This window comes from Schistocerca nitens, chromosome 10 (genome assembly GCF_023898315.1).
Source record: "Schistocerca nitens isolate TAMUIC-IGC-003100 chromosome 10, iqSchNite1.1, whole genome shotgun sequence".
Taxonomy (NCBI): domain Eukaryota; kingdom Metazoa; phylum Arthropoda; class Insecta; order Orthoptera; family Acrididae; genus Schistocerca; species Schistocerca nitens.
The window spans coordinates 109,917,246-111,045,559 of NC_064623.1; the positions used below are offsets into that span (position 1 = coordinate 109,917,246).

The following is a 1,128,314-nucleotide window of genomic DNA, read 5'->3' on the forward strand; positions in this document are numbered from 1 at the left end:
CAGTTCAAAAGAAAAAGCCAGGCAGTACATGGAAGTGTATGTTTTGGAAAAAATTAGTCAGATTAAGTTTCACCTAACACCCTCGTGTGAAATAAGTAAAATTTTTGAAAAATAAATGTTCTGTTGGAGTGGATGACATCTCTAATAAGATATTAAAACAATGTGGAGCAATTACAGCTGATATTCTGAGTCACATATGTAATGCATCAGTAACTCAAGGTATTTTCCCAGACATGTTAAAATATACCATTGACAGGCCTCTACAAAAAGAGGGACACCACATTTGTCAATAATTATTGGCCAGTATCCTTGCTTACAGCATTTTCAAAAATCTTTGAGAAAGTAATGTACCCAAGAGTGGTTAGCCATTTCAAAAGTAATGGGATACTTCATAAATCACCGTTCGGATTTCAAAAATGCTGTTCCACTGAGACAGCACTATACAATGCACTTTTCACATACTAGAGTCTTCAAATAGTAAAATGTCACCAATAGGAATTTTCCATGACTTGTCCAAAGCATTTGATTGTGAGAGCCATGACATTATGTTACAGAAATTACAATTCTGTGGTATAAATAGAATAGCATATGAGTGGTTTAAGTCATACCTACAGAACAGGAAGCAAAAAGTTTTCTTATATGGGTCAAGTGCTTTAAATAACTTTGTCACTTCATCTAATTGGGGTGAAATTACATGAGGTGCTCCACAGGGTTCAACTATGGCTCCCCTTCTGTTCTTGATATATGTGAACGACCTCCGTTCCTATTTTATACAGACAGTTGAACTGTTTGCTGATGATACAAGCATCATTATTAATGCAGTAAAATAAACTCCAATTGAAAATGATATAAATAAGGTCTTTGAAATAGTCATTAATTGGTTTACTGCAAATGGGCTTGCTCTAAACTTTGAAAAAACACAGTACATCCAATTTTCTACTGCAAAAGTACAGTTCCTTCTATAAATATAACGCATCAATAGAAGTCAGTAGACAGGGTAGAGCATACTAACTTTTTGGGTGTTCACATAGATGAGAATCTTAATTGGAAAATTCATATTTTGGATTTTCTAAAGAGACTAGGTTCAGCAACTTTTGCAATCAGAATAATTGCCAATTTTGAGGATATAGAAATTGGTAAACTAACATACTTCGCATACTTTCATTCTCTGATGTCATACAGAATAATATTTTGGGGTCACTCAACATTTAGACGAAAAGTATTCATTGCTCAAAAGAAAGTGGTTAGAATAATGTGTGGGGTTCATAGTCTCATGTCTTGTAGGCATCTTTTTAAAAGATTGGGAATTCTTACAACAGCCTCAAAGTACATTTACTTAGTAATGGAATTTGTTCTCAACAACATGGACCAGTTTAAAAACAACAGTGACATTCATGATTATAATACCAGAAAAAAGCAAGACTTACACTATCCTTTACTCAACCTATGTATGGCACAGAAAGGGGTAAAATATGCTGCTATAAAAATTTTCGACAAATTACCAGATTAAATAAAAAGTCTGACAGACAGCAGTAATATCTTCAAAAATAAATTGAAATAATATCTCCTTGGCAACTCCTTCTGTACCATAGATGAATTCTTGAATAGGAATAAATAAGTCTATAAATATAGTATGTGCATTTTGTGCCATTTAAGGGAATGGGGTAAATAATAGAAATAGTAAACTTTAACTCTGTATTGTAGTATAAATATATTAAAAAATCTTGTTTCATATGTGCATTTCTTATGCACGTGATGTGTTCCACATCATACTGTACCATGGGACTGATGAATGTAACACACAACCAACTAACTAACTAAATATTGTATATTTAGCAAAGAGTACAATTAAAGAATAGCTTGTAGCTATGTAAAATAAGAAAGTTACAATGTATGTCAGAATGAAAAGACTGTTAGAGAGCAAGCTAGTGATAGAAGTTAGGAACATTTCACACCTGATAGAACGGAACGGAACGTTGTGTCACACAATGTCAAAACATCCCACAATACATTCCACATGGCAGCATTCACATAGGCCAGTAACAGCACGGAATATCACATCACGTCAGCATCATGGTTTCTCGGAAGCAAGTAATTAAATTGCCGTTGGTGGGGAAAACTGTGTCATCATCAGCGATCATCGCAAGTTAATGCCAGTTCACACTAGCCATCACGTCGAATCCCATCAAAACATTCTGCAGTGCGTTTCAAATGGTGTGATTCACACTGGCTGTCCTGTCACGTCACATCATGGCTTACTCAAGGTTTCTCGAGATGAAAGTTTTGACAGCTGATGTCATACCTAGGTGTAAAACTTTGTAAGAATATGAAATAGAATGGGCACATAGACTTAGTTGTGGACAAAGCAGGTTCATTGGTAGACTATTGGGGAAGTACAATAAGTCCACAAATGAGATTGCATAAGAATATCTTGTGTGCCCCATGCTAGAATATTGATCAAGTGTTTGGGACCCACATCAAATAGGTCTAATAGGGGATACTGCATGTGTACAGATTAAGGTAGCATGAATGGTCATAGGTTTGTTTAATCCTTGGGAAAGTGTTACAGAGATGCTGAAGAAACTCAACCAGCAGGCACTGTAAGATAGATGTAAACTTTCCTGAGAAAGTCTATTAACAAAGTTTCAGGAATCATCTTTAAATGATGACTCTACGAATATACTATATCCCCTCTGTACTGCCCACATTGAGATGATGAGGATAAGATTAACTAACTACTGCACATACAAAGGCATTCAAGCAATCATTCTTCCCCTGTTCCATATGTGAATGGAATGGAAAAAACTCTAATAACCTATACAATCTGCCACACAATTCATGGTGATTTGTGGACATAGATGTAAATGTAGATGTAGATCTGTCCATTGTTGATCAAGTGCCCCCGAATCTCACTTTCTCCCAATACACATGCTGATCTCCATTTAACGTTTCGTCATGGTTTTTTTGATTGATATGATTTGTTGCTATTCGTCATTTTTATTATCTGTGATAAATTGTTTCGTTTCGTTATTCCTTTTGTTAACATTTATAATTTTACAATAAATGATAAAAGATTAATTGGAGCAGAGAAACAGCAGTCTACATTGTACAATATGAGTGTACTAAGTTACATGCTCCCTAGTACAGTTATGAAACGGATTTTTACACATACAGTACTGTATTCAATATTTTCCAATGAGAAAGGTACTGTGGGTAGAATAGGATCGATTATTTAGTGGAATTTAGTTGTATCTTGTCAGGCATTTCTAATGTTTCATAAACATATGTACTGAAACCTTTAGACATTGTAACAGTGGTAAAATACTTTTCTTTGTTCAGTATGCATCAAGTAGTATATTAGAGTTGTTTGTTTAACTGTGTATATGTGACAGGTTTATTTATTGTTAAGTAGCTCTCTGGATTGTGTGTAAAACAGTTTTGCAAGTATGAATGGTCGATATTCATGTGGCTTCATTAGCTAAACCAGCACAAATAAGTTACTTGAACTATTAAAAGTTAAATACAAAATGTAAAGAAAACTTACAAATCTTGAAAGGAAAGGCATTCAGGGCGATATAACTATTGCACAAAAACTTGCTTTGGAGTGGTAACTAAATTTAACCTTAAACAAACAAGTTTTTTAGGGGATGTGATTGCAGCTCATAACATATTGTTCCTTTTAATAAATTGTGGCTGCAATTTGACATAGCAAATGAAAAACTGGTAGTTAGACTTTTTACAATATTTATTAAATACAGATTCCTTTTCCTCCTTTCACAGTGTGTAAAATTCCCTTTCTGTACTGTGTAATGACATTTTGGACCCAAACACTTTTTTCCTTGTTATTTTGCACTTTCATTTTCCTTTTCTAATGTACAATTTATCCCTGCAAGATGCAAACGATTTGAGTCCAATAAATGTCAGTTTCGTAGTCATGGGGATCTAGTAAACATGTATATAAGATACTGTGTGGTATGTGTGCACCTCGTACGTAAAACCAGTTGAAAATGATCTCGAAAAGATCGCAGTTCCCGCGAATGAACATTTGAGAGCAGTCATGGAAGTTGAGATCACATGACTTGAATTGGCTTGGCTTGAGGTGACAGACAGTGTGAATTCACTTTGATGTGACAGTGCTGTGACAGTCAGGTTGAATTGTCATTTGAGCTATTTTCGCTACGTTTAGTCTTGTTAAAGGAGTGTACATTGCTGTTGGTTCTTTGTACTCTTTATTTCATTATTTTGCTATGTTTTCGTGATAAATTGCGAACGATCCGTGGTGGCTTGGATATTTTTACAGTGAGTGTTCGTTCGCAACCAAAGCCACATATCTGCAACCGAAAAATGATTTGGGTTTTCCATTAACAGAAGAGAGCTGATGTCTACATTGTGTAGAAATATGAACATAAATTTATGAAGCAGTTTTCTTTAAACAATCGTTTATTAAGTAAAAAAGTCAGCTCTATTGAAGGAGAAAATACAGTTGTTTACGATGTTATTTGCTACTTACAGAAAAAATGTAATGGGTAAGTAAACTGCCTCTATTGTTTGATATCATTGTATTTACATATTTTTGTTTGCAAATATATGTTGAAGTTTAGTAATGTTTCATTTTTAAGCAATTTACCACACAAAATTAATCAAGAATATCTGTTACAAAATTTGCTTCAGCCATTAACAAACCTTTTCATTGTTAGTTCCTCAATTACAGTACTGTACTACGAGTTTTTGCACCATGGATTTTACCTCACAATTTCGCTTTCACTGTTCAGGACTATAGAAACGAATTGACGTTGTGTTAATATTCCACCTAGAGCAAACTGTGGTATCATTTGACTGTGATATGAAATGATGATCCGTTCTATTCTCTTGACTTCTAGTGTGAATTGGTCCTTAGCTTTTCCTGAGGATTCTACTTCTTGATGAGATCTACAAAAGATCATAAGTGAAGAGACAGAGTTCTGGACTGCGCCAAAAAGAAAATCGTAGTTGTATTTAAATATCAATTATGTCATCATGAAGCTATAAAAGCCAACAGTCACTTCCAAAAGTTTTGCTACGTATTTTCAGTTAGCACATTTTCGTAGCTTTTTTAAAGATTTCACTACACAGAACTTTATGTTCAATAAATGAACAGCGAATAATTAACTTGTTTCAAGTTCATACTAAAATGAGTGAACTGCATGGAATGTCAAAGCACCTGAGGTAGTACATTTGTTTTAGATTCTAGTGGATGGAGGCTTATGCTCTGTCAGGTCATTCTGATCTAGATTTTCCATGGCTTCTCTAAATCACTTCAGCCAAAAGCCAGGGTGGTTCCTACAACAAGGCCACAGGCAACCACTTGTTCCTTGCTCCCTCTACCCATTAAACATGACTGTGCAAGGGCTGAATAAAAATATGGAAACACCGCAAGAAATGCTGATGGTAGTCAAACCTGCTGGTTGTGCTGTTGTATTTGACCATGAACAGCACCTGTGCAATGTCCTCAACATGTTGCAAATGTCAGTCATCGTCATAACAGTGTTCTTTGTAGTTGTGTCCACATTATGTTGGAGCCAAATGAATTACAACATGGGCAATTTGTTGGTGTTGGCACAATGGGCGCTTCTGTAACCAAGGTAGCCAAAGTGTTTGGTGTTTCAAGAGGCATCTTATCGTTGATTTATATCTCATACAGGGAAAGCGGAAAAACATCATCCACTAAGTCACAACTAAGACGAGACTGTGCTTGATCATGATGGACCATCATTGAAGAGAACTGTGACAAAATGTAACAGCAGCAAAATGCATAAATGCTGTGTGTGACGTAGCAGACTTATTTAATGCATTCTAAAATTGAAATTAGACCTGTGTAGCCGCCCTCCGTCGATCTACTGTCGTCGACTTCTCTGACATACACTATTTATGTTGTTATTTATTGTATATGCCCCACTGTTCGATATATCCAGACCTCAGATGGAGCAACAACAAATATCTTCACTGTAAGGGCGACTAAATTTCGGGTTTTTATGATAATTAATGTTAACTTTTTGCTAACACCCTTTATTTGTTGCTGCTTTATCGAAGATACGATAGTTAATAAAGTCTTTGGATGTTACTTATTAGTTACTAATAACACGTAATTATAGAAATCACTTTATTTTTTTATTACTGGCATTCAATAATACTTAAGTGATCATGAATTAATCCATTTAGAATAGAGGGAGAAGGAGGGTTGATCCTACAATTACTCTCAGCAGTTACAACACTGTAATATCCGTGATTTCTATAGTTCGTCAGTCAGAGATATCACAGTAATGGCTATGGTCCATTACTATTCTTCGATAGAGTTGTTCAAACTTCCCACGCCTTTATTTTCACAAAGCTAAGTGTCCAGTTCCATTCATATATTCAGTTCCATGTCCCTTTGTATAGTCCACAGATCCTATTATCAGTTATTCAGCATGTGATAATATTTATCACGTAGTGCTACTGTTTCCTATGCACACAATTCCTCAAATATTCTTGGTCTGTTACCTTATGGCAAAAATCTGTCTCGTATAAATAAACTATAGTGAATTTTCTTGCTTCTTTTGTAGCATATCACACAGAAATGCCCGCTATGTCGCACGCCGCAGCTATGTAGACTTATTCAGAGTGCAGAAAACAAGACAAGAGAACTAACAATACTTGCACATGGTTTATATAGTAGAATTTAGAAACAAAAACAGCTGTGTTAAACCCTCTTCGATTTCCCTGAAGCGCTACTTTGCTTTAGGCATTATTCTGATGAGAGATTATATATCGATAATTTTAATCAAAAGTTTCAATTTTATTAATTATTACTGATTCTATCGATCACCTCACCCCTTTATAAAAATAAGCCAGATAATATTGTTCTTAATTAAAAGAGAGCAGTTATGTCTGGCCACCATATTTATTAATTTTATTCTGCATTATGTGTTTTGGCCTTACACCATTCTCAAAGGCTCTACAAGGGAAATAAATGAAAAGGTTACAGTGAAAATACATTGGTACAAATGCATTGCAATTTCTGTATGATTTCAAGAGTTGGTGCATATGCCAATGTTTCACTGTTTATCATTAGCTGTATATGAAGTACACATTCGTGTGTTGTATTCCATCCATATATATAAAATACACTGATACTTGTCCCTGTAAGACTGTTACATAACTAAACATGCAGCCCAGAACTTTACATGTAATTTTACAATTTTGTTTTATGTTAGGCTATGCTAAATTTCCAATACGAAACTGCACATCTTTTGTAATTCGTTTTATTGAACAGTGAAGTGATCATTATACATTAATGTCTTGGACTGATAATTTTCGCTGAACCACTTATGTCAGTTGCACGTATGTTAAATAAGAAACTGTTTGATATAATAGATATAAAAGAAAATTATTTGTCATTTAATATTGTTTTCTATTAAGTTCTTCTGTATTTCAATACACATGACTTTCATAAGCGCCATATAGTACTGCCATCTTGTGCTCTTTTTCACCTGAAACATAGAAAAGATACTCTGTATCCATATTTGATAAATCAACTTCAGGTTTTACATATAACTGTATTAAATATATTTTGTGGGTTCTAGGTTCCTTTCTTTTTACAATGAGCATTTTATGTAATTTCATCAATATTTCTTGATGATTGTTTGCTTCTTCTCTTCTTGGGATGTTGTATATTATAAACAACTGTACCAATATATTATTCACTGATACTTTTTCATGTTTTTCTATCATCGAACCTCTAAGAACAGTGCAAGGTCAAAACGTGTAGGCAGAATAAAATTAATAAATATGGTGGTCAAGGCTAATATCAGTCTTTGAGCGCAAAATAAGAGAACAACTGCTACAAAATTCTAGAGAACTGAATGTCACACTCATGAGCCCAATCACCACCAAAGCAACATGAAGGCAGTTCCATAAACAGGGAATTCCAGTACAAGGTAAAATTCGAAAACCCCTCATAAGCGATGCAAATGCCGTATCAGGAAAACATTGTGTCAAAGCCATAAAACATGGACTATGGAGGAATGGAAGAACGACATTTGGTTAAATGAGATATGGATCATACCGTTTCCTACTTGTGGCTGAGATTACGACCCAAGAGTAAAACATGGTGAGAGTTTGGCGATGATTTGGAGAGCCACATCATGGTATTCAATGGACCAAACTGTTTCTCCATAAAGCTGCATTACTGCCAATTGTTATGTAACCATTTTCAGTGATCAGATCCTTCCCATGGTACAATGTTTGTTCCTCAATCGTGATGCTGTGTTCCAATATGACTGGACCTTTTTTCCGACTGCCCACATCAATTTGAAACGTCGCTTCTCCTCTGGGCAACAGAGTCAAGAGATCTCAACGTTATTGACATTTCATAATCTACTATGGAGAAAACGATGTGTGATCGCTATACACTTCCATCACTGTTATCTGAACTTGACACTATTTTGCAGGAAGAATGGTATAAGATACCCATGAGAATTCAACAGAGCCTGCATTTATCCATTCTGAATTGACTGGAAGTGGAATTGAATGCCAAAACGTTTCCTACACCATATTAGGCATGGTAAAGTGTTGTGTTTTTGGTGTTTCCACGTTTTTGTTCATCCCTGCATCTTCATATTTATTTATTAATTGGCTCGCTGAACCATTTTTCATATACGACTTGCACACTTACATGTACACTGATTCAAAGGATCAATATATAATTAAATATTTAAGGACGATTAGTTGGCGATGGCGGAATGACAAAAGAAATGAAAAAAAATATGAAGTTACAAATGTGTTTAATGAGGAGAAGACAGGACTAGTGTTCAGCAGTGTCCTAGCTGAAACAACAATCCATGCCTCTGGGTAAAGTGATTTTGGAAAACCAGGAAAAAACTAAACCAGAGTGCCCAGGATGAACCTATATAAACAAACAGTTCAGGACCTGTGGTGGCGAATGAATGAAATCAGAATGAGAGGAGATCAACCAAGTAGCAGATGCTAAAGCTCTTGTGTGGTGGTGAGCAAAGGCGCAGAGCAAATGATTTAAATAGCTTTTAACTCTTTTTAACTCTGCTGGCTGTCACATATGAACAAGTTTTCTTTGGCTGTGGGAATATGGTTTTGTACTTGTAATACTGACTTCAGTTTTTTGCTATACATTTTTGACCTTTCATCTGGAAACTCTGTGTCACACATATTAAACAACCATCATAACAAACACACACACACACACACACACACACACACACACACACACACATATATATATATATATATATATATATATATATATATATATATATAGACACACACACAGTGGTCCATTGATAGTGACCGGGCCAAATATCCCATGAAATAAGCATCAAACGAAAAAACTACAAAGAACCAAAGAACGAAACTTGTCTAGCTTGAAGGGAGAAACGAGAAAGCGCAATGGTTGGCCCGCTAGATGGCGCTGCCATAGGTCAAACGGATATCAACTGCGTTTTTTTAAAATAGGAACCCCACTTTTATTACATATTCGTGTAGTACGTAAAGAAACATGAATGTTTTAGTTGGACCTCTTTTTTCGTTTTGTGATAATTGGCGCTGTAATTGCCGCAAATGTATAAGTACGTGGTATCACATAACATTCCTTCAGTGCTGATTGTATTTGCTTCATGATACATTACCCGTGTTAAAATGTTCTACCGATGTTACTACAAGATGTTTCACTGCATGACAGAATGGCGATGTACTTCCACATGATGGGTGTCCAGCACATAGCTTGCGTGCGGTTGAAGTGGTATTGAATAGCATATTTCATGACTGGTGGATTGGTCGTCGAAGCACCATAACATCTGTCGTCCCTGGATTTCTTTCTGTGGGGAAAGTTGAAGGATATTTGCTATCGTGATCCACCGACAACGCCTGACAACATGCATCAGCGCATTGTCAATGCATGTGCGAACATTACGGAAGGTGAACCACTCGCTGTTGAGAGGAATGTCCTGACACGTATTGCCAAATGCATTGAGGTTGACAGACATCATTTTGAGCATTTCTTGCATTAATGTGGCATTTACAGGTAATCACGCTGTAACAGCATGCGTTCTCAGAAATGATAAGTTCACAAAGGTACATGTATGACATTGGAACAACCGAAATAAAATGTTCAAACGTACCTATGTTCTGTTATTTAATTTAAAAATCCTACCTGTTACCAACTGTTTGTCTAAAATTGTGAGCCGTATGTTTGTGACTATCACAGCACCATCTATCACAAAGTGAAAAAAGTGGTCCAACTAAAACATTCATATTTCTTTACATACTACACGAATATGTAATAAAAAATGGGGATTCCTATTTTAAAAAACGCAGTTGATATCCGTTTGACCTATGGCAGCGCCATCTAGTGGGCCAACCATAGCGCCGTCTGGTTTCCCCCTTCAAGCTAGACGAGTTTCGTTCCTTGTAGTTTTTTTGTTTGACGCTTATTTCGATCAATGGACCACCCTGTATATATACATATCAGGAATATGCTTCGAATCCTAAGTGACCACTTTCAGTTTATATTTCCACATCTATTACCAGGTGCCTCAGAACAGCTACAAGTTTGCTGACTAACTACAACTCTACCTAGTCTTAGATCTACATTCTACATTGTCCCCACTGTCATAAGGGAACTGCATATCCATGTAGGTGGCCACTGCACTTTTTATATACTTAGATCATCTTAATTACTTCTTCATCAGAACTACCTTTGTTTAGTACCAAAGTTACTCTTCAGATCTATTGAAATCTGTCTGATACTCAGAGGATGTCACTTCTTAAAAGCTGAACAGTGTCAATCATTCAATTAGATGTTTGTAATACAAATCGCTATCACTGAATGTTTTTGACCAAAAGTGACGATATGCAGTTGATTTCACTGTCATCTGCAGAAACACAACTTTTAAATGTGAGTGAAAAGAGTTTGGAATATCATAATTATGCACCCAGCTAATTACTACCTATTTATTAGTGGACCGTTATTATGTGTATGTGTATATATTAGTTTTTAAGTACTATTGTGGAAAAAAATTGGACACTTAACCATGACCCTTAACTCAACCAGAGTACTAACAGTAAAATGTTAACATTTCTGACAGAATCAGTATCTTAAGGTTTAGTTGTGCTATTTTTTACTAGTTTTTGTTTATAACATGAAATTCTTCAGCATAAATGAGGCACTGATTCTTTAGCTTTAAGTAAATAATTATTTGTGAATAGTGAGTGATGGATGCATATATCAATGAAAAAATTTTGCGTATGCTAAGGTACAATTCTCCTTAGGTTGAGTTATATTCGGTTTACTTTACGTATATTTTCACACATACACACGTATTTGCTATGCTGTGTGCAGATCCTTCTACTTCATGGCTTAAGTAATACCTGTTGTCCAAAATTTATATAGTGTTGGGCCCATGTAGTTGAGAAGTTTTGAAGCAAAGTAGGCTTACTCGTTAATTTGAAAGTCCAATATATACTCACGTATAGGACAAGGAAATAGTATAAAAATGAATATGAAATACCGATTCCTTTAAGCAAATACGCTGTAAAAATGTTTGATTTCATAACTAATAACGAAATCCTCGAGGACTTGCTTGTTTAAAGGACCATTACGTGTATGTGCCTGAGATGAGAAACCTACGAGAGATATAGGGTGTGAATGAAATCTTGTGTTTGGCAAGTGTTACTATGTGTAACCAGAACATTGCGCTGACACAGATGCATAAAAAGGAAATGAACACTTTGCTTATCTGGACTTGACACTGTGAGCATTTGGCTGGATGTGGTTTAATATGGGGGAGAGGGATATCCTTAAAAGATCCTGCAAGGCATTCCATATTAGCGCAATCATGCAAACAAGCTATCCACTTTCTACCTGTCGTGTAAATGTGACCTATTTTCAGGTTGTTTTAAAAAATGGAAATCTTGTCCACGCCACACGACCCCTGCTACCCGTGTAGCTGCTTGCTGCGTGTAGTGGACTCCTGACCTATCCAGTGGAACCTGAAACCCCACCACCCTATGGCGCAAGGCGAGGAATCTGCAGTCCACACGGTCGCAGAACCGTCTCAGTCTCTGATTCAAACCCTCCACTCGGCTCTGTACCAAAGTCCGCAGTCAGTCCTGTCGACGATGCTGCAGATGGTGAGCTCTGCTTCCATCCCGCTAGCGAGACTGGCAGTCTTCACCAAATCAGATAGCCGCCGGAAGCCAGAGAGGATTTCCTCCGATCCATAGCGACACACATCATTGGTGCCGACATGAGCGACCACCTGCAGATGGGTGCACCCTGTACCCTTCATGGCATCTGGAAGGACCCTTTCCACATCTGGAATGACTCCCCCCGGTATGCACACGGAGTGTACATTGGTTTTCTTCCCCTCTCTTGCTGCCATATCCCTAAGGGGCCCCATTACGCGCCTGACGTTGGAGCTCCCAACTACCAGTAAGCCCACCCTCTGCGACTGCCCGGATCTTGCAGACTGAGGGGCAACCTCTTAATGGAACAAAATCGACAGATGCAATGGCAATTTTGGAAGTACCCCAAGGAAGTGTGATAGGACTGTTGCTGTTTACAATGTATATAAATGATCCAACAGAAAGCGTCAGGTGCTCTTTAAGAATGTTTATACAACAATAAAGCAATGTTAGAAGACAGTATCGATTTGCAGAAAGACATGCAAAGGACTGATGAATGATGCAGACTCTGTCAGTTGCTGTTCTGGTTGCATTTTGAATAAATGTTCTAAATCTGTTATTGTCTGTGCTAAATGAGTGTCGTTTCATGTTAGTGATATACATAAAAGGCTATTTAACTCTGCAGCTCGAAAAATGGGCATTTCTTTTTAAAGTGGTGAACCTCCAAAGAAGTCAGCCTTTTCCCCCCTGTATACGTTTCTGACAGATCCAGCTGCGTAAGTTGTGGCCACTTATTTTGTTTGAAACTGAAATATACTTACCATGTGGAACCGTGTAACAAGAAGAAACAGTTTCATGTTTTATTCAATGTCAAAATGTTCAAGAAATGTTCCACTCTTGGTCAGCTAGGATGTTTTGTATAATAGAGAAGAAAAATTGATTTTTGTGTGTGTATGTGTGAAATAGAAAGAGAAAGAGAGAGAACCACCTGTTTACAGAAAATTAAAATTAAACATGGAGTTAAATATATGCTAATAGGAATGCGAAATGAAGATACGTGAAGTACACAAAAGCTTCCAAATACAACACGTTGCATTGAGTGAAATTTCAGCATTTATCTTAAATACATTTTCTGGACATGTCTGATATAGAATAACTGCTTTCTTTATTTTTATCACAACATTGGAATCCTCACACCTGGGCTGTATGTTCTGCTTTGGAAGTAAGTCAATAAGAAATCAACAGACTGAATGTGAATCATAATACTGAGGAACAAAAATAAGACAAAAAAACACACAGTATAAGCAAAGTATAAAACCAGATGCTATGTTGAATTTCTGTTTATTGTCCTTACTATCTGATTAGCAAGTATAAAATACCATTACATAAGAAGCCATCTTTCAATGGAGAGAAGTCTTCCGAAGTAAGAGTGATTTCAGGTGTGCCGCAGGGGAGTGGCATAGGACCGTTGCTATTCACAATATACATAAATGACCTGGTGGATGACATCGGAACTTCACTGAGGCTTTTTGCAGATGATGCTGTGGTGTATCGATAGGTTGTAACAATGGAAAATTGTACTGAAATGCAGGAGGATCTGCAGCGAATTGACGCATGGTGCAGGGAATGGCAATTGAATCTCAATGTAGACAAGTGTAATGTGCTGCAAATACATAGAAAGATAGATCCCTTATCATTTAGCTACAAAATAGCAGGTCAGCAACTGGAAGCAGTTAATTCCATAAATTATCTGGGAGTACGCATTAGGAGTGATTTAAAATGGAATGATCATATAAAGTTGATCGTCGGTAAAGCAGATGCCAGAGTGAGATTCATTGGAAGAATCCTAAGGAAATGCAATCCGAAAACAAAGGAAGTAGGTTACAGTACGCTTGTTCGCCCACTGCTTGAATACTGCTCAGTAGTGTGGGATCCACACCAGATAGTGTTGATAGAAGAGATAGAGAAGATCCAACGGAGAGCAGAGCGCTTCGTTACAGGAAAGCGTTACGGAGATGATAGATAAGCTCCAGTGGAAGACTCTGCAGGAGAGACGCTCAGTAGCTCGGTATGGGCTTTTGTTAAAGTTTCGAGAACATACCTTCACCGAAGAGTCAAGCAGTATATTGTAGCAGTAGGATAAAATCAGAGAGATTAGAGCCCACACAGAAGCATACCGACAATCCTTCTTTCCACGAACAATACGAGACTGGAATAGAAGGGAGAACCGATAGAGGTACTCAGGGTACCCTCCGCCACACACCGTCAGGTGGCTTGCGGAGTGTGAATGTAGATGTAGATCTGTGTGTTTCACACACTTTTCCTGATGCTGTTGAACGGTCCAAGCTAAAGTAAATGTTACAGGAGCAAGAGTATTATAAGTTCATGTAATATACTGTGTCTTAAGGGCAGAGAGGGGGGGGGGGGACGCAGCGAGAGGAGAGCGCAACGTGTGTTATACATTTTTAATATGTGGGCTTCATCTGGTTTTGTACTGCATTTAACCAGAAATCAGAATTTTTTATTACATAATTACTTAGTCTGTAATGAAGTGGGAACAAAGGCGTTAAATATACATGTCAAAGTCTTACCAGTAAGCAAAACTATGCACTAGCCAACATGAAAGAGGAAAACAAACCCACAAAAAGGAAAATATCTATTAAGCAAGTGGTGTTTGCTAATATGCGGCAAATTTAGTGGTTCTCAGACACTTTCAAAGGCACTGGCTTGCGATCAAGTGGTTTTGCAATGCTATAACAGCAAAATTTTACTATATCAGATTTGGTGATACGATTAAATGCCACATAACATCGAAAAATGGCGGTGGCTGACCCTGATACAAAAAAATGGGTGCATCTGAGCTGTGACACGTGTCGTAAAGAAGATCTTCGAAGTTTCAGCTACCTGGTTTCCTTAACTTCTCTTCAAACCGATTTATTCCAGGCATCAAATAAAGATTATTATGACGCTTGCGAAAGGTCTAAGCCAAATCCACGACACCTACAAAGAGAATCGGTCTGTGTTAGTGATGTAATGACATTCTAAATGTACAGGGCACTTTACGGACAATCCAACAGCTTTCCGAGATCATGTGACTAGCCTTGCAATGTATGTTTACAACAAAAAAACTGTTCTGCTCATCTGAGTGCTCACTCCAGAATTATTTCTAGTTTCTACTCCGATTCCAGCTAACCTTACTGGGTAGTACCTTACTACCTCTAGCTTGTGCAATAACGTTTTGCGCTATTGCTGCATTTCCTGCTTGTGTGTGTGGTTATGCCAGTTTTATAAATGAAACAGATCGGGTCACACGGTGGTAACTCTGATGTGTGGCTGGATTCCTAAGTTTGCTACTAGCCTATTTTCAGACTGCTGCGTCTTTTCATAGAAAATTCGAGCAGTCTGTCGTATTTTGTCTTTTATTTTAGGAACGTGCGTGAGCTCATGCAGCTCTTGCACTGGGAACTCACGTGGGAGATGCATTGCCATCCTAAGCCCTCTGCCTTGGAGGCCCTGCAAGCATCAAGAGGCAGCCATCTACCATTCCCCACTCTACAGCCCATACTCCATCATGGACCATATCTGTGAGAGATACAGCTTGGTGTCACAATATGGGGGTAGAGTAGTATCTGGCTTTAATACTGGGTACAGGGACTTCAGTATGCCTTGCTCTTTTCTCCAGGCTTCCTTTATATGTGATCCCCAGGTAAGGTTCTTACCTAAGGTGACACCCAGGTACTTTCCATACTCGACCATGGGATGGGGCACCAATGGTCAGCACTGTCTGGAGGACGGTGGGGACTCTTTTCCTCGTTTTGATTAGCGCTCGTCTTTTGGTGGAGTTGTATTTCAGTCTCCATTTGGTGACCCAAGCTCCCAGCGCATCACATGATAGCTGTAGATGCCAGCACGTGACATTGGCGTTGAGATATCTTGTGTACAAATCTGGGTCATCTGCATAAAGTGATAACGCGACCCTATTCACTTTTGGCTTGCTCGGAAGTGCAGAGGGAGTACAGCAGGGTGCCAAGGATGGACCCCTGTTAATGTGCTGTCACCAGTGTGGACATGGAATGTCCTAAACCCTGATGTATGACGTGATGAGCCTGACATGCTACGTCGGAACCCCCAATACGAATAATTTGTGGATGAGGTCCTCATGCCACACACAGTCAGAGGCCTTGGAGACATCGAGAAGCAGTGCCTCTGAGCTCTCACGACCCTTCAAGGCACACATTGCTCCCACCACAAGGCGTAGGAACTGATATTAAGGGACGTGCACAAGTTCAACATGTATTAACAATACTTGTTGGTCTAACCGCCAATATATAGAAGCGACCTTACGCCATCAATAATACTGACAAAAGTTGTCAGTTGTCAATGCGATTTCACGAAGGTAAGATGTGAAATGCCCAGAAGAAAGTGTGTGCTGCAATTATATTAGGTATAGCTCGCACGCAACAGAAAATAATTGAAAAAGGGAAAATGGGTCAGAGAAGGTTGAAAAAAAAGGCGCGACTGGTCACATATGAACTTACTAACTGAAAAAAGGTGGGAATTTAAGGAGATGGGACCTGGATAAACTGAAAGAACCAGAGGCTGTAGAGAGTTTCAGGGAGAGCATAAGGGAACAATTGACAGGAATGGGGGAAAGAAATACAGTAGAAGAAGAATGGGTAGCTTTGAGGGATAAACTAGTGAAGGCAGCAGACGATCAAGTAGGTAAAAAGACGAGGGCTGGAAGAAATCCTTGGGTAACAGAAGAAATATTGAATTTAATTGATGAAAGGGGAAAATATAAAAATGCAGTAAATGAAGCAGGCAAAAAGGAATACAAACGTCTTAAAAATGCAAAATGGCTAAACAGGGATGGCTAGAGGACAAATGTAAGGATGTAGAGGCTTATCTCACTAGGGGTAAGTTAGATACCGCCTACAGGAAAATTAAAGAGACCTTTGGAGAAAAGAGAACCACTTGTATGAATATCAAGAGCTCAGATGGAAACCCAGTTCTAAGCAAAGAAGGGAAAGCAGAAAGGTGGAAGGAGTATATAGAGGGTCTATACAGGGGCGATGTCCTTGAGGAAAATACTATGGAAATGGAAGAGGATGTAGATGAAGATGAAATGGGAGATATGATACTGCGTGAAGAGTTTGACAGAGCACTGAAATCATTATGTGATGACAAATTTATGAATAAACGAACAGCATTCAGATAACAGACCCAAATGTATTTCAAAAGCTTTAATTTAATTTCCTGAGAATCTGTGGTAGGATCTTGCAATATACACACCAATGGGGTAGTATCAGCTTCACTAGTATTGTCCTTTTCAGGCAAAATGTTTTCTCTACTCTTAGGGAACTTAACTAAAATGTTTTTATCACATTCATCAGTCACATCTTCTCCAACAAATTTGTACAAATGTCAGTGTTCAGATTCTAGACCATTTCTCAAAGGCGTTGGGACTCGTCTTGATGAGTGCTTGGATGAGTTCTGATTTCATTCGAATTCTGCTGTAAATTCTCAGCATTTGTTTTTGTCCCCTCTGCTGGAACTACTATCCCATTAACTCTATCACAGGACCATGATTGCCTTTGCTGAAAGTTACATTGGCTAATGTGTACCACTGTTTGAAATGTTGATTAGCACCAACGGGCAATATTTCTACTACCTTAAAATTAGAGAATTTATTTTTTAGTTTCAGAAATATGTTCTGATTAAAAACATGAACAGCTAGCTCATCACATTGCAGGTAATCAGATGCCATAGCATATGAAACTGAACCAGAAACTGCATAAGTCACTGCTATGTAAAGAGTGTTTTATTCCTTACTCCAGTGTGCATGTTGGAGCTCATCCTGGGGAGCTATAGTGAACTTCTCACTGATATCAATCTGGAGTACACAAATACTATCTGAAACATTTTCAGTTTTTGTCATTTCAAAGGAGGCACCCTACTTTTTGATAAAACAATGGACAAGAAACTTGACATCCAACATTTATAAAAAATATACAGAACTTTTCCGCACCACTTCAGCTACTATCCTTGTCTCATCACTATTCTATTGAAGTCAGTTGATGAGTTCATTTGAGCAATATGCTGAGAAATACTTTATACCACTTTAAATTTCCACATTTCTGACTTTTTAAAAAATGTTTGAAGCTCCTTTTTTCAGTAGACAAAAATCAATTGTTACATCTATAACAGCATTTCTGGCAGTTACAATATGTTGTAAATTTTTACTGGAATTGGTATGTCACGGCCAAATAAAAAAGAACAAACATTTTTTTTCTGTCAAATGTAAAATTATACGTTTGGTACAAACACTTTAGTTTAATTGGTTATGGACCTATCAGTAAATGAGTTCCTTAAACTATTTTAATTCTTTTGTTTCTGAAACATTAAAAATTATTTCCAACTACTATTTTAAATTGTTTGGTTATGTCTAAATGATATATTGCAAACAAAGAGATGTGTTTTGTACCAAAATGTAATGTACCAAAAGTCATGTATTCTTCCCTACATATTGAGTATATTTTCATCAGTTCTTTTTCAGTGAAAATATATTAAGTTGTGAGATATTGTACAGCATGACAAAATCTTTTACACTTCATATGTTTGTGTTATGGTTTCACTTTTCATGAAATTATCCATACAGAACCTGAGTGTCAGTATACTGAGTTCATTTTATACAAAACATTTTATTGGTCTTTAGCTGCTATCTGTAATTAGTATTCAAAAGCTTGGTATTCAAATAAGGAAATGTGTCCTGCAGGTACGTGGGAGGATGTGTACACAGCAATAGGAGGCATATATTATGAGGCTGAACATATTCAGCATGGTTATGAACTATAAAAGATTAAAAAGTATTTGAGGAAATTACATATATACACACAAAACAAGAATGTATTTTTCTGAAAGAATTGAGTGGTAGTAATAATAATTCTGTCCACTTAATTAATGCGGCAAAAGTAGTGCAATTTTAGAAAACTTCTCATTAGCAGCAACAATATCACATTATTAGAAAATTCAACTAACTGCACAGAACCAGGGAAATGATCAAACATATGAAATTTGAACCCTCTTACAGACGCATTTTATGTAGCAAATCAGTACAGAAAGTTTTTTTGCTACCCTATTAGGATTGTGATCAACCAACTATATTTATTTTTTGATAATTTTATTTTGTGATTAGGACGAAAAACTATGGTAGTGGATATATCACCATGGCACTTTTGTGAAGTATTAAAAGTATAGTAAATGTGTTTCTCACTTCCTGTTTGTGAACTGCTGTGTATTGCCATTACACATAAAAAATTATAAACAGTATTTTCTGCTTTTTAGTTATGTTATCTTTTACTTTAATTAAAGAAAGATTTGTTAATGACATTAAAGTTTACTTAACACAATTTGAAAAGAATCCTAGAAACTTTATCATACAATACAAGAAGAGAATAGAAGCCTTCGAAATGTGGTGCTACAGAAGAATGCTGAAGATTAGATGGGTAGATCACATAACTAATAAGGAGGTATTGTATAGAATTGGGGAGAAGAGGAGTTTGTGGCACAACTTGACAAGAAGAAGGGACCGGTTGGTAGGACATGTTCTGAGGCATCAAGGGATCACAAATTTAGCATTGGAGGGCAGCGTGGAGGGTAAAAATCGTAGAGGGAGACCAAGAGATGAATACACTAAGCAGATTCAGAAGGATGTAGGTTGCAGTAAGTACTGGGAGATGAAGAAGCTTGCACAGGATAGAGTAGCATGGAGAGCTGCATCAAACTAGTCTCAGGACTGAAGACAACAACAACAACAACAACAACAACAAGTGTTAGCTAATACAGGTCCAAATGATGTATAGTGCAGAAGCAAAGCAATGTGTTCTGACAACAGTAGTGATCACATAAAAAACAAACTGAACAATGTAGCAGTTTTGATACATCTGGTGCAGTGTACAGTACTATCGCAAGATGTCAGGTATAGACAAAGGTGGTAAGACATATTCCTACAAGCTTTGGGATAGCCCTAAGTTGGTGGTAAGTATGCTTCCCAAGGACCACAAATGACAGATTAATTTTATGGTACGTGTACATTCCAAACCCCTTCTAGAAACTACTTAGGTGGTAACCAAACTTCCCAAGAACCATTAAAACACCGTTGTTTGGTGGGATATATACTTCCCACAGTCCTGAAGGCTATATTTCTCAACAAACAGAAACTATAGCTGGTGCAGCAGACTGCCACTAGATGCCAGGAGCGTACAAAAGTGGTAACACATATTCCAGAAACGCTGTAAAGAAATACATTTGGTGGGAAGTATATCCACCACATCAAGCGAATGGGTTAATCAATGATTTGGTAAAACAGGAAAGGCCACTTCTGCGAATATATTAAGATACAGGAAACAAACACATATAATGCAAACTGTATCAAAATTACATTTATTCAAATATGTCACTAAGACTCTTTTGCATACAAAACTTGTGTGCTTGTCTGGCTGTTTGAGGATTCACAAATCTTTTTTATTGCCCCATTCTGACCTGGTACTTTCTCTTCTGGTTGTGTTGCTCTGGTCTGGATCAGTACTGGATATGCATATGTTATCCCCAGAGTTCCCGGTTGTCCTGCCAATAATATGTCAGAAATATGCTTCTGAGCAACTATTGACTGTTCTGGATTCATTGATTTCAGTTTCATACTCCAAACTTTTGCAACTGCCTTTTCCTGTGTTTCCTGTCTGGTTAGGAATTCATACGCCATGCCAAGAGCATCCTGATCACTTCTTTATCTCTTTGTTGATTTACCAAGTTGTGGTCTGGCTGCTGCTCTTGATGAGGAGACTGGTGATGAGGCAGAAGCTTGTGATGAGGCAGATGACAAAATTTCTGTAACACTTCTGTCTTCATAATTCAAAGGCCTGTAGAAAGAAACAATGAATTTCATTAATAAAATGTTGCTATACCAAATGTTAGTAGCTAACAGTTCGATATTCCCAAAATATATTAACTTGTAGCCTGAAAAGTGAATTTCATTACAATGGCATGTTGTCTTCTGCACATTTACATTATCGAGAAAACTCCAGCAAGGTCTATGCAAGAACTTGTTTACACTGAAGACTATACAACTGACAGTAGAGCAAGGGGTACTGATCGAGTGAACAGAGATCTTTCGCAATCGTAGCTCTCAGTGTCAATCAGAAAATAAAGTTCCTTGAACGTCCAGCACTTTGCTATGTAGACATCTGAAGCTCCAGCTCCAAAGCACTTACTGCCTTATATTTTTAAATTATTTTCTGAAGTTTGTTCTAAGGATTTTTCTTCTCACATCCTCTAGTTTTGCATTAGCAAAACAGGTTTAATATACTTTCAGTAGTTCTTTGATGGTGGCATTTTTTAAATTTATATCCAAGTATTCTTTGGCGGAATGATTTCACAAGGATTCATTTCATTGGTAGCACACTATAAATTCCATCCTCTTAGGCCATCTCATTTTGTGAATGGCAAATTTCAATTTGCAAAAAACTGTCTATTGCCATATATGCCCTAAGAAAACTGATACCTTTTTGTGACATTACCACTCTGAGTCAAATAAATTTCGCACTATTTGAATCCCATCTAAGGGATAGAGGTATGGGGATCCAGCTGTAAAGGTAATATGAAAAGTGTACTTATCCTACAGAAGAAGGCAATTAGAATGATGGGAAAGAAATGTGCCAGGGAATCCTGCAGAATTTTGTTTAAAGAATTTAAAATACTAACTGTTCATAACCTGTGTCACGACATAGTCAAGTGCCGGCACATATGTCGGGAATGATAGAGAAGAGATTGCTGTGAGAAGAAGTTGGCCATCGCACACTGACTGGATCTCTCTCCAGGACGACAACACGACAGCAGTGGCCCTTATATGGGGAAGACATAAGTGCCGAGACCAACTGGCGACGTCCCAATTGAACAGCAGCTTCAAGACTAGCAACTTGGATAGAAGAATCAACACTCGTTACTCACTTGTACTGTCCATGCAGCATAGACTTGGAATTGTATATACTGAAAATTAATTATTTCGTATGCCGCCCTTTGCTTGTGACACATCTGTGTAATTGCAAAGATAAGTACTGTATATTAGCTTTTTGTAATAAAATTCCTTAATATGACTTGTTTGATTTGATTTTCTAGCGAACCGAGTATGAAGGATTCCTAGACATCCCGTATATGATGACAATGCTGCAAATAATAACCTGTATAGATATAATAACATGCACATACCTAAGATAATTATTATGGCAGTAAACAATAACACAACATTTAATAACGACATACATGTCACAACACTAAAGGTAGAGAGAGACCCCACAATAACTCTCATAAAACCACACTTAATGAGAAAAGCCTTCACTATACAGGCATAAAACTACTGAATTTCTTCCAACCTAATATCTCCACATTGCCCATTACAGAACTAAAAAAGAAATTAAAATTATGGCTGCTAAACAACCCTGTGCATTCATCAACAGATGAGTTTCTAGATTTAGTACGTTAGTGTGATGGAAGATCTCTTTTCTAAAAGTATATGAACCTCAGATCTTAGCCTACATCACAAACTGTAAATATATGAATCAATGATCCGAAAACTGTGACACAAACTGTAAATTTCTTAATCTATGTATTGCAATAGCAAATTGATTTATGTATAGTCTATACATGTAACATTGTTCTCTCAACCACATGTACCAGACGGAAGGTTGGGAGATATCAGTGGGCAGGATAAGCGTCATGTACTTGGTTGATGGCATGCACTGCATCCTTTCAAGAACGCTTTCTTCTGCAGCAGCTGATCATGTTGTTCGTTGGTGCCAGCATCCGGCTTTTGCACATGGAGTGAGGTAGTTCTGCACAATTGACAATGCAGGGTGGCGAATAATATGTGGCACAGGACCTTTTTTGCAGAATATTTCGCAAGATACAATCGCAAGACTTCTCGCCCATTGCATTTGGACACCCCGTAAATTAAATGCATCTTAGCCTTCTGCCATACGAGTAGCTAGCCACGTTACTCTCAACCCTTCCACAGCGAGCATAGTGACGGTGTCCATGCACTCTGATGTATTTGTAAGCAATTCCCTCTCATGACTGTAGCACCCTCTCGTTGCATTTGCGATCCCCATTTCGTATGTCATTACTGATCCTTATTGTATGCCTGATGTGCCATTACTCTCTGCATCCCCCTCCCCCCCTCGACCCCCAATGGTGCACCTACCACTTTGAGGACGGCTGATTTAAGCTACACACAGCAGTGTCTTGCTAGCTCGCTCTGGCGTGATTAATACGAATACGTTCATGTGCAATGGTGAAGTGTTGCACAATGGCGTGTTTAATGATTAGTATATTGCAGATCCGAAGAGAAACTTCTCATCATGTTTGAAGATGGGTCCCATGCACAGTTGGGTACATTTACCTCTGATATCGATTACATCTTGAGTAATAACCTCTTTTATTTGCTATTTACATAGCTCCATAGCCTGCCACAGATATTTAAAGAAACAAAAATTACCTCATATTCTGTCATAAGAACTAAAAATTAATGCGAAACTTCCTGGCAGATTAAAACTGTGAGCCGGACCGAGACTCGAACTCGGAACCTTTGCCTACCAACTGAGCTACCCAAGGACAACTCACGCCCCGTCCTCACAGCTTAACTTCTGCCAGTTGGACGTTAGTTGTATTACAATACAGCACCATCCCTAGTTTGGAAGTGTTTTACAAAGTGTGGTACCAATGAAGTTCAATGCCCCAGTTCCTTTAAAAGATTAACAATGCAGGACGCCACAACAAACTTGCGATATCATGTAAGAGTAAAAAACTCAACAACTCATTCATAGTTTACAATAACAGTAGAAAGTATCGGATCTGTTTGCTGTGTCTTCATAATACGCCTTTACCCACATACAGCTGTTGAAAACAGGTGAATTAATATGAATGTCGTTCTTCAGCCTCAGTTCTCACCCTTTAGCACAGACTATTCATAATGACAAAATAGTGATATAATCGTCGATTACACCATGATTTTTAAACAGAATATAATAAATTAGAATCAGTAGTGCGATTCTCATGATTTTATTATAGGTTTCAGCCACTTACTACGATTAGAGAAAAACAGCAAACATTGGACAGGTTAACTCTTCTTTGTTTGCCTATGAACACTACTGGCCACTAAAATTGCTCCACCAAGAAGAAATACAGATGATAAACGGGTATTCATTGCACAAACATATTACACTAGAACTGACATGTGATTACATTTGCACGCAATTTGGGTGCATAGATCCTGAGAAATCAGTACCCAGAACAACCACCTCTGGCCCTAATAACAGCCTTGATATGCCTGCACATTGAGTCAAACAGAGCTTGGATGAAGTGTACAGGTACAGCTGCCCATGCAGCTTCAACACAATACCACAGTTCATCAAGAGTAGTGACTGGCATATTGCAACGAGCCAGTTGCTCGGCCACCATTGACCAGACGATTTCAGTTGGTGAGAGATCTAGAGAATGTGCTGGCCAGGGCAGCAGTCGAACATTTTCTGTATCCAGAAAGGCCCGTACAGGACCTGCAACATGCAGAAGTGCATTATCCTGCTGAAATGTAGGGTTTCGTAGGGATCGAATGGAGGGTAGAGCCACGGGTTGTAACACATCTCAAACGCAACGTCCACTGTTCAAAGTGCTGTCAATGTGAACAAGAGGTAACCAAGATGAGTAACCAATAGCACTCCATACCATCACGGGTGATACCCGAGTATGGCGATGACGAATACACGCTTCCAATGTGCGTTCACCGTGATGTCGCCAAACACGGATGCGACCATCATGATGCTGTAAACAGAACCTGAATTCATCCGAAAAAATGACGTTTTGCCATTCGTGCACCCAGGTTCGTCGTCGAGTACACCATTGCAGGCGCTCCTGACTGTGATGCAGCATAAAGGGTAACGACAGCCATGGTATCCGAGCTGACAGACAATGCTGCTGCAAACGTCATCGAACTGTTCATGCAGATGGTTGTTGTCTTGCAAACATTCCCATCTGTTGACTCAGGAATCGATACGTGGCTGCACGATCCTTTACAGCCATGAAGATAAGATGCCTGTCATCTCGACTGCTAGTGATACTAGGCCGTTGGGATCCAGCACGGCGTTCCATATTACCCTCCTGAACCCACTGAATCCATATTCTGCTAACGGTCATTGGATCTCGACCAACGCGAGGAGCAATGTCGCGATATGATAAACCACAATCGCGATAGGCTACAATCGGACCTTTATCAAAATCGGAAACGTGATGGTACGCATTTCTCCTCCTTACACAAGGCATCACAACGTTTTACCAGGCTACGCCAGTCAACTGCTGTTTGTGTATGAGCAATCGGTTGGAAACGTTCCTCATGTCAGCATGTTGTAGGTGTCGCCACTGGCTCCAACCTTGTGTGAATGCTCTGAAAAGCTAATCATTTGCATATCACAGAATCTTCTTCCTGTCGGTTAAATTTCGCGTCTGTGGCACGTCATCTTTGTGGTGTAGCAATTTTAATGGCCAGAAGTGTCATTTAGTAGTTTTCTTCTATGTATCTTGAAAGTGAGGGAGCCAAAATTTGTCATTGTTGTTCGATTTCTATGTTTATTTCAGGAAATAATGGGAGTAAGAAATCGAAAAATCTATTTCCGTAACCGGTTATTTTGTGTAGTTCTAACACAAAAGTTAAACTGGTGTTGAGGAAAACCGATATTACCGAAAACCGTGTGTTTCAAGGATAAGCGCCATCCCTACACCTAATTCACACTTCATTCTTTGTAGCATGCAGCTATGACAATAAGAGGGAGACATGTAACAAATGCTGAACAATCTCATGAAAATTTATTCTCCAAATTGTAGGTATTTCCTGTAACAGACCAGAAATTGCTTCTATTGCTCACTTTCGGACAGGTAAACAAACTAACTGACAGTGCAAGACAATAAATAGTAACTTCATTACACCTACCATGCTCGGATACACAGTATTATTATTGCAATTATTTATTATTAGTGGAAGTGGTCAGACACAAAGCATTATCAGGCTGAAGTCTTTCAGTTCCTGCCAGTTATGAAGTAAGGAGTACAACAAGTAAGTGACTGCAATCAGTAAGTATAGTGAACCCCTATCAACTTTGTAGATTTTAAGAAAAGATGCTGGGTATGGGTGAAACAACTGTCTCTCTGGACATGAGTGGTGCAGAAGAGGTGAGTTGTATAATAAATTTCAACACTTTCTGTGAATAGGTAGCTTTCTTTTCATAGTAGTTGTAGATAGCATTCACAGTGTACCGGAAATCACGTTATGACTAATCAAACACTGCATATGGAAAAGAAACACGGTATTTTAGTTTTATAGATGTGAAACCAAAAGAAAAAGAACTGAACAGACTTGACACATGTCTTGCATATGGAAAAGAAACACGGTATTTTAGTTTTATAGATGTGAAACCAAAAGAAAAAGAACTGAACAGACTTGACACATGTCTTGCGATGTTCATTGACCGAGAAAACCAAATATAAAGAAGATGGTTAGAAATAAACAGTAACAAATTGGCTCAGTGACTCAGTAGATTTTCGTTTAATAAGACATCTAGGAAAAGTAAATACCATGTGTTGTATGTCTTTTAAAAATGAAATTGTTGAAAGAAAAGTAACTTTTGTTCTAAAATTTAGTTAAGTGCTAATGTTGGCAGTTGTGGAAGGGAGTGAGGGTACTGCCTACATTCTCGGGGCTACCACTCTCATAAACTTCGGGAACCACTGATTTAGTTCAATGAAGTCGGGGCCCAAGCGGTGGGAGCCAAAGCGTGCTAAATGGACCAGCGTGATGAGTGGGACAATGGCAGTACAAGCCGCTATGTGAACGTCTGTGATGTAACAACAAGGTTATTTGTTCCCTGCGATGCTGCTATTATGGAATGCAATAACAAGACCCCAAAAAGTAGATAGTCTCAACAAAAAGATATCTACAAAAAGACATGTTCTATCTGAACGAATTTGTAATAGGATAATACCTATGACTCTAAAAAGTAATAGCCATGTCTCGTAAGGTAGTTTCAAAAACATTGGGGTGGCTGTAAAGACACTTTACAGGCTGTGAATTCCCACGTAGTTTCTCTTCGAGCATTGTGTTTATGCAAACTTTGCACGTCCTTGTTAGCATTTTTTTTAAGGCATCAGATCGTAATCGATATCTTTTTGGGAACTGGACCAATATTGGCTTGGAGATTTCACCAACTTAAGGTTTTACAAGTACTTCATACTTCAGTAATTACACATTCTTTTCACAATAACATCTGCCATTTTTATTCGGTCATCAACACAAGTCTCCTTTCTTTGTCCATGTATTGTTTCATGGATAATGTATGTATCGAACAGAGTCATATCTGATGTATAAAAATAAGTTTCCAGTATCCCAGTGGATTTTTCTTACGATTGGGAACTAGGCCAAGAACTGATCTTGACTATCAATTCCAAATGTTCCAGTAGCATATTTATGAGAATACTGGCGCAAACAGCATGTTTTTTAAAATTTTCTCAATTGAAAAATAAGATTTTAGTTTTTCTATATCCACAATCAAAAATATATCTATTCCAACAAACGATTTTTATTTTAAAAATATTAAAAATTTATTAATTTTTTCATTATAAATTAAAACAAAACTATGATTAATGTCTGGGATGAATTTAAATATGAAGAAAATATTTGTAATGAACGATGAGAGGAAAAAGTCAAATACGAAGTTTGCAAAAAAATTTTTGACCACCATTGATTGTAGACCATTTGAGAAACGAAGAACATAATGAAATTATTGATCCTTTAAATGCACTGTATTCTGAAGAATGTTGTATGTGGACATTTTATGATTAGGAGAAAACAGATGTCGATACTTGGGAAGAAATAAAGAAATCAGACTCTAATCAAACAACAGAAAATCCAGGATAGAATGTAACAATATTATGAAAAACAAAGTTACTTCTCACCATATAGTGGAGATAGTGCATCGTAGACAGGTGCAATAAAAAGACTGTCACAGAATAAGCTTCAAGCCAGCGAGGCCTTTATCAAAACTAGATCACACACACACACACACACACACACACACACACACACACACACACACACCGCACACAGACATAAACACACACACACACACACACACACACACACACACAAATGCATGCACAAACTTTTTAAAAGAAGAATGTCATTTCTGTTGGAACAGATGATTTATCGCAAGCAGATTTCGTCGAAATGGATTCTTTAAAATTAAAACGAATTTAAAAAATAACTGAAGGATATAAATATTTGTTAGCTGTTATAGATGATTTTTACAAAATTTGATGAGCTACCCCAGTTAAAGATAAAACAGGTAAATATTGATTCATTGAAAAAATGGTCGAGTTGAGAAAACAAAAAAATTTACAAACAGATAATGGTAATGAGCTTTCTAATCATGAATTTCAAGAATTATAAAACATTTAATATTAAACATTTTTCAGTTTTTTAGGGAATTTAAAGCAATTCCTTTTGAGAGATTAAATGTGGAAAAAATTTCACCTATAAGGAAATTAAAATAGCTTGATTTAATTAAATTAAAAAACTTGTTGATGAGTACTACAGCACAAAACATTCAACCAAAAAAACGAAACCAAAAGATGTAAACATGGAAAACAAAAAAAATTGTAACAAATTTGTTAGATACTAATTCTAAATATATAATTGGTGATAAAGCAAGAATAAGTAATTTAAAAGGTATTTTCGAAAGTGGATATACAGCAAACTGATCATGAGATATTTTTAAATTGAGGATGTTAACCATTCTAATCAAGTCACATGCAAATTGAAAAACACAAATGCTGAATAAATAAGGAAAATTTTTGTGAACAAGAATAATTGAAAACGAATTTTCCAGATGTTCATCTGGTGAAAAAGTTGTAAATAAAAAAATAATAAAGTATATTTTAAATGTTTGGGTTTTGGCAATTGTTGAATAAATAGAAACTGATATAATTTTTTAAAATGTTAATAAAAACTTTTATATAAATGGTATTAGTTATTGAAAATTTAAACATGTTTAGTATTAAATATAATATTAATTATTCTTATTGTTGTATTAAGAAAGATAGAGTATATTTTCATATTCAAATAAAGGTTAACAAAGATGATTTGGTGCTGGCATTATTTGAAAATTTTTAGTTGAGTTAATGGAAATATTTGGTTTTAATGCATTTTGTTTATTAGATGTATATAAAAATCGTTATGAATGTTATGTAAAATTGTGAAAAGAGGATTTGGAATTTAGTTTTACATTCTAAGAAACATTTACTAAATTAAGTATGTCATCATATTGTTGTTGTTTGAATAAACATACAATGTATTGAAATAATTTCGACAGCAAATAATTCTTAAAGTTGATTATTAAAGTTTCTTTCATTTGTTGCTATGCTTTTACTGAATTAGGTACACAATAAAGTCTTAAAAAATTCTTCACAATTTGTACATCTACTTCCAATAACAATTATATGTTTTTGAACATTTTTGAATTGTGTTCAAATAACGTAGTAATCATAATTATAATCATATAATCTTGAAATAACAAAAGTGTCTTTTTAATTTTCTTCTATTGTTCAAGGAACAACCTGTTTTGATAAACAATATAATTATTCAGTTTTTCACGTAAAATTTCTATAGTTCTACAATATATTTCATCTGATTTTTCAATATATCTATCTTTACTTTTAAAGTAGGGATTTTTTCTTCATAGATGAGTTTTACATTAATTTTTATTTTATATTATTGGTGTTTTCGAATTGATGGTAAGACTTGTTCATAATTCCAATCCTCAAAATTTAGGCTTGTTTAATTTTTGATTTCATAATTTCAGAATATTAATAATATAAGATTTTACAAAATTTGTATCAGATTGTAAGAGTATCTGTGAGCTATTTCTTTGCATTTCTTCTATAGTTTTCTTCAACATTATATTTCAGAACCTCTCTTAACATAATCCAAAATATATGAATGTTTGTGCCTTAAATAACATATTATTAATTTCATCAATAATCATTAAAACTTTTTTATTCTTCTATAAAAGTTTGTTATTATTAGATCTAGAGATGGCCCTGTGTAGATGTAATGAAGTTTATTAGATTTTGATTTTTCAAAACCTAATATATTTTTTCTATACAAATGGAAGTTTTAAATAAAATAATTTGTCCATTGTGGAAACAAGACAAGGAAATTTATAAAGAAACAAAAAAGGAAATAAGAATATCCCTTCAAAAATTGACTGTATTGATTGTATAAAAAGGAAACAATAAGTTGATAAGGAAATTGAATATGAACTTATTAATAGCCGAAATAACGAACATTTACTTGTGAAAACTGCATTCATAGCAGTAAATTAAAAAAAGCTTTTATTCATCGAAAACATAAAGAAATCTAGTATTAGAATGTTAAATATATTTGTGGAAAATTTGTTTGTAAAAGATATTTAAAAACACTTAATAATTACCATATCATGAAAAAATATTAAAAATTGACCAGAAATCGAATTAATTTTTGTTATTTTATAATACATTTTGATAAATCTTGATTATTTTATTAATTAATATTTAAAATTGATTAGTAATGACAATATGGCAACATATTAATTTTATCTTGCAATATAATAAGCTTACCATCATCAGAACGTAACAAGTTATTATATTGAACTGTGTACATTTCATGTTTAAACCATTTAAGAATTTAATATTTTACAACAGATTCTTTAACTCCTCTTTCTACTTTATAAGCACACATTTTCGATCTTAAAATAACATGCACAAACATAATTTTCTACAATTTTGATCTTTCATGTTTCCTAAATCTTTCTTGTTTACTTGTGGAACTTAAAAAAAATAATTTTTCAATAGTCACTAGAGGCAAATTCGCTTCTCTATAAAAACCTTCAGTTCTTATATCATAAAAGAAAGAATTTGTATCCATTTAACATAAAACAATATTCTCACATATTTTTGTTTCATAAAATTATAATAAAAATCATTCATTTTTAGTTTTGAAATGTTTAAAGTACTCAAACAACATAAATTGGTGTATTGAATTTTTCTACTATTTTTTTCATACACGCTGCAACTAGATTTTCTGAAAATACCGTAGTATGTTAATAATTTGGTTTTAAAATATATCGCATATATTTTTTCGTATTTGTTGTTGTTTCAATAGTTTGTCTATTTCGAATATTTTCCATTGTCCTACCAAATATTGAATTAGTCATTCCTTAAATGTGTCCTATTCAAAACATTTTTAACTTCAGTTGTGGTTTCTGCATTAAGAACAATATATTTTTTCAACCGACCTGAGTGTGCAGATGATACGGTTCTATTAATTTTCGTTAATTTTTAATCAAGATTGAAATACTGTGTGAGATTTCTATAATGTAAAACATAACTTTCTTTATTACACTCCCGGAAATGGAAAAAAGAACACATTGACACCGGTGTGTCAGACCCACCATACTTGCTCCAGACACTGCGAGAGGGCTGTACAAGCAATGATCACACGCACGGCACAGCGGACACACCAGGAACCGCGGTGTTGGCCGTCGAATGGCGCTAGCTGCGCAGCATTTGTGCACCGCCGCCGTCAGTGTCAGCCAGTTTGCCGTGGCATACGGAGCTCCATCGCAGTCTTTAACACTGGTAGCATGCCGCGACAGCGTGGACGTGAACCGTATGTGCAGTTGACGGACTTTGAGCGAGGGCGTATAGTGGGCATGCGGGAGGCCGGGTGGACGTACCGCCGAATTGCTCAACACGTGGGGCTTGAGGTCTCCACAGTACATCAATGTTGTCGCCAGTGGTCGGCGGAAGGTGCACGTGCCCGTCGACCTGGGATCGGACCGCAGCGACGCACGGATGCACGCCAAGACCGTAGGATCCTACGCAGTGCCGTAGGGGACCGCACCGCCACTTCCCAGCAAATTAGGGACACTGTTGCTCCTGGGGTATCGGCGAGGACCATTCGCAACCGTCTCCATGAAGCTGGGCTACGGTCCCGCACACCGTTAGGCTGTTTTCCGCTCACGCCCCAACATCGTGCAGCCCGCCTCCAGTGGTGTCGCGACAGGCGTGAATGGAGGGACGAATGGAGACGTGTCGTCTTCAGCGATGAGAGTCGCTTCTGCCTTGGTGCCAATGATGGTCGTATGCGTGTTTGGCGCCGTGCAGGTGAGCGCCACAATCAGGACTGCATACGACCGAGGCACACAGGGCCAACACCCAGCATCATGGTGTGGGGAGCGATCTCCTACACTGGCCGTACACCACTGGTGATCGTCGAGGGGACACTGAAGAGTTCACGGTACATCCAAACCGTCATCGAACCCATCGTTCTACCATTCCTAGACCGGCAAGGGAACTTGCTGTTCCAACAGGACAATGCACGTCCGCATGTATCCCGTGCCACCCAACGTGCTCTAGAAGGTGTAAGTCAACTACCCTGGCCAGCAAGATCTCCGGATCTGCCCCCCATTGAGCATGTTTGGGACTGGATGAAGCGTCGTCTCACGTGGTCTGCACGTCCAGCACGAACGCTGGTCCAACTGAGGCGCCAGGTGGAAATGGCATGGCAAGCCGTTCCACAGGACTACATCCAGCACCTCTACGATCGTCTCCATGGGAGAATAGCAGCCTGCATTGCTGCGAAAGGTGGATATACACTGTACTAGTGCCGACATTGTGCATGCTCTGTTGCCTGTGTCTATGTGCCTGTGGTTCTGTCAGTGTGATCATGTGATGTATCTGACCCCAGGAATGTGTCAATAAAGTTTCCCCTTCCTGGGACAATGAATTCACGGTGTTCTTATTTCAATTTCCAGGAGTGTATTTATTGTTAATTTATTTCTTCTTTCTGGTACTAATGGTAAATCTTTGTGTAAATCATGTAATTATCTTTGATATTCTAAATCGACTTCTAGAATATAATCATATTCATTTTCATTATCAGCTGGTGTTATATGTATTTTATCAGAATTAGAACCTGTTGAGTCCAACCAACTGAGATCTCTAATTGGTAAAAACTGAGATATTGTCCTGTGAAATAAATTATTTGCATTTAAATATACAATATAGTTTGATTGGATTTCTAGCTCAACATTCTTAACATAGAATCCTAAGGTAAGCTAGGTGCTGTAAATACCAAGATTTAATACAAGTACCTATAAAATTTTGAAAAATATCTGCTAGTATGAAAACCTGATTCGTTATATTATTTTGTATGTTCACCTAAATTTTTAATATTGATTCTTTCCAGTCTTGTTTTGCACAATTATAATTTTCATCAGAAATGTTTGATTCATTAAGTCTAGTTTCAGGTTTTCTCCACTATTCATGTATTCATAAGGATAAACTCCCCTTTTAATCATTAATTCTAATTGTTCGCCTTTAAAATACTCTGCTGTTTCTATAAATTTTTTTGGGTAAGGTAAGATGTTAAGTTATCAATACTTACAGCCATAAGTTTACTTGTATGTAAAAATCTTAATGTGAATCCATCATCAACCTTTTTACTAAAAGAAATATATTTTTGTTCATTATTTGGAATAGCATTAATTTCTCGATTATCTACTGCCAATTCTTCAATAAACAAATGAATATAAACTGGAATAAATAAGGATTTTGATAATTAAGATTACTGTCTACATGCACAGCTTCTCGATATCTTCCGGTTAAATGACAATGATCTTCTGATTTTTTTTCCTTTACAGGGTGTATACGTGGACAAGGAAAAAAATTCCATGATTATTCCCAGATTTCCTGATTAAAAACATACACTTTTTCCCATGTTGAAATACACTTCTTTCCATGTTAAGTGACAGTATACTCTCCCATGGACCTCAACAACTTATCAATCCTGTGAATGGTTAACGTTTTATACATAGCTGTCAATTTAGAAAACGAAACCCAGTAAAAAAGAAGAGGTCCTGGAAAGATCGATGATATGCAGCAACATGTACGCTGTATATTTTCGTAATCTGATTCCACCAAACTAAAACACGATAGGTTACAAAGCATTTAAATAGAGATTGCGATTGCCTTTTGTAAGCCGATCATAGCTCATGTCACGTGATCTTGCCAGCCGTGACAGCAGATATTTAGAGCATAGGACATGTGATGATGTCAGCCACTAGCAACATCACTTAAGTAGAGTGGACACACAAATGAGAAAAGTTAATGATTTAAATTAATAAACATAGTGTGGCTACAGGAAAAGCTAAGCTTTCAAATATAATATCGACCTCTAATGAGCTACAACAGAAGCTATGTTTTCACATGTGATATTGATCTTTTTGCGTGTGTTACACTTTAAAATACTTCACACAAATGTCTAGTCTTCTGGGCTCGATATTCCTCGAAGTGACTGGTCCTCAAGGTGTTAAGTTGTAAACGAGAGACAAACGATCTGTAATTTAGAAAATTCATTGCACATTCTCACAAGTAACATAATTCATGTTACATAAAAATAAATTTACTTTGAAAGTAACGCTATTCAAATCACCATTTGCTATATTTTCCCAACACTTCTCAGAAATAGGTTCGTTTTGGTTGTTGCCAGACAGAGCCAGAAAACAAGCGTGACTATGTGTGCACAGCTACAATGGTGTAGGAAACCTGTATGTTCGTACATATAAAGTATTAAGAGATCTTACATTACGTCATAAAAGAAACAGAACATCAGAGGATATTCCAAGAGCTTCGGAATTTCGTAATACGTACTAAAATGTATAATTCGGCTAGAAATGCACATTTGTATGTCCAAATTCCCAACCTCATATTAAGCTTCTCAGTGTAGTTTTCAGGATGTAAATTTCTTGGAGTTCCAGAATTGTACTATCTCAAGTTTGGTTTTTTATTGCGGCAAAATGCCGAATGTGCCATGAGATAAAAACGTGGAAATTCAGCGAACAGTTGGAACTAGCCTATACAGTGGAATAAAACGCTTTCTATCAAATAAATTGACTCCCTCAGTGGAAAATACTAACAAAAGCCAAATTCCTTTAGCAAACAGACGAAAATAATTTATTGTTGTGGAAAGCGATTATTGCTTGACTGCCAAAAACGGGGAAATAAAATAAAATCAGGAAACTGAAACTGACAATATATTTCAATCTTCCGTAACTATGTGAATGTATTTTAATTCACTTGATAGCTCCAGAATTTTTTTTCCAGATAGCATTTAGCCAGAAGCGCGAGAAGGTACTGCTCACAAGAGATTGAACTGTGCATGTGCACAAGCCCGCTGGCATCTGCTCAAAGGAACCTAATGTAAACAGATGTGACATCACGCTCATCGGAAGCAGCTTGTTGTTACGAAGTAATGCATAGTCTTCGTCCTAAGGCTTTTGACGTAATTTGCTATTGGCAACGCTTGTGTGTGCACAGTGCTTTATTGTTGTAAAGGGCTCATTTCCTTTGCAACTAAAGTTTTATATTGTTTTGTCCTCTTGTTTATGTTTTATTGCTGTAGTATTATCTTGCAGTAGCTGGATAAATAATGTTCTTTATTAGAGTGTCAGTTTTTTCCAGTCGAAATTACAAAAATTTAACAGAAAATTAAAACCATGAAAATTTCCCGGAGTTACGAAAAATTTCAGGGTTTTTCCTTGATTTCCTGTTTGTCCCAGGGCGTATACATCCTGCCTTAGCAAATTCTTTTTCACAAATAAAATAAGGTTTTGAATTTTTATAATTTATTTTATCTTCGAAATTTGTTTAAAGTTTTAAAAGGAATTCGGTTTTTAAATACGGCCGTTTCTACTACTACTCTTTTAAACCATTGCATTTGAGTATTTGCTTTTGTGACTCGAGCCATCAAAATGCACAGTGCACACAAGGCCTTCATTTCGTCAAAATTAACAGGACACCAAGTGAAGTCCACCTCCGCATTTTTCCCTTCGTTGCCTACTGTCTGGCATGCATGTAAATGTGTCTCCGTAAAAAGTATTTCCCAAAACTTGTCATCTAACATAATAGCATATAGTTCTGGTTATCAGGGATGTCCACTTAAATGATTTGAAACAGATGCCTTTATACCAAGAATTTCGGAATATTTCCAAATGATTAGGGAGAGGCTTTCTGCCATATCCATGATACACATGTTTTAGGTATTGAATTTTTTTATTCACTTTCCTCATCTAAAATTAAACGTTTTTTAAATTTTCCATTTTGGACGAGCATGCATGCATATGTGTAGGAACATGCACTGCATCGACTACAACCATTATGAAATGCATGAAATGTAGTTGGGGCCGTGAATTGTGGCTGGATGACCTAATGGTAGGGCGGCCACACGCAATGCTTGCATGTATGCATCTCCAAAGAAATATTGCAACATAGTTTGGAACAACACGGCACTGCAGTAGCTTACATGTCTTCATCACAACATCCATGTAAACGCCCCTCTGTTAACATTATGTAAGGGTTCATTAAATTTGCCTTCAAAAAGAAAAGTTCAAAAGCACTAGAACAGTTGCTTTGTAATGTGAATTTTACGAATTGTGACCAATTTTTTCTGCATAATAGTAAGAATTAAACCACGATTATAACTGACAAATATTTGTATCATGAGTTACACTCATGTTTTTTATGCTTGGCGTCACCTCCGTTCCTGTAATGTTTACGTTTGGTCCGCACTTGTTTCCACGAATATGACTCGAAATATTCATGTTTGGTCCAAAATGTTTAGCAGGAGTCATACTTGTCAAAAGATGGAAAGGGTTTAAACAGTACCACTTGCATTCAAAATTTTGTAGAACATTTTTCCAGGGAAAACAGCGATCTTTATAGTATTAGAGATTATTTTAACACACACAGTCGTGATCACATTAAAGTTGTTTATTTTTATTTTTAGATGACCGGCTTCAATCTTCTAAGATATCATCTTAAGAACTTACATTCTGTGAAGAGCAATGAAACTTAATGCTTCTGTTACTATCAAAACGGGCACTAAAATAAAGTAATATAGTAAAAAAGCTTAGCTGATATACTGTTTATGTCTGTAGCAACAGTTGGTGTTGTGCAGGTTCATCTTTGCAGAACAGCGCAACGTACAGCCATCCGTCTGTCCATTGTGACTTCTTTGAGCATATTTGATCTTAGTGATTTGTAGGTTTAGGAGCTTGACTGCTTTACATACTTCCTCCTCGGTTTGATTGCTGTTACACCTCTTTACGGTTTTTCTCCTGTGTTGGTCAGTTGTTGTCTTTGTCTTATGCTGTTGGTGCGTTTTGACACAACTCACGCAGTTGGTCGCCCATCTGGTGGTCGGCCGCCAGTGCACCAGGTTTTTCGTGCTACTGACAAGTTGGCGTCCTACCCAGCACTCTATCCTTGACCACCCTGAAGTGCGCCTTCCACGTCAGGCGCCGGTCCAAGATGAATGGTTCAAATGGCTCTGAGCACTATGGGACTTAACATCTTAGGTCATCAGTCCCCTACAACTTAGAACTAGTTAAACCTAACTAACCTAAGGACATCACACACATCCATGCCCGAGGCAGGATTCGAACCTACGACAGTAGCAGTCGCGCGGTTCCGGACTGCGCGCCTAGAACCGCGAGACCACCGCGGCCGGCGGTCAAAGATGGCTCCAAGGTATGTGTCAGTGGGGCAATGGTATGGACCCTTTCATGATCTGGCTGGAATCTTCTTTCTTGTAAAGATCACAGCCTGGTTCTTAGCTACGTTGAACGTGATCCATCATGTGGTGGCCCAAGCTGTCAGCTCGTTGCAGGCATCATTACATCAGGCAGATGCTCATACTCCATGCAAAGAGCATGGCATCATGTGCATAGAGCGCCAGGTGGACCTCAGAGTCTTTGAGATGTTTGCTGTGAAGAAGGAGTACAGGAGGGGCTGAGGATGGAGCCCTATGGTGCTCCCGCTTGGATATGGCGCGCTGTCGATACGCCGCCATTTGCTTGCATGTGGAAAATGCACCAGTGCAGATAGGACTGGAGCAGGTGGACGTGCGAGAGCAGAACCGCCAGTCCAAGGAGCCTGTACAGGAGGCCATCTTGCCACACACTGTTGGAGGCTCTGGAGACGTCAAGACCTACCGCTCAAAGGCACTCGCGACACTTAGGGCTGCGTTGAGTGGCCCCTTCAGAAGCCGAACAGATCGTCAGGAAGCAGGTTGGCCTTTCTCCGTGATGTGCCACTGTAGCCACTTCACTTAGAGCTGCTCGAAAATCTTGGACATTGATGACAGCAGGCTTATAGGCCCGTAATTCTATGCCAGCCTGTCGTCCTTCCCCACCTCTGGAATAGCTACCACCTCTGCATGTTTCCATGCAGAGGTATAACTGCAGGTCCTCAGACAGAGTTGAAGAGGGTTGTCTGGACTCATACTGTGTCTGATAGTAATCGCTTCAGGAGCGCGTTCTTGACTTCGTCACACCCCCTGCTTTCCTGAGGTGCAGTTGTGCGATGCGAGATGTTGGTGGACCTCATCTTCCGTGATAGTGTCGATAGCGTCGTCTTCAGTGCGGTTGCTCAGGAACAACAGTAACAGCTCTGCCACCAGGCAGAAATGGTCGTCGTCGAAGACGTCTTCTATGGCGCAAAGTTAGCCATGAAGATGTCGGCTACCCCACAGAACCTAGAAGTAAATAGAGTGGCTTTCAGACTGTGCAAGGTGTGTCCAGCTTCCCTGTCCATCTGGGTACCCACTATCACAGAGGGCTGGTTGCTCCACGCAATTCGTATCACATGATACTTGGGAAATGAAACTTAAAGCCTAAAAAAATTGTTTTATGTAGATGAAGCAAAGCTACATTCGTCTGTGTAGTTAGTTTCTCAGTAAAAATTTTAAATTTAACTTACAATAATTAAAACCATTGTTTTGGGATTAGCACGTGTTGTCCACTATGCAGCCTCCATCATTCAATTATGAGGAAACTATTCTGCATGAAAAAATTTTTCAGCATCTGGTAGCCACATGTCACAGCTTGCTAATGAACTTATTTTCTTTTTGTTGTGGCCTATAGTTATTGTGATACTTCAAAGTAAAGTATAACACTGCACATATTTTGAAAAAGTTTGCAGTGAAAAATGTAGTCACTGGACAGGTTACATTTGGTGCGTTTTATTCCATACATTACTGCATACTGAATATAAATAATATATCGAAATAGTTTTTAACAGAGGAAGGAGAGTAATACTTCTTTCCACTCTCGAGACAATACGTTAGAAATATTGGAGATTGTCTGCAATGAGGTTGGCACCTATGTGCCAACTGGTATGATGTCCTATGTAGAGTGCGGTCTGCCTCGCATTTCTCTTCATCTTATGTTGCCGATGCAAACTGAACTTGAAAATGAAAGAGGAGTTTAATGAAATGAAAAGACATTGGGAGTGTAATATTAGTAATTTTCGCCTCACAAACATTAATACACGCTCAATAGTATAATAGTAAATAATATAAGTTATTGAACAATTGTAAAGTAAAAGAAATGAACCATCGCATAGCAGCGACAGAGTCTATTATTCTTTATCTTTGCCGTTCTTGCGCGGTGCCTGTAAATCTCTATGTACATGTATCGATTAATGGTATAAAAAAGAATTCTGTTGTTTCAAGACAAATGAGGCATTTGGCGCATCACCTTTTACTGTTTGTATTCTATGAAAGGCGGACGCAGACTTGCTACGTTCCGCAACTGTATTTTATATTTTATGTGAAAATATTGAGTGAATATGCTAATTGTTATTTTTGTTTCAATCACAAAACATGTAGTTTCTTGTAACTGATTACGAACAGACAGCATCAAGAGGACATTTTGACTGTTAGGTATAAAGTATTTAACCACAATGGTCATCTATTGTAATGTAATATGAAAAGGTACGTAGCATTAAAAAAAAAGTGTGTTACAGATAAGTGTGGTTAATTTAGTAAATTAACCTTGATGATTTCCATCTCCTCATTCACTCAATTGATAATTATTTTGTGTTAGTTCATCACCAGAAATTACAATCACGCTGATGGGCCGAACGCAACATGAGGCAGAAGGAACATTATCGTTTTCCTATTATTTCTGAGCCAATTTTTTTTAAATTGTGTAGTGTTGCATTTCTTTTAAAGTCCATAAATCTTCTGGTCCCTTAGTGTTGTTCCGGGTATGACTACATCACGAATATAAAAATGCACAGAAATGATAATGTTTCTATAATTCAGGTATTTAATGCTCAATGTATGTTATTATAATAGTGTAATCAATCCCTGATTCTGTTGCCAAGTGGCACACCAAAATATCCATTTTTTCCACATTTAAAAAAATATAAAATAACAGTTCTTTTTCTTTTTGTCCCCCCAAGCGCAACGCTACAGGAGTCATCAGCCCATGACACTGACTATGTTTCCTCACTCTGTGGTGCATAGTTTCAGGAAACAATGTTACCTGTATAATTTTGTTCATAACGTCACCTATATTATTAAATTTATTCGCAAATTTATGAATAAAGTGTTCATTTTACAACTGCCATTTTAGATGAGTGCACTGTGGACTGTTGATGTGTTCTGCTCTTGGTTGTTTCGAATGACACTTGAGCGATATAACAGTGCTCAATCAAAATGCAACACGGTTCCTGAACTGTATTTGGTGTATGTGCAGCAAGTAAAACAAACGTACATTCTGTTAACACAATCTACTACAGGAAATCCATCAAAATTAACAGTAGGAAAATAAATCTTTTTTTATAGTCGAACAATGCAGCTGCATGTGTAGGAGACAACAGTACATTTGTTTTTAATACATTCTTCTACGGAAAAGGGTAGGAAATAAAAAAAGGAGGAACAGTCGTGTTACTATCTAATAACTGAAGCGAATGCATAATATATTTGCTATTGATAATTCTTTTCAAAAGAATCATGCAAAATTAAAAAGAAACTGTTGCTTTACAATCTAATAACTGTAGTTGAAGTTCAGACAAAGTTGTAGATTTTTTCACACTTTCTCGTTTTCTCTCATTGTCTTAAGGAAGTGTGCAAGCCTTGCTACAGCATCCTCCTTTCAACCAGAAATGTTCTATTTCTAAATTTTTTTAGAAGGAAGTAAACCTTTCTGTTTTCCTTCTTGACAGATCTGAACTACATTAATTATCAACCCTTTTCCATACAAACACACTCTTCGGTAATATATATTTGTGCAATGACTATCCATTTCAGCAGAAACTAACAATACGCAGAAGTAGTAACACGTTATGAGCGTAATGTGACTGTACAATGTGAGCCACATGCATCAACTGTACAATGCGAGCCACATAAATCAGTTGTTTACTATCGAGTATCATGAGATGTCTTCAATCCTGTCTGTTCATTCACAATGTTTAATTCCGCGTTCTGCTGTCGGCAATTCTAAAATGAACAGGTTATAAATAACTTCAAAATCAACAAATCTGAAAAAAATCGATATAGCAGCGAGATGAGGCAGTGAGTAAACAAGCAGACATAGAGAAAACAGCAGTGGGACTGGTGCTGTGCTAGGTGCCTTACGTACCCAGGGGGTCGTTCAGTCCTTCGCCACAGGAAAGCCCCCTCTGCTGACTTCTGTGCTCTCTTGGCTAACACGATGGCTTTTGCGTCCAGTTTTGAGACCACATCATGTCCCACCTGGAGTGGTGGGAGGGGTTAGCATGTAACACAGTTCCTGAAAAATACATGTGTACATCAAGAATTCGAATGACTTTAGATTGTAGATAAGTCTTAGCTGCAGAGAAAGATAAAATTAATAACAGTGATGGAGAGTTATAGCGAAAGCAGTTCTGCATAACTGTTAGGTATATATTTATGTTACTATTTGTAATAGCAAAGATAGAATGCTATAATAAAGTACTACATTTATGTTACATAAATTGTATGTCAATTATTACAGGCTAAATGCTGTAATGAGGGAATTGTAAAAACCTGTAATATTTGCTAAATATTCGATGTATGTAACATACATGTTGCCATCACTTTAAAAAATTAAAACAGTAAGATAACTAGTTGCCATCCATACGTGTATCTTCAAAATTCTGTCTACGTAAGGGCCAGTTCGACTCCTGCATAACTGATTATCTTACTATGTGATGTTATAGGTAGAATATAAGAAATAATGCTGTCTTCGTCAATAGTTTAAAACAGTAATGATAATGTGGACAGACAGCACAGTTAAAAACACTTTAAAACTCTTGAAGACAGTAAACACTTGAAACAAAAAGCACTTGAAAACTTTTGAGAAACACTGAACATGACAGAAGTGACACTCACCATTAAAAACAGAGTACAGTTCACTTTGATTAAGACAGGAAAAGGACCTGCCCTATGATGGAAGATTATTGAAAAGATAGGAGGTATGGATAAAAGATAGGAGAGTGGTGGTGATGAGAACTTAGGACTGGTGAGACATGGTTATCAGACAGGGTTGGCTGTGGGGGAAAGGGACAGAGGTAGTGGGTATTGGGATCTACGAATTTGAAAGGAAAGGGGGCTTGGGTGACAAGGAAGGGGAAATGGCTCTGAGCACTATGGGAGTTAACATCTGAGGTTATCAGTCACCTAGAACTTAGAACTACTTAAACCTAACTAACCTAAGGACATCATGCACATCCATGACCGACGCAGGATTCGAACCTGCGACCATAGCAGTCGCGCAGTTCCAGACTGAAGCGCCTAGAACAGCTCGAGGAAAGGGAAAAAGAGGAGGTAAGGAATAGGGAGAGGATGAGGAAGGAGCTGTTGGGGGTGGGGGGAGGGGTAAATAGGGCGTGATGGATTCAGAGTAAGTAGGATGGGTAAATGTCAGGGCAGAGTTTGTGATCCGGGAGAGTGAGACAATTGAAATTTCTTTGGGAGTAGACATACGGGTGTGCAGGTGCAGCAGCACACTAAGATTGGGAAGGAGAGGGGCTCAAAAGGATTGTTAGAGTTGAGTCTGTAGATGGAGAAGGTTACTCAGAGGTGTTCAGTGTGAGTGAGGAGAGATGGGAATTTGTTGAGTTGGTAAAGGATCCTTGTGGGTGAAGGTAAGCAGATGCAGAAAGCGAGGCAGAAAGCATGGCACGCGAGGATCTGGATGAACGTACAGAACAGAACTTGGGGGGGGGGGGGGGGAGGGGGAGTCCTGGTACCATTTGCATGGCAAAGGATGGGATGGATCAGGGATTTGTATTAGTGAAGGACAGAACCTAAAGCTTCAGAGATTAATGCTACTGTAGTCAAGTAGAGATAATGACATTTCTTTATTAGTACGGAAAATATATTGATTGAAGAATAGTTGAGACTACAATTACATACAACTGTATATGCATTTTTTCGCGTGAGAAGTAGCGCGGAAGTAAAATCTTAAAAAAGAAAATTTTTATTTTGATAACTGCAGTGGTATAAGGATTTCTATAATGGAGGGTCAAAACAATAAGGAAATGTCATTCGAAAATCAGAATGCCAATGTAGTGGATGTTCATTTGCAAAATGCAACAATGAGTGGTTTGGAACCGTTTAGCGGTGATTATTTGGATGCTGGGCGCGACATGCCATTGTTGCATTCGACGCCCATGAATACAGAACATTTAATTACAAGCAATACGTTAATTACAGTAGACGTAACTAATGGCACCTCGAGGCAAGATAATATTTTAAATGAGAGCAGTACGCGTAGTATGGACGCAGGTGCTGACAAGCGTAGGCCGGAAGTGAATATGGAAGATATGCAAGCCTTATTTCGAGCCTTAACAGAATCCATACAAACAAGCATGAATACAATGAAAGCAGACATAAATACAAAAATGTCGGGTTTAGAGACTAAAATGTCAAGTTTACAAACGATACAAGCAGACATGACTAATATGAAAGCAGACATGATCAAAGTAAAGTCCGAGATCGAGAAGGTTAATACAAACATGACACACATTTCAGACGAGGTAAAAAAGAATCCATACAAACAAGCATGAATACAATGAAAGCAGACATAAATACAAAAATGTCGGGTTTAGAGACTAAAATGTCAAGTTTACAAACGATACAAGCAGACATGACTAATATGAAAGCAGACATGATCAAAGTAAAGTCCGAGATCGAGAAGGTTAATACAAACATGACACACATTTCAGACGAGGTAAAAAATTTGCGCACAGAACTCAATAGTCTGGACACGAAGTTCACACAGCAGATTTCACAAATCTCCACGGAGGTGGACAGGAAAATTAATGAACAAGTACAAATTTCGGTTCACGATATGGGTGAGAAATTAAAAGGCATAATGGGCGAAAAATTTGAAACACTAACACACACGTATCGACAGGAGCTATCCGGAATTAGAGAAACCCAAGAGAATTTAAAGGCAATGCAAAAGATTACGCAGGTCAACTTAGACAATGTACAATCAGAAGCAGCGAAACTACATTCTTTCTGTGACGACCTGCCAGAAAATGTAGAAAAAATCACATTGGAGGTAGGATTACTCAAGTTAGAACACAAGAGGATCAACTCAGAAATTGTGCAGCTTTATGAATCGGTAAAGAGCAATGCAAAGGACGAAAATACAACGTTCGCAGAAAAATGCGTACGTGAACAGCGTACCTATGTGGAAGCGGTAAAGGAAGTAATGGGGGACAAGGAAGAAGAAATCTTAAAACGCGTAGGACATGATATCAGATAGTTAGAACAACGGTTAAGAGACGAAATAGTTAACAAACAAAGTACGGTAATATCATCGCCTGGGGCGATAAACAGCCATCCGCCAGTGGGAGAAATCAGTGGCGCGGACAACAATGCCCAACCCACGCCGCGCGACCGCATGTCGACGCGCGACGCGAGCAGCGGGCAAAACTTTGCTGAAACAAATATACCATCACCGCAGGGAAATGCTGTTCCGCCGTGCTGGACAGCGTTGTTAATGGATGAGAGCTTAATAAAACATCGACAGTTACCCGTATTCTCAAATGAGAAAAAGGGAACGCACCCGGTAGTGTTTGTCCGAGCCTTTAGAAATGCACTGCCCAGGACTTGGACAGAAGCTCAAAAGATTAAATATGTAGTAGGACACACCGAGGGTGATGCCCTTTTGTGGGCTACGGAGATGTCGGAACTTTGCGAGACATATGATCAGTTTGAGAATGCATTTTTAGATACATACTGGTCAACAGCTATCCAGGAGAGGTTAAGACGAGAGGTATTTAACCCAGTACCATATCATTCAAAATTCGGGGGGGGCTAAGAGGCTATTTTGAAAAATACCTAAACTAGACCCGTTACTGGAATAATCCGATATCTCATGTCGATGTACTGAAAATCTTAAAGAACAAGTTACCTGCAAATGTTAGGGAAAAATTAATAATTGTTCCCGAATATGATCTCGAGTATTTTCTTTCAGTGCTCGACTCAATAGATCTGATTCATGAGGATGGGCAAGCCACGCCTAGTTACAGTAACGGTAATGGGAACAACCCAAACGGGAAGAACTACGGTAACGGCAATGGCTTTGGAAATTATAACGGTCGTGTGCGTATGAATGAATGGCATCCGTATGCACCGCCGCGCCACAACGGAAATCCGTACAATCGGTCTACAAAACTAAATATCAGCCCCATAGGTACGGTAATGGCTGAGACAACAGAAATTCGAGGGAAAACTTCGACAATAGGCGACAAGGAAATGCAAATTACCAGGGACGGAATATGCAACACAGGGATCCGAGAGATTACAGGCAGCCCGTACAGTGAAATCGAAACAACCGGGACACGAACTGGCGAGCACGCGAACATACGGTAAGCATAGTAGAAGTGACGGCAGAAAATGAAACAATACCTTTACCGGCCCCAGGAAATAATAATTGAGCGTGACTAGAGGAAGAAGGTAACGAACTGTCAGTGTGCCACAGTACTAATATGAGCGACTTAAACACTAAAACGAACAGGAACGGAAAGGAGGAAGCAGACACTGAAACAAACCTACACATACAGCATATCCGGAATCTATTTTTAAGGTATGATAAGGACGCAGAAATGAAAGAAGACTTGTTTATCGAAGAGAAAGAAACAACACGCAAGGTAAGTGAAATTATTCAAGAAACAATAAAGGTAAAGGTGGGAAACATAGATGTACTAGTTGTTTTGGATACTGGCGCGTCGACAAGCCTAATGTCTACTAGCTTGTTCAAAGAGATAGCGAGGGAAGTAAATGTTCCCACACTACCTGTAGAGAACTGTAAGATCGTAACGGCGATGGGAAGTAAATCTAAAGTTATAAAATTACAGGCCAGCATACCCATTAGCATATGTGGTGTAATTTTGCAGTGTACTTCCTTGTTGGTAGACAAACTTATAGTGAACTGCATACTTGGTATGGAGGTGTTCAGAAGATATGGCATAAAAATAGATATCGGCAGCGGGGAATGCCAATTTCATGTAGGGGAGCGCACACTGACTGTGGACTTAATAAGAACTACAATGACAAATCAGATTAGGCCGATACCAGACATTAATGTTAAACTTGTCTACCCTCAATGGCAAAGGAGATGGAACTTGATGACGCTGGTAGGAAGATCCTAGATGAGCAAATAGTAGACAGTAAAATAAGTAAATCCGCTTGTCTTAACAATGAACAGCGAAGTGAACTGACAAAATTACTCTTCAAATATCATAACATTTTTCGTAAACAACCTAGTGTTATTAAGGGATATGAGTATAAAATGGAAGTATACCCGCATGAAACATATTGTAGAACGTCATATGGCACCCCTTGGGCAAAGAAAGAGGCAGTAAGAAAAGAAATAGAGCGTATGATTAGGTGGAGGGTTATTGAAACATCGCACTCACCTTACTGCAGTCCGATTCTCGCAGTTGGTAAAACTGACGGAACGGTGCGGTTGGTGTAGTCGCGAGGGAAATAAAACAAAATCATCGTTCCTATAAGAACAAGGCCAGAGAATCTAGAAGAGCAGCTATTAAAGTTTCATGGCGTTAAGTATTTAACATCCCTGGATTTGAAGGCTTCGTACTGGCAAATTTTATTACATGAAGAGAGTAGAAAGTATACAGCCTTCATAAATGCCGGGAGGAGCTACCAATTTAGGGTGCTGCCTTTCGGATTAAATGTGAGCGCTGGTGTATTTTTTGAACCATTAGACAGGCTACTTGGACCGGAACTGCTTAGCCAGGTTACACTCTACGTTGACGATCTATTAATTGCAACTCAAACATGGGATGAACATGTAAGTATTTTGGGAAGGATTTTTCAAAAATTTGATGAATACAATGCCACTGTTAACTTTAAAAAGTCTAAATTCGGAAAGGAAAAAATAAAATTCTTAGGGCATATTATTTCACCAGTAGGAATTCTACCTGACCCCAGTAAACTAGATGCGATACGGAATTTCCCAACACCCTATACTAAGAAACAATTAAAAGGTGTTCTAGGAATGGCCTCGTTTTTCAGAAAATTTCTGCCACAACTGTTGAACAGTAGTTCACTATTAAACTTACTGCGTAAAAACCACAGTTGGTTGTGGACTAAAGAATGTGAAAATGATTTTCAGCAGATTAAGCAGGCGCTGATTAACGCGCCTATCCTGAAACACCCAAATATGGAATTGGATTTTTGTTTAAGCACCGATGCTAGTTATCAGGGGCTCGGTGTGTGTCTGTTTCAAATAATAACAAAGGATGGTAAGGAAGCAGTCGATGTAATCAGTTTTGCCAGTAGAACCCTCACAGAATGTGAAAGATCTTATTGCGTAACTGAGCTAGAAGCGTTAGCAGTAGTTTGGGCGTTTCGTAAATTTCAATATTACCTTTGGGGAAAACATACCAAAGTTTACTGTGATCATCAAGCCTTGTCCTTTCTTCTGACGTGCAAGTTGTTACGTAAGAGAATAGCGAGGTGGTGCATGTATGTCCAAGAGTTTGATTTTGAGATAGTGTACATAAAAGGGGAACAGAATGTTTTGGCAGATGCACTATCACGGTTACCTCAAGATCTTACCGATTTCCACGAGTTTGAGGAACAAACATCAGACTTCAAGGTGCTTTTAATAAATGATGGAACTTTTAAACGATATTATATTAAAATGTGCAAAAACATGCAACGTTTACAGGAAGAAGACCCGAGATGGAGCAAGGTAAGGAAAAAATTGGAGGCTAGAACACACGAACGTTTAGAGCAGTATTACATTATACATAATGGCGTCCTCTTTCACAGAAGAGATCGACGAATGGATAAGTGGTGTGTGTGCATACCTCAGGAATATGTGGAAAACTTAATTCAACACACGCACCGCACATGGGGGCACTATGGAGTGCTAAAGTGTGCCGCCAAAATTTCTACGTATTGTTATTTCCCTAATATGAGGTGACGTATAGAGCAAATAATCAGACGCTCTGCGGTGTGTCAAAAGGTCAAACATCAGAATAGGACATGTCTTAACGTACTAAACCCAATAATACCAAAGCAACCAAGAGATCTTTTATCTATTGACGCCGCAGGACCTTATCCCCAAGCCCGCGGCGGAGTTAAATACATCGTAGCCCTGTATGATGTTTTCAGTAAGTATCTCCAGCTGTACGCAGTCAAAACAGTTAGGTCAGGGCCAATTATAAGGCGAATTCTGGAAGTCTACATACCACGCATTGGGAAACCCCAAGCAGTCCTAACTGATAACGCCTAAAATTTTACATGTGACCAATGGAAATCATTTTTAAAAACACAAAACAAACGTCATATTTTAGTATCCAACTTCCACCCGGAAGCAAGTCCCGTCGAACGGTGCTTCCGTGAATTTAATAGGTTTATCCGCACATACATACCACAGAACCAAAGGAAATGGATAGAATACCTGGGTCCGTTTCAGCACATAGTAAATCACCTACCACACATCTCAACAGGGCACACACCGGCCGTAATGTTTGAAAAGGTGGAGCTAGATGAATGGGCAAAACCGATAACTAAATTACGACACAAAGACGTAGTCTTAGATGAGAAAGTACGGCGAGCGCTAATAACATTGGAAGAGCAAGCTCAAATAAGGAAAGGAATTTACGACAGGAAATTGAAAAACGTAACAGAATTCCAGATTGGACAGGAGGTACTACTAAGAACGCATCCGAAATCATCGAAATTAAAGGCATTGAATAAAAAATGGCAATTGTTGTATGTTGGTCCGTATATCATTGTTCACAAGCCACATCCGAGGTGCTACTTGATAGGAAATATAAAAAATGGTAAAATAAAAGGCATGTATCCACATAAAGATTTGCGGAAATTTATTAAATGAAAATTCAAATCTCATTGTGTCCTTATCTGTTGCATCAGTAAAACGCAAGAAGGTAGGAGGTCCGTCGCTCTTTGACGAATAAACCGACTGGTGCTCGGTTCCTCTCCAGCTAGGTGGTACAATGTTTATATTTCCGGTGCCCTCTCCCTCTTCTACTATCCTGCTTAATCAATAAGGAATGTTCAATTTTCTTTTACTATCTAACATGCAGAGAGTGAGATGCAGCCTAGTGAAAATAAATTTTCCTTGTATTTTGATATTGTACTTTCTTAAGACTTAATTCACAGCGCGCGAGCTTTAAGCGAGAGGCATGAGCGATGAGGTATACTGAGCCGTGCTGCCGCGCTTAAAGCAGAGCGTACTTCAACAATTATATACAAAGCGGTTAACAGCTGATTGTAGGGGCCAAGTAGGCAAAAAGCAAGGTTGAGTTCAGTGTCCCCTGTACGATGCGCAAAGACACACTGCGCACCGCGACGGAAACCTAGAATTTAATCGAATCGGCATCCACACCGCGCAACCAGCGGGACAAAACGGAAGCGACACGAAATGGGGTACCTATCAGCTAGTTACTCTGACGTAGATGAGCAACACAAACTAAACGAATAGAGACATTTATTCCTAAGTCGGCGACTATACTGTAAAGAGCACTAATTTTAAGAGTATATCATTAAGTTAAGCATATGCAGCTCTAAGAAAATGAGCACATTGACGCAAGTAAACTATAAAGAGAGTAGAATGCGCTAAATTTGTGAACTTGACACAATGCATTGAACGTACATAGTTATACTTATTTCTCAGTATTCAACGTAGAAGAGAATAAACACAGGAAATGACCTATCCGACTATATACAACAGGATGAAGACAAGTTGAAAAGGGAAGTAACAACATGTACACTTGAAAGAACGCGAGCCGACCGTGGTGACCGTGCGGTTCTGGCGCTGCAGTCCGGAACCGCGGGACTGCTACGGTCGCAGGTTCGAATCCTGCCTCGGGCATGGGTGTGTGTGATGTCCTTAGGTTAGTTAGGTTTAGGTAGTTCTAAGTTCTAGGGGACTTATGACCTAAGATGTTGAGTCCCATAGTGCTCAGAGCCATTTGAACCATTTGAAAGAACGCGATTAGCACATAACTTAAGAACTAAGCGACTTACATACAACACATAAGTGAGCAACGATGTGAAAGGTAGAATGAGATATAAACATAGAAAAATGCGTGTGACTGAGACGTAAACTATAAAATAACATATCGTACAAGATTTAGCGAGAGGAGCAGTTGTATACTTATAGAACTACACTTCTTTACAGACAACATTAGAAGTAGTGAGCTTAATGTACAGGGAGAATACAAATCCACAAATTTGTTATTACAGAACTCACCTATGTTAGTTACTATTAATTACACGATACCTTATAGTATAAGCAGCAAAATAAAGCTGTAAACATGAATTGAACAACACGCGGGAGATAAGCTAAGTAAATACAAACACCAACCAATACGCACACAACGTAATTGCATGAACTTAAAACAAAAGAACTGAGGTAAGTACTGTATGTTTACAAAAGCGATATGGAGAAATAAATGAAATTTCACTGCTGGATAATATTTTGAAGTAGAGAGAGTGAAAGGTTTTATTAGATTCGACTGAAGGTATTAATTAGTTAATCTACGTTTGTGGTGACGTACCGTGCATGGAGTGAATCTAGGAAGAGAATGAAAGTGTATTAGAGTAATAAGAGTTTATTTATATTTGTGGGAAGAAATAAATAGTGCGGTGGTTCTAGTGTGAGAACCCTGTAGGTAGTACATGAGTATAAATGGCGATTTATGTGGAATATTTTTAATGAATAATTATATGGGTATACGGTGATGAATATGAAGATTAATATTACAAGGGTACCTAGGAAAGGGCCACGAAGCCGACGTAAGAAAGAATACACTATATAGTTTTAAGTCTTAGAATGAATGGTTGTATGAGTGTGGAAAGCAAAGTATGATGGTGCATGTACGGTAAGTAATTATGAAAACGAACATCACGAAGAAGCAGTGAGGAGTATAGAAGAAACAGTGAAGTCGATAGTAACAATGGTACATGATAAACATTTAAAACACACCACAGCACAGTGATTTGCTACGCAGACATCAGAATGTAAAACAACCTAGTGTGAAAAATATTTCCTTAGCGACTGAGCTCGAGAAACTATAAGGTGAATGTGAATTCGACATTTATTTGCCAACTGTATTATTGTTAATGTCGATGTCCATGTAAACTATAAGGTTAATATAAATGAAAATATGATACACGATTCGTGTGAGGAATGAACACAAAATGCAGTGAAACAATATTTTCTACACTGAGTTCTTGACGCACGCAGGAGCGAAAGCATTATTTTAGCACATGCGCGTTGTTATTTAGCGATAATGAATTATGAGTGGAGCTACATATGACAAAAATACGTTAAAATTATCGGTCACACGTCACAAAGGTAAACATGTACATGTCGTCGAATCAATAAGGCAGAAATATGGCTTGAAATATGTGTTCACGAATGTGGAATATTACGACGATTAACAAGCAGTGATGAAGTTACGATTGTCAAGGGATAAAACATCCCCCACACTCGCTCACAAACGAGCACTTGTAAATATTATACATAGTATGAAGAGTTATCAAATGCCAAGGATAGAATAAGTACACTAACGACGCACTACAAATAGCAATCCTAGAAGCAGCTTGATCTCTGAAGCAGACCTTAGCAAATCCTGTTTCCATGTAGTGAGTAGTGCTGGAACGTATTTTCTATGTGTATTTGTGATGGTAAAAACGCGCAGGAGGTTCGACCTGCAAGTCAAGAGAAGGAAGTGTGAATGTGACTTGTACATTTATGTGTCAACTTTACTATTGCCAATGTCGATGTCTATGAAAATTTGTATGTAGTATTTTCTATTGTAGTTGTGGATGTAAAAACGCGCAGGAGGTCGGTCCTGCAAGACAATAACAAGAAAGAGCAAACATTCAGAACAAGTGCAAGATTCCTTCTAATTTACTTATTGTTGTGTCAGATGCTGCTTAACATGGAGTCCATATACGAAATGTGAATGTGAATTGGACATTTATTTGCCAACTATATTATTGTTAATGTCGATGTCCATGTAAAATGTATGTATGTACTCTTTTCTTCTTTTCTATGTGTAGTTGTGGACGTAAAAACGCGCAGGAGGTCTATGTATGCACTATTATCAATTTTATGTGAGATTTTATACTTGAAGAAGAACAACTTACGTATGTATGTGAAGTGCAACGCGACGGACGAGTAAAATACTCGCACGTGTGAAGTGATACAAAAATATTAAGGCGTAATAATATTGAAAATAACGGCTCAGCCGTAATATGAGTAAACGCTACAGTCTAGCAAAGTGAATACAGAGAGTGTGATGCGTGTGCGACGGAGATATCAGAGGAAATCCGTATAACCACGAGTTGAGGTGTGAGAACCGCTGAACTATAATGCACGACGGAAGATAATGCCGTATCCTGCAGTGCGGCTCTTACCCTCAATGTCACTGGCCGAAAACCTCGCCCAGGCGCGAGATGAGGTATTGGTGTTCTTCGGGTTGAGCGTTGGAGCTGAATCCGTCGTATCCAGTCTCCGGACTGGAGGGCATATACAACACCGACTTCGTGAGCCTGGAGCGACATTATAGTGTGTGCGCGGGCAGTGCTGCTGCTCACGTGGCGCTTGCGTCACTGCGTCGGGCGCGTTAAACAATGAGCTGCTGCTGGCCATAAGTGCAGCGAACAATGAGATAACGTGTGCCGAAAGGACAGCTTCTCAGAATGGCTAATGAACCAAAAGCCAAGGAGAAAAACAATTATTAAAATATAGTGAAAGGACAATTTAAGAATTGTAACATTTTCCCCCTGGTAATACTGCTTAACAAATGTAAGGAGAAATAAGAGACTACGACGTTAGCACGCCATGGACGTGCGATATATAATATGAATATATGTGAATGTAATTACGTGATATAAGTATATGTGAATGTATTTATATGTATGAATTTGTAATGGCCGAGAAAATGAGCTTTGTAGATATACTTGTAGTAGCACAAGGGTATTAAAACTCCATTGACGTGCACCAAGTGACTGAACTATGAGCCCCAAGGTTAATAAGGCTACTGTATAATGTCTCCCTAAATAAAGAGACATATTTCCGACAGTATACAGTAGGGGGGCATTTGTGATAAACCTTTTGCATTTCCTTTATGTTTTCGTCTCCTTTAAAGGCAAAGAGAGAAGATGAAGCGGTAGCCCATCATAGAGCCTATGCCTACCGTCATGTATTTTTGACTTTCAGTTGTTAAAAAACAGGGGATTTTTTTTCTGGTACCAGTAGGAGGAAGGAAGGATTTGCGCTCAGCTAGTGAACGAGTGAGAAGCACGCCATTTTTAGCGAGTAATTATAGACCGCCATTTTGGGGTCGCTATGAATAAGTGAGGAGTATGTATTTCATATGTGCATCGTTTAGAAAAATACAGTATTGTTTTATGAACAGAAAGGTCGTGTGAGTTGTTATTTCAAATAGTACGATAATTACAAAAACTGAAGCCCACCTGTGTACTTTGGAAAATTACGAAGATCCGATAAGCTTAATGGGAACACGGTCAAGACTTCAAAGGAGAACAAGGCGACCAAACGCAGCATTATAAAGAATGGTAAGCACAAATCTACAGCGGAGAAAGAAACTACTTCGCCCTGCAAAATAATATGAACTAATACGAACTTATTTCCAGGCATAGCTCAGCTTATTGTGCTTGCCATTCATGCCGAAAAATTAATCTCATTAATTCAATACATTTTTAAAAAGCCACGCATTTCAACATTTTATTATCATCTATTCCGTTATTTTATTATATTATAGTATTAATGCCAAGGATGTGGGGAAGAGAAATAATGCAGAATCAATTCAACTGAAACATTTTTAATGTGCTGCTACAGTACATCATACCAGTACATACTGGTACCATTACTGGTACAAAGGGGCTCAATATGACGCCCATCAGTGTCCAGAATAATCAGAAAGTACAGGATTGCATTCTGCACAGCATGTGCGTAGGAACGCTGGCTTGATATGCTGCGCTTCAGATCAGCGCGTATGAATGTTCCCCTGGTGAACCCTGTCCTTCAGGTAGCCTCAGAACCAGAAATCACAGGGAGTGAGGTCAGGCAATCGTGCTGGCCAAGCATTTGGAAACGATCAGCTGATAATTCAATCGTTTCCAAACGTGTTTCGGAGAAGCAGGTGAACTTAATGAGCGATGTGCAGTGAGGGCCCATCTTGCATGAAGACTGTTGAGTTCAATGCGTCTCTCTCCTGTAAGGCCAGCATCACATGCTGGCGAAGCATATCGCAATAATTCTGGCCAGTCACACTGAATGTCTTTGGTCCTCGATCACCAACCTATTCAAAAAAGAATAGGCCAATGATTAACTTAACCGTGAAGCCACACCATAAGGTGACACGTTCACTGTACAGAGGAATTTCGTGCACAGTGACTGGAGGTGAAGATCCCCACACTTGGCAATTCTGTGTGTTCACCTCACCTGTCAGAGAAAAATGAGCTTTGTCCGTTCATAGGATGGTTCAGGGCCAGCTCTCATAAACTTTAATCCTTGCGAGAAAGTGGAGAGCAAAGTCAACATGTCATTGTGTGTCCTGTGGTGCACGCTGCTGTATGGTATGGGTCTTGTATGGATACTATGTGAGAATCGTTCGAAGCACCTTCCATGCAGTGGATCACAGGATGTTAAACTGTTGGGAAACAGCACACACACTGCCTGACGATCAGGAATTGCCGTGCAGCATTGTATGTCACAGCAACAGCAATTTCATCAACCACCTGTGTTGTAAACGGTCATCAGCCTCTTACTGGAGCAACTCCCAGTTCTCCAGTTGTATCGAACTTTTTCATCATGCTTTGTACAGCAGGTGAAGAAAGAAGACCCTTCCATAATCCTTTCAGCCGACGATATTCTCAAACAGCAGGCGCAGCATTATTGCTGTTTTGATAATCGAGCTTCACCAGTAACGCCCTGCTTCTTTTGTGCAAGTGCACTGCGACTGCTCAGGTGTGTGAGACTATGAATGACAATGACTGATCACCTGGTGGGCCATAGTTGGAACTGGACATTAATCCATGCTTTTGGTCTGAATTTTTCTGTATTTGAACAAGAAACAATTATATCTGGGCAAACATAATGAGATAACAAGCAGCTAATTTACGTAAAATACGCATTACGCAAGTGTATTGCACTAACTGCAAGTCGTTACATACATATGTTGGCAGATGACAGTATATATCGATTACACATCGTTTCCATGCTCACTAGCTTGTGTCCTTCTTGCAAGTGGAATTGATAACATCTTTACCTATGATGGGACGTGTAACATCTCCTTGGCAGCTTACCAAAAGTATTTGCTATGTTGGTAGTAAGGCAAAGTGGGCATGGCCCCACTCCACATTGTTGCCAAACTTATTCAAGATGGTGGATCCAACATGGCGGCCATAGATATGGAAACGTCACACTGACGTCATGGCAGGAAGCTCAAATTTTGGCGAGAAAATATGTAATTTGGGCTACCCTACTAATCTAACCCCACCCAACTCCCCTTCCCTCGCCCATCTGGAAATTGGTGGGAAAAGGAGTCAGTCTGTGCCGGGCTGCTGGATAGGATGGGCATAAGTCTTTATTTTGCATGCATTGAGATGGTGATCCAGTGAAAAAATAGTGGAAAATTCGTTCAGTCTGTGCTGAGCTTCCCAAGAGGACGGAAGAGGATGGAAACGATGTGTAATCGATATATACTGTCATCTGCCAACAGATGTATGTAACGACTTGCGGTTAGTTCAATACACTTGCGTAATGCGTATTTTACGTAAATTAGCTGCTTATTGTGTGCTATGTGTTCAGTGGATGAGATGTCTGTGGTTGAGAAGGAGGAGTTAAACAGGGATATTAGCTGTAATGTTGCAGGTAAGGACTGTGTCCATAACCACCTGCACGATGCTTGGAAAGAAATGATACTTGGTGAATATATGAAGAAGACAAATACACTTCAGCAAATGATGAAGAAGGAACAGGACGGAATAAGTTACACTTCGCAACTCAGGTTGATAAATATGTATGCTGTAACTGTAGATCATTCGATAAAACTCCATTCAGTCTTCTGAAGTGCAAGAGGCAAGACGTTCGTCCACTCCAGCATTCATGTTCTCTGCCCCAGAGTCTCCGTGCCCTCTGGAAGAAGCCATGCACTGGGCTTGCAGCACCAGCCACCAACAACAGCAAGCTGGCCGTGTGCTAAGCACTTCCTGTCGCTCTGTAAATACCTCAACCTTCTCTGTGGCACACGGATACCCCTTGTCATTGAAAATGAACTGCTTCAGGAGTTATTAAATCTTGTGTCTAAGCAATGTGCAGAATATTGTCAGATACGTATCTTGAAGATGTCATAGGAACAATATGTACCACTGCAGAGAGAGCGAGAGAGAGAGAGTTTTGCAGATGATGCAAGAACATTTAAACAATGTGCGCTGTAGCTACACGTTCTAGTCTGAGGAATACCACCACCACACTTGAACACTGATTCTAAAACAAGATCGCAGCACACTTGTGAAATTATCCCTAAGACACTTCGTACAATTTCGTGGGCAACGATACATCCCTCCCTGCCTTTGAGCACGAGCTGCTTCAGGAGTTGCTAAATCCAATTGAATATGTCTGTAAATACAGGTTCAAAAAGATCGCTGCACAGTAGTTTGCTTCAGTTTTGCGATGTATACCGCTACACTCGAACATTGACTCTAAAAAGATCACGGCACACTTGTGAAACCTCCCAGCCTTTCTCCATGAGGCAGTTCATACGCTTTGTGGGAAACAGATCCCAAAACAGACATCAGCTGCAATATCCGATGTTACACGCCAAAACGACGATATTTGCAAGATGAAATAAATATATCTGTAGCTTTAAACTGGTAAACAGGAAGCTAACCACTTTTTGATCTTTAGCTGCTTGTTTCAAGCCACAGCCAGAGAGAGAAAAAATGGCTTTTCTGAAACGCTGAGTGGGCTTATTTTATATGTGTTACTGGAGTCAGGGACGTTAAGGCTCTATTTTTTGTTTTCCTCACTTCTTGAAGTGCACTGGTGTCTTAGCACAGACAGGAAAAATCGCAACGATTACATATCTAAAACTTCTTGACATATTTTGTATCCCATAACAGATTGCGAGAAAAAATTTTCGATGAATTTTTGATGTCCTACAGCTGCTGGTCTGGAGGCTCTAAAGCCACAATGGCGGCTGGGGGACAGCATCTCGCCTGTCTGAACCAGAGGAACTGGAGAGTACTAGAATTTCAGCAGCAAGACTATTTTGTATAGATTTGAAGAAAAACATACAGCAGTCATATTGCACTGACAGCTAAACTCTGCAAAAGTGGTCCACAGATCATGAAATACAGAAACTACCACCAAAGACACTTCCTCAATTACACAGGTCTGCTACTATCGAGGAAAGTTTGAATTTTTCGGTGTGAAAACGATCTGTATCCAGGCTATGTCACCACAAATGACTGTGCGATCATAACATATCGATGTAGTAAACACAATTCGTATCCTGCACCATACAAAATTATCTGGAATACAGCTGTTGACCACCACACTCACACATATACCGCGAAGACAGACAGATCCCAAAAAACATAAGCACATGCATCATATATAGTCGTAGTACTGGATAATTCCCACAAGATTGGTCGGTCATCCACCACGGGCAGTTGTCACGAGGCAACTGCCCCCGCACACGCTGGCCTGATGCGCGATCAGGGCATCCTCCACAGACAGCAGTCACTCTCTGAACTGGTGTACAAAGACTGGGCTGGTTCCCGTGGCACAAGGGCGTTACTGTTTTCAGCCCCGAACTGCTTGATAGCTGCCATGCTTTCTACAGCCATCTCCAGACTCTCGGATTACAAGAACATATTTATTTTCACATTGTTTGCCAGAGTATCATACCGTTTCGCGATAGTTCTCGATCAGCCACATAGCAGTATGCTACCGATCGCTTTCACAGTATAATTACGAAGATAAGACGTGGAAAATTATAGTTCTAGAAACACAAACCTTTAGCAAGGTCATTATGTGGGACGTGCTGCGAATCAATGAGTAACTAGAAACTCATCCCATCTGCGAAGATCTCTACGTGATAATTCGAAAATAGAGGAAACTGATAGTTCCGCTCGTTTTTTTTTAACGATTACCGATTTCATTGATATAACAAATTCCAAATCATCCTTCTACTTTACAAAGTTAACTAAGCGTTTCTCATGTTTAGAGAATCAGCAAATGTCTCTTCCACCTGTTTTTCACCATCTAAATGCACACAAAACACACATCACAATCGATGTGCTCTCAACCAAATAAAGACAGGAAATGCGTAGAATGTCAGTACAAGCTGTCAACTGGTCAATTTACATGGGAGGGAATAATTGTCCAGCATGAACACGCGCCCATATTGAATCTTCTCAAATTTCCACGGAGAATACTCGCAACACACGCGATCACGAAGGCTGCCCAACACATACTGATTACTAGTTCGCTATTTAGCCGTCTAGAGGCCGACACGGTTAGATCAGCTGCACGTTGTATCCCAGTCTGTCCCGTGTGGTCGGCTCATTACGACAGCTCCCGCTGTTAAGTCGGAAATATCCATCGTTCCGGCCACAGGTTACCTCCGCCCCAGGCCCCGTACACCAGGGAGAATCGTCCTAGGAAATCAGCCACATATTTACCACTGTACTTACAATTAAATATTACGATTACAGCTTCAATCTGATGACATTCGACAATGAGAGAAGTATCGGAAATACCCCCTCCTGAAGGCTGGAAATATCAAAATCTGTACTATTGTAGGACTGGAATAATTTTTCACGTAAATATCTTTCATTCACCTTACGGCTATTGAAGCGCTGAAACCGCAGTTTTGCACGTCAAATCCGAACCTCCCCTATGCAAGACATAGTCATTTTCTTTGTACATGTCGGAACACTGACCACAGTAACTTTACACCTCAACACATACGCTACAAGCCTGATGATCATAGCATATCTATCACACATGCCCCTACTAAGTATAATACTTCGCCAATAACTAAATGCTGGTGACACCAAACAATACTGACCGAAAATCCACGATAGATGGACATACCTCATTTTTTTTTCGGGTGGTATCAGAATGTCATAGGAAGAGAGACGTAATCATCTTATAAATGACCAGCTATCTTTTAATAAAAAAATAAATAAATAAAAAACACAATCGCAATAACTTTGTTACTGTCACCTTGCATAAAAAGTGTCCTATTTCTACAGGTGAACACAAGTATCGCTAACGATATCCATCTTAAAAACTCTAAAAGCTTTATAAATCAAGGTATAGTATTGCTTCCGAATGTAGTGGTCTTGCACACGAATACCGCAACCCTGTGTATTAACATACCGATAGCGCAGGTGCACGTCGCTAGCGTGTAAGCTCGTAATAAAACCACCTAATTTAGAAAGTGAACGTGGTATTAAGTTGATATTTGAAACTCCCTGATGCCGCCGCTAGATATTTCTCGCGCTAACAAACAGTATTTGTAACGCATTCTATCTCGATGCCATGCCAGAGAGTCTATGATATATCCACTGGGTTATAAGAGAGGGAGGATGATGGTTGATTGAAAACGATGGTATGAAATGTGGCGAATCACCTAAAAAATGCAACGCTAGATTGAGGTCGTAAGAAATGTACAAATTCCCATGACCAATACATTGGCTTTTCAGGTGTATAGTGTTATGCTTTCTGGCTCAAAAATGGCTCTGAGCACTATGGGACTCAACTACAGTGGTCATTAGTCCCCTAGAACTTAGAACTACTTAAACCTAACTAACCTAAGGACATCACACACATCCATGCCCGAGGCAGGATTCGAACCTGCGACCGTAGCGGTCGTGCGGTTCCAGACTGTAGTGCCCAGAACCGCTCGGCCACCTCGGCCGGCCGTTATGCTTTCTGGTAGAAATGTTGTCTGCGATATGGAATCTTATTCAGCCACATATGGAGGTGTCTTTCACTGATTACAGCCACTAGTGGATCATATTCGTGTTGGGCCACATACGCAGACTAACCATCTACACCTTAAATGCAAGGAGTCAATGGTCTCAACACGGCGAATTTCGCCAGTTCCTCCAGGACGAAGTAATAGACATCTGCTTCTGAGACTTGGCTCGAACATGGGGTGAAAGTACGGGAGCCAATTGCTGCTGCTACCGCATCGACAGGCCGGCAGCTGGCGGCAGAACAATCGTCTATGTCAAGATTTCACTGCAGCACCACCAACTCATCCTTTCAGAGCTAAACACACTAGGAGCCATGGGGGTGGCTGTAAACACCTCTGCTCGGAAGATCACCTTTGTCTGTCTATCGACCACCCAGAGAATTGCTTCTGGAAGCAGATTTCGACAACTGCTCTCCACGAAGAGGCGAATTTTCACTGTCAGGAACTAAATACACGGAGTGGAATTCTCGCCCCTCCAACACCAGTGGGCATTACTTCTCTCACATTGTTCAGAGAAACGGTGTAATCACTCTGGGGGCTTTTAACCCCGCACACTGCCCACCTGATGGGTTGTGCCAGCCAGACGTGACTGACACAGCCCTACTGAAAGGAGTTGGTCAACACACATCTGCCACAATTTGGAACATCCTGTCTTCAGCTCATGTACCTGTGATCTTCAAGATGGTCGTAACTGGCGCAAGACTGCCATTCAATCGTCCAGATTATCGTAACATGAACAGTGAGCACTATACAAAGAGGATGTGCTTGACCCATTCGAAGACGTCCCTGACATGAACAAAGTGGGTACCGATGCAGCCCTGGCCATCCTCATCCAGCAAATACTTCGGGCAGCAGACACAGCAACACCAAGATGGCTGCAACGACCGCGTCAACTACTGCCACACGTCCTCGAGGCAATCACTGTTTGGAATCAGCTGTCCCGTGAATGGCAGATCACCTGCAACCGAGACACAAAATGCCAGCTCAACCACATGAGCTGGGAGACCAAGATGGCTGTCGAGGAGGACTGGAACTGTGAATTGGGCAGCCTAGTGAACACACTAAATCCTGATGTTGGTAGTGCTGGGAGAGACATCAAGGACCTCCTGTGTCGCCAACAGCGCATCCTGCTGCATGCCCAGGACTTCACCTGCAAGCCAGATGGTAAGGCAAGCGTACTTGCTGGTGCCTTTGCAGCAAATATTACACCTGTGACCGACATGGTGGATGAAGACTGCCCTGTCGAAGAGCAGCTGCCTGTCTTCCTGGCTGCAAGAGTTTGTAATGCACCAAAAACTTTTGATACGATTTTTGGTTTCGCATTATGTAACAGAGCCGACTCAACTTAGTCTCGACAAGAAAATCCATATTAACCAAATATTCTGAAAACAACAATAACTTGATAAACCAAGCACGTTTCAAAACTGGTTGCATTTACATGGGAGCGATAATTGATTGCGGAATTGGTAAACTGGCAGCTAGAATCCGATTTGCAGAATATATTTTGAAGTGTTTTCATGACTTCCCGGAAGTGGTATTGGGAAACTGGTTTATATAATCCGATTGTGGGGGCCGCACGTAAACGGGGTGATTGTTGTGTGTCATCTTCCACCATCGGTTGGAGACTAGTAGCAGCCAAACTAGAGAGTTATCGCCCCACGCATAAGCTGTTGTTAATACCACAATACCATAGCTACATTTGGAGTCGTGCCTTGGTTTGAAAGCATGGACAACTGATGAATGGCATTGCATTGTGTTCTGGAGAGGCACAGCAGTGTTACTCCTGACACGATGATGTGGGGAGCCATCGGGTATGACTCCAGAACACAGCTTGTAGTCTGACAGCACAACAGTACATTGAGGACATCCTGCATTCTCGCGTGTTACCTCTTGTGCAAAAGTATAATAATGCCATTTTTCAACAGGGCTCATCTTGTCCACATGTGGCTGTCTGTGTGATGTTGAGGTACTCCCACGGCCACCAAGATCCCTAGACCTGTCCCCAGTAGAATACATGAGGGACCAGGTCAGACATCAACTCCATCCCAGGGCCAGTGACAACAGGTGTGTGCCAGCTTGCCACAGGAGAAGATACTTTTTTACGATACCCTTCCAAGCTGAATCAGTGCACGTACCCACGCAGGATGGGGTGCGCCCGTTTCCTCTTCTCCTTCTGTGTGATTCACTTTTTGTCAGGCAGTAGGCAGTATACGTGTATTAGAGAGAGAGACAGCAACTTACATCATAAACTACTGTTGCTTCTACACACTTACTGATCCACACCACAGACTCCCCCAATTCTCTTACTCTCGAGCCCGATTTTATGGGTGACAATTGTTGTACTGGGTGGTTAGCATAAAGTGCAGCTACTCACAGAGGTCCAATGTGGGCTGTAATTATCGTATGGCACCGAAACTTGATAGATATGCTAATGCATTAAGATGGAACTGATTTAGGCTGGAAACAATTGGTTCAGATTTTGGCCACCAGGTGCAAAATCTGCCACTGTATGCCATTTTGTGACAGCTAAGCTGTTATCTGACAAGCCGTAATGTGACTGAATAGTGTGGCTATTGGGAAGAGAGACCATGTACTATTAGTGAAACTGTTTTATGTGAACAGCAACAATTACAGAACTGCACTGAGAGAGTATTGCTGACTGAGAAGTGTGAGGAGAGGTCCGATGTCATTAAATGGTTTAAAAAAGATGATAACGAAATTAAAAAACACGAATGACCTAGGAGTGACATCTGGAAGAATAAGGCGTCCTATCCCAGTGGAAGTTATTAATGAGGTTCCTGTTCCTGTAACTGATGGTGCAGCACGTGCCCCAAGTAGTGCAAATATTCATGCTGTGTCATGAGAATTGTGTATGCTATGGCCAACAGTATGGAAAGCTTTGCAGTCTATTTTACACTGGTACCCATACAAGACTCTGATAGTGCAATAACTGAAACTGCATGATCCTTAACAAGTTTCTGAATATGCTCTTCATTTTCTGGCCAGGATCAAAGTTGATGATAAGTGGCCAATAAAATTTTGTGGAGTGACAAGGCATATTTTACACTACAGGGTGCAGTAAATAGACAGAACTGCCGACTGGTCGGTTGATTGATTTGGGGAGCGGTGGCAAACAGCAAGGCCATCGGTCCCATTGTATTAGGAAAAGATGGCAAAGGAAGTCGGCTATGACTTTTTGAAGGAACCATCCCGGCTTTTGCCTGAAGTGATTTAGGGAAATCGCCAGAACTGCCGAATTTGGGATACTGTTAAGTTGCATGTTATGCACCAAAAGCCACGGCATTCGCTGTATGTGAATTTGTGCTGTGTGTTCATAAGCACCTTTATTTTCCGTCCACTGTCCTTCGAAGAGAATACACCCAAAGGGGCTGTCAGGTGTGCCATAATGTCTGCATTCTATCAAGACATCATTGTACAGCATTTGATTTCTGCTTTAAAGACCATAGCTGTGTGGAAAATACCATTTTCATACAAGATGTGGCAATACCTCAAGTTGTTTCCCCCGTGAATGATCTCCTTAATGCAACATTCCATGAACATGTTATCTCAAGATCACCTAATTTCAACCCATTTGACTTTTGGCTCTGGGGATATTTAAAAGAATTTGTTTACCAGGGACATGTTTGACCTCTATCTGATCTGGATGTCAGTATACAGAAACACATTGCTCAGATTCCACCGGAACTGCTGTGAGCAACTGTTGATCATGTTGTTTTATGTATCCGGTGCTCATACTGAACACACTGTGTAAGTGGCGGTTGATAATAAAATCAACATTACACCTATATCACTTGTTTGACCTTTTCTGCCCACATCCCATTCCTAAACCATATCGAAACATTTCTATACATCTTTCTTACATGCACAGCACCAGTTTTACACCTGATGGCCAATATTGGAACCAATTCATCCAGTGAAAACCGGTTCAGCATTAATGCAATACCATATCTAAAAAGTTCTGGTGACATATGAAAACTATGCAGATGGAAAACCACTCTGGGATATATCCTTTTTCTTCTTAATCTGGGTGATCACTGGTTCCCACGCCTTGCTAAGGATGTAACCACTGTCACGATTTAGTTGTGGCTCCCTTACTCTGATCTCTATGGCTTCTTTGATGACACAGTCCCAGTATTTGGAAGTCAGAGTCGGGACTGGTTTGGTCATAATCCATGCTGTGGAGTTCCGACAGGCAATGCTCAGCAATTGCTGACTACGCTATTTTGGCTCTTAAGAAAGGATTGAATTTCACTCCGACTCCTAAAGATGTACCCATTGCTGACATCATTAGCACACGGAACAAACAGCTGCTCGACTTCCACCTGAAGCTGCTGAAGGAGTTCATCACGAAACCTGCAGAGCTCTAACCAAAACAAAGCTGATGAAACCGAACATCTCCTACGGGATCAAATCATAGTAATATTACCTGCAGACAAGGGCAACGCAACAGTGATCCTATACTGACAGGATTATGCTGAGAAGATGCAGGGCCTACTTGGTGACAGCGCATACAGCAAGATTGACACCAATCCTACCAAGAGGGTCGAGAGGAAGACTCTGGCGGATCTCAGTGATTCCAGCTTCCCTGACGAGATTACCAAGAAGCTACGCCCGAGGGCTGCTGTTCCTCCTAGACTTTATGGACTGCCGAACGTGCACAAGGAATCGATTCCATTATGTCCCATTGTCAGCAAATATTGGTGCCCCAGTGTACCTTCTTGCCAAGCACCTCAAACAACGGCTTAGCCCTTACGTTGGGAGATGTACACACCATATCCGTAACTCCGTGGATTTCCTGGGAGGCATCAACAACCTTGCGCTTAAGGAATCTGACATACTGGTGAGCTTCGATGTGGTATCTCTATTCACTAAAGTTCCGTTACAAGAATCCTTGGAACTCATCAGCCAGAAATTTGACGAAGAGACCACCAACCTTTTCAGACATATTCTGACATCAACTTACTTCTTATTTGACGGTGAATACTACGAGCAGGCAGATGGAGTAGCCACGTGGAGTCCACTCTCACCCGTTGTTGCAAATATGTATATGGAACATTTCAAGGAGGAAGCTCTTGAATCAGCACATCTAAAACCCACCTGTTTCTTTAGATATGTGGATGATACCTTCGTTATCTGGCCACATGGAAGAGATAAACTGGCAGACTTCCTCACACATCTCAACTCCAGACATCGAAATGGATGGGATGCTCTCTTTCCTAGATGTTTTGATTAGAAGACGAGCTGACGGCACTTTGGGACATAGGGTGTATAGAAAGAAGACACACACCGATTTGTACCTACATGCGGATAGCTGCCACCACCCAGCACAAAAGCTGGCGTGCTAAAAACTCTTGTACACAGAGCTCACACCATCTCTGACAGGGACAGTCTCCGACAAGAATTGGACCATCTGAATACTGTGTTTCAGAGGAATGGTTACAAGGAAGGGCAGATTCAGAAGGCTCTACATCCCACACCTGCAGCACTGGCGGAAACTGAGGATGAACCTCAGGTGGAGGCGGCCTTGGCTAGTATTCCGTTTTGTGGGGCCTTATCTGGAAAAATTGGACGCATTTTACGTAAACACCGAGTGGAAACCATCTTCCGTCCTCCAACCAAAACCAAGAGCCTTCTTGGTAGTGTCGAGGGCAACCTTGGTCTACGTAAATCAGGGGTTTATCAGATACCTTGCCAATGCAGTAGTGTATACAGAGGGCAGACCATTCGTATCATTGAGGACCGATGCCGAGAACATCAACGGCACACTAGACTGCAACAGCCCAGTAAGTCGGCAATCACTGAGCATTGCCTGTCAGAACTCTACAGCATGGATTATGACCAAACCAAAGTCCTGACACAGACTTCCAAATACTGCGACTGTGTCATCAAAGAAGCCATAGAGATCAGAGTAAGGGAGCCACAACTAAATCGTGACAGCGGTTACATCCTTAGCAAGGTGTGGGAACCCGCGATCACCCAGATTAAGAAGAAAAAGGATATTTCTCAGAGTGTACCGACTTCGGGGGAGGAGGGAAGAATGAGAGTGGTGCCGGCAGACCCTCCTGAATGAGAAAACCGTGGACACAGCGCCCATGCGGCGGGAGAACGGACGCTGTACCTGGACCGCGTGAGGGGCACGGACTGCACCGACTCGTAGGAAGCGACTGAGGGAGGAGCGGGAGGGGGATTGTCCTATATATACATGGCGCTGGCCCACCGCCGGTCAGTACATCAGCACACCTGATGATAGCAATGTGGTCGATTGCCGAAATATTATGTCCTATGCACATTCATACCAGGCTGTTCACCTGAGATTTACTTCGTTGTTTTTGACTATGTTTACTGGATTCAAATTCTGAAAGTAGCAGGGATAAAATAGAGGAAGTGAAAGGCTATTTATAGCTCACAGAAACCAGACAGCAGTTATAAGAGTCGAAAGGCATGTAAGGAAAGCAGTGGTTGAGAAGGGAGTGAGACAAGCTTGTAACATATTCCTGGTGTTATTCAATCTGTACATTGAGCAAGCAGTAAAGAAAATCGAAGAAAAATTTGGAGTAAATACTAAAGTTCAGGAAGAAGAAATAAAAACTTTGAGATCTGCTGATGCCACTGTAATTCTGTCAGATACAGCAAAGGACTCTGAAAGCAGTTGAACGGAATCAACAGTGTCTTGAAATGATAATATAAAATGAAAATGAACAAGAGATGAATACAGTGAGGTAGACCAAGAGGTGAATACAGTACGCAGATTCAGAAGGCTGTAGGTTACAGTAGTTATTTGGAGGTGAAGAAGCTTGCAGAGGATAAAGTAGCATGGGGGAGAGCTATATCAAACCAGTCTTTGGACTGAAGACTACCACCACCACAACAACAACAACAACAGCCTACACTGAACCCCTGTGAGTAGCTGCCCTTTAATTATAACTACAATGAAGTTGTAGCACATTTTCTGAGACGCTCTATACTGAATTGTACAGTTCAGTACCATGTTTTGAGTCGATGAAAGACAGACAGTTATTGTGATGTGTAATGAACACTTATGGATACTATAATGCAGACAGTAAATTAACTCAAAGCTGTTCCTTTTAAACCAAAGCTAAAATAAAAGATACAAGTGTTGATTATAAATTATTGGAGACCCACAGTAAAAGTAAGTTATAATTAGAAACCTACACAGAGAAAGTGCACTACTGCAAGCTATAGTCTGAATGTAATTGCACAGTGAATTTTGAACAGCCTTTACCATCCAGTGAATTGTAATTTGTTTATGGTTGGTGAAGGCTTTTGTGCTGTCTCACGTCAGAATTCTGCTTCAGTATGTGAGAGACAATTATCCACTTAAGAACTCATTTCTTGAATAAATGCCAAAAATTTTTATTTATGAATGCTGGTACCTTTATCATGAACATTCTATAATATTTACTGAAATGATGACTGTCCAGCAGTAATACAACAGTGAACATTAGAATATCAGAAGATTACAACTAATTCTCATAGTTTTTAAGGAACTGAGACTGATCTATTATAGATCAAGCATGTCAAGTTATATTTGACACTTACAGCTACATTTATACTCTACAAACCATTGTGATGAGCATGGCAGAGGGAATTATTAGGAAGCAAAAGGATTTCTCTCCAACTACTTCACAAGTTCAGCCTTCAGATGTTCTAACAGGATTTCTCTCATGTCTGTTAACTCATGCAAAGGTGGTCTTATAGCAAACTATTGCCAGTAATGTTTTCTGAAACCCCCGAGTTCATTTTGCCACTGACCTGTGTCGCAATGCAATGTGCATGGGCCATTCAGTTAAGTACTTGTATTAGGAATGAAGATGCCATTCTACCCTCGCCCCAAAAACAAACCTTTTATTTTTCAACATACGCTCCTTTTTATCACTGTCCAATCCATTTTAACCGAAAAAAGTCAGTTCTCTAAAATACACTTTCTTCTCAACAATGACCTCATTTGAGCAGAATTATTTACCTACAACCCACCTCTTCATGTTTGGGTACAAGATGAAATCTCAGGAAGCCAGGTTGAGCAAATGTGCTAGCATATTTTTTTGGTGAACAGAATTTAGCAAATGAGGCCATTTTTCCTTCAGTTTCTTGTCGAGGTGGTCCAGTATTGAGCGACCACTATTTTTTTTCTTTTTATAATAAGGTTCTTCAGTAAGACACCCTTTGCATCCAAGATATTGTAGCCGTACCATTTCTGGCCGATGGGGATGCTTTTGAGCAGGTTCATACAAAGCAAATCACTATTCTCACTGGCTCAGGTTCACGGGTATGACAACTCTAGATCTTGTCAACAATAACAATTATGCATCAAGTTTGTCAGATCTCGGTTGAATTGCTGCAAATGCAAATCTGAAGTTGAAAGCTACACCTGCTTGTCAATAGTCATGGCACTGACTGGGTGAATATTTTCTTTGCATAGCAAGCAATTTCACTTTTATTTCGTGACATTTTCCGACCCAAAAGCAAATCAAGGAACTGATACTGTACTTTTTTCAGCTTGGCAGAAACCACATTGTGCACTTCTTTGAAATGGTTGTGAAATTAAATTTAATCTACGAATCATAGAAAATATTCTTAGCTTACTTGTTGCATAAAATCTCTCACTTTCATCGGAATCCTCCACCGTATTTGTCAGGAAAAACTGAGTGTCATGGTTGCTGTGGTAACCATTTATGCCAACAGACAGCTTGCGATCAATGGGCTTACATCATACTGTCAGATTCTGCATCCCTGTCTGAACTTGTAGGAATGTAAACAATACAGTGCAATTCTTTGCATTTTCTTAGCATCGAGGTTGGTTGGTTGGTTGGTTTTGCGGAAGGAGACCAGACAGCGTGGTCATCGGTCTCATCGGATTAGGGAAGGATGGGGAAGGAAGTCGGCCGCGCCCTTTCAGAGGAACCATCCCGGCATTTGCCTGGAGTGATTTAGGGAAATCACGGAAAACCTAAATCAGGATGGCCGGACGCGGGATTGAACCGTCGTCCTCCCGAATGCGAGTCCAGTGTCTAACCACTGCGCCACCTCGCTCGGTTTAGCATCGAGACTCACTTCTGTGCACTGTTAACTTCATAGCCACTGTCTCAATTGAAGTTTCTCTTGCACATTCCAATTTCTACTGTTACTACAATAACAGAGTCTAAGTTTGTAGAAGCATAGGACAAAATTTTAGTTTCATCAAACTTTATTCTACGTTGATTTGTGAAACTTTGTTCAGGAGCTACTGGTCTCAAAAGATCTCAATTTTTAATCTGCGTTTGGTGCTCTGTGCAACAGTCACTAATAATACGGATAGACTGCCTGAGGTAGTTGCTTCTCCACTTGTATGGCTTCTTATAAATTCCAGGCTCCTTCAGACTGAGACAGCGCTTAACAAGATGCTGCTGCATCTTCTTTATATTCTCAGGTGATTGGAAAGTAGCTCTTATCGCTCTTCATCCCAGGACCCTTCCTAGTTTGCTAGATGTAGTAACACTGAAATGAAGAAACAGTAGGTTCAATGTCGCACAATTCTTCAAGATTATTTCGTTTTCATTTGTTAGCGACCAGTCACTTCACGGTGGTTCACAGAGTATAGATATAGACATATATTATTCAAATGTGTTACAGGCACAATGCCTGTGAACTATAAATGGTTACAGCACCAGCCATGACAGTCAGTTGTTCCATGCAAAGACAACTGAGTATTTCACCAAAAGAAATTTTACCTAGATTTGAAGTGACAAGTAAACTGTGAATGTTTCGTGGGAGAAGAGCAAATCGTCCCAGCTTCACACGGGTAGCACTAAATATCTACGGCCAGATGGTTTGTCTCAAGTAACAATAAGTTTGTTTCCAGGAAACTGCTTAGAGTTATGATTAAACTTCAGAGAACAACATTAGGTAACTGAATATCACCACTTTGATGTAACTTACACAATTTCAGGAGTGCACACCACGAAAGTTCACAGGAGGCGTGAATGTCATCTGTTCCCTATTTAATTGGTGTTTGGAGTGACATCTCACAGTAGCGATGGGAGCTGCGAACTAGTGCACCACTCAGTCCACCTGACTGCAGTGCCCTCTCGGCGCAAGCTACCACCACTTGCTGGCCGGCCGATGCCAACACTGGTGTGGCACAGTCTGCTTGACCGTAATGGTGCAGGCTACATGTCCTCTCACCATTTTCTGAATGTCCCTTCAGACCCCTTAAACATTAACTGTAAAGCAAAAAAAATGTGTTCATCTGATACATACTGTATCACAGGTCATTTGGGAAGTCAACAGTAGCTCACACCAATTTCCTGGTAGCAGTAGCTAGCACTGGCACTGCGAGGCGTTATGCCTGTAACGTGTTTGAATAATCTATGTCTATATCTACACTCTGCGAACCACTGTGAAGTACATGGCAGAGGGTACGTCACAATGTACCAGTTATTAATGATTTTTCCATTCCATTCACGTATGGAGTGCGGGAAGAATGATTGTTCAAATGCCTTCGTGCGTGCTGTAATTAATCTCATCCCCACAATCCCTATGTGAACAAAACGTTGGGGGTTGTAGAGTATTCCTGTAGTCATCACTTGAAGTCAATTCTTGACACTTTGCAACTAGGCTTTCTCAGGATAGCTTATGTTTATCTTCAAGAATCTGCCAGTTCAATCTCTTCAGCACCTCTGTAAACACATTGCCACAGCTCAAACAGCCATGTGACCATTCATGCTGCCCTTCTCTGTATACATTCGAAATCCCATGTTAGCCCTATTTGTTACATGTTCCACACATTTAAGCAACGTTCTAGGATGGCCCAGACTAGTGATTTGTCAGAAATAACCCTTGTAGATTGATTGTATTTCTTGAGTATTCTACCAATAAACCAAAACCTACTGCTTGCTTTAACCATGACTAAGCTTATATTGCATTCCATTTTATATCCCTACAAATGTTACACCCAGGTATTTGTATGAGTTAACCAATTCCAACTGTGATTCATTGACACAATAGTAATAGGATACTATTTTTTCCATTTTCTGATGTTTTGAAGCAAGCAAATATTGGCACAACATTGAAATCTTATCAACATCTGACTGAATATTTATGCCGCTTCTGTCAGACACTACTTCATTATAGGTAACTGTATCATCTGCAAAAAGTCTGAGTTACTATTAAATTGTCTGCAAACTCATTAATATACAAGATGAACAACAAGGGTCCCAAAACACTTCCCTGTGGCACACCCAGAGTAGTTGTTGACTTTCCATCCCTAACAAAATATCTTCAGTCCAATCACAAATTTTGGTCAATACCCCATGTGACTGCATTTTTGATACTAAGCATAGAAGAGGCACTAAGTCAAATACTTTTTGGAAATCAAGAAATACTCCATCTGCCTAACTGCCTTGATATAAAGCTTTTAGTGACAAAAGTGCGAGCTGGGTTTCATGTGATCGTCGTTTTCAGAATCCTTGTTGGTTGGTTGGTTGGCATGGAGGAGATCGTTCTCTTTGAGATACCTCTTTATTTATGAACTTGGAATATGTTCTAAAATTCTACAACAAATCAGTGTCAAGGATATTTAACAGTAATTTTGTGGATCACTACTACCAACCTTCTTGTAAATGGATGTGACCAATGCTTTCCGCCAGCTACTGCGCATGGGTTTTTTTTTTTTTTTTCTTTTTCCTTCCAAGGGATCTATGATATATTGTAGTTAACAGACAGGTACCTTGGCTGCAAATTAAGGACAGAATCTTATACAGATTCCATTGGGCTCTAGAGCTGTGTTCAGTTTTAATGATTTCAAATGTTTCTCAATGCCACTGACACTAACAGTTATTTCACCTGGCACTAACAGTTATTTCACTCATCTTTTCAATGTACAAAGATTAAATTGGGGCAGTTCCTGGGTTTTCCTTTGTAAAGAAATATTTTAAAGTCAATTTAAGCATTTCTCCTTCTACTTTCCTACTCTCAATTTCAGTTCTAGTCTCATTTACAAGTGACTGGATGCCAACTTTGGTGCCACTAAATAGCCTTCACATACGACCAGAATTTCTTTGGGTTCTGTGAAAGATAATTTGACAGTATTCTGCTATGGTGGACACTGAAAGCTTCACACATCTCTAATCTATAGATCTATGCTTTTTTAATCTCCTATTATGCTGTTGTCTACTGCTCTCTTATCTAGTTTGTTGAATGTATATAAATCTTTCTGCTTGTTTTAATTGTCCTTCATAATTTGGTAACCATTGTTGTTACAGCTGCTTCATGATCACTGAGACTAGTTTCACAGTGCCCATCCTCAAAGAAATCAGATCTGTTTGGCAGCATCAGATCCAATATATTTCCATCATGAGTATGCTTCCACACTATCTGTTATAGGTAGTTTTCAGAGAAAGCATTTAGTAAGGTTTAACAAGACATCTTGTCATGCCCACCACTAATTTTCCCATTGATCACTGGATGGTAAAAGTCTCCACCAGTGATTACAGTATGATCGGAGATGTTACGTAAAGCGAACTGAGGCTTAGTCTAAAGTTACTTCAGGAGGTTGATGTCCATCGCTAATACTGAGTCTTGCCCAAGCAATCTCGAATGCAGCTTCGCGAAAAATACACCACTTTCATTTCCCAGTAGCCTGTCCTTTCAATATACACTTAAATTTTCCCCAAAAATATCACCGCTATGAACTTCAAGTATTAATCAGCTTTCTGTATCTCTTATTACGTGAGGTACACTGTTTTCCAGGTGTGTTTCAAACTCTGGTACTTTGTTGCAACTGCGTCAACAGTTAACTACTACAGTTTTAATATCTCACCTGTGTTTTTTGGGGAGGGGGGCATTCCTTTGGATCTTACACTAATACTTTCTGGTCTCCTCATTATCTGGACTACCTAATCTAAAACCCTTGTGTGTTAACCCCACACATAGTAGCAGCCTCCGATGTGTAGTATGCACCTGACCCATTTAGTGGGCCCCACAGTCCTCAACTCTCTGGCAGTCCCCACAGTTCTCAACCCTGTGGCACAATTCCAGCAAGTTGCATCCTAGCCTGTCACAGAACTTTCTAAGTCTCTGATTCAGTCCTTACACTCAACTCAAAACTAGGTGCCATAGTCTGTTCGGGGCCAATGCTGCAAATTGTGAGCTTTGTTGAAACACTGCATAAGACTGCTCTCCTCTGCCACTCTATGGAATGATCTAAGTGGGACCTCTGTTGCAGCCATTTTCCTAAAGGTAATAATCAATATGCATCATACATTTGAACTGCTGACTAATAGACCCCTACCAATTTGTGTTTGCCTCATCTTGACACAGGACAAAGTAGCTTTTCCAACAGGTGAAATGAGTCCCAGTGGCTCAGTTTCAGTGGAAGACGGCCCCTAGAACCTGTTGGTTTTAGGGACACCCAGAGTCCTCCCTGACCTCTGTCTACTCTTATACTGTATGCCTACGCCGGGCACTGACACACCACTCGCCATCATGTGGACGAGTAGTGACAGATCCCGTAATTCCTGCAAAGGAGATGGGATTCGAGGAGACGATTCCAAGGAGTTCTGCCCTTTACTGCTTGATGGCAATGGCATCATTTTCAAAGCAGTGTATTTCACACAATTTAGACAAAGCATTTACAAATTGTACAGATAAACCTTCTTTGTGAATCATTCTACACAGTAGTGAAAGCCATATCAAAACCCCGACAGTAGTTCCTGAGATTAGGTCAAACATATGGACAGAAACCATGGCAGAGGACCTCAATTTATGTCTGTATAGATGTCATTGTGAAAAACTTTGATCTCATGACCTTTGAATGAACTGGTGTCTTTTTTAACATCACCTACCACAGGCAACCCACAATGGTAATATTGATCCTCCCTGTTCTGCCATCTCCAGTACTTGACGAGGATGACTGACAACTTTTTTACAAAGTACACTTTGGAGTATGTTGGTCACAGCCCAGTGGTTGGTTCTAGAGTTTCTCTGAAGTTTTGATTTCACAACAGCATTACTAACAGTGAAGCTGGAAGCATGTGAGTCCTGTGAAATCTCTGACACATTATTCGTTTGCCAGTCACTGCATTGTTGCTCGTTCTGACTCTTTGTCCTTTCCCTACATTGACACATTATTACATACACACATTTATGATTGTGTCACACTGTTCTTCCACTTGCATATGGTTGGAAAGGTATTGAGATGTGACAAGAGGGGATTAAAATAGTTATTGGAGACATTCTTCCACTTATGCAGTATTTCTTCATTGAGGGATAAATCATTCTCTCTCAGCTTGGTTTCAATAAATCCAACAACTTCACAGAAATAAAAGCAAGACATTTATTTACTTTTAGTTTGTAACACAAAAATGTAGACAAGTACACTGCTAACAAATAAGACATGGCTGTGTCAGTGAGCATAAAATAGTGGTCTACAAATGATGTGTAACTACAAAAGAAAACCAACCAGATACCACATATACCAAGAGATTCTATGAAGGGAAATTATTTTTGCTAACATGAAGTGCTTTATCATGTAAGCACACCAACAACAATACATTTTCCTGTTAAAAGTATATCAGATAAAAACAGTCAAACTGCAAAATTTTGTAGGTGGTTCCCTTCTTTCCACCACACCAGGTGGCAAGTTTGAATTTGAACCTGACATACACAATACAGATCTTTTCCACTGCCATTGTCATGTCAGACTAGCACAAGAAATATATAGAAAATATCCAAAGTAATGTTTAGCCATCCTATATGTTTAAACACACAAGGAGTACTAAACATCATATTCCCATCACAACCTTGTACTTCACATTTCTGGGTAACCACAGGAACCTGATTAAAAATTTTGTTACATTAACATCCCATTTTTGCAATAATATATACACATCTTCCTGTATGTAGACACATAAGAATTGTATTTGAGTAAGACAACAGGCTCTGAAAATTGTTTCGAAAAAGGGAAAAATACTTTTACTAGAAATAATGTTTGCTGCACTGACATCTGTGCAGTAGCAAACATCAATTAATTCCAACATGAAAAATTAGCTCATTGATTACAGACAAGCCTTAAATTATCAAAGCAAAAATATTGAAAATGGCATTGCATTATTGTTTTTGATATCCAATATCAACACGAGTCACAATTATGTTTACAATTTTTTTTTAACATTTCAACTATGATAGATTATTAGGTCAATAGAAAAATTCAACACTAACTTTTAACATATACCAACATTCAGATAATTCCACAGACTTTTAAAACATACACCTCTCAAAGAGATTTATAAATATGGTTCATATTTAACAGGTGAAGAGAACACAGAGCAAACAGTATCTGTATTAGACAAATCTCTTAGCTCAGTTCAGAGTTAAGAGAACATAGACTAAATAACACTTACTTACTTCTTACAATAATAGTGTCCATTTGTGCTATATAACAGTGTTTACATTTGTAATTAATATAATGCCACTAAAAATACACTGTACCATAGATAAAGCATGCAAGCCATGACATAAATTATGTTATTAACATTGAAACCCTATTTTAGACTCTTCCACAAACAAAATGCTGTTTTTGCTTCAAAAGCTTTATTATTTAGCAAACATGCTGTGTGGGCTCTTGAACGTAAGTATCTTCTTAACAGTGATGACTCAGCCCTTATCATGTAATGATTTCACAACAATTATATTCTACAATGAATCTTTCAGATTTCATATGGAGTATGCAGACTCATTTAACTTTCAAGTAAATGCAAGACTCAAATCCTGTATCTCATGCACGAGATGATTTTGTAAGTGTGTCACTCCAAGAAAAGATTTATAAACCAATCTTACAAACTAAAAATAACTCCTTCTATATCTATAATAATTATTTTGTGTGTGCATATTTTGATCAAGTGCAGATAAAGAAAGTGAGCTGTTGTCTGCTAGACAAGAAAACATGAGTACCCTTCCTCACCAAAGTGAGAAGCAGCAAGTTGTAACACACAAACTGCTGCCACATCAGTCTTTTGAAACAATAAAGACAAAAATGTACAAGCAAAAATTATATAAAAATAACCTAATGTTAATTAAAATCTATTTGGGCAACATTCAAATTAAGTTGATGGCTCTGGCATTTCCTTAACTAGCATAGGGTGTACAAATTCGAGACAATAAACGCCACAAAGAAAAAAGATAGTGTCCATTAATTTAAACTACAGTTTAATATAGATAAATACTTTTGCCAACAAGTACAGTAGCACCAGACACAGACATGGAGTTAATCACAAAATCTCTAGATTTTAGATCCACAACAGTTTGTAGAGGAATGGGGAAACCTTGTTTTCAGGGAGAAAGTAAAGTAGGGTAAGAAGTGAAGCAACAGACGAGATTTTAAAAGGTGACAAAATATTGATAGCAAAGAGGAAAGTTGACAAGTTTTAATTTAATATAGATTACATATAGAAGTATCAGTGAGAGCAAAACCTACAGCAATGGAGAAAAAACAAAGGAAGCTTCAGCCAAGAGAAATTGCAAAATGGAAAATAAATAAATCTGACAGTTCCATTCTTTTTTCAGATGAGACAATTTTTTATGTTAGTGATTACGTGAACACACAAATTGGAAGGTAGCAGATGGATAGCAACACACATTCGATGTCTAACTGTAAAAGCCAAGGTGAGGAGGAATTCACAGTGTGCTACTGGATTTGAGGCTACAAGATCTTTGTGTTTTCTTCATTGAAGCAAACATAGTCTGATGGTCTATCTCATCATGCTGAAAATTGACACCTTTGTGTCAGTCCCAGATGAAAGTGGGGTCTTCTTGCAAGATGGGGCACTACCAAATTACAGTATGGTCCACGCGAAACGAACCAACACTTGAAGTGCCAAGTTGAGAGGGAGCCAGAGGCACCACAACTGTAGGATTTCCATACTGGATGTTCCACAATTAGTAATGGCTGCTAGGCATGCCAAGCTAGGCTTGCCTATGTGCAAGACTTGCATACAATGTGTTGCAAAATTAGTAGTGAAAACTGACACAGGTGAAAGTTTATGAGGGTGAAGGAGGAGGGGTGCACAAGATAAGTTGTTTGTGCAGAAAAATGTCCTCTAACTGGCCCTGTTTGGAACACCAATTTCCTGGACATTAGATCAAAAAATGCAGTAAAATGGAGGTCACCAACCCCCACACCAATGGACTTTTTCTATGGGATCACTTACAACTGATTGTTTGGTCAGTTGGTCAATCTGGGGGAGGAGACCAAACAGCTAGGTCATCGGTCTCATCAGATTAGGGAAGGAAGTCAGCCATGCCCTTTCAAACGAACCATCCCAGCTTTTGCTTTAAGCGATTTAGGGAAATTGTGGAAAACCTAAATCAGGAAGGCCAAACACAGGTTCGAACCATCGTCCTGAATGGGAGTCCAGTGTGCTAACTGCTGCACAATCTCGCTCAGTTGAAATTGCTTGTTTGCAAGCTGAAAATATGCAATGTATACTATCTTAAAAGAAGAACCACGTTACCATGTCAACAAATAAAAGGAGAAACATTGTCACATGTTCAAATAAAGTTGGTCCGACAGTGTGTCGTGTGTTGACACAGGAGGGAGATGTGGAATGTATCCTGTAACGGTAGCATCATACAATACCATTTGTATGAATAAAATAAACTTTAGTCATTACTTTTAACATTTGTGTGAAGACTTACAACTGTCTCCTTACTAATTAACGTATTTCTGCCTGTTTTCCCACGAAAAATTTAGCACTCCAAAAGTGAAAGTGTGTCACTGGTACTGCATGGCAAGTTCAAGTCAACCCTCTCCCTTTTTTCTGAATGAGAGCAGCTCAATTAATTTGACCTACTCAAGTAATTCAAAAAAATATTGTACAGCAAAACACTAAAGCACCTGGAAAACTTGAGATTTGCATTACTTTATGTTGCAGGAAGACTGACACACAAGTGCAAACTTCAGCCGCAGAGATTCAGTGTGACAGAAAGTGTCATGGGCTGAATATGGCCATAAGTACTTACATCGTATCAAACGATAATTTCTGAACAAAGGCAGGAAGGGCAGACCCGCTTGTTTAAAGACCACAATAAAAATTTAATGTCAATTTACAATCTTATGTACTTATTACTGCACCTGATTAGTAACAGCAAATGTGATAAATAAGTAAAACTTTTCTGGTGGAGGCTAACATAAATAAATACTAGCATAAATATTAGAAAGTAATCTCTAAGGATGGTGTAATCTGTGAAAAGTTCTCTCATTTTATCATCAGTTACACCTCAGGTAATATAGATGACTACTTTCGTAACATTAGCATATTATTTTTATTTGCGTCAAGTTTCATTGATTTTTCTGTAAAGGAAAAAGCTGTAGCACAATGAGATCACACCTTAGAACAATGAAACACTTTACTTAACTACCGTAACATGAATTTGTGACAGGACTTAGAGCATTACCACTCAGTATTTGAAGCCCTGTGTAACTGACTTTTCTAATACATTAAAGCAACGCAATCGTATCAACAATTAGCAATGAAAATACTACTGTATCCATTTTTAGTAAGAGATACACAGAAAAATATAGTGTACCAATAAACATTAATTTTGTTCCGTATTACAGTTATTAGTGGTTAATAAAGACAGCGGTTAGTCCTAGGATACTTGCTTCACTTGCTTTTTACAAAGAGGACTTAAAAATATTCAATAATCAGTCAGTTTGCACGGCTTGAAGACTTGGCGTATTTGAAAAAACTTATTTGTCTTAACACCATCTGTTTCCACACTTACCAATTACCGAGAAATTTAATTACTGGCAAACAGTAAAAAAAAGAAAGAAAAAATACATATGTAGTTGCAAAAACAGGTTTCATTCAGTTATTTTATAAATCTTGCATTAACAAATATAATTTTTATAGCAAATTATAGCAATAAAAGCCACTGATCTGCTAATGTGTGTAAATAATGCATATTCAATAGTTCATTTATCAAAACTATGGATCTCTGTTAATATGGCTGTACAAATGTATCTCTTAGGAACATTAAATACATTTCAAAAATGTAAAATAGATTTATATGTTCCATTACTGACAGAAATCACCTGTACGATAAACAGAACATATTCTATCGCAAATGGGCAAGAAATAACATTATCTAGATAATTTTTTTTTTATCTGAACACCAATCCTTGTACTCATTCATATATTATTTTATCATCACAAAATGGAAGCAAGAATGTTACTAATTATCCTTAACAATATAATGATTTTTATTGGCACACATTTTATAAACATTAATGGGGACGAGTGAATATTTTCAGTAGTACAGAGTATGAAGGAGGGGAAAATAAACTAAAAAACTTAATGCTACTATTTCATTCATATTGTTTTATAAAAATGCAGATCAGCTTGTGAAGACACCTTTCCTGTTGCAGTTTTATCATGTGCAATGACCTGACCTACAAATCTACTAAACCCTTCGAATTTTTAAATATATTTACAGGTTGCAACTCTTTTTTCCCTTTCCAAAATGACAGTTTGCAAATTTCTGAGCAACAGCTATATCAAGTAGGCCTCATGGGCAGCCAGTGAAGGGCAACATCAAGTTATACATTCAGGCAGACACACTAAAATATTTTCTTTCCTGCTGAAACATCTGCCAATTTAAACAAATAAATTAAAAAATCTCCAGAATGCATTGCTTATGTGTACATTTACATCAAGAGTTTGTCAGTATAATTATATTAAAATAAGAAACCTCAAAAAGAGGACTAGCTACAAATTTATATATATTTACACACACACACACACACACACACACACACACACACACACACATGCACACACAACATACCCGGCATTTCTAATACACCAATATAATAATCTCAATGGATGATGGCTGAACCTTTATATTCCGCTGTGAACAGATAGACAAGACAGATGATGATGTAACATTTGTAATGTTTGACCTGTTGCATTCTGAAGCTGAAGTATAACTAATCTACGACTAGATTACACTGGTGAAACTTAATTTTGCCTGGCTCTTTGCAAGAAATACAAATGGAACAAATATAATATACAAATAAAAACATAAGTGCTGACTGTAATGCAACAAAGCTTTCTGACGCTCACTATCTTAAGAGTATTTCAGTAAAGCCCTTGCTTCTAAATGAGCTCATATTTGTTTCTTAGTTAAGAGGGCTTCTGTCGATATGTCTACACACCATGTAGTATGAGAGCTAATACATGTCTATATTAAGCAAAACACATATAAAACTGGTGCGACCGCTTTGCACATTATGGACAGAGTGATTTAACAGCAATAAATATAACAAGTCACCTAAGTGCTCATATACTGACCTACAACATCCATATTGAGTAACTAACTAAATTTACACTACGAGATTGTACTATGTAGTAATTTCTGACCAACAATGTTGCACAGAACATTTAAGATAACTCCCACATAATAAAGAAGCCTTCTAAATATCTACAAATCTGATAAATGACATATCAGCATTTTGAATACTGCATACAAAGTCATAACATTTGTTTACATTATCCTGCATTTTACCATATAATATGACACACATGCCTTTGCGCAATTATTGATGCCTCAGCAGCCAAAGAAGAGTTAGTTTATCCTTCCTTCATTATTTCTCACTGTGACTCAAACCAACATATGTCCTATTATCCAACAACACGATAAACCAACAATTTTATGCCTTTTCTGTTTTTTAAAAGAAAAAGCCTGCTCTCATGAAGGTAATGTCAAAAATTCACTTAATTGACTTACATGTTGGTTAATACATTACCACAGGTTTTATAATTTTATACTTTCACAACACTTAACTATGACAAAGTTACTAATATAAATGTTAACAGTTTTTGTTGCAGAGACAATATCAAGATTTAAACTTTAATTGAAAGTTATAAATTCTTCTAATAGGGCAGGGAGGGATTTACATTACACTGTAAACGTTTTCTGACAGTATAATAGGAGTTAGTCACACCATTATAGGATGTGATGCAGTCTCATGAGCTTTTAAAAGATGTGTGATATGGTAACTGATGCAGGGACAGAAAACAAGGCAAAATATACAAACAATTATACACCTGATGGTATAAATAATATATTGTTTTTCTAAGACTTTTCTTCCTCTATGCAAGGTTCACTGGAGGCTTCAGTGCTATAGCTGGAACAGTTGAAGGGTGGTAACAGAGGAAACTGGACGACAGATTCTCAATGCAGGAAACATCATTAAAAGTGTGCTTCAAGTATTTTGATCTTTCAGTTCTGATTAGTGCATATTATGTGTCCATTTTGCTATATACTATAGAAATATGCCTTTCCTGATTATTTCCTTTTTCTCCTCAGATCTTTAATAACTAGGATCAATCCTCAATTTGTTTTTCTTTTTTATGCATGGACCTGAAACTGCATAGGATATATTTATATACAGTAGCAACTATTATTAGATTGTAAATGTTCATTCGAACACTGTATGTTGTTCCAGATCCAAAATGAGGTAGTGTACATTAAAAAGACAGAAAATATTCTTAACAATTAATTTCTGATAAGCGATCAACATAAATGATCCACAGTCTGAAAGAGGATCTTTCTGACAGTTAACAACTCAAAGTCATGGAGAAAGAATAATACACACCACATGTAAACAAAAAATGATAGTAACAGGAACAAACAAGAATTTGATTAGAGCTAACAAAGGATGACAGGAAAGCAATAATTTACTCTCAGTTCCCAAGAGCCATCCCGTTTTTTTCTTTTAAGCGAATAAACAAGAATTTGGTTTTCATATTACACACTTCTGTGTACTGCATTAGATTACGAAACTCGGGAGTCTTGTAGCTTTGGAATGCCATGGAGACAGATAAGTTGGGTGACAACAAGCAGCCATTACACTTCCTACTGCTGAGCCCGTCCCCGAGGGTCCGGGAACTCTAGCCTATCCCGTGTGCCCAGGAGCCAGACTTACAACTTGCGCAGCCTGCGCGGAGGCGGTGGCGGCGGAACGGGGAGTGGGCACAGGGGCGGCAAGGGGGGCGAGTACCGCCCCCCGTGAACCCTGCATCAGGCGACCCCCGGCGGGTCCGGTGACGGGCGTCGGCGCTTGCACGGGCCAGAGAGGTCGGCCTCCTCCAGTTCACTTTCCTCGAGAAGTGGAACACCTGTAAGAGATTAGCACGACAGGTCACATATGCTCTGTTTATTTCATAATCGAGGACCGACGTTCTGTAGAAGTATAACACAATACTTGTCAGGCGAAGGTCACTACAGGAAGACACAAATAAATTACAGACTTTGACTGCAAGTGGGCACTGATTGAAATCATTGGAGAAAGTAAAATTTTTGTGCCAGACCAGGATTCGAACCCGGGTCTCCGCTTACTATGCAGATGCTCTTATCACTATTCCATCCACACACAGTGGTCATCGCAACACCGTGGGCTACACTAGCACGCCTCCTGTCAGACCCTAACTCTCAACTTATCCACACACTGCCAATGTAATGCGCCTTATCCATTATCCTCATTACTCATGACATTTCACTCATTCCCATAAGAGTCTGAGCCTGCTGCGCATCCGCACTGAAGAGATCACTGGTCACAACCAGTCAGAGGCTACGTGGGCCAGCCACCGATGTAATCCTGCACCTGTGTGCTGCAACAGTGCAAGTGCCACACCCTGCAGTGCAATGTTCTGCTATCAGTGGGTGTCTGGGTCGCTACATTGTGTAGCACAGTGCAACATTTCCAAAGACGGCTCCACGATAGGAGCCCGACACACTCGGTCGGAGACAGCTCTGTTGCTAGCAGCGTTCCTTCGGCGCCACACATTCGATTGGCAGTCTCTAAAGTTGTCGGTCAAAAGTGTGGCCAAACTGTACCATCCTTGCCAATCGGCATCACCGGATTTGGGAGCCATCAGCTAGCCCTGACAATTCCTGGCTATAGATCAGACTCTATGAGGCGAGGCCGCCCCACGTGTGCCGTCGCCCAATACTCTCGCCAGACCTCGAGGGTCCCGGGTTCGAGCCGCAGCCCGCACGGTTTCTGTCAGTTGCCTAGCCTCGTCACGGCACAAGAGCTGACGTGGTATGCAGTCGGCAAGGACTCGGTGCCACCGGCCACTGTGACACTGACTTGGCCTTTCACTGGTGACAACGTTCACCACAAACAGCTCCTGGGCCATTACTGTCAGAATATTTTATGAAAGAGTCCCTGCCAAGGAACCAGATTTTATTTCAAACTTAACGTGGTGGAGTGAGTAAACATGTCACTGATAAATACTATTCCTGCACTAGGTTGCTGTCTTTTCTGTATCTCTTCTACACTCTAACCCTTCAAAACTCCTTTCATCTTGCTCTGCAGCTGCTGAGTCATCCATCTTTCCTGCTCCTGCCTCTCACTATTCTAGTACCTCCTCCAGGCTTCGTGCCTCCTTCCCTACCCCTCCCCTCATCTGTCAGAATAGGCTTCTGCTATCAATAATCAATAACTGTCATTGTGGTCATAGTCGTGTGTGTTTCAGCGTCTGAGTGACTGTGTGTGTGTGTGTGTGTGTGTGTGTGTGTGTGTGTGTGTGTGTGTGTGTGTGTGTGTGTGAAATTTCAGATTTCAAATTCCAAGTGTTCACAACTTCTTAGCCACTGAGAGTGTAAAGAAACAGTCAGGTTCAGGCAGAAAATGAAAATCTGATGAAGTGACAGAAGAGATAAGACATATCTTACAAAGAGCTCCACCGTAAAGTCAGTTCGCCAAATGTCACGAGAGCCAAACACCCCTTGATCAACAGCTAAGGGGGTGCTGCATAAATAACTTCACTTTCAAAGTTCAAACTGAGCGAACACTGAAGCGAAGAAACTTGCAGCTTTGTCACAACTTTGCTATTGAGCTGTTTGACTGGATCGAACAAAATCCCAACTATCTAGAAATTGTTCTCTCTGATGAAGCAATCTTCTATAGAGAAAGGTGTTATCGTGTTTCAGTGTGGCCACAATCACAATGTTAATGACCAAATTTGTTGATGTATCCACATAGTGTCTCCGACGAGTCTACAAGGAACCACTTGCAGTAATGTAAAATGACATAAGAACAGTGGTCACAAATAGGTCCTAAACAAACTGGAAACACTTGTGATGCCTCATCAATGCCAAATAAAACACAGAACGAATGCCAAGGTCGCTTCTTTCCAGACAGCGCGACCGCATTTAATTGGCAGTCTGTGGAGGGTGAGCGTCAGGTTGGAGGCGATCATGTGATGTTTTCTGTAGCTTCCCTTGGGCACACTCATTAAGGTTACCACAAGTGTCAATCTGGATGCTTATTTCAACAGTTTCAATGACCAAGTGTTGCCCTTTGTTCCTACATCTTTATGAATAGAATGTGGACAGCCCCATTTTCCCACATGACAACACACACATTCATAGGACTGCACGCGTAGGTTCCCAGTTTAAAGAACACTCGGGCGTCCAAATTCTCTGGAAAATGTCTAGGACTACTTGGAAGTGGTCAACATCCTCCCCATCAGCTGGAAACAGCATACCTAAAGATATGAGGACTATCCACAAAGTACATTACGTTTTGGAATTAAAAATAAATAAAGTATTAGAAATTTTTTTTATTATATACAGATGAAAGCCACACTTCAATACTACTTTTTTACATAGTTGCCATTTAAATTAAGGCACTTACCGTAGCGATGGACGAGCTTGGAAATACCTTCGTCGTAAAATTCGGCCGCCTACACCTTCAACCACGTGGTTACCTCTTCTTGAAGCTGTGCATCGTCATCAAAACACTGCATAGCCAACCACTTCTTCATTGCTGGGAATAAGTGGAAGTCGCTCGGTGCCAGGTCGGGACTGTACGGCGGATGAGAAAACAACTCCCACTTAAAAGATTCGAGAACTTCACGAGTGGCATTTGCCGTGTGGGCCCGGGCGTTGTCATGAATCAGCAAGATCTTTGAGCCCAACTTTCCCCTGTGTTTGTTTTGTATTGCTCTTCTGAGGTTGTGCAGAGTTTGCCAATACCTTTGAGTTTATTGTAGTGCCTCTTTCCAGGAAATCCACAAAAATCACACCTTTTCTGTCCCAAAAGATAGTTGCCATCACCTTCCTTGCTGACATTGTCTGCATGCATTTCTTGGGTTTTTGAGGGGAATTTGTGTGCCCCCACTGCATTGACTGCAATTTTGTCTCGCAGTTCACATGCTTAACCCATGTTTCGTCACCAGTAACGATGCGATCGAGTAATGAGTCGCCATCTTTCTCGTAAGCGTCCAAAAACGTTAACGCTGCAGCCATTTGCTGATTTTTGTGAATCTCTGTCAAGATTTTTGGTATCCATCTTGCACAAAACTTGTGGTAACCAAGCTTTTCGGTAATGATTTCGTGCAACAAACTTCGTGAAATTTGTGGAAAACTCATAGAGAGTTCCGTTATTGTGAAATTATGGTTTTCACGGACTGCGGCATCGACTTTTTCGACAAGTTCGGCAGTCACTATGCTGGGTCTTCCACTTCGCTCTTCGTCGTGAACGTTAGTTCGGCCATTTTTAAATTTTATGACCCATTGACGCACTCCACCTTCAGTGATTATGTTGTCCCCATACACTTCACAAAGCAACCGATAGATTTCTATCGGTGTCCAGTTTTTTGCAGCCAGAAGCCTTATTACAGCACGCACTTCACACTTCGCGGCATTTTCAATTAATGCTGACATTTCAAACTGTCACAGTAACTCAACGGAGTACAGCACGAACCTCTCACTAGCACGGCAGGATGCCGACTGAGCGGCGGAATGCCACGACACCAAGATGGCTGCACTAGCCCCGCCCCTAACGGACACAAACGAAAACGTAATGTACTTTGTGGATAGCCCTCGTACTTTTGGGTTTTCTTTCTCATCGAACAGAGGCCACTGTCGAGAAGCGATGTTACACAGATTCAGTGTCATGCCTCATCCGGTAGACCAATTTTTTCTTACTCATTCTAATTTTTATAATCTTACATTTACATACTGGTGTACATTTCGTTCTCCTGCCATCACTGACCTTCAGTATTGAGTGCGGGGCTGGTGTCAAACGAGGCGCCGGTAGACCAATTTTTTCTTACTCGTTCTAATTTTTATAATCTTACATTTACATACTGGTGTACATCTCGTTCTCCTGCCATCACTGACCTTCAGTATTGAGTGCGGAGCTGGTGTCAAATGAGGCGAGGCTGCCACAGATAGCACGGCAGCTCGCTGCTCCGCCACTACCGCTGCCGCTGCCACTGACGCCGCTACTGCACGTGTGTGATGACACTGTGTCTAGTGTCACAGTTGTCGAAACTTCGCTCGGTGTCATGGTGTCTGTAGAGCCCATAGAGTCGCCGGCTGCAGAACCGCTCCTCAGGGAGGCTGTGTGGGATGTGCTGCAGAAAGGTCAAAAAAGAGCATTCGTCATGATGTGAAGATTGCTAAATATTGACATTATGAAACAGATTGCTACCCATCAAACAGAAGAGGCGGTGGCAGACAGTCACATTGAAAGAAGTGGGTAGTGCAGTACAGAAGAGGGATGTGGAGGGAGGGGGAGGAGGTTAGGAGGGTAATGTGCTGCACCTGAATATGACTGTGGCCGTGTGTGTGTGTGTGTGTGTGTGTGTGTGCGTGCGTGCGTGCGAGCAAGACAGAGAGAGAGAGAGAGAGAGAGAGAGAGAGAGAGAGAGAGAGAGAGAGAGAGCAGTCTACTTTCAATGTGCCTGCCTTCCATTCAACACCTTGTCTATGTGGTGTGTAGGAATATAACCATTTCACATGATTTTCCACTGTTTGATAAATGTTGACAATTTTGAATATGCTAGGGAGATGATTTATTTCCTGCTGCTATCCTTCATAACACAAAACCCAAGACACTATTGCAATCTGAATATCAGTTTGTGACTAGTGTTTCTTTTTCCCCAGTTCTTATTTAAAAGCTGGTGTAACTATTAAAAACATAAATGTAAAAATTACTTGCAAAATGTCTGTCTGCACACTGTTCAAAACTTTATTCTTAAAAATGTTTTCTTCTAGTTAGTGGTATTCACTAATTATATCAGAGATAATGAACATCATCAACTGAACCCATAAACAATATCCTAAAGCCAAGTGGAACTGTAGTTCACTGAAAATTAGTAATACAGGTACTGGCTCTTACTACAGAGAGCATACTGTAGGAAAATTTCCATCTCTCTCTAGCACAGATGGTAACCAATGAATGATTGCATCCTCTAAATATTGCTATAAAGTACTAACATAGCAGATATAACATCTGTAATCTAATAATTATAATATGCAAATGCAAATACAGAAAAGCTGCACCTGGTCACCGGAACATTTGTGTTGGTTCCATCAGTTTTGTGATACTGGTTGTCTCTCTGTGTAAAGGGAAAAGCACAGGGCGACTGCATGTCTCAGAGGAAATTGTGGGGTGTGTAAACCACAACTTTGTACGGATCCCCCCATAAATCATCCCGTTCGTGTAAGCCATGAACTACACGTGCAGTGTGACGTGTTGTACAGCGGTGTCTGCATTTCAAATCTACCATTTGCAAATGTTATAACACCTGAATCCAGATGATTATGCCCACCAGTTGGAGTCAATGACCATCAGGTGAGAACATAGAAAGCAATCAAAGATCAAGATGATGATGACAACAGCAACTTCGCGGAGACGTAGATATTCAGTGATGAGGCAATTTTCTGTCTGTCGAGAAATGTGAATCGTCACAGTGTGAGAGCGTGGGAAACTGAACTGCCGAATGTCTGTGCGGAGTTGGAAGGGGGATTTACCTGAGTATATATCCTCTATGCCATATCCACGACAAAGGCATACAGTCCCTTTTTCTTCATCGAGAAGAGACTGGCAGGTTCTGTGTACCTGGATACGCTGCAGTTGCTGTCGTTGCCACAACTGATAGCTGAGCTCTCAACTGTGCCGAGTTCCTTCCTGTGCGGTTTACGTACCCCTAATGCCAACAACATTGAAAGAACTGCAGGAAAACATCACTGCTGCTGTGACAGATACTGACGGAAATGTGCAACTGGATGTGTAATGGAACTTTATTACCGTTTGGATGTATACCGTGTGACTAAGGGTGCACACACTGAACATTTGTAGACTGTACCAGAAACTTGATGAGTGTGTATCTTTTCATGTATCACTCTTCTTTATACGTTGAATACTTGTAAATAAACAGTGCTTCAAAACCCAATGAATCATTTAGGCTAAACCTGTATACAGAATCAAGTTCATGGATTATCCAGAATATTTTCCACAGTACAAAATCAGTGAACACATAAAGACATTTTGAAAGCTGTTCAACTGACATAGAAATCAGTACAACTCCAGGAGTAGCACCAACTGTCTGCAATTCCTGGTAGTGTCCAGTGTACACACACACACACACACACACACACACACACACACACACACTCTCCCCCCCTCTCTCTCTCCCTCCCCCCCCCCCGCCCCCTCCCTCCGTCTGTGTGTGTGTGTGTGTGTGTGTGTGTGTGTGTGTGTGTGTGTGTGTCTCGTCGTTGTTGTTTTATGACTCAAACAATTTTATTTTTCACAATATAACTCATTAAACAAGTGTCATGACCATTTTCTTTTTGCAGCTTCCCCGCGCTTACTTTTCATTCTTTCACATTTTGTGTTACACAAATCCCATCATGAAGGAATGAGTTAAGTTACATCCATGGATTTTAATTCCTACTCCAACTTTTTCTATTGTTCCCTTTACTGCTTGCTCAATATAAAGATGAACAGCATTGGGGATAGGCTACAACCCTGTCTTCTCCCTTCTCAATTATAGCTTGCTATTCGTGCCCCCCGACACACTTTGTAACCGCCATCTGGTTTTTGCACAAACTGTAAATAGCCTTTCGCTCCTTGTATTTTACCCCTGCCACATTCAGAATTTTAAAGAGAGTATTCCAGTTAACATTGTCAAAAGCTTTATCTAAGTCTACAAATGCTAGAAAAGTAGGTTTCCCCTTCCTTAATCTATCTTCTAAGAAAACTCTTGGGGTCATTATTGTCACGCATGTTCCAACATTTCTACAGCATCCAAACTGATCTTAATTAAGGTCGACTTCTACCAGTTTTTCCATTCGCCAGTAAAGAATTCGTGTTAGTATTTTGCAACCGTGACTTACTAAACTGATAGTTCAGTAATTTTCACACCTGTCAACACCTGCTTTCTTTGGGATTGGAATTATTATATTCTTCTTGAAGTCTGAGGGTATTTCACCTGTCTCATACATCTTGCTCACCAGATGGAAGAGTTTTGTCAGGACTGGCTCTCCCAAGGCTATCAGTAGTTCTAATGGAATGATGTCTACTCTCGGGACTTTGTATCGACTTAGGTCTTTCAGTGCCCTGTCAAATTCTTCACGCCGTATCATATCTCCCATCTCATCTTCATCTATGTCCTTTTCCAGTTCCATAACATTGCCCTTGTATAGACGCTGTATGTACTCCTTCCACTTTTCTGCTTTCCCTTCTTTGCTTAAGGCTGGTTTTCCATCTGAGCTCCTAATATTCCTACATGTGGTTCTCTTTTCTCCAAAGGTCTCTTTAATTTTCCTGTAGGCAGTATCTACCTTATCCCTAGTGATATACGCCTCTACATCCTTACATTTATCCTCTAGCCATCCTTGCTTAGCCATCTTGCACTTCCTGTCAATCTCATTTTTGAGACGTTTGTATTCTCCTTTTTGCCTGCTTCATTTACTGTATTTTTATATTTTCTCCATTCATCAATTGAGTTCAATATCTCTTCTGTTACCCAACGATTTCTACTAGCCCTCGCCTTTATACCTACTTGAGCCTCTGCTGCCTTCACTATTCCATCTCTCAAAGCTACCCATTCTTTTTCTACTCTATTTCTTTCCCCTGTATTTGTCAGTTGTTCCCTAATGCTGTCTCTGAAACATTCCACAACCTCTGGTTCTTTCAGTTTATCCAGGTCCCACCTCCTTAAATTCCCACCTTTTTGCAGTTTCTTCAGTTTTAATCTACAGTTCATAACCAATAGATTGTGGTGAGAATCCACATCTGCCCCTGGAAATGTCTTACAATTTAAAACCTGGTTCCAAAATCTCTGTTTTACCATTATACAATCCATGTGAAACCTTCCAGTGTCTCCAGGCCTCTTCAATGTATACAACCTTCTCTCATGATTCTTAAACCAAGTGTTAGCTATGATTAAGTTATGCTCTGTGAAAAATTCTACCAGGTTGAATCCTGTGTGCGTGTGTGTGTGTGTAGAATCTTTACAAAAACACCAGGCATTTACTTTTAAATATAACTGTAAATGTTGTAATCTAACTCATTTTGATTGCCAAATTATCTTGTCTGGCTCTTTCCTTTTTGCAGACTACATTTCTAATTCTTCAAATACATCCTTAAGTTAGAAATGACTAACAACTGCAGCATACAAAGTCTGCATACTAATTTTACAGTTCTGTTTCCTGTAATGAGCATGAGTGGATTTGATTATGCTGTGAAGCTCATAGACAATCAAGTAAATTTATCACCCTCTTTTCGCTATTACAAACAAAAGAGCTTTAGTTTAGCAGTACAGGCTACAAGGTATACTTGCTCAATTAGTATTGCAACAGGCATATTTTATTGTATATATGTGATTTTTAACACACCCGAGTTATATAAATTCTCTGAATGTTCATTCTATCTTTTTTACTGCAGAAGTGATGATTTTAAAAGAGAACAGAAGCCGGTCATAACTATATAAAGAGAACCTCTGTGATGTAAGCAGACAAAAAAGCTGTTATAAGGATTATGGGTCTCACAACACTATGTTACAGATTGGGGGGGAGATATAATTTTTGTAATTGTGCAGGAGGTTGCAGAATTCCAAGTCCACATTTACTGAGCGTGTACTGAGTGGAGGTCACTGCCACCAGCTGCAGTCCCATGTTCCCCGCTTATCAAAAAGAGCTATGGAGATCAATAAACACCTGGCACACAGTCCTATTAAATGATTAAACTCAACTGAACAATTCCTCTCAGATATACTTCACTTAACCCGCGCATTTCTCCAACTCATCCCACTGCGTGATCTACTCTATCGCACCAATTTGCCTTGTATATCAAAATGTTCCAAATTGTTATTATATTTAGTCATTTTGTTATATATACATTTCACTTGCAGTAAGTGTATTATTCATACGTAAGATATATATAAGTAAGTGTTTCCTATTATGTTACAATGACCAATGGTATCTCTCTCTCTCTCTCTCTCTCTCTCTCTCTCTCTGCATCAACTTCCATATCTGTACTTATTACAAAATTAAGAGACCCCCACCAAATTTTTCTGTTTGTATGTGAAGGTTAATCTCATGAACTACTGTAGACATTTAGGTACAATTTTCACACACAGACAACATATTCATGACAATGGTTTGTATATATAACTCAAAAATATTTTGTGCAATTTGGCTGAACTACTGTATAATGAATTAAACCTTAAAAAAGGTTAACTAACTAAATAAATAAATGCTGTGGAACATCAATTTTATGCTTTATCACTTAGAAATTTTGCACCTGATCAATTACATTTTACGCATGCATCTGCAGAAACTCCATTTCTTCAACTGACTATTTTCTGAGTGAGTCGACAGACTGCAATGACAGCTCTTGCAACCATCTTTTTAAATTCTAGTGCCGCACCACTGATTGTGTGGCCAGAGATATACGAAGGACAAAGGTGTTATTGGTGGCAACAAACTTTGTACAAACTGAATCTGTGGTCAGACGCTCAATACTTGTCAGGATACTGACACGTCAATAAGAACTGCACAGCAGTGACGTCTCTGTGATTTTATGATAGAAAGCTGAGGATTCCGTGCTTCGTCAAGGCTTTAACCACTGTACCTATCGATTAAATCCTTTGCTAAATCAATTTCCACTGCTTCCTTTACCACCAAGTCCCACAGTCTTATCAGGTAGAATCTATACCACAGCCAGTTTATTGGTGAGCCAGCTGTACTTTCAGTGTTCTGTGCATCACGTATAAAAGGCCACTTTTGCAGGGAACTCGCAAACCTCAGCCTTGGAGAGCATAGTCCTCCTCGGTACGACTTGAAAGTGCCACTGTCTTCTATGGAGTGGACGATCATTTTAACTTTATACTCTGTGAGGATTCAACCTATTTCTGATGACAGACTTCCAGTTATGGCAAGAAAGCCATGCATTTAAATCTCTCTACTTCCTCTTCCTCATTTCTTTCACCCACTTTAGGTTTCATCTGTAGCGCCTTGTGTATATATTGTGCAGAGTACACATTTTCGGAACTCTTGTTAATGTAAAAGCTCATCCTGGAGACTTACCTAGCCAGCAATGGTATGTGCTCTGTGAATCAAAGTTTTAAGAATACCCGTTTTCTGGGAACATGAAATCTGGTGCTTTCTTTGATCACTTCGCAATTATGTCACTGCAGTAAAGCTCCTATTGACGCATTGATATCCCAGCACAGATTGAGTGTTTAACAGCAGATTTTATTTATACCAAGCTCTTTGTTGTCAAACTTCTCTGGATCTTGCGTATTCTTTGGCTCCAAGTGCAGTGGTGCGGTGCTTGGGTTTAAAACGAGAGATGCGAGTGCTTGCACAGACACACTACTTGTATATATACATATATAATTTTGATTTTTAACTAGAACAATGTACGAGACTGTCCTAGGAATAAATGAAAATTGTATCAATACCTCATAATGACAGAGCTGGTTACCAGGTGGATACTGATCCTCTCTCAAATATTCCCCACTGAGATTGCCTCTAACCCACTCCTAACGTACTGGGATATTTGACTGAGAAGAACAATGACTCCTTAATGGGTAGGATTTCAAACAATCCGCAGAGAGAGAGAGAGAGAGAGAGAGAGAGAGAGAGAGAGAGAGAGAGAGATGTAGTTCCACTTATAAAATGGATGAAAGATTTTTGAGTCATCAATCTTCTGACTGATTCGATGTGGCTCACCACAACTTCCTCTCCTGTGCTGACCTCTTCATCTCAGAGTAGCACTTCCACTCAACATCCTCAATATTTGTTGGATATATTCCAGTCTATCTTCCCCTACAATGTTTACCCTTTCCATATCCCTCAAGTGCCATGGAAGTTACTACCTGATGCTTTAACACATAATCTATCACCCTGTCCTTCCTTCTTGTCAGTGTTTTCCGTAGAGCCACAACTACTTCATATGTTGATTGATGACCTGCTTTGTTTTACAGTACTGATCAGTATGATGACATTTTCCCTATCCCATATGTACTGTACATTGCCTGTCTTTCCCTATAGCTTACACCTACTTTCCAGATAATTTTAAATTTTTACACAATTTCACATTATCAATACTTGCTCTAGGTAAACAAATCCTAAGAAGTGTCTTGATTTTTCTTAAGTCTTGCTTCCATAACCAATGGCACTGCCCAAACTGCCTCTCTGCCGTCTTTTCTTTTCTTCCATAAATTTTTCTTGTCAGCAATTGAGATGAATAAGCTGCAAAGTTTATTCTATGATAGTTCTCATACTGCTCTTGCTATCTTTGCAACTGTGTGGAGGATATTTTATTCTGAAAGTCTCATGATATACATCTAGTCTCACTCTTTCTACACACTGTAAGATCCGTAGCTTAATCTTCGTAATCATCAAATAGCACAGGGGAGCATATCCATCTGTCTAAACAATGTAGGAAGTAACTGGCTGTGTCAACGATGCAGAGTATATATGTGGCAACTATTGCTGTGCATGAGTTCTCTCGTGTGAACTTTCGCAAACTGTTATCTTGCACTGGCACTCTATGTGTTCAATGTTATAATCACTCTCTGTACCATAACCTTTTAAATATTTGGAGGAAAGTTGCTTTTCTCACAAGCAACCATTTAGCAGCACAATATGGAATTGTGTGATGAAAAAGTATTAATAAGAATCACAAGTCTAGTTGTATCACAGTACTACTGTTGTCAATCAATGGATGAGTGTTCAGTAATACAAATCACCTTGCTGTGGTTTCCTTTGAAAGTTATCTACATAGTGACAGGAGAGGGGAGGGCTGTTACAACACCAGATTGAATAGGCATTTGGGTGTCAGTGGCCCGAATGATTTTAGAAATTCCACAGAATGTTACCTATTCCTTCTGCTTAATTTGACCTCAGGCATTCGAAAGTGCCGTTAAATTCTGATTCTGACACTGAATCCCCTACATCTCCCCTACATCTCCCATAACAACTCCCATTTCTTCACCTGGAAGGTGTGTGGCCTAAACATCAGTTGAAGAAATAGAGTTTCTGGAGCTACGCACCTGAAATCTAACGGATCCGTCAATATGCCAAGAAAACACAAATAAGCACAAATAAGAAGCAGTAGTGACGGTAGAATTAGTTAACACTGTTTCCGAGAGCTCGAGGCCACATAAATCAGTGAGAAGCCTGCCAGCTAGAGTGGGGCTAGCAGTACAGAGCGGAGCAGAGCAGAGCCGACTGTCGGCCGTTCACCTGGAGGACTGGCGTGTCACGTGCACCGGCCGGCGGCCCGACCCCAGGCCCGCCCAGTGGCCGCGCCCGTGGCCGCGGTGGCCCTGGCCGCCACCCGCACTCAGGGAGGTGCCTCCGCCCCCCACCGTGCCACCGACGCCAGCCATGCTGCGATCGCACCCACGCACCGCCTCTTCGTAGGTTGGAAGAGCTGTCGACTGTGGAAACAGCCGGTAAATTATCGTTAATAGCTCTAACGTAACAGAATTTTTGGTGTAAGTTAAACTTTTGTTTTTGAAACATAATTAAGGATTTTTATCTATTCTTATTTTGTGGAGTAGTCACAAAATGTTTACTTTTGTGTGTTTCAGTCGAACCAGCAGTGACCGCAGCAACACTTCGTCGAGAGCAGACTGTCACCAGCCTGTCGGAGGGACACATTTAGCTGACAGCCGGCAACCACGAAAGGGCACCACTGGAGAGATTCTCTGACATATGATCGAACTGATGCAAGTCAGCATAAATAAAATAACAATAATTTTGTTGTTTGGATCAGATTAGTGTGCTAAATTATCTTTACATGTTCAAGTTTTTTTATCATCATAAGTAATGTTCCAGTACTTTTTTAACTACAAAATACTGCAAGGTCAAAGACTATATTGAGGAACTAGTTGGCTAATTAATACGAAACATCTGTCACCAAAAATAATAACCACTCGGAAACAGAGGTTATGCACCAGGAAGAAAGAAATGAAAATGCCTAAGTAGGATGTATAATCATAAATACATCAAAATCTAATTTAATATATGGATTACTGAATCTCACAATCCTCGATAGCATCTAGTGAAACAAGCCTCTTTTGTTGATGCTTTAACAACAAAAAAGGAACAACTATTCTGATACTGTTATCCTACAGAGTGAAACAAATTGCCACAGTGTGTGGATGCCAATAATAAGACATCTGTTAGAAAAGTATGAGACCTTTGGCCAGGAAAAAGCTGGCTTACCCGGAGTGTTGGACACCTAATCACCCTCAAAGTAGTTGCCTTGGGACCACACTCACCTCTCCCACTGGTGCCGCCACTGTTGAGGGCACGCCGAAAAAGCCTCCTTCAAACGGAGTTTAGGTCTCTGTTGCTGCTGCCATAATGTCATCTCATCTGAGATCACATTCCTTTCAATGGCCTCTCGAGTTTGAGGAACAGGCAGAAGTCGCAGAGGGCCGTATCAGGAGAATAAGGAGCCTGTTGAAGCATAGGAATCTGGTTTTTCACCAAAAAAGCCTGAATCAAGTGTGAGAAAAATACTAGAGCACTGTCGTGCCGGAGATGCCAATTTCCTGTTGACTGCAAGTCAGTCTGGTCTCTTGCGCCACACAGCAACATGTAGGCAACAGAGAACATCCATGGAGTACTCTTCTGTGACTGATTGACCCTGAGGTGTGTACTCGTGGTGTACGACATCACGGGAGTCAAAGGAAGCAGTCACTACCACTTTGACGTTGCTGCACACTTGGCAAGCTTTCTTTGGTCTCGGTGATGAGGAATGCTTCCACTGTGATGACTGGGATTTGGTTTTTGTATCATACCTGTACACCCAGGACTCATCACCAGTGATAATGGTGTTCATGAAGTAGGGGTCACTGTTTGCTGAAGTCCGGCATGTGCTGCAAGGCTTCAACTTGATGTTGTTTCTGCTCTGCCATTAGCAGCTTCGGCACGAATTTCAACGACACTGTGTTCACGGCCAAATCTTCAGTCACAATGTTATGTGCTGAAAAAGTGCTGATGCTGACCTCTTCCGTAATTTCTCTGATAGTCATACGACGTTCCCGTATCACTTCGATGCTCACACTGGCAATGACCTGACTCACTCTCCACCAATGTGCAACCATCTTTAAACTAGTTGTACAACTCCTTAATATGTATGATGTCGATAGCATCGACACTGAAAGCCTTCTGAATGGTTTCCACATGGCTGTCACTCAGTTTCTAGGAAAATTTGATGTAGTAGCAAAGCTCCAGTCATTCCATCATTTCGCTTGCAATGAAAAACTGGTGCAAGCACTAAATACTACCTCACTCAACTGCTGCTTGCCAGCAGCTGACACTCTTGACACGCAGGAAAAAATTCACCCATATGCACAAAGGTTAAAGGTCAGCTCATGCAAGTGTGCTAGATTAAAATCCATCAGGTGGGGGGGTGGGGGGGGGGGCTGGGGGGCGGGGGTGGGGGGGGGGGGGGGAAAGAAGAGTTGGATACTTTTTAGTATTCCTGCCATGAACCTATAAACAGAGAATCTACATACAGACAGCTAAATAACTACACGTATCTGGAAGAAATATGATGTTCAGCACAGTCACATAACATGAGGCATATCAAGCATAGTCCCACTAGATGTCAAAAAATTAAAAGACGTAAAAAACAAAATTTATCTCCCAATTCCTGTGTTCGTAACCAAGTTAATGTTGGGATTTCCATAATATTTTGATAGCTTCCCTTGTTGTTTTAGTCCTTCAGCTGCTTTGGTTTCCCTTACGCGCTACTGATGTGTTTATGTATCCCATTCTATCGACCTTTTCACTGCTGCTGACAAGTTACTTCCATATCTTAGTGAATAAAAAAGTTTCAAATATTTATCTGCCGGGTATAAAAACCAATAACTCAAGAACTACATAGATATCATTCTCCTCTTCATTTTAAATAAAATTTTGATATCATATCCACACTTCGTACACAGCAATTTATGGGCTAAAACCAACCATATGCAAAGGTTACACAATGCGTTTTTACCTCTGCAAACTCTTTAAAATTACATGCACTGCTTTAATTAATTTGGAGGAGCACAATGACCATGATGAATAACAAAAAAAAGATATTTAGCCCTGTACAAATGAAAAATCAGACTTTAAGATGTGCAGCAATAAATTTTTTTCTCTGAACAATTTTCTTAAAACTGGACGATAGGTATTTCATAGTGACCAGAACGCTATCTCTCAGCACAGGTACTGGCATTAGGCGACCATTACAGCAACAACAAAATCACTCTCAACAAGGAATGTATGAAGCTCATCTGAAGACCACAGAATGTAGAAGCACATCTGCAGCAGTCAAAGGGTTAATTGGGTGTTGAGCACACATTCTGTTGCTTGCTCTTTGGAATATAGACTTATTTATGTATCTGTTGTGTGGGAAACCAATGCCTACAAGTACAAAATTACAAATAGAAAATAAAAAAAAAAAAAAAACTAATTACAGATCCTTGCTGATTTAGTTATGTAGGCAGTAGGCCAGCGTCTAAGGTATGTTTCTCTGGTAATAGTTCATCCACATAGCTAGAGGCATAGTTACAGGCTATAAAGATTACGTAGCTACTAAAAGAAGCATCAACACCCAGCTTAAAGAATACAGTAGCCACTGTCATCTGGTCATCTTGGAAACGCGAATAAACTGGCAGTAGCAGATAGTGCACTGGGACAGGGGGCCAAAAAATTCATTTCCCCAACAGTACGGGTTTTATTAAGGTGCAGTTATTACTTTTCTATGATGTACAGAGAGGCCACAGAAATTCAAAAGAACAAAAACAAAAGGATTGAAATCAGACAAATTATGTGTCTCAGTGCTTGATAAAACAAAGTGTCAACTTTTCCCCACTAAATGCTTCATAGCACATGTAAGCACAACTTCGTGACCTTAGCAAGTGGAGTGACTCAACTGTTGCACGGATGTGTATATACAGCTCGACTTGTCGAACTCTTTTTAAGTCAAAAACTACTGTCTGAGTCTTTATAGGCTCTGATGACGTCTCTTACATTTGAAGATAAGATGTTAGGCAGAGAAAAATTGCACTATAATGCACATACATCCAATATCACCAAGGATGCAAATACTAGCCTCGAAAGCCAGCATTGTATTATCAAATTACACATAACAAATTTTAACAAGATAAATTATAAATCACAAATACTACATAAAAAATAGGTTTTTACTCATCAGTCAAAATTCTCAGACCTACATATCTGATAGCTAATTAACAGCGTCAGCTGTAGCTTGGGGGACATCATTCTTATTCCCAGTATCTTCTCTCCCAGTATTGCTAGGTGATATGCCCCACAATCTGTTCTGCTGTTCCATAGCAGATGTGTGTGTACCTCAGGTGTTGCAGTTTTTTTGTGAATTCACTGAATGCTGTAAACGCACGTGCGTGCGTGTGCATGTGTATGTGTGTGTGTAAAAAGTTATTAGTGAAAATCATTCTGGTATCTCTGACAGTGGAATACATGTATCAATACTGTTGGTGCTAAGTTTGGAGGCTAGGCAACTTTCAGAAGTGGTAGAATGGATCAAAACAAGAACATGGACCCTAAAATACATACCATAAGAGCTACGAGCACTTGTTCAGTAGAAGAGAGGGGTTTCACAGTAGAGAAGATGACCAAGTGTTCACAGCTCGTAAGGTATGTTTTTTAGAGCCCATGTTTCATTCACTTTTCTCTTGTTTTGGTCCATACTGCCTCTTCAAAAGTATGGAAACCAAAGCACTTCCAGTAGAAGAGATGTGTTTCACAATATCAAAGATTGGGAACCACTCGTAGTTCCTAAGGTACATATTTTAAACCCCATGTTTACTTGGCATTTTTTTCTTTTTGAAAGTTGCTCTCTTCTCGTTACCCGCCAGGCCTCAACCTCCACTAATTTCAAGTTGCCGCCGCTCATACCTCACCTGTCATTCAACAACATCTTCGCCTCTGTACTTCCGCCTCGACTGACATCTCTGCCCTAACTCTTTGCCTTTACAAATGTCTGCTTGTGTCTGTGTGTGCAAGTGTATACCTGTCCTTTTTTCCCCCTAAGGTAAGTCTTTCCTCTCCCGGGATTGGGATGACTCCTTACCCTCTCCCTTAAAACTCACATCCTTTCGTCTTTCCCTCTCCTTCCCTCTTTCCTGATGAAGCAACCGTTGGTTGCGAAAGCTTGAATTTTGTGTGTATGTTTGTGTGTCTATCAACCTGCCAGTGCTTTCGTTTGGTAAGTCACATCATCTTTGTTTTTAGATATATTTTTCCCACGTGGAATGTTACCCTCTAATACACACACACACACACACACACACACACACACACACACACACACACATATTTGAAATTACAAAATATTTGGCACACTTAACATTTCTATTATTAATTACACAATTTGGGGCTATTTATTAGATTTATTTCTATAGCCATTTATAAAATAATAATAGAAATTCATTTGTCAAGAAAATGTGTAAACCCTTTGGAATATTGTTATTAGCGCAAAGCGAAGTAGTGGTGGGCATGCCTCTGACGTAATCGGACGTGTTTTTGTATTTTGGGCAGAACAATGTAGTTTCGGCTTTGTTAATGTGAAAATTCAAAAGACAGCGTTATACTGTAAAATGTGAGATAATAAATTATCATGAAAACATTCTTCAAAATTAATTACGTCAATTGGAACCATGAGAATCTAAAATTTCAAAAATTTCAGCTTCAACGATCAGCCTCTAGATGTGAAGAACTGGAGCCAACTACGAGAAAAGAAGATAAATAAAAAGTTTATTGTAAATCTTACTATTCTTGTATTTTACAAAAAAGAGACTTTACCATTGACAATAGTAGTGACATCAACAAATTGTGGGAGGGGGACATTACAACCTCCACAATTTCAAAGAATGTAATCCTGTCATAAACTTTCTCTATATCTACAAATGTGTAAATGTAGGCGACTTTCTTTAACCTATCTCCTAAGCTAACTCACTGTATCAGTACTACCTCAAGAGCTCCTACATTACTCTGGAACACAAGTGAACTTCTACAAAGTCAGCTACTACCAGTTCAATAATATTCACACCGCTCTCCAGGTCCCTACTTTGAACCTGGATTATTATTTTATCCTTCTTGACATCTGAGGGTATTTCGCCTGTCTCATATATCTTGCATACAAGTTGAAATAGTTCTGTTATGGCTGGTAGCCCAAGTACCTCAATAATTCTGAGGGAATATCATCTACTTAACTCAGGGGCTTTGTTTCTACGTAGGCCACTCAGTGTTCCATTAAATTCTTTTCACATCATATCTCCCAATTCATCTTTATCTATCTCCTCTTCCCTACCTATATCACTGCCTTCACATTCAGTTGCCTTGTTTAGCCCTTCTATATAATCCTTCCAACTTTCACCTTTCCACTCTTTGTTTAATACTGGCTTGCCATATGAACTCTTGATATTCATATCCGTGCTTCCGTTTTCTCCAAAGGTCTCTAATTTCTATAGGACATATCTATCTTTCTCCTATCATGCAACAGAAAATCCAAGACAGAATAACAAAAATATTATAAAAGGATAGATTGCTACTCGCCATTCAGAGGAGACATTGAGCCACAGACAGGCACAACACGCCCTCTATATGATGAGTAGCAATTTCTACTATTGTGCATATATCTAAAGCTTTCCATTTGTCCTCTAACCATTCCTGTCTAGCCATTTTGCGTATTCTTTAGGTCTGATTTTTTAAATGTTTGTATCCCTTTATGGTCACTTCATTTGTTGCATTTTTGTATTTTCTGCTTTCAACAATTAAATTAACTTTGTCTTTTTGCCTGTTTGATCCTCTACTGTCTTCACTACTTCATCTCTCAAAGCTACTTATTCTCCTTCTATTGTATTCCTTTGGCATTTCATTTAATCATTGCCTAACAGTCCCTTTTCAAAACTCAACAACTCCCAGTTCTTTCAATCTATGCATGGTGAGCAATCTTTCAATCTTCCTAATTCTTTTTTTTCTTCCAGTTTTCATCTGCAGTTCATAAGAAATAAATTGTGGTCACAATCAACATCAGCTCCTGGAAATCTTTTGCAATTTAAAATTTAACAATATTATGAAAAGGAAAGTTACTAATCACCATATAGCAGAGATGCTAAGTCACAGACAGGCACAACAAAAAGACTATCACAATATAAGCTTTCGGCCAACAAAGCTTTTGTCGAAAATAGATGTCACACATACACAAACACACATACATACATACATACACACAAATGCAACTGACACACACGATTGCAGCCTCTGGCAGCCAAAGCCACACTTCTTCACTGGCTTCAGCTGCCAGAGGCTGCAGTTGTGTCAGTGTGTACAAGTTGTGTGTGTGTGGGGGGGGGGGGGGATCTCTATATGATGAGTAGCTACTTTCCTTTTCATAATATTGTTACATTCCGTCCTGGATTTTCCATTGTTTGATTTTTGTAGTTTAAAATTTGGCTTGTATACCTTTCTCTCAGCATTATGTAATATACCTGAAGCCTTCCAATGTCTTGATGTATCTTCCACACAAACAAGATTGTTTCATTATTTTTTAACCAATGATAAAATTTTGCTGAGTCCAAAAATCTACCGAGGCATTTCGCCTTTCAATCCTCTCCCCTGCTCCATGTTCTACCATTTTTTCTTCTTGCCCTTTTCCTACTATTGAATTCCAGTCCCTCGACACAATTAAATTTTCATCTCCCTTAACTATCTGAATATCTTCTTTTATTTTGTTACACATTCATTTAGTCTCTTCATCTCTCTGACACTAGTTGGCATATAAACTTGCACTACTGTGGTGGGTGCTGGCTTGGGTTTACTTTGGCTACTATACTACATTCACTATGCTGTTGATAGTAGCTTAGCTGCATTCCTATTTTCTTATTCATTATCTGCCTTATTTTCAGAATCCTATATTTGCTTTTATGTTGACACCTTGTACTGGCCTGAGCAGAGGTCCGGCTCTTCCTGCCACAGTACTTCACTACTTCCACTATATCCAGCTTCAACCCATCCATCTCTCTTTTTAAATTCTCTAATCTGCCTATCTGATTACAGAACCTACCATTCCACACTCTGACTTGTAGAATGGTAATTTTGTTTTTTCCTTATGACGACATCCTCCTGAGTAGCCCTTATCCACAGATTCAACAATATTTTACATAAGAGGCTACCACAATCATTAAACCTTACAGTAGAGCTGCATGTCCTCAGGAAATATAATGGCTGTTGTTCCCCCTTGCCTTTCGTCCTTTGCAGTACCAGCACAGCAAGGCTATGTTGGCTGATGTTACAAGGCCAGATTAGTCTATCATCCTGACTGTTGCTGCTGTAAGTACTGAATGGAATGCAGCAAAACCCACAGTAGGAGGGAAGGTAAGTGTTGGTCAGCAACTATGTCTCACAATTTTGTAGTTCTCCTCAGTTAATGATACAATTTACCAACCTCTCCCAACTGAACTCCATCAGCAAATGCGATAAGAGCGACCCTGTCTGGGTCGTGCAAAACACCTCCAGATGTGGCAACGCATCCTGTCGGAGAAGAGTGGCGTGGCCCACCAAGAGAACCAGGTGGTCCGCCACAACCACCGCGGTGGCCTCCGCCTCCTCCAGTTGACGACGAGGGCGACGGAACTCCAGGGCGTGTCTTGGGCCCCTGGTGGCGACACACCACCACCACACAGACCACAAGCAGGATGAGTGAGACGCCGAGGGCCACCGCGAGGGACACAAGCAGCACACTCGATGTACTCAGGTAGGCTGTTGGAGAAAGTTAAATCACTGTTAGGAGAGATCAGAGAAACTGGCACAAAGTTTATCAAAAGAACAGGGTGGCGACTGTTTCATCAAAAGATTTCCCGAACATTTACACCTATGTGATTACTCCACATTCATAGAATCACTTTCAGAATTTTTCTCTACTGTTCCATTCTGGAATAGCCCGTGGGAATAATGAATGCGTAAATCTTTCTATGTGAGCAGTTATTTCCCTTATTTTATCATACTGGTCATTTCTCCCTATCTAGCTGAAGTCAAAAGATTATTTCAACATACAGAGGAGAAAGTTGGTGACTGAAATTTCGTGATTAAAAAGAGAGAGAGAGAATCTCACAACAATGAAACAATTCTTTGTCTCGATGTTTGCTACCCCAACTCGTGTATCATATCCATCTCTCCTCTATTTCTTCATAATTAGTCAGTTAATTAGTTAGTTGGTTACATGTTATATGGAACATCTGAATCGAGAGTTGCAGATGCGGATGTACTGTATAAATAGTAGACGTGATGTTTCTGACAAGTAAGTTACTTGTATAGTAATGTAGTTTTTTGTTCCTTGTGGGGTATATTGTAGTGAGTCCCTAAACCATCGGAATGCTTGATTTCGGTGGCTGGCCTTGAACCCCACCATCAGGGTGACTGATTTCACTATGTGTTTCCATCCAACTGCCTTAATTCTTGTGCAGGCCACTATGTGGCTACTGGCAGAATGCAAGTTCCAACCACTGTAGTAAGGTAAAATGTCCATGAAGTGATAGTGACAGACCCATGGGTATTCACTGAAATTAAGCACCCCCAACGGTGACAGGCAGCGGGACTCACCGATATAAAGCATCCCAATGGGGACAGAGAACTTTTACATCCATGTAATTGTTCCTGGATCAGGCTACAAATAGTTTCTAACCAGAGACTGAAATGGGTAACCACACTGTTCTGTAAAGTCTAATTTACAACCCTAAAGTAAATTTTGAAGACAAATATCATAGGACATAAAAGTTTACATTTACAGTGTAAATGAAAGGAGAATCAAATATGTCAGTTGTTAATTGCATAAACAGGCACACTTGATATTTGTGTCGATTACAGTGCCATATACCACAAATGGAAAACAATGATTTGAGTAAACTGTACATATTTTTCTTATGTAGAATCTGGAGAAAAAAAAGGGAGGGTGGGAAATCCCCATTTGAAAATACAAGGGTGACCCGACCACACAAGAGGAGTGGTTAAGAGGTGGTCAGTTGTAGGACACACAGTTGTCCCCTACTGTCCCTTTACTAATATTAACTTTTCACCCAGAACATTTTTTTTTTCTCCATACGATGCATTTTAAATAGAAATCTGGCCATGAAATAGTAGGAGTTGTCCACAAAAAATGATTTTAGATTAGGTTTAAAACTTGCTTTGCTACCTGTCAGACATTTTATGGTATATGGCAGGAGATCAAAAATTTTTCATTGCTGCATACTGACCTCCTTCCTGAGTCCCTGGCAGCTTTAATAATGGGTAATGCTAAATGACCTGACTTCTCTGAACTTTTGCAATGTTTTGCATCAATACTATTTGGTAAGGATCTCATACCCCACAGCAATACAGTAGAAGAGGATAAGCAAGTGTATTGAAGGCAAGGCAGTCTCTCTAGTACATTTGGTGCGCCTTCTGTCATGCCAGGAAAATGCAATCTATAATTAATCTTCCCCATAACATTTTCTATGTGATGCATCCAATTTAAGTTGGTCTGAACTTTAATCCCTAGGTATTTAATTGATTTGAATAGCTTTAAATTTGAGTGATTAAAGGAAGCTTTTTCAGTTGTCATGTGAAGGATCTCATAGTTTTTATTGTTCAGGGTCTAATGCCACTATTTGCACCATGCAGATATCTTCCAAGTTTTTCCAACAATAAAGTCCTAATTTTATTGAATCAATTTTCGTTATATGTGAGAATAAGTTTTATTTTACTTTTTTATTTTTTTATTTTACTAGTTTTCACGGCTAAATATTTTTCAAGCTGCCCTGTTGCCAGTTATTATCCCAAGTTCAACTAGGACTGAAAACAAGATATAACATTTGTAACATTCTGGTTAAATTTTAAATGGCAATTCTCTTGTTAGTGCAGTCCATCACTATTCTGTGACAAGGGTGGAACAGTGCAATAAACACAAGTATACAAAAAATCCTGACAGGAACTGCTGCTTCCAACTGTTGTCCACAGAACATAATACCAATAGCCTCTGATGGAAACAATGCATCCTATTTGAAACCTGAAGCTTTCCACACTGTAGTGCAGCACGCAAGTTCAAGAAAGTTAGCAAAGTACTACTTTGCACTGAAATTACTGAAAGAGAACCAAAGCCTGAATACTCGTTGCTAATGTACAAACGGTGTGTTCACAGATCTGGGTCCACATTTGTATTTTCTTTACAAAGTGATTTTGCTAAATGAGAGCAAACGTAGGGAACAATCCCCAAGAAGATAAGTAGCAAAAAAGGTCATAGGACAAGTGGCCAGAGATTGAAGGTGGGGTAAAAGAACTTAAATAGTGTAGGTTTCAATGAATAAAGCACATGAAAACATGCCAGGCAACTCAGTATTTTCTGTGTGTACTAGTGAATATCAGAATCAGTTCAGTCTTAATGAGTGAGCAGGGATTATTGGCAACCACCTTATGGGACCAATCATCTTTTCACCACACCTCCCAGGAGAGGTGTACTCACTGTCTCTGTGGGTGACCCTGCCTCCCTGCTGGAAGATGGTGATATGAAGGGTTATGACACTACTACACAATGGTACTCCAGCTCACGTCTATATCTCCACGAAAAGGCATCTCGACAACATCTACCCTGATCAACTGTCCAGTCTCACAGCTTGCCTGGTCACTAGACCTTGACCCTTCAGTTTTCTATCTGTGGGTGCACCTGAAAGAAGTTGTGTCTCATCCTATAAGTGCAGACACTGAAACAACACAGTCTCGATGAGTGTGATACCACTCGGTTGCAGGACAGCACATCTGAACTTACACGTCAGTCGCTGCTGCGTCGTGTTCCGGTACACTTAGAGGCTCTCCGGGGCCAGTTCGAACACTTCATCTATGTTGTACTGTACAGATCTGATGAACATCCTGTAGCACAGACAGTGTGAATTTCTGGCGATATTTCTGGAACATTTTTTGCTTGTTTCCTGTAGTGCTCCCATTTACCAAAACCACCCTGCATAGATGAAAAAAGATAACCCTTGCTTTTGTGTGATTAACAAACTTACAACCAAGTGACAAATTTTGATGTGCAAATTGAAGTCAGTTGTACTCAGAATTAACTGTGCAATGGGAAGCAGACCTGAATCTCTAAAACCCACTGTCAATAACGAAGATTCTCGACATGGATCAGTGCATCATAAGCAAATGTCATTGAGTGACAAATATTACAATAATTTAATGGACTACTTCACCTCTTCTTACGCAACTCAACAACTGACTGTTTCTGGTGAAAAATCTTGAGAGGTTTTTTTAACAAAATAAGTAAGTACATTTCTTTATGTCTGTCAATGAACAGTTCAACTCCCCTACTCACCAAATGTCCTAGAATTCCCTTAGTCTTTCAGAAATCACTGACATGTCCCTAATTTTCTGGTAAATTGTAAATCCCTGAGAATCACCAATTTCCCAGGTTTTCCAGACAAGTAGCCACCCTGAAGAAAGCAACACAAAATCCATACTGAACAAAATGCTGCAAGTTTTCCCACAAGATTTCAATTGAAAAAGAAAAATACTGTTCATTTTATTTTCTAGTAACAACAATTGGTCAGAATGGAAGCATCAGTTTCAACTGACCAGTGGTTGTCCTTTTTATTTGAACAGTTTATAACAATTTTAAATTATAATGTCAGTAAAGCGGGAGTGAATGAGATTTTCACTCTGCAGTGGAGTGTGCGCTGATATGAAGCTTCCTGAAAGATTAAAACTGTGTGCCGGACCGAGACTCGAACTCGGGACCTTTGCCTTTCGCGGGCAAGTGCTCTACCATCTGAGTTACCCAAGCACGACTCACGACCTGCCTTCACAGCTTCAATTCTGCCAGTACCGTGTCTCCTACCTTCCAAACTTCACAGAAGCTCTTCTGTGAACCTGCAGGACTAGCACTCCTGGAAGAAAGGATATTGCAGAGACATGGCTTAGCCACAGCCTTGGGGAAGTAAATCTGTGAAGACGGTGTGTGAATCATGCTTGGGTAGCTCGGATGGTAGAGCACTTGCCCGTAAAAGGCAAAGGTCCCAAGTCCGAGTCACAGTCCGGCACACAGTTTCAATCTGTTAGGAAGTTTCAAAGAGGGAGTGGTTCATAGGCACATGATGAAGTGGATATACTAAAGAAGTAAATTATTGAATAGTGGGGGAAACAAAATGTGTTCTAAACAATGTAATAAAGTACATGTACAGTGCCAGATCACTCTTATTTAACACATTAGTGGATGTTACAATACAGCTGCAGGATACATTTGCAGATGAATTTCATTTAGATAATTGTGCCCAAGTGCCTCAAACTGAAGCCATAAAAAACTTCCAAATTAATTCTAAATAAATTAAACAACAAATGTTGCCGAGTGGAAAATTAGTATGAAACTAGCCCTTGTGCTACAAAATCAAACTCTTATTTTATACACCTTTAAATGGCGTGATAATCTAGTTGAATGGCATGATAATCTAGCTGAACTCCAACGAAATGTTCACTTTGCCTGGAAGACTTCAAGAGCCTCATCAGTTCACTTGGAAAGGGGAGGGATGTAATGTTGATAGAATCCTAACAGCACAGCAAGACGAGATGTGGAGATCATCAATGGGAACAGACTAGATTAGACATGATGTGTGAAGTCCTTGGGCATTCAAATGTAAACTGAGGTGGTGCCAGCATGTATATACGTTAACCTAAAAGCTCAGTTCTGCCTGTTTTGCACTTGGAAATCTCATTATGTTGATCTATAGACAGAATTGGTACCATTCTGTCTCTCAATTCTATCCTGTGGAATAATCTTTGGGATCACTGCAGCTATGGTGAAGAAAATACTTAATCTACACAATTATGCAATAAGAATATTACTGTATAAAGTTGGTAACTGAATATGCCGCAGTGGCGAGCCTTGCATGTCTTGCCTTGTGGGGTGCGTAATGTTGGCAGTACTTTCGAGTCTCGTCTGCACATATTCCATGGACATGCTGTGGTAGGGTGGGGGTAGTAGAGTTACATGTGCACTGCAGCTGTTAGTTGTGTTATCATCTAGTTCTCGTGTAACCTGAGTGTAGTGAAAATGCTTACAACTACAGAGAGCATGTGTTTAGTGGAAGAGGTTTTCCATGCAGGAAGAAACTTCACGAAGCATCTGAGGTGGTAATTTACATTGTGACACTGTACGCGATTTAATTTGCAAATTTCGGACAGCAAAATGTTCAGTTCATGATGCACCATGAGCTGGGTGGCTCACAGTTTTATAGGACAGAAGCTTCATGACATTTTGGACATCATGACAACAGAGTCCAAAAAAATCAGTGAGGAGATTATTACAGGAGGCTAAAGTCTCTCATACAACAGCACTTAAGGTCATAACCAAAGAATAGGCGATGTGTCCATATGAAATTACTGCAGTGCAATAAATACACTGTACGCACCATGCCAAACAAATTGCTTATTACAAATGGTTTCAGTGATTTGTTAATCAATGTGGAGTTCTTGTTTTAGATTTAACCTTTTTCAGTGATGAGACCTGGTTTCATCTATCAGGCTGCATTAATTCCAAAAATTCACGAATTTGGTCATCAGAAAGTCCACATTCCTTAAGAGAAATACCATTGCATGCAGAGAAAACCAGTGTTTGGATTGGTGAAATGTGAATGTGAACCATAGGGCTGATCTTTTATGATATTACTGTCATTTCTGATGTCTACCGTTCCCAGATAATTTATCCATTTACTGCCCTGCTGAATGAAAATGAGATTAATCATTCCATTTTCCCAACAAGGCAACACTAGTGCCCAGTCCCTACAACTATTAGGTGAAATATTTGGAGATACAGTAATTACAAAACGTCCCCGGTCCCTGCACTCACCAGCTCTGTCTCCATCAAACTATTTTCTTTGGCATGCGGTTATAACATTTTTGTATCAAAATAAACCAAACACAACAGATGAACCGGAGACGCCGATAACTGATTATCTGCATTCTATTACATTTGAAACACTGGTAAAAGTGTTCACAAATAAATGTAAACATATTGAGCTATGCATTCAAGAAAGAGGAAAACATTTCCAGCACCTACTGTGATATTCGTGAGTACAGTGTATTTAATCATACATAATTAATTTCATTGTTTTAATTATAATGATATCGAATTCCATTGTCCAACATTACTGCAACCACCAGCATTGAATCCTAGCCCCTAGCTTATACAGCAACACGAATGTGCTGCAACCTTATGTGCCTTGCAAGGCGAGATGTGCAGAGCTCGCCGCCGTGGAGCGACTTTGCAGATGCACTATATTTTGGAGGATTTTGTTAATTTTACACTTACATCCAATACATTTACTCCATAATTATATTTATAGTTAATAACAAGAATGATTTTAGGATGAATTCAGCAATTCACAATAATTATACTGGGAGTAGAAATAAAGTCCATACACACCACCTCTCCCTCTTTAGGGTTCAGAATGAAGTTTTATATTCTGCTCCAAAAGTCTAAAAGGTCAAAGGTAGATATAAGACAGGATATTGAACATCAAAATATTTTTTAAAAAAAGTAAAAGAATATCTCATTAGGCCACCCTTCAACAAGATACAGTAGGTGGACAAAAATATGGATACAGCAGAAACACAAGACATGGATAAATACTGGTCTTGTATGGTTTTCAAAGGAATCTTACAAAGTACCATTCTTCTTGGAAAATAGTGGTAAGTTCAGGTAACAATGATAAAGGTGGGTCATGCACAGTTCTCTCCAAAGTAGATCACAGAGGCTCGATAATACTGAGATCTGGCGAATGTGGTGTCTGGGAGAAATGCACCAATTTATCCTTTTATTCACAAAACAAGTCCTGGATGGTGCGAACAGTGTTAACAGCGGGCCTGTTGTCTCTGAGCACAGCATCACCATTCATGAACAAACTTTGTACCGTGACACATACCTGATCAGACAAATTGTTCACATAATTCTTGACAGTAATGCGACCTTGCACAGTAACTATGAGGCCCACAGAATGTCCTGATACATCTGCCCAAATCACCACTGAACTGCTGCCATGTTTCACTACTGGAATGTATACTTTGGACTCAGCAATGTAAATTCTGCCAAACTCTAATATTTCTCTCAGACAAATCCTAGTTTTGACAGTATACAAACATCTAATAGTAGTATGCAAAGTTAAAATGCTTTGTTTGAAGTATCAGATAATAATAGCAGCTGTGTAATACAGGAGGAGGAACAATAGTTTCTGTCAAAGTTGCCGATATTTGCTAACATGCACTTATAAAGTAATACAGAAGTAATTACCATCATTATCAGTGTGAGTAGGTCAGTACTAGTCACAATTTGTTGTTAGAGTACTTTACAGAAGTATCCAGCAGTGGTGGCTCCTGCATGTTAATGTACAGCTCGACTTGTTCTACACCCTTTAAGTTCTGCAGCCATGATGGGCTTGATGAAACATGATGTGTGAATGAATGAATGAATGTATAAGGAGAGTCAGTATACAATACATAGAAAGAGAAGGACTAGGGTGATCAGAGTTAACGTGCTCATTTCTGACATGCAAATGGGTCTAGTGATGCACAAACAACAGCAAAATGATGAGAGTACCTTATTGATGCATCAAAGAGAAACAGGATGACAGAAGGGGCAGAGCAGGTATTTACGGTTACATACCGTAAGGTTGTGGATCAGCTCTGCACGTCGGCAATGGGGAAGGCTCCCAGAGGCCGGAGGGATTGCAGGTGATGATGTGCTCCCCCTCCAGCACGTAGCCCTGGAAGCAGCTGTAGCTCACCGACGACCCCACGGGGTACGAAGTCTCCGATGTCGGCGAGGACATCGTGCTGTGCTCCACGAGCGGTGGAGGCGGGCAGCCGGCAAGTGCTGCAATGAAGAAGGGAACTGCTTGTACACCAGCACCGTGGTACATTATCCATTACGACTTGATGCCGTACTTTCGGGTGTGTGGCTTACTTGTGGATTCCATTTTTACGCACAATATTTTCATGACTGAATGGAGCGTCTTTATCAGTTGCTGTGACCTGTACCATTATTTACACTCGCTGCCCAAATTACAACCTCAGCCCCCGTTTATTAGGTTTTCTGACATTCCAACAGAATGTCAGATGGAGGAGAGCTGTGACGAACATCGGAGACACACTGATTAATGTAACCCAGCATTTCAGCTATTGCCGAGCACACTACCTCGAGTGTATTCGTGAAATGAAAAACAAGAGCAGTATTGCAGTGCAAGTGCCGATTTTCAGGGAGAGCGTAATAAGGTAGTCTACAAAAATAAAGATGTGGGAAGACTTGTTCAACCGTAACTGAGATCTCAATTTAAACTAGACATGAGGTCCGACGCTCAGTATGTTAAGGTCTCAGTAGCCATCTCATCCAAGAGAGCTGGAAAACGCGAAGAGAATACATGTTTTAAGGGGTAACAGAGCAGGCTCTGAAAAACGAGCATTAAAACATTTAGCAGGCAGTAAGAGTGGTACGAAACTGGCAACGCTTCAGTCTGGAGTCCAGGCAAAAGGACTCTTAACACGGCTGATGACAACTCAAGAAGACAACTGGATCACTGTCAAAATATTTTGCATATAATGGAAACAACTTGGCTACACACCCAGAAATACACCATTAATCAATGACGCTGAGCAAATGTGACAGAATAAAGTTCAGTTACATAGCTATGTCAAGTGTACAGAAATACAGTACCACCAAACTGTAAAATGATGCAAGTCGGTTCTCAAATGGTTCACAACCATTACCTGTCGTACATAAAGATGAAACATACAGCTGGTGCCAAACTGAACACTGAGTTGCAGCACAGGATTCATATTCAACGCCAGTGACAGTTGAAAAATAAAGTTATGAAATTTCAGGAAGTAAGAGCTTTTGACTGAAAAACAGAAATAAAACTGCAATATTATTGTTTGCATGCAGCAACTTACTACAGCAACAGTAACAACAACAACAAACACAACAATAACAACCCATTTCACTACACAGACAGATCCTTTTGGCTACAGTGAGAACCTTCATTGCAATATTTATGTGACATGGAACCCTTTGACAGAGGAGAATAAAAGGATTATTTTTTAACTGCAGATAATTGATCTTAGAAGAAAGAAAGCATGATGAGTGGATTTAGCATCCTTTTTGAGTCATCAATCTTCTGGCTGGTTTGATGCGGCTCACCCCAAATTTCTCTTGTGTGCCAATCTCTTCATATTAGAGTAGCACTTGCAACCTACACCCTCAATTATTTGCTGGATTTATTGCAGTCTCTGTCTTCCTCTACAGTTTTTGCCGTTTTACCCTCTACAGCTCCCTCTGGTACCATGGAACTCATTCCCTGATGTCTTAACAGATGTCCTATCACCCCTTCCCTTCTCCTTGTCAGTGGTTTCCACATACTCCTTTCTTCTCCGATTCTGCGCAGAACCTCCTCAAAGCTAATTTTCAAGATTCGTCTGTAGTACATCTCAAATGCCTTGATTCTCTTCTCTTCCGGTTTTCCCACAGTCCATGTTTCACCGCCATTCTGTGTTCCAAACGCACAAACTCAGAGAAATTTTTTCCTCAAATTAAGGTCTATGTTTGATACTAGTAGACTTCTCTTGCCAGGAATGTCCTTTTTGCCAGTGCTAAACTGCTTTTGATGTCCTCCATGTTCCACCACTGGTTATTTTGCTGCTTAGGTTGTAGAATTCCTTTACTTCATCTGCTTCATGACTGTCAATCCTGATGCTAAGTTTCTTGCTTCTGCCACTTCTCATTACTTTTGTCTTTCTTTTATTTACTCTCAATCCATATTCTGCACTGATTAAACTATCAATTACGTTCAGGAGATCTTGTAATGATTCTTCTTCACATTCACTCAGGATAGCAATGTCATCAACTAATGTTACAACTGATATCCTTTCACCTTGAATTTTAATTCCACTCCTGAACCTTTCCTTTATTTCCATCATTGCTTCTTTGGTGTACAGATTGCATAGTACGGGCAAAAGACTACATCCCTGTCTTATACCCTTTTTAATCTGAGCACTTCATTCCTGGTCATCCACTATTATTATTCCCTCTTGGCTCTAGTACATATTGTATATTACCCATCTCCCCCTGTAGCTTATCCCTATTATTCTCAGAATTTCAAACATTCTGCACAATTTTACATTGCTAAACACTTTTTCAGGTCAACAAATCCCGTGAATGTGTCTTGTCGGCTCTTGCAGTCTTCGGCATTGTGTGGATGATATTTTCCCAACAGTCTGATGGTATGTCACCAGACTTTTATGTTCTACACAACAATGTGAATAGTTGTAATTCTTCAGGCTTTTCCAGCGAGATCTTGACATGTGGAATAATCGGGTTACTGCCAGATGTTTGTGTCGCTCTGGCACAATATTTCGGCCACTTAACTCGTTGCCTTCTTCAGGTGTGACCTGAGACCGTCTCAGGTCGCACCTGAAGAAGGCAACGAGTTACATGGCTGAAATATTGTGCCAGAGCGACACAAACATCTGGCAGTAGACCTGATTATTCCACATGTCAATGTGAATAGTTGTTCTGTTGCCACTTCCCCCAATGATTTTAGAAATTCTGATGGAATGTTGTCTATCCCTTCTGCCTTATTTGATCATAAGGCCTCCAAAGCTCTTTTAAATTCTGATTCTAATACTGGATCTCTCATCTCTTCTAAATCGACTCCACTTTCTTCTTCTATCACATCAGACAAATCTTCCACCTCAGAGGCCTTCAATATACTCTTCCCACCTATCCACTCTCTCATCTGTTTTTAACAGTGGAATTCCTGTTGCATTCTTAATGCTGCCACCCTTGCTTTTAACTTCACCGAAGGTTGTTTTGGCTGTCCTATATGCTGAATCAGTCCTTTCAACAATCATTTCTTTCTTGATTTCTTGACATTTTTCATGCAGCCATTTCATCTTAGCTTTCTTGTACTTCCTATTTATTTCATTCCTCAGTGACCTGTATTTCTGTATTCCTGAACAAGAAGAAAAACAAAAAAACAGAGCAATTGAAAAAGTTAATGGTGATTAAAACAATGTACCTAAAAAGGAATTGAAATAATAAAGTTATGTTTAATTTAGTTAATTGAAAGAAAATAATGACTAGTCATTTTGAAAATGATTTAAAAATACGAACTGAGATACCATCTAATGAGATTTGAACTGTTAACCTTTTGCATAGAAGCTTAGCCATTATGCTGTGCAACTGATCTACTGAATATTACTTTTTCACAGCTGTAGAACATCATGTGAAATTCCAAATTTTTTTTGTCAATTACTCACAAAAAGGGGTCCACCAAGGTGAATGGCTGCATGGTGTGATATCTGAGTCCTTAACCTACATCACTATACAGCAAATTTCAAAAAGTCAATCCCACCACTGGGTGCCTCTCCTTGTGAGCCACTGAGGAATATGGCCTAGAATTTCTATAGCTACATCCACACTCTGCAGACTATTGAAGCACATGGCAGAGGGTACATCCCCCTGTACCAGGTATAAGGGCTGTGTCCCATTCTGTACAGAGTGTGGGAAGATTTACAGTTTAAATGTCTCTGTACGTGCTGTAAACAATCTAATCTTGTCCTTACCATCCCCATGAAAACTCTACTGGAGGCTAGTAGTATATTCCCATGAAACTTTGTAATGGGCTTTCCTGGGATAGGTTGTGTGTATCTTAAAGTGTCTGCCCATTCAGTTTCTTTAGCATCTTCATGCCACTCTCCAACAGGTAAGACAAACCTGTCACAATTCGTGCTGCCCTTCTCTGTATAAATTCATTATCTCCTGTTATTCCTACCTGGTATGGGTTTCACACACTTGAGCAATATTCTAGGATGGGTTGCACAAGTGATTCGTAAGCAATCTCCTTTGCAGACTGATTGCATTTCCCAAGTATTCCCCCAATAAACTGAAGACTGCAACCTGCTCTACCTACAACTGAGTCAATGCAATCGTTCCCTTTCCTACCCCTACAAAGTGCTACACCCAGGTACGAGTCAACCTATTCCAACTGTGATTCACTGATGTAAGTCATACAACACCATGTTTTGCCATTTTGTGAAGTGCACAATTTTTCATTTTGGAACATTTAAAGCAAGTCGTCAATCTCTGCACCACTTTAAAATATTTAGCCCTGAATCTAATCACAAATTTTGCTCGATTTAATGCACAGGAAAGTGAAACAGTGGTCACAATAAGATAAAAGGATGGATCCTGTCATAAAATGAGACAGTGGGTGGGCAAAGCTTCAAGTATGTGGGGAGTGTAATGCAGGAAAATGAAAGACATGACAAAGAGAAAAGGGAATGTGCAAGGCAAACTGACATCTGTATGAGATGTGTGAGAGGAATGATATGGGAGAAAGAATTCTCCCAATAAAAATTAGAAGGCGATATAACAAATGTGTTACATAACAGTCGCGTTGCATGCTGCAGAAACCTGGATCATGAAGAAAACAGGAAAAACTAAGGTGTGTGGGCAAGTGAAATGAAGATTTTGAGAAGTCAAAAAGGACTAACAAAAATGGAACAATGAGAAATTAAAAGTACTGGGGAAGTAACATTTGAGGAAATCTTACAAGGAAAGATTGAGTAAGAAAGATAAAAAGAGAATGGATGAGACAAGTATGCCTAGGAAGAGGCACTAGATGAAGATGGAGGGCACAAGACCGAATGACAAGGGGGTAAAAGGAGTGGAAGACAGCATCCACAAAAGACAAGGCTGGGTCAGAATAGTGACAGATATTTATTATTATTGTTATTGTTATTATTATTATTACCATTATCATTATACTATGCTGCATATGTAATACATTTTATTGATATTATCTCTCTCTCTCTCTCTCTTTTTCCCCCCTTTGCTACGTACCGTAAAGCTGTTCCTCAAGTTTGCAGGAAGGCAGTGTGGCCGGTTCCCAACAGCCAGTAGCAGCACAGGTCAAAGTTCTTTCGCCTTCAAGAAAATAACCGGTGGCACAGCTGTAGCTAACAGACGATCCCACAGGATATGACGATTCTCTCGGTGGCAGTGGTGTCAGAGTGCCGTGTTGCACATACGGTGGTGGTGGACAGTCTGAAACTGGTTCTGTAAAAGAGAAGCAAATTTGAATGTCTGTCTCTTTCAGCTTGATGAATGAATGCTTTAGACAGAAAACATCCTCCAGTAAGAATAATCACACTACTTATAGACCACCAACAACTAAAAGTACGTGAACTTGCATGTTATAAAGTTAGAAATTTTTCCAAAACTGAACACAATAGCATTTTAAAATAGTTTTTAATTCTAAGTTAATCTATTGCTTAATAACGTACATTAATTTAACTGTGTGATCTGTGGTTGAAGAAATTTGGCAAGCCGACACATTTGTACATGGGGTGCTCCACAACTGATATTCAGGCTTCTAGAGGTGTCTGAGGGAATTTAATAGTTGACGGTTTGGTAAAGAACCCGTGTCTTGGAATGTACCATTTGGATACAAAATAAGTTTGAAGATCGGATCACTTTGAAATCTCTCACTTCACTGTACGCAAGGCGGCACCGTTGTCAGTTCCTGTTGTAATTATGAAATCGCATACCAGTTTTGTTTGAGCACCACAGCTGAGAGAAACTTGTACTTTTGCAAATACAGTCTGATTAAAATTACTTGTTAGCTGGCGCCTGATACGTCTCGCTACAGTGTTGTCAAATTGACTGCCGGTTGCCATTTGGTTATAGGGGCCACACAAGCATGCGGTAGTTGTGCAGAAATGAGAAAGCTTGCACCGGATAAAGCAGTGTGGAGGGCTGCACCAAACTAATTTTTGGACTGAAATGGAACCACCACCACAACAACAACAACACATACAGACATCATGACACCAAGTGTTAATCAATTCTCATACACAGAAAAATCAGACAATCTGCCACATATTTAATGTCTGAATTTCTTTAGCTTATGTAAAGCATGACTTAATGAACATGCACGTGCTGTTAATTATATGGCAATTTTTCTGGTTTTTGGTGTATGATATTCAAGAAATATTTGTACCCTGATGTGTGTTGTTGTTGTTGTGATCTTCAGTCTGAAGAATGGCTGGTCTATTTACTTATTTATTATTCATTCAAGTGACATCTCATAATGATCTAGGATTTGTAAGACAATAGAATGCCTATCAGTGGGCCAAATAATCTACAGCATACATAACACGCTTTAAGACAGTATGAAAGGTAGACTACAAGCATAGAACACTCTCAATGCTATTCTATTGTGTTTAATCTTCGTCACATCTGTGTAGCAACTGGAACCTACATTCGCTTCAACCTGTTTACGGTAGTAGAGCCTTGGTTTCCCTATGCAATTTTTGCCACATCGTTCGCTCCTCCATTACTACACCAATGATTTCTTGGTGCCTCAAGATGAGTCCTAACAACCTGTCTTTTCTTTTAGTCAGGTTGTGTCATAAATTTCTTTTTGCATCAGTCTGATTCAGTATCATCTCATTAGTTTAAAAGCCACATTCTCCTTCTGTGTAAAGTTACACTCGAGGTTCTTATGTAAGCACTGTTAATTCTACACATTTTCATGTGTGACTGTTGATAATGGGTTTGTCCCAAAATGAGCCCATCTGTTAGTAAATATCAGTCCAGCTGTACAATGTCTGTGAATATCAAGTCCTTGACCAAAATACCCATTGGCTTGAAGGCACAGTGCCCAACAAATATTCAATGTGACCTACAGCCCTACGTAACTAAATGTCTCTTTCTTAGCTCACGAGTGGGCGCGCCATTTTTCATAACACGACTGGGCACTGTGTACACATCTAAAGAATTGGTGTCTTTATGTTACCTAGGTAAACATGTATGAACAAAATTACAGTTTAACCTTAGTTAATTAAACAACAATAAACAAAACTAACATCAGATAACATAAATAACTGTTTAATTAAACAATAATAAAATAAATGTTTACTGTATCACTTGGTTGCCACACACAAGAGTTACCTCACACCACAAGCATTAAACAGAGCAGTTGCAACAGATCCCCACCACCACTTATTTGCTTACTAATTATCTCATGCATAACTGCCCCATTGTGAGATTGTGCTGCTAGCTCAGAATCTGGGTTATCTTCTTGCTCAGATCATAAACTTTTTTCTCACCTAGCTTGTTATTTGTGATACAGGAGAACACGCTCAAGGGTTAATAGAAAGGTTATGAGATCCAGAAGTTATGAGACGCACAGAGTTACAAGATTTCCACACAATAGCACCAGACTGCTCCTGCTCGACACCTCGACACTCACCGCAGATCGGCAGTGAGCCCACCCAGGAACCCTGCTCACAGTACAGCACGGCTGGCACGCAGGGTGCGGCGGGATCCCGGTAGCCTTCGCGGCACCTCACCTCCAGCCGAGCACCCGAACCCGCATTGTTGGCCGTCTGTGGCCCGTCTAGAACGGACACCTGTGTGTGGTGCAGAGTTGGGGCCGGCGGGCAGACCGGCAGTGGCAGCTCGGGTGCAACATCTGCAAAAGGAATGGGCACGATAAGCGGAGGTCTGCACAGACACAGATGTCGGTAGAAACTACACAGTAAAAGGTACTGCCACATTGACACGGACCTACACTATTGTATCTGTGGAAAATCCTTTTCTTTCTTACATTATACATGTGCTATATATTTGCAATTGCAAATAGCGGCACAAAATAGCAGTTTTAATATAGCTAAATCCCTGAAGTCTGCACATGTTCTTGGATTGCTTACGATGAGCAGGTTTAGTGAAAGTCTGCTTTTGTCCACATTTTCCAACCACGACCAATTTACTTACAGCCATTCATTAAGGTATGTTTTCACGAGATGTGAAAACATTCATGGACGAGGAGCTGGTGACATCACAGTGTGGAATTCCACGTGTCACTACCTCGCAAAGTGTGAAAGAAAGAATCTGCCATGTCAGATTTTTGCCTAGTGGAGAGGAATGTGGCGAATGAGATGTAGCATCAGTTTTATGTTACAAAAAGAACTTAGGAGTCACTATACTGCAGTAAGTCATCTCAAATTCCGTATTTGAAGACTTACAGCATATGTGGCATAAATAGATGCTGTTTCAAGCACCTCTCAAAAGTGCTTTGTTTTATGTTTAATTTGTTATAATAAAGGAAACTATGACTTGTCAAAATCGCATTGCTTTTGGTACAATTTGAATAGTTAAATACCAAATTACTACATTTGTAGTTACACCCATTTTACACCATATAACTTAGGCACTACTTTCATACCAAAGATTTAGTCTACTTGACAGCATCAAATATAAAGAGAAATGTAGCAGGTTCGCTTGTAGCTATTTCCAATCTGTTTTTTGACCTTTTGTTTCCAAATTATTCTGGAACTATCTTATTAATGTAATGGAAGTATTATCTTCCACAGTCAATGTATTTATTTAATTAATGTATTCGCTGCAGGTTTTACAGACTGCCCCATGTTAATATCTTGCTGATAAATATCCTTTTCAAGCAGAGTAAGAACCTTCAAAAACATCTCCTCTTCCATTTGAACAAAACTAGGAAACAAATCAAAATCTTCAAGTCTATGTGATGAAGTACATAACTTCCGAAAGACAGCAGTCAATACAACATCTAGAATATGGATATTCTGCATGAGCAAACTGACTTTAGACAAAACAGTTTGAATGTATTCTATTAGGTTAGCACCTGCTGTTTCACTCACATAAGACTGTATGGTTCTGCTCAGGTTTTTTGGTTGTTCACAAACTGCAACACCTTCTAAAACTTTCATGATAATTAAGGCCATACAAGCATGGTCTTTTCCAAAAGTACTTCTGACCGAAAATGACTTTGGTACCTGTAGTCCAATGTCTTTTGCATTCTTGTGGTGATATTTCTGTAGAAACTCTTATCTCCTAATACATAATTCTTTACATATAACCCCGAAGTGAAATACAGATTTTCATAGATTTAGCGTTAAATCCCCCCCCCCCCTCCCATGAACCATGGACCTTGCCACTGGTGGAGAGGCTTGCGTGCTTCAGCGATACAGATAGCCACAGCGTAGGTGCAACCACAATGGAGGGGTATCTATTGAGAGGCCAGACAAACATGTGGTTCCTGAAGAGAGGCAGCAGCCTTTTCAGTAGTTGCAGGGGCCACAGTCTGAATGATTGACTGATCTGGCCTTGTAAAATTAACCAAAACGGCCTTGCTGTGCTGGTACTGTGAATGGCTGAAAGCAAGGGGAAACAACAACTATAATTTTTCCTGAGGGCATGCAGCTTTACTGATTGGTTAAATGATGATAGCGTCCTCTTGGGTAAAATAGTCCCCCATTCAGATCTTCGAGCAGGAACTACCCAGGAAGATGTCGTTATCAGCAGAAAGAAAACTGGCATTCTACAGATCAGAGTGTGGAATGTCAGATCCGTTAATCAAGTAGGTAGGTTGGAAAATTTAATAAGGGAAATGGATAAGTTAAAGTTAGATATAGTGGGAATTAGTGAAGTTCAGTGGCAGGAGGAACAAGATTTCTGGTCAGGTGAATACAGGATTGTAAACACAAAATCAAATAGGGGTAATGCAGGAGTAGGTTTAATAATGAATAAAAAAAAAAAGGAGTGCAAGTAAGCTAGTATGAAAACCATAGTGAATGCATTATTGTATCCAAGATAGACACAAAACCCACACCTTCCACAGTAGTACAAGTTTATATGCCAAATAGCTCCACAGATGATGATGAAACTGAAGAAATGTATGATGCGATAAAAGAAATTACTCAGATAGTGAAGGGAAACAAAAATTTGGTAGTCACAGGAGACTGGAGTTCAACAGTAGGAAAAGGAAGAGAAGGAGAAGTAGTAGTAGAATATGACTGGGGAGGGGGGTAAGGAATGAAAGAGGAAGCCGCCTAGTAGAATTTTGCACAGAGCATAACTTAATCATAGCTAACACTTGTTTTAAGAATCACGACAGAAGGTCGTATACGTGGAAGAGGCCTGGAGACACTGGAAGGTTTCAGATAGATTAAATATAATGGTATGACAAGAGATTTAGAAACCAGGTTTGAAATTGTAAGACATTTCCAGGGGCAGATGTGGACTCTGACCACAATTTAATGGTTATGAACTACAGATTAAAACTGAAGAAACTACAAAAAGGTGGGAATTTAAGGAGATGGAACCTGGATACACTGAAAGAACCAGACTGGGGAGGGGGGTAAGGAATGAAAGAGGAAGCCGCCTAGTAGAATTTTGCACAGAGCATAACTTAATCATAGCTAACACTTGTTTTAAGAATCACGACAGAAGGTCGTATACGTGGAAGAGGCCTGGAGACACTGGAAGGTTTCAGATAGATTAAATATAATGGTATGACAAGAGATTTAGAAACCAGGTTTGAAATTGTAAGACATTTCCAGGGGCAGATGTGGACTCTGACCACAATTTAATGGTTATGAACTACAGATTAAAACTGAAGAAACTACAAAAAGGTGGGAATTTAAGGAGATGGAACCTGGATACACTGAAAGAACCAGATGTTGAAGACAGTTCCAGAGAGAGCATTAGGGTACGATTGACAAGAACGGGGGAAAGAAATACAGTAGAAGAAGAATGGGTAACTTTCAGAGATGAAATAGTGAAGGCAGCAGAGGATCAAGTAGGTAAAAAGATGAGGGCTAGTAGAAATCCTTGGGTAACAGAAGAGATATTGAATTTAACTGATGAAAGGAGAAAATATAAAAATGCAGTAAATGAAGCAGGCGAAAAGAAATACAAATGTCTCAAAAATGAAATTGACAGGAAGTGCAAAACGGCTAAGCAGGGATGGCTAAAGGGCAAATGTAAGGATGTAGAAGCATATATCTATAGGGGTAAGATAGATACTGCTTACAGGAAAATTAAAGACCTTCAGAGAAAAGAGAACCACCTGTATGAAAATATAGAGCTCATATGGAAAACCTATTCTAAGCAAGGAAAGGAAAGTAGAAAAATGGAAGGAGTATATAGAGGGTCTATACAAGGGTGATGTACTCGAGGGCAATATTATGGAAATGGAAGAGGACGTAGATGAAGATGAGATGGGAGATATGCTACTGTGCGAAAAATTTGACAGAGACCTAAGTTGATACAAGGCCCCGGGAGTAGACAACATTCCATTAGAACTACAGATAGCCTTGGGAAAGCCAGCCTGACACAACTCTATCATCTGGTGGGCAAGAAGTATGAGACAGGTTAAATACCCTCAGACATCAAGAAGAATATAATAATTCCAATACCAAAGAAAGCAGGCGTTGACAAATGTAAAAATTACCAATAGCTACAAGCAATAAAAAATTCCTGAACTTCATGCTACCTTGAATTAATGTTTGTAGAGTTTCAAGAATGGAATTAAATTTCAGAGTGAAAAGGTATCAATGGTGAGATTTTCCAATGATCTTGCTGTGCTCAGTGAAAGTGAGGAATAACTGTGAAACTTGTTGAATAGAATGAGGTCAGTTTAATATGTCATGGCTGCATAATATTAACATGAATTCTTTACACACGAATGGAAAAACTGGTAGAAGCCGACTAGGGGAAGATCAGTTTGGATTTTGTACAAATGTTGGAACACGTGAGGCAATTCTGACCAAACAACTTATCTTAGAAGATAGATTAAGGAAAGGCAAACATACGTTTCTAGCATTTGAAAACTTAGAGAAAGCTTTTGACAATGTTGACTGGAATACTCTCTTTCAAATTCTGAAGGGGCAGGGGTCAAATACAGGGAGCGAAAGGCTAGTCACAATTTGTACCAAAACCAGATGGCAGTTATAAGAGTCGATGGGCATGAAAGAGAAGCAGTGGTTGGGAGGGGAGTGAGACAGGGTAGTAGCGTATTGCCAGTGTTATTCAATCTGTATATTGAGCAAACAGTAAAAGAAACAAAAGAAAAATTTGGAGTAGGAATTAAAATCCATGGAGAAGAAATAAAAACTTTGAGGTTCGCCGATGACATTGCAATTCTGTCAGAGACAGCATAGGACCTGGAAGAGCAGCTGAACGGAATGGACAGTGTGTTGAAAGGAGGATATAGGATGAACATCAACAAGAGCAAAACAAGGATAATGGAATGTAGTCAAATTAAATCGGGTGATGCTGAGGGAATTAGATTAGGAAATGATACGCTTAAAGTAGTAAATGAGTTTTGCTATTTGGGGAGCAAAATAACTGATGATGGTCGAAGTAGAGAGGATATAAAATGTAGACAGGCAATGGCAAGGAAAGCTTTTCTGAAGAAAAAAAATCTGTTAACATCGAGTATTGACTTAAGTGTCAGGAAGTATTTTCTGAAAGTATTTGCATGGAGTGTAGCCATATATGGAAGTGAAACATGGACGATAAATAGTTCAGACAAGAAGAGAATAGAAGCTTTCGAAATGTGGTGCTACAGAAGAATGCTGAAGATTATATGGTTCATCATGTAACTAATGAGGAGGTACTGAACAGAACTGGGGAGAAGAGGAATTTATGGCACAACTTGACTAGAGGAAGGGATAGGTTGGTAGGACATGTTCTGAGGCATCAAGGGATTACCAATTTAGTACTGGAGGGAGTGTGTAGGGTAAAAATTGTAGAGGGAGACCAAGGGATGAATACACTACGTAGATTGAGAAGGCTGTAGGTTGCAGTAGCTACTTGGTGATGATGAAGCTTGCACAGGTTAGAGTAGCATGGAGAGCTGCACCAAACCAGTCTCTGGGCTGAAGACCACCACCACCACCACCACCACCACCACAACAACAACAACAACAACAACAGCTTTAAATTTTCTTTAATGTAAGGAAATATTTAATTTAAAATTTGTATCCCCTATTTCATCTGCTTAGGGATTGAATTTCCAAAAACCATAAAACAAATGTTTTTAAAAACTTTCTAACAACACAAATTTTCATAGATTTAGCTTTGAAAATGCTTTCAAAACAAAATAATTCCATAAATCTTTCATTCCCTATTTCACTCCCTTGGGCAGACGAATTTACAAAAACACTGGAACACTTCCCGATTTCCAACTGAGAAGTCAAATACCAGTTTTCGCAGCTGACAACTGGCGCTGGACAGCACTGCACTCAAAAATTACAACAAGAAGCATGTACTGTGAGATGTAGGCACGTCACTTCAGATTGTGTAGCCACCACAAAAGATACCACATCTAGCTCACTTTGCAATTAGAAATATGTCCCACGTGATGAGTGCATTAGGTTGTCAAAAGTTATCCTTTGTGTATTGCTGTGGAGAATGTTCGCCAGTACATCCTTAGCCAATAGCTACAAGCAATAAAAAATTCCTGAACTTCCTGCTACCTTGAATTAACGTTTGTAGAGTTTCCAGAATGGAATTAAATTTCAGAGTGAAAAGGTATCAATGGTGAGATTTTCCAGTGATCTTGCTGTGCTCAGTGAAAGTGAGGAAAAACTGTGAAACTTGTTGAATAGAATGAACAGTATATGGAGCACAGCATACAGACAGAGAGCAATCCAAACAAGGACTAAAGTAATAAGGGGTAGCAGAAATAAGATATGCACACTGAAATTAGTTAACACATACTAGATGAAGTGAAGGAATTCTGCTATCACAGAAACAAAAATAATACATAATGGACAAAGTGATGAGGATAAAAGAAATAGACTTGCACAGGCAATGAGATTATTCCTGGCCAAATGAAGTATCAAACACAGGCACAACATCATATGGAAGTAAATCGGTGTCTGTGAACTGATGCTTTGAAGATGTGGACTGGTAAGATAAAGAATGAGGTAGTTCTCCACCAAACTGATGAAGAATGCAATATGTGGAAAATATTGACAAAAAAAGGGACAGGATGATAGGACTTGTGTTAAGGCGCCAGGGAATCGTCACGTCCTATACAGACCCTCGTCACACTACGTTGCGCCACAATCTGCCTTCTTGTATGCATACCTCAGTAACAAGTAAACGGTGTCTAATGATGTACAATCAGCCAGTAAACCTGCTATATATTTTTCTTCTCCTTCTGCCGCCCCTCCAGCGTTAGGCCCAGGGCCCATTCTGGTCTCAAAATCTCATCCTTCGTCTTCTCCCACTACTCTTGCCCTGTTATTTCCTATGTGGTGACAGACAAAGTACATGTTCTTTCCATTTTTCTTTGTAGTTGATTCCCTTTTGTGTTATCGGTTGCATTCCTAATTCTTCCCCTATTAGTTCATTTCTAATTTTGTCTTCCCTTGTGCAGCCTTTCACAGATCTTCGAAATTTCATTTCTGATGCTTCTAACTGCGACAGACCTTTCTTCTCAGCATCCCACTTTCTGCCCCATATAATAAAGTACAAATTACCATGAATACAAAATTTCAATTGTCTCTCTCTTTTCCTGTTTTCCTTTTAAATGTTCCTATTGTTTACATACACACTGATAAGTATTAGTTTTTTTTTTGTACATCCATATCATGATTATATATGTTATGCTAAATACTTGAAATGGGATACCTGTTCTATTGGTTTATTATTGAGGACAAGTTTTGTTCATATTGGATAAAGACTAAAGAGGCCACGGTTTTAGTTTTATTTATAGATATAGTAAGATTGTAGATTGCACTTATCTAATTTAGTTTACGCAATGCCCTTTGTAATTCATCTTCTCTGTCTTGTATGACGACTTTATAATCAGCAAATAACATCTTGCTAACATGCAGAAAGACAGATTGCTATTTACTGTAAAGAAGGCATGTTAAGGTGCAGGCAGGCGAAAACAAAGGACACTTACGTAAAGCTTTCGGCCACAGCCTTCATCAGTAAAAGAGAGACACAGACCTTTCACACAAACGACCAAGCACTCATCACACACAGACAAACCACCAAGCACACCTCACACACAGACATGGTTGCCAACACCAGCATCTCGGGCCAGAGGTGCTGGAGCTGGCAATCACTGTGTGTGTGTGTGTGTGTGTGTGTGTGTGTGTGTGTGTGTGTGTGTGTGTGTGAGGTGTGCTTGCTTCTGTGTGTGAATGGTCTGTGCGTGTGTGTCTCTCCTCTACTGATGAAGACTGGCCGAGAGATTTACGTTAGTTTTCTGTTAACTGTGGCTGTCTGCAGCTTGACGTGTCTTCATTATGGTAAGTAGTAATCTGTCTTTTCCTACATTGTTGATGCTGCTGCCTAAAGTTTCCACTGTTTGATTAACATCTTGTTAATATTTTTATTACTCCCAATATCTACGCCTTTTTTCTGCCATCTTCATTTCCGTCAGTTTGATGTAGTCTATTCCTTGCAGTTGTTATTTGTTATCTGCTGCTCTGATTTCTGCATTGTGTCTGTTCTTTATAATGTGTCATCCTGTCAGGTGCTTGTATTAAATTTAGATTTACAGTATCTCCTTCTTCTTTAGTAATTAAAACTTCCGGGCTAAGAGGCCGTGGTCCAATAGTAGAAATACTTCTCCCTGACGTTTCGTTGCCAGCTGCGGGCAACGAAACATCAGGGAGAAGTATTTCTACTATTGGACCACGGCCTCTTAGCCCGGAAGTTTTAATTACTGAAGACGCCGGCCGTGAAAGTCTACACACTATGATCCTTCTTCTTTGTTTAGGCATTTCATTAATTTGTATGCTACTTCTTGTCTCCCATGGATATCCTGTTCGACTCTGTTAATAAAAGTGTTCTACGATGTACTGTGTACTGATCTTAGTGCTGCTTTTCCTTCATTTCTTTTCCGATGGTACTGCTCTTTAGCTTCTAATCATTTCTTCTGTAAGCACTCATTGTATGCTTTTTGTTTATCTTTTATGTATTCATGTGTCGCTTCAGTTCATATTTTTAAATCTCTTTTCTGACTGGGCCTAAGTTTTACACCCAGCATTTCACTTGCTATCTGTTTTATTGTGTTTTTAATGCTAGACCATTCTTCGTTTATGTCTTCACTATTTCACTGAGCAGCTGTCTGAGTCTCTCACGTTACAGAATTCTCAAGCTCTCTTCTTGCAACCTAATCTTTTGTTTAAATTGTTTCTGCACTGGTGTAAGCTGTCGCCAGCACACCAGTCAGCAAAGACACTGCAAGAAGTTTGATAATAGGCTCTGAATCAAGCGTGCCTATCAGGAGAGAGGCCAAAGACACACTCACAAGCCATGCTCTGCCAATGTCCTCTCGACCACCAATATTTAGATCGCCGCCGTGAAATGGAGAGACCGGTCAGTCGCAGACAGTCAGCTCAGTTGCAGACAGAGTCAGTCGCAGTTGCAGTCAGTCAGTACCTAGCAACCAGAGTTGTGTATATGGTGGGACTTTTACTTCACCTGTAGTGGTGTGGACTATTACAGAACGGGCTTGTACCACAACACATGGACTAGTGTAAAGATAAGTAGATTTCTGTTCTGATAAATAAAGAACCCTGTTAATACAGTGCAGCTGTGTTGTAGAAAGAGGATACCAGCCACCAAACATCATCCTCTCCTTGCTTCTCAAGGTACAAGACTCTACAGTGGTAACGAGACGATACAAAAGTGGCAACGAGGATAACTTGGTGCAGAAGCAGATTTTGCTTTCTTCTCTTGTGTTTTAGCTTGTAGCAGTGACCAGTTTGCTAATTTTTTGTTGTGTTCTTGCATGTATTCCAGGAGGGGAGCTGCAGAACTAATCAAATTTCTCTTTTTAGAGGCTTTGCTTGCTTTTTGCTATAACATATTTGTGTAAACCATGGCTGCCCTGCCTCCTCCACCCCCTACCCCAGTGCCTCAGTCACAGATGGCCAATGTGATGGATCTAACACAAGCTTTTCAGTTTCAAAACCAACGAATTGCTGCCTTACTGATGATGGTACAACAACTTCTGGCTGCACAAGCTGCGTCAACTGCACAACAGACCAACAAATCAGCCCAACAAGAGCCACCGACCAGTATAACACCGTTCTGGAAATTTAACGACTCCAAAGAGGAATGGCTTGAATACCTGACACAGTTCCAAGCACATTGTGAAGTCCATCGAGTTCAAGGTACTGTAAAGCTACAATACTTCCTTCCGATTGCAGGTCCCCAATGTTCATGTTAATACAAAGACTGTTCCCAACCGTGTCTCCCAATGAACTCAGCTATGACGAAGTAATCGCTGCATCAACTCAATATTATGACCAACAAGTCCAAGTAACTGGAGCCAGATATCAGTTTTTTTGCTTGCAGAAAAAGGCAGAACAGCTGTACAGTCAGTGGTATACAGGACTAACAAGCATGACTAGAAAGTATAAATTTAAGTGTAGTTGTGGAATTTTTACAATGATTTAATGGTATGTGATGCAATTACATTCAATGTCCCAGATAGCAGAATACAAAAACGGACCCTGAAGTACTCTGATCCATCACTTGCTCAAGCATTGCAAGTGTTAGAGCAACATGATTCGGGTGCCATAGTGGCCAATAAGTTTGACCAGGCCCAGATTTGTCGGGTTGAGTTGCCCCCTCGCTCGTGACCGCCCCAGCAGCCACAACAACGAGTGCGTACACAGCTGCGCAGATGGCCACGTGGACATGCAAATAGGCCAGTTAATTTATTGAAGACTTGCCCTGGATGTTTCGCATGTCATAAAAGACAGCATTGTCCATCACGTAATGCAAAGTGTTATGCGTGTGGAAAAAAAGGGCCACGTCCAAGCAGTTTGTTTGCAATTTCACAAAAACGCCAATTTTGCCCTGCTCTCAGAAAAAACAGGCTCATGCACATGCAGTGAACGTTGTGTTTTCCAAACCTACAACAGGTGCTGACACAAGTAAGATTAAGGTTGCGCCTCCTCCTCGTTCTGGTGCTGTGCAGTGATGTTCCAACAAACTATTTGTCTCATTACGAACTGATGGCTGTTGTGTGAACGTTTAGACACAGGTGCCTCAGTAATTTTACTTAATCAAGCCACAAATGAACAGTCAGGCTCACCACGCCTTTCTAAATATAGCAAGCACATCACTGCTTACAACAGCCAGGAAATTCCAGTGCTTAGACAGTGTAGTTTGCCTGCAACTTACAAATCTCTCACAAGGACAGTGTATTTTACTTTGTTGAAATCAAGAGACAGTGAGAACATATTCGATTTAGATGCCTTTGATTTGTTTGGACTTAGCATCCACGAGAATGGACTTTCCACGTCTGCTTTTGCACCAAAAGACAGTGCTTGCTTAAGGAACTTCCTGGACTATTTTCAGAAGGAATGGGAAAAGCTAATAACTTTTTAGCACATGTTACACTGAAAGACAATGCACAGCCTAAGTTTTCCTGGGCTTGTCCCATTCCAATTGCTTTACAAGACAAAGTAGCCAGTGAATTGAAAGAATTGCTAGATAATGCCGTAATTGCTCCCATTCAAGCTAGTCAATGGGCAAGTCCTCTCGTTTTGTTGCCTAAGCCTTTTGGTCGTATTCTCATTTGTGTTGATTTCAAGTCTACAGACAACCCACAAACATTAGTTGACACTTATCTGTTACCTTGCCCTGAGAAACTCATGGACAAGCTTTGTGCAGGACATTACTTTTCAAAGATAGATTTGTGTGATGCCTACTTGCAGATTCCATTGGATGAAGAACCACAGAAAGCGTTTGTTGTAAATACACACTTAGGACTGTTCAAGTACTGACCTTCGGCATTGCTACCCCACCCACCATTTTTCAACATTATTTGGAACAGTTGACTGCTGAAGAGCCATTTTGTTCAAACTATCTTGACAATATTGTCATCTCACTTTGTACACCAGAGAGACACATTGCCAATTTGTGTACTCTTTTACAAGTGTTGTTAGAAGCAGGACTCACGTGTCATCTCGAAAAGTGTGACTTTTTTCAAACTGAACTACAGTGCTTAGGTCATGTGATAATCAGTGTGTGCACCCCCTCCAATCCTATTTGCTTGCCATCTGTGACCTGCCTGTTCTTCGCAAGTCAGTACTAGGCAAGGTGACATACTACATTCGGTTCACACTGAATGCTGCTCAGATCGTGTCTACATTGCATCGTTTGCGTCACAAAAACGTACATTTGTGTGGTATGTAGATTGTTAAGATGCGTTTCAGAAACTCAAAAATGCTTTGCTTAGTGACAGATGTTTAGTGCATTTTGATCCTGCCAAGCCAGTAGTTTTGCAAATAGGTGCTTCTTCTTCAGGAATCGGCGCTGTGCTTTCGCACAGAATTGGCGCACAAGACAGACCTGTTGCTTTTGCTCAAAGTTGTTAACTCAAACTCAGTGCAGTTATTCTCAAACTGAGAAAGAAGCTCTCGCTATTGTGTATGGTGTGACAAAATTCCATCAATATTTGTATCGTCACAAGTTCTATTTAGTGACAGATCATAAGCGTTTGCAGTCCTTGTTTCATCTATCAAAACCGGTTCCTACAAGCAGTGCTCAAAAATTGCAATGCTCAGCTTTGTTGCTTTCACACTATCACTATAAAATTGTGTACAGACCTATGGCAAAGCATGGCAATGCAGACGCCCTATCTCAGTTCCAATTGGCCCAGACTCTGATTTTGATGCATCAGCTGCATCTTGTTGCCAAATCTATGCGCAGGACTCTGTATTTCTGGAATCTTTTCCCTTGCACTACAGAAAAATAGCACAGGCCAAGGAAGCAGACCCAGATCTCAAGATTTTGTTGCATTACATTCGCACATCTTGGCCTCATTGATTGAACAGTGTCCAGAACTCAGTCGTGTGCCGATATTTTGCACGTCGGCATAACCTTTCAGTTGAATGGGGTGTGACTAGTTCAAATGGACAGTAGACAATCACGTGTGCTTGTTCCCAAAGTGTTGCAAAAGGATATGTTGCTATTGTTCCACCAAGGACATTGGGGAATTGTTCACACTAAACAGTTAGCACGCTGGCACTGTACTTGGCAGGGAATGGACCCCCACACTGAACGGATCTACATCTACTCTACATCAACATCCATATTCCGCAAGCCACCTGACGGTGTGTGGCGGAGGGTACCGTGAGTACCTCTATTGGTTCTCCCTTCTATTCCAGTCTCGTATTGTTCGTGGAAAGAAGGATTCTCGGTATGCTTCTGTGTGGGCTCTAATCTCTCCGATTTTATCCTCATGGTCTCTTCGCGAGATATACGTAGGAGGGAGCAATATACTGCTTGACTCTTCGGTGAAGGTATGTTCTCGAAACTTTAACAAAAGCCAGTACCGAGCTACTGAGCATCTCTCCTGCAGAGTCTTCCACTGGAGTTTATCTATCATCTCCGTAACGCTTTCACGATTACTAAATGATCCTGTAACGAAGCGCGCTGCTCTCTGTTGGATCTTCCCTATCTCTTCTATCAACCCTATCTGGTACGGATCCCACACTGCCGAGCAGTATTCAAGGAGTGGGCGAACAAGCGTACTGTAACCTACTTCCTTTGTTTTTGGATTGCATTTCCTTAGAATTCTTCCAATGAATCTCAGTCTGGCATCTGCTTTACCAATGATCAACTTTATACGATCATTCCATTTTAAATCACTCCTAATGTGTACTCCCAGATAATTTATGGAATTAACTGCTTCCAGTTGCTGACCTGCCATTTTGTAGCTAAATGATAAGGGATCTATCTTTCTATGTATTCGCAGCACATTACACTTGTCTACTTTGAGATTCAATTGCATTCTCTGCACCATGCGTCAATTCGTTGCAGATCCTCCTGCATTTCAGTACAATTTTCCATTGTTACAACCTCTCGATATACCACAGCATCATCCACAAAAAGCCTCAGTGAAGTTCCAATGTTATCCACAAGGTCATTTATGTATATTGTGAACAGCAACGGTCCTACGACACTCCCCTGCGGCACATCTGAAATCACTATTACTTCGGAAGACTTCTCTCCATTGATAATGACATGCTGTGTTCTGTTATCTAGGAACCCTTCAATTCAATCACACAATTGGTCTGATAGTCCATATGCTCTTACTTTGTTCATTAAACGACTGTGGGGAACTGTATCGAACGCCTTGTGGAAGTCAAGAAACACGGCATCTACCTGTGAACCCGTGTCTATGGCCCTCTGAGTCTTGTGGACGAATAGTGCGAGCTGGGTTTCACACGACCATCTTTTTCGAAACCCATGCTGATTCCTACAGAGTGACGGCACAGGGACGCATGTGCACGGAGAACCAATCTGCTCTGTCACAAACATTCTTAGCTTGGCTTAAGACTCAATCACCATGGCAACGAGTGCACATAGACTTTGAAGGGCCATTTTGAAACAATCGTTGGCTCATAGTGGTAGACTCTTATCAAGTTCCCATTTGCAGTGCCTATGGCTTCTACCACATCACATAGCACCATTCAAGCATTGTTCTTCATATTATGCATAGCATGTTTGCCAGAAGTACTTGCGTCGGACAACGCATCACTGGCAGAACTTCTACACGGCCGCCGCCATCAGACGCAGCCACACCCACCGCGGCATCTGGCACCGCCAATGGTCCACAAGTATCGCTTTGCACTGTGCGATCTTGTTCTTTCAGGGTTTTTGGCAACCGTGGGCACTGGGAAAGAGGCGTAATCCAGGAATGCATTGGCTTTTTTATGTACTCGATTGGCAGTCTCGATAGTTTGCAGCGCCGCCACCAGAACCAAATTCGTGTGTGTCATTTGCCTCTGATTCTGCTGTTTCCCTTCTCCAGGTTCAGGCCTTTTGGGACTGTGCGGCCTTTGCAGCTGCCCACTCAGCCACCAAGGCACCCCAGGAGGAGCAGATGGACAATGTCCCCTCATCCCCACTGTCTCCGTTCGCCGACTCAACGGACCTGGACCCTCCATCGCCGTCATCAGCCCAGGATGCGCCCTCAGGCCTGGACGTGTGCCCTGGCATCAGTTTTCTGGAGGACATTCGTGTTGCATCGCAAACCAAATGGCGAGGTACGGTCGGGAGTACACCGTTCTCCACATCTACGGCTCCCAGCTCATCTCTACGTCCACGGTCCTACATTCCTCCACACTGTTGTTCACAGCCTCACTACACGACAACGACATGGCATTTCAGAGGGGAGGAGTGTACTGGCGTAACCTGTCGCCAGCACACTGGTCAGCGAAGGTTCAATCATAGGCACCAAATCGAGCACACGTATCAGGAGAAAGGCCAAAGACAGACTCGCATGCCACACACTGCCCACTGCCAACGCCCTCTCGATTGCCAGTATTTAGATCTGCGCCATGAACCGGAGGGCCCAGTCAGTCACAGACAGACAGCCCAGTTGCAGTTGCAGTCAGACAGTACCTAGCGACCAGAGTTGTGCGTATAGTGGGACTTGTACTTCATCTACAGTCAGGCTAATGTGGACTTTTACAGATCGGGCTTGTACCACAACACATGGAGTAGTGTAAAGATATGTAGCTTTCTATTCTGATAAATAAAGAACCCTGTCAATACAGTGCAGCTGTGTTGTAGAAAGAGGATACCAGCCACCAAACAACATTCTCTCCTTGCTTCCCAAGGTACAAGACTCTACAGTGGGAACGAGATGACACAAGAATTTTCATTTTTAGTTTTGTTTTTTATCAACTGCTTTTTTCATCTTGAACATAGCCAGCATTTTGATTTTACAAGGTAGTGGTCTGTATATATCTCTATATACCCAAGTGTCTATTATGCTTGGAGATAACTTTTGATTAATTATTACAGAATGTATTAATGAACAGTAAACTCGAGCATATCATGCAAGTTTGTGAATGTTTTTCTTGTTAAAGCAGGTATCTTTTACTTTCGATTCATTAAATGTTACAATTTCCCTTAGTTTTGATCCATTCTGACTTGTAGTAACTTTCCTGTTGTTGTTGTTGTTGTTGTTGTGGTCTTCAGTCCTGAGACTGGTTTGATGCAGCTCTCCATGCTACTCTATCCTGTGCAAGCTTCTTCATCTCCCAGTACCTACTGCAACCTACATCCTTCTGAATCTGCTTAGTGTATTGATCTCTTGGTCTCCCTCTACGATTTTTACCCTCCAAGCTGCCCTCCAATGCTAAATTTGTGATCCCTTGATGCCTCAAAACATGTCCCACCAACCGATCCCTTCTTCTAGTCAAGTTGTGCCACAAACTTCTCTTCTCCCCAATCCTATTCAATACCTCCTCATTAGTTACGTGATCTACCCACCTTATCTTCAGCATTCTTCTGTAGCACCACATTTCGAAAGCTTCTATTCTCTTCTTGTCTGAACTATTTATCGTCCATGTTTCACTTCCATACATGGCTACACTCCATACAAATACTTTCAGAAACGACTTCCTGACACTTAAATCTATACTCGATGTTAACAAATTTCTCTTCTTCAGAAACGCTTTCCTTGCCATTGCCAGTCTACATTTTATATCCTCTCTACTTCGAGCATCATCAGTTATTTTACTCCCTAAATAGCAAAACTCCTTTACTACTTTAAGTGTCTCATTTCCTAATCTAATCCCCTCAGCATCACCCGATTTAATTTGACTACATTCCATTATCCTCGTTTTGCTTTTGTTGATGTTCATCTTATATCCTCCTTTCAAGACACTGTCCATTCCATTCAACTGCTCTTCCAAGTCCTTTGCTGTCTCTTGACAGAATTACAATGTCATCGGCAAACCTCAAAGTTTTTACTTCTTCTCCATGAATTTTAATACCTACTCCGAATTTTTCTTTTGTTTCCTTTACTGCTTGCTCAATATACAGATTGAATAACATCGGGGAGAGGCTACAACCCTGTCTCACTCCTTTCCCAACCACTGCTTCCCTTTCATGCCCCTCGACTCTTATAACTGCCATCTGGTTTCTGTACAAATTGTAAATAGCCTTTCGCTCCTTGTATTTTACCCCTGCCACCTTCAGAATTTGAAAGAGAGTATTCCAGTTAACATTGTCAAAAGCTTTCTCTAAGTCTACAAATGCTAGAAACGTAGGTTTGCCTTTTCTTAATCTTTCTTCTAAGATAAGTCGTAAGGTTAGTATTGCCTCACGTGTTCCAACATTTCTACGGAATCCAAACTGATCTTCCCCGAGGTCCGCTTCTACCAGTTTTTCCATTCGTCTGTAAAGAATTCGCGTTAGTATTTTGCAGCTGTGACTTATTAAACTGATAGTTCGGTAATTTTCACATCTGTCAACACCTGCTTTCTTTGGGATTGGAATTATTATATTCTTCTTGAAGTCTGTGGGTATTTCGCCTGTCTCATACATCTTGCTCACCAGATGGTAGAGTTTTGTCATGACTGGTTCTCCCAAAGCCATCAGTAGTTCTAATGAAATGTTGTCTACTCCCAGGGCCTTGTTTCGACTCAGGTCTTTCAGTGCTCTGTCAAACTCATCATGCAGTATCTTATCTCCCATTTCATCTTCATCTACATCCTCTTCCATTTCCATAATATTGTCCTCAAGTACATCGCCCTTGTATAAACCCTCTATATACTCCTTCCACCTTTCTGCCTTCCCTTCTTTGCTTAGAACTGGGTTGCGATCTGAGCTCTTGATATTCATACAAGTGGTTCTCTTTTCTCCAAAGATCTCTTTAATTTTTCTGTAGGCAGTATCTTTCCTGTTAGTAGATACCAATTGGCACTTTTTCAAAGTCTAGCATTTAAATCTCCTGTTAAAATTACCTGGTTCTTATTTAGACATTTCTTAAGTTCTTCACAGTAAAGGTCTGTTTCTTTCTTCTTCTCTTCCTCTGGTCATTAGTTCCTATTACTGTTAGATGTACCCTGTTGAATTTTAATCTTACAGTGTCAAATTTTAATCTTATAGCTAAGCATTTTTCATTTATTACACAATAACTTATTTTATCTCTCCATTTTCTGTCTATTAAAAACGCTACTCCACAACGTAAAAAAATGAATAATGACATCAATGTAGGATTAATGGATACACTAGATGTGGTCACATAGAATATACCGGAACTAGGGCCAAATGAAACCAAACTAATTCTCAAAGACTATAAAATAAATAGCACCATGATCACAGAAACAAAGAAGAAGGTTAAATGCACAAAAGAGCTGAAGACTATGTGAAAAAAACTTACGTGCTGAAATTCTTTCTTTGTCGGCATCCATATCCATACCCATACCGGGCAGAGGCGGAGGTGGTGGTGGCGGAGGCTCTGTGGGCGGTCCGTACTGGCGCACACACTTGGGAGGCTGGCGAGGATTCCATTGGCCCGATGCGAGGCACTGAAGGCTTGCTGGCCCCTGCAGAGTGTAGCCCACGTTGCAGCTGTAGTGGACTCGCTGCTCCACACTCACCACGATCCGCCCCTCGTGGTCGGTGTGCGGCACCACCGGCACCGCAGCAGGGCTCAGGGGTTCGAGCACGTGGTAGCCGTCGGCCACCGACGGTGGTGGCGGGCACCCGTTCGAAACTGCACAGTGTGGGAAGAGGGCACTTGCAGTCGAAGTTGACATGTCGTGTGACAAATGTAAAGCACCAAAAAGTATTGGAAGTAGGAAATTAGACTTGTGAAATGAATGAATATGCAAGAATATGTATTTTACAATTTATTTTTGCTGTATTTACCACATGCGCTTGCCGTCCAACATAAATATAGCAGGAAGAGAACCCCTAGCACCAAAAGTAGTTACCAAAGATGCAAAGGTGGCAGTTGAACCAGGCGGGTCCATGTGCAAATTTTGAAAAATACTCTCCGAGATGTTTGAGAAAATACACTAAAGGGATGAATCAATGGTGGGGAGCAATAAAAGCACATTGCACGACGGGACACAATTATAAAATCCTAGCTTCGACAGTAGTGGAGATACGGGCAAAGATATTTTTTTCCATCCCTTATCATAAAGGCTGCCCTGCATGGAAGCCATATTGTGTACGGAGGGTAAAGGCTGCTTAATCAACCCGCTGAGCACAGCAGCCCACACATTATACATTATTCTCAGCCCCTTTCATGATAGGCATGCTTATCAACTTGTTTTATATGGTAGCCGATGTTCCAGGGCAAGAAATGGTATCCCAGACCCCAATGTGTACACTGCCCAGCATGACAGGCATGCTGTGTTATGAGTAGTATCAGCCTGGATGTAGGAATGGGTAGGTAACGAGGGAGCCAGGAGGGGAAGAATGGAGAGAAGAGGAAAGGAGAGTAGGGATAGATGAGGGAGAGGAAGGGCAGAGTGAGGGAGGAGGAAAAAGGCCGAGTGTGTGGAGGAGGAAGAAAAGGTTGACACCATGGAAAGGAGCAAAGGAGATGTGCAGACAGATGGTTTAGGAAGGATATACAGAGAAGTGAAGGAAAGATGTACAGGGAGAGGTAGGCAACGAATGGCCAAGGAGAGGGGATGAAAGATTCTCCATCAGTAATTTTGGGGCCTAATATTTTCCTAATAATCTTCCTTTCTTTCAAATTTCTTCAATATCCCTATTTCTGTTTCAAATTAAAGTTTCTGCTCCATGAAGACATTCAGTTTGATTACTGTGCTGTAACGCCTAACTTTACTGAAGGCTGGTTAAATACAAATACATATAAATACAATAGTTTTTGCATTAATGAATCATTTATTGTGCCACCACACTTTTCAACCTGTTTTGGTGGAGACTATAGAATTTACATTCTCGTTACCAGTGCAAAGCATTGTGTTTATTCAGCATACTCAGGTTATTTTTCACCTTTTGCTGGTCATAAGTGTGCCTTTTCTTTTTTTATATAATTAAAACACATATTATGCAACAGCAATGTGTACTTAAAAGTAGCTGGTTCTGCTTTAACTGTAAGAACACATTACCGTTTAACTGCAAATTCTCCACTTGATGGCTTCGGTGTGAACCTATGAAACATTGAAATGGACAAGAGACTGATGCAGAAACCTGTTTTATTTATAGCCACGATTAGTCACAAGATGTGGTTATGGACCTGTTACAAGAAAGACATGGCATTAGGGGATAATGTAAATGGATCTCAATGTTGTCAAGCACAAGTGGATCTACAAGGTGATTTAGAGTGCAACATTTCCAACAGTTCAAGACAGTGCGAAGTATTCATTATGTAGCACCTGTAAAACTTCATTTCAGGACCTTGATGGTATTTTAGTGCAAGAGGAGGGTCATCAGTTTGTCACAAAACCTCTGTATTAAAATCAGAATGATGGAAGATCAGGGTCAGATGTCCTGTTGATGACTAGTTCAATGGAGACAGATCATGAACTTGGCATATGGAAAAGTTGGGGAGAAATCTGGGTGAAAGTGAAAAAGACAAATATCTATGAAGAATCTGGTACCACTGGTCAGGAACAAAGCATCACACTAGGTACAAGAACAAACTAAGATTAGGGTCTAACATCCCATCAACATTGACGCCATTAGAGACAGAGCACACGCCTGGAATGTTTCAAAGATGAAGGAGGAAACTGGCCATGTTCTCGCATTTGGCTGCAACAATTTAGGAACATCACACAAAACCTAAATCTGGATGGCCGGATGCGGATTTGATCCACAGTCCTCCTAAACCCGAGTCCAGTGAGCTACCCAGAGCACCATCTTGCTCGGTCATGGAGTACAAGACATAGAAGAAAGGACAACAAGCACAAGATGAATACAGAAAAATAAAAAGGAGAATGAGAATTAAAATCTATGACCAAAATTGAAAAATTTCACAATAAATAAACTGGGAAGTAAAACGTTTTTCTGCACATGGAACGTAACACCACAATACTATATAGAAAATATCTGAAATAAATGAAAGGCACCATCTGGACACAGAATAGAGTGGTATGCAGCATTGGAAGCAACACTAAGCCAGCAAGATGGCTACTACTACTACTACTACTACTACTACTACTACTACTAATACGTGATCAGGCCCAGTGGACCGCACGCATCTACAAGTTTCCTCCTCCACTGTATTCTGTCCTTTGCTGCTATCCGCCATTCGTCCACATCTATTGACACTTGGTTTAAATCTTCATGGAGTCCATCCCTCCAACGCTTCTTGGGTCTCCCTGGCGGTCTCTTTCCTGTAGGTGTGAAATCGAGGAGCTTCCGAGGCCATCTGTGATCCTCCATCTGGGCCACATGGCCGGTCCACTGCATTCGTTTGGCTTTGACAGTTCTTGCTATGTTGGGCTGCTGGTATAGTTCCTCAAGCTCTTGGTTGTATCTGATCCTCCATTCCCCTGTATCTGCATCCAGAACCAGACCGAAGATCTTCTGAAGCACTTTTCTCTCAAAAACAAGGAGCTTATGGAAGTCCTGTTTCCAGATACTCCATGTCTCACAGCCATATAGAACAACAGGCTGGATCAGGGTTTTGTACAGTGGAATCTTGAACTGTCTGGAGAGACATTTGGACCGAAGCAGTTGTGCTAGGCTGTGGTAAGATCGGTTTCCTGCTTGTATTCTGGCATTGATCTCTGCTTCACATGATGAGTTCTCAGTGAAAAGTGCCCCTAGGTATTTGAATTCTTGCACTGTCTTGTAGTGTCTGCAGTGATTGTTGATGATCAGCAGTCTGACAATGACCATGCATCATAACGAGGTACTCTGTCTTGGCTTCGTTTAAGTTTAGCCCAAATTTGCTGGGAGCCTCCTTTAGTTCTTTGGTCATTTGCTCCAACTCCTCTTCCAACCTAGAGAGTAAACAGATGTTGCCTGCATAGGCTAAGTATGCTAGTCTCTTTCCATTGATTTCAATTCCTTTGTTCAGCAAGATGGCTGCCTTTGTAAAGCACTGGGAACAACAATGCAAAGTGTGCAAATCAATATAGGCTGTATGAGTGATGAAATGTCACTGAAAGGTGACAGACAGTGAGAATGACTGTTTATTGTGACAAAAGTTCAGATACTTTGTGATCAGTTGGTCATGGTCACAATAATCAGTACTGTAAATAAAGTCTTGAAACTACTCATTAATGTGGATGTCGTAATATCCATTAAAAATCTCATACCCTACCAGTGGAAAGAGTTAGTTTCCACACAGGCCTCAGTTAGTTAGTTAGTGTCATGTTATGGGAGCATTTTGTACATATCATAATGATGTGGAATGAGTCCTTTTACATTCACTCCGGAAATTAATTCACTGAGTGTTTCTTTCACTAAGAGTCAATCTTGGCAGACGTCTTCTTCACGATCAGTCAGACATTAAGTAGATAAGCCAGGTGAACTTCATTACTATCTGACAAATATCAACAATAACAGCGATGTCTTTCCCACCTATGTGAAATCAGATTAACATTTATAATTTTTTATTTCAATCTGTTATCTTTATTTCAATTTATTTGCTATCTTTATTTCTATTGACATTTTCCAAAAATTTTGAGAAGATGATGTGTTCTAGAATAGTATCCCATGTGAGCAACAATAATATTCTCAGTACATCACAGTTTGAATTCCACGATAATTGCTCCCCTGACAATCCCATTTACATTTTCACTCGCCTAATTATAAAAGTATTACAGAACAAAATAACACCAGTTGGTATTTTCTGTGACCTATCCGAGGCATTTGAGTGTGTGAATCACAATATTTTCCTAGATACAAAAAAATAGCCTATCCATACATGCAAAATTAACGCATTATAAAACAGTTACACTACTTATGCACCTGAAACCATCTTCAAAACAACTGATACAACAGAAATTGACGAAATAGTAAAGACAAAAAGAAGAATAATTAGGAAATCCATAAATAAACAATATCAGGCAAACGAACATTGTAGAATAGTTTCAAATGAAACAGTTTACAAGAAAAGAGAGCCAATAATGAGCATGATCAGGAAGAAGCATATTTCATTCTTTGTACATATAAAAATTGTGGAACAGTAAGAGCAACATTAAATGGATCACAGAAATTAAGGAAGATATAAGAGAACTCCAAATTACACTAGACTTAAAAAACGGAAAAAACTATATACTGGAAGACACACAAACAAGGCTACAAATGAACAAGATCAATAAAAGGGCTACAGGAAGGGTGATCTCAGTTGAAGAAAGAAAGAAAATATCTGAAAGAATGAAGAAGTATTTGGCAGACAGAAGAGCAAAACACTCTTCATATAATAACACATTATAACAATTCCTCTACAGCTACTGCACTACTAAATTTCTTATTGACTTACTATTGAACTCTATTGTATTACTGAATAACAACAGGCTGTATAAACCTCTGTATAAATGTAACAATGCCAGAGAAGGAAAGTTGACACTCACCATGCCACAGAACTGAATATGTTGTGTCTTTTCAAAATTGAGGGTAGGACCATTCACAGAAAACCAGTCAATGATACTTTCAAGAACTTTGTTTTCCATTTTCTCTGTTTATCTGTCATCTGCACAAAGAACTAGTTCTGCTTGTTGTATATTAGACAGATCATTTGCATATATGAGGAACAATATTGGACCTAACACTGAACTGTGGGGGACCCCCATACGTGATTTCTCACCAATCAGAATTATCTTACGGGACTATATTGATTGAATTACTAAGTGCTACTTTCTGCATTTTTTTTTTTGTTAGATATGACATTATCCATTGGTTTTCTATACGATCAATCCCATAAAACTTTTATTTATCTAGGAGAATACTGTGTTTCACACAGTCAAATGCCTTAGATAGGTCGCAAAAAATAACCAGCTGTTTTATTATTTAATGTTATAAAATCTGATGAGAGAACATGTAAATGGTATTCGCAGTAGAATAACCCTTCTTGTTTCACTTGTAGAACAAATTTTCTTAATTATTAAATTGGAGATGACAGTCATTCAGTTGTAATGTGTGTAAAGTTAAGCAGTATCTGTCAATAGTATTTGCATTCAGTGTATTCAATATTTTCATTGCTACAATGTAGATATAGTTTTTGTTCTGGGATGTAAATTACTTCTTAACACTCTTGAAATAAAAACAATGAATCCCTCTGTATTTGTTTTTCATAGTTCTTCTGACTTAATAGTTTACGAATTGCTCTGCGACTGGTTGTTGTGCTCTACAGCATGAAGAATGCTTTGATGCAACTCTCCATATTTATCTGCACCATACAAGCCTCTTCATCTCAGCATAACAACCACAACCTACAACTGTTTGGACCTGCTTACTGTATCAAAGTATTGGTTTCCCACAATTTTTACCTCACACTTTTATCCATTATAAAACTGAGGTTCCCTTGATGCCTCAGGATGCGCTCTATCAACTGATCCCTTCTTTTAGAAAAGTTGTGACATAAATTTCTTTTTTCAGTCCTTGGTTCAAAACTTCTCCCATTAGTTATTCTATCTCCATATAATCTTCAATATTCTTCTGTAGCACCATATTTCTAAATGTTCTAGCTTCTTTTTGTACGAATTGTGTGACAATAACTTCAGAAAAGACATTGTAACACTTAAATTTATATTGGATGTTAACAAATTTCTTTTCTGTAAACTTTTTTCTGGTCATTATATCCTCTCTACATCGGCCATAAGTGGTTATTTTGTTGCCGAAAAGGCAAAACTCATCTACTACTTTTAGTGTCTCATTTCCTAATCTAATTTATTTAGCATCACTTGATTTAGTTAAACTACATTCCATTAACCACGTTTTACTTTTGTTGATATTAATCTTGCAAACTGTTTTTGAGATGCAAACCATTAAGCTCAGCTGCTCTTCAAAGTCCTTTGCCATCCTTGAAAGAATTACATTGTCATCAGCATTTCTTCTCCATGAACTTTAATGGCTTTTCCAAATTTCTCCTTTCTCCCCAGAGTGAGCAGATGACATCACTGCCAACCAACACTTACAAATAACTAAACATTTTAATTATGTTAATTGTAGGCTCAGTTATAAAGCTTTTGATTTGAGTTATTTGTAATTATTACTATCAGCACAATATAGATCTTGACAGTAGAGATCACATCTTCTCACAGTCACTGGTTGTCAGCAACTGGCACTGCAAAACCACAGATAAGTGTAACACATGGCAAGGAAATAATAAATACAGTGGAAACTTCAAAAATCTTAGGTGTCGAATTTAATGAGAATTTAAATTGGAAAAAGCACATTTTGGTACTCCAAAAACAACTTAGTTCAGCCACATTTGCACTAAGAGTCATTACAAATCTTGGGGAGAGACAAATCAGTAAGTTGACATATTTTGCATATTTTCATTCAATAACGTCATAATGAATAAAGTTCTGGGGTAACTCATCTTTAAGAAAGAAAGTCTTCATTGTTGAGAAAACGGCGCTGTGAGAACAATGTGTGGTACTCACACAGGATAATCTTGTAGACATCTGTTTAAGGAGTTTGGCATTCTGACTGCTGTTTCACAGTACATTAATTTCCTCAGGAAGTTTGTTGTAAATAATCCACTACAGTTCGAAAGGAACAATGGTGTACATAATCACAATAACAGAAGGAAAAATAGCATTGATTACGCCACATTAAGGTTGTCCTTAGCATAAAAAGGAATGGACAATGCTGCAACAAAAATTGTTGACCACTTAGCCTGAGAAAGTTTCCCCTTGATACCTTCTTTTATTCTGTGGAATAATTTTTATTGCCGGGATGTGTAAAAGGTGGTGGGTAGAAACTACTCACATGTCTGTATCTTCATTCCGAATGTAAGCATATGTACAAATTGTACAAATTAATTTGTGGTGTGAATGTAAAATGACTCGTTCTACATCATTACGATCTATCGTGCAAAATGACTCAAAAAACATGACACTAAGTAATTAAGCTTGAAAGAGTATACTGTTCTCTGCTGAAAAATGTGAGATGAACCAGTGGATTTATTAGAAAAATACTTTAAAGCTACAAGAAAGATTACTATAAAAAACATAAAATCAGATTTGTCGTGTATCATGAAACCATAACAAAGTCAGACGCAGAAAAATTAATAAACACAAAGAAGAAACAAACACTTCACAATGAGCTAGAGAAAATTTTCTGTTATCCAAAGAGTTTTTAGGAAGTTTTCCTTATTAGGATAGGAAACATTAATATGTTAGATACACCTTCCCAATGTAAGAAGCACTTCATTCCACTAACTGAGTTGTGAAGGAACACCGAGAAACACTGGAACCCAGGTTCCAACAATGAAGGTGAAACTGCAATAACCTGTAAAAAAGTGTAGGCACACTAGCATAAATACGGTTAAGTCACTCACCACACGTGGCAGCCAGACCCGTCCACACACCGTCGTGACAAGAGCGAATGTGACTGCCAGGTGGTGACAGCTGAAACCCCACCCCACAGCTGTAGATAGCCTTTGTCCCGTGTCGGTAGCTGTTAGGGCCGTCTTGGCGAGCTTCGACGCTGACTCCTCCATCGCGCAGCAACGGTGGTGGTTTGCACCCTGTGACAACAGGGAAGTGACATTTTATGTAGCTGAGATACTTTCTGTTCACCCTCAAACTGTGAGTGTGTTACTTTCTTATAGTAGGTGCATAACGTTCTGGAGACCAACTGAGATTTCTGCTTAAGGGTTACAGATATTCTATTCAGGTCGAATAAATCAAAATGACAGAGTTACGGAATACTACACGGCCTGACGAAAAGTGATGCTTCCTGAAGGGGAGGAGGAAACAAAATGAAACTTCACATGTTAAGATGGTATGTGACCCTACTTCACTGACTACAAAATAGAATCAAATGTATAAAGAACTTGGCAGTAAAACCCCACATATGAGTAGGACATTGTTAACTCCTCTGGTCTGCACGTGTGCACCGATTTGGTTGGAAAGAGTGGCATAAAACTGTTGTATCCTCTTGTGAGACGAGTAGCTCACAGGTGTTGTAACTGGTCCTCGACACACTGGATACTGGCAAAGGGACGGAGAAGGAACCTGAGCCTGCATAACATGTAGTCTATCCAGGACAGACCTGGGGATCTTGCTGGCTGCAAGAGCACCTCGACATTGTGCTGGCAGTTCACTATTCTGTTGAAGAATGGCACAGCAATATTGCCGCACGAGAGGTAGCGCATGACGACGCAAAATGTTTGCGACATAAAATTATTCCATCAGAGTTTCATCAGTCAGTGTCACCTGTTATCTGAAGTCATACCTGACATTCCCCATGCCGTGACACCGTGAGCAACACTGTTACAGCTCTCCAAAGGATTGGGTGTATCGGACCTCTCCTTAGGTCACCACCACGCATGACAATCGTGGTCATCTGGGGTAGTTTAGAACCCCAATTCATCACCGAAGACAATGCAATGCCATTCGTCAGCAGTCCACATTTCCTGGTCAGAACACAAATTCAAAGGCAGCCATTTTAATTGTTTGGTTAACAGCAGTCTCCAAGCAATGGTATGGGATGACACAGAATTTGCAAGGAGTTCGATACTTTTTCTCGGATGGCAGGCACACATGTGAAGGAGTTAGGAAAACCTTGCTGGACGACACGAAAATCCTCCCTTATTGCAGTCAGACATGATCCACTGATGACTTAACATCTGACTTCATTCATGCCCCTTGTATGCCATACCAGGCCTGGTAACAACACTAAACACAAAGAACACTAATGATTTCTGGTGGCCATTCTACCCCCATCACAGAGAACCGAGATTTTAATAATTTATATAACAACAAATGATGAGCACATGTACAAAGCTGTGAGCTCCACCCCCCCCCCAAGACAGTGTATTATATAAACATGTTAATACAAGTTATAATAAAACTAAAATGAGGCCACTAAGGCTAAGCTCATTTCACATTTGTTTGCAAAATATCTGTGAAGGACTCCTTAAGAAATTCTGTGTGTGACTCTGACATGTTTCTGAACAAATCTCAACACCTTCACATCTTTGTCTGGTTATTCTTTTCTGCTATGGTATTATAACAATGTGTCGAATACATTTAAACAATGGAAATCTGGGAATGAATAACGATTCGAATTGCAGCACACTGCTACTCTCAAAACGGAAAATGATAAATTTTGTGTGACTTACGTATTATACAACAATCTACTTTTAAATGTGCTTGTCTCCTCTGTGTGGTTAGTAGCAGTTCATACTAATTCATACTGTTATTGTTGCATAATTTTTTGAGACGTACCAGTGATGGAAAGGACTTCAATGAATAATACACACTGTGAAATAGTTACTAAAATACCATGGTATTTACATAGTTTTCGGATTCTATAGAATCTTCTAATATGCTGCTGTATTCAGAAAAGTTGAGGCTCCTCATAGGACAATTCTGAAACTCCTTAGCAACCGGATACACCCAGGGTAAGCTAGTTCTCTAATTCTCAGACCACCTGTAGCAGTTGTTATCAGTATTGCCAAAAGGTTTGGTGTTTCCAATACAGGTTTTGATATATCTGTAGAAACAAAAAGTCAATTCTATGCACTATCTGGATTTCTTAGTTTATATTATTACGGTGTCTAAAGTTTTGTGAGAAATATCAAAAATATTGTTCAGTTTTGTCAAAATTTCATGATGCTTTGAATCATATATAAAACTGAAAGAAGTATGTTTCGGATCAACCATGTTACGGTGTAATTCTCTTTACTGACAAAATGAAGCACATCACAAACAGAACACCTCTTCGTAACCCATTCTAGCGTATGATTTATCATACGCTTGCTCTTCTCAGGCACATTTGTTTCCAGAAACTCTTTGGCAAACAACTGAAATATTTCTTTCGTGTTTTGATTGTTAGTTTGAAAGTCCATTGTTGGAAATAACAGTAGCAGTGGAGATTAGGATTGTTTATTTCCTGGTGAAAAGCATTTGTTCTAGTACTAATGACTCTGCTGCTTCTCGTCATAATTTAGCTCATATTTTTACGGATTAGTAATCTGAATACTTAAATGCAATATATAAGCACAAATTGGAAAAGAGTACTTTATTTGCTTTACTATGGTACTGGCTTATATCTTTACGTATGAAATATCCTACGGTGGGCAGTAAGGGGTCATTTTCTTGCAGATGGTCCAATTTATTTCACATACAATTTGGAAAAGGAGAGGGACTTAGAAGTAGTGTTAGGTATCCTGTTCTTCACAGAAGAACATGATGAAACTTGGTTGACATATTTGATACACGTCAGGAGCTTGAATTTTTACTTGTTCTGTCAAAAGATGGTGAGGACACTGATAAAGATGATGCAGGTACTGATGCAGAAAGACATCCTGCCACTGTTGCTGGTTTAGGGAAGAAGGTTCTGGGACAGAATGCAGATATAAGATCAGTAAATACTGACGGCCTTGTAGAAAATGTTACATCTTTACCCACCCAAAAGGGACATCCCTGCTGTTCCAAATCACAATCGCTATCCTGAGTTAAGAAAACAAGACACTGGATAGGAGAAAGACTAGACTCTCCACAAAAATTTGAGGTATCTCGTTATCTTACATCTGATATAATAGGACATCTCCGCACATCAAACTTGACTCCAATATATCTTTTTTGTAAAGTTTTTGATGCTGATTTGGTTGAGATTCTGATGAGAGAGACAGTAAAATATGCTGCCCAAAAAGTCATGATGGCATTTACAAATACACCAATATTTTGCTGTTATCTGGATATTGTATGGTCATGCATAGACTATGTACTGGGAGACCAGACCTGACACAAACAATGCCCTTGTTTCGAATTCTATCTCCAGAAATACTTTTGACAAAATTCATAGATTCTTCCATGATAATGGCAGCATTGAAAAAGAAAACTTGTAAGGTTCGGTATTAATTTCACATCTAAATAAGAAATTTCAAGACATCATAGAGACTCTAGGGTCAAATTTCTCCTTGGATGAAGCCATGGAGCCTTATTATGGCCACCACTTTATGAAACAGTTTATACGAGGCAAGCATAATCACTATGATCAATAAACACTTCCGGGCTAAGTTGCCGTGGTCGATCTGTAGAACTACTTCTCCCTGACGTTTCGTTCTCAACTACGGAGTACATCTTCGGAGGTGAGTCAACGACTGACTGCTAGGAGCTGGGGCCGCCACTTATATGGATATCGTAGAGGGCGCCACCGCACGTCACGTGGCGTCGATGTGCAGCTATCTCTGGCTATCGTCTGTTCTCTCGATTGCAGGCAATCGATTGTCACGTGATTGATGCAACGTCGACCGCCATATCTTATCCAATTTTAATCCTCCTTCTTTATGATTAAAATTGTATTGATGTTTGTGGATTTCAATTGCCTCTCTATACATACGTGTATAATAATGTGACGTCCTCGCTAGCACGCTTGTTTCACCAAATTTTATTTCGTGATCTCCATCCTTAAAAACATGTTCCGCTACTGCCGATTTGTCGATATAACAGTCTTCCATTCCTACAGAAGTTAAAAAGTATCTTTGTAAAACGGAGGCTTATCCTCCGAGATTATATGGATTACCAAAGATACATAAGCCTGATGTTCCTTTGAGACCAATAGTCAGCGCAATTGGAACTCCTACCCAAGAACTAGCCAGACACCTTGCCTCTTTGTTACAACCTTACATAGGCAATTTAATTTGACTACATTTCATTTCATTATTTTTGTTTTGCTTTTGTTGATGTTCATCTTATGCTCGCCTTTCACGACACTGTTCATTCCATTTAACTGCTCTTCCAAATCCTTTTCTGTCCCTGATAGAATTACAATGTATCAGCAAACCTCAAAGTTTTTATTTCTTCTGTCTGAACTTTAATTCCTACTCCAAATTTTTCGTTGGTTTTGTTCACAATTTAATCAATTTACAGACTGAATAACATCAGGGATGAGATACAGCCCTGTCTCACTCCCTTTTCCACTTATGCTTCCCTTTCAAGCCCCTCAACTCTTATTACTGCCATCTGATTTCTGTACAAGTTGTAAATAGCCTTATGCTCTCTGTATTTTATCCCTGATACCTTCAGATTTTCAATGAGAGTTTCCAGTCAACATAGCCAAAAGCTTTCTCTAAGTCTACAAATGCTTTAAATCTAGGTTTGCTTTCATTTAACCTATCTTCTATGAGAAGTTCTAGGGCCAGTATTGCCTCATGTCTTCCTACATTTCTGCAGAATCCAAACTGATCTTCCCCGAGGTCAGCTTCTACCAGATTTTCCATTCTTCTATCAAGAAATCGTGTTAGTATTCTGGAACCACAACTTATTAAACAGATAGTTCAGTAATTTTCACACCTGTTAGCAACTGCTTTCTTTGGAATTTGAATTATTATATTATTCTTGAGGTCTGTGGGTATTTCCCCTATTTCATACGTCCTGCACACCAGATAGAAGAGAGCTGTCACCAACGGCTCTCCCAAGGCTACTAGTAATTGTGATGGAATATCATCTACCACTGTGGCCTTGTTTCAACTTAGCTCTTTCAGAACTTTGTCACATTCTTCTCTCTGTGTCATATCTCCAATCTCATCTTCACCTATGCCCATTTCCCTTTCTGTGATACTGCTTTCAGGTTCATCTACCTTGTACACACACACTATAAACTCCTTTCACATTTCTCTTCTTTGCTTAGGATTGGTTTACCATCTGAGCTCTTACTATTTGTACTGCTGCTTCTCTTTTCCCCAAAGTCCTCTGTAATTTTCCTGTGGATGGTATCCATCTTTCTCCTAGTGAAATATGCTTCTAAACCCTTACATTTGTCCCCTAGCTGTTCCTGCTAAGCCATTTTGCACTTTCTGTCACTCTCATTTTTTAAATGTTTGCATTCCCTTTTCGTCTGCTTCATTTGCTGAATTTTTTAATTTTCTCCTTACATCAATTAAATTCAATATCTCTAGTCTTAACCAAGGATTTCTATTAAGCCTTTTTTCCCTATTTGATCCACTGCTGCCTTCACTATTCCATCTCTTAAAGCTACTCATTTGTCTTCTACTGCATTCCTTTCCCCTGTTCTTGTCAACCATTGCCTAATGCTCCCTCTAAAACTCTCAACAATGTCTGGTTCTTTCAACTTATCCAGGTCCCATCTCTTACAGTACGCGGGTTCAAATGGAGTACAAGTCGATTGTGGTAGTTATGTGGAGGTGAAGAGGCTAGCACAGGGAACATTGGCAGACATCAAACCGGTTTTCAACTAAAGACCATACCAACAACCACAAGTTTTCATTCTAAGTTATGTACATATTGCACACACAAATTCACATATACCTGTCATTAAAATATTACTGTTCAAAGCATATTAATGGCTCAAATCTAACTGTATATGTGGCTCATTGGTGATGTAAACCACAGTATTATGGAATAGTGCACACTCATGCATGTACATGACTTGGGTTAACTAATTTGGGATCTGATTTGTATAATACAGCCACCTGGTTGCAACAAGATTTTATTTTAACCTGGTTTCCATACAGACTGTGGGTGCCTTCAGCAGGAAATCCAAAAAAATATCTACAAAGATTACAAAACCATTAACCAGAGAAAAACCAAGATAAGATGGTTATTATATTGAGCAGATTTATGAAGAGACTATACTCACACGTACTGACAGATGAACAGATTTACGAGCAAAATGCTCTCATCATATAAATACTTTGTAAGAAGACAATATTTAAATCATATAAAAATTATAGCCATTGGAACAGACATGAAACTGGTAACTGCACACTGTGCAGTGATTAGGGCTTTAAGAGAAAATGGGCACTGGAGATGACATGAGACTAAGAGGCTCAGAGGCCAAGGTTGTTACAATGTGGACATGAAACGAGTCGTGCCATCAATTAATAGTTGAAGAAATCAGCTGCTTACAATATGAAAATATTTTAAATATCATATAAGTTTTCATATCAAAAGTCAACAGACAGTATTACACAAATTGAAATGTATGCAGGACAATGCAAAAGCAACTATTCTAACATTTTGCATGGAAACAAATTACAATGTAATAAATAAAAAGGAGAGAGGAAGACGACATTTTAAAGTCAACTCTGAGGATAAAGAGGAGTCAGTTTTAGGCATTTCTAAGTATTAAATTGAAGAAATTTTTATCACGTAGCTGCAACTGTTCATTCAGAATGAAACCGTCATTAAGAGAAATGTGTTTGAAAATTTGTAATTCTTCAAGGATATTAAGTCTGAAGCTTTTCTTCTCTGTGTGTAGGATGTAACTTTTGTAGTTCTGTTCATTTTAATACGCTGTCTTTTATGAAATGGTCCAAGTAGAAATTTTGTATCACTAACAGCAGATCTAATTTCTATTTGCAAAACTGGAGTGGAGTCCTCATGTAGCTCAAAAATACTGCTTTCCTCAAATAACTGTAAAGTTTTCGTTACGTACTCTGTTTGCTAGCAACAACTAAGGCACTGCTTTTATCAGATTTCATTATTAATGCATCATTTTCTTTAAGCTTTACACTAATAATTTTAATTAAGTTTTGTCACGATTAACTGTACTCTGAAAATCAGATAAATTTTTGCTTGCAATATTGCACACATCATGAGCTATTCTGGCCTAGCTAGAATTTTTCATTTTTATACTATCAAAACCAGTTTTTAGGTCTACAGTCAAATTTTGTATAACATTTTGCTCAGACAAATTACGCGTAACATTATACTTTAAACCTTTTTCCAATAAGGAAACTACATTACTTGTAAAATGTATGTCAGTTTTATTTAAAATTCAATAAACCTTCCCTTGAGACAGCTTAGGCAACATTAATTTGTCTTTGAGAGATAAAAAACTTTGTTTCCATAGAGTGACTTTTATCATTTCAAGAAAGCCATGAAGTACTGGTCCCTGTAATCTAGGAAGCAGTGCATAGGTTGGTTTCAGGCACATGGTATAATTCAACAACTGCCTACATATCTGGGTGTAATTGTCAGCCCTCTTCTTTTATCTGTCAGACGGTCTAGAAGTTCATTGAATAAATAATGGGGGCAGTTACAACATCTATGTCTTACCAATGCCGACAAGCTCAAATCTACATCTATATCAACAACTACATATATACTCTGCTAACCACCAAGCAGTGTGTGGCGGAGGGCACAATTCGCACCAAAGTCATATTTCCCCCCTCTGTTCCACTCGTGGATCGTGCGAGGGAAAAACGACTATCTGAATGCCTCAGTACGAGCTCTTATTACCTTTATCTTTGAATTGATTGGAAAGTTGGTGGTAATAATATATGCTCTACATCCTCGGTGAAGATCGGATTTCAGAATTTAGTGAGCAGTCCCTTCTGTTTAGTGCGCCATCTATCTGCAAGTGTGTCCCACTTCCAACTTTCTATGAGATTTGTAACCCTCTTGCAATGGCTACATGTACCAGTCATGAATCTTGCCGCTCTTTTTTGGACCTTCTCAATCTCTTGAATCAGACCCAACTGGTAAGGGTCCCATACAGACGAACAATACTCTAAGACTGGACGAATTAACATATTGTAAGCTATTTCCTTTGTTGAAGGACTGCATCACATCAGGATTCTACCAATAAACCGCAATCGAGTTCGCCTTACCCGTTACTTGTGTAATCTGATCATTCCATTTGAGATCATTTCGAATAGTCACACCCAGATACTTGATGGACGTTACCGCTTCCAAAGACTGGGCATTTATTTTGTACTCTTACATTAATGGGGATTTTCGCCTTGTTATACACAGTAGGTTACACTTGCTAATATTGAGAGATAACTGCCAGTCATTACACCATGCATTTATTTTCTGCAAATCCTCATCGATTTGTTCACAACTTTCGTGAACAAATCAATGAGGATTTGCAGAAAATAAATGCCTCTGAGATGACAGGAGTACGAAGCCGGACTGTAGTAATGCCAATGGAGATTGGCACATGGCCTAGCCCGACATGGTGCTCCTCCCTATCCTATGTGACAAGTCATCTAGCCTGTCAAAACACTGGGGTTCAAACTGCCATAAATTCCGTTTCAGTCATGCAGTGTCAGCTGACACCTGCAGCCACCTACCAAAAGTATTCTACACCAGTCATTGTCCAGAAACTGGTCATTCAGCTGCTGTTGCTGCTGTCTTCACTGGGCTCCAATACTACCTGCTGTACTTAAGTCCACATGCTGCTGGAAAAGCTAGACTGGTGTCTTCCACCCACCAACTGACTTATGTACACTGCAGATCACCTGCTCAGGGGTCCTCTGAACCTGAGCCTCACTAGTTACTTAGCGCGGGTGCATATAGTACTGATACCAGTTCACCCTGTGCAGATACACACTATCACTGCCAGCCGCTGCCACTGACATCCACGCCAGGGTTCGCACTTCAACTCCAAATGCTCTGTTGCGTCCTCTGGTGAAGTGTGGCCATGTTCCCTGGAAGCCATCACAGATGCATGTTGCCTGGGCCACAACACTGACTCTACATTTTCTCACCATACTGCTGACAGACAGGAAGATGGAAAAAAATGACAGGGAGATAAACGAGCGGCGGAGAAAAGCAGAAGCACTTTGGAAGAGTGTCAGCAGCCTGATATGGAGTTAGGATGTACCCCAAATGAGTAAAAAGGTTATATACCGGTCATACTATGTTCTGATTCTGACATATGCATCAGAAACCTAGGTTATGAAAGGAAGAGAGGAAAAACCACTCCAGTTGCTTAATTAGAACTTTATTAAGTCCACAGAATCAGTTTCACCCATTATATTACGCCATTATCAAGCTTATCTGAAACTGCCAGATACACAATATAACGAGTATACAGATACTTTTTATAATAGGAGATGACAAGACAATGCTTACAGATGTACTATACAAATTCAGAAGAAAGTACAACTTACATTACACAGTAGAGATGCAACCTCAAATGATAAAAACAGTAGAAATCACATGTATTTTAAAAAGTTTTCATGCTCAATGGTGTCATGAGGAAGACAGCATGCCATAATTATAAAAACTCTGCAAGCCAATACATTACTACTGTCAACATGATTTAGGTTAAAAAAAAAAAAGATCATCTCATGTGTTTGAAAATTACACTGCACATTTTTTTTTTCAGATAAAAGGCTAACAGTAAATGATAAAATAGCAAAAGCTAAGCCCAGTCACACCATGAGAAAAATGGACGTGCCATAATTATAAGAAAACTATAATCCGATGCATTGCAACTGCTACCATACTTTAGCTTAAAAGAGTTATATTCTGAAGCATTTCAGAAAAGAATTATAGTCTGATATATTTCAGAATTACAACTTCACGTTTTTTAAATGAGTGCTGAAAGTAAGTATTTGGAATTAATAAAAGTGTAAAATAGTTGCAATAAACCAAGTCAATTGTAAAGGTACAAACTCTAACATTACTTATTGTGACCACCTGGAACTGTTGTGGGCTCTACCATAGCTCGGACACATCAACAATTGCTTAAGAAAGTATGTTTATGAAACAACTAGCTACAGCTGCGATCTTGTGGAATATGTTTAAAGGAAGTTGTCAATAACTGGGTGACAGGAATCCAAGAAATTAGTGTTTCTTAATGTGCACTGCTTCATAAATGTCCATTTAACCTGAAAAAAGGCAAGGAAAATATGCTTAAACTGTGTGAGTCTGTCAGGTTACTAGGGATTCATTGGAGCTTAAACATGAAATGGGATGCTCACACAAAGCGGTTATGCATTAAATTATTGTGAGTGATTTACTTATTATGCAGGCCTTGAGTCAGTAAGCAATGGCTTCTGTTCTCATGGTGTGCTTTCTTTCACTCTCACTTAAAACATAAATGTCCTATGGGACAACGCTTCTTAGGTGACAAAAATCTTTATATGGCAAAAAAAGAAATAAGAATAATTACAGTCATTACTAACAGAGGTCAGAATCTACTATTGACTAGTAGGGTTATGAACTTGGTAGATCATTCATACATATTAAAAAAGCAAAAGGGTCAAGGACAGACTCTTGTGGCACTTCTGTAGTAACAGGAAGGACACATGATCTACAATTATTTACAGTGACAACCTGTTTCCTGTCTAACATATGTGACTAATGACAATTCACTGCCCATGACACAATATTGCTCAGATTTAGGTATCAGGATATCATGTGGTACAGTGACAAATGCTTTGCTTACATCAAGAAGCAGAGTACAGGCGAAAGAATGGTTTTAAAAACATTTAAGAATGCATGTAACCAGAGTTTTCACAACTTAAGAAAGTGGATAAACTGGGCCTAAAGAGAGATTATTTGATTGTTCTTGAAGTAGCTGCACAGTCGTCATTTGATGCAGTTTCATTAGTGAGTAACAATTTAAATCAGTCAACTCATACAAATACCTGGAGGTAACATTCTGTGGGAGTATGAAATGGAATGGTAATACAGTATGTGGTCTACCAATGAATAAGAAAATAAGAATTTGGATGAGCTACTTTGAATACACTGTTGTGGCGTACTGTTGGTGGTTGCAATCAAGCCACACAGCAGAGGGCTGGGGCTTGCCTCCCTGTATGCCAGAGAGAGCACTGCTGTGCTGTCACCGCGAGCCATGTGACACTATTACTATTCCTTGATCGGATGGCCTTTAATGGCCGCTGTCAAGCAGCTTGCCTGTCACTGTGAATTCCAGACTCGACAGCAATGTTCTACTTCAGAAGTACTGCCAGTATATTCCTCAGAGTGCAGCACTCGCCATCGGAGCCTAGAACACAGCCAGTGCGTGCTATATTGACCGTGTCCACAACAATGTTTCTCAATCATGACAGACAGAGGCAATGTTTCCCGACCGTGACAGGCTGAGTGCTCAACTTGTGCCTTCAAGAACTGTTATCATATTAGTCACAATCTTTCATCAGATCAGGACGATCCTTACACTGCCTCCACTCAGAAGCTATTCCTGTTGCTCAACACTATCATGTACTTTTTACATCTACATGCATACTCTGCAAGCCACCATATGGTATACTACTAGTCATTTCCTTTCCTGTTCCACGTGCAAATAAAGCGAGAGAAAATGGACTGTCTATATGCCTCGCCCTAATGCCTCTCATCTTATCTTCATGATCCCTAAGCAAAATGTGTGTTGGTGGCAGTAGAATCATTCTGCAGTCAGCCTCAACTGCCAGTTCTTTAAATTTTATCAATAGTGCTCATCAAAATGAATGTGATTCCCATTCGAGTTCCTCAAGCATCTCCGTGATACTTGTGGCTTGTTCGAACCTACCGGTAAGAGATCTAACAGCTTCAGAATTGCTTTAATAACTTCCTTTAATCAGACCAGGTGTGGATCCCAAAAATTTGAACAGTACTCAACAATTGGCTGCAATAGTGTCCTATATGTAGTCTCCTTAACAGGCGAACTACAACTGGTTCAAGAATTGAGATTGTATACAGGGAAAAGACCCAAAGACACCAGAAGGTTTCAGATAGATTATACAATGGTACAAAAAGAGTTTTGTGTGTTGTAATGAAGTTCTATTGTTTTAGACTATGCAGGCACCTCTCTCTCTTGTGCATGCATGACCCGCAATAGAATACTACAATTATTATAGTCAAGATAGGTACGAATACAAGACTCGAGCTATTAGCTCTGCAGATGATGAAGATGCTGATAGAATGTATGATGAGGTAAAAGAAATTGTTTTGATAGTTAAAGGAGAATAAAAATGCGTTTTTGAGGGAGGACTAGAATTCAGTTGGAGTAAAAGCAAGGTCAGAGAACATTACATGAACATGGACTCAGGAAAGGAATGAAAGGGTACAATTCTGCATACAGTACAATTTAATCATTACTAATATTGCTTCAAGACTTGAGGTTGTTTACAGAGATACAGAAAACAGACCCAGCGATACTATAAGTTTATACAGTGGTAAGAGATTTCAAAATCTGATATTAATCTGTCTATCATATCAAGGAGCAGGAGTGAACAATGGCCATATTTTATTGGTTGTGAAATGGAAACCAAAACTGAAGAAATTGCAGAAAGGTAGGAAATATGTTAAGAATTTGAAAGGGAATCTTAAGCAACTATTGACTGAAATGGGGAAAGACACAACACAGAGTACAAACGGACAGCTTTGAGAAACTGAACAGTGAAGGTAGCAGAGGAACTACAACGCAAAAAGACAAGCTCCAGCATGCAGAAATCCTTGGCTAAAATGTGATTTACTGAATTTAACTGACAAAAAGAGGAAATATAAAAAACATAGCACGCTAATGGACAAAAGGGAATACAGACATCTAAAAAATGAGACTGACATAAAGTGGAAAACTGCAAAGCATGACTGACTAGGAAAAGATTCTGTATACAGGATGTTACAAAAAGGTACGGCCAAACTTTCAGGAAACATTCCTCACACGCAAATAAAGAAAAGATGTTATGTGGACATGTGTCCGCAAACGCTTAATTTCCATGTTAGAGCTCATTTTAGTTTCGTCAGTATGTACTGTACTTCCTTGATTCACCGCCAGTTGGCCCAATTGAAGGAAGGTAATGTTGACTTCGGTGCTTGTGTTGACATGCGACTCATTGCTCTACAGTACTACCATCAAGCACATCAGTACGTAGCATCAACAGGTTAGTGTTCATCACAAACATGGTTTTGCAGTCAGCGCAATGTTTACAAATGCGGAGTTGGCAGATGCCCATTTGATGTATGGATTAGCAAGGGGCAATAGCCGTGGCGCGGTACATTTGTATCGAGACAGATTTCCAGAACGAAGGTGTCCTGGCAGGAAGACGTTAGAAGCAATTGATCGGTGTCTTAGGGAGCACGGAACATTCCAGCCTATGACTCGTGACTGGGGAAGACCTAGAACAACGAGGACACCTGCAATGGACGAGGCAATTCTTCGTGCAGTTGACGATAACCCTAATGTCAGCGTCAGAGAAGTTGCTGCTGTACAAGGTAACATTGACCATGTCACTGTATGGAGAGTGCTATGGGAGAACCAGTTGTTTCCTTACCATGTACAGCGTATGCAGGCACTATCAGCAGCTGATTGGCCTCCACGGGTACACTTCTGCGAATGGTTCATCCAACAATGTGTCAATCCTCATTTCAGTGCAAATGTTCTCTTTACGGATAAGGCTTCATTCCAACGTGATCAAATTGTAAATTTTCACAATCAATATGTGTGGGCTGATGAGAATCCGCATGCAATTGTGCAATCAAATCATCAACACAGTTTTTCTGTGAACGTCTGGGGAGGCATTGTTGGTGATGTCTTGATTGGGCCCCATGTTCGTCCACCTATGCTTAATGGAGCACGTTATCATGATTTCATACGGGATACTCTACCTGTGGTGCTAGAACATGTGCCTTTACAAGTACGACACAACATGTGGTTCATGCACGGTGGAGCTCCTGCACATTTCAGTCGAAGTGTTCGTATGCTTCTCAACAACAGATTCGGTGACCGATGGATTGGTAGAGGCGGACCAATTCCATGGCCTCCACACTCTCCTGACCTCAACCCACTTGACTTTCATTTATGGGGGCATTTGAAAGCTCTTGTCTACGCAACCCCAGTACCAAATGTAGAGACTCTTCGTGCTCGTATTGTGGACGGCTGTGATACAATACGCCATTCTCCAGGGCTGCATCAGCGCATCAGGGATTCCATGCGACAGAGGGTGGATGCATGTATCCTCACTAACAGAGGACATTTTGAACATTTCCTGTAACAAAGTGTTTGAAATCACACTGGTACGTTCTGTTGCTGTGTGTTTCCATTCCATGATTAATGTGATTTGAAGAGAAGTAATAAAATGAGCTCTAACATGGAAAGTAAGTGTTTCCAGACACATGTCCACATAACATATTTTCTTTCTTTGTGTGTGAGGAATGTTTCCTGAAAGCTTGGCTGTACCTTTTTGTAACACCCTGTATATGAAAATTGAAAGAACCTTGGAGAACAGAGAAATATCAAGAGCTCAGATGGTAAATCTGTACTAAGCACAGAAGGGGAGGTTGGAATGAGAATGAAGTGTATAGAAGAGTAATAGGAAAGAAATTTGAACACAATATTATGGAAAGGGAAGAGAAAATGGATTAAGAAGAAATGTGGAATGCAGTACTGTGAGAAGAATTTGACAAGGCATCCAGAGTAGATAAAAATCCCAGAGAATTATTGAGATCCTTGAGAGAATATACCATGGTATGAATACCATATACCTCCAGAAACAGATCTCCAGACACACATACTGTGAAATGTATCCAATTGCAATCTTACAGTATGGGAGCTCTGCTTACTTTGCATCATTCCTCAGAGTTGGTCTTTCACCAAGATGAGAAGTCCAACCATTTGGACTACTTTCTGAAGATAAAATGATTCACAGTGCAATGTTATTTTGTTTAGAAATTTTCGAACTAGTCTTTTGTTTACATACAGTGTGTATACAGTAATGTCCATTCAGTTGTGATTACGTTATTTAACACCTGAAGCACTAAATGGTAGGGCCAATTTTTACTGCTCATAAATAACGAACATTCGTGTAGTGTGAAGTGTGTTAAGTGATTTAATTCATTTTTTAAGCATGTAATCTGCCTTGCAATGTGTGACAAGTGTGGATGTTGCCTTAGGATAGTCAAAGAGGGAGTGGTATGTGTAGACTGTGGGATGGAATTTCATTGGGGTGATTGTAGTGGGGAACTGAATGGGGAACTCAATGAGGCTCTCCCACAGAACTGTAGGCTCTGCAAAAAAGACGAGAGATTCGCTGAACAGGAGGCAAATATTTGTGCCCTTCAGACTGAATTAAATCATGTGAAATTGGAACTAGATGGATTGAAGGGGGGCAAAAGTCTTGGGAACTAGGTAAAGGTAACAAGCAATGGGCAAAAGGGGAACAGCTCATTCTACATCTGCGTTTTTAATATCGAATAAATTTGGCTTATTACTTGATGTAGGAGGGGGAAAGCTTCATACAGCTGTAGGTTACAGTTGGGTGCAGCATGCGTCTAGACAAGAGATTCAGTGTAGGTCAGTACCAAAAGAGAGGAGGAAGAAAAGTCTTGGTGCTAGGTAGTAGCCATGGGAGGGGTGTAGGCCAGATGGTGCAGGAAAAGTTAGGAGCAGGGTACAAGGTCACAAGTATTGTGAAGCCAAGTGCCGGTCTAAGACAGGCGACAGAGGACATAACAAAATTGGGCAAAGGTTTCGGCAAAGATGGTCAGGTCATTACAGTAGGTGGAGCAGGAAATAGCCTGGCTACGAACAGTAATTACAGCATTATGGGTGACCTGGGTAAAATAGGAGTAGCAACTACACACACAAATTGAGTTTCACGGAGGTCCTGCAGCGCTATGACCAGTCCTGGGTTAGTACTGCTGTGAGCCGTGTTAACTCTGAGTTGAGCAGTTTCTGCTGACTGAAACGAATTTTCACATGAGTGTAGTGCCTGTTGCTACAATTGGGAGATTGGGTTATACTGGACATGGCCTGCACCTGAATAGGAGAGGGAAAGACAGGTTGGCTGAACTTCTTGCAGGAAATGTACGGGGGGCAACCATCACACAATGCAAGATCCCTGTGGTTAGTGGTGTCAGAGAGGCTCCTTTTTAAAGTCAATCAGCCACCCTGTTTTGAAAGAAGTCACTATAACAGAAGAGCCCCACAAGAACACACAGAAAAGTAAGGTTAGCTTATTCCACCAAAATATTAGAGGATTGAGTAATAAGGTAGAAGAGCTTCTTGCCTGCTATAAAAATTTAGAGGAAAAGATAGACGCCCTGTGTGTGTCTGAGAACCACATAATCATAGGGCTAGGTATGTTACATATAAAAGATTACAGTCTAGCAGATTATTCGTGCAGAACTAATGTGGGGAAAGAGAGGAGTTGTTGCAAATATTAAGACAGAACACAAGTTCAAAACCATTGGCACAAGTAGACTTTGTAGTGATCAGCACATGGAAGTGTGCGCTTGTGAATTAATGTTGAAAAACAGTCCACTTCTAATTGTAATAGTATATAGATCCCCATTGGGCGACTTTGAATTACTTATGAGGATTCTGGATTCCTTACTGTGCTGTCTGTCAGACATCAGCAAGCAGTCTGCTGTGACTTCAATGTAGATTTTCTAAAGGATTCTGAAAGGAAAAATGATCTGGAAACCTTATTTGGATCCTATAATTTGTTGTCAATAGTTAACTTTCTAACATGGGTGGATAAAGACAGTAGGTCCCTAATTGGTAAAAGTTTTCTTTGACGAGGCACAAAGCAAGAAAATAACTGTTTACACAGTAACAAATGCCCTCTCTGATCATGATGCACAGTTAGTCAGAATAAATGATATAGTGCCCTACAATATGGATACACCTCAGTGGAAGTCAGAATCAATAATGACTACAGGGCAAATGTTTTTAAGAGTAGTTTACAAGAAACAATCTGGGATGGAATTTACAAAGTACCAAATGCCAATATAAAATTTAATTTATTCCATGATAAATTCATAACAGTATTTGAAAATAGCTTTCCTCATAAGCTAATCAGAAGGGACATTAAACAGATATGTAAAAAAAGGGGGGGGGGGAGGATTACATAAGGGATTAAAGTATCTTGTGAAAGGAAAAGGGAACAAGTAGAGACCCTGCAGTAGTTGCACACTACAAAAACTATTCAAAATTACTAAGAAAGTTTATTTGAAAAATAAAGAAACATGCATATAATGTCAGAAAACAGTACTTCTGACAACAGAGTTAAGGCAATATGGAATATAGTGAAGCAAGAGACAGGACAACCAACCACAGAAGAGGATAACATTATTACTGCATTGGATGGAAGGGTTATAAACGACAAGTCACAGGTGGCAAATGTATTTAATAATCATCCTTTAAACATAGTAGAAAGCACAGGGACCAACAGTTCAAGATAAATATCACAGCAATATGTTGAAGAAGTGACTCTCATAAAATTACATCATATGACTGTACCACCAACTTCTACTTCTGAAATCCTTTAAACATAGTAGAAAGCACAGGGACCAACAGTTCAAGATAAATATCACAGCAATATGTTGAAGAAGTGACTCTCATAAAATTACATCATATGACTGTACCACCAACTTCTACTTCTGAAATCCTTTAAACATAGTAGAAAGCACAGGGACCAACAGTTCAAGATAAATATCACAGCAATATGTTGAAGAAGTGACTCTCATAAAATTACATCATATGACTGTACCACCAACTTCTACTTCTGAAATTAAGAGGGTCATACATTCTCTCAAGAATAAAACCTCTTCTGGTTTTGACGGTGTTTCCAATAAAGTAATAACAATTTGTTCCCATGTAATAAGTCCAGTATTGTCCAAAATATGTAATGCATCACTAACTTAAGGCATTTTTCCAGAGAGATTAAAATATGCCCTCTTTAAGAAAAGTGATAAGAGAGACATTAGTAACTACAGACCTGTTTCACTGCTGACATCATTTTCCAATATTTTTGAGAAGGTGATGTATTCTAGAACAGTATCTCACCTTGGCAACAATAATATCCTCAGCAAATCACAGTTTGGATTTCAGAAGGGTTGCTCCGCTGAGGATGCCATTTACATGTTCACACACCATATATTACAAGCATCAAATAACAAAATGGCATCGGTAGATAATTTCTGTGACCTATCCAAGGCATTTGATTGTGTGAATAATAGTATACTCCTAGATAAATTGAAGATTTATGGGATTGATGGTATAGCCAACCAATGGATCATGTCACATCTAACCAAAAGAACGCAGAAAGTGGTACTTACTAGTAATGCAACCAACAGAATCAAGGGACATAATACTGACTGGGGAGAAATCACGTGTGGGGTTCCCCAAGGCTCAATCTTAGGTCCACTACTGTTTCTTATATATGTAAATGATCTACCATCTAATGTACAACAAGCAGAATTTGTTCTTTTCACAGATGACATCAGTATTGTAATCACTTCCAGCATACATACAAAAACTGAAGAAATTGTGAACAAAGTTCTCAAAAGTATCACTGACTGGTTTCCTGTGAATAGTCTCCCCCTAAATTTCACAAAAACACATCATATTCAGTTCTGCACCTCTAGTGCTACTGCGCCAGTCGTACGTGTAACACATGGTGATGAACTAATACATAGGGTGGAAACTTCAAAATTCTGAGGTGTCCATATTGATGAGAATTTAAATTTGAAAAAAAAAAAAAAACACATTTTGGAACTCCTAAAACAACTTAGTTCAGCCACATTTGCACTTAGAATCATCGCAAATTTTTACGAGAGAGAAATCAGTAAGTCGACGTATTTTGCTTATTTTCATTCAGTAAAGGAATAATGTACTAGGGTGACTCATCTTTAACAAAGAAGGTATTCATTGCCCAAAAACGTGCTGTAAGAATAATATGTGTTGCTCACCCACAATCATCTTGTAGACATCTATTTAAGGAGTTGGGCATCCTGACTACTGCTTTGCAGTATATTTATTCCCTTATGAAGTTTGTTGTAAATAATCCACTAAAGTTCAAAACGAACAATGAGGTACATAATTACAATGGGGCCCTTCCGTGCCAAGTGGTCTAATATCGAGAAATGTTCCCACATGACCATCATGGGTTTTGATGAAATTTTGTGTGAACATTCACACTGGTAAAGCTTCAGTTTCAGAAATTCAATACTTGCAGAGATACAGTCACTTGTTTGAAACCATAGAACAGCTTCCAATAGTGTGCCCTTTAATTTTCAGCAACTTTGAGATGAGATCTCTCTGCAAGCATTTGCATGAAAGAAACAAAACTTGGCCATCTTATACAACTTTTAGAGCTATTTAAAGTAAAATATTAAGAAAAGGATTTCTGAGCAATTTTCATATAGATAATTTGGAGCAAAGTTGGGCGAAAAAATAGCTGTTTAAAAAAATGCGAACTTTAGTTCTTTATATCTCCAAGTGTAATTGTGGGATGTACATGAAACTTTGCACACCATAACTCACCAACACAAGGTTTTAGAATATAAAATTTCATTCTCCTATTGCTTTCCATTATTTCACAAATCTAGGGCGAAGTTGACGATTTTTCAAAAAGTGCTAAAAATGGGTATTTTTAGTCAAATTTTTCAAAAAAGTGTTTTCTCCAAACTCTTCTAAACTATGGTCTTTAGAAAGAGCATATTCTAAACTATCTAGAAAAGTGGATTTGGTTTTGCAATGCAAGCATATAAGGCCCTAAAAAGTAGCATCATCAAAGAGGCGCACTGGAAGTTTGAACACATTTTTTCTGGCACTCAAATTATACCTGAAACCCTTTATTATGCCTAATAAATGTTTATTAGTGCCTTGAATAATTGAAATAAAAGGATCTGGTAAAGAGGCAATGAGACTGTCAGAAAAACTTGAAAACTATGAGAAGTAGCCCTTCTGCTTTTGTTGTAAGTGTTCATTTGCATAAAACTCTTCTCATTTGTGTAAAAAAAAAGAGAGAGATAGAGATCATAAAGAATTCAATGAATAATAGCTTCATATTTTTTGTACTTCTCAAAATTGTAAATATTTACAAGTGGAAAATGAAGACCTAATTTTTGGATTCAATTGTATAAAACATTTTTCCAAAAAAGAATCGGTTTGCTTGAATCATGCATCAAGTGATGTAAATTTTCCAATCAATATTGCAGAGATTTTAATACCTAGGTGTTGTAACCTGTGAATTTTTGTCTTAAAGTTATTAGGGAAACATGTGAAATTGGTTGGTTAAACATCTAAGAGATTTAATTTTGTATTTAATTACACTTAAATGTAGCCTACTACCTTGGTAAATACGTAACCACTAGTTTCACAGAGAAAATTCACAAGATTCACTGTTTATAGAAAATATAATGGCAACAATTACTTTAACAATCACATTGTTTCATTATTGTGAGCCTTGTTTGAACAATCAGTGTTTCAGTGGTGTGTTTGCAGCATAGTAGAGATGGGCAAACTGAAACAAGTAACTGTTTCGAAACAAATGAAACAGTACAATGTAATGTTTCGATACGCTGTTTCGAAGCAGTGAAACAGTTTGTGTTTTGTAATCTAATAAACCTACACATTTTATCATCTTGAATGTCTACTCTATAAGTATGTCCATATAAACACAAATGAGGTGCGAGAGCGCTAATCATATCGCAGAAAGCATGAAACTATCACTTAGGCGCCTTGGCAGTTTCGTATTTCCTGCAGCAAATGCGCTGCTTTCGTGTCGTGTGACTTCCATACTTTTCAATTGGCTGAGGACAGCCATAGCTGAAGACAAGAACTACCAGAAACGGAACTGGAAGTGGGAGAAAACTGCAGAAACAACGGATATGCTACTGGGATTCCCATATTCTGTTAGTATGGGTAATATACCCATCCTGCTAATTTCCATTCACACAAAGGGAATCATTGTGGATAATAGGCACAGTGACTATAGACTCACAAATAACGCCAAATAATTCGGATAAATAACGAAGTATAACAGAAAAATTTTTTGTCTTTCAAGGGTTTTCGAACCGTTACTATAAATTCACCATGCTTTCCCAACCTTTCCTGTTCACCATTACACTATCAGTGATACGTCAAACAGATTGCTTGCAATTATACCTACATCAAATTTATGTATATGTCTAATAACTGTCACTCTACGCCTTTTTTTTATTCAAAATGTTGTAGGCTTATTTGCGTTTCTTAATGTGATTACTGTACATGAACAGAGAAGCGTATGTTATAAAAAAAGTGTAATTTAACTGAATGATTTTCACATATTTATTATTTTGAATGTGAATAGTATGCGTTGTTTTATTGTTTGGTTAGTGTTTATAAAGCAGATGTTACGCCATTTCGTAACAGGACAGTCAGCTAGAAACGAAGCTTTATTTTCGGATATCTTCAGCTTCACACTATTGCTTGTCAAAAAGATTTCGACACTCTTGAAAGTGTTTCATGAAGTGTTATGTTGTGTTTCAGTACCTGTGCCAAGCCCGAATCTCGTCCGACACAGAGCGGAATGAAACATCACTGTTTCGATACAAGCACAGGTGGACTGAAACAGCCTTATTTTGAAACAACGATACAGTTTCTATGTCTGGCTTGAGATCGAATCTGGTCTGGTTATCCGAGACAGGGGCGGAATGAAACAGCACTGTTTCGAAACAGTGAACCACAGCCGTTCCGAAACACTGAAACAGTTCCACGTATCGATACACTGTATCGAAACATAGAAACAGTGGCCAAGTCTACAGCATAGTGAGTGGGTTCTCTTGACTGAGTGTGGCTTGTTAAGTGATTCGTAAGACCATCAAAGTTTGTAATCTAATTTACAAAAAATTAGTTTTGATTGTGTCTTTTATAGCATATATCTCTTATTAGATTTTTTCATTGGTATTATACATTGTGTATAATTTCATTCAGTAGCAATTTGTCTGAAATTTAAGCAGATTGTAATTTGCACTTAAGAGGCCAAATACATTATTTAGTTACTGATTAGAGATGGATGCAGACGGGAACAGCATACCTTCCTGCTCAATTGGGCAAGGAGATAGTGGAACATAGTGTCATGTCACTTTCTTTGCCAAAAAAGCTGCTTTAAAACGGTTTGCGGATTTTAGTGATGAGGAAAAAGAATTGTTGGTCCGATGTTCTGAAGCCAAGCTGGACAATACCTCTCAAGTTTGCCTACACCATGAAGCCCTGTTATTGACACAATATGAGAGGTTACAAAAAAATGATTCAATCCCTTTGGGAAGGTTAGTCATAATGTTAAGGCAGGAATTCGCACTCTTGATGCTGAAACAGCTAATGAGGCTTCTGATATGTTGAAGAAGCAGCTTGTTAATAACATAAAGCCAAGTCAGAAAATTTGTTCAGCTTGAAGGACTACCTTAAATAAACACTTGGACGAAGCTCTATCAGCCTCATCATCACATTCTGATGAGGACTTTACACCAAAAGAAGAATTAAATAGTAGCTTATTGTCTATCGGTATTTCACCGCCGGCCGGTGTGGCTGTGCGGTTCTAGGCGCTTCAGTCTGGAACCGCGCGACCGCTATGGTCGCAGGTTCGAATCCTGCCTCGGGCATGGATGTGTGTGATGCCCTTAGGTTGGTTAGGTTTAAGTAGCTCTAAGTTCTAGGGGACTAATGACCACAGATGTTAAGTCCCATAGTGCTCAGAACCATTTGAACCATTTTTTTTTTGGTATTTCACCCCTGAAGAGAACAGTAAGCTGCAGAGATAAGCCCCAATATGAGAAGAAGAAAATTCAAAAGGCTCAAAATGTGATTAAAAACAGAATTCTAATGCAATGGGAGTAAACTGACAAATTGAAGATGCTAGTGAAATTAAGGAATGTGGAAACTGTGCTGACTATGCACATTTGCTGACTGAACTGAAAGCCAAGATGCAGAATGCAATTCATAAAGAACAGATGCAAATTTTAAACTTGACACCTGTAAGTTGAACAGTCAGACAAACAGCAGCTAAGTACGGCGTGTCCAAAAGAATGGTGAAGAATGCTCACAAGCTTAAGGCAGAGAAGGGCATTCTGGCACTTCCCGAAAATAGGCAAAGCAGGAAATTACCAGCAGACGTTGGTAGTAGAGTGCAAAATTTATTTGAAGAGGATGAGTATAGTAGGGTGTGCCCTGGAAATAAAAGATAGTATTTCAGTTAGACTTTTAGATAGAAAAACATACATGCAGAAAAGATTGTTACTTTGCAATTTACGGGAAATGTATGTTGTCTATAAGAATATAAATGGTCCAGAAATAGGGTTCTCAAAGTTTTGTGAACTTAGACCCAAATGGTGTGTAACAGTAGGATCAGCTGGAATGCATGCAGTTCGCATCCTTGCAATTCACCAAAATGTTAAGCTTACGAGGTGCGGCTAGAAAAAAACCGGACTGATGCTGGAAAAAACATTTATTTACAATTATTTACAATTTCATGTTATCTCCTTCAATGCACTCTCTTCCTCGATCCCTACACTGCTCCATACGAATTTTCCACTGTTCATAGCAATGCTGCAGATCATTTTCGGTAAGCCCATACATTACTTCCATCGCTTTTTCTTTTACTGCTTCAACAGTTTCAAATCTAGTTCCTTTCAAAGCTGACTTGACTTTAGGGAAAGGAAAAAGTCACAGGGGGCCAAATCAGGTGAGTAGGGTGGATGATCTAAGATGGGAATGTTGTGTTTTGCCAAAAACGTCTTCACTGACAACGCACTGTGAGCTGGGGCATTGTCTTGGTGAAGGATCCATGACTTTTTTCTCCACAAATCGTTCTATTTTCTCCGTACTCGCTCACGTAGGGTAGCCAGGACGCTAATGTAGAAATGCTGATTCACTGTTTGTCCCTCTGGTACCCAATCAATGTGCACAGTCCCTTTGATGTCAAAAAAAAAAACAATCATCATTGCCTTGAATTTCGATTTTGACATTCGTGCTTTTTTTTGTCGTGGAGAACCAGGAGTTTTCCAATGCATCGATTGGCGTTTAGTTTCGGGATCGTAAGTAAAAAACCACGATTCATCGCAAGTAATAACATTTTGTAAGAAGGTGGGATCACTTTCAATGTTTTCCAGGATGTCAGAACAAATCATTCTTCGGCGTTCCTTCTGTTCAATTGTGAGACACTTTGCAACCATTTTTGAACACACTTTGTTCATGTTGAAACTTTCATGAAGAATCTGCCTAACACTTTCCTTGTCAACTCCTGTTAACTCAGACACTGCTCTGATTGTTAAACGGCGATCTTGTCGAACAAGTTTACCGATTTTTTCAATGTTTGCATCAGTTTTTGCTGACAATGGTCTGCCAGTGCGTCATCACTGGTGTCTTCGCGGCCATCTTTAAATCGTTTAAACCACTCAAACACTTGTGTTCGCGATAAACAATCATCGCCGTACACTTGCTGTAACATTACAAACGTTTCACTTGCAGATTTTCCTAGTTTGAAACAAAATTTGATGTTAACACGCTGTTCTTTCTGTACACTCAACATTTTCCGACGCACTGACAAAATGTCAACTACTTAAAACAGACGCCACGGACAGACAGAGTGCAGGAGGCAGATGAAACTCGAGCAGTAGGCGGAGCGAGAGTCACGTGACAGGCCACGCGACTTTCAGCCTTACTGCATTCGTTTTATTGTTTCACAAGTACTAGTCCGGTTTTTTTCTAGCCACACCTCGTATGCTTAGCGGATCTGGTATACATTAAAATTATAAGGAGATTCTCAGCAAGGCAGTTTGAACTCTAAACAGTGCATGCTGCATCGCTGTGAAAGGTGTCCTGGGCCCGAAGCTATAGCATCTGAAATTGCCAGCTATTTCCTAGATCATGAGCCACAGGAAGTTACTGTGTTTAAGCAATGGATACATACCGATCGGGCCACACTGGACACGAAACAAATGGTAGTGGATGAATTTATTGAAGATGTAAAAAATAAAATATGGAGTCTGTCATGCCATCATTACATTGCCAAGTATCAAAGCTTGCATCTTAACGGCCTTAAATGTCATCTGAAAGACAAAGAGCTTGTTGTCCTAATGGATTTTGCAGAAAATTATTCTTTTATCATTCAGGATGCTGTGCAAGGCTTCCACTGGGACAATAAAGCAACAGTTCATCCATTTGTTATATACTTTCGTCAAAATGAGAAAGTAGAATCTATAAGTTTTTGCATTATCAGTGATTGTTTGCGGCATGACACTATTACAGTTCACGTTTTTATCAAGGAGCTCATCAAATATATAAGAGCACGGTTTGCACAGATATCTCACATTCATTATTTCAGTGATGGCTCCAGTGCTCAATATAAAAATTTCAAGAATTTCCTAAATTTGTGCTATCATAAGAGTGATTTTGGAATGACAGCCGAATGGAATTTTTGTGCTACTGGTAACGGGAAATCACCCTGTGATGGGATTGGAGGTACAACAAAGCGGTTAGCAGCAAGAGAAAGCTTGCAACGGCCACTTAATGGACAAATTCTTACTCCCCTAGATCTGTTTCACTTCTGCTCTGAAAACATTAACGGAATTAAATTTGTTTTCGTCAGTGAAGATGAAATTGAAGAAAATATTGTGTCACAAGAAGAAAGGTTTAAACTTGGACAAACAGTAGCAGGCACTAGAGAAAATCATCACTTTTCACCTATTGATGAAACAACAATTCAGGTCAGCAGAGTTTCAAATGATTGTTCATCTTTTCTAGCTAAAATGGGTCACAGTAATGAAGGAGGCATATTAATGTCTGCTCTCCAACCAGGACAATATGTTGCATGCATCTATGAAAACGTGTGGTGGATTGGGAATATCTGTGAGACCTCCACAGAGCAAAGGGATGCATTAATAAACTTTATGCACCCACATGGTCCAGCTAATTCATTTTATTGGCCACCAAGAAGTGACAAGTGCTGGGTTCCGGAACACCACATTATTGCAGTTATTCCAGCTCCATCAGTAAATTCGTCTGGCCAGCAATACACCATTCCTCTTGATATTCATCAGAAAATTAATGTAGCATATAAAAAATTGAAATAGGTTAGAGAAAACAATCTAAGGAACCCAAGAGTGCCTTCTAATTTTAAACAAGGTACTTAAATAATTTTACTATCAGGCTTGGGAACCTGTGTAAAAAAACCCTTATCAGGCTTGGGATCCTGTGGTGAGGAAACCCACCCATGGCTGTTTTTGCTAAGCTATCGGGCATGGCCCCTTTGGCAATGGGAATGCTGGTTTTCTCAGGTGAAATGAAACTAGCAGTGGTTAAGCCACCATGGACCATAGCAACTCATTTATACACCAGACATTAATAAACATGTATACGGCAAATTAAAAGATTTCAGGTATAATTTGAGTGCCACAAAAATGTGTTCAAACTTCCAGTGCGCCTCTTTGATGATGCTACTTTTTAGGGCCTTATATGCTTGCATTGCAAAACCAAATCCACTTTTCTAGATAGTTTAGAATATGCTCTTTCTAATTACCATAGTTTAGAAGAGTTTGGAGAAAACACTTTTTTGAAAAATTTGACTAAAAATACCCATTTTTAGCACTTTTTGAAAAATTGTCAACTTCGCCCTAGATTTGTGAAATAATGGAAAGCAATAGGAGAATGAAATTTTATATTCTAAGACCTTGTGTTGGTGAGCTATGGTGTGCAAAGTTTCATGTACATCCCACAATTATATTTGGAGATATAAAAAACTAAAGTTCGCATTTTTTTAAACAGCTATTTTATTCGCCCAACTTTGCTTCAAATTATCTATATGAAAATTGCTCAGAAATCCTTTTCTCAATATTTTACTTTAAAGAGCTCTAAAAGTTGTACAAGATGGCCAAGTTTTGTTTCTTTCATGTAAATACTTACAGAGAGATCTCATCTCAAAGTTGCTGAAAATTCAAGGACGCACTATAGAAAGCTGTGCTATGGTCTTAAACAAGTGACTGTATCTCCAAAAGTATTGAATTTCTGAAACTGAAACTTTACCAGTGTTCATTGAGAACATGTGTGAATGTGCATACAAAATTTCATCAAAATCCATGAGGGTCATGTGGGAGCCTCTAGACCACTTGGCATGGAATGACCCAATAGTAAAAGAAAACATGACATTCATTACTCAACATTAAGGTTGTCTTTCGCACAGAAAGGAGTGCAAAACACTATAACAAAAATTTTTGGCCACTTACTCAGTGATATAATATGTCTAACAGACAGCAAGGTAAAATTTGAAAATAAATTGAAAAAATTTCTCCTTGACAACTCCTTCTATGCCATAGAAGAATTGCTATGTTTCTAATGTGTAAAAGGTGGTGGGTAGAAATTGCTAAATGTTTTCTTTTTTTTTTTTGGGAGGAAAAATTGTATGGTGATAACAGAGTACAAATAGATGAACAAATTAATGTGCAATATGTATGTAAAATGACTCTTTCCACATCATGATAATTTATCATGCAAAATGATCCATGGAATATGAAAGTAACTAACTAACAAATCATATTACTTTGTCTCATTCAGTGGGTTAAGGTTTTAACCAATGTGACACTCAGTCCTGTCAATGTGACATTTTTATTTTGGGAGAATAGGATGCTGCTTTGGCAAGATGTGTGTAAGAGATATATATTTCAAGATTAATTTTACCACAATATGTTGGATACAACATTTTTATGTGCTATTAGCATCCCTTAGCCAAAGACATATTGTAGTGCAATAGTGAAAATAATAAAAGTTATTACTTGCAGTACTTAACATCTTGGCATCAGTGTCGTCACTGGAACTGAACCACTAACTTTCTCTAAAAGAATGTGGCAGGAAATCAGCTATGACCACATTGAAGAACCAGGTCTGCATTTACTTCAGTAATATAGGAAAAAATGCTACAGAAAATGAGTCGAAGTTTAGAAATGGAAACTGAAAGCCAGAAGACATTTTAGATGCCATTTTCAACTGCAGCTAGTCACTTGGAGCAAACAATAAGGCCTACACCTTTGAATTAAGAGGATGGTAGATATAATGCCTGCCTCCTTTACAGAGGAAAATATGAGGGCATTCCAGGGAAACCCAAAAAGAAAGATTTGTGTTTAACATTCTGCTTCAAGATCATTGGAGATGGAATACTGGTTTTGGCTGAGGAATGAAATTGCTGGCTCCCTTTCATTAACACATTGTATGAGGGGCTGGACTCTCAAAAATGCATGAGAGGAGGCTATAAGAACCCTACCTCAGAACAAATACCTAAACTTATTTATTAGAACAATGTTATCATATTATGATGTGTTTGGTGACACAAAATGAATAAATAACTGTTTATTGTGATATTTTGACTTTTAGTTCATGGAATACAGTATTGTTAATTACATCACCAGTATATTTTTGCAAATATGATTGTGTTTTTGCTGAATTTTTATCACTTTTTCTGTCTTATTTACATGTGCAGATGGATCATAATCTTTTCAGTGATACCCCAGTTCATGCAACCTTCAGCTGTTGGAAAGTAACTAAATAACATACCACGGATTGCAGAACATTTTTGGGAGGTGTGGGTTGTTGACTCTTTTCTCCATATGAGAACATATCATTTCTCCCCTCAACTCCTTCAGGAAGATTTTTCTCTTATCAGATATGCCTTTCTGGTAGTTGGAATGTTGCTGTGAAAATTGACACAGAGTATTCTTGGGTGCTACACCTGTTACACTTGTCTAAGTCAAAAGGCTATCTTCTTGACTGTCTCTTACATTTATATGTGCACGCCTTCAGATTAAGAAACTCAACTCCTGATTTAGTTTTATTATAGAATAAAACTATATCATGCTTCTTCATACACCCTTCAACTACTGTGGCACTATGGTGAAGAGAATTGAACAGCATGACACTTTCGCTTTTTGGGGGGCACATTACTTACAGTTTTCAAACTGTCTTCAAGTCAGATGACGAGGATAAAGTATCTCTGAACTTGAAAGCATCCAATTCTGGTGGAATTTTCCAACATTTTGTCTCAAAGTTTCCATTACTGTAATTTTTGCTACAATAGTTACTCAAATAATGAAACAACTGTGAAAAAATTATCTATTGTAATATTTGTTGTGGTTGCTCACAATTTCGTCATCAATGCCTTTACCGCAGTAGAAGCAACTCTCTCTCTCTCTCTCTCTCTCTCTCTCTCTCTCTCTCTGTGTGTGTGTGTGTGTGTGTGTGTGTGTGTGTGTGTGTGTGTGTGTGTTTGTTTCTTGATACACACAATGTGCTTACCTTCTAAGTTAGTGTAGTACACAATCTCCTCCAACATTCTTTGGGGGAAAAAAAAGAGAGAGAGAGAGAGAGAGAGAGAGAGAGAGAGAGAGAGAGAGAGTTCCATGTGCTCTTATACTGGACCAGGTGCAATTTTCATTACAGGGTGTAGGGTAACTCTGTTGCATTGGGACAGTGTTTTACTCCATTGAGATCAATAAATAAACCAGCATTTCTACAGTCTATCATCACTTGGAATATCAGAAGACATGGATTCATTATGCAGAGGACCATTATTGCCAGAATCACTGTCATTTTCTTGAGCACAATCTTCAACCCATTCAGGGTTTGTTGAGTCAAAATTTTGATCTCTTGTGCTCACATCAGCTTTCTTTTGATTCTAACAGATAATACAGAATCCACAATGTAATAAAGGCTGAATTTATCTTGCATAGTTATTCTGTTCATGAAACTAAATTTATTCTCACTTGAAACAATTTTGACATAGGCCTATGGAAATACACTCATCTTCCAAAAGAATATTCAGTATTTTTGATTTTTCAAAAATGAGTCTTGGTGTGCTGAGCTGTTTATTGTTGTCAGTAATGTGCCAGTCAGTCCAAAGATAAATAAACTACTCAAAATACGGCTTGTTCGCAAGACCCTTGCCACGCATTAAACATGTAGAATTACAAAATTAATAAAGAAAAATAATTAATTTGACTTGCACCAAATAATGTTCTTCCTACAGAAAGTCAAGTGCATTTTCAAAAATTACACAGATCATTAATTAAAATAAGCAAATTTAAGAGACTTGACTGATAAAATGAAATGTTGTGGTGTCCAAAAGGTCCCTGTTTTACAGCCAAGGGTTAAAGAAACCATTTTGAATCTCTCATTATGTATGGTTTAATGTTCTGAGGAAATTCAAGTAACGTATCTGCACAAGAAAATTGTCAGATACATGTGTACTTACAGCAAAAAGAATCTTGTCGGCCATTATTTTGGCTACAAATCCTAACTGTTCCCTCCATAAACATTTATGGAATTATAACCTTCCTACACAGACAAAAATTATTTGAGGGGAACCAGTTCAAATGCACGAGCAATACAACACACAAAAAAGAGTTTATGCTACCCGCACCACCAGTTCAAATTGTACATATAGACTCCGTAGTATATAGTAATGATCCATCCAAGCACACTTACAGCAACAGAAGAAATGGTAATCAACATTCTTAAAAGTTGTATCATTGACCGGTTTGCTGCAAGTGGTCTCACTCTCAATTTCAAAAAGATGCAATGTATTCATATCTGTATGTTTAAGGGTACTACATTAATGATAAGCGTAACACATGGTGAGAAAATAATAAATAGGATGGAAACTTCAAAATTCTTAGATGTACATATTAACATTAATTTAACCTGGAAAAAAGCACATTCTGGTACTCCTAACACAATTTAGTTCAGCCATTTGCAATTTGAATCACTGTAAATCTTGAGGAGAGAAAAATCAGTAAATTGACCTTTTGCATATTTTCATTCAATGATGTCATACGGAAAAATGTTCTGAGGTGACTTATCTTTAAGAAAGAAAGTCTTCATGCTCAAAAATGTGCTGTAACACTAATATGTGGTGCTGACTCACAATCATCTTGTAGACACCTGTTTACAGAGTTGGGCATTCTGGCTACTGCTTCACAGTATATTTATTCCTTCATGAAGTTCCTCCTCCCCTTTTTTTTTAAATAATCCATTGCAGTTGGACAGGAATAATGGTGTATACAATTACAATACCAGAAGAAGAAAACGACATTCATTACTCCACATTAAGGTTGTCTGTAGCATGAAAAAAGATGCACAGTGCTGCATCTAATATTTATGATCAATTACTCAATGATATAAAATGTCTGACAAACAGCAAAGTAAAATTAGAAACCAAACTGAAAAACTTTCTCCCTGATAGCTCCTTCTACTCCATAGAAGAATTATTGTAATGTGTAGAAGATGCTAGGTAGGAATTACTTACTCATATCTGTATATTTAATGATAATAATAATAAAACAAAAAAAACCTTATATTAATGTTCACCATGTAGCCATACTTACAAATTAATTTGTGATGATGTGAATGTAAAATGAACTGTTCCACATCATCATAATTTATCACACAAATGACACATGGAACATGAAACGAGCAAACAATTTATAATACATTTATGGGAAAAAACACATGTAATATAACAACCTTGATTCTGAAAATAAGGCTCCAGCAGTACCTGTGGGAGAAATGTTACTGAGTAGAAGAGTTTGTGAAAGATGAACTGATAATTTGAACAAGAAGAAACTTAGTATTATATTTTATTGTATGTGTGATTATATACAACAGATGTATATTATTATTATTATTATTTGGATGCTGTTATTAACATAAACTGTTCTACATCTATGCTAAAGTTTTACCACAATTTTTGATGTGGCTCCTGTACCTAACTCAAATGATCTAGATTATGTATATTATGAGACCAAGACATCATCACAATTCACAATGTCCTTCATCCTCAAATCATTGCTCTACAGTTCAGGCAATGAAAGTGAAACGGACACTTTCTCCATCAATTCAAAACTGCTACAGAGAAAACTATTGAACAGCTGATACTTTCTGCAAAATGAATCCAACTTCACGGTATGTAAAATGCTGCAGTTTTAGCATTAACTGACCAAGTCAATAAGTATCAGACTAAATATTCAGCAGTTCAGAGTTCAATCCTCAGACAGTCCAAAAATTCTTCAGAGTTCATTCCTCAGGCAATCCAAACATTTTTATATGTCCCTTATGATTTGTTAATGTGAAAAATACTGTATTGCGCCATGGAAGCGTCTTCATTTCTGTGTCACTATCGCTTACATCCAGTTGAACCTGCTTAGTGTAGTCAAGGCTCAGTCTCCAATCACAATTTTTAACCATCCCCCCTACCAAACTGATGGTTCCTCAATGCCTCTGGATGTGTCCTATAAACTGATCCCTTCTTTTTTGAGAATTTGTACCATAAATTAGTTTCTATACCTCCTCACTAGTTATCCAATCTACCCATATGATCTTCAGCATTCTCCTGTAACAAAACATTTAAAATGCTTCTATTGTCTTCTTGTCCGAACTGTGATTTCGCTAACAGATTTCAAACTAAGGTCAGTGGAGTATACAAAGCTTGTCCAAGTCCATCAGATGATCAGCTTTTAGTAGTCCATTTTTGTGTGCTTTCAGCTACTGTTAAGAGAAAGTCATCAAATTTAGTAGCCAATTCTTTGAATTAAATGTAAATGGTCTCCCAGCTACTATCATCAAAGAGTTGGAAATCATTTGCCTTATGAATTTATTCACTTCTAATAATGCTCCAAATTGGCTTCGATTTATTCTTGGAATTTTGAATTTTTAATGCAAAGTACAGGGTTTCTGCCTTTTCATGACATGATAAAGAATTTTGCCATATTCCCTGTAAAGTCTCTTCAGTTCTTGATTAGAGTTAGCCCTATGCATTAAATTCAGTTCTCTCTTCCTTACATATAATATTGTGATCCTAGATGTTAGCCACCCTTTCTTTTGGCTTCCACTGCAATTCTTTCTGAGCTGTTGTACTGGAAGAATTTACTCATGCTGCTGTAAGAATACTTTTGGAAACAAAGTTCCAGTCTACTGTGGCCTTGGTAAACTTTTTTTCCCTTTTGTCCATCCTGTTAATTATCCCTGAACAGCTATAATTCTGTGAAATTGTGCTTGTCCCTTCTTAGCTAACCCTGACTGATGGCAATGTGTTATTGCTATTTGCCCAATGTGGTCAGATAAAAGTTTTATTATGACTCCCACAACTATTTCCTGAAAGAAAGAAATTATTAGTTAGTGTTGGCATTACGTTATTCTTTTCTCGTTGAGAATATTGCTATAGAGAACAAACCAAAGCTGAACATCAGTAACTCTAGGTGTCATCAGTCAAAATTATTGCAGATGAAATCCTCACATACAATTACTTCCTACTTATTTCTAAGTCTCATTAGTACCCCCTGTAGTTGCTTAATGGAGTTTAAAGGATAGGGGCTTGAAAACTGTCAGGATTGCTAACTTGTTAGTTTCTAAGGTTATTCCTGAAGTGCAATGATGCCTGCATTTTGCAGTGGTTTGCAGAGTATGGATAAGCATGCACAGAACACAGAAAGCTGTTAAATGTACAGTATTCACTGAGGTCTACGGACTGACACTTCATTCTATTTTAAGTACTATATAGATATTCATTATCCTTTTCCTTATATTATGCCTACAGCACTGTGATACTAACTTGTACCCATTTAGGTGCACCTGCTCATTTTCTGTAACTTCCAAATGATGTTCAGTTATTTATAATGCATCTGCAGAAGAGCCTTTAGATTCTTCAGCTTCATGCAGTGATGCAAGAAAAAGATGTTTCTTATTTAACAAGCTTGTCATGTGTTGATGGGAAAGTCCCAGTGTATTGGCTAAACTGCACTTACAGTGTTGATAGTTCTTGCATTGTACGTGAATGTTAGAAATTCGTCAACATTGTTTATAATCAACTGGGTGAAAGTATACAGTAGCCAATGAGAGTTTTTGAATCTAATGGTTTCCTTCAGCAGAAGAGTTTAACTGGTTACGTTTGTTTTCAATATCGAGTGCACCAGAACAACTTTCCTGACATGGTTATTACAAATTTTAAACTTGATGTCTGAATTTTGTATTTCTTTGGTGATTGGAGAGAGAGAGAGAGAGAGAGAGAGAGAGAGAGAGAGAGAGAGAGAGAACCAAGATGTTCTGACTCAATGGCTTATAGTGAAGCCTGAGGTCTACATTATGCTGGAATGTGGCAATTGGGTTGTGACTTGGCATAGCCAAAGAATGGGAAAGCAAAACAGCTGGTTGTGATGACAAGCTAACCTATAGCTTGGGTCAAGAACAATGTTACGTTGGAATGTGACAATCTGCTTGTGAGTCGGCAAAGTCAATGAATCTCAACACCAAAATAACATTGCCAGAGCAGAATTATGTGTAGCATAGCCCAAGATCTACATTCATCATTGCAATATCTGGCTTACATGTCTTATTTTCCAATGTCGCCAATAATTCTACCAATTTGGTTAAATTCTAACAATCACCACTTACATCATCTCCTTCACCTTCTCATCCTTCTCAAGGAGTAGGCTTACAGCCAGTTCTGTCTTCACAAAGTCACCTTTTCCTTGGTTTTCCTATAACTCTCCTTCCTACAGGTCTACAGTCTATCTCATGTATGATTATTCTTCCTGTCCAATTCTTTCAATATGCTCCTTCCATTTTGTTATCTTGTTTTCTTATCTTTCATTCATATAGAATATATTCAATTCTTTTCTTATTTCAGAACTCCTTATCTGCTCTCTCAAAGTAAACTCTTTTACTTTCCTTAAAACTTTCATTTCAGCTGACTGTGTCCTCCTTTGGCCTTCCTTAGTTATTGTCCGCTTCTCACTTCCGAATGTGAGACTGGGTGTTGCCATTACTTTGTGGAGTTTTGTCTTCGTATCTTTCTTGGTTTTATTGGCTAATGTTCTATGTATAGTGCTACATATCATTTGAAACTTATTTAACTTACAGGAGATGTCATTATCATATTCATAACTTACATCACATCCCAATAATTGAAAGTGAGATACATGTTCACCTGATTTTCCATTAGGCATTATTTTAGAACATACTGGATATTTTTCTTTAAAAGCCATAAATCTTGTTTTATTTTCTATTATTTTCAAGTTATGGAATTTACCCATTCATTCCAAATGATATAGAGCAAATTGTAAATTATCCTCTGCCTTTGTAAAAATATTTGCTCATTAGTTAAGAGTAGAATATTTAAAGGTTTCCAGGAATTAATTGTATTGCTGGCTTAACTTCTTGTTTCCATTGTCTAACAATGTCGTCAATATACATACTAAATCAAGTGTGTGAGATACTGCACCCTTGTCGTACTCTTCTGTTATTTGCTGTTAGTCCTGTCCTCTCTTTGCTGTGTTCATTTAAATTCTTTTATTTAAATACAGACTTTTTATCACTTGTATTAAATGTTTTGGTTAACCTCATCTTTCCATTATATTCGACAGCATAGACCTGTTGACTCTGTTGAAGGCTTTTTCATAATCTACAAATTCAGTAACAGTTTTCAGATTATGTTCTTGTCCCTTTCGAATTATCTGCCGCACAACTGTAATGTTACCACTGTATGAGCGTCCTTTTCTAAAACCATTGTTCCTTCAATAATATGGCATCAGCTATTCTTTTCAGTCAGTTATTAATTATTCCTGCATATATTTTATAAACAGTGTTCAACAGATTTACTCCTCTGTCATTTTCGCAAGCATTCCTAATTCACTTTTTTATAGATTGATATTACATTGACCACTCTCCACAAGTCAGGTACTATCTTCTGCTTCCAATATTCATTTAAAATATAAATGCAATAGTCTCAGTCCTAACAAACTTCCACATTTGATAAGTTCTGCATTAATATTATCAGGTCCTGCTGCTTTTCTATTCTTCATCTGCTTTAATGCCTCTTTTATCTCCTCCAATGCAATATTCTCTCTTTGGTATAGTTCATCATCCTGTTCTTTGTCCTTGTTCTAACTATATATAACAAAATACATTTAAGAACTATACAAAATTACAAATCAGAATGTCATTGGCTACTTACATCTCAATCGTGGTTCATTGTACTAACTTCCCATGATACATTGGGCAAACCCTTAATAGGAGTAGCACACAATGGAAAGGCTGCCAACAGCGTAAGTGTGTTACCCATTGCGATTTCTGAAATACCAATTTGTCTGACCGCTGTTTGTTGCAACTGTGTCTGTAATTATTCGGTAGCTCTATATTTTGGGAAAATTCAGTTCAGTGAAAATTTAGGAAATAAATGGTACTTGACACTCAGTACTCTGGCTGCACTGAATGCTTCTGTAAATTACTTGTGAGAGTAACCTTTTACCAGAAACATTCAGATTTTGATAATGCCTCTTGAGGTAGGAGTAGTAGTAGTAGTAGTAGTAGTAGTAGTAGTAGAGGGGTTTTTTGGGCACACGACAGCAAGGTCTTCAGCGCCCGTTCAGTAACATAGTGAGACGGGTGTCAAGAAAAATCCCAGAACAGGAATATAAAACGGAACATAAAACACGGGTAACAATCGTTGAAAAATATGTGCTCACCCACACCGAAGCGTGGGATGAAGCAGGGTGTCAGCAGTAAAACATGGACAACACAGGAAGAAAATGATAGAGGGAGCTAAAACAATGTAGCAGATGGAAGTGGCTGGCTGACCGCAAGGAAAAAAGGGGAGGAGTCAGCCACTCTGCAATACACTAAAACCTCCAGCCTAAAAGCCTCTTGATGTGTGACTGTGTGAAGAATGACATCACTCACACCCATACGTGATCAATCCACTGCAGTCATGTATATAAACACATTGTGAGAGAAACCCTCATCCACAGCTCATCTATCATAAAAAAGTGACACAATCTTCGCATTGGTGTTAAGAGCATTCCCAGCAATGTACCTGATTTCTTATTTAATAGTGCAGTTGGAGTTATGGCCCAAACTGTTTGAAGCACTTCAATAATCACTATAAGATGTTCCCAATGAAGATATTTCCACACAGAACTTGAATCACAGGTAACATCTCCAAGCCCTGGACCTGGTTTAAAAAACCAATGACCAGGTATTCTGTACCTACTTCTGCGAAACTCAGTCATTTCTCTCCATAACTACTGTCTTGTGAGAACTTACTTCATATTTTTAACCCCCAGACTGCCACTAGCCTTAACTACCACTTTTTCTCCAGAGTTGTCAGAGCGTTCCTGAACTTGCTGCTTGTCTGCACATTTTTATCCAGCTTCCACAGCATGGAGCTGTTGGAGACATCTAGACCACAGCCTGCAGATTCTCTTGAACCTCTTGTTTGATTTGGCCCTTTGACTGCAGTTCAGCTGTTGTTGTGGTATTCAGTTCAGCTATTCTGTTCTTAACATTACTTCTGCAAAATGCAGCTCTCAATTGTTCAAATTTGCCTGTGTTAGTGCTAGCCGCAGCTTTGTGTTTAAAAATGTTACTCTGTTTCTCAATTTGGGGCCTTTTATTCAGTTACTTAAGAAGTGAATGAATTAATAACGTCATAACACTCAGCAATGACTAAACAGATTAATGATGATGATGATGATTTATTATGTTCATGTCCAACATACAATAATGCATATAGAAGAGGGGCATCACTATTACAGTACAACAATGTACATATTGATGAGGGAAGTGGACCAATGTATTACACAAAAATGTTTATGTGGCAATAAAAACTAACTCTAGTAATATGCATAATCAAAAGATGTTGTGATCATCAGTCCGAAGATTAGTTTGATGCAGCTTTCCATGATGCTCTATCCTGTGCATGCCTCTTCAACTGTGAAGAACTACTGCAACCTATATCCTCAATATGCTTATTGTATTCATATATTTGTCTCCCTCTACAAATCCCCCCCCCCCCCCGGCCAATACTAAATTGGAGATCCCTTGATGCCTCAGATTGTGTCATATGAACCGATCCCTTCTTCTAGTCAGGTTGTGCCACAAATTGTTTTTCTCCCCAATTCCAGTCAGTAAAATGTAAGTACTAGTATTTCATCTATGGGAAATACTGAAGCGTCCGATCCCGCCTGTCTGCTTTGACCCATGACGTCACAAATATGGCGGAAACAAAAACAAACACACACACTTTCCACAAGAAGCCTAATGACACTAACGGGACAAGCGCAGCAAATGGGGTGTTTTGGGTGGGGGGCAAACTAAATATAAACAAATTTAGACGCCTTGCGTAGCTACAACGTGTAAGTGAAGACAGCCATGCATGAATACCCACCCACCTCCCCAGGGGTCGTAACCCCTGCAACCCATAGAAGATAAAGATGGCTTCAGTAGCTGATTAGTGTTTTTTGTCTTTTTAAAAAAAAAAATCTCACGGGATAGAACGAACAGATCAGAAAGATAAATATAATAAACTAAACTAGAAATTGGAGGAAACAGATAATTAAAATAAGTAATAACTGTTTTTAAATTAAAAAAAAAAAAATCTCACGAGATAGAACGAACAGATCAGAAAAGTAAATAAAATAAGATAAAATAGAACTGGAGACAGCCACACTCAAACCAAACTCCACGCCGTCATGACGTCACACACGACAACACCCTTACGTCACAGGTCAAAGCCGACGTGTGGGATCGGATGCTTCTGTCGACCCCATCTATGGGCCTACTCCACAAACCACATTATAGTGTGTACGAGAGAGTATTTCAGTTTTTATTATTTCCCCCTTCCTTTTTCCCCATGAGCATGAAGCAAAATTGTCGCTAACCCTCTGCATATTTATTACTGTATATGGGCATGAAATGCAACATAAATAAACTCTAAGTAAACTAGAAGTTCTCTGACTTTCTTGGCATGATCACTAGTCTTCGTTTTCTTCAGTCCAAAGACAGGTTTGATGCAGCTCTCCATGCTACTCTATCCTGTACAAGTTTCTTCAACTCCAAGTAACTACTGCAACCTACATCCTTCTGAATCTGCTTAGTGTATTCATCTCTTGGTCTTCCTCTATGATTATTACCCTCCAATACTAAACTGGTGATCCCTTGATACCTCAGAACATGTCCTACCAACCAATCCCTTCTACTAATAAAGTTGTGCCTCAAATTCCTCTTCTCCCCAAATCTATTCAGTAGCTCCTCATTGCTTACATAATCTACCCATCTAATCTTCAGCATTCTTCTGCAGTACCACATTTCGAAAGCTTCTATTCTCTTCTTGTCTGAACTATTTATCATCCACATTTCACTTCCATACATGGCAACACTCCACACAAATACTTTCAGAATCGACTCCCTAACACTTAAATCTATACTTGATGTTAACAAATTTCACTTTTTCAGTAACACTTTCTTTGCCATTGCCAAACTACATTTTATATCCTCTCTACTTCGACCACCATCAGTTATTTTGCACCCCAAATACCAAAACTCATATATACTACTTTAAGCGTCTCATTTCCTTATCTAATTTCCTCAGCATCACCTGATTTAATTCAACTACATTCCATTATCCTTGTTTTGCTTTTGTTGTTGTTCATCTTATATCCTCCTGTCAAGATGCTGTCCAGCCAAAAAGTTATCTAGTAATGTATACTATCATAATTTTAATAAATTGTCTTTCTTGCAATACCTGCCACTGGACTCTGCAATAGTAATTATTTTTAGATAAAATTTGCACACTGTTGATCATCATACAGAGCAATGTACATATTTACTAACTATACTCTTGAATTTTTTGTGTTACGATTTCATGATTTAGGGGCACAGATCTCAGTGGAAGTTGCAATTAACTCTTAAGTTTTATTTTGGCATTCATATTTCACAACTACAAGAATTATTGAAATTACAGAAATTCTGTAACACCTCATTCTGGAATAGTTTGGCGTGACTCACAGTCCATCTGTTTTCTCCAAATAAAAACGTTCACATGGTTACCTTTTAAGTTCACATCTAATTACATGTACATATACATTTGATCATGTAAAATAATACAGTTCACTTACGTATTTGATAAATTCAAAATAAGATATAAACACATTGATCAGCATAAGAATTTGAAGAGGAATCGGATCCCCAGGTTTTCCCGCAAGAAAGTTCCTTTATACGCAGAGATCAACAAAACCACAACGGCATAATCAAACAAGCATTATTGCGTTAAAGTGTTGTTATGTGTGATATGTAAGGGAAAGTGCTGAATACAGTAAAAAAAAATCATTAAACCACCACTTACATTTGGATACCTTACAGGACATGTATTTATCACGTAGTAAATCCTACTCACGTTTAGCACACATAGGGCGAGGGGCTGCATCCCACCGACCATCATTACACAATACTTTCGGCCCACCAGTGAGATCATATCCTTCGTCACATTCTATATGTACGCCTTGGACACTAGTTGCATTGATTTTGGAAACTGTTCCATGGACCACTTCTCCAAACTCTGCACATTCGGCGCTTATAATGCGACGAAAAACTGAAAAGACGAAAAATCATTTCATAAAAAAAGGTACATTCAATATCTCCCCAAAAACGCTCTGATTTTGTCATACTTACGTTCTGTTTTATTTCTCCGACTCAAATCCAAACCGCATACACCATTCGACACTACTGTGAAAAAAAATAAGCATGCGACTGTGTTCATCATGTTATTGTTGTTATGGCTTCGGTACCCAGCTATTACGTCAATGGCTTTTTCCGATAAGCTTTCTTTATTCATACGTCCGCATAACAATGGACATATTACATTAATCTCCCATTAAGTAAACGTCTTTTAGAACTGAACATAACGAAAATTGAAGTATGTGAAATAAAGCAAAGTAAACCCATTATCAGACCTAAATCTATAAGAGTGTTTGACAACTTCCACTAACAAAAGTACTTCGCCCGGGTAGCAGCAGTCAACTGTTTGCAAATGTTTTCATCGATCAGCTGGGAAAGACAGTGTCGCCAACATACAGAGAGGAATTTCCAGAAACAGATCGCGATCAGAATGCTAATAATTCAATATGTGGGCACCAGAAACATTGTAGTAGGATAATTGTTGTTTGGATTTAATATCCAACTGCATTAGATATTACTAATAAGTCTAGACTTCGATGGGCACACTATTCAAGAGCTTTCTCGAATGATGTACAGCATTCATGATCATCTCTGCACCATATCTTTGTCGCGTTGTTTAGTTTCGTCTATTTGTGTTATGGGTATGACAGTTTGAGAGTCGTGTGCCGGGTTTCTTTCAACAGTGTGAAAAATTGTGTGTTGGAATGGAGAGTATGGTATGTCAAAAAACTGTTCACCTAATGACTCTGCAACGCGAACGAATTTCGGACTGAGCCTGGGAAATGAGGTGTGAAGATGAGTTGTTCACCGTCCGCCCGCACTATAATCTGCAATGAAATATTCGATGAAAACAGTCTTCCATCTGAAGAAGGTAAGTTAAAAAGTTCCTGTTTTCCAGATTTTAATTTTCTTTGTTTTGTGAGCATTTTTCTCATAGTTACGTTGTCAACGACGTAAGATAAATGTGCTTGGCGCTCAGTTCCCTCAGATCAAGGAAGCGCGACACAAATATCATTACACTAATTCTTTCTTAAACAGTTTGTCATTAAATTTAAGCGTCCTTACACCATGAATTATAGTTGATGATATGATTTTATTTTGAACAAACTGCTTATATAGAAAAACAGATTTGCGGATGAAGGCTCGTTGTGACAGAATAAAAAGTCATTCTTTGTTGAATTACCCATTTTATTTTTGACAAGATTAAAATTATTTTTCTAAGGCTGCGTCAGCTTCTGCATCTACAGCAAGTTACTGAAATTGCAGTGTAAAGTGGAACATGTGTGCAATGTCATTCATGCAAATCGAGTCATTAGCGAAGCGCGACAAAATCTGTGATCCTAGCGTATCTGCAAGAGAAACATTGATTAACTTATCGCACCAGAATGTACATACAACTGTAAAGACGGTTGATATTTTACTTCAGAGGAAATGTGCGATGTGTTTAAATAGCGCTTTCGGGTGTTATCAGTGAGTCAAGGCGTTGCAGACGGACTCAGCTAAAAATTGTTTTGAACTTACAGTGACAGTGTTTCCGGTGCGCAAGTTGGGTTAATTATATGTACTTGAATTTTTTTTATATTTTTTTTATAGTCTTAAAACTGCGAACGGAACTAAACGATACGCACTCGTGTCATACGCTGCACTACCGAATTTGCTTAATTTAATCAAGTACCAAAAATGACGGACATGTCTGAATTATGTTCGAAGGCTTAAAAATACGAGTGCTCCAGATTGTGCATATGTTATTACAAGCAATCTTTTGTCGATGATTTGTTTCTCGATATGCTGTTGAAATACAGAATCCTCATGGCAAGATCATCACCACCGAGATGATGTGTGTTCCAACGTCCGCTGATGTTACAGCAGCAACAAGGTCACTGGTGTAGTGTTTCCATTGTATACCCTTTTCCACTGAACAGGGTTGTGTTGTGTGACATAATTTTCTAAAGGTAAACTTAATTTTTGAAAAGAAGACACCGAAAAACTTCATCCTGGCTGGCTCTGCTGTAACCTGAAGCCGGTCTTCCCAAATAGAGAGTGTCGCTCCCTGGCGTCACGCCACTTACCTCCGTTTTCAATGCCGCAGCAGCTATCGAGAGCGGTGGACGTACCTGAGGCGCAAAGATGCTATTCAGATGCTGTTGTAACGTGTGGAATTATTTAGCTTATGCAACAAATCAAGAATGTATTCATTTTCATGTTACGTTGCATCAAGAAGAAAGAAACTAAAGCTCTGCAGTCCCCTAATGCTCGATAGTTATTTGTGCTACAGCAGCTTCTTCCAAGGTTCTCCCCGATCAAAAAGAGCGCTGGTGAAAGGCAATATAGTTAATAGCAAGACCGTACCGAGAAGGTGGCGAGATACTGTCCCGCCAAGATCGCAGGCACGGGATGGTCGCAGAAACAAACTAGAAGCGAAAAATACAATTTAAGAATTAATCGGAAGGAGAGTACGTGAGTTCTCATGCTCTCGTGTTCCCATCTTCTGCCAACGAGAAATAGTGTTTCCCCCGCCCGCGACTGTAAACACGCATTGTTGCCACAGTACCATTTCGTCCACGTAGCATCAGAAAGAAAGAAGTCTGTCGTTAATATGGGTTAGTTATGTGGCAACAGTGGGCTTCGTTCGCACACAAGTCGCCAGTGGTTAACAACTGAGATCTTGGCGCTAGTACGCTACGGTACTAGAAGATCACAAAAATCGGCGAGTGGATGCAGAAGCCAATATGTTATTTTACCGAAGACTTCAGATTTCTGCCATTCCAGGACAGAAGCGAGAATATTTAAGCGGGAACACTTCAAAGCATCTCTCAGGATAATAGTTTAAACAGAAAACAGATCTCACATACACTACTGGCCATTAAAATTGCTACATCAAGAAGAAATGCTGATGATAAAGGGGTATTCATTGGACAAATATATTATACTAGAATTGACATGTGATTACATTGAGTCAAACAGAGCTTGGATGGCGTGTACAGGTACAGCTGCCCATGCAGCTTCAACACGATACCACTGTTCATCAAGAGTAGTGACTGGCGTATTGTGACGTGCCAGACGTTTTCAATTGGCGAGAGATCTGGAGAATGTGCTGGCCAGGGCAGCAGTCAAACATTTTCTGTATCCAGAAAGGCCCGTACAGGACCTGCAACATGCGGTCGTGCATTATCCTGCTGAAATGTAGGGTTTCGCAGGGATCTAATGAAGGGTAGAGCCATGGGTCGTAACACATCTGAAATGTAACGTCCACTATTCAAAGTGCCGTCTGTGCGAACAAGAGGTGACCGAGACGTGTTACCAATGGAACCCCGTACCATTACGCCGGGTGATACGCCAGTATGGCGATGACGAATACACGCTTCCAATGTGCGTTCACCGCGATGTCGCCAAACACGGATGCGACCCTCATGATGCTGTAAACAGAACCTGGATTCATCCGAAAAAATGACATTTTGCCATTTGTGCACCCAGGTTCGTCGTTGAGTACACCATCACAGGCGCTCCTGTCTGTGATGCAGCGTCAGGGGTAACCGCAGCCATGGTCTCCGAGCTGATAGTCCATGCTACTGCAAACGTCGTCGAACTGTTCGTGCAGATAGTTGTTGTCTTGCAAACGTCCCCATCTGTTGACGCAGGGATCGAGACGTGGCTGCACGATCCGTTACAGCCATGCGGATAAGATGCCTGTCATCTCGACTGCTAGTCATTCGAGGCCGTTGCGATCCAGCACGGCGTTCCGTATTACCCTCCTGAACCCAGCGACTCCATATTCTGCTAACAGTCATTGGATCTCGACCAACGCGAGCAGCAAATTCGCGATACGATAAACCGCAATCGCGATAGGCTACAATCCGACCTTTATCAAAGTCGGAAACGTGATGGTACGCATTTCTCCTCCTTACACGAGGCATCACAACGTTTCACCAGGCAACGCCGGTCAACTGCTGTTTGTGTATGAGAAATCGTCATATAAGCACGTTGTAGGTGTCGCCAGCGAAGCCAACATTGTGTGAATGCTCTGAAAAGCTAATCATTTGCATATCACGGCATCCTCTTCCTGTCGGTTAAATTTCGCGTCTGTAGCACGTCATCTACGTGGTGTAGCAATTTTAATGGCCAGTAGTGTATATGACGAATATTTCATCTGCCTATTGCCTGTCAGGGATTTCCTTAAATGAAGTTCTGTATAGCATCCTGAAAAATGTGCCACTCATTTTCGTGCCAAACATAGCAGAGCTGGTTCACGAAATACCTGCTTTAAAGTTCCAGATACAAGAACTGAACATTGAAACAGTTTCCATTTTGCATTTTTAAAGGTTTTGCTAACTATGGGTTAAAGGATGCCTATCCAAACATCGAAATAATTGAGAGGATATTTTAATGGGTGAAACAAAGCTTTCAGATTTAACTAATCTTGCCGTAATCAGTAATTTACGAGGACAAAATAATATCTGTTCTTTGTTATTCATCATATGGAAACTCATCCATCGTAGCTGCCACGAACAAAAATATGTAGTCTCTATTTTGCTTTAAATTATTTTTTTTAGGAAGTTTATACAATTCGTAATTTGTTTACTAGTATGATACATTTAGTTTGTTGTGTCCAATATTTTTCATCAGTAGACACTGCCAGTCAAAAAAGATAAGCACGCAGAAGGGGAGTAGGAAACGAAATGAAACTTCGCAGGCTGAGAGGATATAAGATGCCATTGCAGTGAGTCCAAAATCTTGTCCAATTTACAAAGAACTTGGCAACATGATCCCCCTATCAGAATGACATTGCTCCCCCTCTGGCATGTATGCATGCATTGATTCGGAAGGATGTCATAAGACCATTGCATGCTCTCCTGAAACCAACTGGCCCCCAACCGTTGTAACTGGTCTGTGATATGCCGGACACTGGCACTACGACGAAGTTGATATCTGAGCTGGTCCCACACAAGCTCTATTGCGGACAAATCTAGGGATCATGCTGGCCACTGGAGTACCTGCCCATACACTATGTGATCAAAAGTATCCGGACACCTGGCTGAAAATGACTTACAAGTTCGTGGCGCCCTCCATCGGTAATGCTGGAATTCAATATGGTGTTGGCCCACCATTAGCCTTGATGACAGCTTCCACTCTCACAGGCATACGTTCAATCAGATGCTGGAAGGTTTCTTGGGGAATGGCAGCCAATTCTCATGGAGTGCTGCACTGAGGAGAGGTATCGATGTCGGTCGGTGAGGCCTGGCACGAAGTCGGCGTTCCAGAACATCCTAAAGGTGTTCTATAGGATTCACGTCAGGACTCTGTGCAGGCGAGTCCATTAGAAGGATGTTATTGTCCTGTAACCACTCCGCCACAGGCCGTGCATAATGAACAGGTGGTCGATCGTGTTGAAAGATGCAATCAGCATCCCCGAATTGCTCTCCAACGGTGGGAAGGAAGTAGTTGCTTAAAACATCAATGTAGGCCTGTGTTGTGATAGTGCCACGCAAAACAACAAGGGGTGCAAGCCCCTCCATGAAAAAATGACCACACCATAACACCTCTGCTTCCAAATTTTACTGTTGGCGCTACACATGCTAGCCGATGACCTTCACCGGGCATTCGCCATACCCACACCCTGCCATCGGATCGCCACATTGTGTACCGTGATTCGTCACTCCACACAACGTTTCTCCACTGTTCAATCGTCCAATGTTTACGCTCCTTATACCAAGCGAGACGTCGTTTGGCATTTACCGGCGTGATGTGTGGCTTATGAGCAGCCAATCGAGCATGAAATCCAAGTTTTCTTCTGTCAAAGTGCTTGCAGGGGATCCTGATGCAGCTTGGATTCGCGTGTGATGGTCTGGATAGATGTCTGCCTACTACACATTACGATCCCCTTCCACTGTCGGCGGTCTCTGGCAGTGAAAAGACGAGGTCGACCTGTGTGCTTTTGTGCTGCACGTGTCCCTTCACGTTTCCACTTCACTATCACATCGGAAACGATGGACCAAATGTCTGTACTCACGTATAGACATTTGACGCAAGTGACACCCAATCACTTGACCACGTTCGAAGTCCGTGAGTTCCACAGAGCGTCCAATTCTACTCTCTCACGAAGTCTAATGACTACTGAAGTCCCCGATATGGAGTACCTGGCAGTAGGTGGCAGCACAATGCACCTAATATGAAAGACAAATTTTTGGGGGTGTCCGGATACTTTGATCACATAGTATAACTCAGACAGTTCACAGAGACACATACCACATTTGGACGAGCATTGTCCTGTAGAAAAATGGCACTGCAGTACTGTCTTCCAAGAGGTAATACAAGAGAACGCACGGTCATTGTGTACCATTGTGCTGCCAGAGTTTCCTCTATCACCGCCAGCCGTGACCTGAATTGATATCTGATGGCTCCCCACATCACGACTCCAGAAGTAACGCCGCTGTGCCTCTCAAAAATATTAGAAGATTGAGACGTCTCTCCAGCTGAGATTCACCAGTGGTGGTCATCGAGGTTGGTGCAGAACCGCAATCTGTCCCATAACACAGTGCAACACCGTTCATCTGCTGCAGTTACATCAACAAAAACAGTAATTTCTGTTTACGGCAGCATACGCAGGGGATGGTAATTCTCGAGTATGGCTGCTGCAAGTCTCTGACCAATGGTGTGGATTGACACAGAATGTTTCAGGGCGTCCGTTACTTGCTCTAGGATGGCTAGTACAGATGTGAAGGGGGTAAGATGTGCTCTGTGCACAGTATGAAGATCTTCCCCTATGGTGGTCAGACGTGGTCAACCGGAACCTCGATGACGAGTATGACCGCCCTCAAGTTTCTATACAGTCCTGCATCGGGCAGCTCTCACATCCGACTTCCCCACAAACCTGGACATTGCACGATTTGCCCAGCGGTTTAAATGGAGACCCACAATGAGGTTCCTTTAAAACTCTATCAGTTGCTGATAACGTTGTCTCGTACGAGTACACAGCATTCCTGTGTCCTTCACAGTGATCACTGATCTCTCAACATGTGTTGCTGTACGTACTCCTTACACAGTGAGGTGATAAGCCATGAGATATCTCTTAAAATTGTGTCTACCTCCTTTTACGCAGCATTGTACAGAGATTCGATGTGGCACCGACTCAATAAGTCATTAGAAACACTGAGCCATGCTGCCTCTGTAGCCATCCATAATTGTCAAAGTGTTGTCGGTGCACGATTCTGTGTACAAACTGACCTCCCAGTTACGTACCCATAATGTTCGATGGGATTTGTGTCGGGTGATATGGGTGGCTAAATCATTCGCTCGAAATGTCCATGATGTTCTTCAAACCAGTTGCGAACAGTTGTACCCCAGCGACATGACATCGTTGTTTGGTTAACATGAAGTACATGAATGGCTGCAAATGGTTTCCAAGTAGCTGAACATGGCTATTTCCAGTCAGTGATTGGTTCAGTTGGACCAGAGGACCTATTCCATTCTATGTAAACACAGCCCACGCCATTGTGAGCCACCACCAGCTTGCAAAGTGCTTTGTTGACAGCTTGGACTAATGCCTTTGTAGGGTCTAGACCACACTCGAACCGAACCGGAATTCGTCTGACCAGGCCACGCTATTCCAGTCGCCTAGTGTCGAATCGGTATGGTCACGAGCCCTGGAGAGGTGCTGCAAGCGATGGCGTGGTGTTAGCAAAGGCACTCGCATCGGTCGTCTAATGCTATAGCCCTTATATCCCACACTGATTTCTGCGGTTATTTCACGCATTGTTGCTTGCCTATTATCAGTGACAGCGCCATGCAAAGGCCGCTGCACTATCACTGAGCGAAGACCGACGGCCGCTGGGATGTCCGCGGTGAGAGGTAATGCCTGAAAGTTGGGTATTTTCAGCGTACTGTTGTAACTGTGGATCTCGGAATATCGAATTCAATAGCCGGCCGGAGTGTTCGTGCGGTTCTAGACGCTACAGTGTGGAGCCGAGCGACCGCTACGGTCGCAGGTTCGAATCCTGCCTCGGGCATGGATGTGTGTGATGTCCTTAGGTTAGTTAGGTTTAATTAGTTCTAAGTTCTGGGCGACTGATGACCTCAGAAGTTGAGTCCCGTAGTGCTCAGAGCCATTTGAACCATTTTTTATTGAATTCACTAACGATTTCTAAAGTAGGATATTCCATGTATCTAGCTCAAATTACCATTCTGCATTCAGTGTCTGTTAATTGACCCGCCAGGGTAGCCGAGAGCGCTAATGCGCTGCTTCCTGGACTCGGGTAGGCGCGCCGGCCCCGCATCGAATCAGCCCGGTGGATTAACGACGAGGGCCGGTATGCCGACCAGTCTAGATGTGGCTTTTAGGCGGTTTTCCACATCCCGCTAGGTGAATACCGGGCTGGTCCCAAAGTTCCGACTCAGTTACACGACTCACAGACATTTGAAAAGCGTTCGCACTATTTCATGGCTTACACTAGACGCAGACAGCTGGGGTACACTACTTCCGTCCCGGGGGGGGGGGGAGGGGGGTGGCAGGAAGGGCATCCGACCACCCTCTGCAGTTAACACTGCCAAATCCGTCATAACAGAGCCGACCCCGCCTTGGAGCGGAATAAAGGCCCGAGAAAGAAAGAAAGATTCAGTGTCTATTAATTCCCGTCGTGTGGGCATAATCACATCGGGAAGCCTTTCACCTGAGTACGAATAACAGCTCCGCCATTGCACTTCCATTTTATACCTTTTGTGCGCGACGCTACCGCCACCTGTGTAGGTGCATATGGGTATTTCACGGCTCTTGTCACCTCAGTGTGCAACCCATCAGACCTGGTAACAACACTAAACACGAATGACACTAATGTGCTTTGGTGGCCGCTCTATATGTCTCAGAGAGTTATTGCAACTCTCATTATTTCCATACTGATGGTGTGTTCGTGTATGAAGTTACATTGACATGTGACCATGTCTTCTGGTGCTTCATTTTTTTCTTTTTGTCAGGCAGTGTTGTTTATTGAATAACATTTTCCGGTAATGTTTCTTTTTAATACACCTACTTACATATTTATAGAATTTGCTAAAACTGCGTAGGAAGAAAATGGAGAATGATAGTTGGGTGGGAGGGGGAGGGGGCGGTGGGAGGGCTACTTTGGCAGATCTGCCAGTGGTGCAAGATCACCTCGATACAGCTGTGGTTAAACAGGAACGCTTCCGTACTACCGAGTTCGCCGGACGAGTCAGCACTTAGAAATTCCTTTTTGTCAGCAACACACATCACGCAACATGCTTCTGCTCGCTCTGCTGGAGAGTCCAAATCGTGGCGCGTTTACAACAGCAGTGCAAACGCCGTGGCGACAAGTGATGACCATATCACGAATTGCGCGGCGCCTCCCGCCGGAGGTTCGAGTCCTCCCTCGGGCGTGTGTGTGTTTTGTTCTTAGCATAAGTTAGTTTAAGATAATTTAAGTAATGTGTAAGTCTAGGGACCGATGACCTCAGCTGTTTGGTCCCTTAGGAATTCAAACACATTTGAACATTTGACATGCGAAGGAATTTCCCACTGATGGGTGAAAATTACTGATGAACCGGTGTGAGTAACTTAGACTTTTATCATCGTCTCCGACTGTGCGTCCCACAAGTGTCTGTGCCACTAGGTCAAAATAGGATATTGTACTGTTTGAGACTTTCCGACTGTGTGTCCCAGAAGTCTTGTGTCACAAGGCCGTAACAGTATATTCTACTGTTTGCATAATAGGTATAAAACAAACCGTAGGGCAATAGATAGATGCTGAATGAAACGCGTTTGGCTGTCAACAGAGAAATGCGTGATGCCTTCAATGACTACCTTAGGAGAATATTGTCAAATGATCTTTCACAGACCCTACATAAATTCTGGTCGCATGTAAAGGCTGTTAGTGGCACCAAAGATAGTGTCCAGCGCCTAGCGAATGAGACTGGAACAGAAATTGAGGATAGCAAGGCTGAAATGCTTAACTCCGTTTCCAAATGTCCCCTTACAAAGGAAAACCCAGGAGAACTGATCCAATTTAATCCTCGTACCACTGGAAAGATGCATGAAATAAGTATTAATGTCAGTGGTGTTGAGAAACAGCTGAAATCATTAAAACTGAACAAAACTCCAGGGTCCGGTGGAATCCCTGTCAGATTTTATAATGAATTTGCGGCTTAGTTAGTCCCTTTTCTAGCTATAATCTGTCATAGATCCCTTGAACAAAAAACCGTGCCCAGTTCTTGGGAAAAAGAAACGTATCACACTCGTCTACAAGAAGGGTAGTAGAGGTAATCCACAAAACTACCGTCCACTGTCCTGGACGTCAGTTTGTTGTAGAATCTTATATTCTGAGCTCAATCTTAATGACGTATCTTGAACAGAATGAGCTACTCAATGCCAACCAGCATGGATTCCGAAAACGTCGATCATGTGAAACCCAACTAGCACTTTTCTCACATGGCAGGTAGATGCCGTATTTCTTAATTTCCAAAAAGCATTTGAGTCTGTACCGCACCTACGCTTATTGTCAAAAGTTCGATCATTTGGGGTATCGAGTGAAATTTGTAACTGGGTTGAGGACTTTTAGGTACGGAGGACAGAGCATGTTCTCTTGGATGGAGAGTCACTTCTGGTGCGCCCCGGGTAAGTGTGCTGGGACCTTTACTGTTCATGTTGTATATTAATGATCTTACAGACAGTATTAATAGTAAAATCAGGCTTTTTGCAGATAAGCAGTTATCTATAATGAAGTACTATCTGAGAGAAGCTGCATAAATATTCAATCAGATCTCGATGAGACTTCAACGTGGTGCAGAGATTGGAAACTTGCTCTAAATGTTCAAAAATGTAAAATTGTGCACTCACAAAACGAAAAGACTTAGTATCCTATGAATATAATATCAATGAGTCACTACTGGAATCGGCCAACTTATACAAATAATTGGGTGTAGCACTTTGTAGGGATATGAAATGGAATGATCACATAGGTTCAGTCGCGGGTAAAGCACGTTTATTGGTAGAATACTGGGAAGTGCAATCACTCTACAAAGGAGATTGCTTACAAATCGCTTGTGCTACTGCTTCTAGAATATTGCTCAAGTAGCAAATAGAACAAACAGGGGATGCTGAACATATACACAGAAGGGCAGCACGGATGGTCATGGGTTTATTTAATCCGTAGAAGAGTGTCACAGAGATACTGCAGGAACTGCACTGGCAGACTGTTGAAGATAGATGTAAACTATCATGAGAAAGTCTCTTAACAATGTTTCAAGAATCGGGTTTAAATGATGATTCTAGGAACATGCTCTAATTCCCCACGTACCGCTCACATGGGGATTGTGTGAATAAGATTAGAATAATTACTGTAGGCACAGAGGCATTCAAACAATCAATCTTTACGCGCTCCATACGTGAATGGAACGGAGAGAAACCCTAATAACTGGTACTACGAGACGACCCCCTGCCAAGTACCTGACGGTGGTGTTCAGAGTATAGCTGTAGATGCAGACTTTAGCGATGTAATGACTGTTCCATTAGCTCACTGGTTTCACTTTGGATAATGTTGTGAAAGCTGCAAAATACTTAGCGGCTTCAAAATAGTTCATCAAGAAACTCCCTCTACTGAATAGCGAAGTGTGTTGCAGCCCCGTCCTACTGTACCCACACGTGGTCAACCATTAGCCGGTCTTCCAGCTGAAGTATTAACCGCGCTTGCTAAACGTCCAGATATTCATTTTCGTTGACGTATCGCCACGAAATATGATTCGAACACGTGTTATGATGTCGTACCTGCTTATATAATAACAAGAGGCGTTTTTCTTTTCAACTCGTGCACGTGATGTGGATTACCATTAGACCAGAAAAACCACATTTCTGCCTTGTGAAGGCCGGCCGCTGTGGCCGAGCGCTTCAAGGCGCTTCATTCCGGAACCGCGCTGCTGCTACGGTCGCAGGTTCGAATCCTGCCCCGGCCATGGATGTGTGTGATGTCCTTAGATTAGGTGGTCCATTGATAGTTACCGGGCCAAATATCTCACGAAATAAGCGTCAAACGAAAATAACTACAAAGAACGAAACTCGTCTAGCTTGAAGGGGAAACCAGATGGCGCTATGGTTGGCCCGCTAGATGGCGCTGCCATAGGTCAAACGGATATCAACTGCGTTTTTTAAAATAGGAACCCCCCTTTTTTAATTACATATTTGTGTAGTACGTAAAGAAATATGAATGTTTTAGTTGGACCACTTTTTTCGCTTTGTGATAGATGGCGCTGTAATAGTCACAAACGTATAAGTACGTGGTATCACGTAACATTCCGCCAGTGCGGACGGTATTTGCTTCGTGATACATTACCAGTGTTAAAATGGGCCGTTTACCAATTGCGGAAAAGTTCGATATCGTGTTGATGTATGGGTATTGTGATCAAATGCCCAGAGGGCGTGTGCTGTGTATGCTGCTCGCAATCCTGGACATCATCCAAGTGTCCGGACCGTTCGCCGGATAGTTACGTTGTTTAAGGAAGCAGGAAGTGTTCAGTCACATGTGAAACGTCAACCACGACCTGCAATAAATGGTGATGCCCAAGTAGGTGTTTTAGCTGCGTCGCAGCTAATCCGCAAATCAGTAGCAGACAAATTGCGCGAGAATCGGGAATCTCAAAAACGTCGGTGTTGAGAATGCTACATCAACATCGATTGCACCCGTACCATATTTCTGTGCACTAGGAATTGCATGGCGACGACTTTGAACGTCGTGTACAGTTCTGCCACTGGGCACAAGAGAAATTACGGGACGATGACAGATTTTTTGCACGCGTTCTATTTAGCGACGAAGCGTCGTTCACCAATAGCGGTAACGTAAACCGGCATAATATGCACTACCGGGCAACGGAAAATCCACGATGGCTGCGACAAGAGGAACATCAGCGACCTTGGCGGGTTAATGTATGGTGCGGCGTTATGGGAGGAAGGATAATTGGCCCCCATTTTATCGATGGCAATCTAAATGGTGCAATGTATGCTGATTTCCTACGTAATGTTCTACCGATGTTAACTAAAAGATGTTACACTGCATGACAGAAAGGTGATGTACTTCCAACATGATGGATGTCCGGAAAATAGCTCGCGTGCGGTTGAAGCGGTATTGAATATATTTCATGACAGGTGGATTGGTCGTCGAAGCGCCATACCATGGGCCGCACGTTCACTGGATCTGACGTCCCCGGATTTCTTTTTGTGGGGATAGTTGAAGGACATTTGCCGTCGTGATCCACCGACAACGCCTGACAACATGCGTCAGCGCATTGTCAATAGATGTGCGAACATTACGGAAGGCGAACTGCTCGCTGTTGAGAGGAATGTCGCTACACGTATTGTCAAATGCATTGAGGTTGACGGACATCATTTTGAGCATTTATTGCATTAATGTGGTATTTACTGGTAATCACGCCGTAACAGCATGCTTTCTCAGAAATGATAAGTTCACAAAGGTACATGTATCACATTGGAACAACCGAAATAAAATGTTCAAACGTACCTACGTTCTGTATTTTAATTTAAAAAAACCTACCGGTTACCAACTGTTCGTCTAAAATTGTGAGCTATATATTTGTGACTATTACAGCGCCATCTATCACAAAGCGAAAAGAACAAAAAACTTCTAATAAATATATATGGTTTGCTTAAATGTGTACGTTTCCTCACAGAAGATGTTCAAACAGTCCACCGTCAACTTCAATGCATGTCGCTGCTCTTGTAGACAGGTGTTGTGGCGTCGATCGGAGCTCAGTTTTGCATTCCTTTACCTGGGCACAAGCATGTAAAACACGAGCCAGAAGTTCCTCTCTTGTGTCCACTCTGCGCTTGCAGACGTCGCTCTTCAGTCACCCCCACAGTCAGTGATCCAATGGGGTAAGATCGGGTGACCTCGGTGACCAATGACTCCACGACGACCGATCCAACGACCAGGATACGTTGTGTTGAGATACTGTGTCACTGGCCGTACGGAATGTGTAGGACCTCTGTCATGCTGAAAGGACTTACAGGGTGTTTCAAAAATGACCGGTATATTTGAAACGGCAATACAAACTAAACGAGCAGCGATAGAAATACACCGTTTGTTGCAATATGCTTGGGACAACAGTACATTTTCAGGCAGACAAACTTTCGAAATTACAGTAGTTACAATTTTCAACAACAGATGGCGCTGCGGTCTGGGAAACTCTATAGTACGATATTTTCCACATATCCACCATGCGTAGCAATAATATGGCGTAGTCTCTGAATGAAATTACCCGAAACCTTTGACAACGTGTCTGGCGGAATGGCTTCACATGCAGATGAGATGTACTGCTTCAGCTGTTCAATTGTTTCTGGATTCTGGCGGTACACCTGGTCTTTCAAGTGTCCCCACAGAAAGAAGTCACAGTGGTTCATGTCTGGCGAATAGGGAGGCCAATCCACGCCGCCTCCTGTATGGTGCGGATAGCCCAAAGCAATCACACGATCATCGAAATATTCATTCAGGAAATTAGTCGGCCGTGCGATGTGGCCGGCCACCATCTTGCATAAACCACGAGGTGTTCGCAGTGTCGTCTAAGGCAGTTTGTACCGCCACAAATTCACGAAGAATGTCCAGATAGCGTGATGCAGTAATCGTTTCGGATCTGAAAAATGGGCCAATGATTCCTTTGGAAGAAATGGCGGCCCAGACCAGTACTTTTTGAGGATGCAGGGACGATGGGACTGCAACATGGGGCTTTTCGGTTCCCCATATGCGCCAGTTCTGTTTATTGACGAGGCCGTCCAGGTAAAAATAAGCTTCGTCAGTAAACCAAATGCTGCCCACATGCATATCGCCGTCATCAATCCTGTGCACTATATCGTTAGCGAATGTCTCTCGTGCAGCAATGGTAGCGGCGCTGAGGGGTTGCCGCGTTTGAATTTTGTATGGATAGAGGTGTAAACTCTGGCGCATGAGACGATACGTGGACGTTGGCGTCATTTGGACCGCAGCTGCAACACGGCGAACGGAAACCCGAGGCCGCTGTTGGATCACCTGCTGCACTAGCTGCGCGTTGCCCTCTGTGGTTGCCGTACGCGGTCGCCCTACCTTTCCAGCACGCTCATCCGTCACGTTCCCAGTCCGTTGAAATTTTTCAAACAGATCCTTTATTGTATCGCTTTTCGGTCCTTTGGTTACATTAAACCTCCGTTGAAAACTTCGTCTTGTTGCAACAACACTGTGTTCTAGGCGGTGGAATTCCAACACCAGAAAAATCGTCTGTTCTAAGGAATAAACCATGTTGTCTACAGTACACTTGCACGTTGTGAACAGCACACGCTTACAGCAGAAAGACGACGTACAGAATGGCGCACCCACAGACTGCGTTGTCGTCTATATCTTTCACATCACTTGCAGCGCCATCTGTTGTTGAAAATTGTAACTACTGTAATTTCGAAAGTTTGTCCGCCTGAAAATGTACTGTTGTCCCAAGCATATTGCAACAAACGGTGTATTTCTATCGCTGCTCGTTTAGTTTTTATTGCCGTTTCAAATATACCGGTCATTTTTGAAACACCATGTACGAGCTCGTATTCTGATAACACATTTTGAGGAAACTCAACATACCGTGTCCCAGTAAGACGGTTATCTAAAACAACTGAACTGATGAGTTGGTCATCAATAATATCGCACCACGCGTTGACTGAGAAACGTCATTGAAAATTCGTTTATACAGTAGCGTGCACATTTTCATTTGCTCATACATACCATAACCTAACCTAACCTAAACTAACCTGAGAGTTGCGCGCCCGGGCGGTGTGGCTGAGCGGTTCTAGGCGCAGGTTCGAATCCTGCCTCGGTCATGGATGTGTGTGATGTCCTTAGGTTAGTTAGGTTTAAGTAGTTCTAAGTTCTAGGAGACTTATGACCTCAGATGTTAAGTCCCATAGTGCTCAGAGCCATTTGAACCATTTGAGAGCTGCGCGTGCCGTTGATTCCGTTGCCAGTACATGTTGACTCATCAATGAACTGAATACGTGGAATTAATCGCTCATTGGCAATGATCCATTGACAGAATTCTTGCCGTGCGGCACCATCTTCTTCATGCAGATGTTCACTCTGCCGATGAAGGGATACAGACCGCGCTCGTGTACTTTGCGTATAACGCGTGTTTGTGGAATACCAAGTTGGGCAGCAATTTTTCTAGAGCTAGTGGTAGGGCTATGTTCCACAACTCGAAGAATGTTCTCATCTTCATTAAGAGTTTGTTGTAAGGGACGTTCAGAAACAACGTGTACGCTGGGAAGCGTACCACGATCACGTAATCCGTGAAACACCCTACTAAGCACTCTCCTATCTGGCACTCTGCGGTTCGGAAATCGTTGTTGGTATTCTCGCACTGCAGCTCTGTAATTCCTATTGGACAAACCATAGACAAACACCATGTCACCATACTCTGCATGTGTAAAGATCCGTGGCATTTTCACTACACAAAACTGTATTCGTTGTTCACGTAACACCACCATAGTAACCGGCCGCGGTGGTCTCGCGGTTCTAGGCGCGCAGTCCGGAACCGTGCGACTGCTACGGTCGCAGGTTCGAATCCTGCCTAGGGCATGGATGTGTGTGTTGTCCTTAGGTTAGTTAGGTTTAAGTAGTTCTAAGTTCTAGGGGACTGATGACCACAGCAGTTGAGTCCCATAGTGCTCAGAGCTATTTGAACCATTTTTTTGAACCACCATAGTACCGTGCACTACGACAAGCACTGCTGGACTGAGACTTGAGGTAAACAAGTGCACCACCCGCAAGTGAAATGTGACTGACACGGTTAGTAATGACGACGCTACACGTTTCCCGTTCCTAGTTGTTTTCATTGGTTTACTCGGAAACAGTTAAGAAAAGGGCACATATTTATCAGGAGTTTCTTTGTTCAGAATCACCACTAGTATCACCCCTCAAAGCATGTACCTTTTCTCCGGACTCACCCTGAGGGGAGGTTGGAAAATAATTTTCTCCAGTGGGCAGAGTTGTGTGATATGGGCGAAAGACGACACGGCAGGTGAACGCGCACGTGCAAGACACCAATGAACCACTGGGTAGAGGTCGACCGCGATCAAGCAGATGGCGCTGTCGCAGTGCCTACGCAAAGCGGATGCCAGCCGCTCAGTCTTTTCCTGGAGCTATGGAGAGAAGGTGCGGTTTGGAGTCGTGGTCAAAGGCGGAAGTGAGAGCTGTTATCCGCTATGAATAGGCACATGGAGTATCAGGCACAGAAATTCATAACCGCCTTATTGAGGTGTATGGGTCAGGTGTGATGTCGAGGCAAATGGTGCAGAGATGGTGCCAGCAGTTCAGTGATGGACGTCAGCAAGTGCAGGACATACCGAGACCTGGACGGACGCGCACTGTCACACAGATGCAAATGTCAGTTAGGTGGATGACATGATTAAAGCGAACCGGTGTGTCACCGTCGATGGAGTAACGGCAGAACTTGGAATCGGAAATGAGCGAGCTCAGAAGATCATCCACGATATTCTTCGATACAGGAAGGTGTCAGCACGATGGGTGCCCCGCCAACTGATCTCGACACACATGGAACAACGCATGGCGTTCAGCTTGTAACAGCTCGTGCGTTACCATGAATCTGGCAATGACCTTCTGTTTCGGATTGTGGCGGAGGATGAAACGTGGCTCCACCATTGCACGCCCGAATCGAAGGCCGCATCCATGGAGTGGAAACATCCATCATGACCTGTCCGAAAGAAGTTCAAAAGCACTCGGTCTGCAGGTAAAGTGCTACTCACCGTTTTCTGGGACGCCAAAGGAGTTTTGCTGCTGGACTTCCTGGAGGATGCAACCATCAATGCTGCGCGGTACTGTGCCACTCTGTCGAAATTGATGAGGTGGTTCGGAAAAAGCGGCGTTGCCTTGGCAGATCTGGCGTCCTGCTGTTGGATGACAATGCGAGACCAAACACGGCGACGGCAACGCAAAACCATATTGCAACTCTTGGTTGGGAGCGCCTACACCATCCGCGAGTCAGGATCTCGCACCAAGTGACTTCCATCTGTTTCCTGCTTTGAAGAAGACTCTCGGCGGTAGGCGCTTTGGCAGCAATGCTGACGTCAAACAAGTCGTTCAACGCTTCTTCCGTATGCAACGCCCCGATTTTTCCCTGGAAGGCTTTTTGAAGCTTATAAAGCGGTATGACAAATGTGTCAATGTACTTGAAAATTATGCATAAAAATAAAGGTATGTCTTATCTTTCATGTCTCATTCTCTTTTTTTTTCCTTTCACACACAACACTGACCACAGTCGACAGGGAAACTTATTTGCTAACTCCCCCATGCCATTGTCTGATAATTCGTACACAAATATCGACCTGAATCCATTCATTTTAAGAGGATTTCTTTGGAGACTGCCCAGTCTATTGAACAACCGCACACAACTTCCTCTCGCATGCTCTTACGTCCACTACGGTACCTGTTTCTGACACTGCCTGAAACAAAAGCACTTTCCTACCAATCGAGGAGCGTTGGTTTACGGGAGGAGAAAGGGGTGGGGGGAGGGCTTGCCAAACTGATCCCTAAACGGATTCATTAGGGCTCCGTCACACACAAGGTTTTAATCGCAATACTGGGCGGATCTGAGTGCGAGTGGAACAATGGCGTTCCTGTGCATGGAGAGACGCTCAGGGATAACCCTCGTGCTTGCAAGTCAGCGTTTAGGAGTGGCATACGAGGCGCGTCGGGAAAGTCGTGAAGCGCCGACGCCACACGCCAACACATCGCCGTCGTGCTGGTTGCCAGCTCAGCCCCTGCGACTGCACGACGTTCTGACTCCGTCACTTGGCAGTGCGACCTGCATATCGCGTACAGAGGACTACAGTATAGAGGGCGTGTAAATCAGCAAGAGATGTCGCTCGTACCACGAACCTTTTGCTGCATCATCGTGTGCCACGGCCACCAGCCAATCAGGAAGACGTGTATCTCCGCCGTGCGGGTCTATAGGTCCGCATCGGCGACGATCACGGCAATTACGACGCAGCCTGCCAAGAGAGGAAGTCTGCTCCGGATCCAGCACCGCAGACCGCACGCCGCAAAGGGACCTCGGAAACGGCTCGTGGGCATGTTGGTATCCTATCAGACTCACATGGCAAGACTGAAGAAACTGTGAACTCAGACTGACTGTAACTTAAGTGTTAATCTTTTCCACTGTGCTCTATTAAATCCAGACCTTTAGCTGCTTACAGGCGTTGATAAATATCAACGGGGACAGTTGAAAATTTGTGACCCGACCGGGACTCGAACACGGGACCTCTTGCTTAAATGGCAGACGCTCTATCCGACTGAGCCACCAAGGACACAGAGGATAGTGCGACTGCATGGACTTATCTCTGGCACGCCCTCCGTGAGACCCACACTTTCCAACTTTCTGTCCACACACTACATTCGTAGTGCCCCTGCCCACCATACTCATTACTCGCGGCAGTCAATCAACCGATTCCCGTAAGATTTCGGGCAATGTGAGTGCATCCGCACTGAGACGATCATTGGTCGGTAAGCTTCATCTATATGAAACTGGTATCTGTACAGATGCCATTGGTGATCTTGCAGCTCTCGAAGAATGAAATTTTAATGAAATCCAGACCTTTAGCTGCTTACAGGCGTTGATAAATATCAACGGGGACAGTTGAAAATATGTGCAAGATCACCAATGATACCTGTACAGATACCAGTTTCATATAAACATTTGACAGTCAACTAGTAGTGGACGAACTCTGACTGTGAAAGCCTTCCCTTTATTGTTCCAAGTACTTGCGTTTAGTTGTGAACTTATTTCCCTGTTAAGAAAGAGTTACAAAGTTGGTTACTTGTTTATTTTGACGGTCAACGAAGATCATTTGTGTTGAATGCATTGTGCTGTTAAATGTAGAGGATCAACTTCATGCTCTTGTGTTTCTTGTAGAAGTATTCAAAGTTCACGATACTTATCAATACGTAAGAGTATGCGTATACAAGATGAAACGCAAGTTTGGCGTGTGAATTCTACACTACTGACCATTAAAATTGCTACACCACGAAGATGACGTGCTACAGACGCGAAATTTAACCGACAGGAAGAAGATGATGTGATATGCAAATTATTAGCTTTTCAGAGCATTCACACAAGGTTGGCGCCGGTGGCGACACCTACAACGTGCTGACACGAGGACAGTTTCCAACCGATTTCTCATACACAAAAAGCAGTTGACCGCCGTTGCCTCGTGAAACGTTGTTGTGATGCCCCGTGTAAGGAGGAGAAATGCGTACCACCACGTTTCCGACTTTGATAAATGTCGGATTGTAGCCTACCGCGATTGCGGTTTATCGTATCGCGACATTGCTGCTCGCGTTGGTCGAGATCCAATGACTCTTAGCAGAATATGGAACGGTGGCTTTAGGAGGGTAATACGGAACGCCGTGCTGGATCCCAACGGCCTCGTATCACTAGCAGTCGAGATGACAGGCATCTTATCCGCATGGCTGTAACGGATCCTGCAGCCACGTCTCGATCCCTGAGTCAACAGGTGGGGACGTTTGCAAGACAACGATCTGCACGAACAGTTCGACGACGTTTGCAGCACCATGGACTATCAGCTCGGAGACAATGGCTGCGGTTACCCTTGACGCTGCGTCACAGACAGGAGCGCCTACGATGGTGTACTCGACGATGAACCTGGGTGCACGAATGGCAAAACGTCATTTTTTCGGATGAATCCAGGTTCTGTTTACAGCATCACGATGGTCGCATCCGTGTTTGGCGACATCGCGGTGAACGCACATTGGAAGCGTGTATTCGTCATCACCATACTGGCGTGATGGTATGGGGTGCCATTGGTTACACGTCTCGGTCACCTCTTGTTCGCATTGACGGCACTTTGAACAGTGGACGTTACATTTCAGATGTGTTACGACCCGTGGCTCTACCCTTCATTCGATCCCTGCGATGCCCTACATTTCAGCAGGATAATGCACGACCGCATGTTGCAGGTCCTGTACGGGCCTTTCTGGATACAGAAAATGTTCGACTGCTGCCCTGGTCAGCACATTCTCCAGATCTCTCACCAATTGAAAACGTGTGGTGGCCAAGCAACTGTCTCGTCACAATACGCCAGTCACTACTCTTGATGAACTGTGGTATCGTGTTGAAGCTGCATGGGCAGCTGTATCTGTACACGCAATCCAAGCTCTGTTTGACTCAATGCCCAGGCGTATGAAGGCCGTTATTACGGCCAGAGGTTGTTGTTCTGCGTACTGATTTCTCAGGATCTACCCACCCAAATTGCGTGAACATGTCAGTTCTAGTATAATATATTTGTCCAATGAATACCCGTTTATCATCTGTATTTCTTCTTGGTGTAGCAATTTTAATGGCCAGTAGTGTATATCTCTGCCGAGAGGAAAGGAAAGTTGCTGTTACTATATCTCACCCCCGCTCTCCATTAATTTATCAGGAGCTTCTTATGACACCAATTTTCTGCTCATAACATTCTCAATGAATTTATTTTATTAATTATTTTTTTCAAGTTTGAGTAGCCACCCTGCCTACAAACTTAATCGTGTAGCCTATCCTTCCTACTATGACGTATACACGCAGTAAGTAAAATTTGGTCATTGGCTGTCATTCCTGGTGCTGAAATTTTAAAGACGAGCGGGTAGATGCGGACAGTTCCCCGTACATGCGGGTGCCACCATCGTGCTAGTCAGCTGCGCGAGTACCCCACTAACGAAAAGGCCATGCGGCCGGTCCTTGTCGGATTGCGCAACGAAGGCGCCCGTGGAGCGATTTCTAAAATAAACAGACATCTCAACCGCACGGGTCGCCTCGGCAGATGAACTGGCGTTGCGCCAGACGAGTTATCGCTGCTCCCGCTTTTAGCAACGCTGGGACCGGTCTTGCAGGTAACGGGAGGTGCAGAAAATAAAGTCGCCGTTCCATCTGTTCCCACATTTTTTTGTTCTCTTTACAGTCACCAGTTACGGTGCGCTAGCCACACAGCAGCTCTGAAGTAGAATTACAAAAGCGTTTGTATATTGGAAAATGAGTCAGTTAAGTTATTATTGTACTGTTCAGTTCGAAGACTAGTTTGAGGAAGGAAGGAAGATTGGTTTGAACGGCCCGTCTACATCGAGATCATTAGAAACGAACATTAGTTTCATGCAGTGTGTCCTGTGCACGCCTCTTCACCCTTGCAAGATTGTAAAAATCTATAACAATTTGAAGCGGCTTACTTTATTCGAAACTGTCTTTTTCAACAGTTTGTACCCCATTTTCCTTCATTACCAAAATGACTATTCCTTCATGTATCACGATGTGTCCTGCCAACGTATCCCTTTTTTACATAGGTTGCGCCATTAATTTCTTTTTTCCTCACTTCCATCATTTTCTCTTCATTGGTTATTCTATTTACCCATCTAATCTTCGGCATTGTGCTATTCCACCACATGACATCACGCGGCACCCTCCGTCGGAAGTTCGAGTCCTTCCTCGTGCGTGGGTGTGTGTGTCTGTTGTCGTTAGCGTAAGTTAGCTTGAAGTTAGATTAAGTAGAGTGTAAGTTTAGGGACCGATGACCTCAGCAGTCTGGTGCCATAGAACTTACAACAATTTACAAAATTAACCACATGACAAAAGCTTCTATTTTCTTCATGTCTAAACTGTTTATTGTCCAGAAAATACTTCTTAACTGTTGCACGTTAACAAAATCCTCTTTTCCTGGATGCTTTTCTTGAGTCCACTAGCCTGCATTTTTTATCCTCTGTGCTTCTGTCATCGTCACTCATTTTACTGTGCAGTTAGCAAAACTCATCTGCTACTTTCAGTGCCTCAGACCCTGATCTAATTGCCAGCATCACCATATTTAATTCGACTACATTTCATTACCCTTGCTTTTCTTTTGTTGGTATTCGTCTTACAACTTTGTTTAAAGACAGTGCCTACATCTACATGCAATTCACACTTAAGTGCCTGGCAGACGGTTCATCGAACCATTTTCATACTACTTCTCTACCATTCCACTCTCGGAAGGCGCATGGGAAAAAGGAACACCTAAATCTTTCCATTCTCTTATTTTATTATGATGATCATTTCTCCCTCCGTAGGTGGTTGTCAACAAAATATTTACGCATTCGGAAGAGAAAGTTGGTGATTGGAATTTCGTAAATAGATGTCGCCGAAAAGAAAACCGCCTTTGTTTCGGTGACTGCCATCCCAACTAGCGTATCATATCAGTGACACTCTCACCTCTATTGCACGATAACACGAAACGAGCTACCCTTCTTTGCACTTTTTCGATATCCTCCGTCATTCCTACCTGGTAAGGATCCAATACCGCGCAGCAACATTCCAGCAGAGGACGGACAAGTGTAATGTAGGCTATCTCTTTAGTGGGTTTGTCGCATCTTCTTTCTGCCAACAAAGTGCAGTCTTTGTTTCGCCTTCCCCACAGTATTATCTATGTGGCCTTTCCAAATTAAGTTGCTCGTAATTGTAATTGCTAGGTATTTAGTCGAATTGACAGCCCTTAGATTTGTGCTATGTATTGTATAACCAAAATTTCTTTTATTACCCATGTGGTTGACCTCGCACTTTTTTTTGTTTAGTGCCAATTGCCACTTTTCGCACCATACAGAAATTCTCTCTAGATCATTTTGTAATTGGAACTGATCGTCTGATGATTTTACTAGACGGTAAATTACAGCGTCAACTGCAAACAATCTACGTGGGCTGCTCAGATTGTCTCCCAAATCGTTTGTATAGATAAGGAACAGCAGAGGGCCTATGACACTACCTTGCGTAACGCCAGATATCACTTCTGTTCTACTCGATGATTTACCGTCCATCACTACGAACTGTGCCGGCCGGAGGGGCCGAGCGGTTCTAGGCGCTACTGTCTGGAACCGCGCGACCGCTACGGTCGCAGGTTCGAATCCTGCATCGGGCATGGATGTGTGTGTTGTCCTTAGGTTAGTTCGGTTTAAATAGTTCTAAGTTCTAGGGGACTGATGACCTCAGAAGTTAAGTCCCATAGTGCTCAGAGCCATTTGAACCATTTTGAACTACTCTCTCTGAGAGGAAATCACGAATCCAGTCACACAACTGAGACTATACTCCATATGCACGTAGTTTGATTAATTGTCGCTTGTGGGGAACGGTATCAAAAGCCGCCTGGAAGTCTAGGAATATGGAATCGATCTGAGATCCATTGACGACAGCACTCATTTACTTCATGTGTTGCACAAGAACGAGATTTTCTGAATCCGTGTTGGTTATGTATCAATAAGTCATTTTCTTCTAGGTGATTCATAATGTTCGAGTATCACTAAGTCACTTTCTTCAAGGCGATTCATAATGTTCGCGTACGGTATATGCTCCAAAATCCTACTGCAAATTGAGGTCAGTGATATGGGTCTGTAATTCAATGGGTTACTCCTATTTCCTTTCTTCAATACTGGTGTAACCTGTGCTACTTTCCAGTCTTTAGGAACAGACTTTTCGTGAAGTGAGCGGTTGTATATGATTGCTAAGAAAGGCGCTATTGTGTCTGCATACTCTGAGAGGAACCTGATTGGTATACCATCTGGACCGGAAGACTTGTCTTTCTTAAGTGATTTGAGTTGTTTCACAACACCTAATATATCTACTTTCATGTCACTCATGCTAACAGCTGTTCTGGTTTCGAATTCTGAAATATTTACTTCGTCTTCTTTCGTGAAGGAATTACGGAAAACTGTATTTAGAAACTACGCTTTAGTGGCACCATCATCGGTAACATTTCAATCGCTATCGCGCAGTGACGGTATCCATTCCTTTCAAGAGGTCTTCGAAGTCTTTTGACGTCTCTGCCAAAATCACAGTGTCATCGGGGACCCTTTTCTTACTCCCTATATTTTTACTCCATTTTCAGAATTCTCATTGATTTGTATCACAGTTTGGTCAATGTGCAGACTGAATAAACACTGAGGACACACTACAACACTGTCTTCCTTCCTTCTCAAATACTACTTCCCCCTTCTCTCCTGCGACTTCTATGACTGCAGACTGATTTCTGTACAACTTGTAAATAACCGTTCGCTTCCTGTATTTCACTACTGCTTCGTACAGAATTTGAAAGAGTTTGTTCTAATGAGCATTTTCAAAAGCTTTCTCTAACGGAGACACGAAGGGAATAGAAGCTTTTGAAATGTGGTGCTTCTGGAGAACGCTGAATAAGTAACTAGGGGATACTCGATCGTATTGGGGAGAAAAGAAGTTCATAGCACAACTAAAATAACGAACTGGTTGTAAGACATTCCTGGAGACATCAAGGAGTCGTCAGTTTGGTTATGCAGAGGAGTGTGGTGGGTAATGCACGCAGCAAGCAGGTTCAAATGGATACAAGCTACGGTAGTTATGCAGAGATGAATAGGTCTGCGCAGGACAGAGGAGGGTGCAGAGCTGCATCAGACCAACCTTCTAACTGAAGAGGAGGAGGACAGATTTTAACGTGCGGTCGACAACGAGGTCATTAGAGACGGAACACTAACTCGGATTAGGAAAGGATGGAGAAGGAAAGCGGCCGTGCTTTTCGTAGGAACCGTCCCGACATTTGCCATAAGCGATTTATGGAAATAACGGAAAACCTACCCAACGGATTGAAGACAATAACACCATGTGTACTGTAATATACAGGGAGATTTACATTGAAGTTAAATTTGTTTTTCACTTCTAACACGACTAATAAGGAAGACCAATGTATTCATTTTTATTGATTTTAAGCCACTGTTCTACGGAGTAATCTGTCAGCAATACACACAAAGAACTAAATTATACATACTCTGTATACTGGCTCGTTCCACACCAATTCCGTGTAAATCGAGCGAATGATCTACATCACATTTAAGTGCCTGGGAGAGGGTTCATCGAAACACAATTCTCTATTATCCTAATCTCGTACAGCGCGCGGGAAGAACGAACACCTACATCTTTCCATGCGAGCTCTGATTTCCCTTATTTTATCACGGTGATCGTTTTTCCCTATGTAGGTCGGCGTCCAAAAAATATTTTCGCATTCGGAGAAGAAAGTTGGTGTTTGGAATTTCGTGAGAAAATTCCTCCGCAACGAAAAACGCCTTTCTTTAAATGATGTCCAGCCCAAATCCTGTATCATTTCAGTGACACTCTCTCCTCTATTTGGTGATAGTACGAAACGTGCTGCCCTTGTGTGAACTTTTTCGGCGTACTCCGTCAATCCTAACTGGTAAGGTTCCCACACCGCGCAGCAGTATTCTAAAAGAGGACGGACAAACATAGTGTAGGCAGTCTCCTTAGTAGGTCTGTTACATTTTCTAAGTGTACTGCCAATAAAACGCAGTCTTTGGATAGCCTTCCCCATAGCATTTTCTACGTGTTCCTTCCAGTTTAAGTTGTTCGTGATTGTATTCCTAGGTATTTAGTTGAATTTACGTCTTGTAGATTTGACTGATTTTTCGTGTAACCGAAGTTTAACGAATTACTTTTAGTACTCACGTGGGTGATGTCACAAATTTAGTTATTTAGGGTCTATTTCCAATTTTCGCACCATAGAGATATCTTTTCTAAACCGTTTTGCAGTTTTTTTTTGATTTTCTGATGACTTTACTAGCCGCTAAACGACATCGTCATCTGCAAACGACCTAAGACGGCTGCTCAGATTGTCTCCCAAATCGTTTATATAAATAAGGAACAGCAAAGGGCCTATAACACTACCTTGGGGAACGCCAGAAATCACTGCTGTTTTACTCGATGACGGTCCGTCAATTACTACGAACTGTGACCTCTCTGACAGGAAATGCCTTGTAACTTAAGGAGTGGTAACTATTTATTTACAACTCATACAAAACAGATACCTGTTTCAAAGTTTTGCTGTCCTCCAGAGTAGTCACCAGCTTTGTGTACAACCCGTTGCCAGCGATGTGGAAATCGCAGGATAACCTTAACAGCCCCAGTTGTATTGACGTCTCAAGAGGAGCGGCCTATTGCCCGATGAGTCTCTGTAACGCTTCTGAAGTGAATGCAATGAAGTGGTTCTTCCGTCTTAAGAATCAAGCTGAAGTCACAAGGACTTAAGTCCGGGGAGTTTGGCGGATGATGCAGTACTTCGCAGTGGAACAAATCGCCATATGCGCCCGAGCACTGTCCTGCAAAATGATGGGTGGGTCCTGCAGAAAGTGTCGCCGCTTCTTTGTGTAAGCTGTTCATTTTTGGAACACAGCCTGCGATCAGCTTAGAGAAAGAAGTTGCGGCACTTTGTAGGATCCGACCACCATTTTTCAGGACAGTGCTCTGGGGAAAATGGCACAAGTAGTGACTGATATGTTCCACCGATGGAGTCTGGGAAGTGCTGTACCACCCACCAAACTCCCCGGACTTAAGTCCTTATGGCTTCAGCTTGATTCTTAAGATGGAAGAACCACTTCATTGCATTCACTTCAGAAGTGTTACAAAGATCCCTCGGGCAATAGACCGCTCCACAAGAACCGTCAATACAACTGGGGCTGTTAAAAGTTATCCTATCGTTTCCACATCCCTGGCAACAAGTTTCACACAATACTAGTGATTACATTAAAGGACAGTAAAACTTTGAAACATGTATGTACGAGTGGCATCAGTAATGAATGCAACTATTTCTTTTTTGTCGGCCAGTTCCGGTGGAAAAAACGCGGAATATTTATGGGACCGTGGAATATTCTCGCTTCAGCCCCTATAGTTTCATAAAGTTCCTACAGGTGGCGGCGCTTTATGTAGCCTTCAAAATGGCGTATGTAACAGAGGTGCATTCCAAGCAGAGAGCTGTCATCGAGCTTCTTTTTGCGGAAAACCAGAGCATCGCAGATATTCACAGGCGCTTGCTATATGTCTGGAACAAAAGCACTGTGATACGTTGGACGAGGCGTCTGTCATAGCAACAAGTTCGCGCAAACCTTTTAAATCTCCCGTGTGCCATCCGGTCGCACACAGCTGCGACTCCTGCATTGTTGAAAAGTGTGGAGCCTTTGATTCGAGGCGATCGGCGGACCACAAGCATACACCTAGCTGCTCAACTGGTTGTCTCCGTTGGTAGTGCTGAAACACTCGTCCATCAGTTGGGGTACTCAACGAACGGTGTTTGCCCACTGCGTTCCTCAGCGCCTAATAGAAGACTTCCATCTGTTTGGCCCAATGAAGGATGCACTCCGCAGAAAGCTGTACAGTGGATGATGTGGGAAGGGTATTGATGCAGCGAGAAGTTGGCTCCGACATCGACTAGTAGAGTGGTGCCATGCGGACATACTAGCCCTGCCAGTAAGCTTGTACGAGGGCAGTTCAATAAGTAATGCAACACATTTTTTTCTCGGCCAATTTTGGTTGAAAAAACCGGAAATTTCTTGTGGAATATTTTCAAACATTCTCGCTTCGTCTCGTATAGTTTCATTGACTTCCGACAGGTGGCAGCGCTGTACGGAGCTGTTAAAATGGCGTCTGTAACGGATGTGCGTTGCAAACAACGGGCAGTGATCGAGTTTCTTTTGGCGGAAAACCAGGGCATCTCAGATATTCATAGGCGCTTGCAGAATGTCTACGGTGATCTGGCAGTGGACAAAAGCACGGTGAGTCGTTGGGCAAAGCGTGTGTCATCATCGCCGCAAGGTCAAGCAAGACTGTCTGATCTCCCGCGTGCGGGCCGGCCGTGCACAGCTGTGACTCCTGCAATGGCGGAGCGTGCGAACACACTCGTTCGAGATGATCGACGGATCACCATCAAACAACTCAGTGCTCAACTTGACATCTCTGTTGGTAGTGCTGTCACAATTGTTCACCAGTTGGGATATTCAAAGGTTTGTTCCCGCTGGGTCCCTCGTTGTCTAACCGAACACCATAAAGAGCAAAGGAGAACCATCTGTGCGGAATTGCTTGCTCGTCATGTGGCTGAGGGTGACAATTTCTTGTCAAAGATTGTTACAGGCGATGAAACATGGGTTCATCACTTCGAACCTGAAACAAAACGGCAATCAATGGAGTGGCGCCACACCCACTCCCCTACCAAGAAAAAGTTTAAAGCCATACCCTCAGCCGGTAAAGTCACGGTTACAGTCTTCTGGGACGCTGAAGGGGTTATTCTGTTCGATGTCCTTCCCCATGGTCAAACGATCAACTCTGAAGTGTATTGTGCTACTCTTCAGAAATTGAAGAAACGACTTCAGCGTGTTCGTAGGCACAAAAATCTGAACGAACTTCTCCTTCTTCATGACAACGCAAGACCTCACACAAGTCTTCGCACCCGAGAGGAGCTCACAAAACTTCAGTGGACTGTTCTTCCTCATGCACCCTACAGCCCCGATCTCGCACCGTCGGATTTCCATATGTTTGGCCCAATGAAGGACGCAATCCGTGGGAGGCACTACGCGGATGATGAAGAAGTTATTGATGCAGTACGACGTTGGCTCCGACATCGACCAGTGGAATGGTACCGTGCAGTCATACAGGCCCTCATTTCAAGGTGGCGTAAGGCCGTAGCATTGAATGGAGATTACGTTGAAAAATAGTGTTGTGTAGCTAAAAGATTGGTGTATTTCAATGCTGAATAAAACAACCCCTGTTTCAGAAAAAAAATGTGTTGCATTACTTATTGAACTGCCCTCATATAAGGTCGTCGCATTGGACGGAGATTGTATTGAGAAACAGGCTTTTGTAGCCAAGGGTGGAGAGTAATATGGTGTTTTGGAATACTGAATAAAACCAATCTGCTATCGCAAAAAAATGTTTTGCGTTACTTACTGACAAGGGGACCATCAGAAGGGTAAATAACGGATTTTGATGGGCCTCGCATATGTTGTAGAGGGACATGCCATGAGTGAGAGGCTATCCGCATTTTTTTAGCGACGGGCCTTGGTTAAAAAAAAAAATGATTTTGACGTTCACTGCGTGCTGTAATATGCGTAACGTTAGCCCTGTTCGAACCAAGTGAGTGTGACGCAGCAGTTAAGGTCTACAGTTACCACGCTGGAGGTATCGTGTTCGTGTCCTTTCCGTGTTTTTGCTTTTTTTTAAAATCGGAATAGTCAGATATTTTCCATTTTATTTTACAGAATATCAACAAACAGTGTAAATTGTGTGAAATTATTAAGAAGTTTAAATTGTGTAGGCTCGGTCAAACAGAAAGCGAACATCCCGTGCGCACTGTGTGTATTATGAAATTATTTCGCCATAGCCCAATAAAAGGTGGTGACCAGGGCGATAAACTGTCACAATACACAGAGTTCGCACAGGATGTCTGCGCGGACAGTTCGCTTTCTGTTTGACCGAGCCTACACAATTTAAACTCCAGAATGAGATTTCTACTCTGCAGCGGAGTGTGCACTGATACGAAACTTCCTGGCATATTGAAACTGTGTGCCAGACCGAGACTCGAAACGGGACCTTTGCCTTTCGCGGGCAAGTGCCCTACCATCTTTTTTTTACAAAAATAATCTCATTTTGTTCGCTTTCGTTCGTTGCATCAGCTCGGGGCGGACGCCGTAAGACACCAGTTTAAGTTCGTTGTTGATCGATTAACTCAGTTTTTTTATTACAGAGGGCAGCTAACCCTCTGACCGAACACGCTTTTTTGTAATCTCATTTTGTTCGTTATAGTTCGTTGCAATTGTTTGTAGCGGACGTCCCCTGACGCCCATTGAAGTTCATTATTGATCCATTCACTCAGTTTCTTTTTATTACAGAGGGCAGCTAGCCCTCTGGCCGAACACGCTGAGCTACCTTGTCGGCAACCATCTGAGCTACCCAAGCACGACTCACGCCCCGTTCTCACAGCTTTACTTCTGCCAGTGCTAGTTCTGCAAGGTTCGCAGGAGAGCTTCTGTAAAGTTTGGAAGATAGGAGACGAGGTACTGGCAGAAGTAAAGCTGTGAGGACGGGGCGTGAGTCGTGCTTGGGTAGCTCAGATGGTAGAGCACTTGCCCGCGAAAGGCAAAGGTCCCGAGTTCGAGTATCGGTGTGGCAGACAGTTTTAATCTGCCAGGTAGTTTCACAGTTTAAACTTCTTAATAATTTCACACAATTTACACTGTTCGTTGATATTCTGTAAAATAAAATGGAAAATGTCGGACAATTCTGATTTAAAAAAAAAGAAGAAAAAACACGGGAAGGACCCAAACACGAAACCTGTGTGGTAGCTGCAGACCTTAACGGCTGCGCCACGTTCACTTGGTTCGAACAGGACTAACGTTACGCGTATTACAGCGCACAGTGAACTTCAAAATCAATTTTCTCGAAAGTCAAGACCTGTCGCTAAAAAGCGGATAGCCTCGTACTTGTGGAATGTCCCTCAACAACATATCAGAGACCCATCAAAATCCGTTATTTGTACTTCTGATGGTCCACTTGCGCCCCTCCTATTTTATATAACTTGTAAATAGATAGTTGCCACTATTAAAGTTCCAATCCTCGTATTATGCTGTAAATTTTGACCACGCTTTACGTTATAATGACATCAAAAGTGCAAACATCACTGTCATAGTACGGGCCAATTCGCTGTTTTTCATTATCTTTGAATCTGTCTATTCGAAGCAATATGTACTCCCTTCTTATTCCGACAACACAATTCTGCTTTGTGAGAAATTCTTGTCAGTTATTTCAGCGCTTGTTCATATCTCCTTTTTGCATTTTCCTGTTTCTCTCTATTGCGCCGAAACTCTCTATAGAATACTAGTGCATGACCAGACCAACGAATCACACGTGGAGAAATTCTGTTCCCACACATCACCAGTACCTGCATTCTTCAAGCAGCTGCTTGCCGAGGCACCGCTGCCCTAAACAACGAAGCACACTGGCCTTTGCGAAACCGAAACCGTGTCAAAATTAGACTCCGCAGCAACAGCGGCCGACGTAAAATGGATTTCCGCCTACGGAGCAGCATGCGTTTGAAAACTGTAGTGCGTCATTCTGCTTAAGAAACCGGCGACTTTCGTTACCAGCCCAATCCCTGTGTTCTCTCTCTCTCTCTCTCTCTCTCTCTCTCTGTCTGTCTGTCTCTGTCTCGGGCACAGTCGTTACAGCAACAGCAGACCCGTCGGGATTCGCTCATCTGTTTCACTGCTGGCGGCATTTCTGTGCTTGTTTTTCAGAAAGAGCAGTTGGTAGCAATTACTTATCGAGTTATTCTTGTACAACCAAAAGGCAATTTATTCTTTAAAGAATAATGGCATACTTACTTTTATAACATTTGTAAGTTTAGAAAAGTTGACTGGATACACCCTTGAAATTCTAAAGTTATCAAGAACGAAATACAGGCAGTGAGAAGTTATGTACGTCTAGTATACAAACCAGACTGGAATTACAAAAGTTGAGAGATATGAAAAGGAACCAGTAGTTGAGAAGGGAATGAGACAGATCTGTATCCTAATTCACGCGTTATACAATCTGAACACTGAGCAAGCAATAAAGGAAACCAAGGATATATTTGGATAAGGAAGTTAAAGCCCAGGAAGAATAAATAAAAGCTTTGCGGTTTGCCAATGACATTGCCGTTCTGTCAGAGATGGAAAAACGCTTGGAAGATCAGTTTAACTGGAGGGTTAGTGTCCTGAAGAGGTTTTAGAAGATAAACGTCAACAAAAGTAAGGCGATGCTGAAGGCGTTAGGTTTGGAAATGCGACGTTAAAAGTAGTATTACGTGAAAACGGCGTGGCACGGGACGTTTAGCATACCAGTGGAATTGTGATGCTTACGATCGTAATTGGATTCTCCATGCAAAATACCGATAAAGAAGAAATTGAAAATCGTTTTGAACGAACGAACTGTGAATGTTTAGTTCAGTCCGGCAGACCCAGAACAATTGTGGTTCAAGCTGAATGGCGATATAAATCGAGATCTACATAAATACACTATGTAATCAAAAGTATCCGGACACCTGGTAGAAAATGACTTAAAGGTCGTGGCGCCCTCCATCGGTAATGCTAGAATTCAGTATGGTGTTGGCCCAACCTTAGCCTTGATGACAGCTTCCACTCTCGCAGGCAGACGTTAAATCAGCTTCTGGAAATGAAGGAACATGGGTGAAGCTTATAATTTTCACAATCAGGCCCAATCACAGAAAATTTCGTTCATACATAATGTCGATGGACGGATCCAAACCTCCCGTTCAATCTCTCGGAGATCCGTCTGGTGTGCGAAGACGGACAGAAAGCACAGTAGTGGACATTTATATGGGGTGTGTCCTCCTTTCGCCTTCATGATGACTTGAACTCCGCGGGGGACACTTTGACTGAGGTTTCTGAATTTCTGTGGGGAATGGCAGCTTATATGTCCTCAAGAGCTACAACCGGAGAAAGCGCTGATCTTGGACACCGGGATCGGGAGTGAAGTCGACGTTATTACTTGCCCCAAAGGTGTTCCATAGGGTTCAAGTCGGAATTCTGGATATACCAGTTCATTTCAAGGATGTTGTTCACAAACTGTTGTCTTACAGATGCCGTTTTATGACAGGGTGGATTGTCGTGCTGATACAAAAAGCCACAGTCTGCGAAATGTTCCTGCACTGAACTACACAGGACACAATCCAGTTAAATGTGTTCATATCCTTACACATTTAGTGCAGTAAGGTGACCACGCAATAACCATGAAACTCATCCCCGTACCGTAACACCACCTCCTCCATCGTCAGTGGTGGCAATGTTTTCTACGCATTCGCCAAACACAAATGCTTCCATTAGATTGCAGCTAGACTGCCTCATCCATCAACCCAAACAACTCGTTACCAGTCAGACTGTCGCCGGCCGGAGTGGCCGTTGGTTCTAGGCGCTACAGTCTGGAGCCGAGCGACCGCTACGGTCGGAGGTTCGAATCCTGCCTCGGGCATGGATGTGTGTGATGTCCTTAGGTTAGTTAGGTTTAAGTAGTTCTAGGGGACTGATGACCTCAGAAGTTAAGTCCCATAGTGCTCAGAGCCATTTGAACCATTTTTCTTGGACTGTCCACTGTCGTCGCTCTCTACTCCACCTCAGTCATCGTTTACCGACACTGGGCTCAAACCGGAGAGGGGACGGTTCAGATCCCTGTCCAGCCATCCAGATTCAGGATTTCTATCATTTCTTTAAATCACTTTAGGCAAACGCTGGGATAGTTCCTTTGGAAGGGCACGGCCCATTTCGTACCTCGTCCTTACCTAATCTGAACTTGTGCCCCGTTTCTAATGACCTCATTGTCAACGGGACGTTAAACCCTGAGGTTCCTTCCTTCCCTACGCACAGTCATTGCGCTAACTGGAGCGCTAGTAGCACTTTGGAAGTCCGGAGTAATCTCTTCCGCTGTGTTCATGTGATTTTTCTTACAATCACCCCAAGCCGTGTTCGACGGTCCCTTGCCCGTCAGTACATGAGGTATGTCACGTTCTGCTTTAGCTGTGGATATTCGTCAGTGTTCGACTTGGACAGTTGTAGAGGGGTTGAATTGTCCCTGATGGATTTGTTGCTCAGGTGACATCCGAAGCCCAATCCACGTTCGAAGTCATTGATCTCTCCTGTGCAACCCATATTCTGCTGTTACAGCTTCTCTCATGACAACACAGTATTACCCGCCTCTTTTTATACTGGCTGGTCGGCCTCTCCTTACATCTAGCGGCCAGTTCCACATTACATAAGGGTGTCTGGGTACTTTCGGTGGGATAGTGTACTCACACAAGAGGGTACTACAGTACCAGTGCTTGACCGTCACGTAGACTCACAAATGAGCGATATCTGTATTAGTACTCCGGGTGCTCATACACAATTAAGGCTACTTAAAGCAGCCAATGTACCAAGCGTCGACGGAATTCTAAATGGATTCTGTTGTATCCACGGACCCGAGCAACCAACCAACCATCTCGCGCACGCGCGCCCTGACCGTGACATCGCTGGCCACAGTTCCTGTCGCGGCCGTCGGCGTCTCAGGGCGTTACCGCCGACGGAAGAGGAGGAGGAGATTAGTGTTTAACGTCCCGTCGACAACGAGGTCATTAGAGACGGAGCGGAAGCTCGGGTGAGGGAAGGATGGGGAAGGAAATCGGCCGTGCCCTTTCAAAGGAACCATCCCGGCATTTTCGGGAAGCAATTTTAAGGAAATCACGGAAAACCTAAATCAGGATGGCCGGAGACGGGATTGAACCGTCGTCCTCCCGAATGCGAGTCCAGTGTGCTAACCACTGCGCCACCTCGCTCGGTGCCGACGGAAGAGGTCGCGCCATGGCTGAGCTCGGGTCCGCAGCGCCCTCTGCCTTTTGCATATAAGGAGGAGCGCTGGCCCCGAGACGGACAGTCTATTGTCGATTGTCTATTGCTAGCCTTTCGTGGCGTTTATAGCGGAGCCATTGCAGTGTGATATTTGCTATTGTATTCGACTAGGCTCAGTAAACGGATTACATTTGGATATTACTTGGACTTGTATTGCTGGTGCACGTTTCGTCAGAAATAAAGATAAGTTATCTCTTCATTCTAGCTGGCGCAATTCTTGTCATTAATTATTTTTCGGCCAACAGACATAGCTACATCCTGGTCACTACCCACGCTTTATGCAATTTGTGGTGGCTGCCCCAAAAGTACCGCCGAGGACCTTGGGTTTGTGAGCCGTCACAAAAGACTGTACATTTAATGTGTCACGTAACCAGCCCGTTTCCTAACTCCTATTCATCAAAAATCTCTTGTGCAGCGAATACTCCCGTACGACTGGAATAAAACCACAAGTAACTCTTCTTTACAAAAAGGAGAAAAGATCGGATACACAGATTAGCAGGAAATATCGAATTTCGGTCTTTTGCGGCACCTGTTAAAGTGACCATTTTTTTAAAAAAAAAACTGGACCACAACGAATATAAAATCAGAATATAAAGAACCATTAAACCGGAATAATCAGGGTGTTTCCATAAGAGCGTGCAAAAATTTAACAGGTCATAGAGGATGCTCCACTGAACAGTTTGAGGTAGGGAACCTGGAGTCGGAGAAGCCAGCTTAAGGAGATAATACAGTACTGGCCATTAAAATTGCTACACCACGAAGATGACGTGCTATAGACGCGAATTTTAACCGGCAGGAAGAAGATGCTGTGATATACAAATGATTAGCTTTTCAGAGCATTCACACAAGGCTGGCGCCGGTGGCGACAAGTACAACGTGCTGACATGAGGAAAGTTTCCAACCGATTTCTCATACACAAACAGCAGTTGACCGGCGTTGCCTGGTGAAACGTTGTTGTGATGCCTCGTGTAAGGAGGATAAATGCGTATCATCACGTTTCCGACTTTCATAAAGGTCGGATTGTAGCCTATCGCGATTGCGGTTTATCGTATCGCGTTGGTCGAGATCCAATGACTGTTAACAGAATATGGAATCGGTGGGTTCAGGAGGGTAATACGGAACGCCGTGCTGGATCCCAACGGCCTCGTATTAGTAGCAGTCGAGATGACAGGCATCTTATCCGCTTGGCTGTAACGGATCGTGCAGCCACGTCTCGATCCCTGAGTCAACAGATGGGGACGTTTGCAAGACAACAACCATCTGCACGAACAGTTGACGACGTTTGCAGCAGCATGGACTATCAGCTCGGAGACCATGGCTGCGGTTACCCTTGACACTGCATCACAGACAGGAGCGCCTGCGATGGTGTACTCAACGACGAACCTGGGTGCACGAATGGCAAAACCTCATTTTTTCGGATGAATCCAGGTTCTGTTTACAGCATCACGATGGTTGCATGCGCGTTTGGCGATATCGCGGTGAACGCACATTGAAGGTGTTGTGACGTAACAAGACAGCCACGCCACTCGGAAGTAGCCGAAAGGCACGCGTTACACTCACGCAGACTAGTGATAGGTCTGAAACAGGATACGTAATGAATGCTATAAAGAAAAGTACGTAGCTAATGAAATACTTAACTTTAATCCATCATTGTTGTACATTGCTCTTGACGATACAAGTGAGACTCTGTAGATACATGCTATTTAATAATAATGGCGCCTTGCTAGGTCGGAGCCATTGACTTAGCTGAAGGCTATTCTATTTGCTATGCAAATGAGCGAGGCTTCGTCCGTGTGCATCGCTAGCTACGTCGTCCGTACAACTGGGACGAGTGCTAGTCAGTCTCTCGAGACCTGCCTTGTGGTGGCGCTCGGTCTGCGATCCTGACAGTGGCGACACGCGGGTCCGAAATGTACTAATGGACCGCGGCCGATTTAAGGCTACCACCTAGCAAGTGTGGTGTCTGGCGGTGACACCACAGAAAGCATGTATTCGTCATCGCCGTACAGGCGTATTACCCGGCGTGATGATATGGGGTGCCATTGGTTACACGTTTCGGTCACCTCTTGTTCACACTGACGGAACTTTGAACAGTGAACGTTACATTTCAGATGTGTTACGACCCGTGGCTCTACCCTTCATTCGTTCCCTGCGAAACCCTACATTTCAGCAGGATAATGCACGACCGCATGTTGCAGGTCCTGTACGGGCCTTTCTGGATACAGAAAATGTTCGACTGCTGCCCTGGCTACCACATTCTCCAGATCTCTCACCAAATGAAAACGTCTGGTCAATGGTGGCCGAGCAACTGGCTCGTCACAATACGCCAGTCACTACTCTTGATGAACTGTGGTATCGTGTTGAAGCTGCATGGGCAGCTGTACCTGTACACGCCATCCAAGCTCTGTTTGCCTCTATGCCCAGGCGTATCAAGGCCGTTATTACGGCCAGAGTTGGTTGTTCTGGTACTGATGTCTCAGGATCTATGCACCCAAATTGCGTGAAAATGTAATCACATGTCAGTTCTAGTATAATATATTTGTCCAATGAATACCCGTTTATCATCTGCATTTCTTCTTGGTGTAGCAATTTTAATGGACAGTAGTGTAGGAACAAAATCACATTACTGTGTACTTATTTATTTACATTAGTTAACTGCAAATACCATCACTGACACAAAAAATGGACCATTTCTGCTGTATCTTACGAAATGTGCTGAAACTGACGGCCATCAACCTCAATGCAAGCATGACATCGGCTAACAAGATTCTGACGCACCGGGCCGGCCGTTGTGGTCGAGCGGTTCTAGGCGCTACAGTCTGGAACCGCGCGACCGCTACGGTCGCAGGTTCGAATCCTGCCTCGGGCATGGATGTGTGTGATGTCCTTAGGTTAGTTAGGTTTAAGTAGTTCTAAGTTCTAGGGGACTGATGACCTCAGAAGTTAAGTCCCATAGTGCTCAGAGCCATTTGAACCATTTTTTTCTGACGCACCCTGACAAATATCCCTGCTGTGGTTCGAATTACATCACAGGTAGCTACAATTCTGGCAACTATTCCATCTCCGTATCCACCGGGGTCTCACACACAACTGACTTTAGATACCCCGTACGAAATAATCAAGGGGACTCACGTCAGCTGACCTCGCACGCTATGGAATAGGACCTCCCCTTCCACTCCAGCGACCAGGAAATAGTACCGCTACTGCTGCGTCGTATTGTAATGTACGTTTCTAATTATCACTGAGTAATGGATGGGTCTGCCGTTAATTCAAAGTACGTTCTGTCACGAGACAATGTAAATACGATAAAACAGAGCCACCTTATGGGCAAGCAAAGTAAACAAACCCTTTATCAAGACTTACTAATCGGGCTCGTCCTCCTTCTTTCTTGCATGAGATAATGAATGTGCATGTAAATAATCAGCGCCGTACGTGTAAACTTGTACACATGTTAGTTGTAAATAAGCTTGAAAACAGCAACTCTTGACAAAGCGGTAGACAAAGTTTACTTCGATATCTCCTTAAGCTGGCTTCTCCGACCCCATTTATTCCTATTACTCTGTACTGATGCTCTCGAAGTCTGCGACCGAAATGAGCTCCGACCAGCGGTCGGCGGCTGGTTATAGACACCGTTGACAGGGGGCGCTGAACTCTGTTTTCTTGGGGGTGTGGCGTTGCCCACTCTTTCCATTGGCGCGTGGTGCAGCACCTTCTTGATACCGTTACGTGGCGCTGCTGTGATCGGTGTGCAGTCGATGCTTCAGGACACCATCTTACGATTCTGAGTTATTTACGAAATAATTGTACACATTATTTAAGGTTTTTAACTTCTAAAGAAAATGATATACATACCTACTGTAATGTTAAGAGGGCAACTGTAACTTAAATGTTCAGGGTAAATCTATTATACAGTGCTATTCAAGTCCCTTGTCATTTCAAAATAATTTAACTCTCCTTCGTAGAAAGTATAACAAGTATTACGATAATCAGTAGTGCTGCTATTAATAACATCTCTACAGACACATCGATTAAACTGTATGAAGACTTGCAGTTAAACTATAAGACTAATTGATAAAAAAGGGACTGAAGACCAACAAACGTAAAAGCGTGCCAGAGATAAGTCCCTTCAGTCGCGCTATTCATCTGTGTCCTCGGTGGCTCAGATGGATAGAACGTCTGCCATGAAAGCAGGAGATCCCGGGTTCGAGTCCAGGTCGGGGCACACATTTTCAGCTGTCCCCATCGAGGTATATCAACACCACCTGTCGACAGCTGAGGGCTTTAATTAATTATCATTCATTCTAGAGAAGCTGCACGGTCATCAATGGTACCTGTTCTTTCGAAAACAGTTACTGGCTCAAATGGCTCTGAGCACTATGCGACTTACCTTTTGAGGTCATCAGTCGCCTAGAACTTAGAACTAATTAAGCCCAACTAACCTAAGGACATCACACACATCCATGCCCGAGGCAGGATTCGAACCTACGACCGGAGCGGTCGCTCGGCTCCAGACTGTAGCGCCTATAACCGCACGGCCACTCCGGCCGGCGAAAACAGTTACTATCTTCATATATATAATTAAAGGCTACCCAGCCATTGACCTTCTTCTGCGTGAATGCGCACAGGTTGCCCGAACTCTTACGTGGATCGCCAAAGTGTGCGCGAGTAATGAGTGGATGGGCAAATATCTATTAGGTACATTACATATGTAGAATTGTGGACAGTTGGGAATGTGGGTCTCACGGGAAGCGTGCAAGGGATAAGTCCCCGCAGTCGCGCTATTCATCTGTGTCCTCGGTGGCTCAGATGCCGGCACGGTAGCTCAGCGTGTTCGGTCAGAGGGCTGCGTACTCTCTGTAATAAAAAAACTGAGTCAAGGAATCACCGATCAACTGGAACGAATGTCTTGTGACGTCCGCCCAGACCAAACGCAACGAACTATATCGAACAAAATTAAAAAAAAAAAAAGAAAAAAAGATGGATAGAGCGTCTGCCATGTAAGCAGGAGATCCCGGGTTCGAGTCCCGGTCGGGGCACACATTTTCAGCCGTCCGCATCGAGGTATATCAACAACACATGTCGGCAGCTGAGGGTTTCAATTAATTATCATTTAAACGTAAAACGAATTGTATTGCCGCACTGGAAAGATGTACACAACCCATTTGGCGTCGGTGAAAAATGTAATGTATTCTGTGAAACACCCTGCATTTCCCAATGAAAACGTTTCAAAAGAAGTTTGATAAACTGTAACTCGTTTATTTCAAATTTATCTTTTGCAAGTATTTGTGGGGATAGGGAAATCAATTGCTACTGCCGCTAACCATAGCAGTTCATTTTCCACAGCAGGACTTCTCGACATAGTGATGTTCATAATACTGATTGAAATTGCTCGGCAAATAGCTCGTGTTTGGGGTATCGAGGCGAACGACCGATTACAGACGATATCTCATGCGATCTATCGCTCCGATCCGTCGTTCGTGTGTGGGGGCCCTAGCGACCCCGGCTACGCAGGCGGGTGGTTGTTGTATGTAAATAAGCTCTTGTAAATATTTGTCGCATTTTTGGATCGGTATCTACTTCCCCGCGGAAAACGTCATCATCGAGTACAAGAGTGAGTCGCGGCGCTATTTAAAATCCAAGTTAGACCAGCGGCCGGCTGTGCTAATCGACAACCGCATGGGAGGTTGCGGTAGGTCGTGGTCGCTCCGGCGATTCCCTGGGGCCTGGGCTGAGTCAGCTGGCGCGCCGGTGTGGTGGGGGGAGGCGCGTGAGCGATCAAGTGTGCGCTATAGCAGAGCAGACCACGGCGGCGTTCCAGGGCTGGGGACGCTTGCGCTACGCGGTAACCAGAATCGCACTGAGGCGGCGATCCTTTGTACCTGGACAAAGAAGTGGCAAATCAGACTAAAGGGTGACCAAAAAAGTTAGGAAAACGACCACACCTGCCCGCTGGTAGTACCCACGTTCCAAGGAAGAAACCTGCAGTTACCTAGCAGTTACGTCGGATAAAAATCTTATATCGCAAACACACATAGAAAATGTGAGCAAGAGAGCCAGCGCATGATGAAGTACATTCTGCCCCATACTAAATACACTGAAGAGCCAAACAAACTGGTATAGGCATGTGTATTTATATACAGAGACATGTAAACAAGCAGAATACGGCGCTGCGGTCGGCAACGCCTGTATAAGACAGTAAGTGTCTGACGCAGTTGTTAGATCAGTTACGCTGCTACAATGCCAGGTTATAAAGATTTAAGTGAGTTTGAACGTGGTATTATAGTCGGCGCACGAGCGATGGAACACAGCATCTCCGAGGTAGCGATGAAGTGGGGATTCTTCCGTACGGCAATTTCACGAGTGTACCGTGAATATCAGGAATCCGGTAAAACATCAAATCTCCGACATCGCTGTGGCTGGAAAAAGATCCTGCAAGAACGGGACCAAGGACGACTGAAGAGAATTGTTCAGCGTGACAGAAGTGCAACCCTTCCGCAAACTGCTGCATATATCAACGCTGGGCCATCAACGTGTGAACCATTCAACGAAACATCATCGGTATGGGCTTTCGGAGCCGAAGGCGCACTCGTGTACCCTTGATGACTGCACGACGCAAAGTTGTACGCCTCGCCTGGGCCCCTCAACACAGACATTGGACTGCTGATGACTGGAAACATGTTGCCTGCTCGGACTAATCTCGCTTCAAATTGTATCTAGCGGATGGACGTGTACGAGTAAGGAGACAACCTCATGAATCCGTGGACTTTTCAAGCTGGTGGAGGCTCTGTAATGGTGCGACGAGTGTGCAGTTGGAGTGATATGGAACCCCGATACGTCTAGGTATGACTCCGACAGGTGACACGTACGTAAGCATCCTGTCTGATTACCTGTATCCATTCTTGCCCACTGTGCATTCTGACGGACTTGAGCAATTCCAGCAGGACAATGCGACACTCCACATGTGCAGAAGTTCTATAGATCTCCAGGAACGCTTTTTTGTGATTAAACACTTCCGCTAGCCACCAGACTCCCCAGCCATGAACATTATTGAGCATATTTGGGATTCCTTGCAACGTTGCTGTTCGGAAGAGATCTCCACCACCTAGTACTCTTCGGATTCATGGTGTCAGTTCCCTCCAGCACTACTTCAGACATTAGTCGAGTTCATGCAATGTCGTGTTGCGGCACTTCTGCGTTCTCGTGGCGTCCTTACACGATAGTAGCCAGGTTCAAAAATGGTTCAAATGGCTCTGAGCACTATGGGACTCAACTGCTGAGGTCATTAGTCCCCTAGAACTTAGAACTAGTTAAACCTAACTAACCTAAGGACATCACAAACATCCATGCCCGAGGCAGGATTCGAACCTGCGACCGTAGCGGTCTTGCGGTTCCAGACTGCAGCGCCTTTAACCGCACGGCCACTTCGGCCGGCTGATAGTAGCCAGGTGTACCAGTTTCTTTGGCACTTCAGTGTATGACGATAAATCAAACATACAAATAAAAACGAAAAATAAATGAAGTAAAAACAAAATAATATTAGGTGAACAACTTTATTTCCGCCATTTTTTCTCAAAGTTCGAGGCTTTATCGTGAAAAACTAACAAAGCATTTACGATTCAAAGTAATGGCCATTGGTGACCACTACTTTCTCCCACTTTTGGGGGCGGTGTACGAATCCCGCAGCAGAAGAACTGAGCGTCTTTTGAGGAGAACCATGAATCGATTCAATTTTGCACTTGTTCATACGGCCGGAAGTGGTCAGCCAGGCCGTGAGTCATTGATCAAAGAAGGCGGTAGTCGGAGGGAACAATGTCTGGAGAATACGATAAGTTAGGTAGGACTTCCCATTTCGAGGTTTTGCGCTACGGGGTGAGCATTGTCAAGCTGCAAAATTATATTTTCATGTCTATCGCTATATTCTGCGTGTTTCTCTTTCACTGCTCGGCTGTAACGCGTCAATTGCTTTCGATAACGATGCATGCGATTGCGTCTGTCAGTTTCAATAGCTTCCAAAACCTTCTCTCTGCCACCGCCACACCGGTTTCGGCGTCAAAGTGACCATTCTTGAAACATTGAAACCATTCTCTGTGCGATCTTTCGCTAATAGGTGCCTCAACATAGGTCTTACCCAGTATTTCATAAGCCTCAGCAACTGATTTCTTCATATTAAAGCAGAAAATTAAAACATCCCGCAAATTACGAGAACAAGGTTCCTATGTGGACATATTCAATCGAGATTAACTTAATGATGCAATCACAAATCGACAGATATGTTGATGCCGTTATGTTTACAATTGCCTAAGGTTATTGCATGGCACTTACGACCTACCGCTTGCACCACCACTTGCCGCTACTGTCATCTGTTGCAAAACGGCGGAAACAATGTTTTAGACCTAATAATAATAATAATAATAATAATAATAGTAATAATAATAGCAGCAAGAAACTGGCTTGTTCGCAAATGTATACTCAAACGACACAAAAATGCTAGGATAAGCCAAAAAACTAGGAACTTGAATCTAATAACCCCGATAGGCTTGGAGGAAATGTCCATCAGACCCTCCTTCATACAAAGGCACTGAAATAGATGAAAAAGCACAAAATATTAGCGATCGGGAGCAGCAGCCTGCCTACGTGGTAGAACTGCCAAATCTGCACTCCCGCCCCATCCCCCCCCCCCCCTATAAAGCTACATTTCTGCAATATTTATATGCAGATTTAGCAAATTTTGTTAGTAAGGTTAACAAAAGTGAAGCGTTATTGAAAAATATGTTGATCCTGTTGGTCTAGCGGAAAAAACACGTGCCTGGAAACTGATAAATTGCGAGATTTAATCGCTGTCGAATCACGGAAATTTTTGCAGTCTGCCCTTACCCTAGCCTTCACTTCTCTGTGAGGTGAAGATTTGCCAGGAATGACGTGTGGTTGGAATTTCACATTAAACTATGTCTCCATTTCCCCGATAGGATCGCTGACGTAGGCTAGGAATAGGTAAGTCTCGTGGGCGTTGAGTAGCACAAAAGATTACTAAAATCAAACGTCATGATGACAAATTTTGCGCACAACAAATAAAATGTAAGATTGTTGTGAAAATTACAAATTGTGTGAACGTCTTAAAAACCTGAAAATAAGACACAATCTGTACCTTATTGTTTATGGTAGCTATAGTACAATGGTTTAGTGTGATATTTATGAACAGATTTTGTTTCCCCGTAACACTGACAGGGGTGGGTTCGCCTTTGCTGCTGTCCTTATCTCCCCATCGCAATGCAGTATCAAAGCGGCTGTTCAGCATACAACGCCAGCCATTCTTTTGGCGGCCAACCCCCCTCCGGAAGACTGTGCCCTGGTGGACCCCAGTCATTAGAGATCGCTCTCCAACGCCATAAGTGGCACCTTTAATTGGAGCACCTCGTTGTCTTGAAACAGCTCCATGTCCACGTCTGCTTCCTCATAAAAATGTGAAAGCATCCTGGGAACAGTACGTTTCGCCGGCCGCTGTGGCCGAACGGTTCTAGGCGCTTCAGTCCGGAACCGCGCTGCTGCTACGGTCGCAGGTTCGAATCCTGCCTGGGGCATGGATGTGTGTGATGTACTTAGGTTGGTTAGGTTTAAGTAGTTCTAAGTCTAGGGGACTGATGACTTCAGATGTTAAGTCCCATAGTGCTAAGCGCCATTTTTTTGAACAGTACGTTTCTGCCTCTTCATCACAGGTATGGGGAAAGATCAGACGCCTCTACAGCTTCCAGTTCCCTGCAGGTCTACTAAGTATTTCCCTGTTGCCGTTTATACTGATCCAGACGCTGTCGCTGAACATTTTGCTGAGCATTATGTCCTTGCATCTGTGTCCTTTTGGCTCATTAAAGAGCGGGTAGAGTGAATACGCTTATCTTTTGTTACCTGCCACCTGGAGCCATATAAGGCTCCATTCAGGAAATGTGAACTCTCCAGTGCCCTAGCCCATTGCCCTGATACGGCTCCAGGCCCAGACTACATCCACAACCAAATGCTGAAACGTCTCTCAGTGGTTTGTCAGCGTCACATCCTTGCCCTCTTTTATTTGTTGTGGAACTAGAGTGAGTTCCCATCTTAGTGGCAATAAAGTGCGATAGATCTGATACTGAAACCAGGTAAGAATCCCCTAGAGATGGACAGTTACAATCCAGTTAGTCTTACTGAAGTTATCTGTAACTTGCTGAACGCATGGTGAGCAAGCATCTGTATTGGCTCCTTGAGTCTCGGGGCCTTTTGGCTGCATCTCAGGGCAGTTTTCGCAAAGGCCGCTCCACTGCTGATAATTTAGTTCACCTGGAGTTCACCATCCAGATGACCTTTGCGCGTCGTCAACACCTCGTCGCTGTCTTCCTGTCTTCTTTTGCTACAGGAAGCTAATGACACTACATGACGCAATCACATCCTTACTATGTTACATGAGTGGGGTCTCCAGAAGCCGGCCGAAGTGGCCGTGCGGTTAAAGGCGCTGCAGTCTGGAACCGCAAGACCGCTACGGTCGCAGGTTCGAGTCCTGCCTCGGGCGTGGATGTTTGTGATGTCCTTGGGTTAGTTAGGTTTGACTAGTTCTAAGTTCTAGGGGACTAATGACCTCAGCAGTTGAGTCCCATAGTGCTCAGAGCCATTTGAACCATTTTTTGTCTCCAGGATCCACTCCTGATTTTGTCAATAACTTCTGGTCGCACTGTACGTTCCAGGTACAAATGAGTGCTACACTTAGAACCCCCAATAGAACGGTGTCCTGCAGGGCTCTGTACTGAATGTGCCCCTCTTTCTGGTGGCCACCAGTGGTCTATCGGCAGCTGTGAGGTCTTTGGTATCACCCTTCTCATATACTGATTACTTTTGCTTTTAATATTGGTCCTGTAATGTGGGTGTTTCAGAGAGTCACGTAAAGGGCGCCGTACGAAAGGCGCAGTCATGGGCTCTCACCAACGGCTTTCCGTGTTCAGGTGCAAAGACTTGTGTCATCCACTTATGTCTCCGTCGTACTGCCCACCCACACCCAGAGCTTAGACGATCAATTACTTCTTGTAGTTGAGACATACCACTATTTCGGATTGGTCTTCTATTCCCAGTTGACGTGGCTTCCCCACCTTTGCCAACTTAAATGAAGGTGCTGATGACACCTCAGTACACTTTGCTGCCGTGGTAACACTACCCGGGGTGAACACTATACACTTTTGTAGCTCTATAAAGCCATGATTTGATCCCATCTTCATTATAGGAGTCTTGCATATGGTTCAACATCACCCTCAGCATTGCAGATACTGGGCCCTATTCATCATTGTGGGATCCGACTTGCGAGAGGAGCCATCTGAACTAGCCCTGTGAACAACCTACTGGTCGAGACTGCAGTCCCTCCATTACCTATCAGGCGCCAACAACAGCTGCTGAATTACGCTCGACGCGTCTGTAGCTTCCCTGAACGTCCCAACTACCGTGTCCTTTTCCCAGGAAGAGAGCTCCACCTCCCACAACAGTGACTCAGAACTGGGTTTAAGGTTGTTGCATGCCTCCAGTATCTCTGTTAGAAACTGAAACGTCCTTGACTGTCATTTCTGGTCAGGGAGACATTGCATCTGCCCCCATTCCCTGATGGCTCAACAGTCGACAGATGAACATGCACTCAAAATATCTGCAGTGTGTTCACAGCTGAATCGATGGCTATTAAACTAGCCCTTAGCCATGTTTGTTCTTGCACTGACAAGAGTATCCTTATCAATAGTGACACCCTTAGCGACCTTCAGGCTCTAGACCAGTGCTACTCTCCTCACCCACTGGTTATGGCTATCCAGGATCTTGTCTCTGACCTCTATCAAGCTGGACGGCCAGTCGTTTCCGTTAGGACCCCCAGTCGTGTTGGGATTTTAAGAAATAAACAATCTGACGAGTTGCCTAAACTGGCCACCAGGATGCCGATTCCAGGACCGGACCTTCGGCTCTTTATATGCCATCGTTTGCTCTAAGTCTGGAACCCAGAATGGTCTGCCCTGATCTCTCCAAACAAAGTGAGAACAATTAAGGAGACCATGACCACATGGCAGCCTTCCCTGCAAGCTTCTCACAGGAATTCCACCATCCTCTGTCGACTCCACATTGGCCACACTTGGCTGACCCACGGGCACCTTCTCCGACGTGAGGATACCACTCACTGCCGATGCAGAGACTGCCTGATGGTGGATCAGTTACACATAAGACTTCCCTAATATGGCTGCTATGAGGTGGCGTCTTAATCTTCCAGATACGCTACTTCTGGTGCTAGCAGATGATGCCAAAGTGGCTAACCTGGTTTTACGTTTTGGCTGCGAAGGTGGTTTCTATTCATCCCTTTAAGGTAGAGCTTTTTGGCCTCGTTGACTGCCTGAGAGGATGGTGGGGCGCTCCTCTCATGCCCTCGCCCCACCCCCTCCCTCCCTTCTCCAGGGCCTTTCTCGGTGTCCCAGCCAGGCCTCTACCCTTTCCACCTTTTTATACTCTTTTTTTTTTTTTGGTCATCAGTCTACTGACTGGTTTGATGCGGCCCGCCACGAATTCCTTTCCTGTGCTAACCTCTTCATCTCAGAGTAGCACTTGCAACCTACGTCCTCAATTATTTGCTTGACGTATTCCAATCTCTGTCTTCCTCTACAGTTTTTGCCCTCTATAGCTCCCTCTAGTACCATGGAAGTCATTCCCTCATGTCTTAGCAGATGTCTTATCATCCTGTCCCTTCTCCTTATCAGTGTTTTCCACATATTCCTCTCCTCTCCGATTCTGCGTAGAACCTCCTCATTCCTTACCTTATCAGTCCACCTAATTTTCAACATTCGTCTATAGCACCACATCTCAAATGCTTCGATTCTCTTCTGTTCCGGTTTTCCCACAGTCCATGTTTCACTGCCATACAATGCTGTACTCCAGACATACATCCTCAGAAATTTCTTCCTCAAATTAAGGCCGGTATTTGATATTAGTAGACTTCTCTTGGCCAGAAATGCCTTTTTTACCATAGCAAGTATGCTTTTGATGTCCTCCTTGCTCTGTCCGTCATTGGTTATTTTACTGCCTAGGTAGCAGAATTCCTTAACTTCATTGACTTCGTGACCATCAATCCTGATGTTAAGTTTCTCGCTGTTCTCATTTCTACTACTTCTCATTACTTTCGTCTTTCTCCGATTTACTCTCAACCCATACTGTGTACTCATTAGACTGTTCATTCCGTTCAGCAGATCATTTAATTCTTCTTCACTTTCACTCAGGATAGCAATGTCATCAGCGAATCGTATCATTGATATCCTTTTACCTTGTATTTTAATTCCACTCCTGAACCTTTCTTTTATTTCCATCATTGCTTCCTCGATGTACAGATTGAAGAGTAGGGGCGAAAGGCTACAGCCTTGTCTTACACCCTTCTTAATACGAGCACTTCGTTCTTGATCGTCCACTCTTATTATTCCCTCTTGGTTGTTGTACATATTGTATATGACCCGTCTCTCCCTATAGCTTACCCCTACTTTTTTCAGAATCTCGAACAGCTTGCACCATTTTATATTGTCGAACGCTTTTTCCAGGTCGACAAATCCTATGAAGTGTTTTGATTTTTCTTTAGCCTTGCTTCCATTATTAGCCGTAACGTCAGAATTGCCTCTCTCGTCCCTTTACTTTTCCTAAACCCAAACTGATCGTCACCTAGCGCATTCTCAATTTTCTTTTCCATTCTTCTGTATATTATTCTTGTAAGTAGCTTCGATGCATGAGCTGTTAAGCTGATTGTGCGATAATTCTCGCACTTGTCAGCTCTTGCCGTCTTCGGAATTGTGTGGATGATGCTTTTCCGAAAGTCAGATGGTATATCGCCAGACTCATATATTCTACACACCAACATGAATAGTCGTTTTGTTGCCACTTCCCCCAATGATTTTAGAAATTCTGATGGAATATCTATCCCTTCTGCCTTATTTGACCGTAAGTCCTCCAAAGCTCTTTTAAATTCCGATTCTAATACTGGATCCCCTATCTCTTCTAAATCGACTCCTGTCTCTTCTTCTATCACATCAGACAAATCTTCACCCTCATAGAGGTTTTCAATGTATCCTTTCCACCTATCTGCTCTCTCCTCTGCATTTAACGGTGGAATTCCCGTTGTACTCTTAATGTTACCAGCGTTGCTTTTAATGTCACCAAAGGTTGTTTTGACTTTCCTGTATGCTGCGTCTGTCCTTCCGACAATCATATCTTTTTCGATGTCTTCACATTTTTCCTGCAGCCATGTCGTCTTAGCTTCCCTGCACTTCCTATTTATTTCATTCCTCAGCGACTTGTATTTCTGTATTCCTGATTTTCCCGGAACATGTTTGTACTTCCTCCTTTCATCAATCAACTGAAGTATTTTTTCTGTTACCCATGGTGTCTTCGCAGCTACCTTCTTTGTACCTAAGTTTTCCTTCCCAACTTCTGTGATGGCCCTTTTTAGAGATGTCCATTCCTCTTCAACTGTACTGCCTACTGCGCTATTCCTTATTGCTGTATCTATAGCGTTAGAGAACTTCAAACGTATCTCGTCATTCCGTAGTACTTCCGTATCCCACTTCTTTGCGTATTGATTCTTCCTGACTAATGTCTTGAACTTCAGCCTACTCTTCATCACTACTATATTGTGATCTGAGTCTATATCTGCTCCTGGGTACGCCTTACAATCCAGTATCTGATTTCGGAATCTCTGTCTGACCATGATGTAATCTAATTGAAATCTTCCCGTATCTCCCGGCCTTTTCCAAGTATACCCCCTCCTCTTGTGATTCTTGAACAGGGTATTCGCTATTACTAGCTGAAACTTGTTACAGAACTCAATTAGCCTTTCTCCTCTTTCATTCCTTGTCCAAAGCCCATATTCTCCTGTAACCTTTTCTTCTACTCCTTCCCCTACAACTGCATTCCAGTCGCCCATGACTATTAGATTTTCGTCCCCCTTTACATACTGCATTACCCTTTCAATATCCTGATACACTTTCTCTATCTGTTCATCTTCAGATTGCGACGTCGGCATGTATACCTGAACTATCGTTGTCGGTGTTGGTCTGCTGTCGATTCTGATTAGAACAACCCGGTCACTGAACTGTTCACAGTAACACACCCTCTGCCCTACCTTCCTCTTCATAACGAATCCTACACCTGTTATACCATTTTCTGCTGCTGTTGATATTACCCGATACTCATCTGACCAGAAATCCTTGTCTTCCTTCCACTTCACTTCACTGACCCCTACTATATCTAGATTGAGCCTTTGCATTTCCCTTTTCAGATTTTCTAGTTTCCCCTACCACGTTCAAGCTTCTGACATTCCACGCCCCGACTCGTAGAACGTTATCCTTTCGTTGATTATTCAATCTTTTTCTCATGGTAACCTCCCCCTTGGCAGGCCCCTCCCGGAGATCAGAATGGCGGACTATTCCGGAATCTTTTGCCAATGGAGAGATCATCATGACACTTCTTCAAATACAGGCCACATGTCCTATGGATACACGTTACGTGTCTTTAATGCAGTGGTTTCCATTGCCTTCTGCATCCTCATGTCGTTGATCATTGCTGATTCTTCCGCCTTTAGGGGCAATTTCCCACCCCTAGGACAAGAGAGTGCCCTGAACCTCTATCCGCTCCTCCGCCCTCTTTGACAAGGCCGTTGGCAGAATGAGGCTGACTTCTTATGCCGGAAGTCTTCGGCCGCCAATGCCGATTATCAAAATTTAGGCAGTGGCGGGGATCGAACCCGGGACTGAAGACGTTTTGATTATGAATCAAAGACGCTACACTTTTTTTTAAATCTAATTTTGTTCGCTTTTGTTCGTTGCATCTGCTCGGGGCGGACGTCGTAAGACGTCCATTGAACTTCGTTGTTGATCGATTAACTCAGTTTTTTATTACAGAGGGCAGCTAACCCTATGGCCGAACACGCTGAGCTACCGTGTCGGCCCCTAGACCACGGGTTACATTTCTTGGTTTTAATGCCTTGTCTTGGATGATCTTTTAACGACTTATCTGTGCTGTCTTTTTTTTCTGGGATTTTATCTCTGGTTTTTTTATTATTATTGTGTTAGTTTCGCTTAGGCTTCCCAGGATTTGCCTTTCGCCTCCTTCCTTTAACGACCACTCCTGGTTTGCCACTTACAGGATAAAGGGACTGGTGACCATGCAGTTTAGCCCCTTTCACTACTAACCAACTAACCAAACGTTGGTGTGCGCCTTTCCTTAACTTATCTTCTAAGTGAAGCCATAGGTCAGTATTGCTTCGCGTGTTGCTGCATTTCTGGAGAATCGAAACTGATCTTTCCCGAGGTCAGCTCCTACCAGTTTTTCGTGTTAGTATTTTGCACCCATGACTGATTAAACTGATAATTTGGTAATATTCACACCTATGAACACCTACTTTCTTTGGAATTGGAACTTATCGATAGTGGATATTAATAACCAGCTGGCGAGAGTTAACTCTTTATCTGTCTGTTTTTTCTGCTATCTTCCTGGTCAAACAATAGAGGGACCTGAATGACGTTTTCACTCTGCAGCGGAGTGTGCGCTGATATGAAACTTCGTGGCAGATTGAAAATGTGTGTCGGACCGAGACTCGAACTCGGGACCTTTGCCTTTTGCGGGCAAGTGCTCTAAGTTCTTCTGTAAAGTTTGGAAGGTAGGAGACGAGGTACTGGCAGAAGTAAAGCTGTGAGGACGGGGCGTGAGTCGTGCTTGGGTAGCTCAGATGGTAGAGCACTTGTCCGCGAAAGGCAAAGGTCCCGAGTTCGAGTCTCGGTCTAGCACACAGTTTCAATCTGCCAGGAAGTTTCAATAGACTATAGAGGGACCCGTTGGGCGCGAGCGCGCAGTGGCGGCTCGTAGGGACACATTCTGGGTATTCACAAATTTTTAAATTCAGCTTTATATCATTGTGCAAAATTAATAGCATCTGCTGTATAAGAGTTATGCTTATTAACATATTTATACAACTTCAGCCACTGTCGTTAACAGCTGCGCGGGGTAGCCGCGCGGTCTCAGGCGTCTTGTCACGGTCCGCGCGGCTTCCCCCGTCGGAGGTTCGAGTCCTCCCTCGGGCATGGGTGTGTGTGTTGTCCTTAGCATAAGTTAGTTTAAGTTAGATTAAGAAGTGTGTAAGCTTAGAGACCGATGACCTCAGCAGTTCGGTCCCATAAGACCTTACCACAAGTTTCCAAATTGTCGTTAACAGTAATAATAATAATAATATGCACAACTTGTCTGAAAAAAGGAAAAATTGCTTTTTTGTTTTGTACATAATTAAGTGCAGCTTATGACAAGAACGAAATAATGTTTCGCTACTCCCCATTTCGTATTTTTGTGTAAGTGGGAGTTTTCACGCTTTTTTAGTTTTTCGGACAAATGTACAAGATCCTGATTTACGTATTAGTTAACGAATTAACTTCTGGGCTGAAAATCAGGCATTCTTACGTTGCACACACACAACAACTTACGCTTATTATACATTTCTTTGTTAATGTTCGCTTGTAGTCATGGTTATTTGATTTCGTCACTTTCTCAGACAATGGATCGGGTCTGGAAGGCCCTACCTCCTTTGCAGCTGAATTTTCCTGGTAATTTTCTTTTAAGTTAGCGCTCAATACAGGTTAAACAGAGTTCATGTTGACACTACACGGGAAAGCCGATTCCTGTACAGTAAACAGACAACTCCAAACACAAGTTGCCGTTTGCGGAAATTATTAAATTCAAGTAGTTCCCTGAGAGCCATAAGGGCCAATAGCACAATGTCGTCGATACCCCATGTTTAAGTGAATGTGAGACATACCAGTGAGACAGCTTTTCGTGAGTGTTCAGATATACGTACAATGTGGGGCTACAGTATAGATAAACCTGACCCACCATAAGATCAACAGATATCAGATGCATGAATAAATGGTACAGTCTCACAATCGACGATGATGGGCTTTATGGTTCTCAGCGCCTCAAATGGATTACTGTATGATAAAATCCAAAACTTAACGTATTGGATCTCATTCAGAATCCCACAAAATAGGTTTTACTACCAATATACCTGTAACATACGAGGTGCGGCTAGAAAAAAACCGGACTGATGCTGGAAAAAAACATTTATTTACAATTATTTACAATTTCATGTTATCTCCTTCAATGTACTCTCCTCCTCGGTCTCTACACCGCTCCATACGAATTTTCCACTGTTCATAGCAATGCTGCAGATCATTTTCGGTAAGTCCATACATTACTTCCGTCGCTTTTTCTTTTACTGCTTCAACAGTCTCAAATCTAGTTCCTTTCAAAGCTGACTTGACTTTAGGGAAAAGAAAAAAGTCACAGGGGGCCAAATCAGGTGAGTAGGGTGGATGATCTAAGATGGGAATGTTGTGTTTTGCCAAAAACGTCTTCACTGACAACGCACTGTGAGCTGGGGCATTGTCTTGGTGAAGGATCCATGACTTTTTTCTCCACAAATCGTTCCGTTTTCTCCGTACTCGCTCACGTAGTGTAGCCAGGACGCTAATGTGGTAATGCTGATTCACTGTTTGTCCCTCTGGTACCCAATCAATGTGCACAATCCCTTTGATGTCAAAAAAAAACAATCATCATTGCCTTGAATTTCGATTTTGACATTCGTGCTTTTTTTTGTCGTGGAGAACCAGGAGTTTTCCAATGCATCGATTGGCGTTTAGTTTCGGGATCGTAAGTAAAAAACCACGATTCATCGCAAGTAATAACATTTTGTAAGAAGGTGGGATCACTTTCAATGTTTTCCAGGATGTCAGAACAAATCATTCTTCGGCGTTCCTTCTGTTCAATTGTGAGACACTTTGGAACCATTTTTGAACACACTTTGCTCATGTTGAAACTTTCATGAAGAATCTGCCTAACACTTTCCTTGTCAACTCCTGTTAACTCAGACACTGCTCTGATTGTTAAACGGCGATCTTGTCGAACACGTTTACCGATTTTTTCAACGTTTGCATCAGTTTTTGCTGACAAAGGTCTGCCAGTGCGAGTGTCATCACTGGTGTCTTCGCGGCCATCTTGTTTAAACCACTCAAACACTTGTGTTCGCGATAAACAATCATCGCCGTACACTTGTAACATTACAAACGTTTCACTTGCAGATTTTCCTAGTTTGAAACAAAATTTGATGTTAACACGCTGTTCTTTCTGTACACTCAACATTTTCCGACGCACAGACAAAACGTCAACTACTTAAAACAGACGCCACGGGCACACTGAGTGCAGGAGGCAGATGAAACTCGAGCAGTAGGCGGAGCGAGAGTCACGTGACAGGCCACGCGACTTTCAGCCTCATTGCATTCGTTTTATTGTTTCACCAGCACTAGTCCGGTTTTTTTCTAGCCACACCTCGTATACTGATGACCGACTTAATTTTACTGTGTAGTGAATGAATTGGCATATAAGCGGAGTAGCTACCGCCTAGTGGGATCTATGCCAAGCTAATATGGATAAAAGTTCCCTGCAGTGTGTTACCACCTGGTGGCTTTGACGTAAACTTGTAGTGAAATGGTAAGGGCTAGCAGTGCACACTCTCAACAGTGCACGTTGTTTACCAAATTCGTATCTATTTGGCCCATAGGGCAATTTCGTCACGCAAGCTGCGCATGTGCTGAAGCTCCTTAACACGAGCACAAATGAAGATGTGCTCTTGACTCCGATGCCAAGTTTTACCGAGTCTAGAGAACCAATATAGCACAGCGCGATAGATTTAGTGTCGTGTATTTCAAATTACGCCATCTATATTACGTTTGACAGCATTCTTAGAAAAATAACCAATAAATCCGCAAGGTGTCAGAAGTTAGGTTGTTTACGTGGTCTTACACAAAAGCCGCCTGTGTGTGTGTGTGTGTGTGTGTGTGTGTGTGTGTGTGTGTGTGAGTGAGTGAGTGATATCCTTCCACATACTGTAGCATTTCTGCCTCTGAGAGCCATAGAATTCACTCCCGAATCACAGTAATGAAGAACGACGATGTTAGTGTCGTGATGTAAGAGGTGAAGTGAGGTACAGACATCCTTTTTCATTTACTAACGTTTTTTCATATGTTTATTCAGATTTGATTGTCATTGATAGCAGATACCCACGATATTAAGAGATCATACAGTTGATTCTGATTCGTTTCGTTATCAGTTTCTGGCATTATGATGCAATGAGGAGACTTCGTGTACCTTCGTAACGCTAGCAATGGGACCCAAGCAAAGTGCTTGTTGGCTGACCATAGTTAAGAGTCGAGCATGATAGGGTTAGGCAGTGCCGCAAGTAAGATACCTTATTTGCTCATCGAAGATGTACGAGGGCTATTCGGAAAGTAAAGAACGATAGCCCGCGAAATGGAAACCATATTGAAAATCAAAACTGTTTTATTTGCAACAGTTAGCTACAACTTCCAGCTACTTATCTCCATAGTCGCCGATCCGACTTAGACCTTTGTTGTAGCGTTGTACCAACTTTCCAATACTCTCGTTATAGAAGGCAGCCGCCAGTGCTTTCCGCCAATTCTCCATGCTGGCCTACAGCTCGTTGTCTGTGCCAAAATGTTGTCTTCATAGCCAGCATTTCATGTGAGAAGAGGTGAAACTCAGATGGAGACAATTTGCGGGTTGTATGTGGGTAATCAAACATTTCCAATTGAAAACGATGCAGAAGCATCTTCATTGCCCCTGCAGAATGCGGCTGAGAATTGTCTTGAAGAAGAAAACGCACGACAGTTACGTATTTTTGGTTGCATAGCTTCAGGCGAAATTTCTCACCAGGTCCTCGTACTTGGCGGGAGACACTATTGTTCAAGGTATATTTATGTGCTCCCTGTGCGCTCTGAACTAAAAAGAACGACGTAACGCGATCGACGGGCATACTAGAGACTCTGCCTAACACACCTATGCAAAACTTCATCGGATTTTCACTGTGGTTTCCATTTCGCTACCGATCGTTCCTTACTTTCCGAATAACCCTCATAATTACAGGGTGTCTGAAACCTTTTGGGTCAAACTGAAACAGGTGATTCTATTGAGATAGGGAAGCGATGGTCAGAAATTCATATTTATTGTCTTATGGGCATACACAGCGTACACTGCAGTTGTTCAAAGCGACGACAACCAGCCTCAGCGCATGTATTACAATGGCACGTGCAGCTGTCTCTGTCGCTGTCTCACGAAAATCCCTGGTGTCTATTGTACATTGGAAAAAGCAGGGAGTGATGAACAGCGAACACCCTGGCCACCAGACAGACATACCATACTGGCCCTTAAAATTGCTACACCAAGAAGAAATGCAGATGATAAACGGGTATTCATTGGACATATATATTATACTAGAACTGACATGTGATTACATTTTCACGCAATTTGGGTGCATAGCTCCTGAGAAATCAGTACCCAGAACAACCACCTCTGGCCGTAATAACGGCCTTGATACGCCTGGCCATTGAGTCAAACAGAGCTTGGATGGCGTCTACAGGTACAGCTGCCCATGCAGCCTCAACACGATACCACAGTTCGTCAAGAGTAGTGACGGGCGTATTGTGACGAGCCAGTTGCTCGGCCACCATTGACCAGACGTTTTTAGTTCGTCAGAGATCTGGAGAATATGCTGGCCAGGGCAGCAGTTGAACATTTTCTGTATCCAGAAAGGCCCTTATAGGGCCTGCAACATGCGGACGTGCATTATCCTGCTGAAATGTAGGGATTTGCAGGGAACCAATGAAGGGTAGAGCCACGGGTCGTAACACATCTGAAATGTAACGTCTACTGTTCAAAGTGCCGTCATTGCGAACAAGAGGTGACCGAGACGTGTAACCAATGGCACCCCATACCATCACGCCTGGTGATACGCCAGTATGACGATGACGAATACACGCTTCCAATGTGCGTTCACCGCGATGTCGCCAAACACGAATGCGACCATCATGATGCTGTAAACAGAACCTGGATTGGTCCGAGAAAATGACGTTTTGCCATACGTGCACCCAGGTTCGTCGTTAAGTACACCATCGCAGGCGCTCCTGTCTGTGATGCAGCCACGGTCTCCCAGCTGCTAGTCGATGCTGCTGCAAACGTCGTCGAACTGTTCGTGCAGATGGTTGTTGTCTTGCAAACGTCCCCATCTGTTGACTCAGGGATCGAGCCGTGGCTGCACGTTCCGTTACAGCCATGCGGATAAGATGCCTGTCATCTCGACTGCTAGTGATACGAAGCCGTTGGGATCCAGCACGGCATTCCGTATTAGCAATGTCGCGATACGATAATCCGCAATCGCGATAGGCTACAAACCGACCTTTATCAAAGTCGGAAACGTGATGGTACACATTTCTCCTCCTTACACGAGGCATCACAACAACTTTTCACCAGGCAACGCCGGTCACCTGCTGTTTGTGCATGAGAAATCGGTTGGAAACTTTCCTCATGTCAGCACGTTGTAGGTGTCGCCACTGGCGCCAACCTTGTGTGAGTGCTCTGAAAAGCTAATCATTTGCATATCCCAGCATGTTCTTCCTCTCGGTTAAATTTCGCGTCTGTATCACGTCATCTTCGAGGTGTACCAATTTTAATGGCTAGTAGTGTACTATACACAATTTATCTCAACGCACGTGGTCAGGTGGGGACTGCACGCCGGCTAATTAACCTGTGCCGTACGTACACCACTATGCCCGGTGTCAGTCGTGATACAGAAGAGTCCCGCAGGAACTGTTTGCTAGGGTCCAAGCGTACAACAGACACTAGGGGTGTTTGAGATACAGAGTGCAGCAGAACTTGATGCGTCGTTGCCGTGCATGAACTGAGACTGGCGGTTGTCAATTTGAACAATTACTTTGAGCTACGTTGTTTGACCCAAAAGTTTTGAGATACTCCGTGTTAATGTACTGCGACAATTCGAGCAATGCAGAGGAGTATGTGCAAACAGGAAGTAATTTTTCTCAAGTATGTTATGTAAACTTTTAGTGAACAAGCGTTAACATTGTTAAATGTGTCGAACTGTGTAACATGTGACATTCTACATATACATCTACATGGATCCTCAGCAAATCACATTTAAGTGCCTGGCAGAGGGTTCATAGAACCACCTTCACAATTCTCTATTATTCCAATCTCGTATAGAGCGCGGAAAGAATGAACACCTATATCTTTTCGTACGAGCTGTGATTTCCCTTATTTTATCGTGGTGATCGTTCGTTCCTATGTAGGTCGGCCTCACCTAAATATTTTCGCATCCGGAGGAGAAAGTTGGTGATTAGAATTTCGTGAGAAGATTCCATCGCAACGAAAAACGCCTTTCTTTTCATGATGTCCAGCCCAAATCGCGTATCATTTCTGTGACACTCTCTCCCATATTTCGCGATAATACAAAACGTGCTGCCTGTCTTTGAACTTTTTCGATGTACTCCGTCAATCCTATCTGGTAAGGATCCCACACCACGCAGCAGTATTCTAAAAGAGGACGGACAAGCGTAGTGTAGGCAGTCTCCTTAGTAGGTCTGTTACATTTTCTGTCTTGCCAGTAAAACGCAGTCTTTGGTTGGCCTTCCCCACAACATTTTCTGTGTGTTCCTTCCAATTTAAGCTGTTCGCAATAGTAATACCTAGGTATTTAGTTGAATTTACGGCTTTTAGATTAGACTGATTTATCGTGTAACCGTAGTTTAACGAGTTCCTTTTAGCACTCATGTGGATGACCTCACGCTTTTCGTTATTCAGGGTCAACTGCCACTTTTCGCATCATTCTGATATCTTTTCTAGATCGTTTTGCAGTTTCTTTTGATCTTCTGATGACTTTATTAGCCGTAAACGACAGCGTCATCTGCAAACAGCTTAAGATGGCTGCTCAAATTGTCCCCCAAATCGTTTATATACACTCCTGGAAATTGAAATACGAACACCGTGAATTCATTGTCCCAGGAAGGGGAAACTTTATTGACACATTCCTGGGGTCAGATACATCACATGATCACACTGACAGAACCACAGGCACATAGACACAGGCAACAGAGCATGCACAATGTCGGCACTAGTACAGTGTATATCCACCTTTCGCAGCAATGCAGGCTGCTATTCTCCCATGGAGACGATCGTAGAGATGCTGGATGTAGTCCTGTGGAACGGCTTGCCATGTCATTTCCACCTGGCGCCTCAGTTGGACCAGCGTTCGTGCTGGACGTGCAGACCGCGTGAGACGACGCTTCATCCAGTCCCAAACATGCTCAATGGGGGACAGATCCGGAGATCTTGCTGGCCAGGGTAGTTGACTTACACCTTCTAGAGCACGTTGGGTGGCACGGGATACATGCGGACGTGCATTGTCCTGTTGGAACAGCAAGTTCCCTTGCCGGTCTAGGAATGGTAGAACGATGGGTTCGATGACGGTTTGGATGTACCGTGCACTATTCAGTGTCCCCTCGACGATCACCAGTGGTGTACGGCCAGTATAGGAGATCGCTCCCCACACCATGATGCCGGGTGTTGGCCCTGTGTGCCTCGGTCGTATGCAGTCCTGATTGTGGCGCTCACCTGCACGGCGCCAAACACGCATACGACCATCATTGGCACCAAGGCAGAAGCGACTCTCATCGCTGAAGACGACACGTCTCCATTTGTCCCTCCATTCACGCCTGTCGCGACACCACTGGAGGCGGGCTGCACGATGTTGGGGCGTGAGCGGAAGACGGCCTAACGGTGTGCGGGACCGTAGCCCAGCTTCATGGAGACGGTTGCGAATGGTCCTCGCCGATACCCCAGGAGCAACAGTGTCCCTAATTTGCTGGGAAGTGGCGGTGCGGTCCCCTACGGCACTGCGTAGGATCCTACGGTCTTGGCGTGCATCCGTGCGTCGCTGCGGTCCGGTCTCAGGTCGACGGGCACGTGCACCTTCCGCCGACCACTGGCGACAACATCGATGTACTGTGGAGACCTCACGCCCCACGTGTTGAGCAATTCGGCGGTACGTCCACCCGGCCTCCCGCATGCCCACTATACGCCCTCGCTCAAAGTCCGTCAACTGCACATACGGTTCACGTCCACGCTGTCGCGGCATGCTACCAGTGTTAAAGACTGCGATGGAGCTCCGTATGCCACGGCAAACTGGCTGACACTGACGGCGGCGGTGCACAAATGCTGCGCAGCTAGCGCCATTCGACGGCCAACACCGCGGTTCCTGGTGTGTCCGCTGTGCCGTGCGTGTGATCATTGCTTGTACAGCCCTCTCGCAGTGTCCGGAGCAAGTATGGTGGGTCTGACACACCGGTGTCAATGTGTTCTTTTTTCCATTTCCAGGAGTGTAGATGAAGAACAGTAACGGGCCTATAACACTGCCTTGGGGAACGCCAGAAATCACTTCTGTTTTACTACATGACTTTCCGTCAATTACTACGAACTGTGACCTCTGTGACAGGAAATCACAAATCCAGTCACATAACTGAGACGATATTCCGTAAGCACACAATTTCACTACGAGCTGCTTGTGTGGTACAATGTCAAAAACCTTCCGGAAATCCAGAAATACGGAATCGATCTGAAATCCCTTGTCAATAGCACTCAAAAATTGATGTGAATAAAGAGCTAGTTGTGTTTCACAGGAACTATGTTTTCTAAATCCACGTTGACTGTGTGTCAATAGACAATTTTCTTCGAGGTAATTCATAATGTTCGAACACAATACATGTTCTAAAATCCTGCTACGTATCGACGTTAACGATATGGGCCCGTAATTTAGTGGATTACTCCTACTACCTTTCTTGAATGTTGGTGTGACCTGTGCAACTTTCCAGTCTTTGGGTACGGATCTTTCGTCGAGCGAACGGTTGTATATGATTGTTAAGCATGGAGCTAATGCATCAGCATACTCCGAAAGGAACCTAATTGGTATACAGTGTGGACCAGAAGACTTGCTTTTATTACGTGATCTAAGTTGCTTCGCTGCTCCAAGGATATTTACTTCTGCGTTACTCATGGTGGCAGCTGTTCTCTATTCGAATTCTGGAGTATTTGCTTCGTCGTCTTTTGTGAAGGCATTTCGGAAGGCTGTGTGTAGTCAAACTTTTGTTGTTTCCTTTGTTAGCAGTTCGTGACTTTTCTGCTAGGTAGTTTCCCATGTTAAAAGTCACTGGCGTTCTTGAGCATTAAAGTGTACCTCTCAGTTATTAGCGGTCAGTGCCTTAGCCTACTCACCAGTAACTTTCATTAGACCCTCACATCAAGAGAGCCGGAAACCATGGCGTCTGCTCCTGCTCATTGACATCGGTAGAAGATACCAGGTTGCTGGTCAATGACAACTTTTGTGTTCTGTTGTGAAGCGTCAAAGCACAGCTATTGTCCCTCACACCACCTGCATTCGCAGTAAAAATGTGAAAGACGCGTGTGATCAGTAATAATATAGTGGATAAAATATTTCAGGGCGCTGATTACACGAACACTGAGTCTTGTTTCCATCCGGTTGCGAGGTTAATCAGTTCCCAAACAATTAGCGCCCATCAAAATAGCACGCCGTGTCGTATAGTTTCCGCCGTGATACGCTCAACAAACCGAGATTTATAAATTACCTTCCACAGCGATTCCTTGCTGCGTTAGTGCCTTGAATATGGCAGGGTCTACGAGGTGCGACAATAGAGTAATGAGGCTGATGTGAAAAAAAAAATGCTGCTTACCTGTTTTAGTCAAGGTTAGTGTTGTTTCCTTCAAAGTAGTTACCTTTTGATTGCACACACTTTTTCCAACGCTTCTGCCATTGATGGTAACATTTCTGTAACTCATTTTCTTTAATATCCTCCAAGATCCTCGTCACAACTTTTTGAACGTCTTGTGTTGTTTCAAAACGGTGTCCCTTGACCGCCGTTTTGACTCTTGGAGATAAGTCGCACGGAGCGATATCTGGTGAATAAGGTGGCTGTGATAGTAATGAAATTTGTTTTGAGGTTAAAAATTGCTGTACTGACAGAGCAGTATGGGATGGCGCATTATCGTGATGCAGAATCCAATTATCAGCAATGTTAGCACGGACACGAAGAGCTCCTTTACGAAGTCTTTCTAAAATTTCTTTGTAGTAATATTGGTTAACTGTTTGTCCAGGAGGCACCCACTCTTCATGAACAATTCCCTTGGAATCAAAGAAGCACACAAGCGCCGGCCGCGGTGGTCTAGCGGTTCTGGGCGCTCAGTCCGGAACCGCGCACTGCTACGGTCGCAGGTTCGAATCCTGCCTCGGGCATGGATGTGTGTGATGTCCTTAGGTTAGTTAGGTTTAAGTAGTTCTAAGTTCTAGGGGACTGATGACCACAGATGTTAAGTCCCATAGTGCTCAGAGCCATTTGAACCACAAGCATGCATTTCACTTTTGACTTTGACATGCGAGCTTTTTTTGGCCTGGGTTATCCGTTTGAGCACCACTGAGAATTTCGGCGTTTTGTCTCTGCATCATACTGAAAAAACCAACTTTCATCACCAGTGATAAGACGGATCAACAATTCTGGATTGATTTCCGTTTGCTCTAACAGATCGGCTGCCACATTTTTCCGTGTCTCTCGCTCTTGTGGTGTGAGATTTTTGGGGACCATTTTTGCTCAAATCTTTCTCATACAAAGATCTTCAGTTATTATCAGACGAACCGTTTCTCGATTGTTGTTCAGTTCTTCTGCAATCGTTTTCACAGATAATCTTCGATCGTCTCGGACGAGTTCACACACCCTGGCCAAGTTGACATCCGTCCGTGAGGTTGATGGTCATCCACTGCAGTCTTCAACATTCGTTCTGCCTTCACTAAACATTTTATGCCAACGAAAAACTTGAGGTCTTGACATAACCTCCTCTCCAAAAGCCTTCTGAAGCTTACCGTAGGTTGTCGTCGCGTTTTCACCCAATTTATCGCTAAAAGAAATGGCATATGGTTGCGCAATATTATGCGGTTCCATTGCCGTGACGAGAGACACAGACACGTGTTAACTTATTACAGCACAACTGACGACTGAGCTGTTGCATTGATGTGCCGCTTGGACTAGAAGCAGCTTATAGACCAAGGTCAAAGATATTGTGCCTACGCAAACCTGCAGGGTTGCCACATCTTGCAAAGAAAATCAGTCTCATTACTTTATTGTCGCACCTCGTACACCTATATGGGCATTTGTGACATGTTCCCCTGATGGTCTACAATGACTTCATCCCCGCAGTCGATCCACTGATCTCTGTTCAGTGGACAAAGTGAGGCCCTGCGTCTGTTTACGTGTTGTGCCACAGAGCAGGCTCCAGAGTTGCGTCTTCCAGCCCCTCCCCGTAGCCGCCTCTCATGATGTGGAGAGGACGCCCGGAGCGTTCTCGAAGAAGCATCGCAGGAGAGCTCTCCTCGGCTGCTTGCTCCCGGCCACCTGACAGCTGGAGAAGCAACTGGAGGGGCGTGGGCGGTGGGTGGGGTCGCGTGGCAGACTGCGAGGTCGCCTATTGATCGCACCGCTGCCGGCTCCAGCTCAGCTATTTCTACAGCTGCGACCGTAGCGGCCACGTGCCTCAGCGTGGCCCACACAACTGCGACTACACCCACTTCATCGCTGAGTTGAACACCGAAGTAAACGTTGCGGTGCATATGTGTTGCGCGTTTCTTGTCGCCCCATTGGTGTCCCTTCCGCGTTGAACGTACGTGGGTCACGCAACGTCGAGCACAGCCGCGTGTGTACGGTTACTGCAATACATCTAGTTTAGTCTGCGTTGCAGCCTCGCAGCACGCACATCACACCACACAGCCTCACCGTACCTTAAAGTAGGCCTAGCAAAGCGAGGTTCACGAGCCATTCCCCTAAAGTGATCACTTCCCCTTCCAAACTCTGCACGCGCAGTGACATCACGGCCTCGTCTAGAGCTCTTACACAGGGTGTTACAAAAAGACACGGCCAAACTTTCAGGAAACATTCCTCACACACAAAGAAAGAAAATATGTTACGTGGACATGTGTCCGGAAACGCTTACTTTCCATGTTAGAGCTCATTTTATTACTTCTCTTCAAATCACATTAATCATGGAATGGAAACACACAGCAACAGAACGTACCAGAGTGACTTCAAACACTTTGTTACAGGAAATGTTGAAAATATCCTCCGTTAGCGAGGGTACATGGATCCACCCTCCGTCGCATGGAATCCCTGATGTGGTGATGGAGCCCTGGAGAATGGCGTATTGTATCACAGCCGTCCACAATACGAGCACGAAGAGTCTCTACATTTAGTACCGGGGTTGCGTAGACAAGAGCTTTCAAATGCCCCCATAAATGAAAGTCAAGAGGGTTGAGGTCAGGAGAGCGTGGAGGCCATGGAATTGGTCCGCCTCTACCAATCCATCGGTCACCGAATCTGTTGTTGAGAAGCATACGAACACTTCGACTGAAATGTGCAGGAGCTCCATCCTGCATGAACCACATGTTGTGTCGTACTTGTAAAGGCACATGTTCTAGCAGCACAGGTAGAGTATCCCGTATGAAATCATGATAACGTGGTCCATTGAGCGTAGGTGGAAGAACATGGGGCCCAATCAAGACATCACCAACAATGCCTGCCCAAACTTTCACAGAAAATCTGTGTTGATGACGTGATTGCACAATTGCGTGCGGATTCTCGTCAGCCCATACATGTTGATTGTGAAAAATTTACAATTTGATCACGTTGGAATGGAGCCTCATCCGTAAAGAGAACATTTGCACTGAAATGAGGATTGACACATTGTTGGATGAACCATTCGCAGAAGTGTACCCGTGGAGGCCAATCAGCTGCTGATAGTGCCTGCACACGCTGTACATGGTACAGAAACAACTGGTTCTCCCGTAGCGCTCTCCATACAGTGACGTGGCCAACGTTACCTTGTACAGCAGCAACTTCTCTGACGCTGACATTAGGGTTATCGTCAACTGCACGAAGAATTGCCTCGTCCATTGCAGGTGTCCTCGTCGTTCTAGGTCTTTCCCAGTCGCGAGTCATAGGCTGGAATGTTCCGTGCTCACTAAGACGCCGATCAGTTGCTTCGAACGTCTTCCTGTCGGGACACCTTCGTTCTGGAAATCTGTCTCGATACAAACGTACCGCGCCACGGCTATTGCCCCGTGCTAATCCATACATCATATGGGCATCTGCCAACTCCGCATTTGTAAACATTGCACTGACTGCAAAACCACGTTCGTGATGAACACTAACCTGTTGATGCTACGTACTGATGTGCTTGATGCTAGTACTGTAGAGCAATGAGTGGCATGTCAACACAAGCACCGAAGTCAACATTACCTTCCTTCAATTGGGCCAACTGGCGGTGAATCGAGGAAGTGCAGTACGTACTGACGAAACTAAAATGAGCTCTAACATGGAAATTAAGCGTTTCCGGACACATGTCCACATAACATCTTTTCTTTATTTGTGTGTGAGAAATGTTTCCTGAAAGTTTGGCCGTACCTTTTTGTAACACCCTGTATAACAGGCTGAATCGTCCTCCATGTTCTGCTCACCTTTGAGGATTCAGCAGTCGTTACCTTGTAGGTGGTTTACCTGTCCACGCAACCTTTTACAGTATCTCTTATAAAATATTTGATATTGTATTTATGAAGCGAACCAAAAGTAATTAATGTTGTAGAGATATTTAGAATTCCGTTTACATATAACAGAAAAACAAAAATGTAATATTAACGGCTGTGGTGGTCAATTCACCCTAATCAGCCAATTGCTGTTGAGCGGGAGGGCCGGGCCACATAAACAACATTCACAGTTTATAACAACAACACTTTTATTAAACTTTTCTTTGGCAAAAAAATTTTATCTTTAAAATTTCTGTGATAAGGTAAGTTAGCAAAAAATCCTTACAAGCACGGGCAACAGCCCTATTCAAACAATAACATCAATCTTTAAACAAGCATTAAGTGACTCGTAAGTTAATTAAATTCTGTACACAGTAAAGCTCCCAAAAGGAGACTACAATAATGAGATAAACTTTAACCAATAATGGATATCACAAATATTTGGTTTAACACAAAGTAAAATACAAACAGATACGCCCCTTCGTGACACATTTTCAAAACAGGTGACGTCACATAGGCACGGGCTAATTCAAGAAGCAGAAGGGGGGCCCACTGGAGCCAGACCAGAGGCGGCTAGACCCAGAACCCACCGCAAGCGGGCGAGCTGGACGGGGTGCCGCACACCGTCCACTATAACATACTGAGAAAAAGGTCTTAGAGCCCGTGCTACTATACAATTTCAGAGAAAAGGGGGGGGGGGGAGAAAACAGCAAACATTAATTCCTCAAACCTAAAATAACTACGATGTAAAATGATAGCCTATTTCACGAACATTGAAATAAAATAGTCAAGGGTGAATCAATAACTAATGCCCTTGACGTAATCTTAAAGGACGAGGGCGAATAGCATAGTACCAAGTCAGCTTAGAAATTAAAACTACACTAGTAGGTTAACACATGCTCACTGAAACTGGGGAGCTCATTTAAATTACCCCTTAACAGGATACTGATAAACTTAAACAGTAACAGTAACACTCGCGTGATGATCAAACCTACCAATAACAAATCTAGCAGCCCGCCTCTGAATTGCTTCTATGTCCTCCCACAGTCCGACCTGACAGGGATCCCAAACGCTCGAGCAGTACTCAAGAATAGGTCGTATTAGTATTTTATAAGCGGTCTCCTTTACAGATGAACCACATCTTTCCAAAATTCTACGAATGAACCGAAGACGACTATCGCCTTCCCCACAACTGCCATTACATGCTTGTCCCACTTTACATCGCTCTGCAATGTTACGCCCAAATATTTAATCGACGTGTCTGTTTCAAGCGCTACATTGCTAATGCGGTATACAAACATTACAGGATTCTTTTTCCTATTCATCTGCATTAATTTACACTTATCTATATTTAGAGTTAGCTGCCACTCTTTACCCCAATCACAAATCCTGTCCAAGTCATCTAGTATCCTCCTACAGTCACTCAACGACGACACCTTCCCGTACACCACAGCATCATCAGCAAATAGCCGCACATTGCTATCCACCCTATCCAAAAGATCATTTATGTAGATAGAAAACAACAGCGGACCTACCACACTTTCCTGGGGCACTCCAGATGTTACCCTCACCTCCGATGAACACTCACCATCGAGGACAACGTACTGGGTTCTATTACTTAAGAAGTCTTCGAGCCACTCACATATTTGGGAACCAATCCCATTTGCTCGTACCTTAGTTAGGAGTCTGCAGTGGGGCACCGAGTCCAACGCTTTCCGGAAGTCAAGGAATATGGCATCCGCCTGATACCCTTCATCCATGGTTCGCAAGATATCATGTGAAAAAAGGGCGAGTTGCGTTTCGTAGCAGCGATGCTTTCTAAAGCCGTGCTGATGCATGGACAGCAACTTCTCTGTCTCAAGGAAATTCATTACATTCGAACTGAGAATATGTTCGAGAATCCTGTAACAGACCGATGTTAAGGATATTGGTCTGTAATTTTGAGGATCCGTCCTTCTACCTTACTTATATACAGGCGTCACCTGCGCTTTTTTCCAGTCGCTCGGGACTTTAAGTTGGGCAAGAGATTCGCGATAAATGCAAGCTAAGTAAGGAGCCAATGCAGTACTCTCTGTAAAACCGAATTGGAATCCCATCAGGACCTGGCGATTTATTTATTTCCAACCCATTCAACTGCTTCACAACCCCAGGGATGTCTGTCACTATGTCCTCCATACGGGAATCTGTACGAGACTCAAACGGCGGTATATTTGTACGATCCTCCTGCGTGAAAGATTTCTCAGATGCTAAATTTAAAATTTCATGACTCTTTGATGAAATGAATGGCATTGTTGGCCGGGAGGCCACATGCGGGGGAGTTCGGCCGCCGTATTGCAAGTCCTTTTTAGTTGACGCCACTTCGGCGACTTGCGAGTCAATGATGATGAAATGATGATGGGCACACAACACCCAGTCATCTCGAGGCAGAGAAAATCCGTGACCCCGCCGGGAATCGAACCCGGGGACCCCGTGCGCGGAAATAAGTTAGAGATACGAGTTTCCGAGACGATTAAGTTTTAAAGAAAAGAGTTTAACTGCATCGCATGCCGTACGTTTAAAATTAGCAAACGCTCAAAAATGCTTCAGCGATGTCGTACTCGTGAAAATATGTGGAACAAAAATGGCAGATGCATTTCGCTATGATGATGCTGCTGAGCTTTTTAAAACAGATGCCTTTTCACGTAACACATAAAAACGTGGAGTTTTTGATATGGGGCACAGCATGAAAAGGAAACTAAACAATTTAGTTGCAAACTGTCGGTATTATTCTGTGTGTCTGGACGAGTGTGCTGATAGAACAAAAATTAGCCAACTACTAATCTATTAATGGACGACTTTTCTGAAAATGAAGAGATACTCGCTTTAGTCACGTTACTCAGAGTAACAGGTTTGGATATTTTAACGTAGTTAAAAATTATGTTGACAAAATTGCTGGTTTAAAAAACTGCTCTACAATTTGCACCAATAGTGCATCAGCTATGATCGGAAGCAAAAATCGCTTCGTTGGTCAGTTAAGAAGAACGGAATAAATTGATTCACTTTTCATTGCATTGTGAATCCGGAAGCTCTGTGCGTCAGAAGTGATCTTCAAGAAGAAGTCTGCAGTTTACAAAATGATCCATGCATGCTATCCAGAACAGAAAGAAATGCAACAAATCTTGAAGTCATACCACAAGATCGGTAACCAAAACTCGCAGACCTCGCTCTTTTTTTTTTTTTTTAAAAAAAAAAACAGTTTGTGAAAGTACACTTTCTTGAATTAAGTACATTAAATCTGCACAGCGTAATGCAATGACCAGTGAATCATTGGAACATCAGCTCCGTTTTGCTGCAAAGGAAACTGAAGTCAGTATTGCAGAACATAAAGATAGAGTCAAATAAATCTATCCCAAAATACACTCCTGGAAATTGAAATAAGAACACCGTGAATTCATTGTCCCAGGAAGGGGAAACTTTATTGACACATTCCTGGGGTCAGATACATCACATGATCACACTGACAGAACCACAGGCACATAGACACAGGCAACAGAGCATGCACAATGTCGGCACTAGTACAGTGTATATCCACCTTTCGCAGCAATGCAGGCTGCTATTCTCCCTGAATATGGAAGTTAATAGGAATATAAAAAAAGGGAGGAAGGTTTATCTGTTTAGCAAGAGTAATAGAAGGCAGATTTCAGACCACCTAACAGATCAAAACGAAAATTTCTGTTCCGACACTGATAATGTTGAGTGTTTATGGAAAAAGTTCAAGGCAATCGTAAAATGCGTTTTAGACAGGTACGTGCCGAGTAAAACTGTGAGGGACGGGAAAAACCCACCGTGGTACAACAACAAAGTTAGGAAACTACTGCGAAAGCAAAGAGAGCTTCACTCCAAGTTTAAACGCAGCCAAAACCTCTCAGACAAACAGAAGCTAAGCGATGTCAAAGTTAGCGTAAGGAGGGCTATGCGAGAAGCGTTCAGTGAATTCGAAAGTAAAATTCTATGTACAGACTTGACAGAAAATCCTAGGAAGTTCTGGTCTTACGTTAAATCAGTAAGTGGCTCGAAACAGCATATCCAGACAGTCCGGGATGATGATGGCATTGAAACAGAGGATGACACGCGTAAAGCTGAAATACTAAACACCTTTTTCCAAAGCTGTTTCACAGAGGAAGACCGCACTGCAGTTCCTTCTCTAAATCCTCGCACAAACGAAAAAATGGCTGACATCGAAATAAGTGTCCAAGGAATAGAAAAGCAACTGGAATCACTCAACAGAGGAAAGTCCACTGGACCTGACGGGATACCAATTCGATTCTACACAGAGTACGCGAAAGAACTTGCCCCCCTTCTAACAGCCGTGTACCGGAAGTCTCTAGAGGAACGGAGGGTTCCAAATGATTGGAAAAGAGCACAGGTAGTCCCAGTCTTCAAGAAGGGTCGTCGAGCAGATGCGCGAAACTATAGACCTATATCTCTGACGTCGATCTGTTGTAGAATTTTAGAACATGTTTTTTGCTCGAGTATCATGTCGTTTTTGGAAACCCAGAATCTACTATGTAGGAATCAACATGGATTCCGGAAACAGCGATCGTGTGAGACCCAACTCGCGTTATTTGTTCATGAGACCCAGAAAATATTAGATACAGGCTCCCAGGTGGATGCTATTTTTCTTGACTTCCGGAAGGCGTTCGATACAGTTCCGCACTGTCGCCTGATAAACAAAGTAAGAGCCTACGGAATATCAGACCAGCTGTGTGGCTGGATCGAAGATTTTTTAGCAAACAGAACACAGCATGTTGTTATCAATGGAGAGACGTCTACAGACGTTAAGGTAACCTCTGGCGTGCCACAGGGAAGTGTTATGGGACCATTGCTTTTCACAATATATATAAATGACCTAGTAGATAGTGTCGGAAGTTCCATGCGGCTTTTCGCGGATGATGCTGTAGTATACAGAGAAGTTGCAGCATTAGAAAATTGTAGCGAAATGCAGGAAGATCTGCAGCGGATAGGCACTTGGTGCAGGGAGTGGCAACTGTCCCTTAACATAGACAAATGTAATGTATTGCGAATACATAGAAAGAAGGATCCTTTATTGTATGATTATATGATAGCGGAACAAACACTGGTAGCAGTTACTTCTGTAAAATATCTGGGAGTATGCGTGCGGAACGATTTGAAGTGGAATGATCACATAAAATTAATTGTTGGTAAGGCGGGTACCAGGTTGAGATTCATTGGGAGAGTGCTTAGAAAATGTAGTCCATCAACAAAGGAGGTGGCTTACAAAACACTCGTTCGACCTATACTTGAGTATTGCTCATCAGTGTGGGATCCGTACCAGATCGGGTTGACGGAGGAGATAGAGAAGATCCAAAGAAGAGCGGCGCGTTTCGTCACAGGGTTATTTGGTAACCGTGATAGCGTTACGGAGATGTTTAATAAACTCAAGTGGCAGACTCTGCAAGAGAGGCGCTCTGCATCGCGGTGTAGCTTGCTCGCCAGGTTTCGAGAGGGTGCGTTTCTGGATGAGGTATCGAGTATATTGCTTCCCCCTACTTATACCTCCCGAGGAGATCACGAATGTAAAATTAGAGAGATTAGAGCGCGCACGGAGGCTTTCAGACAGTCGTTCTTCCCGCGAACCATACGCGACTGGAACAGGAAAGGGAGGTAATGACAGTGGCACGTAAAGTGCCCTCCGCCACACACCGTTGGGTGGCTTGCGGAGTATGAATGTAGATGTAGATGTAGATGTAGGAGACGATCGTAGAGATGCTGGATGTAGTCCTGTGGAACGGCTTGCCATGCCATTTCCACCTGGCGCCTCAGTTGGACCAGCGTTCGTGCTGGACGTGCAGACCGCGTGAGACGACGCTTCATCCAGTCCCAAACATGCTCAATGGGGGACAGATCCGGAGATCTTGCTGGCCAGAGTAGTTGACTTACACCTTCTAGAGCACGTTGGGTGGCACGGGATACATGCGGACGTGCATTGTCCTGTTGGAACAGCAAGTTCCCTTGCCGGTCTAGGAATGGTAGAACGATGGGTTCGATGACGGTTTGGATGTACCGTGCACTATTCAGTGTCCCCTCGACGATCACCAGTGGTGTACGGCCAGTGTAGGAGATCGCTCCCCACACCATGATGCCGGGTGTCGGCCCTGTGTGCCTCGGTCGTATGCAGTCCTGATTGTGGCGCTCACCTGCACGGCGCCAAACACGCATACGACCATCATTGGCACCAAGGCAGAAGCGACTCTCATCGCTGAAGACGACACGTCTCCATTCGTCCCTCCATTCACGCCTGTCGCGACACCACTGGAGGCGGGCTGCACGATGTTGGGGCGTGAGCGGAAGACGGCCTAACGGTGTGCGGGACCGTAGCCCAGCTTCATGGAGACGGTTGCGAATGGTCCTCGCCGATACCCCAGGAGCAACAGTGTCCCTAATTTGCTGGGAAGTGGCGGTGCGGTCCCCTACGGCACTGCGTAGGATCCTACGGTCTTGGCGTGCATCCGTGCGTCGCTGCGGTCCGGTCCCAGGTCGACGGGCACGTGCACCTTCCGCCGACCACTGGCGACAACATCGATGTACTGTGGAGACCTCACGCCCCACGTGTTGAGCAATTCGGCGGTACGTCCACCCGGCCTCCCGCATGCCCACTATACGCCCTCGCTCAAAGTCCGTCAACTGCACATACGGTTCACGTCCACGCTGTCGCGGCATGCTACCAGTGTTAAAGACTGCGATGGAGCTCCGTATGCCACGGCAAACTGGCTGACACTGACGGCGGCGGTGCACAAATGCTGCGCAGCTAGCGCCATTCGACGGCCAACACCGCGGTTCCTGGTGTGTCCGCTGTGCCGTGCGTGTGATCATTGCTTGTACAGCCCTCTCGCAGTGTCCGGAGCAAGTATGGTGGGTCTGACACACCGGTGTCAATGTGTTCTTTTTTCCATTTCCAGGAGTGTAGTAGACTGAGGCCAATATAGTGTCGGGCATGCAAGAGCTCAGCCCCAGTTCGAGACCTCAGCTGCTGCAGTCAGCATCTTTTAGGACAATGGCAATAGTTAAAGTTTCTGAAGAATTTATGCTTTAGTAAAGATTGAACATTGTACTTCAACAGAACAGTTTGTTAATTAGTGCATAAAGTGATGTTTTCATAGTCAATGACAATTGTAAATTATGCAATAATCCTATGGCAAAGAAATGTGTCAAGTAAATCAGTATTTCATGTGTTCTAATTTGATGAACCCTCTCCCAGGGCAATAGCCGGCCGCTGTGGCCCAGCGCTTCTAGGCGCTTCAGTTCGGACCATGCTGCTGCTACAGTCGCAGGTTCGAATCCTGCCTTGGGCATGGATGTGTGTAATGTCCTTAGGTTAGTTAGGTTTAAGTAGTTGTAAGTCTAGGATTCTCATGACCTCAGATTTTGTCCCATAGTGCTTAGATCCCTTTGAACCATTTGAAGCATTTGAACCAGGGCAATAAACGAATCCACACTATGGCCAGACAAAAGTAGTTTTGCCTGGTCACAACACTTCTGATGCAGGTCCAAAGAGCTTTCTCAACACCTTGTTATAAGCTTTTTTTCCCTCGATCTTGTTGCTCATTCCCCATCTTTCGGCCCCATACATTAATAATAGTCGCACAGTTGTCTTGTACGCTGTTCTTGTTAGCAGTTTCCTGCTGAATAGTGTCCGCCCCGATAGCTGAGTGGTCAGCGTGACGGATTGCCGTCCTACGGGCCCGGGTTCGATTTACGGCTGGGTCGGGGATTTTCTCCGCTCAGGGACTGGGTGTTGTGCTGTAGTCATCACCATTTCATCCCCATCCGGCGCGCAGGTCGCCCAATGTGGCATCGAATATAATAAGACCTGCACCAAGGCGGCCGGACCTGCCCCGCAAGGGGCCTCCCGGCCAATGACGCCAAACGCTCATTTCCATTTTTTGCTGAATAGTTTGCCCATTGACAACAAACACCTCTTTGTTCATTATCTCCCCCTCTATGTTACTGTTCGCACTGACAATACGTCCTAGATATTTATAGTCCTCTGTAATTCCATATCTTCCACAGCCAGTGATCCCTCCATTTCTTCTTCATTGTTCCTTATTACAAAAATTTACTCTGTTTTATCTTGAATAATCCTCAGACCCATTTTTTGCGCCTCCTCTATTAACACCTTAGTTGTTGTTCTTGGTTCATCTTCCTCATCCGCTGTAACGACAATATCATCGACAAACGCAAACAGTTTCACTTAAACACCTTTCAGCCATCAACTTTCAACCTTATTTTATTAGGAAACCAGTTTCAGCGTTTTACCACGCCATCTTCAGGCCTGTAGCCGACGTGTAGGAATAATCTACGTCTATATCTACATCTACGTGATTACTCTGTTATTCACAATAAAGTGTCTGGCAGAGAGTTCAATAAACTACCTTCAAGCTGTCTCTCTACCGTTCCACTCTCCAACTGCGCACGGGAAAAACGAGCACTTAAGTTTTTCTGTGCGAGCCCTGATTTCTCTTATTTTATCATGATGATCATTTCTCCCTATGTAGGTGGTTGCCAACAGAAATTTTTCGCAAGCGGAGGAGATAACTGTTGATTGAAATTTCATGAGACGATCCCGTCGCACCGAAAAACGCCTTTGTTTTAATGATTGCCACTCCAATTCACGTACCATGTCTGTGGCACTATCTCCCCTATTTCGCGATAATACAAAACGAGCCGCCCTTCTTTGTACTTTTTCGATGTCATCCGTCAGTCCCACCTGACGCGGATCCCACACTGCACAACAATACTCCAGAATAGGGCGGACAAGCGTGGTATAAGCAGTCTCTTTAGTAGACCTGTTGCACCTTCTAAGTGTTCTGCCAATGAATCACAGTCTTCGGCAATGAATCACAGTCTTTGGTTTGCTCTACCTACAACATTATCTATGTGATCGTTTCAATTTCGGCTATTTGTAATTGTAAACCCTAAGTAGTTGAATTTACAGACTTCGTATTTGTGTGACTTATCGCGTAATCGAAATTTAGTGGATTTCTTTTAATACTCTTGTGAATAACTTCACACTTTTATCTATTCAGGGTCAATTGCCACTTTTCGCACCACACATATATCTTATCTAAATCATTTTGCAAATCGTTTCAGTCATCTGCTGACTTAACAAGACGGTAAAAGACAGCATCATCTGCAAAGGATTTTAAGATTGTCTGCTATATCGTTAATATAGATCAGGAACAATAGAGGGCCTATAATATTTCCTTGGGGAACGCCGGATATTAATTCTGTTTTACTCGATGACTTTCCGTCTATTACTACGAACTGTGACCTTTCTGACAGGAAATCACGAATCCAGTTGCACAACTGAGGCGATATTCCATAGGCAAGCAGGTTGGTTAGAAGACGCTTTTGAGGAACGGTGTCTAAGGCCTTATGGAAATCTAAAAATATGGAATCAGTTTGACATTCCCTGTCGATAGCACTCATTTCTTCATGAGTAGAAAGAGCTAGTTGTGTTTCGCAACAACGATATTTTCTGAATCCGTGCTGACTATGTGTCAATAAATTGTTTCCTTCGAGGTACTTCATAATGTTCGAACACAGTATATGTTCCAAAACCCTACTGCAAATCTACGTTAGGGATATGGGCCTGTAATTCAGCAGCCGGCCGGAGTGGCCGTGCGGTTCTAGGCGCTACAGTCTGGAGCCGAGCGACCGCTACGGTCGCAGGTTCGAATCCTGCCTCGGGCATGGATGTGTATGATGTCCTTAGGTTAGTTAGGTTAAAGTAGTTCTAAGTTCTAGGGGACTGATGACCTGAGATGTTAAGTCCCATAGTGCTCAGAGCCATTTGAATTTGTAATTCAGCGGATGTGTGTATGGAAGTGAAACATGGACGATAACCAGTTTGGACAAGAAGAGAATAGAAGCTTTCGAAATGTGGTGCTACAGAAGAATGCTGAAGATAAGGTGGGTAGATCACGTAACTAATGAGGAGCTATTGAATAGGATTGGGGAGAAGAGAAGTTTGTGGCACAACTTGACTAGAAGAAGGGATCGGTTGGTAGGACATGTTTTGAGGCATCAAGAGATCACAAATTTAGCATTGGAGGGCAGCGTGGAGGGTAAAAATCGTAGAGGGAGACCAAGAGATCAATACACTAAGCAGATTCAGAAGGATGTAGGTTGCAGTAGGTACTGGGAGATGAAGAAGCTTGCACAGGATAGAGTAGCATGGAGAGCTGCATCAAACCAGTCTCAGGACTGAAGACCACAACAACAACAACGGATTACTCCTACTTACCTTTTAGGGTATTGATGTGACTTGAGCAATATTTCAGTCTTTAGGTATGGATCTTTCTATGAGCGAGCGGTTCTATATTAGTGCTAAATATGGAGCTATTTTATCAGCATACTCTGAGAGGAACGTGACTGGTAAACAGTCTGGACCAGAGGCCTTGCCTTTATTAAGTGATTCAAGCTGCTCTGTTACACCGAGGATATCTACTTCTATGTTTCTCATCTTGGCAGTTGATCTTCATTGGAATTCAGGAACATTTTATTCGTCGTCTTTGGTGAAGGAATTTCGGAAAACCGTGTTTAATAACTCTGCTTTAGTGGCACTGTCATCAGTGACTTCACCGTTGTGCAGTGAAGGTATTGATCGCGTCTTGCCACTGGTGTGCTTTATGTATGACCAGAATCTCTTTGGGGTTTCTGCCAGATTTCGAGACAGTTTCGTTATGGAAGTTATTAAAAGCATCTCACATTGAAGTACGCGATATATTTCGAACTTCTGTAAAACTTTGTTAGTCTTGGGGATTTTGCGTTCTTTTCAATTTGGCATGCTTTTTACGCTGCTTCTGCAACAGCGATCTGACCCCTTTTTTGTGTACCATTGGGTTCATCAGTACCATCACTTATTAATTTATGTGGTATGTATCTCTCAGTTGCTGTCGATAACTTTTCTATGCTTATATGATCAGATCGGAAGGAGTGGACTGTCTCTTAAAATGGCGTTAAGAGCATTTTTATCAGCTTTTTTAAACATACTCTGCGTTTCTTTTTGAGGGTTGTAGGTGTTGCGGCATTCAGCCTAGCAGCAACTGCCTTGTGGTCGCTAATCCCTATACTCGTCACGATACTCACTATTTGTCCAGGATTATTTGTTGTTAAGAGGTCAAGTATGCTTTCGCAACGATTTACCCTTCGAGTGGGCTCAAGAACTGTCCAAAGTAATTTTCTGAGAAAGAATTCTGTACAAATTTCGGATGAAGTTTTATACCTGCCTCCGGCTTTAAACATAATTTTTCCAGCATATCGAGGGTAGATTGAAGTCACCACCGCCTATAACTGTATGAGTGGGGTACCTGTTCTTTGAACTGTTCAGCAACTATATCCTCTGAGTCGGTAGGTCGGTAAAATGATCCAATTAGTAGTTTAGTCCGATAGTCAAGTATAACCTCTACCCTTACTATTTCGTAGGAACCATCTACTTCAATTTCACTACAAGGCAAACTACTTCTGACTGCAATAGATACTCCATCACCAACTGCATTTAATCTATCCTTTCTGAACACTGTTACATCGTTTGAAAAAAATTCGGCTAAACTTATTTCCGGCTTTAGCCAGCTTTCTGTACCTATAATTATTTGATCTTCAGTGCTTTCTGTTAGGGCTTGGAGCTCTGGTTCTTTCCCAACACAGCTACGATAATTTACAACTACAATACCGATCGTTTCTACAACTAACTTACTGTGGTTTACCTGTCCCCTTTTAGACGGACGCCCTTTCTGTGGTTCGCTGAGACCCTCTAACCTAAAAACCGCCCAGTCCCTTCTGCACAGCCCCCACTACCCGTGTAGTCGCTTCCTGTGTGTAGTGGACTCCTGGCCTATTAAGCGGAACCGGAAACCCAGCACCCGATGCTGCAAGTAAAGGAATCTGCAGCCTACACGGTCACAGAACCGCCTCAGCCTCTGATTCAGAACCTCCAATCGGCTCTGCACCAAAGGATCACAGTCGGTTATATCGACGATGCTACAGATGGTGAGCTCCGCTTTAATCTCGGAAGCAAGACTGGCAGTCTTTACCATTTCCGGTAGCCACCCGAAACCAGAGAGAATCTCCTCCTATCCAAAGCGGCACACATCATTGGTACTGACATGAGACACCACCTGCAGTTGGCTGCACCCTTTCCACAATCGAAATGACTCCCCCCAGTACGCACACGGGGTGCACACTGGCTTTTTTCCTCTCCTTGGCAGCCATGTTCCTAAGGGGCCCCATTACGCATCTAACGTTGGAGCTCCCAACTACCAGCAAACCCGCCCTCTGTGAATGCCCAGACCTTGTGGGCTGAGAAGCTTCCTCTCGAAGTTCTTCCAACGAACTGGGGAGGCCCTATGATCGGCCCCTCGGAAAGTATTTCCCTGCCTGCCAGATTTAAAAATGATTTCCCACTCGACCACAGTTGAGGGGTCAACCTCGGTGCAGGCAGTACCCGGGGCGGTTACAGCAGTGGACCGACCAGGGGACACTTGGGTCGTGCTCGACATCCCTCGTATCCCTGTGTCAAACCCCCCACAGTGACTGCCTTTGGCAGCAGCCGCAAGCTGTGTGACGGAAGCCAACACAGCCTGGAGCTGTGAGCGACGGATCGCCAACTCAGCTCGCATCTGAAACACAGCAATGACAGTTCCTGTCCATTACTGCAGTCGCTCCTGTTTGAAGCGTGTAAAAATATTTAAGAAATGAACAGTGTACATGGCTTATTAGCAGCAGGAATTCGAAGTGCTCTATCACTAGCGGTCTAAAAGACTCTGAGCTACAGTAACCAAAACAAACAAAAGCGTATACAATATGAGGGTCGATAAAAACGGCGGTACCGTATGCTACGCTGTTATTAAAATAAAAGCTAGTGCCTAGTAAGCACTCGAACACGCAAGAAATTACAAAAATAATCTAGTAACTACACAGGTATCGGTAAATAAGTCGCTCCTGTTGAAACTCGTAAAAATATATAATAAATGAACGATGTACTCGCCTTATTAGCAGCAGGAACACGAGGTGCTCTGTCTCTGACGGTCTATTCGACCTCGCTTGTGATCGAAACAGGGGCCAGCAATACTGATATTAGAAGATATTTTCTACAGTGAGCATTTCAAACATCTGCCGACTGTTCAGTCAGGTGATGTTTGAAGTTGTCACTGTAGCAAATATCTACTAATACCAGTATTGCTGGCCCCTGTTTCGATCACAAGCGAGGTATATTATTCCTACACGGGTCTGAAGATGGCGTAGTAAAACGCTGAAGCTGGTTGCCTAATAAAATAAGGCTGAAAATCGACGGCTAAAAGGTGTTTGAGTTGACATTCAGTCATCCTTCCTTCAACACTCACTTTATATGTAATTTTCTCAATGCACATTCTGGTTAGCCTGATCAGTTTCGAAGACACGCCTAATTCTTCCGGTATCCCCCATAAGCTTTCCTTTGTGGACACCATCTTAGCCTTTTTTGAAATCTATAAATAGGCAGTATACCTTCTTATCAAATTGCCACATCTTTTCAATTATTTGTCAGAATGAATATTTGGTCCGTCGTTGACATTTCTTTCCGAAATCCGGCCTGTTCTTTATATTTGTATTCCTTTTTAACATAAAAGGCAACTCCAGCCTCAACTTCATTTCTCAGAGTGGTTATTGCTACCCGAAGAAGCTATAAATACTAAGGTGAAGTTTCTACTCGACGTGGGCGAGGCGCCGGATCGCTGCGATCCGTGTCTGCGGCGCAGCTGACACTTCCATCCAGCAGCTGCACAAAGCGCAGCCGTCCTCCCAACCGCTAGGATTAAGGCTGCGGTCACAGCGGCACCGATATCGGTGGACTCCGCCGACGGCCGACATCGGCCGAAGACGGCCGATCGTTTCAAATCAGTACGCCATTACGTACACGGTCACAGTGCAACAGATGTCATCGGCTGAATGTACAGACTTACGACGACAATCGATGAAATTCAAATCAATTTGTTTTCTTCAGTTAAATCGACCGACGTTCTCATACACGACATATGGAATGTGAAAAACTGGTAAGTTTAGTCCAAGAAAGAGTCAGTTTATGCCATCATGTAGATGAAAATATTATTATCGAGATGTGCACAGAAGCACCAAAGAAACTGGTATAGGCATACATATTCAAATTCAGAGACATGTAAACAGGCAGAATACGGCGCTGCCGTCGGCAACGCCTATATAAGACAACAAGTGTCTCGCGCAGTTGTTACATCGGTTACTGCTGCTACAATGGCAGGCTATCAAGATTTAATAGAGTCTGACCGTGGTGTTACAGTCGGCGCACGAGCGACAGGACACAGCATCTCCGAGTTAGCGATGAAGTGGGGATTTTGCCGTACGACTATCACGTGTGTACCGCGAATATCGCGTATCTGACAAAACATCAAATCTCCGACGTCGCTGCGGGAGGAAAAAGATCCTGCAGGAACGGGACCAACAATACAAGAGAATCGTTCAACGTGACAGAAGTGCAACCCTTCCGCAAATTGCTGCAGATTTCAGTGCTGGGCCATCAACAAGTGTCAACGTGCGAACCATTCAACGAAACATCATCGATCGTGTACGCTTGATGACTGCACGACACAAGACTTTACGCCTCGCCTGGGTCCGTCAACACCGAAATTGGACTGTTGATTAATATTCCACACGTATGCTGAATGACAGTCACTGTTGACGTATGGCAGCACAATTTCAAATACATGCAGCATCACAGAGTATTTTAAATCTTGCTTTACAATTTCATCACTAATGATCTAGAGTGTTTAACAGGACATTTCTTCCTTCATCTTATATATCCGTAAAACTTATCTAGTTTTACGGATATATAAGATGAATCCCTTCCCCCATGAACCATGGACCTTGCCGTTGGTGGGGAGGCTTGCGTGCCTCAGCGATACAGATGGCCGTACCGTAGGTGCAACCACAACGGAGGGGTATCTGTTGAGAGGCCAGACAAACATGTGGTTCCTGAAGAGGGGCAGCAGCCTTTTCAGTTGTTGCAGGGGCAACAGTCTGGATGATTGACTGATCCGGCCTTGTAACATTAACCAAAACGGCCTTGCTGTGCTGGTACTGCGAACGGCTGAAAGCAAGGGGAAACTACAGCCGTAATTTTTCCCGAGGACATGCAGCTTTACTGTATGATTAAATGATGATGGCGTCCTCTTGGGTAAAATATTCCGGAGGTAAAATAGTCCCCCATTCGGATCTCCGGGCGGGGACTACTCAAGAGGACGTCGTTATCAGGAGAAAGAAAACTGGCATTCTACGGATCGGAGCGTGGAATGTCAGATCCCTTAATCGGGCAGGTAGGTTAGAAAATTTAAAAAGGGAAATGGATAGGTTAAAGTTAGATATAGTGGGAATTAGTGAAGTTCGGTGGCAGGAGGAACAAGACTTTTGGTCAGGTGATTACAGGGTTATAAATACAAAATCAAATAGGGGTAATGCAGGAGTAGGTTTAATAATGAATAAAAAAATAGGAGTGCGGGTTAGCTACTACAAACAGCATAGTGAACGCATTATTGTGGCCAAGATAGACACAAAGCCCATGCCTACTACAGTAGTACAAGTTTATATGCCAACTAGCTCTGCAGATGATGAAGAAATTGATGAAATGTATGACGAGATAAAAGAAATTATTCAGGTAGTGAAGGGAGACGAAAATTTAATAGTCATGGGTGACTGGAATTCGTCAGTAGGAAAAGGGAGAGAAAGAAACATAGTAGGTGAATATGGAGTGGGGGGAAGAAATGAAAGGTGTAACGAAATCGGCGTAATGTCGAATTCGTTAAAGAATGATGAATAATAAATTTTCTCTTTTTGCTTTTAAGTTAATTTTCTTTCGTGCGAACTTTGTTGTAGAACCACTCTCTTATTTTCGTGTGGTAATAAAAAATTTTACTTTCTTAAGAATTACGTACATTTAAAGAAAAATATTACGTGCACTCATATTAACTGGATAATAATATTTAGTTGAGAATTGAGTCCTTTAGATCATTCGGCCTTGGCATACACTTTCCTGATGCAGTGGGTTTTTTTGTTAAATATTTTTACTGAATTTTATCCCGGCAATAGCCATAGAACACAAGATTATCTCTATCAGCAGAAAATGTTGTAATTATTGCCAAGCCGACATTTATCACTGATCAAACCTACTTCACTATGCATTTGAGTTATTTTAAAGAACCAAACTGTTTAAATTTCAGTGTTAACTAACATTAACTATCCGCCTACGAATGCACAAACGTATAATTAATTCAAATTTTATCAGCCACAGGATCACTGAAAAAAAAGAACAATTTCTTAATTCACGATTGATTTTTATGCATCTGTTCCCGATTTACGGGTTTGATAATTTTTTAAATGTGCCGCCTCTTCAGATCTGCGATTGTTGATCGCGGCACAGCCCAGCAACACCGCTAAAAAATGCTGAAAAATTCTTAAAGAAATTTTATAGATGACGTGGGCAAGCTAATTTACATAAATAATTCACACTTTTGATAAATACTGATATATTTAGCTCAAACAACAATTCAACTCACATTAATTCGTAACACATCGTCTAATGGCGGCTAAGTCCAGACGGAGACAAAAGACTTCTACACATTCGTTAAAAGCTTCTTCACAGCGTCCAACCTCAATCGCGTCTCATCAGACAAGACCAAAGAATACATAATGTTTAGTCCTTATATAGCATTTCCCGACTATTAACATTTCTTTGTAAATTGATTTCTGGCAAAATGCGATATCTCTGATACAGCAAATACTGACACATTTTACATTCACAAAATAAATACAGAAAAATTCCTATCCTAAATACAGAGAAATATTACAATAAAAATATAAGGAGAATAATTAATACCACATTAAGTAATATTTTTGTTCAATAATTACGATATATACAACTTGCCCAGAGCGGCGTATATGGTACAAATAAACTGTGAAAATGCCAGGGAACGTTACATTGCCCCCTGGCAGCATTTGGCAAAGAGTTTTTACACTTTGACACAATGGTGCCAGTAACGTTCTTTACACTTCTGTATGTTTTACGGAATGGCTCTTTTATTTAGTCCCAGGGTTATATAAGTTCATGGCTCCCCCATTTGGGCGTAGGCAAACAGGAAACCTGGGCAAAACTGTGCCGGAGCCCAGCCATCCCAGTTGGTTCATAGTCAATGTAGTCTTTTTAACAGTTATTCATTTGAATTAAATTAGCAGTTTGTCATAAACGGGTTACACAATTACACAATATCACAGTCACATATAGTTCAATGGAAGGTTTTTTGTGTGTGATACTATTATTCTTGTGATACACTACAAGGTCACTTGTCCTAGGATATATCACTCACGGACATACATAGTAAATGTTCATTGTTTATCGAAATGAAGTCATTAACATGTTATTCAGTTTATGTGAACATTTCAAAAAAAGTCAATAATATTGTGTTTGGTGAACGGTGCGGAGTGATTGTTGGGCGGCGCTCGGCGCGGCGCGGTTGAGTGGCGCTCGGCGCGGCGCGCTGACTCCGTGTAGGTCACCGCCCCCGGCGTTGACAGCTACGGCGCGGAGGGGCGTGGCTGTCTGTCTGCTACGGGCTGCTGCGACCGCTGCATAGCTGGTGTAGCCGGATGCGCGTTGGATATCAGCTCGCCCGTGCGACGTCTTCTTGCGGTGCTCCAGGAAACATGCAACAAGTTCACAAACAGTGTACTATCCTTATAGGCATTTTTCCTGCTGTGGGAAAGAACGCACACAGTTAGTGGTAGTTATTACTCAGTAGGCCTTCACTAGTCTGGTTTGCACAATGTTTCGTTGTCACAGTAACACTTTTATGGGCACACAATATTCTTCACCATGTCATGACTTGTCATTAGTCACACGCAAGTTTTCACCTTAGGACAAAATCAAAATGTATTTCTGTAGTCAATGCGCTTTCCTAGCGTCCCTTGACACACAAAGAGTTAAAGTTTGACACTAACTTGATCACCTTCCGTTATCGGTTCACTGTTCGTGTCGTGCTAGTTCCTTGTCCACTTGCACACACGGTGATGATACAGTTTTTTATTACTTATACACAACTACTCCGTGACGTATTGCTGCAGGTTTAACAGTCACTGTCTGTCTCTGCCGCACAATACTGCACTTTTGTTAAAGTTCCTTTATTTCTATTTACAATTTCCGCTGCTCAATTTTGTTTGTAACAGCACATTCGTAACTCTTTACCAAGGTGTGAGATTTGCGTACATGGTAACAATTACTCAAAATTCGTATTAGTTTGCCCATAGTCATCTATATTCGTGTTCGATTAGATTTTATTTGTGCATTCCAGCCGGATTCAGGCATATTGTTCAATAACTCCTTTGTACTCATGTCACACTTTACTATTAACGTCCTACGTAACTACAGTGTAGTCTCTGTAGGCAAAAATTTACTTGGACTGTATCTGGCTAGCTCCTTTTAACTGATTGAATATGCACATGCTTCAATTGAAGCTTCTTTGTGCGTAACTTTGCGTTACATAAATTTGCAACAAGGTTGCCTCCCGTGGTGCCCTCGGGTCACTACTGGGTGCATTATTTTCTCTGATAATATTGGTGAGATAATAAAGTTCTCAGGGCCTCATATTACTGATATTATTCTGGGTTCGGATCTGTCAATCTGACAGCTACACATATATACATACATACACATAATAGAAAAGATTGTGCCAAGAAATATTTCAAATTTGACACACATATTGGAAATTATGTAATACACTAACTAATCCTTACTAAAATGTTCTTCTTGACTGAACTTTGTCACAGCTTAACACTACAAATAATTGCACTAATCAGATTATCTGTGCAAACATTTAGAGCATGTTTTAGATAACACAAATTAAAAGAGTACATAACATAAATATCCATACACATGAGAAAGTCAATCATATTCTTATAACTAAACACATCTACACTAGTACACACATTATTAATGTTCATTATTTACAAAAGAACGGTGTCCACATAGGACTATTAGTCTTTTATTGTAGGAACGCTTTTACATCCTTACGCGAATACAGTCCCCGTACTCTCCCTGAGTGGGGATCTGCTAAGAGATAGCTACACTCATGTGGCACACTTACTACTCTAAAAGGTCCATTGCACACCAATTGCCACTTGCTATTCTGTTTCAAGGATGCCGAGGACTTAGGATGATTGCGTAAGAGTACCAAGTCCCCAACACTAAATTTTTGGTTATTCGTCACATGTCGGTTACATTTTTCTTTCCTTTTCTGAGCGCACCTGGTAAGGTTGCACCCTGCTTTTCTTATCTTCCATCTCGTGTGTTTATATGCAATGTATAACCTGAAAAATGTATTTAACTCTCCAAATGTTCTCTCTACTATTTCCTATTCGGACCAAGGAATGGAGTATGAGGCTCGACAGTAAGTTTTGTGAGGCTTTACCTCGATATTGTACTGATATCCCTTAACAAATCTGTATAATTAAATAATAACTGGTACCACATCCTGCTGTTGCATAGAATTCAAATTTTCGGACTGTGACACTTTGTTCACTAATGCGTCCATATTCGCTTTTGATTGATCAACTTGTACGTCAGGATAATAGAGATTCTCTCCTAGACAATGATTGTCTAAATGTAGTATCGACTGATTCCTACATTTTATATTAATAGCATTACAATTAAGTACAGGTACCTCTTCAGATCTGAGCATGGACAATTCTATTCTCCTACCAGCATTCATCAAACTTAATTTTCCCCGAGAAAGGTCGATTATTGCGTCCCTTTCTCTTAAAAAATCTACCCCCAAAATGCAGGCTACTTTTAAACCCTTTACTACCAGGAATGAGCTCGCTATGGCTTCTTCCCCTATATACATCTCTACCTGCACTTGGAGTTTAATTATTTGTCGCTGTGCACTTATGGCTCCAGTGACTTTACAATTATTCACGGGAAAAGTCAGCATACGCCTTTCCTTCCCCAGTACTTTGAATAAGTCCATACTCATAACACTGACAGTAGCACCTGTATCTATGACTGCTTGCACATCAATATTGTTAATTTTGATCTCTATTATCGCTTGTACTTTGTCTTTGTGTTCCTTTATGCACGTGGATGGTTCAGTTATTAGTTCGTCTCCCATCTGTACCCCGTCATTATATCTAAGGATACAGATTTTGTTCGGTGTTTTGTTCTGTGTCGGGCTGCTCTCACTCCAAACCTCAGCCGACGATGGAGAGCGTATCTCGGCTGCATCTAGTTTGTTGAATTATTGCTAGTGGATGGGCGTGGCTGCTCTGTGTCACTGACCTCCACTATGTGCACGTTGTGTTGCGTCGGCCGCCACGGTTGCGCAATTGGCGCATTTTGTGGTGGCGGTCGGTTATTGTCATATCTATCACTGTTTTGCCGGTCCGGACTGGGCCTCTGGTTCTGTGGCCAAGTTCGGTTTGCATCATTATAAGTATTAGTGTTGTACGGCCCCCTGGCATTTTTCCATCTATGATTGCTTGGTGGGCTTGTTTCATACCGGTCATCGAACCTCCTCTTTCGGTCATTATTCACCGGCGGACTATTGCCATTCCGGTCTCTACCCCTATTTCCGTTTTGTGCATACTCTTGTCTCCTATTATTACCTCCGCCGTTTCCATTACTTGGTGGAGGCGTGTTATTTCTACCATTTCTATAACCGTTTCCGTTATTTCTAGCCTGTTCAGAGGCTGCCTTAACGTCCTCCTGAATCAGGTCAATTGAGTCCAGAACAGACAAGAAATGTTCCATATCATTTTCAGGCACGTGTATAAGCTTTTCCTTTACATGTATCGGCAAGTGTGATTTCAAAAGTCTGATCAAATCCCGGGATGAAATCTGTTCGTCCCAGTAACGGGTCTTGTTAATGTACTTCTCAAAATATTTTCGCAAATTTCCTAGTCGTGGAGAATACGGCTCTGGATTATATACCTCCTTCCGTAATCTCTCTTGAATACATGTTGACCAATATTTGGCCAAGAATGCCCTTTCGAATTGCTCATATGTATCACAACTGTCAGCTGCTTCGGTTGCCCATAATGCAGCATCTCCTTGTATGTATGACATAACAAACTGTATTTTCTGGGTATGACTCCAAACGCTAGGCAAAATGTTTCTAAATCCCTTGATAAACACTACAGGGTGAACAGATTTCTTCTCCGTTGTAAAGATCTGAAACTGTCGGTTCCTAATCAGACTTTCTTCAATCACTACTTTGGAATGACATTTATTTGTTCCACTTACATTGGTTGCCTGTTCTGTCTCGCAGTCGCAATTTTTTACTGCAGTATTTATATGTCTATCATTGTTGGACCTGCCTGGCGTGACATACGCCTGTGCCTCGTCCTGCCGCAAGCTAAGTTCCATTTCGGCAAGACGACGGTCCACACTCCGCTGCCACAGCGGAATGTCTCTTTGCACAATCTTTTTTAGATTCTGCACATCCGCTTTTGAGTCCACTTCTCTGGCCTCAATTGCGGCGTGCACTTTCTGATCTATTTCTTTTATGACTTCACGTTCTACTTTGTGCACTTGTTCGGTCACTTTGTCCTCAATTACTTGAGTTGTGTCAAGTTCTAGTTGTTCGACCCTATTAGTCAAGACACTGATCTCCTCTACGATATTGGCATTAGCCACTTGAATACTGTCTACTCTTTCGCTTAATTCTTGCACCGTTTTGGGTATGGTTTCATATTTTTGTTTCAAACTAACAATCTCACTTTGCATAACTTCTAAAGTTTGCATCAACTGTAAGTCCCTCTCATGCAGGCGTCGGTCACGCTCTGCTTGTTTAGCTTCACGTTCTCTATCGCGCTCTGCTTCTTTGGCATCACGTTCTTTATCGCGCTCTGCTTCTTTGGCATCACGTTCTTTATCGCGCTCTGCTTGTTTACTTGCAAATTCAACTTGGAAATTGAGCATACGCTCAAACATAACTCTTAATGATTGCACTTCTGACATCACACCACTCTCTGGTCCGTGTCCAGTGCTTGCTGATTGCACAGAATTTCCGCTCTCAACTGAATCACTGGGTGGCAGTGGCAACATTTCTTGCCCTTCTGCCCCCAGATTTTCACATAGTACTTCCTGAACTACGTCACTAACATTACTTTGTGTCCCACTTTCCAACTCGGTATCACTACTTACTGACTGTTGCTCATTATCCATATTGATATCTTTCTGACTACGCAGTCTAACCATAGTAAACACAAGAAATAAAATCTGAACTAAATATCCTAACACTCAGGTTTCACAAGAAATGGACATTAACTAATACACACTTACTATATACTACAATGACTAACTACCTAAATGTCCTGTTATTTTAAAACAAAGTACTAACAACAAGCACACCACTAATGATCCGAGAACACTGCACTGAGGCTACTTTACTACCCACAGGACAACTACACTGTAGCTTTACCTTTTGGTGATCTATCTTGGGTGCAGCTGCCCCCTGATATTGTGGTAGGTAATTAATTTTTCGAAATAATGAGCTCTCTTCTTCAGCTTGCCTCTGGATACATAGTGTTCTCATGCAAAAAATCATACACAGGTATTACCACACAATATTGGTTATGAAATACATACAATACATAGAAAATTATTAAATGTTCTGCAACAAAGTTCGACTATATTAATTCCCTAGTTATCTCACGGGTATTTAGTGGCCACTGCATATTCGGGCCCCACGTTGGGCGCCAATTGTAACGAAATCGGCGTAATGTCGAATTCGTTAAAGAATGATGAATAATAAATTTTCTCTTTTTGCTTTTAAGTTAATTTTCTTTCGTGCGAACTTTGTTGTAGAACCACTCTCTTATTTTCGTGTGGTAATAAAAAATTTTACTTTCTTAAGAATTACGTACATTTAAAGAAAAATATTACGTGCACTCATATTAACTGGATAATAATATTTAGTTGAGAATTGAGTCCTTTAGATCATTCGGCCTTGGCATACACTTTCCTGATGCAGTGGGTTTTTTTGTTAAATATTTTTACTGAATTTTATCCCGGCAATAGCCATAGAACACAAGATTATCTCTATCAGCAGAAAATGTTGTAATTATTGCCAAGCCGACATTTATCACTGATCAAACCTACTTCACTATGCATTTGAGTTATTTTAAAGAACCAAACTGTTTAAATTTCAGTGTTAACTAACATTAACTATCCGCCTACGAATGCACAAACGTATAATTAATTCAAATTTTATCAGCCACAGGATCACTGAAAAAAAAGAACAATTTCTTAATTCACGATTGATTTTTATGCATCTGTTCCCGATTTACGGGTTTGATAATTTTTTAAATGTGCCGCCTCTTCAGATCTGCGATTGTTGATCGCGGCACAGCCCAGCAACACCGCTAAAAAATGCTGAAAAATTCTTAAAGAAATTTTATAGATGACGTGGGCAAGCTAATTTACATAAATAATTCACACTTTTGATAAATACTGATATATTTAGCTCAAACAACAATTCAACTCACATTAATTCGTAACACATCGTCTAATGGCGGCTAAGTCCAGACGGAGACAAAAGACTTCTACACATTCGTTAAAAGCTTCTTCACAGCGTCCAACCTCAATCGCGTCTCATCAGACAAGACCAAAGAATACATAATGTTTAGTCCTTATATAGCATTTCCCGACTATTAACATTTCTTTGTAAATTGATTTCTGGCAAAATGCGATATCTCTGATACAGCAAATACTGACACATTTTACATTCACAAAATAAATACAGAAAAATTCCTATCCTAAATACAGAGAAATATTACAATAAAAATATAAGGAGAATAATTAATACCACATTAAGTAATATTTTTGTTCAATAATTACGATATATACAACTTGCCCAGAGCGGCGTATATGGTACAAATAAACTGTGAAAATGCCAGGGAACGTTACAAAGGGAAGCCGCCTTGTAGAATTTTGCACAGAGCATAACTTAATCATAGCTAACACTTGGTTCAAGAATTATAAAAGAAGGTTGTATACCTGGAAGAATCCTGGAGATACTAATAGGTATCAGATAGATTATATAATGGTAAGACAGAGATTTAGGAACCAGGTTTTAAATTGTAAGACATTTCCAGGGGCAGATGTGGATTCTGACCACAATCTATTGGTTATGAACTGCAGATTGAAACTGAAGAAACTGCAAAAAGGTGGGAATTTAAGGAGATGGGACCTGGATAAACTGAAAGAACCAGAGGTTGTAGAGAGTTTCAGGGAGAGCATAAGGGAACAATTGACAGGAATGGGGGAAAGAAATACAGTAGAAGAAGAATGGGTAGCTCTGAGGGATGAAGTAGTGAAGGCAGCAGAGGATCAAGTAGGTAAAAAGACGAGGGCTAATAGAAATCCTTGGGTAACAGAAGAAATATTGAATTTAATTGATGAAAGGAGAAAATATAAAAATGCAGTAAATGAAGCAGGCAAAAGGGAATACAAACGTCTCAAAAATGAGATAGACAGGAAGTGCAAAATGGCTAAGCAGGGATGGCTAGAGGACAAATGTAAGGATGTAGAGGCTTGTCTCACTAGGGGTAAGATAGATACTGCCTACAGGAAAATTAAAGAGACCTTTGGAGAGAAGAGAACCATTTGTATGAATATCAAGAGCTCAGATGGCAACCCAGTTCTAAGCAAAGAAGGGAAGGTAGAAAGGTGGAAGGAGTATATAGAGGGTTTATACAAGGGCGATGTACTTGAGGACAGTATTATGGAAATGGAAGAGGATGTAGATGAAGATGAAATGGGAGATAAGATACTGCGTGAAGAGTTTGACAGAGCACTGAAAGACCTGAGTCGAAACAAGGCCCCGGGAGTAGACAACATTCCATTAGAACTACTGATGGCCTTGGGAGAGCCAGTCATGACAAAACTCTACCATCTGGTGAGCAAGATGTATGAGACAGGCGAAATACCCACAGACTTCAAGAAGAATATAATAATTCCAATACCAAAGAAAGCAGGTGTTGACAGATGTGAAAATTACCGAAATATCAGTTTAATAAGTCACAGCTGCAAAATACTAACGCGAATTCTTTACAGACGAATGGAAAAACTGGTAGAAGCGGACCTCGGGGAAGATCAGTTTGGATTCCGTAGAAATGTTGGAACACGTGAGGCAATACTAACCTTACGACTTATCTTAGAAGAAAGATTAAGAAAAGGCAAAACTACGTTTCTAGCATTTGTAGACTTAGAGTAAGCTTTTGACAACGTTAACTGGAATACTCTCTTTCAAATTCTGAAGGTGGCAGGGGTAAAATACAGGGAGCGAAAGGCTATTTACAATTTGTACAGAAACCAGATGGCAGTTATAAGAGTCGAGGGGCATGAAAGGGAAGCAGTGGTTGGGAAAGGAGTGAGACAGGGTTGTAGCCTCTCCCCGATGTTATTCAATCTGTATATTGAGCAAGCAGTAAAGGAAACAAAAGAAAAATTCAGAGTAGGTATTAAAATTCATGGAAAAGAAGTAAAAACTTTGAGGTTCGCCGATGACATTGTAATTCTGTCAGAGACAGCAAAGGACTTGGAAGAGCAGTTGAACGGAATGGACAGTGTCTTGAAAGGAGGATATAAGATGAACATCAACAAAAGCAAAACGAGGATAATGGAATGTAGTCAGATTAAATCGGGTGATGCTGAGGGGATTAGATTAGGAAATGAGACACTTAAAGTAGTAAAGGAGTTTTGCTATTTAGGGAGTAAAATAACTGATGATGGTCGAAGTAGAGAGGATATAAAATGTAGACTGGCAATGGCAAGGAAATCGTTTCTGAAGAAGAGAAATTTGTTAACATCGAGTATAGATTTAAGTGTCAGGAAGTCGTTTCTGAAAGTATTTGTATGGAGTGTAGCCATGTATGGAAGTGAAACATGGACGATAACCAGTTTGGACAAGAAGAGAATAGAAGCTTTCGAAATGTGGTGCTACAGAAGAATGCTGAAGATAAGGTGGGTAGATCACGTAACTGATGAGGAGGTATTGAATAGGATTGGGGAGAAGAGAAGTTTGTGGCACAACTTGACTGGAAGAAGGGATCGGTTGGTAGGACATGTTTTGAGGCATCAAGGGATCACAAATTTAGCATTGGAGGGCAGCGTGGAGGGTAAAAATCGTAGAGGGAGACCAAGAGATCAATACACTAAGCAGATTCAGAAGGATGTAGGTTGCAGTAGGTACTGGGAGATGAAGAGGCTTGCACGGGATAGAGTAGCATGGAGAGCTGCATCAGACCAGTCTCAGGACTGAAGACCACAGCAACAACAACAAGATGAATCCCTTGCCTGAGAACTACCAGACTTATAGATGCCATGCTTGCTACCAGAACATTCCAAGTAGTAACAGGAGAACAGATAAGCATCCAAAGAACCCTGAACAACGGCCTACCACAGGGCTCCATGTTGGCTCCACTACTGTTCAGCTTGTATATTGCCGATATGCCAAGCACATCTTCCTGGACGTTTGGGTACGCAGACGATTGTGTTTTGGCAACACAACACAAGAACTTTGAAGTTATGGAAACAACCTTGACATCTGACTTGGAGACATTAAGTCCATACTTTCGTAAATCAAGATCACAGCCAAATCCTACAAAAACCGAAACTACTTGATACCATCTCAGTAATAAATTAGCAAGCAAAGAACTTGATGTTCGTCTCGAGGGAAATCGGCTCCGATCTAATGAGCATCAGAAGTATCCTCGGAGTCACTTTGGACAGAGCGCTCCCTTATAAACGACATGTGGAAAATATTGCAGCCAAACTAAAGACGAGGAATAATATTCTCCAGAAGCTGTGCGGCCGTACTTGGGGCCCCTCGGCTGACACGCTACACACGTCGGCACTCGGACTGATCCACTCGGTCCCGGAGTACTGCGCTCCGCTCTGGATGAATAGTGTTCACACACACACACACACACACACAGAAAAAAAATCGACGTGCAGCTGAATACCACGATGCGAATTGTTAGCGGAACCATGAGATCAATCCCAACATATTGGCTGCCAATTCTCAGCCACATACCACCTGCGGACCTACGTCGAAAGAATGCTCTTCTCTGGGAATATAGGAAAATAATTATTGACAACGTCCAGCTCCCTATACACTGCGACAATGATAACAGCTAAGAAATTGCAGAGTATAAACTTTAATGCAATAAAGACCTGGAGGGAACAATGGCGAGCATTGTCAAGCCCTCCCCTGCATCACTGAGAGACTGCCCGGATATCAGCTACCGCGTAAAATATGGTCATCCCTTAACAGAATACGCACAAATCACAGAAGATGTGCAGATACTCTTTGCAAATGGGGAAAAGCACCAACTTCCAGATGTGACTGCGGAGGCAGCAGGCACACCATCCGCCACATCGTCCAAGAGTGCAGCACAAGAGCATACAGTGGCAAGTTCAGTGATTTTCTGATGGCAACAGACGCCGCATTCTTCTGTAGCACCACATTTCGAAAGCTTCTACTCTCTTTTTGTCTAAACTGTGTATCGTCCACGTTACACTTCCACGCTACACTCCATAGAAACACTTCCAGAAACGACTCCCTGACACTTTAATCTATACACAATGTTAACAAATTTCTCTTCTTCAGAAACGCTTTCTTGCCATTGCCAATCTATATTTTATATCCTCTCTACTTCGACAATCACTACCATCATCAGTTATTTTGCTCCCCAAATAGCAAAACTCATTTACTACTTTAAGCGTCTCATTTCCTAATCTAATTCCCACAGCAACACCCGATTTAATTCGACTACATTCCATTATCCTCGTTTTGCTTTTGTTTATTTTCATCTTATATCCTCCTTTCAAGACACTGTCCATTCCGTTCAGCTGCTCTTCCAAGTCCTTTGCTGTCTCTGACAGAATTACAATGTCATCGGCTAACCTCAGTTTTTATTTCTTCTCCATGGATTTTAATTCCTACTCCGAATTTTTCTCTTGTTTCCTTTAGTGCTTGCTGAATATACAGATTGAATAACATCGGGGATAGGCTACAACCCTGTCTCACTCCCTTCCCAACCATTGCTTTCCTTTCTTGCCCCTCGACTCTTATGACTGCCATCTGGTTCCTGTACAAATTACAGCCTTTCGCTCCCTGTATTTTACCCCTGCTACCTTCAAAATTTGAAAGAGAGTATTCCAGTCAACATTGTCAAAAGCTTTCTCTAAGTCTACAAATGCTAGAAACGTAGGTTTGCCTTTTCTTAATCTTTCTTCTAAGATAAGTCGTAAGGTTAGTATTGCCTCACGTGTTCCAACATTTCTACGGAATCCAAACCGATCTTCCCCGAGGTCCGCTTCTACCAGTTTTTCCATTCATCTGTAAAGAATTCGTGTTAATATTAAACTGATAGTTCGGTAATTTTCACATCTGTCAACAGCTGCTTTCTTTGGGATTGGAATTATTACATTCTTTTTGAAGTCTGAGGGTATTTCGCCTGTCTCAAACATCTTGCTCACTAGATGGTAGAGTTTTGTTAGGCCTGGCTCTCTCAAGGATGTCACTAGTTCTAATGGAATGTTGTCTACTCCGGGGGCCTTGTTTCGACTCAGGTCTTTCAATGCTCTGTCAAACTCTTCACGCAGTATCATATCTCCCATTTCATCTTCATCTACATCCTCTTCCATTTCCATAATATTGTCCTCAAGTACATCGCCCGTTCTATAGACCCTCTATATGCTCCTTCCACCTTTCTGTTTTCCCTTCTTTGCTTAGAACTGGGTTTCCATCAAAGCTCTTGATATTCATGCAAGTGGTTCTCCTTTCTCCAAAGGTCTCTTTAATTTTCCTGTAGGCAGTATCTGTCTTACCCCTAGTGAGATAAGCCCCTACATCTTTACATTTGTCATCTAGCCATCCCCGCTTAGCCATTTTGCACTTCCTGTCGATCTCATTTTTGAGACGTTTGTATTCCTTATTGCCTGCTTCATTTACTGCATTTTTGTATTTTCTCCTTTCATCAATTAAATTCAATATATCTTCTGTTACCCAAGGATTTATATTAGCCCTCGTCTTGTTACCTACTTGATTCTCTGCTGCCTTCACTGTTTCATCTCTCAAAGCTACCCATTCTTCTTCTACTGTATTTCTTTCCCCCATTCTTGTCAATCGTTCCCTAATACTCTTCCTGAAACTCTCTACAACCTCTGGTTCTTTCAGTTTATCCAGGTCCCATCTCCTAAAATTCCTACCTTTTTGCAGTTTCTTCAGTTTTAATCTACAGTTCATAACCAGTAGATTGTGGTCAGAGTTCACATCTGCCCCTGGAAATGTCTTACAATTTAAAACCTGGTTCCTAAATCTCTGTCTTACCATTGATTATACACTCCTGGAAATTGAAATAAGAACACCGTGAATTCATTGTCCCAGGAAGGGGAAACTTTATTGACACATTCCTGGGGTCAGATACATCACATGATCACACTGACAGAACCACAGGCACATAGACACAGGCAACAGAGCATGCACAATGTCGGCACTAGTACAGTGTATATCCACCTTTCGCAGCAATGCAGGCTGCTATTCTCGCATGGAGACGATCGTAGAGATGCTGGATGTAGTCCTGTGGAACGGCTTGCCATGCCATTTCCACCTGGCGCCTCAGTTGGACCAGCGTTTTTGCTGGACGTGCAGACCGCGTGAGACGACGCTTCATCCAGTCCCAAACATGCTCAATGGGGGACAGATCCGGAGATCTTGCTGGCCAGGGTAGTTGACTTACACCTTCTAGAGCACGTTGGGTGGCACGGGATACATGCGGACGTGCATTGTCCTGATGGAACAGCAAGTTCCCTTGCCGGTCTAGGAATGGTAGAACGATGGGTTCGATGACGGTTTGGATGTACCGTGCACTATTCAGTGTCCCCTCGACGATCACCAGTGGTGTACGGCCAGTGTAGGTGATCGCTCCCCACACCATGATGCCGGGTGTTGGCCCTGTGTGCCTCGGTCGTATGCAGTCCTGATTGTGGCGCTCACCTGCACGGCGCCAAACACACATACGACCATCATTGGCACCAAAGCAGAAGCGACTCTCATCGCTGAAGACGACACGTCTCCATTCGTCCCTCCATTCACGCCTGTCGCGACACCACTGGAGGCGGGCTGCACGATGTTGGGGCGTGAGCGGAAGACGGCCTAACGGTGTGCGGGACCGTAGCCCAGCTTCATGGAGACGGTTGCGAATGGTCCTCGCCGATACCCCAGGAGCAACAGTGTCCCTAATTTGCTGGGAAGTGGCGGTGCGGTCCCCTACGGCACTGCGTAGGATCCTACGGTCTTGGCGTGCATCCCTGTGTCGCTGCGGTCCGGTCCCAGGTCGACGGGCACGTGCACCTTCCGCCGACCACTGGCGACAACATCGATGTACTGTGGAGACCTCACGCCCCACGTGTTGAGCAATTCGTCGGTACGTCCACCCGGCCTCCCGCATGCCCACTATACGCCCTCGCTCAAAGTCCGTCAACTGCACATACGGTTCACGTCCACGCTGTCGCGGCATGCTACCAGTGTTAAAGACTGCGATGGAGCTCCGTATGCCACGGCAAACTGGCTGACACTGACGGCGGCGGTGCACAAATGCTGCGCAGCTAGCGCCATTCGACGGCCAACACCGCGGTTCCTGGTGTGTCCGCTGTGCCGTGCGTGTGATCATTGCTTGTACAGCCCTCTCGCAGTGTCCGGAGCAAGTATGGTGGGTCTGACACACCGGTGTCAATGTGTTCTTTTTTCCATTTCCAGGAGTGTATAATCTGAGACCTTCCAGTATCTCCAGGTTTCTTCCATGTATACAACCTTCTTTTATGATTCGTGTACCAAGTGTTAGCTATGATTAAGTTATGCTCTGTGCTAAATTCTACCAGGCTGCTTCCTCTTTCATTCCTTACTCCCATTCCATATTCACCTACTACGTTTCCTTCTCTTCCTTTTCCTACTACCGAGTTCCAGTGACCCATGACAATTAAATTTTCGTCTCCCTTCACTATCCGAATAATTTCTTTTATCTCATCATACATTTCATCAATCTCTTCGTCATCTGCGGAGCTAGTTGGCATATAAACTTGTACTACTTTGGTAGACGTGGGCTTCGTATCTATCTTGGCCACAATAATGCGTTGGCTATACTGTCTGTAGTAGCTTACACGCATTCCTATTTTTCTATTCATTATTAAGCCTACTCCTGCATTATCCTCTATTTGATTTTGTATTTATAACCCTGTATTCGCCTGACCAGAAGTCTTTTTCCTCCTGCCACCGAACTTCACTAATTCCCACTACGTCTAACTTTAACCTATCCATTTCCCTTTTTAAATTTTCTAACCTACCTGCCCAACTAAGGGATATGACATTCCATGCTCCGATCCGTAGAACGCCAGTTTTCTTTCTCCTGATGACAACGTCCTCCTGAGTAGTCCCCGCCCGGAGATCCGAATGGGGGGCTATTTTACCTCCGGAATATTTTAACTAATGGGTTGCCATCATCATCTAACCATACAGTAAAGCTGCATGCCCTCGGAAAAAATTACGGCTGTAGTTTCCCCTTGCTTTCAGCCGTTTGCAGTACCAGCACAGGAAGGACGTTTTGGTTAGTGTTAAGAGGCCAGATCAGTCAATCATCCAGACTGTGGTTACACGACAATAACATCCCTATAATGGACTGGCCTGCACAGAGTCCTGACATGAATCCTATAGAACACCTTTGGGATGTTTTGGAAGGCCGACTTCGTGCCATGCTTCACGGACCGACATCGATACCGCTCCTCAGTGCAGCAGTCCATGAAGAATGGGCTGCCGTTCTCCAAGAAACCTTCCAGCACGTGATTGAACGTATGCTTGCGAGAGTCGAAGCTTTCATCAAGGCTAAGGATGGGCCAACGCCTTGTTGAATTCCAACATTACCGATGGAGGACGCTACGAACTTGTAAGTCATTTTCAGCCAGGTGTCCGGATACTTTTGATCACATAGTATAAATAAGAAAAGAAAATAAATACTTTCTGAACAAGGTGAAATCTTCCGATAAATATGGCGTACCAACTACTTCTGCGGCAACAAATCCCATGTAATTGTGCTCTAAATAAAAAGTAATTATATTAAATAAATTTTTTACTTCATTTCTACTCTCCATCTCAGAGTGTCCCCGACGAGGTCCCAGCTAGATATGGTTAACCTATCCATGCCTACCACCTCTGATTGTTCGTCGGTGAAACTCTGGTCACGCTGTATACATACTGCCCACGCCCCTCTCTCACACTCTGCTACCCCTTTACACATCTCCCCACCCACATACGTTGTCGCTGAGCCACGCTGACACCGACAAGATTTTTACTCTACGTCAAGCACATCGATGCCTTATTTTTAAAAAGCGGTCACTTATAAAAGGCAGCTTTATTTACCAAACCATATATAGCAGAGCATTCACGTACGTACGTAGTGTCACCAACGCTCGCTACCCTTTGTCATCTTCCCTCCGTCTCGACAGTGGCGAAATTCACGCAGAGGAGGGAAATGTTAGTTTTTCTTAGTATGTAAGGTCAACCTCGCGTAGTCGTAATTATTGTTTCGTGTTTGTTGTTCTTTCACATTATAAAAAATGGTGACATCGCTGGAATCATGTGTCACATCTACCACGGAACTATTACTAAACTGGTAGAAACTATACGAGAAAAAATTAACATTATCTATCAACAAAATACGCCACGCGGGTGATAGTCGTGTATCCTGTTCCGACTGATAGCAAAGTGCTCGTTACACACCGTAAGAGTACTCAGCGGTTCGCTGTTTACAGTTTTTAGTACAGCTAAGGCGTGTTACATCTACATACATACTCTGGAAGCTAGAATACGGTGCATGGCGGATGGTACCTTATAGCACTACAAATCATTTCTGTTCGTGTTCAACTCGCGAATGGAGCGACGGAAAAAGGACTATCTATATGCTTCCATACGAGAGCTAATTTCTCTTGTCTTGTTTTCGCGGTCCGTACGCGATATGTATGTTGCCGGCAGTAGAATTGTCCTGCAGTCAGTCGTAAATTTCGGTATTGTAAATTTTCTCAGTAGTATTTCGTCAAAATAAAGTCTTCGTCCCTCGAAGTATTCTCATTTGAGATCACGAAACATCTCCGTAATACTCACGTTGTTGATTGAACCTACTGGTAACAAATCTAGCAGTCGGCCTTTGAACTGCTTCTATGTCATCTTTTAATCCGACCTAGTGGGGATCCCAAATACTCGAGCAGTACTCCAACATGGGTCGCACAAGTATTTTATACACGGCCTTCTTTGTAGATGAGCTACACGTTCGTAAAACTCTCCCAATAAACCGAAGTCGACTTGTCACCTCTCTACAACAGATCTTACGTGCTCCTTCCATTTCATATCGCTTTGCACCGTCATTCCTAGATATTTAATCGCACCACAAATACTATTCGTGCACTACTGACGTTGACCTTTTAGATTCAACCATTTCATGTTTAATTTAAAACAGCCACTGTAGTATTTTAGGTAAACTGGGGATTACAGTATCCTTACATGCTGTGTCATCGATCTGCTTGTAGCCGGTTAGAATCCCAGTAGTACAATAAATTTTTTTCGGCACTGTTTGGCAGATGACGGGAGAGGTCTGCGGACATACAATTCTTGATCCCCAAAATGAGATCTGTTCGTCGTATCGGGTCGTTAAACTGGTAGTAAAGGATGAAAATTAAGAATCTAACATTTTTGTCGACGTTAGGTCACTAGAGACAGAGCAAAAAGTTGTCTGGGACAAGGATGGGGAAGGAAGTTTTCAAGGGGACCTATCTAGCATTCACCCTAATCGATTTATGGGCTCCGTGGCAAGCTAAATCAGAATGTAGTGTACAGTGTACGATCTACTTCCACGTTGCAGTTTATTAACGACTGGTTTCGAATGGCAGGCATTCACGATCGTTCCTTCCTTGCAGGAGCGTTTGTCGCCAAGGTATACAACATAACTTTGTAAAGTTTCGAAGTTAGAGGGTGAGGTACCGACGGGGTGAGGTACCGACGGAAGTAAAACTGTGAGGGCGGGTCGTGAGTCGTCCTCGGGTAGCGGCAAAGGTTCCGAGTTTTAGTTTTAGTCCACACACAGCACACAGTTTTAGTCTGCCAGGAAATTTCATTCGTTACACCATGGAACAGTAAAAAATTCGAAATACATGAAATTAGCTAAGTATCAGTTTCATTGTGCCGATAGAGAATATCACAAAGAAAATCGAACCTTAGCTCTGGTTTTTGTTTTACAGACCTTTTCATCCACAAATGAAGACATACCAAATTTCTTGCCAGCGTATATACTTCTCCATATTGGTAATTTCTTGGGTTCCAGTTGCGTGTCCTGTTCACGTGGAAGAGTGTTACGTCATATAAATTATGGGTCTCTTTGAAAGTCAGATATGGAGAGATAGAATAAGAGTGACCTTTCCGCCAATCTGTCGTCTTCTAAAGTTGTGTCCCCAGCGCAGAAGACAGCTTGTCGGTCGAGGGATCTTCTTTGGCGGAGGCTGCTACGCTGTCAACTTGAACCTGTGATTGTGCTTTTTGCGGGATGCCACTTGTCCAAGTTAGTCTCTGTATCTACACTGCAAATTAATGAAATATACAGGGTGGTCCATTGATCGTGACCGGGCCAAATATCTCACGAAATAAGCGTCAAACGAAAAAACTACAAAGAACTTGTCTAGCTTGAAGGGGGAAACCAGATGGCGCTATGGTTGGCCCGTTAGATGGCGCTGCCATAGGTCAAGCGGATATCAACTGTTTTTTTTTTAAATAGGAACCCCCATTTTTATTACATATTCGTGTAGTACGTAAAGAAATATGAATGTTTTCGTTGGACCACTTTTTTTGCTTAGTGATAGATGGCACTGTAATAGTCACAATCATATGGCTCACAATTTTAGAAGAACAGTTGGTAATAAGTAGGTTTTTTAAATTAAAACGCAGAATGTAGATACGTTTGAACATTTTATTTCGGTTGCTCCAATGTGATACATGTACATTTGTGAACTTATCATGTCTGAGAACGCATGATGTTACAGCGTGATCACCTGTAAATACCACATCAATGCAATAAATGCTCAAAATGCCACGTTTCCACTTCACAATCACATCAGCAACAGTCGAGTTGCACAGCTTCAGAAGGGTTGAAATGTTCCTCGTGGGTTTGTTACTCAGGTGATGTCGGCATCCGCCTACCACGCAAGGAGGCCCGGGTTCGATTCCCGCCAGGGGACTGGGTGTTGTGTCTCCTTCATCACCATTTTCATCATAATTGACACGCAAGTGCCGAAGTGGCGTCATCTAAAAAGACTTGCAATACGGTGGCCAAACCCCGAGGGGAATATCCCGGCCAATAAATTCCATACGATCATTTTCATTTTTACTCAGGTGATATCCAATAACTATTCCACGTTGGAATTCACTGGACTGTCCTGAGCAACCCATTCATCTGTTTGTTACTGCTTCTCTACTGACAACACCGTAGTACCCGTCTTCTTGTCTACTAGCGGTTCTGTGACTGTCGGTGGTGAGTAACATATTACATAGGGGTGTCGGCATACGTTTGATCAGACAGTGTATGGGGAAAGTCGGTGACTGATTTGTCTGACCTTAAGGTTGTTCCAGTGTACACTACTGGCCATTAAAATTGCTACACCACGAAGATGACGTGCTACAGACGCGAAATTTAACCGACAGGAAGAAGACGCTGTGATATGCAAATCATTAGCTTTTCAGAGCATTCTCACAAGGTTGGCGCCAGTGGCGACACCTACGACGTGCTGACATGAGGAAAGTTTCCATCCGATTTCTCATACACAAACAGCAGTTGACCGGCGTTGCCTGGTGAAACGTTGTGATGCCTAGTGTAAGGAGGAGAAATGCGTACCATCACGTTTCCGACTTTGATAAAGGTCGGATTGTAGCATATCGCGATTGCGGTTTATCGTATCGCGACATTGCTGCTCGCGTTGGTCGAGATCCAATGACTGTTAGCAGAATATGGAATCGGTGGGTTCAGGAGGGTAATACGGAACGCCGTGCTGGATCCCAACGGCCTAGTATCACTAGCAGTCGAGATGACAGGCATCTTATCCGCACGGCTGTAACGGATCGTGCAGTCACGTCTCGATCCCTGAGTCAACAGATGGGGACGTTTGCAAGACAACAACCATCTACACGAACAGTTCGACGACGTTTGAAGCAGCATGGACTATCAGCTCGGAGACCATGGCTGCGGTTACCCTCGACGCTGCATCACAGACAGGAGCGCTTGTGATGGTGTACTCAACGATGAACCTGGGTGCACGTATGGCAAAACGTCATTGTTTCGGATGAATCCAGGTTCTGTTTACAGCATCATGATGGTCGCATCCGTGTTTGGCGACATCGCGGTGAGCGCACATTGGAAGCGTGTATTCGTCATCGCCCCGTATCACCCGGCGTGATGGTGTGGAGTGCCATTGGTTACACGCCTCGGTCACCTCTTGTTCGCATTGACGGCACTTTGAACAGTCGACGTTACATTTCAGATGTGTTATGACCTGTGGCTCTACCTTTCATTCGATCCCTGTGAAACCCTACATTTCAGCAGGATAATGCACAACCGCATGTTGCAGGTCCTGTACGGGCCTTTCTGGATACAGAAAATGTTCGACTGCTGCCCTGGCCAGTACATTCTCCAGATTTCTCACCAACTGGATACGTCTGGTCAATGGTGGCCGAGCAACTGGCTCGTCACAATACGCCAATCACTACTCTTGATGAACTGCGGTATCTTGTTGAAGCTGCATGGGCAGCTGTACCTGTACACGCCATCCAAGCTCTGTTTGTCTCAATACCCAGGCGTATCAAGGCCGTTATTACGGCCAGAGGTGGTTGTTGTGGGTACTGATTTCTCAGGATCTATGCACCCAAATTGCGTGAAAGTGTAATCACATGTCAGTTCGATATATTTGTCCAGTGAAGACCCGTTTATCATCTGTATTTCTTCTTGGTGTAGGAATTTTAATGGCCAGTAGTGTACTTGTCATGCAGCTGTGTCACACGGAAGATTGCTGTTTCATTTGTGAAAAAAGAAAGTAGTGCTCGCGGACCTCAGTGCAGCAAAACTGAGTAACATGGAAGAAATTCAGTGTAGACAGGTGAGAAGAATATTATTTTATGTGAACCACTAGTTGGTTCCGGGCAACGGCCTTGTCGCAGTGGATACAGCGGTTCCCATCAGATCACCGAAGTTAAGCGCTGTCGGGCGTGGCCGGCACTTCGATCGGTAACCATCATTGCCGCCATGCGCTGTTGCCATTTTTTGGGGTGCGCTCAGCCTCGTGATGCCAGTTGTGGAGGTACTCGACCGAATAGTAGCGGCTCCGGTTAAAGAAAACCGTCATAACGACCAGGAGAGCGGTGTGCTGACCACACGCCCCTCCTATCCGCATCCTCATCTGAGGATGACACGGCGGTCGGATGGTCCTGATGGGCCACTTGTGGCCTGAAGACAGAGAGTGACTAGTTGGATCCACAAAGCTGTTGATTAATCCTTTACACATAAAGCTAGAGCTGATAGGTAAAATGAACTACCGAGTCAAAGCCTATAAACATCTGTCGGAGAAGTCCCCACAACTGAGTGAATCAAAAGTGAAAGAAGCACTCTTCGTTGCTGACAGATTCGAGAGCTTTTCAGAGACAAGCAGTTTGATGGAATGTTACCTGGAAATGAGAAGGCTGCTAGGGAATGTTTTAAAAAAGTTTGTTTCAATTTCGTATGAGATAAGAGAGCACAGAATTATGCAGTTACGGTGAATTATTGTAATGTTCTGAAAATCCTGGTCTTAACATGTCTTTCTGAATACACTTCCTTCATGTCCGCCTCGACTTCTTCCCTGAAAAACTGCGGAGCAGTTCTGACGGACAAGACGATCGACTTCATCAGGTTACTGCATGCAATCATGGAGAAGACGTATACAACTGTTTTAGCAGAGTACTGCTTAACTGTTGCTAGGTATACTCCAGTTGTAACTTTTAAGCGACGAGCCAAGCGGAAGCGGGCAGTAGATTAATATTCTGATCATAAATTCTTCACAATGTCAGGTGAGAACGTAGATGGTGCTAAGAGTGTTTATAGCACTGTGTGAAATGTACTCTAGCCCTATCCACTTCGTCGCATGATCTCACCAAGTTTCAATGTTTCAGATAGTGGTGATACTGTCACTAAGTGACGAAGTAGTAATTTCTTCACTATTTGAAACTTCATCATAGATGCTTGCCACCCAGTACCAGTAGTTAATAAAGTTTAATTTGTAGCTGAGACTATATACTGCGTACCATATTGTGATCACTTGGTGCTGCTGTGTTTCACCATGTCAAATACTGTGGTGTCACCGCCAGACACCACACTTGCTAGTTGGTAGCTTTTAAATCGGCCGCGGTCCATTAGTATACGCCGGACCCGCGTGTCGCCACTGTCAGTAATTGCAGACCGAGCGCCACCACACGGCAGGTCTAGAGAGACGTCTGGCACTCGCCCCAGTTGTACAGTCGATTTTGCCTGAGATGGTTCACTGACAAATACGCTCTCATTTGCCGAGACGATAGTTAGCATAGCCTTCAGCTACATTTGCTACGACCTAGCAAGGCGCCGTATTCAATTGATATTGAGATTCTATTAATGTATCATCAAGAGCGATGTTCTACAAATGTGGATTAAAGTTAAGTATTCCAGAAGCTACGTACTTTTCTTTATAGCATTCATTACGTATCCTGTTTCAGACCTCACGCCAGCCTGCGTGAGTTTAAGCGCGTGCCTTTCGGCTTCCTCTCATTGTGTCTAGGCTGTCTTGTCTAGACACAACAAATACTACCTGAACCAGGATCTACACCTACATGTACCCGCTCCGGTAGCCGCAAATGTTAACACGACCTCTTCACGGACGGGAAAGTACACTGGCTCCGATCGAATCCGCCTGGCGGATTAACAAGGAAGGGTCGGTGTACAGATTACCCTGGATATTAATTTTTAGGCTGTTTCCCACATTCCAATAAGTGAATACCGCTCCCCCTCAGATAAACACTACGCAAGCATTTAGAAAACTTTCGCTCACTTTCACACAGAGAATTTAAACAACACGCAGACAGATTGGGTGCATTGTTTCTGTCCTTGGGGGATTCGGTGGGGGGGGGGGGGGGGATAGGAGACTGATAGATTGAGGACCTTAGCTGCTTTTCTACGTACACACTTACTCATCAGCAATGGCAGCAGTAGCTACGTCTACATATATACTCTGAAGCCACCGTATAGAGTATGGAAGAGGGTACCTTGTCAATTTCTTTCTTGTTCCACTCACAAACGGGGCGAAGGAAAAACCACTGACGGTATGTCTCCGTACGACCCCTGATTTCTTCGCGGTCCCTACGTGAGGTGTGTGTTAGTGGTGAGAGGAATGTTCTACAGTCAGCTGCAATCTCAGTCCTCTAAATTTTCTCAATACTATTTCGGCAAAAGAACGGTATTTCCTCTTCAGGTATTGCCATTTGAGTGCACGAATCATCTCCGTAATACTCGCGTGTTGATCGATCATGCTGGCAAGAAATGTAGCAGCCCGCTACTGAATTAGTTCGATTTCTTCCGTTAATCCGACCAGTTAAAGGTTTGAACTTATCTCCTCCAGAAAGCGAGTCCATTGCCCTGAGACTGTGACACCATGCTAAACCTCGAAATTCCCTGGTACAAGAGAAAACACTGCGTCAGTCATTTGAGGTACGGAGTTCACTGGTACCCGTTACCAGTTCATGGTGGTGACGTAGCTGCAGTCAGTCTGTACCCCCTGAAGTTGTCAGTCTGTCCGCTATTTCAGTGATAACTAGAAGTCACAAGTAGCATTTAACTTTCTGTGCCGAAGTTCGTGCTAAGTGTAAGAATCTCATTCTCACGCCATGGATGTATAACGAGCGGTCAAAAAGTTTCCGTTCGAAGGCCATACAGTCCAGAATCTGTATGCCAATCAGGCAAAATCGCCGTGATCGTTGAGACAATCATCCTATCGACGCACGAGGTTGAAGATAACCGTTTGGTAAAAGACCGTGTCCTGCTGCATGAAGAAATCCATAACTGACAGCTACACATCCTCGTCCAATAGGAATATTCGACCCTTCGAGGCCTTTTTTAAGGGATCGAAGGTGTGATAATCTCCTGGGGAGACATCAGGACTGTAGAGCGGGTGCTCGAGTGCCTCCAACTTGGATGAAGCTGGCCTAGCAGATCTGCCAGCGTGTTTTGTCGAATGGCGACCAGCAAGGAATTTGGCGCACCATTCCACAGTTGTGGTTTTCGGCAGACATGCGAGCTGTACACCATCTTCATTCTCTTGTCTATATCTGCCGGTGACTGTCCTTCGGCAGCCAAGAAAACAGTAACGACGTGTTGGTCATGTTTGGACGCATTTGGTAACAACGTGGCCAAATTCACGCTTCCGAAATTACCACACGCACGTCGGAAAGACACGAATGTCACCCTAATACCTCCTCTACATATCGGTGCTTATGTAGCCGCATCGGAGTTGCGCTGCGTTGGAAAAACGCTGCAGCAACGCCCTCAGTGGGAAAAACTGTGATCGCTCCTTACGTATAACACACATGCGGTCAAAGAAATGAACCAAGAAGCTAATTTGCTCTAAGAAAAATTGTACACATGATGTTCTACCTCGTAGAATCGCTGACATGTCTGCTAAGAGTGTGATATGGACCGTCTCTGCCCCCCCCCCCCTCCCTTCCCCCGCCGGCCACGGTGGTCTTGCGGTTCTAGGTGCTCAGTCCGGAACCGCGCGACTGCTAAGGTCGCAGGTTCGAATCCTGCCTCGGGCATGGCTGTGTGGGATGTCCTTAGGTTAGTTAGGTTTAAGTAGTTCTAAGTTCTAGGGGACTGATGACCACAGATGTTAAGTCCCATACTGCTCAGAGCCATTTGAACCATACCTTCCCCCCCCCCCCTCCCCCCCCCTCCCCCCGGCCCCTAAAATATTGCTATGCAGCGCAGCGCGAAGTTTAGATTAAGCTGAAAGGTCAGAGTTCGGTCCAGAGTTGGAGATCTATGAATGTGAATGCCAAGTAAAGGTTTTAGCATTAGATTGATCTATAGCATAGTCTAGTGTCTACGTTCGCGCCGTCTTTAAACCTGCATGCTTCTTTCATCGTATTTGATTTGACTGAACTAAAAATGCATGGCTGATGCGTGTTATACAGACAACGGCCGGCCGATGTCAGTTCTTAATTGAAAGATGCATACTTGCTACTCTGTTCACTTGCATATTGTCAACATCACAACACATAACCAAGTCTTTATCAATAACTACACGGCAAAAAATTTTACAGGAGGAGTCCAGTTTAGCAAGGGAAGAATTGAATTTTCTTTATTCACTCACAATATACTTCATATTTAATTACCGTCTCTTTCAAGTCCCTTAATGGCTTCAAAGGCACTCTGTTGAAGGAGTCAGTTTGGACTCTTTTTTTTATTCCAGAACATATCGCTTATATTGCATTGAATCAGCTCACTTGGTCAGATACGTCGATTAGCAAGCAGATATACTTGCCAATGCCTGTTAGTCGTTAATTGTCACTAGTCACAGTGTAGCATCTGCATTTATAAATTGAAGAAATCGCGTTTAAACGTTGGTTGAGTGGGAAGGGATACGACTTCTGAATTAGTAAAATTAAGTTGTGCCAAATAAAAACTTAAAATCACTCTTACCTAATAGTAGTATCACTGAAATTACTGATGTTTGTAGGCCCATCCCTACAACCTATAGTAGTCCGTCGTGTTAGGGCAACGCAGGAGCGGATTCAAAGGGGTGAGGTCGCGGTCGCCACAGCATAATGACACCCGCCCCCGCCAAAAAAAAAAAAAGGAATTTTAGTAAAGGAATTTATATTTCTACATATATCGATTTGTAAATTTCACAGTTAATTTATGGGAATGTGGTAGCGTGAAAATTAAGAACCTCGAAAAATGGGAAGAAATTCTAGAAATTATGAGCCGCCGTAAACAAAGGACACTTGTCAGTTGCGAACTATGCGTGCGGATTGATTTAAAGCGGAACGAGCATATAAAACTGCTCTCAGGAAAGGTAATTGCCAGACTGAGATTCAGTAAAGGATTCTCAGGAAATGTAGACCGTCAACAAAGGAGGCAGCTTATAAAACCCTCGTTGAACCAGTACTTGGATATTGCTCATCAGTCTGTGATCCGTGCCGGCCGCTGTGACCGAGCGGTTCTAGGCGCTTCAGTCCGGAACCGCGCTGCTGCTACGGTCGCAGGTTCGAATCCTGCCTCGGGCATGGATGTGTGTGATGTCCTTAGGTTAGTTAGGTTTAAGCAGTTCTAAGTCTAGGGGATTGATGACCTCAGATGTTAAGTCCCATAGTGCTCAGAGCCATTTGAACCATCTAGGATCCGTACCAGATAGGACTGACAGAGAAAATCCAAAGAAGAGCTGTGCGTTTCGTTTCAGATTCGCTAAGTAAGCAAGAAAGCGTTGCGGAGACGATCAACCGACTCCAGTGGGGGACACGGGAAGAGAGGCGTTATGCACCTCTATGTGGTTAACTGTTGAAGTTCTACAACGTACGTTCCTAGAAGAGTCAACAGGTATATTGCTTTCACCTACGTATGTCTAGCGTGAGGAGCCCATGTGGAGCCTTACCGGCAATCGATCTTCCCGCGAACCATTCGCGACTGGAACAGGAGACGCTGGAAGTGACAGCGATAGACAAACTACCCGCCGCCATACACCGTGAGGCGGCTTGCTTAGTACAGATATAGATTGAATTACACCTCGAGAACTCTAAAAGGTACAAACTGGGGAGCTAAGCCGCAAGTCCGTAAAAGCCTTGTGCTACACTGCAGCAGAGTATACGCCTCCCCTATTTGGTACAAATCTTCTCATGCCAAAACGATGGATACTGCTGTGGACGAAGCTTGCAGGCTCATTGGAAGGTGCTGAAGACCTTTCCCTCTTGAGAAGATTTGCTGTCTTGCTGGTATCGCACCTGCAAATAGTCGTCTTGTAGCTTTCGCCGATCATGAACAACTGAACGCTCAGAATGTTGAAGCTCACCCACTGTTTGGCCATGAACGACCTTGGCCTAGCCCAAAATCAAGAAAATCTTTCCTTCGAACTGCAGAAACTTTGAAACTGCTTCCATACAAGGCATATAATTAATTGCCTAACGCACAGGGTAGGCAGCAATCTACGGCTGTTTGCTGATGACGCTATGATGTATGCGGATGTGTCGCCGTTGAGTGACTGTACGAGAATCCAAGATGTTAGAATTTATAGTCACTCTGATGAATGGAAGCTCCTCTAAATGAAGAAAAATATAAGTTAACAGAGATGAGGGCGAAAAACAATCCTGAAATGTTTGAATACAGCATCAGTAGTATGGTGCTTGACAGAGTCACATCGATTAAACATCTTGGCGTAACGTTACAGAGCGATATGAAATGGAACAAGCATGTGAGGAGTGTAGTAGGGAAGGCGAATGATCGACTTAAAAAAATGGTCCAAATGGCTCCAGACTGAAGCGCCTAGAACCGCTCGGCCACAACGGCCGGCTGATCGACTTCGATTGGTTGAGACAGTTCTAGAAAAGTGTGGTTCACCTATAACGGAGACCACGTATAGAACATAAGTGTGACCCATTCATGAGTACTGTTTGAATATTCGGGATCCTCACCATTTGGATTAAGGAGACCACCGAAGAAATTCAGAGGTGGGCTGCTAGATTTGGTACCTATAAATTCGCACATCACGAAAGTGTTACGGAGATGCTAATGGAACTCAAATGGGAATCCGTGGAGGGCAGGACACTTTCTTTTAGAGGAACATTTTAGAAAAATTTAAATAACCGGTGCTTGAATCTGAATGCAGAATGATTCTACTACCGCCAACGTAGATTTCACGTAAGAACCACGGGGATAACGTAATAGAAATTAGGGTTCTTACGGAGAAATGTGGACAATAGTTTTTCCCTCGCTCTAATTTCGAGTGCAACAGAGAAGGAAATGAGCAGTACCATGCACCATACAATGGCTTGCGGAGTATGTATGTGGATGTAGAAGACTTTTGCCATATAAATCCGCAAAACGAGATTGTACGGAAGCCAAGAACATCTTCCGGCCGGCCACAACGAGGAGTGAAGTATTCGCAGGCCCCTTAACCGTTTAAGAAGTGTTGTCGGTAAGATGACGTCGCCCTTCTTAATCTGTGGGGTTTCGCATCGGAGGTGTGGGTGTGGAGAAGAAAAAACTGTGGAACACCTGTGTCAGCGCAGTCTTTGCGCTAGGTGTGGCTCAGTTTTAGGCAAATGTCAACTGATTTGCAGATCTGGTCGACGATATTTCTGATTTTATTGTTGATATTTATATACTTTGTATAACTGTATATACTGGAAAGGTAGGCTACTGACATGAGTAAATAAAGTGTAAACGCTTGTTCACAAATATCTGCGAATGGTAGTGGACACTGGCGGATTGTCTGCGAATGCTCGTCTGCTTTGTGTTCGCTTCCATTCGCTCCGGTATGGAGGAGGCTTAACTCGCCGCACGAGATTTTCTCCGACATCCTGGGCGTCCTTTAGGCTGCCATTGCAGTGCAACCGCACTGCAGGGCTGTTTATCGACCCAGCAAGTGCCCGCGTTGCATGATGCAAGCCCACCCTCTCAGAGATAAGCACCACGCGATCTTTCCAACCACCGGTGGCTTGCTGATTACACTGGCCAGCGAAATAAGGAACTTCACCCACTTAAACCTTTTATGTTAGGGCGCTGTATCTAGAAACTCACTGAAACCAAGAAAGCCAATATGATGTAAGCAGCTGTTCCCTAGCGTAAACGACTAAGCGCCTCCCTTCAGCCAGACGACTGTTTCCTAACGCGTATCTTGTTCCCCTGCTTCATTTCCGTGAAACTTTTGGATGATGAATCTTGTTTTCTGATATCAGACAAGGTGAAAGGAGTAGAAACTTACTGCACTGTCCAAACTTCTTGTTGCTTTCTTTTATTGTGAATTTGCTCATCGCCGTGCAAGGACCAATTGCACTTGCATGGCGTGTATGTGCACCTACACAGTATGTATTAGACTGAGGCGACAGAAGTCATGATATACACATATACAGGTGGCGGTACTATCGCGTACTCAATACACACTACTGGCCATTAAAATAGCTACACCACGAAGATGACGTGCTACAGACGCAAAATTTAACCGACAGGAAGAAGACGCTGTGATATGCAAATGATTAGCTTTTCAGAGCATTCACACAAGGTTGGCGCCGGTGGCGACACCTACAACGTGCTGACATGAGGAAAGATTTCTCATACACAAACACCAGTTGACCGGCGTTGCCTGGTGAAACGTTGTTGTGATGCCTCGTGTAAGGAGGAGAAATGCGTACCATCACGTTTCCGACTTTGATAAAGGTCGGATTGTAGGCTATCACGATTGCGGTTTATCGTATCGCGACATTGCTGCTCGCGTTGGTCGAGATCCAATGACTGTTAGCAGAATATGGAATCGGAACGCCGAGCTGGATTCTAACGGCCTAGTATCACTAGCAGTCGAGATGACAGGCATCTTATCCGCATGGCTGTAACGGATCGTGCAGCCACGTCTCGATCCCTGAGTCAACATATGGAGACGTTTGCAAGACAACAACCATCTGCACAAACAGTTCGACGACGTTTGCAGCAGCATGGACTATCAGCACAGAGACCATGGCTGCGGTTACCCTTGACGCTGCATGACAGACAGTAGCGCCTGCGATGGTGTACTCAACGACGAACCTGGGTGCACGAATGGCAAAGCGTCATTTTTTCAGATGAATCCAGGTTCTGTTTACAGCATCATGATGGTCGCATCCGTATTTGGCGACATCGCGGTGAACGCACATTGGAAGCGTGTATTCGTCATCGCCATACTGGCGTATCACCCGGCGTGATGGTATGGGGTGCCATTGGTTACACGTCTCGGTCGCCTCTTGTCCGCATTGACAGCACTTTGAACAGTGGACGTTACATTTCAGATGTGTTACGACCCGTGGCTCTATCCTTCATTCGATCCCTGCGAAACCCTACATCTCAGCAGGATAATGCACAACCGCATGTTGCAGGTCCTGTACGGGCCTTTCTGGGTACAGAAAATGTTGGACTGGTGCCCTGACCAGCACATTCTCCAGATGTCTCTCCAATTGAAAACGTCTGGTCAATGGTGGCCAAGCAACTGGCTCGTCACAATACGCCAGTCACTAATCTTGATGATCTGCGGTATCGTGTTGAAGCTGCATGGGCAGCTGTACCTGTACACTCCATCCAAGCTCTGTTTGAATCAATGCCCAGACGTATCAAGGCCGTTATTACGGCCAGAAGTGGTTGTTGTGGGTACTGATTTCTCAGGATCTATGCACCCAAATTGCGTGAAAATGTAATCACATGTCAGTTCTAGTATAATATATTTGTCCAATGAATACCCGTTTATCATCTGCATTTTTGCCGGCCCTAGTGGCCGTGCGGTTCTAGGCGCTACAGTCTGGAACCGCGCGACCGCTACGGTCGCATGTTCGAATCCTGCCTCGGGCATGGATGTGTGTGATGTCCTTAGGTTGTTGTTGTTGTTGTTGTTGTGGTCTTCAGTCCTGAGACTGGTTTGATGCAGCTCTCCATGCTATTCTATCCTGTGCAAGCTTCTTCATCTCCCAGTTCCTACTGCAGCCTACATCCCTCTGAATCTGCTTAGTGTATTCATCTCTTGGTCTCCCTCTACGATTTTTACCCTCCACGCTGCCCTCCAATACTAAATTGGTGATCCCTTGATGCCTCAGATCATGTCCTACCAATCGATCCCTTCTTTTAGTCAATTTGTGCCACATACTTCTCTTCTCCCCAATCCTATTCAATACCTCCTCATTAGTTACGTGATCTACCCATCTAATCTTCAGCGTTCTTCTGTAGCACCATATTTCAAAAGCTTCTATTCTCTTCTTGTCCAAACTATTTATCGTCTATGTTTCACTTCCATACCTGGCTCCACTGCATAGAAATACTTTCAGAAACGACTTCCTGATACTTAAATCAATACTCGATGTTAACAAATTTCTCTTCTTCAGAATCGCTTTCCTTGCCGTTGCCAGTCTACATTTTATATCCTCTCTACTTCGACCATAATCAGTTATTTTGCTCCCCAAATAGCAAAACTCTTTTACTACTCTCATTTCCTAATCTAATTCCCTCAGCATCACCCGACTTAATTCGACTACATTCCATTATCCTCGTTTTGCATTTGTTAGTTAGGTTTAATTAGTTCTGAGTTGTAGGGGACTGATGACCACAGCAGTTAAGTCCCATACTGCTCAGAACCATTTGAACCATCTGCATTTCTTTTAGGTGTAGCAATTTTAATGGCCAGTATTGTATGAAAGGGCAGTGAATTGGCGGAGCTGTCATTTGTACTGAGGTGATTCGTGTGAAAAAGTTTCCCACATGGTTATGTTCGCACAACGGAGACTGGCAGACTTTGAACACGGAATAGTAGCTGGAGCTAGACGCATGGGACATTCCATTTCGGAAATCGTTAGGGAATTCCGTATTCCGAGATCCACAGTGTCAAGAGTGTGCCGAGAATACCAAATGTCACATATTATCTCTCATCACGGACAACGCAGTGGCCGGCGTGAGACGTGAATAACCTCAGAAGTCAGTGTGGAACATACGACAAACGTATCCGTTACAACTGTTCGGGAAACTGGGCGTTAATGGGCCATGGAGCAAACGACCGACACGAGTACCTCTGCTAACAGCACGACATCGCCTGCAGTGCCCCTCCTGGCCTCGTGACCATATCGGTTGAGCCCTAGATGACTGGAAGACCATAGCCTGGTCAGATGAGCCTCGATCTCAGTTGGTATGAGGTTATGGTAGGGTTAGAGTGTGGCGCAGACCCCATGAATCCGTGGACCCAAGTTTTCAACAAGGCTCTGTGCAAGCTGATAGTTTCTCCATAATGATGTGGACTGAGATTACATGGAATAGACTGGATCGTCTGGTCCAACTGAACCGATCCAAGTGGCAATTGTTGTGTTCGGCTACTTGGAGAATATTTGCAGCCATTCATGGATATAACTTTTATACATGACAATGCGCCATGTCACCAGGCCACAATTGTTCATAATTGGTTTGAAGAACATTCTTAACAGTTCGAGCGAATGATTTGGCCACCCACATTGCCCGACATGATTTCCATCGAACCTTTATGAAACATAATCGAGAGGTAGATTCGCGCACAGAATCCTGCACCGGCAACACTTTCGCAATTATGGATGGTTGTAGAGGCATCATGGATCAGTATTTCTACAGGGGACTTCCACCGCTTTCTTGAGTCCATGCCACATATACATCTACATCATACTCTGCAAGCCACCTAATGGTCTGTGGGGGAAGGCACTTTCGGTAACACTATCTGATCGCTCCAACCCTGTTTCACTCGCGAATAGTGCGTGGGAAGAAAGATTGTCGGTAAGTCTCTGTATTGGCTCTAACTTCTTGAATTTTCTCCTCGTGTTCAATACACGAGATGTATGTAGGGGGAAGTAATATGTTGTCCGACTCCCCCTGAAATGTGCTGTCCCGAAATTTCAATAGAAAATCTCTCCGTGATGCGCAACGCGTCTCTTGTAACGTCTGCCAGTGGAGTTTGTTTAGCATCTCCGTAACACTCTCTCGCAAGCTAAACGAACCTGTGACGAAACGCGCTGCTCTTCGTTGGATCTTCTCTATCAGTCCTACCTGACAGGGATCCCAGATACATTAACAATACTCACGAATCGGGCGAACAAGCGCCTTATAAGACACTTCTTTCGTGGATGAGTTACATTTCCTTAAGATTCTTCCGATGAATCTGGTGTCCGCTTTTCCCACTATCTGTTTTATATGGTCATTCCACTTAAGGCCGCTCTGAATAGTTACGCCTAGATATTTTACTGCAGACGCTATCTCCAGCTGTTTGTCATCAGTAGTGTATCTGTACAGTAGTGGATTTCTTTCCCTATGTATGCGCAATATGTTACATTTATTTACGTTCAGGGTCAACTGCACCATTCATCAATTCTCTGCAGGTCGTTCTGCAAATTCTTCCTATCTTCTGGCGTTGCTACCTTGGTATAAACTACTGCATCATCTCAAAGATCCTTAAAGAGCATCCGACGCCTTCTACTAGATATGTATCAGCAAATGGAGCAACCCACTATCATCCAGAAATTAAAAAGTAGGAGACTGCAATGTAGTGGACATGTGGCTCAAATGGAAAACAAGAGAATCACCAAAAAAGCATTTGAAGGAACTCTCCAGGCAACAAGACCATTGGGCCGACCTCGTACAAGGTGGACAGATGACATAGAGGAGGACATCGCAGCATTAGGAATTTCCGCAGGGTGGAGAGAGACTGCGAGAGGTAGAAGGCGGTGGAAGCATATCGTTGATGCAGCGCTGATCTACTGTGCCTGTGATCGCTGAGGAGGAGGAGGAGGAGGAGGAGGAGGAGAAGAAGAAGAAGAAGAAGAAGAAGGGTGTAGTCCCTTATTGCGCTTAACAAAATGCTAAATGCAAAAGGATATGAACACATTTTACGTCGTCGTGTACTGTGTGCAGTAGAGGAGCAGTTCAGAGACAAGGGTTGTTAGCATCGGCATGATGACGCAGCCAGTCATAAAGCAGCATCTGTGATGCAATGGTGTGTGGACGCAACATTCCTGGAATGGACTAGCCCAGAGTCCTGACCTAAACATAATGGAACAGTTTTGAGATTAGTTGAAACGTTAACTTTGTTCCAGACCCAGCGTCCAACATTAGTACCTTCTACGATTTCGGCTCTTGAGGAAGAATGGGTTGGCATTCCTCCACAGACATTCAGACATCTCATTGAAAGTGTCTCCATTGAAGTTCAAGCCTTCATAAGGGAAAAAGACGGACACATCCCATATTAATGTCCACTAATGGCTACGCCATCGCCAATGGCCGTGCTGCACTTGGGTGGGTGACCGTCCGATCTGCCGAGCGCTGTTGGCAAGCAGGGTGCACTCAACCCTTGTGAGACAAATTGAGGAGCTACTTGATTGAGAAGTAGCGGCTCCAGTCTATAGAATGAGAATGACACGGCGATCGGTCAGCACCGTTGGGTCTTCCGAGACCTCTGCAGATAGTTTTTCATGACTGTCCCGATATTTTTGATCAGATAAAGTATCTGCCATTGAAGGAGGGTAGCTAGAGGAGGACCACTTCCGGGCGCTGTCTCTTCCCACTTTCTCAGACCTTTGGGATACTATTTGTGCAGTCATGTAAAACATTTTATGTACGCTCAAGCGACGCGGAATACAATGGCGCTTCATCAGCGTGGTGCGAAAGCCAGCAAAACCACTCGACAACTTTTGGGGATGTCTGAAAGAGGTGAGACTCTTTTTTTTAATGCAGAACTTACTAAACTATTGTATTATTAAAAAGTCAAACTCGGGAGCTTTCGGACATAGGGACATAGGGCTATGTTTCTTCTGTGAGTTTATAAATTTTATAAAAGTATTTTTGATGCTCCTTGTATGTTCGAACAGCTTTTTTTTTTTTTTTTTTTTTATAAAACTAAGATTTGTAAAACCAATCTTGTCGCAGATTGATATTTGGCTGTTAACTAAAGCACAGTCAAGTTAGTCTACTTATTTGCATGTGAGATCTCTCCTACAGACTAGCCAAATTTAGGCTGACGATGGACTTATTTTGTGTTGCAGGTGAGTGGCGAAAGAGCATGTGCTGCTGTCTGGTGAGTAAACTTCAAAATAACATTCTAATGTTGTCAACATTCTAATGTAATTGCACCTCAGATTGCGATGATCAAGTCTGAAACGAACGTCCTAGGTGTAGACTTGTTTTAAGGAGTCAGGCTGTGTTGGCTGCTCAGCATCTTAAATGAACAACTCTAATATGTTATTGTGTTGCTTAAGGCTTTCATGACGAACTAATTGTTGCCTAGGCTGGTATGTGTAATTTGGAGGAATATAGTCGTGCCTCAACTGTGTTTTTGTCGCACTGAAGATGTTGCTCAGCTGTTGTGGAGGTTTCACACTGAATCCGATCTTTCGTCCGAGAAAGGTTTCCGCACTTGTGTTCCTATGTGAAATGTGGGGAAATCCCTTGACCGTGTTCTCAGGATTGAGATAATAGACGAGTTTACCTACTATGATGTAGAAATATATACGTATACAATCTTTAGGGCACTGGAGATTAAATGCCTTAGGCATACAAATTCTCACATCTGCTTCGACTTTTCGAATCCATTAAGAGCCACCAAGCTCGTATAGCCATCCGTCAGATAAATAAGTCCGAACTATCCAGGCTTCCTTCTCCGTCTACAGAGGCTGCGAGAGAAGGTTGCGATGGTTATCAGCAAGAGCTGCTTAGTACAACAGGCTTGAGGTAGCAATGCTGAAGGAAGCCAGTCTGTAGCAGCACACTATGCCACACTAGTGTATACAATATCCTTCCCATTGAGGCGCTGGTTCATATGTCTTAGCACGGAGAGGCAGTCTGTGAAGGCAACTACCCAGCCGTGGCACACCTCCCACGAGCCACTGGGTCGAGAGGAAGTGCTGTTGATGTGTCTCCGGATTGGGCAATGTGCACGCATGGATTACTACGAAGTCAAATGAAAACATTAAATTTGTAATAACAAATCGAAATTTCGCGCTGTTATTCTGTAAGTTGGTAAGCGTGCTACAAACAGCGTGCAGAATGGCCTGTAGGTGACAGCATAGTTCAGATGCACACAAACCGTTGCAGTATCAGTATAAAGATGGCCGCCCCACTTGCGACTTGCACCAGGGAAGAACAGCGTTCTGTTATTCGGTTTTTGCGTAGAGAAGGTGTAAAACCTATTGAAATTCATCGACGAATGAAGGTTCAGTACGGTGATGCATGTTTGTCACAGCAGCAAGTCTACGAATGGAGTAGGAAGTTCGCAAATGGTGTGACTTCAGTAGAAGATGCTCCTCGTCCAGGTCAGGCACAACGAGTTGTGACTCCACAGAACATTGCAGCAGTTGTCATAGTGAAGGAAAACCGCCGAGTGACACTGAATGACATTGCAGCATGTTTACAGATTAGTCATGGGTCAGCACACCACATTGTGCATGATCTGACTCCTGAAATGAGAGAACGACGTGTTGATGCTTGTGAAGAACGTCTTTGGCGCTTTGAACGAGAAGGTGATGGCTTCCTTGCAAGAATTGTTACTGGGGACGAAACCTGGGTTTACTTCCACCAACCGGAAACGAAGAGAGCGAGCAAGGAATGGCGCCATTCCTCATCACCAAAACAAAAGAAGTTTCGAACAGAACCATCAGCAGGGAAGGTTATGCTGATTCACTTTTGCGTCAAAAAAGGCGTCATTTTGGAGCATTGCATGCCTAGAGGGACCACTGCCACCAGTGCATCATACACAGATCTCCTAAAAAATCATCTGCGGCCTGCAATCAAATTGGATTGCTGTCAGCAGGTGTCCTTTTGCAACATGACAATGCAAGGCCCCACACTGCCCGTTCAACAGTTGCAGAAATCACAGACCTGCATTTTGAGTGTCTTCCTCATCCACCATACTCACCAGACCTTGCCCCAAATGATTTCCGTATGTTTGGACCAATCAAACTTGCAATGGGAGGAAAGAAGTTCCGTTCTGATGAAGAGGTACGCCACGCGGTGCATGAGTGGTTGCGCGGACTACCAAAAGAATTTTTTTCTAATGGAATTTATGCACTTTGTTAGCGCTGGAGTGTGGGGGAGATTATGTTGAAAAGTGATACAGCTTTGTACCACTTCTGCACAAGAAATAATATTTTTTTAAAAAAAATTAAGGTTTTCATTTGATTCACCCTCGTATCTGCGCATCTGAAAATATCTGCACAACATTGTGGTGTCTGTCTTGCTTGGAAACGAACTTGTTCCACTCACTTACGGTACTTACTGTCGACAACAATAAGGCTTACTTTACTCTTCGTTCTCTACCCTGCTTTCAGTGCTCGGCTGTATCTCGGGTTTGTTTCTCCAGAAATGTTAGCTTCCGCCAGCAATGGTAGACAGCAGTATGGATAGGTTTGCTGATAGAAAGTTCGCTAACATACACTTCTTGTACCGCTTCACAGGATGCAATGGGCGAGCAGCACAAGGACGCTATGCGGAGCTGTTCCCAAAGAGACAGCAACTACATCACAAAACTTTTGCCGGCCGGAGTGGCCGTGCGGTTCTAGGCGCTACAGTCTGGAACCGAGCAACCGCTACGGTCGCAGGTTCGAATCCTGCCTCGGGCATGGATGTGTGTGATGTCCTTAGGTTAGTTAGGTTTAAGTAGTTCTAAGTTCTAGGCGACTGATGACCTCAGTAGTTAAGTCGCATAGTGCTCAGAGCCATTTGAACCATTTTTAAGGTCTAGGTTAGGGAGAAATGTAATACGTTGTTTATGTGGTGAGGAGTGCAGGAAATATGAAATGGAAATCCCATGAGAATAACTACAATTCTATATCTATAATGTCCACCTTGGGATCAAAGACGATTTGCCTGTTAAATCAGCCACAGAGACTTTAGAGAATCTTGGTCCTCGCAGATCAGAGATAGAAAAGATTAATACGATTTCAGTAAACTGCAGGAGCATCCAAGGAAAGGTCCCAGAATTAATATCGCTTACTGAGGGTTATATTGCACAGATAGTATTGGGAACAGAAAGCTGGTTGAAACCAGTCGTCAATGACAACGAAATCCAAGTTCAGACTGGAATGTTTATAGAAAGGATACGTTAGTCGCCAGTGGTGGCGGCGTGTTTATCGCAGTACAAAATTCGTTAAAATCTAGCGAAGTTATCACGGATTGCGAATGTGAATTAATCTGAGTGAAATTGAGTATCAAAGAGCGGTCAAAAATGGTGACCGGATGCTTTTATAGACTACCTGGGTCAGGATCTGTAGTTGTAGAGCGCTTCTGACAGAATTTACAGAATATCATCAGCAATTTTCCTGATCATGCTATTGTAATAGGGGGTGACTTCAACTTGCCAGGTATAGATGGGGAGTGTTATGGCATCAAAACTGGTGCCAGAGACAGGGAATCGTGTGGCATTGTTCTGGATGCCTTGTGCGAAAATTACCTTGAGCAGATAGTTAGAGAACCAGCTCGTGAGGGTAACGTCTTAGACCTCCTGGCAACAAACAGACCTGAACTTATCGAATAAGTTTACGCAGAGGAAGGTATCAATAATCTTAAGGCTGTGACAGCATCTATGACGACGGGTCCTACAAGGAATGTTAAGAAAGGTAGGAAGATATATTTGCTCAGCAAGTGCAACAGCATATAAATTTCAGAATGTCTCAACAGGCAACAGCAAATATTCGATGATGAGGAAGAAGATGTGGAGAACAAATGGACAAAATTCAAACGCATCGTTCGATATGCCCTAGACAAGTATGTTCCGAGTAAGGTTTAAAGGCATGGGGAAGATCCACCATGGTTTAATAGCCGTGTTAGAAAAGCGCTACGTAAACAAAGAGCACTTCATCTCAGATTCAAGAGAAGTAAAAACCTAGCTGACAAACAAAAGCTGAACTAAGCGAAAATGAGCGTAAGGAGAGCAATGAGAGAAGCGTTCAATGATTTTGAAAGTAAGAAATTGTCAACCGATTTGAGTAAAAACCCTAAGAGATTTTGGTCGTATGTAAAATCAGTAAGTGGGTCAAACTCATCTATTCATTCTCTCAGCGACCACACCGGCACCGTAACAGAAGATAACAGAGAGAAGGCCGAAATATTGAATTCGGTCTTTCGAAGTTGTTTCATCGCGGAAGATCGTAACATTGTTCCTTCTTTCAGTCGTCGTACGGACATAGAAATGGCAGATATTTAGACAACTGATCGCGGAACTGAAAAGCAGCTGCAATCGCTTAGTTGCGGAAAGGCTTCAGGACCAGATGAGATAAGATTCTATCAAGATTATGCGAAAGAACTTGCTCGGTAAACTTGTTCGACACTTTCCTTGTCAACTCCTGTTAACTCAGACACTGCTCTGATTGTTAAACGACGATCTTGTCGAACAAGTTTACCGATTTTTTCAATGTTTGCATCAGTTTTTGCTGACAATGGTCTGCCAGTGCGAGTGTCATCACTGGTGTCTTCGCGGCCATCTTTAAATCGTTTAAACCACTCAAACACTTGTGTTCGCGATAAACAATCATCGCCGTACACTTGTTGTAACATTACAAACGTTTCACTTGCAGATTTTCCTAGTTTGAAACAAAATTTGATGTTAACACGCTGTTCTTTCTGTACACTCAACATTTTCCGACGCACAGACAAAACGTCAACTACTTAAAACAGACGCCACGGGCAGACTGAGTGCAGGAGGCAGATGAAACTCGAGCAGTAGGCGGAGCGAGAGTCACGTGACAGGCCACGCGACTTTCAGCCTTATTGCATTCGTTTTATTGTTTCACCAGTACTAGTCCGGTTTTTTTCTAGCCACACCTCGTATATACTCGTAAATGATGTAGTAGAAAGCGTCCGATGCTCTTTAAGGGTATTCGCAGATGAAGCAGTTGTCTATACCAAAGTAGTAGCACCAGAAGATAGTAAGAATTTGCAGAACGACCTGCAGAGAATTGATGAATGGTGCAGGCTCTGACTGTTGACCGTCAACGTAAATAAATGTAACATATTGCGCATACATAGGAAAAGAAATCCACTACTGCACATCTACACTACTGATGACAAACAGCTGGAGGCACCGTCTGCCGTAAAATATCTAGGCGTAGGCGACCTTAAGTGGAATGACCATATAAACCAGATAATGGAAATAGCAGACACACGACTCATATTCATCGGAAGAATCTTAAGGAAATATAACTCATCCACGAAAGAAGTGGCTTATAAGGCGCTTGTTCGCCTGATTCTTGAGTATTGTTCATCTGTCTGGGATCCCTACAGGTAGAACTTATAGAAGAAATCGAGAAGATCCAACGAAGAGCGGCGCGTTTCATCACGGGATCGTTTAGCTGGCGAGAGAGCGTTACGGAAATGCTAAACAAACTCCACGGGCAGACATTACAAGAGAGGCGTTGTGCATCACGGAGAGATTTACTTTGAAATTTCGGGACAGTACTTTTCAGGAGAAGTCGGACAACATATTATTTCCCCCTACATACTCCTCGCGTATTGACCACGAGGAGAAAATTCGAGAAACTAGAGCCAGTACAGAGGCTTACCGACAATCTTTCTTCCCGCGCACTATTCACGAGTGGAACAGGGTTGGAGGGATCATATAGTGGTACCGAAAGTACCCCCCGCCACACACCATTAGGTGGCTTGCGAAGTATGATGTAGGTGTAGATTAGGAAACACCTTTTCTTCATGTGACTCAAACATGTTTCAGAGTATTTAAAGTGATAAGTGATCTATGTACTGGTAGTTTGTCATCTGCAAGCAAATGATATTAATGTGAATCTGGTTGGCGAGTTATCACCTCTCTTCACCATTTTGTTGTGGTATTTGCTAGTATTTACGTTTTTCTTTGGCAGATCCTCTTTATTTTGTGTTTTCCGACGCTACCGAGGACAGCACACATACGCTAGACGTATTTTCTAGACTTTTGTTTGTAGCGAACACTACCAATTGCGTAACAGGTGGACCTTATATCCGATAAATTTAACAGCGAACACAGCTAATGCAAGAGCAACAAATGCGAATGATGAACAATAATTCTTATTATGGCGCGCATTTTGCGCTTATTGAATTTCGATGAGTGTTTATGTACGACATTTTGATGGTGCTCTGAGGCGGATGGTATGGAGAAGTTCGATTTTTCCTACCTCACATTGGTAGAATGCACAATACTTGGTAATGAGAGGGCACTTCATAGTTTGGACGGAGCGTAGCGCTCGTGTGTTGCGCGATGCAAGAATTAGAACATTATGACGTTCGCAGAGACAGCACAGGTTTGGCAGAAACTATTTGTATCAAACACAGGATGTCTCAATGACACTTTAATTTGCAAGTACGCAGTGCAGGCACGCTGATATTACTCTTGCCTATGTTCGACTTCAAAGTGCAGTAACCACTCACAGACAGCAAGTGGCAGCACTAGCAGTGAAGTATATATGCAGCGTGTCAGGGGCACACAGAAAACAGTGTAGTCGTTCTCGTAATACGGAAACGGAGCGATTTATACTCTACTGGCCATTAAAATTGCTATACCAACAAGAAATGCAGATGATAAACGGTTATTCATTGGACAAATATATTGTACTAGAACTGACGTGTGATTACAATTTCACGCAACTTGGGTGCGTAGATCCTGAGAAATTAGTACCCACAACAACCACCTCTGGAAATTGAAATAAGAACACCGTGAATTCATTGTCCCAGGAAGGGGAAACTTTATTGACACATTCCTGGGGTCAGATACATCACATGATCACACTGACAGAACCACAGGCACATAGACACAGGCAGCATGCACAATGTCGGCACTAGTACAGTGTATATCCACCTTTCGCTGCAATGCAGGCTGCTATTCTCCCATGGAGACGATCGTAGAGATGCTGGATGTAGTCCTGTGGAACGGCTTGTCATGCCATTTCCACCTGACGCCTCAGTTGGACCAGCGTTCATGCTGGACGTACAGACCGCGTGAGACGACGCTTCATCCAGTCCCAAACATGCTCAATGGGGGACAGATCCGGAGATCGTGCTGGCCAGGGTAGTTAACTTACACCTTCTAGAGCACGTTGGGTGGCACAGGATACATGCGGACGTGCATTGTCCTGTTGGAACAGCAAGTTCCCTTGCCGGTCTAGGAATGGTAGAACGATGGGTTCGATGACGGTTTGGATGTACCGTGCACTATTCAGTGTCCCCTCGACGATCACCAGTGGTGTACGGCCAGTGTAGGAGATCGCTCCCCACACCATGATGCCGGGTGTTGGCCCTGTGTGCCTCGGTCGTATGCAGTCCTGATTGTGGCGCTCACCTGCACGGCGCCAAACACGCATACGACCATCATTGGCACCAAGGCAGAAGCGACTCTCATCGCTGAAGACGACACGTCTCCATTCGTCCCTCCATTCACGCCTGTCGCGACACCACTGGAGGCGGGCTGCACGATGTTGGGGCGTGAGCGGAAGACGGCCTAACGGTGTGCGGGACCGTAGCCCAGCTTCATGGAGACGGTTGCGAATGGTCCTCGCCGATACCCCAGGAGCAACAGTGTCCCTAATTTGCTGGGAAGTGGCGGTGCGGTCCCCTACGGCACTGCGTAGGATCCTACGGTCTTGGCGTGCATCCGTGCGTCGCTGCGGTCCGGTCCCAGGTCGACGGGCACGTGCACCTTCCGCCGACCACTGGCGACAACATCGATGTACTGTGGAGACCTCACGCCCCACGTGTTGAGCAATTCGGCGGTACGTCCACCCGGCCTCCCGCATGCCCACTATACGCCCTCGCTCAAAGTCCGTCAACTGCACATACGGTTCACGTCCATGCTGTCGCGGCATGCTACCAGTGTTAAAGACTGCGATGGAGCTCCGTATGCTACGGCAAACTGGCTGACACTGACGGCGGCGGTGCACAAATGCTGCGCAGCTACCGCCATTCGACGGCCAACACCGCGGTTCCTGGTGTGTCCGCTGTGCCGTGCGTGTGATCATTGCTTGTACAGCCCTCTCGCAGTGTCCGGAGCAAGTATGGTGGGTCTGACACACCGGTGTCACTGTGTTCTTTTTTCCATTTCCAGGAGTGTATTAACGGCATTGATACGCCTGAGCATTGAGTCAAACAGAGCTTGGATGGCGTGTACAGGTACAGCTGACCATCCAGCTTCAACACGATACCACAGTTCATCAAGAGTAGTGAATGGCGTATTGTGACGAGCCAGGTGCTCTGCCACCATTGACCAGACGTTTACAATTGGTGAGAGATCTGGAGAATGTGCTTTCCAGAGCAGCAGTCGAACATTTTCTTTATCCAGAAAGGTCCGTACAGGACCTGCAACATGTGGTCGTGCATTATCCTGCTGAAATGTAGGGTTTCGCAGGGATCGAATGAAGGGTAGAGCCAGGGGTCGTAACACATTTGAAATGTAACGTCCACTGTTCAAAGCGCCGTCAATGCGAACAAGAGGAGGCCGAGACGTGTAACGAATGGCACCCCATACCATCACACCGGGTTATACGCCAGTATGCTGATGACGAGTACACGCTTCCAATGTGCGTTCTCCGCGATGTCGCCAAATACGAATGCGACCATCGAGATGCTGTAAACAGAACCTGGATTCATTCGAAACAATGACGTTTTGACATTCGTGCACCCAGGTTGGTCGTTGACTACACCATCGCAGGCGCTCCTGTCTGTGATGGAGCGTCGAGGGTAACCGCAGCCATGGTCTCCGAGCTGATAGCCCATGCTGCTCCACACGTCGTCGAACTGTTCGTGCAGATGGTTGTTGTCTTGCAAACGTCCCCATCTGTTGACTCAGGGATCGAGACGTGGCTGCACGATCCCTTACAGCCATGTGGATAAGATGCCTGTCATGTCGACTGCTAGTGATACGAGGCCGTTGGGATCCAGCACGGCGTTACGTATTACCCTCATGAACCCACCGATTCCATATTCTGCCAACAGTCATTGGATCTCGACCAACGCGAGCAGCAATGTCGCGATACGATAAACCGCAATCGCGATAGGCTACAATCCGACCTCTATCGAAGTCGGAAACGTGATGGTATGTATTTCTCCTCCTTACACGAGGCATCACAACAACGTTTCACCAGGCAACGCCGGTCAACTGCTGTTTGTGTATGAGAAATCGGTTGGAAACTTTCCTCATGTCAGCACGTTGTAGGTGTCACCACCGGCGCCAGCCTTGTGTGGATGCTCTGAAAAGCTAATCATTTGCATATCACAGCATCTTCTTCCTGTCGGTTAAATTCCGCGTCTGTAGCACGTTATCTTCGTGGTGTAGCAATTTTAGGGGCCAGTAGTGTATGATGTCCAAAAGGGCATGATCATTAGATTTCGAGCCACGAGTGGAAGCATTTGTAAGACGGCTAAGTTTGTAAACCGTTCGCGTGCCGCTATGGTTAATGTGGCGCTATCCGAAACTGGCGCTGAGGCAACTGTAGAGCAGCACGGACAATAAGTGATGGTGTAAATGACGGCTGTGGAGATGGATAGGGGCGAATAGACGTGCGACTGTTGATCACCTGACAGGCCACATTAACCGAGGGCCTGCCAACAGTGTGTCCCCAATGACCATTCAAGGAACAGGGCTGTGTATGGGCCTCTGCAGCAGACACCTGGTTCATGTATGCACCCATGCTGACTGCTGTTCATGGGCAATAAAGGTTGGAATGTGCACGCCAGTAAAGCAACTGGACGTCCACCGAGTGGCGACAGTTGGCCTTTTCAGATTAGTCACGTTCTATGCAGCATCCAACTGATGACCATTGGCATCTACGGCCCTGGACGGGTCCAGGCCGTATGGGGGAGCATTGTGGCATGGTTTTGTAGCATTACTTGGATGATCTCATCATTCGCAAGTACACATCTATCAGTGGGGATCACATCCACCCTTGTTGGACCTAGAAATGACGGAGAGGCTCAGTCCCCGCCGCCCCACAACGAACCCAGGGTTATTGAGCGGTTCGGCCCCCGGTGGAGCCCCCCAGGGAACGTCTCACACCAGACGAGTGTAACCCCTATGTTTGCATGGTAGTGTACGCGTACGTGGAGAACGTGTTTGTGCAGCAATCGCCGACATAGTGTAGCTGAGGCGGAATAAGGGGAACCTGGCCGCATTCGCCGAGGCATATGGAAAACCGCCTAAAACCCATCCGCAGACTGGCCGGTTCACCGGACCTCGACACTAGTCCGCGCGGGCGGCTTCGTTCCAGGCACCAGGCGCTCCTTCCTGCTCTGGAAAGCCATGCGTTAGACCGCTCGGCTAAATGGGTGGGCACGTCTACCCTTACGTGCAGTTTGTTTTTCCTCAGCACAGTGGCACCTACCAGCAGAACAAAGCAATGTGTCGCAGTTCACAGTGTACGTGCCAGGTATGAAGATCACCAAGAAGAGTTTACCATACTTTCCTGGCCACTAAACTCCCCGGATTGAAACCCAATCGAGAATCTATGGGACCACTTGGATTTGGCTGTTCGCGCCATGTATCGTCAACAGAGAAACCGAGTGTAGCTGGTCAGAGCACTGATATCGGCATAGCTCCATATCCCTATTGGTACCTTCTGGAACCACACTGAATTTCTTCCAGCTCGTCTTGCAGCGGTCCACGCCGCAAGAGGTGGATATTCAGGCATTTGACAGGTGGTCACTTAATGTGACTGTGCATTAGATAGTGCAAGTGAACAGGTAGAGTCTGTCTTCTTGTTTATCACTACGAGGGGAGTTTGAACATCCGTGCCAAGTCCGAGAGACGGCACCACCGGCGCGTATCGAGGTCATGTTTAGTTAGTAGCATCTTTGGAAAGAACGCATACCAAGTTTCAGCCATATTGGTCTACTTCTTTGTGTTTGGCATTCGTGTGAATCAAGGAATTCGAGTGATTGTCAAAAAATGGACGAAAAATAATTTCGTGTGGTGATTAAACATTACTCTATGAAAGGCAAAACACTTCACGAGACTAAAGAGAAGCTAGATAAACATTACGGTAACTCTGCACCTTCGACTACAACAGTTTATAAGTGGTTTCAAAATTTTCGGAGTGCCCATATGGGCACAAGTGATGCTGAACGTTCTGTGGAGGTCCATCCATGATATGGCGATGGATGAGAGAAGAGTTAAGATGCGTGAGATTGCTAATGCTGTGGGCATCTCGAATGAACGGGTATTTTGCATAAACATTTGGACATGATAAAGTTATCCGCAAGATGGGTTCCGCGATTGCTCACGCTTGACCAAAAACGGAATCTGTGAAGTGTTGCAAGGATTGTATGCAGTTGTTCAGGAAGAATCCGCAGGACTTTAAGCGTCGTTTCGTTACTGTGGATGAAACATGTATACAGTACTATATTCCTGAGATCAAACAACAATCTAAACATTGGATTACTAAGGGAGAACCTGCACCAAAAAAGGCTAAGACCATTCCTTCGGCCGGAAAGGTTATGGCGACTGTCTTTTGCGATTCGCTAGGGATAATCCTCATCGACTATCTAAAAAGGGTAAAACTATTACAGGTGCCTATTATTAAACATTACTGGACCGTTTGAAAACCGAGCTGCAAGAAAAACGACGGCGATTGGACCGCAAAAAAGTCCTTTTACATCACGACAGTGCACCAGCACACATCTCAGTAGTTGTGGTCGGAAAATTAATGGAAATAGGATTCCAACTCGTTCCACATCCCCCCCCCATTCTCCAGACTAGGCTCCCTCTGACTGCTATTTGTTCCCCAATTTGAAGAAATGACTGGCGGGACAAAGATTTTATTCAAACGAGGAGGTGATTGCAGCAGCTAATAGCTATTTTGCAGACTTGGACAATTCCTATTATTCGGAAGGGATCAACAGATTAGAACAGCGTTGGACGAAGTGTATAAGTCTAAAAGGAGACTATGTCGAAAAATAAAAAAAGGCTTACCCCAAACACATAAGTAGTTTTTTATTTTTGCACGGACTTTTCAAACGCCCCTCGTACTGCATTGCCGACCAATAATCAATTAAGACTAAGCATAGCGCCTTTCCAGACATAGGAATGGCTCAAAGTTGCTTTTAGTAAGGAAACACAGTATGTTGTATCGGACAGAGAGTACTGGCGGAATAAAAGTGATATAGGGCGCTCCATGGAAGCCTTATGTCTTCATTGTTAACCAGAGAGGATCAGCTGCACCAGATTGTTCATTGACGAGTTAGCTCTTGAGTTGGACCTTGAGGACGAATGGGCTGGCTGGTATTCCTCCACAGACATTGAGACACGTCATTGAAGGGTCTCCAGCAAAGTTCATCATCATCATCATCATCAGCCAATTCAATCATTAGATGATGTGGCCTCTTCAAGTCGTGGATTCAGGTAGGCTTTCAGAAGTCTTCTCCAGCAAAGTTCAAGCCGTCGTAAAGGCGAAGGCTGGACAGACCGCTATTAATGTCCACTAATAGGTGTCCGGGTACTTCTGATCAGATAGTGTATGTTGCAGGTACTTATTCTGGAACGCGGTCTGTGAGGGTTTTGGTAGTCGGCGTCACCTTTGCACGCAGCGCCTACATTGCAACACCTCCCACCGGAGTTGGGTGAGCGTCTAGGTGGCGCTATCGATCTGACTGAACATCTCGGCGACGATGCGTTGCAGCCACCTTTTAGCCAGTAGCCTGTAGGTTCCAGAGTTAGCAGTGTGGCTGTGGCCAAGCCATTGAGCGAGGGAACGGACGTCATTAGCGTGGGCACAAAGCGCACACTCCGTCGAGAATGGGAGGCTGGTGGCGACGTGGACAATGGCGGGCTTGGCAAAATGAAGCAGGTGGCAAGACGCCCCTCTTCCATATCGTCCATTAAAACTTCGTAATTTGCCTTAATGAGCGCGGAGGACCGGGTTGAGGAATGTTTTCCCTTCCACAGAGGGTCGGTGGCTCGGTGGAAAATAATGAGCTGAGAGATTGGACTACACATTTCTCATCTATTTAATTTCAGCTAATTTATATCACAGACTTAATGGTAGACGTAAGTACTATTCTTGACAAAAGAGAGACAGTGAAATGAGTGGAAGATTTGATAATAAAAATCAGTCTACTGTCTTTTTAAATATCATTTTTACTATACCAGTGTACATTTCGAAATGACAGCTTCATCTTGAGGACCTCCTCTGTGATGTAAGAACGTTCGCTGCAAAGTCAGCAGTCAGCAGTCTGTAGTAAGTACAATGCAATCTAAATAGTAAATTTCGAAATTGTGCGGAATATGTACACAATAATACATGTAGATTTGTCTTAGTGTGTACAGTATACTGGCTCTCGAAAGTTTCTGAGCCGGCTTTGACGGCATAGTTTACGTCTATATTTAAGCGTCTGACAGTTATTTCTCCAGCATCTCTGCGAGACTCTCCCACGGATGAAAAAACTTGTGACCATTTGTGCTGTCCTTGGCTGTATCCGTCAATATTCCCTGTTAGTCCTATTTGGTGTGTGTCCCTTACTGTTGAGTGGTATTTTAGGATGGGTTTCACGAGTGATTTGTAAGCAATCTCCTTTGTAGAGTGATTGCAGTTCCGTAGTATTCTACCTGTGAACCGAAGTCTGCCACGTGCTGTCCCTATTGCTGAGCCAATCTGATGGTTCAATTTCATGTCCCTACAAATTGTTACAACCAGGTATTTGTGGGAGGTAACCGATACCAGATGTCACTTGTCACTCATTTACATTTTAGTCATAAGATACTACTTTTTTTTCGTTTTTTGGAGTGCACAGTTTTTCATGTATGCACATTTCAATCAAGCTACCAGTCTTTGCACCACTTTGAATTCTTATCAACACCTCGGGGCCACTGTATAGAGTTATGATAAAAAAATCAGAGAACAGCGTTATGTAACTGAACATCATCTTGACCGTAATATTAATATGTTAACACGAAAATTGAAGTACAGATTTTTAATATCAGTTATACAAGAAGGCCAATGAAACTTATAAAATTCGAAAGGTACTTTGCCAGAGATGTCCACAAAGAAAAAACCATGTGTCTATGTAGATCTTAAGGCTGGTAAAAGGAAGTAGATGCCTTCATATTCACAACTCTGATGATACCATCTCTATCACGCATTAAAATCTCCAACACGTGAACATGAAAAATAAAATAATTTGTGATAATGAATACGAAACTGATCATTACTGTCCAGTAGAGTTTCTGAATTCTCTGTCTGTAAGTGGTTTATCACCACATAAATTACAATTAAAAATTAATTGCATTATTCTTCTTATTAGCAATATAAATACCAAAAAAGAGTAGTTAATATAACCAGAATGTGCATCAAATGTTTATGTAATGATGCTGTTGACTGCCAAGTTTCAACTGCAATCATAAAAAAATCAGCGAATTTTTATTATGCATGTGCATACGATTTATTCGGGCACTATTTTACGTTTTCCGTTTCAAAGAACACAATTCCCAATTAACACTGCATTTGCTATTTGCGTTAATAAATCAAAAGGACAAACATTCGAAAAAACGAGGATTTTGAAAGAAACCGGTTTTACTCATGTTCAGTCATAGGATGCAGGAAATAGAGCTCGATCTTTCGACGGTTTGAAATTTTATATTTGTGAACATAGCGAGCAAGGACTTTTAGCGAATTGTGAAAGAATATCTACTAAAATTATTGTTTATACTTAGGTTTTGTATCGTTGAATTGTAGAATAAAGCAACAATTTCCCTCATTTGTGTCATTTGTTCTCTCGCCCTTTCTTAGTAAGTTTTTCTCATAGCGTTCAGGTAATACCTAAAAAGCTGCCTAGTGTTTAGGTAGGAACTAAGAATCAGCATACGAATGAATTTCAATTACTTATATTAGAAAACTGAGTTTCGCTACTTTATAAACACAACTGGTCTATTTTCGACTACAGGCGATACTAGTATACGTTAAACTATTTAAGCAGCACACGCCACTTGCCAGCGTACTGCTACACCTAAACGCATTCGAGTGGACTGCCCGACCGCAAACCCGCCAACAATGCGATGCGGCGCGCCTCCACGGACGCTGATTGGTCGGCTGGGAGCAAACCCGCCAACAATGCGATGCGGCGCGCCTCCACGGACGCTGATTGGTCGGCTGGGAGCAAACCCGCCAACAATGCGATGCGGCGCGCCTCCACGGACGCTGATTGGTCGGCTGGGAGCAAACCCGCCAACAATGCGATGCGGCGCGCCTCCACGGACGCTGATTGGTCGGCTGGGAGCAAACCCGCCAACAATGCGATGCGGCGCGCCTCCACGGACGCTGATTGGTCGGCTGGGAGCAAACCCGCCAACAATGCGATGCGGCGCGCCTCCACGGACGCTGATTGGTCGGCTGGGAGCAAACCCGCCAACAATGCGATGCGGCGCGCCTCCACGGACGCTGATTGGTCGGCTGGGAGCAAACCCGCCAACAATGCGATGCGGCGCGCCTCCACGGACGCTGATTGGTCGGCTGGGAGATCTCGTCAGCCGGCCGCGCGTATCGAGATTGTTAACAGTAGTTCCTGAGGCTAACATTCACGTTAGGGACGGGATAAGAAGACCAGTTATAACTGATACCGGTATTTCAGTTTGGCATAACCGGTATTTTTGGGTGTTTATTTGGTGTCGGTTATAACAGGTGTTTTTATACACTGAAGCGCCAAAGAAACTTGTATAGGCATATGTATTCAACTACAGAGATATATAAACAGGCAGAATAGGGCGCTGCGGTTTACAACGCTTACATAAGACAACAAATGTCTCGCGCAGTTGTTAGATCGGTTACTGCTGCTACAATGCCAGGTTATCAAGATTTAAATGAGTTTGAACGTGGTGTTATAGCCGGTGCACGAGCAATGGGACACAGCATCTCCGACGTAGCGATGAAGCGGGGACTTTCCCGTACGACCATTTCACGAATATCAGAAATCCGGTAAAACGTCAAATCTCCTATATCGCTGCGGTCGGAAAAAGATCCTGCAAGAACGGGACCAACAACGACTGAAGAGAATCGTTCAACGTGACAGAAGTGCAACCCTCCCGCAAATTGCTGCAGATTTCAATGTTGGGTCATCACGAGTGTCAGCTGCGAGCCATTCAATGAAACACCAGCGACATGGGCTTTCGGAGCCGAAGGACCACTCGTGTACCCTTGATGAGTACACGACGGAAAGCTTTACGCCCCGCCTGAGCCCGTCAACACCGACATTGGACTGTTGATGACTGGAAACATGTTGCCTGGTCGGACGAGTCTCGTTTCAAATTGTATCGAGCATATGGACGTGTACGGGTATGAAGACAACCTTATCAGTCCATAGACCCTGCGTGTCATCAGGGGACTGTTCAAGCTGGTGGAGGCTCTATAATGGCGTGGGGAGTGTGCAGTTAGACTAATATGTAACCCTTGATACATCTAGATACCTCATTGACAGTTGACACGTACGTAAGCGTCCTGTCTGGTCACCTGCATCTATTCACGTCCATTGCGCATTCCGACGGACTTGGGCAATTCCAGCAGGACGATGCGACACCCCGCATGTCCAGAACTGCTACAGAGTGCCTCCACGAACAGTCGTCTGAGTTTAAACGCTTCCGCTGGCCACCAAACTCCCTAGACATGAACATTATTGAGCGTTTCTGGGATGCGTTGCAACATGTTGTTCAGAAGAGATCTGCACCTTATCACACTCTTACGGATTAATGGACAGCCCTACAGGATTCGTGCTGTCAATTCCCCTCCAGCGCTACTTCAGACATTTCAGATGAATTCGGAATTGCGTATAATGGGTACCATCAGCTGTAGAATGGAATGACGACAGTAAAAAATTGTGCTGGACCGGGACTCGAACCCGGATTTCCCGCTTATTGCGAGCGGTCGCCTTACCATTTGGCCATCCGTGCACGACTCACGCCCAGAATAACACAGGCACTGTAATGGTCAAATGGCTCTGAGCACTATGGGACTTGACTTCTGAGGTCATCAGTCCCCTACTAGCTTCGTGTGTATTTTTTTTCTTTTTTTTACAAAAATTTAAAGCAAAGAGGCTGAATTGTGATGAATTACAGTCCTCCATTGCGTTTTTTCCGGTGTTGTGTGAATTAGGGATGGAAGTTGTAAGTAGGCTGTTTAGGTTTTTTTATTGATAACGCCACCTCAGTATGAAAATCACCGGCTGTGCCGTGTGCAGTCTGTGGCTGCTTTGCATTGTTGTAATACTCAACCATTGTAGTGTTAGGCAGCTGGCTGTGAACAGCGCGTAGCGCTGGGCAGTTGGAGGTGAGCCGCCAGCAGTGGTGGATGTGGGGAGAGAGATGGCGGAGTTTTGTAATTTGTCATGATATCAAGGTAAATACATTGTTTGTTCTCTATTAATATCTTTCATTTGCTAACTATCCCTATCAGTAGTTAGTGCCTTCCATAGTTTGAATCTTTTATTTAGCTGGCAGTAGTGGCGCTTGCTGTATTGCAGTAGTGGGAGTAACCAAGATTTTTGTGAGGTAAGTGATTTCTGAAAAGTACAGGTTAATGTTAGTCAGGGCCATTCTCTTGTAGAGAATTTTGAAAGTCAGATTGCGTTGCGTTAACAAAATATTGTGTGTGGAAAGTCAGATTGCGTTGCGCTATAAATATTGTGTGTCAGGTTAGGGACAGTCGTGTAAAATTGTTCAAAGGGGAAGTTTCATATGTCGACCCTTAGCCTAGGATACCTCACTGGAATCTTCTGATTTTTTTTTCTCGTGTAGTTTGTGTAATTAGTGTAGATTTTGTTTATTGCTAGCGCGTAATTGTAGAGAGAATTTCCATTGTAGTTGTAGTTTTTCATTGTTGTACAGTAAAATAGTTGTGGCATGCATGTAGATTTGCACCAAGTATTTCGCAGCTGCAATTAACTAGATATTATTTTCAGTGTTATGTTAATGTGTTCTCTTATTTTTGCTCTTGAAATTGTGTTTTTCTGTGTTGTCGTGTGAAACACTGTGACAATAATGGCGTGTGAAAAACGTAACACTAGGCTCCAAAGTAAATTGAGAAATGACAGCGAAGACGAAAGCAGTATGTTAGCGCCGCAGAATAATGAATTAACTAATGTTAATAGTAGTAATTTGGTAATTGCGCATAGGGAAATGGAGCGGGTTTCAAACAATGGCGTGGACAGTGAAACAATTAGTGAAGAGGGAAACATTATCGATCGATCGGTCGGCAATAGCTCGCCTCAGGAAGCCGAAATGACACGACACGATCTCGCAAATACTGTAGATTCAGGTTTTGGGTCATCACCGTTTTCTCAAATGAGTCAAGACACATTTTCTGCTTGTCAAAATGTGAATGTTGCCGGTGAAAATGCACTGCCGAAAAGCACTGAGGAACATGTTCCAGACACCAGTGCATTGTTATTACAATTAATACAACAAATGGGACAAACACAACAAAAGCTTGAAAAATTAGACACAATGGAACAAAATCTTCAAAAGTTAGACACAATTGAGCAAAATCAGAAACAAATGGAACAAAATCTTCAAAAGTTAGACACAGTGGAACAAAAACAGAGAGAAACACAGCAAAAGCTTCAAAAGTTAGACGCAATGGAACAACACCAGAGACAAACACAGCTACAGTTAGATGCAATGGAACAAAATCTTCACACCACGCTTGAACAAACACGTGAAGATTTAACTACTGAGTTACATAACATCGAATCGAAATGTCAAAAGGTCTGTAATGATGTAAAAACACAAATTTGTGAGCATTTCCAACCTATTTTTTCGCGGCATGAAAATGCAATACAGAATCACGAAGCAGCCATAAAAGAACTGCAAACCATTGTTCATGAAAATCATGAGACCTTGTCGGCTAAAATTGACTCAGTTGCATCTACCGATTCGGTTACGCAACTTGCAAAAACTCAAGAAAACTTAAAGGACACAGTAGATTCGATTTCAACACAAATGGACACTCTGAAACTTGGTTCAGAAAAATACACTGAGGAAATAAGTACACTATCGGAGAAAGTAGCCGAACTTTCGGATCAGTTCACTAATTTATCTACGAAGGTAGATGATAATCTGAACGACACAAAACCGGTAGTCTTTAATGACACAGAAGAGTGCGAACAAATTAGGAATCTGAAACAAAATCTGAATCAACACAAAAGAGAAATCCGCAAAGTACAAGATCAGCTGACACAGGTAATACAAGAATTACGCATTTCAGAGGACACTCGCGCCCCAATACGGGAAGAGGGACATAGAAATACGGAACAACCACAAAATAATAACACAGGACACTTCGGAAACTATGAAAGAAATTGGCAAGGCACACCGAATTTTGAGATGGAACCGCCGACACGACGTAACAATGACCGATATGCGACTCGCCGACATGATGACTTTGACTATAAGCTGTTCATTACTACACGTAAATTCAAAACGTTTAAGAATTCTGCCAACGACATTCATCCACAAGCGTGGCTTCATCAATTCTCTCATTGTTTTCCCCCCAACTGGTCATTAGAACACAGATTAGAATTTATGTGTGGCTATTTAGAGAATGAACCAGCTGTAAGAATGCGTTCGGTCATTCACGATTGTCATAGTGAAGGAGAATTTTACCATGCCTTCCTCTCAGCATATTGGTCTCAAGCCACACAAGACCGAGTAAAACATGGCATCATAATGATGAAACATTTCGAACAATCTGAATTCTCCAGTCTTGTGAAATATTTTGAAGACATGTTGCACAAGAATCAGTACCTGTCAAACCCATACAGCCCCTCAGAACTCATCCGCATTTGCTTAATCAAACTGCCTGAACATTTGCGACACATTATTTTGGCAGGACGTTGCAAAGACGACATTGAAGCATTTCAAGGACTCTTACAAGAACTGGAAATTGACACTGACAATCGCGGAACGCACGAGCACAACAATTACAGATCACATCCGTCGCAATTCCGCGATGAAAGAAATAATAACTGGACGCGACAAGGCTATTCTCACAACACAAATCGTGACCGAAACAGACACCACCCGTATAACAACCGTTGGCAGAGTAGTAATAATTACAGGGAAAGATCACCTCTCCGCGGTAATGACTATCACAGAGACAATCAGAGAAACAGACAATATGGGAACCAAAACAATTATTATTACGAGGGACAGAATAACTTTAGACGCAACGGTCCAGCGCGCAGTTACGATTCAGGGAGAAATTCTCCACCACTTAACCGACAAGAAAGAAACCACAGAAACTACCGACATGACGACAGACGATGTGATCGTAACGACAGACCTGAATTGCATCAGAACTGGCGGGATTTAAGCAGGGCAGGGCCGTCTCGTCACGGTGAATTTGTAGAAGTTAGGTCTCCAAACCCCAATAACGACGCGCGGCAACAAAGAGACAATAGGCAGTGACTCATACAGCTGGCAGCCTCGAAACGCACGTGTGACACTAACGACGCAGCTGCCGTAGCAAGTAATTACGTAAAAATGGAAGACATTAGGGACATCTTACTCCAAGAACACGACGTAAAACATAACAACATTGCATATCCTGTGATTCACATTACAGTAAATGACGTAAAATTTACGGCAGTACTTGACTCTGGCAGTCCCATTTCAGTAATTAGTGAAACAGCTTTTAGAAAATGCAACATATCGAACGATTGCCCCACACTTCCGTTACGTAAGATTAAATTACAAGGTGCAATCTTTGGAAAAAGTGTAGATGTACGCCAACAAACCTACTCAGAATTCTTTTGTCAAAGCCACAGCTTCTCTATGAACTTTCTTATTGTTCCATTATTGTCGACGGAAATTATACTGGGAGTAGACTTTTTGAATAAATACAAAGCAATCTTAAGCTTTCACGATGCTGAAATAAGTTTAGAAAAAGAAGGTAAGTCAGTAGCCTTGAATTTTGAAGATTGGCTCTCAAACCATGACGAAGAAATTAATCGGCTTTACCTCCTGTTAGACAACAGTTCGGAATTTTCGACGGAACTTGACACTAACAATCACTCTGCAAGTACTGACAGGGGTGATATCGACGGCGCATTTGATACTAATGAGTTAATTCAGAATAAAATTCAAACAATTGAGAATTGTAATGACAATGATAGGCAAGACCTTTTTGAGATTTTACAAGCACATTCCACAGTTTTTACTCATAAAACAGGAACAATCAAGGGATTTCAATACCAATTTCGTGTTCGTGAGCATACTAAATTTTGTGTTAGACCATACGTAATTCCGGCGCATTATAGGGACCGTGTTAGAACAGAAATACAATCTATGCTTGACGAGGGCATTATTGAGCCTGCAGTAAGCTCATACAACAATCCATTACATGTTGTTGAGAAGAAAAATGGATCAATCAGGCTTGTCTTAGATTCGAGACAAATTAATACTATCATTATTCCTGAAACAGACAGGCCGCAAACGCTGGAAGAACTTCTTCAAAATTTCAATGGTGTAAATGTGTTGTCTTCCATTGATCTCAGATCCAGCTTTTATCAGATCGAACTTCATCCAGAATGTAGAAAATACACAGCTTTCCTTTGTTTCGGCGTTTGTTATCAGTTTCGGAAACTTCCTTTTGGTTTGAACATTTCTTCAGCAGCATTCATTCGCGGGCTAAATTCCATATTACCTGAGTTCTTAAAACGTCACATCACCTTATATGTGGACGATATTCTAATAGCAGAAGCTTCATGGGAACAACATAATCGCATCCTCAACAGTTTGTTACGTATTTTTGCAGAATCTGGAATTACAGTTAACTTGGAAAAGTCTGAATTCGGTAGGTCAAAGGTGAGGTTTTTGGGACATATTATTTCTTCTGAAGGCATTCAGCCGGATCCTGAAAAGTTAGAAGCAATCAGAGCCATTCCAATTCCATCCACAAAAAGACAAGTCCGCAGTTTTCTAGGTCTCGTAAATTTTTACCGTCGTTTTCTGAATATGCAAATCCTTGTTACACCAAAACTTTGTTCTCTCACTGGAAAAAATACTATTTGGAACTGGGACGAACAAGCACAGTTGGAATTCAATTCTTTGAAAGAATCGCTACTTAAAGCGCCAATTCTAGCTCATCCAGATCTGTCACAAGATTTCTGCCTTAGCACGGATTCTTCTAAAGTCGGTCTTGGTGCCCATTTATTTCAAGAAGCCATAGAAAATGACACTACTGTTCAGAAAACCATTGCTTTTGCTAGCCGAGTGCTAACAAAATCTGAAAAAAATTATTCCGTTACTGAATTAGAAGCTTTAGCTATCGTTTGGGCATTTAACAAATTCCGTTTCTTTCTTTCTGGTAAGCACGTAAAAGTATACAGTGATCATCGTGCATTACAATTTCTTATGTCTTCAAAATTAAATCATGACAGGTTAAAACGTTGGGCATTGTTTCTGCAAGAATTCCACTTCACAATAGTCTACATTCCCGGCAAGGAGAACATTGTTGCGGACGCACTGTCACGCGCACCGGCTGGGCTTGAGAAAAGTAACACAGAAGGCAACCTCGAGAAAAATTTCAGTATTCTTTACATTCAGAAAGTCGCCTTTGAAAACTTCATCACCACATCTTTAAAGGACATTGCTCATGAACAAGATAAAGATCCGATTTGGAAAGACATCAAAAGCAAATGGCATGAAAAGACACACACACAGATTCGGCATTATTATCTGGTTAGAAACAACATACTGTTCAAACGCTGCACTGTTGATGACAAGCTATGGGTACTTTGCATTCCTGACGATTTTGTTAATAAGCTCATTTGGTACATTCATTTCAGCTACGCACATTTTGGTCCACGAAAATGTTATCATATTCTTCGAACGACTTGTTATTTTAACAATATGGAAAAGAGAATTCGAAGAGTCTTGTCTATTTGTAAACTTTGTAAAAAGGCGAAACCATCTACTGTCTCACATCGTGCTCCGTTGTTTCCTATTATTCCTTCTAAATTAAAAGAATTTGCTGCAGTTGATCTATTGGGACCCCTTGTCAGAACATCGAATGGATTTTCGTACGTTCTAGTCGCTGTTGAACTTACTTCCAAATTTGTTTCTTTCACTCCGTTACGTAAAGCCACTGGACGATCTGTATCCAACGCCTTTGTTAAAAATTTCTTACGTGAAGTTGGCCACGTTGCTAAAGTCATTTCAGATAACGGACCGCAATTCAGATCTGCTGTTTGGTCTCGCATGCTTCGCAACCATAAAATCAAACCTGTTTTTATTTCATTGTACTCACCACATTGTAACCCCTCCGAACGGATTATGAAAGAAATCAATAAGCTTTGCAGACTTTATTGTCACAGAAAGCATCAGCATTGGGACAGATATTTACACTTATTTCAAAACGTGCTGAATGAAATGCCTCATGACTCCACTGCTTTACCACCTACTCTTGTACTGAAGAATGAAAAACCACCGAACAGAATCAGAGAGCTTGTACCTTTCCCGAATACACGTAAACTTCGACACAAAGACATAATTGATTTGGCTCTTAAAAATATAAAATCTGCAGCAGATAAAAGGAGAAAACTACACGGTGAAACAAATGCAAAGAAATTGTATATTGGTCAGAAAGTTCTCATTAAAGCTCATTCATTGTCACATAAGAAGAAACACTTGAGTCACAAATTCTTTCTAGTTTACAATGGACCTTACAGAATCCGACGTATACCACATGATAATTGCGTTGAAGTTGAAACTCTGCGTACTAGGAAGAGTAAAGGTTTACACCACATTTCACACGTAAAACCGTTTATTGAAAGATAATCTGCTTTTTTTTAATGCAACATTTTGGTTTACTTGCAAATACATTATGGATTCAAGGTGGTTTCTGAGAGATACCAGATGATACAGTGGTTAGTTTATGTGACAGCTACACGATGTTATCACGACGCTACTAATGAGTGACAGTTTACAATGTTGCTTTTGAGGTGTTTCTGTTTTATATTTGCACAGTTTTCTGAATTCTTTTGGAAAGAAAAACATGTTTTATTAGTAACTTTTGTGGTATAGCTACAATGAGACAGCCTTTTTCGTGGCACAACAATACGTTACAGGACAGTACTTTCCTCATCACGGCAATAAGCGTAATAACTAAGATATCTATACGCAAAGCATTTCACTTTTGTGTATCATGAGGTAAGTACAGTGACTTTTGCAGAACTTAGCTTTCAGAGGACGATAACTACGACACTTCCACAGAATTATCTTACAGCAAGAGGCACATTTAGCGCTACAGGACACGTATTTGAGTGATTAATTTTGTACTTAAAACATTTATTTTTAAAGATTTTTAAATTGCAAAGAAAGTTTTCCGAGATATATTTCATTCCATTGCTGTAATCTGTAACACCTGAGGGTATAATTACATTAATCCTCAGGGGGGTACACGCTTACTTTGTGTACCATGTGTTTGGCAAGCACAAGGAACCCTAGCTAATGTGGTATTTGCTTATACAACTTTACACATCGGTACCATATTTCTCTAACACACAAATTACACAGCTATCTGATTATTTACCTGAGAGAAACAAACATTTTTTTACTATATTAGTGACAGATGTTTACGTAATTACACAGTTGAATAATTTCACACTTATGAAATTGTATTTTGTCAGTACTTTGTGAACTGTTCATATTTTTTCGGAGCCATTGTGGTACTATGAGAGCTTTGAATGATGTATTTGGTATGGGATCATGATTTTTAAAGTACGTTTGAGGTTGATGACACTATTGAAATGAGCAGAGAATTTTTTTAGGTTTTGAAATTATTGGAGGAAGCTACGACGTTTTTGAGATTTGACTGAGGTTTTATGATGTTATTATTACGACGACGATGTGTATTATGCTGCTGAGGTATGTTTATGGTCAAGAAGCTGATGCTATATGAGGAATTTGATTATGTGTCGACGATATATATATGTGTAATAAGGTAAGGAGTAATGAATAGTGATTTAGGGACTCTGCTTTGTGGAAAAGGATGTTGGAAACCAAGAATCGTATTTTAGAATTATGAAATGTGTGTAAATGCGTGAATGTATCACAATGCCGACGAAAATTTTTTTTGGACGCTGTTATATTTATAGGATTTTGTTTCTACAGATTTGTAATCCAAATTCTTGACCTGTGAAATATTTTTATATGAGTCACTGTAGCGAAAACTGCTGTCGTAAATATTCCGGGATGAGAGGTAAGTGACCGAGACGTAATTCGTTGTGAGCGGCCACCTGTGCCAGCCACCTGGAGAAACAGCCATTAGGTGAAAAAAAAAAAAAGGGGGGGGGCCATTATCCTCGCTTGACGTTCCTTTGTAGAAAGCATCGCAACATTTCACGGCTATTGTCGTGCTAGTTGAGAGAAATGCCATATGGCGACAGAAATGCCTAATGAAATGACGAGAAATATTTTTACATCTGCACACCTGATTACGACAAGCGTCTTTCTACGAGAGTTGAGAGAATTTCTAACTTATGAAATGTCACATGACTACTGAATGATTATTTTATGCTTTACTTTGTACATAGTTGCTTATTTCATTTGATATCTAGTTTCCAGCTGTGTTGCAGCATTGGTTTCATAAAAAAAAAAATTTTATTTGCTAATGTGAACACTTTCTGTCAACAGATCTATTAAATAATTACTTTATGACCCACATTCTTCGAAAAAGGAGCTCTTGGAATGGAAAGAACAATAAGAAGGGACTAGTAACAGTTACTGCACACATAATTTTCTTTTCAAGTACATGGTAATATTTTTTTTTCAATAAGTTGTTGTGGTGCACCACTTTAATTACTTAGACATTAAGATGTGATTATACATTTCCCTTATCTGCATTGTTGTCTTTACTGTAATATTTTTCTGCTTGAGCGTTGTCATGTTTAGATATAATTTATTGCTTTTGCTTCTGCTGTTTGCCAGGCATAATGTTACTGAATTTGACTTTGTATTACGCTGTTAAGCCAGTTTTACTAATGATTATTTTATTGTTTGCTGCGCATTGCCTCATATTAGTTGTAATGTTGAATTGCTTGGTAATTTAGATTTACTGTAGCTTGCTTTGCCAGTTTGAAATTTTTGTCATTGATGTTGATTGTTTTATGTGATGCTGCATTGCCTCGTCCCTTGGTATATATATCTGAGCTCAGTAGATTTAAGTTAGCTTAAGAGGGGGTAGACTATATAAGAAACTAACTATGATGAATTGGAAGCAATGCATTGACAAGGTATATAAAAAAAAGATTTGGGCCTAAATGAGTATTGTACAATGAGCCATATTTATTTTGAAAGACTTATGGTTGGAATACAGAAAAGAGGTACAGATAGGACTTTTTGGGAATAATGATGAACACAGGGAGATCTCCAAGAACAAAAAAGGTTTTGTTCGCACAATACTGCAGTACCAAAAGTTACACTGAAAACGAACCCTATCCATTCCTTTTGTGTCAGCCCTCTATGTGTTTGTGTACCCTTGTGTATTTGTGTTTTTCCTGTCTTTATGTGTTTAGCTGATTAGAGCTATGTTGTAGAATTTTTCTAATACTATGTTATTTACTTGGTAAATTCTGTTTTGTTGCTCATATGTGGAGGTGATGTTTCAAAAGTTATTCTGATCTTTATGTAAGTACTTATGTCATTATTTTTGTAACACTGATGTATATGTTTATTTCTATTCTTTTGTAAAGCCCCTATTACTACGAATGTTATCTCTACTATTATGTTTTTAATGATGTTTTCTGTACCCTTGTAATTGTATTCTTATGTTATAAAATTGTAATTGACACCAGGTCATCAAATTAAGTAACTTGTAAGTTACATTTCACTGCACACGTTTCTGTTGGTCATAGTATATGGACAATATGTGAGAAGTAGGGAGTGATAGTGTTTGCATGTGATTTAATGATTCAGCAAGGGACTGGATAACAGCATTGCTGGTTCTGAGGACAATTCCAAAAACTTTGTGAGTGCACAAGTGGTGGTTATGGACTTGCTACATTATCCGCAAGACTCTTCGATGGTGATTGTGCACCTGCACAGTCACAACAGATGGTTGCTGGCTATCTCTACAAGGACTACAGTGGGTCTGCACCTCTGGTGGCCCACCAGTACCGTCATTTCTACAAGGACTACAGTGGGTCTGCACCTCTGGTGGCCCACCAATACCATTATTTCTACAAGGACTACAGTGGGTCTACATCTTTGATGATCCATCAATACCATTATTTCTACAAGGACTGCAGTGGGTCTGCGCCTCTGGTGGCCCGCCAATACCATAATCTCTACCAGGACTACAGTGGGTCTGCTCTGTGATGACCTACCCACCAATACTCTTCAAAACTTCGACTGACTCCGCTGTGGGTTTGCTCTGTTGTGGCCCATTACCTGTCAGCATGTCAAGAGTCAGCACTGTCTTTCCGTTGGAAGGGCAACACTACTTCTTCAAGACTGCATGGAAATCCACTACTTCCGTGTGCATTTTCTTTTACTGCTCAGACTTTGAGAAAAACACTGCAATGTGATGAATGATCAGGACTGTCTTTATGGACTGTGAGAAAATTTTAGCTTTTGACCAACATTGTATCAATAAGTGTTTGCATTTGATTTCTTAGTTATTGTAATTATGAAAAATTTTTTCAAATCTGTATTGGGCACTGCCCAACCCAATTTGTAAAATTTTTTGTGGGGAGCATGGGGGCTATGTAAGTAGGCTGTTTAGGTTTTTTTATTGATAACGCCACCTCAGTATGAAAATCACCGGCTGTGCCGTGTGCAGTCTGTGGCTGCTTTGCATTGTTGTAATACTCAACCATTGTAGTGTTAGGCAGCTGGCTGTGAACAGCGCGTAGCGCTGGGCAGTTGGAGGTGAGCCGCCAGCAGTGGTGGATGTGGGGAGAGAGATGGCGGAGTTTTGTAATTTGTCATGATATCAAGGTAAATACATTGTTTGTTCTCTATTAATATCTTTCATTTGCTAACTATCCCTATCAGTAGTTAGTGCCTTCCATAGTTTGAATCTTTTATTTAGCTGGCAGTAGTGGCGCTTGCTGTATTGCAGTAGTGGGAGTAACCAAGATTTTTGTGAGGTAAGTGATTTCTGAAAAGTACAGGTTAATGTTAGTCAGGGCCATTCTCTTGTAGAGAATTTTGAAAGTCAGATTGCGTTGCGTTAACAAAATATTGTGTGTGGAAAGTCAGATTGCGTTGCGCTATAAATATTGTGTGTCAGGTTAGGGACAGTCGTGTAAAATTGTTCAAAGGGGAAGTTTCAAAGTTATCGGTGTAACAACAAGTTTTCGCTTATACGTTTTTTTTAACGCTAGTTTAACTGGACTGTCGAAAGCGCTCAAATTAACCGTTTCTGAAAAAACCCACTTTAAGTTTTTTATTCCTATCATTTCCTGCGTTGAACATAGAAATATAACAGAGATGGAGGAATTCTGACTCCCTCAGTTTCAAGATAAATACAATCAAAATATTAAATTAAATAGGCAAATAAAAGAAAGCAGTCGTCCACCATTCGCTAATTTCGTCGAAAAGTGGTAAGTGGTTGACTACTGCAAAAGATCTCCAGGGTTCTCCTACAGATTTTGCTGATTCTGCTGAAATATCAAGGTGTAATTGGACATCATATCATACCTCTATTTGAGCATTATACTCAGTGCTAAAGGGTGAAAACTACATTTGAATAATCTATTTTTCGAGTTAATTTGTCCGTCTTCAGTGGTTAAAAGGAGTTAAAGACTTGTTGTGTAGACACAGGCAACAGATCAGCTCATTTCTATTTTTTTGTATGCTAACAAGGGAAACTTTCCATCGCACTCTCCAGTCTGCCATTTGTACCTCTTTATAAGAGATGCTGGAAATGGTGGCAATGAGCTTCCAGGCATCGCTGACATCGTATGATGACGCCACCAACACCATGCTGTAATTCTCCAGGCGTGATGTTTTTAATTTCCGTAGTAATGTTACGTTTAAGATCATCTGTTGTGCGAGGACTGTCAGCGTAGGTTTTGCTTTTTAGTGGGCCCTAGAAATAAAAATCACACGACGTTCAGTGTGGGGACCTTGGGGGCCAGAGGCCTCCACTGACAAGTCTGTCTTCAAGGAATACTTTGGTGGTGTGGGCCGTACTTTGGTTGGATGTGTGAACGGTTGTAGATTGTATTCCAAAAATGAACAGCATAGAGACAGAAGTGATGACACTTTCTGCAGGACCTGACCATCATTTTGCAGGACAATGCTCAAGCACGTACAGTGCAAGCTCTTACTGATTTGTCTGACTGACAGGGCTGCTAATAGCTATACCACCTACTGCACTCCCCTGACTTAAGCCCTCGTGAATTCAACTCGCTTTCTAAACTGAAGGAAACACTTCACGGCATTCGCTTCAGAACTGCTACAGATTCGTCGGGCAATAGACCGCGTCACTCGAACTGTCAACACAACTGGCACTGCTAAGAGTATCCTACGACTTCCACATCGCTGGCAACGGGTTATACACAATGCTGGTAACACTGAAACACGTATGTATTTTGCGCGAGCTGTAAATAAATGCCGGCCGGTGTGGCCGAGCGGTTCTAGGCGGTTCAGTTTGGAACCGCGCGACCGCTACGGTCGCAGGTTCGAATCCCGCCTCGGGCATGGATGTGTGTGAGATCCTTAGGTTAGTTAGGTTTAAGTAGTGAAGTTCTAGGTGACTGATGACCTCAAATGTTAAGTCCCATAGTGCTCAGAGGCATTTGAACCATTTTTGTAAATAAATAGTTGCCACTATTAAAGTTCCAACGCTTGTAAGACAGATTCTAAGCTAACCTAATCTCCTCGATCCCGTCAACAAGTGACGAATTTGATCGGACGCACAGTACTCAAGCCGCCAGTCGATGTTATCGGCAACCTTTGACGACAGCGCCTGTGGACCGTTGTCGGTGCCACTGCGAACGCAGCCCTAGTCAGCATGAAGTTGGTGGTGTTTGTATTATGTGGAGGTGTTAAGTTTAGTGCGTTTTGGCGGAGATGGGAGGGGAGGTAGGCGAGCGCTTTGGGCCTGGCCCGCGTGGCTGTCCTCCAGTTTATTGGCGTCTAGGTCGGACGCCGGCGGCGGCCGAGCCAGCCAAGGTCGCCAGTTAGTCACGGCTGCCGTAGCCTGCTATGAGGGCGCCGTGCCAGAAGCACCCTCTGCCAGCGCCGGCGCCCCATCCTGGCGCCAGTCCTGTTCTCAGGGAGCGTACACGACGGGCATTCCTGCGTGCTGTATTTAGCCCTGCTGCCACACACTTGTACCCTCCTCACAGGACGTGTTTCTCACGGATAAGCACGTCAGATGTACACTCCTGGAAATGGAAAAAAGAACACATTGACACCGGTGTGTCAGACCCACCATACTTGCTCCGGACACTGCGAGAGGGCTGTACAAGCAATGATCACACGCACGGCACAGCGGACACACCAGGACCCGCGGTGTTGGCCGTCGAATGGCGCTAGCTGCGCAGCATTTGTGCACCGCCGCCGTCAGTGTCAGCCAGTTTGCCGTGGCATACGGAGCTCCATCGCAGTCTTTAACACTGGTAGCATGCCGCGACAGCGTGGACGTGAACCGTATGTGCAGTTGACGGACTTTGAGCGAGGGCGTATAGTGGGCATGCGGGAGGCCGGGTGGACGTACCGCCGAATTGCTCAACACGTGGGGCGTGAGGTCTCCACAGTACATCGATGTTGTCGCCAGTGGTCGGCGGAAGGTGCACGTGCCCGTCGACCTGGGACCGGACCGCAGCGACGCACGGATGCACGCCAAGACCGTAGGATCCTACGCAGTGCCGTAGGGGACCGCACCGCCACTTCCCAGCAAATTAGGGACACTGTTGCTCCTGGGGTACCGGCGAGGACCATTCGCAACCGTCTCCATGAAGCTGGGCTACGGTCCCGCACACCGTTAGGCCGTCTTTCGCTCACGCCCCAACATCCTGCAGCCCGCCTCCAGTGGTGTCGCGACAGGCGTGAATGGAGGGACGAATGGAGACGTGTCGTCTTCAGCGATGAGAGTCGCTTCTGCCTTGGTGCCAATGATGGTCGTATGCGTGTTTGGCGCCGTGCAGGTGAGCGCCACAATCAGGACTGCATACGACCGAGGCACACAGGGCCAACACCCGGCATCATGGTGTGGGGAGCGATCTCCTACACTGGCCGTACACCACTGGTGATCGTCGAGGGGACACTGAATAGTGCACGGTACATCCAAACCGTCATCGAACCCATCGTTCTACCATTCCTAGACCGGCAAGGGAACTTGCTGTTCCAACAGGACAATGCACGTCCGCATGTATCCCGTGCCACCCAACGTGCTCTAGAAGGTGTAAGTCAACTACCCTGGCCAGCAAGATCTCCGGATCTGTCCCCCATTGAGCATGTTTGGGACTGGATGAAGCGTCGTCTCACGCGGTCTGCACGTCCAGCACGAACGCTGGTCCAACTGAGGCGCCAGGTGGAAATGGCATGGCAAGCCGTTCCACAGGACTACATCCAGCATCTCTACGATCGTCTCCATGGGAGAATAGCAGCCTGCATTGCTGCGAAAGGTGGATATACACTGTACTAGTGCCGACATTGTGCATGCTCTGTTGCCTGTGTCTATGTGCCTGTGGTTCTGTCAGTGTGATCATGTGATGTATCTGACCCCAGGAATGTGTCAATAAAGTTTCCCCTTCCTGGGACAATGAATTCACGGTGTTCTTATTTCAATTTCCAGGAGTGTAGTTTCCATCGTGGCTGGCGCAGGTTCAAAAAGGAGCTGGTGCATCACACAGAATGTGCTTCTCATCGTGACGTTAACTGTGTTGGCGATTGTCGAAGAAGAGGGGAGAAAGTCGTGAAGAAGGTTCTAGATTCCTCGCCGGCTTTATCAGCGAGTTGCTGGTACAGGAACACTGTACAAAGCTGTCCAGTGGTCAGAGATGCACACCATTAGAAGTTATTAGTTATTCTTTGCATCTATATCTCATTTCAGTTTTAGATTGAATGTAGTTGAAGTATAGTGTACGAGGTCGGTTCAAAAAATTCCGGAACTTTGTCCACAAAAATTTTCTACCCTTACCTCGTACATATTGTGGATGGTATCCTTCTAAATACTCTCCTTCACAACTCGTATACCGCTCCCAACTCCGTTTCCACTTCCGGAAGCAGTCTTCGTAAGCCTCTTGCTGGATGGCGCGAAGAGCCGTCTGCAAATTTTCTTTTATCTCGACTATCGCTGCAAATCTTCTTCCTTTCAACGGTGTTTTCAGCTTTGGAAGAAAAAAAAGCTTTCGAAGCGGGCAGGTCTGGAGAGTACGGAGGATCAGGCAGTGCAATGATTTCGCTTTTTGTGCGACAGTCACGCACCAACAGGGATGAATTTCCGGGTGCGTTATCGTCTTGTCTCGACACATTTGAGGCCATTTCCTTCTCGCATTTTCTCGCAGGCGTCGCAACACATCCCGATAGTACCATCTATTAACAGCTTGTCCCTGTAGCTCGATTTCATGATGAACTAATCCTTCAAAGTTAAAGGAAACTATCAGTATGGCTTCGACATTTCACCTGACCTGACGAGTGTTTTTAGACTTTGGAGAACCTTTCCCGACCCATTGTGAAGACTGAACCTCGGTCTCAACATCATAATTATACACTCCTGGAAATTGAAATAAGAACACCGTGAATTCATTGTCCCAGGAAGGGGAAACTTTATTGACACATTCCTGGGGTCAGATACATCACATGATCACACTGACAGAACCACAGGCACATAGACACAGGCAACAGAGCATGCACAATGTCGGCACTAGTACAGTGTATATCCACCTTTCGCAGCAATGCAGGCTGCTATTCTCCCATGGAGACGATCGTAGAGATGCTGGATGTAGTCCTGTGGAACGGCTTGCCATGCCATTTCCACCTGGCGCCTCAGTTGGACCAGCGTTCGTGCTGGACGTGCAGACCGCGTGAGATGACGCTTCATCCAGTCCCAAACATGCTCAATGGGGGACAGATCCGGAGATCTTGCTGGCCAGGGTAGTTGACTTACACCTTCTAGAGCACGTTGGGTGGCACGGGATACATGCGGACGTGCATTGTCCTGTTGGAACAGCAAGTTCCCTTGCCGGTCTAGGAATGGTAGAACGATGGGTTCGATGACGGTTTGGATGTACCGTGCACTATTCAGTGTCCCCTCGACGATCACCAGTGGTGTACGGCCAGTGTAGGAGATCGCTCCCCACACCATGATGCCGGGTGTTGGCCCTGTGTGCCTCGGTCGTATGCAGTCCTGATTGTGGCGCTCACCTGCACGGCGCCAAACACGCATACGACCATCATTGGCACCAAGGCAGAAGCGACTCTCATCGCTGAAGACGACACGTCTCCATTCGTCCCTCCATTCACGCCTGTCGCGACACCACTGGAGGCAGGCTGCACGATGTTGGGGCGTGAGCGGAAGACGGCCTAACGGTGTGCGGGACCGTAGCCCAGCTTCATGGAGACGGTTGCGAATGGTCCTCGCCGATACCCCAGGAGCAACAGTGTCCCTAATTTGCTGGGAAGTGGCGGTGCGGTCCCCTACGGCACTGCGTAGGATCCTACGGTCTTGGCGTGCATCCGTGCGTCGCTGCGGTCCGGTCCCAGGTCGACGGGCACGTGCACCTTCCGCCGACCACTGGCGACAACATCGATGTACTGTGGAGACCTCACGCCCCACGTGTTGAGCAATTCGGCGGTACGCCCACCCGGCCTCCCGCATGCCCACTATACGCCCTCGCTCAAAGTCCGTCAACTGCACATACGGTTCACGTCCACGCTGTCGCGGCATGCTACCAGTGTTAAAGACTGCGATGGAGCTCCGTATGCCACGGCAAACTGGCTGACACTGACGGCGGCGGTGCACAAATGCTGCGCAGCTAGCGCCATTCGACGGCCAACACCACGGTTCCTGGTGTGTCCGCTGTGTCGTGCGTGTGATCATTGCTTGTACAGCCCTCTCGCAGTGTCCGGAGCAAGTATGGTGGGTCTGACACACCGGTGTCAATGTGTTCTTTTTTCCATTTCCAGGAGTGTAGACCGACACCCCGTCACCAGTTATGATACTTTTGAGGAACATCTCGTTCTCATTTGCGCGATCCAAAAGCTCTTCACAGATTCAGGCCAAGGTCTTTCTTGTCTTGACTCATGATCCGTGGGACGAACTTGGCGGCAACACCATGCATTCCAAGATGCTGCGTCAGAATTGCGTGACACGATCCAGCTGAAATGTTATACTCTGCTGCCATCTCTCGGACGGTTAGTCTTCGATTGTCACGTACAGTTTCGTTGACGTTCTTGACATGAGCGTCGTCGGTACACGTCATAGGGTGTCCTGAACGAGGGTCATCTTTAATTTCCGTGCGGCCATTTTTAAACTCTATGAACGATTCGTAACACCGAGTACGGCTTAAGCACTCATCACCATAATCGTCTTGTATCATTTGGTGTCTCTCTGCAAAGCTTTTCCTGAGTTTCACCTAAAATTTAATGCAGACGTGTTGCTCCTGTAATTCTGCCACCTCGAAATGCGCAACCTGTGCGACACAACGTTCTACTCAATAAAGCATAGAACAGTAACTAACAGACATACAGCACTGAGCGATGTGGCGCAGTGGTTAGCACACTGGCCTCGCATTCGAGAGGACGACGGGCAATCCGGCGCTCGGCCATCCTGATTTAGGTTTTTCGTGATTTCCCTAAATCGCTCCAGGCAAATGCCGGGATGGTCCCTTTGAAAGGGCACGGCCGACTTCCTTCCCCGTCCTTCCCTAATCACATGAGACCGGTGACCTCGCTGTTTGGTCTCTTCCCCCAAACAACCCCAACTCCAAGACATACAACAATGTAACTTCTGGCAGTTGCACATCAAACACAGGCGTGTGCAGGGATGCCAACTGCATTTCACTCCAACAGACAATTGGCGCGAAATTACGAACGGTCCGGAATTTTTTGAACAGACCTCGTATTTGGTGTTTATTCTTGCGGACATGTATTCAAGAATGTGTGTTGTAACACACCAAATATGAGCTTCAACTGACAACTGGATTCAGGTGATGGCCTTCCCCTATATACTGTCTTATTTTGATTGTCAGGTGGGTACTGACGTCACATTCTGTGGTGCCACTGGACAATCCAAAGTAAAGACTGGTGCGGAAGGGCTATTGCCTGCGACATTCTGACAGGTTGTAGGCGGGCAATGGAGATCCGGCGGCTTGTGGCCAGCGGTGGTGTTTGCCCGCAGCGGGACGTTCACGGCGCACGGCACTTCTCTTGCGGCCGCTTGTCCGCTCTACAAGCGAAGTGTTTGTTACTTTTTTTGCGAAATTTGCTGAACACTAAGATAAATTCTTCAATTTGACTAGACTATCTGTAACTAGGTTCGATTTTTTTTCCCCGCGTCTCTGGAATGGAGAACGTGTGGCTGTTATTGCGCGATTCAATCCGCTTTTCAGCCATGGATGAGGAATCTTATTCTGTTCTGGCACATTTTATATGTTCAATTAGGTTCTTATTTTTGGTGTTCATTCTGTGTCTAGTGAAATATATGGCTCTCAATCTCTGATTTTCTTTCTTTTCTTTTTGGTGGTAATACACGCCCTGGCATTTGCCTTAGAGCTGGCGGAAAACCACCAAAACCTCGTCTAGGATGGATAGATTATTTTCTTGTATCTTATATTTGTAATTGCTGATTCTCTTATCTCTCACATTGATGTTGTTCTTATATTGGTTGTTGTGCTTTCTATTGTATTTCAATGTTCCTCATTGCTTTATTTTTATGGTATCTGTTTTGTAGGGGGCATGTAGGGGCATGTTTTGCAGTGGTGTGCCCGCATCTTGTGGTCGTGCGGTAGCGTTCTCGCTTCCCACGCCCGGGTTCCCGGGTTCGATTCCCGGCGGGGTCAGGGATTTTCTCTGCCTCGTGATGGCTGGGTGTTGTGTGCTGTCCTTAGGTTAGTTAGGTTTAAGTAGTTCTAAATTCTAGGGGACTGATGTCCACAGCAGTTGAGTCCCATAGTGCTCAGAGCCATTTGAACCATTTTGTAGTGGTGTATGCTGGTAGAGGGCACTGAAAGTGGGGGTATCTGAGAGTCTTTGGGACCCGTAGTTGGCAGTTTGTAATCGACATCTTTACGATGTCAGGAGAGAGTTTTTGCTTGTGTAGACTTCCTCGGCACCGGTGCTGATGAAATGTTAGAGAAAATTTGAGACAGCATAAATGGTACAGATACAGTAATGCGCCTACGCGGGAATTAAAGAGAAACTGAAACTTCCTGCCAGATTAAAACTGTGTGCCGGACCGAGACTCGAACTCGGGACCTTTGCCTTTCGCGGGCAAGTGCTCTACCGTCTGAGGTACCCAAACACGACTCACGCCCCGTCCTCACAGCTTTAATTCCGCCAATACCTCGTCTCCTACCTTCCTGAGTTCAAGTCTCGGTCCGGCACAGAGTTTTAATCTGCCAGGAAGTTTCATATCAGCGCACACTCCGCTGCAGAGTCAAAATCTCATTCTGAAGAGAAACTGCTAGTCACGTTAATAAGTTTCATTGGAATAAAATTTTAACAGTAGTAAAATTGTAAATGTCACATTACATAGTAATATTTACTTGTTGATTCATCGAAGAAAGGAAGGGAGCCTAGGCCTTAACGTCCCGTCGAGACCGAGATCATTAGAGACGGAACCCAAGTTCGGAATATTAGAAAGATGGAGAGGGAAATCGGCCGTTCCCTTTCAAAGAAACCCTCTCGTCATTTGACTGGAGAGGTTTAGGGAATCACGGAAAACTTAAATCTGGATGGCCGGACATGGATCTGAACCAACGTCCTCCCGAATGTGAATCCAGTGTGTAACCAATGCGCCACCTCGCTCGGTATGATTATCAAAACATCTGAATAGTCGTCACGTAACACTATTGTCAATATTGCCATCATCGGTGGGGTCTGATACAGACTGCGCTTAGCACAGTTTTGTGAAGGTGAAGATGATGCTGATGAAGAAGAACCAGGTTGGGTGGAGGAGCTTTGCCGATATTATCCTGTTGCATCACAAGATAACGATGTAGTTAGAGGCTACTGTTGTGACGAATGGTTCAAATGGCTCTAAGCACTATAGGTGTTACCATCTGAGGTCATCAGTCCCCTAGACTTATAACTACTTAAGCCTAACTAAACTAAGGACATCACACTCATCCATGCCCGAGGCAGGATTCGAACGTGCGACCGTAGCAGCAGCGCGGTTCCAGACTTAAGCGCGTGGAACCGCTCGTCCACAGCGGGCGGCTTGTGAGGAATATCTGCATGATGATTGTGCACGTTGATAAATGTACTGTGGGTAGTGTGTCCTGGGAAGATGTGTTTGGACAACTAGGATGCAGTTGAGCTTCCTCAAAGATAATTAAGTTCCGTCGTGTTGCAGACAGCTTCAAATGCTGAGCTATTTTCTTGAAGCTACAGGCCAAAGATAAGAAAAGGAGCATGTCCTCGTCTGCCATCATTTTCGTGCTCAGTTGCTGCCTGGCTTTTGCAGACTTTCGCAGCACATCGATTAGTTGTCCACCAGTTTCGTCTTGTGCTTTCCTTTTGTTGGCCAGCATCCTAGCCTTGGGCGGTGCGCTTGGAACTTCGCTTTCTGGTGAGACAGGAGTCTTAGCGTTTTCAGATGATACACCGCTATGTGTACGTGAGAAATCGATGGTAATAGAAGTGATAGTAAATTAAAATACAGACATGGCGTCTTTTTCGTAGCTGCTACGTTAAATTGAAAAGAAACTGGGAGAGAGGGGTTGAAACATACACGTGCGTGTGATAAACCCCTTCTCTCGAGAATTTCTCTCCTTCATACCTCCTCTGTGTTATCACAGATGACGTGTCACTGATCTCATTTGTACTAAGATTGCAGTACGCGCGAGGTGCCTATTTGCTTCCATCGCCCTGAGTGGAATGCGTAAGTGCTAGTTAATGTTCATCAACCTGCAATCTTCTCTGGTGTTGTCCCGTGCGCAGAGAACACGGCCTAGGTCCTGAATCCGTATTCTTGAGGCTCTAATAAACTCTTAGCGAGAAACTGATATTGTATGAATAATAAAAGTTTCAGTTAGTTTGTTTATACGAGGTGCCACATGCTTTTTATTAGCAGAATACGAGAAACTGCATAATTATATTCCATTTTATGAATCACAAATAATCTCCATTCTTGACACGTTCATAAGAAATAAACGTAACAGTGAACTGCGTATTTACTTAGTTACCATTAAACTGTTCTCAGTTACATGTCCACATAAGCATACATTGCTCATTAAGTCTTAACTGACGCCGACCGCGCCAGACAACATGTCTGTCGTCCGAGACTGCCGAACCAGCTCTGATGTTACAGCCGGAACGCTTCGCTCGCCATCCAAGTTAAGCGCGATTCGAAGATCTCCGAAATGCTTCGTCTGCCTTTTCGTTTAGCAGTTTTTTATTATTCTGCCGGTTATTAATACTTGTGAAGTAATGGAGTGATAGCACGCTATTGAGAGATGCTTCATTATGAAATGCAAGTTAAAACACGCTTTAGTTGTTTAATATTAATAACTGAAGATTATCATTTTGGCGCGCAACTCCCCAACGCAGCAGCCAACCTGCCTTCTCAACTGATCTAAGGAGAGTTTATTGTAGCTGAATATGATGTCTGTAAAGCCAGAAATATTACACTGGAAAATCACATATACCGGTTAATCTCTATTTTTATCGGCTATAGGAATCATTAATTTTACGACATATCTTGTGTGGCAGCAGACTTGTAATAATGAAATATTATTTGAACTACCAGTAAAGTCTACTCTTTGTAAATTGAAACTAAAGGTTGTGGTATGCTGGACGAGTTTCCACATACCATGTGTGGCATAAATTGGCGAGACTTACGCTAATTAAAAAAAAAAAAATCGAATAATTCTGCTTGTTAGATTATCTTAACAAAAGATTCGAGAAATTTTATTGAGAAAAATGTTGCTTAAATGTAACCTATTTCCGAGATCTGTCAACTAATTTAGTAATTTTACCCTTTCAGATATCTAGCAACTGCAAATTCGTTTGTTGAATTGCGTCATGATTTTCCACTTGGAGTAACTGCAATCTGAGAAATTGTAAGGAGGATTTGTTCGTCAGTCTGGATTACCTTGAAAGAGGAATCTTTGTCGAAACCTACCAAAACCGACTGGCTGCTAATAGCGAAAGGTTTTGAAACGAAAGCCAGTTTCCGAACCTTTCCCGGCTATGTTTATGGAAAGCATATGCGATTGGTGAAACCAGCAAGCAGTGCATGAATTTTGTTTAAGTGTATGAAGTACTCTTCTATGACTATTGGTGATGAAAACTATAAATTTGTCGCTGTAATGTGGAATCATATGGTAAACGTGCTGAATCAACGATACTTATTCAGTCAGTGTTTTATAAGCGAATACTATCTAATAACTTGGACATTCCGGAACACAAATATCAGGCATAAACAGAACGCCAGTGGCTCATGTATTTGTTGCTGCTGATGCATTTCCGCAGTCGCACAGAATTTTATGTCCATACTATGGTCTATGACTTGATAAGAGGAACGATTTTCAACTATCGCCATTCTCGAGTAAGACTTTTCGTAGAGTACACGTTCAGGAGAAAGGCATATAAGTGGTGGATCTTTGATGAGCACCTCTACGTAGACGTTCATTTAGCTACAGACGTAGTTAAAGCATGTATTCTACACTGTTAGGCACGTAACAGAGACGGAGTCCAATTTTTAGGTACATTGTGTGTATATCCTCAAATTCATGAGGATATTCCACAACGAATACGCAGGGATAAATCCTATTCATACTACAGAAAAGTTTTTGCTGATTACTTCGTTAAATGAAGGCGCTCTGTGATGGCAGTTGGATTACATTCACTGATTTATATGTGCGCCTTGTGTTAATTAAATATAGATAAAGGTAAAACACATAAGACAGCGTGTTTAGTTTGCGTTTTGTTGCACATTCGGTGCCTCCAAGTGTCATAGTCAGTTTCTCCCACGTTCTCTTTTTGAGATTTTAATCGGTATAGTCTTCGGATAACGAGACGCACAGAGAAGGTCTCTCCCTGATTTTTATAGTAAACTTCTCCGTAAGAGTGGAAGATTCTTTTGCAGAAATTCAGCAACAGACAAAGATCCGCACAGCAGCGACGGCTGGCCGCGCACTGTCGGTCTAGCTTGCTCGCTGCCCCACGCAGCTGCACACAACTTTCCCCGCAGCGGCTCTCTGGCCGGAGGCAAGTTTACTTATTTCGCCAGCCTCTCTTATTTTTCGCTGCTGCATCAACGGCTGCCGGGGCGATTACACGATATTCCTGAAGATTAATAGGTCGGACGCAGTCATGGTACTGTTCAGCTAGAGCCGATTTGTTGTCCTCACTTGTCGCCCGTAGCGTTCGTACTCGCGAGTGCTAATCGGTCTTCCGGCTTCGCCAACATAGACTTTTTTCAATATTTTCTTTAATTGGTTTCACGCGAAACTCATTTCACCAAATACAATTGTTGTCAATATTGATACAAAGAGGACATCATTACTATAATATGAGGGCGGTTCAGAAAGTAACCTCCGATTGGTCATAGTGCGGGTTGTGGGGGGAGTAGCGACGCCATCTGTGCGTTCACGCACTCAACAGGTCAGTCGGCATCAAGCCGTGGTCGAGTGAACGTCGTACCTGCGCTAGTTTAGTTTTTGTGGCAGTTTGAAATGTGTGCTGCAATAGAAAACCCCGCCAAATGTGAAGTGCGTGCTGTCATAAGGTTTTTTACAGCCAAAGGATATTCTGCAGCAGCTATTCATCGTGAGCTTTGTGCCGTGTACGGACCAAGAGTTATGAGTGAAGGAGTTGTCCGTGAATGGGTACGTTTATTTAAAAGTGGACGAGAAAACGTTCATGATGAAGAGAGGAGTGGTAGACCATCATTGGTGACTGACGAACTCGTTCAGACAGTTGATGCAAAATTTCGTGAAAATCGACGTTTCTCAATGTCGGAGTTGTCTACTGGTTTTCCACAGATTTCTAAGACTCTCTTGTACGAGATAGTGACAGCAAGATTGAGTTACCGTAAGTTCTGTGCACGATGGGTGCCCAAAATTCTTACCGACCACCACAAAACTCAAAGAATGGCCTCTGCATTAGACTTTCTGTCACGTTATGAGGACGAAGGAGAACCATTGTTAAACAGAATCGTGACCGGTGACGAAACCTGAATTAAGTACGTGAACCCTGAGACAAAAGAACAATCAAAGATGTGGGCATATTCAAATTCGCCTACCAAACCAAGAAAAGCCTCGCAAGATTTTTCTGCCAGAAAACTGATGGCAACGGTGTTTTGGGATGCCAAAGGGGTGTTGTTGGTTGAATTCATGGAACGTGGTACGACCATTAATCAAGACGTGTACTGTGAAACAATAAAAAAGTTACGACGGGCTATACAGAACAAACGCCATGGTACGCTGACTTCCGGTATCGTTTTTTTGCACGATAACGCCCGTCCTCACTCTGCTCGCAGAACAACGGCCCTTCTTGAGTCCTTCAAGTGGGACGTTATCAACCATCCACCTTACAGCCCAGACCTGGCGCCAAGTGATTATCACCTCTTCATGCATTTGAAGAAATGGCTCGGGTCACAGCGGTTTGATGACGATGAAGAGCTCAAAGATGCGGTCACAGGCTGGCTCCAGGCACAAGCGGGTGATTTTTATGCAGAAGGAATTTCAAAGCTTGTGAAGAGATACGATAAGTGCCTCAATCGCTATGGAGACTATGTAGAAAAATAGTGCAAAGATGTAGTTGTAAGATGTATATATTAAAATATTTTTATTTAACTTGGTGTATTTTTTTAAATCAACCGGAGGTTACTTTCTGAACGGCCCTCGTACCTACGAAACGTTAAAATGAAATCCAATTATACATACGGATTAATCAATTGAAAACAAGACAGATCGAAAAAAGTACGAGGGTTGCCCAGAAAGTAATGCGCCGTGTTTTTTTTTTTCTCTCAGCTGAAAGCAATGCTACAAATGTGAAGCGTTATGTATGTGTACGACGGTTATTTAGAAAGTAAGGAACGATCGGTCGCGAAATGGCAAATGCAGTGAAAATCTGATGAACCTTTGCACAGATGCATTGAGCACTGTGCCTAGTACGCCCGTCGATCGCATCGTGTCGCTCTTTTCAGTTCTGAGTTCACAGTGAGAACGTAAAGATGGCTGGAAATTAGCGTCTCCCGCCAGGGCCTGGCGAAAGATTTCGCCTGAAGCTATGCAATCCACATAACATAGCTGTCATGCAGTTCCTTCTACACGACAATTTCCGGCCGCACTCTGCAGGGGCAGTGAAGATGCTCCTGCAGCGTTTTCGATGGTAAGTGTTTGATCATCCACAATACAGCCCGTAATTGGCTACCCCTGAGGTTCACCTCTGCTCAAATGAACCGCTGGCTGTGAAGACATTATTTTGACACAGACAACGAGCTGCAGTCCAGAGTAGAAAATTGTCGAAAAGCACTGGCGGCTGTCTTCTACAATGAGGAAATTGAAAAGTCTGAGTGGCGACTGTGTAGAGAAGTATCTGGAAGGTGTAGCTAACCGTTGCAAATAAAACAGTTTTGATTTTCATTGTCGTTTACATTTCACGTCCTTTCGTACATTACTTACCGAATAGCCCTCGTGTCACTTAGTCTCGTGAGTGAACGCGCCAAGTTTCTGTCACTTCCGACAGATAGCGTAGCTGCTGCACTGTTCAAAATGGCGTCTGTATGTGATGTACGTTACAAGCAAAGTGCCGTCATTGAACTTCTCACTGCAGAGAAAGAAACTACGAGGAATATTCACAAACACCTGTGCAAAGTCTAGGGAACATCTGCTGTCAACACAAGGTTAGTCACCGGGCACGGAGGGTGAGGTCATCAGAAGGCGGTTCGGCAGAGCTCCACGATTTGCAGCGGTCGGGGAGACCATCCACGGCTGTCACATCTGACATGTTGCAGCGAGCTGATGTCATTCGCGAGGACAGACGCATTACGACTCGGCAGTTGGCGCTGCATCTGTCAGTCAGCAAAGGAAGTGTGGATGCAATTATCCACACTCTTGGTAGTTCAAAAGTGTTTTGAAGCTCAGGGGGAGGTCTTCTTGTCCCGTATTGTGATAGGTGATGAAACCTGGGTTCGCCATTTTGAGCCCGAAACAAGACGGCAGTTGATGGACTGGCGCCATTCCCACTCCCCACAGAAGAAAAAATTCTAAGTAACACCTTCCACCAGTAAGATCATGATCACCGTGTTCTGGGACTGTGAAGGTGTGATTCTGATCGATGTGATGCCAAGAGGCGTACCATTAATTCAGAAGCGTATGTCAACACATTACAAAACTCAAGACGCGCTTCCGGCGACTTCGTCGCCACAGCAACACACGAGATGTTTTGCTGCAACGCGATAACGCTCAGCCCCACACAAGTCTGAGGACTAATGAACACGTCGCAAAACAGGTTTAGACTGTGTTACCCCATCCACCCTACAGCCCTGACCTAGCCCCCCTCGGATTACACTCGTTTGGGCCATTAAAGGATGCCATTTGTGGAAGATATTTTGAGAAGGATGAGGAGGTGATTCACACAGTGAAGCCCTGGCTCCGCCACCAGGACAAGGGTTTGTACCGACTGGACATACACGCCCTTGTTTCGCGCTGGAGGAAGGCCATGGAATGGGATGGAGATTGCGTGGAAAAATAGGGTGTGGAGATAACACACAATTCTTTCATGTGTGTAATTCTCATTATGTTCAACAAAGAACTGTTGAACAAAAGAAATGCGGTGCATTACGAGGGCAGTTCAATAAGTAATGCAACACATTTTTTTTCTGAAACAGGGGTTGTTTTATTCAGCATTGAAATACACCAGGTTATTCCCCAATCTTTTAGCTACACAACACTATTTTTCAACGTAATCTCCATTCAATGCTACGGCCTTACGCCACCTTGAAATGAGGGCCTGTATGCCTGCACGGTACCATTCCACTGGTCGATGTCGGAGCCAACGTCGTACTGCATCAATAACTTCTTCATCATCCGCGTAGTGCCTCCCACGGATTGCGTCCTTCATTGGGCCAAACATATGGAAATCCGACGGTGCGAGTTCAGGGCTGTAGGGTGCATGAGGAAGAACAGCCCACTGAAGTTTTGTGAGCTCCTCTCGGGTGCGAAGACTTGTGTGAGGTCTTGCGTTGTCATGAAGAAGGAGAAGTTCGTTCTGATTTTTGTGCCTACAAACACGCTGAAGTCGTTTCTTCAATTTCTGAAGAGTAGCACAATACACTTCAGAGTTGATCGTTTGACCATGGGGAAGGACATCGAACAGAATAACCCCTTCAGCGTCCCAGAAGACTGTAACCATGACTTTACCGGCTGAGGGTATGGCTTTAAACTTTTTCTTGGTAGGGGAGTGGGTGTGGCGCCACTCCATTGATCGCCGTTTTGTTTCAGGTTCGAGGTGATGAACCCATGTTTCATCGCCTGTAACAATCTTTGACAAGAAATTGTCACCCTCAGCCATATGACGAGCAAGCAATTCCGCACAGATGGTTCTCCTTTGCTCTTTATGGTGTTCGGTTAGACAACGAGGGACCCAGCGGGAACCAACCTTTGAATATCCCAACTGGTGAACAATTGTGACAGCACTACCAACAGAGATGTCAAGTTGAGCACTGAGTTGTTTGATGGTGATCCGTCGATGATCTCGAACGAGTGTGTTCGCACGCTCCGCCATTGCAGGAGTCACAGCTGTGCACGGCCGGCCCGCACGCGGGAGATCAGACAGTCTTGCTTGACCTTGCGGCGATGATGACACAGCGATGATGACACACGCTTTGCCCAACGACTCACCGTGCTTTTGTCCACTGCCAGATCACCGTAGACATTCTGCAAGCGCCTATGAATATCTGAGATGCCCTGGTTTTCCGCCAAAAGAAACTCGATCACTGCCCGTTGTTTGCAACGCACATCCGTTACAGACGCCATTTTAACAGCTCCGTACAGCGCTGCCACCTGTCGGAAGTCAATGAAACTATACGAGACGAAGCGGGAATGTTTGAAAATATTCCACAAGAAATTTCCGGTTTTTTCAACCAAAATTGGCCGAGAAAAAAAATGTGTTGCATTACTTATTGAACTGCCCTCGTACTTTCTGGGTAACCCACCTAACCAACCGTTTATTATTTCAAAAGTGATCGCCATAACCTGTTAATACATTTGTCCCATTGTGTGACAACACGGTCAGTGACTTCATGGGAAAATTGTTGCGTGCGCCTCTTCGTCCGAAGCAAATCGACGGCCACGAATATCTTTGTTCAGGCCTTAAAAAATATTGAAGTCACATAGGGAGAGATAGAGACTGTATGGAGGATGTGTAAGGCCTTCCCAGCCAAACTCCTGCAGCGTAAGACTGATGACGTTTCGACTACGCTGTAGAAGTTTGGCTGGGAGGACCTTACACATCCTCCATACAGTCCTTATCTCTCCCTATGTGACTTCCGTATTTTTTAAGGCCTGAACAAAGATATTCGTGGCCGTCGATTTGCTTCGGACGAAGAGTTGCGCGCCTGGGTGCAATCATGTTCCCATTGGCAGCGCAACCATTTTTCTATCTCTCACACAGCGGGATAACCGTATTAACAGCTATGGTAGTTGCTTTTGAAATGATAAACAGTTTATTTACATTTTTCCGTATATATCGTTTTCAATTGACTACCCCTTCCTTATACATACATTATAAATCATTAGAGATATCCTAAGACTTTAAAGTTCCCTTTTACAAAGACGAACGAAATAGCAAATACAGTCATGCTCATAAATTAAGGATAATGCTGATGGTGAAGCAACGCTCTGGTAGGCGATTTGCGGTTTTTAAATCACCTCGGGGTACAACCACGCGGTGCATTTGACCTGCGCTCGTCGCACGGTGCCGCTGGCAGCAGTCCACATACGCAGAGGTGTGTTGGTGCATGTCAGAGTACGGTGCAGCGAGTAAGTGTGCAGACGTTTTCAGATGTGCTAATGGTGACTGTGTGTTGAAAATGGCTCAAAGAACACACATTGATGACGTTATGAGGGGTAGAATACCAGGGCGACTGGAGGCTGGTCAAACACAACAGGTCGTAGCTCGTCCTTCTGTGTGCCACAAACTGTGATCTCAAGATTATGGCAACGAAAAGTGTCCAGGCGCTACAGTACGGGACGTCCACAGTGTACAACACCACAAGAAGACCGATTTCCTACCATCAGTGCCCGCAGACGGCCACGGAGTACTGCAGGTAGCCTTGTCGGGACCTTACCGCAGCCACTGGAACAGTTGTCTCCATACACACAGTCTACAGACGACTGAACAAACATGGTTTATTCGCCTGGAGACCTGCAAGGTACATTGACATTGGTCACAGGAGAGCCCGTAAAGCCTGGTGTCAAGAGCACAGTACATGGTCATGGGAACAGTGGTCCCAGGTTATGTTCACGGACGAGTCCAGGTATAGTCTGAACAGTAATTCTAGCAGGGTTTGCATCTGGCGTCAAGCAGGAACCAGATACGAACCCCTTAATGTCCTTGAAAGGGCTACGGTCGCAGGTTCGAATCCTGCCTCGGGCATGGATGTGTGTGATGTCCTTAGGTTAGTTAGGTTTAAGTAGTTCTAAGTTCTAGGGGACTGATGACCTAAGATGTTAAGTCCCATAGTGCTCAGAGCCATTTGAACCATCCTTGAAAGGGACCTGTATGGAAGTCGTGGTTTGATGGTGTGGGGTGGGATTATGATTGGTGCACGTACACCCCTGCATGTCTTTGACAGAGGAATGTCCTCGTCAATGAGGGAAGATGCAAAGCTTGGACAAGGAATTAATTTTAACAAGTGTCTCGTTTTATTGGTATTCGTGTGACCTGCTCTTAGCCTGTTGAGAGTAGAAATTTCTCTTCTCTTGGCGTCAAGCTGAGAAACCTGGTCTGGCATTGTACCTGTTCCTAAATCGCCCAGTACCATGTGACTTTGATATTATGGTCCATGTCCACTAACTTTCTCCATTCCGTTTTTGCTTGTTTGGCGAGTCTATACTGTTACGGCGTAAAGTCAAGCTGCTTCACACCAGTCGAAAACGAGAGAGTAGAGGGGGCTGTGAAGATGACGTCAGCCAATCTCACGCTGACCGACCCCTCTCCAGGACGACAACGCGACAGCAGCGACCTCTATACGAAGAAGACATCAGCGCCGCACCGACTGGTCGCGGCCAACTTACGCAGCAGCGTCAAAATTAGGCAGTTTCAAGACCGGCGACTTAGGAACTGTATATATTGAAGAGATTTCTTATTTGCATGTCGTACTTTGCTTGCAACACTTCTGTGTTATTCTCAAAGTTAAGTATTGTCATTGTTCCTTTCGTAATAAAACTCATTAATACGATATGTATGAATGTTGTCTAGCGATCTCAGAAGGCAGGCTTCCTAGACGCCACATATTTGATTCAATATGTACGAAAATCACTCTGTGGTAGGTGTATGTCGGTGGGGAATAGGTGCTGCACAATTTTCACCAGCCGGCTTCACATGAAGTCGTTGCTTGCCCCTAACAAGGTAGACTTCGCTGCATCACAGCGTAGATCGTATGTGCTTCCTGCTGCACAGGGCATCTCCGGAAACCGTGGGCTTGTAGAGGTGTAGGATTTTGCGGCCGCTCTGGAATATTGGTTCCGGCAGCAAATGTCTCTCTGCAGGAAAACACCGTCCCTGGGCACATGCTGCCGATTCGCAATGGCATACCTGTCACCTGCCACAGTAACACAGGCAGTAGCCTACCGTACAGCCACTTCCCCATAGCAATCTTTACTGCGAATCGTTCAGTGGCAACCCAGAATGTAACTTCGGTAACAACGTAACAACCGAAATAAGATACTATGTAGGAGAAGACAATCACCAGATTTGAGAAGTTAGTCGCCATAAAGAGGAACGCTGCAAAGATGGTCGAAACCGTCGATACTGTAGTTCAGTGTTCCATAATGATGCGGGCTACAACCTTAAAGGATTTTATTCAAATTGATACTACCCGTGCAAGCCTAAGAACTTATACGAAAATCGTAATATTGGCACTTTCCACCAACTTGTAATCACAAAGTAATCATTACGTCTTCTGATAACTGCAGCGCCGCGGCATTTTATCTGCGTAGGAAATACTACAGCCAATGTCCGCGTCACGGCATAACCTAACTGTGCATTACGACTGTAAATCGTCGTAGTGGCTATTGGCTGTGGCACTCTTCTCCTTATGCAATTATTTGAAATATTGGATTTGTCACCGATAAAACAAAGGGAGCGAAAGATCACGTGCAATTTATTTAGAAACCAGACTGAAGTTGTAAGTAATCGAAGGACATGGAAGGGGAGCAGCAAAAGAGAATCGAATGGAATGCCTGTCCCCGTAGTATTCACTCTGCATACTGAGCAAGGAATGAAAAGTCAGGGAAAAGAATAATGATTTAAAGTTTTGCCGATGACATTCTAATTCTGCCACAGACAGCAAAGGACTTGGAAGAATAGTTGAACGGAACGGCTAGTTTTTGGAAAAGACGTCAGATGATAAACATGAACGAAAGTAAAATAAGAGTAATGGAATGTAGTTGTAGTTACAATACTTTGATGACTTGCAACTTCACACATTTCAACACTAAGCAAGCAAAGACCTGCACTGATATTGAAGAAAAAAAACATTATGCTTGTCTGTCAGACAAGCAGAAACAAAATTTCACTACTGATATTTGTACAGTTGTGAATATTGAAACACCGGGGTCATATAGACCAGAGGGCAACAAGGAAAATTAAAGCTATTGAAAGGAAGAGAAAAGAAATTTATTTTTTATTTGAGCCTCAAGCTATGTACAACGTAGAGAAAAACAAAGTCATTAAGTTTCGAGAAAAACAGCATTTAAGTGTATCAATAATCCGGCATTTACCAACTTCAGTGTAAGAGCTGCGATGCTCTATAGTTAGGACAGACCAGTAGAACATTTGAAATAAGATGTGAAGAGCATAAAAGAGCATGGAAGTACGGTACCAGCCATTAAATATTTGGAGAACATCTTCGACAAGAAAACCACCACCTTACCACAATAGAAACAGACATGAACATAATCAGATTCAGTGCCGAAAGCGTCGGAACACTATAAGAAAACTTCCGAATTGAAAATGCTACCACAGAAAACCGACAAACATTAAATGATCACCCTCCACAATACCACAAAAAAATGGTTCAAATGGCTCTGAGCACTATGGGACTCAACTGCTGAGGTCATTAGTCCCCTAGAACTTAGAACTAGTTAAACCTAACTAACCTAAGGACATCACAAACATCCATGCCCGAGGCAGGATTCGAACCTGCGACCGTAGCGGTCTTGCGGTTCCAGACTGCAGCGCCTTTAACCGCACGGCCACTTCGGCCGGCACAATACCACAATAAAGTAGGTTTAACAAAGTAATAATTTGTGTACACAGAAGTTGGGATACATCATCTGCCCTTACACACACACACACACACACACACACACACACTAATCGAAAATATAAACACACAGTTACAGAACACACACGCTTCCCATCCAAAAAAAAAGGCATCGCGCAGTATCAGAATAAAGTGGGCGAGGCGTATTACCCGACAACGCTGTTATTGTCCTTCCGTAGCCCTTGTGGGAAACATGCGGTGATGTTACCGTAAACAAGTAGAGTGGTGATTAAAGAATTTTTTTAGAAATTTGTGGTAAGTTCTATGGGACAAAACTGCTAAGGTCATCGGTCCCTAAGCTTACATACTACTTAATCTAACTTAAACTAACTTACGCTAAGGACAACACACACACCATTGCACAAAGCAGGACTCGAACCTCCGACAGGGGGGCCGCGCAAACCGTGGCAAGGCGCCTCAGACCGCGCGGCGCTGATTAAGGAAAACGCGGAGGAGGAGGAGGAGGAGGTCAGTGTTTGGCGTCCCGTCGACAACGAGGTCATTAGAGATGGAGCACAAGCTGAGATTGGGGAAGGATAGAGAAGGGAAGTGGCCGTCCCCTTTCGGAGAAACTATCTCAGCATTTGCCTTGAGACGGATGGCAAGTGGGCTTCAAAACTTCGATTTTTAGATTTTAGCATATTTGAAGTGCCTGGTCTTTCCTGCATGAAGCCCGCAGCTCATGGTCGTGCGGTAGCGTTCTCGCTTCCCACGCCCGGGTTCCCGGGTTCGATTCCCGGCAGGGTCAGGGATTTTCTCTGCCTCGTGATGGCTGGGTGTTGTGTGATGTCCTTAGGTTCGTTACATTAAAGCCGCGCGGGATTAGCCGAGCGGTCTTAGGGCGCTGCAGTCATGGACTGTGCGGCTGGTCCTGGCGGAGGTTCGAGTCCTCCCTCGGGCATGGGTGTGTGTGTTTGTCCTTAGGATAATTTAGGTTAAGTAGTGTGTAAGCTTAGGGACTGATGACCCTAGCAGTTAAGTCCCATAAGATTTCACACACATTTGAACATTTGAATCCTGCATGAAACAGTTTTTTTTTATATAAATACGACAATTTCTTCGTGAGATATGATGGTTTTCCTGACGCTCTGTGCAACCTGGCATTTAAATACCACGCCTTCCTTTTTGCGCCATGCAGAGATAATGCACAGCATTTAATTAAATGAAATGAAACTGAACCCATAGTTAGAGACCTTTGTAAAGATACGTTGTTGAAGAAATCTCTCCATGGGAAAACCCAAGATTTAAATCACTGTATGAATTCTATCATTTGGAACCGGTTACCGAAAACTATATTTGTTCAGCTCTTAACCCTCAAATTTGGCGTTTATGATGCTTCAATGATGGTTTAATTAGAAAACTGGATGTTTTGGAATTATTGGGCGTAATATCTAGTGGAAATACTGCAAAATCCTTGGTGCCAATAAATAAAGAGCGAATCCGCAAAGCAGATATTGCTAATTTAAAATGCACAAAAGAAGCCAGACAGAAAATAAGACGGACCAAGAGAAGAAAAGAAGATCATTATGATTCAGAAGATGCTCAGTATGATGCAAGAAAATATTAGTGGTAAGTAATTCTCATCAACAACTGTACTAGAATTGCAATATTAAACTTTAAATGGATTTTTTTTCAAAACTACTTTTTTTTTACTTCCAGGTACCATTATTTGATAAACTAATAGGGTTAGAAACATGAAATTTGGTCAGTTTGTACTGCAGATGGCAATACGTTATTGCAAGTAAATTGAGAACCACCAAACAATCAGAAACTTTTTTATAGTAATTAATGTACAAAAAAAGTTAAATTTTACTAGTGAAAGAATAAATTTTTCTTCTTCAAAACCATAAGAGATATTATGTTCATTTTACTTGTAAATTGGGGCATATATGTTATAGATATGCAGTAAAAATTTCATTGCTTTGTCACCTATAATTCTTTTGAAAAGTGTACCTATTCAAAGGGTAAAATAGCATTGGCAGAATAGCGATAAAAATTGCCTTACGTCTCCCCTTAACTGATTTAGGGAAATCATGGAAAACCGAAATCTGGATGGCCGCGCGCGTATTTGAACCGCCGTCCTGCAGAATGCAAATTATGTGTGCTAATCAATGCGCCACTTCGCTAAGGAGAACGCATTGCATTGCGAATGCTTCCAGGACAGTTGTGCATCTATTGTAGTGGAAGTGGAAGATTAGCGAAGGTAAACCTTCCCTAGTCGATGTACACCATCACTAAAATAGTCAGTGAGAGCTTACCATAAACTGAAAAAAAACACATCCACTATTGAAGATGAACCATCAGTGTACTAGGCTAGGGAATGTGTTCAGTAGCATATTATCCTCTAGTGAAACTGTACCATCGCTGCTCCCGCGTTATTAACGGTGAGTTTAACAATGCTACCACGCATCAGCATGAATGTAATTGTCGTCAGGTCGTTATTGTTATGTTATACAGCAGTGCAGTTATGGTTGAAAGAAATGAAGTTACGGTTTACAGTAGTGCAGCTGTGGTTGACAGTAGTGCAATTACGGCTCACATCATTGCAGCTATAGTTGAATCACTGAAGTTCTACGAACGTGTTAGAGTGGAACGGGGAAATCTCACTTATAAGTCTGTCTTCATGGATAGAGAAAGGTATGAGTCACTTATCAGCAAGGCTAAATCACTAAAATGTGAACGAAAGAGGGACGGCAATGACTACAAGTTTTTGAAGAGATATAAAGTGCTGGAAGTGAATGGAGTAACCAAATTAATACAACCTATAACTGAAGAAGCTTAGAACTGTATGATATTCTGCATGATGCTCGTGTAATGACTGGCCACGATGGACGCGATTGAATGATGAAATTCTTGTCAAAGTTCTGTAATATACGAGGGCAGTTCAATAAGTAATGCAACACATTTTTTTTCTCGGCCAATTTTGGTTGAAAAAACCGGAAATTTCTTGTGGAATATTTTCAAACATTCCCGCTTCGTCTCGTATAGTTTCATTGACTTCCGACAAGTGGCAGCGCTGTACGGAGCTGTTAAAATGGCGTCTGTAACGGATGTGCGTTGCAAACAACGGGCAGTGATCGAGTTTCTTTTGGCGGAAAACCAGGGCATCTCAGGTATTCATAGGGGCTTGCAGAATGTCTACGGTGATCTGGCAGTGGACAAAAGCACGGTGAGTCGTTGGGCAAAGCGTGTGCCATCATCGCCGCAAGGTCAAGCAAGACTGTCTGATCTCCCGCGTGGGGGCCGGCCGTGCACAGCTGTGGCTCCTGCAATGGCGGAGCGTGCGAACACACTCGTTCGAGATGATCGACGGATCACCATCAAACAACTCAGTGCTCAACTTGACATCTCTGTTGGTAGTGCTGTCACAATTGTTCACCAGTTGGGATATTCAAAGGTTTGTTCCCGCTGGGTCCCTCGTTGTCTAACCGAACACCATAAAGAGCAAAGGAGAACCATCTGTGCGGAATTGCTTGCTCGTCATGTGGCTGAGGGTGACAATTTCTTGTCAAAGATTGTTACAGGCGATGACACATGGGTTCATCACTTCGAACCTGAAACAAAACGGCAATCAATGGAGTGGCGCCACACCCACTCCCCTACCAAGAAAAAGTTTAAAGCCATACCCTCAGCCGGTAAAGTCATGGTTACAGTCTTCTGGGACGCTGAAGGGGTTATTCTGTTCGATGTCCTTCCCCATGGTCAAACGATCAACTCTGAAGTGTATTGTGCTACTCTTCAGAAACTGAAGAAACGACTTCAGCGTGTTCGTAGGCACAAAAATCTGAACGAACTTCTCCTTCTTCATGACAACGCAAGACCTCACACAAGTCTTCGCACCCGAGAGGAGCTCACAAAACTTCAGTGGACTGTTCTTCCTCATGCACCCTACAGCCCCGATCTCGCACCGTCGGATTTCCATATGTTTGGCCCAATGAAGGACGCAATCCGTGGGAGGCACTACTCGGATGATGAAGAAGTTATTGATGCAGTACGACGTTGGCTCCAACATCGACCAGTGGAATGGTACCGTGCAGGCATACAGGCCCTCATTTCAAGGTGGCGTAAGGCCGTAGCATTGAATGGAGATTACGTTGAAAAATAGTGTTGTGTAGCTAAAAGATTGGGGAATAACCTGGTGTATTTCAATGCTGAATAAAACAACCCCTGTTTCAGAAAAAAAGTGTTGCATTACTTATTGAACTGCCCTCGTAACATACAGCGATGTCCAGATTTATCTTAGTTTGTGTAAGCCTTGTTTACAAAAGCAAAAAGCTCAGAAAAAAGGACCAGCAGTTTCAAGGAGCTAAATTCCAGATGCCAAGTTGATTTCATCGACTGCCAATCGCAGCCAGATGGAGATTACAAATTCGTAATGGTTTATTAGAACCACCTCACTAAATTCGTTGTTCTCATGCCACTGAAGTTCAAATTAGCTGAACATTATTGACATTTTTATGTTCTTAGGCCCTCCCTCAGTATTGCAGTCTTGACAATGGTAGAGAGCTCGGTAGCAAAATAATGAGCATCTTAACTGAACTATGGCCCAGTTTTAAGATTGTCCACGGTAAACATAGACACAGTTAAGAACCAAGGCAGCGTAGAGCGAACAAATCAAGACATAGAAAAGATGCTAACTACCTGGATGCAGGAGCACAACACCGCGGACTGGAGCCGTGCATTAAGATTTGTGCAGCTAATGAAGAATAGCGCTGTACATTTTGAAATTAAAAGACCTCCGTACGAAGCGATGTTGGCTGCCCTCCTAAACATGGTTGTCTTCAACAAGTTTACCTCCTGAAGCAGTGATGAACGAACACTGTGTGGATGACCTGGAAAATATAATTAATCAAGTGAGTGTTAGCAGTGAGACATGGACTGAAACGTTGCAGGATAATGATCACAATAAATCTCCATTGCATAAGGATAACATGCCAACAGGAACAGAAGTTGAGAACAGAGAGAAAGAAAGTATTCCTGACAATAATGACTACTGTCTGACTGATTTATACGAGTCAACTCGTGCTATTAAAAAACACAGAACTGAAGCGTACAAGTGCGTAGAAGAACAAGCGCAAGGATGCGGCAGCGTTCAGACCGCTGCTTTCCAACATTTTGTTATTACAGCCATTGTTCACATTCCTTTTCTCTTATCAGTGAAAGTATACGTTCACTGGTGATACGTCACTATACCTAGTCAATGTAATGTGCCACAGGGGAGTGTTATGGGACCATTGCTTTTCATTATATATGACCTAGTAGATAGTGTCGGAAGTTCCATGCGGCTATTCGCGGATGATTCTGTAGTATACAGAGAAGTTGCAACATTAGAAAATTGCAGCGAAATGCAGGAAGATCTGCAGCAGATAGGCACTTGGTGCAGGGAGTGGCAACTGACCCTTAACATAGACAAATGTAATGTATTGCGAATACCTAGAAAGAAGGATCCTTTATTGTATGATTATATGATAGCGGAACAAACACTAGTAGCAGTTACTTCTGTAAAATATCTAGGAGTATGCGTACGGAACGATTTGAAGTGGAATGATCATATAAAATTAATTGTTGGTAAGGCGGGTGCCAGGTTGAGATTCATTGGGAGAGTCCTTAGAATATGTAGTCCATCAACAAAGGAGGTGGCTTGCAAAACACTCGTCCGACCTATACTTGAGTATTGCTCATCAGTGTGGGATCCGTTCCAGGTCGGGTTGACAGAGGAGATAGAGAAGATCCAAAGAAGAGCGGCGCGTTTCGTCACAGGGTTATTTGGTAAGCGTGATAGCGTTACGGAGATGTTTAGGAAACTCACGTGGCAGATTCTACAAGAGAGGCGCTCTGCATCGCGGTGTAGCTTACTGTCCAGGTTTCGAGATGGTGCGTTTCTGGATGAGGTATCGAATATATTGTTTCCCCCTACTTATAGCTCCCGAGGAGATCACGAATGTAAAATTAGAGAGATTCGAGCGCGCACGGACGCTTTCCCGCAGTCGTTCTTCCCGCGAACCATACGCGACTGGAACAAGAAAGGGAGGTAAAAGTGCCCTCCGCTACACAACGTTGGGTGGCTTGCGGAGTATATATGTAGATGTAGAATGTGTATAGTTTGACGGAACTGGAATCAGTTATCCAGTTTAACTAAATGGAGCAGTGAAGGTGCACTATCACCAGCGATGGTATACTTTCCTTAAACTTCCACTTCCGCACATACGCAATCAAGTGGTTTAGCGTGTACTCGTAAAGTATCATGATCAAGACTCCTGATAAGCCGGCTGCAGTGTCCTCACTCCCAGCTGCAATAAAATTGTGGTCGACTAGTAAGTGGATCTATACGATATGAAAAGGAAAATATACTGAGTGTCAGTGAAAGTTCAGTGTACTGAAATAGACTATCTGTGTGTCGAAGATTAGAAACGAAATAGGAAACAAATATTTGTGCATATTAATTGTAATTTAATACTGTTTAATGGTAGTAATGTAAAACGTGGGAACTGTTTACGATCTTCGAAAGCATATTTGTAAGGAAAACTACTTTGGTACAGTGGCCAACAAGATGGTTTGAAATAAAGCTAAACGCGTATGTCCTAAATAACAAATGAGACTTTTATTACAAGAGGTTGTAAAATCAGCCAACCAGTTGCAAATGAAGGTTTATTAGCCCTTGACCATGGTTTCGGTATTTGTAAAAATATCTTCTTCAGAGGCAGTGGCCCTAAAAATGCGTGCCGCGCGGGGTAGCCGCGCGCCTTGCCACAGTCGCGCGGCTCCGCCCGTCGGAGGTTCAGGTCCGTCCTCGGGCATGGGTGTGTGTGTTGTCCTTAGCGTTAAGTTAGATTACGTTACATTAAGTAGTGTGTAGCCTAGGGACCGATGACCTCAGCAGATTGGTCTCATAGGAACGTACCACAAATTTCCAATTTCCTAAAAATGTGTACACCAGTTACAAAATTATTTTGTCCGCCCCCGGTAGCTTAGTGGTGCCTGCACGGTAGCTCAGCGTGTTCGGTCAGAGGGTTAGCTACCCTCTGTAAAAAAAAAAAAAAAAAAAAAAAAACTGAGTTGATCGATCAACAACGAACTTAAATGTATGTCTTACGACGTCCGCCCCGAGCAGATGCAACGCACAGACGCGAACAAAATGAAATTAAAAAAAAGGTGGTCAGCACAACAGACTGTCAATCCTAAGGGCCCGGGTTCAATTCCCGGCTGGGTCGGAGATTTTCTCCGCTCAGGGACTGGGTGTTGTGTGGTCCTGATCATCCCAAGTGGCGTCAAATCGAAGGACTTGCACCAGGCGATCGGTCTACCCGACGGGAGGCCCTCGCCACACGCCATTAATTAAAAATTATTTTTGCGAGCATAATAAAATATTAATAGAAAAATATTTGTGAGGTAAACGTACTCACTTATTACATCACCTGGTGGCACAATAGATTAAATGAAGCCGAGCGGCTCTTGTCATACACAAAATTGATCAAAGAATAATTATTGCAAGCCGCGGATTTAGATAGCGCCAGATTACATATATCGTACTTCAGAAAGAATACTCATTTGTTAAATGCCCATAGATAGAGGCTCCTGTCAACACAAAATCGTAATGGGCGTCATAGGAGAAAACGTTTGCATAAGTTACATGTACTTTATGCCAGAGACTAAGGCCAACTGCGACAAATGTCCAGGCTCAAGCGACCAGAAAAAATTGGGCTGCAGAGGGCGCTAAATACATGGGCGTAACAACTGCGTCTTGATTGTGTTGAAAAACAGCATTTTATAATAAAGTAAGTATGAAATTTCCTCTACGAGGCTGTTAAAAGTATAATAGATTTACAGACGTACTCTACGTATACTGGCAAGTAACATTGTACATAAATTGAAAGTGCAGAGGGTAGAGTTCTGTTTACAAAAGATCACCGTTAGAGATGCATGAGGAAAGAAGAGCAAATATAAGCTAAAAGAAGCTCACTAACAAGAACCAACTTCCGCTTAACATTACGGAAACTTGAGCGATAAAAGTGATAAAGCAGTGGGCGCTAAATACATGCGCGTAAGCACTGCGTCTTGCTGGTGTTAAGTAGCATAATTTTACATTAAAGCAATATGACAATTTCTTACAGAAGGCCACTAACAACTGCAACAATTTTAGAGGTATACATTAAATATAAAACCTGTAATTCATTTATGTAGCACAGTGAACTAATAAACCTTTATTTGCAACTGATTGACTGATTTTTCAACCTCTTCCTTTTTACAAAGTTGGTGTTCCGCAGCCATGCTTACGATTTGGACATTTACTGCAGTCACAAAAGGTGCACTCTCTATTACGAGGGTCATTCAATAATTAAAGAGACAAATTGGTCTGGGGAAAAAACTGTTAGTAGGGCAAGTTTGATACTTCTATGGCTTTAAGTTGGCATCACTGGGATGAGCCCTGATCAGCTGACGTATCAACATTGTTTTGTTTATAGCCGCTTGAAACGTCCACATTAGTTGAACAACGTTCTGCTAGTCGTTTTTTACTTTCTGGAGGCGAGAAACCAGTGCATTTGTATACTGTAGTACTTCTAAAGGTTACGATGAAGGTTGTGTGAATCGTGCAAATGTTTACAAGTGAGCAGACCAGTTCAAAACTGGTTGCGACTCAGTGACTGACAAAACAAAGGTCATCAGTCCCTTAGCTTACACACTACTTAACCTAAATTATCCTAAGGACAAACACACACACCCATGCCCGAGGGAGGAATCGAACCTCCGCCAGGACCAGCCGCACAGTCCATGACTGCAGCGCCTTAGACCACTCGGCTAATCCCGCGCGGCCCAGTGACTGACGAACACCGTTCTGGCCGACGAGTTGCAGTTTCAACTTCCTCGCTTGAAAGTCGAACTGACGACATTATTCGTGCCGACCACCTTGTGACTGTGGAAATGATAGTTGATAAGGTTCAAGTTAGTACTGGTACAATTCATAACATTATCTGTAACAAGCTGAATTCCGCAAAACATGTGCAAGATGTGTCTCAAAGGAGTTGACGCGGCTACACAAGGAAACAAGATTGAGAGTGTGCACAGAGCTAGACGAACGGTATGAAAGAGGAGGTCAGCACTTCCACAACAAAATTTTAACTTGTGATGAAACTTGGGTTCACTATTATGAGCCAGAATCAAAAAGACATAGCGTGGAGTGGATGTACACCAACTCACCTGTCAAGAAAAAATTCAAAACCCAAGCATCAGCTGGAAAAGTCATGTTGACGGTGTTTTGGGATGATGATGGTCCAGGTCTTTGTGATTATCTCGAAGAGCAGCCAATACTACTCGGATTTGCTTTTAAACAAGGTGAAGCCAGCCATGAGAGAGAGACGTCGTGGATCTCAGAGGAGAGTTGTAAGTCTCCAGCAAGACAACGCACGTCCTCATATTGCTCAACTAACCCGTGAAACCATCGACAAAATGGGCTGGGAAGTACTGCCTGTTACCCTTACAGTCCTGATTTAGCGCCTAGTGATTTCTATTTGTGTGGTGCACTGAAGGAGTCATTAGGCCCTACGTGGTAAGAGGTTCCAGGACAACGAGGACGTGAAAAAGTTTGGGGGGAAATTGGTTCAAACCTCAAGATAGTGCTTTGCATCCGGAATAAAAAAAGCTTGTACCCCTTTGGAACAAGTGCATAAATGTTCAAGGAGATTATTTTGAAAAGAAGAGAACATACTTCAGGTACCACACAAGCAAAATCAGTCTTCGGCCATCACATAACTTTTAGTAAGCATGCCGAAGGGATGGTACAACAGAATTTGCAGGTCCTTCATTACGCTAATAAAGGCTTATTATTAAATATTTTGGAGGAGATCGAGATATATGCCCATTATCGAGATGAACCGTCAGTGTTTCTCAATGAACAGTTGGATTTTCGTGAAAAACATTTTTATGATCTGTCTGACGAAATTCTAACACGTGCTTACTCTTTTGTGTAGAAAATCATAGGACCCAGTTGTATCCATGGCAGAAATGTACCTTAGAACAGTACGTACATATTTACATCACAATCTTAAACTTCCAACTAGAAATATTACGAAATATGACTCCATTTTTAATAAATCAGTTTTATGACATTTTAAAAAGTGTATGTAAGATCATAGCACTCTGCGGTTGAGTATTCCATTATTACATATATCACCAGTGGCAAATAAAGTTAATATAAGACAGACAGACTGAATCTAGCATAGGTGTATACTTGCAGTCGAGTCACAACTCACATATCGATATGATGCCGCAATGCCAAACACCTTCACAACATCGTTGACTTTGAAACCATTGTGGTAGTACCACCTTAGCCCATAGAGGGCACACTGAGTATACATCATCTGTACAGTTATTTTAAAGCTTTTAATTGATATTTTATACAATATGTAGATGAAGATGAAATGGGAGATATGATACTCCGTGAAGAGTTTGACAGAGCACTGAAAGACCTAAGTCGAAACAAGGCCCCGGGAGTAGGCAACATTCCATTAGAACTACTGATGGCCTTGGGAGAGCCAGTCCTGACAAAACTCTACCATCTGGTGAGCAGGATGTATGAGACAGGCGAAATACCCTCAGACTTCAAGAAGAATATAATAATTCCAATCCCAAAGAAAGCAGGTGTTGACAGATGTGAAAATTACCAAACTATCAGTTTAATAAGCCACAGCTGCAAAATACTAACACGAATTCTTTACAGACGAACGGAAAAACTGGTAGAAGCCGACCGCGGGGAAGATCAGTTTGGATTCCGTAGAAATATGGGAACACGTGAGGCAATACCGACCCTACGACTTATCTTAGAAGAAAGATTAAGAAAAGGCAAACCTACGTTTCTAGCATTTGTAGACTTAAAGAAAGCTTTTGACAATGTTGACTGGAATACTCTCTTTCAAATTCTAAAGGTGACAGGGGTAAAATACAGGGAGCGAAAGGCTATTTACAATTTGTACAGAAAGCAAATGGCAGTTATAAGAGTCGAGGGGCATGAAAGGGAAGCAGTGGTTGGGAAGGGAGTGAGACAGGTTTGTAGCCTCTCACCGATGCTATTCAATCTGTATATTGAGCAAGCAGTAAAGGAAACAAAAGAAAAGTTCGGAGTAGGTATTAAAATCCATGGAGAAGAAATAAAAACTTTGAGGTTCGCCGATGACATTGTAATTCTGTCAGAGACAGCAAAGGACTTGGAAGAGCAGTTGACCGGAATGGACAGTGTCTTGAAAGGTGGATATAAGATGAACATCAACAAAAGCAAAACGAGGATAATGGAATGCAGTCGTATTAAGTCGGGTGATGCGGAGGGAATTAGATTAGGAAATGAGACACTCAAAGCAGTAAATGAGTTTTGCTATTTGGGGAGCAAAATAACTGATGATGGTCGAAGTAGAGAGGATATAAAATGTAGACTGGCAATGGCAAGGAAAGCGGTTCTGAAGAAGAGAAATTTGTTAGCATCGAGTATAGATTTAAGTGTCAGGAAGTCTTTTCTGAAAGTATTTGTATGGAGTGTAGCCATGTATGGAAGTGAAACATAGACGATAAATAGTTTAGACAGGAAGAAGGTTTCGAAATGTGATGCTACAGAAGAATGCTGAAGATTAGATGGGTAGATCACATAACTAATGAGGAGGTATTGAATAGAATTGGGGAGAAGAGGAGTTTGTGGCACAACTTGACGAGAAGAAGGGACCGGTTGGTAGGACATGTTTTGAGGCATCAAGGGATCACAAATTTAGCATTGGAGGGCAGCGTGGAGGGTAAAAATCGTAGAGGGAGACCAAGAGATGAATACACTAAGCAGATTCAGAAGGATTTAGACTGCAGTAGGTACTGGGAGATGAAGAAGCTTGCACAACATTTAAGTAGTTCCATGGTTGTAAAGAGCTATTTTATACATCACTATTTTTATGTTATTATTGTACTTTGTTTTTTTTATTGTTTTAACGATTATGTGAACCTGATTTACTCTGATTGGTTGACGTGAGGTAGAGGGAGAAGGGGTAGGCGGAGCATCTTCGTACCGTATTTAAGCGCATGCCCGTCACTTGCTGGCACCAGTTGACATGACAGCAGCTGAGAAGAGTGCTCGACGTACCATCTTCGAAGGATGCCATGGGTATAACAAGTCTTATTGTATTTTATCCTTATAAGCATTTTGTCATATTTTATTGTCAATCTAGTAAGGTTTCTATTACTTTCTAAATTAAATTACAGGTCTGGACGGTCATGTGATATGACCGAAACCGGTCTCCTATGTTCTTGTAGCATATGTGGTGCCATCGAGAACTGAATTTTAAAAAGAAAAATTTTTTAGAAGAAAAAGTATTGTTTTGTAACAAAAACGCCTTTTTCTCCATACCAATTTGTCCCTTTAATTATTGAATGGCCCTCGTAGTTGTTTAAATAAAAAGAGTTAAAGACGAACAAACTCGATTGCGGTTAATATTGACCCGGAGACCGCAGCGAGGTTAGGCGAGTCTTAAAACGGCCGACGTGGCTAGTGGGGGCAGCGGCAATCAGCGGAGAGGCGACGCTACGTTTTGGCCCCATTCACGTGCGGCGGGTCCATTCAGAGGGAGCGGAGCGGCTGGGACTGGCCGGGTCGCCGGGCTCCGGCTGCATCGATTGGCCGCGTCTTGCCGCATCTGGCAGCGGTCAGGCCTACGCAGCGCGCGGCCACGGCGTCACCAACACACTGGCCCAAGTGGAACATTTTACGCCGTGTAGACCCCGGCCGAGCCGTACCGAGACTGATATTCCAGTATTCGCGTACCAGTGGAAGCTTTAATTTTATAATTTTAACCTTGTGCGAGCTTCAGTTCTTTCATCACAGGAAAATGGCCTTCCTACCGATAAAGAAAGGTGCGATTCCGAACACGACTGCAGACTGCACCGCCCGGCTGCAGGGGCACCACTGGTTGCCATTGTTTGCAATGTGAGGCGTGCTGAACGCGACGGCAGCGTCGTCTGCCGCCGTATACCTGCTTCGGCGGCAGACCCACCGCACATCTGGCCAGGGACCAGTAGTGCCGCTGCCGCCGAACCGCATAGCGACCGGAGACTGCTTTTACTGGCCGAATATACCCACATGTGTGCCTGGCAAACATTTTGGTGGAGGTATATTAAACTCCTTTGCGGCTATTTTCTTGCCCATAGCCGATTTCTGAAATATACCGTTTTCAGACTCTTTTCCTTAAGCGCCGACATCAACGCTAATGAATTTACAATTTGCGTCCACAATAGCCAGCAGAACAATTGAAAAAGAAGTCTTTGCAATTAAAAAACAGAGATCCACTTTTCTCTGGTGCTCTTATGTGAACATGTTTTCCATCTATAGCGCCTACACAATTAGGTATATTGCATTTAAGCCAAAATTCTTCAATACGTCTGAAATCTTATTCAGTAGAAGGTGGCATCAACATGGGCAGCAGCCTTATTCTTAATATCTTCAAAACATTTTCAATAACTCTTGATATGTAAGATGGTGATATACGATAGGCAAATGATAAAGACCGGTAACTTTCGCCTGTGGCCAAGAATCTGAAACAAACGAAAACATACAGCTAATATAATTTCCATTTACAGGTGATGACTGTAAGAAGAAGTGGAAATTTTTAAGGGACGGTTACCAGAGGTTCAAGAAGAAAAGCAAATTAGGAACGGGCTCTGCTGCCTCAAAAAATTCAAAAACAAAAAGGCAGAAACAGCTATCGTTCCTTGACAGTGTTGCACAACACAGATCTGGAGGAGCAAATATTACATTGACATCATCACAGACAACAATACAAGAAAGCCAAGAAGACAGTGGAGATCGAACTCGTCAACTGGACCTTTCGGCATCACAGGAAGAAGATACGGCAGAAACACGTACAATAGGAAATAGTGGTGAAACATCTGTGGTAACAAACGATGAACGTTATGTGCCAGCACGGAAAAGAAAACGCAGTAAAGTTCGTAGTAATGATGATACAATATTACAAATGTGGAAAGAAAGGGACGAAATTAGGCAAAATTTACTAAAAACGTTTATGGAACATAAAGATGATGATATTGACTTATTTTTCGGTCACATCAGCACAGTTGTAAGGAGTTTACCTCCAGTTTATAAGGCAGAAGCCAAAGGAAACATTAGTATGATCGTTTCCGATTATGAAATAATGGCTGCACAATGCAACACACATCAGCCAAGTGATAACAGCAGCACTTCAACCTCCACAACTCTCTCACAAAGTCTTGGAACTGCAGCACAATCTAATAATGTATAACATTTTGTGGACTTAGCTCAGCGTCAAATATAATTTTTCTTCTGCACTTATTGTGTTTCTTAGGCACTGTGGCATTACATCATCTTTAATAAAACTGAGCACGAAATTAAACTGTCTTTTATTTAAACGACAGTAGCTCCTGAAGATATTTTCATCACGTAACAAATGTCTTTTGATCAGTGCTGTGTAACTACCTTCTGCAGTTCTACTTTTATATAAAGGCATTACCAGCTTTCATCTTTTCTTGGAATGCAACAATAAAATGTCATCGTCTTCCTCTTCCAACAACAGCGCAATAACGCGGTGGTGTTAACATACATCTCGCCTCGCGCAGTTGTTCCCGGCAACTGCATAGCTTGTCTGTCGCTGCGTTCCGCAACGCACCGACTGCAGGCGGCAGCGTTGCCATCTGTCTTCTGCAGCCGCGGTCGGTCGCTGTCGCCGTGTTCGGAATCGCACCTGAACAGTGCTGAATGGAACAATTAATTACACGGGTAAGGGTAAATGTGTCAATTTGACGTAAGCAACCCTGGTCCGGAAACGCCCGGGCGAAAGTTATAAGCAAATATGTGTGACAGTGGATGTCTTCTACTGCAAACTCTTTTCTTCCACATTTTTGACGAAGCTAGATGGACCAAAACAACTTGGTTGGTTGATTTCCGGGAGAGGACCAAACTGCGACTTTATCTGTCCCATCTGATTAGAAACGGAAGTCGGCCGTGACGTTTCAGAGGAACCATCCCGACATTTGCCTAAAGCTATTTAGGGAAATCACGGGAAAACTAAATCAGGGTGGCCGGACGCGGGTTTGAACCGTCGTCCTCCCGAATGCGAGTGCAGTGTGCTAACCACTGCGCCACCTAACTCGGTACCAAAACAAGTGAAAGGTGTCCATTAAATCTGGGCTCTAAAGCCTTACTTTGCCTCAAGAGCTATGGGCACTTCTTCAGTAGAAGAGATGTTTCACGCTAGCAAAGGTGAACACGTGCTCATAACTCTTAAGACATGCACTTTGCAACCCATGTTTACCACATATTTTTTCCTTCTTTTGGTGTATACTATCAGCTATGAAATTTACCTACAGTCTTAATGACAAAAAATGGCTCTGAGCACTATGGGACTTAACTACTGTGGTCATCAGTCCCCTAGAACTTAGAACTACTTAAACCTAACTAACCTAAGGACATCACACACATCCATGCCCGAGGCAGGATTCGAACCTGCGACCGTAGCAGTCGCGCGGTTCCGGACTGCGCGCCTAGAACCGCTAGACCACCGCGGCCGGCAGTCTTAATGACATTCCACTGTCGGAGGTATCAGAACAATTTCTGCCTATAACTTTCGATTTAGTCGTTTCTAGACCAGTGTCCATGACCTCAAATTGATACATTAACTCTTCTCCATCATCCTTTAAAATTAAAAAAAAAAATTCAAATGTGTGTGAAATCCTATGGGACTTAACAGCTAAGGTCATCAGCCCCTAAGCTCACACACTACTTAACCTAAACTATCTTAAGCATAAACACATACTCGCATGCCCGAGGGAGGACTCGAACCTCGGATATAAAAGGGAACAGGTATTTGCAAGTGACTGTAGAAGGATTCCACAGCCAGTGACATACACCGATGAGCCAAAACATTATGACCACCTACTTAAAAGGGTGTTGGTCCACCTCTGGAACTCGGTTCAGCAGTGATTTTTCGTGCCATGGATTCGACAAATACTTGATAGGTTTCCAAAGGTATGTGGTAACAGACGCCTACACACAGGTCACACACTTCCTCTAATTTACAGGCAGTTGGTTTGTAGGCGCGCAGTTGGCACCCGACAGTGGCCCGGTTGGGTTTCATCGGATTCAGATGAGCCGCATTTGATGACCAAGACATCAACGTGAGTTCACCACCATGCTCCACAGCACCGTTCCATGTGACATGAACAGTTATTGTGCTGGAAGATTCCATCGCTGTTGGGGAAGGCATCAAGCATAATGGATTACATCTGGTCCCATGGAAGCCCAGGGGCCCTATTCTATATCGTTCATACCGATGAGTGCAGTAAGTTAGTCTCAGTAGTGACGTTATTTTCGGTTCTTTACCAGATTTTCCTATTCAGTAACTTTCTGAGACCTGTTACTGGTCCTCCCGCCGATTTTTCCACAACCGTACTGAGAGGTTTTCGGTTTCGGTATGGCCCTCTCGTTCGGTTAGCTGTGGTTTATTTACACCTATAATTTGTTATTTTAAACATATTGAGCGGTTTCAGCTTTGGATTTAGTGATTGGGTTTCTAAAGAATCACCACAGGATGCGTCCGGTTGGAAAGTGAGTTCATATAGACTATTTTCCTTTGTTAGCAGTGTGGTTAGGTTATGTTGTTACTGTGAATAATTATAACATAAAAAAAGTTTTCGGTCAATATTCTCTCAAAATATCTGTTATTTTATGCAATTAAGAGTTTAAAGATCATTAAATCTCAAGACATCAGCTCTGCTTACGTATATTACATCAGCATTAGCTGAAATTACTAGTTTCTTCACGTACTCTTTTCCCCATATGGTTTACTTATTAATTATCGAAAAGCGTTTAAAACTTATAAGTAAGAATGCAAAGGAATTTTGTGAAACCTGATATACGAAACCTTCCAGATCTGATGCACTTATGGCTTACGTCCGCATCATTCGGAAACAAAGTCAGCCTGTATCTCTCTCCATTGAAATCACATAAAGTGAGCACTGGTAGCATACAAGCTGTAGTAGTGGAGTTGGTAAGGCGACGAACTGCTGTAGCAGACGAACTGCTGTAGGTTCAAATGGCTCTGAGCACTCTTCTGAGGTCATCAGTCGCCTAGAACTTAGAACTAATTAAACCTAACTAACCTAAGGACATCACACACATCCATGCCCGAGGCAGGATTCGAACCTGCGACCGTAGCGGTCACGCGGTTCCAGACTGAAGCGCCTTTAACCGCACGGCCAGACCGGCCGGCCACTGCTGTAGGAAAGGATGTAGATTCATATACTGCTTGATGCGAAAATACTGTTTTTTTTTCCTCTTTGTGTTTGCAATGCATTCTGAGACTTCGTTAATCGTCAAAGTTAAGCATTTTTCTGAAATATTCATTGTAATTTACAAGTAAGAGCACGCTTTCTCAGTAACGAGTATCTCCGATTTCGTGACTTCGATATGTTCAAGAAATGAAAGATAAAATTACTGTGCGAGAAACAACTGACAGTGACATTTATCCTTCTTCTTGTCACAAATAATTCACCATTTTTTTTTCGGAAGACGTAGCGATTTTCGAGAGTGTGGTCAGACAGGAAGAGCACAACGTAAATTACTGCAAATGAGACTGGCAGCGATCGTCTTTATACTCTAGCTTGTCACAAGTATTTATCTGTAATCGAATCGTTAACAACAGTAGACAAAGATGAAAGGTCCCCGCCACAATATTTTCAGACTATACCACCATATATGAAACATTTTGATTCATCAGATGCATGTTATAAACTAGAGCTGCACTCGCCACACGCTTTCGAAAAGGCGAATTTTTAAATTTTGTCTTTATGAACCAAATCGTTGATGTATCATATAGGGAAGTAGGCTACTTCATCATTTTGATCTCTAGCAGCGAGCTACAACCACATTCTGCGCATCTTCTTATTCTTTGACACTCTCTTAAACAATTTTTCGGGCTGTTGGAGATGTGTTCCGTCTATGCAACTAATTGAAGGCAGTTTATTCCCACACGCGTTTCGCTTCTTTTATGTGTGAAGCATCATCACGAATAAAGGAAGCGAAACGCTTATGGCAATAAAGAAACTGCCTTCAAGTAGTTGCATGGACGGAATGTACCTCCATGAATTTTTAAGCAACTAGGAACGACGGAAAACAGAAAAAATGTCGAATTTTTCGGGTGTTTCTGTAGATGTATTTCTACAGTGTGGTACTACACTCCATTACTAACTCATATTCCGAAACATAAAATCCAAAACAAGACGTCAATGTGCATGAGAATAAAATGACATAATGTGACGTTTACGACAGTTTCCAGAACACAGTCAATATTCTGTCGTTATTGTGCATTCATGGAAGCCCATGGGCAGCGAAATTTTAACAGTATTACGCATTCTAACCACACTTTTCGGTATTGAGAAGAATGGCTTGCCTGTGTCGGCAGTTAGCCTCTTCGAGTTCGTGCCACTGTGACGCTGCAGTGCGCTTGCGCGGATCTGAGGCAGATTGCGTCTCATTGGTTGGCGCGAGGAGAACTGACAACAGCGTTTCGGTTGACTAGCACCGTTCGGCATCGCTTTCGAAATGCGTACTGAATAATGTTGGGACTCTGTTTCGGTGCGCTCGCATACCGAATCCGATAGGCAAAATGGCGGAAAGATACAGGATAGGGCCAGAGGCGAATGTCCCCCATAACATAATACTGCTCTCACCGACCTGAGTCCGTGACGTGCTGCATGTTTCGAGCAGCCACTTGCCCAGATCACAGCGTGTCTGGGCACGACCATCGAGCTGGGTTCACAATGAATGGGATTCATCTGACCAGGCGATACGATTCCATTATTTCGCGACCCAATCTCGATGATCCCATGTCCACTGTAGTCATAACTGACGATGTTTTTGGATCAACATGGGAACAAGTAGGAGTCCTGTGCTGGAGAACACCATGTTGAACACTTCACGCTGAACAGTGCTCTCCCAAACACCTGTGCCTCAGCCGGCACTGTAATCTGTCGTCAGATCTTCCACAGATCGCTGCCTACCCTCCTTAGCCTCCAACCGCTGTATTCTGTGATGAGGTATGGACGTCCAACTACCTATCGCCTGCACTTGGTGTCAGCGTTCTTCAACCACTTCCCACAGACGGTCGTGACAGCAGCACACCAACAGCCGACAAGCTTCGCCGTTGCCGAGACGCTCGCTCCCAGGCACTGGGACACAACAATCTGGCTTTTGTCGAAGTCATTTAAGTCGACGGATTTCCGCATTTGCGCCACTTGTCGTCCATACAGTGATTTCCCATTCGTCTCTGATCCACGCATATGCTTCTCTTGCCCCGTTACGTGCCCTCAGCACCACCAGGCAGCACACAACGTCGTGGTGGGCAGTGCTCGTAATGTTTTGACTCAGGAGTGTACATTTCCTGTAAGAACCGCGAAGACAACAGAAATTAGGTCTTGTACGAAGGCGTACAGGCAGTTGTTTTTTCCCTCGCTCCATTTGTCAATGCAATAGGAGATGATAGCACTGGTAGTGGTAGACGGTACCTTCCGCCATACGCTGTACAATGGCTTGAGTAGTACCTTTGTGGATTTACGAGGGGCGTTATCTAATGCAACAAAGCACGTTTGTTTTAAAAAATGGTTCAAATGGCTCTAAGCACTATGGGACTTAACATCTGATGTCATCAGTCCCCTAGACTTGGAACTACTTAAACCTAACCAACCTAAGGACATCACACACAACCAGGCCCGGGGCAGGATTCGAACCTGCGACCGTAGCAGCCGCGAGGTTCCGGACTGAAGCGCCTAGAACCGCTCGGCCACAGCGGCCGGCCCACATTTGTTTTATTCAGGATTCAAGTACACCAATTATTCCCCAATCTTTTGACTAAAACACCCTACTTTTCAACATAATCCTCGTTGAAAGCGAAGGCCTTGCGTCACCTTACTCAGAGGGCCTGTCTGCTCTGCCTGTATGATCTGATGGTACCACTCTACTGGTCCACGCTGGAGCCAACGTCTTGCTGCGTCAGTAACCTCCATATCATCCTCGTACTGCTTCCCGCGGAGTGCATCCTTCGTTGGCCCAAACAATTGGAAGTTTGGATGTGCGAGATACAGGCTGTAAGCTGTGTGAGGAGGAACAGCCCAATGAGCCTTTGCGAGCTTTGGGGGCACAGACGTGTGTGAGGCCTTGCGTTGTCATGGAGGAGGAGACGTTCGTTTGCATTTTTGTGACGACGAATGCACTGAAATTTCTTCAGTTTTGTGAGCGCAGCGCTATACACTTTGGAGCTGATCGTTGCACCATGGGGGAGGACATGAAACAGAATAACCCCTTTATAGTCCCAGAAGACTACCAGCTGAGGGTGCGGCTTTGAACTTTTTCGTCAAAGGGGAGGTGGAGTACCACCACTCCATGGTTTTCCGTTTTGTTTCCGGTTCGAAGTGATGAACCAACATCGACTATGCCGATGTTCAACAAAAAAATGTCATGATCAGCCTCATTTCGTTGCTTTTTATGGTCTTCTGTTAGTTGGCGAGGAACCCAGAGGACACACGATTGGTGGACGAGTGTGTGAGCATTAGGCTACCAACAGAAGCGTACAGCTGTACAGTGAGGTATACGATTGCGATCCGTCGGTCACATCGAATGAGAGTGTCCGCACGTTCCAACATTGTACAAGATACACCTGCGTACGGCACGCAGAAGATCGGACTGGTTTGCGCAACCTGGTCGCGATGATGACAGACGCCTCGCCCAACGATTCACCCTGGTTTTGTTCACTGCCAGGTTTCTGTAGATATTCTGCAACCGCCTACGAATATCTACGATGCTTTGGTTTTCCGCCTATAGAAATTCAATGACAGCTTTCTACTTGGAACGCACCTCCGTTACAGACGCCATTTTGAATGGTACGCATAACACCGCCACTTATCGGAATTTGATGAAACTATAGGGGCTGAAGCAGGAATATTCCGCGGTGTCCCATAACAAATTCCGGATTTTTTCAGACGACATTGACAGAGAAAAAAAGAATTGTTGCTTTACATGTTGAAGGCCCCCTCGTATATGTAGATGTCCAGGGTGACAATTACTGAACTACATGAAATAAAATCGTTTGCATTAACACATTCAAACTGCACAGTTGGTCGCGAGACATGACAGGAATTAGTATGCGCATGTGCACGTGTCTTGTTGTAGTCGGCCGTTTCCACTTGGATGGGTTCGTCAGTAAGCAAAATTGGCGCATTTGGAGGACTGAGAATCCGCATTTCACGATCAAGAAGTCTCAAGTATGGCTCAAATGGCTCTAAGCACTATGGGACTTAACTTCTGAGGTAATCAGTCCCCTAGAACTTGGAACTACTTAAACCTAACTAACCTAAGGACATCACACACATCCATGCCCGAGGCAGGATTCGAACCTGCGACCGTAGAAGCAGCGCGGTTCTGGGATGAAGCGCCTAGAACCGCTCGGCCACAGCGGCCGGCGCGAGAAGTCTTTTCACCCTCAACAGGTGGTTGTGTGGTATGCAGTGTCCAGTCACGGGTTAATTGGTGCGATGTTCCTCGATGCCACAGGACTACCAAACGGCGTGTGAAGGTTTTGGAAGATGACTACATCCCCATTATCCAAAGTGATCCTGATTTCAACAAGATGTGGTTCATGCAAGACGGAGCTCTACCCTATCGAAGCAGGAGAGTGATGTCCCGGAGGAGCACTTTGGGGATCGCATTCTGGCTCTAGGGTACCCAGAGGCCACTGCTATGGGCCTCGATTGGCCGCCATATTCTCCGGATTTGAACGCATGGAACTCCTTTTTGTGGGGCTACATTACAGACAAGGTGTACAGAGATAACCCCAATAACCTCAACACCACTGCCGAGCTGAAAACAGCCATTCAGGAGGTAATCGATACTATCGATGTTCCCACACTTCAGCGGGTCATGCAGAATTTCGCCATTCGTCTGCGCCACATCATCGCCAATGACGGCTGTTGAATAAAGTGTGTGCACTCCGTAGTTTGTAACTAATTTAAATTTTTTCCATATATTTCAATAATTGTCATCCTGAGGTTTACAGCGAGGTGACAAAACTCATGGGATATCTCCTGATTTCCTTTCGGACCTCCTTTTGCCCAGCATAGTGTAGCAACTCGACGTGGTACGTAGTCAACAATTCGTTGCAAGTTCACTGCAGAAATATTAAGGCATGCTGTCTCTATAACCAACCATAACTGCGAACGTGCAGGATGTTGTTCACAAACGGAACTCTTCATTATTTCCAATTAACGTTCGATGGGATTCATGTCGGGTGAATTTTCCGGAATGTTCTTGAAACCAATCGCGAAGAATTGTGGCCCAGGAGATGGCACACTGCCATCCATAATAATTCCAACGTTGTTTAAGAAGTCCACGATGGCTGGAAATGGCCTCCGAGTAGCCGAACATAAGCATTTCCACTCAATGCTCGGTTGAACAGGACGAGAGGTCCCAATCCATTCCAGGTAAACACAGCTCACGTCATTGCGGAGCCACCACCAGCTTGGACAGTGCCTTATTGACAACCTGGTTCCATGGCTTTGTGCCACACTCGAACCTTACCACGAACTCTTACCAACTCAAATCGGGAATCATCTGACCAGGCCTCCGTCTTCCGGTCGTCTAGCGTAGAACCCCTGCGTTCACGAGCCCGAGAGAGGCCCTGCAGATGATGTCGAACTGTTAGCAAAGCTACTTCTATCGATGTCGTGCTGCTACAGTCCCTTAACGCCAAATTTTACCGCAATGTTCTAATGGATACATTCGCCGTACGTCCTGCATTGATTTCTGCGGTTATTTCACGCAGTGTTGCTTGTCTGTTAACACCGACAACTCCACGCTGCTCTCGGTCGTTAAGTGAAGGCCGTCGACGACTGCGTTGTCCGTGAGTAGAGGTAATGACTGAAATTTGGTATTCTCTGCACTCTCTTGACACTGTAGATCTCGGAATATCGACTTCCATAATGATTTCCGATTCGCGTGTCCCATTTGTGTGGGTCCAACTACCACTCCTCATTCAAAGTGTATTAATTCCCATCGTGCAACCATAATAAGGTCGGAGTCCGCCCCTGGTAGCTGAGTGGTCAGCGCGACAGAATCTCAATGCTAAGGGCCCTCGTTCGATTCCCAGCTGGGCCGGAGATTTTCTCCACTCAGGGCTTGGATGTTGTGTTGTCCTAATCATCATAATTTGATCTCCATCGACGCGCAAGTCGCCGAAGAGTGGCGTCCAATCGAAAGACTTGCACCCGGCGAACGGTCTACCCGACGAGAGGCGCTAGTCACGCGACATTCATTCATTCATTCATTCATTCTTTCATTCCTTCAATAAGGTCGGAAACGTTTTCACATTAATCAGCTGAGTACAAATGACAGCTCCGGCAATGCACTGACCTTTCATACCTTGTGTACCACGTACTACCTACATCTGTATGAGCATACCGCTGTCCCATGGCTTTTGTTACCTCAGTGTTTAGCGCCGCTACCTGCCAGGGATGGATATACACTACTGGCCATTAAAATTGCTACACCAAGAAGAAATGCAGATGATAAACGGTTATTCATTGGACACATATATTATACGAGAACTGACATGTGATTACATTTTCACGCAATTTGGGTGCATAGATCCTGAGAAATCAGTACCCAGAACAACCGCCTATGGTCGTAATAACGGCCTTGATACGCCTGGGTATTGAGTCAAACAGAGCTTGGATGGCGTGTACAGGTACAGCTGCCCATGCAGCTTCAACACGATACCACACTTCATCAAGAGCAGTGACTGGCGTATTGTGACGAGCCAGTTGCTCGACCACCATTGACCAGACGTTTTCAATTGGTGAGAGATCTGGTGAATGTGCTGGCCAGGGCAGCAGTCGAACGTTTTCTGTATTCAGAAATGCCCGTACAGGACCTGCAACATGCGGTCGTGCATTATCCTGCTGAAATGTAGGGTTTCGCAGGGATCGAATGAAGGGTAGAGCCACGGGTCGTAACACATCTGAAATGTAACGTCCACTGTTCAAAGTGCCGTCAATGCGAACAAGAGGTGACGGAGACGTGTAACCAATGATGCTGTAAACAGAACCTGGATTCATCCCAAAAAATGACGTTTTGCCATTCGTGCACCCAGGTTCGTCGTTGAGTACACCATCGCAGGCGCTCCTGTCTGTGCTACAACGTCAAGGGTAACCGCAGCCATGGTCTCCGAGCTGATAGTCCATGCTGCTGCAAGCGTCGTCGGACTGTCCGTGCAGATGGTTGTTGTCTTGCATACGTCCCCATCTGTTGACTCAGGGATCGAGACGTGGCTGCACGATCCGTTACAGCCATGCGGGTAAGATGTATGTCAACTCGACTGCTAGTGATACGAGGCCGCTGGGATCCAGCACGGCGTTCCGTATTACCCTCCTGAAGCCACGGATTCCATATTCTGCTAACAGTCATTGGATATCGACCAATGCGAGCAGCAGTGTCCCGATACGATAAACCGCAATCGCGATAGGCTACAATCCGATCTTTATCAGAGTCGGAAACGTGATGTTACGCATTTCTCCTCTTTACAGGAGGCATCACAACAACGTTTCACCAGGCAACGCCGGTCAACTGCTGTTTGTGTATGAGAAATCGGTTGGAAACTTTCCTCATGTCAGCACGTTGTAGGTGTCGCCACCGGCGCCAACCTTGTGTGAATGCTCAAAAAAGCTAATCATTTGCAAATCACAGCATCTTCATCCTGTCGGTTAAATTTCGCGTCTTTAACGCGTCATCTTCGCGGGGTAGCAATTTTAGTAGCCAGTAACGTAAGTTAGTATCTTTCATAAACTTTGGTGTCCGCCCCGATACCTGAGTGGTCAGCGTGACGGATTGCCGTCCTACGGGCGTGGGTTCGATTCCCAGCTGGGTCGGGGATTTTTTCCGGTCAGGGACTCGGTGTTGTTCTGTCTTCATCATCATTTCATTATCATCCGCCGCGCACGTCGGCCAGTGTGGCGTCGAATGTAATAAGACCTGCACCAAGGCGGCCGGACCTGCCCCGCAAGGGGCCTCCCGGCCAATGACGCCAAACGCTCATAAACGTTGGTAATGGCTATTAAACTAAAATTAGTGCTTCTACGACGGCAGATCTGGCGTCGACCAGAAGAATGGTATCATCAGACCATACAGGTGAGTAAGGTGGCGGAAGACCGTCGCATTGAACGGAGAATATATTGAAAAGTAGGGTTTTGTAACCAAAAAATGGGGAATAAAACGGTGCACTGGAATCCTCATTGAAACTAATCTGCTTTCATAAATAAATGTGTTGTATTAGTTAGTGTTGATGATGTTTGGTTGATGGGGCGCTCAACTGCGCGGTTATCAGCGCCCGAACAAATTCCCAATCTCTGCTCAGCCCAGTCTCGCCACTTTCATGAATGATGATCGAATGATGAGGACAACACAAACACCCAGTCATCTCGAGGCAGGTGTAAATCCCTGACCCCGCCGGGAATCGAACTCGGGACCCCGTGCTTGGGAAGCGAGAACGCGACCGCGAGACCACGAGCTGCGGACGTGTTACTTAGTGAACGCCCCTCGTGCTAGGCAAGGTACTGTACGGTGTATGGCGGTAGGTGCCATCTACCACTACTACTCATATACTCTGCTACTGCAGTCGCAAATGGAGCGAGGGAAAAAACGAGTGCCTGTACGTCTTCGTACAAGCCCAGATTTTACTGTAATAGCCGATACCAGCGTTTATGAAAGATGTCGATAGCAACTTATATCCATATCAATATTTTTTCTACCCCCAGAAATATTTGACCCTAATGATAGTTAACGAAAATAATCGTAGAGGAATGTGGACAAATGTTTGTACGGTGAGCTGACGAGTTGTGGTGGTGCGGTGGAGTGGCGGTGGCCACGGGACGGCGGCGTGTCTGTTATCGACCCGGGCGTGGCTGCAGGTGTGTGTGGGTGTGATAGCGTGACCCCGGCGCGGGCCGGGCGCGTCCAGCTAGGCCAGGGCAGGGCAGGGCAGAGCTCGCCCGGTGCCCGGCTGCCTCCCTATTGATCCCGGCGCTCCGGCTGTGCCGTGGCCGACTGCGCCACTGGCCTCCCACGCACAGCTGGGCTGCCGGGCCGGAGCTGGGGCCACGCCCCTGTCCCAGGGCTACCAACCCCGCTGCCAAACACTCTCTCCCTCTCCCAGCCCTGCGCGCTGAGGACGACGTGTCCTTCAACACGCCTGGCTCACAGCCCTCGTTACCGCTCCTGGTGAGACACTCCCATGTACTGTAGTATTGACCACTAGATGACACTATGGGCGGTCACACCAGTATAAATGTAGCCAGGCAGCATTTTGTTCTCAGTAGTGAAGCTATAACAGCAGGATAGGTGGGTTACGAGAGGTCTGTGACTTCGAACATAGACATGTGACTGGATGTCACCTGCGTGACAGATCTACCGGAGATACACTACTGGCCATTAAAATTGCTATACCACGAAGATGACGTGCTACAGACGCCAAATTTAACCGACAGGAAGAAGGTGCTGTGATATGCAAATGATTAGCTTTTCAGAGCATTTACACAAGGTTGGCGCCGGTGGCGACACCTACAACGTGCTGTCATGAGGAAAGTTTCCAACCGATTTCTCATACACAAACAGCAGTTGACCGGCGTTGCCTGGTGAAACGTTGTTGTGATGCCTCGTGTAAGGAGGAGAAATGCGTACCATCACGTTTCCGACTTTGATAAAGATCGGATTGTAGCCTATCACATTTGCGGTCTATCGTATCGCGACATTGGTGCTCGCGTTGGTCAAAATCCAATGACTGTTAGCAGCATATGGAATCGGTGGGTTCAGGAGCGTAATACGGAATGACATGCTGGATCCCAACGGCCTCGTATCACTAGCAGTCGAAATGACAGGCCTCATATCCGCATGGCTGTAACGGATCGTGGAGCCACGTCTCGATCAAATGGTTCAAATGGCTCTGAGCACTATGGGACTCAACTGCTGTGGTCATAAGTCCCCTAGAACTTAGAACTACTTAAGCCTAACTAACCTAAGGACGGCACACAACACCTAGCCATCACGAGGCAGAGAAAATCCCTGACCCCTCCGGGAATCGAACCCGGGAACCCGGGCGTGGGAAGCGAGAACGCTACCGCACGACCACGAGATGCGGGCACGTCTCGATCCCTGAGTCAGATGGGGACGTTTGCAAGACAACAACCATCTGCACGAACAGTTCGACGACGTTTGCAGCAGCATGGACTATCAGCTCAGAGACCGTGGCTGCGGTTACCCTTGACGCTGCATCACAGACAGGAGCGCCTGCGATGGTGTTCTCAACGACGAACCTGGGTGCACGAATGGCAAAACGTCATTTTTTCGGATGAATCCAGGTTGTGTTTACAGCATCGTGATGGTCGCATCCTTGTTTGGCGACATCGCGGTGAACGCACATCGGAAGTGTGTTTCGTCATCGCCATACCCGACGTGATGGTATGGGGTGCCATTGGTTACACGTCTCGGTCACCTCTTGTTCGCACTGACGGCACGTTGAACAGTGGACGTTACATTTCAGATGTGTTACGACCCGTGGCTCTACCCTTCATTCGATCCCTGCGAATCCCTACATTTCAGCAGGATAATGCTCGACCGCATGTTGCAGGTCATGTACGGGCCTTTCTGGATAAAAATGTTCGACTGCTGCACTGGCCAGCACATTCTCCAGATCTCTCACCAATTGAAAACGTCTGGTCAATGGTGGCCGAGCAACTGACTCGTCACAATACGCCAGTCACTACTCTTGATGAACTGTGGTATCGTATTGAAGCTGCATGGGCAGCTGTAGCTGTACACGCCATCCAAGCTCTGTTTGACTCAATGCTCAGGCGTATCAAGGCCGTTATTACGGCCAGAGGTAGTTATTCTGCCCAACCCAAATTGCGTGAAAATGTTATCACATGTCAGTTCTAGTATAATATATCTGTCCAATGAATACCACACATTGAATGAAATGACATTCATATAATGTGATAGGCCTAGCTGGCCAATGAACCCACCTTCTTCAGTGCAGGTGCGCAAATACCTCCGACATCCTATGGGGATCTCCGCAGAGCGAATGTGGCGGAAATGGACAGGGGCTGCGGGTAGGTGGCGCTCGATGCTTATGTGGATAGGTCGTGAGGCGAGGCGAGACAGTCCGTGCAGTTGCGATAACACTGTGTCCTGGATGGCGCAGTGATTACCGCACCTGCCTAGTAAGCGTCCACACGGCACTGTGTCGATACCGTGGCATAAAGGCACGCCGCATCCCGGGAGCGGTGCCACCACTAGATTTTAGCCACGCTTTCGATCGAGTGGATCAAGCTCATCTAACGTCCCTTCTCCAACACGTGCAGTACCCACAGCAATTCACAGACGTCGTGATGCGCCTCCTCCGAGGGGCGTCTTCCAAGGTGCTCGTTAACGGGCGTCTCAAGCAGTCCCTCCCGATTTTCAGATCGGTGCGTCAAGGCTGCTCCCCGTCGACCTTACTCTACGCTCTGGCACTGGAACCGCTCCTCTGTGGCCTCCGTCAACACCTCACCGGGCTCTACTTACGTGACGTTACATTTCGCTGTACAGCATATGCAGACGACCTGGTTCTCTTGCTGCGCAATCGCTACTATGTAACCAGCGCACTGGACTGGATTGCCACATACGGCGTGACTTCAGGCAGCTGTCTCAATGTCACCAAGTCAGTCGTCATGGCCACAGGAGACAGGTTGACTCCAGCATGTGTAGTGGTGGTGGTGGTGGTTAGTGTTTAACGTCCCGTCGACAACGAGGTCATTAGAGACGGAGCGCAAGCTCGGGTTAGGGAAGGGTTGGGAACGAAATCGGCCGTGCCCTTTCAAAGGAACCATCCCGGCATTTGCCTGAAACGATTTAGGGAAATCACGGAAAACCTAAATCAGGATGGCCGGAGACGGGATTGAACCGTCGTCCTCCCGAATGCGAGTCCGGTGTGCTAACCACTGCGCCACCTCGCTCGGTCCCAGCGTGTGTAGATCTCCTATCAAATGAGGGTAGAGTTTCACGACTACAAACGGCGCACTGCGGCCCTTAATCACCGCCGCTCATTACAACAAATTCGGGTCCAGATCTCCAACCTTCGTTTGCGGACCCTCTACATTCTTCAAAGGACACACGTCGCCAATGTTTACCTCGCATCGCGCCTTCCACACATAGCGCGTGACCTTCCAATACCGTTACTGATGGCTCGACGTTTATTAGCGGCATTCGGAGCCTACGTCAGTACAGACATGCTCTTCAAAGTCAGTTATGCGTCACTGACCGTTCCCCCAGAAACGGGAGGTCTTGGCCTAATCCATGTTCACGACAGAGCGGTGACCCTGTTTGTCAGCTCGCACATCAAGCTGTGGCACCACCACTCGGCAAGTTTGACAGGTTTACTGCTGAAGTCCTTAGCTTCGTCCTCCCCACTGACGACACAAGACATACCCCCACCCTTCTACTACTTCGGGCACTTTGACATTGAACACAGTTCGCAGTACCATCGACGAAACACGCGACGGCTCGGGATATATATCGCGTCCTGCTACAGAGGTGCCCACCAAACATCGTGAAGTCCAAAAACCATCACATTAGTTGGAAGGTGTTGCAGCGGACGATACACGCGGCTACGCTGAATAAAGACGTCCGATCCACATGTCACATCACAGTCAACGGTAAACAGACCACCCGATCACGCCTCCACAAGACGGATACGGACGAGCACCGTCTCACATGTGGCGCGGCAGAAGACGTATGGCGCTTGGTGCGACAAATTTTGTGGTATTTTCTACGACTGACTCCGGAACGCATCACACCTCGGCTTCTACTATTTCCGGATGAACAGTATCTCCCACGCACCAAAACCAACGCAGTTACATGGGCCCGTGGACCTACGGCACAATATTTATTTCATGATGGACCTAAAGATGTAATGGACTTTTGGAATTATTTACAAGAACTTTATTGCAAGATTGTACTGGACCCAAAATATGGACAGTATTTTTCTGATTACTTAGGGAGTGCCCTACGTGACCCTCCATGCAGCTGGATCATCAACAGGTAGGAGAGGATAACCATTGACTGAGATGACAAGAACTTGTCAGATTATCGGTGGACTAACATACCACATGTGTGAAGACGTACCTGGATGATGAAGCGTAAGGAGAGTAGCTACACACCCTTCTCCATCGTTTACGACGCCCATTTTTCGTTTCCAATGTGTATTACCTCGGTGTAGGGAAGTACCGAGATTTTTGTTTTGTTTAGTTAGTGCACGATGCGCTGCTAGGTACATTTTCATACGTTGACGCGCGAGGGGGACACTGTGGCCAGGCCTCGGATTACGACCCCTGCCCACTCCACCTCCCCTCCGTGGGGTAAAAAAAGTAAGCAGGAGACCCCGGGTTCGAATCGCGGTTCGGTACACATTTTCGCTCGTCGCCGCCGATTTCGCGTAATGTCCCAACTGACAGTTGCTCCCCTTTCCTTTCCTTTCTTCCCCTCTCCACCTTCAATTTACTAAACCTTTATCTTTCAGATCCTTAAATTCACCTTTACAAATTCGGAAAAAAGCGCTGTCTTTTCATCAGACAGGGAGCGAAAGGCTACTTACAATTTATACAGCAACCAGAAGGCAGTTATAAGAGTCGAGGGACATGAAAGGGAAGCAGTGGTTGGGAAGGGAGTGAGACAGGGTTGTAGCCTATCCCCAATGTTATTCAATCTGTATATTGAGCAAGCAGTAAAGGAAACATAAGAAAAATTAGGAATAGGTACTAAAATCCATGGAGAAGAAATAAAAGCTTTGAGGTTCGCCGATGACATTGTAATTCTGTCAGAGAAGGCAAATGACCTGGAAGAGCAGTTGAATGGAATGGACAGTGTCTTGAAAGGAGCAAAACGAGGATAATGGAATGTAGTCGAATTAAGTCGGGCGATGCTGAGGGAATTAGATTAGGAAATGAGACACTTAAAGTAGTAAAGGAGTTTTGCTATTTGGGGAGCAAAATAACTGATGATGGTCAAAGCAGAGAGGATATAAAGTGTAGACTGGCAATGGGAAGGAAAGCGTTTCTGAAGAAAAGAAATTTGTTAACATCGAGTATAGATTTATGTGTCAGGAAGTCGTTTCTGAAAGTATTTGTATGGAGTGTAGCCATGTATGGAAACATGGACGATAAATAGTTTGGACAAGAAGAGAATAGAAGCTTTCGAAATGTGGTGCTACAGAAGAATGCAGAAGATTAGATGGGTAGATCATATAACTAATGAGGAGGTATTGAATAGGATTGGGGAGAAGAGAAGTTTGTGGCACAACTTGACTAGAAGAAGGGATCGGTTGGTAGGACATGTTCTGAGGCATGAAGGGATCACCAATTTAGTATTGGAGGGCAGCTTGGAGGGTAAAAATCGTAGAGGGAGACCAAGAGATGAATACACTAAGCAGATTCAGAAGGATGTAGGTTGCAGTAGGTACTGGGAGATGAAGAAACTTGCACAGGATAGAGTAGCGTGGAAAGCTGCATCAAACCAGTCTCTGGACTGAATACCACAACAACAACATGCATTCGTTTTTTAATCTGCACATCTGCTTTGTCAGCTATGCAAGAATGCTGATGTTCAGTCATCATTCTGCCATTTGTAATTTTTAAAAGGGCCTCCGTTCGTAGTTCACGGACTGCCAGTTCCTATACACGTCACTTCTTCTGTCCACCTGATAGCGACGATCATCCTCGAGAGGAGACGGCTTCCCTTTCGTCGTCGTAATTATTTCCGTCACTTACATTGTACAGAACTCAAGTAGCATGCGAAACTACTGATCCTCACTGGCGGTGACGACACATCTGCTTCTGGTGAGCGACTGGCGTAAATCAACAGTGCAGGAGACTCTGATCCGAAATAACACTCCTCAAAACTGGTTGGTCCAAAGTGCCTCGGTACCTGTGGCCCCACAGTACGGTCGGAAACGCCACGGTCCGAAATTCCACGTCTATCAAACCTTTCTTCCCGAGTGTTCTTTACGTTGTTTGTCCGCTCTGCCGAGGGGTCCGCCTTGAAGAAAACACATTTTTTTTAAAATTTTATTTCCCAGGCATGTTTCGCTCAAGTTTCAGCATCATCAGTGGGGTTGTTATTATCTTTCTATAAAACAGAAAAAACGCTCTTTACTACTTGTACACATATAAATTTAAGACAGTATTTACACATTTGAAAAACAGACAAAGTTTTGTTTATTTACCTTTTTCCTACATGCTGTGGATTTCCTGGATTTTTAGGTTGTTTAATTCATTTGTTTTGTTTCACAGTTTGTGATCTGCAACCATATGAAACGTGATGTAGAACAAACTTCTAAATTTTCTACTGAGCATGTTATTTTCCCCATATGTTATATCTTCACTGTGAAGGCCTGCACTAAGTGACTTTCGCTGTCACTGTTTACAGATTACAGAAACCAGATGGCAGACAGATTAACAGTTGAATGTTTTGTGGGCAGAATATATGTGAGGTGTATCCCTCATTATGTATGTGTGTGTGTAAAGGGAGGAATTGAGGTGTTTATAGGTTGTTGTTGTCTGATAGTTCTTTGAAGCCAGAGAACAGAGTTCCATTCCAGGGAGCTGTGTATTCATCTACTACTTTTTTTCCTTCAGTTATGGCATTTTGTATTTATTTCTTATGTTGTTAATTTTTGTGGGGGCTGTTGCCGCATTTGAGAAATTTCAAGTTACTGTTGATGTTTGTTGTGCTCTTTCGTGTTCTGTGTCTCTGGTATTAATGTTTCTGCTTGTCTGTCCTGTATGAATTGGCCTCCAGTTCTTGCTTGCCAGCTGGTAAATACCAGATGTGTTGTGTTTGTTTGTGCTTGTGTTGGTTGCCCTTAGTTTTCTCTGTATTAAGGTACTTGTCCTGCAGGCTATTTTTAGCCCTTGTTTTTTGAATATGTTCCCTATTCTATGACTTTCGTTGTTGTAAGTGAGTGTACCATTTTCTTGTAAGCAAATCATAGAGCCAGTATTACCTCGTGTCTCCCTACATTTGTCCTGAACCCAAGCTGAAATGTCCCTAGGTGAGGCTCTGCCAGTTTTTCTATTATCCTGCACCATTATTTTACAACCATGATTTATTAAACTGTTAGTTCGGTGATATTGACACCTCAGCACCTACTTTCTTTTGTTTTGTAACTAGTGACTATTAGTTAGATCAAATACAAATACTCTCGTAGGCTTGTTGATGTTCCTTTCGTGTTTGGTGATCATCGTTCCTGTAATAGCATCACAGTCACAAACCCCTCTCTCACTGGTGACACACTCGTAAATGTCGGCTCTGTACGCAAGTAGCGTACCTAAATAACTTCTCCCCGGTGTGGGTTGTTGGAATAGCTGTTCGAGGCGATTGTCAGACGGTGAATTCAGTATTACTTTGCAAGAGTGCCATCACCGTCGATAATGCATGAGGAGAACCGCACCGGAAATGACCGCGGAGAAGCCCTCGGACGTTGGCGCGCCAGGTACATATAGCCTGCGCCCGCGAGCCCGGCTCCAGTTCACCACCGGCAATGGAGGGTGAAGCTTTGACAATGCCAGCCACTCGTGCTGGCGAAACGTCAGAAAAATCATTAGATGAACGTCGGCCGAAGAACCCGAGACAGAAGCCAATAGGCAGTTTGTCAACAAGTGGCCACGAAAGCCTCAACAATTTTGTAATGCATGCATAGTTCCCGCAGTCGATAATCGGCAGTTGACGTCACCATCTGCTACTCTGGGAATGGGTCAGGCTACGAACTTGTGACGGTAAGCTAGTCGGTTTGTAGTAGTAGTAGTAGTAGTAGCTTTGTTCATATCTAGATCTCTTTCTCCAAGGATATAGGGCGTGTCAAAGTATTTACAAGTTTAGACCAATTTAAAATAAACTAATTTGTATACACATACACTTACAGATTTCTAGTTAGAGACAATCATTGGATTTACTCTTGGTATACAATACTTTTATTACAAATAACTTATTAAATGATGTAACGCCACATTGTTCACTCATATCTCACTATCAGTAACTGCACACACTATACGCACATTATTTCATAACATTTCACTCACTACACACACACACACACACACACACACACACACACACACACACACACACTGGTGATCTCTGGGCCATTTTCTGTACCGCAACATCCCATTTGCTATCCTGAAAAACTGAGTCAGCATCCCTCCATAATGAGTGAGATATTCAGGTCGGAAGGAGGAAGAAGTGTCAGTATTGTGCTATGCATAGCTTGGGGTTAAGTATTTCTAGAAAGGAAGAAAGAAAGAAAAAACATAAAGTGAAGGTGTTATGTTGAATGTTGGATGTTTTATAACCATTATTATTATTTATTTGTACAATTTTTTAACCAAACTCCTACTCTGTTTTGTCTAAGTAGTTCTTCAATGTGTAAAATGTATTGCATAACAGGTACTTTTTAGCTGCCTTTTTAAATAAGTGTATCTTTGCAATTTCTTTAATCTCTTTTGGTAATTTATTATACAGTTTTATTCCTTGGTAGAAAACGTTGTTTTGAGTTATGTGTTTATTTTTTATTGGTAAATGTGAGTTGAGTCTAGCACTTGTTCCATGGCCATGGACAGAGCTGTTTGTGCAGTAATTACCAATGTTATTCTTGATGTGTACAAATGACTGGTAAATGTATTTACACGGAGCAGTGTTTTGAACAGATCATTACAATGAGCTCGACTACTATTTTTGGTTATTATTCTTATGGCTCTTTTCTGTTCATAGTTTGTGCATTTGTTCCCCCAAAAAGAAAGCCATAGCTAAGAATTGAGTGTACATATGAATAATATGTAATTAAAAGACACTGTATGTTACACACTGATGATAGGATTCTAAGGGCATAACATGCTGGCTGAAGACATTTTGTTTGAAAGTACCTTTGTGTGTTCACACCACTTCAACTGAGAATCAGTATTCATTCCTAGAAGTTTTGCACATGTTACACAGTCTACAAAGGTGCCATCTACATTTAATTTAACATTGTCATTTTCCCTCTTCAAAATGAAAGTCATGACATTAGTTTTCTTTGTGTTCAATGTCACTTTATTGCGTATTGACCAATCGTAAACTTCCTTGAGAATTTCATTTGCTTTCCCTGCAAACAGTTCTCTTGTTTTCTCAGTGACTGTAATATTGCTGTCATCAGTGAAGAGAATTTTTTCACCATGAGTAACACTATGGGAAAGCATTGATGTATATCAGGAATAGTATTGGTCCTAATATGCTACCTTATGGAACCCCTATATTAGTGTATTTTGGTTCTGACAAATGTTTTACTAAATGTTGGATCTATTTGAAGTATGTGTTATCTCTGCTCTTTGTACCCTATCTGCTAGGTATGATCGAAACCAGTCATTAGCTGCTCCTCTTATTCCTAATGCTTCTTATTTATTTAATAGAATCTTGTGGTCGACTGTATCAAACGCCTTAGAAAGATAAAAAAAATATGTCTCTGACACACTCATCTTTCTCATGAGCATCAAGTAAAACTTTTGTACATTCTACTATCACTGACTCCATATTTTTGCCACTTCGGAAACCAAATTGTGATTCGCTTAAATGATTGTATTTATTCAGGTAATTCATTAATCTGTCTTTCGTTATTGCTTCTATTATTTTTGAGAATGGTGACAGCAGGGAAATCGGCCGGTAACTTTCTATGTCTTCTGCATTACCTTTCTTAAGCAAAGGTACAACTCGTTCCTTTTTTAACTGCTCTGAGAATGTCCCTGATGTGAAGGAATCATTTATTATGTTTGTTAAGAGGCCTTGTATAATCCCTATGCATTGTTTCTGTACACACATTGGTACTTTATCTAAGCCTACTCACTTTTTATTTTTTAGTTTTTGAATTGTTTTACTGACTTTATTCTCTGTGGTTGGAAGTAACACCATTGTATTTAGTGCAACATTATTTACAGGTGTTACATTTGTTTTCGGGAGTTTTTGCTGTAATTTCTCTGCAATACTTGCAAAATGCTCGTTTACGTAGTTTGCTAAGTGTTATGGATCATTTATTACTTTATACCCCTCCCTTAGCAGTATATTATTCCGTGTTTGTTTACCTCTCCCCGTTTCCTTTTTTATAACATCCCAGACTGCTTTGCTTTTATTCTCAGCATTGTATATTATTTTGTCATTAAATGACTTTTTTTGCAGCAGTCAGCACCTTCCTATAGATCTTTTTGTATCTATGATAGAAATTTAAGAATTCTGGACCATTGCGACTCTTTTTCATGGAACTGAGGTATTTAAGTGTTTGGGAGGACTTCTGTTTTTGTGAGATTTTGATACAGGCATGCATACTTTTCAAAGTTCAATTTAAATAATGTGAAGAATTTAGAGAATTTCATATTCTCTTTGGTTTCTTATACACTTCATCCAGCTTTGTTTTTCTAGCTCTTTTGAAAAATCTTTTATGTTGATTTCTGATAGATGTCGTTTGTGGGCTTTTAGTTTAGGGAATGATTCGATTCCTGATTTACTTTTGTTGTTTGACAGAGATGGTCTGACAGTTTGAGATCTTTTACAGCGACATCACATTTTTCCCTGTCTATATTTGTGGCGACATGGTCAATCACTGGTGCAGTCATTGTAGTAAACTTTGTTGCACTAGTGATCAATAGGGACAGTCCAAAACTTTGAAGGATATTTATGACGTCCTGCTGGATTCATTTATGATATTAGTGTTGTTAATGTCCCCACACAGAATTATGTTGAACTTTGTACTTGAGACTTTATCTAGAACTTCCGTTAATTTATTGAAAAAGTGTTTACACTTCCACTGGGAGATCTATAAACACACAAAATGATTAATTTCTTGGTGATATCAAGCCCTGTTAATTAAATAGCTGATATTTCAAAGTGTTTTTCTTCACTTACTGTACTGAGGTCGTGTCTTGATTTGAACTGTGTCCCTTTTCTGATATAAATGCGTGATCCTCCACCCCTTGAAGCAGTTCTGCAGTAAGTGCTTGCCCTTTCATACAATGGTAATATTACATGTTGAATTTCTGTGTCTCTACACCAGTGCTCAGTAACACAAACTGCTGTGCAGTTCAAATATTGGAGTGGAGCTTCCAATATTTGTATTTTATTTTTTATTGATTGCATGTTTTGATGGAGGATTGTAAAGTCTGTGAAATGCCCCATGTTACTCTTTCCAATTGTTTGTTTTTCTTTGTGACATCTGGTATGTGTGATATTTGGAGTGTTAAAATCCTTCTTGTGAGTGATTGTTTTAGTATTTTTTAAACTGCTGGAGATACTCTTTAGGCAGGGGAACATGTTGTCTGGATTTATCCTAAAAAAGACTTACTTTTGCTACCAATGACAACAGGTATTTGATCATGTGTGGCCCGAGACCCACCCCCTATACTTTCATGAATCAGCTGTACCAATCTTACCTTCCCAGTCCTATTTAGGTGTAGGCCATGCCTAGTGAAACCCCATCTGTTGACAGTCCCGACTGGCACCAGAGAAACATGAGCAAAGTTGGTTGCCCCCAGAGCCATCCCTAACCCCACATTGATTCTCCTCACAGCTCCATCAAGGTGTGGTCGATCATGACGCTGGAACAGCTCAACAAAGTGTATGTTGGTGCCATGAGTCAGGGAAGCTATCTTGTCCAGGTCAACACCTATGACATATGCCCCATCCCTGTCCATCCTGTTTCCCGCCCCACCCACTATCACTACATGGTCCTCTTTTGTAAAGTCCTTACATCAAGACCCTAAGTCCTCTATCACATGACTTAGTCTTGCATTTGGCGTGAAGATACTGTTTGCCTAGTACGCTGCCCCTAAGCTTTCCTGTAACTGAGGGCCTACACGTCGCCAATGGCTACTATCTAGCAGCAGAACTTTCTTCTTCCTAACACTTCGCACACTCCTAGGCTTCTTGGCCTTGGTTGAAGTGTGCTGCACATTTCCTGCTCCTAGTTCTACCTGAGGCTGTTCTCCTTAACTTTGGCAGTGGTAGATATCTGTTTTTGGTGTTGATGGTAAAACTGTCAGATCGCGTTCTCATTCTTCCTACCCTCCTACCAGCTGCCAGTTCTCAACCACCATCGTTCCCCCATCTCCCTTGATCTTTATCAGCTACTTCCTTGCTTCTTCCAACTGTGCCTGAACGGCACAGATTTTCCTCCAACATTCTCCTTGCTGCATCTCTCCAGTGAAAATGTTTCGTACAAGATTGGCAACAAATCCCTCCACTCACTACCCCTTAACAGCTCCCAAATTTCTCGCTCATGGTCAGTTTGTAAAGAATAATTAAGTTTAAAGCATGTTTTAAATTTGTCAATGGCGCGAGATTGGCTATATGTAAACAAAAAACGACACAAGGGTCTTACGTGCGGTGGTTGTTGTTTTTGTACTGATTTAGAGATACAATGACAGAAGAATGAATTAGTAATTACTTTGCTTTTAGAGAAATTACGTTATGAAGCGTGTTTGGTCAGCTTTTGAAACGTTTATAACACGGAAAATTTAGGCCTAGATCGCGTCTATCTAACTAGTAAACAGTACGAAATTTGTTAGTTAAATACGATTTAGAAACGTTTAATTACGTTTTTATTGCGACAATAGACACTGATGAAACTAGTAACTGTCTTTTTTTAACGAATTTTGCGCTGCCTTGGCATACTTCGCGAATACTCAGTTCCGTGCAGGGCACACGGGAAATCACTACGTATTTGAAAGGTAACTACCAAAAGTCTTAATTTTGTCGTGTGCTGTCGAAAGCTTGCACGCGTTTAAACGCACAGTCCAGAATTACACTACTGGCCATTAAAATTGCTACACCACGACGATAACGTGCTACAGACGTGAAATTTAACCGACAGGAAGAAGATGCTGTGATACGCAAATTATTAGCTTTTCAGAGCATTCACACAAGGTTGGCGCCGGTGGCGACACCTACAACGTGCTGACATGAGCTACGTTTCCAACCGATTTCTCATAGACGAACGGCAGTTCACAGGCGTTACCTGGTGAAACATTAGCCGGCCGAAGTGGCCGTGCGGTTAAAGGCGCTGCAGTCTGGAACCGCAAGACCGCTACGGTCGCAGGTTCGAATCCTGCCTCGGGCATGGATGTTTGTGATGTCCTTAGGTTAGTTAGGTTTAACTAGTTCTAAGTTCTAGGGGACTAATGACCTCAGCAGTTGAGTCCCATAGTGCTCAGAGCCATTTGAACCATTTTTTTGGTGAAACATTGTTGTGATGCCTCGTATAAGGAGGAGAAATGCGTACCATCACTTTTCCGACTTTGATAAAGGTCGGATTGCAGCCTATCGCGATTGCGGTTGATCGTATCGTGACATTGCGGCTCGCGTTGGTCGAGATCCTATGACTGTTAGCAGAATATGGAATCGGTGGGTTCAGGAGGGTAATATGGAACGCCGTACTGGATCCCAACGGCCTCGTATCACTAGCAGTCGAGACGACATACATCTTATCCGCATGGCTGTAACGGATCGTGCAGCCACGTCTCGATCCCTGAGTCAACATATGAGGACGTTTGCAAGACAACAACCATCTGCACGAACAGTTCGACGACGTTTGCAGCAGCATGGACCATCAGCTCGGAGACCAAGGCTGCGGTTACCCTTGACGCTGCATCACAGACAGGAGCGCCTGCGGTAGTGTACTCAACGAGGAACCTGGGTGCACGAATGGCAAAACGTCATTTTTTCGGATGAATCCAGGTTCTGTTTACAGCATCATCATGATCGCATCCGTGTTTGGCGTCATCGCGGTGAACGCACGTTGGAAGCGTGTATTCGTCATCGCCATACTAGCGTATCACCCGGCATGATGGTATGCGGTGCCATTGTTTACACGTCTCGGTCACCTCTTGTTCGTATTGACGTCACTTTGAACAGTGGACGTTACATTTCAGATGTGTTACGACCTGTGGCTCTACCCTTCATTCGATCCCTGCGAAACCCTACATTTCAGCAGGATAATGCACCACCGCATGTTGCAGGTCCTGTACAGGCCTTTCTGGATACAGAAAATGATCGACTGCTGCCCTATCCAGCACATTCTCCAGATCTCTCACCAACCTGAAAACGTCTGGTCAATGGTGGCCGAGCAACTGACTCGTCACAATACGCCAGTCACTACTCTTGATGAACTGTGGACCCGTGTTGAAGCTGCATGGGCAGCTGTACCTGTACACGGCATCCCAGCTCTGTTTGACTCAATGCCCAGGCGTATCGAGGCCGTTATTTACGGCCAGAGGTGGTTGGTCTGGGTAGTGATTTCTCGGGATCTATGAAACAAACTGCGTGAAAATGTAATCACCTGTCAGTTATAGTATAACATACAGTATTTCTCAAATGAATACCCATTTATCATCTGCATTTCTTCTTGGCGTAGCAATTTTAATGACCAGTAGTGTGTTAAACTTGTCTGAAATAGCTTAATCGCTCCCCGCCAGGGACCGCTGCTGGCACTCGTAAGACCTGCAATGTTACGTGATGTGATGTGATGTGATGTACGCGCTGTGGTCTGCCTTTTTCGTGGGGCTCACTACAGCTACCGCGTACGCGAGGTATTTCCGTGCTATCGCGTTTAGGCTATGTCTGACTGACGCTACGACCGATATGTCTCAATCTGATGGCAGTTAGAAACATCAGTCTAATAATCACCCTCTGTTACTCTTCATTAAAGGATGCGGAAACTGAACAGAGTTAATATATCAGTAGGCGTGAAAATTATTAACGGTGAGATCAAAATACAGGATTATTGTAAATGATGGACGCATTTGCAAAAATTCGTATGTATTCAAGTACAAATCCAAAATGAACAAGCCTTATACCAACAAAAAGAGGAAGTTTCAAAAGTGTTTGGGAGGCGACAGCGGCCGGGCGGTGATGGTTTCAGAAGCAGCCGGTAGAGTTCGTGCGGCAATAGGGCCGTCGTTCCGTTTCACTGTCAGTTCTCAGTTGTGAGTGAGATGGCGACTGTGGAGTACAAGGTTTTCTGCGTTCTTGAGTTCGCGAAAAGTGAGTTGGAAATTCCAGTGCAGCGGCCATTTCGTACCAAACTCGGTATTCGATCACCAACTCGCAAAAGCATTAGCCATTGGTTTAAGCAAATTAAACAGACTGGGAGTGTGTGCAAAGGAAAAAGCACAAGCCGACTGCGTGTGTCAGAGGATGATTGATGTCTGACGGATTCGAAAAAGTTTTGTGGGCAGTCCCAGTAAGTCTACCAACAGAGCCAGTCAAGAACTTGGAACACCACAACGAACTGTATGGAAATTTCTAAGACAGTATTTGCTGTACAAGTCCTACCGATTACAAATTGTGCAGGCTCTCAGCCACAATGACAAAGAGAAGCGTCTCGCATTTTGTGGTTATGTGCTTACAAAGATGGAGGATGACGCATTTGTACAGCGTGTAATTTTTAGCAATGAAGCGATTTAGTGGAAAAGTAAACAGACACAGTGTTCGCATATGCAGGTTTGGAAACTCCACATTCACCACTACAACATGAAAGAGACTCACTGGAGATAAACGTGTTCTGTCCTGTATCCGGTGCATAGGTTTATGGACCTTTTCTCTGCGAATAAGCAACTGCAATGGGAATCATGTTCCTGGACGTGTTGGAACAATGGCTGTTCCCTCAAGCTGTGGAAGATTTCCAGGACTTCATTTTCCAACAGGATGGAGTTCCGCCCCATTGGCACTGTTATGTACGAAGCTTTTTGAATGACTCCCTTCCTCAGCACTGGATCGGTCTCAGGGGACTTCAGGACCTGGCTCTGCACTTCTAGCCACTGACATCTCCGGATCTCGCACCCTGCGACTGTTTCTTATGGGGTTATGTGAAGGAAGCTGTTTACCTCCCGCCTCTACCAACCACTCTGAACGATCTGTGGAACCAGATCACTGCTGCCGTACACTCAGTAACAGCAGATACGGTTTCGCGTATGTGGGACGAGTTTGGGTACTGTGTCGATGTTTGCCATTTAGCCAATGCTGGCCACATTGAACATTTATAACATTTATCACATTTCTAATTATTAAATAATTATTAAAAAGTAATTAATTACAAATTATTAAATTTATTAAACTGATATCAAACGTTATGAAAAAAACTTTGAAACTTCCTCTCTTCATTGGTATAAAGCTTGTTCATTTTGGATTCGTACTTGAATAAATACAAAGTTTTGAAAATGGGTCCATCACTTAGAACAACCCTGTATTGTATATCTGTATGTTATTTTAGTTATTTGTTGTGAGGACTTAATAGTCCTTCATCTAGATACTGTGAATGAACGTACATTCCATTAATAACGAAAATCACTGTTACAATAATAAAATCATAAACGATTGCGATATACATGCGCAATTTGTTGTGGGTTGGCAGGAGAGCCAACACTGGGATACTAGAGGGGGCCGAAAGGCACGCGTTTTAGCTCATGCAGGCTGGCATGAGGTCTGGAACAGGACAGGGAAATTAGACTTTAGAAAAAACGGACGTAGCTGGTGGAATACTTAACTTTAATCCATAAATGGTGAATGTCGCTCTTGACGGTACATTATTACAGTATCAATAGTAACTGGTACTGGCGCCTTGCTAGGTCGTAGCAAATGACGTAGCTGAAGGCTATGCTAACTATCGTCTCGGCAAATGAGAGCGTATTTTGTCAGTGAACCATCACTAGCAAAGTCGGTTGTACAACTGGGGCGAGTGCTAGGAAGTCTGTCTAGACCTGCCGTGTGGCGGCGCTCGGTCTGCAATCACTGATAGTGGCGACACGCGGGTCCGACGTATACTAACGGACCGCGGCCGATTTAAAGGCTACCACCTAGCAAGTGTGGTGTCTGGCGGTGACACCACACAATTCATAAAAAGAACATGAATTATCGCTTCTAACCTTGGTAGCATCCTAAGTTAGCGTAGCAATGGAGTCCACAAGTTTCTTCAGGTACGCCGTATCTAGCTGAAGTGAGTCGCTTATGATCAGATCCCACAGACCAACCAAATTGCAGAGATGTTGACTGTTATGTATAACCCACTGTTCCAAATAGTTCCAGGGATAAGACTGCCTGGCAGATTGAAACTTTGTCCACACTTGGACTCCACAAGGATTCGAGTCCCGGTCCGACACACAATTTTAATCTACCAGAAACTCTCATATTAGCACGCACTCCACTGCACAGTGAAAAATTCATTCCAGTCCCAGATATTTTCTGTGGTATTGAGATTGGTGAATTAGCGGACCATTCGATGTGCTGTAGGTTGGTTATGTGTTCATCAGACCTGGAATTTGTGCATACAACCCTGTTAACACGGCTATGGTCATGTTGGAAGACGAGAATGTCCACAGTGCAGTCATCATGAAGAGGTAGAAGGAGCAGCACTTGGTCACTGGGAATCGTACTTCAAATTTACAGTAACATGAATGAGTAGTTGAAGCCATAGTAAGAAAAGACATAAAAAACGTGACAGGACCACCTCATGCCTGAACCTGCTGATTATGCTCGAGTATCATGTCGTTTTTGGAAACCCAGAATCTACTATGTAGGAATCAACATGGATTCCGGAAACAGCGATCGTGTGAGACCCAACTCGCTTTATTTGTTCATGAGACCCAGAAAATATTAGATACAGGCTCCCAGGTAGACGCTATTTTTCTTGACTTCCGGAAGGCGTTCGATACAGTTCCGCACTGTCGCCTGATAAACAAAGTAAGAGCCTACGGAATATAAAAAAAAAAAAAATGGTTCAAATGGCTCTGAGCACTATGGGACTCAACTGCTGAGGTCATAAGTCCCCTAGAACTTAGAACTACTTAAACCTAACTAACCTAAGGACAACACACACATCCATGCCCGAGGCAGGATTCGAACCTGCGACCGTAGCGGTCGCGCGGTTCCAGACTGTAGCGCCAGAACCGCTCAGCCACCAGCGGCCGGCACGGAATATCAGACCAGCTGTGTGGCTGGATTGAAGAGTTTTTAGCAAACAGAACACAGCATGTTGTTATCAATCGAGAGACGTCTACAGACGTTAAAGTAACCTCTGGCGTGCCACAGGGGAGTGTTATGGGACCATTGCTTTTCACAATATATATAAATGACCTAGTAGATAGTGTCGGAAGTTCCATGCGGCTTTTCGCGGATGATGCTGTAGTATACAGAGAAGTTCCAGCATTAGAAAATTGTAGCGAAATGCAGGAAGATCTGCAGCGGATAGGCACTTGGTGCAGGGAGTGGCAACTGTCCCTTAACATAGACAAATGTAATGTATTGCGAATACATAGAAAGAAGGATCCTTTATTGTATGATTATATGATAGCAGAACAAACACTGGTAGCAGTTACTTCTGTAAAATATCAGGGAGTATGCGTACGGAACGATTTGAAGTGGAATGATCATATAAAATTAATTGTTGGTAAGGCGGGTACCAGGTTGAGATTCATTGGGAGAGTGCTTAGAAAATGTAGTCCATCAACAAAGGAGGTGGCTTACAAAACACTCGTTCGACCTATACTTGAGTATTGCTCATCAGTGTGGGATCCGTACCAGATCGGGTTGACGGAGGAGATAGAGAAGATCCAAAGAAGAGCGGCGCGTTTCGTCACAGGGTTATTTGGTAACCGTGATAGCGTTACGGAGATGTTTAATAAACTCAAGTGGCAGACTCTGGAAGAGAGGCGCTCTGCATCGCGGTGTAGCTTGCTCGCCAGGTTTCGAGAGGGTGCGTTTCTGGATGAGGTATCGAATATATTGCTTCCCCCTACTTATACCTCCCGAGGAGATCACGAATGTAAAATTAGAGAGATTAGAGCGCGCACGGAGGCTTTCAGACAGTCGTTCTTCCCGCGAACCATACGCGACTGGAACAGGAAAGGGAGGTAATGACAGTGGCACTTTAAGTGCCCTCCGCCACACACTGTTGGGTGGCTTGCGGAGTATAAATGTAGATGTAGATGTATGTGTGGAGGGTGTATCACATGACATACTGAAAGCTTTGGGTCAAGGCAACCAGGTAGATGCAGTGTTTCTTGATCTCCATAAAGCATGTGGGTCAGTACCGCATCTATGCTTATTGCCAAAAGTACCATCATATGGAGTATTAAGTGAAAATTGTGACTGAATTGAGGTCGCAACATGTTATGTTGAATGGAGAGGCATCGTCAGATGTAGAAGTAACTTCGGGAAGTGTGTTGAGACCCACGCTGTTCATATTGCATATTAATGACCTTGCAGACAATATTAATAGTAAAATCATATTTTTGCAGAAGATACAGGTATCTGTAATGAAGTACTATCTGAAGGAAGCTGCATAAATATTCACTCAAATCTTGATCAGATTTAAAAGTGGCGCAGAGGTTGGTAATTTGCTTTAGATGTTCAGAAATGTAAAATTTTCCAGTTAACAATACAAAAAAGCGTAGTATCCAATGCCTGTATTATCAATGAGTCACTGTTGGAATCGGCCAACTCATTCAAATACCTGGCAGAAACACTTTGTAGGGATATGAATTAGAATGATCACATAGGCTCAGTTGTGGGTGAAGCAAGTGGTAGACTTTACTTACAAATCACTGGTGCGACCAGTTCTAGAATTCTGCTCAAGTGTGTGGGACTGTACCATATAGCCCCTAACAGGGAATATTGAACGTGTCCAGAGAAGGGCAGCATCACTGGTCCCAATTTTATTTAATCCGTGGAAGAGTGTCACAGAGATACTGAAGGAAATCAACTGAAAGATTCTTGAAGGTAGATGTAAACTATTCCGAGAAAGTCTATTGACAAAGGTTCAAGAACTGGCTTTAAATGTTCGCTCTAGGAATATACTACAACCCCCTACATATCACTCAATAGGCATCGTGAGGATAAGATTAGAATAATTAGTGTACACACAGAGGCATTCATCCAATCATTCTTCCCACGCTCCATTCGTGAATGGAACAAGAAGAAAGCTTCATAACTGGTACAATGGGACGTACCGTCTGCCATGCACCTCATGGTGGGTTTGCAGAGTATAGATGTATATGTTGATGTGGATAAACGCGTCATTGGACTGTTTGAACACTCGGCGCCTCACATCATTAAACAGAACCAAAACTGAGGCTCATCAGACCACACTGCATGCCTCCAATCAACTACAGTCCAGTTTCTCTTTGATAGGCCCACTGAAGACCTGTAGGTTTATGTGCCGCTGTGATCAACGGGCTTTTACGAGGTTCCAGAGTCCAAACGTCCGCTGCATGCATTTCCTTTAGCAATATTCGCTCGGAAACTGGTTGAGATGGACCTGAGTTTACTGACAGCAGCCCTGCCTGTCGGATTTGAAAATGGTTGTCATTGACAAAGCAATATGTATACGTCGTCCCGCGATCCCCTACATAAGGATCATTTTAGGACCACTGTTCTCAAGCCATGTTACATGGCTACGAGTGGTACACCAGTCCGTGTAAAGACATTGGGCAGTACGCATTGAACACCAACAGTTCGGGCAACTTAATTAACGGTGTGGTCACGGGCACTTCCAAAAACAATACCTTCCTCCAAGCTGTGACGTCTCTACGTCGCCCCATCTCACTGCTCTGAGTGCATATGACGGATGCGCACATACGCTAAGGTCACAAAAGTCATGGGATACCTTCTAATATCTTGTCAGACCATCCTGGGACCCGGCATAGTCCAGAAACTCGACGTGGCATGAACTGAACACGTCGAAGGAAGTCCCCCGCAGAAATTTTGAGCCATGCTGCCTCTAGTAAGTGTAACCTACTGCGTATAAAAAGGCAAAAATCCCCATTAATGTACGAGTACAAAAACAATGCCCAGTCCTTGGAAGCGGTAACATCCGTCAAGTATCTGGGTGTGACTATTCGAAATGATCTCAAATGGAATGATCAGATTACACAAGTAACGGGCAAGGCGAACTCTAGAGTGCGGTGTATTGGTAGAATCCTGAAGCGATGCTGTCCTTCAACAAAGGAAATTGCTTACAATACGTTAGTTCGTCTAGTCTTATTGTTCGTATGTGTGGAACCCTTACCAGTTGGGTCTGATTCAAGAGATTGAGAATGTCCAAAGAAGAGCGGCAAGATTAGTGACGTGCATTTAGCCATCGCGACAGCGTTACAAATCTCATAGAAACTTTGAAGTGGGATACACTTGCAGATAGACGACGCGCTAAACGGAAGGGGCTTCTCACTAAATTCCGAAATCCGATATTCGCCGAAGAATTAGAGCATATATTATTACCACCAACTTTCAAATCGCGCAATGATCACCATTCAAAGATAAGGGAAATTAGAAGTACTGAGGCGTTCAGACAGTCGTTTTTCCCTCGCGCGATCCGGGAGTGGAACAGACGGGGGAAATATCACTTTGGCGCGAATTGTGCCCTCCACCACACACTGCTTGGTGGTTAGCGGAGTATATATGTAGATGTAGATATAGCCATCCATAATTGCGGAGGAACTACCAGTGCGGGATTCTGTACACGAACTGATGTCTCGATTATGTCCCATAAATGTTCGAAGGGATTCGTATCGGGTGATCTGGCTGGCCAAATCATTCGATAGAATTGTCCAGAATGTTCTTCTAACCAATCGTGAACAGTTGTGATGCAGGGACATGACATCGTTGTTTGGGAACATAAAGAACATGAATGACTGTAGAAGGTCTTCGGGTAGCCGAAGATAACCATTTCCAGTCAATGATCGATTCAGTTTGACCAGTCGACCCAGTCCATTGCATGTAAACACAGCCCACACTATTATGGAGCCTCCATAAAGTTACATAGTGCCTTGTTGACAACTTGGGTTCATGGCTTTGTGGGGTCTGCACCACACTCGAGCCCTATAATCAGCTTTTACCAACTGAAATCATGACTCATCTGACCACGCCACGGTCTTCCAGTCGTCTAGTGTCCAACCAATACAGTCAAGAGCCCAGGAGAGGCGCTGCAGATGATGTTCTGTTAGCAAAATTACTCGCGTCGATCGTCTGCTGCCACAGACCATTAACGCCATATTTTGCACCACTGTCCTAACGAATACTATCGTCGTACTCTCCACATTTCTGTAGTTATTTCATGCAGTCTTGCTTGTCTGTAAGCACTGACAACACTGTGAAAACGCCGCTGCTTTCGGTCGTTAAGTGAAGGCTGTCGGCCACTGCATTGTCAGTGGTGAGATCCAATTCCTGAAATTTAATATTGTCGGCACATTCTTGACTCTGTAGATCTCGGAATGTTAAATTCCCTAATGATTTCCGAAACGGAATGTTCGATGCGTATAGCTCCACATACAATTCCGCATTCAGAGCCTGTTAATTCCCGTCATGCTGCCATAATGACGACGAAAAACCTTTTCACACGAATCGCTGGAGTACAAATGACAGTTCCGCAAATACACTGCCATTTAATACCGTGTGTATCTGTTTACAGCACTACCGCCATCTGTATATGTGCTCATCGCTATCCTATGACTTCTGTCACCTCAGTGTGTATCTTACTGCGCCAGGTACCAACACTAAATATGAACAACATTAACGCACTCTGGTGCCCGTTGTATTTTCAGACTTTCTCATTCATTGAATATAAGGATGATCTACAACATTCAGTGTTACTTACCATAAATAATGTATTTGCTGCAATTCCTTTTGCATATGCCAACGACTGAAATGTTTCCACAGTGGCCAGAAATGTTAACGTGACTGCCAGTCTGACTTAGAAGGTGAACACAAATTACACACTGGTTGTTTTTGCTGTCATGAAACTTGCTGTGAAAAATAAGTACCTGTGTCTTGGTTTTATGGACTGCCTCACGTTTTTATCTTGCTTTTCCAATAACATGAATTTACGAAGCGAGCTTCTAACGTAAAACCAATGTGATGAAGTGCGTTCCCTCAGCGTGATGGTAGTCAATACAATATCGATAATATGGGTATTATAAGGGGCATCCAAAAAGAAACCAGCCGGGGGCATAATTACAGAAATCAGTAGCTGTATGTTAGAAGTATTGACCCTGGCTGTTGAGCCACTTGTCCCACTGTGCCACAAGGCGGTGAATGGCTGTCTCATAAAATTCCCGGGGCTACGATGTTAACCAGTTGCGCACATACAGCTGGACCTCGTCGTCCGAGATGAATCGTTTGCTCCTCAGAGCCTTTTCATTCCTTCTGGTTCACTTCCTGCAGCACGGGACAACAGTGAATTCCCAAGGTTACTCGCAAACCTTGACCAAATCAAACCAACCAGGCAATCTCACCTGTGTGGTCATTCTGCTCGACGACAATGCAAAGCCTCATACGGCCAACAAAGTCGCGGCACTCCTGCAGAAATTCAAATGGGAGGTTCTCGGCCACCCTGCATCGAGTCCGGACCTCTCTCCTTGTGATTACGCCATTTTTGGTCCCCTGAGAAAGGCTCTGAGGTGCAAACGAGTCACCTCGGACGACGACGTCTAGCTGTACGTGCGGAACTGGTTAACATCGCAGCCCCGGGAACTTTATGAGACAGCCATTCACCGCCTTGTGTCACCGTGGGACAAGTGGCTCAACAGCCAGGGTCAATACTTCTAACACACAGGTACTGGTTCCTGTAATTATGCCTCCGGCTCGTTTCTTTATGAACGCCCCTTATATGTATGCGAATACTGATATTAGACACAATAATTGAACTATTCTCAGTTTAAAACTGAGAAAGTGAAGGAATTAAAGTAAGTTAACGAATAACTTCCACTAGTATGTATCTAAGGTCCATGTGCAGCATAAATACGTAGTGTTCCTCTACCAGCAATTCGTTGTTCTAGCTATCGACGAGTTGTAACGGGACATCCTCCTCTAGCATTACTTTTCCTCAACAATAGTTGTCGATGCTAGTATTAATTTTCGAATTTTGGACAGGTCAATATGATTTCAGTTGCTTTTCTGAGGAGGAGGAGGAGGAGGAGGAGGAGGAGGAGATTAGTGTTTAACGTCCCGTCGACAACGAGGTCATTAGAGACGGAGCGCAAGCTCGGGTGAGGGAAGGATGGGGAAGGAAATCGGCCGTGCCCTTTCAAAGGAACCATCCCGGCATTTGCCTGAAGCGATTTAGGGAAATCATGGAAAACCTAAATCAGGATGGCCGGAGACGGGATTGAACCGTCGTCCTCCCGAATGCGAGTCCAGTGTGCTAACCACTGCGCCACCTCGCTCGGTGCTTTTCTGAAAACTATGATATAATTTTATACACGGTATGTTATATTTGAAGTTAAAATTTATGAAAAGGAATTACTTTATAAAATATTTTAATTTCCATGTTATAATCGATAAGTACTAGTTCTAAATGTACGGTTAAAATTACAGTTGAAATTACGAATTATTTCCACACTTAAAATTTCTATTATTAATTACGCAATCCTGTACTGCTTACTATATTTATTATGGATTCATTTATGAAATCATAATCGAAATTAATAGTGTAATGGAAACTAGTAAAATTCATTTGTTAAGAAAAATTGTAATCCCTTTGCAATATTGTTATTTCCGCAGTGTGTGGTAGTCGTAATGATGCCTGTGATGTGATCGGACGTATTTTTGTGCGAACGATGTAATTTCGGCTTTGTTAATGTGAAAAATCCAAATACTGTACAATATACTAAAATGTGAGGAAATATATTTACGTACAAAAATGGTGCAACAACAGTCTTCAGATTTATTCAAACCAATCAAGAGGACCTGATGTGACATTTACAATCTTCGAGAATCAGACCCATAGGCAAGAAGAGCTGCACCCAACCCAACGTGACAAGCTAAGTAAACTGGAAAGTTTATTATGAAACATCCCCGTAGAAAAATTTTTGAATTAGTGTGCTGGTAAACCTCTTACGTTATCTGATTTTCAAACAGATGAGCAAAATGTACTCAGACATTTCTCTCTTTACTTATTCTGATCATCACTAAACTGAGACACAATATTTTTAGCGCAACGCAGTCTGACTTTCAATAATCCCTACAAAAGAATAGCCGTGACTAACAATAACCTATACCTTTCATGAATCACTTACCTCAAAAAATCTTCGTTACTCGCACTACTGCAATACAGCGAGCTCCAATACTGCCAGCTAAATAAAGGATTCTAACTACTGAGGGCACTAACTACTGATAGGCATAGTTAGCAAATGAAAGATTTTGATAGAGAATAAACAATGTATCTGCCTTAATAATATTGAAAAGTTATCATATATATATATATATATATATATATATATATATATATCAGTTCATGATATACAGTATTACAAATTTACTCTTTGTGATGGACACACGTCCAGATCGTCCGCTCTCAAAATTCTGCCATCTCTCTCCCCACATCCACCACTGCTGGCGGCTCACCTCCAACTGTGCAACGCTACGCGCTGTTCACATCCAACTGCCCAACACTACAATAGCAAATATTCGAACAATGCAAACCAGCCACAGACTGCACACAGCACGGTCAGTGATTTTCATACAGAGCGCTACGTGGCGTTACCAACATAAAAACCTAAACAAGCCTACTTACAATTATAATTTTCGCTCCTCTCAAATATTCATAAAAGACTTTGGTTATTAAATACTTGGTTTGGACATTGTCTAATGCGGACAATTGATGGAAGTAGGAAGGAGGGTGGAGACTACAGAGTCCAAATCTTCTTTGCGATTTTCTTCGCTCTTCTTCGACGATCGCTATCAAAGTTAACCCAGCTATTTTACGCTCGTCCATTTTTGTAAACGAACTCTGTGATTAGCGCGCCAGATGCAACCGACAACACTGTAATCGCAAACCACAATCAGGAGTACGTTCCATCAGATATGCAAGGTCGGTTCCGAGAGTGCAGCAGTCACGATGGATAGTACGTCTAGCGTGCAGCACGATGAGAAACTCACCTCGTGTGATGGCGGCTTAACGGATCATCTCGTGTCCGGCCAACAGGCCCGCGTGACTGGACTCGGACGTAGCCTACTGTTGATTACAAAAAGGGTTTCTGCTGCTTCTGTGGGTTTCCTTCAGGATTGGCCCCTCATCTATGGTTCAGTGGAGGCTAAGTACAAATGGTATCCCTACAGAATCATCTTTGGGCTGTGTGTGCTGTCATCTCGGTACCTTTCTCAGATTTTCTTGTACCTGCTGTACTGCCAGCACTGCGGACAGCTTTGGGTAGCCAGTGGAAGGCTATGCTTCACTCTCCCCGGCGCGGAACAAAAACGGTGAAAGATAGCACACAGAGAATTACAGAGCAGTCTTGCTAGCGTTCTTTCGTTGCAGGCTGCTTGAGCATATTTTGAGGTAAAACAGTACGACGTTCCTGGAGGCAAACAAGCTTTACTCAATCAGCGCAGATTGAGGAAAAGAAATACTCGTGTCAAGCACGGCCTGCTTTATTCACACAGGATTCGGTGCAAACCATAGAGGCAGGTGAGAAGGTAGACGGCGCATTCTAACAAGGTGACTTCACCGACTAGCCCTCTTCGATTTTTTTTTATTCATGATTACAAGATTTGAAGGTCAGTGCCCGGACATCCTCAAAAAAATGGAAAATTTGCCTTTGAAGATTAGAAAATTTTCGAGGTCTATTAACGATAAAATCTACAGGGTATTACAAAAGTGTCGAATACTCTGAGAGTTAATATTACTCATCGAAACAAGAAAAATAAACCCAGTAAACAAGGGTGCGGAAATGCATACTTTCCGCGATAAACACATGTTTACAGAAGATGTTCAATGTGGCGTCCATCGATGACAATGCGCCACTCTGCCCTCTGGAGTAAGGAATGACGCACCTTGTTATTGTTGTACCTACTGGCACACATTGAAGACGCTACCCTCTAGTGTCCACATATCGTTGATTGGCGTGCCGTAGACCAATTCCTTCAAGTGTCCCCGTAACCAAATGTCTAAAGGATTGAGGTCTGTCGAACGAGCAGGCCAAGTGTGCCCCACCCCTCCCCCTCTCTTCGACCAACCAGCGATCCTGAATTGTCTGCATTAGATGTTCACGCACATTGCGACGAAAGTTTGCTGGCGTGTCATCATGTATGAACCACATTTGTATTCGTTGCTGCAATGGCACAACCTCCAGCAAGGAAAGCAATACGTTAATGAGAAAGTTCAGATAATACGCCACAGTTAACCTTTGTGGTAGCACGTGTGGCCCTATTACGCTATCGCAAATTACGCCTGCCCATATGTTGATTGAGTATCGCTGTTGATGCCTTCTTTCCTGAATTGCTTGGGGATTTACATCAGCCCATGCATACTGGTTATGAAAAGTCACAACACCATTTCTTGTAAAGCCTGCCTTGTCGGTAAATACACTACAGGCCATTAAAATTCCTACACCACGAAGATGACGTGCCACAGACGCGAAATTTAACCGACAGGACTAAGATGCTGTGATATGCAAATGATTAGCTTTTCAGAGCATTCACACAAGGTTGGCGCCGGTGGAGACACTTACAACTTGCTGACATGAGGAAACTTTCCAACCGATTTCTCATACACAAACAGCAGGTGACCGGCGTTGCCTGGTGGAACGTTGTTGCGATGCCTCGTGTAAGGAGCAGAAATGCGTACCATCACGTTTCCGACTTTGATAAAGGTCGGATTGTAGCCTATCGCGACTGCGGTTTATCGTATCGCGACATTGCCGCTCGCGTTGGTCGAGATCCAATGAGTGTTAGCAGAATATGGAATCGGTGGGTTCAGGAGGGTAATACGGAACGCCGTACTGGATCCCAACAGCCTCGTATCACTAGCAGTCGAGATGACATTCATCGTATCCGCATGGCTTTAACGGATCGTGCAGCCACGTCTCGATCCCTGAATCAACAGATGAGGACGTTTGAAAGACAACAGCCATCTGCACGAACAGTTCGACGACGTTTGCAGCAGCATGGACCATCAGCTCGGAGACCAAGGCTGCGGTTACCCTTGACGCTGCATCACAGACAGGAGCGCCTGCGGTAGTGTACTCAAGGACGAACCTGGGTGCTCTAATAGCAAAACGCCATTTGCTTGAATGAATCCAGGTTCTGTTTACAGCATCATGATGGTCGCATCCGTGTTTGGCGACATAGCGGAGAACGCACATTGGAAGCGTGTATTCGTCATCGCCATACTGGCGTATCACCCAGCGTGATGCTGTGGGGGCCATTGGTTACACGTCTCGGTCACCTCTTGTTCGCATTCACGGCACTTTGAACAGTGGACGTTATATTTCAGATGTGTTATGACCAGTGGCTCTACCCTTCATTCGATCCCTGCAAAACCCTACATTTCAGCAGAATAATGCACGACCGCATGTTGCAGGTACTGTAGGGGCCTTTCTGGATACAGAAGGCCCTGGCCAGCACATTAACCAGATCTTTTACCAATTGAAAACCCAAGCAACTGGCTCATCACAATACACCAATCACTACTCTGTGGTATCGTGTTGAAGCCGCATGGGCAGCTGTACCTGTACACGCCATCCAAGCTCTGTTTGACTCAATGACCAGGCGTATCAATGGCGTTATTACAGCCAGAGGTGGTTGTTCTGGGTACTGATTTCTCAGGATCTATGCACCCAAATTGCGTGAAAATGTAATCACATGTCAGTCCTAGTATAATATATTTGTACAATGAATACCCGTCTGTCATCTGCATTTCTTATTGGTGTAGCAATTTTAATGGCCAGTAGTGTAAAATATTGGACGTGAACAGTGGCTCTGCAACACCTATTGACAGAACCCCTGTCTGCCATGATGATCTTGTGGCCTTAGGGGCTGAACGCGCTGTAGATAATATGGGCACTGCAATTGTTTATGAAGTACCCCCCCCCCCCCCCCCCCCCCAGGTAATAGAGTGAGACACTCCTTCTGCTGTTGCTAATCGTGACATACTGGTCCCAATGTTTTCTTCCAGCGAACGTAGCACGGGGTCCTCCATGTCAGGTACGTAGATTGTGCGGGGCCTTCCTTTGTCAGTCTTCCGAGATGCAAGGGTACCTGTGTCCCTCAAGTGCTGGAAAAGTCTGCTGAACAGATTACCAGAGGGCAGACTCCACTGGGGATATTATTCAGTATGGAGGGCACAGGCTCGCAGGCTACGTCCATTTGCTACACGATAGCAGAATATCAGGTACGCCATTTCACTTTTACATTGTTAACAAGTGCTGGAAGAGAGAAAATGTAAATGTACTACACCATTTGTACGTATAAACAGCGCAATAACAGCAAACAAATAAGTGAATCCGCGTTTGGAAGACGATAAAAACACCATGATATCTAACCGTGGGTTGACAGTACAGTATAGTAAGGCACACAAACACGACGGAAACTAACGTAGCCTACAACGCGACTCGGACCACACAGCTGACTGCAGACCGTGTAATGGTAGGCAGAGTACTGTAAGACATCACAGTACCCTGCTGACACATTTGACGGGGCGCTAGTGCAACGACTGTTTTAATACCCGCAACCAATCGTCGCGCAGCCCTTTCTATAAACACGTGTTTATCTCGGAAAATTTGCAGATCCATGTTTATTGGACTTGGTTTTCTTGTTTCGATGAGCACTACCACCTCAAAGTATTCGACACATTTTTGAACAACCTGTATACAGCTTATTAATGTACAGTGCCTGACAAAAAAAGTCAAGCACCCACAAGGGAGACGAAATGAATCTCCACGGTTTGAGAGGGTACGTGATGTCATTTCAGCAATTAAAATATCACGTCAGATGTACAAAGAACTTTTCAGTATGAGCCCACTTCTCAATATGAGGTTGATCCCCCTCTGGTCTGGATGCATGCACTCATTGGGTTAGGAAGTGTGTCACAAAGCTGTTGTATACGGTCCCGAGGCAAGGTGGCATGCACCTGTTGTGAGTGGTCTTTGATATCCAGGACAATGGCACAGGCACAGAGTTGATGTCCAAGCTCATCCCACTCACGCTCTGTTGGGGACAAATCTGGAGATCTTGCTGACCACAGCAGTAATTCAACATCACGTATACAGTTCATAGAGACACGTCATGTGTGGACGAGGATTTTCCTATTGAAAAATGGCCCCATGTTACTGAAGTAGGGGCAGCCCTCTGCTAAGCTGAAAAGCCCGACTAATTCGTCAGGATGCAGACCGTGGACCTGTGCAGCGTCTTTAGGCGCAATAAAGCAATATTCAAAATGATTCCATTTATTAGTGAAAATGCAAATCTTTGTTGCTGGCTACGTAGTCTGGAGAAGGATCCGATGAATCCAATGGCGAACTCACGGCTGCTGAGGACGCTGCATCAGCTTGAAGAGGAATCGATGACACCCTGACGCGGTGGTGTTGCCGCTCGATGGCGAGGTAGGCACGCCCCATCGGTAGGTCTGCTTCGTGAGACGGCGAGCGTGACGAGTGTGTTTTGATTCACACGTTGTTCCAGGGCGTGCTCAGTCCCTCCACGTTGTTCCCTCAGATGGACTGTGATGTCGGGTGCCTTGTAGTCGAGAAGATGCTGAAACTGGCGCGCTGGTACGGTAGTCCTTCAGACACGTGCGACATTGGAGTTTAGGGCTGTTTTTGCCCTGGATGGAAGTCATGTTGGTAGACTCTCGGACTATTCATTAGTGCTGCCTGCTGTGCTGACGTCAGCACTGGATGCTGGACTCCATCAGCCGTGGCCTCGGATAGCTGATTGTCTCGCACGATAGCAAGTGGAAGACCAACGCTATAACAGCCTCACATACAAGATGTTACCATATGATAACAAGAGAAACGAGTGCGAAAACGTGAACGCCATCGATCCTACTGATTGAGAGCTATTTGGGGTGGAGTACAGATGTCGCCAAGGCGAGGATCTGCTCTACGACGTCATTTGTAAAGACCACTACATTTGCCTCACGAATTTGTTCAGGGTCTTTACTTGTCAGTCAGATTTCTGCTAGGCGTTGACTTGTACGTAGTGTTACGGGAGTAATGAAGGTGGTTTGGTCTGCGCTGTTCTAACCATTTTCTGCTGAGTTTCACGAAATCCTTGAGTGTCGAGTTGACTTTCTTCCTGACCCAGTAACGGCGTTGAAATATTTACCCTTCCCGGCTGGCGGCTGGTGACACTTTCTTGTGAATTAGTAACGCCAGTTACTCGAACTTAAAAAAATTTACTATCACTAATGACCTTCCTGCACAATGAAAAAGTTTATCATAGTGTACGTAGAAGCAATGTGTGGAAAGTTCTGGAGAACAAAGGAGTAGCAAAACAGATTATTTGGAGGATAAGGGAATTGTACAGTGGAACTGTGAGCTGTGTGAAAGTGGGAGGAGGGAGATCAGCTTGGATTGAACAAAAGAATGGCTTGAGGCAGGGAAGTGCACTTTCACCATTACTCTTCATTGTAGTGATGTATGATATAATGAGTACAGTAGCACTAGTAATTGGTGAAGGAAAGATGAAAGCTATGGTGTTTGCAGATGATATGATGATTTGGGGAAATAAGGAGGAGAAACTACAAGAGCAGTTGGACGTATGGGAACGAACAGTACAAGAATATGGGATGAAATTTGGTACAAGTAAGATTGAGATGATTATCACAACAAGAACGAAGGAGAGAGGAATAACTGGGAAACAATTGGTTGGGAACGATTGAGGAGAGTGGAGAGTTTCAAGTACTTAGGAAGTCTGAAAAAGGAGATGGAAAAAACGACAGGAAAAAACGAGCAAGGATATATCCCAAATCAGTAAAAAAGTTGTATACCGGTCATACTATTTCCCGATCCTGACATATGCATCCGAAACCTGGGTTATGAAAGGAAGAGAGAAAAGCAAAGTACAAGCTAGTGAGATGAACAGTACTGGAGTGACAAAGATAGACAGGTTAAGAAATGAGAGGTTCAGAGAGTTAATGAAGGGATCATTACAGGAAATCAAGGCTGAGATGGTATGGGCATGTTAAGCGAATGGAGGAGAAGAGAATACCAAGGAGGATGCACGAGATGAAACTGGAAGGAAAGAGACCAAGAGGAAGACCGAGAGACAGATGGCTGAAAGGAGTGGAAGAATGTGTCCAGAAGAAAGGAGAAGACTGAACCAAGGTTTCAAGACAGAAGACGACGGAGAGCCTTATGTTCCAAACAGACTCGGCCAGAGGCTTTAAACTGTCCAAGATGATGATGATGATCGTTTTGTCACGTAGCAGCACTTGTTAGTCATTCCTACTAGGCGTTGAATTGTACGTAGTGTTACGGGAGTAAGCATCACTGTCATATGAGAGGTAAGACATGTGGACGCACGATTTCTATGATATATCGTCAGAGTTCCCTCATTCACTACCAACTGTGACCTGAACTCATACCCCATGGCTGCCCACACCATGACATCAGGAGTAACGCCGTAGTTCCTCTCCAGAACGTGGAAGAGCTGGACCTCTCTCCATGCCACTGCCACACTCGCTGACCGTGGCCATCTGGAGTAGTGCAAATCAGCGCTTCATCGCTGAACACAATCGGACGCAGTTCATCACCAATCCATGATTCCCAGTCCCGGCACCACTTGTTTTTGTGTTGTGTCGAAGGCAGCTGACACATGGGACAGTAATTTCCCAGTCCAGCTTTGCTGGTGTTCTTCGATGAATGGTGTGCGATGTTCTTGGATGGTAGGTTCTACTGTGAATGGTTTGCAATGCAATTGGTGCACAATGCGTCGACCCTGCATTGTGGTGGTCAGACGTGTTCGAGTGTAATCTTCACAAGTATGCCTGCCCTCTCATTCCCACGCAGTCCAGTATCGAGCTACTGTCACATCACCACAAATCTGGTTAGTGAACGGTTAGGTCAGCTGCTGAAATGGAGATCGGAAAGGGGCTCTTTCCATGATCTGTCAGTGCTCATAATGCTGTCTGCCACGAGTACGTGCCATCTCCTTCACAGTGATCTGGCACACGTGTCATTGCACAGGGTGAATTACGTAAAACTTCCACCGCAAATATTGCAGAAATGGAAGGTGCTATTGATGTGCGGTTTTCACAGAATGGATAGCTAGTCAGGGGCTTGTATTGTTAGCCAATCAACAGATTGTAATAATACTTAAAAAGTGTATTTTTTGTACATTCACCTTTCAAATGGAGCAATGTCTATTGCCATTAAGAAACTAAAAATAGGGCAAATTAGAATGTCAGCGGCGTTTGTTGTAGGATTCTAGTGCGAGTCGTTTACGCGACATCATATTTTGGAAAGTTCCCAGCCGGAAACTTACGCAATACCTCGTGGTCTAGTAGCCAGCATTGCTGTCTCTGGATCACGGGGTCCCGGGTTCGATTCCCACCCAGGTTGAAGATTTTCTCTGCCCGAGGGCTGGGTGTTGGTGTTGTCGTCATCATCATCATCGTCATCATCATTCGTGACAGTGGCTAAATAGGACTGTGTAAAAATTAGGAGTTGATACGAGCGCTGATGACCGCGCAGTTGAGCGCCCCACAAACCAAACATCAGCACACACTAAATACGAGGGTTGTCCAGAAAGTAAGTACCGATCGGTCGCGAAATGGAAACCACTGGGAAAATCCGATAAAGCTTTGCACAGATGTGTTGGGCAGTGTCTCTAGTCTGCCCGTCGATCGTGTCAATTCGCTCTTTTCCGTTTCGAGCGAACATTGAGGACGTAACGTTGCGTAGGGAATAGCGTCTCCCGCCAAGTACACTATTGGCCATTAAAATTGCTACACCACGAAGATGACGTGCTACAGACGCGAAATTTAACCGACAGGAGGAAGATGCTGTGATATGCAAATGATTAGCTTTCCAGAGCATTCACACAAGGTTGGTGCCGGTGGCGACACTTACAACGTGCTGACATGGGGAAGGTTTCCAACCGATTTCTCATACACAAACAGCAGTTGACCGGCGTTGCCTGGTGAAATGTTGTTGTGATGCCTCGTGTAAGAAGGAGATATGCGTACCATCACGTTTCCGACTTTGATAAAGGTCGAATTGTACCCTATAGCGATTACGGTTTATCGTATCGCGACATTGCTGCTCGCGTTGGTCGAGATCCAATGACTGTTAGCAGAATATGGAACCGGTGGGTTCAGGAAGGTAATACGGTACGCCGTGCTGGATCCCAACGGCCTCGTATCACTAGCAGTCGAGATGACAGGCATCTTATCCGCATGGCTGTAACGGATCGTGCAGCCGCGTCTCGATCCCTGAGTCAACAGATGGGGACGTTTGCAAGACAACAACCATCTGCACGAACAGTTCAACGACGTTTGCAGCAGCATGGACTATCAGCACGGAGGCCATGGCTGCGGTTACCCTTCACGCTGCATCACAGACAGGATCGCCTGCGATGGTGTACTCAACGACGGACCTGGGTGCACGAATGGCAAAACGTCATTTTTTCGGATGAATCTAGGATCTGTTTACAGCATCATGATGGTCGCATCCGTGTTTGGCGACATCGCTGTGAACGCACATTGGAAGCATGTATTCGTCAACTCCAAACTGGCGTATCACCCGGCGTGATGGTATGGGGTGCCATTGGTTACACGTCTCGGTCACCTCTTGTTCGCATTGACGGCACTTTGAACAGTGGACGTTACATTTCAAATGTGTTACGACCCATGGCTCTACCCTTCATTCGATCCCTGCGAAACCCTACATTTCAGCAGGATAATGCACGGCCGCATGTTGCAGGTCCTGTACGGGCCTTTCTGGATACAGAAAATGTTCGACTGCTGCCCTGGCCAGCACATTCTCCAGATCTCTCACCAATTGAAAACGTCTGGTCAATGGTGGCCGAGCTACTGGCTCGTCACAATACGCCAGTCACTACTCTTGATGAACTGTGGTATCGTGTTGAAGGTGCATGGGCAGCTGTACCTGTACACGCCATCCAAGCTCTGTTTGACTCAATGGCCAGGCGTATCAAGGCTGTTATTAGGGCCAGAGGTGGTTGTTCTGGGTACTGATTTCTCGGGATCTATGGACCCAAATTGCGTGAAAATGTAATCACATGTCAGTTCCAGCATAATATATTTGTCCAATGAATTTCCGTTTATTATATGCATTTCTTCTTGGTGTAGCAATTTTAATGGCCAGTAGTGTATGAGGGCCTGGTTAGAGATTTCGCCTGTGTCATGCAGCCCACATAACACAACTGTCGAGCAGTTTCTTCTTCATGCCAATTCTCGGCCGCACACTGCAGGGGCAATGAAGACGCTCCTGCAGCGTTTCCGATGAGAAGTGTTTGATCACTCACAATACAGTCCGTAATTGGCTCCCCCTGAGTCTCATCTCTGCTCACAAGTACTGCTGGCTATGAAGACAAAATTTTTCCACAGACACCGAGCTGCAGACCAGTACAGATAACTGGCCGAAAGCACAGGCGGCTGCTTTCTATGACGAGGATATTGGAAAATTGATACAACACTAAGACAAAACTCGAAGTTGGAGTGGCGACTATGTAGAGAAGTAGGTCGAAGGTGTACCTAACTGTTGCAAATAAAACGTTTCTAGTTTTCACTGTGGTTTCCATTTCGCGACCGATCGGAACTTACTTTCTGGACAACCCTCGTAACAACACAAGTGCATACACTACTTATGTGGATTCTGACCAGTAACGAGACAACAGACCATCGCAGGTTGTGTTCAAAATAACGGCGGTAGCGGCAATAAACGTTTCCAGTGTTGTGTGGAACGACTGCTGCACTCGTGCTATCATTGCAGCGGAGATGTTCGAGCAGGCTGCAGTAATATGTCATTGTACATCATTGGATATAGTTGGTATGTCCTTGTAGACAGCGTGTTTCAGCTTTCCCCGCAGAAAAAAGTCTACAGGTGTCAAATCCGGGGAACGAGCCATCCAAGGTACAGGCCCTCAACGTCCAAACCAAAGATATGGAAATAATGCGTATAGACCAGTGTGCGATTTGCAGGGGGGGATGAGGGGGATTTCCCCCCCTCTGCATCAGATCATCCCCTCCTCTGGATTTAGTTTATGCATCCCAACCTGGGATGTTTATTTCCCACGCACTGGAGTAAAACTTTACATATAATTTAAATTTGTGGAGCCGAACACTGAAAGTTTTTAATACAGTCTTACTATTAATTCTATTAATAGGTTTGCTTATTAATTTTGAAAAAGTGTTATGTAATAGTTAAGCATTTCAAAACGTTTAGAACTAAATCGACGTCATTACTGCGGTGCAAAATTGGTTACAGATACAATTGATAAACGTATTTTCTGATGAAATAAAAAAACTCGTAAAACGTCGGGAAAACTGCATTGAAGTCCAAGGAGGTTACGTAGAAAAATAACGCATGTTTCAGTTTTCCATCATCAGAATAAGTACAACTTTTCACAAATGTGCCTTTACTTTTTGAATTCCCCTCATATACCTGTATGTAGGTGATCTTCTAAATAAGCTTTACCTATAACCTGCTTTTAAAGATATAACAAGGGATGGGTTTTCTGATAGTGCATACGCGTGAGTAGTGAGTTTCGGCATTAACATCTATTTATAAATAACTGGTTAACCATGGGTAACACTACGGTCCAAGCTAGTAATATATATAATTATACTAACCTCCTAAGACATCCCCCCCCCCCCCCCCCCACTGGTAAAAGCACAAATCGCCCGCTGGTGTAGACACACTGTAGCACGAGCAGTATGGTCTTGAGGACCATCATATTAGTACCACAGGTTCTTCCTAGTCTGCAGAGGAACATCTTCTAGCATACATGATCTGTTAAGAGGCTGCGATACTTGTGTGCGTTCAATGTTCCATCAATGAAAATGGGCGCGTGAGCTGATGGTTCACTATACCACACCACACATTTACACCCCACGGATGCTGACGTTCCACCTGAGGAAGCCAACGGGGATTGTCACGAGACCAATAGTGCATGTTTCGGCGGTTTACGTTGCCATGATTAGTGTATGTGGTCTCGTCACTAAACAAGCTACATCTGGAGTCTCTGTGACGTCCCCTCCCTCCTTCTGCACTTGTCGGGAAGAGATGCGACTCGTAATGATGTTCGTCCCCGTCAGTATGACGTGGAACAGCACCTGTGACTCTCGTAAACCACTCGCGTAGTTAAGAAATATTCTGTTGTTCGTCCGTAACTGTCTTATCAGATTATGTTAACTGATCAATTGTTTATCTTTTATCTTATGCCGGGTTAGTTTCGTTGTGCAGTGAAATCTTGGTTCTTAATCCTACCATTATGTTCGTTTTTCACATCATCCTTAGCGAGGATTAATAATTGCTGTTCGTAATTCCATTGTTATGCCGTTGCTACGTCAAATTATTAACAACGGTCCTACGTAACTCCAGAGATCACTTATGTTGAAGTAACGTCCTTGCAACACGCCTTAATGCTGATTTTTGTATTATTCACCTTTCACTGTCTGTTATTCCTGTCTTCACACCGTCACTTAAAATGTTTAAAAGACTCAATCACTAGCATGAACATACGTAATATTATTCCTTGAATCATGTAGGCGACACATCTGACTTATCTCTTGACTAATAGTTTATTAATCTTTTTGTAATTAATTTTTTGTCCCTATGACGCACACACACACACACACACACACACACACACACACACACACACACACACACACCGATACGTCATTCAAGATTAACTTCTCATCAGTCCAGTAATCGTGACGTTGACAACAACTTTTGATTGAACGGCGTATTGGTTTTTCTTCATGACTTTGTATTATTGTGTCCTACTCAAGACTACGAATAGTTTTCTTGTCGCTGATCCATTACTATCAAGTTCGCACCTGTTCTTCTGTCTGTTAAGTCTAGTAAATCAGTATCACTCAATTAAAATCACCGTCGCGATGATAACGGTAAAGATTACTTTATTCAGTCGAATGACTGAGTATGGCTTTAGTCTCTCTCTCCCGAACTATCGAACTTTCGCAACTGAAACAATCTAATAGCGTTTGCTTTCAGAAGACTATCGCAATAGTACTGTAGAGCGACTCAAGAGCAACTAACTAAACATTTCCATATCCGAGTTGCATTGTAGCGCATTGAATTTCCTTTTCGATGCGGCTACGACTCTCTTCCATGGTGAATGTTATCTTTGACCGAATTACCTCCTTGGATTTAACCTTCGTTCATATGAATTTAGATTAATTCTATAGATGTTTAAAAGATAATGCATGACAACCCTTTCCTTTTATCTCCTCTTTTGTATGTTACTCTCGGTATTTAAGTGTTGTATATTGTTAATCAAAACATTATCAGTGTAATTAATTTTTTTTATCACCAATAGTCGTTGTCACTGTCAAGATGACTCACTTACCTACTTTAAGTTTTCACAAAGTTTAATTGGGGTTTTCTGTCCGTGGGGCGTTACATGTCGTAATGCTCATGTACAGAAGTTAATACGATTCTCATAACGTTTCCGTGCAACTCTTAATGGAGAGACATGTGACAGGGATGGAACCTATGTCGCTGGAGAATGCCTCACTCATGCCACTTCCTCATGCTATTGCGCGCGAGCTTATGCGCGGATCAGCTGCAGCAATAGCAAAAACATTAATTTCCCCCTCTTACGTCATCACTTGTTTCCTTCTGTTACACTACCGTTTTCACGTAACTCGCTGATGAGGTTGATAAAAATCTAAGTATTACTACAATTTGTGTATTGGCTGACAATACGAGCCTCCTAACTACCAATCCATTCTGTGAAAATTGCTCATCAGCACTTTCCATTTCCGCAATATTTTCGGTGCAAGTTTTAGGTGATTCACCCTGTACGGCTTACCAGGAAACGACACTAAATACGAACAACACTAATGCATTGTGATGCGCATTGTACCTATCACAGAGAATTGCGGCTCTGCCGATTTACGGACGCAACTACTTAAACCTAACTAACCTAAAGACAACACACACATCGGTGCCCGAGGCAGGATTCGAACCTGCGACCGTAGCGGTCGCGCGGTTCCAAACTGAAGCGTCTAGAACCGCTCGTCCACACTGGCCGGCTTACGCACGCACCGATGGTGTGTAGTTGTATGACCGACGATATGTGGTTGTATGACGTTACATTGATATCCGATAATGTCTTCTGGGTGCTTCACGTTTTTTTTGTGAGGCAGAAATGTGGATATATTTGTGCGACTGGCCACGGGCTAGGGGCTGGGGGTGAGGACGCGGGCGCGCGCCGTTGGTGTCGCGAGGCAGCAGCGGTGCGTAGCCGTGACCGCTAGCGGAGCGTGATGCGTGACGCACGTGGCGGCGCGGCTGGCTTTACCGCGGCGACAGGCTAAAAAAGCAACGCGACCCACATCGTATACAGCAGCGGGCGCGCCCCTCACACTGCGGCGAAGGGACGGGACGGCTCCCGCAACATTCCATTACATACTGTAGGTCATTGTCTCAGTCCTTGGTCCTCTCTTGGAACTGACCTGTAAATAAGCGCTGCCACGATTGTCTCCCTTTGTTGCCAGGTCAACCATACTGGGAACTTGCCTGATCTGATTACATTAAACACAGGGTGGCGAACGAAATGTGTTACCATTTTGTTTTTGAATATAAACTTTATTGTCAATACAATCTGAAAGGAACATATACTACAATGAAGAGCCGTCCATGGAGATTTGTTCTAACTCAGCACATGCTCAATATGTCCACCATTTCGTTTCCTAATTTCCTTCAAACGAACACTGAAGTTTACCCTGCGGCACATGCCTTCCGTAATTTCACTGCAAGCTTGAAGAATAAGTCTTCTGAGCTCCATTAAATCACGTGGACGTTTCGGGAAAATTTTTTCGTTTAGGTACCCCCAAAGAAAAAAGTCACATGGATTGAGATCTGGACTATTGGGATTCCAATTTTGTCCGTCATTGAAGCGACCTGGAAACCTGAGTGAAATGATCCGCATGTCGAAATGCTCGTGTAAAAACTCCAATACAGTGTTTGCAGTCTGTGGCCCTGCTCCATCTTGCATGAACCACTGCGTGTTGAAGGGCAAGGCAGTAGCAAGAAGCTGTGAAATGAAGCTATTGCGAAGCATGCTCAAATAACGCTCGCTGTTCACAGTTTCTTCAAAGAAAAAGGGTCCAATAAGTCCGTGACTGGAAATTGCTGCCCACGCTGTAATCCTCGGAGCATAATGTTGTCGTTCATGAAGCACTTGTGGGCTTTCAGTGGCCCAAAAGCGTACAATTTGTTTGTTAAGCACACCGTCTAAATGAAAATGCGCCTCGTCTGAAAACCAAACGTTGTTGAGAGTTTCTTCCCTGTCCTCCGCCCACTGAGCAAACAGTAGTCTCTGCTGCTTGTGTTCTTCAGTGAGCTTCTGTGCGCAGGTCATCTTGTATGGGTACATATGGAGGTCACTTTTAAGAACGTGTTGAACGGAGCGTCTGGATATTCCCAGTTGCACTGCTGCCTTTCTACACGATTTCCCGGGACTTCTCTCTGTACAGCAACTCGTACCGCTTCAATATTCTCCGGCGAACAAACAGGCTTAGGCCGAGGTCGCTTCGCTTCCATGTTCCTGTACAAATTTATCGTACAACCTGTGGATGGTCTTCTTGCAAGGGACCCATCGCGTGTTAAACTGTTGTCGAAAACGCCCCTGAGTCAGAACAAGACTTTTCGTTTCATGAAAAAGGAACACAATTGCCGATCGTTGCTGTGTCGTCAGTCTTCCATTGTCAGCCATTGCTGCTTACTAGTCTCCCAGCGGCAGTATCGTGAATTACACGTCATTTCGTAACTCATTTGTTTTTCCAAGCTCTGCTGGTGTTGCTGTAGAGATCCCAGCGGGATATCTAATGTGCATCGCAAATTGTGAAAGAAACGATTGGTAACACATTTCGTGCGCCACTCTGTATACAGGGTGTCCCAAAAAGTATGACCCGATTTTAACTTGTAATAATATTGAGACACATGTCACAAGGTAACTGAAACGGCGCTAGATGTAATCGGCACAGTCTAGAGTTGCAGAAAATAATCCGTTAGATGTCGCTACGAGCGCTGACCTGGAGCGTGGAAATGGAGGATGACCCTTTTATGTCACGGTTGATATTCAGCGATGACGCAACTTTCCATCTTAGCGGTAAGGTTCACCGTCATAATGGGCATATATGGGGGCCCGAAAATCCTCATGAAACAATTGAACACGAACGTGATTCAGCAAAAGTGGATGTTTTTTGTGCTGTTTCGCAAAGTAGGGTTTATGGGCCCTACGTTTTTGAGGAAGAAACCGTAACAGGACAATCATATCTTGCAATGCTACGGAACTGGTTATTCCCACAATTTGACAATTACATCTGTCAGCAAGATAGAGCACCACCGCACTGGCACAACGACGTCCGCAGTTTCCTCACTGCCAACGTGCCTCAACGTTGGATAGGGCTTACAGGACCACGAGACCAGGCTTTACACTTTTGGCCTCCTAGGTCCCCTGGCTTAACACCATCTGATTTCTTCCTGTGGGGCTATGTTAAACAATCTGTTTATGTTCCTCCCTTACCTCGTGACACTTATGAACTAAAAACCAGAATATCAGCTGCTGTAGCTTCAGTGACAAAAGATACCTTACGCTCAGTTTGGGATGAATTAGGCTATCGGCTAGATGTCGTCCGTGCAGCCAATGGAGGACATATTGAACATTTATGATTGATTTTTATAAACTTCTGTCTTTTCTGAGTAATTTAGTATGCAGTTTGTTGGTGTTAAGCCCTTCTTCCTAATAAATAATTCTATTTAAAATCTGCTCATTCTTTTTGGGACACCCTGTAGTTTTTCTTTCACAGATGCATAGAGTGGGATTAAAACTCAAGCTGAAGGGATATCAGTGTTAAGATTAGCTGATGACATTGCTATCCCCAGTGAAAGTGAAGAAACATTAAGGAGCTGCTGAATGGAATGAACAGTGTAATGAGTACAAAATATGGATTGAGAATAAATTGAGAAAATAGGAAAGTAATGAGAAGTAGCAGAAATGACACCAACGAGAAACTTAACATAGGGATTGCTGATCACGAAGTACATAAAATTAAGGAATTCTGCTACCTAGGGAGCAAAATAACCCATGAAGTGGGACGAAGGAGGACGTAAAAAACAGACTAGCACTGGTAGAAATGGCCAAGAGAAGCTATTAGTATCAAACATCGGCCTTAATTTTAGGAAGAAATTTCTGAGAATGTACGTTTGAAACAGAGCGTTGTATGGACTGTGAGAAAAACTGGAACAGAAGAGAACTGAAGCATTTGACACGTCGTGCTACAGACGAATGTTGAGTATTAGGTGGACTGATAAGGTAAGGAATGAGGAGGTTATAAGCAGAATCGGAGAGGAAAGAAGTATGTCGAAAACACTGACAAGAAGAAGAGACAGGATGATAGGACGTGTGTTAAGACATCGGGGAATGACTTCCGCCGTACTTGACGGAGCTGTAGAGGGCAAAAAGTATTGAGGAAGACAGAGATGGGAATAGTTGAGGACGTTGGTTGCAAACGCACATGGCATTTATAGATTTGGTTAAACCATTTGACAGTATGAGCAGAAATAAAATTTGGATTGTACTCGAAAGCATTGGGCATCCCATCAAATTAATAAAAGCCATAAGAAGCCTAAACAAAAAGATCATAAATTGTAATAAATAGAGGTGAAACAAGGACAGAAGAAATTTTAATAAATGAAGGACTACGACAAGGGCTCCGAAATCACCCTGTCTTTCCAGCATCATTGTTAATGACAGTATCGTAAACTGGAGGCAAAACATAGAAAAATGCATTAAAATATCAAGATACACCGTGTTAAATATTTTGCTTTATGCATATGATGTACTGATACTGCAACAAAAAAAAGACGACTTACAACATGAAGCGAACCATTTGAATTACGGTTGTAGACAATATGATGTTGAGATTTGTAAAACGAAGACTAAAGTAATGGTTCTATGGGGGAAAGATACGGTCGTATCAAAAATCTTTGTGGATAATGTCATTTTAGGACAAGTCGAGCTTCACTTATTTGGAATGCCAAATGGCCTCGACGGTAATATAGTTTGAGAAGTAGAATTGGCTATGTTGGGGATTGTATGGCACCATTCATAATGCATTGAAAAATAAGACCAGACAAGAACCTGTGGCGTCGATAGTTACGATGCCACAACGTAGGTGCACGCTCTCGTATGTTGGCACTACGAGAGAAGACTGACTAAGCCGACCACAGCGCCCCCTGGCTGACGCTGTGGAGCTCAAAAGTGTTAAAGTTACATGCAGCACCGAAGTGCTTCACCTCTCCTGCTCCTACTCGCTTCCTTCACTCTCACAGGAGCAGACCCACGCGCCGCTTATCCAGGCGGGACACAAAAGAACCGAGAGCAAAATTTTATAAAACTATGACTCTCTCAGCACTTTGTCATGGGAATGAATGTTGGATGACCACAAGAGGAACTAGCACAAATACTAAGTACACAAGTGAAATTTCGAAGAAGAACAAAGGCTGCTCGATATCAGATCACATAAAAAGCGAGACAGTGGAACAAGAAATGAAACTAGAGCTAATTAGAAGCGGAATAAACGAATACCGCAACACCTGGTACGAACACGTACAAAGAGTGAGCTCTAAACGACTTCTAAAACAAGCTTTAGCTTGTCAGCTCGCAGGAAGAAGAGATGTTCAAAGACCTAAGAAGATATGGACGAAAATTTCGTCAACACGGAACAGGCTCAATGCCTGACCCAAAAGAGTGTATTTTTATGCGTTGTCGCCGTTCAAATCTAAAAATTTGTCGTCCCGCTCTAGAAGCTTTCTTATGGCTCATGCGTACTCGGTTGTTGCCAAGTCGCTGAACCAGTCACTGACGTCCTCTTTCCGTTTCTTAACATTTCTATAGTACTTTCCGCACAAAACGTCTTTCATGTAAATACACACATCAAAAAAAGTTTTGCATCACGCCGGTTCACAGAACTCCTGAAGACAGACGTTGACTGTGGATATTATATCACAGACACAGTCCATTTGACTGTTCAGAGATGTTACTAAACCCGCCCAAAGACTTACATCTTGCATGAGCAGCGCCTGTTAGACGGAGGGGGACCGACATCCGATCAGTTTCACTCATTCCACCAGGAAGGGGGTACACGGCTCGTGTTATCTGTAGTTCAACGATGCCTAGACGGTCAATCGCATTGATACTTTGTGCCAGGAAGGGCTCCCAACAAGGGAAGTGTCCAGGTGTCTCAGAGTGAACCAAAGCGATGTTGTTCGGACATGGAGGAGATACAGAGACACAGGAACTTCTGGTATGATTTTTTTTTTAGTAATTTAATTGAAAGCTTTGTTGCTTTGGTAAAAATAAAATTGGTTCTTTTTGTCGTGACAGAATAAATTACTATTAATCACACCAGATTTGTCGGAGAACAGCAGCAACATGTGTAATTGATCCAGCTTTAAGAAATTCTATTACCTTTTAGCGGAAAATTCGTGCGGTACTCTCCGACGTTAGAAAAGTCGTGGTGTTCCGTTCGGAGCAGGAGGCGGCTGTCTTTTCTCATTCGCGATATCGAAAATTACTAAAAAACGAACAGAAATTTTTTTCGGAGGAAGATCGCGCGGAGAAAACAGACAGAAGTTACATGAAAGAAACCTAAGGGACCAACTAATTGGATTTGTACGAACATATAAACGTAACGGAAAGAACTTGGAATAAATACTATAACGATGTCGTCACGACAGCCTCCTGTTCCGACAGAACACACGCTGGATCAAAAGCTGCATAAATCTTTTAAACAGGAAAGATTATCACAAGTATAATTAATGAAAATAAGGTTGAGAGATTTTCTTTGAAATTAAATAAACTTCAAGGCTTCAAGTATTATATTATGAAACGGAAACTTACATTAACATGGCCACCCATTGTGGCGGTGGAGCGAATTTTCATGATATACATTCTCGCTTGTTTGTGGCTACATATATTTTTAATCACTTAAACTCTTAAATTTACAATAAAATGATTATATCAGTATGGAGCACAATACTTTTGCGTCCGACTCGCAACACATTCACAGAAGAACAACTAGAGAGCGGCGCGGCTCCCTGCAGAAGTAAAAATTGGCAATTGTTATTTTGAAACATAGGTGCATCGTTTTTTTACTGATCGATAGCAGCGTATAGCAGTTTATAGCTATCGTCATATTCTGCGCTTTTCAGGAGTGCGGCAAAGATATCTGGTTACAACATTCATTGGTATATGTTAAAAGCTCGCACATACTGACGCGAATACAGAAAAAAAAACTTTTACATGTTAAAAATCGCAGTGATAAAGGCTGTAATGTCACAAATTGTCGATGACATGCCTCGCTCAGGCCGCCCAAGGGCTACTAATGCAGTGGATGACCGCTACCTACGGATTATGGCTTGGAAGAACCCTGGCAGCAACGCCACAATGTTGAATAATGCTTTTCGTGCAGCCACAGGACGTCGTGTTACGACTCAAACTGTGCGCAGTAGGCTGCATGATGCGCAACTTCAGTCTCGACGTCCATGGTGAGGTCCATCGCTGCAACCACGACTCCATGCAGCGCGGTACAGATGGGCCCAACAACATGCCGAATGGACTGCTCATGATTGGCATCACGTTCTCTTCACGGATGAGTGTCGCATGTGCCTTCAAATAGACAAATGTTGGAGACGTGTTTGAAAACAACCCGGTCGGGCTGAACGCCTTAGACACACTGTCCAGCGAGTGCAGCATGGTGGAGGTTCCCTGCTGTTTTGGGGTGGCATTATGTGGGGCCGATGTACGTCGCTGGTGGTCATGGAAGGCGCCGTGACGGCTGCACGATACCTGAATGCATCCTCCGACCGATAGTGCAACCATATCGGAAACATATTTGCATTCGTCTTCATGGACGACATTTCGCGTCCCCATCGTGCACATCTTGTGAATGACTTCTTTCAGGATAACGACATCGGTCGACTAGAAGGGCTAGCATGTTCTCCAGACATGAACCCTATCGAACATGCCCGGGATACGTTGAAATGGGCTATTTATGGACTACGTGACCCACCAACCACTCTCAGCGATCTACGCCGAATCGCCGTTGAGGAGTGGGACAATCTGGATCAACAGCGGCTTGATGAACTTGCGGATAGTATGCCACGACGAATACAGGCTTGCATCAATGCAAGAGAACGTGCTACTGGTTATTAGAGGTACTGCTGTGTACAGCAGTCTGGACCACCACCTCTGCAGGTCTTGCTGTATGGTGGTGCAACGTGCAATGTGTGTTTTTCATGAGCAATAAAAAGGCCGGAAATGATGTTTATGTTTATATCTTTTCCAATGTTCTGTACAGGCTCCGGAACTCTCGGAACCGAGGTGATGCAAAACTTTTTTTGATGTGTGTACTTATACCTGCAACCAGTCGATTTTTTGAACAGTCATTTTTTATTCTATTAACCGGCTTGCGAGGCTTTTCACGTTCATCTTCAGATGGTTTTCTGGAAGTTACATCATTATTTCTAGCATAACGCTAGATGCTGGCTTGCGACAGTACAGGCGCTTCACTTGTGTAAAAGTGTGTGAAGCGATGTACCAATTGGCCATCAAAATGGAAGCAGACAGATGGACACTGACAGAAAAAGCCGCCCATACTGTTGCAAACTAGCACGTACCATTATGCTAGAAACAGTGGTGTAACTTCCAGAAAACCATCTGAAGATGAACCTGAAAAGGCTCCACAACCGGTTCATGGAATAATAAATGAGTATTCAAAAAAGTGACTGTTTGCAGTTTTATATATTCACAGCCATTTAACAATCAAGCGTAAAATATCCGTAATGGGTAAGATTAAACTTCTTCCAATTTGAGAAAACAGCACTCAGAGCCAAATCAGGGCTATAAGGCGGATGTTCAAAAACTTGCCATTTAAACTGCCGAAGCGAACCCTTCGTCAGGCACAGCATAATGGGAGCGAGCGCTATCGTGAAGCAGCGCAGTGCCGCTGGATAGCAGTCCACGGCCTTTGTGTTGAGCGGCGCGCCGCTGCGCCTCGCACTGGGACCGCTGCATTTATGGTCTCCCCTCTAGGCAGCAAGGTGATAATTAAGACGCCCTGTCGATCCCAAGACACTGCGGCCATAACCTTTTTGCTGCTCAGAATTTGTTAGGCTTTTTTTGGTTTTGTTGAGGATCGTGAATGACGCCGTCCCATTGGCTGACGCTTGTTTCTAGACTTTTACGCGCAGCCCACGTCTCGTCACCAGTAACAATAAGTTCAAATCCTCCTCATCCTTGTCCTACCGTCTAAGAAAAACTCAGTACAGCGCCGATTCACTGTTTGTGTTCATCTTCCAGATGTCGAGGAACCAACATGGCACGCACTTTTCTATAGTCCAAATCTGCACTATCAATTCTTTAAATGACTGTTCATGAAAGTAAGGAGAACATAAGCTCTGTCCACCAGTTGTGAAACGTTTGTCCCGTTGAATTTCATCCTCAGTCCTTGAACTGAGATCGTCAATCACAACTGAATGTCAGCCTGATCGATCTTCATCTTGAATATTCGTCTAACGTCCATTAAAAATGATTCACCACTTTCAAATGAGAGCTTCATTCGTCAGAATCGATAAACCGTCGTTTGTATTCAGAAACCGTATTATGCTACGAACCTCACATTTGATGCAATCGTTAATTTTGCCGCGTATTTTAAAATCTCGCAAATAAACAGTAAACGTTCAGTGCTTTTTGCTATGTCTGTTATACTGGTGCCGACTATTAGCGACGTCTGTGACACGGCAGCAGCGGTTACGGCACGAAGTTACACACACTGCTCGTCAGATTTGGAACGAGACATAACAAATCTTGCACATCTTTTCATTAAGATGTATAGGCGAACTTGTCGCAAAACGTGTAAATGTATGATAAAAAATGGTTCAAATGGCTCTAACCACTATGGGACTTAACATCTGAGATCATCAGTCCCCTAGACTTAGAACTACTTAAACTTAGCTAACCTAAGGACATCACACACATCCATGCCCGAGGCAGGATTCGAACCTGCGACCGTAGCAGCAGCGCGTTCCTGACTGAAGCGCCTAGAACCGCGCGGCCACAGAGGCCGGCCAAGTATGATACACTGTGGGGCAAAACAAACTGGTATACCTGCCAAATATCGTGTAGGACCCTCTGCGAGCACGCGGAAGTGCCACAACACGACGTGCCATGGACTCGACTAATGTCTGAAGTAGTGCTGGATGGAATTGACACCATGAATCCTCCAGAACTGCCAATAAATCCGAAAGAGTACGAGCGGGTGGAGATCTCTTCTGAACAGCGTGTTGCAAGGCATCCCAGATATGCTCATTAATGTTGATGTCAGGGGAGTTTGGTGCCAGCGGAAGTGCTTAATCTCAGAAGAGTGTTCCTGGAGCAATTATACAGCAGTTCTGGACGTGTGGGGTGCCGCATTGTCATGCTGGAATTGCCATCGGAATGCACAATGGACACGAATGAATGCAGATGATCAGGCAGAATGCTTACGTACGCGTCACCGGTCAGTGTCGTATTCTGACGTATCGAGGGGCCCACATCACTCCAACTGCACACGCCCCACACCATTAGAGAGGCTCTACCAACTTGAACAGTCCCCTGCTGACATGCAGGGGCCATTGATTCCTGGGGTTGTCTCCATACTCGTACGCGTCCGTCCGCTCGATACAACAATTCGAAACGAGACTCGTCCAACCAGACAACATGTTTCCAGTCATCAAAAGTGCAATGTCGATGTTGACGGGCCAGGACGAGGCGTAAAAGATTTGTCTCTTACAGTCATCAAGGGTAAACGAGTGGGCCTTCGGCTCCGAAAGCCCATATCGGTGATGTTTCGTTGAATGGTTCACACGCTGACATTTGTTGATGGACCGGCATTGAAATCTGCAGCGATCTGCGGAAAGGTTGCTCTTCTGTCACGTTGAACGATTCTCTTCAATCGTCGTTGTTCTCGTTCTTGCAGGATCTTTTTCCGGCCGCAGCGATGTCGGAGATTTGATGTTGTGCCGGATTCCCGATATTCACAGTACAATCGTGAAATGGTCGTATGGAGAAATACCTACTTCATCGCTACCTCGGATGTTTCGACGTAAGGACAAACGCCGACACGAAGATCAAGAACGAACGTGCAGAGAGGGCTTTCAGACGGCGTCAGCCAATAGCACGCTTGCGAACCCCTCTCCAGAACGACACCAAGACAGGAGCGGCCTCTACACGAAGAGAATATAAGCGCCGTGCCGGCTAGCCTCGCCGGACTGGAAGACGAGCCGTCATACTAACGCTACAGCAGTGACTTATGAACTGTATTGTTTTGCTTGCATTGAACTTTATACCGAGGACATTGATTATTTGAATGTCGCCGGTTGCTTGCGACACACCTGTGCGAATACACAGAGTTAAGTATTGTCAGTTTAACTTACTGTAATAAACTCCATTCATATGATTTGCTTGAAGTGTTGTCTAGCGATCCGAGGAACAGCTTCCTAGGTACGCTGTATTAGACGAATGGGCAGGATACTACATCGGAGATGCTGTGTCCTATCGCTCGTGCGCCGACTATAACACTACGTTCAAACTCACTTTACTCTTGATAACCTACCATTGTAGCATCAGCAACCGATCAATCAACTGCGCCAGACACCGGTTTTCTTATGTAGGGGTTGCCGACCGCAGCGCCGTATTCTGCCTGTTTATACACTCCTGGAAATGGAAAAAAGAACACATTGACACCGGTGTGTCAGACCCACCATACTTGCTCCGGACACTGCGAGAGGGCTGTACAAGCAATGATCACATGCACGGCACAGCGGACACACCAGGAACCGCGGTGTTGGCCGTCGAATGGCGCTAGCTGCGCAGCATTTGTGCACCGCCGCTGTCAGTGTCAGCCAGTTTGCCGTGGCATACGGAGCTCCATCGCAGTCTTTAACACTGGTAGCATGCCGCGACAGCGTGGACGTGAACCGTATGTGCAGTTGACGGACTTTGAGCGAGGGCGTATAGTGGGCATGCGGGAGGCCGGGTGGACGTACCGCCGAATTGCTCAACACGTGGGGCGTGAGGTCTCCACAGTACATCGATGTTGTCGCCAGTGGTCGGCGGAAGGTGCACGTGCCCGTCGACCTGGGACCGGACCGCAGCGACGCACGGATGCACGCCAAGACCGTAGGATCCTACGCAGTGCCGTAGGGGACCGCACCGCCACTTCCCAGCAAATTAGGGACACTGTTGCTCCTGGGGTATCGGCGAGGACCATTCGCAACCGTCTCCACGAAGCTGGGCTACGGTCCCGCACACCGTTAGGCCGTCTTCCCCTCACGCCCCAACATCGTGCAGCCCGCCTCCAATGGTGTCGCGACAGGCGTGAATGGAGGGACGAATGGAGACGTGTCGTCTTCAGCGATGAGAGTCGCTTCTGCCTTGGTGCCAATGATGGTCGTATGCGTGTTTGGCGCCGTGCAGGTGAGCGCCACAATCAGGACTGCATACGACCGAGGCACACAGGGCCAACACCCGGCATCATGGTGTGGGGAGCGATCTCCTACACTGGCCGTACACCACTGGTGATCGTCGAGGGGACACTGAATAGTGCACGGTACATCCAAACCGTCATCGAACCCATCGTTCTACCATTCCTAGACCGGCAAGGGAACTTGCTGTTCCAACAGGACAATGCACGTCCGCATGTATCCCGTGCCACCCAACGTGCTCTAGAAGGTGTAAGTCAACTACCCTGGCCAGCAAGATCTCCGGATCTGTCCCCCATTGAGCATGTTTGGGACTGGATGAAGCGTCGTCTCACGCGGTCTGCACGTCCAGCACGAACGCTGGTCCAACTGAGGCGCCAGGTGGAAATGGCATGGCAAGCCGTTCCACAGGACTACATCCAGCATCTCTACGATCGTCTCCATGGGAGAATAGCAGCCTGCATTGCTGCGAAAGGTGGGTATACACTGTATTGGGCCGACATTGTGCATGCTCTGTTGCCTGTGTCTATGTGCCTGTGGTTCTGTCAGTGTGATCATGTGATGTATCTGACCCCAGGAATGTGTCAATAAAGTTTCCCCTTCCTGGGACAATGAATTCACGGTGTTCTTATTTCAATTTCCAGGAGTGTATATCTCTGAATACGCATGCCTATACCAGTTTCTTTGCCAGTTCAGTCTAGATTGAGGAGCGTATGACATATTGGTAGCCTCTTGTAGGCATACTTCGGCAAAGAGGAAATCAATTTACTGTACTTATTTACATTCATTACTGCCCTAGAGACGCGCAGAAGTGAAATTTTACGTAACACTCACCTTTTTCACTCGTCTGGGTCCCCTCTGTGGACCAGATTGCTTGTACTTTTGCTGTGCTGTTGTCGACTGCCTCTTCCGGTGTTTTCGTTGAAGTTACGAGCTGTTTTCTTGTTAATACGTTGTGCTTTTCTGTTAGCCCAGTATTCCTTAACTTCCCTGCTTAACTCAGTCGGTTCTGCTAAAAACTTCGTCAGTAGTGCAGAAGCAGTCAACCACCAGTAAATCGATTAGCGTTCTCTGAAATTTATTTTATTAGTAGTGAAACTTGCATGGAATTACTGAATTTTCAATGCGTTCGAGAACAATGGACACGTTTTTGGACAGAAGTAACTGACTTTAAATATTCCTTTTTTTCCTTTCTCATGTTTGGTAGGCTTTTATGCTGCTTCACTTCTCCTCCTAATATTGCTGTATTTGCTTTTCTTTCCATTCAGATTTTTCAGGTCGTTTCCATACATATATTATGTCCAGCATCAATACATATCGAGGAATGCGTTCCGCAGAGATGATCTGAGAACGATTTCCGTAATTACACATGTACTGGTTATTGAATAGCTATGTTCTTTTAGACATACTTTCTATAATTCATATATGAAGGTAGTAACTATTCTCGAAAGAACAGATACGATTGATGACCGTGCAGCTTCTCTAGAATAAATGGTAATTAATTGAAACCCTCAGCTGCTGACAGGTGTTGTTGACATACTTTGAAGGGGACAGCTGAAAATGTGTGCCGCGACCGGGACTCGAACCCGGAATCTCCTGCTTACATGGCAGACGCTCTATCCATCTGAGCCACCGAGGACACAGATGAAGAGGGCGACTGCAGTGTCCTCGGTGGCTCAGATGGATAGATTGTCAGCCATGTAAGCAGGAGCTCCCGGTTTCGAGTCCCGGTCGGGGCACACATTTTCAGCTGTCCCCATCAAGGTATGTCAACAAAACCTGTCAGCAGCTGAGGGTTTCAATTAATCATCATTTATTCTATAATTCATATTATAACAGTCTCTGTAGACGAAGTCACAACCGGACGCCAGTGTGTTAGCGCCGGTTCGAATACTGGTGGTGGAAAATTGCGCTGCCTGTATTTGGTCAGCTTGGAGGGGAAAGGTCGTGACCAGTCTTTGCGTTTAGGTCCACGATTAACTTCCAACCCTCTCTGCTGTGTCTCATGCAGTGAGGACATGTGACACTGTTTGGTGACGATCCGTCTGTCGGAGGGGGACGTTAAGCTTTGACGGCGCCCTTGGTATTGGGTTTCACCCTCTCCCTTTCCTCATCATCGTACTACACAGATGCAAGGTAACAATAGTTTAACTATATAAAAAAAAACGTAAATTAGTTACAAAGTAAGGTGTGCACACACTTTACTCAACATCTAAACGTCACTACAGATCCAGAATGAGATTTTCACTCTGCAGCGGAATGTGCGCTGATATGAAACTTCCTGGCAGATCAAAACTGTTTGCCGGACCGAGACTCGAACTCGGGACCTTTGCCTTTCGCGGACAAATGCTCTAGAGCACACAGTTTTAACCTGCCAGGAAGTTTCATATCAGCGCACACTCCGCTGCAAAGTGAATATCTCATTCTGGAAACATCCCCCAGGCTGTGGCTAAGCCATGTCTCCGCAATATCCTTTCTTTCAGGAGTGCTAGTTCTGCATGGTTCGCAGGAGTGCTTCTGTTAAGTTTGGAAGGTAGGAGATGTACTGGCAGAAGTAAAGCTGTGAGGACGGGGCGTGAGTCGTGCTTGGATAGCTCAGTTGGTAGAGAACTTGCTGGCGAAAGGCAAAGGTCCCGAGTTCGAGTCTCGGTCCGGCACACAGTTTTGATCTGCCAGGAAGTGTCACTACAGATATTCTGATTTAGGTTATGACATGTTCGATATGACTGCCATCATTGACGATGATGTGGCGCAGACGAATAGCAAAATTCTGCATGATCCGCTGAAGTGTCGGAACATCGATGCTGTCAATGACCTCCTGAATGGGTGTTTTCATCTAAAGAATGGTTTTCAGGTTATTGCTGTACACATTGTCTTTAATATAGCGCGACAAAAAAGAAGTCGAATGTGTTCACATCCGTAGAATATGGCGGCCAATCGAGGACCACGCCAGTGGCCTCTGGGTACCTCAGAGCCAGAATGCCGTCCGCAAAGTGCTCCTCCGACATCAAACACTCTCCTGCTTCGATGGGGTTGAGCTCCGTCTTGCATGGACCGCTTTTTGTCGAAATCAGTGCCACTTTGGATAATGGAGATGAAATCATCTCTTAAAACCTCCAGTAGTCACCGTGCCGTCGAGGAATATACCATGAATGGACGTAGCCCATCACACAGTCATCCGTTGAGCGTGAAGAGACTTCTCGATCGGGAAGTGCGGATTGTCAGTCCCCCAAATGCGCTAATTTTGCTTATTGAAGAATCTCTGCAAATGAAAGTGGGCTTTCCTCGCTAAGCCAAACCATGCATGCGCATACTAAATGCCATCATGCTGCGCCGCCAACCGTGCAGTTTGAACGTCCTAACGCAAACCGTTTAGAATTTGTGACGATTTTATTTCATATATTCGCCCTGTATGAGGCCACTAATATATATATATTCATTACAGTCATCAAAATGAGTCACTTAACACACATGCTGCAATAGTGTCAACTACAAAGCAGTAAGTTATTATCTTTCACGTTGTGTCCGATTTAATAAAAATGAGGTATCTATCAAAATTACTCCACTTTTGTCCCCTTTTTAGTGCTGCTATCTATATCAAAATCCACGGAAGAGATAGCCATTCGTCAAATATTGTGACACAGAGTTACGAACAGAACTAGAGAGAGCGCTTTTAAATCGCTTAGACGTTACAGCCACATCTACTTTGAGTCACCGCAAAATGATTTGTGAAAGCTAAAGTATTCTTAGCGGAGTAACACTAGTCTCTTCACAGTCTGAGTCGCGGAATGCCCGATACTTAAGTACCTAGTGTCTTTGAAAACGTCTTCACTGCCATTTGGTGTACATACCATGAGAGAAAATAAAGGCGTCACCATATTCCGTTAGTGGGGCATGTAGTAATTAAGAAGATTGTGTAATGCCATACAGTTCATAATACCACACAAGGGTGACAAGTAACAAATATGCAGGGGTTAGACAAATCCCCCTGCGGGTTCGGGGGTAAGAATAGCACATTGGTATTCCTGCCTGCCGTAAGAGGCGACTAAAAGGAGTCTCAAACGTTTCAGCCATTATGTGATGATCCCCTCTTGGGTTTGCTACGATATTTCAAAATTATTCCGAAGAGCGAGCCAATTGGGGAAGGCCGCCTTACTTGGTGCATTGTGTCCATCGTGCATTGAGACCTTTAGCCAGCTTATTCGTGTTTGCATTGCAGTCCTGCTCGCTCTCCATCTCTTGGGCGAGGATACATTCCTGGATGCGAATTCCACCATGCACTCTGCAATGTCACTTTCTGCGCTGACGACGACCATGGACCACATGCCACCTCATATCCTGCACAGTAGCCAGTCCGTTGTGGTGGGGCCGTGATGTACCCTGTTTATTGTAGCCCCCTGACAACACAGGAATCGCTCTACTGATGCCTGCGCCGTTACCTCTCCATGTATGCCAAGGAGTAGATGCCTATCTCCCTGGGGCATCGGGACTCCCGGCAATGGCCATCCTGCCAGGTGGCCTGCGTGGCGCCCTTGGGGAGGGCCCTTGGTCGGAGTAGGTGCCATCAGGGTGGATGACACGCAATGAAGCATGGCACATCATCTCTTGCTGGTGGCCAACCACCAGCAGTCTCTAAGCGTTACTATCACGCCTCATGAAAGCTTAAATACGGTCCAGGGCATTATCTTCCACAGGGATCTTCTTTTACAGTCCGATGACGAGCTGCGCGCCAACTTAGAGCGACGAGGTGTCCATTTCGTCCGACGCGTCCACCGAGGTCCGAGGGATAATTAGGTTGCCACCGGTGCCTTCATCTTGGCCTTCGAGGGTGACACATTACCCGAGAAGGTGAATGTGATGGTCTTCCGCTGTGATGTCAAGCCATATATCCCTCCCCCGATGCGGTGCTTCATTGGAAGTTCAGCCATATGTCTTCCCGCTGTGCTTCCAGCCTCATATGTCGCGATTGTGGTCGTCCATCCCATCTCGATACTCCATGTGCCCTGATTCCCATCTGTGTCAGCTGCAGAGAGCACCATCCCCCTTGCTCGCTAGACTGTAGGATTCTACAGAAGGAAAGGAAAATAATGGAATACAAGACCCTGGACCGACTGACCTACACTGAGGCTAAAGGGAAATTTGAACGGCTTCATCCCATGCGGATGACCCTTTTATGCCGCCACTGTCACTCCTGTTACAGCTCCATCCGTTGCACCACATACAGTCAGCTCTTAGATCCAAAGAACCACACTTGTCCCCTTGATGGTGGGGGGGCACTTCCCTCCCTATTGCTCCTGTACCACCTACCTTGGGAGCAGCACTCCCCCACCCCAACCATCGGGGACACCAGTCCCCACTTCTAAGCTGGAGAGGCGTAAGTCTTCGTCGGCTTCTCTCGCTAGGAAGGGATCCCTTGGGTCTCCCTTCCCACGTTCCTACCAGCGGCAAACCAGACACCCGCCAGAGGCTGAAGAAGCCCCAGGTAGCTGGTCATAGGGCTTTGCGGTCCTCTTCAGTCCTGGAGACTGAATCAAAGAAGCCCTCCCAGCAAGGGCAACCAAAGGAATAGCGTGAGAAATCGAAATCGAAGACCCCTAAGACTAAGGAAATTGCGGTGGCACCCACTCCATCGCTACCTACAAGCTCTGCGTCTGAGGATGGGGTGGAGGTTCTGGTGTCCGCTGAGGACCTAGATCTCGCCGGTCCCTCAGACATGATGGATGTCGCTCCCATTGGTACTCAATCGGTGGCAGTAGGTGACCCAGTAGCGTAATCCGCCTCCTCTGTCCCTTCACGCCTTTCTTAGCTTTGGACAATGTCATCCTCCAGTGGAACTGCAGCGGTTTTTTCCACCATCTCACAGAGCTCCGACAACTTCTCAGCCTTCACCGTTTCCTCTGCATTGCTCTTCAGGAAACTTGGTTTCCGATGATAGAAACCCCCGCCCTCCATGGCTATTGGGGTTATTATAAGAACTGGGCAGCTTATGAGGGGGTATCTGGTGGCGTCTGCATCTACGTTCTTCACTCCGTTCGAATCTGTCTCTCTACAAAAACCTTTAGAGGCTGTCACTGTTCGGGTGTGGACGCCTCAAGCTGTTACTGTCTGCAGTCTCTATCTTCCACCGGATGGTGATGTCCCGCAGCATGTCTTGGCTGTGGTGATAGCCCAATTGCCGCCACCTTTTCTGTTACTGGGCGATTTCAACGCCCATAACCCTCTGTGCGGTGGATCAGTGGCAACAGACCGAGGTAGCATCACTGAGCAAGTACTGGCACAGCTCGACCTTTCTCTTTTAAATAATGGTGCCTTCACACATTTCAGTGTGGCGCATTTCACATACTCAGCCATCGACCTGTTGATCTGCAGCCCTAGCCTATTACCATCTGTCCAATGGAGTGTGCATGACGACTTCTGCAGTAGTGACCACTTTTCGATCTTTCTGTCACTGCCACAGCGTCACTCTTCTGGGCGCCCCTGCAGATGCGCTATGAATAAGTCTGACTGTGTCTTGTTCACCTCCATTGCCACCATTGAGCCTCTTTCCAATGACGCCATTGATGCGGTGGTTCACTCAGTCACCACTGACATTGTTACTACTGCAGGATCTGTTATTCCCTGTTATTCTGGGTCCCATGGCGGAGGACTGTGCATTGGTGGTCGCCCGAGATCACTGAGCCGATTAAAGATCGCAGGCGGGCACTCCAGCGTCACAAGCAGCATCCCTCATTGGAATAACTCATTGCCTTTAAATGGCCCCGTGCGCGAGCCTGCAGCCTCATTCGCCAATGCAAGCAGGAGTGCTGGGAAAGGTATGTCTCCACCATCGTCCTCCGTACCTCTCCATCGCAGGTTCGGGCCAAGATTAGGCGCTCTATGGCTATCGGACCCCGTCACCGTACCTGTGCTTTCACTGAATGGAGCTGTCTGTACTAACTCCGACACAATTGCAAACTGCTTAACGGAGCATTTTTCTCAGAGTTCTGCTTCTGCGAATTACCCACTCTGGCGTTCCGCTCCCTGAACGAGCGGTTGAAACATCAGAGCCTTTCATTTCACACGCGCTACCCTGAATCGTACAATGCTCTGTTCAGTGAGTGGGAATTCCAAAGTGCCCTAGCCACTTGCGCTGAAACGGCTCCCAGGTCAGATCGCTTCCACTGTCAGATACTCAAACACCTCTCAGTGGACTGCCAGCGACGCCTCCTAGACCTTTTCAACCGTATCGGGGTAGATGGTGAGTTCCCGTCGCAATGGCGGGAAAGCATCGTAATCCCCGTGTTGAAACCTGGCAAGAACCCACTGGATGTGGACAGCTACCACCCCATTAGCCCCACCAATGTTCTTTGCAAGTTGCTCGAATGCATGGTGAGCCAGACGTTGAGTTGGCTACTTGAGTCTCGGGGTCTTCTGGCTCCGTCTCAGGGTGGGTTCCGTAAGGGCCACTCTGCCGCCGATAATCTGGTGTGCCTGGAGTCTGCCAACCGTACGGCCTTTGCACGCCGTCAGCATCTGGTCGCCGTCTTTCGTGACATGCAGAAGACGTACGATATGATATGGCGACATCACATCCTCTCTATGCTTCATGGTTGGGGTCTTCGGGGTCCGCTCCCAATTTTCATACAAAATTTTCTGTCGCTTCATTTCTTCTGCGTGCAAGTTGCGGCCTCCCGCAGTTCCTCCCGAGTTCAGGAGAAGAGGGTACCGCAAGGATCTGTCTTAAGTGTCTGCCTCTTTTTAATTGCAATTAATGGGCTCGCTGCGGCGGTGGGAACGTCTGCCTCAGCTTGCTTGTATGCTGACTTCTGCCTATACTTTAGCTCCACTGGCATTGCAGCTGCTGAACAGCAGCTGCAGGGCGCTATCCGCAAGGCACAGTCTTGTGCAGTAGCGAATCGCTTCCAGTTTTTGGCTGCCAAGGTCTGCGTTATACATTTCTGCCGGCGACTCACTGTTCACCCTGAGCCATGGCTTTTTCTTGACGGCGAACCTCTTGCTGTGGTGGAGACGCATCGGTTTTTGGGATTGGCTTTTGATACCCAGTTGACTTGGCTCCCTCATATTGGGCAGCTTAAACAGACAGGCTGGCGGCATCTTAATGCTCTTTTGTTGCTTGAGTCACACCAGCTGGGGTGCCGATCGTTCTACCCTTCTATGGCTATATCAGGCCTTAATTCAGTCCCATCTAGATTATGGGAGCCTGGCTTACGGGTCGGCATCCCCTTCCGCATTGCGGTTGCTGGACCCGATCCTTCACAGCAGGATCCGCCTCGCCACTGGAGCTTTCCGGACAAGCCCTGTCAACAGCATACTTGTGAAGGCAGGTGTCCCTCCATTGCGCTTCCGGCGCCAACGATTAATGGCTGCTTATGCTACACACATTTGTAGCTTGCCTGGGCATTCCAATTATCGTCTCCTGTTCCCTCAGTCGGTCGTCCATCTTCCGGAACGGTGGCCCCAGTCAGGGTGTACACTCGCGGTTCGCATCAGAGCTCTTCTCTCTTGGCTTGTTTTCCCTCTTCCACCTCTTTTCCGGGCCCCTTTGTGTTTACCCGCCTGGTGTGTGACCCGACCTTGCCTTCACCTCGATTTGGCACAGGGTCCAAAGGACTCAGTTCCTCCTGAGGCCCTCCGCCGCCGCTTTCTTTCAATCCTTGTCACGTTTCAAGCCTCTGACGTTGTCTATACTGTTCGATGGTTGCTGGTCGTGTTGGTTATGCTCTTAATCTAAGGCATCATCATGAACAACACTCATTGCCGGCTGACTGCAGTGTTTTCACTGCCGAGCTGGTCGCCATCTCTTGTGCCCTAGAGTATATCCAGCCCTGCTCAGGTGAGTCCTTCGTCATCTGTAGTGACTCCCTGAGCAGTTTACAAGATATTGACCAATGTTTCCCTCACTCTCGTCTGGTGATGGCTATTCAGGAGTCCCTCCACTCTTGCCCGTTGCGGCTGCTCTGTGGTCTTTGTGTGGACCCCGGGTCATGTCAGCATCCTGGGAAATGAACGTGTTGACTTGCTGGCCAAACAGGCTGTCGTTGCACCAGCCTTGGAGATTGGCCTTTCGGAAAGTGACCTCAGGTCAGTTTTGTAGCAGAAGGTACTTTGCACCTGTGGTGAAGTATGGTGCACCCTTCCTTCACCCAACAAACTTCGGGCCATCAAGGAGGCTACTGGTGCGTGGCGCTCCTCCTTGCGGGTGTCTCGCAAGGACTCTGTTGTCCTCTGACGGCTGTGCATTGGCAACACCTGGATGACGCACAGCTATTTATTGCGCCGCGAGGACCCACCTTTATGTCGCTGCGGGTGACGGTGGTCCATATCATGTTGGACTGCCCGGTTTTAACTCCGCGCAGGCAGACGTTTGCGCTGCCTGATACGCTTCCTCCACTTTTATCAGATGACGTTGCGATGGCAGATTTAGTTTTGAGTTTTATTCGTGCAGGGGTTTTTTTATCGCTTGATCTAAGTGTTTGTCCTTTTTTGTGTTGACCTTTGGCTTACGATTTTAGACTGGTGTTTTTAGTGCGTTTCTTTGTGGTTGGTTTTTTCCTTTTTTGTTTCTATGGTCGGCCAACCACTGTCATACTCGGTGTGATTTTAATTCCTTTTGTCTGGTCTTTGTCTGTGTCTTTCTTGTCCTGTGTCGTCTCTTATCATCTCCATTGCTTGTTTTTATTCTTTGTGGGTTTTTCAAGTTCCTGGAAAAAGGGACTGATGGCCCTAGTAGTCTGGTCCCTTGAATCCCAAAAACCAACCAACTGGTTAGACAAAAATTTGGGAAAGTCATGAGAAATGTGTGCTTGAACATGCACATGCTAACCAAGCCTGCAGCTGGAACTGTTTTATATGACCACGAACAACACCCGTACAAAGTGCACAGTATCTTGCAATTGTCAGTCGTGTTCGGAACAGTGTTCTACGTAGCTGTGAGAGTCTCGTGCCGGCCGGTGTGGCCTTGCGGTTCTAGGCGCTTCAGTCTGGAACCGCGTGACCGCTACGGTCGCAGGTTCGAATCCTGCCTCGGGCATGGATGTGTGTGATGTCCTTAGGTTAGTTAGGTTTAAGTAGTTCTAAGTTCTAGGGGACTGATGACCATAGATGTTAAGTCCCATAGTGCTCAGAGCCACTTTTGAGAGCCTCATGTCGACAGTGGTCAAATTGTTGATGCTCGTATTTTGGACGCTGAACTGTTAGATGTTTCAAGGGGCACCATATCAGAGAGTTAAACCATACCACCTAGAGGGAAAGCAGAAAAACATCAGTTAAGTTACAACGCAGACGAAAGTTTGTGCTGAGTGATGGTGAAAAACGGCCAATGAACTGGATTGTGAGGAAACAACAGCTGCAGAACTCACTGCAGAATGGAATGTAACACTCCTGAACCCTACCAGCACCAAAAACAACACGAAGAGAGCCCCATAATCTGGGAATTGCAGGGCGAGCTGGGAATCCAAAACCACTGATCAGTGATGCAAGTGTCTGTATCAGGAAAACGTGCTGCCAAAGTCATAAAACATGGACTTTGGAGCAATGGAGGAATGTCATTTGGGCGGCTGCGTCTTCTTTCACACTTTGTCAGCTTCTGGCCAAGGTTACGTCCCAAAGGTGAAACATGGTGGGGGTTCGGTGATGACTTGGGTAGTCATATCGTGCTATTCCATTGGGGATCATGATTAATCTGCAAAGTCGCATTGCTGCCTAGGACATGTGACCATTTTGGATGATAGGTCCTTCCCATGGTACAATGTTTATTCCCGAATGGTAATACTGTGTTGTAAAACGACAGGTCCCGTGTAGGAACAGCTCGCGTCCTCCAGGACTGGTTTTTTGGGCACGAGGATGGTTTGTCGCATCTGCCCTGGCCACCAGATCTCAATATTATTGAGTCTTGTTGTCCGTTTTTGAGAGAAGGACGCGTGGTAACTATCCACCTCCATCATCGTTACCCGAACGTGCCACTTTTTATCAGGAAGAATCGTATAAAATTTATTCCATAACCATAGAGGACCTGTATTTATCCTTTCCCATAACCGTAGGCCAGGATCTGGACGTCTGCGTGATACAGGCGCACCCCAGGATGGACGCATTTTGCAGGCAGTGGTGGTGAGCCGGACATCATACAAAGAGGAAATGCGGGCACGTGATGCATCTTCTATGTCGTCAGGGATCATTGGGAACTGTCTGCTTGGAGCAGGACTCAGAACAAGTATGGCTCCGGCCAGGCTACCGCCGTCACAGCGAGATCACCAGTCACGGCTATTAAGGTGTCGTGAAAAAGTTGACTGGAGAGTGGATCGGCGCTCCGATATTGTCAGTGATTACAGTAGGTTCTGTCTGCATGCGATTGATGGACGTACAAGTGTGGCGTAGACCTGGTGAGACGCCTATTCCAGAACACATTGGCTCACGACACACAAGCACCATCTCTGGCTTCATGATACTGGTGACCCTCAGTTACAACTTACTGTCACATCTGGTGTTTTTGTAGGGTAAAGTAACCAGTGCCAGCCACATTCAACGGGCTGTTTGCTGTTGCCGTATCTTCGACAGGAAAGTGATGGGCTTTTTCAGCGGAACACCTCACGTCTTCATACTCTCGCTGCGGCACAACGTCCTCTTCGTGGTGTACGAGGTGTGGCTAGAAAAAAACCGGACTAGTACTGGTGAAACAATAAAACGAATGCAATAAGGCTGAAAGTCGCGTGGCCTGTCACGTGACTCTCGCTCCGCCTACTGCTCGAGTTTCATCTGCCTCCTGCACTCAGTCTGCCCGTGGCGTCTGTTTTAAGTAGTTGACGTTTTGTCTGTGCGTCGGAAAATGTTGAGTGTACAGAAAGAACAGCGTGTTAACATCAAATTTTGTTTCAAACTACGAAAATCTGCAAGTGAAACGTTTGTAATGTTACAACAAGTGTATGGCGATGATTGTTTATCGCGAACACAAGTGTTTGAGTGGTTTAAACGATTTAAAGATGGCCGCGAAGACACCAGTGATGACACTCGCACTGGCAGACCATTGTCAACAAAAACTGATGCAAACATTGAAAAAATCGGTAAACTTGTTCGACAAGATCGCCGTTTAACAATCAGAGCAGTGTCTGAGTTAACAGGAGTTGACAAGGAAAGTGTTAGGCAGATTCTTCATGAAAGTTTCAACATGAACAAAGTGTGTTCAAAAATGGTTCCAAAGTGTCTCACAATTGAACAGAAGGAACGCCGAAGAATGATTTGTTCTGACATCCTGGAAAACATTGAAAGTGATCCCACCTTCTTACAAAATGTTATTACTTGCGATGAATCGTGGTTTTTTACTTACGATCCCAAAACTAAACGCCAATCGATGCATTGGAAAACTCCTGGTTCTCCACGACAAAAAAAAGCACGAATGTCAAAATCGAAATTCAAGGCAATGATGATTGTTTTTTTTTTTTTTGACATCAAAGGGATTGTGCACATTGATTGGGTACCAGAGGGACAAACAGTGAATCAGCATTACTACATTAGCGTCCTGGCTACCCTACGTGAGCGAGTACGGAGAAAACGGAACGATTTGTGGAGAAAAAAGTCATGGATCCTTCACCAAGACAATGCCCCAGCTCACAGTGCGTTGTCAGTGAAGACGTTTTTGGCAAAACACAACATTCCCATCTTAGATCATCCACCCTACTCACCTGATTTGGCCCCCTGTGACTTTTTTCTTTTCCCTAAAGTCAAGTCAGCTTTGAAAGGAACTAGATTTGAGACTGTTGAAGCAGTAAAAGAAAAAGCGACGGAAGTAATGTATGGACTTACCGAAAATGATCTGCAGCATTGCTATGAACAGTGGAAAATTCGTATGGAGCGGTGTAGAGACCGAGGAGGAGAGTACATTGAAGGAGATAACATGAAATTGTAAATAACTGTAAATAAATGTTTTTTCCAGCATCAGTCCGGTTTTTTTCTAGCCGCACCTCGTACAACTGCCCTGGCCAGTAAGAGGGCCAGATCTGTCGCCGGTACGCGATGAAGCGGGAACTTACTCGTTCTCCGGAGCCTGCAACAACCATTGCCGAATTGAACAACATGGACAAGATGCTTTGGACAGTCTATCAGGAAGCCAGTCGGTACCTTTATGACCATCTGCATGTGAGAATACACGCCTGCGTTGCTGCCAGAGGGGGACACACTGTGTGTCGATGCGACTGTTTGCACACTCTCTGCTGTGACGTGTGTTTCATTTGGTCTGAATTTGGTAGTCTACACTCCTGCAGTGATGAACTACCAATCACATCACGTATACTGATCTTGTCCTTAAGGACGTTGCATTTTTTCCTTGCTATGTAATGGATAATAGCCGAGGTAGAGAGAATATGTAATGTAGGCTAGCAACAGCAAGAACATCGTTTCTGAAAAACAAAAATTTTTTAATATAGAATTTAATTTTAAAAATTAGGAATGTGTTCTAAATGTATTTGTCTGGAGTGTAGTCTTCTGTGTCAGTGAGGCGTGAACGGTAAACAGGTCAGACAAGAAGAGAATAGAAGCTTTTGAATGTGCTGCTACAGAAGACTGCTGAAGATTTGATGAGTAGACCGAATAACAGATGAGGAAGTTATGAATCAAATTAAGGAAAAAACACTAAGCAATCTATGGAACTTGGGCTTTGATAAAGTGTATGTTTAATGAACTTAAACTCAGTGGCAGTCTAGCCGCCAGAAGTATTGTTGTTCTGTTTTCAGAAGTGACTTATTTTATGTTTTGTTTCAATCCACGTCGGAGTAGATGTTTGATAAATAAACTTATTCAGTCATTGCTACCTGGATATTTTTTGTGCCACCGTCGGCAGACGGAATGTCAGCGCCGAAGTCGCTGGAAACGCTTCTTGCTTCATTTGCTCCGAATTAAGGGTACTTCCTCTTAGCATCACATCGACGACCATCAAAGCAGTCCCAAAACACAGTCATCATAATCTTAGAAGCGGGAGCAATTGCTTTGAAGTTTTTCTCCTGTGGAGAGTGAGGATGACGCCATTCCATCGATTGTCTTTTTGTTTCGGACTCAAAATGGTGAACTCCAGGTTTCTTCATCTGTTACAATCCGAGATAAGAACACTCTCTCGACTTCAGACCGTTGCAACAACCCAAAAAATATAAATATATATGACATTCGTGAGACGGGCTACCGTTTACCAATATGGCATGTCACAAACCTTTGTTTTTATAAACAAATGGAACATTCGCTTACCTCAGGGAGTCTTAATCATTATATCTTAATCATTATATCTTAATCAAAAAGTTTCAGTTAAAGTGAGAGGAGAAAGTACAAACTGGATCAGACTAGGAAAAGAAGTAAGACTCTTTTCAACCTCTACTTGGAAAATATGATTGACCAATGCTCATTAGATGACGAAGGAGTAGAAATTGGAGGAAGAAGAGTAGGGTGTTTGAGGTTTGCTGATGACATGGTCCTTCTAGCCACAAGGGAAAAAGAATTACAGGATTTGGTAGACTCCATTGCAAATAACGAAAAAAAAAATATGGAATGAAAATTAACACAAATAAAACAAAAGTATTGGCACTAGGAGGAAATAAGGAAATAAAAATTGTGCTGAATGGAAAAAAATACTAGAACAGGTGCAAAATTTTAAGTATCTTGGAAGCAGGATAGACACCGACTTGAAGTGCACCACAGAAATTAAAACAAGGATAGCAATGGCAAAAGAGGCGTTTTATAAGAAAAGGAGAATTTTCTGCAGCGGTCTGGACAGAGAACTCAGAAAGGGACTCATAAAATGTCTTGTATGGAGTATTCTTCTATATGGCGCCGAAATATGGAATATGAGGAAAAAAGACAGAAAGGCTGGAGGCTTTTGAGATCTGGACATGGCGGAGGATGGAAAGAATAAGTTGGATGGACAGAGTAAAAAATGAAGAGGTACTGAGAAGAGTGGGAGAGAAAAGACAGTTACTAGATGTAATAAAGAGAAGAAAAAGAAATTGGATTGGGCATATATTAAGAAAGAATGACGGACTGATAAAAACAGTTTTAGAAGGTTATGTAGAAGGGACAAGGAAGCGAGGAAGGAAGAGATTCCAGATACTGGATGACATGATGGACGGTACAACATACAGCAGCCTTAAGAAGGAAGCAATGGATCGCAGAAAATGGAAAAGCAAAGGACCTGCTAATACAGCAGATAACTGATGATGATGGAACGTTCGCTATTTTTGTAATATGAAAACTCAGCATTAGAACTAAATTGTTATTTAATTTCATATTTTAACGGATCATAAAATGGGCAGAGGTGTCTGAAACAGGTCATCTTGATATGAAACTTCCTGGCAGATTGAAACTGTGTGCCGGACCGAGATTCGAACTCGGGACCTGTGGAAGGTAGGAGACGAGGTACTGGCGGAATTAAAGCTGTGAGGACGGGGCGTGAGTCGTGCTTGGGTAGCTCAGTTGGTAGAGCACTTGCGCGCGAAAGGCAAAGGTCCCGAGTTCGAGTCTCGGTCCGGCACACAGTTTTAATCTGCCAGGAAGTTTCATATCAGCGCACACTCCGCTGCAGAGTGAAAATCTCATTCAGGTCATCTTGAGATCACAAATAGCGATCGACAGACTGAAAGTAAGTGCATTTTCTAGAAATAAGGATCGCGGATCAATTTTTACTGACAAGTATGTCCATGTTTTGCAAGAGTATTTCACATGAACGGCAAATGTTCCGGGCTCTAACCCTAGTCCGGCATGCAATTTTAACCTGCGAGCAAGTTTCAAGAAAACTGGTTGTTTCTTCCTTTGTTGTTCCGGCGCCGGTTCTAGTTCTGTTTTCTGCAAAACTTGACCGCAAGGTAGAGGACGCCTGCAAAGAGAGGCAGATGTGGAGCCCAACTGCTGATTAACTCGTTGTGTAACGCGGCCGCTTGTGACGCACCCACTTTGAGGCGTGACTCACTGTGCCACAGCCGAGCTGAGTTCCGCTGGTAAACAGGAAGTCTCGCGTTGCACCGGCATGCACCCGCTCATCGAGCTGCTCGCTGTGTGTGAACTACGCTTAATAAGTATATTGCAATACCAGGGGAGGCTGCAGAGGGCGAACCACAAGCATTTCGAAAAGACATGTAGCATATGAGTAATTTGTATAATTTCCGACAAATTTCGATCTCAGATCACCATCAGGTCGACGAATCCGATTTCTCAGCACTGTATCCTTTACATGATTGAAGAAAAATAAAAAAAATGGGCGGATTTCGAAACTTAAGGACGACTACTACTTTGGCGGCAGTCCTAAGTTGTCAGTTCATGTTGTTGCCTGTAGGTGTCGCGCCACGGTGCGGCTAGCTCACTCACCCGTTCATTAACCAACTTGGGCCGAATCGACAGAACAGCGAGAGTCGCATTTCAGTTTAAAGCTGTGCGGCGAGATTTTCGTCGAGTGTGCGGTGCTTCAGCTTTTGCACTCGCAAGAGACGGACGGATCTCTCATAGCAGCATCCCCCTCCAAGGTCGCGCCGGCCGCTACGTTCGGGTGCTAGGCGCCAAAACGCCTAACTTCTCTTATTAATTATTTATATACTGTTCATTGTATTTTAGCCAGTTTGCAGTATGACAATCTCTCATGGTTACCTTACGAATCTACCGTGTTTGTTTATTAAATTTCACTAGTTTTGAGAAACATAAGAGTAACGATATTGCAACCGAAGTGCTTCGGTCACCTTCGGGTCGCTTTGGCGCGCCTGGGAGGCGAAGTACTTCGGCTGCGATAGTAACTGTTTCGGGCGTTCTGGAGGGTCTGATATGTATTTCAGTATCATGCGTTACTTAGTTGTGAATATGTAATAAGTCACTCTGTTTCGTGTGCTCTTCAGAGCCGGACATGTTGTTGTCTACACTGGGCGTAACTTAATTGTGAATATGTAATACTCACTCTGTCTAGTGCGTACTGGACAGCCGGACATGCGTATCATATTTCGGACGTTGGATGGAAAAAGTACCATACAATTAAGAAAGCTATGTCGATTGTCGTAAAAGACAATGTAAATGTGTGAATATTTGTGTAATAACTAAACAAGATACATTAAGGAGAAGTTTCGCCTACCACCATTGTCAGTACTACAGATCTTGCCTTCTGTAGGTACAGAGACTAACCTGAACAAGTAACATGCCGCAGAAAGAACAATCACAGGTTCGAATTGACAGCGAAGCAGCCTCCGCCAAAGAAGATCCCACGACCGACGAGCTGCCTTTTCCGCTGCGGACACAACTTTAGAAGGCGACAGATTGGTGGAAAGGTTATTCTTATTCAATCTCTCCATATCTCTAGCTTCCATATCTGACTTCGAAAGGGACTCATAATTTATATAACACTCTTCCACGTGAACAGGATACGCAACTGGAACCCAAGGAATTACCAATAAGCCTGCCGCTGTGGCCGAGCGGTTCTAGGCGCTTCAGTCCGGAACCGCGCTGCTGCTACTTTTGCATGTTCGAATCCTACCTCGGGCATGGATGTGTATGATGTCCTTGGGTTTAAGTAGTTACAAGTCTAGCCCGCATCTCGTGGTCGTGCGGTAGCGTTCTCGCTTCCCACGCCCGGGTTCCCGGGTTCGATTCCCGGCGGGGTCAGGGATTTTCTCTGCCTCGTGATGGCTGGGTGTTGTGTGCTGTCCTTAGGTTAGTTAGGTTTAAGTAGTTCTAAGTTCTAGGGGACTGATGACCATAGCTGTTAAGTCCCATAGTGCTCAGAGCCATTTGAACCATTTTTTGAGTTACAAGTCTAGGGGACTGATGACCTCAGATGTTAAGTCCCATAGTGTTTAGAGCCATTTGAACTTCCAAGGTCGCCTCATTTCAAGATATATTTTTTGTGGGTGTTTGTGAACTGTCCCAGCTGTGTCGCTCACCTGTCAACGACTTTACGTGAGTTGTGAAGCTACAAAAACTCCGGGCACGATCATGAAAGTATAAACGAGTTTGACTATCGTTAGCGTGCGTCTGGTATAGGAGAGCCGGACTGGGTGGCCGGGCGGTTCTAGACGCTACAGTCTGGAATCGCGCGGCCGCTACGGTCGCAGGTTTGAATCCTGCCTCGGGCATAGATGTGTGTGATGTCCCTAGGTTAGTTAGGTTTAAGTAGTTCTAAGTTCTAGGGGACTGATGACCTCAGCAGTTAAGACCCATAGTGCTCAGAGCCATTTGAACTTTTTTTTATATATATACAGGGTGTTACAAAAAGGTACGGCCAAACTTTCAGGAAACATTCCTCACACACAAATAAAGAAAAGATGTTATGTGGACATGTGTGCGGAAACGCTTAATTTCCATGTTAGAGCTCATTTTAGTTTCGTCAGTATGTTCTTCCACCTACGCTCAATGGAGCACGTTATTATGATTTCATATGGGATACTCTACCTGTGCTGCTAGAACATGTGCCTTTACAAGTACGACACAACATGTGGTTCATGCACGATGCAGCTCCTGCACATTTCAGTCGGTGTTCATACGCTTCTCAACAACAGATTCGGTGACCGATGGATTGGTAGAGGCGGACCAATTCCATGGCCTCCATGCTCTCCTAACCTCAACCCTCTTGACTTTCATTTATGGGGGCATTTGAAAGCTCTTGTCTACGCAACCCCGGTACCAAATGTAGAGACTCTTCGTGCTCGTATTGTGGACAGCTTTGATACAATACGCCATTCTCCAGGGCTGCATCAGCGCATCAGGGATTCCATGCGACGGAGGGTGGATGCGTGTATCATCGCTAACGGAGGACATTTTGAACATTTCCTGTAACAAAGTGTTTGAAGTCACGCTGGTACGTTCTGTTGTTGTGTGTTTCCATTCCATGATTAATGTGATTTGAAGAGAAGTAATAAAATGAGCTCTAACATGGAAAGTAAGCGTTTCCGGACACATGTCCACATAACATATTTTCTTTCTTTGTGTGTGAGGAATGTTTCCTGAATGCTTGGCCGTACCTTTTTGTAACACCCTGTATACATATACAAGACAATGCCATCTTATGGTAGAAAAAAGTTGCAGTTGTGGTTCTCTTCCTTAAATGTAGCATCAACAGGTTAGTGTTCATCACGAACGTGGTTTTGCAGTCAGTGCAATGTTTACAAATGCGGAGTTGGCAGATGCCCATTTGATGTATGGATTAGCACGGGGCAATATCCGTGGTGCGGTACGTTTGTATCGAGACAGATTTCCGGAAAGAACGTGTCCCGACAGGAAGACGTTCGAAGCAATTGATCGGCGTCTTAGGGAGCACGGAACGTTCCAGCCTATGACTCGCGACTGGGGAAGACCTAGAACGACGAGGACATCTGCAATGGACGAGGCAATTCTTCGTGCAGTTGACGATAACCCTAATGTCACGTCAGCGTGAGAGAAGTTGCTGCTGTACAAGGTAACGTTGACCACGTCACTGTGTGGAAAGTGCTACGGGAGAACCAGTTGTTTCCGTTCCATGTACAGCGTGTGCAGGCACTATTAGCAGCTGATTGGCCTCCACAGGTACACTTCTGCGAATGGTTCATACAACAATGTGTCAATCCTCATTTCAGTGCAAATGTTCTCTTTACGGATGAGGCTTCATTCCAACGTGATCAAATTGTAAATTTTCACAATCAACATGTGTGGGCTGACGAGAATCCGCATGCAATTGTGCAATCACGTCATCAACACAGATTTTCTGTGAACGTTTGGGCAGGCATTGTTGGTGATGTCTTGATTGGGCCCCATGTTCTTCCACCTACGCTCAATGGAGCTCGTTATCATGATTTCATACGGGATACTCTACCTGTGCTGCTAGAACATGTGCCTTTACAAGTACGACACAACATGTGGTTCATGCACGATGGAGCTCCTGCACATTTCAGTCGAAGTGTTCGTACGCTTCTCAACAACAGATTCAGTGACCGATGGATTGGTAGAGGCGGGCCAATTCCATGGCCTCCACGCTCTCCTGACCTCAACCCTCTTGACTTTCATTTATGGGGGCATTTGAGAGCTCTTTACACAACCCCGGTACCAAATGTAGAGACTCTTCGTGCTCGTATTGTCGACGGCTGTGATACAATACGCCATTCTCCAGGGCTGCAACAGCGCATCAGGGATTCCATGCGACGGAGGGTGGATGCATGTATCCTCGCTAACGGAGGACATTTTGAACATTTCCTGTAACAAAGTGTTTGAAGTCACGCTGGTACGTTCTGTTGCTGTGTGTTTCCATTCCATGATTAATGTGACTTGAAGAGAAGTAATAAAATGAGCTCTAACATGGAAAGTAAGCGTTTCCGGACACATGTTCACATAAAATATTTTCTTTCTTTGTGTGTGAGGAATGTTTCCTGAAAGTTTGGCCGTACCTTTCTGTAACACCCTGTATATAGGTCACATTCAACCCGGGGCAGCTCTTTCGTAAGGGCCAGAGGGCCCGACCCCAACAGATTTTTGTGATATAGTTTGATTCTGCATTTTTTTTTTTCGATATTATACCAAACAGTTTAAGTGTGGCATGATTTTGGTGTAGTACGGGTGACAGAGACCAGAGGAAATGTGTGGCACTTTTCACTGCTCCGTTGCAGAAACACACGGTGTTACTCTGAGTTGCCAGCAGCGGGGCCAAGTCACTACCCCGTGGCCTCTACTCGCTCCGCACCCCTGGCTCGGCAAACTTCAACGCTGCTGACGTGACCAAGCAGTTTCCCTTCCTCCGCCTCGCCCCTTTCCCCTTTGACCGCTAGAGGCGCAACCATCTGCTTGGCGCGCTGAGGGGCGCCGGCCTGCGGCATAATCCAGCTACCTGCGCCATAAGTTCCTTCCCCTCCGGAGCGGCAAGCGCTGCCCGACCCGCCCTGTGCTGAATACTTCTGGACTGATTGCGACTCGTGCCGAGCCAGCTGAATTGTTGGCGACTTTTAGCTGTAATATCCCGGTCAATAGTTTTTGTAAAGAAATAAAATTTGGACATCTTGTACAACTTTATGCGTTCTCTTAACAACAATAATGATAAGAATTGTACGAGCCATGTTGAGCCAGAAAATTGTAAGTAAAATCGGCCAAAAAAATTGGCGCCCGAAAAAAATTTCGATGTTTGGCTTCTTGCTTTATTTGTTCATGAGACCCAGAAAATATTAGATACAGGCTCCCAGGTGGATGCCATTTTCGAAGGCGTTCGATACAGTTCCGCACTGTCGCCTGATAAACAAAGTAAGCTGTGTGGCTGGATTGAAGAATTTTTAGCAAACAGAACACAGCATGTTATTCTCAATGGAGAGACGTCTACAGACGCTAAAGTAACCTCTGGCGTGCTACAGGGGAGTGTTATGGGACCATTGCTTTTCACAATATATATAAATGACCTAGTAGATAGTGTCGGAAGTTCCATGCGGCTTTTCGCGGATGATGCTGTAGCATACAGAGAAGTTCCAGCATTAGAAAATTGCAGCGAAATGCAGGAAGATCTGCAGCGGATAGGCACTTGGTGCAGGGAGAGGCAACTGACCCTTAACATAGACAAATGTAATGTATTGCGAATACATAGAAAGAAGGATCCTTTATTGTATGATTATATGATAGCGGAACAAACACTAGTAGCAGTTACTTCTGTAAAATATCTGGGAGTATACGTACGGAACGATTTGAAGTGGACTGATCATATAAAATTAATTGTTGGTAAGGTGGGTGCCAGGTTGAGATTCATTGCGAGAATCCTTAGAAAATGTAGTCCACCAACAAAGGAGGTGGCTTACAAAACACTCATTCGACCTATACTTGAGTATTGCTCATCAGTGTGGGATCCGTACCAGATCGAGTTGACGGATGATATAGAGAAGATCCAAAGAAGAGCGGCGCGTTTCGTCACAGGGTTATATGGTAAGCGTGTTAGCGTTACGGAGATGTTTAGCAAACTCGAGTGGCAGACTCTGCAAGAGAGGCGCTCTGCATCGCGGTGTACCTTGCTGTCCAGGTTTCGAGAGGGTGCGTTTCTGGATGAGGTATCGAATATATTGCTTCGCCCTACTTATACCTTCAGAGGAGGTCACGAATGTAAAATTAAGAGAGATTCGAGCTCACACGGAGGCTTTCCGGCAGTCGTTCTTCCCGCGAACGATACGCGACTGGAACAGGAAAGGGAGGTAATGACAGTGGCACGTAAAGTGGCCTCCGCCACACACCGTTGGGTGGCTTGCGGAGTATAAATGTAGATGTAGCTGTAGACTAATGCTATGACGGACGTGAGACTTAGCATGTAGTAACCTAACAACACAAGGTTCTCAAATATAAAGTTTCATTTGCATAGCACTTCACAGCACCGAATGAATTAAGCGCAAAACTGAAGATTTTGTAAAAACGTAAAAATGCGGTATTTTCGTTCTGGTTTTGGTAAAAAAACTGTTCTATAAAACAGTCCAATCTGTATAACTGAATTGAAAGATGGGCGCGAAAATCAGGCCCGAAAAAAATGTAAATTTCGGATTCGCATATCTAGGAGAGTGAACACATGATGAAAATGAAATTTTGAGTGCAATAGATTGGTAGCACAAAGATACACCACTATTTTCCAATAATCTACAGATTAGTCGAAAAGATGTTGATTTTTATGAGAAGATAAAAGCAGGGTTTATTCGATACTTCTTTTATAAATACTGTTTTCTGTTAATGCTTCAAAGCCAGTCTCATTCGAACAACCAATTTTAGGTTCAAATGGTTCAAATGGCTCTGAGCACTATGGGACTCAACTGCTGTGGTCATCAGTCCCCTAGAACTTAGAACTACTTAAACCTAACTAACCTAAGGACATGACACACATCCATGCCCGAGGCAGGATTCGAACCTGCGACCGCAGCAGTCGCACGGTTCCGGACTGCGCGCCTAGAACCGCGAGACCACCGCGGCCGGCCAATTTTAGGCCCCCACTCTCCCCAGAACAGTGTGTTTAATTTTCAAACCTGACTAACTACAGAGGAAAAGTGGTAAGAAAAATCGCACTGTGAACAGAGTTTTAACTTTGGCATGTTATTTCTCGTTGATCAAGGGCGTTTGAAATCAGTTGTGGAAAACAGGTTTTGTACAAGTAGACCAAATGTGATATATATCTGTACTACTAAGGATAGGAGGATATAACTGTCTATGTTACGTGTTAATAATTTAAAAGTATCGTACGTAGATTAATATATGGGTTTTGTTATATTGGTGCAATGTACTCGGCGTAATTACATTTGCCACCATACAGATATTGCGCCATCTCGATCACCAAGTCCGTTCATTTGCCAGCAAACTGCTACATATGAAGAAGTCAGGCACTGTCTGAATAATTTTACAGCTGTTGAATCTATTCCCCATCCTTCGTTTCGATCTAGGCCTTGGACCGGCACTGGCAACTCTTCTTCGGACATAAATATGACAAAAACTGCTGGGGTTAGTATTTAGCTGGCATTTGTGTGCTGAACTCGTGTCATCAAAGTAATGGTGTCACGGCTGGAAATCGCTTTCTTTCCAGTCAAACGTGTCACTTAAGCGCGGTCTTTTCCAAATCGTTTCACTGTCACTTTCTGATTCCTCGGATTCAGAGGAACTGCTGACTGTAATTCTTGCTCTACCCTCTGACGTAAAGGGCTGAGGACTACAGCTTCGATATTCTGTTGAAGACTCATCACTGCTAACAACATCAGATAATTCACCCTCACTGTCGCTCCTAGTGAGCATATCCAGGATCTCTTTATCTGTGCAACCACGGCGACGCGACATTTCTCTCGTAGAAAACAATAAAACTGATGAAAACACGGGAATTCTGCAAAGAGGGAACACAATAACAAACAACTCGAACCATAGAGTCAGACTGAACAGCTACTGGAAGAAAAGGGCGGAAAGACAGCTGTGCGTGGTTACACGTCTGTCGCTCTCAAGTGGCTCAGCGCGCCTAAACTCGCCCCTGGCGGTTAAAAGGCCGATGGCACGGTACGCATCAACACGTCCTTAGCGCTGTAGGGAAAACCCAAGGGAAGCGTTTAAACACGTCGGGCGCGCAAGGGAACGGCGAGACATGACGAATTAACACGTCCCCAGCAGTGAAAGGGAGGGGCCCAGCGGATAGGCCGGCTCACGCCTACCCCTCTTTTGCTGTACCACCGTGAACCGTGCTGCCTCTGTCACGTTACTAGTCTCGCACCTGTACACGGTGTCTGGGACCCACTTGCGTGGGCCCGTAATCCGAATTTTCACCTACTATCACTTTACGCACCTTCCTCTAGATCTACATCTACATGGATACTCTGCAAATCACATTCAAGTGCCTGGCGGAGGGTTCATCGAACCACCTTCACATTTCTCTATTATTCCTATCTCGTATAGCGAGCAGAAAGAATGAACACCTATATCTTTCCGTACGAGCTCTGATTTCCCTTATTTTATCGTGGTGATCGTTCCTCCCTATGTAGGTCGGTGTCAACAAAATATTTTCGCATTCGGAGAAGAAAGTTGGTGATTGGAATTTCGTGAGAAGATTCCGTCGCAACGAAAAACGCCTTTCTTTTAATCATTTCCAGCCCAAATCCTGTATCATTTCTGTGACACTTTCTCCGATATTTCGCGATAATACAAAACGTGCTGCCTTTCTTTGAACTTTTTCGATGTACTCCGTCAGTCCTATCGAGTAAGGATCCCACACCGCGCAACAGTATTCTAAAAGAGGACGGACAAGCGTTGTGTAGGCAGTCTCCTTAGTAGGTCTGTTACATTTTCTAAGTGTCCTGCCAATAAAACGCAGTCTTTGGTTAGCCTTCCTAGGTATTTAGTTGAATTTAGGGCTTTTAGATTTGACTGAGTTATTGTGTAGGCGAAGTTTAACAGATTCCTTTTAGCACTCATGTGGATGACCTCACTTACTTACTTACTTACTTACTCACTGGTCATAACGGACTCGAGAGTCCATTACCGCAGCAACAAATTTCGCCATCCGTCCCTGTCTTGGGCTATTTCCTTCCTTTCACCTTCAATATCTAGGCTCCTTAAATCAGCCTTCACATTGTCCTCCCATCTACGCCTCGGTCTCCCCACGGGACGTTTTCCCTGTAAGTGCCCTACCAGTACTCTGCGCGCTGCCCTGCCCTCATCCATTCGAGCCACGTGACCCGCCCATCGCAGCCTACGTGATTTAATAATACTGATTATGTCAGGGCTTGAATAGAGCTCGTGAACCTCTTCGTTATGCAGTTTTCGCCACTCTCCGCTAATGTCATCCCTTTTTGCTCCGAAAATTTTCCTCAAAATTTTGTTTTCAAATACTCGAAACGGCTTTGCGTTTTGCACAGTGAGAGACCAAGTCTCACACTCATACAGCATAACTGGTAGAATAATAGTTTTGTATATTCTAATCTTTAAATTCCTAGACAATATCCGTGATGAAAGTAATCTATTCAGTGAGAAGTAGCACGCATTTTCCGCCCGTAATCTCTTCTTCAGTTCGGATTCAATCTCATTTCTCGAAGTGATGTCCACGCCAAGATACTTAAATGTGTTCACTTTTTCAAACTGCATGTCTCCAACTCTTAACATTTCCTGATCTACTGCTGTTGGCGTTCTAGTAGTAACCAGGTATTTAGTTTGGTCTTCACTTATCCTTAGACCTACAGCTTCACTAGCCTTGATTAATGCATTCGCATTTGCTGTTACAGATTCTTTCGTATCGCTAATGATGTTTAGATCATCTGCATACTCTAATATCTTAATATTTCCATGTAACTCCACACCCTCTGAATTATCTGCTGCCATTCGTACAATATATTCTAGGACTAAATTAAAAAGTAGCGGAGACAGGGCATCTCCCTGCTTAAGTCTGTTCTTTATTACAAATTCTTCTGACTCCAATTTCCCCCCGCGTACTCTACCTTTTGTGTTTTTCAAACTGGCTTCTATAAGTCTAACATACTTCTTTGGTATTCAAAGTTCCAAAAGAATTCTGTACAATTATGATTGCAATACTGAATCATATGCCTTTGGATTTTGAAAAGATTATGAACTGGTTTATTGTATTCCCATTTCTTTTCCAAAATTTGACGCATGGTGAATATTTGGTCTATAGTTGATCTGTTGCTCCGAAAGCCGGCTTGGTAATCCCCCACAATTTCATCTGCATATGGTGTAAGTCTGCTTAGCAGAATATTCGAGAAAATTTTGGAACATACTGGTAATAGCGATATCCCTCTATAATTACTAAAATCCATTTTGTCACCTTTCTTAAAAATTGGGATCAGAATCGACTCCTGCCACTCTTCAGGTATCATCTCTGAGTTCCATACTTTAGTTATCACTTTGTGAACTACTTCCACCAACTTCTGTCCCCCATTTTTAACTAATTCTGCAGTTATGCAATCTGATCCTGGTGCTTTATGGTTTTTCAATTTATTGATTGCATCTCTTACTTCCTTTAACGTTGGCTCAGGTATCTGGGGTTCTGCTGTATGTATTTCATACGCCTGCTCATTTCCTGCTTCCTGGTGTACATTTAATAGATGCTCAAAATACGCCCTCCATTTACTTAATATAGCACTGGGGTCTGTCAGTATTCACCCAGCATCCCCTCGAAGTGCATTTGTCCTAGCCTTGAAGCCCTTCCTATACCCATTTATGTCTAGTTAAAGTTCCCTAATGTTTTTTATTTTACTGTTTATTTCCATTTTTATAATCTGATTGTTCAAATAATCCCTCTTCTTTGCCCGTAGCCTACGACCAACTTCCCTTCTCAAGTTCAAGAACTCCTCTCGTTTTCTGTCTCCCATTCTATCCCAATCTAATCGCGCTTTTCTCCTTTCTTCTACCAATTTCTTGCATTCCTCATCAAACCACGGTTTCCTTCTGTTCTTCTTAATTGTACCTATTGTGAACTTCGCTGCCTCTTTGATATTATTCCTCACAGTGATCCACTGTGTATTTACATCCTCGTCTTGATCTTCGTGTGTCCTGAGAGCATGAAACCTATTTGAAATTTCTATCATGTACCTTCTTCTAAAGTTTTCATCATTTAGCTTGTCAGTGTCGAACCTAACAAGTTCTGCATTGTGACACCTTGAAGTTGCTGTAGATAGCCGTTGGGGAACTTTGGCAACTACAAGAAAATGATCAGAATCGCAGTCTGCTCCCCTGAAAGTCCTAACATTTTCTATACTAGTGTGCCATCTTCGATCTACAAGAACATGATCAATTTGGTTTCGGGTGTGCCCATCCGGAGAGACCCAAGTTGCTTTATGAATGTCCTTCCTTTTGAAGTATGTGCTCTCGACAATCATGTCTTTTGAAACAGCAAAATTAACCACCCTTGTGCCATTATCATCCGAAATGTTATGCAAACTTTCTTTCCCAATTGTAGGCCGGAATACTTCCTCCTTCCCTATCTTCGCATTAAAATCACCTATGATTAATTTTGTATCATACGAGGAGAAGTCATCCCACAGTTGATCTAGTTCTTCATAAAAGCCGTCTTTAAGAACCTCTTCAGTGTCCTCAGTTGGTGCGTGTACATCAATTACTACTAGTCTATTCCACCTGCCGGACAACACTATAACTGATAGTCGGTCACTAATGAATCTTATATCTCTGAATGCGTGAAGCACTTTTCTCTGTACTGCGAAACCTGTTCCGAAACTGTGAGCTTCCGCACCTCCATAGAAATATGTATAGTTACCCCTTTTTATGCTACCCTTCCCCTGCCACCGAGTTTCTTGAATAGCTGTAATGTCTACATCGTATCTAATTCGTCTAATAATGTCTGGAACGTTCCTGTCCTGTTCAAACTTTTAACGTTCCATGTTCCCAACCTGAAAGTTCCTTTCGGTCTGAATCTCTTCGAAGTAGGTTCCGCCCGGAGATCCGAATGGGAACCTAGCTTACCTCCGGAATATGTTACTTCAAAGGGACCCATGCCCATTAATGTTGCTGATTCTTGATGAATAGATCTGACAGTAAGAGAAGAAGAAACAGGGATGGTTCATCACGCCATCGCCTGCTCCCCATCGGCTGTCCGCGACTGCTTATTTTTTGTACTCGCAGCTACCCTTCATATCTGAAGGCCGTATCCCCTATCCGCAACCTGGGGACGCGCTGTGCCGCGGTTATAGGGGCCCACGAGACAGGGATGACCTCACACTTTTCGTTATTTACGGTCAACTGCCACTTTTCGCACCATTCAGATATCTTTTCTAAATCGTTTTGCAGTTTGTTTTGATCTTCTGATGACTTTATTAGTAGATAAACTACAGCGTCATCTGCAAACAACCGAAGACGGCTGCTCAGATTGTCTCCAAAATCGTTTATATAGATAAGGAACTGCAAAAGGCCTATAACACTACCTTGGGGAACGCCAGAAATCACTTCTGTTTTACTCGATGACTTTCCGTCAATTACTACGAACTGTGACCTCTCTGACAGGAGATCAGAAATCCAGTCACATAACTGAGACGATCAACGGGAAATGTCGCAAACAGCAAAAGTAGCCGTCTCTCAGGAGCTTTCCTGGAGTTTTATGGCTGAAACTCAAGTACTCTTACAGTGATTTTAAAATTAGCTAAGCAGATTGTTTGCTAAGAAAACCTTTAATTTATTATGAGAGAGAAGCTAGAAAACAAGCTATCATGTGCACATCAACCAAAAGGTTTCTTAATGTCTCTACCCTACGGGAGAAAGAACACAACTTTCTGTAAAACATTCAGCGGTTAACGTGAGTGAAGCGAAACAGAAGTTCTTTTGGTGGCCAAGGATTGTGGAAAACATTTGCCTGTAAGGATGTAAAGCATTTAAGTGAACGATTAAGACATGAGGAAAGCGGAATGCGTATTGAAAATGCTCGTAAATACAAAATGTTTGTCACCGTTAACATTGCTTCTCAGATTAACTTACCGTACAAAATGTCAATTCAGAAACATGGAATTATGAAGAATAAAGAATACTTATGGGAGGCGCCCCCCCCCCCCCCCCCCTGTAGTGGACTGTTAAGGCAGCCAGTCCACAGTGAAATAGCCGAAAGGGCACGCGTCAACTCACGCCGTCTGGCGTTAAGTCTGGAACAGGATTCGTAATGAATGTGATAAAGAAAAGAACGTAGCTACTAGAACACTTAACTTTTATATCGTCCTTTGGTATACAGCAATCTTGATGAGACAAGTGAGACTATCTTGAGATACATGCAATGGTACAAATGGCGCCTTGCTAGGTCGTAGCCATTAACTTAGCTGAAGGCCATTCCAACTGTCTCTCGGCAAATGAGAGAAAGGCTTCGTCAGTGTAGTCGCTAGCAACGTCGTCGTACAACTGGGGCGAGTGCTAGTACGTCTCTCGAGACCTGCCTTTTGGTGGCGCTCGGTCTGCGATCCTGACAGTGGCGACACGCGGGTCCGACATGTACTAATGGACCGCGGCCGATTTAAGCTACCACCTAGCAAGTGTGGTGTCTGGCGGTGACACCACACCCCCCACCCGCATTATCGCCACCGCCAGTCCGCCCGCACGCTATTCGTTCGTTTCTTTCGTCAGTCGACTGAATCGAGGTATCGAGTAGTTGTACTTTCCTAAGTAGCGCGCGCGTCCGCGTCATCGTATTTTATACGTTTCTGTCTGGCACATAGACAGCTAACACATACCTACGAGAAAAGTCGCGGCCATCCTAGAGATCTCGATACGTTATTCTGTCTGGCATTTGTTCGCGAAAAGTCGCAAATATTCTACTGTTTTCTTGCACAAAGAACCTTCGATACGTAGCGTTATAAATACGGACTATTCGCGGAATAGGAAGCTGGTTTACATTCAGAAGCAGAAATATTAAGACTGAAGAATGAATAAATAAAAAGTCCTAGCTGTAGCAAGTGTGAGATTAGTCAAGAGTGAGAGTGCCCAATTGATTGTGAAGTATTAATAATAGTAATTCATAGTAATTTCTCAGTAAAAATATTGTTACGAGAGTCGTAACGATATTTTTACTAATAAAGTAACAATAGTTTCGTAATACTCGTAATACGAGTTAGGTATGGAAACTATTGATGCCTATCTCTCCAGTAACAGTGACTTTCGAGAGGATTCCTAAAAACTCATTGTTATTCATTAGGCCCTCTATCGAATGCACTAGAAAGGAACGGAATCGACAATGAAAGCTTAGCTCTGTTGAGCACTCACCCTGACCTATTGACGATGTAATTAACCAATTTGCCAGGAAGAATAGACGCATAGGATTCATCATTTAAAGACTTCAAAAGTTATGCTACTTAAAAGGTTAGTCAGCTACTATCGTGATTAAAGAATTAGTAGCTCTAGTCATGTTCTGAATTATAGACCTTCATTGACATCCAGTTTCAGTAGGATTCTGCAATACATACTGTACTCGAACATTTTAAATTACCTCGGATACAACGATCTTTTGACCCACAACCCGCGCGGATCAGAAAATATTATTACTGTGAAGCGCAACTGTCTCTCTTTTCACATGAAGTAATTAGTTCTGTCAACTGGGGATCTCTATTTCAAAATTCCCAGAAGGCTTTTGACACTGTTCATGGCCATATACTAGCAGGTGATGCACCATTCCTCACAAGCGACTTCTAATCAGACTGCGTGCCTATGGACTATAACCACAATCGTGCGACTAGATTCACGACTTCCTGTCAGAAAGTTCACAGTTCTTAATAATTGACGGAAAGTTTGTGAACGAAGTGACATCTGAGATTTCCCAAGGAAGTGTTATGAGCCTTCTGCTGTTCATAATCTATGTAATCTGACCAGTCCTGTTAGACTGTTTGCGGGTGATGCTGTCGTTCAACGTCTATTCAAGTCATTAGAAGAGCAAAGCGAATTGCAAAATGATTTAGACAAGATATCGGGTGTAAAAAGCGGCAATTTGACCCTAAGTAACAAAAAGTAAGGTCCTCCACATGTGCATAAAAATCCGTTGATTTTTCGTTACAAGATAAATCACACAAATTTAAAGGTTGTTCTCTCAATCTAATGCCTAGGAATTACAACTAGGAACAACTTCAATTGAAAACATGACATATAAAATGTTGTGCGAACGCGAACCAAAGACCGATTTATTGGCACAACAGTAAGAAGATCCTTACCTTTTAGGATTGACGGCGGACATCGAAAAAGTTCAGAGAAGGGCAGATCGTTATATATTATCGCGAAATAGAGGAGAGGGTGTCATAGATATGATGTGCGAGCTGTGGTGGCAATAATTAAAATAACGACATTTTTCGTTGCGGCGAGGTCTATTCACGCAATTTAGATCGCCAACTATTTCCCCCCGAATGCGAAAATACACTATAAGGAAAACAGAACGACGTACCAATAACGAATTATCCGAATGGGGCGGAAATAGGTAGCTGTGACGTACATAAACAAAATAATGATTACAATTTCAGAAAAGATTGGATGATTTATTCAAGGGAAAGAGCTTCGCAAATTGAGCAAGTCAGTAACGGGTTGGTCCACCTCTAGTCCTTATGCAAGTATTTATTCGGCTTGGCAACGATAAATGGTGTTGTTGGATGTACTCGTGAGGGACATCGCGCCGGTTAGAGGAGCCTCCCGATAAGAGTCCAGACGTCCTTAACTGGGGAGAGAGCAGGCGATGATAGAGCTGCAGTTACACTTTTATGTCACCTCCTTTTCACACATACCCACTTGCAGGTGGGAAGTGATACGTGTGACAAGTACGGTACAAATTCTTTATTGCGTTACAGAGATTTGAACATCTCCCTCACATAGAAGCGAAATGTCATTGCGACTGTCACCAATAAGTCTAGTGACCGCGGGAATATGGATTCGCTACTAATATCTTTTGTTACCGAATGTTTCTACATGTCACGACTCATCACCCTACTCCCTGTCCCATAGGGGTGGCAGGCGTATATTACCCCCACAGTATTTTTTATACAAATAATACAAATTGTCTTCTTTCTTCTTTTTCCTGGTATTTTTCCCGTATCTTCACGGTGTCGACATGTTAATTTTCGGTCTTGGCAATGTTAGCGATAGAGCGTGGCCGGATGCCCTTTCTGTCGTAGCACCAGCTCCCCCCACCCCCGTCATTCTGTGTGTAACTGATCTGCCTGTGTCTAGCGTTATCCCATGTGACAGTGTGCGAACGTTTTCTAAATGCATGCGAATTGTGTAACTAAGTCAAGACAGGGGTACCAGCTCGGTATTCACCTAGTCGGATGTGGAGAACCACCTCAAAACGACATCGAGGCTAGCCGGCTCACCGCCGCTGTTCGTTAATCCGTCGGGCGGATTGATTCAGAGGTCGGCACGCCTCCGCGAATTCCGGAAGCAGTGTGCTAACATGCCATATATCCGGACGGTTAAGTAATAGAAATAATGAGTCGTGTAAAAATAAAATTTGGTTCGAATTGTTAGCGATTTTATTGAGTTGTTCTTCTGTGTCTTCACCTTTTTAGCCCCACTTCCACTGCCAGTCCTGTGTTACGTAGGTGGGCCTTACCCCCACAGTGTTTCCTTATGGATGGTAAGTGATATGTGTGCCCATTGCGGTTGAAATCTAGCCATTGGTTTAGGAGACGTGGAACCTATGTATCTTCTCACAACGGTTTTCATAAATATATAAGCTGGTGACAGTAGCGGTTACTGGTCGTCGGCTGAAACTTGCCTTCAAGCAGCACGCGTCGCGTCAAGAGACAAGTACGGTGGATGCAGCGTTGTCACGGTCTCGTAAATTTTACATAAAACAGAAGACTAAAAGATTGCATGAATATAATGAGGTAAAGTTAATGTAAAAAAATTGAAACAAAAGTTTATGAACGTCCACCTGACTTCGATCAGGTGGAAAAGATGCCAGTGTAACCGTCAGTATTAATTTTTACAAACAGTAGAAGCGTCAACGTAGGAGTAAGTAAATGTAATGTGATGCTGATGATGAGGTCCCATACTCTGAGGAGCGTAGGCAACGATGCGGGCGGCCCGCACCGCCGATTAGGCAAGGTCCCAGCGGAGGTCGTTTGCCATTACCATGCTCCCACCGTAATGGGGATGAATGATGATGATGATGATGATCATGATGATGATGATGATGATGATGATGACGACGCAACAACACCCAGTCATATCGAGGCAGGGAAAATCCCTGACCCCGCCGGGAATCGAACCCAGGAGCCCGTGCGAGGGAAGCGAGAGCGCTACCGCAAGACCACGAGCTGCGGACAATGTAATGTAGTACGTGGAAATAGACGAAAAGGGTCTTATATGGTTGGCGATAAGTAGCTATTTCCTGTCATCAAAGCAACGTTGAAAAGGAGGTTACCTTCACAAATAAGTCACGAGGATAGTAGAAAACTTTCTTGAGAGTTTATGTCTTATGAAGTTGACTGGAGAAAATTCCATGATGGAAACGCACTCCAAGATTATGTAGCAACTATACATAAGAACAAATAATTTTTTTCTTCCATTTGTGAACTTTATTCCCCCCAAAAATCTAAAAGAATTGTACACTACTGGCCGTTAAAATTGCTACACCACGAAGATGACGTGCTACATACGCGAAATTTAACCGACAGGAAGAAGATGCTGTGATGTGCAAATTATTAGCTTTTCAGAGCATTCACAAAAGGTTGGCGCCGGTGGAGACACCTACAACGTGCTGACATGTGGAAAGTTTCCAACCGATTTCTCATACACAAACAGCGGTTGACCGGCGTTGCCTGGTAAAACGTTGTTGTGATGCCACATGTAAGGAGGAGTAATGCGTACCATCACGTTTCCGACTTTGATAAAGGTCGGATTGTATCCTATCGCGATTACGGTTTATCGTATCGCGACATTGCTGCTCGCGTTGGTCGAGATCCAATGACTGTTAGCAGAATATGGAATCGGTGGGTTCAGGAGGGTAATACGGAACGCCGTGCTGGATCCCAACGGCCTCGTATCACTAGCAGTCGAGATGGCAGTCATCTTATCTGCATGGCTGTAACGGGTCGTGCAGCCACGCCTCGATCCCTGAGTCAACAGATGGGGACGTTTGCAAGACAACAACCATCTGCACGAACTTTTCGACGACGTTTAAAGTAGCTGGACTATCAGCTCGGAGACCATGGCTGCGGTTACCCATGACACTGCATCACAGACAGGAGCGCCTGAGATGGTGTACTCAACGACAAACCTGGATGCACGAATGGCAAACCGTCATTTTTTCGGATGAATCCAGGTTCTGTTTACAGCATCATGATGGTCGCATCCGTGTTTGGCGACATCGAGGTGAACGCACATTGGAAGCGTGTATTCGTCATCGCCGTACTGGCCTATCACCCGGCGTGATGGTATGGGGTGCCATTGGTTACACGTCTCGGTCACCTCTTGTTCTCACTGACGGCACTTTGAACAGTGGACGTTACATTTCAGATGTGTTACGACCCGTGGCTCTACCCTTCATTCGATCCCTTCGAAACCCTACATTTCAGCAGTATGACGCACGACCGCATGTTGCAGGTCCTGTACGGGCCTTTCTGGATACAGAAAATGTTCGACTGCTGCCCCGGCCAGCACATTCTCCAGATCTCTCACAAATTGAAAACGTCTGGTCAATGGTGGCCGAGCAACTGGCTCGTCACAATACGCTAGTCACTACTCTTGATGAACTGTGGTATCGTGTTGAAGCTGCATGGGCAGCTGTACCTGTACACGCCATCCAAGCTCTGTTTGACTCAATGCCCAGTCGTATCAATGGCGTTATTACGGCCTGAGGTGGTTGTTCTGGATACTGATTTCTCAGGATCTATGCACCCAAATTGCGTGAAAAGGTAATCACAAGTCAGTTCTAATATAATATATTAGTCCAATGAATACCCGTTTATCATCTGCATTTCTTCTTGGTTTAGCAATTTTAATGGCCAGTAGTGTATTTATTGTGTGTTGCCATTTTGACTTACGTCCGGCTGACGACGTTCCGCCATTTAGTGGTTTATTAGTTTGATCTGACAACGGATCTTGGGTTTTAGGCACATATCTCTCGATGATGTGGTTTTTAGTGCCGGGAAACCGGTTGTCATCTGCTAATACGAGGGTTGGAACTTAAATAATGGCAACTATTTATTCACAACCACTGCAAAAGAGTTACATGTTTGTACCTGTTACTGTTCTTCAAAGTAGTCACCAGCGTTGTGAAGAACCCGTTGCCAGCGAAGTGGAAGGTGTAGTGTATCTTTAGCAGAGCCTGTTCTGTTGATGGTCTAAAGTGTGCGACTGTGATGGTGTTATCCTAACGCATTACGTTCCTCCACGACAGATCATCAATACACAGTATTAGTGTTCGTCTTTGGAGCATCACCTGCGACCAGCTTTGCTAAAGAAGCGGCGACAGTTTCTGCGCAACCCATCCATCATTTTGCACGACAAGTCGCGGGCGCATACAGCGCAAGCTGTGGCTGCTCTGTTCGGTCGGTGGGACTGGGAAGTACTGTACCATCCACCATACTCCCCGGACTTCTTGTGATTTTGATTTGCTTCCGAAGATGAAGGAACCACTTCGTGGCATCCGCTTCAGAACTGTCCCAGAGATTCGACAGGCAGTAGACCGCTCCATTCACACTATCAACAGAACAGGCTCTGCTAACGGTATACTACGGCTTCCACATGGCTGACAACGGGTTCTACACAACGCTGGTGACTACTTTGAAGGACAGTAACAGGTGCAAACATGTAACTGTTTTGTATCGGTTGTGAATAAGTAGTTGCCACTATTTAAGTTCCAGCCCTCGTAAAAAGATTAAATGCAGCTGAAGCGGCTTCTTAATACCTAAGATGACTACCCAACGGGGCTCGTGACAACTGCGTAGTCTTTCTTGCAAGGACTCTGATTTAAGCCGCCGTCCCCTCCCCCTCGCCCTGAACATATCTGCTACACTTGGGTGTCGGCTGTACTGGCGTCTTACTACCGCAGCAGTACGTCTCTGAATCGTTCCATGTCCATCGTCCCGCCTACATGATAAAGACTCCAAACACCGGAACACTGCTCCAGAATTGGTCGCGTAAGGCTCTTGTATGCGATTTACTTTACACATGAACCACAATTGTCCAGGACCTTGAAGCGACTAACACTGATGTTACGTTATCATATCATTTCATATCACTCCTTTATCATTACCCCTAACTACTTATGTATGTGACGTGTTCAAGACTAAATTGTTTACTGGATTCTACCGGGTTCCTTCTCTTTGTTATAGACACTATTTTACATTAATTCACGCTTAAAAGAGTGCCACCATTCGTCCTGTGTAACAAGGTTGTGGCTGCATTGAATGCACACTGAACATCCGCAGTAATAATTTTAATAATAACAATAAACTAAAAAGTAGCGATAGGAAAACAGAAATTAAAAAGAAATGAAACAGATACCAGTGCGAAAGTTCCCAATTGAAGCAGCTTTCCTGGCCGAAAGTCGGGAAGCCGTACGAAGACTGCCGAGTGGCGTGGCTTGTCTACATAGCAAAGCATTCGGGTCAAGGATAAAAGGAAACACCGACGTGATGGAGAGTAGTCGAAATTAGCTTGACGATTCGATAAGGATTATAGAGACTAAGTGATCGGAAAAGAGCACAGGCCACACCCATCCGCAAAAAAAGGCTGCTGAACTGATTTGCTACCGTTCTATATCACTCACCTCGTATCGAGGCAGTTTTGGGATGAATTGTGATTTTTCTCATAATGAGGTACCTAGGGCACAGTGGGAAACAGTATTACCGGAGTGAGGAATCCCCCAATCATAGCACAAAAAGTCGAGTGTGTCCTGGGCAGAATTTGGGCTGTAACAGGAGGAGACTAGCTTTTCGACTTATCTGGCAGCTTCAGAGACATTTAAATCAAAACGTCTTGACATATTGACACTTTTTTACTTGTTAGTATTAGCATCCGTGTCACGTAATACAATGCATCGTGGCAAGTGAAACAACGTGGTACATGATGCCATGTGATACACAACTCATCCAACATATCATTTATCATGGTTAACTCGTAAAAAGGTGCGAATATATCGAGAAGCTTTGACTGAAATGTCTCTGTAGGTGCCATACAAATCGTAAAGCTAGTTCCCTTCTTTTACATGTACTAACACTGCCCGGAACATATTTGCCTCTTTTTCCTGCTATGATAGGAGCATTCTTAATTTTGGTTCCCAACTGTTACTTTGCCATAATTTTGACACTGTATGACCGTTGCTTGCCAACCGCTGTAGATTTTTATTAGCTCAGACGACGACTGATCCGGTGTAAGATTTATTGTCTTTCGAACCATGTTGTTTATACCGTGGCAACAGATAAAGCTTTCACAAAACAACACATCGATCATCAGTTACATGTATTTGTCTACCTTCGCACAAGATTTGAACCGACTCGCACAAGTTTGAAACATAGAAGTGACGCGCGTATAAAAAAAAAAAAAAAAAAAAAAATAAATAAATAAAAAAAAACTCACGAGAACGTGTTTTTGCACATAAAATCCGATTGAACCTATATTTTTGAAAGTGAATTTTAAATTTTATCGGAGGAATGCATTTTTTGTGTATTTCATTAATTTCAAACTGTTTCCGCGCAATCAATTCACATGAGAACGAATCTTACGTGCCGTATTTAGCTCGACTATAAACCATCGTATCTTGACAACAGATGAAAGTTAATGGACAAAAAATTTTAGTTTCGACTTTATCCATGTATCTTCCTTCGTGCAACGTATGAACCGATTCGTACAAGTTTAAAGTATAGAACTGGCGCACTTCAGAAACCCTCCAGAAAAACCTGTTTTTTGCACGTAGAATCCAAACGAATCAAGATTTTTAAAACGGCTGAAACTTGTGTCAGATTAAGGTCCGATACACTGGTGGACCAAATTTGAACCATCAGTCTCGCTCCATTCGGGAGTTGCTGAAGGATGATCGTTTTTGCACGTAAAATCCGAACGAGTGTGTTTTGGGACGTAAAATTCGAACGGTTCACTTAAAAACGCGGCCATTAGCTAAGCATTCATTTCAGCGCAGTTCAAATGGTTCGAAGCATTATGGGACTGAACACCTGAGGTCATCAGGCCCCTAGACTTAGAACTACATAAACCTAACTAAGGACATCACACACATCCATGCCCGAGGCAGGATTCGAACCTGAGACCGTAGCAGCAGCGCGGTTCCGGACTGAAGCGCCTAGAACCGCTCGGCCACAGCGACCGGCTTCAACGCAGTCAAAACCTTTTGCAAAAGGGATTAATCGATTCGCACAGTTTATCTGCGTGCCATATCCCGTTCGTCGTTCAAATCTTGCTTAATATGCTGTAACGTAGCTACAGTAAGACAGATGTTAAGATGACTATAGAAATGGCCGCTGTTCCTGGCTAAACCGAAAACATTTTATCCCAACGACAACTTTTTTACTTTTTATTATTGCCAGTGGTGGCGGAATGGTTAGCACTTTCTACTCGTATTCAGGAGGACGAACATTCAGATTACCGTCCGGCCATCCACATTTAGGTTTTCCCTAAATCGCTTCAGAGAAATGCTGGGTTGGTTCCTTTCAAAGGGCGCTGCCGATTTCCTCCCCCACCCGTGGAACATTCCGTGCTTGTTCTCCGCCTGTAATGAGCTCCATGTCGATGGGATGTTTTACTCTAATCTCCTTTCCTACCTTCCCTATGTGATCCTTGCCATTATATAGAAGATTATTCAGTTCTTTACTGATTAGTGCTGATTTGCCGTTTTCCTCATGTTCTCTCTCTGAAACGTTCTTCTCACCTTATCTTTCGTCTTCCAACCCTCCTTGTTCCTTCACGCATCGCAATGAATATCTTCTCAATTATTCTGTCATTAGCTGTCAGTATACGTCCTGCAAATTCCAGCCTTTCATTCTTAATGCAGTTGTTAATATCCGGTTCGTTATATACTTTTATATAATTTGTAGTTGACTCTCGTACTGTAAACACCAGCCTTTTCTACTTACCCAGTCATTTGTCTCAAAACTTTTCTCTTAAATATGCCGAAGTTTCTCTCCATCGTACTTCGTTGGCGTTCAGGTTTCAGCGTCATAGCCGCGCGGGATTAGCCGAGCGGTCTGGGGCGCTGCAGTCATGGACTGTGCGGCTGGTCCCGGCGAAGGTTCGAGTCCTCCTTCGGGCATGGGTGTGTGTGTGTGTGTGTGTGTTTGTCCTTAGGATAATTTAGGTTAAGTAGTGTGTAAGCTTAGGGACTGATGACCTTAGCAGTTGTCCCGTAAGATTTCACACACATTTGAACATTTTTTTTTTCAGCGTCATATGTTAGCACTGGCCTCACTAAAACTTTATATACCACAACTTTAGTTTTCCTAGACAGCAGTTTTGCTGACATTCTTACAGTTTGCTTCTGATACAAGATAAGTAATAAAGCGATACTATGCACAGCATCAAACTTACGTGAACCAATTTCTATGCATGGGCTTCATGTTATGTTGATGTTCGTTAGTTACAGACATATACTTAGTTTTTGTCTTGATTTATTCCAAATGCAACTTTCTAGCAATTGTTTCAGGATTTCTAAAATCTAGTTTCAGGATTTCTAAAAATTTAAAGGTATTTGGCTTCCAGAATGTTGTATGGTGTGCTGTCCATTATTTGCAAACCAAGTGGAGTCGCTTCTCAAATCTCTCTTTTCTTCTGTTCCAGGTAAGCCATGTCTGAGCAGCAACCCTACTGACTCACAATGACCCGTCTATGCAGTGGCGTATAGATCTTGCGAGTAGGCACCTGGTAAGTGGAATTCACTGTATGAGGTAGCAGGATGAAGTGATGTTAACTGCCTACCTTGATTATGTCTCTCTACCTCCCTCCACTGGGTTAAATGTATGTTGTCTTTGGCACGCTTCCAATCTTCCTTAGCCACACTGGGATCGCTATCTTCAGGGAAAACATCGTTCATAGATCTTAAGTTAGAAATTGGGAGTTGGGGGGGACGTAAGTGTCTGAACTATTTGACCACATTTTAAGGTACAAAAGTGCCGTAAACTGGCTCCACAGTCAACACGTAACCAGATTCCTTAGACGAACAACACATACCCAGTTTCCGATGCTCACATATAGTTCGCTATTTAAACTTCCAGAGATTCACACGTCACATACATATCACATTTAGTCCCTTGTTCAGTCAAGCTGTAAAACAAATGATACTGGCAATGAAAACACCAGCATTAGCTTTGAGGTAGGGCGAGGTGTCCCTCCCCTACGAACCAATAGGTACACAAAATAGTGCAATTGGCTTAGGTATTTACAATTGGATGAAATCAGTTCCATGAACATTATTCTCATCTGTTGCATACATCTTGGATCTTTAGAACATGTACGAGGCTGTGATAGGTGCAGTTGATTGGTATTCACTGTTACTAACAAGGAGGAAGTGAGAATGCGTGTCGCCTTTTTTAGCTGGTCATAGAGAGAGTCAGTAATATCAAGCTATATTTAAGATAGCTAAGTAACATTGTAATGCACTCTACCACCTCCACAGTCTTTATGTTTTAGTGAATGTATTCGACAGAACTCAGTGTGTTTACGGAAGTTTTTCTGAGTACATGTTTGGAGGAAGAAGAATAAATGCTCCTGCAAGCACATTCTAGACAGTCTAACTGGCTGATGGAATTGGAATCACTGTTTGATGCTAAAGAACCTAACCCACATCTGGTCAAGTGGCGAGTAAGAATGTATATACATTCATGTACAAAATCTTTATCAATCATTGCATATAAATTTACACGCAGAAAATGGAAAAAATAGAGGTATATATGTGAAATATGGGATATCTGCATTTACTGTATATAACTATGGAAGGTGGTCACATGTCGGTGTACTTGTCTAAAAACGATGGATTCGAGGATGTTTACTGCATTAGGGAATATACGAAAAATCTTTTTATAAACTTCTGCTGCACAGGTTTTAAGAAAAAAGTACCGTTAACTGTTACTGTTTCAACAACTACTGTTACTCCATAGATCTTAAGAAAAAGAAGCAGTGTATTCAATAGACTAAGGCTGATCACTATTGTTTAAGTGCAGTTAATGTTGGAAAAAATGGAAAGGGAATCGAATGGGGTCAGAAAAAAACGAAAAAAATTGCTATGTTTTGCTAAAGGAGGTGTCATGTAGGAAGAATATGGACTGTTACTTAAAAGAGAGCAAGTTGTCACCAATGAGCAAGCAGGGCCTACAAATTAATTCAAACACAGTATTGGGGGACATAATATACATGCATGCACCGTAAATACTAACTGAGAGTGATCATTTGTTGATGTACATGCAGGAAAATGGATTGAATAGCATTTACTATTACACCAGGAGATATACAGAAGATCTGTTTATAAGCTTCCATTCCCATTTGGATCTGCTTGAATTGGATGGTTATACTGTATTAGCATGTGGTGTACAGGACGATGCTATCTTGTTATTCTATGATTTTTAAGAAAAAAAGCACCATAAATTTCCCCCATTCCCACAAATACTGTTATTCCATCGAAGACAAGTAGACTTTTTTTGGATTTTCTGCATAGTTTAAAGTGCAATAGAGATATAAAGTCATATGCCCTGTGGTAGACTTAGCAAAAAATGCTGTATAATTATATGTGCCCAAAGGATATAGCTGTTTTTAGTTGAAGTGATATACTGCACATCAACATTCTATATCAAGACAGATAATACTGAGCTGTGGTGACACCATGATCGTAACACTTCCTTCGAAAACGCTGACCAGCATTAAAGAATCGTGATTTTAGTGTGAAAACGTAGAATTGAGAGACAATACCAATATTTCCCTATGTAGGTAGTCTTCAATAGGATTAAAAACAACATTTTATTCCCTGCAGAGTACTATTGTTTAGGCATGTACTAGCCTACATTGTTCCGTATGATTCAGTAACAAGTGATTTGTGATATGGGAATAGCACACCGTAGGCGCCATGTACATTCCACTAAGCTGGTAGTGATTAGATGCTTTGTCAGAGTGTATAGCATGGAAAAAACATCTCATTCCATCACCACACAAATTACCTTAACATTTGCATTAGACACTGTTCAGTCACATTAATGTGACCACCAGCCAAAAGACTGAACAACCATCTTTTGCACAGTGGGCCACTGCAACACGTGCAAGAATGGAGTCACTGAGATTCTGGAAGATAATGACAGAGATGTGAAGGCATGCCGACTCCAGTGCTGTGGCCCGCTGTGATGGGTCTCTCGCTTCAGGATCCACGGTGCAAATAGCCCGATCGAGGTGTTCCACAGATTCTCGTTTGCGTTTAAATCTGTGGAGTTTGGTGTGCAAGTGAGCATAGTAAACTCATCCCAGTGCTCTTCGAGCCTCGCACGTACACTGCAAGCTGTGTGGCATGTTGCATTGTCCTGCTGGTAAATGTATTTGTGCCAAGGAAAAACAAATTGCATGTAGGGGTGGACATCGTCCTCAAGGATAGACGCATACCTATGTTAAACGCAAAATCCCCAAGATTAGCGATCTTTTACAGAAGCTCGAAATTTAGTGAGGACTTCAATGCGAGATGCTTATAACAGCTTCCACAATGAAACTTTGCCTCGAAACCTGGCAGAAAATCCAAAGAGATTCTGGTCGTATGTGAAGTATGTTAGTGGCAAGAAACAATCAATGCCTTCTCTGCGCCACAGCATTGGAGATACTATCGAAGACAGTCCTGCCAAAGCAGAGCTACTAAACACAGTCTTCCGAAATGCCTTCACAAAGACGAAGTAAATATTCCAGAATTCGAAATCGTCGGAGTAGTGAAGCAACTCAAAAATTTAATAAAAACAAGTCTTCTGGTCCAGACTGTATACCAGTTAGGTTCCCTTCGGAGTATGCTGATGCATTATCTCCATACTTAACAATCATATAGAACAATTAGCTCGACGAAAGATCCGTACCCAAAGACTGGAAAGTTGCACGGGTCACGCCAATATTCAAGAAAGGTAGTAGGAGTAATCCACTACATTACAGGCCCATATCGTTAACGTCGATATGCAGCAGGATTTTCGAACATACGTTGTGTTCGAACATTATGAATTACTTAAGAAAACGGTCTATTGGCACACAGTCAACGTGGGTTTAGAAAACATCGTTTCTGTGAAACACAACTAGCTCTTTATTCACATGAAGTGTTGAGTGCTATTGACAAGGGATTTCAGATCGATTCCGTATTTATGGATTTCCGGAAGGCTTTTGGCACTGTACCATACAAGCGGCTTGCAGTGAAATTGCGTGATTATGGAATATCGTCTCAGTTATGTGACTGGATTTGTGATTTCCTGTCAGAGAGGTCACAGTTCGTAGTAACAGAAGGAAAGTCGTCGAGTAAATCAGAAGTGATTTCTGGTGTTCCTCAATGTAGTGTTGTAGTCCCTTTGCTGTTCCTTATCTGTATAAACGATTTGGGGGACAATCTGATCAGCCGTGCAGGTGACGCTGTCGTTTATCGGCTAATAAAGTCATCAGAAGATCAAAACAAACTACAAAACGATTTAGAAAAAATAGCTGAATGATGCTAAAAGTGGCAGTTGACCCTAAATAACGAAAAGTGTGAGGTCGTCCACATGAGTGCTAAAAGGAACTCGTTAAACTTCGGTTACACGATAAATCAGTCTAATCTAAACGCCGTAAACTCAACTAAATACCTAGGTATTACAATTACGAACAACTTAAATTGGAAGGCACAAATAAAAAATGTTGTGAGGGAGGCTAACTAAAGAACCGCGTTCCATTGGCAGGACCCTTAGGAAGTGTAACACATCTACTAAGGAGCCTGCCTACACTACGCATGTCCATCCTCTTTTAGAATACTGCTGCGCGGTGTGGGATCTTTACCAGATAGCATTGACGGAGTACATCGAAAAAGTTCAAAGAAGGGCAGCATGTTTTGTATTATCGCGAAATATGGGAGAGAGTGTCACAGAAATGATACAGGATTTGGGTTCAAATGGTTCAAATGGCCCTGAGCACTATGGAACTTAACATCTGAGGTCATCAGTGCCCTAGAACTTAGAACTACTTAAACCTAACTAACCTAAGGACATCACACACATCCATGCCCGCAGGTTTTGGGCTGGACATCATTAAAAGAAAGGTGTTTCTCGTTGCGACGGAATCGTCTCACGAAATTTCGGTCACCAACTTTCTCCTCCGAATGCGATAAAATTTTGTTGACACCGACCTACATAGGGAGGAACGATCACCACGATAAAATAAGGGAAACCAGAGCTCGTACGAAAAGATACAGGTGTTCGTTCTCTCCGCGCACTATACGAGATTGGAATAATAGAGAAATGTGAAGGTGGTTCGATGAACTCTCTGCCAGGCACTTAAATGTGATTTGTAGAGCATCCATGTAGATGTAGAATGCCATGAGAAAACATTACCAATACCGTAACACTCCGTCCTCCAGCCTGAACTCATCAGACGATTGTTGCAGTGTGTTTGCTCTCCGTGTAATGGAGCATAAAACGTGATTCACCTGAAAAGGCCATCTGTCTTCACTCAGTGGACGTCCAGTTGCGGTAATGGCTGGGAAATTCCAGCCTCTGTTGCTGATGATTAGCAGTCAGCGTGGTTGCGTGAACCAGGCGCGTGATGCGGAGGACTACACGCAGCAACTGTCGCTGAATGCTCTTGAGGAGACACTACTGGTAGTCCCTTGGTTCACCTGGGCGATCAGTTGCTCAACAGTTGCGCGTCTATTTGTCCGCAAAAATCTCCGCAGCCGTTGTTTACCCTTGGTTCACCTGAGTGATCAGTTGCTCAACAGTTGCGTGTCTATTCGTCCGAAAAAATCTCCGCAGCTGTTGTTTACCCTTGGTTCACCTGGGCGATCAGTTGCTCAACAGTTGCGCGTCTATTCGTCCGCAAAAATCTCCGCAGCCGTTGTTTACCCTTGGTTCACCTGGGCGATCAGTTGCTCAACAGTTGCGCGTCTATTCGTCCGCAAAAATCTCCACAGCCGTTGTTTACCCTTTGTTTACCTGGGTGATCAGTTGCTAAACAGTTGCGCGTCTATTCGTCCACAAAATTCTCCGCAGCCGTTGTTTACCCTTGGTTCACCTGGGCGATCAGTTGCTCAACAGTTGCGTGTCTATTCGTCCGCAAAAATCTCTGCAGCCGTTGTTTACCCTTGTTTCACCTGGGCAATCAGTTGCTCAACAGTTGTGCGTCTATTCGCCCACAAAAATCTCCGCAGCCGTTATTTACCCTTGGTTCACCTTGGCGATCAGTTGCTCAACAGTTGCACATCTATTCGTCCGCAAAAATCTCCGCAGCTGTTGTTTACCCCTGTCATATACGGCCCATGGTTCACCACAGTTGTCTCAGCACCATCAGTCTCAGCGCCGGTTTTGGTATCACCATTTTGTCATGCAAGTATATTTTACACACGGCGGCACGCGAAGAGTTTACAAACTTAGTCGTTTTGCTTCCACCCAAAGACGGAGGCCAATTATCGTGCCCTTTTGGGCGGCAAATAAATGGTTCCGTTTCTTCATCGACTGCATTGTTTTCCGCATCCTCCGACACGCTTTATATACGAGAGTTGGAACTATAATAGTGGCAACTATTTACAGCTCGTACAAAATACACTACTGGCCATTAAAATTGCTACACCACGAAGATGACGTGCTAAAGACGCGAAATTTAACCGGCAGGAATAAGATGGTTCAAATGGCTCTGAGCACTATGGGACTCAACTGCTGTGGTCATTAGTCCCCTAGAACTTAGAACTACTTAAACCTAACTAACCTAAGGACATCACACACATCCATGCCCGAGGCAGGATTCGAACCTGCGACCGTAGCAGTCGCACGGTTCCGGACTGCGCGCCTAGAACCGCGAGACCACCGCGGCCGGCAGGAAGAAGATGCTGTGATACGCAAATGATTAGCTTTTCAGAGCATTCACACAAGGTTGGCGCCGGTGGCGACACCTTCAACGTGCTGACATGTGGAAGGTGTCCAACCGATTTTTCATACACAAACAGCAGTTGACCGGCGTTGCCCGGAGAAACGTTGTTATGATACCTCGTGTAAGGAGGAGAAATGCATACCATCACTTTTCCGACTTTGATAAAGGTCGGATTGAAGCCTATCGCGACTGCGGTTTATCGTATCGCGACATTGCTGCTCGCGTTGGTGGAGATCCAATGACTGTTAGCAGAATATGAAATTAGTGGGTTCAGGAGGGTAATACGCCGTGCTAAATCCCAACAGCCTTGTATCACTAGCAGTCGAGATGACAGGCATCTTATCCGCATGGCTGTAACAGATCATGCAGCCACGTCTCGATCCCTGAGTCAACAGATGGGGACTTTTGCAAGACAACAACCATCTGCACGAACAGTTCGCCGACGTTTGCAGCAGCATGGACTATCAGCTCGGAGACCGTGGCTGCAGTTACCCTTGACGCTGCAACACACAGGAGCGCCTGCGATGGTGTACTCAACGACGAACCTGGGTGTACCAATGGCAAAACGTCATTTTTTCGGATGAATCCAGGTTTACAGCATCATGATGGTTGCATCCGTGTTTGGCGACATCGCGGTGAACGCACATTGGAAGCGTGTATTCGTCATCGCCATACTGGCGCATCACCCGGCTTGATGGTATGGGGTGCCATTGGTTACATGTCTCAGTCACCTCTTGTTCGCATTCACGGCACTTTGAACAGTGGACGTTACATTTCAGATGTGTTACGACCCGTGGCTCTACCATTGATTCGATCCCTGCGAAACCCTACATTTCAGCAGGATAATGCACGACCGCATGTTGCAGGTCCTGTACGGGTCTTTCTGGATACAGAAAATGTTCGACTACTGCCCTCTCCAGCACATTCTCCAGATCTCTCATCAATTGAAAACGGCTGGTCAACGGTGGCCGAGCAACTGGCTCGTCTCAATACGCCAGTCACTACACTTGATGAACTGTGGTATCGTGTTGAAGCTGCATGGACAGCTGTACCTGCGCACGCCATCCAAGCTCTGTTTGACTCAATGTCCAGGCGTATCAAGGTCGTTATTACGGCCTGAGGTGGTTGTTCTGGGTACTGATTTCTCAGGATCTGTGCATTCAAATTGCGTGAAAATGTAATAACATGTTAGTTCTAGTATAATATATTTGTCCAACGAATACCCGTTTATCATCTGCAATTCTTCTTGGTGTAGCAGTTTTAATGGCCAGTAGTGTAGATATGTGTTTCAAAGTTTTACTATCCTTCAAAGTATTCACCAGTATTGCGTATAACCCGTTGCCAGCGATGTGGAAGTCGTAGGATACTCTTAGCAGTGCCAGTTGTGTTAGCAGTTGTGTTAAACATGTAGCGCAGGGTTATACCTCGTAGCGAGCGGATTATGACAGGATTGTCAGTTTTTAAATCCATTAATTATATATTGTATTGTATGGTAACCAGGGACCTAGAAACGACGGAGAGGCTCCGTCCCCGCCGCAGCCGCAGTAGTCCGCTATCCCACGACGACTACCGCAGTCCACTTCACCCCTCCGCCGCCACACACCGAATCCAGGGTTATTGTGCGGTTCGGCCCCCGCTGGACTCCCCAGGGAACGTCTCACACCAGACGAGTGTAACCCCAATGTTTGCGTGGTAATGGTGGTGTACGCGTACATTCAGAACTTGTTTCCGCTGCAATCGCCGACATAGTGTAACTGAGGCGGAATAAGGGGAACGAGCCCGCATTCGCCGAGGCAGATGGAAAACCGCCTAAAAAGCATCCACAGACTGGCCGGTTCACCGGACCTCGACACAAATCCGCCAGCCAGATTCGTGCCAGGGGCCAGGCTCTCCTTCCCGCTCGGAAAGCCATTAATTATATATACTTATAATGAATCTCAAATCTTCGTTGCCCTGAAAGCAGCTGGATAGGCAATGCGGAACTGAAATCGAGTGTTATGAACCAGGTTAGCCGTTTAGTACGAGTAATATACACTATGTGATCAAAAGTATCCGGACACCTGGCTGAAAATGGCTTACAAGTTCGTGGCGCCGTCCATCGGTAATGCTGGAATTCAACAAGGTGTTGGCCCATCCTTGATGACAGCTTCAACTCTCGCAAGCATACGTTCAATCAGGTGCTGGAAGGTTTCTGGGTGAACGGCAGCCGATTCTTCACGGAGTGTTGCACTGGGGGGAGGTATCGATATCGGTCGGTGAAGCTTGACACGAAGTCGGCGTTCCAAAACATCCCAAAGGTGTTCTATAGGATCCAGGTCAGGACTCCGTGCAGGCCAGTCCATTACAGGGGTGTTATTGTCGTGTAACCACTCCGCCACAGGCCTTGCATTATGAACAGGTGCTCGATCGTGTTGAAAGATGCAATCGCCATCCCCGAATTGCTCTTCAATTGTGGGAAGCAATAAGGTCCTTAAAACGTCAATGTAGGCCTGTGCTGTGATAGTGCCACGTAAAACAACAAGGGGTGCAAGCCCCCTCCATGAAAAACAAGACCACACCACAACACCATGGCCTTCGAATTTTACTGTTGGCACTACACACACTGGCAGATGACGTTCACCGGGCACTCCCATGCCCACCCTGCCATCGGATCGCGACATTGTGTACCGTGATTCGTCACTCCACAGAACGTTTTTCCACTGTTGAATCTTCCAATGTTTGCGCTCCTTAGCCGCGCTGAGTAACCATGCAGTTTGAGGCGTCATATCACAGACTGCGCGGCCCCTCCCGCCGGAGGTTTGAGTCCTCCCTCGGGCATGGGTATTTGTGTTGTTCTTAGCATAAGTTACTTTAAGTAATGTGTAAGTCTGGGGACCGATGACCTAAGCAGTTTGGTCCCTTAGGAATTCACACACATTTGAACATTACGCTCCTTACATCGAGCAAGGCGTCGTTTGGCATATACCGGCGTGATGTGTGTATTATGAGCAGCCGCTCGCCGACCATGAAATCCAAATTTTCTCACCTCCCGCCTAACTGTCATAGTACTTGCAGTGGATCCTGGTGCAGGTTGGAATTCCTGTGTGATGGTCTTGATAGATGTCTGCCTATTTACACATTACGACCCTCTTCAACTGGCGGCGGCCTCTGTCAGTCAACAGACGAGGTCGGCCTGTACGCTTTTGTGCTGTACGTGTCTGTTCATGTTTCCACTTCATTATCACATCGGAAACAGTGGACCTAGGGATGTTTGGGAGTGTGGAAGTCTGGCGTACAGACGTATGACACAAGTGACACCCAATCACTTGACCGTGAATTCCGCGGAACGCCCAATTCTGCTCTCTCACCATCTCTAATTACTACTGAGGTCGCTGATATGGAGTACCTGGCAGTAGGTGGCAGCACAATGCACCTGATATGAAAAAGTATGTTTTTGGGGGTGTCCGAATACTTACTTATTTATTTAGCGTATGATACATAACAATCACAATAACACATAAAATACAGTACCAAAGACACACTAAAATACTGTTTAGATCTTTATATCTAAGCCAATGATCCAATCCACCACTTCGGAAGTAACCAGGTTCGAATCCACTTGATTTCCATCCAGGAAAGGCACGGAGGGGGCAGTCCACTGCTATATGCTTCATTGTTTGTAGAACGTCAGCACAATCACAGTATGGGGTGTCCACCCAACCCCATTTATGAAGAATCGAAGCACATCTTCGCACACCGCATCTTTTCAATTTATACATTCATGATCTGCCTAACACACTTTCCCGCAAAATCATATATGCGGATGATATCAACCTCACTGTTGAACGCACTAATTTTGCAGGAGCAGAGAATATCCTCAACCAAGACCTTGTCCGGATACTTTTGATCACATGTACATAAATGTAAAAATCGTTGACTTTACAGAACACAAAAAAGATAGTATCCTATGAAGATAACATAAGTGAGTTACAATTGAAATCAGTTAATTCTTACAAATACCTGGGTATAATAATTTGTGTTGATTTGAAATGGAATGTTGACATACGCTCAGTCGTATGTAAAACTGTGGCATACTTCTGATTGGTAGTATACTGGCGAAGTGTAATCAGTGTACCAAGGAGAGTGCTCACAACACACTCGTGTAAGCCATCCTAGAATACTGCTCAGGTGTATGGGACCTATACAAACAGAAGTATCACGGTAAGGGAAAGGGTTGTACCTTAGGACGTTTTTTTTATCTTTTTACTTTTTATACTCTATAATTTATAAGAAATTTGAAAATTAAACCCATCGCAGGAAACAATGGTAGGTAATGTTGAACGAACTGCTGTTTAGGCTAGTTCCAATAATCACATCATTATTCACCAATGAAGACTTCTATAATACTTGTCACAAGGTACAACCTAAGTTTCACCTTTGGACAGTAGTGTTTCTACGTTGAGACACGATAATATTTTTCAGTTTCTTAGTTTTATGAATGAAAAAATTAGACTGAAATTTGGTAGTACACGCTTTTTTATTAGGTCCAAATACAAAAGTTATTTTAGCTTAAAACAAGAGATGGTGGGAATAAAATATTGAATGAATAGGGCTACGTCGCACCACTGCAGTTGGTAGTTCCTTCACTATATTTCTGTGATTAATAGTGCTGATGTTCTCAACATTAGGAACACAAAATGCGTCCTTTGCTTCCTTAAGAACTTCACAGCTACATCTTCTTCTGTATTTTCTAAAACTATTCCAGCATAGTAAACGTGAGGTTTATCACTGACGTCAAATTTGACAAAGACCGAACTCCTTGAGAACAAGAAAGTGTTCCTTTTTCAGATGGAAAGAAGGACGAGAAATGATCTTCTTCAGAAGAAGAATCAAATATACTACCTCCAGAGATACGGCCAAACTCAGGAACTTCTTCTCCTTTTTCATCATCATCATCAGAACAAGCAGAAGACAAAGATTAAAACTACTTTCCCCCTTTAGTGGCTTCTTACTTCGGACAAAACTTCTTTTTCTTCTTTTTCTCCATTTCAATTCCGTGTTTTTTTGGTGTAACAGTGACAAGCACACATATTCCAGGTTTTCTTCCTTCAACAGAAGTATTCTTGAGTGGTGTTCTTGGGAATGGATGGGTATGTTCTGGAATAAAAGAGGCAGATGGGTACAAAGAAGGAGAGCTTGCAAAAGGCATTTCCTTTCTGATTTCTTCTCTGTTATTTTCATCGTGTTTGGTGGAGTATATGGTGAATGGGTTTCACCAGCTCCTCCAGGATATGGCCTGTCTGTCATTTGTGCAGGTAAGAATTCATCATCTCCAAGCACTTCTTCATTGAGTGACCAGATGCCAGTAACCCAGAAACCAACCGTTACATTGTTTGGAATGAAAGCCAAAGGGAATGCCCTGCCCACTAGTGCAGAAATATCATAAATAGAAATGGTCTTTCCAAAGTTGCTGGGCATCCAGTCCTTGCGTGCATTATTATAATGTATCTCCATGGAGCCAAAGACAGTCCTGTCCAACAGCTGTAATTTGTGGCTCGTATGGGGAGGGAAAGTCAAAAAGATGAGGCTTTCTCTTTGCCAGATTTATTGCTTCCAGTGATAGATGACTTTCATGGTTGTCCACATTTAGCAATACTTCATCGTCAGCAGACGGTTTCACTGTTGTTGTTGTTGTTGTTATGGTCTTCGGTCCAGATACTGGTTTGATGTAGCTCTCCATACTACTCTATCCTGTGCAAGCTTCTTCATCTCCCAGTACCTACTACCTACATCCTTCTGAATCTGTTTAGTGTATTCATCTCTTGGTCTCCCTCTACGATTTTTACCCCCTCCAATACTAAATTGGTGATCCCTTGATGCCTCAGAAAATGTCCTACCAACCGATCCCTTTTTCTAGTCAAGTTGTGCCACAAATTTCTCTTCTCCCCAATTCTATTCAATACCTCCTCATTAGTTATGTGATCTACCCATCTAATCTTCAGCATCCTTCTGTAGCACCACATTTCTAAAGCTTCTATTCTGTTTTTGTCCAAACTATTTATCGTCCACGTTTCACTTCCATACATGGCTACAATCCATACAAATACTTTCAGAAATGACTTCCTAACACTTAAATCTATACTCAATGTTTGCAAATTTCTCTTCTTCAGAAACGCTTTCCTTGCCATTGCCAGTCTAAATTTTGTATCTCCTCTACTCCGGCCATCCTCAGTTATTTTGCTCCCCAAATAGCGAAACTCATTTACTACTGTAAGCGTCTCATTTCCTAATCTGATACCCGCAGCATCACCCGATTTAATTCAACTACATTCCATTATCCTTGTTTTTAATTCAACTACATTCCATTATCCTTGTTTTGCTTTTGTTGATGTTCATCTTATACCTTCCTTTCAAGACACTGTCCATTCCGTTCAACTGCTCTTCCAAGTCCTTTGCTGTCTCTGACAGAATTACAATGTCATCGGCGAACCTCAAAGTTTTTACTTCTTCTCCATGAATTTTAATACCTACTCCGAATTTTTCTTTTGTTTCCTTTACTGCTTGCTCAATATACAGATTGAATAACATCGGGGAGAGGCTACAACCCTGTCTCACTCCCTTTCCAATCACTGCTTCCCTTTCATGTCCCTCGACTCTTATAACTGCCATCTGCTTTCTGTACAAATTGTAAATAGTCTTTCGCTTCCTGTATTTTACCCCTGCCACCTTCAGAATTTGAAAGAGAGTATTCCAGTTAACGTTGTAAAAAGCTTTCTCTAAGTCTACAAATGCTAGAAACGTAGGTTTGCCTTTTCTTAATCTTTCTTCTAAGATAAGTCGTAAGGTAAGTATTGCCTCACGTGTTCCAACATTTCTACTGAATCTAAACTGATCTTCCCCGAGGTCCACTTCTACGAGTTTTTCCATTCATCTGTAAAGAATTCGCGTTAGTATTTTGCAGCTGTGACTTATTAAATTGATAGTTCGGTAATTTTCACATCTGTCAACACCTGCTTTCTTTGGTATTGGAATTATTATATTCTTCTTGAAGTCTGAGGGTATTTCACTTGTCTCATACATCTTGCTCACCAGATGGTAGAGTTTTGTGAGGACTGGCTCTCCCAAGGCTGTCAGTAGTTCTAATGGAATGTTGTCTACTCCCGGGGCCTTGTTTCGACTCAGGTCTTTCAGTGCTCTGTCAAACTCTTCACGCAGTATCTTATCTCCCATTTCATCTTCATCTACATCCTCTTCCATTTCCATAATACTGTCCTCAAGTACATCGCCCCTGTATAAACCCTCTATATACTCCTTCCACCTTTCTGCCTTCCCTTCTTAGAACTGGGTTGCCATCTGAGCTCTTGATATTCATACAAGTGGTTCTCTTCTCTCCAAAGGTCTCTTTAATTTTCCTGTAGGCAGTATCTATCTTACTCCTAGAGATATGCGCCTCTACATCCTTACATTTGTCAGGGTTTCACTATTGAAATGAAATGTTTCAGAAATTTCACAAAAAGTTCAGCATTGAATCAACCACTAGAAGCAGCCTTACCAAGAGTCCTGGCGGTGCATTGTTTAACATGTGATCCTTGTAACGAACCCTGGGAAATACGATGGAATAAATGTTCCTGCAGCACTCGCACTAGCTGTCATTGTAACGTTACATCGTCGTTCCCGTGAAGTAGCTCCTCCAGTCTGTTTGGCTTTTATTTCTCCAACTACACGCAATTGTTTGTGTACTGTAGAATACCCTGTTTCATCAAGGTTTCACACTTTTTGAAGTTGTAGACCATACCTGGAATAAACATTTTGGAGATTCTTTAAAAAATTTCAACATTGGGTTTGTTGAAAGATGCCATTCGGCCTAGAATAGTTGACTCCAGTTTTCTTAGGGAAATTCTATTCTTGTAAGCCCTAACCATATAAGAAACAAAACAAAAATAACAATACTGGAATGTCGTTGTATTAAACTTAGGCGATGCTGAGGCAATTAGATTAGGAAGCTTGACCATAAAATTAGCAGATAGGGTTTTGCTGTTGTTGTGGTCTTCTGTCCAAAGAATGGCTGGATGTAGCTTTCCATGTTACTCTATCCTGTGCGAGACTATTCATCTCTGAATGACTACTGTAACCTACATCTTTCTCAATCTGTTTATTTTGTTCATCTCTTAGTCTCTCGCTGCGATTTTTACCGCCCACACTTCCCTCCAGTACTAAACTGGTGATCCCTTGGTGTCTCAGAATGTGTGCTACCAACTTGTCCTTTCTTCTAGTGAATGAAATTATAATGAAATCTAGACCTTTAGCTGCTTACAGACGTTGATAAATATCAATGGGGACAGTTGAAAAATGTGTGCCCCGACCGGGAGTCGAACCCAGGACCTCCTGTTTACATGGCAGACGCTCTACCTGACTGTACCACTGAGGACGCACATGTTAGAGCCACTGCAGGGACTAGTGAGGTTGTGCCATAAATTTCTTTTCTTCCCAATTCTGTTCATTACCTCTGCAGTAATTAAATGATACACCCACGAAATCTTCAGCATTCTTCTCTAGCCCCACATTTCAAAGGCCTCTATTCTCTTCATGTTTTAACTGTTTATTGTCCACGTTTCACTTCCGTACAAGGCTACACTCCATACAAATACTTTCAGAAAAGACTCCCTCTCACTTATATTTGACGTTAAAAAATTTCTCTTCTTCAGAAACTCTTTTCTTGCCATTGCCCGCCTACATTTTATATCCTCTCTACTTCGCCCATCATCATTTTTTTTATACGCTTCCTAATCTGATTGCCATAGCGTCACCTCATTTAATTCGACTATATTCCTTTATCTTCGTTTTACTTTTGTTGGTGTTGATGATATTCCTCCTCTCAAGGCACTCTCCATCCGTCCAACTGCTCTACGAAGTCCTTTGCTGTCTCTGACAGAATTACAGTCTCATCACCAAATCTCAAAGTTTTCATTTCTTCTTCCTGAAGAGCCACAGAAACTGGTACACCTGCCTAATATCGTGTAGGTCCCCCACGAGCAGGCGTAAGTGCCGCAACACGACGTGGCATGGACTCGACTAATGTCTGAAGTAATGCTGGGAGGGAACTAACACCATGAATCCTCCAGTGCTGTCCATAAATCCGTAAGAGTACCAGGGGGTGGAGATCTCTTCTGAACAGCACGTTGCATCACAGATATGCTCCATACAGTTCATGACTGGGGAATCTGTTAGCCAGTGGAAGTGTTTAAACTCAGAAGAGTGTTCCTGGAGCCAATCTGTAGCAATTCTGGACGTGTGGAGCGTCGCATTGTCCTGCTGGAATTGTCAAAGTCTGTCGGAATGCACAATGGACACGAATGGGTGCAGGTGACCAGATATAATGTTACGTACGTATGACCTGTCAAAATCGTATCTAGTCGTTTCAGGGGTCTCAGATTGCTCCAACTGCACACGCCCCGCACTATTACAGAGCCTCCACCAGCTTGAACAGTCCCTTGCTGACAAACCCTCATGGATTCGTGAGGTTGTCTCCATACCCGTACACGTCCATCCGCTCAATACAATTTGAAACGAGACTCATCCGACCAGGCAACATGACTCTAGTCATCAACAGTCCAATGTCGGTGTTGACGAGCCCAGACAAGGCGTAAAGCTTTGTGTTGTGCAGTAATCGAGGGTACACGAGTGGACCTTTGGCTCTGAAAGCCTATATCGATGATGGTTCGTTGCATGGTTGGCACACTTGTTGGTGACCCAGCATTGAAATCTGCAGCAGTTTGCGGAAGGGTTGCACTTCTGTCACGTTGAACGATTCTCTTCAGTCGTCGTTGGTCGCGTTCCTGCAGGATCGTTTTCCGGCTGCAGCGATGTCAGAGATTTGATGTTTTACCGTATTCCTGATATTCATGGTATGCTCGTGAAATGGTCGTACGGGGAAATGCCCACTTCATGGCCACCTCGGAGATGCTGTGTCCCATTGCTCGTGCGCCAACTAAACACCATGTTAAAACTCACTGAGATCTTGATAACCTGCCATTGTAGCATCAGCAACCGATCTAAGAACTGCACCTACGTTTGCTGTCTTATACAGACCGCAGTGCCATATTCTCCCTGTTTACATATTTTTCTATTTAAATACGCATGCCTATACCAGTTTCTTTTCTCCTTCCTTTCCTCTACTGCTTGCTCAATGTACATATTGAATAACATTGGGGTTAGGCTACAACCCTGTCTTACTCCGTTCTCAACCACTGCTTTCCTTTCATGCCCCCTTGACTCTTATAACTACCATCTGGTTTCTATCCAAGTTGTAAATAGCCGTTCGCTCCCTGTACTTTACCACTGCTATCTTCAGAATTTCAAAGAGAGTATCCCAGTCAACATTGTCAGAAGCTTTGTTTTGATATTTGCAGCAAAATAACTGACGATGGCAAAAGTAGAGAGAAAATAAAAGGCAAACTGGCTATAAAAAGTGAATCATTTTTCAAAAAGAGGATTTTTTTCAGTTAATGTAAATTTAAGTGTTGGGAAGTTTTCCTGCCGATATTTGTCAGGAGTGTAGCCATGTACGGAAGTGACAAATGGTTCAAATGGCTCTGAGCGCTATGCGACTTAACTTTTGAGGTCATCAGTCGCCTAGAACTTAGAACTAATTAAACCTAACTAACCTAAGGACATCACACACATCCATGCCCGAGGCAGGATTCGAACCTGCGACCGTAGCGACGGAAGTGACACATGGACAATAAACAGGTCAGACAAAAAGGGAACAGAAGTTCTTGAAATATGTTGCTATAGGGGAATGCTGAAAATTAGATGGGTAGATTGAGTAACTAAGTAGAGTTACTGAATCGAACTGATGGAATAAGAAATGTATGGCACAACCTGACTAAACGAAGGGATGAATTTACAGGACACATTCTGAGACATCAAGGAATTAGTGGTTTGATAATGGAGGGTAGTTCTGGAGCTAAAAATTGGAGAGGAGAAGCAAGGAATGAATATAGTTAGCAGATTCAAATAGATGTAGGTTTCAGGAGTTATACAGAGATGAAGAGCCTTGCAAAAAATTTAGCGTGGTGAGCTACATCAAACCAATCTCCAGACTGACGACAGTAAAATAAGCCCTCTTTGTATTGTTAAGTGGTTAGGTTACCTGACTATTAATAATAAAACCTTTCCACTTTTACATACCTGTCTCTTAATTTTTCGATGATTTCCGTTTTTTTTTCACTTTTAATCTCCTTTGTGCTTGACTGGATGTAAATACGGCACCTCTGCTTAGGAAACATTCTTAAAAAATTACGTAATGGTTTTATAAATAATCGCCCTGTTATGAAATGATGTCGTTGTTTTTCTGTTGGAGGCTTCAAACCAAAGGCAGGCTGGCTGTAGGTCTCCACTCTTGGTCTCCGTCTATAATTTTAACCCCATACACGTCCCTCCATCACCATTTAAATATGTTGTGATGCCACAGGATTCTTTTTTTCCTTTCTACCTATCCTTCTTTTCATGAAGCTGTGCTACAGATTTCTTTTGTCCCCAATATGACACAGTACTCTTCATTATGCAATCTACCCATCAAAGCCGGCCGCTGTGGCTGAGCGGTTATAGGCGCTTCAGTCCAGAACCATGCGACTGCTACAGTCGCAGATTCGAATCCTGCCTCGGGCATGGATGTGTGTGATGTCCTTAGGTTAGTTAGGTTTACGTAGTTCTAAGTCTAGGGGACTGATGACCTCAGATGTTAAGTCCCATAGCTCTTGGAGCCGTTTGAACCATTTTTACCCATCAAATTCTCAGCATTCTTCTGTGGTAACAGATTCCAAAATTTTGATTTGCTTCTATTTGCACTATGTACCTTATTCATTTTGTTTCTGTCCAAGGCTTCACCCAAGGCAAATACTTAGAATAGAAATTTACGTTAAAATATATCTCTTTTTTCAGAAATTCTTTCCTTACTATTTTCAGGCTGCAGTTAATATACTCTTTGTTTCTGCCATCATCAGAATACAAAACAGGTTTACTCCTTTTAGTATCTCATTTCCTCATCTAATTCTGTCCCGATCACACGACTTAATTTAACTCCACACCATTTACATTGTTTTACTTTTATTGGTGTTCATCTTATAATCATTCCATTTAACTTATCTTCTAAACTTCGATGTCCCTGACGGAGTTGTGATGGTATCATCAAATCTTAAAATTTTTATTACTTCTCCGCTGGGTTTCAGTTACATCCTTGTATAACAGTTGGTTGGCAGTTTGTCCTGGAGGGACAAATTATTTATGCACGTGCACATTTTCGACGCTTATGGCAGTTTTTGAACTTGAAGGTCTCCCTGAAGTTTTCAACGTGTTCTCGGCCTTCCAAAAATTGTGTCAGCGAAAAGCTTGTGCTCTTGATGAGGAATGTTCCCGTTAGGCCTGTTTCAACTTTTCAAAGGTCACACTCGCGTAATCCCCAAGTTTTACACAAAACTTATTTGCATTACTTCGCCCTCAGTTACGCTGTTCCATTTTCGTAACATAAACCAAAACGGCAACTTCACTGATGGCGCCCTAAAAACTCACGTGATGTCTATACGGAGCTGAAACTCGGACTGAGCACCTGGAAGGGATGAACACACCGATCTACAGAAGCGTCGCAACACAGCGTTGCCAGATCGCTCGCAATGTTGTCAGTCTCATTACATTTCTCATACATCTAGTACACGTGAGCCACTCGCTGTCAAGACCTTCCACTTTGTGCAGCAGAAGCGCAGACGATACCGCCGGCAATGCAGTACTCAGAGCTATGCGAGTTGCTGCAGGTCTCGCTCCACAATTTTTGTTGTCTCCTGTACTGCCACTACGTTTCCACGGCGCTGTTGTTAATTATCCTCTCCCAGATGCGAACATACAGAGCTGCATCAAAAATGCAAATGCAGTTTCTGTCAAGGAAATGACAAATGAAACCAGGTAACTACCATTGCTGTAACGGGTCGAATGTTGATTTTGTAACAGTGGGTAATGTGGCCTAGGTCTAGTTCGAGACCAATTTTCGACAGACGCGACTTATCAGTTGGCACTCCCCTCTACTCCTCCTCTTTTTCCCTCGCATGGTTCCACCCGTGTCAGTTTTCGCTATTAAGTGCGATACTGTATACAAATATTTGGCGCACCTGACACCCCCCTCAGCCTGCGCCCCAAGTGGCCGCTATTGGTTGTCCTGTCAGGGCCCGCTCTATGCTGTTCACTTTTGGAACACATCCTACGACCAGAAGTGATGACACTTTCTGCAGGACCTGACCATCATCTTGCACAACAGTGCTCAGGCACGTACAGTGCAAACTGTTACTGATTTGTTTGACTGATGGGACTGCTGAATGCTATACCACCTACTGCACGCCCCTGATTTAAGCCCTTGTGAGTCCAATTCGATTTCTAAACTGAAGGAAACACTTCACGGCATTCGCTTCAGAACTGCTAGAAATTCGTTGCGCAATAGACTGCGCCCCTTGAACTGTCAACACAACTGGCACTGCTAAGACGACTGCGACATCGCTGCAACGCGTTATACACAATGCTGGTGACTACTTTGAAGGTCAGTAAAACTTTCAAACACGTATCTGTTTTGTACAAACTGTAAATAAATAGTTGCCACTATTAAAGTTCCAACTCTCATGCAAAGGCTCGACCCATTCTTGAGCACTGCTGAAGTGTTTGGGATCCTCGCCAGGTCGGATTAAAGGAAGACGTCGAAGCGATTCAGAGGCGTGGTGCTAGATTTGTTATCTGTAGATTCGATCAGCCCGCAAGTATTACGGAGATTCTTCCTGAACGCTAATGGTAATTCCTGGAGGAAAGACGACGCTTTTTTCCGCGAGGCACTGTTGCAGAACTTCAGAAAACCGGCATTTGAGGCCGACTGCAAATCGATCCTACTGTTGCCAACGTGTATTCCAAATTAGATCTCATGTGCAGGCACATAGACAGTCGTTCTTCCCTGTCTCTGCGAATGGAACAGGAAAAAAAAAAAGACTAGCAGTGGTACGTGGTATCCCATTAAGGTGGTTAGAGGAGTAGATACGTAGATGTAGATATTTTCAATTCTTACATGAGGTGTACGATTTAAATTCCATGCCCAAAGAAATACTACTAAAACATTGTAAGAACTTAAAGTGTATTTTAAGTGATGGTGATACTGTTGACATAAATGGGGCAGGATTATCAGAGGAAACTTGAGTAGTATCTGCGCATTTGGGTAATAAAAAATGGCCAAGTAATGTACTGAGCTTAATTACGAAGTTATATTTTGCCCTAAATGTTACTACTGCTTTGAGAATTCCAGTAACTGTAGCAAGTGTCGAAAGGAGTTTGTGTAAGTTAATATTATTTAAGAACTTTTTATGTTCGACTACTACATAAAATCGTCTGAATGGTTTGTCTATTTTGGCAGTTGAGCATCTGCTGATTAAGAAAATTTAAAAGATGTAATAGACAATTTGTAAAACTGAAAGTAGGGGAAAAAGTTTTTTTGTGGTATTAGTGTATTTGATGTTATCTTGTTTTGTTTTCAAAATAGCGGCATTTAAAAATATGAAAAATTGTTTGCTTAACAATTTGTGGCGAGGTTCACATATCGTGGGCGACGCAACCGCTTGCGAAGGCCATGATCGTGTACAGAAATCTTACAGTTCTTTTTATTTACTTTTTTGTATCTTGTCTTTGTTAGCTGAAAGATCCTTACGTTTCTTAGTTGGATCAGAAATCTGTCACTACACTGAAAGAGCCAAATCTTCCGACACGTGGGGACATAATCCTACGCCGCATGTCCCCTGCGCGCGGCTTTCGCGTGAGAAGTTGGCACGCTTCAGTGTTTCGCGTACTGTGTTCGCCCGTGATCGCCTCCTGATAACGTCAGTTCGCCGCTCTTGGGAAGCACGGGTAGTACTCATGCACGGGCTGCCTTCATTTTGATGTGTAACGTAATAAAAGATAGTGAAAATATGAAATGAAACAATCGGATGGCATTGTTGGCCGGGAGGCCCAATTCGGGGGAATTCGTCCGCCGTATTGCAAGTCCTTTTTAGTTGACGCCACTTCGATGACTTGCGAGTCAATGATGATGATGAAAATGATGAAGGACACGCAACACCCAGTCCCCTGCCGCGAATCGAACCGGAGCCCCATGCGTGGTAGGCGGTAACGCCACCGCTATGCTACGGAGGCAAACATAGAAGATAGTAATAAACGAAAACCACAGATACGGTGCTGGATGAAAGCATTGTTTCGCCGATGAATGCAAAGTGTAAACAGATCAATACATTTTGAGACAGTGGAAGATACTATCAGAAACTTTTCTCTGATTTCGAACTCTCGGCTTCAATGATCGAATCAGTCGCAAAGACAAGGCATACACAATTTTACTTTTGCGTCTGCATTTCTTTATTAATGATTTTCTATACCTCATCGCCGGCCATTGTGGCCGAGCGGTTCTAAGCGCTACAGTCTGGAACCGCGCGACCGCTACGGTTGCAGGTTCGAATCCTGCCTCGGGCATGGATGTGTGTGATGTCCTTAGGTTAGTTAGATTTACGTAGTTCTAAGTTCTAGGGGACTGATGACCTCAGATGTTAAGTCCCGTAGTGCCCATAGCCATTTGAACCATTTGAACAAAATTATCAATAAGTATATTTGTAAAATAGGGAATTTTATTCTGTTCTTAGAAAAACCTATCTTTTTAATTGTTGTAATGACTAGGCTAGATATAGTACCTTCTACCAAATGTTTTCGAATAAATATGTAAACAGTAGTTTGTAGGAAGAAAGTAACTTATAAGCTTGAGTTCATCTACATAAGTCGATTTATTTACGTAAACGAATATACATTGCAGTACGAACATAATTAATATATACTATTGGTATCTCTCTTGCCACTCAACCTTTCCGTGTGATGTCATAAAATATTCTTTGAATTCCTCTCGTACTGCCGCCTGTGCATTACAGGAGGGTCTTCGAGATACCTTTGATAAATTCGTTAAATCTTTATAGTTGGGAGTAGCTTCTCTCCACTCTCCAAGAGTAATTACAACAACGTCTTGTGTATCCCAACTACTTGGAGGCGAATAAATAGTTCTGGACGTTGCACTTGCCTTAAAAAACTGTGGAGATTCTTACAAGCTTTTGTAACTATTTCACCTTTCTCAACTTTAAGTAACAGTGTCTGCCTAAACACTCTAAAACAAAGGGCATTATTTCCAAAGCGCTCTCGATAATACGTCCATGGGAAAGTCGCTAATTTAATATTCTTTCCTCCGACCTTGGTAAAAGCCCAGCATAAGGTTTCATAATTGTGGTCAGTGGATTGCCTCGTCCTCTAATAAAACATACGGTATCAAATTTTCTCTACCTGAAAGTGATTCTGGGGGGAGGAATGTTTAATTTATTTTCCGTTAATGCTTTATGAACCGAAGTATTCTTAAAAACTCCTCCATCTGATGTGCGGCCCTGATAACCAACATGTGCATACTGAAAGCACTAATTTGCGTCTGCAATCGCCATAAGGACGATGCTAAATGTTTTTTGGTAGTTAATATATTCACTTTCAGTATCGGCAAAACATGTAATTTGCACATGTTTGCCATCTATGGCTCGTACACAGTGAGGGAAGTTCCACTTCACTCCGAAATTTCTGGTAACATTTTTCCATTCTTCGGTATCCTTTGGAATCAGAAAAGTAAAACATTTTCATTACTTTCCCTATTTTTTCAGAAAGGGGACACAGAAACGAAAGATGAAGGCTCAGGAAACGGGGAGAGACGCTCGAGCTGAGGAAGCTTACCAGATTTTAAAAATCGTTAACAACAGAGGTGAATGAAGTGTGTAGGGAGAGTTCATCGCCAATGAAATGAGAAAATTTCCTCCGACAACACAAACATGTGAAGCACATAATTGGAAATGTGCTATTCAAAGCAGCGTTAGGGGAGAAGCAAATTCCCAGAATCACATCATTACCAGTTATCGTATCAGAAAAAAGTGCAGAAATCAACTGTCCAGAAGCTAACTGCGAACTTATATACGTTGACAATCATACTGGTGAGAGTGAAGAATTAGTTGAAGTACCAGGTACATCATCAAAAGAGCTCCATCAATTTTTGCGATTTTAAAAATAAGTGAAATACTTTGTAGCAGCTATTTAATTTCGATTATAACTTACTTAAAAATGAAAAAAAAAATATTGAAATAAAGTGAGTATTGAATGTTGTGTAATTCCTCAATCCTGATGAAACAGCTTCACATACTTCTGGCACTATGAAGAAAATAGCAGAGTACGATACTTTGAACATGTAAATTAATAACTTGTACGAATTCCCAGTGGCTAAAAATCATAATGCAATGGCCAGTCGAATTCGTGGTGAAATACTGTCTTCGCGTTGGTATCTTTCTTTAGAATAAGAGGTGTAGTCAACTGCAGTAAATAATTGAAGTCTTCATTGGACATTCTCGTAAAATACACCATTATCTACTGCTAGATTTCCCAGTATGCTCGTTAGTGGGCCTTCTTTAAATATTCTTCTCTTCCACCATCGTTTCCTTTTCAGTTTATTTTCATTTCCATTGTTATCTTCATGTGCCATGACCAAGTAAAGCATCCGCCGCCATCACTTTATCACCCATTCTCCTGCAAGACCGACTCAGTGTAGCACATCTTCTGTTGCTTTGATAGAAATTAACCTGCCGCATGCAACATAGGCTGCAAGATGTAGCCTTTTGTAGCATACTGCGTGACAACGCACGCCACATTTCCGTAACGTGCCGCAATGTTGCAAGATGTTGCCCCAGCGTAAACGAGCCTTCAGGGGTACGGCGGGAGTCTACTCAACTCTGCTCCCTGGGGCGGTCATCCCTCCGCATCACACGCTCCCCTCTGCTGAAGGGAACGACAAAAATGTCATATCTTAATTTTGGAATTATAACTCATAATGTGTTACTCTGTAAACGTTTCACTTCTGTTATGCCTATTTTGTAACTCACATCTTCCTGAATGTATAAAACATGTATATTTGAGAGATTGTAAGGCACGTTATTTGGTCTGAAGTGTACCAAGATGCAGCGCCACACTTACAAAGCATTCTTATGTCATACGTTTGTATTTCGCTCTGTAGAATTCGAATGTTTATATTTGCGCCTCATAGGTGAAACAAAGGACTATTGATATCGATAATTTCCTGCTGCTATGGATGTGCATTGTTTTGATCGCTAATTTTGTTTGTTCTTTGCTTTGAAAGGCTTGGAGTGTGGTGTTGTGAATTTCGTAACGATTTCCGTTGGCTGCATTGTTTAGTCTTCGTTTGTGGTGTACTATCGCACAAGATGCCTAGACTTCGTTGCTTCAACAGCAAACAGCGTCACCCGGGCAACAGATATACATTAAAGTGTGCTACAACAAATGTTATACCACTGGCTTAGACTCTCAGTGGTGAAGAATATCATCACAGGGATTCTCTACCAACCGCTGTAATGGAAGCCATCTAACCTATATTCAGGGACCTTGCAAATGAAAACTTATTGAAGAAATGTCTTCATGCCGGTATCCAAAACGCAAATACAAGTTTTGTCTAACGTGTATGACCAAAAAAAAATCATTTTTTTTGGGGGGGGGGGGGGAGAAATGCACCTATTCGTCTTTATGATGGAGTTTCAGTTTTAATGATGATGTTTTAGAGAAAATGGGAACTAAGCCCGGAATGAACTGCATCAAAGCTTTGTATGCGATAGTGTGTGTAGTGAAAGCAGAAGCATCAAGAACAGTGCATCATAGGAATGTGGAATGGAAGAAAACTGATTTAAAAAATGAAAAAGAACCTGCATATGGTGCAGGCCAATTCTAAAAGAATGTCAAACACAAGCAGAAACTTTAATGGCCATTTTCCGCAAAACACAAATTTCTATACTTAGGTGCATGTAACATCCAAAATAAATATCCTGTTACTTTCAAACTTGGTACGCTTATTAAACATAAACTCCTTAATGCAAAACCCTAGAATTTTCCAAGTCTATTAAAATTATGGTAAAATTGAGACAATTAACTATATATAATAAGAGTTTTTTCTAAACATTAAGTTTAGAATATAACAGCTCATTCATTTTTTCAGAAATTAAATAAATTCCAGAGTTTCATACACCTGTATGGTTTGTATGCTGTGCAAACTTCATGGAAGAATCTCTCTTACTTATGAAGGAAAGTGTAACAATAGCAACTAATTCAGCCAATAGTAAGTGAATAAGTGATGAAATTTCACATGTAAAACAAAAATTTTTGTTATGTTGTTGAACTTCCACTGTTATGAGTATGGATCCTGAATCGTACCTGGTCATGCTGACAAAGTTTAATGAATTCATATGTAAAAGTATAGTCAGTGGAAATTAAAACGTCCTGTGGTGTCTCTCCTGCTCCAAATCACCCATTTGATGTCCTACCTTCCTTAAAGACATAGCTTCGTGAAAAATACATATGAGTGAATGTGATATGAGAAAATAAGATTCATGGATGAATGACATTGTGAAAAAGCTAAACTATGTCTGAAAATGCATCGTTGTGGGCAGGAGTAGGATGGGCGTGAAATTTTCGCACAGGATGTCAAAATCCCTAAAGCCGGACATGAACATATGCAGTGACTTAAAGGTTTAGTCCTCCTTTCTTTCCAAGACATTTTAACCAACACTAACATGTCTCTTCTTCATGGGATGTTGATGTCATAGCATATACTACAGTAAGTTCCTTTTAGTGCAAATGACTCTGACTGGACTTCTTAAAGACTTTATGTGGCAAATTTAGCACAATTATAGCTTAACAGTATTGGAAGCAGAAATGGACCATTTATACCCCAGCCACTGAATTTTCATGTCCTGATGAAGTAGGACTGAGAGACAGACAAATTAATAACAATTAGATCATGTGATTTTAAAAAAATATTAAACAGATCAAAAGGATGGCCATGAAACAGGCATCAAAGGGAAGGTGAAAGTTACCCCAGACAGTGCATCTGTTAGGACAGAAGATCAAAGAAAGATTCTGGAGTAAAAATATACTATGAGCTGAAGTTTAAATTCCAGAAATACAGTAACCTGCTGTTGGTCACAAATGGACAGAAGTGGGGAGCTAAGAGAACATCAGTGATGGGGTGCAAATAAGAGTGAAAGCTAAATAACTCCATCCAAACAGACCCCTTAAGGCCCTGCAGTACCAACCAACTGCCATGTCACCTCTGTCAGTAGGTGTCACTGGATGCGGATATGGAGGGTCATGTGGTCAGCGCACCGATCTCCCGGCCATTGTCAGTTGTCGTGATCAGAGCTGCTACTTCTCAGTCAAGTGGCTCCTCAATTGACTTCACAATGGCTGAGTGAACCCATTCAAGTGCTAGCCAAGACGAACAACATTTAATTTCGGTGATCTGACAGGAACGGATGTTATCATTGCAGCAACGCCATTGCCAATAGATAAATAGGGGCAGAAAAAATTATGGGAAAGTTTTGGGAGGAAGAAAAACTAAAAAGAAAATAGATACTAAAAACAAAATATCAAAAAGAGGGACAGAAACAATGATAATGCTTTTCTTCAGCATTTGCTTTACCTGTCACAGTGTCCACCAATGATCAGCATTTGTCAATCCACAATGTTTTCTACATTTTCGTATAACTAAACAGCATGGGGAAGGGGGCAGGGGCAGGGTTTTATGGCCATTATGTGTATATTCTTGTATTCATTGTGGTCTGTAGAGCCCATCGCCAATGATAACCTCAGGTATAATTTAACAAAAGACAATAAAATCTTAGAAACTTGATCTGTATACTGCATTAACTGCAAACTTTCACTTTACTACTTAATGCTATTATGTTTAACTTTAATAGAGTAAACTAGAAAGAAAGCTACTACATTGAGAAAGATTGCCGCCTCATCAGTTACACAATATTGTTACTGCTGTTAGTAGCCTAATATTTACTCTGTTACAATTGTACTTTTCAAAGAAAATATGTACGGCTGTAAATACTGATGTGAGTCCTGTTTACAGTACATTAGTATTTGTCTTACAGCTTTACAGCAAATAGTGCTACTTGCCACATAGCTAACTCAACTTTTCAATCCTTGAATCTAAATTTTCATATAATTTACAGAAAGAGTGACGAATGCACTGCCTTTTCATTGTTGCATCTATTAACAGCTTTATCTAATGTGTTCTTTGTAAATAGCCTGGAAACATTCCCTTTATCAATGTGAATTTTACACTAAATAAAAAATTACAAGGAGACAGAATGGCGTCAGTCTATTTCTTCTTTACTTATAGTAGGTTCCATTGCAGAGTTAGGAGAATCTGTGAATAATGTAAATTATGTATGATCTGTAAGTATCTGTGGTTAGTGTTTCTGAAATGGAGATAGGTAAGCAACCCACTGTTTTCTTGCTGAGGCTGAAAAACTGCCTAAAGCCTTACTTAAGACACCAATTTACCAGATCAAGGATCTGGCACTTCAACTCAGTCTGGATCTCAGTTACCTCTGTGTCTTCTCTAGCAGTTGAAAACACTGAGAAATGCCCCACATAGAGACTCACTTTTTTCCACATCCCTCTTTTTTGGAAAATTAATATATGGTATCTAAAAAACAATTGTTCATCTGATTCTTCTCTATATTTCCTTTGTGGTGTGTTTAATAAACACTGACATGACAAGGTAGAGCATGTTTGGCAGCATCAAATACAGAGGACAACAACCCAGCAATGGGCACAACAGACAGAATAACACCAGTGGTCAGCTCGTCATGCGGTACAGTAAACTATCTGTTGTTACTACCCATCTCCCAAAAACCCACTCATTTGCGCACAGCTCTGTAACATTTGTGTTAATATCCCGCGTCCAGCTATCCTGATTTAGGTTTTCCGTGATTTCCCTAAATCGTTTCAGGCAAAGGCTGGGATGGTTCCTTTGAAAGGGCACGGCCGACTTCCTTCCCCATCCTTCCCTAATCCAATGAGACCGATGACCTCACTGTTTGGTCTCTTCCACAAAATCAACCCAACCCCATTCATGTTAATACATTCTTTCATACTTTCCTGGTAAAACAGTTTCATATTAAAGGGTGACAAGAGGACACAATGACTAGCTTCTGCTTGTTTCTTGTCATTCTGTCCATATATATATATTATCTGTCTGTATATCCTAGGGACTGAAAATTGGTGTCCATATGAACTACATAACCAAGGACATCCACACCTGTGGGCATGGTGGGGGGGGGGGGGGAGAAAGGAAAAAAATATAATGTATTCAGGTGTTTTTCTTTCAAGAAAATGGTTTAAAAATCAATATTACACAGATTTTTAACATGGTAGGGACTGAAAATTGTTATGGCTACTTACAAGTAGCCATTTGTCTTCCCACATATTAAAAATACACCATACCCCCAGGTATAGGCCGTCCCCACCCCCTCCCGTTACCCCTCCAAAAACTATCATATGAGTGCCCTTGTTTATAACATGCCATTTTCGTATATACCTGTCTTGTACAGCAGCTATTATTTAGCTGTGATTTGGAAGTCACTTGCAGCTACTTTATTTACTCAATATTTGTACCACTTCAGAGTAAGTCAAAATCATGTATAATATATTTAACATATGATACTACTCAATGCCTAAAATGCAGAATATTTCACATTTCCATAAGTCACAGTTTAAATGCATCTTCCTGCGTTACAATATTTTTTTTGTATCTGCTCACCTACCAAGGGAAATGACATAATGTCTGGCTGCCTCAATAATTTTCCCTTGACTGTTGCATTGAGACCTAAGTTATCTGCTCATCTATTTTTACCATCCATCACACTGCCTTGGTCCTTCTTCAGGCAATAATTCTCCGTCCATCATCATCTCATACACTTTCCAGCTGCTGGCCACACCTATCTGGGGCATAAGCCTCTCCGTTGTCTTCCCTCTTCCCACCATCTTTGGTCTCCAACTTTAATCACTCTTCTTCTCTCTTTTGCATTCACTCCTTCCAGCCACATGTCTTTTGGTCATCCTCTTGGTCTTTTTCCCTTCTTGTCCATCTTTGTCACTCCAATACCACTTCTCACTAGCTTTTATTTTGCTTCTCTATCTTCTTTTCACTACCCACATCCAAGGACAGTGGCAAGGGAGGGGGGGCTATGGGGCTATAGCACCCCCCCCCCCCCCCAATGGAATATCATATTACACTGGATAAAATTACTTCAGAAATCAGTGAATATATTACTCCAACAAACTCAATCCTTTTTTTTTTTATAATTATGTAGCAGTATAGGTTGCAATGTATTCCAAACACATCTTAATAAAAGAATAAGAGTGGCAGATAGCTTACCACCTAAACCAATAAATATCATTTAACTTAAAATAGGTTTCTTGTTATTTATTAATACACATTTTTTACCCTGAACTCCAAAACAGTTACCAAAAACTACTTTAAGCAACACCAAATTTACCAATTTGTCAGTAGAGGACCCCAACTCTCCTTTTGTTAAGCCATGTTCCATTCCCCCCCCCCCCCTGCCCTTGATGGCTTCTAGAATTGACCCTGCCCCACATTCCCAATGCATACATCGAGAACAGAACATATTACACCAAATATGTAAGTTTTGAGAGGCATCCTTGCTCCGCATCAGCTTCCTAAACACTCTTCTTCCTGGTTGTGATCATAATTTCACACTTACTGATTCTCCATAAAATTCTGATGTTCCTCCTCATAAATATTCAACTAGCCATTTGTAAACCACCCCCCCCCCCCCCCCCCCACAAAAACAAAAAATTGACAATTCATTGATGCTTCAGAATGTGTACTGTAAATTTCTTTTTTCCTCAGTTCAATTCAGTACCTCCTCATTTCTTATTCGATCTACCCATTTAATCTTCAGCATTCTTTTGTATCTGCACATTTCAAAAACTTCTATTCTCCTCTTGTCTGAATTGTCTTTTGTCCATATTTCACTTCCATACAGAAAATAATTTCTAATATTGTACTTAAATTTATGTTAAATGATCCCTCGTTTATTAGAAATGCTGGTTTTCAATAGCTAGTCCTCATCTTCTATTATCCCTACGTCGGCCATGATCAGTTACTATGTTTCTCAAGTAGCAAAACTCATCAAATACTTTCAGTGTCTCATTTCCTAATCTATTTCTCTCAGACTTACCTGATTTAATTCAACTGCATCCATTATCCTTGTTTTAATTTTTTTGATGTTCATCTTTTAATCTCTTTCACAGCACTGAACATTCTATTTAACTGCTCGTCAAAATCATTTGCAATCTCTGACAAAATTACAATTTCATCAGCAAACCCAGTGATTTGTTTCTTTATGCTTAACTGTAATTTCTGCACCAAATTTCTCATTGGTTTCCTTCACAGTGTGCTCAGTGTACAGACTGAATAACATGGGTGGTTGTTACAACCCCGTCTCACTCTCTTGGCAACTACAGCTTCCTTTCGCATTTTTTGCTATTCTTATAGCTGCAGTCTCATTTCTGTACTAGTAGTAAATACCCTTGCAACCACTGTACTTATCTTTCCTACTCTCCAAATTCCAGTCCACATTGTCAAAAGCTTTCTCCAATTCTACAAATGCTACAAACATATGAAGACAATATACTGCAATCATCTTTTCAGAAACTAACAACAAGCAAAAAGACCTACAGTTATTTCATCCAGAACACTGCAAGAACACACATCACCAATGTATCTATGATAGTATTAAGAAATCTTTCTTATAATAGATACTATCCACTAATTATCATATTGAACTAACTGTTCACACACACACACACACACACACACACACACTCTCTCTCTCTCTCTCTCTCTCTCTCTCTCTCTCTCTCTGCAGTTCTGACATAATGCAGACGCTGTTGATGTAATTGATAACTACTTGAGCACTCCAAAGTCGATTGTTCAGCAAGTTTACTCATAAATGCTTCCATCTTTCATCAGAAAATAGAAGCATTTCAGTATCAACCTTCCCATCATGCACAGATTGCAATTTACAGTTCAGTACTGGTATCGAGCAACATTATCTGAATTGGTCAGTTGATACACTATTTTTTACTTTGAAATAACTCATATTATGCAATTTCAAATGAGCAAAAATTACTTCCTACCACCAGAAGTAGACATTAGACATCCTATTACCAGAAGTGGACATTAATGGTTGTACATTGAATGAAACGCCCTGTATAAAACTCGTTGGGGGTCCAATTGGATGACAAGTTAAAACCAAGTCAACAACAAAGCTAAAGTAATCAGAAAGCTCAATTCAACTTACCAAACAATGGAAAATCCAGGATGGAATGTAACAGTATTATTAATAAGATAGTTACTACTCACCATATAGCGGAGATGCTGAGTCGCTATCCCTGTCCTCCCCACCCCAGCCTCCTCCGTAGATCATGTGCTGCTGCTCGCAGTCTGGCTACAACTGCCACAGACTGTGGTTTGTGTGAGAGTTGCATCTCTCTCTCTCTCTCTCTCTCTCTCTCTCTCTCTCTCTCTCTGTCTGTGTGTGTGTGTGTGTGTGTGTGTGTGTGTGTGTGTGTGTGTGTTTGTCTATTTTTGATAAAGGCCTTGTTGCTCAAAAGCTCATTTTGTGATGGTCTTTTTGTTGTGCCTATCTGTGAGTCAGCATCTCTGTTATGTTGTGATTAGCAACTATCCTTTTCATAATATTGTTTCAGTCCAACTTATTATAAGCATTTCTCATTCTGTTGACCTAAGTACAAGAGTATTAGCTTATTTTGCATAACTTCATTTCCTGGTGCCTTATGGAATTATCTTCTGGGACAGTGCACTTAAAATAAATAAGATGTGATCTTGGGAGTTCTTACACTGGCTCCCCAATACATTTACCCCTTTATGACTTTTGTTGCCGATAATAAAAATCAATTTTAACTGAACTGTGATATACACATTCACAAAATACAGTAAGACACAAAAGCAGCTTTCATGTAGACTTTGACTTCTTGTTCAGGGTTTAGAGTGGAGTTATGTATGCTCATCATAATTTGAATTATTCGTAGCTGAGTGTTATGATCTCATTTCTTAAGTAACTGAATCTTTGACTAGATGTCTCCAGACATTGTGATCTTCAGTTCTTCATATAAAGCGAAGAGGTGGGCCAATAATCTTCATTGCTTCATCCAATCATTTACTTGCTGCTATTCCTTGTGGCCTACTGTCTTCGATTTTGCCTCGCAAGATGGTCTTTTCTAAATGTGCCTCAAGACCCGGAAGTATCTTTGGCTAACACAGGGAGATAAACTTCTTGTGATGCTAAGTTTGTTATAACGGATGCACTGATTCTCCTTTATGTCCCTGGTAATATGGTAATCAAGAAACTATCATTTAATGTAAAGGAAGAAGTTGGGAGTTTCAACCTATTCAGTAGAAAATTGAGAACATAACTCACAACTAAACTCATCAAAAGTTCTGTTAACTATATGGCAAGCTGTAGTGATTGCTGTAAAGTTGCATGATATGTAGTAACGTGCCGTACATTCCTCACTATTTAAAGTACAAGTAATTATTCTGTTTGAGAAGTATCAGTGTAGGCAAATAAATATTAAGCTACCAGTAGAAGCTACACCACAGCTATTTGGCATAACTGGAAAGGCAGTGATTTTCTTTGTAATTTAATCAGCTGACCTTAATTGTTGTAAATACAATAGCTTTAAGCAAATACAGTGTACAGATTAGATTGATTTTAATTGTGTGTCATTACTTGTCTCATATATCTAAAGGTTCTCTTTTTGATGGGCTTCACAGAATATGAAGGAATGAAAATGAACAGTACAAGTTAGAAGTGTGCACAGTGAACACTTGTTGCTGACATGCCAGTCTGAATGCTAAGTAGCACGAATGATTTCCTCAGACTTCTTTACAAGGCCAGTTAAAAGTAGTATGCCATCTGCCTCATTGCGTAAGTGAAGGGTCGAAGCATTGAGTAGATCTCTCAACCCGGCTACAGTGTTATCAGTTACTCTGCAGTGCCAGATATGGTGCTTGCGCCATGCATAAAATGCTTTCTATAGTTCCTACCTGCTGTTGTTAGCAAAAAATGTTTTCTTTCAAAGTTTGTTTCTTGCCCAGTAGCATAGTTGTGGACACTGCTCAGTTGTTATCTGGCAGTTGTATAATAAGCAGAATAACAATTTTATAATACACAAATACTAGTATAATAATCATAAATTACCTTTTCTTCTCCTTCAAAATAATGGTATTTATTATGGTTTGATGGATCACGCAATCCAAGTATTAATTGGAAAGTTTCCATCCCTGAAGGTTAGACACTATACTGCTAGGAGATGAATTGAAATAACATGTTTAACAGCAGGGGCATGGGTATTTGTTTTGTCAATTTCTTAGTTCTCTAAGAAACAAGATATAGTATGTTATGGTGGAGGTGCACTAAAAGGCTACAGACAAAGTGACAGATCAAGAGTAGTCATGTCAGAGTAAAAGGTAAGTGAACAGACAATCATGTATAATCTCTAAAGATTGTCTTTCCATCCCCTTACAACACACTTTTTTTCCCTCAGTGATGGGGCTGAAACATGTTGCATTGTCAGATTGCATAAAGTATATTTACAAAAGTGTTGTTCCCATGGGTAAGAGATGTGCATTGTGTGGTAGCAGTCCAATATGAGGTATGCTATCAGTGTTGCCATTAACAAAAAAAAAAAAATATTCGAGATGAAGTTCTCATGTAATCTATAGTTAACGCAGGAGAAAATTCATTGTACTAAATAAAAACTTAACCAAATCTTACTGTTTCGTATTCTAAAATTTCACACTGTGCTTCCATTTTATCATGGCAGTTTATCAGTAAAACCTATTTATCTTACTTGTTAAGTTGAACTGCCTCTTCATAGAGTATCGTATTATTTAGTTGGGTGGTACCTTTCCCATGGACAGAAATGGCAAGCTAGAGTTGTCACTGACTTTGAATATGCCTTGAAAAAATGACCTACATGCACAGATTTTTGGCACTAGTAATTATGCCCATGGGACAGCTAAAATTAGCAGTGCCAGCCTGTAAAACTTAGGTCAAGTGGTATCTAAATTTTTCCTTTTGATTAACACATTTGTTGATGGTGTAGTTTGTCATTGAATCTTTGAATGAATGAAGCACAGCAAGTCCATTCTTTTGATTGGAAAAATCAACGGAACAATTTGCAAAGGTAGGGAAAGGGAAGTTGGCTCTGTACAGTTTATATTTAAAAGGATCTGTGAGAGATATAAGCTGCAAATGGTTTAAGGAACTGTGTTGTTCATGTGTTTTTACAGGAAATCATTGTAAAGAGCTCTCCTCAGAGCTGCATGATTTCATGTTTACTTCTACATTTTCATTTACTAGTGATCTCCTCAGAATCACAAAGTGGCGAAGTTCATGCTGAAGTTAACTCCTGCAGCTCCATTATGGGCCTGAAAGTGTCATTTTCTACGGACACTCTTAAACTTCCAGCACTTTATACATACTGTTAAAATTTGCAAGCATCCAAAGGAATTACGCACTTGTGATCACTTCTTGTTAAACATCTTAATTGGGGGTATAATACAGACTTGCAGCAGCAAGCCCATCAATAATGTAATCACCACCCTCTGCCCTCCCCCAACAAGATTTATATGCTGACACCCAGTAAGGGTGCTGATGATTATGCTGTTGAGGGCCACAAATAATAATAATAATAATAATAATAATAATAATATACCCGTGGAGGCCCGGGAAAAGAATAGGCCTCCGGTATGTTCTGCCAGTCGTAAAGGGCGACGAAAAGAACAAACCACTAATAGGGCTAACCCCCCTTTAGTGTGATTAGTTGGTTCAGGACAGAACTAAAGAAGCCTCGGACAAGCGCCGTCATGGTCGGGGACGACGCTTGAACCCTATGCCCGCCCACAATGGTAACGACACTGCTAGCCAACTGGAAAATGATTTAAATCCAAATAGAGGTGTTTTGCAGGATATGCTTCCTGCAACCACCCTAGAAGGAAAACAAAGACAGAGGATGAGATGGTCAGATGAAGTTAATCGACACCTCATGTTCTGTTATTACCAAGCAACAAACCTAGGAACCAACACAACTGGATACAGATCACAAGTATACACAACATTTATTACCAGATACCCAGAATTAAAATTTTTAACAGAACAACGACTAGCTGATCAGATCCGTGTAATAATCAAAAATAACAGGATACCCCAGTCAGAATTAGAAAACATCAAACAACAAGTACAACAAATACTGGAACAAAATAATGTGCAATCAGAAGAAGAAGAAAATACAGTAATGGACTCAAACATCCCAGAGCAAACAAACAAAGAACAACACGCACCAATTAAACAATCAGAGGAAAACGAAATCTTAAGACAGCCACCAGAACAAGCACAAATAGAACACGAAGTGACACACATGTTAGATATAGAAGAAAAATTTCAGCTGACATATATAGAATACAAAGACACAAATACAGACATAAGACCATTCTTGCATAGACCACCAAATAACCCACAAGTCGAAACAACAATAAAAACTATCAACACAATCATACACAACAAAATAAATGAAAACACAACTATGGAAGAGTTACAACTACTGGTTTATATAGGAGCACTCACTACACTAAATATACACACTAGACAGAGATCAGAACCAACCAACACACAGAAGAAACCCACAAAACCAGCATGGCAACACAGGCTACAGATCAGAATAGAAAAACTGAGAAAAGACATCGGACAGCTAACACAATTTATAAGAAATGAAATCTCGGAAAAAAAAACGAAAAAGGTTAGGTAAAATCTCACAACAAGAAGCGACAGAGCAATTAGACGAAAAGAAGCAGAAATTACAAGCATTAGCCAAACAACTCAGAAGATACAAAAAAAGTGAAAATAGAAGGAAACAAAACCAAACATTCAACACAAACCAAAAGAAATTTTACCAGACAATAGATAACACACACATTAAAATAAACAATCCACCAAACATAACAGACATGGAACACTTCTGGAGCAACATATGGTCTAACCCGGTACAACATAACAGGCATGCACGGTGGATACAAGCAGAAACAGACACATACAAGATGATACCACAAATGCCTGAAGTGATAATTTTGCAACATGAAGTCACCCAAGCAATTAATTCTACTCACAATTGGAAAGCCGCTGGAAATGATAAAATAGCAAATTTCTGGTTAAAGAAGTTCACCTCAACACATTCACATCTAACTAAATTATTTAACAGTTACATTGCAGACCCATACACATTCCCTGATACACTTACACATGGAATAACTTATCTGAAACCTAAAGATCAAGCAGACACAGCGAACCCAGCTAAATATCGCCCCATAACATGCCTACCAACAATATACAAAATATTAACTTCAATCATTAAACAGAAATTAATGACACATACAACACAGAACAAAATTATAAATGAAGAACAAAAAGGCCGTTGCAAAGGAGCACGAGGATGTAAAGAGCAACTGATAATAGATGCAGAGATGACACATCAAACTAAAACTAAACAAAGGTCACTACACTACGCATACATTAATTACCAAAAAGCTTTTGATAGTGTACCCCACTCATGGTTACTACAAATATTGGAAATATATATAGTAGATCCTAAATTGATACAGTTCCTAAACATAGTAATGAAAAATTGGAAAACCACACTTAATATCCAAACAAATTCAAATAATATCACATCACAGCCAATACAGATTAAGCGTGGAATATACCAAGGAGACTCATTAAGTCCTTTCTGGTTCTGCCTTGCTCTGAACCCACTATCCAACATGCTAAATAATACAAATTATGGATACAATATTACCAGAACATACCCACACAAAATCACACATTTGCTATACATGGATGATCTAAAACTACTGGCAGCAACAAATCAACAACTCAACCAATTACTAAAGATAACAGAAGTATTCAGCAATGATATAAATATGGCTTTTGGAACAGACAAATGTAAGAAAAATAGCATAGTCAAGGGAAAACACACTAAACAAGAAGATTACATATTGGATAACCACAGCGACTGCATAGAAGCGATGGAAAAAACGGATGCCTATAAATATCTAGGATACAGACAAAAAATAGGAATAGATAATACAAATATTAAAGAAGAACTAAAAGAAAAATATAGACAAAGACTAACAAAAATACTGAAAACAGAATTTACAGCAAGAAACAAGACCAAAGCTATAAATACTTATGCCATACCAATATTGACCTACTCATTTGGAGTAGTGAAATGGAGTAACACAGACCTAGAAGCACTCAATACACTTACACGATCACAATGCCATAAATATAGAATACATCACATACATTCAGCAACAGAAAGATTCACATTAAGCAGAAAGGAAGGAGGAAGGGGATTTATCGATATAAAAAACCTACATTATGGACAGGTAGACAATTTAAGAAAATTCTTTATAGAACGAGCAGAAACTAGCAAAATACACAAAGCAATCACTCATATAAATACATCGGCTACACCACTACAATTTCATAACCACCTCTACAACCCTTTAGACCACATAACATCAACAGATACGAAGAAAGTAAATTGGAAAAAGAAAACACTTCATGGCAAGCACCCGTATCATCTAACACAGCCACACATCGATCAAGACGCATCCAACACATGGCTAAGAAAAGGCAATATATACAGTGAGACAGAAGGATTCATGATTGCAATACAGGATCAAACAATAAACACCAGGTATTACAGCAAGCATATTATTAAAGATCCCAATACCACAACAGATAAATGCAGACTTTGTAATGCAGACTTTGTAAACAACAAATAGAAACAGTAGATCACATCACAAGCGGATGTACAATACTAGCAAATACAGAATACCCCAGAAGACATGACAATGTCGCAAAAATAATACATCAACAGCTTGCCTTACAACATAAACTTTTAAAACAACAAGTTCCTACATACAAGTATGCACCACAAAATGTACTGGAGAATGATGAATACAAATTATACTGGAACAGAACCATTATAACAGATAAAACAACGCCACATAACAAACCTGACATCATACTCACCAATAAAAAGAAGAAATTAACACAACTAATCGAAATATCCATACCCAATACAACAAATATACAAAAGAAAACAGGAGAAAAAATTGAAAAAATACATCCAACTGGCTGAGGAAGTCAAAGACATGTGGCATCAGGATAAAGTTGACATCATACCAATTATACTATCAACTACAGGAGTCATACCACACAATATCCACCAGTACATCAATGCAATACAGCTACATCCAAACATATATATACAACTACAGAAATCCGTAATTATTGATACATGTTCAATTACCCGAAAGTTCCTAAATGCAATATAACACATACCGTACAGTTAATAGGAAGTGACGCTTGATCAAGGTCCGCGTCACTTTCCATTCTCAACCAGACTTAACGTCTGAGAAAGTAAAGAAATAATAATAATAATAATAATAATAATAATAATCATCCTCATCCTCCACCACCACCACCACCACTGTCTGTCTTCATACACACCTCAATGTTTCTACACATGCCCAGCTAACAGGTGCAGGTAGGATGCTGAAGTTGGCAGTAAGTGGTAGCTGACTATACTGTTGCTCTACAGGGTTGCTTTTGTAAATCCACTTCTCTGCACCACAATGTGTTTGTGTCACATACACCCAGCAGAACCATCACCAAAATGTAGCAGTACTCCTTGTATTGGAAAGAACTATATAATATATCTAAAAACAAAGATGATGTGACTTACCAAACGAAAGCACTCGCAGGTCGATAGACACACCAACAAACACAAACATACACACAAAATTCAAGCTTTCGCAACAAACTGTTGCCTCATCAGGAAAGAGGGAAGGAGAGGGAAAGACGAAAGGATGTGGGTTTTAAGGGAGTCTTTAAATATGTCTGCTTGTGTCTGTATATGTGTGGATGGATATGTGTGTGTGTGCGCGCAAGTGTATACCCGTCCTTTTTTCCCTCTAAGTTAAGTCTTTCCGCTCCCGGGATTGGAATGACTCCTTACCCACTCCCTTAAATCCCACATCCTTTCGTCTTTCCCTCTCCTTCCCTCTTTCCTGATGAGGCAACAGTTTGTTGCGAAAGCTTGAATTTTGTGTGTATGTTTGTGTTTGTTGGTGTGTCTATCGACCTGCCAGCGCTTTCGTTTGGTAAGTCACATCATCTTTGTTTTTAGATCTATTTTTCCCATGTGGAATGTTTCCCTCTATTAATATCATTAAAAAGAACTATATAATTAAGATGAGAAGGAAAGCTCAAGGAAACTACTCTTGAAATGCCCTCACCAATTTTTTGTGGATGAACAGTGCTTCAGCTAATGCTCCATGCTTATGGTTAAGAAAGCATGATCAAGCATATTATTGAGATCTGGTTCAGTAGCAGCTTAAACAATAATTTATATTTTTTTAAAGGTGAAAAGCAAACAAATTGCATTTTTCCCAACAAATATTTGATCACAAACTTGCTTTTAGCTTATTGGGCAGTCATCTGGAAATAAAAAAACACTATAGTGTCCAAGAAATCTCAAACCTAGAAAACTGATGATACTACTAACACTCATTCATTGGTCATGAGATTAGGCAGAAAAAAGTAAAATCTAAGCATATCATTCATGTTACATATTGAATATGTTGCAATAGTGAGTGGTTTGTACTTAGTACAGTGTGGCACAACTTTACAAGGACATACGTTGTGAGCAGATACATTAAAATGTAAATAGTGCCCTATGTATGAGAGAGATATTTCTATGCAGACATCACATGATCTGTCATTGCTAACACAACACACATTCACATAAAATTGTTTTTCTTGTTTTTGCACTAAGCATCTTAAGATATTTAATACACAACACAAGTGCTGAGAACTCAATTTGACAGTGTTCTGCTTAATGTTGTGATTTGTAATATTTGTAGTTTTCAGGGTGTGACTTCTTGTATACTAAAGATGTTTGTCGACACTAGTCAGCTACCAAGGCTTAATAAACCAAAAGCTTGCTAGTACATTTGGTGAGGTGTGTATACATTGAATACATTCACTTTTCTCGAAATTCATGCACATAAGAAAAGAACAGATGGAATGTATGCCGACTGGCGGAGTCAATTACTTACTGGTTTGAGCTGAAGGACACTCATTTAAACATTTTGTCTTCTGGTATACCATTATAATACTTAAATTTTTTTGGTTTTTCAGTACCACAGCTTGTTGAACACTAATCTGCTGTACACTAATGCCTTCCAGCAAATTACTTTGTTCCTCTGTAAATAGCAATAATCTGTAACATTATGTAAAATACTGGTTCCTTATTTAGATTTGAGGCTCACTTGTTCAGAGTAGAATAGTCATGGACTGATACTCACAGGGCTGCCTGGCTCAGTCCTAGACTGGTAAAATTTAATATGATGATAAGCACTGGAAATGCCTTATTAATCAGAAAAAAATTAAGATGCACAATTGTTTTGATTTTGCATTAAATTTTAGATCATTCTGTAATTACCAAGAAAGCTGGCGGTGTTTAAACCAACCTTTGGCTAATGCACTTACGTACAGCTGTCAGTAACTTCTGGAAACTAGAGTAGCTATAGCAAATCAGCTTTCTTAGTATTTATTCCAGTTTGTGAAATGTATGGAACAGTGACTCAATTTTGCTTGCCTGGCACAGTTACCATTACCATAGGAGAGACTCTAAACTATATGAGAATGTTAAAAGCCACTGTGTTGGAGTATGGCATTAGGAATTACTGGCAAACAAGGATAATTGGTCTAATATTTTAGCATAAATTTCATAAGGAGGAAGGAAATGGCAGACGTGTTGACTGGGAGTGAAATGTAGATGGTTTACAAAAGTGGTCACTTTTAAAATCACCATCCAATTTACACTGGAGAATGATTTGTATGCCTCAGTTTTTATCAGTTACAAACTGTAGATTAAAACTAAAGAAATTCCAAAACGTGGCATTTTAAGGAGATTGGACATGGATAAACTGAAAGAGCCAGGGGTTGTTCAGAGTTTGAGAGTGAGTGTTAGGCAATGATTGACTAGAACAGGAATACAGCAGAAGATGGATAGGTAGCTTTGAGAGGTGAAATAGTGAAGGCAGCAGAGGGTCAGTTAGGTAAAAAGACAAGGCCTAGTAGAAATCCTTAGGTAAACCAGGAGGTATTGAATTTATTGATGAATGGAGAAAATATAAAAATGAAGCAAACGAAAGGGAATACAAGCGTCTAAAAAATGAGACTGACAGAAAATGCAAAATGGCTAAGCAGGAATGGCTAGATGACAAATGTAAGGATTTAGATGTGTATTATTTCACTTGGGAAAAGATAGATCCTGCCTACAAGAAAATTAAAGAGGCCTTTGGACAAAAGAGAAACAAGTCTACGGATGTCAAGAGTACAGATGGAAAACCAGTTCTAAGCACAGAAGGAAAACTGAAAGGAGTATACAGAGTGTCCATATATAGGTGAGATGAACTTGAAGGCGGTATTGTAGAAATGGAAGAGGACGTAGAAGAAGATGAGATGGGAGATGTGATACAGAGATAAGAATTTGACAGAGCACTGAAAGACCAAAGTCGAAACAAGGCCCCAGGAACAGATGATGATGTGTCTGAACTACTTATAGCCTTGGGAGAGCCACCACAACAAAACTCTTCAATCTGGTGTGCAAGATGTATGAGACAGGTGAAATATCCTCAGACTTCAAGAGGAATGTAATAATTCTAATTCCAAAGAAAGCAGGTGATGACAGGTGTTAATATTACCAAACTATCAGTGTAATAAGTCACATTTGCAAAAGATTAACACGAATTCTTTACAGAAGAATGGAAAAACTAATAGAAAACAACCTCAGGGAAAATCAGTTTGGATTCCGGAGGAATGTAGAGTACGTGAGGCAATACCGACCCTAAAACTTATCTTAGAAGACAGGTTAAGGAAAAGCAATCCCTACACTTATAGGATTTGTAGGCTTAGAGAAAGCTTTTAACAGTGTTGACTGGAATACTCCTGGAAGGTAGCAGGGGTAAAATACAGTAAGCAAAAGCCTATTTACCAATTGTACAGAAACCAGATGGCAGTTGCAAAAGTCGAGGAGCATGAAAGGGAAGCAGTGGCTGAGAAGGGAGTGAAACATGGTTGTAATCCATCGCCGATATTATCCAATCTGTACACTGAACAAGCAGTAAAGGAAACCAAAGAAAGATGTGAAGAAGGTTCAGGGAGAAGAAATAAAAGTTTTGAGATTTGCCAATGAAATTCTGTCACAGACAGCAAAGACTTGGAAGAGTAGTTGAACAGAATGAACAGCATCTTCAGAGGAGGATATAAAATGAACATATACAAAAGAAAAACAGGGATAATGGAATGTAGTCAAATTAAATCAGGTAATGCTAAGGTAACTAGATTGGGAAATGGGACACTTAAAGCAGCAGATGAGTTCTGCTATTTCAGCAGCACAATAATTGATGATGGCCAAACTAGAGAAGATATGAAATGAGACCAGCCATGTAAAGTGTTTGAGGAAGACTAATTTGATAATGTAGAATTTAGATTTGTGTTAAGAAGCCTTTTCTGAAGGTATCTGTCTGGAGTGTAGCCATGGATAGAAGTGAAACATGGATGATAAACAGCTTACACGAGAATAGAAGCTTTTGAAAAGGGGTGCTACAGGAGAATGCTGAAGATTCGATGGCTAGCCGGGAGAAAAGAAATTTGTGGCATAACCTGACTAGAAGAAGAGATTGGGATTGGTTGACAGGACACATTCCAAGACATCAAGGGATTACCAATTTAGTATTAGAGAAAAGTATAGGGAGTAAAATTGTACAGTGAGACCAAGAGATGAATACTGTAAGCAGATTCAGAGGAATGTAAGTGGCAGTAGTTGTTTGAAGTTAAGAAGGTTGCACACAGATAGAGTAGCATGGAGAGCTGTATCAAACCAATTTTTGGACTGACAACCACAACTACTACAGTTCTTGTCAGAGCAATGTGACTAGCTACGTTGAAGAAATACTCAGATTCTAACATTAGAAACTTCAGTGGGTGATTTTACAAGAGGAATCATCTGTTGCACCCAAGTCTACTTTGAAATCCTAAGAGTTGTGTGTTCATAGAGAACCCCAAGAATATATTTCTTTCAGTTGTATAGATATCACAGATATTGGGACTCATACAGAATTGCATGCAGGCATTTCCAACTTAGCATGCTTTGAACTGAAAATGAGCAACAGGGTAAATAATGCAGGCACCAGGCATTCTCTACTAGGTTATTATTATTATTATTATTATTGAGAAACTTGATGTGTATACTCCACATTTTTCAGAAATGCACTCAAATCATAAGTTATATTATTCCAAATATGCAAGCATGCTGTTATACTTTAAAAAGACAGATATCGCACGCTATAATAGCATGACACGTTTCAAGAATTTATCACCATTCTCAGGTGTTGTGGGACATACACCTGCATTCTTTGTTGGCAGAAGATGTGTAGGAAATGTGTATCTGTGCATAAAATTAATCACGAAGTCATGAGGACAAGGGTGATGACTTTACTAAAATGCAGAAAATACCCACTCTCAATACAGATAATATTTTCATGAAAAACATCTCTTTTTGCACAAAAGACATTTAATTGAATTGTTTGTTTTTTCTGAATGTTTAACAAACTTTTCATGGGCTAACTTAGATTCCAAATATTCAGTTTTCTTCTGTCAGCATTTATACCCATTCACACACTGCACTGTGTAATGTAACACACATTATGAAGGAGAATGTATAAGGTTATGCATTAACAGGCAGACACACCTAATGAAGGCCAATTTTGCAAAGTACACTAGCAACCAATTATAAGTGGTAAGGTATTCTCATTGTTTCTTAATTTATTACAAATTCTATTATATTAGCAAAAAGCATCTAAAAAAATCACTTTCTCTCTCTTACACAATTCAGCTTCTGTCTTTATCCATTACTCCATACTAACTATTTATGCAACATACCTGATTTGAGAGAACACTGGAAGTGGTTTACATACTGGAAAAGTTAGTTTAGGTATGTTGGGAAATTCCATGCCAACTTTGTATAAACAGATTCCTCTCAGAAAACAGCTGTGTCACCTGCCTCAGAGGTTCCTGACTCTGTGATGAACAGCTCTTTTAGTAATTTAAATAACAATATCTGAAGTATATCACATGTGTACAATGGTTACTTATTTCAAGTTTAACTACAGCAAAAATGGAAGCAAAATTCATTAGGCCTAATAAAGGTGTGTTACTATTACCAAAAGTGTACTGACGTACTGCACACATCACTGGATACCAAAATAATACACATATTTGTAAAGACAGTATTAGCACTGAGTTTATAATAGTTAAAAAGGGACTCATATAATTCATTAATGCAGTGAAATTCCATGCCATCTCAACATTCATATTTATGTCATCTGAATGTGTGTGTGTGTTACTTTGCTTTGTTATTTACCGGTACAATAAGGCTCACTTGAAAAAAACACCTTTTCAACAGAACAGCTTTCCACCTCTACAATTAAAATTTTGAAATCTTAAGTATGAAGCAAGTCACTTTAGAAAACAGTTAACTGGTAAACTAGAAAACAGTTAACTGGTAAACTATCCAGAGGGTACAATGAGTGTGGATACTACTGTAAGAAACAAAGTGTGTTCCCTGAATGTTAGTAATTGGAAACCCTTGTTTTGATATTTGACTTCATCTGCATTATTCTGTATTCATTAATTCATAACATTGCAGATAACATGCAGTAAACAGAAGGTACTGTATTTTCTTCTAAAAGTGATGACAAGAAAGCACACTGCCATACAATTCACAGTGGTTTGCAGAGTATGGATGTAGATGTGGACAGACAGCATAGAAATATAAGTCTCTAATTCAGTAGTTTCTAACACATTGGCCATTACAATCTTCGCACACACACTCTGCTTTGGCATTCTGCAAATAAACAATAATTAAAACATCTGTCACAACAAGAATATGCATACATGAAACATACACAATTCAGGTTTTACTGTAAAATACCAGTAAACCAGAACTAGTTCAGATCTGATGTGGTCCACCATATAAAGAATTGTGTAAATTATGGGGAAAATATTAAGGTAGTCATACATTGCCTTGCTCTTACAAATAAGATCATAAGATGGATGTAAAAAAATTAAGTTGAATTGTAACAACTGACAGATAGTATTGAATTATTGGTAACTTGAGTTCAGTCAGTCAGTTGATGTAAATCCTATGTAGTGGGAATATCTTATGTAGGCTTAGTGAATATGACTCAGCTTTTGTAACTTATTGCAAATACCATAATTATTTTGCAATTTCAGCACAGTAGTCTCACTGACCTGTACAAGTAATAAAGTTTTTTCCATAAAGGAAAAATGTAAAAGAACCAAGAGATATAACACATGGCTTGTGGCATTGTTTTATATTTTCAACAAGTATATTCACAAATATATAAAACAAAAATACACTATCAGAATTTAGAAACATTAAATTTCAGTTACAAAATGCAACATTGCTGCACAGAGCAGTCTCTCATATATACAAACCATATAATACTTAATACTTCTGTAGTAAAATTAAATACTTTGGTTGAGAAATAAAAGCTCTCAATCTTGCATATGTCTATCACAGAATGCTGTGCATAACACGAATAACACACATTAGATGCGGCCGAGGTAGCGAAGAATTATTAAAATTCAACATTATTTAAACACTCTAGCAAATAAATGGACTTTGCACCTAATTACATGAAATCAAATTTCGTTAAGAGGCTGCTGCTTTTGTACATAAACAGAGCACTGTAAGCGAGTTACTAAAAACTGAAAGGCCTCCTGCAACTGCTAAAGCTTTGCTAGCACCACCGCGTAGGAAAAAACTCGCACACACAGAAACATCAATGAGATCTTCTGTTTTACAGAAAATTATGTCGCTGTCCATATTACATCTACTGATACGGAGTCCTGGGATTTACGTTTATCATCTCCGAGGTGCTCTTCCCACATTTTACATGGATGAACAGGAACACTATGCCCAGGAAAAGGCAGACGGATCCTACGACTATGTAGGCAATGCCAAGAAACGGATTTTTCCCACCTAGTAGCGACGTAGTTGATAATATCATGTATTTGGTGCCATTAAAGGCGTTTACTTGGTAGTTGTATTGAACTCTTAGAGTGTAGTTACCACGAGGTAGTCCATCGACGTAGCCGGTAGCATTATGGTTGACGAGGCGGTAGAGCTTCCTGAACTCGGGCAAGGCTGCAGTTCTCATCCACACAATGAGGTCCTCATTCTGGAAACCGTTGTTCTCCGGGTCGTCTGGATCGAGCTCGTAGACAGGTTTAGCCCAGCGGAGGGGTTTGGCGTAACCCTGGAAGGCTGCAGACAAGTTTCCGTTGGGTGCAGGTGGGTTGCGAAATTTGATTTGCTTGTCAGACGGCCAGGCGATTCCCTTGCGCAGCATTGGGACTTCCTGATTGTCCATCCGGTGTGAAAGAATCGTCAGTTTGTCACTGAAGAGTGAGTTGGCGATAGCACCGCAGGGGGCTATAGGCATTTTGTTGGTAGTGTCGTTCGTGTAATCGTACGGGCTGCAGTCCTTGGAAGGAGGCTGATCGAGTTGGCCCAACAGCTGGTTGTCGTCACGCGACTTGACGTACCGCCGGTGATTCTGGTAGAAATTGGACAGCCCATAGTACATGTACACCTTGCCGGCGAATTCTTCGGTGAGTGTGAAGTCCTCTTGACAGATGCATGTCCGGTTCTTGTCGATGACGTCGGAGCACCTTTCTGAGCCGTGTACTCGCTTGTCCGGCAGGTATTCCTTACACTCGGTGTAATCGAGTGTGAATTCCTTTACTTCGTACGAAAAGTGCAGCAGACCTATACCGACAGGGATGAAGGCGATGCCGATGACGAAGAACGTTGGTAGCACTGTGCCGGCTGTCAATATCGGCTGCCATGCTGCCAACCGTTGCTGTTTGAAGGCGCTGTCTGCAGGTCGCTTAGACTTTACAACCGCCTCGTCGATATTAGTCATCATGGGTGGGTCCGTGCTGTGCTGCGTACTTTAAGCCAGAGAGGTAAAATCCACGTTACCTTCACTGCCTGTGACACAGGCGACGTTGTAGCCAGAACAGTGGGAATAACGCAGCAATTGTTTGTCACTGCACGCAAGTGCTTTCACCTTGGCCCCAGGCCAGATTTGGCACTCTACTGCTTCACTTTCTGCTCTCGTCGCAAACACATTCACACGCGACCGTACTAAATCAAGCACTAAGAACGACGTCTGTCACTTGGTTCAATTCGAATTTAGCACGAGAGGTAAACACGATACTGGCATGCATTCGGCAGCACGGCATTCACGTTACCTTGCAACGCCTTCCTTCGCCTGACGCGACCTCACTCTTCTGCGCATGCGCAATGGCTGCCGCGGTTCTGACGTCGATATCGCCGATAGGGTGGGGGGAGCATACAGCTGTCCCTACATCGTATGCGCCAGCGCTGGTTTGCGAACTGTGTTCTACGGCTAATAACTAACGATCGGCAATTATCAGAGGATATTGTGCAGGAATGTAACTCCGTTCTTGATTACGGAATGATAGCTATCGCGCGTAATTTATTCCAGCATACGATATTTCTAACCGAAAAGCCAGTAGTGCGTTATTAGCTAGTGCTAAATGCTAGCTTTTGCCTTTATTCACGTCTTTTGCTGACATGTTAATTGCCGATTTGAACATCGATGGATGAGTCTCACTGACGTCGATTTACAAATAAGAAAAATGTGAAAGTGTAGTCGGTGTACGTGGGTCTGACCTCAATTTGCTTTTTCTGTCAGTGTTGAAAAGGAAACAATGCAATAGTAGTGCTGGTATGATAGTTACTAGAACCTTAAAAAAAAAAAAAAAAAAACGTAATCGTGTAGATCAAGCACCTATAATTTTATACATCGAATATAAAGTACTCGGTCAGTTTGTAGCGTCCGTGACGGATTACGGTTTCTTGCTCTTCTGCTGAAAAGACCCCGCAAGGCTGGAACACTTGAGGTGGCGCACTTTGTTGTGCCATTGTATTACTTCAAAGAATTTTAGCTTCCAACTACAGGCAACAATTTTTTGAAATAGTCAGTTCTATTTAACTGCAAATTTTTGGTCCTGTAAAACCTCCACGAACGATTTCGTCATTAATGTCGTAGGGGCAGGGTTAGAAAGCTGCAGTCCTGCTAGGAAAAAAATTTCAGAAACCGACCTCACTTCCTGACCCGCAAGACGCATACCAGCCGTATTAATTCAGCGTCAGTCTGGAGAAAGCCGAAACAGGCAATGGAAATGGAAACTGACCGTTACATCCAGAGCCATTATACGTGGAATTTCAAAACAATTTCGTCCACGGCGAAACTAAAACGAGTTTCCCTCGAAACCCCCGTCCACTAACTCTAGATTCTGGATACGATTTTGCTCCTGTTACTACAGCACCCTCGCGAGACGTATACTATTTACGTGTTATTATGCATATTGGGTGTCTCTTGTCCCAGTGTCTACATTATTTTGTGCTACTGGTGCTACAACGGCTGTTAATACTGCGAAATGCGAACTCCTCTGCCATGCAGCGAAAACGGTCAGCTTGATGGCCACGAATTTTTGTTGGAAATCCAAAATAAAATTCAATAAATCGGGTTTACTGCCCGTTTGCGTTGTTGGTGGGTCTGTCTCCTGGACATCTGCTATGGTAACAGAGGTCTTAATTAGTCTTTTCCTCGAAGCTTTGTAGAAAAAAAAAGGTTCAAATGGCTCTGAGCACTATGGGACTTAACGTCTGAGGTCACCAGTGCCCTAGACTTAGAACTACTTAAACCTAAGGATATCGCACACATCCATGCCCGAGGCAGGATTCGAACCTGCGACCGTAGCAGCAGCGCGGTTCCGGATTGAAGCGCCTAGAACCGCTCGGCCACAACGGCCGGCGAAGCTTTGTCCATATTGTTGCAGAAAACTCTCCTGTTCTTACAAAAAGCCTCTTTCGCCATTGCTATCGTGCTTTTAATTTCAGTACCGCTTGCCAGTCGGTTGCTAAACTGCTCTCTTAGGTATTTAAAGCTTTACACATTTCTCCTTTCAGATTTATCTTTACCCCTTTATTTCCTTCTAGTGCCATAACTTTTATTGTCTTTGTATTCATTTTTCATTTCGTAACTAGTTCGTTTAGCTTCAGTGGCATCCACTATAATCTGTATTTTTTTCTCATCTGTTGCTAGAAGGACTATGTCGTTTGCAAACTCCATATTCTTCTTCTTCCAGTTATTGCCCCATTGTCATCTAGGGGGTAGGGGTCAGCCATATTTTCTAATTTTACATTGAAAAGGATAGGAGGCAATCACCGTAACGTGTATAGCGGAGGATACGTCCCACTGCATTAGTTGTAAGAGCTTTTTCCCGTTCCATTTCTCGGATGAAGCACGGGAAAAATGATTGCTTAAATGTCTCGGTGCCGTAAATAGTATAATCTTATCCTCACGATATCTGTGGGTGCGATAAGTAGGGTATTGTAATATATTCCTAGAGTTATCTTTTTAATATCGGTTCTTGAAACTTTGTTAATAGACTTTCTCGGGATAGACAGAAACTATCTTGAAATACCTGCCAATCTCTGTGACACTTTCCCACTGTTCAAACTAACCTGCGACCATTCGTGCTGCCCTTCTCTGGATACGTTCAGTATCCCCTGTTAGACCTATTTGACACGGGATCCAAACACTTGAACCATTTTTTAGGGTGGGTTGCAGCAGTGATTTGTAGCCAGCCTCCCTTGTAGATTGATTGCCTATTTCGCAGTATCCTATCAATGAAAAGAAATGTGCCACCTACTTTACATAGACTGAGCCTTTGTCATATTTTTAGTAAGTGTTACACCAGGTCTTTGTATGAACTGACTGATTCCAGTGGCGACTCATTAACAGAATAGTTGTAGGATACAAAGTTTTTTCGGTATGTGATGTGCACAATTTTACATTTCTGAACATTTTAAAGCAATTTGCCAATCTTTGCAACACTTTGACATCTGAATATTTATGCAGCTACTTTCAGACAGTATTTTTGTGCAGTTCATTTGTTATTCCATTTCCTGCGACCCCTTGCTTCCTTCTTGATGCTGCTGTATGTGCTGCCGTCCGTCACATCATCCAGAGAAAACCCCGAATGAAATCTGACACTTCTACGGCACTATTTCAAGAGGGGGAGAACCCCGGAGATGCAAACGTGTAAAGCGTTCAGTTCAGAGAGGCCATAAAGTCTGGTGGGTTACAATAATGTATATTCTCGGAATTAAAAAGTTGATGTGAAATTTTAATTGACCCCCCCCCCTTCCTTTAATGAGATTTGGTGAGATTCTGCGGGACCCTTACTCCACGCCCTATTAAGAGCTCACATAATTAATGGACGCCCCATTATCAGATAGGCTAGGAAGCAGGCACAGGACGAATTCAGAGACGCGCTGCTAGCGTCGTAACACGTCGGTAAAGCCTGTAAGAAAGTATAACACAAATGCTCGTGGAATTGCAATGGGAAGCCTCGGAAGAGAGATGACGAAGTTAACGCTGGGTAAGTTTTGGGAACGTGTGGTCGAAGAAGACTGTGTGACCATTACGTTCACACCGTCGCGTACCTCCCGTACGGATCATAAGGAAGACAGGAACGATTGGAGCGCGTACGGAGACACACAAATAACACACGAATGGAATAGGACAGAAAATCGATAATACTGCTGCCACGTATCCTCTGCGATGCACTGTAAAGTGGCATGTGGCCTGTGCGTACAGGTAGACCTACGTTTCATACAAACCACTGTTACTTTTCACGCAAGGAATGTGAAATATACTATCGGAATGGTTCAAAAATGGCTCTGAGCACTATGGGACTTAACATCTATGGTCATCAATCCCCTAGAACTTAGAACTACTTAAACCTAACTAACCTAAGCACATCACACAACACCCAGCCATCACGAGGCAGAGAAAATCCCCGACCCCGCCGGGAATCGAACCCGGGAACCCGGGCGTGGGAAGCGAGAACGCTACCGCACGACCACGAGCTGCGGGCTATACTATCGGAAAAAGTCGCAACACCAAAAAGCAATAATGTAGGGTACTGAAATGTCCGGAATACATTTGTCTACAGGGTAGTCCATTGATAGTGACCGGGCCAAATATCTCACAAAATAACATCAAACGAAAAAACTACAAAGAACGAAACTTGTCTAGCTTGAAGGGGGAAACCAGATGGCGCAATGGTTGGCCCGCTAGATGGCGCTGCCATAGGTCAAACGGATATCAACTGCGTTTTTTTTTTTAAATAGGAACCCCCATTTTTTATTACATATTCGTGTAGTACCTAAAGAAATATGAATGTTTTAGTTGGACCGATGTTACTACAAGATGTCTCACTGCATGGCAGAATGGCGATGTATTTCCAACATGATGGATGTCCGGCACATAGCTCGCGTGCGGTTGAAGCGGTATTGAATAGCATGTTTCATGACAGGTGGATTGGTCTTCGAAGCATCATACCATGGCCCGCACGTTCACCGGGATCTGACGTCCCCGGATTTCTTTCTGTGGGGAAAGTTGAAAGATATTTGCTATCGTGATCCACCGACAACGCCTGACAACATGCGTCAGCGCATTGTCAATGCATGTGCGAACATTACGGAAGGCGAACTACTCGCTGTTGGGGGGAAAGTCGTTACACATATTTCCAAATGCATTGAGGTTGACTGACATCATTTTGCGCATTTATTGCATTAATGTGGAATTTACAGGTAATCACGCTGTAACAGCATGCGTTCTCAGAAATGATAAGTTCACAAAGGTACATGTATCACATTGGAAAAAACGAAATAAAATGTTCAAACTTACCTACGTTCTGTATTTTAATTTGAAAAACCTACCTGTTACCAAAAATTCGTCTAAAATTGTGAGCCATATGTTTGTGACTATTACAGCGCCATCTATCACAAAGCGAAAAAAGTGGTCCAACTAAAACATTCATATTTCTTTATGTACTACACCAATATGTAATAAAAATGGGGGTACCTATTTTTTAAAAAACGCAGCTGATATTCGTTTGACCTATGGCAGCGCCATGTAGCGGGCCAACCATAGCGCCATCTGGTTTCCCGCTTCAAGCTAGATAAGTTTCGTTCTTTGTACTTTTTTTCGTTTGACGCTTATTTCGTGAGATATTTGGCCCGGTCACAATCAATGGACCACCCTGTATACGTGTTTAACATTGCAAGTTGACAGGTTAACGTAAGCGCTAGATAACCCCTTTCGACATAGTCTCCTTGCGTTTCAACGCACTTGGTCCATCGTTGTACAAGCTTCCTGATGCCCCCATAAAAGAGTGTTCTCGGTCGAGCTGAGAGGCAGTAATGCACCGCTTCTTTCACTGCTCCGTCCGAGGCAAATCGACAGCCCCTTAATGCCTGTTTGAGTCGACCTATTTTTGTGCTCCTTTCCCCATAATGTTCTAGTACTGGACCTTGAGCGTCCCAAGAAACCGTAAGTATCAGTTTTCCTGCGGTCGAATCAGCAGACTGACGTTCAAATATGCAATCAGGTGCCTGAGATAACCACGAGAGTGCTCCTGCTGTCATACGAAATCGCAACCCAGACCCTCAAGGTATGGGTCTAGTGCGTGTACCACGCAGACAGGTTGGTTGCATCTACACTACTGGCTATTTAAATTGCTACACCAAGAAGAAATGCAGATGATAAAGGGTATTCGTTGGACAAATATATTATACTAGAACTGACATGTGATTACATTTTCACGCAATTTGGGTGCATAGATCCTGAGAAATCAGTACTCAGAACAACCACCTCTGGCCGTAATAACGGCCTTGATATGCCTGGGCATTGAGTCAAACAGAGCTCGGATGGCGTGTACAGGTACAGCTGCCCATGCAGCTTCAACATGATACCACGGTTCATCAAGAGTAGTGACTGGCGTATTGTGACGAGCCAGTTGCTCGGCCACCATTGACCAGACGTTTTCAATAGGTGAGAGATCTGCAGAATGTTCTGGCCAGGGCAGCAGTCGAACATTTTCTGTGCCCAGAAAGGCCCGTACAGGACCTGCAACATGCGGTCGTGCATTATCCTGCTGAAATGTAGGGTTTTGCAGGGATCGAATGAAGGGTAGAGCCACGGGTCGTAACACATCTGAAATGTAACGTCCACTGTTCAAAATGCCGTCAATGCGAACAAGAGGTGACCGAGACGTGTAACCAATGGCACCCCATACCAGCACGCCGGGTGACACTCCAGTATGGCGATGACGAATACACGCTTCCAATGTGCATTCATCACGATATCGCCAAACACGGATGTGACCATCATGATGGTGTAAACAGAACCTGGATTCATCCGAAAAAAATAACGTTTTGCCATTCGTGCAACCAGGTTCGTCGTTGAGTACACCATCGCAGGCGCTCCTGTGTGTGATGCAGCGTCAAGGGTTACTGCAGCCATGGTCACCGAGCTGATAGTCCGTGCTGCTGCAAACATCATCGAACTGTTCGTGCAGATGGTTGTTGTCTTGCAAACGTTCCCATCTGTTGACTCAGGGATCGAGACGTGGCTGCACGATCCGTTACAGCCATGGGGATAAGTTGCCTTTCATCTCGACTGCTAGTGATACGAGGCCGTTGGGATCCAACACGGCGTTCCGTATTACCCTCCTGAACCCACCGATTCCATATACTGCTAACAGTCATTGGATCTCGACCAACGTGAGCAGCAATGTCGCGATACGATAAACCGCAATCGCGATAGGCTACAATCCGACCTTTATCAAAGTCGGAAACGTGATGGTACGCATTTCTCCTCCTTATACGAGGCATCACAACAACGTTTCACAAGGCAACGCCGTTTAACTGCTGTTTGTGTATGAGAAATCGGTTGGAAACTTTCCTCATGTCAGCACGTTGCAGGTGTCGCCACCGACGCCAACCTGGTGTGAATGCTCTGAAAAGCTAATCATTTGCGTATCACAGCATCATCTTCCTGACGGTTAAATTTCGCGTCTGTAGCAATTTTAATGGCCAGTAGTGTAATACACGGCCATCACTGGTGGCAGAACCAGATTTCTTCTTCCCTCCCATGAGCTCTCGCTTGGCACCACTGAAGTCGAGTCATCGATTTGTAACAGTTCTTTGTGTCGCTGTGGTGCCAACTGCTGCTGAGCCCCACACCGAACACGATGGTCGTCCCTTTATATAGTGCGACGTGGCCATCCGGAGCCCGGTCTTCTTGCGACCGTATATTCTCGCGACTACCGATCCCAGCAATCATGTACCGTGGCTATATTCCTGCCAACTCTTTCTACAATATCACAGAAGGAATATCGAGCTTCTCGTAGCCATATTACACGACTTCGTTCAAACTCAGTGAGATGTTGATAATGGCGTCATTACCGCCTTAAAAGCATCCTTCATTAATATCAACTCACCATGTCGAATCTCAAAGGTATCTTACGGTCACCGCCGTTCGAGTGTGAATTTAAAGCAAACCTGATTTGCGTAACAATGACGCCTCTAGCGCCACTCTTATGCGACATCTTTAAGATGTAGAAACACGCCTACCAACTTACGTTTATGTCGCACAACCCCTTCTCGGGGTTGAAATATTTTTTCCGCCATTGTGTACGACGGTAAGCCAATTATTATTCGCAATTTAGTTATATTTTTGTTTATTTTGGTATTACTGTCGTTTTACGTTGATGACGCATGCTTTGTGTATTTGTTGTTATATCTTTGCAATTTTCAAGTTGCTGGTTAGTTTTGTTATCGCTGCCGTGCTGTTAGTCATGGCTGCTCCGCTGTCTATTTGCACCAAAGAAGAGCAACGTTTTTTTGTGGTCGGAAGGCGTATCAGGGGCCGAAATTCATCTAAGACTTTCGGTACGGTACGGGAACAGTGTTTTGCTACAAGGGAGTGTCTACGAGTGGATTGAAAAATTCCGAAATGGTCGCACAAGTGTTAAGGCCGGTATTACACTATCAAATTTCTTTGTCCAATATCTTTGTCCAAAATCTTTGTCAAAGATATTTGATAGTGTAATAGGGATCTTTGACAAATGTCGTCCAATATTTGATCAAATCTAGGCCGAGGCCGTATATTTGATCAAAGAAATCGCTTGTCTTCTGTTCACTGCAATGCGATAGATGTCTGAAGCTGATGAGGCGCTTTACAACGTGAGGCACCCTGAATACAAAAATAGATTAAGAAGATTGGAGACCTAACCTGACCTGACCTAACCTAACCTAACATAACCCTCTCCTGTAGCAAGGAATCGGAGTGTTATAGTGAGCCTGTCTTCTGAAGATGTAGCAGTTCTTAAGTGAAAATTGTGCTTTGTGATATGAGGATACACTTCATTGAGCACATACAGAAATGTATGCTCATCCATTCTTAAGTAATTGATGTACGACTTGACGTCTTCCACTGTAAGCTCACGTAACAAGTTTTGTTGAATGCTTTTATCGTGTCGTCGTAAAACCCACGGCTTCACCCAGATTAGATTAGTTTTTCGTTCCATAGATCAGTGCTGAGGAGATCCTCGTGGATGTGGAACATGTCGATTTTTTTAAGCTGAAATAAAAATACTAATAGTATGAATAAATACAATACATCATTTGTTTCTATTAAAAATTTCGCCAATGGAGTAGAAGGAGTTGGCCAGTAGTAAGTCTTTCAGGCTCCTTTTAAACTGATAAACTGATCTTTATTTCTAACTAAATTTTTTATGTTTCCTGGCAAATTATTGAAGATGAGTGTTCCTGAGTAGTGGACCCCTTTTTGAACTAAAGTAAGTGCTTTTAAGTCCTTGTGCAGATCATTTTTGTTCCTGGTATTGTATGTATGAACTGAGTTGTTTGTTGGAAAAAGAGATATATTATTTACGACAAATTTTATTAAGAAGTAAATATACTGAGAGGCGGTAGTTAGTATACCCAGTTCTTTGAAGAGGTTTCTGCAGGAGGTCCGTGAATTTACTCCACAAATAATACGTATTACACGCTTTTGGACCTTGAAAACTTTTGTTTGACTTCAAGATTTACCCCAAAATATGATCCCATATGACATAATGGAATGAAAGTATGCAAGCTTTTTCATTTTTATGTTGCCTATGTCTGCTAACACTCGAATTGCAAATACAGATTTGTTAAGGCGTTTCTGCAGTTCTGTGGTGTGCTCCTCCCAACTGAATTTATTATCAAGTTGTAATCCCAGGACTTTTAAGACTGTCAACCTCGTATGTATGGATCCATTTTTTCCCCCCACTTCTTTTCCGCATGTGCACACAATGCAATTGGAGTACGTAGAACTGCTGCGGTTAATAACAAGTTGTTGTCAGCCATCTTGAACTTTGACGAAAAAATTGATGACAGTGTAATACCCCTTGTAGCGCTACGTCAAAGATCTTCGTCAAACATATTGGACGGAATATTGGATCACATCTTTGATCAAATCTTTGACAAAGAAATTTGATAGTGTAATACCGGCCTAACGCACGATGAAGGAGCCGGGCGACTGTTTACCGCCACAAATGAAGAAACCATTGAGTGTTCACGTGAAATGATTCTCTTAGACAGACGATTAACTATTGACGAAGTGGCACATCCTCTACAAATTAGTCACGGCCCTGCATACGAAATCATCCTCAACAGACTTGGGTTTCGTAAAGTTTGTGCAAGATGGGTCTCAAAACAACTCACGCAGTTGCATAAACAAACGTGCTTGGACATCTGCAAGAAACGTTTGGATCGCTATGGTAACGAAGGGACAACAACTTAGACATGATCATTACTGTTGACGAAACATGGATCTATCATTACGAGCGGGAGAGTAAACGGCAGAGTGTGGAATGAAAATATCCAAATTCGCCGTGCAAGAAAAAGTTCAAGACCCAACCGTCCGCAGGAAAACTGATACTTACGGTTTCTTGGGACGCTCGAGGTCCAGTACTGGAACATTATGGGGAAAGGAGCACAAAAATAAACAGTGTATGTTACAGTGAGATGCTTACTGCCAGGCTAACGCATGCAATTCGAAGCAAACGCCGGGGATTGCTGTCAAAAGGTGTTGTGTTGTTGCACGAAAATGCCCGTCCGCATACTGCTGCCCACACTGCTGAAACGCTCCAGAAACTCAAATTTGAAGTACTGGATCATCCTCCATATAGTCCTGATCTTGCCCCTTCTGACTATCACTTGTTTGGTCGACTCAAACAGGCATTAAGGGGTTGTCGATTTGCCTCGGACGGAGCAGTGAAAGAAGCGGTGCATTACTGCCTCTCAGCTCAACCGAGAACACTCTTTTATGGGGGCATCAGGAAGCTTGTACAACGATGGACCAAGTGCGTTGAAACGCAAGGAGACTATGTCGAAAAATGATGTTCTTGTAAGTTTCCTATTTGGTTGCAATAAAATTTTATAACTACTTTGCGGATAATAATTGACTTACCCTCGTATAATTCATGGTTAGGTGGTCTGGACCGTTTTGCATCAAAGAGCATTTGCTGTTTGTGGTCATCGTTGAGCCTGCAGCTAATGAGTTGGTCATTCTACTAATCCGTCGTAAGTGGAATGAAATAAGCATCGTTGTCCGCCCATTACAGTGCATTCACTGCCGCCTGAGCCTCTGCTATTGACCACGAGTTGTGGACACTTGTGAGAAACTCGAATGTGGGGACACTTGTGAGAAATCCGGGATACTGAGGGACCGGCACAGGGTGTGTCGAAAATGCTGCGCCACTACCTGCTCGGCCACTACCTGCTGGTGTGACTGAGCGCTCGGCTTGTGCCGGCCCGGGCAACTGCCGAGGGACATTCACACTCCTCCAGTGCAGCCAGGCTACATTATTTCAGATTTTTTTGGGGCAAGGAAGAGTGGCCTTAGTCAGATTAGAAATCGGAGCTGATTTTGCCCCCACGATATCATGTCAACCATTAGTTGCAGCACAGTTAGGCATAAGACCTTTTTCATTGGAATTTTTGTTCTGATTAATCTTACATAGGGCATAATTTTCGCTCAACCTCTTACTTAACGATGCATTTTACAGAAACTATAGAAACGGAAAATGTTTTCCATCTTTCAACCCCTCACCCAAAATTTGGTATGATAGGAGTGGCAACCTTTTACCATATATTAAGAGGAGCCAACCAAAGAATTTGGTTCTCAGTAGAAACTTTTTTCTTTAATTATTTCGAAATAAACCTCAATTTTCCCGTACCACGCAGGGAAGTTTACTGAGGACTAATGTGAGTCCTGCTAGCAATTAGCGTTAAGGAATGCAATTTATGTATTGAAACAAGCTGTATTCATCGTCCACTCAAAGAGACATTGTTTCTAAAATTCTCTACACAAAAATGCTGATTATGACTGTTAGAAAAGCTATGACTTTTCATACTTCATTAGCGAATCTTTTACAATTTGCAAAAGACATTTAGACGACTTTGTGTCGTGTCCAGGGAACACCACGAGGAGGTAGTCTCTCTTCGTCCCCCATTATATTTATTTACAATATTTACAGGATGATTATTTATTTACAATTTTTACAGTAGGGTGATCAGCGTGAACTGAACCCCTTTTCAATATTTACAAGTATTGCTGTAGGTTCAGCCATTTCATTTTTATTGTAATTTCTGCGCATAGGCCACACAAGTAAGAAATTATTTTACATTGCCGTCAACTTGGAGTCTTGTAAGGGCCTTAGAAACTATCTCATCTGTCTTAATTGCGGACTTCTTTCCCCAACTAGATTTAAAAGTAGTCGGTCAAATTGGTGCCCACGATAGTCTATTCTGTGTCCTCTCTGAGAATTTTTACTAAGGAGTAAAAATTTGGATGAACAATTAATGTATTTATCCTCCGATTCCATCCTGAAACATTGTTGGTGCGGTGACTCCTTCCTGCGCAGTTCCATATATCCCTTGGCATATCGTCATTATCCAGCCATTGTTCAACAAAATAGTCGTAAAAATCCTGCAGTTTTTCATTATCTGGCGTGCTCTCCTGACTCCATAGCCATCCATCATCTAAAATGTCCAGTGGAATGTGAGCGAGCGGACACAATCTTATGTGAAAACGAATGTCTTCGTTTTCCTTGTAGGCAGCAATGAGGCCGCAATTCTGCACTTGCCTCCTCAAGCACTGGTTGAAATGGTAGTTGCAGCCATTAATATTTGCATCAGGAAACAAATGTGTTACTGATTGGATGACAGCAGCTTCAAAATCCATCGTGATAGCTGTATGATTCCGTCCAGGTACGTTGCTCTTAACAGCTTTGAAAAAGCTATCGCGCGTTTCTCGCTTTTTATTGGGTAGCAAGGCGTACACGGTTGGAACTGTGTTTCTTTCCTCCTCAGAACTAGAAATATCGGCATGAACGATAAATAACTGTCCAAACTGTTTTCTGGAGCTTTTGAGCGTTCCATCGACAAAGAACGAATTGCAGTCTGTTAAACAGGATTTTCCCCTTCCGCTGGCGAACACCAATATCCTATCATTTGGTACTCTGTTGTCATCTGCAAGTAAAAATTTGCTCCCATCATTCATTAGCAAATGATGTTCTTGCAGAAATATACCTGCAGCATTGGTCGGATCTTGTGTAGATCCCATGTTTTTTGATCTTGTGAAGATCCCATGGTTTTTTTTTTTTTTTTTTTTTTTTGCATGATGCGTTGCGGCGATCGTTTTGCACTCCTGTGTGACGGCGGTGATGTGACGATGTCGTATCCTTGATTGAACAGCGGCCCTACTTCTTCGGCGTAAACAGAAGAAACTGAAGTGTCCGTTTCTTTTGCACGCCTTTTGGCGTTTGCCACATGTTTTCGCACTTCATTAACCGCGACGTCCGGAATACATGTATGGCTGCCTTCACCTAAAACTAAGTTGTTTCTGGTAGTTAGTCTTTCTTTACACTTCTTGTTTACGTTTACGCACCGCCGATAACTTACACCTTCATTGTTGGTATATTCCGCTAAATCCACAGCAGTACTGAACTGCGGCGCGCAACCTGTTTGGTGCCCCTGTAGACCGCCCGCTACCCGTTCGGCCGGGTCTCCTCACAACTGTCCCAACCCCATTGACTACACTCGGATGCGGTGCGCTGGGGCGTGTGGTCTTCATACATCTCTCCCGGCGCTTGTCGACTTTCGCTACTCCTCACTTAAGCAGCCGCTCAGGCGGCAACACGAAGCTGAACGGATCTTGCTCCATTCGTTCCACTAGGTAAAAGCCTCTGACAGTGCCGGGAATTAAACGTAGATCGTCTTCCTCGCAGTCACACACTGTACGCACGCACAAACACACACACACACACACACACAATGTAACCGCATTTTTTTTTCTTCGGAAGAACAGCCATTGCTTGGAGGGGTTAAGACAAAGTTCTTGAAAACGGCCACAAGTCTCACTTGTATTTTTTATTTATTGCCTTCGCTCTTCAAAAATGGTTCAAATGGCTCTGAGCACTATGGGACTTAACATGTGAGGTCATCAGTCCCCTAGAACTTAGAACTACTTACCTAATTAACATAAGGACGTCACACACATCCATGCCCGAGACAGAATTCGAACCTGCGACGGTAGCGGTCGCGCGGTTCCAGACTGAAGTGCCTAGAACTTCTCGGCCACGGCGGCTGGCGCTTCGCTCTTCAAATGAACAAGACCATCATCAAAATATACACTGGAAGAGAAACAAATTGCCGGCCGCGGTGGCCATGCGGTTCTGGCGCTGCAGTCCGGAACCGCGGGGCTGCTACGGTCGCAGGTTCGAATCCTGCCTCGGGCATGGGTGTGTGTGATGTCCTTAGGTTAGTTAGGTTTACGTAGTTCTAAGTTCTAGGGGACTTATGACCTAAGATGTTGAGTCCCATAGTGCTCAGAGCCATTTGAACCATTTTTTTAGAAACAAATTGAGATAATATGGAACACTTACATTGAGATTAACTAAAGAACATATTCTACACTCCTGGAAATGGAAAAAAGAACACATTGACACCGGTGTGTCAGACCCACCATACTTGCTCCGGACACTGCGAGAGGGCTGTACAAGCAATGATCACACGCACGGCACAGCGGACACACCAGGAACCGCGGTGTTGGCCGTCGAATGGCGCTAGCTGCGCAGCATTTGTGCACCGCCGCCGTCAGTGTCAGCCAGTTTGCCGTGGCATACGGAGCTCCATCGCAGTCTTTAACACTGGTAGCATGCCGCGACAGCGTGGACGTGAACCGTATGTGCAGTTGACGAACTTTGAGCGAGGGCGTATAGTGGGCATGCGGGAGGCCGGGTGGACGTACCGCCGAATTGCTCAATACGTGGGGCGTGAGGTCTCCACAGTACATCGATGTTGTCGCCAGTGGTCGGCGGAAGGTGCACGTGCCCGTCGACCTGGGACCGGACCGCAGCGACGCACGGATGCACGCCAAGACCGTAGGATCCTACGCAGTGCCGTAGGGGACCGCACCGCCACTTCCCAGCAAATTAGGGACACTGTTGCTCCTGGGGTATCGGCGAGGACCATTCGCAACCGTCTCCATGAAGCTGGGCTACGGTCCCGCACACCGTTAGGCCGTCTTCCGCTCACGCCCCAACATCGTGCAGCCCGCCTCCAGTGGTGTCGCGACAGGCGTGAATGGAGGGACGAATGGAGACGTGTCGTCTTCAGCGATGAGAGTCGCTTCTGCCTTGGTGCCAATGATGGTCGTATGCGTGTTTGGCGCCGTGCAGGTGAGCGCCACAATCAGGACTGCATACGACCGAGGCACACAGGGCCAACACCCGGCATCATGGTGTGGGGAGCGATCTCCTACACTGGCCGTACACCACTGGTGATCGTCGAGGGGACACTGAATAGTGCACGGTACATCCAAACCGTCATCGAACCCATCGTTCTACCATTCCTAGACCGGCAAGGGAACTTGCTGTTCCAACAGGACAATGCACGTCCGCATGTATCCCGTGCCACCCAACGTGCTCTAGAAGGTGTAAGTCAACTACCCTGGCCAGCAAGATCTCCGGATCTGTCCCCCATTGAGCATGTTTGGGACTGGATGAAGCGTCGTATGTCTGCATGTCCAGCACGAACGCTGGTCCAACTGAGGCGCCAGGTGGAAATGGCATGGCAAGCCGTTCCACAGGACTACATCCAGCATCTCTACGATCGTCTCCATGGGAGAATAGCAGCCTGCATTGCTGCGAAAGGTGGATATACACTGTACTAGTGCCGACATTGTGCATGCTCTGTTGCCTGTGTCTATGTGCCTGTGGTTCTGTCAGTGTGATCATGTGATGTATCTGACCCCAGGAATGTGTCAATAAAGTTTCCCCTTCCTGGGACAATGAATTCACGGTGTTCTTATTTCAATTTCCAGGAGTGTATTTCCAGTATCGTGTCAATTAGTAGATCGAATGGGAAACATATTTATAAAGTTTACAAGAAGCCTACATATTCAGGTATAATTAGTAGGAATAATTCAGATCATCCCATCCAGTACAAAAATAGGATATTTAAATTCAGCTTTACACGGAATGTTACATTTACCACTTACAGATGAAGACAGAGCTACAGAATTACAGACAATCAAAAAGATAGCATTAAGGAACAATTACCAAGGACGTAAGAAAATGAAATTGTACCACACTATAGAGAGATATTATACGAAAGAAAAACAATAGTATACGCAAGCCAGTAGAAAAGAAGGTACATTACACTCACATACAAAAGTCTAGTAATCGTATAGCGAGATGTTTCCCAGGACAAAAAGTTAAACTAGCGTTTCGAACTAGTAATTCCCATAGGCATTCACTGATGCCCAAAGACAATGTATATAAGGAAATATATAATAATCCTGAACTGTAAAAAATCAATCGCCAAAATTGTCAGAGCACGTGCATTGGCCAAACTGGAAGAGTGTTTAAAATACGCTATAAGGAATGCAGTAATCTAAATTCGAATCGCAAAGCATTCGGCGAGTATTTGAAAACAACTAAACATACAATGAGATTCAAGATAGTATGAAAATTATCCACACCGCAAAGATCCTCTTTTAAATGTTTTGGAAGAATTGGAAATTCTCGTAGAAAAGAACAACGCGAAAAAGTTATTAAACGAACAAAAGGAGTTTAATTTGCATGGGTTCTTCCAGTTATTTGATGAAGTGCGACCAAAATATAATACCTGCCGTGTGTTCCTAACAGAAATATTTTTAAAAACGGTTGTGTTGAACGCATTTTTGTAATGATATTTTCAAATACGTCTTTTTTAATGTATTTTGAAAGATATTTTAATTTTTACAGATATACTCGCATTTTTTGAAAGATAAGCAGACATGTACATATGTGAAATGCCTATAGACACACCCATAAAAGAGGCGATTAAAATGTAAATTTCGTTTTCTATAGTTGTAAATTATCTTTGTATACACTATACCTTGGACGATACAGGTACTGTTATACAGTCAATTTCATCTTTGCGCTGTCAGTGTCATTTACTACTGTACTTAAAATGTAAGTGTAAGTACTGTTTACAGCCAGTTTAATCTTTAGAGGTGTCAGCCAGCTTTAAACGCAATCTTTATATTATATGTACTTTACGTAACGTCAGTGTAAGTTTTCCATATTATCTCAATTTGTATCTCTTACAATGTATAATCTGATGATGCTCTTGTTCGTCTGAAGAGAGAAACCGGTAAATGAAAATTACAAAGTGCGGTTTGTGGCTGTTATCAGGACCTTTTTTTCGATCTGGTTTTTCGTCATTCGTTAATTATCCGTTAGTGACCCTGGGCGAATGTCGCACGATATCTTTCAAATTCCATCACACATTTTTTTTTTAAATTGCAAGGACCAGTCTGAATGAAATTTTGCCACCTGGGTAAAAGCATAAAACCTATCTCGTCATATATCCCTCAAGCTATTGAAATTATTAAATACGTTTGTTTTCGTTCATTACCAAAATACCTCTCTCAGCAAACGCATCTTTCCAAAGTTCTGTATCAGATTTCGTCTGGATAACCTTCGGGAAGCCGGCGTGTTTTTTGTCGATGTTTGACTTGTAGCAAATATTAGGTTTAAAGTACCTACTACCTAAATCACGTGAAAATTCGGAAACGCACGTCTGTTGTAGACGTCTATAATGTCTCTCATAATCTGAAAAATGTTTTAATTTGGGCGAGAGCTACATTTTTTTTTTTAAATACGTGAAATACATGATTTCGAGCATCATTCAGAGGCACGTCAAAGGCTTCATTAATTTGTTTTATTTCTTACTTTTAAAGAAATAATTTTGCAAAACATTAAACGGATTTTTTAAGCCTTTCTCCACACCACTAATACTAATATTTCATCTTTGCTGTCGTGCGAGAATTAAAATGATACTGTATCGTCCTCTGCAAAACAGCATTTGAAAACTAAGTATTTCTAGCATTGCTTCGCTACCGTCTTTATTTCTGCTACAATAGTCATTGAGGCCTTGCCATTCTGACAACGAAACACGTTTCATTTAGCGAACGTGTCTCAATGCAGTATTTGTACACTCTGTTACAAATCGCTGGACTTACTGCGGTGATTCGCGACTGGGAATGAAGCCAGAATGTTACAACCGCAGTCAGCACAGTGGGCAGGGTATGGTGAACGCGTGCCGGAGAAGGTAACGACCTAATTATGTAATAGAAGAAACAATTACAAATCGCGAGTCGTCTCATTGTTTGTCAGTCGTTTCTCGCTTGAGCGCGAAAGCAGTTGTGGAGTAATGGTGATGTGCGGCTGGTAGAAAGGTCGGCACTTGGAAGGAAGGTCACTCGAAGGCTAAAGTTCAACGCCCCGCTGAAATGAGGTCGTTGGAAACGGGGCACGGGTTCGATTGAACAGAGTCCTTAGAAAATGTAGTCCATCAACAAAGGAGGTGGCTTACAAAACACTCGTTCGGCCTATACTTGAGTATTGCTCATCAGTGTGGGATCCGTACCAAGTCGGGTTGACAGAGGAGATAGAGAAGATCCAAAGAAGAGTGGCGCGTTTCGTCACAGGGTTATTTGGGAAGCGTGATAGCGGTACGGAGATATTTAGCAAATTCAAGTGGCAGACTCTGCAAGAGAGGCGCTCTGCACCGCGGTGTAGCTTGCTGTCCAGGTTTCGAGAGGGTGCGTTTCTGGATGAGGTATCGAATATATTGCTTCCCCCTACTTATACCTCCCGAGGAGATCACGAATGTAAAATTAGAGAGGTTAGAGCGCGCATGGAGGCTTTCAGACAGTCGTTCTTCCCGCGAACCATACGCGACTGGAACAGGAAAGGGAGGTAATGACAGTGGCACTTAAGTGCCCTCCGCCACACACCGTTGGGTGGCTTGCGGAGTATAAATGTAGATGTAGATATAGAATAGGGACACTGGCACGGCATTGTCGGAAGAACTATCCCGGCATTCGCCCGAAGAGCTCGTAAGCCGCTGTCCGTTTCGGTTAAATAATGTCTGATTTATTAGTCCGAAAAAAGTAATAGTAATAAAATAATGAAGATAGATTTGGTCATCTTGCTCGAGTTGGAGGCGCCTGTCGGCCTATTTCCAGGTTTCTGATTTAAATGTGGGTTTTTAACCCTTTATTTAGTGTAATTGTAACAAATATAAAATCAGGGATCAAGATTTTTACTTCAGAACTAGATGAACTCTCATTTCACTTAAAAATGATACAAAGTCATTAAAATGCATGAAGTGCTCAAAGGACTTCTAAGTCCCGACAAGATTGTACATGCGAAGTACATTAAGGGACTGAGAAGTCCCAAAAGAATCATAGTTCTTTTTTCATTAATACACAAAAAATACTGCACTCTGAACGCTTTGAATGAAGTCTACATTTCAGCTTTGTATGAGCAAAGTTCACATCTGCCTCTTGAAGTGACAAATGTTGGCCAGTGACATCCTGTTTTCTGAAAACGTACATCGTTTGGTAACGAAAATGCGTCTTTCCTCTCTTTGGAGTTGAAAGAGAAGAATTTTGATCCTGTTTGGACATATGCTTTACAAGTGTGAGTAGGCCAAGTGTAGTTGTGCGCTTAAACTGTATCAGTGGAAGTGTCTCTTTTACGTCGGAGAACGAAATACATTAATTCGCAAGAATAATTTCCATCATTGCAGAAAGCAATCTGTACTAATACTTTTTGGACTTGCTGTATGTTTCAAGAAGAGACCTCACCATCTCAGCTTTACTTACACCGGCCATTTGTTTATTATAATCGTGTAAAAATGTCGGTGCCTCTACTTTGGTCTACGTTCCATCTCTCTGGGTTCTGGACACAATGCCTGTTTCATTTCCGTGATAATTTGAAAGCAAGTGAAGTTATTGCCCTGTATCTGACGGGGCTGCAAAGTCCCATTCATATTTTATGTTATAACTGAACTTTAAAATCGTACTGTATTAATATATTATCCAAATTAACATCAGTATCTACACACACATCAAAAAACGTTTTGCAGCACCTCAGCTCCGAGAGTTCCACAACCTGTACAGAAAACTGGAATAGAGATCAGCATAAACATCATTTACCCCCTTTTAAATGTTCATGAAAACCACACATTCCATGTTGTATCACCATACAGCGAGACCTTCAGAGGTGGTGGTCCAGATTGCTGTACACACCGGTACCTCTGATACCCAGTAGCACGTCCTCTTGCATTGATGCATGCCTTTATTCGTCGTGGCATACTATCCACAAGTTCATCAAGGCACTGTCCCCCTCTTCAACGGCGATTCGGCGCAAATCCCTCAGAGTGGTTGGTGGGTCACGTCGTCCATAAACAGTGGGTCACGTCGTCATAAACAGTCCTTTTCAATCTATCCCAAGCATGTTCGATAGGGTTCATTTCTGGAGAACATGCTGGCCAGTCTAGTCCAGCGATGTCGTTATCCTGAAGGATGTCATTCACGAGATGTGCACGATGGGGGCGCGAATTGTCGTCCATGAAGACGAATACCTCGCCCATATGCTGCCGATATGGTTGCACTATCGGACGGAGGATTTCATTCACTATCGTACTGCCATTACGCCGCCTTCCATGACCACCAGCGGCGTACGTCGACCCGACATAACGCCACCCAAAAACAGGAGGGAACCTCCACCTTGCTGCACTCGCTGGACAGTGTGTCTAAGGCGTTCAGCCTGATCGGGTTGCCTCCAAACACGTCTCCGACGGTTGTCTGGTTGAAGGCATATGCGACACTCATCGGTGAAGAGAACGTGATGCCAATCCTGAGCGGTGCATTTGGAATGTTGTTGGGTCCATCTGTACCGCGCTGCATGGTATCGTGGTTGCAAAGATGGACCTCGCCATGGACGTCGTGAGTGAAGTTGCGCATCATGCAGCCTATTGTGCACAGTTTGAGTCGTAACACGACGTAATGTGGCTGCATGAAAAGCATTATTCAACATGTTAGCGTTGCTGTCAGGGTTCCTCCGAGCCATAATCTGTAGGTAGCGGTCACCCATTGTAGTAGTAGCCCTTGAGCGGGCTGAGCGAAGCAAGTCATGGACAGGTCTTTTCTCTCTGTATCTCCTCCATCTCCGAACAACATGGCTTTGGTTCACTCCGAGACACTTGGACACATCCTTTGTTGAGAGCCCTTCCTGGCACAAAGTAACAATGCGGACGCGATCGAACCGCGGTATTGACCGTCTAGGCATGGTTGAACTACAGACAACACTAGCCGTGTACCTCCTTCCTGGTGGAATGACTGGAACTGATCGGCTGTCGGACCCCCTCCGTCAAATAGACGCTGCTTATGCGTGGTTGTTTACATCTTTGGGCGGGTTTAGTGACATCTCTGAACAGTCAATGGGACTGTGTCTGTGATACAATATTCACCGTCAACATCTATCTTCAGGAGTTCTGGAAACCGGGGTGATGCAAAACTTTTTTTGGTGTGTGTATAAGGGTAACTACACTGAAGCGCCAAAGAAACTGGTATGGGCATGTGTATGCAAATACAGAGATATGTAAACAGGCAGAATACGGGGCTGCGGACCGCAACGCCTATATAAGACAACAAGCGTCTGGGGCAGTTCTTAGATCGGTTACTGCTGCTACCATGGCAGGTTATCAAGATTTAAGTGAGTTTGATCGTGGTGTTATAGTCGTCTCACGAGCGATGGGACACAGTACTCCGAGGTAGCGATGAAGTGGGGATTTTCCCGTATGACCATTTCACGAGTGCCAGCAATCTGATAAAACATCAAATCTCCGACACCGCTGCGGCCGGGAAAAGATCCTGCAAGAACGGGACCAACGACGGCTCAACACAATCGTTCAACGTGACAGACGTGCAACCCTTCTGCAAACTGCTGCGGATTTCAATATTGGGTCATCAACAAGTGTCAGCGTGCGAACCATTCAACGAAACATCATCGATGTTGGCTTTCGGAGCCGAAGGTCCATTCGTGTACTTTCGATGATGGCACGACACGACGCTTTACGCCTCGCCTGGGCCCGCCAACACCGACATTGGACTGTTTATGACTGGAACATATTACCTGGTCGGACGAGTCTCGTTTCAAATTGTATCGAGCGGATGGACATGTACGGGTATGCAGACAAACTCATGAATCCACGGACCCTGCATGTCAGCAGGGGACTATTCAAGCTGGTGGAGGCTCTGTAACGGTGTGGGACGTGTGCAGTTGGAGTGGTATGAGACCCCTGATATGTCTAGATACGACTCTGACAGATGATACGTATTTAAGCATTCTGTGTGATCGCATGCAACCATTCACGTCCATTGTGCACTTCAACGAACTAGGGCGATGTGACACCCTACACGTCCAGAACTGCTACAGAGTGGCTCCACGAACATTTTTCTGAGTTTAAACACTTCCGCTGGCCGTCAAGATCCCCAGACATGAAGCTAAGTGAGCATATCTGTGATGGCTTGCAACGTGCTGTTCTCCACCCCGTCGTACAAGAGAGATTCATGGTGTCTGTTCCGTCCATCACTACTCCAGGCATTAGTCCATTCCACGTCGTGTTGCGGCGCGTCTGCGTGCTCGCAGAGGCCCTACATGATATTATGTTGGTGTACCAGTTTCTTTGTCTCTTCAGTGTACATAAAAATTATCACTCACCTTAGCTCACGTTTAAATCTTGCTTTTATTTACTTAACCTTGCAGCGTTGTTTCAGACACCAAGCAGCAATTTGCAGTACAGTTGTTCACATTCCAGGCTGATGTATAGGATTCGGAATGGCGTACAGGGTGTGTTGACGTTATTCGTAGGAAGCACTAACTACGTGGAATGAGATCTTCCTGTCCTTACATGTCTAACGGGCTCTTGATTAACATAATTCCCCAAGGAATCTGTAGGGACTGCTAAGCCCCGCCAGTAAATAACGGGTTAAATTCCACCTTAAGTGAAAATTTCTTTAATAGAAACGCCGTTTAAAGAAAGAGTTGATTTTATTATTCTTTAGGCACAAGTAATATCTCGTGCGAGGCCTAACCACACTCACTGTGGAGCCGTCATCACTCGTTTAGCACGGTTCTTTTGAGTTTGTCATTGCTGTTTGGTACTTTACGGTCGCCTGCTAATTATCTACGTTTTCATCAGTTACGCAATTAAACACGATCTCGACTTCACGCTATTTTACATGCTATCGCGAACATCGCTCGTACGCGCGACCCTGTTCGGGATTCTTGTTGCGACAGACTCTCTGATAGCCTACTTTTCACACTGCTTTTTGCAGGAACTGGCGTAAATGTGATGTAGTGCCGCTTGATGTCGACTAGAAACGAGGCTATCGTTTTGTCGATCGGCATGACGGCATAGCGCCGAGTTGATGTTTATGTATCTGCCGTGGATCGCCTACTTTTCACACTACTTTTTGCAGAACCTGACGTAAATGTGAGGTAGTACCGCTTGATGTCGACCAGAAACGAGGCTATCGATTTGTCGATCGACATGACGGCATAGCGCCGAGTTGATGTTTATGTATCTCCTATGGATCGCCTACTTTTCACACTACTTTTTGCAGGAACTGACGTAAATGTGACGTAGTGCAGTTTCATGTCGACCAGAAACGAGACTATCGACTTGTCGATCGGCATGACGGCATAGCGCCGAGTTCATGTTTATGTATCTGCTATCTGCTGCAAGGATGTTGTTGTGTAGAGGTTAGAATCCTCCGTGGTGTACAGTTATTAAGTAACAGGAATGTGTTTGCGGTTGTGCATCGTGGCGCCAAACCACGCACTGCTCGTAGAATGGGGCATCTTCGCGTCATCGATGCCATTCCACCGGAGCAAGGATGGGTAAGGGCAGAGAAAGATCTGTGAAGCACACGATCGATATGTGTAGCGTCACAAGCTCTGCAAAATACCAATCGCCATTTGTAATCCGGCACGGGTTATGTAATTCCCTATACGAATTGATACAACATCTACTTCAGATTGTTAAGACCAATTGATCAAAGGTAAAGTAAAGGTATCGATAATGGAAAGCACTCGAAATACAACAGGCAGAGCTGAGAGAGAGTTTGATTAGAAAATGAGGAATTAGAAGCATTAGATGTCATTTTAATGTCTGAAAATGAATAAAGGCAACATTTGTTTCGCCAGACGTGTTTTGCTTCAGTTTATCTAGGCATCTTCAGTGGTAGCATATGTCGATACTACTCTTCATGTGCCGTTGCTGTACCGCCAGTGAAATTTACCCAAATATTAGTCATGGTTTACCATACCACACTATGAATCATGTGCTGTAGTTTAACATACTTCTTGCAAGATTGGAATGTCGGCAGTTGACTGTTGAATCGAATCGGCGATGTGTTGGTGTGTGAGAAAATTAGGGAGCGTGTGGAACAAGCAGAAGACGTTTCCTTGCAAGAGTAGTCACTTGGGATGAAAGCTGGGCCCGCTACCGACAACTAGAAGCGAGGAGAACAAGTATAGAATGGTACCTTTTCTCGTCACCCAAATGAAGACAGTTCTGAACACCGTCGTCAGTAGGGAAGTCTGTGCTGGTCCACTTTTGAGGTGAAACGATGCCCTATAGGTGCGGTACAAGATCACAATCACTGCTGCGTAATACTGAGACCTTCTAAAGCTCATCTTCACTCTACAATCAAATCATCTTCATCTACATTCATAGTCCTCTAGCCATCTTGTGGTGTATCGCAGAGGGTGTCACTGTCACATCCCTCTTTTTCTGTTCCAGTGGCGAATTGTCCGCTGGAAGAGCTATTGTTGATAAGTCTCCGAGTGAGCTCAAATCTGTTCGATTGCACCTTTACGGCGTTATCACGAGATACGATGTGTGTGAAAATAGTCATGAGACTGACAGCACTGCGAACCATCTGGCAACGCTGTGTTGTTCTACTTGGGGTAGACGGGTGTGTTCATCCCTTCCAGATGCTCAGGTCGAGTTTCAGCTACATGCAGCCTTCACATGCTTTTTGAGAGCGCCATCAGTCAAGTTGTGTTTTGGTTGGGTGTTAGGAAAATGGAACAGCGGAATTTAGAGCAACGTTATGCCATCGATTTTGTGTTAAACTTGGGGAATCCGTGAGTGTGACCTTTGAAAAGTTGAAACAGACATATGGGGAACTTTCCTTATCAAGAGCGCAAGTTTATCGCTGTCACAAATAATTTTTGGAAGTTTAAGAACGAGTTGAAGATGAACCTCACTCAAGGAGACCTTCAGTTTCAAAAACGAACGAAAACGCCGAACCTGTGCCTGGTCTTGTGAGATCAAACACATGTGTAACAATAAGGATGATGGGTGACCTGTTGAACACTTTCACCTTACATCAAATTTTGAGTGAATTTTTGCACATGGGAAAGGTTTGTGCCAAATGGCGCCGAAAAATCTCACAACTGAGCTCAAGGACAATCGACGAAAGATGTGCGTTGATCTTCTTGAGAGGACTGCCAATGAACACAAATGGTTGAGTCGTGTGATCACAATCGATCCTGGAGTTTTGGGTACGATCCGCAGACAAAGCGGCATAGTGAGGAGTAGCACACTGAGACATCAACTCGACCGAAAAAAAAAAAAAACCTCGAATGAGCAAATCAAAAATAAAAACAATGCTGATTTGCTTTTTTGACAATAAGGGTGTCGTTCATAAACAATTTGTTCCTCCAGGGGCCGCGCGGTTTGAGGCGTCATGTCACGGACTGCGCGGCCCCTCCCGCTGGAGGTTCGAGTCCTCCCTCGGGCATGGGTGTGTGTCTTAGCATAAGTTAGTTTAAGTAGTGTGTTCGTCTAGGGAACGATGATGGTTCAAATGGCTCTGAGCACTATGGGACTTAACTTCTGAGGTCATCAGTCCCCTAGAACTTAGAACTACTTAAACCTAACTAACCTAAGGACATCACACACACCCATGTCCGAGGCAGGATTCGAACGTGCGGTCATAGCGGTCGCGCTGTTCCAGACTGTAGCGCTTAGAACCGCTCGGCCACTCCGGCCGGCAGGGACCGATGACCTAAGCAGTTTGGTCCCTTAGGAATTCACACTGTAATTGTTCCTCCAGGACTAACTGCTAACCAAGTGATTTACGAAGATGTCCTGGAATCGAGTGAGACTGTAAATTGCAGACTAGTGGACGTTGCATCAGGACAACGCCACATGTGAGACGGCCACTTGCATCACGGAGTTTTTGACTTAAAATCGCATTCCTGTTGTTCCACAGTGCTGCTATTCACCTAATCTGAGTCCTTGTGATTTTTTCTTTTCCCGAAATTGAATAATTTCAAAGAGGAACATTCAAAAGAATGTGATTGACATGTTAAAGGCCCTACCAGTTGAAGCCCTTCAGCGCTGCTGCCAACGTTGGGAACAACGAATCTGCAGGTGTGTAGCTGCCGAAGGGAACTATTTTGAAGAGAACGATATTGTTGTTTGAAAAAATAAAATCTTTGGTAGGTAAAAAAACAGTCTCATTGCTTTTCTCACGTACCTCGTATACGTAACAGGAACCAACATGTTTTGGTTGACTCTTCTAGAAACCTATGCATTCGGAATTTTAAGATCAAATCTCATCTTGTACCTCTTCCTTGGATCTTCTCTGTTTCTTTCACTCTGGAACGGATCCCACTCTGAGGTGTCGTTTCTCTGGAATATGAATCATGAAATTACTTGGCATTGGCGCAAAATAATGCTGTCCGATGAAGATTCTGACACGGATATAGTGACGTAAAATCCTCCTGATGGACCTTAAACAACTCAAAATTGAGCAGTCTACTGTAGAGCTATCAAGATTTACAAAATTGTTAAGGCTTTCGTGGTCACTTGTTGAAAAACTGCCTATTGGCTTCTGTCTCGGATTCTTCGGCTGACGTTCATCTAATGATTTTTCTGACGTTTCGCCAGCACGAGTGGCTGGCATTGTCAAAGCTTCACCCTCCATTGCCGGTGGTGAACTGGAGCCGAGCTCGCGGCCGCAGATTATATGTACCTGGCGCGCCAACGTCCGAGGGCTTCTCCGCGGTCATTTCCGGTGCGGTTCTCCTCTTGTTACCTGCAACGGTCGTTCGCTGCAGTACGGGGAGCCAGGATCCGTTTAGCTGAAGACTTTCCTCTTTCTTGTTGAAACTGTTCCCGTGTTTTCGTATTTTTACAGCTTCTCTGAACAAGCGCGTGTGATAGTGCTTCTCTACAGCCAGAACTTCCGTGTCGGCGAATTTTATTACGTGGTCGGTCTCATTCAGTGCGTGCTCTGCCAAGGCCGATTTCTCCACCTGCCCCAACCTGCAATGTCGCTTATGTTCTTTGATCCTGGTGTTAATTGATCGTCCAGTCATTCCGACATAAACTTTTCCGCATGTGCATGGTATACGGTATATTCCCGACATTGCAAGTGGGTCTCTTTTCTCCAGATTTAGCTTTTATGTGAATTTCCTGTATCATTCGCGGCAAATACCAGTACGATTACTTTGAAACGGTAGGGCCGATATCCTCCCCCAGTCACTCTCTGCGCTTCGTCGCTAATGACCTGGTCGTCGACGGGTCGTTGAACTATAACCTCCCTTCCTTTTTTGATTTGTCGGGCAATACAACACATTAGAAAAAATTGCTTAATAACACGATACTTGTTTTTTTCTCTTTTTTTCACGTTCCGCAGCAGTCGTTAAAATGATCTTTCCAGGTGAAGGGCAAAGGCCTGATTTGCCTGTGCAGACTTCGCTTATAACCGCTACAAAAATTGCGCTTACTAACAATACCGTTCGACAAAATTCCCACCATTGCAGATTTACAAGATCTGCCAAACGATCCGCGTATGGGGCGTTATGAACACTGTATTGCCCTGAAAGCAGTTCTCGTAAATGACCAAGTGGATAACGTCAGAAGTGTCACGAGGCTTTTCGCATATAACGCTGTTGAATATAGAGAAGTCTCAACGCTAGAAAAGGAAGATCTGAAAGGAATTGACGCGTGCTGCAGGACTGACAATTGACATTCAACATAAACAAATGTAACATATTACGCATAAATAAGCAGAGGGACCCTTTACTGTATGATTACGACAGTTATTTGAAGCAGTCACACCCGTAAAATGACCAGGAGTATGTGTATTGAACGACTCATATACGTACAAAATATGTGATCAGGTGAACATCCGCAACTGAAGAACGTAAGCGCCCTTCCCGCAAACCATTCGCGAATTGGGACAGGAAAGAGGCGAACTGACCGTGGAACACGAAGTACCCTTCGCCACACACCGTAAGGTGGCTTGCGGATTAGAGATATATATGTAGAAACAATACGGTTCTTTCGCAACGCCATATTCTAGTCTAAAAATAAACTGCAGGTGAGAACTCGACAGATTCTCCTTAATCGTGAAACGTCGAGATAGTGTTCGACGGCAGATAACACCTGCTATGTGGTTCTGTTACGTCAACCAACAAACTCTTCCCGGAAACCCGCGACGGTATTTCGTATTTTCTGACATGATGATTACGTCGACTAGATAGTTCTTGAAGATATGGCGGTCAGTCAAGTGGGTTCCTTGACTATTACTTATTCTTTCGTCAACAAGATTCGCCATAGCAGCTCAGTCGACAGCGTGTTTGGTTGCCTCGACGTCGATTCCTGGTGCAGCCCAGACTTTCTAGGAATTGTTAGCGCTAGGATTTCGCCCGGAACAGGTCCTGCCCACTCACCCCTCCGGGACAAGTCCCACCCACGCACCCCCGGTTTTCCCGGTTTTTGTTCGGCGCCTGGGCATCGTTTCGGTTGACCTGCGTGGTTTACCACGTTCGGCTGCATTCAGAGTGAATGTTAAATTAATATCTAGCTAGGTCTTAAATTTTGCCAGATAGTTGAAAGACACGTTACAAAAAACGTACACAAATTGCCTCAGCTGTGCCAGGCACTTGCACAGCAAACATAAGAGAAAACAATTTAGCACTGAAATCTTTAAATACGAGAACTCGGTATTCAGATGAATAGCCTATGATGAAACATACTTCTATGTGAGAAAAAGCACCCAAAGCTAAAACAGGAAAAGCCTACCCTAAAAGAATAATTTGCTTGGAGAAAGAGGAACCACAGTATGCTTGACACTCAAGTTTCGAACTCACAAGGGGAGGCCGCCAATTGTGAAATTCAGATTCGATTCATACTGCGCATAATAAAAGCTCATGGCCAGAGGTGTAATGTGGCAAAGCACCAAGATGCACTTCTCAACCGTTGTCGAAAAAATCGACAGTTAAAAGAAACCGTGCGGTGAAATACTCTCTTACGATTAATAATTTTACGCAGCGTTGTGGCGCAGCGATAAGCGCTTGGGTTTGTAATCCGAAAGTCGCCGGATCGAATCTCGCGCCATACAATATTTTTTTATTATTAGTTTTTTGTAATTCAAATATATATATATATATATATATATATATATATATATATATATATACTATTAATGAATTGCTTATGCATGTTGGTGAAGGCGTATCGCTCTCCAATTGTACCGCCTCCATTTTTCCGTTTGTTTAACAGGCTGTACCAAAGCTCTCACATCCGCACTGATTTTCGACGATGTTATAAGTTGCGCTAGGGACCGCATCTACCTTCTTTCGAAGTTAGCAGGCAACTACGCTGTTATGCGGCGGCTCGTTTCGGCCCTTTCATACCTGCCACAGCAAATTTGTATTCGTGGGGTCTCTATTCTAATTCGAACGTTTAACTTACGCTATACGTATTCGTTTCGGAATATCGTTTCTATGTCTTCCGTTAACTATACATGGTTAACATTATGAAGACAATTAATAACATTTGTGAAATACAACTTTGTTTGCGGAAAACATAATGATGTTTGAAGTCGCCAGTTTTTCCACGACAAACGACTTTCAACAACTTATTATATGCATAATTGTTGCAACTGATTGCCGGGAATTATATATATATATATATATATATATATATATATATATATATATATATATATATATATATATATGTGTGTGTGTGTGTGTGTGTGTACACACATTTGAATTACAAAAAACAAATACTAAAAAAAAAAAAAAGTTGCATGGCGCGAGATTCGATCCGGTGACCTTCGGATTATGAACCCGAGCGCTTACCGCTGCGCCACAACGCTGCATAAAATTATTAATCGTAGAGAGTATTTCACCGCAACGGTTTCTTTTAACTGTCGATTTTCTCGACAACGGTTGAGAAGTGCATCTTGGTGCTTTGCCACATTACACCTCTGGCCATGAGCTTTTATTACGCGCAGTATGAATCGAATCTGAATTTCACAATTGGCGGCCTCCCCTTGTCAGACAGGATATATGAAACAAGCACCAATATTCACTACCAGAGGGCATCAAAATTACTTTGTCCTTCCTAGATCGATCCAAGCTGTTTTTGCGTGTTATTCACTGAATAGTTTTGCTGAAAAGTTTTAGGGGTGGAAGAAGAACTAGCAGAGCATGAAGGACGTTTTACAGCTAGGAAACACTACAGCATGTATTTGAATGGCATTTACGAAATTAATAATCTTTTGGTTAAAAACAGACAGGATAAAGAATAACGATAGATTATTTTCCTGAGACGTTTGCAACAGCATATAGGACACTAATAACACAGAAACAACCACAATTCTTTATAACCTCGTTTATAATGCGCAGGTATGGCACTGGAAGAATTTACAAGTTAAAATTCACCCTTCACCCATGCAAATACTACCGAAATATGCCATATAAGCAAATATCTTACTGCTTCCAGTAGGCATTTCTACTTTATGGCATTCGTATATTCTTTAATTTGCGTGAGCTACTGTGAGGGCCTACATAAACAAAACGACTTTGACTTATTTCTATATAACGTTGATTTTAGACAACTGCATCCGTGGCTTTACTACCGACATGGCAGATTCAACACCATTGTTTTCGCATTGATTGTTTGCTCTGCTGTTTCTCTCAAATAAACGTATTATAATAAGTGAATTAGTTAATGAAAATTTGTCCTTATTCCCCTTAAATAACATCACGTCATTTTTTGTTTTCTGTTGCTGGCAATGCTTTCAATTCTCTATAAATATTTTTATTTCTTTAATAATGCAGATTCATATTATATTACCATCCAGAAAAACTTAAATTTCTTATCATTACTGAATTTCATCACAGCGTAACACTATGAATAGGCGTTGGGGGGGGGGGGGGGGGGGTGAATGGGCGGGAGTTGTTCCGGGTGAAATCCTAGCCCTAAGGGCACGTCTTCCTTACCGTCCTAGCATCTTCCTTGCTAGGACGGTACTGAAGTGCTCGTAGTCTACATAACCTTCCTAGCATCTTCCTTGCTAGGACGGTACGGAAGTGCTCGTAGTCTACATAATCTTTCTGCTGCGGCCATCATCAGTTATTTTGCTGCACAAAAAGCAAATTTCATCTACTACTTCAAGCGTCTTGTTTCATAATCTAACTCCCTCAACATCACCTGACTCAATTCGTCTGCATTCCGTTACCGTTGCTTTACTTTAGTTGATGTTCATCTTATAGGTCCTTTTCAAGACACCAACCATTCCATTTAACTGCTGTTCCAAGTCTTTTGCTGTCTCTAACTGAATTACAATATCTGTGACAAACCTCAAAGATTTTATTTCTTTTTCCTTAAATGTAAGTCCCTCCCCAAATTTATCCCTGGTTTCCTTCAGTGCTTGACCAATGTACAGATTGCATAACATTGGAGATAGGCTACAACCCTGTCTGATTCCCGTCTCAGTCATTGCTTCCCTTTCATGTCGTTCGACTCTTATAATCGACTGCTTACGTTTCATGTCGTTCGACTCTTATAACCGCAGTCTGGTTTCTGTACAAGTTGTGTATTGCCTCTGCTTCCTATTTTTTACCCTAGCTTCCTTCAGAATTCGAAAGAGTGTTTTCCAGCCAACATTGTCAAAAGCTTCATCTAAATCTACACATGCAATAAACGTTGATTTCCCTTCCTTCTGTCTATCTACTGTTCTAAGATAGGTCGTAGGGTCAGCATTGCCTCTCGTCTTCCCAAATTTTTGCGAAACAAATTTATCTTCTCCGAGAGTAGCTTCTGCCAGTCTTCCCACGAACTCAAAACTGTTGATTATTTTCCACTTTGATTTGTTCTTACTAATTTGACGTATTAATCTCTCAAAGTATTTATAAAGACCTTGCAAAAGGAATTTCGTTTATATGAAAAAATTTTCCTTTTATTTGCCTGGTCCCTTCATTAGATTATGTAAAACCTTAATTTTGAATGTGTAATATCCTTATGTTTATTACACCAATATGTACTGATATTCACTTTTAAATTTTCAGTATTTAATCTCCATATTCCATATAAAGCATCTTCAGTTTTATTTTACCTCATGTTCCTGAATTTTGTACTTGGTTGTATGGGCGAAAGTTACAGGGTGCACATGTCAGCTGTCATGTTCAAATGTGTGTGAAATCTTACGGGACTGCTAAGGTCATCAGTCCCTAAGCTTACACACTACTTAACCTAAATTATCCCAAAGACAAACACACACACCCATGCCCGAGGGAGGACTCGAACCTCCGCCGGGACCAACCGCACAGTCCTTCACTGCAGCACCCAGACCGCTCGGCTAATCCAGCGCGGCAGCTGTCATGGCTTACCCGATATTGCAGTGTATGTTTGAGAGTATTAAATATAGGCATCTCATCCATAATGCTTTCAGTTACGCGCGCAAAGCTTCACTACTAATCGGCCATTGTGAAATACATGGCAGAATTAAGATCGATTGTCAAGCGTTGGTAAAAAAACAGGTACAATTTTTTAGCACAATAGAAACACCTTATTTCTCAAGATAGTCACAAACACTGCGCTACATTTCGTCTAGCGAGTATCCATTTTTTTCATTCAGCGGGAAAATCAATATAACATTACTCATATCCTTCCACAGAGTCAAATTTTCGAACTGGGGAACAGGAATAACCCCTCTAGAACATATGTGAGGGAAAGCAATTTGAAGTCTTTAATGATGACTATGTTGACTGAAGATTTCTAAAGAGCTCACAAATGTGGCTGATTACCGTAAGTGGTGCACAGTTTTGTCGTTTAGTGCTGCAAGGAAAGTGGAAATAAGCCAAAAACTCCAGCGCCTGATAAATGCACATGCAGACGACTTCCAGATGTAAGCGGAAAACAGAGGAAAATGCAACCACTGACGATGATTTATACAGTGAAACGAATCGGGTTTATTAAAAAAATGCGCACTTCAGCTTTCATGTAGACAGATTGAAAATATCGTAAATAATTATGAAGCAAGTACAGACGCCATGGCTACGCGAAGGAAGATTGTGATCTATATTGTTTCTGCAGTATGATCGCTAAACGGTCATCTGTTAATATGACATGTAAAAAAGTTCCTTAGTAATGTGAGTCTTATTTAGTTTGTCTAGAGACAGAAGTGTTATCTTAAATGTATAAGTCGTCCGTCCGAAAAGTTCCCAGACTGATTTTATTCCTGGGGCGCAAGAGACACCAGCACAGTGACCACGATGGCAGCTTGAACTTCTTTCTTTCGTTTACCCCTTAGTCCTGCAGCGTTCGCAGGGTCGGCAAGGTTAGTTTTAGGGCTGGCCACTGGCCAGATGCCCTTCCTGCGCCACCCCTCCCCCCTCCCCCCTCCCCCAACCCTCCCCCCCCCCCCGACCAGATAGATATCCAGCCGTTGTCCAGGATCTTGTTCAGAAACTAAATGCTGCTTTATTTACCATTAGAACAGTATCTGAAATAAGTGACAGTTCAACATGAAAAGTAGTCTACTTCGCATATTTTCATACGCTTATGTCGTATGGTATTATTTTTTGGGGTAATTCTTCTGATTCAAAAAGGGTATTTGTGGCTCAAAAACGGGCTGTTCGAGCTATATGTGGTGTAAGTTCGAAAACCTCTTGTCGACCCCTATTCAATAGTCTGGAAATTCTGACATTGCCCTCACAGTATATATTTTCTGAAAGGAGTGCAGTATTCTGCTGCATCCATTTTCAATAAGCTACCACAAGAACTCAAAAATCTTAGCAGTAGCCCAAAGTCTTTTAAGTCTAAACTGAAGAGTTTCCTCATGGCTCACTCCTTCTATTCTGTCGAGGAGCTCCTGGAAGAGCTAAAAAATTAAGCAAATTCGTGTTACATCGTTGATTTTCTTTATTTAAACTCACGACTTATGGCCTGGATATGTTTTTTACATTTCATTTTATCTGTTTCTACTATCGTGTTATAATTTCATGTATTGACTCGTTCCATGACCATGGAGATTTCTCCTTAATTTGGTCCCACGGAACAATAAATAAATAAATAAATAAAAATAAATAAATAAAACAGGCCTTGCAGACCACGCGCCGCTTCCACAAATTACCTCCATTCCTTGCACCTTGTGCCCCGTTCCTCCAGGGCTGCCAGTTCCTTCTCCAGGTCGTCCATCCAGCGCTGCCTTATTCGTCCAGTGGTCCAATGGGGCGTTTGGTGTTTGGTTTCCCCTCTAGTGCCATCTTCGCCTGTTTTCCATCCGGCATACGGGCTACACGGCCCACCCATTGTATTATTTTGCTCTTTATCTTCTGTAGGATTGTTGGTTGTCGCATCAGAAGGTAGATTTCCTCGTTTTTTCTCCTCCTCCATTTTCCGTTATCTAAAACTGCTCCCCCATATCTTTCTCATTACTCTTCTTTCAAATATTAATAGTTTTTACTTTTCTCGCTTAGTCATGCTCCATGTTTCTGAACCATACATTACTGCTGGGCATATTGTTTTTTAATGGCACTTTCTCGTAGTTCCTCAACACTCAAAGCAGGTTCTAGTGTCCCCTTCTTATGCATGTACGTGAACATGAGTTTAAGCCTGCACACAATGAGGAAGTGGTCTGACGCACAGTCGGCTCCTCTATACCACCTGACGTCCATGACTCTAAGGCTATAGCGCTGGTCCACCAAGATGTGATCTATCTGGTTGGTGGTTCTTCCATCCGGTGAGTACCATGTTCCCTTACGTATTCTCTTGTGTTCAAAGTAAATCGAACTTACTCTCAGGTTCTTTGAGATAGTTAAGTTGATCATCCTCTGACCATTCTCATTGGTCTCATCATGCAAACTGTGGCTTCCTATAGTTGGTATGTAGAATTCTTCTTTTCCTGCTTTTCCATTAAAATCTCCCAGTACTATCCTGATATTTATAGTTGGTGTGCTCTCAATTGTTTGTTCTAGTTGGTCATAGAACTCTTCCTTTTCCTCATCTGTTTTATCCTCAGTTGGGGCATGAACATTGATGAATGTGGTGTCTGACACTTGGTTTCCAAGTACTATGTAACGTAACAGAAAAATAAAGACAAATGACGAAACAAAGAGACCATATCACACACCATATACCACTACAAACACCACAATCACAAAAATGGCATATAATGATATACCACGACAAATTCACATACAAAACAAGTAATATGTAGTGTGACTCAAAAAATTCATACACTATTTTTATGACTGTGTCACTAATATTTATTAAGATAGGAAAACATTTCAAAATTCGAAATAACGTGAACAAATGAAGGAACCATCAATTTATCGAAACTGTTCAATTTGTTGGCCATTGTGATGTACAGGATGGCCCACTGATCGTGACTGGGCCAAATATCTCACGAAATGAGCGTCAAACGAAAAAACAACAAAGAACGAAACACGTCTAGCTTGAAAGTGGAAACCAGATGGCGCTATGGTTCGACTACTAGATGGCGCTGCCATAGGTCAAACTGATATCAACTGCGTTTTTATAAATAGGAACCCCCATTTTTATTACATATTCGTGTAGTACGTAAATAAATATGAATGTTTTAGTTGGACCACTTTTTTCGCTTTGTGATAGATGGCGCTGTAATAGTCACAAACATATGGCTCACAATTTTAGACGAACCATTGGTAACAGGTAGGTTTTTTGAATTAAAATACAGAACGTAGGTACGTTTGATCATTTTATTTCGGTTGTTCCAATGCGATACATGTATCTTTGTGAACTTATCATTTCTGAGAACGCATGCTGTTACAGCGTGATTACCTGTAAATACCACATTAATGCAATAAATGCTCAAAATGATGTCCGTCAACGTCAATGCATTTGGCAATACGTGTAACGACATTCCTCTCAACAGCGAGTAGTTCGCCTTCCGTCAAGTTCGCACATGCATTGACAATGCGCTGACGCACGTGGTCAGGCGTTGTCGGTGGATCACGATAGCAAATATCCTTCAACTTTCCCCACAGAAAGAAATCCGGGGACGTGCGGGCCATGGTATGGTGCTTCGACGACCAATCCACTTGTCATGAAATATGCTATTCAATACCGCTTCAACTGCACGCGAGCTATGTGCCGGACATCCATCATGTTGGAAGTACATCGCCATTCGTCGTTTCACTTGTGGCTGAACACTTCCAGTTTCCTTAAATAATGTAAGTATCCGGCGAACGGTCCGGACTCTTGGATGATGTCGTCCAGGACACCGAGCAGCATACATAGCACACGCCCGTTGGGCATTTTGATCACAATAGCCATACATCAACACGATATCGACCTTTTCCGCAATTGGTAAACGGTCCATTTTAACACGTGTAATCACGAAGCAAATATCGTCCGCACTGGCGGACAACTTATACGTTTGTGACTATTACAGCGCCATCTATCACAAAGCGAAAAAAGTGGTCCAACTAAAACATTCATATTTATTTACGTACTACACGAATTGTTGTTGTTGTGGTCTTCAGTCCTGACTGGTTTGATGCAGCTCTCCATGCTACTGTATCCTGTGCAAGCTTCTTCATCTCCCAGTACCTACTGCAACCTACATCCTTCTGAATCTGCTTAGTGTATTGATCTCTTGGTCTCCCTCTACGATTTTTACCCTCCACGCTGCCCTCCAATGCTAAATTTGTGATCCCTTGATGTCTCAAAACATGCCCATGTAATAAAAAATGCGGGTTCCTACTTAAAAAAAAAACGCAGTTGATATCAGTTTGACCTATGGCAGCGCCATCTAGCGGATCAAGCATAGCGCCATCTGGTTTCCCCCTTCAAGCTAGACGAGTTTCGTTCTTTGCAGTTTTTTCGTTTGATGCTTATTTCGTAAGATATTTGGCTTGGCCACTATCAATGGACCACCCTGAGGACACGGCTGATAACGCTGACTGATGGGATCCAACACGTTCCTAAGCTTTGCAGTTCGAATTTTGGCACATTCGTTTTTGCTGGCTGCTTTCAGCTCATTGATTGTAGCTGGTCTTGTGCTACAAAAATTGAGTTTCACATGTCCCCATAGAAAAATATCCATAGATGGCAAATCTGGTGAGCATGGTTCATGTGGCTCTGAGCACTATGGGACTTAACATTTGTGGTCATCAGTCCCCTAGAACTTAGAACTACTTGAACCAAAGGACATCACACATATCCATGCCCGAGGCAGGATTCGAACCTGCGACCGTAGCAGTCGCGCGGTTACGGTCTGAGCGCCTAGCACCGCTCGGCCACCGCGGCCGGCTTGCTGAGCGTGTAGGGTACTCAGTACAGCCTCTTCGTCCTATCCATCTGCCCAATAGGTGTTCGTCAATGTAGGCCCATACGTCGCGATAGTAGTGGGGAGGTGCTCCATTCGTGCTGGAAACACCATTTTCTGTACTGAAACATCTCTTTGATGTGTGGCATGGCGTATCCCTCTAAAATTGCAGGTAATTTTTACCAATAAGCTCAAAAATGAAAGGTCCAGTCAGCCACACTGTGACTTATACTAGGTTCACATGGTGTTCGACTGATTCTCAGCTGGCCGGTAGGAACAATTGTGACGACTAATTTAGTCATTTAACTTAAAAATGGCCTCATGACTCCAAAATACCGTGTTTGGCAATTTTTTGCCCTGTATGTGTTTTACTTGAGACCCCTCACATAATTCAGTTCTCGTTCGGAACGTGGAGTAATCCAAGAGTAAATCTTCTCCATTGTACACGCTTCAAAGTGCGGTGCACGCTCCTATCTCGGCAGCCGCTTGTCGCACAGTCTTTATAGGACACCGCTGAAACCATTCGATGACCTCTCTTTCTTATGTGTGGTCGGTGGATGATTTGGGTTTCGAGCTAACATCCCATAGATGTTCGGGCTCCCATACGGCTCCTCTTCGTCGAAATGTCTTGGCTCAAACTCGTCTAGGGGTTGAACCGCACGTGTCGCATTACACGCCCTAAATTAGACACTTGTGACCTTTTGGTTAAATTGTCTGGTTGATGGCAAGTTTGCGAAATACAGAGTTAACATATAATAACAGTAATAGTAATATCGGGAACTAAATTAATGATGTAGGCCACACAGTTGCGATTTGGTTAGAATAATGTTTATTCAGAAAGCAAACTAATAGCGAAAGTGGTCGTATTTCGGTTCTAGGCGCTACAGTCCGGAACCGCGCGACCGTTACGGTCGCAGGTTCGAATCCTGCCTCGGGCATGGATGTGTGTGATGTCCTTCGGTTAGTTAGGTTTAAGTAGTTCTAAGTTCTAGGGGACTGATGACCTCAGATGTTAAGTCCCATAATGCTCAGAGCCATTTGAACCATTTGATTTGGTCGTATTTAGAATTACTATTACACTCGAGCCGGCCGATGTGGCCGTGCGGTTCTAGGCGCTTCAGTCTGGAACCGCGTGACCGCTACGGTCGTGGGTTCGAATCCTGCCTCGGGCATGGATGTGTGTGATGTCCTTAGGTTAGTTAGGTTTAAGTAGTTCTAAGTTCTAGGGGACTGATGACCACAGATGTTAAGTCCCATAGTGCTCAGAGCCATTTGAACCATATTACACTCGAGCGCATATCCATTTGCCACAGTTCGATCATTCACAATCTCATCGTGAGTTAAAAGTCCAACACTCCACCTCGTTAACTACGCGTCACTTCCTAGCTACCTAAAGACCGACCGTTCGCGTCTCAATCCGAACTGTTCACTTTGGTGTCTCGACCAGAACTGTCCTCTGCCATTCTCCGACCGCGTTTCCCACGCGCCGAACATTTTCGCTCAACTGACTAGCGCAGTTCCCTTTCCTGAGGCTGTCCATCTAATTGGCTACAGCTTATTCTAATTACTTTACATTTTAACATATTTAAATAATCAAAGCTTGACCACTTTCACGTTCTAAATAAAGTAACAATAATATCCATTACATAATAAACGTTAAATTCTTTTACATAAAACCAATACAATTTCCTTCTTAACTTTGAATGTCACGGCCAGTAACCTTGCACCAGTGGGCTTTCTTTTAATGATTTTTTCATAATGCGGGGCCACAGTCATAATATATTTCTTTAAAGACAGTACCGCCATTAGACTGTTGTTTATTTGCTGTGTTACATTTACACTTACACGATCATGATTTCGGCTTCAAAGTGCCATTATCAAGTGTTTTAAGTGTTATACAGTGCGTAAGATGGCATACTCTCGTGTTTTAAGATGGCATACTCTCGTGTTTAGGCACTGTATAACGCTTAAAACACTTGATAAGGGCACTTTGAAGCCGAAATCATGATCGTGTAAGTGTAAATGCAACACTGCAAATAAACAACAGTCTAATGGCGGTACTGACTTTAAAAAAGTGTGCTTTCTGATAAATAAATAAAGAACAAAAGTAACTATTATGCACTAAACTTTACAACAAATATTCTATTACCTAATGATTCAATAAGGTGTCATGTTGTCATCGTTCAATGTGTTCTGTGTGGAGGAAATGATGATCTGATGCTTAACAGTAAATACTGGTAATTTAAATTTATTATATCTTTTAAACAAATAAGGTTACAGAGTTGATATTTACAGCGTTTGTCATTTTACTGTGAAATGTCGATCATTAAGATCGACCAAAGCGTTCAGATTTTAGCATTCAGGTCTTTGTTACAAAACTTATTAATTTCACTTTAACAGTAAATCCTAAACTATTATAGATATGGTCAATATTCAAGTTTTATTGGGATCACCATGAAAATTTATGAAGGATGGTAGATCAAAATAACTGTGGCTTGATTCCATGAAGTACTACAGAATTAAATAGATTTCATAAATGTTTCCCTTTATGGCCGATCTTAGGTCCGCCATATTTAACACTACTATGCTTCCCTGGGTAGGTTCTCATCTGTCTCACTCGCACACTACAGCGCTTGGGCCACAATTGACAATAGACGCCTGTGAGTTTCCCCATCTCGTGGTGAATCTGCGCCCTTTTTGGCAAACGGTTCTGGACGACAGGGTTCGTTTCACAATTCCTGTAGGCTACTTGTTTCGGCCATATATTTAAATGAGAGCGCAATGCTCGCTAACTCACATGGCCTTTCGGAATGGTTCTTGTGGGCAGTCTGGGCAGTTCCTTCTTCCTCAAACTTATCTCGCAGATGAATAATTGTGATTCGTGTAGGAGCATCTCGCTGGAACTTCATTCTGAACTGTCTTTGCACTTCACTTGCGTTCTCAGTCTTCCAGTAGCACTTGAGCAAGAACTTTGTTTGCTCAAGGTTCGGCCTGCCTTCAGCCATTTTTCAAGCTGTCACACCTGACAAAGGGAGAAAGGCATTGTAGTTAAGATCTGTATAGTTTGTATACATTTTTCTGGGATACCCTATATTCAAATAACAAGGCATCAAACTTGCCTACAAAACAGATAACTCAATACAGAAATTTATTCCTAAAACCAAAATCAGACAAATACCAACTGGCATCTACCAGCTCAATTGCAGGGACTATAAAAAAGAATCTGCATTGAGATGTATGGCAGAACATTTGGTACAAGATATAAAGAACTCGTCAGGCATGGAAATATACAGTAGATCACTCAATACTACAGACCACCTTTAACAGGAGTACCATAGGCCAATCACAATAGAAAACGATACAAACGTCGTAAAAATCAGCAAAGACAGACGCCTGCTCGCTTTTCAGGGAAACGTCCGTATACACAAAGCATTAACATAATATAAAAAGTTACTCATTGACCAAATAAATATTGGGAGCCAGACACTACATAAAATAATTGGAAAAACCACGTAATGAAAAAATCATTTCCTTTCCCATCCCTCACTTTCTCTCACTCTACCTCTCCCCCTTACATTTGACCTCTTGCTCCTCACTCCTTTTCCTCCAACACGCTCCCCATTCTACTACTTTGCATTCAGTGCTCAATAGTTCCTCCCTCCCCTCCCCTTCCCCCCTCACCCTATTTCATCCCCCGCCGCTTTCCCACCAGTCAAACCTTCATTTCCATCAGCACACCTTTATTTGAAACTTCCTGGCAGATTAAAACACAGTTTTAATCTGCCAGGAAGTTTCATATCAGTGCAAACTCCACTGCAGAGTGAAAATCTCATTCTGGAAACATCCCCCAGGCTGTGGCTCAGCCATGTCTCCGCAATATCTTTTCTTTCAGGGTGCTAGTTCTGCAAGGTTCGCAGGAGAGCTTCTGTAAAGTCTGGAAGGTAGGAGACGAGGTACTGGCAGAGGTGAAGCTGTGAGGACGGGGCGTGAGTCGTGCTTGGGTAGCTCGGATGGTAGAGCACTTGCCGCAAAAGGCAAAGGTCCCGAGATCGAGTCTCGGTCCGCACACAGTTTTAATCTGCCATGAAGTTTCATATCAGTGCACACTCCGCTGCAGAGTGAAAGTCTCATTCTGGACACCTTTATTTGTCTTACACATTAAGTAAATACACACTAACATAATTAAATGGCACAACATACTTACGACAAATAACAGAGAAATACGCTTCTGGATCAAAGAAAAAAATTAGAGACAAAGTTACTAACATCACACAAAACACACAAGGAGTATGTAGCTAGAAAGATATAAACAGAGAGTGGTGGCGATATATTGTGGCCGCGTTTCACAAGTTCCGCAAAGCAATATTGGATTAGGATGGAAAAACAGTGCCGAAAGAAGGAATAACTACAAAACGTGCAAAAAGACGACCTTTCCAGATGTGAGCGAAACCCAGACATGAAATATCGTAAGTAAAATCAACATCTTTTCCAACGTACTTTTTTCACATATAGAAAGAAAGCCAACCTGTAAATATGTCTCATTACAGACCACCGATGATGTTTTATTTCAACTACTCGAAACGCGTTTCGTGACAATAACAAGCATTTCCTTGTTGTTACAAAGACGGAATTAATATTCCTTGGGTAATGATGGCTTCTGCTCCAGTGACCACAATTCATCACCACTACCACCACCATTATCAACTTTATCATGAACTCGTACTCGTGAAAATAAGCAGCCTGCAGACATTAAAGTAATCTTCGAATACTTGCAGAATTCTATCTTGCGTATTAGCTTTTGTGCCATGTGGTATCTAATTGATGAAATATGTGATGCCTATCCAACTTAGATTTATGCTTTGTTTGTGTACTGGAACAGGTAATTACTGGCGAAGAAGCAAGCATTTACAACGGAGGTCTCACGTTATCGCCGTACCTGTCTTCGTGGAAAAGCGTCGTTATCTCTAAATGAAGTATCAGCGTCACAGAGCAGAGGTTAAAATGCTCTCGTGTTCATTCATAATTCTCACCTGCCGTTGCGACACGGTATTGCGATAACGGAAGTTTCCCCACTACCAGTAATGAGTGCAACCAATGTCGGATGTGTTACAAGAGACCAAAGAAAAGGAAAGTTTGGGTTTAGAATCCCGTCGAGAACCGTATCATTAGAGGTGGAACGAAGGTTCAAATGGCTCTGAGCACTATGGGACTTCTCAGGTCATCAGCCCCCTAGAACTTAGAAAGACTTAAACCTAACCTAAGGACATCACACACATCCATGTCCGAAGCAGGATTCGAACCTGCGACCGTAGCGGTCGCGCGGTTCCAGACTGTAGCGCCTAGAACCGCTCGGCCATCCTGGCCGACTGGAGCGAAGGACTGAATGGGGAAGACCAAGAAGGAAATAGCCCTTGTTTCCAGTGGAGCCATTTAGGCATTTGTCTTAAGCCCATTTTACACGAGCGACTTTCTGCTTAAAATCGACTGCTCTACATCTCCATCCACACTCTGCAAACCATCGTGAGGTGCATGGCAGAGGGTACGTCCCACTGTACCAGTTATTAGGATTTCTTCCCGTTCCATTCACGTGTGGAGCGCGGGAACAATGATTATTTGATTACTAGGTGCGACAATAAAATAATGAGACTGATTTTCTTTGCAAGGTGACAACCCTGCAGGCTTGCGTAGGCACAATAATTTTGACCTTGGTCTATAAGCTGCTTCTAGTCCAAACAGCAAAACGGCACATGGTTGCAACTGCTCAGTCGGGAGTTGTGCTGTAATAAGTTAACACGTGTTTGTGGTGTTACCGCCAGACACCACACTTGCTAGCTGGTAGCCTTTAAATCGGCTGCGGTCCGGTAGTATACGTCGGACCCGCGTGTCGCCACTATCAGTGATTGCACACCGAGCGCCGCCACACGGCAGGTCTGGTCTAGAGAGACTTCCTAGCAGTCGCCCAGTTGTACAGCCGACTTTGCTAGCGATGGTTCACTGACTACATACGCTCTCATTTGCAGAGACGACAGTTTAGCGTAGCCTTCAGCTACGTCATTTGCTACGACCTAGCAAGGCGCCATATTCAGTTACAAGAATGTGTTCTGAACAGATAATATTGTGAATCATGTACCGTCAAGAGCGACGTTCATCATTAACGGATTAAAGTTAGGTATCAAACTAATTACGTCCGCTTTCTGAATTCTAATTCCTTGTCATGTTCCAGACCTCACGTCAGTATAGTCCTTCCCTCCTCACACCAGCCTGCGTGAGCTAAAACGCGTGCATTTCGGCCTTCTCTAGTAACACGGTGTTGGCTCTTCTGCCAACACAACAGTGTTAGTGTCTCTCGCCATGGAACTGGAACCGCATAATATTGCGCAATGGTATGCCATTTCTTTTTGTGTTAAATTAGGTGAAAACGCGACGACAACTTACGGTAAGCTTCAGAAGGCTTTTGGAGAGGAAGTTATGTCAAGAGATCAAGTTTTTCGTTGGCTTAAAATGTTTAGTGACGGCAGAATGAATGTTGAAGATGAAGACCGCAGTGGACGACCATCAACCTCACGGACGGATGTCAACTTGGCCAGGGTGCATAAACTCGTACTATCTGATCGAAGATTATCCGTGAAAATGATTGCAGAAGAACTGAACATCAATCGAGAAATGGTTCGTCTAATAGTAACTGAAGATCTTGGTATGAGAAAGATTTGTGCAAAAATGTTCCCCAAAAATCTCACACCACGACAGCGAGAAACACGGAAAAATGTGGCAGCCGATCTGTTACAGGAAACGGAAATCAATCCAGAATTGTTGAGCCATGTTATCACGGGTGATGAAAGTTGGTTTTTTCAGTACGATCCGGAGACAAAACGCCAAAGTTCGCAATGGTACTCAAAGGGATCATCCAGACCAAAAAAAGCTCGCATGTCAAAGTCAAAAGTCAAATGTATGCTTGTGTGTGCTTCTTTGATTCCATGGGAATTGTTCATAAAGAGTGGGTGCCTCCTGGACAAACAGTTAACCAATATTACTACAAAGAAATTTTAGAAAGACTTTATAAAAGAGTTCTTCGTGTCCGTGCCAACATTGCTGATAATTGGATTCTGCATCACGATAATGCGCCATCCCATACTGCTCTGTCAGTACAGCAATTTTTAACCTCAAAACAAATTTCAGTGCTACCATAGCCACCTTATTCACCAGATATCGCTCCGTGCGACTTTTTTCTATTTCCAAGAGTCAAAATTGCTGTCAAGGGACACCATTTTCAAACACAAGATGTCCGAAAAGCTGTGACGAGGGTCTCTGAGGATATTACAGAAGATGAGTTCCAGAAATGTTACCATCAATGGCAGAAGCGCTGGAAAAAGTGTGTGCAATCAGAAGGGAACTACTTTGAAGGAGACAACACTAAACTTGACTAAAATGGTAAGCAACATTTTTTTTCACATCAGTCTCATTATTTTATTGTTTCACCTCGTATTTCTTTGCATGTCGTAGTTATTCTGATCTCATCCTCACAATCCCCATGTGAGCGATATGTAGGGGATTGTAGTGTATTCCTAGAATAATCATTGAAAGCAGATGCTTGAAACTTTGATAACAGACTTTCTCCGGATAGTGTACGTCTATCTTTAAGAGTCTTCCAGTTCAGTTCCTTCAGTATATCTGTGACATTCTACGACGGATCAAACGCACTTGTGACCATTCCTGTCGTCTTTCTCTTTATGCGTCCAATATATTTTGTTAGTCCTATTTGGGATGGGTCCCATACACGTGAGCAATATTCTAGAGCCTGTCGCACGAGTGATTTGTAAGCAATATCCTTTGTAAACTGATTCCACTTCCCCAGTATTTTACCAATAAACCAAAATCTACCACCTGCTTGTCCCGCAACTGAGCCTTTGCCATCATTCCATTTCATATCTTACGAAGTGTTACAACCAGGTATTTGTACAAGTTGGCCAATTCCAGCCGTGACTCAGTGATAGTCTAGTCATAGGTTACTACGTTTTTTCGTTTTGTGAAGTTCACAGTTTTACATTTTTGAACGTTTAAAGCAAGTTGCCAATCTTTGCACCACGTTAAAATAGTATCAAGATCTGACTGAATATTTATATGGCTTCTTTCAGACACTATTTTATTATAGATAACTGAATTATCTGCAAAAGTCCGATCTTACTGTTAACACTGTCTTAAAGGTCACTAATATACAATATGAAGGGCCTCAACACACTTTCCTGTGGCACACCTCAAGTCACTTCTTCATCTGACGATGACTCTCCATCCAACAAGTCCTCAACCTAGTCACAAATTTCACTTGATATCCCAAATGATCGAACTTCTGGCAATAAGCGTAGGTGTGGTACTGAGTGAAATTCTTTTTGGAAATTAAGAAATGCTGCATCTGCCTGATTGCCTTGATTCAAAGCTTTCGGTATGTCATGTAAGAAAAGTGCGAGTTGGGTTTCGCGTGAGCGATGTTTTCGGAATCTATACTGGTTAGCACTGAGGAGGTCATTCTGTTCATTATACCGCATTGTGTTTGAGCTCACAGTATTTTATAAGATTCTACAAGAAATCGATGTCAAGGATATTGGCCGGTAGTTTTTTGGATCACTTTTACTACCCTTCGTGTAGATGGGTGTGACCTATGTTTTTTTCCAAGAACTGGGCACGGTTTATTGTTGAAGCGACCTACGATAGAGTATAGTTAGAAGAGGGGCTAACTCAGCCGCAAATTCAGTGTAGAATCTGACACAGATTCCATCGGGCCAGGGCCGGCCTTAGCCATCCAGGTGCCCCGGGCGAGTCGTCCAGTTGGCGCCCTTTATTGTATAAATAGCGAACCTGGCAGTGCTTTGCAACACGGTATTTGACTGTTTTCTAGAAATCGTCTTAAGTGGTTAATGGCGTCATCTTATGATCATAACATGGTTTTTTCCATCGTAAATTTGAGTATTTTATTTTTTTAAATGGAAATGAAATCCAAATAATCTGAAAGCCCGCTAAGACGCTCCATGTGAGTCTTGTGTAGCCTGTGACGTCAGTCCAGCATGCTGCTGTCGCTGCCGTAACAGTCAGTATAGCAGTGATATATTGTTTGGGCATTCACGTTTTGGGAAATTGTCTAAAAATATTGCGTAGTACTGCACTGTACATCTACAACAACTCCAGAAAATTGTTTTTGCGTGTTCCAAACAAAGAAAAGATGCGTAAAATGTGGTTGAAACAGGCTCGTATATCCCAAATATTTCTTTTCTTTTCTGAAGCACCCCTGTACTAAAGCGAACAAAACAAAACAAAAATTATTCAAATTGATCAAGCCATTTCTTTGTTTTGGTGAGACTAACACACAACAATTGATTTTTATATATAGGAGGTAATATGTATAACGAAAAAACACTAATTTTGAATTGGAAACCATATTTTTATTGAATTTAATATAACTGTAAGCCATAAACCTATATTTTCTGTCAGTCATCTGAACACAAAACATATTACGCCTAATGAAAAACAATTATAAACGACTAAAATTTTACTTTTCTCGCTTTTCTGTCGGCAAAGTCTCTGATCAGATTAGCAAAGTCCAGGTTTTCTGCAACTTTATTTTCAATGGACAGTGAGGCCAAACTGGTTAGTCTTGTTTGAGACATTGTAGACCGCAAGTACGTTTTTATCAACTTCAGTTTGGAAAAACTGCGTTCGCCGTTTGCGACAGTCACTGGTATTGTTAGCAAAATACGTAACGTTATCCAGATGTTGGGATATAACTCTTGAAGATTATGCTTTTTTATGAAGTTTAAGGCTTCAATAGGCGTTGCCTGGCTGTCTTCGAGATAGTGTTGCAGGCCTAAAATTTCGTCGCACAGCAAATTTCCATCAATATCTGACTTCATGTTGACAGTTAACTATTCTTGTAATTTAGAACAGCATTGTATTAGTTCTTCTTTATTTTGATTTTTTTAAATGTCAAACAAGAAACTCCACGTCGCAGAAAATTCTTGCATCCGTTCAAATCTTTCTTTCATGGATATGTGCACGGTGTCCAACAGTGCATTGAAAAACTCTACTTTAAACTTCTTTTTTGGGTCAGTTATTTGATCATCAACAGCCTCTTCACCCGGCCTGCGTTTAATACGTCTTAATCGCATTTGTGGTTTAAATAATGGCTGCGTATCAAGATCCGAAGCCAGTTCAGTTGCTGTTACAATAGCTTGTTCGAAACCTGTTTGTCTATATGTTTCCAAATAAGAGCAACATTTGTCAAGGATTCCCATAAACTCGACAAAGTTGATTGTGGGTGACTGACTTGCTTTACTCACAACGTTAATTTGAAACAGAACATCATACGATGTCACGAGAAAAACAATGAAGCTGAAGTCTTTTAATTGTCCTCCTAGTGTTGTCGCTTCGTGTGACACCGTGTTCAGTAGCATCGGCCAAGGAAACCAAAGCGTCATGCATTTCGCATAATTGATAACGAACCGCTTTGACGCTATCAATTCGAGCTTCCCAGCGTGTGTCACTTACATTTTTCAGGGTGTATATCTTCAAATGGTCGGTCAAAATTTTCCATCTATTTACCGATCCAGCAAATAGATTAAACATTTTTTGTAACATTCCGAACAGTGTCACGGATTTCACTGATGATTTTGCCGCATCACACAATACCAGATTATAACTATGGCATCCACATGGCACAAAAAAAGTTAGTGGATTTAACTTCTTAATTCTGTTCTGGACGCCTTTATTTTTCCCCTTCATGTTCGCGCCGTTATCGTAGCCCTGTCCTCTGCAGTCATTAATGTTAAGGTCAAGATCACTCAATGTTTTTAAAATGCTTTCTGTGAGGCCTTCACCGGTTGTATCATCTATTTGCAGAAATGAGATGAAATGTTCTTTTACACTTACGCCATCCTCTGTTATGTCGGCGCATCTTAAAGTTATCGAAAGTTGTTCTTTGTGGCTTATATCTGGGGTACAGTCAGCTATGATTGCATAATACTTTGAACCCTTTATGCGGGATACGATTGTAGACATAACGTGTGATGCCATGAGTTCTATTAATTCATTTTGTATATTTTTGCCGCAATAATGGTCAGCCAAATCACCATTCAATGCCAGTCTGACGTGCTCTTCCATGATCGGATCAAACTTTGCCAATAACTGTACAAGACCTAAGAATTTTCCATTATTTGGGGTAAATAATTTATCTGATAACCCTCTGAATGCCATATTATTTTCAGCCAAATACAAAGTAATGTGCATCAATCTTTGAAGCACATTGCTCCATCGTAAACTTTCTTTAGAAATTAGCTTTTGTTCTTCCTTGTCAATAGTTAATCCAGCTTTAAACCTGATTTCAGCTTCAGTCCATTGAGTAAATGCTTTTTTGTGGTTAGGACTATTTTCATGCAGTTTCAGAGCTTCACTTAAATGTTTCCAATTTCTGAAACCCACAGTGGTAGTTAAATTAGTAGTTGACTTTAAATCAAACAGTCGACAACAAAAGCAAAAGACACTGTCGTTTGATACAGAATAAACTAGCCACCGTCGTCTGATAGTTTCTTCGTTTGATAGTTTTCTTGTATAATGAGTTGAAGAGAAATGACGCCCATTTTCATCTTTTGGAAAGTTATTTAGACATACTTGTGAGGGTCCACATATTATAATGCGATCTATATCTCTAGCATTAAGTACTTTTGGCCACGTACCTACATCAGAAACATTGTATTCTTTTATTGCAAGAACGTTGATACTTTCATCGACCACAGATGTCATGTGTTGATTTTGACTTGGAGAAATATCAGAGGATTCATGCAAAGATGTACTGCACTGGTCAATTTGATCACCTTCAATAGGTGATTGTATATTTTTTGTGTATAATTGTTCACAGTCTGAAGAAATATTTGCTGATACATGGACTTTTGATTCAATATCTGAAGTATTTGCCTTAGAATTTCCTTTAAGGTACTTATAAATATTCATCTGCTTTTTAGGTTCTTCAAGAACTTTTTCTTTTTCAGCTTTTCTTTTCCGATTTTCTTAACCAGAAAGCTTTTTTTTAATCATTTCCTTCTCTTCTGGCATGATTTAATAATTTGACAAATTATTGCTTGGACACTGCTCTATTTCGCGACCACAATATTCGATCTATAACAAATAAAGAAATTCACCTATCAGTAGACGTAACTAGAAAAAAACCTGAACTGAAAGATAAAAATGTTTTTCGCACCCACCAGAAAATTAAAATGTTGACACAGTCACGACACTCGTTTCACTCACAATTATTCAGCCACGAAAACATGACCGCTGCCTCCGACTTTTACTGACAATTACTGACATGCGGGTGCAAATCGTAGCGCTGCCAACATATGCAGTCTAACAAACATTGTGTGGCGCTGTATTATTTCAGTAAGTTAGGGGAGAATTCTCTATGAATGCAGTGCACGCATTGCATGATCTATTAATTAATGTACATGAGTCATTAAGTCACAAATATTCGATATAAATACATTCGTATTAATTAAATCATAATGTAATGTATATTTCACAGTCTGTATTTTCTTTTATTTGGAGCGACCGGTAGTTTCTGTTGTAAACGAGAGATGGTGCGGCTGCATGGGCTCTTCCTTGTTGCAGTTCTTGAAACAAATAAGAGAGGCGCTTTGGTAGAGTCCGTGCTAGCCCGCGTCAAACATGGATGGTTGCAGACAATACGAAGATTGCATTCAGCATGATTTCTCTTCTGCTACCCCGAATTCATCGCGCATTCGTGAGATTAGCGACGTATGTTGAATGAGACTGAATAATATTTTAGTTTCGCGAAATGGGTGATTGTAAATTGTAATTTTTTTTTTTTTTTACATGCGTTTAGTACGTGGCGCCCCTTGGGCCCCGGCGCCCTGGGCGACCGCCCGAGTCGCCCCACCCTAAAGCCGGCGCTGCATCAGGCCCTGGAGCTTTGTCAGCTTTAACGATTTCAGCTGACACTAATACTTATTTCATTCATTTTTTCAGTGGTACGAGGATTAAATTGGGCAGTTATCCTGGGTTTCTCTGTGTGAAGAAACATTTGAAAACAGAGTTAAGTATTTCCGCTTTTGCTTTGATAACTTCAATTTGTTTTTGGCTAGGAATTGGACACTTACTCTGGCTCCACTAACAGCCTTTACATACGTCCAGAATTTCTTTGGGTTTTGTGAAATATCATTTGACAGTATTCTGTTACGGTGGTCATTGAAGGCATCATTCATTGCTCTCTTGACAGCCAAACGCGCTTCATTCAGCATTTCTCTGTCTATTGTCCTAGTCTTTGTTGTACACCTGTCATGCAGTAATCTCTGTTTCTTTAGAAGTTTCTTTACAGTGATCATATAGCACGGAGGACGTATACCATTATGAACTGTTCTAATGGGTACATGCATGTATTTATCCAGTGCCTGGTCAATTACTCTTTTAAAATTGAGCCAAAGTTCCTCTACATGCTCCTGACCTGTGCTGAAGCATCAAGTTCCTTACTGAGATAAGATATTACTGATTTTTTTATCTAGTTTACTGAACGTATATTTACCTTTCTACTTATTTTAGTTGTCCATTGCAATTTGATAATCATTGTTGCCATCAGATGTCTTTTTGGGTACGAGACCCCAACAGGTGTCCCTGGCATTAACATCAATGGCATGTTATCTACCCAACTAACCCCCCAACCTTTCGCACCCTCAAACAGCGGATGGAAGGGAAAGTCCTCTCGTTCACTACGCGCCACAGTGAACCCTGTAACGCCCCATTTACAGAGTGAGAGCTCCTCAGCGCCCTTGCACATTGCTGCGACATAGCTCCTGGGCCGGATTGGATCCACAGTCAGATGATTAAACATCTCTCGTCTGACTACAAGCGACATCTTCTCGTCATCTTGAACCGGATCTGGTGCGATGGCGGCTTTCCATCACAATGGCGGGAGAGCACCATCATTCCGGTGCTCAAACCCGGTCAAAACCCGCTTGATGTGGATAGCTACCAGCCCAGCAGCCTCACCAACTTTCTTTGCAGGCTGCTGGAACGTATCGTGTGTTGGCAGTTGGGTTGGGTCCTGGAGTCACGTATCCTACTGGCTGCATGTCAGGGCGGCTTCCGCCAGGGTCTCTCTACCACTGATAATCTTGTGTGTCTCGAGTCAGCCTTCCAAACAGCCTTTTCCAGACACCAACAACTGGTTGTCGTCTTTTTTGACTTGTGTAAAGCATGCGACACGACCTGGCGACATCATATCCTTGCCACATTGTATGAGTGGCGTCTCTGGGGCCACTCCCGATTTTTATGCAAAACTTCCTGCCGCTCCGTACTTTTCATGTTCAAGTCGGTGCCTGCCATACTTCCCCCCGTATTCAGGAAAATGGTGTTCCGCAGGGCTCCGTATTGAGTGTCTGTCTATTTTTAGTGGCTAATAATGGTCTAGCAGCAGCTGTAGGGCCATCGGTCTCACCTTCTCTGTGTGCGGATGACTTTTGCATTTCGTACTGCTCCTCCCGTGTTGCTGAGCAGCGCCTACAGGGAGCCATCCACAAGATGCAGTCAGGGCTCTAGCCCACGGCTTCCAGTTTTCAGCCGCGAAGTCGTGTGTTATGCATTTCTGTCGGCGTTGTACTGTTCATCCTGAACCACAACTTTACCTTAATTACGATCCACTCACTGTAGTCGAGACATATCGATTCTTAGGACTGGTTTTTGACGCCCGATTGACTTGGCTACCTCACCTTCATCAGCTTAAGTGGAAGTGCTGGCAGCACCTCAGTGCCCTCCGCTGCCTGAACAAAACCAGCTGGGGCGCAGATCACTCTACGCTGCTGCAGCTCTACAGAGCCCTTGTTCAATCCCTCCTTGACTATGGGAGTCTGCTTTATGGCTCGGCGGCGCCCTCAGCGTTGCGTTTACTCGACTCAGTGCACCACCTAGTGACGGGAGCTTTTAGGACGAGTCCGGTGACCAGTGTCCTGGGGGAGGCCGGAGTCCCTCCATTGAAGGTTAGGCGTGCACAACTGCTCGCCAGTTACGTTGCACTCGTTTGTAGTTCTCCTGTGCATCCGAATTACTGTCTCCTTTTCCCAAACACGGCGGTTCATCTCCTGCATTGGCGGCCCAGGACAGAGCTTACGTTTGCGGTTCGCGTCTGGTCCATTCAGTCTGGAGTCCTTCCCGTTACCACCTCTCCTCGAGGTCCATTCACGTACACCTCCATGGTGTACACCTAGGCCGCAGATTCTTCTCGACCTTTCATATGGCCCTAACGACTCCGTTAACCCTGCGGCTCTCCGCTATCACTTCTTCTCGATTCTCGACATTTACTGGGGCCATGAAGTGGTTTACACCGGCGGCTCAATGGCTGATGGTCACATAGGCTTTGCGTATGTTCATGCAGGACATACTGAACAGCACTCCTTGCCAGATAGTTGCAGTGTTTTCACTGCAGAGCTGGCGGCCATACTCGTGCTCTGGGGCACATCAACTCATGCCCTGGCGAGTCATTTCTCCTGTGTACTGACTCCTTGAGTAGCCTACAAGCTATCGATCAGTACTACCCTCACCACTCTTTTGCAGCGTCTATTCAGGTGTCCATCTGTGCCCTGGAACGGTCCTGTCGTTCAGTGGTGTTTGTGTGGGCCCCAGCACACATAGGAATCCCAGGCAACAAAGTTGCCGACAGGCTACGCAGAAACCGCTTCTGGAGATGGGCATCTCCGAAGCTGAGCTGCGTTCTGTCTTACACTGCAGGGCTTTTCGGCTTGGGAGATGGAATTGCAGTATGCACAACGAACTTCGTGTCATTAAGGAGACTACGAAGGTGTGGAAGTCTTCCATGCAGTCCTCTCGCAGCAAATCAGTTGTAATCTGCCGGCTCCACATTGGCCATATGTGGCTAACACACGGTTACCGCCTCGGTGTAGCTGTGGCTCACAAATGACGGTCGTCCACCTCTTGCTGGACTACCCATTTTTAGCCGCTCTACGGCGGACTTTAAACTTTCCCAGCACCCTACCTTCGGTGTTGGCCGACAGTGCCTCAACAGCAGCTTTAGTTTTGCGTTTTATTCGCGAGGGTGGGTTTCATCATTTGATCTAAGTTTTAGCGCATGACCTTTGTCTCTCTGTGTCCCCCACCCTAGTACTTTTAGGGTGGAGGTTTTCGTGTGTAGCAGAGTGGCTGGCTTCTCCTTGTTCTTCTTATGGTCAGCCAGTCATGGCAATCTGCTCTCTTGTTTTGATCTCTTCTACAGGTTTCTTGCCTCTCTCTGTGGATTTCTTGTCCGATTTTGTCCGTCTCATTGTTTGTTGCCCTTCTATCATTCTTGTGGTTTTCACCTTTCCTGCCGGCCGGGGTGGCCGAGCGGTTCTAGGCGCTCCAGTCTGGAACCGCGCGACCGCTACGGTCGCAGGTTCGAATCCTGCCTCGGGCATGGCTGTGTGTGATGTCCTTAGGTTAGTTAGGTTTAAGTAGTTCTAAGTTCTAGGGGACTGATGACCTCCGATGTTAAGTCCCATAGTGCTCAGAGCCATTTGAAAGATTTTTTTCTCCTTGAGCTGTTTTTTGTCTGTCTCCATTATTTTACTCCCGCTTTTGTGGAATTATTTTAATCAGAACGAGGGATCGATGACCTAGCAGTTTGGTCCCTTCCCCCCCCCCCCCCCTTCCCCCTATTTGGAACCAACCAACCAACCAACTAAGTAAGGTTGCTACAGCAACTGTGGCAAATATGCGGAAGCTGTGGCGTCTCACAACTTCCAGCCAAATGGAAATTCGCACCATGAAAATAAGAGTCCGACAAGGAGTCCTAGCACGGAGGAGGGCAACGTAGTGCAACGACAACACGACGCAGAACGACGAGGCACAACGGTTCCCCACCAGCCAAAGGTCCGTGAGTCGGACGCCACCCCAGGCGAACAGCGGAGGGCAGTCGCAAGGCCGTGTCCTGATACGCAAGCCCAAGGCGAGGAGAGCCACCGGCTCGTCGCAGAGCACGGGACGAAATTGGAACATATTGAAGCAAAGTGCAACTTTTGTAATTGTAATTCTAAAACAATTACTTGTAGCTCTTTTAAAATGTTAAAATGCTCCCCGCCCCATCCTGGCCCTAGCGAAGCTAGCTCGTCAGTAAACAGTAAAATAGGTCCAGAATGAGATTTTCACTCTGCAGCAGAGTGTGCGCTGATATGAAACTTCCTGGCACTTGCCCGCGAAAGGCAAAGGTCCCGAATTTGAGTCTCGGTCCGGCACACAGTTTTGGTCTGCCAGGAGGTTTCAGTAAAATACGTGCTAAGGAAGCGTCGTGTATCCTATGATGTTCATTACGTGCGTGCAGGGATGCTGCGTCAGTTCGCGAAGATTGCTGGCTACAGACTGGCATTCTCATGACATCCCAAGCATACTCAGCCGGGCAAGCCAATCAAGGACCCCTATAACCCTCACGGCGTTTGTAGTGAGGAAGACAGTGTGTGGTCCTGCGTTACCCTGATGAAACATTCCGTTTGGTATCCTAATCATTAAAGGTATAGCAACGGGGATTACCTTTCTTGTCACACATGGTCGAACAACCAAATCAGTCCTGTTCTGATATCTAACACCTCCCCACTCCATGACTCTATGAGTTGCAGAGGTGTGGGTCTCGAGAAAGACTGCTTCGTGTGAACTTTCACTAGGTTATCTGCGGAGACATTGGCGTCGATGTGACTGCCACACACTGAAACTCTGAACACCATAGAATATCACTCAGCGTCCCGGTTGACTGTCGCTCAACACCATGGAAGTAACTATTGTCTGTAGTATATAGTGTCAGTGGTAAAACCAATGGCAGCTCGTGATGTCAACGCAACTTACAGTAATCTGTTCCCGATAGTTCTTGGTAACACTGTCCTCGTAATGCCTGCCCAGATTTTAACTCTTTACATGAGCCTGTTTGTCGGATTAAGTTGAACAGTCCTATAATGTTATTGGCACCAGAGGTTGAAAATACCGCTACGGTTGTAAGGTTCTTTTATTTAGAATACGACCGGTTTTGTGGTCTTATACGCCAATCTTCAGGTGTCGTAACTTGGTGCTATGACTCCGAGCGCCGCGGCGGACTAGTACAAGACGCGATGTGCTACTCTATTGTGACACTGTACTCGTTTATCACGTCCGTCTTTTCAGGGGCGCATCCGACCCTAACTTCATTTTGATGGATGACAATGTGTGTGCAAGTGGAGAAGCCCTTGGAGCGCAAGGATGTGCGACGAATGGACTCGACTGCTCGTTTCCCATCGAGCACATGTGAGACGTTTTGGGAAGACGTATTGGAGGACGTCCACATGCACCAACGAACATCGAGCAACTGTCGACAAAGCCATTGGAGGAATGGAACGTTCTCCAACAAGAACTCCTTACCAACCTTGTGGCCAGCATCGGAGCACGTTGCAGAGCACACACTACCGTGCGTGATGATCACGCACCCTATGAAGAATCAGTTGACGAGTTTTTAATGCGTCGGAGGCAGTTACACCGAAGAGCCAAAGAAACTGGTACATCTGCCTCATAGCGTGTAGAGTCGCCGCGAACCAACACGACGTGGCATGGACTCGACTAAGGTCTGAAGGAGTGCTGGAGAGAATTGACACCATGAAGTACGACGGGGTGGAGACCTCTCCTGAATAGCGCGTTGCAAGGCGTCCGAAATATCCTCAACAATGTTCGTGTCTGGGGAGTTTGGTGACCAGCGGAAGTGTTTGAACTCAGAAGAGTGTTCCTTGAGCCACTCTGTAGCAATTCTGGACGTGTGGCATTGCCCTGCAGGGATTGCCCAAGTCCGTCGGAATGCACAATGGACATGAATGGATGCAAGTGGTCAGACATGATGCTTACGTTCGTTTCACCTGTCAGAGTCGTATCTAGACGTATCAGGATTCCCATATCACTCCAACTGCACACGCCCCACACCATTACAGAGCCTCCACCAGCTTGAACAGTCCCCTGCAGACATGCAGTGTCATGGATTCATGAGTTTGTCTTTATACTCGTACATGTCCATCTTCTCGATACAATTTGAAACGGCTCCGAAAGCCTATATCGATGATGTTTCGTTGAGTGGTTCGCACGCTGACACTTGTTGATTGCCCGGCATTGAAATCCTCAGCAATTTGCGGAAGGATTGCGCTTCTGTAACGTTGAACGATTCTCTTCAGTCGTCGGTGGTCGCGTTCTTGGAGGATCTTTTTCGGGCCACAGCGATGTGGGATTCCTGATATTCACGGTACACTCGTGATATGGTCATATGGGAAAATCCCCATTTCATCACTACCTCGGAGATGCTGTGTCCAATCGCTCGTGCGCCTACTATAAACACCTCGTTCAAACTCACATAAATCGTGATAACCTGTCATTGGAGCAGCAGTAACCGATCTAACAACTGCGCCAGAGCCTTTTCTTATATAGGAGATTTGACCGCAGTGCCATATTATGCCTGTTTTCATATCTCTGTATTTGAATACATATGCCTATACCACTTTCTTCGGCGCTTCAGTGTATAAGTCACGATGTCTTCAATTTAATTATTGTCTTTGAATGAGGTTGTCATTTGTTTTCACCTTTCAGTTAACTTCTATGTTATACTGTAGCAGTTCTTTCTATGTATGGACCCAGTTTCGTCGAGCTATGTTACTTGACACTGACACAGCGTACGAAATTTACTTTTGTCCTCAGGGTTGAAGACCAGTGTAGTTTCCAGTTTATTGCAAATAACTCGTGGTAGTATTTTGCATCCATGATAATATTCACATATGTAAGCATAGGGCTGTATTGGGATTTACGTCATTCTGAAGTCTGAGTTGTTTCGCCAGTGTGATGTAAATTTTGCATAGTAGACGGAATAGTTTCATCCTAGTGTGTTCTACCAAGAATCGTAGCGACGTGAAGCGAACCAGAGCGAAAGGAAGACAACCCAGGCAGTGCGCCGCGTTAGCCAGTAGCTGCAAATTGACACCGAAAGTGATGACGTGTCCCGGACCGCGCTCTGCACCAGGCGTCACACGGTCAGTGAACAACTCGACTGTACGTCGCTAAACCAGACTCAAGCAACAGCGACAACGGAAAAGATTTTACGGAGAAACACAAACCTTTGTATATAAATTTTGAAGAACGAGTGATTACAACAACGTTAATAGCACCACCACGTAGGTTCATCTGAGGTATACTGCGGATGTAGTTTTTATGTTTATGCAAATCCGTCATTGTTACTGTGCTTGCCACACGCCTCGTGATCAAGTTGTGAGTGGAAGAATGGTTATACTTACACTGAGGTGACAAAAGTCACGCCATACCTCCAAATATCGTGTCGGACTTCCTTCAGTGCATGCAACAGGCCGCTGGAGGTCCCTTGCAGAAATATGAGCCATGCTGCCTCTACAGCCGTCCATAATTGCGAAAGTGTTGCCGGTGCAGGATTTTGTGCACGGTCTGACCTCTCGACGATCTTCCACAAATATTCGGCGGGATTCACGTCCGGAAATCTGGGTAGCCAAATCATTCCGTCGAACTGTCAAGAATGTTTTTCGAGCAAATCACGAACGACTGTGGCACCTTGAAATGGTGCATGTCATCCATAAAAATTCCATCGTACATTCATGCTCATAAATTAAGGGTAAATCTTATACATGGTGAAACAACGCTCTGGTGGGCGGTTTGCTGGTTTAAATCACCTCGGGGTATGGCCTTGCGGTGCATTTGACCTGCGGTAGTCGCACGTTGGCGCTGGCAGCAGTCCAGATACGCAGAGGTGCATGTCAGAGTACGGTGCAACGAGTAAGTGTGCAGACGTTTTCAGACGTGCTAATGGTGACTGTGTGTTGAAAATGGCTCAAAGAACACACATTGATGACGTTATGAGGGGTAGAATACTAGGGCGACTGGAGGTTGGTCAAACACAGCAGGTCGTAGCATGGGCCCTCTGTGTGCCATAAAGAGTGATCTCACGATTGTGGCAACGATTCCAGCTGACAGGGAACGTGTCCAGGCGCTACAGTACTGGACGTCCATAGTGTGCAACACCACAAGAAGACCGACATCTCACCATCAGTGCCCGCAGGCGGCCACGGGGTACTGCAGGTAGCCTTGCTCCGGACCTTACCGCAGCCTGGTCACAGGAGAGCCCGTAAAGCCTGGTGTCAAGAACACAGTACATGGTCATTGGAACAGTGGTCCCAGGTTATGGTCACGGACGAGTCCTGGTATAGTCTGAACAGTGATTCTCGGCGGGTTTTCATCTGGCGTGAGCCAGGAACCAGATACCAACCCCTTAATATCCTTGAAGGGACCTGTATGGAGGTCATGGTTTGATGGTGTGCGGTGGGATTATGATTGATGCACGAACACCCCTGCGTGTCTTTGACAGAGGAACTGTAACAGCTCAGGTGTATCGGGACTACATTTTGCTCCAGTACGTCTGCCTTTCCAGGGGTGCAGTGGGTCTCACCTTCCTTCTGTTGGATGATAACGCACGTCCCCACTGGGCTGCCATCGTGGAGAAGTACCTTGAGACAGAAGATATCAGCGAATGTAGTGGCCTGCCTGTTCTCCAGACCTAGACCCCATCGAGTACGTCTGGGATGCTCTTGGTCGACCTGTCGCTGCACGTCTTCAAACCCCTACAGGAGCTCCGACAGGCACTGGTGCAAGAATGACAGGCTATACCCCAGCAGCTGCTCGACCACCTGATCCACCCCGTTGTGCGGCCTGTGTACGTGTGCGTGGTGATCATATCCCAAATGGATGTCAGTGTACATGCGCAGGAAACAGTGGCGTTTTGTAGCACATGTGTTTCGGGTCGGTTTTCTCAATTTATCACCAATACCGTGGACTTACAGATCTGTGTCGTGTGTGTTCCATATGTGCCTGTGCCATCAGCACCAGTTTTGTGTAGTGCCACGTTGTGTGGCATCACGTTCTGCGATTATCCTTAATTTATGAGCATGAGTGTACATCGTAGTTCGTAGTTCAGTGCACAGCGACTTTCCGCCATACGCAGAGTAAGTACATTCAGTAATTGCATTGAGGTTATGTCCCTAGTCCCAGTCAAAATTCAAAAACAAATTGCTTTTCCCTCCTCCATTTGACCAAACTGCGCCTGTTGGCGGGCACGTTCAGTGTACCGCCACGCCGGCAAGTCTAAAATGACAACTGGGACAGTCGTTGAGAACGAGGCACGATGCTGCACGTTAAGAGTGGCCTTCTGCCGTCAGTGAATAGTCGCCGAAGGCTCGCCGAGCATTCGAGGGTCCAAGAAAGCCCGCCAGAACACCTCAGACGCCGCAGCCCTGCCCTTAACCCCGCGCTCTTGGCAGCCGTCCGCTATTTTCGCGTTCCTGTCGTCTAGGGGTATACTTAGGCTGCAGACAAACAGCCAGCTTTTCTCCCGCTGTGCAGTTATTTGCGTGCTCGACGCGAGCCACAATGTCTGTGCGAGGAATCCAATCCCTGGCGAACTCCTCTCACCTGCTCGCACGACGGAGCCTCAGCATTGCGTTTTGATATCGCTTTTGATGCAGCGCCCTCATTTATTTGTAGAGGACTGCGTTACATTGACTGGATGAAGCGACTGGATGAAGCACGAGGATACCTAGCAATCTGCCTAAGGAATGCATTTGGGCAAATCACGATGGTTCTTGAAGAAAGCTTGAAGTTTACTGTACTCGGGGTACTATTATGGTTCAGTTCATATAATTGTTGTTGTTGTCTTCAGTCCGAAGACTGGTTTGATGCAGCTCACCACGTTACTCTATCCTATACAAGCCTCTTCATCTCTGCATAACTGTCGCAACCAACATCCATTTGAATCTGCTTACTGCATTCATCTCTTGGTCTCCCTCTGCAGTTCTCCTCTCCCCCCCTCCCCCCAAGCACACCTTTTCCCCCTACCAAATTGACTACTCCATCATCTCTTATGATGTATCCTATCAACCAAGTTCTTCTTTTGATTAAGTTGTCCCATAAGTTTTCTTTTCTGCCGGTTCGATTCAGTGCCTTCTCATTATTTACACGACCTAGCCATATAATGTTCAGCATTCCTCCGGAGCACCATATTTCAAAAGCTTCTTTTCTCTTCTTTCTGAACTGTTTATCATCCACATTTCAATGCCATACGCGTCTACACCCCTAACAAATGAATTTAAAGTTAGAAAGTGTACTAACATCTAAATTTACGAGTGTACATGTTGTTGACAAATTTATCTTTTTAGAAATGCATTTCCTTCCTGCTTCGGCCACCCTTAAATATTTTACTGCCGAAAGAGCTAAACTCAGTACCAGCTTTTAGTGCCTCATTTCCTAATCTAATTTCCTCAGCATCGTCCGACGTAACTCGTCTACGTTCAAGTACACTTGTTTTGGTTTCGCTGGTATTCGTCTTACAATCTATTTTCGAGACACTATCGATTTCGTTCATCTGCTCTTCGAACTCCATTGTCGTCTCTGACAGAATTACAGTGTCACTGGCAAACGGTAAAGCGTTTATTTCTTCTCCCTAAATTTTAATTATCTTTCTAAATTTCTCCATAGTTTGCTAGTCAGCTTGTTCAGTGTAACGGATTGAATAACATCTCAACCACTGCTTCCCTTTCATATCTTACGACTGTGCGGTCTGATTTCTGTACAAGTTGTACATAGCCTTCTTCTCTCTGTATTTTATCCATGTTACGTTCAGAATTTAAAAAGTGTATTCAGATCAACATTATCAAAAGGTTTCTTGAAATTTACTAATGCTGTATGTGGTGTCACCGCCAGACACCACACTTGCTAGGTGGTAGCCTTTAAATCGGCCGCGGTCCGTTAGTATACGTCGGACCCGCGTGTCGCCACTATCAGTGATTGCAGACCGAGCGCCGCCAATCGGCAGGTCCAGTCTAGAGAAACTCCCTAGCACTCGCTCCAGTTGTACAGCCGACTTTGCTAGCGATGGTTCACTGACAAAATACGCTCTCATTTGCCGAGACGATAGTTAGCATAGCCTTAAGCTACGTCATTTGCTACGACCTAGCAAGGCGCCATTATCAGTTGCTATTGATCTTGTGATGCATGTACCGTCAGACCGACGTTCACCATTAATGGATTAAAGTTAAGTATTCCACCAGATACGTCCGTTTTTCTAAATTCTAATTTCCTTGTCCTGTTCCAGACCTCACGCCAGCCTGCGTGAGCTAAAACGCGTGCCTTTCGGCTTCCTCTAGTATTCCTGGGTTGGCTCTCCTGCCAATCCACAACACTGTAAACGTAGGTTTGCATTTCTTCACTATATCTTATAGATAAGTTTTAGTGTCAGTGTTATCTCTCTTGTTCCTATATTTCTTCGGAATCCAATATGATCTTTCCCGATGTCGGCTTTTACCACTTTTTTTCTATTCTTCTGCAAGTAATGTATGGCAGTATATTGCTGCCATGACCTTCTACAGTGATGGTTGGGCAGTAGTCGCACGTATGAGTTCTAGCATTCACTTAATACACACATAAAAAAAAGTTTTGCATCACCAGTTCCCAGTACTCCTGAAGATGGACGTTTACTGTTGATATTGTATCACAGACACAGTCCCATTGACAGTTTAGAGACGTCACTAAACCCGCCCAAAGAAGTAAACAACCATGCATGAGCAGCGCCTATTAGACGGAGGTGGTCCGGCAGCCGATCAGTTCCAGTGATTCCACCAGGAAGGAGGAACACGGCTCGTGTTGTCTGTAGTCCAACCATGCCTAGACGGTCAGTACCGCGGTTCGATCGCGTCCTTTGTGCCAGGAAGGGCTCTCAACAGGGGAAGTGTCCAAGCGTCACGGAGTGAACCAAAGCTATGTTGTTCCCACATGGATGAGATGCAAAGAGACAGAAACAGTCGATGACATGCCTCGCTCAGGCCACCCAAGGGCAGTGGATGACCGCTACCTAGGATTATGGCTCGGTGGAATCCTGACACCAACATGTAGAATAATACTTTTCGTGCAGCCACAGGGCGTCGTGCTACGACTCAAATTGTGCGCAATAGGCTGCATGATGCGCAACTTCACTCCCGACGTCCACGGCGAGGTCCGTCTTAGCAACCATGACACCATGCAGCGCGGTACAAATGGGCCCAACAACATGCCGAATGGGCCGCTCAGGATTGGCATCACGTTCTCTTCACCGATGAGTGTCGCATGTACCTTCATCCAGACAATTGTCGGAGATGTGTTTGGAGGCAACCCGGTCAGGTTGAACGCCTTAGACACACTGTCCAGCGAGTGCAGCAAGGTTGAGGTTACCTGCTGTCTTGGGGTCGCATTATGTGGGGCCGACATACGCAGCTGGTGGTCATGGAAGGCGCTGTAATGGCTGTACGATACGTGAATGCCATCCTCTGAGCGATAGTGCAATCATATCGGCAGCATATTGACGAGGCATTCGTCTTCATAGACGACAACTCGCGACGCCATCATGCACATCTTGTGAATGACTTCCTTCAGGATAACGACATCGCTCGAATAGAGTGGCCAGCATGTCCTCCAGACATGATGCCTATCGAACATGTCTGGGTTATATTGAAAGGCCTGTTTATGGATGACGTGAGCCACCAACAACTCTGAGGGATCTACGCCGAGTAGCCATTGAGGAGTGGGATAATCTGGATCAACAGTGCCTTGATGAACTTTTGGATAGTATGCCATTGCGAATGCAGGCATGCATCAATGCAAGAGGGCGTGTTGCTGGGTATTAAAGGTACCGGTGTGGACCACCACCTCAGTATGGTGGTACAACATACAATGTGTGGATTTCTTGAGGAATAAAAAGGGCAGAAATGATGTTTATGTTGACCTCTATTCGCTTCATATTTAACTGATGTGAGGGAGAAAGAGTTGTGTTTCGCGGTGCATCTTTTTCTGATTAGGGACAAATTACTACCAGTATTCCACCGGGCTAAGTATCCCGTTTTACAGCATGTAACATTAAGGTTATATTGACATGTATCTGGAAAAATATAGGTTGACTGTTACATAGAAGATAACAGATACCAGCCACGCTTTACTATGCTATTTCTTTATTTAAACAGTGATGTTACCAGTTTCGAACCGACAGGATCATCTTCAGACAGCTAGTTCACATTTTACTTTTGCTTTCGCCTTTTCTTTCCCCAACTGGTAGGGCACCACCACCCCAAATAAATTTCGTCAGTTGGGGAAACAAAAGGGAAAGCTAATGTAAAACGTGAATAGCAGTCTGAAGATGAACCTGTAGGTTCGAAACCGGTGACGGCACTGTTTAAATAAAGAAATAGCATTGTAAAAAGTGGCTGGTAGCTGTTATCTTCTATGTAAGAGTCAACCTATATTTTGTACACAGCTACGGGCTCAAAATTCCAGTCTTTGACAAAATAGCATATCTGGAAACACTTTGTTTCCCTTTGCAGTTCATTTTCTACAACTCTTCATACCACTTTAGTCACGGGAAATATACAGGAACAGAACTTTATCGGCATACCGCATAAAACTCTTTCGTACATGAAGTGTTCAAATTGTCCTTTTGGTTACGTCCACTACGAGTCAATTCTATGAGTTCTAAAACAGTTTCTGTGGCAGATAAACAGGAAGAGGCGGACCAATTCCCCAGCCCTCGCCTTCTCCGGACCTAAAATCATTAATAATTTTATGTGTAGAAGCCCTTTGAAAGTATCTGTACATCGAACCCCGGTATGAGACATAGACAGGCTTCGTGGAGGGCATTGAGCCCTAACGCAATACGCCAGGGATACCTCAACGCGTCAGAGATTCAAAAATTCAATGCAATGGCGGGTTTACTTATGTGTCTATGTCTACATGACTACCCCACAATTCACATTTAATTGCGTGGCAGAGCGAACATCGAACAACCTTCAGAGAATATCTCTACCGTTCGACTCGCAAACAGCGCCCGGAAAAAACGAACACTTAAATCTTCCGGCACGAGCACTGATTCCTCTTAATTTATTTTGACGGTGACCCGACTCTGAGGAGAAAGTTGTTGAGTCGAATTTCGTGAAAAAATCTCGCCGCAACGTAAAACGCCTTTGTATTCATGATTGTCACCCACAACTCGCATATTATGTCCGTGACTCGCTTTCTCCCCTATTTCGCAATAGTAGAAAAGAACTGCCCTTCTTTGTAATTTGTCGATGTCCTCCGTCAATCTTATCTGATAAAGGATCCCACGCTGCACAGCACCACTGCAGAAGGGGACGGATAAACGTAATGTAGGCAGTTTCTTTAGTAGACCTACTGCATCTTCTAAGTTTTTTGGGTATAAAACACCGAGGGAGAACATTTTGAACATTCTGTGTTTGAAAGAATATCATGTGATGTGCCGGTACGCTCTCTCCCTTTGTTTGCCATCGTTAATGTGCCATTAGAAGCTACAGAGAATTAATTCAAACATGGAAATAAACCCATATCGAATGTATGATGAAAGTTTGGCCGTTCAATTTTCTTAATCCTTTGTAAATGATAAAGGGTAAATAGTGCCATTGTTGATGATGAAGGCGTTTTAATCAAATCCAATAGAGAATCAATAACAGATGGAAAAATAAGTGAAATATTTATAAATATTATTACCTCGTTCTCGGTAAACAGTCTCTCACTTAATTTAGAAAAAGCACAGTTATTTCAACTGTCTGCAAGGCAGGATATATAGTATTTCATCAGCAACACTGGAGAACGGTGGAAATGTGGGGAAAAAATCTAAATTTGAATGTGTAGAGGTATAATTGGAAATCACCTATTATATAAGATAGATCTTCTGGTGACCTTGAGTTTAACGACGTTTGCTGTGCGTGTTATTAGTTAATTTGGTGGTCTGGGGCAGTACTGTACATAGACATAAAGAGTTAATGCACATAAAGATCCTGTAAGGATCTTACCTGCTGCTCATATTTCACGTAATCATACTATACATACTAATAACATCTTCACATTACATTTAGTTTCTTATGAAGTTTATTGTGCATAACCAGTCACAGTTTTAAAATAATTTTAGCGCTGGCAAGTACAAAACTGAGATGAGGAATGGCCTGCACTATTTACAGCTTAACTGTACTTGGCATTTTACCCAAAAACGAAGTACTGGCAAAGGCAACGTTACATTAAGTTCCAGAAAAAGAAAAGGCAGGACAGCTGTGGGATGGAATCCAGAAATTTTATCTCCATTGTCCGACACCCTCACAGCCACCAACCCACTACATATATCACGAAAGTGTCCGATCACTTTGATACACTGGCTACTCATGTGGACTTGTACATATTCTGCAGCTTTCTTGGCCGGCAGAACGAATCGATAGGCCTGGTGCGGAGAATGGCCAGAACGATTGCAACCCGATGCTGTTCCACTTGGCACCTTTCTCAGTCGCAACTAGCAATGAATTCCCTTGTGCGCCGCGACTCTCAAGATGATATTTGGCACCCGTTTGCTCTACACCCCCATTTACCTATATAACTCGCACCATTTACGACTGGAACATGGATGGGGGGAAGAAACAGTGGTACACAAAGCACGCTCCACCACACACCATGAGGTATTCTACACCTACATGTGTGTACCAACGTGACTTCCGCTCTATCGTGTTCCAGCTCGAATGCTGCGCGGGAAGAATGCTTGCTGGTGAGCCTCCTTGCGAGCTCGAATATCTCTAATTTTATCTTTGTTATTCAATCTGTACATTGAGTAAACAGTAAAGGAAACTGAAGAAAAATTTAGAGTCGGAATTATTAAAGTCCAGGGACAAAAAAAAAAAAAAAAAAGGACTTTGAGGTTTGCTGATGAGATTGTTATTCTGTCAGAGAAAGTAAAGGACATGAAAGAGCAGTTGAATGGAATGGACGGTGTATTTAAAGGAGGATAAAAGACGAACATGAACAAAAGCAAAACGACGAGGATAACGGAACGTAGTCGAATTAAATCAGGTGATACTTAGATTAGGAAATGAGACACGTAAAAGTAGTAGATGAATTTCACTATTAGGGCAGCAAAATAACTGATGTTGGTAGAGGTAGAGAGGATATAAAATTTAAACTGACAATGGCAAGGAAAGCGTATCTGTAGAAGAAGTGTTTTCTAAAAGTATCTTTATGGAGTATAGTCATGTACGGAAGTGAAACATGGACGATAAACAGTTCAGATAAAAAGAGTTTTTGAAATGTGGTGCTACAGAAGAATTATGAAGATTAGATGGATGGATCACGTAACTAATAATGAAGCACTGAACAGAATTGGGAAGAAAAGAAATTTTTGGCACAACCTGACTAGAAGATGGGATCGGTTGACAGGACACGTTTTGAGGCATCAAGGGACCACCAATTTAGTACTGGGTGGAAGCGTGGGGAGGGGGGGGGGGGTAAAAAATCGTAGAGGGAGACCAAGAAATTAATATAGTAAGCAGATGGAGAAGGATGTAGTTTTGCAGTAGGTACTGGGAGATGAAGGGGTTTGCACAGAATAGAATAGCATGGAGAGCTGCATCAAACCAGTTTTCGGACTGAAGACTATAACAACAATAACAACAACAAATTCATGGTCTTGTCGAGAGGTAAACGTAGGAGGAATTGATATAGAGTGACTCAGACGGAAAGAACAGGTTTCAGTTGTTTATTGCAACTATGAAAGATAGAAACCCATTGTGCATGTTACTGGATAAAGGAAGGTTTAAAGTTTTATGTTCGCACTGACACTGTACTATACACTCAACATGAACACTATGCGTTGCACGAAGAGCGTCGAAACGGTAGGCCACGAATCAACAGGTTCCTGTTTATTGAATCGAGAACTTCAACAATCCGGTTTCTCAGCTCTTGAAGAGCAGCTGCCACAATTGTGAAAAAGACACACACACACACACACACACACAAATTTCCCAAGTTGTGAGGTCTGGCGACCTGGGAGGCCAAAAGCAATGAACGGTATCTTGTTGTACACCTCTTCCACTCCAACTTTGTGGGAGGGTGTTGTTAAGATAACGTCGCACCTCAAGGTGAAAATGAAGTCGTCGGAATCTTCGTGAAGTTGAGGAAACAACCAGTTTTGCTGCACATCCAGATACAACATTCCTGTTACAGTTTCCTCCGCAGAAAAGGAAGCTTCGTAAACGTCGTGAACACAAACGGCACAAAACACATTCCGTTCCAGTGAGTCTATCTCATGTTCGGTGACTACACCAAGATTTTGCGACCCCCAAGTTCGTCCACTGTGACGGTTTACTTCACCCGACAGGTGAAACGCCGATTCGTTCGAAAAGATCAGTCGTTCGAAAAAAGTGTCCCCTGCCATATCCTGGAGAGTTAAAATACCAGACGCCTTGCTGTTAGAAACAAACAAAATCGCGGCTGTGTCAAAATTTTGGACCTTTCTCTATAAGGGGACATGCACCAATGTGTTACTATGTTTTATAACTTGTCTGTAATAAACAACTGAAATATGTTCTTTCGCTTTGAATCACGCGGCTGACTTTTCTGCCTGTGTACGCTCTCGGAATTTCGAGATGTAAACCACGCCGCGATGCAGAACAGCTCTCTTGAAGCGCTTACCAGTAGAGTTGGCCGAGCATCTCTTTGACGCCTTTACGCTTACTAAATGAACGTGTGAGGAAACACTCTGCTCTTCTTTGGATCTTCTCTATTTACTGTATCAGACCTTTCTGGTACGGATGTCAGACCGACGAGCAATACTCAAGTACTGGTCGAACGAGTGTTTTGTAAGCTACGTCCTTAGTTTTTGTACTACACTTCCCGAGGGTTATTCCAGTGAATCTCTTATCTACGATAAGTTTTATGTGGTCGTTCCACGTTATATCGTTCCGTTGGCATACTCTTAGGTGTTTTATAGGTGCAACTGCTTCCAGTAAATGTTCACCAGTCGTCTAGGCACACAATCACATTTCGTTTATTTATGCACAGTGCGTTACTTTTTTTAAAATTTGGAGTGTTGATTGGCAATCCCTGTACTAACCGTGGATCCTCTATAGGTTTTCCTGTTTCCTAGCGTCGCGACCTGTCTATACTGATATGCAAGTGCTGTAATGGTCTAATAATCGTTGACTTCCTTTTCTGGAATAAGTGAGTCGAAAAGTTCGGACCCGTTTGTAACCGTGATATCTAACATGTTATCCTGACTAGTTGGTTCTATGACTAAATAATCGGCATAATTTTCGGATAAGGTATTTAGAGTAATTTCACACGATTGCTTCTCTCCACAACCACCCTTTATCACTTGAGTCTCTCAATCTATACGCGCTGAAATATCCCCCTAATACTGTAGACTAGGAAATTTACGCGCAACCTTCTCCATATTTTCCCTGAAGTGTTCCGCCACTTCTGCTTCTTTGGTAGAGGTCCATAAAAGCTTTCGACTACCATGTTTGATCCACCTTTACCAGTTTCCTTCAGCCAAATTATGACTTCTTAGGGATCTGTGCTAACGTCGTTTTATATTACATCAAAAGGGAGAGAAATCTTGCTCTAGCTGGAAAGAAATTCAAGCAGGCGTGCCCCAGGGCTCGATATTAGGACCACTTCTGTTCTTATATTACATAAATGACATGCCTAACAAAGTAAATACAGATACAATACTTTACGCAGATGACTCAACTGCTGTAGTCTGCTGCCAAAACGCTGATGAATTAGTAAGGACCACGAAACAAACTCTACAAGAACTTGAACAATGGATAAAAGATAATGCTATGAAATTAAATCTTGAAAAAACCCAAATCATACACTTCAGGACCAAACAAACTACTGAATGTATATCACAAATAGAATATTCAGGTAAAGAACTGACCACAGTTGATTCTGTAAAATTTCTTGGGATAACTTTAAATAAAAACTTGCAATGGACCGACCATGTGGTCAGTTTACTGAAGAGATTAAATAGTTTAGTTTTTGCAATGAAGGTACTACACAAAGTAACGGATTTAACGGTGAAGAAAACTGTATACCACGCGTATTTCATAACACTTATAAGATATGGAATAATTTTTTGGGGTGCTGAAAAGACAAACCTCCTTCGAATCTTCAAACTACAAAAAAAAGAAAAAAAGAAAAAAAAATCAAAGCAATGACAGGAACCAAAAGTAGACATTCATGCAAACCACTATTCGAAAGCCTGGACTTCATGACAATCCCTTCCATCTTCATATATGAAATACTTCTCTTTGAACAGAAAACCTCGCATCTGTTTGAAGGAAATACATTCACACATGCCTACGAAACTAGATATAAATTGAAATATATGCTACCTTGTCACCGACTCACAGTATATGAAAATACTCCATGTTACATGGCTCTGAAGATCAGAAATAAGATAAAGTCAATATTTGGGGAATCCACATTGGAGACCATTGGCACATACCTAAAAAGCAAATGTTATTATAGTCTAGAAGAATTTCTAAATGAATAAAAAGCAAATGTTATAGTTTAGAAGAATTTATAAATAGGAATAGGGAGTGAGGATAGAAGTGGAAATGGTATACTTTTGAAGCCATATACACTCCTGGAAATGGAAAAAAGAACACATTGACACCGGTGTGTCAGACCCACCATACTTGCTCCGGACACTGCGAGAGGGCTGTACAAGCAATGATCACACGCACGGCACAGCGGACACACCAGGAACCGCGGTGTTGGCCGTCGAATGGCGCTAGCTGCGCAGCATTTGTGCACCGCCGCCGTCAGTGTCAGCCAGTTTGCCGTGGCATACGGAGCTCCATCGCAGTCTTTAACACTGGTAGCATGCCGCGACAGCGTGGACGTGAACCGTATGTGCAGTTGACGGACTTTGAGCGAGGGCGTATAGTGGGCATGCGGGAGGCCGGGTGGACGTACCGCCGAATTGCTCAACACGTGGGGCGTGAGGTCTCCACAGTACATCGATGTTGTCGCCAGTGGTCGGCGGAAGGTGCACGTGCCCGTCGACCTGGGACCGGACCGCAGCGACGCACGGATGCACGCCAAGACCGTAGGATCCTACGCAGTGCCGTAGGGGACCGCACCGCCACTTCCCAGCAAATTAGGGACACTGTTGCTCCTGGGGTATCGGCGAGGACCATTCGCAACCGTCTCCATGAACCTGGGCTACGGTCCCGCACACCGTTAGGCCGTCTTCCGCTCACGCCCCAACATCGTGCAGCCCGCCTCCAGTGGTGTCGCGACAGGCGTGAATGGAGGGACGAATGGAGACGTGTCGTCTTCAGCGATGAGAGTCGCTTCTGCCTTGGTGCCAATGATGGTCGTATGCGTGTTTGGCGCCGTGCAGGTGAGCTCCACAATCAGGACTGCATACGACCGAGGCACACAGGGCCAACACCCGGCATCATGGTGTGGGGAGCGATCTCCTACACTGGCCGTACACCACTGGTGATCGTCGAGGGGACACTGAATAGTGCACGGTACATCCAAACCGTCATCGAACCCATCGTTCTACCATTCCTAGACCGGCAAGGGAACTTGCTGTTCCAACAGGACAATGCACGTCCGCATGTATCCCGTGCCACCCAACGTGCTCTAGAAGGTGTAAGTCAACTACCCTGGCCAGCAAGATCTCCGGATCTGTCCCCCATTGAGCATGTTTGGGACTGGATGAAGCGTCGTCTCACGCGGTCTGCACGTCCAGCACGAACGCTGGTCCAACTGAGGCGCCAGGTGGAAATGGCATGGCAAGCCGTTCCACAGGACTACATCCAGCATCTCTACGATCGTCTCCATGGGAGAATAGCAGCCTGCATTGCTGCGAAAGGTGGATATACACTGTACTAGTGCCGACATTGTGCATGCTCTGTTGCCTGTGTCTATGTGCCTGTGGTTCTGTCAGTGTGATCATGTGATGTATCTGACCCCAGGAATGTGTCAATAAAGTTTCCCCTTCCTGGGACAATGAATTCACGGTGTTCTTATTTCAATTTCCAGGAGTGTATATACAAAGTATACACGTTCACTGTATATTCATGTTTATATATAGAATTATAGTTTGAATGGCAGTTTGTTTTCCGTTCAGTTCATCCATACTTCATATACGTGTGTGAAGGCTATGGTAATGATTCGATGAGTTACGAAAAGATTTGAAATATAGTATTGTATTTTTATTATAATAAGCAATGTATGTATTACGTATTTCCTGTAGTATATAAAATACTGTAACAACTTAGCTCCGCTGCAGAGTGAAAATCTCATTCTGGAAACTTAGGTTAAAGACTGACGAGTCACCAATATTCTCAATCGAATGATTGTATAAAAACATGTTATGTGACAATAAAGTATCTTATCTTACTACTTATGGTTATAAACGTGGCTTGTTAACGAAGCGCGTTGCATGTTCCGAGCAGCGGTTCGCCTGAATACTGGCGTATCCATCGACCCTATTTAACAAGGAACGTGATCTGATCAGGCGACACGTTTCCACTGATCCACGCTCCAATCTCAATTATCCGGAATCCGCTACAATCGCAGTTGACGATGTCGGAGAGATTGCTTACAAATCACTAGTCCGACCGGTTCTAGAATATTGCTCAGGTGTTTGGGATCCGTACCAGATAGTACTAACAGGGCGTACTGAACGTATACAGGAAAGGGCACCACGAATGGTCATAGGTTTGTTTAATCCGTGGGAGAGTGTCACAGAGATACTGAAGGAACTGAAATGGCAGACTATGGAAGACAATCGCGAGAAGTCTATTAACAAAGTTTCAAGAACCGGCTTTAAATGATTACTCTAGCATTATACTACTACCCCATACGCACCGCTCGCATAGGGATTGAGAAGATACGATTAGGATAAAAACTGCACGCACAGACACATTAAGATAATCGTTCTTCCCGCGCTCCACACGTGAATGGAACAGGAAGAAACCCTGGTAACTGGTACAATGGGACACATTCTCGGCCATGCATCTAACAGTAGTTCGCAGAGAACAGACGTAGACGCAAATCAACGTTGGAACACATAGGGGTCGTCTTCTGCGGACCGGCATTGTCAACAGTGGGCGCTGAACGGTGTGTTCCGAAATTGTAACCCATCGTCACATCTACCACGAATCGCTGTTTGCCCTGCTTTACAGAGAGGGCAAGGGTTCCGACCACCAATCTTTGTGAAGAGGCGTCTGTTCATGGTTTCTCGGCCCTTCAGTCACTTTCCTCGGGTGCTCAAGACAGTCCGTCGCTAGTACCTGGCGTATTTACTTCATGCATTGTCCGACATGCTGCTGACGATGGTATAGTAGAGAAAAGTAGCTCGTATGACGTAACACCCGAAGCGTGTGCCATGCTGTGGAACGTAGAGATTTCCGCCGTTTCTAAAAGTAACATGGTCTGGGTTGGTCGGCTTTAAAATTTCACGGGAACGTATGTACACTCCTGGAAATTGAAATAAGAACACCGTGAATTCATTGTCCCAGGAAGGGGAAACTTTATTGACACATTCCTGGGGTCAGATACATCACATGATCACACTGACAGAACCACAGGCACATAGACACAGGCAACAGAGCATGCACAATGTCGGCACTAGTACAGTGTATATCCACCTTTCGCAGCAATGCAGGCTGCTATTCTCCCATGGAGACGATCGTAGAGATGCTGGATGTAGTCCTGTGGAACGGCTTGCCATGCCATTTCCACCTGGCGCCTCAGTTGGACCAGCGTTCGTGCTGGACGTGCAGACCGCGTGAGACGACGCTTCATCCAGTCCCAAACATGCTCAATGGGGGACAGATCCGGAGATCTTGCTGGCCAGGGTAGTTGACTTATACCTTCTAGAGCACGTTGGGTGGCACGGGATACATGCGGACGTGCATTGTCCTGTTGGAACAGCACGTTCCCTTGCCGGTCTAGGAATGGTAGAACGATGGGTTCGATGACGGTTTGGATGTACCGTGCACTATTCAGTGTCCCCTAGACGATCACCAGTGGTGTACGGCCAGTGTAGGAGATCGCTCCCCACACCATGATGCCGGGTGTTGGCCCTGTGTGCCTCGGTCGTATGCAGTCCTGATTGTGGCGCTCACCTGCACGACGCCAAACACGCATACGACCATCATTGGCACCAAGGCAGAAGCGACTCTCATCGCTTAAGACGACACGTCTCCATTCGTCCCTCCATTCACGCCTGTCGCGACACCACTGGAGGCGGGCTGCACGATGTTGGGGCGTGAGCGGAAGACGGCCTAACGGTGTGCGGGACCGTAGCCCAGGTTCATGGAGACGGTTGCGAATGGTCCTCGCCGATACCCCAGGAGCAACAGTGTCCCTAATTTGCTGGGAAGTGGCGGTGCGGTCCCCTACGGCACTGCGTAGGATCCTACGGTCTTGGCGTGCATCCGTGCGTCGCTGCGGTCCGGTCCCAGGTCGACGGGCACGTGCACCTTCCGCCGACCACTGGCGACAACATCGATGTACTGTGGAGACCTCACGCCCCACGTGTTGAGCAATTCGGCGGTGCGTCCACCCGGCCTCCCGCATGCCCACTATACGCCCTCGCTCAAAGTCCGTCAACTGCACATACGGTTCACGTCCACGCTGTCGCGGCATGCTACCAGTGTTAAAGACTGCGATGGAGCTCCGTATGCCACGGCAAACTGGCTGACACTGACGGCGGCGGTGCACAAATGCTGCGCAGCTAGCGCCATTCGACGGCCAACACCGCGGTTCCTGGTGTGTCCGCTGTGCCGTGCGTGTGATCATTGCTTGTACAGCCCTCTCGCAGTGTCCGGAGCAAGTATGGTGGGTCTGACACACCGGTGTCAATGTGTTCTTTTTTCCATTTCCAGGAGTGTAATAAGCAATGTATGTATTACGTATTTCCTGTAGTATATAAAATACTGTAACAACTTAGCTCCGCTGCAGAGTGAAAATCTCATTCTGGAAACTTAGGTTAAAGACTGACGAGTCACCAATATTCTCAATCGAATGATTGTATAAAAACATGTTATGTGACAATAAAGTATCTTATCTTATTATTTATGGTTATAAACGTGGCTTGTTAACGAAGCGCGTTGCATGTTCCGAGCAGCGGTTCGCCTGAATACTGGCTTATCCATCGACCCTATTTAACAAGGAACGTGATCTGATCAGGCGACACGTTTCCACTGATCCACGCTCCAATCTCAATTACCCGGAATCCGCTACAATCGCAGTTGACGATGTCGTTGGAGAGATTGCTTACAAATCACTAGTCCGACCGGTTCTAGAATATTGCTCAGGTGTTTGGGATCCGTACCAGATAGTACTAACAGGGCGTACTGAACGTATACAGGAAAGGGCACCACGAATGGTCATAGGTTTGTTTAATCCGTGGGAGAGTGTCACAGAGATACTGAAGGAACTGAAATGGCAGACTATGGAAGACAATCGCGAGAAGTCTATTAACAAAGTTTCAAGAACCGGCTTTAAATGATTACTCTAGCATTATACTACTACCCCATACGCACCGCTCGCATAGGGATCGTGAAGATACGATTAGGATAAAAACTGCACGCACAGACACATTAAGATAATCATTCTTCCCGCGCTCCACACGTGAATGGAACAGGAAGAAACCCTGGTAACTGGTACAATGGGACACATTCTCGGCCATGCATCTAACGGTAGTTCGCAGAGAACAGACGTAGACGCAAATCAACGTTGGAACACATAGGGGTCGTCTTCTGCGGACCGGCATTGTCAACAGTGGGCGCTGAACGGTGTGTTCCGAAATTGTAATCCATCGTCACATCTACCCGAATCGCTGTTTGCCCTGCTTTACAGAGAGGGCAAGGGTTCCGACCACCAATCTTTGTGAAGAGGCGCCTGTTCATGGTTTCTCGGCCCTTCAGTCACTTTCCTCGGGTGCTCAAGACAGTCCGTCGCTAGTGCCTGTCGTATTTACTTCATGCATTGTCCGACATGCTGCTGACGATGGTATAGTAGAGAAAAGTAGCTCGTATGACGTAACACCCGAAGCGTGTGCCATGCTGTGGAACGTAGAGATTTCCGCCGTTTCTAAAAGTAACATGGTCTGTGTTGGTCGGCTTTAAAATTTCACGGGAACATATGTATATGTCGGAGAAGCTGGCAACAGGCACAAGGCTGAGCAAGAATAGGTCTCGCCTGTGGTTGCCAGCCCCCTGTACTCAGGACAACAATACTTATCCCGCCAGCGGATAAGTGTTCCAAATGACATACAGTATAAGAAAAAAAGTTCATGCGCGGTATGCGTAGCTTTCCTTGGGTGCACGCTCTCTCTCTCTCTCTCTCTCTCTCTCTCTCTCTCTCTCTCACACACACACACACACACAACACTTCGCTGTCGTGACTTACGTCAGCTCTGCAGCGCCACGTGACCCTCTGGTGCAACTTCGACACCATCTACGGCACTGAAAAGCGACCAGTGTGCCCTCTAAATGGAGGTAACTAACACTTTGTCCGGCCAGCGTAACTAGTCACTGTGCATAGACAGAGCAGTGCTAATAAACTCTTATAAGGTCTGATCTTGACCTATCGCAGAACTTATTTTTTATTTATTTTGGCCGCATGTTACCTAAGTGCAAAATCAGACTTACATTGCACGCGAATTAGAATGTAATATCACTGGGCACTAAAGAAAACTGACAAAATTAACAAAAAATGGTTCAAATGGCTCTGAGCACTATGGGACTTAACAGCTATGGTCATCAGTCCCCTAGAACTTAGAACTACTTAAACCTAACTAACCTAAGGACATCACACAACACCCAGCCATCACGAGGCAGAGAAAATCCCTGACCCCGCCGGGAATCGAACCCGGGAACGCGGGCGTGGGAAGCGAGAACGCTACCGCACGACCACGAGATGCGGGCCAAAATTAACAATGGTGACCTATAAGCATCTAATGATTTTTGTGTATGGGGAAGCCTATGGCTAGCGGACGGTCGCAATAGAAATAAGCAGAAGATTTAAAATAGGCTGGCATGCTTCTGGTAAATTATATAGTTTTCAAAATTATTTTTACGGTGCGTCTTGTATTCCGAGTTTTGACATAATTACAGTCACTCTTGGACTTTTAATGCAAAAGATTGACTGTGAGGAATGGAAAGAAACAGATTGGGAATTATTAACAGTCAGAAAAACCAACAACTAGGTCAGCAGACCCATAAAACTGCTGAAATGGTACAACAACAAGCCCATAATTGTTGCGCCGCGCGGAGTGGCCGCGCCGTTAGATGCGCCATGTCACGAATTGCGCGGCCCCTCCCGCCGGAGGTTCGAGTCCTCCCTGGGGCATGGGTGTGTGTTCTCCTTAGCATAAGTTAGTTCAGGTAGTGTGTAAGTCTAGGGACCGATGACCTCAGCAGTTTGGTCCCTTAGGAATTCACACACATTTGAACATTTTGAACACAGAACAGCGTTTACACTGTAGGCCACCTAACAAAGCAAAGGTCTGCGTTCTGCCCAGACCGATCGACCGCCGTGTCTCCTATGCCAGGGGCGTTATTGTATGCGATATGGAGGACGTGGATTCGGGACACGGCTCTCCCGGGCTTCTTGACCTTGGAGCCGCTTCTACTCTGTCAAGTGGCTAAGTGCACCACATACATCTACATCTACATGGTTACTCTGCAATTCTGACTTAAGTGCCTGGCAGAGGGTTCGTCGAACCATTTTCATACTACTTCTCTACCATTCCACTCTCGAATGGCGCGTGGGAAGAAGAAACACCTAAATCTTCCCGTTCGAGCTCTGATTTCTCTTCTTTTATCATGATGATCATTTCTCCCTACGTAGGTGGGTTCAAAAAATGGCTCTGAGCACTATGGGACTTAACTGTTGTGGTCATGAGTCCCCTAGAACTTAGAACTACTTAAACCTAACTAATCTAAGGACATCACACACATCCATGCCCGAGGCAGGATTCGAACCTGCGACCGTAGCGGTCGCGCGGTTCCAAACTGTAGCGCCTAGAACCGCTCGGCCACTTCGACCGGCCCGTAGGTGGGTGTCAACAAAATATTTCCGCATTCGGAAGACAAAGTTGGCTATTGAAATTTCGTAAATAGATCTCGCCGCAAAGAAGACCGCCTTTGTTTCAGTGACTGCCACCCCAACTCGCGTATCACATCAGTGACACTCTCACCCCTATTGCGCTATAACACGAACCGAGCTGCCCTTCTTTGCACTTTTTCGATGTCCACCATCAATCCTACCTGGTAAGGATACCAGTCCATCCACCAAGGAAAGATCCCTGGCAGTACCTGGAATCGAACCCGGGTCCTCCACACAATAGCCATACACCCTGACCACTGAATACGGAGGTGGACGGAATTTTTTTCATTTTTTTTAATCTCATTAGTATACCAGCAGACTTTTTTACAATTAAATAATGAACCTGAAATAAATGGTTCAAATGGCTCTCAGCACTATGGGACTTATTCCCGGCGGGGTCAGGGATTTTTCTCTGCCTCGTGATGACTGGGTGTTGTGTGTTCATCATCATTTCATCATGATTGACTCGCAAGTCGCCGAAGTGGCGTCAACTAAAAAGGACTTGCAATACGGCGGCCGAACTTCCCCGCATGGGGCCTCCCGGCCAACAAAGCCATACGATCATTTCATTTCATTTCAACATCTGAGGTCATCAGTCTCCTAGTCCGCCAAAAAAATGTATACATTCTTTGTCAGGTTCTGTCAACATTGTCGATCGATTTGAGCTAGTCTTTGGCTCAACAGATGTTAGTACAGTACTTCCATCTCGGTGTTAAGAAAACGAGACAGCTGGAGCGCGCTTGATATTCGAGCAACGAAAATGTATTTTGAAGTGGTTTTTCAAGTTTGATAATGCCGTTGAAGTACAACGTCGGTGGAGACGGTAGTTTAAAACAGAACCGCCAACCCGTTTAACAATTAACGCATCATTGACAAATTTGAATTGCATGGAACGATGTGATATTCACAAGGGAAGATCAAGAAGCGAGTGTACAGCTACAAGTCCTGCTCCGTCGGCTCTCGTGTTGGAAACGTTTGTTAATTCTCCACAGAAATCTGCTATCCAATGTGCACGTGAAGTCGGGGTTAACAGCACAAGTGTACGAAGAATTCTGAAAGCTGCAAAGTGGAAAGTGTACATTCCACGATTTCTGCACGCGATTCAAGATGACGATCCTGATTGCCGAATGCAGTTTTTCGAATGATATCATCAAATGGTAACTGATGACGAACAGTTTGTGACGAAGGTAGTGTGGAGTGACAAGGCACAATTTAAACTTAGTGGAACCGTGAATCGGCATAACTGTGTACTGGGCACCGGAAAATCCGCATGTTTCTGTGGATAAAACGGTCAGTTTACCAGGGGTTCATGTATGGTGTGGACTGTCATCTAGGGGCTTAGTAGGACCCTTTTTCTTTGATGCTACTGTCACTGGAGAAGTTTACCCGGAAATGTTATGCACATCAGTTTTGCTTTATGGAGCCGATGAAGAGATCTTCTACCAACGAGATGGGGCGACACCACACTACCACCTAGCCATACGAGCTTTCCTGGATGACAAGTTTCCGGACATTGGATTGGTCAAAGAGGGGCCGTGAGCTCCCTCTCACGGTCACCAGATCTAACACCTACAGCCTTTTACTTGTGGGGAACTGTGAAAGACAACGGCTATCGACGTAAGCCACGCACGCTGGAGGAACTTCGCCAGGTTATTACAGCGACATGTGCAACGCTCTCCACTGTAACATTGACTGACGTAGTTGCGGCGACCGCTCGTCGTTTTGTTATGTGTATAACCGCCAACGATGAACATTTTGAACATTTAAAGTAACCATGTGCTAAACTGAAGGTTGTACAACATTTGTGATCAATTATTAAATGTGAAATAAACACACAAGTTATTGTGTTGGCAAAAGAGCCAACACCGTGTTACTGGAGGAGGCCGAAATGCACGCGTTTTAGCTCACGCAGGCTGGCGTGAGGAGGGAAGAACTATACTGACGTGAGGTCTGGAACATGACAAGGAATGAGAATTCAGAAAGCGGACGAAATTAAGTTTCATACTTAACTTTAATCCATTAATGATGAACGGTACATGAGTCACAATGTTATCAGTTCAGAAGACATATAGTAACTGAATATGGTGCCTTGCTAGGTCGTAGCAAAGGACGTAGCTGAAGGCTATGCTAAACTTTCGTCTCGGCAAATGAGAGCGTATGTAGTCAGTGAACCATCGCTAGCAAAGTCGGCTGTACAACTGGGGCGAGTGCTAGGGAGTCTCTCTAGACCTGCCGTGTGGCGGCGCTCGGTCTGCAATCACTGATAGTCGCGACACGCGGGTCCGACGTATACTAACCGACCGCGGCCGATTTAAAGGCTGCCACCTAGCAAGTGTGGTGTCTGGCGGTGACACCACACAAGTAATACTTTTCGTTCCTTAAAGTGTGCATACATTTTTCTGGCGGACTCTGTATATGGTGTGATGAATGGCAACTTACGTGGAACGTACAAAAATGCAAGTTAATGAATAATTTAATGAAGATGAGTTGAAAAAACAGTTATACTGTATAATGTTCCAATACAGTATGAGTGGCGTTCTGCTCCACACGGGCACGTCTGTTACATACCAGGGCGCAACGTTGCAAAGAGATATGAAATGGAGCGAGCGCGTAAGGTCAGTTGTAAGGATTTTGATTTATTGGGAGAGTTCTTGGGAAGTGTGGTTCATCTGTAAAGATGACCACATACACAACACTAGTGGGAACCATTCTTGAGTACTGCTTGAGTGCCGGCCAGAGTGGCCGAGCGGTTCTAGGCGCTACAGTCTGGAACCGCGCGACCGCTTCGGTCGCAGGTTCGAATCCTGCCTCGGGTGTGGATGTCTGTGATGGCCTTAGATTAGTTAGGTTTAAGTAGTTCTAAGTTCTAGGGGACTGATGGCATCAGAAGTTGAGACCCATAGTGCTCAGAGCCATTTTGAGCCAACTGCTTGAGTGTTTGGGATTCCCACCAGATTCAGCTTAAGGAAGACATCGAAGCAATTCATAGAGGGCATCTAGATTTGTTACCGGTACTTTCGATCAACACCAAGGATTACGGAAATGCTCTGTGAACTCGGACAGGAGTCCCTGAGAGGAAAAGACATCCTTTCCACGAAATGAGAAAGTTAGGGAACTGTCATTTGCGGTTGACTGAGAAAGTTAGGGAATAGGCATTTGCTGCTGACCGCAGAACGATTCTACAATCACCAACGTGCGTCTCACTTAAGGACCGCGAACACAAGATAAGACAAATCGTGGCACGAACGGATGCTTAGAGACAGTCGCTTTTCCCTCGCTCCATTTGCGAATGAAATAGGAAATGAAATGATTAGCAGTGGTTCAAGGTACCTTTCGCCGTGCAGTGCATGTTGGCCTGCGGAATCTGTAAGCAGATGTAGAAAATAAATATAGACCCAGAAAAGCGAGTCATGTAAGATAATGGTTTGAGAAACCAAAACATTGTGGAGTGAATGCAGGAAATAACTGCTGAGTGTGATTTGACTGTCGCGAGAGTAAAAATTACAAGTACATATTCGGAATGTCTACGTTAACCAATAAAGTAAAATTCTATGATCTCGGAAGAGTAATGCGTTTGCACATGAGATTTATATTCCAACTGTTAGTTAATTTGCAATGGGAGACAGCATTTTCGTCTTCGAGTTTAATTTACTCACATTTGTTGCCCCCAATTTACACCTGTACGAAATCCATTTTCAGATCCAACATTTGAGTTTTCTTTTCCTTGAATTTCACTCTTGCCTCAGCTATAGTGCGGTAACCTGCGATATATCATTAATATCCGCCTTAGTCATCTTAGCTAACACCATATTGAAAGCAGTGCCACCACGCAGAATTTATGGCTTTGGACGGCAGCCGACGATGCCATTGCAGTAGCTCACGAGGATCGCCGTCAGTTTAAATTTCCTGAGAAAGAAAAGTGAAGCGCTCACAAGACGTGGTCGGATGTCTCCGTAACTTGGTGCACATACACATCATCGGGACGGGTACGTAAATGATTAGAGCTGAAATTCTCTGCCACAGGTAGAACTGTCATCTGAATTAATTAGCGCTGTTCGTGTTTAATGTTTTCATCTGGCCTAGCAGGGTATACGAGGTCTGTTCAAAAAATTCCGGAACGATCGTAATTTCGTGACAATGGTGTATTGGGGAGAAATACCCGCCAGGGTAGCCGAGAGCGCTAACGCGCTGCTTCCTGGACTCGGGTAGGCGCGCCGGCCTTGGGTCGAATCCGCCCGGCGGATTAACGACGACGGCCGGTGTGCCGGCCAGCCTGGATGTGGTTTTTAGGCGGTTTTCCACATCCTCCTAGGTGAATACCGGTCTGGTCCCCATGTCCCGCCTCAGTTACACGACTCGCAGACATTTGAAACACCTTCCCACTGTTTGACGATTTACACTAGACGGCCGACCGGTGTGGCCGTGCGGTTCTAGGCGCTTCAGTCTGGAACCGAGCGACTGCTATGGTCGCAGGTTCGAATCCTGCCTCGGGCATGGATGTGTGTGATGTCCTTAGGTTAGTTAGGTTTAAGTAGTTCTTAGTTCTAGGGGACTGATGACCTTAGATGTTAAGTCCCATAGTGCTCAGAGCCATTTGAACCATTTTACACTAGACGCAGACAGCTGGGGTACACAAATTCCGTCCTGGGGGAAGGGCATCCGGCCACCCCTTCCAATTAACCATGCCAATTCCGCACTTAACCCTGCCGACCCTGCGCACACTACGGGATAAAGAAAGAAAGGTGTATTGGGGAGAAATGCGGTTGGCATCCCTGAACACGCCTGTGTTTAACGTGTAAATCCCGCAAGTTTCTCTGTTGTATATCTGTTAGTTATTGTTCAGTGCTGTACTGAGTAGAACGCTATCGCACAGTTTGCGAATTTCGGGATGGCATAGTTAGAGAAGCAACGTGTTTTCATTAAATTTTGCGTGAAATTCAAGAAAACCTTTACAGAGACACACCAAATGATGCGGGAAGCCTACGACGATGAGTGCTTAAGCTGTACTCGGTATTACGAATGATTCACGCGGTTTAAAAATGGTCGGACGGAAGTTAAAGACGACTCTCATCCGGGACACCCTTCGACGTCTACCGACGATGCTTATGCCAGCAACATCGACGAAATTGTTCGTGCCAATCGAAGACTCATTGTCCGAGAGATTTCAGAGGCATGTAACAGCAAATGTGAGAAGGAAACGGCCTGAAATGTGACGAGACAATTCATGGCTCTTGTATCACGATAGCGCACCCGCACATTCATCCCTGTTGGTGCGTGAGTATTGAACTAAAAACAAAGTCACTGTGCCGCCTCATCCTCCAGACCTGAACCCTGCGGACTTTTCTTTTATTCACAAAGTTGAAAACCCCGTTGAAAGGACAAAGTTTTGCGGCGATAGACGAGACAAAAGAAAATTCGCTGTCGGCCCTTCATGCGATCCAGCAAGAGGCGTACCAAGACTGTTTCCGGAAGTGGAAACGGCGTTAGAAGCCGTGTGTTAATTGTGGAGGAGAGCATTTCGAAGGAGACCAGGCACAATAAGTAAAAGGTAAGTACAGAAAAATTCTGTGGACAAAGTTCCGGAATTTTAGGATCGTTCAATATATTCTGAGTAAGGTTTTAAGGGATGGGAAAGATCCACCACGGTTTGATAGCCGCGTTAAAAAAGCGCTACGTAAACAAAGAGCACTTCATCTCAGATTCAAGAGAAGTAAAATCCTAGCTGACAAACAAAAGCTCAACGAAGTGAAAATGAACGTAAGGAGAGCAATGAGAGAAGCGTTCAATGATTTTCAAAGTAAGACATTGTCAACCGTCCTGAGGAAAAACCTTAACAGATTTTGGTTGTATGAAAAATCAGTAAGTGGGTCAAAATCATCTATTCATTCTGTCAGCGACCACGCTGGCACCAAAACGGAAGATAACAGAGAGAAGGCCGAGATACTGAATTCGGTCTTCCGAAGTTGTTTCACCGTGGAAGATCGTAACACTGTCGCTCCTTTCAACCGTCGTACGAACGTCGAAATAGCAGACACTGAGATGGCCGATCACGTAATAGAAAAGCAGCTACAATCGCTTAGTACTGGAAAGGCTCCAGGACCAGATAAGATTCCTATGAGATTCAATAAAGATTATGCGAAAGAACTTGTTCCCCTTCTAGCAGTAATTTATCGTAGAACGCTTGAGCAACGAAAGGTACCTAACGACTGGAAAAAAGAGCAGGTCATTCCCGTTTTTAAGAGAGGCCGTAAGACAGTTCCACACAATTATAGACCTATATCGTTGACGTCAATCTGTTGTAGAATTATGGAACATGTTTTATGCTCAAGAATTATGACATTTTTGGAAAATGAACATCTCCTCTATAAAAATCAACATGGATTTGCAAACAGAGATCCTGCGAAACTCAGCTCGATCTGTTACTCCATGAGATCCACAGCGCAGTGGACAACGGCGCTCAGACTAATGCCGTGTTCCTTTATTTCTGTAAGGCATTAGGCACCGTCCCGTTTAATGAAAGAAATAAGAGCTCACGGTGTATCAGAGCAGACTTGGAATTGGGTTCAAGACTTTCTTGCAGATAGAACTCAACACGTCGCTCTTAACGGAACTAAATCGGCAGATACAAAGGCAATATCTGGAGTGCCACAGGGAAGTTAGGACCTTTGCTGTTTACGATATATATAAATGATCTAGCAGAAAAGGTCGGATGCTCTTTAAGGCTATTCGCAGATGGTGCAATTGTCTATACCAAAGCAGCAACGCCAGAAGATAGTAAAAATTAGCAGAACGACCTGCAGAGAATTGATGAATTGTGCAGGCTCTGACAGTTGAACCTGAACGTAAATAAATGTAACATATTGCGCATAGATAGGAAAAGAAATCCACTACTGTGCAACTACACAATTGATGACAAACAGCTGGAGACAGCGTCTACCGTAATATATCTAGGCGTAACTATCCAGAGCAACCTTAAGTGGAATGACCACATAAAACAGAAAGTGGTAGAAGCAGACGCCAGATTCAGGTTCATCGGAAAAATCTGAAGCAAATGTAACTCATCCGCGAAAGAAGTGGCTTATAAGGCGCTTGTTCGCCCGATTCTTTGCGTATTGTTCATCTACACTCCTGGAAATTGAAATAAGAACACCGTGAATTCATTGTCCCAGGAAGGGGAAACTTTATTGACACATTCCTGGGGTCAGATACATCACATGATCACACTGACAGAACCACAGGCACATAGACACAGGCAACAGAGCATGCACAATGTCGGCACTAGTACAGTGTATATCCACCTTTCGCAGCAATGCAGGCTGCTATTCTCCCATGGAGACGATCGTAGAGATGCTGGATGTAGTCCTGTGGAACGGCTTGCCATGCCATTTCCACCTGGCGCCTCAGTTGGACCAGCGTTCGTGCTGGACGTGCAGACCGCGTGAGACGACGCTTCATCCAGTCCCAAACATGCTCAATGGGGGACAGATCCGGAGATCTTGCTGGCCAGGGTAGTTGACTTACACCTTCTAGAGCACGTTGGGTGGCACGGGATACATGCGGACGTGCATTGTCCTGTTGGAACAGCAAGTTCCCTTGCCGGTCTAGGAATGGTAGAACGATGGGTTCGATGACGGTTTGGATGTACCGTGCACTATTCAGTGTCCCCTCGACGATCACCAGTGGTGTACGGCCAGTGTAGGAGATCGCTCCCCACACCATGATGCCGGGTGTTGGCCCTGTGTGCCTCGGTCGTATGCAGTCCTGATTGTGGCGCTCACCTGCACGGCGCCAAACACGCATACGCCCATCATTGGCACCAAGGCAGAAGCGACTCTCATCGCTGAAGACGACACGTCTCCATTCGTCCCTCCATTCACGCCTGTCGCGACACCACTGGAGGCGGGCTGCACGATGTTGGGGCGTGAGCGGAAGACGGCCTAACGGTGTGCGGGACCGTAGCCCAGCTTCATGGAGACGGTTTCGAATGGTCCTCGCCGATACCCCAGGAGCAAAAGTGTCCCTAATTTGCTGGGAAGTGGCGGTGCGGTCCCCTACGGCACTGCGTAGGATCCTACAGTCTTGGCGTGCATCCGTGCGTCGCTGCGGTCCGGTCCCAGGTCGACGGGCACGTGCACTTTCCGCCGACCACTGGCGACAACATCGATGTACTGTGGAGACTTCACGCCCCACGTGTTGAGCAATTCGGCGGTACGTCCACCCGGCCTCCCGCATGCCCACTATACGCCCTCGCTCAAAGTCCGTCAACTGCACATACGGTTCACGTCCACGCTGTCGCGGCATGCTACCAGTGTTAAAGACTGCGATGGAGCTCCGTATGCCACGGCAAACTGGCTGACACTGACGGCGGCGGTGCACAAATGCTGCGCAGCTAGCGCCATTCGACGGCCAACACCGCGGTTCCTGGTGTGTCCGCTGTGCCGTGCGTGTGATCATTGCTTGTACAGCCCTCTCGCAGTGTCCGGAGCAAGTATGGTGGGTCTGACACACCGGTGTCAATGTGTTCTTTTTTTCCATTTCCAGGAGTGTATCTGGGATCCCTGTAAGGTAGCACTGATAGAAAAGATCCAAGTGGCCCATTGGGACCATCCGATCGCCGTGTCATCCTCAGCTGAGGATGCGCACAGGACGGGCGTGTGATCAGCACACCGCTCTCCGGGTCGTTATGATGGTTTTCTTTGACCGGAGCCGTTACTATTCGGTCGAGTGGCTCCTCAGTTGGCATCACGAGTCTGAGTGCACCCCGAAAAATGGCATCAGCGTATGGCGGCACGGATGGTCACCCATCCAAGAGCCGGCCACGCCCGACAGCGCTTAACTTCGGTGATATGACGGGAACCGTCGTATCCACAGCGGCAAGGCCGTTGCTAATCCCCCCGCCCCACATACATCTCGCTTATCGACCACGAAGAGAAAATTAGAGCCAATACAATGGCTTACCGATAATCATTCTTCCCACGCACTATTCGCGAGTGGAATAGCATCGGAGAGATCACGTAGTGGTACCAAAAGTACCCTCCGCCACACACCATTTGGTGCCTTGCGGAGTATGATGTAGATGTAAAGGACGTGAACAGCGTGAGATGTTGAGTGATTACTGTGAAGGAGACTGAGATGTTGTGTACGTGTATAAGACAGCGTTATCAGCACGTGACAGTTTCAGAGGTGCCTCACGATGGGTTTGCATTTCGGCAGAGGGTCGTTGGTGTGCAGTACCCGCATTTTTGTGGGGCATTCATGTGTGACACTGGCTTGATGTTGGACTGCGTGGAAACATGAGGACACTTGTCATCAAGGTTCTGGACGACCACGTCTGCCTACCACAAGAGAGGATCGATGTATTGTTCACCAAGTACGTAGTGCGCCATTCACATCTGTGCCTGCTATCCGAGAACAAATAAATGGACTCCCTTCGACATTGCATGTCATCCCAAACCAATGGTCGGAGAGGAAATTACGGTCCCATGCTTAGGCTACTGTTAACACCACGACACTAACGGCTGCGTCTGGAGTGGGAAGCATGGCCTGATAATGAATGGTGTCGCAATGTGCCCAGCGATGAATCACTTTTCTGCAGTATCCCGAATGGCCATCGTCGACGGTTGTGACGGCGACTTGGGAGAACTCTGATTTTTCCAGCATTTTTGAGAGGAATACCATCGTTAAACCGTCGGCACACGGACCTTGCATCCGAACGTTGAGCGTGCCGTGTTTCTGACGTCATAGCGTGGAATAGCACGCTCGGGAGTCTTTCCGAACGTGCAGAGCAATATCTGCCATGTCAGATATTCTGAGCGTGCGTCTGAGCGCTGACCAATGAGGGCACAACGCCACCTACGTCACAAGCACGCCGTCTCCCTTCAGTACAGAGTTGTTAGGTGCCATATTGGCATTCATTTCAAACCTATATGTATATATGCCGTTTCTGAGCACCAGCAAATTGAGAATCACTAGAAAACCCGTTGTTAACTGTGTGATTCGTTCCAATAAAATAATGAGTGACATCATATTCGTAGCAAAAGAATTATTGTAACTTTCGTATTATGAGAGTAGGCTATTTGAAGGCAGCAACACACTGAAGATGCACCCAAAACGTATTGTTCTTGGTACAATTTGTTATGATTAAATTTCAATTAGTAACATATCTACGATTAAAGTTTACAGCAAGGGTTAAGATAACATGATTAAGTTCACATGGTGTGGTGTTGGTTTAGCGTAGTAAGTAGCGTCAATGTCCTCTAATGAGTTGTTGGGTGGTGTGGCAGTTCGCCCCTTGACACTGTCAAATTTATTCCCTAAAATTCGCGTTTTTATTAGGTTCTGATAGTTTATTATTAGATTAATATAAATATATACTATAATATTTGATGTTATGTAAATATAAGTTCACCTTTTTTTTTGAGGGGTGACTTTGTTTGATTGGCTTAGTCTACAGGACAGCTTGCGCTACTTGTATAAAGATATTTTGCTCCTTTTTCTTTTACGCCTCGTAATTCACATGTTGCAAAGATTCTGTTACTGGGTAGGAACAGTGATCAAGCAAGACTGACTTTGGGGTTTTACTAAAATGTGGGAATGATGAAATAATGCGGAGATGTATTCCAAATTTGTACTGCACTTTTTGTAATGGAACTTTTATAAGCCTGTGTCCTTATGGACTGGACATGGTACTTTCCTTTTCGTGGACGATGGAGTAAATGTGCGTTTTAATGGAGCTAGCATGCGAATTTTAGGCGCGCCCGTTGAGTAAACAGTGTGTTTTACGAACTAGAAGCATCCTTCAACTGCCACTGGAGAGAGATCGCGTATACCACTTTGGGGCCCACGTACCGTATGCTCAAGTCGCATCTTTCCTGAGCGTTCCAGCACGTTGAACTTGGCACGCTCAACGTTAACGTTCGACAGCACGGTCCGTGTGCCGACGGCTTTACTCCTAGCATCATAGTGTGGGGAACCATTGGGTACACCTTCAGGTCACGGCTGGTAGTGACTGCGGGAATTCTGCCGGCAGAACGGTCTTCATGTGTTGCCTCTCGTGCGACAGTATCGTGGTGCCGTTTTTCAACAAAAAAAGGTGCTCGCCCACACGTGACGTAGGTCTCTTTGAACTGTGTACATGTTGGTCAGGTACTCTTGTAGCCAGTAAGATCCCCAGATTGGTCCCCAATTGAACATACACTACTGGCCTTTAAAATTGCTACACCATGAAGATGAACTGCTACAGATGCGAAATTTAACCAGCAGGAAGAATATGCTGTGATATGCAAATGATTAGCTTTTCAGAGCATTCACACAAGATTGGCGCCGGTAGCGACACCTACAACATGCTGACATGAGGACAGTTTCCAACCGATTTATCATACACAAACAGCAGATGACCGGCGTTGCCTGGTGAAACGTTGTTCTGATGCCTCGTGTAAGTAGGAGAAATGCGCACCATCACGTTTCCGACTTTGATAAAGGTCAGATTGTAGCCTATCGCGATTGCGGTTTATCGTATCGCGACATTGCTGCTCGCGTTGGTCGAGATCCAATGACTGATAGCAGAATATGGAATCGGTGGGTTCAGGAGGGTGATACGGAACGCCGTGCTGGATCCCAACGGCCTCGTATCACTAGCAGTCGAGATGACAGGCATCTTATCCGCATGGCTGTAACGGATCGTGCAGCCACGTCTCCATCCCTGGATCAACAGATGGGGACGTTTGCAAGACCTCGGAGACCACGACTGCGGTTACCTTTGACGCTGCATCACAGACAGGAGCGCCTGCGATGGTGTATTCAACGACGAACCTGGGTGCGCGAATGGCAAAACGTCATTTTTTCGGATGAATCCAGGTTGTGTTTACAGTATCGTGATGGTCGCATCCGTGTTTGGCGACATCGCGGTGAACGCACATTGGTAGCGTGTATTCGTCATCGCCATACTGGCGTATCATCCGGCGTGATGGTACAGGGTGCCATTGGTTGCACGTTGCGGTCACCTCTTGTTCGCATTGACGGCACTTTGAACAGTGGACGTTATCTTTCAGATGTGTTACGACCCATGGCTCTACCCTTCATTCGATCCCTGCGAAACCCTACACTTCAGCAGGATAATGCACGACCGCATGTTGCAGGTCCTGTACGGGCCTTTCTGGATACAGAAAATGTTCGAATGCTGCCCTGGCCAGCGCATTCTCCAGATTTCTCACCAATTGAAAACGTCTGGTCAATGGTGGCCGAGCAACTGGCTCGTCACAATACGCCAGTGACTGCTCTTGATGAACTGTGGTATCGTGTTGAAGCTGCATGGGCAGCTGAACATGTACAAGCCATCCAGTCTCTGACTCGAATGCCCAGGCGTATCAAGGCCGTTATTACGGCCAGAGGTGGCTGTTGTGGGTACTGATTTCTCGGGATCTATGGACCCAAATTGCGTGAAAATGTAATCACATGTCAGTTCTAGTATAATATATTTGTCCAATGAATACCCGTTTATCATCTGCATTTCTTCTTGGTGTAGCAATTTCAATGGCCAGCAGTGTATGTCGTGGAACCAGCTTCAGTGCCAGCACCCAGAATATCAAGCACCAGTTAGAACATTTTTGCCTCAGGGCAAGAGACAACGGCTTTATGACACCCTTCCCAATCGAATCAGCGTATGCATCCAGGCCAGATGGGCTGCAACATGATACTGTTGAGTAGGCTCGTACCGTCAAGCTCTTTGTAAATTTGACTCGGTTTTGTAATCACTGAAATGACATCATGAACCCTCTCAGCCCGTGAGGTTTCATTTAGTTTCCTCCTGTCTTTCTGGGCGCTTCACTTTTTGTCAGGAATTGTAGCTGAGAGTGAGAACGCGGCTAAAAAGTATCACACTGCTTGTTACAATTACCGACATTTTTTATTATTTAAACTAAATGTTTTTAACTTCATTCATAACGACAATACGTTCCGATGTTCAAGATGCAGTAGCATGTTCGAAGGCAATGAAAAACCTCCAGGTTTTCTTTTCTTTTTTTTTTTTTTGTATTTCGTCTCCTACTGAGAAAAACAATTAATTATAAGAAAACAGTGAAGTTATCTTTTATTTATGGAATGAACTGTAGGTCTACAAACGTGCATTAGAGAAAATAATTTGCAAACTGTAACAGAAAAAGACCTACTACCATAATTTTTGTTATTATCTGGAGTATCGTATTTTAGGTTAGTATGGAATTGTTAGTAGGTATACTGTCAATCCAAAGCTACAAAAAATGTCCTTTGTACTTCAGCTGTATACCACACTGTTCTCAATTTATTACACCCAGCAGACAGACATTGTGCGTTTCGTAAAGATCGTTATTTCTGTACATTATGCCGAACTTGTTATGTTCCTTTTAAGCCATTTTATAAGTTCATCATTTAATCTCGATATTAAGTAATATCGATGTCGAAATCCTAATCGGGATCGATAATGCGCCAACACTGCGTTTGAAATTTACGCCACGTTTACACAGTGTGTGCTTTATTGTTGCAGAGGTTCACGACTACGCAGTGAAGATCGGCATCGATCCGGATAGCGAGCCGCATCTGCTGCATCTGGCGCGGGATGGTCTCATGCAAGCGCTACCGCCGGGTTGGAAGCCTTGGTGAGTCCACACATTCTTTCTGACGTAGTACACGAAGATCGTTTTTATTTGATTATTTTGTACCTAGAAGAAACTTGCGACATGTCGTTGGCGGCACAGCATTAGTTACGGACTCCCGAAATACTACTCATACTCATTGCTACGCGTTGTTCATATCACGATTGGTTTCTGAGCCGTAGTTGTTTGGATAGAGTGTTTGTGGTGTTCGTTGCAGTGTCGGATATGAGGAGCAACGATGCCATGCGAAATTTTCAGCAAAAGCGAGCAAAACCTTTACGAAAACGTTTAAAGTTTTGAAGCAACCTTACGCCGATGAAACTCTAGGTCCGAGCCCAGTATTACTAATGGACAAATGGTTAACTCCATATTGAGTATTTCACACTGCAGCGGTGTGAATGCCTGACGTATTGGAACTACATACTGTACTAGGACACAGTTTTGATCTGTCAAGAAGTTTCAGTGGCTACGCCTATTGAAAAAGTGGTCTTCAATCAACAGAAATAAGTTACCCGCGATCATGAATCAGAATCTTCCATGTATGTCAGCCGATGGCGCCACAATTCAGAAAGTAAGGACCTGGTGCGTGCTAGCCGTCATTTTATTGTCTTAACGTGCCGAACAGATTGAAATCTCGATTGGGACATTATAATCGAAAAACTGAGGATGTATAGAATTGAAGGAAGGTTGGATGCTTTGATGATGGGAGTATACCTCCTGCAAAGAATTCATTGAACAAGCTGAAGGTTATGAAACATACTTTTAAAGGATAATCACAGGAAATAGATATTGGGCTTGAAGCTGCGACATTGACACATAACTCATATCATTGCAGTCAGTTGCCAAAGAAATTCTACCCAAAAACAATTTCCATACTTGAACCAATATCAAAATGATGTGCTGAGTTTTTTTTAGACGTCGATGGTAATGTGTATTTCGAAACAGTTGACCGTAATTACCATGTAAGCACTTTGAAAAGGTTTCTTGAGAAATTGCCCACAAAGAAATAACAGGACAGCATCATTACAAGTAGTAGTGTACGCCCCTGTTGCTACAGATATAAATCACAATTTCATATAAAAAAACGATGCATTCCTGTAAATATCAAGCTACCCTTTGGGTATCTATAATACCAGTGATGGAATCCATGATGAAAGATCAGATATTAAGTTATTTGAAGGAAATAACCTCTTTTATCATACACTGTACAAATTTTGGAAGCGCAAGTCAGCTACAACAGCAGTACTTAACTTATTTCCAAGTGTAGGTCAGGGGTTTAAAGATAAGGACAATAGCACGGGTACTCGCTGGCCTTCGTAAGGCATTTGGGTTGCACCTGCATAAGGCCCTGCTCAGCAAGCTAAAATCGTGTGGTACTGGGAAAGCTATTCTACAAACGCTCAAATCCTAACTAAATAACAGACGACACATTATATCAGTGAAAGGTGCAGACTCATGTGAAATGAAGTCAGACTCATGTGAAATGAAGTTAAATCACAGTGTGCCACAGGGATCTGTAATAGTTCCCCTGTTGTTCTAAACTTTCGTTATCAACATAGGCTCCAATGGGCTCACCTTGCAGTTCGCAGATGATGCTGCTTTGTTTTCAAAAGGGGTGAATTCAGCAAGCAGGAGTCCTGAAAATTCCTGGGAGATTAGAACTGTGTGCCGGACTGAGACTTGAACTCGAGAGATTTGCCTTTCACAGGGAAGGGCTCTATCGCCCGAACTACCCGAGCACAACTCACAACCCATCCACACAGCTTTACTTCCACCAGTATCTCATCTCCTACCTTCCAAACTTCGCAGAAGTTCTTCTGTGAAACTTGCAGGATTAGTACTTCTGGAAGAAAGGATAAAGTAGAGATATGGCGTTGCCACAGCCTGGGGAATGTTTCCAGAATGAAATTTTCACTCTAAGCAAGAGTGTGTGTGGTGATATGACAAACTGTGTACTGGAGCGAGACTCGAACTCAGGACCTTTGCCTCACGTGGGCATGTGTTCTGCTGACTGAGCTATCCAAGTGCAACTTGCAACTTGTCCTCACAGCTTTACTTCCGCCAGTACCACATCTCCTATCTCCCAAACTTTACAAAATTTCTCCTGCAAAACTAGCAACTGTGAGAACAAGTCGTGATCTGTGCTTTGGTGGCCCACTCATCAGAGCACTTGTCTGTGAAAGGCAAAGGTCCTGAGTTCGACCTCAGTGCTGACATGTAAGTACAGGATTGCTTGCCATAAAGGGCAACAAATTGGAGCATAGAGTGCCGGCCGAAGTGGCCGTGCGGTTAAAGGCGCTGCAGTCTGGAACCGCAAGACCGCTACGGTCGCAGGTTCGAATCCTGCCTCGGGCATGGATGTTTGTGATGTCCTTAGGTTAGTTAGGTTTAACTAGTTCTAAGTTCTAGGGGACTAATGACCTCAGCAGTTGAGTCCCATAGTGCTCAGAGCCATTTGAACCATTTTTGCCATTTGGAGCATAGAGTGCTGCTGTGCTGCAAAGGTGCCACAGGTGACAACCAAAGAGGACCTGCTGTGAAAAGAAATGGCACACTAGACCATCACTCGCGGTTGTCTGGAGATGCCCCAGACAGCACTGGGATACCAACCCAACTGTGACGTGCCATACGGTATGACAATTGTGAATGATGGTGTGGGGTGCCATTTCTTTTCATAGGAGCACCACTTTGGTTGTCACCCACAGCACACTTACAACACAGTTGTATGACGACGATATTTTATGCCCCGTTTTGTTATGCATCGTGGCAAGCCATCCTGAGCTTTCACTTCAGCAAGACAATGCCTACCTGCACACAAGAGGAATTTCTACTGTTTGTCTCTGTGCTTGCCAAACTCTACATTGGCGTGCAAGAATATTTGGAGCATTATGTGCAGGGCCCTCAACCAGCTCTAGATTTTGTCGATGCAACGCACCGATTCGACAGAATTTGGTACGATGTTTTTCGTAACGTCTACAGATTTCTGCCCCATTTACATAATTCCTTTGTGTTGCATAATGTTTTTGTCTTAGAGTGTTTAGTAACTTTTGCATTAGGATATCATGGTCCACACTATCAAAAGCCTTAGCCAAGTCACAAAATATTCTCATTAGTAGTAATTTATGATTTATTGATTCTAGTACATCATTTGTCAAGGTAAATACAGCCTGTTCAGTGGCCAGACCTCTTTGGTATCCAGACTGTTTGCTACTGAGTTTGTTTTCCTGTCAAATGAAATGATAGTATGGCATTTATTGGCTGGGATATCCCCTTCCGGGTTCGACCGCCGTATTGCAAGTCTTTTTAGTTGACGCCACTTTGGCGACTTGCGCGTCAATGATGATGAAGGACACACAACACCCAGTTCCCTGCTGGGAATTGAACCCGGGCCCCCTTGCGTGGTAGGCAGTAACCCTACTGCTGTGCTACAGAGGCAGATTGTTTTCCTGTACTAAGTAGGTATGAAGTCTAGTGTTCATTATGTTCTTGAAAAATTTTGGAAATATTGGCAGTAATTTGATGGGATGGTAGTTCTTTTCCAGTTTTCTACCCCCTATTTTGTGCTAATAAAGTTGATGTGTGAAGTAGAACAAGAGAGTATTTTTTGGATTGCTTCAGATGTGCGCTGTTTCACACACCCGGTTACCTTTTTGTCACTGTTTCAGTTACGACGAGGAATTGCAGTCGTGGTACTACTTCAACTTCAAGACCGGCGAGTCTCGGTGGGAGCACCCACTGGATGACGTGTATCGCCGGTTGGTGGTGAAGGGCCGCTCGGAGAGCATCAGCTCTGCAGGTCAGTGTGCCCGGCCTGCAGCTGTGGTAGAAGCCGCCTCAGGTATGTAGCAGCACTCACCACGGCTTTTGTTCCACCTAACACCTCTGTGCAAGCTGCCTTGTTTCACCACTAGTGGTATCACACAGAGTCTCCTTGGGTACACTGGAGAGTTCTGTCTATTATGTGTAGTATTTCAGTGACATGCTTTATCATCCAACAGTGGAAACTCCTGGATGTAAAAATAACAGTGCAAATTTGGATAGATTTCTACTCACCATGTAGAAGATGTGTTGAACAGCAGACAGGCACATTTAAGAGTAGACCATGCTATTGGACACAGTCCTCCTCCAAATACAGAAAACACACACACATTCATGCTTGCACGGCTCACACACACATAGTGGGTCATTGAGGTGTAACATATTATTCATACAATGAGATGTTCAATGTCCTTGATATCCGTTGACTAACAAAATATGTTGGTTGGTTAATGTAGTTGGTAAGTAGGAAGCACCTCACTTTTGGGAGGTTTTTTGATGGTTTGTGCATACTGGAATTATACTGATGTGCTGTTGGTGATGCGGGCTGCAGACTGGCACTTCTACGTGCTGGGTGGAGTCGTTTGCTTTGTGGGGTAAGAGAAGTTACAGTTGTACATACTTTAAGTTCAACTTGTTCCACTGGAACAAGAAAAATCTCTATTAGCATCTTGGAGGCAATGGATCAAAATCTACAGGGAAAAGCAGTGTCATTGTTCAAGGGTACTGAATAGGAGGACCCTTGCAGCATCAGTATTGTATGATAACTGCAAGAAAAAGTAAGAGAAGCAGGAAACCTGGCAAGGTACGGAAGTTACAAATTGACTGTTTCAATGGCTTATTGCCAACACCCCCATTAGGGAAATAAAGACAAAGGAAATGTTCCATCATATCTGGGCACAGTTGGGTATCAGTACCAACAAGCATCAAATATGCACGAAGTGTACCATGTTCTTTAATTTGAAAGTGATTAATATTTCAGGGCAATCACATGAAGTAGGTAGGAGTAAAGCGTTCTACATGCTGTATGTAAGGGATGATCAAACAGTGGGTATCTCATTCAGAAACTGCATTTGGATGTTGGGTGTTTGTCACAAGACTGTGATATGCCTCGTGTATGAAGAAGAAACTGTACTAACACTTGTCAGAATTTGACATCAGCAGCAGCATGCCATATCGAGACCAGTTTATCGTTTCTCAATACAGATGCTCGTGTCAGTAGGGATCCGTCAGCTATCGTGCAACTACAGAATCTTTGACTTCAGGAGGGCTGTACTCAAAGTCATGCAGTCAGTGGCCCCACATCTGTAGTGCCCGAGAGGAGAGATGTGTTGTTCAGCTGTGAAGGATTGTACAGCCACGGCCTGTACCAGACTTGTATGCAGCACGTCAAGTATGCTCACGGACAATGTATTGACACCTGGTGCAGTGCAAACTGTCAGTACAGTGAACATTGTTGCAGATCCCATCAGCATGTCACCATTGGTGCAATTGATGGCAATGCTGGACACGAGAGTGGCACCATGTTGTTGTTTCGCACTCAGCTTCACGATCCATGTATCCACATGTGGTAATTCTGAGGAGAACAAACAGAAACCCATGGCTTTCCTTTGTCGGAGGGGTGATGGTATGTACTGCTATTGGGCATACAACTGAAATCACCACTAATTCGGGGTGGTAGCATTACATTTCTGTTGTGTTAAGACCAGCACCTATGCCCTAGCTTTAAGGTGTACGTGAATTCGTGTTTTAGCAATATAACACAAGACTGCCTGTTGCACTTGCTGTCCCGACCTACCTCAATACAGAGGGTTTTAGGCTGTTGCCCTGGGCAGCAGTTCTCCATCTCTTTGACCAACTGAAAACATGAGGACACGGGTTTCCAAGTGACTGGCACACCGCCACTTGCCAGCCGTTATGGTTGATGAACACTGGCAAATAGTTGTGCAGCATGAAATGACATACCCGTATCTGTCATCTGAGCTCACTTCGACTCGACGCCCATCCAGATTAACACCACTGTTGCTGTCATAGGTGACGCCTCTGTAAACTAGTTTTCGCACCCTGTGTCTTCTCAAATCACCTACACAGTTCATGATGTCTCATTCCTAATATACTACATACACACAATAAGTAAAATTTCATTATGTGCTGTCCTTCCACGTATTGTAAGTTTCATGGCACAATTGCAGTTAGTATCTGTCAGGCATTCTGTAGAGTGACAAATGACACATAATATGAGTGAGTAAGTGACTGCTTTAAATTTGAACTAGACCACATAATGAACTATGGTAAAGTTGTAATTTGATAGAATTCTTGTCTATGTTATTGCACAGCTGTTCCACCATTTCATCATTAGAGTTGTAAAAAGTCCTAATATCCAGTTGAGAGGTCCAAGGCTGTTTATTACGCATGGAGGGAGGGGGAATAACTAAAGTCAGTGAAGTAAATGCAGATGACTCATCCAGGTAATATGTTTCTCTTTTGAGATTCTCATTGGAACTGTCTTTTATTTATTCTGCAAATGAAGAAGAAACAACTCTGCCTTTTTATGTACACTAACATTTTTGCAATAAACAAAATCAAAGTTGATTCTGACTTGTAGTTTACACAGTGCTCATGGGGCAGGGCTCAATGTCTGTGGCTGACCTGAGCACTTACAGTTACTTGGGGAGATACCTCGGCATATGAAACATAAATTTTGTATTCACTGACAAAAGAAATCGCTACTCCGAGAAGGAGTTGTGGAACATAAACAAAAGTTGGTAGGTTTGTTTCTACATCTGAAGGATGACGTCTATTCAGATTTCACACCAATCGCATAAGGGTGTCAGCAGTAGTGCCATTATGAGGAAACAAATCAGGTTTGCTTTAAATACACACTGTAATTGTCATGAGTGTTTGTTACTTTTGAGACTGGACATGGTCACTTGATTTTAGTCAAGAGTGCCTTTAAGGTGATGTAGATGTCATCATTAGCAGCTCACTGAGTTCAAACAAGGTTGTGTAATAGGGCTACAAGAAGCTGGATGTTCCTTCTATGACACTGCAGAAAGACTTGGCAAGAATGTAGCCACTGTATATGACTGCTGGTAGCGATGGTCATGAGAACGTACGGTCACAAGAAGATTGGGCTCTGGACACCCATCTGGCATTACTCAGAGGGAAGACCATTGTGTTCGGCATATGGCTGTGTCCCATTGTACCACATCTGCAACAGCAATTTGAGCAGCAGTCGTCACCACAGTGACACAGTGAACTGTTACAGATCAATTACTTCTAGGACAGTTCTGAGCCAGATGACCTGGAGCACACATTTCACTGACCCCAAACCACCTCCATCTGTGAATTCAGTTGTGTCATTGGAGGGCAACATGGGGTCTGTTGTGTTTTTTGATGAAAGCTGATCCTGCATTGTTACCAGTGATTGCTGTCTTTGGGTTGGGAGGAGGCTATTTGAATACCTGGACCCAACCTGTCTTGTGTCTGGACACATTGTACCTAAACCTGCTGTCATAGTCTGAGGCGAAATTTCATGCGACAGCACCCTGGCTGCAAAATTGTGCATCAGTTTGGTGATTCGACCTGTTGTGCTTGCCATTCATTAACAGCATTCCTGGCGGTGTTTTCCAACAGGATAACACTCACTCACATATCCCTGTTGTAACCCAACATGCTCTACAGAGTGTCGACAAGTTGTCTTGCCGTGCTCCATCACCAGATCTGTCTCCAATCGAGCACGTATGGGATATCATTGTATGACAACCCCAGCATCATCCACAACCAGCATTGACCTTCCGTGTATTGACTGACCAATCATAACAGGCATGGGAGTCTCTTCCACAAACTGACATACACCACCTGTACAACACAGTGCATACATGTTTGCATGCTTTCATTGAAAATTCTGATGGTTACACCAGTTATTAATGCACTGGCATTTCACATTTGCAGTGGCTTGTCTTGCGCTTACATTAACCTGTGATCCTGCAATGTTAATCTCTTAAATATGTTACCTAGACAAATGGATATCCAGAATTTCATTACTCTAGATTAATCATTTTTTGGTGTTGTGTTTTGCTTTCCATCAATATATACTGATAGACATGCAAAAATAATCAATTATTATTTGTTTTTCCATATTAAGTTTACTGGACATAAAAGGTACTTTTCGCCAAATGTGTTTTGCTTTTTATTTATAAAGCATCTTCTGGAAATGTGGATACATAAAGCATCTGTATGCGTAAAACAGTATTTCTTTATCAAATAAACTTGTAATTTTCTTACTGTATGTTTGCCTCTTATTTATATGTTCTGCAAACCACCAATTTTTCCTTCTTTGTTAATGGATATTGAGGTCAAAGTTTTTTGCTGTTTCGGATTCCACTTTTTCTGTTGCCGCATATATGTTATTTCCATTTCACCTCAATTTTATAAAACTTCACAAGAGGAAAGTACTGTAGTTTTATGTGTTCTGCACCCAGCACAATGTTTGTGTTTGTTTGTTCCTTTTCTGTGTAGATTGTACATGTTGCCATGTGAGAATACAAATTTGTTATTGTGTGTGTGTGTGGGATTGATGCAAGTGTAAATGACGTCATGATGTCTCAGATGTTCATCGAAGATGTTAGTTCAAGAGGGGGGGTGGGGGGGGGGGAGGAGTAGTGGTTCAAGTTTTGTGAGGGGAGGAGGATGGGGGAAAGCAACTGGGAGGAGATAATAGTGGTGAATGGGAACTAGTGGGGTGAGAAAGGGAGGGGGCGGGGAGGTTAGTGAGTGGATGATACAGGTAAAGGTGTGGTGATGCGTCTGTATTTAAGTGGTCTAGTAATTTAAAAGGTGTGTGGTTTGCCAGGTTGGCCAGATCACTTATGAGGTTTTTTTTCTGTTATGGTTTCTGTATATAAGGTAAGAAGGTGTTTCTTGTTGTTTATCCTTATTATTTCCATGTCTGTGTCTATCGTACTAATGTTATGTTGGCATTGTTGTAAATGTTTGGTGAAATTGGGTGATTTATCTTGTACTACCATGCTCTTGCATACCCTTTGTATCTGGTGTCAAATTTTCTCATGGTTTTAAACTACATGTCTTCTATCATATACTGTATATGTTACATTTTAGTTGGTATGTGCTTGATTCCTAATATAGATCTGCTTTATCAATTGATTTTGTAAAGTATTTTTTACTTGAATTATTGGTTTGCAAAGAAGTGTGCAAAAATAAATTTCCCCCAGATTGGCTTTGCTCATCATATTCCTGTATCGAACAAAATCAATTTTTTTTCGCATCTTTGTTTTACTCCTGCTAATTTTGCAATGAATGTATCACTTTGGTGACATGAATTTTGATTGTGCTTTACCACTACTGGCACCTGAACAATTTGTAATATGTTTGTTACCGTTACCTCATACGTGGCATACTAACCAAGATACTGAGTCGATGTCATCATACCCCTTCTGCAATCAAAATGCCAGTTGCATTTAATTGATAGTGATGTTAACTTTACAGGTGCTTGCAAGACTTAAGACTCTGCCGAGAGGTCATTAAAAGGCCAAAAACAGGTTTACGTGATATTAGGGAACAACAGTTTTGCCATCAACCAAGACACCAGTTGCTGTTTGGGATGGGGGATGGCATACAGAGTACCTATGATATTCCCTGAGCAATTAGGGTTGAACACCATCATGAGGAGCACAGGAAAGCGAAGTGAAAAGGGGGGGGGGGGTGTTGGGTTGGGGGCAGATGCATCTCAAATAAAGTAACTTTGTGATTGGCAAATTTCAGTGGCAGGGGACTTGCCAGCATGCAGGTAGCCACTCTTGACACGGCTCTGCACATACCTATATGTACATCTGTACTGTGCAAACCTCTCTGAAGTGCGTGGCAGAAGGAATTTTACACTGTATGCGGAAGAGTATTATGCTCTTCTTCTAGTAGCAGATAGCAAGGGTCGCTGAAGGGGTGAAGTGTTCCTAGTGATTGGAAAAATGTGCAAGTCACTCCTGTTTTCTAGAAGGGCAGTCCAGCAGATGCATAGAGCTATAGGTATGTGTCTCTCATGTCAATAAGTTAAACAATTTTGGAACAAGAAATACACTAGCAGGTTATGACGTACATGGAGGACGAAAATTTCCTCTATAGGGATCAACAATGTGATCATGGATTTCACTAAATACCTCATTATGCATCCATCTGCTGGCATCAATCCACAGCTTTCAGAATATCATGTGGGAAAAGTGCAACATCTCTTTCATGTGATTGATGATTTTAGAATCCATGCTGAGTAGAATGGAGGATGTTATTCTCTTTGAGACACTTCATCATATTTCAGCTCAGCATATGTTTGAAGATTGTACAACAAACTGATGTTGAGGATATTGGTCAGTAGTTTTGTGAATCACTTCTGCTGCCATTCTTGTCATTGGGTGTGACCCATGCTTTCTTTCAACTATTGGGCATAGTTTTTTTCCAATCAACTGAAATAGTAGCAAGTTTTTTCAGCTGACACCACATTGGGCAACTAGGGTATCGATGATAATGAAGAGACGGTGAGGACAACAAAACACCCAGTCCCCAAGTGGAGAAAATCTCCAGCTGGGAATCAAACTAGGGCCCACTGCATGGCAATCAGATGTGCTGACCACTCAGTGAAGGAGCAGCCTTTGTTCGATGGATGTATGGTATATTATACTTAAAAGAGGGGCTAACTCAGTTGCAAATTCTGTGTGTAATTTGTGTGGGATTCAGTTGGGCTCTGTAGCTTTGTTGAATTTTAGCAATTTAGCACTCTGGACTGAGCAGCCAGAGATAGGGATTTTGTGTGTGTATGTGTGTGTGTGTGTGAGAGAGAGAGAGAGAGAGAGAGAGAGAGAGAGAGAGAAAGTTGTACTTGTTTGTGTGAATATGTGTGTGGTTTTCTATTCTGATGAAGGCTTTAGCCAAAAGCTCAAAATGTGTAACAGTCTTTTTGTTGTGCCTGCCTGCAACTCAGCATGTTTAAGGTGAGTGGTAATCTATCCTTTCCAAAATGGTGGGTTCTGTGTTATGTAGCAGAAGTTTAGGTATGTCCTTTTATCCCCAATATTTAGCAAAGCCTGTCAACAATTTTCTGGGAACTCAATTTTTCTAAATGAAGTATTTCATTAATTAACAAATTATTCTAGTATAAGTACATATTATTTGGAAGCAGAACAATCAGAGCTACTAGACAGCAGCACTGGATGTTTGAAAGGATTGTATTCTAATATTTGAATGTTCTGGAAACTGGCCATTTTGGATAAAGGTAACTTTTTTATGCATTTTAACAAAAGATAAGATGTTGATAAGAAAGAAGAGATTGAGGGCTTTCAGATAAGGTATGTCAATCATAAAACAAATAACTATCAGCAGTGTCAAATTTTGGAGTACACATAGTTTTCACAAATTGTACATGTTGAATATCTCATTAAATAAAAAGTTTCTATATGAACTGTTTATATTGTTAACATCAGTAATATGTAAGTTATGGAATGAACAGGAAGACTCAGAAAAATATACCAGAGATAAGAATCTATATATTTCATATACCAATATACGAGTGTTGTTTGAAAAGTTCTCATAACAGAATAGAAAAAAAGTACTTACATCACTGAAACTTTTTTTATTTTTCAATGTAGTCTCCTTGTAGATTAATGCACTTGGTCCAATGATGTTCTGGTGCCTTGATCCCCTCTCAGAAATGAGTTTCCTCCAGGCCTGCAAAATATTTGTCAAATCCGGCTATCAATTCTTCGTTTCAAGTGAATCTTTGTCCACCAAGAAAAATTTTCAGTTTTGGGGACAGATGGAAGTCTGACAGAGCCATATCAGGTGAATAAGGTGGGAGTGGCAACAATTCATACATTATTTCTTGTAATTTTGCAATGGTGATGGCACATGTGTGTGGGCGCGCATTGTCTTGATGGAAGATGACTTTCTTCCTCGCTAAACCTGGCCTTTTTCACGTATCTTTTGTTGAAATTTGTCCACGAAGTTAGCATAGTATTCTCCAGCAATTGTTTGCCAAGTGGGGAGTTAATCTACAAACACTTCGCATCCCAAAACGCTGATGCCATGACCTTTCCCGCAGAAGGAATTGTCTTTGCTTTCTTTGGTGGTGAAGAATCAGCATGTTTCCACTGCTTTGTTGGTTTTATTGTCTCTGGGGTATAGTAGTGCACCCAAGTTTCATCTGTGGTTACAAACCGGCGCAAAAAATCTTGTTCATTTCTCCTAAAATGGGCCAAACATTGTTCCGATATGTATGTCCATTCTCATGCGTTTTTGATCCAGCATCAAGAGTCACAGCACCCATCTTGCAGGTAATTTTTTCATTTCTAATTCTTCACTTAAAAGGTGGTATACCATTGCAGATGAACTGGCAAGTGTGAGCAATTTCAGGCACTTTCAATTGGTGATCCTCCATGACCATTTTGTGCACTTTTGCAGTGATATCTGGAGTAGTGACACATCTTGGCTGACCATTGCGCGGATCATCATCTAAGCTCTCCTGACCCAATTTAAATTCATTTGGCCACTTGGTGACAGTTGAATATGAATCAGCAGTTCCCCAGTGTATTCTGAAATTGGCATGAATGTCCTATGCTTTCATACCTTTCCTTACAAACTACTTAATCACTGCTCGAATCTCGATTTTTCCCATCTTCGCAAATCACTACGCGGGAACAAAAACAGAGCCACCTCACTGCCACAACTGTCTTCCAAGAGCACTGATGTGGCACGTGTTTACAGGCAACAGTCCAATGAATGTCACGTGAACAGCTCGTTGTGCTAGCGCTGACCTCTCATGGTGATTCCGAGAACTTTTCAAACCACCCTCGTACTTTATATATGTATTACATACAGAATGTAGAGCAGAAAAGGTACAAAAGTAGTATTTCTATCAGGAGTGCTATTACTGCAAGTGGGGCTGTTTCACCTTCTTCTGTTTCACAGTCAGAGGAATGGTTGTTTTAATTTCTTTACCAATGCGGCACTTTTAGTGCTACATCTCTAAGTTTCATGTACTGCAGAACATTTTCACGTGCACACACTGCCACATAAAACATGAGTGTGTTATCATCATTATCATGTTGTAACAGTCCTGTGCTCTGAGATTGAAATGGTGTGCAGCTTTCATTTCTTCACTGCTAAAATGTGTTTGAAAAGTCCAGTAGCTTTGTTTTAAAAGTTTCTTGAAATAACAAGTTACTAGCAACTTACCCCTGCTTTGCATGGGTAGCACTAAGCATCAACGACTGGACGACTTGCCTGCTGTATCGATAAGTTTGTTTATGAGCTGTTGAGTGGATTATGCTTAAAATTCAGATAACAATGTTAGGAAACTGAATACAATCAGGTTCTTATAAGTGAAACGATTTAAGCAGTGCACCACAGGAAACTTCTTAGGAGGAATGAATGTTATCTGTTCCATATTTAATTGGTGGTTGTAGTGGTATCATGATTTAATTGCATCTGTGTTTGATTCAATGGAAGTAGAAAGCTGAAAGTTGTCACTACTGTGCTGCTGAAAATCTTTATAAAAACCAAGCAGCACTGCATCATATGCTAAAGTATCTTATCAGAAAAATTTTAATTTTTGTATAAAAAAATTAAATCCACAAATTCTAGATTCACATGTTTATTCACTATGCAGTTGTTCACGAACAGTTGCTTATAATACTTTAAGAAACTCACTGCCCATTGTCCAAAGAACATGCAGTGAATTGTGAATGTGAGCTGTGATTGGAAAACTAAGGGAAGCAGAAATTGATAGCCTGAAATTGTCAAAGTACGCCCCACAGCTGTCCGTAGAAGTCTTTCAAAATCTTTTGTAGTAATTTTCACGGAATTCCTGAATCCTGTTCCATCCTCTGTTTTTAAGGTGTGAGGAAGATCTTACCCATGTCTGTCTTTAAGAAGCCAACAAATTCACCAATGTTTATGAGCAATGCTGGTACTTTCCAGTTGGTGTGCTTCAGATTATTAGATGCACATGAAATGTAGCTTAATTTCAAAGTGTGCAAATAAATAATATTCAATTATTAAACACAAATTTCCGTTGTGATTTGCCAACTTCTGAGTTATGAGACTTCTTCAAAGAATACTCCTGTGTCTTGGGATGTTCTCCAGGCCTAATACTTAGGTGGTGTTGTCCATGTGACTGGATAATGTTGCTACACAGATGACTCCTTCATTAGTGGTAGCTCATTACCTGCATTTTTTCCTTTCTCAGTATAATTTACTACTTTTGTAATATTCATAGTGTAATGATACTACTGGGCAACTGTGATTAGCCTACATTCCTTCATAATTTGTACTCTGGAAGTACATATAAAAATGATATTTGTGTATCACAAAAGTGTTGGAAATTAAATCAGAAGTCCTATTAATTTATGGAATTTTTGGAAATTTTTTCTCACATAAATGGTACAAAATGTCAGTAGTTTCCATCATAGTCTTGAAGTAACACTAACCTCAGTTTCAGAGCAGTTACTTATTGGATTTTGTGTCTTGCATTGACTTGTGATGATATGCAGTGAGGCCTAGCAGATGTCATCATCTCTATGCACAGCAGCCTTCCCATACCGTCAAGCCACTCTGCTCTGCAGGAACTCTGCAAATAATTACTGTGTGAGGCTTTCTTTATTAGCGCAAATATTTCTCAGGAGTTCTTTGCCTTGTGGACAGTGGAAAAGTCTCGGTCACCAACAAAAGAAATCTTTCTTTGATGGTAGAACATCCTTAGTAATTTGTAAAGATCAGTCAAAAACGAATGCCCCTCCCACTTTCTTTTTTTTTTTTTTTTTGTGTCAAGAATTTCAAATGCAACTACATAAGTTGAAAACCACAACTCTGATGATTAATTTATGATTTTTCCATATAATGTCTGTCTGTTTCTACAGTTTTGTTCCGTCTTTTAACAAGAATGTGTCTTCCATTGTGGTAAAATGCATAGTCCTGCTTCTGAAAATATTGACACACAGACGTTTTCACAGCCTCCTCATCTTTAAAGTGAATCCGCTGACTTGCTTGTTTTAGCAGCCCAAACATATAGAAGTCTGATCATGTCAGTTCAGGACTGTATTGGGGATGAGGCAAAACTTCCCATACTTTTTTCATAATCTCTTCAGTGGTGTGATGACAAAAGAAGAACATCTGCCATAGCCCTTGTTGGACAAAGTCACTGAAGACGTGCTTTAAGCTGTCTAAGGTTTCTGACGTATTGAACAGAATGTATTGTGTGTCACTGCTCCAAAATATCGACCATAATCGCACCCTCTGCATCCCAGAATACTGTAGCTATAACGTTTACTGCCCATTGCACAGTTTTGAACTTCTTCTTCTTTGATGAGTTTCTGTGATGCCATTCCACAGTTCATTTTGCCACGATAAGCTGCGTCAATTGACATGTCACTATGTACCCTGCTTGGAACTAAGTCAGCAGCACCTTGTTCATTCTTGGACACATTGTGAATGTTATTCACACCTATTCCAGAATCACTGCCACTGTCTGACATGGATATACGAGTTCTTCTGGAACATTAGAATTGTCCGAATGGTAGTCATCACCGCCTTAATCAAACTGCTCTGAAGTCAGCATCACCATTCTTTTGCTTCTTTGTGACATATGTGATATCTCTCTGTTAGTAACCATCTGTGAATAATGAGATATTTAATAAATAAGTAGTGTAACACCAAAAAACACTTTTTTAAAGTAATCTCCATCTATCTCATGGAGGAAAAATCTTACCTTTATAGTAATATCCAAATGTGAGACAATGTGACTGATGTGTGTGCATGAGTAAAACCATACTGTTGTGGAAATGTAACAGTGATGTCCACACAATATCAAGTTCAACTGACAAATGAAATATTATGTCAAATTAACAATGCAGGTGTGCCCACTATACAGGGTGATTCAAAAAGAATACCACAACTTTAGGAATTTAAAACTCTGCAATGACAAAAGGCAGAGCTAAGCACTATCTGTCGGCGAATTAAGGGAGCTATAAAGTTTCATTTAGTTGTACATTTGTTCGCTTGAGGCACTGTTGACTAGGCGTCAGCGTCAGTTGATGCTAAGATGGCGACCGCTCAACGGAAAGCTTTTTGTGTTATTGAGTACGGAAGAAGTGAATCGACGACAGTTGTTCAGCGTGCATTTCGAATGAAGTATGGTGTTAAACCTCCTGATAGGTGGTGTATTAAACGTTGGTATAAACAGTTTACAGAGAATGGGTGTTTGTGCAAAGGGAAAAGTTCTGGACGGCCGAGAACGAGTGATGAAAATGTAGCACGCATCCAGCAAGCATTTGTTCGCAGCCCAGGAAAATCGACTCGCAGAGCTAGCAGAGAGCTGCAAATTCTACAATCAACTGTATGGAGAGTCCTACGAAAAAGGTTAGTTATGAAACCTTATCGTCAACTACCCGAGGTGATGGATTGGTCGCCAGGCAGCCCGTGACAAGAGCACTTCATCACTGGCCTCCAAGAAGCCCTGATCTTACCCCCTGCGATTTTTTCTTATGGGGGTATGTTAAGGATATGGTGTTTCGGCCACCTCTCCCAGCCACCATTGATGATTTGAAACGAGAAATAACAGCAGCTATCCAAACTGTTATGCCTGATATGCTACAGAGAGTGTGGAACGAGTTGGAGTATCGGGTTGATATTGCTCGAGTGTCTGGAGGGGGCCATATTGAACATCTCTGAACTTGTTTTTGAGTGAAAAAAAAAACTTTTTAAATACTCTTTGTAATGATGTATAACAGAAGGTTATATTATGTTTCTTTCATTAAATACACATTTTTAAAGTTGTGGTATTCTTTTTGAATCACCCTGTATGTTGAGAAATCTTATATGTGCCAATGAGGTGGATGTAATAATACATAATACATCAGAAGATAAAGCATCATTGTAACATGTAACTTTACATAGACTACTATCAGCTATCTTATACTGACCAAGTCAGTATCTATCTGATACAAATGTTAGAGTAAGGCACATTTTACATTCCTGACTCCAAGCTTTCATTTATACATTGTGGGAGTGGCTAACAAGGTATTCTTTTACTTTGTGTATAAATATTTCAGGATTCTCAATTTTCTCCTCATGCCCACTGGCAAGTAGTTATAGATTTTAGCACCAGAATGTAAAACTCCATTTTGAACCTAGAGAGGAATGCAAGATCTATATGGAAATTATTTTTACTTCTGGCATTGTGATTATGAATTGCTGAATTCATGCTAAATTTATTGTTACCAACCAACACAGCAAAAGCGGTATACTCCATATGTGAAGTACTATAGGAAAAAAAAGTGCAAGAAAACTACAGTAGCCGTGAAATTAAATCGTGTGGAAAGTTATAAATAATCATACAGGCACACATAATAAAGCAAGTAATAAATTCAAAATAAAATACAGAAATGATAGTGTTGACAATCCACTTCTAACAGATAATGCATTTACTAACAAAGAGATAGAGGGGCTGGCCAGTACTTACCTCAGCTCAGTACAGCCGATAGATACACATAAAACAGAACTGAAAATTTAAGTTCCTAGCTTTCGGAACAAATGTTCCTTCATCGGGGAGGAGAGAGGGGAAAGAAAGGGAAGAAGGGAAAGGAGATTCAGTTACTCAGAACCCAGGTTATGAAGCAACAGGGAAAGGAAAATAGGGAGGGTAGCAAGGATGGAGGCATGGTTGTCAGAGGGAAGCCAAAGATATTCTACTGTAAGTACTGTGCCAGCTTCAAACCAAAGAGGATGCATACAGAAGTAAAGAGATATATAGTATAAAGATAAACACAACTATGTAGGATGAAAAGATGCGTGAATGGCTAAAGAGGAAAGGGAAAGAGGAGAAGACTGAAGAGTGAATGGGAGTGAGGTTGTTTAACGTAGGTTCAGTCCAGGGGGATGGCGGGATGAAAGGATGTGTTGGAGTGCAAGTTCCCATCTCCGCAGTTCAGAGGGACTGGTGTTGGGTGGGAGAAGCCAAATGGCACGTACAGTGTAGCAGGTTCCTAGGTCCCTAGAATTATGCTGGAGGGCATGCTCTGCTACTGGGTATTGGGCATCTCCTAGGCGGACAGTTCGTCTGTGTCCATTCATGCGCTCAGCCAGTTTAGTTGTTGTCATGCCGATGTAAAAGGCTGTGCAGTGCAGGCATGTCAGTTGATAAATGACATGTGTAGTTTCACACGTAGCCCTGCCTTGAATTCCTTATCACACTTACCAACTTCATCCTCACCCATAATTACTTCACTTTTGAGGGCCAGACCTACAAACAAATCAGGGGAACGGCCATGGGAACCAGGATGGCTCCGTCCTATGCCAACCTCTTCATGGGCCGCATGGAGGAGGCTTTCCTGAAGACCCAACAGCTGCTTCCCCTGGCCTGGTATAGGTTTATAGATGACATCTTTGTGGTCTGGACTCATGGTGAAGAAACACTCCTTAATTTCCTCCATAACCTCAACTCCTTTTCGAATCTGAATTTCACCTGGTCCTTCTCCAAAACCCAAGCCACCTTCCTGGATGTTGACCTTCATCTTGTTGAAGCTCACATCCACACCTCTGTCCATATCAAACCCACAAACAAACAACAGTACCTTCACTTTGATAGCTGCCATCCTTTCCACATCAAACGCTCCCTTCCCTACAGCCTAGGTATTCGTGGCAAACGTATCTGCTCCAGTGATGAATCCCTCAACAATTACACCAATAACCTGACCAGTGCTTTCCTCTCCCGCAACTATCCTGCAGACCTTGTCCACAAACAGATTTCCCGAGCAATACATTCCTCCCCGTCCAACAACAACGTTCCTACCCCCAGACCACACAGAAGCATCCCCCTTGTCACCCAATATTATCCTGGCCTCGTAAAAACATCAACAAATTACTCCGCCAGGGATATGACTTTCTCAAGTCAACCTCCGTAACATCCTTGTTAAACCCTACAATATTCCCAGACTACCTTCTCTACCCAGCGGTTCCTACCCCTGTAACCGACCCCGCTGCAAAACCTGCCCCATGCATCCCCCCACAACCACCTACTCCAGCCCCGCTACTGGCAAAACATACACAATTCAAGGCAGGGCTACGTGTGAAACTACACATGTCATTTATCAACTGACATGCCTGCACTGCACAGCCTTTTACATCGGCATGACAACAACTAAACTGGCTGAGCGCATGAACGGACACACAGAGGAACTGTCCGCCTAGGAGATGCCCAATACCCAGTAGCGGAGCATGCCCTCCAGCATAATTCTAGGGACCTAGGAACCTGCTACACCGTATGTGCCATTTGGCTTCTCCCACCCAACACCAGTCCCTCTGAACTGCGGAGATGGGAACTTGCACTCCAACACATCCTTTCATCCCGCCATCCCCCTGGACTGAACCTACGTTAAACAACCTCACTCCCATTCACTCTTCAGTCTTCTCCTCTTTCCCTTTCCTCTTTAGCCATTCACGCATCTTTTCATCCTACATAGTTGTGTTTATCTTTATACTATATATCTCTTTACTTCTGTATGCATCCTCTTTGGTTTGAAGCTGGCACAGTACTTACAGTAGAATATCTTTGGCTTCCCTCTGACAACCATGCCTCCATCCTTGCTACCCTCCCTATTTTCCTTTCCCTGTTGCTTCATAACCTGGGTTCTGAGTAACTGAATCTCCTTTCCCTTCTTCCCTTTCTTTCCCCTCTCTCCTCCCCGATGAAGGAACATTTGTTCCGAAAGCTAGTAACTTAAATTTTCAGTTCTGTTTTATGTGTATCTATCGGCTGTACTGAGCTGAGGTAAGTACTGGCCAGCCCCTCTATCTCTTTGTTAGTATTTGTTTCACATCTTTATATGAGATTTTCCATTAATCATTTAGATAATGCATTTAATCATTATTGTATTAATATAGCTCAAAATCTGATCATGAGTAAATGTAATCCAAACACAAAAACATGAGCTCCAATACTTGACATAACAATGTATGTACATCCAGTAACACCCAAAGAAGTACAAAGGGCTATCAGTAAATGACTAGTGGATTTGATGGTATCCTAGACAAAATTATTAAATATAGTTCTGATAATATTGTCTCTCAACTTGTTGACAAAAACAGTTACTCATTTGCAACAAAATTCTTTTCATGTGGACCCAGTTTATAAAAGTGGTGACATGTCTGACAGTAGAAACTTCATCATACCACTATCACTATTATCTCTATATTCAAAAACAATTGAAAGAATAAGGTATGATAGATGACTAGACTTTCTAAACAAAAACAAAGTTCTTGTTAAGACACAGATTGGTTTACCACTGTTACCAATAAGGCTGACAAGATATAGAAATCTATTAACATCTTTCAGTACCTGTTGCACTGTAAATTGAGTAGGTACATTTCCACTTTTTATGGACATTGTTTCTATCACTGTGTATTTGTCTACAAAACTGGCCATTCTGTCCAGCTTGGTAGACATTAGTTGTAAATTTTGTGGTGATCCTGTCAGAAGAACAAAGTCATCAGCAAAACACAGATCCATAAGGCCGCATTGTTCATTAAGACATATGTCAATGTTGGAGTCTTCCAGAGTTTTTTCTCATTATGAAAAATACAACTAATATGAAAAGGAATGGTGACACAATGCATGCTTGTCTCACACATGTCAGAAAGCTAAAGAAAGGAATGTCCCATCTTCTGGTTCTTATTCATCAACTAGAATATAGATAACAAGTTTCTGAGAGCATTGATGATATGGTCAGGAATTCTTTATTAGCCTTCAATATTCCACAAATTTCTAGGTGTATAATGTCAAATGCTTTTTTAGATCAATAAACTTTAGGTGCAATGGACGGTTGAATTCTATACATTGTTCACCTACGTTTCACACAACAAGTATTTGCTTGGAGCAGGATCTCCCACTTTGAAAGCCAGCCTGTTCTTATCATAGTTGACAATCTGCTGCTTCTTGTATCCTTTTTAGAAGAAGAAGGCAAAAAGAGACCTGGCACCAAGAGAAATGTGGTACCTCTTCAATTTGTATGTTTGGTTAGAGTGGGTTAGTTAGTTACATTTTCCACACATCATTTTGTATATATATTTTTGCACCATACAAATAAATGCAGCCTATTAATTGAAATTTGTAATGTGTCAACAGGAGAGGAAGACTCGAAGACGTCACTGAAAGAAGAACTGAGGAGCTACGAGGAAGGGTTGGGTTCTGAAGGACTGGGCAGTACAGGTGCAAAACCAACTGGCATCACCTACTCAAAGAAGAGCTCCATACAACTGGTGGGTTTCTCCAACGTATGTGACATTCTTTGTTATTAGCTGTGCCAGTGTGATATGGAATAAGTATGTAATATTGTTTTCTGTTTCTTTTTAATGTTCAGGCACCACTGAAGAAATCACCCCTGTCTCCAGTTGTTGCACTTCCTGGTACCATGGTAGCGACCGGTGGACGGGTTCAAACAGCAACGCCAGGCGGGCGTGCGGAACCACTGAGAGTAGACCTCCGCTCACCTTCTGACAGGTATAACAATAGCATTGTTGATTGTAATGGCAAAATTAATTCCCACCTGGACCAAAGACATTTGGTAATTGCTGATCCCATGTAAGTAAAATAAATTGTTAAGTTTTTTCCCCATTTGATCCATAAACTAAATGAACTTGGTGATGATTAATTTAGAGGAATCATACGACAATATACTGAGGTATAAAATATGGAACTCAACTCTCTAATTATGAAAACGCAAATGCGTATGGTAATCATGTGAGCAGTATACAAATAGGAGATGTGGTTTAGAACAAAGGGCGGATACAACAGGATAGTACATTTTCATCATAATTCTTCATTACACCCACAGAAACTGTAGTGAAGTATATTGGAAAAAGGAGTGCTAAATGCTTTCGTCAAGCAGATGATGTCGCCATTTGGGGCCATACTAAGTCGTAGGTACCGACAACATTGAGCCTGAGGAACCCCAAGCTCAAAGAGTTTGGGTTATCTGGGAACTGAAACAAGATGTCAGCAGTGTGAATGAGTAGAACAGCCACTCCGTGTAACTTATTTGTGGAGGGAAAGAAGATCAAGAGAATAAATAATTTCATGTATCTTGATAGTGGCAGGCAATGGAAGAAGGGATATTCCCTGCTGTATTTGAAAAATGTCAGAGGGGTCCTTCATGAAATAATTCTGATATTGTGGGGTGCAGATCTGAAATTACTGACTTGTTTATCTGGAGTACATTTGCCCTATCTGGATCTTCTTTCTTCTTTTTGTGGACTTCCACTGTTTAGGTATACAATTTTGCTTTGACAGTTGCATTATTACTAGTTTATAGGCAGTTCAGCATCCACTCTCTAACAGGTTTCAGAGCAGACACTCCAGCTGAACTAATTCCTCTTTCTTTTCATGGTGTAGTCCATAGTCAAGGCATGTGCTGTTCCATGGAGCACAGCTAGTCTCCAAGGCAGAGGCACAATTGCGTCGAGTAACCGCCAAACTAGTAAGCATCGCAAAGTGTGACGAAACTGCCAGCGCCACCTCCTTCTTGCACAAAAGCTGCATCCATCATGCTTTCCAACATGCACAAACAATACAAATTGTCCACACAATATGCATATCCAAACTCCCTAAACCTACTAATGACTATTAACTGTATGTTTGGTGATTGTCATTCATCAGTACTGTAAACATTGTGCAACACATCACTTCACACCTCAGAGTGTCAGTCTTGAATTTCTGAACAGAGTATCCAAAGGACCCAAAATCTTCTGTCTAATGCAAAGTCTTGTCTGGGATAAAGTATGTTTCTCTAAGAGCTGCACGGACTATGTTCAAAACTTTCCATCTGCCTGTCATGTCCTGTAGTCTAGAGAGCTTCGCCATAACCAAAAGGCATGTAAGTCAACTACAGGCTTGTAAAATTAAATCCCATAGATCTGCTCTACAAAAGACCAGGGGAGACAAGATCAGAAATAATCACATAGGGAGAGGCTTGCAGGCGGAAGTGACCTCTTGCAGCTTCTCACTGTGACATGGAATGTAGTCAGTTTTGCAGTAGACAACTTAATTCCTCTAAGCAAAAGTAAAAAGCACTATACAGATCTTCTAATTGAAGAGAGTCAGTACGCAAAAGACGAAGAAGGTAAAACTGAATAAATTGTTATAAATATGATTGTTACTGTAGGGAAGTGAACAGTACATTAGCTAAAATGTAATATGAGCATTACGATAGAGGAAGTAAATGGCACATTAGCTAAAATGTTAAGAATGGCTGATCATGTGGTCCTGCAAATATTCCTGTGGCATTATTGAAAGCTGGATGACACCATGTGAAGAAAAGATATAGCATCTTATAAACAACTGTTGTCAACATGCTGAAATTCAGTCGGAGTGGAAAAGCTAATATATGGTTTCCATTTCCAAGTAGAGGAATAGATGAGACACTAGCTGCTACAGAAGCATTAGTGTAAACTCTGGATAAGCCATATATTACTGAAGATGGAATTGAGTAAACAAGTGGTTTAAGTGGTAGTGATGAAGGAAATGCTGTTGCTTCATAAATATTTGAGAGTCTTGTTCCTATAAGACATTTGCTTCAAAATTATTTTTGTACTATTTGTGCTTGATTTGTGGAAACTAATATACACTTTCCTATATAGATCAGTAATAATAATATATCTAAAAACAAAGATGATGTGACTTACCAAACATATCCATGTGTGTACCTGTCCTTTTTTCCCCCTAAGGTAAGTCTTTCCGCTCCTGGGATTGGAATGACTCCTTACCCTCTCCCTTAAAACCCACAGCCTTTCGTCTTTCCCTCTCCTTCCCTCTTTCCTGATGAAGCAACCGTTGGTTGCAAAAGCTTGAATTTTGTGTGTATGTTTGTGTTTGTTTGTGTGTCTATCAACCTGCCAGCGCTTTTGTTTGGTAAGTCACATCATCTTTGTTTTTAGATATATTTTTCCCATGTGGAATGTTTCCCTCTATTATATTCAGTAATAATAATTTCATATATGGGCCGATGTATCATACAATAATATCTGACCCGTAATTGTGTATTTGTAATGTGACTCTTTATGTGTGTGTGTGTGTGTGTGTGTGTGTGTGTGTGTGTGTGTGTGTGTGTTTGATGGAGAGAGAGAGAGAGAGAGAGAGAGAGAGAGAGAAAGAGAGAGATAGGGGGGAGGGAGTGGGGGGAATTTGCATGCATTCTTGTCTGCAAGTCATGTTAGCTGTAACAACTAATTTTGACCTACAGTAGATGATGATGCCACAGTGACATGATATAAAATACATTTATATTTATCAGGGAGGTTCTACCACTTAGCCGCAATCGAATCGACATCGACAAAATGGGAGCGGCGACGTTGCTCGGTCGCCCGTCGCCCGGTCCCATTGACATCGACAAGATGAGTGTGGCACCCTTACTGGGAGAGAGTGGGGACGGCACGGCGACGGTGACGTCTGCATCCCGGAGGTCGGCTCTGCCCCCGTCTGCACAGGAGAAGCATCCCCGCAGTCTCGTCCAGCAGGGCCGTGGGGAGCTCAAGCTCTCAGGTAAAGCAAATTTGCTCCTAGTCAACACGAGCCAGCTAATGTCGGAAGGAGCGCATCACTATAATTTCACTTATGTGATGTCTGCATTGAGTTTGTCCACTGTATTTCATATGATTGTGGCCATAGAGGCTAACTGTTGGTACTATTACTGTTATGAATAAATCAAACAGAGTTCTGGAGTGAATTACAGAGAATACTGCAGGAAGAATGCCCAGTGCTCAAAATGTTGTGATGCAGTTCTGCTATATGAAGTAGACTTCTATTTGGAGTAATGAAACTTGGAAATGATATGCAGAGAGAATATTAAATAATGTGTGCAACATAGTAACTAATGCCAAAATACTGACAGGCTTCCAACAAAGTAGTTCCACACTCACCAAGGTGCAGCTGAACACTACAACAGTGACTGCCCCCCTCCCCAATCACAAACTCACCTATCTTACTGAGTAGTTCACAGCTGCCCAACCAGATAAAATTGCAGGCATTACGTATATGTTGGCAGTGTAACTCAAGCCAACACTGACTTCGTCGTTGATGGTTTTAGCCATGTTGTGTCGCGTTGCATCTTTATTGTGATATTGTCTGGCAATATAGAGTTTACTCGGGAGCTACGATTTTGTGTTATCCAGTTTTTCTCACCTTGTTATGTATTCACACTTGCCAACATCTCCCATTTGCACTTTGTTTCTCAAAGTGCTGGAGGTATTGCTAGAAGTTAAGAGTAAAATCAAGTATCCAGCATCTTGCAATAACTGCGAGGTCTCCCATAAATGGTATGTCTTATATTGCAGGCTCTAAAATTTTTTCCCCTGGGCTCTCCTTCACTAGGAAAAACACTATCAGCCCCCTCCCCCAAGCATAATTGATTAATAAAAAAAATTTATATTTTCTTTGTCTCGATCTCGGTTTTACCAAATTCACTGTAGAGGGATATTATGCAACAGAAACCAAAACTACATGAATTATTGTAATGCAAATACAGAACAAGTTGTTTGTCTTTATGAAATTTACTTTATTCATAAATTACAAAGTGAACAATATTTGCAATTCAGCAAATGAGGATTACAAGAGCATTGAAAATCTAAATTATGAAGTCCAGTATGTTGATGAGCTTGCTCATTGGAAGCAAGTTTCTCAAGGCATGGTGTAATAACAGAAACAGCCATTTGAAATTGTGTGCTTGAATTTAGCTTTGAACAGTAGTTTGACTTTATAGCTGCCAACGCTGAAAAGCCAGTCTCCCACAGGTATGTTATTGCAAAAGTAATTTTGATTGTCATTGCATTTTGGCTTAGCATTGAGAATTCATTGCTAATATGTAGCCAACACTCCAACAAAGACTTTGACTCTTCAGTGAAGTACCACAAGTGAGATCAATAAGTTGTTCTTGCTCTTTCATATTTAAATATGATAATCCAGGAACAATGTTAAATGGATTTTTTGAATTTATGAGAATCATTGCTGAAATACTTTTTGGAGTGAACTTTTAGTGTTGAGATATGAAGAAGAAGACAGGCTTTTTTTATCTCCACTGAAAGTATCAGATTATCTGTGTCCTGTAGCAGTGACACTAGATTAGGGAACACATCTAGCATGCAACTTTTGCCACAGCTCTAATTACTTTATGAACGTCTTCACTTTTCCATTCCAAGATAGTACAGTTGCCTGATTGCCTTGAAGTGAAATGATATGAATATTTAGTTTCTCAAAAATGTCAGTGAGGTAAGCGTTTTCAATAGAAAATGTCTGTTTCTGAAACAGTCTGCCAGAGAGCAACTGTTCTCAAATAAGAAACAGAATACCTCATTCTTCAGTTCAGACATTATTTTTAGTACTTTACCCCTTGAAAGCTATCAAACATTACTAAAAAAAGAGCTATTGAATATGTTCAGCATCCATCTCCTCACAAAGCACTTTAAAAAGCGTCGAACTTATAGATTTTTTTTTTTTTTAAATAATATTAACTGCCTCTATAACTGTTTGCAGAACTTCATTAAGGTGTGAGCTAAGTTCTTTAGTAGTCAGAGCCTCTCAGTGTATCATACAGTGAGTCCATACTCTATTAGGAGTTGCAGCTTTAACTTTTGATTACAGTCCACCAAGAATTCCAGACAGTGAGTGAGCCCCATGTATGCAAGCTTCAGTGCACCTATTACATAATATCCTGTTTTGATTAAAAAAGAGTATTGATCATGTCAAAAAGACTTAAAGCGGTAACTGTTTTCAGCATAAACTCACAGAAAAGCAATTACTCTTGAATGTTAAACTCTTCAACAAAACAAACATAAGCAATCATATGAGTATCTTTATGAATATTAGTTGCTTCATCCACTTGATTATACAGTTTATCAATTAACTGCTCGAGGAAAGAGTCATAAATGTCTAAAAGTCTTCTATGCACCGTGTTATTACAGATAAAAATACTTTTCAATTGTTGAGCAAACGAATCACCAAATATTGTTAATACTGTATCAAACTGTGCCAGTAAAACCAGAGTTTCTGAAACTGTGTTTCATTTCTTGCATTTAACAATCCTATGCAAAATCTGGTAGGGGACTAAATGGGCCATAGAATTCAAATTTGTCATTTTAGTAAAGTTTCTCCAGGCGGACAATAAAACATTTTGTTTGCTAACATTTCTTTTGTTTCTTCAATTGTGTTTGGTTTCTTACATTTAATAATCCTATGCAAAATCTGGTAAGAGACTAAAAGGGCCATAGAAATCACGTGCGTTGTTTAGCAAAAATCTTCTGGGTAGACAAGAAAACATTTAGTTTCCTGACAATCCTTTTGGTTTTCCAATTAATTCAGGATGTTTGGTTTCAAGATGTGTCTTTAACTTGTTAGGCTTCATGCTATCAGCAGCTAAAATGGTTAAACAGATCACACACTGTGGACGCCTCACCATTGATTGTAGTTTTTGTGAACCCAGGCAACAAATAGTTCTCATCATATCCTCTCATCCACCAGCACCCTCTCTCCTGCCAGTTGATGGGCCACTGGTGTCTTCCTGTCTGTCGCTAACCAAAAATCGCTTCATACTGCAGTCACCTCATTCATGCAACGTCTGAAAGACTGTAAGGCCACATTGAAATACATGAGACAAAGCTTGCACTGTGCACGATAATTAAGGATACATTCACAGTACAGCTGACAATGGGTGATTCCACCGACGGCTGACATCAACCAGCTCGCTGGATCATTTCAAACAATGCTAAAAACATGACTGAAGTTTCATTGTTGTTGTCTACATCTGGCACAACAATGACATTGGTCGAAATTCAGTCCAGATCATTGGTATTTTCTTTGTTCTAAGGAAAAGATAAATGTAACTGTTTGTTAATAAGATTTATTTATTTTTAGCCATACTATGCCTCCTTTGCAGGTTATTCATGCACCCCTTGGGGGTTTGCGCCCCACAGTTTGAGAACTACTGGTATATTGTTCTCTCATTTACAATGAATATGACTAACAGTTGGCTCATTATTCAGAACATCACAAATACATTAATATAGATTATGTCCAAAACAGTCTGTCTTAATTAAAGACTCCAGTTGAATATACATATAATAAGTTTTCTCTTGTGCCTATGATGTCATTGCCATTGTCATGGTCATTCTTCCATGGCTCACATCATACCTACAAGGTGGGACTGGAGTGCAAGAAATAAACCACCCACCCAGCAGGTACTGCGATTGCAGTAACATTTTTATCATTGCTCCAGCTTGCAGGTATGCTGCATGCATCTATTCCAGAATACATGCATGTAAATAATACACACATCCAAGCACCAGGGTGTACCAATTCATTATTTACCAAATTATTTGCAAATGTGGCATGGCATACCTTAACCAAATGGTGTTCCAAACAGTCAGATAATTGTGCAAGGAAATACCAGTCACATACGTAGATGTAGTGTACCCAGTTTGCCATACCATGGCTTTTCACAGTTGAAAGGCATCCAGTGAATAATAATGACACAGAATTAATTACTCAATCAACAACAAATATCAACAAGTGATGTTTAATGGAGTTATCATAAGTAATATCAGATGTGCTGATTTCACTGTCTTATTTGCAACCAGAACGGAAGAGAATAATACTGGGGGTCCATGTTTAAATGTCAAGGAGACAAAATGGATGGTTGTCAGAAGAAATCGGGACGAGATTCAGGGCACTCTTTCACTTGTTAATGTTGAGATCAAAAGTGTTTCATCATATAAATATGTGAGATGTCAAATTGACAAGAACTGGAACTTGTCTCAAGAAATTCACTGCAGAATTGAAGAGGCCAGAAGCTCTTTCCAGAAAATGAAGAAAGTTCTGAATAACCATTACAAAGATATTACATTTTACACTCAGCTAATGTGATGCTACATGTTCATTATTCTACTCTGTGGAGCTGAGTCATTGGATACCACGCACAAAGAAAAGATGTGAATGTGGCAGCACTGCAGCATAAGAACAAAGACTGAAAATTTACCAGTACTGTCAAGAGAAGAAAACTCTAATAGTTTGGTCATATATTGTGCACAACCAGTACAACCTGTTGTAAGTAGTACTTCAAGGAAAGAGTAATGGCAGATGTGGTCCAGGACATAGAGATTATTCTGGCTGAAGAACTGATTCCAGTGCTTTGGATTGATCACTGTTCAGAAAATCCAAGGTCTAAAAACAGATCATGCTACTGATCGCCTATGTTCTTGGAAGATGAGGTGCTAAAAGCAGAAGAAGAAGAAGAAGAAGAAAAGTCAACAACTTACTGGGAATGTGTCGCAAAAGTGATAGGCCACTCCAGGGGAGCAATGCAAGTAATGAACCGTATATCTATTTGGAGACTGATGTTGAGTGAAGGGTTATTCACACAGACTGTGAAGTATATAGTGGCAAGCACAGAGACAAAAATAACTGCAGACTTGCTGTTCTGACCCAGAGGATGCTATCACGTGTGACACTACTGGAACTAGTGCCAGGGAAATACATGTAAATACAGTGTCAATTAGAACTCCACCGACAAACTTTCAGAGGTTGTTCAGGGATATTTTTTGAGTGTTTTGGTATTAGGGGCCCATGGTCTCCAAATGGAGATGACAATGGGAGATGTGATACTGCTAGAAGGATTTGACTGAGGACTGAAAGACCTAAATGGAAAAAAAGGCCCAGGAAGTAGGTGACATTCCTTCATAATTATAGTGCTCTAAGTAGAGCAAACTCTACAAGACAGGCAAAATATTCTCATACTTCAAGAAGAACATAATCACTCCAAATTTAAAAAAAAGGGCTATTGCTGACAGGGATGATTATTACTGAACTATCAGTTTAATAAGCTATGCTTGCAAAATTTTGACACAAATTAGTTATGGAAGAAGAGAAAAACTGGTGAAGCCAATCTTGGGGAAGTTTGAGTTCTGGAGAAATGTTGGAACTTGCTAAGTGTATCTTTAAAGGTAGGTTAAAGAGAGGCAAACCTACATGTGTAGAATTTGCTGATTTAGATGCAGCTTTTGACAGTATTGACTGGGCTACACTCTTTGAAATTATGAAGGTAGCAGGAATAAAAACTGGAAGTGAAAGTTTATTCATAACTTGTGCAGAAACCATAGCAAAATTCTAAGATTTGAAGAACATGGACGGGAAGCAAGGGTTGAGAAAAGAGCCACACAGGGTTTAGGCTATCCCTGATGTTATTCAAGTTGTACATTGAGAGAAATAAAAATTTTGAGCTTTGCCAGTGACAGTAAAGAACTTGGAAGAGGAACGGAATGGACAGTGTCTTGAAAGGAGGATATTGATGAACATCAACAAAATCATAACAAGGATAATGGAATGTACTCAAATTAAATCATGTGATGCTGAGGGTATTAGACTAGGAAATGGAACACTATAAGTAGTAAATGAGTTTTTTTTATTTTGCAAAAAAAAAGGGGGTCAATGGCAGCCGAAGTAGGGAAGATATAAAATGCATACTGCCAGTAGCAAGAAAAAAATTTTTTGTTTGCATCAAATAAAGATTTCACTTGGAAAGGAAGAAAAATCAGCCAACCAGTTTCATAACACAGCCTTGTTAGCTCTTGACCTACGTTTTGATAATTATAAAATGTTTGGAAGGAGATTGTAACACCTATAAATTACACAATGGTTACAGAAGGTTCAAGCAAAACAGAAATAGCAAATGCAGATAAAATACTGTAAGCCAAGGGTACAAACTTACTTGTTACACATTGTGTAGGAAAAAAAAGAAAAACACCCTCCTTCAGAACAGGCCTTAGAAGACCCAGCAGTGCTGACTGACTGCTGTGCCATACTCAGCTGTTAGGTGTCACTGGATGCTGATGTGGAGGGGCATGTGGTCAGCACACCGTTCTCCTGGCAGCTGTTGTTAGCTTTGCACCCTGCTTGCTGACAGCACTCGGCAGACCCGGATGCTCGCCTATCCAACTGCTAGCCATGCCCTACAGCACTTAACTGTGACGAGCTGATGGGAACCACTGTATTAGAATAAAGCCATCTGGCTCTTGTCAAGTAACACTCACCTCAAGAACAATAAAATAACAAGTTCAGTAGCAACATCTATGTTGCTAGAGAAGAAAGATTCATCCATTCCATTGTATCTGTTAAATTGTTTTAGTGGCACTATGTTTTTGTAGAATTTTTCTAGTATAATTAGTTTTAAGACAAGAGTTTTTTAATAACTTTTATTAGCATCTTGGTAAAGGTAAATGTCAGCTTGACGATCACATATTATTTTTATTTGTGAGTTATCAGATGTAAGCTCCTCAGCTATTTGCACTTAAGCACGTACAGTTTTTTTGTCCGTTGATTTTATGTAAACCACTCAGCATAAGAAATGTGCACATTGTGCTGTCTGTGCACAAATTACATTAATTTCAGAGCTAATTTGTTAGTCAGTTCCCAAATTTTATCCGTGAAGTTCATGCTGATGTTATCTGATTATCATGAGGTGTTATTTTATTGTTTCTGAGGTGACTTTTACTTGACATGAGCCAGATGGCTTTATTCTAATGTACCTTTTCAGTTGAATATGGACTGGGGAGAAAGGAATGAAGGAGGCAGTCACCTGGAAGAATTTTGCATGGAGCATAATTTAATAATCTCTAACACTTGGTTTAAAAATTATGAAATGAGATGGAAGATTGTAAGGTTGTATACATGGAAGAGTGCTAGAGGCAAAGTAAGGTTTCAGATTGATTGTATAATGGTAAGGCAGGGGTTTTGATTGTATAATTGTAAGACAGGGGTTTCAGATCAATTGTATAACAGTAGGACAGAGGTTTCGGTTGATTATATAATGGTAAGACGGGGATATCGGAACCAGATATTCAGTTTTAAGACGTTTCCAGGGCCAGATGTGGACTCTGTCCACAATCTATTGCTTATGAACTGTAAAATAAAACTGAAGAAATTGCAAAAAAGGTAGGAAATTGAGGAGATTGGACCTGGATAAGTTGACAGAATCAGAGGTTGTTAAGAATTTCAGAGGGAGCAGTAGGCAACAGTTGACTAGAACAAGGGAAAGGAATACAGTAGAAGATGGTTGGGCAGCTTTGAGAGATGATATAGTGAAGGCATCAGAGGACCAAATAAGTAAAAAGACAAGGCACAGTAGAAAACTGGATAACACAGGGGATATTGAATTTAATTGATGAAAGGAGAACATATGAAAATGCACCAAATGAAGCAGGAAAAAGGGAATATAAACGTACAAAAAAAGAAATACAAAATGGCTGAATGAGAATGGCTAGAGGACAAATGTAAGGACCAAGAAACATATTTCACTAAGGACAATATAGATACTACCTACAGGAAAATTAAAGAAGTCTTTGGAGAAAAGAGAAGCAGCTGTATGAATATTGCGAGTCCCGATGGAAAACCAGTCCTAAGCAAAAAAGTGAAAAATGAAAGATGGAAGGATTGTGGTAGAGATTCTGTGCAAGGGATATGAACTAGTGGGCATTATTATAGAAATTGAAGAGGACATAGATGTTTTAGCATTTGTAGAATTAGAGAAATCTTTTGACATGGTTGACTGGTATACTCTCTTTGAATTTCTGAATGTAGCAGGGGTAAAATACAGGGAGCAAAAGCCTACCGGTATTTACAATTTGTGCTGAAAGCAAACAGTAGTTATAAGAGTCAAGGGGCATGAAATGGAGGCTGTGGTTGAAAAGGAAGTGAGACATGGTTGTAGCCTATCCCCTATCTTATTGAATATGTACATTGAGCAAGCAGTAAAGGAAACCAAAGTAAAATTTGGAGTACAAATTAAAGTTCAGAGAGAAGAAATAAAAACTTTGAGATTTGCCGATGACATTGTAATTCTGTCAGAGGCAGCAAAGGACTCTGAAGAGCAATTAAACAGGATGGACAGTGTCTTGAAAGGAAGCTATGAGATGAATATCAAGAAAAACAAAATGTGGATAATGGAAGTAGTCGAATAATATCAGGTGATACAGAGGGAATTAGATTAGAAAACAAGGCACATAAAGTAGCAGATGAGTTCTGCTTTTTGGGCAGCAAAATAACTGATGATGGCTGAAGTTAGAGAATATAAAATGTGGACTGACAATGACAAGAAAAGAGAAGTTTGTTAACATTGAATATAGATTTAAGTGTTAGAAAGTCTTTTCTGAAGGGATTTGTCTGAAGTGTAATAATGTATGGAAGTGAAACATGGACAACAAATAGTTTAGACAAAAAGAGAATAGAGCCTTTTGAGACATCGTGCTACAGAAGAGTGCTGAAGATTAACAACAATGTAGGAAAAGACATATTGCTTTTCACCATAAAGAAATCAAGTCAAACTGCAGACAGACACAATTAAAAGACACTTGCTAAAGGTTTCAGCCACAACCCTCATCAGTAAAAGGAAGATATGAGAGACAAATGCTGTCTGTTAAGGTGTGCAGGGACTAAACTGCCAGTAAGTGCAGTGTCAGGAGGTTGAAGGGCAGGGAGGTGGTGAAAAAAGGAGAGGAGGAGGGAAGCCTGGCAGATGCATTGGTGGAGAGCTGCAAATAAACAGGGTGGGAGATGAGAATGGGGATGAGATGATAGGACAGCGGTGATGGAAACTGTTGGGTGGAGGGTGTGGGGCAGTATGTTACCTTACATTGAGGCTGGGCTAATTACGGGAGCGGAGAATGCGTTGTAAGGTTAGCTCCCATTGGTGTTGTTCAGAAAAGCTGGTGGTGGAGGGAAGGCTCCAGATGGGTATGGTAGGGAAGCAGCCATTATGTTCAGCCACATGCTGTGCCACAAATGTGTTTATGTTCAGCCGCGTGTTGTGCCACAACATGTGGCTGAACATAACACACTTGATTTCAATGGCTGCTTCACTGCTCAAGCCATCTGGATCCTTTCTTCCACCACCAGCTTTTCTGAACTGCACTGATGGGAATTATACTTACAATGCATTTTCTGCTCCCATAATTATCCTGGCTTCAACCTACGGTAACATAATGTCCACACACCCTCCACCCAACAATTTCCATTCACCCTCCTTTCATCACTTCCCCATTCTCTTCTGGTTATTTGCAGCACTGTGTCAATACATCCCCCCATCTTTCTCCATTCCTCTCCTGTTTTGCTCATTTCTTCCCCTCCTTCCTGCCCCACAACCCCCTGGTGCTGCACCTGTTGGCAGTCTAGTCCCTGCACACTCCACCAGACAGCATTCGTCTCTCCCCAACTGTATACTACTATCAATGTCCCCATCCCCACCCCTCCAGATTGCTGCTAGCATCCCACGTGATGTTGCAGAGTTGGCAGTCACGTGTGTGTGTGTGAGGTGTACTAGCTTGTGTGTGTGAATGGCGTGTGTCTCTATTTTACTGATGAAGGCAGTGACTGAAAGATTCATGTAAGTGCCTTTTAACTGTGCCTTTCAGCAACTTGACTTTATGGTAAGTAGCAATATGTCTTTTCCTACAGTGTTGACATTCCTACCTGTAGTTTCCAGTGCTGAAGATTAGATGGGTGATCATGTAACTAACGAGGAGGTACTGAATAGAACTGGGAAGTCAAGAAGTTTGTAGCACAACCTGACAAAAAGAAGATATCAGTTGATAGGACACATTCTGAAACATTAAGGGATCACAAATGTTGTATTGGAGGGAAGTGTGGGGAGTAAAAATCATAAACGGAGACCAAGAGATGAGTACAGTAAACAGATTCAGAAGGATGTAAGGTACAGTACTTATTTGGAGAAGAAGAGACTTGCATAGGATAGAGCAGCATGGAGAACTATGTCAATCCAGTCTTCAGACTGAAAACAACAACAACAACACATATTTTCAACATAATATGTAACAAGTAAGTGTGAACTCTTGGTTTATTGTATTTCATCCACAGTTGCTATTCTTATTTTTCTTGAACTGTTTGTAACCAACAGGAAATTTCTAGGCATTACAACCTTCTTCTGAAGAAGATAATTGTTGTTGTTGTTGTGGTCTTCAGTCCTGGGACTGGTTTGATGCAGCTCTCCATGCTACTCTATCCTGTGCAAGCTTCTTCATCTCCCAATACCTACTGCAGCCTACATCCTTCCGAATCTGCCTAGTGTATTCATCTCTTGGTCTCCCTCTACGATTTTTACCCTCCATGCTGCCCTCCAATACTAAATTGGTGATCCCTTGATGTCTCAGAACATGTCCTACCAACCGATACCTTCTCCTAGTTAAGTTGCGCCACAAGCTCCTCTTCTCCCCAATTCTATTCAATACCTCCTCATTAGTTATGTGATCTACCCATATAATCTTCAGCAGTCTTCTGTAGCACCACATTTCGAAAGCTTCTATTGTCTTCTTGTCTAAACTGTTTATCGATACGTTTCACTTCCATACATGGCTACACTCCATACAAACACTTTCAGAAACGACTTCCTGACATTTAAATCTATACTCGATGTTAACAAATTTTTCTTCTTCAGAAACGCTTTCCTTGCCATTGCCAGTCTACATTTTATATCTTCTCTACTTTGATCATCATCAGTTATTTTGCTCCCCAAATAGCAAAACTCCTTTACTACTTTAAGTGTTCCCAACCACGGCTTCCCTTTCATGTCCCTCAACTCTTATAACTGCCATCTGGTTTCTGTACAAATTGTAAATAGCCTTAGGCTCCCCATATTTTACCCCTGCCACCTTCAGAATTTGAAAGAGAGTATTCCAATCAACATTGTCAAAAGCTTTCTCTAAGTATACAAATGCTAGAAACGTAGTTTGCCTTTCCTTAATCTTTCTTCTAAGATAAGTCATAGGGTCAGTATTGCCTCACGTGTTCCAACATTTCTCCGGAATCCAAACTGATCTTCCCCGAGGTCAGATTCTATCAGTTTTTCCATTCGTCTGTAAAGAATTTGCGTTAGTATTTTGCAGCTGTGACTTATTAAACTGATAGTTTGGTAATTTTCACATCTGTCAACACCTGCTTTCTTTGGGTTTGGAATTATTATATTTTTCTTGACGTCTGAGGGTATTTCGCCTGTCTCATACATCTTTCTCACCAGATGGTAGAGTTTTGTCATGGCTGGCTCTCCCAAGGCTGTCAGTAGTTCTAATGGAATGTTGTCTACTCTGGGGGCCTTGTTTCCACTCAGGTCTTTCAGTGCTCTGTCAAACTCTTCACGCAGTATCGTATCTCCCATTTCATCTTCATCTACATCCTCTTCCATTTTGATAATATTGTCTTCAAGTACAGCTCCCTTGTATACACCCTCTATATACTCCTTCCACCTTTCTGCTTTCCCTTCTTTGCTTAGAACTGAGTTTCCATCAAAGCTCTTGATATTCATGCAAGTGGTTCTCCTTTCTCCAAAAGTCTCTCTAATTTTCCTGTAGGCAGTATCTATCTTACCCCTAGTGAGATAAGCCCCTACATCCTTACATTTGTCCTCTAGCCACCCCTGCTTAGCCATTTTGCATTTCGTGTGGATCTCATTTTTGAGACGTTTGTATTCCTTTTTGCCTGCTTCATTTACTGCATTTTTATATTTTCTCCTTTCATCAATTAAATTCAATATTTCTTCCGTTACCCAAGGGTTTCTACTAGCCCTCGTCGTTTTACCTATGTGATCCTCTGCTGCCTTCACTATTTCATCCCTCAAAGCTACCCATTCTTCTTCTACTGTATTTCTTTCCCCCATTCCTGTCAATTGTTCCCTTATGCTCTCCCTGAAACCCTGTACAACTTCTGGTTGTACAGCACTATGTCCAAGAGTCGTGGTATGGGGTGCAATCCATTTCTTTTCATAGTAGGACCGCTGTGCTTGTCGCCTGTAGCACACTTACACCATAGTGCTCAATCAACGATACCCTACATCCCATTTTGTTGCCCTTCAATACAAGACATTCTGGGCTTACAGCTCAGGAAGATATGTCCACCTGCACACCATGAGTTTCTACTGCTTGTCTTGGTACTTGCCAGAGCAAGGCCAGCAAGGTTCCCAGATCCCTCCCCAGTTGAGAATGTTTGGAGCATTATAGGCAGGGCCCACCAACAGGCTCAGGATTTTGTCAGTCTAATGCACCAGTTGGTCAGAATTTGGCATGATATACCTCAGGAGAGCATCCAATAACTCTTATCAATCAGTGCCAAACATAGTACCTGCTTGCTTAAGGACCAGAGGTGGACCAACATGTGGTTGACTTGCTCAATTTGTGAAGCTCTATCTCTTGTATAATTCATCCAGTTTTTCTGAAATTGTAATCATTTGGCTGTCTGTACATATACATCACTTCTGCTAATTTCCATCCCATTTGGATAATTTCTTCATCATGCATCCTTTTTTTAAGAGTATATAAATTTAACTGTTAGGATGCCTTTTCAGAAGGTGTTTATTTCTAAAGGTACTTGTCCGGAGCATAGCGTTATATGGAAATGAAACAGTGCAGACAAGAAGGTAGTAGAAGCATTCGAAATATGGTGCTACAGAAGAATGTTGTAGATTGTATGGGTTGATTGAGTAACTAATTCATTCATTCATTGTGTTCTGCATATCCCATCAAGAAGGAAAACCTGCAGAATGTGGAATAAATCAACAGTAACTTAAGAGATAGGCACCAGTGAGGCTTAATCTGACTGCTGCATTAACGTTAACAGTCTTTATACTGCTAAAGCTGGTCGTGCACATACCTTCCAAATTTGAACAAGTAAATCAGTTAGAAAGCTGTTAATTTGAAGAAATTGCTGCATGCTCTGTTGTGTCAATAGCTGATTTTTATCTGCTATTAGTAATGTAATATTTATTTGATTACAACAGTATTTTTCAAAAAAAATATTTTCTTACACCTGTAAAGACTGGATCTTATTTACAACAATGTAGAAAGGATATTCTTTATTTTTGTTATTCCATCCCGAACATTCTTCTGTTTGTCTTATTTACAGTACAATACTAATTCAGCTTTATAAAAAACACTGCTGCATACCAAGTAGCTAACAAAATTTTTTGGTCCGAGTAACTAGTGAGGTATGATTTTAATTTTCTTTTGAACTGTTAGGGATTCCCAATTTCTTGCTTTTCATTAGGTGAAAGTGTGTTGACTGTTTTACCATCAGAGTCTTTGTTAAGATTATTTTGTGTCTTGTCTTGTGACTCTGTAAATACAGTTTGCCTGATACCTATTTTTATTAACAGCTACAATAAGCATTAGGGATAAATGTATTGGAAAGAGAGTCTAAGAATTCCAAGATCCTTGAAAAGTCTTGTGCAAGACTTATGGTTATGTACGTTATATGAGGGGTATTAAAAATAAGTGGTGCAATACATTGTTTTCTGAAAGCAGTTTGGTTTTATTTAGGATTCCAGTGCACCATATGATTCCCTTCCCTTTTGGCTGAAAAACACTATTTTTCAACATAATCGCCATTCAGTGTGACAATATTACGCCACCTTACTTGGAGGGCCTGTATGCACACATGATTTAACTCTGCTAGTCAATGTTGGTGGCAACATCATGCTGCATCAACAGCCTCCCCAACAGCCATGTACTGCTTCCCACAAAGTGCATCCTTTGTTGTGCCAAACAGATGAAAATCGGAAGGTGCGAGATCTGAGATGTAGGGTGGATGAGGAAGAATAATCCAGTGAACGACATGTGTTGTCATAGAGGAGCAGAAGTTCTTTTGCATTTTTGTGGCGGTGAACACACTGAAGTTGTTTCTACAATTTCCTGAAGGTAGCACAGTACACTTCTGGTTGATTGTAGCATTATGATGGAGGACATCAAAGGGAATCCCAGTAGACTAGTGCCATAACTTTACTGGCTAAGGGTGCAGCTTTGAACTATTTCTTCAGATGAGCCACAGCAGTGTGCTGCAGGATGGTACGTGGGAGATCGGATAGGTTTGTGTGACCTTGTTGCAATGGTGGCAAGACACTTCACCCCAAGACTCACTGTGTTTTAATTCACTGGCAGTTGTCTTCAAATGCCTATAAATATTTGCAGAGCTCTGGTTATCTCTGTGGCATAGCCATCTGTGCTCTGATGGCATAGCCATCAACACACTGGACTCACATTTGGGAGAAAGATGGCTCAAATTCCCATCTTGCCATCCAGATTTAGGTTTTCTGTGATTTCCCTAAATGACTTCAGGCAAATGCCAGGAGGGTTCCATTGTTGAGGGGACAGCCACTTTCCTTCCCTATCCTTTTGTATCTGAACTTGTGCTCCGTCTCTAATGACCGTGCTGTTAATGGAATGTTAAAATCTTCCTTCTGTTATAACTTCCTTGCATGCTGTGTAGTTCCTTAGTGGATACAGAAGTGAGAAACAGGTTCTGTGTATGAACAGAGAATTCAGATATTAATTTATTTTACATCTAATATCAAACAGTAAAAATAATACATAACTTTGTTGCTGTAATTGGAACATCATTCTTAACACTAGCTTTGAATGTTGAAACATAGAGAGATACTGCAGATTTACAAATCAGTCAGTAATCAATACAATAACTATTCAGTAGATCAGAAGCCCTGGCCACTATGTAAGTCTGTAAATGTTATTCAAAAGGCAAACGCACAAAATGGGCTCACTGCAAAAATGTTTGAACTCAAGTACACACACTGCTTGGTGTCCTGAGAGGGGATTTTTGCATCTCATTGGCAGCAGCATAATCATTCGTGGCAGTGCCCTTGTGCTGTGGTGGCGGCTGTAGGAAACGCAGCAGTGTAACTGGTGTCACACGTACACACATAAAAAAAATGTTTTGTATCACCTCAGTTCCGACAGTTCCAGAACCTGTACAGAAAACTGGAATAGAGATCAACATAAACATCATTCCCGCCCTTTTTATTGGTCATGAAAACCACACTTTTGCATTTTGTACCACCATATATCGAGACCTTCAGAGGTGGTGGTCCAGATTGCTTTACACACTGGTACCTCTAATACTTAATAGCACGTCCTCTTGCATTGATGCATGCCTGTATTTGTCATGGCATACTATCCACAAGTTCGTCAAGGCACTGTTGGCCCAGATTGTCCCACTCCTCAATGGCTACTCAGCATAGATCCCTCAGAGTTGTTATTGGCTCACATCATCCATAAACAGGCCTTTTCAATCTATACCAGGCATGTTCGGTAGGGTTCATGTTCAGAGAACATGCTGGCCACTCTAGTCGAACGATGTCATTATCCTGAAGGAATTCATTCACACTATGTGCATGATGGGGGCGCGAATTGTCGTTCATGTGAAGACGAACGCCTTGCCAGTATGCTGTCGATATGGTTGCACTCTCGGTTGGAGGATGGCATTCACATATCGTACTGCCGTTACGGCGCCTTCCATGACCATCAGCGGTGCATGTTGGCCATACATAATGCCACCCCAAAACAGCAGGCAACCTGCACCTTCCTGCACTTGCTGGACAGTGTGTCTAAGGCGTTCAACCTGACCAGGTTGCTCAAAATACGTCTCCGATGATTGTCTGGTTGCAGGCATATGTGACACTCATCCGTGAAGAGAACGTGATGCCAATCCTGAGCAGTCCATTCCGCATGTTGTTGGGCTCATCTGTACCATGCTGCATGGTGTCTTGGTTGCAAAGATGGACCTCGCCATGGACGTCAAGAGTGAAGTTGCGCATCATGCAGCCTATTGCGCACAGTTTGAGTCGTAACACGACATCCTGTGGCTGCCCAAAAAGCATTATTCGACATGGTGGAATTGCTATCAGGGTTCCTCTGAGCCATAATCCATAGGTAGCGGTCATCCTTTGCGGTAGTAGCCATTGGGCTGCCTGAGCAAGGCATGTCATTGACAGTTCCTGTCTTTCTTTATCTTCTGCACGTTCAAACAACATTGCTTTGGTTCACTCCGAGATGCGTGGCGGTCGCTCGGTTCCAGACTGTAGCGCCTAGAACCACACGGCCACTCCGGCCGGCAGAGAGACCTTCCTGGCACACAGTAACAACATAGACATGATTGAACTGCGGTATTGACCGTCTATGCACGGTTGAACTACAGACAACACAAGTCGTGTACCTCCTTCCTGGTGGAATGACTGGAACTGATCGGCTGTTGGATCCCCTCCGTTTAATGGGTGCTGCTCATGCATGGTTGTTTACATCTTTGGGCAGGTTTAGTGACACAGTCAAAGGGACTCTGTCTGTGATACAATATCCACAGTCAATGTCTATCTTCAGGTGTTCTGGGAACTGCAGCGATGGAAAACTTCTTTTGATGCGCGTACTGGAAAGTGTGGCCAACCATATAGCAGCCAATATCGCACCTTCCTTCCTTCCTTTTTTCATACATTAGTTTGTGTGTTGACCCCATTTTAACTTCTGATTAAGCTTGATCATAAAGAATTTCACACAGTTTGCTTCATTTAGTGCTTGACCACTAATATTTACTTGTTGTGCCAACAGATCGGTATTGAAGAGGTGCCGGCCGGGGTGGCCAAGCGGCTCTAGGCACTACAGTCTGGAACTGCATGACCGCTACAGTCACAGGTTTGATCCTGCCTCGGGCATGGATGTGTGTGATGTCTTAGTTAGTTAGGTTTAACTAGTTCTAAGTTCTATGGGACTGATGACCTTAGAAGTTAAGTCCCATAGTGCTCAGAGCCATTTGAACCATTGAAGAGGTACTGAATCAAGTTGGAGAAAAAGAAATTTATAGTAAAAGCAGACTAAAAGAAGAGATTGTTGAATAGTACACATCCTGAGGCATCAGGGAATCACCAGTCTGGCAGTAGAGGGAAAGGAGGGGGGGGGGGGGGATGGGGGTGTTAAGTGTAAATTGTTTGAAATGAAATGAATGTTGATTGCAGCATTTATGCAGGGCTGAAGAGGCCTCCACAGAATTTACTAGTGTAGAGAGATGCATGAAACTAGTTCGTGTCTTATTTACAGGTGGTGGCTCAGTTTTCCTCAAATCTCGCCAACAACAACACCAGCAGCAGCAGCAGCAACAAGCTGCAACAGCAACCACACCTACATCGGAAGACACTCCTGCTCCGGCAAGTGGTGCGGGTGGATCGGGAGATGAGTCTTCTGTGCGACGAGGCATTCTTCGAGAGCAGCGGTCCGGCTCCACTGAGACCAGAGACGACTCGGCACGGTCCAGCACGCCACTGTGGGAGATGAACCCGGCACACATGACAGGTGGCTGTGTTTCTTGTTTCTGTTATACCGATAGCTCAGTTGTGGTGTGTATTTGCTTGGACTCGCTTTACACTTTCTTCTGTTTATAACTAGCAGGGTTGGGAAAAATTTTAGGCATAGTCATAAAGCTTTAATTATCACATCAAAAAATAAGGTTACTTTATTAATTTTTAATGGAAACAATCCATTTCTGAAAACATAATATAATTGAATATATAAAAGAAGAAATCTACTCACCAAGTGGTGGTGGGGGAAAACACATATAAAAGTTATAAAAATGTGCAAAGTTTCAGAGCCATTTGCTCCTTCTTCTGGCAGAAGTTGAAAGGGAAGGAAGAGAAAGGACAGACGAGGCTTAGGAAATGGAGAAAGTTATAGAAAAGTCACACAGAACCCTGGGTCAGGGGAGACTTAACAGACAAGATGAGAAGGAAAGACTGTTGGGGACTGCATTTGACAAGATTAGAAAACCAGAGAGCTTAAAGGTGGAAGATACGGTAATAAGCAAGTCAGAGATAAATCATATATTCCCTCCCATACAGCCTTGAAATTTGAGGCAAATGTATTTTTTCAGATGTGGACTCTTTACAGCAGTATGTCATCATTCTCACCTCAGACTACACTGGACACAATTATCCCAGCAAACTAGTTTCAGTCCTGGTACTGCTGATCCCTCCAAAAATCATCTTAGAAGTACACCTCTTGTCATTTGGTAATATCCTGGTCTTGACTGTATCAAGCAGCTACTCTGACAAGGCTGTGACTTCCTAAAACCACGCCCTGAAATGAGGTCTATTCTGTCTTGACATTTTGCTCACCACATCTCGAATACCTTATTGTCACCCCTCAATCTTCACAATATCCTGATCAGAAAGTACGCTCCTTCTGCACCCAATTCCTTACCACATGGTTCCTTTCCTATGTGACCATCACCACTGTAAGATTTGCCCTTTGTACTCTCCTACCATCATCTTTGACCAAACTTGCCATCTGGATTCTCCCACCTAACACCAATTTCTCAGGGCTCCACTGCTGGGAAATGTCATTACAACATGCCCCTGGTTCTCACCACCCATCTAACTTAAATTTATGTTAATTTATTCAGTCTCAGCTTTTCTTTTCAGTGACTGCTACTTTTCACTCGCTTTTAGTTTTCTATACCTGTTATTTTCTGATCTGTCTCTTTGCCACCACTCCCCACCCCCTGTCCCCCCACACCCCACCTGTCTACCATGTATAATATAGCACTGAGCTTTCCACTCTTGTTATCTTTTGCACAATGTTTTGCCAATAATCTCTGCCTTGCTTATTACTCTATCTTCCAGCCTTTTAAGCTTTCAGGTTTTCAAATCTCACCAGTGCAGTCTCCAATAGTCAGTCTTTCCTTCTCAACCCATCTGGTAATTCTTCCCTGATCTGGGGTTCTGTGCAGCTTTTCTGCCCTAAACCACACCAGTCCTTCTCCTTTGCCCATCTTCCTTTCCAGTCAGCCTTTTTTACATAAGAAGGAACCACTAGCTCCGAAAGCTTGCACAATAAGAAATTTTTTGTGTGTTTGCAGGTCTGTGTGTGCAGTCCTGGTACATACTGAAATCCTTGGGCTACGTACCGTAGCACAACACTAGAGGAGCCAAAACAAAATAGTGTTCTTTATTGATAAAGTGAAGTAATTGATTTTATGCATTTGAAAGGGAACAATGCTGCATTTTATGTGGCAACAGTGCACCATCATAATATGCATTAGTTAGGTGGTAGACATCTTGCCAATATGGTAAAACAAATCCGGATGATAAAGAGCAAAGTTACACACCATCTCTCTGTGAAGGACTGTGAACTGTAGACGAAGAGGAGATCCTGGTGTTTGAAGACCAGTGTATCACAATTGATGTGATAGAAGAAAAAATGAAAATCAATTATGGATCAGTTTTCAACATTGTGTACAAGATTTTGAACACGACAAAGGTCACTGCTCGCTGGGCTCCACAGCTACTCACACTCATTCAAAAAGAGAAATGTTGCAGCTTTGTCGGGCCAGTCCAGATGCCTTTTTGGCTGCCTAATCACTGTATATGTGTACTAGACATATCACTGTGACTCCGAGGCAGAGCAAGCAGAGGAAAACATGTGGATTCATAACAAACAGTACTCAGCCATTGTCAAGCGAGGTGGTGCTGCGTGTTTCTTGTGGAGCTAACAGGTCATGTTTGTGAGGGTCAAATAATTACAGGAGCGTACCACCAAAATCTCTTGATATGTTTATGGTAGACTGTCAACAAAATTACATTTAGATCTAAAACCATTCCCGCAAGTTAGCTTACGGTATGTGACGGTGGGTATGTTGTGTATTACTGTCACTTCTCCCTTTTTCTGTTTCCATCCCAGATGGTGCATGGAAGTAATGTTTGTTAGTTAGTCCCCAAGTTGTGTTACGACATGTTCTTCATTCAGAAAAACGTGTTGCATCTCTTCCTCATAATCAGATGAAAGATGTTAGCATAAAAAGATTGTTTAGGTAGTTAGTATGTGAGGAACTTCCCATGGTGCGCACACTGGTTTGACAGTTGTACGGAGTTGTAGTGAGACCACGAGGACAGAACACCACCGAGGAGTGATTGAGCATCTCTTGTTATGAAGGAGTTGCTTATGCTTTGGTGTTGTGGTTTGGTGGTGTTTTGGGTGGCAGAGAACAAGAGGTGATGCTGACAATGACAATCCCCCCCAAACAAGTTGAGAGGACATTAAGAAAAATGTCAATCTATTTAATTTTGTTCGGAGATTCTCGTCTGTTTTCTGTCTGAGATTTCATCTGGAGATGATGCTATGATTAACAAGAGATCTATTCACCCAATGCTTTAGTTGTTATGTAAGAGCAACAAAATATACAAGAATTCTTTAAAAAGGAATTACATCATTGTGTAGCTCTAATACTACAAATTCTTCCAGTCCTCAACCCTCTGCAGACGGAGAAGAAGTCCTTTGGCCAAGTGGCACTGCATAGTAGGTCCAACTGCATCAAGAGAAATCTGGACAGGCAGTCATAGAAGACTGTAGTTAAGGTGAAAAGTATCATCGATAGCATCAGGGTGACAGATCATTTGGAAGGAAACACGCCTTCTGGGCTTAGTACAGCTATAGAACGGCACTGTCAGTCACCAGTGTGTGCTTGACTCTCTCTAATTCTACTTTTGTGATCTGCTCATGAGGTATAGATAGGAGTAAGAAACAGATTGGTTGACTCTTCTAGGAATTTGTGCTCTTGGAATTTTAACAGTAAATCTCACTGTGATCACAACACATCTCTTACTGTGTCCGCCACTCAAGTTAGAAGAGCATGTCTGTGACAATTTTGCTCTTTCTTTGAATCTTCACTATTTATTTTGTCAATCCTTTCTGATAGAGTTCCCAGGCTGATGAGCAATAGCAGAGGATCACTTGAACAATGGTTTTGTAAGCTGCCTCTTTTGTCAGCAGACTATGCTTCCTGAGGATTCTCCCAATGAATCTTTAAGTCTGGCGTTTGCCTTTCCTGCGATTAGTTTTATGCACTTATTACACTTTAAATCACTCCATACACACATTCCCAGATATTTACTGATTTAATGGATGTGAACTGCTTGCAATGCTCTTTCCGCAATCATGCAATTATACAGTAATGTGTCTTTCCACATCTTGTGTGAAGTATGGTACATTTGTTTACGATAAAGGGCACCTGTTGATCCCTGCTCCGAGCATTGATTCTCGGCAAGTCTTCCTGCATTCCACTACAATTTTTTAGCATTCCAATTTCCATGTATCAAACAGCATCATCTGCAAACTGCCTCATGGAGCATTCGACATTTTGTAATAGAGTAATGATTCTATACCACTGCCCTTTGGTTGTACTGTATTTATACCTTATCATTCTTGCAGATTTACACTGTCGAAATCTTTCTCTTACACCTTCCTCCATAATAATCCCAGATTAATTACCCCTTGATGCCACCCCATTTTTGCATATGTCTTTTACTGTGTTTGACTTCATTGCTTCAAATTCCTACTTTTATTGTTGTTGAGTGTGATAAAGCTTTTACTTTGTTTTGCTGTGGGATACTTCATGTACAGATCACGCTTCCCCTTCTCACTGTCTTTATCATCAGTTACACTTTTAAAGTATTTCATTTGGCAATCATTTCATTCACTGTAGTGTCCTTTGTATGCATCTACTGCAAAATTGGAATTAGTGAATTTTTTCAAACTGTCTTGGAGCAACCGCATAAAAAATAATGTTATATAAAATTGGTAAAGATGCATTTGCCCTGATGAAACTACCTGTTTGTGTTACTATTTCATTGCAGAAAGTTGTCTATTGTGAGTTAATAAACATTTATGGAGCATATTGTACTATTCAGTTAGGCTGCCAGAGGAATACAAGCAGTGTATTTAATTTACAAAAGAAGGCAGTAATGATAAAATGCAGTATGACATCCAGAGCTAAATGAGGATCTAGCTTCAGGAAACTAAACATTATGAATCTGCAATCATTATAAACCTTGCAGAGTGTAATTGCCATTTATTGTAAATACCAGCAGTGTAAGATGGGCTGTAACTACAATATCAGCAACAAACATGACATGGTATCATTCCACTGCACCTATCAAAAAATACAGAAGTACTTCGTTACCAAATCAGCTGAACTCTTCATTGCCATACCTCATTGAATCAGGGAGCTACCAGATAAACAATTGAAAAGAAAGATCAAAGAATTTCTACTATAACTGAATTCATATAAAGTTGATGGATTTTAAATTGAAACAAAAAAAATGGTATGATTGTAACATATTCATTGTTGTGCTTGCAGAATGAGAATTGGATCCATCAGTGAACAGTAACATTATGCATGCTTTTTTGTTTTAATGTTGTAAATACACTCCTGGAAATGGAAAAAAGAACACATTGACACCGGTTTGTCAGACCCACCATACTTGCTCCGGACACTGCGAGAGGGCTGTACAAGCAATGATCACATGCACGGCACAGCGGACACACCAGGAACCGCGGTGTTGGCCGTCTAATGGCGCTAGCTGCGCAGCATTTGTGCACCGCCGCCGTCAGTGTCAGCCAGTTTGCCGTGGCATACGGAGCTCCATCGCAGTCTTTAACACTGGTAGCATGCCGCGACAGCGTGGACGTGAACCGTATGTGCAGTTGACGGACTTTGAGCGAGGGCGTATAGTGGGCATGCGGGAGGCCGGGTGGACGTACCGCCGAATTGCTCAACACGTGGGGCGTGAGGTCTCCACAGTACATCGATGTTGTCGCCAGTGGTCGGCGGAAGGTGCACGTGCCCGTCGACCTGGGACCGGACCGCAGCGACGCACGGATGCACGCCAAGACCGTAGGATCCTACGCAGTGCCGTAGGGGACCGCACCGCCACTTCCCAGCAAATTAGGGACACTGTTGCTCCTGGGGTATCGGCGAGGACCATTCGCAACCGTCTCCATGAAGCTGGGCTACGGTCCCGCACACCGTTAGGCCGTCTTCCGCTCACGCCCCAACATCGTGCAGCCCGCCTCCAGTGGTGTCGCGACAGGCGTGAATGGAGGGACGAATGGAGACGTGTCGTCTTCAGCGATGAGAGTCGCTTCTGCCTTGGTGCCAATGATGGTCGTATGCGTGTTTGGCGCCGTGCAGGTGAGCGCCACAATCAGGACTGCATACGACCGAGGTACACAGGGCCAACACCCGGCATCATGGTGTGGGGAGCGATCTCCTACACTGGCCGTACACCACTGGTGATCGTCGAGGGGACACTGAATAGTGCACGGTACATCCAAACCGTCATCGAACCCATCGTTCTACCATTCCTAGACTGGCAAGGGAACTTGCTGTTCCAACAGGACAATGCACGTCCGCATGTATCCCGTGCCACCTAACGTGCTCTAGAAGGTGTAAGTCAACTACCCTGGCCAGCAAGATCTCCGGATCTGTCCCCCATTGAGCATGTTTGTGACTGGATGAAGCGTCGTCTCACGCGGTCTCCACGTCCGGCACGAAGGCTGGTCCAACTGAGGCGCCAGGTGGAAATGGCATGGCAAGCCGTTCCACAGGACTACATCCAGCATCTCTACGATCGTCTCCATGGGAGAATAGCAGCCTGCATTGCTGCGAAAGGTGGATATACACTGTACTAGTGCCGACATTGTGCATGCTCTGTTGCCTGTGTCTATGTGCCTGTGGTTCTGTCAGTGTGATCATGTGATGTATCTGACCCCGGGAATGTGTCAATAAAGTTTCCCCTTCCTGGGACAATGAATTCACGGTGTTCTTATTTCAATTTCCAGGAGTGTATTTGTATCAGTAATACGGTATATTGCCATATGGAGTACCACAACAGTAAATAACTTTTTATATGTGTATATATTGTGCATGTGTATGTATTGTGATTCAATGATTTGAAAAATGTCAAATTATCGCTTTGAGCTGCCGGGGAAGTACTTTATTTAGACAACCAGTTTCACTCGTCTGATCATCATCAGGTTCATAAAAGTATTTACAGCATCATGTTAGGTGATTTTACATTGTTGCCAAATATGATCCTGTGAATACTTCATAATTTTTCAGGCATATGAGGGCTGTGGGGTGCCCCCTCCTGAAAATGTATTCACTTCATTGATGCTTGTAATGCCTCAGGTGATCACTGAGGTCTCTACAGTAATAAAAATTCAGTGCAGTTCAGTTCAGTGTTGTTGTTGCAATTCACTAAAAATCATTGAATGGAAATAATGAGAGCCTTCGGTTTTTGCAGGTGAACAGAAACAGCAGTGGAGGCGGCAAGAGCTGGAGGACGAGCAGAGGAAGAGCGTGCGCTTCAATCTCCTCGACTCTGCCGATCTGGACATCCGATTTCAGACATCTGACAACGAAAATGATGAAGAAAATGGGTCTGAGGTCAGTAAATGCTACTAATTAGTCTGTCTTTTGGAGTCATGAGACATCATATGTGTCTTGTCTTGTCCCTTCTTCTTTGTGCCGACATATCTTTAGCTCTCATACCTGTTGATTATCTGTGAGCTTTCTTTCATCTGTAAGAATGTTGTTTAAGTCTTTAGTATTTGTTCTTTGGACATGTCTCACATTCTCCAATTTCCTAAATGGATTGTAAATTGGTGAGAATGAAATTTATTGATGGGTATTCCAGTCTGGCATATGATATACTTGTCTAATAGAGAATAGAAGGCCCTGTTCAGTGGACAGACCTGTAGAAAAGACTGAAAGTTGTTAGGCTCTCAGTTGTTAGTTCAGTTCCTTATTAATCATTGACCACTCACAGTTGAATAAGTTTAGTCATTTAAGTATAGAACTGATAAGAAGATTTCAGAAAAGTTCTTACAATTTAATTTCACTCCTTTGATGGTTCTTGAAAAATGATATCAACAATTTTTATTTAAAATAGTTCTCTTACTGTGCAAAGTGAGTGGTACAACAGTCAATCATAAATTTCAACTTTAAAAATATTATTGCTATTTTGTGTGCATTTCTAGTCTTCGACTCAGTGTATCAAAGTCCAATTAGCCTCTAGTATTTTGAAATATATATCCTCTCTAGTATCAAACTCACTCAAATTGTTTTGACATAAAAGTGTGTAGATGTATTGGTTTATGACAGTCAGTATTTCACTATATTCAACTTGATAAAGAAAGGTTGGCAGTGTTCCATAGAGCTCACTTTCATTATTCGGATTACTTTTTTTTAAAGTTCACTGATAAAACACAAAACAGTCAAGCAAGATTAGCACTTGACACTGCCAACCCACAACTCATCATCAGCTGGCAAAGATTTGTTTTTCTTTTTCTTCTGACTCCCATATGTTATTTGACAGACTGTCGCAAGTTGAGAAATTGATGGTAATGGCTAGCCAGAGCCCAAACTGAAACAACAAGTAAAAAATAACTTCCAAAATTTCAATCAAACACAATATGCAAGGATCCTGTAGGTTCATGTTCTCCAAAAAAATGGTTCAAATGGCTCTGAGCACTATGCGACTTAACTTCTGAGGTCATCAGTCGCCTAGAACTTAGAACTAATTAAACCTAACTAACCTAAGTACATCACACACATCCATGCCCGAGGCAGGATTCGAACCTGCGACCGTAGCGGTCGCTCGGCACCAGACTGTAGCGCCTAGAACCGCATGGCCACTCTGGCCGGCCATGTTCTCCAGGGAGTATAACATTGTATAAGATCACCATTAGAGTCTAGTGCATAGCGTTGCGAGCTATTGTTGTGGAAGCCCTGGATTCGATTCCTGGTGACACCTTCCTATTTTTCTGTGTTGCCGAAGTCTGGAAGGGAGTTCAGTCAGCCTCATGAGGCCACACAAGAAGCTGCTCATAAAATAAGTTGCAGAACTCCTCTGCGAGCCACTAAAATTGCATCAGATTGAAAGGTCTACACTAGACAGAGAGCCATGTGGTATTCATTTATTTAACACTGCATTATTTACCTCCTCTGTTTACTGCTCACCTCATATCAAAGCTAACATTAGCTAGTAAGAAGGTTAAATGAGAACAAAAAGGCAACTCTGCACTGTATGTGAGTGAAAAATATTCTAAATGCTATGGGAATGGATGTGGTGTACCCTACAACAATATTGTGAAAAAGAAAGTTGCTACTCACCATATAGTGGAGATGCTGACTGAGTCACAGACAGGCACAAAAAAAAAGACTGTCACAAATATAGTTTTTGGCCAGTAAGACCTTCATCAGAATTAGACCACACACACACACACACACACACACACACACACACACACAAATGCAACTCACACGCACATGACTGCAGTCTAAGGCAACTGAGGCCACACTGTGAGCAGCAGCACCAGTGTATGATGGGAGTGGCGATTGGGTGGGTGTAACGAGGAGGCTGAGGTGGGGTGGGGGAGGGATAGTTGGGTAGGGGTGTCAGTGACGCACTGTTGGGGAGTGCGCAGGGACAAGGTGGAAAGAGGGTATAGGGCAGCTATGTGCAGTCGGGAGGTTAGATGGAGGGCAGTGGAGAGCTGGGGAGGGGTGTGGGGGTGGGATAGCAGAAAAGGAGAGAAGTAAAAAGACTGGGTGTGATGGAGTAATGAGGGCTGTGTAGTGCCGGATTGGGAACAGAGGAAGGGCTGGATGGGAGAGGACAGTGACTAATGAAGGCTACGGGAATGTAGGATGTATTGCAGGGAAAGTTCCCACCTTTGCAGTTCAGAAAAGGTGTTGGTGAGAAGGATCCATATGGCACAAACTGTGAAGCAGTCATTAAAATGAAGGATGTCATGTTTGGCAGCATGCTCAGCAACAGAGTGGTCCACTTGTTTCTTGGACACAATGTGTCAGTGGCCATTCGTGCGGACAGACACCTTGTTGGTTGTTATGCTCACATAGAATGCAGCTCAGTTGTTGAAGCTTAGCTTGTAGATCACATGCCTGATTTCCCAGGTAGCGCTCTGTTTGATGGGATAGGTGGTGGTGGGAGGATGTGTAGGACAGGTCTTGCAGCTGGGCCTATTACAGGGGTATTAGCCATGAGGTAAGTGGTTGGGAACAGGGGTTGTGTAGGAAGGGAAGAGTATATTGTTTATTGTTGGGAACTTTTTCGGATGTAATTCTATGTTATTTACACAATTTTTTGCATTTTTCCACCACCATGGATCCTTGCTCCGTCCATCTGCATCAATACAGAAATTTTCCTTAACCCTAGTCAGAACCCAGTCCCACATATTGTTCCTGTGTTGTTGCTTGGCTCGTAGAATCCCCCAATGGCCTTACCATCAAATTGTCCATCTCCAGCTGCCACCCCTCCTTCCATAATGACCTCCACCTGTTCAGATTCCACCAATCCTTAGTTCTGCAAAACCATATCAATCAAGCCCAAACCTCCTTCCAGTACATTCTCTCCAACCACAGAATTCTCCAGCTGTACAATCCCAAATTCCTGGAACCCATAACATGCATTGAAACTCTTGCCCTCCAAGAACTAAAGCAACACGCACAATGCCACCTCAAAAAGCTCTCCACCCTGCTGCCTTCCTACTCCCGTCTTGGACTACCTCTGTCCACCCCATCTACAACAACCTCCAAACCTCCTCTATGTCCCCTCATAGCTGACAAACCCTGTCTCACAGACCTACTACATTTACCCCGCCATCCTAAACTCCCTTCCACCACCACACAGAATCCAGAACCTAAACATACCCACAACACAAACCTTTCCTCCAGAAGCCTTAGTCCCACTGAAATATCAGTCCTTTCCAAAGGCTGCACCTTTTGCCCCACTCCCAAATTCAATCATGCAGGACTTGTTAAAGACTCTCTCTCCTTCTCCTGGTCCCTACAGTGGAAACACTTTTTCGCCACCAACCCTACCAATCAGGCTCAACCAAAGACCAATGTTGAAATCTGCCTAACTCAGTTCATTCCTTCACCCAGCCATGATCCACCCCCACTGCCTCAAATCATCTCCTGTTAACTTTCCAGAATTTCTTAACCTCGAGCCTTGCCTCACCATCATTCCCCAAATCCCTCAACATGCAGACTAACCTCACATCCGCAGAAAGAACCACAGTCTACCATTTAAAAGCTGGTCCTGACCTTATAATCCTACCTGTGGATAAAGACCCCACCACTGTTGTTTTGAACTGCAAGGATTATCTGGCAGCAGGACTCTGCCAGCTATCAGATACATCCACCTACAAACCTTGCCACAGTGACCCCAGAAACCCAGTAGGATCTCCAGTCACTCGTCATATCCTTAGGCCTATCCCAGAACATCTCCCCGGAGTCATCTCTCTGCTCACCCCTACCATTCACCGCACTTGTACCTCTACATGATTCCTAAAGTCCATAAACCCAACCACCCAGGACGCCCCATTGTGGTCGGCTACTGTAACCCTACTGAGAGAATCTCTGCTCTCGTGTACCAACACCTTCAACATATTACGTGGAACCACTCTCCTACGTAAAAGATACCAAACATTTCCTCCACCAACTCTCCATAGTTCCTGTCCCTTTACTACACGATGCCCTGCTCATGTCCCATTTGACTAACATCCCAACACCCATTGCCTTACCCCTATTGATCACTACCTTTCCCAATGCCCAATGGATTCCAAACCAACAACTTCCTTCCTAGTCGCCATGATCAACTACATCCTCATTCGCAATTACTTCTTCTTTGATGGCATTACCTACAAACAAATCTGGGGTACGGCTATGGGCACCCACATGGGACCATCCTATGCCAACCTATTCATGGGCCATGTAGAGGAATCTTTCCTAAGCACCCAGGATCCTAAATCCCTCACCTGGTTCAGATTCATTGATGACGTCTTTGTGATTTGGATTGAGAGTGAGGACACTCTATCCACACTCCTCCAGAACTTCAACAACTTCTCCCTGATTTGCTTCACCTGGTCCTACTCAACCCAACAAGCCACCTTTCTAGATGTTGACCTGTACCTCTAAGATGACTACATCAGTACCTCTACCCATTTAAAACCTACTAACCACCACCAATACCTCCACTTTGACAGCTGCCATCTGTTCCATACCAAGAAGTCTCTTTCATACATCCTGGCTAGCCAAAGTCATCGCATCTGCAGTCCCTGTCGAAATATACTGAGGGTCTCACTGAAACCTTCACAAATCTTAACTATCCTCCCAACCTTGTGCAAAAACAAATCTCCCATGCCTTATCTTTCCAGTCTCCCACCACCTCACAAAGTGCCACTGTCTGGCCACAGAGGAGCATTCCAATTGTAACTCAGCACCACCCAGGACTGGAGCAACTGAATTACATTCTCTGCCAGGGTTTCAACTACCTTTCGTTGTGCCTTGAAATAAGAAATGTCCTGTCCATTATCCTTCTCACCTCTCTCATAGTGGTATTCCACCATCCACCAAATATACACAATATACAGGGTGGCGCAGGGGAACGGGAAATTTTGAATGTTACAGTTGGCAGCACTGTAGCGCCGGCAGATGTTTGAAACTTTGCACAATTGATGTGAACGCATTGCCATTTAGTAATCATGGAGAATTGGACTGGTGCGGAATGTGCAGTAGCTGTGAGAGCGTTTTACAAAAATGGTGATTGTGCGACTGCCGCGCAGAGAACATTTCGACAGCATTACCTGCTTGGACGTCATGGACATGTCCCATCTTCGCATGCGATTACAATGTGGGTGCGTAATTTTGAAGAAACAGGATCTGCCTTGAAAAAGAAACCTCCAGGTGGCATTCCAGCGGTACGTACCCCAGAGAACATTGCAGCTGCTAGAGCTGCAATCGAGAGAAGTCCTCGCCGCTCCGTTCGACAGCATGCATCTTTGCTAGGGATTAAGCGACGAAGCTTAAAAAGAATACTGCACGAATTAGACTTCCATCCCTATAAGTTGCAGATTGTGCAACACTTACATGAACGAGACCCAGCGTCACGTATGGAGTTTAGTAGCCAGATATTGGCTAAAATCAACGAGGACGCGAATTTCCTTGGTAACATATGGATATCAGACGAAGCCCGTTTCCACCTGAACGGATTCGTGAACAAACAGAATTTTCGTTATTGGGCACTGGACAATCCTTGTGAGTTTCACCAGCGACCACTACATAGCGCCAAGGTCACAATATGGTGTGCTGTATCATGTCATGGTGTTATCGGCCCTTATTTTTTTGAACGTGAAGATGGTAGTGCAGTGACAGTAACATCCGCTCGATATGTTGAAATGCTTCAAACATTCTTTACACCGAGACTGTACGAGCTTAATCTTAACGTCGAAAACATGTGGTTTCAGCAGGACGGAGCCACGTCACATACTGCTCGACAATCGATGGCAGCAGTTCGTCAATTGTTTAGAAGACGCATTATTTCACATAATGGTGACATTGCATGGCCTGCGAGATCCCGTGATCTTAGTGTGTGCGACTTCTTCCTGTGGGGATATCTTAAAGGCAAGGTGTACCATACACATCCTGCAACAATCCATGAACTGAAGGAGAAAATTGAAAACGAAATCACTGCCATTCCCCAAGATTTGTTACACTGCGCATTCCAGAGTTTTCATAACAGGCTGTTAGAGTGTGAACGCCGAATGGGAGCACATCTTTCCGATGTCATCTTTAAAAAGTAAGGAGACACTTTTGGACATTTTGATTGTAAAGACATACTGAATAATGGCATACTGAATACATTCACTTTCATTTATAAATTAATAGTTTTATGAATTTATTCATGGAAATGACGTTATTTCAAAATTTCCCGTTTCCCTGCGCCACCCTGTACTTGTCCTTCCCTACACAACCTCTGCTCCAAACCCCCTACCTCATGGCTCATACCCTTGTAATAGACCTAGATGCAAGACCTGTCTATATATCCTCCCACTACCAGCTACTCCAGTTCAGCCACAAACATCATCAATCTCATCAAATGCAGGGCTACCTGTGAAACCAGTCAACATGACATCCTTCATTTCAATGACAACTTTCAACACCAGCTTTTCTGAGCTGCAAAGGTGGGAACTTTCCTTGCAATATATCCTATGTTCTCGTAACCTTCGTTAGTCATGTCCTCTCCCATCCAGCCCCTCCTCTGTTCCCATTCTGACACTACACAGCCCTCGTTCCTCCATTACACCCAGTCTTTTTACTTCTCTCCTTTTCTGCTATCCAACCCCAACCCCCACCCCCCACCCCCCTCCCCACCTCTCTGCTGCCCTTCGTCTAACCTCTTTACTGCACATAGCTGCCCTACCCTCTTTCCACTTTGTTCCCGTGTTTCTCAACAGTACATCACTGTCCGCCACCCCTACCCTACTATCCCTCCACCTCCCTACCCCAGCCTTCTCCTTGCCCCCACCAATTGCCACTCCTATTATACACTGGTGCTGCTGCTCGCAGCTTGGCATAAGTTGCCCGAGACTGCAGTCATGTGTGTGTGAGTAGCATTTGCGTGAGTTTGTATGTGTGTGTTTGTCGCCTGATTTTTACGAAGGCCTTACTGGCCAAAAGCTATATTTGTGACAGTCTTTTTGTTTTGCCTATCTGAGACTCGGCATCTCCTTTATATGGTGAGTATCAACTTTCCTTTTCACAATATTGTTACATTCCATCGTGAATTTTCCATTGTGGTGTACCTTACTTTTTAATGTGATTTTTTTCACCTAAATTATAACTCATTTTCTTCCCAACACTCTTCAGAAATGAAATTCTAAATTGCGGTGCAACATAAAAAAATGTTTTTCTACTGATTACATCTGCACAAAACAACATTTATTATTGTTATTAGTATTTCTTCTTTTAATTTAGGGATTGAAAACCCTTATAGTCAAGATCACACATGAAATTTTCTTTATTTGGATGGTTTACTGGTTTTGGCTAACATTCTAGCCATCTTCAGATCGTAAAACATCCTTGATTAGTGTTGGTGTCATTATGGCTTCAGACATCATTAAAACCTTTCTTAAAATGACAACATCCATATGTAACATAGTGAAAAACAGCTTTTCATTGTTTGTGGCCATTGTAATTGAACAATGGTCATAAAACAAAGGCGTTATGTCATTCAAATTTAAGTCATTTTAAGAAACGTTTTAACAATATGTGTAGCTGTACTGGCACTAACATTAAACAAGAATGTTTTATGATCTGAAGATGGCTAGATCATTAGCCAAAACTAGTAATCCATCAAAATTAAGATGATTTCATGTGCAACCTTGACTGCATGGGGTTTCAATCCCTGTCATAACTAAATAAAATTTACAACAGATTGCTTATCTCTTCATTGACAATGGCAACATACTTGATATTTAATATTTGTGTTGACAGTCTCATTCATGGAAAAGGAAAAATTTAGTGTAACTAAATACTTACCATGTTTGGAGCAGTACAAAATTTTATTATTATGTGACAATAGACATTTCAAAAAACTGTTCAGTAAATTCCACACATTTTTACTCATTTTGACAGTGATCTCTCATATTAATGTCTTACATGTAATTTTGTAATGTTTAAATCCATTTTCAGTTAAGACTGCTGACAGTGCATCTTCTTTGTCTTCTTCATTTACGTGTGTGTTATTAGGCATTTGTTTTATGTGATCCACATCTTTTTCTTGGTTTTCAATGACTTCTCCCTTTACACTTACATCTTAATATTTTGAGAGCTAATCTTTATCTGTTCATCCTGTTAATGTGTTTACTACATTTTGTTGAGTTTTTATTGACTTTATCAGTGAATATTAAGTTCATTCCTGGTATAATCCTTTCTAATTCTGTCTGATCTATTACATCTTTTCACTGCTTTGAGAAATACCGGGTGTGGCAGAACCGACTAAGTAGTTTTAAGGAGCAATAAAAAGTAAATCTGGATGTATAGAGGAAAAATGTTTTTATTTTCTAAATTAGTACAATATACCATTTTACATTCATTTAGTTTTCAAAATAATGTCCTCAAGATGGCAGCTGTTAGCATCAATACATTGTTGTAGACGATCCCTGAAGTTTCGAACAGCTCTTGCACACATATTGCAGGGTATGACATTCACTTCATCAATAATCCACTCTTTTAGCTCTGGTAGAATGAGAAGGCAGCTTTTGAAAACCTTTTCCTTCAGATACCCCCAAAATGCTCAAATCTGGTGACCAACATCATCCCTCAAAGAGACTAAGCATCCCAGAAACAGTTCTCTCAAAACATCAAGTGAAATTCGAGCTGTGTGAGCAGTAGCTCCATCTAGTTGGAACCGCAAGTCCCCCAGTCCATGTTCTTCAACAATCTCATCCATTCTGGGGTGCAGAAAATTTTGCAACATTGAAACATAACGTATGGAATGCACTGTCATGGTCACTCCTTCCTCCTCAAAAAAGTAAGGGCCTACCATGACAAATTGTGATATGACACACCACACTGTCACTTTAGTAGAATGTTGCGGTCTTTTATGAATAATTTGGGGGTTATTTTCAGCCCATTAGCGAAAATTTCGTGTATTCATGCACCTGCTAATATGAAAATGTGTCTCGTCACTACTGAAGAAAGTTGCATTTGGAGTGACCTGAGCAAGCATTTGCTCACACAGATTTTGACTGTTGGCGTAGTCTGCTGGGCATTCATTATTTTGAAAGGATGGAACTTCAAATCACATTGCAAAATCCTTCTCAAACTGCAGTCTGAAATCCCCAATGCAACAGCATGTCGTCAAGCAGAATGTTGCGGCGATTGTTGAACTGCTGTTCTCACCCGCTGCACATTTACTGGCGTTGTGATGGATCTGCGTCGACCATGTGTATCTATTCTTAGTGTGCTACCAGTTTCCTCCAAATGCCGAACCGAGGACCACATTGTGTTTGCATTAGGAACGGCATTGTTGTGTGGAAAGTTGAACTGTCACTGAGAAGCTCGTGTAGCAATCACAGATCTGTTGTTTTCATAATAAGTGTGAATGGCAAAACCACGATGTGCATTGGTCCAGACCATGTTGGCTACTGAAATGGGGTCAATGACTGAACAAAGGCAGACCACATGCAGCTGCCTACCCCCACCACAGCCCCAGCAGTAATCGATAGAAACTGCTTAGTCGATTCTGCCGCACCGTGTATCACTTCTGCTGACTGCATTCTTCTGTCTTATGTTTTTCACTTATCACAACCACGATCTTGTCAAATTTAATTCATATCTGTTTCCACATTCTGTTAATCAACTGTTTGTTAACAAAAAGAGTGACATCAACAGCATATAAGAGACAAATTAAAATAGTGTGCCCGCCTATTGAAATACTTGAGTCTGTTCTGGCTTTCCATTCTTATGTTGCATTGTTCAGATGCTTGGGTGATACACTACATCCTTGTCTAATGCCTTTGTTTGTCAATATAGGCTATGTTAATTCATTTATTTGTGCAAGGGACAGAATAAGTTAGTCACAGTTTGGTGACAAACTGGTGAGGTATATGAGCAATGAGATTTTCCATGGCCCTCTTGATTTTTGCCAGAGAAACTACATTTCATTTATGTCTTATGTAAGTTGTCACTATATGCAGAAAATTGGTTACAGGCACGAGAGCTCTGAAGACAAGTGTTTTGTGCCACTGCATGTTGAAAAATTAGTAGACCTTTCTTTATTTTATGAAAACACTGTCTGAAAAAGTTCTCATTACAAAAATTATTTGAAACTGCTGTATGACCTGTTTCCTGTGCACTTAAATGAGAAAACCACTGACATCATTTGCAAGTGAGGCAGAGTGCCTCATGTAATAGCACAACAAGGCTTGTTTCACATCATGATCATTATTGTTCATGTCATTTAATGAACATATCATTGATTTACATATCATCCAGTGATCATATTCATATACTGCATGAACAACAAAATCTGCACAAATTTGTATTTCCCACCACATTGTCCCTCCCTCCAGAGATTGTTGTTGATGTCAACACTGCCAGTCGTATTTAGTAAACGGATGTGAACTCAATATGGCCGTGATGTTGAAACAAAGTGCAAAGCATGATAAAATAGCCACAATGCTTGAGGGCTTTCATGCTCAGCAGCAGCTGTAATTCATTTCCTTATATACCTGAAGCTCCAGAACAGTCCAAAAAAGATTCTAATATACCAAAACTCAGGTTTTTACACAGGGGGGGGGGGGGGGGGGGGAAGAAAGAAAGAAAAAAAAAAACCTGGAGAAATGGCCACTCGCCTGCACTCAAGCCAGAGGGTGTTCCTGTTGTTGTCAGAATAAAATGTCATACTGGTGTTCATGCTCTACATACTGTGTCCAGCTATTTGGTACAAAATTGGATATTAGCCAGTTTAGGTATGTTTTGGTCTAAGGAATTTTGGTATCCCAACAGCCCTGATCTAACCCCTGGATTACTACATATGGAGTGCAGTTGAAAAGATCACCAACAAATCTTGACTTCCCATTGTCATGTCATTAAAGACCACCATTGGGACAGTGTTCACTGGTATGTAGTATACATTACATTGAACACGAGCACACTTCAGACAGAGGTTAGAGGCAGTTATTCGAGCTAAAGGGGGTAAACTGAATGACAGAGCTCCATATAGGTGCTCCTTGTATCATGTAAAATAATTTTTTGTGGTATTTAATATCTCTCTAATGAAAATTTGTGTAAAGACACTGTTAAATTTCTTTGATTTTGGTGACACACCCTGTATTGCTGCAAATACCATACATTTATGTTGTTTTGGAGCAGTGATTTGGTTTGTTTTATCTTTACTTTTTTCTGCCTGCTGCTATTTCAGGACTATGAAGAAGAGAGAATAGAGAACAATAAAGAAGAAACTTGGGATTCAGAAGAGGAGGATGAGAGAAAAGTAGAGAAGAGCCCTACACCCATGAAGAAAGTTACAGGTGTGTTGTACTTGGCGTACACGCAGTGATGAAGAGGCTGCAATGTTTACATTGAATTCTATAGGAATTTTGAAGGAAATGCTTTCATACAAATGGTGAAGAAACCTGTTTATTCTTATTTATATGAAATTATCTCCCTGCCTTCCCATCTTTCTCTTCCCCCCTCTCCCCCCTCCCACCTCTCTCCCCCTTTCTCCATTCCTCTCCAACTTTTTCCCTCTCCTGTCCTTGTCTCTCTCTTCATCTCCATCTTCCTCTCATTTTCCACTCCCTTCTCCCACTCTCCTCCTCTCTATATCTATTTGTACTCTACCCAGAAAACTCCTTTCACTTTTGCCACCACAAGAGTGTGTATTCCGATATCTGTGTGGTTGCATGCGTAATTTTTTTTTACTTTTGCTCGAAAAAAAGAATAAGAAGTCATATGGCTATGCGTGTCTATGCGCCACATATCAGTCCGCTATAGGTAAGTGCTTACCTTTAATTTATTCTATGAATATGACATTAAATCTGTGCATACAAACTGATATGATGTTGATGTTCTCTTAACAGTAGAGAATATGTGTTAGCACAGTTTATGATGAAGGCACATGTGCCCAAATTGTGTTTGTGATGTTAATAAACAAGTAACTCAAAGAACAGTTTAGGGCGAACATGTTGTTTCTGAACTCAATATGTGTATTGAGTGTTTTTCTTCATAATTATCATGGCAATTGAGGTATTTGTCATGACAGTGTATCATTAATTTTTGTCTCCTCAGCAAGCTGCTGTTGAGCCCTGTCCTCATGGTGCCCTATAATTCCCTCACATCTGGTTTAGGTCAGCTTTCTTTCCCTCATACTACATGTGTGTTATTCCCTCCCCTATAATGTTGTTCTTTTCTTCAGCCTGACTAACAGTTTGATGCAGCTTTTCATGCTAGTCTCTCCAGTGAAGACACCTTCATCTCTGAATACAGCCTACATACATTTAACCCTGCTTACTGCAGTAAAGCCTTGACCTCGATGTGCAATTTTTACTCCCCCCCCCCCCCCCGCCCCCACCCCCCACCCCCCCCACACACACACACACTTCCTTCCACTATTTAGCTAACAGTTCCTTGATGTGTCATGATATGTTCTATCAACTGATCCCTTCTTTTGGTATAAATTCCTTTTTCCACAATTTAACCCAATATATCTTCATTAGTTATACGATATAGCCATCTAATGTTCAGCATTCTTCTGTAGCATCACATTTACGAAGCTTCTATTCTCTTCTTGTCTGACCTGCTTGTTGCCCATATTTCAGTTCCATACAAGGCTACAATCAACACAGATATTTTCACAAGACTTCCTTACACTTAAATTTATATTAGATGTTAACAGATTCATCTTTTTCAGAAATGCTTTTCTTGCTGTTGCCAGTCTACATCTAATACCTTACCTACTTTTACCGTCATCAGTTATTTTGATGCCCAAAAAGCAGAACTCAGTTGCTGCTTTTAGTGCCTATTTTCTTGATCTAATTCCTTCAGCATCCCATGATTTACTTCAATTACGTGCCATTATCCCTGTTTTACTTTTGTTGATGTTCATCCTATAATATCTTTTCGAGACATTATCCATTCCATTCAGCTGCTCTTCCTACTCTTTTACTATCTCTAACTGAATTACAATATTATTACTAAATCCAAAAGTTTTTATTTCTTCTCTGTGAAATTTAATTCCTACTCCAAATTTTTATTTGGCTTCCTTTACTGGGCTACAACCCTATCTCATTCCCTTCTCAACCACTGCTTCCCTATCACACCCCTTTGACTCTTAGAATTCCCTTCTGGTTGCTGTACAAGTCGTAAATAGTCTTCACTCCCTGTATTTTACCCCTGCTAACGCCAGAATTTCTAAGAGAGTATTCCAGTCAACATTGTCAAGGGATTTTTCTGTGTGTAAAAATGCTATAGAAGAAGGTTTTTCTTTCTTTGACCTATCTTCTGAAATATGTTTCTCCAGAGCACAAATTGATCTTCCATAAACTCATCTTCTATCAGCTCTTCCATTCTTCTGCAAATAACTTATGGCAGTATTTTGCAACCATGACTTATTAAATAATACAAAATTGTTAAGGCTTTCGTGGCCACTTGTTGACAAACTGCCTATTGGCTTCTGTCTCGGGTTCTTTGGCCGATGTTCATCTAATGATTTGTCTGACGTTTCGCCAGCACGAGTGGCTGGCATTGTCAAAGCTTCACCCTCCATTGCCGGTGGTAAACTGGAGGCGAGCTCGCAGCCGCAGACTATATGTACCTGGCGCGCCAACGTCCGAGGGCTTCTCCGTGGTCATTTCCGGTGCGGTTCTCCTCTTGCTACCTGCGACGGTCGTTCGCTGCAGTACGGGCAGCCAGGATCCGTTTACCTTAAGGCTTTCCTCTTCCTTGTAGAAACTGTTCGCGTGTTTTTGGATTTCTACAGCTTCTCTGAACAAGCGCGTGTGATAGTGCTTCTCTACTGCCAGAACTTCCGTGTCGGCGAATTTTATTACGTGGTCGGTCTCATTCAGTGCGTGCTCTGCCACGGCCGATTTCTCCACCTGCCCCAACCTGCAATGTTGCTTATGCTCTTTGATCCTGGTGTTAATTGATCGTCCAGTCATTCCGACATAAACTTTTCCGCATGTGCATGGTATACGGTATATTCCCGACATTGCAAGTGGGTCTCTTTTCTCCTTCGCCGATCTAAGACACTCTTTGATCTTCCTTGTCGGTTTGAAAATCGTCTTTACGCCGTGTTTGCACAATATACGGCCGATTCTGTCCGTCACTCTGGGAATGTATGGCAGAAAGGCCGTACCCGACATTTCTTTTTCTGGTTCCTTACTTCGCCGAGTGTTTGGCTCTGTTACACTTCTAATGTAATTTGTGGAGTACCCATTGCTCCGCAGAACAGTTTCCAGGTGTTGCATTTCTCGTTTGAGGTGTTGAGGCTCACATATTCGTCCTGCTCTCGTTATGAGCGTATTAATCATGCCTCTTTTCTGGCTCGGGTGGTGGTTTGACAGATTGTACAGGTATCGGTCCGTGTGTGTCGGTTTCCGATACACACTGTGTCCCAGGTTTTCGTTCAGTAATATTCACACCTGTCAGTAAGTGCTGTCTTTGGCATTGGAATTATTCAAGTCTAAGGGTATTTCTCCTGTCTTGTGTATTCACCATTCCAAGTTGATAAGTTTTGTCATGGCTTGCTCCCACAAGGTCTCAATAATTTTTAGGAAATGTCGTATATTGCGGAGACCTTGTTTTCAGTTAGGTCTTTCAGTATTCCATTGAATTCCTCTTGCAGATCATGTTTCCCAACTATCTTCATCAACTTCCTCTTCTGTTTATATAATACTGCCACCTAATTCATTTACCTTATACAGCGCTTCTAATATACATCATCTTTTCCTCCTTTGCTTAATACTGGCTTGGCTGCTGAATTCTTAGTATTCATGCAGCTTCCTCTCTTCTCCAAAGGTCTCTTTAATTTTCTTACGGGCAGCCTCTACTTTCCCCTAGCTACACATGCTTCTACAGCCTTGCATTTGTGCTCTAGCCATTACTGCTTAGCAATTGTGTACTTTTTCAGTCTCGTTTTTTTAGATATCTGTACTGTCTTTCATCTGTTTCATTTGCTGCATTTTTATATTTTACATTCATTATCTCATGCATTATCCAATTTCTACTGGGCTTTGTTTTTTTGACTATTTGATCATGTGCATCTTTTATTATTTCATCTCTGAAAGCTACCCATTCATCTTCTGTTGTGTTCCTTACCCTTGTATTCCTTTCCCTTGACAAGCAAGGCTTATTCTGGCACCTCGTCAAGGATGCTATTGCAGTTTACTAATGCCACATTGTTGTCTTGTGCTCCATCTGGAAGGATAAATATTCTCTTCCGAGACTGATCTTATAGAGGAGTTCAGTTAATCTAAAAATCAACCTCGTGAATGCCACATGTACTCTGTTACCAAATAGCTGCTTCCTTTCTGTAGTGCACTACAGACCTTTTGAATTGAGGGGGGAGGGGGGGTGAGGGCTATGATTCTCCATCTGATAGAAGAGGTCAATAAATCCTCATCTGAGAGCATCACAGAGTAGTTTGAGCCTCTGGTTTAAGCCCTCCACACACTTCTAAACCATTGGACTGCAACAGCTTCTGGAAATGATGCTCAAATTGTGAGTTGTGCTTCCATTCCATGTGCGAGAGTGGTGGTCTTCAGAAATTCTGTCATCTGTTTAAAGAAATTGAGAATGGCTTGAGGACTCAGGCAGGAAGTGTCATTAATGCCGACATGCGCTGTAATTTGCATCTGGTTGTACCCAACGAATTCAGTAGCCGCAGACAGAACCCCTTTATAATCACCCCACCCTTTTCCCCTAAGTCAGAGCTTGTGATGACCAGCATATTTACCCTCTGTGCTAGTCCAGAGTTAGCAGTAAAATTCGTAACAGACCTGGTAGTTGGTGCATCCCATGCCGGCTCAAATGTGCTGTGAATGATGGACAGTACCTCATATCTGCCCTTGGCAGCAGTGTGAAGGTTGTCAGCCATGGCCAATTCAATTCCTCATTGTTTCTGGACAGCGGTCAATTCTCCTAGTGTCTGCATGTGGCAAGCAAAGTTCCTGTCAGTTTTGCACTACACTGAACTATATAAAATAACATGAAAGAAAGTACTAACCCAAGTACTCAGAGACTAATTGAGAAAGTGCAAGGAAACATCAACAAAAATAACACAAACTACATGACTACTGCACTGTATGTGATGCAAGCCATCACCAGGAGTACTACAATCTATAACTAATAAAAATGAGACTCGGTGTCTATAAGACACCAGTAGTGGCAATACCCCTAAAAACTTTAAGAATAAATGAAAGTGTAAGGTGCAGCATGCTGCACTGCACATAGGCAGACAATAAAAACAAGATGATTATGTTGAGAAATAGTCAAGAGACCTACAAAGCACCATCACAGAATCCTTTCTGACATTCAGATATCTTTTAATTTGTAGCATTTTTGAAGGATTAAAAGAAAGTAGTCCTCGTATTGTATTTTATTTTATGTCTCACACTTAGTACCATGTATTGACACTCTGGTAAAAACCTCATAGAGACAATGTCCTCTCAAATTTAATCAGACTGAAAAGTTTTGATGTGACTTTTTTATTGTTCTCTGCTTTCCATTTAGAATGGTATGCCATTCAAAACATTGTGAGTAGCTACTCGGACATTCTCAATTAATTGTAATGTTAAGTATATGCCCATAAACACCTGCTATTGGCATTAACAAGAGCCAATGCATGTGTGTGAAAGAGTTATCTTAGCATGAAAAGATGAACTCTTACCATGAGTGAATGTAATACAAGGTGTGGCTAGAAAAAAACCGGACTAGTACTGGTTAAACAATAAAACGAATGCAATAAGGCTGAAAGTCGCGTGGCCTGTCACGTGACTCTCGCTCCGCCTACTGCTCGAGTTTCATCTGCCTCCTGCACTCAGTCTGCCCGTGGCGTCTGTTTTAAGTAGTTGACGTTTTGTCTGTGCGTCGGAAAATGTTGAGTGTACAGAAAGAACAGCGTGTTAACATCAAATTTTGTTTCAAACTAGGAAAATCTGCAAGTGAAACGTTTGTAATGTTACAACAAGTGTACGGCGATGATTGTTTATCGCGAACACAAGTGTTTGAGTGGTTTAAACGATTTAAAGATGGCCGCGAAGACACCAGTGATGATACTCGCACTGGCAGACCATTGTCAGCAAAAACTGATGCAAACATTGAAAAAATCGGTAAACTTGTTCGACACTTTCCTTGTCAACTCCTGTTAACTCAGACACTGCTCTGATTGTTAAACGGCGATCTTGTCGAACAAGTTTACCGATTTTTTCAATGTTTGCATCAGTTTTTGCTGACAATGGTCTGCCAGTGCGAGTGTCATCACTGGTGTCTTCGCGGCCATCTTTAAATCGTTTAAACCACTCAAACACTTGTGTTCGCGATAAACAATCATCGCCGTACACTTGTTGTAACATTACAAACGTTTCACTTGCAGATTTTCCTAGTTTGAAACAAAATTTGATGTTAACACGCTGTTCTTTCTGTACACTCAACATTTTCCGACGCACTGACAAAACGTCAACTACTTAAAACAGACGCCACGGGCAGACTGAGTGCAGGAGACAGATGAAACTCGAGCAGTAGGCGGAGCGAGAGTCACGTGACAGGCCACGCGACTTTCAGCCTTATTGCATTCGTTTTATTGTTTAACCAGTACTAGTCCGGTTTTTTTCTAGCCACACCTCGTATATAAACCTACATGTGTAAAGAAAATAGTTGTTACTGCAAACATGCCATACTACTTGAGAAATACTTCACAGTAGTTGCGAAGAGGCTTTCAGAATCCATCTGAACATTTCTGCTTGATTTGTGTTTCTCAGAACAGCTAAATTTTTGTATTCTGAATAAATATAATATTTATGATACTGTATGAAAGGGAGAGATTGCTACTTACTACACCGAGTGGCAGAGAGACACAGTGAATAAAGACTTCTAGAAGTTATTTAGCAGTTGGACTAAGTCCTTTGTCAGATGTAGTTGAAACACACATTTATTTTGTCTGCATCTGACAAAGGACTTAGTCCGGCAGCTAAATAATTTATAGCAGTCTTTATTAAATGTGCATGTCTTGCCATTCAACAAATCCTCTATGTGGTGAGTAGCAGTCTGTCCTTTCCATAGTGTTGTCATTGCATCATAGATTTTTCCATTATTTGATATTCCTGCATAATATGTACACTGACTGGCAATATTTGCTCCTTCAGTTTCTATTCCAGATGTTCGACATTCATCTGCAGAATGTAGGGATGAAGAGAAGGAAGACATATCTATAAATGAGGATTTGTGCCCCATAGACAACGAGTGTAAATTGGAAACACAGGTTGAACGAGTGGAACATGCATCGGAATCTATATCTGGTGAACCTGTAATGGCTTCAGAGACTCGTGATGGACGCGAAGTCCCCGTTCGAGAAACTGACGCTAGTGTTAGTGACAGGGACGGAGAACGTCCAGTGACGTGGATGGCAGAAGTGAGTGTTGTACAGTCAACTGTGATATATGACCAGGCACCTGAAAACAATATAAAGGACAATGTAGTTAATGGAGTCACTGAGGGTCATGGAGCAGCTGTGGTCAAGGAAGAACAACAGGTGGAGGAAATGGAAGAAGTAGAGGAGGAGGAAGAGGAGGAGGTGGAAGAAGAAGAGGAAAATGAGGTTGAGGATGAAGAACAGGCAGAATATGTAAGTGGAAAAGAAGCCAATCGAAGTGGAGAAACGGATTCAAAGGAGCACAGTACAGGAAGTAAATGGAAGGAAAATGCTTTGAAAGAGGAACAAAAAGTACAAAGTAAGGTGTCATCTGATGAGGTAGATGTTTCTGAACCCAAAGGAGCAGTGCACACAGACGAGATGGGCCAAAGTGAAGAGGACGAGGCAGCACACGTCATCGTCAATGATGGGGCAGGCGATAACGACGTGTCCGACGGTGGCGGCGAGTCTAGTGCAGAACGTGAAAGAGCTCCACCCGTGCCGAAACATAAAATTATTTTACGCCGCATACTCGTGCAGAGCGACACTGTGACAGAAAGTGAAGACATGGTGAGTGCCAGGGAAACGGTGGCGCAGGAAGACGAAGCCGTGAAACGGGACGCACCCGTCGGAGAGAAGTGTGACGCTTTGAAAGGTGAGGCGGCGGCGAAGGGTGAAGGTGTCTCCAGGAGCGACGGCATCTCCAAGAGCGATCCTCTCACACGGAGTGACATAGGTACCAAAAGTGAAGGTCTCTCGAAGAGTGACCCACTTACGAAAAGTAGTGAAGGTGTCAGTGCAAGTGAACGAGTTATACGAAGTGAAGAAGCAGACGGGGCAGCTCCGGAAATACCTGCCGCAACACAGGACGCTGGTGGGAAGGAAGCAGGGAAGGGAGAACCGGCAGCAGCACTGAGCGAGAGGACTACGCAGAGCGAAGCCTCCGAGGTGACGGCCCAGAGCGATGAGTCAAGCCGCGAGGAGAGGGACGAGCCGGTACCGAGCGCCAGGTCTCTGCCGGTGGATGGAAAAGCTGCGGCCAGTCCTGTCAGGGCAGTGCACAGCGAAGAAGCAGGTGAGGCTCATTACCTTCATTCTTTCTTTGTTTTCAATACACAGCATTCCTGTTCTCATTTATATTCGATTTGTGTAGACATAAAAGTTTGAATTATGTGACATTTCACACCTGTCGCACCTGGAAAATAACACTGGCCATCTAGCTTCAGGTCTCTATCTAGTTGCTCTTTTTTTTTTTAGTTACAACATAATAAATTTTCTTCTGGCAGAAAAGCTTCTATCCACAAATAAGCATGAATTCAAAAAGCATCGTTTATGTGAAACTATGTTTGCATTCTTTTCACAAGATATCCTGCAAATCATGGATGAAGGGCAACAGGTGGATTCCATATTCTTTGATTTCCAGAAAGCGTTTGACACAGTGCCCACTGCATAACAAAAAATATTATTTATGAATATGGTATTTTGACATTTCTTTTGTAATATATAAATGTAATACCTGCTATTAAGAAGAATTTCTAGTGGAAAATTGGCTGTAGCTGAAACACATCATACAATTAAAAATAAATTATACAGAGTATCAGGTGTTATAATATGTCATTTCTGTGATTTATTAAAGCTGTGGAACACAATCAACAAAAAGTATTTTGGACTACAGAATAGCTTCCCAGATATGTGGGTGGCCCAAAGACTTGTTAAGTAATAGAACCCATTATCTTGTTCTCGATGTTGAGTGTTCATCAGAGATGAAGGCATCATCAGGTAGTGTGATAGGACTGAACTTGTTCTCTGTATAAATAAATGATCTGACAGATAGCGTGAGCAGTGATGTGCAACTGTTTGCTCAGTAATTGTAGGAGGATACAGGATGACTTGGATAGAATTTCTATTTGGTGTAAAGAATGGCAGCTTTCTCTGAATGTAGAAAAACATAAGTTACAGCAGATGAGTAGGAAAAATAATCATCTAATGTTTCGAATTCAGTATTAGTAGTATCCTGCTGGACACTGTGGTGTTGATTAAATATCTAGGCATAATGTTACAAAGTAGGTATGGTCGGTAATAGGGAAAGTGAATGGCAGGCTTGTTTATTGGGTCATTTTTAGAAAAAGTGTAGCACATCTGTGAAGAAAACTGCTTACAGAATGCTAGTGTCACTCATCCTTGAGTACTGCTCAAGAGTTTGGGGTCCCCACCAGGTCAGTTTAAAGGAAACTGAAGAAATTCAGATTTGTTACCAGTAAGTTGAGTCAACTCGTGAGTATTACGCAGATGCTTCATGGACTTAATTGGAGGGAAGATGACAGTCTTTTTATGAAACACCACTGAGAAAATTTAGGGAACTGGCATTTAGAACTGAGTGCCAAATGCTTCTACTGCTGCTATTGTATATTTTGCATAAGGACTGCAGAGATAGAGGACGAGAAATTAGGGCTTATACAGAGACATACAGACAGTCACTATTTCCGGTCCTTCCCAGAGAGGTGTTCTTTGTTCTATCATTCAGATTTGCTTGACCACAGTGGAAGTATCTGTGCAATTTACCCTCTGTGTCATATAATGTCACACTGTTGTACACTTCCATAAACTCAATGTGGATTGTTGCAGCATTGCCCCCTCTCCCAGTTCTAAAAAAAATCTCTCAACACTCCACTTTGTTTGTGTGCTGTGGCTGTGGTACTATGACATGGTGAATTCAGTGTGTCAAGACTGGAAACGTGTACTTGCACATAAAAATTGATTACGTAACTGTATTTTTTCAAGGTGATCATTAAAGATTTGTGACAACCTCTTGTAGTTAAAAATAATAAAAAATGGAAAAAAAGAGCAGGTATAAAATCCAGTTAAGAGTTCACAGCTGTGTTGAACACTTTTAGTTCAATTTCCATGTAGACTGTACAATGTACTGTGATATGTTTCAGCCTAGATGATGCATCAGATTTAGGTCGATACAACTTCTGGTACACTGCTGCATCAGTGGTTTGTATACTGCTACGTACAATACGTGAGAGCCACAAAGAGAGCTCTAGATTGATTAGTGAAAGAAAAGTGTAGTGTGTATATTAGTTGTATGCTAAAGTTTGTCCTTAATTGTATCAAAAGGAAAAATCTGTTGGGAAAATTACAAAATTTCAAGGCAGAATTTCTCACCGGGCAAAATGTCAGTATTGCTGATACAGCCATTTGTACATTTGCATCTGCATCTATATCTGTACTTTACAAGCTACCTTACAGTGTCTTGCAGAGGGTACTTTCTCACCTTTCCTGCTCTAGTTGGAAATAGTTCCTGGGAAGAACAGTAGCTGGTAGGCGTCCCTGTGAGCTTGCGTAGGAGGAAGCAATGTATTGATTTACTCTTCTAGGAACATACGCTCTCAGGATTTAACAGTAAACTGTACTGTGATGCAGAATACCTCCCATGCAACTTCTGCCACTGGAGTTGGCCAACTATCTCTTGTGATGCTTTCACGTACTAGCTGAACCTGTAACAAAACTTGATGATCATCTTTGGATCTTCTCTATAAACTGTATCCATCCTGTTTTTGTGTAGGTCCCAGACTGACAACAAATATTCAAACATTGGTTAAACAATAGTTTTGTAGTGTTTTTGTAGTGTATACACTGATGGAAAAAAACATCACAACACCAAGAAACAGATAATATAGAGCAACAAAGTTTTGGGAAAACATCTCTCTACGTAACATTTTAAGTGGTTAGCATTGCCAGATCACAGGTTAATGTAAGGGCGAGATAAGCATGCTTTGTGTCATACAGATGTTGGATGTCAGTTTGTGGGGCGGAGTTCCACGCCTATTGCACTTCGGCGGTCAATAAAGGGACAGTTAATGCTGTTTGTGAATGACACTGGAGTTGTCGTCCGACAGTGCCCCATGTGTGCTCTGTCAGAGACAGACGTGCTGATCGAGCAGACTGAGGCATCGTGTCGACACTGTGTAGCAGATATCTGGTTCCGACAGCAGTATGTGGGTGAGCGTTATTGTGTTGGAAAACAGCCCGTGGAATGCTGTTCATGAATGGCAGCAAAACAGGTCGAATCACCAGATTGATGTATAAATTTGCAGCCAGGGTGCATGGGACAGTGGTGCTCCTGCTGTCATACAAAGTCACACCCCAGACCATAACTCCAGGTGTAAGTCCAGTCTGTCTAGTATGCAGACAGGTGGGTTGCAGGTTGTCACCCAGCCTCTTCCTAACCAACAGATAACCATCAGTGGTATTGAGGCAGAACTGGCTTTCATCAGAAAACAGAACAGACCTCCTCCTGCCCTCCAATGAGCTCCCACCTAACCACTGAATCCACAAACTGTTGTAGTTTTGGGGCAGTGGAATGCACGTTACAGGGTGTCTGACTCGGAGCTGTCCTTGAAGTAACAAATTTGTAACAGTTCATTGTGTCACTGTGGTGCCAACTGCTGCTCAGATTGCTGCTCCAGATGCAGATGTGCCACAGCCTTATGCCGAACATGACAGTCTTCCCTCTCGGTCATGCCACGTGGCCATCCAGAGCTTTGTCTTCTTGTGACCGTACATACCTGTGTCCGCTGCTGCCGCCAGCAGTCGTATACAGTGGCTACATTCCTACCGAGTCTGTATGAAAATAGACACCAACCACTTTCTCGAACACCTGGAATCCTTACCCAGTCTGTTACCCCTGGAAACCATCCTTGTAACCATTGATGCCACTTCCTTATACACAAATATTCCGCACGTCCAGGGCCTCGCTGCGATGGAGCACGTCCTTTCACGCTGATTACCTGCCACCCTACCTAAAACCTCTTTCCTCATTACCTTAGCCAGGTTCATCCTGACCCACAACTTCTTCACTTTTGAAGGCCAGATATACCAACAATTAAAGGGAACAGCCATGGGTACCAGGATGGCCCCCTCGTACGCCAACCTATTTATGAGTCGCTTAGAGGAAGCCTTCTTGGTTATCCAGTCCTGCCAACCCAAAGTTTGGTACAGATTTATTGATGACATCTTCATGATCTGGACTCACAGTGAAGAAGAACTCCAGAATTTCCTCTCCAACCTCAACTCCTTTGGTTCCATCAGATTCACCTGGTCCTACTCCAAATCCCATGCCACTTTCCTTGACGTTGACCTCCACCTGTCCAATGGCCAGCTTCACACGTCCGTCCACATCAAACCCACCAACAAGCAACAGTACCTCCATTATGACAGCTGCCACCCATTCCACATCAAACGGTTCTTTCCCTACAGCCTAGGTCTTCATGGCAAATGAATCTGCTCCAGTCCGGAATCCCTGAACCATTACACCAACAATCTGACAACAGCTTTCGCATCCCGCAACTACCCTCCCGACCTGGTACAGAAGCAAATAACCAGAGCCACTTCCTCATCCCCTCATACCCAGAACCTCCCACAGAAGAACCACAAAAGTGCCCCACTTGTGACAGGATACTTTCCGGGACTGGACCAGACTCTGAATGTGGCTCTCCAGCAGGGATACGACTTCCTCAAATCCTGCCCTGAAATGAGATCCATCCTTCATGAAATCCTCCCCACTCCGCCAAGAGTGTCTTTCCGCCGTCCACCTAACCTTTGTAACCTCTTAGTTCATCCCTATGAAATCCCCAAACCACCTTCCCTACCCTCTGGCTCCTACCCCTGTAACTGCCCCCGGTGTAAAACCTGTCCCATGCACCCTCCTACCACCACCTACTCCAGTCCTGTAACCCGGAAGGTGTACACGATCAAAGGCAGAGCCACGTGTGAAAGCACCCACGTGATTTACCAACCGACCTGCCTACACTGTGAAGCTTTCTGTGTGGGAATGACCAGCAACAAACTGTCCATTTGCATGAATGGACACAGGCAGACAGTGTTGGTAATGAGGATCACCCTGTGGCTAAACATGCCTTGGTGCACGGCCAGCACATCTTGGCACAGTGTTACACCGTCTGGGTTATCTGGATACTTCCCACTAACACCAACCTGTCAGAACTCTGGAGATGGGAACTTGCCCTTCAGTATATCCTCTCTTCTCCTTATCCGCCAGGCCTCAGTCTCCGCTAATTTCAATTTGCCGCCGCTCATACCTCACCTGTTTTTCAACAACATCTTTGCCTCTGTACTTCCGCCTCGACTGACATCTCTGCCCAAACTCTTTGCCTTTACAAATGTCTGCTTGTGTCTGTGTATGTGCGGATGGATATGTGTGTGTGTGTGTGTGTGAGTGTATACCTGTCCTTTTTCCCCCTAAGGTAAGTCTTTCCGCTCCCGGGATTGGAATGACTCCTTACCCTCTCGCTTAAAACCCACATCCTTTCGTCTTTCCCTCTCCTTCCCTCTTTCCTGATGAAGCAACCGTTTGTTGCGAAAGCTTGAATTTTGTGTGTATGTTTGTATTTGTTTGTGTGTCTATCGACCTGCCAGCATTTTCGTTTGGTAAGTCACATCATCTTTGTTTTTAGATATATTTTTCCCATGTGGAATGTTTCCCTCTATTATATTTCTAAAAAATGAGATTGACGGGAATGACTAGAGAACAAATGTAAGGATATAGAAGCATATATAACTAGGGGAAAGATAGCTACTACCTATAGTAAAATTAAAGAGCTGTTTGGAGAAAAGGAAAGCAGTTGTATGAATACCAAGAATTCAGATGGAAAACTAATACTAAGCAAAGCAGAGAAAGCTGAAAGGTTGAACTGGTATATGAAAGGGCTATGCAAGGTATATGCACTTGAAGGCGATATTATAGAGAGAGAAAAGCGTGTAGATGAAGATGAGATAGAAGGTATGACATATGATTTATGATTCTGAGGGAAGAATTTGACAGAGTACTGAGAGACCTAGGATGAAACAAGGCTCATGAAGTAAATGACGTTCCCTCAAGACTTCTAATATCCTTGGGACTGCCAGTCTTAACAAAACTGTTCCACCTGGTATGCAAGACATAGGAGACATGCAAAATATCCTCAGACTTCAAGTAGAATGTAATAACGCAACTTCCAAAGAAAGCAGGTGCTGCCAGGCATGAAAATTACTGAACTATCAGTTTAGTAAGTCATCATTGCAAAGTAATAACACAAATTATTTACAGAATAATGAAAAAAATTGGTAGAAACTGACTTTGGGGAAGATCAGTTTGGATTTTAGAGAACTAAAGGAACATGCTTGCAGTACTTACCGTATGAATTATCTTAGAAGATAGCTTAAGGAAAGGCAGATCTAAAGTTATAGCTTTTTTTAGATTTGGAGAAAGCTTTTGGCAGTGTCAGCTTGAATAAACTCTTTGAAATTCTGAACTTTTGTTTATGATGCACTCTCTTTTGTGTTGCAGTTTTTTTTCCTATCAGTGTATTTGTTTTCTAAATCTCATTTTTTCTCATTAAAATAGATCCTACTTATATATTCAGTCTTGTCAGTAGTGCCATCTGATTTTTTGCTTAACAATGGATAAATGATTCGTTTTGTACATTTCTGTCTTGAATATCATTTTTTAGTTTGTTGTCATTACAAATACAATATACAAGGTTATTAAAAAAAATACTTACAAACTGATATAGCATATCAGGCATACAGCAAGAATCAGTAACCACGCAGGAACCAGGAGTTGCAAAGGCTATCCAGGCCTACTAAATGGTATTGCAGCTGTATAGTCACATGCTACAAATGGATACCCACTACAGGAGGTGCTCAAAGTTTTGTCAAGATGCATCAAGATGCACCTAAAATTGCTGCTGTGTTGAATGGTGCTGCAGTCTCTCAAAGATTCCTGATATCTCTCAGAGACATCCTGCTGCCACATCCATGCTGCCTGCTAGGTCCTCTGGTATGTAAAAGGTGTCTCATACACAGCACATTTCAAATACCCCCACAGGAAAAAATCAATTGGGGGCATATTGTGTGATCGTGGTGGCCATGAAATTGGTCCACTGTGACCAATCCAGTGGCCAAGAAACGTTGCCTGCAGATATGCCCTGACTTGTCTGCTGATATGTGCAGGGCTCTGTTGTGCTGAAATTGAATGTGGCATCAAACAGGCATGGGAACGTCATTCAGCACGTCCAGCAGAACCTCTCGCAGAAATACGAGATACATGCTATCATCGAGTTGATTCAGAGCAATGTATGGTCCAATTAAACAGTCTCCAGCGAATCTAGTCCATACATTAAGAGTAAATTTGCATTGTGAGGCATGTGTACCTGTAGCATGTGTCTCCACTTCCACCCACCTATGGAGGTTGTGAACATTCATCACACCCTCGAGTGAGGGTGCCGCCTCATCATTGGAGAGGACACTCACTGTGAAGCTTCGTTGTGTAATGAGCTCCTACAGAAAGCACCACGCAAATCCCATGCACCTGTTGTAGTCTATCGGTTGCAGTGCCTGAACACGAAGGAAATGAAACAGATGCGGTCCTTTGTCATGTACAATCCACCGGACGCAGGCTTGGCAGATATGAGTGGCTCGGGATACACCTTATATACTTGTCGATGCTGTGCCCTTTTGAGAATGCTTTCTTTTGCTGCAACTGTGCGTGGCGTCCTGTGGCGACCAGCATCCTGCTTGTGCATGTAGAAAGAGCTGGTTTTGCACAATTAGTGATTGAGGTTGGCAGATAATGTGTAGCACAGCATCTTTTTATCTGGATATACCGCACATATAATTGCACAGCTTCTCGCACATTGCAATTGGCTGTGCCATAAATCAAATACATCTCAGCCATTTTGCAGTGCATGTAGCTGGCTGTGTTGCTCCCAGTGCTTCCACGGCGCGAATGGTCACGATCTCCATGCGCTCCATCTACATTTGTGTAGCAACGCCCTCTCGTGGCTGTAGCAACGTGGTGTTTGCCAACTCTGGTTTCTGTGCGATTACTGATCCTTGTTGTGTGCCTGATGTGCTATGTGAGTTTGTAAATGTTTTTTAAATCACCCTGTATATATCTAGCTGATTTTTAAACCAGACTCTGTTAACTGGCTTTCATTTGCTTAGGAGGCAACAGTGCAGCAGGACTAGCCCTAAGTAGAAGTGAGACTGTAGAAACTTCACCGGAAAGGGACATGGCCAATGGAACTGCATCAACATCTGACAGCAGTCCACTCCCAAAACTGGTTCGGGTAAGCTTGCACTCTGGCCATATTCACTTCCATAAGTTAAAAAAAAAAAATATATTAACTGATTATTTGTCTAATTTACCATTTGCAAAGTGAACCAAAATTTGACACACACACACACACACACACACACACAGTGGGTGATTTAGCTGCCTCTGCCAATGTTTACCTGCAGTGTCATAGCTGGTGAGACTTTCATATTCTCTCACTCAAGCGTGCAGACTATTAGTCCTGGGAAACAAATGAACAGGACATTCATGTAGGAAATTTACTGTAGTTAAATTTTGTACAGGTGCTGGAGTCCACAGTTTTCAAGTCATATGAAAGTGACCTTCAAATCCACCTCCATCTCTGCATTCTCCCTCACCAGTCAGGATTTCTGGTATGTTGTTCGTGACACTCCCTCCTACCATTTCACAAAAATTTTTGACTATATGAGCTACTCCCGATATTCAACCTTTTTAGGTCTCTATTGATTGGACTATTAAACCACTATCATAGGCAGCTGTTTCATTATCATTATTAATTTAGACATTCCCATGACAGTAATGAAAGAAAAATGTCTTTTCTAAACATTGCACTAAAATTGTGTTGACAGTTCAGTCCAAATTTAACTCTTCCAAGTAACAAGGTTTCGTAGTCAGAAGGCCTGACTAATACAGTGATGGAATTGTTTATTTCCTACTGTTTAAATTCACAAAAATGTTAGGTAAAATTTATTTAAATGTCTATTTTACAATTTCTAAGGAATCAACTAAGCTGGTGACATAATAAGGCCAGTCAATGAAGATCAAAGCCGGCCGGGGTGGCCGAGCGTTTCTGGGCGCTACAGTCTGGAACCGCGCAACCGCTACGGTCGCAGGTTCGAATCCTGCCTCAGGCATGGATGTGTGTGGTGTCCTTGGAATGGTTGGGTTTGAGTAGTTCTAAGTTCTAGGGGACTTATGACCTCAGATATTAAGTCCCATAGTGCTCAGAGCCAAATGAAGATAAAAAAAGATCGAATGTGGGAAATAATTCACAGAGTCGCAAATTTTTGTGCAGTGGTAGGAGGGAGGACCGTGAACACCATACTAGAAGTCTTGACTAGTGACAGCTGAGTGTGAGAGTGGACATGTTTGAAGGTCACTTTTGTATGTTTTTCTTCGATAACTGGAAAACTATGGTCTCTGGCAAAAACATATCCCAGTACAAAATTTAAGTACACTAAATTTCCTACAAAAAGGTCCTGCTTATTTTTTGCGCGCAACTAAATTGTTAGCGCATAGTGAGTGAGAAAATATGAAAATCTTGCCCGTGGTTTTCGAGGGCCAGATATAACTTCTGATACATGCAGAGAGCCTTTCATGGAGGCAGACTGTACTGCAGGAACAAGCTGGTATTTTTGAGGTAATCTTGACATTTGAAAATAGATCATAGGTTAATTTAGTGAAAAATTTGAATATAGTATAATGCTTTAATGGGCTCATCCTTTTCAGATAGCACCATCTTTATTCCACTGTGCAAGGTCATGCAGTAGTCACGAGTCTACTCTCGTATTTCGATATAAGATGCTACAAATCCACTTCGAGTCATCCTGATATAAATTTTTCATGGTCTCCATAGATCACTCAAGGGGGTAATAAAGATAGCTTGAACCCATGCCCAATTTCCCTCCTTTATACTCGTTCAGTCTGAGTTATGCTCCATCTCTAATGATGTCTGTGCCAAAGAGACAACATTAAACCGAAACCTACCTAGCTACATTTCTTCCATCTTATTCCAGGAAAAGAATATCAGAGATAGAGTCATTCTAAACTGCTTTGGATTTGGAGATGTATAGCATCTATCCATTTGTTTGTAGATGCACATGCATTATACTATTACATTGACATTCTGGAACTTACATCAAATTCAGTCTTAATATGAACAATCCCTCATGCTTCTTTTCAATCTTAAGGTATTTTGGTATGTACTTGCTTCTTTTCAATCTTAAGGTATTTTGGTATGTACTTTGATCATAAAAAAATAACTTACTCATTTTTGGTGTGTTGCCAAAGCTGTGCAGTTGAGGGCCTGTGTGTGTGTGTGTGTGTGTGTGTGTGTGTGTGTGTGTGTGTAAGAGAGAGAGAGAGAGAGAGAGAGAGAGAGAGAGAGAGAGAGAGAACACAAATTGGTGTTATTTCTTCCTCAGAACACTGGCTCGGAAGTGAAAACATGTGGCAGCCTAATACTTGTTAAGGAGGGCACCATATTCAGCAAGTGAAACAAAACTGACCACTTATATATTGAAAACACATTGAACATTGTGCTGTAGAAATGGTGCAGCATCATGTAATAAGTCACTGTGACCGGAGCCAGTGGTCACGGCTGTGTGATTTGTGCTTGTGTGAATGTGTGTGCTACTTCAAAAGAATGTTAATGAAGTTTGTTTCATTTAAAAAACTTTAAGAGTTTTCACATAAAAATTTTGGAGCCATTACTTTTCAGCATTCTCTTGTAGTCAATCACACACTGCTCCTATGCAAGCTGAATGCTTATAGTATAAGAGTAATGTGCAATGAGAGCCTTCAGTTACATCTATCAAACAGAGGGCAGCTGGTAGAAATAACAACACATGAATGAAGAATAATCCATTTGGATATAGCATCAGTCACCTCAGGACTCCCACAGGGTCCGCCCTTAGGCTCCCTTCTCTACCTTCTGTTTGTTAATGACCTCCCAGAGAACCTACCCTCACCAGTACCTGTGTTATTCACTGATGATACAAACCTCCCATCTTCTAACATTTCCCCACAGTAAATGAGAGCTGACTTGTAGGCAGCAGTGAAAAGCTCCTCTATTGGCTCTATGATTACTCATTGTGGTAAAACAGCTCATGTTGGCTTCTTCCTATCAAAGTACCATACAACACATATACAGAGTCCGCCAGAACAATGTATACACTCTTTGTCAGGCTCTATTGAGATATCAATATTGTTGTTTGAGTTACAAATGTGTTAGTACGGTCTTTGGCTCAACAGATGTTAGTACTTTCATATCGGTATTTAGAAAACGAGGTGGCTGTAGCACGCTTGACATTTGAGCATTGAAAATGTATTGTGAAGTGATTTTTCAAGTTTGACAAGAGTTTGAAACTGAACCCCAACCCACCTAACAATTAAACATATCATTGGCTAGTTTGAATTGCATGGAACAATTTATGATATTCACAAAGGAAGATCAGGAAGACAGTGTACAGCTAAAAGTCCTGCTTTGTCGGCTCTTGTGTTGGAAATGTTTCTTAATTCTCCACAGAAATCTGCTATGCAATGTGCATGTGAAGTGGGGGTTAACAGTACAAGTGTACGAAGAATTCTGAAAGCTGCAAAGGGGAAAGTTTAGATTCCACAATTAGCGCATGCGATTAAAGATGACGATCCTGATCGCCGAATGCAATTTTGCGAACGCTATCGTCAAATGGTAACTGATGACAAACAGTTTGTGACGAATGTAGTGTGGAGTGACGAGGCACAATTTAAACTTAATAGAACCATGAATCAGCATAACAGTGTGTACTGGCACCAGAAAATCTGCACGTTTATGTAGATAAAGGGGTCAATCTACCAGGAGTTCATGTGTGGGGAACTGTGAAAGATAATGTCTCTCGACGTAAGCCATGCACCCTGGAGGAACTTGGCCAGGAGATTACAGTGACATGTGCAGCGATCTCCACTGTAACATTGACTGACATAGTTGCGGAGACTGCTTGTTGTTCTGTTAAATGTATAGCTACCAATTGTGAACATTTTGAACTTTTAAAATAACCATATGCTAAACTAAAGGTTGTACAACGTGTGTGGTCAATTATTAAATGTAAAATAAGTGCATAAGTAATACTTTTCATTCCTTAAAATGTCCGTACATTTTTTCTGACAGAGTCTGTAGAACCATTAGTTATGAACAATAAAGCTACTCAGCAGTCCTGTGATACTAAATTCCTTGGGCCATGGGTAGATAATACACTACCATGGAATATATGCAAAATGGGTAGCCCTTGCTATGCCTTCAGAGTTGTCATTCAAAGACATGACTTGACTAACATTAGAACTATGTACTTCGTTCTGGCTAACTCAGTCATCCCATATGGCTTCCTGTTTGGGGATCAAAACACAAGAAAATTATTTTTTATGTGAAAAGAAATTGTCAAGTGATTGCCACCACATGCACCAACCAAGCCAATCTTCAGAGAACTGGGAATATTACATGTCCTGTGCATAACATTCAAGAGACTGTTTCATTTGTAAACAAGAATCTACATCTCTTTAAAACAAATAATGATGTTTAATAAAAGAAAGCATGGTACATAGTAGGATGTAATGTGTACAATCTTTACTTAAATTGTTTGATAAGCTAACTTTGACAGCTTGTCATTTTCTAGCATCTGTAAAACCAATGTAGAAGAGTATTTAATTGGATTGATAAAATATCTACTCACCAAGTGGTGGCAGAACACACACGCATAAGACGGTTGTAATTGGCAAGCTTTTGGAGGCAGTGGCTCCTTCTTCAGGCAGGTGGTGAAGGAAGAGGACTAGAGAGGTCTAGGAGAAGGGGTAGATTTCAGGAAAGTCACCCAGAGCCACGGGTCTGGGGAGACTTACCATACGGGATGAGAAGGAAAGACAAGAATCAGCCCTTCCTTTTCATCCCATACAGTAAGTCTCCCCTGACTGGGTGACTTTCCCAAAATCTACCCCTTTTCCTAGACCTCTCCAGTCCTTCTCCTGCACCCTTCTTCCTTCCCCTTCAACCCTTCTGTCTGAAAAAGGAGCCAGTGGCTCTGAAAGCTTGCCAATTACGCATGTGTGTGTGTTCTGCTACCACTTGGTGGGTAGATTTTTTATCTATTCAACTAAATAATTTGGTCAATTATTGACTGTTTTAAATGTAGAAGAGTATCACATTGTCTGCATACATCTCGGCCTGTATAAGTAATACATTACATATCTCTCTTTATATATTGCCTTGCCGTGCATAATTCTTACTTGCATATGTAATATTGGGTATTACATGTAATTAGCAAGTTATTTTTCACTACACATGAAAAGTAGACATTTTTTTCCATCCATCCGTTGTGAATGGGCCCACATTAACATGACAACTTGAAATACCTTATTGGGAACTCCGCTGTAAGTACTACATCTTGACAACTAACAGCAGCTGATATTATGTTATCAAAGGCACCTTATTTTGTAAGTCATCAGTGTCTGAAGACTATGTATAGACACACAAAAGCAAAGCTATTGACTTTTATAGTCCTACAGTATTTAGATGCTTGTGTATCTTTGACAACAAAATATCATCTGCTGTTAGTTAAGCTGTAGTACTTAGAGCGAAGCTCATAGTATGATGTTTTAAAGTTGTCACATTAATTTCTATCCATTCACAATGTAAGGATGGAATATAAAGTGTACTTTTTACATGTTGTGAAAAATAGTTTGAGAATCACGACATGTAATACGTAATATTCCACATGCAAGTAGGAATTTTGCACGGTAATGTGAGATCTTTAATTAGTTACTTATAGATGACAATGTATGCGAAGGTATGCAGACAATGTGATACTCTTTCATGTTGTTTTTACAGATGCTTGTAAATGACAAGTCATCAAAATTAGCTAATTGCACAATTTAAATGAAGATTGTCTGCATTACAGACTACTAGAAACCATGTTTTCTTTTATTAATTATTTAGATGCAGTGAATCTCCACAGAAACAAAAAATTTTAAATAATGACATGCATGCCGCTGCACCCATTCTACTGGTAAGCCAGAGACTGAGTAAATACCATGAAAATGTGAGGCATATAGCCAGCATATTCTACAACAAATTACGTTGCCCAGCTAACAATAATAACTTGTACAGGAAGAATGTTACCAGTTTAATGCTCCAACATTGTTTTTATTCTGTTACTGAGTTTATGGAAACCAATTTATGTCAGGTGTAATTTTAGTTTTGTTCGTAGTGTAATGATATTGAATGTTATGGTAGTTCATCTCTGTGTTCACATTGTCCTGGAATTCTTACATTTGCCTTGCAGCACAACATATTCTTGCCGTAAAATGTGACTGTATAATTATTGCACCACTAATCTTTATTTATATTCATCTGACTAAACTTTTGCAATCACTGACTGTGTTTTAAAAAATAAAATGAAATACATATGGTAAAATAAATACACCCGTCTTAAAAGTTGCACACCCATATTTTAATTAAATAATCAGTCATCTGTTATGGCCATGATAACCACACAAGTGAAGACAACATAAGTGTGGAGTAAAAGCTTTTGCTTTGTTTTGCCTATAAGAAGTTTTGTAATGATGCAGTGACAACTGTCATTTACTTGTTACCTCATAGGAGGGCCAGGGGAAGCCAGAAGACACGGTAGCATGCACCACCACCGTGACCACGACCACCAGCAGTGGGACCAGCATCGATGTGGATGTGAGGAAGGAGGCGAACCTGCGGCTCAAGGAGAGGCTGCAGGAGATGGAGCGGCAGGCGGCCGAGACTGTCCGGCTGCACCGGGAGAAGCTCCAGGCTCAGGTGGATGCTGCTGTACAGGAGCTGGAGGCGGAGCAGGTACAGCTGAGAATTGCCCACACTTTACACACTGTCGCTGACCAAAATAATGTGGGAAGGCAGGGTAATGTGAGGAAATGTGGAAAATTTCATTGAAACTTATCAGTACTTACCTTAAAAGGCTGTGACTGTATTACCAATCTTGTGTCACTGCTTTGATCTTTTGTAAAAGTTTGCCGCAGTTTTTATTGAAATTTAATGTATAACGTAGTATTTTGGGTTGTATTTAGTAACAAGCCTTTTCCCTGCACCTTCACTTGTGTAAATATTTGACATACATGTTGCACACATCTCTTCCTCTTCCCATCTCTCTGTCCAGCTCATCCTCCCATCTCTCCCTGTCCATCTCTCCTCCTCCATACCCTCTCTGTCTCTCTGTATCCTCCTCCCCTCCCCCCTCCCCCCTCCCCCCTGCACTGTCCATCTCCTCCATCCCCCCTTTTTATGTCAATCTCCTCTTGCCCGCATCTCGTGGTCGTGCGGTAGCGTTCTCGCTTCCCACGCCCGGGTTCCCGGGTTCGATTCCCGGCGGGGTCAGGGATTTTCTCTGCCTCGTGATGGCTGGGTGTTGTGTGCTGTCCTTCGGTTAGTTAGGTTTAAGTAGTTCTAAGTTCTAGGGGACTGATGACCATAGATGTTAAGTCCCATAGTGCTCAGAGCCATTTGAACCATTTTTTGAATCTCCTCTTGCCTCCCCTCCCTATCCATTACTCCTCTTTTCTACTCTCTCTGTCCCCTATCTTGCCTCTTTCTCTGTCCTCCTTCCTTCTCCCCTCTCTCTGTCCACCCTCTTCTGCCCCACTCTTTGGCCATCCCTTCCTGATCACCTTCTGTCCCTATCTGTCCTGTCCTCCATCCATGTCCCTCCCCTCCTTTGTCTATCTCAAACTTTCCCCACGCATGTCCACTCACGCATATAGCCCTTGGAAAACAGGTCTATAAAGAAGGCCAACACTACTCCCACAACACACTTGTCATACTGGGCACCCTACACATTGGGGGCTTGAAAACGATTTTTTCCCGCCCTGACGTGTAAGCCGCCGTGCAAAGTAGATCGATAAGGTAAACATGTGCTACCCCAATACAACACTCCTGTCATACAGGGCAGCCTACACGTCAAGGGTTGTAAAACTGTTTCTTGCCCCTGATGTACAGACTTCACTGCAAAGCTGGCCAGTAAGACAGGCTAATACTATTCCCACGCAAAATGCCTGTCACACAGGACAATCTATACACCAGGGGCCGGGAAAAACATGTTTTTGCCCATATCTCCGCTCCTATTGGAGCTAAGATGTTAGAAACCCCACAGTGCTTGGTAATTGTGAGGTCTGCTGTTTCTGTGCCAAATTTGGTTGAAACTGAACAAGGGGTTTGGGAGAGCTGCTGGACATAACAAACACACATACACTCTGCTTTTATGTATATAACTGATTATACAAACCACTTATAATTAAATTCACTGTTTATTAGATAATGATTTTAGTCTAACAGTACTTCAGGCCTCATTCACAATTGTCATTGTCTTCATAAAACTACTTTTACCCTTGTTAGTGTCCCTCTGAAATATTTCCCACGAAAATTCCTGAAGGCTAAATTAAACATCGTGGCCTAGCAAGTGGACCATAGACTCCAGCCCCAGAGCTCCCGCATTCAACCCTGGATAAGGGCAGGAATTCTTCCTCATTCCAGACCATCTGCGATGGGTCCAAGTCTACTGATGCTGCTGTCAAATGAAAACTGAGGATCTTTCTCAGGTAGTAGGTGGAAAGACTGCACTGTGTCTGCAGTAAAGCCAATAGTTACAGGCTGTCACCATAGGCCGCAGGACAGTTAGGATGGGACACAGAGCAGCACAACATAGGCCAGGTCCACACAGGCAGCCGCGCAGCTACCGGTAACTGCCATACCGCACTAACTCGAAGTTTGCAATTGCTAGGAATTCACTCTCAGAAGCACCATTCTGACTATAGTAAGATGTCTTACAGCTTGGAATCTGAACCTGGTTTTCACATTGAAGGTATGCTTCTGTAGTTGCTACTCACCGTATAGCAGAGATGCTGAGTCAGCATCTCTGCTATATGGTGAGCACCAACTATCCTTTTCATAACTGTTACATTCCATCCAGGATTTTCCATTGTTGAGGTTCTAAGAAGAGCTTTTTGGCAAAGCAAATGCCTGAAAAAATGCAACTCTCACAGACAGTTTGTAGTGACATGATTTTTCTGACATTCAGCTTAAGAATTACTTTAGTTGTAACGGAAAACAAAATGATGAAGTTCTTAGGTTGACAAACAGCAGAATTTACCTAGAAGCTTGTAACTGTTCATCATGAATGTAATTAAACATTGCATTGTTTTTCATATCTCTGTGGCATGTAAATACTATCATCAGAACCACTTTTATTGATTTTTCTTCTAAATGCCTTTCTGTGAAATTTGCACAGTTTCATCTGTGAAGCTTTGATTGACTAACGTGTAGCAGCTTAATTTCTTCCAGGTATTTCACTTCTGGTAAGTCCTACAAAAGTGTTGGTTGTAATTGCAGAATGAATGACAAAACAGTCTTGCAAATTGTTAGTGAAATAGCATGTGCAGTATTTTCCTACCAGAGACAACTCAAGAAGCAAGGAAAAAATTTGGTTCATTGTTCAAAACTAGTGGATTTTTGACAGTGCTATGGCACAGTAGAGGCAAACATACGACTGTAATGAAACCAGCTAAGTCTGGATCCTCTTGTTATAACAGTCAAAATTATTTTTCTGTTGTAGTTAGATGGCAGTTGATGTGAACTATACTTTACTACAATTTATGTAGGCTCAATGTGCCAATTTTTGGTTAAAATGTATTTGCAAGTAGTTTGTTGGAGACAAAAGTTAGTTACAGAACAGCCGAATTATCTGTACCAGAACAAATACATTATCAAATGGAAGTAGTGTTGTATACTCTAGTGGGGAATGAGGCATTTCCATTCCTTGAGAATACAATCCAATTTTTCTGTGCCTCTTCCTGATAAGTGGGGAACGGTGCAGCAGGTTGTCACGAGCATTACAAATGGTTGAATGTGCTTTTAGATTGTTGACAAATCAGTTTAGAGTGTTGTGGAAATCTTTAAAAATTGAAGGAGAGACTGAGTGACCTGTGTCATACAGAAGAGGTTCATTACACCCTAGTTCTACCTGTTCCTCAGACATCATAACAGCTAGCTGTAGTGGCAGTCAGCTGCATGGGAGACAGAAAACTCTGCCACTGCCACAAGCTGTGCACAGCCTGATGTAAGTAACTGGGGCAGGTGGCAGGCCTACTCTTCAGTGTATGTACAGTAGGCTGCTCCACTATATATCAAAAGCTCACCACAACCACAGAAAACTAGGCTGCTCTCCACTGTCCTACCTGCATCCCCTTTTCATATTGTGCACACACAATTGTTAATATTAAACACATCAGCCACTTGAATGCAACTTCCTTCATAACTTCATATTATGTTATCTTCCCCTGAATTCTTTAATTAACATGTTTCTCTTTATCACACTTCCTTTTCTGATCTTCTACCTCACTTTTAATTGTCGTACCTGTTCAGTACAACACAGTTTCACTCGAGAGTCTCTACTTCCTCTGTACTTGACTCTCGGCTTCTACTTAATGGCTCTCAGAACCGCACATACACACAATCTACCTTGTCAACATGACAGTGCCCGACGAATATCTGCCTCCCAAAGAACTCGATACAGAGGCTTTACTAACATGCCACAGGTGACATGTGCATTCTCTCTTGAATTTTCAGAAAGGTTCGAAGAATGGTCTACAGACATGAGGTTACTCGTGTGGCTTTCAGAGGTCCAACCTCAGTCCTACTGAGAACATCTGGGTTGCCATCAAATGATATGTGTGTACTTTGCACCCGACCCTGGCCAGTCTCCTTGAGTTCTAGATTGAAGTTGAGTGGCCGCATATCAGGGTCAAGTTCTCAACAAAGCTCTGTTATCAGTGGGTTGAAAGGGAGTTGTCATGTGCTTCTAGAAAAGCATCTCTAATTCATGGCTCATGAGTGTGTATACAGGTTTGCTGTTGTTGATTTGGTTCTGTGATGTGCAGTGTGCCATACTGAAATACGGATGATTAATTCTGAATACAACTTTGTATTTGCATGAACTTTTATGACACATCATCAGTTTTCATGTAGAAATAAACATGTAATTTTATTATTAAGTATACACTTGCTCTTGGCATCAAACCCCTTTTTTTTAATTTAATTTATAGAACAATGAGGACAATGATATGTTGTAACAGAAGAGGATATTTATAGAAATTCTTAAAGCCATCCATAACTAATGGTATTGAGAAGTGAACAAAATGATTTATGGATAAACATTCTATAACAGCTTTACAGATAGCTCAAGTTAAATGTAGAAGGAATTCCTGCAAGGAAGTATTGATTTCAACCATAAGATGGTCCATAGAACTGGTTTTGTTTTTACTGATCTCCTGGCAACATACATTGTACACTGTGGTGAAAAAAGTCGTGGGATACCTCCTAATATTTTGTTGGACCTTCTTTTGCCCAGTGTAGTGCAGCAGCTCAACATAGCATGGATTCAACAAGTCATTGGAAGTCACCTGCATAAATATTGAGCCATCGTGCCTCTATATTCCATAATTGTGAAATTGTTGCTGTTGCAGGATTTTGTGCATGAACTGAGCTCTTGATTATGTCCTGTAAATGTTCGATGGGATTCATGTTGGCAATCTAGGTGGCCAAATCATTCACTTGAATTGTCCAGAATGTTCTTCAAACCAATCACGAACAATTGTGGCCCAATGACACGGCACATTGTCATCCATAAAAATTCCATTGTTGTTAGGAGACTTGAAGTCTGGGAATGGCTGCAGATGGTCTCCAAGTAGTCGAACATAATCATTTACAGTCAATGATCAGTTCAGTTGGACCAGAGAACCCGGTCCACCCATGTAAACACAACACACATCATTATGGAGTTACCACCAGCTTGTGCAATGCCTTCTTGACAACCTGGGTTCATGGCTTCATGGGATCTGCACCAGAGTTGAACCCTACCATCACCTCTTACCAACTGAAAACAGTACTCACCTGACCAGGCCATGGTTTACCAGTCATCTAGGGTCCAACCCATATGGCAAATAAAATTAATGCAAACACGTACCCAAATTTGCAATTGAAACTGTAACAGTGGTACTTCTGAAATCACTATCTGATATGTGCAAATGCCATTTTCAACTGTTACATTTTTGTGCCTTTAATTTTGTAGTCACCCACTTCAACTGATTATCCACAAAACTGTTATACCTGAGGCTTTCCTGTCATAGTAATTATTTGGAAGGTTCATGGGTGTTGCACCAGATGCTGTTGTTGGCATTTGAATAAGATGAGCATCTGCTTCATTGAAGTATTCTGCTGTTCCCATAACAACATTCAGTGCAACACGTGAGGTCCTTTCCAGCATCCTCAGAGTTGTCCCTAGGGGGAAGCTCCCTGTCCAATAGTAAAATACCAATAAAATTCTGATTCTGTAAAGAATTGAACCACTGCATACAAAATAGCATAAGACATCTGATTATGGCAAGTTGAAAAAGAGAGAGGAAGAATATATATATCTGTGTGTGTGTGTGTGTGTGTGTGTGTGAGAGAGAGAGAGAGAGAGAGAGAGAGAGAGAGAGAGAGAGAGAGAGAGAGAGACCCCTCCCCACAAAAATATTTCTCTCCTTCATACCTCCTTTGTTACCACAGATGACATGTCACCGATCTCATTTGTACTAAGATTGCAGTACACATGAGGTGCCCATTTGCTTCCACCACACTGAGTGGAATGCACATCTTCTAATAAATGTTCACCAACCTGCAATCTTTTATAGTTGTTGCCCCCTGCGCAGGAAACAGCATTTAGGTCGTAAATCCAGTATCTTGAGGCTGTAAGAAACTCTCAGCGAGGAGCTGTTATTTTAGAAATAACTGAATTTCCAATCAGTTTTGAATTTCCAATCAGTTTGTTTATATGGAGTGCCACTTGCTTTTTATTGGCAGAGCACGAGAAACTGCACAATTACATTCCACTTTAAAGCCACAAATAATTTCCATTCTTCAACAAAATAATGAACTGTGTATTTCCATAATAATTATCACACTGTTCTCAACTACATTCCCAAATAACCATACATTGCTAATGAAGTCTTAACTAACACTGATCATGGCAGACAACATGTCTGTCCTCTGACACTGCCAAACCAGTTATCATATTTACATTGCAAATTAAGTCTGAATTGATACCGTTGCAGAGAACATGTCTGTCCTCTGTGACTGCCCAACCAGGTATGACCTTACAGCCAAACAACTTCATCCACCATCCAGGTTGGGCACGATCCGAAGATCACCGAAGTGCTTTGTCTGCTTTTTTTTTTTAGCAGTTGTTTATTATTCTGCTGGTTATTAATACTTGTGAAATAATGGAATGACTGTATGCTATAGAGAGATGCTTTAATTTGAAACACAAGTAAATATGCTGTTTAGTTCATCTAGTATTGATAACAGAAGATTATCATTTTGGTGTGCAACTTCCGAATGCAGCACCCAATCGTGGAGAAGGACTGCAGTTTAGGCGGTCTTTCCTACAATACCCATACCGAGCAGACCATCTGTCTCCAGTACCTCACACTACATTGCATCATCTTGTCACTGCTGCCTTCTCAACTGCTCTGTAAAGAGCTTGTTGTACCTAAATATGATGGCTGGAAAGCCAGAAATATTACAAATTTACAAATAAGTTGTTGTTGTTGTAGTCTTCAGTCCAGGGACTAGTTTGATGCAACTCTCCATGCTACTCTATCCTGTGCAAGCTTCTTCATCCAGTACCTACTGCAACCTACATCCTTCTGAATCTGTGTAGTTTATTCATCTCTTGGTCTCCCTCTGCGATTTTTACCCTCCACGCTGCCCTGCAATACTAAATTGGTAATCCCTTGATGCCTCAGAATATGCCATACCAACCGATCCCTTCTTCTAGTCAGGTTGTGCCACAAATTTCTCTTCTCTCCAATTCTGTTCAATACCTCCTCATTAGTTATGTGATCTACCCATCTAATCTTCAGCATTCTTCTGTAGCACCACATTTCGAAAGCTTCTATTCTCTTCTTGTCCAAACTATTTATCGTACAGGTATCACTTCCTTACATGGCTACACTCCATACAAATACTTTCAGAAACAACTTGCTGACACTTAAATCTATACTCAATGTTAACAAATTTGTCTTCTTCAGAAATGCTTTCCTCACCATTGCCAGTCTACATTTTATATCCTTTCTACTTCGACCATCATCAGTTATTTTGCTCCCCAAATAACAATACTCATTTACTACTTTAAGCGTCTCATTTCCTAATCTAATTCCTGCAGCATCACCCGATTTAATTTGACTACATTCCATTATCCTCATTTTGCTTTTGTTGATGTTCATCTTATATTGTCCTTTCAAGACACTGTCCATTCCATTCAGCTGCTCTTCCAGGTCCTTTGCTGTCTCTGACAGAATTACGTCGTCATCAGCGAACCTCAAAGTTTTTATTTCTTTCACGTGGATTTTAATACCTACTCCAAATTTTTCTTTTGTTTCCTTCACTAATTGCTCAATATACACATTGAATAACATTGGGGAGAGGCTACAACCCTGTCTCACTCCCTTCCCAACCACTGCTTCCATTTCATGTCCCACGACTCTTATAACTGCCATCTGGTTTCTATACAAATTGTAAATAGCCTTTCCTTCCCTGTATTTTACCCCTGAATTTGAAAGAGTGTGTTCCAGTCAGCATTGTCAAAAGCTTTCTCTAAGTCTACAAATGCTAGAAATGTAGGTTTGCCTTTCCTTAATCTATTTTCTAAGATAAGTCGTAGGGTCAGTATTGCCTCACGTGTTCCAACATTTCTACGGAATCCAAACTGATCTTCCCCAAGGTTGGCTTCTATCAGTTTTTCCATTCGTCTGTAAAGAATTCATGTTAATATTTTGCAGCAGTGGCTTATTAAACTGATACTTCGGTAATTTTCATATCTGTCAACACCTGCTTTCTTTGGGATTGGAATTATTATATTCTTCTTGAAGTCTGGGGCTATTTCGCCTGTCTCATACATCTTGCTCACCAGATGGTAGAGTTTTGTCAGGACTGGCTCTCCCAAGGCTGCCAGTAGTTCTAATGGAATGTTGTCTACTCCCGGGGCCTTGCTTCAGCTTTGGTCTTTCAGTGCTCTGTCAAACTCTTCACGCAGTATCATATCTCCCATTTCATCTTCATCTACATTCTCTTCCAGTTCTATAATATTGTCCTTAAGAACATCACCCTTGTATAGACCCTCTATATACTCCTTCCACCTTTCTGCTTTCCCTTCTTTGCTTAGAACTAGGTTTCCATCTGAGCTCTTGATATTCATGCGAGTGGTTCTCTTTTCTCCAAAGGTCTCTTTAATTTTCCTGTAGGCAATATCTATCTTACCCCTAGTCAGATAAGCCTCTACATCCTTACATTTGTACTCTAGCCATCCCTGCTTAGCCATTTTGCACTTCCTGTCGATCTCATTTTTGAGACGTTTGTATTCCTTTTTGGCTGCTTGATTTACTGAATTTTTATATTTTTTCCTTTCATTAATTAAATTCAATATCTTTTCTGTTACCCAAGGATTTCTATTAGTCCTCGTCTTTTTACCTATTTGATCCTCTGCTACCTTCACTATTTCGTCTCTCAAAGCTACCCATTCTTCTACTGTATTTCTTTCCCCCATTCTTGTCAAACATTCCCTAATGCTCTCCCTGAAGTTCTCTACAACCTCTGGTTCTTTCAGTTTATCCAGGTCCCATGTTCTTAAATTACCACCTTTTTGCAGTTTCTTCAGTTTTAATCTGCAGTTCATAACCAATAGATTGTTGTCAGAGTCCACATCTGTCCCTGTACAAGTCTTACAATTTAAAACCTCGTTCCTGAATCTCTGTCTTACCATTATATAATCTGTCTTAAACCTGTCAGTATCTCCGGGCTTCTTCCATGTGTACAACCTTCTGTTACGATTCTGGAACCAAGTGTTAGCTATGATTAAGCTATGCTGTGTGCAAAATTCTACCAGGCGGCTTCCTCTTTCATTTCTTCCCCCCAATCCATATTCACCTACTAAATTTCCTTCTCTCCCTTTTCCTACTATCGAATTCCAGTCATCCATGACTATTAAATTTTCATCTCCCTTCACTATCTGAATAATTTCTTTTATCTCATCATACATTTCATCAATCTCTTCTTCATCTGCGGAGCTAACAAATAAGTTAATGTGTTAAATATTTGACATTGAACATGTAAGCGAGAGAAAGGTTAGAGAAGGTCTGAAATTACAAATGGTTCAAATGGCTCTAAACTCTATGGGACTTAACATCTGAGATCATCAGTCCCCTAGACCTAGAACTACTTAAACCTAACTAACCTAAGGACATCACACACATCCACGCCCGAGGCAGGATTTGAACCTGCAACTGTAGCTGCAGCGTGGTTCCGGACTGAAGCGCGTAGAACTACTTGGCCGCAGTGGCCGGCTGAAATTACATTTAAATGTTTTCATTAGCTCCTGAAGTGCTCTCATGAAATACTGGATGAGTATAGTCTGGGAAATTTGCATTCCACTTTAAGAAAAACCTACTTTTTCTTTCATCTTATTGTTTATGATATGATTAACTATGTGTTTGACACTGATATGATTTTGCAGGTACATTCAGTGGTATAAATGGATACTCTCTGACAAATGTAGCGTGAGCAGTTAATAGTAAAGAAATAATAATTAAAATGTTTGCCTGATATAGAAGTACTATTGCAGGAACAGCGAAAATGTAGAAAGCGAAGAATTTTTTTCCTTTCATCGCTTTCTATGATGGTGGTGGTGAGGGAGGAGGGGGGGGGATGTGGGCCCTTCAGAGGAAAAGTTTTGTAAAGGTCTGAAATTGTGTGTGAAATTTGCTGCAAGTTGTTAAGTGCTCTCATTCTTAAATACTTAATAAATAGTCTGGGTATTTTTGAGCTGTGTGTTATACTGCCTTTCCTAAATGTAATACTGTTTTACACTTTTAACACAGGTTTGTACCTCTTAATCAGTAGATTATGAGAGCATGTAAAATTTTTGAATTCAGCCAATAATTATATGAAATATTGAAAATCAAAGTTTTGTTGCCCCTGGAAGGTGTTAGATAGGCAACCTGCAACTGGTTTAATACACTATGCACCTTCTTAGCCGTTTAGTAATGGTGGCACACTGATAATGCAGTAGTTCCGTTTGTGAATATTATTATATTGAATTAGGTAACATGGATTAAAACTCAATGTTTTGTTTCTGTTAGGAACAAAGACTTTCAGAGCTGGCTGAACGACTGGCACTAAAGGAAGAAGTGGAACGAGAGAGGATTATCAGTGAATCCCGGTGTCGACTGGATGCTATCAGGGTCAACACAGAGCAGCAGGAGCGTATTCTCAGGTAAAATGATGTGTAGTAATTATTTTACTTGTGGTTCACTACAACAACAGCTGAGAAGATTTTCAGTAGCTCTCAGATAACTCTATTGCCGGCAAAAAACCATTGAGTGCTGTGTGCTCAATATAATGAGTGTGCACTGTCATTGAAATTCAAACTATGATATTAGAGAAGGGAGAAAATTTTGCCATATGGCACATGAATGGCATCGATATTAATTGGAATTTGTTTTTGTTATTTTGGTTTGTTATTATTCAACAACAACAGCAGTAGCAGTAGCAGTAGTAGTAGTAGAAGTACTCATCTGTGGATCACTTTTACAAGGATATTGTATATGTTATGGTAAAATTGTTTTGCCTGCAGTTTCACCTGCATACACATACATCACATACATTTCACAAAATTTTCACGTATTTCACATGTATTTGTATACATATTTTGTCTGTATCTCTAATGAATTTTGCCCTGCAGTTTCATCTGAATTCTGAAGAAACTTGTAACACTGCCAGTAACTGACTCTCGAAACGTATCTGTGGTACTGAATTGTATGGCCTGATCTTTGGCCTCAAAATACAGTGTTGTTGATGTTTTGAACAACACAAATGAGAGAGATTGTGGTTCATAGTTTTAAAGCGTAGCATGTCAACTAATTGTAGGAAATAAATACCAACAGGCAATTTTTTGACAGTATTACGTGTCGCCCATTCTGATCCTCAGTCCCACCCCATCGGTAGTGGGGGTATCTCAGTCTTTTTTATGCAAATACTGAGTTATGTACTTACCAGATTTGGTTGAAATTGCTTCTTGCATTCCTGAGCTATGCTTTTTATGTTACAGTCTTTCAGCCAAAACACTCTGCCATAGGGGTGCTAGGAGTGTCTTACCATCCCAGTAAATTTTTCTAGGTACCAAGCCATATGTGTTCTAGTTATATCAGGCATTACAGAGACATGCTGTTTTATCACCATCTTTACACCACATTAAATTGTTTCCTGAGTATCTCTGTGATGTATTTGCTGGGTAATGGCAATAATGTTAGATGGAGGTAAGGCTTCTAGCATCAAAATGCCTTTTTTCTGTTACCTGTGCCTTGACTTGAAAATCTCTGTCTCTCTCTCTCTCTCTCTCTCTCTCTCTCTCTCTCCAAATCAACATTGAGCTATACCATGTACGCCTTTATCACTGGCTTCTCCTCTTTTTTGGCGTGTTGCTGGGTGCTGAAAATTCGCCAATATTCTACTTCTGTCCACACTACTAAATGAAAGAATTTTCTTCTTTCATAAACCTCATATTATACCAACTTTTTACACTCAGGAAACAGATTCAAAAATGCTCTGTCTGCAATTATACATTGAACTTCTATTGTTCCGTAACCTCTTTTGGGCATTGTCACAGCAATTTTCTTCCATGGAGGTTGGTGCAAGTTTTAGGGGGTGTCCACTGCACAGAGAAAACATTGAGAACAGCAAGTGTGGTAAAATGTGAGCCGCCGCCTGCAGTGCCCTGCCCAATAGCGCTCCTGTCTCCATTGCTGTTCAGTTAACATGCACTTACAGAGAAACCCCATGCTCAACAAGCATGTCCTACCTTCAGAACTACATTAAACAAATTTTCTTCAGCAGCTGACAAACATTTTTCAATGGTCGTAAATACATTGTGTAACACATAATTTTATATGTCCCATACCTCCAACTCTTGGGGTGAAACATCATTCTGACTATCACCAGTAAGTCTACCAATCCCATACTATGAATCTGATACTGATATTGGTTGTTATCCAATACTTTTACATGTCACATCTTGTTACCCCAATCCTCACTCCTAAGTGTGGTTAGATATGTTACTCCCACTTTTTGTATGAATAATTGTACAAATAATGAGTGATGTATATACAAAATTTGTTTTAAATTCCTCCAGATGTTCCTGAATGAGCTTCTTGTCACCCCCTTATCATCTCCACCTCTATTGATGGTGGGTGGTTCTTTCCCCTATAGAAACCTTCAGGGGCATGAGCACAGCAATTCATCAAAGTTTCATTATAATTGGACAAATGGTTTATAAACCCACAGGAGACAAACAAACAAATATTCGGTTTTATATAGTACTTTTCTGTTCAATAAATATAGAATTTCTATGAGGGATCTTGTGATCACACAACTTGCACACTATGCATGCAGCTACTGGTGACTTTGTTAAAATACTCAAAATCTTTTGTACATAATTGCTCTCAGATATCTTCAAATCTTATCGAACCCTGACTACTTGGTATCTGGATCTTAATAGAGTAGTTTTTGCCACAGATTTGTCTTCACTTCTGATGCTTGCCTGTACCACATGAGGCTACTTCTCTTAAATTAATGGTGAATGCTGTCACTCCCATCTGTTACCTTACATATTCATTGTACATACGGTACATCCTTGTACCTCCCATTGAACAACACAACATTTTCATTTTGTACAATAATGTAAGTGAAATGTTAACTCAATTTGTGAAATAGTTTGGTTTATACAACTTCTCAAAGCAGTTGTCTCATATGTTGTAATGTTTTTGTGTCTGTTATTCACAAAGTTCGGATTTTATCTTGAGCAGTGAATGCTAAATATTATACTAATCACTTTTTGTCAACTGTGACTGTGTCAGTGTATGGCCTTCTTCTCTGAATTTGGCAGATTCTGCCGGAAGATGAGAATTCAGCACAGTAATCATTTTTGTAAATAAACGTGCCCCTCTTCATAAAGACATATGCAGTGTTTCCTTCAAGTATAATACAATAGTCTTCTCATGACAACAGATGATTCTGCAAGAACATTCCCAAGGATTTTCTTACTCAGAATGTGAATTTCACTGTCAACTTGACAGTTCTCAGTACTAATTACAGCACAATTTTCTTTTTTCTTCCAAAGCCTTCTTCTGGTGCAATGGTTAGCGCACTGGACTCGCATTCAGGAGGATGATGGTTCAAACCTGCATCCAGCCACCCTGATTTAGGTTTTCTGTGATTTCCCTAAATCACATCAGGCAAGTGCTGGGATGATTCCTTTTAAAGGGCACGGCCAATTTCCTTCCCCTTTCTACCCTAATCTGAGCTTGTGCTCCATCCCTAATGACCTCATTGTCAACGGGACACTATTCTTTATATGTGAAAATCTTTTTATTGTGCCTATCTGCGACTCAGCATCTCTGCTATGTAGTGTCTATATAGTGTCAGACAGTTGGTATGCTGGGTGAGGGAATTATCATCATGACAGATGCTCTGTCTTTGGGTGGCCAGACTACATGGGAGTGAGTTTTAGTGTGGCAGCTATAAAAATGCAAGGACTTCTGATGACTGGGCCTGGATAAGGTAGCTGAGCCAGTGTGTATGTATGTCTGTATGTATGTATGTATGTATGTACATATATGTGAGTATATGTGCCCAACAACTGTGAAGAAGGATTCATTCAAAAGCTATCAATGTTTGCAACCTTGCTTGTGTGTCTATCAGTGACTCAGCTGCTGGGGTATATGTTGAGTTTCTGCCTTTACTCTTTCCATTATTTATATTCTATCAGGGACTTCCCTTTATTGTATCCATGTTGTTTCATAATGTCCTCATATGTGGACTGTGTGTGTAATGTACTGCTTTTCAATGGCAGTGCTCTGTCTCATTATACTATACCCTAAGAAGTCACAGGTCATTGTGGTGTAACACTGAAAGTAGATAAGTAGACATTTTTGTGAAATAGTTTCTCCATTACTTGATGGTATCCAATTAATGTATCATAAAAACAGTAAAACGTCTTGGCATAATCTTGGATAAGCATCTAAATTGGAAAGAGCAAACTGTTGCAGCATGCCTATATGCAGTCCAGAAATGTGGAAAAATATATGTACCTCATATTAAACAAACTGTAAAGAAGACACATTAAGTTTCAGACAGGCAGAATTAAAAGACACTTACATAAAGCTTTCAGCCACAGCCTTCATCAGCAGAAGAGAGAGACATACCATTCACACACACAAGTAAAATGTGTTCTGGCCCAAGATGCTGGAGTTGGCGGTTCTGTGTGTGTCAGGTGTGCTTGTTTGTGTGTGAATGATGTGTGTGTCTCTCATTTACTGGTGACAGCTATAGCTGAAAGGTTTATGTAAGTGCCTTTTAATTGTGCATGTTGAAATATACTATCCCGGCTGAGACACAAGTTGAAATATGGTCACTACTTTTTTTTATTTACTTAAATTTGGCATATTTTGTGACAGTACCTTTTCCATTAGATGTTTACAAGGCGATATTGGTCTTGGCTTCAGTTGTCTAATGGAAGTATGATTCCACAATGCATCTTTGTCGGCTGCAGAAATGACCTGGTTCAATGTGTTTGGCTCATTTTTGTTGCTTCAAATACCATTTCTTCGAATGTAGTTTCTTCTTATATTTTGTATAAAAAAATAGTAACATAATTCAAAATTATTTATGACGGTGACCTGCACATTGTTCTATCGTCAACACACACCAAGGGTTAACTGCCGACTGACTATAGTCAAAGACGACTCCAGTGTCAAAGACATTTTACACAACACACAAGCTTCCACTTGTTATCAGTCTCTTTGCTATTCTTCGACACATTTACTAATAGTAATCAATATGCTTTCACTCAAAAAAATATAAATAAATTAACATATAATAAGGCAAATTATAATAAAAAAAATTCTGACAAAAAATATAAGAAAACATTCACAATTTGGTATCAACAACTCTGGTAAAAAAAATAACAGATCTCCCAGATCCATTACAACTGCTCCCCTGGGCTTTTGTTGTTATGGACATATACAACAAAATCCCGACCACTCTCAGTAATGGATCTGTATTACACAATTAGTACATTAATGATGCAGTCTGATAACCTCTTTCAAATTTGGACTCTTTGAATCTGTGGATTTGTTACTGGCTGTTGTTGCAATGATTCTTCCCCATCAATCTCATACACAAAAAATTCAAGTAAAGAAATTACTTGACATGACAAATATACATGGTATAAAACACATGAGAAATATTCTAACATACAGCATACAGATTGAAAATAATAGAAAGGTAAAACTCATTTCCTAGAATAAGATTAAAATTTTTTTATATATATTAATGTTAATTTCATTATGCTTACATATTGTACAGTAAAAATGATACTGGACATATATAGTGTAGTGTTTTTTTCCTATATATTTGCCTTTTATATATTTTTACTTCTGATTTTCTTTTTTGAATTTTTTTACTCATTTTTTTGTATATTTTTTTTGCTTATGATTTTCTTTTTAAAAAATTTTTTTGTATTATTTTTTTACTCATGTTTTTTTGTATATTTTTTTTGCTTATGATTTTCTTCTTTTAGTACAACTAAAGATACATCAGTATTATCTAAATTTTTTGCAATTATTTATGTACACTTGCCTCTCTACTACAATATTACTACAAGTCACATTCTGGTGAAGAGTACTTTTGCTCCCCACAACATCAGTATAAACAACAATAAATTGCTCAAATATCATGAGGCTTTATCTAAAATTGTTTTTGAAACTTATACCTCTGCATGCATGTCCTCACATGCATGCCTTCACCCACAGGGAAGACTTAGCTTCCAAAAAATTAGAAAAATTCAGAAATGCTCACTAAGGAGACTTTTTTTTTGTAAAAAAGTAAAAATAAATCTTTCTCTCATTCTTTGTTACAACTGTGTTTTTTCATCAGTTTCAATTAACATGTGACTTCAAATTATTAATTTATACAAGCAAATATACATACTTGGTTGAACAGGTAGTTTTGTTCTAACAAGCATATTCCAGTGGAGGACTTTTGTTTTAGATGATAATAGGTTATTTAAATTTTGAAATTATGATTTCTGTTTATATAGTTTCAAAGAGACAACATTCCTGAGAAATAATTTCTTTGACTTAGGATACACCAAACGATAAGCATCAGGGTGTGGATTTTCTATGACTTCAAAAGGTCCAATATAGGTATCAAAGAATTTTTTAATTTCTGAAGTTAACATTTTTGATTTTTCATGAGATTTGACCAGAACAAGATCCCCAATTTTGAAAGTGGTTAATTTTACCCTATTGTTATGTCTTTTATTCCTCTTTTCCCCTTGTTTCCTCATAGTTTCCCTGTCAATATCTTCTCTCTCTTGCATAGTTAAAGGTGTACATTTAGGAAATTCAATAAGTTCTGATATAAGATTTGGAGGTCTAATATTAAACATAATCTCATATGGTGAAAATCCTGTGGAACTATGTTGTAGGCTATTCATAATATCTTCAAAATTTCGAATGTGCTCAAACCAGGTTGAATGTTTATGGCTACAATAGGTTCTACAAAGTCTCCCAATTTCCCTCATATATCTTTCTGCAGGATTGGTGGATGGAGAATAAACAGATATAAGTATATGCTTCAATTTTGATCTTTCAATAAATTTTTTCCAAATTTTAGAGGTGAACTGTGAACCATTATCTGATAATATAGCTTTTGGTTTACCCACCTGTGCGAAATAATCTCTTTCAATTTTTATTATAATTTCATGGCTAGTAGCTTTTTTCACTGGATATAGTTTAATTAATTTTGAAAATACATCTACCATAACAAATATGTAACAGTGACCACCTTTACTCTAAAGGTTTTTCCGGAATAATGTTTTGCATCTCTCCACCACATCTTTGATTGCTCACTTTAACTCTCTGACATTTGTCACAGGTTGCCAATTCTTTTCTTACCTTCTTTCCAATATTGTAAAAATAAACATTTTCTTGTATCTTTTGAATGCACTTCTGTATCCCACAATGACCAAAACTTTCATGTATGTAAATGATCAGCTTATCGGCATCTGCCTCTGGCCAACACAATTTCCAATTATCAGAATCTACATCTGTTCTCCGAAATAAAATCCCCTTATGTAATTTGTAAAATGTATCAAGTTTCTCATACCCCTTCTTGCCTAAACATTCTTTAATTAATTTCCAACTCTGATACAAATTTTGATTTTTTCTAATTTTGTTACACATAGCTCTAATTGTTTTCTCATTTTCCACCCCTTTCAAGTATCTAATTTTAAATTGCTTTTCCTCCTCTTGCTCAAAAATCTCCTTTTCTCCCCCAATTGGTAACCTTGAAAGTGAATCAGCTACTACATTCTCAGAACCTTTTATGTGTTTGATTTCAAAGTCAAACTGTTGCAGAAATATTGCCCATCTGGTCAATCTACTGTGGTATAATTTGCACTCTTGTAAGTAACTCAAAGCTTTGTGATCCGAAAACACTATGGTTTTATGTCCAATAAGGTAAATTCTAAATTTTGTAAAAGCCCAATGAATTGCCAAAAGTTCCTTCTCTGTGACTGTATAATTTTTTTCATGTTTGAGCAACATTCTGCTTGCAAATGCTATGGTACAATATATCTTAACTCCATTCTCTACTCTTTCTTGAAATAACTCTGCTCCAAGCCCATAATTACTGTTATCAGTGTTCAAACAAAATGGTAAATTAAAATCAGGTCTGTGTAATAGGTGTTGCTTCCTCAACTCTTGTTTAATTTTATCAAACTCTTTCTGACAACTTTTATCCCAAACCCAAACAGTGTTTTTCTTAAGTAACTGACTTAAACATGGTGCATTCAGACTCTGATCACTTATATGTTTTCGGTAATAACCGCATAACCCAAAGAACGACTTTAATTGATTTTTAGTCTTAGGAATAAGAATTTCTGAAATTGCTTTAATTTTTTCTGGATCTGCCAAAATTCACTTGTCTGTGACAACATGACCCAAAAATTTTAATTCAGAAACTGCAAATTTACATTACTCTAATTTCAATGTCATCCCCCCTTTTCTAAGTTTTTCACAAACTGACTTCAAAATCGAAAAATGTTCCTCCCAATTTTGCCCTGTAACCAAAATGTCATCTACATAAATTATCAGTTTAGACGCAAGTTCTTGCCCCAGTACGTGATCCAAAGCTCTTATAAATTCAGAAACAGAAGAATTTAACCCAAATGATGCACTGATACTCCTTTCTATTATATTACATCCTTCCATCTTTTTCAGCTCTTTCTCAACAGCATGTCTTTTTGATATTGCAATACTGTATGGTTTTATGAAAAATGGTTCATGAGGTTTTACCTGTAGCTCACACTGATAACCCTTTACCCTACCAGGTAGGTCACTGAAAACATCACTGTATTCCCACAGCAGATTTTCTGTTGTTTTTGCTCCCCAGATAAATTTTGTGTTTCTGAAATTTTCAGATTTACTAAATTCCCAAATTCAACTTCATCAGTATCAAATCTATGAGTTTCAATATTCTCCAATCTATTTTCTTTTAGTAAATTGATACTGTCAAAATTTCCATTACTCTGATCACCAAGTGTGTTCACAAAATTTGTCTGAATGTATTCCCTTTCACTAGTTTCTATCAAAAGTTTTCTTCCAACCCAATCAAATGCTGTATTTACTTTTACTATCCAATTCATACCCAAAAGAAAATCTTCATTAAATTCCTGAATTACAAAACATCCATGTGTGAACAACTTGCCTTCAATTAAAAATGTCACTAAAGCCTGGCTTTTTACCAATTTACTGCTCTTCCCAGTAGCACCTTTTATCTTTACCCCAACAACTGGCATTTCAACAAAACCTTTCCCCACTTTCAATTTCTTGCTTAACCTTTCAGATATTCCCGAGATCTCACTTCCTGTATCAATTAAACATTTACCAATCCATGACCCAATTTGAACTTTTATATAAGGACTGCAAATTTGATCACTTTTCTCAGAACCTGTATCCTCATGTAATAAATCACTTTCAATTTCCCCAAACCTATACTTATCAGAATCATATGGTATATCATTACATGTATTATTTGTCACAGTTATAAAATTTGCACAAGATACAAAATTGTCATTAGTACTCTCTATTATCTCAAATAGCCAAGAATTTTCATCCAAATCACATTGTATACTATTGAAGTACTTATCCTTCAGCATTTCAAAAATAAAATATCTCATCTTTTTCCACCACTCAGGACATACAGTTTCACATACATTAATAAGCATCTTTCTAAAGTTCTTGTCAAAAGAAATAGTTTCTCTGTTCAGCCATAGATTATTAAGAAATGTGTGTGTGTCATTAGTATCTGTAAAAGTTTCACTTAGGCTAGAAGTTATACATGTGTCGTCATTATTTGTGTAGTCAGATTCTAAGTCCAGCTTGTGAGCCTTATTCATCCTGGTAACATCCCTGGGAATTTCTATAACATTTTCACTATTTAATCCATTTTCAACCATGTGTATACCCAACTCCCTATTAAAACTAATGAAACACCTTTCCTCAACATCATCATCAATACCATTACTATCATAATCAACTTTATCATCAACATCATTATCATTATACATATTCAGGTCATGTTGTTGTTGTTGTGGTCTTCAGTCCTGAGACTGGTTTGATGCAGCTCTCCATGCTACTCTATCCTGTGCAAGCTTCTTCATCTCCCAGTACCTACTGCAACCTACATCCTTCTGAATCTGCTTAGTGTATTCATCTCTTGGTCTCCCCCTACGATTTTTACCCTCCACCCTGCCCTCCAATACTAAATTGGTGATCCCTTGATGCCTCAGAACATGTCCTACCAACCGATCCCTTCTTCTGGTCAAGTTGTGCCACAAACTCCTCTTCTCCCCAATCCTATTCAGTACCTCCTCATTAGTTATGTGATCTACCCATCTAATCTTCAGCATTCTTCTGTAGCACCACATTTCGAAAGCTTCTATTCTCTTCTTGTCCAAACTATTTACCGTCCATGTTTCACTTCCATACATGGCTACACTCCATACAAATACTTTCAGAAATGACTTCCTGACACTTAAATCTATACTCGATGTTAACAAATTTCTCTTCTTCAGAAACGCTTTCCTTGCCATTGCCAGTCTACATTTTATATCCTCTCTACTTCGACCATCATCAGTTATTTTGCTCCCCAAATAGCAAAACTCCTTTACTACTTTAAGTGTCTCATTTCCTAATCTAATACCCTCAACATCACCCGACTTAATTCGACTACATTCCATTATCCTCATTTTGCTTTTGTTGATGTTCATCTTATATCCTCCCTTCAAGACACCATCCATTCCGTTCAACTGCTCTTCCAAGTCCTTTGCTGTCTCTGACAGAATTACAATGTCATCGGCAAACCTCAAAGTTTTTATTTCTTCTCCATGGATTTTAATACCTACTCCGAATTTTTCTTTTGTTTCCTTTACTGCTTGCTCAATATACAGATTGAATAACATCGGGGAGAGGCTACAACCCTGTCTTACTCCCTTCCCAACCACTGCTTCCCTTTCATGTCCCTCGACTCTTATAACTGCCATCTGGTTTCTGTACAAATTGTAAGTAGCCTTTCGCTCCCTGTATTTTACCCCTGCCACCTTTAGAATTTGAAAGAGAGTATTCCAGTTAACATTGTCAAAAGCTTTCTCTAAGTCTACAAATGCTAGAAACGTAGGTTTGCCTTTCCTTAATCTTTCTTCTAAGATAAGTCGTAAGGTCAGTATTGCCTCACGTGTTCCAGTATTTCTACGGAATCCAAACTGATCTTCCCCGAGGTCGGCTTCTACTAGTTTTTCCATTCGTCTGTAAAGAATTCGCGTTAGTATTTTGCAGCCGTGGCTTATTAAACTGATAGTTCGGTAATTTCCACATCTGTCAACACCTGCTTTCTTTGGGATTGGAATTATTATATTCTTCTTGAAGTCTGAGGGTATTTCGCCTGTTTCATACATCTTGCTCACCAGATGGTAGAGTTTTGTCAGGACTGGCTCTCCCAAGGCCGCCATTATTTCCAATGGAATGTTGTCTACTCCGGGGGCCTTGTTTCAATTCAGGTCTTTCAGTGCTCTGTCAAACTCTTCACGCAGTATCGTATCTCCCATTTCATCTTCATCTACATCCTCTTCCATTTCCATAATATTGTCCTCAAGTACATCGCCCTTGTATAGACCCTCTATATACTCCTTCCACCTTTCTGCTTTCCCTTCTTTGCTTAGAACTGGGTTTCCATCTGAGCTCTTGATGTTCATACAAGTGGTTCTCTTATCTCCAAAGGTCTCTTTAATTTTCCTGCAGGCAGTATCTATCTTACCCCTAGTAAGATAAGCCTCTACATCCTTACATTTGTCCTCTAGCCATCCCTGCTTAGCCATTTTGCACTTCCTGTCGATCTCATTTTTGAGACGTTTGTATTCCTTTTTGCCTGCTTCATTTACTGCATTTTTATGTTTTCTCCTTTCATCAATTAAATTCAATATTTCTTCTGTTACCCAAGGATTTCTACTAGCCCTCGTCTTTTTACCTACTTGATCCTCTGTTGCCTTCACTACTTCATCCCTCAAAGCTACCCATTCTTCTTCTACTGTATTTCTTTCCCCCATTCCTGTCAATTGTTCCCTTATGCTCTCCCTGAAACTCTGTACAACCTCTGGTTCTTTCAGTTTATCCAGGTCCCATCTCCTTAAATTCCCACCTTTTTGCAGTTTCTTCAGTTTTAATCTACAGGTCATAACCAATAGATTGTGGTCAGAGTCCACATCTGCCCCTGGAAATGTCTTACAATTTAAAACCTGGTTCCTAAATCTCTGTCTTACCATTATATAATCTATCTGATACCTTTTAGTATCTCCAGGGTTCTTCCATGTATACAACCTTCTTTCATGATTCTTAAACCAAGTGTTAGCTATGATTAAGTTGTGCTCTGTGCAAAATTCTACCAGGCGGCTTCCTCTTTCATTTCTTGGCCCCAATCCATATTCACCTACTACGTTTTCTTCTCTCCCTTTTCCTACACTCGAATTCCAGTCACCCATGACTATTAAATTTTTGTCTCCCTTCACTATCTGAATAATTTCTTTTATTTCATCATACATTTCTTCAATTTCTTCATCATCTGCAGAGCTAGTTGGCATATAAACTTGTACTACTGTAGTAGGTGTGGGCTTCGTATCTATCTTGGCCACAATAATGCGTTCACTATGCTGTTTGTAGTAGGTCATAACACATTCAAATTATCCCCCAAAATATAATTTCCCCTTTCTAAAGTTACCAGATCCCTTTCACCAATATTTTCATTCTCACAGCATGCATTCTCTCTTTCATTCACACACGTCTCTGAACTACTACAAATTACATCATCTGACAAAGTGTTGCATCTTGATAAGTAGCAATGTGTCTTTTTCTACATTGTTGATATTCCTATGTACAGTTCCCGTTGTTTGATCAAATTAGACAAAGATTAGTCCACTTTTTTTCTGCTGTCAAAACTTTACTACTGTGATGTAGTTCATCACACCCCAGGTAGTGAAAATTCCATGAAATTGAGCTAGCTATGAGCTTCTTTTGTAAGATACATTTGTCACATTTGGTTTTTTCAATGTGTGAGTCCCACCTATGCTTTTTTAGGGTGGATGTGACCAGAAAAGTGACATGATTTTTACATTCTCTGTTTACTTAATTGTGAATGGTGTCCTCAACACCTCTTCTCCTCACATATCAGATACCTACGATCATTGCATAACTGCTATACCAGATTAGATACATTCAGCATCTTGGCTGTACCTTTGCTTAATGCTAAATCATTCTCCATATCCTTCTCTGTTTTAACCAAATGATTGTGGAGCAAATTATGCTGTAACCTGTCTCTTATTCAAAACTACTCGGCATTTGAGAGGAGATAAACCTTTATCTTTTATCATTGGCATAGTATCCCTCCCCACATACATCAGCTGCTTTCTTTCAGTCCAACACGGAACTGGTATCTCTGTCACATTGTAAACTGTCCATGCTCTTCTCACCCCTTCTGTTTTTGTTTACTCCCTTCCATCTAATTTGCTAATTGTCCTCTATTAGTTCTCACTCTTCTTGTGACAGTGTACGGCAGCTGGCGAGACTTATTGGAATTGGGGTGATTTACTTATAAGAGAAAATCAACAGATAAAACAAACACACCTGTCAGGTAAGAATGGAAGGTCACAAGAGTGTGTACAGATGGTTAATCGCAGAAAACTGTGTGCATGGTAGCTGACTCAAATGCTTACTCCTGCTATGAAACAGAGAAGATTGCAACCCCAAAAACAAGAGAGTGCCAATCGAATTCTGCTACAAAGGATTACCAATGCTAAAAAAATTCAAGATGGTGCCATCAGCTGGCAAAGTCATGGTTGTCGTGTTCTGGGATGTCCAAGACACCACCATAAACACTTGAAAGACCCTCAGAAAACTTAAAGTACAAATTCGAAGGGTTTGTCCACAGCTGGAGTACTCTCTCCACCAGCACGACAATTCCAGGCCAGACACGAGCACTGCAACATCTGCAGCAATCCGATGCCTCAGGTTCACTGTCGTCAATCATCCTCTGTACACTCACACTTGCCCCACCCTATTTTCATCTGCTCCCAAAACTTAAAGAACACCTTTGAGAAGTTTATTTTGATAGTGATGAAGCGGTGCAAACAGAGGTGAGGTGGTGGCTCTGTCGACAAAGTCAAACATTCTACAGTGATGGTATCAACAAACTGGCCTCTCATTGGGAGAAATGTGATCATCACTAGGGTGACTGTGTTGAGAAGAAATATGTAGACATTAAGAATAAAAAGACAGAAATGTGCACTGTGTTGAGAAGAAATATGTAGACATTAAGAATACATTGGTTTTATTCAAAAAGCTTCATGAGTTTTCACATAAAAAGTGGCATTACTTTTTAGTATACCCTGCATATGCATATGTGCGTTTGTGTGTGTGTGTGTGTGTGTGTGTGTGTGTGTGTGCACGTGCTATTATTGTTCATTATCATCATTATTACATATTCCTCATATATTATAAAAGTTATAATATTCACTCAATGATGATGCCTGGTTATATTTTTAAGACAGAAATAAATTCATAAATAGATAAATATTGTTACTGAACTTTAGGGCAGAGTGCGAAGTGAGGCTGCAGCAGCTAGAAGCAGACTGCAGGGCACGGCTGGAGGCATCGCAGCGGGCGCGCGCCGAGGAGATGGCGAGGATAGAGGCGGAGGATGAGGCACAGCTGCGGGAGGCGCGCGCACGGCTGGCTGCCAAGCAGGCGGAGCTGCAGCGGCAGGTGGACGCTGCAATCGCCGAGAGGGAGGCCCTCCTGGCCAAGCACAGAAAGGTATGTGGATGGCACCACTTTGTCACCTCACTGTATACAGATCAAAGTCACTGACTTAGAACATGAGGCTTGTTATGAATGTACAGAAAAACTGCCTGCTAAGTTACTTTACAGTACTTCTTAATACACCATATATCCTTTGAACAAAAAATATCCCCAATGATTGGAAGAAAGCATAGGCACATCCATCTGCAATAAGGGTAACAGAAGTGATCCATAGAACTATCATCCAATCTCATTTGCAGCTGTGAGAACCCTAGAACATACTATGAGCTCAAACACTGTGAGGTATCTCGATCAGAATGACCTCCTCCATGCCGACCGACCCAGATTCTGAAAACAGTGACCGTGTGAAACCCAACTTGCACTTCTCTCACATGACATCCTGAAAGACACTGATTGAGGCAATCAGGTGAATGCAGGATTCCTCAGTTTCAGAAAAGTATTTGACTTGATACTGCTCTACACTTGTTATCAAAAGTATGATTCTATGCGGTACTGAGGGAAATTTGTGACTGCATTGAGGATTTCTTGATACAGAGAGGATGGACCTATAATCTCAGAAGGAGTCTTTGACAAAAAAGAAATATATTGAGATATGTCCCAGCAAAGTGTGTTGGAACCATTGCTGCTCATGTTGTATATTAGTAAACTCGTAGGTAATGTTATAGTAAACTCTGATTCTTTGTAAGTAGTTATGTATAATGAAGCATTGTCTGAAAAATGATGCACAAATATCCATCCGTATCTTGATAAGATTAACAGTCGTGGAAAGAATGCCAACTTGCTGTGAATGTTCAAAAATATAAAATTTTGCACTTCACAAAACAAAAAATGTAATATCCTATGAGTACAACATCAACAAGTCACAACTGCAGTTGGTCAACTCATATAAATACCTGAGTGTAACAGTTTGTAGGGATATGAAGAAGAATTACCACATATGCTCAGTCATAGATAAAGCTGTTGTGAGACTTCAGTTTGTTTGTGGAATACCTTAGAAAACTGGGAAAACACTATTATTTTGCTTACATGTAACCCATTGTAAAATACTCCTGAAGAGTGGGCGAGCCCTACCAGATAGGATTAACAGGGGATACCGAACGTATACAAAAAAGGACAAGGCAAAATCCTACAAGTTTGTTTGCCTAGCAGAAAAGCAACACAAAAATATTGAAAAGCCAAAACTGGCAGATTCCATTAATCCCACAAAATCCTACTTATTAAGTTTTGAGCACCAGCAGTAAGTTGAGAGTCTAGATCTATTCTTTATCTCACATGTATCTCTCCCATAGGAATCGTGAAAACAGGATTAGACTAATTACAGCATGCACAAAGGACTTAACAGTCATTCTGCCTGTCCTCCATAAGGAAAGAAACTCTAATGTGTTTACTACACTAAGTACCCTCTGCTATGCACTTCACAGCTGTTTGTGGAATATGTACATAAATGTAGAGGTAGAAGAGATCAAATAATTGAACTATGCTTTACATAATATTAAAAATTCTTAACCTATAATGCCCAGCACAAATTGTGTGTTTCAGAATAGGGCTATCATCTCTTATGTGTAGTAGTATTATTTTATGTGTGTGTGTGTGTGTGTGTGTGTTTGTGTGTGTGTGTGTGTTTAGGAGAGGGAGGAGAGAGTCATTGAAATAGTTAAGCTTAAAACTGTAATTGCTTGTAAAATGAAAGAGAAACCCTTAATGAATCATCTAAATGGTCAGTGTTTTGCCATATTTTCTGCTGAGAGTATGTATTATAATACAATAATTTGTTCCATACCATAGTGAGAGGTCACAATTATAAACTATGGAAAATGCAGATAACTAACTATTATCGAGTAGGAGTACTTCTGTACAGTGATGGTAGTGGTGTGTACATGTTTGCAACTTGTCTTGAAAATGGGGAGCTGAACAGTTTATTGGTGGAAATAAATGTTCTGATTCATTTTGGCACAAACACTGTAAGGTTCTGTATCAAAAACAATAGCGTGTGGAGTCATGTAAGAAAATGTTTAAGAAGTGCATTTGATTGTAATGTTTGTTGGTTGATTGCAGCCACTTTCAGCATACTTGCAGATGTTGGCAATCTTTATTGCCTTTCATGGCTTCTCAAGCTCCAGATCTGTCTCCCACTTAACAACTGTGTGTGTCCAGAAAGTAATATTTTTGTGAAAATTTTTCATGTAGCTGTGAGCTCATCATTGCACATAGAAGTCAGTTTTTTTTTTTTTACAAAAAATTATGTATATGGATCCGTATTTGAACATGAATATTGTATATCAGCATTTAATATTGAGGCTTTCATTCTTTTTATGCTAATTTTGATAGGGAATATAGTATTTTGTCAACTTTCTCTCAGTGCCGTACTTAAAGTCAGTGATCGTTGTATTGTGAAGAATGTCCCGTTTGAAATGTTGATGTCGTACTCTACTTATATTACATTTGAGTGACCACATTCTAATATACTACATGGCAACTCAAAAGATTTTATTTGCAGCCTTAAAAACTACTAAAGTAAAACTTGTTCTCACACACAGTCAAAAATGGTTGAGAAAAATTTAAAATTTTCACCTGGAAATCTCATGACTTTTGATGAAACAAAACTGCCATCCTGTTGTAGGTTTTGCTTTGGACGGCATTTTAGTATTGTATTGTTATTCATGGCCACATATTGTGAAGTATAGGTGTAGAGCTTTGATCTCTGAGTGGGAAACATGAAGTGGTTTTCGTTTTGAAACTGTACACACACTGAAAATTTTTCCCACTAATGAAGCAGAATTTTGATACAGGGTCCTTCAGAGACACTCCTACTACTTCACAATTTAATGAATATTTATTGTGATAATTCACACAGCTGTTATTTAAAGTTTTTAGAAAATGTATCAAATATTCCATATTTTTTAAAAGATTTGTTGCGACTACCAAAACTAAATTCAATTTCTGCCCAAAGCCCTCCAGCATGTCAGGTTTAACCATTATTAACCAATAAATCTGTTGTAAATGGAAATTTATTACACCATTGTTTACCCATGTATGGCACAGAAACAAATATCAATGAACTGATAATTCTAAACAGCTGAGCAACTGTCATTTTACAATATGAGCCCAGATTCGCTCACATATGTGCAGCCAGGTTATTGCCATGTCGCCACTGTAAGAAAAGCTGAGACAATTTAAGGGAGCAAGCCTCGCAAGTCCAAAGAGTATAAGCAGAGTTGTCTGTTTAAGATAATGAGACAATATTAGAGAAGGAAAGTTGCCACTCACCATGTAGTGGAGATGCTGAGTCGCAATAGGCACAACAAAAAGATTCACACAATTATAGCTTTCGGCCAGTAAGGCCTTTGTCAGCAATAGACACACATAAGCACACGCACGCGCGCACACACACTCATGCAAACGCAACTTGCACACACGTCTGCAGTCTCAGACAACTGAAACCACACTGTGAGCAGCAGCACCAGTGCATGATGGGAGTGGCGACTGGGTGGGGGTATGGAAGAGGCTGGGGCGGGGAGGGAGAAGGGATAGTATGGTGGGGGTGGTGGACCGTGAAGTGCTGCAGTTTAGATGGAGGGCAGGAGAGAAGGTGGGGAGGGGGGTAAGTAGTGGAAAGGAGAGCAATAAAAAAAATTAAAAGACTGGGTGTGGCAGTGAAATGGCGCCTGTGTAGGGCTGGAATGAGAACAGGGAGGGGGCTGGATGGGTGAGAACAGTGACTAAAGAAGGCTGGGGCGAGGAGGGGTATGGGAATGTAGGATGTACTGCAGGGATTTCCCTGCAGTGCATCCTATGAAGATAGTGGAGAACACTATTACAGCAGAACTTCTGAAACTGTCTCAACCAGAAATAAAAAAAAGAGCTAAAATTAATCTTCGAGAAAATCTGGAAAACAAAAAAATCCCAAGAGAGTGGAAGGTAGCCTTGATATATCCACTAGACAAGAGAGGCAATAAACATGATGTTAACAACTACAGTGGAATTTTGTTGCTATCAGAAACATTATGGACAGTCATTTAGGTAAATGTCAAGGTGGTTTTAGGAAGGGCAGACCATGTTCTGAACAAAAATTTATTCTAAAGTCAATCATTCAATACAAATTACTGAATTCAAAAGATATTTTAGTAATGTGACTCAACTGTTCACTCTTATTATAATTTTTTAAGTTGCTGAGTTCAATTTTTATATGAAGGAAAAGTAAGCCATGTGAAAATGTCATACCTACAGGACAAAGCATAAATGCTTTTACAATGATGCACTGAGTTTTGATTTTTTTAAGTTCAGTGTTGTAACAAAACTCTATTCAGTGAGCGGATAGCTAGAAAACTAAAACTGCTAAACTGTATTGTAAGTTTTTTTTTAAATTTATTTTTGCTAAAATTAGGTATCGGCATCTCTTAACGGTATCAAATACTTTTCATACTCACTTCTATATAGCCTGTTGTGTATTTCTTCTATTAGGTTTCAAGTGATAAAAAGTCCCACTTAACCCAGCATGCAAGTGGAGTGTTACATAAGGCAAATTTTGAATGAACATAAAAATTGAATCAAGTGCTTTTAACAAAGACATCTGATGAATCCATCAAAAAGAACCAATTCTGCAGTGACTTGTCATGCTATTGTGCCAACAAACACCCCTCTTCGAAAACTAGAAAATCCTAATTTGAAAGTTTTCTTGAGAAGTACTGCCACCAGTCTGTTCCTGTAGAGTCAATACTGTAAAAAAATTACGTGGATTCATCTTACACTGATAAGCTGCACAGAATCCTAGAAGATATTGGGGACTCACTCTTGCATATGCATTTCTGTTGATGAAACTACTGATAGTCTTGGCAAGTACCTTGCAAATATGAGAATGGGAAGTTAGATTTTTTGTATTTCTTCAAAACAGTTCCCTGAGACTAACCAGCAAGCAACTGCATACTTTGTCAACAATGGGCTGAAGGTGCTATATCCAAATATCATGGATGAAAACAAGATGCTTCTGCCCTTCACAGATGCCACTGCTTGTAAGATGGAGTGTTCAAATTGCTTAAAGTATTCTACTCTTTGGTGCTGAATGTAACATGTATAGCACATGGTATCAATGGTATAGCAGAACAAGTAAGGTTAGAATTCCGTAAAGTAAATAAACTGATCTCCACAGTAAAGTAAGTCTTTGTTCAGGCATCATCGAGGATACAGGCATTCAAAGAACAACTTCTAGTTGTGTCCTTGCCATGTGAACCTGTTGTTACCCACTGGAGCACTTGGTTAGCAGCAACGGAATACTACAGCATATATCTCTCAGCAGTCCAGGAGATAATTTAAAATCTATCTGAGCATGTTCTCTATGTAACTTCAGCAAAACAATTAAAGATCCCTCATTCCAATGGGACTTGGTTTATATTAGAACCAACTACACATTTATGGCAAGAATCATTTTCAAATTAGAAGGCTCAGGGAGACCTATCTATGAGAACATCTATTTACTAGAGGAAGTTAAAAAGAAATTAATAAAGTGCCAGGTTAAGTGGGAGAAAAAGTATGGGCAAAAATGCAAAAGGTTTTTGCAGAAGAACACTGGCCAAAGGACTTGTGTGCAGCAGCACACATACTTAGAGGAAAATCCAGCTCCCCTAATTGCAGCATTCCTGTCCAACATGTAGTGAAAGGGAAGCATGCCCATCACGTCTGTTCATGTAGAAGGTTCTTTTTTAGCATATAAATTAATACTGACTGACAAATTTACTGTGAAGCCAGCTATGGTATAAATTTTTGAAACCACTGGTTTATCTGATATTTATTGAATTACATATTACACGTATGTCAACATATGGCTGTACACTTTTCATATCACATTTTATCTTGGAAAAACTAAAAAAGTTTGGGATTAGTTTGAACATTAAAGAGACACAATGTTTGCTGTGTTGTACTACAGAGCATATTTTCGTTTCCATTGTTTTTAATGAATAATAGTCTGCTCATATGTTGACACTGTGTGTTTTACATTATGTTTAGTTTCTCTGCATAACACTTTTTAGGGCCTATTTTAGATTTTATATAGCCTACAAGAGGTACTGAAAGAGCCTATTTTAGGTGCCTACAATGCATTTTTATGACCTAAAAAATCTGCAGTCTAGTAATGATGAAATTTATTGAAACATATAAAAAGTATCGGAAGTAATGAGATGAAGAAGAAATATTCTTTGGACATTTACATCAAATGCAAGACAGTAGATTCAGCAAAAAGATGTTCAAATATTTGTGGGATGTGAAGTAAACAAGAAGTTGGGTCCAAGAAATAAAAAAGGATTTAGAAAAGAATAATATAAAAGCTGAAGGAACAACTGACAGAAATGCGTTTAGGGGAAAAGTATTGAATATGGAAGGATGCCAAGGTGAGAGAGTGAAAAAAAACTGGTACGAAGTGGTCAGAAGACAGGAAGAAAAATAAAGTGAACACATGAAAGAGTGCTGGAAGAAAAGAAGAGAACAAGAAATAAGCATGTCCTTGCATTGATACAATGGAGGAACCAGTCACCCGAGCACCACTTTTCTGGATGTTTTCTTCTTACGTTCGCTCTCAACTGCTTCAGCACATCACGATAGAACAATGCATTTATGCAGTGACGAGGAGGGATGACCTCATTCTGGACAGTTACTCCCATGTCAAAGAAACAGATGAGAACCAATTTCACATTACTCTTCACTTGCCAGGCTTTCTTGACATAATGTGATGACGGACTCTTTTATTGTGATAACTGCTTCAAAGGAAAGCCTGGTTCACTTTTAAGATTTTCGTGAATTTCTCTGGAGACTTGCATGCGATACTGCTCATCACTGAGAATTCGCAGGACAAATGTTGCAGCAATTCAGCAAGTGCTCAGATTGTCAGACAAAATCCTCTGACATGTCCCACAACACAACCCCACGATATATCCTATGTCTTGGGTATCTGCCTCATATCTTCCCGCACCTTATTCTGAACAGCAGAAACATTTTTCAGGAGTAATGCTGTCAACAGCAGTCCTAAATGGGGATCATCATCGAATGGCATTCTGCCACCTTGAAAAAGTTCAAAACCATCATGAGTTTGACTGTGAAGAAAACTGTTGCTGCAAATGCTCATTTTAACATGTTATGTGTTTCTGCAGAGGTTTTTCTGAGTCTGAAACAAAAGTATATGCATACATATTGCTCCTGGACACCCATCATCATCAGTTTTACAAAACATGTAACACACAAAACTAGGCACAAGCATCTAGAACACTGACTCATGAAGGCTGTATGAGGTACCACATGCCAGCATTTTGTTGCTGCCTTAACCTGAAGCACTCTTGCCTTCCTGTATCCTTTCAACTGTCTTACCAAGCCAGTTACCGTGGGGCCTACAGTTTAATTGGACTCTGCAACTTGGCATTTTTTCCATTAACTACTCATTGCAAGAGATGATAAGCTACAGATACATATTCCAGGACTGGCTGAGAACTGAACCACAAACCTTTGGATATGTACTCTGACACTTCACCACCGTACTGATAAACAACAATGCAAGAATTAAAATATAGATAAAGTGACTCGTACAGAGTTTTGTGCTTAAAAGTTAAGTCAGGTGGATGAAGACAAGTAAGTTGTTGGAAACATAATGTTCAGGGATGTGTCAACCCTCCACTTAAGTAGCAAAATACACTTAATGGTTTGATTTGGCATAGTGAAAATTCATAGCAATCTTCTGTAAACATTTGTGACAGTGAAATACTTATCGTATTTTGTTGCTTACGTGATTAGGAAGTTTGCGACGCTTTATTTTTATTCGCGACAGGGAACAGTCGCTCCATGTAGCTTGATATGGTGGAAAATTCCATAGACCATAAACAATAATGAAGATCATCATACACAATGTCAATAAAATGATGCTTTGCTGAGCTACCTAACAGAGACCGGCATTTCCTCAGAGACTAATTTCCAGGCCTATTGAACAATATCAGTTTGCTGCACTGGCTATTATTGTTACATTAAAACCATCCTTTTATGTTATCTGGTTCACTGTTATCCAGTTTTGGCTGTTGAAGCCATTCCCTAAAGCAGAGTATAACTTGTTAATGCACATACTTGGGTTGCATTCAGCTTACTTGTCTAAGTCCACAATTTTAGAAGCAGAGTGTAGGTGGTTGGATTGTAATCCAAATATGTACATTTAATGGGTTTACTCTGCACTTGAGCATGGTTTCAATATCCCAAACTATGCAGTATTTGGAATGTTTTCATTTATATATAGTGTGTTTCTTACCATGTCAAACTTCTCTCTCCGTTGGTCTCTGCAAACTGTGAATGCATAATTCTCAATAGTGGAAGTGCACAGAAATATGGAGTTGTAGGTATAGTTATTATAAAACAAACATAAGGTGTTGCTATTTATGAGCAGTTCATCCCAAAAAATATATAATTCTTTGATGATGCCAGATGTTAATCATAACACAATATTTCACAGCCCATTTACATATAAGTGCACAGTTGAAAGTTCAGTACGTAATTTTGTTCACCTGCCATTATCATTACATTTTATACAGTTCTCATTAAATTCTGATAGTATTCCTTCTTGGTACACTCTGCATAGGTTTTCAACATAGTCTGTGGTCTTGACTGACCCTAAATATAACTTTGACCACAATGAACTACCACTAACTGCAACTGAGTCACAACTAACTCCTCCCAGCTCATGTCTGGGTATTTATAATCTCAAACATTAGCAAGAATGCCTCACTTCACAGTTTTTAGTGATTTACAAGAGAATGCTTCATTAAGCAATGTTATTAAATAGAAAAGTGGAAACTCCAAGTTGGAATATAAACAATATATCGAAAAAGATAGTGTGCTACTCACTGTAAAGATAACCTGTTGAGTTGCACACAGGCGCAATGAGAAGACACTTACACATTAGCTTTCAGCCAAAGCCTTTTCCAGGAAACACACACACACACACACACACGCACACATGACCGCCATCTCCAGCGGCTCAGACCTGAATGCAGCTGTCATGTAGAATGAAAGTAGCAATCTGGAGGGGTGGGGAAGGCAAGGGGAAGGGATAGCAGCTAAGGGTGAGAGAAGAGAAGAGCACTATATAGTGGAGTGTACAGGGACTAGACTGGCAAAAGGCACAGCAACAGCATGCTGTTTGGCAGGGAGGTGGGGAGGGGGAGAGATGGAACAGGGAACGAAAAAGGAGATGAATGATGAAGGCGAAACATGGGCTGGTGCATTGGCAGAGGGAGGCACACAAACGGGGTGAGGTGGCAAGAATAAGGAGGAAATGATAGAACAGAGGGGGTGGAAACTCCCGCTGCTTACCTTTTGTGCCCTTTGACTCTTATAACTGCCTTCTGGTTTCTGTACAGATTATAAATAGCCTTTTGCTCCCAGTATCTCTCCCCTGCCACTTTCAGAATTCGAAAGAGAGCATTCCGGTCAACATTGTCAAATGCATTCTCTATATCTACAAATGCTATAAATGTAGGGTTATCCTACTTTAACCTCTCTTCTAAGATAAGTGATAGGGTCAGTGTTGCCCCGCGTGTCCCTACATTTCTACGGAATCCAAACTGATCTTCCCCAAGGTCACCTTGTATCAGTTTTTCCATTCATCTGCGTAGAATTTGCGTTAGCATTGTGCAACTGAGACTTATTAAACTGATCCTTCAGTAATTCTCACACCTGTCAGCACTTGCTTTCTTTGGAACTGCCCTCAAGTACCACCCTCTATATATTGCTTCCACCTTTCTGCTTTCCCTTCTTTGCTTGGGACTAGTTTTCCCTCTGAGCTCTTGATATTCATACTGATGGTTCTCTTTTGTCCAAAGGTATCTCTAATTGTCCAGTAGGTGTCATCTATCTTACCCCTAATGATATCTGCTTTTACATCCTTACATTTGCCCTCTAGCCATTCCTGCTTAGCCATTTTGCACTTCCTGTTGATCTTATTTTTGAGACTTTTGTATTCCTTTTCACCTGCTTCATTTAATGTTTTTATACATTTTCTCCTTTCATCAATTAATTTCACTATCTCTTGTGTTGCCCAAGAATTTCTGCTAGCCGTTGTCTTTTTACCTACTCAATCCTCTGCTGCCTTCACTATTTCATTTCTCAGAGCTACCCATTCTTCTTCTACTGTATTCCTTTTCCCTGTTCTTGTCAATCATTCCTTAACACTCCCTATGAAACTCTCTACTACCTTTCCTTCTCATCCCGTGTAATAAGTCTCACCTGACCCGCGATTCTAGGTGACTTTCCTGAAATCTCATCCTTTTCGTGGATCTTTCCAGTCCTTTTCCTTCACCCCTCTTCCTTCTCCTCAACACTTCTGCCTGAAGAAGAAGCCACTGGTTCCGAAAGCTTACCAGTGACAACTGTCTTTTATGTGCGTGTTCTGCTGCCACTTGGTGAGTAGATTTTTTACCTATCCAGTTAAATTATTTTGTCCCTCCAACCTTTGGTTCTTTCAGCTTATCCAGGTCCCATCTCCTAGATTCATACCTTTTTGCAGTTTATTCAGTTTTAATCTACAGTTCATAACCAATAAATTGTGGTCAGAGTCCACATCTGCCCCTGGAAATGTCTTACAGTTTAAAACTTGGTTCCCAAATCAGTGTCTTACCATTAAATAATCAATCTGAGATCTTCCAGTGTCTCCAGGCCTGTTCCACATGTACAGCCTCCTTTCATGATTCTTAAACCAAGTGTTAGCTGTGACTAAGTCATGCTCTGTGCAAAATTCTACCAGGCAGCTTCCTCTTTCATTCCTTATTCCCAGTCCACATTCACATACTACTTTTTCTTCTCTTCCTTTTCCTACTATCGAACTCCAGTCCCCCATTACTATTAAATCTTCATCTCCCGTAACTATCTAAATAATTTTTTACTGCTGTGGTAGGCATGGGCTTTGTGTCTATCTTGGCTGCAATTATGCATTCACTATGCTGTTCGTAGTAGTTTATCCATGTCCCTATTTTTTATTCATTATTAAACGTACTCCTACATTACCCCTATTTGATTTTGTATTTATAACTATATATTCACCAGACCAAAAGTCCTGTTCCTCTTGTCATCGAACTTCACTAATTTCCACTATATCTAACTTTAACCTACCAATTTCCCTTTTAAATTTTCTAGCCTACCTGCAATGATTAAGGGATCTCACATTCCGTGCTCTGATCCGTAGAATGCCAGTTTTGTTTCTCCTGATAATGACATCCTCCTGAGTAGTCTCTGCCTGGAGATCCGAATGGAGGAGTATTTTACTTCCGGAACATAGGGTTCTATGTATGAAATCAAGTAGGGGTAATGCAGGAGTAGGTTTAATAAAGCCAACACCTACCATATTAATACAAGTTTAGATGCCATCTAGCTCTGCAGATAATGAAGAGATGGAAGAAATGTATGATAAGATAAAAGAAATTATTGAGATGGTTAAGGGTGACAAATTTAATTGCAATGGGGGACTGGAATTCCATTGTAGAAAAAGGAAGAGAAGGAAAATTAGTAGGTGAATATTGGTTGGGGGAAAGGAATTAAAGAGAAAGCCACCTGGTAGATTTTTGCATGGAGAATAATTTAATTATTGCTAACACTTGGTTTAAAACTCATGAAAGAAAGTTGTATACGTGGAAGAAATCTGGAGCCACAGAAGATTCCACTGGCAGATGTGGACTCTGATCACTATTTATTGGTTATGAACTGTAGAGTAAAGCCAAACAAATTGCAAAAAGATAGAAAATTAAGGAGATGGGTCCTGGATAAGTTGGAAGAATGAGAGATTGTTGAGTGTTTTAGAAGGAGCGTTAGGCAATAGTCGACAAGAACAGGTGAAAGATACCACCGAAAGGAAAGTTAAAGAGGCCTTTGGAGAAAAAAAGAAGTAGCTGTATAAATATCAAGAACTCAGATGGAAAACAAGCCCTAAGCAAAGAAGGGAAACGAAAGCTAGAAGGTGTTTATGGAGGGTCTATACAAGGGAGATAAACATGAAGGCAATATTATAGAAATGGAAGAGGATGTAGATAAAGACATGAAGATGAGAGCAAAATGTGATACTGCAAGACGAATTTGACAGAGCACTGAAAAACCTAAGTCAAAACAAGACCCTGGCAGTAGACAACATTCTGTCAGAATTACTGATAGCCCTTGAAGAGCCAACCATAACAAAACTCTTCCATCTGGTGTGCAACATGAATGAAATAGGCAAAATACCTGGATTTTAAGAAGGATTTGATAATTCAAGTTCCAAAGAAGGCAATTGCTGACAGATATGAAAATTACCGAAATATCAGTTTAATAAGTCATGGTTGAAAAATACTAAAATGAAATATTTACAGAAGAATGGAGACATTGGTAGAAGCCAACCTGAGGAAGATCAGTTTGAATTCTGGAGGAGTGTAGGAACACATGAGGCAGTACTGATCCTACAACTTTTCATAGAAGATACATTTAAAAAAACCAAACCTACATTTATAACATTTGTAGACTAGAGAAAGCATTTGATAGTGTTGACTGGCATACTCTCTTTGAAATTCTGAAGGTAGCAAGGGTAAAACACAGGGAGCGAAATGCTATAACATGCTATAAAGGGTATAACATGCTCAGGAACCAGACGGCAGTCGTAAGAGTTGAGGGGCACTAAAGGGAAACAGTGATTGAGAAGGGAGTGAGGCAGGGTTAGAGCCTATCCCTGACGTTATTCAGTTTGAACTTTGAGGAAACAGTTAAGGAAACCAAAGAAAACTTTGGAGTAGGAACTGAAGTTCAAGATGAAGAAATAAAAACCTTGAGGTTGTTTGATGATGGTATTGCAATTGTGTCAGAGACAGCAAAGGACTTCGAAGAGCAGTTGATGGAATGGACATTGTTTTTAAAGGCAGATATAAGATGCGTATCAACAAAAGCAAAACAAGGATAATGGAGTGTAGTTGAATCAAATCAGATGATTGCGAGTAAATTAGATTAGGAAACAAGACACTTACAGTAGTAGATGAGTTTTGCTGTGTGGGCAGCAAAATAACTGATGATGGCCGAAGCAGAGAGGATATAAAATGTAGACTGGCAATGGAAAGAAAAACATTTCTGAAGAAGAGAAATTTGTTAGCATCAAATATAGACTTTAGTGTTAGGAAGTCCTTTCTGAAGATATTTATCTGGAGCGTAACCATGTACAGAAGTGAAACATGGATGAGAAACAGTTTAGACAAAAAGAGAATTGAAGCTTTTGAAATGTCCTGCTACAGAAGAATGCTGAAGATTAGACGAGTAGATCATGCAAGTAATGAGGAGGTACTAAATAGAACTGGGGATAAAAAAAATTTATGGCACAGCCTGACAAGAAGAAGGGATCAGTTGATAGGATACATTCTGAGACATTAAGGGCTCACCAATTTATTGGAGGGAAGTATGGGCCATAAAAATCATAGAGGGATGCCAAGAGGTAAGCACAGTAAGCAGATTCAGAAGGATGTAGGTTGCAGTAGTTACATGGAGATGAAGCGGCTTGAACAGGGTAGAGTAGCATGGAGGGCTGCATGAAACCAGTCTTTGGACTGAAGACCAAACAATTACAGTTGAACAGTTTCTTGATTCTTTTCCTTTACTTCTACTGTGAAACCTTGCTTCTTGCTAAATTCGATAATACAATGTCAATGGGAAATATCCTGTAGCTTTCCATAAGTGAGTTTGTATCATAATATTGACATAGAATATTAAATTTTTTAAACCACCAAGAGACCATTGACTTTAGTATTCCACATAAATTTCAATTTGATACCTCTAACCTTTCACGAGGAAAATGAGTTTTAACAGACAGACAGACAGATGGATAGTACTTGACAAAATTTTTCATGTGATATAATAACATATTAATAATTTTCGAATTTTTTCCTTTACTTGCACTGTGGAACCTTGCTTCTTGCCAAATTTCATGATTCTACAGGTTTTACTGATTGAGTTTACGAGTATCAAAGTTTGTGAAATAAATGAGCATATCTTTTGATTGCATTGCCTTAAGACCTTGGACCTTTTACACTCCCAAGGGACAGTAGATCTTAGTGTGTGACAGAGATTTGGGGTTGATGCAACTAGCTGTTCCCAAGAAAAAGGTGTCTTGACAGACAGACAGATGAAAAAAAGGCAAAACCCGTTTTTTTTGTGTGATATAATTACAAATGAACAATTTCTGGATTTTTTTTTCTTTAGTGGTACTGTGAAACTATGCTTCTACCAAATTTAGTGATTCTAAGTCAATGAGAAGTACACTATAAGTTTTGAGGATTGAGTTCATGAGTTTCAAAATATGTGAAATAAATAGCTGTATTTTTTTATTGCATTGACTTGGAAGCTTAAATTTTTTTCACCAACAAGGCCCCCTAGACCTCAATAACTAACATAAATTTCAATTTGATTTGTGTACCTATTCTTGAGACCAATGGTTCTTAATGAACAGACAGACAGACAGACAGATGGATGGACAACAAAGTGATCCTAGATGGGTTTTGTTTTTACTGATTGAGGAACGGAACTATAAATAGGTAGCGAGCAGTTCAAGGATGTAACCACATTTCACTATCTTGGTACCATTGTGGCACAATACAGTAGATTCAATTCAATTCAGTTCAATTCAAGATGCCTCAAGGAAATCAAGAGAAGAATAACAGTGGTCAAGAGCCCGCTCCAAAATAACAAGAACCTTCTACTGACCAAGCACATTAGCTTCAACACTAAGAAAAGATTTGTTAAGACCTTTGTGTGATGTGTCTTTACATATGGATATGAAACCTGGACATTAGCAAAGTAGTGGAAATGTGGTTCTAAAGGATAATTACAAGAACTAGCTGGACCGACAGAAAAACGAATGAGATGGTTCTACAAAAAATACGAAAGAAGAAAGAACTGCTGAAAGTTGTAGGCCAGTGCAAAGCAAAACATGTTGGACACTTAATCATATATGATATTCTACTACAACACATTTTTGAAGGCAAGATCATAGGGAACAATTGAAGCGATGAGCAGGACCATCCTATTTAAAAAACATGATCAGTGAGATGAGATATTCTTCATACACGGAGATGAAGAGAACTGCTAGGGAGAGGAAGCTGTGGCTGCAGAGACGAGGCCTAGCCTTTTGATAGAAGAGGAATTACACAAGAAGAATGTTTTAAGTAAAACTAATTGCCAGAAGTGAGGTATTTTGACCTGTTTCAATTAAAATACCATGCCAGGGGGCCTGGGTTCAATTACCGGCTAGGTCGGACATTTTCTCTGCTCTGGGACTGAGTGTTGTGCTGTCCTCATTATCATTTCATCAGCATCAGTGGAAGGCAACGGGAAACCACCACTGGAATTGCTTCCCTAGACGCTCGTGCAGTGGACCTCTCTGACGAGGCTTCCCCCATGACATGACCTGCCGTAAGGCAGAACACAAAGTTTTTGATTAAAATACATCAGTAGGTTCATAAGGCATTTCTTAAAAAACATTATCAGAATTTAGAAGAGCAATGTTCTCACCTCAGGCTTTGCAGGATTGTGCCAAGGAAATCGGAAAAATTAAGGCTGATGCAGTAGATTATAGACAGTTGTTCCTACCATGCACCATTCGCAAATGGGACAGTGAAAGAAGGAATTATCAGTGGTACCAGAGGTGCCTTCTGTTACACACTGTAAGATGGCTGCTGGAGTATATATGTAAATGTAGAGATTATGACAGGTTGTTTTCGAAAAGTGTAACTAAGATTCCATAAAAAAAATAAAAAAAATAAAAAAAAATAATAAAAAAAACCTTGCAACTTGGTGATGTGAAATTCATTTACTTTTGAGTTGAACTATAAGTGTTGCATTATCATGTGTAATTTAGTCCATTTAGATGAAATCAGTTTTCCTATCCTCAGTGGTATTTATGGCTATTTTATTTCTTGTCTCACAGTAAGCCCTAGTACTTGTGTGATGTAGGAGGTGATTCATTGTTGTTTGAGAAAGAAGGCATATTATTTTATCTTTTTTGTAAGGTAAGCCAACTGCCAGTGTCAAGGAATTTGTAATCCGCATAAAACGTACTCGTTATTGTGACCACGCAGGAGTTAGCTGACCTGGAGAATGAAGTGCGGCCAGAGCAGTTGTCAGAGGAGCACAGGGAAGCCTTGGACAAGCTGCGTGCAGAGCAGGAGGCGGCCCTCGAGAGGATCAAGGCGCAGTTCCAGCACGAGGTGAGCTGCCAGTCATTGCATCCTGTGCCCACCAGATTTTGTCACATACTGTCCTTTTATTTAGCCTCAAAAATAAGGATATCTACATTTAGTTGCCTCACACAGCACACACTAATACCTCTAATTGAAACTAATAGTGTCACCAGCCTTACTGTAAAAGGTTCACCATGTGAGACAATGGTAATTTTGTAAAAACAAATAATTGTGCTCCTCTGAGTGTCTCAGAGATCCAGCACTCGTTCATATGAATGGCAAATTGCATGGATATCAGTGCCAGAAGACTAACAGGAATAAATAAAATTTGATGAACACCTCTTCTGTTCACTTATATCTACCATAAACAAAGATTACAGCACACATTTGACATACAGTGACAATGGTTTTTACCTGAAACATTTAAAGAAGAAAAGCCTAACTATTAAGAATGCCATGCCAATATAAATTAAAAGTGAATTTCCATTGTTTATCTCAAATAATTCCTGTCTCCATACCTTCACACACATTGATGCATAATGCACAGCTTGGCCTATTTTATTTTATTTGATGTTATTTCAGCCTTGAAATCTTTGAGGCATGTATACTGTACTCTAGACAATGGACAAAATTTCACTAATTTAAACATTGTTACATTGAATATTATTTGCTACAGGCATTTTTATGATGTTTGTATAAGCATGTTTTACAACAGAGAAAATTCTTTACATGGGCATTTTACACAATTTTCTTTTGTTATTTGGGCTATGTTTAACATATAACACAGTGCAATACAATACATTTAATGCAATTTGGCACTTGTGCACTCTCATTTTTCAATGCTTGTATGTACATATTCTCCAGGAGAGAGCTTCTTGGCATCAGATGTGCTTATATTTACAAATTCAGCAAGATACTTTGATACTGGGTAAAAACTATTTTCCAGAAGATGTAAAGCTAGAGATTTTTAAAGATATGTATTTTATTAATGGCCTTAAGTGACTTGGCAACCTAGTAAACAGTTGTGATCCTGAGTGATATACACCTTTCTTGCACAGGGTGGTATAACAATGATTTCTGTGTATGTCACTATTTGACTTTGTAAGGCATTCATGTACAGTTTTGTTTTAAATAAATACATTTTCCTTTTTAGCATGCTCCTTCTGACATACATGACAGCCTCAAGTGTATAGATACCTGGTAAATGTAAGATCCTAAGTTCTCTAAAAGAATAGTTTACATGATTTTCGGCTGTCTGCATTTTCATTATGCTCATAATCTTTTTTTATTTCCAAAAAAAGGGGAGTTACCCAGGATATTGTGCTGTATCTCAAAAGGGAAAGCATGTGAGCATAATGCACCACTCTAACTGTTTCAGCACTTGTTTAGTTTCATATGATTCTCATTGCATAGGTAATTTTAGGTAGTTTGGAATTCAAGCTGTGCATTTTTTGGTTTTCCCTGGACATTTTGCTTTTAATGGATTTTTACTTTGCTGTGTGTGGAAGTGTATGACAACTGTTTTTTGAGGGTTTATCAGTAGCTTATACAGACTAAGAGACTTTTCATTTTCACCTTCAATCAATACACTGGTGTTCTCTGTAGGTAGGACAGGTTCAGAGCGTTAAACGTGTAGAGGGAAGTCAGTTATGAAAACTAAGAAGAGAAAGGGAACTAAAATTGAGCCTTGTGGTATGCCGTGGGTTACTGTGGAAGATTTTGAGTGATAAATGTAGAGTTCATTTTTTTCCCATATGTTTAATCTCTGTTATCTGAGAGTGATTTTGTAAGGAGGATTTCAGCCACTCCCTTGGCAGTGTCTTATACTGTAGCACTCTAACTTCCTTAGAAGAATTGCATGATCTGTTAGACCAAAGGATTTGGTTAAATCTAGGAAAATCTCTGAAATGTTTCAGCAGTTATCCATTGCATTTAAAATACAATTTATGAGTATCACACTTCCCTCCTGGAAGCTAGTTGCAGCAACAGAAAGTTATTTCCCTTTGATACCTTACCTTTCACTTTCAGGACTGCATTTCTCTGCTTTGCACCACTGCAGGCAGAACTCCCAACCTATTCCTGTGTGCTGATTACCCACTTACTCTCCATATTCTCTCAGTGCAGTTTTCCAGCCGTGCGAGATTTACACCGACAGACTGCAGTTCTTCAGTGTTCCCATATCCTGATCACTTCTTGTCTTTTTACTGTTTTGCCTGGTTGTCTCACCAAAATCCTTAAAACTGTGTTCCCTCGATCACTCAGCTCTCATCTACTACACTGTCACGTTAGGTCCTACCATGTGAATTTCGTTATAGCTGTCATCCACAAATATTATCTTACAAAAGAAAAACAACACTTTGCCGGTAGGAACCCTAACCTGTCTGATGTTTACAAAAAGCCTCAGAGTTCCTGGAGCCATTACAATTCCATACCTACTCCAAATATCACATTGGCCTCACAGCAGATATTATCATAAATGGCTATATATTTTGTTGTGTCTGGGGTTCTGTAGGCTATTGTACATGAGCACTTAGGTAAGCCTGCCTTCTGGGGTCACTGTGGCCCTGCACAACACTCAAAGGTGACACTCTTTCACTGGGGACTGATTGTTAGGGAGGTGGCCGAGGTGCACCTGCTGTTTTTCTCGCTGGCCTTTACTCAGAGTGTGAAAGGCAGTGACAAGGGAACCTCCCCATCGCACCCCCCTCAGATTTAGTTATAAGTTGGCACAGTGGATAGGCCTTGAAAAACTTAACACAGATCAATCGAGAAAACAGGAATAAGTTGTGTGGAACTATGAAAAAATAAGTAAAATATACAAATTGAGTAGTCCATGTGTAACATAAGCAACATCAAGGATAATCCGAGCTTAGGAGCGCCGTGGTGCCGTGGTTAGCGTGAGCAGCTGCGGAACGAGAGGTCCTTGGTTCAAGTCCTCCCTCCAGTGAAAAGTTTAATTTTTTATTTTCAGTTTATGTGACAAACTCTTATGTTTCCATCACTTTTTTGGGAGTAATTATCACATCCACAAGAAAACCTAAAATGGGCAAGGTAGAAGAATCTTTTTACCCATTCGCCAAGTGTACAAGTTAGTTGGGTCGACAACATATTCCTGTCACGTGACGCACATGCCGTCACCAGTGTCGTATAGAATATATCAGATGTGTTTTCATGTGGAGGAATCGGTTGACCTATGACTTAGCGATCGAATGTTTTCGGTTCCCATTGGAGAGGCACGTCCTTTCGTCTAGAAATCGCACGGTTTTGCGGTGCGGTCGCAAAACACAGACACTAAACTTATTACAGTGAACAGAGACGTCAATGAATGAACGGACAGATCATAACTTTGCGAAAATAAGAAATTAAACTTTTAACTCGAGGGCAGACTTGAACCATGGACCTCTCGTTCCGCAGCTGCTCACGCTAACCACGGCACCACGGCGCTCCTAAGCTCGGATTATCCTTGATGTTGCTTATGTTACACATGGACTACTCAATTTGTATATTTTACTTATTTTTTCATAGTTCCACACAACTTATTCCTGTTTTCTCGATTGATATGTGTTCGGTTTTTGAAGGCCTATCCACTGTGCCAACTTATAACTAAATCTGAAGGGGGTGCGATGGGGAGGTTTCCTTGTGAGTTAAAAAATTTGATTAAGGTTCCACTAAATTAATCATCATCATTTGTCTTCTTGGCTGTCATCTGCCCATGTTTGGAATTCGGAATTAAGATGCACTGTTAACAATAATTCATTTTAAAGGCTTGAATTGCTTTCCTGAGTCTAATATAATGTAGAAATGTGAGGAAAATATATCTATGAAGTAAAGCTACGAATTAAAAAACAAAAAAAGAATGACTGAGTGATAGAACAGATCACCACAGGTGAGCAGTAAAAAGGCCCATAAGATGTGGAGTGGCTATTTTCTAAGCTTTCAAACTCCTGTGCTTTTTAGAATGAAAAGTCTGAAATGTTGAAAGTTTACTGACCTGCCTCATCATCTTGACTCCACATCTGGTTAATGGCTGCTTAGTGTTATTAGGGAAGCAGATTTTTCAAGTTTATGAATGTTTATTACCACTGCCTCTTGTTGATTATCAGAATTTTCATTTAACATTCATGTTTAAAAATCCTCCAGAGTTGTACAGTTAAGTATTGACTGAAGTCCTTACACTACCAGGTGTCAGGGACTCAGCCACATCTTCAGTCGTACATGTAACTTAAAATAAAATAATACCTCTAAACTACTTGTCCGTACGTATTTCACAAAGCCGGCGGCCGTGAAGAGCCTTGACCACCCCTGGAATCCATTTAGGGCGAGATCCATACCCTCGTGCCCACACGTCGGCGCCCACCGAGTATTTTCCCGCACTAGGGGACACAGCACAAGGCCTGACAGGATGAAGCAGGTGCAGTAGAGTGCGCGGTTGGCGGCCATGCAAGAGTTCGGCAGGGCTGCGATCACCCAGAGGCGTGAAGCGATAAGAGCTCAGAAATTGCAGCAGAGCGTCATCTGTGGAAAAATCACTAAGGAATTTTTTCATCTGGCTTTTGAAAGTGCGGACAAGGTGCTCGACCTCCCCATTCGATTGCGGATGGAAGGGCGGTGCTGTAACATGATGAATCCCTTGTCCAGTACAAAAATCACGGAAGGCCTGCGAAGAGAACTGAGGGCCATTGTCCGTGACGATCGTGGATGGAAGACCTTCTAGCGCAAAGATTTTGGACAAATCCAGCGTCGTCGCCGCAGTGGTGGGTGACAGACATTGAACAACAAACGGAAACTTCGAGAAGGTGTCAATCAACAGTAGCCAATAAGTACCGAGGAAGGGGCTGGCAAAGTCAGCGTGCACCAGTTCCCATGGCTGCGCCAAATCAGGCCACGGAGAGGGCATTGTACGAGGTGCAGCCAGTTGTTGAGCACACTGACCACACGCAGCAGCCATGTGGGCGATGTCCGAATCAATACCGGGCCACTAAACGTGCCTGCAGGCCAGGGACTTAGTCCGAGAAATACCCCAATGGCCTTCATGTAACAGCTTGAGAACATCTTTGCGAAGAGAGGCTGGAACCATGACCCGTGGAGATACGCCATCCGTGGCCAGAAGAACAACACCATCACGAACAGACAGACGCAGGCGCAAGGCATGGTAGTTGCAAAGGGGATCCGATGCCCGGCCCTTGGTCCTGTCCGGCCAACCCCGTTGAACAAAACCGATCACCTGACGCAGGACCAGATTCCGCGCAGTAGCCGACGCGACCTGCGAACCTGTAAGAGGAAAACCCTCAACCACACGACGTTCTTCCTCATCAATGTGGAAACAGAGTAGTTCATCACGATCGAAAACCGGGTCGGGGCCCATCGGCAATCGCGACAATGCGTCAGCGATGGCGTGCTGGGCCGTGGGGCAATAGTGAATCTCATAGTGAAAACGAGACAAGTATAAGGCTCAACATTGCAGGCGGTGAGCTGCCTTATCCGGAAGCAACGCCGATGGACTGAACAGAGAGACCAGCGGCTTGTGGTCGGTGATGAAGTGAAACTTAGAATCATACAAAAAAATGCTGAACTTTTTTAGAGCATAAATGATAGCGAGCGCCTCCTTTTCGATTTGAGAGTAACGCCGTTGCGCATCGTTGAGGGTCTTGGAAGCATAGGCGATGGGTCGTTCCGACCCATCCTCATACCGATGGGCGAGAACAGTCCCTAAGCCATACTGTGACGCGTCAGTCGCCAGAACCAAGTGCTGATCTGGACGTAATGTGGCAAGACAAGGCGCCGACTGCAAATGAGCCTTCAGGTGGACAAAAGCCTGCTCACACTCGTCGGACCAACAGAAAGGGACGTTTTTGCGTAACAGCTGATGCAGAGGATGAGCTACCGCCACCGCGGATGGAATGAATTTGTGATAATAAGCAATCTTGCCTAGAAACGCCTGAAGTTCTTTGACCATAGACGGCCAGGGTAGAGCGTTAATGGCCGCTATGTGCTGATGTAGAGGACGTATACCCTCATGGGACAAGTGGAAACCAAGATACACAATGGAGGGTTGGAAGAACTGTGACTTGTGCAGATTGCACCTCAACCCAACCGAATGCAAAACCCGAAACAGTGAACGCAAATTGCGAAGGTGCTTCTCAGTGGAGGTCCCCGTGACAACAGTGTCATCCAGATGGTTTATGCAGCCAGGAACGGAAGCTGTGAGCTGTTCCAAAAACCGCTGAAAAATGGCCGGCGCGCTAGTGACGCCAAATGGTAACCGCTGGTACTGATACAACCCACAAGGAGTGTTGATGGCGAGAAATTCCTTGGAAGAAGCATCCAACGGCAATTGATGGTATGCCTCTGATAAGTCAAGTTTGGAAAAGAACTGGCCCCCAGCGAGCTTGGTAAATAACTCCTCAGGACGGGGAAGAGGATAAGTGTCAAGAGGGTAAGTGTCAATGAGGCTCTGAGCGTTGACAGTGGCTTTAAAATCACCACACAATCGCAGACTCCCGTTTGGTTTAGAAACCACCATGATTGGCGATGCCCCTTCGCTGGAGGTAACAGGAAGGAGAATCCCCGCAGCTGTTAACCTGTCTATCTCAGCCTTGACAGGTGCACGCAACGCCACCGGAACAGGGCGTGCCCGGAAAAACTTAGGGCGAGCTGTAGGTTTATGAGTAATGTGGGCTTCAAAATCCTTGGCACGACCCAGACCAGCAGAGAACATGGACGAAAATTCAGAACACAATCCATCCAGCTGTTGATACGGAATATCCTCAGATATGAGGTGCACATCATCATCAATGGAGAACCTGAACAACTGGAAAGCATCATAACTGAACAGGTTTTCAGTGCTCGCATGATCCACCACATAAAACGTGAGGGGCCTAACAACAGACTTGTAGGCAGTGGAAGCATCAAACTGGCCAATGATAGGAATTTTCTGTTTATTATAAGTTCTCAGATTTCGCGTAACTGGAGACAAGGGAGGGGAGCCCAACTCCAAATACGTGCGAGAATTAATGAGAGTTACTGCAGAGCCAGTGTCCACTTGCATGCGAATGTCTTCATCCAGAACACGAACAGTAACAAACAACTTATTTGGTTGAGAAAGCACACAGTTAACATCCATGTCCGATGCCTCATCCTCGTTGACAGGAACTTTAGGGGACTGACACACGGAGGCAATGTGGCCTTTTTTCCTACATGAATTACACGTGGCCCAATGTTTTGGACACGCGGCCCTGTCATGCTGTACGAAACAACGTGGACACGAAGGAAGTGCGGAACGAACCTGCTTCTGTGGTTGCTGTTTTCGCTGGGAGCATTGCGGCCCAACGCGACGTTGTTTACGCGAGTGAACCGCCGCCACATCTTCGTTCTCCTGTGAAACAGGCAAATTGTCCGTGTCGAAAGTTGACTGTACAGCACCTACATCACACCACGCGTCTATCTGCACGCCAGCAGCGTGAGACGCTTCAAAGGATTGAGCGATGCTTAGAACTTCCGACAACGACGGGTTTGGCAGTTGTAGGGCACGTTGCCGAACTTCTTTATCAGGAGCAAGCCATAGAATAGCATCCCTAACCATTGAATCAGCATAAGACTCATGATGAGTGTCCGTGACAAACTGACATTTCCTACTCAGACCGTGTAGTTCCGCCGCCCAAGCCCGGTAAGATTGATGGGGCTGTTTACGACACCGGTAGAACGCCACGCGGGCGGCAATGACGTGGGTGTTTTTCTGGTAATAGTTAGACAATAAGTCACACATTTCTTGGAAGGACAGAGAGGCAGGTTCCCGCAGAGGGGCTAACTGAGATAGCAGCTGATAGATCCGTGGGGAAATCCAAGATAGAAATAACGACTTACACATAGGAGCCTCGACAACGCCGAAAGCCAAGAAGTGTTGCCTCAAACGCTTCTCATAATCCTCCCAGTCTTCAGCGGCCTCGTCGTAAGGGGGGAATGGAGGTGGAGAAGAGGAAGACAGATGATGAGTAAGCGACGTTGACAACGCCTGAATAGCAGCCGTCAGCTGTGTTTGTTGTTCAATGAGCTTTGCATAAGCTGTTCCATGTCTGCCCTGTCACGAACACACAAATCCACAACGCAGTGAAAATATCCGACCTCGTCGCCAAAAAGTGTTATAACCTTTAATCACCAATAATTGCGTGGATATTCAAACACACTCACTTAGAAACAATAGCTGGTTACATGATAACAACTCAGTATCTCTTATTCGACTGCCGTGCCGTGACATGCGGCCGGCGCTGTTCGTAGCTAGGTGGCGCTCCCACGCTCAGCCGAGTTGCGGAGCGGCTCTATCGCCGTTTGCGCGTACTGTTGTGGCGGCACTGTTAAATGTCGTGGCACTGTCACAACAAATATGTCACTTAACCCGGAAGAAGTGTATTTTCACCCAGGAAAAACTATTTTTAACCGGAAATTTTTTTTCCGTGTCTGCTTATACACCCTGTAGCTGCAGTGTAGTAGTCTCATGTTTCAGGTTTCAGTTTCTCAGTTAATCATATTTGGTTAATGGTTTTGTTGTTCCATGGTTTTGTTGTTCCAGTTACTTGTTATCCAAATGCTGCCTTCAAGTGATAGTGCTACATAAACATTTAATCAGTAGTCCTTTCATAAGTGCAGCTGTATGTTACATAGTTTTTAGCGTGATGTTTTCAGATTTCTGCCTCCCACATAATGTCTAACCTGGCTTTATTTGGTTTATTTAGACTCCCTGCCCTCTCACTGGCACTTTGAGGATAAGGTTGACAGATGTCAGTTACAGTTGAAAGGTGCTTGTTGTGCGGGTACATTTGGGTATTCAGCCTGATGAGCCGTGTACTGCAAATGTGTTGCCTTGCAAGATAGCTTTGATGTGGACGCTGTGTACTGCAAATGTGTTGCCTTGCAAGATAGCTTTGATGTGGATGCCGTGTACTGCAAATGTGTTGCCTTGCAAGATAGCTTTGATGTGGACGCCGTGTACAGCAAATGTGTTGCCTTGCAAGATAGCTTTGATATAGGTATGCTCAGTGGAGTGGATTTATGGGTGCCCAATGATCTATATTCTCTATTACTGTTAGGTTTTTTGGTTTTTGCTGTTTAGAGATACCTTTTTTGTTTTAACTGACAGATATACCTGAAGATGGGGCTGATTCTCAGAAATGCGGTAGTGTAAAGACTTCAGTCAATAATTAACTGTATAACAGTTGTGGATGGTCTGCCAGAAAAAAATTAGATTTTATACCATTAACATCATACTTCTAATAATACATATCAGTAAACTCGCCAAGACGACAGTAGTCTATATTACAGAAATACGTCATCCACACTCAATAAATGTCAAACGAAAACTCTACACAAATGACTGTTCATTACTGGCAGTGCTAATGTTTGATTACATACATTTGACTACATACCACTGTAACTCATTGCAGACTAACATTAGAATTGTACTCTTTGAATGCTGAATAAGATCTAACTATAAACAACTGACTACATAGTGCTGACTATCAAGGAACTTTACATGATGAAGGCTAGACAAGGGGTGCCTTTGGCTTTGTACACAGTACCCATTGAAAGACACACATAGAACAGTTATCACAAAATGTTAAAGTATAAAATTATTACACTTTCAATATAATTGTAAAAGAAGGGATTGACAGTTAATATGTACATGAATCAGAAAAATAAGTTATTTTGTTTCACAATGAGATAGATATTCTTCAAATTGGATAAATAATAGGTTTTGTTTTATGTAGCAGAATTTTGCATGTGGATGTTTATCCCCAGGATTTAGCAAAGCCCACAAAGAAGATTCTGGCAACTAAACTTTTTGTAAATGAAATTTCTATTAATTAACAAGCTATTCTTTTAAAAGTATAAATTTTTGGAAACAGAGAAATCAGAGCTACAATATGATGACATTGGCTCTAAATTTTTGATATTTCTTTAAATAAAATGTTTTTACATGCACTATTTACACTTCTGTTGTCAGCAGCTCATAAACTATACACTATATAATAAAATATTGAAAATTACAGCTTAATATTCTTTAGGATATCTTGATATCAGCATAACTATATGTTGTGTATTTGGCAGTTCAACAAAATGTATATCATTTAATATTTGACATATGAAATGTTAAGGAAATGTCTTGCTGAGTTGATATCTTTGAAACTAGGAGATATTTTGTTTTAGTGAGTGACTGAAAATTATGGATACCTCATTCTAAGGAAGGAATCACTATTGGCACCTTCATAAAAAGAATTTGGTGTACACTCATGCTGTTCTACAGGAGGAAGCTGTGCGACAAGAACACGCAGAACGTTTGGAAGAGCTCAAAGTCCGTTTGGAGCTTGAGCGTCAGAGACTGTGGGACCGAGGTCTAGTTGATGACAATGAATCTGCAAGACAACAGCTAGTTGAAACCTCAAGGTGAGGAAGACTCTTAAAATTCAGATAAGTAATGTGGCTTACAAATGCAAGGTGTAGTACTATGGATTCTTCTGGGAGCATACAATCTTTGCAGAAACTCCGAAAATTCATACTTCTATTCACAACTTATATCTGTTTACAGTGATTTGTTTCACTACAAAAAGCCATGTGGCTATTCTTATACTATGCTTCATTGTACTGGATTGTAAAGTAAACAATAGGATAAATTTTTTTTAAAAATAGTGCTAAGCTTACGTTTTCCTCTGTGACACTTCATGCTTACAAAACTTCCTCAGTTTCTTTTAGGATAACCCCTTAAAAATGTGGCGCTTGAATTATATTCACACTCTTACAATTTTTTTTATTCAGAATAGCTTCACTCTGAACAAGTACATATTGCTGTAATTGATTTAAAAAAATCATTAGTTGTATTTGATATGTGAAGTCACATTTAAAATTGTAATGCTCATAAATCTAGATGTTCTGGATTTTGTCATTGTGGTCTCCTTTCATCACCAACATAACTTTTCGAAACAACCAGAAAAAAAAACTGCGGCACACAGATCAGTTCAGGTTTTCGTTTATATGTAATTCCATTTGAGAGGGAATGGAAGATTTAAAGGTCATACACCAGTGAAACAGACATAAAAATATATGACAGGGATTGACACAAACTGTCAGGTATGTTGTTACACAGCAAAATACGAACCTGAAGGAAGAGAGAATGCAGTATGTGGGAGGTGTTTATTAGTTCAATTAGAGATGAAGCTTAGCTGAGGAGAGCAAAGAGAAGGGGGATGGCTGTTAGCTGTTGTGAACCTATGGAAGAATTGCTATTGGCCAAAAAAGCTGGTCCCATCTCAAAAACGAGTTGCTGTATAATGCAGCATGTGTCTGCGTAAATGCTGTTATAGTTCACAGTATGTTCAGTAAAAGGGTGGCACTCACTGTTGATTCAGACTGTTTGTTTGTGAAGATTAATCGTCCAACAGACATTTGTCATAGTTATGTTAATATTAAGCAGGTTAGTTGACCAGCAATTGATTCCATTTTTAGTCAGTCAGTTAGTTAGTTAGTTAGTTACGTATTCCAGGGTCATTTGAATGAGTCTTGTATTGAAATAATTCGGAATGAGTCAGCTTACAGAATATGTATACATTTTTACTATTAACATGCATTTAGAGCTCCCTTCTGAGCCACTGACAGCTTCAGTAATAGGTAACATCACTGTTCTTCTCAAAATTTGATAGATTATTTATGGTGAATTTTGTTAGTGAATATATGTACTGTGATGGTGCAGTTAAAATGTATATGTGACATCTGTGGGTGAATGTCACATATTATTCTTACTGCTTGCTTTTTGTGCAATCAATACTTTCTGGCTAAGTGGTGAGTTATCCCAGAAAATTATTTCGTAAGACACTATCTAGGGGAAATATGCAGAACATGTCAAGAGGCTAATTCGTTTGTTACCAAGATTAGCAATTATATGAAGAGCGAAAACAGCTGAACTTAATTGTGTGGGAAGCATAGTAATATGCTTCTTCCAGTTCAGGTTTTCGTTTATATGTAAACCCAAAAATTGGGAGTATTCTACCTGACTCCTGCTCATGTACTACATCAGTTGTTGGTATGACTTTATTTTTTGTCCAGAACTGAATATAGTGTGTTTTTTCAAAATTTAGGGAGACTCCATTTTTGAGAACTACTTAATAATTCTTTGGGAAATATCATTTACAATCTCTTCTGTTGCTTGTTTTCTTGTGAAGTGTATTATAACTAGTAACATCACCAATTCTGCATGTTGAATATTGAAATGGAAGCTCATTCGCATATATAGCAGTGGGCCCAAAATTAAACCCAGTGTGACTCCCTTTGATATTGGTCCCAAGTCACTGAAATTTTCTTTCTTTCCAATATACTTTGAATTCTTTGGCACAACTTTTTGAGTCCTGTTTGTTAAGTATAATTCAAACCAGCTGTGTGTAAACCCATCAGGTCCATAAAACTTGAGGTTTTTTTAAAAAAAAGATAGTAACATGATGTGTCCAATTGAATGCTTTGGAAAGATCACAGAAAATATCAGTTGCCAATATTTTATTATTTAAGGCTTGTACTGCTTGATGAGTGAACGTATAAATAGCATTCTCTGTTATGCAATCCCTCTGTAATCCAAAATGTAGTATGTTAAATACATTGTTTCTATGCCTTAATATATTCTATGGCTTCTTGAATTGAACTGTTTCATCCTATTTTTCTGCTACATTTAGAAAGTGATTGTTAAAAGTATTCACAACTTATGAACTATCAGTCACATTATCATTTAGTTTAATTGTTATTGTATCTTGTATATTGAATATTTTCCTTATTTTCCTCTTCTTCTTGCATGAGATTTTAATTCCCGTTGTTATTCTTAGCTCTTTTCATAAGTGGTTCTTCTGGATAACTTTTTAGGATGGTTACTTTCAAATACTGACACAAATTTACTGTGGAATAAATTGAATTTCACCTTAGCATCTCTTTCTACATACACCTCATCCCATACCACCTCTTTTAGCTTACTATTAAAACACTGTATCCTGTTTCCATTAATAAGCCTCACTGCTTTGTATGAGCCTGCCTCAGTGTAGTAACATTCATACAGTTTATTTCCATTAATCATGATTCATGATCAGAACTCGGTACACATTAATTGTTTCAGCCTGAACACTGTGTATAAAAATGTTATCAATCATTGTCCTATATTTTGGAAAATCTACTGACATAAGTGACTTTGACAAAGGGCAGATAGTTAGCCCAGCACCTGAAAATGAGCATTTCAGAAATGGTGAAACTGTTTGCAAGGTGCTGTTGTGAGCGTCTATGGAAAGTGGTTGTAGTATGATGAAACCATGAGTAGGTGACAAAATGTTGGGTGTCGGAGGCTTGCTTAAAGCAGGATAGGCAGCACTCGGTAGCAGATTTGATGACAGAATACAATGACAGTGCAGCTACAAGTGTTTCAGAGGGTAATGCTCAGTGCACATTTTTGAATATTGGATCTGCAACTCAGCATCTCTGCTATATTGTGAGTGGCAACTTTCCTTTTCACAATATTGTTACATTTCCATTCTGCATTTTCCATTGTTTGATATATAAAATATGTTAACTACTGAATTTTATATCCCTAAAGTTGGCAATTATTTTTATGGGAAAAGTAGCCAAACCTAAATGTTTTAGCGTGTCTACTATACTTTTTTTCCACTTTAAGTTTTCATACCTAAGAACTCAGAACCTTTTACTCTGTTTATTATTTGTTGTTGCTATACTTCATTAGTAGGAGGTATAATCGTTTTGACAGTGCAAAACTGGGTGAGTTGTGTTTTTTGAAGTTTAAACGTAGCCCATTTCTATCTGTAAGTAACATCTACAAAACATCATTGACTATTTTCCCTGTTGATGTTTCTCTGCTATGCTTCACAACAGTGCTAGTATCATCTGCAAACAGAACTAATTCTATTCCCTGATTCAAATAAAATGGCACATCATTAACATAAAGCAAGAACAATATTGAGCCAATGATCAAAATCTGTGCATCTCCCATTGTAATTTCTCCCATTTTAGATGATCTGATGTCCTTTGTTATACTACTTGAACAGCCTAGGGTAACTTTCTACATTCCGTTTCTTAAATAGGCCAGGCATTTGCTGAACTATGTATTCTATAAAATCTGAGCTTCTCTAGTAGAGTACTATAACTGACAATCAAATGTCTTTGATAACTCACAGAAGATCCCAACTGGTAATCTTGATCATTTAAAGATTTTGTTATGTGCTCAGTAAATGTATAAATAGCTGTCCCAGTGGAGTGGTCCTTTTAAAACACAGACTGTTATTGCTTAGTAAAGTATTCCATTACTACACAGATGGGTGACAGCCCTGGAACGTATTACCTTCTTAAAAGGCTTAGAAAATTCAGTAAGGAGTGACACTGATTAGTAGTTATGGACATCTGTGGAGTCACCTTTCTTGTAGAGAGAACTAAGATTGACATATTTCAGTATGCCTGTGGAAACACCCTGAGTTAATGATGTATTATATAAGTGACTAAAAACATTACATGTCAGTATTACAGCACCAAAGCTTTTTTGTGTCTTTCAGAGATATTATCCATCCTATATAAACCTTCAATTTTTTGAGCCTTTGATGTCCTTTGTTATTTCAGACAGAGATGTGAGATTAACTTTTACTTCATTGAATGTCATCTGTATAGCTTCTTTGGTGTATTGTTTTGCTTTCTGTTCTGAACTATTTGCAACAGTTTATTCACTTTTTTTTTAAGTAGCTATTAAATATATCTGCTAAATATGAACTGCTTTTTGACAATGGTCCCATTGTCTTTATAAAAAATAATACTGTCATCTATGCCTTCTTTCTCTCTCTCATTCTGTTAAAAATATTCAGTATTTATCTTATTTTATTGTCAGTTCTGTCAGTTTCAGAGAAGATGTGCATTCTGCTGGATATTTTTACAAATTTTATTAATATGTTACAGTACTGTTTAGAGTATGAAAAAAGTATTTGTGGATTATTTCTTTTTCTGGCTATTTTGTATAAGTCCTATTCCATTTTAAACATAGATCAATACCTGAATTAGTCCACATTTTCATTAGTAACTTGCCGCTGTTATATTTAATTATCTTTTTAGGAAAAGTATTTTCAAAAATGGATGAAAATGCATTAAGAAATATGTTGAATTTAGAACTGTTTGATATGTTTTGCACAACCTCAAGGCAATTTAACATGTCAAGAATTGATTAAAATTTGGTTAAACACAGATGAAATGGTATCACAGTATGCTAATGAAAAGCTGTAACAACTGACTGAGTAATCAGAGGGAAAGAGAGAGAAAAGATTAAAGGGACATTGGGACAGCAGAAGTGGCAAAAGATGAGACAAATGTGATATATGAGTTGGAGTAAGTGATTAGCATTTCAAAAATGAGCTCGGTTATTTTAAGTGATAAAGTTTAGGTGTTGGTCGGTTGTGGCAAAAATCCTTTCAGAAATGACCTGAAAAGCCTGTAACTCTAGAAGATGAACAGCAGACGATTTGGTATTAGGCAGAACTATTCTATTCCCGCCAACATACATTTGAGGTAAGGACCACACAGACAGGATAAGAGAAATTAGGACTTGTACAGAAGCATATAGATAGTCATTTTTTCCCTTGCTCCATTTGTGAGTGGACCATTAAAGGAAGTGGCTAGTAGTGGTACAAGGTACCCTGCACCAAGCACCGTAATGTTGCTTGCCGATTATGTATGTAGATGCAGATGTAAAACCTTGTGGATGGGTGCATTCTTCTGAACTTTTTTCAATTATTACTGTTCAGAAGACGTTTTTATATTTGATGATTATTGGTGATGCTTGTGAAAGATAGCCAATAAGAAGCTTCATTTTTGCACCCCATAAACAATGGCTGTTGAAATCATCTTACAACTATTGTTTTGATTGCCGGCATGAAGTGATGGATCCACATCTTGTCCCCACCAACAAACAAGGACACGAAATCAAATACATTCTTTTTTAAATGGTGTAAATGTTACTGAGATACTAATTTTTGTTATCTGCTTGTAAAGTGTACTGAACTCTTTATTATGATATGCCTGTGATGGCAGCTCACTACGCACTTTTAATTTTGGACTGTTTGATACAGTGTTGTACACTCTTTCGATGTTTTCCCCTGTGATTGCATTTTTCGTATGTCCTTAACATGGATTATCTTAGAGTGTAATGTGGGCAAGTTTGAATTCAGTCACCACTTCTTATGTGCTTACTTGATTAACTTTCATCTATTATGTATAAATTTACACTAATGAGAAACTCCCAAAAACAAAAGTTTTATGGTGACATAGTATTCCAACTTTTCCAGTTAAATAAAAGATTCACAACACAACTGCTTTAAAAAGGTGTATAAACAAATCTGTTCTGAAGATAAAGTTTACTTGTGACTTGATTTGTTCTGAATAATTTACTAGCATTACAAAAGCAAAACTTCAACTTTGTTTGCAGTATGAGACACTATGGAAAAACTCACATCTCGATATGATGAGGTTTTAGATACATTACTGGTCACTTACATATTGTTCACACATCACTGCCATAATTTAACATCTAATTAACTGCAATGATAGATGTTTTCTCTTGAATACTAAGTATCCTCAGCAAATGAAGAGTTGTTTACCACACATTCTCATGAATTAAGTTTTAAAAATATAAGGAACTCTTTTGCTCATAACATGGATGCCTTGTTAATTAATTTCAGTTTAGAAGAATTATATAAGTAAAAATGTATTTGTCTTTAAAGTTTTCATTTCTGTATAAATAATTTGGCACAAACAACATCTTTGATTTATTGATTAATATGGCATATTGTGAGCATCATTATTTAATTAAAAATAATGCTACCTGAAAAATTTTTGCAGGTCTGTTATTAAGAAAATGTAGGTTTGCACTTGCAATCAGCTTTTACAGAAAAGCTGCGTCATAGCTATATTTAGTTCCTGTCATTGTAAACTGGATGTGATTGTTCCCTCAGAAGGGCAGAATTTTTTAATGTGTGAATGAGAGTTAAAAGAACCCCCATTGGTGTCCCACTTTGATTTATCATTTGACAAATGTAGTTTTAAAAATCGCGTCAGTTTTCTGATACACATTTGACATTAAACTTAATTTGTTACCATTTTTATTGGTGGACATTGGAATAACTGTATCTCAAGAGTCCAAATATTTTTTAGATTATTTTTGCAAGGCTGAATTTGACATTTTGAATCATCCAAATTTTGACACTGTAGCAAGTGAAATGTCACCTTTTCAGCTAAAAACATACACCTGATATTTTGTTTATTTCTTTCTCTGTGAACTACAGGGTCTTTGAGAAACTGCGTTGTGAGAAACGATTGTTGGAAGATAAGTACAGAACCTTGAAAGAGAAGTACCTGCGACTGAAAACAGACGTGAAGATCTCAATGGAAAGGAGAAAACGGCGGGAAGCTGCTTTGAATTCTGGTGGAACGGGGTCAGATTCGGAGCGCATCGTGTCCCAGCGGGCTACTGGCACATCAGGCCCTGTGTTTGAAAGGTGAGTGTTTTCCCAGTAGTGCACCCTTGTGTGCTTCAAAAACTGCGTGCACTTTCAGCATTTGTTTGAAATGCAGCGGAGCTTACATGTGATCTGTAGGAAGTCTAGCTGTATGAACTTTCAAAAATAGTAGCTCCACTCAGCTTAATTCCAAGCTAATGTCAGATAAGCTGCTTAACATGGGAGAGGGATGTTAGAGAAAAAAGTGGTGTACAGGTTGTTTCAAAAAGAATAACTATGAAACTTGGGACACATATTTCCAATCTCTCGCAATTAGATTGCAGATGTTCAGTATGTCTCCTCCAGCAGTGGCACAAACAATACTGCATTGATACTCAAATTCCTCCCATACTCGGGTAAATATGTCCATTGTCATTGACGTTAGACAGTATTTCAACTCTTCTAGGTGTAATGTTAGTTCATAAACATTGTCATTGATGAAACCATGCGGGAAGAAGTCACAGGGCATCAAATCTGGTGACCTTGGAGGCCAGCTGAGAAGTGCCAAGTCATCAGCTGTTTGATGACAATCCAATGGCTCAGCAGAGTTTCATCCAGGTATTCACACAGTTGGCAACACCAAGAGGAAGTGCCACATCTCTTTGAAAACTTAAGTTGTTCTTGTTCAGCCTCAGAAACAACCAGTTTTGTAACATAGCAATATACTACTGACAGTTAATTGTGTTTCCATCAAAGAAAAATGAGATGAGTGGGATGTCATATAAAACACGTTGACTTTGGGTGAAACTCATACATGTTGAGTGTGTGCATGTGGGTTCTATAAGCTCCAGATTAAAAAACAGTGTTTATTGAACATGATGTTTTGTGCAAAAGTGTTATCATTGCCAGTAGCATTCTGTAGCTTGTCAGAAAATGCCATATGTTTGTTTTGTTCATCATAATGTAGAGCCTATTACAGCTGTAACTTTTGTGGCTTCAGAACCTACCAACATCAGAAAACATGCCAAATTGCTTCTGTACGCTTTTGTAACTCCCAACTGGCATGATTAATTCTCAGAAATGCAAAGATGGCCAAGACTTTTTCCTTTACATATACACTGTCAATACCAACTGCAAATATTCCATCCATTCAGGGGATCAATATTATGAGAAGGAAAGTTGCTATTCACCATATAGTGGAGATGCTGAGTCACATATAGGCACAAAAAATAGATTTTCACACTTAAGGCTTTTGGCCAATGGCCTTTGTCAACAATAGACACACACACACACACACACACACAAACGCAACTCACACACACGACTGCAGTCTCAGGCAACTGAAACCACACTGCTTTAAATGTAAAGACCTTTTTGTTGTGCCTATCTGCAACTCAGCATCTCTTGTATATGGTGAGTATTACATTCCATCCTGGATTTTCCATTGTTTGATTCAGGGGATCAGTTTGATACCTCAACCTGAAATTTCTTTGCCCTATAATCGTGGAATCACACTTCGCAAACTCTAGGGCACAAAATGATTTCTGCTTCGGAGCAGTCATTTTTCAACATGTGATGGTAACCAAGCAAACAGAATAATGTATTTGTTCCTTCAATAATCAAGTTGTGGTTCAGTGACTGATAGTTACAACAAAATAATATTTTGTAACATGTATATTCTCTTTGAAATACACTGTGAAGGCATTGAATGGTAATGAAATGTTTCCAGACAATTACATAGTTAGTGCGCTATTTGTAGACTTTCATTTTCATCAGCATTGTGTTGTCTCTGCTAACACAGCCCTCATACTTATGGCAGCTATGTACTCCCTAAAACACTGTCTCATTTATTCTTGTCTATTGATTTTTCATGAAAAACTGTAACTTTTGAAGTTGAAAAAGGGACACTTTAGAGTTTTTCTGTGAGAACATGGAATTTTCAGCCTCTGATAACTTTTATTAGTATTAGTATAAATATAAATAACCTAGATCGGCTGTTATTTTCCATTCCCTATATGTTGCCACTACTAGTTATGGACTCCTATGCATTTTCAAGAAGTCCTGTATAATGAAATGAAGCTATTGTGAATGAAATATGGTGCAAGGTTGTTACATGATAAAGTTAGAGCATTAATGGTACAATAGTGGGGAGAACAAAGAGATAATTGCAAATAAGTAAATGATTAATGTCATTAAATGGGAAAAAATGTGTAAACAAATGTAATGGGTTGGATGAACTTAAAGAGTGCAGTTAACTCATGATCATAAAAATACCATATCATGAAAGTGTAAGATGTGTATTGTCAATGGTCTCCATTTAAACCTAAGTGAGTTGGAGTGAAACAATGTTTATGTGCATGCTGAAGGACAAACTGAAGATGTGAGTAAATGATATCTGGTCAACATGATAAAAATTATGGTATTGTATGAAAAATGTGAAAGTATGTGCATAAAACACAACAGAAATGGCTAAGCAACAGTTGCAAAAGAAGGAATGACCATGCAAAAAGAAATGAGTTTTTGGGATTGCAGTTGGATGATATTGACTTCTTGCGAGTAAGTTCAACTGAACTGCTATAATGGTGTAATGTAAATGTGAGAAAATTAAAGTGAAGATATAAGTGTAGAAGTTGATGATAAAAATTAATGGGATGTGTAAAGGCATGCACAGAAAAAGACTGTGTGATAAATGTAAATGAGTGTCACCAGTAACTAGTGAACTGAACCAAAAACTGTTTGCAAAGATAGTGGACCTAGGGAATGAGGGGATAACACAAAGCAAAAATAGGGTAGTCACATGATATAAAATGGAACAGGAAGTTAATGGATCGATGAAGGAACAGAAATGTTATAAATGTTTGAGGAAGATTGGGTGAATTTAGAACATAGATGAGACAAAAGGGATAACTGCAGAAGCCTGCCCATGCCAGTGTCAATATAGGAAAACTCATTGTCATCAGCTATGAGAAAAGCCCATATGTAAAAATGAGTGACAGAAACAAAGAGCTGAAAGTGAATAGGGGAGTAAAGGAAAAAAGATTCATTGATACTGAGTACTTAGTGAAAAGCCTCAGAGGCATGGAGAAAGGAAACAAAAATCAGACAAATTAAAATGTGCTGAAATTTTACTTAACTGTAAATATTATTATCTTTTGTTGGTGTTTGGTCACCTTTAGTGACTTAGGATAATGGTGGATGTCTTACATATTGCATGTTTGTAAACAGATGTATGATAATGGCGCTACTAGAACAATTGTTTTTCTTTTCTAAGAGAGAGAGAGACAGAAATACAGATCTCTGCCACAATTGGGCATTGAATTAAATTCCATGGTGATAAATGAACATTTGTGCCACACCAGGACTTTAACCCGGGTTTCCTGCTTTATGTGAGTGGTTGCTTTAACAGCTTTGGCTGTCTGGACACACTTTCGGTCCATCCCATCTTCTCAATTTGTTGCATACTGCACTTGTAGTGCATCCACATCCATATTTTTAAACACAAATTAAAAGCATGCTTTATTAGTGACTGCTCTCACACAATAGGTTAAGCTACTGGAATAATTACAGTCAATTTATTAAAAGAATGTTAAATTATCATTGTATTACTTTTGTTCGTAATCACTGTTCAGTTCAGTTAAAACTTCTGGGATGAGAGGCCATGGTTTTGTGTATCATACCATTCATGGTAATTTTGTCTCCATCTGCAGAAGACATCTTTGGACATTAATCAGCAACTGCATCAAAGCTCATTGGGGCTGGACTTACAGACATGTATAGCACACATCATTTCTGACAATGATCTAATTGACAGCCATCTGTTATAGAATCCTAAATGAGGTGTGCCAAACAGAATGACCCCCTCCATGCCAACCAGCATGGATTGCAAAAACATCGAGATTCTGAAAATCATTTGACTCATTACCATTAAATTTGTGGTTAGGTTGAGGATTTGTGCCCAAGGAAATGTGTTGGAATGCTTGTTGTACTTATTGTATATTAATGACATTGCAGACAATAGTAACCTGAGGCTCTCTGCAGATGACGTAGTTATGTATAGTTAAGTACCATCTGAAGAAAGCTCCATAAATATCAGTCAGTTTTGTGTAATATTTCAAACTGGCAGCTTCTTTTAAATTTTTGGAAGTGTCAAATTGTACACTTTGCAAATTACAGAAAAGAAATATTTTGTGACAAGAACATCTGTGAGTTACAATTGGAATTGGCCGACTGGTACTAATAGCTGTGTGTAACATTTTGTAAGGATATGAAATGTGATGATCAATTGTAGGTAAATCAGGTGGCAGACTTTGGTTCAGCAGCAGTACACTGACAAAGCACAGTCAGCACACAGAGGAGACTGCTGGCAAATTGCTTGTGCATTCCATCTTAGAATATTGCTCAAGTGTGTGGTAACTGTACTATATAGGGCTAACAGGGGACATTGAATGCCTACAAAGAAGGGCAACACAGTTGATCATATACAAAGAAGGGCAACACATTTGACCACAGATTTGTTTGACTCATGGGAGGGTATTATGAAAATCTTGAAAAACCTGAGTTGTATGACTCATGGGAGGGTATTGTGAAAACCTTGAAAAACCTGAATGGGCAGATGCATGAAGATAAATGCCAGTCATCCTACAAATGACTGCTAACAAAAATTCAAAAATAATTATTAAATGAAAATCATCAGGCACCTAAATATCACTCCCATAGAGATAGTAAAGACATCATCCATCAGTGACAGCTGATGTTTATAAAATACCATGTTGTTGTGGCTGAATATGCATTGGAAGCATGGAAAGAAGTGTTAACACTCACTTAGCTGAACATAAATGGAACCATCACTTTGAACAAATATAAATTGGTCTTAACAGAGCATGCTCCTCGAAATGGTCACCATGAAATGAAATTGGGTGAGACTAGCATTTTAACCAAGACAGTGCATTATTGTGCCCACTCGTATAAAGACACAATATGTATTTATACAGGGTGTTACAAAAAGGTAATTCACACATAAAGAAAGAAAATATGTTATGTGGACATGTGTCCGGAAACGCTTACTTTCCATGTTAGAGCTCATTTTATTACTTCTCTTCAAATCACATTAATCGTGGAATGGAAACACACAGCAACAGAACGTACCAGCGTGACTTCAAACACTTTGTTACAGGAAATGTTCAAAATGTCCTCCGTTAGTGAGGATACATGCATCCACCCTCCATCGCGTGGAATCCCTGATGCGCTGATGCAGCCCTGGAGAATGGCGTATTGTATCACAGCCGTCCACAATACGAGTACGAAGAGCCTCTACATTTGGTATCGGGGTTGCGTAGACAAGAGCTTTCAAATGCCCCCATAAATGAAAGACAAGAGGGTTGAGGTCAGGAGAGCATGGAGGCCATGGAATTGGTCCGCCTGTACCAATCCATCGGTTGCCGAATCTGTTGTTGAGAAGCGTACGAACACTTCGACTGAAATGTGCAGGAGCTCCATCATGCATGAACCACATGTTGTGTCGTACTTGTAAAGGCACATGTTCTAGCAGCACAGGTAGAGTATCCCGTATGAAATCATGATAACATGCTCCATTGAGCGTAGGTGGAAGAACATGGGGCCCAATCGAGACATCACCAACAATGCCTGCCCAAACATTCACAGAAAATCTTTGTTGATGACGTGATTGCACAATTGCATCCGGATTGTCGTCAGCCCACACATGTTGATTGTGAAAATTTACAATTAGATCACGTTGGAATGAAGCCTCATCCATAAAGAGAACATTTGCATTCAGATGAGGATTGACACATTGTTGGATGAACCATTCGCAGAAGTGTACCCGTGGAGGCCAATCAGCTGCTGATAGTGCCTGCACACGCTGTACATGGTACGGAAACAACTGGTTCTCCCGTAGCACTCTCCATACAGTGACGTGGTCAACGTTACCTTTTACAGCAGCAACTTCTCTGACGCTGACATTAGGGTTATCGTCAGCTGCACAAAGAATTGCCTCATCCATTGTAGGTGTCCTCGTCATTCTAGGTCTTCCCCAGTCACGAGTCATAGGCTGGAATGTTCCGTGCTCCCTAAGACACCGATCGATTGATTCGAACGTCCTCCTGTCGGGACACCTTTGTTCTGGAAATCTTTCTTGATACAAATGTACTGCGCCATGGCTATTGCCCCGTGCTAATCGATAACATCAAACGGGCATCTGCCAACTCCACATTTGTAAACATTGCACTGACTGCAAAACCACGTTCGTGATGAACACTAACCTGTTGATGCTACATACTGATGTGCTTGATGTAGAGCAATGAGTCGCATGTCAACACAAGCACCGAAGTCAACATTACCTTCCTTCAATTGGGCCAACTGGTGGTGAATCAAGGAAGTACAGTACATACTGACGAAACTAAAATGAGCTCTAACATGGAAATTAAGCGTTTCCGGACACATGTCCACATAACATCTTTTCTTTATTTGTGTGGGAGGAATGTTTCCTGAAAGTTTGGCCATACCTTTTTGTAACACCCTGTATACACTGATTTTTAACAGAGAGGAGGAGGGAGTTAAATAAAACAAATACGGATGCTGACTGTGCCAACAGAGTAATGACAAATTACTCTTAATTGAGAGCATTGTCACTAGTTAGAGATCAGCAGCACATGATAAATGATGGTGCCCGTGGTACAGCTCTATACATCCTCAGCGCTTTTGAGCTTTTGTTGATTAATCTCCAAATGTGTCTTCTGCATATGGGGCTGAAATTTTGTTCACAGTCTGTCACCTAGGAGTTCTAACTTAAGTGGACACTGGCTGTATTATTAATCACAGTTCAGATTTAATGATTTATGTATCTTGCTTAGAGTCTAGGGGAGAGTACTTTCCAGAAACTTCTAGTAAATAATCTGGATTCTGGGATTGCCAATCCATGTTTGTACTGCATGGAATAAGATTCCGAATAAAACAATCTTTCATTCGTATAATACAGAGGTTAAACAAAATAAGATGAACATCCCAGTATAAAAGGGATTGTTTTCTGTCTTAACCACAACATGCTGACATTACCTTTTGTTTGTTTTACATACCAGGAACTATTTTGCACTCCCACTACATTTGTGTCTATTACGGCTGTTGTGGTGACCTCTGCCATATCAGGCCTACATACTTTTGATGACAGCAAATTTCTTCTTAGTTGGTGCATTTGTGACAACAGTTACAAGTTATCAGTTACAAATTATTCATGATCTCTAGAGCTGCAGTATATCTAGAGTTACTGTTTTATTTATTTTGAGCACGAGCTCTTGCACTTGCTGAGGATCCTGCTCATGAGCAAAGCAGTAGTGCTGTGGTGGTGAGTGAGGAGAAATGCATGTGCACACTGGTCAAGACAACACAGGTGAAACACCAGCTGAGTTGGGAGAGTCAGTCAACAGAGACATCAAAGCAGCAATGGCTATTTGGCAGTGTGTAATACTGGTTATGTCTTCTGCATGGGAGGAACCTTCAGTTTTGGAATGCAACGCTATCAAAAATGACAATCGTGATAAGGCAAGTGATCCTCAGTCAGCTTGTGAATTTTTGTAAAGAATTTGTTATGGTTCAGGCAGCCATTTTTATCAGACACGTAAATAGTGAAGTTGATTTCAAGAAGGACTCCTGGACATGTTAGTAACAATGGAGAATATCCTTAGTAGTGGTAAAGATACTATAAATAAAACAGGTTTATCATGGAATTTATTAGATGCTGTGTCTAGAGGCTGAATGCTAGACGTGTTGTAAATATAGTCTGCGCAGGATACAGTGGCCAATGTGCAGTGACCAGGTTTTCTCTGAAGCTCTGGGTGAGTTTAATTGTTTGTTTGATTGGGGAGGCTGACATTGCCCACTTTTGGCTGGTCAGCTGTGTGCTGTAATGACATAATTGAGCCATATATCCTACAATCTTTCTCAAACAATTTTACAGAAACTAATTGTGAAAACATTTCATTTTTGTGTTACTTTTAGCTTCTTTATATGTCAGTTTCATGATGACACATGCTCATGATTTTCTTAATGGTTATTACTGTGATATTGGCATTTAAGTAAGAGATGGCCTGAAATTCAAAAAATAGGAGTCATTATGGTTTTGCGTTTGGTGCATATTACATGATATGTTGCTGTCTGTGAAGTGTAGCTAACATATTGAATTTTTCTTTAGATTTAGGTGGACGTCTCTATCTGTCATCAATCTCGAGAAAATTGATCTGATGTAACACACTCATTTGCTATCGCACACGCCAGCGATAAAGTCAAAATGAAATACCCACTACTACATTCCTCATATTTCATAAGCAGCTTGATATATCGAAATGAGATTTTGACAAATGATAGTGTGCAAAGAGGAGAGTATTTTGGTATGTGTTTATTGTGCAAGACGTCATTATCTACCAAATTATTCGGCTAACTACAGATTTTGTCAGTCAAAGAATGTAATTTTTAAGGCCCATCAATAGCTCATCAAACGAGAAATGTTGTGGGTTTTGGAACAACATAAGTGAAGATGTTATATGTTTATTTTTATACTTTTCCTCAGTTAATAAACTTAGTAAACCAGAGTTTCAAAATTCTCTCATAGTTGCATCTGCACAACATGTTACTGAGGAGACATTGTGCGAACTCAGCAATGTTTTGACAAAATAAGCTAATTTTAACATGGTAACAAGAGAAATGTAGGTTTTACTCAAAATTCACCACTCGTAACGCTTCTCTGAAAGTTAAAAATGGTTAATAAACCAGGTGAAAATAAGTTGCTGTTTTTGTTACATTTTCAGTAGGATTATTTCTAGATACTAACCGAAGCAGAGGTGACAGTAGGTCTTTGTGAACGGTCAACATGCAGGTGTGGGTATGGAAGTTCTCCACTTCATATTTACAAAAATGTTAGCCTCGGCTTCAGTTTAGAACGGCACTTCCCCTCCAGCACTCGGTATTTCCCCTAAAGTGCCTGCCCACAACCTTCACCATTACTGCCTGCCTCACTTGTGCCCTGCCGATTGCACATCTACCAGCCACGTTATTCTGTGCACACACTACATCAGGACTCATAATGCAACTGAGCAAAAAATTTAAATAATTAAAATAAAAAAAAAATACTTCTAGTACCCAGAGAAATTGGATTTGTTCTCTGCATTACTCAATAGGAGAATGTATGTGCAAAGAAGGTCACTTTGAAACATTTAACAGATGTCATGTGTGACACTCTGCCACCATTACTGTGAGCCTGAAAATTTAAAGCTGAATACTCTTTAGAAAGATCTCATAGTTATATGCTAATGCATGCTTCATATTTAGGTAACAACAATCTTGTGTAATGGAGCTGACAGAATGGGTAGGTTTTGCTAACTATTAAACCAGACACTTTTTTCCTCAGTTATCTAGTTTCTTGTTCTTCATGACGCCAACCATGACAAAGAGCCAAACACAGAGACAAACCCACACATTCACTTCTCCTGCGGCCATAGATGCCCAACTGTATATATAATTGAAACAATTGATTCAATATTTTACACATTAAATGATCAGTTATATTACTGTTGCATATTTTATTTTACAGTTTGTTTATTTCTTTTATATTTTTGTATCCCAGAATACTTCTACAAAACTGTATATATATTGCTAAAAATCAGTATTTGGTAAATTGGCTTTAATTTTCTAAATACATTGATTTATTCTATTAATATTTAGTTTCAACACTTGCCCAGACACATACATGCCCAGACACATTCAGTGGTTTATCATTGAAATAAAATTATGAAAAATGTATTTTTCATGAAATTGTCTGAATTTTATACAGAAACTGAAAATTCATATTGTATATACAGTGAAGTATCTAGTGGCTCAAATGGCTCTGAGCACTATGGGACTTAACATCTGAGGTCATCAGTCCCCGAAGTATCTAGTACTATCATTCTTTATCCCTACATTATTATGTTGCACATTTACATTAAAGAATTACAAAATAAAGTGAAAAAACACATACACTCCTGGAAATGGAAAAAAGAACACATTGACACCGGTGTGTCAGACCCACCATACTTGCTCCGGACACTGCGAGAGGGCTGTACAAGCAATGATCACACGCACGGCACAGCGGACACACCAGGAACCGCGGTGTTGGCCGTCGAATGGCGCTAGCTGCACAGCATTTGTGCACCGCCGCCGTCAGTGTCAGCCAGTTTGCCTTGGCATACGGAGCTCCATCGCAGTCTTTAACACTGGTAGCAAGCCGCGACAGCGTGGACGTGAACCGTATGTGCAGTTGACGGACTTTGAGCGAGGGCGTATAGTGGGCATGCGGGAGGCCGGGTGGACGTACCGCCGAATTGCTCAACACGTGGGGCGTGAGGTCTCCACAGTACATTGATGTTGTCGCCAGTGGTCGGCGGAAGGTGCACGTGCCCGTCGACCTGGGACCGGACCGCAGCGAAGCACGGATGCACGCCAAGACCGTAGGATCCTACGCAGTGCCGTAGGGGACCGCACCGCCACTTCCCAGCAAATTAGGGACACTGTTGCTCCTGGGGTATCGGCGAGGACCATTCGCAACCGTCTCCATGAAGCTGGGCTACGGTCCCGCACACCGTTAGGCCGTCTTCCGCTCACGCCCCAACATCGTGCAGCCCGCCTCCAGTGGTGTCGCGACAGGCGTGAATGGAGGGACGAATGGAGACGTGTCGTCTTCAGCGATGAGAGTCGCTTCTGCCTTGGTGCCAATGATGGTCGTATGCGTGTTTGGCGCCGTGCAGGTGAGCGCCACAATCAGGACTGAATACGACCGAGGCACACAGGGCCAACACCCGGCATCATGGTGTCGGGAGCGATCTCCTACACTGGCCGTACACCACTGGTGATCGTCGAGGGGACACTGAATAGTGCACGGTACATCCAAACCGTCATCGAACCCATCGTTCTACCATTCCTAGACCGGCAAGGGAACTTGCTGTTCCAACAGGACAATGCACGTCCGCATGTATCCCGTGCCACCCAACGTGCTCTAGAAGGTGTAAGTCAACTACCCTGGCCAGCAAGATCTCCGGATCTGTCCCCCATTGAGCATGTTTGGGACTGGATGAAGCGTCATCTCACGCGGTCTGCACGTCCAGCACGAACGCTGGTCCAACTGAGGCGCCAGGTGGAAATGGCATGGCAAGCCGTTCCACAGGACTACATCCAGCATCTCTACGATCGTCTCCATGGGAGAATAGCAGCCTGCATTGCTGCGAAAGGTGGATATACACTGTACTAGTGCCGACATTGTGCATGCTCTGTTGCCTGTGTCTATGTGCCTGTGGTTCTGTCAGTGTGATCATGTGATGTATCTGACCCCAGGAATGTGTCAATAAAGTTTCCCCTTCCTGGGACAATGAAGTCACGGTGTTCTTATTTCAATTTCCAGGAGTGTATTTACATCAAAAATGTTGTCCCACTAACAACAGCACATTAACACACCAAATCCTGAAATACAGGTTATTAATTACAAAAAACGCATGTATAAAGTATTTTACCAAAGTTCTGGCTCAGGTATTGTACTAAATTCTCCTTGAGATTGTTACATTTCAACTGGCAGTTGTTGGTTAGTTAGTGAATTTCATGTTCTGTAGATAATATTTTTGACAACATTACGATGTGGAATGAGTCAGTTGTCAAAAGAGTGCACGTACATGCGCACATGCACGTGCGCGCATGCACATGCATGCACACACACGCACACACACACACACACAGAAGGGGTTATTATCAAGGAAAAACTTTAATCTACATTTGAAACACTTTTGGTGTCATGCAAACATTCTATTTTAGCGGGTAGATTATCAAAAAGTTTTATAGCTGAGTATTGCACTCTTTTCTGCACCAGAGTACAGTTCACTAGAGGGAAAGGCAGATAACTTTTCCCAGCTAGTATTTCATTGGTGAATATCTGCATTATTCTCAAACTGCAATGAACTGTTGAAAACAAATGTCATGAGTGAATAAATGCACCACAAGGCTGTGGCCAGTATTGCCATTGTTTAAACAAACACTTTGCAAGGTGTACATATCTGGAGTCTTCATATAACCATAATTTCTTTCTTTTGTGGAATTGAATACTATTTGCCTAATTCATTCACTCAATCCAAAAGCTATCCTGTAGGACCTCTTTGGCTGTCTAACTTAGCAATGTATGTTATCAATGGGTCAGCTAACAACTCCCCGAATGGTGGACAGTGCAGATTCTGAGTCATCAACAGCCATACAGCAGTCAGTGGGACAGTGTAAACACACAGGTGTGTGTGTGTGTGTGTGTGTGTGTGTGTGTGTGTGTGTGTGTATGTGTGTGTGTGTGAGAGAGAGAGAGAGAGAGAGAGAGAGAGAGAGCTCTCAAAAAGTATTTGACAAAAAGCTAGCCTGACGACGACTCAACACCTCCACTATTCGATGAGTTGTTACTTTTGCTGCCGGCCGGGGTGGCCGAGTGGTTCTAGGCGCTACAGTCTGGAGCCGCGCGACCTCTACGGTCGCAGGTTCGAATCCTGCCTCAGGCATGGATGTGTGTGATGTCCTTAGGTTAGTTAGGTTTAAGTAGTTCTAAGTTCTAGGGGACTGATGACCTTAGCAGTTAAGTCCTATAGTGCTACTTAAATTATTTACATAACAAATTGTTATCCCACTATACACGACAGTGTGTTAAAGTACCAAACTCTCAAAAAACAAGCTATCAGCTATGAACATGCATGTGTCAGCTACCTCACTAAACTCTTGGTTCAGGTTGCTTTTCATATGGCAATTTGATCTCATATTTATCACAGTTGTGGTTGCTGAACTTAATAATGTGTGTTATCAAACAGGTCAAAGTCTCTGAACACTGAGAAATCACGGTCAGCAGCAGACCGCCAGCGCCAACTCTCGACGGCGGCGGAAGACACCGTCACGGCGAACCGCGGTGGCAACGGCCCGGCCCAGCAGCAGACGCAGGCGCAGCCGGGGGCGGGCAAGTTGCTGACAGGTAGCGGCCACCAGGCCCCGCCGACCTCCCCCCGCCCGCGGGCCCCTGGCACGCGGGCCCTCTGTGCCGACTCCAAGTGACCGCGGGACGAGTTCGGGAAGGGTAGCGGGCTCGATCCGCTCCGGCGAACTGTCCCCGACGCCCGTAAGGGTCTCGCCTCGCCGCTCGATGAGTGCGGGATTCTAACTCGGCAGAATATGAAACACAGCTGCTTCACAATTCTTAGGGTTCTCACGTGATTGCACGCATATTTGCTTTTCCGCTTTTATTTTGTTTCGTAAATTTGCGTACCGCAGTACTTGCCGAGTTGTCTCTACTGCTGGTCTCGAGACTGTGAAGCAGGGTGTTTTGTAAGCTTTCATGTCCTGTGCAGGGTGCTCTGTGGAGATATGAAAGTTTTATGCAATTGTGTCAGGAATTTAGAGGAGACGAAACTGCTACTGGCTGCCTCTGAATATAAGATTGCATGCTCCAAACACACATAGGTAGAAATGTGATGGAATTAATTTAGAGCTTCTAAATAGGATTGTAGGAGCTGGATGGGATGATGAGATTTACCACTCCTAATGTACTGAAAGTTAGAGGATATGATGAATATACTGTATGATACAGCCCATTGAAGAATGCAAACATCAAAAATCACGTGTGAGGTATATACTGTATAACACTGCCCACATTAAAGGATGGGAAACAAAGTGGTATGCCTTCCTTCGACCTAGCCAGTTATGGGGGCCTACAGTTAGTATGGACTCAGAACCACACTGCAACTTGGCATTTTTCACATTAACCAATATTGCCAAAGGTTAAAGAAGTGCAAAGTAACATATTAAAATCCTGAGATCGACATGGGACTGAACCCATGGGAGGGGGGAGGGGCTGGGGGGAGGGGGGGGGGGAGGAATCGTATTCCCATGCAGAAGAAACAGCAGTGAGTGATGAGTTTACTCAATGAAAGAAATTTCTTTGAATACGGGGAAATGGTGGGAACATGTGCCAACTAAGTGAAGAAATGAGTATTGAATAGTGCCCAGTTGACAGCAGGTTGCATCCATTCCAACCAGTTTGTTCAAATGTGTGTGAAATCTTATGGGACTTAACTGCTAAGGTCATCAGTCCCTAAGCTTACACACTACTTAACCTAAATTATCCTAAGGACAAACACACACACCCATGCCCAAGGGAGGACTCGAACCTCCGCCGGGACCAGCCGCACAGTCCATGAGTTCAGCGCCTTAGACCGCTCGACTAATCCCGCACGGTCCAATTTGTTCTTTCCTACAAGTGCCACAGTGTCTAAGTATAATCTCAGGTGTAGGAAATACTGGAAGGAATAAGTTATATCATTGAAGAATGACCCTTGAAATTTTCTGGAAACAAATCTTATCATTTGTGTACATTTTTCATAAAGAGTGGATGTATTAAAATGGAGGAAGTTAGTGTAATATGCATGTGCAACAGCAAGTACATTTATAGTTGCTATCCCAGAAATCTGCCCATGTGAAGTAAATCATGGACGATGCCAGCAAGTATTGATGACATTTATTGTGGGAAATGAAGGATGGGGAATAATGTGATAGATCAGCAGGATGTCTATGAAATCTGTGCAACAGGATTTTAATTTACTTGATAGAAATGATAATACATCTGCAGATGGAAAAAGATGTGTATATGTTGACCTTTAGTGAAAGTCTAGTCAACATAAGGGTGATATTCAAAATATACATGAAGGGAAACAAAATTTCTGTCCTCTGCTTTGTTTCCAAGGGTGGGTAATTCGAAGATGACTAGCATTGATATGTAATGACCCTTTGGGTGACATGACAAATGTAAAAATTATCTCACACTGAGCTGTAGTTTTTAACGAGAATGGTTATATATTTCCCAAACTATTATATTTCAGTACTGTTCTAATGTATATCTAAGCTTTAGCTAAAATATTTTTGAGGAAAAAGAAGGAAGAAAAATTCTAGTCATTGATGGAATTATTTGATGTGGACACTAGGTCAGCTGTAAAACACATAATAGAGAACTGTCCATGTCCCTACCGAACAAATCATCCCTGAGTTCATTTGAAGTGGATTGAGGGAACTCAAACTGGAATTAGTTTTACAGGCATTGGAGCCACGGTCCTACTGAATTTTAAAGGAAAGACTGCAGATTAGAGCTTGACTCCTGATGACTGGCAAAATCACTGCAAACAGAGACAAGCTTGGGTTGGACAAGGGTGGGTAAGAAAATCATTCATGTCTTCTTCAAAGGCAGTAAGCGAGTAAGCAATTTAGATAAATCATGAAAAATGTAAATCTCTGTGTCCAGATGGGGAGAGGCACCTCCCATGCTTCATTGTTCCACCTTGCTTGGCTCATGAATACTAATCTGATGTCAACCATTGCACTGCTTCACATGTTACATTTTGCAAAAATGTAGAAAACGTGCGCAGGTAGAAACAACGGCACGGTGTTGGGACTCAGTAAGTCTGTGATGGTTTTTGGGTCATCTAACTTAGGATGTTAATGTGACCTAAAGTTTCACACTGCCGAGTTTTATTACATATTGCCTTTACCAGCACAGCTGGCTGTGATGTGTCATACAGCTTTGTCTTTCTCAAATGCAGCTGCACTTTTGAAAAATGCATTGACTGAACTGCTGTGTTTCATACTTTCAACATATCATGTAGATTCCATTTCAGCCCCTTTTCAACTCTAAAAATCTATGACATTCAATAATTTTAAAAATTTAAATCTCTCTTGGCTGATTGAGCCTGCTTCTTCAATTCCATGTTATATTCTTCAACTCTAAGAAACTAAAACTCACTGAAATTTCAATACTGCTTTGTAATTTGTTTAATTGCTCAGACTCATCTATTTGAATTCTATTCTTCATTGTATTTACAGTCTGCATGTCAAATAATTTTTATTACCACCATATGCAGTTGATGTATTTTGAGGTGTCAAATAATTTTGTAACATATTTGATATGTAACGTGAGTGGTAAGCACATTATTTGACATTTCCTGCCTAATGTCATGACGGAAAAAATATTTGTTATGGTAATGACTTTCATTTTCAAGGTTTGGTTTGTTGCACACTGGTATCTTTTGGGGACACTAGTCAATTGCTACCTGACAATGGCCTAATAAGCTGAAAACCAATCAAAAGGGGAATGTGTCAGCTGTTCAACCTTATATATGAGATTGTTCCACCATAGGTGATAGAACAGTCCATAACATTATTGTGTCAAAAAAATGTAATTAAAATAGTAAGCAAGCATCAGAGCCAAAAATATGTGGAATGAGGGTAACATTTTTTCTCTTGGGCTGTAATATTTATTAAATTTAAAAACAACATGCAACACTCAAGCCACAACACCATTGAGAATAGTCAATGCTTTTACCGATTCAGTAATCTGGGCCTACTTTGTAACAGACCTCTCAGGCTCCATCTATAAATATATCCTTTCTATTTTCCAAGGTTAACAGGTGCACTCCTGGTTCCTGATGGAAACAACCCCTATGCTGTGGCTAAGAAGGGGGCTTCTTGCAATTTCATTTATACACAGTTTTAAGATCCTGTAAGTATGGACAAACTCAGAGCAGTCCATAGGGCCCCCTCGTAAAACAGTCTCTGCTGTACCATTTTCTCACAGGATGCTAGTGCTAGTCCAAGCAAGCAAGATGCACAGACAAACTTTTGAGAAGTTTGAAAATTAGGAGACAGGTACTGGCAGACAGAGAGAGAGTAATGCGAAACTCTTATGGAAGTGGAGCAAATGTGTAAAAACTGCACGGATGATGGAAGTAAGAGTGAGGTAAGAGCTTGACAGCCATCGGGATCCGATGTTGTTAAAGACACAGTACCAGCTCAGTTGGCCAAGGATTAGGAGGTGAATTGTCCTTAGTTGTGTGGAAGGAACTGTTCAAGAAATTGGCTGAAGTGATATAGTGGATTCACAAAAAACTAAATTGGGACATTTGGATGGGGTTTTGAACACAGCTTCTTTCAAACATAAGTTCATTACCTTGGATATTAGTGAGGGGGCACACCCTGTAACCCAGATTTGCTGTCGTCCCTTTCAAATGTTTGCTGTGGTTGATACATGCCCACAGTGAGATAAATCCTGTTAAGTACTCACGCTAACTATTCTAAGAGGAACTGCCACAAGTATTGTAGAAGTAAAGCTAGAATTTAATTTTCTGCTAATGTGGGGATGTGCTTTTTAATGCTTGTCCCACTAGTACATATTGTCGAGACTGTTCAGTGTTGTGTCAGATAGTAATACAGAAACTTCATTTTATATAGTTCATGAATGTGGAAGGCTGACTGTCAGCATAACTGGAGATTGATAATCAGGTGCTCCATTGAAGTATTGTGAAGTTTCTGTGACATGACACTTGAGAGCTTCAGCAATAGAGCTGCCAGGTCATTAAAGCCTAATTTTTACAGTTTGCCTGATAGACTAAATGGGATGCTAAAGTTGAAATACTCTTGGATAAGATCTAAGAACTACAACATAGCCATTCTAGCAGATTTTTCTTTCTGTCTTAAACAGTGACATACCTTTTAGAACACTTATATTTGATGTGGAATAACCTATTACCTACAGTTTCATTGTTGGCCTGTGGTGATGTGGAAAATGTCTGAGATGCTCAGTGTTTGCATGTGGCGTTGGCTGTTGCGTAATGCTGTCAACTTGTGATTTGTACAGAACTTAAATAAATCTGTTGTCCCTTCTCTTCACTGTTCTTTTTCTTGTCCTATGACACTCTTCAAAATAGTGAACAAAAAAAATCTTGTTTTCTGAAGATAATACAGACTATATCATAGCTAATCAGTCAGAAAATATGTTTGAATGAGGTGCCATAAATCACTGAATAAGTTATATCTTAGTACAATTCAAAAAAGTAGAGACAGATCCAATAGTAAAAAGTGAAATACACGCATAATTAATGAAAAGTAAGTAATGCGACATATTAAAGCAAACAACAGTTATAACTGGGAAATAAATCATGCATATAAAGAAAAGAGAAAATGTAGAAGGAAAAATTATATAAACAAACATGTTATTGTTACTTTGAAACCTGGCAACAAACCAACAGTAACGCACTGAAAGGGAACGAAATCTGAAGCCATTACGCTTGATGTATGTATGTTTGTTGGAGTAGGATACAGAGGAGTGTAGGGGGGACAACTTTTTAACAAATTGAACAAGAACATTTAATAGGATCGTAGACTGAGAGATATGTATTACCTTTATTAATGAAGGACGAGACTATATTAATGATTAGAAATGGAGAACTTGTAAGAGAGGAATGCAATCCAGCATAGGTAAAGCCAATCACTTTTTTATTATAAATTTGGTTTATGTAGGTATTTGCACTATTATTAGATGGGGCAAGAAAATTCCATCAATAACATGCAAATGTTGGCAACATGTTTAAGCTCTGATTCATTATTCATTGTGTTCTGTACATCCCATCATGAAGGAAACCCTTCACGGATGTATAACAGTCAAGCTATACACAATCTCAGTGAAGGATGCACCATCATTATTTATGTACATTGCCAATGAAACCACATTTTGTGTTAGCAGAAGATACGTGCCTTTCAACATACATGTGGTGTCTGTCTACAATAGAAATGGTGTATTATGACTTGGATCGAAGCACTAAATGAATACAATCATTATAAAATTGTCGTAGTGCCAAAGTCATTATAAAACAAGCCTGGAATCTGATGTGTCACCAGAACTTGTTCTTGTCCTTCCTGTTTGCCAGCTATGAAAATAGGTTTTAAAAAAGGAAAGGATGATTACTACCCTGATTTATAAGATCATAATGTGCCTTAGAAGTGGAACAGCTATGAGAGAAATGTAAATGGGCTGAAACATGAAATGATGTTATGTAAACTGGTACAATCCACAAGGATCTCAAAGGAACATGTGCAGGAAATATGTATGATGAGAGATGTGTTTGTGGAAAGCTATTAGCAAATGCAAAAGAAATGGCAATTGATGGATGGCCTCATGTAGATTTGTGTTACAAGGACACATTGCCAGTAGGACCTACTCAATGTAGGAAACATATCAGTATGAAGGAGATAGATGAGTTAGTGTGAAAGTCTCCATTTGACCAAAGGTTAAAAATATTTCATAATAATAAAGTAACTATGTGTAGCATTCATTCTGAGTAATCATTACAGGTTTCTTAGACATCCATATTAATCTGAAAAATAATTGTTAAACTAAGGACATCTTCTATTTAGACTTAATAAGGACATCTATTAAAATAAAATGGAACATATTTGGGTACTAGAAGAAGCACACAATTTAAATGCTGCACACCAATTTTATCTTTATCCATGCTATTTTGAAATAGCTGTTCTACTACCCAGATTCTAACATTGGAAGCAAATATCGTTATTGTATTTTACACAATCAAACACATCAAATATCGCCACCCTCCTGAAAGCTGTTATTGAAGCCATTATACCAAAAATTCATGTCTGTCAAGTGTAAGAAAAGCATACAAGTTACTCTTACTTTTGTTGAACCCACAGTGACTGACAGAACACAAGCTTCTTTCTATTAAAAAAATGGACAAAACTACTACTATCAATATTTAATATACTACTGTCTTTCTGTTGTAACATAAGTATTTATTTATTATCTTAAAATGTATAAACTGATTCTCAAAAGAAAGTATATATATTCCACAACAGCCCATAATTTTACAGTTGGTTAAACAAGGCAGATTTCATTATCATTTGTGATTTAAAATTTCAAATGACCTAAACTGAGCATTGTACACGAATATGTTGTCTTATTTTGCTTATTATTGTCAGATTTCTTATTTTCTGGTAAATGATTCTGTATTTGCCTGTACAGCCAGTATCAAGTATTCCTGATGTTGTTTTAATTGCATACTTATTAAGTCTTTTATTGATTCCTGTTTCAAAAAATTACAAACTGTAATTAGATTTTCATATCACTTGTGATCATAGGTCATATATCTGTGATAGTGCATGCTTAGATTTCCATAGAAATACTATGCTTGTAGAAAAGAATGCACATTGAATTTTTACAGCTCTTTCTCTTTCTGCTTAAGTTACCTCTTGACTTTGGTTGCAAACTTTTAGTACAACTATTTTCTGCTCACTAAGCACTATATATGTCTGTTTTGTACTTGAATATTTATTTTTACATTCTTGAGCATGGAGAAATTGTAATTGTTTCAGATATGTTGATATCTGCACTATGGTTCAACCTCTTCTTTTCAATTGCAATTTTGCATCATTTTGTAAATTACAGCAATGATTTCTTTCATTATTTCTGTATGTTAATTGCCTGAAATAAAAATGAAAACTCTTCCTGTTTTGTTTTTATTTGATTTTGCATTTTTTTCCCTGCACATGGTTATGTGTTTTCATTTCCTTCCTTATTTCTTCCATCTATGTAATGCACTGTAGTATTTGTTATTTATTGCAGACATAAAAAATCATTTTAAATTTAGACCAATTGACACAGAGATGGCAGTCATGAGCCAAATGTTTACACATGTTATAACATGGTATGTATCATAAGCTTCAGAATTTTTGGTCAGACAACCAGACAAATAAAACTTTCCTGGAGCTGAGAAACAGTGGTATTCTATACTACAGCCTTTATTGGGAATGGTAATTACTATGAAGAGCTACTGTCAGCCATTTGAATTGTGCAAAATTTGAAAACTTGATAGTTGTGTTGGTTTATTAATGAACTTTGTTTGTAAATCAGCTGTTAGGGAAAAGTACACTGACTGTGAGTGTAAAAAAGGTTAAAAATGCAAAATATGTGACAGAAAAAAATCTATTACAGGCAATTAGTGTGTTTGCCACAGTAAATCGCATCGCTTAAATAAGAGCAACACGCACTGGGTCAGATATAACATTCACCAATAAGAGCAACACACACTAGGTCAGATATAACAATCATCTACTATTAGAAACAGTGTCCTGCGGTTAACATTGAAGAAAAAAAGGAGAGAAGAAAAATAGATACTTCTCACAAGTGTTATACTCGTACAACATTCCTGCCCCTTCTTCTGTGCAAATATTTAATACTCTAATCACTCTCTCTCTCTCTCTCTCTCTCTCTCTTTCTTCTGGCTCCATGTGGACATACAAGGGTGTGGGCTGAGCATCCGAAGTTCAAGTATGTAGTTAACCAATTTTGTCTAAAAAAATGAGAAACCATAATCAAGATCATGGGATTATATAGTATTGGCCAAATGTGCTTCATCTTCTGTCCTAAGCAGTTGTTTCACATATAGTAAGCATAATGCTCTCCGTTCTATTAATAATTTTCTTTCTAAACTTGAAATGCTACTATCCTTTCACATGAAAACTTGCATCATCTGCTCTCACTGCAACCAAAACAGTGGGCACTCCGTCTCTGAAGCACTGGCCTTTTCACACACCAGCATTTTACAGATGTACCTCGGTTTTGTCTAAACCACTGTCACCGTGCTAAAATGCAGTGGCCCACAATTCTGTACAATTAAACTGTGAGAGTAGTCTTACTGTTGAGACTTATCTCCTCACAGTGCTATATGCAAGCTACCGTTCCACAAGTCTGTCGCTGATGCACTCAACAAGTACTGGAATAGCACTGGATCATTAGTGATGGGTGCTCAAACCATTAAGAAGATTGCTGAACAGATGAATCACAATATGTAACAATACAAGAGTTGAAACTGCACTATCTTTACACTGAGGTCCAGAAGTCTCGGGATACCTCCTAATATTGTGTCGGACATCCTTTTGCCCGGTGTAGTGCAGTAACTCGATGTGGCACGGACTCGACAAGTCGTCGAAATATTCAACCGTGCTGCCTTTATAGCTGTCCACAATTGCGAAAGTGTTGCCGGTGCAGGATTTTGTGCGCGAACTGACCTCTCGATTATGTCCCATAAATGTTTGATAGGATTCATATCAAGTAATCTGACTCGCCAAATCGTTTGCTCAAATAGTCCAGAATGTTCTTCAAACCAATTGCAAACAAATGTGGCCCGGTGACATGGCCCATTGTCATCCATAAAAATTCCATCATTGTTTGGGAACATGAAGTCTGTGAATGGCTGCAAATGGTCTCCAAGTAACTGAAAATAACCATTTCCAGTAAATGATCGGTTCAGTAGTTGAACCAGAGGACCCAGTCCATTCTATGTAAACACAGCCCACACCGTAATGGAGCTGCCATCAGCTTGCACAGTGCCTCGTTGACAACTTGGGCCCACGGCTCGGTCTGCATCACACTGGAACTCTACCAGCTGAAATCAGGACTCATCTGATCGGGCCACGGTTTTCCAGTCATCTAGAGTCCAACCGATACGGTCACGAGTCGAGAAGAGATGCTGCAGGCGATGTCATTCTGTTAGCGAGGGCACTCACATTGGCTGCTGCCACGGCTCATTAACTCCAAATTTCACCACACTGTCCTAACAGACACATTCGTTGTATGTCACACATTGATTTCTCCACTTATTTCATGCTGTGTTGTTTGTCTGTTAGCACTGACAACTCTATGCAAATGCCACTCTTCTCAGTCGTTAAGTGGAGGTTGTCACGCACTGCGTTGTCCAGGGTGGAAAGTAATGCCTGAAATTTGATATTCTCAGCACATTCTTGACACTGTGGATCACAGAATACTGAATTTCCTAACAATTTCCGAAATGGAATGTTCCACGTTTTTAGCTTCGACTACCATTTCCCGTCCGAAGTCTGTCAATTTCTGTTGTGTGGCCATAATACTTCGGAAACCTTTTCACGTGAATCACCTGAGTACAAATGACACCTCTGCCAATGAAATGCCCTCTTATACTTTGAGTATGTGATACTACTGCCATCTGTATATGTGCATATCCCATGAATTTTGTCACCTCATTGTGCAGGAGATATAGTTCATGTGAGTGAGGGTATCATACAGGAAATATTTTGTTGTGATGAAATGCACCTTTGATAAGCTCACTGGACAAAACAGGTGGACATGTGACCCTCCACTGTTTACATAGGACATGACAGTGAAGTGTTATGTGTATATCAGTCTGTTGTGTGGAGTTGTGACACAATGGCAAAAAGGAGCTGTCATGTCTGGGTATATCTGGGACTGTGCAGTAAATGAAGCTGCCTGATTTGTTGGTGTATCAATGCGGACTGTCCATCGTACCTACAAAGAATGGTGTTCCGATCACAGTCGTTTAACACTGTCTAATAACGTTGTTCATAAAATGACCCTTACAGACAGGGGCAGAAAAACTGTTACATATTGTCGATAACATTTGGATTCAAACCCAACAGAAATTGCTGCTGTCGCTGAATTCAGGATCATCTCGAGCTGTTTCAGAGTGAACATTTGTGAAGGAACCTGCAGGAGTGGGGCACCTTGCAAAAGGCCGGTACTCACAGTGTCTCATAAAACTGTGTGTCTTCAGTGGGACAAAAACTCCAACATTTACAGTATCCAATTTGAAGCCTGTAGCGTGGTGCGAAAAGTCACTATTTTACCCCTTTTCAAATGCTGCGAGTTGTTGAGTGCATCAATGGTCGATACATTTAACCTACAGGAGTGGATGGTGTACTTCAGGCCAAAGGTTGTTCTGTGATGTTATGGGGGTGTTCTTTCTACCATGACTTGTACCTACTCATTCAGATTACCATGAACGTGAATGAGGATGTTTATTTACACATATTTGATGACCAAATGTTGCTCTTTCTTCTACATATTCAGGACGAATATGTTATGGAAACTCCTGTCTTCCAAGATGAAAAGACCCAGCCCACAGAGCATATTTTCCTAGTTTGAAGAACATTAAAGCACCTTGTTACACGTCAACTGGGCCACTAAATCATTTGCTCTTAGTTTTGTAGAAAATATCTGGGACTGTTGTGAACAGTGGGTAAAACAAAGAATTGAACTTCCCTGTAATTTCATAGCTCTACAGCACCTGCTCATCAATGAGTGGCTTTGGGTGGATTTGGTCTACCTGATGAAACTTGTGGACTTTCTTCCATGCTGAAAAGAGGTTATTACCATGGCTGCAGAGAGTGTTAGTGTGCATTTACACTTGTGCATCTCATGCCTGATCCCTGTACACCTGTGCTCACCTCACCCGCAAGTTGAGGTATGAGTGTAGATGCGTGCCTCTTGCTCAGTGTGTGTACACGAGTGGTTTCATTCACACTTAGAGCTACTCCAGAGATCGAACAGCAGCTGCAGGTTAAATGCACTTGTGTGATTGGCCAGTGGGCAGCAGGTTTGTTTAATAGAGCTAGCCTGGTGTGCAACCAGTGATCCTGCAGCATAAATGTGCCCTCTAAAGGCAGACTGCCTAACATTATTTATATGGCTTTCTTTGAGGAGCAAAATACATGCTGGATTATTGACACTAACAATTAACAGGTCAAGAATAAGCAAGTACTTGTATACTATTTATCTCAAACAATCATAATGATGAATTCTAAATATGAGAAAACTTTTTATTGAGAAAAAAGTAGCAATCATCAAATTAATGTGCTTGTAAAGTCCTATGATTTACTCAGAGAGCTTGCTGTATATGGATCTGCAACATACAAGAACTGGCTGACAGCTAATATAGAAATACCAGACATTAGATGTTGGGTTTCCAGCTCCATTCGCAAATCAAAAAGTAAAGGGTGTCCATAATTAAAGTTACAATTTCAAAATGCTGTAGAAAGAGAACCAGTGCCCAGAATGACATCAAATTTGATCAGCATTTTATTGATGAAGGGGGAAATGTCAAGGAACAAAAAAATATTTTTGTATTTTGAAAGTGGAGGGAAGGGAAGGAACTTATGATATGAACTGTATAGGGACTTTACGCAGAATCACAGGCAATGAATAAAAAGACGTGCCAGATTGGGACTCGAACCTGGGATCTCCTGCTTATTAGGCAGTTGCATTAATTACTGTGCCATCTGGAAACAGTTTTTATTGCAAATGTGTGGACTGTCTCGGCACACTTCCCGGTTGACCCACATTACCACCCTGTGCCATCTATCTGCGGTCATGCTCGCTAATTCTAGATTCCTCCTGAAGGTTGAACTTATTTGTGCAACTGCATTGGAGGTTGTGGATTCATTGTCCATCAGGGCGAATCACTTAGATGAATGCATGGTTGACATGTTCGAAAGAACAGGCACCGCACAAAATCCACAGCTCTGATACATATTATGTAGATTGAGGGTGGGGGGGTGAGGAGAAAGGAAGGAACTAATTATATCAGCTATGTCGGGACTTTATGCAGAATCAGTGGCAATGACTGTAAATGTGTGCTGGAACAGGACTTGAACCTGGGATCTCTTCTTATTAGACAGCGTATTAACCACTGCGACATCTGAACACAGCATTTATTGCAAATGCATGGACTATCTCGGCATGCTCCCCAGCCAACCCACATTCCCACCATGTGCTCTCTGTCCACAGTCCCCGTCCATGTCCTCTTTGCTCACTAATTCTAGATTCACCCTAGAGGTTGAAAGTTGTTTTGTGCACCCACACTGATAGTTGCAAATTAAATGGCCATTGAGATGACTCAGTTTGCGTTCGAGTCCCAGTCTGGCACACATTTTCAACTGTTGCTGATTCCGCATTAAGTCCCAAAGGAGCTGATATAATTAGTTCCTTCATTTCCCTTTCCTCCTCCACCCTCCACTTTCAATTTACGTAATATGTATCAGTGTTGCAGATTTTGCTAGGTGTCTGTTCTTTCGGACACTATGCATTCATATAAAAATGAATTTAACAATAATTTTTCCAATAGATATCACTAGAGGGATCTTAACATAAATTAGGGTCAGCTACAAATGACAGATGGTTTGAGTTGCACATTACACGATCTGCGTTTTTCACTGTGCATGACAGCATAAATTCAGCAGTCAACAGTTGTGACACTGTTATTTAGGTAAGCCCATCCACCCTGGCAAGATTGTACCGCATCACATGGGAAAAATTGATTTTTAATTGGTCTGAGGTGAAAAACTGCATAAAAAGCAAAATTACATCAGTTTTCAATTCTCCTCGAGCCAAAAACAACATAAAAAGCAAAATGCAATTGGTTTTCAATTGTCATGAGACTTGCACAAGACGTTGAATATGGTGTCCACTGTTTTCTACCACAATTTGAAATTGAGAAACACCCCATTTCATAACAGATTGGATATCTAAGGGATCATGTTCAGAATGCGTTGTGCAATGCATGCCTTCAGTTGAGCTATGAGGGTTGTTAGAAAAGTTCTCGAAATCACGAGAGGTCAGCACTAGTGCAACAAGTTGTTCACGTGTTATTCATTGACTGTTGCCTGTAAACAGGTGTCACGTCAGTGCTCTCAGAAGAGAGCTGTGGTGGTGATGTGGCTCTCTTGTTGGTCTTGTGTAGTGATTTGTGAAGATGGAAAAAATCGAGATTCGAGCAGTGATTAAGTACTTTGGAAAGAAAGGTATGAAGGCAAAGGGCATTCATGGGCATACTCTGAGGGACTCTGCTCCTTCATATTCAGCTGTTGCCAAGTGGACAAAACAATTTAAATTTGGTCAGGAGAGCTTAGATGACGATCCGCACAGTGGTCAGTCAAGATGTGCCACTACTCCTGAGATCATTGCAAAAGTGCACAAAATGGTCACAGAGGATCGCTGATTGAAAGTGCGTGAAATTGCTCACACTTGCCAGATGTCATCTGAAAGGGTGTATCACATTTTAACTGAAGAATTATAAATGAAAAAATTATCTGCAAGTTGGGTGCCGTGATTCTTGGTGCTGGATCAAAATACACACCATCGCCATGGCAAAATTACATGAACTAAGGAATGAATTGTTGCAACACCTACCTTATTCACGTGATATGGCTCTGTCAGACTTCCATCTCTTCCCAAAACTGAAAATTTTTCTTGGTGTATGAAAATTCACTTCAAACGAAAAATTGATAGCCGGAGTCCACAACTATTTTGCAGGCCTGGAGGAAACTCATTTTTGCGATGGGATCAAGGCACTGGAACATCGTTGGGCCAAGTGCATTAATCTACAAGGAGACTACATTAAAAAATAAAAAAAAGTTTCAGTGACATAAGTACTTTTTTTCTATTCCATTCTGAGAACTTTTCAAATCACCCTCATATGTTCATAATTGGAGCACTAAATACGACATCTTACGAATAACTTCACAGCCAGAAATCACATGGATTGAAATCAGCTATCTGGCGGCCAGACTGTACAGAAATGACGGCTAATAATTCTAGTATTTCCAAAGTACATCTGCTGCAGCCACTTCACTGGCTGCACAATGTGTCAAAGAGTGCTACCTTGCATAAAAGTGGTCCTACCCACATGTCCACACTGCTGAAGGGTTGGAATGGCAATAGTGCACAAAAGACTTTCATAGCATTTACCAGTGATGGTACAGGTAACAGGACCCCCAGGACTAATCTCCTTGAAGAAATAAGACCCTACGATAAATGATGATGTCAACCCACACCACAGAGTCACTGTTGCAGTATGAAGTGGAACAGGTTGATGTGCGTGCAAATTTTCATTGCCCATATTCAGCAATTTTGCTTATTGATATGTCTTTGGACATGGAAATGGGCTTTGTCCACAGAATGTTTTGTGGCCTTTCGTGGTCTGCTTCCATGCAAGTAAGAAATTCCTGAGCAAACGTTTGTCTTGCTGACATGTCAGCAAGAAGCAACTCCTGAACACGGGTGACTTTGTAAGAGTAGAATGCAAGATATTTTGTACAATTTTATGCTCCTCACCCGCAGGTATGTCCAGCATTGGGCAATTCCCTGTGCACTGTATGTTTGCACAGCACTGCTTGACTCCTTCTGCAATGCTGTGGCCACATCTTCAACAGGTGTTGGATCAACTACTGCTTTGCTCCCTCTGCCACACTGCACTTCAAAAGAACCCGTCTTTTTGAATTTTGTAGTAATTTTCTGTATACCCTTATCAGACTAATGCCTTTTTTCATACCCTTGAGTGTCCAGAAATTCTGCTGGGCTACTGGTGCAGAGTCACCATCCTTGTAAAAGAGCCTTACCAGCAGCATGCAGTCCTTTGTGAGAACACTCGTGTAGGCCACCTTGGATGCAAACTGAGGAACAGATGTGCGCTGCATGTCTCTTGGTGTGCATATTCTGACACTTACAGTGCCATCTATTGGTCAGTTCTTTTTCCCATTATGTTAACCCCTGTGTCAACAATATGTAGTTCACATGTGATGTCATTCTGAGCTGTGGTTCTCTTCCTACAGTGTTTTGAAACTGGAACTTTAGTTATTAATACTCTGTACTTGATTATATAATGGTAAGACAGAGATTTAGGAACCAGGTTTTAAATTGTAAGACATTTCCAGGGGCAGATGTGGACTCTGACCACAATCTATTGGTTATGACCTGTAGATTAAAACTGAAGAAACTGCAAAAAGGTGGGAATTTAAGGAGATGGGACCTGGATAAACTGAAAGAACCAGAGGTTGTACAGAGTTTCAGGGAGAGCATAAGGGAACAATTGACAGGAATGGGGGAAAGAAATACAGTAGAAGAAGAATGGGTAGCTTTGAGGGATGAAGTAGTGAAGGCAGCAGAGGATCAAGTAGGTAAAAAGACGAGGGCTAGTAGAAATCCTTGGGTAACAGAAGAAATATTGAATTTAATTGATGAAAGGAGAAAATATAAAAATGCAGTAAATGAAGCAGGCAAAAAGGAATACAAACGTCTCAAAAATGAGATCGACAGGAAGTGCAAAATGGCTAAGCAGGGATGGCTAGAGGACAAATGTAAGGATGTAGAGGCTTACCTTACTAGGGGTAAGATAGATACTGCCTACAGGAAAATTAAAGAGACCTTTGGAGAGAAGAGAACCACTTGTATGAACATCAAGAGCTCAGATGGAAACCCAGTTCTAAGCAAAGAAGAGAAAGCAGAAAGGTGGAAGGAGTATATAGAGGGTCTATACAAGGGCGATGTACTTGAGGACAATATTATGGAAATGGAAGAGGATGTAGATGAAGATGAAATGGGAGATACGATACTGCGTGAAGAGTTTGACAGAGCACTGAAAGACCTGAGTCGAAACAAGGCCCCGGGAGTAGACAACATTCCATTGGAACTACTGATGGCCTTGGGAGAGCCAGTCCTGACAAAACTCTACCATCTGGTGAGCAAGATGTATGAAACAGGCGAAATACCCTCAGACTTCAAGAAGAATATAATAATTCCAATCCCAAAGAAAGCAGGTGTTGACAGATGTGAGAATTACCGAACAATCAGTTTAATAAGCCACAGCTGCAAAATACTAACACGAATTCTTTACAGACGAATGGAAAAACTAGTAGAAGCCGACCTCGGGGAAGATCAGTTTGGATTCCGTAGAAATACTGGGACACGTGAGGCAATACTGACCTTACGACTTATCTTAGAAGAAAGATTAAGGAAAGGCAAACCTACGTTTCTAGCATTTGTAGACTTAGAGAAAGCTTTTGACAATGTTGACTGGAATACTCTCTTTCAAATTCTAAAGGTGGCGGGGGTAAAATACAGGGAGCGAAAGGCTATTTACAATTTGTACAGAAACCAGATGGCAGTTATAAGAGTCGAGGGACATGAAAGGGAAGCAGTGGTTGGGAAGGGAGTAAGACAGGGTTGTAGCCTCTCCCCAATGTTATTCAATCTGTATATTGAGCAAGCAGTAAAGGAAACAAAAGAAAAATTCGGAGTAGGTATTAAAATCCATGGAGAAGAAATAAAAACTTTGAGGTTCGCCGATGACATTGTAATTCTGTCAGAGACAGCAAAGGAGTTGGAAGAGCAGTTGAATGGAATGGATGGTGTCTTGAAGGGAGGATATAAGATGAACATCAACAAGAGCAAAACCAGGATAATGGAATGTAGTCGAGTTAAGTCGGGTGATGTTGAGGGTATTAGATTAGGAAATGAGACACTTAAAGTAGTAAAGGAATTTTGCTATTTGGGGAGCAAAATAACTGATGATGGTCGAAATAGAGAGGATATAAAATGTAGACTGGCAATGGCAAGGAAAGCGTTTCTGAAGAAGAGAAGTTTGTTAACATCGAGTATAGATTTAAGTGTCAGGAAGTCGTTTCTGAAAGTATTTGTATGGAGTGTAGCCATGTATGGAAGTGAAACATGGACGATAAATAGTTTGGACAAGAAGAGAATAGAAGCTTTCGAAATGTGGTGCTACAGAAGAATGCTGAAGATTAGATGGGTAGATCACATAACTAATGAGGAGGTACTGAACAGGATTGGGGAGAAGAGGAGTTTGTGGCACAACTTGACCAGAAGAAGGGATCGGTTGGTAGGACATGTTCTGAGGCATCAAGGGATCACCAATTTAGTATTGGAGGGCAGCGTGGAGGGTAAAAATCGTAGGGGGAGACCAAGAGATGCATACACTAAGCAGATTCAGAAGGATGTAGGTTGCAGTAGGTACTGGGAGATGAAGAAGCTTGCACAGGATAGAGTAGCATGGAGAGCTGCATCAAACCAGTCTTAGGACTGAAGACCACAACAACAACAACAACTTTACATATGTGCATTTCTACTAGAGATTTCTGTGTTCTTTTATTTGCTTGAAGAAAATTGTTTGTGCATCAAAGCAGTTTGTAAAGGAATCAACATGGCTTCAGTACATTGAGGGCAACAGAACCACTCCTCTTTTACAACATGTATTCATGGAAAGTAGGAACAAAAGCTTTTTATTTTGTTTAAATTTGCCTTTGTTGTTTCCAGGCTTTTCTTGCGAGAAAATGTAGACAGTTATTTAGTTTCACTCTGTCTTTATAATTTATGGAATTAATCAGTCAGAAAAGAGGATATCCACAATAATATTGCTCAAATTCTATATGTTTCTCGTTAGACCATACAGCCAAAGTGCTAATGCAAAGGAACATTAGAATGCTTGTGAAACCCTGAATCTTTCAACAGTGGGACATTGTGAAACAAAGCACCACAAGGAGCAAAAAGCAGACAGGTGCATGACTGGTGCATGTGTCTCCCCATCTGGGACAAGGCGATGCCTGTGCACGGTGGCTCGTGTGCACAAATAAGAGGCTTACTTGTCTTTGCACCAGTGCATGTGCCCCCTTGCTTCTTCATGCAATGCCTACATGCCCCTAGTGCACATAGGAAGTTGCGCAGATATCAGTACATCCTTACACTGTGTTGTCTTGATGTCTCCCAGGGATAACTACATTTTTTGTCCAGTTTACTTATGCCTGACTTTGTTCATCTTGAGTGAACACTACAAGGCATAATGGCAAGTCATATGCACTCATCTGTTAGCTTGCTGTATGCCACTGCACAGTAGGACAGAACATCATTCCACGAATTACATCAGAGTAATTTGTTGATCTTTCAGCTGAGACAATGATACTTGCCTGCCCGTAATGTCATTTGAACAATGGAAAATCCAGGATGGAAAACAACAATATTTTGAAAAGGATAGATTGCTACTCACCCTATAGAGGAGATGTTGATTCACAGACAGGCACAACAAAAAGACTGTTATATCTTTGAGTTTTTGGCTGAAGGTCTTCTTCTAAAGTAGAAAACGCACACGCACATTCACGCAAGCACAAGTCACATACACATGACCACTGAGGCGGGCCTCATGGCTAGAATGGTGATCATGTGTATGAAGTCTGTTCAAAAAATTTTGGAACTTTGTCCACAAAATTTTTCTGTGCTTGCCTTTTATTTATTGTGTGTGGTCTGTCTTCCACTACTGATACACTGCTCCCAAAACCATTTCCATTTCACAGTGTCATTTACACTTCTGGAAACGGTCTTGGTATGCCTTTTGCTGAACCATGCGGAGCACCATCTGCGAATTTTCTTTTATGTCATCTATCATTGCAAACCTTTGTCCTTTCAATGGGGTTTTCAACTTTGGGAATAAATAAAAGTCTGCAGGGGTCAGGTCAGGATAATATGGAGGATGAGGCAGCACAGTGATTTCATTTTTCATGCAATAGTCACGCACCAACAGGGATGATAATGCTGGTGCATTATCGTGATGCAAGAGCCATGAATTGTCTCCACATTTCAGGCCATTTCCCTCTCATGTTTTGTTGCACGCATCACAACATGTCCCAATAGTGCTATCGATTCACAGTTTGTCCCTGTGGCATGAATTCATGATGAACTAATCCTTCAAAGTCAAAGAAAGCTATCAGCATCAGTTTGACGTTTGACCTGACCTGAAGAGCCTTTATTTCGTCTTGGAGGTCCTTCCCTGACCCACTGTGAAGATTGAGTCCTGGTCTCAACATCATAACCGTAGACCCACATCTCATCACCAGTTACGATCCTCTTAAGGAACATATCGTTCTCATTTGTGCGATCTAAAAGCTCTTCGCAGATTGTGAGATGGAGGTCTTTCTGGTCTCAGCTCATGAGCCGTGGGACAACCAAGATGCTGTGTCAGGATTTCATGAAATTATCCAGCTGTAATGTTACATTCTTCTGCAATCTTCCGGACAGTCAGTCTTTGATTGGCACCCAGAATTTCATTGACATTCCTGATGTGAGCATCGCTGGTAGACATTGAAGGATGTCCTGAGCAAGGGTAATCTTAACTACTGTCCAGCCATTTTTAAACCATGTGAACCAAGCATAACTCCGAGTACAGCTTAAGCACCCATCACCGTAGGCTTACTGCATCATTCGTTGTGTCTCTGTAAAGGCTTTCTTCACACAAAATTTAATGCAGAAGTGTTGTTCCTCTAACTCTGCCATCTCAAAATTCGCAAAATGTTTGACACAATATTCTACTCAATACAGCACTGAACAATAACTAACAGACATACAACAATGAAACTTATGACAGCTACACATTGAACACATGCATGTGGAGGGATGCCTACTGCATTACGCTTCAACACACCATTGGCGTGAAATTACAAGTCCTGAAATTTTTTGAACAGACTTCTTATGAGAGTTGTGCTTGTGTCAATGTATGTGTGTATTTTGTACATTAGAAGAAGAGCTGTTGACCAAAACTCCAAAGTATAGCAGTATTTTGGTTACGCATGTCTGTTACTCACAGATCCTCTATCTGGTGAGTAGCTGTCTATCCTTTTCTTATTATTATCATGCTGTTATTTGATCACAGTCCTGTTATACACATCTAAAATGCTGTCTAGACATTTGTACACAGTAGAGTAACTTAGGTTCCAGCATGCTAACAACACAGAACAAATGAGGCCAAGGAATCCACTCAGCTGTAGATAAATAGTATGTCTGTTTCAACAAAAACTAGTGAAAGTCAGGTAAAGCAAGATTATTCACCAAACTCCTTAGCAACTGAAAGGTGCACATGATCTGCTCTGAACAAAAGAAAAATCTGTGAGATAGTACTGTACAAAACCAAAGGAGTAATGTCATAAATCACTACTGGAGACAAGTCAACTATGGCTAGCCAAAATTCACCATGAGAGTGCAGAACTAAACAAAAGATAATTCTAAATCAAACAATGGAAAGTCTAGCTTGGAATATCAGTATCACTTTACAAACTGCACATATCCTACCTCCAAACCACCCTGTATCAATGATCTCATCTGCGCACAACACGTGGCTACCTGACTGTGCAGATTGTTGATGCAGAATCTTGTGCCCCACATTCTTCCTGCTGATAATTATAATTATTCCTGTCATATTTTGTCCCACATTCTCAAGCATTTTTGTGAGTTATTTTCCACATCTATCTTTGTAAACTGAACTTGTGAACCTTGATCTAACAATCCCCTCTCCCCTTCTCCTCCTTCCCTTATCTCAACAAGCACATACTCCCATACCCCACCCATTCTGTGCATATTTTAGGGCATTTTTTTTATCTTTTCATGTATTTTTGCATGTCTGCGCATATTTTTAAAAATCTTTTTCTGTTATCTATTTCCCGTCACAACCACCTAATGCCTTCATTTGCCCATTTCACACACCATTTCTTGATTCACCAATGCCATCCCTCCCACCTTGGACCAATGCTCCCTTATTCATTTTGGAATAGCATCCCTTTACCTGGGTAAAACCCCATTAAACATCCTGTTCCTTAAACACTGCCTAAACCGTTGAACAACCCCCCACCCCCACCCAACAGCCTAACCTTAAAAATTCCTTTCTCTGGATCCCATCCCTCCTTTCACAATGATCTTCACTTTTTCAGTTTCTGCCAGTCCCTTTCTCTCACAAACCTGGTACTGCAGAAACACATCTCCATGATAAACACATCCTAGAACCACCTCTGCTCCTTCCACAAGATGCTGCTACTGTGCCATTCCTTCTAGATTCATCACATCTCTGAAATTGAATCCCTTGCTCTCCAGCACCTGGAAGAGTATTCCAGACACCACATCCATAAATTATCCATCCTGCTGACATCCTGTTGCTGCCTTGGGGCACCACTATCCAATCCCTATCCTACCTACAATATTCCTCCACATCAATCCCTCAGATCGTGCCTAGCCAACCTTTCCAACTTGCCACATTCCCCCAAACTCCCTACCAACGCTCCACTAAATCCAGAGCCAAAACACTTCTGTAACACTGTTGTTCATCTTTCCTCCAAAATCCTCAACCTTACAGAAGTTTCAGTCCTATCCAAGGCCTCACCTTAAGCCCTAAATCCAAGTTTAACATTGTTGGGATTGTCAAAGACCTACTCTACTTCTCTCAATCCCTGCAATGGAAACATTCCTTTGCCACCAACCCCTCCAACCAAAGTCAATCTAACCCCAACATTGAACCCAACCTCTCCCAGTTCATATCCCTATCTGACCATGGTTCTCTCCCTCTCCCACCTAACCACACCCAGGTCACATTCCAGGAATTCCTTACATCCAATGTGGCCTCACAGGTCCTGTCCCAAGAGCACTGACCTTTCAATAGAAGAAAGGATGACCAGTGCAGTGACTACTTGAAGGAAGGCCTCTGCCAATTGTCTGACTCCTCCTCTGCCAGAATGATCCCATCCCAAAAGTCCAACATAGCCTCCTATCCCTACTGAAATCCGTATGTCCTTCCCAGAACCTCCCACCTGAGTCCATCTCCCTCATCACCTCTATGGTACCCAATACACCCAACATATGAAATAAATTTGGACCTCGCTGACTTAACACCTCCAACCAACTGCCCAAAATATAGCCTCCAATGTCAAAGATACCAACTACTTTGTTCAGTGACTTTCCACCACCTCCAACCCTCTACCTTCTGGATCCCTATTCATCACTGTTGAGCCAGCCGGTGTGGCCGTGTGGTTCTAGGCGCGTCAGTCTGGAACCGCGTGACCGCTACGGTCGCAGGTTCAAATCCTGCCTTGGGCATGGATGTGTGTCATGTCCTTAGGTTAGTTAGGTTTAAGTAGTTCTAAGTTATAGGGGACTGATGACCTCAGCTGTTAAGTCCCATAGTGCTCAGAGCCATTTGAACCATCACTGTTGATGCCCACCTCCCTATAGACCAGCTTCCCTCATACCCATGGTCTTGCTGCCACTGAATGCTACCTCTCCTATCCTTCATATTCCAAACCCACTATCTCATTTCTTATACACCATACTAACATTATTCACATGCACAACTATTTCTCCTTTGAAAGAAAGGTATACAAACAAATCTGCAGCACAGCTGTGGCACCCGCATGGCACCCTCCTATTCCAATCTGTTTATGGGCCACCTAGAGGAAATCTTCCTAGCTTCCCAAAACCGTTAACTCCTGGTCTGATATCTTCATTATCTGGACTCAGGGTGAAGACACCCTATCCCCATTCCTTCACAACCTCAACATCTCACTCCCAACCATTTCACCTGGTCCTCCTCAAACCAGCGTGCTGCTTTCCTGGACATTGAGCTCCTCCTCCCTGATGGCTCCACTCGCACCTCTGTCCATGTTAAGCCCACCAACCACCAACAATAACTGCATTTAACAACTTCCAGCCCTTCCACACCATAAAATCCCTCCTATACACCACAGCCACCCATGTACTATGCATCTGCTGTGACGAGAACTCTCTTGCACAATATGCTGAAGGCCTCACAAAGGCCTTTGTAGACAGGCACGCCTCCAGACCTTGACCACAAACAGATTTCTCCGCAAACCCCCAGTCATTCCTCCACCCAAGCATCAGCCACAAGTAAACAATCCCTTAGCACCCAATACCACCCTGACATGCAACAACTGAACTACACCCTTCATCAGGGCTTTGATTATCTATCATCATGCCCTGAAATTAAAGACATCTACCCAAGATCCTTGCCACCCCTCCTAAAGTGGTGTCCCATCATCCACCCAACCTCCAAAACATCGTGCTCCATCCCTGTGGAAGACCCAGATGCAAGACCTGCCCAATCCAACCAACCAGCACTTTCTATTCCACTCCTGTCACAGGCTTATCCTTCCCCAGACTTATCATTCCCCATCATAGGCTAGGCTAACTGTTAAAGCAGGCATGTCACATACCAGCTCTGCTGCAGTCATTGCACAGATTTTTGTATTAATATGACTACCAACCAGCTGCCCACCAGGATGAATGGCACCAGTAGACTGTGGACAAGAGAAAAATGTATCGCCCTGTGGCACAACATCCAGCTGAACATAAAATTCTTGATTTCAGTGGCTGCTTCACAACCTGGGCTATCTGAATCCTCCCCTCCACTTCCATCTTTCCTGAACTGCACAGATGGAAGTTATCCTTACAACACATTCTCTGTTACCGAAACTATCCTGGCCACAACCGATGGTAACCTACTGTCCCCACACTCTGGCCCCTCTGTCTTACCACCTCCTTCCTATTCATGTCCCCTCATTCTCATCGTGTACCGCCCTCTGCCAGTGCATACACTGGACTTTTCCTTTCTCTGTTCCTCTCCTTTTCTGCTCCCAGTCACCTTCTCCCCCACAACCTCCCAACGCTACACCTAGCAGCCTTGTCATGTTGCCATCTAGTCCCTGCACATTCTGTCAGACACCAATCTTCCACCCCTCACTCCCCCTCTCTTGTATCCTGATATCCCTCCCCCTTCCCTGACCACTCCAGATTACCGCTTTCATTCAGTGTGACACTTGCATTCTGGATGGAGGTAGCAGTAATGTGTGCATGAAGTATACCTGCTTGTGTGAATATTGTGTGTGTTTTCTTTTCTGAAGAAGGCTATGGTTGAAAGCTATAATGTGGAAATGACTTTTATCTTGTGCCTGTCTGTAACTCAACGAGTCGTCTTTATGGTGAAAAGATAATATTATTTGCATTGGCAGTGCAGTTCAGTTAAATTCTTTTTCATTATGTAACTTCATTATGACATAAAATAAAACAAGCAATGTTATGGCTACTAATTCAGCCAGCATTCATCTGCATGTTACTTGGACACATCTAGTGGAGCCAAAACAATGAAAAGAGTAGATGTTCCCATGAAACGAAAACCTTTCATATAAAATGGGAAACTCAGAGATGTCACTGAGATGGCAGGGCCACTTTGTTATAATGTCTGGTACAGATACAATACTCTGTATTCATTGCATGGGAAGCATAGCCCCTGTTTGTAACTGTCTTACACTCAAGGTGTCATCCTGAACACTGATTTGTCTACATCACCAAAATGTTCATCTCATTACTACCAATATGATTTAACTGTAAATTCGCAAGTGTTCTAAGTATATCCAATTCAGAGTTGCAGAGCATGCAAATTCCAGCTGGATGAAATGACTTCTCCCTCATCCCATCTGTTTTTTGTGCTGATATGTGGGTTATGAACACACTTATTCCTTATTTATTTGTTTATTCCTTATAATGAAGATTCAAGGATGGAAGCAACAAACAAAAATAAGGAAAGGAAACTACTCATCAGTGGATGATTGATGTATAGTACACGAATATCCTACATCATCTCAGAAAATTGAACTAGATTTCCAGGAATCACTCCTTTTTATTTATTTATTTATTTATTTATCTATTTTTTTAAAATACACGTTCACAAGGTGACATTATTAATTATGTTTGCTGTGTATTGATTGCATGTGTATGTTACACTTCATTACTGTTCTGCAAATGACATTATAACTTTTACATTGATATTTAATTACTCAGTTGACTGATCAGGTTTATTTCATAATAAATGAAAATTAGAAACACTAAATAATTTTGATTTTGTAAGTATTTTGTTTATGTCAGCACTCAGTTGAGCAACAAACAATTGATACGAAAGGGAGGAAAGTTCGATTACAACATCTTATCATAGTGAAGATTATTAGAAAAATATTAGGTAAAGGATGTATTGCCACTCACCAGATAGAGGAAGTGTTGAGTTGCAGAAGCCACAATGGAAACACTGTTCACCTTTTCAGCATTTGGAAATAGAAACATGCATACATTCACAAAGGCACAACTCACACACACATGGCCATGGTCTCTGGCCACTGGTGCGAATATGTATGTGTGTGTGTTTTCTATTTCCAAATAAATACTTTTTTTGTCCAAAAGCTTAAATGTTAAGCAGTCTTTTCATTGTGGCTGTCTGCAACTCAACACTTCCTCTGTGTGGTGAGTAGCAATGACCCTTTTCATAATACTGTGTTACTCCATTGTTCATGGATTATTAGAGGCTGAGCACTAGCTCAGCTGGGCAAGAATATGGAAGGAGTTATGAGGGTATTTACTGTATGTGCTTTAGTGAATCCATGAGAACTCATATAACAGACAACCAGCTGTAAATGCATTTACATACGTCTGCCTGTGTATGTATATGTGCGGATGGATATGTGTGTGTGTGTGTGTGTGTGTGTGTGCAAGTGTATACCTGTCCTTTCTTCCCCTTAAGGGAAATCTTCCCACTCCCAGGATTGAAATGACTCCTTACCCTCTCCCTTAAAACCCACATCCTTTTGTCTTTCCCTCTCCTTCCCTCTTTCCTGATGAAGCAACCTTGGGTTGCAAAAGCTTGAAATTTGTGTGTGTGTTTGTGTTATTTATTCTCCATATGTTAGATATGAAATTTGGAAATTGATATAATAGGTGTGTGAGAAAAGTAATGAGACTGATCTTTTTTTCCCCCCAAACAACAATATTGTCCCCTTCAAAGTAGTTCCCTTTGGCAGCTATGCACCAGCAGAGTTGTTGTTTCCAGTCTTGGTAGCAGTGCTGAAAGTCTTCAACTGGTAGGGTCTTCAACATGCTGATCACATTCTTTAAATGTGCTCCAGAGTCCCAAATTGATGCATTTTTAACACATTTTTCAACTGCAGAAAAAGAAAAATGTCACAAGGATGCAGAGCAGGTGAACAGGGGGGCTGTTGAACAACAGGAATGCTTTTTGAGGTAAAAAATTCCGTGATTGAAGTGGTTGTGTGACATGGGGTGTTGTCCTGTTGCAGAATCCCCTTCTGCAATGTCCAGTCTCACCCAATCCACCCTTTTCCTGAGCCTTTTGAGTACATATTTGTAAAACATTTGGTTGACGGTTTGTCCCCGAGGAACAAATTCTTTATTCACGATACCGCTACTGTTGAAAAAGCAAATCAGGATTGTTTTGATTTTTGATTTGCTCATTGAAGCTTTTTACATTCGAGGAGATATCTCAGTGTGCCTCCATGCTTTCTAGCTTTGCCACAGGATCGTAGTAAAAAACTCCACGATTCATCACCTGTGATCACATGACTGAACCATTCGTGGTCATTGTCAGTCCTCTCAAGAAGATCAATGCACACATTCTTTCAATTGTCTTTCTGCTCTGTTGTGAGGTTTTTCAGCACCATTTTGGCACAAACCTTTTGCAGGTGCAAAAATGCGGCCAAAATTTGATATATGAGGAAAGTATTTAAGTTTAACAGATCACTCATCATCTTATTGTTAAACACCAGTCTGACCTCATAAGAGCATGTGCAAATTTTACATTTTAGTAAGTCTTCGAAGTTGAAGGTTTACCTGAATGAGGTTCATCTTCAATGTATTCTCAGCCTTTCAAAAATGATTTCTGCCAGAGAGAAACTTGCAGTCTCGATAAGTCCCCATAGGCCCATTTCAACTACTGAAAGGTCACACTCACGGATTCTATGAGTTTAACACAAAACTGATTGCATAAAGTTGCTCTAAATTCTGCTGTTCCATTTTTGTAACCCACAACAAAAGTACAACTTCACTGATGATGCTCTCAAAAATCACATCATGACTGTAGGGAACTGAAACTCGAACTGAGCAACTGGAAGGGATGAACACACAGGTCTACACAGATAGAGCAACACAGCATGCCCAGATTGCTCACAGTGTTGTGAGTCCCATTAGTTTTCTCACACACCTCATGTGTAAAAGTGTACATACTTCTACTGCAATGTGTTTTGGGGGGAAGTGGTGACTTGAGCCGTGAGCCCCCATGAGAAGTGTCCGCACCCCCCTCCCCCTCTCCTTCAGATCTGCACCTCGTGGTGATAGTCTGTGTTCAAGACTGCAGCGTTGCCTGGCATAGTCCTATTTGTGTTGATCGCCAAAGTAAAGCACCATTCTGGCAATTGATTTTCTGTTCGAGGCACTGACTTCAGAATCAAATCGGATGTGACCCAACCGATAGCTAGAAATTCAAAAACAAGTCCTGAGGTGATCTGGAGCTTAGGAGAACAAAATACAGCTACAAAAACAATAATAATGGGAAAAGTATAGAGATGTATAAGAAGGAAAAGAGTGCAAGATCTCACCTGAATCTGTTGTCTTCTTGTAGTCTTCATTTCAAAGGCCAGTTTAATGCATCTCTCCACACTATCACTTGTGTGCAAATCTCTTCATCTCTCCACAACCATTGCATCCTACATCCATCTGAATGTGATTACACCATTCAGGCCTTGCTCTCCCTCTGTAATTTTTACTGCCCATACTTTCATCGTTTATAAATTCACTGTTCCTTGTTGCCTCAGGATGTATCCTACCAATCTGCCCTACCTCTTATTCAAGCTGTGCAAAAGCTCTTTCCACCCTGACAAGATACAGTACCTCTTCATCGGTTATCTGGCCTACTCATCTAATCTTCACCTTTCTGCAGCCTAATTTAGGAAGTTTCTACTCTCTTATTTGCTTGTACTACTTATCACCCATGATTCATTTCATTATAAGGACAGAGACATTCAGAAAACACTGAAATTTGTATTTGATGTGAACAAATTCTTGTTCAGAAAATCTTTTCTTCCTATTGCCAGACTGAATTTTATATCCTCTCTACTTCAGTCATTGTAAGTTGCTTTTTGCCAAATAGCAAAACTCGTATATGAGTTTTAGTTCCCTCAGCATTACCTGATTTAACTTGACTGTACTTCATTAACAATATTTTACAACCTCTTTTCAAAATACTGTCCATTCCATTCAGCTGATCTTACAAGCTGTCTTATCAAAAGTTGGCATGTTGAGAACCATGACTGTAATATAATTATAAGGCTATAATGTAACAGCAACCAGATTATTAAACTCAAACCGTTACCAGTTTCACATTTATTTCAGCTCATCTTCAGACGGTTCTCGCATCTTTCCTTGCTTTCCTGCTGGGGGCTCATTTTGTACTCATTACTGATTTGGTGCAGTGCTGTATATTTTCGGTGTGATGAATTCATCCTATATTTGTGTTATGATGAGTTAATTTTAATTTTAAAATGTAAAATACAAACATAGAAAAAGTTCATCACATAGAAGTATACAACACTGCACAAACCCAGTACAGAGTACAAAACATGGGCCCAGAAGTATAGCAAGGAAAGAGTTAAGAACCATCAGAAGATGGATTTGTAATAAATCCAAACCCCATTATGCTTTGAATTAAATAAACTATGTTAAAGCATATTTTTGGCTTGTTTGTTACTTAAATAATAAACACTGTAACTGATCTTACAAGTCCTTTTCCATTTCTGACAGAAATACAATGTTGTTGGCAGACCTTACAGGTTTTGTTTCTGCTGCCTGAACTTTGTTTTCCCAAATTTCCCCATGGATATAGATATAGATATAAGCTACAGTTACAGAATATTAAAGGAAACAAGGGGAGGAAAAAATACTGATATAATCAACTGTGTGCCAGACAGTGGCTTGAACCCAGAACGTGGCCTTTTGGATCAAATGCTCTATCACTGAGCTACCAACTGTGACTCACCACCTAATACCAGTACCTCATCTTGCACCTTCCAATCTTAGCAAGGTGCACAAACTGTCTATCTTGCAGCACTAGCACTTGTGGAAGAAATGATATTGTGGAGACATGGTTTAGTCAACCTGGGGGATTATTTGCAAAAGAAATTTTGACTCTTCAGCAGAGTGTTCACTGTTTCAAAACTTTATAAATGATTAAAATTGTGTGCCAGACTGGGACTCAAACCTGGTATCTTGCTTTTTGCGGAGAATCCTGTTACCAACTGAGCTATCATTTCATCAGTGCTAGTCCAACATGATAAGCAGAAGAGATTATGCAAAGTTTGGAAAGCAGGACAGATGCAATGGCAGAAGTAAAGCTGTGAATTGTGGCTGCGTATCTGAGACAGTTAGAGCATTTGCCCATGAGTAGAAGGTTCCTGGTTAAAATTCCAGACCAATACACACTTCTAATCTGCCAGCACACACTCTGCTGCAGCTTGAAACATTTATTCTGGAATCACAGTATGTCTTCCTGTATCTCTGGTATCATGCCTGTCAGAATGAAAGGTAGGTCACCAATGGAGAAATGGCGATAGGAAAGATGAAGTGAGGGGAGTGTGGTTACACATAATGACAGAGTGGGTGAAGTACCTCCCATTTTGACAAGCTTTACACTGTGTTTCTGAGGATGACAATGAATGAAACAGTGTTTTCAATGAAATGTGGTTTCCCATATTTTGCTGTTCAAAATCCTTTCCATTGGAAGTTGTGAAATTCTGGGATACCAGCCAGCCTGACAGCAGTGACCTGGAGCTCTCTGCACAGGTGATTATTATACACACAATCCTGTCTGTCATCAGTGATGAGGTAGGGAAGGGATAGTCTATACTGTTCTGGGCCTAGGAGTGCAATGATGAGAACACAGGAAGAGGACCAATTCCAGTGTCAGAAAAATGCAAATCCTGCATTTGCAAGATGGTTAGTAGTAATGAAATGTATGCTCCAAGAAAACATTAATTAAAATGTAACTCATTATTGATACTTTTCCATTTCATTGTTGTTGTTGTTCTTGATGTGGCCTTAAGTGTGAAGTCTGGATTGATGCAGCTCTCCAAGGTAATCTATTCTGTGCAAGCCTCTTTACCTCTGCATAGCTCTTGCGACCCACATGTCCTTGGTCTCCCTTTATGATTTTTGCCCCCTACACTTCCCTCCAATATCAAACTGTTGATACTCAATGAGTTTTGATGTGTCCTGCCAACTGATCCCTTCTTTTGTCAAGTTGCATCATAAATTTCTTTTTCCGTAGTTCGACTCAGTGCCTTTTCATTGCTCATTTGCTCTAATCTTCAGAATTCTTCTCTAGAATCGTATTTCAAAAGCTTCTGTTCTCTTCTTCTGTGAACTGCTTATCATCCACATTTCATATCCATACAAGACTACACTCCAGACAAATATATTCAGAAAAGACTTCCTAACACTTAAATTTATATTAGATGTTAACAAATTCCTCCTTTTTCAGAAATGCTTTTGGTGCTATACCTAGTCTGCATTTTATATCCTCTACTTCAGCAACTGTAAATTATTTTGCGGCCCAAAGATCAGATCTCATCTACTATTTTTAGTGTCTCATTTCTTGTGAATAGAGTACCCAGTGGACATATGCCTCCCAGTGTTGTAGGATTTAGAACAAATTATGAGCTCAAATGAAGTGAGGTATCTTAAACAGAATGACCTCCTCCTATGCCAAGGAGCAAGGATTCCAAAAACATAAGTCATGTGAAACCCGACTTACACTTTTCTCACTTGACATCCTGAAAGTCATGCACCGAGGCAGTCGGTAGATGCAATATTTCTTGACTTTCGGAAAAAAATTGACTCAGTGCCACAACTATGCTTATTATTGAAAGTACAATTGTATGGGTTACCTAATAAAATTTGTGAGTGGATCGAGGATTTCTTGATAGAAAGCATGCGGCATGTAATCTCAGATGGGAATTCATCGACGATGTAGAATGAATATTTGGTGTGCCCAAGCGAATTGTGTTGGGACCCATTCTGTTCTTGTTGTACATTAATGACCTAAAACTGAACTTCATCCAAATGGTTCTCAAATGTCCACCAGTATTGATTGACTCCTGTGTCATCCTCAGCCAATAGGTGTCACTGGATGCGGATATGGAGGGGCATGTGGGCAGCACACTGCTCTCCCAGCCATTGTCAGTTTTCATGACCAGAGCCACTACTTCTTGACTACTTCTCAGTCAAGTAGCTTCTCAACTGGCCTCATAACGGCTGAATGCACCCCCCCCCCCCTGCCAACAGTGCACGACAAGTGTTAGCCAAGCTCAACAGTGCATAACTTCAGTGATCAGATGGGAACCAATTTTACCAATGTGGCAAGGTCATTGGCATATCAATGACTTGGCAAACAATATTAATGGTAATCTCAGACTTCCCACATGTAATGCATTTATCTATGAAGTACTATCTGAAAAATGCTGTGCAGATATTCAGTCAGATTTTGATATGATTTCAAATTAGTGCAAAGATGGGCAACTTCCTTGAAATGTTTGGAAAACTGTGCTCTTCACAAAATGAAGAAAAATGTTATGTCTTATGATTACAATATCACCAAGTAACTGTTGGAAATGCTCAACTCATACAAATACCTGAGTGTAACAATTTGTAGGGATATGAAGTGGAATGATCACATAAGCTCAGTCGTAGATAAGGTAGATAACATACTTCAGTTCACTGATGGGAAACTAGAAAAATGCAGTCAGTCTATAAAGGACATTACTTACAAAACACTTGCGTGATCCATCCCACAGTATTTCTCAGGTATGTCAGACCCGTACTAAATAGTATAAACATCAGACATTCAGTGTATGCAGAAAAGGGCAGCATAAATGGCCACAGGTTTGTTTGATCCATAGGAGTGTGTTTCTGAGATTATGAAGAAACTGAACTGGCAGATACTCAAAAGTTACATACAAAAATTCAAAAACCAGGTTTAAGTGAGGAATTTAGGAATGTACTACAGCCCCCTACATTTCCCATGACGACAAAATTAGAGTAATTGCAACACCCACAGAGCCATTTAAACAGTCAATTTTCCTGTGCTCCAAATTTGAATGGAATGATATAAAACCTTAATGACTGGTTAAATGGGAAGCATCTCTGTCACACACTTCATGGTGGTTTGCAGAGTATTGGTGTACATGTAGATGTAGAATGCTGTAAGGTAAGAATGCTGTTCATTCACCACTTTGCTCTCAGAAAGTGGGCCATACCACATACTCAGGAATGTAATTTCAATCATGAGTTCTGGACTGGGGTTTTCTATGCCATTGAGGATCCACCAGTTTCAAAGACATGAGCAAATAGAAGCTTTTACTCCATTGCAATGTGAAATATCCATGAGAGTGTGATACTTCCACAAAATAATTTCCTTAAGCAATGCAAAAAAAAAAAAAAAAAATCATTATTCTGAAATGCATACAGAAATGTGTAGCATGTAGGGGTATGCATGACAAATAATGACATAATTATTGAAAGAAGGAAAATCAAGTTTTAGCATCCCACCGATAAAAAGTCATTAGAGATTGAGCACAAGATCAGATTGCACAAGTTAACTGGCTATGTTTCTTTCAAGAAAATTACTGTGGTGTCTGCCTTAGGCAGATAAGGGAGACCATGGAAAACATAATTATGGATGGCTAAACAGTGCTTTGAATGCCCATGCTTCCAATTGAAGTTTTGTTCAAAAGTAGTCCCTACACAATATTTCCACTTAAACAAATTCCACAACTGTATGAACCACTATTTCCTTCATTTGAATAAAATTAATTTTTTAAGTACATCATTACAGTTCTCCCTCTTTATGTTTTTATTTATTTATGCACATATTCCATCAGTCCTTTTACATTGTTTTAGACATTAAGATCTATGACTCAAAAAGAAATATATAAAAACAAATAATATAGGAAATATGACAAGGGCTGTCAGGGAAAGTACAGCCAATTTTTAAAAAAGAAAAGAAAAAAAAATAGACGCAGACAAAGTAACTAACTAAAATTGTTGTTGTTGTTGTGGTCTTCAGTCCTGAGACTGGTTTGATGCAGCTCTCCATGCTACTCTATCCTGTGCAAGCTTCTTCATCTCCCAGTACCTACTGCAACCTACATCCTTCTGAATCTGCTTAGTGTATTCATCTCTTGGTCTCCCCCTACGATTTTTACCCTCCACGCTGCCCTCCAATACTAAATTGGTGATCCCTTGATGCCTCAGAACATGTCCTACCAACTGATCCCTTCTTCTGGTCAAGTTGTGCCACAAACTCCTCTTCTCCCCAATCCTATTCAGTACCTCCTCATTAGTTATGTGATCTACCCATCTAATCGTCAGCATTCTTCTGTAGCACCACATTTCGAAAGCTTCTATTCTCTTCTTGTCCAAACTATTTACCGTCCATGTTTCACTTCCATACATGGCTACACTCCATACAAATACTTTCAGAAATGACTTCCTGACACTTAAATCTATACTCGATGTTAACAAATTTCTCTTCTTCAGAAACGCTTTCCTTGCCATTGCCAGTCTACATTTTATATCCTCTCTACTTCGACCATCATCAGTTATTTTGCTCCCCAAATAGCAAAACTCCTTTACTACTTTAAGTGTCTCATTTCCTAATCTAATACCCTCAACATCACCCGACTTAATTCGACTACATTCCATTATCCTTGTTTTGCTTTTGTTGATGTTCATCTTATATCCTCCCTTCAAGACACCATCCATTCCGTTCAACTGCTCTTCCAAGTCCTTTTCTGTCTCTGACAGAATTACAATGTCATCGGCAAACCTCAAAGTTTTTATTTCTTCTCCATGGATTTTAATACCTACTCCGAATTTTTCTTTTGCTTCCTTTACTGCTTGCTCAATATACAGATTGAATAACATCGGGGAGAGGCTACAACCCTGTCTTACTTCCTTCCCAACCACTGCTACCCTTTCATGTCCCTCGACTCATATAACTGCCATCTGGTTTCTGTACAAATTGTAAATAGCCTTTCGCTCCCTGTATTTTACCCCTGCCACCTTTAGAATTTGAAAGAGAGTATTCCAGTCAACATTGTCAAAAACTTTCTCTAATTCTACTAATGCTAGAAATGTAGGTTTGCCTTTCCTTAATCTTTCTTCTAAGATAAGTCGTAAGGTCAGTATTGCCTCACGTGTTCCAGTATTTCTACGGAATCCAAACTGATCTTCCCCGAGGTCGGCTTCTACTAGTTTTTCCATTTGTCTGTAAAGAATTCGTGTTAGTATTTTGCAGCTGTGGCTCATTAAACTGATTGTTCGGTAATTCTCACATCTGCCAACACCTGCTTTCTTTGGGATTGGAATTATTATATTCTTCTTGAAGTCTGAGGGTATTTCGCCTGTTTCATACATCTTGCTCACCAGATGGTAGAGTTTTGTCAGGACTGGCTCTCCCAAGGCCGTCAGTATTTCCAATGGAATGTTGTCTACTCCGGGGGCCTTGTTTCGACTCAGGTCTTTCAGTGCTCTGTCAAACTCTTCACGCAGCATCGTATCTCCCATTTCATCTTCATCTACATCCTCTTCCATTTCCATAATATTGTCCTCAAGTACATCGCCCTTGTATAGACCCTCTATATACTCCTTCCACCTTTCTGCTTTCCCTTCTTTGCTTAGAACTGGGTTTCCATCTGAGCTCTTGATGTTCATACAAGTGGTTCTCTTATCTCGAAAGGTCTCTTTAATTTTCCTGTAGGCAGTATCTATCTTACCCCTAGTGAGATAGGCCTCTACATCCTTACATTTGTCCTCTAGCCATCCCTGCTTAGCCATTTTGCACTTCCTGTCGATCTCATTTTTGAGACGTTTGTATTCCTTTTTGCCTGCTTCATTTACTGCATTTTTATATTTTCTCCTTTCATCAATTAAATTCAATATTTCTTCTGTTACCCAAGGATTTCTACTAGCCCTCGTCTTTTTACCTACTTGACCCTCTGTTGCCTTCACTACTTCATCCCTCAAAGCTACCCATTCTTCTTCTACTGTATTTCTTTCCCCCATTCCTGTCAATTGTTCCCTTATGCTCTCCCTGAAACTCTGTACAACCTCTGGTTCTTTCAGTTTATCCAGGTCCCATCTCCTTAAATTCCCACCTTTTTGCAGTTTCTTCAGTTTTAATCTACAGGTCATAACCAATAGATTGTGGTCAGAGTCCACATCTGCCCCTGGAAATGTCTTACAATTTAAAACCTGGTTCCTAAATCTCTGTCTTACCATTATATAATCTATCTGAAACCTTTTAGTATCTCCAGGGTTCTTCCATGTATACAACCTTCTATCATGATTCTTAAACCAAGTGTTAGCTATGATTAAGTTGTGCTCGGTGCAAAATTCTACCAGGCGGCTTCCTCTTTCATTTCGTAGCCCCAATCCATATTCACCTACTACGTTTCCTTCTCTCCCTTTTCCTACACTCGAATTCCAGTCACCCATGACTATTAAATTTTCGTCTCCCTTCACTATCTGAATAATTTCTTTTATTTCATGATACATTTCTTCAATTTCTTCGTCATCTGCAGAGCTAGTTGGCATATAAACTTGTACTACTGTAGTAGGTGTGGGCTTCGTATCTATCTTGGCCACAATAATGCGTTCACTATGCTGTTTGTAGTAGCTTACCCGCGTTCCTATTTTCCTATTCATTATTAAACCTACTCCTGCATTACCCCTATTTGATTTTGTATTTATAACCCTGTAGTCACCTGACCAGAAGTCTTGTTCCTAACTAAAATAACAAGAATGAAATCAGAAGCATAAGGAAACGACATCAGAAAACATATAATACAAGGATTATCAAGTGTTTTACAACAATGAATGGCAAATAAATAATCAAAATATAGAACTGGAAAGTTATGGCAGAATGGAAATAATTTAGAAGCAAAGGTTCTGTGGAGGCATTGAGTTGTCAACAGGCACATAAACAAAACTGAAAGCTTGCTAGCTTTTGGACAAATCCTTTTTCAAACTAGAGCAATAGAGCGTTATGTATCAGCTGACACAATTTAGCTGTATATGTGTGTGTGTGTGTGTGTGTGTGTGTGTGTGTGTGTGTGTGTGTAGGTAAAAAAAAAGTGGGGGTTTACACATCTCTGTTACAAAATCATATAAGGAATACAAAAATTATCAAGTAAATACATTTTTTTAATTTTATTTTTAAATAATGCACTGTTATTGCATAGACCTTTGATGTTATTTGTCGATGAATTTAAGATTTTAATACTATAATAATGTACACCTTTTTGTAGTGAAGTCAGTCGGTAAAGAAATTACAGCAGCAGGAAGTAATTACAAAGTAGTGAATGATTTAAATAAGCGTTATTTTCTTTAGCATACGTACATTGCGTCAAAGAGGGAAGTTCAAGTTTTCGCACCATCCTCAAAGCCATTCTCTACTGTCATATGCTGGATATCCACATAGTAGATTCTTCCTCTGACAACTGCAGTAGGTAGGTCTGGTGAGGTATTTTGGATGACTGTGGAATTCTGTTCCCCAATTCTGATGAGACTGGTGGAAATTGGAAGTTGTAACCTTTGCCCTTGAAAAACTCACACCTCAAGAATGTACACACTAAGGGAGACAGCAATCTGGATGGTTGTGTACAGAAAGTGTCATCTGACGCTGATACACTATCAATCAATCAACTTGGTGGGTCTTTCTGAAGGAAGCATTCACTTGAAGTACTTTAGGGAAATGGTAAAAAAACATGAAACCTGATAGCTGTATTTTTATTTGAATCTCTCTTCCTCAAAATTTTGGTCCAGTGTGCCAATCCCTTTTTGGTCCAGTGTGCCAATCCCTGCTTCACTTCACTTGGCCCTTCATTTAATAAAAACCTTTCTTGCCCTACTCTAGAAGCTTTTGGAGCTCATATGCTACCAATATAATATGTAGCATATTCGTACGGTCATTCTCAGTTTCTGGAGAATAAGCGTTGAATATGAAAGCTATGAATACTGTTTGTTCAATTTGATGCAAAACAGTATCCATATAGTTTCACAAGTATAAATGTAGCAATCACTACTCAGATGGAGATGAAATTCTTAAAGTTACACAGTCATAACAATAACAGAAAATGACTACTCCAAACAATAATGTTTTATTTGAAAGGCTCAGACATCTACGATTTTGCTTGCTGCATATGATAACCATCTTTATACAAAAATAAATTTTCATGTGTCACAACTACATATTCTTGTACAACTAATATTAAGCAGATAGTACATATGTCAAAGTACAGTCTCTGAATTTTGTTGTAGAGTGACTGAAGTATATGAAGGTGACCTTTGTTAGCCTGCATTGCCAATTCCTGCTCACGACAGTGACATTGCTACATATTAATGGCATTATTATGTTGATAATAAACATACTTATAGACAAAAGAGCTTTGTTAAGATATTAGTTAAAGTTTGGCTGTTTTGTTACATTATTACTACAGTTTTATGCCTTTTTATACAGGCTGAAGCAAATTACAAATGATATGTGGATGAGATACATGCTTGCTTTGCTTTGTTACATTACCTTGTCATACTTTATGCTTTCAAGCTTCTACAAACCATTGTTTCCCAGTGTAATGTGAGGGCTATTTTATAATACTGATACAAAAACAAATAGCATGACTTGTTTCACTTTGCAGAGTGACTGATAGAGCTTAAATATATTATAAAATTGTTTAATCTCTCCATACTGCTTCTATGTTTGCAGGTGAGGCGAGAGATGCACACAACATAAATGACATCAATAAAGGAGGCACCAATGGGAGCAGCAACAACAACAACATCAACAATACAGCTGGCAACAACACCAACTCCAACACCAACAATAACAGCACTCGGCGGCGGCGACAGCTGTTCAGTCGACACCACAGCACCCCGACAGCGCGAACAACTAACAATAATGCTGCCAACAACAACAACAATATAGCACACTCTATTGACGTCGACATTGATGGGGAGATCAATGGTGATGGTGGCAGAAGCTGTTCGCCTGTTGAAAACTTGCGCCGCCAGCTGCGGACCCTTGAAGACCTCGAAGACCAGTTCCCAGCTGCTAGCCACACAGACACATACCTGCGCTACCCTTTCTCTGACACAGGTATGATATTTGATTCCATGTTACATACTTCCCCCTCTGTATCCCCCTCCTTCCCCCCCCCCCCCCTTGACACACACACACATACATATACAGTTCCCAGCTATACAGCTTAAAGGAAGTTAGTGTTTCTGTGGCGTGATTCACATGGCAAGAGTCGTGAACTTGGCATTGAAGTTACTCATGTTGTGTTCAATACCGTGCGAGTGAGCGGTCAACCGAATAATGGTCATCATTTAATGGTAGTCATTAGTCCATGTGAATGACAAATAGGTGGTCATTTCCAAATAAAATCTGCTCAGACATTACAATGGAGTTGGTATGTGACACAACTGCATCCCCTCTGATACCACAGACAGGGCTGGAAAGTATGTTCTTGGCAGATGCACAACAAAGCTGATGCACCTGGATATTTCTCATGTCGCCAAAGTGTAAAGGAGGTGGAAGCTGGAGCAGCACACAAATCAGCCTTTTTTTATATATTGGGTGAGCTGCAAGTATCTCTTTGGGAGAAGCAGGAAGGATTACAAGGGGGTAGTCTCCTTTCCAGCACATGATGGAAGGTAACTGATGCCGATGTAGAAGAAATGGTTCAGCTTTTGCAGTCTGAGATCTGAGGTGATACTGGGAAATAAGGGGAGGGGGGCGGGGTGAAGGGTTTCTTAGAAGAGACCGATGACCTCGCTGTCTGGTCTCCTTCCCCAAACCAACCAACCAACCGTTTCTTAGAAAGAGTGGTTGGAGTGTTGGCAATATATGAGGATATGGCCTGGGCAATTCATCTATTTACCTTGCAAAATCTCACACGCATAATTCAGGATGGGACAGGGGACTCTTTTTGAGGTATGGCAGTTATCAAAGTAGATACATCATTAGCAGTTGGTGGTTTTGATGTGGATGGAGTTTTGTCAGGATCTATTGAGAGGTGAAGATAGATGTCTGAGAAAATGGCATATTAAGCTAAAGATGATAAGATAAGACAGGTAGCACAAAAGATGTCCCGGCTGTGAAGAAACAACAACATTGTCAGGCTTTGAGGTCCAAATAGTATTGGTGTCAATGATCAACCTGAACCAGATGAGGGTTTTTAGGAACTTTGATGACTAAGAAGGCTTCTTCTATGGGGAGGGGGGCATAAACAAGATGGCCTGTGAGGGTGGCGCACTATTACCTCTGACCATTACATCTTTTTCTGTGTATCTTCCTCTCAGTCGAGAGATAATTGTGAGTGAGGATGTAAGTTGTCATCAGTTTAAGGAATGGAGCGATAAGTCTGGAGTTGCCGGAACATGAATTAAATTTATATTTACAAAATAAGTGCAGCCACTGATATGTTACTATTATTTTGCTGGTGTGTTTTTCATCTCTGCCCCAATGCAAAACTTCAATTGTTTTACCAGCTTCATGAATGTGTGATGAGTCATCTCCAGGCCAATGCAAAACATCAATTGTTTTATCAGCTTTATAAGTACACAACCTTTTAAGAACTCAGAAGAATGACACCCATCATGTTGCAGCTGTGAACCTTGTCGATGCTGGAATGGCTTCTCCATAAGTAAAACGTACTGTATTACAGCACAAATTACTGTCCAGTATAGTGCGCTAAAAGTAGGCAACATTTAAACAATGGAAAGTTCAGCATGTAATAACAATAATATTACCTTACCAATTATACGAGACATTCAGTCGCAGACAGGCACAACAAAGACTGCTATGCAGCTTAGCTTTTGACCAAAAGACCTTCTTCTGAAGTAGAAAACACACGCACATTCACACAAGCACAACTCACAAATGTAAAATGTATGGCCTTTAGACTGAAAGTTAAAAGGTATAGCAGTCTTTTTGCTGTGCCTGTCTGTGACTTAAAGTCTACCCCTGCAAGCTAAAACACAAGAGAAGCAAGCAAAAATCTGCACTGCATTATACTCGTTGCCGGTTTTTGTGTCATCTCATTGTCACTGTAGGCTTGTACCACGGGAAACAAGGAGAAGATGTGGGTTTGGTGGCCTTGTATTTTTCAAATGATCTATTTGGGAAGACGCCTCATCTTATAGTTGGGCATATATGGTATTAGAGTTTCTGTCAGTTCCACTGACATATGGGGTGCAGGAAGAATGACTGCTTGAATATCTGTGTGTGCCTCTAATTAGTCTAATCTCATCTTCTTGGTCCCTACTAGAGTGATATGTAGAGGGCTCTAGATTCCCCGCTTAATTCCAATTCTCAGAACTTCTTTGCAGGGTTTCACTCAATACTCAGTGTCTGTCTTCAAGCATCTTGCAGCTGTGATGAGCCACAATGACAGAAAAAAATCACAACACCAAGGAGGAATTCTGCAACATAAACAAAAGTTGGTAGGCTTGTTCCTATATCTAAAAGATGATGTTTATTCAAATTTTGCATTGTCGCATAAGAGTGGTGGTAGGAGCACCACTATGAGGATGCAAATCAGGTTTGCTTTAAATGCACGCTGTAATGGTCATGAACATGTGAGATTTGTCATGGCAAGTTGATATTAGTTAAGACTGTCTTTAAGGTGGCAAAGACACCAGTGTCAACACCTCATTGATTTTGAAAGAGGTCATGTAATAGGACCACAAGAAGCTGGATGTTCCTTCTGCAATATTGCAGAAAGACTTGGCAGGAATGTAGCCACCGTACATGATAGCTGGCAGCGACGGGCACGAGAATTTACAATCACAAAAAGATTGGACTCTGGATGACCACGAGGCACTGCCGAGAGGGTAAACCATAGTGCTCAACATATGGCTCTCGTGTATTGTACTGTATTTGCTGCAGCAGTCTGAGCAGCAGCTGGCACCACAGTGACACAATGAACTGTTGCCCCAAGGGCAGCTCTGAGTCAGATGCCTCGTAGTGTGCATTCCACTGACCCCAAACCACCACAGTTTGCGACTTCAGTGGTGTCAAGTGAGAGCTCGTTGGAGGGCAGGGTGGAGGTCTGTTATGTTTTCTGATGAAAGATGGTTCTGCCTCGAAACCAGTGAGGACCAAGAGTTGGTTAGAAGGAGGCCAGTTGAGGACCTGCAACAAAATTGTCTGCATGCTAGAAACACTGAACCTACACTGGGGGGTCATTATCTGTGGTATGATCTTACATGACAGCAGGAGCACTCTCAATGCTATCCCACGTACCCAGACTGCAAAACTCTATGTCAGGGTGGTGATTCAACCTGTTGTGCTGCCATTCATGAACAGCATTCCAAGGGGCATTTTCCAACTGGATAATGTTTTCCCACATAATGCTAATATAACCCAACATGCTCTACAGAATGTTGATATGCTGCCTAGGCCTGATTAACCATCAGATCTGTCTCCAATTGAGCACAGACGGGGCATCATTGGATGACAACTCCAGCATCATCCACTAACAGCATTAACTGCCCCTATACTGACCGACCACATGCAACAGGTATGGAACTCCATCCCACAAACTGACATCCACCACCTGTACAACGACAATGCATGCGTGTCTGAATGCTCATATTCAACATTCTGGCTGTTACACCAGTTATTAATGTAGTACCATTTCACATTTTCAATTGCTTATCTTGCGCTTACATTAACCTGTGATCTTGCAGTGTTAATCACTTAAATATGTTACCTACACAAATGTATTCCTGAAATTTCATTACCCTACATTAATTATTTTTTGGTGTTGTGACTTTTTTCCATCAATGAATATTTTGCATTTTATGGAGTATGTAATTCTACATTTCTGAATATTTAAAGTATCACTTTAAAGTTTTGTCAAGATCTAATTGGATAATTCCGTGTGTCTTTTTTTTTTTTTTTTCAAATAGAGAAACAGATATGTTACAGAATTTTAAACCTTACTTCTGCCTAAGTACGCACAGAAAACTGACTGATATAGATCTTGAGAATCACATAATAACCAGAAATTGGTGACAGAGGAATCAACTTCCATGGATGTGCTACTGCCCAGAAGCTACTGATTACGAGAATATATGCTCGACATAGCTCACAGTGGTGCATAGAGCCCAATCATTTTATAAATAATGCTATTTTCACCTTCACTGAGCAAATTCTGCAATCTCTTAACAAGAAACTGCCACCAGTCGGAGTTCTGTGTGATGTGTCAAAGCCCTTCAACTGTGTCAACCAATAAATTCAGCTAAATAGAACAAAATTCATTTGCTGAAGTAGAATTGAGAGAATATGGATTAAATGCTATCTAACAGATTGGAAGCAATTGATACCAATTACAAACAGTAATGGAATTCCAGTTTCATCCAGAGGGGGCACAGTCATCACAATTAGCAAATAGGTTAACACAGGAAACAGAAGATTTACTTAATTTGTATTTCTCCAAACATATAAAGACTGATTACAAATGATGCAATAAGAAATGGAGTCCAGCTATCACAACAGCAACAGCGATGGAGTCGGAGCAGCAAGTAGGCAGCTTCTGCATAATGTTCTGAAATGAAAAGGCTCCAAATGCCAGTGGACTGAGCAGCTGTCTGTGGTGATCCTATATTGCGGTGGCAGAGGGCTTCCAAAGTACACAGCTGCCGAAGGTGTGCTCAGCAGGCATGCTCTATTAGGTCTGCCGGACCCTGCACAACTGCTATCAGCAATGGATGGTAACTTGCCATTTTGTTACCAACATTGTTACATCATGGGGTTCTACTGATATGTGATACGGCAAAATGTAGTGAACAACAAATACAGAAAATTGACTGTTGATAAATTCTTGAGTGTACAGACTGATAGCAAATTAAATTGGTCCTAGGTTGATCAAAAAGGCTTCATTTCACAACTAAGCATAATTGCATCATCCACACCTTAGGATGGCACCAGAGCTACTTAGTTTTGATATTTCCATGCATTGTTGTCTTACACCAACACCTTTTAGAATGATCAGCCCAAGGAAAAGAAGTTTCCATTGTTCAGAAGAGAATGATATACATTGTGGGTGGTACTCATCAGAGGCACTCTAGTGGGACATCTGTTCAGAAAACTACAGGTTTTCACAATGACATCTCAATATATCTTCTTGCTTGTATGTTTCATTAATAAAAACCACTCTCTTTTCAAAACTGATAGTACATACCATGATGACAATATGGGGTCAAAATAGGAATTACATAGTAACCAGATTGTCTTTGTGCTTGTACAGAAAGGAGTAAATTACTCAGGAATTAAAATTTTCAAAGCTCTGCTAGCAGACACCAAAAGTCTTGCTCTTGAAACGCCATAATTTGAGAGCAAATTGAAAGAATACTTGTTGCAAAATAAATTCAACTCAGTTAGTGTAACTTTAGCATAAATGAGTGTGTATGTGTGTATTTTTTATTGTATAATTGACATTTTCCACTAGTGCAAGTATAAATACATATTATTTTTTTGTCATAAAAGATATCATATTGACTCCCAAGTATTGAGATATTATGAGGGACTTTAAAAACTTCCATATCATTATGGCATGCCAAGTAACTTTTATTGTATGTTGCATTACCTTCAGAGTCACACAGATACATGACACTATTTTTTGACATAGTCACCAACTCTTGGTAAACAATGGTCAGACTGTTCTACCAATTGTTCAGTTCCTCAACTACAGAAATCCACTCCTTGCTCATAAAGCCATTTGAGAACTGCTTTTTGAACATCCTCATCATTGGAAAATCTCTCTGTCCCCCCCCCCCCCCCCCTTTTTTTGCTCCTTCAGCTTTCCGAAAAAATGTTGACACAGCATTGCATTTGGTCCATACATTACCAGAATTTCATGGTTAATCTTTGTACAATTTAGCTGTTTTACCCGCAAGAGTCACATTGGTCCACATATTTCAGTTCTTGTTGTGCAATAGTCTCAGTAAGAACAACAAGGGTAACTTAACTTTCTGAAGTCCCTGCATACTAATACAAACATCTCATAATGCATGTGTAAAGTTTAATTTCAAAACTTGTTGTATTATGTATCTTGTTTGTTTTCCTCTATTATAATGTAAAATTAATTGATATAGTACTATCATGAATATCATTGAAAAACAATGACTTACCCTGTATCCTGGCATCTCTAATGCTGTTGGTATCAGTGGTACTCATAATAAATAAATAAAACAAAACAGATGTATAAATCTGTGAAGCTGTGCATACTGCACAGACACAAGCACATGTGGTCTTGGTGAACTACCTGTGAACAGTAATTACCTCAGTGTGTTGTGGTATCAGAGAAATCTGACACATTTGTGATTATTGGGACTGTTTTCCTGATTTTGTCTTGAAAAATTAATTTTGGTAAGACACAAAATAAATTCAGACATCTATTTTTAGGCACTAGAACATTTCCCACACTGTAGCAACCATTCTGAATCATACCCTTTTCTTTATTAATGTAATCACAATTCTACCACAAACCAAGAACTACTGCATTGCTTTTGGAACAACTAAAGTACTGCACAGTTACTGTACTGACTTTTCCACAGTTTGGATTTACAAAGAGAAAAGTTGGAGATGAGTAGACAAAATAACAACTACTTCTATGTCCCTACCTTCCAAAACAATTTGTTTTTCTAATTTGTATGTCCATGGGCCCTATAGCCATTGGTGCTGTCAGCGGCTGTGTCTCACTCCTCCTCAGTTTACATATTTAAATTACATATGTTGAGTAAGAATTCTATATTTTTACTGTAATTTATTGCAGCAATCATGTAATGAAATGAAATATAGCATTTCTACTAATCTAAACTTACATATTATTATTTTCAGTGAAACAGATACTTACCTATGTGTTCTCAAAGAACCTGATTTCTGGGTTACCAATATGTTACTCCTGTTTGCAAACTTATAGGGAAGTTTGGCAGCTCAGAGCTCGAGTTCTTCCGACACCGCATTCACTTAGAACGGGACTCGGTTCGTCGAGCTAAAGATTTTTTGCGGATGCAGCGAGACAGTTTCCAGGCTCGACAGAATGAGCTGAGGCAGAGGCAAGAAGGGAGAGGACCATCTGCGAGGTCTATGCTTGATCAGTTATATAAGGTACTGTTTATATTACAATATATATAAAATACCCAACTTTCACAAACATGCATTATTTATCATATCCAATTGCACATATACATGCATATTTAAACATTACCATTAATTTTAGCTTTTAAATTAAAGAAGATATTTATTGAAATTTTTCTTGTGGTCTTCAGTCCAAAGGCTGGTGTGATGCAGCTCTCCATGCTAGTCTATCCTGTGCAAGTCTTTTCATCTTTTCGGAGGTACCGCAGCCTACATCCAATTGAACCTGCATACCGCCGCTTCCTTCTACAACAAATCCCCCGCCCAACTTCCCTCCATTACCAAATTAACTATCCCTTGATGCATCAGGATCTGTCATATAAACTGATCTTTTAGTCAAGTTGTGCGACAAATTTATTTTCTTCCTGATTTAATTTCACACTTCTTCATTAGTTATCCAATGTACCCAGCTAATCTTCAGCATTCATCAGTACCACAACATTCAAAAGCATCTATTCTTTTTTGGCTGAACCATTTATTGTAGATGTTTCACTTTCATACCAGTCTACACTCCAGACAAATATGAGGAAGGAGGTGGGGAGGTGGAGGGGGGGGGGGGGGGGGAGGAGAGAGGTCCAATGAAAATTATGATTGAAAACTGGGACACAAATCCTGAAAGGTTTGTAGTTAGTTAGTTAGTTACAAGTTCCATAGATCATTTGAACAATTCTTTTATCGAAATGATATGAAGAGAGTCAGTTTATATGTATAAATTATTAGCAACATCAATGAACACATTATCATTTTATTCCTACTTGTGCAATGGCACTTAAAGACAAGCCCCCTTTTTTTAATTGGCTACCAGTTTTCAAATAGAAATTTGCCAGTGGAATAGAAGGAGTTGTCCAGGAGCAGTGACTTTAAATTAGATTTAAAACTTGTTCACAACCTGTCATACATTTTATGCTATTGGGCAAATGATCAAAAAATTTTATTGCTGCATATTATCTCCTCTCTGAGCCACTGACAGCTTTAACAATGGTTAATAAAGGTCATTTTTTCCTCTACAGTTGTAGGCACGTACATCACTGATCTTTTCAAATTGTGGTCGAAATTACGATGAAATTTCATTAACAAAAATATGTATTGTGACGGTGCAGTTAAAATGCATAGCTCCTAAAAGAGATAGTTACACGATGCCCGTGGGTGAACACCACATACTATTCTTGCTGCTTGCTTTTGTGCAATCAGTACTTCTTTTCTAAATGATGACTTACCCCAGAAAATTATTCTGTATGACATTATTGAGTGGAAAACTGCAAAATATGTCAGGAGGTTGATACATTTGTTTCTGAGATTAGCAGTTATGCAAAGAGGAAAAGTAGTTGACTTAATTGTTTGAGAAGCTCAGTAATGAGCTTCTTCCAGTTCCAATTTTACATCAATACATACATCCAGAAATTTGGAGCATTCTATCCTACTTACTGACTCCTGCTCATGTGCTACATCAATTGTTAGTATGACTCTGTTTGCTGTACAGAACTGAATGTAGTGCATTTTTTCAAAATTTTGGGAGAGTCAGTTTTCAGAGGGCCACTTAATAATTCTTTGAAAACTCTTCTGTTGTTTTCTCTCTAATGGGATTTATTATAACACCAGTATCACCTATCAAAACTAGCAATTTTGGTTGTTGAATTTTAAGTGGAAGGTCATTCACATATACAAGGAATAGGGCTGGTCCAAAAATTGAACACTGTGGGACCCCCTTCATGGTTTTTCTTTTCTTTTTTTACTTTTTTCTCCCATCCAGTCTCTAAAATTTATTACCTTTCCAAACCTTTCTTAACTATTCAGGGCAACCTTTTTCATTCGCATTCTGTTTGTCAAGTATGATTCAAACCAGTCATGTAAATGCATGAGTTCCATAAAACGAGTTTTTCTAAGAGAGTGTCATGATCTACACAATCAACGGCCTTGGAGGGATCACAAAAAATACCAACTTGAGATATATTATTATTTAAGGCTTGTACAATTTGATGAGAGAATGTATAAATAGCATTCTCAGCGGAGCAACCTTTGCGGAATCCGAACCGTGATATGCTAAGTAAATTGTTTCCACTTAAGTGTGCGACTACTCTTGAGGTAATGAGAGGGAATTGTACCGGCAGGAGGAGCGGGAGCTGACGGACATGGAGGTGAGCCTGCACCGCACCAAGAGCCTGCTGGGGGAGAAGATCATCCGGCTGCGCCACCTCGAGCAGTCCTTGCAGCGGGCCGGTGAGATTGCACCCGACGGCCAGGTGGACAACGCACATCCTATCTCCGGTGGGCCAGGAGGGACGACACTCAGTGACCTCTCATCTCACAGTGGGAGCTCTGGGTTCAGTAGCACAGAGCTTGCAACAGACACACAAGGTAATATAGAACAAGTAGCTCTTAGCCCCCCCCCCCCTCTCTCTCTCTCTCTCTCTCTCTCTCTCTCTCTCTCTCTCTCTCTCTCACTCTCACCCTAATTGTCATCCTCATTGTCACAATTAATTCTTATATCTCTGATTAAATGATCTTCATGCCAATTATTATCTCTCTTGTCCTTCGTTTTTTCCTCATTTTTATAACACACTGCAGCAACACTCCCTGGACATAAACAATGATGATGTAATACTTATTCCAATGTGTAAAACTTTTACTGGTTAACCATTACAACAAAGCACAAGGGGCATACCTTGACTGTTAACCTTGAGTATTTCAAGCACTATTGAATTTAGCAAAACAATGTTTTCAGTGAATGCTTGCACAATGCTTTTCACAATTCTTAATTACAGGCTTCTAGGGGTTGTAGAGAGAAATAGTAGATAAAGTTCTGATAAGGAACCCATGTCCATAAATGTACCATTTAGATATAAAATATGTGTGAAGAACAAACCACTTTCAAAGGTTCGGCTTCACAGTAGGGTACATCACGGTACGGATGCACAATGCAAGTATCGGATTGTCGTTGTTCTTCACATACTATTTCCATCTGACTACAACAATGTCTGTGAGAAACTGGTACATTTGCAACAAGGACGATTGACTGCAGTGCTCCATGGACACACTGCATGCTCAACTTTGAAAGGGAAGTCCTTTGTCAGAGAGAAGAGAAACCAATGACGAACATTTGAAACATTTCCTGTGCCATGGGCTCCTTTGGTACAAACAGGCACAACAGAAAGACTGCTAAGCAAGTAAGCTTTCAGCCAAAAGGCCTTCTTCTGAATTAGACAAAACACACACACACATGACAACTGTCTCTAGCTGCTGAATCCAGACTGTGAGCAGCAGCACATGATGAGAGGCAGTCTGGGTGGTGGGGGTAAGGAGGAGGCTGGGGCAGGGTGGGGGAGGGATAGCAGCATAGGGGTGGTGGACAGTAAAGGGCTGCTTGTGGAATGGGGTGGAGCTAGGCAGCTAAGTTCAGTTGGGATGTTAGACTGAGGGTGGGAGTGGGGATTGGTGGGGAGACGGGGGAGGGGAGCAGAAAAGGAGAGAAGTAAAAAAAAGATTGCGGGCTCGTTGCTGGAATAGCAGGTTGTGTAGTGCTGGAATGGGAACAGGGAAGCACTCCCACCTTCACAATTCAGAAAAACTCGTGTTGGTAGGAAAGATCCAGATGGCACAGGCTATAAAACAGTCATTGAAATAAAGAATGTCGTGTTGGACGGCATGTCCAGCAACTGGGTGGTCCAGCTGTTTCTTGGCCACAGTTCGTCAGTGGCCATTCATGTGGATAGACAGCTTGTTGGTTGTCACACCCACATAGTTGTTGCAGCTTAGCTTGTAGATCGCATAACTGGTTTCACAGGCAGCCCTGCCTTGTGATTGGACTGGAGTGGAAGGATGTATGAGACAGGCCTTGCATCTAGGTCTATTATGGGTATATGAGCCATGAGACAAGGGGTTGAGAGCAGGGGTTGTGTAAGGATGGGTGAGGATATTGTGTAGATTCAGTGGTTGGTGCAGAATACCATTGTGGGACGGGTGGGAAGGGTAGTGGGTAGGACATTCCTCATTTCAGGGCACACTGAGAGGTAATCAAAACCCTGGCACAGAAACTAATTCGGTTGCTCCAGTCCTGAATAGTACTGAGTCATGAGGCAAATGCTCCTCTGTGCCTGGATGATAGAATGTTGGGTGGTGGTGGTGGGGAAGGGGGGGGGGGGGGGAGTGACTGAGGACTGAACATCTCCACTATATGGTGTGTAGCAATCTATTAAGCAAAACGACCACCAGGATTGCTGGCACAGCACAGTTTCAGCTGCAGAGCAGCCTACCATAGATTCCTACTCATTGGAAAAACATTCAAATCATTTCCATTTTCAAGAAGGGTTGTCAAACAGATGCATGAAACTGTAGACATATTTCACTGATATTAGTGTGTTGTAGAATTTTGTAACACATGCTTGCATATTATGATCTTTCTGGAGACCAAAATCTTCTCTGTATGAATCAACACAAGTTTCTGAAAACAACAGTTGTATGAAACACAGCTTCCTCTGTTTGTCCACAAGACACAGAAAGCAGTACACACTGGTCACCAGGTCGATGCCACATTTCTTGACTACTGGAGAGCATTTGATTCCGTACCATGCTGTCACTTATTGAATGAAATATGAGCATTCAGAATATGAGGTGCTATCCAAAATTTTTGGGACTGATGCTCCCATCTGTAGAAAACCTTACCTTTGGACTAATGGTCACCATCACCCTCGAAGTAGTTCCCATCTGCACATACACACCGGTCCCATCACTTCTGCCACTGGTCAAACGTTTTCTGGAAGTCCTGTTCTTTGACGGTGTTTGTCACTGCCAGCGATGCTATTTGAATCCTCTCTAGAGTGTTGAACCAATGGCCTTTCAACTTGAGTTTGAGTTTTGGGAATAGTGCGAAGTTGCAAGGTGCCAAATCTGGTGAGTACGGTGGGTGGGGTACAACCGCCATGTAGTTTTTTGCCAAAAAGGTCCTGGTGAGCAAGGATGCAGCAGCCACTTCCTGTGATGCGAAAGTTCAGGCAGTCGTCGCTGCACATTTTAATGGCGCTGTCGAAAAACGTCACAGTAGTACGCGGAATTCACTGTATGGTTGGGTTGGACGAATTCTTTGTGCACAATTCCCTTGGTATCAAAGAAAATGATGGTCATGCTCTTCACCTGTCTGTCTTGCTTTTTTGGGTCTTGGAGAGCCCAGGCACTTCCACTGGGACGATTGTTGCTTTGTCTCTGGGTCATAACCACAAATCCAGCACTCGTTGCCAGTGATAACCTGTGACAAGAAGGCTGGATCATCAGATGCAGTCTGACGAAGGTCCGTGCACACTTCAACACGCTGTGCCTTCTGATTGGCAGTCAAGATCCTTGGCACAAATTTTGCAGCAACACAATGCATGCCCAATTCATCAGTCAACATTCATTGACATGTCTCATAACTAATACCCACTTCATCCGCAAGGTCTCGAATGGTCCAACGTCGATCCACATGAACCAATTGTTGAAGTTTGGCAACAATGTCTGGAGTTGTGCGGCTAATGGGCCTTCCAGTTTGAGCATCATCTTCTATGTCTGTATGGCGGGCCCTGAACTGAGCATGCCACTCAAACACACGCGTACGGCTTATGCTCTGTCCCCCATACACTTGTTGAATCATTGCATGAGTCTCTGTAGCACCTTTCCCGAGATTCGCACAGAATTTGATACACACGCGCTGTTCTGTTCGCGAATCCATCCTAAAATCACCACACACCAAAAAGTTCCCTCTGTAATAGACATAGATGCAAGACCTGTCCCACACATCCTCCCACCACCACCTACTCCAATCCGGTCACTAACATCACCTATTCTATCAAAGGCAGGGTTACCTGTGAAACCAGTCGTGAACTACAAGCTAAGTATTATGGAAATCACTGTGGACATGCAACATGTCCTCCCAGCTGAATGCCACTCCGCACACTGACTCATCAGAGATGCAGCTCTCTCCACCTAGTGGTGCAAAGATCTACTTTCCAGACGGCAGCACCAGTCCCAAAAATTTTGGATTCCACCTCATATGAGACAAACTTTGTGATTTGACTGAAGAGTTGCTGACAAATAGAGTGCAGCATAGCATTCTAAACAGAGAGAAGTCTTCATATGTGACCGTAACTTTGAGTGTATATCAAGGGACAGGTGTAGTGAAATGCAGGAAGATCTATGGAGATTTCTTAGTACGGAGACTGGCAGTTGACCAGAATTAGAGATCAATGGGCATACACTGGATGAGACTCCATTTGTGAAGTTCCTGGGTTCCAGGTGGATAATAAAGTGAGGTGGCACAAGCATAGTGGTAAATTAGTTATAAAGTTCAGTTCTGTTTGCATTGAGAGCTATGACTCTCTGTATTGAACTGCAGACTAAATTGTTAACATACTTTAGATACTTCCTCTCAGTTCTGTGCTACAGCATAATCTTCTGGGGCATTGCAGCTAAGATGGAAAAAGTGTTTATTCTGCACAAATGTGTGATAAGAATATTGTGTAAAGTTGATAACCCAACATCTTGCAGAAGTCTCTTCAGGGGCATAGGGTTCTTAGAGGGAGTAAGAACTCCATGACAGTTTTTGTGATTAATGAGTGTACTTAGGATGAACTCAGCAAGTCGCAACCTTAATACTAGAAATAGAAATCATTTGCATATGGACTGTGTACCTCTCTGTGGTTCTGAACATATTTTTATATTTTGCCATGAAAATTTTCTACAGGTTTCAGGTGGAAAGTAAAAAAGTACCTCACTAGCCACTCTTACCAATCAGACTCAACCAAAGAGCAATGTTGAACCCTGCCTAACTCAGTTCACTCCTCCATCCAACCGTGATCCACCCCAAGTGTCCCCAAATCACCCCCTATTAACTTTCCAGAATTTCTTAACTTCAAACCTTGCCTCACCATCATTACCAAATCCCTCAACATGCAAACTAACCTTACATCCACAGAAAGAACTGCAGTCCACCATCTAAAACTGATCCTGACCTTATAATTCTACCTGTGGACATAGGCTCCACCACTGTTGTTTTGAACGACACGGATTACCTGGCAGAAGGACTCCACCAGCTGTCAGGTGCCACCTACAAACCTTGCCACAGTGACTCCATTACAGAAATCCATCAGGCTCTCTAGTCACTACTCAAATCCTTAGGCCCTCTCAGAAACTCTTCCCGGAGTCCATCTCCCTGCTCACCCCTACCACTCCCCACACTCCTACCTTCTACATGCTTCCTAAAGCCCATAAACCTAACCACCCAGGACGCCCCATTGTGGCCTGTTACTGTGCCCCCACTGAGAGAATCTCTGCTCTCATAGACTAACACCTTCAACCTATTACCCAGAACCTACCCTCCTATATAAAAGATATCAACCACTTACTCCACCGATTCTCCACAGTTCCTGTCCCTTTACCACACGATGCCCTGCTCATCACTATTGATGCCACTTCCCTCTACACTACCATTCCTAATTCCTATGGCCTTACCACTATTGAACACTACCTTTCCCAATGCGTAACAGATTCCAAACCAACCTTCCTAGTCGCCATAACCAACTACATCCTCACCCACAATTACATCTCCTTTGAAGGCATTACCTACAAACAAATCCAGAGTATGGCTAAGGGCATCCACATGGCACCAACCTATGCCAACCTATTGATGGGCCATCAAGAGGAATCCTTCCTAAAAACCCTGAACCCTAAACCCCTCACCTGGTTCAGATTCATTGATGACATCTTCATGATCTGGATTGAGGGTGAGGACACCCTATCCACATTCCACCAGATCCTCAACAACTTCTCCCCCATTTGCTTCACCTGGTCCTACTCAACCCAACAAGCCACCTTCCTAAATATTGACCTCCATCTCAAAGATGGCTACTAACCATCATCAATACCTCCACTTTGACAGCTGCCATCCGTTCCATACCAAGAAGTCCCTTTCGTACAGCCTAGACACCATTGCGGTGATCAGTGGTCCCTCTCGAAATACTGAGAGTTTCGCTGAAGCCTTCACAGATCATAATTATTCTCCCAACCTCGGTACCATCCAGGACTGGAGAAACTGAATTACATTCTCTGCCAGCATTTTGACTACCTCTCGTTGTGCCCTGAAATGAGAAATGTCCTGCCCACTATCCTTCCCATTCCTCCCACAGTGATACTCCACCATCCACTGAAGCTACAAAATATATTCGTCCATCTTTACACAACCCCTGCTTCCAACCCCTTCTTCCAACCCCTTACCTCATGGCTCACACCTCTGTAATAGACATAGATGCAAGACCTGTCCTACACATCCTCCCACCACCACCTACTCCAATCCGGTCACTAACATCACCTATCCTATCAAAGGCAGGTCTACCTGTGAAACCAGTCATGTGAACTACAAGCTAAGCTGCAGTCACGGCGCTGCATTCTATGTGGGCATGACAACCAACAAGCTGTCTGTCTGCTTAAATGGCCATCGACAAACTGTGGCCAAGAAGCAAGTGGACCACCCTGTTGCTGAGCCTGCAGCCAAACATGACATCCTTCATTTCAATGACTGCTTCACAGCCTGTGCCATATGGATCCTTCCCACCAACACCAGTTTTTTCTGAATTGCACAGGTGGGAACTTTCCTTGCAATACATCCTATGTTCTCGTAACCCTCCTGGCCTCAACCTTTGTTAGTCATTGTCCTCACCCATTCAGCCCCATCCCTGTTTCCATTTCCCGCACTAAACAGCCGTCATTCCACCATCACGCTCAGTCTTTTTACTTCTCTCCTTTTCTGCCATTTCCCCCCCCCCCCCCACCTTCTGGCTAACCTGCAGCACTTCACTGTCCAACAAACCATATCCTACTACCCCTCCCCTTCCCTGCCCCAGCCTCCTCCTTACTACCACGCAGTTGCCACTCCCATCATACACTGATGCTGCTGCTCGCAGTGTGGTTTCAGTTGCCTGAGACTGCAGTTGTGCGTGTGTGTGTGTGTGTGTGTGTGTGTGTGTGTGTGTGGCAACTTCCCTTTTCAAAACATCTACCTTTCCTTTATTCTATTTGTAAAAGATGTATGGGAAGATATGGATTCATTACCATTCTCAACATTCTCTAATCTGATCCTCATGCTCATTACAAGAGGTAAAATTTGAAAAAGTAATATTAATCTCATTTTCTCTTGTAATGTGAGCTCTCAGAACAGCAACATCTTGCACCATTGGAGTTTTTTTCAAGGATTTCTGGGATGCTCTCATGCTGTTGAAATACAAGGGGCAGGTCTTCCAGTGTATTGCTAGCCTCCATGTGCTGCTTATGCCGCATTGGCCATCTATCAATACAACAGAAGCAAGCACGTTACAAGGGACTTTAAGTTTTACTTCACTGGTTTTATACAGTTGGTGTCTACTGGGTATTATAATGTATCCTATGTGGTGTTATCCAGCCTGGCTCCTTCAGTGGTCATGCTTTGTACATTTTTACAGGCATCTTTTGGGTGTACTCAATTTCATTATGACAAGTTACCATGTGGTTCAACTTTCCCAAAAACTGGGACTCCATAATTGCCCATCTACATTATGGAAATATATCCATTATAAACCTGAAGATGTCTGCTCCTGGTAGCCGAGTGGTCAGCGTGACAGACTGTCAATCCCAAAGGCCTGGGTTCGGTTCCCAGCTGGGTCGGAGATTTTTTCCACTCAGGGACTGAGTGTTGTGTTGTCCTAATCATCATCGTTTCATCCCCATCAACGCACAAGTTGCCGAAGTGGCATCAAATCAAAAGACTTGCACCCGGCAAACGGTTTACCCAATGGGAGCCCCTAGTCACATGACATTCCATTCCCTGAAGATGCATCTATACTGAGGTGAAACCGGTAGTTGCGAACAAAGTACCTTCATACAGCTATGTCGCTTTTGGAAACACATCATTCTAGACATTTTAATTGTTGTAATTTTTATGATAATTTTAATCATTATTGAGTGTTGTTACTGTTACTAATAATGTTTCTCAGCTGTGGCTGCCCTCCACAGAGAGTTGTTTGTTTTGAAAAACAAAACAGATGGGAAAAAAGTAAGCAAACTGTTTATTATTTGAAAAGTAATTGCCATAACTGTTAATACATTTATCCCATTGTGAGACAAGATGGTCAAGGCCATCATGGGAAAATATTTGCGGTCGCCTATGGAACTGTGATTCCATCCAGGTGACAATGCTGCCAAGGTTGTTTCAACTTCACTGCTGAAGTTTTACTGAGAAATCCTTAGATCTCCTCCATTAAGTGTCAGTCTCTCCCCATGTGATTTTCATATATTTGGAGCCTTAAAGAAAGACATTTGTGGCCATTTATTTGCTTTGGCTGAAGAGGTGGACACATGGGGACAGTCATGGTTCTGCATACAACCACAAATACTTTTCTGTGAAGCCATTGACTATCTTGTCTCACAATGGGGTACATGTATTAATAGTTATGTTGATTACATTGCAAATAATAAACAATTTACTTACTTTCTTTCCATCTGTTTCATTTTCATTTTACTGCTCTTATACATCCGTGGCAAATTGCACAACTATTCTTTTAATCTCCTCTCTCTCTCTCTCTCTCTGTGTGTGTGTGTGTGTGTGTGTGTGTGTGTGTGTGTGGCAAATTGCACAACTATTCTTTTAATCTCCTCTGTGTGTGTGTGTGTGTGTGTGTGTGTGTGTGTGTGTGTGTGTATGCGTGCGTGGGTGTGATACTTGACAATGGTTTTGTAAATGACCTTCATGTGTGAATTTCACTTCCCTGGGATTCTTGCAGTAAATCCGTCTGGCAGTTGCTCCACAAACAGACTCATGTTGATCAATTTTAAATTACTCCAGATACATACTTCTGGATATTTAACAGTTGTGTATAGTTACAGGAACTGATCATTAATTGTGTTGCCGAACATTACAGGGTCTATTCATCTATTGGAACCATTATGTTGCATTTACTTAGGTTGAAGGTCAGTTGCATGACTTTGCTTCAGATACTGATTTTCATTAAGAACCAATGCTCTGTTGAAAATAGCAAGTCTTCTACCCAGACACATAACTGTTTTGATAATTCACAATTACATATTTTGTCTACTGTAATGGTTCCTAACCTAGGGGCAATTACCCCGAGGGACGAAACGAAATTTTCTGAGGGGTAAAAACTAAACAATTTGATTCTGTGTTAGTCACAAAAATAAATGATTTTCAAAAGATCATTACTATTATCACAATTTTGTGAGATTGCAATACTGATTATATAAGTTTTCTCAGTTAGTAGCATTAGTATGGTGGAGGTCACAAGTTCCTCACATAGTCCATGCACTACACACATTTCTTGTGCTTTGTCCCATACATCACTGGTCATAAAAATGAGACATATGTGTAACAAATGCTAAATATCTCAACAAAATGTCTTCTCTGAGTTGTAGATTGTAGCTGTAGTAGTCCAGAAAGTGCTTCATTACTCCCTTTAAAACAGATAAATGAATTAAGTGACAGCATGGACACAACAGTAACTACATAAGGGCTGTTATAGTGCCACACGCAGTTTTATTATTAGTGTGATTAGCCACAAAGCACTGACAGCCTGAAGTCATCAAATTTCTGCCAGTTCAGAAGTTAGGAGTGCAGCAATGAAGTGATTTACGAACAGTAAGTATACAGCACACATCTGAACTTGTTTGGTTTTAAATGGGGTTGCAATGTGCAGGTCATGCAAGTGCCGCAATGAAGAGGAATAATGCAGGGGAAGCATGTTTTGTAACAAGTGTGTACCGTACCACAAATTCCTTTGTCATTCATTGTAAAACACACACACACACACACACACACACACACACACACACACACACACATGAAGAAACAAACTAATTAAATATCATCCATCTTTTACCATTTTAAAAAATAAAAGTGTTCTAAGAAAAGTCTTTCATTGTACAGGTGGCGAGGGGGAGGGAGGGGGTAGAGTGGGGGTACTAGCGAATGTCTGACTGCACTTAGGGGTAATGATCTAAGGACAGTCGGGAACCTGGCTTGCTAGGTGATGACATGGAACTGTATTGAAGGCTTTCAGGAAGTTGAGAATTATTGCATCAGTGCATCAGTCAAAAGCAAACAAGCATTTCTTACTACAGGTTAAAAAGGCAAACTCAGTGACATGCTACTCAGTTCTTCATGTTATTTTGAGATACTACTTCCTTAGAGGCTAAAAGGCAAATGAATGGAGATAAGAGCAGAAGCAGGTATCCTACAGTTATGAAATCACAACCCTTTAAAAGCCTTTCCAACACTTCCCCTTTCTATTATTTTATCTGTGGATTACTTCCCCTAAAAATGTTTCTGTTCAATGAAACTGATTTCAGTTTTTTGGAAACCTGTACCTCTTCTGCCTTCCAAACAGAATTTTATATTTTTAAATCTCATGAGACAGTTGACAATAATTGTTTGCTGTGCCTACCAATCTTGTAACAATTTTACCTTTCATGTAACAGAACCTGTTCAAGTATTACTGTAACCCGATATTTTGGTTTCTCAGTTTCTTGTTTATTTTGACACTTAATCTGCACTGTTCTTTAATGATATTCTGTTATCATATTGGCAGAGTGAAAGTATTTCCCCTGTAAAACATGCTTTCAGTGTGTCTGAATGCTCCTGCAGGTCAAGTTAATGACATGACTCGCAGAGGGGCCCACTATCAGGAGTCGACAGAGATCATTAAGAGCCTGGAGAACCTTAACACTGAGATTAGAGAGATATGGGATGTCCTCAACAAGCAGCAAAAGGATGGAAATATTGCATCAAGTCAGTATATACTATTTTCAGCAGCATTTAAAATGGTCTTTCTTTTATGTACGGCATATTAAAAATAAGGAGCTTTGAAACTAAATTGATAATACAATGCATGACCTTAAGCAGGCATGACTCTCATTTGCGTTCTGTAAGTAGATACTTGCCACAAAATACAATTAATTGAAAATAAATGAAAGAAAATGTTGATTAGAATGTTTAACATTTAATAGTTTGACAATAAAGTTCGTAATCGATGTCAGTAAAATAGCCACTGTAATGTAGCAACAGACTTTTTTGAAAGTGCTTGATGATATGCTTAAATTCTCTTACTACAAAATTAAGTCAGTCACTGAATACAGTCAACCAAAAATTAAATAGTAATACTATTGAAAAACAGAGACTAAATTCTTACTGTATCAATGATTTGGTGTTGTTCCCTTGACTTTTAGATTCTGGTACAATATTTCCATCAATAGGACTTTGTTATTATCATTACTATTATTGTCATCAACTTCTAATTGTGTAATAAATATACACATGTGCACTATTTATCTGGTAAGCTAGTGTGGAATATGAAGTACATCAAAAAGTTCATGAGCTGCAATTTTAAATTATTGAGGTAATTAAGTTTGGATGCACTTGCAGAAAGTGAGCTTCATGTTCTCACCTTCCCAAAAATTTCTTCTCTGTGGCTCCTGATGCATTTTTAGTTAAATGGGTTTGAATATACAAATGTGCAATAAGTAGCCTTTTTATTGATACTTGAACACTTTAGTTCATCAAATATCATAATAATAAATACTACAGTAAGTAACTGGGCTAAAATATGTCAAAAAGTGGAAATTATTCTACCCTGATCACAAAAAGAGAGAGACATATGGAGCAAGTATGTAAGTGTACAGAGAGAGGCAGAGAGAGAGAGTATGGAGAAAATAGGAGGAATAGATAGTAAGAAACATATCATTTTGAGAAATCTAAATGCAAACACTAACATGCACAGCCATAAGTGATGCCAACTGCTCTCACTTTATTAGGCAAGACTGCAAAAGAATTAAATTGGTTCATAACTGCCTTAAACCACTTCATGATATAATTCGTATTTCCAGTACTGAGTTAACATGTTATTGGCATGGAATTACTTGTGCGATATTATCAAAAAAGCTGTCCATGATCTTGTTCAAGGGACATTACATGATATAATTGTGGAAACAATGAGAACAAGGCATGTTGTCCTAATTTAATACAGTTTCCTTAAGTATTGCAGCACTTAACTAGGAGCATATATTTTCTAATAATATATGAACAATTGTGATGTGATCTGATTATTAAAGCGACAGTCACTTCTGAAGACACACAAGAGTAGAAGGCAGATTTTCTCAGAGAAACTATGTATAAGCCTTGTTCCAATCTTCAGACTGGGGAGCAAAGTCAAAGGCTATATACAGGAGGCTTTGTTTACATTGGAGCTGTAACAGCTCTATACAGGGCCAATTTAAGGCCTAACTGACACAAGCCACAATTCGTGGTGCCTAGATCGGGGAGGTGGCAGAAGTGTCACAGCTGCATGATTTCTATACAGGACATACCACAATTAGTGGTGGGTGCTTGGAGTACCAAGCTGAGAGGGGCACACAAGTGCAAGACTCATATGAAGTGTGTGTAACAATTAGTAGTAAAATCTGATAAAGATGAAAGTGTACAAAGGAAAAGAGGCACGTGGAGGAGGGGGGCGGGATGCATCAAATGACAAGTCAACTGTGTGGAAAAATGTTCTCGAACCGGATCTGGCTTTATATATAATTATATTGGATGGCATTAAACAGTCAGGATGCTTTTTGTTCATCGAATAGTGTGACAGAGTTTTAAAGAGGGTGTGAGAACACTGAGTCATCTACACGTAGTGCACTTCAAATTAATAACAACAGTCAGACCCTAAGAAATATTCACTTATTATATTCTGTAGATTTCATAATGAAAGAACACATTTAGAAATTCAGAAAAACTTCTGACTGGTTTGGTGTAGCTCGACATGAATTCCTGTCTTGTACCAATCTCTTCATCTCTGAGTAACACTTGAGCCCTACTAATATTTTGCTCTATATTCCAGTCTCTTTCTTCCATTACAGTTTCTGCTGTCTACTGCTCCTGATGTCTTACCCCATGTCCTGTCATCTTATCCCTGTTCCTACTCAGTGCTCTATATATATACCTTTCCATATGATTCGCATAGAACCAACCCGTTAAATATCTTACCAGTTCAGCCAATTTTCAACTTTTTGTTGTAACACCACATTCCAAACACTTCAGTTCTCTTCTTTTCCAGTTTTCTCACAGTCTACAATACACTTCAAGATGATGATATGCTGCAGATGTACATTCTTGTACATTTATTTATTGAATTGATGCCTGGTTTTGGTACTACTAGACTTCTTTTAGTGAGAAATGCTCTCATTGTGTGTGCTAGTCTGTTTCTCATATTCTTGCATCAAAGTAGCAGAATTTTTTCACTTCTTTAAGCATTATAAATTAAAGTCACTTCAACATTTTACTGTCTGTGCATGAAGGTTAATCTCAGGAACAGCTGTAAGGATTTTGATACGGTTTTCATTAACAGACTGATTCACATGGAAGCTTTGTGTACATTATCTATTAGCGCCATGGCAGATGATTTGTCTGAATGTGGATACTTACTATTACCAGAGTAAAGCTGGGGCAAGATACTAGTTGAAACTTCCTGACAGATTAAAACTGTGTGCCGGATCGAGACTCGAACTCGGGACCTTTGCCTTTCGCGGGCGAAAGGCAAAGGTCCCAAGTTCGAGTCTCGGTCCGGCACACAGTTTTAATCTGCCAGGAAGTTTCATATCAGCGCACACTCCACTGCAGAGTGAAAATCTCATTCTGGAAGATACTAGTTGTTCAGCACATGGTACCCTTCCCAGATTTTGTGCTAAGTATGTCACTAACCTCTTTTACTCCTTAAAATTTTTGTCTTTGTTTGATACATTCTCAGTCTATATTCTGGGACCGGTAAACTATTAGTCTCATTTTGAAGAGTCCTGTAATTCTTCCTCACTTTTTCTGAGGATATCAAACAATATTAAATAGGAAAGACTTTCCTAATTTTCTGCAAAATTATATTTGGTCACGAACCAGCTTTCAGCTTTTTAGGCCGTCATTAGGTGGCAAATGACTACCACAAACACAGATAAAATGACATACGATTTACACACATATTATTTATATGGAAGATATGAAAGACATATAAATGATGACAAGTAGATCATTTACAAAGGAAGCATTACATTTAAATGTCACACAGAAACAGTTACATTTAACAAAAACATCAATAAATAAATAAAGTTTTTTATGCAGAGCTATGTTCCAACAATAAATGAAAACTGAAGCAGAAGTTACAATTTTAGTCAAATATTTGTGTAACTAAAAATTAATTCAACAAATTGGAAAAATTAAATTGAGATTTCCATTTGGTACTATGTTACCATTCTGTGTCATATGTTTATTAATTTCCTGTATTTCCAATAGGGTCATCTTTCTGCTTTTCTTAGCAGGTTGTAAGACCTCACACTCTACATTGTGAAGTGGTTTTCTGTTAACATATGTTCAATAAAGCTGAATCTTAACCTCCAGCTTCTCGCATGTTCAGATATTCTAATTACCACAGCTCTGCCTCACTGACCAACATATACTTTACCACAGTGCTTGCATGTTATTTTATACACACCACTCTGTGCCAAAGTTTGCAGTTTGCCTTTAATATTGCATACATATTTTGATATGTTATCAGTATTATATGCAGCCTTCCCCTATGAACCATAGACCTTGCCGTTGGTGGGAAGGCTTGCGTGCCTCAGTGATAGAGACAGCCGTATCATAGGTGCAACCACCATGGAGGGGTATCTGCCGAGAGGCCAGACAAACATATTGTTGCTGAAGAGGGGCAGCAGCCTTTTCAGTAGTTGCAGGGGCAACAGTCTGTACGATTGACTGATCTGGCCTTGTAACACTAACCAAAACAGGCTTACTGTGCTGGAACTACAAACATCTGAAAGCAAGGGGAAACTACAGCCATAATTTTTCCCAAGGGCATGCACCTTTACTGTATGCTTAAATGATCCTCTTGGGTAAAATATTCCCAAGGTAAAATAGTCCCCCATTCGGATCTCCGGGTGAGGACTACTCAGGAGGATGTCGTGATCAGGAGAAAGAAAACTGATGTTCTATGTATCGGAGCATGGAATGTCAAATCCCTTAATCGGGCAGGTAGGTTAGAAAATTTAAAAAGGGAAATGGGTAGGCTAAAGTTAGATATAGTGGGAATTAGTGAAGTTCAGTGGCAGGAGGAACAAGACATCTGGTCAGGTGAATACAGGGCTATAAATAAAAAATCAAATAGGGGTAATGCAGGAGTAGGTTTAATAATGAATATAAAAAATAGGAGTGTGGGTAAGCTACTACAAACAGCATAGTGAACGCATTATTGTGGCCAAGATAGACACGAAGCCCACACCTACCACAGTAGTACAAGTTTATATGCCAAGTAGCTCCGCAGATGACAAAGAGATTGATGAAATGTAAGATGAGATAAAAGAAATTATTCAGATAGTGAAGGGAGACGAAAATTTAATAGTCATGGGTGACTGGAATTCTATAGTAGGAAAAGGAAGAAAAGAAAACGTAGTAGGTGAATATAGAATGGGGGTAAGAAATGAAAGAGGAGGCCACCTGGTAGGATTTTGCACAGAGCAAAACTTAATCATAGCTAATACTTGGTTCAAGAATCATGAAAGAAGGTTGTATACATGGAAGAGGCCTGGAGATACTTGAAGGTTTCAGATAGATTATATAATGGTAAGACAGAGATTTAGGAACCAGGTTTTAAATTGTAAGACATTTCCAGTGGCAGATGTGGACTCTCACCACACTCTATTGGTTATGAACTGTAGATTAAAACTGAAGAAATGGCAAAAAGGTGGGAATTTAAGGAGTTGAGACCTGGATAAATTGACAGAACCAGAGGTTGTAGAGAATTTCAGGGAGAGCATTAGGGAATGATTGACAGGAATGGGAAAAGAAATACAGTAGAAGAGGAATGGGTAGCTTTGAGGGATGAAATAATGAAGGCAGCAGAGGATCAAGAAGGTAAAAAGACGAGGGCTAGTAGAAATCCTTGGGTAACAGAAGATATATTGAATTTAAGGAGAAAATGTAAAAATGCAGTAAATGAAGCTGGCAAAAAGGAATACAAATGTCTCAAAAATGAGATCAACAGGAAGTGCAAAATGGCTAAGCACGGATGGCTAGAGGACAGATGTAAGGATGTAGAGGCATATCTCACTAGGGGCAAGATAGATACTGCCTACAGGAAAATTAAAGAGACCTTTGGAGAAAAGAGAACCACTTGAATGAATATCAAGAGCTCAGATGGAAACCCAGTTCTAAGCAAAGAAGGGAAAGCAGAAAGGTGGAAGGAGTATATGGAGGGTCTATACAAGGGTGATGTACTTGAGGACAATATTATGGAACAGCATTTAGATGAAGATGAAATGGGAGATATGGTACTCCGTGAAGAGTTTGACAGAGCACTGAAAGACCTAAGTTGAAACAAGGCCCTGGGAGTAGATAACATTCCATTAGAACCACTGGCAGCCTTGTGAGAGCCAGCCCTGACAAAACCTGGTGAGTAAGGTGTATGAGACAGGTGAAACACCCTCAGACTTCAAGAAGAATATAATAATTCTAATCCCAAAGAAAGCAGGTGTTGACAGATGTGGAAACTACCGAACTATCAGTTTAATAAGTTAGGGCTGCAAAATAATAACGCAAATTCTTTACAGACAAATGAAAACTGGTAGAAGCCGACCTCAGGGAAGATCAGTTTGGATTCTGTAGAAATGTTGGAACACGTGAAGCAATACTGACCTTACGACTTATCTTAGAAGAGAGATTAAGGAAAGGCAAACCTATGTTTCTAGCATTTGTAGAATTAGAGTAAGCTTTTGACATTGTTGAGTGGAATACTCTCTTTCAAATTCTGAAGGTGGCAGGGATAAAATACAGGGAGTGAGAGACTATTCACAATTTGTACGGAAACCAGATGGCAGTTATAAGAGTTGTGGGACATGAAAGGGAAGCAGTGGTTGGGGGAGGGAGTGAGACAGGGTTGTATAGCATATCCCCGATGTTATTCAATCTGTATATTGAGCAAGCAGTAAAGGACACAAAAGAAAAATTCGGTGTAGGAATTAAAATCCATGGAGAAGAAATAAAAACTCTGAGGTTCACCGATGACATTTTATTCTATTAGAGACAGCAAAGGATCTGGAAGAACAGTTGAATAGAATGGACAGTGTCTTGAAAGGAGGATATAAGATGAACATCAACAAAAGCAAAATGAGGATAATGGAATGTAGTCGAATTAAGTCAGGTGATGCTGAGGGAATTAGATTAGGAAATGAGATAATTAAAGTAGTATATGAGTTTTGCTATTTGGGGAGCAAAATAACTGATGATGGTCCAAGTGGAGAGGATATAAATGTAGACTGGCAATGGCAAGAAAAGCATTTCTGAAGAAGAGAAATTTGTTAACATCGAGTATAGATTTAAGTGTCAGGATGTCGTTTCTGAAAATATTTGTATGGAGTGTAGCCATGTATGGAAGAGAAACATGGATGATAAATAGTTCAGGCATGAAGAGAATAGAAGCTTTCAAACTGTGGTGCTACAGAAGAATGCTAAAGATTAGACAGGTAGATCACACAACTAATGAGGAGGTATTGAATAGAATTGGGGAGAAGAGAAATTTATGGCACAACTTGACTAGAAGAAGGGATCGGTTGGTAGGACATATTCTGAGGCACCGAGGGATCACCAATTTAGTATTGGAGGGCAGTGTGGAGGGTAAAAACCGTGCAGGGAGACCAAGAGATGAGTACAATAGGCGGATTCAGAAGGATGTAGGTTGCAGTAGGTACTGGGAGATGAAGAAGCTTGCACAGGATATAGTAGCATGGAGAGCTGCATCAAACCAGTCTCTGGACTTAAGACCACAACAACAATAACATTATATGCAGGTCTAGTTGTGAGACTACTCTTAGCAGAGTTGCCAACATATGGAATGGTACACCAATTTTTATTATGGAATGGTTACTGTTGGATAGCATACAGAAGTGGTGTAACTTAGGCATTTTCTTTTTTATATGTTTTATTATCAATCAGGGCAGAGCTATTGACATTTCTGGAAGCAAAAAGTTTGATAGTCTGTTGTTCTGTTTGAAAGGTAGATACAGATAACGGAACTGATACAACATACTGCATTATCAAATGGAAAGCTGCAAATTTGACTGTGTGGATGTCGGGAGCTTGCAGTGATTAACATATTTGTAGTTGTGGTTTTTCTGTAAATGTTAAATAAGTGTCTTCTTGTGCTGATGCCTGTATTAAGGTCCAATCAGCAAATCCAGTTCAGTATTATATCCTTTCACCCTGAATTTTAATCCCACTGTTGAACCTTCCTTTTCTTTCCTTAATCACTTTTTTGATAAACAGTAGAGGAGAAAGAGTACAGCCTTGTCTTACAGCCTTTTTAATCTGAGCTCTCCTCACTGTCTTCTATTTTAATTTATGCATCTTGGCTCTTGTGCATTTTGTGTACTATTTGTCTCACTCTATAGTGTATACATATTGTTATGAGGATTTTAAACATCTCACAACCACTTTATTTCATCTGATGTTTTCTCTAGGCTGGCAAATCCTATATAAAGTGTTTTCATTTTTCTTAAATCTCTCCTCCATTATCAAGTGTAATATCAAAACTGACTCTTCTTATCTAAAGCCAAACTGATTCCCATCTAACAGTTCCTCAGTCTTCTTTCCCATTCCTCCACGTACTATTTCAATCAGCAAATTGGATACACGGACTGCCAAGATGACTGTGCAACAGTTCTCTCATTTATTGGCCCTCACTATTTGAGTTAAGGTATACAGCATTAATGTTCAAGCTATTGACAGTTGCTGGCACAGTCCACTCAGATTTTATACCCAGGTCAATTTGTATGTGCAGACAGCCTGCCGCCTCCACCACCCTTGGCGTACACGTGGGTGCCTCCCGTTACGGTGCCGGTGGCAGTTCCCGCGTACCACCACCCACCACCACCAGCTCAGCTTCGGCGCTACGGAGGAGTACCCGACACCACCCCCACTCAGTCGGGCCTCGACCGTTCGCTCGTGGAGCGGACGCGCAGCCTGAGGGACTGGTTGCGGCAGGCTCGACTCGACGGAAATGCGGCACGGGGCGTGTCTCCGGGGCCCGGCCAGACCCGTGTCACGACTGCTGCTATCTGAGCTACTCAGCTCAGCTACCTCGTTCCCTGTCAAGTGGCAACACATTCTTAAGCACAACTGTACAGTTTGCTGCTCTCCGCATACTGCAATATTTCCAATTTAAAATCATCTTATGTTCAGAGATAGGAAGTAACTCTTACTGCAGCCATATTCAAACCAATTTAGTTGTATGCTTGTGAGCAGTAGACAACTGTTCCACCCGCCACCCCTTCCCTGTCAATTTGCTCGAGAGCTCGTGTTTCGTTGTAACTTTTACAAAAATGATATTCTCTCTGCAAAAAATGGCCACACTTGGGAGTATAGTATTACTGCCTACTGTTTTCACCCTACTCATCTAGACAAACACTCATGTACTATCAGTGGTATATTGAGAGTTTTTTTCTGAATGTAGCACAAACAATATTGAATGCAAGACATTATTAGCAAATATTATGTTTGTGTCACACAAAATTAAACGTGTATCAGTTGTTGAACAGTGTCAAAAAGTTAAAGAGTTTTATAAGATCATCAAGTTAACAAATGATATGTAACATTTGTAACCTGCTTCTTCTGAGACACATTCCCTATTCCCATGAAAACACAGTATTCTCATTTATTCAAACTTTGCATATGCAAGAGTATCAAAAAACACTGATGTTCTGGACTTCTACAAGTGAACAAAATGAAGTGAAACCTTTCACAGAAAGGTGTTTCTGTTAATGCAGGAAATACCAGAACAATGGGTCATGTTTCCATATGAAACATTTTACAGGGTTCTGTTCAGTTTTCATGTCAGAATATATTTGGTGTTAATATCAATGTCATTCAGTCCACAAACTGTTACTGAAAAGTACAACAAGATGAGAAAGGCAATATTTAGTAAACTTACAGGATGGAGATTTAATTATTCAAAATATGGCTCCCATTACAAAAACTCTCAACATCTGCTATTTCAGGTAGTTTGACCTGAGTTATGCTCTTCCCAGCTAAGCAGTGTATAATCTCTTAAATTCTATGGTGCTAGAAATCCTTCATTCTTAAGCTTCACATATTCTCTCTCTGAACATAACTGAAATGTTTTGATGGTTCCTAAATATAATAAGCTGTTTGAAGCACCAGCTTTGTAGCAGCTAAACCGAAATTGTTTTTCTCAAGCTCTTTGGGGAACAGGGGTTTCAGGACTGCTGTGCAAAGGTCTGCTCAATTTCGGTTTCTACTGAATGACAAGCTATTTTTTACAACTTGCTAGCTTTCAATAGGAGCATCATAGCAGGAAGTTATAAGGAAAGAAAACATAACAAGCCTGGAAAATGTATCGCGTTTTTGAAAAATATAAACAGCACATTTTTTGTGAACTGAGAACATCTGAAAAGACTGCCTGTACCATTTTAGTCTCCTTACATGTAATAAAACAGAAAACTTTGTCATAAAGAAGGAAAAATTTTGGTAATGATGTTGATCTTTGCTTTGTAATACAGTCTGCAGTGATGTTACAGGGTAAGTGTTGAATGTACATGAAATGTTACTCATTTAAATGTCGTTGCATGACATACATGACTACATTTATGTTTATATTTGAACTGAATGTGGTTTTAATATTTAATAATGTAGCATTACAGTTCTCTTGTGGTACCACTAATTTTATTTCAGCAATACTAAAAGTTACATGTGTGTTTTCCCAAAGCATTAGATTAATTTACCTATTCTTGCATGGAAAACTATTGTTACTATAGCTTAATGTTTATCATCAAATAGTTCCTCAAGTAATCTTCCTCAAGCAACAAGAAAGATTTTTGCTTGATTCTAGTGTCTGGCATTATTTCCCGTCCAAACTTTTTATATCTCAAAAAATGCAAAGAAAAAAATGTTATTTTAATGTGTGCGTAAAGCACTGATAGAGCGAAAAAATAAATAAAATTCCCAAATCCTTACCCCTGCAAAAAGAAAATAAGCTGCAGGTATAGTAATGTTTAAAAGTTCCCATCTGCATGTGCAATTTCCTTAGTTCTCCAATATTAATTGAAATATGTCAGTTTACTTACAAATAAGACTATAAAAACTTGCTGTACACCAGTGCTTCCTATATCTCTATAAATCACAATCTCACATCAAAAGACTAACATCGAACAAAGCTACTTGCTAGAGAAATGCATGTAAAACTAATGCTGTCTTTTGTAGAAGACAAACAAAAGTGCTGCAGCTTAGAATCAGATGGAAAAAATAACCACTTAAAACTATTTTTTCTCTCTCTTCAGTGAATTACTGTGCATTCTTCCTTTTTTAAAAAAGTAGGAAAGGTAAGTCAATATATGCAGTCGTCCGATATATATTTTACTATAGATTTAGTAAATTAAATGTATACACATTTCAGTGTATGCAGATGACTGATTATGTAAGTGGATATGAGCTGTGACAAGAAGTACAACTTGGTGAAAGAATCTGGTCTAATGGTGTGCCATAAAATATAAAGTTTATGATCTCAAGGATAAAATGATTTAAATAAATAAAAAAATATATTCTCTAAAGTCAGCATGTATTGCTGAATAATCAAAGCAACTGTGATTTCTGCATTAGCAATATGGCTGGCATTGTTTGCCATTCAGATTCCCTATTTTTCCTAAGTTTCTCAAGCCTAAGAGTATGAATTGCAGACTTTTGTATTATTGATAAACAATTACTATTTAAGTTGCACAATCTGCAAAAGCTAGCAAAATTATCATGAAGTGTATTAATTTTTTAAACAATGTTAATATATTCATTCATTCTAACAGTTTATCTCTGTGTATACAATTGTTGAAATGTTTAACTGTACGGGAGTTTGGTTTTTGTTAATTGCCAAAGAATGTGTTCTTAACATATAATTATCAGTTGATTTTGAATGATTCTGCATTTAATTCGTGTAGTTATAATGCTATATGATTGAAAATAAAGAATAAAACTTGTGATGTTGCAACTGTTATTTATGTGAGAGAGAATCAAATACAACCTCAGTTCCAAATTTGAATATTCTTATTATAATTTTTTATATATAGCCAAAAGAAATTCTATTTTCCAAGCAGAAGCTGAGACAGGTTCTCACACTCACAAACAATACTACTTTTCAGAACCACACACAAGAATGGTTAGATTTTAACGTCGCACCGACATCATAACAGGTGTATTACATGCTCAAGCTGGACAAGGACAAGGAAAATAATTCCCCATTATCTTTTTTACATAAGCATCACAACACTTGCCTAACATGACATTAATTCATTTTCTGTTGCCACTGATTACAGGCTGTCTCCACATAAAAAAATAAGCAACAAGAATAAGAACTGTAGTTTCTTTAAACCACACACACGAATTCTGAGTAAAATGATTGTATTAGGTATTAGTGTAAGCTGTAAGATATAAATACACGCTTTAGAACAGCCTTGGACTTTAAACTTATCCAGAATGGGTACAGTTAACCAAGATGCAACAAGCCAAATTGTGAAAATATTTTTGTTGGACATAAAGGAGAGCTTAAAAATAATTAGAACATTGTTGTTGACTGATACTTGTATCTGAGTTTTCATTTATCTCCTGTATTTCCTTTACCGTGTCACAGTTCAGGTGCAAAGATGCCCTAGATAGCTTAGTAGACTAATCTGGGTATGAAACATGCAGCCACATAGATTACACATAATAGATGGCAGAGGGTGCAACTGGAGCTGACAAAGTTTGTATTTCTGATGTTTTTCATTTTCCAGTTTCTCACATATCTCTTCAAAATGTAAAACAGCTGCTGAAGTAGTTGCATGACAGAAATTATGATCTCCTGCTGTGACACACCAATTACAGGGTCAATGTTTATGTGGTTTTATGTTCTTCTCAAATTGATCCTTACAGTGCTTCAGAGGAGCACCACAGGTTCTTCTATCAGGGCTCACTTCCCTACACAAAATTTGTTTAAGTCTGCCATTTCTCATCTTCTGGAGGTGGACAATCCATTTGAATTGGTGACTGATCACCATGGCTTCAGTACTCTACATCTTTGCCTTGTCAGGAACAGTATTGTTTGATATGAAGTCATCCAATTTGATGTCCATAATGTGCCTAAGCTTCTGTCGGTTGAATCATATTAGTTTATTAAGATAACAGCAATATAGTTTCCCGGTTTCACAACCACAGAGTAGAGTGGAAACAACTGCTCAATACACCTTGAGAGCATCATTTCTTTATTCAGGAACACCTGATACGTGAAACATCCAAAATCAGCATGGGCAGCACATATTCTGTTCTCCATGTCCTTTTTCCGACGAGCAAGTAATTGACAATAAGCTTCCTAGATAGAGAAAGTTCTCTAATTGTTCCAAACATGTACTGAAAATAGAGATAGTAATGCAGATATGCATTTCCAGGAGATAGTTGTGTGACTACCATTGTTTTTGGGACACTGACAATCAGACCAAACCATTTATATGCACTACAGAAACAATTTACAAACAGTTGCAGCTCTGTGGATTTTTGTTTATGGGCTGGAGAAGCATTGCCATCTGCAATTCAGTTACCAGGGTCAGATTTGTAAACCTCTTAGAATAGAGTCTGGATTTATTAAATAGTCCTATGTCAAATCTGTATTTAAGTCCTGTGCCTGCATTGTTTAAAGACAATGTCTCAAAGTAAGGCGAACCGAGTTGGTGCAAGGACACATCCTGGTAGGAGCCCATTAGTAATAGGGAATCAGGATGTACAGTCATGGAGGCAATTAAATAGAATTTTAGTAAAACTTTTATCAGCCATGGAGAGCAGGATATGATATGGTAACCATAGAGATGCTTCAGTTGCCTTTTTTAATCATTTTGTGGCCACAGTTTTTGTAGCAACTAAGTGAAGACAATTTTTTTGCTATCCTATTAGAATTGTGATCAACTGACTATTTTTTCAAAATTTTATTTTTGTGATTTAGGACCAAAAACTATGGTGGTACATATATCACCATGGCACCTTTGTGAGGTATTAAAACTACAGTGGTAAACGGATATCCCTTTTGTGAGCTGTTATGTGTTGCCATTACATGTAAAAAAGATACTGAACAGCATTTCTGCTTTTTTTATGTTTTCTTTTACTTTATTTAAAAATGGGTAAAGATTTCTTACCACATTGTGAAAACAATCCTAGAAACTTTATCATGCAATAAAGGTATGAGCCGATGCGAGTCACAATAATGTTTATTGCAGAAGCAAAGTAATGTGTTCCAACAACTGTAGTGTAGTGATCCCATGACAAACAGAAACTGATTGTTGTAGGAGTTTTCATACACCTGGTGCAATGTACGACAAGATGTCAGTCATACAGAGAGATGGTAAGACGTATTCCCAAAAGCTTTGGGATATGCTTCTCAAAAAGCATGAATGACAGATTAATTATGTGGTAAGTATACTTCCAAAGCCCCTTCCAGAAACTACTTTGGTGGTAACCACACTTCCCAAGATCCATTAAAACACCACTGTTTGGTGGGATATACTTCTGTCAGTCCTGAAGGCTATATTTCATAGCAAAAAGAAACTACAGCTGGTGTTTGTGTTTCAGACTGCCACTAGATGCCAGGAATGTACAGAAGTGGTAACACATATTCCTTTAAACACTGTAAAGAAATGCATTTAGGGGGGAGTAATGGGGTATATCCCCCACCCCTCGGCTTGTGAAAGGATTAAAGAAAATCTCCCCCCCCCCCTCTCTCTCTCTCTCTCTCTCTCTCTCTCTCTCTCTCTATCTCTATCTCTTTGTGTGTGTGTGTGGGGGGGGGGGGGGGAGGGGGGGCACATTTGAAAGAATCCAATAGGAAGTGATAGCCACACATATCCTGCACATCTAACTCCAATCACCACCCCTCATTGTGCTGACCTAAAATCAGAAATGTTAGCTTATTTTGCATATTTTCACTCCCCATTGACTTGTGAAATTATCTTCTGGGGCAGTGTTCTTAAAGTAATAAAGTGTTCGTTCAGTAGAAACAAAGAGTAAGAGAATTGCCTAATTAAGATAACCATGTATCTTGCAAAAGTCATTTTAGGGACCATGAAATTCCTACACTTACTTCCGAATACATTTACTTTTTAATGGTTTTTGTTGCTGATGATAAAAATCAGTTTCAATTGAATTGTGGCATACCCAGTCACAATACAACACACAGGGGTCAGAATGGAGTTATGTACTCTGGTGGGAAGCTATTCAGTTAGCTCCAGCCTACCATTGCAACAAGAAATTGGGAATACCTAACAAATCAAAAGACAAGTATACTTCATCACCCACTCTTTCTACAAATTATCAGAATATTTAGACAGGGGTTGCAATGTTCTATTCACTACCTGTCAAGTACAGGGGTTGAATGAAAACATGGAAACACTGTGAAAAATGCACACTTGAACATAAATGAAAATGCTATCGAAGCCAGCAAGTGGCACTGTTGCATCATGAGCACCATCTTTGCAGTGTGTTGCAAGTGTCAGTCATGGAAAGAACAGTGTTCTGTGTAATTGAGTGTGGGTTTTGTTGGAGCTAAGTGAATTCAAACATGGGCAAATTGTTGGTGCTCATACAGTGAGTACTTCCACAACCAAGGTGGCTGAAGTACTTAGTGTTTCGAGAGGTACTATATCACAGATCTATACCACATACAGAGGAAGTGCTATGTCACAACAAAGATCAAACTGTGTTTCAAGTGACTGTGATGGGCAGCCATTAAAGAGGATTGAGATGAAAAATGAATGTCGCGCTCCTGAACCCTGTCAGCACCAAAACAACGTGAAGGGGAACCCTGTCAGCACCAAAACAATGTGAAGGGGAACACTGCAAGTAGGGAATGCAAGGTGAACTGCTATTTCAAATCCAATCACTCAGTGATGCAAATGCCTCTAACAGGAAAGCGTAATGCTGAAGACACAAAACCTCAACTACGGAGCAACGAAAGGAAGTCAGTCAGATGAGTCTCATATCACACTGTTTACAATTTCTGCTGAAGTTTGCATCCCAAGAGTGAAATATGGCGGGGGTTCATTGATTTTTTGGGTAGCCATGTTGTGATATTCCATGGGTCCCCATAGTTACTCAGGAAGATCTTATTACTACTAATGATTACATGACATTTGGGCTGATCAGGTCCATCCCATGGTACAATGTATATTCCTAATGATGATACTGTGTTCCAAGATGACAAGATTCCTGTGCACACACTTCATATCATCCAACTGCTTTTGTGATTACTAGGATGAATCTTTGCATTTCCTCTGACTACTCGTCACCAGATCTCAATATACTGAGCCTCGTTACCTGAACTTGCCACTATTTTGCAGGACCATTGATATAAGATCCCCTTAAAAACCATACAGGACCTGTATTTAACCATTATGGGACAACCGGAAGCTGTTTCGAATACCGACAGTTTTTCTTCACTGTATTATACATAGTAATTCGTTGTGTTTTTGGTGTTTCCATAGTTTTGTCCATCTCCCAAAGTAGTGTTTGTTATAAAGCTGCTTGACAAATAACAATGCACTGTACAGATCTCAGAATTTATAATGATTAAAAATATTTTCTTTAAAAATTTCATTGTAATAAAGTAAACATCAAGCTACAGATAGGAGATATACACATGCTCTGACAATTCTCTCTTGCATATCTTCAGATGTAGATGGAAAGTCTTTATAAACACCGTCTTTTACGAATCAACACAAGAAAAAATCCAGAGGCATCAAGTCTGACGAACAAGCCGGCCATGACACATCTCCTCCGCATCCAATCCAACGATTTGGGAATTGTCTCTGCAACTCGTTTCTAGCCATCAGTGAGAAATGTGCCGGACACCCATCGTGTTGATACCACATTCTGTTCCTTGTTTCTACACGTATTTCTTACAATAACATACCTAATGTTTTTTGCAGGAATGTGGTGTTCTTCCTACCATTAAGATTTCCTTCAATGAAATAGGGGCCTATAATCCTGTTCTCCAGAACACCACACCATACATTCACCAACCACGGTTTTTGGTGTGCAACTTGCCGCAGCCAAAATGGATTTTCAGTTGCCCACTAATGCATGTTATGCAAATTAACGTTTCTATGGTTCGTGAATGTCAGTACATAAAATAGAATTAATAAATGTGCCATCCCTCTGAATCTGACGTTGAGCCCATCGGCAGAATTCAATGCGACACATACAATCCTTACCAGTTAATTCTTTGTGGAGACTTATATGGTAAGGATGATGTCTATGGTGAAGCAGAACACGAACAACACTACTCTGGCTCATGCCAGATTCCCTTGTGAATTGACGTGAACTAACACAAGGATCTCGAACAATAGTGGCATGAGTACCAATTTCCGTTTCCTCATCAGTAACTTTCCTTTACCGGATATGTTTCCAATGCATTTAAGATCCAGTTGTACTCAATTTACCACACACATATTTAAATGTATGACGTGTAGTGTGAGTACATTGAGGATATCTTTCAGCGTATAAGTCTCTAGCTCTCACTGAATTTCGTTGGCATTCTCCATAAATGAACAGCATATCGACTTGTTCTTCAAAGGAATACATTGTTCACATTTGCTTCATTCGATGATACTAGTCTTACTGTTCCTATTAGTTTTGTATTGCAAAAGTGTCGAATGGTGTTTACATGTCAATGGCACATTAGATTGATATGCCATATTCGGCAAATATTTACTATTCGCATGATGTAGGAGAGAGAATTGTCAGAGCATGTACTTTGATAAGTGCCGAAGTGATAAGGAATACCACTCAATCCATGATAAGAAGATTGCAGCAATGCATTGATAGCAATGGTCACCGCTTCGAACACCTTCTGTAAATGGATGTTCATGCCATCTTTGTTACCTTCGTTGACTTTCAAAGACCTTACTGTTACACATCATTGGTTTCGTCTCAATAGCCGCTATCAGAAAATAAATAGCAAACTATAGCATCCCATTTAAAAAAACAAAATTGACCTCCATATCTCTTATGTGACCCTGCCTAGCAACGAAAAACCACCATATTGTGACCTCCATTGTCCCATGCAACATTTGTCCCACAAAATTTTCTGTTACTATCATACTTTCGGAGTTATTGTAGGTGGCAGCAGTTAGTGACTCACCCTGTGTAGTAACACTGAGGAGGTAGCAGCTATTTCCAAAGTAATAACTTTCTAATATACTTGATTAAATGCTGATGGTGAACGAGTGAACAGTATTAAGCACTGTAGCAACAGTTTATGTTAATACCACACACAGATTAAAGTTTCTGTGACATTTGCCTCATATGTTAATGTGTATATTGACTTATTCCACATCCTGCAGGCTGCATGCATTACGAAACATATGCCTACATTATAAATGTTGAGATACAGGAGCATATTTCACATCACTGCGCTGTGTGTCATCAAGACAGATATTCTTTGTTGTTCATTCCTGACTAATGCGTTACTGCTACTCTCAGGGTTAACACCCTCTGGCTAGGTAACAGTGAAAAAGCTGGACTGAATGTCTTGTGGCTGAGAAACTCACTAACAAACTTAATGGTGTGGAAAATGGCTGAAGGAGAGCATCTGGCTCTAACCGTAGCTTACAAATGTTAAGTGGGATAAAAGGCTATTCTATGTGGAGTGCAAAAGCATCACCTTTACAAGGTGCACTATCAACAAGAAAGTTGCTGCATCCCAGGTCAGGATAGTAGCAAAAGATTTAAGTGGCACAGTCACCTGCATATTTAACACAGCAAGTAGGCATTCTAGCGCACAAATTTATTTGGGTATAAATGAGAGGACTACTATGGATTGTGGTAGACGGCAGTTACGTCAGTCATTACTCAATTAGTGTGTTGGTAAGTCTGAAAAAAAGAGCAAGTTTTAAAAATATATTTACATTTCAACTCATTATCCTTTGCCCACATCACATTCGGTGCAACAAAATCCCAATTTTTCTCGCCCCCATTAGAAAAGAAGATTTTGTTACAGTCTATGAAATATGTTATATGGTTGATCATATCCTTGTTTTATGAAAATGTCTTCCAAGCAGCCAAATTTTTTAATGTCATGAACAAGAACAAATTATTAGAAATTAAACCAGAGAATAAAATGGATGGTGGGCCATTTTGGACCTTGTTAATTCTCCCTGTCAGCTGGGGCATTGTTCTATAAAAAAAAGAGCATTTTATAGTGAAAGTGGCATTTTCTAGTCAGTTCCTTTTTCAAACACACCGATAATGTAGTACCACAGGAAGGCAGACTAAAGTTTAATGTTCCATCACATTTTACATTTATAACAGGCCATGATTCAAGATCCACAGTGACAACTGGTTCACAAATCTTCTAAATTGTATTTTGATTTTAGGATCATGTGCACAAGTAGTGCAAAACATGTTTAAGTGGACCTCATTTCCAAGCAGAGCAACTTCCAGTGAGTGAAATATTACAGCATTATATTATACAGCATTATATTATACAGCATTATATGATAGTGGGCTTAGCCAGATACTGGTGCATAAGCAATTACAACAGAGAGAAAACTGTATTCCACTTTACTCTCTTGGCCTGAGGTTTTTGCCCAAACAATGTCCTATACTAAGTTAAAATGACATTCTGCACACCTTTAGTCAAAATTCAACAGCTACATAACCTTACACACACACTACCAATTTTTAAAGAATGTACTGAATATGTCACATTAATATTACTGCAGGATCAATGACACGTTTATTCACTTTGGGTTCTTATGTGATATAGCTTCTTGTGTGTGGTGATTTCAGCTGCCTGCACTTCATTTTATCATCTCCTGCCAGTATGTCTAAGCTCAGACACAAGAAATAATTCCTAGTACTAATGAACAGAATGCATGAACTTATCTGATTTTAACCTCACAAATATCACTCACTTCAATGGAAAATTTTGTTCAACAGAACAAAACCAACACATTTAATGCTTTAGATAACTATGCACTAACAATTTTACATCACATCCACTTGAAAACTGCGTGAAAAATGTTTTGAAAGTTCACTATTCCTGGCATCACTGTGGTTTTACAAAAGTTTGTGTTTGTTTGTAAAAACATATGTCTTCCCCTTCCCATATAAAAACTTGTTGATAGTGTGATATGAACACCTGCTATGCGTATCATGCCATACTTCATATTTCAACTATGTACAGGAAATAAATTTCCATCCATAGTATACTAAACCCAATGACTCAGCAGTTAGATATGATTTTACTGAATGTGTCTACCAAACTCCTTGGTCTCAAATTTTCACTGCAATGGATATCTATCATTTGTATAGCATTGGTGCTTCCATAACATGGGAACATTCCACTCAGCAAACATTTGCTACCTTATCTCATTATTTTTGTAGATATAATGGGAACCAAAGCAGATTTAAGAATGCCAGTAAGAGTGCTTTCTCCCAGAAGAAATTGTCAATTCATCTGGTCGTGCAACTTAAATTTCAGTATTTTGTTTGGTTCACCTCATATTCTGAAAGTTCTTACTTCATACCTCAATGTTTATAATACAGCATGGGAATATAGCTTGTTCATTTTAATCTTTTGTTATCCTCTCATTGCAACCAATGCTCTACACTGGTGAGTTTGTTGCATCACTGGAGTATAGCTGTGTTGTCACTCTGCTCTCTAACCTCCCTAACTGCTCGAGCAGTGCATACATGCACTAACACAAAAATAAGCTCTAAATGTACAATGTACACATAGATGCAGCTGGACGATTGCTTTCGGCTGGTGCATTACGTGATGCGTTGCTGCTTGCTGCTGGATATCACACCATTGCTCGTCTCGTTGCAGATTCATCTCTCTAGTTGTCTAAAAAACTTCTCTGATTTACAGTACAATATTAATTTATGTCTACACATTTTCCTTATTTCAAAAACTTCTGTTTCATATTCCTTGATGAAATTCTGTGCACAGAATAGTGTATCCCATTTAGTCAGGGCTACAGTATCAGAGAACAACCTTTCTACTTGGTCCTAGTGCTCCTGCAATCCTTGTTAATCTATACACCAATTATTAGCGTCACTGAAATGTCCAATAAATTACACAAAATACTTGGGAATATTCATTCCTACCATTGTAACACTTCTAATTATCTTACCATAGTCATGAAATTTTGCTTCTTATTGTTACCCATTTTAGAATTAAACATTTCTGCATGAAAACTATTACAGCACAGCTGGTTCTTTTCAAGTATGATTTGATAAATCACTGCATTTTGGCATAATTTAAAAATTACAACTACTATAAATGCTCATCAATCACTGAAGAGTAGAACCTACTTTACAATCTTACCTCACAACTTAATGGGTTAATAGAGCATGTACTAAAACCATAGTTTGCAAAAATTTGAACAACATAAAAGCCTCACTTCCACGATCAGATACACTATGGAGTGGGCATGTGATTAGCATACCACATTTTAAGCTGTTGTTAGCTTCCTGCCCTCTGGAGTCACTACTTCTCATGCAAATTGCTCCTCAATTGGCTCTGTGAAGTTAAGTGCACCCACTCAAGTCCACCGATGGGAAATATCCCTCACACTACTACAACCACGGGGCAGAAAAAAATCCATTGCACTACTGACAATCACACACAGTTTCTTTACATGGCAATCGGACTGATCACTCAACTTCTCAGGTGAACGTACCTACATTTAACCATCGGATGAACAGAATTTTTTAAAACCAATCACAACAACTCATTTAATTAGGTGTTATCACTCCTATACGACATGAGTTTGAGAACAGAACAGGATTTCACATTTGAAAGCTACTACTTACCAGTTTCCATGAGGAACCCTCATGGTCCACAGTTACTTCACAGTAGTTAGTTACATGTTCCATTGCTCAATCTCATGGTAACTGTTATGATGTGGACCGTGTCAAGTGCATAAGAATGCATACATGAATTAACATTCTTTATTTTTAAGCTTAAAATTTTTTATTACCTACCCCATTCCCTCAAATGGCACAAAATGCATATATTTTACATATAGATTTGTTTATTCCTATTTAGGAATTCATCTATGGTATATAAGTTGTCAAGGAGATATTATTTCAATTTATTTTTGAAACTATTACTGCTGTCTATCAGACATTTTATTTCGTATATCAATTTATCGAAAAGTTTTAAAGCAGCATGTTTTACCCCTTTCTGTGCCAATGATATGTTAAGTAGACAATAGTGTAAGACATTCTTTCTAGTATTATAATAAAGAATGTCACTATTGTTTTTTAAACTGATCCATGTTGTTGAGAACAAATTCCATTACTGAGTAAATGTACTGTTGTAAGAATTCCAAACCTTTTAAACAGATGCCAACAAGATGTGTGACTATGAGCCCCACACATTATTCTAACCACTTTTGAGCAGTAAATACTTCTTGCCTGATTGTTGAGTTACCCCAAAATATTATTCCGTGTGACATCAGAGAGTGAAAGCATGCGAAGTACATTAGCTTACTAATTTCTATATTTTCAAAACGGACAATTATTCTGATTGCAAAAGTTGCTGAACCTATCACTTTAGGAGATCCAAAATATGAATTTTCCAATTAAGGTTCTTGTCTATATGTACTCCCAAAAACTTATGATGCTGTACCCTGGCTACTGACTTCTGTTGATGTGTTATATTTATTGAAGGAACTGTACTCCTTGCAACAGAATATTGCATGTACAGTGTTTTTCCAAAGTTCAGAGCAAGCCAGTTCGCAGAAAACCAATAAATACCTTTTCCAAAGACATTATTTGCGTCATGTTCTATTGGAGTTTCTTTTACAGCATTAATAATGATGCGTGTATAATCAGCAAACAGTGTCAGTTTAGCTTCTTGTTTCAGATAAGAAGGGAGATCATTCAAATATATCAAGAACAGAAGGGACCCATGATCCAACCCTGTGTAACACACAAGTTAGATGAAGTGGCAAACTTAATTAATTCACTTGAACCTTATAAAGAAACTTTTTGCTTCCTGTTCTGTAGATATGCTGTAACATAATGTCATGGTTCACACAATCAAATGCTTTGGATAAGTCACAGAAGATTCCGGTTGGTGACAGTTTACTATTTAAAGGCATTCTTACGTGGGCAGTGAAATGGTATACACTCCTGGAAATGGAAAAAAGAACACATTGACACCGGTGTGTCAGACCCACCATACTTGCTCCGGACACTGCGAGAGGGCTGTACAAGCAATGATCACACACACGGCACAGCGGACACACCAGGAACCGCGGTGTTGGCCGGCGAATGGCGCTAGCTGCGCAGCATTTGTGCACCGCCGCCGTCAGTGTCAGCCAGTTTGCCGTGGCATACGGAGCTCCATCGCAGTCTTTATCACTGGTAGCATGCCGCGACAGCGTGGACGTGAACCGTATGTGCAGTTGACGGACTTTGAGCGAGGGCGTATAGTGGGCATGCGGGAGGCCGGGTGGACATACCGCCGAATTGCTCAACACGTGGGGCGCGAGGTCTCCACAGTACATCGATGTTGTCGCCAGTGGTCGGCGGAAGGTGCACGTGCCCGTCGACCTGGGACCGGACCGCAGCGACGCACGGATGCACGCCAAGACCGTAGGATCCTACGCAGTGCCATAGGGGACCGCACCGCCACTTCCCAGCAAATTAGGGACACTGTTGCTCCTGGGGTATCGGCGAGGACCATTCGCAACCGTCTCCATGAAGCTGGGCTACGGTCCTGCACACCGTTAGGCGGTCTTCCGCTCACGCCCCAACATCGTGCAGCCCGCCTCCAGTGGTGTCGCGACAGGCGTGAATGGAGGGACGAATGGAGACGTGTCGTCTTCAGCGATGAGAGTCGCTTCTGCCTTGGTGCCAATGATGGTCGTATGCGTGTTTGGCGTCGTGCAGGTGAGCGCCACAATCAGGACTGCATACGACCTAGGCACACAGGGCCAACACCCGGCATCATGGTGTGGGGAGCGATCTCCTACACTGGCCGTACACCACTGGTGATCGTCGAGGGGACACTGAATAGTGCACGGTACATCCAAACCGTCATCGAACCCATCGTTCTACCATTCCTAGACCAGCAAGGGAACTTGCTGTTCCAACAGGACAATGCACGTCCGCATGTATCCTGTGCCACCCAATGTGCTCTAGAAGGTGTAAGTCAACTACCCTGGCCAGCAAGATCTCCGGATCTGTCCCCCATTGAGCATGTTTGGGACTGGATGAAGCGTCGTCTCACGTGGTCTGCACGTCCGGCATGAACGCTGGTCCAACTGAGGCGCCAGGTGGAAATGGCATGGCAAGCCGTTCCACAGGACTACATCCAGCATCTCTACGATCGTCTCCATGGGAGAATAGCAGCCTGCATTGCTGCGAAAGGTGGATATACACTGTACTAGTGCCGACATTGTGCATGCTCTGTTGCCTGTGTCTATGTGCCTGCGGTTCTGTCACTGTGATCATGTGATGTATCTGACCCCAGGAATGTGTCAATAAAGTTTCCCCTTCCTGGGACAATGAATTCACGGTGTTCTTATTTCAATTTCCAGGAGTGTATTATTGTCTTAGTGGAACAGCATTTTTGAAATCCAAACTGTGATTTGTGTTGTACTTTATGTTAACCAGATACCTAGAAATGACGGAGAGGCTCCGTCCCCGCCGCAGGAGTAGTGGTCCAAAACCCCATGACTACCACGGTCCACTTCACCCCTTCACTGCACCACACCGAACCCAGGGTGGACACACACAACCCCCCCCCCCCCCCCCCCTCCAGGGAACGTCTCACACCAGACGAGTGTAACCGCTATGTTTGCATGGTAGAGTAATGGTGGTGTACGCGTACGTGGAGAACTTGTTTGCGCAGCAATCGCTGACATAGTGTAGCTGAGGCGGAATAAGGGAAACCAGCCCGCATTCACTGAGGCATATGGAAAACTGACTAAAAACCATCCACAGACTGGCCGGTTCACCGGAGCTTGCTTGACAATGGCACATTTTAACATGTCTGGTAAAATATCTCGAGTTAATGATGCATTACATATGTAACTGCTCCACATTATTTTAATATCTTGTTAGAGATGTCATCTACTCCAACAGAACATTTAATGATTTTCCTTATTTCGCAAAAGGTTGTTACGTGAAAATTAATCTGACTAAGATTGTTCAAAACTGACTCTTCCATGTACTGCTTGGCTTTTTCTTTTGAACTATTCTCACCAACTTTTTCACCTACACATAAGAAATGGTTGTTAAATACATTAGCTACTTGTGTATTATTGGTTCAGATCGTCTCATTCTCTTTAATAGTAATACTATCAACACCAGTGGTTACTTTTGCTGTCTCCCTTCTAACGACAGCCCATATTGACTTGATTTTATTGCTCGAGTTGTTAATTTCATCTCTAACATACATATTTCTTGATTTTCTGACAATATTTCTCAGTATATTACAATAATTTTTATAGTGTAAAATTACTTCTGTGTCTTTACTAATTCTTGCTGTCTCATACAGTTTTCTTTTTCTTTCTGAAGACACTTTAATACTTGTACTAATCCAAGGTTTCTTTGAAAACTGTTTAGTGTCACATTTGGTAATTTTTTTGGACACAAATGTTAAGAAAGAGAGATAAATTTTTCAATACATATGTTGCATTTCTCATCAGCATTTGGCTCATTACATTACCGTTTCTTACACTTTCTCTGATGTGCTCTATAGATACCGGGTTCAGCAACTTTACACTTTCACTTAATGAATTCTGAACTTTACACCCCGCCAAGTTTTGTAAGTTAATCAATTGTGCATCATGGTCCGATAACCCATTTATCACAGGGAAAGCAAGTGTTAGTTTTACATCCTCTTGCTGTACAAATACATTATCTATTACAGTGCTACAGTCTTGATCTATATGTGTAGGGAAATTGATAACGGATTCTAAGTCTTCGAGTAATGTTTGTCTGTATGGGACCCTTACCAGTTGGGTCTGATTCAAGAGATTGAGAAGGTCCAAAGAAGAGCGGCAAAATTTGTAACTGGTACACTTAGCCATCGCGAGAGCGTTACAAATCTCATTGAAAGTTTGAAGTGGGACACACTCGCAGATAGACAACACACTAAACGGAAGGGGCTGCTCAGTAAATTCCGAAATCTGATCTTCGCCAAGGATGTAAAGCATATATTATTACCACCAACTTTCAAATCGCGCAATGATCACTGTTCAAAGATAAGGGAAATTATAGCTCGTACTGAGGCGCTCAGACAGTTGTTTTTCCCCTCATGCGATCCGCAAGTGGAACGGGGGAGGGGGACGATTTTTGGCGCCAATTGTGCCCTCCGCCATACACCACTTGGTGGCTAATGGAGTATATATGTAGTTGTACATGTAAATTATATGTCATTCATAACACTTCTAGTTCATTTTTCCTATCAGAATTGGCTAGAAAGTTTACACTGAAATCACAACAGAGTATTATGCTGTCTGACAGACAGCATAATAGGGAGTGAAGCTTTTTTTGTGAGTAGCTCCCAATCTCCTAATGTTGACCTGTACACTGTCGCTAATATCAAGATTACATTATATAGCTGTAGTTCATATGCACAAACTTCAAAGTGCTGATCGATACAAAATTTGCTTGCTTCTACAGTTTTGTATGTATGGCCTTGTTTTGCATAAGTGACAACTCCTCCTTTATCCATGCCATAACTGCAAGTGTCTTGCTAAATTATACACATTTATACTGACACTTCCCTATCCCCACAGTTACAGTGTTCAGGCTCATCTACTTTATTTTTTATTTCCCTGACATTTTGTTGAAGTAAGTTGATACTACCTGTAGCTTTAACCCTATTTACTGAACATGAAGCTTTTTTATTCTACAGTAGTTGTCTTTATTGTTGTCTGTCTGGCTTTTAACCTAAAAATGTATAGTGTATCCCCACATACCAATAGCATCAACTGGAACAAAACTTATGAGAGATTTTGTCGGTGCCTGGAGCATCCTGTTCAGCTTACAGCAGTGTTTATCCATGGCCGATCATGGTGCTGAAAGACCTCCACAAACCCCATATTTGTGCGCCCAGTTTCTGCTCCTATTTTGTCCAGGTCACTCGTAATACTCTATCTTGGATTCATAGCCAGGCTGTTTCTGCTCCACCCAACAATAATTACCGGATCTTCCTTCCCTGCATAGCTGACCTAAGTTTTCTGTCACCCAGCTAAAGCTATCACTTTCGTTTCACAAAACTTGTGACCTGGCACCCTGCACCTAATTTCTCTTGACGCTATGTCTTACACCCCTCCCATGAAGCTACATGGAAGCAGAATAATTCTTTTCCTATTCTGATTTAATCCCAACATGTCTTTTTTTTTTTTTTTTTTTTTTTTAAAGCCAACACTCCACTTCAACCTACATCTGGATGGGGTCCTTCCTCCACTACTTTAGGTAGCAAGCCAATTGATTCATTAACTGAATTTCGAAAGTTTTTTTCAACAGTTTCCCTTTTTCGTCCTTTGCTTGCTACCTTCTCCCAGCACACTGTCTCTTTTTCCTCCTTTAGCATACGTAATTCCAAATTTGCGTTTTCTAATTCAGCCTTAAGAGCACAAATTTTTGCCTCCAGTTCACTGATTTTTGTCCTTTCTATATAACCTACATTGCCGCGGAAGAGCCTCATTGTCTACCCCCGTTTCCTCACCTCTACATTTGCCCCAATGAGACTGTAACCTACAGTCTTCACAGAATGCCCACACCTTCAAATTTCTATGGCACATTTGTCACACCTGGTTCGATAGAAAAATTTACACAAAAGCAGAAAATAGCTTGGCACAAGAGCACTGAAGTTTCGTAAACTGTACTAATACGTAACTAAATGCTAATGCAAACAGACTTTTACTTTCAAAAGTTTTAACTAACTAGAAAAACTAATTTAACTTTTAACTGCTCGTCTAGTCAAAAATAAAGATCTACATTCACACAAAATTTACGCCTAAAATGTGAACAATACAAACGACTACGAGCCTTTGCGAAATACTTTCTTTTCACACTTAATATAGAGAAGTGAAACCTTTAATAAATAGCCTAGAGAAGTAGTAAATGCACTAGTCTAAAAAATATTAACTAAATTACCTCTTATTTCAATATTAATCACTTAACTTAGCAAAAGCTTCGTGGATGTGCATCTGTCAGAGATGTACCATACCATACTGTTACCACATTTAGTTTCACGCAGTCCTTGGCTGCCCAACTACCAGAATTTTTGTGATTCAGATTCTTCATGTGTATGTAGCAGTCCACTGAGGCTTTGGTACAATCAAAACTACCTGCCCAAGTGACTACTATTTTGAATACTTCACCTCTTCTTCACATACTACTGCTATAGAAAGAGATTTTTCAAATTTGAAATAAGTGTTAACAGAAAGGTGATATCATTTGGATGTTTCAGGAATATTTAGTGTTACACAGCAGCTAACATACTGAATGATTTTGCTCCCATATATCTCTTTGCACTGAATAGCTGAAAAAGCTGAGAATTGTGTGATTTCTCATTCCAGATAAATAATCAGCTTCTTATCATCTACACACATTAATCCTTTCTCCATCCACATTTACTTTAACCCTGTACTGTGTATCTGATTAATCTTAGCTTGCAATGAGTATGTAAAGGCAACCTCTATTTCCTGTGCAATTCTCAGTCAATCACATTTGTAACAGCTCATCACACAATTCAGGTTCCACAGTGACAACATGCTCATACATGTTAAGATCACTCAATGGACTGATTTGCAAATAACCTCATTTGTCTTTAAGAAAATGTCTACAGTTGTTGCGAAACACGCTTAAGTGGACCTTATTTCAAAGCACTGGATGAAATGTTACATCACATTAAGGTGGTGTGTTCAAATGGAATGAAATACAGTGAGCCAATACATCTGGTACCAGGGGCGCCAACTTATAAATGATATTGGGGGGTCCCATACTGGGAATCATGCCCCAAAAAATTTTCTAAATTTTAGATGAAAAATAGTGAGTTTTAAAGTTTTTTAAGCATTTTAGTGCCATATGATCAACATTAAACTTAGTGTTCTGACTAACAGCAGGTCTTGTCATGGGGGAAGCCTTGTCAGAAAGGTCCACCGCATGAGCGTCTAGGGAAGTGATTCCAGTGGTGGTTTTCCGTTGCCTTCCACTGATGATTAAATGATAATGAGAACAACACAATACCCAGTCCCCGAGTGGAGAAAATCTCCGAATCAGCCGGGCCCCTTCGCATGACAGACCACCACGCTGACCACTCAGCTATTAGGGCGGACTGATCAACATTAGAACCCCAAAAACTGGACTCTTGATAACTTCACACTCTGGGAAACTCTACAAGCCTGACTTTTTTGTCTTTGAAAAAAGAAACAAAATAAACACACACCCTATTTTCATAAAAAGCTAATTTAATTTACCGTGACAATCATGCTCATAGACTATTGCAGAGCAGTGAATATATAGCCCTGAAAAGACCGAAATTATATTTAAATAAATCCTTAACTATCATTAAAAGAATAAAACATAAAATACTGCTGTCGCACAGTAATAGCACTTTGATTAATAAGTGACGTAGCTAATTTATACTTACTTCTTATTAAGGCTCAGGGTCCATTAAATAAAAACTATATCTCAAAGTTAATGCTATAATACAGTTGATGAAGTTAATACAGTATGCCTACTACTTTCAGACAAAAAGTATGTAAATAGCTGGTTTTAATTGGGTATTACACCATAAAAATATTTAAGTCTTTGTAAATAACTAAAACAGTAATAAAGTACTAAATTAGTATTAACATTTCGAAACTGAAAATTTAACACTGTGTGTATTTAATTCTCTATTTTATAAAGATTTTTAATATTGCTCTAAATGCCATTGTTAGGGCTAGAGTGACTCTAGAAAGGTGCTAATGTCGAACATCTAACTGGATTTGTGAGTATGAAGTAGTTGATGACTGGTCGAATATCCAATTAATCCAAAACATCTCTGTGGGCATGAAGAACAGCCAAGCTGTTTAATCGCTTCTGTCCCATTGTTGATCAGAGATACGACTTCAGACATTTCAGGGCGCTAAATGACCGTTCTGCTGCTGCTGTCGTGATTGGACTACCTGAAGAAGCTTAACGCACTTCACTACTTCACATAACATTTCTCCAACTGCAGGCTCTTGTGTAATGTACTTCTTACATCACGCATGTTTTTTAAGACCAGTTGTTTTTTTATTAACGATATCAGCTAACATATTCAAGTGTAAGCGCAGTCTCTCAGTGTCAAAGTCTTTTTTTAAAAACTCAGTTGATTTTTCCAAATTTGTTTCACCTCGGTTTACTAAAAGCAAGCACTCTGTTCAACTGCAATGACCTGCGAGTCCAGTTGAAGCAAACCGCTCAGTAATGCAAGATTGTATCATTTCACAAACTTCAAAGTAAATAGTTTTGTAGTATTCCTTTGGGGTATTGAAAGTGTGCGGTGAGCTGGCTTCGTTGTTTTCATACTTCTTTGGTATACTTTGATTCTGAGGAAGTGAAAGATCATCGACTTGCGAAGGTTTTTCTTTTAAACACAATTCGCAAAATTGTTGGAAACTATCACACCTTCCATTCAATATACACATCAAGCCCTCATGTATTTTTTTCTAGATCATCAACAATTAGATGAGGGCATTGAATTTTTTCACTGACATCTACCGGGTTCATTGCATGGCAATAAAGATGTAAAAAGATAAGAGTCTTGAATTGTAACATTGACTCAAGGTAGCCTGCACATTTGTAATCTGCCTCTGTTTTGTCCTCTGCAGAAAATGTTTCAAAACACCAAGAAGTTCTTCAAAGTTTTTCAATATGCTCAAGATACTAGAAGCTCGCATTGTCCATCAAGTCAGGCAAAGGGGTCTTAGAGCAGCTTGGTCGTTGTCACTCTCACAGCGTATGCTTCTGTAAAGTCCCATCCTTTTGTTAGATTCCCTTATGGTGTTTATTAAGTCCTTGGCTAAAGCCATAATATCACTCATTGACACAAGATGGCAGAGACTGTATATAACTGCCAAGTTTAAACTGTGAGCAGTGTAGTGCACATAACATGCTTTTGGTTGTATATTCAAAACTTAACATTTTTAGTCCTTTGAACTTACTTCTCACATTCGAAGCACCATCATAGCACTGTCCTCTTAAGTTATCCATTGACAAATCAGGACAAGCAAAAACATCTTTTAAAATACTAAACAGAATTTGTGATTCAGTGCTGGGGGTCTCATTTCAGCCAATAAAGTCTTCGTTGATGATTAAAGAATACACTAAGAGACTAATGTAAACGAATAAAATACAGTCATATAAAATAGTCCACTAAACACTCAAGTCAGAACACTAAACACTGAATGAAACTATCCACACTGAACGACTGCAACAGCAGGGTGGGCTTTATATAGCCAAGGCATCGTAATGTCTCTAAGCGTCAAGGCGACGCAAGGTGAAGGGTTCCAGGCGCTTCTGCTCCAGTCCTTTTGGAGTCACTGTGGCCGCCAGACTTTACCCGAAGGTTCGTGCACCGGGATAAATTTTAAGTGTGCCCGCAGCACCATAAGACTATCATGATTCGCATGATAATTATTTGTTTTAACTCATTGTTGAATGTATTTTGAAAAGTAACTATTGTCAAACAAAGAAAATAAAAAATTCCAACAAAATTTTGTGATATTACAAAGCATAATATAGCCAATAATTTTCTTAAATTGCTGAGCGAGGGTGGGGGGGGGGGTGGGGGGCCTCCCCAAACGGACTTTTGAAGGAGCTCGGACCCCTCAGGCCCAATGGAGTCTGCGTCCGTGTCTGGTTTCATTTATTTAATTGCCCATTAGCTCTAGCGGCATGGCATCCATGTTGGGAGTTAGTTTTTGTCTTGAAGAATTCCTGCACACAATACTCCTGCTTCATAAAGTAATAATTCGGTATACATGCAGTAATCCTCGAGTTCCTCTTCTGGCCGTGTGACAAATGATGTGAAGTTTCATATCAGCGCACACTCCGCTGCGGAGTGAAAATCTCATTCTGGAAACATCCCCCAGGCTGTGGCTAAGCCATGTCTCCGCAATATCCTTTCTTTCAGGAGTGCTAGTTCTGCAAGTTTCGCAGGAGAGCTTCTGTAAAGTTTGGAAGGTAGGAGACGAGGTACTGGCAGAAGTAAAGCTGTGAGTACCGGGCGTGAGTCGTGCTTCGGTAGCTCAGTTGGTAGAGCACTTGCCCGCGAAAGGCAAAGGTCCCGAGTTCGAGTCTCGGTTGGGCACACAGTATTAATCTGCCAGGAAGTTTCATATCAGCGCACACTCCGCTGCAGAGTGAAAATCTCATTCTGGAAACATCCCCCAGGCTGTGGCTAAGCCATGTCTCCGCAATATCCTTTCTTTCAGGAGTGCTAGTTCTGCAAGTTTCGCAGGAGAGCTTCTGTAAAGTTTGGAAGGTAGGAGACGAGGTACTGGCAGAAGTAAAGCTGTGAGTACCGGGCGTGAGTCGTGCTTCGGTAGCTCAGTTGGTAGAGCACTTGCCCGCGAAAGGCAAAGGTCCCGAGTTCGAGTCTCGGTTGGGCACACAGTTTTAATCTGCCAGGAAGTTTCATATCAGCGCACACTCCGCTGCAGAGTGAAAATCTCATTCTGGAAACATCCCCCAGGCTGTGGCTAAGCCATGTCTCCGCAATATCCTTTCTTTCAGGAGTGCTAGTTCTGCAAGTTTCGCAGGAGAGCTTCTGTAAAGTTTGGAAGGTAGGAGACGAGGTACTGGCAGAAGTAAAGCTGTGAGTACCGGGCGTGAGTCGTGCTTCGGTAGCTCAGTTGGTAGAGCACTTGCCCGCGAAAGGCAAAGGTCCCGAGTTCGAGTCTCGGTCGGGCACACAGTTTTAATCTGCCAGGAAGTTTCATATCAGCGCACACTCCGCTGCAGAGTGAAAATCTCATTCTGGAAACATCCCCCAGGCTGTGGCTAAGCCATGTCTCCGCAATATCCTTTCTTTCAGGAGTGCTAGTTCTGCAAGTTTCGCAGGAGAGCTTCTGTAAAGTTTGGAAGGTAGGAGACGAGGTACTGGCAGAAGTAAAGCTGTGAGTACCGGGCGTGAGTCGTGCTTCGGTAGCTCAGTTGGTAGAGCACTTGCCCGCGAAAGGCAAAGGTCCCGAGTTCGAGTCTCGGTCGGGCACACAGTTTTAATCTGCCAGGAAGTTTCATATCAGCGCACACTCCGCTGCAGAGTGAAAATCTCATTCTGGAAACATCCCCCAGGCTGTGGCTAAGCCATGTCTCCGCAATATCCTTTCTTTCAGGAGTGCTAGTTCTGCAAGTTTCGCAGGAGAGCTTCTGTAAAGTTTGGAAGGTAGGAGACGAGGTACTGGCAGAAGTAAAGCTGTGAGTACCGGGCGTGAGTCGTGCTTCGGTAGCTCAGTTGGTAGAGCACTTGCCCGCGAAAGGCAAAGGTCCCGAGTTCGAGTCTCGGTCGGGCACACAGTTTTAATCTGCCAGGAAGTTTCATATCAGCGCACACTCCGCTGCAGAGTGAAAATCTCATTCTGGAAACATCCCCCAGGCTGTGGCTAAGCCATGTCTCCGCAATATCCTTTCTTTCAGGAGTGCTAGTTCTGCAAGTTTCGCAGGAGAGCTTCTGTAAAGTTTGGAAGGTAGGAGACGAGGTACTGGCAGAAGTAAAGCTGTGAGTACCGGGCGTGAGTCGTGCTTCGGTAGCTCAGTTGGTAGAGCACTTGCCCGCGAAAGGCAAAGGTCCCGAGTTCGAGTCTCGGTCGGGCACACAGTTTTAATCTGCCAGGAAGTTTCATATCAGCGCACACTCCGCTGCAGAGTGAAAATCTCATTCTGGAAATGATGCACTATGTTTCCTCACTTCCATTGCAGAAAAAAACCAGTGCTTTGTTCAATATACATTTCAAAGTAAAGGTAACAGGAAAGCATAAAAACAAACTACAGCTAATGAGAGGCATTGTGGTAGTTAAAATTCCAGACTGCCAGTCTGCTCTATGCCCTGGATTAAATTATAAACCTCTGAAGCATTTGACGAGCAGGGCACGAGACATTGGACGGCATGATATGTCAGGGGATCACTTCTCACTATTAAGAGTACGTTATCAGCTAGCACCAGGTTTCACCCTCTGCCATCCTCATTATTAACAATATGAATGATACAATGTTACACACACACACACACACACACACTAAAGTGTCCAACTAGAAATGTTAGTACCAAAACACAAAAGTAAATAACTGAAGCTTACGATATCAAAAGGAAGGGAATATTAAGCTAGAGATATTAATTTTCCACATTCCCAGTCATCACAAAAAAGCCAAATATCTGAGCATCTTAAGAGTACTGCCCTCTGTAGGCTATGTATGTTGATCAATTTACTGCTGGGTCCCTAGGTCTGTGGCTGTCAGGTTTGACATACCGTGTCACTGTTCCAAACACCATATGACCCATTAAAAACAAAATATAAAACCACACCATACTTAAAATACAGAACCACAATGTTTCATTTATAATTATTTTGGTGCACTTCCCACATAAAATAAATACGATGGTATTCACAATTGGTTGCACATGCCCTTATTAAACAAGCTCCAAATTTGAAATATGTAAATGTCTGAATACATTTTGCACGTGTAAAGTAGAGTAGAGGTTGTTAAGTAGTTGGACAGGTCTATCACCCTCGTCATCCAATATCATACTGGAGTGGAACAAATGAACCATATGCTTGGCCAGATCTTTGATTATATATCACCATGTTCAGAAATGAGGGACATCCCATTGAAGATCATTCCCACCCATCCTAAAGTGGTAACTTTAGCACCCCCCTGAACCTCTTGGTCCATCCATATGCCACTCCCACTCCCTTACAACACGGCTCGTATCCCTGTGGAAGACCCAGGTGCAAGACCTGCCCAATAGATATAACCAGCACTTCCTAATCCAGACCTGTTACAGGCTTATCCTACCCCATCAGAGACAGGGCTGTCTATGAAAGCAGCAATGCCACATACCACCTGTGTTGCAATCACTGCACAGTTTTCGTGTCAACACAACAACCAACCAACTGCCTACCAGTAAGCATGGCCACCACCAAAATTTGTTTACATCAATCTAAGTCTTTGAATTATGGTAAACAAAAAACAGTGTAAGTGTTAAGTTCTGATTTACTTTGTACTGTGCTCTGTGTGCTAGACAACAAATTTACCATCAAAAATGCATCTTCTTAAAAACAAAACCTCACTGGCATAAACAAAAAAGGAAACTAACTTCACTTCATTTCAATTACAAATCCATCTGATGATGGAAGCATGCTGCCAAAACACGTCATACTAAAAAACATTTTACTGAATGCACTTAACTTTAAAACACTAAAAATAATCATCTAAGATCACAACTAAGTACAGGAACTAGGTAACAACATAGCTCTAATAAAGAAAAAACAGTCGGACGTCTTTACAATATAGATTTTATTTTTAGATACAACATACAAAAGTATCGTTTATTCCAGTGTTTTTTTCTGGCGAACCTGAGCAGCAATGCGATCAAGATCCCGCCTGCCCTGCTCAGTTAGTCGGCGTCCACCATCACCAGTTCGCTCAATCAGCTTCAGTTGCTCTAAGGACTGCAATGCTTTTCTTGCAACACTACCGGCCCCCCGGCAAAAATGTGATGGGCAGACGCCGTTTCTCTGGCGACCTAGGAGCAAATGCTTAGTTAAAGTCTATGCTTAGACCCCTTATCTTAGATCAGCAGTAGCTTAACTAAGAGTAACTCTCAAAAAAGCAAACTTGTTTCTTATAGTTCACAAAATTAGGAAGCTATGAATCACAAACAGCATACAATACTTAAAATGAATTATTTTTATTTTGTTATCAGTGTGTTCATTAAAGACATACAACAGTTCAATTATAAAGTGTTAAATTATGCAAATGACAGAAAATATCATCACTAAAATGCATACATAGTGCAACAAATCTATGGAAATCAAGATCATATAAACCAGTACCTTAAAGTTAATTTTTCAGTATGCAATATGTACTGGCAACTTATTTATCATAAAATCACATGGTCATTTGCATGTTGTATTCTAGAACCTATGAACAGGATACACTTTTATAATACACTATCCGGCATCCGATCAAATTTGGGCACTTATACCATTTTACCAGCTTTTCTATGCCTTCTGCATACTCAGTTGCTGCCAAGCCGTTGAACCACAAATTAACAGCTTCTTTATCATATCTTCCACAGCATTGTCCACTCAAAAGTCTTTCAATTTGGGGAATAGGTGATTCACTTGAGGCTAGGTCCAGACATTTCCCACCGAAGAAAAACCTGTGTAACTCCCGCTGCCAGTGGAGACGCAAAATCAAGTCGCTGAAGCAACTGACAGACTATTGCACTTGCACTCTTCACTTCTAGGCATGTTGTCAATGAGCAGAACTCCCTAACAATATCAAAACACTGTAACCATAATCTTACTGGTGCTCAAAATTTGTTTTGCTTTTATGGTTTTGTTAGGGATTGCGAATAATGCCATTCCATTGACTGGAGCTTTATTTCTGGTTGGTTTTAGGAAAGGGGCTGAACCAGGAATTTTCCTGAAGTGATTTAAAGAAATCGCAGAAAACCTATATCAAGATGGCCAGGTGTGGGATTTATTTCAGATGTGAAATGTGATATCCAAGTCTCCTTACCAGTGACAATGTGATTCATCACCATCCTTTTCATAGCGACTGAGGAATGTCCATCCAGCTACTATTAGCTTAGTTTTGCATTTGCCTGACAAAATTAGAGGAATCCATCTGGCACACACTTTTTTATAGCCCAGATTTGCTCTAAATCTCACACAAAGCAATTCTTTAAATGCCTGGAAGAATTATTGCAGTCCACTAACTGTGGAGCACTCATCTGCTTGGATTTTTGTTTCAATCGTTGCTTTGAGTCTGCCAGGCAGTACTGAAGTCCCGTCTGAGCGATGTTTGTCTGAACACTCTTCCGTCCACCACTAAAGACGATACATCACTTCCGAACTGATGCTTCACTTATCCACTACAATCTCAGTTACCTGTCTATAAATTTCGACAAGCCAGACTTTATGCGCATTTAAAAAGCAGGTAACACTGCGCACCTCAGCACTCAGTGGGATTGTCAATTTTGCACACATTTGAAGTAGCACAGCTGAGCAATAAGCGGCTGCATCGGGTCATAGCTGCTGCCCTACTGAAGCGAACGTGTAAAAAGGTAGGTAGGTACGTAAGACGTCAACAGTGAGAGTAGATGAGGGCATGAGCCAAAACAAAAACATTCTTCATTTTCCTAATGAGTCTCATACTTTATTGAAAGAAGGCTGCTCAAATGTAGAGGGCAGAAGACTTCATCATTGTCATTAACTTCAACAAGTTAGTTTACAAAAGGAAAGTTGTGTAACTCCAAGCACGGGATAGGGATTGCAGGAAAGGATAGCGACAACGAAATGTAAAATATTGAACTTCCAAAGAACCAAATATGTGGCCAACAATGCACAAACAGGGAACATTTTGTCTTATATCTTTGCCAAGAACATCCACAGTGAACATCTCTGCCTGACCTGACCCGCTGTACCTAGTTCTATTCTTTGTAACAGGACATAAGTCAATCTCTTTTCCACCTCAAGCAAGAACACATCACATGCCAAATCAAAAATATGAGTGTCCTATACAAGTCTATTTACCACCGAGCTCTTTCTATCGTTTCCTGGATTGTAAGGCTTACAAGGCATTTCCTCACTACTTCCAAATCTGATCAATCATCTCACATCACAGGAGTATGAGAAAAACTCTGATAAAAGTGGGATCTACTTGGGCTATGATATGCGCATCCTGAAACTAAATGAGCATAACCTCTGCTTAGGAATTAAATACTACTCACTGTTAGCCTGAAGAGTCTATGGGCAAGTCCAACTACAATTTTATCACAAAATCCATACACATTAATGAATTTAGAGATATTTATTATTGGAAAGTACAATATCTGATATTTTCTGCACAACAGAGGAAGGTTTATATTTTACTGTATTTGGATAAAAATAATTAATTAATTGAAATGATAAAATTTATAATTCAATTTGAAATAAAGTTGCCTTTACAAAATATTATTATTGTTGCACGCTGTCTACAATTACATTTCAACCTCAATCTGCTTAAGCAGTTTAAGAGTAACATTTCTCTCAAATCTCAGAACATTCATAATTTATCCAGCCTGATTTTATCATCAGCACTACCAACTGAAGCAGCCATTGGACACACACTGCAAAATTCTTCTGTCATTTTTTATGACAGCAGGTTGCTTTGATTTTCATGCCCCATTTCAAACTCACTCTACTGTGTTCTTGCAACACATTATTTGTACTAGAGGAGAAACCTGTACTACTACCACTAACACCACTATAATGTTTCTATACTACAGCCAAAACTTTTACCACTACTAAAATTTTGGTGCCTAATTAGTGTGTTCATAAGTTTCCAGAGGAAAATACTCTGATGTCTCCCTGATGTCAGGCTAGTGGAGATGAGCATAGGGTGACAAAAGGAAACAACCCAGCTATTCATTCCAAAATTCAATGAAACCATAAAACACAGCTAGACTGCATAATAGGAATGCAACACTTCAAATGCTAATAATCCAATTTTTCATTCACCAAGCCACTTCAGTAACCAGTTTCTACTCATAAGGTAGACTGATTATGGGAAATGGCTTATGTTTATTATTTATTTATGTTTTCACTAAAACCCATATTACACTATCAAAATGCAAAACAATTATAAGTAAACAAATAATAAAATCAGTAGGCCTTTTAAGGGTTTCCAATTCCACCAGGCACCGACTCATCCTAAAATAACCATATTGGTATGTGGCGTAGCATACATAGGCGGCAATGCAGGAGCTGACTGGCATTTAATTGATCGTAAAGATGGCGACTATTGCTCTGAGATACATCATGGCACACCTGTTACACCTGTCCACGTAGTTCTGTAAGTGTTGTCGGCTGATGGTTCATACGAATCACTTCTCGTCCCATCATATACCCACATGCGCTCAACTGGAAACAAGTCTGGGGATCATGTTGCCTGGGAAGTTGCTGCAAGTCTTGCACATCACTTTTTAAGATTCACCAGCAGTGTGTGGCTGACCATTATCATGTCGGAACAACATAGCACCCTCATTTTGCAAAAATGGCAGAACAGGTCTAACAACATTCTGCACATACCTAGTGCTGGTTAGCAGTCCCTCCAGAAACATCAAAGCTGAATGAGAATTGTAGCTTATCGCACCCCCAGCTATAGGGCCTGGGCTGGACTAGTATGTCTTGGACGAATGCAGTCTCGCCATGTCTCCGTCTTATGCACAAATGACTATCACTTGCGAGCAGGCATAATAAGCATTCATCGCTGAAGACGGCATACCATTCCACCTTTGAAGTGCCCCTCTGATGGCACCAGTCTAGTCGTGCACGTTCAATGCTGTGGCATAAAAGGAAGATGGGCTAGAGGTGTGCATGCCCATAGTCCCACTGCTAACAACCAGTTCAAAATAGTTGTTTTGACACTTCTGGGCTCACAAGCCCTCTTATCTGTTCAGTGGTAGCTGTATGATCTGCCACTGCTGCCCTTACAATATGACAATCCTGGCAGCCTTCTCTGCTGCGTGGATGTCCAAGATCTCATCTACAGGTGTCAGAATGTTCATGTGACCACTAATGTCAGCATCACTGCACAACTCATGCAGCACGTCCAAATTGTGTGCCAACTCTCCTAGACGAAATCCTGTCACTCGGAAGGTCACAATCTGACTCCTTCCAAATTTTCTCAGTGCATCTCAGTGCCATGTTTACCTGCTTGCTCCATACTATTGCGCCACACTGATCCTTCTGGCTGTGAGCATTCCCTATTATAGGGCAGAGACAGATGATGCACTGATAGCTATGCCACTACAATATCTGTTGATAGACGACGGTGAAACCATTATCAGTACATCTGCTATCCTCCAGTTGCCATCAATGGATCAAACTCTACAGTCTTTCCAAGTGTACTAATTTTTCTTGTAAGTTTACATATAGTAATGGAAAGCACTGGTGTAATGTAAGTAATCTAGCAGTAACAGGTAAAAACTCATCAAATAATAGAGGCATTCAGTTCCAACATTGTCAGTACAATGTAGCTCTGTGTGTGTGTGTGTGTGTGAGAGAGAGAGAGAGAGAGAGAGAGAGAGAGAGAGAGAGAGAGAGAGAGAGAGAGAGAGAGACTCTCTCTTAAAAAGGATTCATCTGGAAGTTCTGTTTTGTTTACGCACTTTCCATAGCTAAAAATCAACACTTGTAACTACTGAGTGAGTTGTTACATTTATTCCTAATTGTTTGCTTCCTGCCAGGATTCTCCATTACCCTATTTGGCATAAGAGATTAATAAATGTGAAAATGAAATGGAGATCATGCTAAACAAGCAAATTTTAGTATGAGGAACAGGTCTACATTTCAACTATCGTTTCCGCCAATTGTTGTCAATTTTGCTAGTCACAATTGCAATTTTGCACTAATAATCAGGTACACAAGTACGTAACTAGATATCGGTCACACTGTAAATGAACTACATACGCTGAATCAATACCTACAGCAGCAAAAACATAAATCACCAAAGAAAATGATACTCATACTACCTCTTTCAATGAAGGCTGTGGTACGAGTGAAATTTTTGTGCTATTCATATCTTGGGTCGACAGAAGCGTCCGATCTCACGCGTCAACTTTGACCCGCGACGTAAGGGTGTTGTTGTGTGTGACGTCATGACGGTGCGGAGTTTGGTTTGTGAGTGTGGCGTGTTTGTAGATGTCGTGCCCTCTGGTGGTATGTTCAAGGTTTTCATTTGTTTGGTATATTGGGCTCAGTTTGCTGTTGCTCATTGTTGAGTGCTGTTTGCGTATTTTTGAAGCGGAATTCATTTCAGTGAGTTAACGGTTTTGTGTGAAGGTTAATGTGATGATTGCTGTACGTCGGGTGGTATTGTTATTAACTTTAATCAGTTGTGGTTTTTTGTTCAGGAATGGATATGAAAGATAAATAGTTCTCGTTTGAGGGCTATGATGGGTGACACAGCTTTAGAGCTGATTAAGTTCCTTCAGCTTTTTGGCCTATTTGCCGAGGTGGTGAACTGCGGTGTGTGCCGTGAAGCAATGAAGTTGGTTAATTTCCGGCCTCTCGGACTAGGAACGGTTACATGTGGCGCTGTCGGAAAGACGACATATGGCATTCCATACGGCGCGGTACCTGGTTCGAGAAGTCTAGGTTGGGCATGCGCGAGATTGTACTTGTTACTTATTATTTTTGTTATAGATCCCCACAGAGTTTTTGTGCGCATGAGACTGGTGAGTGAGAGGAGCGTTCTGGATTGGTATTCGTTTTGTCGTGAAGTGTGTTCAGAATTTATTAAGTACATGAGTAAGTTGGGGGGGGCATGGGGTGGTTGTGGAGGTGGACGGGTCACAGTTTGGGAAAAGGAGTATCTGAGAGGGAAGTCTGTGGCTGGTCTTTGAGTGTGGGGGGCTGTTGTTCCAGGGGAGGGGGGGTTCCGAATGTGTTTTTTGGTTTGTGGAAGGGAGGTCCAAGGCCGAATTAGTGGGGTTAATTGAGGAATATATAGAGCCGGGGTCCACAATAGTTTCTGATGCTTTTTCTTCGTATAGGGGGTTGGGTGAGAGGGGATTTAATCGTTTGATCGTTTAGTAGTGAACCATAGTTTAGAGTTTAAGAATTATGAGACAGGGTCTTGTACTAATACAGTAGAGGGGGTGTGGGTGGCCGTTAAGTCAGTTCTTGGGAGGGGGAAGAGGCGCTCTTCTAACCTTCAGTCTCATTTAGATGAGTACTGTTGGCGGAACAGTGTCCCAGAAGGCTATTGTGTTGTTCGGGTTTTCTTAAGGGCTGTGGGTAAAATGTATAGGCCGAAAGTGGTTAGTTAGGGTGGTCTGGGTAGGTGGGTGGGTGGCTGAGGCTCAGGGTGGGGTGGGTGGTTTATTTTATTGTAGAGTATTTGTTAAGGTGGGGAGGGGGGGGGAGAGTGTGTTTGGTTTTTGTTTTAGTTGTGGAGGATCTATTTTGTTCAAGTTTCTGTTGAGTTGTAGTTTGTGATTGAGATTTTTTTATGTTGCATTTGGTTTTAGTTTGTGGGTTTTTTTATTTTGGGGTCAGGGGGGAGGTTGGGTTGGTTGAGGGGGGGGCGGGGGGGGGGGTTGAGGTGTGGGTGGGTTGGGTTTTTACTTTGGTTAGTATTTTTTCATTGGTTAGTGTGTGTGTGTGTGTGTGTGTGTGTGTGTGTGGTGGCCAATCTAGTTTGTGGGGCTGGAACTTTCTTGTGGTAAGTTTTCATTTTTTTTGTTTTCGGTGTGTGTGTGTGTGTGTGTGTGTGTGTGTGTGTGTGTGTGTGTGTGTGTGTGTGTGTTGTGTGTTGGGGTCTAGGGAAGTGTTTCATTGAAATTTGTGGCTGTGAAGGTTGATATTGGTATTGGGAGATTTTTTTTTTTGAGTTACATAGGTTAAGGGAAGTGGTCGATTCCTAACTTATGGGATTGGGAGCTGCTGTTGAGCTATATAGTTGGAGGGAAGTGTCCGTTCGTAATGTTTGGTGGTGTATGTTGGTATTTGTATTGGGAGATGGGATCGAGAGCTGCTGTTGAGCTATATAGGTCAAGGGAAGTGTTCGATCCCAATTTATTGGATTGGGAGCTGCTGTAGATCTATATAGGTCAAGGGAAGTGTCCAATTCCAGATAATACTGTGTTTTGTGGTATTTGGTGAGTTTTGTGATGTCAATTTTTTTTCGCCATTTTGCGTGGTTTTGTATGGGGGTGGGTGCCTAAATTTGTTTATATTTAGATTGTCTCCACCCAAAAACCCCCAATTTCCCGAGCTTGTCCCGTTAGAGTCATTAGGCTTTTTGTGAAATGTGTGTGTTTGTTTTTGGATGTATTTTTGTCTTTATAACATGTATGTAACGACTTTATATGCGCCATATTGGAATTGTGATTTATGGTCGTTTCCGCCATATTTGTGACGTCATGGGTCAAAGCAGACGGGTGGGATCGGACGCTTCCGTATCTCCCATATCTTTGCTACTCCTGCAATTCTGATACTTTGTATGTGCTGAGTTCCAAGGAATGAATGTATTGTTCCAGTATTTTACCCAATTAGAGTGTGACAAGTGTCCCTCCTTGAAATCTTGATTGTGGTGCAAGACATCTGTAGCAAAGACCATGGTTTACATTAGGCTGAAAAATTGAAGATGGAGCCAGCAAATGACAGTATCATACATAAGCTGGTTAAAGTTACACAGTGGACTGTTGCATTATTTGGAGTAGTGAATGAGAAATTGACACATAGTTGGTGGAAGTTACATAGTGGACCCTCTAGCATTTTTGGTAGTTTATTTATTATATATGTACACAATAGGCATCAACTACCAGTGACCTCATTACACAGTATGTGTTCTGAATTAATCTGCAGTTCTATGTTCTCTGACAATAAGTGTCAAATATGACAAAGCGCATTTAAATGTGGCACAAATGAACATTAGCCTACATTATCGGTCAATCTGTTATGACAACCCTTATTTGGCATTCAAATGTCTCTGCTTCACTAACTCTCAGACACATTATCACCTCTAAATCCATCCTATACAGGCTACATTACAAATCAGTCACCACAACTAAGATTCCAAAGTGGGCCCATTTTCACACCATACCACATTTTATTCAACAGATTGATCTGTAGCAAAATCTAAGGTTTATGCTCAGTCCATATTTAACCCACTTTTACATTACAAATTACTAAAACTACAAGGTAAATTAAGAGTGTTCCATTACACAATACATATATCTCCCAAATAGTATTTTGGTGAATATCTTGTGATACAAAATGCAAAGGAGGGGAAGGGAGGCTGCACTGCATATCCTTCACAGCTCCTTAATATAAATAATTTTATAACCTCGACCAGCTGAATTAAAATCTGTCACCAAAACCAGGCTTTTTGCTATCACATTCAATGGCTTCACTAACTCCCAACCAAACTTTCAAACTCTCCAATTAAGGTAAAAGTGCACTTAACAGTGACAGCAGCTTTTCCATTGCATGCAGCTGTTGGTAACAGATTGCATGACAATTTGTGGGAGACACACACAGCCAATGATTCATATGCAAGCTTAACCAATTAAAACAAGTTAACTATTTTGATATATACAGTTAGAATGTAACCACATTGCCGGAATTTTTGGCAAATAGGAAATACGACATACAAGGTGATTCCGGCCCAAGATGCTGGAGTTGGTAGTTGTGTGTGTGTTTTACTGATAAAAACTGTGGCCACAAGCTATATGTGGTAAGTCTTATTGTGCCTATTTGCAACTTGATGTGTCTTCTTTACAGTAAGTAGCAATCTGTCTTTCCCTACACTACCTTGAGCTTCCCCTGTATGATAGCCATACAAGCAGGCTATTGTAATGATGAATACATATTTCAAGCTGCACAACACATCAAACCATTACTGCAAACTATTACAGCAATCTTATACTAGTGTTGAGATTTGCTGGATTCCAACCTAACCAAAGCTTCAAGTCAAATCAGTGTATTAGCAGTTTTTTCCTGGTCTCTAAAGAAAAGAAATAATTATATTTGGTGATTCTTTCCAGCTATCATGTAATCTCACCCATCCCGCTATGACCAATGTCACCAAATTGCAGAGATCTGCACAAAAACCTGGCCCTTATGTGTACTTTAGTCTGAATTAGTTTGAGGCAACAGTCAATAGCAGCAGCAATCTTAACTAAGGCGTGCTCAGTTAGCAGTGGGGAACAACATATGCCAATAATATATTTATTTACTGAAAGTTTGCCAACATGTATTTAACAAAGAAGCACACCAAAAATGTGCACTAGGCAACAGTACTTTTGATGAAAATTTTCCATATAGAACCAACGAAAATCCAATATAACTAGAGATGTTAAAACTCGCCAGAAGTTCACATACTGATGGTAAAAATACTAACAGATGCAAATAATATGAATACTAAAATATGTTAGTCTACTTTGCTAGAAGTGCCAGTACCTCCAAATATTTTTGTTACTGCACCAACTCCAACTGGCGACCTGAAATAGATGTGCCTAGCGAGAGCAGCACAACGTGTATAGTACCAATCATCGTCATATGGTGCAAGTTCCTTAAACCTTGCACTTTTCACCAAATCTACCCATTCTGGAACCTTCATCTTTCCAGTCCTGAAAGCAAAAGTTTCAAAAACAAATATACAACTAAATAGTATGACAAACAAAATTCAGACCTACAATATCTATTGTAAACAAAAATTACTGTTAAACATGGTCCTGACAGTATATGACTATGATTCAACAAATAATTAGGATAGTGCTTGAAGTAATTTCATGACACAAAAAGCTAACTTTTGCTATTATTCTGAGAAAAGTCACATTATCTCGTGTAACATTGTCTGGAAATTACCTCATAAAATAGTACAAATCTCAGCTAATTACAGGGAAATGTTTAGACAGTTGCTTCTAGAGTTGTTTAAAACACTTAATAATAGCAACTGGAGCAATTCTAAGACAACGCATGAGCTACTGCCAAAACACTATATTCAGGTGTTATATGATCAAGAACTCGAGACAAACCTTTAAACAGAAATAGTATTTCTAAACTACAATTTAATGTTACTAAACTTTAAAAGAGCTCTTTGTGCAATACCTTTTGACATTAGAGTAGAGCTGTTTCGCATCACCAACTAACAACATAAAAGGAATAATCTAAGTCATAAAGGATTTTGAAGCATCTCGCACCTGGTCTTTCAATGGCATGGAATAAACACTTTCCAAGCCTGATTTGAATTTTCATCAAATTCTTCTGTTACATCTCCTGAATCAAAGCAGAAACTGGTCTCGTCAAGGATGTTAACACATTTCCGACTAACCGCTGCCCCCACTTTCATCAAACAGTAAAAACAGTAAGTTACGAATTAACTATATAAGACATTTCACCTATTTTTCTCTAAGGGCTGTGCTTTCAATCACGGCGTTTTGTAAATTTTAGATTGCTCTAGCAGGAAACAAAAGTTATTCCTGTGGATATGTTGTGGCTGTCAATTACCACGGGCTACCCTTTGGCGATGATTCGGGACATATTTAGATAAATTTGAAGCACTACTCCGATAATGAAGATCTACACCAATCTATGTCTATTCAAGTGATTTCCATAACACGCAAACTCACTTTTTTAAGAACGCCGAAAACGCTTTGACGAACTTCTGTTGGTCGACATCCTTGAGCGTCACGGATGGCATCTGCAAATGAAGCAATTTAAAAACTGGAATTAAATGGGCATGAAAGGAGCAGCGCACAACGCGCCAGTCGCTGGCCACGCAGCACAACAAAATTTTCTCTCACATTAAACAAGTCAACATTCAACAACATGATCAGCCTTGTAGAGACTCACGTGTTCTGCTAAGCAACAAGTAACACCGAATAACGGCAGCATTCGTTACAAGCAAATAAATTATAAACGCTAATGTGGAAATAACTATAACATAATTAAGTTTATTTATAAATTTTCTTGGTATTACAACATTACCTTCGTATTTCACTTTACAACCAACTCACAACAGGGCAATCAAACGGAAGAAGGAACTGACCACAGATCTTATTAGTTCACAGTTCACCTGCATCCACCAAAGATAATAGGTGGGGTAAACGAAGATGGCCTGCCGGGATTCCTCAGGCATGAATTACTTACACATGTGATTGGAAGTATTTTTGTATATCAGGTGTGAGCAATGTAATTTCGGCTTTCTATGATATACTAAAATGTGAGAAAATAAGTGAAAAGTATATTTATGTCAAAAATTCTGCAACAACGATCATCCACTTTATTTATTTCAAAACAACCATGAGGACCTGATGTTAGATTTTTAACTTCAAGAATCAGACCCCCAGACAAGAAGACCTGGAGCCATTTCAACATGACAAGCTAAGTAAACTTGAAAGTTTATTGTAATTTTAGCGCCTCTCAAATCTTCTTAAAAGACTTTGCTTACTAATTATTTGGGCATTGTGTAATGAGGACAATAGATGGATGGAGGAGAGAGACTACAACATCAAACCACAGTTCCTTACACCGCAGAACAAAATCGTGTAGCAGAAAGATACAGTAGAACGATCGCCGAGAATGGACGATGTATGTTACTTGACACAAAATTACCTATGAAATTTTGGGGAGCAGCAGTCTCCACCGCAGTTTATCTTATTAACAGATCATCAATAAAAGCTTTGAACAATATAACGCCAAAATAGGCTTTCTCAGGGAAGAAAGGTAACCTATGACATCTGAGATATTACGGCAATAAGGCATATGTTCACGTTCCAAAAGCCAATGAGCGCAAATGGGACAAGAAATGTGTTCAGTGCATGCTTGTCGGACACTGTAAAGACAGAAAGGCATACAGGTAGTTCAATCTGTTCATCAAAGAATTATAAAAGTAAGAGATGTAATTCTTTAAGAAGAAACAGATTAGAAGAGTAATGACGAATCAGGAATATGTGACCCTGATCATTTGCTGTAACCAAACAAATGAAGAGGAGAACATTGAGGAGCAAGACGATTCAAGGGATGCCATGCCAAATAATAGTGTTTCAGAAGAACCAGACTCAGTTGAAATAAATGAAGACTCTGAACCACAGCAACAAGTACCTAGAAGATCTTCCCCAATACCAAGACCAAAGAAGATGGATGAATACGTGTCCTATCATATTAAAATTTCCCAAGAACCAGACCCATCAACTTTGGAAGGAGTGTTGCAATCTAGGCACTCGCAGAAATGAATTGAAGCAATTCAGGAAGAATTAAAGTCACAAACTGAAAATCTAACTTTTGAATCAGCAATCCTGCTTCCAGGCGAAAAAGCTACCAATGTCAAGTAGGTCGTTAAGATAAAGAGAGAGTTATAAGGACAAATAGTCTGTCATAAAGCTAATTTGTTAGTTAAGGGATGTGCACAAGTCAGAAGTTTGGGCTATGAAGAAACTTAGGTGACAGTGATATGATACAATTCACTCAGATATTTATTTAATCTATCTGCCAAATATGACTTGGAGGTTGCTCACTGTGATACAGTGAAAGAGTTTTTGCAAGATGGCTTAAAAGTAGAAATTTATGTTAAAATTTGCACAGTTGACTACGTGACAAAGATAGTTAAAGTCAAAAGCATTAAAAGTGATGGAGTGCCTAGCAGAATATTAAAGTACTGTGCTGCACATGTTAGCCTGGTATTTACCCATATTTGTAATTTTTCGTTCAGGAATTGTCAGTTTTGTGAACGATTATAGTCCTCAGTAGTAAAGCCACGTTATGAAAAGGGAGAAAGGGATAATACAGATAATTTTAGACCTATTCTATACCATCAGTGTTTGCTAACGTTATTGAAAAGGCTGTGTATGTAAGGATAATTGATCATTTTATATCACACGATTTGCTATCAAATGTACAGTTCGGCTTTAGAAGTCGTTTAACAACTGAAAATAATATATTCTCTTTTCTCTGTGAGGTACTCGATGGGTTAAACAACAGGTTTCGAACGCTAGGCATATTTTTTTTATTTAACTAAGGCATTTGATTGTATTGGTCACAAAATATTGCTCCAGAAGTTGGACCATTACGGAATACAGGGAGTAGCTCACAATTGGTTCACCTCTTACTTTAGCAACAGACAGCAAAAGGTCATTATTCACAATGCTGAGAGTGGCTGGGATTTAGGCTCTGAGTGGGGTAAAGTCAAGTGGGGGGGGGGGGGGGTTGCCCCAGGGATCAGTTTTGGAGCCACTCCTGTTCCTTATTTATATAAATGATATGCCCTCTATTATTATGGGTAACTCTAAAATATTCCTGTTTGCTGATGACACTAGCTTGGTAGTAAAGAATGTTGTGTGCAACATTGGCTCTGTTTCAAATAGTGCAATTGATGACCTAAGTTCATGGCTTGTAGAAAATAAACTAATGCTAAATCACAGTAAGGCTCAGTTTTTAAGGTTTCTAATACATAATTCAATAAAACCTGACATTTTAATTCCAAAGAATGGGCATATGATTAGTGAAACCAAGCAGTTCAAATTTCTAGGTGTTGAAGTAGATAGTAAACTGCCATGGAAAGCCCACATTCAGGATCTTGCCCAAAGACTTAATGCTGCCATTTTTACTATTCGAATGGTATCTGAAGTGAGTGCTCGTTCGACACGAAAATTAGTCTATTTTGCTTATTTTCATTCGCTTATGTCGTATATTTTTTTTGGGGTAACTCTTTTCATTCTAAAAGAATTTTTTTGGCTCAGAAATGGGTGGTTTGGGCAAAAAGTGAAGTAAGTTCATGAACCTCTTGTCGACCCCTGTTCACAAGTTTGGGTATTTTCACATTGGCCTCTCAATATATATATATATATATATATATATATATATATATATATATATATATATATATATTCCTTACTGTCAGTTCTTGTTAACAATATTAGCTTATCCCAATAATAAGTAGCTTTTACCCAGTTAATAGTCGGTAGAAATCAAACCTGCATTTGGATCGGACTTCCTTAACTCTTGTGCAGAATGATGTGCAGTATACTGCTGCATCCATTTATAATAAGCTGTCACTCGAATTCAAAGATCTTAGCAGTAATCCACGCTCTTTCATAACGAAAATGAAGAGTTTCCTCATTGGTCACTCCTTCTATTCTGTCGAGGATTTCCTTGAAAAATTAAGCTGATTGTTGTTGTATTGTTGACTGCATTTACTTAAACTTATGGATTGCCTTTTTGTGGGTTCAGAAACATTTTATTTTTATCTGTTATTACTCTTATGTTGTAATTTCATGTACTGACACGTTCCATGACCTTGGAGATTTGCTCTTCAATTTGGTCCTAAGGAACTTTACGAGCAAATAAAGAAGAAAGAAAGAAAGACTTAAGAAAGCAGTCTGTAGACTTAAACAGGGAAGTCGCTGTTGGATCATTAAACTGGATAAAGCTCTGGTAAGTTTTATTTTCAGGAAATCCACAGCTGACACTTGTGTTCACTGCAAAAATGAAGGAAGATTATGATGACATACTAATTTTTTGCAACAATCTGCAACAAAAAAATGCATTTAAGAGAAACTAAAGGAAAACTTTAAACTAAAAAATCTTGGAGATGAAGCATATTGTCTAGGAATCCGAGTAACAAGAGATCGCAAGCATGGACTTTTATGGATGGATCAAGCTTATTATACAGGGTGAGACAGGAGGAAAGGTACATGCTTTGAGGGATGATACTAGTGATTATTCTGAACAAAAAACTCCTAATAAACATATACCCTTTTCTTAACCGTTTCCAGGTAAACCAATAAAAACAACTAGTAACAGCAAACGTGCAGCGTCGTCCTTACTAAATGTCAGTATGTCCGCCCCCAGTAGTTTATTCGCTGCTCGGCCGCCGAGCCGGACGGACGTGTGGCGGCTGCGCTAGGAGGGCTGGCGTAAACAGCGGCTGTTTTTGCTGTTACGAAGGTCAGTAGAGCGCTTTGTTTACTTTGCATCTTTCAATGATTTAAAATGACAAAATGAACGAAATTAACTGTGAAAGAAGAGATACGGTTAGATTCACTTTTGATTGGAGCTTTAAAAGACCAAAGGCTTTTGAGATCAAAAGGTGGCTTTCAGAAACAGTTAAGATCACAGGAGACGAAATTATTGGCGTTCATCTTTCTTTTGTTTCCAATTCTGTCTTTTTGAAATTGATTTCCTCTGATTTGTGCTCCTCAATAGTTGACAAGTATGGTGGCAAAATGAAATTTAATCATGCAGACGGAACCGTTAGTGACGTTCTTGTTTCCCATGCTGGGCTAGGCATTCATACAGTGAGAGTTTTCGAACTGCCGTTCGAGGTCCCTGCCGGAGCAATCAATGCTGCTCTTCAGCCCTATGGTAGGGTTATATCTAATATTGCAGAAAAATTGTCGGAGCAATACATGTTTCGGATTTTGAATGGAGTTAGACAGATTAAGATTGAGCTCTTACGACATATCCCATCTTACTTGAATATCTGTGGTCATCGCGCTCTCATAATTTATGATGGGCAGCCACGGACGTGTACGTTATGTAACGCCACAGGGCACGTCAGAAGTGAGTGCAATAGAAGGCGTGTTCCTCAGTTACCGACTAACGAGGCGGCTGTCCCAGGACAAGTTGTTAGCATGCAAGTGACGTACGCTGCCGCGGCAGCTAGCCGGGCCACTATCAACAGAATATGGCCGAGCAGACGGGACATTCCGACGCAGGCACGGAAACGGGAAGCACCGCGGAGTTGACTAACGATGACAACCAGAATCTGGCCAGTAATGACGTCACTGAGGACGCACCGCGCTTGCCCTCTGAGTCTGACAACTCGTTGGCAGCGACAAGCTTCATCGATAATACCTGATGTAGACATGGCAGAGTACGAAGCGGTAGTTACACACGAAAGAGCCAACATCCCAGAGGGAACTATAGTGGATGGACATAAAGAGGAAGTGATACAACAGAAAACTGACAACCACACAGATGACAGGACACCACAGACAGGTTTAGGAAACGTCAAAGGAAAAGGAGGGGCGCAAGAAGACGAACCAATGACACCACCCGTCTGACGTGTCGTAGAAACAGCAGCAACGGCCGACTCCGAAATTAACGGAGCTCAAAAATCTTCCGCCTCGAAGGCGGCGGGACAGGTGACTTCTCCTCGACCTTCCATGGAGTCGCCAGGAAATTCACCAAAGGTTTCACCGATGATTTCACCGAAATAATCAAAAAATAAAAAGAGACGAAGAGCATATCAAGCTGCAGAGAATTTGGCCCCTCCTTTAAGACAGCGGCTGAGGAAGATACAGGAGACCGAAAAGAAGGACGAAGATACACAAAAGGAAGCGCTCGGCGAGTCTTCGGATCGGAACAAGGGACAAGAACGGGCTGACACGCCACACAGAATATATGAACCCTTGCATGACAATACGACATCAGAAATGGACAATGAAACCCGACTTGGACAAGGACATGGACACGACATCACCGAGCCACGATTTAACTGGGCGGACGAAAAGGAGGATCAGACCGATGCAATGGGGGCGGAAGGGGTTTTTGAGGAAGAATTTTTTTATTAAAAATTGTCACACCGAACTCTAATAAGCAAGAAAAAAAGAAAATCGAAGGAAAACCGTGAATGAATAAAAGTAAAATAAAATAACACTATATATATCCAACCCGAAGTTATTGTACGCAGCTCCAATACTGTGTCCTCTGTTTACTGTCTTGTAGCGTCTCACAGTGGAACATACATGTAACGTGACCACCTTAAACATAAACAAAATTCAGAGTCAAGCAAAGGTGGCTGTACTGAAGGACTTTCTGTATCAGTCAGATACAGATATCGCCTTCCTGCAGGAAGTTAATGTCAAACAATTGTATGTTTCAGGGTACAAAGAGGTGTTGAATGTGGCTCCAGAAAACGCGTGCGGAACAGCCATCCTTGCTAAAGAAGGGATCGAGATGACAAACGTGTGCCTTTTAGAGTCGGGGAGGGGAATTAGCTGCAAAATTTTTAACACCACTTTTATAAACCTATACGCACCTTCAGGCAACAATGCGAGACGAGAGAGGGCAGCCTTTTTTAAAAGTGACATTTTATTTTTACTCCAAGAAAACCCTGCAGAAATTGTCATTGGTGGAGATTTTAATTGCGTTTTAAATAAAAAGGATCAGCGACCAAATTTTAACTTCTCGCATGAAGTGGTTTGACGGGCGGGAAATAAAATATCCGACGCTGGTTCGCTTCACATATATCACTGGTGCTACACAGAGCAGAATCGACAGAATATATGCCACCCCCACTTTAGACACTAAAGTCAGTAGTATCGAGGTGATACCAGCTGCTTTCTCTGACCACCTCGGAGTGAGGTGCAGCATCAAATTAACCAGGCAAAAGACATATTGGGGTCGCCCACTATGGAAATTAAATATTAATACCCTCTCTGAAAACGTTCTAGCTTTAAAGATGCAAGAAACTTGGCAGTCTGTTTTAAGGATGCGTACTAAATATAGAACAACTATTGAATGGTGGACTATGGCCACTAAGAAAAAGATAAGAGCAGCGCTGATATCTTACGCCAAAGAAAGGGCAATGTGGTCAAGACACAATGGAGTTTTACTACTCTTGCTTAAGAGATCTTTACGACCAACCATTGTCTCAAGACGTCTTTATCAATATTAAAAACGTTAAAGCCAAAATGATAAGTATCAAGAGGGTACATTTGGAGGGATTACAAATCAAATCACACACTAGAACGACGGTGGAGGCAGAAAACACCTCCATCTACCACTTGATACAACACACAAAAAACCGAAGAAGAAATTTTATTGCCAGCCTCAGAACGGAAGATAACAAGAGTCCTGACAGAACAAAGGGATATCTTAACTGAAGCACATAGATTTTTACTGTGGAAATGCTACTGACGACAACTCCGTTCAAGAGTTTTTACAGAACTCCGGAATAGAGGCAGTTGTTACAGAGGAGGAGAACAGAGGTTTAACTTTAGAAATTACGAATGACGAGGTTTTTGATATACTCATATCTTCAACTTCACGTAAGCCTCCAGGCCCAGACGGCCTGCCTGTGGAGTTTTATAGGACCTTTTGGCACCTAATAGGTTCCCAATTCACGGAAGTAGTTAATGACGTCTTGAGGGGAGAGGAAATTCCTGCTGATTTCAAGGAAAGTGTAACTGCACTGCTTCCAACGGGAAGGAGTACGGACACGAAAGATATTACTAAAATGAGGCCGATCAGTGTAATGAACTCAAATTACAAGGTAGTTGCACGTGTAATTAAAGAACGAATGGTCCCGATTTTAGAAAAAGTCATTGGATGCCACCAGATGTGTCTCCCTCGACGTACCATTTTTAAGACTGTATGTGAATATCGAGACATTATTTCTATTTTCTCATCATCGTCAGCGAATGGAGGAATTGCCTTCATTGATTTTGTTAAAGCGTTTGACAGAGTCAGCCACGGACATCTGTTCAGAACCTTGAAACACATAGGTTTCAATCATGGCAACTTAACGGTTTTAATGAACATCGTCAGAGGCATACGAACCAAAATCTCGATCAATGGACAATATACTAATGATATCTAGTGAAGTTCCTCAGGGAAGTCCGCTGTCCATGTTGTTTTATGTGGTTTCTCTGGAACCCCTTTTACGGCTTTTGAACACAACCTTAGAAGGCATAACAATAGCTGGGCTGAAGACGGTTACTAATGCATACGCTGACGATGTGGTTCTAGTAAGGAGCGACGATGACTGTGCCCAGCTAACAGACAAGTTATTGCTTTATAGCAGGGCAACTGGTGCGAGGATAAATGAAACGAAAAGTTCCTTTTTAAATTTACAGGGTCTTGACAATGTGCAGCTACCGTGTGCAAACAGGGTGGAGCGTCACACTGCTTTGGGCATAACTTTTTACAGTTGCCCATTAAGAATAACGGCTGCTAATTGGAAACAGGTGTTAGGAAAAATCGGAGGCAGCTTAATACTGCATGAAACGAGAGACTTAAATATCAAGCAAAGAATTAAACTAATAAACTGTGCAGTTCTTTCGCAAGCTGCATATGTCGCTCAGATTTTACCAACACCTCAGACATAGTGTAATCTATAATGAGCACAATCTGTCGATACGTATGGAAAGGCCATATTTTTAGAGTAGCAGTAGGAACGACTACATCAAGACCCGAAAACGGAGGCCTAGGGCTGACAGACCTTCGGGGGAAAAACACTGCCCTCTTCATTAAAAGAACGCTAGAACTTATAGAGACACAGCCGAACAGCATAACTGCCGCTCTATTTGACCTTCTCAAACCTGGAAGCATGCAGCCGCCAGTAGATGTTCACAACATAAATTACAACCTAAAGCATATTAAGGATTTTTATGTAGAATTAAGCTACTTGACATGCATTTTAACAGACAAAAATAAGAGGACAAGTAAATATATAGTAGAGAAGTCACAATCACGTGAAAATCAAAATAAAATGGAGCTGAAGTATCCCAACAAAAACTGGGAAAAAATATGGACTAATATAAATAACAAAACACTGACTACGGAAGTGCAAGCGTCATGGTACAGAGTTGTCGACAACATTATTAGTACCAATGAAAAACTGTATTCAATAGGACTACAAGCAACCAATGTGTGCCAAAAATGTCACAATTTGGACTCCTTAAAGCATCGCTTCATCTGTAATGGATACAAGAATATTTGGAATGACATTGTATTGCAAGTCGCTTTTCTGAAATGGACCGATGGAAGAGAAATCACTTTAAATGATATCCTCTTCCCAGAAGAAATTTCCTTTCCACCACAAAAAAACAATGTCATCTTGTGACTATTCGGAAATTTTGTCAATTATGTTGTTAACAACAAAGGCAATGACAATCTACAAGAATATCGAGAATATATGAAAGACGAATACTTCAAAATATAACCGGAAAAAAGACCATAAAAAGAAGTTCGAAAATATGATGTAAATTTTGTTTCAGAAACAAGGCAACGGTTAATACCTAAATAATATGAAATCGACCGAACAAGATAGACTGCCAAAGTAGGGGATTGCTGTTGAGGGTGAGGTACGGTGGTGATTTCGTGTGCCCTGGGACCGATACGGTAGCCGTGAATGCCTCAACAGAACCCCGAAAAAGCATGTTTTCCCAAGAAGTAACATAGTCATGTCACAGCACAAGAATAGTAGGGAAAAACTATTCTCATGCAAAAGACGTGCATCACTGAAGAAGTTTAATTTCCTATCTTACTTTTTACTTTTGCTTCTCTCTCACTTTTGTTTAAATTCTAATGGAAGAATATTTTGCGTTCTGTTAATGCAATCAATAGTATTATAGAGAGAGTTATTTTCACCGTAATCAATTCGGATTACAATTTACAATTTTCTAACATTGTCTTCAAGATGCAATTCAGTTTCATAACCCATTAAAAACAACAACAACAACAAAAGTGGTTCCCTTATGCGTTGCGATGATAGTGCTATATGAGATGGCAGTTCGAATCTCGCAGGAAGCCGCTGAACCTAACCTTTTTATATTCCACTTTAATTAATGGAATTGCAAACTGCTAGTAAAAATTCGTTATACGAAATCCGAGGAATGCCTTTACAGACAAATCTTCGTGCAATTTCGACTTAATAAATTATGTTAATATCACGGATGTCTGCTTTGAAAATGCCAAGGTGCTTTACTGTGAACTAGTTTCGGAAACGATACGAATTTTAGCTTCGTTCGTCATATAGGTCTAACATGTCAGGAGGTTGTTTATGAAGTGGACATGTTGATTAATATTCTTTCTCTCTTGCAAATTTTTGCAATAGCATTTAACTGTAGAGTTTTCCTGACACCAGCGTTAGCAATTGCTTTCCATTCTCTGAAACCTCAAAAACGATAACATTTTCTGGTTTAAATCTGATGACCTTAACCATCACTTCCGATCAACGTTAGATACTTCACGAATCCATACTTGGAACTCCAAATGTGCATTTTTCCTGCACTGCTACAGAGCATGCATTGGAAGGTTTTTACACAGTTTATAGCACAGACTTACCATAAGGAAAAAAAAGAAAGAAAAAACGTAGCTGAGTGGTCAGTGCGACAGAATGTCAATCCTATAGGCCCGGGTTCGATTCCCTGCTGGGCCGGATATTTTCTCCGCTCAGGGACTGGGTGTTGTGTTGTCCTAATCATCATCATTTCATCGCCATCGACGTGCAAGTCGCCGAAGAGGCGTCAAATCGAAAGACTTGCACCAGGCGACCGGTCTACCCGACGGGAGGCCCTCGTCACACGACATTATTATTATTACTGTCAGTATGCAGTTCACTTGTGCATGGTGCAGCTGTTTACCTCATGTCCGACAGTGCTTGTCGTAGTACACAGTACTACAGTGTTGTTATGTGAACAATGAATACAGTTTTGTGTAATGAAAATGCCACAGATCTTCACACATGCAGAGTACGCTGACATGGTGTTTGTCTATCGTTTGTCCAATGGGAATTCCAGAGCTGCTGTGCGAGAATACTAACAACGATTTCCGAATCGCAGAGTGCCAGATGGCAGGGTGTTTCATGGATTGCATGAACGTGGTACACTTCCCAGCGTGAATGTTGTCTCTGAACGTCCTGTACAACAAACTCTTAATGAAATTGGCAACGTTCTTCAAGTAGTGGAGTCGGCCGCGCTAGCCGATCGGTTCTAGGCGCTTCAGTCAGGAACCACGCGACTGCTATGGTCGCAGGTTCGAATCCTGCCTTGGGCATGGATGTGTGTGATGTCCTTAGGTTAGTTAGGTTTAAGTAGTTCTAAGTTCTAGGGGACTGATGATCTCGGATGTTGAGTCCCATAGTGCTCAGAACCATTTTGAACCAAGTAGTGAAACGCAATCCTACTACTAGCTCTAGAAGAATTGCTGCCCAACTTGGTATTCCAACAAACACACGTGATATGTACAGTACACGAGCTCAGTCTGTATCCCTTTCATTGGCAGAGTGTACAAGATCTCCACGAAGGAGATGCTGCCACCTGGCAAGAATACTGTCAATGGATCATTGCCAATGACCAATTAATGCCACGTATTCTCTTCATTGATGAGTCAACATTTACCCACAATGGAGTCAACAACATGTGCAACTCTCATGTACAGGCAAATGAAAATGTGTACACTACTGTGGAAACGAATTTTTAACAACATTTCTCAGTCAACGTGTGGTGCGATATTGTTGATGACTTGTTGGTCCAGTTGTTTTAGATAACCGTCTTACCAGCACACAGTATCTTGACTTTCTTCAAAATGTGTTACCAGAATATGTGGAGGATATCCATATGGCAACATGAGCTCATATGTACTTTCGGCATGATAGAGCTCCTACACATTAGTAGTAGAGCAACCTATATGCCAGCTCACTCTGCATTGTTGCCAAATTTATTCAAGATGGCGGCGATGACGTCATCCAAGATGGCGGCTTTTTTCGGGAAAATAGGCCAATTGTGCTATGTCCACTAACATAACCTCCAGAAAAAATGGCGGTAATTTTGAATTTTGATGGGAAAATAGACCAATTGGGCGCGAAATTCAAATTCCAACAGGATAATGCAAGCAAAACCATACTTGTCTATATTATTATTCATTATTATTGATTATCAGTTATTAACATTCATCATCATTTATTATTATTATTATTATTATTATTATTATTATTATTATTATTATTTTCGATTATTCCCATTTAAGAGAGCGTTTGAACTTGAATTCCTTTATGATGATTGTTTATGTTTTTTCTGAGCCCAAATTTTCTTCATGTGTTCACTGTGTTGTTTCTTTCGCTCCGCTGTCCATTTGCATCCTGTTCTCTTCTGTGTTGTGGTGTCAAATTTATGTTTTTTGATGATGTTCCTGAATTCAGTTCTATTTTCTACATAATTTACTGTTATGTGTGCTTGTCTGAGGTCCTCTTCAACTTCTTTTATCCATTTTGTTTTTCCCCTGCCTGAGTTGATGACTTTAAGAATTCGCTTTGAAATTCTGTTTTCCTTCATCCTGTGGATATGTCCGTAGAACTGCATTCTTCTTTTCCTTATTGTATCTGTAATCTTGTCTGTGTATTTATATAATTCTGATGTTGGTCTCTTCTTCCAGATTCCTTGCTCTTGTATCGGGCCAAAAATTTTCCTGAGAATTTTCCTTTCTTGTTTCTCTATTTCTTTGATTTTAGTTTGCCCACCTATTTGTGTTGTTTCAGATGCATACAGTGCCTCCGGAAGTACGACGGTGTTGTAGTGCCTCAATTTTGCGTTAATGGATATGGACTTTTTGTTATAATAGTTCCACGTGAGTTTATATGCTTTCTGTAGTTTTTTATTCTTTCCTCATTGGCCTTTAGGTTGATCCCTGATGGCTGGATTTATTGGCGTACCTCCACTAGAAAAATTCGCTCCAAATTCAAATTTCAGCACAATAAGGGCTGCAAAACCGTACTTTACTTTATTATTATTGATTATTATTCATTATCAATCATCATTTATTATTATTATTCGCCTACCTCCACTAACATGGAATGAAGATGTCCGATTTCCTTTACACCCACAGCAAAAATCTGTCCCAACTTCAACTTCCAACACCGTGATCTATCACACATACCAAATAGCCCACATTCACACTCACTTATATTTTTTGTGTTATTTGATATATTCCCCACCCCCATTACATGATTAAAGATGGCCAATTGAGCTACGAGCACTAACCTAAACCTCCAGAAAAAATTGCCACCAAATTTGAATTTCAACAATATAATGCATGCTAAACGTTACTTTTCTTTATTATTAATCATTATCATTTATTATTATTCATTATCATTCATTATCAGTTATTATCATTTTTTTACAGTCGTATTGACCAACTAGGATCACGTTAGCAACTTCAGTTCCTCTTCTTCCTTTGTTGTTGTTTCCTACTTTTCCAGTGTTCCCTCATTTTCTCCCCATGAAGTCTCGTCCTTTCTTCTGTCCATGATGTTCCCGATTTTTTTATTTCTTCTGCTTTGAAAGCCTTCCAAATTTAATTTTTTGTTTTTAAAACGGTTTCTTTCTGCTATTTCGGATTCTTTGATGTTGTTTCTTCCAAGATCTTTTCTTACTTCTGTAATCCATGCTATTGCCGATTTCTTCTTCCAAAAAAATAGGAGTATTTGTTTTGTTAGTCTATTTCAATCCATTTGGTAGAAATGTCCAAAAAAGGTTAATCTTCGATTGGCCATTACTTCAGATACTTTCTCTAAATTTTTGCACCCATTATTTTTCTAATAATCTTTCTTTCCAGTACCTCTAGTTTGTCCATCTTATAGTTCACTGTTAAGCATTGAGATCCTTATAAACATTCTGGTCGTACCACTGTGGTGTAGTGTTTTAGTTTTGTTTTTCTAGATATACATTTCTTGTTGTAAATATTTTTGGTCAAACCATATGCTCTTTCCATTTTGTTAATTCTTATATCTATTGCAGATTTTTCTAGTCCATTCTGTTGTATAGTTTCTCCAAGATATTTAAATTTATTTACTCACTCTATTTTACCTATTTGTGTTTCTATGTATTTTGGTGCATTTTTTTATATTTGTCAGCTACTTTTCGAGGACCAGACCGCCACCTCTTCCTTATTATTTATTATTATTAATCTGCCTCCACAAGAAAATCCTCCCCCCCCCCCAAATTCAAATTCCAGCACGTTAATGGCTGCAAAACCGTACTTCTCTTTATTATTATTATTCATCATCATTCATCATTTATTGTTATTATTTATTATTATTATTGGCCTACCTCTGCTAGAAAATTGCGCCAAATTCAAATGCCAACATGATAATGTCTCCAAAACTGCACGTTTATTTTTTATTGTCATTTATTATTTATTCAATATGTCCAATTTTCTTGGCGAGAAAGCCACTTGCATTACATCCATTACAAAAAATCTATCACAACTTCAAATGCCAACACCATAATCTATCACACGTAGAATGTTCGCGGTCACTTATCTTTATTCACTGGTAACCTATCAGAATTGCGTCAAATAATAATTGCACTTATAGTAACCTAACGTGTTCAACTACCTAATTTCAATTACTTTTCGAGGACCAGACTGCCACCTCTTCCTAGGAACCAGCGCTGAGTTTGAATTCTGGCAGTAAAGAAAGGTCACATCTGCTTTCTCTACCAACCTAAGAAAATTGTTGGAAAGAAAGGGTTCTTGTACTAACCTCAGCCACCCAACCACCACTTCCTCCTAGGAACCAGCGCCAAGTTTGAATTCTGCCAGGAAACAAAGCCCACTTGCGCTTCCGCTACCAACGTAAGAAAATTCTTGCAAATGAAGCTCATCAGCAGTAAAGTAAGCCACCAGGACTCAACCTCTTCCTACTCGTTTCGAGTAAAAGGACGCACCCCCGTACTAGGCCCATATATGGAGGAACGAATTTACTTTATTTAGGGACGGAGTATATGTATCACACCGACATGTCCCACAACATACAGACTTACAAAACACTCCTACATAACTCATTTATAATGCTCTAGACACACGCTTGCTAATTGTAAACAGTAAAAAATACACATAGCACAGCCTACAGACATGCGAACTGCTCGTAAATAATGCAAAACATTTACGTCCAAATAGCCAAACAACTCGTAATTTTGGTAAATAATTTCAGTGCATAGGCTGATGGAAGGAGGAAGGAATGTACTTTATTTATTTGGGACATATCTTTTTGAAACTTTTGCATCTCATAGGTTTCGATATGTAAGGCTGACGTAAGGCAGGTTCTGAACTCCAGTAGTGCACTACACTTGGCAACACAACCACACCCATCAAGATATTCATTCCAATCCAGACCTGTAACTCCTCTACAGATAAATTTATCCAGTTATTTGTTGACTCACTCACAGGCTGACCAGAATGCCGTTTTTGGGCAAAAACCGCTCAGACTGCGCTGTGCTTCTCGGCTAAGCAATTTATTTCGAGCCCTTTTCTTTAGTTGTGGAGTATATTTGTCACAAAACATCCGCACTGATCCGACTGTGGTCATCTGACACAGCCCACAAACAAGTGAACAACTCCTAATTTCACCACACAATAGCAAACTGCTCTTAAATAATGCAGTACACAATATCCGCAAACGAGCTCTGTACTCTTAAACTCTCCAAATAAAGCACAGCACAGTGCACAGACATGCTCGCAAAAAAATAGTCCAACAGACGCGCCCAAACTCCCTCACCCAATACCCTGCCCCCGGCTGCCAAACAGACCAAAAGTCTCTGCTCAGCCTCCCCCAAACATGACCTCCTCGCAGTCGCATTCGCGCCTAACACCCGAGAAAATTCGTATCACCTATACGCCTTAGATTACGCTCCAAGCCAGGCCGCGCGCTCGTGCGGTCGGTGGGGGCAGGTATTCCAGAGCCTCCACCCAAGTTCAGCTCCGCGCTCGCTCGTGTCAGCCGACCAGAAAGGGCACTCTCCTCTGACACATGTGAAAGCTGTATTGTTCTTCTCATGTTTACCGCCGGCGACTCAGGTCTGGACCTGCCTTCACATCTATTGTCAGAATGGCCCATAGCTCGTCGACACACACTATTAACGACGCCGCGAAAACTCTTACTCTGGTGATGGAAAACCAATCATTCTGATCTATGCTGCAGGGGCTTGTAATGATTGACAACACTGTATTTATTTTTTCAAACAACTTATTTAACCATATGGTATATCTATCACACTATCACAAAACACCCACCCAGATTTGTCCTAGGCCATGTCGCACAGCACACGTTCATGCACTCAATCATAATTTCAGTACACACAATAGCAAACTGCTACTAAATAATTCTTCACACTGATGTGTAGATACGCTCAGTACTCGTAAACTATCCAAATAACGCATAGCAGAGCCTGCAGATCCGCTCGCAAAATAACTCAGCAGACATGCGCGGGTACCTCTCTATGCACCCTGTCCACAGGATCGTGAAGTCACGCATCCGTCTGATTACAGACCGCCCACAGCCCCTGCTCGGCTTCTGCGAGCGTGAGTTGGCGCGGTCGACGCGCTCTTCAGCTGTCAAAGCGCACAGACATCCGTGCACGACCGCGATCCGTCGTACCCCCGAGCGACTGTGAGGAGGTCATGTTTGGGAGAGGCCGAGTAGAGACTTTTGATGTGTTTGGCAGCCGGGGGCAGGGTACTGGGTGAGGGTGTTTGGGCGCGTCTGTTGGACTATTTTTTTGCGAGCATGTCTGTGCACTGTGCTGTGCTTTATTTGGAGAGTTTAAGAGTACAGAGCTCGTCTGCGGATATTGTGTACTGCATTATTTAAGAGCAGTTTGCTATTGTGTGGTGAAATTAGGAGTTGTTTACGTGTTTGTGGGCTGTGTCAGATGACCACAGTCGGATCAGTGCGGGTGTTTTGTGACAAATACTCCACGACTAAATAAAAGGGCTCGAAATAAATAGAGTGCAATCCTCCTTACTTAGCTGAGCAGCACAGCGCAGTCTTAGCGGTTTTTGCCCAAAAACGGCAATCTGGTCAGCCTGTGAGTGAGGTAACAAGTAACTGGACAAATTTATTTGTAGAGGAGTTACAGGTCTGGATTGGAATGAATATCTTGGTGGGTGTGGTTGTGTTGCCAAGTGTAGTGCACTACTGGAGTTCAGAACCTGCCTTACGTCAGCCTTACATATCGAAACCTATGAGATGCAAAAGTTTCAAAAAGATATGTCCCAAATAAATAAAGTACACTCCATCCTCCTTCCATCAGCATATGCACTGAAATTATTTACCAAAATTACGAGTTGTTTGGCTATTTGGACGTAAATGTTTTGCATTATTTACGAGCAGTTCGCATGTCTGTAGGCTGTGCTATGTGTATTTTTTACTGTTTACAATTAGCAAGCGTGTGTCTAGAGCATTATAAATGAGTTATGTAGGAGTGTTTTGCAAGCCTGTATGGTGTGTGGGACATGTCGGTGTGATACATATACTCCATCCCTAAATAAAGTAAATTAGTTCCTCCATATATGGGCCTAGAGTGGGGGTGAGCCCTTTTACCTGAAACGCGTAGGAAGAGGTTGAGTCCTGGTGGCTTAATTTAGTGGTGATGAGTTTCATTTGCAATAATTTTCTTACGTTGGTAGCGGAAGCGCAAGTGGGCTTTGTTTACTGGCAGAATTCAAACTTGGCGCTGGTTCCTAGGAGGAAGTGGTGGTCGGGTGGCTGAGGTTAGTACAAGTGCCCTTTCTTTCCAACAATTTTCTTAGGTTGGTAGAGAAAGCGGAAGTGAACTTTCTTTACTGCCAGAATTCAAAATCGGCGCTGGTTCCTAGGAAGAGGTGGCAGGCTGGTCCTCGAAAAGTAGTTGAAATTAGGTAGTTGAACACATTTGCATATGTATATGAAATTGTAAATTGAATTATTTAATATGATTAAAATTGAAATGGAATTAAGTAAGTACTTAGGTAATTGATAGGTTAGATGAGCGATGTGGGGGTTAGCATATTTACAGAAGACTATGTCCGTCGCATGTATGGAGGGTGTGTGACGTAAACTGGGCGGCAGCGCGGCGAGTGTCCAGTTATAACGATCGCGCGAGAGAGAGAGTCGATTAGCAAGCGTTCTCGTGGCGGATTCCACTGTCGAGCAAACTATGGCGCCGAAAGTGTAGCATGGCGATCTTTGTGGAACAGCCGACCGTTGTGTGATTCAGCTCTGAGGCAAACAATTTGGGCTGGAAACGTGCGGAGGCGACGAATACACATGGTGAACCGACAAGGGACTGCTGTGACGTCAAACTCGGCAAGTTCCAGCGTGTCCAGCGAAAAACGTGCTTACGAAATGGGAGCGATCGCTGGTCCATTTGGCTAACCCGGGCCGCCCACCGCTCACCGCCGTAGACATCAGCAGCATGCGCTGGCCAGTGTGGCCAAGCCAGAGCCGCTTTCAGGAGGATTCACACTTAACGGAACGTCACCGTCACGTTTTGGACTGTCGACGGTCAGAGAAATTTCTGAGAATTCACACTAGACGGCACGTCAACGTCGACACAACGTCGTGTGATGGTTCATAATACACTCGCCAGAGGCGCTTTTGTAGTCTATTGGTTTATTATCAGCATAGTTTTGGATCTTCATAAAATGCCAAAATTTAATCTGAAGCAACTTGCAATGATTGCAATTGACCTTGATGAAGAGGAAGAAGAACGGCGACCAAAAAGAGTGTGGGTCAGGAATATGTTAAAAGGCCGAGAATGCGAAGGAGAGTTTCATACCCTCTACAAGGAGCTGGAAGAGGAGGAATCGTCCTTCTTCAAATATTTTATTATGTCTAAACAACAAAAGCTGGTACTTTTTGCCGATGATACAAGTATAGCTATCCCTCCCAATAGACAAGAATTAACTGATGAAGTTGCAAATAATGTTTTTCAGAAAATCATTAAGTGGTTCTCTGCATTTGGGCTCTCGTTGAACTTTGACAAAATACAGTATATACAGTCCCACACAATAAATGGAATGACACCATTAATAAATATAGACTTCGATCAGAAATCGGTAGCTAAGGTAGAATATTCAAATTTTCTAGGTGTATATATCGATGAGGGCTTGAAATGGAAAAAACACACTGAAGATCTGCTGAAAAGTTTGAGTTCAGCTACTTATGCTATTAGGGTCATTGCAAATTTTGGCGATATACATCTCAGTAAATTAGCTTACCCTGACTATTTTCATTCTCTGCTTTCGTATGGCATCATATTCTGGGGTAACTCATCATTGAGTAAAAGAGTGTTCATTGCACAAAAGCATGTAATCAGAATAATTGCTGGAGCTCATCCAAGATCATCCTGCAGACACTTATTTAAAGAGCTAGGGATCTTCACTGTAGCCTCACAATATATATATTCACTTATGAAATTTGTTATTAACAATCCGAACGAATTCAAAAGCAATTGCAGTGTGCAGGGCTACAACACTAGGAGAAAGGATGATCTTCACTACTCAGGGTTAAATCTAACTTTGGCTCAGAAAGGGGTAAATTATGCTGCCACAAAAGTCTTTGGTCACTTACCTAATAGCACCAAAAGTTTGACAGATAACCATATAGTATTTAAAAGGAAATTAAAAGAATTTCTGAATGGCAACTCCTACTCATTAGATGAATCTTTGGATATAGTAAGTGAGTAATTTCCCCACCCCCACAAAAAAAATAATTTAAGTGTCATGTAATGTTTTGTGTAATGTAATATCTTTTATAGACACCTTTTATTAACCTGACACGTTCCACATCATTACGAAGTGTCATATTCATTATCTATGGAACAAGTACTAATCTAATCTCTCTAATCTACAGTTGGGTATGTTTTGTAATTTCTTCTGTCACTAATTCATAATAGCTGAACTAATCCAAGATGGGAAAGAGTTGGTGTAACATACTCTGAGTCTGCAAAATGCATCCTAGTTGGCAAAATGAAAAGCAGATAACCTTATGAATTATAACTCATAAATGAAGACTTTTGAGGTTTTAGGAAAAAAGTTGTTAATAAAGAGCTTACCCGGAGTCTTGTTTCACTTAGATGAAGAAAAAAATCACGTTATTATTCCTGATACAGGTATTACCGAAAAAGTTTCATATAAATTATCAGTGAGCTATTCATTCATTTACTATGATGCTGTTCTCCATAGGAAACATGTCTAATAGGATACACCAGATTTTGGCTGCCTACAACACTATTGAAATTTTAAATCTAAATAGTATAACCAGATAAGCTTCTGTTCTTTCATATGTAACAGTAGCTCTCATTCAGAACAGTAATTCATATCATAGTAAGATATTGGTTGTCACTGTAAGGGTTTAACATGATTAATAAGTATATATTCATCTCTCACCTCCTTCCTCCCCCCCCTCCACACACACACACACACACACACACACACACACACACACACACACACACACACACACACACACACACACACACACACACAAAAAGCCTAGCCTAACCAAAACCCTGAAAGGAAATTTCTTATTAATTTCATGTTAAGTCACCTCTGACTTGGCTGCTTGGTTCTCTAAAATTCTAGTCATCAGCATAAATAAGTCACAAACACAACAAAAAATACTTTGGGTGTAACAGGTGATTGTTTACATTATTTGGTTGTTAAGACAGAACTACACTGTGAAGAGACTTTTTATTTAATCAACTTATACATAGAAGTGCTTCCAAACTGTGCTTACCGCACTGTTCACGATGTATCACTATTAATATTTTCACACACTTGATCCCTTTCTAGATCAGACACTATTCTGTAAATTTTGTCTTTAGCTTGTATTTGCTGCAATGGGGACAATCTTTTTATACTGGCACATATCCCTGAAAGAAAACTGTCAATGTGATCTTCCTTTGGATGTGTCGCTAGAATATAATGCATCAGAGAAGCAGATGCAGAGTCTGTAGTTCTCCTCTTATTGCCACTTTGACTACGCTTTTGCATGACAGGCCTGCTTGTCTCTGACCTCAAATCACTGTTATTTTCAATGTCCGGAATTGGTGATGACACCTCACTGTTTGATTCATCCTCTGAACAAATATCAACAGTTATGTTAGAAACTGTTCCCCGCTCCAGCATGTATGGGCGCAGGAAAGCCACAATCTCCTCATACTTCCATGGCTTCTTGGGTATGGCAGCTTGTCCACTCTTTGTTTTTTTAATAACACATTTTCTAAATTGGTCTCTCAGTGACACCCATCGTCGCTTGCATTCAGGGCCTGAAATAAGACAACATATACAGCTGTTAATAGAGTGCATGGAGTAGTCTAACGCTTGTTCAAAAAATAATTAGGGACTTCCCAAACTTTTATAGGGGCCACAAACATGGTTTGCTTTCATTTATTTTTACAACAGCTTCCCAATAATATGAGGTACTTTTCATTTGCTATGCTGTTAATCAGCACATAGGCAATAGACACCATTTCTTGGAAATCATCCAGGTTTCTATAAAAACATACTTCTGTTCAAAAATTTTCATGATTAAACACTCTCTACAAAATGTTCAATTACAGCCTACACAAAGGTAAAGAAACTTTGTAAGCCTTATCTAGTAATTTACAAAACTGCTAACAAACATATTTGTATCCTGTGATCTTTTTCTAGCTCCAAATATATATGATAATAAGGTAAGAGATTCTTTACGTACTAGGTACAAGAATGACTGTCCATTTATTTCCTTTTCACATGAATCAATGTAGTAAGTGATTGTATATTCTGTCATCCCATTAAAAGGTTTTTTGGTAATTACCCAGTCACAATGTGTCTGTTTTACATAAGAGAAGTGTTGTTTCATTCTGATCAAACGTATAGAGCAATAACACTTTTGTAATTTAAAGAATACGAGTGGCCCAAGTGGATTGGCAGATTTTCTATATGATGTGTTATTTACATAAATATTAAATTAGTGCAATATTTCGAAATTATAGCAACAGTTTTACATTAGATACGATATATTTTATTTTGAGGCTTTATACACTGCACAGCACAAAAGTGTCTGCTAAATTACTTTGTGCTACTCCCTCAGATAAATACTGGAAATATACAGCCCAATAAAACTGACTGGAACTATTCTCCATTACGTGTATATAGCATCCACGTGCAGTACATAATTTAAAGATCCTGAACTGCTAGGTGCACGTCAATACAACATAAATTCGGTCAACACCAGTATATTTACGTTGCTGGAGTTTGTAAGTTTTAAAAAACACCTTGTACAGTATATAATGTTTTTACTGTGGAACGCTGCACACGGTACTCCACTCAAATATTCATCGTTGTAGCGAAAACTTTCGCACATACTAACTACATACCACTTAACAATCCTTAGTAGAAAGTAAAATTAAATTGCGTTTCATTTACCTGGTCGCCCCACCTCTTCTCCAATTTCCTTCCACAGTGTTTCTTTCCAAATGGAATCACTGTATCTCCTATCAGTCATATTATATAGCTCTGAATGAGAACGAACTAATTCAATCAAATACTCGTCGAACTCCATTATCTAAACAAAATAATAAATACAATAGAAAACACCGGAACTTACTTGTAATTAGAATAAATAACAAAGAGAAACTCGGAACTATAAAAAATTGATTCTTACATGTTAGGTACAAGCAAAGTTTTCGAACCACATCGACCTACCTCACTCTTTCCAAAATATATAAACAGGGGCCGAGTAAAACCATGGAGGCAGTCGTTCGAAAACCAGAGATTTACATAACATCAACTCACCGTCATGACGCGAAACATTCTCCGAAAGAATGCGTGACGTTGACGTGACGGAGACGTTCCGGGACGCTGACGTCGAGTGTGAACACAGCCATTAGAAACACAGGGAAGAATGTTTTGACGTGACGGAGACATTCCGTTAAGTGTGAATCGACCTTTACTCGTGGCGCGCCGGGCTATGCGGCCGAGCCCTCAGCGACCGTGGCGCTTGGGAGACAGGGGCAGGTGTAGCGATGATTTCAACTAATTCAGTTGTAGCGTGGACGTCGTGGCGCCTGCACTGGGATCTCGAAGATGTGTACTGATTGTGTTGGAGAACAAGTGATGACCACACTGCTTGAAATAAAGACTTCAACCCCTTTCCCCTACAAAATCAAAGGACGTGAGTTAGGTTACTATAAGTGCAATTTATTATTTGATGCGATTCAGATAGGTTACAAGTGAAAAAAGATAAGTGTTCATGAAAGTTCTACATGTGATAGATTATGGTGTTGGGATTTGAACATGTGATAGATTTTTTGCTATGGATAAAACGCAAATGGCTTTCGCGCCAAGAAAATTGGACATCTTGAATAAATAGTAAATGATAGTAAAAAAATATAAGTACAGTTTTGGAGACATTATTGTGTTGGAATTTGAATTTGGCGCAATTTTCTAGTGGAGGTAGGCCAATATTAATAATAAATAATAATAAGAAATGATGAATGATAATGAATAATAATAATAAAGAGAAGTACGGTTTTGCAGCCATTATCGTGCTGGAATTTGAATGTGGGGGGCTTTTCTAGTGGGGGCAGGTCAATAATAATAAATAATAATAATAAATAATAATAAATGATAATGAATGATAATGAATAATAATAAATGATAATGAATAATAATAAAGAAAAGTAACGTTTTGCATACATTATATTGTTGGAATTCAAATTTGGCGCAATTTTTCTGGAGGCTTAGGTTAGTGGTCATAGCTCAATTGGTCATCTTTAGTCACGTAATGGGGGTGGGGCAGATATCAAATAACACTAAAAATATTAGTGAGCAAGAATGTGGGCTATTTGGTACGTGTGATAGATTAGGGTGTTGGAATTTGAAGTTGGGACAGATTTTTGTTGTGGGTGTATAGGAAATCGGACATATTTATTCTATGTTAGTGGAGGTAGGCGGATAATAATAATAAATGGTGAATGATAATGAATAATAATCAATAATAATAAAGACAAGTACGGTTTTGCGTGCATTATCCTGTTGGAATTTGAATTTCGCGCCTATTTTTTTGCGGAGGCTTAGGTTAGTGGTCGTAGTCCAATTGGTCTATTTTCCCACCAAAATTCAAAATTACCGCCATTTTTTCTGGAGGTTATGTTAGTGGACATAGCTCAATTGGCCTATTTTCCCGAAAAAAGCCGCCATCTTGGATGATGTAATGTGCTGTTGCCAAGTCTACATGCCCCCATCTTGGATGACATCATCGCCACCATCTTTAATAAATTTGGCAACAATGTAGAGTGAGCTGGCAAACAGGTCGCTCTACTACTCACATTCTGTACGGCCAGTGACAGTATCTCAATACACCATATCGTGGTCGATGGATTGGTCGCTGTGGAGTCATTGCTTGGCCACCGAGGTCACCCGATCTTATCCCATTGGATTACTGTTTGTGGGGGTGGCTGAAGAGCGACTGTCTGAAAGCACAGAGTGGACACAAGAGAGGAACTTCTCAGTCGTATTTTACATGCTTGTGCCCAGGTAAAGGAATGCAAAACTGAGCCCCAATCGCCGCCCCAACACCTGTCTACAAGAGCAGCAATATGCATTGAAGTTGATGATGGACTATTTGAACATCTTCTGTGAGGAAATGTACATAATTAAACAAACCATAACATAACAGTATCTTAATTTACTGTCACTGCCATGAAAAATGTCGCATACAGAGAAGCTATAGGTAGCCTAATGTATGCTCAGTTAGGTACTAGATCAGATTTAGCATATGCAATAGGAGTGGTGAGTCAGTTTAATAATAACCCAGGAGTACCCTGCTGCCAAGACATAAGAAGAATCCTACGATTTTCTAAAAGGAACTAAAGATTTCAAGCCACAATTTTTTAAAGATAAGGACCATAACATCGGGGGACACAGATGCTTACTGGGCTTTCCCACTCCTAGCTGTTTTCATTGGTTTACCCAGAGATGGTTGAAAAAAGGGCATATGTTTGTTAGAAGTTTTTTGTTCAGAATCACCAGTAGTATCAGGCATCGAAGCATGTACCTTTCCTGTTGACTCACCCTTTATAAATCAGGTTCCACAAAAATATAACATGGAAGATTGCAATTCAGTAACCACATTAGTGGATAATATTCAAGTATTAACTCATGAAATCAGCCCAAAGACAGAGAGAGAAAAAACTGCCATGAAAAATGTCGCATACAGAGAAGCTATAGGTAGCATAATGTATGCTCAGTTAGGTGCTAGATCAGATTTAGCATATGCAATAGGAGTGGCGAGTCGGTTTAATAATAACCCAGGAGTACCCCGCTGCCAAGACATAAGAAGAATCCTACGATTTTCTAAAAGGAACTAAAGATTTCAAGCCACAATTTTTTAAAGATAAGGACCATAACATCGGAGGACACAGATGCTTACTGGGCTGGGGACACTGCAAATAGAAATTCGACCAACAGTTTCTTGTTTATGGCAAAGGTGCAACAACTTCATGGAACAGCAGATAACAACCAACAGGAGCCCTCTGAACAACAGAAGCAGAGTACATGGCATTGGCTTCTGTACGTCAGAAAGCACTTTGGCTGCAATGGTTGCAAAGGGAAAATTCCGCTTCCACAAAAGAAGACCCAATTGCTTTGTTACAACAAAGTTTCAGTTGATCTGTCAAAGAAAAGTGGATACAAAGGTCACAAAACAGATTGAAATCAGATACCATTTTATCAGAGAAAAAACTGATTCAGGAGGAATTACAATGGAGTAGATTTCAATGCCCCCCCCCATGAACCATGGACCTTGCCGTTGGTGGGGAGGCTTGCGTGCCTCATCGATACAGATAGCCGTACCGTAGGTACAACCATAACGGAGGGGTATCTGTTGAGAGGCCAGACAAACGTGTGGTTCCTGAAGAGGGGCAGCAGCCTTTTCAGTAGCTGCAATGGCAACAGTCTGGATGATTGACTGATCTGGCCTTGTAACAATAACCAAAACGGCCTTGCTGTGCTGGTACTGCGAACGGCTGAAAGCAAGGGGAAACTACGGCCGTAATTTTTCCCGAGGGCATGCAGCTTTACTGTATGATTAAATGATGATGGCGTCCTCTTGGGTAAAATATTCCGGAGGTAAAATAGTCCCCCATTCGGATCTCCGGGCGGGGACTACTCAAGAGGATGTCGTTATCAGGAGAAAGAAAACTGGCGTTCTACGGATCGGAGCGTGGAATGTCAGGTCCCTTAATCGGGCAGGTAGGTTAGAAAATTTGAAAAGGGAAATGGATAGGTTAAAGTTAGATATAGTGGGAATTAGTGAAGTTCGGTGGCAGGAGGAACAAGACTTCTGGTCAGGTGACTACAGGGTTATAAACACAAAGTCAAATAGGGGTAATGCAGGAGTAGGTTTAATAATGAATAGGAAAATAGGAACGCGGGTAAGCTACTACAAACAGCTTAGTGAACGCATTATTGTGGCCAAGATAGATACGAAGCCCACACCTACTACAGTAGTACAAGTTTATATGCCAACTACCTCTGCAGATGACGAAGAAATTGAAGAAATGTATGATGAAATAAAAGAAATTATTCAGATTGTGAAGGGAGATGAAAATTTAATAGTTATGGGTGACTGGAATTCCAGTGTAGGAAAAGGGAGAGAAGGAAACATAGTAGGTGAATATGGATTGGGGCTAAGAAATGAAAGAGGAAGCCGCCTGGTAGAATTTTGCACAGAGCACAATTTAATCATAGCTAACACTTGGTTTAAGAATCATGATAGAAGGTTGTATACATGGAAGAACCCTGGAGATACTAAAAGGTATCAGATTGATTATATAATGGTAAGACAGAGATTTAGGAACCAGGTTTTAAATTGTAAGACATTTCCAGGGGCAGATGTGGACTCTGACCACAATCTATTGGTTATGACCTGTAGATTAAAACTGAAGAAACTGCAAAAAGGTGGGAAATTAAGGAGATGGGACCTGGATAAACTGAAAGAACCAGAGGTTGTACAGAGTTTCAGGGAGAGCATAAGGGAACAATTGACAGGAATGGGGGAAAGAAATACAGTAGAAGAAGAATGGGTAGCTTTGAGGGATGAAGTAGTGAAGGCAGCAGAGTATCAAGTAGGTAAAAAGACGAGGGCTAGTAGAAATCCTTGGGTAACAGAAGAAATATTGAATTTAATTGATGAAAGGAGAAAATATAAAAATGCAGTAAATGAAGCAGGCAAAAAGGAATACAAACGTCTCAAAAATGAGATCGACAGGAAGTGCAAAATGGCTAAGCAGGGATGGCTAGAGGACAAATGTAAGGATGTAGAGGCTTATCTTACTAGGGGTAAGATAGATACTGCCTACAGGAAAATTAAAGAGACCTTTGGAGATAAGAGAACCACTTGTATGAACATCAAGAGCTCAGATGGAAACCCAGTTCTAAGCAAAGAAGGGAAAGCAGAAAGGTGGAAGGAGTATATAGAGGGTCTATACAAGGGCGATGTACTTGAGGACAATATTATGGAAATGGAAGAGGATGTAGATGAAGATGAAATGGGAGATACGATACTGCGTGAAGAGTTTGACAGAGCACTGAAAGACCTGAGTCGAAACAAGGCCCCCGGAGTAGACAACATTCCATTGGAACTACTGACGGCCTTGGGAGAGCCAGTCCTGACAAAACTCTACCATCTGGTGAGCAAGATGTATGAAACAGGCGAAATACCCTCAGACTTCAAGAAGAATATAATAATTCCAATCCCAAAGAAAGCAGGTGTTGACAGATGTGAAAATTACCGAACAATCAGTTTAATAAGCCACAGCTGCAAAATACTAACACGAATTCTTTACAGACGAATGGAAAAACTAGTAGAAGCCGACCTCGGGGAAGATCAGTTTGGATTCCGTAGAAATACTGGGACACGTGAGGCAATACTGACCTTACGACTTATCTTAGAAGAAAGATTAAGGAAAGGCAAACCTACGTTTCTAGCATTTGTAGACTTAGAGAAAGCTTTTGACAATGTTGACTGGAATACTCTCTTTCAAATTCTAAAGGTGGCAGGGGTAAAATACAGGGAGCGAAAGGCTATTTACAATTTGTACAGAAACCAGATGGCAGTTATAAGAGTCGAGGGACATGAAAGGGAAGCAGTGGTTGGGAAGGGAGTAAGACAGGGTTGTAGCCTCTCCCCGATGTTATTCAATCTGTATATTGAGCAAGCAGTAAAGGAAACAAAAGAAAAATTCGGTGTATGTATTAAAATCCATGGAGAAGAAATAAAAACTTTGAGGTTCGCCGATGACATTGTAATTCTGTCAGAGACAGCAAAGGACTTGGAAGAGCAGTTGAATGGAATGGATGGTGTCTTGAAGGGAGGATATAAGATGAACATCAACAAAACCAAAACGAGGATAATGGAATGTAGTCGAATTAAGTCGGGTGATGTTGAGGGTATTAGATTAGGAAATGAGACACTTAAAGTAGTAAAGGAGTTTTGCTATTTGGGGAGCAAAATAACTGATGATGGTCGAAGTAGAGAGGATATAAAATGTAGACTGGCAATGGCAAGGAAAGCGTTTCTGAAGAAGAGAAATTTGTTAACATCGAGTATAGATTTAAGTGTCAGGAAGTCTTTTCTGAAAGTATTTGTATGGAGTGTAGCCATGTATGGAAGTGAAACATGGACGATAAATAGTTTGGACAAGAAGAGAATAGAAGCTTTCGAAATGTGGTGCTACAGAAGAATGCTGAAGATTAGGTGGGTAGATCACATAACTAATGAGGAGGTACTGAATAGGATTGGGGAGAAGAGGAGTTTGTGGCACAACTTGACCAGAAGAAGGGATCGGTTGGTAGGACATGTTCTGAGGCATCAAGGGATCACCAATTTAGTATTGGAGGGCAGTGTGGAGGGTAAAAATCGTAGGGGGAGACCAAGAGATGCATACACTAAGCAGATTCAGAAGGATGTAGGTTGCAGTAGGTACTGGGAGATGAAGAAGCTTGCACAGGATAGAGTAGCATGGAGAGCTGCATCAAACCAGTCTCAGGACTGAAGACCACAACAACAACAACAGATTTCAATGAGAGGAATTCTCCCAGATGTGATGACAATGCTACTGCCAAGAACCAGACATCATCAACTAATCCATGGATTTGGACTATGAAGTTGAAGTATGGAGAGGCATCGCTTCTAGTGGGGATGCTGGAAATTTGATTTAGATCCAATGCCTCTTCTAGAACATTCATATTTGCTGTCGTTGCTATGGATGCTTTTATATGTGTACTCTTTTACACTATTTTTCGTTTTGAGTCTAATCGTGTTACTTTCGTTTTGTGAACCAATAAATGTTTCTTATTTGGTTTCAAACCAGAGCCACGTTTTCATTTAAAGCTCAAATCATAACATTTTGCAATCAGACTATATAGTACTCCACAAAACAGTCATTACTTATTGACTGCTCCATTACAAATGCTATTGCATCTGCGCATATTATAATTATAGTCAAGAGTAGCTTTAAATCTCTAAAGGCAAAAAAAAAAAAATCTACTTCCTCTTCATCGCAATATTGACACTCAATGACTAAAGCAAAAAGTATCATCATTACACTGAAAAAAAATACCTTTACAATATTGACTGCTCTGCAGTACTACACTCCTGGAAATGGAAAAAAGAACACATTGACACCGGTGTGCCAGACCCACCATACTTGCTCCGGACACTGCGAGAGGGCTGTACAAGCAATGATCACACGCACGGCACAGCAGACACACCAGGAACCGCGATGTTGGCCGTCGAATGGTGCTAGCTGCGCAGCATTTGTGCACCGCCGCCGTCAGTGTCAGCCAGTTTGCCGTGGCATACGGAGCTCCATCGCAGTCTTTAACACTGGTAGCATGCCGCGACAGCGTGGACGTGAACCGTATGTGCAGTTGACGGACTTTGAGCGAGGGCGTGTAGTGGGCATGCGGGAGGCCGGGTGGACGTACCGCCGAATTGCTCAACACGTGGGGCGTGAGGTCTCCACAGTACATCGATGTTGTCGCCAGTGGTCGGCGGAAGGTGCACGTGCCCGTCGACCTGGGACCGGACCGCAGCGACGCACGGATGCACGCCAAGACCGTAGGATCCTACGCAGTGCCGTAGGGGACCGCACCGCCACTTCCTAGCAAATTAGGGACACTGTTGCTCCTGGGGTATCGGCGAGGACCATTCGCAACCGTCTCCATTAAGCTGGGCTACGGTCCCGCACACCGTTAGGCCGTCTTCCGCTCACGCCCCAACATCATGCAGCCCGCCTCCAGTGGTGTCGCGACAGGCGTGAATGGAGGGACGAATGGAGACGTGTCGTCTTCAGCGATGAGAGTCGCTTCTGCCTTGGTGCCAATGATGGTCGTATGCGTGTTTGGCGCCGTGCAGGTGAGCGCCACAATCAGGACTGCATACGATCGAGGCACACAGGGCCAACACCCGGCATCATGGTGTGGGGAGCGATCTCCTACACTGGCCGTACACCACTGGTGATCGTCGAGGGGACACTGAATAGTGCACGGTACATCCAAACCGTCATCGAACCCATCGTTCTACCATTCCTAGACCGGCAAGGGAACTTTCTGTTCCAACAGGACAATGCACGTCCGCATGTATCCCGTGCCACCCAACGTGCTCTAGAAGGTGTAAGTCAACTACCCTGGCCAGCAAGATCTCCGGATCTGTCCCCCATTGAGCATGTTTGGGACTGGATGAAGCGTCGTCTCACGCGGTCTGCACGTCCAGCACGAACGCTGGTCCAACTGAGGCGCCAGGTGGAAATGGCATGGCAAGCCGTTCCACAGGACTACATCCAGCATCTCTACGATCGTCTCCATGGGAGAATAGCAGCCTGCATTGCTGCGAAAGGTGGATATACACTGTACTAGTGCCGACATTGTGCATGCTCTGTTGCCTGTGTCTATGTGCCTGTGGTTCTGTCAGTGTGATCATGTGATGTATCTGACCCAGGAATGTGTCAATAAAGTTTCCCCTTCCTGGGACAATGAATTCACGGTGTTCTTATTTCAATTTCCAGGAGTGTATGAACCTTAGCAAGTCCACATTCTCACTTCCAGTATTTTTCGAATCCGTACATCACTTCAAATGATGCTGTGTTCCTTTATTTTAATTTATTTAGTTTAAGTGATTCTAAGGAACTGATGGATGCTGAATGCCAGAATGAGATTCCTGTCACAGGGTATAAGAATATTATGACACTTTATGAAGCTTTTATTTATTCGATTGAAGACTTAAGTCCATTATTTTGTCATGACACTGACTATTCACGTACATGAATAACTGATTAAAGACATATAAAGTCCAACAAACGAGAGCAGAATGGAGAGCATATCTACCTTGTGGCAGTTGCTGAAGCTCATAGGCGATGGTGGGGAAACGACAATGAGTAATGCCAAATTCACGTTGTCCATCATGTCACATCGCATCTCAGCATTGTCATGTTAGGGTGTATCCACATCAGTCAGTTCACCGATTCACACCATCCATCACACCATTCATCCATCACATCACGTACGTACACACAGTAAAGAGAGGTGAAAGTGAGCTTACATTTTACTATTAGTGATACAAAATGTCAGAGTATAGGATCGAAACTGATGACCTAACAGATGTTCTTGATCAGTTTTGTGCGGTTAAATGTTGAGAAGTGAAACAACATATCAAACTATCGAAATTTATTTTTCAGCAAAAAATATATTCATATAAATACACCAAAAAGTATTTATAAGAGAACAGAGCCTTTATACCCTATCCATCATATTTTTTTCTTATGTAGGCAAGAACGTCATAAACTATTGTATTTTTCTCCTTCATTAGAGCTTACCTTTCCTTAAAACATTCTTTAATGACTGTGGCTTTGACACGAAACAAGCCTTGTATCGTGTGTGAGATACAGAGGTGAGTGAGTGTGCCAGACCTTACCCCAGTTCACTGCTAGTAGCTGCCACCGGCGCTGAGGTCAAAAGAAAATGGTGCATCATCATGGAGCTGTGTGGGTGTGTGAGACACCTGCAAGCTGCAGCGAGCGCTCACCAGTGCCTAGCCACCCCCCTCCCCCTGGAGCTACTGCAGTAGGCAATACCTGCAGCCGTCCTCACCACCACAGCTGCTGCTTGTTGCCTGCATTACATCACGACACATCTCATCATGCTTGCTCATACACAGAAGTGAAACAACGTTTCAAAATATCCAAATTTATTTGTCAGCAAAAATATATGCATATAAACACACCAAAAAGTATTTGCAAGAGATAAGAGCCTTTATACGCTATCCATTATTCTTTCTTATGTAGGCAATAACGTCATAAACTGTTGTATTTTTCTCCTTCATTAGAGCTTACCTTTCGCTTAAAACATTATTTAATGATAGTGGCTTTGAAGTGGACCATTCATCAAGGTCAAGAAATTAAGTTAAGTCAAGAATATTTAAAGTATTTGTTAGTTGCTGCTAACAGTTTATTAAAATGGATACCTATGTAAACATTAAGAATTAACCAGCTTCTGACCATGAATCCTAAGAATCAGAAACTGAATTTAATGAGGAATGTTCTGTCGATCCAATAAATTTAAAATTGGAGTGTCATTTCTCAAAAGAATCTGACTTGAATTTCAATGATACTGCCACGTTAGAACAAGTTTCTGATGAAAAAGTCATTGAAACAGAGGTCAAAAAGGAGAATATAGAATTAATAACCTTATCAGATAAGGAAACGGAGCTTAATATGTCTCAAACTAAGGCAGGTCAGATAATGCAAGACACCCTTTCAAATCAGTGGAAATGCCAAGTGGCAATGTAGAGGTTCCGAATTGGATGCAATTACTTTGAATCTTGTAGTAAAGAGTTCAAGGATACTAATAAAGAATTGAGGGACAGTAACAAAAAACTAGAAAATAGGATTGAGTCTAGTAGTAAGGAAGTGAGGGATAGTAATAAAGAGTTAAAGGAGGAAATTACCTACAAATTGAGTAGTTTAAATTACAAAATTGATGCTATCCACCATGATCTACAAGTGATAGTAGGGCAACAGGAAGTTAAGTAAAATGCATAGTACTTTTAAATGTGAAATTGACAATGTTCGCAAAGATTTCCAAGATGCAGATGAACATTAGAATGGAGGTTGTCAGAAAAATGGCTCTAAGCACTATAGGACTTAACATCTGAGGTCGTCATTCCCCTAGACTTAGAACTACTTAAACCTAACTAATCTAAGGATATCATACACATCCATATCTGGGGCAGGATTCGAATGTGCGACCGTAGCAGCAGTGTGGTTCCGGACTGAAGCACCTAGAACCACTCGTCCATGGGTTGTCAGAAAGAATAGGAAAGGAATCTAAACTTTGCTCTAGCAAAATAGATGAAGTACAGATTAAAGTAGATACCTGTCAGAAAATATTAAGGAAGTAAAAGAGACTTGTGAAAAAGTTTGTGAAGATGTAGACAAAAGATGTACTGACAAGGTGGAAGCAGTAGAATTACAAGTAGAAGAACTGAATACTAACATTGCTAACTTAGAAAATAGAATTAACCTCCGGGAATTCTATATTACTGTACAGCATGTGACTCCAGTTGACGCCGCTTTTATCGGCTGTCGACAATTTTTACATTTTGATCGAGACAACCAAATTCATCCATTAGAATTCTGGAATGATTTTGAAGAACTTTCTCCTAATGCATGGTCAAAAAGGGAGAAAATTTCCTTCATAAGATGTCATTTATCAGGAGATGCTTTGCGGCGGTCAGCTGACGTTAAGATAAAATGTAAAACTCTTTCTGAATTTAAATCTGCATTTCTTAACGAATACTGGTCACACAACAAACACAACGATGTTTTAACAGAGTGAATCAGTAAAAGTGTTCTCTAGGAAGTGGGTTTCATGACTGCCACATCTGACAGAAAAGAAGAAACCAGAGATTATTACTATGGGTTTAGAAGGTAAGCTGCCATGATTCTGGCAGGAAAGAATCATTTCCGCACCTAGAGATACTGTCGATAAGTTCATCTAATATCTAGAGCGAGTAGAAAGAATAGCTGCTGCGGAGGAGAAGATGCCATGTAATAATAGATCTTCCAACTGTCACAATCTAACAATCTACAAAACAGAAATCATGACAATCGGAACGTGAACGTTAGAAGTGTGAAGGTTAGTAATACAAGGACAAATTATCAAAATCAAGGCCGTGGTAGACGAAGAGGGGATAGACACTCACCACGCGTTCGTAACAGTTATTATGAAGAAAGCAGAAATGTAAACACAGTGCCACTGAGACAAGAAGGAGGACAAAATGCTACCATATCTAATGCTGTAGCAAATGAACATAACAGGCTGAGTGTGGGAAACTAAATCACATGTATGAGGAAACTGGTACTTACGAGGCGGTAACAATAAAACGGCCAGTAACAAAAACACAGAGCACAGTCAGCCAACACACGCAAACAGAACACAGGGATGCGAAAATAGGAGCAGAAAGTACTAGTGATGTGGTAAACCACTCTCATAATATAGTGGACTGTATTATGGATACTTTGGAGAAATGGGTCAAGAAGAACAACAATACACTATAGGTGCTAGGGAAGAAGTAATTAACAGATTTGAGTCTGTTTTGGACGAAGATGAAGTAAAAGCTTACATCTTTGACAATGATGGTAATCTAAAAGCTAAAATTGCAGTACTGGAAGTAGAATCGATTTTAAAAAGTCTTAAAGAGGAGGAATTGATGAATGAAGGGGGTAGCAATACTAATGAGCCCAAGGAACCTAATAGCAGTATTGACTTGTCACAAATGGTAAAACCTGATGACAGTATTATAAGTAGCAATGTTGCACAGGGATGCAGTTGCTCAGAGTTGAAGGATGGTTTGGCTGATGTGCAGCAAACAGGTAGAGGGAGTCGTCAAGTGCTTTGATTTCAAATTATTGGACAGGTTGCAAAAGGCAGCTAAACATGAAGAGATTTATGAGCCTCAAAATTTAAGTGTGAATGTACTTGCAACTGATCAGAACTACTTTAGCTGGAAACAAATTGAGAAGGACTTATTAGAAGATGTGTATGAGAAACCTGTTCAGTGTAAAACAACACACTCTGTTATAAAAACTAACATATCAGGAGTAACAGTGCGTTGTCTTCTTGACAGGGACTGTGAAACAAGCGCTTTGTCCCAAGCATTTTTTGAGTCTATTCCCAATTAGAGTGAATTAACTATCATAAAAGTAAGTGGATTAAAAATAATAGGTTTCTAGACCGGTTCAGCTCGAAGCTTTGTACCCATTGGTATAAGTGACGTATTAATAGATCATCCCTGTTTAATAGTGCTACGTTTGATTGTTGATATGCTGATAGCTACCAGTAACCTGTCAAAGTATCAGGGAGGGATTGATTTTGACCAGAACAACTTAGTTTTAACCATACCTGACTCTTAAGTAATAAGAGTTCCTTTTATAGGAAGTTATACAGGATGAGTCACCTAACATTACCGCTGGATATATGTCGTAAACCACATCAAATACTGACGAATCGATTCCACAGACCGAACGTGAGGAGAGGGGCTAGTGTAACTGGTTACTACAAACCATAAAAAAATGCACGAAAGTATGTTTTTTAACACAAACCTACGTTTTTTAAATGGAACCACGTTAGTTTTGTTAGCACATCTGAACATATAAACAAATACGTAATCAGTGACGTTTGTTGCATTGTAAAATGTTAATTACATACGGAGATATTGTAACCTAAAGTTGACGCTTGAGTACCACTCCTCCGCTGTTCGATCGTGTGTATCGGAGAGCACCGAATTACGTAGGGATCCAAAGGGAACGGTGATGGTCCTTAGGCACAGAAGAGACTGGAACAGCACATTACGTCCACATGATTACACCTTTTTATTGGTCTTTTTCACTGACGCACATGTACATTACCACGAGGGGTGAGGTAAACGTGCACACGTGGTTTCCGTTTTCAATTACGGAGTGGAATAGAGTGTGTCCCGACATGTCAGGCCAATAGATGTTTAATGTGGTGGCCATCATTTGCTGCACACAATTGCAGTCTCTGGCGTAATGAATGTCGTACACGCAGCAGTACATCTGGTGTAATGTCGCCGCAGGCTGCCACAAAGTGTTGTTTCATATCCTCTGGGGTTGTAGGCACATCACGGTACACATTCTCCTTTAACGTACCCCACAGAAAGAAGTCCAGAGGTGTAAGGTCAGGAGAACGGGCTGGCCAATTTATGCGTCCTCCACGTTCTATGAAACGCCCGTCGAACATACCGTCAAGGGTCAGCCTAGTGTTAATTGCGAAATGTGCAGGTGCACCATCATGCTGATACCACATACGTCGACGCGTTTCCAGTGGGACATTTTCGAGCAACGTTGGCAGATCATTCTGTAGAAACGCGATGTATGTTGCAGCTGTTTGGGCCCCTGCAATGAAGTGAGGACAATGTTTCAAGCGTCAACTTTAGGTTACAATATCTCCGGATGTAATTAACATTTTACAATGCAACAAACGGCAATGATTACGTATTTGTTTATATGATCAGATGCACTAACAAAACTAACGTGGTTCCATTTAAAAAAATATAGGTTTGTGTTAAAAAACATACTTCCGTGCATTTTTGTATGGTTTGTATTAAACAGTTACACTAGCCCCTCTCCTCACGTTCGGTCTGTGGAATCGGTTCGTCAGTATTTGATGTGGTTTACGAAATATATCCAACGGTAACGTTAGGTGACTCACCCTGTATAGGCAGTAATAATGAAACCTTGGAACTGCGTATTATAGTGATAAAGGATACTTACAGGAAAATACTGACTTCAGTAATAATGTGCAAGATGCTAATGTTGAAGAGAGAGATATCCTAGAAGAAATAGAGGAAAAGGTACAATCCACAAAGCAAATTTCTGATATACAAAGAGCAGAATTAAAGAGTGTATTAACTAAGCATAATAATGTATTCTCTAATGCAGCTATTGAAGTTAAAGGGTATGAATGCCATTTGAGTATAAAGCCTGGGCAGGTATTTTTCAAGAAACCTTATCAGATACATGTTTCAAGAAAACAAGCAGTTAGGAATGAACTGGCATGGGGTGTAAAAGAGCAAGCAGTTAGTGAATATAATAATCCTCTTGTTGTTGTGCCTAAGTGTGTTGGGAGTGCTAGATTAGTAATTGATGCACACTGGTTAAATGAAATTTTAATCAGAGAAAGCGATCGTCCCCAGAACATAGATGAGCTAATTCAAAAATTCTGAGGTGTTAGGTACCTCACATCAATGGACATAACTTGTGGGTACTGGAATTATACAGCCTTTCTGTATGAAGGAGTGTGCTACCAGTATGAAATAGTTCCATTCAGATTAAATATTCTGTGTGTGCCTTTATAAGAGTAATGGCTCATGTATTAGGGTAGGAATTATTAGATCAGGCAACTATTTACATAGATGATATACTTTTGACAGCTCCCACCTGGGAAGAACATATCAGTTCACTGAACAAGGCGCTAGAAGCTATAGAAAATGGAGGTATGAAATTGAAGTTAGAGAAGCCTGAATGTGTAGACAACAAAATAAAATTCCTGGGCCATGAAAATAGCAGGGATGGTATATTGCCAGATCCATCTAAATTATCAGCCATTGAAAAGTTTGAAGTGCCCCAAAATATAAAACCAAGTTAGGTCAATGTTCGGTTTGTTCGGATTCTACCGACGTTTTGTTAAAGATCACTTGTTTAATGCTCCTTGTTTACTCAACTTGTTGAGGAAGAATACCCCATGGGTTTGGACTCAAGAGTGCCAGTCTGCTTTTGAAGAACTAAAAAACTGTTTGATTAATAGTCCACTTTTCCACCATCCAGATTTTACAAATGCTTTTTGCATGACAGTTGATGCAAGTGGTTATGGGATTACAGTAGAGTTGTTTCAGATGGAAACAGAAGGTGATCAAGAGGTTCATAAAACCATCGCTTTTGCAAGTCGCTCACTGCAACCTGCTGAGCAAAATTATGGAATCTCAGAACTAGAGGCACTAGCCGTCATATGCAGAAGTTTGAGCATTATTTGTTAGGGAATAAGGTGATAATTTATAGTGATCACAAAGCACTTACAGTTTTAAAGACATGCAAACTGAGACATCCAAGACTAACTGGGTGGGCCATGTATCTTCAGCCATTCGACCTCGAAATTAATTATATACAAGGAAAGAAAAATATGTCAGCAGATGGGCTATCAAGAAGTGCTGAGTTATGTAATGAATCAGATCTTCCCTCAGCAGATAGGAATGAAGTATGCATGTTGGCCATACATGAGCTGAGGGAGGAGAGTGCCTTGAAGAAAATATTTATAAACTTATTGTGGGAGCAGAATGATGACGATCAATTGAAGTTAGTCAAAAGCCATTTAGGAGTCCCCAACTATCCAAAGGTAGCACAATATTACTGCTTACACAAAGGAACTTTATTCCAAAGGAGGAAGTTAGATTCAGCTTGATGGAAAGTGTGTTTTCCTTCACAGCATGTGGGTCTGCTGATAGATTATGTGCATTTAAGATACGGCCATTATCGGACTAAGAAATGCATTACTAAATTAAGTATGGAAGTCATTTTAGATAACATGCATCGTAGAGTAGCAAAACGACTGGCATCCTGTGTTATTTGTCAAAAGGTACATGCAGTAAATAGAGTAGTGCAAGGAGATATGCACCATGTAGAACCAAGTGAACCCCTGGAGTTATGTGCAATCGATCTTTTTGGACCTGTTCCAACATCTAAAGGAGGATGTACCCATGTTTTTTAGTAATTAATGGTTTTAGCAAATATGTCAAACTGTATCCAATAAAGAGGGCTAATGCCAAAACGCTTGTAGACAAGCCAGAAGATTACTATTTTGTAAAAATTGGCAAGCCAAAGAGTCTATTATCAGATAATGGTCCTCAATTTGTATCTGAAAAATTTAAGGCATGTCTTTGAGAAGACCAGAATTCACCATATTAGGATCTCGGGGTATTTTCCGCAGAGGAATATGAGCGAAAGAGTTATGTGGGAACTAAACAGACTGTGTAGAACTTACTGTACCAGGAAGCATTCGACTTGGGCTGATCATGTTAAAAATTTTGAAGAAAAATCAATTATCTTAAACACAATGCCACAGGTTTTGCTTCGGGTGAGCTAATGTTTAATCAGGAACCCCATAACATTATTTCAAGCATGGCTGATTTTCCAGTTCTAACTCAGAGCTCTTACGATGAAAAGAAAGCAAAGGTCAGGGCAAATATAAGTAAAAGACCCTTGGACAGAAAAAAAGGCATGATGCAAAAGCTTCTACCACTAGTTTTCAAATTGGTGAACTGGTATTGGTCCAGATTAAAGAAAGATCAAAGAAAATTTCAGGGGAAACTAAAAAGTTTGAGCATATTACCCATTCAGGGTAACAAGTAAACCTCATGCAAATGCATACTGCTTGGAATACCCAAAGAGTAAAAAGGAACTACGTCTGCAAAATACTGTAGATCTGAAGAGATTTAAAACTAACAGTAATTAGTAACTGTAGGGAGTCTGCCACTCTATAGTGGATACACGGTTTGGCGTACTGTGCCGTCCCACCTGGATGAAACTTTTTCTCCATTCCAAGTTTCATTCCCTTCTGTTCGGTCGTAGTAAGTAAGAATCACCATATGTCTTCATGTTGTATATATTATATTAGGTTATAGAGTTTTCCTAGTAAGTAGTAGTCTTCCTAATGAGTGGTTTTTATAGTGAATAATTGATTCCCGGACAGGACTATACCCAAATGATGACTTACTAATAAACGTGACAGATAAATTACGAATGTAGATTATATATATATATATATATATATATATATATATATATATATATATATATATATGATGGAGAATTGATTAATAATTTCCCTCACGACTTAATAAAATGGTAGAAAAGGCTTAATCTTGCTTAAGGCAGATGGTTAGTTTATTTGGTAAAAATAGACAACAGAATCCTAATAATGGTGGGAAATGCAGATCATAAAATATCGATGTGTTGAGAATAAAAACAGTTTTTCATAATGTGTACAACAAAGCAAAGTAAATACTGTTAAGCAAATGACTTCTTTAGTATACTAATCCATACGATAATTGAGCAAAACGAAAGTAAAACCTGCAAAGGTTACTCAATCTTCTAAGTTACAGTGACATCTCAAATAGTAAAAGAAATCGCAAGTGAGTCACAAAGTCACTATTTAAGAACATAAAGGTAACAACTTGAATACACAGAAGCTATGATTTATGAAAAAAGAAAAGCACGAAAGCAAAGTTTGTGATTCAGGCTGAATTATGAAGTAAAATGACCTGTTTTCTCAAATGTAACTAGCTGCTAATTCCCTTTCTGACAACATCTCAGTTATTATAACTATTGCCAGAATATAGATTATAAATTGTGCTTTGTCCTCCCATAGATGTAAGTTAAGAACAGAAGCTTAGGCTATGTTATTTGTTTGTCAGGGACATGGAGGCGGCATGAAAGATTAACTATGTGCTGTAGTTAAAATGGGTGTAAGGACGACCCGATCTGCAGTGAATCATACCCTTTACTTTTAGAATAAAATAGAATGAAAAAGTAAATCCTCCTCACAATTTATAATCATTTAGCGAAAAGTGTGGATGTCCACCTTAGTACCTATGGTTGTGGTGAAAAATGTGAGTACTGTAAAGTGAAAATAAATCGTGTGTTTCTTTTCATGTAAAGACTGAAAAATTTATACAGAAGAAAATAACAATAATTTTGTAACTGTTGAGTAATTTATGTAATATTGCTAAGTAAATTTTTGTAAATGATTTTGTGAAAGTCTATTATATCATATTTTCTATGTATATATAAGCATAATTATTTCGTATGTGTAGTAAATAAGGAATTTTCTAAAAATCAATTTTATTTAAAAGAAGTAAACTACACGGATAGCAGGGGCTGTGCGGCGTGGACAGGCCGGTTTTTTAGGTTAGAGGGTTTCGAGAAAACACAAGAAGGGCTTCAGTCACAAAGGGTGCAGGCTAAACACAGGAAAAACGTAGATACAGGAACCATTGGTATAACAGTTGTAAATTGTCGTAGCTGCGTTGGGAAAGTACCAGAGCTCCAAGTGCTAATAGAAAGCACTGATGCTCAAATCGTTATAAACACTGAAAGCTGGCTAAAGCCAAATATAAGCTCAGCCGAAATTTTTGCGAAGAACCTAATGGTGTTCCGAAAGGATAGGCTAAACACGGTTGGCGGTGGCGTGTTTTTTGCAGTCAGAAGTAGTTTAACTCGTCGCGAAATTGAAGTAGACACTTCTTGTGAGTAAGTATGGGCAGAGGTCATTGTTGGCAACCGGAATAAAAATAATAATTGGATCCTTTTACCGACCTCCCAATTCAGATGACACAGTTGCTGGAAGGTTCATACGATAATAGTTGGTGGTGACTTTAATTTACCCTCGATATGTCGGCGAAAATACATTTTTAATTCCGGAGGTACGCATAAAATATCATCCTAAATTGTGCTAAACGCATTCTCTGAAAATTATTTCGAGCAGTTAGATCATGAGCCCATGCGAATAGTAAATGGTTGTGAAAATACACTTGACCTCTTAGCAACAAATAATCCTGAGTTAATAACGAGCATCAAAGCCGATTCAGGGATTAGTGAACACAGGTTTGTCGTAGCGAGATTGAATACTGTAATCCCCAAATCCTCAAAAAATAAGCGAAAAATATACCTATTCAAAAAAAGTAGCTAAAAATTCAATTGACGCCCTCCAGAGAGACAATCTCCACTCACTCCAAATTAATCATATAAGTGTAGACCAGATGTGGCTTAAATTCAAAGAAATAGTATCGGCAGCAATTGAGAGGTTTATAGAAAATAAATTAAGAAACGACGGAGTTGATCCTCCTTGGTACACAAAACGGGTTAGAACACTGTTGCAGAAACAACGAAACAAACATGTCAAATTTAAACAGGTGCAAAATCCCCAAGATTGGCGATCTTTTACAGAAGCTCGAAATATAGCGCGGACTTCAATGAGAGATGCCTATAACAGTTCCCGCAACGAAACCTGGCAGAAAATCCAAAGAGATTTTGGTCGTATGTGAAGTATGTTAGCGGCAAGAAACAATCAATGCCTTCTCTGCGCGATAGCAATGGAGATAATATGGAAGATAGTGCTGCGAAAGCAGAGTTACTAAACACAACCTTCCGAATTTCCGTCACAGAAGAAGACGAAGTAAATATTCCAGAATTCGAATCGAGAGCAGCTGCCAACATTAGTAACGTTCAAGTAAATATCCTGGGAATAGTGAAGCAACTTAAATCACTTAATAAAAGTAAGTCTTCTTGTCCAGACTGTATACCAATTAGGTTCCCTTCGGAGTATGCTGATGCATTAGCTCCATACTTAACAATCATACACAACCGTTCGCTCGACGAAAGATCAGTACCCAAAGACTGTAAAGTTGCACAGGTAGCACCAATATTCAATAAAGGTAGTAGGAATCATTCACTAAATTACAGGCCAATATCGTTAACGTCGATATGCAGCAAGATTTTAGAATATATATTGTGTTCGAACATTATGAATTACCCCAAAGAAAACGATCTATTGACACACAGTCAAGATGGGTTTAGAAAACATCGTTTCTGTGAAACACAACTATATATTTATTCACATGAGGTGTTGAGTGCTATTGACAAGGGATTTCAGATCGATTCCGTATTTCTGGATTTCCGGAAGGCTTTTTACACTGTACCACACAAGCAGCTCGTAGTGAAATTGTGTGCTTATGGAATATCGTCTCAGTTATGTGACTGGATTTGTGATTTCCTGTCGGAGAGGTCACAGTTCGTAGTAACTGACGGAAAGTCATCGAGTAAAACAGACTGATTTTTGGCGTTCCGCAAGGTAGTGTTATAGGCCCTTTGCTGTTCCTTATCTATATAAACGATTTTGGAGACAATCTGAGCAGCTATCTTCGGTTGTTCATAGATGATGCTGTCGTTTATCGACTAATAAAGTCATCAGAAGACCAAAACAAACTGCAAAACGATTTAGAAAAGATATCTGAATGGTGCAAAGAGTGGCAATTGACCATAAATAACGAAAAGTGTGAGGTCATCCACATGAGTGCTAAGAGGAACTGCGGTTACACGATAAATTAGTCGAATCTAAAAACCGTAAATTCAACTAAATACCTAGGTATTACAATAACGAACAACTTAAATTGGAAGGAACACACTGAAAATGTTGTGGGGAAGGCTAACCAAAGACTGCATTTTATTGGCAGGACACTTAGAAAATGTAACAGACCTACTAAGGAGACTACCTACACTACGCTTGTCCATCCTCTTTTAGAATACTGCTATGTGGTGTGGAATCCTTACCAGATGGGACTGACAGAGTACATCGAAAGTGTTCAAAGAAAGGCAGCACGTTTAGTATTATAGCGAAATAAGGGAGAGAGTGTCACAGAAATAATACAGGATTTGGCCTGGACATCATTAAAAGAAAGGCGTTTTTCGTTGTGACGGAATCTTCTCACGAAATTCCAATCACCAACGGAAATCAGAGCTCGTACGGAAAGATACAGGTGTTCATTCTTTCTGCGCGCTATACGAGATTGTAGTAATAGAGAATTGTGAAGGTGGTTCGATGAACCCTCTGCCAGGCACTTAAATGTGATTTGCGTTGTATCCATGTAGATGTAGATGTATCTTATTCATGCTACTTATACAAAAAAAGGTTGTACCATAGTACTATGTACTTTTTTGCTCATGCTTTAGCACTTAGCAAACATGCGACACAACATTACTATCACATAGATTTGTAGCGTGCACAGCCACTGCTGTATTGGGGTAGTGATTTTCAATGTTACGATGCACCCGATTCTCATGCTTTCAGCATTGCTCTTATTTTTCCAGAAGACTGCTGCATTGCTGTTACCGCATCCTCCTCCTCCTTCTCTGAAGAACTCCTCTCCACAACAACCCGCTGTGAAACACACTGCAACTCCATAAGCTCTTTGATGCTCGTTTCTTGGCTGTGATCTTCCCCAAGCTCATCGATATCAGTGTTATCCATTTCCAGTGCCATGCTCTTGGCCAAAGATACAATTTTATTGACTACAAGCTCCACAAATACTGACTCAAAAAGCTCAGAGTCATATTCGACAATACAGTCCACCCAAAGCTTCTTTTAAGCGGAAGGGAGAGTTCTATTGCTAACCGTTTCCCACGCCTTTTCGACTATCTTGACGCAGGCAACGATGTTGAAGTGATATTTCCAAAATTCTCTGAGAGTGAGATTGGTAGCTTCAATCAACTCAAAGCAATACTTGAAGAGTGCTTTAGAATAGAGCTTCTTAAAGTTAGAAATAATCTTCTGGTCCATAGGCTGGAGAAACGGAATGGTGTTAGGAGGCATAAATTGGACCTTCATGAACTGAAATTCTTCAGGGAAGTGGTCATGTAGGCCTGGAGAATTGGCTCCATAACAAGCAAGACAAGGAATAGCAGATTCATATCAAGCCAATATTTTTTCTCTGAAGAACCGAACGCTTCATTGACACAATCACAAGGAAGATCACATGCCACCCAGGCCCTGTTGTTGGACCACCACATCACATTTAACCTGCTCTTCTGGAGTTTGTGCTTCTTGAAGGCTTCTGGAGTTTCTCAACGGTAAACAAGCTGCGATTTAATTTTCAAATCGCAGCTTGAATTAGCACAGAATAGCAGTGTGAGACAGTCTTTCATTGGCTTCTGATCAGGTAATGCATTATTATATTATAAAGGTACGCTGCGGCATCTTTTCCCAGAGTAGACCCATCTTGTCACACTCTTGAGCATCAGAATCTACGAACGTCTTGAAGCTGGTGTCGAAGTTCTCTGCTGCCTTTGGGTCTGAGCTGGCTACTTCGCTGTGCCTCACAAAGCTGTGGATGCTGGTTCTCCCCTTAAACTTCTCGAACCACCCACAGCTTCCCTTAAACAGTTTTTGGGCCGTTGATGATCCTGCCGTCTTCTTAGCGTGGTCTGTGAAAATCATTTTCGCGTTCTCACGAATGATATTTTCGTTAATAATGTCGCCTTGAAATTGGTTTTTATTTATCCCTATAAGGAGCAACCTTTCGACATGGTCCGGAATTCGAAACCCTTGAGTAGATACTCTTGTCACTCACTTTGAAACATCTGTCTCCTTAATCTTGTCATGGTTGTTGAGGACAGTGCAAATACTTGATGTAGGTTGTGTCCTAAACAAGCTACGCTCACACCCCATTCGCGCTTTTCAGTGATTTTACGTTTCATTTCTAAGGTCATTTTCTTTCTCTTCTGGTCATCTTTTTGCAGCTTTATCATTGGGGACATTTCTACGAATGTTATCAAAAGTTGCATGCACAAAAAAAAAACAATCTCTGAAACCAAGTTTACAAAAATGTGTAATCTCAAGCTGCACTAAGATAGTAGAAGACGGAGCAGTAAAATCACACTGCAGTACGTATTAAAGTTATTGTTCAAATGGCGCTGCCGACAATGAGACGTGTTCATATTGTTAAACGCATCACCGTCCGTGCGCGAACGGTTGGTGGCTTCACACTAAATCGTCGTCACTCGTTATGCGAAACATCGTTTATTAAGTGAGTCATTTTCTTACGATTTGGTTTACTCGTTATGCGAATTGCGCGTTATGGCAGGTGATCGTTCAGCGAGGTTACACTGTACAAGCTGTTAAACCGAAACCTAGTACCACTTGGCGACAACCTATCTAACGACTTCCAGGGGAATAAAAGTTGATTTTCAATATTTCACGTATTTATTGGCTGAAGTCAAAAGTTTAAAGTGTTATAATCTACTGATTAAGAGGTATAATTTATATTAAGAGTTTAACACTGAAAGGTCTCTGTTGGATTCCTTTCATGTTTAATTTCTCAAATTTGTTGTCTTTTATGGAATAAATTCCTCTTCTAAATTTACTGTGGCGTTTCTGACTATCTGGGAGGAGACTGAGTAGTGGAACGTGTTACTTTTACACGTAAACAAGAACGATCTGTCACACTACTACACTTTAAAACACAGTTAATATGTAATTCATGTCACACAGTCTCATACGGAACCTACATCCGCTTTCTGTTATATACTGTATATGATAAGATACTGTCATCCCCCTTCCCTTCTGTGTGAGAGGATGAATGATCAAATGTGTTTGTAGTTGCATGCTTGAGGGTAGCAGACAAAGCTGTCTGCTAGAGAACAGTAGGACCAACGTCGGAACAGGTAGCTACGGTTCCTAAAAGCAGAGAGGTTTCTATTCTTAGTATGGTCCGGTCCGTCCCTTGTCATGTTGGTATAGGAAGCTGCCCCTCTGGCCCCTTCCGTTTGTCTTTGTGAGCGACTCTCAGGAGCACGCTGGTAGTGGGAGTTGCAGTCTGGTGGTAGGCAGTTGCAGTCCAGTAGTAGGCAGTTGCAGTCTGGCAGTAGCGCAAGGCAGTTGCAGCCGAGTGGTAGGCAGTTGCAGTCCAGCAGTAGGCAGTTGCAGTCTGGCGGTAGCGAGCGTCTGAAATGGTAAGATCTCCGGCTAAGCGCGTGTCTGCTAAGTCCGTAGGACAATGGATTTGTTAAGTTCAGCCTAACTGAGAATGTAATCACTTTTATTTCGGGTTAGCTTTAAAATATCTAATGCTATCTTAAATTGCAGCGGAGTGTAATTCTCGTGTCCAGTTCAGATTATTTTGCGGTAGTTGCTTTGTCATTACTTTATGAGTAAAGTGGAACCACGTGTTGGTCAGTAACTCTAACTAAGATCAATCTTAAATGCGAATGCTTGTGTGATTATAACGTCTCGTCCTGATAATATTTTCAATATAGCAACTTTTCATTATGTTCAACCCACGTGGGGTGTACTTTGCGAGACCAGGACCACGTGCTTATATAACTGTTTGACCCATCAGGTTAACAGTAAGACGTTAGTAACCAGTTCGAGGTTTTTCTTTTGTAATTTGCTTTTCGATCTAATTATTTTATTATCAAAATTACTGTGGAGTTATACGCTTTCTGTAAACCAAGTTGACCACGTGAAGCATGTGGTGGAATCATCAAAGTAGCCATCAGCTATTCTTCTTGGGAAGATTTCACAAAGAGTTAATATGAATTTAGTATACCAGTGTATGGTAATTACATGACGGACAGGATTGTGCTACGAACGTAATTTCTTTGACTGAAAATTTGAATCTGTTGGTCTTGCATGTGTTTCAATGTTCTTTGTGTGTTGTTTTATGAATCCAGTGTTGTATCCAGTCTCCCAATCTTGGCTCCATATTTTATGTGTTCCGTAAGATTCCAATCTCACATTTTCACAATCGTAAATAAGGCACCAGCTCAGTTGTAACTCACGTATAATATGCTGAAATTTCAATGAACAATCTTAAAATAAATTTGCAAATATAAACTCATTTCTTTCTTTTTATTTAAATTCTCCTTTTATATAGATATATTACCGGTTGTTGTATGACTGTAAAAGATTATAATCAATGTTAGTCTGATTGGTAATGTGGTAAACCTAGACCAGATACCCAGTCGAGAAACAGTTGCCCAGTAAACACACGGTTAACCTCCCCAGACAGCTCACGGCTTGTAACCCGCTTTTATTCGACTATTAGCACCCGATTTCAGCATAGCAAATTCATGTAGCAATATTACAACACAATAAGACAAGTATTACAGTTAGAAACTGTGTGTTCATCTTGAGAGAGCATAACTGGTGGCATACAAACAGCTGGACTACATTCATCCAGCAATTGAGAATGAGAGCACTTAGCAATTTCCAACAAAATTCACACATTTAATTTCAAAGCTTTACGAAACTTTTTCTCGTTGACACCCACCATGGAATGATGAACGGATAGATGTTTATTGCTTACTATATGTCCCAGGTGCACACAGTAAAACTTCAGATTTAGGCATGAAATTTTAATTTATAACTTCTATAGTAGCAACTTTATTAGCAACACAGTTTGCAGAGAGTATCCACATATTCCACTGAATGTACTTGCAAAATTATCGCATTGTAGGACATGAAGTTCAGAATATATGGTGTAATAATGAGGTGTGTAGAATACTGGCTTTTGCTTAAAGTGAAGTGCAAAATGCCTAGACTATATTTACCCAGTGTTTCATAATGACAGCACTTAAAGAGTTTCATCAAACTTTAGGCATAATTTCATACCTTTTCTAAATTTTTTCTTGCTTAGGCTCTTAACGTCAAATGTTTAAGTCAATTGTAAAGTAATCAGACGTTTGAAGCTGTTTTATACACGACAGTTTGATTCGTTTAAGAATTGGTGGTCTGCTGGTGTAATCTAAACGAGAAGGTAGAAGAACAGAAGTTCGAATGGAATAAGCATGTCTCACAAATGAAAAACAGAAGGCCTAAGGAGAAAACTTTGTTCCCCAGACCCCTTTGTCCGTGAGGAATTTTGGACGCCTGTGAAAGAGACAGAGCATGAACTGAATTCCTACTTGAATGGAACAGCTTACAAGCTTCATCATAAAGATGATGAGTTTTGTAGGGAATACTACTAATAATGGTAGAATGACATACTCAGTCATAACCCTTATGCATCTCTTACTTTATGAAACATTCAGAGCTGATCGTGTCTTTTCCACGAGGAGGCATTGTATACTGCTTTCTACAACAATTTTCTAGTGCTACCATATACTTAAGGTGGGTCATTCATGAATGAATGGATCCAAGGGAACAATTCACCAAAGTGAATGAAAAGACTCACTGTCACATCAGTCACAATCAGTCTCGTTCCCAAGAATGGCCATTCAGTGTTTAATTTGTCATGACTGGTTTTATTCCTGGTAATGATTGCTCAAAGTTCACTTTGACTAGTTTCATTTCTGCCTCAGTCTAGTTCCTCTGTTCCTTGTTCCAGCCTTGGCCTCGATTTATATTTTTATAATTCTGTAGCATTTATAAAAATTAAGTTGCATGTAATACATACATATTTTCAAGGCAACAAAAAGATAAATCAGCTTATCTCTTCTTTGTCTTGATCAGCTATAGGACAAACATTTATCACAAGGCAAGTTGGTTTTTTGTTTGATCAGTCACACAAGCAGCCATTGCTCTTTTCATTCGTTTATTAACTTTCATCTGCTTGAATTAATGACGTGAGAAACCCGCCAAGCTCTTAATGTGATGCTCACACAGACCAACCAGTGGGCTCAGCAGAGTAGCAAGCTGTTTTGCAGAGCCAAATTTTACAATTGGACGAAGAGGAACGAGCACACTAAGTGTTAGTGCTCGTGATAATCTCCTGCGATAAAGAACTTTTCTTCAGAAGGCTGTTAGTATTTCCCTCAACAGTTTTTTCTTTGGGGTCAGCATCAATCCTGCGATGCACTGATTCATATTGTAAACACTGCATCTTTTGAATGTAATCCTGCCTGTCCAGAACAACCGTATTGCTCTTGTCCTTGGGGAATAATAATATCTTGATCAGCTCTAAGTGGATAAAACAGCCCTCTCTGCTGCTGTTATATTGCTCTTGGGTGGACATCCACAGTCAACACACAACCTGCCTCCCTCCTAACCTTAACTAAGTTAGCTCATCTTCAGATCATTTTTCGTCAGAGTGTACTTGTATATAGGTAAAGACAGATCAGACATGGGTCGCGCAATAGACCAACTGTGCCTTGGGTGAGTGAAGATAATACCGAGTTGTTACCAAAGCCAACGAAATTTTGCCTTGTGCAGGGAGCATTTCCAATAAGATTAGTCGTATTTTGCGAAAATATGATGGAAAATTTGTGTTCCAAGTTCCACCTAAGATTAGGGTCCTTTTAATTTCTGTTAAGGATGATCTTGGTTTGCATAAGATGGGTGTCTATCGTATTCCTTGCCTCTGTGCATGTCATATATTGGTCAGACTATCAGGACCGTGGAGGACCGGTGTCACACATGCTTACAACAGCCAAGCAAATTTGATACTGCAGAATATTGTCTTGGCACCATTCATCCCATCGAATATAACGACATATAGATACTGACATGCACTTCAAGCTTCTGGGGACAGTGTTATTAAAAGCAGTTGAAATTACATTAACATGTAACATTTCAAATTGAGATAGTATTTTTTACTTAACTGCTGTGTGAAATTCTGCTCTCTCCCTTGTCAAAAAACAGTGGGACAAAGTTAACTCTAGCTCCCCCACTGTTTAGCAATTTGCACTATCGATAACTTCTGATGTCAGCCATATTTGGTTGTGTGGTACTGGTGTTAACAACATGTGTGTGTGTGTGTGTGTGTTATCTGTCCGCCATTCATATGCAAACTGAGGTTTTGAATTCCTTTGCACAGCTCTTACTTGCTGCAATTTTCCCTTGAAAACGGCAGGGTAGTCACATAACAAAACATCAATTTATCAATTAAGCTAATTTGTTTGAATTAACACTTTAATTTACATTATTCCAAAACAAAAAAGAACCGAGCATACTGTGCATACAGAACAGTACTGATGCGTTACAACAGCAGCCTGATGTGGCGACCACTAACGTTGTTACAACATAGTACCTATGAAGAATGTTCTTGTGCTAGCAGATCTTCCTCTGTCTCTACAGGAGTCTCGTAAATTGAACTTTGCACACAATCACATAAGAAGTAGTCCATAGGAGTTAAATCTGGCGATAGTGGTGAGCACGCACTTGGACCACTTCAGCTTGTCCATCTATCATCACATCGTCTGGTGAGATGTCTCCAAACTGCACATGATAAGTGAGCTGGTGCACCATCATGCTGAAACCACATTTCCTAGCGGACATTCAGTCGCACAATTTGCAAGAATGGGTCAAATAAGTCTTATAGGAAGATCAATTAAACAGGGTCAATCAGCTTCAGTGGAAGGAAGTAGGGCCCAGTCAGATGACCATCCAGAATATCTACCCACGCATTAATACCAAACTGGTCCTGAAATCCCTGAACATGCGTGGCACGAGTGCTTTCGTAAGCCCAGACATATCCGTCTTGCGAATTCAGAACACAGTCCCTAGTGAACATACATTCATCTGTGAACAGAACTCGATGTGGGAACAGGGGTGTGTTGATGCAATGGTGCATGGCCTATGTGCAATAGGCAACACGTTGTGGAAATTTGGCTTGACCCATAGCATGTACACTTTGTAAATGGTATGGATGTAGCTGTTGCTCATGCAGTGATACTGTCTTAGGTGATACGTCTCATATGATACTATTGCATGCACAGCTGTTCGAGTACTCGTTGGCAGGTATTCTTCAGTGTGATGCAGCACATCTGCTTGAAATTTGAGTGTGTGGAGTTGCCATGGAGCACCACAGTCCTATTTCCTCATGGTGAGGGTAACTGTTTCTCGAAGCCACTGTATGACCTGAAAAATGTTTGTGCGATGGCATACTATATTGTGAAAAATGTTTGTGATACAACCAACTGCTCTTCCGTTGTCTCGAGCTTCGCCATACACAAGCAGTATGTCTGTGCATTCCGAAAACGTGTACCAAACCATGTTTACTGTATCGAACATTCACAGGTATTGAATAGGTCTCACAGCAAGGTAGACGTTAAATGACATCAGATGACTGTCTGACATAGTACATGTCATCTTGTCTACCCTACTGCATACCGGGACAAGCAACTCCGAGATTTTTCTCTTCCCCTCAGCAGACGTGGACACGTTACACATCTAAACTGAAACCACCGTAGAATGGAAACAATACGTTTCCGTACATGGGTTCCTAGTCAAAATACTCTATACGTCCTAGAAGTTCGTAACGAGTATTTCCGAAAGGCCTGTATATTATTTTCTGTAAACGAATGAAAAACGGAGAAAGTGTATCTGCTATGACCACGAGCTTACAGGTGCATTTAAAAGTATGCTGCTGGATATTATTCAGCTATCAGATGAGATCCTTCATCAAATGAAAAAACACACACACGCGCATGCGCGCGTAGCCACTGTCATCTCAAGGTCATGTATGTTTCTTCATTTGGTGAAGGACTTTGTTCGAGCCGGCCGCGGTGGTCTAGCGGTTCTGGCACTGCAGTCCGGAACCGCGGGATTGCTATTGTCGCAGGTTCGAATCCTGCCTCGGGCATGGGTGTGTGTGATGTCCTTAGGTTAGTTAGGTTTAAGTAGTTCTAAGTTCTAGGGGACTTATGACCTAAGATGTTGAGTCCCATAGTGCTCAGAGCCATTTTTTGACTTTGTTCGATAGCTAAATAGTATCCACCAGCCTGCTCATTAATGTGAACTCAGCTGCAGAGCCATACACCATCAGGTCTGAGAAAAATATGACACAAAAATATCAACTGGTAACAAAAAAAATAATGGGGTAATGTGGAAGAGAACCAATAGAGTCCAAAATATTTCTTGAGAAAGAACAATCTTCGACAAATCTCCTCCTCTTCAATTGTTAGGGTGTGAAATTATATTTACAAAGAGTGAGACTGAGTCCAAATCTAGAAAAATCCATACAATATGTGGAAACATTCGTAACAGTTCCATGAATATAACAAACAGAAACTAGAACTAAACTTCACAGTACCATGACACTTCCTGCACTACTGCATACCTGTGGTGGTTGGGTACTGATAAATACGACTCCTTATGAGATGTCGGTCATAGCCCACTGTGGTATTGCTGCATTGGCTATCAGCTAGCTCCATTAAGGCCCAGACGTCATATGTTGGGTACCAACATCTGCAAAACGTATTTTTGTCCACTGCCCAGTGACGGTTAAATGGATAACCGAGCCGTGACGGTAACTGATTACATGCGAACATTACACAGGTCAAAAGCTGTAAACTGATGTTTTCTTGTGATGTATTGGAAAAGGGGGAGGGGGTGCAGTGTGCATGTGATCTACATCTAAGTGATTACACTGCACTTCACACTTCACACTTAAGTGTTTGACAGAGGGTGCACAGAACCACTTTCAGACTACTTCTGTACTGTTCCATTCTGAAACAGCATGTGGATAAAATGTGAGCTCTTATTTGTTTTATTACAATGGTCATTTCTTCCTATTTAGGTGGGAGACAACAAAATATTTTGTCATTTAGAGATGAAAGTTGGTGTGTCAGATTTAATGAAAACACTAGGGAAAAATGCTTTTATTGTAATAACTGCCACACCAACTTGCTTATATCTGTGATATACTCTCCCCTACTTCCTGATAATACAAAATGATGTCTCATGCTTCGACGTTTTGTGTCCTCTGTCAGTCCTTTCTAGTAAGGACCCCAAACCAGGCAAAATTACTCCAGAAGAGAATGGACAAACCTAGTGGAGACATGATCTTTAGTAGGTTTGATGCATTGTCCAACTGTTCTGCCAGTAAAATGAACTGTTTGGCTTGTCATCGCCACAACATTTTCTACGCGATGCTTCAAATTTATATGTAACTGGAGTGCCTAGGAATTTAGTTGAACTGACAGATTTTATATTTGTGTAACTGACCATGTAACTAAAATTTAACAGATTTTTTTTAGTACTTATGTGGAGGACCTCACACATTTTATTGTTCACAGTCAACTGCCACTTTTCGCTACACATATATATTGTCCAAACAATTTTGTAATTATGAATTTACTCAACCATCTGCAGAGAGTCTGAAAGGGGTGCTCTGAATGTCTCCTAATTTTTTTATATGGTTTAAGAACAGGAGGAGGTGTATAACAGTTTCTTGGGGCACTCTGGGTATAAGCTCAGTGTCAGTAAATGACTTCCTGGCAACTGCTGCAAACTGTCACCTTCCCAAGAGGATATCATGACTCCAGCCACACAGCTGAGACTATTCTCCACAGGCATGCAATTTTATTAGAAGCTACTTGTAAGGATTAGTGTCAAAAGCTTTCCGAGAATCTGGAAATACGGAATCAACTTGAGGTCCCCTGTCAACAACTCTCATTACTTCATGCGAGTGAAGAATGATACTTTCTGAACCTAAACTTGCTATGTGCCATTAAACGATTTTCATCAAGGAATTTCATGTTGAAAGTCCTGTGGAGGAACTGAATTCTGAAGTGTGAGATGTCAACTAGCAAGTAATTTTAATTACACTAGACAGTGCAGAGCTTTGAGATTAGATTCCTTGATAGAACTAAAGGATATACAAAGTGTGTTAAAAAAGTATGTAACCTCTGCATAATCCAACAATGTGGGGGAGACTTTCTTTGATGGAGATGTGGTTGGTTAGTTTAATGAATAAAGGGACCCAACTATGAGGTCACCAGTCCCTCCTACCTGGAACAGGCAAGTCAACAAAACTACACATCAAAGAAGGGTCTGTTGGGTGAAAACCAAGGAAAGAAATCCCCAAGGGCTACCAGAATGCAGTTGTAGGTCCCTGGAGCATTGTGAAAAGGGGGGAGAAGAGCAAACTAGCGGGTAGAGTAAGGGCTGGGGCAAACCACAGTGCCGCTGCTTGTTTGGGGCAGAGGAGGAAATAAGATGTCCTGCCAACCCATAAATGGGTCGACAAGGCTGAGGTGCCATTCCTTAGAGAGAATGGTAAAAATCCCCTTCACAAATAAACCATAAAATCAGATCAGCCGCTGAGGCACCTTCCGCTAACACCAGGGGTAGTGAGTCAGGAAGACCAAGTGTCTCCTGCGTGGTGGCTATGTTAGAACAGCCCAGCAAAATGTGGATCACCGTCAAACAGGTACCACAATGACAGTGGATGGATCCTCATCATGCAGGAGATAACCATGAGTAGCGAAGTACAGCTTAGGTGGAGGTGGCAAACGATAATGGAGTCCTTCTGAGAGGCCTGCATGGAGGGCCTCCACCACTTTACAGTCTCCTTTATTGCCCACAGTTTGTTCAGCAGTCAGACTATGCCATTCTGCATTCCTCATCCTTAGAATTTGATGGCGTAATACCGATCAAAGGTCTGATTCCAGAATACCAATCTGAACAGGCAGCTTGCTGGTAGCCAATTTGGCCAGCCAGCCCGGGATCCCAATCTGACCGAGGGTCCAGACAAAACTATTTGGTTGAGATGTGGCGTGTAACATTCATTATCATTCGTAAACTTTTTCCTGTCAGTAGAAAGTGCCAGTCACTGGCAGTCGGCCTACAAGTGACAATGTGTGGTGAGTGTTTGTCAGATTCCAGTAAGCTGGGAAATGACAGAAGAAACTGAGCAACAATATTGCATCAAATTTTGCCAAAAGCTCAGTGATAGCTGAGTGGAAGCCATTCACAAGATTCATCAGACTTGCAGGGATGATTCCACGAGCAACTCATGGAACTGAACTGCTTCAAAGATGGCCACATGTCAGATCACAGCTAACTGCATTCAGGCAGAACCTTAACAAGCCAAAATGACAATGTCACTGAGCAAGTGCGTACTTTCATCAGGGAAGACTTTCGTTTCACAATATGAGAACTTGCTAATGAGACAGGCAAGCATTGGATTGGCACATTCAATTTTGACCAACAATTTTGGCACAAGTGATGTGTCTGTGAAATTCAACTGAAACTGCAAACAATGGAGCAGAAACAATGCCAACTGGATATGGTGCAGGATATGCTGGACAATGCAGACAACAATTCTAGAATTCTGTACACTGTGATCACAAGTGATGAGGCGTGAATTTGTGTACAACCCAGAAACAGAGATACAGTTAGTTGGTTCAAATGGCTCTGAGCACTATGGGACTTAACTTCTGAGGTCACCAGTCCCCTAAAACTTAGAACTACTTAAACCTAACTAACCTAAGGACATCACACACATCCATGCCTGAGGCAGGATTCAAACCTGCGACCGTAGCAGTCCCGCGATTCCGGACTGTAGCGCCTAGAACCTCCGGCCACTCCAGCCGGCGAGATACAGTTGTCACGGTGGAAACATCCTTGAGGAAGGAAAAGCAAGCAAGTATAGCAGGGCCACAGCAATGTAAAAATCAAACTGATATTTGTCATTTTTGGTCTTTGTGATGCTGTGTATGCATATGACTAGATCTGCGGGCAACAAAAGCTTGACAGCTCTATAATGGTAACGCATCCACCCATTATGTGCATCTGATTCAGAATTCCCTAATCAAACACAACACTCCTGTGGTTGGTCAGGCTCCCTATGCCCCTGACATAGCTCCATATGACTTTTGCCTATTTCCTAAACTGAAAATGCCCCTGAAAGAAGCACAATTTGAGTCAAGAGAAGACATCATATGGAATACACTTGTGCAGTTGATAAGCAGTCAAAAAGACCAAAAGACACATTTATGAAGTGCGTCCACCGATGGTGGGAATGCTGGAAGAAACGTTTGAATTACCAAGGAGACTAATTTGAAGAAGATTAAAGTTTTGAATCTCCAAATCAGCAACTGTAACCAAAAGCTCGATACTTTTTGAATACGGCTAGTATCTATAAGGAAATACAGGTCTTAACCTGTAAAATATGAACATGAATTAAAAAGTAAATGCAGTCAACACTAGAATGCTGGAATAAAGATTAAGGTGGGTAACACATTTGACAGGATGGACGATACCAGAGCCAGAAAGGCAGCTCTCTGCTATCCAACCAGACGAAGAAGAGATGTGAACACTGGAGACAGAACAAGCAGAAGCATTGCCCAGTAAAAGGAGGAGAATAACAGACACAAGCTGTGTGTGAGCAGTCTTCCAGTTGTCATATATTTACGGTGTAGCTGGCGAAAGTACTATGCTTCCTTCGTCATAGGAAAACAACAGCGATTGGTAAACAGCTGTAGCACACGTACACTGGTGTTGTTACGCTGGAAGTAGGTCCTACTTCTGTAATACATACCTTATTACTATGTTACGATAAATGACTCTTTAAGATATTCAAATGTAGTAACAGCGATCAACGGTTTTGTTAACGATATTAGGGAAACACGCCTGTAGAATACCGTTAAGCCGCGTACACACTGAGCCTGAAACTGTTTTTTTCAAAACATGTTTCTGGCTACTTAATGTTAAACCATTTGGAAACATGTTTCGAAACGCAGAAACGTCTATCCGTAGCAGTTTCGGTAGAGATAAAAGGAAACAATGTTTCAGGACAGCTACCACTTGTCACCGCAGCACGGCGCTAGCGCTCGCGTGTGTGTGTGTGTGTCGTCTACTGTTCAGTGGTGTTGTGTTTACTATCGTGTCGTTTTCGCTTTATTTTTCTAAAACAGTGGAGTGGTCAAGGCAGCAAATTGCTTATTTAACTGCCATGTACCAGGCGGAGGATTGATTATGTAACGTCCCGAGCAAGGAATATAAAAACAATGTGAAAAAACATGATGCACTTGCAAAAATTGCAGTAGCTTTTGGCACGGACAAGGAAAGTGTGGAGAAAAAAAAACTATCGCTCGTGGTTGCTTACAGACGTGAGAAAAGAAAAATGATTTCCAGCAGACCATCTGGTAGTGGTGCAGACTGCATATGAGTCCAACTGGTTCGGCTGTCGGCTGCTTCAGTTCTTGTACGATGTTCATGAGCCAAAGGAGACAATAGATACTGTGGAAAATGAAGTACGAAAATTAGGCTTGTTTGTCTTTATTTGTATTTTATAGCACGTAGTCACACTCACCCATACTTATTTTTCCACGGTATACTTCCTTGTGGCCTTAAAAAATAATTAGCAAACTCGTCTCGAATTTTTTTATCGTGGAAGCAGCTTTCCTTGGTATATTCTGTGCTGCAATGAAAATTGATGCAGTGTCATCTCGTCCCCATCTCATCTGTTTGTAAATCGTAGAAATCGAAGGTTCCATGTGGGGTGTACTGGTTCTTTGCCTCAGAATTTCGTCTTAAAAAATTGTGGGGACTCACAGCTGTACATGTGACAGTTTTTGCCTTCTCCAGTTGAAGCAACATAGGTTTTCTAAACACACGAAGAACTGAAGCCATAATGCCAGAAGTGTTCTAAACAACCATTCTGGCCCTAGACAGTCTGTAATTAAAAGCTCTCTCTTTTGAACCTATAACATGTTTTCCTGTGTAGGGTTTTCATAATATTTGCCTGTAAAGGAAAAGCATCATCTGCTACAAAAACATATGGTAGGGCCTTTGTGCCATCTGGTAAGCATTCAACTTGGGACAAGTTCAGTTTCTTTTTGTTAATTAACTCATGCTCGCGTTTTTGGACACACCACCATTCTGCCTTGGCAGCCGATATCTGCGTACAACAAGTTGTAACTGGCATGAAAATAGTCTGCCTGTACACACTATAATTAGTTAATTATTGTTTGTTCTGTTATCCTCTACTATAGTGGTCAATGATAATGTAAGTCATATCTGAAAAACAAATGTATGAAAGTAGTATGCACTATAAATAATTAATTATTGTTTGTTTTGTTATTTGTGTGAGAACAAACATGCTGTTTCACGCCATTCGTTTTCAGTCGCCGGTATCTGAAAGAAAGAAATTTTTCGTTCATTCGCCAGAAGGCATAAGTGAAGACGAAGAGGATGTTGCTGGACCTTTCAGTGCTCCACCTCGAAAAATCAGAGGAGTGGGCGAGAAAAAAAGATACTATGCAGCAACCCTACAAGATTGCGTATCAGTTATTAACTAAAGTACTGCAAAAACAAGAAGATAACAACAACTATGAATGTAGCACATAATGACAGTATGTGGCATCAGTGTTGCGGAAATTGCCAGAATTTCAAAGAGCAAAAACAATGGCTTTGCTTAATGAAGTGTTAAAGAAACAGCATGTAGCACATCTGGAAAGTCAGCATTCGACAGTGGGTATGAATGTGGCAGTAATTCCCTTGCCACATTTACGAGTTAGGTAGACAGTGGAAACACAACTGAAGAAGTTGCGTTTGATGACATCTATAATATAATTGACAAATAATAATATTTAGTTAAGATGGATATTTAACAATGTTTTTCATTTACGTACTTTTACATAATCCCTTAGTACTTCCACCAGAGCTCCACATACAGGTACGTCAGCCATTATTTGAGATACTGCTTGTGAAATAAATACGCAAGGCTCTGAAATTAATTTCCGGTTGCCGGAAACGAAGAGTAACTGCAAGCCTCTGGTTGAATGAAATCTTTACTGAAATTCGTGTCGTTTTTTGAAACAAATGGTGCTATCATATTTTCCAGTTACTCAAAATCAGTAGATGACATCCGAGTGAAGTTACGAAAGCCAGAGCCATCTTCCATATTCAGCTCACGTACCAAGTTATTCCCACCAGTTCTTCTACAGAATGTTTTTCTCCACCAACGACGAGGACGCCTTTCAGTTTGTTGGTGTAAACCTTCTAGTATTAATAATGCAGCATCACATATCACTGTATTTTCCTCGGCAACAGACATAACGCAGCAGCAGACAATACAACTCAATAAGACAAGCAGCACTGCAGACGGCGTGAACACACAACGAGAAATGTTTGCTGCCAGTGTGGACGGAAAAAGGAACCAAGTGTGTTCATTTAGCAGTTAACGTAAGGCCATGATGAAGGCTAGCTGCAACGCTGGCCGAAATGTTGGCGCATTTTAAATTATGACGATGCGGTCTGATACCCTGAAGAATTTTACTGAAGAAGACAACGGCCGCGGAAGCCTACGCTTACAGCTTTGAATTTCTCCGTGAAACCATATTTATGAAAGACGAGGACCTCTGAAGCATGGGAAGTACAGCTGTATCACTAGAGTTGTAGAATGGTAATGTTAGGGTCGACCGAAGCGACCGATCCCGCCCGTCGGCTTTGACTCGTGACGTAAGGCTGTTGTGTGTGATGTCACAACTGCGCAGAATTTAGTTTGTAAGAGTGGCGTGTTTGTAGGTGTCGTTTTGATGCGATCGGTGGTGCTCTCTGGTGGTGTGTTAGGTGATGTTTTTTGTTTAGTTTGCGGGTGTGGCGTCATGTGTGAATTTTGGTAAATTGCTTTTTTTATGTCTTTATTAGGTATGGATATGACTGACAGGGTCAACAGTTTTCGGTTGTCGGCTATGATGGGGGACAGTGTGTTGTCTCTAATCAAATTTCTTCAACTATTCGGATTTTTGCATGAAGTCGTGAAGTGTTCAGTTAGACGTGAAGAAATGAGGCTTACTTAAAGTTCCGGCGTCTCGGACCATGAACAGCTGTGTGTGGAGATGTCGTAAGGAAAACAGGTCAAGGGAAGTGTTCGATCCCAATGTGTGGCTGTGAATGTTGGTATCGGGAGATGTTTTTGAGCTATATAGGTCAAGGGAAGTGTTAGGTACTAATTTATGAGATCGGGAGCTGCTGTTGAGCTATATAGCTCGAGGGAAGTGTTCGATCCCAATTTCTGGGATCGGGAGTTATATAGGTCAAGGGAAGTGTCCGATTCCAGATGATTGTGTTTAGTGGTATTTGGGGAGATTTGTGATGTCGGTTTTTTTCGTCGTTTTGCGTGGTTTTGTCGGTTTTTTTCGTCGTTTTGTGTGATTTTGTATGGGGGTGGGTGTCTGAATTTGTTCATATTTAGTTTGTCCCCACCCAAAAACCCCTTATTTCCCGTACTTGTCCCGTTAGTGTCATTAGGCTTTTTGTGGAACGTGTGTGTGTTTGTTTTCGATGTATTTTCGTCCTCATAATGTGTACGTAACGACTTTATATGCGCCATATTGGAATCGTGGTTTATGGTCGTTTCCGCCATATTTGTGACGTCATGGGTCAAAGCAGACGGGTGGGATCGGACGCTTCCCCATTTACAATTCATTGATCGCGGGTACTATCATCCCTCCGGTCGTTTTTTTTCCCTTCACGTTGGAATACCTACATCCATTAAATGTAAAATGCATCAAATATATGCACTCTTACCTAATCATCATTCAATTAAAGACACACGTGTTCTTTTTTGTAATTACATACTGCACGGGAAATTTGAGTTTTCATTGCAAATATAAGTTCTTAATTATCGATATTTTATAGAAGATTGTTAATAAAGGTTGTTTAAATTAGGAAAACATAAATTTTTAGGACAAAAATGAAAAACCAAATGTCCAGCATGTTGTAAATTTGGTCTCACACGAGTCAGAGTGATAAGCGCCGTGAAAACGCGGACAACAATAATTTTCACAGATTTTAGCATACATTTAAAACGCTGATTATTATAGTTACCACCGAACCACTGCAATATGAAGCCAAAAAATCTAATCTGGAGCCAATTTATCGAGAGAAATAACAAGACGTTTCAGCAGCCACACGTACTGGCACTAACACACTAAAGTTTGTCGCACGTCACTGCCCAAAGTTCACAGGATACAAAACGTCACATCATAAAAGGAGAAAGTGGGGCGCTCGGTTGGCTTCGTGGATTCCGTTGCTCTGATCGTAATCAGTGTCGCAGATGACAGTAACAATATTCAACTGTGTTTCTCAGATTCGGCTATGGAAGAGATTGAGAGAATACCAGACGGCTGACAGCAATACCTTCAGTGGGTTCAATATTTAACTAGAGCGCGTTTAAAATTAGTTGCGACTTTTGACAGTTCAGTACACCGAAAGCATACTTGCCAGTGTGTGCTGAATGTCTCAGCACTGGAGAAACTATAAGATAATAAACTGCGAGTCTCGCACACCCTATAGCTTCACACGTCAGCTTCCTGATCAATTACCTATTATTTCGTTAATGGTCATAGTTATTGCGATATTTCGGTATTAGCTAAACTACTGGAGAAATTCTTAAAGTTTGTAGTGAAAAATAGGGATCGCAACGAATCTTTGTTAGATGAGTTAGGTCATATGACGCTGCACATAACATTTAGGTAACATATTGAATTATTTATTAAACCTCGAAGGATATCGCTATTTATCTCCAATATCCCGTAAATGGAATGCGTGTAAAGGTTTCCGTCACGAATGCACACGCCACTGAAAAAGCCAGAATGAAATAAAGCCCTCGTATCTCATTAACGGTCTGAGATATCCAAACAAGATTTTGGCAAATGATAGCACGCAAGGAGCAGAGCATTTTGCCATATGATTAATATGCGAAACTTCCATATCTACCGCGGTATTCAAGCAGCTACAGAAGATTTTAAATGAAATTTTCAAGGACCATCACTAGCAGGTGAAAACAAAAACTGCTGTGCGTTTTGCAACAACGTAAATGAAGCTGAATATTTCTTTTTATACTGAGAATGGGCTTTCTCATAACTAATGATTTGTCTCGCCCTCTGTTGCTAATTTAATAACACACTTTTTTATGATTCTGTTATTCATTATTTATACTGAGCAAGCAGTAAAGGAAACAAAAGAAAAATTTGGAGTAGGAATTAAAATCTATAAAGAAGAAATAAAAACTTTGAGGTTTGCTGATGACATTGTAATTCTGTCAGAGACAGCAAAGAACCTGGAAGAGCAGCTGAATGGAAAGGGCAGTGTCTTGAAAGGCAGATATAAGATGAACATCCAAAAAAGCAAAACGAGGATAATGGAATGTAGTCTAATTAAATCAGGTGATGCTAAGGGAATTAGATTAAGACATAGACACTTAAAGTAGTAGATGAGTTCTGCTATTTGGGGAGCAAAATAACTGATGATTGTCAAAGTAGAGAGGATATAAAATGTAGACTAGCAATGGCAAGAAAAGCGTTTCTGAAGAAGAGAAATTTGTTAACATAGAGTATAGATTTAAGTGTCAGGAAGCCTTTTCTAAAAGTATTTGTATGGAGTGTAGCCATGTATGGAAGTGAAACGTGGACGATAAATAGTTTAGATAAGAAGAGAATAGAAGCTTTCGAAATGTTCTGCTACAGAAGACTGCTGAAGATTAGATGGTTGGTCGGTTGGTTGTTTCGGGGAAGGAGACCAGACAGCGAGGTCATCGGTCTCATCGGATTAGGGAAGGACGGGGAAGGAAGTCGGCCGTGCCCTTTCAAAGGAACCATCCCGGCATTTGCCTGGAGCGATTTAGGGAAATCACGGAAAACCTAAATCAGGATGGCCGGACGTGGGATTGAACCGTCGTCCTCCCGAATGCGAGTCCAGTGTCTAACCTGAAGATTAGATGGGTAGATCACGTAACTAATGAGGAGGTACTGAATAGAACCGAGGAGAAGAGGAATTTGTGACACAACTTGACTAGAAGAAGGGATTGGTTAGTAGGACACATTCTATGGCATCAAGGGATCGCCAATTTAGTGATGGAGGGAAGAGTGGAGGGTAAACATCGTAGAGGGAGACCAAAAGATGAATACACGAGGCAGATTCAGAAGGATGTAGGTTGCAGTAAGTACTGGGAGATGAAGAAGCTTGCACAGGATAGAGTAGCATGGAGAGCTGCATCAAACCAGTCTCTGGACTGAAGACCACAGCAACAAAACCACTATTTCAACTGCTGTAGAATCTTAGTGAGATGTATATCTGTAAAGTCTGTTGTGTTTGGGCAAAAGAAGTAGTTGCTAACACAGCAACAGCCCGCATCTCGTGGTCGTGCGGTAGCGTTCTCGCTTCCCACGCCCGGGTTCCCAGGTTCGATTCCCGGCGGGGTCAGGGATTTTCTCTGCCTCGTGATGGCTGGGTGTTGTGTGCTGTCCTTAGGTTAGTTAGGTTTAAGTAGTTCTAAGTTCTAGGGGACTTATGACCACAGCAGTTGAGTCCCATAGTGCTCAGAGCCATTTGAACCATTTTTGAACACAGCAACAGGAGAAGTGACGTATTACTCAAAAATCAACACTGTCCTTCATGAATTCATGTCTCCTTAAACACATTCTTGGTATGGCTCACAACTTGAGGCCAGTCCTGCGATGTAACATTTGCAATGACTTCTTTTGTCAGCATTTCAACCTCACTGAGCGTAAATTTCTTGTTTTTGTCACATTACTTTTCACCTAGGCCCATATATTCAATTCATATTTAAATGTGGATGACACAGAGGAAGCCTGATTAAATTATGCCCTTTAGCGTTAGCCTGTTCGTCTATATGGTAGCGTGGAGTTCTTGGCTTGTACAGTACTACAAGTTCCATTAACTTCACCTTACACAAACGAGATTCAGTTTATCCAATCGAACATTTCTTTGTACCCAGAGGAAAATAGCCGCTTTCCTCTGCTGCGTTGGAGCTTTATCCAACACAACCGAGTGGTATTACACTTGACCATTGCTTTGTAGAATTCGGAGGAATTATATTCATAGTCGATAACCGGTTCTAGGACAACCACTTTTATTGCGAATATCGTGCTCTGACGTGCTGTACTTTTATTATTAAGGCAGCACCAACACGAAACACTCGTTCACAACACCTGACGATTGTAGAACACTTCAACGCCAGAATACACCACTTTACTATGAGAGCTACTGGGCTAGGTGCCTCTAAAGCGCGACAGCACGTGGTACTGTTTATCCATGGCGTGGCAACAGGGGCACTGTACCAAACAAACTGCTGGTGGCGTGGTAGGGAAAGCCGGCTCGCCATTGGCGTTACCTGAGCAATGGCGACATTTCCCCACTGCTGAGCCAAACGTCAGAAGTCGCAACTAATTTTAAACTCACTATAGACGGTGAAATCAAAGCAATACGCTTTTGCATCACACATATCTTGTGCAGAACAAATACCCTATGCTTAATTTAGAAATTTTCATTACTGCTATGCTATCACTACGTTTACATGCAACACATCTTCCGAGAGACGAAAGCCGAAGTTTGGAAACCGTTTTTCACTGTTGTGTTCACATTTTAAGGTCAGAAGCGGATATGCTAGCACAATTAATTATTGCGCCTGGATAATAGCTGATACAATTTACGATTTAGTCAGCATAATCGATATTTCTCTTCAGTTAGACGAGGTGTAAACAGCTTCAGTCTAGTATTTCAACTTATCATTCACTGTACAAAAAGTAACCTCGTACACATTGGCTGAATACTTTTCAAAACAAACGAAACCTGACAGCCGAAACACATTTCAAAATCGGCTGTGCTTCCATGAGAGCGGAAATCAATTGCGGAACTGGAAAACCAGGAAGCAGAAGCAGATTTCCAAAATCGATTTTGAATACCAAGAAGCGGTATTGGGGAACTGGTTTACGAAATCCGGTTTTGAGGGCGCCATGTAAACAGGCTGTATGTTAGCTACGAAAAGAGCATGTTACCATCTCCATCTGGTCCCCTAAGAAGAGTGCGATGTTGCCGAAGTTTTGTGAATATTATTTCTTTCCCTTTAAAAACTGAATGACGTTCAAAGCTATATTGTTTCTTTGCCCATCTCTTCTTACGTCAGAGTTGGGACTTCTCACATCGTGGCAGGTTAGCCAGTTGGCTAGCCAGTGCGGTCCCAGTTAAATGCGCTGTTAAAGCTGATGTCCCGTATTATCATTCAGTCGATACACACGTAAAGCAAAGCATAAAACGTATCCTTACTATCGTACTTGACTGCACTCAAGCCATCTTGGCTTCCACTCCACATGAAACACAACGCAACAGGTCCCGCAAATGTGACAGCTATGCACGACATCATTTTCATGCCACTTCAATATCACCTGATTGGCTTTTTTAGCGTTCAATACGGGCCTCTCACAAGGCTTAAATGGAGATGTAACGGAAAATGTAAACATTTATTTAAAAAATCATTACAGCCATATTTATTAATGTACAAATCTAAAATTTTGCATGTGTAAAGCAAATGAGCTGTGATTTAACGGAAAAATATAATAAAATATGCAGGATTAATATTTTGCCAGAAACATGAATTTTTAATTGTCTTGTTTATAAAGTGCCATAACTCAGACTCTAATCCTGCAATTAATCTGAAAATTTTATTGTAGTGTCCTGAGAAGGTTATTGATTTATGGCACAAATTGTATCATTAACAGAGTTTTTAATTTTGCACACCCAAAATTAACTTTTTTTCTACATACAATCATCTAAAAATCAGAATGCAATTGTAGGATCTCGTATTTTTTAGTTCCAGGGAGACAGCAACATGTTATGAACAGTTCCTGAACATTTCATAGCCTTAGCACATATACTTTTTGAGAAAAGGGTTCTAAGAACCAAAAAAAATGTAAAACAGAGAAAATGAGGTTCAAAGATTACCTTCTGGTACTTCCACATGTAATAAGCTTACCTCAATTTTAAAATCCTCCATACTGTTACTCCTCATCCTTCAGGTTTTTCTTCTCTCCTCTTCGAATCTGCCCAGCCTGTATTTGCAGGTAAGACGCTGATCTGTTAGCTTTCTTGGTCCTGCTCTTGTCGATTGTGTAAAATGCTTTTGTTGTAAACATGCCAGGATCTATACCAACTCTCTTCACCACTTCAGTCCTACCATTATTTCCGTTATTGTAACATAAAACTGCATCATACACACCTATTCTGAGCACTTCAAGTCCACAGAATGTCCTTTTTGAGCATCTAATCCAAATTAAATTATTGGGGCTTTCATTTGCATTTTTCCGTGAAGACACTTCCTCGATAAATCAGGGTTTGCAAGAAACCTGAATGTGTGCTTAACTGCATTCATAACAGGTTCTGATAATGAATGTTTATGTGAATACACTTCATTTCGGTTGTTGAACTTACACCAATCATCTTTCAGACACAGATTGTGCATTGGTGTTTGGTCAGTGGATAGTTTGTGGAAAAAAACTACTCACACAGCAGGCCTCATTGCCACTGAATTATGTGTGCTTTTCCTGACAGCTCTCCCATAAAATAACTGAAGAGGATCAGTTTCCTTCAGAGTAAGCCTACCATTTCCTCCTAGTTGTTTTCCATCCTTAAGTACTTCACCTTTGTTCTTCTCTTTCAGCAAGCAATGAAGCCTACTACCAAGCTTCTTTTGGATGTGACCAACAAATTCCAAATTGAATGAAGAGGAGGCCCCATCACCAAGGTATTTAGTATATCTAACACCATACTGGTCCTCAGATCTGAAGAACATCCTCACAACTGCAACAGCCTCCATGCCCCCACTTGAGCCACTAAAATTTCTAGAGCATGCTTCTGCATGTTTTTCACTGCATTCATTGATGGACATTTTCCTTGCTGCACATCGGTGGCTGTATTTAGACATATTTTCTACATCTAAAACTTTACCTGAGTCTATACCAATAACAGATGCAACTCTGTACAGAGATGTGTGACCCCTTTTCATCCAGGTCCCATCTACAGACACACACAGGTCAGTAACATTTGCAGGAGGCTCACTGTCATGAATATCTACCCCAGGATCTATTTCCTTTTGGTTTATTGCCACCAATTCCTCCACTGCTTTCTTCATAGAAACTTTGGCAGTATCACAATCAGCATCAGACATTTTTTATTTATTTTTTCAAACCTTGAACAAGGTGGAGGCATGTTCAGAAAACCACACAATAAATTATCTCATTCCCTGTCCTGTCCAAGGCATCTCAGAGCATATGCTAACTTAAAATTGTTTTCATGGGTACCAGTGTCAGTTTTTTTGGAGGAGCAAAATGAAAATTCATAGCCACACGAATTACAAATTAATTTAAAATCACAAGCTCTTCCCACTCTACTTTCTTCAACAATTGTGCATTCTGTATTGTTACAGCTAAAATCCAGTGGAATCCATATCAACATCATTCATGCACCTGTACAGTTCTCTTGTCCGCCGGCCGAAGTGGCCGTGCGGTTAAAGGCGCTGTAGTCTGGAACCGCAAGACCGCTACGGTCGCAGGTTCGAATCCTGCCTCAGGCATGGATGTTTGTGATGTCCTTAGGTTAGTTAGGTTTAACTAGTTCTAAGTTCTAGAGGACTAATGACCTCCTCAGTTGAGTCCCATAGTGCTCAGAGCTATTTGAACCATTTTTAGTTCTCTTGTCCCAAGTTCTGATGCTGAAGCTGAGAGCTTACGTTCTTCATTTCGAGCTGCTTCCTCTTTTTTGTTGATAAATCGATTTCCATGAAAACTTCATTTCCTAAACACAGTTTTTCCACCACTCATTATGCATAAATCTCGACTTCTGCGTAAAGGTTTGCTAATTCAACCTTCCACTTAGTAATATGTGTTAGTATTGTCAAAACGTAAATAATCGACATGCAAAAAAGTTTTCAGGCAAAGATATAGATGTCAGCCATCGATATAGATGTCAGTCAAAGGCATCGAAAGAAAATAGCGTTCACACTGACAAAAATTCCGCTGAAGCAAGCAGTTTCCCAAATGTTGGACAAGGTGGGAGTGGCCACCAGTGCAGAGTTAATCAGTTTAACAATTTAAAGGCACTTTCAAAGCTGCTATCATGATAAAATTCACACACAAAATAGATTAAACTACGTAGATCAAGAAAATAATGTTTTTGAAAAATCGATTTTTTGGACCAAAATCCATTACATCCCTCTTCAATGCATACGTAACAGATATTTACAAAAAAACACATTATTCTTGGAATGATTTACCATAATCAAAGCTATAACAATATGTTACACAATGGTTCATGCCTTCATATAAGAGTACTCTCTCAGGTGTGAACTATTATCGTCAATAATTTACAAATTAGGCATGAAACACACTTGTTCTATAATTTCAAACATGTAGTTTCATGGTAATGGAGCACTGAAAGTTTATCACAAACATGTCACCATTATCACTAAACATCACTTAATAACACATCAACTATATAAGCTTTCAAGAGAGAATATGATAACCAAGACAGTAGACAATGTTGTGTCTAGACAAGACAGCCTAGACACAATGAGAGGAAGCCGAAAGGCACGCGCTTAAACTCACGCAGGCTGGCGTGAGGTCTGAAACAGGATACGTAATGAATGCTATAAAGAAAAGTACGTAGCTTCTGGAATACTTAACTTTAATCCACATTTGTAGAACATCGCTCTTGATGATACATTAATAGAGTCTCAATATCAATTGAATACGGCGCCTTGCTAGGTCGTAGCAAATGTAGCTGAAGGCTATGCTAACTATCGTCTCGGCAAATGAGAGCATATTTGTCAGTGAACCTTTCCTTGCAAAGTCGGCTGTACAACTGGGGCGAGTGCTAGTACGCCTCTCTAGACCCGCCGTGTGGTGGCGCTCGGTCTGCTATCACTGACAGTGGCGACACGCGGGTCCGACGTATACTACCGGACCGCGGCCGATTTAAAAGCTACCACCTAGCAAGTGTGGTGTCTGGCGGTGACACCACAGACAATCACCACATGATTAAGTGCTAGTGTAGATTTGCATCCCACCACATGCAAATGTTTTATTTTTTTCGTATTAACGTTGTTAACACATTCTGGGATTTTCTTATGAATGTAATACAAGTATGTTCTGCAATATTCGATGTTATTTATATTCCATCTGATTTGGGAACGAAGGCTGACATAATTGTTTGGAGATTCCGAGTGTATGGTTAGGCAGGATTCTAAGAGGACAGCTTAAATTACTGTGAGTGAAAGAGCAGCAATAACATTCATATTCCTCCGTGTCACAAATATCTCGCTGTTTATTTACGAATATGTAGCGATTTCCGAATGTGTGGTTAGGCAGGAACCTGAGAGTACAGTTTCAAATGCTGCGACTAAATCGAGCTGCAATAAAATTCATAGTTTGCCTTTACATAAATATCTGGCTCTTTATTTCCCAATATGATCGGCTGTCAACTTTGTGGCACGGAAAAATATGAATATTATTGCTCCTCGATTCACTCGCAGCAATTTAAGCTGTGCTCTTGACCACTTACTCGGAAATCGCTAAATATTTATTTCATTCTTCGTTCTCAGATCAGACTGAATGCAAATAACATCCAGTATTGCGGAACATACTTGTGTTACATTCATAAGGAAGTAACAGAACGTGTTAACAACACTAACATAAAAAAGTTGCATGTAAGTGGATGCGAACCAACGACTTCTGACTCCAGAAACATGACATTATTCATTATGCTAACACACAAAAATACATTAATAGACTGGCAGTACCGTGTACAGTATCATCGGCGTTACTGAAGTTAGCGAGCACTTTAGCACAGCAATATGGCGTGTAAAAATCTGTTTATGTACTGATAAATCAGTCGCAATAAATGGGGATAAACTGATATAACTACGTTACCTTTGGAGTTTTGACAGAATGGTTATTATATGCGTCATATTTGGTTCTAATTTCGCGTACAGCAGATGGGAGATACAAGGAAAGAAACATATCGCAATGCAAGAATAATTAGGTGCATCTTAGGCATTTTTGCTTTTGTGCTGTATGTAGTCCTAAATAATGACATTACAGTTTGTCTTATCTGATTGGCTTGGTTCAAATGGCTCTGAGCACTATGGGACTCAACTGCTGAGGTCATTAGTCCCCTAGAACTTAGAACTAGTTAAACCTAACTAACCTAAGGACATCACACACATCCATGCCCGAGGCAGGATTCGAACCTGCGACCGTAGCGGTCTCGCGGTTCCAGACTGCAGCGCCAGAACCGCGCGGCCACTTCGGCCGGCTCTTATCTGAAATACTGACAATGATTAAATAGTTTATGTACTTTTTAGGGGATTACATCAATCTAGCATTAATAGACGTTGCTTAACGATATGCTTTTAACCAGTTTTGATGAACTTTGGCTTTTCTTCGAATAGTATGCTCCTTATGAAAGTGCTCCTATAAGTAGAACGTGCTATTTGTCCTTGAGAACAAGTGTCTTTATCCATTTAAGTGTTCTTATGAAAACTACCGTCTGCTTCAAATGCATGTATATGCAACTTGATGTCCTTCTCATAACACGATTCTGCAATGCATAATTCAACTAGTACACAAATATTTAGTCAACTAAAGAACTTTATTAGACCACTTTGTAAAGGCTACAACCTCATTTGGTATCGGGAAATCTTGGTAGTATAATGCGCAAACTTGCTGCCGCCACCACCTTATCTCACCAAACGTCTGGCTTCAGTAACAGATGCGTTTAAGCCAGTGTAGTAATGTACGTTTGTGATGCTGAACTCTGGTCTTGGTTATAATATTCTGTCTTGAAAGCTTGTATCATTGCCACGTTATAAAGCGACATTTAGTGATAATGGTGTGTGTTTTTGATGAATTTTCAATGTTCCGTTACACTGAAACGACATACTGCAAATTATAAAACAAGTGTGTTTCATTCTTAATTTTTAAATTGTTGACGATAACAACTCATTCCTAAGAGGGCACTCTTATGCAAAGGCATTAACCATCGACAAAGCATTATGTGACATTTTATTATAGCAATAATTATAATAAATTATTCCAAGAATGATGTGTTTTGTAAATATCCCGTATACGCACATGAAATCTTTTGATAGGCCCGTATCGAATGTTGCCGAAAGTTGATCATCAAGTCGTCGATATTGTATGTGACGTCAAAATGATGTCACGTTTGCGGGAATTTTAGGAAACGGTCATAACCCTGAAAGAAATTAAGCGATATTCCAGAAAATTCGGAAGAATGCATGGTGTCATGTTTACAAAGGGTTTATTCTTATGGTGAACACAGTAAAGCATTTAGGTTACCGGAGGTCAACAGTAACGCTAGGCACCCTGTGAACTGCATATCCTTTGGATAGCTGTCCCAGAAGAGAAGTTTCACTTCGAAGAATTAACTGGTAACTCCGTCCACCACCTCTAGACACTTTTGTAAGACGTCACAGTAAAAGATAGTCACAAAAAGGCATATCTTAGCAGGTATAGCAAGCTTGATACTTGCCCCTAAGAACCACAATGTGAGTGTGTTTTTACTGGTTAAGATGCTACAACAGTGGTCCCCGCTTATGCAAAGCCTCTGGGCAGGGCGAAGTGTCAGAAAGCATTGTTGTTACCATAAGATGAAGGGCAGTGACGTTTACCTTTCAGTTGAACGCTGTTGCTACCAAAATTGGAGTTTGTTAATGTGAAGTCCAGATACATCCCTACCTACCAAGTCGGAGAGGGGAAGGAATCAGAATGTGGTTGTCAGAGGTGCCCTGGAGGTGCAGAGCCATTCGTCAAATTGTCTGAAGCATGTCAAGTGCGCCGGCTGGTGTAGCCGAGCGGTTCTAGGCGCTTCAGTCTGGGACCGCGCGACCGCTACGGTCGTAGGTTCGAATCCTGCCTCGGGCATGGATGTGTGTGATGTCCTTAGGTTAGTTAGGTTTAAGTAGTTCTAAGTTCTAGGGGACTTATGACCTAAGATGTTGAGTCCCATAGTGCTGAGAGCCATTTGAACCATGTCAAGTGCTGCACCACCACAATCCTTTAAAAACCCATATTTTTGTTTTCACACAGAGTTCACAGTAAGATGATTGGGATGCCAACTGTCTCATTCATTGCCAGCCTCAGCAAGCTCTAAAAAAATCTGTTTTTCTCACTTGGATTGCTGCTCTCAAAGTCTGTACTTAAAATGCTGCCAGTGTTCACTGCTTCTATCAGTGTTCACTCCACAGGCTCAGACAGCGACTTCCGTTGCGCAACCAAAAGGACAGAACAAAGAAACAGAGGTCCATAGATTGATGCCAGACGAGGAAAGATGTGGCCAGGGCAGTCCTGTTTACACGATTTCACGAGAAGGGGTCACGGGAATGGTTGGTCGACAACGTAATTGAGCGGTGGCAGTGAAGTCCAGCAGTAGAGGGCGTGCAGAGTCTTCGCAAGCTGCAGCAGCAGCGGGAAGCGAGCAGCTGGCAGTGGGTAATAGGCTGGCACAGCCTAAACCTTAATGTAGTGCATTGTATAGCTTTCAGTGGTGGGGCTGTCTTGACTCAAGTCGCCTCAAACTGCGACATGGCAGAGGTTTGTGTGCAATCTGATGGAAAATTATATAAAGTCCTAGAATAAAAGAACTGTAAGTCAATCTTCACGGCAATTTTACTGCAATAAGTCCCATATTTTATTTTGGGAACTTGCGAGGCACACGGTAATGCAAAAATACTTAGCAAACGCACGACCTCAGACACCAATGCCATTGTTCACATGCCAGACAATATGTGAGGAAATATTTTTTTGCCTTAATGCTTTGAAATGGTGTTAATTATCTGATCTGTATTCTCATATTCACACGTAAAAGCATAATACTTATAGAATGCAGTATATTCTGTGAAAATTATAAGCAGAGAAACAAAAGAAAAGCATGATTACAGTCGCCTTATGTTGAATTGGGAAAGATATCTAAAGTTGACAGTGAAAGTAAAAATGAGTATGTAAAATTGAATTTAATTGCCTACAGAGTACATAAAGCCCGTTAAAATTGCTTCTTGACAATGGAGCACAGATTTAGCTTGTTCAGTATGATGTACCTGTGAAGCCAGGTCAAGTACAGACCTTAAGGAAGTAAAAAGATTAAAGGTATTACAAGCTCAGTCATTAGATTAGATTAGTTTTTCATCCCATAGATCCGTGCTGAGGAGATCTTCGTGGATGTGGACCATGTCAATTTTTTTTTTTTTTTAAGTTGAAGTAACAACACTAAAAGTATGAATATATACAGCACATCATTTGTTTCTATTAAAAGATTCGTCAATGGAGTAGAAGGAGTTGGCCACTAGTAAGTCTTTCAGGCTCCTTTTAAACTGATCTTTATTTGTAACTAAATTTTTTATGTTTGCTGGCAAATTATTGAAGATGAGTGTTCCTGAGTAGTGGACCCCTTTTCGAACTAAAGTAAGTGCTTTTAAGTCCTTGTGCAGATCATTTTTGTTCCTGGTATTGTATGTATGAACTGAGCTGTTTGTTGGACAAAGAGATATATTATTTAGGACAAATTTCATTAAGGAGTAAATATACTGAGAGGCAGTAGTTAGTATACCCAGTTCTTTGAAGAGGTTTCTACAGGACGTCCGTGAATTGACTCCACAAATAATACGTATTACACCCTTTTGTCATGCATATGTATGGGACAAGTTTCAGAACTTGGGATAGAAACTGATTATGCCAAGGGAACCCTGTCGATCGGGGTAGGCCCATTAAATTGTGTACGGAGATAGAAGCACAAGGTGCAAATACACAGGGGCAAGGACTTACCAAACCACAAACAGATTTTGAAACTGGGTAATTCAGAGAAGCCAGTTAACCAAATTACACCGAAAAAAATAGTGAAGTTAAAAAAAAATTACCCGTAAATGGACGTGTCACCGACAGGAAACGGACGTTATGGAAGCTAAGGCAGCCCACAGGGTTAGAATAAAGTTAGGTTCTCGTCAGGAGAAGATAAAAGATTGCAGATACTAGCCTGAGAGAAGGCACTGTTGAAAAACAGGAGTTGCAGGAAGGCGTGTACCTACCAGATAAACTGGTGAGAGTACGAAAAAGCTCTTGTTTCGTTAGTGTGTTAAATACATATGAGGAAATGGTTTCTATTGAGATGCGTCATGTTAAGGTCAAAGAAGTTTCGCCATTTAATCCAGTTCCAAAGCAGATTGAGCAGAAGATAGACACGGTGTCGATTGAATAAAAAATCTAGCCAGATCGTTTAAAATGGCATAGAAAAACTGTCCGTAATAGAGATGTGTTCTGGGTTTAGCGATATCTCTCATTTCAGCACTTGGTTTGGTTGTTGTTGTTGTGGTCTTCAGTCCTGAGACTGGTTTGATGCAGCTCTCCATGCTACTCTATCCTGTGCAAGCTTCTTCATCTCCCAGTACCTACTGCAACCTACATCCTTCTGAATCTGCTTAGTGTATTGATCTCTTGGTCTCCCTCTACGATTTTTACCCTCCACGCTGCCCTCCAATGCTAAATTTGTGATCCCTTGATGCCTCAAAACATGTCCTACCAACCGATCCCTTCTTCTAGTCAAGTTGTGCCACAAACTTCTCTTTTCCCCAATCCTATTCAATACCTCCTCATTAGTTACGTGATCTACCCACCTTATCTTCAGCATTCTTCTGTAGCACCACATTTCGAAAGCTTCTATTCTCTTCTTGTCCAAACTGGTTATCATCCATGTTTCACTTCCATACATGGCTACACTCCATACAAATACTTTCAGGAACGACTTCCTGACACTTAAATCTATACTCGATGTTAACAAATTTCTCTTCTTCAGAAACGATTTCCTTGCCATTGTCAGTCTACATTTTATATCCTCTCTACTTCGACCATCATCAGTTATTTTACTCCCTAAATAGCAAAACTCCTTTACTACTTTAAGTGTCTCATTTCCTAATCTAATGCCCTCAGCATCACCCGAATTAATTTGACTACATTCCATTATCCTCGTTTTGCTTTTGTTGATGTTCATCTTATATCCTCCTTTCAAGACACTGTCCATTCCGTTCAACTGCTCTTCCAAGTCCTTTGCTGTCTCTGACAGAATTACAATGTCATCGGCGAACCTCAAAGTTTTTACTTCTTCTCCATGAATTTTAATACCTACTCCGAATTTTTCTTTTGTTTCCTTTACTGCTTGCTCAATATACAGATTGAATAACATCGGGGAGAGGCTACAACCCTGTCTTACTCCCTTCCCAACCACTGCTTCCCTTTCATGTCCCTCGACTCTTATAACTGCCATCTGGTTTCTGTACAAATTGTAAATAGCCTTTCGCTCCCTGTATTTTACCCCTGCCACCTTCAGAATTTGAAAGAGAGTATTCCAGTTAACGTTGTCAAAAGCTTTCTCTAAGTCTACAAAGGCTAGAAACGTAGGTTTGCCTTTTCTTAATCTTTCTTCTTAGATAAGTCGTAAGGTTAGCATTGCCTCACGTGTTCCAACATTTCTACGGAATCCAAACTGATCTTCCCCGAGGTCCGCTTCTACCAGTTTTTCCATTCGTCTGTAAAGAATTCGCGTTAGTATTTCGCAGCTGTGACTTATTAAACTGATAGTTCGGTAATTTTCACATCTGTCAACACCTGCTTTCTTTGGTATTGGAATTATTATATTCTTCTTGAAGTCTGTGGGTATTTCGCCTGTCTCATACATCTTGCTCACCAGATGGTAGAGTTTTGTCAGGACTGGCTCTCCCAAGGCCATCAGTAGTTCTAATGGAATGTTGTCTACTCCCGGGGCCTTGTTTCGACTCAGGTCTTTCAGTGCTCTGTCAAATTCTTCACGCAGTATCTTATCTCCCATTTCATCTTCATCTACATCCTCTTCCATTTCCATAATATTGTCCTTAAGTACATCGCCCTTGTATGAACCCTCTATATACTCCTTCCACCTTTCTGCCTTCCCTTCTTTGCTTAGAACTGGGTTTCCATCTGAGCTCTTGATATTCATACAAGTTGTTCTCTTCTCTCCAAAGGTCTCTTTAATTTTCCTGTAGGCAGTATCTATCTTACCCCTAGTGAGACAAGCCTCTACATCCTTACATTTGTCCTCTAGCCATCCCTGCTTAGCCATTTTGCACTTTCTGTCGAACTCATTTTTGAGACGTTTGTATTCCCTTTTGCCTGCTTCATTTACTGCATTTTTATATTTTCTCCTTTCATCAATTAAATTCAATATTTCTTCTGTTACCCAAGGATTTCTATTAGCCCTCGTCTTTTTACCTACTTGATCCTCTGCTGCCTTCACTACTTCATCCCTCAGAGCTACCCATTCTTCTTCTACTGTATTTCTTTCCCCTATTCCTGTCAATTGTTCCCTTATGCTCTCCCTGAAACTCTCTACAACCTCTGGTTCTTTCAGTTTATCCAGGTCCCATCTCCTTAAATTCCCACCTTTTTGCAGTTTCTTCAGTTTCAATCTGCAGTTCATAACCAATAGATTGTGGTCAGAATCCACATCTGCCCCTGGAAATGTCTTACAATTTAAAACCTGGTTCCTAAATCTCTGTCTTACCATTATATAATCTATCTGATACCTATTAGTATCTCCAGGATTCTTCCAGGTATACAACCTTCTTTTATGATTCTTGAACCAAGTGTTAGCTATGATTAAGTTATGCTCTGTGCAAAATTCTACAAGGCGGCTTCCTCTTTCATTTCTTCCCCCCCAATCCATATTCACCTACTATGTTTCCTTCTCTCCCTTTTCCTACTGACGAATTCCAGTCACCCATGACTATTAAATTTTCGTCTCCCTTCACTACCTGAATAATTTCTTTTATCTCGTCATACATTTCATCAATTTCTTCATCATCTGCAGAGCTAGTTGGCATATAAACTTGTACTACTGTAGTAGGCATGGGCTTTGTGTCTATCTTGGCCACAATAATGCGTTCACTATGCTGTTTGTAGTAGCTAACCCGCACTCCTATTTTTTTATTCATTATTAAACCTACTCTTGCATTACCCCTATTTGATTTTGTATCTATAACCCTGTAATCACCTGACCAAAAGTCTTGTTCCTCCTGCCACCGAACTTCACTAATTCCCACTATATCGAACTTTAACCTATCCATTTCCCTTTTTAAATTTTCTAACCTACCTGCCCGATTAAGGGATCTGACATTCCACACTCCGATCCGTAGAATGCCAGTTTTCTTTCTCCTGATAACGACGTCCTCTTGAGTAGTCCCCGCCCGGAGATCCAAATGGGGGACTATTTTACCTCCGGAATATTTTACCCAAGAGGACGCCATCATCATTTAATCATACAGTAAAGCTGCATGTCCTCGGGAAAAATTACGGCTGTAGTTTCCCCTTGCTTTCAGCCGTTCGCAGTACCAGCACAGCAAGGCCGTTTTGGTTAATGTTACAAGGCCAGATCAGTCAATCATCCAGACTGTTGCCCCTGCAATTACTGAAAAGGCTGCTGCCCCTCTTCAGGAACCACATGTTTGTCTGGCCTCTCAACAGATACCCCTCTGTTGTGGTTGCACCTACGGTACGGCCATCTGTATCGCTGAAGCACGCAAGCCTCCCCACCAACGGCAAGGTCCATGGTTCATGGTTTGGTTAAGGGATACTATTAGATGTTATTAAATGAAAAAGACTGAGAATTTACAGCTTTTAGTACACAGTATGCTCATGATATGTATGAAAGAATGAAATGGTACTCCGTTCTGCACCCTCCACATTCCAAAAACATGAATTTGGTTCTAATGGGTTTACAGGGTGATAAAATGTTTGTTTATTTATTTAGACAGTGTAGTAATTTTTGGTCCATATCTGGAAAAACACAATCCTTGCTTGGACGAGGTTTTTGAAAGACTTGAGGCAACACAATTTTAAGTTACACATGGATAAATATGAATTTTTAAGGAAAGAGATCTCACATCTGGGACTTGTGTTAACTGAGGATGATGGGTTAATGCCAGATCTAAACAAGTTAAAAGCAATGGCGGCCATACCTGGAAGAAAGGTTGGGGGAGGGGTGGGGAGGCGAGGGGGTTCTTCTAGGATGGAGATGTCGCCCCCCCCCCCCCTCCCCCACCACCTCCACAGCTCTCGGGGAAAGGAAAAATATATTGGAGTCAAGTGATTTTAAAGTTGGTATTACGCAGTTTTATAAGAGGGCCATTACAGCAACTTTTTTATGGGTGTGCAAAGTTGCCATTCAACGTCAGAATTATGAAAAACGCTCCATACTCCCAGGTCTTGCTTCTCCCCCCCCCCCCCCCCCATATAAACCATCATATGGATTCTCTTTTCCCCAGCCCAATACAATAAAATCATTAAAAAATGTCCTCGGGTTAGTTGGGGGCTATAGGTGCTTCCTAAGTGACTTAAGTAAAGTGAAAAAATCGCTACATGCATTGCTGAAGGAAAGATTTGAGCATGAATGGGGCACCAAGCAAGAAGATGTGTTTCAAGTGCTAAAAGAGAAGCTACTCAATCCCACTGCATTGCAGCATCCAGATTTTTCAAAAAGTTTTTAATCGTGACTGATGTGTGCCAGGATGCTATTGGCACAGTTCTTAGCGAGGGGAGGTAGGTAAATAATTTTCAGTTTCATATGATTCCGGGCACAGCAAAATGATAGCACCATTGAGAGTTATTGGCAGTAGTTTGGGTGGTCAAACTTTTCAGACCATATATGTTTGATCATAAGTTTACCATTTGTACAGATCATAAAACAGTGCAGTGGGTCGGAAATATCAGCAATCTGTCCTCATGTTCAATGATTTTCAGATTGAAACTGTATACGAAAAGGGCAAGAACAACTGTGTAGCGGATGCATTATCGAGGATAAGGAAAGTACAGTCAGCTTATACTGAGACTGGAGCAAATGGAAATAAGGAAGGGGTGGTAGTCAAGAAAGATGAACAGCAAGAGATAACTGCTGAACAAAAGGCGGAAATTTTACGGGAATTCCATGACAGACCCATACGTGGTCATCAAAAGATCGTGAGAACTTATGATCAAATCAGGAAATAACATACATGGTCAAGTATGAAGGAGGATATTGAGGAATACCATGTTTTACGGACTATAAGACGCACTTTTTTTTCTTCGAAAAATTGCCTACAGAATTCCCATACATCTTATACTTGAAATTAATATAAAAATGTCCAGTGTTTGCTTTAAAATTCCGACCAGTCTTAAAAATGGCGAAATATTTGATGCCGCAGGAAATCTATCTCTACCTGGCAACATTGGATTCAACTGACAGCAGCAGTGTACCAATGTGACGAACATGAGTTGTGGGGATTCAAAGGCTTAAGCTTGCTAAAACTATCTCCCTCCTGCTCCACCATCAGTCAAACCCAGAACTCGATGCATCACTGTAGTCTACACAGCCAGTGAACTAATATTGAAAGTGATTTGTGTTATCAGTAACAGTACAATATTTTTGTTAGTAGCTAGTATCATAGTGGAAAAATTAAATGGTATTCATATGATGCGGGCTATAAATTGAAAGTAATAGCATATGCAGAACAACATGGAAACAGAGCAGCTGAGTGGCATTTTGGCCCTCCATCAACAGAGAAAACCATTTGCAATTGGCAGCCTGGGAAAAAAAAGGGGGGGGGGGGGGGGGAGACTAAATGTGCAGATAAGAGGACTGAATACAAAATGGGCAAAACTGGAAGATGGATTATTGCAGTGGAGTTAAGGACACCATCGAAATGGTACTGGAATTAATACAAAAAAGATTCAATACACGCTTGGAAGCTAGTCCTACAGTGGACTTAGCATGCAAACCAAAACCAAAAATATGCCAGAAAAATGCTACAAGAGTGTGATGAGAAAATATTTTCTTTCCTTGGCTTTGTTATTCAACATCAAAAGAAAACCAGTGTGGAACTAAGCCAAATAGCAAATATGGATGAAACTCTTCTGACGGCTGATAAGCCGAGTAACACAACTGTTGCCATGAAAGGTGCTAAAACTGTAACTATTAAAACAAGTGGACATGACAGAATGCACTGCACTGTTGTCCTTTCAAGTTGTGCTGGCGGTACTAAACTTAATCCAATGATCACTTTCAAGTGCAAAATAATGCTAAAAACTTCTGAAATACTGCCAGGTATTGTTGTTCACATACATGGAAAGGTTTGGACGGACGAGGCTGGTATGAAATTGCGGATTATCACAGTGTGAAAGAGATGGAACGGTGCTTTATTGAAGAAGAGTTCTCTTCTTGTGTTAGAGCAGTTTAGCAGTCATTTGAAAAATTCTGTGAAAGAGAAGTCGAGAAAGGGAAATACATAGCTTTCTATTATTCCAGGAGCACTTACTTCGCAATTGCAATCTCTTGATGTGTCGATAAATAAACCACTTAAAGTGTATATGAGAGAAGAATGGAATAAATAGATGAAACCCAACAAGGGTTCACATCGAAGGGAGCTTTAAAGCAACCCACAATCAAAAAGTGTTTCAGTGGATAAAACAGTCTTGTTGTAGAGTGAGAGAAGACATTATTGTTAAATCTTTCAGGAAGTGTGGCACAAGTGATGCTCTCAATGGCAGTGAAGACCATCTTATATATGAAGAGGACAATGATGATGATGAAGAGGAAGAAGAAGAAGAAGAAGAAGAAGCAAGTTCAGATGATGATTTTCGTGGATTTTAAAGGTCAGCTCGGTTTCATAAACTCTAACAATAAAAATGTTATTTAAAAAAAGCTGCTCAAAAATTAAGGTGTCTTAGAGCCCGTAAAATGTGTTATATCAGAAAATGCATTAGCTGTCAAAAAAAGAAGAAAATATAAAATAAGACAAAAATACAATTGGATGTAACACAGACACCAGGTGCAGTGTTTGATAGGTGTGATGTTGAAACATCATGTCCCGTGACAGTAACAGACAGAAATAATAAATATATACTAACATTCCAGGATGCTTTAATGAAGTTCATTGTAGCAGAACCGATACAAAAGCAGGACAAAGATACAGTGGCTCATGTCCTGGTGGAAAGAATAATTCTAAAATCTGGGATACTGTCAAGTAATCCTCAGTGACAGTGGTAGCACTTTTTTGAGTGACACACTAAAGAGTGGGTGCAGATTGTTAATAACTGACAGGGTGCAGACCGCCTGTTACCATCCCCAATCGAATGGAGGATTGGAAAGATCACACCAAACCATAATAGAATTCCTGTGATAATATATCAAATAGTGTTCGATCTAACTGGGACGGCTGACTTCCATTCACAGTATTTGTGCACAATACCACACCCCAGGGTGTCACAAGTCATACACCACACGAGTTATTTTTTGGTATTGCATGTAATATACAAGGTACATTGCAAAGAATCCTGCAGGGGTTACTTATAATTACAATGATAATGCACACAAATTAGAGGAGAAAATTAGGCAGATTCACCAATGTGCCACAGGATTATAATAAACAGTGTAAAGACAAGAACAAAGAGTACTGTGATAGAGACCAGAATCTGGAAGATTTTAAAAGAGGTATCAATTTCTATTGTACAAGGAAAGTATTAGAAGAGGCAGAAGTTGTCAAGCAGGAATGCAGTGGTGTGGGACAAAGGGCCCAAATGTGGTCATTCATTTAAAGAGAAACAAATTTTTAACAGTGCATGCCAAGAGGTTAAAAGAGTTCTGCTGACACAGAACTTTTTCTTGAATTTCAGATGAGGAAACTGACGGGAATGTTGAACCTGGTATGCTGTATTGCAACAATGTACACACTTGGATAATTTCAAGATTTTAGCACAGAGAAGTATCCTTCAGCACTGGGTTTATATGATGATAATACTGGCAAGGTAAAAATCTACAGTATGACGTGGAAAACTATTAGCTATATATATCTGGGAGAACTTCACAGAAAAACTGATGACACAAAGACTTGTAAACAGAAGTTAACAAAGCTTGGGAATAACTGATCAAGAGTGTACAGCTGTAGTGGCATGTCGTAGAGATCCAGTTAATTGGACAATTAACAAGACATGACACATATAAGAAACGAGGTGTTTAAATTTTGTGGGTGAACCTAACATAACTAATGCACTGCAAACACTTCAATACTTGCATTTAATTCGAGACAATATTCAAGGCAAGAAGTTTCCAATTGCTCTCATGGAACAGAGCAGATAACAGTTGGTATCAATCATTGATGTCGAAGTATTTCCATCTGGCCATTTAAGCTGTGTATTAAATCTCTATTTATTAGAAAATGAGCAGTTTAATTTGTACAGAGTATTACCCTTACCTTCTGAAGTTGGTGGAAATCAAAGTTTATTTATGTCCATACAACCAGAACCATGAACCGTGGACCTTGCCGTTGGTGGGGAGGCTTGCGTGCCTCAGCGATACAGATAGCCGTACCGTAGGTGCAACCACAACGGAGGGGTATCTGTTGAGAGGCCAGACAAACGTGTGGTTCCTGAAGAGGGGCAGCAGCCTTTTCAGTAGTTGCAAGGGCAACAGTCTGGATGATTGACTGATCTGGCCTTGTAACAATAACCAAAACGGCCTTGCTGTGCTGGTACTGAGAACGGCTGAAAGCAAGGGGAAACTACAGCCGTAATTTTTCCCGAGGGCATGCAGCTTTACTGTATGATTAAATGATGATGGCGTCCTCTTGGGTAAAATATTCCGGAGGTAAAATAGTCCCCCATTCTACACTAAGCAGATTCAGAAGGATGTAGATTGCAGTAGGTACTGGGAGATGAAGAAGCTTGCACAGGATAGAGTAGCATGGAGAGCTGCATCAAACCAGTCTCAGGACTGAAGACCACAACAACAACAACCAGAGAAAGAATATTTGTTAATTGATGAATACAAGCAGTACTATGGAAAACTGAGTAACGAACAACTGTTGTATAAAGAAATAAATTCTGTTCTCAAAATTTCTAAGCAAAAGTTTGTTTTACTGTCCACATATGATCACGAAACCTGAGAAGCTAGGAGGTTGCAATCCGTAATGGTAATTCCCAAGCATAGTATTAAGAAGTTTGCGAAACTAAAGGATACATTTGGCCTCCACTAAGTCAGGACCAATGGTTATTCATTGCTCCAAACAGGGAAGACTTGACAATTTTGTGTAACGACAACAAGCCAACAGACATACTGGTCAAAGATACAGGGAAACTAACATTTTATGGAAAATGTATAGGGTATGGAGCAAAGGTGTTCATATAGCCTTAATGAATAATAAGCATTAATGTGACCACTGGGCACAGTGCCAGCTTTAAACATGGAGACTGAGTGCCGTATTATAAAGCAGGAAAAGAGAAACATTTCTGAGTTATGGTTAGACCTGCCATTGGAACATGTAATACAACATTTAGATGACTTTAAAGTAGCAGGTCATAAAACAGCAGAAATAGAAGAGGAAATAGCTTTCCAAGAGCAGCACAGATTTTCAGAAATACCTTGGTATCATTAATTGTTCTCGTCCTACTTAAGAGTTGTAATACTTACCCATTATGTTTATATGTTATTTGTGCAAATACTGCAGTGTTTCAGAGATTGTTTTAAGGACATGTGGAAGGTATGGGTGGTGATTGTTGTGGCAGAGTGTGTGTGAGGACGACTGTAGTAAACATATGTGAGGGTCCGAGATGCCACGCATTCGTAGTACACAGCCTCTTTGGTCAAGGAGAGGAAATAGTGAAGAGTGAGATGAAAGCTGCATTATGTTTGAACACAATGAAGAACGAGCCTCGTTACCTATTCCAGCTCCACACAGAGATCAATGATAACACAAGAAGCTGCAAAAGTCCCTTAGTATGTTGGAAATCGTGTGAATCACATAAGGAAAATGTGAACAAGGATCTTGTGTGTTCATTTTCAGATTTATTATTGTAATGATGATATGTAATTTTCTGTATTGGCGTGTTAATGTACATGCAACATGAAGAAAAATAAATACTGATTTGTTTTTGTAACATGGAAAAAAGGAGTGGCAAAAATATTTTATCTTTATTGTATGTACCTGTAAAGTGAAAAACAAATGTACCTGTAAAGTGAAAAACAAACCAATGTTTATACTGATGTTACTATGTATCTGTACAGTACAGTGAAAAATGAACCAAGGAATTACATTGATGGTTCTATGCATATCTATCTGTGTGTATATAACTACACCTTGAGAATGGATACGGTTGGAAATCTTAGTAGCTCCTACAATAGCACCACATCATGACAACCTGCACAGAGAATGTCAACAACTGCCATTATACACTATCTGTAAAACATTGTAAAGTACATGAAAGGATTTAATTGTATAAATGTGAAGCTGTGCAACAAGTAACTCGAAATAAATTACAGTGTAAGCCATGTGAGACTTTTTCTGGAAATCACATTGCATACATGTTTGATGCTAATCATAATCGAACACACTTTAACTAAAGCTTTTGTTGTAAATGGCTGTGAGCACTATGGGACTCAACTTCTGAGGTCATTAGTCCCCTAGAACTTAGAACTAGTTAAACCTAAGGACATCACAAACATCCATGCCCGAGGCAGGATTCGAACCTGCGACCGTAGCGGTCTTGCGGTTCCAGACTGCAGCGCCTTTAACCGCACGGCCACTTCGGCCGGCTCTTTTGTTGTATCTTTTATTCAGCAGCCTAATTAACAAAAATATAAAAACTAATTTCCCTTGTACAGGAAAAAATGCTTCATTTAATACTCACTTTATTCAGTTTAAAATTACATTAAACAATAATAAAATAGCAGAGAGTTAAACATTACATTTATTCAAATGTATGTCAGTAAATATATTTAAAACATCTCTCTTTCTGTCACACACACACACACACACACACACACACACACAATATAATTCCACTGTAGACATGCTCGTCCCACATAATAAATCTTTTGAACTGTAAATACTTTTCACAATTACAATTATTTGGATGCTCCCACAATTATCTACAAGGAACTGGGGTATGGCAGTGGACACAAACGCGTCGTGTGACACGTAATTACAAATAATTAGTCATTTTACTCCTGCCAAAATAAATTGGGATAATTTTGACTTGCAATCAAAGGTACACAGTCACTTTGAGCAATAATAAAGAATAAATTCAAACACTCATCGTAGACTATTCTTCCACAGCACATTGTTTCATGCTGACTCGGGGAGAAATACAGATATGCAGATTACCAAGACAATGTACACTATCTTGTATGAAGCAGATATATACATCACTACTATACTTGTTAAAGTCAATGTAGAGAAACACATACACATCTGAAATTAAGAAAAGGTAAAAGAAAAAAAGATGGTCAGTGGATACATCAGTTTCACACTTGTATCTACAATTTCAATAAATGCACACCCAGTAGTCTGGAAATTTGTAACTACATGGTTTTGAACACCATCAATGCGTGATACAGCACGCTTCCACATAATTAACAAATTATAAAACAAAGGCAAAAAGCATTACTTTAAACATATGCTCGAATAGATGCATTCAGCCGGCATAAAGATTTCCTAATATTTTACACCTTAGTCCAACAAACTAAATACTTCATCATGCACCCAGTATATATGCAATCCTTAGTGATATAATCAGTGCAGAGTATTTGCCACTTATGTGTGCTGTTATTAATCATTCTAGCCTACAGAGATTACAGCCTTTAGCATATCGTGATCACAAACTGCATTCGATGTTCCTCTACAGTGTCCAACTCTAACACCTATCTCTGCCTCACAAGCCAATACTGGTCTATTACTGCAGGGAAGGATTTTGTCCCTGGTGATCCCTCCAAAGCTTTCAGGTAAATTTACAGAGCTATCAGAAACAAATATTGTGATGTGTCCACAATGTATTTTCATTCTGAAGCGGAATATGGGCTGTTTTGAATCTTCCTAACACGTTCAAAATGTGTACCACAACAGCACTCAAACCCAGAACCATTGTCTTCTAAGACAAATGCTCTACTGGCTACGCAATCCACATGGGTAATGAGTCATGCCTCTATAGTCTAGTCAGTAAATCTGCATAGAAAATGCAATGGTTCCAGGTTCAAATCCCTTCCAGCACAAAGTCACTATACAGTTCCATACTGGATATATATTCTGCTGCAGAGTTCTGGACTTATTTCGCAACTGAGCAGTTAAGAAATCTTACGCATTCCATAGCACTTAGGCTACAGTCGTTTTTTGCGTGTCATAAAAATAATAAAGTCCCAAAAACCAGGTTTTACAAACATAGTAAATATCAAAAATCATACAGTTTATGATGTATAACATATACATTATTGATACAATATAAAAGTACACTTGCACAATTTGAAAATGTTGATATTATACCACTTCAACAGTAACTGCATACATTATTGATACAATATAAAAGTACACTTGCACAATTTGAATATGTTGATATTATACCAGTTCAACAGTAACTGCATAAAATAAATGTAAGTAAGTAAAAGATTTAATGCCACTATAAAACTTTCGAAACTGAGAAGAGTATTTTAGTCATGTTACATTAGTTCTTATGGAAAAGTCTTATCAAGAGAGCCAAATCCAAACAAGATTATCAACTCAACAAGACGGTATCTTTAAGGACCTAATAATATAGTGCCATGTGGTGTAAGGAAGGATGACCATGGCTTAATGTCCAGCTATCACTGATATTAATAGAGGCAAAGCATGATTTTTGACAGGGCAAATATGGGGAATGATATTGGCCAAAACTTTTCCAAATGTACCATCCAAGCATTTGCCATAAGCAATTTAGGAAAACAACAGAACACCTAAATATGAATGGCCATAACAGGGTTTGAAACTAACTACTCCCAAACACAAGTCAACTGCCTTCACCCAACCAGCTTGTTCAGTGTCTCATGCAAAAGTGTCCTATAGGTTCAAAGTAAAATGTGTCGAAGCACCTTTACCAGTGTTGTATTATAATGCAAATATTAAACATCAAGTAAGCAAAAGTGAACTAAATGAAAACAAATGAGGAGCCTTAACAAATGACATTATGCTGCTGAGCCAAAACAAAGACAAACTGAGATTTTAGTGTCTTCTGGATCAAGGCCATAATGAGTTTTCACAAGTAGATTTAAGTTACAAATCAGAAATTTAGGTTCCTGGGAGGTTGGCTAACCACATGTAATGAACTGGACCTAAGGTATAATGTGGAGATATATGTTTCATCAAGCTGCAAAATAGGCTGAGATAATGTATGCCACACAGAGTACAACCTATGATACAATCCTTTGCTCATTTGTTCTGAAACCTGGGTAGCTAAGAAGACTGAATAGTGGTGCAGCAAATCTTTGAACCTGTCAAAGACGGAGGACAAAGAACACAGTGAACAAAGACGTATGTCATGTGAAGGGAGAGGGATAACATATTGCAAACATCATGGGAAGCAAGCAGATCTGGTTGCAGGTCATGTGACAAGGAGTAATTCCCACACTGAGATGAGGAGAAAAATCATGGGAAACTTGTGTCACTGGTATATTAGGTGGGGAAGGAAAATGACCTAACTGAGGTGAGCATTACAACACCCTGGGAGAAGACAGGTTTATATTGGAGGAGCCAGAGGCAGCTTCTGAAGGCTGTATGGGCCAATAACAGCTGGATGATAGATGCAAAGATAGGCAGACGGAGGGGTCACAGATAACAGTCTGTAGGGAAAAAACCCATTTTTGCTAATTATAGCTGCACAACATGAATCTTTTTTCTTCCAAGCCAGATTTCTTCACATTTATAAGTTTATTACATGATGTGGGTCTCAAGGACTAGGTCTCTAGGTATGTTAAACTTACTGCGGTGCACAAATTAAGTCAAAAAATCTTACATGGTGAGATGAACCAGAAATAGTTCCTGTGAGAGTTTTCAGCATATGGTAATTTATATTTGTGACAATGAGTTATTGTCTCTTCTGTACTGGCACCCCTAGGAGCAGAGCTGTGTAGGTCCCAACAACTGTTATATGCTATGAAGCCAATGTGAATACGGCTGTTACTAAGAACCAGAAGCAGCAACTCCTTATTTAATATAAAATGTCCTAATACTGGATACAGATAGCTAGTCGTTAACCAAAAAGGTGATGGCACATGGTATCCATGAAGATCTTTGCTTCTATGACTAGTTTGTTTAACAATGCTCAATATGTGGTTGAAATGTTAAATACAATGCCACACAGTTTCACTGTGAAATGACTCGAGTCAAACTGTATATTATTAAATTAAGAAAAGTACTACTGCTATATCCATAACACACAGGTGTCGCTCAGAAAATCTATACTTCAAAATACGAATGACTACAGCCAACAGTGCTGTTACAATATGCTGCCTGCCACGTACCTAACACGTATTACATAATATAGGTGCAGATGAAGTCACAACAATGATGCACGAAGTAATGTGCCCTTTTATAATTAATATACGCCACTGAATGCAAACAATGTTCAAATTGACTCAAATAAATATACTTTTCAAATGTAAAAGATATTTTATCACAAACATAGTTCAAGCAGACAGTAAGCCTTCTTGATTTTGCTCAAATAAATCAATATCCAATTATAAAACAATGTTCTTCCAAACATAATCTTAAACCATCATATGTATCAACAAATATGAACGCCTTACAGGTGTCTTAATTTACAAAAGAATTTTATATTCTTGTACTTGACACATTAGTGTAACAAGAATAATAGATGACAAAAATATTATTTTATATAGACATTCATATGTTTAAATATGTTTTACTACATCATTATGTCTGCTACATTTGTTCTAAATACAGTATGACTTTTCATATGTGTATTTCACAAGTTTATATTAAAATCTTGAGTTTACTGTCCTGCAGCTGCCAGGATTTTTAAATAGATGCTGCTGTCCTTAGCACCATTTGGCAGTTTCTTTGAAGAGATTCTCTCTCGACCTTCAGAATCCATTAGGCTGAAAAATATTTTTTTATTAGAACTGTAGATGTTGAGGCTAATTCAGCTGTGATCAACTGCATACTATCTGCAAAAGCAGAAACAATAAAAGCAAAGAAATTTCAAAACTAAAGTGATCATTCCAAACTAAAAAAAAAAGCATAAATTACGGCCATATCTCAGAAAGGGCTGATACTGTTTTCTTCACCTCACTAAAGATTAGTTAATAAAACTTATTTAGAATTACAAATGATTATTAATCTGTGTATGCCAAGTTGTTCCTGGCTAGTACAAGAAATGTAACACAAATTGTAAAAAAATCCAAACAATTCAATAGTCAATACAAACACACTTTATTGCTTTGAAACTATCTTCATCATTAAGAAGCACCATTCACAACCATGTAGTAATTGATTATATGATAATTTGGTAAAGAAATATTGCAAAATGTTTCATTGTGACACGTCCAAAACGAGTACTGTCTCTCAGACCTGGACGCCAGCCATTTGTAGCTGTGCAATGATCTATCAATTCTGTGCACATTTCACCAACTGACTCACAAAGTTCAACTTGCCACGAAGAGCTCTCCATTTCTTCCTAACTACTCAGGCAGAGTGGGGGTGGGAGGAGTGTGGGGGGGCAGGAAAGCATTTCCTATTATGTTGGTTGAATGAACATGAAAAGGCAGTTTGGCTTCTCCAAGGATGCAGGCTGCTCTAAGCCGAGACTGCACTGCACTAATTGTCTTAAAAGAAAGTTTATATTTGAGGAGCTCTCTGCACATGTACAACAAATTGGAGGAGAGTGGGGGTGTGTTCATCGCTTGCTTGGTCTTCACAAATTCAGTTGATATTGAGCATTTCTCAGGGGTGGACCACACGTTCTGTGAGCAAGCATTTTACAAAAACGGTGATTCAGCAACTGTAGCACAGAGGAAATTCTGCAGTGATTGTGGATTTGCATAATGTGTTCCCCTAATCCGCAAATGAATGTTTGAAGAGACCTGTTCAACACGAGCCAAAGCAAAATCCACACAATCAACGTCTTCAAGAATGGGCGAATCTGCGGAGTTCGTAATTCAGTCTGTTCGTGATGATCCTAACCTCTCCAGTCGTAAGTGTGCAAGTTCTTTAATTGTGTGTAGATCATTCTGCACCCTTACAAAATCCAATTGGTACAAGAATTAAAGCCTCAGGATGCAAGACAAAGGCTGCAGTTCATTAATGATGTGACTGAGTGCCTTTCATTTAACAACATCTTGTTTTCTGATGAGGCTCATTTTCACATGAACGAGCATGTCAGTAAGCTAAATTGCTACCACTGGAGTGCAATGAATCACAAACAGAAGCATACAAAACTCCTTCATTCACCAAATGTTCCTGTATGGACTGCAATGTTGGCGTGAGGAATAATTGGCCTGTACTTTCTCGAGGACAAGAGCAGTTGTGCATTTACAGTGCATTTGGTATGGTATGCGACGATGTCAAATGACTTTTTGGTGCCTGAACTGCAAAACTTTCCTGATTGTTACCAAAGAACATGGGTTTCAGCATGACGGAGCCACTCCACACACGTCCAATGCGTCTATATGAGAGACCGTGAAATTTTTCCTGCTAACTTGATCTCTAGGACGAGTAACATAAATTGGCCCCTACACTGCCCAGATTTGAGCCCCACGGACTTTTTTCTCATGGGGATCCATCAAATCTCGAGTGTATGTAAATAATCCTACTTCTCTGCAGCAATTGAAAGACAATATCTGTTGCGAAGTGACAGCCATCCCCGTGTCCACATGCCGAGTCATCATGCATAATTTTGTTTGTTGTTTAAATGAGTGCCATTGGTAAGCTGGATTGCATTTAAATGACATTATTTTTAAGAAGCAAATTACTAAACTGTATATTTCAATAATAAAAAAGATTTTGTTGATGACTTCAACCTCTATTTTATTCTGACACGTCAAATATAAACTTTGTTTTGAGACACCCTACACTAGGCGTCCTCAAATTATACAGGAAGACCTGAGAGGATGTATTGTGGGGTAAATGGGAAATTATTATACAACATGGATGCAGGGCTTATAAATTTACTTGTCCAAGAACCACTAAAAAGTTATATATCTACAATATATTTGATTTATAGCTCGATTTTCAATATTCAGATATAAAATAATTTAATTTAATTTTTTTAAGGTTAATAAAAATGGGAGGAGGATGAAAGCCTGCCCCGATAACTCTAAAATTGACAACTTACCCACAACAGTCTTTAGTTCACTCAGTGATGGAAAATTAGGGGACAAAATTTTGCAGTCACAAATTTTCACACAGAACTAGGTAGAAGTGTCAGGAACAACGTACTAAAAATCCTGACCAGTTAGCTGTGAGTGTTGGGTTGGGGCAGTGGGTCAACAAGGGGAGTTATAGTTGGAGGGGAGAGTGGGAAATTGAAAGGTCACTTTTTTATGTTTTTCTGGTATAACTTGAAAACCGCAGCTCCTAGCAAAAGTGTTTCCCAGTACAAAATTAAACTACATTAAATTTCCTTCAAAAATGTCCTATTCATTTTTTTTCTCTAGAATTAATAGTTTCTTTGCACATACGATGGAAAAAGATCACATATTATTACCTTTAACTAAAATGGGTTAAATGCAAATATTAAACTTGTGTGCGATATCCAAGTGTAGTAGAGCCTTATTAATGGATAAATTGTGTTCCAGAGTGTGCAGAGGGGGAGATGTGAGGGATAGAAATGAAAGGCAAGGCAGATTGCTAGAGTGTATTCATGCACTTTCCTCCTCCATAGGACTGCAAATAAAAGTTCAGGGGATTTCTCACTCTTATACACCAAACTAAATCATAGGAGGCAACTATAGGTATTTTACAAAGATATATGGACCCTCTAAAGCACACCTAATGAATCACTGGTGACAAAGTGCGCAGATATGCTGGAGGACTTTTGCACAAAATGCATTAATACCGCATAGAACACATATATGAATTATTAATAACACTAATGCAAGTAATGCACATGGACAGAATCTCTGTAAATCTCCGTACATTTTTCTAAAATTCTAGAGAGGAAATTGATTCTTAGTCATCTTGTATGGTAGCTGGAGGATTCTTCTGAGAAAGATGATGTTCTACAGTACGAGCACTACTTGCTTTTCAGTTTATGGGCAGGCTATACCTCCCCAGCATTTCCAGTCCCGTTCTCTTATGCGAATAGACAAAATGACTTCACTGAGCACGTATTTATATAATCGAGTTATTATTAGTAAGTCATATCTGCTTTCCATATAGCATTAAAGCACTTGGTGTTGGGGGGGGGGGGGGAAGCAAGAAACCACAAAAACAACAACAACAATATCTGCACACTGTGTCAGCAATGATTTAAAAGGCATGCTCAGAGGGGCTGTATAACTTTGTGAAATACGCTGTAGTTTCTTCTTATGACATAGCAGGGTAGATATAGTGGGGAATCGCCGTCTCAACCTTCAGTTTGCAGACCTGTGAAGGAGGGAAGTTCATGAATGCAACCCGAAATTCTACCTTCCCATGTGCTTCTACCCCATACATCTCCTCCCACACTGTTACACCCCAATAACGCAGTTTATTTCTCAACATGGTTCTGCCCCACTGAGAAGTGGTACACACATTTAATATTTGTAATTAATCCTTTTTGTTTAAAAATGAACAATAATTTCACTTTGCTGGAACAATATATTTAATTATTTGTAATTTTTTCCTCCCCTGAAACATGGAAACTATTGACCCTACAGAAAAAGTGAATAAGACCTTTTGTGTAGAAAATATAATGTTGTACGGGAAATTTTTTGTTACCACCTGTGGCTTTTTATATTATTCGAAAGAAACATAAAAAAGTGACTTTTAAAGCCCTATCCCCACACCAATGCTCGTGATTTTTAGTATATTGTCCAGGACACTCCCTCCTAGCACTGAGCAAAAATTTGCTACTACATGATTTTACCCCAATAAAAAAATTAAATAAAATAAAACAAAAATAAAAAAAATATTACAGGGCAATATTATGGAAAGAACAGATTGCTACTCACCATATAGTGGAGATAACAAAAAGACAGGCGTAACAAAGACTCTCAAACAAGTTAACGTATCAGTCAAAAAGGCAACGCAACTGAAAAACAAAAGAAAACAAAGAAGAACAAAAATACTGCTTCAAGCAACAACAATTACAGACATAAGACTGTCTGTAATCCTCTTTGAGGATGTCCACATGGACACTATCTGTCACCATGATGCAGTTGTAACAACAGTTACTAACAAAGTACAAAGAGCAACAAATCAAGAAGAATAATTTATATTTTTAGCAAATTAGATAAAATGGCAGTAGTGCTGTATCTCAATAAGTAACTCAAATCATTTAGCCCTGGAGAGGAGCACAAGGTTTAGGAAATATGGCTCAGGTTTAGGACAGTTGACTATGCACTTGATAAGAGAGGAGCCCTCCACAGTACACAGTAACTCTAAAGGAACTTGTAAAGAAACAGAAATTACTGTATAACAGGTGTAAAACAAAGTGCAGAGCTATCGTTAGAGTTACGGAGATGTTGAATCAAACACATTTGGCTATCAAGAGAGCAGTGGGTAGCCTTCAGTGACTACTGTAGCAGATTTTTATTGAATGATGTCTCTCAAAAAGCAGAGCTATTTTGGTTATATTACAGGCTGTTAGTAGTACCACAGTTAATGTCCATTCAGCCAAGGGCGAGACAGGGACTGAAAATGAAGATAGCAAAGAAAAAGCAGAAATGATTAAACCTATTTTCAAATGTTGCTTACAAAGGAAAGCCCAAGAGTATTGCCCCAGTTTAATTCTCACTGAAAAGATGAGTGATGTAGATATTAGTGTCAGTGGTTTTGAGAAACAGCTGAAGACATTGAAGTTAAACAAAGCTGCAGGGTCTGATGGAATCCCTATCACAGAGCTGTACTGAATTTCTGGCTGAATTAGTCCTTCTTCTAACTATAATCTATCATAGTCCCTCTTCTAACTATAATCTATCATAGTCCATCTTCTAACTATAATCTATCATAGATTCCTTGAAGAAAAAACTGTGCCCAGTAGTTGGAAGAAAGCACAGATCATACCCATCTACTAGAAGGGCAGCAGAAGTGATCCAGAAAACTACCATTTAATATCCTTGACATCCATTTGTTGTAGAATCTTAGAACCTATTTTGAGCTCACACATAATGAAGTATCATGAGCAGGGTGCTGGTTGGCATGGGTTCTGAAAACATCAATCATGTGAAACCCACCGAGCACTTTCCTCACATAACATGCTGAAAGCAATGGATCAAGGCAGTCAGGTAGATGCAGTATTTCTCAATTTCCAAAAATGGAGTGAGAGTCACTAACAGATTTACAAGTAACTTCGGCTGTGCCCCAGGGAAGTGATTGGGGCCCTTGCTGTTCATGTTGTATATTAATGACCTTGCAGACAATATTAATATTAACCTCAGACTTTTTGCAGATGACACAGTTATCTATATTGAAGTACTGTTGAAAGAAGCTGCATAAAAGTTCAGTCAGGTGTTGAGAAGATTTCAGAGTGGTACAGAGATTGCCAACTTACCGTAAATGTTCAAATATGTAAAACTCTGCAATTCATAAACTGAAAAAACTTCACATCATATGACTACAGTGTCTATGTTATAACTGGCCAATTCATACAAAAACCTGAGTGTAACACTTTATACGGAGATGAAATGGAACAATCATATATGTTCAAGTGTAGGCAAATCAGGTGGCAGACATCAGTTGATTTGTAGAATTCTAGAAAAATCCAATAATTCTATATATTCAATAATTCTATATATTCTAGTAATTCTATATAGAGATTGCTTATGTATCACTCATGCAACCTGTCCTAGAATATTGTTGAAGTATGAGAGACCTGTACCAAAAAGGACTAAAGGGAATATTAAACATAAAAAGAGAAGGGCAGCATGAATTGCCATGGATTCTTGAAGATAGACACGAACTATCCTGATAAATCCTATTTACAGAGTTTCAAGAATAAGCTTTAAATGACTTATCTTGAAATATAATACAACCTCTCAAATATTGTCCCGTAGGTTTCGTGAGAACACAATTAGATTAATTACAGTGCGTATAGAGGCATCAAACATAGAAATAGGTATAAAAATCAATGGGAATGTCATTGACAATATACACTATCCAGAATGAAATTTTCACTCTGCAGCAGAATGTGCGTTGATATGAAACTTCCTGTCAGATTAAAACTGTGTGCCGGACTGAGACTTGAACTCGGGAACTTTGCCTTTTGCGGGCAAGTGCTCTACCATCTGAGCTACCCAAGCATTACTCATGACTGATCCTCACAGCTTTAATTCTGCCAGTATCTCATCTCCTTTAAAAACTTCACAGAAGCTCTCCTGCAGACTTTGCAGAACTAGCACTGGGTAGCTCTGATGCCAGAGAACTTGTCTGCGAAAGGAAAGGGTCCTGAGTTCGAGTCTTGGCCCGGCGCACAGTTTTAATTTGCCAGGAAGTTTAATACACACTTTGTCGACACGCTAGTACTGGCCAAAAACACAACACATCCACAGACACCAATCCAAGAAATCCAGATCTGATGGATGAATTGTGCAAGCGCAATATGTGCACTTGAGGAGGAAGGTATTTCTATGGTCTACTTCATTAACTGCGGCTTTTGTTTCAACAGTTGAGTGCATTGTATAATGATACTATGTAATGTGCTAATGCAGTTACTATTTATCATAAAGCCTCTTTCCTTACTACATTTTGCTGCATAACATAAAAGCACAGTAATCTGGATTTTAAGATTTATTTACGCTCAATTCTGTAGGAAAGATTTTGCACAATTACTTAAAGAGGGCATTTCTTTTAAGTTATGTGGTGCTTGGATTGATGATAAGTTCAATCAGACCCAGAAAATCAATAGCTGAACTGAACAAGTTAGAGCTGTATTTTTTAAGATGAGATTCTTTTTTTACCAACTATAATATATCTTGCAGCTGAGACTCCAAATGATAAAATGTTTTGTAATCCCAGTACTTTTTTACGGAAAGAAGGCATGGCAACAATGAAGAAAGTGGAGACATTCAAAATGTGACTATGTTAACAAGTGTGAAAATATCCTGGACACGAAGCAGTTTTACTGCAAATTAATAAGAATAAGGAATTGAGGAAAACAATCAAAACCATAAAACTACAACATACTTGGCCATATCATGAGAGAAGAAAGGTACAATACTCTCATAATGGAAGGAAAAGGCGTAAAGAAAAGATCGATAGGAAGACAATGAACACTGTGACTGCAGAATGTTAGATGTGATTCAGGTGTGTGCCCAACAATTGTTTAGATAAACATATTCAAGAACATTATTAGCTAGAATGACAACCAACCTTTGAGGAGGGACAGCAACTTACGAAGAAGAACAGAGGCATAATAAACATTCATTCTTCCTGTACTCCATATGTGAGTGGAAAAATAAGCAGCCCCAGTAAGTGGTAAAATGGGAGGTACCCTCTGTTGTGCACTTCACAGTGGTTTACAGAGTAGATGTAGATGACTTGTCTGCAGCCTTGTTACATGCTGGTATCCAAAATATGGGTGCCAAAACCTTACAGAGCATCACTGTAGTAGTGCTTACAACCAGCTTGGGCATTGCAACATTACCTACAGCACATGGCAAAATGTAGTACATATATACAAAATATATGTGGCACTATCATTTTTAAGCTAACACTAAATGGAAACACTGAAGTGTGGTGCATGCGCAGAAAATCTGTCGCGCTTTCTGCAAGACATCTGACATAATGGAAACGTAATCACAGAGTACTGTATTCAAAGTTACTTTGCAGTGGTCGACTGTGGTATAATAGGCCAGAAAATTTTTAATATTTCACATTACGTGTATAATTTGTCATGTTCAGAAGCTACACTGTTCCTGCCAACTAAGCCCTAATCCGATTCCACTGGGCCTCCATAAGTTGCGAGTCAGACTTGATCTTCAAACCTTTTTTTGGCAGAATAGATGATCTTCAGATTCCTAAGTTTACAGCTGAGTGAATACAACCACTTTGCCCACAATATTTTGCCAGCATTTCCTGCATTTTCCCTCACGTGTGTTGGGTGTAAACCTCACAGGTCTGCTACAGGTGACACAGGCCTCCAAAAACGAGAAGTGTACAGCAGACAAAAGGCAGAACAGTTGGACTCAAGGCAAAAGCAATATCAGTGTCACCCCCATCTCTATACAGTGGCATGCGACTACAAAGGTGAGAGCACTGAGAGTGATGGAGCATACTGTGTGTTGCCAAAGTAGTCTCCATCTCTGTTCCACCTCCCACTCTCCACCCATGACCTTCTCCGTTAAGTGACAAACCAGGCATAACGTCACTTTGGGGCCACTGTTTCTGCTTTTGACTCTACCAGGAAAAATTGATTTTCTCAGAAAATGATTGCGATCACTTTTTAACGCAATACTCGTCTTGTTTGCTTTATTATTATTATTATTATTATTATTATTGTGGTGGTGGTTGTTGTTATTGTTATCTTCTATCCAAAAACAGGTTTGATGCATTTTTTCGCACTAATCTATCCAGTACAAGCCTCTTAATCTCTGCATAACTACTACAACCTCCATCCATTTGAACCTGCTTACTGTGTTCATCCCTTGGTCTCCCTCTACAATATTTACCCCCCCCCCCTCCTCCCAAACACACACCTCACTCCATTACTAAATTGATGAATCTTCACATCTTAGGATGTGTCCATCAACTGATACCTTCTTCTCCAACTTGATTCATTACCTCCTCATGAGTTACTCAGTCTAACCATTAAATCTTGAGCATTCTAAATTAGCACCACATTTCAAAAGCTTCTGTTCTCTTCTTATCTGAACTGCTTATCATCCACATTTCCCTTCCACATGTGGCAACTCTCCTAATACCTTCAGAAAAGATTTCCTAACATAAAAATTTATATTAGATGTTAACAAATTCCTCTTTTCAAAATCGCTTCCATTACTATTGCCAGTCTGCATTTTATATCCTTCCTACTTCGACCATCATGAGTTTTTCTGCTGCCGAAAAAAGTAGTACTCGTCTACTACTTTACTAAGGTAACTCTGTCAGCATCATGTAATTTTAATTCAACTACATTCCAACACTCTTGTTTTACTTTTGTTGATGTTCATCTCATAATCTTCTTTCAGGACACCATTCATTCTCTTCAATAGCTGTTCCAAGCCCTTTGCTGTATCTGACTGAACTATAACGTCATTGGCAAACCACAAAGTTTTTATCTCTTCTTGCTGAACTTTCTCTTTCCAAATTTTCCCTTTCTTTTATTTTTATTTTTTTTACTGCTTGCTCAGTGTACAGACTGGTTAACACAGGGGATAGGTTATAACACTGTCTCATTGCTTTCTCAATCACTGCTTCCCTTTCACACCCTTTACCATTTATAATTGTGGTCTGGTTTCTGTGCCCATATTTTATTTCTGCTTCCTTCATAAATTCAAAACGTATTCCAGGAAACACTGTCAAAAGCTTTCTTTAAATCTACAAATGCTTTAAACATCAGTTTGCCTTTCTTCAGTCTTTTCTAAGATAAATCATAGCGGCAATATTGCATTGTATGTTCCCACACTTCTCCAGAATCCAAACTGATTTTCCTCGGGGTGGCTTAGTGCTTCCTTTAACCCACCCATAATGAACACTACAGTAGCTAAATATCTCCACCATATCTAAACTAACACAGTAAATGACTCTAAACGCTTAAGTGCACCACAAAGTGTGCAATATACTCAAGACCTAGTATAATGACGAGCGTTACATGGCACACTGCTACTTGCCACTGTGTATTACCCCACCACCTGCCTTCTTACTTGCTCACCAATATAGCAGCAGTAGTGAAGTAAAGTATCACCTGCGTGCACAAAATGGTCAGTATTATTATGCAGGTACCTATATCTGAGACAATTTAATAAAGGAGGCAAGTGAGATTAGAGTGTTGGATAATTTAACTAACAGCAACAGAGTGTTAATCTTAGTAAATTTTGGGAGGTGGCACTAAATTTGCTTACAAAAATCACATCAGCTACAGACAACACCCCAAGAGAGCACATCAATTGTTATGACATTGACAACACCAAAATACAGTCTCCTCTCCATTACAAAAAACTGGTATAAATTACATCCTATGCAGTTTATCGAGATCCAAACAGCAAGCAACTGAGATTTTCGGTTGATACACTAAAGTATGATTAGTAGGGAAGCTGTCAGAATCTCGCAGGGAAAAAATGATAACATTCAGATACGGACCTGGAGTTCTGCTGATTATCACTCTCCATTTGTCTCCGCAGTAGGAACACACAATAGGTGGCCTAAAAACGTACATCTGACTGCCACCCAGAACACTGCAGTTATAGGGGAACCTACAATGGATTCTTTAACCTGTTACGCAACTTGACATGGCAGGCAGGCACGGAAAGCCACTTGCATTATTTTTACACCACGTTAAACACCCTCTTCGACTACCTGATTAAGCTTTAAAATAGTAGTGGCTTGAAAACAGTTATGACTACGAATGAAAAGGGTTCAACACCAATAATGTGGCAAAGAAGTCACTGAGATATTCAACAAAATGCTTACAAAACTCCAGGGGCTGGTACTTGACACGATTTGACTTTCCTGTACAAGGCAACTCCACCTTTCGTAAAATTTTGTTGTATAATAGTGTGATATTAACCTTTAACTCCAAAGGCACATCCAATCAATTTCCCATAGTTCAAAATGATGTTCCGATAATGCTGGAACGTGCCTACAAATACACCATTTAACCATTCACTTCTCAGCACTGAAATTTGTAGGTTCATCCTTTGTATTTAATATCCTGTTGACAATGATGTCCAAGATGGGGTACACACTTGAACTGGACAAGATGAGGAAGAGATGTATCCTTGGTTTAGGGAAACCATACAAAACCTTTTTATTTTAAGAGACTCCTAATGTTTTGGCAGTATATAGTGAAGCAAACACTATTTGTTGTCCAAGCTGTGTTGTTTTGCTTTCCTACACATTCCTTCAAATGAGAGCACTGGTATTATTGTAGCACTGCCCTTTGATAGCAAAGATCTAGTGAAAACAATGTTTTGCTCGGATCGACCACTGGTTTAGCAGTAATGTGGTTCCAGCATTAAGCTAAGCAACTAACTTAAAGCCAAATCCAACAGAAGTAAACTGTCATGTATGATATGATGTAGTGAGGTGTGATCTCACCCATATTTGGTTGGTTTGTGGGATTAAAGGGACCAGACTGCTATGGTCATCGGTCCCTTTCATCCATATTTGATTTCCCTATTTTCCTGAGGAACTTTCCAAGTTTTGCATTTACTGTTCAACGGAATCCTTCAAACAGAGCTTGTGAAACTACCTGAAAAGTAACATTGGTCAGTTAATTGTCTGATGTCATCAACAGTGAGGGTGATGTTGAGTTGGAGCTGTACACAGTATTTTGAAAAAGAGCCAAATTCACAGATTACATTACTCACCCCTTCACTAGACTTCAGATTATAAGTAACATGGTATTCACCTCTAGAACAGGTGTGAAGCTGCCCAGATGTTTCTCTGGTGTGGCTACAATGCAATACAACTTTTGCAGCCTTCCTCCTCCCCCTCCCCCATTCCCCCGTGCTACAGTTAGACTGCCCCTCAATTTACGGTAGTCTGAAAAGTTTTGGCAATCTCAAAAATATTTATATTCTGTTGCAGGGGTTCATATACAGCAGACACTCAGAGACTAGCATATCCCTCAAAATAATAAACTAACCACCTATCTTGCACGACAAAACTAGCCACCATTTCTTTGATTTTTATTCTCAATACATGATAAAGAGAGATTCTGACCTGGCTAGTTTCATTCACTCCAGACACTTGTGACTTCACATGCATGTTTGGGAGGCTTGAAGTCATCTTGAATGAGAAAGAGCAACTACGCATGTGGCTGCCAGATGACTATCACAGCAGTTGCTAGACAAGCAGTTGTGAGTTTGGAATACTTGCCATTCCTACAAATACAGGAAAAAATACATCTTTTTCAAATTATGCACAATACACAGACCCACACCTATACCCCCCCCCCCCCCCCAGAGATATATACGATATCTCACACTTTCCTCAACTGTGACATGATATAGACATATAGTTTTGTGGTTATAATGATACGGTGGCTTGAACAATACTTTTCTTAGTTGCTTATTACTTAGAGGCATATGATGGCTTCTGAGTGTTGGCAGTATGTGAACATCTCCAAATACTTTTGAAATTTTTGGACAAAGTGGTATAAAGATTGGCAACTTGTTTTAAATGTTCAAAAATGTACATTTCTTGAAAACAGTAGCTCCTAGCAAACATGATTACTACTGCAAAATTAAACTGCAGTGCATTAAATTTCATACAAAAAGGTCCTATTCACTTTCTCCTCCAAGACTAATAATTTCTGCATTGCAGGGGATGGGAAACATTGCGAATTATTAAAAATATTGTTCCGACACAATAAAATTATTGTTTATTTGTAAATGAAGTGGGTGAAGAGACGTATAAGGGATAAATTGTGTTCTGGGGGTGTAACAGCGTGAAGCGGGGATCTGAGGAGTAGAACCGTGAGGGAAGGTAGGTAACCCGATTGTGTTCATGTACTTCCCTCCTTCAAAGGTCTGCAAACAGAAGACTGAACAGGTGGTTAAGTGATTCCCCACACTTATCTACCCCACTATGTCATAAGAAGCATTTACAGGATATCACGCAGAGTTACACTAACACTCCACAGCGCACCTTATGAAGCACTGGGGACGCATTGCAAAGACGTGCCTGAGGGTATTTATATTCCACAAAATACATTAACACAACATGAAATGCACATATGTCCTAATAATGCTACCACAAGTAATGCATATGGACAGAATCTATGTAAATCTCTGCACACTGTTGTGTACTGCTAGAGAGGAAACTGTTACTTTGTCATCCTGTACGGCAGCTATGATGTTCTTCCAGAAAAGGCAATTTCCTACACTGCGAGTACGGCTTGGTTTTCAGTTTACAGACAGGCTACACCTCCCCAGCAGTCTGTCCAGTTCTCCTATGTGGATAGACAAAATAACTTCACTGAGCTCGCATTTATGCAGTGGAGTTATTTTCGTTTTATTAAATGAGTCCTTTTTGCCCGTGTTAAGTGGGCTATTATGTAAAATACATACATACATACATTAATTTGTTAAGTGTGATACTGTCAGTGGCCTACGTAGCGCTGGTGGTAAAGGGATTGAATTGGTAAATAAGATACATTGCTGCTGTCAATCGATGAGAGCATATTGTAAAGCCACATAATTCTGGAGGGACTGGATTGGTAAATACAACACCTTGCTGCTGTCTATTGATGATTGTGTATTGTAAAGCCAGATAATTATGCTGTAGTCACTTGTTGGTGAATTAATGAATGACCAGAAAGTTAGTGCACTTCTCTTGCCATTAATTGTGTTACTAATAGGTTACATAATTTTCTTCTGTTCAGGAGTTGCTGGCAGTCATAGAGTGTGCTGCACTGGGTGGAGCCACTTACACACATCCACAGTATATCTTTCAAGATGGGTGTGAATCTGTCTGATGGAATGGGACTGATTACGTTCAAGTCTAGAACAGTAATCTGTTGTAGTACACTTTCTGACTTGCACTGAAACATCTGAAGTTCTGTAACATCTAGGTGACCAATTCCTGTTGCAGAAGAGGACAATTTAAGCCTCTGGGCCTCTTCAGATGTGAGAGCAGAGGCTGTGGTTATGCATTTGATGCGCCTCATGCTGTGAAACGTACTCCAGACAGTGACAATGGAGACAATGAAATCAACATTGTCGAACACATATTGACAGCATGTTACAATTGGGGCAGGCTCTGCAGTGCGGTAGGCAGCTGACAGCTGTAGCTGTGCTTTCTTACATAACAGTTCACTTAACAACTGCAAATAAGTACTTATTCAAATTGAAAATAACTCCGGCACTACATATGCTCAGTGAAGTTATTCTGTCTACTCTTATAAGAGAACCAGACAGGAAATGCTGAGAAGGTATAGTCAGCCTGCAAAACGAAAAGCAAGCTGCGTGCGTGACAGGGGACTTTGCCTTTCCCGGAATGCTTCAGTTACTATACAGGTTGCTAGAATCAATTTCCCCTCTGACAGTGTAAATTCGGTCCAAATGTGTTTCTTGTATTAGTGTTATTAGTAACTCATTTCTGCATTCCATGTATCATTAATGCATTGTATGGAAAATAAACATTCCCTGGGCATATCTGCACACTGCATCACCAGAGATTCCTAAGGTGTGCTATGGACAGTTGGTGTAACTTTGTGAGACACACTGTACTTGCTTTTTGTGAATTAGAGGGTAGGTGGAGTGGGGAATCAGCTGCTCAATCTTCAATTTGCAGACCTATGAAACAGGAAAGCATAAACACAATCCTGTCACCTACCTTACCTCATGCTTCTACCACACACATCATCTCTCCCTTTCATCCTGTCACACCCCCAGAAGACAATTTATCCCTTAATATGGCTCTACTGCACTTACTTGTGGTACACACATTTAGTATTTGTTTTTAACCGATTTCATTTAAAGATAAACAATTTAAAGAAAAAAAACAAAGAAAATAAATAGCTCAAAATATGTACTCATAGGGCATACAGAAATATGCTTTTATGCCCACATGACAGGTAACCAGCAGTGGCTCTGATTTGCCTGAAATTATTTAGAAAAGCAACATAAAACCTAAATCAATATGGAGAGAGAGAGAGAGAGAGAGAGAGAGAGAGAGAAATCTCCATCCTCCCAAATATAAGGTGTCTTAACAACTGTACTGCCTCATTCAGTTGGCCCGTACTGTGCAATGTTCTCTTATTTACACAACAATTTGCTCTAGGTAACTTATATTTTGAAATACAGTTTTGTTCTTCACAGCTGCACACATTTAGAAGTACTTGCTGTCGACTCCTGGTATATTTTAATATTGTGCATTTTCATTTTATATACTGTGTATGATACTGTTCAGCTCAAAAATTGAAATTTAACATGTTTCGTGCATAACACGGGTGATGTATGCTCAAAACTGACATTTCGCACCTAATGCCATGATCAAATATTCCGCATGTCTTTACAGCACCCGTGTTTCTAATGTTTCATTGCTTATACATTAGTATCTATTGTGGATGCTAGTCAGTTGTATCCTGATGATGCCCCAAAAAGCTGAAAATTGCTTAATAATAAACAAATTAATACAACAAAAATGCAGCTTTTTTCAACTTTAAATATAAAATTGTTCTCCTAAGAAGTGATGGAAGAATCCATAAATGTGTATCTTTTCAACGGAGATCATCAATTTCTGGAAGGATGGGAAAGGAAATCAGCTGTGCTGTGCACTTTTCAAAGAACCATCCCCAAACCTGGCTCCAAGTGATTTACAGATATTACAGAAAACCTTTATCTGGACAGCCAAGGAGAAAGATTCGAAGTGCCGTACTTCTAAACACAAATCCACCTTCTTACCACTTCGCCATCTCTCTTGATCCAGATAGTCCAGTGTTGCCCATGTTCTTTCACAAAAGCACTGTTGATAAACATTACAGAAATAAGGGAGACAGTTCTCAGAGATGTATAAATCATACGGTACTGTCAGCTAAGATTTAATATATCAGCCAGATGAATCACTCGACACTGTTGCCCACACACAACAGCTGCCTGGCAACAGAGCCGACAAACACCTGTGCAGTTTGGGGTCAAGGAAAGCCATGGGGCACTCCCACAGTCTCTATTGTGTGTCCAAACAGGTAACAGACCTGACGTTGACTGACAGTAATACTGTAAGGCCATAGTGAATGCAGATATCTGCAGATCAAAATGTGCTTTTTAATGGCAGAGGTGACAAACAGACACATTTGCAGGACACAGGATGTCAACACTCTAAGGATGAGACAAAACTTGTCGAGCAACAAAATACCTTCTAGCAATGACTTTGTTGCCGGTTGTGTGGGGGTCTTTCAACTGTGAGAATTTTGTGTGGTACACAACAGTTAAGTAAGAACATGAGCTGGCCAAATGGGTGCACGGTCATGTCCAGGGAATGTAGAATGCTGGGGAACAGATCCTTTCAGTGTGGGACAGTTAACTTTGAGACAGCAGATTATACACTTCCTGATGAGATTTGATAATAGAGACTTCATCTAGAATCACCGCAGAAGAGACATCGATGACGACATCGATGAGGCTTGGCTTTCGAGCACTGCTGCCACTAATGCCAAACATCCAGCTCCAGTTGTTGCCATAATATGAGATACACACCATCCGCTACATCTACTCTGCCAGCAGCCTAACTGTTGTTCAGAAAATGAGTTAAACTGCAGCACTCCCGTCGTGTAGTGAACACAATCATATCCGGCAGCATACTCGTGAAGAGCATAAACATATAAGACGCCAGGAAAATCTACGGAAACACAATCCTGAGAGCTTTTTGCTATTGGTAATGGACAAATTACTGTTTTCTTCCATTTGTTAAATGGAAACAGGTCAAGTATTTTGAAACAGATATTTATTAAGTATTTATAATCATGCCACAAAATACTTCTATCCATTAAAATAAATTTTTGTGACAATATGATTACAATCTTGCTGCTGGCAGTCCTAACTCATTTATGCAGTATGCAAATGCTGCACTCAAGTGCATCTGAAATAAATGATAATTTAATAGAAACGTGTGAGCTTTTGGAGCCAGTGGCTGTTTCTTTTAACAGAAGTTTTGAATGGAAAGGAAGAGGGATGAAGGAAAAGTACTGGTGAGGTTCAGGAAATGGAAAGAGTTGCCGAGAAGTCACTCAGAACCCCAGGTCAGGGAGATTTACTGGATGGGATAATAAGGTCTTCTCATGTTTTAAATCCCATCAGTCCTTTTCCTTCATCCCTCTTCCTTTCTCTCCAACCTCTGCCAGGAGGAGAAGCAACAGACTCCAAAAGTTCACACATTTACACATCTTTTGTATGTATTTTGCTTGCTGCCATTTGCTGAGTAGGTAAAACATATTGTACGTTTCACAAATGAGATTGAAGTGTTGTGTATAGTGAACAGCATTTTGCGTTATTCATTAAAATTGTGGGGGGAGGGGGACGAGAGGGAGGGGAGGGGGTAAGAGAAAGAAAGAGAGAGAGAGAGAGAGAGAGAGAGAGAGAGAGAGAAGACAGGGTAGGGGATCTCAATTCCACAACATGGTTTACTAATCTTGTATAGTATTAAAGAAGTTGCTGAGCTTATTGGTTGGTTGGTTTAAACGAGGAGGAAAGGGACCAAACTACGAGGTCATTGGTCCCTTGTTCCTAATAACACAATGCCACAAGTGTGAGAATAAAGCAGACAAGACATACAACACAAAACAGAAAGAAAGGAAAGACCACAAGAACGAATAAAAGGCAACGGACACTAAATGGAACAAAAGAGGACAAGAAAAGAACAGGGAGATGCAAGAAACAGAAGAGAGTAAAACGAGGAAGCAGATTACAGTGGCTGGCCGACCACGGAAATAAAATGGAAAAGCCAGCCACTCTGCAACACATTAAACCCTCCACCCTAAAAGCACTATGGTGGAGGACACAGAGGGACAAAGGACATGCACTAAATCTCAGATTGAATGATAAAACCCACCCTCATGGATGAAAGGCAAAACCAAATTAACCGATGTGGCGTTGTCTGCTAAAATCAATAACATGTCCAGCAACCGAAGATGAAGTTGCAGGGCAGCCAAAGAAGGACAGAGCAGAAGAATATGGGCCACTGTCAACTGGGTGCTGCACCAACACTGAGGTGGGTCTTCACGGCGCAAGAGGCAGCCATGGGTCGCCCAGGCATGGTCAATACAGAGCCGGCAGAGAACCACGGAGCCCTGTGAGAGGCCCCCATCATGGACTTCCATACATTTGTGGTCCCCTTAATGGCTCAGTTTGTTGTGTGTACTGAGATTTTGACGTTCCGTCTCCCAAAGCTGAACAACATTGCAGCGTAATAACGAACACAGGTCAGTTGTGGGGATGCCCATCTCCAGAAGTGGTTTTTGTGTAGGCTGCTTGGCCAGCAAGTTCATTTCCTGGGATTCCAACATGACCAATGAATGACTGGACTGTTCCAGGGCATGGATGGACTCCTGGATGGACAGTACCAAAGGAAGACAAGGGTAGCACTGGTCGATAGTTTTCAGGGTGCTCAAGGAGTCAATACATAAAAGAAAAGACTCCCCAGGGCGTGAACGGAGATACTGAAGTGCACGAAAAATGGCCACCAGCTCTGCAGTGAATAGACTGCAGCCATCGGGTAAGGAATGCTGTTCAATATGGCCACCGTGAACGTAGGCAAAGCCAATGCGACCACCAGCCGTCGAGCCGCCGGTGTAAACCATTTCAGAGCCCCAGAATATGTCAAGAATCAAGAGGAAGTGTCGGCGAGGAGCCGCAGGGTTAACGAAGTCCTTAGGGCCATGTGAAAGATTCAGACAAAGCTGGGGCCGAGGTGTACACCATGGAGGCATACGTGAACGGACCGCAAGTAGAGATGGTAAAGGGAAAGACTCCAGTTCGGAGAGAAGGGACCACACGTGAACCACAATCATTAGCCTCGACATGGGCCGCCGATGCGGGAGATGGACTGCCATGGGCGGAAAAGGAGATGGTAATTCAGATGCTCAGAAGCACTACAAAAGTGTGCTACATAACTCGTGAGCAGTTGTGCACTCCTGTCGCTAGTCAATGCTGAGCTTATTGTGCCAATCTGTCAGAGAGATCACTACCACTACAGTAACTTCCCTTCATTCCGTAAAATACAGAGGAGTGGTTTGTTATTCAATCTTGAAATTTGGAAAATAGAAAAAATGTCATGGAAAAACAAAGTTTTGATGGTGGCTTGTGAGTTGTGCCTGGACGAGTCAGTACAAGAGAGGCAAAGGTCCCTGGTTTGTGACCCAGTCCATCATACAGTTTTGATATGGAAGCAAGTTTCAAATAATTGCTTGGATGGTGAAAGGCTCCAAATTGAACACCACTCCCTACATTTAATGTCAATGATGACTTTTCCATTTATCAGCAGCAAATAGTTCTATGGACAAGTGATGAGACTAAGACTTTCCTGGTTGAGCAGTAAAGTGTATTTGCACATTTCACACTTTATGTGTTTAGCTAGGTTCACCCCACTCCCCTCTTTGTCTTTCTCTCTTATGCAATACTTTGGCAACTGGCCTAATGATCATCTCTAAATAAAAGATTATACCCCCATATGTTGGGCAGAACATAGATTTACACAGAATTTGAGAGACCAGCAGACGTCTTCAAAAAGTCGTTCTAAGCAGATTACACAGCCTAACAGTCGTTTAATGATGGAATAAAAATGAAAAATAAACCATAATTTTTTAACAATTTTTGGTGCAGAACGCAACCAGCCGTGAATACTTTTAAGAAGTTCCAGGCCATTCCCATCTTGACATGGCTACACGTGTATTAGTACAGTATCAAAATCACCAGTAGAATGTCGTCTGCTACAGTAATTTGTTCTAGTGAATAGTGTTTTGTCTTGTTATGCTCCCTTAAATATTTCTAGGAGGAATCAGATAGTATTTAAAAAGTACAAGCTGCCCACATATTTCACAGTCAACAAGATGATACTCTTGCTCAAATAAATAAATAAATAAATAATAAACAAATGAAAAACAAACTGAAACTGTAAATTATCATGAAAAATAGTATGAAGTGTCCCTGTGTCACAGGGATTTGTGGAATATGTGCATGCTGTTTATATATACACACTTTTTTGTGTGTCCTCACAGAAATGTAAATGGACTAAAATGAGGTAAAACACCTACACTTCATGTATTAGGCAAATTGCCTGTTATGGTACCGATCTCTTCTATAATTTTCCTATATTTCTTCTTCCAGTGCCTTTATAACTGAGAGCTCTTGCTAGAAGCCTTTTTCCACCTACGCCATTTACATCTTTCCTCCATTTTGTCATTTTGCTTTTATTTTTTTCATTTAGGCTACACATCTCTAACTGTGCGCTTATATCCTAATTTATTTTACTATCTTCTCTTGTAAGTCCTTCCAATCTTCTTACAAATCTCTTTTTTTTAACCTCTAGTCTATTTTCTTGGTGTCTTGTCCGTCACCCTTGCTTCACTTCTACAAATAAGGGTTGGAGCTGCTACAGTTTTGTAAAACCTCAGGGTTCTTTTGTTTTGCAAATTTAGTAGTATTGTTCCACATATACAAGTATATTTATTTAATTTTTGCTCCATGTCATGGTTGTATTCTTATGTGATGTCCAATCCTAGACACTTAAAATGTTTAACCCACTCAAGATTTTATTATTCAATACTACTTTCGATTTTACAGGTTGTATGCTCTGTAATCCATCATTTTATCTACAGAAAATGTTTGTTTGCATTCTGAGACTATCTGCTATAACTCACAGATCCCATCTGAAGGTCGTACCTTTATTCCCTGTAATCAGTGTTAGGTCACCTGCGTACAGGATTGCAAATACAACATTCTTATTTTACCCCTTTCTTCGTATCCATTGGTTTGTGATTATAGTTCCTATATCCATGGTATACAATTTATGTGTTTGTGTATAGACCCATAATAATATTTATGAGTTGAAAAGGATAATCTTGTTCAGCCATTATATTCCATAGCATTTCCCGGTTCACATTAACAAATGCCTTTTCATAATCTATAAAAGCAAGATTGCTTTCCCTATTGATTTCCCGTCTCTCTCTCTCTCTCTCTCTCTTTTTTTTTTTTTTTTTTTTTTTTTTTTGTAAATTCTTTAGTGCAAAATATTGGCAATACTTGATCATTTCTTTGTGAAACCTCATTGTTTTTCAGATATTAGTTTTTCCATGATATTTTGTTTAATCTTTCATAGGCTGATATCTCTAACCATTCATTACATAAGCATATGACATTCTGCTCACGATTCTGATACTGTGCTACAACACAGTGTAGTCATATGAAGATGATCACAACGGCTCGAAACTGGTGAGGACAGTGAAATTAAGTTTCTTAAAAGTATTTGTGACTAACTGCATTCTCCACCAACAATCCTTAATTGAATGACAACTGCAGTGTTCTACAAGATCCGCCATGGATAGAATAACAATAATATTTTTATGTTAGAGACTTCTACTTTTTATCAAACTGATTCTCATTTCAAGTACTATAAACATATTATACAATTTTCTAACTTTCACTATTGTTCCTTGAGACACTAATGGGTGACGAGAGTGATAACCTTACAGACATACCCAGAGTGTCAACATTACTGAGTAGCCAAAAGTATAGCGGGAGAGAGTACGGAAAAAAAAAGAGAACTGGGAGATTCAGACTGTGTTTCTAGGCTATGAATAAGCCACCCTCCGCCACACACTCCTCCATGGAGGGCGCTACTGGCAGAATGATGCTGTGAATTGAAGTAAGGGTGAGCTCAGGCAAAACGAGAAACAAATATTAAGATTGAAGGTCCCATGAACAATGAGATGGAGTACAAACTCACACAGGGAAAGAATAAGAGAAGGAAATAGGCTGCCTGCATTTCATTCTCTTACTTACTTAACTGGCAATCGGAGACCTTGCAAATTTTGCACTGAACTTACATACTGCCTCCACCAAATGCTGTTCTGTGCACCTTCCATCCTGTTTCCTGTGATTCTACTTGTTGCATATCTTTTCAGTTGATCCTCCCATCTTTTTCTCGGTCTTCCCTGTAAATGCTTTCCCTGACCTCCCCTACTTGTGGAATCCCTGCAACATGTCCAGCCCACTGCAGTCACTTAACCTTTGCTTTTTGTACAATACTGAGATGATTCATCTGTTCCCTCCACCCTTTTTCTTCCTACACTGGCCCAAAAATATTTCTTAAATCTTTCTTTCAAACACTATCAGTTTTCTTTCACACACCATCAGTTTTCTTCTACTGCTCTCGATACTACTCGATGTTTCAATGCCGTAAAGCAACACTGGCACAATTATTACATTATTTGCCTTCATTTTAACTTTTGTTGACATTAGACCTTGATTTCATGATTGGTTTTACTGGATAGTATTCCTCCAGTAGAGGTATGATCCCAATTATTTAAAGTTCTCAACTACCTTCAGCTTCATCACCCCAACTTGTAAATCCCCAAGCACACTGTGGCTCATCCTCCTACTTAGTTCTATCACTTCTGTCTTTTCTGGGTTGATTCACATGCCCACCTTCCCTTCTCTCCCTACTTTCATCAAATTATGGAAACCACAGAAAGTGGAAGACCAAGCAGAGATCTGAACCCCCTATCACCTGAACCCAAGTTCAATGTCTTAAACTGATGGGCCATCCCGTATGGTAGGTGTCCTTGAACTGTCTTGTTACTGCAGGCATAATCCGTGTCACTTCAGACAAGGGGGGGGATTTACATTCATAGTCTCAGATGTTATTGATGTCAAAATGAAGGACTAAGTAAAGAACGCGTATTTTTTGTTTTCTCCACAACAATTCCTGACCCAAGATACAGCCCTCCAAAGATAACACTGTACATACCATTTGGAAGATGCAAAATTTGGTAAAAATTTTAAAATGCTGTATCTCGTGAACAGTTCTAGAGATTTTGTTAGAGGTCTTTTTATTTGACAGATAATTGCTTTATAATTACAATGGTATCCTCCGTTTGGACATATCTTTCAATGTTCTTTTACTGTCACCTTTTGAATTTTTTTTATAATTTACAGTTTTTTTCCAGAAATGCCAATACAGGAAAGTTAATTTTTTTCTGTTGATTAGTACCCATGCAGTAGTATATTCCCTGTGAAGGAGAGCTTCCACTTTTAAGTTCAACAGGTTTCATTTTAAAAAAAATCATTTTTTTTAAATTTCAAGGGTAATGTACACTACATGATCAAAAGTATCTGGACATCTCCAAAAACATATGTTTTCCATATTAGGTGCATTGTGCTGCCACCTACTGCCAGGTGCTCCATATCAGCGACCTCTGTAGTAATTAGACGTCATGAGAGAGCAGAATGGGGCGCTCCATGGAACTCAGATTTCCACACTCCTAAACATCCCTAGGTCCACTGTTTCTGATGAAGAATGGGCCGTCATTCCCCAAGAAACCTGCCAGTACCTGATTGAACGTATGCCTGCAAGAGTGGAAGCTCTCATCAAGGCTACACTTGCACTTCTTGTTGGTTTGCGTGGCACTATCACAGCACAGGTCTACATTGATGGTTTAAGCACCTTCTTGCTTCCCACTGTTGAAGAGTAATTCAGGGATGGCGATTGCATCTTTCAACACTGTTGAGCACCCGTTCATAATGCATGGCCTATGCCGGAGTGGTTACACGACAATAACATTCCTGTAATGGATTGGCCTGCACAGAGTCCTGACCTGAATCCTATAGAACACCTCTCGGATGTTTTGGAACGCCGACATCATGCCAGGCCTCACCGACCGACATCGATACCTCTCCTCAGTGCAGCACTCCATGTAGAATGGCCTGCCATTCCCCAAGAAACCTTCCAGCACTTGACTGAACGTATGTCTGCGAGAGAGGAAGCTGTCATCAAGGCTAAGGGTGGGCCAACACCATATTGAATTCCAGCATTACCGATGGATCGCACCACATACTTGTAAGTCATTTTCAGCCAGGTGTCCGGATACTTTTGATCACATGGTGTATGTCTTCACTGGAGTTGTTTCTTACTAAATTCTTTGTTACAATGTTTATTTCTATTGTCTTTGTTGCAGTTATTTCTTATCACTTTCTTTTTTGCAGCAGTTATTTCTTTTCATTTTCATTGTTGCAGATATTTCTTACACTTCGTTGTAGTTTCTTGTCAGTTTCTTTGTTGTGGTTGTTCATTGCAGCTTTCTGTATAGTAGTTGTTCAGTGCTAATTAGTTTACTGCAGAGGCTTCTAAGAAATCTGAGACCATCCAGTGAATTCTGTGTTTTCGTGAGGAATTTGCCAGTTGGCACAGTTGCATTGTATTTTCTGAAAAGAACTGTTTGAAATGACTTGGGCCACAGGAATGTGAAGTGTGCTGACTATTTGCATACCCATAAAAGAGTGATATATATGACAAACAAAGGAACAGACTTTGATCAGGATGGAAATAAGTGTTCTCATTTGAAGACTCTCTTCCAAAGCGAAGCTGTTTCCAGTGACAGCTTTTTTGTGTTCTAAATGTTTTGACAGAACAACAACAATGATAGTACCTGAACAAGGTGAAGCCTCCCATGGTGCAGGTGATGCAGATTTTGCATCAATAGAGGAAGAATTAAATACCCTGAATCAGTCAACTACAGAGGTAGATGGAAGTTGTCATAAGCTCTTATGCATCACGAATGTGCCAAGAAATTACTAAAGCTATGGATGAATACACTACGGCAAAACTGACCACACTCTTCAAAGTAGAAATTCCATCTTCAGAAGAAAATGAACCAAAGCACTCCTGCACCTCGTGTCAGGAATTTTTCACAAATATCAATCCACCTGTTGAATACTATGCACCCTACAGTGAACTCGTACAAGTTTAACTATTATTCCAGAGACATTTTGAAAGAAAACAATTTTGAAGCACTTTCCATCAGTATCAAAGTACATGGTAGAAAATCAAGAAATCAAGAAATGTAAGGCCTGTAAAAGGAGACTTTGGAAGACCATATCCCTATTACGGTCATCCTATAGAAGCAGTTCAAGTTCAAATGGTGCAGTCATTTTATCTGGAAGATAAATGGGACTGTTCTCGCCAGAGCGCTAACAATATACATTAGGCCTATAACTGTAACAGTTGAAGGCCAAAAATGTTGTGAAAGTGAAGCGGTACATGACTCGCAGTGTTAAAGAAACTTTTGCAGTTTATAAGTGCAAGGGATCACAAATTTAGCATTGGAGGGCAGCGTGGAGGGTAAAAATCGTAGAGGGAGACCAAGAGATCAATACACTAAGCAGATTCAGAAGGATGTAGGTTGCAGTAGGTACTGGGAGATGAAGAAGCTTGCACAGGATAGAGTAGCATGGAGAGCTGCATCAAACCAGTCTCAGGACTGAGGACCACAACAACAACAACAACAACAACAACAAGTGCAACTATACAACTTCACATATTGGAAGATCAATATTTTATGCACTGTGACCTAAGTGGGTAGTTCCACACCCACCTAAAGATGTCTGTTTTGTGTGTACTGTGTGAATTTTGAACTTTGTATGGTAACTTTGAAGAACTTACTGGAGCTCATGATATATGACACCTTGGTTGGGCGTGTGAAGTCATTTGTAGTCTGTGACATAAAGCAAGAGACTTGTTTGTTTCAAGAATGTGGAGACTGCCTTTGAAAGGGAGGAGTGTCTTTACAGGCACTTGGCCTGGAAGATGTAGGAGATAACTCTGCAGAAATTACATACACGACATGTGAGGAAAATAAACTAATTAAGAAAACTGTTGCCTTTGACAGTTTCATTGATGAACTGGGTAAATAGTCAGTGAAAGCAGGAACACACCAGCATCTGACAAAACTGCAACACACTGCAGAAGTGAGAGGGAGTGTACAGGCTGAAGAACTATGTTTAGTGCTTTACTGTGATGTTGCTGAGAACTGGTCTGCAATTCTCCCACAAGAAGTACAAGGGTATCATTGGAGTAATGACCAGCTTTTTTACAGGAGTGACATACTTTCAAAACAAGAGCACAAGTGTTGCAGTTATAAGTGATGGCACAGGACATGACTCAGCACATGCTTCATTAGCAATGCGTGAAATTCTTCAACTGCAAACAGAGGCAGAGAAGGTCATTATTTCTAATGCTGCTCCTAGCCATTTAAAAAAAAAGACGTTACCAGCTGTTTGAATTGAGTAAGTCGCTTGTGCCAACTGACTGGGTATACAGTGCTACTGGTCACAGGAAGGGGCCTTGTGATTGTGTAGGAGACCTGCTGAAGCACCATGCTACAAAACAATCTTTCCAGACCAAATACAGCTTCGATTCAGAATGCTGAAGATTTTATGAGAGTTGTGAAATCTTACACATCCACAGTCCTCATTCTTTTGTACAAAGAGGAAAACGAAGAATTCTGTGAGCAGAAAAAAGAAGAATGGTCCAAACAAACTACTCATGTGAAAGGAATTCATAAGACACATTTTTGGACTCAAAGTGATGGGCAACCGTATTAAACGCACTTTAAAGAGCAAGAAAGAAGAAATTTCATTCGTTCAGCCAACACCTCACAAACAGCAGGATTATATTCAGATTCACAACTTGAGAAGGTGGATGTTTGTGGTGTGTGTGTGTGTGTGTGTGTGTGTGTGTGTGTGACTGGTGGATTGCAGAGATATAGACACCAGTTACGAGTTAAACAAAATTGTAGTGAACTTTATGCTACCACATGGACCAGCTGCTGAATATAGATTTAACAACTGAAGGACAGCAACAACGCCATCAGTGCTCACTTCCTGTTCACAATGTTTTGAAGATTTAAGTGCTACAGTTCCTATTGGTTCAACAGGAAGGCATCACTCTACATCAAAGGAAGATACTGAAGCAGTGGAACACATTTTTAGTTCATTGACTGGTTAATTTCAGTACATAACAGAGTGCACTGAAGTTGTACAAATTGAAACCTTTAAGTCTTTGGACCTTTCACATACATTTTGGAACCATTTGAAATACTTGAAAAATGAGTCTCTTGCTCATCTTCCAAAAGTGAAATTATGTTAAATATGGCTAAGTTTTGTTTTATGAGCCTCTTATGTGATAATGTAGTAATAAACCAGTTTTTATGTATGGCAAAAATTTTGATAGTTTATAAAAACGTTCAATGTAAAAGTGGAAGCTCTCCTTTTCAGGAAATGTAGTATTAAGGGTACTAATCACCACAAAAAAATCAAAATGTTATGGATTGGCATTTTTGAAAAAAATAAAAAATAAATAAAAAAGTTCCATAAATTATAAACAAAAAAGTTCTGAGCACTATAGTAAAAGAACTTGACAGATTAGTCCAAATGGAGTATTTCTTTGTAATCATAAAGCAATTATCTTTCAAATTAAAAAATAACCCTAGCCTGCCTGAATTGATATTGACTACTGTGTATGAAAATCAGTGGCTAGAAACAGGATTGTTTTTAGATACCCGATTTAAAATAGCAGGCACATGTCAATTCCTGCTTGACTACAGAGTGCAAGATCATTCTAGAACTCTTGATAGTTACTCTGAACAATATAACCTTGTTCCTAGAAACAGCAGCAGAGCTTAGAGTATCAATGTCAACAAAAGAAAGTGTGTCAAGAAAGTGTGTCAATGAATTACCATTTTTTTTGTCTTAGTAACAAGTTTTTATTGCAGCCTCAATGTTGTTAAATTACTGTAGTGACAGGAGTTTTGTCCTTGAAAGCCATAAATTTTTTTCTGGTGATCACAGTTTGCAGACAACACTATCTGGCCCTCCATAGCAGGAGGACAAAACAAAAACCTGATTTTTGTTTAGTAAGGCAACTGACCAGTTTAATGTGAACAAAAGTACTAAATCAAATATAGATGAGAATATAGTTAAATTTGTGGACAGATGGTCCATCAGAACTTATAGGAGGAGAAACTCCCACTTCTTCCTTCTCAAAGCAGGAGTGTGCTTCCCAGCTTGGGTTTCCGGTAGCTTGGCATCTTTGACAAACCAATACACTTGTGAGTGGTGAAAAGGGCATTAAACTTCTATCTGCAGGAAACTTACTTTGTAAGAATACATTATAAACTTGTGTCTAAAAATAGTTTAAGGAGTACACATAAAAACTCAGTGAGTAGCTGATATGCTGAATCACTGAAAGGCACAAATAAGACGTTGCTAGCTTTGGGCAAATTCTTCTTCAGAAACACACACACACAGAGAGAGAGAGAGAGAGAGAGAGAGAGAGAGAGAGAGAGAGAGAGAGAGAGAGAGAGCACACTCCTGCACAGCTACATGGACTCAGCTGACTAAATCAAGCTAAGGTGAGGAACTGTGCTGGGTGGAGTAGGTGAAGAACGGGGGGAGGGGAGGGGGGGAAGAGGGTAGGAGGTAGGCAGATGATGGCTGGGAGGGACTGAGAGTGCCAGTGTAATTACACTGTCACAAAAATTTATTTCAACTAAGAAAAGTATTTTGGAGCACAACAATAAATACTAACAAAATTTATTTTACAAAATACTTGACCTCTTTCCATTACTACCACTGAAATAAAGCCATAATATGGCCATTAACAATAGCAGAAAGCTCTCAGGTCATTACCAGGTATTTTAAATAGTGGCTGCTAAGTGATATAAAGAACTGGCAGTGAGAGTGCTGCAGTTGAAGTCATTTACTGTGTAACAGTCCAACTGCAGGCAGAATGGGTGTGATCCATGTCATATTAGCGCAGTTAGCACAGCTGGACATTTTTAAAAAATATATACACACGAGGGCAATTCCTACCCACCACCTTTCACACATTCCAATAAGAGAAATTCTTCTATGCAATTGGGTGACTAGGAGGGTGCTCCTTTGCAGCTGGTTCCTGGGGATAGTCTGAGGATGAGGGGCGTGTGTGGATATTATTCATAAACTTCTATGAAAGTCTCACAAGTCCTCTACGTCCAATAGAAACTGAAGAACACAACACAGCAGCATGTTCATTCAACAGCCAGCTACAATGCAACTATGAACATTACAACAATGTACATAATTTTAAAACTTTGGAGTGGAACCAGTCAACCAGAATTGTGAATTTAACAAAGACATACATGCTAGTAGTACCACACTTTTGAATACCACTGGTTTCATGCCAGTAGATTATCAACTGTGGACCCTCATGCTGTATTTTGTCTTTTGTATTGTGCAATTTGGGTAGAGGACACGTACACAAAGTTCCAGATGACTGAGAAGCTAGATATCTTCATGATAGTACCCTACAGCGTATTATGTAGGCCACTATATCATCGAATACTGTTCATCGCTCTCAGTGTAGTTGTTTATGGAAGGAGATGTAAAACGGGTAAAATAGTGACAAATGTAGGCAATTACCAAGCAAAGTGTATTACCAGTATCTGCAGCGAGACAGAGTGAAATGAATAATTACACTATTTTAAAGGATCTACATTGACCATTACATTACAGCTGCAGTCTTAAATATATGTTACCAGTCTGTCTATTCATGACTGTCTACTTATGAAGTTATGACAACAAAATTTATAAACTCTGTAGGAAAAGTTAAACGACTACCGTCAGTGTCAATCAGGGGAATGTATTAGTCTGTAATAAGCAGGACAAAAAATAAGCGTCTCAGTCTGCTACTTCCCATGATATGTTTCACTACTGTTTCTCCGCAACACTACGTACATAGCATCTGTATGTAAACAAATTCCAGTGACATATGTAGGCCTATGGCACTTTTAAAGGCTGCACAAAGAAACCAACTGGAGACTCATTACAAAAGGATAACCATCTTTCCGAATGCATTAAGAGTCCACTTAACTGTCCCCAATTTTGCATCACAATTCTCTGAACTTTATTTAAAGATATATGATAGCTTATGGAAATTATTTTCATGTATAGTTTAACTGTCTTTTGGTTCAAACGTATTTCATGAGAGCAAATATTGTTATTTCAGAACTGTCAGCTAAAGTTACATATGGACCGAAACCCCTGAAAATTTTGGTTGTGATGACAGATTGATCTGTAGTGCAGCCTGAGGCCTAGGTTACGATGAAAGGTGACAATCTAGTTGTGAGTCAGCGAATTTGGTGAATGTGAAAGCACAAAATCTGATTGTGATAACATTTGACTGGTAGCAAATCTGTGCAATACTGAAAAATGCAAGGGGGGATGGGGGGGGGGGCTTTTCACTTAACTGTCTACACAATATGTGGTGTTTTCTCTGTGTACCTAGCCTTAAGCCATGTTCTGCAATTCAGTGTACATTAGAATATTTTCTTGGGTGAATATCATGTAGCCAGGTATGTACAATTGTCTCTCACACATCAAAGTTCAGTAAAAACGTTGCTAAGCCTTCAGTATATTAGCTTCTTTCGATAATTAAAACCTCTTGACTCTTAAAAGCTGGGTTACCAAATTGTCAGGCTGAATTAATGCACAGAAAACTTTCTTATTACCTGGAATACATCAGTATTTCATTACTACAATCCCCTCCCACCCCACACACACAATTTAGATGGGTGTTGCATTGATAGAGGAAAGGAACAATGGTTTCAGTGTAGCTATAAGCAGTTTCTTTTTGCAAAATTTAAAATTAAAAGTATTAATAGAATAAATGTAAACTGTCATTGAACATTGGTGGTGTCATCTTATTTGAGGGCAGTAATTTTTAGGGATTAAAAGAACAATTAATAAAGTAAAATACTTGTGGGCACAACTCAGAAATGGAACAAATGTATTATTACAGTGTAATGATCACAGTTAAGAGAATAGTTAAAGGGGAATGAGGGCAGTGCTGAACGTACCTGCATCACTACTCCGAGCGTCATTGCTGGATTCTGAGTGGCTTCCCAGTTCCGAGGACGCGGTACTTGACTGACTACAGTGTTCTGGGGGCTTTTTTGCTTTGTACTCTGTTATAAATACTGTAACATCGTTCACAGTGACCTCACTTGTCACGCCAGTAGTCCTGTCAATATTTTTGATCCGTGGCACGCTTTTTCTGGAGGCTTTCTCTGGGGTCCCGGATTTCTTCTCCGTTTTTTCTTTGGGAGGTGGGTCCTTCGTGCCTCCTTCTTTTGTCCCTCCCTCCTTTTTCGCGACTTTTGGCGCCGTCGACGTGTACTGTTGTGCAACTTGCTGGGCTACAAGCTGCGGGTTTATCCTCGGTTTTCTGGTAGTGGTGCCCTTACGAACGTCGCACATTAGACACTTAAATGCCTCCGCGGTATTTCTGTAAGTGCACACGGAACAATCCCAGAAGTTCTCCTCCAACACTTTTGCTTGACGTTTGTTTCTTTGAGCTGATTTTTGGCTCGAAGACTTCAATTCCATGTTAGTAGTACCCAACTGTTTTAGGAAGTGATCTATCCGTTTTCAATTAATTTTTTGAGCGAATAGATGCTCACACTGTAGGGAAGTATCCGAAACACCGATACACTTTTTTACTAGTGCATATTTCTGCCCATCTTACAGGTACACAGTATGTCCTCTAAGTTGTCCAGCTAACCAACCATTTAACAACAAAGCCCACCGCTTATGAAATTACTCAAATCTGTGAGGAGACGCTCGACAGCGTTGCCAAACGTAACAATACAGTTGGCAGTAGAGCAAGGATAAACATTGACACTTGCCAGTTCCAGAGATGTGATTCCAAATGAAGCCTTCACCGGGGGAGTATCTCGCGCCAGGCAAACTCTGGCTGCATTGGCGTTTCGGACTGGACATTGAGCTAACTTGACCATACTCTCCTGTCATACGACAACACTAGGCTGCGTGTGCTCTACTGCTCTGTAAGTAGCAGTTAAGACGTGTTCTATGCTTGCCTACTCACATATCATTTACTTATTCTCATTTCGCTTCCTTTCTTTGCTATTTTTTTGGTGCATCATTGTCATGGTGATGACTGTCTGTGTAAATAGTGTGCTATTCGCGCCCATCACCTTAATTTTTTTTTAAAAATCGAGAGTCATCATGGTGCAAATACGCAGTAAAGGTAGAATACCTAAACTTTTCGAAGGGTGCCTACAGGAGTTTCTAGATTTACATCCATTATCATTTTAATGCACATTTTTGTATTCTAAAAACTCGATTAGTTGCTGCGAAATAGAACAGAATATTTTCCAATGTTTAAGCTGGGAAAGAAAGTAGTCATAATAAGTACTTTTGTTTTTTCGCATGACACCTATATTTTAATCAACATTGAAGCTGATGCTATGTACATTTTCCGTCACAAACTCAGTGATGCAGTTAATAAATATGTTCGTTCAGACAGCTAGTTATACAGTTAGATACCAAATTGACATGTTAGGTACACGCTCGGCAGGTATATAGCAATCTATTAAAAGTGGTTTCGTCCTTCACAACTTAGTTACCATTTCTTGGTTAAAATTACTTTTTATGTTAGGGTCTGTGGAAATGTACTGTACAGTAACAGTATTCCTGTGGCAAAAGAAAACAAACAGATCTAACAAAGAAGTGTTAAATATGCAACTGAATCATATAGGCCTCCCTTCTCAGTGATTTAACACATTAATTGTATTACCATTGTATCCTAAAAAGGCCTTATTCCAAAAGCAGACAAAAGTTGGGAAGTCATTATCACAAAGACGTGATGTAGACAGACATGACCCTATATGTGGTACTTTTCTATTTTTCGCTTTAGACTGAGTAAATCTTAATGGTTTTAGCTTTGCTGGCCTGAAGATGTCGATGACCTATTTTTATCAGAGACACTGATGTTTTTATATTTGTTTATTTAGTTTAGACAAACAATTACACAACATTAAAGTAATTTATGAGCATAGTGTAATATTAAATTTAAAACATCTGTATAAGTGTACTTAAAGTAATCCACAACGTGTCAGTAGTGTATGGTATGGTCTGCCTGTATTAATTATGAGAGGAATCTACAATAACGTAATATATTTCTCAGTATGTAATGCACAACTTGACCACATACATTACCATAAATGCAGTGATGCTGTTTGATCTTGAGTCTACTCCTACAATGGGATCACACAAATGTGTTACATAACAGCAATCACACTTTTCTTTCTGTCAGGCAAAAGTTCTTAAGCACAACTGAAATGTAATTAACACTATATCTCTCTCTTTAATCCCAGTCAGCTGGTTCAGTATACTTGCGAAGTTGTTTAATGCATATGAATAACTGAGGGATCAAAATGAGGAAAAGTGCACGAATTTTATAGCTGTGAATATACAATCATATTCCATACAAACACAGAGTTCAATGTCAGCTGTTCATCCGTCATTGCAGCCAGGTGTGTACAGCAGCTAGTCACATGATACTGGTTTCCGGTTTGAAAGTTAATGCAGCCAAGAATTTTTCTGATGTGAGACACTCCTGCTTTGAGTGTACAACCCCAGCTTACATTCTTGTGGATGATAAATCAAATAGTACCATGCATACCAACTACAACAAAATACTCAAAGCGCTGAAATGCTGTAGGTGATGTATAGGGGATACAAGTAAATTCGCTTAAAGTAAAAGTCGAATGACACTTGGTGGAATGGAATGGGTATGAAACAGAAAGCCAAAAAAATCCACAGTTCATTTCACATGAAGGCATTTACACAGGTTGTCAATGAAATGGAATGGGACTGGACAGAATGAGACATATACATCAAAGTTTCTCCAGAAGAAAATTTTGACCTTGACTTTGGTGATGCACTGTCTTGTGTGACACTGTAAGTCAACCTATTATTGCCACAATCGCTCAAGCTATAATAGAGGATTTCGCGCTTTTGTATCTATATTAACCTTTATTAACCAACATTAAAACATTGATTTTGTGTTTGCGATACATTGCAAATGTTGAATGACAATTTGCATATTTTTCCACATATGTTGTTCCACCTATGAGGCCAGATATCTAAGAACAAAAGATGATTTAGGTTTTGCAATAGCTAGACAAAGAAAAAGCCGGCACATAAATTGATGAAATAGTTTTCATTGACTAGCATTTTTAATAGTAAAAACATCAGCTGTATTGAAAGAGAAAGATACAATTGGTTCTGACATTATTTGGTACTTCGAAAGGGAAAAAATACAAAATGGGGATGTGTCTGTATGTGTAGTGGTACAGGGCACCCTCCGCCACACACCGTGTGGTGGCTTGCAGAGTAGCTATGTAGATGTAGGTATATATTTTATTTGGCGTTTAACTGTCAATGCTTCCAAATGTTTGAACAATAATTTTCCTATTGTTTCACTTTTCAGCAGTTTGTCACATTAACTTTGTCAAGAGCATCCATTATGATTTTGCTTTTGCCATTAACGAACTTGAAATGTTAATTCATTTATTATGATACATTTAAGTGGACCAATTTTCTTGATATTTTGATAATTTTTTCTGAGGTAAGTCAGACATTCGCCATTCATGTTGTGCATGTTGTTGTTATACAGCTCCAATTGCAGCTGATAATGTATTCACCGCGAATGCAAGAGTTGTATGTGCTAATAATGCAGACTTTTCAGTAGTAACTTTTACTCTGTGGCGAATGCTTTCTTTTCATCTGTCCACCATCTCCTAGTGTGGGCAATCTTTTAAAAATTCATTGTATGATTCTGCCAATGGTGAAGAATTACTAATAAATCTTCGATGATAATACTTCCAGCTGAAGAAACGTTGTAATTCGTGGAAAAGAGAAATGATTTATATTCTGTTTTGAGGTAGCAGGTGTCCTTGTGCATTAATAATGTAGACTAGGAAGTTTTACTTCCATCGCTATAAAGACCCACTTTGACAGGTTACTTACTAAGCTATGTTCTCATAGCCTAGTGAATGGCTGCTCCAAATGAGCCAGACGCGCTGCCTCACTAGGCGACATTATAAGCAGGTCATCAGTATACTTATGTCAATAATAAAATGTTGGGAAGTTTGGGGTGGCATTGCTCATTCCAAATAGTATTTGAAGAAACTCACAAACAAGTGGATTGCAAGCAGCAGTTTTGGGTATACTTTGTGGTGTACCTGTTGTATCAGGGAAAGGTCGAGCACGCAGAAAACTGTCTTACCATGGATGTACATAGCAAAGTCCATGAAGTGTGGTATAGTGTAGAAATCAAATATGGTTCTGGCGCTAAGCTGATGGCAGTCGCTAGAAGAACGTCACTCACTGTTCTCCTTAAGTACAATATATAGTGGAATACCCCATTAATATTTAAAGGGCGACACATGCCAACATGAAAGAGAACTGTTGCTACCTTGAGTTTGCTTGGAGACAGCCACTGAGGCCATGTGGACTGATGGTTTTGGTATTATGACAGTGGTGCACCATTGAGTGTATTACCCACAATGAAGCAGACAAGAAATGAGTGACTTCATGGAAATGGTGGAACAGTTGCTCATGTGGTGAATGACTAGGTAGATCGACAAAACTTTTGTCTGTGATTATAAATCTGTTTTGTAGAGCCAAGCACTTGTCAAAGTTCTTGGAGGGGATCGTAAAAAAAAAAAAAAGGAATCTGCTCTAACAATTGGATGTAACACATCAGCCACTAATTTCCAGAAAAGTTATCCTTCTCACATGTTGGTCGACACTGCTGGGTAGCAGCTCAAAATTTCTGTGATCCCAGTAGATATTCCAAGTCAAGAGGAATTTTTCATGGTAGCTGTTGGCTTTGAACTGACACAATGGTAATGACTGCTGTGTCATCAAGTCTTGGTGCATATTTCGAAGTGTTATTTGCAGTCATATTCTTGGTGGTTTCGAGAGAAATAAATGTTTTTATATTAACTGTGTGTGAAACAAAATACTGCCTCTTCTGTTTATCTAGAATCTTAGTATTTAATCAATTTGTCACAGAACAGGGATGATTCTGTGACTGTCAAACCTATATTTTCATATCCCCTAGCAGAAGTTTCGTGGCTTGAATTACGTAGGAGAGCACTGCTTCAGAGATATTAGAGCACTAGAAGAACTCATTTCAGACCTGCTGATGTAGGTTGCACTGTTGCTAGACACTTGTGCACACGTAATCGACTACGTGGATTTTTGTTGCCCAATGGAAACTGTTTTTGCACAGATCATTTCGTGACCTGTTGGAAGCGACAATGTAAGTTTAAACTGATTCTAATTCATTGTAAAAATTGTGTATCACGTTTTATTCACATTTATTGGTTTTTCCTACATATTACAAAGTATTTAAAAAATACTACTTTGCTGGGTGATGTGCGATATATGATATATGTACTGATACTATTTTAAAATTCCATCTGCAAATTTTTTTTTAAATTACGTGTATTACAGCTACCAATGAACTGTATATGTTAGAATTTGTAGCTAAAATGAAAAGAAACTGCGAATATCAATCACTGTTCATCAGTACCAAAGGATGAGTTCTCAAGAGTAGTTAAAATATTGATAAGAGCATAGAAAACAAGGAGGAAAATCTTATAGAAGCCTGAATCAATTTAGTTCTTGGTGACATTTTTTTGGAGAAGATGAAGGAAATATGATGAGTTGGCATTCAAAGAAAACTTTTGCAAAATGCAAGAAAATAAATGTACCACTGGGACAAAGTATTGGAGCAACAGATGTAGCTTTGGAACTTGCTACAAGCACAAGTAAATGGATAGCTGCCAGCAAAAGCAACTAAAAAGGAACATTGATACTAGAGTATAAATTCCACACAAGACAGCAGTCATGAATTCTGTCTGTATGACAATACTGACCATGGAGCATGAGTTTTATTGGAAGTGATGACAACAGTTCAGACAATGAATCCTAACTAAAATTATGTAATAGCGAGAAGTAAGAAACGTTGGAAATTGCTCTAGAAGCTATCTGAAATTCAACATCTTTCTGATGATATTACTCTCCTAGAAAAGCTACCACAAAAGTTAGGCAGGGGAGACATATTTAAGGTGAATGGAATAGCATTTCAGAAATGAACTGGAGAAAAGCTTAGAAATTTGCATTGACTATGTTTGTGAATCACAATTTATCATTTTTGTAAAAGTTTGAATTTCTCCTATTCCATGTTATATAAACTAAAAGAGCTATGAGGTAAATCTGAAGTTCCTTATTCGCCTGCATACTTAGTGTGGGAGAGAAGCACTGTTACATAGTCACCACAAACTGCAAGGTGATTTTCAGACAATTTCAGAAAGATTTTCTTGCTTAAACATGTATGTTTACCAGAAATATCATTAATATATCTGTAGTGACCAAGATCGTCAGTTACCATCGACTGGGGTGTTCGCACCCCAGCCATAAGATGCGCTGAATTTTAGTTTGTTCTCTGTGTGCAGTGCAACGTTACATAGGACAATAATATCTTGGCAGTGATAGACAGTTTTTGTCGAACTCTATTCTAGCGCTAACTAATCCGAAGTATCTCTTCTGTGGTTATTAGTTAATAAATGTTATTCGTTTATGGTACACTGGAGTTAATATTTCGTATAATTGATTACCTCGAAGACACAGTTAAAGTTGTTTTGATGGATAACACTTAGTTGTGCAGACATTAGTGACCCTGATCTGATCTCAGCCTATGCGTTTTGCCTACATATCTGGAAGAAGTAGGACTAGTTTTCAAGAATAAATAAAGAATTTTCACAAACTGCAACATAAACTGACCGCTGAAATACTCGCAGTATCGCTACTCACTGTGAGCATGCCTCCTTTTTTGACTCATCATCCTGCATTTTGGTTCACACAGGTAGAAGCTAGCTTCTATTAGACAGAAAGGACCAAGGATTCAACTAAATTTACCTTGGTGGTCAGCCAGCTCGATCATCATAACGCAGCTGGTGTTGAAGATGTAATAACTGCATCTTCTGAACGAGATTCCTACAATAAACTCAAGGGCGAATTAATTCACAGTTTTTCCACTTCGCAAGAAGAGCGCATGTGACAAGTCCTGACACAAGAAGATATGAGTGGTAGGAAACCATCACAATATCTCATGCACTTACACAGTAAAATCGGCATAGGCACTCTACCTGATACCTTTCTATGTACACTGTGGAATAACTGTCTTCCAGCCTAGATGAAAGCTGTATTGGCGTCTCAGACGGAAATGCCATTAGGCACCGTCGCGGATCTGGCCGATAGGGCACAAAATAATATAACGCAGTGAAAGCACCATGCAATGATGCTTTGTCATCAACAGTGACTCAAACAGGTCACTAATGCTTCACAGATAAGATCGACGTTCTTACTTAACAGATTAGTGAGTTGTTGTCTCGTCACACCTCTAGTAACGACAGGGAACTCTATGGCAAGACATCACGTAATTGTTTCTGTATGAGCTCCTTGGCCTTGAGTGACACATAGCTGTCACTTTCTGTTTGCTAGTTTGGAGATCAGGCGAACGAGTGCTCATTATCTTTGCTTACACAAATGTTACTGGCAGTCGAACATAAGTGCATCCGACTGCTGATTCCAGTCTCAGAATCTCTTTATCAGCTGTTTGAAGACAGTACAAAAATTTCTTGTGGACACTGGCTCAGACTAGTGCATTTATCCATGTACCTTACTGTACGATTGCCCAGCCACCAACTTTGTTCTGTCTCTACGCAGAAACAATTCATGCGTAGCTACTTATGGCACTCACCATATCGAGTTGGGCTAGGGACCAAGACATGATTTCCCCTGGAAATTATTATTGGGAAAGCAAAGGCCACACGTTAAATAACCTAGAAGAAGTCGAAATTATGCGATCCATCAAGCACCTACTCCATCATACCCCAAGTAGACAAATGGAATTAAGGCACCATGACATCTTGGCAAATTTCGACCACCTCAGCAAAAGTTACTTGGCAAAATGACCTGTTCTTCTGCTCCCCTCTCTTTCCCTATTTTTCTTCCCTTTTTTCTCCTTGGCCTTTTCCATTTATTCCCCTCCCCACACTGCTCCATCTTTATAAACCGTTTCCCCCCTGACCCCCTTATATCTCTCAATAATTTATGCGATCCTCTGCAGTTACCAGGAACATGTCTAACTTCTTACATACCATGCATTCAAGTACATTTTAAAAATTGTTAAAAAATATATATTGTAAGGTTGTTAGATCTTACTGAACTGGGAAAAGCATAGGTCTTGAAAACATTGTATAATTTATATTTTAGATTACTAAAGTTTATTTAGCAGATATTGATATTACTTTGAACTGGACCTATTCCCCGTGTCATAATGTAGTATCTAGCAGTCTTCATTTAAGCCATTAAACGTGATCAGTTCATGTTGTTTCTCTTAGGCTAACATCACTGTATGGGCATTATTATTTATACATTTCAATACAGATTGATTTTCACTGTTGTATTTTCCATACAAGTTTTAGGATATTTCATTCAGACATCCCAGCATTCCTTGTTCCAATTTGATTATTCACATGTTTACCAAATCATCACCAATTCTTCGGTTGTACTCGCACATCTTCTGCACATGTTCATGCTCTCCTTGGACTGGTTGCTTACTTTTGCAGTGTCAGTATTTCACAGTACACAGTCACATTCTGTGTTCCACGAATGCACATAGACTAGAACTGTGGTATGTGTTTATTTTATTCACGTCTCTTTTTCCATTTTTGTATAAATTGATTCCCAGTTAACTGCAAAATATTTTATTTAGCTTGTGCAGGTGATGTTTCTTCACTACAAGCTTTTTCGGCTAGTAAGCCATTGTCAAGTGTACCTGTCACGTTAAAATTAATATACGAGGGCTATCCACAAAGTACATTACGTTTTGGAATTAAAAATAAATAAAATATTGGAAATTTTTTTATTATATACAGATGAAAGCCACACTTAAATACTACTTTTCTACATAGTTGCTATTTAAATTAAGGCACTTATCGTAGCGATGGACGAGCTTGGAAATTCCTTCGTCGTAAAATTTGGCCGCCTGCGCCTTCAACCACATGGTTAATCAGTAACCCGGTAGAAATACGATTTTTGTGGATTTCACCGAGCGACTTCCACTTATTCCCAGCAATGAAGAAGTGGTTGGCTATGCAGCGTTTTGATGACGACGCACAGCTTCAAGAAGAGGTAACCACGTGGTTGAAGGCGCAGGCGGCCGGATTTTACGACGAAGGAATTTCCAAGCTTGTCCATCGCTACGATAAGTGCCTTAATTTAAATGGCAACTATGTAGAAAAGTAGTATTGAAGTGTGGCTTTCATCTGTATATAATAACAGAAATTTCCAATTCCTTATTTATTTTTAATTCCAAAACGTAACGTTCTTTGTGGATAGCCCTCGTAATTACTTATGTCTATGTATGTTTCACGTAGAGTTGTTTTCCCCTGTTTTACTTATGTGTAGATAGAGTGGCATTCTTATTACATTTTGGAGCAGATATTTGTCTGGCGACCAGTAGAACAAGCCACAAAATTCCGTCAGTACAGAGTACTATTTTGGCAGATAAAATGACAGTTCTCATTTCTATGATCTATGATGCTTCATGTTTACAGTATAAATCAAATATGTGAAGATCAGAGATGGTGGTTGTATGTCATAGATATTAGAATTGTGTTGTTAACTGAAGTTAAAAGTTGTCTGTTGGTTTTGTATATCATGTGATTTTTATACATTTCCTTTTCCAAAAATTTCAATGAAGTTTTCTAAATAATTTTATTAGAAATCGATTTGTCCCTTGAGGACGTTGTAAATTTCCAGTTCTTCCAAAAATGTTCATCGAAGGGCTTTCAGGTATTGTATGTAAAATTCTTAAACCATTTTAGATGTGTTCTGTAGTGTGGTTTTTGATTTTTGGTGTAAATAGAAGCTTGACTGGTTGCTTTCATAGTTTCTCATACATTCTTTAAAGTTGAATTGCAAAGTTTCTACCAGTTTGCCCAGTACACAACTTAGTGAAATTTTTTTGACTCCTGGGTTGGAATGAATGTGGACTCTTGTCTTTCCTGACCTTAGTTTTGTTCCTAAATTATTGTTTGTGCGAAATGCAAGTTTTATTTCATTTTTTAAACAGTCCATTCATTTTGTTCGATATGTTGCCTGAGTATGTTTTTGGTACATATGTTGGTTTAGTTTTGGTTCTGTCTTCTTGTTTCAGTGTTATGTCTTTATATATGAGTACTGTTTTAGGTTTTATGTATCACTCACATAATTTGAGCGCTAGGTTTGAGTTGAAATTATTCTTTTGTGCTATGTACTATAATGTTGTAAGTTCATCTTGTAGTGTGTATTGTTCCTTGGGTAGATTTACGATTCTATTAGCTATTGATTCGAAAAAATGCATATTTGTGTGAGTTACCGTCAGCTGCTGTGTTTGCATGAGCTGTCAAAGAATTCTGACTCCAGCCAGCAGAGGCGTTGTATTTTGATTTGTTCTGTGTGTGTGCAGTGCGACATTCTGTGAGTGTTACATAGGACGATAATTTCTTGGCAATGACTGAAAGTTCTTGTCAATCTCTGTTCCAGCCCTAACTATTCTCAAACATCTTCAAGTAGGTACCTTATCTGTGTTTATCAGTTAATGGACGTCATTGTTTTCTGGTACACTACAGTTCATATTTCATAGAGTTGGGTGAGTCTCTCGAAGATGCAGTTATGGCTGTCTGGATAGCTAACACCGAGCTGCGCCAACACATCAGCAGAGGAATTTTGTACCCTTCAGCTAAGAACCTCAAAAAGTGTCACAATGTCTCTCCCACTTAACGAAATTTGCTTTTTTTTCTAGCCACAGTGGACTAATGTCCCCACTAACGCTGCAGAAGCTTTTTTGTTATACACGATTTGTTTTCTTTCCAAGAAATAGTTAATGGCTTGTGATAACCATTTCGATTTACTCTTGGCAGGTACATGTCCACTTTCTGATCAAAAGTATCCGAACACTCCTATGTAATGTGTAGTTGACCACTAGATTTCATTAGAAGCAGATCTGCCAGACGAAAAGGAAGTGAAGAGTACTGTGTCGTCAGTACAGATGCAGTAACAGCAGAATGGGTCAGTCCGAAGAGCTCAGTGACTTTGGATGACGACTAGTCATTGGATGTCCCCTGAGTAAAAGATCCATCAGAGATACTTCAGCCCATCTAAAGCGGCTGAAGGAGCCTGTTGGTGATGTGACTGTTAAGTAGAAACATGAAGGAACAACTGCAACCAAATACAGAACAAGCAGACCTCATGTAATGATGAACAGGGACCATAAAAAATTGTGGACTTTGGTCGTAAAAAATGTATAAAATCAGCGGAAAGAATCACTCAGCAGTTCCATCAGTGGCAACAGTCGAATTAGCACAATGGCAGTGAGTAGGGAGTTAAAAGGAATGGAGTACAATGGCCGAGCAATTCTTCATAAGCTACACATTTCTGTAGTAAATGCTATGTAATGCTTCAGGTAGTGTAAAAATCGATATGAATTGACACTGAATGACTGGAAACCAATGATTTCGAGTGGTGAAGCACGCTATTCCCTGTGGCAATCTGATAGAAGGATGTTGGTTTGGCAAATGCCTGAAAAACTTTTCCTGTCATCATGTGTAGTGCCAACACTGAAGTATGCAGAAGAGGGTGTTGTTATAGCATGGGGGTGTTTTTCGTGGGTAGGGTCTGGTTCTCTTACTGTATTTAAGAAAACGCTACAAATAGAAGGATATACACACATTTTACAACTTTTGTACTGCATATAGTAGACGAACAGTTAAGAGACAATGATTGATTGTATTAGCATAGCTGTGCTGTCATAAAGCATTGTCGATGAGGCAATGGTCTGTTGACAATAACATTCATGAAATGGACTAACCTGCCCAGAGTGCCAGCCTAAACCTAATGGAGCACCTTTGGAAAGAGTGAGAAATTTGGCATGACTCAAGAGCTCAGTGTCCACATCACTACCTTCTCTGGTTTCCGTTCTTGAGGAAGATTGGGCCACCATTTCTCCACAGACATTCAGACACCCCAGAAGAGTTCAAGCTTGAAGTAAGTTAAACTACTGTGTGGCCACCCTACTTGTACGTCTGCTAATAGGTTTCCAGATACGAGCCAATTCACACTTAAGGGAAGCTCAAAACATCCCACAATGCATTTCAAATAGCGACGTTCAGACACATTGTCGATAGTACAGAACGTCACGTCACCATCAAGATTTGGAAAGAACGTTTTGATGTTGATGTTGGTGAGGGAACTGTGTTGTCACCTGCCACCATTGGGAGTTAAGCTACTTTCGCCGAACTCACTCATTTATAGTAGTTGAGTTTGTTTGTTTGTGTCTTCTTATTGTTTATTTTTAATACTTTGCTCTGTTTTCGTGACAAATAGCAAACGTTCCACAGCGACTTTTTTTCATTGAGCGCTCCTCGATAAACGAGGCCAGATATCTGCAAGAGAAAAGTTATTGTAACAGAACAGTGCTGACACCTACACTATGTATTAATAGGAACATTTGGAAGATTTCCCCACAGGGGGTAAGGGATGTTACAATAAGGGAACCGAGATGGTTGTGAGCGAACACTCGTAATTTCCAAGATCACTTGCAAGCGATATATTTCCTGTGCACAACTGTCATGGTGGCAGATACTAGTTTTGTTTACATTATTGACAATAACAATGACAAACGATGACAGTAGTTTACCTTACTTTACTCATCATCCAGATCTTCATCGACGATTCTGCATGTTGTATATGCAGTTGGGTGTAGTCCTTTTTGGCCATGATTGGGGTACATTGTAACCATATCTCTCAGGAAAACTATGAGAGTCTTGCAAGCAAGCTTTTTCCATCCTACCGCAAATTATGAAAATACAGATACTGAAATATGTACAATTAGTCACAAGCAACTGACACCCCTCAGGGCAAAGAGCACAGTAATTGCAAGCAGTATTTGTAGATAAGCCAGTATCTGAAGCAATTACTTCTAACATATATTTTTTTAACCAAGTAAGAGACTAAATAATACTCTGTTATATCATCAGTTTACATCTATTGAACAACGTGTTTTTACTGATCATAGTTCTTTTGCAGCATTTAATACAATATAATTGAAAGGGGAAATTGAAGTTGGTAGTTTTTGTACCAAGCCGTTCCTACGATCGCAATTCAGCAATAAATGATATTCCAAACAGAAGTCTAAACCACTTTCCACAGTACACACTCTCGGTCTTAATTTCCATCAAGTAAGAGTAGTGCAATCCGACACTGCACTGTCTTCGTTTCACTCATCTGTAGAGCACCACTGACAAGGTTAACTATTACTGTAAACAAAAGCCATAGCTAGTTGATATCTGACGCTGTAACAGTCGCATGTTTGATTCCTATGACTGAGAAGTGATTTTGAAAATTACCTGAACAATACTTCGTTGTGAACGAACGATACAAAAGCGTGACTGCGTAGTCACTTGCCTCATTGCACTCTGAAGTCCTTGTTTATTGCGCAGATATTCCTAGTTGGCATCCCTACACTCTCTACCCAATGATGCTTATGCCTGTGAGCAGCATTGTTGACATCGATATTCCTGCAGACACCTCCCCCTCCCCTATAGTGCAGAGCACTGGGGGAAGTTGTGAAAAGCTGTTGTTGACCGTCTACCGTCGAATCCACATCATCTACAGACGAATGTACAGATGTGTGCAACGAGCTGTGCCATGGCTAGGGTGAGGACATGGCACAGCTGAACCGTTTCTCATGGAATACTTGCGCAGATGCGTCAGACCAGTCGTGCTGTGGCAGGTGTGTGTGAGAGACATGACTGGATTGTTCCTCAGATAAGTGTTGGATAGGTGCTCTGACTGTTCATGCTGTGACAAGCAGATATGCGAGATACGAGTGGAGCATTTCTAAGAGTCGCCTGCAGTGCTCATGCCATATCCAGGGCGAGTCATTAACTAATGCCACCAAGAATAACTCCAAAAGTATGATACCAGCTGAAAAGTTTGTGGGACAAAAGTTGCATGGGACAACGGGGGCCATAATACGATGTTGGTTTTTTTTGCTAGGTGGGATTGTTTCACAGATATGAAGGTCAACTTTGTCTTTTTTTTTAATGGGGTGCTATAGTTTGGTACTTATTTTTTGATAGTGGCTATCGAGACAAATCCAATGATGTCTAACAGTAAGGTCTTTGAAGGTCAACGAAGGTCACAGAGGTGGTATGAACATCCATTTAGAGAAGATGTTGGAAGTGACAGCCCTTGTTATCAACACAGTGCTGAAATCTGCTTCTCATGGATTGAGTGGTATTCTTTATCACATCGGCACTTATTAAAGCACATGCTTTGACAATTCTCGCTCGCATATCTTCAGGTGTAGTTGGAATGTCTTTACAAACAATGTCTTTTACTAATCCCCACAAGAAAATGTCCAGAGGCGTCAAGTCTGGCGAACGAACCGGCCACTACACATCTCCTCCGCGTCCAATCCAACAATTTGAGAATTGTCTATGCAACTCATTTCTAGCCATCAGCGAATAATGTGCCAAACACCCATTGCGTTGATACCACCCTCTGTTCCTTGGTCCTAAAGGTATTTCTTCTAATAACAGACCTAATTTTTCTTGCAGGAATGCGGTGTACTTCCTAACATTAAGATTTCCTCCGATTTTCAGTTGCCCAATAATGCATGTTATGTAAATTAACATTTCCGTGGTTCGTGAATGTAGCCTCATCAGTAAATAAAATCAAATTAATAAATCCATCATCCCTCTGAATCTGAAATTCAGCCCATCAGCCGAATTCAATGTGATGCATACAATCTGTACCAGTTAATTCTTGGTGGAGAGTGATATGTAAGGATTATATTTATGGCGATGCAGAACATTAACAACACTACTCTGGCTCCTCATGCCAGATTCCCCTTGCGATTTGACGCGTACTAACACAAGGATCTCAAACCACAGTGGCGAGAGTACCAATTTCCGTTTCCTCGTTAGTAACTTTCGTTTGCTGGATATGTTTCTGAAGCGTTAAAGATCCAGTTGTTCTCAATTTATCTCACACATATTTAAATGTACGACGTGTAGGGTGAGTACACTGAGGATATCTTTCAGCGTATAAGTCTCTAGCTGTCACTGAATTTCGTTGGCATTCTCCGTAAATGAGAAGCATATCGACTTGTTCGTCGAAGGAATACGACATTCACATCCGCTTGATTCGACGATATTATAATAGGTTCATCATAAGAATAGACCTGATGTAGACATTGCACTATGTATTCTTCCGCGTTTGCTGGAACCTTATTGGATTTCCGTTTCACGTGGTACTGTAGCCAAGCTGTCTCGAGTACTTTCAAGTACAATAATAAGGGTACGTTTGCTATTTTGTCTAAAACTGACGTGGTGAGACCGTGGCTGTGTACAATTAATGTACGTTAATTCTTACAAAGAAAAAAACAGCAACAAGCCACTATTAATACTGCTATTTATTTAGGCAAATAGTGCCGTTACCTGTTTCGAACTGGCAAGTTCATCATCATACGGCTGTTCACATGATTTTCAAGATACACTTTACCTTATCGTCCGTTTTTGATTTTTATTGTTCCACTGTGGCGAAATACTTTTGATGTGTTGTTGCCGTCGCCGGCCGCGGTGGTCTCGCGGTTCTAGGCGCGCAGTCCGGAACCGTGCGATTGCTACGGTCGCAGGTTCGAATCCTGCCTCAGGCATGGCTGTGTGTGATGTCCTTAGGTTAGTTAGGTTTGAGTAGTTCTAAGTTCTAGGGGACTGATGACCACAGCAGTTGAGTCCCATAGTGCTCAGAGCCATTTGAACCATTTTTTGTTGTTGTCGTCGAAAATCTCAACAAAATCGCGCCAACCAGACGCAGCATTTTCTTTTCTTTTATGATGAGCCATTCTATATCCTGCCAGCGTTCGGCAGTGACGTGTGAAAAAGCTGCGTGCATTAGTTCCAGTACGTTTGGCAGCTTAACAGTCTTGTTACTTCTCAGGCCAAATCCCGCAGCTTGGCTCCAGATCAGTTCTGTTGGGTTCATATTGTAATGGTTCAGTCGTAAAAACGTAGCATTTTGATGATGTGCTCGATGCTGTGAAAACGATTGTTTTACGTGTTTCTATGATACTTATCTACCTCTGTGGTATAAAACGATGGACATAGTCCAAATATAGAGGATTTGGCTTTTCATTTTTGACTTAAAAATTAAATTGTTATTTCTTAATTTAAACAATTTTTATGAACAGTCTTTCATAAAACATCCATAATTAAGAATTTGTATTTGAAATGGAAACAGGAATTTTGAGTCCATTATGTACTTAGAAACAAGAAGACGTGCATTATTAATAAAAAATGGTGATGAGTTCTATAATTACGAGATGTAGGTACTTCAAATAGAACGAGAAAAACTATTGTTGGGGAGATTTCAACCAGCGCACAAATAAGCGCATTTGGTTCACATTCCATTACGCTACCAACTGCGCTATATACTCAATAAATGTTTGTGTCTTATCTACAGTATATATAACACTAGGAAAACTTCAAAGCCGATTGTCTCCGTAAATTTGTGAAAAAACATTAAGAACAACCTGTTTCTCGGCACTTTTAAACCGTATTCCACATGCGTGTTTTACTACGGAACAGAAAGCAGCCTCAGCCATTTTCATACTGTGCATTAACAGCGCGACAATAAGAGCACAACGTTGCAGAGGATGTGACTGTACACGATGTTTGAAATAAAAACTACATAGCTAAAGCGTGATTAAGAAAAACGTTGATGGCTGTTAATTCATTTGAATATCTTAAAGTTTCATGTAACATAACATACACTCCTGGAATTTGAAATAAGAACGCCGTGAATTCATTGTCCCAGGAAGGGGAAACTTTATTGACACATTCCTGGGGTCAGATACATCACATGATCACACTGACAGAACCACAGGCACATAGACACAGGCAACAGAGCATGCACAATGTCGGCACTAGTACAGTGTATATCCACCTTTCGCAGCAATGCAGGCTGCTATTCTCCCATGGAGACGATCGTAGAGATGCTGGATGTAGTCCTGTGGAACGGCTTGCCATGCCATTTCCACCTGGCGCCTCAGTTGGACCAGCGTTCGTGCTGGACGTGCAGACCGCGTGAGACGACGCTTCATCCAGTCCCAAACATGCTCAATGGGGGACAGATCCGGAGATCTTGCTGGCCAGGGTAGTTGACTTACACCTTCTAGAGCACGTTGGGTGGCACGGGATACATGCGGACGTGCATTGTCCTGTTGGAACAGCAAGTTCCCTTGCCGGTCTAGGAATGGTAGAACGATGGGTTCGATGAAGGTTTGGATGTACCGTGCACTATTCAGTGTCCCCTCGACGATCACCAGTGGTGTACGGCCAGTGTAGGAGATCGCTCCCCACACCATGATGCCGGGTGTTGGCCCTGTGTGCCTCGGTCGTATGCAGTCCTGATTGTGGCGCTCACCTGCACGGCGCCAAACACGCATACGACCATCATTGGCACCAAGGCAGAAGCGACTCTCATCGCTGAAGACGACACGTCTCCATTCGTCCCTCCATTCACGCCTGTCGCGACACCACTGGAGGCGGGCTGCACGATGTTGGGGCGTGAGCGGAAGACGGCCTAACGGTGTGCGGGACCGTAGCCCAGCTTCATGGAGACGGTTGCGAATGGTCCTCGCCGATACCCCAGGAGCAACAGTGTCCCTAATTTGCTGGGAAGTGGCGGTGCGGTCCCCTACGGCACTGCGTAGGATCCTACGGTCTTGGCGTGCATCCGTGCGTCGCTGCGGTCCTGTCCCAGGTCGACGGGCACGTGCACCTTCCGCCGACCACTGGCGACAACATCGATGTACTGTGGAGACCTCACGCCCCACGTGTTGAGCAATTCGGCGGTACGTCCACCCGGCCTCCCGCATGCCCACTATACGCCCTCGCTCAAAGTCCGTCAACTGCACATACGGTTCACGTCCAAGCTGTCGCGGCATGCTACTAGTGTTAAAGACTGCGATGGAGCTCCGTATGCCACGGCAAACTGGCTGACACTGACGGCGGCGGTGCACAAATGCTGCGCAGCTAGCGCCATTCGACGGCCAACACCGCGGTTCCTGGTGTGTCCGCTGTGCCGTGCATGTGATCATTGCTTGTACAGCCCTCTCGCAGTGTCCGGAGCAAGTATGGTGGGTCTGACACACCGGTGTCAATGTGTTCTTTTTTCCATTTCCAGGAGTGTAGTAATAAGATAGCTAATACATAAGTAGGGCCTACTTCCAAGAGCGTAAAAGCAGCAGTGTACGTGTGCTACGGCTTCTGACCAATCATCGCGTCTGTGTTTGTTTGTATTAGGTTTATTCTTATGATGAATGTTGCTATTAGTGTAGTATTGCGAAACCATCGAATGGTGTTTACATGCCAATGGCACGTTAGATGGATACTCCGTATTCGGCGAATATTTATTATTTTATCGATATGAGAGAGAATTGTCAGAGCATGTGCTTCGATAAGTGCCGCAGTGATAAGGAATACCACTCAGTCCATGATAAGCAGATTGCAGCACTGCAATGATACCAATGGTCATCACTTCGAACACTTTCTGTAAATAGACGTTCATGCCACCTTTGTGTCCTTCATTGGTCTTTAAAGACCTTACTGTTACACCTCATTGGATTTGTCTCAATAGCCGCTATCAGAAAATAAGTACCCAACTATAGCATCCCATTTAAAAAAAAAAGTTGACCTTCATATCTGTGAAGCGACCCCTCCTAGCAATAAGAAACCAACGTCATATTATGGTGCCTGTTATCACATGCAACATTTGTCCCACAAACTTTTCAGCCACTGTCATACTTTCCGAGTTATTGTAGGTGCAATAGTTAGTGACTCACCCTGTATATGGTAAGGTAAGAGGTGGTGTGGGAACTGTCTGATGTGGCTGTACCTGGATTTGAATGGATTGGGTAGGGCCACAAGCTCGGGCAGGGGAGGTGACGTATCAACAGGCACATCTGCATTGGCCTGTGGACTGTTGAGTGACGTCTGCTGCAACAGAACTCTCAGTAAGATGATTCTGAGGGCACCATCTGTTGACAAATGAGATGAAATACAAGAACAGTAAACATGTGGTAGCATACAGGCATGTTCAACTTGATGCATGGGGGCTGTGTTGGAAGTTGTTAGTGCGATGTCCCTATTGGCGTCCACCACCAAGGTATTATTGACGATTTTGGCCCTTATGTTTTCTGGGTCAAAGTCTGTAAGGTCTATATATTGATAATGATACACTATTCCAAGTGTGAAGAGATCGACTGCTAACTGAATGTAGTCAGTCATCATTGTTGTTGTCCTTTGCTGCAGTACCGATGGCATTCGCTGGATCGTCGTCCTGTAGGACCCATGTGGACTTTAAGTGCCTGACCGAGACGATCGTCGCTTTCCCGTTGAGTAGGATATCGAATTTGTGTGTATCCCTTTTGAGGACTTTGAACGATCGTCTGTAGGGTGGTTGTAGGGATGGTCTAACCATGTTATCACGCAGCATGGCATAATACAGGAATGAAGCACTGAGGTTGCGCGCAGTGCAGCCAGTGGCACCCGCATGTGTCTGTTGTGGTCTTCCATACTTTGAATCAGAGCAGGAAGGTCTGTTTTGGTACGTGGCCCCTTTAATATGACCTTGCACAATCCATACCATAACTATTATCAGGACAAGAAACGGGAAGGCGTATCATGGTTGGTAGTTGTACTTTGATTTACACATGCTTAATTTATTAATGTATGGTTCCTGCAGATCATTCCACAGAATCTTCACTACAAGCAGCAGTTACTTAGTGTAAGTTCTTATTAAAACAAAACAAGTATAACCATAAAATGCATGTAAAAACAGTTCAGAAACAACTAGCAAATACAGTATTGCCGTGGCTTTGCCACACTTAACAAAAGCTTACAACTAACAGCACAGTTCCTATCAGAGTAAGCCAGTCACACCGTTAACCACAATTCACTAGAACATAGATATGCAACATAAGCAAGAAAGAGTGCCATTAAAGAAAACCCAGATTACACTTAGTTGCAGGTCTATCTTTATGTAACCCAAAAAACATTTGTTTGAACACCAGAAAATCACAAATTACAAAACGCGTTTTACCCACCTTGGTGGAAGGAAACGATACCTAATCTTTTTGTATGGGGTCTTCGCTCAAAGCAATCCAACCATAGTAGGGTTACATACATACAGCAGGACCTAGGCTGCGGGTTACACCTCACTCCCCACCAAGGCGTTGGCGCTTACAGCAGCTTTTGAGAAACACATGACAACTGCAACTCTCTGAAACACACACAAAATACAGGGCAGAATCCTTGCATCAGACATACATGTATCAGTCTTCAAAATGTTCCATCCACAGCAATCACTGCACTTTAAATTGAAACCATTTAAGAACGGTTCACCAATAATAATAATATCACTTAGGTGCAGTTTTCAATCGTTTAATACAGTTATAACTAAGACTTCACTGCGAAGCCAACATTTAACCAGATCACATGGAGCTCATCCACATGCTTTTCGATTAAAGGCTTTGTAAGTTCCACAATCATCTAGCGAGTGAAACGCCTCTCAATGCGTCGCTCAGCCACATACACTAATGGCCAACTTACTTGATGTTTGCACACAGCACAACTCAGCAGCTGAAACAGCTTAACCAAATTCCTTCAGGGTCTTTTCCCTTGATAGAAATCACGAAACTTTGATCTCCTAGCTGTCCCAAATGGTTGAAATGGCTCTGAGCACTATGGGACTTAACATCTGAGGTCATCAGTCCCCTAGAACGCAGAACTACTTAAACCTAACTAACCTAAGGACATCACTCACATCCATGGCCAAGGCAGGATTCGAACCTGCGACCGTAGCAGTCACGCGGTTCTGGACAGAAGCGCCTAGAACCGGTCAGTCACCGAGGCCAGCGAGCTACCCCAAAACAAAGACATGCCGACCAATACAATTGCATGGTATATCACGCTGATAGGGCAAACCTGGTCGCAATCGACACTCCTTTCTCCGGAGACGTCCCACGTCTCTCTATGTTTTCATTTTGAAAGCTAACAGCCGACTCTTAAAGCCCGCCAACCCGGAACAAAGCCACACGATATGCAAAGATCTCATATATCGCAACGGTATAACGAGCATACCCGGTGCTGGCGCCAGTCCGCCACAGCCCATGTCTGTTCAAGAGGTAGCATCGCTAAGACGAAATCTTCAGTTAGTATTAGTGACTTGCTGTATAGAATTTTGGCTAGCGATCCTTGCAGGTCCTCCTCGAATGTTCTTCATTCTCCTAACAGCACCCATGGTAGAGCATCTGTCCATAAACCCCTATCACACGTGAGAGCCGCTTTAAGTGTTCTGTGCCACTGTGACCAATCCATTGCTCTGAGGCCGGTATACTGTCCTGCAGTTGCGCTAAATTCATTTATGCATAGTGTAACATATACGTCATGTAAGAGTCTGACATTGTTTTTTCTTGTTGGCAACAATACATGCGTTTGCAATGTCTATTGTTGCATGTCTCACAGATGAGAACAGTCAATTATTAACTACTAGATGAGTTTCTTCCAGTTGCAAGGGAAGAGAGCAGTGTCTGGTACTTCAGTTGCTGAAGATTTATTCTGAATACGTTTATATCTTGGAATAAAACATAAGTTTTATTTTTTATCTCAATATATCATAAAATTTTGGTGACTGTTTTTGGTTATAATGTTATAGATTCTGCAATTTATGATATAGGTTCAGCCACAAAATGCAATTCATTGCTATGGTTCGTAATTCAGTTTTAATTCTGTGCTAGGCAGAACAGTCAATACAATAATTCCTTCTTTTTCAGATGGCATGAAATCTTATTCTGTAGGATGTAGAAGCCAATGAAACAGATGTATTTATTGTGGCTCCTGAAGCTAATGTGGAGTCAGATGAAGATTTAAGTGAAGAAGATGGGGATGGAAAGATAGACGATCTTGGACCAGGGCAACTTCAGGCTGGTGGAGAATCGGTTTTAGCCAACAAAAACCGGCTAGTGGTGAACCTTAGGATGATTGCTGTTGTGGTGATAGTCCAGAAAATGTCATTTCAAATGAAAAAGAAAACTTGCATATCTTAAAAGCTCTAATCAGAGACTGGAGAAGAGCATCTGCCAAATTTTAATGGCACATTTATTGACAGCGATTATAGTAAGTACAGAAGTTTGTCTCCAGTTCAGTGCTTCGAATTATTTTGGAATAATGTAATTTAAGTTCTCATCATTGAATCAACAACATATGTTTTGTTCAAGAATTGCTACATCCAAAAACAATATATGAAAAGATAAAACGCTTTCTAGGAATTATAATTATCTCATGCTATAATCCTTCATTTAATAGCAGATGTTATAGGGGATTCAGGGTGGGCATGAGAAATGAAAAATGTACAGCATGATGAGGAGAGTCAGCTTTAAAACGACTGAGGTTCATTCAGTCATGTGATAACACAAAAATCAATGCAAATGATAAAAATATGAAAGCTTCTTTCGTTAATAGATATGATAAGAAACCAGTTTTCTCTACACTTTCAGCCTGAGCAAGATTTGGATCATGAGGAGAGAATGATAATATACTTTAGCAGGCACAGATACAAACAGTTTCTGAAAGGTAAGCCCATTAGACTCAAGTACAAAAGATGCTACCTAAACACAAACATTTGTTATCAAGCGGATTTTCAAATATACCAAAGAGCTGATCCACAAAGGAAGAAAGTGAATGAGAAAGCATTTGGAAAACGTGCTACACCTCTGCTTCAAATGATCGATTTACTTCCTGAAAATTACTAATTATCTGCCTTGCAGGTTTTATTTTAAAAATCTGTTTACATCACAAAAAGTTTGGTTCAGCTGTAGGAACGAGGCTATGGTGCAACAGACTATTTGCGAGAACAGTTTACCTAATCAATGTCAATTTATGCCCTGTAAGTCAATGCACAAAAGGAATCAGAGATGAGATTTTGATTACAAGGACAGCAAGGAAAGCGGTTTGATCATTACCATATGGCTAGATAGTTTTGGAGCAGCAACTACTTCAACCAGCCATGGCATCAATACAGTTAGTTCTGTAGGCCAATATTCCAGACAAGAGAAGAAAAGAATCGTGTACTGTTATAATCAGGAATAACACAAAACCTCGTTAGTCTGGTTTATTAAATCACAAATCACTTTTTAACAATTATGTTAGCCAAGTGTCTACCCAGGCTCACACTCAGAAGTAATGCATAATTAAAGTTTGGTTATACCAATGTCCAAATGTGCATAGTGGGGTGCACGTCCCGTAATTATTCCCAAGTCCAATGAAGTTCAGTCTCTCCAAGTGAAGTCGCTAGATTTCCGCTGAGCAGCCAGATAACCTCGAGTGGTGCGGCGAGTCATCCACAAGCAGCTGGAATACGGCGTACTGCACTTCCGATGAGAACTGTCGTTTGCGGCGGCGGCCAGGTTTATATAAGGCTTGCTAGTTAATGGAGCCGTCGGCTGGGGTCGCTGTTTTCCAGGGAAAACCAATCGCAATGTTTCCTGGCGTAGCCAATTGCTGCGTGCTGACAAACGCGCGCGCGCGAAGGCGGCCTGCGATGGTAGCCGCGAGCCGCCCGGAGAAGTGCGGCCAGCGATGTATTTCTCGGCCACGTAAAGGAGCGTGCGTGTGAAGACGGCCAACGATGGAAGCAGCGGGCTGCCCAGAGAAGTGCGGCCAGCGATGTATTTGGCGGCCGCGTACTGGAGCGCGTTGTTCGGTGTTTGTTAGAAGTGGTGTATACCACATGTACCATACGTTGTTGGAGACTACAACTAAAATGGGGGATAACTGACCGAATGGGGGAAAATATAACGTTACATAGAGTGAGTATTAGAGGATAGAAATGGTGATGACCAATTTTTACATGGCTACTTGATGTGTTTGTACATAATGCGCGGCCCCTCTACAGAAGTCAGGTGTGAATATGTCAGCTACAGTTTCGATGCTACAATGTGAAATGTTACCTGACTTCCAGTGAAAGAATTCCTAGGGGTGTTGTTCGCCCTTCAGATAATACATAGCAAGGTAGAGTGCTGCATGATATCAGATATACACTCCTGGAAATTGAAATAAGAACACCGTGAATTCATTGTCCCAGGAAGGGGAAACTTTATTGACACATTCCTGGGGTCAGATACATCATATGGTCACACTGACAGAACCACAGGCACATAGACACAGGCAACAGAGCATGCACAATGTCGGCACTAGTACAGTGTATATCCACCTTTCGCAGCAATGCAGGCTGCTATTCTCCCATGGAGACGATCGTAGAGATGCTAGATGTAGTCCTGTGGAACGGCTTGCCATGCCATTTCCACCTGGCGCCTCAGTTGGACCAGCGTTCGTGCTGGACGTGCAGACCGCGTGAGACGACGCTTCATCCAGTCCCAAACATGCTCAATGGGGGACAGATCCGGAGATCTTGCTGGCCAGGGTAGTTGACTTACACCTTCTAGAGCACGTTGGGTGGCACGGGATACATGCGGACGTGCATTGTCCTGTTGGAACAGCAAGTTCCCTTGCCGGTCTAGGAATGGTAGAACGATGGGTTCGATGAAGGTTTGGATGTACCGTGCACTATTCAATGTCCCCTCGACGATCACCAGTGGTGTACGGCCAGTGTAGGAGATCGCTCCCCACACCATGATGCCGGGTGTTGGCCCTGTGTGCCTCGGTCGTATGCAGTCCCGATTGTGGCGCTCACCTGCACGGCGCCAAACACGCATACGACCATCATTGGCACCAAGGCAGAAGCGACTCTCATCGCTGAAGACGACACGTCTCCATTCGTCCCTCCATTCACGCCTGTCGCGACACCACTGGAGGCGGGCTGCACGATGTTGGGGCGTGAGCGGAAGACGGCCTAACGGTGTGTGGGACCGTAGCCCAGCTTCATGGAGACGGTTGCGAATGGTCCTCGCCGATACCCCAGGAGCAACAGTGTCCCTAATTTGCTGGGAAGTGGCGGTGCGGTCCCCTACGGCACTGCGTAGGATCCTACGGTCTTGGCGTGCATCCGTGCGTCGCTGCGGTCCGGTCCCAGGTCGACGGGCACGTGCACCTTCCGCCGACCACTGGCGACAACATCGATGTACTGTGGAGACCTCACGCCCCACGTGTTGAGCAATTCGGCGGTACGTCCACCCGGCCTCCCGCATGCCCACTATACGCCCTCGCTCAAAGTCCGTCAACTGCACATACGGTTAACGTCCACGCTGTCGCGGCATGCTACCAGTGTTAAAGACTGCGATGGAGCTCCGTATGCCACGGCAAACTGGCTGACACTGACGGCGGCGGTGCACAAATGCTGCGCAGCTAGCGCCATTCGACGGCCAACACCGCGGTTCCTGGTGTGTCCGCTGTGCTGTGCGTGTGATCATTGCTTGTACAGCCCTCTCGCAGTGTCCGGAGCAAGTATGGTGGGTCTGACACATCGGTGTCAATGTGTTCTTTTTTCCATTTCCAGGAGTGTATGTTCCCCATCCAATCAAACTGGTTGACTAATTACTTAACTCGATACCCTCTATGTGAGACAGTTTTTCCTTGTATCCTGATGGTGGATAGTAGCACTGGTACATGTGGCAGGAAATTCCTTGACTCGATCCCACAGCTGCCCCATTCCCAAACCCTACACTTCCCCATTCCGTATTTTTTCCTTGCATCCTGTTGGTGGATACTGGCACAGGTAGATCGTTTGGCACAAAATCTATTACGTTGGAGGTAGCTGAAAGTTTCAAATTTCAGCTTAATTATGCTATGTTGTTAAACAATCTGCAGGAGGTGGGGGTTCAGGGGTTTGACTGGAGGATGTGTTCACAATACCACTACCAGAAACAATAAATTGATTGCAATTTCGCTGTAAAAATAGCACTACCATATCAACTTCATTGTTTTACAATTTACAGGAGTCAAATAGATCGCTTAAAACACTCTTCATTACCTTACAGTGATACTTGTTCGTAATAAAACATATTTTCAGCGTTTGAGAATCACACACAAACATTTTGCAAAACAAGTAATTAAATTTCAGCCACAAATAGCTCGTAGTGCTAAATATATCGAAGGTTTTGTATGCACTGACGTTTGACAACACAAGCACACCCCTCCACCACAATGTGTCCACTAAACGTATCTGGTGAAAAAATTCTACTGAGCACTCACTCACACACACACACACACACACACACACACACACACACACACAATTACAAAGAGTGCACTGCCTGCCAACTGCTAGGAGCCACTGGCCGGGACATCGCATCGTCACGCAGGCGCCAGTCAGGAGAGACCCGCACATGCATTAGTTGTGCTGGCTGTTCCATGCCCGTGGCCGAGCGGTTCTAGGCGCTTCAGTTTGGAACCGCGCTGCTGCTACGGTTGCAGGTTGGAATCCTGCCTCGGGCATGGATGTGTGTGTTGTCCTTAGGTTAGTTAGGTTTAAGTAGTTCTAAGTTTAGGGGACTGATGACCTCAGATGTTAAGTCCCATAGTGCTTAGAGCCATTTGAACCATTTTTTTTTTGTTCCATGCCCATCCCTCAGCATCCACAGGTCGGAGAGACTGTCACCGATCAATTTACATTGGGGGGAAAATCGTCCAGCACTAACTCCCATCATACTGAATCTTCTCACGCAAAAGACATGTCTGCTTCTACCACCACTCACCCAGCACACTGGTTACTTGGCTAGTCAGTCATCCAGAGAACGCCGCTGACGGAAGCTGTCCCTGTGGTCGCAGGCAAGAGCTGACAGCTCAGCACATTCTTTGTAACTAAGCCCTGACTTCCGATCAACCGAAGCCTTGTACCATCTCCTGTGGCGTCCTTGAGACAAGAAAGCACAGCTTGGACTATAGTTCTACATGCAATTCCACCCAAATGTAGACTTTCCCCAGCTCAAACAATCCATTTTACCCAAACTGATACAGGGATATTGTTGACTATACACCTCGAATGTCTCACGTGAAATGTAAATTTCTCCTTTTTCTAAGGATTATTTTCAAAGACAGAAGAATTCGGGGCATAAACGCGTTTTCACATCGCTAAAGTATCATAAATTGTTGTGAAAATCGTATAACAGTACGGCGTAGGCTATATTTCCTCTAATTATTCTCTCATGAGGTAAAAAATCTGTTCTAATCAGCTTAATATGAGGGCCGTTCAGAAAGTAACCTCCGGTTGATTTAAAAAAATACACCAAGTTAAATAAAAATATTTTAATATATACATCTTACAACTACATCTTTGCACTATTTTTCTACATAGTCTCCATAGCGATTGAGGCACTTATCGTATCTCTTCACAAGCTTTGAAATTCCTTCTACATAAAAATCACCCGCTTGTGCCTGGAGCCAGCCTGTGACCGTCACTATCTCGTACAAGAGAGTCTTAGAAATCTGTGGAAAACCAGTAGACAACTCCGACATTGAGAAACGTCGATTTTCACGAACTTTTGCATCAGCTGTCTGAACGAGTTCGTCAGTCACCAATGATGGTCTACCACTCCTCTCTTCATCATGAACGTTTTCTCGTCCACTTTTAAATAAACGTACCCATTCACGGACATCTCCTTCACTCATAACTCTTGGTCCGTACACGGCACAAAGCTCACGATGAATAGCTGCTGCAGAATATCCTTTGGCTGTAAAAAACCTTATGACAGCACGCACTTCACATTTGGCGGGGTTTTCTATTGCAGCACACATTTCAAACTGCCACAAAAACTAAACTAGCGCAGGTACGACGTTCACTCGACCACGGCTTGATGCCGACTGACCTGTTGAGTGTGTGAACGCACAGATGGCGTCGCTACTCCCCCCACAACCCGCACTGTGACCAATCGGAGGTTACTTTCTGAACCGCCCTCGTATCTGTTATGTCCTGCATCACCAGGGCTAAAATATTACACTCATTTGTGGCTCACGACAGAGTGCTAATAACATGCTCTATCTTTGTCACAGGATGCTTCCTCACTTTTGAACTCTCTTAAAGTAGGCAAATACCTTGTTACATACGGAGTCTCTTAAGGTAACAGCACAGAGAAGTTGTAAATGTCAGGTTTATACTACGAATCACTTTATAAATTGGGTAATATTTTATTACGATGGTCATTTCTCCCTGTGAAGATGGGAGACTGAAATTTCATTAAAACATTTCACTGGATCGAAAAAATACCACTCCAACTGCTGAATCATATCTGTGATACGCTAGCTCTCACTTGCACCCACCCAGCAGCACGCCATTATATCAAATTCATAGACTAATAAATTAAATTGATTATGAGAGTCACTTTGCGTGGCAAGTAATTTTTTTCCAACAGTCGGATTACACTCACAAGATAGCTTCCCTGGAGGGAAGACGATGTTCTTTTCGAGAAATGCTATTGACAACCGACAGTCGAAGCTGATCACAGAAGGATTCTGCTGCTGCCAACGCACATTTCGCATAGGAACACGAAGGTAAGATACAAGAAATTAACGCTCATAAGGAGGCATATAGGAAGTCTTTTTCCCTTGCTCTAATTCACAACCACAGTCACTACACGTTGAAATTCAGAATCATAACACCTAGAATTCTTCGGCATCAAATGATGGTCTATAAATATTGCCCTCTATGTGTCCTGATCTTCTTTACCGTATTCCTATAATTCCATGTTAGAAATACAACAGTGTAATGGTGTCAGAGACTTCGCTGACAGCTCCCTCTCTCTCTCTCTCTCCCCTTCTCCTCCTCTCCTCATTATTTTTATAACATCCAACAGAGAAAAACTATGAACTATAAAAACTTCACTAATGTCATCTGGCAGAGAACTTGGTAAGATATTACCAGGTCTTTGTCTTTTGACGTACCAAGAACCATTACCATCTGTGTGGTGACATTGAGCATATGTGGTGATCTCGTTAGACATACATATATTGGTCTGTTGGAGCAGGTAGCCAGTGATTAAAGTCACTTACACAGACCTGTGTAAAGTTTTGATACCCATACTGCAGGAGAACCATATCCCACAGACTAATAATTACAAGAGAGGGTGTCTGTAACACATCCAAGCAGTGTCTAAGATAGCTTTGTACACCACCATACAGTTTGTTTTTCTACTATGACTGAGGTCTGTGTGGAGTGTAAACTGGCATTAACACATTTCAGTCCACAGGTTCTGACATGGTGTAAGTTAAGCTACTCCCACAAAACAGAGTATGACTGAAATAAAAGACAGAGCGGCATTTGTCACTGACAAAAGTGTGGAAGACATCTCAATATATGGGAACTGGAAGAGTTTGCGGCATTGTGGAGCGTTTCCAAACAGCTAACCTCTACATTTAATCTCATCCTTCGCAGTGACAAGGTAGCAAATGTCTCAGTGTTCTGTTTACGAAGAGACCTAGAGCATTGATTCCTCATATTTGTGGTGGGTATTGCACCCAGGTATCTGATCGTTCTTTTGGTGTTCTAGGTGGTAGCCATCCAGACCCCCAAATCTTTGGAAACAGTGGCTTTCAAATGCATGTGGAACAAAGAGGTTTTCTGCAGGACCTAAACCCATAAAGCACACATAGTATGCACCATCAGTTGTCAATCCCACTGGTGGAGGACTGGGTTGATCTTCATACACCCAGGCGAACATGTAAATACTCTCATCCCTCCATATTTTTTGTCATATTTTCAGCAATTTTACGTATTTTTCATTATTTTTCACAATTTTATCAGGTTTCCCGTGATTTTGTGCATCTTACTCAATGACTTAAGGTCCAAACCACAGCCTAGACGAGCTGGCATGTCAACAAAACGTCTCATCTCGTCGATCTCGTAATGCTATCAGCCAGTGACATTGCAGCACCGTTCTCAATTTCTGTATCACTGCTAAACCACTCCCTCCATTACCTTGTGAGGGTCATATACATGTGGCCATGATGCAAGCCCTGTTATACTCGTTACATCACATAACACGAATACTGTTTCTTAGTGTAGGAAATAGACACCAGCAGAGAGGAGATGCAAAAACTATGTTCCTTAGCTGAAACACTTTATAAATTCAGTAAGATTCTATTTTGATTTGCCATCCCCCTATGTCGATGGGAGTCACAAAATATTCTCACATTCATAGGATAGTAAGAGATTCAAAGATCTTGCAATCTGTCCTCTATTTCGAAATGAGCTACCCCTTTGTAGAACGTAAGTAACCTGAGCAAAACTCTAGATGCCATACCTCTACAAATCTCGCAATTCTTCCTCTGTCTTTAACCAACCATCCCTGCAACATTGTCCCTGATTTAATTCTGAGCTGACCAGAAGTAAGAGGGCGCAACACTCGCTGCATTCGACATCTCATGAAGGAACAGAATGAGCTGAGTTCCACATAATCAACAGACTTTGATATTTTGCTTTTGCAAAGAGTGTAACATATGTTCCAAACTTGTACTGACCAACAATAGTGATATAGGCCAGTATTCTCATTCCAGTATTGTAACTTCCGCCCTGTGAAGACTGTACTGTATGGAATCTTCTTCATTTCACCTCTCCAGTTACGCACGATCTCTTTAGACGCTGGCATGTTGAGGAGTTTAGTACACCATATTGTTGCTGTATGGTAGACATGGGCCTGATACATTTGAGAGTATTGTGGTGTTGTAACAGATGATTAACAAGAAGAAGAAACATATGATTTATGCACAATTGAGATCCAGACTGAAGGAGTGTGAAATGCTTTACATAAATCACTTATGCTATCAATTCAGTTGAATTGTTGTAGTATTTGGATTCCACAGAAAGAAGATAATGGCAAGAGGGAAATAATCATAGAACATAAACACACACTCCTAAGGCTACACAGTTCTGCATTTAAGAATCCTATAATACTAAAGCAGTGTGGTTTCTGATATATTAGTCATGTGGAGGTAAATGCTGTTAATACTCCAATGCAGGAAATATACACTCCTGGAAATTGAAATAAGAACACCGTGAATTCATTGTCCCAGGAAGGGGAAACTTTATTGACACATTCCTGGGGTCAGATACATCACATGATCACACTGACAGAACCACAGGCACATAGACACAGGCAACAGAGCATGCACAATGTCGGCACTAGTACAGTGTATATCCACCTTTCGCAGCAATGCAGGCTGCTATTCTCCCATGGAGACGATCGTAGAGATGCTAGATGTAGTCCTGTGGAACGGCTTGCCATGCCATTTCCACCTGGCGCCTCAGTTGGACCAGCGTTCGTGCTGGACGTGCAGACCGCGTGAGACGACGCTTCATCCAGTCCCAAACATGCTCAATGGGGGACAGATCCGGAGATCTTGCTGGCCAGGGTAGTTGACTTACACCTTCTAGAGCACGTTGGGTGGCACGGGATACATGCGGACGTGCATTGTCCTGTTGGAACAGCAAGTTCCCTTGCCGGTCTAGGAATGGTAGAACGATGGGTTCGATGACGGTTTGGATGTACCGTGCACTATTCAGTGTCCCCTCGACGATCACCAGTGGTGTACGGCCAGTGTAGGAGATCGCTCCCCACACCATGATGCCGGGTGTTGGCCCTGTGTGCCTCGGTCGTATGCAGTCCTGATTGTGGCGCTCACCTGCACGGCGCCAAACACGCATACGACCATCATTGGCACCAAGGCAGAAGCGACTCTCATCGCTGAAGACGACACGTCTCCATTCGTCCCTCCATTCACGCCTGTCGCGACACCACTGGAGGCGGGCTGCACGATGTTGGGGCGTGAGCGGAAGACGGCCTAACGGTGTGCGGGACCGTAGCCCAGCTTCATGGAGACGGTTGCGAATGGTCCTCGCCGATACCCCAGGAGCAACAGTGTCCCTAATTTGCTGGGAAGTGGCGGTGCAGTCCCCTGCGGCACTGCGTAGGATCCTATGGTCTTGGCGTGCATCCGTGCGTCGCTGCGGTCCGGTCCCAGGTCGACGGGCACGTGCACCTTCCGCCGACCACTGGCGACAACATCGATGTACTGTGGAGACCTCACGCCCCACGTGTTGAGCAATTCGGCGGTACGTCCACCCGGCCTCCCGCATGCCCACTATACGCCCTCGCTCAAAGTCCATCAACTGCACATACGGTTCACGTCCACGCTGTCGCGGCATGCTACCAGTGTTAAAGACTGCGATGGAGCTCCGTATGCCACGGCAAACTGGCTGACACTGACGGCGGCGGTGCACAAATGCTGCGCAGCTAGCGCCATTCGACGGCCAACACCGCGGGTCCTGGTGTGTCCGCTGTGCCGTGCGTGTGATCATTGCTTGTACAGCCCTCTCGCAGTGTCCGGAGCAAGTATGGTGGGTCTGACACACCGGTGTCAATGTGTTCTTTTTTCCATTTCCAGGAGTGTATTTTCAACACATAAATTCATCCTGCACGTGTTTTATCCAACTCACTATGGTTAGAAACTTAAAGTGATAAAATTACTGCTACCTTCTACATTAAAGGAAAAAAAGCATAGATTCTTTGTGATTCATCCACTGTACAGCTTTTGGGAGGTATATAGTGCCCACTGTTCACATCTGATTATGGTTTGGAAATTATGCTATGCTCATATCAGTACTACAAAATGGTTGTCAGCAATGGAAAATGTATGAAACAAAGACATCTTATGAGGGAATAGACAAATGCATAGTATCTGTGTCTGACAACTGAAATTACACACTATGCTACTCTAACTCTATGAACAGAACACAGTCTCTTTCACACACAACATCTGTCAAGCAAATGTGTACACAAGGTTTGCAGTATCTCACAAACCTGTTACTAACTTAGAATCACTGCAGTTATGAAACTCAAGAATTAATTTATGTTTAAGATGTGGTAGGGGAATGGGTTACTTTGCATACATCTTCATTCGTCTAGAGAAGGATGCTGAAATAGGTTTTCCATTGGTTTTGTGGACAAGATTCATTACACATGAGTTGGAAGTCCTCTGCTGACGACAGTATGAAGAGGTTTGCTGTTAACGATTGCAAGCAGAGAGTGCTCTAAGCCACACACAGAACTTGCAATTGGATACTAGTCGAATGCAGGTTATACCATGCAGCTGATACACCCTTAGAGAACAATGGAAAAAATCAATAAATGTGTGGTAAATGACGTGCCGCAAAACCTCCCTCTCTCTAGAATGAATCATCAGTCTACCATTAAATCATATGTTGTTTAACCCGTCTCAACCGATTACTCCATCTACTTTGTATCATTATTCAACGCAGGTCCATGTCAGTTTAGAGGCAGATGGTTCTCTTTTCCAGGAAAGCAACAAAGACAACAGTCAACTTGTATGTATCCCTATTACCTCAATAAACATGCAGCAGAATTTTGTTAAAACCATGCAGCAACTGTTATGTTAGGCATTTGTTAACTGAAACTGCATGGTATTGAATGGTAGAGAGTGCAGAGAAGCACATTGTAAATAGTGTTTGTTAGTGCTTAAAACACATAAACAGAGTTGTATAGAATCAAACATGTGATCCACTCTGTAGTTGTATATTGCAGCCCCAAAGCTGGAAATAGTATGCTCCTAGGCTAAGGACACTTTATAAAAATATGTAAGGTGGTTGCTGAAAACTTTGGGGTACCATCTGGGCGTTTGATCTGACGTTCATAAATTTATTACTCTACATTTGGTGGTTATCCTCATTAAACAATCTACAGAAGATGTCTCATTGTTGTCCATGAGAAATGAATGTTTCCCTGATTCCCAGAGCTTCCTGTCAACTTTTGCTTGTATTCCACTTGCTGTTATATCCTCATTCCCATGTACAAGAATTTTCCTGTACCAAGCAGACATGTAAGTACTACCTCACTCTCTCTCAATTTCCGCACGTTTTAACTCCATTTATACATATTTTCTGTCAATTTTCGTAATTTTACCGATTTTATGTCCCTTCTGCTAATTTTATCGTGATATCACTTCTTGCTTTGTATTACAAAATTGTTTGTAAGTGTAGTGCTGCACATCTGCCCTGCAGTAAGTGCAAACACGTGATCGGAAGAGTGTAATTGTCTGTGATGGGTTATGTCGTTTTCATGATGGTATTCCTTACATGATCAGAAAAGGATGATCTATTTACGCATTTAATTACTTTACAAGACCTGCATCTTCCAAAACAGCAGAGAATGAGAGCTTTTCCCATGAAATAAATAGATCCTGTACCTGGAAATTGAATTTTATAACGAAACAATATATCATTATATCCTCTGCATTGTTTTCTGTTGTGGGATCCTTCAAGTCCATCAGCTTGGCGATTTTTCCCAGCAATGTTTTCTGGGAGGGGTAGGCAGGGAGGGGGCGATGAGTGGGATGTCCTCTTGTGGTGGAATTGTGCACTAGCTCAGTCAATCACTGCATATCAGGGTGAGTACACACGTGAAAATTTTCCAGCAAGACAACAACTCCAATCTGCAGCACTGTAATTACATAATTAGGACATACAGTTGCCAGACAGTATAATAAATGCACATTCCACACCAGCAGCTCTGCACAGACTGAGCGACTTTCCCACAATTGTTTGTGTGTGAGGGAGGAAGTGGGGGAGGGGAGTGCTGGAGGTTTTCTAGGAGGAGTGATTAATTGATCAATCTAATTAACCAGTCAATTAATTTGATATCAAAAATGTAGTTCTACCAGTCAGGATAAGGGAGGCAGGATTGCAGATTTCCCATAGATGTGGGGGAGGAGGAAGAAAATTTGCCTGTATAGGCTTTGCCCTACTACTAAGATTATCTGGCTGTTGCCACTGTTAAAGGCGTTTGGGCTGGGCATGTGATCTAGCACAGAACTTGTAGCTGTTGTCCACTCATATTCTACTACTGGTCAGTGATTGTCACACCGATTGCACTGTTGAAACGCTTCTTGCGACAGAACCGTGAAGGGCTGTGAAGCAGGATGTCCAACACAAAATCCCCACATTTTGATCTGCATTAACCAAAACGAACGAACACTTCACTCATTGTGATATATGGTTGACAGGCTGTCATGAGTATGGAAGATTTTCCCAATAAGTGAGATGAGATGGCTGTGAGTGAACAATATTTTAACTGAACGATAAAAAAGCGTGACTGTGCAGTCATATGAATATAAAATCATGGGAGCCCTCGTGCAGGAACTGAAATAACACGGGGTCTAGTAATATCCCCACCAAGCTGTCTGAACTCTAACCAGGCGATCAGTGAAAAGTCAGGTCTAAAAGGCCAAAAAATAGTGCTTTGTTTCACCTGCATGCAGGTTTAAATTTGTAAACTGAGTTACATGTGCTTTGTATTCTCGCTTTGTGTTTGCCTGTTTGAAGCTCGCAGCAAATTCAGCTTAAGCTGTTCTCTTAGGTTACTGCCTAACTACATCCTTAGAAATCGCGACATATACGGAAATAGACACTTAAGTATTTGTAACAAGCAGGGAACATAAACGTCATTGTCGCTTGTTCCGCTCGGAAAAATTTTAGCTGTACTTTCGTTTAGACGGGCCAAATTTTATGGCAATATTTCGCCCCAATAGCGTTGCTGTCAACATTGCTACAATGTGGCTGCTGTAAATGGCAATTTTGCGGTGTGGCTGGGCATTATTGCATATTGCCGATGTTCCAGGCTGTTGTATGTATTTGGTGCCGTATTGCTAAGGGCTTTCTGGTGTTCACCAAAGATGGAGAATATTTCGTGTTGCAGGGCAATATGTATATCTGTCCTTGTCTAAGTGGTTCTCTCTCGCTCTCACCTTCCTTTCATCCTCCTCTCACCGACAGCGCTTTACCTGACTGGGCAAAAACAATATACATCCAAGCCACATCTTTTGTAGTTGTTTCTTGTGCACAGCCATGGAGAAGTGAACAAATCAGAGAACTATTTAGATGCAATTCATCTATGACCAGAGCTGTCGGAAGTCGAAATTGATGTATACAAATATTGCAATCTGTATAAACATTTGGCAAGCTGTTACCAATGAGTACAAAATCACTCTTGATGAAGGATACAAAAAATATCGACGTCTTCAAACGTATTTTATGTGCGAGGCAAAAAAGTTGCATAGGAAGACTGGAAGTGCAGGTAGCTCTTCATCTGCATAGTATGTATTTGACATGTAAACAGTGGTATGTGCTCGTGAACGAAAACAATAATAAAATCGGATTCTTGTTTCAAACCTCCGTTAATAAGATCTTTCAGTACTTCTGCCAAAACATTGGATACTTCTGGTACCACGAGGTTACTGACGAATATTGAAGAGGCACTTTCAACTTCTGTACAAATTGCCAGCAACTAAAAACCAAAGGGTGATCGCCATTCGGGTTGTAACTGATTTACGATCTTATATTTGTATAAGTTGTAGTCTGTCCAAAATTGCTTAGGGATTGACACTTAGGTGGAAGCATATGGGGGCATGGTACACACGTAATCTTACATTTTTTTCAACTGGCTCAAACAGCCAAATTATTCACTTTATGAATATGGAAATTGCATCAATGTGTTCGGAAGAGTTACACTACATATTGATTTCAGTTTCTTCTGCGGCAAGTCATAATTAAGACGATATATGGAATGTTTACGAAAATCCATTTCCTCACAACGTTGCCGAATTTTCGACATGCAAATGAAATCTTAAGAATAAATTATATTTTCATATATTCAGAATCACAACTCTGTCGAACCTCTCTAATCCGAGATAATTTCAGTTAAATATGGCGCAAAATTGTCCGCTTGCACTTCTACTACTAACCGGGCGCCTGTACTGCTTCACCCAAAAAACAGATTGCTGTAGATTTGTAATGAAACCGTTGTTAATTTTTCACGTCAGCCTACTCCTAACACAACAAAAAGATTAACTGCGGTTATCACGTTGCGAAAACCTATCAAATAAGCTAACCGTTATTGTTTAGAAAGAACAAAAAACGATTCAGACAACAGGGACTCAGTATCACAGCATTTATATTGTAAAAAGTAATATTTATTTTATCTGATACAGTCTGAAATCGTGAATTTAAAATTACTTGTTATTAAAGCCTTCTTATTAAAATTTCAAAACTTAATCATATAATTTTATTATGCAGGTAGTTGCAGAAGTGCACTGCTCACACCAAACATGGAGTTGAAACCATCTGTGCTCCATTTCTCTAGGGGCAATGGAAAAACTCCATTGATATCACTCTCGTCGCTATGATGAGTTCTTGAAGTGTCACTGTTTTACATTTATTGAAATTATCATCTCCTTCAATGAATTTTCCTAAAGAGCTTCATTCTACTACGCTCTTTCCATGATGCTCATTGCTCTGCATATGTTTAACAGCCTTCTTCCAATCTTCAGAGGCGATGTTTCTGACAGCTTCTCTTGTGAGTACTTCGACTGCAGGGAGCATAAATTTAAAGTTATACCAGGCAACGTTAAGTGTGTCGTTAGTAAACAAACTGAAATATTATGTGGGAAACTTATTCGCTTTTTGGATATCAATGCTATGCATGGGTATTGGTAGGATTTTAGTAACACAGACCACAAAAACAAGTAGGGACTGTTGCTGCACTTGAGACTGTCGTACGTGATCTCGATTTGTAGAAAATATCTGAACCGCAGGGCAAAATCCATTAAATTAAAATTGTAGGACTACATACAAAATGATCTTTTTAAAAAAAAATAAAAAGAAAAGATCTAGTTGGGAAACAGCCCACGTCTACAAGACTAAAAACTTGTGGTTCGAGTTGGGTGATTCTTTTTTAAGGAAAATAGTTGACAAGGGAAAAGACTACAGAAATCTGGAAAGCTGAATCCTTTATTCAATTAAATGAAATGTCATGTGGGTAGGGACTCCTGCTGGGTATACCAGTCACCTGGTGCAAGTCTTTTTAGTTGACGCCACTTTGGCGACTTGGGTATCAATGGGGATATTATGATGATGAAGACAACACCCACGCCCTGAGCAGTGAAAATCTCCAACCCAGCTGGGAATCGAACCCGGGGCCCTTTTCACAACATTCCGCCATGTTGACCATCGAGCTATCGAGGTGAACCTTTACTCAATATTAATTTATTTAAAAAGCCACAGCATTGCTTTCTTTCAGCAAGGTCAGTGAGCAACCGAGCTGACGTCTTTTCTTTATGCAGTCGAGGACCCAAAAACGTTTCTTATTTTTTATCGTTATCTTTTGTCTTATGCAGCCATTTCATGCAAACAAGATTAACTCTGCCACAACTTGTACAGCCACCAAAACCTTTATTTTACATGCGACTGCGGCACTCACAAAATCATAAAACTGAAGTGTACACTGGTGACGCCGTGTCTAGACATACACGAAACTATTTGCGTGCAACTCATTGCAACGAGTGATGCAAGCTAGTGTCACCATGTAAACTAGGCTTAATTTCGGACAGACTACATATGCCTCTCACGGCAGGGCTACACTGAACAACAGCATCATTAACGTTAATTTTGGAACCTCCTGGAGGCTTTTACTGTCAACTCGTCATTAAATGATGTTTACTTATAAGAAATCGTACCGAGGATGCGTGCTTGTGATAAATATTCAATGCACCAAAAACAACATTGTTGTAGTAATGTAAATCTGCACACAGGAGAAAACAGCACTTTTTATTGGCCTTAAAGTTCTTGATTTCCATTGGTCGCTTGGTTAGAGCTCACACAGCGAGTTGTAGACACTGCAGGACCCCATGTTCAAGGCATGCATTGAGCCACCAGAGATCACAGCCACTACTGCTGAGTGAGCCTCGAGTCGCACTGTCTGGTCAACCAGGGGAGCTTCACCACAGTCCACCCCTCCACATGTTGCTCCGCTAGAGCCCGAGTCCAGAGTCATCCACAGTGCTGGTTTCAGCCCATGTTTTGTGGGCTGACCTATACACGCCATGAGATGAATCCACCACACTGACAAGCTGATGGCAGACTGCTGGGCTGGGGCCAGTGAGCTCACGGTCCAGCTTGCCAGCCTGTCAACCTAAAACCCCACTGCACCGTCCACCCTGCTCGCGGTGTGCAGCAGACCTCTGCCTGTGCTGTGATGCATCTGTTTGCAACATCTTAAGATATACAGGGAGAGAATGACTTATTCACATTTTGTGTTACGTGATTCCTACTATGAGTCTATTCATTACTACAGTAACTATGATAAGGGACTCCATTCTATGAGAATGCAATGTCTTTAATTCAGCCAACGTATGTTTGATTTGCACTGTTTGAAAAATTAAGACATGTAATTACAAGAATTTTCCCCTCAGCAAAAATATTTTCCAATTTTTAATAGCATCGCAAACACTCATGTAACATGTATAGGTACTGTAACGGACTGAAACTTAACAAGAGCTGGAATTTCAAGGAAATATGCAGCTCATGTGTGGCTTGCATGCTCATCAAGTCGTACACTCGCCAGGCATCAAAATGCTGCAGATGCTGGACCAAATATCTGTGGCCCATTTGATAGTTTTTTTAATTCTCACAGTATTTACCGACGCTGTACTTCACTTCTGGTACTATATTAAAATAAGTGATGGCTGTAACAAGATGGTCTCTTAAATCTTCAACATTGCTTGTAATTGTTAAATCAACTTGTTAAAGATAGCCCTACTAATTATCGAATTTTTGCAAAGCTGTATGAGGAAATGGCAGGTATTTAAGTTTTTATCGACACACATGGAAGTTACATTACTATACCAAGGCATAACTACTTTCATATTGTATGTAGTTTATCTTCTTCTCACCACTTACACCTTTCCTAAGACAGATGCTGCCTTCACGTTATGGCTTATTTGGCAGACATTTTGTGAGAAAACTATTTTTCAAATTTATTTCTTCAGGGACCAAATACAAACTAGTGTAATGTGAAAAACCGCATTGGATCACTTTTAAAAACCTCACAGTTGAGGAAATTTGTTTACATTCAAATAAAATTGAATCCTTCGATACCCTTCATGATTTCCTTGTAGACATTCATATTACTTCGTACGGAAATATCAAGAGCATATATATGCAGCATTTGTACGGATCTGGAAAAACTTTCGAAGACTATTTTCCTACTGTCATAGGATTCCGATATTTTCAAAAATATCGGCAATCCGATATATCGATATTTAAAAATTATTATCGGACCTCGATATATCGAAAAATTATTAGATATCCTGTACGTCAACAAGCTAGCAGCCTACTTATCCCCCTTACAGCAAGAATTGAAAGAAAAATGATGTGCGATCATGCTTGGTGACGAACATTTTGCTAACAATGGTAACTGAATGTGAGTGGCACAGGAAAAGGTGTCCTATGGGTCCAGCGTTCGGTTTCGTCAGATATCGGATTTGTCTGCAACACTTCATGTCGACTTCTCTGTTTTTTCATTTCTACTAACGCCAGCGAACAAGCAGTCATAGTGTCAAAATTGTGTGGCGAAGTTAAAAGTTCCAGTCTCTGCTAGTAGCACCAAGCGCCGATTACGTCAGTATTTAAACTTACACGTCTCCGTCCACGGCAAACACTAACCTTGTCATTTAGATGCTAGTCCATCATTTTCAGCAACTGTTGTCGTACAATGCCGATGTAAAGAAATAGCAGACTGGTGTGTTATTTCTTCACATCGGATATCTTGTTATTCCATTCACACTGCCATCCTCCAGTGCAATTGGACTACGACTTTGTGCAATCTATACTTGCTTCACACAGTTAAAGGGAAAGACTGGACGTGATGAAAGCTCAAAAAATTGTAAGATTCCTTCACACAGTGAAAGTAAAATTATATTCTACTAGAATTTCAAATATTTACAAAAATTTAAAAAAATTAAATAAATAAAATAAAAAAATGGACACTATATAGATATTTCCTATTCGATATACATATATAGGTGAATCAACATCGTTGATACGTGTCGACATATTTTAGAAAAAATATCTATAGCCCTACTCTAGTAATAATTGGGTTCGCAGTCGCTTGGAAGAGACAATAATTTTGGAGTTAAATTAAAACGTGCAACTACTAGAAACTCCCAGTAGACGTAGACAAATTTTCTTTAACTTAGTCACTCGGAACTTCCAGTGAGTAAGTTACAGAAAATAAATATTTGCCATGAATAAGTTTTTAGATAAGCTTATAAGCAGTGTTTCCATTAATACCAAATAAAGCGGTAATAACTTTATTACCTTTATTGCCCACATATTTGAGCGACGAACTCCTCAGCGAAATTGATTAGACTGTGTTTAACGTCTGTGGTTATTGATTAAAGTAAGCGACATGCAAAGCAGGCAGATGCCTTCTCATCGAATTCCAAAGATGGATTTAGTCAGCTAATTCCATAATGAGAACTTGTAGATGAACAGAAAATTGTAAAATACTTTAATATTGTATATTAGACCTACCCATCGTGCGCAAGCCTTCGTCAGCCCTCTTTACGCGGTACAACTTAACTGTAAGGCATTGTAAAATCATTACATCTATTAGCCCTTTGTGTCACAGTGGTTTCACTGCGAAACCACTTTTTGCTGCGTTGTGTCCCCTTGTGGTATAGGTGACTCGCTGTGAAGTGTGAAGCCACTTTCTCACCCTTGTTTGTGGTGCACTCTAGCGGATTTTCGATGAACTAACTCAACGAATCCTGAGAGAGCAACGCTGCGACCGGAAATCGGCATTCGGCGCGTGTTTTCCATGCAAGTGCGACATATTGTGATTCAGACAAATCGTTTTGTGGTTCCCAAGGCTCTCGGGTGTCCAGCCAGATGTGATCGTTGAAGTCCCATGATATTTCGGCGAATAACCTTTCCGCCATCATCAGGTGGTTCTGATGGAATGACTTGTCTGCTTTCTCTCACCTTTTACTTTCCCCTCCTTGGGGAAGTGTATGGAGGAATCTGTAGCCTTTTGGCTTTTACTCCACAATGTATGTTGCGTGTGTGTGGTTGTCTTGGATAGTTTTGGCAGTCTGTGTGCTGTGGTAGTGTTCTGATGGTGTCTTGTACTTGCCAGAGGTTGGCGAGATGTCAGGTATTTTAAGGATTACGGATTGATATTAGGACTTCGAGATTTTGGGATTTTTCTCTTCGACTTAGTCATCGAAGATCGTCATAGGGCGTTTGTGCTTATCACGGGGCATGTCATACCGTCCTAGGGAGTGGATGATGTTATTTCCAGATCCGGAAGAGCTCTTGTAAAAAGTCCGTGCCAAATCTTGGAATCTTTCTTTGGGGATGGGGATTTCAGGAGCGGCGTGCAGATCATCCCAGGGGAATCCCATGGGTAGATGCAGTGCCCTCATGAGGGCGCGGTTCTGCAGCCTCTGGAGTTTGTCCAGGTGCTGCTTCGCCATGTATCCTCAGACAGGGCAAACATACTCAATTACTGGCTGTATAAGGGCCTAATAGACATTTACTCCCACAGAGCAGGGAAGGGAGCTGCCTGTGTTGAGGACTGGGTGGGTATAGGGTGACCATTCTGGCACAGACCTTCCTGTGGTCCTCATCTATGTGGTGTTTCCACATTAGTCTCGAGTCCAAGGTTCAGGGTGTATACGGGGACAAGGAAAAATAATTCCCGGATTATTCCCGGATATCCCGTTTAAAAATATGCTTTTTCCCGGGCTACGTGAGAGTAGGTTTTCCATAGATTTTCCCTCGGAACTGTAAAATTTATCAATCCTTTGAATGGTTAACGTTTTATACGCTCGCGTAGAACTTCCTGGAAGAAAAGTAAAGACAGGGGAGAGAAGTTTTGGAAAGACTTTTAATGAAAATAAAAGGAGAGAATTTTGGACAGACCTTTGATTTGCAGCAACATATACGCTGCATATTTTCGTATTACGGAAGTATAAATTCGAATTGCACGAAACACAGCGAGTTAGTTTCCGGAGCATTGAAACTGAGCTTGTGATGTCCTTTTGTGAGCCAATCATATCTCACGCCAGCCGATGACAACAGATATTCAGAGCATAGGACACGTGTTATCGTTAGCCAATAGCTAGATCACTGGTTATGTAGCGCGAACACACAAAGAGGAAAAGTTAACGGTTCACATTAATATACATAGTATAGCTACAAGAAAAGCTAAGCTTTCACATGTAATATTGGTTTCTAAGACTAACAAGCTACAACTGAAGCTAAGCTTTCACATCTAATATTGATCTTTTTTGTGTGTGTTATATTTTAAGATACATCAATCAAATGTGCCATTAAATTTAAAATCATAACATTAACTCCTGGGCTCGAAATTCTTGTAAGTGGCTGGTCCTCAAAGTGTTCAGTTTTAAACACTCTGTGATTTAGAAATTCATCCCACTTTCTCACACACAACATAATTCATCTCGCATAAAAAGAAATTTACTTTGAATGTAACGCTTTTTGAACCACCTTTCACAATACTATCCGGAGACTGTTAGAAAAAGGTTCGATTTACCAGTTGCCAGAGAGCGCCATAAAACAGCCATTACTGCGCATACATAGCTGCAGTGGTGTAGGAAGCCCACATGTTCGGATGTATAAAGCACTAAGAGAGCTTACATTACACAATAAAAGAAACAGGGCATCAGAGGATACTGCTGGTATAGCTAACAGCCACACTTCAAGTAGCAGAAAGCGGGAGTAGGTACTGCTCATATGCGAGTCAACTGCGCATGCGCATCAGCCCACTGGCAAGTGGTCAAACAAACCTAATGTGAACAGTTGTGACGTCATGCTCATAGCAAGCAGTTTATTGTTACGAAGAATTACACAGTCTTTGCTCAACGGCCTTTGACATATTTTTGCTATTTGCAGACGCTTGTGCGTGCTCGGTGTTTTGTTGCCATAAATTGCGCATTTCCTTTGCCACTAAAGTTTTATTTTTTCCCCTCTTGTTTATAATTTATTCTGCAATATCATTCTCCAGTAGCAGGGTACAGTAACATTCTTCGCTAGAGAATCAATTCTTACCAGTCAAAATAACAAAAATTTAACTGAAATCTAAAACAATGAAAAATTCCCGGAATTCTGAAAAATTACCGGGTTTTTCCTGGATGAAAAAATTCCCGTGTTTTTCCCGGGTCGTATACACCCTTAAGGTTACACTGAAATACTTGGCGGATCTGCACCAGGGGAATTGGGATCCGTGTAGGTGCAGGTGAAAAGGGGGGTGGGGCGTTGCGGGGCTCCACATCTCCCAAGCCTCTTGGTGATCAGCACAGCCTGTGTCTTTTCAGGGTTGATGGTGATGTGCCAGCAATGGCCCCAGGTTTCAATGTCATCTAAAACCCTTTGTAGCCTATGACCAGGCAGTTATTCGCATTATGAGTGTAAAAGGCTGCGTCGGCAGCATACTGTGCAGTGTGCACCAGTGGGGCTTTGGGAGTGTCCACAGTGCACAGACTGTACAATACGGGCCCCACAATCTATCCCTGTGGCACTCTGGCATGAATATGCCTTTTGGTGGACGCGGCTGTTTCTACCTTGACAGAGAAAGTTCTGTTCGTGAGATAGCTATGGATTAACCTGACTATGCTCCCAGGGAACCCCTGTGTGTATAACTTGTATAGCAGCCCTTTATGCCATACTGAGTCGATGGCTTTGGCTACATCAAGTAGCACTATCCCACAATAGTCTGGTTGAAGCCCTCTATGGCTGCTTCCACCAGTCACCAGTCTCATGATCTGTTGTGGGACAGAGTGGTTCTGTCGAAATCCGAATTAGAAATCCAGCAGAAGTCGCTTGTTGGTGATGTGATCTCATGTGGGTATTAGCAGGAGGCGCTCATAGATCTTGCTGAGAGTTGGTAAGAGGCTAATAGGCCTGTAGTACTGTGGGAATAAAGAGTCTTTCCCTGGTTTGTGTATCGCAAACACTTCTGTATGTTTCCAGGATGCTGGAAACTCGCAGGTATGAGTAATCTCGAATACGTTCACGAGGTGTATGATAGACGAGAGTGGGAGGTTTTTGACTAGCTGCTTGGTGACACTGTTGTGCCCTGGCGCCTTTTTCGTAGTGGGGGGGGGGGACTAATTACTTTTGCCATGTCCTTGGGGGCAAAAAGTTGGGGTTCGTCCTCTGGGTCCTCCTCAGCACTGAAGAAGACAGCCAGTTGATGATGGACTACCTCTTCGTGTTGATCATCCTGGCTTCTGCCACTTGGAACCGCTACTCAAAGGAGCTGGTGAGCGCATTGGCCTTTTCAACATGGCTGTAGGCCAGACCTTGCTTGCCATGCAGTGGCGGCAACCTAGCAAGTCTTTTGGTGAATTGTTTGTTTGCTTGCCATAGTGTGTGATTCTCTATTTTGAGAGCTGTGAGGCGGTTGTGCCATTGCTGGTTTCTGCGCATATTGAGTGCTACTTTCAGCTCTCTGTGTAGACAACTGAGCAGCCTCCTGGTGGCCTGATTTCTGGTGATCTTCCACTCTTTTGCCACTCTGTTCTTGTGTCGGATTTGGGCTAGCAAATGTGCCGGGAGTTGTACTTGTGGGTTGTACTTTGTAAGAGAGTGGCATCTTCCTCTGCCCGCAAGATGGTACCTGTTATGTCTTGTAGCGCGTGTTCTACTGTTTCAGCAGTAGGTGGTGGAGTGTGAGTGATGTCAGAGGCGAAAATTTCTCGGTATTACTCCCAGTCTGTAGGTTTGTAAGACGTCTGGTACTGTGGGAGTGCTACCCATTCTCCCACATCGACCTCTAGAATCACTGGGTTGTGGTCGGAGGACATTCTGTAGATTGTCCTTGCTGTCACAAACCCTGTGATCCTCCTAGTTAGGGTTATGTCTAACATGTTGGCCCTACCTCCGTTTCCTGGAAAATGTGTGTACTCAACCATACCCCATGTTTCGAAATGGTGGTCACGCACTAGTTATTGCAGTCTGGCGCCTGCTCTGGAGGTTACTCTAGAGCTCCAACTGGGATGTTTGGCGTTGAGTCACCTCCTATTATGAGTTTGCCTTCAATTTGCCCTAGAGCAGCTATGTGTCCCTTGTCTATCGCATCTTGTAGGGGTTGGTAGATTGCAACAATTGTTAGGGGTCTGGTGGCAATGATTACTTCCACTGCCACTACTTCGATTTTATTGGTAGCTGGTAGGTGTACCTGGTAGTGGGGGCATCCCTCTTTCCACCTTGGGTTGGCCTGTCTTTACGGTAGCTAATATACACTCCTGGGAATGGAAAAGAGAACACATTGACACCGGTGTGTCAGACCCACCATACTTGCTCCGGACACTGCGAAAGGGCTGTACAAGCAATGATCACACGCACGGCACAGCGGACACACCAGGAACCGCGGTGTTGGCCGTCAAATGGCGCTAGCTGCGCAGCATTTGTGCACCGCCGCCGTCAGTGTCAGCCAGTTTGCCGTGGCATACGGAGCTCCATCGCAGTCTTTAACACTGGTAGCATGCCGCGACAGCGTGGACGTGAACCGTATGTGCAGTTGACGGACTTTGAGCGAGGGCGTATAGTGGGCATGCGGGAGGCCGGGTGGACGTACCGCCGAATTGCTCAACACGTGGGGCGTGAGGGCTCCACAGTACACCGATGTTGTCGCCAGTGGTCGGCGGAAGGTGCACGTGCCCGTCGACCTGGGACCGGACCGCAGCGACGCACGGATGCACGCCAAGACCGTAGGATCCTACGCAGTGCCGTAGGGGACCGCACCACCACTTCCCAGCAAATTAGGGACACTGTTGCTCCTGGGGTATCGGCGAGGACCATTCGCAACCATCTCCATGAAGCTGGCCTACAGTCCCGCACACCGTTAGGCCGTCTTCCGCTCACGCCCCAACATCGTGCAGCCCGCCTCCAGTGGTGTCGCGACAGGCGTGAATGGAGGGACGAATGGAGACGTGTCGTCTTCAGCGATGAGAGTCGCTTCTGCCTTGGTGCCAATGATGGTCGTATGCGTGTTTGGCGCCGTGCAGGTGAGCGCCACAATCAGGACTGCATACGACCGAGGCACACAGGGCCAACACCCGGCATCATGGTGTGGGGAGCGATCTCCTACACTGGCCGTACACCACTGGTGATCGTCGAGGGGACACTGAATAGTGCACGGTACATCCAAACCGTCATCGAACCCATCGTTCTACCATTCCTAGACCGGCAAGGGAACTTGCTGTTCCAACAGGACAATGCACGTCCGCATGTATCCCGTGCCACCCAACGTGCTCTAGAAGGTGTAAGTCAACTACCCTGGCCAGCAAGATCTCCGGATCTGTCCCCCATTGAGCATGTTTGGGACTGGATGAAGCGTCGTCTCACGCGGTCTGCACGTCCAGCACGAACGCTGGTCCAACTGAGGCGCCAGGTGGAAATGGCATGGCAAGCCGTTCCACAGGACTACATCCAGCATCTCTACGATCGTCTCCATGGGAGAATAGCAGCCTGCATTGCTGCGAAAGGTGGATATACACTGTACTAGTGCCGACATTGTGCATGCTCTGTTGCCTGTGTCTATGTGCCTGTGGTTCTGTCAGTGTGATCATGTGATGTATCGGACCCCAGGAATGTGTCAATAAAGTTTCCCCTTCCTGGGACAATGAATTCACGGTGTTCTTATTTCAATTTCCAGGAGTGTAGTTGGGAACTGTTGCTTTTATTCCTGGTTTTAGGTGGGTTTCCCCCATCATGCATATGTCGATGGAGAACTCCTTCACGAGTTCCTGAAGTCGACCTCTTGATTAACAATGCTGTCTGCGTTAAAGACGCACATTGTCGGGCTATGGATATTTGGTCATCTATCCATGATGGGGTTTTGAACATCTGAGGAAGTTGCAGAAGGGGGGGGGGAGGGACTGCTGCCTGAAGGGCAACAAGGATCTAAGTGACCTAACAACTGATCCGAGGGGATGGATTAAGTGTGGGGTTCCCTACAACTTCCTCTGTCTTACTGGACCTGGTCGTTGTTATGTTTTCCTGGTGTTGTTCTTGCGTATGTGTCTGGTGTTGTGGTGATAGAGCTTGCGTCAATTTATCGACGTTTCTGTGGATTTTTGGAGGAGAAACCACTTCCGCGAATGTTGCCCTTGGTGTGGTCTGTCTGCTCATTGTTGTTGTTGTTGTTGTGGTCTTCAGTCTTGAGACTGGTTTGATGCAGCTCTCCATGCTACTCTATCCTGTGCAAGCTTCTTCATCTCCCAGTACCTACTGCAACCTACATCCTTCTGAATCTGCTTAGTGTATTCATCTCTTGGTCTCCCTCTACGATTTTTACCCTCCACACTGCCCTCCAATGCTAAATTTGTGATCCCTTGATGCCTCAAAACATGTCCTACCAACCGATCCCTTCTTCTAGTCAAGTTGTGCCACAAACTTCTCTTCTCCCCAATCCTATTCAATACCTCCTCATTAGTTACGTGATCTACCCACCTTATCTTCAGCATTCTTCTGTAGCACCACATTTCGAAAGCTTCTATTCTCTTCTTGTCCAAACTGGTTATCGTCCATGTTTCACTTCCATACATGGCTACACTCCATACAAATACTTTCTGAAACGACTTCCTGGCACTTAAATCTATACTCGACGTTAACAAATTTCTCTTCTTCAGAAACGATTTCCTTGCCATTGCCAGTCTACATTTTATATCCTCTCTACTTCGACCATCATCAGTTATTTTGCTCCCCAAATAGCAAAACTCCTTTATTACTTTAAGTGTCTCATTTCCTAATCTAATGCCCTCAGCATCACCCGATTTAATTTGACTACATTCCATTATCCCCGTTTTGCTTTTGTTGATGTTCATCTTATATCCTCCTTTCAAGACACTGTCCATTCCATTCAACTGCTCTTCCAAGTCCTTTGCTGTCTCTGACAGAATTACAATGTCATCGGCGAACCTCAAAGTTTTTAATTCTTCTCCATGAATTTTAATACCTAATCCGAATTTTTCTTTTGTTTCCTTTACTGCTTGCTCAATATACAGATGGAATAACATCGGGGAGAGTCTACAACCCGGTCTCACTCCTTTCCCAACCACTGCTTCCCTTTCATGCCCCTCGACTCTTATAACTGCCATCTGGTTTCTATACAAATTGTAAATAGCCTTTAGCTCCCTGTATTTTACCCCTGCCACCTTCAGAATTTGAAAGAGAGTATTCCAGTTTACGTTGTCAAAAGCTTTCTCTAAGTCTACAAAGGCTAGAAACGTAGGTTTGCCTTTCCTTAATCTTTCTTCTAAGATATAAGATAAGTCGTAAGGTTAGTATTGCCTCACGTGTTCCAACATTTCTACGGAATCCAAACTGATCTTCCCCGAGGTCCGCTTCTACCAGTTTTTCCATTCGTCTGTAAAGAATTCGCGTTAGTATTTTGCAGCTGTGACTTATTAAACTGATAGTTCGGTAATTTTCACATCTGTCAACACCTGCTTTCTTTGGGATTGGAATTATTATATTCTTCTTGAAGACTGTGGGTATTTCGCCTGTCTCATACATCTTGCTCACCAGATGGTAGAGTTTTGTCAGGACTGGCTCTCCCAAGGCCATCAGTAGCTCCAATGGAATGTTGTCTACTCCCGGGGCCTTGTTTCGACTCAGGTCTTTCAGTGCTCTGTCAAACTCTTCACGCAGTATCGTATCTCCCATTTCATCTTCATCTACATCCTCTCCCATTTCCATAATATTGTCCTCAAGTACATCGCCCTTGTATAAACCCTCTGTATACTCCTTCCACATTTCTGCCTTCCCTTCTTTGCTTAGAACTGAGTTGCCATCTGAGCTCTTGATATTCATACAAGTAGTTCTCTTCTCTCCAAAGGTCTCTTTAATTTTCCTGTAGGCAGTATCTATCTTACCCCTAGTGAGACAAGCCTCTACATCCTTACATTTGTCCTCTAGCCATCCATGCTTAGCCATTTTGCACTTCCTGTCGATCTCATTTTTGAGACGTTTGTATTCCTTTTTGCCTGCTTCATTTACTGCATTTTTATATTTTCTCCTTTCATCAATTAAATTCAATATTTCTGTTACCCAAGGATTTCTTCTAGCCCTCGTCTTTTTACCTACTTGATCCTCTGCTGCCTCCACTACTTCATCCCTCAAAGCTACCCATTCTTCTTCTACTGTATTTCTTTCCCCCATTCCTGTCAATTGTTCCCTTATACTCTTCCTGAAACTCTGTACAACCTCTGGTTCTTTCAGTTTATCCAGGTCCCATCTCCTTAAATTCCCACCTTTTTGCAGTTTCTTCAGTTTCAATCTGCAGTTCATAACCAATAGATTGTGGTCAGAATCCACATCTGCCCCTGGAAATGTCTTACAATTTAAAACCTGGTTCCTAAATCTCTGTCTTACCATTATATAATCTATCTGAAACCTGTCAGTATCTCCAGGATTCTTCCAGGTATACAACCTTCTTTTATGATTCTTGAACCAAGTGTTAGCTATGATTAAGTTATGCTCTGTGCAAAATTCTACAAGGCGGCTTCCTCTTTCATTTCTTCCCCCCAATCCTTATTCACCTACTATGTTTCCTTCTCTCCCTTTTCCTACTGACGAATTCCAGTCACCCATGACTATTAAATTTTCGTCTACCTTCACTACCTGAATAATTTCTTTTATCTCGTCATACATTTCATCAATTTCTTCATCATCTGCAGAGCTAGTTGGCATATAAACTTGTACTACTGTAGTAGGCATAGGCTTTGTGTCTATCTTGGCCACAATAATGCGTTCACTGTGCTGTTTGTAGTAGCTAACCCGCACTCCTATTTTTTTATTCATTATTAAACCTACTCCTGCATTACCCCTATTTGATTTTGTATTTATAACCCTGTAATCACCTGACCAACAGTCTTGTTCCTCCTGCCACCGAACTTCACTAATCCCCACTATATCTAACTTTAACCTATCCATCTCCCTTTTTAAATTTTCTAACCTCCCTGCCCGATTAAGGGATCTGACATTCCACGCTCCGATCCATAGAACGCCAGTTTTCTTTCTCCTGATAACGACGTCCTCTTGAGTAGTCCCCGCTTGGAGATCCGAATGGGGGACTATTTTACCTCCGGAATATTTTACCCAAGAGGACGCCATCATCATTTAATCATACAGTAAAGCTGCATGTCCTCGGGAAAAATTACGGCTGTAGTTTCCCCTTGCTTTCAGCCGTTCGAAGTACCAGCACAACAAGGCCGTTTTGGTTAATGTTACAAGGCCAGATCAGTCAATCATCCAGACTGTTGCCCCTGCAACTACTGAAAAGGCTGCTGCCCCTCTTCAGGAACCACATGTTTGTCTGGCCTCTCAACAGACACCCCTCCGTTGTGGTTGCACCTATGGTACGGCCATCTGTATCGCTGAGGCACGCAAGCCTCCCCACCAACGGCAAGGTCCATGGTCCATTGTCGGTGATATTTATGTTCGTCAGTCGGGCTTCGATTCCCTGTACTGACGGTCCGATTGCGGCCGCCGATATTCAGATTGCGAGCGCCGACGCTTCGATTGCGGCCGCCGACAATCCGTTTGCGGGCGCCGACCCAGGTCCGCGACGTCCCTGTCGTCGCGACGGGTGGTGGAAGGTTCAGAACCCAGCGAAGTGCCCCGGCGGCCGTCGTGGAAGGATGTTGCGTCCGCTTGAGGCGTGACTCCTTGACGGAGCTAAGTAATGGTTTCCATCGCTTGCCGAGTTGAAAACCTGTGTCTCGGTTTACGAGATTGCCCGTTATACAAATTTCAATGGCCTCCTTGAAGATGCTGTCCCAGTAGAAGCTGGTAGGGGTTAGAATCTTGGTCTCTTTGCATTTCGTCTTGTTTCCGGTTTCCAAGCAGTGTTCTGCCGGTGCCGACTTGTTGGGCTGGCCTATGCACTTGTGGTGTTGGTGTTCTTTGCAGCAGTCTTCAACTGTTCAGAATATTTGATCTAGGATTTGTCGCAACCACATGGAGTATTGTATACACCCGCTTCACTGACTCCAGTAAGGCGCATATCTTAGACAGTGGTCGGAGGACAGGGTCAATTTTGTGTTGGTTTAGTAGTCTTCCAATTTTTGACGTCATGTTGCCCGCATATGGTAGAAAGGCAAGGCCTGGTTCCTCATCTTCAGACTGTCCTTCATCTATGTAACACTGACAATGAGCAGACAGACCATTCCACCAGAACCACCTGATAGTGGCGGTAAGGTTATTCACCGAAATATCCAGACATTTCAACGATTTCATCTGGATGGATACCAGAGAGCCCTGGAAACAACACATATGCCAGGAAAGCCTCCGATCACATAGTTGTTTTGTGTTATTCAGATGCTGTACTTTATTCAATGTAAGTAAAATTTTTATACATGCTACGACTTATGTTCTAGATTGAAAATACATTCCTGGAAATGGAAAAAAGAACACATTGACACCGGTGTGTCAGACCCACCATACTTGCTCCGGACACTGCGAGAGGGCTGTACAAGCAATGATCACACGCACGGCACAGCGGACACACCAGGACCCGCGGTGTTGGCCGTCGAATGGCGCTAGCTGCGCAGCATTTGTGCACCGCCGCCGTCAGTGTCAGCCAGTTTGCCGTGGCATACGGAGCTCCATCGCAGTCTTTAACACTGGTAGCATGCCGCGACAGCGTGGACGTGAACCGTATGTGCAGTTGACGGACTTTGAGCGAGGGCGTATAGTGGGCATGCGGGAGGCCGGGTGGACGTACCGCCGAATTGCTCAACACGTGGGGCGTGAGGTCTCCACAGTACATCGATGTTGTCGCCAGTGGTCGGCGGAAGGTGCACGTGCCTGTCGACCTGGGACCGGACCGCAGCGACGCACGGACGCACGCCAAGACCGTAGGATCCTACGCAGTGCCGTAGGGGACCGCACCACCACTTCCCAGCAAATTAGGGACACTGTTGCTCCTGGGGTATCGGCGAGGACCATTCGCAACCGTCTCCATGAAGCTGGGCTACGGTCCCGCACACCGTTAGGCCGTCTTCCGCTCACGCCCCAACATCGTGCGGCCCGCCTCCAGTGGTGTCGCGACAGGCGTGAATGGAGGGACGAATGGAGACGTGTCGTCTTCAGCGATGAGAGTCGCTTCTGCCTTGGTGCCAATGATGGTCGTATGCGTGTTTGGCGCCGTGCAGGTGAGCGCCACAATCAGGACTGCATACGACCGAGGCACATAGGGCCAACACCCGGCATCATGGTGTGGGGAGCAATCTCCTACACTGGCCGTACACCACTGGTGATCGTCGAGGGGACACTGAATAGTGCACGGTACATCCAAACCGTCATCGAACCCATCGTTCTACCATTCCTAGACCGGCAAGGGAACTTGCTGTTCCAACAGGACAATGCACGTCCGCATGTATCCCGTGCCACCCAACGTGCTCTAGAAGGTGTAAGTCAACCACCCTGGCCAGCAAGATCTCCGGATCTGTCCCCAATTGAGCATGTTTGGGACTGGATGAAGCGTCGTCTCACGCGGTCTGCACGTCCAGCACGAACGCTGGTCCAACTGAGGCGCCAGGTGGAAATGGCATGGCAAGCCGTTCCACAGGACTACATCCAGCATCTCTACGATCGTCTCCATGGGAGAATAGCAGCCTGCATTGCTGCGAAAGGTGGATATACACTGTACTAGTGCCGACATTGTGCATGCTCTGTTGCCTGTGTCTATGTGCCTGTGGTTCTGTCAGTGTGATCATGTGATGTATCTGACCCCAGGAATGTGTCAATAAAGTTTCCCCTTCCTGGGACAATGAATTCACGGTGTTCTTATTTCAATTTCCAGGAGTGTATGTCTAAAGTTTGAATATAGCATATTATTTGAAAGAAGGAGAAGCACAAATATTGGTGGTTTCACTGTGAAACCACTATGTTAATATGATACCTTTACCATACAAAGCTTCAATTTTAATATACAATAAGTTATTTAACTTTTACATCTATTTAGATGGATAAAAGATACACCTTGGCAGAATTAGATGGGGCTACTGTCTACAGCCGACTTTTTGAGGCTATTCCAAGCGATTTGTCAGAAACTGAAGACTGTAATCTGGAGGGTATTGTATACAACCTCTTCCTTCCACCCTAGACTTTGCAGAACTGGGCACGTGAGTTCTATGATCATATAAGTTTTGTGGAGGAAACTGGGCCTTCATCCAATTTCGATAATCTTTCTTCCCCAGTTGACTTTTTCCTTGAACTTGTTATGAATCGGACATTGGAGGAAATAAGTGTATCAGACAAATTTATATGATATGCAAAATCCCCACCCTACAAATGTAGATGAGATGACAGTGTTTCTAGGTATTAATTTTCTTACGGGTGTAAGACCACAACCTAGTTTTAGGGATTACTGCTCATCTTTCCCAGCATTGTGGGATGAATATATTGCCCAAAGAATGTCATTGTATGGATTTGTGTGGCTCCTTTCTAATTTACATGTAAATGACAGCAAACAACAACCACATAGGGGATCAGCAGATTATCACAAACTATATAAATTATGACCTCTCTCTCCACAACCTACAAAAACTGTTACAAGCCATCTAAGAAACAAAGCACTGACAAGTCAATGATTAAGTTCAAAGGGTGATCATTTATGAAAATGTATATGCCACAGAAACCCAAAAATAGATTACAAAGTGTGGGTAAGGGCGGATGAAATGAGGTATATTTGTGATTCAAATCTACACAGGGAAAAAAAGAACTCAGGTAGAAAAGGGCCTAGGTGGGAGTATTGTTACTGATTTGACAAGGTCACTGGTAGGTCTGGGTTATTAAATCTATGTAGGCAACTATTTTACATCAGTACCATTGTTCAAAAACCTATTAGATCCAATGTATGCCTGTGGTATAGTTAAAAAATGTCAGGAAATACTTGTCAAAAGATTTTAAATCTGATAAATGTTATACTTGTGGGGACTCAGTGGAGGAATTGGGAGGGAGTAACCTGCACTAAATGGATGGACAAAAAATCTGTTCTTTTTCTCTCAAACTTACATAATCCAAACCAAGAACCAACAGTAGACCAAAGGAAAGAAGATGGCTCTCAGAAAGCAATAACATGTCTGAAAGTCATATGTGACTACAATACTTCAAGGGATTATGTTGACAAAGCAGACATGCTCAAATAAACTTATGAATTAGACAGGAAAAGCAAGAAGTGGTGGCACAATATATTTTTTTTCATTTCTTGGACGTTACTGTCATGAATGCCTATATCATATATAAAATAAAAACTGGAGGAACACCACTGAAATTAAAAGATTTTAAGATACTACCTGGTTGAGGGTCTGGTTGCGCAAGGCGGCATGTCTCCTGGCAGGAAAAGGAAAGCAATTTCCTCGCCATCATCGTCTAAGAAGACATTTAGAATGGAAGTCCCTGTAGATAAAAGGCAATGCAATGAATCACATATTCCTGTTCATAGCAAATCGGAACACGGTGCAAACTGTAGTTCAAAGAAGGAGCCTCATAGGACCAGATGGTCATGCAAAGTATTTGATGTCAGTTTGTTCCTAACAGATAAAAGTAACTGTTCTTTGGAATATCATGAAAAGTAGGAAACAAGTTGTATGTAATGTACTTTGAAATTCTGCATTGAATAATTTTTTTTTGGGACATCAGTTCATAAAAAAATGTGTATGATTGAATAATTTTTTTTTGGGACATCAGTTCATAAAAAAAATGTGTATGAAAGAAAATGTAACATCAGTGTAATAAGTGGATTTTTGAAAGACACTGAACAACCCCTTGTGTCACAGTGGTTTCATAGTGAAACCACCTATGTATATCTTTTTTTTATAAAAATTGAAATTTTAAAAAAAATTTGTAATGTGCTCCAGCAATGCAATAAAGGATAAGATCAAATTTCAGTGCATATCATATCCAGAAGTATTTGTGTGACTCAAATGGTTAAACAATCTGCTTGGAATTCAATTAGTTCCATGTTACAGTACGGCAGTAGTTAGCACATATTAGACTTTTGTGAAGGAGGTTTCAGGCCGAAGTTTACGAACCAGTACTCTTCGATACATGCAAAAATAGCTAAGACATATTTGTACGATACAGCCACTAAATTACCTTCCGGGACAAATATATTCGTTAAAATTAAAAGAAAAATAATGAAGGAACACAAAAGGCAGGCAAGGACATATGAAGTTAACTGAAAATTTTCTTTCTCCAAGTAAGAAATAAATATCCATTATCTCGTAATGCTGTTGTGACCTATTGGATGAATTTATTTATGAAACAAGCAGTTAAGAGGTTAGAGATTTATGACAATGATAATGAAATGTAATGCAAGTGTATCTGAAACTTACAGTGTATAAAATAAATAAAAATAAAATGGAATAAAATATTAATGATTAATTATTCTGTATGTATGATGATTGGTTGTAATTGGTATTTGCTTATCTGGAATGTGGACGTTTAATTATTCGGTATCAGACGCTTGACAATGGCTATTTGGAAAAGGCAATGTAACTCGTAGTTGACCGTGAAAGAAAACTGAAATAATCGGACTTCGTAATTAAATCGTTTCCAAAGACTGCTGCGGTAGGTACGGACTCATGATCTAATCTCAATATTACAATGATTTGCCAGCCATGCCAATACGTCGTACAGAGGTGATTGTCTACTAAACATAAAAAGTTACACAGTTAGTTAAATCAGATATATTCAATGAAATAGCCTACAGTTCATAATCCTACTTACTTTTATAAATATAAATTCATTACAGAATCGAGTGCCTAGTGTGGTTGCAACTCGCAGTATTCTTCTATAACATGAAAATATGGCGGTGTGCCAGACAATAAAATAAAATACGTGCTTCTCGCACCACTTCTACCTGAGCTCTCTCTTCTCTTAATCAAACATAAGAGTAACGTAATTATTCTTTTGTCTTTATCAGCGACACAGCGCTGCAGTTGTGTGCCATAGGCTTTATTTATTAGTCACTGATTATTTATTTAATTAATATTTCGCGTTTCCGCGGAAACTCACGCTCGGCATGCAAATGTGCCTTTATATTGCCCCCTGAATTGCGAGGCGAAAGGACGCACCTGCAGGCGAGCAATTCACCTAAAGGCACAAGAAAATCTAAGTTATCTACAACTATTCACATGACTTACATTACACACATTATATACAAAATTTGAATGACGCGGGTGCGCCGTAAAAGTTCTTATGTTGGCAGATAGAGTGCGCGCATGCGCAGAAGCGTCTGTGTGACTCCGGCAGTGCCGTTATATCATACAGTTAGATCACGCGGCACAGTAATGCAGTTCATATTGTTCGTGTGCGCGCGTATCTTAGTCGTTGCACAAAGAAAATATTCAACCAAGATTACATATGAAGACTACATTCTATAACAGGTAACTTAGTTTTAAATTTACAATATTTGTTATATCACAATACAACTCAGATTGTTGAATGTTCTTAGTTACATAGTATTGTTTTGAAATACTTCAAAGAAAAATGTCCATATGTTTCAGGTGCGTCGACCTATTCACATCGTGTCGTTATTACAGTTCATATTCATCTGCTGCACAATAATTTTTTCACAGGTTAGTATCATCGTTGTATAACAACGTGATTAAAACATAAGCGTGTCCATTTCCATTTCCATTATAGTCGTTGTGATGCAGTTCGTTGTGACAAAAAAACATTGTTTATTACAGATTTGACGTGACCCGTTAGTAATTGGTCCTCGTGCAGTTCGTTTTTTACATTCCGTGGAAGCTTGGTTGCAGAACCTCGGACGGTACATAGCTGGCGTGGATCCTTGGACAGTCCAGGTAAGAGTGTCCGTCACATTTCGAGAACATTTCATTCCCTGAAGTTCCAACCAAAATTCTTCCACCCGTCGTGTTGTTTTCTGGACAGGCACTTTGTGTCCGTTTAATCCAGTTAACATCTTGAAGTTAGGTACTGTAGTATTGTCACTAGACGATGCACGAATTATGCACTTCACATTTTCAGTTTTTTGCTGAATATAGCTCACCTAAATGTTCGTAGTTATTAATCAAAGAAATGGTTCATCGCGTTTACATAGGTACGATGCATAATGAATGTCATTAACAGTTTCTTTCACATAGGTTTCTGCGTAGTTGCAGAGTTAGTAATGTTCATTAATGTCCGTGAACAATGGTTCACTATGCAATGTCCTTTTGGCACTCGTTTTGTTCAAATTTCTTTTACATAGTAACAGTTACATTATACATCATTGAAAGAGAAGAAAAAAATAAGTAATCATACATACACACGTCACATATTTCTTAGCATAAATATAATACAGTTGCACATAAACATGTTTACATCATTATTACATAGCTATGGGTTATTACATTGTGTCACATTTGATTACATGAATTGCAGATAATTACATCCTCTTTAAGGGTTTTGCTGGGATTTTATCGATGTTTATTTTGTGATGTCATCTGAAATTAAGATAGGTTAGACACAACATTCATTACATCAGTAGGCAAGACCAGGCATTTTCACTACTCAATAAATATTCAAAATAGTAAGAGAGAAAATGTTTGATTCCTCGCGTTTTGTGCGTGTGTGTATAGTGTCTGTGTGGCCTTGACTACTGATAGATGCTTTTCGTGTTGAGAGATGTGCGTCTAATCTATTTCTCAAAGTAAAAGTTCGCTTCACAGATGACGTCTGTCGGTTCGTCAGGTGTCACACCAAGTCAGTGATACCTAGTCACAAATGTTCCGTGAAAAAATTAATATATCATTCACTGCTACGTAAACATAAATTTTATTTTAATATTCCGTCTTCCAGGTGGTGGCGCGCGCGTCACTGGAACCGCTGAAATGAAAATTTCTATACTACTTACTATCTGTGTTGTAGCAACAGAGTTTTTTGGAGTTGCTTAGCAATGTTTTGATGGATGTGACTTTGACATTATTCCGCATGAAATGCTCTAAGATCTCGGTGTGCGTATAGCCCAATAATTTTGTTAGTTCTACGATGTTGTAACAAATACGCACCAGGATGCGGTATGTTAACAATTATATAAGGTCCTTCATATAGCAGACGCCACTTAGCGTTGCGTCGTTTGAGTGCTACAGATTTATGATGAGTACGAAGTAGTACAAGCATTCCTACCTCGAATTTTTGTTTTCTTTTTATTATGTTTCTGTGATGTTTGTTTCGTATCTGTGCGTGATGTGTCAGCGTAGTCAAAACTTCTTTTATTTTCTGTTCATTCCAAGACTGTGTAGCTATCAGTATATCATCAACATAGTGTGTGACTGTCTCAACTAAATCATCGCCAAGCACGGTATCCAGGGCTGTAATGAATACCCCAGAACTGACATTCAGTCCGAAAGGTAGAACACAAAACTGATAGGTTCGCCCCCCGAACATAAATGCAGTATATTTCCGAGAATCAGGAGTGATACTCACCTGCCAAAATGAATTCGCGAGATCTATTGTGGAAAAATACCTTGCATCTAGAAATTTCTGTAATTGCTCTTCTAAATTTTCGGGTTTTGTGTGAACTGGTAAAATTATTTCATTAATTGCTCGTGCGTCTAACACTAACCTAATGCTTCCATTTGATTTTTTGACAACAAGTAGAGGACTACAGTAAGGTGAGGTGGATGGTTCAATGACCTTCCAGTCTAACATTTGTTTTAATTCTTGCCACACAGCAGGTCGTTGAGATAACGGTACGTTATATGTCTTGTGGTAGAAGATCTTGTGAGGCTTAACTTCAATCTTGTACGCATACGTGTTGATAACACCTATTCGTTTGGCAAAAACTTGTAAATATTTGGATAACACTTCCTGTAGTTTTATACGTTCATGTGCACTGAGAGCTGTAGCTTCATTTATCTTATGATCAAGCAATGTTTTCAAGTCCATTAGCTCTGTGTCAAATGAGTGTGTGTGCGTGTCTTGAATGTCATTGTCAAGTACTAACTGAACCTTGTACCCTGTACAGTGTTTGTCATGCTTTAGAGTTCTCCTGTCCAAATCAATAATAATTACACTGCCTCTATCATTTAAAATACATTTACCTTTGGAGAAGTCTATAATGCAGTCCTTCTCGCTCATAATATCTATTCCTAATATGCAATTTGTCACAAGGTTTTGTACAACCAGGAATGGCCATTGTACGGTTCCATTACCTATTTTAATGTTTACAAAAACTTGCTTCGTAACCCTACATGACTTATTACCTAGTGCAGTAGTTATTTTACAGTTTTGGGCACGAAACTCAGGCACAGGTTCCAATTCACACATCTTTTTATAGAAATTAAAAGACAAAACGCTCACAGCTGCACCTGTATCTAGAATAATAGTAGTTGGAATCCCACCTACTACACCAGTGGTAGATGCTAAAACAATTTCATTTGTGTTTGAACGACATTGTGTACTGTCTTGTAAAAGTTCATCTGATATATTGTTATTGTGGTTGTATCTTATAAATAAAACAGGTAATTTTTGTTTAGAATTATTCGGCATATCATTATTCTGATGTTCAACTGTGGTGCCAAATAACTGATTAACATTGAAGTCGCCCCCCAAGAATTCCTCAGCCACGACCTGGGGCATAGAAGTGACTGTTTCTAGTTTGTTGGATTAGCATTTGTACTAGGTACTGACACAGATTGAGGTTGTGTGTCAGGTGTCATTTCTATTATATTCACATTCGGGTATTGCCTATTGTGATCTCCAAACTTTTGCGGTTGTTGTTGCTGTTGCGCATTATAACTTACCTGTCGGTCATAAGGTATGCTCCAATTTTGTCCTGGTGGCTGCTGTGGTAAAGCAGTGTTTGAATGAAAGTACTGATCGTTACGAGTCCAGCCTTGACGCTGTCTTGGCTCGTAGTTATTATTATTTCTGTTTCTGTTTGTGTTTTTGTTGTTGCCTATGTATCCGTTGTTACCGTTGCAGTTATTACCGCGGTGTCTTTTGTATGGATTGCCGCATGAAGTGTTATTACTGTTGTAACTATTGTTTGTATTGGAATACGCGTGTTGATTTTGATTTCCGTATTGAGACGGCATGTGAGTTTGCTGTTTTTGTTGTACCGCGTATCCAACTGTGGGCGCGCCAGAATTGAGTTGGCAAGCCTGCATGTTTTGCATTCCACTAGTGTAAACATTGTGGCTGCTGTTTTGCCGCGCGAAGCGCTGATCTTCAAGTAACATGTCAACCGAATCTAAAGCTGTTAGAAAATAATCTGAATCGTCATCCGGGATATGTAGGAGTTTTTCTTTAATGTTGAAAGGCAATTTGGCCTTCAACGCACGGAGTATATCGCGTGTTGCGACTGGTTCGTCTAAAAAGTGTCCCATGTTCAAGTATTTTTCAAAATATCGGCGTAAGTTGCCATTTTTACTGTTAAAAGTTTCAGGTTCTAGAATTTGTCTTCTGAGTCGCTCCTGGACGGATTGCGACCAGAATTTGTTCAGAAAAGCACGCTCAAACTCACTGTACGTGGTACATACGTCAGCTTGACTGTATGCCCAGACAGCTGCATCGCCTTGGATGTAACCGACAATATATGAAATCTTTTTCCGGTCACTCCAAGTGCGTGGAAATGCGTTACTAAAAGATTTAAGAAAAATCACCGGATGAATGGTTCGTTTTTCTGGGACAAAAATCTGAAATTGCCTGTGTTTCATTAAGCTTTCTTCTTCCTTCGCATTGTGATATGGATTTGTTCCACTGTAATTACTGCAATGTTCAGCTGGCGAGTAATTACGATAATGTTGCTGTGGTTTACCATGATAATAGCTTGTGTTTGTGTTTGCACCTCGTGGTATGTGTTGTAGTCGTGGTGTGTTTTGTTCTTGTGTGTTTGTCGTGTGCGGTATGTGTGTGTCATACTCGAATGTATATTGGTTCCTGAACTGTACATATTGACTGATATTTTCGTTACATTCAGACTGTGGTCGATCGGTGAATTGTGTCATTGGTCCAGTGATGGATTGTACTGCGTCACTGATCAGCTGTTTGTTATTAGTAATGTATTGCGCTACGGAGTCGTGCACAATTGTTGGTAAATTTTCACGTAGGCATCTATCAAAATGTTTGTCTTTGTTCAGTACCCAATCATGAAATTCTTTATTAATGTTTTGAAAATGAGCTGTAGCATCAGATTGTAAGATGTCAGTCAGGTGTTGTTCAACATTGTCAAATTTATTCTGTACGTCAGTAATTCGTTTTTCAAGGTTGTCGTGTACTGAAGGATATGTTTGAATTTGTTCAGTAAGAACTTCACACGTGACATTAAGATTTTTTACTTGTGTGTGTAAAAGTGCTACGTCAGTTGTAGTCTTTTCTTGTGTCGTATTAAGCTGGGAAAATTTAGTACTGAGTTCAGTCATCTGTTTGGTCAGTGTGGCGTCTATAAGTTCCATACGTTTACATAAAGTGTCATTACTCGTCTTGAGTGCTATGAGGTCAGATTTAATTTCGTCATTTTGTGTCTGTAAGGTTGCCATGTTTTCGGCGTTCTGTTTCATTATCATTTGTAACATGTCGGCAATGTTTACCGTTTGCAACGTCTGTGCCCCCGCCGCGTCATTAGACGTGACGTCATGCATTAACATGGGCTCTGACTGAGACTTTGAAATTTTTGTGGTGGACGGCCTATTGTCAAAATTTCCGTCAACACTTGCGTCACTGTTTGATAAATCGTCACTACCGGTTGCTGTCGTAAAGTCATTTTCTAATATTTGTCTCTCGTCCGAGTCGGATTGTGTCTGAATAGTACGTCTTTGCTATTCCATTTTTGCGTATTGATTTCTAGTCATTACCATGCCACACGTGATTTATGTTTCAATAAAATATTTGACACTGATTTTAAAATGAAATGCAGTTGAGCATGAATCGCTCGTAGCAACAATGGCTGTCCCGTTAATTTGAAAATATAAACTGAATTTGAGATTATTGGTAATGGCTGCTGGCCATGTTACATCATATCGTACAGAAGTCGGCCATATTGTACACTCGTGTATTGGTATTGTTGGATACGTTATTGTTTAGGGAAAAGTACTAGGAATGAAATTTGTTACTGAAAACTGTTATGCGCGAAAGAAACACTACAGAATTTACTGAAAAGCTAATACACTGAATTATACGTCTGGTCAAGCCTGCTAATGCAAAGATGCTGCGTCTTACCTTATTTTGCTGGAAGCTTCATTGCGTCTTCCGGCAAAACTTTAGAATTGGAAAATATCTTCAGATTTTCATTATCTCTCATACATTCACGTCCAGGTCCAGAAAGTTGATTTTTGACATGAAACAAAAAGAACAATGTAACAAATGACAAAATAACAAGTCCGACACGCAGTCGCCAATATAAAATAAATAAAATGGAATAAAATATTAATGATTAATTATTCTGTATGTATGATGATTGGTTGTAATTGGTATTTGCTTATCTGGAACGTGGACGTTTAATTATTCGGTATCAGACGCTTGACAATGGCTATTTGGAAAAGGCAATGTAACTCGTAGTTGACCGTGAAAGAAAACTGAAATAATCGGACTTCGTAATTAAATCGTTTCCAAAGACTGCTGCGGTAGGTACGGACTCATGATCTAATCTCAATATTACAATGATTTGCCAGCCATGCCAACACGTCGTACAGAGGTGATTGTCTACTAAACATAAAAAGTTACACAGTTAGTTAAATCAGATATATTCAATGAAATAGCCTACAGTTCATAATCCTACTTACTTTTATAAATATAAATTCATTACAGAATCGAGTGCCTAGTGTGGTTGCAACTCGCAGTATTCTTCTATAACATGAAAATATGGCGGTGTGCCAGACAATAAAATAAAATACGTGCTTCTCGCACCACTTCTACCTGAGCTCTCTCTTCTCTTAATCAAACATAAGAGTAACGTAATTATTCTTTTGTCTTTATCAGCGACACAGCGCTGCAGTTGTGTGCCATAGGCTTTATTTATTAGTCACTGATTATTTATTTAATTAATATTTCGCGTTTCCGCGGAAACTCACGCTCGGCATGCAAATGTGCCTTTATAAGTGGTACTGCAGTGCACCATAAGCATGTTATTCGAAGTTTCCATAGATATTCCATTATGTTTATCTGTAACAACTAGCCCAGGTTTACTAAATACCCCCTCATTAGAGGCGGCCGAGGCAGGTGTACATGAAACTTCCCATGCCACTTGCGACGGTCTGGGGTAAGTTGTTGCTCTTGATTTTCACCACTCCAGAAGTGACTTTCCCTCATCTAATTTTCTCCTCTGCTCACAATGCAGACACTCTTTGCACGTTTTGAAGACATCCATGCTGAGGGTTCCTCATCTGAATGACACTGCAAATTATACAACTTACCTGTATTGTGGACATATGTTATATTGCCTAGCTGCTAATAATTTTGGTACATTGTTCACATGAATTTAAGCCTTCTCACTATTAAAAGGTCAGTCTTTGAGAATGTCACTACTGATACGATATTCACTTACCTACACATCATCTTGTTCTGCGTAAACAAACGTGCTACACATCGCTTTCACCTTTTAAGTGCAGTATATCTGGAACACGCTGTGATATAATTTTCTTTCTCACAGTTATTGAAATTACTTCAGATGATGTGCCTGTCTTTTCAGAAATAATGCAAGCAAATGCACTTGCTTGATTTCCATTTTCACTGAAGGTATTTAGAGAGCTCACAAACAGCACTAGTATTCCCTGCAGATGTTTGATGATACTGGGGCGCACAATCTTTAATATGCTCTCTCATCCAGCTCTGGATGTTTCAAATCTCTCATCCAAACCTAAATTTTAGTTGCTTATAAGTGCGTCATTTTATGTACGTGGAAGTGTTTACCACACTGTCCGCTGCTTTCTCACAAGGGAACTTCCCAATCGCACCACATGTTTGTTCTCTATCTGTAGTCTTAGCAGTTCTCATACTATACATTGGTTATAGAATGCAAGTCATGTGGTAAGAATACATTACCATCGCAAGTAAATGTCATGAATAACGAGTGCAGGTGAGATACCACAGACGTCTCACAGAAATGAAGACAACAAATAAACAGATGTGAACTACGTTACAACAAAGGAATTCAAGAGTCAAACCTACCAAAACAGAACACACAACTTCAGAAACATTAAAAACAATATGGTTTGTCAGAGTACAGAGGAACTGTGCAATTGTGCTCATTTGTTGAGGCTTATGTGACAAACTACTATGTTTTCATCATTTCCTTGGGAGTGATAACATTCTCATTCAAACAAAAGAAACACCTAAATCAGGCAAGGAGGTGTATCTCTCTCACACACTCACCAGGCATACAAATTGGGTCCTGTCATATGACACACGTACTGTCAATGCCGTGTATGACACACCAGATGTGTTTCCAGTGGAGGATTCGGATGACTTGCCTCTGAATTTCCCTTGTCAGTACAGTGTTCCTGTAGTCGGACCACTGGCAGCTACCATAGCACTGAAATGCTTCGAGAAACTGAATTTGTCAGCCACCTGCTAATCCTAGTTCCCAAAGAAGTGTATTTTCACCAGTTCACATAAAACAGCAGCAATTTGTTCATGCCGCTTAAACACAGATTTTAGAGTGTGACGAAGTATTCTAGTTAGTCCTAGTATGCTGCTATACTGCAACTGTGTCATTCACATGGTCATTCCTTTTTAAGCAAATTGTGGCATTTTTGTCGATTCCAAAGACGTGTAAGCATTAGGACAATATTCCTGCGACCATTGATGCTCAAGGGCATGGCATAGATCAGGAATGGTTTTACGGAAGGCTACAATCTGTCTCAAATGCCTTTTTCATACACTATGTGATCAAAAGTATCTGGACACCTGGTTGAAAATGACTTACAATTTTGTGGTGCGCTCAGTCAGTAATGCTGGAATTCAATATCGTGTTGGCCCACCCTCAGCCTTGATGACAGCTTCCAGTCTTGCGAGAATATGTTCAGTCAGGTGCTGGAAGGTTTCTTGGGGAATAGCAGCCCATTCTTCACGGAGTGCTGCACTGAGGAGAGGTATCGATGTCAGTCGGTGAGGCCTGGCACGAATCTGGCAATCCTAAACATCCCAAAGGTGTTTTATAGGAATCAGGTTATGACTGTGCAGGCCAATCCATTACACGGATGTCATTGTTGTGTAACCACCCCACCACAGGCCAGGCATTATGAACAAGTGCTCGATTGTGTTGAAAGCTACAATTACCATCCCCGAATTGCTTTTAACAGTGGGAAGAAGGTGCTTAAAACATCACTGTACACCTGTGCTGTGATAGTACCACGCAACACACCATGAAAAACATAACCACACCATATCACCACCACCTCTATGATTCGTCACTTCACACATTTTTCCACAGTTCAACTGTCCAATGTTCACGTTCCTTACACCAAGCAAGGTGTCGTTTAGCGTTTACCGGCATGATGTGTGGCTTATGAGCAGCCGCTCGACCAAGAAATCCAAGTTTTCTCACCTCCCGCCTATCATAGTACAAGCAGTGAATCCTGATGCAGTTTGGAATTCCTGTGTGATGGTCTGGATAGATGTCTGCCTATTACACATTTCGACCCTCTTCAACTATCGGCAGTCTCTGTCAGTCAACAGACGAGGTCAGCCTGTACATGCCCCTTCAAGTTTCCACTTCACTATCACATCGTAAACAGTGGGCCTAGGGATGTTTAGGAGTGTGGAAATCTCGCGTACAGACATACAAGTGACACTCGATTAACTGACCACGCTTGAAGTTCGTGAGTTCTGCAGTGTCCCATTCTGCTCTCTCACAATGGCTAATGGCTCCTGAGGGCACTGATATCGAGTACCTGGCAGTAGGTAGCAGCACAATGCACCTAATACGAAAACATTTTTGGGGTGTCCAGATGCCTTTGATTACATAGTGTGTGTATCACTAATGAAGGTAACCTGTGTCAGATGGCTTTCAATCATCTCTGACATGCTCATATTAGTTTCAATTTCTTCCTGTATACTCGTATTTGTGATGCTTCTCCCTGTATCAGTGGGAACTTTGCAATAAACAGGGCCCGATTTTCCCACTGCAACTCTCGCAAGACTGAATGCATATTAAGAGTTAAATAATGCAATTTGGGTACGCGTCTGTTCACATTTCAGATGTACATGCAACATCCTCCGTATCCTGCAACGCTTGGGGGACCATAGCCACACGGCATTTCTCTGCTATTTCTTTTTCAATACGAGAAATTGATGACGAATAAGGAAGCACACCTCTTGCATCTGCAGTGGGGTACTTAGCTCTTATTTCTGACAGTATCTGTGTGCACAATTGACAAAGCTTTCTCCTGCAACTGTGCTGAATGGTCACAGATCTCTTCCACACAGTTACACACTTCTCCAGCACAATGGATTCTGCCAACACTGGAAGGTTGCCGCTTCTATAGATACTACTATTAGGAGTAACTTTACAGGTATTCAAGCGTCTTAACAGTATTGGTAATACCACCACAGGAAGCTAATAACTTAACGACAGCCACTACACTCTGGAAAACCTACAGACTTCTTTTGATTATTTACAACCTGTGTAAAATTTTGCCATACTATGCTATCTCCAGATTTCTTCAAAGTAGTTTCCCTCCTCCAGTTTCAGTTAAATTTCTTTTTTTTCTTGTACAAGTTTTCTAATCCTTGGATGTTGGAAGAACCTTCGATATTCGCAGTGGCATCTCTTGAACAAATCTGATGGACACGCAGTTCTCTGTATGATCAAACAGAAGAGCGAAAGTGTTGGGACAGCGAGAGGGAGGGGGGTGGGGGTGGGGGGGGGGGGGGGAGGACACCACTGTGAGAAAAGTAACACTGAGGAACCAAGCACTTCCAGCAGGACAACCATATGGTACAGTAAAAAAAAATATCAAGTATAATCAAGCTTTGTTCAACAATCACTTCCCATAATGAGTACAACAAACTGTAAAAATCTGACTTCCTAAACGATTGACATTTCGGACTGACTGTCTGTACTTCTTTTCAGTTTTGAAGACCCATTTCAACATGTCAAGGGTGGTACGCGGTTTATGAAGTATTTTTTATGTTCTAAAATACAAATGGCAATGTAATTATTCAGAAGAAAGGTAATCCTGACCATCATAAAAACCTGCTTTCACTGAATTTAAATAATTTTCTGGGATGAAAAACAGCTGATTACACTATATTTTTTCCTTTGACAGAGCCAGTGAGTATGTATGTGTGTGGGGGGGGACACACATCGAAGATGCCATAGTCCACCCTTGGTCACAGGTATGGGTGCCCTTGCAACATTCGTTCCTTAATCCCCATTCTCACCTAGATCGGTTTCTCTGTCCACTAGCAACGACAGTAACACTCCTGTGACACATTGCTAAGGTATAAGATCAGACAATGCCTATTCAGCTGTACTTGTCATGACGCACTTCACACCTCAATTGTTCTTTCAGCCACAGCTGTGGCCTCAATGACAAATTCTTCGCAACTTTCTATATGTCACTTAAATGGTGCCTGTTATCCATTGCCTTGCAATAACTATAATGAACAATTCTGATTTGTTGTCATCAATACGTCTTCTATTATGTACATTAGCAAGTAATTTTGGCTTAATGGCTTTAAAAGACCTAGAGTGAACCTTCAACATTTTTCTGTAATTTATTGCTGAAATTGTGTAATTAGAGTTTTATAGCAAAGTTCCTTTTAAATAAGATTTTTGATTTGTGATACTTTCAGTTCATTCTGTCAATAAGAGTTCCAAATCGTAAATTCTTTTAGCAAATACCACAACTTGAGAAAAAATATAAAACACGCACTTAGAGACTTGGCATCTACTTTTAAAGTATGTCATTTATACACCGACAGTAGCAGGTTCTTGCAATAACATTTCCAAAAGTAGAGTTAAATATTTGACAACACTTCCTCTGTTCTTAAAAACAGTGTGAAATAAAAATGAAGTACAAGCACTTTTATGATAGAAGAGATTGTTTCTTAGAAGTAATTATGAGCTTTTAACACTTGTATTAGCTTCCAGAGTTTAGAATGTTTCTTTAAAATACACACAAAATAGCGAAAAGCTAGGCCTTTCTAATAATGGTGCCATTTGGGCAGCCATACTTTGAGCCTTTCAAAATTGTTGGCCTTAGTGGGAATAGAACATGGTTTCCAGAGTACTGGTCCACTACAGTAATCTCTACACTGTAGGGATCATCACAAGCAGCAGCTGAAATTAATAATTCCACTACTGAGGAAGTGAGGCATATGTAGAATCTTGTCAAAAGTTGTGAATCTTAACATCTGCTTTCAAAATACTGCCTACAGAGATGACTCATTCTCAGTCTCTTTTTGCTAACACTAAGACTACGGAACTCATTTTGAGGAAAAATTATGAATCAGCAGATTTCCTTACAGAAAAGTTACTTCTACATCAGTTCAATTCTTTCCTGGGACAAGCACAAGAAATTCTCTATTACATTGTCATAAAACAGGCTTGCTCCTCAGAGTGACAAGGGTCTGCTTCTCTACTGAAAGTAGACTGTCACCCAGTCTAATCGTGACTGTGCTGCTTAGGTATGTGTTTATTCTTTTCAGAGCCAAGAGACTGTTCCACTGAAGATTTTGTACACGGTTTTATCAATATCAAAGTTGACAATTTACACACTTGTTCATTAGTGAAACTACCTCAGTCTTTGAAGAGCATTCAGATACAATGAGTTAATTTTTCAAAGCAACTTAATCTAACAGTGACCCATTAATAGACAACTGTTTATATAAGAGATGGTCAGGAAATTTCAGTCCATTCATTTTCTTAGTTCTGAGAGTAAATCAGTGAAAAAATTCCAGCTTAAAAAAGAGAACCTCAGCTATCTCTCACGTCAATTTCTGTTTCATCTGAATGTAGTCTCTTTACTATCTGTTTAGAATTTGTATCCCAGTTTTGATCCATTGAAGATTTCCCTGTCAAATTGCAAATGTTCTGAAATCTCCTTAACCTTCTTGCTGCAATACACACCAAAATTTGTCATTTGCAGTATGTTATACAAGACATCCATGTAAGTGACCAGCTTAGAAAAAACTTCCAAGAAAATTTACTGAAAGCTGTTCAGAAACGCAAAAAACCTTGAGATTTCACCACTGCATCATTGACCAAATTAAGACTTGTCCAGAACACTGTCAAACAATTGTAAAAGTTTTTCTCTGTGTTCTTTAACTGTGTGGACTAATCTGGATGAGAAGTTCCACCCAGCTGGGGCGACATGGCAACTTCCTTAGAACAAATTCCTGTAACACCATCATATGTCTCGCCAACCAACTTATCTGCAATGGAAAACTCAACTATGCACTCAACATGAGCAAACAGACCCTTAGCAGTTCTGTCTGCAGAAATCAGTAAAACCAATGAATGTTTCACATCACCTTCATGAACAGTGGACAGTTGCGATTTACACCACATCCTAAGTTTCGTTAAGCATAATGGCTAAAAAATCTGCTGAATCTATTTACGGTTTTAGTGATACCTTGACAACCTCAGAAATAGCTTTAATGTCATTTTGTATACTTGCAGATGTTGCTCAAAATATTGTAGAAGTACTGAAGTGTGCTTCTAGCAAGTGGCCAGTTTTTCAAAACCTTCAGTAATTCCAGGTGCAGCATATATGGTTGCTTTATAAGTTATTAAAAAATATTACAGCTTACTTCATGCAGACAAACAGAACTTAAAAAAAATTAGCTAGAAGGGCAGTACAGGAAAAAAGACACTAGCTGTCCGAAAGCATTTAATAGTAGCTTACCACAGGAATCCTTCCTCACTCTAATTTTTATATTATTATACAAGTGTTACTCTTTCAAGAAAATCCAGAGTTTGGCTCGTAGCAATAGCTACCCTACACAAAACCTTTAAAACAATTGAAGAAATCCCAACTTCTGATCTACACATCCTAATCCAACGTTTTTGTAAGTGAAGTTTACAACTGAACCCCTATAAAACAAAGGTGCTAGTTTTTGTCTGTCCAATACACCAGCACACACAGGCTTCAATGTCTATTGTGAGGGGGAAACTTAACACTACACATCTAATATATCTTATGATCATGTTAGCAGATAACTCTACACAACATCTGCTAAAGATGAAAATGTGCACTTTTAACTGTCTCTGCAGAAAAGGTTAATAGAAAGCCACATTTATTTAGCAAACCAACAGAAATAACTCTTTGTTCGGCACTCTGGTATCCTCAACAGAAGAGCATTGTGTAGTGAACCAATGTACAAATTAATGAAGCCATGTGCATTGTTATTGGGTCAATACAACCTACTCCCATATACTGGTTACCTACGTTAAGTCGTCACCTAATATCCAACAGAAGTGTGTGCTGCTATGAGAAGGTTATCGATAATTCTGACCTTCCAATGTTGAACAACGTAATTCCCTGTGGAGCAAAAAAAAAAAAAAAAGAATAAGCTCAAGATATCCCACTCGTATCACAGGCAGAACCAAATGAAAATGAATTCAAAGCCAACAATGAATGAAATTGTTAGCAACAATACAATTCTCCACAATGCCTCAAAATTTTATGTTTGACCCATGACAGTGATGCAGAAACACTTCCAGTGCCTTTTCAATAAAATTAAAAATTCAAATGTTTAGCACTTGCGTTCCTTTCCAATTGTGAGCTGCATCATTGATAATTACTTAAAATCAGTGGTGGATATAAGCCAATGAAATTGTGTGTGTGTGTGTGTGTGTGTGTGTGTGAGAGAGAGAGAGAGAGAGAGAGAGAGAGAGAGAGAGAGAGAGAGAGAACCACCCCACATTTAATTACTCTGTCATTACAATCAGTGTCAACTATACATCAATTACAGCAGAAATAGCAACTAGGGCAATAAATGTGTGTTTCCGAGTATGAATGAACAAATCTAAATTGGGATTCAGACAGGTTGTGACCTATAGAACAGTACCATCCAAAACCAAAACTGTCTAATTTCCCTGGAATAAAGCATCACAAATGACCAGTTCCTCAAAACATACATTAAGAACATCCCATCAAATCTACACGCAAAAACATAATTCCACCATCAAAGACTGAATAATTTTCATTTCACAATTTCAATGTACCATGACAACTGAAGAGACCAATGAGATCTACTCTAATAGTGTACATCATTGAATAATTAGTAACTAAAACCATTTCCCATTACATACCTACACTTTTCCAACATGACAGCGACAAATATTACAGAATGTAATATTTCACACTGCTTTTAGAATCAAAGCACTTTCAGTTCTACAATGCAATTATCACAAAACCTTCATATCAAAGCAAGTGATGTTGATTCATTTAAACAGTGAAATCACAATATTACATTTAAGCAAAATGATAGGTCAGTATCCAATGGTAAAAGTTATGATAACCAAGTTTAATTTGGTGTGAGTATTCAATTTCTTTTATTTACAGACAAAGTAATATGAAGAAGCTGCATTACATGCCACCACAACAAAAACACTGGGTGTATTAGTGTGGATACAGGACAGGCTGTTAAATGATTTTGGTATACAATGCACAACTAACGAAAACACACACACACACACACACACACACACACACACACACACACACAATTCCTGATGTGTTCTGAACCACAGTTCAGAATTTTAGACATGGTTTCAATTCACAATCTTTATTAACATTCAGGGAAACAGGCAAGCAATAAAAATTTAAATCCAAAATGCACTCCCTCTGAAGGAATACACGTAGTACACACAAAACTGTTTAATAAAACCAGCTTGTTACTATCACACATGCCAGTGGTGTTAAATGCTGCAAATGACCTTATAAAATGTTGGCTATTTTTCAAAATGGAGGCACACAATCTCACCAATCTCAAATTCCCCTCAACAATAAATAAAGATAACCAGATAAATTGCTTATGAACACTTCCAACATTTTATTACAAAAGTCATGTCTTTGCTACTGCTCACAGTACAAAGAAATTCTGGCAGTAAGCAAAACCCTCATCTCACTTTGTGTAAGTACAATAAATCTTGCATTTATTTGAAGATCTTCCCCTGGTTGAACTTGCGGCCCTGCTTGTCTGTGCCCGTCCACGAGAGGTACTGCTTCACCAGTGCCTTCGTTTCCTCCTTGCTGGGATCCAGCTTGGTCCACTGGTAGGACTCATAGTCAACCTGCCAGTCTGGACTCAGCTGGAACAATGTTGAACATTATCAAATTCACTCTAATTACCAGGAATGCATTAAGTCAATATCATTTGAGAAAAAAGAGCTTATGATATACAATGGCAGCACTTGTGACTAACACACTTTTACCAATCATTCACACATTTAACTATTACACCCAGAGCAAAACATTCTTATTAATAATAGTTTTCCTGGGATCTGGACAATATTTAGGATCAGGTCATCCTGAAAGTTTAAGGAGTGACTGTGCTCTGGCCTTGGCACACAAGAGCAACCTGTATAATTTTACTCATGTTTGAACAATGTGAGTTAAGAAACCTGGTTTAAAAACATTACCCCTTCATTTAATCCAGTAGAACCAGTTCAACAATCCTAATTTTATTTCTAACTTTAATTGGGTAATATCTCCGGTCTTTTTCAGAAATGAATGACTTGTCATTTATTCATTATATTTTCGGCTACATTAATTTTATTTAATCAAATAAACTTTTTCTCATTTAAACCAAATATTATTAAAAGAGCAGAAAAAAGAACGAACAGTTACAGTATAGTCAGATCTTATATTTAAGTTTTTTTTAACCCTCCAACACAACTGAATTGTACTTTATCGAGATCACGTTAGCACGTGTGGCGTTATGAGATCACATACTATCCCAAACACTGTACCTATAATTCTGCATTTTCACCAACAAAAAATTTAAACCATTGCTGAATTAGGCATTTCTCAGTTGTACATTTTCCCTGCTCAAAATCTGTGTTCTATTGCAGTCCTCATTTTAAAGAGATAAATGTTTCCAATTATCTTTGCCTTTTAGATGTAATTCTTAATACACAGACACTATTCTCATTCTCAGATTTGTCTGATTCTCACAGTTTTCCAAGGAATACTTTCCCCTAAGGATTTTAATGTCAAAAGTAATGGTTCAATAACACGATTAAATCTCTCCACAATACATTTAAATTTCCCGTGATCAATTTCATGTAACAGCATTTTCCCTTGTGCACATTTAATCAGAACACAAGTTAACTTACTTAACAGCTATCTTTTTAATTTTCATTACTCCCTTACTAGACACCAGCCCATTTTCTTTACTGCCTCATCACTCATCCAAAATTCTTTTTAATGTGTTTTCTTTACCTCTGCCTTTGCATTCATATTCACGCACCATGAAAACTGACAAAAAATATCACCTTGTATTGAACGCAACACACGTATTTCAATACACAAAATAATTTGAAGTGTTCTGTGTAAAATTGAACAGAAAAATTGTAACGAAAAGCCAACAGTTTCCTGAACTGCATATAAAAGCAGCAGCACACAAATCAAATGGCATGGCAGACAAGCTTAGTGACTTCAAGAAAACAGATGTAGAGAATTTAAACTACAAGGAAAAAATAAATTAGAAGAACTGTGCAACCGTTTTAATAAATTTCACCTACACACTAATCACCCTAGCAAAAATAATATACACAAAGGAGATAGCAAAAAGAATCTACAAGAACCCATACCAAACCATGTAAGGTGGCTTCTCAGACAAGTACATTACTAGCCTCCAACACCCCCAGGCCTCAACAAAATTACCAAGAGGGGTCTTAATTATAGACTAATGTTTAAAAGAAACTGGACATGTAAAGAAATTACTAGACAGATATAAACTTCAAAAACCATTGGTATATAAATTTCATCATTTGAATACACATCTTACTTCAGCTCAATTACTGGATTAAATTACCTTACTTGGTACAACACACGGTAAACCTATGATGAAGTATTTTACACTTTCTAAAAATGAGATTACGACAAATGTTTCAACTATTCAAATGTCATTAGACAAACCTTACTTTATATTAATGGCAAACATATGCAATATAAATTTGGCTTGTGTAACACGCAGAAATTTATAAATACACAAATGAAATAATGTAGGTAGTATGGTTTTTATACCAACTTTTTTTGCACATAATGTATTCATTAAAAATACAACATAGATTATCAATAATCAGAATTGACTCTTCAGATACCCAAAACAAGTAATCAAAATATTTCATAAGAGGTGTCAGAATCAATTAATTGGGAATCATCATGAGAGTCCACAACTGTTCATTTCTTTCAATTTGAACAAAGTACTTACATCAAATGCCAAGTCCTGTCCTCTCCACACCCAGATTCCTGAAATAGAGCTGTCATTATCAGCACCAAACAGGCACATTGAGGCAAATGCATTCTTGCGCATTTTATCCAGACGCTGATACATGCCTGCAACAAGACATTAACAGCTTAGAAAAAGCAGCAGAAACCAAATGTATTAAAATTAATCACCAAAATTCAGCTGTCCTTACTACATGAGGAAAACTTTTGTAGTGACAACAAGAACACCAAAATAGGATACTGGGTTATAAAATAAGAAGCTTTTTCCAAATCACATTGTGTGAAGACAGCTGACTTGTTATACAAATCCCCTAACCAAGTTTGATGGGCTGTCTTTCACTGTAACAAACAGATAGTGGAAATCACTTCTACTGTTTTGGGGAAACAGGCAAGGAAGGTAGGGAAACGGCTGTTTTTAAGAGCAGTCTACAGTATCTACCTATTATGTTTAGACCAAGTGATCCACTGTCTGGAGTCAATACACTCTTCCTTATTTTGCAGGTATTTTATTCTCCGAGAAATTATCTTTTTAAGACAGGAAATTGAGAATTTACTATTAAACTGTTAGGACAATATTATTAATAAATAATGCTACCGCCTAAAATTACTCTAAAACGTGAACTGGCTCTTCAGAATCCAAATATGTAAACACTGATTTTCATAAGAGGTGTCAGAAATCAATGTTTTGGAAATCATCATGAGTATGCACAGAACAACGTTTAGATTCGCAGCCTAATAACCAAATCATAACTAGTTGCCAAGGACTTTTATGGTACTTTTTATCCTCTTGCCTCACTAAAGTAACCAGTTTCAACTTGCATGAAAGCAACTGTTCGGCAGATTCTCTGAATAGATCCAATGGTATCTCATCATAAGGACAAATGAACAGGCCATAAGATAATGAAACCAGTCATTTTATTTGTGAGACTGGAACTAGCACCCGTTTGTGTGTGTGTGTTTTTGGAAATTTTATGCTCTAGCATGTCTTCATGAAGAAAGTATTTTAAGTCGTTCTGTCACTGCTTTTTCTTAAAAAAGTGAAAAAGAATTACAGAATATGTGAAGCAACACTGTACTGCTATTGCACATAAGGTGTGCAATGTGACTTTGAATTGCTTTACCTTGCTCTCCCTTCCGTTGGTTACAAGTCAAGTGACAGATACACTTGCTTGCCTTTAAAAAAGGGATTACAAAAGATGCACTTCCCACAACTGCTTGTACATTTGGGATAACACAACATTAGTTTCAACAAAATAGTTGATGCCTTACCTGATATAAGGTTGCAGCTCATGAAAACCTTCTGCAGCTCATCATTATATTTGTATTCACCAAGCCAGATTGAGTAATGCTCTGGATCAAACTTCTCCCAAAAATAAGGAATGGATTTACTTTCATCTTCGTTGGAATAGAAACGCTTGAAATCATCCATGTTGAATGTCCTGTAAAATTGAATCTACTTTCAATAAAGTAATTGCACTCCAAACCAGTTTGCAAAAATCTGGAGAAGATTATTACAGTGCTAAGTTTTAAATTCTCTGATATAGTGAGCAGCTACAGTCAGCAAATATACAGTGGAACAAAAGTTGAGCACTCAGTTTCAAACCATAAAACTGTGTGTGACGTAAGACTACATGACCAATTTGAAGCCTGACTAAACATCCAACAACACCAAATTTAAAGGGGTCAGAGCACAATTCACCTCACATTGAGCTAGCACGATGACCAAACTCTGATACAGCGCGCACAGAAAATAATGAAATTCACTGCCCGTTTACAGGATGTGTCCTAAGAGTGATGCATCGCAATTTTTTGTGATGTAACTATACATCACAGAGTGATTTGACTTGTTGGGGAGGGTTGAGACCCTCAACTTTACAGCATAACGTCACTTTACTGCCTCTGTGCTCTCTGAGGGTTAGGATGGCTTCTTCCGTCAATCTCTACGTAGTGGTCGCATCAAAGATATGATGGAAAAATCTTTTGAGCAATGCTATGCAATACTTTAGGTCGCCAACAAGACCTGCACAAGACACCAGTCAACATCGCGAATGACACTGTGCACCAGTTACTGAATTCAGCCTGTCAAATGAGTGCTCGCTTGACGTCGGAAATATTAGAGTGCTAAAGGCTGAGGTAATGAGAGTGGCGGCTTGGCCACGTGGAAAACTTGAGCAAAAGCTTGTGTCCAGACTTTTGGCCAATGTGCAAAAGCAACAAGTGGAAGTGTTTGAAGAACTTAAGAATTACTAAAGAAGATTCCAATTTCCTGGACAATGTGATCACTGTGGATGAGTCGTGGGTCTTTCAGTACGACCCCTAATCAAAGGGGCAGAGTGTGGAATGGCACATGAACCACAAGTGGCCAGACCACCAAAGCTGAATTTTACAAAGCACTGCACCAGAGACAATCACCGGATCATCTGTGTCCAAAGGGAGTTCTGTGAATCATGGGAACGGCACCATGTCAATGCACCGCCACTTTTGTTGTCACAGCCCTGACAAGTTGCTCTACAGTCTTGACCTGGCCTCAGCAGACTTTTCTGTTTCCTCAGCCGAAAACAGACCTCAATGGAACGCATCTTGAGTCTGTGGACAATGTGCAAGCTACTTCAACGGCTTCCCTGAATAGCATCCCAATTAAGGAATTCCATGATTACGATGCAGAAATCTCACTGTCAAAAATGTACTGATGCAGAAAGATCATATGCCCAAAGCATTTTAAGTTGTTGAACCTATCTGAGAGTAGCTTTTTTTGAAAAATATGCAACGCATTAATATTTGGACAAACCCTGTAGACCCAGTAACATGGACCAGGTTTTCTATCTCATCCCTCACAGATATTATATTGAGTAAGTTGCAACACCTACTTACAGACTAAACACTTGACTGTTTGAAGTCACAGTATCTTCCAGATTCTCTCTAAATTTTGTTCTTTGGAAAATAATAAAACCGAGACTTCACCACCTATTGAATTTCGTGTGCATTATTATTCATTTACAATGCTACAATCTACAGTAAATTCTCAATAACGGATACTGGCTCTTCAGAATCCAAATACATAATCAAAGATTTTCAGATAAGAGGTGTCAGAAATCAATGAAATGGAAATCATCATGAGAGCCCCGCTAAGGAGAACCTACCGCAAAGGCTCCAGACTTCACATTTTTTTATTGTCAACGCCTCTGGGTAAGTAACTTTACTTAAAGCGACACTCAAACTACGAAACTTGGATCCACCCCACCTTCTAATCCTAGATTTGACCTTGATAATTGTATGCAAAATTATTTATTTAATCATTTTCCACATTCCAGGCTACTTCCGTTGAATGAGGTAGTGATAAAAAAGACTCAAATATAAATTTTTAAGCCCTTGTATAAATTTGTACAAATTAAAATAATTTTGGAATAATTTATTCATATGAAGGCAATAGAAATGAGTAGAAAGTATCTGAATTCATATTTAAAGGCTGTCCCATGTGAATACAGGAAGTTCCCCTGGGTCAATATGCATTTCTCTTTCTCAAAAACATCAACACAGTTAAATGAATGTTGTCCTGCAAATGTTGTTGTTGTTGTGGTCTTCAGTCCTGAGACTGGTTTGATGCAGCTCTCCATGCTACTCTATCCTGTGCAAGCTGCTTCATCTCCCAGTACCTACTGCAACCTACATCCTTCTGAATCTGCTTAGTGTATGCATCTCTTGGTCTCCCCCTACGATTTTTACCCTCCACGCTGCCCTCCAATACTAAATTGGTGATCCCTAGATGCCTCAGAACATGTCCTACCAACCGATCCCTTCTTCTGGTCAAGTTGTGCCACAAACTCCTCTTCTCCCCAATCCTGTTCAGTACCTCCTCATTAGTTATGTGATCTACCCATCTAATCTTCAGCATTCTTCTGTAGCACCACATTTCGAAAGCTTCTATTCTCTTCTTGTCCAAACTATTTATCGTCCATGTTTCACTTCCATACATGGCTACACTCCATACAAATACTTTCAGAGTCCTGCAAATACTAACAATAAATCAACACATTTCAGTGCCTCAGCATACGGAATAATGGGTTCATCAATTGCCTTGTCTTCACTGTGTTTACCATATTCTTGTCGCATAGCTGCTGAATTTACCCCCCCCCCCCCCCCGATTTATCTTATCACCTACGTCTTCACAAACCTATTTTAAAAGAATATTAAGGTTTCATTTTCCGTAAAGTATTTATGCAAAGACAATCTATGAGCTGAATAAGTTGCATTCGAACAATCAGAGGCTTGCCATGTAATGAAGTGAGTAGCAAAGTTACTGTGTTAAAAAGCAGTTTTACCCTTTGGGAAGGGCTTCCAGGGGGTCCTTGGCCTTCGGCTCTGAAGCAACAGCTAAGTCAGCTGCATCCATCTCCTCTGCAGGGTCAGGTTCCTCTTTCTTCTTGCTTTCCTTTTCCTTCGGTTGCTGCTGCTGACCCTCCCCCTGGCCTTTCTGCTTTTTCTCTTTTTTTGCACTGCCCGGCTGCTGCTGTTTGGTGGCAGCTGGAGAGAGGAAGCAAATTTGCATCTTATTTTACATGTATAATTCGGCAGGACCAAATTGAGGAGCCTATCTCCATGGTCATGGAATAAGTCACCAAATGAAATTAAAATCACGGAAGTTAATAGCTGGAATAAAATTGACACGACTCCTTTGCTGAAAAGCTACTGAGTACATGTTAGTGTAATGAACAATGTAACACATGACTTTGCTTGAATTTTTTGTGGGAATTTTCCGACAGAACAGAAGTTAGCCATGATAAAATTCTTCATTTGGACTTTCAAGTGTGAGGATAACTGCTAATATTGTTGTGGTTTATTATGTAGTGTAACTTATCACTCTGGCAGATTCGTGTGTAACCTTATGTCGACTTAGCCAATGAATGATGGCCTCGATATGCGAAACCACATAACAGTTAAATAATTATAAACAGAAAGCTCTCTGTAGGTTTTTGTCATCACAATTGCATCTAACACTTATACGGATTGACGCCACACATCTTCAAGGTGGAACAGCTATCACAGTTATCGTCAAGAGTTACAGCACATGTGTGGGGTGTGTGTAAGCTTCATGAACTAGCATCCCAATTTGAAGTAGTGTGGTGTGCAGTTGAATAAGGAGTGCACTGTGACAATACAGTAGGATCTCTTGACGTAACAGAAGCCATCTACAGGTCTGTCAAAAATCCTTTTGGTCAATGTACGATCTGTAACTGTACACGCAAGCAATGTTCCATTTTGCTAAATGTTGTAATAAGGTAAATGATTTAGACTGGGATGCAATATAAGCATCTGTTAGAAGAATTAAATCCTATTCCATCATAGGAAGTTGAAACTTTATATTTATCAAATTCTAGTGCACGTAAGTGTCCACACACAAGCATGTGCAACTGGGAAGGTAACTAAGTCCATCAAGCTGGTCCGGCACAGTTGAGGAAAACAGTTCCAGTGCAGCGGTTCGGAATGCCAAGAAAACAACAACTTGTGTTTAGTTGATAATGGTAGTGAACCATCTGTTTACATTCTTGAGAAAACAATACAAGTTTCTGGTACTAATCAATCTCCACTTGGTCATTACATCACGTTTACATAAATTTACAGTATTGTCACAGGTAACATTGAGAAATATTAAAATACTTTTGAATGTCAAGTGTGTGCCATTATTAGTTCTGAATTCTGTATGACAATGCAGATCAGGGTGGAACATGGCATATTTTCACTATATCTCCCTTAATTACAAATTGTGTCACAAGAAACACAACCTGCACTCAAAGAGAGAACAACATATCAGTGACAGCTTTTTTAATAGACAAGACTACAAAGGGAAACTTAACTATCAAGTGAACAATTAAAGGAGCAGCTCCATTCCTGAACATGAGCTTTTCATCATAGCTCGCCATATATCTGAACACCAAGGAATTTGGATTGTTCTGACTCCTTAACCGCACACCCGTTATACGTAACCAAAATGTCAGTTTCATTGGAACTGTGTGTTACAACTGTTAAGTGGTATAAATGTTTATGACTAATCCTGTTTGCAGAAAAACTTTACTGAAATGACCACCATTCCCTAAATTCTAATATATAATCTCTCACACAAACTTCTATTGACATTAACAGGGTGTATATGCAGACAAGGAAAAAAATTCCTGGAATTCTCCCAGATAAAAACACACTTTCTCCTGGGTGAAAGCATACTTTTTCCCTGTTAACTGACAGTATATTTTATTTTGGAACTGTATTAACTTATTAGTCCTTCAAATGATTATGGTTTTATACACAAGTGTAGAATTTCCCAGCGCCATCGAAAACTAAACACAGGGAAAAAACATGTTTTGGAAAGATCTTTGATGTGCAGCAACATGTACGCTGCATATTTTCGTATTACGAAAGTATAAATTTGAATTCCACCGAACACCGCATGTTACTTTCCGAAGCATTGAAATTGAGATTGCAGTGCGCTTTTGTAAGCCAGTCATATCTCATGTCACGTGATCTCGCCAGCCGATGACAGTGGTTATTCAGAGCTTAGGACACGTGATGTAGTCGGCTAATAGCAACGTCACTTAAGAAGCGCGAACACACAAACAAAAAAATTTATGGTTTAAATTAATATACACAAAACTCAAAGCTTTCACATGTAATATTGGTCTATAAGCTTAATACGCTGCAAGAGAAGCTAAGCTTTCACATATAATGTTGATCTTTTATGTGCGCATTACAATTTAAGATATCACACAAATGTGCCAGTAAAATTTTTAATAACGACATAAATTTCTGATCATCTGGGCTCGAAATTCGTCTAAATGGCTCGTCATCGAAGAGTTTATTTTTAAATGAGAGTGAAACGCTCTGCGATTTAAGAAATTCATCGTACATTCTCACATAGAGTTCTGGTGTAACTGCCAGAATGGTACTTTGATGGTAATGCTTTTCAAACCACCATTCGGAATATTTTCCCGTGACCTGTTAGAAATAGGTTTGTTTCTGCCAGATGACAAACTAACAAAAGTGACTTCACTGTTCTGCAAGGCAATTAATGCTCGACTGTCAGAAATGTGGAAATAAAATCTGCAACTACTAACAAATTTTAGCCTTCCGTAATTATGTGAATGTATTTTAATTCACTTGACAGCTCCCAGCCACAGAAATCTGTTTTGTTTTCATTTGACACGAGAGCAGTAAACAAAGAGGAAACTGCAAAATCACTAGATGTAAACATGGGCCACGTGGAGACTACCCACTTCCCCACTGTAACTCAGACTGCTCTGCGCAGAGCCTACGTAGAGCCCCGGATCTACAATATTTCCGAACCGAGGCAATACCCCACCACCTACTTGAGCGTTTGAGATGGGACGTCAAAAATTTAAAAATTCGAATTTTCAAAAATACGTTCATTTTGTAGTGCACACCTTTCTGAAGACTTTAATGGATAAAACGTGTGTTCGAGAATTGCAACACGTTATTTGGTCATGAGTGTACCAAAGTGCAGTGCCTCGCCGCCTCGCACAGCATTCTTCTATTGCACGTCACTGTACTTTGCTCTATGGAATTGAAACGTGTATATCTTGTAATGGATGCCATCAAACCATATTCAGGACAGTGGAAATTAAAATGTCCTGTGGTGCCTCTCCTGCTTACTTTCGGCTGCTTTGACATCCTGTCTCCCCCCCCCCCCCCCTCCTCTAATCTTTATACAGTTTTACATGACGTGCTTTCCTTTCTGCGAAAGAATCTATTACCACAAAGTTCGCCAAACATTTCGCTACATGAAAAGTCAAAATGTCGTCTAATACTGAAAAAGCTGTTAATACAAATAGGACCCAAGGCTGGTATGGTTTCCCAATCTGATTATGTCTATTTAGTCACTGTCTGCTAGATAAAATAGGCCTTTGTAATACTGCAACAATTGTAACACACATCAAATAAACGAGACTGGTTTGGCACAAACAGTCTTTTTTTGTAACGACGGAATATAATTCACAATATACCAATATCAAATGCCTATTAGACCTACTACAAGCAAAAAGTTTTATGTTAGGAAATAGTTTCACACTTACTTCATACACTCCAGTTTCTGAAGTATGAAATCGAAAAGAAGTAGTAATAAAATTTTATACAGACTTGGAATCATCATATTGTTCCATAATTTGTGTAATTTACCTGTTTCTTCTCCTTCCTCTTTTTAACAAACAGTCTTGTTATCACTAATTCTGTAACTATTCCTGCCAACGTCAAAGCTTATTCGCAGGTTAACTTCACTAACTCTGCCAGAATCACCAGTTCAGTTATCCCGCGATTATTCTCCGGTTAGGCATCGTTACGTGTTCGTACAACACGTTTTCCGCCCTACTTCCAGAACAGACCTTAAAGAGGCTGCTAGCCAGAGACTGTACAACTGGCCCTTGCTAGTATATCAATCTCGACAAAATTTCATTTTCTTGGATACACCAAGAAGGTAATACGTAATCTTTCTTACCTGTTATGCGTTTATTTCCACTCCTGTAGTCTGAATCTATGGATGTCGCTAGTAATTATAACAATGCTCATCATTCGCAAACCCAATCAACCACACAATCAGACAGTGGTTGGCATTCATCCGTTCGGCCTTACTCCACTCAGCTCTTATAGCCCCTTTTGTCTGTAGGAAAGTTAGTTTGTACATGCGACGAGGATTCCCCTGACAGAGACATCATGTACACTAAGCACAAACCAACTTATGATTCATTCAGAAATCAACTTAGAATGTGTTCAAAAACTGACAGGAATGCGTGAATTTGCCTCCCCCCCCCTCCTAGACCTGGGCCTGCTGCACATGCATAAATCTGGCAACTTGAGCGCTCCAGTAAAATTTTTCCCGGTAGCATCTATATGCTTGCTGCGACTGCTTAACAACTAACAGCCATATTTCTGTAGCCAAAAGCAGGAGAAGGTACTACTCAACTGCACATGCGCACGATCCCGCTCGTTGCTGCTAAAACGAATCTAATGTAAACAGTTGTGACATCACGCTCATCGGAGGCAATTTGTTGTTACGAAGCATTGCATAGTTTTCCTCAAGCCTTTGACTCATTTTGCTGTTGGCAGACGCTTGTATGAGCACTGTGTGTTGTCGCTGTATATGGCGCATTTCCTTTGCAATTGAAGTTTTATCTTCGTTTTTTCTCTCGTTGTGTTTTATAGCTGCAGTATTATTCTGCAGTAATGGGATACAGTAATATCCTTTGTTAAGAGTATTGGTTCTTCAGTCAAAAAGTTTAACTGAAAACAAAAACAATGGAAAATTCCCGGAATTCTAAAAACTTCCCAGGTTTTCCCCAGATCTCCCAGTTGTCCTGGATTGTATACACCCTGATTAACCCCTTCAGATGTTTTAATTTCTGACCTTTAACAGGACATTAATTTGCTGGCTAAATGCCCTGCCACAGTAGGTACATCCCCCTCCACTCACCAGGACAGTCACAGATCTCACTTCTACACAAAGGCATAATGTATAGGTATTATCTAACATCTGATAGGCATTTTGTCGACTTTACCATGCACAACAGGGAGAATATCAACCAAGCAGTCAATTGTGTAAACAAGAAAAGGCACTGGCAGACGACAATATGTAATTAATGGGAAAATTAAATATTTTTGTTTACTGCAATCCAAGAGCTTTCAATCCTCACAAGTGGATAAGATTTCAACAAAAAATTAAACTTTTCAGCTACAAACTTACTAAGCATCTGTGTCATGTGACACTCTTAGAATAGTAAAGTTTGCATTCAGCCTTACCAGTGAATGAGAGCCAATGACCATATGAATCATTTCATACAAAAGAACCTGTTCACAAACCTTCAAGCTATTTGATAAGGTGGAGTTTTGAATCCAACCAACTCAGTGCAGCAGGAAGTCAATTGTTCATTATTTACTAATACCATTATTTGAGGCAAGTTTGATATCTGATAGTGAAACTAATTATAGAGAAATCTTTCCTTGAATTACAAACTTTTTTCCCATGGAAAGAGGTAGGATTGCTTGCAGGGGGAGGATAAAGGCTGGTGGAATAGCAGAAAAGAAGTATTTTTCTCTTGGCTAGGGAGGGGGTATTTGTCAACTCCCACTTCACATCAATCCTGAGCTGTTTTAAAATATTATTCGACACATTATAAATATTTTACAAAATGTATAAAATACCGACAATACCTAAATCAGTGAGCATGTTATCCTAAACGAAAAATGTCAGGGAACTGTTTTTATGTCAATACACCGCAGGCTGTTATTAAACATTCTTGGATGTAAAGGAAATGACCAATAAGGAGGTAGTACTTATCTTTCACAAGAAAAGACTCCTCACCTATGCATCTAATGTTATTCATACAGAAAATTCAAAAAGTTTCTTTAATCAGACAACAGTTGTACATCTAATAGGCTAATGCATTATCTGTTTAAAAGTATGATGTTTTAACAGTAACTGTGCCTGGCCAAAAACCATTATAAGCATCTCAACATTTGTGTAAATGATGAGCTAAAAATTATGTAGTATCTACACTTACGGAAATCAATAAAGCTGTGAAATTATAATAATGAAATTTATCCAGCAAATTACCTTGGAATTCAGCAAATTTCTTTGGATCGAATTCTGCCATCTTCTCACACAGTTTGAATTCACCAATAACAACTTTAACTTTTGCTTGGTTGATAATGGTATTGAACCATCTGTTTACATTTTGATACGGCTTCCTTGAGAAAAAAATAAAAGTTTCTGGTAATAATTCTATCTCCACTTGTCATTATGTCACGTTTACATAAATTTACAGTATTGTCACAGATAACATTGAGAAATTTTAAAACAATGTTTAATGTCAAGTGTGTGCCATTATTAGTTCTGAATTCTGTATGAAAATGCAGATCAGGGTGGAACATGGCATATTTTCACTGTATCTCCCTTAATTACAAATTGTGTCACAGGAAACACAACCTGCACTCAAAGAGAGAACAACATATCAGTGACAGCCTTTTTAAATAGACAAGACTGGAAAGGGAAACTTAACTATCAAGTGAACAATTAAAGGAGCAGCACCATTCCAAGATTCCACACTCATACTACAAACCTGAATTTAAAATATAAAGCCACTCATTTTCACACATTTTTTTTCAGACTAAGCACAAACAACATGACTGACTTAAATTTGTAGGATTAAAATTTAGATAATGTTAACATTACAAAAATTCAATTTGCTTACTTTCAACAATCATTACACATTGACAAGCTCTGGTTTACGATATTTGGAAATATTTCATAAATTTGCAAGTCATGACAATTATGCAGTCTACAAATAATTTCACGAACTCTTGCAACTGAGAATAGGTAATGGGACAATATTACTGACAGTAATAATAAGTAACAAAAATAAGATTGATTTTTGTCCTTTGTAAATGCTGACACTTCACACACAATTGTAATAAAATATCTTAAAAGTATTTTCATGTGATGGGGGTAATTCTGGAGGAGATAGTGAACATGCTTATTCACAGCTATGAAACAGAGTTTGAGCACAATCAGAAAAGAAACTCTTAACAGCACATAGGTAATTAAATGGAATTACCAACTGTGGCATGGGGTTCTTCAAGGCTCAATCTGAGGGCTGCCTTTGTTCCTCATGTGTGAACATCTTTCATCTAACATACTACAAGCAGAATTAGTTCTTTTAGCAGGTGACACTAGTATAGTAACCAATCCAAGTATATGTACAGCAGCAGAAGAAATGGCAAACTAGATTCTTAGAAGTATCTGTGAATAGTCTGACCCTCAACTTTAAAGAAAACATTCCGTTTTGCAATCTACAGGTACCACATCAATGATAAGTGAAACACGTAACTGAGGAAATAACAGAGTGGAAACTTCACAATCCTTACTTGTCCATACTTATGAATAATTAAACTGGAAAAAAAGCACATTTTGGAACTCCTAAAACAATGTAGTTCAGCTACATTTGCACTTAGAATCATCAATTTTGTTGGGGGAGAGAAATCAGTTGACATTTTCATTTAGTAATGTCATAGGGAATAATGTTCTGGTGTTAAGACATCTTTATGACCAAGTCTTCATTGTTCAAAAACATAATGTAAGAATAATATGTAATGCTCACCCACGATTATCTCTTAGACATCAGTTTAAGGACTTTGGCATTCTGACCACTGCTTTACAGTAAATTTGTCCCCTCCTGAAGTCTGTTTTGGATAACTTACCCAGTGATATAAAAGGCCTGACAAAACGTAAAATTTGGAAAAACTGAAAAAGATTTTCCTTGACAACTCTTATTCCGTATCAGAATTTCTATTGTAATGTACAAATGCAGTAGGCAGGAATTACTCATTTGTATGCTAAAAAGTATCAATGTTCAGCATATAGCCATATTTACAAATTAATTTGTGATGTGAATACAGATTGACTCATTACGAATTATCCTTCCTGAAGGCAATGTGTGGGATCTGAATTTTGAAGCGTCAGTACAAAGTGGCAGGCACAAAAGTGTAAATTTTGGGCATTTGTGCAAAGCTTCAGGTGGTTCTTAACCTAAATGTTGCATGAGGAGGTGAGATAAAATTGTTTCTTTCTAAAATTTTACTGATCTAGCATTAATGATTGTGCAAATAGTGGGCTAGTTTGACAGGTCTTGAACATTTGTGTTTGGGACATATCTGCAAGCACCTGAGTTGTTGATGCTCTTGTTCTTGAGATGTTGGAGGCTTAGGGGATGGTGTCTGGTGCCACAGACCACATTTCCAAGCCATACAGGATGGCTGGAAGGATGCACCAATGCCAGAGGACTTTGCATTCCATGGTCAATTATTCACCCTTTGATACAAAATGCAAAAGAGTGCAACCTTTTTCCTGATTTTTCTAATGTGCTTGCACCACGTGAGGCACCTGCCTATTTTGTGGCCCAGATACATGATTGAGTCACACCTGGGCAGGTCCCATCCACCGATCATAGATCTACACTGTGACTCCACAGGCCACTGTAATATGGGTGCAGATGGTACCCTGTACCACTACTTGTCATTTCCTTTCCTTTTCCAATCGCAAAAAGAGCAAGAGCAAAACGACTTTCTACGCGCCTTCATATGAGCTTAGATATTTCTTTTGTGATCCTGACGCACAACATTGTCTGTAGCAGTAGAATCGTTCAACAGTCAGTTTCAAATGCCAGTTTTCTAAATTTTCTCAATAGTGTTTTTGAAAAGAATGTCTCATTCCCTGCAGGGATTTCCATTTGAGTTCTCGAAGCAAGTCTATAACACTTGCATGTTGGACAAACCTACTGATAAAGCTAGCAGTCTGCCTCTGAATTTCTTCAATGTCTTCCACCAATCCAACCTGGTACGGATCCCGACAACTGAGCAATACTCAAGAATGTCGCACCAGTGTCCTATTTGCTGTCTCCTTTGTAGGAGAACTACTATTTCCTAAAATTCTCCCAATAAAATACAGTCTACCATCCAGCTCCCACACCAGTTCTAACACGCTCGTTCCATTTCATATTGCTTCGCAACAAGCTATGACTTGCCATTTGGTGGGTTTAATTTTCACTTTCCAGACATTGCACCACTGTGACTCATCTACGTGCTCTTCTAATTTACAGTGAATGATTTAAAGTTTGCTGTTGCTCTTGTATATGGCTGTGTCATCAGTGTAGAGTGCTATTTCACATCCCACTTGCTTGGGTGTGTCATTGGTGTACATGGTGTATAGGACAGGGATGCTGCAAATGATACATGGGACATGAAACTAACTAGCTATCCAAGTCTTTGGTGTGAAGAAAGTGGCAACTGTTTCTTTTCTAACACCTTGATATATCACTTTCCTACCACTATGCTCATTGCTAGTCAGTATAACAAACCTGGCACTTTAACCCTCCATGCTATTTTGTCTTAATTCAAGGCTAAGGACAGCTTTCACAGGACCTGAATATTTCTTAACAGTGACCTGCAGGACAGTCAATTGGAGCAGCAATACCTGTAACTATTTTTCCAGCATTATATCCACAAGTGCCACAGAATTTGTATTTGATGAAAGTGTGCAAAAACAGTGATTACACTTTTTCAGCAAAATTCCAAAATGTCTTCTGAGGAAGCAGATTTCAGGACATGTGTAAAAACTCTCCAAAACCTGCGAGAAAAATTCTGGACCACATGAGTACTGGCCTTACATGTTTACAAAGGGTTCCAGTGTCTCAAAGTAAAGTGACCTTACTGGAAATAAACATACTCACAGCACTCCAGTGTTCCAATTAAAAGTGTACAGCTTTTCAAGCACCAAACTTTTCCTGATGTGCCACATTTCTGAAAGATGCAAGAAACTGGCTAAACATTTAACATGAAGAACTCATTTAGCTGCATTGCCTTTACGAGAGAATTTCTTTAGGAGGTTATGAAGAGTCACATAAATAAAACTACATTCTTTACATAGAGTGGCTCTACGTACAAAGCCATCACACTGTTGCAACAAAGTGCAAAGAAGTCCTTTGCTGTCCTGAAAGAATCACTGAAGACTAAGACTACAGGTAACAGAATATGATAATTTGGGGTACTTCAATGAAAATCTGCTACAGTTGTAAAAATTAATTATTTCTAAAAAGGAAAACACTACCCTATTTCAAGACTTATGTCCCATCTTCAGGTGCACTTTTAGTATTTTCAATTAACAACAACACATACCCACATGGTAAAGATAAAGCTAAACGGAATCAATAGAAATTCTTAGAGAAACCCCTATACACACATTAAAATATGACCCCAGACAGCATGCATAACTAAAGTTAGGAAGTTCATTCCTGGCACGTCACATTCTAGATAACATCCCCCTTAATCCTAAGTCTGCCAGAAAGCCTCTCGCAGGGCGAGGCCTACACGCAAAAGGTAAAGATTGATTAGAAGAAGGAAAGCACCATTAAATGGAATTAAATATATAAAGAACTGAAGGCCTGACACCCCGAATCACCCATTACAAACTTATAGCGGTCCAGTTTTACAGGCACACTACACGTGGTTCTGTATGAAGTCAGATAGGTGGTCTTTTGAGCACTCAGGTGTCAAAAAAGGGGTTATATAGACTGCACACTGGCAGATGTGCAAGGAAAACAATGTAATCCCCTGAGTAAAGTTTGCAACTCAGCAGTGCTGCGTAGGCAGCCATCAGACCAGTACGAAGCACTGCCCAAAGTTGAAATGCAGGAAGGAACAGCTGCGTACCTGTAAAGTCCAAGCGAACTGCTCAAACACCACAGTAAATAATAGTTTGCGTTCCCTTAAACCTGTTGTTGGCATGTACATTAATTTAAATTTTGTAGACCAGACGGCACGAGCAGTCCACATACTAACATTCCATGTACATAACTGCTCCCACTGGTATTACAACTTTGGGTTGTGCTATGTACTGGTCTGATGGTGCCTAAACAGCACTGGTAGGTCGCAAACTTTACTTAGGGGGTTACGTACTTTTCCTAATGTACCCACAAGTGCACAGTCTATAACATCTTTTCTGGGCATCCAGCATTCAAAATACTGTCTACCTGTCTTCATGTGGATCCATGTCTGGTGCACCCCTAAGCCTGGATCATTGTTAAGTTTTGTAATGGGGGATTTGGGATGTTGAGCCATTAATTCTTTTTATGATTTATTATACTAAACAATGGTCTCTGCCTTTAATTGGGGACCTTTACCCTTTTATGTAGTCCCTCCTCTGCGAGAAGCTTTGTGGCAGACTTAGGATTGAAAAGGCCATTTTCTTCAATACCACGTACCGCAGATGCACTAGTTTCAACATCTTTTAACCTTAGTTATGCATCCTTCATTGACTCATTTTAACGAAAGCTTTTTCTAAGAATTTCTGTTTTGCTTTGATTGTCTTAACCACGTGAATACATGTTATTCATTTAATATTTTGCAGATGCGCGTGACAAAGGGACATATGACCTGAAAGCACACAGTACTTGCATTTGTAGAAGTAATTAATTTTTAGAACTGTCAGATTTCATCGCTGACAATGAACAACAGACGTGGATGCCCTGTCAAGCAAAAATCAATGTGTTTTATCCTTTAACAATAATCCCTTTACCAAGAGGAACATCCTACCCTCTTCATTTGAAGTGTTAGTCCATCGCCCACCAAAAGTATGCAACATCTCAGGTCCACCCCTATGCCAACGATACCACCCACCCCGCACCACGAAGATCATGCCCCAACACAGAAACCAAGCTCATGCCCTTGACACCTATGAACCACAGTCAAGTCACAGGCAATTTATATCCTATAAAAGAGGGCTACGAAAGTCATTCCCCTGCAGAGAACAAGCTCAAGTCACGTCCTCGACATCTTCGAACCACAGTCCAGTTACAGGCTATTTACACTACTGGCCATTAAAATTGCTACAGCAAGAAGAAATGCAGATGATAAACGGGTTTTCATTGGACAAATATATTATACTAGAACTAACATGTGATTACATTTTCATGCAATTTGGGTGCATAGATCCCGAGAAATCAGTACCCCAAACAACCACCTCTGGCTGTAGTAATGGCCTTGATACGCCTGGGCACTGAGCCAAACAGAGCTTTGATGGTGCATACAGGTACAGCTGCCCATGCAGCTTCAACATGATACCACAGTTGATCAAGAGTAGTGATTGGCGTATTGTGACGAGCCAGTTGCTCGGCCACCATTGACCAGACATTTTCAATAGGTGAGAGATCTGGAGAATGTGCTGGCCAGGGCAGCAGTCTAACATTTTCTGTATCCAGAAACGCCTGTACAGGACCTGCAACATGCGGTCGTGCATTATCCTGCTGAAATGTAGGTTTTGCAGGGATCGAATGAAGGGTAGAGCTACGGGTCGTAACACATCTCAAATGTAATGTCCACTGTTCGAAGTGTCGTCAACGCGAACAAGAGGTGGCCGAGACGTGTAACCAATGGCACCCCATACCATCAAGCCAGGTGATACACCAGTATGGCGATGAATACACGCTTCCAATGTGCGCTCACCGCGATGTCGCCAAACACTAATGCGACCATCATGATGCTATAAACAGAACCTGGATTCATCTGAAAAAATGACGTTTTGCCATTCGTGCACCCAGGTTAATCGACTACACCATCGCAGGCACTCCTGTTTGTAATGCAGCCTGAAGGGTAACTGTAGCTATGGTCTCCGAGCTGATAGTACATGCTGCTGCAAACGTCGTCTAACTGTTCGTGTAGATGGTTGTTGTCTTGTAAACGTCCCCATGTGTTGTCTCAGGGATCGAGACGTGGCTGCACGATCCGTTGCAGCCATGCGGATAAGATGCCTGTCAATTCGACTGCTAGTGATACGAGGCCGTTGGGATCCAGCACGGCGTTCCGTATTACCCTCCTGAACCCACCTATTCCATATTCTGCTAACAGACATTCAGATCTCAACCAACACAAGCAGCAATGTCACGATACGATAAACCGCAATTGCGATAGGCTACAATATGACCTTTATCAAAGTCTGAAACATGATGGTACGCATTTCTCTTCCTTACACGAGGGGCATCACAACAATGTTTCACCAAGCAATGCCGGTCAACTGCTGTTTGTGTATGAGAAATCGGTTGGAAACTTTCCTCATGTCAGCACGTAGGTGTCGCCAACCTTGTGTGAATGCTCTGAAAAGCTAATCATTTGCATATCACAGCATCTTCTTCCTGTCGGTTAAATTTCGCGTTTGTAGCACGTCATCTTCGTGGTGTAGCAATTTTAACGGCCAGTAGTGCATATTGTACAAAAGATAGGGCATGAGAGACAGCAATGTTGTATATCAAAGGTCCTAACTATAATTACTACACTGTATTTGATGTAGGGATGGCAATTAACGACAGTCTACCAGCAAGAATGGTCAGTGCCAAATTGTGGCTGAACAAACTTCACCGTGATCTCCCCCCCCCCCCCAAATGACCCCAGTGCCTCTTTGCACACTTCATCAGGTGAAATTCTGAGCTCACTGGCAATAACTTGCCTGATATCTTTTTTCAGATTGCAATCTTTGTTTGCATTACTTTCCATATACTATAGGTTTGGCTGCAGACTAATTACATTTACAAAATTGATTATTTTGTTGTTTGTCCACATAGCAGTACACAACATAGAAAACCACTATATGTAGGTGTGCAAACTTTTTCTATGAACATTCCCTTCCCTTGGTGGACAATGCTGACAAACCTTGGCCATTACCTCCAACACTGGGAATATTGCTTGGCAAAATTGCAGCCACACTAGACTATTATTATGGTAAAATATGGCACGTGTAAATGCATCTTAGAAAACCCCCACAAACCTAATTGCTCAAGCCAGTTCCAACAGCCATATATTCTTGAATTTCCGCAAATATCTTCTGTGTAATACGCTGAGTCTCTCCTATTTAAATAAAGCTACATTTCAAATCGAAGTTTTGTTTATGTCTGGATGCTATGAAGTCAGTCAATTATCTTTTTTCTCTACATAGTTTTTACACCAGTGAACGCAAGATTATCAACAGTTACATTTCACATGAGCCAGCTACCAAACACAAAACCCATACATTAAAAACAGAAAATGGTCTCACCTAAAGGCAGGGTCCAGAACATACTGATACAAGTGCAGCAGCGTACAGGCAACACAAATGTCTGCGAGGGATATGCGCTCCCCAACTAGGAAGGTACGTGTCAGTAGGTGATTGTTCAGAGTTCTAAGTGCTTCCTTCACATCCTCCTTTGAACGTTCTGTTGCCTGCAGCAGTCAACAATTATCACTATTTACTAAACTACAAAATTTTTATACACCATTTCATTATACAAAACAAAATTAAAAGTAAATCACTTGATAGGCAAGGATGACAGGGTAAGTATATTGTGGTAAGATGATATACAAATACTTATGACTGTGCAAGGAAACTAATAATACGATGGAACTACATCAATAAGTTAATTATGTCAAGAATGCTTTTAAAAATAAGAATCACATGAAATTAAAAATAAGGGATGTGAACCACTGGTACTTCCATGCAGTTAATGTTATATTTATAAAGACCTTTCGAATTTGAGATATACGTCAGAACCCTCCTTTTATGTTCCCAGAATTAACATTTTTTCCTGCCATTTACGCCATTTGTACCACTCCTGTCAAATTTCTGACATCCTCTATATTAATTTGGACCCAATTATTTGTTAACATGCTTATAATTTTCCCACGATTTACACTTTATGAAGAAATGTCTGTGGAGGAAAAACTGATGTAATTGATGTAAAATAATGCTGACATGGCACTGGCTGTGAAGTAAGTGTTTACAAATGTTCCATGTCTAAGTTTCTTGACACCAGGGTTCTCCACTCAGCAGAACTGGTAAATGGTAAAAGCCTGAACCACTCTTGCCGTATCTCTTGCCACTGCCAAGCTCTACTTGGTGTGATGGCTGATGGGAGTAAAGGTTTGTTGTATCATGACCAATTACAACTATTTCCAAACTGTCTCTAATATGCATGCATAGCTTTGCGATTGTTGTAATCTTGACACCTTCACTCAATGTGTTGTAATATTTTTGATTTAAACACATCTACAATTATTTATTTTTTTCAGGCATAGCACGATATGTTTCAAGAATGTGTTCCTGTTAAGTGTTTCTTGGTAAGTGCAATATTTACAAATTTATTTTTTGTCAGGTTTCACAAACAATGTGAGTGATAGTGTGTGCGGTTTTCTACATAACTGAGGAGGTACAGCACTTAATACCTCAAAAACATGACTGCCGTGCAAGGGACACACAACACGTATGCAAACATCACAAAAAACCACTGAAGTAAATACTTGCACTCTACAATAAGACAAATTCTCGAAACGTGTCATGCGAAGCACAAAAAAAGAAGAAACTGATTCAATGTTGGATTATTTACGAGTGGCAGCTTCGAAAATCATCAATTATTATGCATGAAATTAAGTCAAATCTTTCTATGTCCCAGTCAGTCACCAACTCCAGTTACAGCAGCATATTTTATTACATAATATACATTTACTAGGCAATAATGTCCCTTACAAGCATATTTATGTCTGCTATGTACATATATCATACATAAAGTGAGAAAATGTAAGGGGGATCTTGCACATTACTTTTACCACTTAATAGGCGGTTACCTAAATTTTACATTTTCGAAAGTAGGGTTCCACTGGAATATACCTATTTATTATTTACTGTAAAGGGTCCACACTGAGTTGAGGACAAGAGACAAACATTCATTTTTGGCCACAGCCTTAGTCAGAGAAAGGCACACTAATTCATGCATATAAGCAAGCACGCCTAACACACACATTACTATCATATCTCTGGCAGCTCGGACCAGAATTCATTCTAATATTTTGGTCCCAGCTGCTGGAGATGGTCATGGGTGCATGAGGTATGCTTGCTTCTGTGCGTTTTTATGATGAAGGCAGTGGCCAAAAGCTGATGCCTAAGTGTTTTAACTGAGCCTGTCTGCAACAATGTGTCATTTTTACAGTAAGTAGCAATCTATTATTTTGCTACTTTGTTAACTGAAAGTCAGTGTGTGTACAAATTTATGTTCTTACCCCTTTCCCCAAAGCTTTGACATTACTGCTTCATCACTTCAGATCTGCATACGTCCTAAACTGATTTAAGCTACAGGATGTTATGCCACACACAATCCCTTAAATCCAATATGCCCAACAGTGAGCAGTAAGAGAATATTTCAATTTTAAATAAATATATCTACAGGTTCCGAAAGGGTGGATGCTATCAATTTTTATCATTTACATATAGAATTTGAAGTTTATCAATCATTTATCAACAATGGATAAATAAACATACTCCAAGAACACATGAAACCTAAAATTGCACTTACAAGTGAATACAAAGGTTTAGTGGAAACAAACATATAACTCAAATGTCTTTCCACAAACCTGCTGATAAGGAATCTAAAACTACTTCCTGCAAATATGCTGCCTCCTATAACACAAAATCATCTTTAGGAAGAAATAGCCAGTAGATACAAATTTCTGTGAAAAAACTTTTTACTAACATTAAAAGTGCACGGAAACTCTGAAATCGAGACAAGGTCAAACTGAAAATGTTACAAATCTTGAGAGGGAGATTATTCGACAAAATGGTTTGGAAAAAGCTGCTTTAGAGGGAAGGATATACAAAAGGGGAAGGGCATGAGGTAAGCAAATAAAAACTTTTTCAACAAAAAATGCCAGTCTAAAAAAATTAAATACAATAGTTAAGATGGAATGCAAGTGAATGTCCAAGCATTTACTAATAATTTAGATAACTATGGAAGGTTGTAAATTATGTAGCAATAAAGAAATTTATTGAAACATGGAAAATATAGGAGAAGAAATGAGAAATTAAGACTATCTTAACCAAACAGATACTAAAATTTTGTGGGACAAGTTTGACATGTGAGGCAAAATAATTTAGAAACACTAAACCAAAAAGGACAATACAAAAATAAGTGTTTTCCGTTGGCCAATCCAACAGCAGAGAAAAAGGGGGTGGGGGGAGGAGTGAGAAACCATCAACAAGTGCAATCTACGAAGACCTTATTCAGAATATTTGCTACAGGATGTACTCCTGCAATTAGGATCCATGGGAGTCATGTGATCACATTCCACTACGTGGCTCTAGATAAGATGAGGCATGTGGTTTGGAGATATCTAACTCCAGATCAGTGTTTTGGATGCAATCTATGGATAAGGAGGGAACTTGTTCTATGACATGCATGTATCCCAGCACCAATTGTCCTTTTGGAATCCTCCTGCAGCCACTAGTTAATTCAGCAGGAATTGTAAATACGGCTGCCAATGGTTTGTGCAGCAGAAATTCCAAATACCAAGATCCTTCATCAATGTGTCACATAAGCCTGCAAAACCATTCAGCACCACCCAGAAAGTTTGAAGGGTGTGCCTGATCCAGGCAAAGGGGTGTTATTGAACTTTTGTTACAAACTTTTGATCTATGAAAATATTCCTTCATAAACTCCAAGTTTCAGATGTGCCTAGAGTATTTTGTTTTGATATGAGGAATCCAAGTTTTGTAACAAAACTTCTGACTGGACATTTCACTTTAGCTTCTTGAGCCTTAAATTTTTGTAACAGAAAATGGGATGCTGGTGCACTGACTTATGTTAAAGCCTGTCTGGCTTGATGGCCTGCCAGTAGCTACACTACCACCATCATCTAAAGTTATGAGACACTTAGAGAAGTGGAATGAGGAGAAATGAAACACTGATTAAGATTCATATAAAATCATTAAAGTGACTTGGCATTTGTTTAAAAATGCTAGATTGGTGGAAAAGAAGTTAACTGATGGAAACCACATGGCAGCACACATTTTTGGGAAGACCATATCTACGAAATAATGGAGCACCATGCTGCACACTAGGATGCTCTGAATATGAGGCTTGGCACAAGGAAACAGGAAAATAAAGCTATTAACTGCTGTTTTAATTAACCTTGTATAAACTTAGAATCTGCCCCCCCCCCCACCAAATTTTTTCAGAAACAAAAATATGCCAACGAAGTTGTCACGAAATTCCAATCACCAACTTTCTCCTACAAATGCAAAAATATTTTGTCGACACCGATATATATAGTGAGGAACGATCACCACGATAAAATAAGGGAAATCAGAGCTTGTACGGAAAGATGTGTGTTCATTCTTTCCGCACGCTATACGAGAGTGGAATAACATAATTATAAAGGTGGTTCGATGAACCCTCTGCCAGGCACTTTAATGTGATTTTCAGAGTATCCATGTAGACTAGCATCAGAAACAGACTTCACCAGCATCTGCTCCATCAAATGGTAAATACATTCCTCTGATGTTTCATGTGTGTAACCTATCTCACAGGCATTTGAAAAATAGTTTTATCATTTTATATTTCGGGAGTGACATTTTTGTTTCACTGTATTGACTGTGCTGGAAGGGGACTTCACTGTCGCAAAATAGTGTGATCTTTATATTCTCTAATACAAGTAAATATGCTTGCCTTTAGCTACCCTTCATCACTGTTCCTCCACAACCACCTAAATTAAATGCAAGTCTTAAATATAAAGTTATTTACCCAGACAGAAAAATGCGCGTCTTGTAACCTACCTGCTTGTTGTACTGCATGATACCAATGCATGGGAACACCCATGTACAGGAGGCAGGGAGGATTTCACTGTCTGCAAAACCCAGCCACTGCAACACCTGAGCACGCTCCAGGTCAGACTGACCCCTAAGCTGCGCATTCGCCACTGCAATAAATGCAAGAGTTGTAGATATACCTGATAAAGCAGGCATCTGTAACTAATCTATTAATGTGATAACTATTCTATTCAGATGATTGATAAAGCCTGACTTGCAACTTTTTAAATTCTCGAATTATATCACACAGTCTTAGCAAAAGGAGGCTGGTAATTATTTGCCTGGCTATACTGAAACTGCCTGAATTCAGATTTGGCATTGCAATCACAGAAACAGTCTAGTAATAATCCCTGAATATTCAAATTTCAAGCACTCAATGCGTCGTTTTAGCACCTCCAAGGTCATACAGATTTTAAAAACTTCATAATGGAAGTTGGTTGTAGCAAAATTACAGCATAATGCAAGATCTAGTGAAACAGCCACACACAGCCCCCCCCCCCCCCCCCGCACACAGCCACACACACACACACACACACAGCCTTTAAGAGGACATGCTCGTGAAAATAACCAAAAATTTGAAACAATTCTTGGTCTATAGGAAAGAGCATTTCATGCCGATTTCAAAAATGTACAGTTTATGGGCATTATTTTCCATTCGATCTAAACTTGAGGTTTAAAGTAATGTTGCACAGGGGCCAGGCCCATCTGTCAGTTTGAAGTGTGTCAGAATACGTGATGCATTATTTTGTTCTTACATTTTTTCTGTCATTAGTTACAGATTGTCAACACAGGTGTATTCCAGAAGGTACTGACTACTGGAATCAAAGTACATGCACGTCTAGAAGGCTATGGTCTGAATGTAAACAAAGATCTGAGAATGTGTGTGTGTGTGTGTGTGTGTGTGTGTGTGTGTGTGTGTGAGGTACTGACTACTGGAATCTAAGTACATGCACGTCTAGAAGGCTATGGTCTGAATGTAAACAAAGATCTGAGAATGTGTGTGTGTGTGTGTGTGTGTGTGTGTGTGTGTGTGTGTCCTCTGCTAAAAACATTGAGAGTAAAAGAAATTTTTTGCCCCAAATGAAAGTTTTGCAGCAACCAGTTCCAAACACAACTGAACAATACATCAGTTGCTTTGAAAGTCATCCACGGAAACTGTGCCTACAGGCAGTGCTTCTAGACGTACACTCACTTTCTGAATGTAATACGAAAAAGCCTAGTAGTATTGTCAGCAGCAATAACAAGACTTTTGAAGAGTGTTGTGAAATGTAAGTACTGCGATTGTGAAGATAGTATTGACGTTTCTGTGGACATTTGAGCAAGGAAAGGTCTTTCAATTCTATTAGTGATTGGCTGTAACTCATGTAAGATGCAGTAATACTATGACATCGCAAGCAACTGATAGTAGACATGACAGTTTAAATATTCAGCTTGCTTATGCAATGTGATGTATTGGAAGGGGTAGGAGAGCTGCCCAGACTTTTTGTGCAGTGATGGATTTGCCTCTACCTATACTGAGGTATGACATACAATAAATTAATACATAATGCTTTGTGTGGTGCAAGTGAACAATGAGGACAGCAGCAGAAGAAGCTGTAGCCTTGTCTGAGAATACAGACATTGTAGCAGTATTTGATGCATCTTGGCAGAAGAGAGATCATACTCTTCTGAATGGGATTGAAAGTGGCAAATTTATTGAAACTGGTAAGATACTAGATTATGAATGTCTAACAAAGCACTGCCATGGTTGTTCAAGTAAATTTATTGGCACCCATGTTTGTGAAAAGAACTTTGATGGCCCAAATGGAAACATGGCAATGCAAGGAGTTCTATACAAGATCAGAGGTCAGTCGTGGTGCGAGGTATGTAGGCTACCTTGGGGATGGGGACTGTAAAGGACACACTACTGTTGTTAATGACAGACCGTAAGGGGACACACTGATAGGAACGCTTGAATGTGTTGGGCACATACAAAAAATGAGAGCTTGGCTGAGAAAATTATGTAAAGACTTCAGTGGAAAAAACTGTTAGACAGAAAACACATAGGCAGTCCAGGTCATTTTAGAAAAACTAAAATTGATTCTTTGACTCAATATTATGGACTAAGGAGAAATGTAGGAGATTCGGAGAACGAGACGAGATGTTTGGGCAACATGGTTTCACAGAGTGTCAACAGATGAAACCACACAGCATGGTTTGTGTCCAAAAGGGGAAGATTCATGGTGCAAGTACTACTTTAGCAATGCTATAGGCATATAGTATACCAATAAGCATTCCTTACTACTTGCTGTAACTGAAACAATTAGGTCTATATATAGAGTCTGGCAAATAAAAATCTAAGGAAATGTATGCAAGGTCTCTCTCAGAATGCAAATGAAAGCTTCAACAGCTGTCTATGGGAGAGAATACCCAAAACTGTAGTTGTTGGGCTGACAGTGCTGAGGATTGGTGTAATGCATGCAATAACAACATTCAATGATCGTGCAATTTCAAGGATCACTGTTATGAAGAATTTGAGCATCCAGACAGGAGGAATATGGCTTCAGCTCTAACTGCTATTGATAAGCGACAGGTAATTGAAGCAGAGATACCTACAGAAGCTGTTACCAAGGAGTCAAGGATAAAGAAAAGAATAAAAGAGTATGGAGGGTAACGAAACAGGTGGTCAACTGGAGTCTGCAGCTGAAATGTTCTAAATGAGCATGGTGGTAAATTAATGAATCTGTAAATCATATTTTGCAATTTACCGAAAACTTGAATTTTCATGATTCAGGTACACTTTTCTCCTAAATGACTGAAGTTGAATGCACAAAAATTGGTACAGATATTTAGACTGACCTCTTCTACCTACCTTCCTTACTATTTCCTGAAATTAAATATTCTTGTTGTAGTAAAATAAATTACTTGTCTTTACAGATCAGCATCAGGGAAGGAAACTCTGAGGCATAAAACACATATGTGAATGTTGTCTATACTCTTTTTCCAAGCTGTGCAGTCAGTGGTTCCAAAGTAAATGGTACCACACTGAGATAGTGTTCTGTTTTTTATATACTATTATATTGTTGTCAGTACCAAAATATAATAACAAATATCTCTATAATTTGTGAAATGCTTTGACTAATGACTAATTGTGTCTAAGAATTTTGAGCTACCTCATTTATAGATAAATTGCACTATGAGGGTGAAGATAATGCTAAAAATGCTGTCTGTTCAGGGTCATGTCCCCTTAACCACTGGTGTCATTTCCAGTCTATTATAATGAAATATTCTGAAAATGTGTAACTCTAACAATGCCAATTTGTTTTCAATAATTCTTCTACCACATTCTACAATTTTTTTGCATTCAAACTTAATCCAAAAACCTTAGTAATAGTAGTAGATACGACTTTTGACAATGGATGTCAGTGTCAATATTTTCAGGTTCTGGACCCTACATACACCTAAATGAATATTTAAAAAGCATGTTGTTAAAAATGAAATTTGTATTATTTTAATTTTTTTTGTGGTCAAAGTATCCCCTGTATATAGTACTGACTGAATATGTGGTTGTGTTGCTACAGTTAATGAGACAGTTAAAATGAGGTGTTTAATACTGTTACCGTTAAACACACAAGAAACACTAACACTTTTTTCGTATGCAAAATGACATTTTTAATTTCTTGTACCACTTCCCTCCTAAGCAGTCCTATATGACTAAGACCTGCAATACTGTCAGACAACCTTAGTTCTGCTTAGCACAAGGCCTGCAGGATGGATGTTGTCCCTTTCTCTTCCTTTTCTGTTTACAAAATGTAACTGAACATTTCATTCTGTCATACAAGAAAAGGTTGGATTAACATTTTAAATTTTTTCAGAAAAATGACTGTTCTAGAAAACAAATTCATACAAGCAACTGCAATAAATGTAGAAATATACAACACACGCAGTCATTAACAGTGTTTCTTTCGTTTTCAAAATAGGGTTTCTTGTACCTCCCGAGAGAATAAAATTAACAGCTTGGTTGCTGTAAGCATTTAGAGTAAAGTAATGGGTGTTAATTGTTTGAAGACTTCCTGAAAATAGAAAATTTGGGCCCTCAACTCCATTGCATTTTGTATCCCTTAAGTAGTAACAGAAGTGAAGTTTTAGATGCTCTCTTTTCCTTGCTAAGCCAAATGTGAGAGGATCTTAGCTCTGCTCTATTGTTCATTTCCTGGTTATGAAATTAATTTAAATGTACAGTTCATTTAAAGCGAAAAGTTGAATTGACAATATAAAGGTTACGCAACCATGATTGACACCACTTCTCTGCTGATGTGTGATGGGCGGGGGCTGGATGAAATCTAAAAAGCAGCTCAGCTGCTCTTCAGCCCTCGCAGTTAAGAGAAGGACACACTGCTTTTAAAAAAGGCTCTCCAGCTATGTTAATCCCAAAAATTGAGTGTGGAATTACCAACCCATTCAGCATGCCCAACTAATCAAATATACACTTCAATTACACAAACACAAAGTTACCCTTTCTACCCGAGCAATCCTATTCGGCCAACAGCAAAGCTAGTGCACAAGTGTTCTACTAGTTTCCAACCGTTATATTAAGCGATATTCCGAAAAACATACAAGACTTATTTAGCTATGGGTTCCAAGAAATGAATACTGTCGGTAATTTTCAAAAGGGTAATAACTGAAACATGGATAACTACACATTTTATTAATATTTACATCCACAATTTGAAAACCACTGAAGTGTACGGTAGAGGGTACATTCCACTGTAGAACTTATTAGAGCTTATTCCCATTCAATTTGTATACAGAGCACAAACAGAATCACCTGCTCTGCCTCTGTGCATGCTATTGTCCGTCTCAGCTTGTGCTTTCCACCCAACGGATGCAATGTGTAGTAATTTGTGCAAATCATTTAAAGCTGGTTCTTGACAATACTTTCTCAGGACAGTCTGCATCTATCTTCAAGCTCCTGCCTGTTCTGTCAATTCAGCATATACATGTCACTCAACCACAGGTCAAACAAACTTTTGAACATTCATGCTGCCCTTCTTTCTATACATTCAATAGTCTAATTTCTATATGGCATGGACTAGACACAGTTGAGAAAGAGTTGCAGAAGGGCTTTATACATAATCTCCTTTGATTCTTGAAGTTTTCCCGGTGGACATAATGTTCCATCATCTTTCGGGCGTGCACTCGGGACAGCGACAATTCTTCTTGCGATAATTTGTTTATGGACGATTTTGAAGAGAAAGTCCTCAACTCAGCAGTGTTAAAACCGACGGTCTTATGGAGATACGTGGATGACACTTTCATAGTGTGGCCCCACGGAGAGGATAAATAGAGTTTTTGGAACATCTTCAATTCCATTCACGGAAACATTTAGTTCACTATGGAGCGAGAGAAGAATGGCTGTTTACCGTTTCTGGATGCGCTGGTTTGCCGGAAAGAAGATGGATCCCTAGGTCATTGCGTATACCGTAAGCCCACACACACAGACCTGTATTTGCAGGCGTCTAGCTGCCACCATCTGTCGCAAATTATGAGTGTTCTGAAAACTTTGGTCCACAGGGCTCGTGTAGTAACTGATGTTGACAGCCTGCAGGATGAGCTTGTACACCCCTAGAGGCAGTTTTTAGGAGAAATGGCTATTTGCAACAGCAGATTAAGAAAGCCCTGCAAATAAAAACTGCAGAAAAATCACAGGAAAAGGATGAGGAAGTGGAAAGGGAGGTGAAATCTACAGCCTTTCTCCCATACGTGGGTAATGTTTCTTCTAAAATCGCTAGAATCTTGAAGAAACAAAGTGGATGTGATATTCCGCCCACCAGCTCAGACTGCAGCCTTGTTGGGATCCGTTAAGGATGATCTGCTCTTGCGAAAGGCGGGAGTTTATGAAATCCCTTGTGAGTGTGGCAAACGTTACACAGGGCAAACCACGCACACTGTACAGGAACGATGCATCGAACACCAGTGGTACACACGTCTTCTTCAGTCCAACAAATCAGCAGTTGCCAAACACTGCATTTCTACTGGCCATGCCATGGATTATAAAGATGTTAAGATTTTTAACTACTGCTTCATCTTTCTGGGACTCAGTTGTTAAGGAAACTGTAGAAATACAACTAGCCGACAACCTGCTAAACCGTGACCAAGGATTTCATCTTGACAATGCTTGGAAACCGCTTATTTCACACCTTCGTTCGGAAAGAATTTCTGCATCTTCACTTCAGACAGATGTTACCACTTTTAAAGATTAATTATTTATTTACAAGCACGGTGGATTCGCAGCAGCACTATTTTGTTTGCACTCGGAGCTTATATGTTTATCTTTGCTATATAAATCTTATCTATGATTAACACAGTAGTGGAGACTTTGATATCTTTGACGCATGCACTTTCAATCCTCAGCAGCTTTGTATCACGTGACTCTCCGTATCAATAGGAATGCGCAAACGCTATGAACTCAGTCTCCGACTCGCCTTGAAAGATGGCTGGGAGGTTTCTAGCTGAAATATCTCAAGAAGAATTGTCGCTGTCCCGAGTGCACGCCCGAAAGACGATTGAACATAATCTCCTTTGTATAATCATTGCACTTCCACAGTATTTTAACAATGAACAAAATTTTGCCACTTGTTTTATCTACACTAAGCCTATGCGATTGTTCCATTATACACCCTTAAAAGGTCTTACAAGTTCTTACAACCAGATATTTGTGATAAATAACTTATTCAAATTGCTAGCTGTTTTTGTATTCATAAGCTATACATATTTTCATTTTGTTGAGTGCAAAATTTTACATTTATGAACATCTAAAGGAAACTGACAATCTTAGCACTACTTTGAAATCTAATCAATGCCCTATTGAATATTGCTGCATCTGTTTTAGATAGTACCTTCATTGCATCATCTGCAAACACATGTGAGGTTACCATCAATGCACCAACCATGTCAGTTATAAACAAATGAACAGCAAATAGCCCAAAACTCTTCCCTGGGAATCTGAATTTATTTCTACATATGTTGACTCCAAGATAACATGCAGTGTCCTCCCTACCAAAAAATCCTCAATTCAGTCACAAATTTTGTTAGATGCCCCATATGACTACTTTTAATTATAAGCATGTGTGGTATTGGGTTCAAGGCTTTTGGAAGTAAAGAAATACAGCATCTACCTGTCTTGATCCACTGTTTCCAAGAAGACATGTGAGAAAAACACGAATTGGGTTAGACACGATCAATGTCATTTGAAACCATGTTTGTAAACGTGGAGAGGTCATTCTTTCCAAGATACCTCATTATGTTCAAGTTCAGAATATATTCTAAGATTTTACAATGAATGGATGTCAGCATACTGAATGGTAGACACTGCCATGCACCTTATGGTGACTTGTGATGTACTGATGTGAATCACTTGCTACCCTTCTCGCACACAGGTGTACCGTGTGCTTTCTTCCAACTACTGGGCATTGTTTTTTTGTCTGAGGGATTTAGGATAGATTATCATTACACACAGGGCCAAATATTCCGCAAAGAATGTGACATTCCACTGAATGACAATAGGAAGTATCTTAATGTGACAACCTCATTCTATGCCATTTACAGTGAAACATACAGCTATCTAAAAGACAATGAGTAACTTACACAAATGTAGTACACTTGAAAATTGTTGATCTATTAATCAAATAAACAATGCAAAATGTGTAACTTTTTTTTACCTTTCTGAGTTACAGCTTACACAACAATGCGCAGCTGCCTTTGAGAAAGGAGACATGGAACTAAACAAACATACTGCGAAGAAGTCTGCAGTTGGCTCCAACATTTCATATGTAATGATTCACAAAGTTATTCTATGCAGTCAGTTATTGGAAAAATTGCACATTTCATACTGACAGACATCATCTGGTATAGAGCACCCAATTCCTACAATGGTTGCATTGTTTAGTTTACAATTTCTCACACATCTGCTGTATGTAAGGGGTCACATTTACTAGTGTCGCCGGCCGAAGTGGCCGTGCGGTTAAAGGCGCTGCAGTCTGGAACCGCAAGACCGCTACGGTCGCAGGTTCGAATCCTGCCTCGGGCATGGATGTTTGTGATGTCCTTAGGTTAGTTAGGTTTAACTAGTTCTAAGTTCTAGGGGACTAATGACCTCAGCAGTTGAGTCCCATAGTGCTCAGAGCCATTTGAACCATTTACTAGTGTCTTCCTTTCAGTATACCCAAAAACAAGCAAAGAAAAGTCCAGGAACAAATAAAAATATGAAAAGGATAGATTGTTGTTCATCAGACAAGGCACCGAGAATATTTTAGAAGAGTGTCGTTGACTCAGTACAAACATAATGAGTTTTAATTTATTTCCATTTTCTTCCCCAACCAACATTTGAAAGACCGTTTGACAGCCCAGTTCTGTTTAGCACATGGCCTACAGGCTGCATGCCATCCCTTTTGTGCATATATTAATATGAACAGTTCATTTCATTTTACAATATCCACTGATCTCCTCTGAACATTTATCCCACTAAAAATAATTAAAAGCCAACATTCTGTACACACACACACACACACACACACACACACACACACACAACCACAGGACATATGTGCAAACAAATGAGGTTTTTGATAATTTACAAGAGTGAAGAAACTGCATGACAACTGAAACGAGTATTTTCCTGGACATAAAATTGTTCCATTTACTTTCTAAATAGTGTGATGTGAACAATATTATGGAAAGATCAGGCTGAGGTAGCAGTTGTGTGTGAGGTATGGTTGCTTGTGTGAAAGTGTGCAGAAAGCTCATACATTACATACTTTTCTTCATGCCTGTCTGCAACTCAATGTTTTCATCTTTATGGTGAGCAGCAATCTTCCCTTTTTCATAATATTGTCAATATTCTAACCTGGACTTTAAATTGTTTAAGCAGTGTAATGGTCATATGAAACTGAAGAAATCATTTAGTGGACCTAAGGAATGTAAATTAATGGTCATATAATTTAAGTTAATGGGCAGAGTCAGAAGTCAAATGCTATTTATGACCTCAGATTTTCAACAAATGTTTTTGTATACAACTGGCAATGGCTTCTGCTTAATCCCTATTGTCTGCTAACAAAGGTTTGATTAAATTTCCCTGGCATGTCATAGCCATGACATTTTCAAGTTTGTGAGACAGCCTTAGTTCTGCTTAGCACAAGGCATGCAGGGTGGATGTTGTCTATTTCTCTTCCTTTTCTACTTACGAAATGAACCAGTTACAGTTCACTTCGCCTTACTCGAAAAGGTTGAGTCAAATATTCTAATTATAGTTTTCCTCAAACTAGCAACAGTATGTTTGTTACATCCAGAAAGCGAATTTGAAATATACATGTCTGCTCCATAAACATGTAGCTGCATGTGGCAGGGCCCAGAGAAGGTGAAACATATCCTAACCTCAAAAAACTAAAAGGGTATACTTGCGTAGTCTGTATTTAATAACACGGTGGTGGTGACACATTCAGTAGCAAGATGTATACACTACATGACATTCTCAAAATTCTGTGTGCTGCAGGTGCTTCAGTGTACATGCCAAACTCATTTTGCCTAAGCAAACTCATTTTGTCCAAGTCTGGTGATGACCACTTTATAAGTCTAGTGTCTACATATGAGAACGTAAGCAAGACAATTGGTAGTGACAGCATCCCTTGAATATACAGAACCAGTGTCCCCATACAACATTCACCTAAGCCTTGGAGTAGGGCAACTACTGCATGTGCTATACAGAGAAACCAAATCAAAGTCATTGCAAAGTATTTTCTGTAAGTGCAGAAGACACCAGCCACCTGCCTTACAATGTGCACACCACTTTAGTAACCTCAATTTTGCACTCATTACAGATGGACTGAGCCAAACACTCAGTGATTTAAGAAATTCGTCTCTCACACACATAACAATTCATCTTGTGTAAAAAGTATTTGTTTTGAAACCAGTGCTTCTCAAACCACTAATTGCAATGTTTTCCTACCTGTTAGAAATAGGTTCGTTAGAGCACTTGTTAGTGAGCACCAGGAAACAGGCGTTACTGCATATTTGCAGGTATGACAACATACAAAGCCCTTGCTTGGTTTTGTTTTGTTTTAGGGCACAAAAACTAGGATAATATGTGCCCTGTCGAAACTATAGAACACGAAGGCAGAGAGGAGTTAAAAACGACTCCACATCAATCGCAATCAACATAAAAAGACAGCTAAAAACTGGGACGTGGAGAAAGGTTTATAAAACACACCATAGAAAAACGGAGGTCCAGAACTAAAAACTAAATGTCCTTCACCATATTGCTATGACAGATAAAAAGTAAAACATGGTCGACAGCCAGTGCGTCGTTCACTAAAACTGATAGTAACTCAGATGACAAACATAAATGGGATCATAAGTGATTAAAGAAAAAGGGCATCCGTCAGGAAAAGGCGAACAGTTAAAAGTTAGGCGCAATGTACAGAAAGTGGTGGGGGAGCACCACTGAACAAGTGGCAACAGCTAAAGAGACAGTGCGAAGAAGAGGTCATTCGTCGTTCAAGCCTCTGGGAGATAGTTACTAGCCTGGAATTTACCTCCATGACAAGAGGACCAGACCACTGGTGACACCAAAGTGAACCCACCTGCTAATACATGGCAACACAGATCTGAGGGAATATAAGAACCAGCAGGCTGAAGTATGAGGACTGCAGGCTTGGCAACAGCATCAGTGGCTACGTTTCCTGTCAGAGTCACATGACCAGGTACCCACATAAACATCAGAGTGGCTCTTTCAAGAGAGCAAGTAACAGCTTTCCTGGACCCAGTGCACTAATGGGTGGATGGTGTGCAACACACAGAAGCTTTTAAGGGCACAGAGAGTGAGCAGATAATGCAATTTAAAATCTTGCATCACGAGATGTACTGAGTGGTCTGATACAGAATGACAAACTCTTGTAAATCCCGAGCGGTGATCTGGAAGCTGATACCCAAAAATGTCCGCACCAATGACGAAGGTACACCCGACACCAGTCGGGGCATCATAAGTGTACACAAAGGTACTATTGCGAAAGACTGTGCAAAGGTCGTGAAACTGAAGGTCACACAGCCTGGCTGGAGTAGTGTCCTTAGGAAGCAAATGACGGCCAAGGTGATCATGGGCCGCCACACGAAGCCAAGATGGTGAAGGGTTCACACCCACAGCGAAAGTTGCAGGTAGCGTGAAGTTAAGCTGCTGGAACAAGAGCTGAAAGCGAACTCCAGGAGGTAATAGAATAGGCATGCGCCCAATACTGGTGTAAAAGGAGTCATTGAAGAAGGCATAGGATGGGCGGCAACGCATAGGAGACAACAGCATGCCTATCTGCTCAGGAGAAAGTCATGGTGGTGGACATCAGTAGTTCAATAACTTCTGCATACAGACTCAACCGGGCTAATCTAACAGGCACCAGTGGCCAAATGGATGTGACGATGGTGGATAGTATTAAGATGGTGAGAGGACGGACATGCAGATGCATGAACGAAACACCCATAGTCTAGTTTTGAATGGGCAAGGGGCCAGTGCAAAAGGAGGGGGGTTTGATCTGCTCCCAAGAGAGTACCACTTAGGACACGTAGGGCATTGAGGAATCACATACAGCTGGCTGCTGGGTAAGACACTTGGGAGGACCCAGAAAGTCCAGGAATTTCATAGTTTCAACGAACAGAAGAGCAACATGCCCAAGACGTGAAAACAGCAGAAGAAAGCAATTGTGCTGCCAGAAATTCACACTGTTTTGTCATTGCAAAAATGAAAGCCATTGTCAATGCTCCACGAGTGTAGGCGATTGAGATATCGCTGATGATGCCGCTCAATGACAAGGCCATGGAGAACTGCAACAGACAGCAAAATTGTCAATGGAAAGGGAGCCAGAGACGGGCCACGATAGGGTTAATGGAGACAGCAAAGAGGACACTCAAGATGGAATGTTGAGGCACACTTTTTTCTAGAAGAAAGGTATCCTACAAGGCAGAACCCATACATACCTTGAAAACTCTGCCCTTTAAAAATTTCTCAAGGAAACAAGGTAGGCAGCCACAGAATCCCCACATGTAGGGAGTACAAAAGATACTCGTCCTCTAACGGGTGCTGTAGGTCAACTGCAGAACGCTGTGCTTGAAATCTGAACTGTGCAGTGGTTAGTGAATTGTGAGACTCGAGCCACCATACCAGCTGGGCAGGAACCCTACATTCCATTACCCTGCAAATACAGCTGGTGAGAGAAATGGGGCAGTGACTGTAAGGAAGGTGTTAGTCCTTAGTGGGACTAAGTATGGATATGATAGTGGCTTGACACCAGCATCTGGGTAATGTGCCCTCGGCCCAGATGTGGTTGTTCATGTTGAACAAAAAGTTCTTGCCTGCTAGAGAAAGGATCTGCAACATCTGAATGAACGTTGCCTGGCCCGGGGGCGGAGGATCGGGATGAAGTGAGAGCAAGATCTAGCTCCCTCACAGTAAAGGCAGCATTGTAGCACTCACTGTTTGAAGAGAAGGGTTTCACCTGAGTCCCTCTGCAAGTTTCCGATGGAGGAAAGCAGAGTTATAGGGGGAGGAGCTCGAAATCTGCAAAATGGGGGTCCAAGGTGTTGGAGATAGCAATAGGGTCCACAATGACATCGTCTGCTACTGTCAGGCTGGAAATTTATCTTGGTCCCAGACAGCCATTGGAGGTCGGCCCACACGATGGAAAAGGGAGTGGAACTGTTAAGAGAAACAGTGAATGAAATCCAGCTAGCTTCTTTGCTATGCCGAAGAACGCGACGACACTGTGCATGCAACTGTTTATAATGAATTGCAGTTTTCCATTGTAAGATGACTGTTAAAAATGTAGAGCGCATGTCTCTGTGTGCGAATCGCATCACAGCATGTCTCAGTCCAACCTAGGGACCGGAACAAAGCATAGTAAAGAGGAGGTGCTAGGAATGGAATGTTCTGAAACAGTAAAGGATAACATTTGTAAGATATTCCACCCGGTCATCACAACTGGGGAAATGTTTGTCGAAAGTCACCAGGGAGGAGTAAAGCCTTCAGTCGGCCTTAGTGAGCTGCCACTTGACTAGGTGTCAACAAACTGATAGCACATGGGAAATGGTCACTCAAGTATGTGTCAGCGAGAAAGGACCACTAGAGACGAAGGACAAGCTGGGCAGGGCAGAAGAATAATTCCAAATGGGAATAGGTGTGGGGTCTGAAAAGAATGTGGGTAGCTCCTGTGTTAAGACAAAAGAGGTTAAGGTGATTAAGAAGGTCAGTCAAGAGAGCACCTCTCAGACAGGCTCTGTAAGATCCAAAAGCAGATGGTACATACAGTCACCAAGTAGCCGAAAGGGGTGTGGTAGCTGCCCAATAAGGTGGAGAAAGTCTGCCCTGATGACACCTCAATGATGGAGGGATGTAAAAGGTACAAAGGGAAAAGGTCATGTGAGGAAGGAAAAGGAGTATTGCAACAGCTTGAAGGTGGGCAGTCATGATGATGGGTTGACTATGAATGTCATCCAGTATGACCAGCAAGACTCCCCACGACACGGAATGCCGACCTCAGGGATGGGGAGTCAAAGCGAACCAGTAACAAATGCAAAAGCTCAAAGCTGTCAAGAGGGGACAATTTTGTTTCCTGGAGACAAAACAAGTGAACGCTGCGATGCTAAAAGATGCCATAAATCTCTGTTGGATCAAAGACCACGAATGTTCCATTGGAGGAGAGTCATGATGAGGAAAAAATGAAGATGTGTCAGCTTGGTGACTGCCAAGTGTTGAAGACTTGTTGCTACAGGGCAGAGACAGGAGGATCCTGCTCCTTCAGGCCTACAGAAGCATCGGTATATTCCTCCTGTCGGCCTGCGAAGTTCAGTGCAGCAAAACAGTTGGCAGTGCGCACTGGCAACACAAGGCCTGCAGGGCGAGGGTATTGCGTGACAATACTGTTTAAGAGGAACGTCAAGTTGGCAAAGGAGAAAACTGAAATTGGACTTCTTCGAGTCTTTCCGCTTAGCAGAGGAAGACACAGATGTTTTTGGCTGGAGGGACGTAGGAAGTCTTCACGAGAGTATTCCTTCCATTCTTCCTGGCCTGGAGGTTATGTAGCTGGTGACTTCACCCTATGAGGCAAAAGTTTAGTGGCATGTTACACAGCTGAAGGAGATGAGGACGCTATCATGACACAGGGCAATTTCACAACCTCAGGAGCTGAATTTGAGGTTGCATGTCTGTGTGGCCATGTCCTCCATGGAGCAAGAGGTGGGAAGAACAGTAATGTGGACACCAGATGGTGTAACACGGTTTCCGACTAGCGAGCAACTTGTGAGGGATCAGGTAAAGCACCTTTTCCTTCACCCGAATCTCCTGATAAGCCCGCTCACCAAGGTACATGAGACAATAGTAGGAGAAGCGACATGGTCACCATTGCAGTTGGTGCAGCAGGGAGGTGGAAGTGGACAATCGTCCTAGTGAGTATTCCTGCCTCAGGCTGGGTGTTGACAACACTCTCGAATGTGGTTGTAACAATGACACTGGTAGCAGCACATATATAGTCTGAGGTAACTTCATAACCTGCTTTGATCTTTGATGGAAGAACCACTCTATCAAAAGTGATAAAGATAGTGCATGCGCACACAAACGAGGCATCTACTTCTTTCATCACCCAAGAGACGGCAATGACACCCTGATCAGAGATGTGCATAACACCATGGGGACAGCCCTAGGGACCCGACACTAACAGGATAGCCATGAAAGAGTGAAGTTGCAAGCAGTTGTACTGCTTGAGAATAAGCAGTAGTCTTCCGAAGCAAAGTACCATTGCATAAACGAGACCGGGATTTCACAGGGCCAGTAACTGCACCCACACCTTTCTGAATAATAAACGGATTTACCGTTGCATCAGACTGACTCTTCAGCATGGGAAATCTCAAGGAACCTTGGTGCAGCTGGGAGAGAGTGAATTGTCAGCCTCATTCCATTTCATAGCCATTGACTGAACATGATTGGCACACTGTGTGAAAATCCCCATGATCGCCAGAGTCTCCGATGGCATGCTTCTTCCAACAGTGGGCCCCCTTCAGAAGTAGGCACACCTTAGGTGATTTTTCACACCTAATGTCACATCTCCCAAACACCTGACAGAGAATCCAAACTCTACAATACTGTAATGTAGCATTTCCAATGTTTACATCCACACAGCACTACAAGAAGCTAGTAAGAAGGAATACATATTTCTTGAAAAAATTATGTAACAGAACGAACTCCCCGCCTTGTTTGGAGTTAAAATGATAAAAACACAGTGTGCTGCCAGTCTCATAATTTACTGAAGAATGGTGTTCTGTAAATCTGAGATGTGAATAACAATTAACGTCAAACCTAAAGGAGGTACTAGATTAAGTGTTCAAACATGTCTTGCAATTGAAAAGCAATGCGTTTCCTGGAAGGCAGATATGTAAAATCCTGCTAAAGCTTTTCAGTGGGGGTTTTCAGGAAGCCAATTTTCTTTGAGTACCATTATTGTATAGTCTCATGTTTAGTTCTTTATTATGGCATAACACTATATGTGCCAGAAGACAAAAATGTGCACTTAAAATCCAGTGAACGGATGAAATAGCTAACAGCGTGGAAGAAGCATTTTGTTTCAAATTAACTGACTGCCTCTGCAGAACATTTCTTTAGCAAACAGACAAAAATAACCTCACTGCTCTGCTGCAAAGCAATTAGTGCACGTTTGCCAATAACAACAAGATAAAATAAAATCAGAAACCTGAAACTAATAACATACTGTAGTCTTCCATAAATGAGAATGTATTCTAATCTATAAATGAAGATAACAGCAAAATCACGAAACATAAATGGAGGTCATATGGAGAATACCCTGGGCATGTGCAAATCTGGCAGCTACTGCTTATACATCTAACTGCCAGACTTCTGTAGTGAGAAACTGGAGAAGGCATTGCTCATACGCAATTCTAGCTTTGCACATACCTAAGCCCATTGGCAACAGCTCAAACGAACATAATTTAAAAAGTTATGACACCACACTCATTGAATGCAGCTTGTTGTTACAAAGTATTGTATAGGCTTCTTCCCAAAGAATTTGACATTTTGCTGTCGGCACACTTGAAAAAAGTGTGCACTGTGTTTTGTTATTGTAAATGGCACATTTTCTTTGCAACTTCATTTTATTGCTGCAGTATTATTTTACAATAGCAGGCTAAAATAAAATTCATTGTAAGGTATCAGTTCTTACCAGTCAAAATTACAAAAATTAAACTAGCCTCAACCTCTCTCAGGGCGTGCCATTAGTAATAGGGGCTTACATTAATAACTACAATTATTTATGCCTACATTCATTTAACAAATATTTAATTTAATTATATAATGACTGTATAAAATAACTTACCATAGTAAGCAATAGCATTGCTTTCAGTCAAGTAGTGGCCATCAGAGGATTCAAAAGCTGGAACCTGTAAGGTAAATTAAATGTAATTTTTAAAGCTGTTGAATATTTAACATAAAACAAGTAAACCAACAATTTGAAGTTCATCACAATTTTGTAGATATAACATGAAATGAATTTTCATACACATTCTTAAAGTATCCAGATTATCTGAAGTTAGCAGCCAAACTTACTAGTAAATGTAACCGCTGGCTACATTATAGGGAACTTATCACAACTTGGTTCCCAAGAAACAGAAACAAAAAAATACTTGCACCATTCTGTACTCTTCCTGACAGTGGATATGCGACTTCACATACCACATACTAACAGGGTAAAGCCCACATCCCGTATCTGCCAGTTCAACTTACCAGTATATTATCAACTCCAATTTTAAAGGAATGTCAAACCAATACTTGCTACCAAACTAAATCTGTAATATATTAGCAAGTAGGCCTAGCTTACTTCCATTAGAAAAACTTGTTAGTTTATGATATACTACCCCGAGTTCATTTTTGCTAAGTTAGCCAACAGTAAAAATTGTTGAACTGCATGCCCTTTGAAAAATGAAGAGAGATGAAGATTTCTTAAATGTCATTTTCAGGTATGGCAGTATCATCAAATCAAGCCATAAAGGGCTGGTCAGCATAACTAAGAGACTCTGAGCACCACTTGCAGGAGATATAAAAAGAATATATGAAATGTGCCAATGAAATTCAAATGCAGTATATAAACACAGTTAACGTAAACACAAATCTTGTAACGAGAGTCTGTTGAACTTACTGCATGTACTTAACACTTTCAGTAACAAGTCAGATTTTGCATGTGTGGTTGAAAACAAATGACTTGTCAGAGTGCACAGCTTCCAAATCGTTCACCGGACTGTCATGCACAGTAGCCCTGCACATTAAGCACTTGTGAAGGGAACATTTATTAAAATCAACGTTGCATTTTATCTGCTTGCTTCAATTCAAAACCCCAATTCATGAAATAATCTTATTGATGAGGATAGGCAATTTAATACCTGAAAAACTAATAAATTTGAAATGCAATATCAAACATGCTTTAAGAACTGGCATGGGAATAAGACACTGAATTATTTGGCTGCGTGAAGACAGTTATCTGAAATATCCGAACGCCCAATGTCTTCCTGCAGCAAAATTTGACTACAATATTATGACATCATAGAGCACATGCATTCATCACATGTGACAAGCCCATTTTGACACAATTTGTTCCTGTTTGTGTGTAATCAAATCAAATGGTGCTCAAGAAAGGCCGAACAGCAGAAAGTTGTTTAGACAAAATTTCTGTGTTTTTGAGGGTACTGAATCCAAATTCTTATAGCACCACCAAAAATTTGGCCTGGAAATAGAAAATTTGCAAAAAAGACTTTGGGTTTTTCACTTTTATCTGAAATGAAACAATTTTTGGCAATGTTGACTTTGTGAAACCAAAAAGAATAAAATTTCCCACAAACAGGCCAAAGTGACTCATCAGAATAATCATATGGCATGTGTCAAAGTGCGATTTCAAAGCTGAGGAGGTGTGCCATCTCAGAACCTACAATCCAACATCCTTAGCCTAGTCCTAATGCACAACCCCCCCCCCCCCCCAAGTAGTGTGACGGTGATATTGGAGTGGTTTGTGGTTGATGCTTCCTGTGGTCAAAGAGTAAGACATTCATGATATGGTATTGACCTCCCCCTCCTGATGGGGGATACCTGTGGCACCGAGTTGTTTGGCACAGTGGACTGTAATTTTCAGATATTTGTGCCAACTACATTTCCTTCTCTCAAAGGAAAACTTCCTCGAAACTGAAGATCAAGGACCACCTAATATCAACATTAATGGACAAGAAAGAGATTTTCACTCTGCAGTTGAGTGTGCGCTGTTATGAAACTTTCCTGTCAGATTAAAACTGTGTGCCAGACCGAAACTCTAACTCGGGACCTTTGCCATTCTGGAAACATACCCCAGGCTGTGACTAAGCCATGTCTCCACAATATCCTTTCTTCCAGGAGTGCTAGTTCTGCAAGGTTCGCAGAAGAGCTTCTGTGAAGTCGGGAAAGTAGGAGACAAGTTACTGGTGGAAGTAAAGCTGTGGGGACGGGGCGTGAGTCGTGCTTGGGTAGCTCAGATGGTAAGAACACTTGCCCATGAAAGGCAAAGGTCCCGAGTTAGAGCCTCTGTCCGGCACACAGTTTTAATCTGCCAGGAGAGTTTCATTAATGGAAAAGTTTGCCAAAGCAGGCATAGTCTCCTTGCAAGCCATGGAAGATGCTCACTTTGGCCCCCACACATTCAAATAACATGGTTGTTGGGAAAGGCGTGCCTTTGTCATTCTAACATGTCTCTATCAATGAAGTAATATACTACTGATGAAACTTAGGAAAGGGAAAATCCAACAGTAGTTTTACTCTCCTCATGTAATTGGCTACCTGGCTTGAAAGCATAACCTGCTTTGTATACAGTCAGTGGCTGTGATAATATTGCTTTTTACAATCAGAGCAAAGTGAAATACACCACGACACTAAAGAAAAACAGTGAATTGCAACAGAACATACAAATATTTAAAGATCTGAACATAGACAGGGAGACCAAAGTGGAGAGTAGTAAACTATTCCTCAATTTATGTGGTGGTGTAAGCAAAGGGGTGTGAACCAGTTCAGATACAGGAGCTACATCAAATCATGATACAAAACTGTCTATTTCCCTTCCCTGCTATCAACCAAGGATACTGCTCATCAACATATTCCCTAAGCTTAACACCTGGTACAATAGCTGTTGGGCAAAAATAGAAATACAAAGATCCATGGATCACCTGGTTCCCACCACTATGCTTTAGCCAACTATATCACAAGGAAATTCAAAACTGGGTGTCACGACTACTCTCATAACTGCCAAAAATCAGGCCACCACTTCTTAAAGCTTTGCATCAAATGCAGTACAGTTGCGAGAATGTCAGCCACTTCAATTCGCAAGACCTAGAAGCCATGTTAAGGTCAAGGACGTAAACAAGGACTACTTGTGTTGGCAGAAGAGCCAACACCATGTTACTAGTGGAGGCCGAAATGCACGCGTTTTAGCTCATGCAGGCAGGCGTGAGGAGGGAAGAACTACACTGACGTGAGGCCTGGAACATGAATAGGAATTAGAATTCATAAAGCGGACGTAATTAGTTTGATACTTAATTTTAATCAATTAATGATGAATGTCGCTCTTGCCAGTACATGCTTCACAATATTATCTGTTCAGAATACATTCATAGTAACTGAATATGGCACCTTGCTAGGTCGTAGCGAATGACGTAGCTGAAGGCTATGCTAAACTGTCGTCTCTGCAAATGAGAGCTCAAGTAGACAGTGAACCATCACTAGCAGTCAGCTGTACAACTGGGGCGAGTGCTAGGAAGTCTCTAGACTAGACCTGCCGTGTGGCGGCGCTCGGTCTGCAATCACTGATAGTGGCGACACGCGGGTCCGACGTATACTAACAGACCGCGGCTGATTTAAAGGCTACCACCTAGCAAGTGTGGTGTCTGGCGGTGACACCACACTTCTACAAAGGTACACCACATTTCTTATTTCACACTGAAAACTCATCTCATTATTGTAAGAAACACTGTACACTGGTTTCAACCCTAATTATTTGTCTATTATCTGGTATGAAATTAGTCATCTTATCTTATGCAGTTATAACATACTCACATATATTTTCAGACTGCAAACAAATCATGTAGACAAGGGCATGAAAACGATAATGCCTTAGAAACTTATTTTAAATAATAATATCAATTATTACCAATTGCCAAACAAAGCAAAACTATCATTAACATTTATTTAATTGAACATCTAATTATAGCAGTTCATTTTACCATTTACAGAAACATAGCACATTGAGGGATAAGGGATTGGGTTTGGTGGCAGCGCCTGAAATCATGCTAACTTAAACATGTGCTCATGTCGTATGGTCTGGGGGAGGGTTAAGTCACTTGGACCTAATCTGAGGTAAATTTTATCCTCTACTTTCATTGCCAACTTTGCTGTACATCATTATTTCCATATCAGAAGCAAAACTGCCAGGAGTCCCACTTTGACCCATTTCTGTGGAGAAATTTTGTGAACTTCGAAAATTAGGATCCAGTGGCCTCAAAAAACTTACAGGAAGCTTTTAACTAAACTTTTACAAAACTGTCCTCTAAAAACCACATATCTGAAAACAAATGCCTTCACATGATAAATACAACTCTTAACTCACAAAAACTATATGCACACCACACAAGTCATAACAAAAAACCTAGTAATCTGACAGTGGCGGTGGTGGGGGAGGGGTAGAGAGAGATCCCACATGCATGTTCTCCGAAAAATGTGATACATATTGATGGAAACATTGCATTGCAATAAAAAATGTGCAGTTATCACAAATCATGATTTCTGGTTGTGTGAAGAAAAATTACACAATATGCCACTTCCATATCACAATGCACAAACAATCCAGCACAATTTATGCATAAACACTACAAGCAGATGACATCTTAAAAACCACTTAATATCTCAGGAGTGGGCTAAAATTGACCAGGCCCTATAAAATCCTATACCTCAACCATATGAAAAACAATTCAATTTTTACTGATGGATAAAATAGTTACAGGTCTTCCAAATCATTAACAAGTCATACATAAGTCACAGACTTCAAAATAAATGAATCTATATCCTTCACTTCTAAAATTCCCAGCTTGTACCCTACCTTAGGACGACAATATTCGATCACCCAAAATAAAAATAAGTTGTGGAAGCAAAACTTTTGAAGACTCATTACACACAGGTTACTTCCAAGCAAAATATTTCAACATCGAAGACACGGCACTATAAGATGCTGCCACTAAACTACCTACAGATTCCAGAATACGGAAATCAACAGTAAGATTAAAAAAAAAAAACAGTCACTGAACTTACAATGGGTGACGTATCACACACTGCACGGAAATTACTTTTCACAGTTGGATAAAAAAGAATGCCTCACTATAACCAGCAGTTAGTAGTAATCTCCGATACCGTTGATTCACTATTCACTTGTTACGTGTCAAGAAATACCGTCCGTTATAAGTCACACACTCAGCACTGTTCACAAAAATAATTATTAATATTTCAGTATTCTTTGTTGCAACCAATTCATCTAAAATTAATACACGAAGCGTAGATTCACACAAAAAAACAGACTTCTTAATATTTCAACACATGCCGGCAATGGGAATAGTGATCACGTGTACTTCACTTACAGTCAGAGGTTTCTTAATGGAAAATATATAATTAAAATTACCTTTCCTAGTGGAAACTTCTTTAAAAATGATTCAGTCTTGTTAGTTTCTCCAAAAACAAAGCCAGGAGCAACTTTCACATTGCTGCCAGAATATTGTGCCGCTATCAACACTTTATACGCTCGAAAATTCTCCGGGTAAGTATACAATGTCTGAAAAAATAAGTATACTAAATTAACTAGTTAATTACAAAGTACATGATTTGAAATAATACAAAAAAATTACACGTACGATGCACTCATTTCAACTAAATAAAGCGAGCCCCAACCAAACTCACCCCAGACGCCATGGCTGGTTTTTACGGAAGAGGAAGCTCTGTTGTCATCAACTACCTTGGAGCAAGTCAAGGATATTGTGGCAGCAGCTGATACAGTGAAACTACTCTGTTAACACTATCGATAGATTTAGGAAATTGGTATTCTATTTCTCTGTTTCTTATTTTATCCGTATTGCTTAAAGAACACAGCAGCCGTTTCCGTACTGTAAACAGCTATAAGTTTTTATTAAAGATGATTTTATATTACCATTACTAGTTTCGGGCCCGAGGCCATCGTCAGATGGAAGTGTTGACTTCTTTCCACGTTTTACATTTGCTTTTCCATGAATCCCCCCGTTTACATATTTTAGGACAGAGGTTTGCTTTTCTTTTACAATCTATAGTGCTTAATGAACTGAAAAATCTGTATCTACTGCAACATGACTGTAAAGTTATACGGGTAAGTCTATGAAAAGTGAAATTTGATGGAAACTTCTGGTGTGCAGTAAATACATTTAAAACTCAGCATTTACAATTTCTGAAACTGAAAAATAGTTCACACCATATGCTGTTTAGATTATATTTTTCCTGAAAAAGAAATGCTAATGGTTTACTCAGATATACTGGAGAAAAATTCATGACTTTTGGTAGACTATATTTTGATACTTCATTTTTTTTTTCAATAAAACATTTATTTCTAATAATGTCAAAAACTTTACTGACTTTAGAGACCTTATTCACTGTTACACCCATAACAATAAACTGAAATGTTTTCCCTACACCCATGATTTTATATTTAATGAAACAAGTAATATTTCTATATATTAATTATGATGAAAGGTAAAATTAAAGAGAAAAAATATTTTATAACATATCGCAGTTGGCAGAAATGCTGTTACAAGTGTAGCTCTCTAACGAGATCTAACTCTAATGAAACAAAGAATTCCAAAATGTTTTTCAAAACAGTGTTGCCACATTTCAGAAATGAGGAAATTCAAAGAAGTACATATGAAGAATTCCTTAACTCATTGCCTCGTTGCTCAGATGAATTCAAAGCTGGTAACAATAGAATAACAATGAGTCAAGAAGAGTAGTTAAAGTGGTGTAGAAAAGTTTTATAGATGGTTTTCAAAAGTCTGGAGAACAGACTACTAAAGTTTTACATAAAATAAGTGAAAATTCTTCTTTCAAATGACAAAGGTTTAAACTCTTTCAGACAGCATTTGTTTTCTCCAAATTGATTTCGATGAGAACTTCAGGATTAGATGCAGAGTGCACGCTGGAGTAATAACAAATTGCTATTCACACGGTAGTAGCTTACATAGTTACTGATCCAGTTTCATATGCTATTTGGACATGATTATATGCAGTATGGTAGACTGGCTGCCCACACTTTTATTCACAAAAATAATGTGGAACCTACAAAATAAATTTCATAATCTTAAACTCATGGAAATATTTTTTGATGGAGATAATTAACATTTCAAACAGCGATACACAGTAGCCTATGAAACTCCTGAAAGAAGATCTTGATCCTGTATTAAATACGAATTTCTGTTGTACACACCATCGAGAAGCAGCTAGTGATGCCTGCTGGAGGGATGCTGAAGCGCCATGTATGAGAATGTGTGAAAGTGAGACAAGCTGTCATTACTGATCACACATGTTTTGTACCATTTTTAAAATCCATATTTGGTAAAATTAATATAATAGCAGTTCTAGCAAAGGAAGTAAAAAACCATGCTGATAGGTTATAGCATATTTCTGGCTTAGCATGATGCAAGACCAGTGCTAGATTAGGCATGTAGCAAGAATTAGCAAATGGTGTGGGCCCTGCACATTAGGGGCCCTGCACCTGGGTGTAAAAAGTCTATCAAGTTGGTGATGAATGGTATTCGACTGACTGTCCAATGGAAAGATGACGGTGTCCAAATCTACAATGAGTAGTAACAGTTTTAACTCATTTCTAAAAGTGAGCGCTAGCTATATGAAACATTATGTATTGTAAGTTGACAACACCGCAAGACTTACAGGGAATTCCCTGTTGTCTGAGCAAGTCGAAATAACCCAATGAATTAGAATAGGATTCTATGGATAGCCAATAAGAAAGTTTTGTAATTGATGGATATCATATTTTTGTAAGTCTACTATTACAGTCGTTCATTCCTTCTACATTGTGTATATTCTTCTTACAGTACTTTTTGTGGTATCGATACCATCCTACCAGGATTTCACAGTTGATAACAGAATCGCAAGTTTCCATCTGACATTGATAGCAGTCATGAAGAATATGGCAGAACCAATGGATTGTGCCTACTGTATCACACCTTCAGCAGCTCTGTACTGCAAGTGCCCCCTGCTGCTGTGATATAGGATGGCCCACAGCAGCCACTTAACCAACTTTCACTTGGAGCATCATCACAACGACATTACCGTTCGTGCTTGGTACAACGAGACTCATCCTGGTTGACATTGTAATAGCTGGACTCTCATTATTGCCCTGTTATTTGTAATGAATCTTTGCACACTTGAGAGAATTCCAAGTTGAGTACATATTCTATTTGTTGTGCTTAACTTGTTCACTAATCATTTCTACTCCTGTCCAGCTTTCCTACAACGACAGTTGTTGCCTTACTCTGTAGTCCATCGCTATTTATCGCTGCGTACAAAGTCTTAACAATGTTTTTCATATAAGCTATGTAGAGTGAAGGTTGCTCGCTTATTTGTGGTCTATTGTTGTATAACGTGTTGTAGGCTCGTGGTTCCTGCATTTCTTTTGTGTTGTAGATTCTTTGCTGGTCACTATGGACTAACGACACTACTGTTTAGCAACAGCGGAAGACTTTAAAACACTGAAATAAATTTTTATATAGTGGTTGCGAAATTTGCTGACAGGAAAACGAGAATCACTGAAGAATAATGTAAGCTTATTTGTTTTGGTTATGTAAATTACCAAGTTATAAAAGTCAAGTAGATCTTGTGTGCAATATATATAACCATGTAGGTACCAATTATTGGTGTTGGGTCTGATAGTAAAATATTAGCGTTATAATTCATTTTCTTCCAAAAACAATAAAGAATTATTTGTCATTGTGTAACATATCGTTCCTTTCTGGCAGGTAAAAGTGAGAGAATTATTTAATTTAACAAAAAAATCGCTATCCATAAGTATGAGCCAGGACAAAGACAAAAATGCAGTTAGTAATCTTACACTCATGCATATACACTGAGCAGCTAGAACATTATGACCTATGACCTGCTGTCAATGCAAATGCGTCCAGGCAATAACAGTGTCATCTGGCGAAGAATGACTGCTAATAAGACCCACAACTTGCGCATATATTAGCAATGAGCATGCTTTCCATGTGTAGAATTTGGAGGACACACAATCAATCTGAGTTTGACTGTGGGGAGATTGTGATGGTCTGGATGCATGGCACCAGCATTTCAGAAACTACATGATTTATCAGGTGTTTGAGAAATGCTGTCGTGAGCGTTTTCAACGTGCGGCGAAACCAACATGAAACCATGTCCAGACCTCATGGAGTTGGGCGGCCGCTCCTCATTAACGATGTCGGACGTCGTAGGCTGGGCTGACTGTTAAAACAGGATAGGTGGCGAGCTGTGGCGGAACTAACATCAGAATTTAATGCTGGGCAGAATAAAAGTGTGCCTGAACATACAGTGCAGTTTACACTCCTAACAAGGGGCCTCTGCAGCCGACGACTCATTCATGTGCCAATGTTAACACCATGGTATCAGTAACTATGAATGAAATGGGCAAGTGACAATCAGCAGTGGATGTAGGCGCATTAGCAGACTGTTGCATAGTCTGATGAACCTTGATATCTTCTTCATCATGCCGACAGAAGGGCGCTAATCAGTAGTCTTACAGGGAAACAGCTCCTTGAAACCTATACTGTGTGATGGAAACAAGCTGACAGAAGGTCCATTATGCTCTGAGGAACACGTGGGCATCCATGAGTCCAGTGGATCTCGTGCAAGGTACCATGATGGCCAAGGAGTGTCCTACACTGGTTGCAGACCATGTACACCCCTTCATGACTATTTTTCAGCAACATAATACACCATGTCACGAAGCCAAGAATGTGGTGGAGTGATTCGAAGAACACAGTGGTGAATTCCAATGGACGTGCTGGCTCCCCATTTCGCCAGATCTGAACCTGATCAAACAAATGTGGGGTGTGACTGAATGTGGTGTCAGAGCTCATCGCCTCCCTCCTTGGAAACTAAAGGAATTAGGTGACTTGTGTGTGCAGATGTGGTGCCAACTCCCTCCAGCGACCTACCAAGGTCTCATTGCTTCTACATGATGATGCATCACTGCTGTTATCCATGCCAAAGGTAGACATAACTCCTATTAGGTAAGTGCTCATCGGTGTTACATTTGATGTACCAGGTTGTTGGGCCCCATCACTGTTTGGAGGCTCATTGAACATAAAATATTATTATGACTTCATATAAAGTTGAGCTGCAGATTCGGCTTCAGGAGAATAAAATATATAAATGACATGATGAAATGAGCAGTCAGTCGCTTTGCCTTCAAGCAATGTGAGCGCAATTTACTGCTACATCGACCTGAAAAATATAAACCATAAAACAAATTCAGCAAGTGGATATTAACAGGTTCGCTACAATAAATGCAAATATCGATATTTATGAACGAAAATATTATTAGTCCACAAAAATTTAAACACAGGGCATTTGACAACATACGTACATCTTAGTACATCGAATGTCAAAACAGAAGTGAATCATAAGAAGAGGAAGTCTCCACTTCCTTTCAGAATCATTTGTTTCTTTAGAAAAACAAACGAAGTTTTTCTTACAGAGATTTCCTGTTTCCATTTCATACACACAGTCTTGGAATTTCTCATTAACAACTGTTAGTTAATCATTGACATTATATATATTTCTCATGACACAAGAGTTTTGCAATTTGAAAGTTTCTTAAAAAAATAAAGAGTGAAATGTTTTATAACAGCTGCTTCACTGCCTCCTAAACTGTGGAAGGCCAAAGTGCTACTCAGTGATGAAATTCGTGGTGGGCCACATCAAACCAGCTGGAAGACTGATGACCCAAAAGAAAAAAAAAACGCAGTGTCTCGCTTCCAGGATTCAGTTCAAATTAGTTAAATAGGCAATGCATCATCATTACTTGACAACAAATAGATTCTTTTGCTCTCAAATACTTACAAGTTGACAGAATGTGACTCCTTTGTGTAAGAAGTTTGACTGTTAAATGACATGCTCAGGAGGTCTGGAATCATGTTGACAGTAGCCCAGACAGATATTTTGGTTTGTTCACCTATTTGTATGTAGGATCGAGAAAAACTAGACCTGGTAACCACAGACTAAACCTTCAGACTATTCCATTTTCAGTACTTTTGATTACGTGGCTTTCAATAACTAGTATATTTTCGGCAATGTGAAAAACAACATGGCATAAATGCTCAGTTTACAAAAAGACAAAGAATAATTTTTTTTCTTGTAAGATAACAAAAATTAATTTCTGAGTAGGTTCTCTTGATGTCTCAAAATAATCCGTTGGAATTTAAAGTTCATCACTGTTTGAAGGTTTGTTGGCCATAAGATATTATTGTGACTTTCACATAAAAGGTGGTAATGAGAAATTTGTCACTTTGCCTTCAAACAATGTGAGCACAATTCATTGATACATCTCGGAAGTCAGTAGCTTAGCTTCTGCTGCTTTGCTCACATAGGCTATATGGCCTGCTCAGATTCTTTAGTTTTCATTTAATAGAATTTTTATGTTGTTTACAAAATGCTCACCTTCTAAACTCGTCTCAATGTAAATGAACGAATTCTGAGAAAATTTTGTCCCCCATCGAATGTTTTACAACATGCTGGCTAAACCTTAAACGTTACATCAAAATGACATGATACTAAAATGTAGATCTCAAAAATATGTGAATGAAACACAATGACATCACATATTAACTTATACGATTCACCAGCAATCGCCAGTTTAGTGTTTTAGATTCACTGCATACAGCGACTTCAAAATGGTGCCTGTAGGAAAACTGCAAAATATAAACAGGTGTTATACTGTTGTTTTATGCATTGCACATGTTTTCAGGTACATGTTAACACAGACATCACTCGCCTAAAACATTCTAAAGAGTAGGTTACTTTTATCTCTAGATGTAAAAGAAAATAAACAAATTAATTTTAGGATGGTTTAACTTTCGATTTTTAAAAAAAAATTACTGACAATTAATCTTATAACTTCAATTGCTTTGTTCTCCAGTCGAAAAGTTTGTTGATATTTGTACCTGTCAGTGACTAGGCATATGTTCTTTCTTTGCAAGGAATTTATACAATGATTGCAATTTTCAGGTATTTTCATACTTCAGGATTTTTGATATATTGTTACATGAGTTATGTAAATTTACAGTGCTTTGTATTGCATTATTATTTTCTCCATGTTTGTTCCTATCTATATTGAAATAATTTATTATGGTTATTTTATGCCTAGCTATACATTACATATTCTATGATGTTCCCTCTAATGCTGCCCCTTAACTTCCCTCTGTCTTCTATGTCTGTATGCCATTACTGAATTGTTGTAGACATGTCATCTGTGACTTTGTATGTCATATGAAAAAAGTGATTTGTACTCTTCCTTGGAATAACCATAATAGACTTACAACCTTTGCTGTTCGTCTTTGACCACCAGGCAATCAGTAACTCCCACAGTATATTTTCAGATTATGTTCACAGCACATGTGACTATTGACGTTCATTCTGTGGTTCAGTCGTTCCGACATTGGAAAATATGTTTGTTACCTTTGTTTCATACATTTTTGCAATGTTGTACTTATCTACACACAGGGACATCCAGTTCAATAGGTCTTGATGATGACTTCACTTAAAGTCTAATTGTATCCAACATGCAAGTAGTACTATTTCGACAATTTTTAATCTGTCATTGGACTAGCATAATAATGTTAAATTTTAGTCCCCACTTTCTATGCATTTGTACAAAAACTTGCTCAGTGTAGTACTCAATAATGGCTTAAGTTCTAAATCATTATAATACCATATATAAAATGAAGTTTATACAGTCAAATGATGGAAATGACATTCAAAAATGGAAGTATTCCATCAAATGACTAGGGTATTTGGACTTCTTTTGTAATTTAAGTCTTTAACAGCCGAGGAGATCTAGAAAAGAATTACAGTTATCCTCAGTGCTTGCCCAGATGATTTGGAAAAAAAGTCTAATGATGAACAGGTGCAGTTTGCTGAGCTGCACAAAAGAGATGTGGCTGCTGCTATTGGCAGCAAAAAGCATGAGCCCGTGAAACTACAGTTTTATAAACTTTTAATGGAAAATTCATTAAAATCTTCTTTACCAGATGTGGAAATAATCTTATGTCTGACAAGCAACTGCAGTGTGAACGTTCTTTGCAACATTTAGGAGCATTAAAAATGAGTTAAGGGACACCACAGGGCAAACGGTGTCACCTTAACATAGAATGTCAGTTGCTTAGAGATGCTGATTTGACTAGCGATCTCTCAATTTGCCCAAATTAAATCGAGAAAATTTTTTTTGTGAAGTAGTTTTATTATGTATGCTAAACTTTGAGGACCAAATCATACCAAGTGTTTCTTAGAATTTTCTATGAGTGCCACGCTGGATTACTCTGGCCCTGTATAAGACAATTACAATATTTTCATTCAGTAATTCAATTGAGGACGGAAGAGGCAGGATCTTCTATGTTTTGGCTGTGGCTTAGTATGTTTCACTGGTCACCATATCATCCCTGGTGACAGTGACGTAGATGCTACTGTTGGCATATAGCAGCACTCTTCCTCACGACGTGAAACGAACAGAAACAATCATTTACATACAAAAATGATCCTGACAACGTTTTTAAATAGGAAGTTAAATTCTGAATCTAATACAGTAATAGATATTGTGGCATTGTTTTGGCAGCGAATAGTAAGGAGTAGAAATTATAAAAATGTCATTAAAACTCACTCACATTGCCATAGGCAACATAAATCATGCCAGAGACAGAAGGGACTAGAAATCAAATGGGCTTCAAGAAGCCCCCAAGTGGGCCCCAAGTGGGTCAGGTCTACAACGCAATATGACTGAGCCGTGGTAAAAATTGCTGTTTGAAGAGTGCGCCACAGTGTGTAGTGTGAAGCAGTCGCCCTCCGTTTCTGGCAGTGGCGCCGCTGTGGCAATCGCAGCTTTGGTGTCTCCCTCTGGTGGGAAAGGGGAAAGGTTGCCTGTTCACGTGCGTTTAAGGGGCGCTACGAGCTCGCCAGTCGGTCAGTCTGTGTCAGTCTCTCGTCCCCAGCATGCTAGTCTGTCATCATCCGCATTTGTTAGGCAGTTAGTGTCTGTCTGTCGTTCAGAGTGCTAGTATGTCTGTCGTTCGGATCAACCTGTAAAGCCGGCGAAATGAGAGTCTTTCCACTCTGCCAGTAAGAGAACTCAGCGAGTGATCGCCCGGTGGGGGGCTTAGTTCCTGCATCTGAGTCTGCACGTTAGGCCGCCAGTCAGCTCGAGTTTGCTCAGGCAATGGTCATTGGCGGTTGGATCGATCGGTTGGTCGGTCGCGCACTGAGACACAAGATGACTTGTCCGTCTTGAGCGTCAGTGGGTGTGAGGTCGCCGCGTGAGTCCAGTGGGCCGCGGCGTGTAGCGAGGGGTAGTGACTTCGCAGTCGACACGAGAGCAACAGGAGTCAACCCACGACATCAGTCTGGATGGTATGAGCTGCGACGCCGTGGGACGGGAGATCGGCGCGCCTTCCTGCGTCCGTTGAAGCGGCTGGCTGTGGACGGTTCGGGAGAGCGATTTGGTGGTGCTGCGCCAGGTCTTCTCGAGAAATCGTAATTTGTTGGAAGTTAAGTGATTGGTGATATGTTGTTTGATTTACTCTTGTTAAATTCTACTTGTTTACTTGATGAGGTCACCAGCCGTTTTGCTTTGGGGTCTCCCACCATTCTTCTCCATTTGCCCACCCGTGGGAAGGTGGTTGTTTATAAATTTGGTGGTCGGTTTTTCCCTTGTGGAGTAGGGGTGGGTTAGACCAACCTGCAGTTTGGGTTGTTTGGTAATCTCCATATCAATCTACCGTACGTTAGTAGCTACCTCTGTCATGTTTGTCGGATTTGGTGTGTTAACGAAGTTATTGCTTGGAGCGTAACGGGGTAATACCTGAAATATGTTTTGATCTTTGGAAACTTTGATATTATTGCCTATGATCTTGAGAGGCGGCATCTGTGTACTGTAGAGCATCTCAGCTATTGTTTGGCCAACCTTGTAGAATTTTATATAAGATTGCATTTCATGGGCTTTTATTTAAATGATCATTTTAGTATATAAAGTTACCACCCTTTCACCATAAGACTTTTCTTCAAAGTTAAAATCAAGTTGCACCTTTGGTGGCAAGATTGGTATTTTAATTGTTAGTGCTTTGTACCATTTCCATACCTCCTACGGGGGGTGCATAGGTTGTGTGCTTGTGTAAATTGTTAAAACTCTTAGTTTAATGTAATCTGGTGTGTTGCAGATTTGCACCAGTGTAGTCTTTCAGAGGCTGTTGTGAGCAGTTGTAACTACAGCTGTGTCAAAAGGGAGTGGCAAGGTTCTCTGCCCGAAAACTCATACAGCCAAAACTTGTTTATTTCTGCCTCTGAACAAATTGTAGCTTTGATATTTAGAGGGCGCTTTCTGATTATAATTTTAAATCTGTTTCTTTTAAAAAATGCTTTTAGGCACTATTAAAGTGAATAAAATTCCCTTTTTTTGAAGAATTTGGTTATGATTTCATCAGATACTTCCTGGCAACTACTTCCATGCTTACATAGTGTGATTAAATGTATTAATGTTCTTGATGAATCGCTAGTAAATAAAATAAATTCTTAAGAATATTCTTTGAAAATAAATCATTGTTCAATGACACTGTCTGCTGAGTGAGAAAACTTATTCATCAGAAAGACTGACAAAACCAAATGAAACGGGAAAAGCATATTCTTTAGCTCGTATGTCATACTGCAAGAAAAGCATATAGCGAGGAACTGACACAGCAGCCAACAGCCTGTTAAGGGAATATAGCACAATAAGAGGAGATGTGCAGTCATTACGAACCGATCCTTCTGTCATAGCTTTACACTAGCTCCGTTTAAATAATCCAGCTCTCATCATAAGTTGATCATTGGGACCAGTGGCATTCACACTATCAGCACTCGATTCTATAATTACAATACTGTAGTGAATCTATGTTCTAGAAGCTTCAGCACAGTATGAACTAGCTTCTTCACCTGATGGAGTTCGTGCTGCTCGCTATCTACCACCTACTGTTGGAGTACTGATTCTTCCGACAACACCACGTTGCAGAGTGCTGCCTCTGGAACTTCAACATTGCGTTGAAGCCAAAAACAGAATCCCTTGCAGTCCACATCCCTGTGTCAACACTCGAGCGCCTCTCAATGCTGAAACCTACCAATGGTAGGGAGGAGATAACCGACCATACAACTACTGACACCAGGTACATTGCGGATGGGTCATCGAGGGTCACTGTAAAATCCGGAGTAAGACCAAGCACACTGCAGCAGCCACCTCGAGAATCGCTTCGTGCTAGACTGTGCGTGCGCCTGCCCACAGGCAACCTACCGCAGCGCCAGTCGCCATAATCATCTACTGGGCATGCAATCACTGGTGCGAAAGAACGACGACTTCTAAACAGTGGAATACATAACTGAACTCCAATAATGTTTCACTAGCGTCGCCGACTGCTAAGGTTCCCAACAGCTACACTGACTTCATGCAGAGGTGTCTGCACTTCGCCCTCTGTAATACCTCCTCATCTGCATACACGGACGTGGTTAGAATCCTGGTGCAACTGCTGTTTATCTTATACGTTTACTGTACCTCCCATCAGATTAGTGTACACACCTAAATGAGGGTTTTGAGTACTCTCTTACTTTGATTTTATTATATTGCGACCGAAACTGCCTAAGATAGCCTTTTTTGGTTTTGTTTTATGGGGCAAAAACAACTGAAGTCATAAACGCCGATGACATAATCTTACAACATTCACACGAAAAAGTTAAAAGCTGCTACATGTTAAGCTCAATGGATGGTACGAAAGAGGGCTAAGAACAAGGGTTTCCTCTTGGAGAAAGATCTGCAAAATACGCCTTAGAGACAGAGAAGGTCTCGAACCAAAGTTTAAATGTCCTTCATCATATTGCTACGACGGATAAAAAGTAAAACGCGGTCGACAGCCTGCATGTTATTCGCTAAAATGGCCGACAACTCAGGCGGCAGCCATACATTACAACGTAAGCAGTTAAAAAAAGGGCATTTGGCCAGGAAATGGTGAACCGTCAAAGGTTGACGACAATGAACACAAAGTGGTGGAATATCACCACTTAATAAATGGCGAGGGCTAAATGACAGTGCCCAATTCGTAACCTAGGCAGAAGGCAGAGAGGAGTTCGGCCAAACCGCTAGGAGATTGCTCCCATGAAGAGAAGACCAGTGGTGATGTCAAAGTGACACCACCTGCCAACAGACGGCAACATGGGGATCATTCAAAGGAACAGGAGAGCCAGCAGGCCAAGGCAGCAGGACTGCAGCCTCGGAGCAGCGTCAGCAGCCTCGTTAACCGTCAGACCGACGTGACCAGCAACCCACATGAACATGACAGCAGCTCTCTCAACAGTGAGCAAGTGGAAACTTTCTTGGACCCGTTGAACTGTATAGAATACAGAGACTCCTGTGTCACGAGACGTACTGGGTAGCCTGATGGAGGGCGAAGAGCTCTGGTGTAAATATTGAGCAGTGGTCTGGAAGCCGTTACCGAAAATGGTCGGTGGCAATGGCACACTCAACACCACGTCAATCTTAGAGCCATCAGTGTACACGAAGGTTCTGTCGCTAAATTGCGTGTGAAGGTCGAGAAACTTACGATAGGTTAGATCCAGAGTAGTTTGCTTGGGAATCAAATGAACTCCAACATGGACACAGGTCACTGCACGAAGCCAAGGCAGTGAAGGGTCCACACCCGTCGGGAGTGTGGCAGGTAGCGTGTAGTTAAACTGCTGGAGTAGTAGCCATAAACGGTCTCCAGGAGGTAACAGAGAAGAAAAACGCGACCCATACTGGGGGCCAAGGGAGTCGTCGAAAAAGGACGAATAGGATGGATGGCCAGGCATGGCAGACAAACGGCATGCGTACTGGCTGAGGAGTATAACACGCCAGTATAACAGCGGTAGCTCAGCAGCTTCTGCATAGAGGCTATCATAAAAGGCGCCAGTAGCCAAACGGGTTCCACGATGGTGTACTGCAGTAAGACACTGAAAGACGGATGGACGGATGTGCAGATGAATAAACGAGACATCCTTAGCCTAGTTTCAAACGAAGAATAAATGGTTCAAATGGCTCTGAGCACTATGGGACTCAACTTCTGAGGTCATTAGTCCCCTAGAACTTAGAACTAGTTAAACCTAACTAACCTAAGGACATCACAAACATCCATGCCCGAGGCAGGATTCGAACCTGCGACCGTAGCGGTCTTGCGGTTCCAGACTGCAGCGCCTTTAACCGCACGGCCACTTCGGCCGGCCAAACGAAGAAGGAATGGATGAAAATGGTGGAGGGTGGTCCAATCAGCTCCCCAGGAAGTACTGCTTATCAAAAACAGACATAATGTCTGATGGGATACTGCAATCAGACGTTGTACAATATTACTTATAATCCGTCTTGATTGCAAAAATGTTTATTCACACAACCGGTTTCGGTTCATCTAGGACCATCTTCAGATCTGAAACGACAATGATACTACGCAGAGTCTGATAAATGATTCCTAGAGGAAGGTCAACGCTGGTCCCATAAAGGAGGCGGAGAACAAGGCTAGGGCTCTTCTCAAGGACGCCGATTTAACAGAGGGGATCGCCAAGAAACGTACCTCAAGAACCTGCACCGCCAGTACTTCATGGACTCCCGAAAGTCCACAAAGAAGGGGCGCCATTGCGCACCACTGTCAGCAACATTAGGACAGCTACATATATGTTGGCAAAATTGTTGACGGAAATACACTCCTGGAAATGGAAAAAAGAACACATTGACACCGGTGTGTCAGACCCACCATACTTGCTCCGGACACTGCGAGAGGGCTGTACAAGCAATGATCACACGCACGGCACAGCGGACACACCAGGACCCGCGGTGTTGGCCGTCGAATGGCGCTAGCTGCGCAGCATTTGTGCACCGCCGCCGTCAGTGTCAGCCAGTTTGCCGTGGCATACGGAGCTCCATCGCAATCTTTAACACTGGTAGCATGCCGCGACAGCGTGGACGTGAACCGTATGTGCAGTTGACGGACTTTGAGCGAGGGCGTATAGTGGGCATGCGGGAGGCCGGGTGGACGTACCGCCAAATTGCTCAACACGTGGGGCGTGAGGTCTCCACAGTACATCGATGTTGTCGCCAGTGGTCGGCGGAAGGTGTACGTGCCCGTCGACCTGGGACCGGACCGCAGCGACGCACGGATGCACGCCAAGACCGTAGGATCCTACGCAGTGCCGTAGGGGACCGCACCGCCACTTCCCAGCAAATTAGGGACACTGTTGCTCCTGGGGTATCGGCGAGGACCATTCGCAACCGTCTCCATGAAGCTGGGCTACGGTCCCGCACACCGTTAGGCCGTCTTCCGCTCACGCCCCAACATCGTGCAGCCCGCCTCCAGTGGTGTCGCGACAGGCGTGAATGGAGGGACGAATGGAGACGTGTCGTCTTCAGCGATGAGAGTCGCTTCTGCCTTGGTGCCAATGATGGTCGTATGCGTGTTTGGCGCCGTGCAGGTGAGCGCCACAATCAGGACTGCATACGACCGAGGCACACAGGGCCAACACCCGGCATCATGGTGTGGGGAGCGATCTCCTACACTGGCCGTACACCACTGGTGATCGTCGAGGGGACACTGAATAGTGCACGGTACATCCAAACCGTCATCGAACCCATCGTTCTACCATTCCTAGACCGGCAAGGGAACTTGCTGTTCCAACAGGACAATGCACGTCCGCATGTATCCCGTGCCACCCAACGTGCTCTAGAAGGTGTAAGTCAACTACCCTGGCCAGCAAGATCTCCGGATCTGTCCCCCATGGAGCATGTTTGGGACTGGATGAAGCGTCGTCTCACGCGGTCTGTACGTCCAGCACGAACGCTGGTCCAACTGAGGCGCCAGGTGGAAATGGCATGGCAAGCCGTTCCACAGGACTACATCCAGCATCTCTACGATCGTCTCCATGGGAGAATAGCAGCCTGCATTGCTGCGAAAGGTGGATATACACTGTACTAGTGCCGACATTGTGCATGCTCTGTTGCCTGTGTCTATGTGCCCGTGGTTCTGTCAGTGTGATCATGTGATGTATCTGACCCCAGGAATGTGTCAATAAAGTTTCCCCTTCCTGGGACAATGAATTCCCGGTGTTCTTATTTCAATTTCCAGGAGTGTATTAAGCCCTGATGTGGGTAAATGCACTTATCGTATCCGCAGTTCTGTGGATTTTGTAAAACGTCTTGTCAACTTCAGAGTGAAAGACTCAGATATTCTGGTGAACTTTGACGTTTCGTGATTCGCTAGGCTACCCGCTACGAGTCACTGGAGTTTATTGGTCAGAAAATGGACGAGAAGACCACCGACCTTTCCAGGCATGTCCTGACCTGATCTCCGCGTATTTTCTGTCTAATGGTGAGTACTGTAAACAACCGGAAGTGGCCGCAATGGGCAGCCCATTTATGCCTGTGGTCGTGATTTTGTATGTTGAGTACTTCGAGGAAGAAGCCCTGGCGTCATGCGAATGGAAAGCCACATGTTTTTTCCGTTATGTGGATGACACGTTCGTCGTCTAGCCCCATATTATGGACAAACCCCTTGACTTCCTTTCACATTTGAACTCCATATATCCCAAAATCAAATTCACTATGGAGACCGAAGCAGAAGGAAGATTACCATTCCTGGACGTCATGATCAAGAGGAGCTGATGGCTCCCTGGGCCACGATGTGTATCGGAAGAACTTAAAAGGATCTTGGCGCAGACTTCCAAATATTGGGACAGCGTCGTTTGAGAGGCTTTAGCAATTCTCACAAGGGACGATCGTATCAATGGAGATTGCGACCATAGTATTAGCAAGGCTTGGGAACCAGCACTGTTTGATGAAGAAAACTCAGCGAATAAAACGATCTGGCGACCAGGGTGGACAGAGAACTTAAATCAACGCTATCACAGATGCCGACGACAGCGTCTCTGCAACCGTCGACGCGCAGCCGCTGGCGCTGACCGCGGACTGAGTGGATAGCAGGGGAGGGCCACACGCTTTCAGGAGATCAGTTCGTCAGCGCACCTGATGAAGAGACATGTGTGATCACTGAAATACTGTGGCTGTTGGACTCAATAAACTGGGAGAACACCCATAGACTGATCGATCAAGAAATACACCAGGAGAAACTGAAGAATCTAGAATACTCGTGTTTGGAGCCTGTATTAGTACCTGTAATGTTCATTTGGCATTTTGGCACGTTGCGCTATCCATGTAACAAGCATATTCAACTATATTTTATCAAATACCTGGCTGCATCTTTGTAACAACTCCTACTGGCGACTCCGCTTCACAGCAAGGTTCGGCATTGTGGAATCATGTCCATCAATGAGAATCTGAATGCAAGTGGCGCGTGGCGAGTCACCCAGTCCTCCTTGTTGAGCGGAAGTTTGTTGACATCCAGTGTCTCAGGGGGCGGAGGGGGAGGGGGGGGGCAGAGGCTGGGTTGGATGCTGCGTGCAGGTAGCAGTACTAAGGGACTTGTGTCAGCTGACCTGGGTGAATGACAACTGGCGGCTGTAGAGCAGGCACTCCCCCCACAGAAACTGCAGTACGCCACTGAGAAGGTGAGTTGGGTGTGTCATGTCAGTTGGAGTTGAGGTTTGGGTTGATTTGGGGGAAGAGACCAAACAGCGATGTCATCGGTCTCATCGGATTAGGGAAGGGTGGGGAAGTAAGTCGGTCATGCCCTGGCAAAGGAACCATCCCGGCATTGATCTGAGGCGATTTAGGAAAATCTTGGAAAACCTAAATCAGGATGGCTGGACGCGGGACTGAACCGTCGTCTTCCCGAATGCGGGTACAGTGTGCTAACCACTGTGCCACCTCGCTCGGTGTGTCATGTCAGTCGGGTAAACTGACCCCAGATGCTGCCCAGTTTGCAGGCCAGTAGCTGCATCAGTCGTTGAGTGAGTAAGAGGAGAGGGAAATGTTCTCGTCACCTCAGTAACTCCATCCGCGTCACTTCCGTCTGTTACAACAGAGGATCACTTGGATTGCACGGTGATAATTATAAAATGTCTCCATAATTGTTCCATTTGTTGCTCTAACAGTTAATGGTGTATACTTGATTATAGACAAAAGGAAAACTGGCCACGCCAAAACTTCATAATTATACGCAAAATTATGACAGTAAAATGGCAGAGACTTAGTCTTTTGAATTTGTAGTAATGGTACAATAACATAAGAGAAAAGGTTCAACCACGACAGAACTTTATAGATTTGCGTGGTTCCTAATTGACAATGAAATCATAACATTATATATGTACGAAGCGCTGGAAAAAGTGTGTGTAATCAGACGGGAACTACTTTGAAGGAGACAACACTAAACTTGACTAAAACGGTAACCAACATTTTTTTTCACATTGGTCTCATTACTTTATTGTCGCACCTCGCATTTCCTAACCTCTAAAACAATACACATTAATGCAAAGCATAAACCATCCACGACAGAACATTATCAATTTGAGTGTTGCCTAACTGATAATGAAATCACAAGAATATTGATAGTTTCCTAGAATCTAAAGCAATACTCATTAATGAAAGGAAAAATTATACACACCAGAGGTTTACAAATTTGCAAGGGTCTTAACTGACAATGAAATTGCAAAAATATTTAAGATCTATAGAAAATTAAGGTAATGTACATTCTAAGTAATGGTCCACATCTTGCTGGGCAAAATAAACGTTGTTTTAACTACCAGTACAAATATAAAGAGGATACACATAGAATAATAGTAAATGTTCATACACACCAGAGATTGCTGTAAAAAAACAGATATGAAACTGTCATTCACATTCCTCCGAGTACATTTCACATTCACTGCATACTAGCACTCACATTGCAGTACAAACCAACGGAGTACAGAGGGTCAAGATGTTCCAAGCGTTCATAGCTTCTCTGCCATGTTACCAAATCTAAATGATTGGAACCATTGTACCACAAAGTGCTACTGAAGTTCACATTCACAAAAATCTATTTGCTGTCCCAAAATAAATCTGCACTATCCAATACTATAGACACCCTAGTCTCTACCAGTCTTACTTGTCTTCCCTAACGTAAAATGATTAGTACCTACTGTGGCGAAATAAATAAAAAAAATTTAAATTTATTGATTTTTTGAAAAGAGGAAACATTACGGGCATGGAACTGTAACTTTAGAAATTTTGAAGGGCTTTTTTACAGACTGTATTGACCGGCTTGAATGCGGACAAATTCAGTGCTGCGTGAAATATGCCTGTAATATAATTTACCATTCCGATTAATTACATTTTTGAATTCTACATCATTGTTGATTTATTCAGAGTTCTCACCTTAGACATAAAATTCGTCCTTCTGCCACAGTATTAATTCATTAGTCGCAATCGGTGTTCTTCTCTTTGTTGGCCGTGTGTATCTTCCTGAGTCGGCATCAGTTCACTTCACGAAGACGGTGGAAACCAAGGAAATACAATGCTACGTCACCTTAAATAATTCTCATAAAACTTAGATACTTCTCACTATTTTTTATTCACAACACAGTAAGACTTGCTGTGCTCATCGCACAAACCATAATTACTAACTATATGGCTGCCTTTCCACACACTCCAAAAATTACGTCCATCCTCCACAAGGCTACAATCGAAAGTGTCTCTTAGCTCCTTCTTGGAGTATGAAACAAAATAGAATCCAATGTGAACATTACAAAGATTATAATCTACATGCCTCTCAATTTAATCTTCGGTGCAGCCTTTACGGTATTGTATGTCTCTGCGTCAGACTGTGTCATTACACTACACTAACTACATCATACACGTTGAATGCATGTACAACAGTATAACAAATATATCATAAACAAAAGTTAATATCACTCACTTGTTAAGACCCAAGGGATGCTTTTACAATAATCACTTATAAATGTCACCAGATTTACCAATTTCCTTACTCATATCTACCTGTCAACCTTTTCTTGATCTGACAACCTGGAACATCACCCAAGGTTTCTTCTTTCTGTTTGTGTTATAAGCCAACTGCAAAACTATTCTCTCATTTCTTTTCCACCCATTTTCTTTTATTTAAATCTCCCAGGACATCATTCTCTCATGTGTTTTAATTCACTCTCAACTTGCTTCCTTCAATTAAATTCAGCTAAAACTCACAAAACCCAGATAACATTCACATAGTTTCTACATCAAAACAATTTGTAAACATAATATAACATCTAATATGATTACAGATTTATAGCATTACCCTATTGGTTTTAACCACAAGGCTCTTGGTCACCTAACAATATTCACCTCGTATATACAGGGTGTTACAAAAATGTACGGCCAAACTTACTGGAAACATTCCTCACAAACAAATAAAGAAAAGATATGTGGACATTTGTCCGGAAACGATTATACAAGTACAACACAACATGTGATTCATGCACGATGGAGCTCCTGCACATTTCAGTTGAAGTGTTCATACACTTCTCAACAACAGATTTGGTGACCGATGGGTTTGTAGAGGCGGACCAATTCCATGGGCTCGACGCTCTCCTGACCTCAACCCTCTTGACTTCCATTTATGGGGGCATTTGAAAGCTCTTGTCTACGCAACCCCGGTACCAAATGTAGAGACTCTTCGTGCTCGTATTGTGGATGGCTGTGATACAATACGCCATTCTCCAGAGCAGCATCAGCGCATCAGGGATTCCATGCGACAGAAGGTGCATGCATGTATCCTCGCTAACGGAGGACATTTTGAACATTTCCTGTAAAAAAGTGTTTGAAGTCACGCGGGTACGTTGTGTTGCTGTGTGTTTCCATTCCATGATTAATGTGATTTGAAAAGAAGTAATAAAATGAGGTCTAACATGGAAAGTAAGCGTTTCCGGACACATGTCCACATAACATATTTTCTTTCTTTGTGTGTGAGGAATGTTTCCTGAAAGTTTGGCTGTACCTCTTTGTAACACCCTGTATACCCCATAAGAAAATTGAGACCACTTACCACATGCCTCATACATACATCACCTGAACGGATCAGAGTACCTTCCTTTTGCACGTCCCTATGTTATTTTTTCCATAGCTTTATGCCTCTGCTGTGGTGGAGTCTGCATGTCTTGCAGGTTCTTAAACCTTCCACTTCAGTAGCACTCAGGTGAAGTATTTGACATGGACCCTGGTCGACAGCAAAAAACGTCTTGCACAAAGGGTTTCTTTTATGGTAATCGGTGATACTCCAAAAGAATCTTTTGTCCTATGTCAAACACAATTGGTCTCTTCTTGTGATTGGCCTTCAACTGCTCACTAAATGTTTTCCAGAGCTAGGTGAACGATGAATCTTTGAGCCATGCCGTGGTTTCCTTAATCTAAGGGCTCCTAATAGGCTATTCTTTATGATGATTGATGATCAGAATGATTCATCGTTTTATCCAAATCAGGTTGCTGATCTTTTAATACACAAACATCGTAGGAAAGCAGTTAAAGACCATGTTAAACAAAAATATTGTAAAACATGTGAAAATTTTAGCAGTGTCATTTTGGTGCTATCTTAATATGTACAAAATTCAACAAAATTTATCAATGAAACCAGCCTATATATATTCTTTAGTTATGAGTTTCAAGATGCCTTTTGCAATAGTTTTTCAAGATTGGGTTTATGAAGTTGTTTTACCATCAGTTCAGAAACATGGAGAATATATGATTAAAAACTCACTTGGAAAATTTAAGCAAAATTCGAGAAGATCGTTTTCAAAATTGAAATGGAATAGTTGATAATGGTTTAGAAACAATACAACAGACACAGAGAAATAGTTAATGGAAACAGTTAATTTAAATTTAAGGCCTACTTTTACTCTTTTAAAATTATTTGATGAAAACTGTAAATATATTTATTATGTTATTTGAGCACAACAAAAAATTTACAAAAGTAGTTATACAGAATCGAGGATAGACATCCAAATTCCGAAGAATTTGTAAGACTTAATTATAATCCAAATTCATTAAATTTATACCAAAAAAATGAAAGAGACTGTAAGAGGTGGTTGTTGCCACAATTATTTTAATATTTTGGATGACTATACACAAGAGCAATTGATTAATGATATATTCGAACTCAGTCAACAAATGTTTAATTATATTGTTTTAATAATATTTTTGTGTAATTTCTTCCTGTCGCTTGATGGCAAATTAATAAATGATGGGAAAGTTATTGTACCTCTACTACCATTAATTCCATTACTGGTAAACTGCACAAATCTCTTCCAGACTTGTAGATTGAGCTGCACTGTGTGGAGCCACTTAACACACAGCCACACCGTATTTTCCATGGTGGATGTGAATATGTCTGTTGGAATGGGACTAATCATGTGCTAGTCTAGAACAATAATCTGCTGTAATGTAATGCTTGACTTCTGTTGAAATATCTGAATATCTGTAACACCCATGTGACCTTCTTCTGCTGCAGATGTTGATAATTTGAGCCTCTGGGGCTCTTCAGATGTTGGGAGAGCTAAGACTGGGTTTGAAGCATTTGGTACACCTTGAAAGAAGTATATTATTATCTGGGCAGCCCAGGCATGGTGAGCTAAATGAAAGAAGTCTATTATGGGGGAACTATGTGGATATACTGGCAGGGTGAGTTAAGTAACTTATTAAGATTCATTGTCTTTTTTTTGTTCTTTAAATTTTTAAAGCCCTCCTTATACAGCGATTTTGGCCAACACAAGATACAAATTTTTGTAAATGGAAATCACCAGTTTAGCTACTTTTAGGAGCCCACCTTATAAAGTAATTTTGGAGCAGTACGTTCATTTTAACCTTTAAGGTAGTAATAAAAATTTATGTGGGTACTTTGTAAAACATGACTAATATAAAGCTGTCAGGGGACATACTTTCTTGATTGCAGTTAAAATGAGTTTCACAACTCAGTGCCTGTGGCCAGCAGCTCTGTCACTGAGGGCAAAATTTTAGCTACTGTGGGCAGAAATCCCAAAGGCATCTGTGGGCCAGGTAGACAAACATAGAAGGATGGCGCTGGACAACCTACCATACACCCTCTCTGATACCCGATGGCACCATCTGACCAAGTGATTGCTGTTCACCACTGGATCAATGTCTTTAAGTGGCGTGATCACAGCTAGCAGACACACTTATCCAAACGCAGCGTGCTCCGCATCTGGGCGTGCAAGGAACTGGCCATGTTGACATGCACATGAGTAGTGGCAGATTCACCAAAACATTATGAGCCATGCAGGAGAGTACCTCAGGCCACAATAAATCCGACAGTTAATGAGACATGGAGCTCATCAACCAGTGGGTTGTGCAGCATCAACCTGCAGCAATTATGAGAACCTGATGGCTCGCCGATGGTGTGTGGCGCTGTAATGGATGTCAGCTATTACACCAGATAAATTGATCAGATGTCCATAGAGGAAAATCAATGGGTGTGATCGGCCGCTGCCGTCACACGCCATGCACCTTGGTCAATATCTGTGCTGGTTAGAGGTACTCCCCATTACATGCAACCCTTGCACAGAGACATCACAAACAATAGTCTACGCAGCACATTGGGGGGGGGGGGGGAATTCAGGTGACGTCTGGAAATGTCACACCACAGGACTAGATGGAAGAGACGAAACTGCTCACTATAAGAAGATGGCTGAGACGGCAGAGGTGGCGAGATTGTGCACTACAACTGTTGATGAGTACTTTTCAGAAACTCAGTACGACAAGTCCCTCTCCCTTTGGGACTCAAAATTGTGACAACTGTGTGTGTGTCAGAACAGTGCCTCGGTGATTTCTGCTTACGATGTAATGTAAGAACCTGTGCGTGCATGCTGAGATATGCCTTAATTTTGCTAATTAATGAACCATTTCTTCATCACATTTGTTGACCAATTGACTCTTTAGCAAGGTCCAAGAGATTTTTAAGTTTCAATTCTTCTTCTCAACTATTTATTTATGCTCTGTTATGATATAAACTTTTTCAAAGATTCTTGTAAAGAATGCTTTAAAGAGTGAACTAACAAATCAGGCGTCTCTCATTTCTAATTACGATTTAACTTCTTAACTTTGCTACTATTTTCTTTGTCTGCTTTTTGCTTTCTGTCTCACGTCTAAGTTTATTTCCATGTAGTTAATTTGTGCTCTGTGGTGCCTTGAACATTTCCTTTAAAAATCTAAAGAATACTTCAAACACAACCTCTTATTTCGTGAGACACTCATTCAGTTTTAAATATTCTCATCATACCAGTTTATTTTTCATAATTTTGGTTTTATTAATAATGCATTTTACTATATTGTTACGTGACCAATTTATGTGTTTTATTGTTGTTTTGATTAACTTTGTCTACCTTGCAGGTGTACTATGTGTTATTCTTAAACTTTTTATGTATTGCATATTGTAATTTATACTGTCTTCTGTACACGTTTGTTGTTGCGCTTTCT

The 1,128,314-nt window shown here is 41.5% G+C and overlaps 7 protein-coding genes and 1 long non-coding RNA gene across 8 annotated transcripts; 1 reads left to right on the plus strand and 7 right to left on the minus strand.

The window, feature by feature from the left end:
* Positions 1-20,597: 20,597 nt before the first annotated feature.
* On the minus strand, positions 20,598-53,266 carry LOC126210490 (uncharacterized). Its single transcript, XR_007540686.1, has 3 exons — positions 53,099-53,266; positions 41,796-41,945; positions 20,598-21,092 (listed from the first exon to the last, which is right to left on the minus strand). It is a non-coding gene; the product is annotated as an uncharacterized LOC126210490 (long non-coding RNA).
* Positions 53,267-82,553: 29,287 nt separating this feature from the next.
* Positions 82,554-186,135, minus strand: LOC126210489 (sushi, von Willebrand factor type A, EGF and pentraxin domain-containing protein 1-like). The gene is made up of 11 exons (XM_049939723.1): positions 185,828-186,135; positions 185,553-185,747; positions 145,209-145,397; positions 137,151-137,486; positions 119,415-119,636; positions 117,002-117,217; positions 111,770-111,979; positions 103,532-103,845; positions 95,284-95,480; positions 86,917-87,152; positions 82,554-82,901 (listed from the first exon to the last, which is right to left on the minus strand). The coding sequence occupies exons 1-11, from the start codon at positions 185,988-185,990 to the stop codon at positions 82,804-82,806; spliced, it is 2,376 nt and encodes a 791-aa protein (XP_049795680.1). The 5' UTR covers positions 185,991-186,135; the 3' UTR covers positions 82,554-82,803.
* Positions 186,136-186,502: 367 nt separating this feature from the next.
* LOC126210459 (centrosomal protein of 164 kDa) lies at positions 186,503-830,744 on the plus strand. Its single transcript, XM_049939692.1, has 23 exons — positions 186,503-186,704; positions 606,594-606,705; positions 610,368-610,498; positions 627,701-627,834; positions 627,936-628,075; positions 630,864-631,111; positions 648,487-648,738; positions 655,524-655,666; positions 667,014-667,122; positions 673,957-675,297; positions 683,229-683,353; positions 689,729-689,953; positions 700,342-700,475; positions 714,459-714,681; positions 730,782-730,910; positions 741,181-741,320; positions 748,229-748,441; positions 761,251-761,408; positions 799,372-799,761; positions 806,597-806,784; positions 808,923-809,169; positions 819,464-819,607; positions 827,679-830,744. The coding sequence occupies exons 1-23, from the start codon at positions 186,629-186,631 to the stop codon at positions 827,957-827,959; spliced, it is 5,283 nt and encodes a 1,760-aa protein (XP_049795649.1). The 5' UTR covers positions 186,503-186,628; the 3' UTR covers positions 827,960-830,744.
* LOC126210460 (cell cycle control protein 50A) lies at positions 514,348-516,349 on the minus strand. The gene has a single exon (XM_049939693.1). It carries the CDS (start codon positions 515,984-515,986, stop codon positions 514,889-514,891), a length of 1,098 nt encoding a protein of 365 aa, XP_049795650.1. The 5' UTR covers positions 515,987-516,349; the 3' UTR covers positions 514,348-514,888.
* Positions 830,745-854,425: 23,681 nt separating the features above from the next.
* LOC126210511 (40S ribosomal protein S19) lies at positions 854,426-865,722 on the minus strand. The gene is made up of 4 exons (XM_049939757.1): positions 865,636-865,722; positions 865,278-865,348; positions 864,106-864,275; positions 854,426-854,672 (listed from the first exon to the last, which is right to left on the minus strand). Exons 2-4 carry the CDS (start codon positions 865,346-865,348, stop codon positions 854,476-854,478), a joined length of 438 nt encoding a protein of 145 aa, XP_049795714.1. The 5' UTR covers positions 865,636-865,722; the 3' UTR covers positions 854,426-854,475.
* A 20,270-nt stretch (positions 865,723-885,992) lies between these two features.
* Positions 885,993-887,976, minus strand: LOC126209914 (uncharacterized). The gene is made up of 4 exons (XM_049939034.1): positions 887,971-887,976; positions 887,602-887,740; positions 886,208-886,460; positions 885,993-886,026 (listed from the first exon to the last, which is right to left on the minus strand). The coding sequence occupies exons 1-4, from the start codon at positions 887,974-887,976 to the stop codon at positions 885,993-885,995; spliced, it is 432 nt and encodes a 143-aa protein (XP_049794991.1).
* Positions 887,977-950,065: 62,089 nt separating this feature from the next.
* On the minus strand, positions 950,066-985,682 carry LOC126210170 (YY1-associated factor 2). Its single transcript, XM_049939327.1, has 2 exons — positions 984,903-985,682; positions 950,066-954,315 (listed from the first exon to the last, which is right to left on the minus strand). Exons 1-2 carry the CDS (start codon positions 985,429-985,431, stop codon positions 954,311-954,313), a joined length of 534 nt encoding a protein of 177 aa, XP_049795284.1. The 5' UTR covers positions 985,432-985,682; the 3' UTR covers positions 950,066-954,310.
* Positions 985,683-1,057,601: 71,919 nt separating this feature from the next.
* Positions 1,057,602-1,105,593, minus strand: LOC126210664 (elongation factor 1-gamma-like). The gene is made up of 10 exons (XM_049939994.1): positions 1,105,523-1,105,593; positions 1,105,248-1,105,397; positions 1,099,890-1,099,953; positions 1,083,460-1,083,602; positions 1,078,918-1,079,081; positions 1,070,896-1,071,029; positions 1,064,606-1,064,807; positions 1,061,556-1,061,725; positions 1,060,270-1,060,394; positions 1,057,602-1,058,143 (listed from the first exon to the last, which is right to left on the minus strand). The coding sequence occupies exons 1-10, from the start codon at positions 1,105,532-1,105,534 to the stop codon at positions 1,057,988-1,057,990; spliced, it is 1,320 nt and encodes a 439-aa protein (XP_049795951.1). The 5' UTR covers positions 1,105,535-1,105,593; the 3' UTR covers positions 1,057,602-1,057,987.
* Between the last annotated feature and the right edge of the window lie 22,721 nt (positions 1,105,594-1,128,314).

Coding starts and splice junctions, on each gene's coding strand:
- LOC126210489 (XM_049939723.1), bottom strand. CDS start 185,990: ATGAATAAAGAAAGCTTATCGGAAAAAGCCATTGACGTAATAGCTGGG. Junction 185,748..185,827: donor TCGGAGAAATAAAACAGAAC/GTAAGTATGACA, acceptor TCGTCTTTTCAG/TTTTTCGTCGCATTATAAGC. Junction 82,902..86,916: donor CTCCGCACTCAATACTGAAG/GTCAGTGATGGC, acceptor AATCTCTTACAG/GTGTTCCACTTCTCGAGGAA.
- LOC126210459 (XM_049939692.1), top strand. CDS start 186,629: ATGAGTTGTTCACCGTCCGCCCGCACTATAATCTGCAATGAAATATTC. Junction 689,954..700,341: donor AGGAGCTGGAGGCGGAGCAG/GTACAGCTGAGA, acceptor TGTTTCTGTTAG/GAACAAAGACTTTCAGAGCT. Junction 806,785..808,922: donor TGCTTGATCAGTTATATAAG/GTACTGTTTATA, acceptor TTGTACCGGCAG/GAGGAGCGGGAGCTGACGGA.
- LOC126210460 (XM_049939693.1), bottom strand. CDS start 515,986: ATGATGACTAATATCGACGAGGCGGTTGTAAAGTCTAAGCGACCTGCA.
- LOC126210511 (XM_049939757.1), bottom strand. CDS start 865,348: ATGCCATCCGTGACGCTCAAGGATGTCGACCAACAGAAGTTCGTCAAA. Junction 864,276..865,277: donor TTTTCGGCGTTCTTAAAAAA/GTGAGTTTGCGT, acceptor TTTTGCTTTCAG/GACTGGAAAGATGAAGGTTC. Junction 854,673..864,105: donor AGTAACAAAAATATTTGGAG/GTACTGGCACTT, acceptor ATTTGCTCCTAG/GTCGCCAGAGAAACGGCGTC.
- LOC126209914 (XM_049939034.1), bottom strand. Junction 886,461..887,601: donor AGAAGAGGTGGGGCGACCAG/GTAAATGAAACG, acceptor GTCTTATTTCAG/GCCCTGAATGCAAGCGACGA. Junction 886,027..886,207: donor GAAAATAACAGTGATTTGAG/GTCAGAGACAAG, acceptor TCCCCATTGCAG/CAAATACAAGCTAAAGACAA.
- LOC126210170 (XM_049939327.1), bottom strand. CDS start 985,431: ATGGAATTGAAGTCTTCGAGCCAAAAATCAGCTCAAAGAAACAAACGT.
- LOC126210664 (XM_049939994.1), bottom strand. Junction 1,083,603..1,099,889: donor CAATGCTATTGCTTACTATG/GTAAGTTATTTT, acceptor CATTTATTGCAG/TGGCGAATGCGCAGCTTAGG. Junction 1,058,144..1,060,269: donor GACAGGACTTGGCATTTGAT/GTAAGTACTTTG, acceptor ACATTGTTCCAG/CTGAGTCCAGACTGGCAGGT.